General features: G+C 44.5%; 4 protein-coding genes and 2 long non-coding RNA genes across 19 annotated transcripts; 4 read left to right on the top strand and 2 right to left on the bottom strand.

Moving 5' to 3' along the window:
• Window positions 1–12,126: 12,126 nt before the first annotated feature.
• Window positions 12,127–100,429, top strand: CLIP4 (CAP-Gly domain containing linker protein family member 4). Of its 8 annotated transcripts, XM_064572059.1 has the most exons (17): window positions 21,693–21,840; window positions 27,836–27,983; window positions 36,464–36,603; window positions 37,412–37,505; window positions 38,651–38,812; window positions 40,537–40,655; window positions 45,565–45,801; window positions 52,020–52,155; window positions 58,583–58,723; window positions 63,677–63,766; window positions 64,952–65,095; window positions 68,298–68,432; window positions 72,482–72,605; window positions 76,856–76,920; window positions 82,680–82,752; window positions 98,557–98,657; window positions 100,073–100,429. In XM_064572059.1, exons 2-16 carry the CDS (start codon window positions 27,851–27,853, stop codon window positions 98,630–98,632), a joined length of 1,869 nt encoding a protein of 622 aa, XP_064428129.1. In that variant the 5' UTR covers window positions 21,693–21,840; window positions 27,836–27,850; the 3' UTR covers window positions 98,633–98,657; window positions 100,073–100,429. The 8 variants fall into 8 exon arrangements, with proteins under 8 accessions (XP_045740297.1, XP_064428125.1, XP_064428127.1 ...); XM_045884341.3 differs by lacking the exons at window positions 21,693–21,840; window positions 98,557–98,657; window positions 100,073–100,429 and adding exons at window positions 12,127–12,146; window positions 88,120–90,301; XM_064572057.1 differs by lacking the exon at window positions 98,557–98,657 and having other exon boundaries at window positions 21,692–21,840; window positions 100,073–100,428.
• Window positions 14,710–22,265, bottom strand: LOC123850946 (uncharacterized). Of its 2 annotated transcripts, none has more exons than XR_006792444.2 (3): window positions 22,040–22,265; window positions 20,703–20,795; window positions 14,710–14,858 (listed from the first exon to the last, which is right to left on the bottom strand). It is a non-coding gene; the product is annotated as an uncharacterized LOC123850946 (long non-coding RNA). The 2 variants fall into 2 exon arrangements; XR_006792443.3 differs by lacking the exon at window positions 22,040–22,265 and adding an exon at window positions 21,483–21,633.
• Window positions 98,922–787,649, bottom strand: ALK (ALK receptor tyrosine kinase). The gene is made up of 29 exons (XM_064572054.1): window positions 786,940–787,649; window positions 587,469–587,588; window positions 567,611–567,775; window positions 419,150–419,351; window positions 292,918–293,045; window positions 231,873–232,004; window positions 224,271–224,402; window positions 221,873–221,973; window positions 202,128–202,297; window positions 171,913–172,007; window positions 171,615–171,740; window positions 148,587–148,749; window positions 138,487–138,637; window positions 133,050–133,181; window positions 132,137–132,281; window positions 129,625–129,807; window positions 128,293–128,391; window positions 127,646–127,798; window positions 126,573–126,677; window positions 124,559–124,745; window positions 123,521–123,611; window positions 123,342–123,406; window positions 121,731–121,860; window positions 115,284–115,381; window positions 111,400–111,492; window positions 108,859–108,960; window positions 102,681–102,815; window positions 101,816–101,906; window positions 98,922–99,637 (listed from the first exon to the last, which is right to left on the bottom strand). Exons 1-29 carry the CDS (start codon window positions 787,631–787,633, stop codon window positions 98,951–98,953), a joined length of 4,875 nt encoding a protein of 1,624 aa, XP_064428124.1. The 5' UTR covers window positions 787,634–787,649; the 3' UTR covers window positions 98,922–98,950.
• A 185,594-nt stretch (window positions 787,650–973,243) lies between these two features.
• Window positions 973,244–988,356, top strand: YPEL5 (yippee like 5). Of its 2 annotated transcripts, XM_054509675.2 has the most exons (4): window positions 973,267–973,400; window positions 974,629–974,816; window positions 984,892–985,056; window positions 986,818–988,356. In XM_054509675.2, the coding sequence occupies exons 3-4, from the start codon at window positions 984,916–984,918 to the stop codon at window positions 987,040–987,042; spliced, it is 366 nt and encodes a 121-aa protein (XP_054365650.1). In that variant the 5' UTR covers window positions 973,267–973,400; window positions 974,629–974,816; window positions 984,892–984,915; the 3' UTR covers window positions 987,043–988,356. The 2 variants fall into 2 exon arrangements, with proteins under 2 accessions (XP_045740299.1, XP_054365650.1); XM_045884343.3 differs by lacking the exon at window positions 974,629–974,816 and having other exon boundaries at window positions 973,244–973,400.
• A 4,318-nt stretch (window positions 988,357–992,674) lies between these two features.
• On the top strand, window positions 992,675–1,058,465 carry LOC123850948 (uncharacterized). 5 transcript variants are annotated; one of them, XR_010405493.1, is made up of 7 exons: window positions 992,675–993,575; window positions 1,032,963–1,035,702; window positions 1,035,825–1,035,945; window positions 1,044,150–1,046,955; window positions 1,054,772–1,054,925; window positions 1,055,357–1,055,407; window positions 1,056,742–1,058,465. It is a non-coding gene; the product is annotated as an uncharacterized LOC123850948 (long non-coding RNA). The 5 variants fall into 5 exon arrangements; XR_010405495.1 differs by lacking the exon at window positions 1,055,357–1,055,407 and having other exon boundaries at window positions 1,044,150–1,045,853; window positions 1,046,773–1,046,955; XR_010405496.1 differs by lacking the exon at window positions 1,055,357–1,055,407 and having other exon boundaries at window positions 1,044,150–1,044,733; window positions 1,045,631–1,046,955.
• A 1,478-nt stretch (window positions 1,058,466–1,059,943) lies between these two features.
• LBH (LBH regulator of WNT signaling pathway) lies at window positions 1,059,944–1,086,776 on the top strand. The gene is made up of 3 exons (XM_045884344.3): window positions 1,059,944–1,060,193; window positions 1,062,788–1,062,890; window positions 1,084,219–1,086,776. The coding sequence occupies exons 1-3, from the start codon at window positions 1,060,168–1,060,170 to the stop codon at window positions 1,084,405–1,084,407; spliced, it is 318 nt and encodes a 105-aa protein (XP_045740300.1). The 5' UTR covers window positions 1,059,944–1,060,167; the 3' UTR covers window positions 1,084,408–1,086,776.
• The last annotated feature ends 66,657 nt before the right edge of the window (window positions 1,086,777–1,153,433 follow it).

Below are 1,153,433 nucleotides of genomic sequence, written 5' to 3' on the forward strand. Positions count from 1 at the left end.
GCCCTTTTAAACCTTCTCTGTGTCTGACTAATGATGACTTGGCTGGATGGTCATTGATTTTTATTTTGTCCCTGGATGGGGACTTTCAGATAACCTCTAGCTCTACATTCTAGATCCCAAAGGTAGTCCCATGCCCTGGTACCTCTGACTTCTCAGCCCAGATTCCAGGTCTCTGGCCCTCAACTGGTTCACCTCCTAGGATGCTAGCTAGCCAGAGCGGTGGTTGGGGCCAGGGAATTAAATATGTAAAATAGCTTCATATTAACTACTGAATAAAGTCACTAACAGAGGAAGACGAAGACTGGACTTCTATTCCCAGAGGTATTTTAAAGTAAGAGATGTTGATTTCAGCAAAAATGTTTGCATTTCATAAACATGCTTGCATTTCACAAGCATTGTAATTTTATTTTTGCTTATTATCTTCCACTCTTTTCTTCTACTTGTATATATATTCTGCATAGCTGTTAATCATATTGTACATGCCATTATATTATCCTTGTTCACTAAAAACACATTATAAACATTTTCCATGATATAGTTTCAAAATACTTAAGGGAAAATCCCTGTTGTATATAATCCAGTCAACAATCTTTCACTTTAACAAAAAGATAAATAGCAGAGTCCGTAGGTATAAATCAAAGTACAATTTGTGAATTTGTTAACTCTTCTTCCCCCATGCAGATGTTTCTCAGGGAGAAGACCTTCACAGAAATGCATATAGACCTAACCGCGCATACCTCTTCTGTGGCGTAGGTGGATTGGAGAAGAGAGAGGGTGACCAGATGTACCGGATGTGTCTGAGAAGCCCATGCCTAGCAAAGATGAACATCTTGATAGTAGTGAGGTGGGGACTTAAACCTCATGTCTGGCTGACTCTCAGGCTCCTGTTCTTTCTGTATTTAGGTTATCTCTATTTTAAATAATATGAAATATCCTTGTAGGTAAATCTTTGACCACATTTGTGATTATTTCCTAAGACTAGTTTCTGGATATGAATTGCTTAGCCAAAGAATATAATATTAAAATAATTTAATTGACTTAATTTTTCTAGAATAGTTTTAAGCTTACAGAAAAATTGAGCAGAGAGTTCCCATATACTCCCTCTCAACACAGTTTCCCCCATAATAACATCTTACATTAGTGTGGTGTATTTATTACAATTATTAAACCAGTGTATTTATTACAATTATTAAACCAATTCATAATTATTAGCTAAAGCCCATGCTTTATTCAGAATTCCTTAGTTTTTACCCAATGTCTTCTTTCTGTTTCAGAATCCCATCCAGAACACATTACATTTAGTCCTCATGTCTTCTTAGGCTCCTCTTGACTATGACAGTCTCAAACTTGCCTTGTTTTTGATGACCTTGACAGTTTTGGGAAGTACCAGTCAAATTGTTGGCTGTCTCTCAATGGGGATTTGTCTGATGTTTTTCTCATGATTAGATAGGAGTTATGGGTTTTTGAGAGGAAGATCATAGAGGTAATGTGCCATTTTTATTACATCATATCAAGAGTACATACTATCAACATGATTTACAACTGCTGATGTTGACCTTGATGACCAGGCTGATGTGGTGTGTGTGAGACTGCTCAGCTGTGAAGTTATTTCCCCATCCTCTTTCTCTACTATACTCTTTGGAAGTATGACGGGAAGCCACACTTAGGCGTTATGCTCCCCCTGAATATAAATATTTCTAAGGCTTTTGGTACAAGTTGTGGAATTACTCTCCAGGAAGAAAGATTATACCAGTCTACATTCCCAGCAGAAATGTGCATATGTATCTACTTTATTGCAAACTTGCCGGCATTGGATATTGTCCTTAAAAAAAATCTGTGGATTTTAAAGAGGGAAAATGGCATCTCATTTCTATTTGCATTCATGAATTTATTGGAGAGTTTGTGTATTTTAAAAACTATATGCTCTGTTGGCTGCTTGCATATGTTCTTTCAGGGATTACTTGTACATCCTTTGCTCATTTTTAGATATTGGGGTATTTAACTTTGTTTTGTTAATCTTTAGTATATTGGTATTTCATTTGGTCATATATGTTGCCATGTTGCCAGTATTTTTTTTTTTTTTAAGTTTTTTTTGTTTATTCATTCGAGACACAGAGATACAGAGAGAGGGAGAGAATATGAGCAGGGGGAGAAGTAGAGGGAGGAGGAGAAGCAGGCCCCCCGCTGGGCAGGGAGCCCATTGCGGGGCTTGATCCCAGAACCCTGGGATCATGACCTGAGCCGAAGGCAGACGCCCAACCATCTGAGCCACCCAGGCGCCCCGCCAGTATTTTTTTTTTAAGTTTTCCTTTTTCTTTTTAATTTTATTTATGATATTTTTTGGAGCATGGACGTTTTCATTTCACATGATCAACTCTTCGGTCTTTTTCTTTATAATTTTTAACTTTGTTGTCATGTTTAGAAAGGTTAAATTTATACTTTGTAAGATACCTGAACAAATTTACATTTGGGAAGTTATTAGTATTATTATTTTAAGAAGTTATTATTTTTAAATGTTGGGTTCCCATGAAATGGGCGGGGGTGGGGAACATGGCCCAGCTAGATTGAACTTTGGAACAGTTAAAACATTTCAAGGACACATTTGAACTGGACATATGTCAAGATGGATAACTGTAAATCATGGCCTCTTGAGAATTTCTGGGACTGGTTTTAATGTATTAAAGAATTCTTAAAATGGTAGTGAACTGGCTGACGTGATACTAAGTTCTTTGGGGCCACAAAATGGCAAACTAATGGGGTGACTTGAAAATGTGTTAAGTGAGCACTTAGGTGAGAGATGAGCTTTAAAGAATACGATGAGAAGAAATGTGATTCTTAAGAGGCGAATTCGATCACCATCCTTCAGTAATTTGCATATCCAAAAAGGTAGTCAGAAATGGGGATTTGGGGTCTTGGGGGTGGTGGGGTGGTAGGGGTGGCCAGAAACATGTATTTCCACAAGTAGCTATTTCCAAAGCCCCCAAATTTTTAGAATAGTCTCGTTTAGAATTTTCTTCTGAGCCAACATCAGTCAAGAAATAAAATTAGTCTAATTAAGGTTAGTTGTGCCTCACAAGGTAAAACAGAACATGGAAACAAAGCAGACCATGCTGTGGCAAACTGAGATGCGGAATGTCAATTGATGTGCTTTTGTCTCTCCTTATACTCATCAGATCTTTTCAGTGCATCTCAGACCCCTTTCCTCAGGGCAATGTGGGGTGGGGGGAGCCCTTCAGTGAAGCACCAGAGAGCAAGTCAATGAATCACTGACATCGAAGTTCAAAGGCTCCACTCAGGGATAGGACAGAAAAGATCTATAAAGGGATTGGAGGAGACAGAAAATGCCCCCCCTCCCTTTCCAATAGTTAAAGAATACCTCCTGAGCTAGGAATGGGAAAGAGTTGGGAGAGAAGCCACAGGGTTATGTGTGAGTGTGGGACTTCTGTGCCCGCTTCTGATCGCAAGGCCTCATCTGGAGGGTCCTGAGAGAACAGGTTCTCGTGCCCCCTTCCTGGGCCATAGCCTGACGCTGGGAGATAGCAAGCCAGCAAGCCTTGAGGAGAAGTGCCTCATATCACCCTGAAGTGGCAGAGTAGGAAGGTTGGTGTGGCATGTCTAGGTACGAAAGAATGGGAGATTTGCCCACCCCAGTCTCCCACGGGTCAGACTGGCATAAGAGGAAACCTACAATGTCCTGAAGGCTTCCATGTGGAACAAATCTATCAGAGAAAGAGAGAAAGCCAGGGGGTCAGCCAGCCCAGGATGAGGCTGGGAACCCGGTGAGGATGGACCTGCCCTTTCAATGGAGAGAACTAACAGGAACCCCCTTATGTCCCATAGACCAGCCAGGTCACCTCCCAAGGGAACACATTTATCTGCTGGACAGGACAGATTAAGACCACGTAGGGGGGGCTCCTCGGATAAGCCCTTGAGAGTTGAGATTAGTTCCAGGGAGGAGAAGCAGAGGGAGAAAGAGAGAGAGAGAGAGTTTTAAACCTAATTGTGACTGAATTATAAACTTGAATTGTCTAAGAAATGACTGAATTTGAATGAGTTTATCTGAGAGTGACTAGGTTGAATTTTCTCTGCTTTGAGGCAGAATGGAGGCTCAAGGCAGAAATTACCCTCAATTATAGAAGAATAGAGAAAATGACCTTTTTGCACGCTCGAGTCAGTGACTGTGAAATCTGTGCTGGCTCCGATAATTACAGGCAGCCAGGTGTCAGCAAAATCTCAAGAATAGACCACGGAATCTATAGGCTGCTTGTCCAAGTTATTACCTCATCTGTTGCCATAGCTCAAAAGGTCAACATGATGTCTTCTCATTAGAAATCCTGACAAAATCCATTCAAAGTCCTGTTCAAATTGTTCTCTTTATAGCAGAGAACTGAGCTAACACTTGGTGGAAAAAAGAACAGTTTTTGGAGTTCTGAGGAGGCCCAAGTCCAGGTTGTAGCCAGCTGACGCAGGTGGTGCTGGGATTTTCTGTCTGCCCCTTCCAGATGCACTCTCCCGCGCCCCTGCGCCCTTGCCAGCACCCTGGGAGGCGGGTCCCTGGCGCTCCAGCCCTAGAGAGGCGCCGCCCAGGACTTGGAGGAGGGACAAGTGAGTCTGGGTATTGATTCCCCAGTCTCCCCTTCGGGAGAGTCTCCTCAGCGCCCAGGCTTCTTCCGGGCCGGACCCTGTTAGCCATGCTTCTTCCTTCACCACTGCTTCCAGCAACCTCAGAGGTAGGTTCAAGGTCATAACTCTGCTCTCCGGCCCTTTAAATCTGGTATCCATAGCATCACAAGCAATGTCATTATTATGTATCTGCTGCCCGTAGAAAAGAGGGCTGGTGCACTCAGGGGAGGCCTCCACCACAGGGAGTCAAGTCAAAGCCACCACCATCCTGGCTTTCTGTAATTGAAATCTGCATATGGGCCTGAGGGGGCCCATTAGGAAAACGCCTATTTTCTTTTTTTTTTTTTTTCTTTTTTTTCTTTTTTTTAAACGCCTATTTTCATAGACTCCCAACCAACACTCTAAACAATTGGTACTCTTGCTGAGGAAGACCCATGAGAAATTGACTTTTTTTTTTTTTTCCTGGGTGACATTGAGAGGACAGTGTCATGATTGGGTAAGTTTCATTATCAAATGAATCTCATGCCCACCCAGGCCTCTGATGAAACCTCATTTGTGCTCAGGCCAGGTGAGCAGCCTGAACAAAGCATGCTATTGTTTTAGATAAATTAACATGGGTTTCGGTAGTTGGACATATGCTGCGAGGCCATTTAGACACATTTTACAGACGTGTAATCCTTTCCTACGTAATAACACCAAAAAGTCAAAAAGGCATTTCAGTGCTGAGAACCTGAATGAAGTATTAAAAATGCTTCACAATCCACTCCTTTTTTTTTTTTTAATTTTTTACAATCGATGAGCCAATATTGATACGTTACCATTAACTGGAGTTCATAATTTACATGACAGTTCACTCTTTGTGGCATATATTCTATGGCTTTTGACAAATGCGTAACATCAGGTACCCACCATGACTGCACCATACACAATGGTTTCACTGCCCTTAAAAATCCCTTGTGCGCTACCTGTTCATCCTTTTCTTCCTCCCTCCCCAGCCCCTGGCAACCACTGATCTTTTTACTGTCTCTCTTCTTTTGCCTTTTCTAGAATGTCATACAGTTAGAATCACATAGTATGTAGCCTTTTCAGACTGCCTTCTTTCATTTGCCAATATGTGTTTAGGTATCCTCCAAATCTTTTCATTGCTTGATAACTCATTTCTTTTTATCACTTTCAATATTCCATTGTATAGATGTACCACTATTTGTTTATCCATTCCCTTACTGAAGGATGGGTTTGTTATTTGCAATTTGGGGTTAATTATGAAGAACTCTGCTATAAACATTCATGTGCAGGCTTTTGGAGACAAATTTTCAAATCACTTAGGTAAATATCTAGGAGTGAGACGGCTGCATCATAAGATAAGACTCTACAGTACTTAGAGCTTTATAAGACACTACCAAACTGTCTTTCAAAGTGGCTGTACCATTTTTCATTCCCACCAGCAATGAATGAGAATTCCTTTTGGTCCACATTCTTGCCCAAATTTGGTGTTGTCAGTGTTTAGGATTTTAGCCATTCTAATAGATGTGTAGTGTAGCTCATTGTTTTAATTTGCAGTTCCCTGATAGCATATGATGTTGAGCATCTTTTCACATGGTTTGCCTGCCATCTTCTTTGGTCCGTATGACTAGTATCCAAAATAGCGTATAATTGGGTTTTAAAAGGTGTCCTTCTTTAGTGAAAGGGAGAAATTAGAGACCTAGCTCTCCATAGATGAGGTGAGATGTAGGAAGAGTCTGGAAGGGTAGGAGGATTTGGATAGGTGGAGGTAGATTGCAGGCAAAGTCTAAGCAGAGGAATGGCCCATACAAGGACGCAGAGGTGGGAATGTTGAAGGGGCAGCTTTATCACATTGGGCAAGAGGTGGGGTATGACCTTGAAGAATGTCAGTGTGAGTCATCAGAACTGGTAAAGTGTTTCAGGTTGAGTTTCTAAGCAGATCCTTTGGGTCTGGTTCTTTTAGGACCATTGGTTTTTGGTTTCACATATACCTCAAGGCAGATATTCTGAACCCTTTGCTTCTTTGAATCAGAATTACAGGTTCACACCAGGAAGTGTTTCTAAAGAGAAACACTGCCCTTCTGGGGAAAAACAACCAAATGGGGCTGTTGATTTTTCATTTGCCCGAAGAGTAGAATTTCGCATACGCACATCAGGAAAAAAGCAACCTACTTGGGAGGTCAGAAATAGTGATGCAAGTACCAAGGGAGTTTCCCTGAGTTCCCCAGGCCCCTGGCTGGCTGGCTGCATTGAACTCATTCTCTTTGAAGAACTCAGTCATTACTGGGGGGCAGGAGAACCCTGTGGGGTCTCTCAGGAGGAAGGAAAGCAATGAGGGGACTGTATGAATTCCAAGCTTTAATCTCTTCTTACAACTAAGGGAAGGGCAAAGAGGGCATTAAATGCCCTATTTTTTTTTTTCTTGGTCTGAGTTAACTTACCTCATGAGGCCTCTCTAGAGTTACATGTAATTGCTTATTCAGTTTACCAGTAATGAGACTGTAGGGATTCAAGGAAGTTTTCATAGTGAAAGGACACATTCATATTCAGGACTCCAGTCATGCCTTCTTCACAGACCTTACCTTCCTTCACAACACCTCTTGGCATCCAATTCTTTTTCCACCCCCATCCTGAGTTCAGGCCACCCACCTGACTATAAGGACAGCCACATACCAGATCTCTTTGACGATAGAGTCCCTCTCATAGTGCCTTGGGGTCAAAATCTCAGATCTATTCTTTTCCTTCACAAAGGCTCATTCATTCTTTCTCTGAAGCATCCCTTCCTTTTGATCCCCACCTTATCCCAGGACTCCAGCACTTTACCTCCAACTCTCCCAGGTATTCTGCATCAAATCCAGGCTCTTTGGCCTGGATCATAAGGTGTTTCCTCTAAAAACTTACAAGACTATCCCATGAGTTGCTCCTGTCTTGGGTCCACTGCCACTCACGTTCATCCCTCTGCCTGGCATTTTTCTCTTCTCTCTTGTCATTTTAAGCAAATAAAATATCCAGACATGTCCAGCTAAATTTGAATTTCAGAAAGACAATAATTTAAAAACATAATTTGGTACATACTTATACTAAAAAATTACTTGTATCTGAAATTCAAATTTAATCAGGCAGTCTATATTTTATGTGTCAACCCTACCACTCCAGAAACTTTTCTTATGATCCAATTCTTCCAGATGTGATTTTTTTTAGTTGCTAAAATACCTAATTGAGACTTTCATTGTATGTTATCTTATAATTATTGATTACATATGCAGTATTAACATTTACGGAGCAACTATTCAGCATCAGTCACTGTGCTTAGTTCTTTTTATACAATAGCTTATTGAATTCTTACAAGAAATACATGATAAAGTAGTTCCTACTATCGATGTAGGAAAGACATTAGGGTTCGAAGCCGATGGCCAAGAAAGAATTCTTGAGATGTCTTTGGTGCAAAAAGGTTAATTTTATTTAAAATTTAAAATTTTAATTTTTTTAAAAAATTAATTTTTTAAATTAAAATTTAAAATTTAATTTTAATTATTTTTATTTATTTATTTGAGAGAGTGAGAGTGAGAGAGATCACAAAGGAAGAAGGAGAAGCAGACTCACCGCTGAACAGGGAGCCTGATGCAGAGCTCGATCCCAGGAAAAAGTTGGTTTTATTAAAGCACTGGGACAGGGCCTGTGGGCAGAAGGAGCTGTACTGGGGTCATGAGGAGTGGCCCGTTATAGACTTTCAACTTGGGAGGGGATTAGGGATAGCATAAGTCTGTAAGGAATTTGGAAGCAAGGTTTCCAGGACCTTGAGGGGACTAGCTATTGTTGGGAAAAGGTCATTTATTACTGTCTAATAAAACCTTAATCATGAGACCCTTCAGGTGTATATTGGTGGGTCATATGCTTGGGGGATGATTGCCAACACGTATCTTGGTGGGGGGGGGACGGTTAGAGATAAAGGAAATTTCCAAAAGAATTTTTTATGTTAAAGTTGGTTTACAGGATCCTGCGGGAGTGGGGGGGATGGGAGGGAGGTGAGCATCAGGCTAGGATTGCCTTTTGCCCGTAGCAAAATGTCAATATCCAGTCAGTTGAGTCCCTAGAGGAATGTCACTCTGCCTGTTTCAAGGACTTGTCCATATGCTGTAGGTAGTAAGGAAATTTAATAATTTTTCTTCTACCTTTGTTTCCCACATCACTATGATACCAATTTTATAAATGAGGAAGCTGAGTCTTTGAGAGGTTATTTTATTTGTTCAAGGTCCCAAAGCTAATTAAATTTGAACTTTGATCTGTCTGTAGGGTGGTCAGCTTGTTCTTGTATCTCTGGCAATGTCCTGGTTTTTAAAACTGAAAGTGCCACATCCCAGAAATCCTTTCAGTTCCAGGTAAACCCATACGTCTGACTTCAAAGTCTGGGATTCTATCCTGCTTCCCATTTTTTTTTTTAATTTTATTTTTTTCCCTCTCAGGTTAGAAAGTCCCCAAAGACAGGGTGATATCTAATGGTATTTACTGATACTAAGAATTATTTAGTAAGTGCTTGACAAATGAAGACCAGACGCTCCCCTCCAAGGCCGCACCTCTTTTCTTGAGCCTCTAGATTGTAGGAGCTGAGCAATGTGTGGACCATGCTTGAGGGTGGCTAATCTTAGACGCAGCTGAGACCTGAGCATGGCCAGTGGCCTTTGCAATTGAGTCACAAAAGGGACCCTGATGTCACTGGCCATTGCTTACAAAGATGCCTGGCTATTGTTACTAGCAACAATGCCTCTAAATTAGTGAAAATGCAGCTCCTTGGTAGGTGTGTGGTGCCTCACTTGACAAGTTGAACTTTGAGAGACTCCCTGCTTTGAAGTCTGAGTTAGGGCTTGGGTGAGGCTGGAGAAACAGAAATCATGGTGCCAAGAAAAGTGGAGTGCAATAAGGTGGGAAGCAAGTCCGTTGCACCTTGCTGGATGGACAGCACCCAAGGAAGCAAAGTGGCTGGTGTTTTTTCCCTGGGCTTGTGCTTTTGTGCAATGCACACATATCCGAAAGATTATTATGTTATTACGTTATTACGTTATTATATAATAACTGAGTGGTGAAAATGGTGATATGTAGGTGTCATTGTTATGCTTCAAAGTGGTTAATAGGGGGCAATGGGAAAGGCAGAAACAATAGATTTCCATCCCCCACGGACATCTGTATAACTTGTCTCAGCTTCATTTTGAATGCAGGTCATTACTGTGCATGTTACACTAAGTTAAATTAAGCTGTCTGTGGAGGAATCGTTTGTGAAAATAATTTGCTATTTAAAAGAACTAGTTAAATTGAATTGATAAAGGCTAACACTCTTAAGGCAACTTTATTTTTAGTTGCTAAATTTCACTTCAAAATGCCTGAATTTTTAAGTATGCTTTTGTTTCAGGTTTTTTATTAAGAGAGCAAAACAGATATGGGGCATAAAGATGAGGTAGGAGTTTCTATTTTGAACATTGCTGACAGATTCTATGGTGGATTTTCTTCATCCCCGCAAGAGTCTCTTAGCCTCCTTGTGTGACGTTCGAGGCCATTCTTGATCTAGCCTCAAACTCCCTTTCCAGCTCATCTTCTACCAGTCTATACCACAGGCTCTGTGCTAGCTAGACTCTTTACATCCTTCAAACATATGGTCAGCTTTTCTGCTTCCAATCCTCTCTCTTGCAAAGCATCGTGGTTAAGAGTTTAATCTCTTGAACTAGACTGCCTGGATTCAAATCCTGATTCTGCTATTTACTGTGTGTGTGTTTTTTTTTAAGATTCATTTGTTTATTTGAGGGGGAGGGGCAGAGGGGGAGGAGAGAGAAACTTAAGCAGACTCCATGCTCAGCGCAGAGTCCCATGTGGGGCTCAGTCTCGAAACCCTGAGATCAGGTCCCTGAGATCATGACCTGAATGGAAACCAAGAGTAGGACGCTTAACCCACTGTGCCACCCAGGTGCCCCCACTGTATGATCTAGAGCAAGTTGCCTAACTACTCTGTGCCTTTATTTCTCCAGCTGAAAGATGAAACTAAATGATATTTCTCCTTCAGGAGTAAAATAATCCATGAAAATGCTTAGAACAATGCATAGCACATACTAAACCCTCAGTAAATGCTAGCTCCTCATTTATGTAACTCATTATCCTCCCCACTTAACTCTAAGTATATCTCTTCCTTGAAGGCCTTCCTGATCACCCCATCCTGCAATGTGCTCTCCCTCTTGGGAAATCCCTAGGACTAACACTGTTTCTTCGGCAGGTTGTTGGTATTCTTTTCTCATGCTCATGTTTCATGACCACATGCTATAGTTGTCATCCAGGTATTTACTGAGCACCCACTTGGAGTCAGGTATTTTTTTAAAAAGATTTTATTTTATTTTATTTTATTTTATTTATTTATTTATTTAATTTGACACAGAGAGACACACAGTGAGAGAGGGAATACAAGCAGGGGGAGTGGGAGAGGGAGAAGCAGATCTCCTGTGGAGCAGGGAGCCTGATGCAGGGCTCGATCCCAGGACCCTGAAATCATGACCTGAGCTGAAGGCAGATGCTTAACGACTGAGCCACCCAGGTGCCCCTTATTTATTTATTTTAGAGAGAGAGAGAGCACATGCGCGAGAGAGTGCGTGAGTCGGGGGAGGGGCAGAGAGAGAGGGAGGGGGAGAGGGAGAGCATCTCAAGCAGACGACCCTGAGACATGACCTGAGCTGAAATCAAGAGTGGGATGCTTAACCGACTGAGCCACCCAGGTGCCCCAGAGTCAGGTATTCATGATCTCATTTTACAACAAAGCAAACTAAAGCTCAGTGAAGTTAAGTGATTTGCTCGGTTTACAGAGCTAGGGAAAGATGGTTCTGGGGTTCCAGCTCAGGTCGCACATAATTGTAGCCCCAACCCTCTTCCTCTTATCCTAAAAAACTCGGGGTGAATCTTATACTGCGTTAGAGTCCATACTTCCCTTCAGCTGGGAGGCATTCAGTTTATTTCTGGTGATTTGATGGACCAGTATGCAATTTGGTTGCTTTTCTAAGTGTCATTCAGTGCTTATGCTTGTGATTATTTTGATGGTGATAAAGAGATTGCATGGGATTTTTTGATGGGCCTTAACAAGATAACCTGTAACTTATTCTTTTTGGTTGAACCCCATGTGAATCTAAAAACGCAATTCACATTTATTTTTGCCTTAACTGTTCCCTGCTGTTACAAATATGGTTAGATGAGAAATGTCAGAACCCATCGCATTATCAATGCAGGTTTTGTCACAACGGAGACTTCCTCATGACTCAGTACCAGCTAATTGGTCTGTCAATGGCTTTCTTTGTTAGGTGAGTCATTTGATACATTGTTGACAAGATGCAAACTGCTCTCTACCCACGGGGGAAGCTCCAGTGGGTCTGGAATTCTTTCAACCCCTAATCAAGATGCTATTAAGCAGCTGATGGCTTACAGCGAACAGGGATGAAACTGTATTGGTTTTGCAAGCAGCTGCTGGAAAGACAACTTGATAGAGCTGTAGTGAGGTATGAATGCTTCCCATTTTATTTTATTTTATTTTATTTATTTTTTTTTTTTTTAAGATTTTATTTATTTGCAAGAGAGAGAATGAGAGACAGAGAGCATGAGAGGGAGGAGGGTCAGAGGGAGAAGCAGACTCCCTGCTGAGCAGGGAGCCCGATGCGGGACTCGATCCCGGGACTCCAGGATCATGACCTGAGCCGAAGGCAGTTGCTTAACCAACTGAGCCACCCAGGCGCCCAATGCTTCCCATTTTAGAGTGTGTGCATGCATGTGATACAAGGCAACTTCTGTGATTTCTAAACTCCTTGGACATAATAGTTATATCTTTACTGAGACTGAAATCTTAAAGAACTGGGCCCTTCTATCAACAACTATTTATTGAATTCGTATTATGTGCCAAGTACTGTCCTAGGTACAGAGGATACAGCACGGACAGAAATAGACTAAAATCCCTGCCCTCTGGAGCTTTCTCTTTGAAGATTTTATTATGGAAAAAATTTCAAATTTATGCAAAAAAGAAAGAATAATATGCCCATCATTCAGTTTTAATAATGATCCATATTTTGTCATTCTTGTTTCATCTATCCCTCCCATCATATACACATTTTTTTAATTGAATAAATTTGACATGTAACATTGTGTTGGTTTAAGGTGTATAGTGTGTTATTTTGATACATTTATATATTGTAATATGATTACCAATGTAGTGATATTTATTACATTGCCTAATTACAGTACATTATTGTCTAGATTCATTACATCTCTAAGACTTATTTATTATTCATTATAAGTTTGTGTCTTTAAACACCATCACTCTTAACCTCCCTAACTCCATCCCCTGGTAATCTCTAATTTTTACAGTTTTAATTTTTTTAGCTTCTACATAAAAGTGATATCATACGGTACTTGTCTTTCTCTGTTTGACTGACTTTGTGTAATTGCTCAAAGTCCATCCATGTTGTTGCAAATGGGAGGATATCCTTCCTCATGGCTGTATAATATTCCATTGTATATATGTATCACATCTTTTTTATCCATTCATCCATTGATGGGCATTTGGGTTGTCTCCATATCATGGCTATTGTGAATAATGCTACAATAAACATGGAAGTGCAGATATCTTGATGAACTCCTGTTTTCATTATGTTTGGGTATAAACCCAGAAGTGGAATTGCTGGATTGTACAGTAAACCTATTTTAAATTTTTTGAGGAAACTCCATATTGTTTTCCATAGTGGTTGGACTAATTTACATTCCCATCACACACTTATTTTTAATGGACCACTTTAAAGCAAATCCTGGACATTAAACATTTTATTATAAATACTTCAGAATGAATCTCTAACAGATAAGGACTTTTTAATAAAAACATAATCACAATGTTATTCTCATACCTAAAGAAATTAACAAAAAGGGACACCTGGGTGACTCAGTCGGTTAAACATCTGCCTTCAGCTCAGGTCATGATCCCAGGGTCCTGGGATTGAGCCCCGCGTCAGGCTCCCTGCCCACCAGAGAGCCAGCTTCTCCTTCTCCCTCTGTTGCACCCCAGGCTTGTGCTCTCTCTCTGTCTCTATCAAATAAATAAATAAATAAAGTCTTAAAAAATTAAAAAAGGAAATTAACAAAAATTCCTTTTTTAAAGAGGATTATTTACTTATTTATTTGACAGAGAGAGACACAGAGAAAGAGGGAACACAAGCGGGGGGTAGGGTGGGAGAGGGAGAAGCAGGCTTCCTGCAGAGCAGGGAGCCTGATGCGGGGCTTGATCCCAGGACCCTGGGATCATGACCTGCACTGAAGGCAGACACTCAACGACTGAGCCACCCAGGCATCTCAACAAAAATTTCTTGGTGTAATTTAATGTCCAATTCAGGTTAAATTTCCCTCAACTCTCAATAATTTTTTTACATTTCTTTGCATCCAGATTCAAATGCTCTGCCAATTATAGGTTGTGGATAGAGCTCTTATGTCTCTTTTGATCTATACCAGTTTCCTTTGGTTACTTTCTGATTGTAGGAATTAGGTTATCTGCCCTCTAGAAGTTCCCACATTTTGGATTTGGCTTATTGCATCCTCACGATGGTGTTTATGGTATTCCTTTATGCTTCACATTTTCTATGCATGATATATCTAGAGGCTTGGTTAAGGTATGTTTCAAAGGGGGGTGGGGACATTGGAATGAACATCCTAGTGGAAACTGTCTTGATGCCATTACTGTGTGCCAGAGATGTTTCTGGAAGTATCTGGGTGGCCAAAACTTTGAGCAGCCAGTGTGAAAAATTTAGTTCTTGGACTGTCAGTTTTAATCCTGATGCTGTGAAACATTCCCTTTGTTCCTTCTTCCTTTGTGTTGGCCCATAAAGAAGACTTTTAAAAATGGTTGTGTCATATGGTGTTTGGGAGTGGCACCTACCGGAGGACCTGGGAAGCAGTTCCCCACACAGGAACGAGTTGGGTTTGAAAACTTCATTTGTTAGTGTCTTTTTGGGACTTAGACTAACAAAAGAGATGATAAACTTTTAGAATAGCATGACTTTAAATTAGGCCAGTTGAGTTAGAATATTTGAGGGAGTCTCTAGCGTATATTTTGTGAATGATATTCAGGAGATTCCAGCAGGCAACCAAGAATGAGAATCATGGATTCAGATAATGAGGCTTGTGGGGGTCTTCAGTTTGTGGTCCACTTCAGTCGACAGGTCCCCACCTGAAGCCTTGAGAAAGAAAAGGAGATGGGTTAGAGGAAAGCAACCTGGGGTGACAGCACTAGGAAGTTTCTGGGTCTCTGGTGACTATTGATTTGTAAGGACTTCAGTGATATTGATAAATTTCTTCATCAAAAAATGATGTCATGGGTAGGGGCGTCTGGGTGGCTCAGTCAGTTAAGCGTCTGCCTTCGGCTCAGGTCATGATCCCGGGGTCCTGTGGGGAGCCTGCCTCTCCCTCTCCCTCTGCAGCTCCCCCTGCTTGTGCTCTCTCATGCTCTCTCAAATAAATAATAAACAAATATCTTTAAAAATTGATGTCATGAGCTTTTTTAAAAAATGGGGAATGGGACTTTGGTTTGGGAAATCCAGAACTATGAAGGAAAGGAAGGATGATTCCAGTTAGCAGACAGAAGAATCCAGCTGTCACTTACCAACATGGGAAGGTCGCGGGGAAGGGTTCTATTCTGAACATGCTATATTTGAGATGCTTACAATACACTACAGATTAGATGTGGAGTAGGCAGTTGGATGTATGTCTGAAGTTCAGGGCTAGAGATAGAAACTTCAGAATCATGAAAATAGAGATGGCATTTAAAGCCACAGATTGGATGAGATCATCTAGTAAATGAGAGAATGGCTTCCTGGAAGCCACATGAAGAAGGTTACAAACAGGGGAGCCTGGGTGGCTCAGCTGGTTAAGTGTCTCACTCTTGGTTTCAGCTCAGGTCATGATCTCAGGGTTCTGAGACTGAGCCCTGCATTGTGTCGGGCTCATTGCTCAGTGGAAAGTCTGCTTCTCCCTCTCCCTCTGCCCCTCCCCCTGCTTGAGCTTTCTCTCTCTCTCTAAAATAAATAAATCTTGGGGAAAAAAAAGGGTTACAGTTTCTCAGAGGCATGTCTAGGAGGGTGACTGCTGAGTCATAAAGCATGCTGATTCTTTTTTCACTAAATACCACCAGATTGCTCTATGGAATGTATTTACCAGTTTAAATTGCCATCAACAGTGCATGAGGATTCCATTTCCCCATATCTTTGCCAATATTTCGGACCATTTGACTAATTTTTGCTAAGTGGATGGATGAAGCAATGGTGTGTTGGAACTGGCTCATGAGAGCAGATTGAACACATTTCTTCTGAACTCCTTGTTCAGTGACCTCATGCTGGTAGCATGAAATCAGCAGGGGTGAGAGTATTTGCACCATGGAAGTTGGCAAACCTGAAAAAGTAGGACGCCCCCCCCCCCCCCCCCCCCCCCCCCCCCCCCCCCCCCGTCCTGAGAGCTGTTTTTTTAATACGCCAGCATACCGGTGACTATTTGTGTACGTAGTACCTTACTGTTTGCATTTCTATTCTTTCACTAATGGGTTTGAGCATCTCTCCTATGCTTGCCATTCTGGCTCTTCCTTCAGTGAACTGCCTATTTCTATCCTTTTCTCATTTTTATATTGGATTTCCTAACTTCTTTTTGTTGACTTGCAGAAGTTCCTTACATATTTTAGGTATTAATCCCTAGCTGCTTTTGAACATATCATATATCTTCTCCCAATTTGTCAGCTGCTGTTATCTTTTTCTTTCTTTCTTTTTTTTTTTAAAGATTTTATTTATTTATTTGTCAGAGAGAGGGAGAGGGAGAGAGTACAAGCAGGGGGAGTGGCAGGTCGAGGGGGGCCAGGGAGCCCAACGTGGGACTTGATCCCAGGACCCTTGGATCATGACCCAAGCGAAGGCAGACACTTAACCAACTGAGCTAGCCAGGCGTCCTGCTGTCAACTTTTTCTATGGTATTCTCCATTGGAGAAAAGCCTTAATTGTGATGTAGTCAAATCTCCCAGCCTTTTGTTTTAAGGTTTGTGTCTTTGCAGTCTTGTTTTATGAAGTAAATCCCTACCCCACATTCATAAAGATATTTTCCTACATTTTCTTTTCTACCTTTCAAATTGCAGGTCCTTAATTCACCTGGAGTTCACCTTTGTATATGGTAGACATATAACTAAGCCAGTTTCCCCAACAACATCTTCTAAATAATGTATATTTTTCTCATTGATTTGTGGTATCACCTTTATATATATTGAGGCCTCATCAGTCTGTTTCTGAGTCTTCTATTCTGTTTTACTGTTCTATCTGTTCCCATACTAGGACCACACTATTTTTTATCACTGTGGTAATAACAATATTTGGCAAGGCAGTTTTCATCTCTTTGTTCTTGCTTTTCAAAACTGACTTAACCATTAAACATTTTATTTTTCCTTACATGTTTTATAAATTTATATAATTTCTTAAGATTTGAGTTCCTGCTGGAATTTTGGTTGGTATAACATTGAATTTAGAAATTAAATGGATTTTTACAATGTCCAGACGTCCTATCCGTGGCATATCTTCACTTATTCAATCTTCCCTTATGTCCTTAAATAGAATTTTGACATTTTCTCCATAAAGCTCTTGCAAGTTGTTAGGTTAATTCCTGGATATTACGCTTTAGAGTTTTATTGCTATTGTGAATCTTATTGTCTATTATATTTCCTGGTTGCTTACTGCCGATGTAGAAGAAACTACTTTTAGCATTTGATCTTGTACTTGGCAAACTTATTGGACTTACTTATTACTTCTAATTGTTGATTTTGTTAGCTTTTCTACGCTGATGATCATATCATCTGCAAATATAAGGATTTTAGGGGCTCTATCCAGTGCTCTGATATTTTGCATTTAACCACTTCCCATAGTTGGTGCTAGTGACAATCTGACATCCCAGTTCTGAGAGCTGAATGTCTCTTGTGGTCCTAATGCTCTGTACAACCAGATTCTGGAAACTGAGTCCTTGTGTTCTTCCCCTGTGAACGATATGATATCCTGCCCAATATCTCAGTCCCCATAAGAGCAGTGACTTGGTCTTCTTCTGCCGATGTCTTTCATCCTTTTCTCATGGTTTGGGTCCTGTTAGCTGCTGAGAGACCTTTTTCATGCTGACTTTATTTTTTTAAGTTAAATGAAACTTAATTTACATTCAGTTAATTAACATACAGTGTACTATTACTTTCAGAGGTAGAGTTCAGTGATTCATCAGTTGTATATAACACCCAGTGTTCATTACATCATGTGCCCTCCTTAATGCCCATCCCCCTACCCCGCTCCCCTCCAGCAACCCTCAGTTTGTTTCCAATGGCTAAGAGTCTCTTTTGGGGGGGCACCTGCGAGGCTCAGTCAGTTAAGTGTCTGCCTTCGGCTCAGATCATGATCCCAGGGTTCTGGGATTGAGCTCTGCATGGGGCTCCCTGCTCAGCAGGGAGTCTGCTTCTCTTCCTCCCTCTCCCTCTGCCCCTCTCCCTGCTCATGCTCTCTTTCTCTCTCAAACAAATAAAAATTTAAAAAAATAGAGTCTCTTTTGGTTTGTCTCCCTCTTGGATTTCGTCTTCTTTTATTTTTCCCTCCCTTCCTCTATGCTTCTCTGTTTTGTTTCTTAAATTCCACATATGAGTGATATCATGTAATTCTTTCTCTGATTGACTTATTTCACTTAGCATAATACCCTCTAGTTTCATCCATGTCGTAGCAAATGGCAAGATTTCATTTTTTTAAAGATTTTATTTATTTATTTGAGAGAGAGAATGAGAGAAAGAGAGCACATGAGAGGGGGGAGAGTCAGAGGGAGAAGCAGACTCCCTGCTGAGCAGGGAGCCCGATGCGGGACTTGATCCTGGGACTCCAGGATCATGACCTGAGCTGAAGGCAGTCGCCCAACCAACTGAGCCACCCAGGCGCCCAAGATTTCATTTTTTTGATGGCTAATATTCCATTGTGTGCACCTGCTAAGATGCAATTATGTATATATATATATATATATATATATATATATGTATATACACACACACACAATGGTATATATACATATACCACATCTTTATCCATTCATCTGCTGATGGACATCTGGGCTCTTTCCATAGTTTGGCTATTGTGGACATTCCTGCTATAAACATTGGGGTGCAGGTGCCCCTTCAGATCACTACATTTGTATCTTTGGGGTAAATCTCTAGTAGTTGATGCTGATTTTCTGACTCTGTCTGAATTTCTGAATGATCCATGCTGTTTGACACAGCATTTCTGAGTCCTGAATGCACAAAAGGACACCCTGTGTAGGTAATACAAAATAGTGGATCAACACAGGACTTTATATCAGATAGACTTAGGTTTGAATCTTTTTCTGCCCCAAGGTATACTGAGCCAAGTCCCACAACCTCCTGGAGTCTGTTTCTTCATTTGTAAAGTGAAGGCAAGTGAAATCCCATTGGTAAGGGCCATATAGTAGTCAGTCAGTAATGCCCCTTCTCCACCCTGGTGCTGATCACCTCCTGGGACTGTGGTTTATGCTTCGTTGTCCAGGAACCTTGCTGTGCCTTAGACATAATTGCATCTTAGCAGGTGCAGCTGGACCATATCCCCATGTACCTTCTCATCCCAGTAGATGGTTCAAGTTCCAAGTTCTGGTCCCATATCACTGCCCAGTCCAACTCTTGTTAAACAGGCAATACCTGGTCATACTTGTATGACCCATGGGGTGTTCTAGGAAGTATTACCCCATAAACTACCTTGATGATGGTTTATGGTGTAAACTCAATTTTTTGGACAAAGGCAACCAAGTGAGTAGGAGAGTCTCTCCCTAATGGCTTGGTATCCTGGGAAATTGCCTCTCAACCATTTTGTATTTGGGTGTAGCAGAAAAAGTCAGTAACCTGGCTGGTTTGAACAGAAAGTTTCATTACAGTTAAAAACAACCCAGCTAGCCACACCCTGTCACCTACTAATAGTGGTATCTCAGAGGGATAATTTAAATCAGCAATAAAAGTGAATTGTATACCTCTGGAAACTTCTGTTACACACAAATCTTTCTGAGTTTTTGTGGCTTACTGACCATAGGACTCATTTACAGTTGCTGAAAGCCAACCGAAGGCAGATTGCCTTTCTTCTTTTAACCAGTTAAAGAGGTGGGCGGGGTGAGACGAAAACAGGGTGGTAAGATGAGATCAGGGTGAGGGAGGTGGAAGCCCCAAAGGGAGGAAGCCTCTGTGTCACATTATCATCCCTAAGAGTGCATGAAGATGCTGAACTTGCAGGGACAAAGAAACTGGCAGCTGACCGGGGACTGTGGGATGGTCATGGTGTTTAAATATTACATAAGTTTTATGGATTTCAGTTGACAGTATGTTCCACCCGATTTAACAATGTAATGTGACTGCTGCAAACAACTCTTTTGATATCTTGAGCTATGCTAATAGAAGCATAGGACCTAGAAAGAGGTGAGGGTTTCTATCCTCTCTGCATGCAACAGGACACTACTGTTCGTTCATGAGCTCTAGACAAGCTGGGGTGCATCGTAAAGAGTCCTTTAACATGCTGGTGAGTGGGATCTTGACCATGTCTTATAAGGAGCAGCCTAAGGGATGGGGAATGCTTGTCCTGGATTCCTTGAATTGGAGTGAGACATGATCTGGAAATCCCCAGGGTAGAAACCCAGTAAGGAGGAGATGCAGGGAGCTGGATTTGGCTCAAGGCAGGAAGGCCTTGTCAACAAGGTTGACCTATGATAAAATGGCTGTTTTCAAAGGAAGTGAGTTCCTGGTTACTTTTTTTTTTTTTTTTTACATTTTTTAAATTATGTTATGTTAATCACCGTACATTACGTCATTAGTTTTTGATGTAGTGTTCCATGAGTTCCTGGTTACTGAAGGCATTCAACTATGGCCATTTGGTGAAAGGATGTCATAAGGGAGACTCGAGCAACTGGAAGGGGGCCTTTTCTAACCCCTGGAATGGATGATTCTAACAGGAAAAGATGCTCTGGTATGCCCCAGCACTTACCTCTGCTCGTGCAGAGACATAGACATTCGTTCATTCACCATCTGCTATTCCTGGGCACTACGCGTGGTGAACACAGAAGCACATTGCAGTAATCTGTATAGCAAAACCAGAACAAAAAGGCCTCAGAGAGAGTTGTTATGGTGTAACACTAGTGATTCAGTGTTATAAACCTCAGTCACGGGGAAACAATGGACTCATTAAGTGCCTTCATTAAGGGGACTCATTAAGTGTCAAGTAACACCTTTCCTTCACTGGATGATGGAGAACCAGGATGTCAGTATTTCTGTCTGTTAGTTGTCACAGTTTCACCACCTTCTGGCTCTTGGGGGATGGGGACTGGGACCAAGAGAGAAGAAGGTAAGAAATGAGCAAAGCAGTAGGGGAAATAAAGTTCTGGGATGACTACTGTTTACACTGTCTACACGGACACCTTTGCGTGTAATTATTCAACCTGGGCATACTGTTGACTAGGCTTTTTACGGTAAGACCTGCAAACAGGTAACTGGCTGATGGACCTACTCTGGACCATGCACAGGGTTAGACACAGGGGAGCCCCCAAACAGGTAAGACGCCCTCGCTGCCCTTGTGAAGTCAGGGGGGCGCTCCTAGCCCCAGGGGCTAGCTAAGGGCTTTAATGGAGGAATACAGCGCGCGCAGGGCTGCTTCCCCCGCTCACTGCCCTGGGACCCGCGGGGTTCCTCCGAGAGCCGCCCTCGAGCTGCGGTGGAAATGTCACAGCAGCACCACCTCCACGCAAGCTTAACCCCAGACAGTGCTGACCTGGAGGCCCAACCTTGCCTCGGCTGGGGGGCCGCCGGGGCGCAGGCAGGAGGCGCGCGAGCACAGGGGCGCGCTCCCGCCCCCTCCCCCGGGCCCCGGCGCGTGCGCGGGGCTGGGGCCGAGGCCTGCGCGCGGCCCGGACGCCTGCACTGCGCGCGCGCCGACCCCGCGTGGGGCCCGGCTCGGCGCGCGCGGAGGCGGCAGGCGGGAGGGGCCGGCCGAGGTCGGGCAGCGGAGCGGCGGGAGGCTGCGCGGCGGGCCCCTGGAGACGGGCGCCGGACGGAGGAGCGCGCCTCTCGGCCTTGCCTCCGCGCCTCCGCGTTCGCAGCCGGCCGCCCCGACAGGACCCGAGGAGCAGGTGGGGCGGGAGCGCGCGGCGGGGGGCGGGGGGCCCGGGCCGGCAGGGCGGGGGCGCCGGGGCCCGAGGGGCGGTTGGCGGCTCGGAGAGGGCGGCGCGGAGGCGCGGGGAGACCTGCGGCCGCGTCCAGCGGCGCTGGTGTCGCGGGCTCCCGCAGGCCTCCCTGGGGCGGCGCCGGGGCGGGGGCGGCGCGGCCCACCTTCGGGGAGGTGGGTTTCTCCTCTGCGCTCCTGGCGGGCGCTTTAACTTTCGGAGGAGGTGCGGCGCGGTGTGCGGTTGCGGCCCCCCCGCCCTGCCGCCGCGGCCGCCCGGGCGCCCTGGGAGTGCCGCCCGCGCGCCGAGGTGCTGCGTGCGCCGCGCCGCCGTCCGTCTTTTTCCCGCGGCGGGCCTCCTCACATCTCTCGTGCCTCCCTTGGCTTCTTAAATTGTTTAAGAAACCTTTTGCCAGTGGGAATGCGACGCGAAACCAAATGACTTTGCTTCCGGTCTTTGGCTGTCCTGCGATCCCTTAATTCTAAATCGTGGGAATTGGGAAGGGAAGTTGGGGGGAGCAGCACTTGCATCGAGACCTGCCCTAAACAGAGACGTGGGTTAGACCTCATCCTTGTAGGTTAGATTGATGGGCTTGTAATGTCAGCTTTCTTTGAGATGTCAGGTTGTGCATTCACCCAGAGACTAAAGAGGCAGTTTGGATTTAAACTCTGAGACAATGTTTTGATACGTATCAGAGGATGATGTTCTCCTGGGATAGGAACTTACTCTATGCTCCCAGCTAGACTGTGGTTTGTATTGTAGCAATATCATAGTAAAAATCGGCGCCTTTGAAATATTTCAACCAGGAAACGCCCTCTTCGGAAACATCCCCCAAATACTTGTGCTTCATTTTCACATTGGCATTTATGAATCTTCTGCAAAATTTAAAGTAAGTCTAAATGGCAGAAGATCAGGCGGTGCGGGACATGTAGCAACGATGGACGAAAAGCAGGGAATTGAAAATGGCAGAAGTCTAGCTTTCTCTGTTTTTATTATGCAGAACCATCCCGGTTCTATCTTATTTTGCTAACATTAATATGCATTTTTAATGCTTTCGTTTGATAATGGACTACCAGGGCTGTAAGATTAGATCTCGAAATGGAATGAATATTTTTATTTCGATTTTATAGACGATTTAGCAAGTGGTATATTATTTGTAGTATTTATTACAGATATTTCAGATTTACCAGATACAGTTTCCACCAGCAGGGCCTTTTAAAAAAGTGATATTTATATGGTGTCTTTTATTGTTTATAACGCCCCTAATTTTGAAACATGTACTAGTGATTTTTATGTTATAGAATCAACTCTGTTTATTTTTTAATTTTTTTTAAAAGATTTTATTTATTTATTTGACAGAGACAGACACAGTGAGAGAGGGAACACAAGCAGGGGGAGTGGGAGAGGGAGAAGCAGGCTTCCCGTGGAGCAGGGAGCCTGATGCGGGGTTTGATTCCAGGACCCTGAGATCATGACCTGAGCTGAAGGCAGACGCTCAATGACTGAGCCACCCAGATGCCCCTCAACTCTCATTGTTTAAACCTACAAATAGGGGCGCCTGGGTGGCTCAGATGGTTGAGTGTCTGCCTTTGGCTCAGGTCATGGTCCCGGGGTCCTGGGATTGAGCCCTGCATCGGGCTCCTGGCTCAGCGGGGAGCGTGCTTCTCCCTCTCCCTCTCCCCCTGCTCATGCTTTCTCTCTCTCTCTCTCTCTCTCTCTCTCTATCTGTGTCTCAAATGAATAAATAAAATCTTAAAAAAACCCCTACAAATATCTGGTTACTTTTAGGCCTAGTTCCCTTGTTAATTATGTATAATTAACTGTGATGCTATTGGCTTGCTTTGTTTGTTAACCTTTATTTGTTTCTTGCTGTTTATTATTTTCTCATCTGGAGTTTGAGCAGCATTGTTTTGCTTCAGTGATATTCAGTAGAACTTTCTGCAAGGTGGGAAGTGTTTCTGCACTGTTTCAACAGGTTAGCCACTGGCCACGTGTGGCTTTTGAGTACTTGTATGGGGCTAGAGCAATGGAGGAACTGATTTTTTAATTTAATGTAAATAGCCACATGTGGCTAGTAGCCACCTGTTTGGACACTGCAGCTATAAATTTAGTCCTTCAGGAAGCTTCCACTGGCTCTCTTGAATCCAGCACTTGTTACAACTATATAGTACCTACAGCTTTCTTATAGGAATCTTGTATGAGACTCTAATCTATGTGAGGACAAGGGCATACCTATTTTCTTTCCCTTTGCTACCTAGCCTAGGACTTAGAAACACTCAGCAAATGTTTGTTGAGTGACTAAGTGAAATTCTTGAGGGCAGGTGTCTTTTATAATCTTTGTAGGGCCCAGAGCCTACTAAGTATTAAAAACTGTAAATACTTGTTTAGTGATTGAACAGATGCATGTATGTAACAAATAAGTGGGTAACTGGAGATGTTACATTAGAAAATTTTTTGTTACCATCTTTTATTAAAGTATAATTAACACATAGTGTTATATTAGTTTTAGGTATACAGTAAAATGACTCAACAATTGCTATATTACTCAGTGCTCATCATGATAAGTGTATTCTTAATATTCTTTATCCTTTTCACTCACCCCCCACCTACCTCCCCTCTAGCAACCACTGGTTTGTTCCCTGTATTTGAGTCTGCCCTCCCTCCCTCCCTGCTTTCCTTCCTTCCTTCCTTTTTTGTTCCTTTGTTTTGTTTCTTAAATTCCACATATGATTGAAATCATATGGTATTTGTCTTTCTCTGTCTGACTTATTTCACTTAGCATTATACCCTCTAGGTGCATCCATATTGTTGCAAATGGCAAGATAGTCTTTTTTATGACTGAGTAATATTCCACACACACACACACACACACACTCACACAAACCCCACACCCACATTGTCTCCATCCGTTCATCTATGGATGGACCCTTGGGTTGTTTCCATATCTTGGCTATTGTACATAATGCTGCAGTAAACATAGGGTGCATATATTTTTTTGGTTTAGTGTTTTCATTTTCTTTGATTAAATACCTAGTAGTGGAATCACCAGATCATATAGTAATTCTGTTTTTAATTTTTTTTAAAGATTTTATTTATTTGACAGAGAGATAGTGAGAGCAGGAACACAAGCAAGGGGAGTGGGAGTGGGAGAAGCAGGCTTCCCGCCGAGCAGCGAGCTAGATGTGGGGCTTGATCCCAGGATCCTGGGATCATGACCTGAGCCGAAGGCAGACCCTTAACTGACTGGGCCACCCAGGCGCCCCTATTTTTAATTTTTAAAGGATACTTAGAGATATGGTTTAAATGCTTATTTTGGTTATAATACTTTCCTGGGAGTCTAATGAATATAAAGACTCATGGCATGCTACAGTATGAAATTGAATGGAAGGGCCTCATGATTCCAACTTGTGTGGATACAGCTTAGATGTCCTGTTAGTTGAGTAGCTCAAAGATGCCGCCCTTGAACCATATTCCAAATAAAACCAAGAGAGTCTCTTGACCTCAGTGAGGTTCCTTAGTGAGGCCTACCAGCCCTGAACCACTTTGAAGAAGTTAGTGGACATCTCCACTCACCACCATTCTGTTTTAGGGCATGGCCAGGAATCCTTGAAAAATCATTAGATACTAGAGCCATGTTACAAGTTGCATTTTCTGGGGTGCCTGGGTGGCTCAGTCGTTAAGCGTCTGCCTTCAGCTCGGGTCATGATCCCAGGGTCCTGGGATCGAGCCGCGCATTGGGCTCCCTGCTCCGCAGGAAGCCTGCTTCTCCCTCTCCCACTCCCCCTGCTTGTGTTCCCTCTCTTGCTGTGTTTCTCTCTGTCAAATAAATAAATAAAATCTTAAAAAACCAACTACTTTTAAAACAAGTTGCATTTTCTCAGAGCTGATTTGGGGTAATGGTGTAGGATGGGATTCCTGCATAAATCAAAATTTGGAGAATTTGATTCTACTTTGACCAAGTTTGATCAAGATCCCAGGTGTCATAGATCTTTAGATCCAGAGATTGCTTTCAGGAAGGATTCTAAAACTTGACCAGTTTATAGAGGTGTGCAGTTTTCTTAAATGGGGCAAAAGGTGGAATGTTGAGTTTTTCATAAAGGAAAGGAAATGGGACTAGGGAACAATGCAATGAAGACACAAAATACAAAGAATGTTCAGTACATTGATCAAGTAATATTGTAGCTTCTCTGGGCTTGAAGTATCTAGCATGTGAAATGACAACGTTTATTACATCTTGTTAAGTGAATCATCTTTCCACCCTGAATCTAGGATTTGAATAAAAAATATGTGTAAGATGCTAATCTAGCTCCTGTGGTAAGTGATAGTTGTATAAGGTACAGTTCTTTAAGGATCTCCACAACCTGCAAGGAAATGACAGGTGGTCTCAGGATCACTTTCAAAAAACATTTTTGGATGAGAAACTCTAGGGTGTGTGTTACTTTTTGGAATTGAAGTATTTGAGGAAGATCACCTTGCTGTGTGATACCCGTTCCTTTTTTTTCCTGTTTATGTGGCAGAGTTACTGTCAAAATGATTCAAAGTATTGGGTGGCAAGTAACTTTAGCATCCAAGAAACTTGAATACCTTTAATATAGTTAACACTGGATTAGGTTCTTTAATATAGAATATCCACACATCCATATAAGCATGCACTTTATGAAAAAAAAAAAAAAAAAAAAAAGAAATCACCTTACTCTTTACCAGTTCCTGCTAGTCTTCAGAAAACATATGAATCAAGTTGGAGAGGAACCAGTTAGCTCAGAGGGGTGACTGTTTCTTTGGAGCAGGATGATGATGGTGGAGTAAAGATGGGTAAGTTAGATATAGGACTGGTTAACGAAGTATAATAGAACACACATTGAGTAATATCCTTACTCTACCATGACCTGGTAGAGTAAGCTATCAGTTAACTATCTTGATTTATTCTTTCTATTAAAATGGTCAAAAATCATTTTTATTTAGTTTTTAATATAGTTTTTTGCTTATATTTAAAACAGATATAGAGATTCATAATATTTCAGACTTTAAAGATTTGATACAAAAGAAACTGGATGCTTTTTTACCTTTATAGTTCAGTTTTACTAACATTTTCTCTGCCTTCTATGCCATTTCCAAATGAGCTAGGCTGTATTAGCAGTCCAGTTTATAGCACATTTATTCTAAGCTCTCATGTTTTCTGGGAAAAAGAGGTAATATAAGTGACGTGGTTTACAAGGCATGGCCTTCCAACTTCTGCTAGGATAGACTGAATAGGTCTTGTACGTTGATAAGAAGTGAACGCCAATAAGCTCTTAGATCCATATTTGTATAAATGATGTGATTGATTTTCAGTAAAGTGTTCGGGGATTTCAGAAAATAATAACATTCTAAAGTATATGATTTTCATGTGATGAGCATATGACGTGAGCTATTACTGGATGATAGATAATATAACCTGTGTCAGATCCTATGATAGATAGAGATATATCCATAAGAGATATTATGTCCCTTTGTTACTGTGAGTAAAGAGAAGATCACCCATTTAGATTAACTCAGCATTTTAAAAAATTTTCACCTATTGGGAAATACATAGCTTTTTATTACTCCCGGACTTTGTCTAAAAAGATTACATGTCTGTAAGAGACTTATGAAGCAACATATATTCTTCAACAACAGTTTGCTAAAAGGAAGTTTTATTTTCCTCTTCCTCTCTAAAAGAGATTCTTGAAGGTTGAAGTTTACAATGTCAGTGGGTTGGGGTGCCTGGCTGGCTCAGTCGGAGGAACATGAAACAGTTGATCTCGGGGTTGTAAGTTTGAGTCCCATGTTGGGTGTAGAAATTACTTTAAAACATAAAATCTTAAAAAAAATGTCAGTAGGTTATATATTAAAAGAAAATAGGCTTTTTTATTGTGATTGAAGGCAATCATTCTAAGCTGCATACAAATATAATAGATACGCTTTTTTCTCCCTCTCATTAAAGGTGGCTTTCTAGAAGATGACCATAGAGGACCTTCCAGATTTTCCAGTAGAAGGAAATTGTTTGATTGGAAGATACCCGTTTTTATTTCCAGGTTCTGAGACACCCGTTGTTTTTTCCATTTCTGCGGCACCAATGCCTTCGGACTGCGGTACGTCGAGTAGCTGATAAAGGCCTGGAGACTTGACTTCTGTCTTATGCCCTTTTTGCATTCATAATTTTTCCTAAAACCCTTTGCCATGATTTTCATAAAATTGCTAGTTTTCCTTTTTCAAAAATACAATTGCTTATTGCTTTTTTCCTGCCTCTTAAGCTAAATGCTTTATTTTGCTGTCAGCATTTTTATTATGTAAAAATGTTCATTTTAAGCACCATGATGGATTTAGAGGATCTTATTTTTAGAATGCAGTGGTGCTTAGACATCTAGCATTCTTTTGCTATTGATGTATTTATTTTGGTTAAGTATACTGACTTGCTTAAAAAGCCATGTATTAAGACAAAACAAAATATTATGAGCTAGCCATCTCTAAGGGCCCTGCTGTCTCTGAAGTGCTAGGATCTAATTCACCAAATAATCACTACTGAAATGATCCAAATTTGGGGGACAATGTAACAAGTTATGTGTTTCAGTACATAAGCAAGCCTAATTTGGATCCTCTCTCAGTTGTCTTCCATTGTAATTATGTAAACACAAATATAGTAAAACTTAAAAAAAAAAAAAAAAAAAGGCCATGTACTTAGGTAGAGAGTGTGAGACCTTTCCCTGGAATGTGAAGTGGGACTGGTTCATATTTAAATCGGTTCACTTAAATCTCCTTTGTAAAATGTAAATTTATATATATTCTAGTTTTTACCTATTTAGACTTATTTCTACAGAACTATATTTTATCAGACCATTGCTAAAAGAATAAAAGAAAACCAGGAGATGAATTTAACAGATTTATTACATTTCTAGTTTAGTTAGAATTTTTCAAGTAAAGTATTGGGTCATCATTTCAAATTGTCTTCGGAGGCAGAGATCATGCAATTTCTATTATTTTTTATTATTTTTTCTTCAGAAATGCAATTTTTAAATATTAGTAGATATGAAATTGTTAGGTGGGGAATTTATCTCTTTAGTCATATCCATTCTAATAATTACTCAGCTCCAAGTTCAGATTCTAGAGCAGCTTGCCTTGCAGTGATCAGAAATATTCCATAAAACCTGTGCTTGGATCCTGGGAGTTATTTGCAGCTTTTATAAAACGTGGGCTGGGTTTATTTTCAGATATAACAAAATCAATTATGTGGGAAAAACCTTAACTAAAGCACTTTGTGCCTTGCTTATGGCACTTCCTTCATTCTATCCTGAGTCATAATTGTCTTATTTCCTTTCCTAGGCTATAGCTCTTTGGGATGGAGTAACAACCATGCTTTGTTTTTGTTTATCTTCTCAGGGCTAATGTAGGGCTAGTGATTTGTTGATTAGTTGCTCAGTCAGTGTTTGTTGAATAAATACATTGAATGTAAGGTGATAATGGCCATTGACCCCTTTGTATAACTGAAATTAAACACTGCCTATATGCTTAGAATTATACATTCTTAGAATCTGAATGGACCTGTAGGTCAACTTTCCCTACTCCCTTCTTAGTATAGAAATTCTATTTTCAGGATCTCTGATGAATAACCACTCAGCCATTTGGATAACTTCAGTAGTGGGAAACTAGTGGAACAGTCCATTTCATGGTTAAAAAGTTTTAGTTGTGATAAAGTTATTTTTGTATATAGACTCAAAATATGTCTCCTTGAAACTTTGGCCAACCAATACTAGTTTTTGATGTGTGGAACATACTTCTTTATATGATAGCCTTCAAATATTTGGAGATAATTTGAATATTTTTATTTAGCCTCTAGTTCCTTAGGCTACATGTTTCTGGTTTCTTCATCAGTCCCTCAGTGTCAGGATTTCTAGACCCTTTTCATTCTAGTTGTTTCTTTCTTTGTACAGTGTAGTCAGTGTCCCCTTGAAAAGTGGCATCCTGAATTGTATTTATTATTTACTGAGGGCCTGTTATGTGCCAGATACTGTCCTAGTTGCTGGGGATAGCACAGTGACTGAGATAGACATTCTAATGGGGAAAGACAATAAACAAATTAATAAACAAAACATAAATATTATAGATTATAATGAATTTTGTGGAGAAAAGAAACAGGGTGCTGTGACAGGATAATGGGGCAGAGTGTTTATTGTAGATGGGGTGGTCATCCGGAGTCAGAAGAAGCTGGTCACAAGAAGAGCCTGGAGAGAAGTATTCCAGGCAGAAGAATAGGAAGTTAAAGACACAGAGTTGGGGACAAAACTTTGGTACATCCTAAGAATTAAAGGAAGGCCATTGTGGATGAGAAGCAAAGTGGTTGAGGGGCAGAATGACAGGAGAGGTTGTTGGAGAGAAAGGCAGGGGGCAGATCACGCGGGATCATTTAGGCCTTGGTAAGGAATTTGTATTTTATGCAGAGTGTAATGAGAGCCATTGAATGTGAGACTGAGAATGAGATTAAAAAAAGAAACAAAGAAAAACCAACTGCACAAACCAGAGCTTAGACATGCAGGTCAGTGTTGATTCTCCAGGTGGTTACCCTGCAAGGCAATATAAAGATTTTTGGAATCCAGTGTACACAGAATGCATATCACATATGTTATAAACCCCACGATGCATTATTATTTTTCCTTAAAGAATGAGTTACCTCTTAAAGGGATTTAAGTAATAGTAACATATCTTATTTGCCCAAGTAGTTACCATTTCCAGTGTTCTTTATTCTGTTGTGCAGGTCTGGATGTCCAGTCAATACCATTTTCCTTCTGCCCGAAGGGCTTCCTTGAACATTTCATGTGGTACAGATCTGCTGGTGAGGAATGCCTGCAACTTTTAGATGTCTAGGAACATCTTTATGTTGCCTTCTCTTTTGAGAAATAGGTTTGCTGAGTATAGAATTCTAGGTTAACAGTTTTTTTCTTTCAGTGCTTAAAGATATTGCTCCATTGTCTTTTTACTTGCATTGTTTCTGATAGGAAAAGTGCTGTGATTGTTTCCCTGAATGTAATGCCTCTCCCCCCGCCTCCCACCTCGGCTGCTTTTAAGATTTTCTCTTTATCATTGGTTTTGAGCAATTTTCCTATGATGTGTCTTGGTGTAATTTTCTTTATATTCTTCTGCGTGGGGTCTGTGAAGCTTCTTGGACCTGTTGGTTTCAGTTTTCATCGAGTTTGGGAGATCATTATATCTTCAAATATTTTTTTCTGCCCCTTGGCCCTTTCAGACACTCCAGTTCCTAGAAGTTGTCCCACAGCTCGCTGATGCTTTCTTCATATTTAAAAAATTCTTTTGTGTTTTATCTTGGATAGTTTCTGTAGCTGTGTCTTCAAGATCATTAATCTTTTCATCTGCGATGTCTGATCAGCTGATGATCTCATCCAATGTAGTTTTCATTGCAGCTATTGTTTTCATCTCTCAAGTTCAATTTGGGTCTTTTTCATATCATCCATGTCTCTACTTAACCTTTTGAACATTTGAAATACAGTTATAATGGCTGTTTTAATGTTCTTTTCTGTTAATTATAATTTTATGTCAACTCTAGGTCTGTTTCAGTTGATTATCCCTGATTATGGGTCATGTTTTCCCCTTTCTTTGCATTCCTGGCAATCTGTGATTGGATGCCAGACATCGTGAATTTACCTGTTGGGTGCTGGATATTTTTCTATTCCTGTAAGTATTCTTGAATTTTGTTATGGGATGCAGTTAAGTTCCTTGGAAATAGTTTGGCCCTTTCAGGTCTTGTTTTATTATTTATTAGGTGGTTCTGGAGCAGTGCTAATCTGGGGCTAATTATTCCTTACTATTCAGTATTCTACCCAGTGCCCTGTGAATTTTTTTCCTAGTCTTTTTGGTGGGAACAGGCACTATTTTATTTCTTTTTTATTTTATTTATTTATTTTTAATTTAAATTCAATTTAGTTAACATATAGTGTATTATTAGTTTCAGAGGTAGAATTTAGTGATTCATCACTTACATATAACACCCATTGTTCATTCCATTAGGTGCCCTCCTTAAAGCCCATCACCCAGTAACCCCATCCTCCCACTCATCTCCCCTCCAGCAACCCTCAGTTTGTTTCCTATAGTAAAGAGTCTCTCTTACGGTTTGTCTCCCTCTCTGTTTTTTTTTTTTTTTTTAAAGATTTTATTTACTTATTTGACAGAGAAAGACACAGCGAGAGAGGGAACACAGGCAGGGGGAGTGGAGAGGGAGAAGCAGTCTCCGCAGGGAGCCTCATGCGGGGCTCGATCCCAGGACACTAGGATCATGACCTGAGCTGAAGGCAGATGCTTAATGACTGAGCCACCCAGGCGCCCCTCCCTCTCTGTTTTTGTCTTGTTTTTCCTTCCCTTCCCCTATGTTCATCTATTTTGTTTATTAAATTGTACATATGAGTGAAGTCATATGATATGACTTAATTCACTTAGCATAATACCATCTAGTTCCATCCACGTCATTGCAAATGGCAAGATTTCATTCTTTTTCACGGCTGAGTAATAGTCCATATTGTGTGTGTGTGTGTGTGTGTGTGTATGTGTGTATGTGTATGCATGCCACATCTTCTTTATCCATTCATCTGAACAGGTACTATTTTAGGCCCTTTACGAGCACTGGGCTCTAATCTTTTTAATCCTTTACGATGGTTCTTTCTCTTACCTCAAGTTTTCCTCACAAGCATATATAAAATAAGAAGACCCTTCATAGATCTTTGGGATTCTCTTGCTGTGGTTATCTCTCTCCTCTCTGATACTCTTTCCTGTGAACTCTAGCTCCCTGGATTTCCTTGGCTCTCAGTGTTGTCTCCTCAACTCAGGGAGTCGTCTGTGCTTCTCTTGGTTTCCCTCTCTCTGCACTGAGACCTGGAAACTGTCAAGGCAGATATCTGAGGCAATTGTAAGACTCACCTTATTTGTATCCTGTTATGATCACTGTCTTTCATTGCCTTGATGTTCAGTGTCCTTGAAAACTGCATTTCATCTATTTTCTTTGTTCTTTTTGTTTCAGGTGGAGGGGCAAATCTGGTCCTCATTACTCCATCCTGACATGAAGTGGGACAGTTCCTCCCCAACCCCCCCTGCTTTCTTTTGATTAAAGCTTTTTTCCCCCCCCTGTATAGAAGCTTAAACTTTGGATTTAGTTAGATTTGTTAATATGTAGTATAGCATCGAGATTAAGATTACAGATCAGTCTGGTTTTCAATCCTGACTCAACCACTTACCAGTTGCATGATTTTAAGAAAATTATTTATTTTCTCTGTCCCTTCTCTGTTCCCTCTATTTCCTCTATGATAAAATGAGAACAATAATAGTACCTACCTCATATGGTCATTATGAGGATTAAACTAGGCAATAAAGTGCATGGAACAGTCCCTGGTATCTATTAAGTACTTAGTAAGTGTAACATATTGTCATTATTATTTAAATGAGCTGTTTGCTGTTTGCCATCACCTCAGTATATAATTACGGAAGCCTTGTTATATGCTTTATTATTTATTGGGCTACTGCCCCCTCTCCCTACACAGATCATTGTTGTTTTTTTTTAGTTCAAGTGTTCTTGCTTATTTATCTTATATTTACTTTCTAGATCTTTGCTACTCAAAGTGTGATCCTTAGTCTGGTAGCATTGGCATCACTGGGAGCCTGTTAGAAACGCAATTCCAGGGCTCCTGGGTGGCTCAGTCAGTTAAGTGTCTGACTTTGGCTCAGGTCATGATTTCAGGGTCCTGGGATCAAGCCCCACATTGGACTCCTTGCTCAGCATGGAGCCTGCTTCTCCTTCTCCCTCTGCCTCTGTGATCTCTTTCACTCTTACTCTCTCTCAAATAAATAAAATCTTAAAAAAAAAAGAAGAAGAAGAAGAAGAAGAAGCTCAGTTCCAGGCCCCTCCTGAGATTTACTGGCTCAGAATTAACATTGTACCAAGATCCCTAGGTGATTTCTATCTACGTTAAGGTTTGAGAAGCTCTGCTACTGATGAACCATAGAGTAAATCTGTATCTCCTCTCACAAAAAAATCCTGTTGAGATTTTGATTAGAATTGAAATTATTTTAAATAATTGTTTTTGGTAAAATTGGCGGCTTTAGATATTTTTTAGTTCTGCGACATGATGTATCTCACTCCATTTAAGTCACTCTCCTCTTCCAGTTTTCTTTCTTTCTTTTTTTTCCTTAAGATTTTATTTATTTATTTGATAGAGAGAGTGAGAGAGCACAAGAACAGTAGAGGGAGAGGGAGAAGCAGGCTCCCCGCCAAGCAGGGAGCCTGATGTGGGGCTCGATTCCAGGACCCTGGGATCATGACCTGAGCCGAAGGCAGATGCTTAACCATCTGAGCCACCCAGGTGCCCCCCAGTTTTCTATAAATAAGCCTCACACATTCATTGGCATGTTTCTTACTTTTATTGATACTGTGTTTTGGATGCTTTTCCCATTGTTTTTCATTTTTTTAAAATAGGAAATCATATAAAAATGCACAAAATATAGTAGTAGCAAACATATATGATCACACATATCTACTGTCAGAAAGAATAAATATTAGCATTTTGTCATTTTCCCTTTAGCTCTTGTTTTTTGGTTACAAGAAAACCTTAAAGTTGAAATTCCTTCTGTTTTCTTTTGGTCCTATTCCCCTTGCTCTCCAGAGGCAACCATTATCTGATATTTAGTATGAATATTCCAGACCATATTATCATATATTTACTATATAAATGAGCATACTTAAATAATATGTAGTAGTGTTTTGTGTATTTGTAGTTTTATGTAAATGATAGAAATTGCATATTATTCTGCAGCTTAATTTATCAATCAGTATGTTTTTTGAGACCTAGCCTTATCAACTCACGATTTAGATATCTAATTCATTTCTTTAGTTGTTAAAAAGGAAAAAATAGAATATGCCAATTCTGTCCACTTCTTTATGGAGAGATGTTTCAGCCCAGCTGTTTTGCCATTATAATTAATGTTAGAATAAGAATTCTTGAACATGTCTCCTGTGGACCCATGCAGATGAGTCTCTAGGTATATATTTAGAAATTCCTCCACTATCAATGCCCAATGCTTAAAAAAAGAACTGATCCATAAATATTTATTGAATAGGTAATCAGTTAGACACCCCCACCCTATCTAGTCAACTGCTACCTATAGGAAACTTACCCAAATCTATGTTCAAGAAACCATGCAAGGTGCTTCTCTCCGTTGGATACCAGTTCTTTTCTGAGTCTTCCTTTCTGAACCTAGAGGGCCATTCTGTTGTCTAAGATTTTAGATAGTATCTCATTCTAGTTTTAGTTTTTTTGATTCTCTCCGAATGGACTGCTGCTCTCCTTTTATACACATCCTTGGTTTTGTGCTTTCCCACTCACCTTTTAGTTATCCTGATTCTAAAAATATGAATTATGTGTACATAGTATAATTTTGGAAAATATATAAAAATGCAGAGGGCATTAAAAAAACCATGAATCCTGCTACTCGTGTATGCTGTTAAAAGCTGACTTCAATAGTGAATTCTTTTACAGAGGCAGCACAATAGAGGAAGGAAGATCGACTTTGGATACAGATCTGGTTTTCTACCCCAGATGTGCCTTACTTACTAGCTGTGTGACTTGGAGCAAGTATTATTTAGTCTGAGCTTTGGTTTCTTTACCTGCAAAATGAGAATAATAGTACCCCCAAGTAGGGTGTTTGTGAGGACTTGTAAGGTGTTTGGTTAGTTGTAAGTACTCTGCAAATGTTGATTCTCTAATGCTTTCCTTTAGATGTTTCTGGTTTTTTCTATTCTTTGTCCCCCCCCTTTTGTGGGATTGTTTGAGATAGTAGAATCTGATTTTCTTCCATTCTCTTCTCTAGCCATAGGCTGACCAAAGTTTTCCATGAATCTTAGAGAAATTTTAAGAGATATTTAGATCATGTTCAATTTTGCTAGTATTCCATGTTTTTACTAATACATATTCCCAAATCACCCAGTCACTCTGGTACAAGGTTTCACTTCTGCATCGCCAGATATTGGTCCCTTATCGTTGGCGTGGCAGTTTTCATGCCTCTTCAGCGGGTAGAGAGTAATGCCTGTCTCTTACAGAAAATTAGGTAAATACAGAGAAGTAAAAAGAATATATAAAATTGCACACCAGTTGATATTTTGGCATTTTCCCCCTTTTATGTGTGTTTTAATTATAGATGTGAATCTGCTGTTCATGATATATTTATGCTGTGAGAGCTGAAAATATTGATAAAATTTGATAGATTTTCTGTGCCTTAGAAGTAGTTGTTGGAAAGTTCAAGGTTTGAGATGGGTGCCCTCACATTTTTTGTTCTGTCTGTAATAAAATGTGGTATGATGCACAGAAACCTTGTTCCCACAACAATTCAGGAATGCTGCATACTTTTTGGCTCTCTTGACTTGGGCTATGAAAATTGTTTAATGTAAACCTACTTCTCCTAGCATCTAAAAATATCTGTATCATTTGAGCCCTGGTCTTATTGTTTATTATTTTCAATATATTTATTTGGCACTTTTAATAAGTTTAATTTACACTTTTTTTTTTTTTTTAATTTCAAACAGAGTTTTCTTTCTTTGATCCTAATGATACATCATGCCAGGAAATTCTCTTTGATCCTAAAACTTCTGTATCAGAATTATTTGCCATTTTAAGACAGTGGGTTCCTCAGGTCCAGCAAAACATTGACATTATTGGAAATGAGGTAAGGAATTCTTCCATTTTACATTTTGCATTGTTAGGATTGTTAATTGTATAGATGCCCCCCCCCCCCCCCCACAGCAAACCCCACCATCTGAATGGAAAGGTGGTGATAAATGAAAAACCTTTTAAAGATTCTGGTGTTTGTTCTTTGTATCTCCAGGCTTTGCGTGGGGCAGCTGAGTTAGTATTGTACATTCTTTCCATTGTTCCCTCATGCTCCTCACTTGCTTATGCCTGGAGTTCTGATGTTAGAGACTCGGTGACAGTGGCATTTTCCATACTTCCTTTCTTTGTACACATTAATTTTGTAGACTTTAAAAAATACATTTCATGAGGAAATTTGATTACCAACATGTTTTATCCATACTTTGGGGTGGTCTGGTAAAGATGTAGGCTTAAATATAGTTTTCAAAAGTATTTGATTTTTTGAAGGAGGGAAGAAAGAATAACTGGGTTTTTTGACCTGCATATCGTCATGTGGTTAAGAAGAGAGAGCTTATATAGTTTTTCAAATACCATTATAACGATTAGAAAGAAAATTCTGCTTATCCTTTGAGAGGCTAAGAGACATATTTGGAGTGCCAGATTACCTTGGAATAGTCTTTAAGAATTTCCTTCAGTCTGGTGACAAATTATTTTCATTATTGCTATTGGATGCAGAATTTAAAATTTATCCTTAAGAGAAGCCAGTTCTAGCTACTCATTTTATTGAGAACTAATTCTGATAGGATGGACTAACTTGGTTCTCAGCGTGGGTTTGAAATCAGTTTTCAGTCATCATGTTGTCATATCTTCCTTGGTTTCCTCAGATTCTTAAGAGAGGCTGCAATGTGAATGACAGAGATGGATTGACAGATATGACTCTTTTACATTACACTTGCAAATCTGGAGCTCATGGTATTGGTAAGTGTGGCAAATCTGCTGGTGGCTTAAGACATCTGTATTTGTGTTTGTATAAGCTATGTTATGCAACCAGAGTCCCTGGGAGGGCACCTAGCTGATGATGATAATGTCCCCTGAACAGGCAAGCATTCAGTTGGGTCCTCCCGAAAACCTTGTTCCCTTCCCCCTCCTTTTCTCAGGGGTGGGGGTCTTTATAGTCTCCTGATACCTCCCAACTTTTCTAGAGCAGGCTTCCTAGCTGCATTCTCACTAGGTGAGAGTAACTGATAGCACCCTAGAACATTCCTGAGAGTTTACAGCAAGGTTAGACAATCTAAGCTGTTTTCCAAGCATCCCAATCCTCACAGACCCTAGTCTTTAGACCTAAGGAGTATTCCTGTATACATAACATACACGCATATTTTCCCAGATTGGCATTCTGTGCTTTACCATTGTATAAACCTGCCTCTGTTACTTAACTGTATACTGTGAACATCTCTCCGTTTCAGTAGTCTGATATATGCCTCTTAAGCTGTTGATGGTGAAGGACTTTTTTTTCTTATAATCCATCATGGACTGATTGTAAAAAAAAACCAAACAAATGAAATTATAATAGAAAAATAAAATAAAGACATAAAATACAAGCCCAGTTTTTCAAAAGGCATAAAATTACATTTCAATTAATATATATCTGAAGAAATTATTGCTTTGGGAAAAAGAAAAGGCTTATCAAAAGGACAGAGAAATGAGTTTGGGGCTGGTAGTGGTCCACAGAACACACTGAGTAGTACTGGTCTAGGGCATTGCTTTTAATGGCTTTATAGTATCCTAGTATGTGGATGACTTATGATTTATTTAACCAATATCATATTATTGTACTTTTAGAATAAAATAGTTTATGTTTATTTATTTATAAAGTAGTTTAGTTTCAAAATTTTATTCATAATAAAAAGTGCTGTGATGAACATCTTTACAACTAAGTGTTTATCCATATCTCTGAGTAGGATTGTTTTTTTTAGAACAAATTCCTTGTAAGTGAAATTTTTGAGGTGTATATGTAGATTCAGTATGCTATTTGCTTTGGCTTTTTAAATAAGTTAGTAGATAGACATCCATTGGAACTTCAGGTTGTACTGAAGGAAAATAATTTAGAAAACTTTCTTTAGGTGATGTTGATACAGCTGTAAAATTTGCAACTCAGCTTATTGATCTGGGAGCAGATGTTAGTTTACGGAGTCGCTGGACAAATATGAATGCTTTGCATTATGCTGCTTATTTTGATGTCCCTGAGCTTATAAAAGTGATTTTGAAGACATCTAAACCAAAAGGCAAGTACTATAAGATCACCATGAGATGTTATTAGTTGAACACTTTATTAGTGGCATAAAAATTAAAATTCAAAGAGATTTCTGCTTGTAATCCATCTTGTTCCATATGACCTCTTATCCCATTTTTTTCTTCAGGAATAGTTTAATATTTCTTTATTGAAGATTAACTGCTGTCATTAAACAAAAGGCTTAGTACAGAGATACAAAGTAAAATGGTGTTCTCTGGGTTTTTATATCTCTGCAAATTCCCCAGTATAACATGGATTTTATAAAGTGTAATTGAATCTATGTGCTGTATAATTCTTTTGTCTTGAGTAGCCAGAAATAGAACAATAAAGCTTTCAGTGCTAAGCATTGAAATCATAAAGAGTATTTTAGATGGCATTTGGTTCTGAAATTCTCTGATTAAAGAAGGATACAAATTCAGGTGTTTTTTTTTCCCCTTTCTATTTTGATAGTGATATCCTAAAATTGAATATCAGACTGTCTATATTACAGTGCTGGTATTTTGACTTTCTCTCTGGTCCTCTCAGTGGGTCAATTTTCTATTGAGAAAAATATGAGAGCAAATGCAATAGTATTACCCTAAATTAAAGGTGAGCGGTGTACGGTGTTTTCCCCATTCATAGAAGACTTGTTTTAGAGATTCAGTAGCTAAATTTCCAACTGTTTCTCACTCTGCTTTGTATAGTCGTCCATTTTATCTTTAACTTTTACCTTTTAATTTTTGATTGATGTTAAGAAGAAAGCCTCTTTTGATAGTACAGTGTCTTTAATAACTCAGGAAAGTTTGTCCTGAGCATGTCATAGTTGTTTGCAATTGTAGGTAGGACGTGGGGTGGTGTGGTTTAGATTAAGGTAGAATTAGTAGAACCAAATGTATTAAACCCTTGTTACAGAAGACATGCAAAATGGGATTCCCAAATCTGGAAGATTTCTTGTGTCTAAGTATAGCATCATGGTGATTTATTGAAAGTTATTACAATGTCCTTAGAATTACAAGATTCTTTTTTCCTACCATGAAGTCCAAATTCATTTGTTGACTAAAGTATTATGAATGAATATGATTTGTAAGCATTTATATGTTTAATTAGTCTTTAACTTATTCCCTGTTTGAAAATTCTGCATTGTTCTACCTACTACTTTTTATGTGAAGGACCAGATAGGAAATACTGTAGGCTTCGTGGACCACTGCAGCTACTTGATATTGCACTTATGGCAGGAAGCTAGCCATAGAGAATATGTAAATAAGTATTTACACCATTACCCACCAATGGATGGTGGGTTGTGTTTGCCCATGGGCTGGTTCCTGACCTAAACCTAATCCCTCATCGTAGCTGTATGACATATATGCAAGAGGTTAATGAGAGATTGTGTTAAAATCATTACTTTTACAAATGATAATTATTGCCATTAATTTCTTTTAAATATAGTTTATATAGTTTAGTTTGTGATAGTTGGAAAATCTATGATAATGCCTGTCCATGTTATAATGAAATTTTATGGTACTGAGAAAATAATTGGTTAACCAGATTGTAGTATGAAGATTTGGTTCCATCGTGAAATGGTGCTTCTAGTGGCTGGGGTTTAAGTCTCAAAATGGCTTAATAAAGTTCTCCCTCCCCACCCCCAGCCAGAAAAAAAAAAAGCCTACCTGTCTCCTTTTATATTATAATAGCTAAATTTAAATTCTTAGCTGATATACTTGCGGTGTTTAATTGCAGATGTAGATGCCACTTGCAGTGACTTTAATTTTGGAACAGCTCTGCATATTGCTGCTTATAACTTGTGTGCAAGTACTGTGAGATGCTTATTGGAGCATGGAGCAAATCCTGCATTTAGGGTAAGAGGTTACTAAAAGTGAAAAATATTATAAAAGAGTTAAAATGTCTACATTATCTTCTAGTAAAGAGTTGAATCTGGATGTTGTTATGGAACTCATGAGGAAGGAATTTATATTTTTGTGCTGCATATAAAGAATAATGGTGATCAGCTTTATCGCAAATAAATATAATGCATAGCAGTGAATTTCAGTCCCCTTATATTGATAATCTCTATAAAATTTCCTTTCATTCAGTGAAGTAAAATGTTCTGTAGTGTGTCATCATCTTTGAGTTTAAGTGTCTTTCATTTAGTTTTTTGATATATTTATAAAAAGTTAACTATCAAATTAAAATGTGTATGTTAAAGTGATATTTCTATATTAAATCATATTTTAAATTCTTTTGGAAAGAAATTTTATTCCAGAAATTTTTTTTTTTTTTTTTGCAGGTGACAGGATCTTTTTTTTTTTTTTCAGAAAAATTTTTTTTTATTCATTTTTTTTAAAATTATGTTATGTAATCACCATACATTAACATCATTAGTTTTTGATGTAGTGTTCCATGATTCATTGTTTGCGTGTAACACCCAGTGCTCCATTCAATACGTGCCCTCTTTAATACCCATCACCAGGCTAACCCATCCCCCCACCCCCCTCCCCTCTAGAACCTTCAGTTTGTTTCTCAGAGTCCATAGTCTCTCATGGTTCATCTCCCCCTCTGATTTCCCCCCCTTCATTTTCCCTTCCTACTACCTTCTTTTTTTTTTTTTTTTTGTAGTTTTTAATTTTATTATATTATGTTAGTCACCATACAGTACCATTAGTTTTTGGTGTAGTGATCCACAATCCATTGTTTTCATATAACACCCAGTGCTCCATGCAGTACGTGCCCTCCTTAATACCCATCACCAGGCTAACCCATCCCCCCTCCCCCCTCCCCTCTAGAACCCTGTTTGTTTCTCAGGTCCATAGTCTCTCATGGTTCATCTCTCCCTCCAATTCCCCCCGCCCATTTTTCCCTTCCTTCTCCTAATGTCCTCCATGTTATTCCTTATGTTCCACAAATAAGTGAAACCATATGATAATTGACTTTCTCTGCTTGACTTATTTCACTTAGCATAATCTCCTCCAGTCCCATCCATGTTAATGTAAAAGTTGGGTATTCATCTTTTCTGATGGCTGAGTAATATTCCATTGTATATATGGACCACATCTTCTTTATCCATTCATCTGTCAATGGACATCTGGGCTCTTTCCACAGTTTGGCTATTGCGGACATGGCTGCTATGAACATTGGGGTGCATATGGCCCTTCTTTCCACTACATCTGTGTCTTTGGGGTAAATACCCAGGAGTGCAATTGCTGGGTCACACAGTGGCTCTATTTTTAAATTTTTGAGGCACCTCCACACTGTTTTCCAAAGTGCTGTACCAACTTGCATTCCCACCAACAGTGTAAGAGTGTTCCCCTTTCTCCACAACCTCTCCAACATTTGTTGTTTCTTTCCCTGTCCATTTTTTAAAATGTACGTTTAGGAGTGCAGTAAACCTTTAAAAATTAAAGGAAAAATGAATTTTTTCGTGGTAATTATGTAAATTAGTAAATTTACAAAGTTAACACATAGGATTGAATTTCATAATCTTCAAGTCTCCTGGTATTTTACTGTTTTTACTGAGTGGCTCTCACTGTTCTTTTCCTTAATATGAATAACAGTGACTTGCTCTGGCAGGGATTCTTAATTGGGTCTGGGCCTTCCTTTGAAGGGACAGGGGAGGGCAGTGTTTGAAAAAGCCTCTTCCCTTCCCCTTTTCCTCTCCCCCTCCCCGTTTTCTAGTTTCCCCTCTCCTCCCTGCTTCTTTCTGCCACTCTTCTTTCTATTTTACCCCATCATTAGTTAATTAACCCTTCTCCCCTCTTCCCTTCCCCAGTCTCCCCCTCCCTCCTTTCCTATTGTTTCTTGGGCACGGGGAGAAAACAATAAATAAAAGTCATTGTCGCCAAAGAGAATATAGTCTAGAGGGGAGGATGGACAAGTAATTTTGCTGTAGTGTGTTGGCATTCAGTGGGTTACAATGTGGGGGTGGGCACAGAGTGCCATGGGTCACAGACAAGGGCAAAGGTGACACTGAGCACTTAAACATAGTTAAGAACTAACCAGTTAGACAAAGGAGGTGCGAAAAGCCTTTTAGGCAGAGAGGAGAGTAGCATTCACCAGGGCTTGGAGATGATCCCCCAATTTGGCTGGAATGTGAAGGTGATATGTTTTTGCTTTTCCTAGTATGACTGTTGACAAAACCTCCTCAGTGGAGAGACTATTTTTTTTTAAGATTTTATTTACTTATTTGTCAGAGAGGGAGAGAGAGGGAGAGCGAGAGTGTGAGTACAAGCAGGGAGAGCACCGGGCAGTGGGAGGAGCAGACTCCCTGCTGAGCAGAGAGCTCAATGTGGGGCTCGATCCCAGGACCCTGAGATCGTGACCTGAGTGGAAGGCAGACTCTTAAGGACTGAGCCACCCAGGGGCCCCTGTTATTATTATTATTTTAACAGAAGTTTTAGTTGCCGCATTCTATAGGAATTAACATAAGTGTGTGACTTACTCTAGAAAGGTGAGGACTTAAAAATTTAAAGTAAAAGAGTCCTTGACTATGGACTCTGAGAAACAAACTGAGAGTTCTAGAGGGGAGGGAGTGGGGGGTCGGGTTAGCCGGGTGATGGGTATTAAGGAGGGTATGTATTGAATGGAGCACTGAGTGTTATATGCAAACAATGAATCATGGAACACTGCATCAAAAACTAATGATGGTAATTAACATAACATAATAAAATAAAAAAAAAAAAGAGTCCTTGTCAATATAGCTTACAACTTACCAGTACAAGGTTTAAAAAAAAAAATCCCCCCTCTTTTTATCAAGAGTACATATTAGTGCTATACATACCTTTATTATATTTTGTATATTTTCTTTGAAATCTGAAATTCTTTAAAACAGTCCCATCACTATCCCAGAAATTTGATAACATGTCTCCCTGCCATGTTTTTACTTAGGACCATTCTAAAATAAAATTGTGAATTTTAAAATAAAAACTGTGACGCACTCACAAACTAAGTGTGTTTTAAAAACCTCATTCTTTCATCCAAATGGAGCGTTTGAAGATCATTATCAGCAGAGAAGACAAGGAAAAGAATTTTCTCAGCAAAAGAATCTCGATTCATTATATTCAAAGAAGATTACAGTCTGGAAACTCTCTCATAACATCTAAGTTTTTTTGGTTAGGGAACATAGAAGAGAGATACCGTGTTTGAAGGAAGGATAGCCCTAAGTAGGAGAAAGGCTGAATGTAGCGGGTCCTAGACATGGCTTCAGATGTCCCTTCTGCCAGGAATCCTGTAAATGACTTTGAAGGAGTCATTAACCTTTCCTTACTGAATTTCCCTAATTGGTAAACCAGAAACGATAGTAATATTTTACTGGTTTAGTTGGTTATTGTCTCTTATACTACAGTATATACTCTTGGCATGGATTTTTATCTGTTTTATTCATAAGCTTTTTCTTGATGTGCGAATCAAATGAGATAATTTACGTGATCGGATTTGGTTATACAAACACCATACAAACGTTAGTGGGTTTACAACTGACCATTTTATCTTGTTGCAGGATTAAATCCAAGGATGCAGTCTCTCCTTTATAGTGAGGCCAGAGCTGTTTTCTTGATTATAGCGCACATTTGAGAAGTGTTGAAGTATTGAAACTGTAGTTTCTATTCCTGAAATCCGCACTCTTTCAAACACTCACCAGATTCTCAAGTCTGTGCTCCATTTGGGTCATCCACACTGGAATGTAAGCCCCATCAGAGCAGAACACTGCTATCACAGGACCTGGCCCAGTGCCTGGCAGATAATATGAAAAAATCGACCTACACTGGAAACAAATTAAGGTTTTGCCTGACCTGATAAGTTGTTTAGATGGTAACCTACAGTCAGCATGAAGCCACCAATGGTGGGAACAGGGCACTGGCCTAAAGGGCGTAGAAAGGTCACTACGGCCATGCAGTGGAGGAGGATGCATTTGAGGACAGGGATCTGAGGCAGGCAGCCAGGCTTACTTAAGTCATTAAGAAATGACAAGAGTCTGCTCTACCCAGTGGCAGCATGAATGTAGATACAAGACAAAAGTCACTCAATAATGGGGCGCCTGGGTGGCTCAGTCAGTTAAGTGTCCAACTCTTGGTTTCGGTTCAGGTCATGATCTTGGGGTCTTGGGATGGAGTCTCATGTTGGGCTCCGTGCTGGGCATGGAGTCTGCTTGAGATTCTCTCCCTTTCCCTCTCCCTTTGCCCCTCCCCCTTCAAATAACTAACTAAATCACTCCATGAGTGGGCAGGATGGATCAGGTCACACGGCCGAGGTGGCAGAATCTCGGATCTGGGGTTGGGAGGCCAGTCAGTGCTGTGACTTCTGTCTCTAGACCTGTGTGGCCAGGCTTTCTGTCCACTCATGAGCTCAGCGCTCGCGCTTCCCCGACCAGCTCGCCTGCATGGTGCTCCCACATCTCCTCTGGCCTGTGAGTCCTTCCCCGGCCTCCCTGCCTGCATAGACGCCACCCTTCAGGTCTTCTCCCCTTCCCTGTCTGGAACTGTTTTTCCTTCTGCCCCTTTTTACCATTTAACATACCATCTCTTTTACTTGTTTGTGTGTGGTCTGTCTCTCGCACCAGAAGGTGTGCTTGCGGAGGGCAGGGTTTTTCTCTTCACTGTGGTGTCAGTAGCATTTAGAATGGCATGTAGTAGGTGTTCAGGTAAACAGCTTGACAAATACACGATGAATGAATTGAACTTAATTTTTTTCCACCTTTATTTTTAAAAAGAATTGCGTATGACCTTGTAGAGCTGTGAGTGATATGGATTGAAAATGTTCTCTTCTCTGCATTTGCAGAATGACAAAGGGCAGATCCCTGCTGATGTCGTTCCGGACCCAGTGGAAATGCCTCTGGAGATGGCCGATGCTGCTGCAACTGCTAAAGAAATCAAGCAGATGTTGTTGGATGCGGCGCCCCTGTCGCGTGACATGTCAAAGCCCCTGCTTCCAAACTGTGACCGCGTCACTAGCAAGGCGATGCTCACGTCCCTCGGTCTGAAGTTGGGGGATCGCGTCGTTATTGCAGGACAGAAGGTAAGGAAGTAACGGCCGTCTCTGAAGCTGGGTCCAAGGTCTGCAGTGTGCATGGCCCGTGTGCCGGCTGCAGCCATACACTGTGGACGGGGTTTTGAGTGTTTTTAAAAAGTGCGGTGTGTACATAGAAACAGACTTAATGGAAATGGTGAAACTGAGAGGCACGCTTACCCTTGGACGGAATAATGAAGGCCTCTCCGTTGGGGGGGGGAGAGTGGGGTACGATAGGGCTGCTGAGTGCATTAGGAGGCCCGAGCTGAGACATTGCTGAGCCTGGAGGGGTTTCCTTGTGGCCCCCCTGCCGCCCTCACTGGGTTTTTCCCACTACAACTACCTCGCAGTAATGGAGCAAAGGAGACTCTTGCCATTCATGGATGTTTGGCCTTGAGATCCTAGAAATAGAGAAATCTTAGATATTATTTCAACCTCATAATAAAAATGTATGTGGAAAAGAGGACCCTCCTGCCCCCGCCCCCCAACCCAGCCTATTGAAGATGCTCCAGATGCCTCTTTTTCTCCAAAGCCTCAGAGTCCTTATGGCACTGTCTTGTTGCCATCCATTCTCTCTTTTTTAATACCTCATAGGGAAGGTCTGTTTTGTTTTAACTTTGGGTAAATAGGGAGCTGGGTATGGAGAATGGAACAGGGAGTTCCGTTGTTTCCTCACACAGTTATGTGTAAATATATGGGTGGGCTTGTGGGGATGGTGACATGGGTTTTGCAGAAAATGCCAAAATCTGGAAGTTTGATTTACTGAGAAAATTGCTCCAGAAAGGAAGGTAAACTCCAAACAGATGATTATGTTGAGAATGACATTTTACCAGCTTCCAAAAGAATATATTCATAGGACATTTGTTAGCTTTTTTTTTTTTTAACTTGGGATTAGTGTTCAACCTCTTCAGTATTCCTATGTCTGAGAATGGATGTTTAGAAGAGTTATTCTGTTGTTCTTATTTTGGAAAATTTGAAGCTATACAAAAGTAGAAGCATATAATGTGCGTCAGCTGGGTTTAACCTGATTGTCTCATGGCCAATCTTGCTTCCGTTATCCTTTCTTTCACTCTGTTGCTTGCCTTTTCATCCTCTTAGGAATGTCTTTCAGAGAGTAGAAGTTTGAAATTTTGATGAAGTTCATTTTTCAACTTTTTCTTGTATGGATTGTGTGTTTAGCATAGCTAAGAAATTTTCTGCGGTGTCATAGGAGAGTGGAAGATATAGTACATGGACTTTCTCTCAGAAGTTTATAGTTTTAGGTTTTACATTTAGTTTTATATTTAATTTTGAGTTACTTTTGTACAGAATACTAGGTAGATAGAGTTTAGATATAGATATAATAGATAGAGTTTCTTTCTCTCTCTCTTTTTTTTGCATCTGATTACCTATTTGTTTCAGCACCATATTTTGAATAGACTGTTCTTTCTTTCTTAAATCGCCCTTGCCCCTTTGTCATCTGACCTTAGGTGTATGGGTGTATTTTTGGATTTTATTCTACTCCATTGATTCGATGATTACCCTTTCTTCAGTACTACTCTGTAATGATTGCTCTACCTTTATAGTAAGTCTTGCAATCAGCTGTTGTTAGGCCTTCAATTTTTTTTTTTTTTTTTTTTAGTTTCTTTGTCTTTCCATGTACATTGTAGAATCAGCTTATGGATTTCAAGTCATACAAAAAATCCTGCTGGGATTTTGAATGAAGTCGTGTTGACATAGATCAGTTGAGGAGAACAGATATCTTAAAGATATGGAGTCTTTAAAACCCAAGCATGATAGGGGTGCCTGCGTGGCTCAGTTGGTTAAGTAGCTGACTCTTGATTTCGGCTTGGGTCATGATCTCAGGGTCATGGGATTGAGCCCTGTGTTGGGCTCTGTGATCAGCATGGAGTCTGCTTGAGATTCTCTTCCTCTCCCTCTTCCCCTCTCCCTGCTCGTGCTCACTCTCTTTCTCTAAAATAAATAAATAAAATAAAAAAACCCACAAGTGCAACATATCTCTATTTAATAGGCTTTTTATTTTTCATCAGTTTTGTAGTTTTAAGCATTTGTTTATTTAAATTTTAGGTAGTTAACATACAGTGCAATATTGTTTTCTAAAGTAGAATTCAGTGATTCTCACTTAGGTACAACACCCAGAGGTCATCATAACAAGTGCCCTCCTTAATACCCATCCCCCATCTAGCCCATCCCCCACCCACCTCCCTCCATCAGCCCTCAGTTTATTCTCTATCATTAAGAGTTTCTCATGACTTGTTTCCTTCTTTTTCTTCTCCCCCTTCCCATATGTTCTTCTGTTTTCTTTCTTAAATTCCACATGAATGAGATCATATGGTATTTGTCTTTCTCTGATGTATTTCACTTAACATAATACACTCTGGCTCCATCCACATCATTGCAAATGGCAAGATTTCATTTTTTTGAGGGCTGGGTAATATTCCATATATATACCTCACATTTTCTTTATCCATTCATCAGTCGATGGACATTTGGGCTCTCTCCATAGTTTGGCTATTGTGGACATTGCTGCTATAAACATTGGGGTGCAGGTGCCCCTTTGAATCAGTATTTTTTGTATCTTTAGGTAAATACTCAGTAGTACAATGGCTGGATCATAGGGTAGGTCTATTTTTAACTTTTTGAGGAACCTCCATACTGTTCTCCAGAGTGGCTGCGCCAGTTTGCATTCCCACCAACTGTGCAAGAGAGATCCCCTTTCTCCCCATCCTCATCAACAACACCTGTTGTTTCTTGTGGTGTTTTTCTAGCCATTCTGACAGGTGTGAGGTGGTATCTCATCATGGTTTTGATTTGTCTTTCCCTGATGGTGAGTGATGTTGAACATCTTTTCATGTGTCTGTTGGCCATCTTGATGTCTTCTTTGGAAAATATCTATTTATGTCTTCTGCCCATTTCTTAACTGGGTTATTTATTTTTTGGGTGTTGAGTTTGGTAAGTTCTTTATAGATTTTGGATACTAGCCCTTTATCAGATATGTCATTTGCAAATATCTTCTTCCATTCTGAAGGTTGCCTTTTAGTTTTGTTGATTGTTTCCTTTGCTGTGCAGAAACTTTTTATCTTGAAGTCCTGTTTGTTCATTTTTGCTTTTGTTTCCCTTGCCTGTGGTGATGTGTCTAGTAAGAAGTTGCTATGGCCGAGGTCAGAGATGTTTCTGCTTGTGTTCTCTAGAATTTTGATGGTTTCCTGTCTCATGTTAAGGTTTTTTATCCATTTTGAATTTATTTTTGTGTATGGTGTAAGAACGTGGTCTAGTTTCATTCTTTTGCATGTTGCTGTCCATTTTCCCCAGCACCATTTGTTGAAGAGACTGTCTTTTTTCCATGGGATAGTCTTTCCTGCTTTGCCGAAGATTAGTTGACCATAGAGTTGTGGGTCCTTTTCTGGGTTCTCTATTCTGTTCCATTGACCTGTGTGTGTGTTTTTATGCCAGTACCATACCGTCTTGATGACTACAGCTTTGTAATGTCACTTGAAATCTGGGATTGTGATTCCTCCAGTTTTGTTTTTCTTTTTCAGAATTGCTTTGGCTATTTGGGGTCTTTTGTGGTTCTGTACCAATTTTAGGATTGTTTGTTCTAGCTCTGTGAAAAATGCTGGTGGTATTTTGGTAGGGATTGCATTAAATGTGTAGATGGCTTTGGGTAGTATAGACATTTTAACAATATTCTTATAATCCATGAGCGTGGAATGCTTTTCCATTTCTTTGTGTCCTCTTCAATTTCTTTCATAACTATTCTATAGTTTTCAGAGTACAGATCTTTTACTTCTTTAGTTAGATTTATTGCTAGGTATCTTACTGTTTTTGGTGCAGTTACAAACGGGATCAATTCCTTGATTTCTTTTTCCGCTGCTTCGTTACTTGTGTATAGAAATGCAACAGATTTCTGCACATTGATTTTGTATCCTGCAACTTTGCTGAATTCATGTATGAATTTTAGCAATTTTTTGGTGGAGTCTTTTGGGTTTTTTACATAGAGTATGTGTTGTCTGCAAATAATGAAAGTTTGATTTGTTCCTTGCCAATCATAGTTTTAAGCATATCTTAGATATTGCTATACTTTGCTAGATTTATACCTAAGTTTTTCATGATCTTTGGTGCTATTGTAAATGGTTGTGTTTTGGAAATTTCATGGAGAAATACAGTTGATTTTTGTATGTTGACCATATATCCTGTAACCTTGCTAAATTTATTAATTCTATTGGCTTTTTTGTGTGTGGGGGGGATATCATATGTAAACGATCATGTTGTCTGTGAATAGAGACAGTTTTATTTCTTTCCAATCTGTATGCCTTTCATTTGTTTTTCTTGCCTAATTTCATTGCCTAGGACCTCCAGTATAATGATGAGTAGAAGTAGTAAGAGTTGATAAACTTGTCCTGCTCCCAATATTAAGGAGAAAGCACTTAGCCTTTCATCATTAAGTATGATAATTGTTAGCTGTAGATTTTATGGGTATCTTAATTTATTAAGTTCTGGAATTTCCTGTCTAATCCTGGTTTGCTGAGAGGTTTCTTTTTTTTTTTTTTTAATTATTATCATGAGAGGATATTGAAATTTGATTTGCTAAAGGCTTTTTCTGCATATGTTGAGAGAGTAAGTTTTTTCCACCCCCTTTAGTATGTGGATGATATGATAAATTATATTGATTAATTCTCAAATGTTGAACTAGCCTTGCTTTCTCATGATAAACCTTACCTGGTCATAATGCTGGATTTGATTTGCTATATATTGTTGGAGTCTGTATATTGCTGGATTTTTTTTTTTTTAAAGATTTTATTTATTTGACAGAGAGACAGTGAGAGAGGGAACACAAGCAGGGGGAGTGGGAGAGGGAGAAGCCGGCTTCCTGCTGAACAGGGAGCCTGATGTGGGGCTCAGTCCCAGGACCCTGGGATCATGACCTGAGCCGAAGGCAGATGCTTAACAACTGAGCCACCCAGGCACCCCTGTATATTGCTGGATTTGATTTGCTCTTATTTTGTTGAGGATCCTTGTGTCTGGTTTTGGTATCAAGGTAATGCTGGGAATGGGTTGAGAATTAATCCTTCCACTTTTATATACTAGGTTTGTGTAGAGATTATTATTTTTCCTTTAAATTCTTAAAGAATTTTAGAATTCACCAGTGAGTCCATAAGGTTCTGAAGCGTTTGTTGTTGTTGTGTTGTTTTTGTTTTTTGGAAGTTTCTTAACTACAATTCAGGTGTGAACTTTGACAGTTTGCATCTTTCAAGGAATTGGAACGTTTTATCTCATTTGTTAAATTTACAGGCACAGGGTTGTTCAGAGTATTTTCTTATTATTTTTTAAATGACTGAGGGTATGTAAAGATGTCCTGCTTTCATTCATGATGTTTGCAGTTTGTGTCTTCTCTCTTTTGTTTACTTGGTCCCTAGCTATAAGTTTATTAATCTTACTTATCCTTACAAAGAACCAGCTTTTGGTTTCATTGATTTTCTCTATTCTTTTTCTGTTCTTAATTTCTTTTTTTAAAAAAGATTTTATTTATTTGAGATTGAGAGAGTGAGAGAGAGTGTGCAAGAGAGTGAGCATGAGCTGGGTGGGGGGGGATAGAGGGAGAAGGAGAAGCAGGCTCCCCGCTGAGCAGAGAGCCTGATGTGGGGCTCAGTCCCAGGACCCCGGGATCATGACCTGAGCCAAGGCAGATGCTTAACCGACTGAGCCACTCAGGTGCCCCATAATTTCTTATCTTTATTATTTCTCTCCTGCTTGCTTTGGGCCTTCACTTTCTAGTTTCTTAAAATGGAAGTTTAGGTCATTGATTTGAGACCTTTCCTAATACAAGTGTTTAATGCTATACATTTCCTTCTAAACACTGCTTTTGCTGCATCCTACAAATTTTTATATATCGTGTTATCATTTTCACTCAATTCAAAATGTTTTTAAATTTCTTTGTGATTTTCTCTTTCACTATGAGTTATTTGGGAGTATATTTATTAATTTCCAAATGTTTGGAGATTTTCCAAAATCAGTTGTTAGGTGCATACAGATTTAGGATTCTTACGTCTTTTTGGGGTTGACTCTTATCATTATATAATACCTCTTTTTATCCCTGGTAATATTCCTGTTCTAAAGTCTACTTTGATTGAATGGTTTTTAAAAACTTCCATGGTAAAGTTGCAAGAGTAGCACATTTAGAATTACTAGTAATCCTCAAAATTTATTCTGATTTATGTTTTCTTTAGGTTGGAACATTAAGATTTTGCGGAACAACAGAATTTGCAACTGGGCAGTGGGCTGGCATTGAGTTGGATGAACCAGAAGGAAAAAACAATGGAAGTGTTGGGAAAACCCAGTACTTTAAATGTGCGCCCAAATACGGTAAGGTAGATACTATCTAACTTAATGAGAATTAGTTTAAGATAACCAAATTTACTTTTATTTATTTATTTTTATTTTTATCATTTTTAAAAAAGATTTTATTTATTTGGAGAAAGAGAGCATGATCGGGTGGGGGGGGGGAAGGAGAGGAGAGAGAGAATCCCAAGCAGACTCCTCGCGAGTACGGAGCCCAGTGTGGAGCTTGACCTCATGACCCTGAGATCATGACCTGAGCTGAAATCAAGAGTTGGATGCTTAACCAAGCTTAACCAACTGGGCCACCCAGGCATCCCTACTCTTCTATTGTTTTTAAATAAACCTGGTTAGGCGGGGGGGGGGGAAGAAACCTTTCCTCCTGGTTATCTATGTAGTTAATGAAGGGACTGCCCTTTTCCTGCTATGAGCAGTGTAGTGATGGGAAGATGGTGTCCCACCAGGAGTACTTCCAGCTCCGTGGACCTCCTGTAAGTCCTGCTTAGGGTGCTATCATGACTGAGGGAGGGACTTTGTTATCAAGGAAATACAGAACTCCGGGGGTTGAAAAACTTGAAAACTTGGAAAAGCAAGTGAAGCAAACTTTAAAACTGTATTCCTGAGGTGGGATGATTCTTTCTCTTTCTGACAGATGTTTGTTTAAATTCATATTCTTTCTCTCTCATACACATACATACATACAGACTCCTTGACATATTGAACTAAATTTGTCACTTGCTATGTTGTGAATATTTTTCCTTGCCATGAAATATTCTTCTAGAACATTAATTTCCCTGGTTGCACGTGTTTCAATTATAGCTGCACAGAGAGATACTCTGGTCTAATGCTGAAGTCCTTGCTTGGAGTCTGACAGCTTGGGTGTGAATCAGCTTCTCTACCTACCAGTTATGTGACCTTAATTCTCTTCTTGTGCCTCAGTTTGTCTTCTATAAAATGGGGCTAACAATACCTCAAGAGTTCGTATGAGGATTAAATGTGTTGATAAATGTATAAAGCACCTTGAATAGTGCTTGATTCCCTATAAGTACTCAACTAATGGTAGCTATTTGCTAGCTGTTATAAATTTATCAAAATTATCAGTTTCCTTTTGTCATACACTTAAAATGGAGCATCATTTTTTTGTTTATTAATTTTTTTGTTTATAAAAGTATTGTATAAAATTTGAAAAACAAAGAAGGTTAAAAGAAGAAAATAAAATCACTGGTATATTTCTTCTGTTTAATTCTTTTTGAAAAATTTGGATTATATATAGTTACATATTTTGCATTTTTGCTTGATATGCTATTATAATTCCCCAAATCATTAAATATCGTTTGAAAATGTGATTTTTAATGGCTCCATTTCCTTTAATTTTTCCAATTTAACGGGTAAAAATTTCTGTTTGAATTCATATTTCTCTGATTGTGGTGAAATAAAACACTTAAAATATTTTGTTGTAATATATATATTAGCAATTGCCAAGAAATAATTGTTCATATTACATGCTCATTAAATAATTGAGGGATTAGTGGGTTTTAAAAAACTTTAGAAATACAAATATGTATTTAAGATATTAAACTTTTATAGTTATCATAGATATTTTGCCCAGTTTGTCATTTGCCTTTGAACTTCATTTGCAGTGTTTTGGCATAGAGTTTTATGTAGTTAAGAGACTTTTTCTTTATAATTTCTTAACATTGCTTTTATGTTTAGATAGTTCTTTCTAATCCAAGGATTAATTTAAAACGATATATTTTATTCTTTTGAATGTTTTAATTTTTTGCCCTTTATTATTTAACCCATTTGGAATATATTTGGGTAGTTCTGCGGAATTAAGAATTTGATTTTAGTTTTCCTCTGTTAGCTAATTGTGGCAGCTGTGAAGCCGACTGAGGGCAAAAGGATCAAAACTCCTAGCAACACACAGGGTTGATGTCAATCGGAGTCACGGGAAAGGCTTAGCTTGTAACAGAATGCATCTTGCCCCCCAAATCTCATCATCCCAAGGAGAGGCATGCTTGATGAGGACAAAGCCAGATACACCAAGGACCCTGCTTCTGTCCCTTTCACATGCTTAAAGGCGAGTTTTGGGGGGCAAGGATCATGTGTTGGATTATGGAAAAATGGGAGTTGCCCTGACTAAGCAGAAGCCAAAGAATTTGTCTCTTCTCAGCAACAGATTTTTTTTTTCCCGCCTCTATCATTTTTCCTTTGGCTTGTTGTGCTTCCTTTATTATAAATTCTTATAAATGCTATCGTCTGTTTCAGGATTATTTTGTTCAACTGATCTGTTAATTCTCACACAGATTAGATTTTTTCAATTGTAGAAATTTTATAATAATTTTTAAGACTTTTTTTTAGAGCAGCTTGGGTTCAAAACAAAATTGAGAGGAAGGTACAGAGATTTCCTGTGTATCCCCTGTTCCCATGTGTGCAGGGCCACTCCCATTATCAGTGTCCCTTCACCAGAGGGTACATTTCTTAACATAGAGGAACCTACACTGATGACTCGTCATCAGCATTGAGTCCATAGTTTACATTGGGGTTCACTCTTGGTGGTGGATGTTCTGTGAGTTTGGACAAGTGTTTAATGACATGTCTCTATCATTACAGTGTCTATATGGAGGATTGTCACTGCCCTGAGAACCCTCTGTGCTCTGCCTATTCCTCCCTTCCCTGCTCAACTCCTAGCAGCCACTGATCTTTTTACTGTCTTCTTAGTTTTATCTTTTCCAGAATGTCGTATCGTTGGAATTCTACAGTACGAACCCGGCCTCTTCAGAGTGGCTTCTTTCACTGTGTAATTTGCATTTAAGTTTCCTCCATGTGTTTTCATGGCTTGATAGCTCATGTCTTTTTAGCCCTGAATAATATTCCATTGTCTGGATGTACTACAATTTATTTACCCATTCATCTACTAAAGGATATATATCTTGGTTGCTTCTAAGTTTTAGCGATTATGAAAATTTTTATAATAAATTTTAATACTTGGTAATACCATTTTTATGTCTTTTAATAATTACCAAAGTGAATACATAAGTCAAATTGTATTATAAGGTTTATTAAAAACATCAGTTAACTCCTTCCCTGGCTTGCCCTTCCCTGACCCTGAGTCCTGTCCTTTAGAGGCAAGAACTATTTTAACATCTTTAGTTGTATCTTCTGATATTAATATTTGTATTTGTAAATAATACATGTATATGAGTCTCCCTTGATTTTTCCAATTTTATTTTTATTGTTTTCAAGATTTTATTTTTTTAAAATAAAGGGTTTTTTAAAAAATATTTATTTACTTGAGAGGTATGCACAAGTTGGGGGGAGGAGCAGGGGGACAGAGGGAGAAGCAGAGCAGGGAGCCCAATGTGGGGCTCAATCCCAGGACCCTGAGATCATGACCTGAGCCGAAGGCAGACACTTAACAGACTGAGCCACCCAGGTGCCCCTAAAAGATTTTATTTTTAAGTAATCTCTACAACCGACTTGGGGCTTGAACTCATGACCCGGAGATCAAGAGTCACACGCTCCACTGACTGAGCCAGCCAGGCGTCCCTGATTTTTCCAGTTTTAGACTTCTGTTGAGTTCAGTTCATACTATAAGGAGAAAGATTGGGCGCCTTCATTCTAAGTCAGTTCTTTTCTTGGTTTACTTCTTTGTTTTGGTGGAGCACATCCTCTAGTAGCTTTTTTTTTTTTTTAATTCCCAACAATTTAATGTTAACAAAAATAATGATTTGTTTTCCACCATTTCTTTTAGGCTGAAAACAAAAATCACTGAACAAAAAATAGTTTTCCATTATCCAGTAAATGGGCATGCCTTACAAAAAGTATTAATTTGGAAGGTATATTCTAATAATCCCTCCTAAGGATGTTAGTTAACATATAACCAAAGGAAAAGAAATCCTAGGTATGGAGGTCTCTCTAAATAAGGGCATGTTTCTTTTCTTTTTTTTTTTCTCTAGTAGCTTTTTGACAAAGGACTCATGGGAGATAAATTTTTTGAAAACTTCCATTCTAAAAATATGTTTATTTCTACCCTCATACTTCATATGATAGTTTGATGGGATAAAGAATGTTAGGCCGGAACTCGTATTTTCTCTGTATTTAGAAGGTGATATATATTTTTTTATTATGTTATGTTAATCACCATACATTGCATCATTAGTTTTAGATGAAGTGTTCCATGATTCATTGTTTGTGCATAACACCCAGTGCTCCATGCAGAACGTGCCCTCCTCAATACCCATCACCAGGCTAACCCATCCCCCCACCCCCCTCCCCTCTAGAACCCTCAGTTTGTTTCTCGGAGTCCATAGTCTCCATGGTTCATCTCTCCCTCCGATTTCCCCCCCTTCATTTCTCCCTTCCTGCTATCTAGAAGGTGATACTCTATTATGTGATGGAGTTTGGCTAACTTTTCCTGTAGAAGGCCAGAGGAGATATTTTAGGCGTCAAGGGCCGCACAGTCTCTCGTTCAGCCATTCAGCTGTCCTGTTGTAGTGTAGAAGCAGCTGCAGACTGTGTAAGCACAGGGGTGCTAGTGGGACTTGACAGAAGAGGTGGTGGGCAGGATGTGGCCTCCCGGGCGCTGGTTTGTCAGCTACTGTCTTGAGCTTCCAGTGTTGCTGTGTACGAGTTGCAAAATCTTTCTTCCGTGTTTGACCTTTTCCCCCTCTCTGGCAGCTTTTAGTATTTGTTTCCTCCTTTTTATCATTTTCTTTTTTCTTTAGAGTTTATATCGTTTTTATTCCTTTCTAATATTTCGGTGCCGTTTTGGGAGGAGTTGTGGTAAAATGGGCCAGAAATTTGTTCTAGAAATTTGTTATTCTTCTATTTAAAAATCATTCTTCCCTATGTGTTTATTTTAGTTAAGCTTTATGATTAATTGTATGTCAAGATCTGAGAAAAGTCCCATTGGTACTTTGATGAGCACGAGTTACTTACTAGGAACTTTAGCCCATATTCTGCGTGCACTTTGGGCTTTGGTTGTAGCCAGTCTTCGCTCTAAATTTAGTTTCGGTTCTCCCAAATGATTTATTTCATTAAAAAAAACAGGAAGAATAAGAACTTATATTAGGTGGGGTTTTATATGCTATGGAAATCTTTTAAAGCCATAGAATTAAATATTTACTGTTTAAGATATTATGTGGACCCTGCTTGTGTTCCCTCTCTCGCTGTGTTTCTCTCTGTCACATAGATAAATAAAATCTTTAAAAAAAAAAAAAGATATTATGTGGAATAATATTGTGTGGAAATTTTCTATTAAGACCTTGAAAGAGAAACCATGCAACTTTCCTCAGATTAAGAAAAAGCCATTCAGGGGCGCCTGGGTGGCTCAGTTGGTTAAGCGACTGCCTTTGGCTCAGGTCATGATCCTGGAGTCCCGGGATCGAGTCCCGCATTGGGCTCCCTGCTCGGAGGGGTCCCTGCTTCTCCCTCTCCCACTCCCCCTGCTTGTGTTCCATCTCTCGCTGTCTCTCTCTCTGTCAATTAAATAAATAAATAAAATCTTTTACAAAAAAGATCTTTGTTTAAAAAAAAAAGCCATTCATTAAACAACATTATAATGCATTAATGACAAATTTGAAAGACAATTTGAGAGTAATCTGACTGCTCTCATAAATGTGTTTTGGTTTTCAGTTTTTTACAGTATTTCTTATATCCACACATAAAATGTTTCTCAGATACAGTCATAATGTAATCAAATATATAGTTTCATTTTTATTTTCTTGATTTAATTTTCATACTTGTCTGTATTTCTTTACAATTTTTATTGTTTTACTTATTGATGGTGATGTAACAGTTCAGGGGTATAGTTCATTCATTCATCCTGTTGACACATACTTGTTTTCTCCTACTCATGAATAATATTGCGATGATGACATATCAGGTATACAATCTTTTCCTCCCATTTGGATTATTTTCTCATAATTAATTTCCAAAAGTGTAATTGGGTCATAGTAGTAGTAAACTAGAAATTGTTTTGGCTCTGGAAATCTATCTTTTCTTTATACCATACAAGTGTAACTTTGTAACTTTTTGTGCACAAATCTATTTCCTTATAATTCAATGCCACGAAGTGGCTTGGGTTAGAATTTTTGTCTTCCAGTAAGATTGTACACATTTACAATAGCCGATAGTTTAGTCAGAAACTACTATGATGGAAAACTATTACCTTCACTCATTTCTCTTTTCCCTGAATTTCACGTAATACATGATTATGCCTCTTTTATGTGATTCTTCAATTACTGTGTATGTTGTTCGTCTTGACAACTAAATTGTAAGCTCTCTGAGGGCACATACTGCATGTCACTTTTTTCCTGTCTTTCCCTACAGGACACCTGGTAGGCACTAAAAGAACTTAAAGATTTATATTTCCAAATGGTTGTACTTGCCCCTTTATTTGAAATGGTTTTAATTGCTTCACACTAACTCAAGCTCTCCATTCCTCCCTTAGGTATTTTTGCACCACTTTCAAAGATAAGTAAAGCAAAAGATCGAAGGAAGAATATAGCACACACTTCTTCTGGAAAAGCTGTGCCTCTCATCAGGTCCCAGAAAATTGATGTAACTCATGTAACATCAAAAGTAAACACTGGTAGGTCAAACCAGAAAGTTAAATCTCTTCTTCAGCATTTTTTTTTTAAAGATTTTATTTATTTATTTATTTGAGAGAGAATGAGAGACAGAGAGCACGAGAGGGACGAGGGCAGAGGGAGAAGCAGACTCCCCGCCGAGCAGGGAGCCCGATGCGGGACTCGATCCCGGGACTCCAGGATCATGACCTGAGCCGAAGGCAGTCGCTTAACCGACTGAGCCACCCAGGCGCCCCTCTTCTTCAGCATTTTTTATTTCCTTTGCAGACTGCTTTATATTTAGTGTGCTTCACACTTTTTTTGTTAGATAACTAGAACCCGAATTTAATAAAATCTCCATCTCACATGTTTTTAAATGTCAGTCATGGTTTATGATTTTGATTCCTGACAAGAGTATTTTACATTTGTTCCTTTCTTTTCTTCCTTTCCTACTACCTGCATACCTTCATCACCCCCTAATCTAACCTCAAAGCTCAATTTTATACCTCTGGTAAATCCTTATAAACGTAACTAGCTTTATGTTTCTTCCCTATTCAAGAATTTTAGTGACTTCTTTTTAATCAGAAGAAGTCCTGACTCTTTAAACTGGTGGTCTCAGTCCTTCCTGTATATAATGGGGTCTCTGGCTACCTCTGTAGTTGAACTGTGATTTCTTGTCCTCACTCTTCTCTACTTACTTTGTCTCGTGCTATTTCTCTGAGTACAGTCATTTGACTTCTGCATTTTGAGGCCCTAGCTGTGCTTTACCTCCTTATTTTGATGTTGTTTCTCCAAGAACACTTCCCTGGGGACCCAGATCACTTTGATGTCTCCATTATGTCCACCCTTGTGTACACTTGTATCCACACCACACAATTATTTGTTAGTTTGGGTCTTGTCCTCTGGTTGCTTCATTTGTGCAGATCTTTATCGTCTCAGCAAAATTTTAAATGGACTGTGAGAGTATTTTGTACTTTTGTATTCACCGTAGTAGTACATAGCACAAAATACGTGCTCAGTAAGTACTTGCGAACTTACCAGGGGCTGAAGCAGAAAGGCTTTCTACCATGATTCAAGGATTTTGTCCAAGAATTGGTTGTCCTTTCTGCTCTCTTCTGTTGAGCTATTTGAATATCTCTGTGTCAGTCTGTACTTCATAACTACTATAGTTTTTAACAAATAAATCTTGATATCTAGGAAAGGAAAGCTTCTTAGCTTATTCTTAAACAGTGTCTTGCCTGTTTGGATCGTTATAAATCACACTTCCCTATAAATTTTAGAATAAGCTGTTAAGTTTCTTTAAAAAAAATACCTGCTAAAGCTTTATTGGTTTGACCATAAGTCAATCTGGGAAGAACTGACATCTTTATAATATTCAGCCTTTTAATTGTAAGCTTGGAATATTGCTTTATTTAATTGGGTCCTTTAAAAATACGTCAATAAGATTTTCTAATTTTCTCCACAGCTCTTTTCGTACCAGTTTTGTTAGGTCTGTTCCTAGATACTTCATACTTTTTGGTGCAATTGTAAATGGTATCCTTTTAACCCGAAACCCAGAAGTTCACAGCCATCATGGAAAGAAAGCCCAAAGAGAAGCCCTCCATTCCTGGTCTAGGGATTAGGGAAGGGGTCCCCTACTAGCCAGAAAATGTAGGAAATCCCTTTTTTTATGATAGCTTCCCCCCCCCTTTGGTCCATTCCCAGGCCGGTCCCTGGGTAGTCCTCCATGGTTTAATAGTAGTAGTAGGTGGTGAGGCACCTGAAACCCCATGGGAGGGGAACCCTTCTCTCTGACCGGAGAAACTGTGGTCCCAAGAGCAGGGATGGAATCCCCGATAGTTTGTCTTCTGCTTGTTCCCAGGGGCAGAGTCAGTCCCGGGAGACTGCATGACAGAGCAGGGAAACCAAAGCCTAGGCATCCTGCCCAGATATTGGGAAGGGATGCCTCCGGGAGCAAGAAAGTAACAGGGAGACCATGGAGAGCAGGGAGCTCAAGAAAGTGATCTCAAAATGTTGGGTGTGAACTCCTGGGCTTGCTCTCCAGTGGTGTGTGTGTGGATCTGACCACAGGCTTTGGTCTCCGGGGTAGATCGCTGCCCAGGTCCCAGGCACTGCTGGAGGGCGCATCATAGGAGAAAGATCCCAAAAAGTCTTTGGAAACTGAACTGACATTGGAACCATAGGGCACAGAAGGCGGGTAGGGATGTCCGGCCTGAACTGGTTTGGGTTGACTCCTTCATAAAACAAAACAAAACAAAACAAAACAATAAACATTCTCTGTAGAACTTAAGTAAGACCCAGAGTCCCACAATGTAATATTCGAAATGTACAGGATACAATCCAAAATTGCTCAAAATAGAAAAACCAGGAAAATCTCAACATCTTTCCAGGAAAAAGACAATTAAAGGTTGCCAACCCTAACAGGACACAGACATGACGCAGATAAAGACTTTAAATAATACATTAACCATTCTTTAAGAATTAAGGTTAATACTCTTGAAATAAGTGGAAAGAAAGTTCAGAGAAATGAGGATATAAAAAAGAATCAAATGATGTGTGAGCACACATGCACATGCGCACGGATGCACAAAGGAGTTTGGTTACAACTGGGGCGACCTAAGATTGGCAGATTGTATCAGTGTTGGCATCCTGCTTGTGGGATTATGCTATAGTTATGTAAAAAATTACCTTTGGGGAAATTGGGCAAAGTGTGCAAGAGATCTCCCTGTATTACTTTATACAACTGCATGTGAATCTCCTGTGACTCAATTAAAAAATTCAAGTAAGAAAGAACCAAATGGACATGTTAAAACTGAAAAATATAATTGAAAAATAAGAAATGCGCTCCGTGGGGTGCCTTCACAGAGTCTCTCTTACCCACCCCTCTGTTCAGTTCCTGCTGTTGTCACTCTGGTCCTCATTCCACCTATGGTAAGAACTTCTCCCTGGTCCATGCTTCCTACCTCTACCCCTCTCACTTCCTTCTAAACTTTGCTGTCAGGGTAATGTTATTCCCCCCCCCCCCCCCCCCCCCGTTCATGCCAGCCCTGTTCAGGTCCATCAGAGGCCCATTCCTTCCACAAGAGGACCAGGTCCTTATCTGGCACTGTCCTCCTTTGAGATTTCACTCTGACCTGTCTATCCAGTCTTACTTCTCCCACGTCCCAAAAAATACTCTTTATTCCAGCCATGCTACTCCTCCATCTCTGACCCTGTCCTTAAGATTTTTCCTTTTCTTTTTGCCCATCTAGAATGTCTATCTTCAGTTCTTTCTGGCCATACCTCCAGTATGCTCTGGAAGAAGTCTTGTCTTGTCTTTTCTTTCTTTCTTTCTTTCTTTCTTTCTTCTTTCAAGATTTTATTTTTTTTTTAAAGATTTTATTTATTTATTCATGAGAGACAGAGAGAGAGAGAGAGAGAGAGAGAGGCAGAGGGAGAAGCAGGCTCCCAAGGAGCAGGGAGCCCGATGTGGGACTCGATCCCAGGACACTGGGATCATGACCTGAGCCAAAGGCAGACGCTTAACCATCTGAGCCACCCAGGCGCCGTAAGATTTTATTTACTTGAGAGAGAGAGAGAGAGACCATGGGGGCGGGGGCAGAAGGAGAGGGAGAAGCAGACTCTCTGTTGAGCTGGGAGCCTAATGCGAGGCTCGATCCCAGGACCCTGGGATCATGAACGGAGCCGAAGGCAGACGCTTAATGACTGAGCCACCCAGGCGCCCCTGGAAGTCTTACCTGTCCTTCAAGACATAGCTCAGAATGTGATCTCCTTGATGAGGCATTAATTTATCTTTGTAACCACAATTATTGTCTTTTTCCTTTGTGCTTATCAATAAATGTCCTCATATTTTAGTTATTCATGCTCACATCATTCTACCATTCTGAATTGAGAAGGTGCTCCTTTCGGGCTGGGACCATGTCTCGTTCACGCTGGGGATGCTCAGAGTGCCAAGGATAGTCCTTCGCTCGGATGCTTCCTAAGCGAGAAGAATTGAAATGGGTGCTTGATGGAATTTAAAACTGGGTGGAGTCCGTTAGGTTTCCTATTTAAATAATTTGGTTCTCTAGAATGGAAACAGAAGTCTTCATAAGGCGAAGTATTATTTGTGGGCTTCTTCTTTTTTAAAGTGAGTCTGTTTGTGACACTTGGGTGTGGTGCTAGCGGGGCTGTCGTCGTCAGAGCGCTGGGGGCAGAGAGTGTGGGGCTTCTTCCTGTCTCATGTTCGTTTGCATCTGATGAGTGGCTATGATGGTTTGCAAAATTTTTACCCAGAATTCACTATCTAAGTAGAAACTCTGCTGTAACCGATTTGCAGACACATGAGTGAAATCTGTGAGTTGTGTGCAAGTCCTGGTTGTCCTAGAGCTGCGTGAGTTTCGCTCTCTACCTGCCGGCATTGTGCGGACACACTCATGAGTGTGTGAAGTCAAACAGCTAGGTAGCTGGGCTTTAACTGTTTTGTTTTTTTTTTTTTAAAGATTTTATTTATTTATTTGAGAGAGAGAGAATGAGAGAGAGCACATGAGAGGGGGGAGGGTCAGAGGGAGAAGCAGACTCCCTGCTGAGCAGGGAGCCCGATGCGGGACTCGATCCCGGGACTCCAGGATCATGACCTGAGCCGAAGGCAGTCGCTTAACCAACTGAGCCACCCAGGCGCCCTGGGCTTTAACTGTTTTATAGAATTTAGAATTCCTTAGTGGATTGTTAAATAGGTCTAAAAGAGACCTTGGTGGTATTTGAGGAAATTGATTGAGGTTTTCAGAGGGGCTGAGGATGCATTCTTTTTCCCCGCCTCTTCACATAATGAAATACTGGATCGGCCCCTGCTGTCTGTGAATTTACTATCCGGCATGTTTCCAGAAGTGGAGAAGATTTAGATAATGAGGGATGTCTGTCCTTTAAACAGCAAGTACATTTGTATGTTTAATGTTGAAGTTCTTTCTTGCTGAACATATTTTGTTTCTACATGCCAGGATTAATGACTTCAAAAAAAGACAGCGCTTCTGAATCAACACTTTCATTGCCTCCTGGTGAAGAACCGAAACCCGTAACAGAGAAAGATGGTAAAATAATTTTATAACTTCCATTCTAAAAATCTAATTTACAGAGGGAACTTTAATATAATATAGTGATAAAGCTTATATGGGGGCTAAGTTTTAACGTTTTTGAGAGAAAAATCATCCTCGGAAATACCTTAAGTGGCTCATCGTAAAGTGTATACGTGGTTTTGGTATAAAATGCTGTGTGGTGCCTCTGTGTACACAAATTAGAGGGCTCCCAGGTTAAGTCAAACGGGAGACCAAAAGGAAATTCCAAGTATAGATGGCTTGATAAAAATGTTTAAAATCGCCTTCAGCTATCAAATCATTGGGTGAATAGAGCAGGAACAACACATTCAAGAGTATTCCTGCTTGCCTTCAGGTTCGCTCAGAACATTTTTTTTAGAAGATTTTATTTATTTATTTATTTGAGAGAGAGAGAGAGAGCACAAGCAAGGGGGGAGAGGCAGAGAGAGAGGGAGAAGCAGACTTCCCGCTGAGCAGGGAACCTGATGAGGGGCTCGATCCCAGGGATCCCTGGGATCATGACCTGAGCCGAAGGCAGCCACTTAACTGACTGAACCACCCAGGCGCCCCAACTCAAAACATTTTAATACTACCTTTTTTTTATCTTAAATTAATAGATTTTTTTTTTTTAAGAGTTTACTTATTTATTTGACAGAGAGAGACACAGCGAGAGAGGGAACACAAGCAGGGGGAGTGGGAGAGGGAGAAGCAGGCTTCCGGCAGAGCAGGGAGCCCGATGCGGGGCTCGATCCCAGGACCCCGGGACCATGACCTGCGCCGAAGGCAGACGCTTAATGACTGAGCCACCCAGGCGCCCCAAATTAATAGAATTTTTAAGTGTAAATAAGATTGGGTTGTAGTAAGCCATCTAAAGTGGGAGGTGAGAGAGAGTGTGGGGGGAATAGGGAGGTCATCAGCTTCAGTAAAGCTGGATGTGCTCTTCTGTGTGAGAGTGTCCTCATGCAGCACGAACCCTTACAGTGCAATAGCTTGGCTGATAAGTCTTGTCTGTATGAACTACAGGACAGCTGGGTGAAACCAGGCATTTAATTCAACACTAGATACTCCACAGCTGAGGAAGCTAAATGGAGGGTTTCAGAGGGATTTACCGGGGAACGCATCTTATTGGTTCACTTCTTACTGTCCACCCTTCGCTGTGTTCTCTTCCTTTACCTGTCTTAGGTACCCTGCTCGGATCCATCAGCAGCTCCTCCTCCACATCATCTTTGGAGTACAAGCCGAACCACCCCAAGAAACTGAATGCACAAAGCAATAACAGGAAGACAGTGAGCAAAAGCCCGTCTGTCTCCTCTAGAACCAGTGCTGGTATCTATGGCTTTTTCAACCAGGCTTTCTTGGTGTTTTTTATCTTGGTTTGTTTGTAAGTAGATTTGCTCTTTTTAAATGTGTAGAAGGAACTTTTTACTTCAGTCAGATAGAACTACTTGTACTCTTCTGTCTTCCCCGTGCCCCCCACCTCTTGTGAGCGTCCTCGGTCTCCCTGCCTCCCTCCCCGTGCTCCTGCCGTGTTCCTTGTCTGGACTGATTTCTTCCCTACCACATGCATGTAACACCTCTGACCCTGTAAGGATCGTTTTAGAAATTTATGATAGATCCTCAGATACGTGGAAACCATACAGTTATTATCTTTCTTATCTCTTTTCTAATCTAGACCTAATAATAACTAACATGTATTGTATACTTATTATTTCAGGTTCTATTCTAAGCAACTTTACATACCTTATTTCACTTAATTCTCAAAACAAACCCTTGGATAGGTACTATTATTCTCACTCTCATTTTATGAATGAGGGACCCGAGGCTTAGGGGAGGTAAGTCATTGGTGCCTGATGCCACTTACCCCTTAGGGGAGGTAAGTCATTTCTAAGTGGCACACCTAGGCTTTAGCCTGCGGTCGGTCGGCTGCTTCCTCTGCTGCTGTTAGGGTTTGCCTCCATCCCAAGTACCTCCGCTCTTCCTCCTGCTCCTCGGCCTCCAGACCACTCATGGCCAGCCCATGGAGAGCTGAACTGTTGCCCATGGGCACAAGCACAGTGTAAGGCCCCTCCTGCAGTGTGGCGACCACACCATCATCCTGGCTCCGAGGGAGCCTCTGGCCAGGGCCCTTCTTGTTGCCACTTCATGTAGGACTTTACCTGCATTCTCCTTTAATTGAATGTTAGAGGTTTCATCCCTCTGCATTCTGTTGCTTACACCTTGAATACTAGCTTTCCCACATACTTCTGTGTCGTCTTCATATTTGAAGTTCAAGTCCTTGTTTAACACTAGGTAGGAGAGGATCAGTGGCTCTCCTGACAGGTTGATGATAGTAATCCGTTGGGATGTGGCGAGTCCTGAGTAACCTTGTTCAGTCCACATTTCTCCAGTTACATGTAAGGATATAGAAAGCACTTCATAGCAGACATCTTGCCGAAATCAACATATATGAAACATACTGCCATTCGCTCATTTGGCTACATAGCAAACTTGTCCGGAAAGGAAATGAAACCGTTTTGGCATAAATTGTTTTCAGTGAACCTCATAATAAGATTCTCATTCACGTACTTTTAACAGTTGTACTGAAGCAATATTTTATTATGGAAAATGTTCGTGACGGGGTTTTTTTTTTTTTTTTCTCTTTAAAATACTTACTGTACTGTGATGGGGAGGAGCCCTCAGCGATAACATTGACAATAAACCTATCGGGTGGGACTCTAAAAGCAGAGAACCTAGAAGTTTTGCCTGAAATTGTTTACTTGGAACTTGTATTTTCGGTGTGGGTGCTCCTTCCCCTGTGAGCAGTTTCTGTCTAGCCCCCTGAAGAACAGAGCTACCAAGATAGGGATATAGCATTCCTGCTTGTCCTCATTTTATTCACATTACAAGGCCTCCTTCACTTGGAATTTGGGCTTTTGACATTTACTTGATTTTAAAATTTATATGTGCATATGGAAGTACCTGTTTTACTTTTATAAGAAGTAGTTCTAGTGTACCTATGTATTTAACCTTTCTTCTCTTTTTATAAATTTAAGCCTGATGTAGGCTTAGATAGCAGTAGATGAAGAGACCTGTCAATTAGAATGAGCAAGAAGACCTTTTAGGAGGGGAGGGAGAGAGAATGGGAGATCCGTGAGAGGAAGTCCATGTTTGCGACCTCAGAGACATTTCCCTAGGACACTTTTCTAGAGTGAGTAGGTATTTCACTTTCTCCAAAGATTTGCATTTGAGGGATGTGGACATATTGGGAAGTGAGGATAAAGAGGAGCAGAAAGAACAGATTAGGGGAATGGCAGAGGTAGGGGAGGAGGTGTGTGTTCTCAGCATCGTTGTATCCCATGATCGAACATGCTGTCCTTGGTCCATTACACAGCCTGGAGACCCGCCTGAGGACTTGTGGTCATAGAGCCCCGGGCTCTCATCCTTGTGTGCCATCGACTACCTGTGAACACCATGTCTTAGTTAATTCCTGAGTTTGTGTCTTATCTATAGTTGTAATTCTATGGAAAGCACTTTGCAAACTCTGAAGTGCATTAGAAATATTAGTTATTATGAGGACCTAGGATTTTTTAGCATAGCGCTTTATCCACCCCTGCCTTCTCTCTGGGTTTATGTTCCTCATTTGTTGCCATGGCTTTAGTTTCTCTCCTGTTGGCCGTGTGACTTATCCTCTGTCCCCTGTCCTCACAGAGGCTTCTGTAGGCCTTCCCAGATGATAGCTGTTCAAGTCTGTTTATGGACTGATGGGAGAAGCCTCAAGGGCCCACTTTGTGTTATAATTGAACAGCTTTCCAGACAGCATTTCTCTAGGATGTTTGATAGTGGGCATTTGAAGGATTAGGTTTGAATCAAGGTGAGGGGGACTGGTTTGGTTCCTAATAAGGAAATCAGTTTGAGCTCATTGGAAACAGAGCAATTTTCACATTCAGATCACATTCCTGTATATATAATTCACACTGAGTCCCAATGAACTGCTCTGATTCTAGCATTTTAGCGGAACAGGGATTGGTAAAATACAGCCCATGGGCTGAACCCGACGTGCCACCTATTTCTGTGAAGTTTTCTGGAGCACGCCAGGCCGGTTTGCTTTTGTGCTGGGGTTAGTGGAGCCGAGTAGTCACGACAGACGGCGCGGCCTGCAGTGCCTCACGTACTCACTCCCTGGCCCTTTGCGGAAAAAGGGTGCTGGCCTCTGTGGGAGTAAGTGCACCCCGGGCAGTCTGGGTAGAACTGATGCTTTACCAGGAACCGTGTGCGTCAGATTCTTGTGGCAATAATTTTTTCAGGAAACCCTTCACACGTTCCTTGAATGTCTTGGCCTCACATGTGAGAACCACAGCTGTAGGTGATGCATATCATGAAGGGTGTCATACATTGAGATCTCTCAACTAGCTAGACTGGTTAGAACACGTGGTGATTTTTTGGCTAATACACTTTTTGAGGTTGTTTTTTTTTCTTTTTTTCTTCCCCTTTGCTCTTTTCCCTCCTCGTTTCCTGCCCCTTCCCCTTTCCCCACCAACCAATTAAACAGGTTTGAATTCCTCAGGAGCATCTGTAGCAAATAACAGCCGCTGTGCAGGAGAGCCCCACCTCGGAGATAGAGTGCTGGTGGTAGGCCAGAGAATCGGCACCGTTAAGTTCTTCGGGACAACAAACTTTGCTCCAGGTAACTCATCTGGATATTCTTGGCTCCGCTTGAGCGCTTCAGAATACGAAAGGTTTAAAATTTTACATGTAGGGAATTCCTGATGAACAGTTCTTGTGGATGTTAGTTATCTATGGCAACGGCGAAGCCAAACAGTGATGGAAACACCGACTGGACTCGGGTTGACTGTCGTCCGCGAAATCTCACTTGTATTGTAAATTGTCTAATGTTAAAATTCGTGGCCCTTCTCCAACTTCATGCTCACTGATTGCCAAGCGTGCTCAATAACAGAGAGAAAATATCAGGATTAGATTTTTGCTAAGGTTATTCTTTTTTTTTTAATTTCAAGTTTTTATTTAAATTCTAGTTGACATATAATCGGTAAAATTGGTGTTAGGTGTAGACTTCAGTGATTCATCCCTCACATGTAACACCCAGTGCTCATCACAAGTGTCCTCCTTTAATCCTCCTCCCCCATCCACCCTATCCTCCACCTACCTCCCTCCAGCAACCCTCAGTTTGTTCTCTATAGTTAAAGAGTCTCTCACGCAGTCTCATGGTGCATCCTTTTTTTTCTTCCCTTCCCCTATATTCATCTGTTTTGTTTCTTAAATTCCACATACGAGTGAAATCATATTATATTTGTCTTAGTCTGACTTATTTCTCTTAGCATAATACACTCTAGCTCCATCCATGTCGTTGCAAATGGCAAGATTTCATTCTTTTTGATAGCTGAGTAATATTCCAGGGGATTTATACCACATCTTATTTATCCATGCATCAGCTGATAGACATTTGGGCTCTTTCCATAATTTGGCTATTGTTGATAATGCTGCTATAAACAGCAGGGTGCATGTACCCCTTCGAATCAGTATTTTTGTATCCTTTGGGTAAATTGCTAAGGATATTCTAAAAATGAGTTCACAGCATATCGCTTTTATCTGAGTGGCTTGGAAAGAAAAGCCAACAGACAGATTCGAGGGAAAATGAAAAAGTTTCTGTGCACCCTGGGACCTTAAAAATACATGTTTGTGTATTTACATATTTATTCCAATCTAGACTTAATACTGTGTTTCCAAAAGTAAAGATTAGCTTTCTTTTGCATTTTCAATGATTTTAATTTCAAATATAGAAGCCAGGTGAATGAAACCATGTTTGTGTATTTTAAGTGGCAGTATGCTGTTTTGACACATGGCGGCGTTGCAGCATTCTAGGAAAAGGTTACCCAGAACATTGATTTTAAATTTGTAACCTTCTGTCAAGAACTGTGAAGGACCTGAGATTTTACCCTACGTGTGTAAGCTGACAAGTTAGATTGCCACAGTTTCATAAATGCTAATGGAAGACGTTAGGCTCCTGATTCAAGGACAGGACTTCTGGAGTCCCAGCAGCAGCAGAAGCAGAGGGTCAGCATTTTCTTTCTTTTTTTTTTTTTTTTTAAAGATTTTATTTATTTGACAGAGAGAGAGACACAGCCAGAGAGGGAACACAAGCAGGGGGAGTGGGAGAGGGAGAAGCAGGCTTCCTGCCGAGCAGGGAGCCCGATGCGGGGCTCGATCCCAGGACCCCGGGACCATGACCTGAGCCGAAGGCAGACGCTTAATGACTGAGCCACCCAGGCGCCCCAAGGGTCAGCATTTTCTTGCACTTGCTTCCTGAGCCCCAGTTCCCGGGGTGGGGGGGAGGTGACACCTGCACACCCAGTGGTTTATGCTACAGGAGAAGAGCCCTGAGTGTAAGGAATCTGAACCTGTACACTAGACAAGACGCATGTCTGTATTTTGGGTGGGGCATGCGGCCCACACCCTGTCTCTGTCCTCCAAGGCTGTCCTCTGTGCAGACATCCATGGAAACACGGTGCCTCTGTTCATAAGACATGCAGAAACATGAGCGAGCCACGGAGAATTGTCTCCCAGCACAGTCTTGTTTCATTATACCACTTATAATCACAATCCAGCTAATTGATTTGAGATGGGCTGTGTGTTGTATAATTCATGTCCCTCACAGGTCTCCAGGTAGTAATTGAGATGAGTTAGGATGGTCTTAATATAGTTCTCAAATAAAAACTTTTAAGACCCCAAAGGTGGGTTATTTTTCACAATCTCCATGTCTTTTGAGTTCCCTTTTTCTATATTAAACAAGATTAGAGTGGTTTTGGTTCACTGGATGCAATTCATTGTTTTAGGTTGACTTTTAATTTTAATTTTTTTTAAAGATTTTATTTATTTGAGAGCGAGAATGAGAGACAGAGAGCATGAGAGGGAAGAGGGTCAGAGGGAGAAGCAGACTCCCCGCCGAGCAGGGAGCCCGATGCGGGACTCGATCCCGGGACTCCAGGATCATGACCTGAGCCGAAGGCAGTCGCTTAACCAACGGAGCCACCCAGGCGCCCGACTTTTAATTTTTAAATTCCTAAGGTTAAGCGTCCAGAAATTGGGGTAGTCATAAGCAAACGTAAAGTTGGAAACCCTTCTGTTAAGGTCATTCTGTCCTTTTGGAAACTACTCGCATGCATGTCATGTGGCACCAAAACTGAGATCAGCCGGTTCTCGAGAACAGCGCTGATTCATCGAAGCTTTTTCGATTATAAGATCTAGACCTGAAGGATGTCGTTTTCAGCCTCGTTAGCCTTCTTATCGGAAAAAAAATTACCATTTAAGTGGGAAGCCATATGTACCTCACCACTACCAGACAAGGTGTAGTCACAGTTGTTCACACTTGTCCTGTCTTTCTGTGGGATGTTACACTTTTTCAAGAGTCATATGGTAAACGTGTTGCCATTATATGGTACATTGTAACATTGAACATTGTTAACTGTGGCACTCAGAAATAAAAATGGCAACCAGACGACCTTGGTTAATGACATTCGGAAATGTGATGACCTGTTTCCAGAGCATTAGTATGGCTGAGAAGTAAGTTTATTCACGTTACTCTGTACTCGTATGCTGCTTAAGTATAGAGGACTGTGGTCATGCATTAGTCTTTTCGGTGCAAAAGTACTGAGAAATGGGCTCAAGGGTCATCTTTTTGAACATAAGAGGAAAAGACTGAAGAACTTCTAGGTTGCCATTTTTGAGGTTATATAGACTCTTTGAATTAGTCATCTGAAAGAAACAGTATTTTTGTATTTTGGAATTTGGAATTTGCAGTAAGTTTCTCAACGTCTGTATTCTTATTTTTTATTTGATACTGATTGTAAGAGACCAGATGCAATTACTACTGTATTCTCCTTTTAAATAAAAATGAGTGGCTCATTAGACACTTTTAACTGGTCTTGAGGTACCCTCCATTTGAGAATCCTTATTCCAGGAGTATGTATGTATACACTTAGACTAGGAGTATATGTCCACCTACCTAATTCTCACCACACTAAAAGCAACCTCACTGCTTTAGTTTTGGCCCTCTAGAAAAGAAGTCCTGTTATTTTCCTCAGAGTGGGCCCTTTTACATACTTAAAATAAGCCTTTTAGAAAATTCTTCCAACTAGCTAATCTAAATCTTTTCACTAAGGTTAAGTATTATGATTTTTCTTTTTATCCTGGGTGGGGAAACAGAAAAAGAAGAGTCACCATGAAGTCTAATCATATTTTCCATATTACTTTTGTCCTTCCTTAATTATTTAAGGACAGTTTGTGATGTTGGAATGTTGGGAGAGTGAAAGGAAAAGATTGCACATGCACTTTATGATCCATATGGCTCAGTATTGTGTTGTGCTTCTCCCACTGAAATGCGCTGTATCACTGAGTCAAGGGCAGTTTCTTTTTCATTATAGCTTGTAGATATACTGTGGTCATAATACTACTTGCATAATAGCTAGTTTGTGCCAAATTTGTGTATTTTATCTCTCTCCTTTAGTGTACAACTCTGTAATTGTGCTTGTAAAATGTTTTTCCTGTTCATTTTTCAAATTTTCAAATTTTATCATTTGAAAGCTCAACGATCATGATGCTCTTCCATCATTTTGGTCATTTTGTGAAAATGTTAAGCCATTCGGGTTCTGGGTTTGTATAATAGCATAACCATTTTGGGTAAAATGCGGATGCTTTCAAAATCTAATATTCTTGTTCTAGGATATTGGTACGGTATAGAGCTTGAGAAACCCCATGGCAAGAATGATGGTTCAGTTGGAGGTGTGCAGTATTTTAGTTGTTCTCCAAGATATGGAATATTTGCTCCCCCATCCAGGGTACAAAGGTGAGAAAAAGGAAATTTATGTTTTTTTCACAAGGCCTTTTGGAATTTGCAGGGGTTTATAGTTAGAGTTCCTCATTTTATATTAAAGACACGCACTGACTACAGCTCATATCTTCTTTCAAGGGGTTAACCCACCACCTTCTTCAGAGAGAAGGCTCATGGAAAGCTAAATTTGCTTTGCTGAGGATTTGCAATTTTAAAACCGTCCTTTATTCCTCATTTGCAAACCCTATGAGTATGTGTAGGCTATTAGAAGTGGCGTTTGCTGCTAAGAACAGTGAGAGCAGCAAGCTTAATCTGTCATGCAAACAAAAGTAAAAATGCTCTCTGATTGCTTCAGTCACATCCTAACTACATTAAATTTCCTGCCAGCAGGCACCCCATTCATTCTCCTCCAAACCTAATGGAACCAAAATGGCTTTTTCCTCTGATTTCTTTAGTTTTCAAAAATAGATAGGCAGTAGATCTTCGGGGGAAGTGAAGCTTTAAGGATTTATATATAATGTACCTCCTCGGTGTTTCTCCTGAAGATGGTACACTTCTGGACCAGCTCACTCTGGCTTTAAAAAAACAAGTTGAGCAGAAACAAGTTCTCATGAAATCCCAGGTACCATTATGTGAAATGACTTACATGCTGAGAGAAGTTGGCTTGGTGTGCTCTTCCGTGCAGGGGAAACAGGATGCTAATCTTTAGGAAAGAACATGTATGGTGTAATCACGTTCATGAGAACGGATCTGCCATCACATCCCAGAGCCCCATCTAGTTCCCTTCTACCTAGGCTGTGTGACTGCCTCCTGGCAGATTTTAGAGTTTTTTTTAGATCTGTCTTCCACCTCACTTTGTTTTTCTTAATAATTTCACATAATTTTTGTATTAATTTCCTTCTTCTTTGATGTAATTGATATACTTTTTTTCTCATTATTTGTGACAGTATTGAACATATGTAATGCTTTGCAGTTTATGAAGTATCTTCAATTGAATGTTGTTTCATTTGATACTAATAAGTATTGGGTCAGGTAAGCTGGAAAATAATAATAATTATGACAAACATTTATTGAGCATTTAGTAAACGGTGGGCTCTGTACAGTGTACTTTAGATGCATATTTCATTAATCCCCCTCAAACCCAGTGAGTTGTAAGTTATTATAGTTGTTCCATTTTGCCAGTGAAGAAGTTTCAAGAGATAAAGTGACTTAGCTAAAGTCATATAGTTATCATAGGGGAGCAAAAAATTTTCCTCTGCCCGCTTAGGGTCAGTAGCTGATGAGGGGATTGGGGGGGTGTTGTCTGTGAATTAAATTGACAACAGATAGATTAACAGGAGAAAAGGCATACAAATTTATTACATTTAAATTCGCATGCACCTGGGCATCACAGAAAGAAGTGAATACCCATATAAGTGGTGAGATTGGAGTTTTTGTAGACCATCTTAGTAGGAGAAAGGGAGGGAGAAAAAGGCCACTTGTGGGAGGGCACATGGTTTTTAGGAAAGCTAACTGGGTGGGAGATAAGATAGTTTGTGATGTGGTGTTAACCTCCCCGCTCCTCACCTATGAGAAGAGTCGGAGTTCCCTGCTTGATGAAACTGCTGGGGAGGGGATATAGGACAGAAGAGTTCTTTTTTGGGAGCACCTGTTTTAGGCAGATAAGGAGAGTTCAGAGAAAGCCTCTTCCTGCATTTGTTGATTCTCAAATGTCTTTAGCTCAAAATAATCCTTCTGCCAGAGTGGCATGTTTTGGAGTGGCATATTTTGATCTGTCTTACACTAGTTAATGATGGAGCTGGACTCAACCCAGATTTGTTATTTTGTTGTTTCTCCTAAGCCCTTGCTTTTAGACAGTTTGCTGTTTTGTGGTAGGCATTTTATAAGAAAAAGCCGTAGCCAACGCACAGCACTTCTGTGTGTCAGCAGTTAATAGCGCTGCATGCACTGTTCACACCTTGGAAGCTCCCTCTGGGTCAGGTCCTGTAATTATCCCTATTTCACAGCGGGGGAAAGTAAGGCACAGGGAAGTTAAGTGAGTTATGCAAGTGTGCACAGCTCCCAGGTGGGGATTTGAACCCAGGTAGTTGAAGTTATGTTCTTTTTTTTTTTTTTAAGATTTTATTTATTTATTTGAGAGAGAGAGAATGAGAGACAGAGAGCATGAGAAGGAGGAAGGTCAGAGGGAGAAGCAGACTCCCTGCTGAGCAGGGAGCCCGATGTGGGACTCGATCCCGGGACTCCAGGATCATGACCCGAGCCGAAGGCAGTCGCTTAACCAACTGAGCCACCCAGGCGCCCTGAAGTTATGTTCTTAACTGGTACCCTGTAATGATTAAAAGAGGGTTGCTGACTTTCTTTAGGACCGATGTGTTATCGATGATTGATTGAGGGTAAAATGCATGCTGGAGTCCCCAATCTTCTGGGTTCTCTTATTGCTTTCGACAAATCTTCATTAACACATTGCTATAGTCTCTTACGAGTTTTATTTGTCTCTTAGTCGTGAGGACTGGAGTTCTTCATTTTATGTTTGATTACCCAGAGGACATAGTTTGGCATATTTTAGACACGGTAAATACTGACCAAATCTAGTGCAGTATTTTTTTATGCTGTAACAGCTTTTCCCCCTTTTATATTATGAAGCCACTTTCTTTCTCATGGTTTCATGTTCTTTTTCTTGCTTTGTTTATGGAACACATGGTTTTTACCTTTTTTTCCCCCCTCGCCTTCTATCTGGTCTTCTTTAAGGTGATTTATTTAAAAGCACCCCCCTCTTCTTAGAAGATACAGGGCTCTCTCTAAATGAACTGCTGTCTCAATCCAGCTGTCTTCCTGTCATCTTCTGATTGTCTCATTCATCATCATCAAATACTATTAAGTGTCTTTTAGCACTTTGTGCTGTGCTAGGCATTCTATAAGCAAATAAAACAGACATGGTCCCTGATTTTGAGGAATTTCTAATTTAAACCAGCTTTAGAGCTCTTGAAAGACACCACTGATCTTCGAGAAGAAAGAATTTTAAACTAAGGACTGCTTGGGGACAGTCTTAATAAAGTAGTGACCAATCACAATCCCATTCCTCCCAGATTGTAGTTGTCTTTTTTTCCCTCCTTTCCATTAAGGAAAAAAAATGTGCCTTCTTTATGAGAATCTGCGCAAATGTTATTTCCTTTGCTTGGATAGCTTTCTACTATCACCAGCTTTCACTGAGTTCATACCTTTTTTTCTATGAATATATAAATCATCCAATATTTCTTTGCAGAAATTCCAAGAAGACTTACTGACTAGATCTAATCTTATCTCTCTACCTACTTACCTATTTTTTGCCTAGGTGGTCTTCATCAGCACAGTATTAATTTTCTTATTCTTAGTTCTCACGATTAGGTACTTACTATTAATGAACTGATCACTTTTAGAATTAAGTTCTCAACTACCCATCACCACCTAATTATCTGTCCTCTTCATCAAGTCCTATTCTTTGCGTTCATCAGTCTCTCACTGATTGCCGTAGTGTGTATATCGTAAAAACGATGCACATGAAGTGCAAGATGGAATTGCAGATATTGCGAGAGTTGCAGGATTTCTGGGTGGTGACCAAGTGTCCTGCAGGAAGTGGGTGACAGAATGAAGGCTTTGTGGGTCAGGTCAGTAAACAACTGAAAGAAAATGAGACTGTGAGGATTGGCTTTTTAACAATGAAGAATGATTTGAATATTAAAAAATACAGACAGACCTGTCAGGAAAGTTACCTCTATGGTTGTGCTGAGAGTCAAATATAAAGTAAAAGATGTTGGATTGTATTTAGCCGTGCAATTTTATCAGATAATTACATGCATACACAGACTGAGTCAGTATCTTTTTTTTTCAATTTAAGAATGTGATGTTTTTATAATTCTGATCGAACATTTGTTAAATTTAACATAAAACAAATTTATTTTCAGATTTTTTAGTTTCATCTTGGAAGATAAAGTTCCAAAGAAATAAAGTCAGGTCTCTCTTTTAAGTGAATTTACTTTAAGTTGATTTTTTTTTGCATTACTCATCCTTAGATAACAAGGATCTCTTCTATTTTTGTTAGTGCCCGTCTTCGGTGCTAGCTTGAAGTTCATTCCTGGCTCCTAATAGATGCTCAATAAATGTTTGTTGAATAGGTGAAATAAGAAATAACCACTGGTGTGAAAACCTCAGTTAAGAGCCAATCTTAAATCTGAAGACCTGCTGCTTCTTCTCATGAGGTTTGCTAATGAGGTTTGTTTTATTCACAGGATAACAGATTCCCTGGATACTCTTTCAGAAATTTCTTCGAATAAACAGAATCATTCTTATCCTGGTAGGTTTACACTGTTTTATGTTCCTAATAATTGGTCCTTTGCTTTTATTCATCAAAATTTTTTTATATTCTCATATACCTTGTCCTCAGATTATGAGTCTTGAATGTTATGTTAATTATTCCCTTGATTTTTAAAAAAAATCTTTATCACCCCTGTATAGATATATTAATAAATAATACATATTATAAAATGTATATATATTTAATTGTTGTTGGCTATTTTGTTAGTGTTCCATTAAAATATATTATTCATCCTATACTTGATGGGTATTTGTGTTATATTTTTTTACTACTACAAACTAGACTATTGCACACATTTACCAAAGTTTCTCTAGGGTTGCGAGGCATGGGCCATCCAGACCTTCAGCCTTCCTAGGTAATGGCAGACTGTTTGCAGTGCACGTGCCCATGAGCAGTGAGTGAGAGCCTCTGCAGCCCCTTATCTCACACTAGTCCTGTTTGATTGAGAAGTCTTTGCCCATCTGATGGATTTAAATGGTATCTCGTGGTTTTAATTTGCACTTTTCAGATTATAAATGAGGTTGAGCCTCATTTTTTTCTTCTTGATGGGCCATATGCATTTTCTCTTTTATGACGTACCTGTTCAAGTCTCTTGCCCATTTTTCTTTTGGTTTGTCTTATTAATTTGTAGGTTTCTGAATATATTTTGGACACTAATACTTTGCCAGTCTTGTGTGTTGTGAATGTCTTGCCTGCCTGGTTTTCAACTTGTCTTTTGCCTCCCCCGCCCCCACCACCCGTTTGATGTCTTTTGATAAGCAGATATTTAAAAATATTAAGTAATCAGAATAGCAAACCACTGGGACACCTGGGTGGCTCAGTTGGTTAAACGTCTGCCTTCGACTCAGGTCATGATCCCAGGATCCTGGAATCAAGTCCTGCATCAGGTTCCTTGCTCAGCGGGGAGCCTGCTTCTCCTTCTGCCTGCCCTGCGTGCACTCTCACTCACTCTCTGAGAAATAAATAAATAAAATCTTAAAAAAAAAAATAGCAAACCATTATGTTTTCCATGTTTTATCTTAGGAAATCTTTTCCTAAAACAAACCTCACACAGATATTTTCCTATATTGCTTTCTAAAAGTTTTGTTTTGTATTTTTGCTTTTCATATTTATCAATTCACCCGGAAGTGATTTTGTATACAGTGAGGGTCTAATTACATTTTTTTCCATACGATAACCATCTGTGTAAGAATGATTTGTATAACTAGTCCTTAAATATTTGTTGAGATTAATTTTATGGCCTGTGGATTTTTGCCATTGTAATAGGTGTGTAGTAGTATCTCATTGTTGTTTCCATTTGAAATTCCCTGATGATTTATGATGTCGTATTAGTTTCCTAGGGCTAGCATAACAAAGTACCAGAGATGGTGTGGCTTAAACAAAGGAATTACTTTCTCAAAATTCTGGAAGCTAAAAGTCCAAGATCAAGGTGTTGGCAGGGTTGGTTTCTTCTAAGGCACTTGCTTTGCCTTGTAGATGGGGGTCTTCTTCCCATGTCTTAACAAAGTCTTTCCCTCTGTATGTGTCTGTGTCTTAATCTCTTCTTTTAAGGACACCAGTCATCTTGGATTAGGGCTGACCTATTTCATCTGATTTTAACTTAATTGCCACTTTAAAGGCCTTGTCTCCAAATACAGTCACATTCTGAGGCACTAGGGGTTAGGATTTTAGCATATGAGTGAGGGGCACAATTCAGTTCATAACAGAAGTTGAAGATCTTTGCACATATTTGCCATCTGTCCATTTTTGGTGAATTGTTCATTCTGGTCTTTTGCTCATTTTTAAAGTTGTGTTCATTGTTTTCTTACTGTTGAATTTTAAGGTTTTTTTTGTATACTTTGAATGCTAGACCTTTATCAGAATGTGTTTTGCAGACATTTTCTGTAGTCTGTGGCTTGTCTTTTCATTGTCTTAATGGTCTGTCACAGAGCAGAAGTCTTTAATTTTAGTGAAGTCCAGGGTATCAATTTTTTTTTTCATGAATTGTGCTTTTGGTGTTGTACTGGAAATGTCATCATTGAACTCAAGGTCATCCTGATTTTCTCCTGTGTTATCTTTGTAGGAGTTTTATAGTTTTGTGTTTTCCCTGTAGATCAATGATCCAAGGAGTTAATTTTTATGAAAGGTGTAAAGTCTATGTCTGGATTCATTTTTTTTTTTTTTTTTGCATATTTTAGGACTATTTGTTAAAAAAATCTATCCTTTCTCCATTGAATTGCCTCTGCTCTTTTGTCGAAGATCAGTTGACTATATCTGTGTGGGTCTATTTCTGGACTCTCTGTTCTGTTCCATTGATCTATTTATCTTTCACTAATACACATTTTCTTAACTACTATAGCTTTATAGTGATTCTTCAAGTTTCTTCAGTCTTCTTGATCTTCTCCCTCAATATTATGCTAGTCATTCTGGGCTTTTTGCCTCTCCAGACAAACTTTCCAAATAGTATCTACAAAACAATTTGTTGGGATTTTGATTGAGATTGCATTTATTGTGTAGATCAAATGGGGAAGAGCTAACGTCTTAACAATATTGGGTCTTCCTATCCATGAACATGGAATACCTCTCTATCTTACTTGATTTCTTTCATTAGAGTTTTATAGTTTTCCTCATATAGATTTTGTACATGTCTTATTAGATTTATACCAATCTATTTCATTTTTTGGTGTTAATGTAAATGGTATTGCTTTTTAAATAATTCCTTTTACCTTATATCAGCTTTCTTTTGGTCAAGTATTTGCTTAATACATCTTTTTCTATCAGTTGTCTTGTAACTTTTCTATATCCTTATGTTTTTGGAATATTTTATAAATAGAATATGGTTGGATTTCACTTCTTTAAAAAATATGGTTTGACAATGTTTGCCTTTTAATCTGAGAGTTTCGCCTATTTACATTTATTGAAAGTACTCATATATTTGGATTTATTTATGCTATTTGTTTGCTACTTTTCAGTTTTTTATACTTGTGGTTCTCTTTCTTGACTTTATTCTAGTTATATTCCTACCCCCTCTTGTTCTCATTCCATTCTCTACTTGAATGAAAGTTATACTCTATGAACATACTTCTTAGTAATTACTGTAGGTACTTTAACATACATACTTAGCAAAGTCTAACATTGATCATCAGGTGTACTCTTTCCCAAGTGATAGAAAATCCTTAGAAACTGAGTTATTCAGTTTCTATTTTATTTCCCCCACAGATTTCGCATTATTATAATAGTTTTTTTAAATATAATTAATAACCAGTATTTAATTTGCTCACATATGTACAAGTGACTTTAGTCCTTAATCTTTAGAACTTTAACTTGGGATCATTCTGTTCCTACACGTGTGTGTGTGTGTGTGTGTGTCTGTATATATATTTTAAAGATTTTATTTAAGAGAGAGAGAGCGAACAAGCGAGCACAGAGGGAGAGTGAGAAGGAGAAGCAGACTCCCTGCTGAGCAGGGAGCCCTGTGCGGGGCTTGATCCCAGGACCCTGGGATCATGATCTGAGCCAAAGGCAGACGCTTAACGACAGCCACCCAGGTGCCCCTACCACATGTGTATTTTTTGAAATTTCTTTTAGAAAGGGTCTCTCAAGTTTTTGTCTTTTCTAATGATAGTTTTACTGGGTAAACCTAACAATTTGTGAAAATTTGAGTTTGAAAGATGTTATCTCCCTGTACATTGACAATATAATTTTATTATTTTCGTCTTCTGTCACTTTTTTGAGAAGTCTCCTGTGAGTCTGCCTAACCCATACTTTTGTAGGTGATTTATCTTTCTTTTTGACTGCCATTAAAAGTCTTCTCTATTTCCTTAGTGTTGTATAGTTTTACTATGCTGTTGTCTAGATGGAGATTTCTTTTTGATTATCCTGTTTGGTATCATGGGTCTTCCTGGATCTGGAAATTAGTATCTTCGATCAATTCTGTAAAACTCTTGTCTGTATACCTAAAATATTTCTCCTTCAATCTCTTTATTATCTCCTTCAGAAGCTCTGATGAGTAGTGTAGTAGACTTTCTCACTTTCCCATGCCTCTTTTATATTTTTCACCTTGGTCTTTCTGGACTGTATTTTAGACATCTTTAGCTCTATCTTCATGTTTCCTGATTCTTTCTTCAGCTATGTTTAGTGTGCTGTTTAATCCCGCTACAAAGTTTTTAGTTATAAAATTTTCATTTCTTTTTTCCTTTTCACAAATCTGTTTTGTAGTTATTTATTATCACTTGTTATTTCCCCATATTTTTAAGTTTTTATGTCTTTAAACATTTTAAATATTGTTATTTTTATGTTAAATAATTCCATATCTGAAGTCTTTGTGAGCCTAACTTATGGTTCTGCCAATCTGTTTCTGTGAGCCTAACTTATGGTACCTTCTTTCCTTGTGAATTTTGTAATTTATTATTGTGAGGTGCTTATTCTACTCAGAATTTAATGTATAGGAATTCTTTGAGGCCTGGGTTGATGTCTCCAGAGAAGATTATATTTACTTCTGCCAGTTACTCCTGGAGGTACTGCCAACCTGGGACTACTTTAATTTACATTCCCTGCAATTTTTTTTTTATTACATAGATAAAATGAATTTGGCTTATAATCACAAATTTTGAAGGGAGAAAATTTTTCCACCTTCTGAGCATTAAGGTTGACACAAGCCACTTTGTTTTGTTTTTGTCAGAATGGTGTTTCATTCTGTTTCTTTTTTTTTTTTTTAAGATTTTATTTATTTATTTGACAGAGAGAGACAGTGAGAGAGGGAACACAAGCAGGCAGAGTGGGAGAGGGAGAAGCAGGCTCCCCCCCCGCTGAGCAGAGAGCCCGAAGCGGGCTCGATCCCAGGACCCTGGGATCATGACCTGAGCCGAAGGCAGACGCTTAACGACTGAGCCACCCAGGCGCCCCTCATTCTGTTTCTTATTTAAACTTACATTGAGGGTGAGCTGGTTGGGATCTGCATTTTAACCAGGAGTCTTGTGTTAGAGTCCCCCTTTTGTTAGGCCCCAGGTTTTATGTTCTTTCCTGTCTCCTATGCAGCTGGTAAGGCAAAAGCCAAAGTTCTCTAGAATTTAGTGGCAATCCTGTGGTACATCTCTTTGAAATTGTGCCTTTGTATCAGCTCAACAGTATATATATATTTTTAATTATAGTTGTATAAAATTATACTCGCTTTGATCAAGAGATGGATTCAGCACATCTGGTCTGCCATTACTTTCCAGAACTGGAAATCTTACTCTTTTTTAAAGACATCTTTTTAAAATGTACCTTTCATGAAATCTTTTTTTTTTTTTTTAATAACTGTCATTTGGGGATGCCAAGAATCATAAACTCTGAAATTTATTGTTCAATATTTTACAAATGGCATATTTAGTGATAGTGTTTTTAAAGCCATTTTTATCCTTTCTTTCATATGATTTACCAAGATTATAATATTTGAGAATAAAAAGATTCAACTTTATCAGTGTCTAATTTAGTTTTATTTGGTTTTCAAGAAATTTTATAATAAAAACCTCCAAATGGAATGTCATGATCTTATTTTTGCATATGCATAGTTTGATGAGAAAGGTAAGATAAAAATTTGTCAAAAAAATCTAAACCACTATTATATTCTGTATGTACTTAACTTTCTTTGCTTTCTGTTTCCAGAGAAACATTTGATAGACTAGAATACCTATAGAAGAAATGATAAAAGATACTTTTTAATGAGGACTGCAAATGTGATTTATTTTTCCTCTTGTGACCTTAACTTTGACATTTAGGTTTTAGGAGAAGTTTCAGTACGACTTCTGCTTCTTCCCAAAAAGAGATTAACAGAAGAAATGCATTTGCCAAGTGAGTATTAAGAAGATTTAGAAAAACACTTTTCAAGATGAACATGACAGAATTCTGTGAAGGAAGAAAGTAGATTTTGTACCTTTTGCATTGCTTGGTAGAATTTTAGCACTTACGAGAAAAGGTGTCATGAGTGTATTGAGAAGAGTCTTCCCTCCTTCCCGCGCAAGCTCAATTAAAAATGTCACCAATGACTAAGAGTAGTTATGCTGCATGTATTTTCAGAGTTTAGTACCATTAATAAGAGTTGGAGGAATTTACATTTTATGTTACCATTGAATAGGGTGGATTGATTTTAAACTCTTTAATTAGAGATTTGATTTAATATTTTCAGCAACACATGAAAGAAATGTCAGGTCTGTTTGCATAAAGTGATTTTAGTATTATTTTAAAAAATACTCCCACTCCCTCTTTTAGAATATACTGCTCAAAATGCTTTTTTTGTTGTTGTTTCTTTATAGAATTTTTTTTTTCTTTTTCATTTATATTGATTTCCCTCAGACCCACTTTACTCCCCCTGATGTTTTTCTGACACTCTGGGAAACTTTTTTATTTTTATTTTTATTTATTTATTTTTAAAGATTTAATTTATTTATTTGTCAGAGAGAGACACAGCGAGAGAGGGAACACAAGCAGGGGGAGTGGGAGAGGGAGAAGCAGCCTTCCCGTGGAGCAGGGAGCCCCATGTGGGGCTCGATCCCAGGACACTGGGATCATGACCTGAGCCAAAGGCAGACGCTTAACGACTGAGCCACCCAGGTGCCCCAACTTTTTTATTTTTAGAGGAGTATGAGGCTCTTCTAGATTGATTGGATTAAGGAGTTTTTTTTTTTTTAAATTAAAAATTTTTCCACTTAATCTAAAGGCTAATGTCCGCGGCTGTGGAGGGGTGGGTGGGGAAGGAAAAAAGGACTAGCTGAGCAGGAAAGCACATGTCCTTGCTTAAGTGTGGTACTCTGGAAGCCACTAGAAAGCGGAGCCCAGGCACCGGACTGGGCAATCAGCTGAGCAACAGGTAGGCGGTTTATATAATCTGCTGAGAAGTTAACTCCAGGCGTCACAAGGATCTGAAATTTCACTTGCCAACCCTGATTGTCCTAAGACATTGCTAGGTACTGTTTAGCAGGGTTGGCTGGGGGTTTTGTTTTTTTTTTCTTTCCTTCAAACTTTCACCAGTTTTGAGAGTGTTGAAATTGGTCTCCTCACTTGAGTGGCTGAGTGTGTTAAGAGCAGTGACTCTCTGCTCCAGTTTCTTGAAGATATCCAAGAGTTCTTAGGCAGAATAGGAGAAATACCAGGCAGAGACCATCGGGATATAAAGGCCCCGGGGTTAAGGGCAGTGTCAGAGGCCATGTGCGATGATGGGGGTAGGGGAACACGATGTCCAGGGAACCAAGGGAAGGACAAGAAATCTGAACCATGGGAATTACACCACAGGTAGGGGTAGACACAAGATCATCTGCTGACATGAGGGAAAATGTGAGGACCTTCTATTTTCTATAAAAGTCAAAAGAAATGAAGCTTTACTGATACTTTTACAGATTGAGACTAGTACCTGTTTAAAAAAACCTCTCATTGAGGGTATAAAATCAATTTTAAAAATAATTGATGTTTGCTTATAGAGTACGGGACTGAAATGTTTGGTGGACACTGTTCTAAGGAACAAGAGGAAGACTTTGGGTGTTGGCAGGTAGTAGGAGAGCTGCCTGTGACCTTGGGCTGGGGGAGACATGGGAGTGACGGCTGGCCTTCTGCCGATGGCACAGAGGGGATCGGGTACTGTGCTGTGACCAGGCCGGAAGCATGATGGATTCTGAGGACTGGGTTGAAAAATGAATTCATTGAGATTCCCCACACACTACCATTTTCTTGTTTATTCATATGGGAATAAATGATACTTCCAGAAGAAACATGGAAAACGTAGTGGTATGAAAATTCCTGGGGAGGAAACTTGAAGCGTTTGTGTAAAGGACGTGCCTGCCCCACATGAGAGAGGACGTGAGGACAGGGGGGCAGGATCTGGTTTTCTGTGTCATTTGTCGAAATGACAGTGATGAACGCATTTCATTCAGAGGACAACATGACGGCAAGGGGCTTGACGCAGTTCTCGTGTTTTCAGAATTCTATGTGTATCAAATGCCAAGAATAGGGCTAGAGAGGAAGGGGGCTTGGGATTTGAACCCTGCACCACAGTGATCTGGTAGTCACGAGGAGTCCATCCTCGCCCGCCTGACATCCAACCTGCATCTGTGTCCTGTCACCACACGCAGCCTGGTCCTGCCAGCTCCTCTCAGCTCCTCTCCGTGCTGTCACGGCGCATCCCGTCTGTGGGATCCAGCCTGTTGACACGGTTTGTGTGGTCAGCTCAAATTTGAATGTCTTTAGGCAGAACTCACAGAATCCTGTTTGCTGCATGTTCCATTATGTCACATCATCCATTTGCATTCACTGCCTGTGCCTTGAAGCTTCTCGATTGTCAAACACACGATGAAGTCCAGATTCATCGGCACGGCATCTAAAGGCCCGCCTGCACGCACGGCTCCTGTCTGTGCCCCTGACTTTGGTCTCATGGGGATAGCCTCACCAGTGAGGCTTACAGGTCACTTCCCCACTGAAGGATCTTCCCTGGCCCTTAAGGGAGGATAGACTTCTTCCTCTTTCTGTGCTCCTTCTGCACCACACACAGTCTGTATTTTGGTATTGATGACATTTTACTGATTATTATGCACAAATCTAGAACCTACCCCTGGGCCTGCCATTTCATAGGTGGTTAGTTAATGTTTTTGAATGAGTAGCTCTGAAATGTACTTATAATTCCAAGTTTCTCACTTCCCTGAGCTTTTAGACGTAACTTGAATCAATCAGATCATTCTTATTAGAATGTTAACTCTTCACCCAAACCATGAGTTTTTGGTTTAGATCTTGAATTCATTTATTACTAGTTTATTTCTCTTAAAACTTTTTTGATTATGAAAGTTGATTGTACAAAATTTGAAAAATTATAAAAAACTAAGTGCAGATAAAGATCATCTGTAATTTTTATCACCTAGATGAAATGATCACTTCTGTTTTGGTATATACTTTCCTAATTTTTTTCCTAAAGCATGTATCTGAATTTTAAACCAAGATGGACAAATCAGATTCTCCATACCCTTTGAAAGTTTTTCCCTTAATAAATCCTGTATTCTTTAACAGTTTTCCTCAGTGTGGCTTTTGCAGTATTTTAAAAGACTGTCCTGTGATATAGAAACGTTTTTATGGCATAATAATAGGTGAAAAAAATCATAATTTAACTAATAGTAGATGCTAGACTTTTCATTCATTATCTGTTTCCCTCCCTTCCCGTGTGTGTGTGTGTGTGTGTGTGTGTGTGTGTCTATTCAGGCAGATATCCAGCACTATTTCCTTCTGGTTCTTTCCTGTTTTCTAATGTATGTATTTAGCTGTTTAATTTATTTGGAAATTATTTTAACATACAGTGAGTGGTAAGAATCATATTCTTTCCCCCCAGATGATTTTTACAGCACTCCTAGTTGAATGTTCACTCCTGTCCCTACTGATTTGAAGTGTTCCTTTTTAATCACATAAGAAATTATGTGTATTTCTCTAAGGTATCTTTTCTGTGTCATGTAGAAGTACATTCTTGTGCCAGAGCCCCATTGTTTTAGTTATAGTAACTTTAGAGTTTAATGTGCTGGCAATGTAAATCTTCGCTGTGTTATTTTTCAGCTTTGTGTTAATTACTAATACCCATCTGTGGCTGTAAGCGCCTGGCCTTTGTGCTCGCACCACCTTGCACGGGAGCCCCATCTGTCCTCTTCACCGTACCTCCGACCTTAGGCAAATAGCTTAATTTTTCTTGGTCCTCAAATTCCTCTTCTGTTTGAAGGGAGGTAATATCTACAGCAGTGGCTTGGGTGAGGTTGGATAAGATAGTGGATGGAAAGTGCCGGGCACATAGTAGGTGCTCAGGAAATGATACACGGCATCATTTTTATGTGGAATTTAGACTGATTTTGTGAGGTTGCAAATATCCCTCTGAGGGGTGAATTTAGGGAGAATTGACACATACATGTTTCTATCCAGAAGCAAAGCTTGTATATTTTTCTTTTGTATGTTCTTCAGTAAAGGTTGTACTTTTCCCAACAGGTGTTACGTATTCTTTGTTAACCTTATCATTGTATGTGTACGTTTGTAATAAATGATACTTTTTTCCATTATATTTTCTAACTAGAATTCTATCACGTGTTGGCAAATGTGGCTTGGGACCAATCTTTGGACCTCAGTTTTCTTACCCATGAAATTAGAGTGGTCTTCTTTCTTACAGAGTTGTTAATGGAAGGAAATGCAATGTTGTGTGTGATAGTGTTTTAGGAAATATAGACAGTGAAATGAAATAGAGAATCAGGAGGACCCAGCTTCTTCCAGGCACCATGCAGTTTTGGTAACAGGTTCTGCCTTGTCTCTACAGTGGGGACGGGGAGAAGGTTTTGTTTTGGAGGAGAGGTGGTACGCAGATGGAGCATGCAAGGCTCCCGTGGTGGTGGTTTGGGGAAGTCTCGGGTCATGTAGGGCAGCAAGAACCTGGTGATGTTTCTAGTGTGAGTTCCAGGCTCAGTGACTTCGCAGTGACAGTGGAGGGTGCTAGGGACAGTATTGTCTTGAGGCCTTGGATGAAATCCCTGCGTGAGTGCTCAGTAGTTTTGCTATCAGGTCAGGTTGGCGGCGGGTGCCAGGACGCAGTTCATTATAAATAACGTTTTGTAGAGAAAAGGAGAGGAGTCCTGCGCCTGGAAACTAAGACCCTCCTTACTGTTAGTGACAGGGCGGGTGGTAAACCCTGAAGTGTGGCTGGAGTTCGTTCATAGAAGATAGATATAAATTTATTTTATAAAGTTATAGACGAGCAGTTTCTAAACATTGTTTTTCAGGTAAATCAATGTTCAAAGAGTGAACAAAAGGTCAGTTTAATTTACCATAGCCCTAATGCTACATTCTCTTTTTTCTTTTTTTCTTTTTCTTTTTTTGCTTTGATAATTGAGTGCAGTTAAACAAGTTATAAGTGTATTTTTTTCTAGTGGCTATTTTTACAGAAAGTAAAAATGTGTGTGTGTATGTATTTAGAAATTGCTAGTGAAATCTTAAATCCAGATTAGGGTACTATTAAAATAGCCAAGAGAGAAAAATGTTTCAAATGTTGAACAAAAGTATATCCTAATGTGGCTATTTCGAATAAAAACAATCAGGGTGTGAACAGAGAGTATTTTGTTTTGCAAATGAATTGTGACGGTGTTGGTGGGAAGGGAGCTGACAGATGGCTTGTGTGGCTTTCCTGCTGAAGCGGTCCCCTTGCTCTCCCTCCGCCAGACCGAGACCTGCCCTGCGCCGCGGCCGGGGCAGCACCACCTCCGCTGGGAGCGGGGAAGGGAGCGTGAAGCTGCACGAGGGGTCCCAGGTCCTCCTCACCAGCTCTAATGAGATGGGGACCGTTCGGTATGTGGGCCCCACTGACTTTGCTTCTGGAACCTGGCTTGGACTTGAGCTTCGAAGTGCCAAGGGGAAGAATGACGGAGCCGTGGGTGACACGCGCTATTTCACCTGTAAGCCAAACCACGGAGTCTTAGTTAGGCCAAGCAGAGTAACCTATCGGGGAATAAATGGGTCAAAGCTTGTGGATGAGAATTGTTGAGTTAAACTTCTAACATATTCAATGAGCTCATATACAGGCATAAAGAGTCCATGGCCAGTGGTTTATTTAGCCATTATTTTAGATTTGAAAATAGAGCTGTCTTCCTTAAAAAAAAACCATTATAACAATTCAGAGAGACTCCTTTAGAAAGCTAGAAATCTGAACCATGGCAAGCATGGTTCTCTTAAAACAAGTTCAAAATAAGCATTTTTAAGAGCTTTTAAAGCTTTAGAGCCAAGGAAATTCTGAGACTTAGGGAAAAAAAATGTGCCATTAGGTAACCAACTGACGTTGCTTACTCGGTTTCATTTTGCACATAATACTGGATTTTTCGTAGGCTGTCATCCGTGAGAGTTTTCACCGGCTTTGGTTAACATATGACCTTCACATACTTTTTTCTGTCAAGTATTTTTGGAGTTTTTCTTTCTGTACTAATAAGAAGAGCAGCTTATGATTAGTGTATTTTTCATATTTTTTTTGGAAATGACTTGCCCTTTCAGGAATCCCTCATCTAGAGATACATTAAAACTCTAGAGTCAAATGGGCCTTCGAGGCTCTTCTGCTGAGCCTCTCAGCTATTGCCAGATAGAGAAATGGAAGTTCTAGGGCAGTTCTTTTACCTGGAGTCTCTAGCTGATTAACAGAGCTCAGAATAGAATGGGGGTCTCCTGACCTGTGCTCTTTCCTCTATACAAAGTATGTAATCACAGATTTTTCTTCTGTGTTGGCAATTGCCTCATCTGAATGAACTACAGAACCCCACCATTAGGTTTATGAATTCAAGTCATAATTGGAATTTTTTGCACAGACTTGTCTAATTCCTTATTGGACATACCTATGAAACACACACACGAAGCACTTTTAAAACAATGCACTTTCATCTTTGTGGAGAATTTGCCATTATTTCTTCCTGGGATATGAAAAACATTTAGAAAAATTATATTTAAGAGAAGAGAGTAAATTAAGATGTGTTAGGAAGAATATAATAGTTACTTAAATGTTTATGATTTCTCGATGTTTTTGGTCCTATTCATAAAACTGGTATTGTGTTTGCTACCTTTGCTGTTTTTAGGTTTTCAGTTGTTGCAAAATTCAGCCTGTTACAAAGCTACAGAATTGTATCATGTTTTTGTATTTCTTTTTGAGCACATGTTAACAAACTGGGTTTCAAAATAGAGTGATATAATGTAAAACGTTTGTGTTGTGGATATGTATTGACATTTATGTCCTATATGTGTAAAGATTTATCTTTCATTGTAGATATGTAGCCTTTAAACTACACAGAAATATTGAAACAGTTTACTTTATAAGATTAAAAGTATCCTTTAGAATGGAGCTCGCTTTGTGCTTAGAAATAATATGTTGAACTATTTTGCAATATACTATTTAAAATCTAAATTCTGTTGCTTTGCTGCCTTTTTAAAAAGAAGTGTGGTATTTCAAATATTGCCAGAGCTATTTTCCTGATATACATTTGCAAAATATGGCTGCTTTATAATCAAGGAATATTTTTATTGATTGAAGAAAATGCCTGTATTGCAATTCAAAAGTAAACTTATTTTATTATACAGCTTATTTCTTTAAAACTCTATTTATACCTTAATATGGAATTCATGATTACTTTGAACTTGGGTGTCCATAATTCTTCCTGTTAAATATGAAACACTGTAAGAAACAGTAATGCCAACTCTAAGGTCAGGGAAACAATTGTTCTCATATTTAGATTAGGATCATTAAATCCATATAATGTATATGTTTACATATACTATACATACAAATGAGGTGTTTTCATTTGTGTTTTGCTTACTAAATGTCATTCACAGTTCAATTCTTGAGCATTAATAAAAAAGGGAAGCTGTTTTGGTCTTGGAATGTTATCTTGTCATCACCCTTCCGCATCGCCCCTTCTCTCAGTAACTCAGAGGACATGGGCTCCGTGCTTACCTTTTTTGTCTTACCACAATGACTTGGATTTGTCTTACCACTCTAGAGTCTTAAAAAGTATCATGCTTTCTACTCAACAAGTAAAGTTATATTTTTAGCCACCCTCCTACTATCTCGTTTTGATGGACAGAGAGCCATTTAAGAGAAGAATGGGTTTCTAGAGTTTTCTAAAATTGCTTCACTTTCTTTTATACCAGTGGGATTTCATTTGTTTTTTTAGGGCAGGATAGACTATTTTGAATTTAAATTAAAAAGAACATATAAATAATTACCTACATTCTACTACAAAGCTTTATTTTTTATTTTAGGGTAATTTGGTGGGACTATTAAGTGCTTAAAAGTGTTCAGATGCAGATGTTTGCCGACTCTGAACTCTGAGACATTGCAGTCTTGGTCTGAGACGCTTGCACCCTTCTCTCCAGAACCGTATACCACCCCCCCGCCCCGTGTTTGATTTTTCTCCTTCGTATTTACCATCCTTGATCATGCTAGACTTTTTGCTTCTTATTTCTCTCGTCCCTCACTAGATGGAGGGATGGATTTGACTGGTCCATTGCTTTATCCCTGACACCTGGAGTAATACCTGCACCTAGTAGATGCTCAGTGAATGTTTGTTGAATGAACAAAGGCAATGAAGGCCATTGATGGTTCAAAGTAGGGATATTATCTAGCTAGCTTCAGACAGGTGGCCTCGAGAGACCAGGCCATGGAACAGGTAATTGTGCTTGGTACGGGAGGGAAGAGGACAAGGAAGGTTCGAATCATGGGAGTCTAACTTTCCCCCAGAACAGTGACCTGCAGAGAAAGGTGCCAAGGGCTGGGTAAGAGAAGGGGAGGAGGCACCTGCCTGTGCGTGCGTGTGTGTGTGTGTGTGTGTGTGTGTGTGTGTTTTCCCTGGGGACGGCTTTGAATTTCTATTTTGGTAGGACCGTAATCCAGAGAATGTCGTCATATGTATAGTCGAATACTGACTGGTGCATAGCATTGGTCTCTGGGGCCAAACGTTTTTATTTCAGAGTTTCATTTTGGACCTATCCACTTAGAATATGTGATACTATTATTTAAGCCACATTGACCAGTGGCTAGAGACCCAGTGTGTTAAGAGTCATTCTTAATTAAGAAATGGATCTAGTAATTAATTGTAACTACTCACTGGACAATTTCTAAATGATTATTCTACGTATCGCCACATTGCAAGCCAATAGGAGAATTTATTTTTTATTTTTCTTCATACCCTGTGCTTCACTATACTTATAAATGCAGTAGTTGATACAAAACTCACATTATCACATATATTTTTAGTAATTAATAATATCCCTTGACACATAGGCCCTTATTTACAAACATTGGCACATATAAGCTGCTTGAATATACAACGGACATTCCTAATGACGCTTGTAGGCCGAACAAGTTCAATAGGACACGTTAAGATTTTATTATAAGCGGAATAGGATGCCTTTGCATAGGCAAAAAGGATTTCCTCTACCAAAATTTTTGCTAATGCTCCTTTTCATAGGAGGGAAAAAAAAAAAGTGTATGCGGAGGAATTATGGTTGGTGGGGACCTGTTACGATGCTTTATCTTCATTATGCTTGGTAGGAATGGAGCTGAGTTTCTGCTTATGGCCTCTCCGTTGCAGAGAAGGGCACCAAGAGGTGTGGGAACCTTTTTTCCCCCTCTTGTTCCTTTAGAATATCTTACAATGAATAGAGTTTTCATGATCCAGCAGCAGCAAGTTTCAACATTTTCATCATTTACTACCCAGGGAAGTGTGGGGGCCATGGTGGTGCTGAGGGGGCAGCGGAGTTCTGAGTTATGTTAGCAAAGGTATTTTAGGTGTTTAAATTGAGGCTCTTAGCTTAAAATAGAATCTGTTCCTAAAGATCACTAGTGTCATTTAAAAAATGCTCACAAATCTGGCATAAGTTCAGCTCTAAAATCCTGAATGAACCCAGACAGAAAAATCTGCTGCTCCTGTAGGTATTAGGTATTTACCCACATGCACACCTCTGTGGGCTCCTTTGCCTGGAAGAATATGGTCTCAGGATTGGGTATTCTGTCAGAGTTGTTTGAACTGGATAGATGAAATTAAATAGGGAGTCTCAGAAATTTACTTGTATTGCACTGCACTTGAATTTTAAGCATTTCTAACGTGTAGGAAGTGTAAATACGCAGAGGCTGCATCCTCCTTAGCCTGAGCCAATCTCCTAGCGCTTACGTTCTTTCATATCCAGTCCACCAGAGTTCAGGCTGGCTTTACTCAAACTAGACTTCCCTTCTTGAGGACCGAACTAATTATTCTTCACCTGACGAATCAGACTGACAAAGAAATGAGTCATGTTCAAATCATACACAAAGCTTCCAGCACTCTCTTTCTTCTTCTTCTTTTTTTTTTTTTAAAGATTTTATTTATTTGACAGAGAGAGAGACACCGAGAGAGGGAACACAAGCAGGGGGAGTGGGAGAGGGAGAAGCAGGCTTCTCATGGAGCAAAGAGTCCGACGTGGGGCTCGATCCCAGGACCCTGGGATCATGACCTGAGCCGAAGGCAGACACTTAACGACTGAGCCACCCAGGCGCCCCTCTTTCTTCTTTTTCTAATATGACTTCTGAGATTCAGCTTAAATCTCGGTCCACAGTGTTCCAGATAATGGCTGTCCCTCACAGTTCTCGTCATGAAGGATAGGTGTTATTCTCCAGCATCTTTGGAAAAAAATATCCTAAGATGGATTTTAAAATGAATTTTAATAGTCACAAAAAGTCCCATATCAGGTGCCTGGGTGGCTCAGTCAGTTAAGCATCTGCCTTTGGCTCTGGTCATGATCCCAGGGTCCTGGGATTGAGCCCCGCATCGGGCTCCCTGCTCGGCGGGAAGCCTGCTTCTCCCTCACCCACTCCCCCTGCTTGTGTTCTCTCTCTTGCTGTCTCTCTCTCTCTCTGTCAAATAAATAAAAATAAAATCTTAAAAAAAGTTCCATGTTGATGGCAGGGCAAGTGAATTTTGCATTAGAGACAACAGAGAAAAGTGTCAAACTTCAGTCCCTTTAATTGAACCTGCTAATAAAAGCGAATTTCTAATAAGAATTCCAATAGATTATACATATGAGTTTAAAAGATTATAATTTTCTCAAGTGCTCTTTCCCTTTTCTTGAAGGGAATAGAGTTTAGGGAATAAAGAAGGTGCATGAAGCTTCAGGAGGCCTCACTTCACGCTGCCTGGTGCGTGACCAAGGAGAATCCGGGGGATGCTCTGCATGTTTCCTGCCTTGCACAAAACTTCACTAGCTGCTTACTGGGGCACACGTGTGCCAAAAGAATCTGTCTTTAATATCACTCTATTTCTTCTGAGAACTGTGAAATATTCCATAAATATTATTTGGAATAATGCAGAAGGGCTTAGATTTTTAAAAATTTTCTGAAGTATTAGAAGTACTAAAATGTAGAAAATTTGCCTGCAAGTCTTCACAATCTTATCTTTCGGTGAGATATTTGAGTGGGCTCTCTTTGGGGATTCCCTAGTTCTAGATCCACTCTAAAGCTATATTATTTACCACATGTTCAAAAAATGGCCATCCAGTTGCTGTGGGTGTGTCTATAAACGTGAAAAGAGGGATTCTCTCCAATCCTACGTAGCTGGGAGAGAGGAGTCCTGTTATAAATGAATTCCTTATCGTAGTGGCACCGTGACACTTGCTTAGGGATGCCTGACCCTGCAGACACCTCCTGTCCCAGACTCGTGGCTTATTCTGGGCTTTGTATCCGGCTCTGGGAATGGAGACTGGGAGGTGCTCATTGGCGATGGACAGGAAGTGCATCCGACCTATCGTGAAATGTCAGGTATGGCAAGCCCTCCGAAGATAAGTTTTATCATCCTACTTTGCCAATAAGTCTGCAGCTGTAGCAGGACATAAAAGAGAGAAATGAGTGTTACAGCGCTGAAGGCAGACAGCTCGTTCAACGAACCCAGTTCTCCTAGTCCTGCAGCTTTGCTGCTCTCGGGAAACCACCCACTTAACTTTTTTGCTATGTTCATAATTTTATGACTTGTTAAAGAGATCTTCGAAGAGAATAAACAGAGAACTGATACTAAACTTCTTTCTGGGCTCCTTCTGTATAAAGACTACAATTTGGCTCACTGGGATGGCGCACTGAGTTAATTGGCTTTGGCTCTAAATGCATGAAGAGTCAAGAGTCAAGTGCTAAGATTAAGGAAAAGGACACACAAGCGCCCACACACCAGTCCTGTTGGGATTTGCCTGTGTTACACAGAGGTGAAGTCTCACAGAATCATTGACCTTGCAAGGGGCTTTGAGACCAAACAGTTAATGCCGTGAAATGAGAACGCGAGGCTTCACGGAACTTGCTGGAGTCACTGGGGCGGGTACTTGCAGTCGAGCACCTGGGGCTGACCCATCTGCCTCTGTCTCTCAAATACCAAGTAGTCCCAACCCATCCAACGTAGTATAATCAAGCCGAAGTGTCGTCCCATCTACTACTCACCTATCCTGGCAAATAACATCTCGTAGAATGTAAATATTCTAGAGGCTATTAACATACACTAGTTGCTGAGGCTTCGAAGGAGTTCATTTAATAAGACTGCCTTTCAGTCTAATATATACCAGCTGCCACGTGCCTATGAACGAGCATTTGAGTGAGGGCAGGATAAATAATGGTAATTGCTCTCAAGAAGGCAGGAGCCTTGGTAGATGGATGGAGTAGGGAGATAGCTGGCGAGTGTGGAACAGAGGCCTCTGAGAAGTGGACGTGGGGCCAGCAATGCATACGGACTTTGGTGCTTGCAGGCTTCCCGAGGTCGGCCTGGTAGTGCCGTCTTTACAGGGAAGGGTAGCACACTCGTTCTACGTTAACTGAATACCGAAGACGGGGAAGTCATTGCTTTAGTTTTGTGCTTGTAGTTCATGTTCCTTCCCCCCACCGTTGCATGTAATAGTCTGTTCTTACACTGAGCTTTTCCAGTGTTTTAAAGTTAGAACTAAAAATAGCTTCGTACTTGAGTCGTTCATTAAAAATTAAATACACCTACTCAGAGTATGAAAGGAAAAAAGAATCTTAATAGAAGCCTTACTGTTTGTTCTCAATAATTCTCTTTTATTTTAGGGCATCCTGTGGAGGATTACGGGAATGCTGGGTTTTGTTTTGCATGTTCACACAACATGGGGAACCATCTGCTGCAATGAACTTAGCAAAGTCAAATTGTATGTTCTTTGGGGACCCATTTAGAAAGTCATTAGCTAAAGACAGATTGACAACACACTTCATATGGTTTTATGAATCTTGTCATACGGAGTCTGTTATCAAGGATAGTCTGAATTCATGTGCATCTTGTTTTTAGGTCTCCAAAGCTCATGTGAATGTGAATCTTGCTATTGTTGGAGAAAATCTTATATTAAACTAGCCTGATCACTTAGAATTTCTTAGTGGAGTAAAGGTAACCTACAGTTACATAATAACTTATAGCTAGAGAGTTTGCCAAGTATTATATGAAGATGCCAGAATTTTTTTTTTTTAATTACTCAAGCTGATTACCTTCCTTTCTGTGATGTTTATTTTTAGCATTTAAACAGTTCTAAGTGTGGTAGAGTCTTTACATTCTTTTGAGCTAAAAAGGACTGGGTGCTGGTAGGGTTCTTGTTCCTATGATTACACAAGTGACAGATGAAATCAAACATGGTGCTTTGGTGGTAGAGAGGCAGGAGTGTTTAGGCACATTCTGACTTTTGAAATTCTCCCCCACACGCAGCCCAAATCACTTGGGAATTGAAGGGGTGTACGAAGGAGTGCTTGTGCTTAGACACAGATTGTAATCTCCCTGAGGGGCCGTGAGGAAAGGAAGCCATTCTCCTCATTGTACATGGAGACAGGGACAGCCAGGCCAGGTCCGATACTCCAAGGAGAGCCAGGACTCACAACCTAACTGGTGGGAGAGAATCCAGTCTTTTGACCACTGAGTAGATCATAATCTTTAAGAAATATTAAGCTTATTCCCACCCTTTTGAAATTTGCTATAATTTTGAGTTGCCACATATTAAACTGGTCATTTCCTTACAAATTGCCGATTTCCCAGTGGTACAGTTGTGCACTTTTGATGAGCTTCTTTATAGACACGGAATATAAATCATTATCCTAGCTTATGGTTTCATTAACATGGCTTCTATAAACTCTAATTGTGCCTGTTCATGCTCTAGGTAGGACTCTTCTGTCAGAGTTAATATATAAGAGCATCCACAGCATCTATACGAATTGCCACCGCCATATGGCTAGAGCATGACCGAGTGGACAATAGTCCAAGTTAATGTCCTGGTGATACCCAGGGCTTACAGCGAATTAAATGAAACGTCTTGAGGTCGTAATATCTCAGTGTGGAGTTGTTTATTTACTTATCCATGTATACAGGCTTTTAAGACTTGACTATCATTTACATGAAAATTGATACCAATGAAGACAATTAGAATCAGCAAATCAAACTCAGTGGTAGTAAGGCACAACCTGAAAATGTAATGGATTTGTAGTTTCTAAGAAGAGGAAGGGATACGATTTTTTTCCCCATTAATGACAATAAAGAGTTGGCTATTTCACCATGTAGCATGCTCCCTGTTTAACTGGTTACTGGTGTTACAGATATAAAATGAAATTGTTCTTCTCAGTTCTTGTCAGCTCCTCTGTCATTATCCTTTAGGAGAGAGCTTCTCAATGTATCATTCTTGGGCCCCGCTAGTGGTTTATGAATTAGATTATATAATTAGACTGTTTACTTTTGCACCTGGCATGAGCCAAAACTTTACTGATACCGTTATTTAGAGATGAGTTCGTTGATGTTTCAGCATCATCTGTGGTCTGGGGAGAATATTTTTGGCAGTTAGGATAAAGGAAAAGTGGTGTCCAGGGTATGAGTGCTTGTACAGATGTGCAGGACCCCCAACCAGGGCGAGGCATCTGCCTCAAACAGAATGGACACTTGTCTAGTGTTGGCCTGGATCAGAATGGCTTTTCCACATCTACAGCGATACTTGTGACCTAGGGGAGAGTGAGGAGGCGGGGGAGAAGGTGGAGATATATATATATACAGTCCTTTCACTTGGGGATGCTTAGAGCCTATCAAGTCATGGAAAAATGCTGTCCTCCCAAAGCAATGTTTCGGCACAGCCCCCACCAGGAAAGCAGCTGAGCAAAGGAATGGAGGAGAAGCAGAAAGAAAGAATGAAATGAAAGGTCACTGATAAAGCATTATTGCCCAAGTACGTGTGTGGAAAACTTAACCCATTCGCAGTTCGTTTTCATGGAAATCAATGTCATCTGTGAAAACCCAAGTTCGGAGCCCCCACTATCACGTGGCAAGGTCCATCTCCACACGCCAGTGCCCCGCTGTTCCTTTGCCACCCAGAGGGGGAGTCCTGTTTCCATCTGTATTTGGGAGCTATACCAAGGATGCCGTGCCTATGTGAGCAAATCAGTGTTCCCATGTACACTGGGATCACGTGCTGCAGGAGGATGAAGGTAGATGGACACTGGAAGGGTGGACGCTGCACCTCTCTGGACCACCGAGGGCCTGGGCGTCCAGTGACCCGCCTGCCACTGCAGGTGGAAACGTCCCTGTGCTTAACCTTCGTGATGGAAACTGCTGGAAGGTTTGGGCCTGGGACGTATCGACACCTAGGCCCATGAAGGGGCATGTGTCTAGGCTTCGATGTATCACTGCTGCTTATACATTTTGCTTTTAAATGATCAGAGTTGATTTTAATTAGTGGGAAGTTTTAAATTAAGTAAGAATTCAAATCTCGAGCTTTCAGTCCGGTAGGAAACCTCGCACTCAGGCCCCCTTTAGTAGGAGGGTTTTCTTAAGGCATGAGGTATATTGACAGGATGTTTGAATCTCTGGATCTGGACGGACTGTGTCTTTATCATACTCAGAGTGCGCTGAATATCTGCTTTTCGTTCAGATGAGTATCTGCGCATTTTCTCTATCGCACCGTAACTATTCATCACATGTTTACAATCATCAGCGAATCGGCACAGTCGGAAGCATCCAGACATCACCTAAAGGGACATTTCAGCTGGTTGTCTGTGATGTCTCCTTTCCCAGTAAAGAGCGTCTTTCCCCATGCCGGCTCCTGAAAGTAACTCCTTTATTTCTGTTTCCTCCCCGCCTCAAGTGGTCCGGGTCCACACCCGCAAGGTCAGGAAACACCTGTGACTCCAACTCGGAGCCACGTGAGCAGCGAATGCTGACCACGTTGAGCAGAGCACACACAATGTGAGTGAGCAGGAGGACGTGGACGTCGACCATGCACAAAAGAACCTCCTGCAACTCAGTCGGGGCCTTGCAGTTATCACTTGTCTCTACGATGTTTTCTTCTTTTGAAAGAATAAGATGAACCCATGCTCAAAACCTTTTTCTAAAGCATTTTTGAAAAACAGAGCTGTGTATGGGGCACTTCAAAACAAGTTGGCACAGAATGAAAAGTGACGTTCGGTCTCTGGAGCCATGACCTGGCCCTCCTCCGTGGGCTCAGGCTTCCCAAGGAAGAGAGACGAGGGCCGGGGGGCTCAGGGCCCCGGCTGGTGTTTCAGAAGCGTGTCCTCAGAATGACCAGTCCCGGGGCCAGAGGTGGCCTCCAATGGCAAGCCCTGCTGCTGGTAGCCGTAGTTGACGTTCCCGCACGGGAAGTGGCGCAGCCTGAACAGGGGCACTTCCTTCATGCTGGCAGTCAGCGAGGATGGCTCTAGGAGCAGAGAGGCACCCGGGAGTCGGCCAGGTGCCACGTTAGGTGGGACAGTACAGCTTCCCTCACGCCCCAGATTTCCCCTCTCCTGGTGCTCCTTCTTTGCTGGAGGATTGTTCTTTTTGGTGGGTTTCTCTGTAAACCATGACCCATACGTTGGGTTCCAGAGGCTGGTCGGTTTGTTTCTGGATCCTTGGACTTTGTGCAGCTCTGACGGTGGGTTGGACTGGGAGAATGCCATATTAACGTGTCCTCCTTCCACGGCGGGCCCTCTTGGGACGCGAACAGAGAGCGCCGCCGCCGTGGGCTTCTTCACGGCTTTGCCCGAGGAAGTGGAAGGCAGGGGGGGCGGGGCAGCGGGATCCTGTCCTTCCTCCCGTTTGGCTTGTGGAGGAGAGACGAGGAGAGGAGGAATACCTTCCGGGTCTTGGGGCCTCATGGGCACCTTCTCCTCCTCTTCCACGAGTGGGCCATACTCTATGGGCAAAGCCGTGTTGATCACATCTGGGTCCTACAGGCGGGAGAAATGAACCGATTAAGATGTTGAATCATAGACCAAAATTGTTGGGTCTGGAAGATACCTTAGCGATGGCCTCATCCAGACTTATTTTCCAGATGAGGAGGCCACCTAGTGTTTACTGGGAATATATTAATTCATAGGCCCCGGGGAATAGGAGATGAAAATGGGAGGTCATCATCATCCTTGAAGAGCCTGGAGGGTAAACACTTGTTTAGAGGTGTCTGGTGCAGGGGAGTGGCTTTCCAGACACCACCTTTGGCCAAATCTTACAGATTCCAGTCCATTCCCCAAAAAATCCCTTCTGCTGAAAAGAAAAGTCTGTGACTTCAGGTGTGTGTGCGCGCGCACGTGCGCACGCAGGACAAGGGGAGGGGAGGAGAGACACACGCTCCGTTGGCTCACAAGGTCTACCTCTTCTCTTCCTAGCCACCTTCCACTTATGATGATGACGTTTCCTGTGTTACAGCATCGTGCCCTTCGGCGTGCACATAGCACAGTGGTTCTTGATCGGGTCTGGATCTGACCGGGCCCTTTGCCAAGCCCAGAAAGAACTGCAGAGCCATGAGGAACACCACTCACAAAACCAGCTCTGTGCTAGATCATTTTTACAGCAATGAATGGTAATACAGAAAAGCAGAAGCAGTTGCCAGAGATTTGAAGGAAATCTGTGGAAGGAAACTTAAACTTGGGGGAATTTAATTCTTTAATATTTTGTGCAAATCGGGAAAACCATTGCTTCAGGGTAGCAGAAGAACATGTTGGCCCAGGATTCATCAATAAAAAGAGTATAAGAATACAAACAGCTACCTTCTGATTCTCTTATTCTTTAGATCCTTCCTGATTATTTATTCATTCTCTATGGGGAGTCATTCAAAATATGCTTGTACAAAATTACCGTCTTTTAAGAGGGATGTTATATGCTTGGGAGAAGAATTACTCCAAAGTATATATAGTTGAGTGGAATATACTAATATTCCATTAGTATTACAACATAATAACCTAAAATGCCATTCATTGGACAGCAAGTTTTCTGAAAGAACCCCACAGAATTGGATCAGTGAAGTCCAGCCAGATAAAGGCCAGTCCCCTCCCTTCTGAGCTGAAGGAGTGGAAGGGTGGGACGGTGGTGTTAGGAACGAACGAGGTGGCTTGAACATGTATATGGCTTCTGTCACAACCAAGAGGAGGCGAGTTAGGGAGTTAGTGGTTCATTGTCCGACTTCTGAAATATTCTCCAGAGTTACATATCCTGGCAGAATGAGAGCTGAGAAAGGGAAGGAAGCAGATGTGTGGAGAGGAGACACTGCTGGAGGGAGGGAGTGCCCCTGAGGGCCTCCTCTGAGGGAGGGGGGCCGCCCCCTCCACTGACATGTGGGGAGGGAGCTGGGAACTGGTGTCCATGCACAGATGGGGCGGGGGAGGGAATGAATTCTCAGCCTCTCCTCTCTTGAGGTAGGAGGCAGGGTCTGCTAAAATAGCGTTTTAGAAAGGGAAAATTTAGAGTCCTTTCTGAAGGAAATGGGAGAAGGATTCGCATAGGGGCCAGCGGTATGGCCAGGAAACTGCGTGGCTTGGAAAACCTCCACGCCTCAATTCATCTGGAAAATGGGGATATTTTATGTACTTCACTGAGGATAAAATGAAAAACAAGAAAGGTGATTTGTGTATTACAGATGCTGTACTAATGTTATTGATGATGTTCACATTTCTCCAGCTTACTTTGTTCCTTCCTTGAATCCCTCTAGTGGTTATCATTGGGCACCCAATTTTACAATTACATACTGTTAATTATTTCACATTATTATTTCTCTAGCCACGCTATAAGCTATTTGAGAACACGTGTTTCCCACACTTCTCTGGAGCTCCAGTTTTGTCTAAAAAACCATTAGTTACCCAGGACGGGGACGGATTTAGTTCATACTTGTGAGTTGAATTGATCCCCTAATAGTATTGCGTGTCTGCAGCTACGTCATGTGCTGGTGAAGGAAGAGGCAGTGACCCGCATTTATTTACAAAACTGAGGTACCAGTCAGCTTACTTCATAGATCAACAGTCATTCTCGTGATTGTTAATAACTCCTATTTTCTGGCTGGCTTAACTTCCATTTCATAGGTTGGTATTTGCCATCTTTTTCATATAAATGCTGGTCAAGGGGGAAAATGCTTATACCTGGGTGCAGTATTCAATCCTCTCCAAAATTATGGCAAAGTTGGGCCTATCTTCAGGCTGATGTTGCCAGCACTGGGTCATTATCCGGTATCTAAAAGAAGAGTACAAACGCTAATTAAAACCAAGAGAAAGAGGGGTGAATACCTTTTCCCCAGCACTTCTCTAAGGGGGACCAGAAGGTGGCACCGTCTTGGAGAGTGACAACTCAGCTAGGTCCCATGTGGTTGGCATCTGCTGCCCTCTGCTGATGGGCCAAGGAATGGTGCCCAGGTGCGAAGGTATTAGAACCCCAAAGCTCCTTAACAGACATCCTGGTGTTTACGTGAAATATGGCTCCTCTCATTCCATTTCTGAATTAAAGGCACCTCTGGGGAAGAATATTCTAATTTTCTTTCCCATCTGCCTTGCTTGTGGGAAGGAGGTGAGGGATGCCAGACAGGACAGCAGAAAATGCGGGGAATGGAAATAGTCAAAGGAGACTTAAGACAGATGGTGCAGGGCAGCACGGTGGAGGGGGGAGTTCGGGACACAGACTCCTAGGAGGTGTTGAGGAGTGTGAGCCTGGCGAGTCCACAGTCTCCAGCCAGAGAGAGGATAACTTTTCAGGAGTGTGAGCCTGGTGAGTCCACAGTCTCCAGCCAGACAGAGGATAACTTTTCAGGCATGACATCACTACTTTTGAGGGGCCAGAAGACTAACCCACCTCACTGAAGTCACAGACACACTCCTATCCTGGGGCATATTGAAGGAGGTCAGCCATCTATTTGCCCCTCCATCTTAAAAAAAAGCATGTGTGGCTGCAATATTTTTTGAAAAGAAAAACTGTCCTTAGCAACTCGTAGAAATGTGCCTAAAAGAGTCATACACAGGCCCAGGGCAGTTCTTAGGTGGGTCCATCCGTCCTCCGCTGGTGACGAACTCCAGAACTTCCTGGTTGCTTTTGCTGGGGTATGGCATGTACCCAAGGGAAAATATTTCCCACAGCAGCACTCCAAAGGACCTGCGCACAGAAGAGATCATGCGGGTTTGCATATACACACGTACACACACACACACACAGATATATGCACATACAGGGACACACACACACATATATGCACAGATGTTAAATTTTTTATTACACATTTTTCCACAACTGAGAATTCTTAATATGGAGAACAAAAATAAAAAAAAGAATGAGAAAGTAGCCACAGGTGATGCTCCATAAAAAGATAACCATGGTTAGCATGTTATTTTTTGTTCCAGTCGTTTCTGTACTTAGATTTCTTTTACATAATTGCAGTTATATTTCAAATGCAATTTTGAACCTTGACTGTTTTTGCTATCTCTGTTATAGCATAAACATTTTCTGTGCCATAGAAACATCTGAAATGGCCATAAAACATTCCATTGAGTAGTTGTGCCACAATTTGCCTTATCATTTCCATATTGTCTTCAATTTTTAAAATATTTAAAAGACCGATGAACATCTTTTAAATCTGTGATGCATTTTTTAAAAGGACCATTTCGTTAGGACAAATCCCTCAAATTTAGGATTAGGATAATCTAGTAAAATCTAAGATCATTCTAATCAAATTGCTAGATCAAAAGAATATGAACATTGAAAAATTCTTGGCACCTATTGTCCACTTCCACACTTCCAAACGTGTCATTCCAATCACAAGCAGCCAGCATTGTCCAGGAACGCATCAGACACTCTCACCAACATTGAGTATCATTAAAAAATGACAACTTTTACTGATTTTAGGGGAAAAAATGGTAGAATCTTTTAAATTATATTGACTTGATAATTAACATGGTTGAGTGTTTTCTCAAGTATTTATTAATTCACTTCCTTTTTTTCCTCTATGAATTGTTTGTATCTTTTGCCCATTTCTATCTACATATTGTTCTGGTATTTATCAAGTTTATTTTTGGTTTGTAGACATACTTTATGAGATGCTAACCTTTATCCAAAATTGAAATACTTCTATCAATTGCTTTCTAAAGCTACCAAAGATTTTATTTTTAGGTAGTCAAATCTATTTTTTAAAAATTTTGTGATTTCCTCCATCTGTTTTATAGATTAGGCAATCCTCCCTTCACTAAAGATTAGGTGAGTATTTGCTGTTTTCTTGTATTTGTTCTTCCTCTCCAGCTGGATCTGAGAACTTAGTTTGGTGTATGGTGTGAGGTAAGGGTTCTAAATTGAATTGTTTTGCAAACAACCACTCTTCTAACACTATGCATAGAATACTTTTCCCCTTACTATTGACTTGTGAGTATTAACAGGTTTCTGGGCTCTCTATTCACTTCATCTCTATTTCTGCTTTTTGCATTGATACCATTCTATGTTAACTCTTTGTATATTTATGTTTTAATATCTGCTAGGCACTTTTTTGGTTATTTCTCTTTTTAAAGACATATAGTTAAGGGGCGCCTGGGTGGCTCAGTTGGTTAAGCATCTGCCTTCGGCTCAGGTCTTGATCCCAGGGTCCCAGAATTGAGCCCCGCATCGGGCTCCCTGCTCAGCAGGGAGTCTGCTTCTCCCTCTCCCACTCCCCCTGCCCCCGCTCATGCTCTCCCTCTCAAACAAATAAATAAAATCTTTAAAAAAATAAAGAAATATAGTTGAATTCTCATTTGTTATTTTAAATGAACTTTAAAATGATACTATCATGTTTCAGAATCATCTCTTTTCATATTTTGATTAAAATTTCTATTTTAAACCTTTAATTTCATTATTATCTTTTTGCCCCCCCCCAAAAGTGTGCCTATCTTTGTTTTTGTATCTGGTTGTAGTTTTTGAATGTTAATAAATATTCTATCAAAAATTGTAGAGAACTACAGCTCCCTCCATCTCCGAAGGAACAAAGAGTACATCAGCTTGGTGCAATTTCAAAGACTCTAGTGAGGAGCATTGGGCAAAGATATTTTCCATATTTTTCAGGTGAGAAGGCTGAAGCAGAGGTTATTATGCAATTAATCTGAGACAGACTGGAATACGTTATTAGATCCCTTGACTCTGTTACCTACAAATTGCCGGGTACATATATTATTTTTCTCTGTTTGGTGGTTTGTCTTCCTCCAAAGCAAAACAAAATAAGCAAAATCATGCAAAAGCCTGGCAGCAAGGCCTCAAGAATTCCATGTATCTGTTTTCTGCCTGTCTAGATAGCTAGAGAAATAGATCGTAGTATCCTTGAGAGAACCAGCATATAGATGGCAAATAGATGTTTATTTTCTTGGTTTGGAGTTCAAAGAAGCAAGAAGTGGTGTTGGTCATAGAACTTTGATAATTTCAGGTAGGGAGAGTTGTCAGATTTAGCAAATAACCATACAGGACATCCAGTTAAATTTGTTCCAGACAAACAAGAAATGCTTTTAGATTATAAGTATATCCCAAATATTGTATGGGATGTACTTATACTAAAAAATTATGCACTGTTCATCTGAAATTCAATCTTAACTGGTCATCTTTTATTTTGTCTAGCAACCCTACAGGTCAAGTAAATCTATATTTTATATGCCAGATGTTTTTAATTACCTATAAGCCTGTCCTAACTAGGAGCAATAGGGCCCACAGCTTTGCGCTAAACATTCCAAGTCAAATAAAAACAAGTATTTTAAAAAATCCCACTCTCCTTCTTTTGGTATTAAACTTGCTTTGCCTGAAATTATAGAAACAGGTTAAGTGATTGCTGATTAAATTACTTTAAAAATTTGAATCAATGAAGATAATCTGATGAAAAGGTTTTAAAATTATGAGTTGTGCTGTGCTTATCAGTCTTTTAAAGTTACATTTTATTTTCCCTTATTCATACCTGGAAGATTGTCTTGAGGTGTGGAGCACAGTTTTTGGAAAACTGGGAGCCCAAAGTGTATTGGGCTTCCAGTTATGGAATGAGTAAGTTTCGGGGATGGTAGAGCAGAGGGAATATAGTCAACGGTATTGTAACAATGCTCTACAGTGACAGATGGTAGCCATGCTTGGGGGGAGCACAACGTGACGTGTAGACTTGTCCACTCACATGCTGCACATTATGTGTCAGCTATACTTAGAAAAAAAAAAAGGTTGCTGTATTGTATTTAAATACACAGCCATCTGATTCCACCGTCTCTTGCAGTTCCCCTCGAGCCTCAGACTCACAGATCAGAAGTCCACTCAACATCTCCACTGGTCCGTCTTACAAGCATCTCACATTGGACTTGTGCAAAAGCTCTTTCCGCACCGAACCCATCTCCTCTGTTCTCTCCAGTAATGGCCAACCTAGGAGTTGTCCTTGATCTCACTCTTCCCACACCTCCCACTCCACGGCCTACTTTCATTAGTCCTGTCTGCCACCTTCAAGACAGAGCTTGAATCCCACCACTGCTAATGGCTTCCCCTGCCACCACTAAGCCTAGCCCCTCTGTTCTCTTATCTTGAAGTGGGTAGAGATTAATGCTCCATCTCCTTGAGGGCTCTCTCCTATTTTTATTTCTAAGAACTCTTTTCTCTAAAAACCTTGTTTTAAAAAAACTTTCATTCTTAGATTATGGTTGCAATAATTTATCTTTCTGAGGATATTATGGTTTTTACAAGTTTTCCTAAGCTCTCTGTATTTTTCTTCCTCCAAGTTCCCCTTTTATGTTTGTTTCCTTCAGATTAGACCCTTTTCTCAAGCCTTTTTTGGTTCTTGGCTGGCTATTCATATTTTATGACTGGGACATTGCAAAGCCGATGGGAAGCTCTTGTAGATCTTGTCCACTGGGGGGCAACTGGCTTGCACCTTTCACTGGGTGTATCAGTCTCCTGTAGCTGTAACAAACTGCCACAGACCTGTGGCTTGACACAACAGAAGTTTGTTTTCTCACAGCTCTGAAGGCCAGACATCCGAAATCAGCACAGTATCCCAGGATAGAATCAAGGTGGATAAAATCAAGGTGATTGCAGAGTCACACTCACTCCAGAGGTTCCAAGGGAAAAATCTATTCCTTGCCTCTTCTGGCTTCTGGAGGCTTCCAGAATTCCTTGACTTGTGGTCACACGTCTTCAGCCTCTATTTCTGTTCACATTGCCTCCTCCTCCTCTCTGTGTGTGGAATCTCCCTCTGCCTGCCTCTTACGGGGACCCTTGTGATGGCATTTAGGGTCCCCCAGATAATTCAGGATGACCGTCCCACGTCAAGATCTTCAACTTAACCACATCTGCAAAGACTCTTCTTTCCTTATAAGGTAACAATGACAGGTTCCTGGGATCAGAGCCTGATACTTGGGATGGCCATTACTTAGCCTACTGCGACTTGCAGTATCTGGAGTTTTTCTCTTCATTGGTCAGTTCCTCCAGTGAGGAGTTCTCTGATCGACTCCTACCTGCGGCCGCGTTCTTGGCACTGAGGGGAAGAAGGAGGGCACACATTTTGAAGTCGGTAGACTTAAAAAATATGTATCCCTGTTTATAGTAGAGGATTCATCCTCAGTGATGTCTAATGTGCCCAAGACCAGAGAGGCTTTAATTCAGTCTCCTCACAGAGGGAAGCCCTGGTAGGGGACAGATAGGGGGTGAGGGAATGGGCCAAGGATCTGGTTACTTTTTAGACACACCTGTAATTGACTTTCCTGTCTGCAGCACTCTATGGCCAGGGGTGACTGGCACCCTCAGTTTCTGGGCCTTTCTGGGGCTTTTGCACAGAGTAAACCAGGCTGTTTCTGGACCTAGATATCAACTTTCCAGTCTCCTAAGAAAGGTACCACTTGTCCATAAACTTCCCAGTTTCCAAACTTTTGTCATTGTTGTTATTTTTGTCCTTGTGGGTTTTTATACAACTAAAAAGACTCCCTTTAGTGTTGTGCGTGTGCATGCGCACGTGTGTGTGTATTTTGGCAGACAGCACCGGTTTAATCTGCCTTTTAAAATGTTGTGTTGCTCTTATAGACATTATATGAAAAAAAAAAAGTATGGAGATTTCCTCAAAACATTAAAAACAGAACTACCTTAAGCTCCAGCCATCCCACTTCTGGGTATACAGCCAGTGGAAATAAGAGTCCGTGTCTCGAAGAGAGATCTGCAGTCCCAAGGTCACTGCAGCATTGTTCTAATAGCCAACTTACAGAAGCCACCTAAATATCCACCGACAGGGCGCCTGGGTGGCTCAGTCTTTGAGCGTCTGCCTTCGGCTCAGGTCTTGATCCCAGGTCCTGGGATCGAGCCCCGCATCGGGCTCCCTGCTCAGCGGAAAGCCTGCTTCTCCCTCTCCCACTCCCCCTGCTTGTGTTCCTGCTCTCGCTGTGTCTCTCTCTGTCAAATAAATAAAATCTTTTAAAAATAAATAAATAAATAAATAAATAAATATCCACCGACAGATGATGGATAAAGAAAACGTGGCATGGATATGTACCATGGAATATTACTTGGCCTTAAAAGAGAAGAAAATCCTGCCTGAAAATCCTGTGACAACATGGATGAACCCGGAGGACCTGACGTTAAGTGAAATAAGCCAGGGGCGGGGGAGGGAAGGCCTGGGGAGATGTTGGTCTGGGAGCACAAAGGTCAGTTTGCTGCAGGACGAGTAAGCTCTGGAGATTTCACGTGTTTTCCACTCTCAGTTTTAACTGTAGAATGGGTCTCAACACGCCTAAGCATGTAGCACTTTTGTGCTGATAATTATTTTCTCCTTTCTTCTGTTGATGGGGAGAATGTCACTGATCAATTTTTCTCATCTTAACTCAATGTTGCATTCCTGGAATAAACCCCGACTTTGTAGTTAGGTGAGAAAGAAAAAATAAATCCCGTGTCTCTCAATGTGTAGTCCCCGGCCAGGGGCATCAGCATCCCCGGACGCTTGCCGGCAATGCAAATTCTCAGCGATGCCTAAGCTCTCAGGGTGGGGAGAGTAGTCTGTGCTCTACCGGGCCTTTCTGCTGATTCGGATCCATGCCAGCATTTGACAGCCCCTGCGGCAGAGGTGTGTTGATGCGTCTCCTCTTACCCTTCCCCGCGGGAGAGTGTGGGAGCACTTGGCTCAAGAGCAGGAGTGGAAGGCCCTCAGCGAGGCCCGCAGGAGGGCAGCAGAAAGACTCACCATGTGTCCGTTTTAGAAGTAAATATTCCTTCCATGAAGGCCTCTGGAGGCATCCATTTGACAGGCAGCATGGCGCAGCCTCCCTTTCGGTAGTAGCTGGCTCTGTGGGGAGAAGAGGAGACCCACACTTGGTCCTGGAGGGGGCTCCGAGTGGGAGCTCTGCTGGGCCACCAGAGGCTGCAGCCATTCCAGGACTGAAATGCACGAGGGGTTCCCGTGGCTCAGGAGGAGGGCAGGGGGACATAGGAGGGGCAAGAACTTTGGGGTCATTTAATAGGAGGTGGCCCGCTGGAGGAAAGGAAAGATCTAGGTCATGACTAGAGTACCCAGTAGCAGACGGGTAGATTTCCCCGGATGGGTTTTGTGTATTACAACTCGCAATGACTAACAGTACTCCAGCCTGGTGCCTGAGGGTCCACAGTCATGGAAGACCCGACCTGGGGGGACTGAGAGCAGGGCCTGTGTCTTGTTCGCTTTGGATTCTCCGTGGCACTCACACAGTGTTTCGTTCAATACAGGTGCTCAGCAAATAATCCGGGGAGCTGGAGGGACGCTGCCTCCCCGAGCACACCCCAGCCTGAGAACGTGCGGCCTGTGGCAGAGTTGGTTCCAAAGGTGCGAGTTGACTTATTAGTTATCATGAGCTGCATTAATGACATCATTGACATAGCTAATAAATTAGCTCACACCCTCGAAGGCAGCTCCACCCCCCGCCCTGTGTTCTCTTGTTGGGGTGCGCTCGGGGAGGCAGCTCCCCACCAGGCGCCTAGAGTAACTGCTTCACTAAACACGTGCAGTGCGCCCCCCTCCTCCATGGGGGATATCCTCCCAAGACCCCCAGTGGATGCCCGAAGCCACAGATAGTACCCAATCTTACATAAACTAGGTGTTTTCTTATACATACAGACCCATGATAACGTTTAATTTATAAATTAGGCACAGTGAGAGATTAACAACGAAACTACAATAGAACAATTATAACAATATAGTGTAATAAATGTGAATGTGGTCTCTCTCTCTCGAAATATCTTCCTGTCCTGTGGTTACCCTACTTCTTATGATGTGGGATGATAAAATGCCTACGTGAGGAGGTGAAGTGAGCCCAGTGACGCAGGCACCATGATGTAAATTTAGGCTACTGTTGACCTTCTCATGGTAAGTCAGAGGAGGGTCATCTGCCTCCAGACCACACAGTTGACCCCAAACAACTGAAACCGGGGAAAGAGAAACAGCAGATAAAGGGGGGACCCCCGGACCGAGTATTTACTCTGCCGAGTGCTGAGGACATGAATAAGTCGTGGTCTCTCTCACCCCAGGAGAGAGTTTAGTGGAAGAAACAGACGCACAGACTCCTGCAGTGGAGAACACATATAGTGAGAGTATGTATGAAGCTCATGGACACAGAGGCGGGGGTGAGGGACAGGAAGAGTTTCACCGACGGGGGCCGATGGAGCTGAGTGCTGAGGAGCTCTCCTGGAAGACCATTCCTGACATGTGAGATGGCAGGGGCGTGTGGGGCCAGTGGGGCCAGTTGGGGTGGTGAAGCTAGGGCCGGGGAGCCATCAGAGATGAGCATGGAGAGAAAGGGCTGGCTCGCTGAGTCATGCTGCAACGTTCGGATCTTGAACTAAGGGCAATCCTGGGTATTCTGAGAAGGGAGGGGGAGGGGCGCTGAGACCCTGAGACGTTAAGAGAAGGGAGAGCAGAGCACCCGATCCTCCCCGTGCTCCTACCCTGCAGGAACGGGGTGCCCTCAGCGTTCCCTCCCGTGTCGATCCCTACCAGTTTTATGGGGGCCTTCAGGGCTCCCCCATACTCTCAAAGGGAGAAAGCTCTCTGTGACCATCACTCCTCACTCCTTCCCTGGATTGGGGGTGGGGGGTGCGTAATTAGTGACCATGCAAAGGAGTGACTTGCTCAGCTCACGCAGCAAGTCATGGTTGCATATTAGTCAGCTGAAATTGAAATGAGGGGTTGGGAAGAGAAGAGTAGTACAATAGGAGGGTTTTCTTTTTAATTAGAAAAATTATTTTATTTTTTAATATACCCTTGAGACTATGACAGGGGTAAAGAGATGAAGCTGAGCTATGGGCTCTGAACCACCCTCCCGTGGCTGCTGGTGTAGGTAGAAAAGACCGGGGAGCTGGCCCATTATGTTGTCTGTTCTGGGGTGCTCCTGTCTGAGGTGATGGAAGCCAAGTCTGTTTAGAATTCCTGAGTATTGAGGAGTAAAAGTTTACTGAGCATTTTTTTCCATATCAAGTATCCAGGTTACTTTGCGTCTGAGAACATTCTGGGATTAGAGATTTGGAACCAGAAAGACGATCTCCTTAAGAACATAGTGTCAGCAGTTGGTGTGATCCTAGAATTAGACCACCAGGCATGCGCACTAACTAAGCTGTCGTATGTCCTGGAAAGGGCCTTAAGGAAATGTTAGGCGGCCAGTGGACAGGGTGCCAGAGATGACTTACGGCACAGGCAGCTACGTCCCAGTCTCTTGAGGGGACGGGGCTTTGCTGGGTGACGGCTGTCTTTGCTCACCTGTAGATGTCTCGGGCCATTCCAAAGTCTCCAATCTTGGCCACCCTGCCAGGGCCCGGACAGGTCAAGAGGCAGTTTCTGGCAGCAATGTCCCTGGGAAGAAAAAAAGGAAAGAGAAAATGCATTTCCTAATTTTATTTCTGGGAAGATACACAGGTAATATTCATCACAAGGATTTTCACCTCCAGTCTAAAGTTCAAATAGTTCCCTCCTTTGCCCTCGATTTCCTTTACTACATTATACTCCAGTATGGGAGAGATAGCTCGACCCATTCCAGCCCTCAGAACTAACAGGCGAGTGGGAACAGATTAGGGCAGATGATTGAAAATGTTTAATGGGATAGCGATAATGAAAGTAATGATAATAGGAACTAGAATTTATTGGCCTTTTACTCTGCACTAAGCATTGTTCTAAGTGTTTCATGGGTAATTATACAACAACCCTAGAAGATAAAGGGCGCTATTCTCATTCTATTAAAAAACTTAAGGGCGCCTGGGTGGCTCAGTTGGTTAAGCGACTGCCTTCGGCTCAGGTCATGATCCTGGAGTCCCTGGATCGAGTCCCGCATCGGGCTCCCTGCTCGGCAGGGAGTCTGCTTCTCCCTCTGACCCTCCCAACCCTCCCCCCTCTCATGTGCTCTCTCTCTCAGTCTCTTTCTCTCAAATAAATAAATAAAATCTTAAAAAAAAAAACAAAAAAACTTAAGCTAAAAGAAGATTGTATAGGAACATAAGAAATGCCATTTGGCCTAGGTTATTGTTTTGTACAGATCGCTGTTTGTTTCTGCCAGTTGCCTGGGGCTTGTTCTGGGAGAGCATGACTTCCATGATACCAAGTTCAAGCAGGTCAAAGTATTCCCCAATAATTCTAGTTTTCTTTTTAAATAAGCTACTATTGTTCTTACATCCATGATTTTCACTAATGCTTTTGCTAAGCTGTATGCATCACAGCTCTGGGGCTGAGGAATCATTTCAAGTCGTAAAGTTATCATGTTTTCTTTGCCCTTGTACTCCAGATGGCCTATTTTCCTGTACCACACCTGGAAGGCATGATCAAAGCTCTCTAAGACTCATCCACTCATCAGCTGCCTACCCATGCTTGACATGCATGTGGGAATGAAGGATGCATCCAGAGAAAGTCTGGAACGGGTCTCTAATAATATTGAAGTCCTGGGCAGAAAAAAAGTCTTTCTTAGGGAGTACAAGTGGCATTTTCCTATTTTCAACCAGTTTCCCAAAGGTTCTGATCTTTGGTGGAGAAATAAGGACATGGGGAAAATAAACAGGATCTGGACTGAGGGTCACTAGGATACTAGTGAGGGTCACTAAGATACCAGAACGGGGGGCAGAGTGGGAGATGGGTGTTGTTAATGCCACTGACCTGATACAGAGGGTTTCAGTTGGATTTTGAGGAGCAGTGGTGCATAAAATGCCCTAATAAAACTATGAAAGCATAACATATATGACATCAAAAAGAAGAGAAATAGTAGGATATATAGCCACTGAAGTAGACCAGAAACAATATTTATATCTCCAGGAAGGTCTTTATGCTGATGTGCATGAAATTGTTGCTTAACACAGTGATCTTGAATTTAATGGCAAGGAAGTGAATGTGATGTCAGAGAACACACCAAGAATTGGTAGAATGACCCATAATTCTTGAAATGGCAATAAACCATGTCCAAAGGAAACAGAGCTAATAGAAAAATGGGAGCCTGTGAATCTGGGAAAGGAGTTCCGCTCTGAATTCAGGAGGTGTGCATGCACAGGAGACCGGGAATCTTGAGGCGGATGTCGGTGCAGGAGAGGGTATTAGAGGTCACGCTGCCGTGGGAGTGCGGGCCACAGAGCTCGTGGACAGCGAGGAGGTGGGAAGGATGCTTTCCTAATGCCGGTTACCTCAGAAGAAAAGCTTCGATAGGGATGGACAATTTCTGTTAGATGTTGTCTTTTGCTTATAAAGCAGACCCTCTGATACATTCCTGATTTGATCTTCGGCAATTTCATTTCTCAAAAAAGATAAAAGTAGCAACAAACAATTACTCTGGGGACCTAATTCTGACCTTCAGTAACTATTTACAGATGTGGAAGTGATAAGAATCTCGAGAGAATGTGATCCTGTTATCTCGTTATCTACAATAACAGAGCACTGGATATAGTCGAAAGGTCTCATGGCTCCAGGAAAGCAGATTTTAAAACGACAGAGGAAAGAAGAATGTGACCCCTCAGCCGGAGAATCTGGACAGTTGATGACGAACATGGGGCTCAGATGAGAAAGCAGAAATGATCTCGTTGAGAAGGGAAGGCAGGTGGCCAGAATCACCAAGGTGACTGCCCAGCTCGCTCTCCAGTGAGTCCAGACTTAGAGGACACAGACAACAGGTGGAAAGGTGGCTCTTGCCAAGAATGAATTCCAAGAGCACAACCTTGTTCTGTTTGAGCAGCCATAAAGCCCAGAGCTGAGATTTATGGAACATTCTGGCCACAACAGAAAGGGCAAGAACAATGGCAGGGCTGCCCCGCGCTTTGAAGCAGAGGGCGTAGCTTTGGAGGAGAACATGAAGGACTGGTCCCAGCTCCTTTTTCACTCCTGTTATTTCTATTAAGCACAAAACCTACAAGTTGGACAGAGTTAGAATCAAGAGGAAGATCTGAAGACCAAAGAGATGGAGTGACAGTGAAAGGATATGCCGGTGTGAAGGTTTACTGCGTTTTGTTTTTTTTTTAAGATTTTATTTATTTATTTGAGAGAGAGAGAGAGAATGAGAGAGAGAGCGCACATGAGAGGGGGGAGGGTCAGAGGGAGAAGCAGACTCCCTGCCGAGCAGGGAGCCCAATGCAGGACTCGATCCAGGGACTCCAGGATCATGACCTGAGCCGAAGGCAGTCGCTTAACTGACTGAGCCACCCAAGCACCCTATTGCCTTGTTTTAGGAATGACTTCAGGAGCCCAGGTGAGTGCCTTTCTTGATCTTTAATTTCTCCATTTTTATTAGGGCAGGAAGCATAGCTTGCTATCTGCTTACATGCTTTTCCATCTCTGAACTCACACAGCTTCTCTCATTTCCTGCTTTGTACTTACATTCTAATTCTAATTATTACGAACATGTCTTATACTCTTTGAAGACATTCGTTAAAAAGTGATTGTTCATTCACCAGGCTGGTATTTACTAACTGAGAAGCATATCATTAGGAAGAGCTTTGCAAACAGCCTAACAATCTATTTGACTTTTCAGATTTCAGAATCAAGGTGTCAGCTGAGAAAGTCGTCAACATCCACATGGAAAGAAATATGTATAATCTATCATGTCTATAGCATTACATGTGGATTTGATGTCCCAATCAAACACCATTTAAACATAAGGGTCCTGTAGAGTAGAGGAAATGAAGTATGGAAGCAAAGAAAATGATCTGTTATGCTTCATTTCAGAGTATTTTAGAAAAAATTAATGTATCCAACAGACATTAATCGTTGGGATACAAAGATGCATAAAACAGGGTCCTTGCCTTAGAGTTACCCATAGTCAAATATGTGAAAATATGAACTGCTCTAACTTCCCTTAAGGAGCTCGGTTTTCTAGATGGGAAAAATGTTAAAGTGACAGCAGACTGCAAGGTACAGGCAGGAGTCCCTGCGGAAGGTCAAGAACAGCTCATCTAGATCTCTGGCACTGGGAAGGATATTTTATGATACCTATTTTACATATGGGGTAAATGAAGCCCTGATAGAATAAGTAATTATCTTAAAGACAAGTGAAGCTGAGTCATCCAAACAAGTCTGGAGAGAGACCTACCATTGTACTCTGAAGGGGGGGACCTGGGCGCTTGAGACATGTAGGGAAGCACACAGAAGGCAGAAGGAAGAGCAAGGCCATTTTGACTCACCGGTGGATGAAGTGATTTTCCTCCAAATACTGACAGCCACAGGCGATGTCCCGAGCCACGTGCAGAAGGTCCAGCATGGCCAGGGAAGAGGGCTGGTTCTGTGGGAAGACAGAAGCGATCCGCTGACGAGAAGCTCATGGGCAGAGAAGATCTGAAACACGGCCTTTAAGAGCCGGCAAGGAGAGGAAACGGATGCGCTGTCCAGCTGGGTCTCAGCCCTGGCCCACATCAGAAATCACGAGGCGGCTTTCAACACACACGTCTGGGCCTCAACCCAGACCAACGAGCCCGCCTCTCTGGGGGAGCGTAGTGTTTTCAGGTTCGCTGCCCCCCGGGTCCGTGCAACGTGCAGCCACAGCCGAGAGCCCCAAACTATAGCAAGTCAGGATGGGGCAGGTCTATTCTGCACGTTCTTCCACCTCAAACTTCACAAACACTCAAACCTCCCAAACTTATAAACAAACCTGCAAAGGAATCAAGGGAGATAGGTTTTTAAAATGTTCTGTTTAAATGTTAAAAAATATTTAAAGAAATAATCTTCTTCAAGAAGATCTAGACCTAAAGTGGACTGAAAAAGAAAAGTTTTCAGGAAATGCTGGGCTGGTGAAGAGCTATGTTAAGCATTCTTCTGTGAAGTCTCTTGTGCAAAAGGAGAAGTCACCCCACCCCCGGGGGGTGCAGCTCGTCTCAGCTTCCTCGAAAGCCTTGCTGGGCACCTGGCAGGCTTTTCCGAAGGCTACATCCCACCTTGGTGTCTCTCTTAATTCCTAAATCCTCAAAGTCTGCAGCAGCCTGTTATCACTCAGTGTCACATTCACTTTGCTGTTGTGTTTCTTTGACCATATCCCTAAGTAAACTGCGAGGTCCCCGAGCGGGGATTTCAGCGTCAATTCCACAGTACAAAGCATGATGCTCGGCACACGGCAGCAGTTCAGTGAATACTGGGGGGGAGGGGGGTTGGCGGGTTGGTTGATGACAGCTAAACTCTGATTTTCCCAGATGTGGCTGGGAGTTTTCTCTGCCCCAGATCAAGGCCTCCTCAGGACTCCCTGGAGCAATAGTATGGATCTAGGGGAGGCAGAGAGGAGTCGAGCTGCTCTAGGGCATGCTTCAGTTATGGGGAGACAACTTGGGGAAGGATACACCCTCTGCCCACGGAACATCAGGCAGTGCTTTACATGCAGTAGAACAAGTCCAGGCACATGACCTCCTTTGATGCAACATCCTGTGTGGTTGTAGGCAAGAGACGGTATCTCCATCTTAAAGAGGAGAAGGCTGAGGGCTCAGAGAGGCTAAGTGACTCACTACAGGTCGCACAGCCAATAGCTGGGAGCCCAAACCACCCTGAGCTGGGCTTTAAGGATCTGGGTTGGGGGAGGCAGGATTCTAGGAGTTAAAACTGGGCTGCTCAGGATAACACGTCCAAGAAGGGATGGAGACTTCATGAACACAGTGCATAGTACCCAACTGAATCAGAATACAGCACACAAATGCAGTGAGCAACATAGTTCAGTGGCTTGTTGAACTGACCTGGGCTTCATCCCTGCTTGTCCTTTACTCACTGTGTGACCTGGGACTAATTACTTTGCCTCTCTCCAAGCCAGTGTCCTCGTCTGAGAAAGAGGCATGTTACTATCGCCCTCGCTAGATTGTTACAAGGACCACAGCAAGAGGCACAGAGTGAATCCTTCATGAAAGGATCTGCGGTTATGGAGGGGCTACTGCATGGAGGACCATGGTGGTCTCAGGAAATGGTCCCTGTGTTTGGCTTCTCTGAGGGCCTGATTAGGGTCAGAACCGCTGGGCACTGTGAGAGAGTACCCATCTCCTGGTGGGGGGGCGGGGAGGAAGTAATGTATTTCCAAGGGAAATATTAATCCTTTTTGCTATAGTATTAGAAATATCTTCTCTCTCTCCAGGAAAATGCTCTATTCCTATAAAAGAGGACTGGTCATAGCTTCCCCTGAGTCTCTTTGTGTCTTAGCCCCCATCACTCAGGATGCAAGGACCACTGATGTCTTAAATGCCTGGCATCCTGCAGGAACTAAATCTTCCCAGCCATTAACCCATGGGCCAGGTTTATCTGAGCTCCGTCTTCGGCTGCTCAGAGCAAATTAACTGCTCCACTAATCTGCACAGAAGCGGACAATTGGCAAGCTGTGTGTGTGTGTGTGTGTGTGTGTGAGAGTGAGTGTGAGTGTGTGTGTCTGGGGGGAGAATTGGGGAAGGTTTAGATGTTGTGTGAAACTGATAATTAAACGAGCAATGCAGAGCATAACTGGTGTGTCCAAGGGCATTTGTATTGATTTGGGCAAAGAAGGAGTTGGAATCAGGTTGTTTTTTTTTTTCACCGATTCACCACTGACTGCGGCACTTTGTTTGGCAACCATACATTCTCTGGGCAGCCATGGTCATGGACATATATCTTGTCTGGTACTCAGAGAGGATTTTGTTCAGTATTTCCCAAAGCGAATTGTGGGATGGAATTTGATCAAATAGGCATGGGAATTCCTGGGTCAAAATGGTTTCTTGAGCACAGGAATTATCAGTCTTTGCTATACACTGACGTCCATAGCTAATCAATAAGAGCGCAGGCTGCATGGCTCTGAAATGTGTTTGACCATGGAATTCTTTTGCACATGCGTGTGAGTGTGTAGCTCCTCAGAGCACTCGTGTTCCCCTCAGGGACACTTCAGACTGATATCTTACTTTTACAAGTCAGAAAACGGGCCCAGTGAAGGAGAATGATTTCTTTGGTTACAGCTTCTGAGGGGCTTTTCCCAAAGGGTAAGTAGCTTCTCCTGGGCCATTTAGAGGTGAAGAATCACAGGAGATGGGGTAGGAACTGTTTTACCAGTGAAAAACAGAATAGGGGTATATTTTAAAGATTTACTTATTTTAGAGAGAGAGCAAGCAAGCAGGGGAAGGGGCAGAGGGAGAGGGAGAGAAAGAATCTCAAGCAGACTCCCCGCTGAGCGTGGAGCCTGACACGGGGGTTGATCTCAGGACCCCGAGATCATGACCTGAGCCGAAACCAAGAGTCGGATGGTTAACTGACTGAGCCATCCAGGTGCCCCCAGGGTAGGGATAGATTTTAAATCGATGCATATAAGGGCAAGAAGGTGAAAGGAAGAAGCAGGTGCAGACAGGGAACGTGAGGTACAAAAAGCCATTGTCAAAAACGATGAGAAGTCACTGCTGCTGGGGTCTCGTATTTCCTGGCTGCTGATGCGGCTGACTTTTCACCAGCACCAAATGCCCCTTCAGGCATTTTGGGGCCAGCATTGGTCTGGCAACCTCAGAGCCAAAGGTTTGCACTTGGGCATTAGCCCAAAGCAGAGGTTCTCATCTGGACACTGTGATCTCTGGGATACAGGCACCTCCCGTGTCCTGAGCATCTTCTCAGAGCTGCTACCCACAGGCATTGCCATGTTCCAAATAGGTACAGACACTGTTGTGGTTAATGACCGCCACCTTTAATTGACAGGTTACTGACCCCTTAATGGCTTCTGTCATTACTGATTGAATGAACGGATACCAAAGACAGCTATTAGCCTGTATCAGGCTTATCTTAAACCCTCAATAAATATTTGTTGAATAAAGATTGGATCTGTAAAATTACTTTGACATTAATCTTTCCTTCTTGAGAAGGTGAGGTCCTGGGACAAAATGAGGTTTTCATGAATTTTGTTTCCATGACAGCCTGGGTTGGCCAGGGCATCCATTCTGTCCCATGGCGTCTGCACATATCTGTTCTGTCACTTCATGTCAGCACACCTGTTATCTGAAGCCAGAGCCTCTTAGACCGTCTCTGAGGTCCTTCAATCCTGATAGTCTATGGAACTGCTGGACCCCAGGGACGGCAGGAAGAGAGGACCAAGACCTTGTCTGATTCCGAATGCCCAGCCAAGGGCCTGCACACAGCAGGTGTCAGGTAAGCCCTGAGAGTCTCAGGGGATTCAAACAAATGAACCAGGTGGAACTCAGGCCTTTGAATCCAGAGAGTGTCACACCTCTACCCACCATCTTTCGGTGTGTGTATTTCTCCAGCTGCGATGCTCATTGGCCAGTCCCTCCGTCCTTCATCCCATGCAGGGTTACTCGTATAGCCCCCTCTGCCCATGACGATATGCCTGTTCCTTTCTCACAGTCAACCCGATCCTCACCCGGCTAAGCTGGATTTTGTGGCTCTGAGAATCCGTGCCCAACGCCCAGTAAATCTTCCAACCCCCAAGGAAGCTGCAGCCACAAACTCATGTTCGAGGGCTCACTCTGGAGAGCTATAATCCATCCAACACTTAAAATCACCTCTCGTGGGCGGGCATCTCAGGAAGGACCAGCTCACCTGGGATGCGTGGGTGTGTATGAAGGTGAGGAGTAGGGTGATTGGGGTGCTACCAGGACTTGGGGGCGTGGCTGGCAAGGAGAGCCACGCAGGGGAAGAGTGGGGTCAAGGGTTAGAAGAGTGGATTTGGTGAGTGGGATCCTGACCCTCAGAAGCGGCCCTCCCAAGGAGAGTTGCCCAGCTTCTGGCTGTGGGCATCCCCTGGGCGGTGCTTGCAGTTAGAGGTCACAACTTGGCATCAGGCTCCTTAGGGTGGTGCAGGGGGTAGGAGGTGGTGTGAGGTGTGAACGATCTGCCTTTCCTTGCTGGTACTTTGCTCTTTGGAACAATACACAAATCATTTTTATCATCACAAGACAGAGATGCTTTTGTTTGCAAGAGAGAGGGAAGATCCCTGCCCCCATGTCCTTGGGTTTGCCAAGTGATGGGGTCCCAGGTCCCCTATACAAGCAAGTCTGTCCGTTACGTGCACAATACTTCCTTCTCAAGCCTCAGGAGCATCCAGGAGGAAAACCAGGGCCAGGACTCCTTCCAAAGTGTGATGCTATGTGTCCTTATTTAACCCCTGCCAGAAGCACTGCTGAGAATCTCAGGGCACAAGAGCTGAAGGCTCTGCTTTGCTGAGTGGTGGTGGGAAAGCCTTTGAGGCTGGTGTCCATACCCTGCAGGGATGTCTGGCCATATGGGCTCTCAAGGACCCAACCTCATCTTGGTATTCCATGGCTTCCCAAAGAGAATCATTTGGATAAACAGCATGGTACGTTGGAGTGAGCCCTGAATCAGGAGTCCCAAGTTCTGAGTTCTAGTCTCAGTTCTTTCACTTCCTGTGTGGCCTCAGCAAGTCACCTAACCGCTCTTGAGTCACAATGTTCTTATCTGTAAAATTAAGGTGAGATCTATGCTGTTTACTTTACAGGGGTGGTTTTCAGAAATGTGGCAACCACAAGGAAGATGAAGATAATGCTGATGAGGGTTATTATGAGATGGGGTTGGTCTTTCACCCCCCCTCCCCTCATCCTCCTGTCAGCTGTGCTCAGGTGTGCACACACTCATCTTTGCAGGGAGTTAGACCGGATTCTTCTCAGATGCTGAGATAGATCACCCAGAGGCTTGTAGGAATAGTACGGAGGCTCCCCGGGCTAACGTATCCTTCAGTCTGACTGACGGTGGGGATTAGAGCAGGTGTGGCCTTTCAACGTTTCTGCCTCCAGTCTGAGTCCATGAGAACACCACGTTCAGTTCTGGGCTTTCTGGCTCAAGGTGGCTGTCTTGTTCTGCTTTCCTGGGGGTGGGGAGGGTGCAAATCTTCCCTGTGGTCTTCATGGTCCAGCAGCAACTTGAGGAAGCTGGGTCCTAGCTCAGGGGTCTGCTCTGCTCCAGTTCCTGATGCTCAAGGCCTCCTGAAGACCCCGGCAGGGACAGGAGTGGGCAGCTGGACTCAGGGTACGCCCCGTGGGCTACGTCTTAGAATTCAGAATCACCTCCAAGATGTTCTAGTCCAGCCCTTGGATTTCACACTGCCGATCCTGAGGTTAGGGAGTTCACAGTCCTAAGCCACATGGGTTGTCTAATGGCCCACCAGGATGGGGGGGTGGCATTCCTGGGTCTACCTAGGTTTCTTCGCTCCCCCAAAACTCCAGCCCCTTAATCATGACACACATGCAGAACCTTCATAAGTATTTCAGTATTTTATTTTGACAGTAAATCTACAAGGTCAGGGTGTCCCCACTTAAGAGATGAGGGTAATGGGGTTCAGAATGAGTAGATATAGAATGTCCTGTCCCCAAGTCGGTTGAGTGAATGACATGGCCGACATGAGAGTCCCCATCTGTGCTTGTCCCTAATTCTTGGAATCAGCAGGCCACAAAAATGGATTCAGGCTGGAGGACCCATTGCACAAGCCTGGCTCAATTTCCCCAGGGTGGGCTCAGCCGGCATCCACCTTCTGTCCAATCTCTCCCGGTCATTCCCCCAGATCCAAGCCCCGGGGCTGACTCCCCTCCCACTGAGGATGTTGCTCCTCAGGCTGCCCACTCTTGCCCCTCCCACCCTCTGCTCCATTCCCTGGCACAACGACTAGGGCAAGACTGGGTCTCACTCACCGGGCGAGGGCGGGTCTCCCGGAGGAAGGACTTGAGGTCTCCTCCTGCCATGAGCTCCAGCAGGATAAATCGGGGCAGGGCTTGCAGACTCACCCCAATACAGCGCACAATGTTCTGGTGGTTGAATTTGCTGCAGAGCAGAGGGGGAGTAACCAAATTTAACTGAGCTGAGTCTGGGAAAATCTTAAGTGGGAAAAGCAGGAGACAAAGTTATGTTTTCAGCAGCTGCATTATGTAAATGCGTTCGGTAAATGTGGGTAGCCGGGGTCCCACGCAGAGCCTAGGATGGGGAGAATCTCACTGCTGAGCAGGCGGAAGAAGTGGAGGGCAGGCTGGGCAGGAGCTCAGTCTGCAGGAGAGTATTTGGCTGGAGACAGAAGGACGCTACACAGGTACTTGGTGAGGAAGTGCGGTCGTGGGGGGCGGCAAGAGAGCGGCCAGGGTCTTGTCCATCGGTGCACGGACTGCTGGCTAGGACTCATGTGTGAGTTCTTTGAGGAAGCTGTCAGGCAGAGAAGCTGAAGGAACTGCTTCCTCCAGGGACCGCGTGAGCCCTGCCAGGTGACCGTGTGTGAACGAGAGTGGGCCCTGGGTGCACCCCCATGGGTGCTCATGGGGAGAGACCGAGTCTGGCCACGAGGCCCTAAGATTTGGGTTTTCTTGCTAATGGGATCCTGTTAGGACACCCGGGGCATGGGGCCGGTGCACTCCGAGTGGGCACGCTCGTGCAGAGCTGAAGGACTACACTGCTCTTCACGGAAATACAGTAGTGATGGGAGATCAGCAACAGTGAGAGGGATGATTTGGGTCTCCTTCCACATCATCTTATACTTCCCAAATTTTAGTCAATAATCATGTATCACATGTCTAATCGGAAAATACGTTACCCTTAGAGCTAGGGGCTGAGCCTGCTGGGCATCCTCCTGTGGCCCCAGACCCCATGGGCACCTCACATCCTGTCCTGGCCTTATTCCCCTGCCACTTCCACGCAGGGGGGTACCCCAGGCCACCCCACTGTGTCTGGATGTTTGAGGCTCTCCAGCATCACGGGAGGCCACGAGCGTGGTGAGATCTCAAGGTCAAACACTGGTGTCCTCTTGAAGGCGATCTGCTGTTGGGAGCACATGCCCTCAGGGGCCCTGGGCATTGAGATTTCTAGTTAGGGGCCCCAGAAGCACACGTTGAAGGGTGCAAGCCAGCTGGTGTGGGACAGGGTGCGGTGGCCTCCATCACATTAGGGGCATACTTCCTTACACAAGATCTGAGAGCTGGGATTGGTGAGGGGCCTTGTGGAAGAGTTACCGGGGCTGAAAGTATATCGTCCACTGTGAACAACTAGCATGCTCTATTAAGAGAAGGGGGGGAGCCCCACTGGATGACCCACAGGGGTGCTCGTTGAAGGCAGAGTGATATCCGTCAGATTATTAGGCCACAGAAATTTTTTTTCTTGGACAACCACCTGGGGCTATTTCACTCTGGTAAGATGTGTTAAGAATTTTAGGGAGCCTCCCGGTGGAGAGGCAGGGGATGCTGGAGGACGACACCATGTCCCTTGGAGACTGACAGGAACGTCTAACAGGGGTGGGGGTGTCTCTCTGTGGCTTTATTTACCTGATAATCAGGGCTTCCATGAGGAAATCCAGTTCGTCCTGTTCAGAACACACTTCAGGCAGCGTCTGGGCACAGAAGGGGAGGGTGGGAAGGAGGAGAAGGCTGTGAGCGGCAGCCAAGAGCTGAGGCCCACACAGACTGCCGGCCAAGGTCAGGCCCGCGATGGAGCCACCTCTTACCTTTACGGCCACTTGCAGGGGGCTCGGGTCGCTGGGCACTCCGGACACCTGACCTTCATACACTTCCCCAAACGCACCATGGCCCAGTCCCCTGTGCACAGGAAAAGGCAAGGTGAGATAGAGGGGGCGGGCCACGAGAAAGAGACATACAAGCGGCAGGGGTCATGTACGCACTCAAGAGTAACACCCCCCACTTGGCTTGGCTAGACCATCCCAGGCCGCCACTGCGTTATCTGAAAACTGGCAAGAAAGGTTCCAACCAGGGATTCGGGACACTGGTTGAAGTTCATTCATTTGATGAAGACTAAGTCTTTGATATCCGCCAGGGTCACCGAGGTGAAGAAGACACGGCCCTTCCCCAGGGAAAGGCTCCCATGCCCTGGGAGGGACAGATCACTGGCAGACCCTCCTGTGGGGTGTGCTCAGTAAATGATGGAGGAAGGCATGGGGTGATCTGGAAGCTCAGAGGAGGGGCACTTTGCTCCACCTGGAGAAGGAGGAGCCAAGAAGACTCGGGGAGGGAGCACTTGAGTGGCTTTTGAGGAATGCCCTGGCTCCCTCCCATGTTGTTCTCCTCTCGCTGTGCAAACCCCATGAATAGATGGGTGTTAAAATAAACAATTAACGGGCGCCTGGGTGGCTCAGTCGGTTAAGCGACTGCCTTCAGCTCAGGTCATGATCCTGGAGTCCCGGGATCGAGTCCCGCATCAGGCTCCCTGCTCAGTGGAGAGTCTGCTTCTCCCTCTGACCCTCCTCCCTCTCATGCTCTCTGTCTCTCATTCTCTCTCTCGCAAATAAATAAAATCTTAAAAAAAAAATTAAAAAAAATAAATAAATAAAATAAACAATTAACTACCTCCCCAAATGGCCCCAAACATTAAATCTTCTCCTCCTGGGAGGGTTGGAAATGCCCTGAGAGGTGGCTTTGCTGGCCTCTTGTGGCTAGAAAAATCCATGGTGCAGGGAAGACATCCAGCCCCCTAGAACTCCTCCCCACTTGCCATCCCCCCTCCCCCAGTACAGCCACGGGGCACTCACCGGATGAGGGTGATGTTTTTCCGAGGCACCTCCTTCAGGTCACTGATGGAGGAGGTCTTGCCAGCAAAGCAGTAGTTGGGGTTGTAGTCAGTCATGATGGTGGAAGTGCGGAGCTTGCTCAGCTTGTACTCAGGGCTCTGAAGCTCCATCTGCATGGCTTGCAGCTCCTGGTGCTTCCGGCGGTACACTACAGACAGATGAAGGTTAGCTGCAATGTGGCCTGGACCAGGCGGCCTGGCCCCTGAAGCCCAGCACGGGCTGCCTCCACCAGGAAGCCTTCTTGGATCTCCATCTCCTCCTTCGGGGATCTAAACATTTCCATCACACTTAGTAATACTAACAAAATGAAAGATCATTTAAAGGAGATGTACAGTTTAAAATCATGTCAATGGAAAAGATTTTATTGTCTCATACAGGGGCAGAAGCCCAATAGCTGGGGTCCTCTGAGAAGCAGACCCAAGATTCAATGTGCAACGATTTCAGTAGGGGAAATGGCTGAGTGGCAGTGGGGAGGGGCCCGGGCAGGCTGGGAGGGCCGTCAGGTGGTGCTGAAAATCTGAATCCCAGTGTAGGAGCATGAGGGAAGGTTGAGTGAGGACCTGAGAGGGCCATGCAATCTAAACAAGTTTCAGCAAGACTACCGAAAGTTCTGAAGCCAAAGTCAGCCCTCAGAGGGGTCCCCTGTGTCCCAGGGACAGACCCGCCTGAGAGTCTCTGCTCAGCCCTGTCGCTGGTGCAGCTGGGTGTCCTGGTCACTTGGGCTTCCTACAGCTAGAAACTGCCACGGACTGAAAAGTTCTCTCAACTGGTGCCTGAGGACCTGCGTGCATTCTAATCCCACCTTCATTACTTACAACTGAGCAACACTGACCAGGTCATGTGACCTCTTTGGCCCTCAGCCTCCTTCTTTGTAAGCAGGGACAGTAACTCCTGCCTGTCCCCTAAGCACCCCCACTCCCTACCCTTGGGGATGTCATCATGAAATGAATTCACCAGCGTAAAATGGTTTTGAAAAATTCTCAAGAGCCCTACCAGTGCAAGGGACCATCATCACCGCTCTTACTCTCTAACTGTGAGAACATTCTGTAGGGCCAAGTCCATGGGAGGCAGGACGAAACTGTGATGCACAGGATGGATTCAGTTTTGAAAGTCCCGTCCCCCTAGTTATGGGCCAGGGCAAGTGAGTCAATGGCTGTGTTCTCAGGGCCCTCCTCTCTGAAATGGACCAACCATGCTCATAGGGCCAAGTGAGGATTCAGTGAACTAAAATGTGTAAATCACCTGGCACGTGGTAAGCGTGCAGCAAGTGTTAGCTCTCATCATCCTGTCCCTCAGAAGGATGGCATCATATGGGAATAATGCCTGTTGCCCTCCCCTTGGCCACCCGCAGGTTCCCTTACCACCCGCCCCCAGCTCCCCAAGGGGGCTGTTCTAAAAGTGCCGTCCACGCTGAGCCTTCCCCTCTGCCTTCCTTCATGTCCCTGCCCACCTGCCCTGCGCATTTCCAGCAGGAAGAGCCTGGCTGGACAGCGCTGAGCCCTCTGAGACCTGCCTATCAGCTCACCTGGGCTCACAGGCCTAACAGAAACACTTAGAAACCAACTTCGTTTGCACTGCCTGCCCAACGTGGGGAAGGGCGGGGCTGGAGGTGTTCCCTGGGGAGTGAGCCCAGCCAGGTGTCCCCTGGAGCCTGGGTCTGATGGCAGCTGGAAGTGAACTCTGGGGGTGGGGCGAGCTTTGGCTACTATGTCCTCCTCTGCAGAGTGCCTCCAGAAGGCTCTGCGGGGGGTCGAGGTGTGGAATCAGCAGTTCCTCTAGGGAACCAAGGCGGTGCTGGGGGCTGGGGGAGGGGGCTTCGGTCTGAGGCTGGCCTGGGCTGCTGTAATCACCACCCACCCAGAGTGACACCTCTGCATCCATGGCAAAGCAGAAGATGCTGTTCTGTTCCACCAGATCGGCCTTCCTTGCCCCCCCTCCCGCCCCCCTGGAAGCCCCGGGGCTCTGGCACACTCACCAATCATGATGCCGGAGAAAGCCAGGACCAGGGCGGCCACGAGGGCCGAGGTCACGACCGACAGGACCAGCGAGAGCGGCAGGTGGGGCTCTGGGGTGGGGGACACTGCAAGACAGGTGCCCGCGGGGCACTGGGTGACAACACTGATCACCCTCTGAGCTAGCTCCAAGAGAGAAACACCCTCCCCTGCCCGGACAGACCCCACCCGCCCCTCCCCCACCCCGGAGGCCTTCTTTGCAGAGGGCCAGGGGCAGGGAGGGGGCTCATTCTGGCTTACAGCCTTCAGCAGTAGCTTTTGGGTGAGGGAATACGTGGCAGGGATAAATATCAAATCCTGGACATTGATCCCCAACATCAAGTGCACAATGGCACCAGGAGGGTGGGAAGGTGAGCCAGTAGAGGCTAAGGAAGAGCTTCAGCGGCCGTGGGTAACCACAGGCTCATTACGACCCAGGAACAGAGGGTGCCCGTCAGTGACCCTGGGAGGCTGAGTTACTGCCCGGGGCCCGGGTGCACACCAGCACAGCCCACACTGGGGCATCCTGCCTGGTCCTGGACACTACATCTCACAAGGACATTGTCACTGGAACGCCCGCAGATGCGGGACGCAGGGTGGGGAGGAGACATGAAAGTGTCCCGTGTGAACTGATGGAAACAAATGCGTTATTTCGTCTGGAGACTTGTAGGAGGGAGACGGAGCTCGGGCTTCAAACCCCTGCAGCTCCTGAGAGGATCTGCAAGTCCAGCTTGCAAACTCTTGATGGGACAGCGCGCCTTGGGAGTGTGGAGGTCCCTGGCACTGGGGGTGTTCCAGTGCAGACAGGATGGCCCCTTGGTGGGGATGTGGAGCTTCACGCCCTGGCTTAGGGGTGGGACTGGACACCTTAGGGCTCCTTTCACACACAGGTCCCTCTGCCCAGTCCTTAGAGTGCCTGTGTTGGGGCAGACAGATGGGGGTCAGAACGCTTACCGAAGTGCATCTGAGGAGTCTCAGAATTGTGGACACCAGCTAAGGCCTCCGTGGGTTCACACTCTGGGCCCCTTCCCTGTCACCGCCCTCACCGCCCTCTTACCAATGCAGGAGACGCCATCCTCAGCCAGCACTGTCCCGTGGTCACAGAAGCAGATGACCTTGTGGCTCTCGGGGTCCATGTGGCACTCGTCTCCCTCACAGTGGCTGCAGTTTAGATAATGCTTAATATTCACTTCCCCGTGGCCCTCCATCACTGGCGACAAGAAGGGAGGATCAGCCTGGGGTTGATGCAGCGAGGACCACCCTGCACCCCGTTCCCGGCCTGTGTGTGTGCTTTGTCTCTAGCTGGTCAGTGTGGGTTCTCTGGCTCCTGCCCCCACGTCCCTCGGCCCCTGAGGGACCGCAGTGGGGAGGGGAGTCCCCCACTCAGCTGAAGGGGCTCAGACAGGGGACACGTGGCTGCATTGCTGCGGGCGGATAGGCAGCTCCGAGTGCGTGCCCCTCGGGTGGGCTGGCCCAGGTCACGGGGCTATTGCTTAGGCATTTTCTAGGACGGGCCTGCCTGGAAGTCTTCTGCCTGCATGTCCGCATCAGACCACACCTCCTGACTTCCAGAAAACATGCCGAGACAAGCAGTGGGAAGACTTGCCTGTGAGGGACCCGTAATTGTGCCTTCGTATCTTGGCCCCGTGGCAGGGGCCCTGAGGTTTTGTCTGGGTGGGAGAATGGGCCTGGCAGAGGGGATACCTTTTAGAGCGGGGGTATACAGGATGCCCAGCGGACTGATGAAGGAAACCCCGTCCTCCCCGTCCATCTCGGGGTCATTGTCTGAGGCCGCGTTGCCGCCTGTACCAAACCAGAGACGAGTTTAACGCAGAGAGGCAGGGGGCCCACGTCTCAACACATCTGCGCATCAGCGGGGCATGCGGGGCCTCAGGGCAGTGAAGGGCCTCAGGGCGGGGCGGTGGGGAGGGAAGGGAGGCCTGGGGCACAGGGGCGGCCCTTGGGGTGTGGCTCGGGAGAGGCTGGGTGTGGGGGCCACCTTCCCTCCCGGCCGGGGAGTCCCCACCACTGCACGGGGGCTGCTCGGAAGCAGTTCGTGTGAATAAGGATCAGAAGCGGTCTCGTGTCCTCAGGCTGGACTAGCCCCTTGGCGCCTCTTCCAGAACTGGCCAGGCCAGTAGCACTGAGGAGTTGCTCTCCAGTCCCATTGGGTCAGGGTGAGACATGGGGGGATGGGCCCCTGTGCCTTTAGGCTCCTGTCCCTCCTTTCAGCTAGGCTGGGTTATCTTTGGGCTCCCCCCTCAGGTTCCTCCCCCCCACCCCCAGAGTTTGGAAAAGAAGAGCATCCGGTGAACACAAGCATCTTACACACAGCGGAAAGCAAAACACAGACAGAACATCACAGTGCGTGCATGCATCGTGTCCTAATCTGTGGGGATGGTGGAGCCGCCGTCTCCCAGCCTCCCAGCCTCCCAGCCTCTCAGCTTCAGAAGCCTCTTGGGCTCTGCTCTGAAGCTCGGAGGAGAGCTGGGCCCCGTGGCTGGCTGCTGGCTGACGGGCTGGGCTGGGGCTGCCCCTCGGCATGGAGGGGGCAAAAGTTCTGGAAGCTGGTGGGCTGGGGCTGGGAAGGGAGAGGGAGTCTGTGAGGCCAGAGGCCACAAACCAGGCCCTTAGGGAGCTGGCTTGGCAAAGACTCAGGCCAGGCCGTCCAAAGGGAGGCACGGGCCTGGGGAGCGTGGCCTCCAAGGTTCTCGTGCCAGCGCGATGTTAGGGGCGGCTCAGAGAACAGTCTAGGAAACCGAAGCCCTTTATCATCGGCTTTGGGGAAGGGGGGAATCAAGAACACATGAGCTCTTGAAGCTGTTGCTATTGAAGCCTTGAGGCAGGATGCTGGCTCGAGAGCCAATACCCTGCCTCTGGCCGGTCCTATGGGGCTGAGAGGAAAGCGTGCATGGTGACATCACAGTCCACACTTGGGGTGGGTGGGGGGAGGGCAGGCGAGGGCCAGGGAGAGGACAGGGAGTGCCTAGGACTAAGAGGGGAGGGAGTGACACCTTGAACACGAATCATCTTTACCTATATATCCTCCGCCTCCTCCACCTGAGGAGCACCCCCCTCCACCCCCTCCGAAACCCCCTCTTGTCTCCCACCCCCACTTCTTCATGGCCTGGGGGCAGGAATGTCCTCCGGTGGCACCCTCCAGCAAAGATTTTCCAGACCAGAGCAAGGAAGTGTTATCATTCCAGCCACCTCCGCCACCTGCAGGAAGAGACAGAGAAAACCTCAAGTGAGAGGATCCTGGCTAGGGTCGGTCCTGTCCGCCGCTGGGCCCGGCACAGGAGGCAGGACGCCGCGTGTCGTGCTCTGAGGGTGCTCACTCCGGCTCCAGCGCCCAGGGGGTCTGGGGGCTTCGGAATCCACAGCTGGAAAAACAGCAGCGTGCCCTTGGCCCTAGTGAGACCGGCTTCAGCCTCAGCCATGCACATCCAGTTGGGGCCATGCTTCAGACCCCTGCTTCCCATCAGGCCTTTGGATCAAAAGCTGGGAAGGGTGTTTGGTTAGGGGTGGGGAAATGGGGGGATGGACAGCATGACAACTAAACTTATTCCTCTGCCTCCTCTCCATGCCCCAACTCCTGAAGTGCAGGGACTTTGTTTCATTAATGCTTCGCATCCCAACAAGTCCTTGGGCATCCAACTGTCAAAATCCTGCTGGGGTCACTGCAGTGGGGTTCCTCTGCAGGACCCTGGACTAGGCCAGACAACCCGATGGGCTTTATTGTTTACTGGCTTTGAAACCCTGGGCCAGTACATCCCCGTTCTGCCTCAGTTTCCTCACCTATATCTTGGGTATAGTAAGACTTGCCTCACTGGGTTGATGTTCAGACCGAAGGGGACAGTGGGCATGGCAGATGCTTCCTAAACCATGACAGGTAGGGATGGTTGGGCATAAGAGGTAGAACCCAAGTGTGCAGAGGTTTGCACACTCTGAAGCTTTGTCTTGCTTGACTGCTTCTAAAGAGCTGCTCCACGGTCAGGTACAGGGAAGATGGGGGTGGGGAGGGGGCTGAGGAGGGGGTGGGCAGTCCCCTGTGATGACAGCCACTGGAGCTGTGCTTCCCAACGCCTGGGGCTGAGGTTGAATGCAACTTTATCTTAAGGCCACAGGCTAACCATAATCAATCACTCCTGCAGGCCCTTGAGATTCCAGGACCCTCTTTGTCTCCACCTATATTGTTTCCTATGATATTTCAACAGGGGGTCTCTAAAAGACCCCACAGTACTTCCGTTCCAGCAGGTGATGGGTGGTGAGGACCCGGAGAAACAGTAGTGCGTGGGTCTGTGGAACCACGAGGGTTAACTGGCCTGGAAGGGCCTTCTGGAAGAATGTGTGGCAGAGGCTCTTCTGGGCCCTGAGGGGGCAGCAGAGGGACGTGTAGGTGGGGGAGCTGCGGATGGAGATCAGTACCGTGCTAAAGAGAAGGAGCCGGGTTTTAGGACCCGAGGCCAAGGTCAGGAACAACTTGGTCTAGAACAGGGGTGATCAGAATTGAATCGAGGCCCCCAGGCAAATCAGCTTTGGAAGCTGCAGGCCTGTGGCATCTGGCTTGGTTTTCAAGCATCTGGCCTCCCTTCTGCCAGCCAGAGGGTGGCGTGTGGGCCTTTCAGGGCCGTTGAGGTATCGTGGCGAAGGGAAGCCCCCTCGGCAAACTGAGGGACCTAAAGTGGGCCATGAGGGTGGTAAATAAATTAGGATAACCTGGCCCTGATACCGTGTCTGCCACTCCACCCTGTGCCCCGCGCAGTCCCCGGCTGAGGGGGTTTCTGATCCCCCACTCCGTCTTACAGCTTTTAAGCAAAGAAAACAACCTGCAGGGCCTCCAAGAATAGCGCTGGGTTGTCCTCACGGAGACCACAACCCCTATTTCTATGCTTCCTTCTCTTCTAGCCATTTCTCACTCGAAGGGTAAGTTTGAGTATTTGTTTAATTAACCTCGAATCTTAAATGCCTCCAAAGATCCTCGGTCTGATTGTGGAGAAAAAAAAATACAAAACTGAACTGCATTTCCTCTTCGGACATGGCTGGCTTCAGAGGATTCCGAATTCACATCCCCTTCGTGTCTGTCTCCGATTTCTGTGTGTCTGGCCCTCACTCTTGAGCATGGATTGCCAAACCACAGAGGTTCCTGAAAGAGCTTTTCCAGTGAGACGTGCGAGCTGGTAGCCCCGGGCCTGGAGGCACCGACCACAGGGCCTGGGAGGCCTGACTCTGCCCGCACTTCTTCCATCTGCCCACGTCCAGCTGCATTTGAAGAAACCCAGGGAGGTTGGGCTGCCCGTCCCAAAACGGCTGCCTGTCTCCTGTGCCCGGTGACCTCTGCAATTCAAACCCCACGTCCGCAGAGACGCCTCCAGGTCCCCAAGCTGTGGCCCGCCCTTCCTCCCTCCCTCGACGTGGGTACCAGTATCCAGAGCTCCCAGCTTCTCAAGCACCAGCAACCGAGACACAGGTGTGTGATGGCGCCACGCAGTCCTGGGGCCTGTCCTGGGGGTCAGTCCTGGGGAAGCGCGGGCTTGCAGCGCCTTACCTGCGGCTCCGGAGTTGCCATTCAGCCCCAGAACCGAGGAGTTATTCTCCAGTCTCTCTGGGTGGAACGTGTCTGTCTTGGCCCCGTAGGCCCTGCCACCACCGCCGGCTGCAATGATCAGGGGCATGGGCACGCCGTCCTTCATCTGCCCGGGAGACCATCAGAGACTGAGAAAGCGAGCGGGGCTCCCACTCTGGGGACCCCCGAGCCATTGCAGTGTTTAAAGTGTCGGAGTGTTTGCTGGGCCGTGGGTGACATCCCGGTGGTCTGGGGGCTCTGACCTCATGTTCCAGCAACCCATCCGCTCTCACCGCCCCCCCCCCCCCCCCGCCAGCTCCCGTATCTGTATCCATCGGGGTTCAGTCAGAGAAGCAAAAGCACCAGGAGATCTAAATAAATGCATACCAGGAGGGGGGGATGGATCTTTTCCTGAAGCTGCTCACACTAGCCTCAGAGGACTGGGTGCTGGTGCTTAGAAGCATGTCTCTCTCCTCCCCCTTTCCTCCCTCCTCTCCGGGGTCTCTGGCTCTAACCTCCACAACTTCAAGATTAAGCCCTCAGCACCACTGTCCCCGTGGGAGGACCTAGCAGAAGACTTTGTCTGCTTTTGATCATGTCAGAAAAGCCCACCGTGGGGCAGAGGAGGGCACCGTGGGACCCTCTGGAACTCTGAGGCAGGGACGGCAAGGCCTGCATGGGGCCATCGGGCTGGTACGTTGGCAAGAGAAGAACCTGCCTTTTCTCGGACAGACAGGGACCCTTACATCCGTCTGCGCCTCGCTTTGCTCCTCTTTAGATGGGGCTAAGGACGCCTGAGGTGCTCCATGCCCAGGGTGGTCGTGAGGACCCGGCATGACGGATCCGTGACGCGCGCAAGTCACCATCCATGGCAAGCTCTGGCAGCTGGCCTTACCTTGAACACGTAGGTGGCTCCACCTCCTCCTCCACCCCCTCCTGCCCACTCATGCACACTTCTGTTCACGCGGATTTCTTCTTCTATCACGTTGTTCTCTCCAATGCAGACTTTCTGGATTAATCGGTTCATCTGGAGAAACAAAAAGCACCTCCGGTTGGTGCCCAAGATTCTCTACTTCCCAGCAGACAGACCTTCTGTGCTTCATGATAGGCTCTGATGACCTTTCAAATAGCTGACAGTTGAGTTGAAGAGATAGATATAGATATAGATATATGACATATGTCTATATATAAATCGATAACTATCTGAGAAAGCGAGCGGGGCTCCCACTCTGGGGACCCCCGAGCCATTGCAGTGTTTAAAGTGTCGGAGTGTTTGCTGGGCCGTGGGGGTGACATCCCGGTGGTCTGGGGGCTCTGACCTCATGTTCCAGCAACCCATCGGCTCTCACCCCCCCCCCCCCGCCAGCTCTCATATCCGTTGGGGTCACACACACACACACACACACACACACACAACTGTCACTAGAGCATATTGGAGAAGGACCACAGGATAGCTTAGATAGAAAATGCAGGGAAGTTGGGGCACAACAAGCAACTTTGTTGCTGACTGGTGGTCAAGGAGGACTGCCTGTAGGAGGTGTTTAGTTGGACCTTGAAGCACAGGGAGATTTTAAAACAGAAAATGGGGGAAAGTTAGAGCAACCCAGGGGAAGAGAGTAGCATGAGCCCAGAGAGAAGCAGGTGAGGGGGGAATTTGGGGATTTGGGGAAAAGTACAAGGAGTCTCTTTGGTTCAGAAAAGTCCACTTTAGGACAGAGAGACAGTCCAGGAGGACCTGTTAGGATCCTCTGGACTCTGAAGAGGGGATGACAAAAGCCCTGGGTGGTGAGGTAGGGCTGGAGGGAGTGTAAATGCGAGTGGGTGAGGGAATTCAACTGGACAGTCAGATAATGGCCAGAAGACCCGACTACAATCAGACTTCATTCTCTAGGCAGTGGTGAGCCACTGAAGGTTTTTTGAGAAGTTGCAGTTTTGAAGTATCATGGGAAGAGAACACAGCAGTGCGAGGCCAGGCTCAGATTTATCCCCAGCCCATCTATGTGAAAATCATTTCTCCATTTTGGACATCTCTTCCCTCCCGTCTAAGGTCTCACTTCTTGCCTCCAGAAATCCCCCAACACGGCCTGAAATGGAGCTCTGTGTCCATCATGGAGAACAGGGTGCGACCCCAGGAATCTGCAGACACCCCTGCGTGCCTGAGAAGGTGCTCGACCTCTCTGATCTGCAGGTGTGGAATGGGCAGGCCGTATGTGCTTAGGAGAGGTGTCTAGGATGGTGTCTCCTGTGTTAGGGACTGAATAAACAGCTGCTGTTCTTTCACATGGTCCCGGCATGTGCCCAGGCATCTGGGAGTCCCTGGGGATATGCAGGAAATCCCTGTGACCCAGAATCCGGGAATCCCTGAATAAAGAGGGCAGGGCTTCAGGAAGAACCAGCCCGCTTGTCGGGCACAGCAGCTGAGAAGAACGCTCCAAACATCCACCTGAATTCGGAGGAAAATGGCTTTTCTTTCACTTATTAGAAAAAAGGCCAATAAAACATCACATTTCCATTGACTGCTGCTGTGGAACCAGCCAGTGGACATGCCAATTCATCTTGAGCCACTCCTTATGCTAAAGCACTCAGGGGTGCCGGCAATGAGTACTAGAGAAATTTCCAGGTAAATAGCCAAGATGCAATTTGTTTTATGGCATTTTGGATTTAATGATGGAAATAATTTGATATTTCTTAGAGTGGATTTAGTGTGGGTGGGAAGTTCTGAATTGCTATTGTAGAGAGCTGACATTTCTCCTGTGTGTGTGCAGTGCTGTCCGGGTGGGGGGTGGAGGGGGGGAAGTGCTGGGAGGAAACCCTGCTAACTGCTGCTGGGTGGGCATGAGAAGCCAGGGGCATGCCCGGAGGGCTGAGCCCGGGGGCAGGGGACCCAAATGTGAGCTGTCCACCGGGCAGAGTGGAACACAAAATACAGGGTCCCATTTGGCTTCTTGACTGGCTGTGCTGGAGATTTGCTGAGCCATGTTGGGTGAGGCACCTCACTTCCCTGGACCTGCCTCCTCCTGTGTAAATCAAGGGGCTGTCCAGTCTGAACCAGTGGTACGAAGAAGGTCCATCCCCTTAGACCCTGCTCTCCTCCTCCTCTCTGTCTAGCTCCAGTGGGGTCTCCACCCTTTGGGGACGCTCTCTTCCTGTGAACAGAATCTACTGACGGCTGGGATTGCAGGAGTGGGAAGGAGGGAGCAGTCGGGCTGGGGAATGGCTTTTCCTCTAAAGAGAGCCCAGACTCATGCCCATCCCCCCACTGCCCATCTCCATTGGCTTCCAGAAGTCTCCACCTGGCTGTCTGCCAAACCTCTCCTAACCGCCCCCAAACCTGCTCCTTCCACACCATTCCTAGCTCAGGTGATGGCAGTTCCCTCGTTCCCATGGTTCAAATGCAATTCTTGGAGTCATCCTTGATCCTTTCTTTGCCTCAGTTCTTCACCTAGTTGGGCAGGAAATCCTTCTTGATTTTGCATTCCAAATATGCCCAGAATTCAGCCACTGTTGCCATCTTCATCCAAGCCACCATCATCTCTTGCCCAGACTAATGCAGTAACCACTGAATTCATTGTGCTGACTCTTCCCTTGGTCCCAAGCAGGCTATGACGGCCAGAGTGAGTCTTACAATATGCAAATCACAGCAGGCTCCCTATCCCACCTTATTCCCACCTTTAGGCTCAAAACCCTCCTATGGCTTAAAAATGTCCTGATGGTGGCCTGATCACCTCATCTCTCACCAACTCTCCCTCTTGCTCCCCTCACTCACCCCAGCCGATTGAGAGTACACCAGGCACTCTCCCACCTCAACGCCTTGGCTTCTGCTTGGCTAGCACCCCCAGATACGTTCCTGGGTCAATCCCTTTCAGGACTCTGCTCGGCTGTCATTCGTTCAATAGGCTTCCGTTGACCACCCCGTCTATAATTGCAATCTGCCCTACACACCTGACTCTTGTTACCCTACTTCCGTTCACTGGAACACTTTCACTTCTGGGTGTTTTGATTGACTGATACTACTAGTCCTTGTTCATCCCTCCTCCCCCAGTGGGAATGTTAGCTCCTTCAGAGCAAAGATCTTTCTTTTGTTCATGGATCTATCTCAAGTTGCTAGAACAGTGACTGGCACATAGAAGGATACTGGATAGATATTTGCGGAATACATTTGAATGAATTGGGGGCTGTCTGGGTGTGCACTGACCCTCACAGTATTTGCCTTGCGAGTGATGGTAGTTGTGAAATGTAACACTTAGACCAGTGGTTTTGCTCCCCTGGGGACATCTGGCAAGATCTGGACACATTTTTGATCATTAATACTGGGGGATGCTACTGGCATTGGGGGGATAGAAGCCAGGGACGCTGCTAGAGAGCCTACAGTGCCCACAACAGTCACCCACAACAAAGACTCATCTGTTCCAAAATGTCAATAGTGCTGATGTCAAGAAACCCATGCCACCACGTCTGGTGGTCATGCCACCACATGAGGCTTGGGAGAAATTGGAGAAGCAGTAGCTGAGGGGGTTTCCAGCGGCTAGAGCCCATCCCAGGCTCAGGTGAGGCCAGGCACAAAGGAAGAGCAGCTCCAATGTCCTGTTGAACCAGGAGAGCTGCCAAATCCTGCAGTTTAATTCTTAGAGTGCATGCCCTTCTTTAGAGGATCCTCTTTAGGCACCATTTTTCTGCCTAGAGAGGACTGGAGATTGAGGGAGTACCATAAAAGATCTTTCTTTCTCTCTCTCCCAGTGACTCCTGCAGGAGAAGGCCTGAAGCCACAGGGAAGACCCATGACTAACCCCCCGCCCCCCCATCCCTGCTATGCCCGGCCCCACCAGCAGGGGGCTGGAAGAGAATGGGCTTCTTTAGAACTCTCCCTGTGCATTCACAAAGTTCAAGAGCAAGTAGGTTGATTAATAAAATGATAAAGGGCAGCAGCCCCGAGGAACAAGTAGATTACAATTGAATTAAAAAAAAAAAAAGGACTTGGTCCTGTGAAAAGACATAACTGATTACAATCCAATCAAGTAAAAGTCCCTTGCAGAAGTCAATGCAATCTTTCTGCTTAGATGAAAGAATTAACATTAGCACTCAATACATTCCTGTGGAAATTACAGCAGTCTGTAATTTAATGACTTAATATATTATACCAGCCTTGAAAGTCCTGATTATAGTTGCTAAATAAAAGTTGGAGTCCAGACATTTCTCACGTGCAAGGTTGCACTTGCTGAGCTTACTCCTGTTGCTTTGTTTTAACCCTGTCGGGGGTGGGGGGTGGGGGTGGGTGCTGTGCTTTCCTCCTTGCTCCCAGCCTGGGGCCCAGCTTTTAGGAGTCCTGAATTTATTTTGTGGAATTGTACTGCTTTCTGGGTAGTCCTGGTTCCCACATCTGTTCCCCAAGGCTACTCTTGAATGAGCTCTTGCAGAAGGGGCACTGGGTCCGGGGCACTAGAACCCAGCTCCCTGCCTTGGCCCCACCCTGGGTGGAAGTTGGCCTTCAGAGGAGGGTGTGGCCTGGCCTCCGGGTGCTGAGTTCTGCCAGGACAGCCCGCACCTCCAGGGACCTGGCTCCCCCAACACAGACAAGAGGCAAACAACTGGGATGCCTGGAGTCTCCACAGCTGCTGCTTTGTTAGTCTGCCGAGTCTGATTCTCCTGGTCATTTTAGACCACCACTGGCTTTCTCAAGTCCTGCTGTTGGAGCACTCCCTGTCTGACAGATGGATACCCCAGTGGGGTCAGAAACCAGAAGACAGGCTGTCTCTGCGGCTGTGGAGGGTGGCAGTCTGGCTTGTCCGATGATGGGCTCTCAGTGGGAAAAGGGCATAGAAACCGAGGCCCAAGCAAGTGCCGGGCACGGCACAAGCAGGGGCCAGAGTCCCTACTCCGTGCTGCATTGTGAGCGGCTTTGGAAAAGTCCCTTCCCTTCTGTACTCTCGATTTTCTCACCTGTAATATGTCCTGTTTATAATAATAGGACTAAGGACAATGGTGCCCCAGCAAGAAAGTTTAGGAGAGGGGCTTTAGCTTGTAGTCTGCTGAGAAGAACCACCATTTACCCATTCAAGTAGGATCCAGTTCTTTAGTTTTAAGGGTTACTCTTGAAACCCATCTCTCAGCCTTGGTCTCTGTGGGGATGTGAACCCCCAACAGCCATACCACCCCCTTTCTCATACACCCTAATGGGCCCGGAAAGGGAGGGGCATTTGTAGGCAGGACGAGGGGTGAGTCCTGCCATCTTCGAATATGAGCTCCCAGAAGGAGGGTATCCAGCGTTGATGCCCTCCGAAGGGCCACCGGGTCCTGGTAAGTGTGAAGCAGAGGTCCCTGCTCTGGGCACTTACGCTGGGGCAGGCGTCTTCCCCCTGTTGTCCAACCAGGATATACAGTGTGTCGCCCTTCTCCAGGTTGAAGATGCCCAGCACAGACACGCCATGGGACCGCATCATGGTATTCTTCCCGCCTTTCCCACCAGCAGCTCCGTAGCCCGAGATGCTGCAACAGAACAGAGCACATGAAGACTGATTCCCTTCCTGCCAACCCACCAGCTCCTAGTGGGCTCAGTGCACCGTTGTGGTCCTGATGGTTCTCCCCCCCAGCCTCCCATCAGCCCATGAGGTCAGCAAGGAGGCTTCTTCTCCCCACGGTCAGGAGTCCGGTTTACAGAGGGATAGGGAAATGCTTCATTCCCAGAGCCAGGAAGTAAAGAACTAGTACAGGGTGCAAGAGAGAAAGAGAGGGAGAAGGAGAGAGGGAAGACGGAGAGAGTCTGTTTTAATGGGGGGGTGTTGGGGTGTTGATTTCCTGAATACCTCTGATGTCCCATTACAGTTTCTCTCCCCGTCTGAGATCAAAGGACTCATGTGACCTTAGACAAATGACCTAACTTTCCTGTTCCACATCTGTAAAATGGGGATAACAAGTGAACCTACATTCTAGCGTGTGTGTGTGTGAGATTAAAGGAATTAAGACATGTAGCCATAGAATTGTAGCTGACACATAATAAGTTATTCCATAGTATTATACAATATATATTATTACAATTTTATACTGGTGGAAGTTGCAGTAATTGACTGGGTATACACTTTTCAAGTTTCCTCCCCAGGTCTAGACACAAGGAAGTCCCACATGGAATGACCAAGGTGAGCAGTGTTTCTGAGCGCAGACTGTTTATTCCCATCCCACTAGTAACTCTTTCTGGTGTGTACAGAAAACAACCAGTCATGATGAATAAAAACAGCAGGGGAGGGGAGCGCAGGATTATTTCTGTGCCTCTTAGGTTGTTGAGATGGAGTCGCCCAAGGATGGGAGGAGAAGAACTCAACTGGTGAACCTTATCAGGAAAGCAGTACGTCTTGAAGACAGCTACACGCCAGCTACAAACGCCTCCCCTGAGACCATCTGCCAGGGAAAGGTCTTGGGAGGTTTTCATGTCTCTGTGCATTCAGATCCAAGGTCCTTTACGAAAAGCATTCAGGGAGATACGTGAGGCGGTTTTGTACACGTGCACACGTGGTGACTTCTAGGAAATGTCCGGTGTTCCAAGCATGCGACGGGCCTCCTGGGGGCTCTCCTAAGGCAGAGCTAAGCCCGTCTGTGCAGGGAGAAGCCTGGAGGGCTGGCAGATTGCTAACGTGGCAGGTGAAGTACAGAGGTCTCTGTGCAATGCCATGGAGAGTCTGATGTCTGTCACTCTGTCGGTGGCCAGACACTGAGTGGAGCTCACTGAAGGCTGACACGGCTCAAGGCTGTGTGCATAAGGGGAGACTGGAGGTGGGCTTCAGCCCCTCATGGGGCTTCCAAAGAAACTGGAGAGACAGTTATGTTATGAAAAGAGAAGTCTCACCTTAAGGGTGGCTATATTAGGGAGGCAAAGAGACTCCGGGGTTCTATGACCAGAGCGGACCATTTCCTAGCTGTGTGACCTCTTGGCGTCCCAGCCTCTTCTGCAGTCAAAGAAGAACCGTATCTTCTTCTCTGAACTCACAGGGTAGCGGAGAGGTTCAGCATCAAAAAGATCATGGGCGAAAGCCCTGAGAAAGTGACAGATCTCTGCACAAAGTGGCTGCAGATGGTGGCTGGAGCAGGCAAGTGATGTAGCTCTGCTGAGCAGGGTAGGCGCTAGTTCCTGAGCGTCCTACGAGGGGGCAGGCATGAATGCATAGGACATCTCCCCAATAACCGTAAATAGTAGCTGTTAGTAATTCACTTGACAGATGAGGACACTGAGGCTCAGAGGGACTAAGTAACTCATCTGAGGCTACATAGCCGGTCACTGGCAGACCCTGGTCCAAGCCCCCATCCCCTCAAAAAGGCCATTTTCTCTCCGATATGCTGTTGCGAGGCTTATCTGGATACACAGCGAGGGTGGTCGGACACACTACTGGCCCATCCTCGCTCCTGACTCATTAGAAATGGAGAAGGTGGCCAAGACTATTAAAAGACAGAGGGAAAAGGAAGGCGTATTGGTGACAGGAAAGCAGCTGGGTTATTTAGCTCAGAGAAGGGAAGCCTGGGGCAGGGCAGGGGCGGGTGGTGGTGGGGTTCCAAGGATGACTGTGTAGAATCTAGAGAGAGGGTGTGGTCCCCCCAACCTTGGTTCTGCTCATTACTCCGTATTTCCAGGGCTTTGTCAGGAGAAACTCTTTTCAACCTGAAGGTATGGTTTGCTTGGAAAACTGCTGCCTGAGACGGAGACCTTGTCCTGCCCACTTGCGCTATGGCTGAGAGGTAAGCTATACCCTGCTCAGCCCTTTCTGCATCATTTGCATAGTCATTTGCATCAATCTGCCTGCATTATGAATCATTCTGAACTCTTTCACATGATTAAATTTAGCCAAATTATTATATTTTAGAAGTTGTTTGTTCCTGACTCCTTTTTCCTCCCTAGCCCTTCTTTCCTATTTCTCCTGCCACCCCCACCCCCAAATAGGAACCCCAGCCCCCAACCCTATCTAGGTCTAGACCTAGCTCTTGGCAATGAGGTGGGATGCAAAGAGGACTGAGTTCTGAGTCATATACCTGGTGCTCTGCTGGCTGTGTGACTTGGGGCAAGCTGGTTAACCTCCAGGAGCCTCAGCTTCCCCACCGAGGGAAAAAATGAGGACAAGGACCCCTGCCCTCATGAGGAGAAGTAATGGATTTGAAAAGACTGCACACAGATGCGAAGTGCAAGGTAGGACTCTAGGCTGGGTCAGCTCTACAGAGTAGATAGTAGAGCTTGGCCACCAGCTGTCAACAGCCGCATTTTACTTTTCTGTGTGGGTCTCTGCCCCTTGTTTCCGACCTGGACTAGGGGCTGGCTTAAAGCCAGGGGAGCAGGCAACTGCTTGCCTGGACTAATTGTAGGAGAAGCAGCGCCTTCCTCATCAGCCTTCTGAGGCCTGGCATTCCTTTGGAAGCTTCTAGTCTCACATCCAGGTCATTACTTACAATGCTGATCTCTGGAGTGGGCTGTGCCACAGTGAGAAAAACATGGATGGGCTTGAATGCAGACAGAACTGGATCCAAATCCAAGCCGTTACTCAAGCCCCGGGGTGGATGAGGCCCCCCCCTCCCAGGTGCTGACCCCGTACCCCGTCGACCCTGAGAGCAGGTGCCTTCCTAAATTTGGTGCCTGAGGCACCTTGCTTACCTCTCCTGGTCCTGGCCCCACCAGGGTTACTCATTAGCTGTGTGACCTTTGGGCTTGAGCTCCAGTTAGTTTCCCTAGCCACAAAAAAAGGAGATGATACTATCTACCTTGAAAAACTGTTGTGATAATTAAATGAGATAATACCTGTAAGGGACCTAATTCAGCCCCTGGAGGGTAGTCAATGAGCAACAGCGTAGCTACTGTTTGGATGCATCCCGGTGGGTGAGCCTGTCCGTTCCTCTTCCAAGGTGACTTCTGGGAGGGGGAGCGAGTGAGGGAACGAGGCCCCGATTTCTAGAGAACAGGGCAGTAGGTGGAGCGGGGCGTGGCCTGTTGGGTTTCACCCAGGACCCACCTCTGTAGGGAGCCAGTGGGGTCACAGGCAACCTTGGCATGTCTGAAGACCCCCCCAGTCCTATGAATCATGTCACACAAACTCGTGCCAGAATAGTAACCTCAGCCTGACTCTCCGAAGCGTCTCCCCCATCCCTTCTAAACAATTTATTTTTGATGGTTGACAAACGACAACAAATTAATATACCTGCCACTCAAGTGGGAAAAATGACTTGCAGTGCTTCCAATTTACTGGAAATTACAAGATACTGTTCTTGACGAGCTGATGCTGTAATTTTTTTTTGTTGTTGTGTTGTTTGTTTGTTTTTCCTCATCTCAATCCATGCCCCCCAGTCAGAATGGATGTTTATTGGGTTTGCGTTTTGTATTATTGACTGAGCCATTGTTACCTGATGTAATTGAGTTGTGAATCTTTTTAAAATAAAGAATTAGGGGCGTGTGGGTGGCTCAGTTGTTAAGCATCTGCCTTCGGCTCAGGTCATGATCCCAGGGTCCTGGGATCGAGCTCCGCATCGGGCTCCCTGCTCGGCGGGGAGCCTGCTTCTCCCTCTCCCTCTGCCTGCCTCTCTGCCTACTTGTTCTCTCTCTCTCTCTCTATCAAATAAATAAAGAAAGAAATAAAATGAATTAGCAGCAAATCAAAGTGGCTGCCTGCCCGATCCTGAGATGCGAGGGTGCTAGTGTGGGGCATGGTGGCCGGTCAGTGTCATTCCTCCACGAGGACACTGGAGGCGGGGCGATGGGAATGAGCCAACCCCACTCGGAGATACACGAAGCACCTCATTCCTCTCCTGTACTCGACTCTGGGCTCTGCCTCTACTTCCCAGTGGGACCTTGGGTAAGCCCCTTCTCTCCTTTGTGTGTTGGTTTTCTCCTCTGCGAAATCAGGGTGTAAGATCTGCCGTGCCCATCCTAGCACTCAGGGTTATTGTGAGGGCACAGGAGACGTGGGAGGGTGTAAGGACTCGGTCTGTGGGAAATTTGTGTTTAGAGGTATAGTTGCATTATCTAGCTGGGTCATTTGAGCCATCAGGAGACCCCGCTGGACGTCAGCTGTTAAGGGCGAGTGGAGGAGGCACATGCTTCTCGCAGCCCCAGTTCTGTTCTGGATTGCTCCGGCGAGCAAGGCTCATGGTTCTCTTTGTCCTCCAACCTTCCTGACCAGCGCAGCCCTTCGCGCCTGGAAATCTCAGCTCCGGAAGGGATCTCAGCAACTTCTCTCTACAACCCCTCCCTCTAGGGCCACTGGGGAGAAGGGAAAGCACACTTTCAAGATCACATGATGTCACTGGCAGAATTTGGACCCAAACACCATTCTGCCTGCAGCCTGTCTATCTTTGCGCAATCTCCCTGCCTCTGACTTTCCCTGCTCTATGCTCCTCGTAGCGATGGCTATCTGCACAATTACTCTGGCAATTGATCATGCCCGTGACTCCCTTCTGCAATTGTCTACAACTTTATTGGCATCATGGACTGTTAATTTAACTTTTCTGCTCTGCAGACAAAAGAAGGTGAGAGGCGTTGCAAAGATGGTGAGAGGCTTTGCAAAGATGGTGAAAGGCTCTGCAAAGACGGTGAGAGGCTCCAGAGTCTCAGTCCTCTCTGCAAGTCCTGCAACGCCTAGTCAGTGATCAGCCCACAGTAGGAGCTGCACGGCTGTGGGTGGATTGGGTTGAATGACTGTGTCATCCAGCCGCACACACTGGTCCCTGGAGCCAGGTGAGGAAATGAGTGTCAGTGATGGAGACCATCAGGAACCGCTGTGGCCCAGGTCAGCCGGCAGGATTTGCTGGCTCCAGCTGGGATCCGGGACCTCGTGTACATTACGTCTCAAGAACAAGTGAACCATGAGAGAACTGCCATCAGGAGCTATGGGCCATGCTTGACAAATGTTTTTATAAATGATCTGTGTGTATGGTGGTGAGGGGGGGAGGACAGAGGGCGAGGAGGGATGCTGAGCCCTAGAGAAGCAGGAAGGCAGGCAGCGGGGAGGAAGGGAGGAAGAGTGAGAGGGGCCGCTGACCATCTACTGAGTGGGCACTGAGTCGCATGGTGTCCCCAGCAGTCTGCCTCCGCTACACGGTGAGGCGGAATCCCCCACCCGCCCCAGCATCCATGCCCTTTTGGTGCCCCACGTTGGCCAGCACCGCCATGGGCACACTCTAGACATCGGCTCTCCGATCCGTGCTCCAGAAATCTCTGTTCATCAGGCGTCACTCTGGCTGTTGCCCTAATCCTTGCCTGTCCTTCTCAGTCAAGCTCCTTGAGACGGTAGCTGTCACTCACCGTCCTGCCTCCTCAGCCCCAAGCACTGGCTGTTGCCTGGGTTCTGCCTCCACCTCCAGTCCTGCAATCATGCGGATCCCACTTCCCAAACACATCTTGGCCCCACCGGGCCCCTCCATGTGCATCTCCCTGCCCCTGGCTTAGCCCTTTAGGGCTCCACTCCAGCCGCCTTTCCATTGCTGTCCCCGCCTCCAGGCTCGCTTCTCCCCAAGCCGGCGCCAGGGGGAGCTAACAGCATTCGGGATGTGAGGCTCCAGCCTCAGGGGCTCCTTCCTCCCCTCTTCTTTGTGGACAACTCTATCACCTTCAAGACAGAACTCAAGGTCTGTCTCCCTGTGGAAGCCATTCATGAACTCAGGCCCTTCCCTGGCCTCTGATAGCAGTGCCTGATGCAAACCTCCCCCGAAGTACTTTCTACATCACTCATAAAGGCTTTCTTTCTATGTCCAACACCCCCATTGGTTGGGGCTCCTCCTAGGCGGAGAGTGGACCTTGTGCACCTTTACATACCTAGTGTCAGGCACAGTGTCCTAATATGTGCTGAATGCGCTCCACAGAGATTTGGGGAGCAGGAGCGGAGCAGGTCTGGACACCGGGACATATGTACTTGGAGGGAGTGAGAGCATCAGTTTTGACAGAGGAAGTGGCAAATCTAGGGGAAGGGGAAGCCCAAGGCAGGAAAGAAGGGAGCTGGGGGGAGGGGTGTGATGGGGATTTAGATGTTGTCTCTGAATCTCCCTCCCTCTCAAGCCTGCTGTTTCCTGCACCCCAGCCTCTTCTTCCTCTCCCTCTTTCTGGGTTTCTTCCCTCATGGTGGTGGGCCAAGGAGTAGAGAGTGGGAGATGGGGCCCAGGATAACTCACAAGATAAGGGCACGCTTTTATCCGTGTGCATCCCCGAGGAAGTCCCAGGCAAGGATGGCCCCACCTTGGCATACAGTAGGCTCTCTTTCCTTCACCTCTCAGTAGTAAAGAAGTCAGCGGGAACAATAATGGTGCCAGGCCTCAGGTCGCAGCCAGACAGCACTAGCAAGCACTGACACTCTTCCAGGAACAGGGGGAGAGCATAAGAAATGCTCCCACCCTTTCTCTCCTTTTTCTCACCTCTTGAGAAAACGTGATGTGTCCCATGTCTTCCTCACTAGATGAGCTGCACTTACTAAACAAGAATTAGTTAATATGGAGAAAATGTCTTCCAGAAAGAGGGCACCTAACTTGTCAACATGGATATTTTGACTTGGCGACGTTCTGATGTGGTCTAAAAAGCAAATCATTAAATGGTCTGTTTCTTTGATACTAAATTATATGATCAATATGCATTACTGTCCAAGCCCTGAGCCTCCTCCAGGGTCAAGGTCAGAAATACCCGTTACAGCCCTTAAAGGGTTAAAAAACCCCACGGTTTCAAAAACAACAACAAAACCCCAATGTTTTTCAGTTTTAACTCTTCCCTTTTTGATACAGTGCTATCTCAGGCCAGTTTTAAAAAGTCCTACGATTCAAAGTGTCCCCTTTGCCAATCTGGAACGTCGAAGTGTCTTGTTTCAACAGCAAGACGGCTCCTTGTCCATGTTTCCAGTGAGTGTTCACCGGGCAATTCTGGGGGCTCGTCGCAATATTCCAGAGAGAAAGAGAAAGGTTCCCCGATTTGGGTTGGGGTTCTATCGGGGAAGTGTGGCAGTATGTGGTGATTCACGCAGATCAGAAACCCGGCTAGACTTAGATGTGGCTGTGATTAATTATTATTTTTTAAGTACAGTTTGTCTGCCAGGCGGAATCTTTTGAAACATGGGGCCCATGTCGGAAGGAGTTGGTAAAAAGTCCTTGTTTGAAACGGCGAAGTCAGGAAGTACCCTTTGTGGGATCAGTCTGTTCCTGGAAATGCTTCTGGCCACTGCTTGCTGCCTGACGCTCTCACGGCTCCCGCTGATTTCTCTGCCCACAGGCCAGGGAACAGCCTGTGAGCACAGGCCATGTGCGAGGCATTTGTACGTCACATTCGCAAGCCACTGGGCAGATGTTAGCATCCCCCAACTCCTGCCTTTTACAGATGGGGAAACAGAGCCTCAAGGGATTAAATGACCTGCCTGAGTTTGGAAGTGGGTCTGATTCACACTGTCTCAGGGGGAATGCAGCCCAAGAGTAATCCCATACGTGGTGCCTCCTATTTGTGGATCTTTGTGGGAAGGGCAGTAAGGGACTTTCAGTCTGGCTTGGGAGTTGCCCTGGATGGGGATGGGACAGTCGGTCCTGTTGGGCGTTTACTGTTGAGGTCTCTCTGCCCCCCAGCTTCTCTGATCTCTTCTTCACATTGCTTCTTATACATGGGGATCTGCACGCAGGGCTGGGCCGGCCAGCATCCCTGCAGGTGGTGGGGCCTTCCCTCCCAGGCTTTCATTTCCAGAGGCTTCCTGGAGGTGGGTGGTGCGTGACTACTAGGCCTCCTTCCCTTTCTTGTTCCTCTTGCCCCCTGCATGCCTCTCAGAGTCCAGATGTGGGCATTAGTGGAAAGAACACACAGACTTTGAGCCAGAGGGCCCTGGGTTTACTGGTTATGTGGACTTTGATCTGTTGCTAAGCTGCTGACTCCAGTTTCCCCCCTATGGAAACAAGGGAATTTCAATAATCATAGTAACGACATCTGCCTCACTGCTAAAAGGGGGAGAAATACTTGATGAGACCTCAGCAAACATCCATCTCCATCTCTCTGGGATGGGGGCTGACCCAGGGAACCTCAGCCAGGCAGGGAGCGGAGACCTGGCCTGCTCAGTGTGGCAGGTCCAGGGGTGGCTGGGTGTCTTTGACCATTTATTGGGGATGTGTGGGACCTAGAGCAGCTAATCTGATTGCAGCCAAACCTTGTTACTGCATTCCTGCCCAGAATGTCATTTAAAAAGCACTTAGGGCTATCCCCGAAATGCATTTACACTGAGGTCCCAGGGGTGGGGCTACACAGAAAACCGGGCAACTTGAGACACTCCTTTCCTTCCCAGGGGGGCTGAGGATGTGCTGGGGGTTGGGGGCTGAGGAAGGGGAAAGAGAGCTCATGTCCCACTGCGTTCAGCATCTGGGGGCATTTGCACCAATAATATCATGATTATGCTGCTTCCTGTTTAAGCCTGCCGTTTGCTGTGGAAGGAGGCTCAGACTCAGAAGTCTGGGGTTGGAGGTGATATCTGGCCTGTCTGTGGTGAGGCTCCTGACTCTCTGGGCCTCAGTTTCCTCATGTGTCAAATGAAGACTGCAGCACTGGCCTATGTCCCCAGAGCTGTGGGAGGACTACACGCAAGGGTTCAACCTAATTTAGTCATTCTCAGGGGTTGTATTACATCACCTGGGAACCTGTTGGAAATTCATATTCTCATTGAATGAATGAATGAATACAACCAGCACGATGAATACCACTTATGTCTCCCTTCCCAACCTGGATCCAATAAATGTCAGTATTTTGTCATATTTGCTTCATTCATATAAAAATGTTTAGCCTAAAATTTTTCTTAATATTCATATTCTTGGACCCCTCTCCAGACCTACAGAATCAGACGCTCTGTGAGGGGGGCCAGTAACCTGCATTAACCCAGCCGTCCAGTCTTTCCATGGTTGAGAACCACTGGTCTGAGCCTTGCTGTCAAGCTTCACTTATTAGCTAAGTGGCCCGTTGGGGTCAGGCCTCCCTCCAGCCTGGCCTTGTTTTGGTGGAATACTGTGCAACTGGGGTTGGGTGTGGGACAAGAGTTTGAGAACATCTGCTTTACTTGTGAACAGTGAAGGCCCAGGGAAGAGGACTCAAGGGTAAGGGCATCATCTTTCATGTACATCGAACGTTTGTTTCCCCGACATTTTACATGTGCTGATTTGTGTGAACAGCATGACGTAATTTTCAAAGAATCCACTATAATTATAATTATTAGTAATAAAGAATATTCTGAAGCTAGCTCATGCATGTATATCATCTCCACAAATAGTCTGGGCTCCTTGAGGACAAGGGACACATCTTTGTTGCCATATCCCATTATCCCAAATCTCCCCATCTCCAGCCCCTATACCAGAGTCTGTGGCCTCTGAGCCTAGGGTATGCCCAGGCACCTGGAGGGCATGCACCCACAGGCAGCACCCCATCATTTTCAGAAGGGGAGATCTGCCCCTTGGCCTCCCCCTCCCCCATACGCACCTGTAGGTGTCGGTGGCTGGCACCTTCCAGGTCTGGATGCCTTTCAGGGGGCCCTCGCTCCCCACCACCACGCTCAGGTTGGTATTCCGGTAGGCATTGTTACACTGCGCCTGTGTGGGGCCATGGGGCCCACTGGCCCCGCACGTGGTGAACAGCCAATGAACTGTGGCACAAGAGGAAAGACAATCACTCACTTGGCCTGGCCCTCCCTCCTCCATAGACTTCCCCGGGCTGCCTCCGAGCTGTCAACTCCATGGCCCCAAACCCATGTTCAAAGATGGCACCAGGGCCAGGGCAAGAAACACCGATCAGCCATTCAAACTGGAAACGTCTGTTGAGGATCTACCCTGTGCCAGGTCCTGGTCAGATATGAGGGGAGAGACACAGATGGTGCTGACTGATCTGGCCTTAAGAAGCTTACAGGCTCCTAAAGGAGTCCAAAAGGGATGTGACTCTACAACACAGGACGATAAGGAAAAAAAACCCTCCGAGGGTCTGGTGAACACGGCACTATGAGAGTTACCAGGAAGGAGAGAAGACCCCTGTCAGGTAAGACAGGCATGGGCAGTGGCTGGACCCTCTCCTCGTTTCTCACTGAGTCTGGCACAGTGCTGGGCAAACAACAGGTGCTCAATCTATGCTACTGTGACTGCATTGAACCTGCTCCCAAAGGTTGGACATATGCGTATAAGATCCTCTTAGCTTGGAGAAGCTCAAAAGAGTAAACCGGACATAGAGTCAGCTCCAAGACCCTCTGCCCCCGTTGACCCAGGGACCCAGGATAGTGGTGGGAGCAGGAAACTTTGCACACCTGGCTAGTGGCTTTTTCTATCTGTCAGGACCTCAACAAGGCTCAGCCTCCTTATTTACAACCAACTCAGGTTCATCAACACAGTGAAGGTGGCTTTTCAAGTATAAAAAAATGGGGAAACACGTCACATTTGTCTCTGGTGCAGGCTCTTCTTTTCTAAGTCCCTCACCCAGAGCACCCGATGTCCTTACGTGGCCTTCTGGGGGTGGCTCAGGATCATTTAGCACACCCCATCCCTCCACTGCCACTGGGCCATTTCCTTTGAAATTTTCTATCTTTGAGCTAGGCTGAATCTTGAGGAATTGTCAGATTTCATGTTGGCCAGAATTCTAACATTTTTACAACCTATAACAACTTCTTAAAAATGTGTTCTTTTTTTTAAAAATTTTTTTATTGTTATGTTAATCCCCATACATTACATCATTAGTTTTAGATGTATTGTTCCATAAAATGTGTTCTTGATAAGTTACTTTTACTTAAAATATAAAAATCTCATGATAAGATTGAAGAAATTATTTCCCTCTAATGTGATTAAGTCAAATTCTACCTATAGAAAATTGTGGAAAAATTAATTTGGTATACATAGTTTTGCTCACTAAAACATTAAAGTGAAAAATTTCTGAAGACTTTCAACTAATTTAATGATGTGGAAATGAAAGCTTAATTTGGGTTGCTAACTACAAGCAATCAGACTGAGATTGCACTGGGTAGTTTTGATAATCTGAAAACTTGGCCAGTGAGGTGGGCTTTTGTGATACTGCCCTGACCCCAAGGTCAGAGACCAAAGTTCTAGCTGAGATTCCAATGTATACAGCTACTCAACACTGTGTGTTCAACGCTTTTCTCCGCTGGCTTCACTTTTTTGAAATGAAGATGTTGATTTTTACTTGGTTTCTGAAGGTCGTTTCAAGGGCAAGAAGGTGATGAATCCATTCATGTTTGGTGTGAATGGTTGATTGTTAATTTTATGATCTTTCTGTATTCTAAAGGAGGTAACCTGTTATTTCAAAGAGCTAACTCTTCTAATATTGAGGGCATTTTAGCAGAGCTCTCTTGGCCAGTTGCCTTTTTATCCTCTCCAGCACCCAAATCCTAAGTGTGGGCTGTGCCCAAGTGGTGAATAGAAAAGGACATGGATTTAGGGGCAGCCTTATCAATTATTGGTTGTGGGACCTTGATAGAGCGCCTTGGTCTGTAAAAGGGGCTGGATTGGCATGAGGATTAAAGGAAGTATGGGATATGAAAGATCTTTGGAAAATCCAAAACTCTAAAAATATGAGTTGTGTCCATGATTCCTGCTTACCCCCAGGGCAGGTGCTGTTCTTGACAATGGGAAATGTGACCAGGGGAGTTTCTGTGAATATAGATCCTCCACCAGCAGCACCTAGGGATTTAAACTCAGTGAGCTGGGGATGAGAATGGAGACAGAGGAAAAAAAGATAATTCTGGAAAGGGAGCTGAAAAATCCACTTGCTCCATATGATCTCCAGCTCTTTGAAGGCTATTCTCAGATCCAATGTGTGCCTAAAGCAAGCAGCCTGGGTTTGGGGGCAGCCTTTTCAATCTGGGGCAGAGCCATGACAATCCATGCAGTTAATTCAATCCTGGAAATGAAAGAATATATATGTATTTTTTTTTCTTTCTTTTTTCCTCAAGACTGTGCTGTGGAAGAGAGCTAAAGGTATGGGTATGGCACCCTACCTAAGCATCTCCCCTTCCGTGGGACCCACTTCTAACTTCAGTCTCGGTTAACATTGCTCTAAATGTTCTGAGACATTCCCAGAGATGCTGGGATTCTACTTCTTGACCAGGTAGGGTATTTGGTGAGGTAGGAAGAGAAGCCCTTTGGATCCAGATGGACTAACTTTTCCTACCCTGGATTTTGCTCCTGACCAGCTATGATACCTGGGGTAAATCATATACCTCTCTGAGCCTCAGTTTCCTAATCTGAACAAACCAAGATTGGACTTAGTGAGACTACTGAATAATGACTTAAGCAAAGTGCGTAGAAGAACGTATGACATTAGACACGCATGATGAATACAGTTTAAAATTGCATAACTTCCTGTTCAATTTCTAACTGTGGGAAGCAGAGACACCCAATCTCAAGACTTCTGTTCCCCATTCCATAAGAGGGGGGACATTAGGGCTGTTTCTCAATAAAGGGATCAGTATTTTCCCAACTCAGTGGACATATATTAGTCTCAGGTGATTTCTATACACAAAATTTTGTTTTTATTTTCAGTGATTTCTGATGGAAAGGTCCAGAGAGAAAAATCTTTCTAGAGTGGATTCCATGGGAACTGGATTGCCATCCCAGGTCAGATCATGATTTATACAGCTAGAATTCTCTTGCTTTCAGCAGCTTTCCAGGCATGGTGGTCCTCCCTGCTCCCTCAGATGGCCCTGACCCTAATAAATCTGTTTGGAATTGCTTGGAATCAATTTATGTTTCCCACCAGCTTTACCTCTTTGGGGAATGGGGTTTCTGAGTTCACTGCCCATTGTCCAAGGGCTGTCCTGCTTCTTATGTATGTGGGCCTGTCTTGCTTGAGCTTCATCCTGTTGGTTCTCTTTGCTCATTCTGTCTGGAATCTGACATCACAGAATGTCAGAGCAAGATGGGACCTTGGAGATTACTGAATTCAGTGGTCCCCAAAACACCTGAGGACCTTTAAAAGTATGAATTTCAGAGCCCTGGAGATTCTGATTAGTAGATACTAGGTTGGACAATGATTGGGGGAGGATAATACTTGCATTTTGTAAAAACTTTCTCAGGAGAATCAACCAGATTTGTGAACTAAGTCCATCTACTTCATTGTCGATATGGAGAAAGAACATTCTAGAGAAGGGAGGAGACTTTTCTAAGTAAATTAGCTTTAGAGAAGGAACTAGAAATTGGGGGTTCTTCCATCTATGTCCAAAGATCCTTTGGTGGTGATCAAGCCCTTCCCAGCTTCCCGTCCTGAAGATTTCTAGCCTTTTCAGATTGTTCCTACATGAATCCCTGATCCTGTGTCCTTCCTAGGACTTTAATGCTAGAATCTGTTTTTCAAGATAAGGTTACCAGAACTGTGGGTTTGTATAAGGGGACAGGGACAATTGCTATTCTGCTTTATTTCTGGTGTCCCTCTAGAGTGCCTAACACAGTGTTGGCCCCCCTCAGCTGAGCACTGGGTTAAGGCTTATTGGGAGCAGGCCATAATAATTTTCAGATCCTTGCTTGAGAGGTGGGTTCATGGATGTAATTGGAAACTACTGCTGCTCTGAGCCTGGTGGTATTAACTGCCACGGGCCCAGGAAAGCCTGAGAGGAGGCATCTGGAATGGGACCATGGGAGCAGGAAGGGTCTGGCAGAACATCAGGCAAGATATCAGGCATGAGATCCATTCTAAGCTAAGGCTGATAGAGTGAGAACCATGAGGGGGTAGGCAAACACTAGGTTGATTTTCGGAAGTGTCTCTGGGGGTGGAAAGTATTGGATACAACCTTATAGATCAAAGCAGGCAGGTCCAGAACCTGAGAAGCAGGAGGATTAGTGACAGTAGTCCCAGGGGGCAGGAGAAGTCAAGGTGATCCCAGGGTAGAAGCCATTTGTTTCCTGACTTGTTTTATGCTTCCTTCTGTGTGTTGGGCGGGAAGGGTTGAACCTCAGACACCCGAGAAGTAAACTCCTCCCATGAAGGGGGCAAAAGCCTCTCAATATAGAATGTGCATATAATATGAGTCAGGCACTGTGATGTTATGTATGTATTAAATTTAAAAATCAGGAAATTCAAGTTCAGAGAAGCCAAGTGACTGGCCTGTTGTATGTAGAGTGAATAATCAGTCAAGCCAAGAATTCAGCATAGATCTTCTGAGTTCCAGTTCAAGACTTGAAGAGGTGCTAGACTCACCAGGAAATCCTCATGAAACTTGTCTGAGAGTCTGGGTTTTTTTTTTTTCCTTTTAAATCCATAAGCCTTGGGCTCATGTAAAGCCAGGACAGACCATACCAAGATTGCTCAGGCCCAGAGAGTAGGCAGGCCACAATGAGGGGGCAGGTGAGAGTCTGGTCAGGATAGCATGGTGGGTGGACTCTCAGCCCCAGAACTGTGGCCCTATAGTATTGTAGCATAGCAGAGTGCAAGCTTTAGGGGGTCATGGGCATAAGCCAGGGAAAGCAGGTGCTCAGCATCAGGACTCTGGTCCCCAGAGAGGCCACGGGGAGCCAGAGGTATCAAAAGGAAAATCCAGTAACTGGAATGTTTACAAGGCCAGGAAGCAGAGATGTAAGAGAGAGGGATTAGGTCATGAAACAATAAGGCAAAAGCTCGGTTTTTGGCGAGAAGATCAAGGTCACAGACTAGTAGTGTGGTGGGCTTGAGGCTGAGCTGCCAATCTGAGAGTACAAGGGTCCTCGTATTCCCCTAGATGAGAGTCTACATTGGTCCCTGAGGCTCTGTGGAGCTATGGGAGGATCAAATGCCCCCCAAGGAGGAGCCTGGATTGAGGGTAGGGGTAGGAGGAAGCCTGGTTCTTTTCTCTAGGAAAAAAATAAAAACCAACAAAAATAAGACCAAAACTATTGTATTAAAACTCATTTAGGAAAGAAAAAAAAAAGAACTGCTTTATCTTGTTCTACTTATACCACACAAATACTGATTGGTTATAGACAGCTGAGTAAGGAAATACCCATTAAACACTGGGTTTCATTTTAAGTATATTGCAGTACACTCCAAGAAGAAACAAATCAATTAGTAATATACCGCACATTGCTAAAAAAATAGGCTAGACGGTGATTGTGCTAGTTTTATTACTGTTGCTAAGCCATCTCATCTGCTCAGTTGAATGCAAAGAAATAAAGCGTGATACCAAGGAAAGTAAGTTTTCAACTATTGCTATTAATCACAATAATAAGGATCTGCCTCCTGTTGAAGGCCTATGTGGCTGTACCACAGAAAAGCACTCAATGGAGCTGATGGATTTTTTGGTACCATTTTGATTCTGATCCATGGAATTGAATTCTATCTGTATCTGTTGACTGAGCTGAACTTCACGGGAGCTGTGGCATATTGAGCCATTTCAGCGGCCATTGTAGATACCATTAAATAAAGTCATGACCCAAATCCAAGTAAATACAATCACTCACCATCCATAAATGTATATGACACCATTCTTTATTATAAATTGAAAAAAGTAACCCTTTTTTCGGGTACATGATGAAAATTAATAAATTGTTCTCCTTATTAGGGAAAAATAAAAATAATATACATATTGTAGCCATCGTGAGGTTAAAACCTTTGTCATCTGTCTCAAATCTTTAAATAATGGAGCAGTGTCCCCTTCTTGTGATCAGTGATTATTGTTTTTGTTTTTTTTTTTGAATGTTAGCAGTTGTTGAAACTTAATGTTTAGCTCCATTTATTTATTGGGAGTTGCAAAATAATGATATTCAAATGATATCTTTTTCGCTTATTTATTAGTTGGAATATATAAGGAGATGCTTCCTTTCATCTACTATTTGGTTACCAATTGGTACAGTTCATACAGGAAAGGCAGGATAAATGCTCAATTCTTTCATCTTATTTATAGTTTCAAGATGACGGACTCATTTTCTATCATCCTCTGAAGTTGACCAATTAGTTGTTTATATATCATTATTAATCTATGAATTTAAATATATTTTTGAGTTTTAATTAATCGTAACTATTATCCTTTAGAAGTTCACATTGTCACATTTTTGCTAGTGGTAGCTTCCTAAGTTATTTAGCTTCCTTGCTATGTGGTATGATGAAATGTTCCTTCCCTAGACGTGGACTCAGCCATCTTCTCAAAAGCTTTGATTTCTTTTAGTGAAAAAACATCCTGTAAGTACAAAATCTAGGTGCCATAGACACTTACTGTTCCTGGGCTGGTGATTGTTTCTAGGCTTCTTTAGAGGACAGAGCTAAGATACATGTATGTGTATCAGTATAAACATACTGTACATATGAAGTAGATACATATGTATATGACAAAATACCTCATGAGCTCACAGTGATACTTTCAGGTCAAATTCAGGACTACAAGGTTTTAAATTTAATCTCTTCTGTATTACATCTGCATCTCTTTTTTCCACACTGAGAATCTTGGTTCTCAAGAACACAGGTGATAATAGGTTTAGAATATTCTATAATTACTCAGTTACTTTATTTATCCTTCATAATACACAAAATAGTATCAGAACTACAACACTGCTACTTTACCATCATTGATATAAAAACTGAGATCAGGGGACCCTGGGTGGCTCAATTGGCTAAGCGTCCGACTCTTGATTTCGGCTCAGGTCAGGATCTCGGGGTTGTGAGATCAAGCCCCTCGCTGGGCTCCGCTCTGGGCATGGAGCCTGCTTAAGATTCTCTCTCTCCCTCTGCCTCTGCCCCCCTCCCCTGATCCTGCTTGCATTCTCTCTCTCTCAAAAATAAAATAAAATAAAATAAAATAAAATAAAATAAAATAAAATAAAATAATAAAAACTGAGATGAGTTAAAAATTTTTTTGGTGTATGTGCTCTCCTTTCTCCTATAATTTCCCAAAGTTGTACTGTAGCTACAGTGTTTGGGCATGTCACCATTACATACAATACTTTTCCTCTTTAACCTTTAGTTAGTCTCATTTCTGTAAGTGCTATATGTTTAATGCTTCTATCAGTCATGCCGAAATATCTCTAGTCATTTTGGTTGTCTGAGCTTATTTTCAAGTAGATTCCTTAGGAAGGGCTCATGGGAATAATATTCTTTGAGTTCTTGGATATTGATAATATTTTTTTCCCTTGCGTGTATTAAATATATTACTCCATTTTTTTTTTCTGGTATAAAGTAGTACTATCAAAAACTCTGAAGATAATCTAAATTTTATTCTCTAATAGATCACTTGCTGTCTTTGGTTAGGTGCCCAAAGTCTTTTTCTTCTTTTTCTTTAATTTCCAGCAATTTTACTAGAATACCCTTTGGTATTGCTCACCTGGGTTAGTATTCTCAGCAACACAGTGTGCTCTTTTAATAATTAGATTCAATAAGAAAAATTTCCTTGACTTACAGCTTTAAGCACTTGTTTTGTTCCCTTTCTCCGATTTTTCTTCTTCAGGCACTCTTGTTATCTGCATGTTAGATCTTCTCTGCCTATCTTGATGGATGCCATCTTTTTTATTTAAAAAATTTTTTCTCTTTTCACTTTCTATTTCTTGTAAGGCATTAACTGTTGTGTGTATTTGCTCTTGTATGCCTTCTAATTTAGTTTTTATTTTTGAAATTATTTTTTCCTTTTATCTCAAATTCTTTTCTGAGTTTTACCATTTCGTTTTTGATCTTTTGTAACACTGGCTTTTGTTATTTTTTCACTGTTTTAGTGTCAGCTCATTTGGAAATAGGTTACAATTTTGATCTCTTTTGTAGATGTGTCTTTCTGGTATGCTTTCACTTGTGTGTGGGGCTGTTGTTTTGTCTTCTACTCTCTTTTAAAGTTCTTATTGTAATGTGGATAGGATTTGGTCTTGATACCTATGCATTTTTATTTTTTTATTTTTAAAAATTAATTAATTATTTTTATTATGTTATATTAGTCACCATACAGTCATACCTATGCATTTTTACATGAAATTAATTTTCTAGGACTTTTAGAGTTCAGGAGCTTTTCTAACTTCACAGAGCTCCTTTTCTTCATACAGTGTTGGAAAATATGGTGGTTTTCTTTCAAACATTTCTGGCTCTCTTTCTTTCCTTCATATTTATCTGGATATCTATCTATCTATCTATCTATCTATCTATCTATCTATCTATCTATCTATCTATGTCTCTGTTATTCCTATCCTACTCAATGTTGGAATTGAGTAAAATCTAGAAAGGAGGTTTGGTGGCCAGGTCCCTCTAGCTCTTTCAAATATTACCATGGCCCCTTGGACTCACATATACCTTGACTGGACAAAGCCTCTCCTAGATTCAGCAATGGTTCTCAAATTGGTTGTCAGTCATTTTCAGCAAGTATCTGTCAGCGATTGTCTCCTGCTCTCAGGTTTATAAGACAGCCTGTTGCCTTCATCTTTCTCTTGCTCAGATGCTGATATTAGGCAGATCTTATGGTGGCTGCACTTTGTCTGCATCCATTTGTATTTGGGGTATTTTTTAATAAAAAAATTTTTGTTGTAAATGTCCATGGGTTTTCAGTTTTGATATATGGTTGTTTGCTTTTAGATTCAGAGAGACGGACAACTATGGTGGTACCACCATCACTGCCATCTTCCCAGAATCTTTGAGAAAAGTTGTAATGTAGGAATCACTTAAGGTCACTTGCTATGATTAGCCCTTGTATATCACCTGTCTGGTCAGGTCTCTCACCCGCATTTCTACTACTGGGGCTTCAGGGTTTTTCAGACTATATATCACGGACATCTCCAATGACCATGGCCTAGAACTTGCTGTTACATCATGTCTGCCTTCTATGGGATACAGCCCACTAAGTATAATTAAACTTTTTCTTGATAGTGCCACCCAGACTTAGCCAGTTGTTTAGGGCTATTTGTCCCTTCATGAAATGGCCCTCAACTATAAATACTTTATACTAATCCACTTTCTTCCCTCTCACTGTCACGTATGTTTTCCTAGTGCTTCAGCATGTCCTTCTATGTATAATCTTTTTTTTTTTTTTAAGATTTTATTTATTTATTTGACAGAGACACAGCAAGAGAGGGAACACAAGCAGGGGGAGTGGGAGAGGGAGAAGCAGGCTTCCCGCCGAGCAGGGAGCCCGATGCGGGGCTTGACCCCAGGACCCTGTGATCATGACCCGAGCCGAAGGCAGATGCCTAATGACTGAGCCACCCAGGCGCCCCTGTATAATCTTATTTTATACTTAGTGTTGGGTGAGGGCGTGAGACTGACCCCATATCTCTGCCTCAGGCTGAGGGCCAGCTAGCTGCAAGAGGCCTTTATCTCACAATTTGGGGATGTATTGATATCTTGGTACTCCTATTTAGTAGATGGTGGAAGTTCCTGGAAGTCTAACCTTAGGTAGAAAGACGTTATTATGATTTTGAGTGAACAGGGCCTCCAATTTTAACGTATTTCATTATAGCACATTTATGTAACACCTCCATCCTCCAGCAAGCTTAGCTCCTGAAAACCATGTTAGGTCAGTAGAGAGGGAAGGGGGAAGAATCACTTTTATCTTACCAGATAGGCGACCATGTAGAAAAGTTAAATCTGGGGCTAAGTGAGGAGAGGCAGGTCACATTTACTCTTCCTACAACACAGTTCTCGGTGAATTTTCCATGTTCTAGTTTGCTTCTTAGACTGAGTTTCTTTGCATGACATATGCACACACATGCACACTCTCACACTCACTCTCATCCCCACCATGCAAACTCTCACACACATACTCTCACACACTCACACACACAACACTCACACCACACATATACTCCATATACTCACACCCACCACAAAACTCTCATATGCTCACACTCACACTCACACACACACATCACACAAACTCTCACACCACACATATGACCCACTCACACACTCCACACACTCACACACCACATATACACACCACACACACACACACACACAGTGTTCATTTGTGCAAAGCTTTCTGGTCATTTCTCTCTTGTTCTTTTTTGATGATGAGAAGTTAGGAGGTGGTAATAATAATTCAAACACCAGCCCTGTCTTCTGTGCTAGATAGGCTCCTGCACATGATCTGTGTTTTACTGTTACATCATCATCTCGTTGGCTCCTCACAGTTCCACTAGACAGGTAGGATGCCTAAAAATGCTGAGGTCTCCCAGAGAACAAAGACCAGAGGCCCATGTCCCTCTCTGCTGGGAGGCAGATATCTCTTCATGGAAGGGAACCTCTGAGCTAGCCAGCTCCCCACCAGCAGGGCAACAAGTCAGGGCTGTTGAGATAAAAGCTGCTTTCAGGACGGAATTACCCTAAACAGCTCCGACACCCGGCAATCTGAGGGTGTTTTTAATGGCTCCTGTGATGGTTGCTGTGTTGTGTTCTCAGCCACCCCCTGCTCCCTGAGGGAATGTCAGTAACACATGAGAGAAGAGAAAGGTCACAGGAACAACACTCTCCTGAAAGCAGACTGTAAAAATTAAGTTAAGGGAGCCCTCGGGGCTAATTTTGTTATTCCCCAGTTGGCTCCAAGGCCAGAGTTGTGTTAATAAAGTATTTGATGGGGAGAGGGGTGTTGCAGACTCACCCATCTGGGGGTTACACAGAATGGATTTGGTTTTGAGCTTCCAGCGGGAAGTGGTGGTGGTTTGAACACCAGCCTTGCCACATGCAGGCCTAAAGAGTCATTGATTTCTGCCCATATCTGCTCTTCTCCATGGACTGGTTGGGGGGCGTGGGGGAGAAGACCTAAGTCCGGTGCTTGGCCATGGGGGTTACATAACAGGATTCACTGCGTCTGGAGAGAGGGGCAACAGTACAGGAGGCCAGAACCCTTCATTGCTTTATTCTTAGTAGTTCTTGCTTATGGTCTGGTTCTAAGCAATGAAGGGTGAAATCCTTACAAGGCCCTTGCGACTGGGACACTTCTGACAGACGGACAGATGAAGGGCCGGCAGCCCAACTGGCCAAGTGATTTGGAACTAGAAAGAACAAATGTCCTGACTTCTGCGTCTGGGTCTTGGACCTTCTAGGATGAATTGGAGAACAAGGACACCTGAGAGGGTGGGAAATCCAAATGTCAAGGGCAGAAGGGAAAGGAGTGGGGGAAGAAATAGGACCAAATGAGGGACCAAAAAGAGAAGGCAATGTGTCTGAGTGAGAGGCCTAGAGAAAAGGGGAGGAGAGACACTTCTTTCTTATTCCTGCTTATGATGCCACCATGGTGGCCGGAAATGTAGCATCATAAGAAACAAACATGGGGAGAAGGCCAAGAAGATCACGGAGATATGTGTCTCCCCATCATCAAGCACTGAATTAATGACACTAGTCATGTATAGGGCCACTGAACTAATGTCAGCAATCATCTATAAAGTACTTTTTGTTATGGCACTGGACCCTTCATTGGGCTCCCAGCCATTGTCTGGGTCCTACTTCAATCTGAATGGACCCTTCTAGAATCAAGATCTCCAGCAATGACCAGAGACTCCTGCTGCTATCCCTCAAACAGTGATGGAGAGAGGGAGTAGGGTTCCAAAGCTTCTTTAGACACCATACATGGCCTTCAGCTTGCCTTTGCGCTGGTGGGGAGCCAGACATTTGGGTCGCTCTCCTCGCCTGGGCTGCTCAGCCCAGGCATGTGGTCCCCTTTTTTCACCCACTCTTGGCTGTGTCTCTGCACACTTCATAGTCAAGGCCCTTACATTTATGAGAGTTGTAGCTATGCCGTGAGGGCCTTGGAGGTTTTCCCAGGCCAAGTCTGCCTAGGAGTAAAAAGTAGGACTTTAATGTTAGTAACAAATAGCATCATCTGGTTCTGCTCTGATACACACTTGAAGGAACCTGGAGTTTTCTCTGTTAATACCCCCATCATTGTAGCACATACGCGCATACCACATATGCTTTGCCACTGTCATTTCTGTCCCCTTAACTTGCTTTATTTTCTTCACAAAACATCACTATCTGAAATATATCACCGTACACTTGTCTGTCACCCTCATTGGCGTGTAAGCTCTACAAGCCAAGTAAGGCTTAGTCGATTCTGTTCACTGCTTTGTCTCCAGGACCTAAAACAGTGCCAGTCATGTAGGAGGAAGTTAATAAACCTTTGTTGAGTGAAGAACAAAACAACATAGAAAGAAGAGAGTAGGCCAAATACCAGCCCTCAAACCCCCTCGAGGGTCAGGAGGAGGAGATCATGCATGCTGAGGGTACTGCGTGTGGTTTGGTGGGAGCACCTTTGGCCCTTGGTGTTCCCATATTAACATTAGAGCATTAGAGCAATATAGGATGGAAAGGGCCAGGCAGTCCTGGTAGTATAAACGGGTGTTTGTTGAAAGGTATTTTGTCTCTTAGCCATGACTGCACAACAGAAAGGGGTAGGGCCCGAGGAGACAGCACACATCTCCACACTGTCACTCACGTACACACCAGCACACACTCGTAGACATACAACCACACCCACATTACTGACACGTAGGGAGCCCTGCAGTCCTTAAGAAAATGCTTGAGTCCTACTCCTTAGTAGTGTGGGCCCTCCACTGACCTGACCATTGACAGAAACTATCAATTCATAGACTGTACGGACTAGTTAGCAGGATCAAAGTCATAAAGCCAGTTGAGTAAAATAAATAGTCCTTGTTTCCAGGTAGTTATTTTGAGGCCCTGGGGAGTTTTCCTGATTCTGTTAGGTTGCTGGACGAGCCCAAACCATGCCTTATTTTCCTCACTTGTTAACATTAATCCTGGAATAAGATCAATCTGTCAGTCACTTAAAAAATAATAATTAAATGTGTAAAATGTGCTCACATTATTATGAAGATACTGTCAATATTCACTGTAAAAAAACAAATCAGGCCTCTCAGATCCAATCTCCTGGGATTTGATTAAAAAGCTGTTCCTGGAGAAAGTTCTGGAGTCCTCATATGACTGAGATTTTGACAAGCTTCAAAAGACTAAAATCGCTCTTTCAATTTATATCAGTGAGTGGGTCTTTTTGGGGCAATCCTCTACGGCCCCACATAAGTCATGTATTTCCCCCAAATGGAGTTTGAGGGTTTCATTTGCAAATTGAAGATGAACTGTGTTGGGAGGGAACTGATTGTACAAGAGGACCCAAAATGCAGAATACTATCCCTCCTCCTTTTTTAGCTCTAAGAGTGCCTTGCTGGGATTTGCTTATAACTTTTGCAAAAAAATTCAAGGAAAAATATACTCAAAACACACACTTACGTATAAACAAAGGTGCACAGCTCATAGTTTGGGGAGGAGGAAGATTATAAATACACTGAAAATTTATATAGGGCAACATATGCGGGGGATAAGTGAACTGGCCCAATCTTTTCCATTATATATTTTAATAATAATGTTAATAACAATATCACAACAACATTTTATGTTAGTATATTCTTTTGTACCCTTCAAAGACTGCTAGGAATGAGCTCATTTGCTCAGTACAATAGCCTGCTCGAGAAAGAAGTGTGGCAGGTAACTGTTATCTCTGCTTTACACAACAAAGGAAAAAACTGGGGCCCAGAATGTTTGATTCTCCTCAAATCGCAAAGCTAGAACCTAGTCTCCAGGATTCTTGACCAACCCATTTATCGTCTTGCTGTAGATTGGCACTCAGGGGGTGTTTTGTGAATATTTAGGTGTCTGATAGGCTTGAGATCACTAACAGGAATTCTGCCCATCAGCCTCCACAATGAGTTCTCAAAGCTTCCTGTTAATCGGGTGATCTCTGGCACACAAAAGCCCACTGCAGGTAGGTTCTAAGGTGGTCCCCAGCGATCTCTGCATCCTGGTAGTCACACCCTGCTTAGTTTCCTCCCTTTGAGTACGGGTGAGACCTCTGCTTTGCTTTTAAGCAATAGAATATGGTAAAGGGGATGGAATGCCTTTTTCATGATTACATTACATAAGATTGTAACTAACTTCCATCTTGCTTGCAGACTCTCTCTTTGTCTTTCTCCCTTTCTCTCCTCCTCCTCTCTTCCTAGGCTTCTCAAGAACTGCCAACAATCATGTGAACTTGGGAGTGACACCTTCCCTGGTTGAGCTTTCAGATGAGACCCAGCCTTAGCTAACACCTTGACTGCAACTGTATGAGAAATGATGAAGGAGAAAACGCAGCTGAACTGTGCTTAGTTTTCTGACCTGCAGAAACGAATATAACAAATGTGTGTTGTTTTAAGCTACTGCATTTATGGTAACTTGTTATAAAGCAATAGATCACTATCTAGCCACCCCCAAACTCCACACCAGCACATTCACTGGTTTCCATGTCTTCTGTGTAAGCACCCAGTGTGGAGGGCCCTGGCTAGGCTGCATTCTCCTGGGTGTCTTCTCTCTCCTCCTCAACTCAGTGATGGCCAGGGTGACTCCACCTCTTGTCCCTTTTCCTCTTGCCAGTGGAGGAGCAAGTGGGGAGGATCCCCTTATGTGATCTAGAGTTAGTATTTCAGTCTTTCTCCTCTTAGTTCCTCTGTTCAGCTCTGGGCCCAGATGAATTAAAACAAAACAAAACAAAACAAAACAAAACAAAACAAAACAAAACAAAACATCTCTCTGTCCAAGACCACTGAAGCTTTGCTGCAACAAGCAGAAAACTGAATAGGCTCCAAGGGGGTGCAGGTTTGTTCTGCAGGCTGAACCAGCAAGTCTGGGAGTAGGGTGATAATTAAAAGTGGTCTTCCCCACAAGTGCTTAATGCATTTGCACTGATGGAGGGGCCTTTTGTGTTCTGCTGGTCTTGGAGCTAAATGATCTTAATCAAGCTGTGCTGAGACCAGAGTTCCTGGATCATTTGTTGTCTCCCACTTATGCAGCCTTTCACTGAAACAAATGGGTAAAAGCAACATGTTTTCTGAGGCCATCCAAAGGAGAGAAAGGCAGTGAATCATCTCTTCTGTTAACAGGAGCTATGGCCTGGTGTTAAGGCATTTTGTCTGTAGCTTGGCCATGATTCCAACCACCATGTAGCCTTAGACTGGGGGTTCATGAGGTGTTTTCGAGTCTGTCAGAGCTGGATGATGCTGTGCTGTTTCTCCATTGGGACCCAGGGTTGGGAAGTTCTGAAGTAACAGCATAGATTCTTTCCTTTCTCAAAGGACACTCGATTTCTTTTCAAAAATGATGATCAGTTCAGTAGAATTTGCAATGCACCCATCTTGGATGAAGACCTCCTCATCATCCAGGACAGGGTGAAGTCAGAGCCATGGAGTGGGGGTGGGGGGGGGGAAACTCGTCCAAATTCCAGATGCGATCAGAATTAGAAAATGGAAAGGGAGCCAGGATCTCCCTTGTGCTGAGGTATCAGTGGTTTCATCTCAGGCTTATGTGGACCCAGCTCTGGGTGGTGCATTTTTCAAGATTGGCGCTTTGTCTCCTTCCCAGCTGTAGGCCCTGGGGCACCCAGCACAGGGCTTGGCACAGACCAGGCATACAGCACATGCTTGTTAAGCTTGTTGAATTGAACTCAGCCCTGCATGAATTTTTTTTTTTTTTAAAGGATTGGGATTCAGGGAATTCTAAGAACACACTGACTAGAAAGCAATGATGCTTTCTGTGTTGAATGCTGAGCTGAATTTCCTGAGTTGGAAAGAGAAAACCAGTCGATCTGGATGCAGCAAGAGCTTTTCCCTTTTCAGCAGCTGGGTGGTATTTCGGATTGCTCCCAGTGGGCATAGTGTTAGAGCGGGAAGACTTTGGAGTGAGCCAGCTTGAGTCTGGATCCTGGCTCTGCACTTTGACTGGGGGGACAAGCTACACAACCTTTCTGATGCTGTCTCCTCACTTCTGAAATGAGGAACACAGCAATGACTCAATCAGCTCACTTCATGTCCTGCTCCTCTTTCAGCCTGGGACAGGCATGCACTCACCTAATCCTTTTATAGAGCTTATGAAATGGAAGTACTAGTGAGAAAAGCACCATTTTTTTTTTTTTTTGATGTGGGGAAACAAAGGCGCAAAAAGGAGAAGGAAATAGCTTAAAGTAAGTGGCATAGCTGGGACTTGAACACAGGTGGTCTGAGCTCTTGGAAAGTATGCTCAACTCAGAATGGGTGAAGCGGCGTGGGAGGTTCAGGCTTCCGGTCATGGAATGTGTTAAGTCACAGGAATGAGAGGTACAGCATAGGGAGTCTAGTCAATGGTATTCCAATGGTGCTGTGTAGTGCCAGACGGAAGCTACACTGGTGGGGAGCACACAGCATAATGTATAGATTTGCCGAATCACTGTGTAGTACGCCTGAAACGAATGTGAAGTTGTATGTCAACTATACTTCAATAACTAACAAACAAACAAAAAACCAACAGCGATGCCATCCTGCTTTCTGATAGTGATGTCTATCCTCGGGGAGCCTGGGGGGCAGTAAGGACCAAAGGAAAGAAGCTGAACATGCTTAGTAACCGGGTACAGATCCAAGGCGGCAGCCTGCAATGGTGGACTATTGGCCCCGGAAGCTGTTGCTGGTAGGGGGGCTCTGTCGGGGGGAGGCGGGGAGCAAGCCTCCTGCTCAGCCCTCCCCTCTGCCCTGCACTGTCACCAGATCCCTGTGGCAGGGCTTTCTCTCCCTCAGCAACCACGCAGGCCACCTCTTGGGGATGCTGACGGGGTCTCCTAACACACAAAACCTCTTGCACTGGAAGAGACTCTTGCACGTCAGTCACGGGCATCATGCATTCACAAATTAGTTCATGCCGCCTGTCTTCCCGGAGCCTGGCCCTGTTAGCTCCCAGGGAAGGGAGCTGCTCTCAGATGAAGAGTGACATGGCAACTGGGTGGGCACTGAACCTGTCGTGGGGACCGGGGGCCCACAAGCCTTGTTAAGGCTGGTGCTTCATGCGTCCTCACGAGTTCCCTTGTTATAAATAGGTGATAATCCACAATATTCGGTAAAGAAGCAGACCAGCTGAACAGGAACATGGCCAGCCACCCAAACAAGTCCCCACGATTCTATCTTTGGCCCATGCCTGCCCAAGTCGTAAGGAACTGCTCCCCCCAGTGGAATGGCTGCTGACAAAAGTATGTTCCATGTGCACCAGTGAGGACTGGGGTGTACACAGGGGTGCCAATTAGTTGCAATTATCAGCTTTCTTACATGTGTGTGGGTACATCGTGTGCTGAGGGTGCTGTTTGGAGGATCAATGAAGATGCAGATGTGCTCTAAGCAAAAACTTTAGACAGAGTTTTTTTTTGTTTTGTTTTGTTTTTTTCAGAGAAGAGATTCCTCTAGAAGACTAGTCAACGGTAGAATTCCTTTAAGATTTATGACAACTTGCCCTTCCAAATGTTACCTGGCTTAGAAAACTTAATTTTTCTATACACTTTTTAAAAGGACCATGTTTTTTTAGCTTCTTATACAAGTTGTATAAGTTAAGGCAAGTTACTTACCCTGTTTCCTCATCTGTAAAAGGGGGATTACATTAGAGTACCAACTAGTGAGATAACGCATACAGAAGAGCCCAGGACAGTTGCTTACATCCAGCACCACCCAGTGACTCGTGGTTTTTAGGTGTGTAAGAGGAGATGACAAAATGCTTTGCTGTCTGAGAGATAAAAACTTAAAAGTATGCCGTGGGACTCTGAGCCAGCCCCTCACCTTCCCCAGGCCTAGGCTCCTCCTCATCTGTTTTCAAGAGGTCAGGCTGTCCTTTGGGGTTGCGGAACTTTATTTCAAACCAGGCTTTCCTTGAGAGTTTGTTAAAAATGCAGAGTGTGACCTCCTCTTCCTAGACATTCAGATTCCACAGGTCCGTGGGGACCAGGAAGCTTCATTTTGAATGAGCAGCACTTCTGGGTCCTCCCTCCCCTCACAAGGTGATCCGAAGCAGGTGGTGTGAAGAGACACTTGAAGAAAGCCTGGGGTGGATCTGGGTCCCTGCTGCACTCAGGAAGTCCCAGCTTCTGTCACTGGGCACCTCTGGGGAAGGCTGTCAATGATGCAATGGAGCCGAGAGTCCAATCAGAGTCCTCCCACCCCCCCACCGCCAGGATGAGTGGGGTTCTCCTGCACTTCTATCCTTACTTGTTTCCTGTCCTCCCCGTGCCTGGGGGCCTCCTGCCTCCCAGACAGGCACACGGTAAAGAGCTACGGCGAAAGCAGGGACCCCAGCTCCCTCCAGCTTGTAGGTAGCTGTCTGCGGTGCCAACAGATGATAGGATGCTATGATTTGTTTGGGATTGGATTAGAATACATTTCTTTGTTCAGGAACTCAGTGACTCCTCACTGTTTGGGTACGCTGCCGAAATGAACTTGGCTGGGCCTGCAGCGCCCGAGCGCATAAGGCTCTGGTGGAAACGAGAAGACAGGTTCTGAGCGAGGGGGCCGGGCCCTGGCAAGCCTGCCTTGCAATAATGCTGTCATCCCCAGAAGAGCACGCTTGGACCATAATGGCTCTAGCTACAAATTCTATTAACTCTAAGAGTTGTTCTGTGGTGAATGGATAATGCATTTAGCAGAAATAGACTCAATCAATTTATATGAAACACATAAAACTTTCTCATTGAAATTGGCATCTGTTCTTGAATCATAGGAGCGTGCGGGGAAATGGACAGTCTGTCACCCTTTCTTCTGGGCACATTAGCAGTGCCATGGGTTAATTAGAGAGATGGCCAAGAAAGCTCTGGGTCCCTTACACCCTTATCCCTTCAGCCCTTAAAATCTCGGGGTCGGTGATGGGGAGGGACCTGGAGACTGTCTACTTTAAGCCTGGACTATTAAAAGAAGCAGTCTGCTTGCCTTTGCCTGTGTGGCCTTTGGCGCCTCTCCTCTGAGCTCTGCTACGTGGGGGTTTGCTGACATGCCCCAGCTGTTAGATGAGGACAGAGAAGGCTGTGCAGAGGCAGGAGCCACCCCAGGACCACAGCCTGCTAGTGCAGGCCTGCCAAGGCTGCGCACAGAGCTGCTGACTCCCGGTCTAGTGCTCTTTTCGTGATCCTACACAGTTTTAATTGCCCCCCTGCCCTTCAGCAAGAGATGTCTACTCAGAAAACAGTAAGCCAACCATCACTAAGCACCTCGGAGGCGAGAGTGTGGTTTAATGCCAGGGCTCCATGAGTTACTGATACTTGTGGGTTGGGCCCAAGGTTTGGGCTGGTTCTTACGTAGGTTTTCTGAGCTGATTCCCTCCTGCTCTCCCTATACAACATGTGAGCTCACAGGAGAGAGGGGTAAGGAAGCTGAGGCAGGGTCATAGGCCTTGGGGGTCCTGCCTGTCCTTATCTGGGCTTTGGGGGGGGGTGGCAGAGCCTGCTTGTACTTTCATTACTGCCGAGAGAGAGAGAGAGAGAGAGAGAGAGAACTCTGCAGCCCCGTGATTGCATTATCCCAAGCAGTTGGTTAGTGTAATTGTATGTGCAAAGCTGACAAATGTAATTTTCCCAGACTTAATACTTGCCCCATTTTCTCTCTCAGTTTCTTCATCTGATTAGCTAAAGTGACTCAGGCTTCCGAGAATGCTTCATGAAGCACCTGGACAGGCTTTTCCCTGCCTCGATGCTCCAGTGCCTCAGCTCTGCCCTGTGGGCTTTGGGGTGAGGGAACCCCCAGACCTGGAGCTAAGGGCCTCGTCATGGGGCTGACTTTGGGGACGTGCAGAGTATTTAGGGAGACCTGGATGTGTTGTGAGTGACTGTTTTCAAAAGCCCCTGTGTACCCTTTGTGTTTCCAGGAGCTGGTCTAACTCCTGCCAGGAGGAGAGCTGAAATGCCACCAGCCGACCTTGTTCCAGCCCAGCAGAAGCTGACAGCGCTGAACTTTGGGAAGGAAATCTTGTTATTTGGTGTCCCCCATCCTTTGTTGAAGGCCGGGAGCTGACGTGTTTACTGGACATGAGGCCTTTTGTAGGGATGCTCTCCTGCTCTTTCCCATGTTCAGTGTTTATCTCTGGACTTGGCTACCTGGAGTGGCTTAGTTGGCTGAAAGAATGTAGACTTCAGGGTCACATCTTGGCTCCATTCCCTACCAGCGGGGGGACTCATCCCTCTAGACCATCTTCTCATCCCACCCAGTTGGTGTTGGGAATGACACCAACTCTCCCCAGCCAGAGTGAGGTCTGGATAGGTTGGTGTATGAAACACCCCAGCCCAGGGTCAGGCAGGCAGACCCCTCAATCGCTCCTCCCCTCCCCTTTCCCTCCCACTGCAGCCCTTCCTTCTTCTCTAGAGGCCCTTGAAGGCAGAAGCTCTGAGCTGGGCTCAGCTTCCCCTTGCTGGCCATGACCTGCTGGCTTGCAGGCCGCCCCTCCCCCTCTACCTGTGCTCTCCTCTTGTATACTGGCAGTTCTTGACCGCCTGACCTGGGTCTTGCTCGGTTCAGCATCTCTGAGCATGTAACTGGCCCCAGAGGAAGTGTGTAGGAACTGTGTGTAGGTCTAGATGAAAGCCAGGTGAGGGAGGGCCACGGCATAGACCCAGGGTGGCCTGTTCTCCTTGACCCTGAGGCTGGGTCCTGGCCAAGTGGCACCTCAGGGGGCGTAATGGGCTTTGCCTGTGGGGGTCGGGGAAAGGCGACCCTGCTCCTCCTTCTCCTGATGAATCAGAGGGTGCTGGGTGGGGGGCAGCATGGTGGGGCTGGGACATCTGTCAGCAGGGGCTGGGGCTGGGAGCCTGCCTCAGTTTCTCCCTGCCCTCGAGCTCCCCTATGCAAGAGCGGGTTCCTGGCAAATCATTGTCTCTGTATTCAGTTTTCTAAAGCCTTTCCAAGGAACCCACTAAGGCTGCTTGGGGATGTATCTGCCTCAGTGTCCTCTTCCCTTAGAGGTGGGGTCATTCCAGAAGGGGGCATGGAGACAGAACACTGTCCCAAAGCCACCTGCCTCCTGCTCTGAGGCTGGGTTGGGCAGCAGAGGAAGCTCCAGCCTCTCAGGCAGCCACTCGCTTCCGATTTTATTTGGAGGTGGTGGGGGAGCATTGCCGCTTTCCAGCCGCTGCATGATTTCATTAGTCTGAGTGGCCACTGTGTGGACCCTCATTGATGAGCCTTTTAAGGACAGTGGGAGTTATATGGCAATAAACTGGGGAGTCAGGCGGGGTGGATGGCTGCTCCTAAGTGCTGGCTGCCAACATCCAAGAACTGATCTCAAGCCTCAAGGGCCACCCACCCCAACCCACCCCATCACCCCATCAGTCCGTGAGTCAGTAAGTTTTTCCGGAGCTCCTGCTATGTAATCAGTGTTGGTGGTGAGGCAGGGCCGGAGCCTGCCACGAGGTTTGCCGAACGTGTCCTGAATGCATCGCAGGGAGGCAGTCACTGACCAGGGCCCGGGGAGTCCTGGAGGTCCGTCCCTGGGGTGGGGAGGGGCGGCAAACAATGGACAGAAGGCTGCAGCCCTCACCTTAGCCGTTTTCATGAATGATGAGGCAGAGTAGGGAAATAGAGGTGGCAGGTTCCCCTTCATGTAGACAAATGAAAAAGTGTTTTGAGGATTTAGTTAAAGGTGAAGGGAGGAGAGGGGAGAGGTGAGGGGGAAAAGCAATGAACTCTTTCCCCCTGGTCTGGCCGCTGGGTTAGATCAGGTAGGAATCGGAGACAGAGAGAGCTACACCCAGGGTGGCTTTTCAGCCAGAGAAAGGAGGGGTTTCTTTCGTAGAAGACAAAGCAAAGCTGATATTTACATAATAAGTTGAGAGTCAATGAATTTAGTGTGACGGTGTAAGTCTCCACTTGTTTTTTTCTTTGTACTTTGCACTAAACAAGGATTTTACATTGCAAGTAGAAATTTATCATTTATCTATTGTTATTTTAATAAAGTGATCTTTTATTGGAAAAAGAGTATGGGTGGACAGTGCTGTACACGTGCTTCTCCAGGTTACTCACTTCACTCCCATGCCCAGGCACCCAGCCCACCCGGGGGAACCCCTTGACCTGCTGGTGTCGGGCCCCAGCTTCTCTGGGGCGAGGCTCACAGGCCTAACAACTGCCCAGGACCATCATACTGGCTCTGGAGACTGATTCTAGGAGATTTCCTCCTTGTACAAAGAATAGCTGAGAAGTCACCCCATGGTTTAGGGCCAGAGGCTGAAGAAGCCTGTGTCTGAAGCAGCAAGAGTCCCCATGAGAAGTCCTTCAGCCCGGAAGATGCTGAAGCAGACAGCTTTGGAAGGGAACCAAGGTTTGGGGAAATGTGTTGAGCCTGAAGCTTTGGGGCCTTTACCCGTGATGGGCTAGCCTGGCTTTGTGCACCAAATAACGTTGGTTTGGGGCCCAACCCCCTTACAAGAAGTCTAATGTAAGGTTTCCTTTGTTCAGTAAATGGGGACTGGTTTCAAGGGACTGAGTTTGAGGAAAGATCAGCTTGGTTCTCTCGTGTTGGTGCCTGGGTATTCCCCAGGCACAGAGGAGAGTTGCTCCTTTGCTCAACTTCCGGACGCTCCATTCAGCCAGGCAACAAGAGACCCAAACAACCTCCTCTTAGAGCCCCATAGCCAGGGAATAGGTGATGGTCCTTTTAAAGGCTGACTATTTTATTCTTTAAACACAGCTCCCCACTGCCATCACAACCCGTATCTTCCTTCTGCCTTTTGCAACAACAACAGAAAATGACTTTGCTCCAATTTGTAAGTTGAACCCTTACCTGTGGGGTCAAAGACGGGGATCTCTCCTGTACTTTCCCAGGCTTTTGGCTCCTTGTTTGGGTTTCTCTCAAATAGATTTCTTGATTTGGGTGCCATATCCTGTGGTATCTTGTCCTCCCCACTGACTAGAATAGAGAAGACCCCGTGCGCTGAGTTAAGTGAGGCTTGATTTAAGGGAGAGAGCAGAGTATGCCCCCGGGGAAGGTGGGAGAGGCAGGTGGGTTCAGGTTAAGGAGGGAGAGTGAGGCCCGGGGTTGTCTGGGTTGGGGACAAGTGCCAGGGACAGGGTGAACTCACTGGTGAGGTAGCAGTCCAGGCTGATGGAGATATTGTCAAAAGCCACGGTGGCTCTGGATCCTTGCCCCCACCACACAACAATCTGCAGCCAGAACCTGTAGGTGTTAAGAGGAGCGTGTGTGAGAAACGGCGTGGGTCAGTCACCTGGCAGGACTCAGCATCTGGCCGATGTGTGCCGATGCCTGGCTCATAGCGGTCCTTCGTGTGAGCCTCCCCTAATCACAGAGCAGCTGTGAGAGGGGAACAGTCCACGGCTCCCCCTACTTCCTTGCTGAGGGATTGTTCCATAGGTTAATCCATCCTGGAGTTTGGGGCTTGAAGGTTCCAGTACTCCCTGAAGCTCCGAGGAGACCTCTTTCACTTTTTGGGTGTGGAGGGTGGGTAGAAATGGGTAGGCTTGATATTCAGTGGGTACTCCCTGGTGGAGCCCAAGTCATTATTAAAATATTTCTGTACCATCTGATAAAGAGCCACTGTCCCCCAAGTGTCCCCTGGCTCCTTTCCTGGTACCCCTAGTTTTCCCCATTATTCAGCAACTGAAAAGTTAACCCCCTGCACAGCGGGGTAGGGGAAGGATCTCAAGGATCTGGTGTCTTATCCAGTGTCACTCTCCACTGGGGCTGCTCTGTGTGGTGCCTGACCCGTTGTTAAATATTAAATAATTTGACGCTGATCCCTGGAGTGTTTGTAACCAACACAGAGCAGACTGTAAGTATTAACAGTAAACCTACCGAGGTTTCTTCACAGAGAAGGCAGCCTTTAAGTTGGTTTTGAAGGAAGGCGAGGACTCAGAGGTGTGGATGTGGGGCCAGGGAACCGTGAGGGGAGGACATCTGTGGCGGAGGAACTGGAGTGAGGGATGGCTCAGCGCATGGCCGGGCCCCCGTGGCTCGTGGGTGAGGGGTGTGGAAAGACGCAAAGATAGTGAGCGGCATGTGTGTATCATGCACAGCATCAGGCTTCTCCATGAGCCACGGCAAGGTCACGGTTTCCTTAGATTTCCCGGGGGACTCTGTCGGCGGATGAGCTCCCAGCTCCAGCCCGTGTCACCTGGGACACAGCCAGGCCTGGGATCCTCAGGGGGCAAACAGAGGCCCTAACACTGTCGTCTTGTTCTGTTTACAGCAGTTGCCAGGGTGAGAGAGATGCTACTCGCAGGCAGCAAGAGAACAGGTGCACGGAGCCACTTGGGGATGGAGACTAGAAAGAATCACATCCCTGGGTGGAAGAGCAGTGGGTAAGGCCCCACAGCGCACCTTTCCCATTTCTCCACTCTAGGTTACCACCTCCTCATCTGTTATCCACAGGCTGAGGGGCCAGGCCAGGTGCTGAGTGTCACGGGCGTACCTTGCAGGCGGCCTGGGCCCGGAGCGAGTGAATTACCTGTGTGTGCCCGCTGAGCATGGGGGAGAGGGACAAAACCCGTTTTGCCCTAACTGGGCCCTTCCTGGGAGACTGCATGGCTCCCCACCGCTCTCTGCTCTCCCTCCCTTCTCTCTGCCCTCCTTCTTCATTACTGAGAGATTAGGGCTGCAAGGTTCTCAAGCCGCCACTGGGCCTCTTAGCATGGATGGCGTGATGCAGGCTGGGGCTGGCATGGTCTCTAAATAGAAGAGTTTCTAAAGTGCTCTGCAAGGCAACAACAGTGGCAGCTGCTGTTTAAAAGAGTTTGATTGACACGGGGAATTGCACATAGTTGGAGTCAGGAACACTCCTAACAATCAGGGAAGACTCAATCAGATGTCGAATCAGATGTAAACATGCAATGTGGCCTCCGTCCACCCACAAGGCCACCCTGCCGACCCTGCCCCAAGTGCTCCAGACTCCAGAGGCTGCAGGGAGGGGACGGGGCGGGTGGTGTGGGGGGACTAAGGTGGGTCATGCTGGGGTGTGGGGACGGCAGGGGTGGAGCAAAGGCATTCTGGGAATGGGGTCTGGGGATGGTAGTTGCTGGGGCAGGGAGGAGACAGCAGGACCCATCTGGGCGTTTCTGTTCTGTGGGGGCACTAGCCGAGAGGCTGGGTGGCCATTGGGGCCACCCAGATTCAGGAGATTTAGGATTCTCTGCTTTGGATGGTACCTGGTTGTGCGTCTTCAGCTGAACCCCAGGGGAAGAAGAGATTGCTCCTGGCTCTGCTTCCCCCTCCTTGCTGAAGATGGGTGAGACTTCCTCAAGGCTCTCAGTTTTTCTGGTGCAACCTGTCTTTCCTATTGCACCCCCCCCCACCCCCCGCAAAAGTACAGATACCAGGTCACTCTCCAGGGTGAGCCGTGGCCTCAGGTCTTGGGTTCTAGCATATATCAGGTGGAGTGCTTTGGGATTGAGGGAAAGTTCTAGCATGTACCAGGTGGAGTGCTCTGAGGTTGACAGGAAGTTCCAGCATGCACAAGTTAGACTGCTGTAGGAATGAGGGAAAGTTCTAGCATGAACCAGATGGAGTGCTCTGAGACTGAAAGTTCTAGCATGTACGAGTTAGACTGCTCTAGGATTGAGGGAAAGTTCTAGCATGTACCAGATGGAGTGCGCTGAGACTAAAAGTTCTAGCTTGTACCAGTTAGACTGCTCTAGGATTGAGGGAACGTTCTAGCATGTACCAGATGGAGTGCACTGAGACTAAAAGCTCTAGCTCTTGTACCAGTTAGACTGCTCTAGGATTGAGGGAAAGTTCTAGCATGTACCAGGTGGAGTGCTCTGAGAATGAAAGTTCTAGCATCCACCAGTTGGACTGCTCTAGGATTGAGGGAACATTCTAGCAATGTACCAGGTGGAGTGCTCTGAGACTGAGAGAAAGTTCTAGCATGTACCAGTTAGACTGCTCTAGGATTGAGGGAAAGGTCTAGTAGCATGTACCAGATAGAGTGCTCTGAGACTGAGAGAAAGTTCTAGCATGCACCAGTTAGACTGCTCTAGGATTGAGGGAACGTTCTAGCATGTACCAGGTGGAGTGCTCTGAGACTGGAAAGTTCTAGCATGTACCAGGTGGACTTCTCTGGGTCTAAGGAAAGGCAAGGTCCATGCCACATTACTGCCAGGATTACGGAGGTCAGGTTCTAACAAACATTTGGTTACTTCACTATTCTTTATCCCAAAGATAAAGAGAAAGAAATCCGAGCCCCCAGGGCTAGAAGAACCTAGCCCTCCCTCTCTGTGGGCAGCCTGGTCAAGGAGAAGGGAAGAGCAAACTCTTCGGGGTTCCTCCAGCTCCCTCACTCTTCTGTGCTATTTAAGAACATGGCAGCTGAGCTCTTTCTAGCCTTTAGCAATTGATTTCACTCCCTGCCCCTCAATAGTTCACACCTGCTCAGCTCTTTCAGTTTTTCCAAATAAGACACTTTTGATTGCATGGATTATTGTTGCTTTTTCTCTTTTTTCCAGCTGGTGGGGTTTGAAACTTGTGGATAAAACAGACTTGGCTTGAGATCTTGGTTGGAGCCTGTCTTCACACAAAGAACATACCCCTTGACTCTGTTCTTGCTCAGAGAGGCCTGCTGAAAATTGGCCTGGGGGATTCGGGGAGGTGGCCACTGGGGCAGTGGGCCAGGTTTAGAGGGGACAGCCTTGAAATTGAGTGTCTCCCAGACTCACTGAGCAGATCTCTGTGCAGGAAATGCTGATGCTACTCATGCACAGCTCCGAAAATGCACAGTCTGGTTCAGGCAACAGACTGTTAATGGACAGTGAATATAATGCCTTATTTGCCACCCTGGCAGCCTTAGGGATTGACAAACCTAATTAAGTTCACTTAATGATTTTAAGTAGCTGACAAAAAGGTGTGTGTCTGAATGTGGACTGAGGGAATAGCAATGCTTTAGACAAAGAGCAAGAAAGAATGGCCAGCCTGGGTAAAAGGTATTTATTTAACGGATGCGCACTAACCACATCTCAGATTCCTCTGGGCCATTTAGTGGGCTCAGAAGGTGGGGGGAGTGTTCTGCATCCCTTCTCGCAGCTGAGGCTTGTCTGGGTTCTGGCTGCTTAGGATAGAGCTGGCAGATACTGCTAAGGAAAAATGCTTTTTCCAATTTCTCACTGTGCACTTGATTTGCTCCGCAGAAGTCTTCTAAAATGGACTGTCACAAAGCTCGGGTCACGGTATGCATTTCTATTAGAATAATGTATGTGATGAAAAAGCCCCACTACATTCATCCTATTATCTGCATAACTGACTTCAGTTACCAGTTGAAGAGGAGTGGCTGATGGCCAGCTTTGGGTTCCCGGGACCAGCCTGGCTCAGATCACTATGGCCAGGGCTGGACATGTGTGCCCTGCCTGACTCTAGAAGTCTGGCTCTGTGACAGTAAAGTAGGTCTGGACATTAAAGGCCAGACTCACTAGTTGGAAGCACCCTCTCTTCCTGCTCAGTCCCAACTCTCAGAAGGAATTTACCATGCTCTGACTTGGTTTCCCCTCTGGCCATCATGACCCCCATAGCAGTGAGGGGGGAGTCACTACAGAGTGATTCCCAGGTTTCCAAGGGCCATAGAGATCTTTCACAATGAATTGGCTTCTGTGAGGGAGCCCTTTGGGGTGGAATAGGGGAGAAAATGAGTTTTCAGCCAAGCTGAGCAAGCACAGAGAATCACTCACACTCTTCCACAGTCTCAGTCCCAGGCTTCCAGGCACTGGCTGTGTGTGACTAATGGTTCTGGTTCCCACATTTGCCATGGCATGCCACCAATCGGCAAGGCCTGCCACCAGGGTGTTCCACCAGACTGCAGGGCGGGAAGAAGCCCTTCTCTGGCAAGTTCCCACTTTGCTCTTTCATTTTCTCATTCTGCACCATGTATATTGAGCTCTCCCTGGGCCTTAGGTTTGCAGGGAATGGTGAAGGGCAGATCTTGCTTCCAGGAGCCCTGGCCCAGCAGGGGAGGTACGGGTGCACGAATACACCTGCTCAATAGGCTCAAAGGTGTCAAGTGCCCCGAGGGAGGAGAAGTCATGCACTTGCCCCAGGGATCCCTTGGAACAACTGGGGGTCTTTGGAAGGCTGTCCAGAACTAGACAGCACCTACATCCATTCTGCTCAAGAGACGGGGATGTCCACTGCACCTTTCTCAGGACACCTTTCCGACACTAGCTTCTTCCTCTACTCTTGGCTGTTGTGTGTGCTTATGGCTTTGAGAGCTGAGATGGCGCCAGAGGCGAAGGCATTCTCCACGGTGAGAAGACCCAGGAAAAGGGTGGTTGCTGGTTCCCTTCCCTCCTGACAGAAATATCTTTATGAGGGTGAATTAGCAGCTTTCTCTGCTTGGTGAGGGCCGAGTTTCAAAAGGCAGAGTGGCGTGAGGACTGGGCTACGTACTTGGTAGGACCCTGGGCAAGTCACTGAAATTTGTTAAGCACCATCTTAGTTTAAAAAAAAATTCATCTATGTAATATGGGTATTTTTTTTTTTTTTTATAGTGGAAGCTTTTCTTTAGCATGGGAGATTCTAGTTTGTTGTTCCTGTTTTATATTTTTATTAGAAATCTGTGCTTCCTCAGGAGTGTTATAAGTTCCATATCTCCCCCTCTGCCTTTGAGCAAAGATTATTTGAGCTCTTACTCTGAGTCAGGCACCATGTCTGTAGCTGGGAGTATAGAGATGCACAAGATATCGACCCTGACCTTGAGGAATTCAGAGGACTTGTGATTCATATTATTCAGTGACTAGGAGATTTCTATACACCTTTTTAGTTCTGCCCCCATAGAGCTAGAATGTACAACCTGGAAAAACACTGAATCTGGGCAGTGAGAGAGAAGTCAAGAAAGACTCTGAAGAACTGAAGGTCTCAGACAATGGTAGGGCTATGGACAGAAGAATCACATAGGGGCGGGGTGTTAGGGGGCATACTGAAGGTGTGGGCAGGATGCAAATCAGGCAGCTGTTAACCCAGGTATGGGACTCAGATGAGATGAAGACTATGCGTCACCTCACAGAGGTGAGGGTAGAAGTGGTGTACACTGAGGAGATCCTAGAGAACAGCACGTATAGAACTGGATTCTGCTTTGTTTCAAATATCAGCAGTTCAGTTTCCCCCTAAGTTCCAAACTCTGTGCTTGGGGAGAGAAGGGCGGAGAACTTAGGTCTACATTTTGAGGGGCATTAAGAATTATGAAAAACATGCGCATCCGTTGACTTGTAAATTGAGCTGTGGATATTACCAAGGAAATCTTGAGAAGATCTGAACATCCTGTTATTCGAAAGGGGTTCACTTATTGCCATTTTGCGTGACTACTTCTTAAAACCAGGCTCACAGGCAGGATCTGTCTCACTGCTTTGCACTCTTGATTGTGGAAACTCAGCAATCAAAAACAACAACTTGTCCCAAACGTCACAGTAAATCAGTGTTAGAAATAGTATTTAAAGCTCAGACTTGCTAATCTACTCCTTGCTCCAGTGATCTGGGATATTTTCTGAGAAAGAAACAGGGCCAGATACTTTCAGAGTTATGAATGTTTGATTTGTATGTATCTATGCCTGGCTGCACATTGCATTGCTGAGCCACCAGCCACATCTATCCCCTTCCTCTTGGAGGGCTGATCCATGGCTGTCCTGGGCCAATGGTGCCATTTAGAAGGTGGCAGCAGAAGAGACTCTTCTCCTCCAGCCCCTCTTCCCCCCTTCTGAGCTCTATTTCCAGGCACAGAGCATTTCACATTTGGTCCCTCACAGAGCTTTCAACAGTCTCCTTCCTCTGGTTTCCCATCCTCTACAGTGCGGAGTCCAAAATATGTGGCCCAATATTCATGCTCACCTTCTGCCAAGGAGATTGCTCAGGATTCTCTGACACAACCTAGTTGGCTATTCTTGAACCCACATAAAACATTCCTGCCTATAAGCCTCCATTCATCCTGATGGCCTTCTTTGGAATGCTCTTGTCCCTGTCCCATTTCTGGAAGATCTAAATTTTCCTCAAGGTCCATCTTATAATAATCCATGTTCTCCATGACATCCCCCCTGACAGGGAGGTCACCACGCCATCTGAACATTGGCCATGCTGTTGGACTCTGCACAATACCACATGTGTTGCTGTTTGCCTCTCAGCATGCAGGCCCTGTGACTGGCAAGAGGCTGGGTCACACACCCCTTTCCATCCTCTGTGCTTGATGGGGGCTTAATATATGTTTGATGACAATGTGACAGTGATCCTTCCCTAGTCAGTCATTTCCCTGTCTTGCCCACAAGAAATCTGAATCTGACATTTTATGCTGGTGACTTCCAAATGTGGTCAAACATCAAAGTCACTTATGAAACTTAAAAAAAAAATGTATCCTTGGCCTAATATGTGACCTCCTGAGTTCAAATCTCTGTGTCTGGAGCCTGGGGCTCTGCAATTATTAAAAAAATGAATTTGATCTACACTTTCAATGCAATCCCTATCAAAATACCATTGACATTTTTCACAGAGCTGGAACAAATAATCTTAAATTTTGTATGGGACCAGAAAAGACCCTGAATCTCCAAGAGAATGTTGAAAAAGACAACTAAAGCTGGGGGCATCACGATACCTGACTTCAAGCTCTATTACAAAGCTGTGATCATCAAGACAGTATGGTGCTGGCACAAAAACAGACACATAGATCAATGGAACAGAACAGAGACTCCAGAAATGGACCCTCAACTCTATGGTTAACTAATCTTCAATAAATCAGGAAAAAATACCCAATGGAAAAAAGACAGTCTCTTCAGTAAATGGTGCTGGGAAAACTGGACAGCCACATGTGGAAGAATGAAACTGGACCATTCTCTTATACCATACACAAAGATAAACTCAAAATGGATGAAAGACCTCAATGTGAGACAGGAATCCATCAAAATCCTAGAGGAGAACATAGGCAGTAACCTCTTCGACATCGCCGATAGCAACTTCTTTTAAGACACATCTCCAAAGGCAAGGGAAACAAAAGCAAAAATGAACTTCTGGGACTTCATCAAGATAAAAAGCTTCTGTACTGCAAAGGAAACAGTCAATAAAACTAAGAGGCAACCCACAGAATGGGAGAAGATATTTGCAAGTGATAAGAAAAAGGACTGGTATCCAAGATCTATAAAGAACTTCTCAAACTCAACACCCAAAAAACAAATAATCCAGTCAAAAAATGGGCAGAAGACATGAACAGACACTTCTCCAAAGAAGACATACAAATGGCTAACAGACACATGAAAAAATGTTCAACATCACTAACTATCAGCGAAATACAAATCAAAACCACAATGGGATACCACCTTACACCAGTTAGAATGGCAAATATTAACAAGGCAGGAAATAACAAATGTTGACGAGGATGTGGAGAAAGGGGAACCCTCTTACACTATTGGTGGGAATGCAAGCTGGTACAGCCACTCTGGAAAACAGTATGGAGGTTCCTCAAGATGTTAAAAATAGAGCAACCTTACAACCCAGCAATTGCACCACGAAGTATTTACGCCAAAGATACAGATGTAGTGAAAAGAAGGGGCACATGCACCCCAATGTTCATAGCAGCAATGTTCACAATAGCCAGACTGTGGAAGGAGCCAAGATGTCCTTCGACAGATGAATGGATAAAGAAGATATGGTTCGAGGGCAGAGCAAGATGGCGGAGGAGTAGGAGACCTGGATTTCGTCTGGTCTCAGGAATTCAGCTGGATAGGGATCAAACCATTCTGAACACCGACAAACTCAACAGGAGATCGAAGAAAAGAATAGCAACAACTCTCTCATCAGAAAAGCGACTACTTTCTGGAAGGTAGGACGTGTGGAGAAGTGAATCTGAGGCGATATTCGGGAGGATAGATGGCGGGGGAGGGGCCTCTGTCGGCCGCTTCTGGCAAGTGATAGAGCCGCGGAGCACAAAATCGGAACTTTTAAGAGTCTGCTCCGCTGAGGGACATCACTCTGGTGGCTAAGCGGGGGGGTGGAACCCTCCGGGACAGTGTGGTCTCAGGACCCTCGGGGTCACAGAAAGACCGGGGGTGCCTGAGTGCGGTAGAGCTTCCAGGTAACGGAGCAGGGAAGCCGGCTGCAGAGGCGGAGCCCAGGCGCGGGCTCTCAGCTCGGGGTCGCCATAAACCGTGATCCGCGGCACAGTCGGGCCCCTGCTCCTCCAGCAGGGACCTGACAAGCGGCAGATCCGGGGAGACTCACCTTCCTCCCCTGGGAGGAGCCACGCGGGAGTGCACCGCAGGGATCTGCTGGGTTTGGAGACTCCACCCGGGGTTGGGTGCCAGAGACAGAAACGCACGGTCACAGGCTGGGCGAGAACGGAGTGCGGCCGGAGACCGGGGAGACGGGAGTGACTGGCGGCTTTTCTCTGGGGGCTCACAGAGAAGTGGGGCCCCGAGTTCTCGGCTCCTCCGGGGCGGAGATTGGGAGGCCGCCATTTTCACTCTCCGCCTCCAAAGCTGTACGGAAAGCTCGCAGGGAACAAAAGCCCCGGAGAGCAAACCCGAGCGGATGACTTCGCTGGGAGGGGGCAAGGGCGGGGCAATTCTGCCTCCGGCAGAGACATTTGGAAACCACGGCAACAGGCCCCTCCCCCAGAAGATCAGCGAGAACAGCCAGCCAAGACCAAGTTTACCGATCAATGAGAACGCCAGAACGCCAGCGCTAGGGGAATACTGCACATAGAATTCATGGCTTTTTTACCATGATTCTTTAGTCTTTCAAAGTTAAGTTTTTTTTTTTTAACTGTCTTTTTTTCTTTTTTCTTTTCTTTTTTTTTTGAATTTTTCTTTTTCCCTTTTTCAACCAACATCTTATCAATCCCTTTTTTAAAAAAAAAACATTTTTATTTTTCATTTTTAGAGTCGTATTCTATCCCTTCATAGTAGTTACCCGTATTTTTGGCATATATATATAAGTTGTTCTCTCTTTAAAATTTTGAGATAGTTTCTTCTAACACATCAAAATATACCCTAAATCTCTAGTATATGGTTTTTTCTACTCCCCTGCCTGATCACATTCTCTCCCTTTTTTTTCTTTTTTCTTTTTTTAAATCCTCTTCTTTCTTTTTTCAAACAAATTCTTATCAATTCCTTTTATAAAATTTTTTATAATTTTCATCTTTACAGTCATATTCCATCCCTTCATCATATCAACCCTTATTTTTGTACATATATAAGTTTTTCTTTCTTTAAAATTTTGGGAGGCACTTTCTTCTAACAGACCAAAATACACCCAAAATCTAGTGTGTGGCACTGATCTATATACCAGCTTGATCATATTTGATCACATTCTGGTTTTTTTTGTTGTTGTTGTTTTGTTTTGTTTGTTTTTATCTTTATCTTTATCTTTTTCTTTTTTTTGCTTTTTCTTTTTTCTCTCTTTCCCTTTCTTTTCCCACTGCTTCAGGTCTTTTCTGATTTGTTTAGAGTATATTTTCTGGGGATGTTGTTACCCTGCTAGCACTTTGTTCTCTCATTAATCTATTCTCCTCTGCACAAAATGACAAGACGGAAAAAATCACCTCAACAAAAAGAACAAGAGGTAGTACCGACTGCCAGGGACCTACTCAATACGGACATTAGTACGATGTCAGATCTAGAGTTCAGAATCATCACTTTAAAGATACTAGCTGGGCTTGAAAAAAATATGGAAGTTATTAGAGAAACCCTTTCTGGAGAAGTAAAAGAACTAAAATCTAACCAAGTAGAAATCAAAAAGGCTATTAATGAGGTGCAATCAAATATGTGGGCACTAACTGCTAGGATAAATGAGGCAGAAGAGAATCAGTGATATAGAAGACCAAATGATGGAAAATAAAGAAGCTGAGAAAAAGAGAGATAAACAACTATTGGATCACGAGGGCAGAATTCGAGAGATAAGCGATACTGTAAGATGAAACAACATTAGAATAATTGGGATCCCAGAAGAAGAAGAAAGAGAGAGAGGGGCAGAAGGTATAATGGAGCAAATTATAGCAGAGAACTTCCCTAATTTGGGGAAGGAAACAGGCATCAAAATCCAGGAAGCACAGAGAACCCCTCTCAAAATCAATAAAAATAGGTCAACACCCTGACACCTAATAGTAAAACTTACGAGTCTCATAGACAAAGAGAAAATCCTGAAAGCAGCTCGGGAGAAGAGATATGTAACCTACAATGGTAGAAACATTAGACTGGCAACAGACCTATCCACAGAGACCTGGCAGGCCAGAAAGGACTGGCAGGATATATTCAGAGCACTAAATGAGAAAAATATGCAGCCAAGAATACTATATCCAGCTAGGCTGTCATTGAAAATTGAAGGAGAGATAAAAAGCTTCCAGGACAAACAAAAACTAAAGGAATTTGCAAACACAAAACCAGCCCTACAAGAAATCTTGAAAGGGGTCCTCTAAGCAAAGAGAGACCCTAAAAGCAACATAGACCAGAAAGGAACACAGACAATATACGGTAACAGTGACCTTACAGGCAATACAATGGCACTAAATTCCTATCTTTCAATAGTTACCCTGAATGTAAATGGGCTAAATGCCCCAATCAAAAGACACAGGCTTTCAGACTGGATTAAAAAACAAGACCCATCGATATGCTATCTGCAAGAGACTCATTTTAGACCCAAAGACACCCCCAGATTGAAAGTGAGGGGGTGGAAAACCATTTACCATGCTAATGGACATGAAAAGAAAGCTGGGGTGGCAATCCTTATATCAGACAAATTAGATTTTAAACCAAAGACTGTAATAAGAGATGAAGAAGGACATTATATCCTACTTAAAGGGTCTATCCAACAAGAAGATCTGACAATTGTAAATATCTATGCCCCTAACATGGGAGCAGCCACTTATATAAGGCAATTAATAACAAAAGCAAAGAAACACATTGACAACAATACAATAATAGTGGGGGACTTTAACACCCCCCTCACTGAAATGGACAGATCGTCTAAGCAAAAGATTAACAAGGAAATAAAGACTTTAAATGACACACTGGACCAAATGGACTTCACAGACCTATTCAGAACATTCCATCCCAAAGCAATGGAATACACATTCTTCTCTAGTCCCCATGGAACATTCTCCAGAATAGATCACATCCTAGGTCATAAATCAGGTCTCAACCGGTACCAAAAGATTGGGATCATTCCCTGCCTATTTTCAGACCACAATGCTTTGAAACTAGAACTCAATCACAAGAGGAAAGTTGGAAAGAACTCAAATACATGGAGGCTAAAGAGCATCCTACTGAAGAATGAATGGGTCAACCAGGAAATTAAAGAAGAATTAAAAAAATACATGGAAACCAATGAAAATGAAAACACAACTATTCAAAATCTTTGGGATGCAGCAAAGGCACTCCTAAGAGGAAAGTATATAGCAATACAAGCCTTTCTCAAGGAACAGGAAAGGTCTCAAGTACACAACCTAACCCTACACCTAAAGGAGCTGAAGAAAGAACAGCAAATAAAGCCTAAACCCAGCAGGAGAAGAGAAATAATAACGATCAGAGCAGAAATCAATGAAATAGAAACTAAAAGAACAGTAGAACAGATCAACGAAACCAGGAGCTGGTTCTTTGAAAGAATTAACAAGATTGATAAACCCCTGGCCAGACTTACCAAAAAGAAAAGAGAAATGACCCAAATCAACAAAATCATGAATGAAAGAGGAGAGATCACAACCAACACCAAAGAAATACAAACAATTATAAGAACATATTATGAGCAACTCTATGCCAGCAAATTCGATAACCTGGAAGAAATGGATGCATTCCTAGAGATGTATCAACTACCAAAACTGAACCAGGAAGAAATAGAAAACCTGAACAGACCTATAACCACTAAGGAAATTGAACCAGTTATCAAAAATCTCCCAATAAACAAGAGCCCAGGGCTAGATGGCTTCCCAGGGGAATTCTACCAAACATTTCAAGAAGAATTAATACCTATTCTTCTGAAACTGTTCCAAAAAATAGAAATGGAAGGAAAACTTCCAAACTCATTTTATGAGGCCAGCATTACCTTGATCCCAAAACCAGACAAAGACCCCATCAAAAATGAGAATTACAGACCAATATCCCTGATGAACATGGATGCAAAAATTCTCACCAAAATACTAGCCAATAGGATCCAACAGTACATTAAAAGGATTATTCACCACGACCAAGTGGGATTTATCCCTGGGCTGCAAGGTTGGTTCAACATCTGCAAATCAATCAATGTGATACAATACATTAACAAAAGAAAGAATAAGAATCATATGATCCTCTCAATAGATGCAGAAAAAGCTTTTGACAAAGTACAGCATCCTTTCTTGATCAAAACTCTTCAGAGTATAGGCATAGAGGGTACATACCTCAATATCATAAAAGCCATCTATGAAAAACCTACAGCGAATATCATTCTCAATGGGGAAAAACTGAGAGCTTTCCCTCTAAGGTCAGGAACGCGGCAGGGATGTCCACTATCACCACTGCTATTCAACATAGTATTGGAAGTCCTAGCCACAGCAATCAGACAACAAAAAGAAATAAAAGGCATCCAAATCAGCAAAGAAGAAGTCAAACTCTCACTCTTTGCAGATGATATGATACTTTATGTGGAAAACCCCAAAGACTCCACCCCAAAACTGCTAGAACTCATACAGGAATTCAGTAAAGTGGCAGGATATAAAATCAATGCACAGAAGTCAGTGGCATTCCTATACACCAACAACAAGACAGAAGAAAGAGAAATTAAGGAGTCGATCCCATTTACAATTGCACCCAAAACCATAAGATACCTAGGAATAAATCTAACCAAAGAGACAAAGGATCTGTACTCAGAAAACTATAAAATACTCATGAAAGAAATTGAGGAAGACACAATGAAATGGAAAAACATCCCATGCTCATGGATTGGAAGAACAAATATTGTGAAGATGTCAATGCTACCTAGAGCAATCTACACATTCAATGCAATCCCCATCAAAATACCATCCACTTTTTTCAAAGAAATGGAACAAATAATCCTAAAATTTGTATGGAACCAGAAAAGACCCCGTATAGCCAGAGGAATGTTGAAAAAGAAAAGCAAAGCTGGTAGCATCACAATTCCGGACTTCCAGCTCTATTACAAAGCTGTCACCATCAAGACAGTATGGTACTGGCACAAAAACAGACACATAGATCAATGGAACAGAATAGAGAGCCCAGAAATGGACCCTCAACTCTATGGTCAACTCATCTTTGACAAAGCAGGAAAGAATGTCCAGTGGAAAAAAGACAGTCTCTTCAACAAATGGTGTTGGGAAAATTGGATAGCCACATGCAGAAGAATGAAACTGGACCATTTTCTTACACCACACACAAAAATAGACTCCAAATGGTTGAAAGACCTCAATGTGAGACAGGAGTCCATCAAAATCCTAAAGGAGAACACAGGCAGCAACCTCTTTGACCTCAGCCGAAGCAACTTCTTCCTAGAAACATCGTCAAAGGCAAGGGAAGCAAGGGCAAAAATGAACTATTGGGACTTCATCAAGATAAAAAGCTTTTGCAAAGCAAAAGAAACAGTCAACAAAACCAAAAGACAACCAACAGAATGGCAGAAGATATTTGCAAATGACATATCAGATAAAGGGCTAGTATCCAAAATCTATAAAGAACTCATCAAACTCAACACCCAAAGAACAAAGAATCCAATCAAGAAATGGGCAGAAGACATGAACAGACATTTTTCCAAAAAAGACATCCAAATGGCCAACAGACACATGAAAAAGTGCTCAATATCGCTCGGCGTCGGGGAAATCCAAATCAAAACCTCAATGAGATACCACCTCACACCAGTCAGAATGGCTAAAATTAACAAGTCAGGAAACGACAGATGTTGGCGGGGATGCGGAGAAAGGGGAACCCTCCTACACTGTTGGTGGGAATGCAAGCTGGTGCAGCCACTCTGGAAAACAGTATGGAGGTTCCTCAAAAAGTTGAAAATAGAGCTACCATATGATCCAGCAATTGCACTACTGTGTATTTACCCCAAAGATACAAAAGTAGGGATCCGAAGGGGTACGTGCACCCCGATGTTTATAGCAGCAATGTCCACAATAGCCAAACTGTGGAAAGAGCCAAGATGTCCATCGACAGATGAATGGATAAAGAAGATTTGGTATATATATACAATGGAATATTATGCAGCCATCAAAAGGAATGAGATCTTGCCATTTGCAATGACGTGGATGGAACTGGAGGGTATTATGTTGAGTGAAATAAGTCAAACAGAGAAAGACACGTATCATATGACCTCACTGATATGAGGAATTCTTAATCGCAGGAAACAAACTGAGGGTTGCTGGAGTGGGGGGTGGGGTGGGAGGGATGGGGTGACTGGGTGATAGACACTGGGGAGGGTATGTGCTCTGGTAAGCACTGTGAATTGTGCAAGACTATTGAATCTCAGATCTGTACCTCTGAAACAAATAATGCAATATATGTTAAGAAAAAAACAAGAAGAAGAAGAAGGTAGCAGGAGGGGAAGAATGAAGGGGGGGAAATCGGAGGGGTAGACGAACCATGAGAGACGATGGACTCTGAAAAACAAACTGAGGGTTCTAGAGGGGAGGGGGGTGGGAGGATGGGTTAGCCTGGTGGTGGGTATTGAGGAGGGCACATTCTGCATGGAGCACTGGGTGTTATACACAAACAATGAATCATGGAACACTACATCTAAAACTAATGATGTAATGTATGGGGATTAACATAAGAATAAAAGAATAAAAATTAAAAAAACGAAGATATGGTTCATATATACAATGGAATATTACTCAGCCATCAGAAAAGATGAATACCTACTATTTGCATCAACATGGATGGAACTGGAGGGATTATGCTAAGTGAAATAAGCCAAGCAGATAAAGACAGTTATCATATGGTATCACTCATATGTGGAACATAAGGAATTGCATGGAGGACCATAGGGGAAGCGAGGAAAAATAGAAGGGGAAGAAATCAGAGAGGGAGACAAACCATGAGAGACTCTGGATCCGGGAAAAAACTGAGGATTACAAAAGTGGGGGCGGGGATGGGGTAGCCGGGTGATGGGTATTATGGAGGGTGTGTGTTGTGATGAGCTCTGGGTGTTATATGCAACTAATGAATCGTTGAACATAATAAAAATTTTTTAAAAATAAAATTAAAAAAATGAATTTGAATAATGTTTAGCCAAGTTTTTCAACAATTGTCCTATGGTATCCTGCTAGTTTTAAGCCTTCTCAAAAATACCTTTTATTTGTTTGATTTGTGTTTTGGTTTTAGAAAGGAAAAATTCAGTGAGGGAAATTCTGGGTGATTTCTGTGAGAAAGTAAGGTTTTGCTACATCATAAAATTTTTGGAATGAAACATTCATGTTTTAGAATAGATCCTGGAATTGATTTCAGCCTTGAATTATGAAGGTTCTAGGAAAAGACTGATCAATGCTCAGAGTAGCTAAATAAGGAATTGGTATTCTCAAGTGACACTTTGATAGATGCCCAGAGATAGGGGCTATATTTCTTGGCTAATTCCATGACAAACATATCTTTTATTTTTTTCCCCATCAAACCCATTTTCCCTTCTTCTGGACACACAGCTAGACTACATTCCTCATCATCCCTTGCAGGTAAGCATACCATGTGACTGAGTTCTAGCCATCGGAAAGTGAGCTGAAGCAATGAATCACAAAAATCTTCCTATGTGAGATTTCTTCCCCCTTTCCTCAGTGCTTTCTCCACTGGCTGTCTTAATGCAAAGGATTCCAAAACTGGAGAAAAGGATTGAGCCACAGGGAGGAGGCTGGGCCCCTGGATGACCAGGTGGAAGGCCGCTCTCCAACTAGCACACTCATTTTGGATTTCACATGGGTAAGAAACACATTTCTTTTTGTACATCCCTGAGGATTGGAGGTTTAATGTTACTCTGGGTAGTATTACCCAACTAACATATCATGTAGCACAAACCTAGTTACTTAGGTGTTCTCCATGTACGTGACATGGTTGGGTTGATGACTAACTCCCTCCTGGGGGTAGGATGATGGGTAAAGTTAGCCCTTGGCTGGCTGCAGGACTCTGAAGTACCCTTCCCTCACATCTCCAGCCATCCCCCAGTGCACACTCTACACCTCTTCAGGACTAGGGACATGCCTGAGTATGGCAACATGGATTTAAGGAGTGTGGTCTAGTGCTCTGGGATGTTAGGTCCCTCATCTCTCTTGGGAAGGTAAGGAGAGCAAAGTCAAGTTATCCATGAAGGGCTTTGAGCTTGCTGGGTTTAGTCAGTGCTATTCACCCTGTTTGGCTTAAAATTGCCCTGGAGCCTACCATTTTCTCCTGGCTCAGAGGACTAACTCAGGCTGATGTTAATAAGCATGTGGCGATCCCTGGCCCCTGTAGCTTCAGAAAGGGACACTTGCATTACCACAGCTGGCTAGAGGCAGAGAGCATCTTTTTTTCTTTACCCACTGGGAGAGGGCCCTGGAAGTGCTGGGTTTTGCCTGCGTACATGGACTCAGGGCAGTCAGACTCACTCCGGAGGGGTAGATGCCCCCTGAGAACGAAAGCCTTGAGATTTTCCCCTTCCCATTGCCCCCACCTCTGACTTTGAAGCCTGTGGGGGCACTCCCGAGTGAGTCCCTGATGTGCGTCTGTTGATAGTGAATGAATGAACAAATGCAGGCTACCCAGGGTGACAGTCATTGCTCTCTGCTTCTGTTAGCATGGGCATATCTGGCAGAGGGAGAACCCCAAACTGGCTACCAGAAAGGAGCCCGTTTGGCAAGCAAGGAACCCCAACAGCTGTGGCTTTATTGAGCTTCATGCTGTTCTCTCTGTCTGTGCTTCCCTCTTCCCTGGCCTTGACTGCCCTGTGATGCAAAGGTCTTGGTTTCCTATCAGGCTCCCCCTTAGATGATATTCCTAGAGGGCTGAAATACATTGCTTGTCCAGGTAAGCCTGTCACCTGGCACCAAGTAGGCAGTAAGTGTTGGCTGGATACATACATAATATCTGGATGACTTTGGAGGTTAATACCATTTTACACTAGAGCATTCACAGGTATTCTCTGGTGGACTGAAAGGAGATGGAAGAAGCTCTGAGGAAGAGCCTCTATGTTTAACTACCTGTACCTTGATTAAACCCTTCTGTGCCTCCATCTTCTCACCTGAAAATGGGGGACGACATCTGCCCCAGCTACCCCTAAGTGTGGGACAGAGTGGGCACTGAGAGTTGTGAGGGGGTAAAGCACTTGGAGGCAGGTGCATGGCTGCTGTGGGTGCAAGGAATATGGGGCAGAGTATACGGAATTCCAGGAGCTGCTGTGACAGTTGATGCAGCCTGTCCCGTAGAGGGGCAGCAGACACTGGTTTGTGGGGCTTGCAGGGGTGACGTCCACTCCTTCCATAGGCATCTCTCCTTCCTGGGACTGGTGGAGGCAAATGGGAACTTGTGCAGAAGAGAAGGCAGGCAGAAGGTGAAGAGCCCAGGCAGGGCCTGACCCTCTGCTGGCTTCTCCTGGGGACTGTGTAGCCATTGTATGACCTAGATTTTCTGTGTTGGTCCTTAAGGAAGTGAACTTTATTCTCTACTCGAGGGTGATTCATTAAATGTATAACTAAACATATTTTATTTTTATGCTTTTGTTAGACATGGTACATGAATACATTTGCAAATGAAAAATGGCTATTTGGACTTATGCTCTAGTTCTGAAGTGGAGATAGTCAAAGACATGCCAGAGTGGTGACTTGAAAAGGTACATGGGGAAGGGGCCATTGTGTCCCAGGAGAGCAAGGAGAGACTCTCCCTGTGCTGGTGGTACTGCCCAGGCTGGAGGTGTGAGAGAAGGAGAACAGGCAAGGGCTGGGTGGGGAGTGGTCTTCAGCAGAAGCTGGGCTGGGGAAGCAGACGATAGGTTTCTGTGGTAGAAGATGCAAAGGAAAGACAATAAACTAACTCAAAATGAATAAGAGGTGTGGTCTAAAAAATCCAAAACCAAAATATTTTGTTCATAGCGATGGCAATCACTTATCAAGTTTTCTACTACATGCCAAACACTGCTTTCATTTCCTCAGGCATGTACATACGAAGTAGACTAGCCTAGGGGTTAAGGGAAAGTTATTTAATCTCTTTAGAACTTCTATTCCTCTTATAAAAAGGGGGAATTAATTATAGTGTCTATCCCAAGGGCTGTTATAAGGATTGAATGAGATAATGCACGTTAAGTATTTGTGACAGTGACGGGCATGAAATAGTACTCAATGAAAGCTAGTCCAGTCATTATCATTTATAACTCTGCTCATAGCTCTATCAGGAAGCTGTGATTCAATTTACAAAAGTCTGAATTAAACACAGCTTCTTAGGAGTGTGTCAAGACCTGCAAACTGAGGTTCATTGTAAATTTCTGGATTTCTTCTCCCTGGAAGTTACTACTTCTCTACTCAGGTAAGAATAAGTAATGAAAATGCCTTTTTCATCACAGAAAGATGCTACACAAAGGGAGAGTATTGTTACTGATAGCACCCCATCTAAAGTGGAGGTTCTGTGGATGAGAAACAGGAATGGGATATGAGAAAAATCTTGGCTCTGTGGAGGTTGGCCTCAGTACATGAAGACATAACTCTCAGTTTAACAGATCCCATTTGAAAGATGCATTTGTCAAACACACTACTTGTCATTTAGGACAAAGGATACAAAAAGAACAGAAATCTAAATATCTTCAGAGGGAACATTTTTTCTTGTTAGACTATGTATATAGGGTACAGCTAAAAGCCTTTATAATGATAATGTTAGGGAAGAGAGCCTCCACACACACATTAAGTTATGTACTTTCTATCTGGCTGTATGACTGCAGTGATTTGTGGGACAAGGTTTGATCCATGGTGTTTCCAAATCCATCTTGTAATGAGTCAAACTTAGCACCTGCTTCTGCTCTGTAAGCATGTCAAAGCTTAAGATGGTGTCAGAACATTGTGTTTAATTTACTGGGATATATGATTATAAAAAGGAAAACTATGTCCCTATAAGAGACTGACAGGTTAAGGGGAGAGAACATGCCTTACTTCCATTTTGAGAAAATGTAGAATTAATTCCAACAGAAAGAATGGCAGTTGAATGGGGAGGGAATGAAGAAAACTAGTTATATGAGGTGGATTTAAAGTAATGAGATAACTTTTAAGCACACATCAAGCCAGTATTTGACTTGGTGCTGTCTTTCAAAATTACCTTGAAAGCACATATCTGTATTCAAAGGATGCTGCTACTGCTCAAAACATCATGGACACTACTCGTGGAGATTTTTCTTGTAACTCTTTATAGTATGGTTTGATATTCTAGTTGGTTAATATCACTTCATAATGATGACAGACTGTCACATTATTTCTATCCCTTTGCCTGTTTATAAATGGACAGAAGAAATACCATGCCATGGATCAATGTCTCCCTATCATCAACCTTCATATACCAGTGGCATATTCTCTGAGCCTTCACAGAAAGACTACTATGTGGTGGCAGCAATATGAATATAGCTCTTTGCTCTCAAGTGCTCAGCTCTAGCTCTCTCTACTCACAAGGATTAGGGCACACAATTAAGATCAAGGTCTTTCTTATAAAGTGATTCCGACAGAACAGTGACCAGAGATAAAGAAAGCACAGGTACCAGGCAAGTCCCTAAAGAAAATTCCTTGTCTTAAGAGTAACAAATGCTGCTTGGGTTCATCTGATGGGATATAGGTGTTGCTCTGATATATAGAACACTTTGTAGCAGTATTTATTGTAATGTGATTTTATCTGTTTTGTTAGATTGAACACAGGAAGAATGTTAGATGGATTCCACCAAGTGAAATTCTCGGTTAATTCAGCTGGGATTTGGAAATGTATGCAATTTCTCTCAACACATAATTCTGTAAACACATATTTATTGGGCATATGATGTGTTAGGCATGTTCTAGATGCTCAAGGAACAGTGATACATAAGATAGATTTGATCCCTGTCTTATTAGTGTGTATATTCAGGTATTTAAAAGAAAAAAAAACTCAGATAGAAAAGAGTGACAAGTTATTATAGAGATATTTCAGGAGCTACGAGAAAATACTGTAGGTATACTATTTAGTCTAGAAGTCTTTAAAAAGTGAAGGAAGAGTGGTAGTTAGGGAGAAGGAAGGTAGAGGAAGAACATTTCAGGTGGAGAGAACGGAAGGTGCCAAAGTCTGTAAGTAAGAATCTAGCAAGGTACAACTGAATTGAAGTAAGTGTCTAGAACCTGGGAGCAGTTTAGAGCTAACTTGTAAACCCTAATAAAGTTGCTTCAAAAAACTTTGTAATGTATGCAATGTAATGTAATGTTGGGGAACCTAGAAACAGAGGAGATTTGGGACAGCACTGGGAATAAATTTCCTGCTCCTTCAAGGTTCATGGTTGAGGAGCTGTCCAGGACTTGGGTGCTGAATAGCTGAAGCCCGGACCTGCCTAAGGAAGCAGGTGGTACAAGGGGCTAATGCCTACCTCAGGGTGGGGAGAAAGAGAGTTGGTCTTTATCTTTCATCCATTTTCCTTCTCTTTCCCTTATATATTTCCTTCCTTTACCTCTCCGTCCTCCCATTTTCATTTTCTGGCAATCTGGCAGCTATAGCTCACTCTCCCTGGGAGGAAAAGGAAGAATGTGTTTCTTGCTCCTCCTCCATCAGTGACTTCCCCTTATAAGGAGTCTACACAGCATTGATGATAGCAAATTCAGAAGAATGCTCACCTCTATCTTAGGGTTGCATGACTGGTTATTATTGCTAAATTGGCCATCCAGCCTCTTCTGAGGAATTAGGTGGGGAGATATTATTATTATCATATTATAGTTAGTGTTATCACTGACTGAGCACCTACTGTGGGCCAGGCAGTTTACCAAGCACTTTACTTCCCTAAGCCTCAGAGGTAAATTTTATTATGTCTGTTTTATAGAACATGGCTTAACGTGGAAGATCAGTGGTTGTGACTTGTGCTCTTTTTGCAATGAGTTATCTGAGACTACCTAACTGAGCAATGAGGATGGAGGATGTGGGAAATAAAATTCACTGATACTTACTATATATAGATGCTTTTAACAATTGTTTTATTTAGTCTCATAACAATACTGTGAAGTTGTACTGGTACTATACTTACTTTACAAATGTGGACACTAAGGCCCAGGGGGGTTCAGTGACTGGTTGGGGTCACACCACTACTGAGTGGCTGAGACAGTTTTAAACTTGGGACTATCTGATACTAAAGCCTATGCTCTTTCATCCACAGTGCTTTGTTTAGTTTTATGGGCTAGTCACATCTACTGGTAAGTGATTTTAGCAACTGAAAACTGCCGTGCCTCATTCTCCTGCAGTTCCATTTTCCTCTGGGTCTTGATGCCTTCTATATCTTCTCTAGCTCTGGGTTGGGGGAGTAGCTTCCCACATCAGAACATGTCAGTGGCGTGCAGGCTCCCAGTGAATGGAGGCACTCATGTGTTCTGTAACTGCACATTTATTAGGTCACAAAGCATCATCAAACCACGCTGGCCTTTGTCTGAATTCCCACTGGACAGTTTGGTCTCAGTATCAATATTGGAAATGTCAGTCTGGTAAACAGCCTTTAACAGGGAGGATGGAGGCTGAGAACAAAGTCTCCTTCAAATGAAACTCTAGCGGATGGGAGTGAACAGAGTCAACATCTTACTTGCTCTAAGTCCCCTGGAGTGGTTATGAAAGAGAGAGGACTTGCTGGATTGAGGAGAAAAAAAAAGCTTTGATTCATCTGAATTAATTTAGCATCTCCCAGGAGGGAGGGCTCTGGCATCATCCCCCTGTTCTCCATCCCCTGCATGCAACGCCCATAATCCCGAAGGACAAAAGACCAGTCTATGGTAGGGAGTGCCCACAGTGCCCCTTCTTCCACTTTAATTAAATCCATTTGTCCTGGGGGCAGCACTGTGCCTCATGATATCCAAGGGCTTTGATCTTTAACCCACACACATCTGAGGGAGTGGGAAGCTGGTGCTCAGAGTGAGGACAATCACTTCTTCCCATGACAGCACAGCTCAAGTTATGAGCTCTTGGAAATAGCAGACTCTGTGAAGTTGGGTGACGAATTTGAGACCTAACTTTATACTTACAAAGTTTCAAGGCAACTGGCAATACCCTTGCCTTGCCTTAAGTTCTTTGTCCTCATTTTTCAAAGGTGGATCCACCAGGATGGTAATGTGAATGGGTTTTTAAAAAGTCTAAAGGCAGAGGCTGCTCTGGATTGCTGGGTTTGACATTTAGCCTATTAAAGGTTCCCCTTCCAGACCCATTTATCTGCCCCCTTGATAGAAATAACCCCCACCCTCTGCCTTCTGCCTTTTTTTGGTCTGGAACAGATCAGTGCACCAACCATGGAGGACTCAGTACGATGCATCAGGGAGTCACGTGAGCTGCTGTGCTGGGCCAGGCACTGCTTGCTCCCGGCCGACTGCAGGTGGCAGAAGGTGCCATCCCGGGGATACAAGTGGTAGCTGTTCTTAGTGGTATGGCTCCATTTCAGAGCCACATGGAGTCAATGATCTTCTAGTCCAACCCTCTCAATTTAAAGATGAGGAAACTGAGAGCGGGGGAAAGATGGTGGAGGAGTAGGGGACCCTATTTCAGCTGGTCCCCAGAATTGAGCTGGATATCTATCAGACCACTCTGAGCACCCACGAAACCAGCCTGAGATGTAAGAAGATCTGGATCTCTACAAACAGAATATCGCAGGCAGTTGGTTTTGAGGTACGAAGCGGAGAGCTGTGATTCTGTGGGCAGATATGGGAGGATAAATGGCAGCAGGAGGGTGCCTGGCCATGGGGATCCTGCACCGCCAGTGAGTGACAGCCTTGTGCGCTGCGGACGGGGCACAGACTCGCAGACCAGCAGCGTTGGGAAAGGACTTTAGGGCACCCCCGGGGTGGATAACCAGAGCGGCGGGGTCACGCGCACGCGAACTGCAGCCCCCAGGACGGAAACCCAGAGCGGCGGAGTCGCGCGCGCGGGAACTGGGAGAGGCTGGCGGTTTTGGAAGCACAAAGGGCAGAGACGTGCCCCGACCTGGAGGCAGGACTGGGAGCGCTGCGGAGGGGCGCACAACCCAGGATGCTGCTGTTTATAGCAGCACGGACAGAAATGGAGACAGTGTGGCCTGGAGAGCTCACTGAAGAACAGACTGAGGTCTCTCTGCTCTGAGGCAGAGGGTTGGAAACAGTCTCTTCTGCTCTGACTTGCGGAAGAGACGCGGAAAGCCACCAGGGAAAGGCGCCAGAGAACAAAAGCCCCAAAGCCTGATTCCCACTGAGCCCATCCCCCGCCACAGGGCGCAGGGCAACTCCACCCAAACAGGGTTGCCTGAGTAACAGCGCAGCAGGCCCCTCCCGCAGAAGACAGGCTGGGAAAACAAGAGGCCAGCAACCCTAAGGTCCCAAAAAACAGGTGCATCTTGCTTGGGTTCTGGTCAATAATTTGGACTCTACATTCCCTCAAACACCCAACAGCAGAATGACTAGGAGGAGGAGCCCCCAAAACAGAAAAGACTCAGAGATTATGACTTATGCTGCAGATTTAAAAATGGATGCAGATACAACCAAGATGTCGGAGATGGAATTCAGGCTAGCAATTGTGAAGACAATGGCTAGAATGGAGAAATCAATTAATGGCAACATAGAGTCTCTAAGGGCAGAAATGAAAGGTGAATTGGCAGAACTTAAAAATGCTATCAATGAGATCCAATCCAATATAGATAATCTAACAGCCAGGGTAACTGAGACAGAAGAGAGAATAAGTGACCTGGAAGACAATATAACAGATAAAAAGGGAAAAGAGGAGGCCAGGGAAAAACAACTCAGAATCCATGAAAATAGAATCAGAGAAATAAGTGACACCATGAAGCGTTCCAATGTCAGAATAATTGGAATCCCGGAGGGAGTGGAGAGAGAGAGAGGACTAGAAGATGTATTTGAGCAAATCGTAGCTGAGAACTTCCCTAATCTGGGGAATGAAACAAACATTCGAGTCCTTGAGGCAGAGAGGACCCCTCCTAAGATCAAGGAAAACAGGCCAACACCCCGGCATGTAACAGTAAAACTTGCAAATCTTAGAACCAAGGAAACCATCTTAAGGGCAGTTGGGGGAAGAGATTCCTTACGTACAGAGGGAGGAACATCAGAATAATGTCAGACCTATCCACAGAGACCTGGCAAGCCAGAAAGGCCTGGCAAGACATATTCAGGGTACTAAATGAGAATAACATGCAGCCAAGAATACTTTATCCAGCAAGGCTTTCATTTAGAATGGACGGAGAGATGCAGAGCTTCCACGACCGGCAGAAGTTGAAAAGAATATGTGACCACTAAGCCAGCCCTGCAAGAAATATTAAGGAGAAAGACCCCAAGAGTGATCTACAACAGAAATTTACAGGGACAATCTATAAAAACAACATCTTCACAGGCAACATGATGACAATTAATTCATATCTTTCAATAATCACTCTCAATGTGAATGGCCTAAACGCTCCCATAAAACAGCACAGGGTTGCAGATTGGATAAAAAGACAGGACCCATCCATATGCTGTCTACAAGAGACTCATTTTGAACCTAAAGATACATCCAGATGAAAGTGAAGGGATGGAGATCCATCTTCCATGCCAGCGGACCTCAAAAGAAAGCCGGGGTAGCAATTCTTATATCAGACAAATTAGATTTTAAACTAAAGTCTGTAATAAGAGACACAGAAGGACACTATATCATTCTTAAAGGGTCTATCCAACAAGAAGATCTAACAATTGTAAATATCTATGCCCCCAACATGGGAGCAGCCATCTACATAAGCCAACTGTTAACAAAAATAAAGAGTCATATTGATAACAATACGTTAATTGTAGGAGACCTCAATACTCCACTCTCAGCAATGGACAGATCATCTAAGCAGAAAATCAACAAGGAAACAAGAGCTTTGAATGATACATTGGACCAGATGGACCTCATAGATATTTACAGAACATTCCACCCTAAAACAACAGAATACTCATTCTTCTCGAGCACACATGGAACTTTCTCCAGAATAGACCACATACTGGGTCACAAATCAGGTCTCAACCGATACCAAAACATTGAGATTATTCATATATGCATATTCTCAGACCACAATGCTCTAAAACTAGAACTCAATCAGAAGAAAAAATTTGGCAGAAATTCAAACAGTTGGAAGCTAAAGACCACTCTGCTCAAGAATGTTTGGGTCAACCAAGAAATCAAAGAAGAACTTAAACAATTCATGGAAATCAATGAGAACGAAAATACATCGGTCCAAAGCCTATGGGATACTGCAAAGGCGGTCCAAAGGGGGAAATACACAGCCATCCAAGCCTCACTCAAAAAAATAGAAAAATCCCGAATTCACCAACTAACTCTACACCTTAAAGAACCAGAGAAAAAGCAACAAACGACGCCTAAGCCATGCATTAGAAGAGAAATAATTAAAATTAGAGCAGAAATCAATGAATTAGAAACCAGAAACACAGTAGATCAGATCAATGAAACTAGAAGTTGGTTCTTTGAAAGAATTAATAAGATTGATAAACCACTGGCCAGACTTATCCAAAAGAAGAGAGAAAGGACCCAAATTAATAAAATTATGAATGAAAGGGGAGAGATCACGACTAACCCTAAGGAAATAGAAACAATTATTAGAAATTATTATCAACAACTCTATGCCAATAAACTGAGCAATCTGGATGAAATGGAGGCCTTCCTGGAAACCTATAAGCTGCCAAGACTGAAACAGGAAGAAATTGACAACCTGAATAGGCCAATAACCAGTAACGAGATTGAAGCAGTGATCAAAAACCTCCCAAAAAACAAGAGTCCAGGGCCTGATGGATTCCCTGGGGAATTCTATCAAACATTCAAAGAAGAAATAATACCTATTCTCCTGAAGCTGTTTCAAAAAATAGAAACAGAAGGAAAAGTTCCAAACTCATTCTATGAGGCCAGCATTACCTTAATCCCCAAACCAGGCAAAGACCCCATCAAAAAGGAGAATTTCAGACCAATATCCCTGATGAATATGGATTCCAAAATCCTCCACAAAATCCTAGCTAATAGGATCCAACAATACATTAAAAGGATCATCCACCACGACCAAGTGGGATTTATCCCCGGGATGCAAGGGTGGTTCAACACTCGCAAATCAATCAATGTGATAGAACACATTAATAAGAGGAGGGAGAAGAACTATAGGGTCCTCTCAATTGATGCAGAAAAAGCATTTGACAAAATACAACATCCTTTCCTGATTAAAACTCTTCAGAGTATAGGGATAGAGGGAACATCCCTCAAGCTCATAAAATCCATCTATGAAAAACCCACAGCGAATATCATCCTCAATGGGGAAAAGCTGAGAGCCTTTCCCTTAAGATCAGGAACACTTCAACATAGTACTAGAAGTCCTAGCGACAGCAATCAGACAACAAAAAGAAATTAAAGGTATTCAAATAGGCAAAGAAGAAGTTAAACTCTCTCTTTTCGCAGACGACATGATACTTTATGTGGAAAACCCAAAAGACTCCACCCCCAAATTACTAGAACTCATCCAGCAATTCAGTAATGTGGCAGGATACAAAATCAATGCACAGAAATCAGTTGCTTTCTTATACACTAACAACGCAACTGTAGAAAGAGAAATTAGAGAAACGATTCCATTTACAATAGCACCAAAGACCGTACGATACCTCGGAATAAACCTAACCAAAGCGGTAAAGGATCTATACTCTAGGAACTACAAAACACTCATGAAAGAAATTGAAGAAGACACAAAAAGATGGAAAAATATTCCATGCTCATGGATCAGAAGAATAAACATTGTTAAAATGTCTATGCTACCCAGAGCAATCTATACCTTCAATGCCATCCCGATCAAAATTCCAATGCCATTTTTCAAAGTGCTGGAACAAACAATCCTAAAATTTGTATGGAATCAGAAAAGACCCCGAATCACCAAGGAGATGTTGAAAAAGAAAAACAAAGCTGGGGGCATCACGTTGCCCGATTTCAAGCTATATTACAAAGCAGTGATCACCAAGACAGCATGGTACTGGCACAAAAACAGACATACAGACCAATGGAACAGAATAGAGAACCCAGATATGGACCCTCAACTCTATGGTCAAATCATCTTTGACAAAGCAGGAAAAAACATGCAATGGAAAAAAAGACAGTCTCTTCAATAAATGGTGCTGGGAAAATTGGACAGCCACATGCAGAATGAAACTCGACCATTCTCTAACACCATTCACAAAGATAAACTCAAAGTGGATGAAAGACCTCAGTGTGAGACAGGAATCCATCAAAATCCTAGAGGAGAACATAGGCAGTAACCTCTTTGACATTGGCCACAGCAACTTCTTTCAAGATACATCTCCAAATGCTAGTGAAACAAAAGCAAAAATGAACTTTTGGGACTTGATCAAGATAAAAGCTTCTGCACAGCAAAGGAAATAGTCAACAAAACAAAGAGGCAACCCACAGAATGGGAGAAGATATTTGCAAATGACACTACAGATAAAGGGCTGGTATCCAAGATCTATAAAGAACTTCTCAAACTCAACACCCAAAAAACAAATCATCAAGTCAAAAAGTGGGCAGAAGATATGAAAAGACACTTCTCTGAAGAAGACATACAAATGGCTAACAGACACATGAAAAAATGTTCATCATCAATTAGCCATCAGGGAAATCCAAATCAAAACCACACTGAGATACCACCTTATACCAGCCAGAATGGCAAAAATGGACAGGGAAAGAAACAACAAATGTCGGAGAGGTTGTGGAGAAAGGGGAACCCTCTTACACTGTTGGTGGGAATGCAAGTTGGTACAGCCACTTTGGAGAACAGTGTGGAGGTTCCTCAAAAATTTAAAAATAGAGCTACCATATGACCCAGCAATTGCACTCCTGGGTATTTACCCCAAAGACACAGATGTAGTGAAAAGAAGGGCCATATGCACCCCAATGTTCATAGCAGCCATGTCCGCAATAGCCAAACTATGGAAAGAGCCGAGATGCCCTTCAACAGATGAATGGATAAAGAAGATATGGTCCATATATACAATGGAATATTACTCAGCCATCAAGAAAGGATGAATACCCACCATTTGCATCAACATGGATGGAGGTGAAGGAGATTATGCTAAGTGAAATAAGTCAAGCAGAGAAAGTCAATTATCATATGGTTTCACTTATTTGTGGAACATAAGGAATAGCATGGAGGACACTAGGAGAAGGAAGGGAAAAATGAGGGGGGGGGAAATTGGAGGGAGAGATGAACCATGAGAGACTATGGACTCTGAGAAACAAACAGGGTTTTAGAGGGGAGGGGGAAGGGGGGGATAGGTTAGCCCGGTGATGGGTATTAAGGAGGGCATGTACTGCATGGAGCACTGGGTGTTATATGAAAACAATGGATTGTGGATCACTACATCAAAAACTAATGATGTATTGTATGGTGACTAACATAACATAATAAAATTAAAAAAAAAATAAAATAAAGATGAGGAAACTGAGACCCAGAGAGGTTCAAGGTCACAAAGCCACTGGGTATAGAATTCAAATAGGACCCAGGGCCTCTGGTAGAAGTCCTCCTCTGTTTACTGAAGACTTTGTCGTCTCCCTCATCTACCTGCTTCAGGGACCTGACTCCACAAAGCCCTGGACTTGGACTGACCTGAGTACCAGTCCTCACTCTGAGGCCAACTTGCTGGTGCTGTAACTCTTTGGTTCTCAATGAGAATCTTGTGAAAGGGCAGGCATGGGGAACATAATAAGATCTGTATTACCCATGTCACAAATTTTGCTGTTAATAAGGGATAAATAAAATGTCAAATGGGAAAGTAAGGCAAAATGCATTAATTAAGAGAAAATGTGATATACGTATAAAGCCTGATTATTATTTGGCAATAAGATGAGTTGTTCAGTTTTATTTCTTCCTGCTACAGACACTGGAGCCAGCCAATCAGGCCAGGCCAGAGATGCAAGAGATGAGGGCTCATTAGCATGGAAATCCCACAGAGAAACTCAGTGCTCCCTAGAAGTCTGCAGAAAGTGTGTGTGCATGTATATGTGTGTGTGTGTGTGTATATGTACATATTTGTATGTATGCACATGTATGTGCTCATCGGGATCTGTATCTTGGGTAGACGTGTTGGTGGGGGGAAGACATGACCCCTTTCTGCCTTTTGGCTGATCGAGGAAAAGAGAGTGACAGGAATGGATGGAGGCCCACCTGTCAGCCACATTGAGAAGAGGCAGCACCGTCCACTGCCACAGGCTCAAGCCTTCATTGGTGGCAACATGCCAGACCATTCTGCTTTGTTCCTTCCCAGTTTTGTTCTCCACCAGCACCAAAGAGACATTTCCCCGCAAGACTCCACGGATGAGCCAGGACATTCGGAGCTGCAAGGGAGAGAAGAGCCAGAGGACAGGTGTTAATGTTAAAAGGAAGCCTCAGGTCCCCTTCCTGGAATTCTCAAAGATATTGTTGGAGACTCAGCCAAGGGTGCCCAGGAAGGAAAGCTGGTGGCTGCCTGATCTTGCTCAGTCTCCCAAAATGGCTTTCATGAAGGTTTAAGGAGTTGGGCAGGAACAACGATGGACAATTTTGGAATTTTTTTCAGGTTGATCCTAAGTTTCACCAGATTCTGTGTCTGAGGTGATATTGAGATCCATGGGATAGTAAATGAACTTCTTAAAGGGGATCCAAAGATTCTTGTCTGTGGCCCCAATTCACTTTGTGATCTTGGATAAGTGATTTTATGACTCAATTTCTTTAATGCCTTAGGTATCATAGATTTTTTTTTTTTTTTTAAAGATTTTATTTATTTATTTGACAGAGAGAGAGATAGCTAGAGCAGGAACACAAGCAGGGGGAGTGGGAGAGGGAGAGGCAGGCTTCCTGCTGAGCAGGGAGCCCGATGCGGGACTCGATCCCAGGACCCCAGGATCATGACCTGAGCCGAAGGCAGACGCTTAACGACTGAGCCACCCAGGCGCCCCGGTATCATAGATTTTTATTCTCCCCTCCCCAGACTCTAATAATCTTATCTGAATGATACTATACCTTGTATTAGCTAACTGGAGACTCTATGACTTGATACCTGTGGGCACTTGTAGGCAAAGTTGAGACAAAAATCTTGTATTGAGATACTTCAAGTATACAAGTATACTTGTCATCCATTTTGACAAAAGGAAGCTACAATCATATGTTTTCATTGTGTCTTGATTAAAGGTTCCTATGGCATTGTTCCCTAGACATATGAAAGGGACTGTAGCTAATATTTCTTTTTTAAAAAATTTTTTATTGTTATGTTAATCACCATACATTACATCATTAGTTTTTGATGTAGTGTTCCATGATTCATTGTTTGTGCATAACACCCAGTGCTCCATGCAGAACGTGCCCTCTTGTAGCTAATATTTCTAAAAGAGTTTAAGGGCAGTCATGCCCTGAGTCAGTATATACTATAACGAGGTCTCTGATCTTTGTGTTTTATAGAAACAATCTATAAACAACATTTAAAACTTAGGACAACCAGAGCATATAATTGTCCCAAATATTCCCGTTCAGATCCTGTAATTAAAAAAATGGCTATTGTAGAATAGAAGGTAAAATATATCCTCTGGAAAACAAGAGTTTTCATCCGCTATGGTGCCCCCTTTTCTTTGTTTCTCATTGTTTGAAGACATGCTTTTCTGTAAATGACCATTCCTTTTTCTCCCAGTCCCTGAGCTCAAGGTTGCCTCACAATTTGATCAAAGAGGTCACATACCATGAACTTTCCACTTTGTTGCACATGACCTCTTCACTAACGAGGTCACACCTGGCACTGGGATGCCCAAGTGCTGTTCTACTTCTGAGAGCCTGAGTCAGGTAAGCCTGGTCTATAACTATACTTCTTCCCTTATACCTTCCCCTTTCCCAAATCCAGTGTAGCAAAAGTACTTGTCACCAATGAGCACTCCCTGGATAACTTAACAAATCTGTTAATTGTTTTTCCTGACCTCACTTGCTTCCTTGTGCAGTCTGGATGCCATGACTAGAAATTTTAATCCTACCATTGTCAACTAACCTCTCTCAGCCCTTAGCCCATGCCCTGCAGTGCCTAGCTTGGGATATTGCTTGCCACATCCTTTCTCTCCTTTTGCTCCTTGGCCACAGAATATTGCTGATTTGGACTTCTGTGAAATCAGAATGTTGAACCTCAATGCCCTGGATGGTTAGTGGTACTTATTCATCCACTGTTGATTTCCATAGTTGATTTCTGAACACCCACAGCACAATGGGTGTTCCAAACTCTTCCTCAAACACTAATGCTATTACCTCTTGGTACCTAACTCTCTTGATCATTATTTTGATTCTTACTTTACTGATAAAGATTTACTATATTAGGTGAAATCTCCTTTAGCCTCTCTGCTTTCCTCCCTTCCTTCCTTTCTTTTTCTTCCTTCCCCTCTCCCTCCTCTTCCTCCCCCTTCTCCTCTCCCTCTTTCTTCTTCTTCTTCCTCCTCCTCTCCCCCTCCACCTCATCCTTCTTCTTTACATAGGTGTTTATTTATCCACCTTCTTTCTTCTTTTCCTGTCTTAGAGGAAGATGCATCCTTCATTTTCTTCTATGCTAATCCCTCATGTTTTACCACCCCCTAGTCCTTGTTCTCTCAGAAACTTCCAGCACCTTCAGACTCTTTCTGCCTTCTGGGTCTCCTGTCTACAAATAAGATCGGCTTTCACCTGTGCCAGAAAAATATCCTTTATTTGATCCTGCTAGCTGCTCTGACTTGCAACCTATTTCTGTACCTCCATTCAGATGTTAACATCGTGGATAACTGGCATGTAACTGCTTTTATTTCCTTGTTGCCCATTCTTTCTTTAAATTCTTTTAACCTGGCTTCTCTTCTCATTACTCTAACAAAGTAGCAGTCACAATGTCCTTTATAACTTACTCTTTCAACTCTCTCCATGGCCTCTTAAAGTGCCTCTCCCTCTCTACTTTCTCCCTTCTAAATTCTTTTGTGTATCTCGATCACATCTTCCTGTTTACCCCTGCCATCTGTGACTCTTCAGTGGTTTCTCACTCCCTATCAATTAATATCAAAGCATTCGTGTTCCTCTGTAATCTAAGAAAATAAGCTTTTTAGGCATTCAATGAATATTTATTGAGTACTTATGCTGAGCCACATGTATCCTCCACCCTAGAATGGTCTAAGAGTTTGCATTAGAGAGATCTGGATTCAAAAACTGTTCTTGTCACTTTGGTCCTTTTGAAGCTCAGTTCTGTATTCTCTAATATGAGAATAGGTTTATCTACCTTATAGGATTATAGTGACAATTTAATGAGAGATAACAAATAGTGTAACAAAATGGTAAAAAAGGCATTTCGGCTGAAGCACTGACACAATAGATCCTACACTTCAAAAGGATGTCTGACAGCACAGTGATACAGGACTCTCATGAGGGGGTGGATAAAAACAGGTTACACAGTTCTTAATCTCTCATCCATACTTTGGATTTTTTAAAAAGTTGGTGGTTGACTACTAGGAGAGAGTTTTTGGAATGTGCTTTTTGTATATCATGAGTTCCACCTCACTTTACTCTCCTGCAAAGAAGGTTCCCTCTTCATCCCAAGTCAAGAGAGAGAGAGCAGTTTTAATGATAGCCCCTTGAGCACCTGATATCAATCCCCTGCAGTTTGGGGAGCTCAATAGAATACTGTCTAGCTCCTACCTGGAAAATCCAAAGCATGAACAAGGGGCTGACTGGCTGCTCTAATGGCAGAACAAAGGCAAGGTGGAAGCACTGAATGGCCTGTACTCCCAGAGTCTGGCAGTATACAACACGCATGAGCATTACACATAGACTACAGTGAGCCATGTACACGGGAGCCCATGTGGGTCATTTTAGATCTTGTCCAAGAGGGCTTCTTGAAGGGGTAAATAGAACTCAGAAGAAAGAAGCTGCAGGCATCTCAAGATGCCCAAGGACAGAGGAAAGAGTAAGTGATTACCTGGAATGATACATATATCCTAGTCAAGGTGAAAGATTCCTAGCCATAGTGGAGGGGGTGAGGAGAAAGGTAAATCTCCCAAGAAACCACCAAAGTGCCCTCCTGTGAAAACCAGTAAGCCTTGTCACATCCAGAGAATACCAGTGCCAGATCACCGCAACAGGTCTGGTGGAATGAGATTTTCTTTTTCCCCTTAACCTCTTTTCTTTTCTCTGCACTTAAGACCTTGAAGGGTCACAATTAAGCCAGAAGACTGAAAAGGAGGAGAGCTGAGTGAAGAAGAAGAGAGATCAATGATCCTTTCCCTGATCTCAGGCTTCTCCTCTGCAGTAGGGCCAAGCATGGCAGGGCAGGGGAGGAAAGAAGCCCTAACTTTATTTTTATTTTTTAAATAATTTTTAAAAGATCTTATTTATTTATTTGAGAGAGAGAGAGAGCAGAGCAGGGGTGAGGGACAGAGGGAGAAGGAGAAGCAGAATCCCTGCTGAGCAGGGAGCCCGATGCAGTGCTCGATCCCAGGCCCCTGGGATCATGAACTGAGCTGAAGGCAGACCTTTAACTGACTGAGCCACCCAGGTGCCCCAAGAAGCCCTAACTTTAAAGTGAGGTTGAAGTTCTGATCAGATGGGCATTTTGATTTCTAAATAAGCCTGCTTTGTGTTTTGCAGTGACTAAAAAACTGTATTACCTTAGAGCACCCAGACAAGTAGTTTTCACCCAGTAGTCCAAACGTGGGGGCCCAATAGATGTTAGTCCTTAGGCTCCCTCACGTCAGTCTACATACCAGCTCTGCACCTGACATGCATTTTTCTGCTTCTGTGCTTTTGATCCTTCCATTTTCTCTACCTCTTCTTTCCTTCTCATCACTTAAAAAAAATTCAATCTATTTAATTTTCAGGGAAACTTTTCTTATCATCTGTCTCAGAATGACTTTCCCCTCCTCTGAAATCTAACAGTTGAGGCTATTGGGATCATCATAGGACACAGCTCTGCTGCCTTGTCTTCCCTCCATCCTCCATGGACCACAAGTTCCTTCAAGGCAGGGACTGTCTTATCTTGTATTCACAGTCGTTGTCAAGTGAGGGCACACGGTAGGAGCTGATCAGTGTCAGAATATATAAAGATTTATACACTTCCAGGAAGAGCTTCCTGTCTTTACCCAGTCCCCTCTCAGGGACAGAAACCAACTTTGCACCTGTGAAGCTCCTTAGCACTTTCCTGCATTCTAGGGGTTGAGTTCTAGGGGGTGGGTTCCAGGGAAGGGAAGGGGATCCAGGCATCTTGCAGCTAACTTGGCTGTAGTTGAAATGGCCCAGTTCTCAGCTGTTCTTAGGAAACTTTCAGTCTGAAGTAGAGTCTGCCAGTGACCTGAGCATGTCAGTGAGGTAGAGTTCTGTCATACTGACAGTGGGGCCATTGGCTTGCTGACTGTTGAGCTTTCTCCACCTGCCTGCACTGTATTTTAGGCCAATAGGGCCTGGAAAGTGAGAACGGTACTGGCTGCCAAGAGATGGCTTCCCTAGCTCTTGAGGAGGTCTACCAGGATCCCTCTTGGTATCAGTCTTTGAGATGATCATCCATTCATTCAATAAATATTTACCACATACCTATTCTGTACTGCATATTATATGTATCTTCCCTGTTCTCACGAAGCTTATCATGTAGCCAGGAAGTCTGAATTTAAATGAGTAACTGCAATTGTGCTGAGTGTACCAAAAGGGGGAGTAAACAGAGCCACTTGATGGTGAAGACATAGGAGAGTTAAAAATTTGACTTTCCTTTCATCTTACAATACCACCACATATATTTATAGCAGAAAACATGTATCTCAGCTACAACTCAAGCCAAGGCATGCACTAAGTTTCGGCAAAGTCTATTTCTAGAAACAGACGCAAAAGGTTTGGTATAAGACTGCAAACTGGCAGCCAGTGAATGGCTAGCAAAGTATGTCTTCTGGCCATTCCTTTTTTTTTTTTTTTTTCATCCACTGAGTGTTTAGTAAGGTGATATATTCAGGTGATACTGTTCTTCCTCAGATATAAGCAGTCTAGAACCTCTGGTCTTTCACTTGGCCTACTTCTCACCTGTAGTTATCCCTAGTCATTCCAGATTTACCTCTAGAAGTCAGTCAGTGCTTTGCTACTCAGAGTGTGATGTTCAGGATGGTGTCATGGGTGTTACCTGGATGCAGCATCTCTGGCCTGATCCTGGACTCACTGCATCACGATCTGCAGAGAAGCAGCCTTGCCCCTGTGCTCCTATGACTCATCCCGCTTCCTTTCTGGAATGCCTTGGAAGCAATTGCCCTTTGCATCAACATTCACTCTCGGGTGGCTTATCAGACTATCCTTGTTTCTTGCCTATTGACGATGGGATAAACAGGGGTTTGTGCTCCAATATCCAAGTGAATCAATTGTGTGACTTTAAGCCAACCACTTAGCTCCTCTGAGCCTCTATTTCCTTATAGATGAACCTGTGATAATAGCCATACTTTCCCTGCCCATCTTAAAAGGTGGTTGTAAGACTGAGATAAAGGATGTGGAAGTAGAGCCCACATGTTGTGAATGAAATGGTGATACCAGTGGCTTTCAACCGGGGCTGCAAATTAGAATCACCTGGGGAGTCTTCACAACTACTCGTATCTGAGTTCTCACCCTAGAGATTCTGATTTAATTGGTCTTGGGAAGGTTCTGGGTGTCAGCAGTTTTCAGATCTCTCCAGGTGATTCTAAAGCACATCCTAGGCGGAGACCACTGGGAAGAGGGGCTACTTAGAGCTAGAAGTAGCCTGGCCTTCTCGGTGAGGGGTCCATTCTCACTTGGACTTCGAGTAAGAGGTAATTCTTAATAACTAAAAAATGGCTTAACACGTACCCACCATCACCAAGATGTACAAGGAGTGTCTTTCCTGCAAGGGGGAGGACACAGACCCCAGCAGAGGGCCTTTGCGTGGCTGCCATGTCATCCCTGGGCCAAGACTGAGGATAGCCCTGAGGGTGAGCAGGGATAACCTAAAGATGCAAATGGGACCAGAACCATCTTCTTGGACCTACAGGGTCAGGTTCTTACCAATTTCTTAATTAGAAGACTTCAAGGACTGACGTCAATTCTTTCTGAATATCCCTCATTCATTATTTGTATGTAAGTGTACAGAGTGACTCTTTGTGGTTTCTAGGGCAGACTGCAGGCTCAAGGCCTTCTCCAAGACTTCCATTTTCCTTATAAATACAGTCTCAGATAAAAGAACCCCTCTGATACCTCACTTGATACTGACAGTTAAGGATCAGGTGCTCAGAGCGGGCAAAAAACACTCTTGGAATTAGATCTTACTAAGACCAGCTTCCATCTGGGGGCCTAGAGGATAGTTTGTTAGTTGACTATTTATTGAATACCAGAGAGCTGCGCTAGGCACTTGTACATATGCTGTCTCATTTTCTGTTCACAATGTTCCTTCCTGTGGATATGATCAACGCTGAGCCCATGTGCTGCAGACTTGGATTCCACGCTATGGTCTATGCTGTTTCTACAATATCAATAGCGCTACATACACATAACATGTTATGGTAAGACTTAAATCTTTGGGGGGTGTATTGTGAAGGTTGTCTAGATCCTTGTTGCTCCAAGTGTGGTCTATAAACCAGCAATATTGGCATGACCCAGGAGCTCATCAGAAATGTAGGGTCTCAAATCCCACCCCAGGGCTGCCAAGTCAGAGTTTATATTTTAACAAGATTGTAGCCCAGAAATACCTTCATAACAGAGGAATTAGGGAGATAGAGGGCTTTAAACCATTTGCATCCTTTGTCTCTGCCAGACAATGAGTCGTCATATGTGTGTGTGTGTGTGTCCATATATATGACAAATGTATTCACACAAATATGAGACATCTACAAATCCTAAGTAATGTTTGTGAGAAATACCACTTGTTGGAGGCTGTAACAATAAAAATGTTGATCCTTCTAGACATGTCCTGGTAGATACAGGTTATGAACGATAGCTTTTGACTAATAAACTCTGATACGCAGACAGCAAATGAGACAAGTGAGAAGAGACAACGCCAGGAACGTGCCACCAGTAATTATATTTCCTGGCTCCATCCGACCCTTTCACAAGGGTCTTCCCTGCTCCCCACCTCCCCCACCTCGGTGGGGCCTGATAGACTTTCCAATTATGTGCTACCAGTGTTTGTCATTTTATTAATTAAAATTCTGTACATAAGGCAAGAGTAGCATTATGGCTAGGCCTATTGCTATTATTTCTCTCATGGCCCTTTCCTCCTCCAGAGGTAATTATTGCAATTTTATGTTGAGAATATACCCCGTGTTTGCTATGCATACCTCGGGGCAACTTTACAACAATCTCTTGAACATATTAAAAAAATATCAGCGTGGAATTTAAGCTAAAGTTGAACAAAAGAGACTCCGTGGTATCAAAAAATGTCCATTCTGCATGCAGCACCCCCAAATGTAGGTCATGCCGTGAGGGGGAATGTGCGACCTTTCTTCCTTTTTCTGAAGGGCTGTGTGAATTCCTGCAGGACAGACAAAGCCGGGATGGATGCTCTAGTGTGTATTTCACTTCAACGGAAGGAAATGCTTTTTAACAGAGAGAGAGGCTCAAATATGAGCTTGCTTGGGGGTGGTGTGTGCTCCCCCCATATTCCCCAGCCTGGACCCCGTCATCCAGCAGTGACTGGGAAACCGAGATTGGAGTTGTTGTCAGACACATCCAAGCTTTGAATGGAGGTTAAGGCTCCTTCCCAACCTAAGCTGCCATGGGGCTGTGATTCGGGTGTGAACTGGTAATTTTAAGAGCTCCTTGGTTTCAACGTGGTCTCTTATTAACTTTAATTGAGAGTATTGACTCACTGCAAAACCCAGTGTTTTTGTATTCCATCTCCTAATTCACCTGGAAAGAAAACTAAATACCAACTCCCTAGCTATAAATAGCCTAATGAAAAATCAACCCAACACAGCAAGAAGCAGACCAGATGCAGATTTTTTGATAACAAGCAAATAAAATATGCTGGCAAATACTTGCAATTATGGAGGCTTAAGAAATGCTGGATTCCTGGCCATGTAGGGGACTTAAAAGATTGAGATCCTTTCTGAAAACAGCACTCCATGTCTCCTCCTTTCTGAGGCATCGCTTCGAAGCCAGAAACAGCCAGCCAGGGAAACCTACATGCCCCCTTTGTTGAAAACATGAAGGTTATATACAAAAATAATAACTGTGGGATCCCTGGCTGGTGAGGTTATGGAGTTACTGGTATTTTTTTTTCCCTTCTTTGGTCTCCTAAATTTTTTACAATGAACATCTACTTTTTGATAACCTGAACAAAAACAATAAAATAAATGTAGTGTACACAGCTATTAAAAGGATGTTTATGAAGAATAACACTGATACAGGAAAATATAATAGTAAGTAAAGAAAGGAGACATAAAATACTTATATGGTATGATGCCAAATTTGTATAAACCCTTTTCACTCTGCTCAAATAGACGTCCATGTGTCTGGAAGGAAATGTACCAACGTGGTAAGTGGGGTTACCGATGGGGGGTAAGACTGTGGGCGATTTCAGTTTTCTTCATGCTTTCACGTATTTTCCTAGTGTTCTGCAATGAACAGAGAGCACTTTTGTAATCAGAAAAAAAATAAACACTATACTAAAAAATGGCAGCAAGGGAGGGTTCTGATGTCATTTGAAAGTGGGGAAAAAAGAGTACTTTCTTTCCACCCCCTTAGGGAAGAATGAGTTTCTCTTGCCTGCCTCGTGCGGGCTTTTTGGGGAAGACCAGGGAAAGTGGGCGCTTCTGGGGAATGAGGGCTGCGGACAGAGCACGAGTTTTGAAATCAAAGAGAGGTTCTGTCTTTATTTGTGGCATAATTGGTGCCTCAGTCTTCATCTGTAAAATGGGGCCAAACATACTCTGCTCAGAGAGTCGCTGGGGGACTGTCATAAGATCATTAAGGAGCCCAGTGCCCAGTTACCAAATACACTCAATCAATGTTACTTCCCTCCTCCTGCATCGGAAAGGGCGGGCAGGGAACACCATGTTAGAGATAAACAGCTCACAAAAAAAATAGAAAGGGACAGCGTGAAGGAAGCTCTATTTAAAAATTTCAGTTCAGTGTTCTTTCTTCCAGTTTCCCCAGAGAGTTATCTTCCCCGTCTTATAGGAAGAAAAGGTGATATTTTCTTTTGAGTTACATTGCGAAGGTATGATCTGAAGCTAACAGCCTCCTCTGTACCTCCATCTCTCTGTGTGTGATGGGGACAATGCTGCGAGACAGCTCTGTAATCCTCTAGCTGGGGAACGGCATTGACTCTGTGCAATGAAAGTGGACAGAGGAAAGAGAATGGACCCCAGGCACATGAGTGTCTGCAGGGGCCCAGGGCCACTTGGGGAGTATTTATTCTGACAGTTGGGGAGAGCCTCTGCTTTCAACAGGGTGCCCCCCTATATATGGCCTTTTGAATGTGTCATCAGGGTCTCCAGTAGGAGCCACAAGGGTCCACGATTAGCAGGTGGATTCTGAATTGGATCCGGATCTCTGCCAAGTGCCCAGGAGGATTTTATTCACACCCATGAGCCTTGACAGTAATTCTCCCTATGCCTCAGTTTCATCATGTAATAGAGAAGTATTAATTTTGAATGGCTCAAAGGTATTAAATTAATTATGTCCGACTGCAATTACAATTGCTGTTGATTGCTTTGGGCCATTAGCATGTGTCCTGGCAGCATCAACTGCATCATAGGAGGGGGTGGGAACATGCTAGGCACCAGCAGCTTCCCCGCTCTAGGTCCTGAGGGGAGAATTATTTTGGCTCAGAGATCTCAGTAGGGCCATGTTTGTTGGATCCTTGAGCATCAAGGAGGAGTCTCCTTGTTAGCGCTTACCCTGGACCAGGGTTATGCTGTGTAATTAATGATCGATTAAGCGGATTCATGGGGCATGTCCTTCTGGTGCTAATCCTAGGCACTGTGCAAAATAATGCTCCCAATCTTCCCACATGTTGCTATTGACCGAGAAGAGAAACAAGAGCACACATGATGTCTGAATTCATGGTGGACTGACTTCTGCCTGCCTGTGCAAAGAGGAGATAATAATCATTGTTTCCATCCATAAAACACTGCCGGGATTACAAAGAGTTTTCACTTTTCATTTGATCTTTGCAGCAAGTGAAACAGCTATTTTTATCCCCAGTTAGGGGGAGAGTGACTTGGTTGAGGTCACGTGAATTTTAAGGGGCAGAGCTGGGATTCAAACTCAGGTGACCTAAATTAAGTCCAGTGACCTTCAAGGGAGACGGATGTTCGTCTAAAACCTGGCTCCTCCTCTTACTAGCAGGGCGACCCGGGGCAAGTCACTTAACTTCTCTAGGCCCCAGGGTCTCCGTCAGTGAATGGGGGTAATGAAGCCTCACAAGTCTGTTTTGGTGGTGAGATAAAACAAGTGACATTCTTAGCATAGTCCTAGCCACACACTAAGGGATTGATATTTAAAAAATGCTCCCTCAGTTGGCTTACCAGCTATGAAGGGTCCCTACCTCAGACCCAGACTAAGGAAGGTTTCTTTTTCCCAAGAGTACAAAGAGTTAGGGTGTTTGAGGGCTCTAGTTAAGAACTTTGGCTTGCTTTTTAATGTAATGCAGCTGAGTGATCCCTAAGTTACCTGGAGACCAGGACTGGTCATCCTGAAAGTATTTTTAACTTTTCTGCCGAATAAACACTCCAAAGAGATCCCAGCTTCTTGCTGTCTATCTCCAGCATGGCTGGCCACATGGTGGGTTTGAAATGAGTGCTTGCTGGTTTACTGCCTGACTGAGAGACCTCTGTGACCTTCCCTCCCTCACTCCTGCCAGGCATCTGCGTGCCCATCCATCCCAGCCAAGCTCCAAGCTACGGCTCTGATCTTGTCCCTGCAGCTGCCCACCCTTTGCATGCTCAGGGGGCCACCCCCTGACTACCTTGTGGGGGAGCGGTTGAGCAGCTACCTTTGAAGTTAGCAGACTAGTATTTGAGTCCTGGTTTCTGCATGCCGTAGCCTGTGACCTTGGGGGTGTCTCCTAGCCCTCTGAGGCCTTTCCTCTGTAGAATGGGCAAGGTTTCATTCACCTCACAGGGTGACTGTGGAGGTGGGCAGGGTCGGTGGTCTTTGACATTATAGAGGGTTCTTAATACGGGGTATGGGTGTAATGTTATTACAGGCATATAGGATGGTCCTTAGAGACTGACAATGGGGTTCAAATCTTAGTCATCCAGAGGGTCTGTGCAAAAGCCGTTTGGAAAATGCCTCCAGCACCACTTCTACCCTCTACCCCCTCCCTCTCCGACGCAAAGTGGTACAGGCTTAGGCCCCGGGTTAAGGCCCTATGATAGTGTCCGCATCACAGCGGGTATGAGTGGTTACCAGAGCTGAGGTCCTCCCAGAGTTTCAGACACAAGGTCAGAGTCAGGGTGACTCATGAGCCAGTGGGTGGGGGACAGGCATTGTTGAGGTGGACTTTGGGGGTGACTGAGGCAGGACAGATACTCTTCAAAACGCACCATCTACGGGCCTAATGCTGACCCTGGGGGAAGGAGTGCGGTCACACAAGAGGAGGAGGTCTTTGAACTTCAGAGAAAGGCAGTGGGGGTGGGAGCTCTTCCTTGGGGCTTCTTCTTTTTTTTTTTTTTTAAAGATTTATTTATTTATTTGAGAGAGAGAGAATGAGAGAGAGAGCATGAGAGGGAGGAGGGTCAGAGGGAGAAGCAGACCCTCCACTGAGCAGGGAGCCTGATGCGGGACTCAATCCAGGGACTCCAGGATCATGACCCGAGCCGAAGGCAGTCACTTAACCAACTGAGCCACCCAGGCGCCCCTTCCTTGGGGCTTCTTAAACCAGGGGACATACGCCTCCCAGGTCTTCCTGGGGGGCCCCAAAACCACAGGATAAACAGGGTGTATCTTCCTAAAATCTTAGCCATTCCATATTAAGTAGTGAGTCATGTTTTTGAATCCAAACAAACACGCAATGTTAGAGAATAAGATAGAGAACGGGCATTCGTTCTCAAGTTATAAAAAGAGATATTAAAAGTCAGGTATGTGATGTTCTGCTTCGGGTCATTTCGTCAGACTCCCTCTGTGCCTTCATGTCTTCCTCTCTTTCTCTCAGGTCGTTCCCCCTACATGCTGCAGCTGTCCCTTTCCCAGGAGTCCCCCCAGGGGAAAGTGGAGATGCTACTGTGTCTTTTTTTTTTTTTTTTAAAGATTTTATTTATTTATTTGACAGAGAAAGACACAGCGAGAGAGGGAACACAAACGGGGAGTGGGAGAGGGAGAAACAGACTCCCTGCCGAGCAGGGAGCCCGATGCGGGACTCGATCCAGGGACTCCAGGATCATGACCTGAGCCGAAGGCAGTCGCTTAACCAACTGAGCCACCCAGGCGCCCTGATGCTACTGTGTCTTAAGGCCACGTGGCCACACTGCCGGCTCCCTCCTCATTTGTGAAAGTGTGACATTATCATCTCTGGGTGTCTGCTGCCAGGGTGGAAGTGGAGAAAAGGAACTTTTGCTAGATTGGAAGAGGCTGTTTCCCTCTAGATTGGAAGAGGTGGTGGAGAGAGGAGCTGGTGGGATGGTGGAAGGGGTAAGGGGCCCGTCTATCTCTGGGAGAGCATTAGCTTCCCTGGACTCCAGTCACTGAGCTGGGCAACATCCCCCACCCCCTCTATTGCCAGGTTATCCAGGGCAGAGCAGACGGCAAATTCTCCAGACGCAGGACCTCAGAGAGGGCAGCCGCCAGCCTCTGATCGTGGAATCGCCACAGAGCCGGTGATGATAGGAACAGTAGCGGTACAGAAGCAGAAACCACACGTCCCATTTATTAAGCATCCACTGTGTCCAGCTCCAGGCTGGGCACTTTTTACGCCCACCTACCAGTTTCTCCCGACAGGCCTGTAGAGGCTCCTGAAGCTGAGAAGACTGAGGTGATCTGCACCAGATCCCCCCGCTACAAAGTGGCAGGACCCCACCAGGGTCCTAGCAGCCTCAAGGAGCTGCTCTCCCCACCACACTACACTTCGTCCTGGCCCTGCGTGACCAGCTGGGTTCCTTTGCACATGGGTGATGTCACGTGTGTTGGGCCACGGGGCAGGAGGGAGCCCAAGGGGCGCTGTGCTTCCTGCGGGGGGCCCAACATTATGTCTCCCTGGGCAGAGAGTGGGCGATCCAGCTGGATATTACATAGCTAGCACGTTCCAAGTCCTGTCCTGGCTCCCCAAAGATTCCCAAGCGTGAAGGGGACTGGGGAGAGAACAGAGAGTGGAAAACAACCAAATTCATTTGGCAAGCACTGAGGCCTGGAGCTGTCCAAAGGTGAACTGGCCTTCCCCGTGAGCATTCTGTCACTGCAGTGGGTGTCACGGCATTTGGTGAGACGGGGGTTGGATTCCAGCTCCCACATATCTGACCCAAGGAGCTTGGGCTTGTGGGAGCTGATGGGTTGATGTCACCCTGGAATGCCCCTAGCGTGGCTCTGGTCCCTATTTACAAAGAAGATTTCTATAGCCACCCTAAGGTGTCTGGGCAGCATTGCCTGGCCACACAAGGGCAGAGGCTGGTCCTAGGTGGAGCCTGGTAAGGACCAGCTTGTCCTTTCACTGGTCAGCAGTCAGCCTGGATGCAGGGGAGGATGAATGAAGAGAGAGAGGAGAAGGTCTCCTTCTCCCCAGATGGGCACGTGTTCTATAGAAGGTGGAATGGATCCAGGAAATGACAACCTTATTCAGAATCAAGACCATGAGGCTTCTTGGAATAGTTTTTCCTTCCTGATTTGCTAAAACAAATGAGACCACATGGGGCAAAGAATAAGGCACTCACAATGCACACATCACATTCGGGTCCTCTCGGTGAGTAACAATGTCCCGTTGGCCATTCAGGAATTAGGCCCAACGACTGGTCTCAGCCTGGGGAGAGGCTAAGTGGGTAACATGATTGCTACAAAATGGGGTGGTGTCTCCTTCCTGCCTCCAGAGACAAGGAGTTTGTGGTGGGTGGGCAGGGGCTCTGTTAGGCAAGAGCAATGCCAGTCCTCAGGGAGGCTATGCAGGCCCACGGCAGCGCTCCACAAGTGGAGAAGGTCCCACTGTCCCCCCTGCCCCCCTGCCCCCCCCCCAGGGGGCAGGGCAGTGTGACAGAAAGAGCATGAGGCTCGGACTAAAAGGTGTGGGTTTGCTTTTGATTTTGCATTTACTGGCTATGCATCTCTGGGTACATTCCTCTCCTGCCTTGCTGAGAAGGGCTGCTCCCACCCCCTGGGCAGCCCTGCGTGCGCCCACACCCAGATCGGCTCCGTAAAGCCAGCAGAGCAGAATGCCCTTGCCAAGGGATCAGTGGGGGCTGCTAAAGGAAGAGCCTTCTCCTTCTGTTTTCTCCTCTACCTCAAGCCATCCTATAATAATTATGATTGCTCATCCTTGTCTTTTGCCTTTCCACGGAGGATTCTGCCACTGAGTTTAATAAACTTTCAAAACGAAACAGTCAGAAAAGAATTTCTCTTCATCTTGTCTGAAAGTGCTATTTGTCTGCCCCCTGGGGAGAGAGTGGGGTCAGTTTACATAAACCCAAAGAACACCAGCCATGGCTCACCTTACTTTGCTTTTGAGTTATCCTGAGATGCTGGAGAAGACCCTGTCAGCCAGATCCTTGGAAGGATGGGTCCCATGTCCAGGAATGATCTCTGCCATCCTGAAAAGTCTCACCAAGTCAACCAGAGAGCAATTTGCTGAAAAATTCCCTGGCCTCCAGCCTTGAGGGCCCTGCCTGCCCTAGGGGGCCCTTCTCAGTGGGGCTTTGTGCAGGGCTTAACAGATGGCAAAAGGCAAGTTCAGATGCCAGGCTGCTCTCCCATGTCCCTCTGGGCCACATTTACTGGTTTTAATGACACCAAATGGAGACCTCCTTCCCTGCAGGCCAGTTCCCCTGCCGACCTGAGGAGGTCTGCTGGTGGCCTTCTGTCCTCATCTCAGGAGACCCAGGCTAATCGAAGCTGACCCCCTTATCACCACAGGGCTGACATCAGGGGCAGAAAGGCCCCAGGTGTGTTCCAGGGTGCCAGGGGTTATGTCCCTGTGCATGCACATGTGTGTGGGGGCAGGGCAGAGGTGACTTTGGCTGCGGCAAGGTCAGAAAACCAGCAGCTGGGAACTCACCTGCCCTTGGGTGTTGCCACCCATCAAGTGGGTCACATCCCACTTCCTGGGCCCCTTTTGTTCCTGCAGCTCGGAGAAGAAAAGCTGCTTATGCTTTGGAGAGAGGGAAAGTGAACGAGGGAAGCCCACTTTTTCTCTTCCCAGGCCTTGTTCTGTCCTGAGAACACGGTTTAAAATATTCTAGTCACAGGCAGGCTATTCAAATAAAATAGAATTTCAAACCGCATGGGGCTTGTTGAGACATTCAGGCTTCTGGGCTGTGTGAAAGGCAGGGGGAGGGGCGGAGACGGACCCCCCCCCTCCTGACTCTCCCCGTCCTCTTTATTACCAGCAGCTGCGATGCTAGACACATCCGAGTGTGTCTCCCAGCCAAGGCGGACAGAGCAGGGCTGACAGTGAGCGAGCGAGCACACGAAAGCCACAGCAAGGCTCCCCTCCCTGGTGGCAACTTTAATTATTTGAACTGGAGCTCCGCAAAATAAAAATAAAAATAAAATAAAATCTGAATATTGTAAGTGGCTCTCCAGTTTCCCGCAGAGAAAAGCTTGGGGGAGGCAAAAAAACAAAAAAAACCCCAAAAAACAAAAAAACTCTTTCTGTTGTTTGTGGCTGGGCTAGGCATCGGTCTTTAAATATTCATGCCCCGTACGCAAGTGTGTGGCCCGAGGGAGGAGCAGGCCGAGGCTGGCCAGGGAGAGGCACGGGGCCAGCGGTGGGGACTGCAGGCATTGGGGGGGGGGCAGGGGGATGGAGCCGGCGGGCTTCTGGAATGCCCGGGAAGCTGCCTGGCACAAAGGCGCATCCTGGCTACGTCTCCATGATCGATCTGTGGGCATCTGACCTGCCTTCGACTGTGCTGCTTTCCTGGCCCCTTCTGTCTCCACCGCCTATGCAACCCCCCCAACCCTGCCTGGGTCATTTCTCACCACTTCTGACTCATCTCTCTAAAAGGCAAGTTACATCACAGGTAGTGGAGGAAGACTCTCTGCACCGACTCAGAAAGAATTTCCATTACAACTGGCAGGTGCACCTCTGGCCAAGTATTTTCAAGTGTCAATGTGCATCCAAATCGCTGAGAGTGGGGTTTGAAAAATACAGATTCCCAGGCCCTGCCGCTCTGGGGCGTCATCCAGGAGGCCTGGGGTGGGACCTAGGAATCCCCACTGACTGCATTTTCTAAGTGCCGGCAACTGGAGAAACAGAGTCTTACTGGTCAGGCTGCATCTAGATTTTCAAGGAAACGCACAGAAGGTGATGCCAGCTCCCTTTTGGGAATCCGATGACAATTGTGGGGTTTCTTGAGCGAGCGTTTTGAGATATTCTGCAACTACTTCAACTCCCAAGAGTTGGAGGGACCCTAGGCCTCCCAGGACTGGTCTGTGTTAAGAGGAGATGCTCAGTGCTGGGTGTCAGCCCTGGAGCTTGGCCAGCCTCTTGGTCCCTGTGGGCTTGACCCTCATCAGAGACTTTCACCCATCTCTGCTTCGTGTTCCCTTCCTGTACCCGTCCCCAAGGCCAATGAAGGCCCCTTTCAGGTTGGTGGGGTTTGAAGGCCCCGAGGTAACCCCACACAGTTCACACAGCAATTCACCATCCCCTGTCACCGACATTCGCCAACCTGGGAGGAGGAAATCAACTTGCAGCTTCTGCATTTAGGATCTGAATAAAATAAATGGCAGGGCTTACAAACCTGGAAGTGCATATTTCTATTTTGGTTATTTATTTTTCTGATGAAAACATTTCCCCCAACGCTGGGAATTCAAGACCCATCAGCACTAGATGAATGGTCTGCAAACCTGAATGCGAACGAGCTGTGTGCTGAGAAAGGAATGGACTCACTGCCTTCCCTTCATTACTCCTGCTGAGCCAAGTTCTGGAAAAGGGCAGGAAATAGCAGAAATAGCCCAGAGCAAATTTGACTGGAGGGAAAATAAAACAGGCCAGTAAAACAAAACACCTGTTTAAGCTATTGATCAACCAAAGGTTATCAGGGAAATGATGAAGTATTAGAACAATATCATTTTTAACCTTGATATTTCTTACTCTAAAATTAGGCTCCTGTTAAATCAAGTGAAGAATACATTTAAAAATCAAATGCTTTTAAGGATCCCCCTGACCTCTCAAGAAGGCCAACCGCCTCTCCGCATTTAGATTTCCCTCTTAAGAAGCCTTCCCTCCCAGGAGTCCGCTGGGAGGCACCTCAGAAATGTCAACGATGACTGTGTAACCCACCACCTGCATCAGATAGCAGGGTTTCTCAGAGACAGTTTCACATAATGAACCTATTCATTTGTGCCCTGACTTCTTCCAAAAAGGACTTAAGGTGGCTCACAGAGATATGTAATATCTAGTAAGGTAACATAAACGAACTAGAAGAGGGTGAGAAATTGGCCAAACGTTGGCTTAGAAAATCAAGCCGGGAGTGAGGCTGCTACGGGCTACACATCATGAACCCCTCTTTGCTTACTAAGAGTGGAGCCTCAGATTTAATTTGACCGTTCTTCCGATTAAAAAAAAATTCATTGATACATCTTTTCCATGCTTATTTGTGTTTGCCTGTGAGTTTGTATCTCACAAAAAGCCTGGAGAGCTTGAGTTTAGCTGTGTCCCGGAGCCACTGAAGCCTGTCTCCCCAGGGCCTGGGGGCTCCACGGAGCGCAGGGGAAGCGAGCCTGGTCAGTTTCACCGAGTCCACAGCTTGGAAGGAAACAAATTGCTCAGGGGGCACGTAGCCATTCCTGAAACAAAGCCAGGAAGGGATTTCTCCTGTGCGTTTCCGGAAAGAGAGGACTGGCCAAATCTAAAGCCTGTGTTGGCTTTCTACTCAGTGCAAGATGTTGATGGTGGCACAAAGAAGCAGAGGCATGTGGGGCTCTTGGAGAACTTGGAATCTGGTTTTGGCTCATGTCCTTTCCCTCCTTCCCCATTCTCCTTACCTATGTTTCCTCAGGGTGCCAGGCACTGTTGGCTAAGTACTGTCACGCTTATTTTGTGCCAGGAACTGTGATAAGGCCTGAGTACATATTAACCTATTTAATCCTTTCCTCTTTGGGGTAGGCACTCCTATTGTGTCCACTTTCCAGGTGGGAAAACTGAGGCCCTGAGAGGTTATTAACTTCCCAAACAAACTGTACAGCCAATCAGTGGTGGAACCTAGCTTGGACTCAGGCAATTGATTCCAGAGTCCATGAGCTTAATCACTGGGCCACGTTCAGGTCTAAGCACATTTCTTGTTCTCTAGACATTATGACCTTAAGCTAAGAAACATGGCAAGCCCCTCAGTCCACACACTAAAGACGTTACAGCCACAGGAACCATCCAGGCAAGTGGCTTTGGGGGTACCTTACTGAATGCCACCAATATCTTAGTGAAATTTATGTAGATCAAATTTTTGATGCTCTATAAAATTTGAAATGTATTGCAAGAGCTGGATGTTTATAAAAAGTCTTTTGTAGATCACTGTTACCCTCCCCTGTTGTGCCTTGGAAATATTTTCTGGGTTTGCTTCAATCGAGGCCCCACTGCAAAGAGTCCAGTGTAGCTGAGTATGGGTGTTTAAGGTAAGATCCTCTGCAGATGGAACTTCACCGTGTTGGTGCATGCCCTCTGCCTAAAAGATGACCAAAATGCCATCTTGTCCTCCCCCCACCCCCCAGGAGAACAAGCAGCCCTACTACCCAGGCTACTTTGCTTATGTTTGGGTTTGGCTGGAAGTGCCCAAGGTGAGGAGTGGGATGAGCAGTCCAAGAATTAAGGGAACATTGAGACTTGCCTCACATGGAGAGTTCTTCATCGGGGCGGGAAACGTAGCGCTGGTCACTGTAGCACTTTCAGAAGTAGGGACATCAGTGGTGCTGAGCAACAGGGCGTGGCCTGGGGCAGAAAGGAAAAGGGTCAGAAATGCACCATTTGCATGCACTAGGGGTGCAGGGTTAATGGGCTCTGCATCATTCTTCTCTAGACTTGGAACATCTTTGAGGACACAGCTTTCTGCTGTCCAATGGATAAGGCAGTCTACTTGTCACTGTCAACAAAACTTGGCTCATGCACAGATCTTCCTTCCAAATGCCCTGCAATATCCCAGCATCATACATCCTGAGCTACTGCACCCCTCATCTCCCCAGGTCACCAGCTTTAGCCTATAGCCCAGGAGCAGCCTGAAGCATGCTGGACTCCCCCACCCCTCCCCATTTCCCGTCCTGCCAGCCCTTTGCCCTCCAGTGGTCTCCACGACCTTCACTCTCTTCTACCAGGTCATCCTGTGCCCCATGACCTGACCAGGAAGTCTTATTTCTTGTGTTTTCTCATCGATCTGTCTGCAAACCTGGGAGAACATGAGCCCCTAACCCCACATGGTGGGGAAGAAGAATCTGGAAACCTCCAGGAACTAGAGTGTTTTGTAGGTGGTCAGGGCTATGGAGATAGGTGCCAGGGTGCTCCTGCAACCTTTTAGGTATGCCACAGAACCCCACAGAGGACGTCACTCCTTCATTTCTGCTCTTCTCTCTTAGCAAAGTCTGTTTGGGGGTTACTACCAAGTAACAAATTCAAGTGGGTCCAGAGCAGAGTAACCAAGACAGGCCAGAAAGCCTAGAAAGCATGTGGCCCGTCCTTGAGGAAGAATCTGTGACTAGGGCGAGAAAGTCCTTCACACGGTGTCTTCAAATATCTGAGGGGCTGCTTTGGTGAGAGAGGGAATAGTTGAGTTCCAAGGGGCTCTGGGAGACAGAAAGTATGATCCATGAGTAGAATTTACGGAGAGGTGGAGCTTATCTCTGGGAAAGGAAAACTGGTCTTTGGTTGCAGCAATCAATGGAAGGGACTACTTTAGGAGGCCGTGAGGGCCCTGTCACTAGAGGTATTCGGCCAGGGTCAGATGCTTACTTGCTATGGGTGCCATGGGAAGCCACCGAACTGAGAGCAGAGACATGAAGATCATGTCTTGCTTTGAGCCCCATTTCTGTTCTCTTCTCCTCCACAAGGTGCTGAGGATGATGCAGTACAGTGAGGAGGCCGGGAGGAGAAGCAGGAGCTCTGCGGCCTCCTCTCTGCTGAGAGTCTCCTGTGGCTGCAGTAACTCAGCCTGCTTCCTCACGGGCCAAAGCCAGCTCACTCAGGTGCAGTTAGCTCTGAGGGCCGAGGACAGGACTGCACAGGCTCTGGGATCTCCAGTGGTGGATCTGGACATTGTCCTCTCTCACACTTTGATCATCATCACTACTATTATTATTAATTCTTAGAGGGATCCATAGGCTGTATGATCTTTGCTTGGAAAGAGAGGGATTTGGTACAAGGGGCTCTAGCTCCACAAAGAGTAGACAAATGCAGGGGAGAGAAGGGGAGAGAGCCCTCGCCGCTGAAACCAGCTCTATCCTGCAGAGAGGTGGGCCACAGGGCCTGCCCAGGCCTAGCCACTGGGTAGAGCCCAAGGCTGGGCCCATGGCTGGGTGGTCCGGCCTCTCCAGCAGCCCAAATTTGGAAGTTGTGCTGGCCTCACAGGCCCTGCCTCCTTCCTCCTTCATTCCATGCCCCAGCCATGTCTCCAGTGGCGTCAGCTCACCCAGGTGTGGGTGGCCATCTCTTGAGTGTGTGAGGCCCTTGTTCCTCTGGCAGGCCAGCAGGAGCAGAGGGATGATGGACTCTGGCCCTGGGAAGGTGGAAGTTGACAGCTTGAGCCGGGCAGGGATGGGAGATATCGCTGAGGAGGCTGGGCTCCAGGGAATGGACCAGATGTGGGGCTAGGTTCCCAGGGCACGACCTTGGGCCCAATGACACAAGGCCTCCCTGTGCATCAGCCTCCCCATAGAGAGCTAGGGTTTTCCTTACCTCTCAGTGAGTTACGTGCCAGACACAAAGTTGGTTCTCAACAAACACTTAGTGAATGAATGAATGATTACTATTGTTGCCACTCTTCTTATCTTTTAGCTAATCCTTCATCCAGGTTCTCATTTTAGGGAATCAGAGGTGACATCTACCTTGGCCTGATTTAATCATTCTGAAGCCCAGGAAGTCTGAAGAGGGAATTGTGAGCGAGCACCCCAGGGCAAGCTCTGTGTAGTCCCCTGGTCTTGCCCTGCAGGGATGGGGAGGTCTAGCTATTCTGGGCTAGGGGCCTAAGTCTCTTGTCTGGCCAGATGGGCAGCAGGGGGAAGGGAAGAGAGCAACAGTACCTCGGTGGTCCTGGCCCCGGGCATCCTTCAGGGTCCTGACCTGCCACCGGGGGTTGTGGGGTGCGAGTGTGCCCTGGGTCCAGCCACAGAAGCCATCCTCGAAGTTGCAGTAAAAACCAGCAGGGAGTTTACCTGCAGGGAAAGCACAGGGGCACGGTCATTTCTGGGACCGCTAAAAGCAAAATATGTCAATGTCAAGTAACATTACCCAGGCATGACCCAAGTATCCTCATCAACTACAGCTCCCCAGCTGGACTCTTGATGTCTAATGTTACTGATGATAATGAAAAGAAGCCCGGGTCCCTAACGTGTACACATGATCTTCAGAAAATAAAATAGTCATAATAATAATAATAGTGCGGTAGCAGGGGAATAACCCAGTTTTATATGTGACAGAGGAGAGCTCAGGAAGGTTAAGCAATCTGACCAAGGTTACACAGCCAGTAGGTAACACAGCCGGGCTTGAACCCAGATCTTCTGCTTCTAAGTCTGTGCTCCTTATTCTGATCCACTGTGAATGTGACCCCAGGAGAAGGCCCTGGAATACATTTCTGATGGTTGACACAATGACAAGAACGTGATGGTGGCAGTGGTAGTGCTGGTGGGACTCGGTTGGATCCCTCAGTCGCTCCTGTCTGCAGAGACACATACTGCTCAAGCTTTCTACTTGCCCCCCTTTATCTCCCACCTCCCTTCCAGTGAAGGGAAGCCATGTGAGTGGAAGTGATGTGTGTCGCTTCTGGATTGAGGCTGCAGAGAGCCCCTGTGCAATTCTTCAGTCTCTCTCTCCCTGCTGAAGCGGCCAAGGGGAGCTCCTGTTCCTGAGACGGCTGCTGTCTGACAGTGGGCACCCCCCCGCTTCGGTGCGCAGGTACTCTAAATGTTATATTAAGCCCCTGAAATTTGGGGATGGCTTATTACTGTTCTACCTCATCCTGGCTGAGCAATGCTAGCCACAGGGCCCCTTTATATCATCTGTTGGCTCAGCATAAAGAGCCCCGTTACCCTTTTCTCTACATCAGGCTGACCTTGGGTCCCATTGAAAAGGCCACAGTCAGCTTTATGACCATATATTTCCCAAGTGCCTGCAGAAGGAGGAGGAAAGGAGAAGAGGGTCCAAGAGAGCTCACTCTCTGTGGTTTGCTCAGGGAATGGCTGCAGGGAAGGCACCCAGCCCTGAGGAGCTAGTGGGCCATTCCAGGCTATTCCGACAGCACCAACAGCCCCAGGCCAGGCTGGGGAGAAGCAGGAGGACTATGTCTCCGAGCAGGAGGAAAGGCGCTCTAGCTGGACCCACCACTCTCTGTGTCCTTCCTCTGTCTCAGCCTTCCGGGCAATGGCAGGCTGACAAAGAGGGTCCTAACGCTTCCTGGCTGTGACAGCATCTTAGTGAATTATTACTCATTTCCCCCTGATTCTCTATGCATTTCACACAGAGGCGGAATTATAAATTAAAACCGGCTGTCACTGACTTTGAACATCTCTTCCCATTTATACCCCCCTGAAGAAATCATTTCCCCCCCAAGCCCCGCATGTTCCTCTGATTAAAAATCCAAAAGCTAAGGAGATCTTTCTGTTTTATTTTTTATGCCCCCTCAAGGGACCCCACATCCACTTCTTTTGCAAAAACTAACTGGTAGCTGGAAGTGACCTTCCGCAAAGCGTCCTTTACAGGTGTGCTTTAAACCAGGGACCATGATGGAAGATTCTAGCAGGCAATGGCTCCTGGTAGAAGGAGGAGGCAGGGCTGGGTTGAAGCCTTCACAGCTTATCACTCCCTCCTTCCCCTTTTAGGAGGCAAAGACTGAGAAGTTAGCCTCAACAGTCCTGGGATTTGGACACCTGGAGGAGCCCTAACCTGCTGCTTCCTGCTGTGTGACTCAGAAGGCAAGTCACTTCTTTTCCTCAGAGACGTAGCTCCGTCATCTGTAAAATGAGGCAATATTAGTGTCTATTTCACAGGGCTGTTTTGAGGGTCAAATACAGCAGAGAGTGTGGAGTTTTGTAAGCAGACAGAGTTGAGGGAAATAAAGGGTGGTGGTGGCATTATGAATCATCGATCATTCCCGGTGCAGGGGACTCATCAGAGAATGAACTGAAACAGTCAACACTGCCCTGGGGCAGAGAGAGCCCTCGGCTGCCTCTCTGGAAATGCCTGTGGTAGCTCTGCCCATGCCTTCCCCCTGGGACAGGAACGAGGAAAGCCATTGGTGTTCTCCACCTTCTGGAAGCCCATCGTTGTGCTGGCTTTGCCTAAGATCCAGGGTGAGCTGGGATTGGGAGGCCCTTTCTTTTTGGCTGCTTGAAATAAAGGGAGAGGAGAGAGGCAAACTAGTTTGGTCAACGGACAATTTATGTGATCCTGAAAGCCTTGCAGGATGGGAGGGGGCGCAGGAGGACAGGATTGCTACTCTTGCCAACACAGCCTGTGTGTGCTCAACGAGAAGCTACTCCTAAGGAAGCTGGTGGGGTGGGGGGTGTCCTAACAAAGACCCTTGATGGATTAGGGCCGGGCTTGGGACACTGCTGCCAGGGCCAGTGGCTGAGCACAACGTTGGCGTGCAGAGTTGAGTCCAGTGGTTTCAACTCCTTCTGTGATCATGCCTTTCTCCTCTCATTCACCCCAAGAGCCTACTCAGGGCTCAGCGTGCTGTAGGACCGAAATACTTATTTGCTGAATGAAACAGGCGTGGGTTCAGTCATCTAACCCCTTGCTACTCCAAATGTGGTGCAGGGACTAGCCACACCCACCTCACCATCACCAGTGAAACTGCTAGAAGTGCAGACTCTCAGGCCACCCCCCCCCCATAACCACCTGCTGAGTGAGAATCTGCATTTCTAACATTTTCCAGGTGGTTCCTATGCATGGTAGTGGCCACCGAGAAACATTGTCCTAGCTGATCCTCTTACTTCGTTGGCTGGATGGCCAAATCAGCCTGCGTGGGGGTCAACCAATTCTGCAACATTTGGCAATTATGACACCTGATTCCACTGTAAGAGAGACAAATTGGGAGAGTCACAAAGATGTGGCCTCAGCAGGGGCTGCAGGAAGCTGCCAAGTATAAACTCCAGGCCAAATGACACTACTTCTTTTTCTTCCTGTGTGACAGCTCTGTTAATATTTTTGATAAATAGGTGTTATACATTTCCTTGAAAATATAGAGTCATGGGAAAAATTGCTAGAAGAAATACATCACCATATTATGGTTATCTCTGAATGTCTGAGAGGGAGGATGACGGGTGATAGTTATTTTCTCCTGTGTACTGTTCTAGATTTTCCAAATATTTTACAGCCAATATGTTTTATTTTACAATAAAAAAATAAACTTTAAAAAACTTTGTTTTTGTTTTTGTTTTTGCCTGGCAGGAAGAGTGTCTCCACCAAACAGATGAGATTAGTGAGTACAGGGAGGGGAAGCAAGCTGCCTGGATTACCCAGTAAGTCAATGACCCATCAGGGGAGGAAGCGGAGACACCTGGCCATTTTCTGGGGAGTCACATGCCATTGACGCCATGGCTTGACACACAGGGAACCGTGAAAATACCCTTTGATGGGCTCCAGCATTCTGGGATATCTCACTGGGATCAGCAATGTTTAAGTGGAAAGAGGGAAGGAAGATGGTGTGTGGTGTGTGGTTTGGAGGACGCAATGTGAATGGACACGTTCATGCTTGTATGCAGGAGGGCAAGGGCAATGCCACCTCCATTTCAGGTACCCTACTTGTCCTGGCTTGGAATGGTGCTCAGGATTGAGTCTGATAATCTGTATAAAGTTGTGTGTTGACTTCATTCTGGAGCAAGTATGGGGAGTTAAGGCTGGGAGTTGATGGGATATAACCTACTTTCCCCTCCAAATTCCAACCATGGCAGGGCTTAGTGGACTACCCTGGCCAGAGATTAGTGACCCTCACTCATGGGGGTTCCTTAGAACTGGACGTTCCCAACAAGGCTTGGGTGACCACCTGCTCAGAGAAGACATTCTAACAGGTTCCAGACCAGCTGGGAAGGACCAGGTGATGTCAAGACCATTGTCATAAATGCATCACAAACATCAACATATCAGTGGGCATCATGTTATAGGTTATATTACAGGTGAGGAAATAGGCCCAGAGGGTGAAGACAAATGATCTGAGCCCCTTCTACCCCCAGAGGAATGTTGTGGCAGAGCTCTGGACCTTCCTTGACTTTTCCCTTCCTCCCCTTCCTCCTGGGTAGATACATAGCTAGTGTTGTGCTTGGCACAACCAACCACTAGAAACTGATATAACAAGTGAGTCTGGCTTGCAGTGGTTCAGATTGGGTCTGAACTGCTGCTCAACCACTGGTTAACAGTTTCATGGACTTTAGGTTCCTCATCTCTAATATGGGTATAATAGCATCACATAGGATTATTTTGAGGACAAAATAAGTTCATACATGAAAAGTATTTGGACAGTTCCTGGCACACAGTAAATGCTCAGTAAATGTTAACCATCATCATCATCATCATCATCGTCATTATTATCTTCTTCTTTATGGGGATGTTTTCTAGAATCAACATCAGTGTGATAGGGAAAACTGCAATGATGCTAGACAGAATGGGGCATGCTAAAAAGGAAAAGGATATTTGCTAAGAGTACTGCCAAGATCAGAGTAGTAAGATTGTTCTAACCCTCCTCCTGAATTAAATTTCTCCTCCTAGCAACTGATTTCTATAGCAAAGAACTCAGCGGGGTGGGGGTGGGGGGGTGGGGTGGGGGAGGCATTCTCCAGGGTGGAGCTGTCATTCTGAGAGCTGGTCAGAGCAGCTTTTCAAGTGTGGCTGGAAAGGCCTCTGGGCCCCTGGAACCTGCCCTCTATATGGGAGACAGGCTGTCCTCAAGCTTGGAGTTGGCCCTGGAAATCCATTAATGCCAGCCCCAGAATGGTAAGAAAATGCCCTGAGCCCACAGTAATGGGCTGGATACCACAGACTCAGTGTTCTAATCATGGCTCAGTTCCTGACATGTTGTGTGACCCCAAACAAATCAATTACCTTCTCTGTGCTTTCATTTTCCCAATTGTAAATCAGGGCACGGCCAGCCTGACCTGTGTCCAAGCTGGGAAGTGGGTATCAAAAAACTTTAAAAAGGCAAAAACAAAATCACACAGCTGATATGCACTGCTGGAAATACTGCAGGGACCAATAACTACAGAGACACACCAAAACCCTGCCTGGGGCAACATGGGTGGGCTGGCTTCATTTTGGTCCACGTGTATAGTGAGAGCTTTGTGAGAAAGACTGGAAACAGTGTGGGATAAACAAAGGGCTTACCTGCAAGTCTTTGCTGAGTTTTATCAAAACAACCACAATTCCATCATGATTGGAAAAGTTCACTGGAAAGTTTTATATAAAAAGGAAGTTTTTCAAATTGAAAAATGGATTTTCTTTATTGCTTCATTTAAAAGAGAATAAATAAAACATTTTCACCCCCCAAGGGAAAAATCTGTCTTCCAGATGATGTGGGGGTTACCGTTAACTTTTTAAAGCCATTTTGCAGGCCACAAGGTCTTAGGGCCAGTGTATCTGAGAGGTTGAGGCATTTGCTTCTGTGTCTAGGCCCCACAGCACCCCAGGCACACATCTGCCAGATCTGGTCCCTGCTGGGACTCTGTGGTCTCACTCCCTACCCCTATGCTGGATTTTCAGCACTCTGAAGACAGAGGCTGTGTTATTCATCTCTGCTGTAGGCTCTAGTACATTTTCTAGCTCATAATATATGGGTTTTATAAGTGTTTGTGGTTCCCCTGGCATACATGTGTATACTCTGAGCCAGACAGCTGCTAAGAACACGAGATTCAGGTGGAGTGAGCACTAGCCTGGAAGTCTAACTCTGTCCCCAACTACCACTGAGACCTCAGCAATTTGTTTTTGTCTATGGGGACAAGTTTCCCAACATTTAGTCATTTTAAGTCAACAAATAGTGACTCCCTAGGCTGTGCCAGGAGATACTGGTCTGGGGGAGAGTACCAGATTCAGTCAGCCCACAGACAGGGAGACAGACATGGAAACCACCTCATGAAACGGAGTGGATGCACACCCACTAGACTGGCAAAAATCAATAGACATCACAATAAGTGTTGACAAGTTTGTACAGAAACTCAGCTTTTACATTACCGGTGGAACGTCAGGTGGTGTAACTACTTTGGAAAACAGCCTAGAAGTTTTTAAAAGTGTCAAATACAGAGCTGACCCAGCAATTTACTCCTAGGTAGATGCCCAGGAGAAATGAAAACATCCGTCCATCCAAAAACAGGTACACGAATGTTCGAAGCGGCATAATTTGTAATAACCAGAAAGTAGAAACAACTCAAATGTGCATCAACTGATGAACAGATGGACAAATGTGCTATTAGCCATACAATGAAATAGTATTTGGCAGTAAAAAGGAATGAAGTACTTACACATGACAAACAGGGATGGGCCTTGAAAACATTATGCCAAGTGTAAGAGGTTAACCACAAAAGAATACGTATCGTATGATTCCATTTATATGAAATGCCCCAAATAGGCAAATCTATAGAAACAGAAAGTAGATTAGGGTGTGCTTAGGGCTAGTGGATTGTGGGGGGAGTAGGGGAGGCAAGATTGGAGGGAAACGAAGAAAGGTTGCTAGCGGTTACCTTTGGAGTGATAAGAATGTTCTAAAATCAGATTGTGGTGATGGTGGCACAGTCCTGTGACCACACTCAAAAACACTGAAGTGTGTACTTTAAATGGGTGAATTGTATGGAATATGAGTTATATTTCTAAAAAGTTGTTAATAAAAAATAATGGATGGATGCACCAAATGGGGGGGACGTCCAGAGGAAGAAGAACCGACTGTACTTGGTGGGGTGATACTTGTGGGAATGATTAGAGGAGTCTTTCCAGAAGGACTGACTCTGGAGGTGAGTCTTTTTCTTTTTTTAAGATTTTATTTTCTATTTCTTTGAGCGAGAGAGAGTGAGAGAGAAAGAGCATGAGCAGGGGGAGGGGCAGAGGGAGAGGGAGAAGCTCACTCCCTGCTGATCAGGAGCCGATGTGGGGCGCGATCCCAGGACCCTGGGATCATGACCTGACCTGAGGCAGATGCTTAACTGACTGAGCCACCCAGGCGCCCTGGATGTGAGTCTTGGAGGAGCAGACATGACCGGAGAAGGAAAGGGCCTTCTGGGTCAGGGGTACTGCCTGAGCAAAGCCACAGAGAAGCGGTCTGATCCAGCTGGCTGGGGTACATGGAAGCTGGGGCGGATGGCAGGGCCAGGTCGGCGGTCGAAGAGATGGCCTGAAGAGGGCGGGGAGTGTGGGCACAGAGGGCTTCTAATGTCATGTTCCTGTGTGAGGCTTTACCCTGCACATCTTCTCTGTGCCATGAGGATGCTGACAGCATAACTTACAAGACCTTGTTTGGTTCTTAACTTAGCTCTTTCTCTTGAAGACTGTGTAGCTTTCGGAAGTCACCACTGAGAGGACACGAGTGGCACTGGACGTGAGGAAGGGTGTCCAAGCTCGTGTGCCTGGGGTGATGGGGGCAGGGGGCTGAAGGCATGGGCAGGGCTGGGGCGGGCGGTGCAACCCCATCTACTCCCCCATCTACTCACTGCACAGCTGGTCCTCATCTTCTCCCTGGGCACAGTCCTGGTGGAAGTCGCAGGCCTGCCCGAGCTGGAGGACGGTCCCGTTCCAGCAGGTGAAGGAACTCTGCAAGGCCATCTTGGAGCCCGGGGATGTTCCTGGAGAACACACAGAGACACATGCCCTTGGTCAGTTTGGGTGGCCCTGTGGGAAGGCTCAGCAACAGCATCGCTCTGCCCCGTCGCATCCCACTGGGATGCCCACATCTCAATCTGGTTACACGCAGGGCCAACACCAGGAGGTTGAGAGGATGTCAGCCTTAACACCCCATCCCCTAGCCCCCTGGGGGAATCCTCACTTTCTAGTGATGGTGATTAGCAGAGTGGCCCCAGGTTTTGGTCCATGTTCCCTCAACACTCTGGGGTCCTCAACCCCTGGCTTCAGTGTGCCAGGTAGAGAGCCTGTGGGTAGAGACAGCTCGACCTGCAAGGTCAGATTTGAAGCCTATCTGGTCCAATGTATCTCCCACATGTTCTTGACCCCAGCTTCACCATTGGAATGATGCTAGAAACATGCAACACTTTCTAGTGTTGGACCAGCTGTGTGAAGCTGACCCTATCCCTTTTCTCTCTGGCCCCCTGTCTCCCCATCTATGAAAGGAGGGATTCTGATGATATTTCTAAGGTCCATTCTGGAATTTTTATATAAATCATAAATCTCACATATTATCCAGTGGCAGAAGGGAGAAGGAGCAGTTTATAATGAACATATCAGCAGTTATTTCTGTATCAAGAAAAATGGGTTATGGTAATGAATTAACCTGTGATCCCGGAGAGCCAGGCTTAAGTTGGCCTGCACCAGCCTGCCCTTCTAAATGGGGGCCTTTGCCTGGGGCTCACCTAGCAAGGGCCTGGTTTGTGTTTCTGAGTGTGACTCCTGCCCTCTAGCTCTTGGTTTGTATTGGATGGGGGAAACTTTGGCTCCTGTGGAGGTGAGCAGGTGGGCCCACCTGGGTCAACCCCCCAAGTCTGGTGGCTTTGCATTCTGTCCTCTTTTCTAGCTCCCTCCCCATGATGGCTGGTGCTTCCGCAGTCTCCCCATCCCCATCCCACCCTCTCAGTGCTCAGCTGGGTGGGTGAGAGGGTGAACCAAGACCCCCACTTGGCCGAGTCCCACAGCCTCTCTGAGCTTTCACATAAGGGGTGTACTTCTCCAACCCTGGCTGTGAGAGTAGACTCCCCTTTATTAGGTTTTATTTCAGTAAAGCCTCCCAGCTGATTGTGATGTGGGCTCTGCAGGTTAGATCTTCTTTACTATCTGAAATGCCATGATTTTCTGGTTCATTTCAGTTCCCACTGAAACTAACATCAAGTCCAGGTTGTTTGCTTCTAGAATCCTCTGCCTACCTCAGCACATCTGTCAAGAGGCTAAGCAAGTCTTATCAGTGCCCATTTCCTGAGTGGGGAAACTGAGTGAGTGAGGTGGAGTGACTTCTCTAAGGCTGGTAAGTGGGTTGCAGGCCCAGCCTGTCAGACTGCAAAGCTGCTCTCTCCATGTCACAGAAGGGGAGCGCTGGAAGTGGCCTTGGGGCCTCTTTTGCAGACTAGTCTAGATAAGGCTCAATTTGTTAGTGGCTAGCACAGGCCACCACCGTTGTCAGATGGGCCCCCGGCCTGGCTGGGGGTTCTCTGTAACTGCCGGGCATGGGAAACACAGGCCCTGCTTCCTTCAGGGGATCACATCCAAACTCTTCAACCTGCTCTTCAAGGTTCTCTGTGCTCTGCACCCCAATTTCCTTTCCTGTCTCACCTTGCTCTGTCTCTCCGACAGACCTTTGCTCGAGCCTCATTGGGTGTTGGTTCCATGGTTCCATGCCCCCTAGCTCTAGAACATGTGTGCATGGCCCCATCTTCTTCCCCACATCATTGCAGTGTCTCTGTGTTGTCCCTCCAGTCCTCACCAGTGCCTGGCCCCAGGAGTGTTCGTGAAAAGCCTGCACATTAGGTTACCTGCCTGTAGTAACCCCCAGAATAATGGCTCCCCAGATAGCCATACCCGAATCCCCAAAACCTGTGAATATTACTTTATGTGGCAAAAGGGACTTGGTGATGTGACTAAGTTAAGGGTCTGTAGATGGGGAAAATACCTGGATTACCCAGGTGTGATCACAAGGGTTCTTAGAAGAAGGTGGCAAGAAAGTCACAGAAAGAAGCCGGAGATGTGATCATGGAAGCAAGTCTGGAGAAAGGCGAGGCAGGCGTCACGAGCCAGGGAATGCCGGCAGCTTCTAGAAGCCAGAAAAGGCTCCCTTGGAGCCTCCAGAAGGAGCCGGCCCTGCCTCTAACTTGACTCGAGCCCAGTGAAACTGATTCCGGGCTTCCGCCCTTCAGAACCAGAAGAGAATAAATGGGTGTTGTTTTAAGCCACTAGGTTTGTGGTGGTCTGTTATAGTGGCCCCGGGGGGCGAATACACCGGCCAACCCTGACACCAGATGCAGTCATGGGCTCAGTCAGCTGAGGCCCCGCATGGCTTTGGATCAACTACTCTGTTCCTTAGCTTGTTTTGTGTTTCCTGCTTCCCTGGACTAGACATCTCTGCCTCTCCTCCTCACACAGAAGGAGAAACACTACCCTCTCCATCTCTGTTCCTTGAGCACAGAGACAATATTCCCTCCAAATCCTTTCCTGATCCAAGTGCAGGGGACTGCACAATGGAAAGCCAGCCCGCCCCTCTCAGTTCCAAATATTCAGCTCTCAGGATCAAAATACAGAAGGAACGACAGGAGACACGATGCTCATTTTCAAAGGTAAAATGCCAAATTCATTTTATCACTTTAACTCTGCACAGGAATTTCCCACTTGTCCGTCATGGCGTCTCGGAAGCTGGGCAACACGGTGCTTCTAAGGAACAGGTGCTGGTCCCCAGAAAGTGCAGTCTCCCCCCTGGCAGAGCTGGAGGAGGGGTGTCCTCCCTGAAGCCCTGATGGAGGCCAACTGGCTGGGCGCGGCTGTGGTCTTTGTCCCTGGAAGCAGGGGCCCAGCAAGGACACCAGGTATCCAATATGGCGCACCAGCTCCCTGCCAAGTACAGCGCCAGGCATTTCACCGGCTTGTGCGCTAAACCTTATAGCCACCAGAACAGGGCAGCTCTGTGTTTCCCCCTTAAGAGGGGGGAGTCCCAACTAAGGGAGGGTGAAGGGCAGTGGCAGGCAAGTGGCCTCCAGATGGGCTCCGCTCCTGAGGGCAGACTGGTGTGTCCACCGTAGCCGGCGGGCCCTGCCTGCTGGCGATGCTGCCTGTCCTCTCTGCCCCTCCTTCAGCACAAGGACATTTAGGATAATAAAAATTCTCCTTCATCTTGTTTGGTGATTTCCCAGTTTCCCAAACATTTTCTTCTTATGCCCTCTATGGGACCATTACATAATGAGGACCTTACTCCCCTCACTCCCAGCACTACCAAAGACATTAGGGAAATAAAAAAATCTGCGAAGTCTTCCTTCACCTGTGGGACAAATGAAAATCGTGTCATGTTTGATTCACACCTTGTGATTAGGCCTTAAGTTTCACCGTGAGCGTGTGCGTGCTTCACGCACCAGTTACTTGTCATTCCCTGAATATGTCTCCTAGTTTCTTTTACCTTCCTTCATTTGAAAAATATAGGCCTATTGTTGAAAGCTTGAAACCAGGGTAAAAAGAAACAAAAACAATGCCCAGAATTCCACTGCCCAGAGGCCAGCATTTTTAACATCTTGGTAGGTTTCTCGTTAATGTTTTTGGCCGATGCTTTCCAAGTGTGTATAGCTGTGTCATATGTATATAGGCCTTAAAATAATTAGGGTTGTATCACAAGCTTTTCCCAGGCTTTAAAAATTCCCCATAAGAAAAAAAAATTCCCCGTAAGGACACTTTTTAATGGCTACGATCCTTCGTAATACGTACCATCATTTATTTAAACATTATTCAATGACTGGATTGTTAGGCTGTTTATAATAACACTTTGAAGAATATCTTTGAGCATAAACCTTTGCCCACATTTCAGATTATTTTCAAAGGATAGATTCCCAGAAGTGGAATTACTGAATCAAAGAGTATAAACATTTTAAAGGCCCTTGATACATATTGCCAAATTGCTTTCTAGAAGTTAATCCAATTTACACTCTCACCAGCTGCGTTCATACACGCACGCCCCTCTTGCTACATCCTGGCCATCCTGGCCAACCCTGAATATTATCACGGTTTTTGTTTTTAACTCAAAGTATTTCCCTGCTGTTTTATTTGTATTTCTTTGATAGTTAGTGAGGCTGGATATTTTCCCACATGTTACTAGCTTTATTGTACTCTTTTAGGGACTTGTCCAATTCCTTTTGCCAATTTATCTGTTGGGTTCTTCATGTTTTCCTGTTGAAGTGTATGAGATTATTGATAAGGATGTGAAATATTTGGTTATATGTTTGACAATTTCCCCCAGTGTGTATTTTCATTCTGTCTATAATGCATCTTGATACGCAGGAGTTCTAAACTTGTATGTCATCCAAAACTATCCATAGCTTCCTTGGTGATTGCTTGTCTTTTATGCTTCCAGAGTTTCTTCCATGTGGGGTTGGTAGGCAGTGCGTGGGTCAACCTTGGTAGTCATAGGGTTGTCCCACCATTGCTAAGGCTGCCTTGGCATTTGGGAACATCTTCCGCCAACTCCCCATTTTGCAGCAATGGGGATCTAGATCTCCCCAGCTCATCTGTGACATTTTCATGGTGTGCCCCATTCTCTCCCTTCCATGAACTGTCCTTTCACTTGGGCTTCTTGCTTGAATGTGGCGGACATTCTGCTTGATGTAACTAGCTGTTTGTATGCCTGTCTTCCTCAGCAAACTAAGTGACTTGAAGGGAGGTATCAAGTCTTATCTGCATGAGTCTCCAACAGCGCCTTCCACAGAGATCTCCCCACTCCGGTATTGGGGATTTGAACTGAAACGATGTATTATGGGTGGGAGGTATCTTGCGTTCATTTTATAGTGGAGAATACAAAGGTTCGGAGTGCTTACATGGCTTGCCCAGGGCTTTGACACCTTGTTCTCTGTCTTTTGTACTGTGTCTGTCTGTGGGATCCCCCTGGGTGATGGGGGTCCTCAGGAGCGGTGACAATGGGTACAGAAGGGCAGGAAGTCAGTATCCCTCCCCTGCGACCATAAACCTCACCAAAGGAGGGGTCTGGTAGCTGGAAGGGAGGGCTGCTTTCACTCTCTGGAGGCCACAGAGTTTATCCCCAGGAGCTCCCTGCTGCACAGCTGCAGCCCAGAGAAGCTCTCTCCTTCAGCCCCTGCTTCTACCAACTCCTCCTCATCCCTCTCCCCTGGCTGGAGACTTCCAGGCTCCCTGACATTGCCTCCTCCCCTGTACCACGGGGAACTTTATGCCTGTGAGAGATTCAATTAGATGGACGCCCGGCACTCTGATCTCTACTGCCAGCCCAAACTCAAAACTAATGAGGTGCAACAGAAAACAACTGCTCTGTCTTCCCAAGTTCTTCTCTTTATGGGGCCCATAAATTCCAAGGAGTAAAGTACCCTTGGGGAATGGTTTTAATCAAGGGCCTGAGTTTCCTAACAGCATCCCCTCGGTGGCTGTCAAGTGGTTATTCCAGCTTGTGTGGTAGGGTAACCCGAGGTCCCGGATGGTCAGAGCCTGCTCCAGAGCATGAGGAAGACACTTCTGTTGGCACTTCTCGATCACTTCCGGCCATGGCGCCAGTGACTCCTGGTAACCACTGAAATGCCAAATGCCCGAGTCACAGAAAGATTATGGAGAGCTGAGATCAACTCTGGGGAGAGCTGGTGCTCGAGGATCTTTCGTTAATAAGGGTCTTCTCCTCTGGGAATTTATTTATTACCTTCAAAAAGGCAGTTCTTCCCAGAATAACATCTCAGGCACTGGGGATAGTAAACTGTCATCATTCCTTACCCTTGGAGAGCATTTTAACACCTTACCATGTGCCTTCCTAAGCCTTCTTTGCTTGAACCTCAGAAACAACTGGTAGGACATTTATTCTTATCCCCATCTGATTAAACAAAAGACCGAGGATTTGAGAGATTAAATAATGTAGAGAGAAATGATTTTTAAAGAGTAAGGCACAACAAAATGCAACCAGCTCCTTGCGAGGTGCCTTGCCGGAGGTCTCAACAGCTAGCAAATCACAGGGGAAGGGCCCAGATCTGGGTCACATGGTCCCAGGTGGAATCCCTCTCCCAGGACGCAAATTACATCATCTGCTGGAGTAGCTCCCTGACTGCCCATGGGAGTCGCTTGGGAAGTTAGAAATACTGTTGATGATCTGACTGGATCAGTGAAATCAGTCCCTCTGGAGGAGGGGCCCTTGGCCCTGGTGATTTTTAGAAGCTTCCTGGGTGATTCTCATGGACATAGGGTTGAGAACCACTTCCTTGGAGGGCTGGAGGATCTGTGTGTCTTAGGTGGGTCCTGTACCTCCATGGTTCTCCAGGGTCCCCTGGTAAAGTGAGAGTGTAACTTCAACCTCCAAGACTCCTTCCATCCTTGACGTCCTGATTCTGGGCTTCTGGCAATGGTTGTCGGCGGCTCTATGTTCCTAAGTTGATTTGATAGAGTTGGTGCCATTTTTATTAATGTTGACCACTTAATGACTTTCCCCTGAAGCCTGCTACCCTGCTATGCATCTTAACTGAGCCACTCACTTGCCCAGCAAGCCTCCCTTAGTTGCCTCATGTTGGCTTTTCCTGTCTCAGTCATCTGTCATCGGCACCCTGGAACATCTCTCCTGAAACAACAAACAGCATGTCACATTTGTTTGACCATTTATCTCCTCTGTGGATGCAGCAGAAATGAGTTTGGATCTGCACTGGAGACACGTGTGCCCCGGGTCAGGTTACATGAGGTGCTCTTCTGCCCCACGGGGGACTTGGGGAGTTTGCTCCCCGGGAATGACTCATTTTCCCTAATTGTGCATTCAAAACAGAAACCCACATCTGCTCTCCTCCTTCAGTCGTGTCTTGGAGATTTGATGCTTTGAAATGGACACAACTCTCTTAACTCAAATTTCTTTTTTAAATGAATGTCAAATTTTAGGGCGCTTAATTAATTTTTAATTAAGGTGATTTATGTGGCATTAAAAAAGGCACATTTGTATCAGCTTTCAGGCCTCTCCCACCTCTTGCTCTTGCCTAACAGATGCCACTCGTTAAAGGGGAAAAATTGAGTGCTGTGTCAGCGAGAAGGGGGTCTTGCTTTTAAATTAAAGAGAAGGGGAGTTGGCTTGTGGGAGGAGGCTGGCTTCCAGAGGGTGGGGAGGTCAGGAGCCAGGCTGCAGCTGGAGCCCAGAGGTGGTACGCAGCTCCCACCTCCTGGTGGAAACTTCACGTTTTCCAGGACAAGGAGAATCAAGCGCTCAAGGGAAAAGAAGCCCAGAGATGTGCAAATGGATGGTGGCATGGTGAGGGTGTAGTCAGACTGTGCATAGACTAATAGCTGCCACCACCACACTGGCATTAATGGGGGTGTTGGAAGGCCTGTGAACTGTGTAAATTAAGCCTGGCAGAGACCAGTCCTGTTGAGGACTTTGGGCCTTGTAAATTGTAGTTGGACAACCTCATTAAAGAACTGGCATCTGGGGTTCCTACTCAAAATGCAAACTGGCAAGGAGAGGGCCTGGGTATGGAGGGCCCCAGTGGGCTGGGTAAGAAAGCACTGTGCTGGGAGTCAGGAGAGCTGGTTGGAGGCCTGGATCTGCCATTAGGCCTCGGACTTCATGGGCATATCACTTCTCTGGGCCTCAGTTTCCTTGTTTGTAGACCCTCTACAGCCAGCCATTTGTGTTTACCATGGGCTTAGGCTACTGCCTTGATGGCATGTCCCTGCTGCATCAAAGTCATATGAGCTTGGTAACTATCTTATTTCCTAGGCCTTACTGCAGACCTACAGATTCAGCATATCTGGGGGTGAGACTCTGGAACCAGCATTTTCCACAAGCTCCCTGGGTGACAACTGGTACACCAAAGTCTGAGAACCTCTTGTGTTGGAGAAATAAATGGATCTTCAGTTCCTTCTCCCTTTGGAAGAATCCTGAGCCTCATGGCACCACCCACTATCTCACCATGATGACTTCCTCCTTGGTCCAGGGTTCTCAGAGTTCCCTTCACACCCAGATTCCATCTCTGTTCTGATTTTAGCAGGCCCAATGCATCACTAGCTAGCGGTACAAACTCTGACATAGTTTAGAGGGCTTTTCCCTTCTGTAAGTTGTGGATACTATCTAATTCACAGGGTTTTTTGGGGGACTGAATGAAATGGTGTCCATAACACAATATGTGGGCTTATTTTTTTTTAAAAGATTTTATTTATTTATTTGAGAGAGAGAATGAGAGAGAGAGAGCACATGAGAGGGGGGAGGGTCAGAGGGAGAAGCAAGCTCCTTGCCGAGCAGGGAGCCCGATGTGGGACTCGATCCTGGGACTCCAGGATCATGACCTGAGCCGAAGGCAGTCGCTTAACCAACTGAGCCACCCAGGTGCCCCAATATGTGGGCTTATTATCAGCTAAGTTCAGATAGTATCCCAGGAAGTTGGGGAGAACTGGCTATGGAGGGTGGGTGGGAAGGGGTCAATGAAGAGGTTGAACAGTCCCAGTCTTGGGGTCAAACAGCACTTTTGGGAATCCCCCATCCCACAGTAGGGGCAAATATCTACAACGCATGATAGAAACAAACCCAATAGTAACCCGCAACACAAACATAGCTATGAAAAAGAATGGCAGTGATGAATTTTCAAGATGATTTGTCTCTGGCGTCACCCCACCACTGGAGTGAACTTTCTGAGCCCGGCTTCCTTTAGGTCTTAATCCTCCATCTTTGCTGGTTTCCATGGCATTCGGACCAAATTGAGGCTTTGCACAGCCGTGACAGCCCCCATTCCCAGGTTCACCCTGTTCCTTTACATCTTTAGCTCAACACCACGACTAGCAGCTTCTGGAACAGGCAGCCATGGTTACAGCCTCTGTGTAACTCTATTCTGTTGTCTAGAATCATCTTCTCCATCTGAGCAATTCCTCCTAACTCAGGTATCACTTTCCCCAATTGCTTGTTCTTCTCCCTTGAAGAAAGATGTGTGCCTCCCTCTGGGGTGCACTGGCAATCGCTCCATACCTTTAACTGTGCACTCACCTCCCCTCTTGGGCGATTATGTCTACATTGTTAGTTTCTCTCACTAAATTCTAAATTCTTGGAGGCAGGGGGTCTGTCTTCCTTGTTTGATCTCCTGGAGAGTGCCTGGCACATAGCAAGCACTAATGAATATATGGGGAAGGAATGCAGAATAGATCACCAAGTTTGAGCAGAAGAATGGAGTGAGGTGGAATTTCCTTGCATTCTGGAAATTGCTAATTCTTTAGGTTACACTGTAGACATCTCCCTGCTCCCCAACTCTGTCTTTGGTTTATTGAACAACTATGTTCAGAGCTTCTTTTGAAAGGTTGGCACTGGGGTTAGGAGTAGTGACTAGGGGGCAACGTGGGTGACCTAGTTTGACAGGTGGGCTGTATAAGTTCTCTCTGGGGAGGTGATACTTGAGCCAACCCCGAAGGATATGAGAGAGTCAGCCATGTAAAAAGGCTCTGGAGGAGCAGGAACCGCAACACCCAGAGTGAGCGAGGATGCGCGTGATCTAGAAACAGAGCAAAGGCCAGTGTGGCTGGAAGGGTCACAGAGGGTCAAGAGGGCCATGAGGAGGAAGGCAGAGGCCCAATTAGGCAGGACCTTGAAGGCTGTGAAGGGTGTGGATTTTGCTTAGGGAGTTTAGACAAGTCTCAAATTATTTGAAAACAATTTGATTCATTTTCTTAAAAGATCATTCCGAGCAATTTAGAGAGAATGGCTTGGAGAGGCAACAGGAAGCCACGGTGACGTGACAGAGCCAGCTGACGTGACAGAGCTACTGAGGGTTAGCTTCAAAATCCCAATTCCTCAGACAAAGTCAGTCTCCATATAAACTCAGGAAGAGGCACAAAGATTCCTGTAGGCCAGTTGTAGGAAAGCCGACTGTGTTTTGTTTTCATGGCTGAGCTCTCTTAAGAAATTAAAAATTTTCTCATCCCTCTGTAGTCTCAACAGGCCCTTGATGTTTTTGCATGGCCCTTTCCCCAAGGTTTCTCTATGCGACATTTATCTTCATTGCTTTGCTGAAAAGACCCAGCAAAAATTTTATTTTTAATATTATAAATGACCTCTGTGCACATTTACCATTAATCTCCCTGAAAAGCAGTGATATTTAACCATTCTGCACCACAGCTCTCCATATAATATGTCGTTTTCTCCTCTTGTTTGTTCAGTAAACAATGAACAATTCCCGTCGTACCTTGGAGAATTAGTACTAATCACAAACAAATTATAGCGACAACCGAGACCACAAAGCAGATTGCGCGGCAGAGAAGGCTGCTTGGAATGGAGAGCAATCGTGGTAATAATAACTACCACCCTCACCCTTTAGTGAATGCCTGTCATCTCCTAGGGACGGCCTTAACGGCTTTATATACCGGGACCCAAGGATTTGTAAAAACATTCCCAAGGTCACAGAGGCAGGATTTTACGTCCACTTGACTCCAGAGCCCATGCTTTTAATCAGTATGCTAGACCCACCAGGTGGAGAGGCCATGTTAGAAGCCCCATTGATACACAAGAGGGAGGATCATGGACTGCAATCAAGTAGGGCACCAGAGAGAGAATGCATGCAACAGGCTGGAGACCAAGGCTGGGCAAGCAAGCTTGCAGTCTCAGAGAACCGTGGAGGGGTAGAGAGAGAGGCTAGCTGGGATTCTGGGCTGGATTCTAGTCCCTCAAAGGGCTGGTAATATGCTTTTAGGGAGATGATATACTCAGGTAGGTGATAAGCCAGGGTCTAGGCATGGGGGAAGAAGATGGGACCTGAATATCAGGATTCATAGCTTGTCCCCTGGGCCAGGCAAAAATCTCTGTTGGGGGTGGTTGGGATCAGACACCTAAGGAAAAGTACTTTGTAAACCACTAGCAAATCATTAAGGTTTTATTTTATTATTAAACCACCTGACATTTATACAGGATCTCACCAAAACTGTAAGAGCTCACTCCCTCACCTCCCTGTCTTTACTGAAATGTTAACTTCTCAGTGAGGCATTCCCTGGTAACCTTATTTAAAATCTCTCCCCTGCCCCCCACCCTAGATACTTCCTATGTCCCTTTTCTGCTGTGTTGTTTCTCCTACTTACAGTTGGGCAACATACACTTTCCTTATTAGCTCCCTTATTGCTTGTCTCTCCCCCACTGGCATTAAGGGGATGGAATCCCCAGTTCCTAGAACACTGCCTAGCATAGAGTGGGTGCTCAATAAATGTTTGTTGAAAGAACAGGTAAATAGATGTTTTTAATAAGTAATTTTTGACAATGGATTCCAAAGCGGGATTTCTGTTTTATTCACAGTTTACAACTGGTATTTCAGAGAAAAGACCTTTCACTGAAGAGGACCTCCATGTAGCCCCACCTCCGACGGCTCCATGCATACACAGTTGGGATTTGTCCATATAAAAAGCAAATCATGTAGAGGCTCATGGCAGTGGCTGTGGCCCTCTCTGTTTCTAAAGACCTCGCTCACATGCTGCCATGCCATTCAGACGATGGCTGCACACGCGTAAGCATGAAGGTGCACTAACTGGGGAGATAAGGAAGCTGGGTAGGCACAGGCTGCTGGGAGCACCACACGCGGAGGTGAGAAGTGCCGGCCAATTCTTAGTGAGGAGTGAGACTGTCAGAAAGTACACTTCCCGTTCCAGACTCCAAACCAGGAGGGAGGCTGGGACCAGGCCCCCAGCTCTCAGGGTTCCAGGGATGGGCCACTTCCAGGCAGAGTCAAGAGGAAGCTCGGTGTCCTTGGAGGAAATGTGAGGAGCTTCTGTGTTATTCAGTTTGATAGGCAGGAATCTAGAAGGGGGATAAAATCTCCTATGACAAGATCAAGGTCACTTGCTCTGGCTAAGAGTCAAGACTCTCTTTGCATTTTTTAGTTTTTAGCTCTTTTGTAAGACTCTCATCTTAAAGTCTGACCTCAGAACCAGAAAATCGAGAGAAACCTAGTGAAGGAGGAAAGCTTGGTGACAGAGAAACCTAGTGAAGGAGGAAACCTTGGCAGGGAGGAAGGGTGGGAAGTAGTTATAAGATGAAATACTATGCAGTGAGTATCTACTGTGTATCAGCCTTTTTTGTTTGTATGATCTCTCACCTCATTCTTTACATGGACATAACTGAAATACACAAGAAGTGAGAGATTAAGAATGGTAACTATAAAAAATAAAAGGAAAATATCAAATGGTGGCAAGATGTGGAGAAGAAATTGAAACTCTTGTACTCTGTTGGCAGGAATGGAAAATGGAGCAGCTGCTGTGGAAAACAGTATGGTGGTTCCTCAAAAAAATTAAAAATAAAATCATCGTATGATTCAGCAATTCACTTCTGGGTAAACATATCTAAAAAGTTGAGAGCGGGGTTTCAAAAAGATGTTTGTACACCCATGTTCATAGTAGCATTAGTCACAATAGCCAGAAGGTGGAACTAACCCAAATGTTCATCAGCAGATGAATGGATAAGCAAAGTATTTTGTATATACACACAATACAATATTCAGCCTTCCGGAGGGAGGAGCTCCTGACACCTGCTACAACATGGTGAACCCTGAGAATATCATGCTAAGTGAAATCAACCAGTCACAAAAAGACAAATACTGGAGGTGCCTGAGTGCCTTCTGCCTTCAGCTCAGGTCATGATGTTGGGGTCCTGGGATTGGCCCCTGTGTTGGGCTCCCTGCTCAGTGGTGAGCCTGCTTCTCCCTCTCCCTCTGCCCTTCCTTGCCCCCTGCTTGTGCTCTCTCTTTGTCTCAAGTAAATAAATCAAATCTTTGAAAAAAAAGACAAATACTGTATGATCCCACTTACATGAGCTAACTAGTGTAGTCAAATTCATAGAGCATGGAATACTGGTCGGCAGGAACTGGGGGGAGGGGAAAATGGGGAATTGTTTCATGAGTACAGTTTCAATTTTGCAAGGTCACAAAGTTCTGGAAACTGGTTGAACAACGTGAATTTTTTTTTTAAAGATTTATTTATTTTAGATAGACAATGTGACTGCAAGCTGGGGAAGGGCAGAGGGAGCAGGAAAGAGAGAATCTCAAGCAGACTCCCCATCGAGCACAGAGCCGACGCCAGGCTGGATCCCATGACCCTGAGATCATGACCTGAGCCGAAATCAAGAGTTGGACCATCAACCAACTGAGGCATCCAGGTGCCCCATCATGCATATTTTTTTTTTTAAGATTTTATTTATTTGCGAGAGAGACAATGAGAGACAGAGAGCATGAGAGGGAGGAGGGTCAGAGGGAGAAGCAGACTCCCCGCTGAGCAGGGAGCCCGATGTGGGACTTGATCCCGGGACTCCAGGATCATGACCTGAGCCGAAGACAGTCGCTTAACCAACTGAGCCACCCAGGCGCCCATCATGAATATTTTTAACACTACTGAACCATATACTTACAGATGGTTAAGATGGTGAATTTTATGTTATACATGTTTTATAACGATTAAACAACAAGAAGATGACTGGTTATGCTGGCCTTAAAACTAGGCCCTAGCTAAAATGGCAGGGCAAGGGGACACCAGTGTGGCCTAGTGGGTAAAGCCTGTTGTTGGGGCCTTGCAAGGAGATCAGGTTCTTCTTCTCTTTCTTCTTCCTTTAAATACCCCTTCTGTTTGGCTTCCAGTGGGATAAACTGGTATGTGAGGCCGTGGATGCAGCCGGAGTGTGCTGGGCTGGTGGTGAGGAGGCCTCAGATCTGCGCGGACACTGCTAGGTGCCCGGCGCGTGATGCTGGACCAGGCACATGCGCTCTCTCGGCCTCAGTCCGGTTAGCTGGGAAATGATGGCTGAGCTCTAAGGGGCCTTGATTCTGCTTTTCCTGAGGGTTGAGGTCTCAGCTAACAACAGGGAACAGGGGAGAAGAGTTCCATACATAGGAGGAAGCAGCAGGGTGGGTTCAGGGTGGGGGAGGGCAGTCTGGTAATAGTGATAAATGTGAATGACAATTTGGAAAGCTTATGAGGACACTCCCAACTCAGCTAGAATACTCAGTCCCCGCTCTTGCTATTAAATGTGGGGCATGTCACACAGAGGGCTGCTTCAGGCCCAGCAGGGTCCCCCCTCACACAGGGCTCCATTTCCACTTTTATGAGTATTTCCCGAACACCCAGGGGGGCTTCTGCCAGGTACTGTATGCCCAAGAGTGAACCGCTGCTGAATAGAGTTTACAGTTTTATTTTGAGAAAATAGGTGACAAAGAGAGAGGACTTGATGGGACACGTCTGTGAGGACACCTACAGGGTTGTTCTTCGTGCCCACAGGTCTCAGGCAGACCTGCCAAATCACAGGGGCACAGACACACACATCCTCTCAGTTCAGGAAGGGTCCCCAGAGGAAAACAGTTCTTCCATGGAACTCCTGGGAATACCAGGATAGCCTGTTTTAAATGGACCCAATGGAAAGTTGTTTTTTTTTTTTTTAAAGATTTTATTTATTTATTTGAGAGAGAGAGAGATTGTAAGCACGAGCAGAGGGAGAAGTAGACTCCCTGCTGAGCAGGGAGCCCGATGCAGGACTCGATCCTAGGACCCCAGGATCATGACCTGAGCCGAAGGCAGACACTTAACTGACTGAGCCACCCAGGTGCCCCATGGAAAATTTTTTTCTATAATTATGTTAATGTTTTCATTTTGGGGGTTTCAGCAAATATGCAGTACCTACAATAGTTCTGGTAATACAAAATGCACTTAATAAATTCTTGCCAAATAAATTAGAATCACAATGGATATATTGCATTTAATATACTCTGCCTATTTGTATCAAGGATTTGAGTAGGTTTAAAAAAATACATGCAGGGATGCCTGGGTGGCTCAGTTAGTTAAGCGTCTGCCTTCAGCTCAGGTCATGATCCCAGTGTCCTGGGATGGAGTCCTACATGGGGCTCCCTGCTCAGCGGGGAGTCTGCTTCTCCCTCCCCCACTCCCCTGCTTGTGTTCCCTCTCTCGCTGTCTCTCTCTCTCTCTGTCAAATAAATAAATCTAAAGTCTTAAAAAAAAAAAATACATACAATAATAATAGACTATGTGAATTAATTGAATTTAAATAAAAAATACATACAATAAAAAGTAACTAAAATAAGTAAATGAGAGAAATTAGGGCAAAGGGAAAGTACAGGCAGGAAAATAATAAATTTATGGTAAGACTGGTATACAGAAATGCACATGCATAGTTGCTAGAGGTTGGCAACAATTGTCTCTGTGCTTCCTAGTGACAAAAGCAAAGAAGGAAACAGGACCAATTACATAGAATTTGGTGTCCAATGGAAAATTTTTTTAGTTGTGTGGGTGTCCTGAATCCCCATTGGTCTTTGTAGTTTGCTGAGAATGCACAGAAGCTAAGGAAATAGGACTGATTTTGGAGACAGATGGACCAAAATTGAATTCTGACTCCACCATGTGGTCTTGGGCCAAGTACTCCATTGTCTTGAGCTTCAGCATTTATCTCACGGGGTTGTTTCCAGGCTTAAAAAAACTGCAGATAAGCCTCAGTGAGAAGTACATAGTAGGTACTCAATAAATAGTGAATGATGGAGAAGACACAGTCTCCAGTCTTGAGGCCATCTTGTATGTTGGGGCAGCTATGTGCGCAAATAATATTAATAATAATAATAAAAGTGCTAAAATAGGTATATGTTGTGATAGTTTTACAACGTATCTGCAATTTCTTTAATAATCTTCTTGAGAGGATTATTGAGGGGTGGGAAATCTCTATCTCCTCCCCTTGAATCTACGCAGGCTTATGACAGCTTGGACTCATAGCACAGAATAGAAACCACCATGTGACTGTTGAGGCGAAGTCATAGAAAGCTATGGACCTCCCACTTAGCTCCTGGACATGTGACCTTGGAGCCTGGAGCTTCCATGCAAGAAGTTTGACTCCCCCAAGGCTACCATGCCAAAGAGGTCAAAGGTAGGCACATGAGGGACAGTCCCAGCTGAGCCCAGCCTCCCAACCACTTTTGCAAATGCAGCAGATATGTAAGCAAAGCCATCCTGAGCCCTGCACACCAGTCAGTCTGCCAGCTGAGGACTCTTGCATCACCTCCAGCCATGCCACGTGGTACAGAAAGTTACCTAGCCGAGCTCTGCCCGAATTATTGCCCCACAAAATATAATAGTTTTAAGCAGCTATACTCAGGAGAATTTGTTGCTCAGAAATAGATTACTGAAATGTATGAGTGATAGGCACACAGAGGAGAGGTGTCTATCTCTGGGCCAAAGGAAGGCTCAAGAACAAAAGAGCTGACAACTGAGTTGTGCTCAAAGAATGGACAGGAGCTTATCAAACACGGAAAAAGGACAAGGAGACACCAGGAAGAGGATGGTGTGCTCAGAAAACAGCAGGATGTCTGGGTGACCGCCAGTATGAACTGGCCACGGGGCAATCTGTAAAAACATGCAGGAAGCAATTCATGAAAGCCTCGAATGGCAGACCAAAGAGTTCAGGCTTTAGGCTTTATCTTATTTAGACCATTCAGCAACTCCCTGAAGCAGCTGTTGTCTCCATTTTACTGAGAAGGAAACTGGGATCCAAGGATTTGTAAAGTCATTCCTGAGGTCATAGAGTATTGGCAGAGCCAGGATTTGGACAGGTCTGCCCAACTCTGAAGCCCATGTCCTTAATCAATGTGCTAGACCCACCAGGGAGGAAGAGGTCATTTTTGAAGGCTCAGGAATAAATCAAGAGGGAGGATTGTGGACTGCAAGCCCATAGATGACAAAAGAATATCTAAAACACTTGTGAAAGGGATAGGACCAGAGCAGATGACAGGACTCCATGTCCTAGACGGGTTTGGAGAAAGGTGTGGGGTGGAGAGGGGAGGGGGTTGGAGATGCTGGTGGTCAGAGGGCCATCGCAGGAGTCCAGGGAGGCCTGGGTCAGAACAGGGCCATGGGTGGAAAGGAGGGGGCTGGTGAGAACTATTTCCAAGGTAGAATCAGGACTACAGGATGGTGGAGGAAGTGGCGGATGGCATTGCGGCTTTGGTATCTGGGTGATGGTGGACCTTTATCTGCAGAGGCAGATGAGAGGGGCAGGTGGCTGCCAGCTGGGACAGCGCCAAGGGGCAGTGACATGGACCACCCCTACTCTGTCCTCTTGCAGGGCCTCCAGGGCCTCAGAGGGCAGCTGTTGTGGTGTCAAGGAGGCCCAGGAGGCAGGGCTACACTGGGAATTGGGGAGCGCGGGGAGGACTCTAACTGAGTTGTGGGGTAGCATGTCCCAGATGGTCCTGAGGTAAGATGCATTCTGGGAAGGCACACTGCTGCAGAAGGGTGAGGCGTGGCCGACCCAGCCAGCTCTGGTCCCCGTTCCCTTGGCTCCCCCACTATAAGCTCCTCCCTGTTGCCTTCCAGTCTTTGAGGCTCTGAGAACAGATGGCTCTTCAGGCCCTCCCCACCCTGCAGTCACCACAAAGGGTTATGTGTTGTAGATTCTTCATGAAGCTGGGACTGGCCTGAAGATGGAGGGATGCCTTCTTCCCTCCCCTCCTCTGCTCCAAGGGTCCATCTCTTCCTCCACACCACCTGCACTGCATGCCAACAGTTGGTGAAGCCAGCCATTCCTAAGCGTGGCTGGGCCATGGAGTTTCTTCTTCTGTAAAATGGAGACAACATCTTCTATCCTTTGCAGGGTCATTGTAAGGATTAAGCTGTGTTTCCTAAACAGGAAAGCAGTCAGAGAGAGGCGGGCCTGTAACATTTCCCTCTCCAGTCCTTCCACCTGGGACTCCATCTCACCATTGAGGAGACTGGGCAGAAAGCTCTGTTCTGAGCTCAGATTGGCAGCCGTTGGCCCACCTTGTCAGCTGAACTCTCTGGGCAGATGAGAGCGGCCTCCTCTGCTCGGCATACACCTGCTTCTTGGTGGACGACTGCAGGCCCTGGCTTCAGAGGGGGCTGCTCTGGGTTTGCTTCCCCTTGTGGTTTTCTGTTGAAGTGCTTGGTGCTGCAAAGGGGGGAAGGTGGGTGCCAGGGGTGTAGGGAGGATGCTGGCTCAGATGCAGGGGTTTGGGCAGCTCTGCAGTTGGATCCTGGAATGTGAAGCCATTTCTGGACCCCCCTGGAACACTGCCAACGTGCTGGCAGAGCACAGCCTTCTTGCCGATTGCAGACTCTGGGCCAAGGACCAGCACCAACAATGTTGATGACGGGAACTAAACCAAGTCATTAACCGGGCCATGCTGCTCTGGGATGTCTTATGCCAAAAGTTGGCTCAGCAAAAAAGACCCTCAGGAAGATGCTTGGCCACTGAGCATCTTTGAGCTAAGCAGCCTACTTGCTGCAATGTTCATGTCAAACCTCTGAGGCCTCCTGCCGATGGAAGGGAGGAGGAGGGAGAGAAAGGGAAAGGGTAGGTGTGGCAGAGTGGTGGACTAGTTCAGCACATTCCAATTCTACCCAGACATTGGTGCTGGAGGCCTCAGCGTTCATCTCTCTGGGTTCAAGTGTCAGAAAGGAAAAGAGGACCACTCATCAGAACTTCTCATAAAGTCCATTTTACTGATGGCAAATTTACCCTCTTCAATGAGAATAAAGAAACTCAAGTCTTTGCAGGTAACAGATGAAAAACTTAAACTATTTCTGCATTGTTCAAAAAAGGATCTGAGGTGACATGTGATGACATATAATAAAAGCATATGAATAAATGAATCAGGCCGATCTATCTTAGTGCAAAGGTGCCCTCAGATTTCTACATGATAACCAAAATTTAGCGAAAGTACACTTCTGTGCTTCGTAGCAGCCAAAGCCAAAAGGGAAACAGGATCAATGATAAGATTCAAAATGTTCATAGGAAAAGGAATGTTGTTCTTAACACTGAGCTCCAAGAGAAATTGTTTTGGGGGTCCTCATGAGTGTTACAAATGACAACATCCTCACCCGCGTGTGCATTAGTCAATACAACAGCATGTTCATTTAGTCATTTTGTAGAGTGGGATGAAGCACTTAACTGACCTGAGGGTTAGATTTAAAAGTTTGGGGATCCAGGGGCGCCTGGGTGGCTCAGTTGGTTAAGCGACTGCCTTCGGCTCAGGTCATGATCCTGGAGTCCCGGGATCGAGTCCCGCATCGGGCTCCCTGCTTGGCGGGGAGCCTGCTTCTCCCTCTGACCCTCCCCGCTCTCATGCTCTCTTTCTCTCATTCTCTCTCTCAAATAAATAAATAAATAAATAAAATCTTAAAAAAAAAAATAAAAAATAAAAGTTTGGGGATCCAGACTCTTAACAATAGGAAACAAACTGAGGGTTGCTGGAGGGGAGGTGGGTGGGGGATGGGGTAACTGTGTGACAGGCATTAAGGAGGGCATGTGATGTAATGAGCACTGGGTGTTATATGCAATTGATGAATCACTAAACTCTACCTCTGAAACTAATAATACACTATACATTAATTAATTGAATTTAAATTAAAAAAATAAAAAAAGTATTCAGTACTAGAAAGGATGTAGTGAGTTAGGGACTTTCACAGACCCCTGGTGAGAATGTGAGCTGACAGAATTTTCCCAGAAATATTTGGCAATATGTTCCAAGAAACTTAAAAAAATTTTGTCCGGACTCTTAGACCCCAAAGTTCCACTTGTAGGAAATGTCCTTGGGGAAAGAGAGCATTATACAGATAGTTAGACACAAAGGTATTCACGGCAGATTAGAACACCATAAAAGTAAAAAGAAAGAAAGAAGCCTAATGATGGGGGAATGCTAATAGAAACTGGCACGCCTGTCTCACACAAAGATGTTTTTGAAGAACTTTTATTAAACTGAGAAAATTTTCATGATAAATTAACTAAAAAATAAAATAAAAGCACTGAAGCCTGGGTAGAATTTGAATGTGCTGACCATTCACCACCCTGCCATGCCTACCACCTGTAGGTAAGACTGTCAGAACAGCATGGCAAGGCCCATTTATAGCACAGAAAGACAAAGTGGAAGAAATATCAAATTGTTAACCCAAGTTCCCTCTGAGCTGAAGGATTATGATGCTTTCAGTTTTCTTTCATGTCTTTCTGAATTTATGTGATTTATAAAGGACATACATAAAAATAACATAATATGATAATTAGAATAAAGGAAGTAAAGTTACTCTAAAAGAAGCATGAGCTTGTCAATCCTCTCTCTCTCTTCCTAGTCCAATGCTTACATCCTAAGGATACCAATTCACCTGAGTTTCTATTGATGAGAGTCTTCAAAGCACTTTCATGTCCATTACCTCATTAGTTTCTCACCATCACTCCAGAAGGCAGGCAGGGCAGTTTTTGTAGAAGGGAAAAAATGATCCCTAGGAAGGTCCCATTTGAATGGTGTCTTTGCTTTATTTTTAGGAATACACACCCCCGACCCACACCTGAGAACCTCCTGCGGTACGGTGAGGACAGTGGTAGAGACAGGATGATGGACCCTACCCGCGGCTGGACCACCAAGCTGTTGACACTTCTCGGGGCTACCTCATCCCTGAGACGCCCACGGTGCTCTGGCAAGGCTTCTAAATTGCGGTTTAGACCCACACTTCTGACAGAGGCACAAATTGCTACTTCGCACAGCAGTGAATCTCAACATTGGATTTCCATTGACAGCTAAATTAACACATCAGCTAAACTCCGATACATTTTATGTCTCATCTTATGCCAGAATTAATGTGTTCCAGGCACAATACAGTGCAGAGGAGTTTGGATTTACTGGCTCAGGGGTCAACTGTAAACTATTCACCATGTCCGTTTCACTCACTGGACGAGGAGGCAATTCCATCCGTCAGGATCTCTGAACAGGGATGGGAGGAATGAATCAGAGGCAGCTGACCTGGCCAGACAGCCCCCAAGAGCTGGTTATTCACTTTACAGCACACTTCCTGGGGCTCCATTACAATCAGTGGGCTAATTTCACTCATAGTTTCTTGACCTCGTCACACTTGTTCTACATCTGCTCCCCAGACCTCACTTGGCTCCCTTGAGGATCAGTGGCTCAGAACAATAAAGACCTTCATATGCACACACCCTCCACTTTTTGAAGTTCAACAACATAAATGATTTCATTTGATCCTGACAACAACCCTGTGACGTTACTGTCACCTCCATCTTATAGATGAGGAAGTTGGTTCAAGGTCAGACAGGTGGTAAGGGTAGAGAGGGACTAGACTTGTGGTCTCCTGGTTGCCAGTCTGGACACCTTTTAGAACATTCTAAGGGTGGGGTCTCTGACTTGGAAGGAAGAGGAAGGACTCTGACCACTCCTCTGGAGCCCAAGTACCCTCCCTCTGCTAGAACCTGGTTTTCCAAGCAGACTTCTGTTCTGGTGAAGGACACACCGACCAGGCAATGTGACTCCCAGCTAGCTAGCAGATGGCCCCTCACTTTTTTATATTAAAAAAATTTTTAATTGTGGTAAAATATACATAACTAAAAACTTACCAACTTAACTGTTTTTTTAAAAATATTTTATTTATTTATTTGTCAGAGAAAGTGAGAGAGAGAGAGAGAGCACAAGCAGGGGGAGCTGCAGGCAGAGGGAGAAGAAGGCTCCCCACTGAGCAAAGAGCCAGATGCAGGACTCGATCCCAGGAACCTGAGATCATGACCTGAGCCGAAGGCAGACTTAACTGACTGAGCCACCCAGGCACCCCTACCATCTTAACTGTTTTTAAGTGCACAGTTGAGTGGCATTAAGTAAATCGCCACTGGTGTGCAACGATCACCACTATCCAGCCACAGAACTCTGGCTATCGTGAAAAGCTGAAAGGCTGTGCCCATTAGATGCTAAGTTACCACTCCCTCCTCCCTGAAACCCCTGAAAACTACCCTCCTGCCTTCTGTCTCTATGGACTTGATTACTGTGTCTATGACTTTGACTATTCTAGGTCCCTCAGGTAAGCGGAACCACAAAACGTGTCCTTTTGTGAGTGGCTTTCTTCACTTAGCCTAATGTCTTTGGGGTTCATCTGAGTTGCACCATATTACAGAATTTCCTTTTCTTTTAAGGCATTCATCCTTATTATCCAAATGACCCACTGTATGCATATACCACATTTTGTTTATCCACTGGTGGACACATGGGCTTCTTCTGCCTTCTGGATCTTATGAATAATGCTGCTCTGAACAGGCACAGATATCTGTTTGAGGCCTGCCTCTCCTTTATAAAAATGGCAGAACAAGCTTCTAGTCTTCATTTGCTGAACCAGCCTCATGATAATTTGGGGGGCCTGAGGCCTCTCACCTTTTCTTTTTTATCAACGTTATCAAGGAACATTTTACGTAGAGTAAACCACATCCATTTAGAGGGTACCAATCGATGACACTGATATATACCTGTGCAGCCATCACCATAACGAAAAACTCAGAACATCTCCATCACCCCCAGAAATTCCTCATGTCGCTTTGCTGTCTATCCTTTCCCTCTATCCCAGCCCTAGGAGGCTACTGGTCTGCATTTTATCACTCTAGATTAGTTAGCATTTTAGATGCATGGAACCATATGCTTATGGCTCTTCTCTGTTTCCTTCTCCATTCTTGATCTTGCTACCCATTTACTCAGAGCCCAGACCCTGGAGGCTTGGGTGGGAACAGCAACGGGGAGGTGTCTGTTTGAGGTTAGTGTCTACATGTGGAGGAACTCGTGTCAAACTTCTGACAGGCCACCCCACTTAGCCAGTGGCCACCACCAGCTTTTGGGCTCAAACCTAACTCCAGATTGCTGTGGCCAGACCATTCCATTTTTTCCTCAAATTTTAGGGCTCCAAGATTCCTATGTCCTTGCCTCAAAATATTGAGTCCTAAGAAAGAGTGGAGAGAAGAGACATTCCCTGTGTGATAAGGTGCTTCAGATACACCTCACTTGATCCTCACAGCAACCCTGGAACGCAGGGTTTGCTCTCTCCATATTCTAGATGGGAAACACTTGTCAAAGGTCTAGTAACATGTCAAAGATCACCGAATTGTTTATTTCTAGAATTGTCTTTCTGGCTACAGAACCCAGGCTCCTTCCCTTGCCCCCTGTCTCCTAATAGGCACAGGGGTCCTTGATGATGAAGACAGTGGGATGGCGTTGAGTTCTCTACCATAGCTGATGCCAACATTCCCTTGGCAGCAATTCCTTCTTACCCCAGGCCAGTCTCAAGCTTTCCCTGACATGAACCATGAGTCAGATCCATATCTTTGCAGGCATTGATGCCACCTAACTCTAACCCTCCCCACGTTTGCTGTCTACTACCCATGGGGTCACAGCTGGGTACTACACTCTGTGTTCCTTCAATGCAGGCTTTGCAGGGAACCCTCTGGGGAACCCAGGGCAGATTTCCCCCAATCAAAACAACTACAGAGCACCCCTCACATGTTCATACGGGGCTGCAGAGATAAATGAGACACTGCATGGTCCTTACTCCTGAGGTACCCAAGTCAGATATGCCAATATGCTGAGGGATACCAGACAAAAGAGAAAGTGTGTGCCTGCTTGCTTCTGATCGTACCCGGATTATTAATTAACCTGGAGCTACCTGTCAGAGCAGAGTTCCCTACTTAGCAATGAGAGATGGGAGCAGTTCCATTAGCACTTAGGAGAAATACTGAACAAAACCACTAGAGGTAATCGTTTGGTTTGGATGGGATGGGGAGGAAGTGACAGGGCGGATGCTCTGAGCTGCTAAGGTCTACCTGCAGCTGAGACCTTGGTGCATTTTTCAGAGGACAGAGAGATTTAGGTCTAAATTCTCAACCCCCAAGCAAAAGGACTTGGGAAGCCTCTCTCTTTTTACATCTTATTAATTATCAAAGAACTGGAATGTGGTCCCATCCACTCCTAAAATGCAGGGAATGCTTGAGTAGTAAGAGGGACAAATGGGGTGGTAATGGTGGTCTTGGTGGGGGTGGGGCTTTAACCTCCATGGGCTTTCAGGCTCCAGCCCTGGGAAGAATGACTGCTCAGAAGCTGAGCCGTCATAAAGCTAACCCTGCACATCTGCAGACAGTGCCTTCCATGAGCCAGAAATAAACCACCTGGAACTGGGATTTACTCCAAGAAAGTGGGCTCTCAGACTTTAGCATGCATCAAAATCATGCTTCTTAAAACCCTCCAAATTTCTCATTCAGTAGGTCTAAGGTAGAGCCCGATAACTTATACTTCTAATTATAGAAATTCTAATGGTGCTCGTCCTGGGACACACCTTGAGAACCTCTGCTATAAGGGTTTGGTCTGCAAGGGACTGCTGTCAGGGTCTGCTGTGTCACCTTGAAGACTTTCCCAATAACTTGATGTGGGCTGGCAAACTGGGCCCCTTCAAGGACAAGGGGAAATTTGGGAGTGAAGGAGTCTACTCCTTTCTCTAAGGGGCAACCCCACAGTCTGGGCCAGGTGGAACAGGGGTTGAAAGCATGAGTTCCAGGATTCCACCCCCACCCTACTCAGCCAGAGTCTCTCTATCTCTCTGAGGCTGACTTGGCACATCTACCCAGCCAGATGGTCCCTCAGGGTAGTCTATCTGGGTCTGCTTAGAAGAATGAATGAACCGTGTTGGTTAAGTACTGGCAGCTCTCTGGAGAGGGCATCTTGGTGCAATCACCATCATAATAAATGCTTTCCTTTCATATGGTGGCTATGTGTCCTCAGGGCACTCAACTCAAGGGCCACAGCTCATTGGGATTTTTACAACTTGGACAATTAGGTCATTAGGAAGCCAGGGGAGAAGGTGGTCATGTGTCGATCATGTCATTCTGTGGTTGGAGAGCTGAAGCTCAGATGTACCATTTGCACAGCCCGTTGAGCCACTGCAGTTAGCCAGTTAGTAGCAGACTTCTTCATCTACTGGTTCTTCTTACAACAGCAAGTCCTAATGGTTCACACACTCAACATCATGGTTTCCGAAGCACTTTGACACACATTATGAGATTCAATCTACAATTGTATGAGGTAGTGATAAAGCACGAAGAGGTTTGCTTGGGATTGTGTAGAAGGAACAAGGCAGAGCTGAAGACAGCCCCATTTCTCCTATTTACAGCTCCTCCTGTCAGGATAGACAGTGGCTACTGAGATGCTCCATAAGAGGGTCCCCAATTCAATCAGGACAGCTCAGTGGGTCCTGAACTGGGTGCTGAAGACAGGCTGCCTGAGCTGACTCTGGCTCTATTACATATTTGCTCTGTAAGCTTGGGCATGTGGCTTATCCTTGCTAACAGTTAGTTTCTCAAGTGTATAATGGGGATAAATGAGAGTACCTTCTTCATCGGGTCTTTGTGAAGAGTCAGAGTCCATAACGCTCTCAAGGGTGCCTGACCTGGAACAAAGCTTGCATGTGGCTCTATTACTATCGCCACCCGCCACCATTCCCCCGATGAAATGGTTGCAGGGCCACCCTCTCTGCCAGCTTGGAAAAGACAGTGCAGTGTGCCTTCTTCTATGAGGTTTTGCTGGGTCCTAATTACCAGGAAGTAGTGGTTTCCCTGGCCTGTGGCACAGCCTACCCCTTCGTTCTTGACCCCGCTCTGACTGGTGTCTTGACAATAGGTCTGAGCCTGGGTTTTGGCTTCTGTTTGTAGTCTAATCTAGGGAAAGTCATTTCAAACTGCTTGCTTGTGATTGCTGCCACACAGTCTAAGATTCATGGGGTAACACTGGCCTAACAGTCCATTATGAGGCACAGTGGGGAAATTAGAGTACATTATGTGGAGACAATTGGCATGGCGGAGCCCACCAGGGCAGGGGCAGTGGCCGAAGAGAGAGGTTTAGACACAAAACAACTCCATATCCAGGAGGCAAGGTTCTACCACACCGAGGCTATTTTCAACCTTTGAATGCAAAAATAGGTTGCAGCCTATGCCCTGGCTTGTGGCCTCTCTTTTCCTTATTTCCAGCTCTCGAGGAACATCTTGCAGGTGCCATGAAAGATATGTAGAAGTTGGCTAGGTGACAGCTCATGGCAAGGAACCACATGAGCAAGGAGAGGGAGGGATGGAGACATGTTTTACACAGTCAACACCTGGGGATATGCCATGCCCAGTGGAGAGCAGCCTGGGGCATATGGTGAGGCCTGCGGGGAAGGCTCTAGGCTGGACAAACAGGACCAGTGCCTACAGGATCCCTGTCACCATGGCTACCAGACAGGGCTGGTCAGGAGGGCATTTTGGCCTAGGCAAGGGAGGAATCATTGAGATGGGAACATCACATACTCAGAATGGAAGTAGGCAGGCCCCAGAACTCTGGAGGGTGACTGAGAATCAGTAAGAGCATGTCCAGTAGGCAAAGCTGATGAATTATTGATCTTAGGGCAAAGGCTTGGGCAACTAGCTTATTTTTTCCAAGTCTTGCTTTTTGATAGGCATAAATAATCCTTGTCCTGTCTATCCTGGGATCAGAACTGTTCGATTGCACAACTCCAAGGCATTCTATGTGAGGTCTATTGGACCTGGTTGAGGTGATAAGACAGAAGCCTTAAAGGAAAGCTCTTTGTGAACTTGAAGGCACCATGCAAATGTAAGTAACTTTATTATTTTATTTAGTATGCTGGATGAGAGTGGCCTAGAGCCAGGGGGTATTTTTTGGTCAGAAAGAAGTTAGAAGTCCATCAGAGATCTCTAGCTCTGGTGAGGGGATGGGAAGAGGTGGAAATCCCAGGAAGATCCCTGCCCTGAGCTGAGTGTCTGAGTCTCCCACAGGGACGGCTGCAGCTGGCTCTCATCTTGCTGGGTGTCTGTTAGCTATCAGGAGTCTTCTAGATTTCTCTGTGACACTATGCTTCGGAATGGGCACCTCCTGAGCCCCCGCCCCAGAGTAAACTCAGCGGTGGAGGAATACAAAGAAACTAACAGTGCCCATGTATTGAGCACCTGTTCAGCAACAGTCAATGTGCAAATCACTCTGCATACACCATATGCCACTTCATCCTCCCATCGACCCTATGAGTAGGTGTTATTATCTTTGAGCAGATGAAGAAACCCAGGCCCAGGAAAGTTAAGTGACTTGTCCAAGGTCACAGAGCCAAATTTGAACTATGACTCGTCCACACCTGAGTCTAAGCAACTTCTGTTACAATGATGTCTCCCAAACTGTTTTCTGTAGAAAACACTGGTTCTGGGAGTTGTTTTTGGTACTTCCCGAAAAGGCAATGTCATGGCAGTAAGAAAAAGAAAGTTACATATTTTATTTTCCCATTGGAGTTTACAATGCACATTAGCAAATTAAAGTCCTGTGCTAGAAAAATTTGGGCAACATTTAAAACTCAACATTCGAGGGAGGGGAAAGATGGCGGAAGAGTAGGGGACCCTATTTCAACAGGTCCCCAGAACTGAGCTGGATATCTACCAGACGACTCTGAGCACCCACGAAACCAGCCTGAGATGTAAGATCTGGATCTCTACAAACAGAATATCGCAGGCAGTTGGTTTTGAGGTATGAAGCGGAGAGCCGTGATTCTGCGGGCAGATATCGGAGGATAAACGGCGGCAGGAGGGTGCCTGGACCTGGGGATCCTGCACCGCCGGTGAGTGACAGCCTTGCGTGCTGCGGACGGGGCACAGACTTGCAGACCGGTAGCGTCGGGGAAAGGACTTTAGGGCAGCCCCTGGGGTGGAAAACCAGACTGGTGGGGTCGCACGCACGTGAACTGCAGGCCCCCGGACAGAAACCGGAGTGATGGTCGCGCGCACGTGAACTGCAGCCTCGGAGAGGGAAACCCGGTGCCCCGGGGTGGCGCTGGTGAACTGCAACCCCCGGGGTGGAATCCCCCAGTGGCGAGCGGCGGAGTCGCGTGCACTTGAACTGCAGCCCCGGGTCGGAACCCCAAACGGGGAGTTGCACGTGCGCGTATTGGGAGCAGCTGGCAGTTTTAGAAGCACAAAGGGCAGAGACGTGCCCCGACCTGGAGGCAGGACTGGGAGCGCTGCGGAGGGGCGCACAACCCAGGATGCCACAGCAACTTCTTTCAAGATACATCTCCAAAAGCTAGTGAAACAAAAGCAAAAATGAACTTTTGGGACTTGATCAAGATAAAAAGCTTCTGCACAGCAAAGGAAACAGTCAACAAAACAAAGAGGCAACCCACAGAATGGGAGAAGATATTTGCAAATGACACTACAGATAAAGGGCTGGTATCCAAGATCTATAAAGAACTTCTCAAACTCAACACCCAAAAAACAAATCATCAAGTCAAAAAGTGGGCAGAAGATATGAAAAGACACTTCTCTGAAGAAGACATACAAATGGCTAACAGACACATGAAAAAATGTTCATCATCATTAGCCATCAGGGAAATCCAAATCAAAACCGCACTGAGATACCACCTTACACCAGCTAGAATGGCAAAAATGGACAGGGAAAGAAACAACAAATGTCGGAGAGGTTGTGGAGAAAGGGGAACCCTCTTACACTGTTGGTGGGAATGCAAGTTGGTACAGCCACTTTGGAGAACAGTGTGGAGGTTCCTCAAAAATTTCAAAATAGAGCTACCGTATGACCCAGCAATTGCACTCCTGGGTATTTACCCCAAAGACACAGATGTAGTGAAAAGAAGGGCCATATGCACCCCAATGTTCATAGCAGCAGTGTCCACAATAGCCAAACTGTGGAAAGAGCCGAGATGCCCTTCAACAGATGAATGGATAAAGAAGATGTGGTCCATATATACAATGGAATATTACTCAGCCATCAGAAAAGATGAATACCCAACTTTTACATCAACATGGATGGGACTGGAGGAGATTATGCTAAGTGAAATAAGTCAAGCAGAGAAAGTCAATTATCATATGGTTTCACTTATTTGTGGAACATAAGGAATAACATGGAGGACACTAGGAGAAGGAAGGGAAAAATGAGGGGGGGGGAAATTGGAGGGAGAGATGAACCATGAGAGACTATGGACCTGAGAAACAAACAGGGTTTTAGAGGGGAGGGGGGAGCGGGGATTGGTTAGCCCAGTGATAGGTATTAAGGAGGGCACGTACTGCATGGAGCCCTGGGTGTTATATGAAAACAATGGATCGTGGATCACTACATCAAAAACTAATGATGTATTGTATGGTGACTAACATAACATAATAAAATTAAAAACTACAAAAAAAAAAAAAAAACTCAACATTCATTACATGTATTTGAAGATGCGGAACTTTTTCACCCAAACAATGCTGGGAAAAATTGAGTTACATTAGGACTTTTTAAGAAAAATTAATAAATAGAATTATTAAAGATAGATGAAAAATACTTTAATTCTCTTGGAATCTTTATTTGAGAGATTTCATTTATTTATTTGAGAAATTTTATTTATTTGAGAGATTTTATTTATTTATTTGAGAGAGCATGAATGAGAGAGAGAGCACGAGCAGGGTGAGGAGCAGAAGGAGAGGGAGAAGCAGGCTCCCTGCTGAGCAGGGAGCCCGATGCAGGGCTCAATCCAAGGACCCTGAGATCATGACCTGAAGCGAAGGCAGATGCTTAACCAACTGAACCACCCAGGCACCCCCGGAATCTTCTATTCTTGTAGGGGTTAAGATATATGTGAAACTGAGGAGAGATGTATGGAAATCTAGAAGGAGCGTTGACATTCTCACAGAAGGCTTCATAAAGGAGGTAACATTTGGGTTGGGCCATGACGAATCATCAGGGACCACCTGATAAGGACAAAAGAGAAGGTATCCCAGGCAAAGATCAGGGCATGAGTAATATATCTGCACTGGATGTGTCCATCCTGCTGCCTTCATTGTCCCAAGTTCCGGTATCCTGGAAGGCCACCTCTGTATCACATAACACCGGCTCGATCCACATCTGATGGAGCCAGGGGCAACTGATTTCCAGGTTGGCTATAACCTGTGACTTATGTGGTTTGACTTAAAGAAATAAGCTAGAGAATCAGATTCTCAGCTGGGGAAATCTGACCACACACATGGAAAGATCTGATGATTTATGGCGACAGTTGCAGCTGAAAAGTCTTGGAGGGGACTGGACAGCTGAAAAGGCTGGAGCGGCCAGAGTAGGTTGGGAGCAATTCAGTTACCTCCGTGGGAAGGAGGGGTGGGGTAGGGGATGCAAGTACTTATTCCTTAAGTAGAGAGCTCTAATTGGAAGAAAAAGAGCCAGAGAGAGGACTGACGCTCAGTTGGGGCTGATCCACGTGAAGGGCAAGATGTTGGCTTTAAGAGCCAAGAACGTTCCTGTTGAGGTCCCTGCAGCCCCAGGTATTCCAGAACCTCCTTAACCCTGGCCACAGAGAAGCCAACTCTATCATCACTCTGACACTGGCAGTCATCATCTCTTCTTCCAGCTTCCCTTGGCATAAGGAGTTGGAAATGGTGACTGTCTCAGAACAGGGAGGTGCAGTATTATGGAGACAGGCCCAGGCTAGTAGCTAGTAATCTGGTTCCAGTTGTGCTGTTGGCCACCCACTTTATGTCTCTGCTGTGCCCTCACCTCCTCCACTGCTAACCTGGAGACAATAAGGATTGTAGGGAAGGGCAAAGGAGATGCTGTGTATGAAAACCCTCCTTAAACTATCACAGGTAGCATAGACTTACTACTGTTATTAGCGATGGAAATGTAGGTAAAAAAGAAAGGTAGAGGTGCCTTTAAAGGCCATGTGGGGGCTGCCACTGCTCACAGGAGCCATGTGAGACAGTCTCCAGCTGAGATGGACCACGTGGTTCTGAAGGAAGGCCACTGCTCCATGCCCACCCAAGCCTCAGTCTCCCATATGTCCCCCAAATGTCACATGTCTGGTGGTATTGAATACGCTAAAGTGAAGGCACGGAGGACAGAATGTCAGATTGGACAACTGAGGTCTGGAGAAATTATGAGACATTGTGATGTTGACTAATTCACTGGCAATTAGCAAGTCAGGCACTTCTAGATCCATCTATAGAGTAATGACCTCAAGGTTCCTCGATTGTGATGGGCAAGAGGAAGGAAGGCCAGAGGGTGGTGGCTGGGCGGGGTGGGTAGTGAGGAATAGGAAGGATGTGGGAAGGGGGCAGAGCCCAACAGTGCCCCATTGGGAGGGGTGTCTGGGAAGGGCACAGAATGAGAAGGGAATCAAGTGTGGGGCGGTGGATGGGCAGGGACCACTCATTCACTCACAGTTGGCACAGGACTCACTGTGGCCGCCCGCTCTCATTCCAGATTACCTGACCATGTGCACTCTTGTCTCAGAGACTGTCGCTGCTGAACGGGAGTGAGGTACACCTAACTGAGAGTTCAGTTTGCAGATGAGAAACCTGAGCCCCAGCAAGGGAGAGGGGCTAGTCCTGAGCCCCAGCTGTTACCAGCTGACTTGGCTCCCAGGCCTACATCCTCCAGCTTCTGCCCCAGCTACCCCCCACGGCCCCGTGGCCCACCTCCTCCATTAGCCCCTGACTGTGCAAGAACTGCAGGGCTGGCTGAGTGCTGCTCTAGGGGAAAATAATGAGCTGGATCGCATTGTTCTTCCCTATCAACCATCAATTTTTCACTTTCTGTGTATCTACATTTGCAATTGTCCCAATTCCCAGGGGAAAGAGGAAAAAAAATCCCAACATAATTGAACAGAAGACTCATCTCTGAAGTTTTCCAACCTGAGAACACAGAGCTTTGGTTTCCTTGCCAAGTCTGGGTTGGGCACTATGCACAGCAAGCCCCCATCTCTAGAGGGCAGAGGGCAGAGGTTTACAAGGTGCTGTCTGAGCTAAAGTTCGCTCTGTCTACACACCCAGGAGAGGTGCTCTGTCCATTACACACTTGTATTGAGCTATAAATGACCTGAAGGCAGTGTGTGGCCTTCCAATATTTTCTGGTGGGAGGGGGTCCTGTTGAAGTGAGGGGCTGAAGGGAAAGTATTTATTGAAACTTTTTAGATTGAAATTGCAGACACTGGACCATTCTGGACCCATGAACATGGCAATTTCATACAATTCAACTGAATACATACATAGGCTGCTAGATTCTTTATAAACACGCCACCAGGAAAACATCTTTCCTTCTCTTTGCCTGATTAGGGAAATGCAACTCAAAGATAGAGAAATGGATGAATACTGAACCTTTCAACAACGGGCTGCCATTTTGGTCCCTATTTACAGGAGAGACTTAACTCTGAGACAGAGGCACTTCGTTCACTACAGCTAAAATGTCCCAAGCCCTCTTCCCAACACGTGCACCCTTGGTATGACCTTCCAGGTGGTTTCATGTGTCAGACACAAGGTCCTTCAGAATTTTATTTCTGAGGGTGTAAGGGGCCATAAAAAGGCTGGAAACCTATCCAAAAAAGATAGGATGTTCCAGAGAGGCAAAGTGTGGTCTGCTCTCTGCACTGGCTCCTAAAGGAATCTGCCCTGTCTTGAGTGGCCAAGTTCTCTCTGTGCTGTGTGACCCCTTCCTGGCTGCGAATTAAGGGCAGTCTTTCCCCAGGCTGGCCAGCCACCCATGATTTATATGGCTTTGCTTGAAAGGTCAGTCTGGGTCTTTGTTCAGAACTGGAAACCGAGGTGGTGCTTATTGTCTATAATGGTTCAGCTGAAAGGTCCTAGAGTGGATTTGGGGGCCAAGGCAGGCATTCTGGGTCATTCTCCAGCTAAGGTTAAGAAGAAGTTGGTTAGCAGATAAGGAAAGCAGAACAGTACCCCAGTAGAAGCAGAAATACTATGCAAAGGACACCATGCCAACTAACTCTTCATCTTACTCTGCATTCTCTCTCCTCACCCAATGGTAGACACAGAAAGGCTAAAACTCAGGCTTTCATGATCCCTAACACAGAGGAACAGAGATGAAATGCTCACACCTCTCCCTTGAGGAATAAAATGAAGAGTCACTTTCCAGGTGCCTATAGCTTTCTGGTTCCAGTCCTAGGCCATGAGTACCCTTACAATCCCACCCTTCTTGGTGGCAACACGAGTGACTATCTGACACCTGCCTAGCAAGTGACCGATTTCAGAGGCCTTTGGCCAACCCCTGGGTGTTTTGCCACTTCTCTGATGAGTAGGGTTTAATCTGGTCCTTCTGTAGAGAGCTTTCACAGATATTATTTCCCTTGATCCTATAATACTCCTGTGGAAAAGGCATGGCAGGCATCATAATTCTCATATTTTCCAAAGGGAACACAAAGTTAAACGGTGCTGGTCCTAAAATCCAGGCTCCTAGATCCCAGTCCAGGGCTTTTCTATGGGATCTCTCTAGTTCTTGGGTCATCTTCTAGTAGGTAACTCCTGAATTTGTAAGTCCAAGACTCTCAGCCCATGCTGGCCTATGCTTCCCCAGCACACACACACACACACACACACACACAAACACACATACACCCATTGTCCTTGAAGGGCTCTGCGATGCACATCATTATGCCACACTCCCATCCCTCAGCTGAGGCTTGTTGCCCAATGGGCCCTAGAAGTAATTGAATGGCTGCACTCAAAGGGAAAGCGTTTTAGCCACAGAAAGCAGTTGTGCTGATTCAATCTCATCTAATTAAGAGTCACTGAACTGTCAGACACATTGCCTTTTGGATTAGGCATAAAACCAAGACCCTGAATTCTCCAGACTGTTCTGGCTCCCTACTCTCTGCCCACTGCTTTCCATTTGCCCACCTCTGGGGGAAGCTTAATTCCAAAGTTTGGGTTACCCTGAGGTAGAATACCCAAGAATACAAAACCAGAACTAGGAGGGACCTCCCAGATTCTCTGGCTTCCATACTAGGTTTCCAGAGTGCTAGGGCCAGTGATGTGCTGGAGTCAGCTGTGTGAGTGCATCTCTTCCCATGTTTGTGTTCAGTGACCTCATGGGGGTGCCTAAAAATCAGCCATTATTGGGAGTACGTACACAACAGAAATTGGCAAATGTCACGATCAGAGAGCCTTCTCTCCTAACCCTCTGGGGAGCCAGTTGTTAAATATCGGTTAGCTCGCCACTGCCCAGGGCCCCCAGAGGTAGCATGAGAGCCTCCATGGGGGAGCGTGGGTGGCACTAGACTGCAGGCCTCTCTGTCCCAATACAACAGCTCTGTTTTTGTCCCACAGAACAACAGTAGCTGACCTTGACTTAGCACTGAACGTGTGCCAAGTTCTGTGCTGAGGTTTTACAAGTCTTAACTCGCTTTATCTCCTTAAGACCCTAAGAGTAGGCAGTCTTACTAAGTGCCCTTTTGCACATGAGAACATTGAGGCTCAGAGAGGTTAAGTAACTCACCCCAGATCACTCAGCTAGTGAGGGTGGCGCCAGGCTTTCAATTCAGGCAGGCTGACTCTTAGCCCCACACTGTCAATCTCTGTGCTCTATTTCTTCTCCACATCCAATTTAACTTGGGAAAAAAAATTCCCAGGTTAAAAAAAAAAGTTAGAAAAATCAAGTAACATTTTCACTAAAGTATGAATCGAAGGAATAGGTATTCCCTTCTATCCTCCTGCACTTTGTTGCTTCTGGTTCTAAAATTTAGCAAAAGCTGTTGCTCGGAGTCGGCCCAATCAATAAGTACACTTTGGAAATCCCCAAACCATTCTACTCCTCCTGTCTGAGTTTGGGACGGGAGACTGAGCAGACCCACGAGGGTGGTGGAATCGCTCAATCACACTGAAAATGACATCTAAATAAATAAAGAAAATCAAGCACACCATCTGGGCCCTCCACACAGCTGCGGGTGCTATTTATTCCGGGCTGTCTTGGGCAGAGAAGGAGAAACCTGAGTTGAGCTGAGGGTAAAGAATTTTCCAGGTTCCTGGGTATGAGCTGAAACCTATTAGTGCCCAGAGTTTTCCCTGCCATTTGTAACCCGGCCTGGACTGCCCCAAGTCTACCTTTCCTCAAAACTCCCAATCCCCCCTCTGGACCTTTAGCCACCCCATGCTTCTCAGGGTTTCCTAAGCAAGCCCTCCTGGGCTTTTTCCCCATGGAATTGAATGAAAAGATCCAGTCAGGCCACGGCTGTCACCTTTGTTCTGATACATGAGTTCTAGTGGCAACCTCTGTGCCTAAAATTGGGATAATGAGCTACCATGTGGGTTATGGTGGGGATAACCCATCTAAAGTGCTCAGCACAGAGTGTGGCACCTGGCCAGGATGAAATATGGGTCAGCAATGACAAATGGTGATGATGTTGATGTTAGTGCTCTGCCCTCGTCCCCTCCTTGCCACCATTCTCACTGTCCCCTGCACCTGGATCACCTTCCCATCTCTCAGTCCAAGCTCCCATCCATGGCAAGGCCTGGCTCATACTGTTCTTTGAAGACTTCTGTGGCTCTTTCAGGGAGAGACAGCCTCTCTGCCTTCACATAGTATGTTACAGCACTGCTTCCAGATTCTAGAAAGACCAGTTGCTTTAGTCCTAAAATCTGAGCGGTCTTGGCAAGTTTTCATGGCAGACATCTTTGCTACCCATTCTGCTCTCCTCATGATAGGTGAGTTCCATGGCACACCCCCTGGTTGCCCTGTCCTTTGGGGTGTTCAAGGTCCCCATGTCAAGTACCAAACTCCAGTTGGGATTCAATCCGATGTATTCTTTCATGTCAGCATCCCTCTTGCAGAATCTGCAGGGCTGACTTAGCAGGCTCTTCCTGCGGGGTGGGGTAGGTAGGGAGAATTCTCTTCTTGCATATGGTGCTTGAGGGTATATCTCAGAAACTACACCTTCAATATCTGAGATGTTTAATTATATCTCATTGGCTTGGCTCTTTCCTGGGCCCTTAAATGATAATAATTTCTAGTTATCAAATCTCCCTATATACTAATCACTGTGGCAAATACAGAATATGACCTATCTTATTTACTTCCCTCAGCACCTCTATGAGATAGGCAGTATTATAACTATTTTACAGATGAATAAGTTGAGGTTAAGAGGAACTGACCCCGTTTCACACTGCTGGGAAACAGCAGGTGGGAGACTTGAACCCAGAACGTCAGACTCCAGAGCCAGAGTTCTTAATCAATATCATATTGAGTTTGTCAGGATCCCCCTGAAGTTGTGTGTGTGTGTGCATGTGCGTGTGTGTGTGTGTGATAAGCAAGTTATGCAAGGAAACTTGCAAATGTGACAAAAGAGAACAATGGCTGACTGAGACAGGTGCTGTTCTTTGAAATAAGCAATGCTGTCCTCAGAAGATATTTTATCTTATTATTTGGAAATTTGAATCTCTGAATGAGGACTGATAGACTGACCAAATTCTGTAATTTTAAATAAACATCCTGGCCTTAGATGAAAGATAAAGTTGGAGAACACACCTTCCTCAGATGCATATGTGGTCTCACACAGAATGTTAGGGATTCAGCCTGCTTCTATTTCAGGCTCTTAGTCTTGTTTGTCTCCAAATAAGAACAAAAGTCTCTGGCATATGGCCCCCAGGAAGCTGTCTGGTTGACAGTGAATTCTTCCAAGGGCTCCCGAGGAACCGTTTTGATCTTCAGTTTGCTCAAGTGTTGGGAGAAGTCAATTGTTCACCAATCCTACTTGCATATGGATTTCCTCTGCCCGTGGATGCCCACTTTTCGGTACAGCTCCTCATCTGCATCTCCATAAAACAAACTGTGTGTGGTCTCAGTGAGAGGCAGGCACCAATGTCATCTCTCACATTTGGAATCATCTGCTCATTTCCCTGTTTCCACAGCTTCCCCCCTGGTGGTACTTCACTCCATCATAATTAGCTGTCATATATCCTTCTCCTTAACTACCCTACCAGCTCTGGGAGGATCAGCGATTCCCTACTATGTAGATGACTCATAAATGTTGGAAATTAATAAATGAGTGGTTCCAGCACAGGACTTTGTCAACTGAGGGATGAGCAATTAAGATGATTGAGGTGTATCTAGAAGGATGAGCCACAGCAGAATTTAGAAGGAGCCTTTCAAAACTTGCACTGGAGTCTCCACACACATACCAAGTGGATCTGTTGTCCTTAGATCATCAAATCAGAATCTGTACTGCAGCCAGCTTCCCAAGCCCTGAAGAGGGGATTACTGAGGCTGGCCTAGCACTCCTCTGCACCCTGATTCCAGACTTCCATCATCTTCAAGTGCTACTGAATCTGTGCCCTCGGGCTTTCAGATTGTCCCCCATACGCAGCAGGGTTCCTGGCAGGGTTGGTGTCCGGATGTTCTCAGTGAGGAGCTTAGTCAATTAGCCCAGAAATCCTGTTCCCTTTTCACTGGATGCTTTCTTGTGGTTGGGCCAAGTCATGGTATTTCATTAGGATAATAAAAGGGAGAAAGTCAAACTCTTAGAATGTGAAAGTCTCTCACATAATAAAGGCTGACTGGTAATTTATGGCTGTTCCACCTGAGGGTGACTTTGGGATCAACACACTCTCCAGCTGGACTTTCAGAGACTCAATTCAGTGTATCATTTAGTGGACTGCATCAGCCAGCTCACCTCCAGGAAGGCAGCCAGCATAACCCAGCTCATCCCTAGACTGAAACTCTGAGCCAGCAGTCTGGTCAGGTAGTCTAACCACCTGCTCACCTCCTTGCTCCCCTTGGAGACCAGTCTACCTGACACAGAGCTTATGGAGCTTGGCCCGTGAGTGGTGCCAGCATCTTCGAAGGCTTTGTCCAAATGCTTCCTCATCACTTTTGGGGGGAATAGATGTGCATTTCAACTCCCTTCTTACACCCAAGGCAGTAAGTGTCCACAGTTTGAAAGCCTGACCGGACTCTGGAGTCATGAGTCGGGGCTATTCCTGCCGTCTCAAAGAGCTCTGGCTTCCACGGCCCTGACCCTCCCTCGCTGGGTGGAGTCTACATAGCGACAAGGGAGCTTCCAGTTCTGGGGGCTCCTTTTCGCCAGAGAGGGCTGTGTTTCCGTCCTTTCTGATGAATGAGCTGCTATGGAGTTTCGGGGTTGGCACATTGTTCTGAACATGGCCAGCCAACCCCGGCCCTATCCCAGATCCAGTTTCTGTGAGGCCTTCTGGCCTCTGCAGAGCTGGAAGGACAAAGGGCGCACATTATCCAGAGCTCCCCACACAAGGCTCCCCCCTGCATGGCTTTTCTCTAAAGCCGCGTATTAAGCCTGTTTTCGTCAGTTGCTCCACGCCAAGGTTTTATTCATGGGACATCTTTCCTGTGGCAGGTGTCAGGTGCTGAGGAAATACAGCGATGATTCATTGACTCTTAGCCTCAAAGAGCAGCCATCTTAGGGCAGATGTGACAGAAGCACAAACAGCTAGGAATTGTGGTAAAACCTAAGTACCGTCATGGTGGTAAAAATAAAAGCCTGCAGACATTTAGAGGAGGAGGAGTTATTTCTAGGTTTGACAAGGTGAATTAATTATGCTTAATTTATGTGCTTTAGAGTCAAGATGCTTGTCTATGAGGTTTGTTTAAAAAGAGGGGTGGCAGGAAGCCCACTCATTCTGGGTTCTTCTAAGAATAGAGTATTTCTCTAAATCCCCACGCTGTGTGCACTCCCTGGTACTGGGGCCTAGAGCCACATGGGCTGCCAGGGGCTGGTGGGAGACGAAGTGAAGAAGAACAGGCATATCTGAGGGAGGGCCCCCGGAGGCCACACTGTCAGAAGCCGAGCTGTAGCCTCCCCGGGTCCTCCTGGCTGGAGAGACTCTCAGGGCCCCTCTGGAAACTGATGAGCGCACATGCTGATCTCTGAGATCGTCTCAAACTGATACCTCTGACTGGCAAAATGGGTCCCTGTGCTATTAGGAGTGGTGACAGCTTTCAGACGGGAAATAAACCAATTGTTAAAGACCCCTCAGCATTATTCACCAGGCTGGAGAATTAGTTTTGGTATCCGGGAAAAACAGCCGTTTGGGTAATTACATTCTGTTTCCCTGCGTCTCCTCTAACGCATTAGCAGGAGATAATATCCCACACTCTAAGTCCAGAACCATCCCACAGAGCTGCTATTATACAGCTGTCACCTTCCTCCCCATCACTGCGTGCATTTCTCAGCAGGAAGAATGAGTCCCCGTGTGTGTGTGCATGTGTGCGTGTGCGTGTGTGTGTGTGCGCGCGTGCGTGGCAGCCTCATCCATCCCGGTGTGGAGGAAACCTAGCGCTGGAGCGAAAGGTGATGCACTGCGGTGGGAAAGATTCTGCACTCCTTGTCGGGAGACGGGGTTCTGGGTTTGGCTCTGCGATGACTTGTTGTGTGACCTTGTCTAAGTCATGAATTTCCCCGGTGGCTGGGGTTCCTAAGCTGTGAGGAGCCTGGGATAGGTGCCGTCTGCCGTTTGGGGTCACTATGTGGGCTCTTTATCAGCAGAGCATGGACTCTCTTTGACTCTGGTGTTGGGCTGAAAACTCTAAACAGATTGGCCACATGATCCTTGGAGACTGTGGCCTATTCACTGCCACCAACTGCAGAGAGCAAGGGCTGTGAAGACACTGGGCCAGGTTCTTCTTTGTTCCTCATTGACCCGAGGTCTAAGGAGACTGGCTGCCTTTGAAACAAATTATATTTTGCGCATCCTTTCCCTTACTTCATCGTTTTTCATGATCCCTATCAGGCTTCTGACCTCACTAAAGTAATGGGAAGTTAGGGAGAGAAGGATGGAGAAAGGACAGAAAGGTTCAGGGGTAGGATAGGAAGTGAGAAAGGGGCAGAAGATGGACAAGAAACAGGAAGCAGGGCTGAAGAAGGGGAGAGGGAGGGCCCAGGCACGGGTGGGTGAGGAGGGAAGGATTAGAAGAGAATAGGTGGAAAGAGGGACAGACTCTGAGCAGGAGTTATTGGAAGGAGGCCAAATATAGGAAGATGATAGGAGGTTATGGAAATAAGCCCTGGATGTTTGAGAAATTAATTTCCCTCCTTCCTTCTTTCCCTCCCTCCCTAATTCCTCCTTGTTTCCTTGCTCCCTACCCACCCTCCCTTCCTCCGTCCTTCCTTCCCACAAACACTAATTAGCAAGCCACGATCTGACACACAATATTCTACATCAATATTCTAGGTGCTAAAGATGCAAACATGAATAAAACATGGTCGTGCATGTGAGGAGTTTACAGCACATTAGAAGGAGGCAGAGTGTTTAATGTGTGACAAGGTGTGGAAACACGAGCATAGGAGGGGTGTGTAGGCAGCAAGGAGTATGGATCGATTCTACTGTGGGAAGGGAAGGAGGGTCAGGCAGGCTTCATGGAACTGGACGGGTCTCATGAGAGGAGAAGGATTTCTGTGCTGTTCTAATACACAGCTCCCTCTCTATAGCTTTGTTGAATTATCTTCCTTCACACGGGTCCTGAGTTAGTTACTCCGTCCTCCATATTTCCATGGCACTGTGCAAATCTGCATTCACCTCACTGTGTTGTAATCACTTCCTTACATATCTTTCTCACTCACTAGACTGAGCTCTTGAAGGCTAGGAAACTTGGTTGAATTGCTTTTATATTTATATTGCCCAGGACTTAACACATTGCCAGCAAATAGCAGATTCAAAAAAAACCTAAACCCGAACCAAAAGCCCACTGAAAGGTTAGGCACACGTAGCAACCCTTCTACTGGTTCCCATCTCCGTGGGTTACCATGGCGACTAGCTCCCAGGCCAGTATTTCCATCACATCACCACCATTTTGGAGAAAGATGTTTCTCTGAATGCTTTTATCAATATCCACACCTTCCCTTCCCCGTTTCCTCTTCCTTCCTTCTTCTTCCTTTTGCACCTGCCTCTTCCTCCCCTCAGGGGTCCTGAGTAGAAGTGGGTTAGCCTCAGTTTTCCTTTCATACTGGCCATCTAGAACTTTTTTTTAAGGGTGTGGGGTTTCAGGGATCTCCCCTCAGTCAGAGCCTGGGGTGTGCACTCATGTAGACTGGTGGCTCCTGGGATTATCTCTTTCCTGGGAACATGGACCCCACTTTGGCTTCCTTCTTCCTGGGGGGCTGGCATCCCTAGCTGCTGGGGCATTTCTTGCAAAGCGGCATATCCAGGGAACTGGAGGCATGGCCTTTCACACAGAGAGGTGGTGCTTCTCAGAGCTCACACCACTCAGCCCCCAAAATGTTGGATAATGGCTTTTAAGCATAGGTTGAAGTCACGTGGCCTTATCTCTCACACTCTCATGAAACCTTCACTTCTACAGGACATATCTCACTGGACCACCACCACCCCTGGATTGCATGGTTGTCTGTACTGTGGCTGGCCTGGCTTACACATAGGTTACTCCATCTATTTTTCTGAGGGAATTGTGTCTTTTGATCTTTGCACACAAGCCCAGGGACCTCAGTGATGGACATATTCAAAAAATCACAATAAATAACTCCTCAATTCATCATTCCCACCTCTGAGAGCAGGATTCTTGGAAAGCTGGTATAATTTAAGTCAACAATTCAGACTCAGTCATCTCTTTGGAAAAGTTATTAAGAAATGTCTGGAGGAAACCAGACTGCAATCTGTTTGTGAAAAGCATCAGGAGAATTCAGAATATAATACCTTAGCTGGAAACATTGAGTAACACTGGTGTGAATCAGCACCTACCCTCCAAGAGACCTCTTTCTTCCTCCCATTTTGGGAGTGAGATCATGAAACTCTCTAATGGTGTCGCTGAAATAAATCTAAACCCTTAAAAATGTCACTCAACCTCATAGGACCTCATTATTATGAGCTATAAACACAAATTCAAAATGGGGAAAATCTAAATACTACTGAGTTAATGTTCTACTTTGAAATGGAGTCTTTAATGATTTGAGATTAATTAAAGGGAGGTTTTTCTATCCAAATATAGCTACCCTACCTCTGTGGCAGATACCTGGCATTTTCAGACCAGGAAAAGAAATGCCCAGCTTGGGTAATGATAATAGCTGGCTTGGCTGCCAGGCTCTGGTTTTGGGTACATCTCTTGTTCACTCTGGAAAGGGAAATGGAGCAGTACAAGGAGCTGTGATGACTTCTCTGAAATGCAGGGCAGTTGTTGAACTGGGGAAGGGCCAGACAATGAGGTTGGCCTGACATGGGCTTCATGCCGCTGCTTAAAAATGCTGGGAGCCCCTAGCACACTTGCACTAAGAGAAAATCTGGTTCTGACAGAAATCCTGCCAGTTCTTCCTGAAGGACACACTGTCCTTGAGGAAAGAGCCAGCTATCATTCCTTACATGTGCCCTGGTTTTCACTATTAAGTAAACTGAAGGCCCACTATGGATCCTTGCTAACCTCTCCCTTAGCAGAATAGACAAAGGAGACCTGGGGCTTGGGGCAGAGGTCAGAGACCTCCCAGAAGCTGGGCGAAGTTGCTCTGGTGAAGATGGAAGTGGAATGGAGAGCAAGTGTGGGTAATGGAGCAATCCTAACATGTCGTTTCTTCTCATTAATTCATTCATCCATTTATCTTTCATCCATCTAGCACATCCTTACTGAGGACTTCTTAAGCTTCAGGTATCAGGTCATCATGTGAGTTGATAGGACCCATTTTGGTAAGTGGGGGTGGGATGGGGGAGGAAAGGTAGAACTCTAAGGAGAAAGAAAGAAGAAAACCAACTTTTTTTGAAGATTTCTTTTTTTTAAGATTTTTTCATTTATTTATTAGCTAGAGACAGAGAGAGAGTGAGCAAGCAGGGGAAGGAGCAGAGGGAGAAGGACAAGCAGACTCCATGCTGAGTGCAGAGCCCAATGTGGGAGCTCGATCCCACAACACTGAGATCATGACCTGAGCTGAAACCAAGAGTCGGAGACATAACCAACTGAGCTACCCAGGCACCTCTGAAGACTCTTGTGCCAACCTCAGTGAAGTTGTCTCACTGAGTCTAATCTCATCCCTGTGAAGTTGGCATTACAATGACTCTCATTTTATAGTGGGAAATAACCAGGGCTTAGAGGGGTTGAGTTAGATTTGCATGTAGCTTCAAAATCTTTTCACTGTAGTGCACTGTCCTGAGAGCTCACCATCTAGGTAGGCAGGCACACATTCTTGTGTGCTGCATGAACAAAGAGTTGGTAGACTCTAAATAAGACATAGACCAATGCCAAAAATGAAATAACTTTTTATGAGAAGCCATGACTAGCGAATGACTTAAGGCTAGTTAGTGACAAAAAGGGATGTTTAAATGATGATGCCATGGGAAGTGTTCATGGATGAAATGAGCATCGTGATGGTCTTTGATGAATGGATGGGATTGGAACAGCTGGAATAGCCATCCGTGGCCTGTTCAGAGGACAGGTTATTGATCTGGTGGGCTGGAGTGTGGGATTTAGTCAGAGGCCAAGACAGAGAGGGCCAGGCAGGAAGATTGGGGCCAGAGAAAGAAGGCTTCAAGGTTTTTGAACTTTACAGGTGATAGCGATCTGGAGCAGAAAAGAAAGATGTAAGAGGTACTTTCAAAAAATGAATCTGGCTATAACAGAACACAAGTGGGATTTTGCCTTAGGTCTTGATCTTTTTTGCCAGGGGAAAATATGGTATAAACCAAAGAGATTCATATATAGTTCTGTGGAGCTCTGAGCCTGACTCAGGACTGTAGTTTATACCTAGAAGGGGTGAGTGTTTGCTGGAACATCTTAGAATTTAAAATATTTTGAGTTATTTGTCTCCTACCAAAACTGTTATGGAAACTCCTTCCATGAAGTCACTGAAAAGGGGTACCCGATAGTTTCCTCTGGTGATTGTTTAGCTGGAGGCACAGTTAGACAACCGGAGTTGGGGGGGTGTGATAATAGAATAATATTATCATGATTATGATAATTATGATTCAAAATACGATAGTCATCTGAAGTTTCTTTTTGCTGAACTTTGTGACCCACTCCTAATTTCCTCCATTCAGAGTTGCTATCACTCTCTCCTTGCACTGCCTTGGATGGGGGGAGGGACAGATATACTTGAAAATACAGATTTTCAACAGTAAGATCTAGACTTTTTGAGAGTGAAATAGATCTTGGAGTAAAAAAAAAAACTGAGTCTTGAGTATGTGGAACCAAGAATCGAGAGGCCCCCAAACAGGCCTATAAGTAAAAAACACAGAGTGAGGCACAACATAAAAGGGTGTGGAATAGACCCCACAGATTGGGAACAAAGAGAAAATTAGAAAAGGAGAGCTAGGACAACAAAGTCTGTGCATTGCCTCTACTTGGTGGGACTTGTCTGGCGGGGGTGTAGGAAGGACATAAAGGCCAGAAGGTTTGAGAAGACTTGTAAGCAAGAAGGCACATGAGCTACACAAAAATGGATGAAAGACCTAAATGTGAGACAGGAATCCATCAAAATCCTGGAGGAGAATACAAGCAGCAACTTCTTTGACCTCGGCTACAGCAACTTCTTGGTAGACACGTCTCCAGAGGCAAGGGAAACAAAAGCAAAAATGAACTATTGGGACTTCATCAGGATAAAAAGCTTTTGCACAGCAAAGGAAACAATCAACAAAACTAAAAGGCAATTGACAGAATGGGAGAAGATATTCCCAAATGACATATCTTATAAAGGGCTAGTATCTAAAATCTATAAAGAACTTACTAAACTCAATACCCCCAAAACAAAAAATCCAGTCAAGAAATGGGCAGAAAACATGAGCATTTCTCCAAAGAAGCCATACAGATGGCTAACAGACACATGAAAAAATGCTCAACATCACTCGGCATCAGGGAAATACAAAGCAAAACACAGTGAGATACCCCCTCAAACTGGTCAGAATGGCTAAAATGAACAACTCAGGAAACAACAGATGTTGGCAAGAATGTGGAGAAAGGGGAACCCTCTTACACTGTTGATAGGAATGCAAACTGGTGCAGCCACTCTGGAAAATAGTATGGAGGTTCCTCAGAAAGTTAAAAATAGAACTACCCTATGACCCAGCAATTGCACTACTAGGTATTTATCCAAAGGATACAAAAATACTGATTTGAAGGGACATATGCACCCCAATGTTTATAGCAGCAATGTCCACAATAGTCAAATTATGGACGAGCACAGATGTCCATTGACAGATGAATGGATAAAGAAGATGTGGTATAGATATACAATGAAATATTAGTCATCAAAAATAATGAAATCTTGCCATTTGCATTGATGTGGATAGAACTAGAGGGTATTATGCTAAGCGAAATAAGTCAGTCAGAGAAAGACAAATACCATATGATTTCACTTATATGCAGAATTTAAGGAACAAAACAAATGAACACAGGTGAAAGGAATGAAAAATAAAATAAGATAAAAACAGAGAGGGAGGCAAACCATAAGAGACTCTTAACCCTAGGAAACAAACTGAGGGTTGCTGGAGGGAAGATGCGTGGGGGGATGGGGTACCTGGGTGATGGGCATTAAGGAGGGCACTTGATGTACTGAGCACTGGGTGTTATATGCAACTGATGAATCACTAAATTCTACCCCTGGAACTAATAATATACTATATGTTAACTAAATTGAATTTAAATAAAAAAACTTTTTTAAAAAGGCACATGAACATTGGGTTAGCTCTAGGCTGTTTCAGTGGAATCAGAAGTGTGGAGGGGAGCAGCTGGGAGGTTGTGGGTAGAAAGGGTCTGAACCCAGAGCAGCATGGGAGAGTGTCGAGGGTCTCAGTGTCTTCCTGAGAAGGGCCCAGAGGTGGCTGAGAGAGTGTGGGTCGACCTGTAGAGGTCTTGTGAATGGAGCTGGGGTAATCTAGGTGGACCAGATGACCTACAAACAAGGACTCCTTCAGTCACACTCATGGGGCTGGCCCAATGACCAAAGACCAACAGGGAGTGAATCTCTCAGGGCAGTCCAGAGGGGATGGTTCTTTCATTACCAGATGACACAGAAACCTCCCCATTTTTACTTGCTTCCCAGAGGAATGGGAAGGAGAATGGAAAAGGGGAGAATTCAAAACAGTCTGATTATCTATCCAAAAGGGATTTAAAAAAATTCCCATTCAGAGTTGACTTCAACTCTTGACTTTAAATTAAGCTGTTTGCCATCAATGGAAATGAGGGGTTCTCCTAAGAGCCAAGTTAATTTTCATTTTTAATTTTTGCATATAGATTGTACAGTTTACATCCTCTATATGATGTTTAAAATCCTTTCCAATGGCCGATTCTCTTATATGACAACTGGTCTGGGTCTTCCTGCCCTACTATAGCTCTCTTCTTAAGCATACCCTTTTCCTGGTTGAGCATGGGCTGGTCGTCTCTCTGAAAATACAAGCTGAGATAACAAGGTTCCAGTACAATTATCATTCATTTGAAACTTTATCGGGATGTCATGTATGCCATTTATTTCAATTAAGAACACTGACTGAGCATCTGGTCTGTGCCAGGCTCTACACTGATGGTGAGGATCTGGGACAAGGCTCCCATGGAGTGGGGAACAGAAATGCATAGATGTTAAAGACACTTTCTAATCATTTCAAGGCTGAGAAATAGCAGGGAGATGTTGAAGGAAAAACAGAATAAGAGGTAAAAAGTCACAACTTGGCCATTTGGTAATTATAGAATCTTGACATCTTTGGGCCTCAGTCTGCTAATCTGTAAAATTACAGAAGAGAGCACAAAAAATTCCTTTAGGCCTTTCCCAGATGCTAAATTATACGACACTTGTGATTTTTAAAAGTGAAGAATTGTATAGTTAACTGAAACCCCCGAAGGCAAGAGTTAATAGAATACAGCAAATACAAGTACCTTTGCTGTATGATTCTGTTGTAATGTCTTTGGAGCAGTGGCAAAGTCTTACCTCAAGCAAATCACATGGGGGTGAAGATGTCACTCATCACCAATCTGGGTCACCCTAGCAGTGTTCAGGACCTAGGGAAGGACTTGCTAGTCGCTGTATATCGGAGGTCCCACTCTTGTAATCATTATTATTAATATTAGTATTATTATTTTGGCAGGGGAGAATCTGGAATGTAAGTATGCTACTGGCTATTTGTCTTTGCCTATACTTACAAAGTAGAATGCCCACCTACAATGGTTAAGTGGATAACTGAAACCATTTGAAATATTGACATATTTGCCTTGTTTACAGTTTCTTGTTGCTGATCTCAATTTTCCACTCTGCTTTGCATTCATAGACACTTTCTCACACTGCTCCCTCTTGACTCATTTATACATTCATTCATTCAACACTCTACAAAAGCTCATGGAGCCCCTATCGTGTGCCAGGCTTTAAGCCAAGCGCTAGGGATCAGAGATGAGGTGGAAAGCACACAACTTAGCAGGAGGGAAAAATAACAGCAGAAGTCAAACAGGCTGTGGTACTTGGATGATCCACTCTAGCCATCTGAAGCCTTGCTGGAGCTCTGTGGACAGAGCACTGGGCTACCCCTCATACTGCACTTAATGAGGTTGTCTGTGGCTGGAACCAAGGGCTGGGGTAGGGGTGTGGTGGAAGGAGTCCTATATCTGACAAAAGAACCCATCAAATGGGCACCTGTGACTCTTTTCTATTTTTCATCTCTGAAAAGCAACAACCAATGACGAAAGAAGGCAGTGCCTCATATGTTAGTGGGGCTTCTGATGAAGTTGCACCAGATAATATAACATGGAAATGCAAATATGATTTTTTAAAAATCCCAAGGAATTTGGGTTATTTAATAAACTCTCCAGCCTTGCCTGAAAGTATGGAGTCCAGTTACTAGGTGATGGGGAAATGGAAAGCCCAGTTTATTCATTGGGACAGATACCAGGTCAGTAGGTAGGAAGATTCCACCTTCCTTAATCAATGCAAGCTCAGCACTTCCTAGTTTGGTACAAGAAGAGAACTTTATGGTGGGTAGAGTGTCTAGACCTCATAGCCTTTTCTACCTCTCTTTCTTTTTTTCCCTTCCTTCCTCCCTCTTATTTCCCTGGAGAATCTTATGGATCACAACTGTGATGTTTAAACCCTTTAAAACCCTGGCCGAAGCCCAGACAAAACTCCTGCAGTACAACTAAAGTAAGCTGGAATGTTCAACATGACTTTACTAAAGACTGGGAAAAACAAGGGGAAAAAAAATCTCTAGTGCATACCATGAGCTTCGACTCTATGCTTTGCTGACCCCTGAAGAGAAGAGAAAGAGTTTTCCCAAGATTCTCCTTCCTAGCTTCTAGTGTCTTCTCTTGTTGTGATTGCAACCTCAGCTCCCATTACCCAAGAGCTCAGTCCAATTTAATTTCTTGACCCCTAAAGGGAAATGCTGGACCCTCGTATCTATCTAGATCCTTGCCTTTGCCATGTGATTGACTCCAGGAAGACCTCACTCTCAACTAAAGACTGTGGTCTTGCTCCTGAGGCCTTCTTCAGGATCACCATGTCCAAATGTCCCACAAACCCCCTCACTGTTCATATACATGTATGTGCCTATGTGCACATGTGTATGGATGCGGAGTGAGGGCTCCTCATGAGAGGGTGCCAGGTACATGAAGCGAAAGGAAGCAAAGCAGGGGAAGAGAAAAAGGAGGAGAGGAGAAAATCTATGCTTAGAATAAGGAAGAAAAGTAAGGAAGACTCCCTGTGTGCACACCCCAGATCTGACCCCTGAGCAGCCAATCTGGCCATTTCAGTTGCTGTCCATTTGCCTGGAGTAAAAGCAGACTAGGCTTCACTGATTACTGAGGTGCCCCAGCAATCAGATGGTCGACTCCATGGCCCAGTCTCCCCGCACAAAAAGAGAGGAAGAAAGTTGAGAAGTGAAAATGAATTAATAGACAAGTGAAAAGACAAAGGCATTCAGAGTCTGGGAGAGACAGAGGGAAGGGAGGCTGAGGGCGAGGAGATGTAGGAAGGGCCTGTCCACAAGATGCCAAAGCAAACAAGACGGGTGATGATCTGTCTGCCTTCACATATTGATTATCATACAGCGCAAGCAAATGCTTTGATTCTGAATCAAGTAGATGCTTTGGCATTACAAATAGCCACAGGAGAGGAAGGGGGAGAAAGGAAGGGGGAAGGCCCGTGCCAGGGGAAGAATGGCCAAGAATGGGAAGCTCTCTAGCATTGGTATGCAAGCATGTGCATGGGATATGTGAGAGAGAGTGGGAAATGCAGCAAACTAGGGTTTGTATTTGCACACTGACAAGAAAGTTGCCAGTCCTGAGATGGTAAGGTAAGGAAAACAGAGAACATCTCTCCTTGTCATCTTCTCCTTTCTGTCACCTCATAATGTGATTCTGTCACCTCAGTTTACATACTCATAAGCTCAAGTCCGCAGGACAAAGGCTTTGGGCTACTCCCAGGCTCTCCTTGACCTCTGGGAGAAGTGTGACCTTCTCCTAGGGTCCGTTCCACTGCTCTTCCCGGCTGTGACAGCTTCCTCAGCCATGTTTCTGAACCATAAACCTGTAGACAGGCTGCCTCGGAATCTAGACTCGAGTTGCCTATCCCTGTAGCATGGGGAAGCTAATCAGTGCCAATGTTTTAATTATATTTACATTTCACAAATGATTGAAAGGATCGGCTTATAAAAGCACAAGAAAGTTGAGGCATTCAACCTCTCTGGGCCTTTTAAGACAACAAAGTTATTATGTCCATGTGAATTTCCAGGAAGAAACTTCTAATTAAGGCTTATTGCTTCTCAGCTGCCATTGGCCGGCAATGTGGCTCATCCTTCCTGTTCATTAAAGCAGAATAGGGGTTGTAGCCTCACAGAGTCTGTGCCCACCTTCCAGCCCGCTCCTCCAGTGAGCTTGGGAGGATCCCATGATGGCCCCATCACCCCCCTGTGTGTGACTTGGGAACCAGACAGGATATTGCACCTGTGTTCTTGAAGGAAATAAGACCCCTGGTCTACCAGTTGCATGAATGATTAATGAGGGGTAATTAGTCAATGTTGTTAAGTATTTTATAGACACAAAAATGCTGGCTAAGAGCTAAATGAAGAAGCAAAAGCAGCAAAAGCCAAAAAACTTTACCTCCACCCAAATGCTGCTCATAGAATCCCAGAATGTTGGAGTGGAGGGAAGGAGGGATTCAGAGACCATTTGCCCTGTGATTTGCAAACTGAATTGTGGGGCTTTCTAGGCACCCGCCAAGCAACTATTTCCCCATGTTTCCTCCCAAAACAAATCACAACCAAAAAGGCAAACTAAAGTTCCATGCTCACAGCATAACCTGAAGACAGAGAGTGCCAAAAACTTCAAAATAACCACGAGTAAAAAGAAAAAGCACCACATCCTAGCAGTGGGAGCTCTCACACTCCACTCCGGAGGACCTGGCCATTTGGTTTCCATAGTCCCTGGTGTTGAGGAGCTTTGTCCAGGGGTCTGGGCAGAGAGGAAGTAAAATGTCTCCCAGCTCTTCAGATAGAGAATTAGCATCCCTCTCAAAACAAAACAAAGCCAATTCTGAGATCCATTCTGTCTTGCGGGAGATTAAATAAGCTTTAGACCAATGCACAGGGGACTTGAAAACCTAATATTTGGTTAGTCTGGCTCTGACCTGGTACATAAATTTTAGGAACGGAATCCTTCTCTGACTGATTTGGTAGGTTAGGGCCCCCCTGCTGGTCTCTGGTATCACCTTGGGATTCGGCCTGTCACCCTGCCCACCTATGGCTTGCAACTGAAAGGATACCTTCCATTTGGCTCCAGCTCTCCAGGTCTAGCTGTACCTCCTTTTCTTAGCCTTAGTCCCTTTGTCCTCTTAAAGTTGTGCTTCACCAACCTCCCCTCTGATATGCCCCAAATGGCAGAGAAGGGTGAAGTCACCTACCAGAGTCTGGGGGATCACTTCTAGCAGAAAAGGTCTTAAAGCTCATGTTTTATCTTAAAATTTGTGTGTAGATTGCACAAAGCCCAATATATAGCCATGTTAATTTAAATATTAAAATAGCCCTCTATTCCAATATTTTGGTAAAATTGAAGCTCTGGAAAAATGTACCATGTTGATTCTGTGGGACTGTACATGCCCAGAACACTACTACGTATCCTCAAGGTCCAAGCATCGAAGTGTGAGAAACACTTGCCCCTTTACCCCAACCCACTTGTTGGATCCAGGCCCCTCCCAATTTGCTCACAGCCAAATGCCTTTAGCCATTTCCTGTGTGGACGGGGCTTGGGAGGCAGGGCAGTAAGCCTGATCTCAGACCTGTGGGGCAGGGCACTGAGAGTGGAGCCATCCTGTCCTTGCTCCAGGGGATGTCCTTAGACTTCACCAAGCCCCTGAAATTGTACAGTTCACTGTTGGTCCAGTTTATCTTGATGACTCATACCAATTATTTGTAGCACGGTTAACTAAGAGTTGCCAAGGCCATCGGATCAACATCATCACGATACACTCTTTGGACTTCGGGAGGGGTGGGACTAACCCTGTTTGATTTCCCACTAGGCTGCAGGCACTGTGTCACATAAGGCACACACTCATATTTAATCCTCACATGGATGAAATCCTTACGGGGAGCAGGTACACCTACATTGTAACCAGAAAACCTTTATTTAGTGCTTACCATGAGCACTGAATATGCTCACTCAATATACCAGGTCAGAGCCAGACTAACCAAATATTAGGTTTTCAATATTTCAAATGCCATTTCCCGCATTAATGATCTAGCGCCGCAGGGTGTGATGGACACGTAACACCCAAACAACTCAGTTAGGATCCAAACCCACGTTTTTCTCATTCAAATCCTGTCGCCTTTCCACTGTTCATGATGCAGTGTTCCTTGCTTTTTTTTCTGTTGCATCTTTCGCCCTTTTCCCTCCTGATGGCCTCTACCAAGGAATGAAAGAAACAGAGAGGAGGTGAGGTCAGAATGTACGAATTCTGCTATCAGCTGTTTTGGGAAGATGGAGAGGATGTGGGAGAGGTGGTGGGTTGAAACCAGTGTCAAACTGACATTTCTCTTATCTCTGGAATTTATTTATTTGGGTCTGCCTCACAGGGACAGATTTTAAGGAATGGTTACAGAGGGGCCTTAGAGACCTGGGGAGGGAACATAGCTTCACCCAGTCTCTCATTCATCACCAGCCAGAGCTTTGGTCTCCTTAATAACTGGGGCTTAATCCTCCACATTCGAAGAGACTCCCATTACCCCAAACAATAATTTTTTAAATTACCCAGGCAGAATGGCAATTGCATATGGAATACCAAGGATGATTTAAGACTAATAAATACTTTTGGAAATTCCTTGAACATTTTAATGAATTAAAAGTTATGAAATATTTATAAGCAGTAACAACGCCATCTAGTACCATTAATAAAATAAATACATTAGTCAGAGAATGAAATTCATTACTATTTTACTACTAGACATTTACGTCAATGACTGAATATTGCTCCAAATTACTTGTAAAATAGACCAATTATTTTAGTGTGATTAATCTTTTCAATTATTTCTTTTATGTAGTTGTAATTTGAAAGTAATTTTCTTCTGGGAGTACAATGACCTCAGCACACTGGTTTCTTATTTATTTGTATTTAAAAATCTTTTGGCTCTGCCCCCATTTCCGGTCAAATATTTAAAATTGTCACCCAAGCAATCATTGTTCCCATGTACTTTGCGGGGCATTTTTTAATTGGCTTTATTAGTGATTATGAATAAGCCATTCCAGTGTAAGGAAGTCTCTGCCAACAGCAGCTGTACATGGGTAGGGAAAGGAGGGACAGAAAAACTCTTGGTTCCACCAGCTGGGGGCCTGGCTGATTTAGACCCCATCCTTAGTCTGCCAGAAGGATGCAGTACGATAAGCATATCCCAGGAGGTTTAGGCTCTTCCTTGGCCACTACCCATCTCCACAAGATTAAGCAGTCTTACTCCTTTGCATGGCACATTGGATTCTGGGCACCCAGTCACAAATGGAAAAATGACTTTATCAGAGGTAAAAGCATAGATTGTTGGGGGTGGGAGTGAGGAAAGAGAAGCAGCTGCCTTCGAAACCAGAAAATAGATCTGGGCTTTCAGAGTTTCTGTTGGAAGGGGGGTAAACTTGACCTTGACCCAATGGCTCAGATGAGGCGCAAATGGAAAGAAAAAGGTGGGTGCAAACCTGCAAACATACCCTGGGCTAGCTGGGATGAATTATTCCACCCTTGTTCCAGGATGAGGACATTCAGCTCAGTCAGGGGGTGAGGAAGGGAGAAGGCAATAGTATTTATTGTGCCAAGCTCTGTGCCAGGGGCTCTACACATAATATCAGTTTTTCATTTCCCAACAAACCTATAATTATGTATCATTAGCTCCATTTACTGTTGAGAAAACCCAAAACTCAAAGATTAAAAAAAAAAAAAACTCTTCTGAGCTCAGAAGGGTGGTAAGTGATAGACCTGGGATTCCACACTCATTCTGTCTGATTCCAAAGCCTGTAATCTCCCTCCTACATTGTAACCAGAAAACCTTTATTCAGTGCTTACCATGAGAAAAGCACTGTTAGTTGCTAATTGGGGTACAGAGATTAAAAAGAAAGACACAGTCTTTGATTCTAGGAATTTAGCATCTATTGAGCAAGACACATAAATAACTCTGGAAAGTAGACGGTTCTAAAACGGAAATCTATGGAGACATAATTCTGAGCTGAGACTTCTTGGAGAAGACAGTATTTGAGCTGAGATTTGAAAGAAGTGTGAGGCTTGGGGCGACGGACATTGGGGATGGGAGAGGGAGGGCACTTGACAGGGGGCATAGCTGGAACCAGAGTGTGGGGCGGGAGGTCTTTGGGAAATGTGAGAGGAAATCACAATTTTAATGCTTATCTTTTTAGCAGTACAATCCACAGACAAATTATGGGTGGGAAATTTTAGAAACAGGTAGTTAAGAAGAACAATGGAATGTAATGAGCCTCGACCTTCGAGGGAGGGCACCATGAAAACGAACGGACAAGGCTATGGCTGCTATTTCTCCTTGGCTTTCACTTCCAAACAATAGATCCCACCTCTGCAGAGATGACCCAGTCCCCCGAAGTGACCGACCCGGGCAGGTGTCATGTTGGCAGGGCTGTGGCGCTCAACACCCACGTGGCATTTGGTTATTGTTAGCATCCCACAATTTGTTTCTGTGAATAGCACTTTCTCCGTAAGAAACTGAGCAGCAGGGAGGGAGCAGCTATGTTTTTAGAGCTTCAGGCCAGGTGTGTTCCAGAGAGGTCCGGGAGCTCCGGGCATCATGTACAATGCATCTCCACAGTCCTCTTCTCATCAGACCCTCATGGTGAAGGTCAATGTTGGGACCACCACTGACATACGGTTATTCCTGTTTTAAATAAAAAACAATCCATGTGCCAATTCTGACAGAGACCTTTAATGTCCCCTCTGATCCAAAGAGTTGATGAGGCTATGGTAAATAAAAGGTGGGAAGGGAACGTCGGTCCCCTGAAGGCTGGTTCAGTGCTCATTCCGTGGTATTTCTGAGAAAGACATGGGAACCAGTTCAGAGGACGACAATCTCTACAAATGGAGCATTTATTCAATACCTCTGGTGCGGACTAATGTAAGTCAGGAATGCCCTTTGGGGAGCAGTTTTGTGTGAAGTAGGATGGGGATTTTAAGGCTGCCCCACCAAAACTCAGTCCTAAGACAGAAGCAAGTTTATATCGGTGTCACTGTGCGTTCAGTTTAGTATGTGCTCAATAAATGTTTGTCAAATGAATGAGCAAATGCATGGACGGGTAGATGGATGATTCTGCTACCTAGAGCGTTTTCTGCTGGCAGCCTCGAGAGAGCATCCCAGTAATTTCCATTTTACAAACACGGACTGAGGATCCTGCTGGGGTGTTGCTTGCTGTTGGAACAGAAAATGCCCAGTTCTGGCCATGCTGTCAGGAGCCCAGGAGGCTATCCCTCATTTTACCCAGTTGGATTTTGGAACCTACTCCAGAGGCTGATTAGTTCCACATGGCTGGCCAAGATGAGAATCCGTTCATTCAGCTTCTTTCATTTCCTCTTGTCCCCCTCTTGGCCTAAGGAAGGCATCCTTGCCTGGCCAGCCTTGTCTTTGGTGGAAGAGGAGGAGATAGAGGGGACAAGGCTGGGACACGCCACACAATTTTTTTGTTGTTGTTACTGGAAACATTCATACTAGCTCCACATCTAGCACCTCAAACCTAGGATCCAGTGAGACAAGAACTTGCTTTGTGTAGACGGGCCATTGCCCGAAGTATAACAGCCTTGTACTTAGTCTTAATTGTTCAAGGAAGGTATAGTTAATGTAACAATTTTTGGCTATCACATCTTACGTAAGCACAGAATCTTATGATCAAAAAGCTGGAATTAATAGGAGAGTTGAAAATCAGAATGTCCAGTGGTTCTCAAACTGTATTTTATGAAACCCCATGGTGGTGGTGGGGCGTGGGTGTCAAGGCCTGTGGAGCAATTGGGTTCTGGGCCCCCTACTATCACTTCCCCTGGGCATCTCTGCTTGTGTAATTTTATTTATTTATTTAATTTTTTTTTTTTGCATTCTTAAAATTTTTTTATTGTAGCACAAACATACATGGTAAGTTGTTTGTGTAATTTTATATACTGGACTTCTATATAGGACTTTATTTGAATTAAGCATTCAGCCTCTAAAAAATGTTTGAAGTCCATAGATCCAGTTTAAATGAGATCATTTTAGGTCCAGAGAAGTTAAGATATCTGCACATCCCCAACTCTTTTGGGACATGTATTTTAAGGTATCCGTGGTGGTGGGACTGCTTTTGATGCTTTGTATTCCTACCCCTTCCTATATGACCAAATTTAATGAAATAACCCCTCAGGGGTAACATGAGGATTATGACATCCTCTCTGCTGAACAGATCAGAGGAGGTAATGTGTATGAAAATGTCTCAGTGGGATAAGAAACCAAGAGTGCTTCTTGTGGAGAAATCTGTTAGTGAGCTGAATGTTGTTCTGACCTAGGAAATCTCAGATGTGATTCTCATAGGTTCATGAAAGGGAACTGGCAGTAAAATGTACTTAGGCTCACCCAGGTGCCATCTGCAGCTCCTTGATGTTCACGGATGGGGGTGTCCACTGTTGGTAAGTGGACAGTGGTACACCTAAACTACCTCTGACCAACCAAGGCAGGGAGAGGGAAGTTCCGAATTAGCATCTTAGAAAAATCGAGAACTTGACAATCATGAGGTGAAGGTAGAAATCATACTGGGCTGGTCAGTTATTTAGTGCATCGAAGTTCACGGTAAATCATTGGGTGGTTTGTTCATTCAATTTCCACTGGTGAGGGAGGCAGAATAGATGCTTTCTGGGGTGTTTTCCAGCAGGTAGCAGTAACACGTAGCAGCAAGAACATGGATGCTGGAGTAGATGACCTCTAATATCAGCTGTGAGACGTGGGATAAATTACATAAGTCTCTGTGCCTTGATTTCCCTATCCATATCATGGAAATGTTGATAATGATAATACATACCTCATAGCACTGTTGTAAGGATTAAATGAGTTAATACATGCAACAAGTTTAGAACAGGGCCTGGCACACATAAGGTGTGAGATGGGTGTTTGCAATATTGTATATTCTTTTCTTTAAAGATTTATTTTTATTTATTTATTTGAGAGAGAGAGGGTGCACACAAGCAGGGCGTGGAGCAGAGAGGGAGGGGGAGAAGAAGAGAAGCAGACTCCCTGCAGAGTGTGGAGCCTGACCGGGGTGGCGGGGGGAGGGGGGAGCTTGATCTCATGACCCTGAGATCATGACCTGAGCTGAAATCAAGAGTCAGATGCTCAACCGACTGAGCCACCCAGGAGCCCCCAGTAATGTATATTCTTATGAGCTGCTCAGAGGCACAGGGTTTTTCAAATCTTTTTCGAGAAGCTAGCCCTGCCCTTTCTGACACGTGTTTTTCCGTAGGCTCCTCTGAACGTGAGGGGTCCTGATGAGTGTCCTGCACCATTCTATTGCTTTGGATTGTCTGATGAAGGCGGGATGATAATGATGATAATTTGTGAATGGGTGAAGGGTTCCCTGGGAGCCCAGGCATGGGTGTCTCTCGGGGCTGATATCCTTCCCATCACTGCCAAATATACACACTGGCTTTTTTAAGATCAGGGAAAAACCTCTTCTAAGCAATTTCCACCTACTGCTACCTTCTTTTGGCAGTAGTAGGGTAATAGCCCAAAGCTAAAAAAGCAGGAGCAGTATTTATCAATTGATTGATTAACTAACAATCAGTCAACAAGTATTTAAGCAGTGTTTTCTATGTGTTTAGTGCTGTGTTAACTGTCCCCTGGGGAAATAAAAGAAATACAAGACAAAATCCCAAACCTCAAGTTAGGGCCCCAAAATAACTAACTGGGAAATAACTGTAAAGCAGCTACTAAATCTAGATGTAGAGAGCAAAGTATTCGGAGAAGAATTTCTATGGCTGTGAATGATGTTCTGGAGGGTTTGGGCCCTAAACTGGATCCGCAATGATGAATCTGCATTCAAAACGGAAGGCCTGGGACCAAGCTGGTTTTCTGTACACTGCCTCAGTCTGACTAGAGGGCCGGGGGTGTGAGAGAACAGAGGGCATAATGTTGGACAGGTACTGAGACCAGATTTTAAAGAAGCTTAAAAATCAGGCAGAGACACTGGGGGCTTTCCAGGCAGGACTGAGCAGTGGTGAAAGTACCAAAGTCAGAGTTGAGATGGCCCTGATGTCACTCTCAGCTCTACCACCAACCAGCTGGGTGATCTTCAGCCCATCACTTGCCTGGACCCAGGAATGAGTGAGATGGCCCACTCTAGCTCCCATATTTCTGATGTGGGAGGCAATAAGAAGTTACTGAGGTCTCCTGAAAATGCCACATGGAAAGGAAATGTGTGGTAATGTGTGAGGGATGGGTAATGCTATCAGGGAGACCAGCTGGCTACTGCCAAAGCCCAAGAATGCATAACAAAGGCCTGGATAAAGTACATTGCTGAGGAAATGAAGTCAGAAGGGTAAATTCAAGAAACAGCAACAGTAGCATCTAGATAGCAATGGATAGGATGAAAAGCAGCCACAAGTCTAGAGCCCAGGGCTTGGCCATTTGGATGTAGGAATAAGAGGATGAGTTAAAGATAATTCTAAAGCTTTTGGCAATGAATTTAAAACCCCAGCCTCTACACATTCCATAAAGGTGACAGAACTTTGTGGACAGAAACATTGGCTTGGTGGTCAGACTGACTTGGGATTGAGTTTGGCTCCATCTTTCCCTAACTGAATGACTTGGGCAAGTTTTGAAATTTCTGTAGATAAGGATAACAGAACCTGCTTTATAGCATTATGGTAAAGTTCACATGAGATAACACACTTAAAAGGATCAGCATTTCCCTTTGCACATGGTAAGTGCTCTGTTGATGTTAGCTTTTATTGCTTCTTAACTGAGCACTTATTAAGTGTTACAGTGTGATAGCTGTCAGGATTCAGAGAGGAAAGAGGCATGGTCTCTGCCCTGATGACACCCACAGATAAGTATCATCTCCTATGCAGGGAGAATTGTCCCCACATCCCCTGTAAGCCTTCTCCGGACTAACTAAAATGGCGCCTCTTTATGTAGGCAAAGGAAGAGCTGTAGAGTTCTACAGATGTGTCTCCTTTCATACTCTGTCTGTGTCTCATCAGGAGGGGACCAAGTTACTATCAGAAAATAGACACGGCATTCTGCAGACCTATCTATAACCGAGGCTAACATGCCACCAGCCCTGTTCACCCCCTCAAAGATAATACTTCTCTCTCCTTATCTCTTTCCTTTCATGACCTGATCAAAGCAATACATCAGAAAACACAAACATTTGTCTACATCAAATAAGCCTTGAGCATACCTCTGAAATAATTCTTTCCATTTAAAAATGTGAGTGTAGTTTTAGGATGCTTCTTATGTTTGCAACTTGTCCAAACCAACTGATGTGCACCTGAAATTGTTCCACGATGGGGAGGAGAATTAGAAGTTCTCAGGAAACACAGGAGTCACTTTGTTTTTCCTCTGCTCTGTGCTTTACACATTCACACTTATTTCTTCATACCCACTGGTGGCCACAGGAGTCCAAGACAAAGAAGGAGTGCGGAGAACATCTGCTTCTCCATGGAGACCCTCTGTTTTTAGACATGAGCCTCTGAAGGAAGGTAGCTGGGACATGAGAACCTTCCTAGGTCTCTTGGCCAATTTACCTTCTCAAGGGAATTAGAAGCAGACTTCTTTTCTCCGTCCTCTTAGAGACTGTTCTGCCAGAAGACATACTTTTTGGATCATTAGAGAAAGTTAGAGAGGTCAACTCTCTGGGTTTCATAAGGGTAGAGAGGCCGACAAGAAACAGGTCTTTGAAACTCTGCAATAAACTCACTGCAAATGCAACATAAGATACAGAGGAAGAATTTGTAGGTGAAAGGGAGTTGTAGGGGTAAGGGAGGAAAAATCTGCATAACTGTTTGAGAGCCTTGACTCAGAGGTATGAAGAATTTTTGCAGGAGGATGGGCTGGGCCTGATATCTGGGGTTTTGTAGTCTCTTATTCCCTTCTCCTGACCATTGTTCAAATGAGATTAGGCCAATTCTGGGAACTTATACCTTCTCCCTGTCACATTCCTGTTAACTGGCTCCATTTCAACAGATAGCCTCTTTTGGACGGCACACAGACCCTTGACATCAGCAAGGATTGATGATGTCCAGAGCCATCCACAAATCTGCAAGTTTGTGAACATGGAAACATTTGTACAAGCTCCTGGCTTTCTCCCAAACCACATGTTTCTTATACATTGCCTCCCATCATAGGTTAACCACCTTTTCAACTAGAACTGAAGTTCAATCTATCACATTATGATGATTTTTCTTTTTTCTCACACATAAACCAGTTTTCATTAAAGGAAAAACAAACAAACAAACCACTTTGTGGAAGTTCTTGCAAGACCAGCGATGAATGAAGAGCCATAGCAGCATAAGAAACTGGGTGGTCAGGGGTCTCCTAAGGGAGTCCCCTTTGTATAGCACCTCTAAGAGGCCCAAGATTCAAAGCTGGGCCTCTACATGCAACAGATCGCTGTGTGTTATGAGCCTTCGTGGTTGCTCATGAACAGTCTAAATTGAGAACTTAGGTCTGGCAGTACCACAAGCTTCCTTCCTCTCCAAACTTCATTCTTGGTCCTCTCAGACCACAGATTCCGTGGCACACGGAAGAGCTCCCTTCCCACTGAACCTCTGGGCAGACGCAGGCACAGAAGAAGAGCAAAAATGAACACAACTTCTTCCCGAAGATCTGTATAATTCAAGCCCATCTCCTATACCTTCCACATGTGGGAAACAATAGAGGGTGTTTATCATATGGCCCTAGGTCTTCTGAACAATCAAGGAAAGCTCAACCTCCTATATCTATTGATGATTCATTTCTTCCTGTTTACCAATCAGACTTGAAGCAGTGTCTAATGAAAGATAAATAGGTGATCTTGAAAACAAGAGTAGAAGGTCAAAAACCCTGTAGAGGGAGGGGAAATAAGCTTATCAGAAACCTATACAGATATAATTACTGTGATTGAGTATTGCATTTAGTTCAGTTTCCTGGCAACAAAGGCAAAAAGAAAAACAACAACAACAAATTATTCTTCAGGAGAGAGATGCTTTTTCTTGGTAACAAATCTTGAATGTGAGACTTATGCAAAGGAATTCAACGACAGAGTGGACAGTGCCCTAATGGTATTTACAAAATGATCAAAAGATTTCATATATAACCATTTCCTAAGTCACCCCTTAATAACAGTAGGAATCAACTCATTAAGAATACTTAGCCATAAATTTTGCCTCAGAGAAAAAAAGTAAAATAATCATTATCAAGTTGGAGGGGTAAGGAGTGGGTAGAGATACAGGTGAAAGAAAAATGGTAGAATGTTGATAATTATTGAAACTGAGTTGAAGGTATATAGGGGTCACTGCACTATTCTATTTATTTGCATACATTTGAAATTTTCCACAATAAAAAACCAAACCAAACCAAACCAAACCAACATAGCGGAAAGCATTTGGCAGCCCGGGAAGTTGAGCTGATATGTTCTCTAACAAAGACTATATTCTGTTGATGAAGTTTTAAGGTAAGCAGATATAAAGTTATACTCAGTCTTTGAAAATTGATCAGTTGGGCTGTGGAGCACTTGATAATATTCAGAACCAGCCCCAAGGCACCATAGACTTTACTAGATAAGCAAGCACATGCCCAGCTAATCGTGGTGGCAGGTTATGGACACACTTAAGACAGCAAGCTACCAAGGAAGGGAGGAGAAAGCCAGATTCAGATACCTTCACTGCAGTTCTTCAGGGCAAAGAAGTCCACTGCAGACAAACTTCGGTTTCCACTCGAGATATATTCCAGGGCCACTCGGAAGGGATTCTCTGGGCGCCCAATTCTTCCCTGAAGCACCGTCCATCTGGTCACATTGGAATGCAGAGGGGAAGAGCAGAGAGAAACAGTGATGAGAAGCAGGCCTAACTTGCTCAGAGATTCTGTAGTGATTTCTAGGCCCACACTCTTCATGGGCCCCAACCGATGCAACCCTAAGAAGCTCTGAGAACAACTCTGACAGCAACATGCAAACGTTTGTTTCCTTCTTGTCCAACTAACCCAGAGACCCACTTCTCAAACCCACTGTAGCCACTGGTGTTTCTTTCATTATATTCTTTCAGGCAACTGCAGACCTTTGGACTGCTTTAGTAGTTAATCTTACGGGAAAAGAATATATGTACTTAAGAATATCTGCTGGCAGGGCGCCTGGGTGGCTCAGTTGGTTAAGCGACTGCCTTTGGCTCAGGTCATGATCCTGGAGTCCCGGGATCGAGTCCCGCATCGGGCTCCCTGCTCGGCAGGGAGTCTGCTTCTCCCTCTCCCACTCCCCGTTTGTGTTCCCTCTCTCGCTGTGTCTTTCTCTGTCAAATAAATAAATAAAATCTTTAAAAAAAAAAAAAAAGAATATCTGCTGGCAGAGTGAAGGGATAGTCTTCAAAAACATGTATCGGTGGATCCGTAATTATCTTTGGAAAGAATTTTGGCTTTCAGAATTTTTTCTGATCCCAGAGTCTCATAACCCTTGAGTTTGCTATGTGGTCACTTAAGGATTGAAGCAAGCAAGGGCTATTTATTTAGTTCAGGAAAATTAAAGTGCACCAAAGCATGTAGTTTGGGGTAAAAGGTACCTAAGATTGGTGTGAACTCTGCAAAATGGTGCAAACAGAAGAAGATAGAAGTAGGTCAAATGGTGAGCTCTGCAGCCATCTATGATCAAGGACACGGACACCGCTGGAGAACAGAGAATAAGCTGAATGAACATTTTTTACACCTCACTCATGCTATTAACCTCTTGGAATAGCCTCCTGTCACTGATTGGAACATCAAATTTCTTTTCCGCCATTGATTCAGGTTTCTTAAACACACACAATTATGTTGACATTTTGCATGGTGAATCACAGTTACCTGGACTACTTCATATTTTTTGTCCTTTAAAAAACAGTTTTATTGAGGTATAATTGACATACAATAAATTGCATGTCCTAAAAATGCATAGCTTGGTGACTTAAAGTGTATGAATTGAGGAGGTTTGACAGATGAATACACCCATGAACTCCTCACAGTGTTTCATAGTGTCCTACCATGATGTAAGGCCTTCGGTAGGCTGGGCAGTGCAAGTGCAAAGGAATTTAGGGAAAGATTAGCTTTCTGTTTTTAAAAAAAAGTGTTTAAAGCACCCCCACCCCCGCAAGGTAGAAAGTGATGCTCACCGTAAAAAAATATTAAAGATCCAACCATTCAGAGAAGTTGGCAAAGGAAATTAAAAGTCACCCAGAAGCTCATTATCTAGAGATAACCATGGTGAACACCCCAGTGGAGGCTTTTAGTTACACTTTTATATAAACAAGGCCGTCATCTTCCACATGCTCTCTGTGACTGGACTTTGCCACTCAATTGTATGTAGGGAGACAATAAATACAGACTATGTGATGAGTTCAATGATTGCATTTTTAATGATTTGGGCATTGCTTCTGAGTTTTTCCCTTCACGATCATGCTGAAGCTAGCTCCGTGTATCTCTGTAAATACTGCCTTAAGACAAATTCTTAGAACCCCAGTTAAAGTGCATGCACATTGAGAACTCTGAGCATACTGTCAGTCCTCCAACAGTGCATCAGAGAGCCCATTTCTCCATCTGCTTGTTAACATTGGATCTCGTCACATCTGTCCCATCTTTGCTGCCTTTTGATGATGAAGGCATCGCCTAAGGCAATCGGTGGTCTTTCAGTGGGGTGCCCTTGCATGGCAGTTTTGAGTCTCCAGGCCTGCCACGTTGCGGGGTATGCAGTGGGAATCAGCTGAGTGAAGAAGGTAGTTTTGTTCTCTATGCTCTTCTGTAGTTAATTCAGATCACCAGAGCCAATGCCTCAGCCATTTAATACAAGTGTATTAAGTTTCCCCACAATAGACGCTGTAGAAGGGATTATTGCTGTTGTAAAGTTTGTTCCCTGTTACGGTACCCAGCAGGATTTCTATCCAAAATAAAACCGGTGCAATTGAATAAGGAAAAGGAGCCCTTTCGGTTTAAATGTGGAGCTGTCAAAGAAATAAATATTTGAAAAGCAAATGTAAATGTGGCGTTCTTAAGAAAAAAAACACACAAACAAAGAGAGCAGAATTTTTCTTGTCCTTCTGAAAAAATAAAGAACCTTATTTTTGAGGAAAGATGGTGGAGAAACGCCTGACTATTCATATTCTGCCAAAATCGTAGCTCTCTGCTGCAAGGAATGATGGATTTTAATTCCAGGTACACTGTGGCCCTTGACAATGATTTCCATTTCTATATTGGCATTAGCCCTCTGGCTAAATGTGTCAAGAGTTTTAGGAATTAGTTTCTGAATTACTGATGCAATAACTTTTGTCTGAAATTCTCTGGCCTCCCATAGTTTACTGCTGCAGCTTTAATAACTTTCAAAGCAGTTGCCAAACATGTATTTTATGACTAGGGAAGTTGGGACAAGAAAAGGGCAAGTTTATATCTAGGGTCAGCTTTGTTTAAGAGACAGCAGAAACAGGAACAGCAAATGCAAGCTCTCTTTTCTGTCTGACTCCATTTTCTTTGCTCATATCCCTGCAGTCATGAAACTCCCTTATTAGGGTTCTATTTCCCTCTTTGGCTGTGGCAACTGTACTTGGGTTTGAGGGAGGGAAGGTTATGTTCTGACCTAGATCCTCCTGGAGACCAACGTGCAGCTGTGTCCATGGTCTGGGGATTTGTGGGTATCTTAGCACTGGTGCTTCAGTCAATCAACGTGACAGTGTGGGGAGTCCATCTGGATTCTGGGAAGCCAGAAAGACTGTATGGTCAGCCTGTCACCATCCATTATCTTCCAGTTGTCTCTCTAGAGTTCTCCACTTCCAGTTTTGGCTCTGCCCCTCAAGTGTCTGATGACTTTGGATAAGGCACTCTACTCTGAATGCCTGAAATTTTGGATCTTTTCTGATCAATGTATTCTCAACCAGAGAAAGTGTCTCCAAATTTGTGTGAATTTGCTGAGGAAAAAAAACCTGACCACACATTTTTGCTGAGTGGTTACATCATACTGAATAAATTAGAACCCATGTTAAAAAAAAAAAAAAAAAAAAAAAGCCAGGAGAGTTGGTTTGTGAATATCAAGGTCCATTTCTGAGTTGGAGACTGAAAACAGTACATATAAAGGCCACTAAGTTGGGAGTTGGGAGCTGAATCCTGGGTTCTGGTTTTGGATCTGCATGGGTTAGGGTATGTTCCTGTACCTCCTTGGGGTTTAGTTCCTTTGTTAGCAAAATGCAAGGATTGAATCAAAAGTTCTCCAAGGTCCCTTATTGATCTGGTGCTTACACTTCTCTAGCAATTTGTAGGAGTCCTAGTGACAAAACACTTCATGAAAGCTGCAATGCACAAACAATATTCTACAGAGGTGGAAGAAGTGATTAGTCAAAGAATTAGAGATTTATATCTGTAAAGAGACTAAGTTCCATCCCTTCAGAGAAATGGAGCGACTTGCCCAAGGTCACATTTTTGGTTACCTGCAGACCTAAGATTAAAGTCAAGTATATTATTGCTCCCGGACTGCAAGGACAAGAGACAAGGCAACTTCTGGTTCAGTCTGTATACTCAGTCACCATACTCAGTCACCACTCCATATCACTGGTATCCCAGAAACAGAAAAGGAGGTATCTACTTTGCATTATTAGAAGAATCACCAGTCTGGGTTATAAGGATACACAGGCCAGCCAGATAGTAAAATACATCTTCAGAAAATGCACACACAAACCAAAAAATCCTAAGAAGCTCTGACATGGTCACAAGCATCTCCAAGGTTCCCCCACTCCATACCAGGTTAGTCTGTACATTTTTAAAGGAAACCGTCAGCACATCTGATGTGAAGCCAGCAGCTGATGAGATTGAAAGTTTAGTATCCATGACTCAAGGAGGATGAAGGCATGAAGTTATTTAAAGCCCAGAGAGGGGCACCTGGGTGGCTCAGTCGTTAAGCGTCTGCCTTCGGCTCAGGTCATAATGCCAGGGTCCTGGGATCGAGCCCCGCAATGGGTTCCCTGCTCCATGGGGAGTCTGCTTCTCCCTCTCCCACTCCCACTGCTTGTGTGCCCTCTCTCACTGTCTTTCTCTCTGTCAAATAAATAAAATCTTTAAAAAAAAAAAAAAAAGCCCAGAGAGAAGGGAACTTTCTGATAGCCCGTGAGGACTATGGATGGCAGCTGATAAGACAGAGAAATATGTGTTACTTTGCTATTGTGTGCTCTTCTAATAGGCATGATGTTGACATGGGGCTGGCTCACAAAGCAAGCCTTTGAACCCCACATGCTATTCAATGGGATGCCTTTCTGAGATGGTTTTGGTTGTTGCAATATCGCGAGGCCTAGAGTCAGTTCTCAGCTCCACCATCTAGTTAGCTAAATGATCTTAAGCAAGTAATTTAACTTCTCTGATCTTCAGTTTCCTTATTTTTAAGATGGAAATCATAATGCCTAGCTCACTGGATTGTTGTGAGGATTTGTCAGAAGGATGTATGCAAAGGGACATCCTTTTGGGGGTCTCAATAGTAGAAGCTATTTTTACAGAAGACCACGGCTTTCTTCATGGAATGGCACTGGTCCATGAAACTATCAGTATCTCAACTCATTTATGAAATTCAAGAGGGAAAGGAATGTAGGTAAAAGAAAGGGAGAACAGCATTCGTAATTTATCAATAGCAGACACCTTATTTACTTAAGCCAGAAAAAAAGTCTTCATTTTTAAATGGATCTTCATGTGTTAAGCACAGCCCAAAGAAATCATGTTGAAATACCCAGACAACAAAATATATTAGTGACTATAACAGGAGGTCAACATTCTGCGCAGAGCCCTCCAAATGTACTTATCTTGCTTTAGAGTAAAAGCCTCTTATTTACCTTTGTATCTTCTTGTGGCATGTGGAAAGATGCCTTGTGTCGAGATGTTGGTTAGAATTTTTTGAATTGAATTCCATTTCTCAGGTATTTATTGGTGTGTTTTTGCACACTAAATAAAGTATTAAATGCTCTGGGGATCCTAAGAGTTTAGGATTTAGCTTGGCACTCCTGGAGCTTACAGACTAGTGAGAAAGAGTGAAAGTAAATACCAACAATTATAGTGAATGGCAGTATAGAAAAGCTAAGTGAGTGGTATGGGCATTATGTACATTGAAAGCTTAGAGGGCAAAGTGATGTCTCAGGTTGGGTGTAACTTGAGGCTGGGTTATGAAGCGGGGGCAGGAAATGGGAAGAGGGCAACACAGAAAGAGAGGTCGGTGTGAGCACATGAGCAGAGGCCATATAGACTGTGTGTTCTGAGAACAGGAGGTCCAGGCTGACTGGAGTCAATGGTTTCCGTTGGTCTCTATAGGAAAGAGGTCCCTTAGGTCTTTCATGCTCCTCCTTAAAGCTAGGGTAGTAGGTCATTCATCGTTGTGTCTCCAGATACCGTATTTGTTGAACGAGAGAACAAATACATGACACATTTCTGTTAAATCAGACAAGATTCTGACATTCTTGGATAAAAGTTATATTGTAATGGAGCCGAGTTCATCTGAAAGTTCCTGTCAATTCATTACTCATTAGCTATCAGCCATTCAGGTAATAAGGATGCCTTCCCTGTTAGGAGGAACCTAAGGACTAGGAAAGTTTGGGGGTCAAGGGCTGTTTGCAGGTTTGTTCATCACATAGCTCTTGGCTCCCCATTTGCCCACAGGTCTGTTCTTTAAAGGGGCAGGGCCATGGGAAGCAGCCATCAAATTAGCTCTTATCTGAGTACCCAAGAACCCAAGAAAAGACTCAGAGAATTTAAGTAATTGAGACATGGAGGGATCTGAGTGCTCAACTAGGAGAGGTCCCATCTGATATGTGAATGTCCTCTACAAGACAGGTCAAGCTTAAACCAAGTCACTATGAATATTAACAAGAGCAACAAGAACAGTTAATATTATTGAAGGCCTACAGTATACTCTGCTTCCAGCTGAGTTTTAAAGATTTATTTATTTGAGAGAGAGTGTGCATGAGTGGGGGGAGGGGCAGAGGGAGAGGAAGAGGGGAAGCAGACTCCCCACTGAGCAGGGAGCCCCACGCAGGGCTCCATCTCCCAACCAGGAGATCAAAACCTGAGCCAAAACTAAGAGTCAGATGCCCAATTAACTGAGCCACCCAGGTGTCTTCTCAGCTGAGTTTTAAACTCAGGTTAGTGTGACTCCATTAGTCTTTAGGTACACTATCTTAAACTGCCCTTTTTAGCTTCCTGAGGTTAGAAACTGTGTCTTCCTGAGGCTTTGTTCTAACTGCTGGCCCTGGTGAACATGGCTGGGGGCTGGAAGCTAGAAGGTGTGGTCATCTGCATGTTCTGCAGTGGTCATGAGAGCGAACTCATTTAGGTGGTGACTAGACCCCTTGCCAAGACAGCCAAACTCCTGGGTTAAGCTGAGGATGATGGAAGCCACATAAATTAGACAACCAGCTTGTCCCTATCTGGTAGAGCTCAGTCCCACGACTATCATTTTTAGTGAACGTAACACTGTCGAGGCTCACGCCCTGCTGCTGACATTCCTTCACATGTCTCTCTGCTAAGACTCTCTTGACAAGCGTCCAGACGTGCGTGTGAAGGTGTGAAGATTTGTGAGAAACAAGAAACTGAGCCTGTGGGAGTTCATCTAGATCAATATAGGGAAAAAAAAAAGCCAATTGCACTTTTCTCTCTCATCTTATCCTAAAGGAAAAAAACCACACATAACTTTCAAAAATTTCTTAAAATATACCTTACAGTAATTCTGCAGCAAATATAAACCATTCAGCACTATTTTTTATTGTTTCCATTAAATCAGCCTGCACTTAAAGCATTTTTTATGGGAGATAGCGGGGAAAAAATGCCAGATCAATGTAAATTTTAGTGTGAAGTCCTTTGTTGCTTGTTAATTTTCTATAATTGGGGCGTGGGGTCTTTTATCCAGGTACTCTTGGCTTTCTTACTCCCTTGCTGTCTACAATTGCCCAAAACTTAGAGAGATGTGCCCTGGGGAGTTTCAGATCTGGGTAGAAATGAGGTTTCAGGTTGACTGTGGCTCCCACTGGCCTGTGGTGGCAAAGAGCTGCCTGGAGGCGGAGAGTGGTTTCTGGCTCTGCTGGAGAAAAGGGGATGCTCGCTGTGGCCACAGGTGGACTTGGTTGAGAACTTAGCATTGGCAGCTAGAAAGCGGTTTTGGTTTACATCAGACATGCTGTATCGGTGACAGGGATCTGGAAGGTTGCCCAGCTTTCCTGGAGCAGGGGCTAAGAAAATGTTCCCAAACTGTGTTTCTCCTAATTCTTCTCTCATGCTTTTAAGCAAAGAAGAAATGAATAGGCTCCTTTTCCTGGCCTCTCTTGAGCTTCTTCTAATTTTCCTCCCACCCTCCCTCCTTCCCTTTTTCCTTCTTTCAAGGAAACATATTAAGACCACAAACTCTGGAGCCAGATTTCCTGTTTTATAAGCTCAATTCTGTCTCTTTTTGGCTGTGACCTTTGGCCAGCTACGTGTCTGTGCCAGTGTTCTGTCATTAAGAAATGGGGATAATAATAGAACCTTCCAGAGGTGCTGTGAAGACTGAGTGAGTTAACACATATGAGGCTAACACTCAGTTAAGACATGACTCAGCTGACACTCAGTAAGCCTCTCAGGTAATACTGCTCTTATTGTGTTCGTGTTTCTCTTCTCTCCTAAACCCAGGGTGGTAGATGGCCCTTCAAAGAGCGACCTTAGAAGAAGGTGGAATAGGAAATTGACCATGTGGTGGGGTTTGGGAAATGTGGGGAGAGCCTCCCACCCCAGAATACCAGGATTTTCGAAGCCTCTTTCGTTCCCTCCTGTGGAGATGAAGAGGCAAAATGTACAAATGCAGATATCCCAGGGAACATTGTGCCAAGCACTTTATTGGTCTGTGTGCATGTTTATTTATGTTCTGCATCTTTCCAGGAGGGATTTAAGGCAGAATATAAAGCTATTTTACTTTATCTCATTTAATATTCACAGTAAGTGCATGAAACAGATATTATCACCCCCATTTTATAAGAAAATTGAGGCTCAGAGAGGCTTACGCAACTTGCCCATGTAGTAAATGGTAAGAAGTGATATGAACCCGTGACTCTTTATCTCAAAACTCTCGCACTTTCTACTACACTGTACAGGTTTATATTTATGCTAAATGTAAATGATTAGTTTCTTAGAAGAGCTTTTTGCTGGGTTGAGGGTGGGTAGTACTTGAAGACCAACAGTGTGCAGAAAAGGATGCATCTAATAAATATTTTGGCTTCTTCTCAAAGTTGTCCCAGACTACCCTATTCCTTCCCTCCTCAGATTCCACATCATCCTAATCCAGGTTGGAATACGCAGGTTTGTGGGAGGCAGGCATCCACCCGGCCCCTGGTTGAGATGCTTTCCTTTATTCTCTATAGCAGGCCAGGAAGGGGAGACAGAATCTACCTCTAGTGATCTAGTTCCTGAATCATTAGGAGCACGGTGGGCAGAAGTAGACTGATCATAGCCACAGTTGTCAGGAAAATAAATGGTCGAAGAAGTGTTCTTGACTGGCCTCCATGTGACCAATCGGCTTGCTGGGGTTAGCCCAATCTCTGCATTGCACATTCAGTGGAACCCCCCTGTGCCTTCTGGATGTTCCAGCTTACCCTCCAGGACTCCTACACTCTCTATTCCCATCACCTGAGTTAGATGCCTACTGAGAGTCAGTTAGGCTTGTTCCCAAGCCTGTTTATGCCAGGTGTGCTCCTTCAGTTGATGCAACACAAGCAAGAAAAATTTAAATTACTTTGTAAAGACTAGTACTGATAAATCACTAAAAATAATTGCTGTTTAATTTGGTCTATATGGGGCAACAAAAAAGATCAGGGGGGAAAATCTTAAAAATCTAGAAGTTTTCAGGTTATTTCCCAAGTGTTTTAAGATTATTTCCATTTTGGAGGAACTGAAACTGAAAATCGAGAATGTGTGTTGTGGCGTCATGAACATGGTTTATGGAGAAAAGACAAAGCAGAACTCCAATCAACAGGCCCATATTGGAAGCAAAGGCCTTGGCCCTACATCAAGAGATTAGTGAATGAACATGCATCTAGAAGTTGTAAGTAAAGACAAATGTTTAAGGATGTCCGTTGATTCCCAAGCAACTATTGGTCCCAAGCTTGTTGTCCAGAGGGCTTCTTCTTTGCTCTCAGTTGTATAAAAAAACACCTGGAGGATTCACTGGTATTTTTTCTTCTTTTTAAAGGAGGTTCCACTGATTACCAGGCAAAAAATCAAGTGAGAGAAAACCTTAAAGCAAGAGAAGGGAGCCTGGGAGTCCTGAATTTCCTCTTTCAGTTCCTCTGCATTTTGGATTAGGTCCCGCACAAGCCCCCACCTCCTCCAGCATCTGCTGAACATCCCTCAACAGGGAGGGACTCAGCTGGATTCTGGGCAAGGGGTGGGAAAGGTGAGAGGGTTCGGTTGTTGCCACATTCCGGGAATCATTTAAAATTACGGAAGTGAGCACCAGAGGGGATCCCAGCGAGGTTCCCCATTCCACAGTCTTGTCAGACAATATCTCCGGCAGCGTGGGCGGTCATTTTCTCAGGTTAGAGACCCAGGTGATCATTTTGCCTTTCCAAACTCCTTCTGTAAGGAGATTTGGGCAGTCACCCACCTGCAGACAGTAGGAGTCTGGAATTTGGTTTCCTAACTCTGTTCCTTCCAATAACTTTTTACCACCATCTGTTCTTTCCAAATACAACCTCTTTTTTTCCCAAGCCAACTCAATGCAGTTAGTCCTTTTGTTTGTTTTGTTTTGTTTTTCAAATACATCCTCCCAAGGAGAAAGAATAAAGACAACACTGAAACCTGGAATGTGGCCGTTTCTGTAGGATCCTTCCTTCAGCACTCTGCCTCTCACTCGAGTTCTGAGTCCTGAGTGGGGCTAGGGTTAGGGCTTTCATCTTGTGCCCCCACCTCAACACCCATGATTTTCCAGGCCTGAAAGCAATCCTCTTTGCTCATGCTCAAATGACAGCCAGTTGCCCATCTTGCTCCCTAGAGAGCCAGCCTAAATGCCACCTAATGCGTTAATGTGTTGATTGGTTCAATACAAATGCAAGCCTCTACGCCAAGCGAAATGCTGATGCCCAAGCTCAGAGGCTCCATTTCAGTCACGAATCTCTGGCCAAGTCAAGCCAGCTGTGCTGAAACTCCATATGGTAGGGTAGACCTGGCCATAAACTGCAGCCCTGTAAGCACATTCTGGGGCTGGGATAGTGGTCAGCTGGAAAAGGCTGGAGGGGCCCGGATAGGTGGGGTCAGGACAGCCCACAGACTTGTCCCCATGGGAGATGATTCCCCCATTCCACATGCTGCACCTGCCCCACCCCTTTTATGGGTGGCCATCCAGGGATGCAGAAGTAATTGCCGGAGGCACTGATGGACTATGTTCTGAGCTCCTTGGTGCAGAGGGGCTCACTGGCCCTGCTACAGGGGCTATACTGTGCTGTGGCAAGTATCGCGGATGATGATGTTGTTATGAGGTCAAAAGATATAAGACCGGCATGAATCTTGGAAATCACCATGTGTCTTCCTTCCGTGGGGCAGAGAAAGACTGAGGTCTGAACTATGCACCTCCCTTCCGTGAACAGAGGAGAGTTCCATTCTATACCTTGCGTCCTGAATCATCTCTTTAAAACTGAAACATGACCATGTTCCCCAATGCCCTCAGGACCTGCCTCTGGTTCCCAGAGCAGGCCAGGGTTCTTCCCTGCCCCATACATGTGCTCAGGGTGTCCCTTATATCCAGAATCCCCTTTCTTCTTTTTCTTTGCTGGGCTGTTCTTCACTGATCAAGACTGAACTTGGTATCCCTTACTCATCTGACTCCCAGGTTGAACTGGGTGACTGGTATAGGGGAACAAGGGTAACATGTGCCTACCTCTGCCCAAGAGGTTTTTAGAAGAGCTTCTTGAAGGACGTGACATCTGTTATTATTGGCTGGTCCTCTCTGGTCCAAGAAGGGATGACAGAAAGGGTGGTGTTATGTATTGAATTTTTTCCCCCAAAAAGATATGTTAAAGTCCTAATACCCAATGCCTCAGAATGTGACCTTATTTGGAAACAGGGTCTTTATAAAGGTGATCAAGTTAAAATGAGATTATTAGGTGGGCCTTAATCCAATATGACTATGTCCTTATAATAAGGGGAAAGTTGGACATAGAGACAGAAACATACAGGGAGAACGCCATGAGACGAGGAAGGCAGAGATTGGGTGATGCATCCACAAGCCAAGGAGTTTCAAAGATTGCCACAAGCTACCAGAAGCTAGGAGAGGCATGGAACAGATTCTTCCTCAGGGCCCTCAGAAGGAACCGACCTGCTGACACCCTAAACTCAAATGTCTAGCCTCTACACTGTGAGACAATCAATTTCTGTTGTTTAAGCCCTCCAGTTTGTGGTACTTTGTTATGGTCACCGTAGAAAGCGAATATTGGTGGATAGTTCAAAACCATCCCAACTAAGTGGAGAAACAAACTTTAAAATATGTTTACCAACTACGTGTGAATGATTATCTTTCTATGTGATGAGCAGCCCATGGACAGGCAGCCCACAGTCTGAAAATACAACTGATTTCTCACAAAGAAACCCCATTTTCCTTGGGGCCAGAAAGAATGTAGGATGTTTTCTTACACACGTACCTCTGCCTTCCAGATGAATAATATCAGCTTTGCCTTCAGGGAGGCCCACTGTATGAATGATACTAGGAAGTACTTGCTAATAACCCAGGAATCATGGGCCCATTATATTCACCTGGGTAATACTCATACCTTTAAGCCATGCTCAAGGAAACTAATGGAATTTCAACTTCGGGATTCTACCATGTCAGCCATGTGGGAGCCTTCTGGAACGTAGCAGCCAGAACCACTTGAGAGGCCATGAGATTGTGCCAATGATGTGTTCACCTGGGAGTCAATTTCTGGGCTGAAACTGCCAACACCAATTTTCACATGACATCAGAGGGTCAGATCAAAATTGTGACCTAGAACTTTTAAGGCATACTGAGCCTGCACTAGAAACAGAGGCACCTGGGGGAGCCAGAAAGATTTGGGCTGGGGTTGAGACCAACCTTTTCTCCCCTCTCCTGATTCATCTCAGACTTTGAATATTCATAGTCAGAAAGCTCAGGACACTCAGAATCTTTTGACACTGTCCCTGACCTTATACACTGGAAGCTGCAATTTTCTGAAAAGAGCAGGCTCCTGTTTTTTGGCTGGTTCAGCCCTTCAGTGATATATTTAATCAATAAGGGCTTGGGGAACAGTCACCTAAAGACAGGAATAGCCCATCTTCTTTTACCTGCCTCCCAAGAGATATATGCAAAGTGTCTTAGAAGAGCTGCCTGCATACCCACTGTATTTTAAATGTCACCGTAGCCACTGGTAAGCCTGCAATGCAGTTTTGTTAAAACGAAACCAAGCAGAAACCTCCGAAGAGTCAACAAAAACTGACTCCTAGAGATGAGGTTGTAAAACCCATCTCTTTGCTCAGGCCTTATACTCATAGATCATGGAAGCTGGAGTCTATCCAGTTGTTTGACATGTTTCTCATGGAACCAAGAGGGACAGCAGAAGCTCTCTTTTCCTCTCCAGTGTATGGCATCCTCAAAGGACAGAGGATTGCAGGAATGGACTGTGACAAAGGCTGGGAAACAAAGTCTAGTCATGAGCTCCTGGCTCATGTGAGCTCTGGGATTTGGCTCTGCCAACAGCTCTAAACAGGTTCAGAGTCATCATTTGAAACAGCTCTGGTCCTCTGGTTCAAGGGACTGATGGCCTCTGCACCAAGCAGGTGGTGGACACTCATCTCTGGCCCTTCATGCTCACAGAGCAGGGCTTGTGTGGCCAGTGGTGCTATGGGTAGAACCTGAAAGATGCGGAAGGAATCGGTGGTCTGCTAACATCTCTGGCTTTGGAAACCTGCCAGTGGTGTCATCCAAGCAATGATGGTAATAATTGTTATATTGCTATTAGATGATTTTAAGTATCATAATGCCTACCACTCCTTGGACACTAATGCTGCGCCAGGTACTGTGAAGGAATTCGTCATGGTTATTTCAGGTGATCCTTTTAAAAGCTGCAAGGGGAAGGTGCTATTGACCCATTGAACAGATGAAGAAACTGAGATCCCAGCAGGTGAATTATTTTGCTCTTGACTTAGTAAGTAACAGAGCTGAGAGTCAAACCCAGGCCTGTCAGACTCTAAGCCTATGGCTGTCTCCGTATGCCTCAGCTTCCCATAGAAGCAGGATGCAATCTGGGCTGCTTTAGGAACTAGGGGAGGATGGCCTCAGGCACTCAGAGATCCTATAGCTTCAGAGCCGAGAAGTATCCCAAGAAGGCTGAGATGCAGTAGTTTCTTGAGGGCCTACGGTGGCAGAACACAGTGTGTTTATGTGTATCAGATTTTAAATCTGAGATGGACTCAGCGTGAAGATGGATTCTCCTTCCAGAATATTTAGGTTCATAACACTAGTGCTCCTTGGGACAGCCATGGGACATGTGCTTGAGCCCACTGACTCCCATCTGAGGGGCTTCGTGTTCCTACACACACTCTCTCATCACCACCTGGGGCGACAAGCACACAGATGCTTGTGTGCACAGCCACGTGGAGTGGAATGAAGAGTTACAGCTTGCTCAGAGGACTAGTTAAGAAGTGCTAGGGCGTGGTCTTGTGATTCTAACGCTGGTGCTTTCCTATCCATCCCCTGAAGACTACTGGAAGCAGGAAGAGCCTCAGAGTGTGGAGACTGGCCACCATGTTGTCTGCTTGGTGCTGGTACATGCGGACCCTGACTGATGATGTTCTCCTATTTCTAGAGCTATCCCCTGGCAGGGGATGAGAGGCATGTGTGTGTAGTGGGGGTGGAGGCTGGGACAAATCTGAGTTGGGAGTGTCCTCTTCCCTGGCATTTTCGCAGGGTGAAAATAAACATCAGTTCTTATAGGACAGGAATAATACATGACTCTTCCCATTTTATAGATGAGAAAACAGAGGCATGGGAAGCAGAAGGAAATGGAACCCAGTTTTTTAGCTAGGAAAGGAGCACAGACATGAGGATCCTTGGGGTCAGCATCTAGTGCCTAATCCTTGTAGTGTCCTACTGAACTGAGTGAAGGTAACTGGGGCCCTTTTGTCCTCATCCATGACTTGGCCCTGTGTATGTTTATGGGCATATGCCTGGGGGTGGACCGGGGCTGGAGCCCATGTTGAATTAAATCAGATATCACCGAATCTTTTAATATCAAGTCACTTAAAAGTATCATCAAACTTAAAAGATTTTATTACTTATTTTCCTCTATTATGAAATTCTTTTGAACAGGTACATGTACTCCTATCTGATATTAAATATCAGTAACATTTAATATCTTATTTTTAAATGAGTAAAACATATAAGTAGGTATGTTTACAGTACCTCCAAGGAGCCATTTTGCATGCCCATGGAGTGAATGCACTCTGCTTGGAGATGCATTGGCTTAGTCCATTGCCATGTGAGAAGATCAACCCTCTTGAGTAAGGAACGTTCTTCTTATTTTGGTCCCATCTGCTGATCATCTAACAGAACACGACTCCCAGTACAGACGACCTCTAGGTGGCCTGGGAAGGGTTGCCAACAGAGGGCCTGGGAAGGGTTGCCAACCAAGGTTGGGGAGTCTCATTCCCTCTTGGCTGCCTCTACCAGAGGGCAGAACTCAGAATATCAGTGTGAGGCCAAGTCTCTTTGGTGAATTCCCCCTTTCTCAGCCTGAGCTCTGGCCCCCACCCAGCCCACTGAAGCAGACGTTTTTAGTCCATAAGTAAATCTTCTTTCAGCAATTGATGACTCTGGAAATAGAGTTATGCATTTCTCCCATACCAACTGCCGTCACCAGATAATAAAACACTGAATGGGTGGCTCCTTTAAGCTACTCTCACCCCAGCATCCTGGCTTAGTCTCCCTCACTACACCCTGTCCTGCTGGGTCTTCGGACAGGGTAAGAGCTTGGTGAGACTCCAGCTCTTCTCTCTGTATGACTTAGCTGCCCTGTGGAGGATGTTGCTGCTCCAGTGTCCTCATTCTGTCCTTGGTGGTGGTGGGGGCGGGGGGAGGGTCGCTTTCCAATACAGCACAACCCCTCAGATAGCGTCTGCTTTTACTTTCCCCAAAGTATCACAGGGCTCTCTGGGGCTCAGCTGGAGGATCTCTCCCTCCCTTGATCCTTGCAGTGACGCCTTGAATCACGTTGCTTTAAGTTATTTTCCATGGAAGAGTTCCTACTCTGCATTTGCATGTTCTCAGGACTGTACTGCTTTCTCAACAAGCATGGTGAACATTCACATCCTAATGCAGCAATCTCTGGCTTCCTCCTGGGGACTGGGAGGGCAGGAGTGGATGTGCCATTTGGTTCCCAGCCTCAACTCCCTGCGTGGGGACATGTCTTTCCTACAAACCCCAAGCTCTTTGGTGGAACTGCTTGTTAGACCTGGTGGCTTCACCCATGACCCATGGCTAACGTCTCACATGCAGGCCTCCAAAAAGGAGGTGACACAAGTTGAGTATTCAGATCGGCCAAATTCCGGGGGCCACTTGTGGAAATAATTGAAGTCTTTTAACAGAGGTGTCTAAGAGAGCGATTAAAAGAATTTCAATTATTGAGCCCAGAGGTAAAATTTCAGAACTGGTCCATAAATCCTGGTCTGACATGAAATTTAAAACTCCCCAATGGTCTCCAATGCCATATTAAAAGGGTTTTACTACTAAGAAGTAGAAATAATGAATGATAACCAGGGTATCGTTTCTGGGAGCAGGGGCAGCTCCCAGGGACGGGCTGCAGGAAACTGCAGGCTTGCGTTTGCTTGTGTTTTACACCCCTCACTTCACAAAAGATCTGTGATGGAAGGGAAGGTGGGCTTGGCAGAGGGGTATTGAGTGAAAACCTGGTGGAGCCATTCCCCACTGAACCTCAGCTCAAGCTCTGCTGAAAGCCAGAGGTGCCGATGGCCCTTGGCTGCCTTGTCACCGCTCTGGGCCAGACCGGGCAGGCAGCACTTGCCTGGAGAGGGGTCAGGGCCAGGAAGCTGACCTGAAAAGGAGGCATGACACTGAGGAGGAGCCCTGGATTGAGAATCCCCAAGATCCCGGCTCAAGACCTAACTTCTTCACTGGCTGGGCGGCTTTGACAAGTCACTCCACCTCTCTGTTCATGGTTCCTCTATTTTAATGCCTCCTTCACAGGATTGCTGGAGGGTTAAAAGGCAGAATGAATAGGAAGGTGCTTTGAAATATATATTATAACAGGTTTCTATTGTTTTGGCTTCTGATGTTCATCTCTATGTGGTCATTCTCCTCTCAGGACTTACTTTAAGTTTATTCCCTTAAAATTTGTCAACAAAAATACAGCTAGATGAGTCGTGAAGCTCTTTTCAGCTCCTGGAAACTAGGACGACGGCAGTACCTCCCACTAGTTTGGACAATGCAGGAAACACTGGTGTCAAACCTCCCTGGGATCTGGACTTGGTACCTGCGGTCTCCTGGAGCAGTGTCTTCTCGGGGGAGGGGGAGCTGCAACTCCCCATGGCTTCAGGCTAACTTGTGATCAACTGGAATCCCCTCCCACCCCAGGTTACCCCTAATCCTTTCCCCAGAAACTTTCCAAACCAGATTTGCCAGATCCTATAAGTTGTGGCTCAAAGAAGTGGGTTGTTTTGAACCGGAGTGCAGGGCCATGATGTTTCCTGCAGCCAATTTTAACTGGCTTCATTTCCAGAATTTAGAATCCGTTACCCGTGGTATTAGCTCTCCTACCAAGCTTGGAATCATCAGCAGACCAGGCCTCCTATGAAATGAGATAATGAACACACAGCTTCTAGTGCTGTGGCAGGCGTGCAGGAGGTCTGAGCAAATGTCAGATTTTCTTTCTGCCAACCATCTCAGGCATGCAGCAAAAACACACGAGAGCCAAAGGTCAAGGCAGAAGCCTTTACTGTTTTTGTTGGAGATCCTTTCCAGATGGACAAGTCTCACTCACTAGCCTCTTTGGATACAAGTGTTTGATTGCTGCAGACCCGCATATCAGAATATCAGTGGAAACACTGTCAAAAGCATGGCTTGAATTAAGAGAATCTGTGTCTGTCACATCCCCTCATCCTACTAATCACACGACTCTTTTGAAGAAGGTGTTTTCCGGGACCTGTTTTGGGTGAGCCTGTGTTGGTTCTTGGAAACACTGCAAACCACTTCTTCAGCAACATGTTTAGAATTTGACTAGGATTAATATTTTAAAATTTTTAAAAAATGATTGATTCCTCAAGTAAACAGAATCCTAAAAATACAGCATTGAGATCTTTGCATTTAAATCTAAAAATAAAATTGGCTATAAAAGGAAATCGACTCAGACGAGCCTATTTTCATCTTATAGAGAGAGCATATAACAATCTACTCCAACAGGACATTTTATCGCTCATGCTGGGTTAGTATAAAAAACGGACTTTAAACAACAATCAACATGGCCATCGAGCATGTGAAGAACTTATTACATAAATCTGTGGCAAGTGTTCTAGCGGTAGGGCAAAGGAAGAATGAGACAAGAATCCTACCCTCAAGGAATTTGTAGTCATGAAGACTAAAGAGATCATACGGAATAAGAAACAAATAAGCCCAAGGCACATAGAGGCAAATTCACTGAATTCGACCAAGACTTATTGAGCACAGTTATACTAGGCAAGCGATAGGTCCTGGACATGGAGGATGGGATATAGTTCCTGCACGAAGGAAGTTATATTCAATAATTCATGGGTTGACACTGCTTAAGTGCTGAGAAAATTCAAAGTAATTGGGGAAAGAGGAATTTGAACGAAGTGGAGGTCGGGGAAAGACATTCCAGGTAGACATCAGAACAGGAAGTGAAGCAGCACGAAAGTCCCTGAATCTAGCTCCGGTGAGCAGGGATGAGAATTCCCTGTGGGGGCGACAAACTTGGGTTTCTGTCACCTGATTGCTCCAGGCTCCTAGAGTTCAAATCCCCCCGACAGAGACAATGGTAAAAATGTGGAGAGAGAGTGAGAGAAGCCAAATTCCAATTTAATAAGAAATAGATCATGTTATAGGTCAGGGAACCCGTTCTGAAGTAAGGCTTCCTTTTTGACAGTGTCCCTTTAAATGATGTGACTCTGGGGACTCTTCCTTGTGCAGCGTCTGCCACCCTACACAATAATTAGCCAGCGACACATTTTCTTTGTTGTTCATTAAAGATTAATGAGAGGCAGAGCTTCAGGCCTGGTTAGATGGAGAAACCTGAAGGGTTCATTTGAACCTTTCATATCGGTTCCTTTTGGAAACTCTGATGAAGAGGTTTTTGATACAACGGCAGCCGTCTGCCTTCTAACCTACAATATGTCTTTGGTGGAGACTCAGACGTTTCTGGCAGCCTGTCTCCCACCATCAGCTTAAAAGCACATGTACAGAAAGAGGCAGAACAGATGTTTGCAGTTCTGCAGCAGGGGGAGCACGTTTCATGCCGGGGTGATGGGCATTCTTGGCAAAGTGTGTCTCCTCACTTGGTGCTGAGTTCCTAAGGTACCATCAAGTAGAAACGCCAGGTGGCAAGGTGCCCACCGGGCAAACACAGCAAGGTCTGGCCAATTTGGAGGCAACTCCTCTTTTACTTATTTATTTTGTTCTGGTAGATTTCTGCTACTTCTCCGCCTGCAGATAGTGACATTGGAAGAGGCTGATAGGTGATAAAGGGAAAGTTTACTTAACAGAAAGGATAAAAGGAAATCTAATAGAAGTTTAAATACTTCTGGCTAAAAGTAGGCAGCTGAAAATAATGAAGACAGGAATGATAAGGAAGACCCTGGAATAATGAATGCCCTTCTTGAATTTAGGAGCCCTGGCCCTTTAAGATTAGCTCACATCAGTGGCTTCAGGCTGATTTAGATCTTGCTTCTCAGAATGAGTCCTGGTCGGGTCCACTTTCTGCTCTTTTCCATCTTTCATTTTCTGAATCTGTATTTGGCACTATTTAGCATCTTGTACAATGCCCTGTACCCAGAGGACTTCGAAACCCATTAATAGATGATGTTGATGATGCCAATAATCAGAGCTGGGAGCTGTGATTGTATTCTAAGCAAAGCATTTGAATAATTGCAGAGCCAACAGGCCTGGAGTGACATTTCTCCACCCCATCACTGATGAGCATGACCTTGGGACAAGTCAACCCCTACTGTTCCCCAGGATGCAATTCAGGGAAGGGTGGGGCATCTTCTACAGAAAAGACCGAAGGAATTAAGGCATCACGCCACCAAATCTGCCATCCCGTGTTTTCTCCAGTCTTCCCTAGGAACTCTGACACCCTAACCCCCTTTCCCACAACACTCCATTCTCTATTCCTCCTCCCCAGAACCCCTCTGTACTGAGACTCCTTAGGATTTGAGGTGGAATGAGAATCTCTGAGGCTATGAGCTGAATTATTTCTAGCCTGTCCTCAGATTTGCCTTGAGTAAACGTGAGGTCCCTCTTAGACTCAGGCCTCCACTTGGGGGATGACCAGTACCTCTGAAGTCAAGCCCGCTGATCACTGATTGTACCTCTATTCATTTGCAGAGGCTGGGTGGAACTGAGAGGACTGCCCAATTCACGGACCCTCTTTGTGATCAAGTTAAAACAGAATATTCAGGACAGAACTGGACTGAGTAAAGATCAGGAGGCAGGACTTGCTGCTCCTTCATCCTGTGGCACATTGATTTTGTCCATGTGTCAGCCATCCCTATTAGCAGCACATCCTATTCTGTGCACCGAGTCGCAAGCATCACCCACGCTCCATGCTCCATCTGGGGCAGCAGGACCCTTCCTCAGCTCTGCGGCCAACACTTCTAAGTGCCTAGGAGTCATAACTTTCTGAGCAAGTTCTTTATCTTCTTGGCAGAGCATATTTTTTACCAGGCTCAACCACATAGGAGCCTGTGAATCGGCTTTGTCTCCTCTGGGTGAGATGTTGCAACACCCCAGATGAGGGCTTTGGGAGACATGGGTCTCTAAGTTTACCTTTGTGGCTATTTGCAGCTGACATTTATTGAGTTCTTTTTAGGTGCTCTACAGTGTGGTAAGCACCTCCTATCCGCTACTTCACTCAACCTTCACCACATCCTTATGAGGTAGGACTATCTTGATGTGGCAACAGGAATTGAGAAAATTTAGGTGAGTTGTTCTAGATCCCACAGCTAGTCCCAGATGTGGAGTTGGGACTGAGGATGCAGGTCTGCCTGAGTTCAAAGCCACTGTTCTTAACCACTACCTGCACTGCCTTCCAAACCATGTGGAATGAGGCAAGCCCCTTTGGGTCTCTGGGCCTTAGTTTCTTCTTTATGTGCAAAATAAGGGGGTAGGTCTAGGACTTCCTATGTCCCTCTGGTTCCTAAATGTTATGGATCAAGTCCCCACTTTGATCCTGTAGCCTTTTCTACCCACAAGCCATTCAGAGCTGCCCAAGGCTGTGCCCTCTTCCTACTGGGCTACTTTCTCTCCCCATGAGCCATATTGTGGTGGCCCAGCCATCATGTTCCGCATGATTTGTGGAGCTGAGAGAGAAAAGGAACCAAATAAAGGCCAAAGCCTAGTGGAGTGGCCTGGAAAGCCAAAAAGCCACAGAGACCCTTACAACTGGAGGCAGAGAAAGGTACACCACCAGGGTCAAAGGAGAAAGAGTGAGTAGGCTACGGGGTGGGGTCTGAGAAGATTCCTGAAGGCAAAAGTATTCAGAAAATACCTTTTGATAGAACCTGCCAGGAGCTCAGGATGGGAGTGGTTCGTGAAGGGCAGCAAGCCAACTGCAGCTCAGGGTGCATGCCAGTGGGAGAGGTACATGCAACACATCTCAGCCAGGCTCTTCAGGAGACAAGTCTCCATCACCAGTCAGCTTGAACTAGACTTTGGACTCTTAACCTGGAGTCTTGGGTTCCCTGGAGGGATAAGTAACGTATCCCTCCAGGACTTGTAAAATATCCTTTTTTTTTTTTAATTTAAAAGGGGCTCATACAATACTCTGATTTGAGAAATACTGCTTAATCCATCATATGCACTAATGACCTTGGGCAAGCCATTTCATCTCTTCTGGAATGGTTCTTCATGTTAAAAAAAAAAACCAAAACCACAAAGTGGGGGATGGGAGATGAGACAATTTTCAGTTCTATGAATTTTAGGCTGAGAAGAGAGGCAGGGAGACTTTTCTGAGATTGCTGCCACAGTCAACCACGTCAAGGTCACCAGTTTTGAGCATGACAGTGCTCAGTCAGAAAACCGGATCAAGAAAAAAGCAAGACTTGCTGCTATTTTCTCCGGAATTGTCCAGGGAGAAGGAAACATGCAAACATCCACATCGAGGGGCTGATTTATTTCTATGGCTTCCACATCTCAACCCACACTCTCTGAAGGAAAAGAAAACCAGGGACTTATTTTGTTGTTGTTTGCTTTCTGGAGACAATGGAGACACCATCTCATCAGTGAACAATAATGTGAGTGAAGGAGAGGCACAGACTGGTGGATCTGATAATATGCAACTCAAGGAGGAAAGCCCATATTTATTCCTGTGTCCTCTAAAATGCCACTTGTCCTTTCTCCCACCTGTCCTCAATATATACTTCACTATTAGCCTCGAGTAAGGGAAGAGAATAGGGCACTTTTTAATTTACTTGTCCAGCCAAAATGGGGGATGTTCTCTAAGATTGTCTTTGACCTTTCTCTTTCTCCCTTTGCTCTCTGGAGCATTCTCACAGGTTCAGTGCCATTTTCTGTGAGAATGACTTGCAAGACCTTCAGCTCCAGCTCTGATCTGAGAGCTCACCTGGGCCATGAGCACTGCATCTCCTGCTGCTTTGAACCATTTCTACCTGGATGCTCTCCACTGCATGGAGCTCCCTTCAGTCAACAAGCCAGTCCTTCCATCCGTTAATATTCCAGAGGGTAGGAAACAATCCACAAGCCCAGGGCTTCAGAGAAGAGAAGAAGCCTTTGGACCTCTAGTCTTGAAATTACCACTATTGGCTGGGGCCATAGCTCCCCATCAAGACTTTTGCTTGACTTTGCTTTTCTTTGCCAAGACTCTTATCCAGGTCCTTGATTCTAGCAGGCTTCCCACCTGCCTGCTCTGTTGGTGATCCCAGATCTATTCTGCTCCTTGAACTCTGGATTCTCCTGCCCACTTCTCTACTCCATTGCTCATTTCTGGCTTCTCTGTGTGGCCTGTTGGCAGCTCATCTGTTCTCTGCTTGGACCTTGACCTGGGTCAAGTTCTTCCAGTCCCACCCTCAAGCCTGAGTCTTTATCTCAGTAGTATACATTGTTAAACATATGTTCAACCTTCATAATTTGTAGCTCAGGAACCCTCACAGGAGCACAATACAGTAAGAACCCTTTCCTATCTTCACATGTGAATCAAGAGTCGAATCAGATAATCTCCAGGATTTCTTACAGCTCTGAAACGATAGGATTTAAAAGCACTGAGAGACCATTCCTCTAAACTCTTCACTTGAGAGACGAGAAACTAAGACTCAGAGAGATAAAGTAATGTGACAGTCTGGGGACTGAGCTGGGATTAGACTCTAGGTCTCCCAACCCTGACTCTTGCTAAAACTCTCTGCTTGGCCATTTGTTGCCTCCCTTGCTCCCTGCAAGCGGGCCCTAGTTCAACCCCCAGCCATCTGCTAGATTGTTGTTTACTTGGAAATAAGAAGGAAAATAAAGGACCCTGGCTCCCAGGTCACTTCTTGCATTAGTAGCTTCAAGACGACAGTAGGAGTGTGCAACCCACTTACGAGAACAAACTGTTTTTAAGGACTCGAGCACATTGATTGTTTGTGTGCGAGGGGCACCACTGATTACAAATACGTCCCGTCTATTTATTAAAGCAGGCCCCTTCCAGACACTTCCCGCATGCAAACGATCTTTCCCCACAATTAGGGTAAATTAGTAAGGTTTTACTGAACTAATGAGACAATGTTTGTGAGGCTTGTCTTTATGTTTTCCAGGCTGTTTTGAGACAAGAGTCTGTAATTGGGATTCTTCAACTGCCACACTGAAGGCAGGGCTGCATGAGAAGGGAGGTTGTCAAAATCCCTGCTGGCTTCAGGAGATGCCGCCTGGAGGTATGGCTCCGTGTCCAGGGGCATGCACGCTCATGAGTGCATACACAGGGTATGTGCACCCTTACACATGCACACATACACAGACATACACAGAAAACAAAGTCACATGTTTCTGTTCACAGTTAAGCTTCCCCTTCTCTTCCTAACAAGTGACCATCCAGAATGCTTCAGGTGCTGCCTTGCTGGGTCTGACATCTTGCCTGGTTCATGAGGGACAATACAAATAAAGCAAAAATAATAGCAGGTGCCTTTAATTGCCAACTAGACTTTTGCTCTATGTTAGCAATTCTCTTCATGACCTTCCAAGAGAACTGTTATTATCCTCATCCAGTGGGGGAATACAGGATGCCTGTGACCCAAGGTACATGGTTAGTATGCTGAGCTGGCGCGGAAACCCACCATCTTTCCACTCTGCCCCCAAAGCATGGTGTTTATCCCTCCTCTCATCTTCTGCCAAAGCTCTATTTGCTCCCCTAAAGAATTCTTTTTCCTTTTTAGCATAAAATGGAGTCTAAACTTAGGTTGTTAGCCTTCTCCCAGCCTCCACCTCGATCCTTTTGAACCTCCAGATCCCTGCCCTGCAGCCCTACAGGAGACAGTGGGCAAGGAGCTCCCTTAGGATGGCGCAGCACTGCTTCAGGGTTTGGAAGGAGCAAGCTTCCCGGTCAGAGCCACTGTGTCAAGGACACCGGCCTGAAAGCTGCAGGTCAGGAGTGGGAGGGTGGGTAGGTCTGTCTGAAGACTGACATGCAAATCCAACAAGAAGCCAGGGGCTCTGGGGAAGGGAATTAAGGAATGAAACTCCCACCTTCTAGTTATTTCTCTAAGTACCTGATTGTGATCTGAAATAGGGCCTCTAGAAGTATCAAACATGGTGCCCAAGGCCAGGCTTCAGAGGTCTAGTATTGAGTTTTCCAGAAGAGATTTTCCAAGGGATTAGCATGATTTACAGGAGATGCTTCTGCAAAAATTATTAAAGAAAGTGAGGGATTTTCAGAGACCACTAGACCTTGGGGATAGCGTCAGGAAGCATAAAAACTGACTGTGGTGGCTCCATTAGAAAGAAGACCGAGGGGGCGCCTAGGTGGCTCAGTTGGCTGGGCGACTGCCTTCGGCTCGGGTCATGATCCCGGAGTCCCGGGATCGAGTCCCGCGTCGGGCTCCCTGCTCAGAGGGGAGTCTGCTTCTCCCTCTGACCCTCCTCCCTCTCATGCTCTCTGTCTCTCATTCTCTCTCTCGCAAATAAATAAAATCTTAAAAAAAAAAAAAAAAAAAAAGAAAGAAGACCGAGGATGTCAGATCCAGTCTCAGGCTCCAGACACTACTCCTTTTGATCCTTTTGCCTCAACTCCCAGGATGCGACATGACAAACTGCCACAATCAGAACAGTCCACCGACCAGTAGCTACGTGACCTTATGCCGATTACTTAACTTCTCTAAAGGTCAGTTTTTCCATCTGTAAAATGTTGCACCTCTAGTGCCTGGTTCAATATCTGTACAGTATGCTGGCAATAAATATTTGCTCATAAGACAAGAATTACTCCTGTCTTATTACTCCTGTTTGGTGCATTTTATGCATTCTATCAAATCAATCAATATTAGCATCTTTGCTTTGCTTTGCTGATCAACTTTTGAAACACTTTCTCCTTCCTTTCCTAAAATTCCTAAACCCATTTTTGGAATATCTCAAGAGGCAAATTTGTACTGCAAAGTGATCATCCTGAAGATGCTATGAAGAACGAACATTCATATGCTCCTAGAATTTCATTCATAAGAGGGAGCTCTAGGTTTGAAAGGAGACCCAGAGACCCTCCTTCCTAATCCCTCAGTTCACCAGCTAGAGACTGATGGAGAGGGAAGTGACTTGCTCAAGATCACACAGCTAGACAGAGTATGTTCATCCCAAGTCAAGGCCGTTACTGCTGATTAAGCATTCTCTAGCATACATCTTGTGCTCACCAACTAGACAATTTCCAACCCAAATAAAAAACCCAGATATGGCACCAGGAAAGGAGACTCTTCCCCAAGGCTGTCCCCTCTCTGTGCTTTAAGTGCATAAGGACCAGAACTACTGTGCTCTATTCTTGCAGCTGCTGAGTATGATGGTCTCCTGTCCTGGAATATATCCGAACACTATGCTTAAGACCGAGAGCACACTTACCCTAGTGGCCAGGCTTATAAACTATATGCTTTAGGACATGTTTATTTTATCTATTTGTTCCTCATAAGTATGGTTGGAATTCTATTTGTGAAAATCAACAGAAGAGACCTCAGTGCTTCACAACCCAGGGGCATGGCACACCTCTAAGTTAATGCTTGCTTTTAATGGCTGGATTCAATTAGTCCTTTAATTTGAGTAAAAACACAGAGAGCTAGATTTCCTAGTTCTTGACCTTTGAAAGCTGAATCAACTCTACAATTGAAAAATATTCACACAGACCAAAAAGCAGTCAATCTCTTGGGTGCTCCGGCTGGTCTAATTCCTAATGGTTTCCAATCCCTACACCTCAGCACTCCTTGGGGATTCCTAGGATTAGAAAACCCAGCCCTTAGTTCCAAGTTTTTATGCTCCACTCTCTTAAAGTATTTTTGCAACCAAGTGTTTCAGAGAGAAAAAAAAAACATAATTAGTAACAGATATTTTATAATCTTGCTTTTCAAATCACATTACTAAGAGGTGAGTTTCTTTGCTTTGGGTAGCATAGGAAAATAGAGACTAGAGGTTAAGGGAAGGTATATCCACTATTAATTAACAAGTTAATAAATTTGTTGATCGCTCATTCATTTATATATTCATTCATCATTAAAAAATTATTTATTAAGTATATGGGACATGCAAAGCAGTGGGCTACTAAAAGTGAGGGGGCAGGATAGAAATAAAAAAAAAAAAATACATGGTCCCTACTCTCAACCCTATATTCCAGTGGGGAAGATGAGATACCTACTCATATGTTTTGTAATACAAGAAGTTCAATAAAGATTTCCTGACCCTGGGGCATGCATTGGAATGTGACAGGCAGAGATGGGAGGTGAGGGCCTTCCGGGTGGAGGAACAATCATAAGTAAAGGTTGCAGAGTGAGAAGGTGTGAAGGTCAATTATAAATAAAGAGTGAACCTGCTTGGCTGGAGTGGAGAATGTAGAGCATTATTAATATGATACAAAACAAAAGACCTTATCTGATCTATGAAGGAGTTCAGTTTTTGTTTGAGAGTCAGTGGGGAGCTCATGAAAGTTTATCATCACCAGGGAAGTTATGTAAGTAAAGTGGTCCATAGGAAAAATGCTTTGGCATTAGCAATAATGAAGATATTTAGGGGTCGGGGTCAGGGCTGGGAGGAGCGGAGACATATCCATGATGGGCACCTCATGTTAGTGCTAAGGTTTGGGGGGTAAGACTTGAATTTGGGTGGTGACAGTAGGACAAGAGAGGTGGGGGCTACACCAGGAAGGTCTCCAAGGCAGCATACTAACATACCTGACATTGCATTTCTAAAGAACAGTGATTAGGTTCACATCTCCCCAACTTACCTGTAAGATGCAGACCAAAGGTAGTCAGTAGATGGGAGTGAATGTATGTGAATAAAATAAACTTTTACTGGTGTTTGAAGGTTTTAGATGCTGCTTAGAATTGGTCAGAAAAACACCTGAGTGCCCAGAGGCATCAATTTCACCCCGATGGAGCTGCTCCCAGGTTCATTACCATATTTATTCAGTGGTTATTCTCATTTGAGGGATGCATTCCCGCAGAGGGCTGATTTTTCCTTCTAGCCTCCCACTCCAGGCCTGTGAAACCACAGCATCCTAACATAGCTGGTTCAAAGGAGGGAAAAATCCTTCCCTGCTTAATATTCTGCAAAAGACACGGGCAAATCTCCGAAGTCAATCATCATGAATGAAGCCATTTAAGAGTGAGGCCCGTGACTCCTCTGTGCAGATGAATAACCAGGCGGAGTGAACCGCCAGCGGAGGAGACTGCAGGCGACTTTCTTTCTGCTTTGTCACCCTTTATGACCTGCCTTACGGTCCCAGCGCCCTTCACGGGAATGTCTTGCTTTTCAAAAAGAAACAGATAATAACCACAGAGAGAACTCCTAGTACCTCAGCCTATTATTTTAAAAGTCTGGAGAAATGGAATGCTGGCCGGACCTTCCTTCCACGCTGACAAACCTGTCCCCTCTGATTTGCAATTACTGGCCAGGAACCGCAGCAGAAGCAGGAGAATGGACGGAGGCCGCCCGCCTGCCTGCATCGCAGAACTTGCCAGGGAAAGCAATGGCTGAGGGTGCTTCTGGTGGCTCACGGCCCCTCCTGTTAGTCCCTGTTCAGCCAGGGTGGACCTGGCCGAACAGCACTGTTCTTCCATCCTCCCTGGTCTCCAAAGAGGAAATTGGCTCCGATCCATTCCTTAAGTCCATGGGCATCCTCTGCTGCTACGGCGCGAGAGCCCCGCCCATCCAGAGGTCCGCCAAGCAACCAGAGGAGGGGTTTTCCAGACTGGGTGAGGGCAGGAGGCCACCTTTGGCGACTCTGTGTTTAGCTCCAAGCAACTGTGCTTGAACATGCTGACAAAGTATTGCTGAGTGCTGCCTCCCCATGACTCATGGGGGTGGAAAAGACAGTCTTGTGTGCTAATTTAGCTCCACCACTGAGTCACCAGCACAATGTATACTCACTCATTCCTCCTTTGCTGAGCACCTAGCCTGCATCAGGAAGCATGCTGGTAGCTGAGAACATTAAGATGAATGAGACCCTCACAAGTGCTGGGGGAGGAGGCACTTGGAAGGCCATTTGATCCCTCTGGGCCCATTTCCTTTAAAAGCCAAGGTGCTGAGCATGACTTCTAAGGTCCCTTCCTACCCTAACAGTCTGCGAGGGAGTGACTGGGCTCTCCCACCCCACCAAAGATGAGCAAACTTGAGAGATGTGGGTCCTGACTCCCAGTGCTCAGCCTGGCTCCCTCCTATGTCTCAGAAAGCCAGAGTACTGAGTCAGGCAGGAGAATCCTAGGTGCCAGGCAGTGATCAGGCATCTCAAGTAACCTCTGTCCAGATTGCAGCCACAGTGGGGGTAGAGAAGAGCTCTTATATTCAAACCTCCCTGCAAAGCCCCATTCTGCAAATCAAACTACAGAATACACCCCTGTAATGTCTTGCAGAAGAGCCTTTCCTAGAAATTCCAGAAAAGCAACTCCTTTTATTGCCAACTTCTTCTTTTTTAACTTTTAAGAATGCTTAGGATTTGTTTGTAGGTAAACTCCATTCTGGAATTTTCCCAGAAAACTTCATCATGGTAAGGCCTATATATTAAGGCTCCCAGGGCTTTGTCCAGGAGGAGAGGTCAAGGAATGAGTCTGGAGACTAAAACCAGGGTGGTCTACTAGGGAGGATGGAGGTCAGGCAGGTGGGACTCAGTGCCTCTGGGCCAGGATCTTAGAAGTAAATGGCTGACTAATGATAAGCAAGTCCTTTCAGAAGAAGCTAATGGCCCCCAGCAAAAATCAGGTGAAATTCAGGAGAGTTAGTGGGGTCTCTCAACTTTCTCACTAATGGAAAGCCCAGTCCCCCTTGGCATGGGGACATCCTTGTGACTGGCTGTAGGCTGCAAATTGGTGGGATATACTCACTCAGAGAAAACCTCGTCCCTGATCCTATGGGAGGTCTCTCGAGTCCCAGGTTTCTTACCACAGATGATGACTATCACCGGGCACTTGTAAGTTTGGGTGATTCCCCAGGTGCCAGTCCAATGTGACACTTATTCTCCCTCTCCCAGCTTCCCTCATACTTGCTTTCTGAGGAAATGCTTAATGAAAGCAACATGATGCTCAAGAAGTTTTTATGGCTTTTTCCCTCTTTGGGGGACTTGTTAGGTATCCCTCACACCAAATGGAAATAAGAATACCAGTGACATCTCCTGCCACCTGCTGTTTCTCCTCGAGAGCCCCTAGCTAGAGGATGGGAGCATTTGGCATGGCCCGGGGTTATCGTTCCTCAAGCGCCCAAGTCTTACTGCTCCTACAGATACTGGAAATCCTTTATCTTAGAAGCTTTTTCAGGAACTGCTTCAAAAGTGGTGCCTGGGCCTGTGACAACTCCAAGCCTCCATCAGAACAACATTTGGTAGTTTGCTTTTTTTCTGTTCAGTCTAAGGGATCTTACCTGTGAGTGTCACCAACGGTACTGGGGGGAGGGATGGGCATGGGTGAGGACTGCTCCCCATATTTTTAGAAGGAGAAATAGAGGATACATTAATGCCATAAAAATGAGAATTTTTTTTTTCTGCCTTAGCAGAGGGAAAGGAAATTGGCAGTCAGTCACAGAACACCTTCATGTACCCCAGCATTCATGGAACTCGGCTCTTTCATGTGTCATTTAATTTAATTCTGGAAGGAGGAGGAGGCAGAAACTTAAACTGACTTGGAAGGGACTGAGACTTGCTTGTGAGCCCATCAGCCAGAGATCAAACCAGGATTTGTATCAGGATCAAAACCCTGGAGTCCTTGCCCTCTCTACCACATAGCATTGACCTAACCAACAATCTGCATCCTTCTGTGACTAACTACATGGTAGCAGTTAGTGTCCACTGAGGAGATGGTGGAAAGGCACGTCTGGGCTCTGCCACACCCAGCTGTCTTCCCCGGGCTGCCCCGGCTCACTCTCCAAGCAACGATGTGACTAGTGACTGGGAACAGAATATGCCTTTCTTTTTTTTTTAGAAGTATCTCTTCAATTCCCTCTGCTCCTTCATGATCAAGCTGGTGTTTACTGGCAAATAATCTAAGCAATAAAACTGCCATAAACTGCAGCAGACCAAGCTAATAGAAAATGGACATTGTAGATGAAAAAGGCACAGACAAGAAGAATGGTACCCTGTTTCTCCTACTGAGAAACACCAATTAGGAAGAGGCAAGTGATTTCTCTGGCCATTGGGGAACACACTAGGAGGCTTTGGCTGTATTTATTTCATATACATGTGGGGGTGCGCACATTTTCATGTGTTTGCACTAAGATGCCAGTGAGCAAAGGGAACGAAAAGGAGGAAGGCACATTCTCCTTGTAAAATAGTAAAACATTACAGATAAGCCTAGTTTCTCTTTAACCAGCAGGCCCCCTTCCTCTGTTTCCCATCGCCATCCCCAGAGATAACTACTGTATTGCTTGGAATAGATCTTTGCAGGCCTCTTTTTATGTCTCTCCCTCTCACTCACACACACACATACACAAATGTGTATCCATAGAAATGTTCACAAGGAGAATAAATTCATGTGTTACTTGGGTAATGAAAATTTAATTCTAAAAAAGAAAAAAGTTAGAGAGAAAGAAAAAGTGGAACTTAAAAAGTAAAGCTCCTTTTGGAATGAAGTTACTGATTCAACTTTCAGTGCAATAGAGGGAGTTGTCAGAACTAGATTGAGATACAATCACACTGCAAATGGTATTCTGACTGAGTTTCTGAACAATGCAGCATGGAAGATGACCGATCTAATAATAGCCAGAGTGATGAATTGTGCACACATCTAATAGCACAGAATACTACCACCTACAATCTGTCACTGAAATAAACCCGAAGGGAAGATCTTTTGCAAATCCCAGAGAGCTTAGTGTTCTACTTCTGAACACTGTGGCTATATACTATTCATTGATCTAATGTAATGGATTTAGGACCAAGGTTGTTATGTATTATGATTGCCATTAAGGCAGCGGGACTAATTAGCAAAACCAGAGAGGTTTCTGTGAAGGTGCAACAATGAGCTGGAAAGCAAAGTGCAGGAAGAGTAGAGGTAGCCATGTATTGATACACGTTCTTAGGCTTCTGTGTCTAAGAGTTCAATGATTGATTCATTCACTTAGAATTTTTTTCCATTCATTCTGCTAGCACCTGTATCCTAAGCACCACGCTGAGTGCTAGAGACACACGGGCAGGGTGGGGAGAGAGTCTCAGAGAGGGAGATTTGGTTTGGTCTCTTGGCTCCAACACTTGCTAAAGGTGAGATCTCAGGCAAGTCACTGAATGCCTTAGACCTCAGTTTCCTCACATGTGGAGTGGTGATAATAACCAACTTCCTATGGAGGGGACTGGAGATAGTAACCAGAGAGTAGCATGTGCATCCTTGCGTGCATTCTGATGTTAGATTCCTCATGGATCTCCCCAGGCCCTGTGTTTCGGAGCAGCTCTGTTCAGAGCTTCAGGAGGAAAAGAGTCCATCAGGGCAGTGCGGGTGTGCTCCGTAAGAGCTCCAGCTGGCGAAGGCGGCTGGGCTGAGAGGCACGCTGAGGACAAGGAGGCTCTACTGCAAAGGGAAAGTGTTTTTCTGTGATTGGGGGGTAAAAATAACAGTTCTTGGAAATATAATCACTTCCACCAAAGACAGATTTGGAGATGCCAGACACAAGAGAATCATTATAAGCTGTGAGCCAGAAAGGACAACAGTAAGCTAGCTGAAAGCAAAGGGAAATTGATTTAGGTGATTCAATCAAATGATTTCTGATATAAGACACAAAGGGACCTAGAGGGTTGGAAAATCAAACCAAATGATAAATATGGGAAGATAACATGCTCTCACGTGGTATCCCCCAAGAGTCATTAATACCCATTTAAGACCGTGTCTATAAGAGCAAACAGCAATGTGAAAAGCAGAGCATTCAGGCTAATGGATTAAGTAGGAGATGGGAGTCAATCCCCTTGACTCCTGTAACCAACTGATTCTGAGTTTTAGCCAAAACTAAATCACAAATAGAAATCACTAAAGTGATTTATTTTTTCCATTCGTTATGATCTATCTATTCTAGGTACCTAAGGACTGACAAATCAATTTGGTGAAACCTTTCCTCTTGCTCAGGATTCCATGCAAACTGCCTGCTTGTCCCTTGACTCAGCTGACTGACAGGTGTGTGTACCACGCAATGGCAAGCAGGATCAGCAGCAGGGACTTGGGAGATATTCACGGAGTGTGCGCCCTGGTGATGGCCACCAGTAGAAGCTGAAGGTCCTGCAGTCAGTCATTCTTGTGATGGAGGCTGAGTCAATCAGTGGATTATGAAAGAGCCCCCTTAAGAGTTCCACCAGGCAAATAGGGATTCAGGGCCTACTAGGTACGAGGTGCTTTGGCGACCCAGATACAAATCAGATGTGTATTATGTCTTCAGGAGCTCCCAGGCCAGTAGAAAAGAGAGTGCTCTGTCCCATTCCATTCCACTCCCATTCTCATTCCCATTCGTTAAGTGGAGGAGGCAGCATTTTAGCTGGCCCTTGAAGGACGGGGCTGAGGGTAGGGCATTTTAGCACAAAAGGAACTTAAGGTGACCCCCTCAGTCCCTGAGGCCTAGGTTAGAAGTAGGTCTCTCCCTGAATGAGGAGGAGACATGAGATCATGGAGGTATCAGGAGGTTTGCTAATATATCTGAATTATCAGGGGACAAATAACCTTGTATTGTATGATTGTATGATAACTAGGTCATTCATTTGATGATTAAACTTGGCCAGTCTGCCCGTTGTCCCTGACTAATGCCATGGCACTAGCTATGGTACAAAATGGCCATGTTCCTATGATTCTATTTTCTCCCCTTGAGAATATGACTCTAAGCCATGGATCACCTAATGGTAAATTAGATGTAGTTATTTTTTTTTTACTGACTGATCTGATCCATTGTTTAGCAATTGATTTGTGATTAATCCAGACATGCCCTGCAGTGGAGGGGGAATGGAGTGAAGTGGAGGTGAATAAGCGCTAGCTAATGAAGTTCAGAGACCTCAGTTCTAGCCCTGTCTCTTCTATTCACTAGCCATTAGCTGTTGATCATTTCCCCGCTCTGGGTTTCCTTATTTCTATCAGGAGGAAATAGGTAGTCAGTAAGATCCTTCCCAGCCACACCATCTATGATTTCACATAATCAACAAAAATTTCCTCCTTATCAGACCTGTAGAGAAAATCTCTGATTATTTCCCAAGTGACCAGACAATATTTAATGACTATAAGAGGCTGTTATGACAATATTGGATGCATGGTAGGGACTTCAGGATGCCCCCCGTGAGTACCCTTTGATTGGCTAAGTGATTGTTTCTCAGACTCCTCTGGCCTGCAGCAGTGCTTCTTAAATTTTTAATGTACGTGTGAGTGAAAGCAGGATTTTGTTGAAATGCAGATCTTGATTTAGTAGGTCTACAGTGGGGTTGGAGATTTTGTATTTCTAACAAGCTCCCAGGTAGTGCTGATGTTGACCACATTTTGAGCAGCAAGTTTCTAGAGGGTTTTGAGGAGGAGACATGAGATCATGGAGGTATCAGGAGGTTTGCTAATATATCTGAAAGAATACCAAATTTCAACTAACTTATGTTCTCCCCAAGTGCTTACACCAAGGCCTTGCTCAAAGCAAGTGCCTAGTAAGTATTAGCTCACTGATTGATGGATTTTACTCTTGTTAAAAGTTAGAAGAAAACGTACCTTCCTACCTAAGGCAATGATTGCCCAATGGTTTCCCTTACCTGGAGGATCACATGCCATCCTGCTGGCAATCCCTATGAAGGCTTTCTAAATCCGATAGACCAAGTTTAATGGAATATCTGCAACAAGATATTTTAAAACTCAGAGATTCCTAACCCTAACCTCTCGATAGCTGGAGCCAGTCAATGTATTTTCGTTAAGTGTAGAGAAGCAGTGAACATGGGGATGCATGCTTTTGTCTGAAGTTTTATGAAGGATGTTTTCCATATCACTTCAACACTTGAACATGTACAAGAATCCCTCATGTGTTATCCTTGGTTAGAAAGTCAATGCATAAAGCTTTTAACTGAACATTTTCAAAAACTCCTAATCTCAATCTTATATATCTCTAAGACATACTCCAAGTAAAAAGAGGATGGAGGAACATAATGGATTGATGAAAATGGGATTAGGGATACAGTGAGGTACCCAGGATAGCTTATTCCTTTTCTGAAAGCCAAGAAAGCAGAATCAAACCCAAGGCCCACTTCCATTCCTGCTTTGTCTCCTAGGAATATCCAATTCATATTGATTGCTCTCTGATGAATGATTTGCATGGCTAAAATGGAAACATGTTCATCAGTTTAAGCCCTTGCTTGCCATAATGTGTTTCTTCCTGAATATAGTGTGCATTACTTGGAAGCAATGTTAGTTGCATCATAAATATTTCAGTTGTCAATGTTTAGGATTTGTTTCTTTGACCTGGCTCTATATCAGTCAGTCAATAAGTAATAACAATAGTTTGGTCTTTAGAGTTTGAGGACCGCTGACAATCCACATGATTAAAATTCATAAGACAGGCATTTATCAAACTAACACTTCACCCACAAAGGAAAGGCATTGATCAGTCCCTAACATGTATAACATCCACTTACAATGGAGACTCGCCTTCCATTTCTAATGGATGTCACTGGACGTATAGCTGAGTGACGAGGCAATTCTATCTTTTCCCATTAGATCAGTGGGAAATCCATTTGCAAGGGAGCAGTCAATTTTGGATCACAGATCATTAGAACTGGGAAGAAATCATAGAAATCTTCCAGCCCAAAGCTGTCATTTCACAGATAAGAACACTAAGATCTAGAGAACTATTTGCCCAAGGTTATACACTTATTTTAAGCACCCAGATCTCCTTGGTTGTTAGGCCAGTAGAGTTCAAGAAAGGACCTGCTTTGTATTAAGCAATGTCCTTGGAAGCCCCCAATTTGGTGGGCTATTGTTCTTTCTACCAATAGATTTTTGTGGCTTTGACCCGAAACAGAGCAGCTTTGTGGCTTTTGTGGCTTTGACCCAAAACAGAGTGGAAACTGGGAAACAGATTAAAGGAAACAGAGTCCCTACTACCTGATATCCATTCATTATACAAAATATGCATTAAGCCTACTATGTGCCCGGCATTCAAATGATAAAATCCCGAGGAGTCACCGAACTCTCTTACCTGGCACTTTGAAGCTCATTTTTCAACAGAAAGACTCATTGGAATGTGGAGTCCCACCAAAAAACCATTCTGCTGAATCTACTTCGAGAGTAATACCTTTATGCACCTGTCAGAGGTGGCCCTATCAGGTGCTATAAACAAGAGGATAACTGAAAACAGCATAACATCAAAAAGTTTCTGAACCTCCAAGTGCTGTGTCAGGTGCTTTCAAACCCATGTTCTCACCTAGTTCTGGCAGTAACACAGAGGATTGCCTTCCTCCCCCACAGTAACAACAAACGACAACAACATACGAATACAGAAGTTTGGAAAGGTTTTATGAAGCCGATCCAAGGTCACAGAGGTAAGAAAAGCTGGAGCTAAGACTTGAATACCCCAAAGTCCCTCTATTTGTTAATTCTGTTGAGGAACTGTGTCAAGAGCAGTCAGCTAGATAGACCTTCACTTTAAGCCTTAAAGTAGTGCTAAAGGCTAAATGTTTATGTCCCTCCCAGATTCATAGGTTGAAGCCTAAATTCCCAACATGGTGGTGTTTGGAGGCAGGGCCCATAGGACCTGATTAGGTCATGAGGGTGGAGCCCTGGCTCTTCTACTCACTAGCCATTAGCTGTTGATCGATCATAATGGGCTCTGTCACTTTATAAGGAGATGAAGAGACCAGAGCTTCCTCTCTCGCAGGTGTGATAGGAGAGAGCAAGAAAGTAGCCGTCTACATACCAGGAAGCGGGTCCTCCCCAGACACCACATCTGCTGGTACCTTGATCTTAGATTTCTCAGTCTCTAGAACTGTGAGATGTCTGCTGCTTAAGCCACCTAGTCTGTGGTATTGTCAGAGCAGCTCGAACATACTGAGACAAGTAGCAAAGGTGGGATCCATGTGGCCATTATGATTCTTTCCTCCTACTTATTAACCACTTAATTTTCCACCTTTATCCAGGCATTTTTTTTCTGTATGATATATAATGCGTTCTGGCCTGAATAATGCTAAAATTTGGCTCTGAGTATAACTTTGGTCCCCCCCAAACGATAGGAAGAGACCAAGAAGGCACAGCAAGTATAGCCAGAGAACTTTACTAGTAATGCTAAAAAAAAAAAAAAAAAAAAAAAAAAATCAGAATCTATTTATTATAAAACCATCAGTAAGACTTGAACTCCTTAGAAATGTGACAGCCAGTTAAAATTCTTTTACTGAGAAATGCCAACAAGTTTGGCCACATCTTCCTGCCTGAGGTATGGTGAACTCACTTCCCAGCACCCGCTGCCTATTTCCTGGGGGGCTGGTTTCATAATCTCATCATCTTTTAGCTGATGTCTTCGCATCAAATGATCACTCCAAACTCTTCTCCTACATCATTTTCATTAGCCCCTTTAAATTAATCTGATTCAACTGAAGCTATTAACTGAAATGTAGCAGGTATCAAGAGTTCATCTTCTACCGGGATCATGAGGTCTTTTACCAGAGCCCCTTCCAACAGAGGCCAATTTTGTTGCTATCATAGTGATGTTTGCTCATCAGCTGATAACTCTCTATTAGCTCATCGAGTTCAGCTATTAATGGCCAAGCCGTATCTGCGACCGCAGTTCAATTTCCACTCTGAACTTGTGGTACCTCGATACCTTGGAATTTTTGAAACCTGCTTGATTAGCCACCTGAGGTAAATGGCTTAGTCATTTTTAGGTTTTATGAAACATCTGTGGATCCTTGGATCATGGACCAGCCACAGGAGAAAATGGCTCTGGAATCCCCCTCAAACCATTCAGGAAGCACACATAGCCCCCAAGATCCATGTGACAGAATCCAGGAGAAGTGGGAGAGGATGTTAGGACCGAATCCATAGCCAATCCCAGGATCTGATGAAACTGGTATCCCTTTAAGGGACTTGAGTGGCTTGGTGCTTTCTAGGCTGACCTTTCGATGCTGCCTCTGGTGGTGGCCTATTATGAAGTGCAATTAACTCAATCCGTTGGAGCTCTTCCTCTGCTCCCAGAGTCCCGGTAAATGTGCACACCCCCGCCTCTCACATTCTTTCCCTGTTAAATCCTCCTTCCTTTCTCTCTCCTTTCTTCCTTCTCTGTTACCTACCCTGAGTACATCTATTTTTAAAACTCCATGTAGGCCCATGGTCCTACAGAGAACCTGTTGGTTTGAACCTGTGTAATGTGAGAGAGAAGCAAAGAGCAGCCCCTGACATTCAGAAGCTGGCCTGGCACTTGCAGCTCGGCCATGTTATTCTCCTATCAGACATGAACACAGAATACTGAGCTCAGACAAGGTTACTCTGAGATCATGATAAAAAGAGCCAAAGCAAGGCCACTTCTAAGCACAGACAAAAACACGATCACTGTGTTGCATACCAAATACTGAATACCCCCCCTCTTGACCGTGAGTTACTCCTGCTTCCACCATTACAGCTTTATCCTCATTCTGGTCTTCCCTTTCAACAGAGAAGATTTAACAAGATTCCCAATCATAGAATTGCGCCCACTTTCTGATGGCATCCAATTTAGAGCAAACCCCTGCTTCCCTAGACCTCCTCTCAAACCATCCAACCAAAGCCCAAATCCTAGAAGTTCCTCTAAGACTCTTACTGAGACACCCCCTGGCTCTCCATGGTGTTTGTTCTTGGGACGACAACTAATGAGCGACTCAACTTGTTTTAACTACAGGTATTTGGTGGTCTCTGGCTGAAGGGCATTGACACATGGCAAAAATAACTCAGCCTGAAACTGCAATTTACATTGTAAAAAGCTTTCACACCCATTATTGTATTCAATCTGCGTGACAATGAGGAGGGCAGGCAGGTATTATGATGATGATGATGATGATGATGATGATGATGATGTCCCTTTTCCAGATTAGGAATTTGAGGCTCAGTAGGGTTAAAAGAGCTATGTAAACTCCAACATCTATTAAGTATTGTAACCAGTTTTGTTTTTTTTTTAATTGAGGTGTAGTTGACACAGAATATTATATTAGTTTCAGGTGCACAGCATAATGCCTCAACATTTACAGGGTATGAAGTGATCACCATGATGAATCTAGCTACCATCTGTCACCATACAAAGTTGTTCCCCATTATTAACTGTATTTCCTATGCCATACATTTTATCCCCATGTCTTATTTATTTTATAACTGCAAGTCTGTACATTTTCATCTCCTCCCGTCTTTCACCCATCCTCACCCCCTCCCGCCCCTCTGGCAACCACCAGGCTGTTCTCTAAATCTGTGAGACTGTTTCTCTTTTGTTTTATTTGTTTTGTTTTGTAGGTCCTACACATAAGGGAAATCATACAGTGTTTGTCTTTCCCTGTGTGACTTATTTCACTCGGCACAGCACCGCCGCAAGGTCCATCCATGTCGTCACGAATGGTGCAATCTCACACCTTTTTGTGGCGAAATGATATGGAATCTGGATTTGAGCCAAGTGCTCTTGCTCCATATTCAGTGTTTTTTCCTCTTGGCTGGTCGTAGAAGAAAAATGTCCCTCAACTATTGTTACTTAGTGCAACTGGAGATTGCAGGGGAGAAGGGGACAAGGCTGGAATACTTTTCAGAAGCATCTATTTTAATCAAGGAGCTTTAAGGAAACTAGTTTAATATTTTTAAAAAGAATGAGGTTTAGGGGTTTAGGAGCCACCTGGGTGGCTCAGTAGGTTAAGCGTCTGCCTTCAGCTCGGGTTGTGATACTGAGTCCTAGGATGGAGCCCCGCATTGGGCTTCCTGCTCAGTGGGGAGCTTGCTTCTCCCTCTCCCTCTGCCCCTCCCCCTGCTCATGCTCTCTCTCTCTCTCAAATAAATAAATAAAATCTTAAAAAAAAGAATGAGGTTTAAATATTTTGTAGCTAAACAAAACTCAAGAAAAACTAAAAGATAAGAAGAAAGCAGAGACATTCATTATTTGCTGCAAGGGGCTTAAGGCTACTCTCTGAGATTCCCACCCCCATCCTCCTGGGGTCTGTATTTAGGGATACTTAGGTGGAGCTGAGAATTCCATCTGATGTTCATCCATCTGTTTCTGGATCACAGAGCATAGCAAACACCTTGGACTGATGTTCAGGCTCTCTTGTTGGAGTGCTGAGGGCAACACTCTCCTCAGAGGGTCAATGGAGTAGGGTAAAGTGTTCCCCGGGGCTCCTACTGATTCTGGGGAAGGGGAGCTGTGGACTTATCTGAGATGCCAGGTATTTTCTAGGGTTCCAGGGACCACCCAACTTCTTGGAGCTTAGCTATCTCCAGACCCACCCTTCCTGTGGGATGCAAGCCAGAATCTGGCCCCTCTCTGGCCCAGATATTACTGCTGAGAAGCTGGGGGGAAAGGAAAGGTCCCTGACACAACTGACCTTGACTCCCCCCCATGTCAAACCCCAGCAATGAATGACCTTAGGGGCATACGCTGGTCATAAGAGGTACACAGACCTTCAGGGAATTTGAAATCTGACCATATACCTAAGAAAGCTCCTTTTAACAGATCTACTCACACCTACGAGCTTTGGAGAGGCGCCATCTCCTGTCACATCTGGAATTCATCGAGACCCCAGGGGCTCTAGTACTGAAACAACATGCAGCTACTTTAAATAGAACAAAAGAAAATTGTCAAGGACTACCTGAGCTGACAAATTATTTGTATTACAATGTCATTTAAAAACATACAACGTAAAAGTGGGTATAATCTCCTTACGCTTACAGCTCTTGTATGACTATTAAAACCAAACAAAATAATCTAATAATTATTTACAAAGCAAATACAAACAAAGGTACAAAACCATGCAGTTCAAATGTGCAGATCAATTCAATGTGACGGCAGGTGCTTTTGCCGAAACAACAGCATTGCTCACACAGCAACTAGGGAACACACTGCTCCTGCTGAGCCCCTGTTACGTACGAGTTGTGTCTCCTAAGAAGATACATTGAAGTCCTAACCCCCGTACCTGTGAATGTGACCTTATATAGGGTCTCCGCAGATTCAGCCAAGATGAGGTCATGAGGGTGGGCCCTAATCCAATATGACTGGTGTCCTTACAAGACAAAGAAGGAAAGCCACAGAGAGAAGTTCATGGGACTGGAGATCGGGTAGTGGCAGCTGCAAGCCAAGGAAAGCCAGTGACCAACAGCCGCCACCAAAAGCCAGGAAGAGGCAAGGAAGGATTCCACCCAGAGTCTCAGAGGGAGCACGGCCAGCGGACACCTTGATTTTGGCCACCAATACTGTGGGAGGAGAAGCCATCCAGCTTGTGATACTTCCTTACAGCAACCTTAGAGAACAAATACGGGGCTTTCCAGCTGGACATGCCCATAACTACATGGGCCGTGTGATGAGTCAATTCTCCCAAGAGGCTGTGCTATGCCAACTACAGCAAATCCTTCTCTTCTCCAAGACTCCCTTGGTAGATTGGCCATCAAGGGCATGAACACTTACCAAGGCTGCCTTGTTTCTTCTTTCGGGTGTCATGACAATGAAAGCACCACTCTTTGGTGCCAAAGTGATTGAAAACATAAGCCCAAAGGTAGAGGCAGAAATGTCTTTCTTTTAGATTCTCATCAAAATGAAAACAGATCATTTAAATTATCAGAGGGAACTCACAGACCCTTGTGTGTCGATGGGCTGTGATTGAGGGGGAGAAACACCTAGATTTCGTTATTTCTCTTTCCCTCTTGCCTCCCCTGGTTCTCTGATTCTTGTCTGCCTCTGGGCCCTGGCCGGTAACTCTTGGATAAAGAGCCTCTGGCTTTAAAAGATACTTTAGATTTCCACTCCTCATCACACGTGACCTTAGCTTGCCTTTCCAGTCAGAGTCTGGGCAAGCAGCCTCCAGCATCACCCACCTGACCCCTGTAAGAGGTAAGGCTTGGAAAGCCTGGCTCCAGGGCCAGTGACGTCAACCTCACTGCCAACTAGTGGGCCCCAGACCTGCAGAGTTCTCTGTGAAAAACACTGCCCTCCTTGTGCCCATCACTAAGAAATCTGGACATACAGTGTGATATTAAAACCATTCAGCAACCAGTCTCCTCTGGGAGTGCCGTCTCCCTCTGCAGGGCCACGCCTGTGTGGCTGGGGGACAGGCAGGAATGAGGCAGGCACACACAAGCCATGGGGCCTGACTGGCAGGTTGGTGAGGGGCTGGGTGCCAGGGCAGCTCCTTGTTGAGGTGCATTTGGGCTTCCTGAGTCTGGGGCAGCTGGGGACGTAAGCGGGCATTTGCACAGCCCAGAGAAGTAGATGTTTTCCAGTTGACTGGGAAAACATCAATGTTTTAAGAATCAACACAGTTGGAGTGATATAGGCTCCCTGAATATCTGTCCCAGCTTAGCAACTATAGAAGAGCCAATCATGTGCATTCCAAAGTGCTTTGGAAGGGATCAGACATTTCTCAAGACCTTGATTTGGGTGTTACGTGAATGTACTGAGATTATGCAGTAACAATGACTTCTCGAACACGGGCAGAAACAGGAACATCCACCATTCTGCGACAGCCCAGCAAGACCCCTCGGATGTGTCCATCTGGCCGATTGTGAGAGGAGTAAAAAGTTACGGTCATAGGAAAGCAAACAACTTTCTGTTATCTGTCTTGTAGAGGCACAACTCATTTCTAAATAAGCTAAATTAGCACCAGTTGAGAAGCAGATGTCCAGCTCCTTGTGTGGAACTCGCTAGTTCCATCCTTCACATCTTCGCAGGAAGCAGGCTCATAGGTACACCAAAGTATACCTACGATCGTTAATGACAAACCCAAATCATGCCTTCCCTCCACTCTCCTCTGGCAGGTGTCTTTACCCCTCCGTTGTAATCCTCATGATAATGCCACTTGACCAGTAAAAGAGCATCTGTCGGGAGAATGCACTGAATCAAAAAAACCTTATAGTACTAGTAACTTTGGGGTGTTAATTACACAAATTGCCCATCAACTCCATTGTTACTCTCTTTTCTCTCATAAATTAAAAAGAAAATGTTGAGACTTCGAAGCATGAAATGCAGTTGAGCCAGAAGTTTTCCCTATAAATATGGATGGGAATCCTGGCTCTTTCATAAGAGCCAGAGCCAAGAGCCCTGGACAGTTGGCTCCAAGGCAGCGTGGCGTCTGCGAAGTTCATGGTCTGGGAGTCAGACACTCGGTTGTATACCAGCTTTGCTACAATGACCTGGTTGAACTGGAGTATTCTCCCTTCCCCATTTTGCGCTTCAGCTTCTTCATTGGTAAAAATGGGGATGTATTACTTGTTTTGCAGGCCTCGTTGCTATAAGGATGCATAAAGTAATGAAAGCACACCTAGACTCCCCAGTGTGTGGAAATGGGTTTGTGTGTGTGTGTGTTTATGTAAGTGTGTGTGTATACATACACACCCACGCACCCACCTAAAAACTTTATGTACTGCAGTGAAATGATACTGGACTGGATAGCAGAACACCTGGGTTTTGGTCCGGACCTATTTGCTGTGTGAACTTGGACAAGTCCCTTAAGTTTCTGGGCTTCAAGTTCCTCATCTGTAAAAAGGCAGTGTTGGACAAATGACTTCCAATGTCCTGCCACTGGCTAAGGTTAGGGACACATGGTGGCTGCAATGTGACAAGGATGCAGGGGGCTGGGGAGCGCTTCCTGAGTGTCCTGCCCAAAGGATGAGCATGCGGTGCAGAATAACGGTGCAGGCCTGGAATGACACTCAGGCAGGTAGGGGTGCTCTTTCCCTTCCCTGTGACACCTCTAGCTTCCTTTTCTCCTTTTGCTCTTCCCTTCTTGCTCCCGTGTCCTCATCCCTTGGATTTGAGGCCTGCCAGGAGGTTGACCAAGGCTTTCCAAAGTGATTGGGAAAAAGCATGGCTAAGTCTGCAAGCTAAACCGACTGCTGGCTCACTCAGCCTTTCACAGGTTGTGGGTGTGAACTGAGAGTGGGTGTGAACCGAAAATCAGGGCCCTTTCAGTAGTGACGAAATTAATGGATGGTAATTCAGGAAGGAAGTGGAGGAGGACAGTTAGCTTTGGAAACACAGGAAGTCCTTATGCCCTGGGCACTCCGAGAGGCTTGAGCTCACTGATAATCAAGCTAATAATAACTCCTAGTTCAGCTTGAATGTTTCTTCTGAAGCATCTGCACCTTCTCAGCTATAATTTCATTCCCTTTCCCATTGCCCCTCCACGGCTGCTCTTATTAGCCTCAATTTGCAGAAACTGAAGCACAGAAAGGAGAAAGTTACATCATGAATTGGCATTGGTTTTCCTATTTTCTCAGTGGTTGTGTCAGATAAACTACAATAAAGAACCATGTGACTGCTATTGAAATATTTATCTGTGCTGCTCAAACGATTCCTGAATGAAAGGGCAGGGAGGAAATGGTGTGCCATGGGATAGGGAGATAGGAGCTCCCCGTTTCCCAAGCACCTTCTCCCTTCTTTGTCCTGTTGCTTGTTCTTGGCATTCCAGTGGTTGTGGGCAGGAACACAAGAGCAATGGGGAATGTGGAATGACACTGACTGGAGCAAGACACAGGGAGAGCAAGTAGATGAGTCTGGGCAAGTCAACCACATTCCGAAACAAATGACCTTCGCAGAAAGGTGGGGTTCTCACATCATCTTGAGATGATGGGGGCTAGGTCACCCAAGACCCCCAATTTGGATGCTCTTTTGTAAATGAACAGATGAAAATTGAACAGAATGGGTGCCCAGGGGACAACAGAGGGTTAGGCAGGAGCATCCAAGCCTGCATTATGACTTTCAAGGGCTCAGGTACTTTTGCCTTCATGGGACCCTTCCTCCAGAAAAAAAAAAACAAAAACAAATAAAAATTTATTTTACAATTGCATTGGTATACAGATAAATACATTACTATTATATATTAAACCACTCTATTCAACCTAAAAGCTCATTTTTTCCCCTTCTGATTTTAAAAGAAATTAAAATGTTTTCATGGGGCCCTGAAAGTACCCAAGGCACGTGCTTGCTGTGAGTTGGGAGACAGGTCGGCCCCAGGAGCATCTGCTGCTTCTAAGGGCAGCCGACTGCACTAGCTGACCGACCCCTCAGGTCTGCCCAAGCGTGCCCAGGCTCAGCTTACCCAAACTTACAGGATCCGCCTCAAAGCATCGGCGTGAGCTTCTAGGAGCTGCAGATGAACCACTACCTTTACAGAAGCTGAAGCTCGAAGAGACCAAAGTCAAGTTATCAAAGGTGGAGGAGTCATTTTTCGACCTTAGCTCAGCCTGGTTCTAAACCCCATGATTTGACTCCTACTTCCTGCTGCTGAACACCATCCCCCAGACCAGAGGCCTTCCAGGACTTGCAGCAGTTATATATATAACATATATATTATATGGAAATTAGTAATTAGGCAAATATGGAAATTAGTAATTAGGCAAGGGTAGAGAGGTGATGATGGATCATAGGGAGAAAAGTCTAAAAATAAGTTCTACAAGATGCAGTGAACAAGGTCCCACAGAGAAGCTCACAGGAAAAAAAGAAATCATCCCCAGAGGATTAATGTTCTAGTGAACTGTAAGCTGCTTATATTTTCACCTCATTACCGTAACTTTCAAGTATCTGTCTCAAACAATAAAAAGGCAATTACTTAGGGCCAGAAGCATCACAGGTTGTGCGACGCTGTCCCTGAGCCATAAGGGGGTCCCCCCGCACAGTGTCCCAAAGGCAGTGTGGTGGCTGAGGAGGAGCCTCTGGATGGGCAGTAAGTGGGGACACTTCGCCTCTTCTGGAGGGAACGAGATCAGTTCTCCGAGCATCAAGCCTGTGGAAGACCAAGAGGCCTGGACTGGGAGAGTCTGAGGTTTCTGTGTAGGCGTGACCATTTACTGGTGTGTCACGAGCAAGTCACTGCCCCTCTCTCATGCTCTTACGAATGAAGTCCACGCCAATCCCTCTGCTACTGTGCACAAAGGTTCCCGTGAGGCTTAAATGGGGTTCGGGAGTGACCAGGTGCTGTCCAGTTGCTTGAGACTTTACCCTGCCCCACCCCCCAAGAGTTTCCTGTTCTCAGACTTTATTGCATCCATCTGCTCTGGGATACACCGAACCAGGGGCGTTCATGGCTTTCTCAAAGCCACCTCTTTGCTCTCCCAGCCGCTGGCCCCCAAGCCACCACCATCGCCTGGCTGGGCTGCCGCACAATGGCAGTAGATTACACTAATTTGTTTTATTTTATTTGACATACTTAGAATTAAGGCTTTTTGAAAGCACCATGCAAATGTATGTAAATGACTACATTTCATGCAAAATAACATGCAAATAGTGTCCCTGTGTTGGCTTAGAAAAATCTTGTGGCCAAAGGCTGTTTATATCGTCACAAGAATCAGGAAGAATATTTTAAACTTCAGTTCCCCTTCCAGATGTTTAAAAAAATATATAGACGTTAGGGAACCTAGAGTTTAGTGGGTGGCTTCTCGGCTGTCTGGTGGTTATGCTTTTTTAGTCTTCATCAGGAGATCTGAGAGCAGTTAAGCTAAGTCTTTTGTTGATTAATTATTCACCTATGATGATACGAGGTACGAACTCACTAGAAGAGGAGTTAGATGCCAGCTCCCCTTTAAGGACCTCCCTGGCAGTGTGGAGGCCAGAGGTGCCTGTTAAAACTCAGCCAGGGCCTCAGTTTCCTGGTGCACATTCGTGGGGGGTGCCCAATGCCATGCTGAACAAAGTCCAAATACCTGGTCAAGGCTCTCAACACTCTTTACAACCTAGCCCCAATCGACTTTTCCACCAGAATCTTTCCCCCTTCCTCTTTTCGGGAGACCTCTACTTTTCCCAGGTGTTCAGCATGTAATAAACATGGATACCCCTCCCCCTGCTCTCTACCTCTGATGTTGCTTGTTTCCCCAATACCGAAGAGCATTATATCATTGCTCCTAGCCCAGGTTTCCTTTTGGTAGACAAACAGGAGGGTTTTGTTAACGTGGGCTTCTAAAGCCAGAGAAAGTTAAAGCAGGTGAATCTTTAGTGATCGATCACATAATCCAACACCCTCGTTCTACAAATGGGTAAACTGAGGCCAAGAGATGGGAAGGAACTTGATCAAGGTGATAGAGCTAGAACCAGAACCCAAGTGTCCTGACCCAACTCCAGGACTCTTTGTAACAAATAGATGGTCATGGCTCCCAGCCAGAAGTACTGGGGGTACTAGGGGTCATCTAAACGAATCAGACTATGTTTATTGAATACCTACCCTGTGTGGAAAGTAGTGAGGGGACACTAAAATTCTTGGACAAGACCCTCCCCTCCCAGGGATGCTACACAGATGTGCAACCAGCCTTTGTATGAATGATAATAATAGTAATGAGAGCAGCTCACACGCACTGTCTCTGAACTCTGGGTTGGGCACTGTGTAACCCTCTGCCACCTCTCCAGAGTCTGGACAAGAGGTTCTCAAGCCTGGCTACACACTAACATCACTCGGGGGACAAGAGAAGCCTATCAGTGCTCAGGCTCTGCCCCCACCAATTAAATGGGATTTGGGGGGTGAGGCGCAGGCATGGATACTTTCAATACACCTGGAGGAGGCAGACTGCAGGGAGGTGAGGTGAGGTGGCTCCCTCACTCTGTCCAGAGACCCTCTCTGTGTTCTCTGACTGCCCCCAAGATGCCCCCGATTTGGTTCATTCCCCACGGCCACAGCACAGCTTCAACGGTGACCTGGCTACCTCCTGCCTCTCTCCCTGGGCTGAAGGAACGAGCGGGGCACGGACACCGCTCCAGGGGTGAGCTCTCTTACTTATCCTGAGGTTATCTGCTGTTGTTCATTAGCGCGGCTCGTGCTGAGTTCTTGCAGAGACCCCTCTGGTAGGTACGCTAGCGCCTGGGCGGGGAGCATTCAGATGAAGCCACCACAGCATCTGTGTTGGACGGGGACACAGTATGGGTCCACTGACATGGGGTGCTTTTGTCAGACTGGGAAATTATTGTGAGCAGCACGGCAAGCCGTGGCTTCAGGAGGGGGCAAAAGTCCTCTATGGTCATGATAATGTGGTCCGAGATGATTAACCCGAATGAACAAAATATAATAGAACTGGTCCTGGTTTGATGAGCACACATAAAGGAAAAGCAAATGGAGTCAGACCCCGTCCTTCCCGCCGCGGTCTGCTTCTATTAGTCAGTGACACAGTTCAATGGCACCTCTGGTAAAAAGAGGGTGGCTGGGGGACAAGTGCAGGGATGTCACCTTGAGCACAGGTGGACACTCTGTATCTCAGTTTCAGTGGCAGGTCCTCCAGGTAAGCTCCTGGCTCTGCTTCCTAACTGGAAACCCACCCACGCATCGTGTCTCTTTGGGGTGGACGGTCTTACCACTCTCAACTCCTCCTAGTCTCCTTGCTCCTTGAATTTGTGTGAATTTCTCAGTGCAAGTGTTCTGCCTTCTGGAGGCTGGGGAGAGACTGATGTTGCTTTTGATGCCCTTTCACAATTGGTGAAGTAAAAGGGTGAACAAAAAGTGATGAAGAATCAAAACGATTTTTTTTTTAAATGACAAAGGAGAGTAACATTTTTTGGTTTCTTGCATTATTGTTTTCTTTATAAGTTTAAGGCCAGATGCAGCAATTTATGGTTTATTATTCTTCCCTGTGGCGCTTGCTAAAAATTTCAAAGTTATACCATACTGACTTTCTTTTCCTTTGTATTTCTTTGCTAGCGGACACAGTTTGAATCAAATCTCTAACAAAGAGATAAGGCTCAGAGCCTGCTTGTTTGCTGAAACTGCTGGAAACCTTTTTTGATTTTCTAGGAAACCAGAGAAGATGCAGGGGCTTCTGTAGTCCACAGGCTTAATATATGAAGTAATTCAGGAGGGAGGCTGGCTTGGTTTTGCTGGTAATGTGAGTTCATTTGCAATTCTCTTCTCTTCTTAGCAGGCTTGGAAATGAGTGTTGAAATTCAGAAGAGGGTGTGTGTGCCTCATGGGCGTGTTAAGCCAGAGGGTGTATGCTCCTTGTCTATACTTTGGGGAAGGGACGGCTGGGCATGTGTCATTTTTTACAGCTGTATTTGCACAGGTGGGAAATAACAGTGTCATCTTGGAACAGCAGACAATGATATACGTGTTTGGGGGCAGCTAGAGAGCACGGTGAATCATGCAACATGCAAGGCAGCCCCACTATAAGTCAATCCACGCTGCCCACCAAAAGCTCCTTAGGTAAGTGGGGAGGATGCCTTCAGATTACTTTGGAAGATGAAAAATATCCCCATATATATTCAGGCCAATAAAGCAGCTATGCAGGTGAATAAAAACAAATCCTGAAATCAGAGTCTCAAGGTTGGAAGAAACCATAAAGGTGTCTAGACCAGCCACCCGTCCAAGCACCTGTGCCTGAATCCTCTTAATACCTTTGCATATTCTCGACTAGTTTCCGGTTTGAACCCCTTCCACGATGGGGATCTCACTACCTCCAAGCAATTAACTCATTCAACTTCTCAGTGTCCAGACAATTAAAAACCAAACCAAAACAAAATCTGTACGTTGTTAAAATCATAGCACCTACTGCTCTCTTCTAGTTCTGCCTGCTACTGCACAAAGGGTAAACATGATGCCTCTTTGCGTGACCATCTTCCAATACTTGCAGACAGCTGTCATGCTGTCGGGCTCTAGAATTTATTTCTTTGTTCATTCATGAACTGCACATGTTTTGAGCACCTACCATGTGCCAGAAACCAGGGTCTAGGGATATGAGGTGGATAAGACATAGAACCCCCCTCACAATATAATAGGGAAGTAGACACCTACTCAACTAATTTGAATTCACAGTGCTGAGTAAAGGTCTAAACAATGTCCTCTGCGGGGCCTGCAGGAAAACATTTATTTGTCCAGTGGGTGGGTAGGTGAGTAGAAGCATAGATGACTTCCCAAAGGGGTAGCTCTGGTCATGGACCCTGCATACTTCCTACCTGCTCTCTAAGCGGCTTGGTAAATTCCTCATGAGGAGATTTGCATGTTGGTGTCTGCCCAGCCACTGTGTTGGGTCTCCATTAATGCAGGCCCTGACAGTTACTGCTCTTGGGTACTTTTCAGCTCACAGTCCACACCCAACTCTCTTCGCCTGGGTGTGCAGTCTGGAGGCACTTCATCTACTTCATCTGGAGCTGGGAAGCCGTTGAGAAAGGACACGGCCCCCAAGGGTCTGGCTGTAGGACCTGAGGGCTCATGGATGTCAGTCCCCGCCCCTCCATGCTAGTCACTTCCCTGTAGGAACTGTCTATGCAGATGAGGCTCTGTGTCAAAACCCTCCTATGTTTTGCAGAGACATAGATTGCCAAAGGAAATCTTGAGGCTCCTTTTGCAACATTTTGTCTGCAATGTGACCTATTTAGGAGAAAGGGGCCATGTTAAATTGTGAAAGCTCCTTCTGTGTGTGGAATTGGAGAAAGGTCCTTAATTATCACCCTCTGGACTTCCCCAGGTACCTGTGAATCGGGAATGCTCCTCTTGAAGATGGGCTAATGGAACAGCTGCCTGTTGGTGCAGATCGCATCTGGGCATTTGGCATTGGAGAGACAGGAAGTGAAAATGCCAGAACTGGAAGTGAATAACAGCAAGCAAACCCCAGAGGGTAAAGGAGAAGCTGTTTCTTCTGCATCCTGCTCACTCTTCTGCTCCCTCCTTGACAACAGGGCTCCCATGACCCCAGGCCATCAGCATCACCAACCTTGCCTGGGGCCATGTGGTGAAGAGCAAAACCTATGGGGTACTGGGCTCAGAGGTCTAAATTCAAAATCACTCAGATATTTACTGCATTCCCTTGAAGATGCCCCTGAAACGCTTTGAGATTCAGTGACCTTATCTGTGAAATGGCTTTGGTAATGACCCTAGTTTGGCAGGGTTACTAGAACCCTTGAGGTATCAGGTGGGCTACCACTCTGAGGAGCGTCCTACAAGTACCAGCTAGCTGTGGTGATCCCAGGGCACCAGCCGAGCCCTGCTGGGTTCGTGGAAGTGACTCCAACAAGGTCCGTGTCCTCACAGGACTTTTGGTGGTGTAGGGCAGACCGGGAAAATCAAAACAAATGTCAATATAAGGGATATGTGGGAGAAGGATAGACAGATCAATCTCTGGAAATGAGCACTTGGAGGAAAAAGAGGACAATGAAGGGGTAATTCTTTTCTTTTTCAGTAAAAAAAATTTTTTTTAAAGATTTTATTTATTTATTTGACAGGGAGAGACACAGCGAGAGAGGGAACACAAGCAGGGGGAGTGGGAGAAGGAGAAGCAGGCTCCCCGCAGAGCAGGGAGCCCGATGTGGGACTCGATCCCAGGACCCTGGGATCATGACCTGAGCCGAAGGCAGTCGCTCAACCGACTGAGCCACCCAGGCGCCCAGTAAAAAAATTTTTTAATTAAATTTTTTAATTTTTAATTTTTTTTAGAAGGGGTACTTCTTTAAGCCCTGCCCCCCCTTTTAAAAGTAAACTCGATCCACAACGTGAGGCTCGAATTCATGACCTCGAGACCGAGTTGCATGTCTACTGACTGAGCCAGCCAGGCACCCCTTTAAGCCTATTTTAAGTGGATAAAATAAAAAGAAATTAAAAGTGGAAAAATATGTTACAGTTCTCTTAAACCACGTACTCCATGGAGTTAGGAGAAAAGGGCATGATGGGAGAGGAACGTATTTTTATATCTGCAGGACTACAGGCTATAAATAATGAGAAGGGGAATCTGTTAACTTGAAGAAAAGAAAGCTCTTGGGATCGGTCAGGTTTTCTCAGGTGCCTTTCCTCAGATTATTGCTCCTTTTATGTTAAAATACAGGTTCCTAGGCCCCATCCCATGCCTAATAAATCAGAACCTCTGGAGTGGGGCCCAGAACTCTGCATTGTAGCAAGCCACCCAGGTGATTTTTAGGAACACTAAAGTTTTAAAAACTCTAATTTAGGTAAATACACTTGCACAAAGGGCACCTGTTTATCAAATATCCATACCAAATCTTATGGGATTTATATGTTAATATTAATTTCACAGTTTCAGTATGTATACTGCAGTTCTAGAACATGTTTGCTTGCTATAAAGAGTAAGTGGTATCTTTTAAAATCTCAAAGTTTGTCTCTGAATGTTATATTTCAAGCAGCCTATCTTTCCATGCTGGATAATGCTTTAGGCTTTAGAAAAATATATGCTGGGTCCATATATACAATGGAATATTACTCAGCCATCAGAAAGGATGAATACCCAACTTTGACATCAACATGGATGGGACTGGAGGAGATTATGCTAAGTGAAATAAGTCAAGCAGAGAAAGTCAATTATCATATGGTTTCACCTATTTGTGGAACATAAGGAATAGCATGGAGGACATTAGGAGAAGGAAGGGAAAAATGAAGGGGGGGAGGAATTGGAGGGAGAGATGAACCATGAGAGACTATGGACCTGAGAAACAAACAGGGTTTTAGAGGGGAGGGGGGAGGGGGGATGGGTTAGCCCGGTGATGGGTATTAAGGAGGGCACGTTCTGCATGGAGCACTGGTGTTATATGAAAACAATGGATCGTGGATCGCCACATCAAAAACCAATGATGTACTGTATGGTGACTAACATAATAAAATTTAAAAAAGAAAGTACATGCTGGGATAGGATCGAGTTCACGTTTGCTCGGCTGCAAATGGATTTCCAGCCCTCCCTCCTCCTATGGTCTGTCTCTCCCAACTACAGTCCACCTCATACAGCACAGACCCGTTGATCCTTCTGAAGCACACCTTTGTGTGTGATAAGGTTACTCCTTTGGTAAAAACCATCAACGGCCACCACTGTCTGAGGGATGAAGATAAAACTCCGTAGCCTGTTCCAATACCTTTTACACTGTCTTGCCCACCTGCCTGCTCATCTTCCCCTCCCATTCTCCTACACACACCTAAGCTCCAGCCAACGTAGACTACTTGTCAGCCTTGCCTTGTACATTATGCCTCCCCAACCTCAGCTCATACCAAGCTTTTCTTTAAATTTTTTTTTTTTTTTTATTTGACAGAGAGAGAGATAGCGAGAGCAGGAACACAAGCAGGGGGAGTGGGAGAGGGAGAAGCAGGCTTCCCGCGGAGCAGGGAGCCCGATGCGGGGCTCGATCCCAGGACCCTGGGATCATGACCTGAGCCGAAGGCAGACGCTTAACGACTGAGCCACCCAGGCGCCCTCATACCAAGCTTTTCATCAGGAATGACTTCCTCATTTCAACCCATCAGGATCTTAGTGGAGACATCAAAGCACTGCTTCTCCACGAAACCTTTTCTGATCTTGCAGTTGTCAGTGCTTTATCCAAATCCTACAGCACTTTTTTTTTCCCTGTGCGATGCCCATGTTACTGGCATGGTGTTTATTCTTTGCACATTTGCCTACCATCCTTGAAGGGCTCTTAACTCGGTCAACTGTGTATTGCCCATAGAAATGAACACAACAAATGACCTCCAGAAGGCATACACAAGAGCACACTGTCCAGTAGAATTTCCTGCTGTGATGGAAATGTTCTGTATCTGTGTCATCCAATAGGGTAGCCACTAGTCACAACAGTGACTATGCAACACTTTAAAAATGTGGCTGGGCTGACTGAAGGGCTGAATTCTTTTTTCATTTTATTTTGATCAATTAAAATTTAAGTATAAGTAGTAGATGTGGCTAGTAAATACCCTATGGTACAGCACAGATAGAGACCATATTTCATGAAGGAAGTTGCACTGCACTTAGAAAACTTTTGAACTCTCTACCCTGCCTTGGGTTCTCCCTCCTTGGGCATCCTTAGCCCCCACCACTTTGCCTCTTATTATTATTTTTTTTAATTTTATTTATTTGAGAGAGAGAGAAAGAGAGAGCATGCATGCACACATGGGGGGAGGGGCAGAAGGAGAGGGAGAGGCAGACTCCCTGCTGAGCAGGGAGCCCACGCGGACCCTGAGATCATGATCTGAGCCAAAGGCAGATGTTTAACCAACTGAGCCACCCAAGCGCCCTGGCTTGGCCCCTTATTCAATCACTCTAGCCACGCCTGGCTCATTTCCTTTTCTCAAACAGGCCTTGCTCATGCTAGCTACCAGGCTCTTGCTCTGGCTGTGTTCTTTGCCTGGAGTGCTCTTCTCTCAGATCTCACTCCGCTGGGTTTTTGTCATTCAAGTCCCAGCTCAAATGTCACTTTCTCCGAGAGGTCTTCCTTGACCTGCCATCCAAAGTAGACCTCTCTTTCTGTCACTCCACCTTCTTATATTTTCCTGACAACACTTTCACTATCGAAAACCATCTAATTTATTGCATTACTTCTTTTTACTCCAAATAAAAGGTGAGCTTCTTGAGTAAGAAAACACTCAAAAAACAATGCGTAATAAAATCAGTGGGTGAAAGGATGATGAGAAACAGGGTATTTCTATAGTCTCAGGCCATCTCCCAGCAAGTCACTAATTAATTATAAAGGAGAAATGGTACCTTTGTTATGGAGAAGAAAACTCTCAGATGCCACCCTCATCAGGCGTTAACTTCTCCAAGTGTCACCCAGGATTAATGTCACGAGTGACAAGACATTTTGACATCATGTACCTCCTTGCTATGATGCACGGAGGATACATCATGACTGTGGTATCCTTCCAATACTGTAGGACCTCAGTCTAATCATGAGACAGTGTTAAACAATCCCAAATTGAGTGACGTTCTACAGGATACCTGACTAGTTCTATGAAAAATTGTCAAGGTGACAAAGACTGAAGGATTGCCATTGACTAGAGAAAATTAAGGAGATGTGATAACTAAACATGATATAAGGATCTGGATTGGCTCCTGGATCAGAAAAAAAAAAAAGGAGTAGGAAAACTGGAAAAACATCCTGGTAGTATCTGTAGGATTACTATTACAAATGTATCAATGTTAATTTCCTGGTTTCAGTATTCATACTATGGTCATATAAGATTGGCAGATGGGGAAATTAGGTGAAGGGTATACAGAAACTCTCTGTAATTTTTTTTACAACTTTTATGTAATTCTAAAATTATCTCAAAATAAAACGTTTTTCTAAAAAAATATAAGCTTCTTGAGAGCAGATGCTTATCTGTTTTGTTCTAGAACAGTAGCTATTATATAGTCACTAATTATTTGTGAATGGGAGGAAGGATGAGAAGGAAGAAAGAAGGATGGGCTAGAGGGAAGCGGGAACTGGTGAAGGACAAGACGGGCGTGGAGGGAGAAGAGATGGAGGAAGTGTGGGAAGAAAGGAGTGTGTGGCTTTGGTAAGACTTGAGGTGTCCCCTGAAGAAGGCGTGAAACACGTAACAGACCATCAAGGTCCTCAAGGAAAAACCTCACATGCAGCATCTGCCACAGGCATGGGCACACAAAGGCTTGGGGATATCCTCCAGGCAGGGGCTATGGTTATTCATCTTTGTGTCCCCGGAACCTAGCACCCACGTCACATTCTATGTGTCAACACACATTTATTGAATTTTATTTTATTAAAGTAGTTAATGACTTGGATTAAATGCAATGGTTGGATTAACACAGGCAATGCCCTCCCAAGAGAATTCTCCTGCTTCTGGTGGGCAGGTTAATAATGCCGGCTGCTCAACGGAACCAGCACAGGGTAAGGCCTGGCTTCTGAGAGCTTGGGTAAGTGAGTCTCCGTAGACTACAGGAAATTGGAGCTACATTAATTCAGTGAAACACAGCCCATACTGGGATGACCTACAGAACTGAATCCATTTTCAACTTCAGGATATATAAAATTACATGCTTCACTGTCCTCCAAATTGAAGAACATAAGAAGGGCTCACAATCTGGGTTGTCTTTCTAGTAGAAGGAGTGAAATTTCATCAATGAGTATTATTTCAATTCTACATATCAACAACTGATTGTGTGCCTAGCATCTAGTTAGAGATTTCCTTAGTTGTTCCCAATAAAAACACCTCGAGATTAAGTTACTATTTCTGTCTCATGGATTAGGAAAATGAAGCCCACAGAGGTGAATCACTGATCTTAATTTAGACAGCATAGAGCCATGGAGCCCGAAATTCAGGTCCCGTTTTAGCTCATCCAACACTCTTGAAAAGGGACTTAGACATCATCTAAACTCAACATGGCCTTGCTCCATCTTTCATGCTGATAATAATAGGCATTAGCAGGTGAGACAGACTAGACTTTCAGAAAAAGAGGCCCTTGGCCGCTGTCTCTTTCACAAAGCACTAGGGCAGGAGGCCAGTGGGAACCATGTGCACAAAGCCAGGGGACCTGCAGAATAGTCCCTTCTGGCCTCTCATGTTGTTTTCCCTGTGGGATCTCGGTCAAGGCATTTTCTCTGTCTGAGCTTTGTCTGTGCCATCTGTCAGATGACGAAGATATGGAAGCCCGCTCCTTTGCCAGGAGAACAGCAATGTGGGGTCTTGTGTCTGGTCTCTGCTGGAGATCCTGCTGCCCTGAATGCCAGGGATACATACAGAGGTGGTTTAACTGGCAGAAATATTGTGCCATGCTACACACATCAATCTCATAATTCTCTCTTTTTCTCTCATTCATTGTCTCTATTTTGCCGTCTTTCTCTGTGTGTGTGTCTCTCTCTCACACTCTGAGTTTTCAAATAAAAACCGTGTGTTAACTGCACAATCAAAAAACAAAATGATCTAATTGGCTGCAGAAAGATACATGCACGATGTCTCCAGGGGGAACCTTAGTCTGGATGCAAAAAAGAAAAGGTTCGAGACCACTTGACTGACCAAGAGAAGTAAAAGAAATGGAAATTCAAAAGCCTCAGTGTATAACTGTGGAAACCGAAATTTTGAGTTCTGCTCTTGAGCAGGCAATCACATCACAGAAACAGCCTGTCCATCCTCGGGTGGCTCTTGGGAATGAAAACAGACTCAACCAGGCTCTCCTCTGTGGTTCTCCCAAGGGCTCAGCACGCCTAGCAAAGAGTTTGAGGTCCGAGAGTTCTGGATTAGAATCGAGCGTCATTTGCTTGCCAACAGCCTGATGTTGAATAAGTTACCTCTCGTGTTTGAACCTGAGCTTCCTCACCAATTAACTGGGAATGCCAGCTCACATGCACTTGGATGGCCATTATCACACCACAACCACAACCAGAAAATAACGGGTGTTGGTGAGGATGGCGGGGGGAACTGGAAGCCTCACAGCTGGTGGGAGGGCAAAATGGCGCAGCTGCTGTGGGGGAAACCCGGGCGGGAGTGCCTCAGAAAGTTAAACACAGAACTACCCTAGGAGCCAGCAATTCCACTCCTAGGTATACAGCCAAGAGCACAGAAAGGAAGGACTCGAACAGATACTGGATGCCAATGTTCATAGCCACATTTTCCCAATAAGCAAAAAGTGGAAACAGCCCAAGTGCTCTTCAACAGATGAATGGGTAAACAAAATGTGGCCGCCACATATAATGGAATATTATTCAACCTTAAAAAGCAAGGAAATGCACTCCGAAGATGTTATGCTAAGTGAAATGAAGCAGGCACAAGGGGACAGACACTGCATGATTTCACTTAGATGGGGGGTACCGAGAGTAGTCAAATTCACAGAGACAGAAAGTGGAATGGTGGTTGCCTGGGAGGAGGGGGGAATGGGAATTGATGTTTAATGGGCACAGAGTTTCAGTTCGGAAAGATAAAACGTTCTGGAGGTGAATGACGGTGATGGTTGTCCAGAAATGTGAATGCCAGTGAACTTTACACTGAAAATGGTTAAGATGGTAAGTCTGATGTTATGTATATCTTACCACAATTAAAAGATGGGAATATTACTACCTAACTTGCGAGGTTATTTTGGAGATTAAAGTAGATACATGTGAAACAGCTAGAACAATGCATGTTACATAGTAGCTGTATAAGATATATTAGTCTCCCTCTTCATACAGCATATATAATTTTACATGGCCTCTCCTTGCCTTCACTGAAAAGTGGCCACACAGATGGAGATGGATAGAATAACATTTCTACATAAAGATGATCACACTCGAAGAAAGAAGACGTTAATTATAGGTCAGTCTGGAAACCCCTCTCCCTTCCATTTTATGCTCAAAGAATAATCTACTCCTTGAAGCAAACTGAATGCAGAAAAAAGCCCCTGAGGGACAACTGTAAATTCCTCTTGTGTTTAAAATAGGAATGGAGAAAAACCTTTCTAGGTTTCAAAAGTGAAAGGAGAATTCCTAGTTCCATTCTCCTAGTTCACTGCCAACTGACATTTCGGCACCAGCTTGATTCAGGTGTGGGAACCAGAATCTCATCCGCCATGCTGAATGGAATTTCTGATTGGGAAGGCATCACACCTGCCCAGTTATGCTCAGGGGGCCTTCAGAAACAGGAGGAGGAGGTAAGTTGGAGGTCAGGTCCTGTCTGAGGCAGGAGTGAGGAGGGTTTCTGCAGCTGGCGGGAAATGGACTTCTAAGGGGTGATGCCAAAGAGCGCCTCTTCCAAATACAACTTTTGGTGCCTTTGTGGTCTCCATGTTGGAGAACAGGCTGCAGCCTGCAGGTCAGGGAGAACTCTTCCACTGGGAACTCATGCCAGGCCCTGAGCCCTCTAGCACACTTGGCCAGGTTGGGCTGGGACTCTGTCCCTCCTTCCCAGATGGTGCCTTTGAGCACTATGACTCAGGGAGCTTGGGCTCAAATTGCTTCTTCAAACCTGTCACGTCTAAATATAGAAGGTAGTAAAAGTAAAAATAACAGTGATTTACCAAGGCCCTACTATGTTTAGGGACTGTACTAGGTGCTTTATATACACTTGATCTCAGTAACAATCTTGTGATGTCGGTATTATCATTCCCACTTCATGAATGAGGCAACTAAAGTTGAGAGAAGTTACGTACCAAAGTAAAAAATCCTTATTTTCATATACTTCTCCTTCTGCCCCTTGCTAACTCTTCAGCATCCTGAAGGTACTATTGTTAGGAAATTTAGGAAGGTCTCAGATGCTATGCTTACAAACAGCCTTTGTGCAAACCCTAGAAGTATGCTTAGCCTATAGGAAAAAAGTTCAAAGAATGACAAATGGAGCTATGCAATCTTTTTAAACCAATAACCCTCGTGACGATGTGGCTCCCATAGTATGTTTATAATGTGTGTGTGCATGTGTGTGTTATATATACACACATACACACATATGTACAATTAAATGAGTGTGTGTGTATATATATGTGCAGGTCCAGTTATGTAACTTGGGACACACAGCCTAGAATGATCATCTACAACTTGATTAATTTGTTTCAAAATCAACTAGGAAAGCATCTGCTCAATCATGCCCAGATACTTAGCCTCAGACATGTTATACTGTTATGTATAACTTTTCAGCATTCTGCCAAGGGTTTTATAGTAATGTATCATCTGCCCTTCCCAACACTCTGGGCTAAGGAGATGCCAGTAATCATTACAGCTTGAATTTGTTTTAGGCTGTCTTTCTTTTGAGGGACTCCATACCCTTTAAAGATAGTACATCAGTCTTACAAATATCTTCAAAACAATCTTGAAGCTTGAAAATTTTAATACCCTAGAGAATGCATTGGACATTTCCTGTTGTTCCTGTGGATTGAATTAGGAGACCTCAATGGCGCCTACCACACGCAGATTTGGGTGAGAGTGAATTCATTTCACAGACAGTGACTGAACAACTGAACCATAACTGAGGCATCCATTAAGATCTGGGTCTCCTGGTGCTGGAGAGAATTGCCAATAATAATAATAAAAAAAAGGTACCAGCATCATTGAGTGCTTACATTGTGTCTGGGGCTATGCTGCAGAGAAAGTATGGTTGCTGTTCAGCAGTCTGCTCCTTCGGTGCCCCCTCTCTCATGTGCACATCTACCCAAGAATACCTGCTTTTACTTTATTGGGTTATCTCCAGTCATGCATGGCCATGGTTCTCCATTTTAAGAGGCATAAGAATTATTTGGGAAATGCTTTAAAATATAGGTTCCTAGAACCCACCTAAAGGCTCATCTCCAGTAGGTCTGAATTTATAGTTTTAACTATCAATCCTCCTGGTATGCTCTAATGTAGGCATCACACAAGTCTACTTTGATAATCACTGACTTAGGACTTCCGATGCCATTCTTAATTTCTACTGAAATTTTCCCCTCCATTCACTTCTCAAACATCCACCAAAGAGTTAACATAGTGAAGAATCTCATTTGAGGGTGCTTTGACAGTTGGAAAATCACTTCCATATACATCCTAATTGACACTCATACCAGGCATCTAAACTCCATCAGGCAGGGATGGGGGCAGACAGAGCAGACACCAGTGAGCACTCTTCTGCTGCTGGTTCTCCTCGGCCATCAGGACCCTGATGCATTCATGTGTTGGGTGGAGAGCCCATGAAACCTGGGAACGTGGGTCCCTTATCCCATCCCCAGGGGAAAACTTTTGATTGGCCCTAACTCAATACTTTCCGCAGTTGATTGGCAAAGGATGAGCATGTTCTGGCTAATGAGATATAAAAAGGAGTATTCTGGGGAGAATTTCCCTTCCTAAATTAAAAAACAAACAACATCAAAAACTAATGATGTACTATATGTTGGCTAAATGAACATAATAAAAATAAATTAAAAAATTAAGTACATCTACATGCTAAAAATAAAAATATAAGCAAATCAACAAAAAAGAAAAAAGAAAAAAAAAGAAAAGAAAAGAAACTAAATACCTTCCTGAGGTGGATGTCTGTCCCTTCTTACTTTCTGGAACTTATAAATGAATGGTCATCTTGTGACTTTGAGGCAATGAACATAAGGATGAAAGCCAAAATGCGAAATATGGTGAAGCAGAAGAAAGATAAATGGCACTGGGGTCTCCAATAATATAATTGAACTTGTGAAAAAACTTGGAAACTGCATACATCTGAACTCGTTTAAATATAAGAAAAATAGACCTGTATTTTTAGGTTACTATAAGATTTTTTTCTGTAACTTCAGCTAAAAGCATCCCTAACTGATACAGAGGTATTATAATTATCAAAATCCTTATTTTTTAGAAAACAGCCTCAGAGGGGTTAAGAAACTTGCTCAAAATCTCTCAGCAAGTAAATAGTGGGTCCTGGATTTGAACTCAGATGGATTTATTTTATAAATTGAACTTTTTTTTTTAAAGATTTTATTTATTTATTTATTTATTTGACAGAGAGAGAGAGATCACAAGCAGGGAGAGCAGGGGAGGGAGAAACAAGCTCCCCACTGAGCAGGGGGCCTGATGTGGGGTTTGATCCCAGGACCCTGGGATCATGACCCGAGCCAAAGGCAAACACTTAACCAACTGAGCCACCCGGGCGCCCCTGGGCTTTCGTTTAAGACATAATTTAAAGAAAGGGTTCTGCTCATTTAAAAAAGTAGTTTAAAATAAAATGGCATTATGCCATACTGCTTTCCTCTTATATGTAAGACATTGCAGATACAAACAACCACAATACTTGATTTTTCCTTTCAGCACATTTGTTACCTAGTGGAGAAGATTAATGTGCCCAGACACATACACATACCATGTTGAGGAGCAATGCAAGAATTAAACTAAAGCTGTTTAAAGCAAAGGCTACTTTTTGCTACAATATGTCGCTCAGAACAGTGTTATAAAGCAAATCATTATAAAATGAATCCTATTTCTTCCACAGGAATTATGTCATAAAAAGGGTTATATTCCTAACCAAAGACATAGGATCCAATTAATTATAAATATAACCAATAACAAGGCACAAGAGCAAAATGTAACCTCATTTGAAAAAAATAAAATGATGATCCAAGTCCTATAGAGTGGGAATAAATATATTGAACATATTATAGCACATTTGGGCTTATGTATAATCAAAGTAGTCATATAACATATAAACATAAAAATCTACACCATAAATCTGACCTAAAACTAACACACTAACAGCAGTAAACCAAAAATATGTAATGAGTGATAATTTTGCTTGCTTCTTTGACACTTCAGATGGAGTTTTACAGGATAATTTAGATGCTCACTTCTCTGGTAAGTGTGAGATATCCAAGGAAATTAGTATTTATGCACTTCCTTGTTTTAGATTGACTCCTGAAGCAAGCAGAAGTATTCCAAATATTCCATTCACTTGAAATTCCATGGAAAATGATGACTTTTGTTCAGAGATCCACAATGGCATGTGTGGTATTTTTCATAATGCAAAATGTTTTAAATGGAAAAGTCTGCTGGTTTTTGTTGTTGTTGTTTTACTCAAAGCTCTTCATGGAGACTTCCACGTCTGCCCATGAGGATTAACTGCTACAAGGATTGGCCTCCTGTCATAAACAACTAGACAGCTAAAAATCTATAGGGTTGGAAATCAGAGGGGGAGATGAACCATGAGAGACTATGGACTCTGAGAAACAAACTGAGGGTTCTAGAGGGGAAGGGGGTGGGGGGATGGGTTAGCCTGGTGATGGGTATTAAAGAGGGCACGTTCTACATGGAGCACTGGGTGTTATATGCAAACAATGAATCATGGAACACTACATCAAAAACTAATGATGTAATGTATGGGGATTAACATAACATTACAAAAAAAAAAAACCAAAAAAAACCCCAATCCTTGAAAGGATCAAACTGTTACCTAACTGCACACCAGAACAAAATTCAATACTCTTTAAAGGAATTGAGCAAATGTCCAGCCCCCAACAATGGAGATCACAATGTCCAGCATCCAGCCAAAAACAACCAGGCAATCAAAGAAGAAGAAAATATAACCCATAATCAAGAGGAAAAGCAGTCAATGGAAACAGATCCAGAAGTAATAGAAATAATAGAATTAGTTGACAATGACCTTAAAACAGCTATCACAAATCTTACAAATATGTTTAAGTATATAAAGCAGGGTGAAACTACCCAAAATGAAGCTCTGAGAGAAAAAGACTGGAAAAAAAAAATGAACAGAGTGTCAGTGAACTATGAGATAGTTATCCAACAGTCTAATCTAACATAAGTATACTTGGAGTCCCAGAAAAGGGGAAAACTATTTGAAGAAATAATAGCAGAAATATTTACAAATTTGTTCAATACTATAAATTCGCAGATCCAAGATGCTCAATGAACCCCAACCTGAACAGACAAAAATCACACTAAGATCTATTATAATCAAATTGGTGCTTAAAACCAGTGATTAAAAAAAATCTTTAAAGCATCCAGAGAAGAAGGATACATTATGTACAGGGGAGCAAACATAATAATGGCAGCCACCTCATTGTTAGAAGCCATGTAGGCCAGGAGAAAATAGAGCAACGTCTTTAAAGTGCTGAAAGAAAAAATGTCAACTTAGAATTCTATAATCAGCAAAAACATCTTTTAAAAATGAAGGCAAGAGACTTTCACTATAAGACATGTTAAAGGAAGTTCTTCAGGCAGAAGGAAAATAATGCCAGATGGAAATTTGGATCTGCACAAAGGAATGAGGAATGCCAGAAACGATATATATGTAGGTAAATAGAGGAGACAATTGATTTTTCAATCCTTTTAGAAGATTTCACTGTTTAAAGCAAAAATAATAATGTAATATACGTAGAAGGAAAAGTATAACAATAAGAGAATGAGGATTGGATTTATACTAATATAACAATCTTACACTGCACATGAAGTGATATTATTTGAAGATAGATTTTTATAACTTTAAGATGAATAATAAAAACTTTAGAACATTCACTAAGATATAAAACAAGGAGGTTTAGCTAATAAACCATAAGTGAAGTTAAATTGAATTAAAACAATATTCAAGTAATTTGAAGCTCTTTATGGTCCCAGGGCTTCTCTCCCTTATTTTTTAGAAAGTCATGAAAACATTAGTACAGACCTTAGAAAAGAATTTCTAAACCTCTTTAATAGTGTTGATATCTTGGTTCTCAGTATCTGTTGTCACTCTATGCCAATGAGTCATGGAAACCACATACACACACACACACACATATACACACACACGTGCCCCAAACTTTATTTGGAGTCTGTCAAATATGCCTTATTTTATATATATATATATATATTTTTTAAAGTGTTATCAAATTGATAGGACTTGCCATTATGTGTTTTTTTTTCCCATTAATATTTATGGAACCATGGAACCACTGTGTTGGATTGAAGGGTTTGGCCTTGAGAGTTTGGGAGTCTTCCTTATAGATAACAAGCAATCACTGATGGTTGCTGATTGGTGTGACATATGACAGCAAAGCTCTCACACATTCTACATTTGATGGAAGTGATGTAGACAAAAGTTGAATAGTTTGTTCTGAAGCTCAGTGACTAAAACTAAATTGAACAATCGTAAATCAATCACTCAATTGTTAATTTGGGTGGCCTACATTTCTCTGTTTGGATCAATGAGGTGATCAGACCAGATATTATACATCTGATAATTTGAGTTTACACTTGATTAGATAATCAGTCATTTATTGATAGGTTATTATGATATATTCAGTGGACGTTTGTAATTTTGGGTGATATGTGCTCAGTGTTCTTTATTTTTGGGAACTGCTACATTCTCAATTTGATTCTGGTGGGGTTGTTAATAATTTTACTGCTCTTCGCCTTCTGAGCTGGCAATACCCAATTCCCCTCATAGACAATAATTAATTCAAAATGGGCACATGGCCCAAGAAGGGCCAGTGATTTTCCCTTCTGTGGAATAATATGGATGCTATGTCAAGAAAGGGATCACTTTTTCTCTGGGATTATGAGCACTAAGAACCATGTTTTACCAGAGCTTCCAGGGGCCATCTAGCCAGGGAGTCTTACTGCTAATAGAAAAAAATAAGAGGCAAGCGAGTTGAGGAATGGAAACAGAGTCCTGCTAACAGTAATTCATATATTGTATAATTAATTAGAAAATATATATTGAGTACGTACTGTGTTTATCACTGTTCTTGGCCTTAAGGATATGGCAGTGAACAAGCCTCATAAATGCTTACATTTTAAAGAATTCTTCAGCCCCTTATTGGGTGGCTCAGTCCCATTATTTTATACTTTCTAATTATGTGAGCCAATTAATTTTCCTTTTTCACTTAGTTTACTTTCAATTTCTGTCATTTGAAAGAATTAAAATACATTATTATTTTGATTTAAAAAGCCAAGGGGATCATTTAAAAAGAAGAGCCATGTTGAAGACCAGAACTTGGAATTTCCTCACTCTTTCTGGTCTAACAGCTTATCAGCTTATCATTGCTTCTCAAAGTGTGGCTTAGAGACCCCTGGGGGTTCCTGAGTCTATTTCAGGGGGTCCTCAAGGGCAAAACTATTTTCTTCTTCTTTTTTTTTTTTTTTAAGATTTTATTTATTTATTTGACAGAGAAAGACACAGCGAGAGAGGGAACACAAACGGGGAGTGGGAGAGGGAGAAGCAGACTCCCCGCCAAGCAGGGAGCCCGATGCGGGACTTGATCCCGGGACTGCAGGATCATGACCTGAGCCGAAGGCAGTCGCTTAACCAACTGAGCCACCCAGGCGCCCCAAGGGCAAAACTATTTTCATAATAGTATTTAGATACGTTTGCCTTTTCTACTCTCATTTTCCCATAAGTATATAGTAGAATTTTCCAGAAGCTATATGACTTCTATTACACCAGACATGAATGAGATTGGCAAAAATGTACAATGCCACTCTTCTCACTAAATTAGGTTTAGTTTTGGTAAAAATACTTGTTTTTCACTAAACGTGTTATTTATGTTAAGATTTAATAGGTTTATTATTACTTGCAAATAAATTAATAAACATTTAAACATTTCTCAGTTTAATATATATATAAAATCAATAGATTTAACCCACATGAACAAAACTCCCTGGGATCCTTAATAATTTTCAAGAATGCGAAGTGTTCTTGAGACAAAAGGTTCAAGGCCTGCTGATCTAGACCAGTGCTGAGCAGTTAATGGATCAATACATACATTTTGTGATGAAACTGGGGAGTCATGGGTATACAGATTAGAAGAGTGCCAGCTTACTAGGGGTGTGAATGCAATGTAAGTTCATGAACATACATTTCTCTCTTCTATTCTTCTAGATGAAAAGCTCCTGACTCAAACTGATTTGGCACAAAACAAAGTGCAGTAATGGTCTTACCACTAATGGCACAGACTGATGTATCTTGGAAGGGGCCAGCCCGAATGAGGCTTGAGAGGGCAGAGATGGTGCGAAGAATCTTTCCTAAGGAAGCTACTCTTACTGCCAATCTGAACGAAGGAACAGGTATCCTGTCAACAAGATAATGAAGAGATGAATGTTCGATCTATTCACAGTTGTGGATATGTTGGAGAAACATAAAAATTACACAAATCAGTGATCATTAGCCATTAGCTTGTGCAGTCGACTTCTCAGCACCCAGAGCTTTTAGTTTAACTGGTACTGACGTCAATAGGAACATCAAATAAGGAAGCAGCAGGTGGTCTTTAGCTATTACAACTTCTATTAGCTTAAGTATCTTGATAAGGTCCCTTTCACATGAATTTTTGACTTGTATTTCAAGGTGTTCTTTCCCAAAAAGCTAAAACCAGTGTGTCTATCCAATCCCAACATCCTTTCACAAGCATCTTCAACTCTGTGGCAGTCAAATCTCTCCCTTTTCTTTCCCAATTTTGTCTTCCTTGCAGCTCTCTTAATGGCATCATCCTCCTGGTCACTGAAGTTCCCAGCTTAGAGTGTTTGACTTCTCTCTTGACGATCTTAACCACTCCCTTTCCTCCATCCCTGAATTTTCAGTAAGTTGGTGATCCCTGCCAATTCTAACCAGTCTTTCATTGAGACTCCACAGCCTTGAATCATCTACTCCTTGATTGGATCAACGGGATCTGCCTGCCAAAATAAAATAAAACTTCTCAGAACAACAAAATCATCCAGAGCTTCTGAAATTCAATAAAGTATTACCAGGAATACAGAAAATAGGGTCAAATGGCCCACAGCTAAGATTAAAAAAACAAAACAAAACAAAACAAAAAACAGAGAAAAACAGAACTTGAAATCTGGTACTAGGGTTATCAAATATATACTTTAAAATGATTATCTGAATAATAAGTTCAAGAAAATGAATGTTTAAACACGAATTTAAACATTCACAGAACATGAATCTATGAAATAAGAATCAAATAGAAATTCCAGAAGTGAAAAATAGAGTAACTGAAATCAATAATTTAGTAGATGGATTTAATAGCACATTGGACATAGCAGAAGATAGAATTAGTAACCTAGAAGAGAGATCAGTAAAAATATCCAGATTGAATCATAGGGAGAAAAAAGGAGATGAAAAATTCTTAAAAGAGAGACATACGAGACACAATGAAAAGGTCTAAACAGTTGAAGTCGCAGAAAGAGAGGAGAGGGGAGAAAAGAGCAGGGCAGGATAATATTTGAAGAAATACTGGCTCAGAATAAATAAAAAGAGAAACACATTTAGTTACATCATAATAAAGCGGCTGGAAGTCGAAGACAAAAATAAAATCTTTGAAACAGCCAGAAGGGAAAAAAATATTACCTCCGAAGGAGCATCAATAAAGCTAAAACCCGACTTTTCAACAGAAGCAATGGAGGCCAGAGAACAGAGTGATATACATAAAGTGCAGAAGGAAAGTGACTGCCAGCCAAGAATTATTTACCCGGTGAAAATAATCTTCAAAAATGAAGGTGAAATAAAGATTTTTTCAGACAAATCTGCTGGGAAGTTGTTTGTTTGTTTGTTTGTTTTTCCAGCAGATCTCCATTAAAAGAAATACTGATGAGAGCACTCGAGGCAAGAGGAAAATGGTCCCACATAGACACAGAGTAATGCAAGGGACTAAAAAGCACTGGAAAGGGAAAATATGGAGAAATATTTAAATGAATTTTGAGTATTTCAAGCAGATGTCCTGAGAGATTTAAAATATGTGAGACAATAATATACATGACAAGAAAAGGACAAAAGATAGGGAGGGAGTAAATGGAATTTAGGTAATCTAAGGTACTTGCCTTGTTCAGGAATGATAAGCATATTAATTTAAGATATACTCTAATGATCTCTCGGGTAACAACTAACAGCATATTATAAGAATATGTAAGTAACAAGTTAAATGAATACATAATTTTTCACAAAGATTATTCCAGGCCAAGATGGCTTTACCGGGGAATTCTTCCAAATGTTTAAAGATGGAGTAAAACCAATTTCACACAAACTCTTAGCAGAATATTGAAAAATAAGGAAGACTTCCCATCTTGTTTTATAAGGTTAGAATAACTTTGATAGCAAAAGCTAAGAAGGCTTATAAAAGGAAAAATCACAGGCCAATCTCTCTCATGAACATAGATACAAATTTCTAAAAGTTCTAAAGAAAATATTAGTATATCAATATGAATTACATATAAAATGGATAATCCATCACAAGAAGCTGGACTTATTCCAGGATATAAGTTGGTTTAATTCTCAAAATTCGATCAGTATAATTCAGGCCATTTATAGAAAAAGGAATAAACATTATATAAACAACTTGATAGATATGGAAAGAGCACTTGATACAATTCATCATCCATTCATGATTAAAAGTCTCCATACACTAGGTATAGGAAGTGTGTTAAACTCTTTCCCAAAAAACGGCCACAATATTTCTGTTTCCACATGCTCTTCTAGAACTTGCAGAAATCTGTTGAGTAGAATGCAGTAGAAATGATGCTGTGAGAATTTTGAGGCTGGATCATAAAAGGAAGTGCAGCTTCCACTCTGCTTTCTTACAGGATACTCACTACCGGAACCTATTCATTCTGATATGAGAAAGCTCAAATTAGCCTGGATGAAGAGACCAACTAAAGGAGGCTGCAGGTAGCCTCAACCACCAGATGTATGAATGAACAAGCTTGCAAATGATTCCATCCCCTCAAATTCAAGTCTTTTAGGTGAGGCCACAGACATTGTGAAACAGAGACAAACCTTCCCACTATTCTCTGTCTAAATTCCTGACCCACAGAATCTTTGGGGGTTAATAAATGGTTATTTTTTGCCACTAAGTTTTACGATGAAACCATAGGAACTGGAACAGAAGAAAATGTCCTCAATTTGATAAATGACATCCTTTGAAAATCCTACAGCTGACACCATACCCAATGATGAGATATTGAAAGCTCTCTTCTAAGTTAAGGAATGAAGCAATGACATTCATTATCACTACCTCTAAAATACATTTTACTGGCTTTTCTAGCCAATACAATAAAGCAAGAAAAAGAAATAAAAGGCATACTATTTAGAAAAGGAAAAGTAAACCTCAACTTTGACAGATACCAGGACAGAAAATCCAAAATAATCTATAAACTTTTAGAATCAATAAGTAAATTCAGCATGGTCTTTGGATACAGAGTAAATATACAATAAAAAGTATATTTTAAAATACCAGCCACAAAAGAAAAATGAATTTTTAAAAACTTTTACAAAAGCACTTAAAATTCACATAGGACTAAATCTAAACAATGATTGGCAAGAACGCAAAATATTACTGAAAGAAATTAAGGAAAACCTAAATAAATGGAAAGCTCTATCATGCTAATGGATCGGAAGACTCAATATTGTAAGAATGCCAGTTCTCCTCAAGTTAATCTATAGATTCAATGCACTCCCAATCAAAATCTCAGCAGGTTTTCTTTTTCTTTTTCTTTTTATGTGAGATGACTCTAAAATGAGAAAGAAAGGGTTAAGCATGGCAAAGATAATTTTGAAGAAGATGCGAACAAAGACACACAGAGAGCAACTGAATAGAGTCCAGAAAAAAACCCACACTTATAATTGCCTGACTTATAACAGAGTTGCCATTGTAATACAGTGAGGAAAGGATAATCTTTTCAACAAATAGTGTTGGATCACAAGGGAATATCTGTATGAAAGAAGTGAGTATGCATCTGTACTTCATTACATACACAAAAATCCACATTAAGTGAATTATAGTCCTAAATATTAAAAGTGAAACAATATAGTTTCTAGAAGATAATGCAGGAGAATATATTCATGATGTTGGGATAGGTAAAGATTTCTTAAACAGGACACAAATCACATTAATCAAAGAACTGGTAAGCAGGATCTCATAAAAATTCAAAACTTCTTATTGCAAGATTCTACTAAGTAAATGGAAAGGCAACCCACAGACAGGGGGAAAATGTCTGCAATATTCACAATGCTTAATCTGATAAAGCACTTTTGTTCAGAATATATAAAGAACTCCTAAAATCAAGTAAGAAATATATAGATAATACAATAACAACAACAAAAAGAGCAAAAGACTTACACGGGTACAATAAGCATATGAAAAGACGTTCAACATCACTATCCATCAGAGTAATGCAAATTAAAACCACAACGAAATACTACTTCACAACCACCAGAATGGCTAAAGACAAACAAAAAGAACAGAACAACAACAAAAAGCCAAAAAACCCCCAAAAACTGACCCTTTCAACTTGTTGAAAATATGGAACAGCTGGGAGTCTCATATATTGCTGTTAATTGGTACAACCACTTGGGCAAACTGTTCAGCAATATCTTCTAAAGCTGAATGGGCATACACTTTTGACACCCCCCCAAGTAAATATATGAAAGAAATGCAGACATATGTGCACCAAAAGATATGCACAGAAACAACCCAACTCACTGGATAAATTGTAGTATATTTATACAATGGAATATTATATAATAATGAAAATTAAAGGCAACTATCTCAGAGACAAAATAGTTAATAATATTCATATAAAACTATATACATTGTAAAAGCAGGAAACCTAATCTATAGGGAAAGAAGTCCAAATAATGATGATCTTTAAGGGAGGGGGCACATGTTAGTGGGGAGCCTTCTCATATGTTGGTCATGTTACATACCTTGGTCTGCCTGGTAGTTGTATGAGTGGTTTCATTTTATAAAATATCATCCCCCAGTGTATGTATGTATGTTATATTTCATCAAAAGACTTACAAAAGATAAAAAGAAGAAAACATGAGAGACAACTGAGGAGTGTTGATGGCAACAGCGAGGACTTCCCGATCCTAAGCGGACAGGTGTCTTTGCCCAAACCCCAACGGGTGGACTCCATGCAAATATCACAGTTGGAGGTCCAGTTACCACCGTGTAACTAACTCGGCAGCAACAATGTCTCTGTTGTCTCTGGGAGCAAACTGTGAATTCAGGACCGTGTGAAGTGGCTCCGTAGTGTCAAAAGCTACTCCTGAATTCACTTCTTATTCTGTTGGATTTGGGGAGGGTTAGTTCAGGTTGGTTTTCTGGAGGAATAAAAGTAGGGGCAGGGAGAAAGATGAGTGTGGGGAGGGGTGATTCATCAGATCAAGTTGAAAGGCAGAGACAGAACAGCACAAAAGCCTGAACTAAGTATCTGCTCAAACTGCTTTCCCAGTCGGGGCCCGTCCACCACTCCTGCCACTTGTCAGGGCCCAGGCTTTGGCATCGCTTTGAAGGGAGACCTTAGGGGACCCTTGAAGTTCCCGCAGAAGCAGACACTGCGCCTCCTCTGTCTAATCTGAAGTCCCCTCCTGTCCCCCCTACGCAGCCATCAACTCTACCTTGGATTCCTTCAGCTCGCCTCCTGGAGTAGCAGTGCCCAACCTCAACCGAGAGGGAGGGGGCTGGAGAAGAAACGAGGAAGGCAGAGGCGAGGTCAGAGGGCCAGCAGCCAGTCCTGGAGAAATCCCCTCCTGGCTGAGCCACAGGCATGTCTCAGGGACAACGTGGGCCTCAAGGAGCTGCAGGGCAGCACTGAAGGGACAGAACTTCCCTTTATTGTATATCTATTACTGAACCCCACGTGATCTCAGGTAGTATTATTTCTACTTGATTGATGGGGAAGTAGGCTCAGAAAGGTGAAGTCCCCTGTCCAAGGCCACGGTGTGTAGGTGGCAGAATCCGCCTCTCTGGTCTTATCCCAGGGCCCCTCCCCACTCTGCTGGGGTCCTGCATTCTCCAGGTTCCCACGCCCGCTGAACACTCTGGGCCTCCCCGGGTTAGCTGCAGGAGACCCCATCTCTGGGCCCTTAGAGCCAGCAGGGGAGGGAGGCAGCTTCTTTTTCCCCCTTAGTGAGTGGCTGACTCCCTGCAGACACTATGGACATATCCCCGGACCCCCGGGGCCAGTCTCTATTTGGCCCTGGCCTCTCAGTCAAAGGTTTGGAAAATCTGGCCGGAAATTTAAGACAGCAGAGAGCACAGCTGGCTCCCACTGAGTAAAGAGCAGGGAGCCCCCGATAAAAGCTCATTCATCTCTAGGAGCTTCATGCTTGAAAGGCTCTGAGCGCCTGAAGTGAAATTGTGCAAACTGACATCACAAGAAACAGACAAAGCATGTCTCTAATACCCCAGACAGGCGGCAAATGCCCCTGGTGATATCGAGGCCCACACTGCAACAAAAAGAAAGTGTCAGCTGGGCCCAGTAGATGGTCTCAGATCGGGTGGGGACAGCAGGGCACAGACCCCAGCCAGGGAGTTCTGGGACCCGCCAGAGCTTGCTACAGGAGACAGTGGTCATGAGAAGCCCTAGGAACAATTTACTAGTCTACGATGCTGAGACCAATAGGATTTATTACTCACTTTCCGGATGATGAACTGAGGTTTGGATCATGTCTTTAATTGCCAACTCAACTGCTATCCTCTTACTCATTCATTCATTCACCAACATACAACTAGTACACAGCAGGTTCGGAGCTTCGAAGATAAACCAAAGAATACCTGGTTTCTGGCTTTGACAATCCCATGGCATAGTGGGAGGGAGGGACAGACAGAAAATAACCCCCATGTTGTTGTTGTTGTTGTTGTTGTTTTTAACACTGGCAATTGTTTTTTCCATTTATAAAGATAATTGTAGGTAAGATACATTGTAGGGGAAAAAAAAGAAAATATCTGAAAATATCAAGAAGGAAATAAAAACCACACACAGTCCTGCTATCCAGAGACAACCACAGTACACATATAGATGGAGCTCACAGACCCAGCGACCAGTGTGGTGGAAGAGGCAGAAAGTGGGTAGGGGCTCGGAAGAAAGAGTGAGTGACTGGTCCAGGCAGTGTGTGGGGGGGTTCTTTCCAGGTGGAGAAGGAGGGCAGTGCTTCCCTGGGAGAGAGGGAGGAAGGGGCAGGAGAGCGTGGTGTGTGTGAGAGCTGGGGGATGGCATGGGAGAAGACACCAAAAAGACAGGTCAGGCAGATTGCAAAGGAACCCTGGGCCCTGTAACCTCTCTCACTGTGGCGTCCCTCTGCAGAAATTAACTGTGAGATGGGTTGCTAGTAGTTTGCTACTAATGACTCCAGATACTGATTGACACGCCTTTTTATAGTTAATTTACAATAGAGCAGATTCAAAGTGGTCACTAAGCACCTCATCTCATTCCCACACTGAATGGCTTCCAGAGTGGATGGGGAAGGGGTGGGGCAGAGCCAGGATGGTGACCCTCCAGGAGCGAGCACCAACATGTCCCTTCCGCCCTGTGATAATTACCTGCTGCGTCGTCCCTTCCATAGCTGTCTTGATGTTTGCTATGTCCCCAGCTCCTTGCACATCTAATTTATTCATCCATTTAGCCATTTATTAAGTATTTATCGAATGCCCACTGTGTGCTGGACAATTGACACACTTCACTATGGCAGACAAAGTTCCCCACCTTGTGGAGTATACAGTCTGGTGGCTGTGGGACTTTAAACGAGTAAGCACGCTGATAAATGTTTCATTATAAACCCTAAGAATACTATGGAAGAATAGTATAGGGTTCTGCACGGGGAGGGCTAATGAGACCGGGAGCCATGAAGAAATTGCCGAGGAAATTACATTTCAGTTGGTTCCTAAAGGGGCTGGAACAGAACAGGCCCTAAAAAATTATGTACTGAATGGAAGAATCGTCACAATCTGCATACACCGATGGACGCGTGTCATGCGTGGGAGCGATGCCTGTAGAGATCAAAGCATGGCTGCCGTGGCTGAGGGCGAGGAAGGGCTCGTGGTATGGGCATGGCGTGGTCAGATCCGTGTTTTAAAAAGATGACGGCTCCTCTTTTGGACCTTAATTCTTTTTCTGTCATTTCTGGAAACAGACCTAGAGGCTTCCTAGGAATTCTTCTACTTCTCCTGTTCTGGAATCCTTGACCTATCAGTCAACAACCACCAGGCTCTCGGGCAAACTTGGCAAGAGGGTGAGGGCAACCTTGACCTCTCTCCCACTCAAACTCTTTCTCCCTTCAACTGCTGATCTTCTCATTGTCCTTGGGCAACTCCGTGGACCTCACACTGATTCTTCCTCTCCTCCTTATCAAAACTGCTCTCCCAGAGTGAAATCAAAGAATGATGCAAAAGCCTGCTAAGGCTCATTATGCCTCATTCCTTCCTGTTACCAATGATAGACTCGTGAGCCAAATAAATGAATGTGAGTAGCAGAGTCCCAGACAAATCCAGGACCACAAACAGCTGCCATCAGGCTCATGCGTACAGTGCCTCCTGGGCCGTGCTCACTCTGCCTGCTCACTCGGGGCTCCACCATTGCTTTCCATTAACCACTAGGGGGACGGAGGATACAGGAGGGTCCAGGATGGGGACAGACTGGACTAGAGAAAGGCTGTGGGTGCCACAGGAGGAGGCAGTCAGGGAAGGAGGGTTGAGCTGAGTGGTGCAGACGAGGTAAGGTTCGGGTAAGCGAAGAGGAGCAGGGGGATGGTTCCTGGTGTGGAAGACCTGAGTGGGTCACAGAGGCTGGAACGAGCCAGGGGACCAGGACATTAGAGTTGTCATTATCATGCCGGGGCCACCTTATCCCACTCGCCGGAGGCAGCAGCATGCTGCAGACAAAGCTGCTTGGCTACGGGCCAGCCGTGTGGTTTGGGGCACAGGCTGAGCAGTTCTGAGATTCCATCTCCTAAGATAAATCGCCTTACTTAACTCTCTAATTGTGGCGAGGGTTTAGGAAGATGGAAACCATGAAATCGCCTCGGAGAGTGCCTGTCATACAACGCGTGTTCCATTGATGTCGATTTTCTTTCCTTGCCAGCCAAGTGAGTCTGTGAGTTCCCACCCTCGGGATCAGGCGGTTACACTAGATACATCGTAGGATTCTTAATAACCCGGAGTGCGTCCCCGATTTTGAAGATCAACCACTAAAAGGGTGATCTTTCAAAGGTCCCAGCTTTTCCTGCTCTGGGACACAGCTGTTCTGAGGGCGATAGATCCTAAGTAGCTCCGAGCGTTAGAGGAGCAGCGACGGTAAACAAGGGGGTGTGGAGGGCTCTATGTGGTAAGGGGCCACAAGAAATGCGGGCACTTCAGATGTGGCTGGATGACTTAGGGCAAATTGCTTACCCGGCTAGCTAGCATGAGGTTGGCGGTCCACGCATGGAGCTGAATTTGAATGTGATTTAGTAGCTTGGGTTTTAGTGGGAGGCGCTGTGCGGGAGCACATAGGCAAGGCCAGTGAAGGTCTTTTGCCAGGAGATAAAACATTGATTTTAAACAAAAAAGAGAAAAAGACTATTTTCTCCAGTCTGAGTTCAATATTGATAAGCTGTGGAAAGTGCTGCCCTGCTTGATATATGTTTCTCCATCCATAAGAAATGAAGACACTGTGTCACTTTTAGCTTTGCAGAGATCCCCAGGCTCCCTGCTTCTGGCTCCAGACCGAATAGATAGAAATATGAATATTAAAATCACAAATATGAATAAAACACACATGAACGTAAACATGGTCATACATATAAAACATAAACACATATGTGAATATGGTACCTGTCTTCTTCCTCTGATCTTGGGGGAAAGAGTTCTCACTCCATAATCCTTATTCAGAGTCAGCCTTATACTATACACATGACTATAATGATCCTTATTTCGTGTAAAGTGTGTTGTAGCCTGAAGACAGCTCTCACATCCCTTATCTGCCATGTGTCAAACAAGCTCCTTCCAGAAAAGCTAGGGCAGGTGCTATCACCTGGGTGTGCATGTGGAAAGAGCCACGGACAGGTGGAGGACTTGCCTCCCCAGTGGGAGGCCACTGCGTTCTTTCCACTACCCTCTTACTCTCCGCTGACCTTTAGAGGATTTATTTTGTGCTCCAAGTCTCCACAGAACAATTAGGAGTGAGTCATTTGCACATGCAAATCCATTTACACCACCAGGTTTTTTAGGGGCAAGGTACTCTGAGCTCCCTAGGCTCAAGAGCTGCAGAGATTGTCAGATGTGAGCCCTTAAGCACAGCCTCGGTCTTCCTCAGTGCACAACTCTGTTGCCAAGACCAAGAAAGACCTAGGAGAGAGCTAATCAGGAGGCCCAGGGGACGCTTGAACACACTGGTCTTAAACTCCCTCTTTACCTGCTTGGTGATTTTGGGATTAATTAAATATCCCATTTTACCAAAGCTTTAGGGTGTTTTTGCTCTAGAAAGCTTCTTTTCTCTTAACTAAATTGAGGCCCATAAATGAGAAATAATACAGTGTATGAAATCTCTGGATGTCACACCATAAATCAGGCACGCAGCTTTGCAAATCTCCTTTAGGATAAATTGTAGCAATAAAGTGTTTGCATTTTCTCCATGTACTGTTTGGTGCAGGGGAACTGGGCCTTCTCTAATCCCTGGCACTTTGACTACAGACCATGGGGTAAGAGAGGGGAATGTGAGGTGGGGTGGTTGTGGGCCCTGTGGGTCAGCGGGTCTCTGCCCTTCGACCACCACCTAGAGGCAGGGGTGTTTCTGTTGGCAGTGACCTTGGGAGAAGTTAAGAAGGTGTGGACAGAGTCTTCTCAGGGGCAGAAGGCATAGGTTTAGATCAGGAGAGGGGACATGGGATTCTTGCGATTGCAGTACAGAAAATTTTTGACCTAAAACACAATAGACACATAACTAAAATTTGTTTTTTTTTCTAAACAGCCTTCTCATTCTCTTCAACCTGATGGTTCCTCAGTGTTTTACTCATTCAGTTAAATACTAAACAGCAGTTTAAAAAGAATGAATGAACTCTATACATTTCTTCAAAAAGAAAAATCCCAAAAATAATGCCAAGTAAAGAAACACAAGTTCCAAAAGATACATTCAGTGTGATCAAAACAAGAATATGGATTGGCTATGCACACATTCATACATAGGCAAAATATAAAGTCTCATGTGGGATAACACTCAGCAACTTTAGGAGAATAATGGGGGAGTGGGGGAGGGCAAAGGGGAAATGGACCATGGCTTTACCTTTATTAAAAAGAGGGGAGGAAACCAAAGCAAATAGGGCAAAACGTTAACATTAATTTCAAGTGGTGGGTACATGGGTGTTTGTTATACTTGGTATATTATTTTCTGTATGTCTGCAATATTTCACAAATAAAAGTAAAATGTTACTTTAAAAAGAATAAAACTTATATGAAGAGGTGTGAAATGGTATTTTTTCCTTCAATTTGAATTTCCTGAGGTTGGGCATCTTTTCACAAATTTATTGACCATTCTACCTTCTTTTTTGTGAATTGCCTGTTCATATTCTTATTTTTCTTTTATTTGTTGGTCTTTTGTGCTTTTTCTTCTTGAGCTAGAAAAAACTCATGTAACAACTCCTTAAATAGACATAACTTAACCCCTCTCTTGTAAGTATTTTCAAAGTTTGCGGAGTTGTATGGAACTGTTTATCTCTAAACTAACAGGTCCCAGGTTGTCTGTTTATATTCCTTGTCTCTGCTTTTTACTGTTCCCTTGCCCGAGGGGCATGTTGACATTTCTTGCTGTTGTCAGTCACCCTACCCACTTCCTTTACATACCAGCCCAGAAGGGAGACCAGTCAGAACTGGAAGGAAAGCAGGAGTGGGGCTGCCTGGGACGGGCAGGAGCCCTACAGGCACTCTGTCTGCACACAGGTGGATGCAAAGGTGGGCAGTGCGGAAGCTCAATGAAGAGCCATCCGTCATCTGGGAAATTGGAGGTGTCCTCGGCTAATCGCTTCTCAAACTTAAATGTGTGTATGAATCTCCTAAAGGCCTTTTTAAAACACAGATTCTGATTTGGCAGGTCTGAGCCGGGCCTGAGATTCTGCTTTTCTAATGAGCTCCCAGGTGCTGCTGTTGCCGCCGCTGCTGGGCAAGAGCCACACTTTGAACATCGAGGTCTTCAAGTGGGAAAAAGAGGTTCGACGCGGTCCTTTGGGTCACCCCACATAGCGCATGGGTGTATTCATCCAACAGGAGCCTGCGCTCCTATGTCAGAGGATCAGCTAGCCATTTAGTGAAGGGGAGGTCTTAGAGATAATTCTAGAACGGCTGGTGAGGAAACAGTGATTCATCCACGACACACAGCTGGGTAGTGGTAGATCTGGGCCGGAACTTGGATTCCTGATCTGTAGTTCAGTGTTTCAACTTTTACTATCTCATCATTCCCATCTTAGTAAGAAAAAAACTCCAGCAGTAAGAATTCACTGAATTGCCAATATGGTTGGTTTAAAGCAACTCCCCTGTAGATGAACCCCGATTTAAAATAGAAGAACAATGGGGAAGGGAAAAAAATTGCTTCAGTCTTTATCATAACATTCCTACAAACTGCAAGCTCCCATAATAGACTTCACATATAACTTGATTTTACCAAAAATCAATTTATATGTACTATTTTATCAGCACACATTGCACAAATAAAGGCCCACCTTAACTGATTATTCTGTCCCTGCTGGACGCTAGGTCCATGTCTTTCTTTGGCTTTCAGGAATCTCTGACTTTGGCAAAGAGATTTCTTTTGGCTTCAATTTCTTCACCTAAAAATGGTCTTGGACGCACTGCCTCTAAGGTCTTTTCAGTTTTAATAGTTTTTGAATCTAAAGTTTTCTTCTTTGTATACCTTAAATATGGTTTTCTGGGACTCTTCTCCAGCTGTCATTTTTCTCTTTACATGGTTCACAGCTTTCCTGCCCAGAAGAGTGATAAGTAAAAGGAAGGACTATTGATACAAGAGTTACTTTATATTCAGGAAAGAGGGTCAAGGTACTATTTAAAACCCAGTGACAGAATGACTTGTAGATTGATTTTCAAAGGCTCTTAAGCCTCAGTTCTCCCCACAAAGAAATAAATTAATTGCCCCACCTCCTACCTGCCTTAGAAGAAAGAATATGGTCAGGGCAGTGTGCCTGTTAGAAAACCTAATCAAGCCAGTTGTGGCTTTCCCTTCCTGTCCGTGACCACAGACTCAAGTGGACAAAGCCTCAAACTTTAGAATAACTGCTGGGTAAATTCTGACCCGTCACTGCCTCTTTCCCCTGAGACAGTCCTGGTTTGAGACCAGTATTGGAAATGAAAACCCCAGCAGCGTTAGAACATAAATGCTCTCTCTGGGCTTGGAAAGGTATCACTAGTGGTAGAAGATATACCACTGGACGGCACGCCGTGAGTGCAGAAAATTGCCCTATGCTCAGGGCCTTCGTTTCATAAAAGGGAGGTGTTGGTCTGCAAAATGTTTTAGTTTCTTAACCCTAGAAGTATACAGTTCAAAAATAGGAATTTGCATTTTAACAAGATTCTCAGGTGATTCACAGGCACATCCAGGTTTGAGAAGCCCCTGACCTCCAAATAACATTTTATTTTTAATTGTGAAATATTTTCAACATATAGAAACACTTAGAGAAGGATGTCATACCCATGTACCCAAGTCAGTTTTATCAAATAATTAGTTATTACCATTTTTGCTTTAGATTTTGTTTAACGTAATAACATATATTTTAAGTTGAAGTCCCTCTATGTATTTCTTCTGAATCCTATCTTTTTTCCCCCCCTCTCTTCATAGATGTAGTCACTATCTTGATTTCGGTGTTTTTCTATTTCATGAATATTTTTATATTATTATTATGGGGGTAAATACTCAGATAGATAGGAAGGCAGATAGGTAGGCAGATGCATAAAAAGGCTTTGCCTACTTAGTAAGTTTTCTGTTGATCCATCTTTGTATTCCTGGGACAAATCATAATGGGTCATGTTTTATCTATAGCTATATGCTTTTTTAATACACTGCATTTAGTTGCTTGTGTATTTTATTTAGGATTTATGGTATTAAATGAGATTGGCCTAAAGTGTTCCTTTATTGTCAGTTTTGTTATCAAGAATATGCTGGCCATATTAAATGAGAAATAGTTGGTAAAAGATAGGATTATTTATCTGTTTCTTGGAGGAATAAAAAAGCTTGCCTATAAAACCATCTGAATCTGGTGTCATATGCAGAATGTCGGAGGGGTTGATTATTGATTCTTTTTCATTAATGCGTATCAGTTTATTTGGAGTTTCTATTTCTTCTTGAGTCAATGTTGCTAATTTATCTGTTTCTAGAAAACTATGCATTTCATCTAAGTTTTCAAATTTATTGACATAAAATTGTTTATTGAATTCACTTATTTTTAAAATTTTACTGTAGCTGTAGTTATTGCCTGGTTTTCCTTTTTCTTTTTTGTCTTATTTAAGTTTTTTTATTTTTAAAGAACCAGCTTTTATTAACTACTTTTTGTTACTTTTTTTCTTATATGCTTTTTAAGATTTTATTTATTTATTTGACAGAGAGAGACACAGCGAGAGGGAACACAAGCAGGGGCAGTGGGAGAGGGAGAAGCAGGCTTCCCACCGAGCAGGGAGCCCGATGTGGGACTCGATCCCAGGACCCTGGGATCATGACCTGAGCTGAAGGCAGACGCCCAACAACTGAGCCACCCAGGTGCCCTTATATGTTCCTTAAATTTAGTTAAATTTTATATTAGTAGCCTGTTGAATTGCATCTTGTAACTTTTTTTGGAAAGCATACAGACCTCAAAGTTCACTGTAGCTGCTTTCAAGTTTCGATTAGTACTTTGAATGTCTCTTGATTCTAAATATTTAGCAATTTCCACTGTGATTGTCTCTTTCATCTATGAGTTATTTAGGAGGACATTTTTATATTGGTATTGTTTTTAACTGTATTTTATTATTATTATTGCCCCTAATTTTTATTTATTGTTTTTTGGAATATTTATTTTTTGGGGTATATAAGAAACAGCACAGAGGATCTTAGAGGGAGGGAGGGAAAACTGAATGGGAAGAAATCAGAGAGGGAGACAAGCCATGAGAGGCTCTTAATGCTGGGAAACAAACTGAGGGTTGCTGGAGGGGAGGTGGGTGGGGGGTGGGGTAACTGGGTGATGGGCATTAAGGAGGGCACGTGATGTGATGAGCACTGAGTGTTATATGCAACTGATAAATTATTGAACACTACATCTGAAACTAATGATGTACTATATGTTGGCTAATTGAATTTAAATAAAAAAATCAAAATTTGAAAAATATATTACCTCTAATTTAATTGCACTGTGGTCAGAGGACATGATTTCTATGGCATCAGTGTTAATATATATTCCTCTGGATATAGAACGTGGTATCTTTTTGTAATTGGGTTCATAATAAGATGTTGTAAGTTGATTTTGTTGTTCCATTTTCAAATTTCTGATACAGGGGCTTTGTCAGCTCCTCTTTGTTTTTGGTCATCTTTCTTTTACTTTCTACCTAACGAGGCCATGTCATTAACTACATGAAAGCTTACTGCTGCTAGGTCTTCTTGCCAGATTCCCTTTTTTTTTTTTTTAAAGATTTTATTTATTTATTTGACAGAGAGAGAGAGAGATAGCAAGAGCAGGAACACAAGCAGGGGGAGTGGGAGGGGGAGAAGCAGGCTTCCCGCCGAGCAGGGAGCCCGATGCGGGGCTCGATCCCAGGACCCTGGCATCATGACCTGAGCCGAAGGCAGACGCTTAACGACTGAGCCACCCAGGCGCCCGCCAGATTCCCTTTTTACTACTTTGTTGTGTCCCTTACCAATATTATGAGTTTTTGTTGTAAGTTCCATTTTTCCGATGTTAATTTCTTTTGGTAACGTAGTAAATCTTTTTCCATCTCCTGATTTTCAACCTTTCTGTCTTGTTTTGTTTTTGTTTTAGGTATGTTTGGTTTTGTTTTAGGTATGCTTCTTAAAAGGAGTAGGTGGCTGCTGGTTCTCTTTTTAATTCAATATGAAAATCTGTCTCTTAAATAAGGGAATTTATTCAATTTACCTTTTTTTGTGTGATTACTGATATATCTGACTTATTTCTACCAACTGCCATCATCTTTTTTATTTTTTTACATTTTCTTTCTTTTATTTTCCCCTGGCTTTCTGTTAGCTCAATACCATACTATCCCACATTACTATCTACTACATTAACGTTATGATTTATACTACATTGACCATATATACTAGGTTAGTTTTTCCTTGGCTGATTTATACCTGAAGTTATAGATTAGCTTTCTCTTTTTGAAACAGCCTTAAACTTTTACATACATACTTAACTATAATTTGTTTCGAGGAAAAACTAAATTGATTTTTTTTCAGTGTTTCCATCCCTCTCCCAAACCAACACAGAACTTAGCACGCCTTCTAAGTACCTGCTGAACATCACTTCCCGTTTTGTTTTGCTTTCTCAAGAGTTTTAGTTTTACCTCATCAAATATCCTAAATTATTTCCTGTAATCAATGATTAATTATAACATTATAAAATCTACCAACATAGTTTAATCACTTCCATGCTATCTATTGTTTCTTGTGTCCTGTACTTTCCCTCTAGATTTATCTTCCTTTTTGATAAAGTGTATCCTTTAATGTTCTTTTCATGAGAGTCTATGGATTGTAAACTCTCTTCTTATAATTCTGAAATTGTGTTCATCCTGCCTGATTTCTTTCTTTCTTCCTCTTTTTTTTAATAGGGTCCATGCCCAGTGTGGAGCTCAAACTCATAACCCTGAGATCAAGAGTCTCACCAACTGAGCCAACCAGGCGCCCCACCCCCCACCTGACCTTATCTCATTTTTTTGGTTTTTTGTTTATTAGGTTCAGTTAGCCAGCATATAGTACATCATAAGTTTCTGATGTAGTGTTTAATGATTCATTAGTTGCATATAAAACCCAGTGCTGATCACAACACATGCCCTCCTTAATACCCATCAACCAGTTACTCCATCTCCCCACCCCCCTCCCTTCTGTAACCCTCATTTGTTTCCCGGAGCCCAGAGTTTGTCTCCCTCTCTGATTTCTTCCCCTTCCATTTTCCCTCCCTTCCCTTGTTGTCGCTCACAGCAATGGACAGATCATCTAAGCAGAAGATCAACAAAGAAACAAGAGCTTTGAATGACACACTGGACCAGATGGACTTCATAGATACATACAGAACATTCCATCCTAAAACATCAGAATACTCATTACTCTCAACATACAGGGTCACAAATCAGGTCTTAACTGATACCAAAAGATTGAAATTATCCCCTGTGTATTTTCAGACCACAATGCCGTGAAACTGGAACTCAACCACAGGAAGAAATTTGGAAGGAACACAAACACTTGGAAGTTAAAGAGCATCTTTCTAAAGAATGATTGGGTCAACCAGGAAATGAAAGAAGAAGAACTTAAACAATTCATGGAAACTAATGAGAATGAAAACACATCATGGTCCAAAACCTATGGGATACTGCAAAGGCGGGCCTAAGAGGGAAATACATAGCCATCCAAGCCTCTCTCCAAAAATTAGAAAAATCCCAAATGCATAAGCTAACCCTACACCTAAGGGACTTGGAGAAAGAACAGCAAATAAGGCCTGACCTTATTTCTTAATGATACTTCAGATGGCTTTCAAATTCTAGGTTGACAACTCCTTTTCCTCAGCACTTCAAAGATACCATGTCTCCTGTTTCCTGGTATCTTTTGTTGCTAATGAGAAGTTTGATGTTGTGCTGATTACATGTAATCTGTTTAAAAATATTCTTCCAGCTTTTTCATTTTTCTCTTTATTGTCCTTGATCCCCTCTACTTTCTTCTGACATCCTGCTAGACTAGGTAAGGCCCTCTCTATCTTCCTTGTCTCTAAACTGCTTTTTTCAGAAGTATAGAAAATCTCTTAGTCTCTGTCTGCTGCGTGCTGGGTGGATCCTTGAGTGTAACCATCTGATCCCTTAATTCTCCACGTGAACAAGACCATTCCAGAGGTCGTCCCATCTATCAAGCTGTTAAATTTGACTGAAAGATTGATTTTTACTTGATGTTTAATGACTGTCTTTTTTATTTCCAGTATTTATAAGTCAGTTCCTTTCCATATTCCTGCCTCATTTAATACCAGCCAGCTTTTTTTTCCTGACTTGTGCTTTCCTGACTTTTTAAACAGAAGCTTTTCTTCATGTATCTCTTTGAGTAGACCTTAAATGTACTCATTCTAAAGCCCATTCAGACTGGTACAAAAACTTCTTTTAATGTGAGGAACGTTCATGTCCTGATCATTGATTGTAGGCTTTCTTCTTAGAGTATCTTTACATTTTAGGATTTTGTCCTTGAAGGCCAGGCTCCATCTGAGTGATGGTGTTTGTTAGCAGGTCCCCCCTTGCCGGCCAGGCTCACCCTCCCTCATCATGTTTGTGTCGCCCCTGCTAGCTCTTCCATCAAGGCCAGAATCAGATCCAGTCCCTGGACATTTGGTTCAGTTCTAGGTCACAAGACATTGTCCATAGGACTGCAGCTTCCTAGAAACAGTGGCCTCAGTGGCACTTTTCAGTCTCCTTTTATGATCAGGAGAGCTTATTCCATGTCAGCCCTGGCCCTAAGCACTGAACACTGAGTTCTCATCTTGGATGGTCACCTTTAGAACTATTTACCTCTGCAGGGCCCAATTCCTAGCTGTATGGACTGTTTTCTTCCCCAGAGCTCTTTAGGCCTGCAGCCTCGTCTACTAGTTTCCATTTCTGTTCTGGGTTTGAGAGATGGTGTCTGCATTTTTGAGCTCAGTTATGTCATTCCATACCTATCGCTGTGATATATTTAGAAGAGGGGAATGCAAAATACACAATCTCGCTCAAAGTCCTGATTTGCAGAGAATGGCCCTGGCACTGTCGGCAGGTTAATGGGGAATCCTGTGTTCTCAGACAGTTGGAGTTAGTATATATTACGTTATCACCTACCCTTTAGAATACAAGTACCAGAAGGACAAGGTCTGTTGTTCTCTATCATGCCGTGCATTTCCAGGACCCAGGAGATTGTATGGCATGAAGTGAGTGCTTCACAATGTTATAGAAAAAACAAAATAAGCTTCTCTGGACACTTTTCTGAACCTTTCTGATAATGTTCTTAGACTTACATTCAAACATCTACCCCCTGGTCCATAACTTCAGTGTTGTACATAAAGTCAGCACATTTTTAAGATCAATGACGTCTTGAATCAGCCATTAACTGCAAGAGTCAGAGCTGCATAAGAGAGATATGGACATGCCCTGTTTTATCACAAAGGAGCAACATGGAAAATATTCCCTGATAAGTATCCTACCAGTAAATTAAAAACAATAAGCAAATACCTTCAAATTGCTTTCACAGTGTGTTTTGTATGTCCTTCTCTTTGAATATTATTTATGAAGGATAATTTACTGATATTGTTGTTACCCCAAATTATATACCAAAGAAAATTAAAAGCACTACACAGGAGGAAAAAATGAATAGTAGCATTTAATTAAAACCAAAGTGGGTACAATCAATGCCTGTCTAATACAATAATGAGCTTAATTTAATTTTCATTTAGTGGAAAAAAAATGAAGCTTAAATCAACTGCCTATGGAATTAAATGACAGCAATTTTAAAAATGCAAGTTTTTCTGAAGCAGAGACCTAAGAGAATAACAATGACTAAAAACAATGCCAGCTAACGGGTCCATATCCATTTTCCAGTAGAGTTAGAGGGGATAGTTAATAGCAGGACGATGCATTTTTGAACTTCTGAAAAGCAGAATTAATTAAAAAGCAATGCTCTAACTTTCTGAACTTTGGAGTCATCAAAAAAGTAGACAAAAATTGGATTTCTAAAGATTGCCAATTTGGAATCTTGGCCTGAAAGGGACTGAAATAAACAGACTGCCACGTGGGGGAGCGTGAATGGCGGCCTCCCACCGGATCTCCGTGGCAAGCGCAGGGCGGCAAGTGAGGGCGGGAGGCGGGGACGGAACCCCAAACCCCGACAGCCTCTGTGGCTGTGACTGCATCTGCAGCTGCCGGAACAGGACTCAGGTTAGATAATGAGGTGGGGCTGTTTTCCTAAGTCCTGGCTTGGACGATGAGGAAAGGCGGCTGCACCCTGTTAAGACTGCTATTAATGAACTCCAGCTTCAGCTAAAGAAAGCACTCTACTTGAGATGGTTAAGCCGTGAAAATGTGAAATGGGAAGCAATGTGGCTTAGTGTTTGGAGCCCTGGATTCAAGGTCGAAAGTCCTATCTCTGTGCCTTAACATTCTGTGACCTTGGGGCAACTCACTTAATCTCTTTGAGGCCGTTTCCTAATCTGTAAAATGGGGTTAGTGGTAGACGAGTCAGGGGATAAGGAGACATTTATTCAATGCCTGCTATGTACCAGTCACTGTACTAGGTATTAAAGATTATTTCCTTTCATTTCCTGCCCACTTACTGATCTAATTGTCATTTTACTCAGATAGAATTGGGGCCATAATGTGCGTCTGCCCCCATCCCCGCAGGCTGCATGCTATCTGTGCTTGCTTCTGGAGCTCAGCCCACATTCAAAGGCAAGAGGGGCCCAGTGTGACTGGAGTTATTTTGGTCTCCTCTGCTCAGCTCATTTTCTTGCATTGTTATTTTTTTTCTGCCGGATGCTTCCACAACAGTTATACACACATGCACACACACACAGACACATACCAACAGCCCTCCACATTCTGTCTGCCCTACTTAGACTCAGCTTTATAGCAGCAAGGATCATCTCATAGGCAGTTCTAGGTAATCCCAGGATAGTTCTTTGGACGAAGCAGGTGCTATTAATATATGCCTATGTAAATAATTAAACTAGCCTTCTCTTAGTTTTGCAGGCTGCTTTTTAGGCAACTGACAACTTCCTTTTATTTATTCCTTGATAATCTGTCACCATGCTGCATCAGGTTCCTAGTTCCTATTACATAAACTGTGTTTCATCCCGCTGTTGTATTCAGCAGAATGCTGGGGTCACTCCCTAACCCCCCAAATTGATACTCAGACACGGTGACTCACCAGCTCTCCTGAACACCTAATTAATCACAGCAGCACTGGGGCAGAATGGCACTACTTGAGGGGATGTCAAGCAGTTCCCCCAACATGACTGATCACATCAGAGCTGTAGGTTGGCTTGGGCCAAATAATACTAGTGAGAATCCAGATAGACTTCATGGTCTTATTTCATAAATTATGCTGAGGTTGGATGAAAAAGCAAAGAATGGAAAAAAATCATGTTTCACATTCTTTTCTTCATAATTTACTCATGATCTACATCTCCCATTTAGTAATGATGGTCTACGGGGAGAACTTCAAATTGTTCAGACTCACGGAGCCCCATGACCATGGAGTATGTTCACAGGGGGATGAAGACAGCAGAAGTGGGAGTACCAGGTGGGCTTAGGGAAAGTGAATTTAGTTGGCTGCTTTTGATCACAACCTGGTTCTCTTCCATCTGGGAAGGCGCTTGTCTTTGTCCAAGCTCATCACTTTGGTTTCAGGGAACAAAGGAGAGGAGTATCACTTTATTAGCCAACTCAACCCAAAGGATCACTGGGATCACTGGGGTAGTGAATGGAGCTCCAAGCTTCAAGAAGAAAGCCAAAAGACTAAAGACTTGCCAGAGGAGAACTCACAAATGGTCATCTTCAGAATTTAAGGAAAAGTCCACTTAGAGAAGATTTAGAGATGAAGCATTAACTAGAGGTGAACTATGCAAATGAATATGCAAAGGAGATGAAAAAAGACCATAATTATTTATTTATGTTTATATCTCATATTAGTCTGTGCATTTCTTAAAACAAGGTCTGTATCTTACTTAGATTTTTCTTTTTCTATCCCTAAGTCTTGGCATGATGCCTAGAACTTAATATTCAATAAATGATTAATTGAGCTAAATATTCCACATGTATAACCACCTCCAAAGATGTTATATTAATACAATGCTTGATCCTGCCCAAAATAACAGAGCATGACAAATACGTTATTTGGGGCATGATGGGGTGTGTCGCAATGGACTCGAGAAGGATGGGTTAACTGAAGCAGGTGGAACTGGAGTCGAGAAGCTCATTCCAAGGGAGCTATCTTGGGTGCTGAGACTGGGAAAGGCCCAAGATCTGGTATGTGGAGGACATGCAGATAGACAGCTGGTTATGCAGGTGTTCTGAAAAGGATATGGCTCCACGGGAGAGAGAAACATGTCCGAAAGAAGATGAATTATACTGAAATACAGTTATCAAAAATAATAAAAAAGTTATGATATGGTAATATGTGTGCTTCTTTATTAATGCACTTAATAACTGTATCTCATGGCAGATCTAATAACATCTGTAAATTTGAAGGAGTGATGAGCTTAAATAGTATTTCAGGATGTCTGCAGTGACTGTAATGAGATTTGTGTTTGTGACAAAATCACAACTGCCTCTGTTACTGCCACAGCAGTAGATTCATCACCTACATTCACAAATAAGGAAGTGCTCAATTTCCATTACAAGTAGTGAAAATAAAGATGCATTTTTTTTCCATCCCAGTTCATAGACCTTTCAATTCCATCCATATCCTCTAAGGATCCAGAGACACAGGATTAAGACCTCTGGTATAAGTGTTTGAGAAACATCATCTTATTTTATTCTTTTAACAATCTTATTTTTAATATTCCCATTTTATGGATGGGGAAATTAATGCTCAGAGAATTGAAGAAATATAACCAATGTCTTACACAGCTAGTAAGATATGTAGTGCTGATTCAAAGCTCCACTGGAATCAGGTTTTCCTGAATAATGAGCTAGTTTCTCCCCAGTGCCCAGAATAAGGCCAGGCCCATAGTATGTGCTCATTAAGTACTTGCTGAATGAATGAATGAATGAATGAATGAACGAATGAACTTCACTGGACCGAATGAAAGCCAAATCTGCCTACCTCAAAAGTCCATGCTCTTTCTACTCCCCTCATCCACTCTGTGCTATTATTAAAATGGGACATTTCTTCTTATTTACCCAGGAGGCAGGAACAAATAAGTTCAGTTCCCTGGTCTGCTAGACCCAACAGTTGAGCTTTGATTCTAACATTCATGCTGAATATGCATACCATGAACAACATTATTCTATCAAAATTGGAAAACAATTCGACAAATTGAGGAGAGGAGCATCTCAGCAAGGAACACGAGTCCCTCTGGTTTCTCTTGGAAGCAGAGGAGCTTGTTTATGAAACAGGTTGTTACTTTCACTCAACATGTGTCCTTTAACTGACAAATTAGTTGGTGCCAGCAGGAGAGGAGAGAGGCAGGGACTACCAGGGGTGGGGATGTGGAGGATCCACACACTGGGAGAGATACAATGTGCAAAAGAAAAAAAAAAAAAGAAAAAAAGAAACACGGAAGGCCGCCTTCTCATCTGAACAAACCAAATTTTTCTCAGGGGCTTTTCATAGATGTCTAATGTTCTTAACTAACCCCACTTAATTTAATTATCTTAAAGGTGAATTGGATGCTGGAAATTCATCTACATAACAGCAATTCTAATGCTTATAAATTGCACAAGCAATTAAACCCTTAAGAACAAATGTATAGGCTGTAAATGAAATATCTACCTAATAGGAGTAATCAAAAACTAATCATGAAAAATATCACCCTTGACCTGACTGGAAGAATATGCCACAGTTACCATTCCAAATTACAGTATTGCAGGGTCTGTTTTAATTCTCAATCATATTAATTGGCAACACTATGCTTAATGTGTTTCCATAACCCTTCCTTCTGATTCAGAAATTAATTTTTCTTTGGGCTATGTCTTCTTGCCCCAACTCATCGTCAACACTGTTAGTCATTATTACAACTGTGCTTTCCATGGAAGACATGGGGCTCACCACTGGAGATGCTTCGAGAAATAAAACACAGTCCCTGCCCTCGAGGACAGAAGAGACAACAGTGCGAGACAGAGTTGCTTTAAAGGAGTGGGAGAGAGGCATTAGGAACGGGAAGAGAGACTCAGCGCCATTAGGCGAGACTCCACTTTGGCCTGGACTGTTCAGCTCTGGGTTTCTTTAGTTCCTGACTCAGGGTGTGGCACATAGTAGGTGCTCAGCACAAGTTCCATGACTTCACCTTGGGCCAGTGGCTCTGCCTAATAAACATGAAACCGAGAGTACAGATCTTCTGTTCTGTTGATAGAGGTTCTTCGAGATGATTTTTGAGGTCAGATGTAACATCAACAGTGTGCTTGGCTGAGCTACGGAGGTGGCCCAAGGCTGTGTGGTTATGCAGACGCTTGTTGCGGATGAGATGTAGGTAAGTGTTCTGATTTTAAAAATCAACTCTGTAGTGGTAATACTGGTGCAGATCCTTGGCCAAATTTTAAAATAGATTTCTAACCAGATGGTTTGGAAGCATTTAGAAAAGAATGCAGGGATCACTGAAAAGACACAGTGGGTAAACTCAGAACGAGGCAGGTAAGCCAATCTTCTTTCCTCTTCTGATAGGCCTGGCACATGGCAGGTTGGGGAATAATGCAGTAGAGAACATGCATCTCATTTCAGCCTTTGGTGTAGTCTCTCCTGCTATCCATTTGAGTAGTAAGATGGATGTGGATTAGTTGATAACAGTATTAAGGGGATTTATAGTTACTTGAGCGTCAACAGCAAGGGAGTGTGGATTAATATCTCTCTGTCCATGGCTATGTCCTGCTGAAGGTTCTCATCCAATACTGGGATGAACACTGGAAGGCTTGCCAATCAGATTTCAGATGGCTTTCCCTCGGTGGCTCACTCCTGAGATTCTGGCAGCTCCAGTGGCCACGAGGACTCCTTTGGTCCAGGCCCTGGTGTCCCCTCATTCCAAAACTGTCCCAGCCAAGGCCAAATGCATATTCTATCAGAGAGTGAGTATTTTCTCCAGTTGTCCCATAATCCAATGAGCTGCCTTGGAAGGGCAGTGAGGGTCCCAGTTAGGACATTTTCTAGGAGGTCCCTGTATCAGTGAGACATTGACTAAGATGCTCTCTAAAGCTTTCCTGCTTGCCCTTTCTTGTCTCATTATCTGAAGGAGCAATGTATAGAGCAAAGAATATGAACTTTCAAAAAACAGAACTGACTTCACTCTTTACTGCCCAAAGCACAGTGTGGGCCCTTGATAAATGTATTTCCCTTCTGTCTTCTAGCATCTAGGTGGATATTAAGGGGGCTGATCGAGGCTCCCTGAGAGGTGCCCTGCAGAGCCTCGGACTTAGTGATGCAGCCCTCAGAGTCCCTCTTTGCGAGGCTATGACTGCCAGGATAAAACGGCCCGATGGTGAAGTAGCAGGTTCCTTCTACCTGTGAGGGCTTTTGACTCTGGCAGAGCAGAGGGGAGGCACTGGGGTGAGTGCAGAGAGATACACGGGGCCTCCCACTAACTTGTGGAATGTTAGGCAGGTTTTTCAGTGTCTGGCACACTGTCCCAGGGTCTTCATATGAGGAATAAGAAGCCGAATCCCAACCTGATGTGTTTGGGGAGGGTTAGCTGAGATAAGGTACGTGAGATGGTCTGGATCAGAGCCTGGCACCTTGGAGATGCTGAATTAATGGCAGGTTTTAAAATTACTTATAGCAATGATAATGTAAAGAACAGCCGAAGCCTTTACGTCTTCACACCTGGTATTAGTCCATTCAGGCTCTCTGTTAATGTGAGGGAGAGTACAGCTAGAAAACCTTGGTCAGCCCTTATGGGAGAAATACGTGATGAGGGGTGAAGGCTAATACTGCAGAGAGCTTGAAAAACAGAGGGTGTTTAGAGGGCTCACGAATTTGGAGCTCTGAGATCTGAAAACCCAGCAACCCTTCCCGCATTCACCGTGGGCTGTGACTTTGGAATGAGGTAGTGAGTCCCAAAGGGGGTGGTGGGGAAGTGGGGGCTGAGCGTGGGTGCAGCATAGGCTGTTCTGAACAGGTCCTTCTGTGGTTACTGGCCCACCCCAGAACACAAAGGGGTGGGTTGGGCTAGCTGTTCCCTCAAGTCCTTCCCAGACCTAAAGTCTCGGGATTCTGGGTATGCCTGCTCTTGCGACATGGCATTACAATGGGCCCTTCGGGGATCTTAATAATTTTGTCTCAAGGCTGAAATCTCAGGATCGACTCACTACCTAGTAAATTCCATGCTATTTTTAGAAGCTCAAAGCTCTTTAGAGAGAGAGTTTGTGTGTGTGTGTGTATGTGTGTGTAGAGTCTCGTTCTGTGCTGTTAGACCTCAGTTGGAGCTATTTTTTCTTTCATCTATTTATTCATTCTGTAAATACATTTTGCTCACCTACTATGGTGGACTCCATGCTTTACATCATATTCCCTAAGTTGCTAGCACATTCTCTACTAAAAAAAACAAAAAAGAAAGAAAAAGAAAATTCTTCTCACGTTTCTATTTTGCATGCTTAATCTAATGCACATCAAATAAGTTCATATTGCGGAGCTGGACTTAGGGAGTGGGCTCGGTGTCTCATGCCCACGCCCAGATCTGCTCTCTGCCCTTCTCCTCCCTGTGTCGTGCTGCAGATGGGAGCGGCATGAGTGTGTCCCCAGCTTCCTTGTTTTTCGGCTTCTGGTTGGGTTTGGCCAACAGAGAGCCTCACAGGAGACTGGGGGGTGGGGCATGGCATTGGGGAATTTATTTCTTTACTTCCCCTGCTCTGGCATCATCAGTCTGTCCCTCCGCAAAGCTCATGCCCCCTCAAGGCTGACTTCTCTCTACAACTCTCTCTGGATGCTAGTAACCATGCCCCCCTTCCCCTTCAGAACTGGGGTAGCCATGGCCCGTGGTTACTGCCCCCAGCTACTGCTCTATCCCTTGTGGTTTCCTTACCCTGCCCACACCTTTAGTAAAGAATCTCCTTTCTTAAACGCACCTCAAAGTATCCAGTTTGAATCTGCGACCCCGAATGACAAAAATCATCTATTCCAATCTCCTCATTTTGACAGAGGGCAAAACTTAGGAAGTGACTTGCCCAAGGTCACTCAACTGCAGAAAGCCAGGTAACAAACTGAAGAAGGCCATGATGGGTTATATAGAGAATGAACCCAGATTTTCCTGTTTTCTGATGTTTAGTCTTTTTTTTCCCCTGAGCCCCTGGAAAATGCTGTGTTTTTACATAATTACACTGTAATTAATTATGCTGGCACAGCCAATGAGTGGAGCTATGATTTAGCAAGTCTTCTAGAGATGCTGATAAATTAAATATAAAGCACACATTCCAGTTTCGGTTAAAAGAATCCAAACCCAGTTGAGGAAAAGAGCACAACCTCACATATGCCTTTTAAAAGAGGGAAGCTTTATGTATTCCTGCTCTGAGATCCCCTGGCCTGCCAATACTCTTGCCAACACGGCTTCTCCACCAAGTGATGCCAGTTCCTTGCTCAGGAATCTACTGTAGCTCCACGTGTAGATCAAATGAAGTAACTTGGCTGAAGTATTTTAAAGAGCATAACATGCTTCACAAAATGCATTATAGGTACTAAACCTACAAATATCTGATTTAAGGAGAGCATATGCATATAAACAGCCCTTTTGCTTATTACCTATTACATCAGATCCAAGCTCTTTAGGTAAAATTTTAAGGCTCTCTAAAAACTTACTGCCTTTACTCTCCAACTCCCTCACTTTTTCATTAAGGCAGTGTGGGGCAGAACGAATACAGCCCATCTCGATCAATCCTGATTCTGGGTCACTGTGGACAGCTGTGCCCTGCACAAGGAGGCCATGTCTAAGGCATTCATATCACAGATGCTGTAGATCTTCATTTTTTTTTTACAATAATATTCCAGAAGATGGTAGTAGAGTGGCTTGCTCTGTTAAAATTGGTATATTACAAAAATTTTATAGCAGATGAAAGTAAAATATCTTGAGGAAGGGATGCCTTTTCCTTATACGACCCTCTCCTAGCTTCACAAAAAGCAGCTATGAATTTATGAAAGCTCTGTCCTGAACCCTGATTTCCTAATTTAATCAACTGGCACTCCTTAGAACAGAGATGACAAATATTTGCCATGGATCTCACAACACTCTGGGTCCATGGCAGATGCCCATAAGCCACCCTGACTCCCTTTCTCACCAAACCTGGATGCAACCCACAACATGTCCTAGGCAAACTACAACCGACCAAAGAGGTCTGCCATCCTGGCTGACACCCATTTACCATCACTGCATTACGACCCCTCACACAGGGTTGTAAGGATCTCAAGATGGTGAATCGACAGTGCCCGGAACGTGGTGATGATCGCCGCTACGTAAGGACACAAAACTGCCACCAGAGCTCTGGGCATGTTCTCCACGTACTTGGGGTACCATTCCCTCTCTCGGCAATGCCTGGCTCCCGCCTCTCCACCAGCCTGTGCTTTGCCTCAAACATTGATGGAATGTGAACAGAGCCTTGATCTGTGTCAGACATTTACGACCTGGAGCGACCACGGCTCCCACCTTTACTCACATCCTCGCTAACTCCAGCTCACTCGGCTCCCCTCTCTCCTCGGTAAGCCCAGCCCCATGCTCTGTTGTTTTCTACTAATCAGCACTTGCTGGTGATTTGTAAGTTTTTGTAAAACTAATTATAACTCTTTCGTGTGTCCAGGCCCTGGATTTGCATCATGAAGGCAAATCCCCCAAAGAAAGAATCTTGTCTTCCCTTCAGGTTCAATACCCAGCTCCCATGGGAACTCCACAAACCACATTGTTTTGGTCACGTAAGGGGCCTTGAAAAATAAAGTACTGTCATTTGTTATAACTAGTCCCTCGTCACCTTTTTCATCTGAGGCTAAGAAAATGAATATAGTCATAAAAGGATTATTACTCTCCTGGTCCAGAAAGTAAATTTAAATTTTTTTTCTCTCTTCTCAAAGTCCGAAAAACACAAAACTAACTGAGGGCTCCTGATATCTTTACAATACGATTGCTTATAATAAGTAATAATAATATCAGTCAAAATACAATTTCTTATGCTGTTACTATTAACTTCTTTAGGATTCATTTCTCTTTCCCCCCTTCTCATTTGGCCAAATGCATTTCAGTAAGTGCATATGGGAGCTGAGAGGATGATAAAGAATTATGGGTTTCAGTATTTATTCTATGCTCTCCTAATATTGCAGCTATATTCCTTCCAGATGAGATGGCATTTTGACTGTGGGTAATATGATTAATGTCCAAATATGGTTTCAAAGCATAGTGACCGGGTTGTGGGGGGAGAAGGAGATACTCTCCATCCAGTGAAAAGTTGTTTAGGCAAGGAAATGTTCATTGATATAAAATATGCAAAAACCAGAATAATTCTGAAATGAGACCCTTTCAGGAATTTGAAGGCTGAAGGGGTGGGGTATGGGTGTGGAGGGCCACCACACTGAGGGGGGATTCCTGAGGCTTTCTGCCTGATGTCTTCATCCGTACAGTGGGAATGCTGACTCGCTGTCTACGACACTTGTGTTGTCACAAGGACTGAAATCAGGGTTACAGCTGTGCAGGCTGTTACAGCTGTAGCAGGGAGTACCCTGAGACAGGGACGAGGGGCCCCTGGTCCAGCTTGGTCCCCCTTGCCACGCCACGGCCTTTAGCTCATTTGTCTGCCAAGAGCTGGGTTTTTTTCCTAATTTGCAAGAAGGAGTTGTTTGTGCTAGCAACTGCTGTGATTGAGTACGTAATGACATTATTATTCAGCCAAGGGTTTCCACTTTTTCCTAACGATGTCTACCCCTCCCACCCGTGGAGAGAACGTGGAGGGGGTCATCACTGTAATTGAAACAGTCCGAAACAGTGGCACGAAGAGGCCAAGGACACCGAGAGCATGGCACTCTGAAGCCGGAAGATCGCCTACCCCAAATACTCCCATTTTGCAGAAAACGAGTCTAAGACTCGGAGTAAATCCCCTCGCCTTCAAAAACAGGCTTATCGCTCTGTTCACAAAGCTGGCTGGTGGCGGCTGGCTTGCGAGCACTGAAGCGGGCATCCCCCCTTCACAAGACATAGGCTGGGCACCCTGGTTTTGTGGCCCTTGAGAACGCCATACCCGGTGACTGCTCTGGACCTCCTTCCCAGGGGTGCCGACACCAGCTTTACAGACCCTTGGAGTTTGGATGCTTTCCTCAGCACGCATCTCCCCAACTCTGCTCCTCCCTCAGGCCTGACTCCTCGTCCAGCCTATTCACAATTCTTGCTCAAGCTATAAATTCCAAATCCACCTCTCTCCTTCCAACCCTCCTTCCTTCATGGGTGGTCTCAGCCATTCCCACAGGGAACCCTCGTCAGTGGAAGTTGATTCCCCCACCCTGGCCCATTTCTTCCTGACTGACTGACTGATTGACTGACTGACTGACTGACTGACAGGGTCCGCTGGGCTCCTCAGGTTCCATGGCGGCATCACTCTCTTTCAAGAAGCTCCTTCTCTTTTTATCCTTGCTAGCCGAGCAAACCTCTCCCTTCACACCATCTTCCCACTCCAGTGATTGATTTTCTTATTCATCTAATACCTGTCTCCACCTCGTCACACTGTCACCATCCCTGAGGACATTTCAATATTCTACAAATCCCTGGACCTCACAGTGCCCGGACTTACTCTTGGCTGGTGTCCACTCCTGGTCAGCACCGCTCTCCTGGACCCTGCCTTTCCACACAGCCACCCCTTGATCATGATTTCAGATTCAAAATTCCTCTGTGGACTAACTTCTCTTTCTTCCAGAACCATCTCCTCGCCCTCATCATGACCTCGAGTCTCTGACTTCACATCCTCCTTGGATCCCTATTTCCCTCCCATGCAGCCTGGACCCCACGGACATCGGTTCTCTCCATGTGCTTGCCCTCCTGAGGAAGCAGGTCTCTCTGGCCTGCTGCTGACCCTGTCTCACCCCATCCCTGTTGGGCATATATGCCATTTGCTCTCTTCCTTCAGGTCACCACGAGCCTTGGGCCGGCCCACTGGTCTCCTTACTCACACAGGGGCTCTGAATCCCAGCTGGATCCAGGGCTCCACCATTCTCCATTGTGTGCCTACCTGCATTCCCTAGGACACCATCCCCAAACTCTTCAACTTTTCTGTGGTGTATTCGAAGCTTCTCACTGTTAGCACTTGCTCTGGCATCCCCCTTCCCTCAGGAGACAGCAGCCCCGCAGCTCCTTCTTCTCCACCCATTTCTTCCTGAAATCTCCTCCATCTTCTTATCCTGCCCTCTTGTTTCAAAAGGAGAAGGAGTCCCCAACTCATCCTTCCCGGCCATTCTAGATCCTTCCAGAACATTCTTTCCTTCTCTTTCAATCCCTCTGTCCCCTGCTAAGTCTTTCTTCTCTCTCCCCCACTGATTCCTTCCAGTTTCTGCCATCATTCTCCTTCCTTTACCATCAAACTTCAATGTCTTATTCTTTATTCACTTGGTATTGTAGCCTCACTGCCATGCTCACAATGCTCGGAAGATGCTTGCTCTACCAGGGGTCGCCCCTTATCTCCCAACTGTCAAATCCAAAGGCTTTGGTCAACCGCTGTCATCCTCTAAAAGGCCCTTCTTGGAACTCTCTGACCCTTCCTTTCCGTGTCCCTAACTGGCCCTCTGCTCCTGCAGGTTCCGACCACACTTCCTTTGGCTTCTTTTCCATGACCCCCCAGAGTGCGTCCTCAGTACAATTCTATGCCCTCTTCTTCCTCCCTCCCTCAGAAAGCACATCCACTCCCAATGATCGCTTCTCTCCAGGACACTCCATTACATCTCCTATCTCAAGCTGTCTCTGGACTTCTTGCTAGCCCTTTAAAGATTTTTATTCTTGTTGTTATGGTAAAATATGTATAGCATAAAGTTTAGCATCCTAACTATTTTTTAGAGTATAGTTCACTGGCATTAAGTTTATTCACCTTGGTCTACAACCATCACCACCATCCATCTCCAGAACATTTTTCCTCTTGCAAAACTGAAGCTCTATACCCATTAAACAACACCCCGTGTCCTCCCACCCCAGCCCCTGGCAACGCACCATTCCACTTTCTGTCTCTATGAATTTGACCTCTCCTATAAGCGAGTTCATACAGTATTTGTACTTCTGTGACTGGCTTATTTCATTTAGCAAAATGTCTTCAAGGTCTATGTAGATTGTAGCATGTGTTAGAGTTTCCTTGCTTTTTAAGGCTGAATAATATTCCATTGGCATGTATGTGCCACATTTTGTTTATCCACTCATCCACTGATGGGCGCTTGTCAGTTAATAAATTTTTAATGAGCTTCTCTGTGCCAGGCCCTGAGATAGGCACTGGTATGCGCTGGAGAGTAAACAGACATCGTCTCTGTCCTTGTGAGCTTACAGTCCACGTGGCACCCTCATTACTGGGTGTGAGTTGCATCTTCCCTAATGGGGGGTCTCTGGAGAGTATAGACCGTATCTGGCTCCTGTGAAGTCTGAAACCTCTAACAGAGCCTTCTGCACAGAATTGGTGCCCAGTAAAAATTTGTTGAATGAGGGAATGAATGAACCCAATAAGCACTTGTGAATAAGATCAGTTTTATCAATACATACATTGAAATCCTTCTCTTGAAGTTTTGTCCCCAGAGAGTGTTTGCAGTAGAAGCTACCTCCAAACACAGCATGGATCACTCAAGTTTTTATTACTGAGAGATTCTTGTTACTCCATAAATCTTGCGCTCCCCAATGTAAATTGCCATTGAACAAGCAGAACGACGACATGGGCATTCTTTTTATCAAGGGCCTAGTATTAAGACAGATTAACTTGGAGGGAACAGCACCAGCCTGGGTATCTGCCCCATCCCTCATTCTTATTGTGATTAATGAGATGGAGCACATAATTTTTTTTCTATTCTGCCTGAAAACATATTGAGTTTATGCCTCGTCCCACATTGTTAAATATTGTCTTAGAATTACATTATCTCTTACATAGATGGATGGGCTTGGTGCTGTGTGTACGGCTGATGGTTCTCCTGAAGTGGAACCATGATTGGGAGGGAATCATTCAGCTGTGATTACAGCTGGAAAGCAGGCAGAGACCTCTAGTAAAACCAGAATATGCAGCTATGCGGTGAATTCAAAAACAAAGGATGTAGACCAAGAACCACAACAGTAAGAAGTAGACATGTCTTGATGGTGGGTGGCTAACTAACAATAATGTCATCGTGAAGAAGTAGAACCTTTAAGGGGTCATGTCTTCATATTTGTAACCCAGGGGCCTTAGCACTGAGTAAGGACTCAATAAATATTTTTTAAATTAATGAATTTATATTTTTTCAGACTATTTTCATATTTACTATTTTATTCTTGGACCACCTGAGATGGGTAGGTAGTTAGTTATTATTCCCAGTTTATAGGTGAAGAACCTGAGACACAAAGTGGCATGAGTCACTCAGATGACCTACCAGGGAGCTGCTGGGATTAGTAATTTGGCCTATTGAATTTATATCCAGGGACTGCTTTTCCACTTAATTCATTCATCTTTTCAACAAACGTTTGTTGAGCAACTAATATGTTCCAGGGTTCTGTACTTGACTGTGGGGGAAGGTTGGAGAGATGGAGAAGACATAATCTCTTTCCTTAGGGATATCACAATTTACAGAGGATACCATTATGAAAATAAATCACGACAACCAAGTTGATAACAGCAAGAATAGAAGCATGGGCACCAGACTGTGGCACGTGGAGGTCCGGGGGACTAACTGCTTGGTGAGGCTGGAAAGGCTTTAGAGAAGAGAGGGGATTTCAATCAGAGGAGTTTTCTAGATAGACGCAGTGGTTTAAGAATCCCAGCCCAGGGGCAGGTTCAAAGGCACAGAGATGTGAAGCAGCTTGCATATTCATGGATTCCAGTCAGTGTGGCTGGAATGCAGGTGCAGGGGCCAGGGGTATCAGAGGACGAAGACTGGATAAGTAGCAGGGGCTAGATTCATTTAGCATTCAACTGACAAAATTTATGCAGCACCTTCCAAGTGCTATGAAAGGCATTCAGTGCCACTGACCCAGGGGATATAATGAGAGAAACAAGGTCCCTACCCTCAAGGAACTTTCCTTCTAGTGAGAGAGTTAGACAATGAACAAGGAACAAATACATTAATTATGGTGAGTAGTGCTCAAAGGAACTAAACAAAGTGCTGTGATACAGAAAACGGGCCACAGTAACCATTCCTGAGGTGGTCATGTCTCTGCTGAGACCTAAAAGATGAGCAAGAGATGATGGTGTAGAGCCAAGGAAAGGGTGTTCCATTCTAGGGGAGCAGTAAGTGGAAGGGGCCTGTGGTTGGGAGACAAATGAACAGGGATTGTGGAGAGAGTGGTATGAGAGAGGGTCAGATATGTGGGCAAAGCCAGATGATACAGGGCTTTTGGTCAAGATTTCATTCTAAGACCAATGGGAAGTCATTCTAACGTTTTATAGTGAAATGACGTAGTTGGATTTGTATTTGTAAAGCTTACTCCAGCTGCTATGTAGGGAATGAAATAGAAGGGAGCAAAAGTGGAAGCACGAATCCTGCTGCGATTCAGATGAGAGATGATGATGGCTTGGACCAGTGTGGTAGGAGAGAGAGGTATGTGGGTAAATATATATTTTGGAGGTAGAAGTGATGGCGCTTACTCTCTGAGTGGGTGGGGGTGAGGGATGAAGGAGAAGATGAAGAAGAATCACAGCCTCGTGTAAGGCTTGGATAACGGGCTACTTCCCGAGATGGGGTGGGGGAAGCAGCCAGAGGTGAACTAACATGGAGAAACAGGAGGGACTTTAAGGCTTGGCAGCAGGATTGGGCTTGATCCCATAGGAAATGGGAAGCCACAGAATGATGCTGAGGAGAGCAATGTGGTTGGACTGGTACTTTAGGAGGTTGTTTTGACAGCTGGCTGGAGAGCAGAAGCAAGGAGCCTGGAAGCATAGAGGTGAGTCAAGGTGACTGATTGTAATGGTCAAGAGAAGAGGTGATGAAGACCTGAAGCAGGGCAGAGACCCCAGGCTGCTCATGATCTGCTGACACCCCACGTATCCAGCTCTGTTAGGATTATGAAGCAAAATGTGGTTCCCATCTGGGAAGGGTCAGTAATTGGACCAGGGTAAGGAAAGCCAGCTGGGCTGAGAGTAACTCTGAAACCTTTGGGGCCTCTTGATGGGGCATGACTTGGGAGCTGCCAGGCTGCTTGGCGGTTCTCAGGGTGGGAAGGCTGATGAATTCCCTCCTGGGTGGGACATCCTGATGGCAGTTTTCCAATCTTCTTGGGGTGCCCAGGCCTCACGCAGTCCTCAGCATAGCTTCCCAGGACTATCAGGAAGGGGAAAGCTGTCCAGGGAGTTTCCGTTACCACAGAGCCAGGCAGGTGGCTTCTCCTCTCTGTTTACACATATATGCCAGGTTTTTCTCAGTAGAATCTTGGGGGCATCAACAGCTCTAGAACAAATGTGCTGTCTAGAGATGATTGAACTTGGGGGCAGTGAGTTCCCTGTCATAAAAATTTAAATAGACTGACAACCACTTGGCAGGGGCTTTGAATACCAGCTGGAAGGTGTACTAAATGTGCTAAAGGTCTCCTTCTTGCCAGAGCTTCCGGTTCCTCTTTGGTTCTGATGGGCTGGGGAGGAGCTCTGTGTTAGATTGGGCACTCCTGACATGACTGGAATTCCATTCTGAGTGAAAGAACTGGAAAGGACATTGGAACGGGGCCCTCTGCTGCCTACTCCCTGTCTGTGGTGACTGAGGGCTTCAGGGAGTTACTTCATAAGGACAAATGAGTGCAGGGCAAGCCAGGGCTGACAGCAGCCATGTCCCACATCAGAGCACTCATGTGGTGGCAGAGAAATCATCTTTCTAAGAGGACAACTCCAGCACTGCCCAGCTCTTCCTATAACATAAGACTGCCAAGGGGTACGATAACATCCCTAAAGAGAACACAATGAAAGGTCGAGAAGATTTCAAACTCATACGAGGGCAGATTAATTGGGAAAAAAAAAGTAACATTTATTGGGTTCAGCAGCCAGCAGCAACCCCACTGGGACTGTTTACTGACATCCACCACGAAGTGAATAGATATGGAAGAAAACTCAGCCCTTGTGTAATGTAAGTGGTTGCAGACATTGTAATAAAACCCACATGAACTCCCAAAGCAATCCCCTGAACTAATGAATTCTTGTTTGCTACAATTTTGTGGTTAGCCCTCCCAGAGCCAGTCCTTCCCCTAGAAGCATCTCTCCTCACCTGATAATCTTTAGGGTTAGTGTCTCCAAGGTGACGGTGGCCTTGGAGGATAACATCCTAGGGGAAGGATGTTTGGCTAGGTGGGTACAGAGGCTCTTAGTAAGTCTCCACCAGAGACAATTTTCTGGGGTAACAGGACTCAGTTTCTTTTCTTCATGTACAGAGTTCTCAGAACTGAAACCAAGCTTTGGGCATTTGACCCCTTTTTCAGATTGCATACTTGCTTTTCTTTATATTTTTCTATCAAACAAGTTGCAACATAGAGAAATTGCTTTTATTGCTAGGCAAAACCAAAAAACATAGTACATGACCTCTACCTGGTGTAATGGGGAGACAATTCAAGAACAAGACACTCATTATCAAGGGAAAATAAGAATGGTCTCAGGGGTAGACAAAGAGGGCTCCTCAGGGGCTAATGTCATCAGACTTTAGAAAACGTGTGACTTGACTTGGCTTTAGAGGTTGAGTAGGATTTGGAGAGGGCAGAGAAGACTGAGAGCATCTCAGGTGGGACACTGGGACAATGGCCCAACTTATCGCCGAGTAAGTTGCTTAAAGCAGGAGTCAGATGCAGTGGCAAGGATAGAGGAATTGGAACTCTTGTGTCCTGTTGATGGGAATGTGGGTGCTGCCACTATGGAAATAGTATGGTGATTCCTCAAAAATTAAAAATTGAATTACCATTCGACTTAGCAATTCCAGACCACTGCAATAAAGCAAATATCACAATAAAGTCAAATGGAATTTCTGGTTTCTTACTGTATATAAAAGTGATGTTTACACTCTACTGTGGTCTCTTAAGTGTGCAACGGCATTATGTCTAAAAAATGTATGTACCTTAATTAAAAAATACTTTATTGCTAAAAAATACTAAATATCACCTGAGCTTTCAGCAAGTCATAATCACAGATCACCATAACAAATATAACAATTATGAAAAAGTGTAAATATTGTGAAAATTACCGAAGTGTGACACAGAGGCACAGCGTGAGCAAATGCCGTGAGAAAAATGCTGCCAACAGACTTGCTTGATGCAGAGTTGCCATTTTCACACAAATGCAATATATCTGTGAGGCAAATAAAACAAGGTATGCCTGTATCCACAAGAATTGAAAGCAAGTCTCAAAGAGATATTTGTACACCCACGTTCATAGTAGCATTGTTCACAGTAGCCAAAGTGTAGCAGGAACTTAAATGGCCATCAACAGAAGAATGGATAAACAAAATGTGGTAGGTACAGATAATGGAGTATTACTCAGGCCTAAAAAGGAATGAAATTCTGATACATGCTCCAACACGGACGTCCTTGAGGAGTTGCCTAATGGATATGGAGTTTCAGTTTTGGATGATGAAAAACTTCTGGAGATGGATAGTAGTGATGGTTGTACAACAATGTGAATGCACTTCATGCAACTCAACAGTACACTTAAAAATGGTGAAGATGGGGGCACCTGGGGGGCTCCGTTGGTTAAGTCTCCGACCCTTGATTTTGGCTCAGGTTATGATCTCAGCGTTGTGAGTTTGAGCCCTGTGTCGGGCTCTGTGCTCAGCAGGGAGTCTGTTCAAGATTCTCTCTGTCCCTCTCCCCCTTGCACCTCCCTTCACCCCCCACCTCCCCTGCCCCGCACTCACTCTTGCAGAGTCTGTTTGAGATTCTCTCTCTTCCTCTGCCCCTCCCCCCACTCTCTCTAAATACATTCTTTAAAAAAATGGTTAAGATGGTAAATTTTATGTTTATTTCACTGCTATTAAAATTTTTTTTAAGTAAAAATTATATATACTAAAAAAGTAAGAGACAGGATGGCTTCCAGACACAAATCAGGGCTCAATTTTCACTAACATTTCTGTGACCTCAGTGCCCTGCACGGCACTTGGGGCTTAGGAGGGTTTCATGTTTGAAAGATGAAGGGATGATCTGAACCCAAACACTTCAAGAGAAGAAAGAACTTCTTAGAATAGGACCAGGAAAGACAGGCCAAACTGCTCGCCAAGCCACCTGCTGATTGGAATCTGATATTTTGGCTGCCCGTGTGGATCTGCTTGTAGGCAGAGAACTGCCTGGCTGGCCACAGATGGGATTCTCACCAATCATTATATGTTTTATGGGACATTTAAAAATTAGCATATATGACTTACATATGTCTTCTGGAAGTCTGCTTAGGCTGAGTCCTGAGCATGTCTGGCCGTGCAAAACCAAAGGTCTGATCTAGAACTTGGTGAGTGTACTGAGAAACTGTTGCCCCACGGGGCCTGACTGGCTTGCCCAACAATTGTTTCTACCATCACACATCAGATGAGCCAGGAGAGCAGAAAGTGCTCTAGGTCCTTCTCTAATTGTTCCCGCCTCTAGCCCCAATTACTATCTGTGTGTGGACATTTGGATGCATTTCCTTTAGACCTTTGCTACATAGAGGGTTGGAGCAGTACCAGCATCATCTGGGACCTCGCTACAAATGCAGATTTTAAGCCCAATCCTGACCTACTGAAAAACAATCTGCATTTTAACTAGGTCCCCAGGTGATGCATATGCACAACAAACCTTGAGAAGCTCTCCTTCAGACCCTCTAATTTCTGTTTCCCAAGGCTTCCCAGTCATGGGAGCCATCTGAGATGTGTTATTAAAGAGATTCCTAGGCTCTTCCCTTGGTGATTCTAATTCAGTAGGTATTTTTACTTTAATGGGAAGGAAAAAAGGTGAGAAGTGGGATGTGAGTAGCATGTGCAGGTACCCCCATGTTTGAACAGTCAGGGAAGAAGGATACTCAAGTCATGCTATAAAAAGACACGTTTCACGAGCGCACATGCAAACACACACACACACACACACATACCACAGTGCCAATGTTCATGGGCAGGAGGCTTCCGTGTAATAAAAGCTTCTATAAGAAAAGGACACTGACTTTTGTGAATGTTGATAAGCAACTTGTAGCAAATTTTGGGTATTCAACATTTAAATAACAATTCTGGCTTTGGCCTTTTCCAGCCTTACTGATTTCAGCTTCATCTCTCACTGAAGCATCTTCAGCACATCCCTGGTTTCCTCTGATACATTAAAAGAAGCTTATTTTTTTAAAAATGTACCCAAGATAGAAAAGCTTAAGGAGAACAGGAATTCCTTCAACTATGGAGAAGGCTGATTTAAGAATGAATTAGATTAGCAAAAGCTTTCTGCACTTGCTTGTACAATCCTTTCAGTACCTCCTACTCTTTTGCTTTTCATTGAATATGAATTCTGAAATCTGGAAGAAAAGAGCCTTTCTACCTTCTAGGCAAGTACCTCTTCTGGATCCTCATGAATTTTGGAAACCATTATTCATGAATGAATTCCTATCCCCCACTGGTTCAAAGAACAGTAACTCACACTAAATTATGCAAAACTCAAGGACACATAATTGGAGTCTAGTTCCATGTCTTTTCATAGAAGGCTTTTTACAGCTAAAAGAACCTTTTAGGTAAGCAACTATAATGCAGCCTTTTCGGGACATTAGAGAGGCAGAAAGAAAGAAGGTAGGGTTGGAGAGAAACATGTTGAAAAGGAGAGAGAGGAAGAGGGAGAACTAGAGAGGGGACTTTATGTGCAAAGCAACTGAAAGGTAGTTTTTATGTTTAGCAATTGTGATCTGTTTGTATTTAAAGTTTGGGAGTAGGGGCGCCTGGGTGGCTCAGTTGGTTAAGCGACTGCTTTCGGCTCAGGTCATGATCCTGGAGTCCCTGGATCGAGTCCCGCATCGGGCTCCCTGCTCGGCAGGGAGCCTGCTTCTGCCTCTGACCCTCCCCCCTCTCACGTGCTCTCTCTCTCTCATTCTCTCTGTCTCAAATAAATAAATAAATAAATAAATCTTTAAAAAAATAAAAAAATAATAAAGTTTGGGAGTAGTCACTTTGCAATCAGAAGAAAGGCCAACTGGGGCGCCTGGGTGGCTCAGGTGGTTAAGCATCCGACTCTTGGTTTGGGCTCAGGTCATGATCCCGGGGTCCTGGGATCCAGCTGGTGTCAAGCTCCCTGCTCAGCAGTGAGTCTGCTTCTACTTCTTCCTCTCCCTCTGCTCCCTGCCTCGTGCTCTTGTGTACACACACTGTCTCTCTCAGATAAATAAAATCTTTTTAAAAGAATTGCATTTAAAAAAAAGAAGAAGAGGAAAGACTAACCAAGCAGTGGCTTTAGTCACCACTCCCTGCTCAGGGATTCCCTATGGGGTCATAGCTGTCATGGAAATTCACACATTGGGTCTAGGCCAAGGTGACCAGTGGAAGTGGCCACAATTCCCCAACATTCCTGTGGCTTCTTTTGAAGGGAAGGTGTGAAAAGGTAGTTGGAATAAGTGGAGAGAAGGAAGTTGACCTGCTTTTCTCTTCTCCCACCCAGGCGGTGGCAAAAAGTCTGGGGACCTTTTAATGAATTTCTTAATCCACTCCAGCAAGGACAAAATGTACCTAGTAACTGACATTCTTAAAGCCCTTTAAGAGACCAGGGTGGCAGGTGGTTGCTATTTTAAAGAAGCATTAAAATATTAATTGAGGGAATCAATCAATGAATAAATCAGTATTTGTTTATCATCTACAACATGCTTAGCACTATACCCATCACAAAGTTATACGAAGTAGGTATAAAAAATGACCTCGTTTGGAAGGAGGCCATATCTCCATTGCTTATGAACAGGCTTTAGCACTCAGAAAGAACTGAGAACTCAGAACTCAGGAAGACCTAAGTTCAAATCCCACTTCTGCCGCTTGGGACGTTGCTTAATTTCTCTGAGTCTTAGTTGTTTTCTTCCCTGTAAACAAAAGTTAATAATATTTACTTCATAAGCTGTTACAAGTATTCAATATGTACAATATTTGTAAAGTGTCTAGCTTTGGCAAAAATTCAATATTTAGTAGCAAAAGAACAGTTTCTGGGGAAACTGTAAACACCTACACAAAACAATTTGTAAACAAAAATAGCAGTGGATATTGATAGACTAAGGAAACAAAGAATGGAGCATAGCAACCTACAGGCATTATCTGATCAGATGGGACACTGGAGTGTTATTTTGTAGTCTAGACAGTTGCACAGAGCTCAGAACAGATGAGAACAGAGTGGCTGAAGTCTCCCGGGAAGCCTTCACGAGGGAGGTGACTCATGAGTCAGAGCGGGGCTCCATCCTGACTAGTGGTATCTGACAAAAGTCAGACAAAAGGACAAGTGGGACATGAATAAGTGGTCTTGCTTCCTCTGCCCCTCCAGCTGCCACCTCTCACCAACCCTTCACACTTAAGTTCTTCAACCTGTGTGCGCACGTCCACCCACCTCCCCATCTCCCTTTAGCTACCTTTATTCTCTGCTCTTTAGCCTTCCCACTCGATTCTCTCTCTAGGTATTTTTTAAGTCAATTTTATTACGGTATAATTTATGTGCCATAAATGGCATCCATTTAAAGTGCACAATTTAAAAAGTTTTAACAGTTGTTACACCAGGAAACCAGAACCACATTCAAAATACAGAATGTTTCCATTATCCCCCCAGCACAACCTAAAGGTTCTCTGCCCCTTTGCAGTCAGTCCTGCTCCATTCCCTTCAAAACCACTGTCCTGCCTCTGTTACTGTAGGTTCGTAGATTAGATTAAATTTTCTAAAATTATGTATGAATGGAAGCACATACGATGTGGTCTTTGTGGCTGGCTTCTTTCTCTTGGCATAATGATTTTGAGATCCATCCATGTATCAGTAGTATAAGTATCAGTAGTTCATTTCTTTTTGTTGCTGGATAGTGTCCAATTGTATACACAAACCACAGTGTGTTTACCCACTCACCTGTTGGTAGACAACTGGGTCATTTCCATTTGGGGACTACTGTGAATAAAGCTGCTATAGACTTTAATGTGCAAGTCTTTGTGTAAATCTATGCTTTCATTCTCTTGGATAAATACCTAGGAGGGAAATAACTGGGTTGTATGGTAGGTATATGTCTAATTTGTAGAGAAACTTCCAAACTACTTTCCAAAGTGGTTAGACCATCTTACATTTTCATTAGCAGTATATGAGAGTTCTAGTTCCTTCTCATCCTTACTAACAATAGGTATGGCCAGTCTTTCTAGTTTTAGCCATTCTAATTTTCTTGATGACTAGTGATGTTGAGCATCTTTTTACATGATTCATGATCATTTTATATCTCTATGCAGTGTCTATTAAAATATTTTGCCCATTTCTTAAATGATTGGGTATAAGCCCTTTGAGATACATATGTATAATCTCAAATAGCTTCTCCAATTCTGTGAGAATTGGTTTTATATATAGTTTTTAGGATTTTATTTATTTATTTGACAGAGAGATAGCATAAGTAGGCAGAGCAGCAGGTAGAGGGAGAGGGAGAAGCAGGCTCTCCGCTGAGCAGGGAGTCCTATGCAGGGCTCAATCCCAGGACCCTGGGATCATGACCTGAGCAGAAGGCAGACGCTTAACTGACTGAGCCACCCAGGCACCCCGGTTTTATATTTTTTAAATGCAATCCTTTGAAGAGCAAGTTTTAATTTTGATAAATTCCAATCCAACTGATCAATGTTTTGTTTTATAGTTTATGCTTTCTGTGTGCCATCTAAAAAAAAAATCTTTGTCTACCCAAGTTTGCAGAGATTTTCTCTCATGTTTTCTTCTAGAAATTCAATAGTTTTAGATTTTACACTTAGGGCTATGATGCATTACCAGTTAATTCCCTAGGCATATAATATTCTGCCATTGGCTCCAAGGTCCTGCCAATATACCAACAACTCCTAATTTTGTTTTCTCCAGCCCAGAACTTTTCTCTGATCTCCAGACCCCTGTGTCTACCTCCATATTCACTTGGATGTTTATAAGTTACTAAAGACTCAAGATCTCCAAACTGCACTTTCTACTTTCCTTCCATACATGTGCCTCCTTCATTTTTGCCTGCTTTAGTGAATAATTCCATCCACCCAATTGGTCAAGGCAAAAATACCTTCCTCTTTCTCCCAACTGTATCCAATCCATCACTAAACCTGCCTATTGCACCTTGTACATAGATATGTACAAGGCCATTCCTTTCTATCTGCACTCTTAAGTCAGAACTACCTTCCTGTCCCTTGGGCTGGGATCTCTATATCCACCCCTGCCCTACCTCCAATTTACTCACAGTCCTATCCTTAAAACTCGGCAGCAGCTTTCCTTGGCTCTTAAGATAAAGGTCGTTTCCTGAATGCGCCTGATCCCCACTCTGCATGTCTTTCCCCCCATCCTTTTCTCCAGCCACGCCTCTCTTCACCTACAGGCCCACAAGCACGAGTCTGTCTGGATTTTCTCAGAAACGCCTCACATCTCTTTCCCTTATGGGCATTCATAGGCCGTTCCCACTCCCAGAGAGTCTTGCCAGTGTCATACTCCCACTCTTCCTACAGACTTTAATTCAAATGCCACTTTCCTGGGAAGGCTTCTCTGATCCCCTAGCCTGGGTCAACCCCTCCTCTTGTAAGAGCTCACAGGAGTCTGTACTCCTCTGTCACGTATCACTATGGTAACTCTATGATGATACATGTCATTAGTAATGCAGTGCTCATTTCTCCCTATAGAATGTAAGCCTCATGAGAACAGCAGTGATTTCTGGTTGCTCCCAGCTCAATTCCCACTGCCTCGCACACTTCCCTGCATGTAGTAGAGGAATAATAAATACATTTAGTATTTACTAAATGCATGCATGCATGCATGAATGAATGAACAAAGACAAAGAGAAGGGCAACCTTGGGTGGAAAGAGGGGAAGGAGTGACCATGGGGAAGAATCTCCCCAAGACAGAGGGGTCAGAATAGAATCATGTGGTTGTGGGAAACATGTTTGTTGATTTGCTTTTTGAATCGGGAATCAATAAATAATTTTCCTTCCCCAGTCATGTAAGCAGACAACCAATTTTAGCAAGACTGGTGGGGCCTACATTGCTCTTATCAAAATCAACCTATACTCAGCTTTAGAGGCAGATGGTAAAACAGTTTCAGCACAAAAGATACAGATGTAACTCTGAAATCTCTGATCAAGCAGCTTTCTGTTTAAAGGCAATTAAATGCAGGCATCAAAAGGCATAAGCAAGAGGGGAAAGTTCAATTAGAGGAAGATATTTTCATAAACCAGTTGGAAAAGAGAGTGATGTTTTTCACTTTTCCTCTAGAGCTTTTGGAAATCCTATTCACACTGATGTGCAAGGCCAGTTCAAGCCTGGCTGAGCAGGGTTGAGGAGAGAGCAGGGTCCAGTGATTTGAGTAGGGGCTCTGGCAGTAAGAGAGCAGGAATCTGGGGCTCAGCTCTGGAGCAGAATGCACGCAGACTATGTAATTTCCATCTTGCCTCAGTTTATCCAGTAATACATTATGTATGTGTCCCTCAGCTTCGTGGTTTGTTATTCAATTTCACCCATGAATAGAAGGACTAAGTGCGTAGTGGAGATTGGGTTGGAGGGCAGGTCTGGCATGCCTCCTCCTTCTCTCTACTCATGTCCTCAGGACACTGGGCTGTGCAGGGAACTTCTCTCCTGCTCGCACCGAAAGCCTGCAGTGGTTCTGATCTCACTTTCCCCAAACCAGCACCATACCTGAGGCTTTGCCTAGCATCCTCCCCCCAAGGCTAAGGGTAGCTGAATCAAGGGGCCCCCTTCCCTCTCTTGCACATTATTGTCCCTGGGTAGGCGGTGGAGATGTCATTTCAGGTGAAACACAGAGAAGACAGTCTCTTCTCACTGGTGTCTGCCCCTGTCTACTTGACATGTCACCTGACGGGGCATGTGAACTGCCTGGGGGAGGCCTGGGGAGAGCTCCTTTCACATCTCTTTTGGAGAGGTTACATCATATAGTGTGGTGGTCATGGGCTCTGGAGCGAGACCCTGTGGGTTCAAATTCCAGCTCTGATCAAATTCCAGCTTTCCAGCTGTAGGACTGTCGATAGGTTCAGTGTCTTCATCCATAAATGGGGATAAAAAGGGTATGTCACCTCATAGAACTATTGTGGCCTTAAATGCGTAAATATAGGTTAGGGTGCTTAGAACAATGCCCACTGTATAATAAGTGCTATACACATGGGAGCTATTGTTATTTTAAGGCAATATGCTGGTTGGCAGGGGTCTTTATGTGTCGTTTTCTATCTCTGGCCAGGGATCCTACTGCTTCAGGCCTGCCCAGCACAGAGTGGGGGAGATACTCCTATTCATGATCTACTTCAACTCCAAAAGCAGCATGGCAGTATTTGTGTTCTATTTGTTCAGTCAACACACAGGTATTCAATGCCAGTTCTGTGTCAGGCACTGTTTGGGACTCTGAGGACACTGAAATGAAAGCACAGTGTGCGCCTGCCTGAAGTTCAGACTCTAGTGGGAAAACTGGGCAGAAACGCACAAAGCCAGTCAGTTTCCACATGATCGGAGCTGTTCCCTACAAAGGGCCTTCGGGGCTGAGAGGGAAGGGATGCCCAGGGACAGAGGTGTCTGGGAGAGACCCTGGAGAAAGCACCACACTCACAATCTTCAGAGCTGTACATCTCAGGGCTCCGGAATCTCAATTAGGGCATTCTACAATTGATGCTTTATTCCTCTTGTGTATCTAACGCACCGTCATCCCTCTGAACATAAAACAGACTGAACAGATCCGACCACCTTTTACTGAGCCACTGTGTTAAGGGCTTTCACATGCATTATATCATTTAGCCAATTCTCTGTGAGGACATCCAGATTTCTTCAGAAACCAGGATGCCAGATGGAATAATTTTTTGATGGATGGAGTCCATTACCAGTTTAGTCTATGAGCCCAGGTGATTGAAAAAGCATAAATGAGGCAATTGTCCTGGTGTTGCCACTCTCTCCAATTTTTAAACCTTCTGCTACTAATGGAGATATTACCTGACTCTCTTGATAATAAAAGAATTAGCTCATTGAATCACCACATGATCATCTGGATTGCAGCTTTTCCTTTTCACTGGCTTTCAAAACATTGTTTAATTTTTACACTAAAGAGGGTTGGCTGGTGTCTTTTTTTTTTTTTTTTTTTTGTGCGTGCTTTGTTTTACTGCCAAAGACTTCTGGCCATCTGATTTCTACTTAAACCTAGATGTCATGTGTGTACCTGATGTATGATGAGAGAGAAAGAGGCTCTCTCCTCTCCATTGTCTCCTACCCTCGGCTGTGCTTCGCTCTGAGATCACCAACTCAAGCCCAGTGTGTCAATCAAATTTCCAAATCTGAGCTCTTTAAAGATCTCACCTAGTTCAAGCCCTCCCTAGAGGGCTAGAGAACAAAACAGGGCTGGAATGGGTTTCAGGTTTCCTCAGTTCCCTTCTGAGGAGTCTGGCTGCAGAGAATGAGTCAGAATAGTCATGAAGCTATCTCCCTGGCATTAACCCCAGACCTGTTTTAAATAACGCATCTAAATGTTAATGCACACTTAAGACAACAGTGCAGCTCATACTCTTCCCAAACTGATTCATTTTGCAGTGAGCCTGATGCAATTTACTCAGTATAAAAATGTCTCTGGCAATTAGGGGAACAAAGGGGCAAGGCTGGCGGACCACAAAGATGACAAACAAAGCAAGATGATATGAAAGCTGGGGACAAAATTAAATTTCTTTTTGAATCAGATATTTTGGGGAATGTCAATAGCAAACAAGAAAGGCCTCCTTTGCTCGCAAGAGACACTGGAGGATTCTCCATCAGGAAGAAAAGATGCAAATTGTCTTGAAAATGGTTTTGATGAGGTGCTCCGGTGGTCTCCGCGGTTGCACACTTTAGGGTGCCTGGGGTTCAAGCAGCAGGAAGCAGTTGGTGGGAGAGTGAGCCAAGCTTATGCTACATTGGTGGGTAGAGGTTTCCAGATCACTGAAGAGCGGGCTCCTGACCCCTTAGCTGGTTAAGATCACCCGGGAAGAATGTAGCTCCGGAAAATACACTGTAGAAGAAACTGAAGTTGTTTAGCCTGGGGAGGAGGAAGGAAGTTAAGAAGAGACGTGAAAACTATCCTCAAAGGAAGGAAAAACTGGAGTTTTTTCATTTGTGAGGATAAAGTAGGCTTGTTCTATGCGATTCCAGAGGAGACATGGAAGATCAACCAGATAACGGTGAAAATCTGGTGAAACGGGAGAGGGAACTCACATATAGTATCTGCTCGAATGACTCTAGGTGCCTTGTATGCACGATCATAGCACTACTTCCCAGGAAAATTGCGATATTAAATGTAATCATATACATCAGTGCTAAGAACATGGTAAACACTCCGTGCATATTAGCGATCATTGTTAAAAGCTCCTGCAAGATAGGTAATTACTATTCCCATTTTACAGATGAGATATAGGAGGCCTGAAGAAATTAAACAACTCTTAAGAGCCATTCAACAGCGTTTCAAGATTACAAAGGCAGTGGGTTACTAGCAAGTTCTTCCTAGCAGCTAAAGCGGGGTGGTCTGCTTTGAAAGAAGGTGAGCATCCTACTGGTTGGAACCAGGTAAGCTGATGTCAAATGAGTTTTGGAAGAAGCTCTTGCATTGGTTTAGGGTGGGGGTAAAGGGGTTGAATTCAATGACTCTTAAGGTTCTTTTCTGCTTGATGAGTCTATGACTAAAATATTTTTCTAGTTGTTGCCTCGACTCTGACTTTAACCCAAATTAGCATAAATAGTCATGTGGGAATATGAAATTGGAGACACAGCCACAGAAGACGACCAATGACTCAAGGACCATGGACAGAAGTTTTTATTTCCATGTGGACTCTGGCTTTGCCCATCATCACATTTCTCGGCTCAACTCCATACACAACAGACCTGATGCCACTGGCACCCGAACCCCAGAGGCCAGCCCTAAGTTACAGCATGGCAGAGAGTTAATCAAGAAAGTTAACAGATATGTGAGGATTTTTAGAAATGGAAATCATCTGGGTCTATTGAGAGGAGGACCCAATGGGCACCAAGAGGCTCTCGAGGCAAAGGGACCAGGAGAAGAAAGTCCAGACAGAGGAATCACTCTGTGAGGCCTATAGGTAAACATCCAGTAGACTCATGATTAGAATTTCATGCAGTCAGGGGGGAATTTTAGTCCCAGGAGGGAAAAGCAAAATAATGGAGGGAGTATTTAAGGAACAGTTGGAGACTACAATTGGAATTCATCCTAGCTTGTCTGAAAAGATAAAAAAAAACTCAACAGGAGTTGGTGTGCTTAGGTAAAGACAAGTAAACTAAGGAAAGGGAGAACTTGGGGGGAAAATACCAAGTAGAAGATTCTTGTGGAAGATTAGATAACATACAGGAAATATACAGGAAATTGCCTGGAAAATCGGAGGGGCCTATGATGATCCCAGAGTAGGCAATCTTGTTTTCCAAGCTTGATGTATGCCAGCATTTTCCTAGTGGTGTGGGATGGTTAGGGAGACAAATGGAGAGGATGCAGGCTGAGGACAGGTGTTCTACCTGGGGTTGGGTAGAAGGAAGTGAGATGTTATGGAGGATAGAGATCGAATTTTGGTCAAGAGCTTTCCAGATGTATTTTTTATCTTAAAACTGTATCTCAAGTTCTCAAAGAGTTCCTGGTCCAATTAATTTGAGGTTTGTTCATTTAATGAACATTTCTTGAGCATAAACTGCAAGTCAGGCTCTGTATGAGGCAGTGGAGACCCAGTGATCAATAATGCCCATCTCTATTCTTAGGGTGCCTCATTGGTGAGAAAGACATGTAAAAGAACAAAAGTGGTGTAGGGCTGACAATGCTAATGGAGCAGTGAAACAAACCAGAGAAGTGGGTGCAAAAGATGGTATAATCAACACTGCTGGGAATGGGTCTGGAGTCCCAAGGAAGGCTTGGGAGCTAAGGGATTCTTTTTCTGAAGGAAGAGAAGGGTTGTACTTGGTGGTCAGAGAGGTGGGAGAAGACATGAGGGCTTGAAATTGCTTGCCTCAGTTAAGGCAACTGTGAATAGCTTATGATAAATCAAGTTTGGGTCCAAAGGAATGCGGGAAGCTCAAGAGCGGGGGGACCGGATCGGGGTCATGTGTCATGCTAAGAAGGATCTTGGAATTGATCCTCAGGGGTTTACTGAAGGGTCTGAAGCAGAAGATTTGCAGGCTGCAATGTCCCCTGCTAGTTCCCTCGTCAAGTTCTCAACTGGCTCCATTTGGGGACCTCCTAATGCCCAGGAGTCGGCACTGAAGTTATTGTTCTCAAAGACCTCAAGGAACATTCCACAGAGTTAACAATACAACAGAGAACAAAATCCAAGTCTAGAAGTGGGGCCAGGAGGGAAGCAACACAGCATACAGCTCTTTCCTGATTCCCACTGTGTGGCATCGTTTGCTCGAAGTTGCCCTGAGGGGTGCAGGGAGGCCCCAGACCCTCAGGGAACCTGATGTCCTTGGGTGACTGGCCTCACCAGTGGTTCTCATGCCCTGGGCTCAGCCTGCTCCCAGTTGAAAAGCTGTGGTCTTCGCTGCGCGCCCTCCCTTTTCTCACCACCACAAGACTTACCCATTGGCAGAGGGAAAGCAATCAGTAATTTGAATGCAGTGGGAACACACCTTCTTGGAGCTTAGTGATGTAAGATCATCTCAAGAATAGACATCGCACCAAATCCATGTGTAGATTTTGTAAAGCCTTTTAAATGCAAGTTCCCATGGTTGATTTGGCTCTTAACTAAGGCTCTGAACCATAAGAAAATGCATTTCTGTTATAAAAACAAGGAGTTTAGGTAGGCATGTGAGTGTGGTGCTATAAGCAAAACAAAGGGGACAAAAGAAAACTCAGACGAAGGCCAGGTAATGAAAAACAGGGAGGTTTGCTTTGGGCCTGGAGTGACTACAAAGCTGAGCTGGGCTGTTCTGCAGCTGCTGGTGTTTCTTTACTCACATGCCATCAGCACTGGTGGCTAAGACTCTTTGCATTACAACTAAAAGAGCAGGTCATTCCATCACCTGGTTCTGCCTCCTTCGCCACCGACAGAGACCTGGTGTCCCCAGGCAAGGAGGCCCTGATTGACCTAGAGCTTCAGGAAACGGAAGCCGGGACCATGTTACCTGGGCTTTCTATAACCTTCTTTAACCTTCTATAACCTTCTGCTGGGCCAGCCTTTCTAGTTCCCATTCTTAAGGCTGCCTGCTCTTCAAAATGTACTTCTTCTGTGGGCCAAGGCCTTAGAACTTTGCCCTCTATTTTGGATGACATATATACCACAGAAGATATGCAGCTAGGTATTTATGAAGAGTAAACAGTGGTTAATCATCCTATGTAAATAATAATGTCTTCTTAATTATTGGTTGGGGATAGGGAGGCCTGGAGCCTAGGAGGTAGGCATGTGGACTGTGGAGCTAGTCTGTCTGGCTTCAACTCTTGTTTGCTCCTTACTAGCTGTATGACTCTGGGCAAGTTACTTAACCTCACTGAGCTTCAGCTTCTTCACTGTAAAATGCAGGTAATAAAACTGCCTCCCTCGTTGAATGGTGGTGAACATACTATCACATGAGATGACACGTGGAAGGCACTCAGACCCATGCTGGGCACCACAGAGTAAGCACCAAGTAACTATTCCTGTCTCCTTGCTGTGGTCTGAATGTGCCTCCCCACCCCCCAATTCATAGGTTGAAACCTAACCCCCAAAGTGATGGCATTAGAAGGTGAGGCCATTGGAGGTGATTAGTCATGAGGGTGAAGCCCTCACGAATGGGATTAGTGGTCTTATAAAAAGGGCTCCAGAGAGCTCCCTGGCACCTCTCACCATGTCACAGTGAGAAAGTACCAACTACAAATCAGGAAGAGGGTCCTCCCGGAACATGACCGAGTTGGCACCTGTCTTGGACTTCCAGCCTGAAGAACTGTGAGAAATAGATTTCTGTTGTTTCTAAGTCAGCCAGTCAGGGGTACTTTGTTAGAGCCGCCCAAATGGACTAAGACACTCCTCTTCTTCTTCATTAGTATAAACATACAAATGTGCTGGGGTAGAAATCAGCTGCATACATGGATTGTCTATAGGAAAGTAGAGTCCTCATTGGGGAGAAAGATGCTACCACAGAGGGAGAGAAAGTCAGAGAAGAGCCTGGAGCCAGGGTGAAACCCTTCCAGCACTTGTGGCAGGATCTTTGCTGGAGGTGGGGGAGGGAGTCCAGGGATAAGATGTCTGTTTGGAGACTGCCATGGTGGGGAGCGGATGGGTACTGTTGCTAAGCAAGCTGGTGGCACATACGTATAAAGTGTGAGCGTTCTGAGAGACCAGATGGGGGCAGGGTGGGGGCAGGGTGGTTCTGGATGATGCAGCCCCAGCACCACCTACTTCTCAAGCTGCCAGGCCCTAGCACAAGGTCCCTCTGTGCGTGGCAGGCCTCCATCTCATTATCTGCCTGACCACGCCCCTCCTCCCTTGAGAGCCAGTTCAAGTTGTCACCTCTGGGCAAGCTTGCCTACCAGCCACTTGGCATGCATATGCTCCTCCACACCCCTTTGCACACACCCTGTACACAAACCCATTATAGCCCTTCCCCCCCAGTATCACAGCTATCCCCTGTTATCCATCACCAAACCTCACTGTGAGCCCCTTGAAGGCAGGATGAGCCATCAGAGTCCAACCAGTGCTTGGGACAGAGTAAGACTCAAACGTTTGTTGACAGAAGGCATGATGGAATGGATGGGTGAATTCCTTGACACTCGAGGCCCACCGCCTAAATTCCTCCACCTATTTTTGATATCTCCTTCCCCACTGGGAAAAGGCGAAGCTCAATAAACACCTCTTAGGTGAGAAGTGGTTGTTTTTATGCATTTTGACTTCTTTTTGTATACAACAGACATTTATCATCATGGGATTTTCCAAGATGCTATTCTGACAAGCCAAGGGGTTACAGGTATTCACAATTCTCTAATCTTCCTAGGGCTCAATCCATCAAATATCCAGGGTAGAGTGGGAAAAGGAAAGCAACCAGCTCAAAAGAGCCCCACTACAAGCCTTGGGCTGTCAAATCTCTAAGGTCAAAACTGGCAGAAGCCGAAGGTCTTTTCATTTATTTTTTTTGACGCCCATCAATGAAAGCAATCGTGAGTAAAAGTTGTACCTGCCAGGGAAGGGATTATCCTTTGTACTTAGTGGCAACCTTCACAGTTGAGGTGCACTATGACAGCTGCTTCCTGAGCCCCAGGGAGGATTATACATGTCTCCCTGGGTGTGGGCTAAGGGTGGGAAGAAAAATACTTTTCATCTTTTCATGTGATCCTGGACTGGGCTTTACGTTTTAGACTCAGAGGTCAGGTTTAAGAAGAGTTGCATCACAGACTACCATAAATTGATCTGGCGTCCATTCACCTAACAAAGAACACTTACTATGTGCTAGGCGCTGTGCTAGGCACTGCGAGGAATAAGAAGATACGCAAGCCTGAGGGTTTGTGGCTCAGAATCAGATGACCAAATATCAGGTGAGTCTTCTCTAGAAGAGCTTTTCCTGACTGGATGAGAACAGATGTCGGTTTCCTCAGAGCCAGACATGATATCAGGGTTCAACTACAAGGCTTCCTTGTGGAAACAACAGGAACCCCCACCCCACAAAAAAAAAAAAGGCCCCAAAGATATGAGCTTCCCTGTGTGTTACTTAGGACTAAGGGAAAAATCATTGAACCTCTCTGAGGTTCCGTTTACTCATCTATAAAAGGATAGTAATATATATGACATAGATCAGAGTGAAGATGAAATGAACTGATGGATTGATGGTAGTTGATGCACCTGGTAACCTGAACATGCACTGTACAGAGATTTGCTGTGAATATTAACAGTGTAGTGTCTACCTCCTGAGAACAAAAAGGAGTGCCACAGCTCTGCTGTTAACCTGGGACCTAGATGAGAGTCAACACATGACATTCTGAAGAACAGAGATGGGCGGTGGGTGGATGATGGATGGATGGATGGATGGATGGATGGATGGATGGATGGATGGATGTGGACGGTGGATAGAAGGATGGATGGATGGATGGATGGATGGATGGATGGATGGATGGATGGAGACCCTCTCCGACTCTGAAAAATCCAGTTCTCTCTAGTCCACTCTGTATTCTTCTCAGTCTCCTGTGGCCTTGAAAGCCATAGTAATTCTGGAGAGAGAATCACAGATGTTTCTTGAATAGACCCACTGGTGGAGACCAGTCCCTTACATGGCCTTGGATTCACCCAGTTGCTCCAGATGGAGGACACACAGGCAGGACCAGGCCAGGGGTGGACAACCTTGTCACTAGCATGTCCACCAGTAAGAGGGAAATAGGACTCTCCACCCTGCACACAAGTGCATCTCACTTCTCTGAGCTTTCTTTTTAATTTCTGTCTTTAGTGTTTAGTAAATGATTGTAGAAAGTTACCAGCATATGTGACCAACCAATTCAAGCTGAGGTGTTAGTCATGATTCCTAATTGTTGATGTATGCCAGAATCCCTTGTGCCCCTTTCTAGAAATCCTGATGCTCATGCCCCTTCTCAAGACAAATAAAATCAGAATCACTCTGCATGGGACTAAGCCCTACAGATTTTGTAGAAGGCACGATTCTGATTTGTACCCCGAAAGCTTGAGACTTACCATATTAATGGCTTTAAATATAGGTGTTCTAGAGAGGACTAGCATTTTAGTAGTTGCTTCAATAATACTACTCACAGAGATGAGAATTATGGTGAATTCAGGCCCAGCCAGTGGGACTGGTACTTTGGGGCCCGCCTTAGGGGAACATAAGCAGTCACTCTGAGAACAGGGGGAATGAAATTGCTAACCTTGGCTGTTCTTGTGCCCACCCCCACATAGCCCAGAGCAGCCTGGATGAAGGCCGGCGCTGGGCCCCTGTGAGGGGCAGCCAGGAGCAGGGACGAAGCATTATTAGCACCTCCTCTGCCTGTGATCTAATTTAATTCTCAGGACAACCTCGTGAGGCGTGCCCATTATTACCATTTTACAGATAGGAAAGCAGAGGCTTGTAGAGATTCAGAGACTTGCCTAAACTCACACCGTGGGTGGGAGCTACCTCCAAGCACACTTAACATCCAAGTCTCCTGACTGCCCTGGGCTCAGAGAACTCCAACCTGCATGACTGTTCCCGGGACCAGGTGCCCTGGAAATAGGCCCCTGACAAGCCCGGGTGTGAATTTTAAGGCTTTTAAAAATTATCTTTAAAGCCTCTGAATGGCTCTCTCTTTTTAGTGTAAATCACCCAGACATTAAAGCCCTTATTGTATATTTATTAGTGTGTTATTCAGACCAAGGGGAAAAAGAGAAAAGCCGACACTCTGAATGACTCTGAAAGTGAGAAAATGCTGGGCCTGAAATTAAATCATTGTGACACTGCCACTCGAGGGCATCAATTTCAATAAATGATCACCTTTTTTATTGCCGATCCCATTTATCATGCAGGCAGGATGCGAGGAGAACTCTGTCTGGCTGGAGCCCGCTGAATACCACGGGCCCCTGCTTGCCCCTCACTGGCCAGACCTGCCCACTGCCCTGGGCCAACAGCTTGGCAGTCGGGCACCTTTTCAGAAGCAAATGTCTAGGGGCATCTTTCCATGTTGCCTGGCCGGAGCCTAAACCTCGCTCAGCCTGCTGAGACCAGCCAGTCTATTTACAGGACAATTCGGGGTTCTGTACATTGGCAGCAGAAGTTCTCTGTGTCAGGAGGGGGTAACCATCCTGTAAGCCAGACTGGGGACTCTGCCGAAAATCGTTTCCTGCTACCCCAGTCCTGAGTGGTCCCCTGAGGTGAGGTGGCTGCCCTTGCAGGATGAGGAAGGGGACAGATTACAGCTGGAATCTCCGCTTTGGAACATGAGAAACTGAGGCCTGGAGGAGCTACAAATGAGCAGGGGAGCAGGGACTGACACGGCGCCTCCGAGTCCCCGAGTCAATACTGCTTTGGATTAAATCACTTTGGCAGGTCTCCCATTAGGACGGTTCTGATTTTGAAAGCTGGGATCTTTGGTCAGAACCGATGGGTTTAAATTAATGTGGCAGCCGTGTGGGTACCCAGCACAGACATGGGTTTTTCTTCACCTGGGGAGAGTGGCTGCAGATTTTAAGCCAAGGGCAGTGAGTTTGAGGATTTCTTTTTTTTTTTTTTTTAATTTTTTATTTATTTGCAAGAGAGAGAATGAGAGAGAGAGAGCATGAGAGGGGGGAGGGTCAGAGGGAGAAGCAGACTCCCTGCCGAGCAGGGAGCCCGATGCGGGACTCGATCCCGGGACTCCAGGATCATGACCTGAGCCGAAGGCAGTCGCTTAACGGACTGAGCCACCCAGGCGCCCGAGTTTGAGGATTTCTTGATGCAGCTGTTCAGCCAGGAGAGCGGCAGGAGGGTGCGCTCTGGAGGGTGGACATGGGCCTGAGTCCTGGCTTGGCCAGCAGCATGCCCTTTGTCCATCATATCACATCATGCCTCTGGGCCTTGGCTTCTTCCCCCATCAGGACATTGACAGAGGAGAAGGAACTCACGCCTCCTCTGGGAGTAGGGGTTAAGATCCTGCAAAAAGGGGAAGCTCTGTGCTGGGGGGAACCTTATTTCTCTGCCACCTTCTGGAATGAACCTTGTTTGTGCCGTGCAATGGCCCCGACAAGCTTCTCCTGGCTCAAGCCCAAGTCTCACCGAATCCTTAGGGTTTAAAACATCTTTTCAAGTATTAGTAATTCAAATGATTGGCAACTTCTACCCCCTCAGGGCCCAATTCTTCTCTCCACACACTGTGTAGTTCTGGTCACACATAATCAAGTCCCCAGACACCGGGGGCTGCCAGAGAAAGCTGTGTACTTGGAGAGGAAGGGAGACTTCTGGGTGTCCGGGAAGGAGGCATGGAGGCGCTCCTGCAGCCCCCAACTCCCCCCGCCCAGCCCCTAAGCTTGTGGTCCTGAGTCCAGGAGGGCGCTGATTTCACGCCGCCAATGGCTGCAGCTTGCTCTTTCTTTGAAATCAGCTCTCGCAGAAAGGCAGGGCAGCGCGGGAGCTCAGCTCAGCTTCCCAATCTCTCTGGGTCCCCATTTAAAGCCATCTGCACAAGCACATGCTGAGTCTTCCTTACTGGACCGGATGCTCCTTGAAAGCCATGCCCATGCCATCTTCAGCTGCGTATTCCCAACACCTACCACACAGGAGGCGCCCGGTCCATGGATTGGATGCGCTGAAAAGCATCCAGCGAAGCATCTAGCATGTGTTAAGCGCCTACCATAGCCAGCACGGTGCAAACCATTTTCCCTATGCCATTTCACAGCTCACCACTTTAGAGAGGGATTATCATGTTCATTCAATGCATGGGGACTTTGTAACCTCTGACTTCTAGTTAAGATGTCCTAGGCCTGCTGGATTCTGGGGCCAGCAGGGCTGGGCTGTTGGACCGAGCATTTCTCTGCGTCCTTGCTCCTGTGGCCATGCTGGCAGGACAAAGGAGCAGATGAGCAGACCGGGCACTCATCACTGTGTGTCCCCTGGGGGACCCCGGCCAAAGCCAGGCCGCCTTTGGCAGACATGGGCGCTCATGCCCCGTGATTCACGAGACCTCATGTACGTGGCTGTTTTCCAGGCGACAAGGAAGGGAGCAGCTGCTGGGGCTCCCCGACTGCCTTCCCCTGCCTCCCTCATCTCCAGGAAGGCTGCTGCTCCCCAGTGTGGCCCCTTGTGCTCACGACTCGGTTTCCAGGGAACTCAGTGGCCTCAGGCTTGTCCTTCCTCAGCCCACGCGCATGAGTCAAGCTCTCCCCAGCCAACTGTGTTATGACAGCCTGCTCCCGTGTTACCTCAAACGCTGAACGTTGGTTTGCAAACGGCAGTCCCCAAAGCACCATGTTCTGTGTTTTTCTCCTCACTGTCATCACCACCAGGATTTAACTCTGTCCCCCTCGCCACTCGGAGCACTGTGTTCCTGGGTCATCTCTGATCTTAAAGGGAGTGAGTTTCAGGGAGTCAAACTGCCCCGGATCTCAAAACCAAAGGACTCTTGAGACTGGCACTGCCCCCATAATCGGAGAGCAGATGAGTCTCAGTCCTTTTTGATGCCCAATTCTGAGCAGAACAGAGCAGGGTAGGCTATTAAATAGTGGCCTATCACGTTTGCATCCTGCTTGTGCAAAGCCCTTTATGTCTTGTATCACCTTGACTCCACAGCACAAGAGCAAAGCTGGCCTCTTCATCCCCATTTCACAGATGGGGAAACTGAGGCTTGCTAGGGGGTGGGATTCCCCTGAAGTCCTAGAGCTCATTCATGGAACATCCTCCTAAGGACCATCAAAGGCTGGCCTTTTGTATCTCTGGCACCTGGACGGTCCCCAACATATAGGAAGTACCCAGTGAATCATCGTTCCCCGAACTGACTACTGAATGGTACACTGGCTCCTAAATTCAGGGCTTTGACTCCCAGCATGCTAATTTTTCTGCCGCACCACCATGGCCTAACTGAGCTCTTCTAGCAACGGGCAAAAATAGTCTGAAGTCAGGCTGGCTGGGTTCAGACCCCCCGTGACCCGTCTAGCCGGTGGCCTCGGAGAAGGTTATTTGACCTCACCGCACTTCCTCATCTGTGAAATGGAAGATAGTAACAGTACCTGCTTCACTGTGTTGTCGAGTATTAAATAAGAAAATGCACATAAAGGGCACAGTGTTGACTGGTTATCGCATCTAGGAAGTGTTAATAACTGTTAGCAGTAGTCACTATTACTCGAGCATAGAGACTGGGCCTTATACATCTTTGTAACCCAGGACCTAGTACACTGGTTGGTGTATAGGGCTCAAGACCCTTGTCGACCAATACTGATACTCATCATGTGACATGGGGCAAGTCCCCTCCCCATTTTGGGCCCCAGTCCCCACCCCCGTGAATTGACAAGGTTGAACCAGGTAAATCTCAGGGATCCTCCCAGCTCCAAAATGCTCTAGCTATTTCAGTGGTTCTCAGTGGGGGCAATTTTGACCCACAGGGGACATCTGGCAATGTCTGGAGATATTTTGGTTGCCGTAACCAGGGAAGGTGCTCTTGGCGTCGAGTGGGTAGAGGCCTGGGAAGCTGGGGAGCCAGGCCCAGGATGGTGCCCACAAAAAGAATTCTCTGGTCTCAGATGTCAATAGTGCTGAGGCTGAGCAACCCTGATCCAGCTCAACACAAATGCCAGGAGCCCTATGAGGTACTGGACAAGTGCCCGTGCCCTGTGGCCTGCCAAGATGGCTTGGGCCGCGGAGTGCCTCTGGGTGGCAGGGCAGTCTCTGGCCTGCCCCTTCAGCTGCCACCTTCCATCCTCACTCCATTGATTTGGTTAGAGGTGGTGAGGTTGGCTCCAGCAGCTTTAGTTTCGGTTTGGACTCACTCCTGCTCATCCTCAAGCTCCAAGAGGGCTCTGCCAGGGCTGGGTGAGAGCACGCCTGCCCGCAGACGCATGGAGCCCAGACTGAGGCGGAGCCCCTGTAGACGCGGCCCCAGGCAGAGCTAAGTCAGGGGGCTTGCCCCAGCACACCTGCTTCCCGTCTCCTGCCTCAACTCCCACTCTCGAGGGGGCAGGCCAACTCTGGTGATGGAAGAGTCGCCTCGGGAGTGTGATGCAATGGCCAGGAGGGTGGACCTGCAGACTGATAGCAATGGCGGCCTCAGGCGGGGATCACGGCCTGCCCGCACCGTGCGGCCTTCCTCTCCTTATTCTCACTCTCTGTGAAGGGCACACGCCCCCTGTGCTCATCTGTCTGGACGCACCAAAGAATCTAGGTCATCTCTTGTTGCAGGATTCTGTCACCGTCCACGTCCTCTTTCCTGAACCCACTCCTTTCGCCCTGAGTTCCTGCTGAGAGGCTACGTGTTTCCTGGGAAGTGCAGGAATGAGGAAAGGGGAGACCTGGAGTCTACTTTGGGCCCTATCACGTCCTATTTCCACTCCCTGCCTCAGTTTTCTCGTCTGTTAAATGGGAACTCACAGAGTAGTTGCAAGCATGGGAAGATAAGAGGTGAAACAGCTTTGCAAGCCCCCATGGCTCGTCGTACAGATGGGCTCTGGTCTCCCGCCCGTGCTATCCAGGGGACTAGGCTCTGCTGCTCAGGAGGTGCTGAAATCCCTCTGGCGCCCTTCCTTCACACGCATGCACCTTCTCAGCCTGTATTTCAGGGAGACTCTGAACTCCACTTCTGCCTATGACATCAACGGGTCCAGCCCCCAACCACACACTTGAACAGACTGACGGTGTGAAGTCTCGGCAGCCCCGAGCAGCACCGTCGGGTCTCTGCCGGGCTCGGTGCTGATGGCAGAAGTCAGAATAAACAGCTCATGAGGCTGGGCAGACGCCTGCAGGATGACGCTGTGGCCGAGGCCAACAGCCGCCCTGCACACGGGTGGGAGGCCTTACCATCTGGCCTTCTCATGAGAAAGGAAGGCCATGCTGGAGGGAAGTTTGGCCCAGAGGACAGCTCATCCAAAACAGACGCCCAACATTCCTAACTTCCGGTGGACCGAGCAAGAGGCACTTGGTGCTGGGACCCTCCCACAGAGCCCAAGGAGGCATTTCAGAGGCAAGAAGATGGAGAGGAGTTTAGGTACCGGGACAGCATCCTTCTTGAAGCCAAGGCTTCCCTCCTGCTGGGATGGTAGCAGCTTGTATTCTTTGAAGCATAACTACATACAGGCAGGTCAGTGGTAGGAGAGTAGGGTAGAGACCTTCAAGAACTTACTAAGGAGGCCACAGAGCTTTGTTGGAAGAGCAGTAGACAGGTGCTCTCCCCTCCTCACCCAGCACACCATGGAGGTGAAGGATGGGTAACATCACTGTTCAGATGGGACTCTTTGGAAAGGTATCTTCTTAGAGGGAAGCTAAGTCTAAGCTTAGACAGAAATTTGAGGTCTTTCTTCTGTAAACATATCACAAAGAAATATGTCTCACTCTTGTTGATTACAATAATATTCAGATCGGGGGCTCCTCAAAACTGTTTTTTTTTTTAAGACTTTATTTATTTATTTGACAGAGAGAGAGACAGTGAGAGACAGAACACAAGCAGGGGGAGTGGGAGAGGGAGAAGCAGGCTTCCTGCCGAGCAGGGAGCCCGATGCGGGGCTTGATCCCAAGACCCTGGGATCATGACCTGAGCCGAAGGCAGACGCTTAACGACCGAGCCACCCAGGCACCCCAAAACTGGGGTCTTATGATGGTATTTATTCTTATGGAATAAGGAAAATAGGTATGCACAGAGACACCCTGGTTCAGGTTTGCTTCCCAATGTCACTACTTCTGGAGGCTTAGTGGATCACTGAGTAAGCAAGTGGGTATCTCCGAGAAGCTTGAGCTCACTGATATGGGCATCTGGTGTGACTTCAGGACTCTGTAAGCCTTAGAGCTTCTGGAACGAAGCTTGTCCCAACCTCCACTGAATTGATACCACTGTGGCATCCCTGACCAATTCTCTGCTCTGAGGTCCCACACTCCCGCAGGACCTGCTTGGGTGGTTACAGCAGTTTGCTCTTTCCCTTCCTGCCATGGAAGGTAAAAACCCAGTTTCCAGCATATTAAATTACTTTCATTTTGGCCTTTTAACACTCCCCTTGGCTGTTTTCTTCTTGGCTCCGTCTGTACTTTGGGAAATAAACATCTTTAACACCCACTCATTAAAGGCCCACTCTGCCAGCTGGTCTTCTGGCCTCTGGAAGGACCACCAGCCTGGGCGGCCAGAGGGCCCCACAGATCAGTGCCCGAGACACTACCTTGGGAATATTAGCAGTAATGGCTCAATCTGGACCCTACCCATTAAAGGACGATTGTGAGTTTTAAGTAGATGTCACAGACTCTGGAAATTTGCAGCCAAAAGCCAAATGGCCTTTCATAGAATCGGTTTTGAACATGGGGAAGGACTTACCCATGCTTTCCCGGAGTGGGTACCAGGAGGATCTCTCTTCCAGGCTCGTTGTGGGGCAGCAGCTGGGCGACATACCTCCCAGAAGGCTGCAGATGCCTGTGCACGGACACAGCCAGCCTGCAGTGTTCACTGCTGCTCCTCATCCATGGGCTCAGGATGGTGTGCTTGGAGTTCGCGGAGGTGTTGAGGAGGAGGAAGGAGCCTGGCAAAAGACAGAGAGGGTGACTCTGCGGGTGTGGCCAGACAGGAGGACCAGCAGCATCTCCACGGCAGGGTATAGAGACCAATGGCACCAAAGTCAGCAAATGCTGGAGGCCTTTCTCACCTTCTTCACATACACCCAGCCCTCCTCCCCCTTTCTTAGATTATCTCTGTGAAAAGCAAAGCCTGAAGCAAGAGGTAATTCAGGACTTGGGCTTTAGAGTCAGGCAGACTAAGGTTCTCACCTTAGCTCCCCTATTAACTAGATCTATGTCCTTGAGTCTCAGGTTCTTCATCTGTAAAATGGGAATGAAAATGCCTACTTCACAGGGTGGTTATAAGGATCACTTGAGATAAGCATGGAGAGTTCTTTACCCAGTTTTGTGCAGAGAGGAAGGACCCTATTAAATAATCAGTTATTTGACTTCAACTGTCTTCTAAGTTAAAGCAGAGAAGATAGCTACAGATTCTTTGCGAGCCTATTAACAGGCACAACTAATGGAGTCTCACAGGAAACTGGAGAAAAAGAGGAGGTATTACCTAATCCCCAAAGAGTAACCTAGGTGCTAAGACATTCTGCTGGATTTACATCCTGGTCTGCAGGGACGGCCTTGGCAGTCACCGCCTCTGTAAATGTGCCAAGAGTGGAGCAAGGACATCAGTGGCATCTTGGCAACATCCATGTAGGGTGTTTCCATGCCCCACGAGCCAGGCCACACTCTGGGGCTTCTCAGGCCTCCCGACAGGTCACAGTTCCAATAAAAGCTGACCCAAGTTCCCCATAGCACATTCAAGCCAACTTGGCACTCAATTTATGGCTGACTCAGAGTTTCCCTGGAATGTATGGGTTGGCTCTACAATCTCAAATAGTTCGGACCAGTTCAAGGTTTCCCTTGAGAGGTGGGTGGCTTGGAGAGGCAGCATGTGGGGCACACGTTCACGGCTCCTGATCGCTGATCCTTTGGTTACTAGCTGAGTGATCTTGCGCAAAGCATTAACTTTCTCAGATTTCGGTTTCCTTGTTTACAAAACAGGGTGAGAAGGGTTGGCTGAACTCAATAATCTCTTAAGATCCATTTCAGCTCTTGAGTCTATGAGTCATGTGAATTTGTAACTGGTCTCCACAAGGAAAGCCCTACAAATCCCCCTGGTGCCGGCGTGCGGCAGAGTCTCCCTCGGGGGCAAGCCAAGCCTAATTCCAGTAGCACGGGCCAAGTGATCTATAAGAAACCTATATTCATGGGCTTACTGTTAGCATAAGAGCACAGCGCCATTTTATTGTTGCGGGCATGCCTTCGGATGCATTAATTTTATTTGCCACACTTCTGCCCTGAAGTTTTGGACCATTTGATGCATTGGAAGCCTATTGCAAGATCCCCAGTCCCTCCAGTGTGAACCAGCTAATGAGTGCTCAGCCTTCTGAAATCACTCCTGAGTGCTTCAAACTGGTCTCCTACAGACAACCCAATTGACCATGTAGCTAAATGAACTAGCAGTCAGGGGTAGGGAATGATGCAGATGAAAAGAAGGGATCCCTACCAGAAGCATTCTTCAAGGAGAAGGTATTATGTCAGGAACTAGAGATCTGCAAAATTCTGGAAGTACAGAAATGTGACTTCCAGTTATAATCAGGATGAGGTCAGCACAAGACTGTTTCTGAGCAGGACTGGGGACCTGGGGTAAGCACTAGAAGCTGAACCCTCTGTGATTGCTGGAATGTTTCAGCATGGCAGATAGACCAGTGAAAAGGGCTCAACAAACCTCAGTAAATAATCTGTATTATGACCCTGTTTTACAATGGGGGAGATATTCTCGTCATGGGCACAGAGGTAGAAGAAAGGGAGTAGAATCAAAAACTCAGAATTAGAAAGGACTTAAAGATCATCTAATATGATGTGCTGGCTTTTCTAGAGAAGCAGACTGCAGGTCAGAATGGGGAAATGACGTGTCCAACATCTTGACTTGAAATTCCAGACCAGAGTCCAGGTGTCTGGACTTCTAACCAGGGCTCCTTCCCTTGTATATTTCTCATTATCCCACTGTATCCCTTATCCTAAAATACGATCAGTGTGCATTGTGGTCAAGCTGTAGGGCTCAGGCACTCAGAGGGTGAAGAAGAGAGAAATACAGGCAGTTGGGTGCTGGACCAAATCCATTTGTTCACTAGCTCCCTTCCTCACTCTTTCTTGCCCTCAAATTTCATTTCCTGGATGCCAGTGTTGAGCAAACATCCAAGCACTGGCTCTGCTCTGGGGACAGAGACAGAAACCAGAACACAGTTCTGGAACTCGAGGTCCACAAGGGGGATGAGGTCATTGTAATAACTGCCATCAAAAGTAGAGGTTATAAAGTCATAAGACACATACAGGTGAAGCACTTTCAGAGGCTCTGGGAAGCAGACATTGGGTTCAGTTGGGAAGAGTCATAAAGAAGATGACCTCTGAGCTAGGTCTTACAGGGAGAGAAAGACAAAGATATTGGCAGAACCGGCCGTATGGGAGATGAGGGAAGAAGAGAAAAGGCATAAATGTAGGAAGTGCGTAGTGGCACTGGGTTGCAGACAGGCAGCTGAAGACAAGGCTGGGGCCTAAGGAAGGCTAGGGCAGTGGGGGTGGGAGCAGACCATACAGGACTTTTAATTCCTGGCTGAAGGTATTCAACTTTATTTTTGGAAAAGGTTTTTGAGGAGGAGAGTGAGGTCATCAGAGTGGTGCTTCAGGAAGATGAATCTGGCATGGTGGGGGAAAGGTGGGGGTCAATACTGACCCGACCTCATCCTATAGCACCAGTCATACGAGGAAAGGCTGTGGCTAAATGCCAATGGGATGTGTTTAGGTTGTTACTGTTGTAAGCAAAAGTGCCATGTTGGGGACGGACTCTGGGATCACCTGGGGTTTCCAATACCAGATGAGTGTGTGTCTGTCCAGAGCAGGTGAGAGTCCTGGAAGCATCTCTGGGCGGCATAGTCTTGCTCCAGAAGCTTTGGGGCATGGTCTGGGGTTAGGATGGAGCCAGCCTGTCACATGTAAGGGAGCAGCAACTGGACCCTGGTCTGAGACCCTACTCTAATGTTTTCAAGTTGGTGGAATGTCATACTGAAACCCAGTTTTTGAGCTATGAGGGATGGAATGTGGGCAAAAGAAAGGAAATGTTCTCCTTCTTCTCAGAAGGATTATGTGAGTGTGTGCACACACATCCCCCAGGGGAAACTCAAGTTCCCAGCGGGAGAAAATCAAGCTGAATCAGGTGCTAGGCTTAGGGCTCCCCCTGCACCACTCTTCCTCCCTCCTGAGGGTAGGAACATATGTAAACTCTGTCCTTGTAATTCAGGAGCTCAATAACGGGACTCTTTCAAAGTTGACTGGAAGATGGATTATTTTTCCAGTTCTAATATGTGAGATGATGTTTATATGAATTTTGTTTTGTGCCACCGGACTAGCAATAAAAGCCTGAGCTTAAAGTATTTTCACTGTCAATGAAACTCTAGTTGAGAGCTATCTCTTCATCAGGAGTTTTCCTCTCTCCAAAAAAAAAAAAAAAAAAAGGAAAAAGGAAAAAATACACTTCATAAGCTCCTTGGGATATTGTCAGTATAAATCTTTTAAAGTCAGTGAGCATTTCTGTCTCCCCTCCCTCTTTTCCGTTTCCTGTTTATTTTGCTCAGAATAGCTTGGGGCTACTCAGAGGCTCCTGGGGTCCCTTCTAATCAAGAAGGATGGCCTGGCAGCTCACAGACCCTCCCCCAGGCTGGGCCATGGGGGAGTGGAGAAGCAGATCAAAGAGCCTTGCTTAGACAGTTCCAGGATCATGTTTCCCTTATTAGTGGATCACGTTGATATGTTCAATGATTAAATATGGAATGGCCATTATTTTTTATGTTGGTCACCACTATAGGGATGTGTAAGTCTTATCTCAGTCAGCAGGGGGCAAATTATGGGCCAGAAACCAAGGGGCATGAACCTTGGAGTCAGACAGGCTCATTCATATCCAGGCTCTCTGTCTCTCTAGTTCTAAGCTTCAGACAAATGATTTAAACTCTTTAAACCTTAGTTTGCTCGACTGTAATATGTGTCCAGCCTATCTCACATGGCTGTTGTAGAGATTAAGTTAGATAACATGCGTGACGTGGCCAGTACAGTGCCTAGCTTCCGTAGGTCCGTGATAGATGTTGCTTTTGTGCTTCCAGGGATGTCTCAATGGGAAGCTCCTTTTAGCTCTCACTAAACTTGCAATCAGAAGGACTGAGTCAGGAAGACTAGGTCTGCCATGACCAAGCCTGCTTTGTCTATAAAATGAAAGGGTTGGATAGATCTCTCCAAGGACCCTCCCAGCTCCAAACTGTCAGTAATTCTATCTGCCTGCCTAGAATATTATCATTCTAAAGGAACCATGTCAAGTCTCCAAGCCCCAAGTCCTAAAGGCTTGTCCTAAGTCACCTCTGTGGCAGCTCTATACCAACAGTCTCAGTCGGTTGGCCAAATACACTGTGAACTGTGATTCCCTGCCCTGCTTCCTCTCTTCCAATTTCCACAAACACATCCCAAGGAAGGGCTCCTAAACTTGCATCATCTGTTTCTGTAGGCGCTTCTGCTACAAGGCTGGTACCACCTCTGAGTATCTGGTATTTAACACAATGCCTGCCACAGGGCAGGTACTCAGTGACTTCAAAAAGTCAAAAAAATATATGCACATGGCCAGAAGTCAGTCCAGAACTGAACGTAGTAATAATTTTTTTAAATTCTATTATGTTATGTTAGTCACCATACAATACATCATTGGTTTTTGATGTGGTGATCCACGATCCATTGTTTTCCTATAACACCCAGTGCTCCATGCAGTATTAAGGAGGGCACGTGATAATTTTTTAAAGCTATCCCCCAATCCTGCTCCTCTCTCCAAGTCCCAGAAACATTTTTAAGATTTCTAAGTTCTTTTGGTGGCCGCCTTCAGGATTCTAAATATGGCGATCATCTTGTTACTTGTTGAGGCAACAACTTTAGGCTCCTTACATCCATGGGACAGTTAAAAAAATGGTACTCTACCCCTTCTTCTAATTCTTGATTTTTTAAATCCCGTTTTTCTTTTTATTATTTGCCTTTTTAAATTTCCATGGCAAATGTATTACTTGTTCCATCAGCTTTATACACTATTTCCTGGCTCTCCTCACTAGAAGATGGCTGTTAGTCCTTCTGTCCTTCTCCACACCTTCCTTGCCCGCGTCCACCTTCCAGGTCGGCTGGGCTTTTCCTCACATTGTCAACATTGCCTAAGAGTGATTAAGTCTTGTGTTTAGTTTACAAGTTGATGCTAAACTTTGACAATCAGTAAGTAGAGCTTATATACTGATGACTGTATATTTTTCCAGTGCAGTGAAGAAGGGTTATATTTGTGATCTTCTCCTTAGGTCCAAACAACACATTTCTACTTCATGAAGAATGTTTCTAGCATCAGGATCAAATGAATATTCTCTCTTTCTCTGTCTTAATTTGCCTCATGTTTGAGCCCAGACTTTCTTGTGCAGTTTGTCTTTCTGGAAATTTCTAGTTGCTGTTCTCTTTTATTTTATATCTGCCTTCTTTCTTTCTTTTTTCTATTTATTTTCCATCTGTCTTTTACACCATATCACCAACACCTTTATATAATCCTTGAAAAATCTCTCCCTTCTTCTCAAAGACACTGATTTCCTGTTTTAATTTGGACCAGCTGCTTTCTGGGCTTCCTGCAGAGCATTATTCTGGAATTTATTTTCACTGGCATTCTTCCATCAGTCCTACCATCCTTAGGAAACTTCCTCAGGGGAAACTCATTGTGAATCTTTGAATATCTGAAATATTTTTATTTTGTCTTCACACTTGGTTGACAGCTTTTCTGGCTATAGTCTCTAGATTAGAAATATTGCTTCAGAAGTTTGAAGGTCTTGCTTCAGTGTTGTCTAGCATCTGTGTGACTGAGGAGAAGTCTGAGGCTAGCTTTATTGCTATTCTTGGAGGCTTTCAGGATTTTTTTTTTTACCATAGGCTCCACGCCCAGTGTGGAGCCCAGTGTGAGGCTTGAACTCACCACCGTGAGATAAAGACCTGAGGTGATATCAAGAGCCAGATGCTTAATCAACTGAGCCACCCAGGTGCCCCTCAAGATCTTTTTTTTTTAACATTGAGTTGCTAAAATTTCAATACAATGTATCTAGGTACAGATCTTTATAAAAATTCTTCCTGGCATTTGGTGGGTTCTTTCACTCAGAAAACATACTCCTCTTTCATCTCTAATAAATTTGTTTTATTATTTCTCTGATGCCTTCATTCTCCCCTCTGCTCAGCCTAAAATTTTTCTGAAGACCTTTATCTTTCAAATTAACCTCTGTTACCTAATTTATCCTTGTTTTCTCTGGGATCCATTTTTTTATGTTGATATTTCTTTTTCTTTTTTTCTTCTTTTTAAAAAGATTTACTTATCTATTTTAGAAAGAGAAAGTGTGTTTGTGTGGGGAGGGGCAGAGGGAGAGGGACAGAGAATCCCAAGCAGACTCCACACTGAGCGCAGAGCCTGACACAGGGCTTGATCCCAGGATTCTAAGATTACAACCTAAGCCCAAACCAAGAGCCGGATGCTTAACCGACTGAGCCACCCAGGCACCCCAATATTTCTTTTTCATTCTGCTGGGCCATTCATAGGCTGGGTGATCCTGGATCAGCACCTTATATTTAAACAGGAGAGACAAGGAATGCTGATAGGGACTTCAGCGCACATAGATGGTGCTTGCTCTCTCTGTCAGAACTGCCTGATGGCAGGTGTCAGGGCCATGCCACTCTGCTGGTGCCCACTCCCCAATGACAGCAGGATGGACACACCACTCTGGGCATGAACACTGCTGCTAGCAGTCTTAGCACCTGAACTTTTAGAGATGAACTCCCTTTTCCTTTCCCCTGCAGTTAAATATCCTGCTACCTTTAGTCTGGAAACCTGGGGTTGAAAGGGGGTGGAGACATATGGGGAACCATACTCCAGAGGAATTTCACTCTGTTCCATCCTTTTGGAGCATCCCTTATCACTACTCGGCTGTGGTGCCTCCCAGCAGATGGGCTCCCTCCTCTGTGCTAAACTCTCCCTGCATCTTTTCAGCTATGACTGCTTCAGTTCCTCCATCACCAGCCTTGTGCTCTTAAAATCGTTCATGGTTTTCCTCTGGTTCTGTTTGCTAGTCAGAATTTATCCCTTCCTTGATCATCACTTGAGTGGTATTTCAGGACAGAAGGAGACATGCGTGTGTGTAACCCACCATCCTGAACCAGAAGCCTCTTAATCATATTCTTTGAATAAGAACATCAGTAAACAGATGTGTAGATGGACAGACTTCTGTCTCAATAAATCACACAGCATTCTGCCACCATTGGCTAATTGTCCATGTTGCAATTAAACTGTTAAATCATTATTATAAGCTATCACTCATTTGATTGATCATGATGCCGTTCATATTAGATGGGACCTAAGGAGCAACAGAAGTTAAATGGGCTGGAATACGGATAGAAGGTGTACAATATGACCCATGCAGGCCTCATACAGACACAGGCCACTAGATGTGGTGTCGGGGGATAATGCTGTGCTGTCCCCAGAGTACATGCCACAGAATACCAGCCCCATAGGGGGCTGACAGGTATCATGGGAAAGCTCTGGGATCAAGTAGGTTGGAAGGTTACTGGGTCAAACAAAAGGAAACAGTCTCTTCCACTGCAGGGCTTCTTAGAACCTTACTATGCCAAAGAGTCATGACTCTTTAAGAGTAGAACATAAAATTAAGATACCCAAATTCCTTTGGGTACAGAACTCTTTTGCTGTTGTGTATAACGTACCATGGAATGTGCTCGGAAACCCGCCTCCAATGTATTTTTGCTTTAGAGACCGATTGTAGAAAGAAAGGGGGAAAAAATGAAAAAAGAAAAGAAGGTAGTGTAGAAGGCGAATGATCTATCTGTATCTCAAGCATCTCTTAAATCTTAAGTCTTCTTGGTTTGTCTGACTTTAAACTGTCATCTCATCAAGAACAGATCTCCTCGTGGCAGAATCCTGCTTCTGGAGAGGCTCCTGAGTTACCGTGTAGGTCTCTCTACCTGATCAGATTTAAAAGCGCTACATTCCACATCCAGCTTTAGAATGTCAGAGCTAGAGACAAATGTGGTGGTCACGAAGCTTACCCCCTGGCTGTACTGGGGAGAAAACCAAGAAGCAAAGAAGTGAACGACTTGCCCGAGGTCACACTGCAGATCAGTGGTGGGTCTGGAATTGGAAGCAAGGTTCTCAGACTCCCTTTCCAATGGAAGCTCCAGTCCCCACCTGTCCGTGATGTTTTTGGCGAGACACCCTGTTGCCCCAGACCTCACTTTCCTTTCTTTGTACTATGACAACTCTGAGGACTAGGCCAAGCAGATGGTCTCAAGCCTATCATCTAACTACGCGCAGAGGTCAAAGACCAAGTTGTGGGCTGGTGGGACCCGGACAGATGAGTTCTCCTTTAGAAATCACTCGTGGGGGCCTATGGTGGCCTATGGTGGTTCCCAGTGGCTGGGCAGTATGTGAAGGTCTCCTCTGCTCATGTAATCTTACAAAGTGGCCAAAGCACACTGGTACTACATTAAGAGTTCCCTTATTGTTTATTTTTCAAATTCAAATTCTGCTACCCTACCCTCAACTCAGGTTTCAGGTTTTAGCACAGAATTTTGAAATTTAGAGGAAGGAATAGGTGGGATTATCCCCACTGGGGTGCTTGGCCTAATGGTGGGTTAACTTAGGAATTCAGAACTTCAAAGACCTAGAGCTCTTGAGGGTCATCAAGCACCACCTTTCACCTTGCAGGGGAGGACACTCAATCCAGTAGGGGGAAGGGGTATGGCTGGGCTCCAGAGAGGGCTGCTGGGCTGTGGTAGGACACAGCCCTGGGCACCTTGACCATCTCTGCTGTGATGATCCACCACCAGCACTTAAATGTATTGCTTTACTGCCCCTTCATTGCAAAGCACTCTGAAGAGAAATGGTATCAGTTTTTGAGATCAAATGATGAGAAAAACCAAGTATGCTCATTAAGGGAGGGAAAGGAGGTAGGGGGAGTTGATTTTCCTTGACAGTATTATTAATCTTAACACTATGAGTTCAGTTGTAGCCTAAAGTCGCAGTACGCTTGCATGTTTGGTGGAGTTCTGCAAACTCCCTCTCAGGTCCAAGTTTATTAAGGCGAAAAGAATTCATGCTTGTGTGTGTGTGTATAGTAAGTATGCGTAGATTTGTGTGTGCATGTATATAAATAGCTATATAAGGGCGTATATCTGTGTGTATGTGTGCGTGCTTATACAGATCCCTCATTAGATCTCTGGCCCTCTTAAAAAGAATAAATCTTTCTGGGAGACACACATTTTTTTTAACCAACAGGTTTCGTTTAGGAGAAAGGGAAAAAGCCAATAATCTCTACATACTGCGTGTGTGTCCTGGGGTGTCAGCAAAAAAAGATAATAAAATGCAAAGCAAATAAATAGAAGGAACAGAAGCTAAAGTGCTGAGAAACCTTTTTTTCCCTAAGAGCTCATTTTGGTAATCCTCAAGGAAAATAGAAAAGCACTTGATCTGATGAGAGGGAGAAAGGAGAAGCCAAATGAAAACTAAACAATTGATTTAATTCAATGAGAAGCAGGAGGAAGGAGAGAGAAAATTATCTGCTGCAGGCGGGGTAGGAAAGGGAGGCAGTTAGGGGACCAAAGTGCCTTTGTCGTAACAAAATCCACTTTGGAGGGAGAGAAGCATGAAATCAGGTTTTCCCTTATCCACATTGGTTCTTAGCTCTAGAATCAGATTATTCAACTTTTGCTTCAAGTCCCAGATGTCAGGGTATAAAAATTGTCCATGTTACTTTTTAAAATTTTTGCTAAGAGGTAGCAGATTTTATTACCTTTTCTATGCATTTCATTGATTATTTTTTAAATTAAAAATTTAAAAAGCAATTTTTTACCCATTTCCTTGTGGGAGTCTCACAGGATCTTAGCTTCATGATCTTAAGTTCTGATGTTCCATGTACCATGGCTCTCAGACACTCCTCTGTTGAAGGAGTACAAAACGTGGGCCAACATTGACAACCAAGCTACGTGTCCGAAAAGCAAGAGAAGGCCACCATGTCACCTGCATGCCACTCTGGGCATGCTGCATTAAGCACCAAGAGAACACCCCGTCCAAATCTTTGTTTTTCAGAAGAGGGAACTCACATGTAGGAAAGCGAGGGGCCTGTCTGAGGCAGGAGGGGCATGGCAGGATGGCTAGGCGGAGTTCTCAAAGGTTCTAGAACAAGCTGGGTTTCTTCCAACTGGTCTTCCCACTTCTCGCTTACCTTCCCCCCTTCCATTCTGCACACATAGCCAAAGCCATCTTCTTAAATAGACTTAGTCACTCCCTTGTTCAAAACTCGCCAATAGCTTCCCACCAACCATGAATTAAAATCCAAATTTCCTACTATGGTCTACAAGGAAGTCCAGAGGGGACCTGACCTGTAGCAGATGCTGTAGGTGGGCTCACTCAACTCAACTCTCTGACCAACTTCCTTCTCACTTGCCTTTCTCTTTTATTGAGACTGGAAGTTCAAAAATGACTAGATTTCACCAGCCTTCTTGACAGATAGGAGTGGCCGTGTGACACAGTCTGGCCAGTGAACTGTAAGCAGAAGTGTGCTCAGAGGGTTGCCAGACTTAGCAAATAAAGATACAAGACATCCCGTCAAATGTGAATTGTATTAATAAATAGTGAATAATGTTTTCAGTACAAATATGTCTCAAATACCGCATGGGTCATGCTGAGACTGAAAACATTATTTGTTGTTTCTCTGAAACATTTAACTGGACATCCTGTGTTTTATCTGGCAACCCTATGTGCTGGAGAATTTTGAGACATCCCCCCTCCCCCAACGCTTCTTTCTTTTTCTTGCCTGGAACACAGACAGAAGACCTGGCCAGGTGGCAGCAGTCTCATGACTATAAAATGACAAGCAAGAGCACGTTGAATGGAAAGGGAGTTGAGTCACTAATGGGGTTGCTGGACATCTGCGCCATGGCTTGTCTCTGGTCTTCTTACGGGAAAAATAAAACAAAGCATCCAAGATCTTTCTTTGGCTAAGCCCCTGTAGCAAGGGCTTCGGGAGCCATGTAGCTGACTCCGTGAGCAGGGATCTTGGCTGTGTCGGGCCAGCTGTTAGTGCCTAACCCAGCGACAGCGACAGTGCTTCTGCAATGAGTATTTGCTGAATGGATTAAGAAAAGAGAAAGCAGATAATTCATCTTTTTCCTTGTATCTTATCTAGACGGGTGTCATTCCTCTTATTTATATTGGGGAGAACATTGTTCCCTTTGAACTGATTGGTGGCTATAGAAGGATAATCATTTACAACACAAAACAAATCAAGGGGAGGGGGGTGAGGGGATGGGTTAGCCTGGTGATGGGTATTAAAGAGGGCACGTTCTGCACGGAGCACTGGGTGTTATGCACAAACAATGAATCATGGAACACTACATCTAAAACTAATGATGTACTGTATGGTGATTAACACAACAATTAAAAAAGTAAAAAAAAAAACAAATCAATTTTTAAGATGCCTGGAAATTTAGACTCTTAAGATCAGTGTTTCTCAAATTGTGGTTTATAACCCATTAGTGGGCCATGAAATCACTTTAGTGGGTCACGACCAGCATTAAATAAAGAGGAGGAGAAGGAGAAAGAGGAGGAAATCAGGAGGAGGAAAAAGTAGAGTGGAATTTTAAAAGATCCACATTATAATTTTCCTTTGGGAAATAATGGCTGTTGATATATGCACACACACAGATACACACACATACAGACACACACATACACACATGCACACACATATATACATAAACACACATACACACACACGTTTTTGTATAAAGTGTATTTCTTACTGCGAGTCACAGTTAATAAAATGGAAAGGCTTGAGATGAGTAGTGTTCAAATTTCAAATGTCCATATATGGAAATTCTATTGGCCGAATTCTGGTCCCTGAGCCACCTCCCATTAGCTGAGTGACTTTGGGAGGAGAAGTAATCTGTCATCTCCAATTGGAGCTATGTCTAATATGCCAGCTGCTAGCTAAGCCTGACCACCAGTCCTCAAAATGTGGCTCATGCAGCAGAGGAACTGAATTCTTCATTTTATTTAATTTTGATTAATCCACATTTGAAAACTGACAGTTGATTCGGTTATTGGAAAAATATGTTGGAACAACTTGTGTATGTCAATCTGATTTTTCAACTATGAAGTTTAGGAGATACAGATAAAATATTTCAGATGAATATGTAGCTTCCAAGTTGAAATGTACTGTCAGCATAAAATGCATCCTGGATTTAATACAGGAAAAGAATATACAATATTTCATCAATAATTTTATATTGATTATATGTTGGATAATATTGGGTATATTGGGTTAAAGAAAATATCTATTTTTAGTAAAATCATGCTTTTTGTAATGTGTTTTCTAGAAAATCCAAAATTACATTTTTGGCTCCTATTATATTTCTCTTGGACAGCACTACTACTCTAAGGATTAAGTGTTGTGCCCTCGGCCACTAAATGAGTAAGTGCTTCAACCACTATTACGATCCGGGTCATCTGACTCCAAATCCATGGCTCTTCCCATTAAACTACAACAAATCACATCTCCCTAGGCTTCACTGTTATCTTTAAAAACAGTGAGTGAAGGGGCACCTGGATGGCTCAGTTGGTTAAGCAGCTGCCTTCAGCTCAGGTCATGATCCCAGGGTCCTGGGATCGAGCCCCGCATTGGGCTCCCTGCTCAGCAGAGAGCCTGCTTCTCCCTCTCCCTCTGCCTGCCACTCTGCCTACTTGTGCTGTCTCTCTGTCAAATAAATAAATAAATAATATCTTTAAAAAAAAAAAAAAACAGTGAGTGAATATAGATGTAGGATGGTAAGTATAATGATGGCTAACATTTAATGCGTGCCTAACATGTCCCAGGCACTGAGTTAACATCTTGTAAGATTTATTGCACTTGATCTCACAACAACCTAGTAAGTAGGTATATGAGCATTATATCCACTTCTTAGATGAGGAAACGGAGGCTCAGAGAGATCAATTAACTTGCCTATCAGCTCAACGTGGTGCAGACTAAGTGGCCCAGAGGCTGGGAGATCCATGCAGATGACTGAACATTTAGGGCCTTTCCCTGGATTACAGCCCTCACGAAAGCAGCTGGGCTCTGTTTGGGTGACAGAGAAGCAGCTGTATCTTCCAGAGTCCTGTTAGATTCATTTCCTTTGGGAAATAACATCTGCTGATCTTGCTGCTGATTCCAGTACCATACAGTAAAAATCTCCAAGCACCACAGTCATTGAATATATAGATAAGGTCAAGAAGGTGACTTTGTATCTGAAAAATTTTCAGCCAGAAAATTGAAATATGGGCTTCATTACTATGGAGGCTTATTTAAAGATCTACTTGCAATGTGAAGCTAAATTTCAATAATAGCTTCAAAGATAGGGACAAATCATACTTTCCCAGTGAAATTACTTTCTTTTATTATAAACATTGTGTATGTTCATTAAATGCAATTTAGAAAAAAAAAAGAGAAAACAATTTATCTAGAGTCTTACTATGCAAACTTTCCATTTTACTTGTTTTTTTGTTCCTCCATATGCATATGATTTTTAAAATTGATAATTCTATTAAATATAATTTTTCCTTGCTCCTTCACTTAACACTGTATCATAGGCATTTTCTATGCTTTTAAGTAGGCTTTGCAAATATATTTATTATAATACTTGTATGATAGTCCAATAAGTGGACATCACATTTAAACTATTTCTTTAGTTTAGACAGTTAGGTTGTTTCCATTTTTTTTGCCATTAAAGATAAAGTTGTTCTCTTGCTCCTCAGCATATCACAGTCTTTCTGGAGGGGTAGTCGACCAACAGGAATAAAAATCTTAAATTGTGCATGTTCACAATTGCCTTTCTACAGGTCTGCTTTAAAAAACAGAGTTATATATCCAGACTTCTTGGCAAAATCGCTTAGCATTATTTATGTGAGCCAATATTTAGAAATGGTAAATGTTGGACATAGGAGATTCGTTAAGTAATGTATGGCGTAGCTATGTGATAAAGTACTTCACAAAGCCACTAAAAAAAAATCCTGTCTTGTAGAACAGGTGAGGATTATTAACTACCATTAGCAATAATAAACCATAGCTTTCTTTATTTAGTGCCAGGCACTAAATACGTATTTAGGAACCAATGTAACCCTTAACAACCTATGTGCTCAGTACTTTTGTTATCCATGTCCTTTGCACAGAGGAGGAAACAAGCTGGCAGCTGAGTAAGCAACGGGGCCAGGACACAAACCTGGGGGTCTGTCTCCAGGGCTTACCTCCTTAACCTCCGTGCTGTAGAAATACTGAGGATGTTCACGGTCTATCACTAGATGGAAAATGCAAGGCCAAAACAGCAAGGATAGTGTGACCCCAATATAGTAAAATATAATAAGTATATGAGTATGTATATGAAAAAAGAAAATACTTGAGGGTATTCACCAAAAGGTTAAGTGGGTAAGCCCAGGTGGTAGAATATTTTTTTTGTACTTTTTTGAATTTTCCAAAGCACGTATTATTTTTTTGGTATTTTTTATTGTAGTAAAATATACATAACATAGAATTTACCATTTTAACCATTTTTTAAAAAGATTTATTTATTTATTTGAGAAAGCGAGAGAACATGAGCAGGGGGAGAGGCAAAGGGAGAAGGAGAGAGAGAATCTCAGCAGACTCCCCACCAAGTGCAGAGCCTGACGTGGAGCTTGATCCCACGACCTTGAGATTGTGACCTGAGTGGAAACCAAGAGTTGGACGTTCAACTGACTGAACCCAGGCACCTTCCATTTAAAAATTTTTTTAAAAATTTATTAGAGAGAGAGAGAGAGAGCATGAACAGGGTGAGGGGCAGAGGGAGAGGGAGAATCAGGCTCCCCATCCCAGGACACAGGGATTACCACCTGAGCCAAAGGCAGATGCTTAACCAACTGAGCCACCCAGGCATCCCTGGGCACCCCCCCATTTTAACCATTTTTAAATGTACAGTTTGGTGGCATTAAGTATACTCACAATGTTGTGCCACTATCATTACCATCCAACCAAGAACTTTCTCAGCATCTCAAACAGAAGCTCCCAATTACCACTTTCCCCCAGCCCTTGATAACTTCTTTCTGTCTCTATGAACTTGACTACTCTAGGTACCTCACAAAAGTGGAATCATACATGTGTCCTTTTGTGATTGGCTTATTTCATTGAATATAATTTCTTCAAGGTTCATATATGTTGTAGTATGTGTCAGAATTTCATTCCTTGTTAAGGTTGAATAGTATTCTATTGTATGGATAGACCACATTTTGTTTATCCATTCATCTGCTCATGGACATTTGGGTTTTTCTACCTTTTGGCTATTGTGAATAATGTCACCATGAACATGGGTGTACAAGTATCTGTTGGAATCCCTGCTTTTAGTTCTTTGGGGGAATTGCTGGGTCATATGGGAATTCTAGGTTTAACCTTTGGTAGAACCGCCTAATTGTTTCCTGCAGCAGCCACATTCCCACCAGCATTGTATGAGGACTCCAATTTCTCTACATGCTCACCAATATTTGTTATTTTCTTTTCTTCTTTAAATAATAGCCATCCTAATCGGTATAAAGTGGTATCTCATTGTGGTTTTGATTTGCATTTCCCTAATGACTAGTGATGTTGAGCATCTTTTCTTGTACTTATTGGCCATTTGTAAATCTTCTTTGGAGAAATGTCTATTCAAGTCCTTTGTCCAATTCTTAATTGGGTTGTTTGTTTCCCAACTCTGTGAACCTGTTACTTTTTAAATTAGAAAAATAAACCACAGTGACTTTTATGTAGGATTTTAAAAAATACACATCTGATTGTGTTTTTTCTTGCCTCTCTGCCTTGGGCTGCTTCTGGGATGAAATTCATGCTACCAAAGCATGGGTGGGTGAGGCTCTCTCTGCAGCCTCCTATCACACTCAGTGTTGCAGGAGTTCCAACCTTCTTGCAGACACTATACTCTTGCCCATGCTCGACCTTTGCAGAGATCTCCTTCCCTTCTCTTCTCCCTTCGCATTGCCCTTCTTTATCCTGCCAAATTCTCATCACCCTTTAAGAATCATCTCAGGGCATGAATGTCTGCTATGTCCTAGGCACCATCTATGAAGATCTCCATGCATCTTCTCACTTAACCTTGTAATAGCCCCTGGACTGAAATACTATCGTTATTACTACTTTTTGAATGGGACCAGTAAAGCTCAAAGAAGAGAAATAACTTGCCTAGTCTGGAAGATGGCCTCACCTAGAATTCAAACCCAGTTCTCTGTGACTCCTCAGTCCTTAGCCTTCTGCCACACAGCTGGGCTATCCTACATAGACAGTGTTCCTGTGACCTGTTGCCACAAAACTTGGTAAGATAAAACAACCACCATTATACCATGCTTCTGCATTCTGTGGGGAAGGAAGTTGTGCAGGGCATAGTGTGGCTGCCTTAGCTCTGCCTCATAGTGTCTGGAGCCTCAGATGGGAAGATTCAACAAGTCTAGAGGCTGGTCGAGGCCCTGGGCTGGGGTGACTCACAGATGGGTCTCATTCTGAAACTGCTCACCAGAATGTCCACATTTAACTCTCTGTGCAGACCAGGAGCGCTCACAGCAGGGTGGCTTGCAGGTGTTTGGACTGCTTACATATTGGCACAGGGGCTCCAAGAATGAATGTTCTAGTGAAACAGTAGAAGCTAGGCGGCCTTTTATGATCTAGTCTTAGAAATCACTTGGCAGCACGTCTTCCCGCAATCTGGTCAATGTAGTCATAAACCTACTCTGATTCAAGGGGGAGGGCACATAGATCCACCTCTCAATGGATGGAGTTTTAAAGATTTTTGCAGCCATGCTCTAAAACCACAATTGATGGGATCAGCTGTGATCTATGCTGGGGCATCTCGCTAGATTGATAAAGACTGAAGAATCTGAAGGGATTGGGGCCAAACACTGGCTCTATGATCAGCCTAAAAATGAGCTTTCCAAGAGTCCAAAGGATAGTGGCCAAAGTGGTGGAGAAAGCTCATCTTGATCTGAGTCAGCACTGTTATTTGAGACGACCTAATCTAAGGTATCTTGTAATGCCACCGAGGCTTCCAGGCAGAGGTGATGGGCGAGGCTGATCAGGGAGCAGATTATGACCACTTAATCTTGTTTCCTGATGATGGATCATGGTGGAGGGCATGGGTTTTGGAATCAGACAGACATGGATTCAAACACAAGCTTGACCGTTTCCCAACTCTGTGAACCTGAGCAAATAACTTGACCTTTCTAAGTTTTAGTTCGCTTTTATGTTAAATGAGGTAATACAAGCTACCTCTACCGGAACTCTAGTGAGATGTCAATGAGAAAGCGCCAACACGGCGCCTGGAGCATAGTATGCACTTATAAGTGTTAGTTATAATTATTCATCATTCAATCCCTCATTAAACACGTGTTTATTGAACACTTAAAAAAAAAAAAAAGAATCATCTCAGTATTATTTCTTCAAATAATCCTTCCAAACCCTCCAGGCTGGGCTATGGTCTTACTCCTGCCTTTGCTACATGCTCTGGATGCCTTTGCCATTTGCCTCCTAATGATGGAGTTATCTGTGCATGTCTCTCGCCAGGTCGTGCTCACTCATTGAGAGTAAGTGTGGGCCCTTGCCATCTGCATACACCAATTCCTAGTACAGAGAAGGAGCTCAATATTTGCTTAAGAGAACTGAACTCTTGATTTCTATTAACTAACTGCTTACCAACAAGGCTTTCTACTTTGTCTATCAGTAATGCATAGAAGTACCTGTTTCATTGCACTCTTGGCTGCATTGGGAATGATAATATTTGTTGTTTCAATTTGCATTTCTTTAATTACTAGTGAGGTTGAGTCATCTCCCCATATGTTCTTCAGTTAGTTATTCCTTCTCTTTTGTGAACTGCCTGTTCATTGCTTTTGTTCAGCCATCTATAGCAGGGTTACTTTTCCTCACTGATTTGTAAGAACTCTTTAAAAAAACAAGGCTATTACTCTGGAAAACATTATGGAGGTTCCTCAAAAAGTTGAAAATAGAGCTACCATACGATCCAGCAATTGCACTACTGGGTATTTACCCTAAGGGTACAAATGTAGGGATCCGAAGGGGTACGTGTACCCCGATGTTTATAGCAGCAATGTCCACAATAGTCAAACTGTGGAAAGAGCCAAGATGTCCATCGACAGATGAATGGATAAAGAAGATGTGGTATATATATACAATGGAATATTATACAGCCATCAAAAGGAATGAGATCTTGCCATTTGCAACGACGTGGATGGAACTGGAGGGTATTATGCTGAGCGAAATAAGTCAATCAGAGAAAGACACGTATCATATGATCTCACTGATATGAGGAATTCTTAATCTCAGGAAACAAACTGAGGCTTGCTGGAGTGGTGGGGGGTGGGAGGAATGGGGTGGCTGGGTGATAGACATTGGGGAGGGTATGTGCTATGGTGAGCTCTGTGAATTGTGTAAGACTGTTGAATCACAGACCTGTACCTCTGAAACAAATAATACATTATATGTTAAAAAAAAAAGAAGAAGAAGAAGAAGATAGTAGGAAGGGAGAAATGAAAGGGGGGAAATCGGTGGGGGAGATGAACCATGAGAGACTATGGACTCTGAGAAACAAACTGAGGTTTTTAGAGGGGAGGGGGATGGGGGGATGGGCTAGCCCGGTGATGGGTATCAAGGAGGGCACGTATTGCATGGAGCACTGGGTGTTATACGCAAACAATGAATCATGGAACACTACATCAAAAACTAATGATATAATGTATGGTGATTAACATAACATAATAAAATAAAATAAAATACTAAAAAATTAAAAATTTAAAAATTAAAAAAACACAAGGCTATTAACCCTTTGTCTATTCTATTTGCTAAAAGAAATGGCTTTCATTTGTTCTTTGTCTTTTAATTTTGTTTTTAATGTGAAAATATTTGAACAATTTTATGCTATCAAAATCTTATATATGAAGTTTACCAATTTGACTATTTATATTGGTGAACTTGAATGTTCTCTAGTGGCTTTCCATAGTATCATTTTCAATAGTATTTGATAAGAATAATCACTTTATTTAAAGATATACCAATTGCACTCTGAGACTTTGGATAGAACTTTTAAGCATAATTATATTCATAGAAATCATTAAGTTAAAAAAAAAAAGAAACCTAGTGAAATCACTGAATTTACAGTGTAAATTGAGCTTTCTTTAGGCTTCTTTAGCTATTACAATTAGACAGAGAAAAAAAGCCCTAAATTTCAAGTGAGATCTAAATTGCAAAACAATAGTCAGATCTGGAGAGGAAGGGAGTATGAACAAACATGCTAATCATCAACCCTCAGGGACCACTATCCATAGGTGGGCTTTCCTTTGGCCCATGTCTTGGTCAGCAATGTCTTTTAAATTGAGATTAGTAGTCAACGTTTAAAAGTCAGGAAACATCAATCACATGAAAATCTGCATTTCTAGCTGCTCTGGGGGAAAAAAAAGGAAGATCTGGCAAGGGACCTGGTTTTTGGTGACAATAATCGAGTGGTGTGGTGTATCTGCTAACCCCCAGATGGCCATGTGCTCTCCTTCTCTACAGTCCCCACCATGCCCTAGAGTCCCCCCACTGAGGATGAGGGTCAGTGGCCATTTATCGTCTTGCTCTTGGCCCACTTCACTCATTTACTTTGTCTGCTAGGCTGCTGTGGGCCTTTGTGTTTTGGTTTGGGATATCAAATCAGGCTCCCAGAATCTGCTTGGTAATCTTACCAACCATATATCTATGAGGTTTCAGTGTAAAGCCAGGGCTTCTGAACTGAGAACTGCCAATTTGTAAGTACTGACCTATTGCTGTCAGTGGAAATTGCTACCTGCTTCTCACCCCTACCCGCCACTTCCCTCTCCTCCTCCTTCCCTTGGTTTGGACCTAACGAATATGATTTATATTGACTTCAATTCAGAAATTCTGTAAATAAGCCCACCTGAAGAATAGTGAAATGACCCCCACTGTGACTGTCTGAGGATGCAACTGGCATCTTGTATCTTATGTCCTAATGGCCACAGGTAATGATGATAAATATTAGGCGCAGACTCTCAATTTCTTTGGAAAACAAGAATGCTTTGTGTTTCAAAAATCAGGAGGGGGGAAAAAAAGACTAAAGGTCAGTCAGTTGCCTAGGACTAAAGAAAAAGAAAAGGATAACTGTTATATTTTTATAAATACAATTTAGAAAAAAAAACTATTTGTGGAAGACAGAAATGGCTTTTTCAGGCTGTTAAAAGGTGTAAGTTTGGTGGGGTGGAGGGGGGCGGGATACTGCCTTAAGGGCCAGGCTAACCTGACATAGGAGAAGGGGATTGGAATCCTCACGTAATGACAAGATGGTCAAAACTGGCCCCAAAGGGAACTTGGCGTCAAAGCTCTGTACCTACGACAGCCCAGCTGGTACCTGGGAGCCTACCTGAGATGTGTTGCAGCCCAGACATGGCCCCAGCACTTGGAGCTCTAATCACCTGGGCCAGATCCTGGCTCTGCATTATGTGCTGTGCAATCTAACTATAGAATGAGGTAAATAGCCTCTCTAAGGCATTTGTAAAATAGGACAGTGATAGCGCCCTCTTACACACTTATGGTGAAGATTCATAGAGGAAAACTATGTAAAAGCACTTAGCAGACGCTTTGGTATTCAGCAAGGGCTCAATAACTGTTCACTGTCATTATTACTGCCATCACGATCATTACTATTGCAAACAAGACTGTCCTAAGCACTTCTGCGTCTGTCAAGACAACTTTCAATGATGAGGGAGACAAGAAATGCCACAGGGACAAAATCTCAAGGTCGTGGTCCCAATATAGGGGCCTGAATGGGGGTGGGCCAGGCCTGGGGATTGGAAAGGTAGTGCTGTATTTTCATAGGTTCACTCTTCTTTAAATACAGAGGTTATTATCAAGAAGTCGTAGGTTTTGCGGGTGATTTTAGTGGAGCCCACGAGAGCTATCTGAGTTTCACTTAAACCTGGAAGTGACATTCAGCTTCAGGTTTTCTGATCAATATTCTACCTGCGCAGGTTTATACTGATGACATTTCCCAAGTTTCCCAAGGCTTGTTACTAAGCCTCAAGGGGCCTGAGCTAGCCTTCATTTGGAATTTATAATCTTACACGATTTAGCCTATGTTATAAGTTGTAAATATCTCTCATCCAAATAACTTATAAATTACACTTCCAATTTTGATTTCTCCCTTCTTTGAATACTAACTGGTTAAATCAGAAATACCTTTACAAATGCTTCAGTCTTATTATCTGGCTCCCTTCTGCAATATTTCATACAGCATGTGGTCTATTTCAAGTATAGGAACATGTATCATTCAAATGTATAATAATATCACATATACTTTGTTCTCTAAGTGCTGGGTAGGTCCTAGACAGGTAGATGTTCACTGAGTGATTGATGGCTGAAAAAAGCAAATGCAACCATTTTTTAATGGAAAAAGAAAAGAATGAAGGAACTAAGCATAACCCTGAAATTGAGACATATTCTCTAAATTGTGCTTGTAAGTAGCCTAGAGTAGATCATCAAATAGCCTATTTGGAAACACTAAGACATATTGAAAGTGCTTGGTTTTCAGGAACCAAATGGTCATGAGTAATGTAGGTATTTCCTATATAGCCGAGGATGCTGACACTGTCTTAGGGAACGATTTTTGAAATAGTTCCAATCAGAATGTCAGGGCTCAGAGCTCACTGGTCTCCGATCCTGGAGCATTTGGCAGGTTGATAGGCTGGGAATGAATAGGCAGTAGAGGCAGGCCAGCAACATCCTTCACTTTGACCTTTTAACTCACAGCTGGGCATGAGACAAAACTGATGAAGGGCTTCCAAATGAAAGCATTCTCCTTCATCTGAAATACCCACTGGTAGGTTACAAGATAGATTTTAAGCATTTACTATACATAGCACTACAGTGAATGGGGTGGAGATGTCTCTAAAGGATTATATACACCTTCCTGGTCATCAGGGAACATAGAGTATAGTGGAAAGAAAAGCAAGAACAAAAACCATAGGCACAGATAAGTCATAGGTGCCAAAGAGTTGCAAAATAATCCATGCTGGGATTTTAGGTTGTGGGTGAAAGTTGGACATTTGCATATGTCGTCTCCTGCCCGTCTTCTCCAACGTGACTCAAGGAATCTGAACTTGCGTGTATGTGCTCTTTCAAAGCCCTGGCAGAGGCATCCTCTAAGCCAACAGTCCACAGTGCCTTTAAAGAGATAAAAAGCTGGGGGCGCCTGGGGGCGCCTGGGGGGCTCGGTCAGTTAAGCGTCTGCCTTCGGCTCAGGTCATGATCTCAGGGTCCTGGGATGGAGTCCCACATCGGGCTCCCTGCTAAAGTGGGGAGCCTGCTTCTCCCTTTCCCACTCCGCCTGCTCATGCTCCCTCTCTCTCAAATAAATAAATAAAATCTTTAAGAAAAAAAAAAAAGAGATAAAAGGCTGTTTGTTTCTTCCCTCCTTCCATGTCTGGCCAATGATGTCTTTGGTCCTCTGGTTGCTGGAAAAGAGGATGCCAACCAAATCTGATCTGAAAAGTTCTTCCTTCTTTATGGCATCTGTAAACACCACATGATTATCCTTGATCATCTCTTCTTCATTTACAAGCAGGTTTATCTGTTTATGACATGTGTTAGAATATTTCAGATCATTCACCAAATCAGAGAAATTTTGACTTGCAAGGACTCTTAGAATTGGAGATTTCTGATTCTACGCTCACATATTCCTGACCATCTCAGGGTTAGTCCTTGGCTAAATGCTCAGGCTTTGCCTCTCCCAGGAGTCCTTTGTACTCTTAGCTTTGCCTACAGAATGAAGCCCAACCTCTTTAACCTGGCCCACATACTCTTTTTTTTTTTTTTTAAAGATTTTATTTATTTATTTGAGAGAGAGAGTGAGAGAGAGAGCACAAGAGGGGGGAGCAGGAGAGGGAGAAGCAGACTCCCTGCCGAGCAGGTAGCCCGATGCGGGACTCGATCCCGGGACTCCAGGATCATGACCTGAGCCGAAGGCAGTCGCTTAACCAACTGAGCCACCCAGGCGCCCATGGCCCACATACTCTTTACACCTCCTTGCCCTCAGACCCTTCAGGTCACACCAGGACCCAGCCCCCAATCCACAGAGAGCTAGTCACTGCTATTCAATACCTCCATATCACCAAGTCTTTGCATGGACCATCCCCTCTATGCCTTTCCTCCCTTTCTCCACCTAGAAATTTCCTAATCACCCCTCAAGGCCCCTTCAAAGGTTGCCCCCTCTGGCAATCCCATGTCAATTTCCTCAAGCAAAATTAGTCATGTTCTTCTTTCCTACACCCATAACTTTGTGTATTATATTTTCCAAAACTTAGTGCCTTATTATGACTGCATACCCATGTTTTCGGCTAGTCCGTGTTCTCCCCAAGGGTACAAATCACAATTCATTCATTCAGCATTTATTCCTATATTAATTCATTCATTCACTCATTCTCCCCAGCACTTATCCCAATCCTGACACATAGTAGATACACATAAGTGACTGCTGAATTAAAGTGATGGGGAATTCAGGTTTAGAAACATGAACTCATCTACTAATTGCTATAACAGATCAAATTTGAAGATTTCAAGAGGATATCCTATACTTTTCTGTCCATAAAACTACCATATACATGCACAAGTGGAAAAGCTTTCTAGTCAACATGCATCCTGTACCTGATACACTCTGAAGGCCTTAGACAGTTCTACCCAGATCTGAAAGCAAAAAGTTCCTGAACAGTTGGATGGACTTTAGCTTAGCTGCATGAAGTGGTAGCGATAACCCCAAACTGAACTTCAACAGCCCTTCTAAGAATCTGTATTGAAGGGAGACCATCTGATGGCCTTGGGACCCTCACTCTGTCAGTTTTGGAGACTCAGAGTTACATCCAAGTCTGTTAGAGATTCAGAGAGCCAAGGGCCGAAACATCTTGAAATCTTGAATAACTAGGTAGAAATGATGGAGTACATAAGAGAAGTAGCCCTAAACTCTTGCCAATAGAAGCTCACTGGCTGAACACTTATCATCACTGACAAGTAATAGAGATCTCCAGAATTATGACACAATTTTTAATATGTTCAGCTTTCTAATCTTCACTGTCTCTCCACATTCTTAATATTTGCCATCAACCCTTAATGAGGTTCTATATCTTCATTTTGGGGGATATACTTCTGCTAATTTATCACCTTCGGTCCCACGAGATATGTATTTCAGCAAGGCATGGATAAATTATTGTAACGCATATTTATTTAGCACAATCTAATTATTACAACATTCGGTAAAGGCAAATGAATAAATCATAAAGGAAGAGTAATGAGGGTGGAGCTGCTATGCATGTGTTTCTGGTGAGGGTATAAATGTGTGTGTGTGTGTGTATTAGCCTGCAAAACACATTCTCCTAACCTCGCTTCGGACTCGAATAGGATGTCTGGGCAGACATATTTCTGATCTGTACTGTCCAATATAGTAGCCCCACACCCCATGCAGCTCTTGAGCTTTTGAAATGTGGTGAGTCCAGATTGAAACGTGTTATAAGTGTAAAACACACACCAGATTTTGAAGACTATGTTTTTTTAAAAAATGTAAAATATCTCAGTATTTGGACAGCAGTTTCAAAGGTTCTTAAGATGTGAAACACAGAGTTAACATACACCTTGCAATTCCATTCTTAGATACTACCTAAGAGAAATGGAAACATGTCTACACGGAGATTTGGACGTGAGTGTTCATCGCAGTTTTATCCATACATAATAGCCAATGACTAGAAACATGTCAAATGTCTATGAACTGGTGAATGGATAAACAAAATGTGGCATATCCTTACAATGGAATATTACTCAGCAACAGAAAGGAACTAAGTGCTGATGCACACCACAACATGAAGGAAACGTTACGTTCAGTGAAAGAAGCCAAACATGGAGGTCGAGATACAATTACCTTTAAAGCTATAGAGACAGGAAATAGATTAGTGGTTGCCTGGGGCTGGGGATAAGAAGTAAGAGTGACTGCAAATGGGCTGAGTACTTCTTTTTGGGGTGATGGAAATGCTCTATTTTTTTAAAAGTAAACTCTACTCCCAATGTGGGGCTTGAACTCACAACCCCAAGAACAAGAGTCTCACACTCTACCGACCGGGCCAGCCAGGAGCCCTGTGATGGCACTGTTTAAAATTAGATTGTGAGAACGGTTGCACAACTCAGTAGTGTTACTGAAAATCATTGAATCTTACACCTGCAATGAGGAAATTTTATAATATGTAAATTATACTCAAGATGTCATTAATATGTAATATTTCCAATGTAATTTTTAGTGTAAAAATGTCTACATTGTTTACATGTTAAAATTATAATGTTTTAGATACACTGGGTTAAATAAAATGCATTAAGATTAATTTCATCTGTTTATTATTACTTTGTAATGTGGCTACTAGAAAATTTCGAATTACGTTTGTTGCTTGCATCATATTTCTATTGGACAACACAACTTGCAACGGCCCCATGGTGCCAACTAAGCAATCCCCACACTTCCATTCAATTCCAGAGAACATACTATCCTTCTTCCTGGCTCACAACCAGCCCCATATGAGAGCCGAGTGCTTGCATCCCTCCAAAGACTCTAAAAGAGGGGGAAATAGCCTGGATTGCAGCTGTTTTGGTGAATGACTGACTATACGACCACATCCCGCTGATTGGAAGCGGGCTCGGGGTTGGGTGCGGAGAAAGGTGTGACCCTCGTCAGCTGAGGCACCAGCATGAGGGGAACACTGCTTCATTGTCAGTAAAGCATCCATCATGTCTGACAGGGATTATGTTCATTGTACATCCACATGCTCACATACCCTATATATCTCTCAATGTCAGTGTTACCTGCTAATATAATTTAAGAATACAAGCTACTAAACCATCTAGGAGGATCTAAGCTTAAGTGCTACTAATTTATTAATTTATTAAGACAAAACTGAATTTTAATTTTTAAAAATAGTATCACACAGCATGTTGAAAGGGTAGATGTTAATGGCCCAGGGTGGGGGTGGGAGTGGGAGAAAGCAGGGTTATCACATTCTCTCCTTGTCTGGGCCAGTGGTTCGCAGTTCAGATTTCCCATTAAAATTAACTGGGGGATTTAAAAAAAATATGTGGATGCCTGAGCTCCATCCCTAGATATTTTGATTCATCTAGTCTGGGGTGGGGTCTTGGTCATGATATTTTGAAAAGTTTTCAAAGTGACTCTAATATAGGTCAGCCTGAAAGTCAGGGCCTTGCTCAGCAAGCATTTGATAATAGAGTTTTGGGTTGATAGAAAGAGGAGGAAGAAGGGATGGACAAGGAGGAACCACAGACTTCCACAGACCCCCAGAACTTCCCAATCCCCCGTTCAGCCAGGTAGGAATTGCCCTCAGCTCTTTCTGGCGGCTATCCAGCATCTGCCTACAGCTTATGAGACTGCTCCTTCTGTGCTGGCCAAGATTTAATTGTGAGCTGTGTCTTTCCTAGTCCAACCCACTTGTAGTCTTATCCTGCCACCTGGACAAGACTGATGAAGGCTACCCTCTCCCTACACAATGGTCTTTCCACTATTTGAAAACATCAGGACCTCTGGGCTCTTTCTTTTCTCTACTATACAGCCCTCATTCCTTGATCTGTTCCCTCCAGGCCTGTAACCATCTTTCAGCACGAGTTTCTCAATCTCCCCTTTAAAATGCGGACACCCTGGATGCTCATCCTCCAGATGGTGTCTGCCCAGGGCTGAGTACAGCAGGACAATTACATTCCTTGATAAGGCCATTACACTCCTGGTAATGCAACCACCACACCACACTGGCTAAACAGCAGAACAATTGGAAAGAGGAAAGAGAAGCGGGGGAGGGGAAGGGAAAGGGAGATTCCTAAAAATTTCCATCTGTAAAATTTTAACATTTGAGTGTGGCATGTCACAAAACATAAATCTGAGTGAGCATCAACCCAGTTTATGAGAACAGAAGGATTATAGGCAGAGAAAGGGATTCCCATTTCTTAACTATTAATCTTCCTTTGAGCACTCCAGCAACTAAAGTTTGGCGACATGGGCAAAGTGACTATATTCAGCAAAGGGCTTAGAAGATCTGTAAGGGCTGGGTCCATCCTGGGTGGGGTGTATCCTGTTTGGGAAAATGACTTGGTTCCCAAAGGTAAGCCTAGATCAAAAGCAAATCACATCTCCTGCCGGGAGAGGCCACTGAAATCCCATGAAGTGAACTGAAGCCAGACCTTACGTGGCTTTGCTCACAAAAATATGGCCTCCCTAAAAGCAGGGTCCACATTTGACCCCTTGGTGCTGTCATAGGGCCCAGAACATAGTAGAAGTTATCTGCTTCTTAGCTAGCTTAATTACCCACACCTGTCTCCAAAGACAATTCATTTGAAATTCAATTTATGTATACCAAATGCTCACTCTGCTAGATACACAAGTAGGTACCTTCACATATGGTTTATTACATAAACATTTTCAATTTTTTGCAGTGGTGTAACTTGGACTGCAAAGTGGAAGAGACACTGAATGCTGCTCAGAAAAGATCACTGGACTCCAGGGAGAAGGAGGGTTGATGTTGGAGTTGAGAGAAGACCCAGGGAAGTACCAGAAAAACTCAGGAATATCTAGTCTTCCTGCCTGATCTTGAGACGATTCATAGAGTAGGACCACTTATCACACTTCATGTATCCCCTAATGGCATAAAATTAGCAAAATTCTACAGACAGACTTGGTAGAGGCTGCAGGGGATACCAGGGGGGAGAGAGGGCTACTGATGATTTTGTCACACACAAGTCAACAGCCTCTTTCCAATGTGAGGGGCTGCCTTCCCCACCCACTGGCGTAATACACCCTCCCAGGGGAAATTCCTTCTGAACCCTGGGAATGGACCATTCCAACCTGAAGGCTGAAAGGCCAATCTCAAGGGGCAGGGGAATGGGGGGTGGGGTGGGGGCAGGCACTTCCTCTTATCTATCTTATCTATTTAACTATCAAAATCAAAACAAAGTCAAATCAACAGAGGAATAGGCACTGCCAAATGGGTGTTTCAACAAAAATGAGTGAGCATAGAACACCTGGCCTAGAACAAAGGATTTCCATCACCACCTCCCATCCCTAGTCATGGGGGACAGACTGCTGCTTCCTAGCTCTATGGAGACCATGTGGCAAAATGCCCATCTCCTCTAAGATTTCTTGTCACTACTATGGTCATCCTGAGGGGGGCGCCTGACACGGGGTTGGAGAGCCTATCTTCCCATCCACTTTCTCCATTTCCCTCCTAACAAGTAAATGAAAATAATAAAAAGAACCCATATTTCCAGAATCCTGGAAATGGCAGAGCTCAGTGGATCCATCGAGATCATCATGAGCGAGGAATCAGAGGCCCCAGAAGGAAGGTGGCATCTAAGCTCCACTCTGAGTCAGAGACAGGTGGAGCTGTTCTTGGGTGGGTTGGTGCTCCATATTTTTTGGTGAGTTTGTGCTGCTGTAACTTGATTTTTTCCATGTTTTTTTCAGGGTTTGATCTGAGAGGACCCCTGTGTCTTCTTGCTTTATTACAGAGAGACCAGGGGAGGGAGTTCTGTCTGCCGAGGGCCGTGATTGAAAACTTCTACTCTGGTTTACTTTCTGACTACAGTATTTGCAAAGCATCCTCTGAGTTCTTCCCAGGAAAATACAGATTAGATGCTGTGCCCATGATGCATGTGGCAAGGTGGCTTTAGAAAAAGACATAATGGCATCACGATCAATGCAATGAAACAAACCCCACAGCAAGTTTCCCAGCAACCGTACTCAGGAGAGGGAGTGCTATGGTGGGCCAGCTAATAGCAGGGAGGGACCATGCTGGGCTCAGCACAGCCTTGACCTTCTTTCCACTGTAAGCTAAACCAGTGCTTTCCAAGCTGGTCTGCCATGGGAATCACCTGGTGGCTTAAAAACAAACAAAACAAACAAACAAAAAACACAGGTATCTGTGTCCTATCCCCAAAATCGTGACTGACTGGTCTGGGTGGAACCTGGGCTTTGAGAATTTTTAAAATTTTCCAGGCGATTCAAATGTGCGGACATATTTGGGAACCACTGGGATGAATTGTTGGAAAGCACTGTTTCCAGAAGAGATCCAGGAACTGCAGTTTGATGGGTCAGTTCCAAACTCTGACCGAGACATCTGACCGAAGGGGTCCAGGTGCACCTGAGCTACACGCTTACAGGAATTTAGGGCAGCTCAGGCTAGGCAACCAGTTTTATTCTCATAGGTATAATAAGCAGCATCTCTGTAAGACTGCTCTGCCTGAAAAATGGACATGTGATGAGCCAGCCCTCAAAGGCACTTTGCTTTCCTCAGGAAGGAGAAGGCTTTGTCTGCCTTGGGGTCTACCATTCACACATCTTTCCAGGAGCAGGATAGCTAACCTCTCACTGGAACCCCAGGCTTGTAGGCCACATATACCCAGGGACATTTACCAGAATACCTTCTGGGGTTAACAGTCCACCCTCATGACTTGAGGCTGTTTTCAGAAAATGACAATAACCCACAGGCCCATTTATTGATCACCTATGAGGTGCACAGCCTGGAGCTGGGGGAGGGGCTGCTACAAGGCACAGCTCGAGCTGATGATGTGAACTGTGCCCTTTGGGGGCAGGCGCTCCTGTGGCCCTGCATGGCAGGATGATCGAATACATTCTCATCTAATCCTTACATAAATCCCTGGGAGAGATCATTACACCTATTTTTGCAGATGGCAAAATGGAGGCAAAGAAGTTTCAGGTCTAAGGACAAGAAGAACCTAAATGGTGGAACCAAGATTTAAAGCTAGGTCTTACTAGCACATAGCTTCCTAATGGTGAGCAGGAAGGACACCAAGGTGCAGGAAGATAGGTAGCTAGGTAGGCAGATGGATGTGGCTACAGATACAGAGATATAGCTGTTTAGCTGTTTAGCAAGCCTAAGGGAAGCTTACAGTTAGTGAGGGGAGGGTAGCAAGAGCAAAGGAAGCAAAGGAAAATAATGGAGTGTTAGAAACCAGGCATTTAAGCAAGTGCATTATGGAAAAATAATATCTGATAGCTATGGAGTAAACAACAAGGGAGCTGAAACAAATTGAGAGGAACCTGAGGAATCTAATTCTTGGTGAGTTTATTCAGTGGAGAATCCCCAAAGGCAGTGGCCCAGCTCCTGTCATCACCAGCAGCCACCTTTCCCGGGGCTCGGCGTCTCACGTGGAAAAGCAGGGTGGCAAGACAACGGCAGCCAGCCTCACCTGGCCCAGCTGCTGTCCCACGGTGGCGACCCCCCAGCACCCTGCAAAACTGGCAGATTGTTATTCTGAACATAACCTCTATTTTCCTCCTAAATGGTTTTTATTGCCTTTTGCATATGAGTTCAATACCGGGTGAGACTGAATTGGAGCAGTTGAAGGAGAAGGAGAAGGAGAAGGAGAAGGAGAAGGAAGGAAGGAAGGAAGGAAGGAAAGAAGGAAGGAAGGAAGGAAAGAGAAGAGAAAAGAAAGAGAAAAATCTATGGGCAGCTATGGGGACCGCTATTACACAAAGTTCAAAATTTCAGGCATCAGCACCCCATCAACTTTGACTGCCTTGAGAGACTCCTCCTGTGTGGCTAGTAGAGACAGTGTGCTGGAGTTGCCTTTCTGGCAAGCTGAACCCGGTATCTCTTGCTTGAGCTGGAAGCTTGCAGGGAGGAGAGATAGGCCAGGAAAACAGGTGGAGGCTGGAACCAGAGCCACTCAGCCTGGATTGCTTTATGATCAACATATCCCAGCCTTCTGATGGTGGCCACTCCCCATGGCTGCATCCTAATCAGTCATCAGAGTCCAAGTGATTTGTGGCCACATTATGCTTCCAGACATCTTGGGTTTATACAGAACTCACTAGAGCCTCAGGGAAGCACTGCTAACTTGCCTCATTATATTTAAGAAACCAGTAGAGGTAGCAAAATCACCTTGCTAGATCTTAACATAAGAAATACGATGCTCTGGGTGTCCTGACTTGGGTCTGCATGGAACTTTGGTGATATTTAGGGGCAGGGTTTCCCCAAAACACTCACGTGTTGTTAGGAAGTTAACTCTAGCAAGAAACCAAGGCAAGAATGTGGAAAACTGGTTGTCACATACACTGCTGAAAGGAATGTAAATTAGTTGAAGATTTCTTGTGGAACATTTGGTAGGAACCTTAAAAACCTTACCCTCGTCAACTCAAAGCTCAAAATCTGTTTAACAGAAATGATATGGAGGCAAGTAAAAATTTAGTTTCCAGAATATTTTAAGAAATATTGATTATAATAGCATAACAAACAAAAAAGAAATAGCCTAGAAAGGAGAATGGTTAAGTGAAAGAATTCATGCATATGATGGGAGTAGGAGATAAGACTGGAGGAGAACAATCAGTAATAACCTGGAAGATGACCATGATATATATCTATGTAATAAAAAAGTCACAAAACAGAATTACCCTATGATATATGAACTTTGTATGTAAATATACGCATAGAGAGAAAAGAGACTAGGAGGACATGCACCAAAAGGCTAAATGTGATGTTCTTGAGGTCATCAAGTTATGAGTAACTTTTCTGCATTCTTATGCAGATCTTTATCTTCTCAAATTTTCACAATGAACATGTTAATCAAAATAAGTTATAAAAGTGATATTTTTTTAAGATGCGAGGAACTCTTGGTGGTGCTTTATGTAAATGAAGAAGTCATAGTGCAAAAGGGACCTTGGAGAAAATCCAGCAGCTCCACAACCAAAGGCAACAGAAACCACACAGCACCACTTGGTTGTCTGACTGCCTTGTGTTCCCCAAACAGTAAGGACTCACTAGATACGCCATACAGCCTTGCTGATGGGTGGATTACCTATGGCTTATTGATACTGTATGGATACAGGATCACGAGATCAGGGCGTAGAGACGCTGGCCTTGCTGAAAGCCAACAACTGGGACCCGCTGATGTTTTCCATCTCTGTACAGCGGCTCATAAATGGACAGGGGCCAAGCCCATGCTCTTCTCCACCTGCCCAGCATCTGTCCTGTGCCTGGTACCTCGGAGGCCCTCTAGTACCCTCTGACTCGACCAAGCTTGGATCTGCTCTCTGTTTCTAGCAGGAGTGACTTTTCATCTTTAGCCAAAAAGATGTCTTCAGACATAAGTTTTACAATCACACAACATCATCAACTTGCTGCTACGCTGGAAACCAAGTTCTGAAAACTTTGCACGCCTCTTCCCTGCAAAGTACCACTGCACAGATTCCCTGAAACAAGACACTTGCTGTCCCCTAGGCAAGTCTCGCCGGGCTTCTACTTTCCCAGCAAAGTGGAAAAGATGAAGCAATTATCTGGGGAGTTCAGGTAAAATGTCAGCTTTCTTCTGAATCTCCTTTCTAGTCTAAATCTCGTTCCAGTTCCAGGAAAGCGTTTTCCTGATTCATTCTGCTACATTTTCTCACTTCCTAGTTTAGTTTCTGAGAGAAGGCTTAGCCTATTAGTGTTAAATAGTAGGCTCAGAGATGTGTGCACCTCATGCCATCTCTTGGAGGAATATTTTGCCATGAAAAATGGGCTTTAATAACAGAATGTTGAGAAAGATGACACAGAGATGATTTACCCACGTATATATTGTGACATATTAAATTGCAGACAGTTTGGGTGAGATTCGGAGTCTTAAATGAAACATCCAATATCTGCACCAGCACACAGCCAAAGAAACTGCAGAAAAACAAAAACACGAAAACGTCCATATGTCACCGGGAGCAGCGGAGCTAGAGTCAAGTCCCCCGCCCCTCCCCCCCCCCAATGGCTCTGCCGTGGGTTTGTGCCTAGCTGCGGAGCACTGAACTGAAAAAGTGGTTAATTAATGAAAAACTCAAAATTCAGCAATGAAATTACCTTTCCCAGTGACTGACAAAGGCAGTATAAATAATTCAGTGTTTCCCACAGTTGACTGAACAGAGTGACTTTCCTCTTTTGTCAACAGCATAGAGACATTTTTTTTCCCCCTGCTGCCACATTTTGTAGCGGTGACAACAAGTGTTACTGCCCAAATCTAGCTGGGGAAATAAGAAGGGGCAGAGAAAATCAAATTGAGAACTGGTTTCGGTCAGTAATCCTGAGTGTGCAATGTGCTTTTCAGGCTGGTGGTGGCTCAGAGGTTAGGGCAGGCCTTTCAAGTGAAGGCTCCCAGTGGTTCCTGGGCACAGTACAGTCACAAGAACCTGGGTGCTAAATGGTCTCCCTATCCACCCCCCCACCCTGCTCTACTTGCTCACTGCAGAAAGAGAAACTGCGGGCTGGGCCCCTGGTCGGCAGAGACGGTAAAGAGAGGGCAGAGAACTAACTCGAACTAGAGGGAGGTCCTTCTTCCCCCTGGGACTTAAAATTGGTGTGTGTTGCCAATGTTTTTCCGGCGGGCCTGGGTGGGAAAAGGCACTGCTGGGGCCATGGGCAGGGACATCTCGTCTACCTGGCTCTTGTGTGCAGTCTGCAGGAGGGACTGACGGAGCACATTCCAGCTATGCGGGGTCTCTCCACTTCTTGCCATGTTGGGGGTGGAGAGGATGAGTCTTTCTAGAGAGACTGTAGCCTGGGCCCTCGGCAGTACCCCCCTCTTTCCACCCAAGGGAGGAGGCCAGAGGCTGAGTGCTCAGGAGACTTCTGACCACAGCAACCCCTGCTAAGCCCTTTGAACACTGGGTGTTAATTTGCACCTGTATGTGGCTTAAACTACTTGAATTTGGTCCAGTGTGTGAGGCTCCTCATCCTGGCTCAATGAATTCCTCATGTTTCCTCTCATTCATCCTTAGAGCCTGAGCCTGGAAATCAAGTAGCCTGGCTTTGTAACTGCAGGAGTGGCCCTACAACTCATCGCCACCTGCCAAGCCCTTGCCCCTGCCATTCTGGGTCCTTACCCTGACGAAGTCACTTAATCTCGTGTCTATTACTAAATAATTGCATTATTTGGGGAAATCACTTAGCCTTACTACCGAGTCTCAGTTTCCCTGTCTATAAAATGGGACAGATACTAAGATGTGCTTTGTAGAGATTAGGGATAATAACAGATGGGAAAGTACTTAACACAGGATGTCACTCATGCTCAATAAATATAACTTCCTTCCCTTTTCCTTTTCTTTCCCCAAATGAGGTCTCCTTTATAGATGAGGACATGGAAGCAAGAAGGAGCTAATAGAGTTCCTTAGCCATTGCTTGTTTAATCAAGGAGACACAAAAGGGCTCCTGGGGGCAGCACAGAATCCTTTCTCTGCCCCAGGGCCTGTGCTAAGGACTTAAGGAGTACCCTAGTAGGATAAAAAATGATCTTGGCTCTGAAGGAACCTCCTACTTAATTGGGGAGTAGTCTACCACTGTTGAAACAATTAGCAAATCTCCTGAATAAGAGTCTCTGGGTAAAGAGTTTATCCTTCATCCCTAAGGGAGTCTATTCAGGATTATTTATTTCTCATTAGACTCCCTAGGGCATGCTAAGAGCTGCACAATTAAACTCCTTATATCAAGGAAACAACTAGTAAAACCTGGGATTCTAACAGATTTCTGAAAAGAAAGAGAAGATAAACGAAGAAGGTCTATTCTCAAACTACTGTGGAAAGCCTAGGCCTGGAAGGTGATGTTTAAAGAAACGAGTTGATAATGTATGGTGATTAACATAATAAAAAAAATAAATTAAAAAAATAAAAAATAAAGAAACGAGTTGATGCGTGCACACGTCATTGTCTATGTAGTTCACAGCGGCTTGGCCTTTAGGACCTCTTTGCCGAGGGGGCCTGCTGAGTTTGTTCACGTCGGACGGCCGGTCCTCAAGGATGTGAAAGTTCTGGGAGTGTTGTGTGCCAAGCAGGACACACGTGAACAAAAAGTGTCTGTGTTTGGGCAAGGGCTCTGGGCTGAAAGGGCCCGGAGGGTCACCCAGTCCAGACCACAGGGTCTCCCAGGAGACGGAAATGGTCTTAGCGGAGCAGGCTCTGAGGCCGGGTCCTTGCAGAAAGCACTTCATCAGAAGCTGGTCAACTCCAGCTCCAGAGCAAGGATCCTCAGAGCCTCCGACAAGCAGAGTTTATGTCTTTTGGACTTTTCACTCTCTCAACAGGAAAGCTGGCTCCTTGGGAGTGACTTTGATGAGAACCGAGTTCCCTGACACCAGGCATCCTTGTGTAGAGACCAAATGGCAAACATTTTATCCAATGAGGGGTCCTCAACAAAGAAAGACTTGTACTTAGCTGTTTCTGAAAGAGGACTATATACTACTTTCTCTCATCAACTTTTTAAACTCGAAGGAGGAAACATAACATCTTTTCAAATTATTAGAACAGAATAATAGAATCCTCTGTTTGTATTATGGATAACTATGGAGCAGAGACTCAGGAAGAGGAGAAGGGGAAACAGAGACGAAAGAAACAGTTGGAGAAGAGAAAAATAGAAAAGCAAAACACAGATCATTGACAGGCCCAGTGGGATGGGGGAGGCAGCATCACACGCTTCTTCTTCCCGCCTCAGGGTGAAAGATGACAAGGCATACTCTGCAGAGGGGCTGAGGGGCTCCTACACGGTGCCACACAGAGCCCCACACTCAGGGGTACCCAGAGCTCCACAGGGCTCAGCCACACACCAAGCTGGTTTATAAACCAGAACACCAGCAAATGCAGAGAAACTCCAGCTGAAGAATGTGCTGGACCTTACCAGAATGAGTGAAGAATGGTTAAGAACTAGCATGAGAGAGACCTCATCCTCACTTTTACTGGAGACAACTCTGAAATTTTTATCCTGCAACATGGTTAAAGTCCCATCCCATTTTAAAGAAAAACAGGCCCTTGTTCAAAGGATCATTTCCAAATTGTGGTACTTGGTTTAGAATATCTTAGCTGGTGTCACTTACAGCCATTTGGGGTTAGTTAAGCCCTGAGTATAGATGTGGATTTGTCTTGGAAAATACTTTGTGAGGCAGACTTGATGAGAGAGGTCTTGAGCTCTTGATGGAGAGTTCAAGACTTTAGACCATCCAGAGAGGTGGCTGGTTACCATTCAAATGAAAAATTTCAGACTTCAGAATGGAATCCAAACACCTCAGCACAGCACTCAAGGCCTGGGGTTGCTGGGCGCTCCCTCATGGAAAGGTCCTTACTCCACTCTCCAACATACAGCTCATAGTTCAGCCATACTGATGACTCCTTCCTGCCCCTGGGCCTTTGCACATGCCTACATGTCTGGCATGCTCCTCCCCACCTTGTCTGCCAGACAAGCACATACCCTCCTTGGCACCTAGCCTGGGTGCCTATTATAGTCTCAAGGCATCTTCTACTTCTTCTCCATAACACCTGCTACCAAGTTAATGAGATAATGGTTAAGGTCTATTTACCCCCTGCAACTGTGAATACTCCAAAGGCAAAGCCCACACAAGTCTTTATCTTCATCTCCTGGCCCAGTATGTCTCAACACATGGCAGTTGAACATACAAATGAAGGCTTCTCTCAAATATTTCCTGCTAAGAAAGTAGCCCTGATCTACTGGCTTCCCCAGGCTGTGGGAGGGGCCTCTTCCCCTTCTTTCCCACAGTGCCCAGCGCATTCCTTCACCCAGCCCTAGACAAGCAGAACAGTGGCTGTCTGTGTGTCTTTGGGGACAAGTCTTCTGCAGTTCTTCTCTCTGAAAAACTAGGCCCCCAAGATGACACTGCTCCCCTCAGGCCCTGCCTTTGAGGCTCATTGGCCTATCTCTCTGTAGATCCAAAGAGGTTTTTATTAAGGGAACCCAATCTCCGGGCGAGCTTTGGGGGAGATGGATGGACTCCCTGCCTTCCTCTTGTCCTGATGAAGAGTTCCTACAGCTGCCTCCATGGCCTCCCTCCCCTTCCATGTGAAACAGGACTGGCGGCTGTCTGCGTATAGGCCCGTGCCTGACTTCTGACGCACCTCAACTGCTTCATAAACACCTGATGGCCGATGACTGCTACTCGACGCCACCGCGGGACATGGCCAAGTTACATATTGGTTCGTTCGTCCCTCCAACAATGACTTCCTGCATACTTCCTCTGGACCAGCCACTGATCTAGACCAGAGGTCAGCAAACTATGGCCTGAAGGCCAAAAACAGCCTAACACCTGATCTGTATGGTCCACAGGTGAGAATGTTTTTTTACCTTAAGTGGGGATTTTTCAAGACATAAAAATCATATAAAATTCAAACTTCCGGGTCCATAAATAAAACCGTATTGGAACACAGCCAAGCCCACTCACACACGTGTTGTCTATGGCGGCTTTCACACTACAGTGGAGACCTGAGCGGCTGCAACAGAGAATGTATGGCCCCCAAAGCCTAAACTATTCATGATCTGCCCTTTCCAGGAGCAGTCAACTCCTAATCTAGATGCTGGAATGGAGCAACGGGCCCAGCAAAGTCTCACAGCTGGACTCAGAGGAAGGAGATAGGCCACTGACAAAAAGTGAGAAACGCTACAGAGGAAAATTTAAAAGAAGACGGAGGATCAATGTGAGGGGCGTGAGCAGGTGGCAAGAAGAGACCTCACCGATGGATGGGCATTCGAGCAGAGAGAGCAGGATGAGACCTGGATGTATGGGGGAGAGATGTGCAGGCACTTGGGAGCACCAAGTGCAGAGACCTCAAGGGAGGAAGGTCCTCAGCCAGAACCTTCCATTTGAAAATGTTCCTGGCAGCACTGATTGCTGCTGGAAGAGACAGACTCGCAAACTGCACTGTCTCTGGCTGCATCTGGAGAGGGAGTGTGGTGTCGGGGCTGGGGCACGGCTGCAGCGTTGGGAGAGCTCGATGGGACCCAGCTGCACCGAGCCTTGTGCTGGCCACTCCTTACCGCTGAAGCAGGGCGGGACATCTCTTCCCAGCCCACCTTGGCTTGTTCAGTGAGATCGTGAACACACAGGCTCTTTCTGAACTGCAATGTGCATGAGGGGGGTAAGCATCACTACGACGGGCTCCTCCCTGCCTGCCTTTGTGGGTGTTTTCTGCTGTTGACTGTAGGCCCCCATGGACTGGCTACCATTCATCTTGAATTCTCCGGGACAGCTCTGATTTCATAGGGGGTTCCTGCTGGCCCTATAAACCACCGAAATGTCCCAGAAAGTCTTGTATTTCAGCCTCCAAACTACATCTCCTGACTGCTTCTCACATGAAGCGCTTTCTTGCAGACCCTTGTGAATGAAGATGTGGTGAGAAAAGCCTGACCTCAGGGCACGTGGGCAGGAAAAGGTACAAGTTCTCCAGAACGGCTTTGAGGCCAAGGCTTCCCGAGGGTCAAGGCTTCTACTGTTTCACTGGTGAGGAGAGGGGCTGGCCCTAGATTCCTCTCTCAGCCACCACCGAGGTCCTCAGGAGCTTCCCAGGCACCTGGGTTTTCTGCTCTGGAAAGTGGGATGGGCACGGACCTCCACCACCCCCTTGTTGAAAATGACACGTTTGGGACGAAAGTGAGCTCATTGCAGTGCCCTGTTCACATAATTCACATCTGCTCTACGGCCACTTTAGTGAATCCGGGTGGGCGTGACCGTGACTGGAGGCAGTCCAGCCACAAACAATGCGGTTTCCCGACGCAAGGCTCCTCCGAGAGCCTCTGGAAATCCAACGCCGTTTCTGGTCACGCGACCTTTGTTCGCTGATGAACTCTGATTCGCAGGATGGCCACTCGAGGTGAAAATTTTCATAGAACTCAATGAAATCAAATTGACTGTGGTTGGTTTATGAGAGTGAAAATCCATGAGAGGATCCCCGTAATGTAAAAATCACTCTTAAGGAAACTGCCAAATAATAGCTTTTTGCTCCTTTGCAGGATTCCACCAACATCGCCTACTGCACACTCTTATCTTATGGCAAGTGGTGAGTGTCTCAACCAGGTTGTCATCAGTTTTCATTCTCCTTAGTTACCTAAGTGGCAGCTGAGGTGTGAAATCAAATGATGGCCTCCCCACCCCCGCCGCGCCACCCCCATGTGACCGGGTCTCCTCAAGGATGGCTGTAGCTCTGTGACATTTTAATTTGCTAGAATGAGACAGAATGTAAGCAGGAAGGCGCAGGTCTGGGCATTTATCTTGCTTGGGGGAAATTAGTGCTGGCTCGAGAGCACACCCACCACATACACCAATGAAGAACTGCAATTCAATTTGTGTTAGCAGCTTCAGGAGAACAGGGCAACCATTTGTTAAGTGCGGGGTAATTCGACGCCTGTTTTTGCAGAGAAGCAGCACTGAATCCCCAAGTTGGCAATTTTGCCGGCAGATAAGTGAGCTCCCAGCCTTCTGGAAAGTTTCTGGGCAGGAGATTGCTCTTCTGCAGCACTGTGGCCCCAGAGTGGTGTTTCTGTTGGCCACGTCTGCCTAGCGCCAGGCTCGCCAAACACACAGCTGGCGGGGTCCAGGGGGCCTCGCGTCAGGGATGCGGCTGATGTTCTTCTGAAAGGCACACCCTGACAACTCCAGTGTCACACCTGAGAACACGGTGCACATCTTTCCAGCCTCCGCATTCAAGTCTGCCCCTAGGCCCCCTGTCTCACTGCTGGAGATGCAAGGACAGACAGACAGGCTCTCCAGGCGAGAGCCGGTAGCAGAGGGCTCTCCTGTGACCCCCTGTTCGGTATCACAGTATCCTTCCCTCTTTGGACCACCTGCAATGACTGTCATGTTCTCATTTTCATTGGCATCCATGTATTTTTTTTTTAATTTCTTCTTTAATTTCCTGGTTAACCCATTCACTCTTTAGGAGGATGTTCTTTAATTCCACAGATTTTTGGTCTTTCCAAAGTTTCATAGCATTGTGGTCTGAAAAGCTGCATGATATGATCTCGATCTTTTTGTACTTGTTGAGGGCTGATTTGTGACCCAGGATGTGATCTATTCTGGAGAACGTTCCATGTGCACTCAAAAGGAATGTGTATTCTGCTGCTTTAGGATGGAATGTTCTGAATATATCTGTGAGGTCCATCTGGTCCAGTGTGTCATTCAAAGCCATTGTTTCCTTGTTGATCTTCTGCTTCGATGATCTGTCCATCACCATAAGTGGGGTGTTTAGGTCCCCTACTCTTATTGTATTATTATCAATGAGTTTCCCTTACATTTATTATTAATTGATTTATATATCTGGGTGCTCCCAAGTTGGGGGCATAAATATTTACAATTGTTAGATCTTCTTGATGGACAGGCCCCTTAATTATGACATAATGCCCTTTTCTATTCGATGGTAGATGGGTAGAGGTGTCGGGTCAGGACCTGAGCGACCAATTTGCTGCTCAAAACAGAATTACATTTTAGAGACTCTGAAACGACTGAAACAGAGAAATATGATGTGCTGAAAAAAAGTAGAGGCAGCTTATATATCCCCAAATAGTCATAGTACATTTGGAAATGGCCCAGTTTACAAGTATGCTTTGCCTCAAACTCACCTGCCCTTTAAAGTCTCAGAACAGGAGCGAAAACTCCAAGTCCCCCTTTCCCACCTCCTCTAGGGCCAGGGCTGCAGGCTCCAGTCTGGGTAATGTTCTTTATTTTCCTCCCTCAGCTTCCTTCTTAACACCCTGAAGTACCCTTTGACTACAGGCTAGCTTGGCAGTTCCCCCTCTCAACTGTCTATACTAACGTGGTGAGGGAGGGACACGTGTCCTCGGCAGGTGCTCTGTCAACATTTGCCTGGGAAATGGACCCAGCCCATGTTCCATCCTGGTTCAGATCCTTCCTTTGCCTGCCCAGTGTCCTCGAGGCAGCTACCTGCTGATTGTGGGTGCCCCTACAGCCCCTACTTGGAGTCCTTAGGAGGACTTCTCGGCTGCCTGTCAGCCCCCTCGCACCCCTCAGGAGTCCAAGACCTTATCTGTGTTCTTGTACCAAATGGCATTGGAAGTTCGTAAAATAAACTGTGGGGTGTTTGGGTTCAATCTCAGGCCCGCCCTTTATTCTCTTTGAGCCCTTTTACCCCTCTGAGCCTCAGGTTCCTCATGTGGAAAGAAATAAAGATATCCCTTTTAGGGGAGCTTAAAGCAGATGACATTTGTAGCAGTCCCCACATGCCCTGTGCTGGCACCCAGTGCTCACTGAATAAACCACGCTTCCTTTCCCAAGGTGTGAAAAAAGGCAAGAAGGGATCCGGTGAGCAGTCCAGGGTCGGGAGTGTGTCAAATTGCCTTACGCAACATAGATAAGAATACACGGGTGCAAGGGAGGGTTGGTAAGTTCACACAGAGCAGATCTGGGGCTGAGATGATGAAGGATTAGCAAAGGCAGAGAAAGGCGTCACAAGGGTCCAGTCTGGGGGGGATGCTGCAGCTTCGTGCATTGCTGCCCATCACAGGCCTGTCTTTCTAGCCGCCCCCCACCCCATCTCTGCAAATACAGGAGCTCTTCCCAACCTCCTTGTTTCCCAGATGGCCTAAAACACTCATCCCGAGAGCAAATCATGTGCTTGGTGATTCTCTGCCCCAATTCTCACGTGAATTGGCAGGTGATGAATATTTTCCGGCAATGTAAACAAACAGTCTAACCTAATTCTCAAGACAGCCAAGACCTCTCTCTTTGCAGGACAGGGAGACTGTTCTTGTAGCCATGCTGCCTTCCTGGATCAGGGAAAAACTGAGAGGAGGTGCTGGGTAGCACGGACATGAGGCCAGGACGACAGCCCCGGGCTGCTGGGGCTCTTTCCCCTGGGCAAAGAAGAGCAAGAGAAGATCTTGATCTGCAACAGCTCAGGGAGGGGTCACAGGGAATAGTGCCCTGGATTAATATGCTCTCCGTTCAGACACCTGAGTCCAGTTTATTAATAGAATCTTAAACCGCCGAAGCTGGACGGGCCTCTGAGACAGCTCAGGCCAGGGCTCTTCCAAGCACGCTGTGCAGAGCCCTCAGCTTATGAAGGGCCTCGGGGCCTGCTAGGGGGTGCGGAGGAGACCGAGAAGGCCCCCGTTCTCCCCTGCCTTTGACCAGAACCACTCCTCTCTCCATTTCTTTCCTAACGCTGGGGCGTGTGGCCAATGAAGACTTCACCTGGAAAAGCAGGGTTTCATCGCAGCCAAACGAAACCAGCCACAAAAGCCCCAGAGGTGGTTTATTCCATGTCCACATTCATATCCAGAGAATTGAGGAGACTTGCCCAAGGTCACCCCGGCTGGTTAGTTGAGCTCTTCTTCCCTCCCCGACCCTGGCCTGCCCCTCAGGTGGTCTTTGGGCGCCCTCTGTGCTCTCTGGGCTGCCGTGCCAGGAAGAGCAGTCCCGGCCAGCTGAACTTGGCAGCTGGAGGCAATGTTCCCCGCAGTCTTGAGCAAGGAGCGGTCGGGGGCGGTGAGATGTTGGAGGAGTTCCTCACATCTGTAGGTGGCCCTGCCGAATGGGTCTGGAGCTCCACAGGACATGAGGCAGCACCGAAGAGCCCGGAGCCCAGGGGTCCTGCCCGGCCTCTGCAGCCAATTTGCCATGTGACTCCGGGGGAGTAATTATGTCTTTGTGTCTCCTCCTCTAGGGACAGATTATTTCCAAGACCCTTCCAGCTTGAGAATTCTAGGCTCTCATCTTTAACGACGACCTCAACCTGGCACCAGTGTTTGTGTTTGCAATCAATTTGCTACAAAAAATAGGTCTCTGCTCCTCCTTTCTATCCTCATAAGCTTCAGGTGGTTGCCTTAAATATTCCCTTATTGGATCTGACCTTCAAAAAGGTGAACTTCTGGTCCATGTGGGGGCGACATGATAGAAAATGTTCAGCCCAGCTTTGATGATGTGCAAGAGAAGCCTACAACCCCCCAGGCCCCACAGCCTTGGCAATGTCCTCTGTGCTCTTAGCTGGTATTTTGCTCTTTTCCTCTATGCCCGGCAAACTAACTCTGCATACATGAGCTATCTCGAGGTTTGTCCAAGAGCACCTGCTATGTGCCAGACTTGAAAAACTATGCATATAGCCAACTAGTCAGACTAAGAAACAGCTGCTCTGAGGGATGGGTGAGCCCCCACGGAGCTCTTTAGGGGTGTGGAGACAGGACGTATGGCAGGCCGAAGGCAGTTCCTTGTGCTTTGGATACTGGCTATGAAGAGGAAAGGTCAACAGACCCCTCAGCAGAGTCTTCAGTCTTGGCTAAGCTAAGCACGTGGATATATTGCCCCCAAAGACGGCATAATTCTAGGAGTCAACAGTTTCAAGTTCTTCACCCACCAGAACCCAGACTCATTGTAGGAAAAAACAATGATTCACTCTGAGGCTTCAGAACGGTATTAAATTACTTGTCCATTACTATGTGATTTATGCCGGGATTGGGCTGGAGGTCCCTGCATTGCTTTCTCCTCCTCACCCCACCCACCCCTCCATTCCACCCACTGCCCAAATAGCCACAGAATTTATCACACAGAAATTGGCTCGGAGACCCAGCGCTGTGGCATTTTCTTTCTGCCAGGGGTTTTTTTTGCTACTGTGTGGGTTTTATGCATATGTCCAGATGATTCTCATATTAAGCCACCGGAAAAAAAAAATTCAATTTGTTTTTTATTAAAGTCCAACCGCTGCCCTGCCAGTCAAACCCATTTATCTCACTGAGCATGGATTGCTCATGTCAACTCGTGATTACCGTGCGCTACCTCGATAACAGCCTGCTGATTATCCCAACATCTGTAAAGCTGCCTTTTGTAAATTACATTGCAACTAATGAAGCCCAGATGCACTCGCTTCGGTGTCCTCCCTCACTCTGCCTCTCTCTGTCACGCACAGGAGCCAAACCAAGGCCAGCGCTAGCATCTGAACGTCGTCGTGATTACCGGAGCCTGGGACTTCAGGCCCAGCCACAGCAGAGGCCGCCTTTGCTGGGGCCACGTGGAGATCAGGTTTACATAATCCCCCTCTGATTCAGCACACTTTCTCCCAAAGTTTGATTGGGAGTTCGATTAGAGCTCCATTATTACGGTCTCTGCAGAAAATCCAGACACCAGGCAACACTTTAATTTGGGATAATAAGGAAGATGAACAACATGTGGAGCCGGTTGCAGAGGTGCAAGGGCTGTGATTTTCAAATTAGGCTAAACAGATGTGGAGGGGAATGTTGCCATCCGCATGACAGTTGGGTTCAGCTTGAATAAAGACAGGCCCTGACGTGGTTTGGGGCTATTTCTGCTGCCCTGCGGCCCGGTGGCGGCAGGTCCAAGAGGATGAGCAGCAGGCTCATGCCACTGGGCTCAGCAGTGGTGGGTTCGTTGCGTTCTGCTCAGAGACAGCATAAATGCTGAGAAGAAAGTGTCAAGGCCAGGACTAAGAGAGGAATCGGTCTTGCTGAACATATGGTGCCTCTTTCCCCAAGGTCAAGTTCTTCCATGCGGCTCTAAGGCCTTACTGTGCGGTTCCTGGAGGAACCACATGGAGCAGAGCCTGTGCTCAGCAACAGCTCAGGGGAAGGGTCTTACTTAGTGGGATTCATCCGTAGCCCCAGAGCCAAGGGAACACCGGCAAGGACAGCATTCCTGTGCCGGCCTCCCAGCAGGCTCTGTTCACCATTTTCTGCTGTCAAAGCCCTAGAGGAAGACAGAGAGACAGGCAAGGGGAACTGCAGCCTGGGGGCCCCTCAAGGACTAAAGGTTCCTGGCCAAGGCTGGAGGTGGGAGTCATTTGGACCAAGAGCCAGAGCTGCAGGAAATGATGACCATCACAGATGACCAGAGCAGTGAAGGACAGGCAGGGACCCCTGTCCCTGGACTTTCATATCAAGAGTCTCTTTCTCCTCTCTTTATACTTCTTTCTTTCCAAATTAGAATAATTTCTGAGAAGACTAGCATTAGGGTCTGCCAAGCTTTTGCCCCCGAGAGCTGAAGTGCCTCTTCTGCTTCGTTTCCTGTCTCTCAGGCAGACAGAAGGGTGTGGAAGGCCAGGAGATAGGGAGTGTGGGCGCGGGTGAGCAGGGGTGACTCTGCAGAGCGGGCTGCAGGGTGACGGGCATTGTGCCGTTCTACGCCTCCCCCATCCAGAGTGCAGACTCAAGTCGAACATTCACTCAACAAGCATCGATCAGGCCCTGTCTATTTGGAAGGCACTGGGCCAGTGTGGCAAAGGCACAGCTCTGACCTTGTGTTGTTTGCACACAGGCAGTCCCTGACCTCATGCTGTTTGCACTTTTCAGAGACCAGAAGATCCGCACAGACAGAACCGTGTCTGGAGGAGAGGGTGGGATGAGTGCCTAAGAGTGTCGGAAACAAAGCAGCCCACAGGGACAGCAGACAAGTGTGGCCTTCTTGCTGAGGCAATCCTGAAGACTCATGGGGGAAGGAGAGGTTGGAGTAGGCCCTAGAAACTCCATCCCAAATCCTGGAAGAATGGGAATCTTGCTTTCCTTCTATGTGGGATTTTTTTTTTCTTCCCTAAATGCAAAATGGATTTTGCCCTGTATTTATTTTTTAAGATTTATTTATTTATTTATTTATTTATTTATTTGGGAGAGAGAAAGAGAGAGTGAATGGGGGCAGGGCCAGAGGGAAAGAATCTCAGGCAGACTCCCTGCTGAGTGCAGAGCCCAACATGGGGCTCGATCTCACCACCCATGAGATCACCACCTGAGCTGAAACCAAGAGCCAGACGTTTAACCGGCTGAGCCACCCATGCACGCTGGGTTTTGTCCTGTATTTTAATAACAAGACCTGGAGAGGGAGTTTGAGGCAGGAGCTCATGGGACCAGTCTGATAACTATGACCTAAAACTGGGGCCTTGAGTTTGGGTAGGTGTCAGATTGTTCAGAAACCCTGTCCTGCATATTCTCACCTGTCCTGTATCTGCCAGGCTGTGGCGGGGCTACATGGCTGGCAAATTAAAGGGACACCGTGATGGGATCTCATCTTGTTTGCTTCTGTGCCAATGATCTAAAGAATCTCACTGTAATTTGGGGGAACGGGATTCTCCAAAGTCTGGCATCCACATTCCCTTCCAAGGAGTGGTCAAACTGATTTCACAGACAGAAACAGAGGGAGACAGAGTACAAGACAGGGGCACAGACTGAATCAGAGAGAGACAGGATTTTTTCCACCATCTTCACACAGGGAAAAGAATGAAAAGTCAGAATTCAAGCCCAGCTCCCTTCTTAATTCAGAGAAATTGTTCTTTTCCACCACATGTTGCTTCCTGCTGTTATTTACATAATATTATAATAAAACTAAACATTTGCATCATGCTTCCAAATTTGCAAAGCGTTCTGAGTCTTAAGATTGCTTGGTGATTCTTTCTCCATTCTTAGTCTCTCTTTAGAGATGAAGAAATTAAGTCACCGGACACGGCGGATGATTTGCTTAAGGCTATGCCACTGGCCAGTGGGGATCCCCACAGCCCCCCTCTCTGTTAATTCAAGAAAGCTTCCCCCCTGCAACCAAATGTCCTGCTCTCTGCTAGACCTCCAGTCACAGCAGAGCCCTGAGCGGAGAGCATGAGTCAGACACTTCATTCTAATTCCGAGCCCTCATGACCTCCGTTTCCTGATTTCTAACGTCAAGATGAAAATACTCCATCTGTCCTCTTCCTTTTCCTGTTCCAATTACCATGAGAAATCTGCTTCCTTCTTCCCTAAAAGCCCTTTCTTGGGCGCTCTTCTCCGATTTCTTCTGTGGCTGGACCCCTGTGTGTGCCAGGGACGTCTCTTCCTTGCTGTTTGGCATCTGTCCTGCCCCCTTCTCTTGCAGACACAACCACCTGATCCACCGGATAAACCCTTTGACAGAAAATGTGGAATGTTAACAGGCTGAGAGCTGCCATATGCCTCTGGGGCATTGTATGGCCTCCAGTAGCAATCTCATTATCTGCCTAAATTTGTTTACTAAATAAATGAGACAACCTATTTATTTATCATGTAAATCTAATTAGAGTCCTGATTTATTTACTCCATGTCTATCAAGGTCTCACCACCTTCTCCAGCTCTGCATCACCGCTGCTCCAGCCAGGGTGTATGGCAATAAAAGTTAACCCTCGTGTTTGGATCTTGGCCCTACAGTAGCAGGGAGCAGAGTTCTAAGGGCAAAACCTAGATGAGGTAGGATGTGAGGGGTTGGCATTCAAGGGACTGAGCACCCCTCCCCCACTTGCCAAACAAAATAAAAAACTTCAAAGAATCACCAAATCTGAGTGGGGTTCCTATGAGCAAGAGTCCCAGGAACCACCGTGGAGTCAAACTTAGTAGGATTTCATGCAAGGGCAGGATGTAGTGAATCCATAAGAAACCACATGCAGTCACTTCATGATACAGGGAGCTTCCTTTTTTATTATTTGTTAAGTTGATGTTCCTCTTCCTTTAAAAGCAATACATGTTCCTTGGGAATTTTTCCCAAAGTCAAATCTGAGAAAGACCCATGGCTGGTTCATCTGGATCTTAACAGGAATTATGCAAAAAATAAAATAAAATAAATAAGTCAAATAAATTTGGGCAACCCCGAATAATTAAATACATTTGATTTGGTGATCATGTACCACCACGTGGCCCATGGAGTACACAGGTGTTCTCACACCCCTAGGACCAGAGAAATGTGTCCTTTTCTCATGGAGAAACTCAGCGATCACAGATGTGCAGAACTCAGTCCTAGAGTCTACTGGATACGGCCAAAGGATCAGAACTGCTTTTTTGATTTACATCTTGGTATGGTGAATCAGCTCATATTTAAAGGTCATTGTAAGCAATGCAGCATAAAATGCACTACTGTGATTATTATTCAGATGATGTTGAATATTGGTCTCTCTTTAAGAATCCATATGATGGAGCACCTGGGTGGCCCAGTTGGTTAAGCATCCAACTCTTGGTTTTGCCTTGGGTCGTTATCTCAGGGTTTTGGGATCAAGCCCCAAGTCGAGCCCCCTGTTGGGCTCAGCGCAGAGTCCGCTGGAGATTCTCGCTCCCTCTCCCTCTACCCCTCCCACTTGTGCTCTCACTCTCTAAAGCAAATAAATCAAAATCTTTAAAGAAAAAAAGAACCCGTACAAAACATTTCTCTCTGGTCAGTTTCAGACCACAAATATTTTTACTAAGCAATTAAAGATTTCATTTCACTTTAGACACACTGTGAATTTTGTAACTGAAAAGCATTTCATGCTTCCTGAGGACCTCTAGGAAGCCTACAGCCAAATCTGTGGTTTTCTCTATCAGTATAATACATCGTGTGGTGTTTTGTACTAGGGACATTCTGAGATCCATAGTAACTTTCTTACCACATCTCCTTCACCGTAATTTCTTAATTATTTTTAGTGTTTTTTATTTGGTTCACTTATTCCTATTTTTAAACCTGAAGTTCTTTTTGGAATTAGGCAAGGTATGAATGCATAATTAAAAATTTTTAAATGCTCATTTTAAGTGCTGATGCACAGAAGAAAGTGAAATTTACGTGTAATGACAACACCTAGAGAAAGTTATAGACTGCTCATAGAAAATTAGAATCATACAACCTATACAAGTTTGTATCTTGCTTTTTCCACTTAATTACATCCTAAGCATTTTTCTGTTACCTTAAATATTCTCTGTATTGAACACTTTCTTCTTTGAGGGCTTTCAGTGTATTTTCAAGATTTTTTTTTATGTTATAAATAATGCTGCATTAAAATCCTTTTTGTTCAAGTTTTTAGTTGTTACTTTAGGATAGATTCCTAAGAGAATCAGTAGTTTGAAGGATACAAACACTTTTAATGCTCTTGATAGACACTGTACAACTATTGTCCAAAACCACTAGATCAGTCTCCATCCCTGTCAGCTGCACAGTGACTTCACTGGCATGATTGCCTTATATTATCTTTTAGAAACTTTGCTAATTTTGTAGTTGAAATCAATTTATTTTTTAATTTGCATTTTTTTAACATCCACCGCCATACACTGTTGCAAATTTAACTTGCATTTTAGATGATTAGAATCTAAATCATTTTTCTTGTCTTTATTGATCTTTTTCATGTATTTTTCTTTGAATTATTGCTTTGTATCAGTTGCCCATTTTTCTTCTAGGGGTATTAATGCTTTTCTTTTTTATTTATATGAGGTTTTTTATGTGTATAAAATAGATCAACTGTTTTCCTATGAATTTTTGGAGCATATGTTTGTGTTCTCATTGTGTTTATAATTTTTGATTCTAGGATTTTGATTATCTAATCATCTCAACAGATCTGTTCAATTTATTTTAATTCTTATCTACACTTGAGGAAGAAATAACTATCCACATATATTTTCTTTAAAGTTTCCAAAAATGTTTTGATCTTTTAAATTTAGCTACATTTAGCTAAAATCCAGAATTTATTTTGGTATATTTTGGGGCTCCTGTGCCCATAGGATGTATCAACCTCTCCAATATCCTCCGGGCTAGTGGTTCTGCTCTGTAACCTGGGAAATAGGAACCTAGCATTCACTTAGGCTGGCCTCTTGGAAGAAAGTAATACAGCTAACAACCTATGTGGTATGATTAGAATTGAATCAGGAAGATATATCCCCCCACTGCTACATACCAAAAAATATATAGTACCTTTAGCATGTAGGGACGGGTCCCAAATTTCACCATTAAATATGAATCCCTTTTCTTTGTACTAGATTACAACAAACAAAAAGCAAAAGCTGGGAAAGTAAAATCCTTGGTTCCCAGAATTAGGCGTGATTATGTCCCAAGACTTTTAACAAAGAGTTCCAGACTCAGTGGGACAAAATCCAGGAGAGAGGAGCAGTGGGTGAAGGCATCCCTGGGGCTGAGGTGGCGGGGCCTCACCAGCAGGTGAGGGTAGGGCTGGGATCACTGTTTTGCCTCTGCCTCTTCCTGCTTCTGCTTCCCCTAGCCTGAGAGCTGGCTTAGCTCCCCAAGGGACCTTCTCCAAGGATGGTGAGTTCAGGAAGGATGCAGCAGTCCTGAGCGTGCACACCGAGCAGACCAAGGGGTGGGACCGAGCAACCTGCTCAAGGTTGCACAGCCTATAAGCCGTGAGGCTGGAACGCTCACCTGGGTCTCGGGAATCCTGGAATATGTGGGTGTTGCTACACTACACAGCTTTTAGGGTCAGAGAAACCTCAAAAACTGATCTTCAGGCTGTGCATTCGGCTACAATATCCCAGAGCCTTGGGAAACTCCACCATTGTTCTACAGAGTGGGGGCCTTCTCATCCAGAATACAAGCACAGGAAGTGGCACTATCCCCATTTAATGGAAGAGTAAACTATTTTCAAGACATGACCCAGATCAAAAGAGTCCAATTGATATCCAGAGACTTGGCATAAAGAGCTTCCGTAAAGATAAAATTGGTGGCCAGGGAGTGGTTATCTCTGTTGCAGGTGGAAGTTCTTTGGCAGAATAGAAAGTAAATAGCAGAGTACCCTGTAGCGTGCTTGTCAAATTGCCAGCCTGTAGGGACTGGGGCTGGGGGGGGGGTGTGGCATGGAGTCAAACTCTCTATGCGACAGGGAACGAGACATTATCGAACATGTTAGGGAAGAGTCACCCCCGGAGTGCCATCCGGCCACAGTCAAAGCTAGCTGTCCGGGCTTGTCATTGCCCACACGTGCCTGAATCTACAGTGCAATGAGGACTCGTGCATAATTACGACCAGCGACTCTAAGAAGAATGCATGCCTTCTTAATCACAAAACCGTTTAATTATCCTAAACATAATGTTATTGGTCATTTCTTATATTTTAACTCCTTGAAAATCAGTCACTAACTTGTATTGCATTCATGAGTCCACAGCGGTGTACCCAAATCCTGCATGATTCCAGAGTGTGTTTCCAGTTGGTCATTTTTAAAGGTTGAATTTTTTGCATCCAAACTCATGTTCATGTTCAGTAACTTCTTTTTTTTTTTTTTTTTTTTTTTTTTTTTTTTTTTTTTTTTTTTTTAAGGTTTTATTTATTTATTTGAGAGAGAGAGACTGAGAGAGAGAGAGCACATGAGAGGGGGGAGGGTCGGGAGGGTCAGAGGGAGAAGCAGACTCCCTGCCGAGCAGGGAGCCCGATGCGGGACTCGATCCAGGGACTCCAGGATCATGACCTGAGCCGAAGGCAGTCGCCCAACCAACTGAGCCACCCAGGCGCCCGCATGTTCAGTAACTTCTTTATTAAAACAGAACACCAATGCCCTCTAAGCCAAGTTCATTTATCAGGTCCTTTGGAGTTCCTCATCATGATAAGCTAAAGTCCTCCCTTGTTCTTTTTAGTCACTAGAAAGAAGTTCAAAGATTTAAAGCTCCTCTTAAATATGGGATCTCAAAGAATATTTGGCTTACCAGCCCCAGCCAGTATGGTAAACAGAGGGAAGCAGGGAAAGCGAGACAGAGAAGCATGCAGGAGGGCTGGAGACAGGCAAGTGGGAACGGCCGCCTCCTCAATTATACCGCAGAGCCGTGAAACATTCATGGCCATGGCTAGGAAGACAGGAGAATCTAAAACGCGAGAGGGGCACAGGCGAAGGCTGGACTCAGCCAGAATTTAAAGAGATGGAAATAAACAGAGAGCTCCAAAGCAACTCCTTGGAGACTGTGTTTTGGATTTTTCTTACTAAAGGTCAGAGGGAAGAGGGAGGCAGAGAAGGAGAGGAGTAAAGACAGGGAGAAAGAGAGAGAAAAGAGAGGAGGAGGGAGACGTGGGGGGAGGAGGAGGAAGCTGGGGGAGGGGTGGTGGAGAGGGGAGGGAGTAGGAGGGGAGGAGGAGGAGCAGGAAGAGAGAGGGGTGGGGGGAGGGGGAGAGAGAGAAATGAAATTAGAGGAAGGAGGGGGCCTGGTAGGAGAAGGAAGAAAAAATAATAATTTTTTTTCAGAAATAATCAATCCCCAGAACCTCCATTATGTATGTCGCCATGTCTTCCCCCAGAAGTGGCCTGGGTGGCCTGTGCCTTCTCATTTTCACTGTCATCAGAGCTAAAACAAACCTTTTGGGCTATGGTTAGCATTTTTCAGGACCTGAATTCTTTCTGGGTTTTATTCTTTCTCTTGTTTTCCTCATGTATCCATTTTTATCCCTTTTGGCTTAAGATCCCTTTTTGCCAATCTTTTTAAGATCCTTCTCTATCTCACGTACAAAGTCAAGGCTACCAACACTTAAAGCTAGGGAATTGTCACGGAGATCCAGTCCCAAGAAAACTTGGATGACAAGTCCCAGGGATGGGCCTGAGGGAGTAGAATGAGAGGGGGGTGGGAAGGAGCTGAAGCCCAGGAGTCACCAAGAGCTGATGGTCCCAGATCACCTAATCCCCATCCTTTGCTCCTGTGGTACCACAGGCCTGCCCAGCCTGGCCTCAGCCACAGCACCCTGTCCCCTGCTGCTCTGGGCACTTGGTTGTGAAGCACTGTGCACCTTGGGATCCAGCTCCCTGCCTCTCCCTGGTCAGTCTGGGAGCCCACCCTGTGAGTCCTCTCTTCTCCTTAACCTGCCCCGCTTGGAGCTGGAAAGGGTCCCTCGGACTGAGGTGTCAGGGCTATCTCCCCAACATGAAGCCAGTAGGAGGAAGTGAAAGTGGGTTTAATCCCTCTCTACACCTGGAGAGAGGGAGAGCCCAAGGCCCCAAGGCTCCTTCTCCTCGCCTCCTGGCTAGCTTCAGTGCTGGACAGCCTGACAAAGTGAGTAATCCATGGAGCAGGAGAAATAACCCTCACTCCTACTCCCCCTGTGGTGGACTGAATAGTGTCTCTCAGAAAGACACATCCTGAACCATGAGAGACTATGGACTCTGAGAAACAAACTGAGGGTTCTGGGCGGGGGGGGATAGGGGGAAGGGTTAGCCTGGTGATGGGTATTAAAGAGGGCACATACTGCATGGAGCACTGGGTGTTATATGCAAACAATGAATCATGGGACACCACATCAAAAACTAATGATGTAATGTATGGTGATTAACATAACATAATAAAATAAAATTTAAAAAAAGACTCATCAGCTAAAACTAAAAAAAAAAAAAAAAAGATACGTCTTCATCCTAAGCTCCAATCCCTGTGACTAGGTGTCATTAAATTTAGATAAACTCTGAGTCCAATGACTGGTGTCTTCACAGGAGACGGGAGAGGGGAATTTAAAACACAGGGAAGAAAGACACGTGAAGACAGAGGCAGAGCTTGCGGAGTTGCACAGACATAAGCCAAGGAGTACCAGGAACCACCAGAGCTCTAAGAGACACCAAAGGATTCTCCCCTAGAGCCTCTGAAGGGAACATGGTCCTGTTGACACCTTGATTTCAGACTTCCGGCCTACAGACCTACGAGAGAATAAATTTCTGTTGTTTTAAGCCACCCAGTTTGTTGGTAATTTGTTGTGGCCGCCCTAGGAAGCTAATATATCCCCTGAGGCAACTTCTACCAATAATGGAATAAATTCTGTTGACACAATAGAGTTGTGGAGTTATAAATTGGCCCTCATAAGTTGGGAAGAATTAGTCCAGGGGTTACATCACTCCCGTGTCTGGCTGGCATGTGCCGTGAGAGCTCTGAATGAAGCCAAAGGAACCTTAGTCAGTGAAGGGGCATCGGGCACTTGGTGGGAGCAAAGGATGAAGGCATCAGGAGGTCAGGAGAGGCCCAGAAAGGGAAATGCCTGGACGCTCTTGAACTGCAAAGGCTCACCTCATTGCCTACAGAGAGATGAGACAGGAAGAGCCCCCCACCCACCCCCACTCCCACCCCTACAGCTTGGCAGAGCTTTCAATGCACACCTGTCACATTCCAGCTCCCCTTCTCCTGGGGTAGAGGGATGGGAACAGAACAATTTCTTGTTCTAAGGACAGAGTCTCACTGGGGAATGGGAGGGTCTGCCCAGATCACTGCCTAATGCTGCCTTAGAGGCCCCTTCCCCTTCATTCTCTGCCCCTCACCTCCCACTCTGAAGCTGGCTTCCATGGACAGCACAAGAGGACCGAGGGGAGGTCCCTAAGTTGGGCTGAATAGAAAGTCACACACACCTTCGAGGCAACTCTAGAGCCATGTACTAAATAAAGTCCACTTTGGAAGAAAATCAGGCAGTCAGCCAAGACACTTTTATTTCAAAGAAAACCAAAAACATGATGAAAGAAAGATGTCACTTTGTGTTCAGGGATGGGATGAACCCAGTGGTTAAATGTACAAACCAAAAAAATCCCAAAGTGTGGCTGAGCTCTCTTCTATTTCCTCTTATTCATGATGTGACCATGACAAACCATTATAGTCTCAGGACAAGCTTCTCTATGGGAGATGTAGTAATGAGTAAGCAAGACCTGCCTGTTGAATTTTCCAGATTTTGAGAGAAGATTGTTCAGTACAGCCATCATTAAAATTGAAGTATGCAAACTTACAATGAAGTCCGTGCTTCCCACTAGGGGTGATTTTGCACCCCAGGAGACACGTAGCAGCGTTTGGAGAGGTTTTATGGTTGTCATAACTCTTGTGGGTAGAGGTCAGGGATGCTCCTGAACCTCCTACAATCACAAGGCAGATCCCCAGAACAAAGAATTCTCTGGCCCAAAATGTCAACAGTGCCAAGGTTGACAAATCGTGAACTAAATAAATGAAAATAAAAATAAGGGCAACCAATCCAACAAAACTCACCACTCCCTAATTATTTACTAGTGTTTATGTTTTCGAGGTTATCTATTTAAATACATATTGTATCTGCATAGTGGAAATACTATACAATGGTGTGAACTACCTATCGCTTCCCAACTCCGCATTTGGTAAAATCATGTCAGTAGCTTAAAACTGGCCATGGTGGGTGGATTTCCACCATGGAAAGAGGCAAACACTACCCATGAGGTCTCCCCTCCGCTCACAGTTATTAAACACCCACTAGCACACCACCGCAGGTTTAGATAGAGCATGTGCGAACTGGGGTGGGATTTTCTCTTTCTTTTTTACTTTTCTCCAAAGAACACAGGGAATTGGAGACCTTTTTTTTTCTAAACAAAAACAGGGATGGGGCCAAAGAAGATTGGAAAAATGAAGTCCTTGATAAAAATGCAAAAGGAAGGAACTGAAGAAATAGGGTGTTTACAAGAAATAATATTAAATGGAAAGAAAGTCATGCATCTAAATCTATCTTTTTATACTATTGAAACATCTGGATGAAAAATGAAAAATCAATCCTTTACCCAGATGTCTTTTCTTTGTGATGCCAAGTAGATGAATAATAGAATATTTAGATTATGTGAAGCATAATATCTCAATATTAGCAAATATTACGATGATTTTCCCCTTTTTTGCCTTGCCGTTCAGGTATTTGAAAGCAATTTCACTTTTGCTCGAGTAGAATTTGGTTTCAGAGGGAGCCAAGTTGGAAGCCAGGATGCCAGATGGTGGCTACCACATTCAGAGCTCCTTACTTGTCTTGTGTTGAATTACAGATTACTCTATGATGTTGTAACAGCCTCCAAGAGTCTCTCTCAAGAAGAAAACAGGAGGGAAAGGGTGGGAAAGGAAGTGAGGGAAAACAAAACCTCTTCTGGAATTTTATGAATTTTAAAACTGAATACATGAATGAAGTCTGATGAAATAAAGTGGTAGCTTCGAGACTGAAGCAGAACGGAAAGGTTCTCTGAAGCTGAGAGAATTCTGGAACTGAAGGGAGAATACAGAAGAGTCCCGGGCCCTGACAGAGGTGACCTGGGGTCTGAGTTGAAGCATCTTGCACTCTGGGAGCTAACAGCTGGATGGCCAATGAGAAAACAGGCTAACTGTGTTTGGGGAGCTGTGAGTCAAAGAGTGTCCACTTAGATTTTGGGACCCAGATAACTGAGCCCAGTCCTCGTTCTCTAGGAAGTACAGGTGGGTGTGGAGAGATCACCAGTTATCGCCAGGCCTCCTGGTTGTGGGTCAATGGCTATTGTCGAAGTTAGTCCCAGCTTGAGGGTCCACATGAAACATTAGTATCCTAGAAGAAAGATAGGAAGGAGGATTCCAAAAGAGTAAAGCAGGGCATTGCTACTAGCTAGGGTTGGGGGGGTTTCTATTTTATTCTTTCTACAGTTCTGTATTTTCAAAATTCTCTATCACGAACAAGGGCTAATCTATAACCAGGAAAAAAAAAGGGGGTTCTTTCTAAAAAGAGAAAATGACCAGAAGTAAATACACATGCATGGTCTGTATGTTTCCAGGTGACAGGCTAATCCAAAGTGGTTGGCCCAAAACACAGCACTGAATGTCCTTGTCACAGTTTGGGTTTGTTTTTCCAACTGCATCAACACCCTATCTTACTATTGATATTTCAGATATTTAGCAAAGACTCAGACTGACTTACATCTTTCTGATTTTGACACCTCAAAGGCAGAATAGTTTAAAGCAGTGATCCCCAACCTTTTTTGCCCCACTCCTCAATTTCAACCCTAGTTTTCTACTATTTTGTAACTAGAGTGAAATTATATCTGAATATTCACATTAAGAATTTCAGTGTTTTTTACCTATTATTCTTTTTTTTAAAACAGATTTATCCATTTATTTGAGAGAGAGATCAGTACATGAGAAGACAGAAGGACAGAGGGAGAGGAAGAAGCAGACTCCCTGCTGAGCAGGGAGCTCAACGCAGGACTTAATCCCAGGACCCGAGATCATGACCTGAGCCAAAGGCAGACACTTAACCTACTGAGCCACCCAGGTGCCCCTTACCTGTTATTCTTGAAGTTTGATTTGAATATACTGTGTTAAACTCTCTGACTTCCCAATATGATAATATTTTTGCTTTAGATTAATACAAAATGATCTGAATTTGTTTAACAGATATAAATTTCATGTCTACCATGTTCCAGGCACTATTCTGGGTTCTGTGGACACAAGACTGAACAAAACAGGTAATGTGTCTGTCTCACATAGCAGTATGTTCAGGTACATACATTTCTGGCAAAATTCAACTAAGTTAGGATTATGGATTCCAGGAAGAGCTGGAGGACCAGATCCTTTACTATCAAATCCTTTAATAACATACCTCCTTCCATGGTTATAGAAACTGAGATCAAATGCATTCATGACTTGTAATCAATGGAAGCATCAAGAATAGAACCTATGGGGGCACCTGGGTGGCTCAGTTGTTAAGCGTCTGCCTTCAGCTCAGGTCATGATCCCGGGGTCCTGGGATCGAGCTCTGCATCGGGCTCCCTGCTCAGCAGGAAGCCTGCTTCTCCCTCTCCCACTCCCCCTGCTTGTGTTCCCTCTCTCGCTGTTGTCTCTGTCAAATAAATAAATAAAATCTTAAAAAAAAAAAAAAAAAGAATAGAACCTATGTATTTCTAGTCCAGTCCTTCTTCTACTCTATCCCAAAGATGATAAATATTTAAAAAACTAGACCTCATTTCAACATGTCTCATCTGTTGATAATTATCAGTGATTTCCTTCGCTAGATCCAGTAACTGTTCTCAATCTTCATCTTATTGATCTCTCGGTAGTATTTGGCACTGGAATCGTCTCTGGGGTCATATTTTGGAGAGAATATAGCTTTAGGTTTAAATTTCAGCTACATGTATACAAACAGCCTAATACAGTGTTGGCACTTATTAGACCCTCAACAAATCTTAGCTCCTCTCTCTTACTTCCAGTCATATACTATGTTGATTTTCCTCTCACTTCTGACCTCCCCCAGCTGGACCTGCTTCTACCCTACCTTTTTGCTACATTTGTCGTTTCCAAAACCCCACTAGAGGCTTTGTTCAGGGCTCTAAGCACTTCTCCTTGTATTCCAGTTGGTGCTTTCAGTTGCCCTCTCTCTGAAAATGACTCAGGCACACAGCCTAAGTCTTGATCTTGCATTCCCCATGTACTATATTTTTAGTAGCCTATAGACATCTTGAATGTTTTGCTGTCACCTTCACTCAGTATGTCCAAAATAACTCACTGTCTCTTTCCCCAAACCATTTTTCTTTACCTACAAGTGCTCCAGGCAGAGGAAGCAATATGTTTGAAGACTGAAGGCAAAGGGAGAGAGCATGGCCATCTAAAAGAAATGACAGAAATTCAGAATGGCTGGGAAGGGGGGCAGTGAGGGGAAAGGGGAGCCAGAAATGGTGATCAGGGCCAGATTCTTAGAGCCTTGAGCCACAGTAAGGATTTATGGCTTGATCATGAAACCCAGCAGGTCACTCTAACACTAAGGGACTGGCTATAGATAAAGAGCCTAAGAAAATAGAAGGCAAGAACCTGGCCACGTGGGAATTCCCCAGGCACATTGGGGCAAGTCTTGACTTCGAATGAGAAGCACTGGAGAGCCGGTGGCGAACCTCCCGGGAATACTTCTGGAGTGGATACTGACCGCTATGTGAATGAGGTCAGACCTCATAAAGTGGCCCATGAAGTCTTTCATCATTACCCTCTGTGGTGGATCCAAAGGCTCCTTGCCTGGCACTGAATTCCTCCCCAGAGGGAACATTCCAGTGTAGGCTATTGGATCTTGAATTTGTACAACTCTGGCCCAGTCAGTACCTCTATCTCCTAGCATTACCCCACTTCAAGACTGACCTGAAAAGATCACTCACTCTAAGACTAGAAATGAGACTCAATCAGCGAAACTCTTTAAGGCCACAGTAAAGTTCCTCAGAAACACAAGACAATTATTAAGAGTTCGGTGAAGGAAATCTGAAGGAAAGGGACGGTCTTTTGGAAATCCAACCCCCTGACTGACCGTGACTGAGGTAGTGGATGGCAAGCCTGGCTGGCCTCACAAATCAGACTCTACTTAGTAGCGACTGTCAACAGGGTGATGAGGGAAAGGAGATTTAGTGCTCACTCCTAGAGCCATCATCTGTTGTGCTTCCGAGCATGTGAAAGATGATAAATCAAATAAGAATATGAATTGACACCTCTAATTTGGTGCCGAGTCATTCCATTTGCCATGGAGTCCTCGGAAATTCCTCAACAAAGCCAGGTGCCCTTCTCTAAAAATTATATAACCAATCAAATAATAATAAATTTATTCATTCCTAACATGAGAGTGACTCATACAGATTTCGCATTAGGGGAAAAAAGTCTGACAGCCGAGGGGTCTCAACTGTTTCTAATAATCTAATGAGTAATTCTGTCCATTAAGGGAAGATGGGGCTTCCTGATTAATGTGGAACCTTAGCAGTGTTTTTAATAAAAGTTTTAATATATACTGCTGCTCTACTGGAGTCATATTTAATTAAAACCTTGAAAGCTCCAGGAGTGCCCTCTCTTCTGTTCCGCAGATGAGGCGATGCAGACCGCTGCCACCTCCGGGGGAGTAAGGGGACAGCAAGGCAGGTGGGGGCGCAGGGCTGAGGAGGTCTGGAGGCAGGGCAGCTGAGCACCTGCTACGTGAGAAGAGGGTTCTGCCAGGGCCATGTCCGCGGAGGGGGCTGGGCCAAAGTCTGACCACCTGCTCTATCTCCTCACTTTAGAGAGGAGAAAACGGAGGTTCAAGGAGCACTTTAAAAAGAACACTTGTTTTTTTGTGCATGAACTATCATATGACCCTGTTTAGGATACCAGGGGTGACACTAAGACGTTTCATGACCCCAAAGCAAATTGTTCTCAGCCCGATATCTTTTATTAGGGATACCATGAGCGCTCATAGCTTCACCTTATAAAGACGGAAGGGAGCTGCCACGGATCTAAAGAGCAAAGGGCATTGGGCTCTGGATTTAAAATTACATGATGTTAAGTGAAAATAGTGGGCTATAAAAACAATACACATACACACACTGATTCCTGTGGAATATATAATATATATGAGCACTTATATACATTGAAAGAAGACTGGGAGGAAGTGCTCTAAGATATTAATAGTGATTAATAGCCTCTGCCTGAAGAGATTATGAATGATCTTTATTTCCTTATTTTATATATTTGTGTCTTTGATGAATATTCTATAATGGGTATGAATTGCTTTTATAACAAAAATATTAGAAACATATACTTTATGTTATGCAAAATAATACCATCTTCAATTATAAGGCACCATAAGTCGTGTCTTCTAATCCCTGTTAGAAAGTATATGGACACCTCAAACTACATGTAAAAGGACACACAGAAAATCAAAGACCAAAAAAAAAAAAATTCTCTACTTTAAAATAATGATGTCCAGGCACTTAAGCTGTATGGTGTGGAACACTGTAAAAAGATACAGCTGTGTCATCAATAGATAAGTTACCCTCAGAGGTAGCTTAAGAAACAGTGGCTGGCTTTAAAACGATTACAAAGAAAACCCGACAATAAAATTCACTTAAATATCTGACTCTGCAAAAAAAAAAATATTACGCTCCATCCTAGAGGAGTGCTATGTAATTGCAAAGCCTATGGTGTAACGAGAACATCCTTAGTATAAGGCGCAATCCCAGATGTGATGAAATAAAAATGTGAGCTCTTAAGTACTTTTTAATGTTTCAAAGTCAATGAGGGACTGACTGCCAGGAGTAGGACAGTGGCTCTCTCACTGGGTAACACGTTTTTAAGCTGAAAAATCCCTTTGCAGGAGATGAGGAATTGTCATTATCGGAATTGTGGAGTACCAAGGGGACTTTTAGATTAAGCTGTTGAATGAATCTGCTCTTGGGGTACAAGAATGTGACCAGGACTTTGTCTGCAGGCCCGGATGGAAAATGCAGGTTCTCAGGGACTGGCCTGGACTAAAGGGTAGAATTTGAACTTGAACTTTCTGTTCAAGAGGGCAAACTGAGCATAAGCTGACTCCTCATTTTCCACACCAAACACAGGAAATGATAGAAAAATATTTTAGTGATATGAATTAACAAATATATATCCATAACCAAAAGTAAGAAAGACACTTCTCACTAGACCAAAGCAGGGATTCTTTAAACCCCTAAAAGAAAAGAAAAAAGGAAACCCATCATGGGCAATAGGGCCCATGTTTTTTGCCTGCGGTGAGGCCAAGACTACGATCATGAGGCTGGGGGCTAGGTTCTGATGCTCATCGGGGTTGCAGGACTAAGCTGTGTGGTTCTTCACCCCTCCCATCTTCTCAGGGTTGGGTGGGGGTGATGTCGAACTGCTTACCGGGGTCTAGGTGAGTCTAGGTTCCAGTCATATGAGCCAGGACCCAGAGTTGTGTCATACCAGTGAGGATAGGGCTCAGAACCACACCACCCATCTGGGAGAGGTTCAGACCAGTGGCCAGCACAGGCCTGGCCAGGAGCCACTTCTCCTCAAGCCTGGGGCTGAGGCTCTGCACGCCTGTCTCCCTGGGATATCACCCAGGATATTCAGAAGCAAAACCTCTGGTAGAAGATGAGCTCACAAAGCAAATTCCTCAGGCAGACAACAAATAGGAGAACTTACATGAAGATTTAGAGAGAGGAGAATAACCTTAAGTAGGCTTTCTAACTAGGTATCTTTAAGAAATTCAAAGAGATAAAGGAGGCAATAGCATCCATGGAAAAACTGGAAGATACGGAATGAGAAGAGGTAGTTCCCAAAACAAAACAAAACAAAAAGATCCGTAGAAATTTTGGAAATGAAGTCTATAAACGTAGAAGAATTAAATCATCACTCTGTGGGAAACAAAATGCTGAGGCTGAAGACGTAGCTCCTGGCATTAGAGGAGAAGCCAACGGAAGACAGGGACGAGGGTAGAAGTGGGCTCTGAAGCGTGCTGGGAGACGGAGAGGTAGGCCGTGTAGACTGAGCCAGTGGAGCTGCCCACGTGCAGGGTGCTGCTTGTGAGTGGTGTTGGTGCCATAGTGGGGTGGCCCTGAGAGCTCAGAGATTCAGGCAGGGCTGAACTTGGTGGAGTCGGCTGGAGGAGATAATTCAAAAGGAGGGCTGGGGGCGCTTTAAGAGCTCGGACAGTAAAGAAACTATAACACAGAAATTAATAGAACAGAGAGGCATGGTGGGGGGGGGGCGTGGAACGGAACCCAGGTCATATATTTGGAAATAGGCAGCTTCACTTGGAGAATTAAGAAAGGACTAAGTGTCTCTACTGAAGCTTAATGGCAAATTCCTTAATAGGTGAGCCCAGAGAGACACCTGTCTGGGTGGAAGGGGAGAGCGTTGCTTGGGTCATTGGCTATCTTTGGTTAAAGGCTTCAGAATTGGGTTTGTAACCTATTTTTCTAATTCACTGGCAATCACTCATTTCTGGAGCTCAAACTCAGTGTAAAATAGTTCAAAATAACCGGAACTGCATTTGTACCCAGTTGTGCCTATATGCAGAGGAATTAGCTCTGTCCCATGCCCCTGTGAAAAGTAGTTTCAAACTAGCCAATTCAGAGTTTGGCAAATGGCTTCTGTGAGCAATACAGAATATCAGGTGGGGGAACCAGAGAGTGGGAGCCTGGTGTTGCAACAAGCCCCAGACTGGTTCTAAGCACTTTACAGATTTTAACTGAAAACTCCATCAAGACCTTGGACACCAGTTCTGGCTCCATCCCTACTTAAGAACTTGATGCTGGTGCCTCAGTTTCCCCATGTGTCACCAGGGATAATCCCACCTCCTCTGCCCACTGTCAGGATATGAACAAGAAGACTTTGTGAACTGGGACGTGGAAGCCGGGCAGGGGCGGAGGCAGGGGGATCCCCAGAGGCAGGCGGTATATCCCAAGGCCTGGATTCTTACTCTTTGAATTCATCTCATTGGCAGTGCCCAGAATACTAGTGAGTCTCTTCTCGGCGTGGAGAGGACAGGACAGAGTTATGGTGCTCACTCAGCTTGTCTGAGTGTTCCACAGGGTGAGGACAGCTGTGGGGAGTTATCCCCTGAAGGAAAAGGAGGCAGGCAGAAAAGTCAGATGAATGGGCTGCAGAGCAAGTCCAGAAGAGCGATGCTGGGTGTGGGAGACTCAGAACATGGTTTGGGCAGATTTCAACAAATAGGGTCCAGAACCTTGTCCTGGTCTTTGCTGTCTGGATGCCCCTTATCAGACTCAGAGCGGAAGCTTAAGTGGCCCATCAGGACCGAGCAGGAGACAGGAGCTCTGATGGAAACGTGTCCAAGGGGGCACGCAAAGAAGTTGGACAGAGCCAGGCAGAGGCCCAACGCTGCCTCCCAGGACACCCGATGTGTGAGAGGATAGGAGTTCAGCCTGGCTCAGAGTTCTCTGGGATGGAAACTTCTCACAGCTGGATGCTGATGTACTGGGAAGTTAAAGGCCTGCCACCTAGTGTATGTCACTCATTACCTGTTGACTGAGGTAACAGAAAGCTGGACAACCTTGATATAAATTGCATTTGGGGTTTTGTTTTTTTTTGCCCCCGATATTTTGCCAGCAGAATGGGGTTCATCATTTTCTGAAGAAAATTGCTTGATTTTCCCTGATTCTCCTTGCAGAGGGCTTGGACGGACACTGTCACAGTCCATTTGCCCAGGGAGTCCCCAGACCTGGGTCCCCTCCTAGCTCGGGATCTAATATGGATAAGCTTGGAGTAGAGACCCTGATCACAGACTCATGGAGGATCAGGCCTGGGGAGGGTCCGGCAGCTGCGGGGTCCAGTGAACTCTGTATAGACCTCTATGTCTGAATGTATGTGAAACATATAAATGGGGCTCTCTGCTGAAGCTGGGGTCCCCCCACTCATTCAGTCATTCTTAGGCCTGGAGACTGTTGGTATATCAAAGCTTTTGTTTTTCAGTTTAGGAAAGGTTAGGCGATGTGTCTAGGACCACAGGACAAGGGGGTAGCAGAAATGAATCCAGAACCCAATCATCCCACTCCCAGTTGTACAAAATTCCTGTTCTGCTTCATTATGTCACTGCCTCTCACCTGCCTCCCAGGGTAGGAAGAACGGTGATAAAGATCAGGATAGAGGCTGAACTACGGAAAATACACAATGACATTAAGGAAGGTACAGGAACCTTCCTTTCCTGTGTCACGTTTAGAGGCAAGATCATTCCCTCACTCTGGGGCATCACATTCTCTCTCAACTTCCTGGAGTATCCGCTTACCTGATAGGACTGCAAGGAAGGATAAAAACCACTGCTTAGTTTATCAATCTGAGCTATGATTCCTCTCTGCCTGGAACACTTCCTTTTTTATCCACTATATTCTGGCTAAATATCACTCATCCTTAGGTCTCTGTTCTCATTTCACCTTCTGATTCCCCAATTTAAATATCTCCCTGTTGTAATTCCTAATTACACCCTTTGTTTTCCTTCCTATGCAATTAGTAATTTCATAAAAGCAATCTGAATTATTTGTTTTGTATCCATCTCTCCCATCAACAGTAAGGCTAGGACCACACCCAGCAGTACCCCTTCTGTCAATCACAGGGGCTGGCAAACTCCAGCCTGCCTGTCAGATCTGCCCCATTGCCTGTTTCTGCAGGACCCAAGAGCTGAGAGTAGTTTTTGCATTTTCTAAGGACTGGAAAAAAAAATCAAAAGAAAAATAATATTTCGTGACATGTGAAAATGGTATAAAATTCAAGTTTCTGTGTCCATAAATAAAGTTTTATTGGAACACAGCCACGCTCATTCGCTTACGTATTGACTGTTTTCACATTATAACGGCAGAGTTGAGTTGTTATGACAAAGCAAAAAAAGCAGAGAAGGGCGATGCTGAAGTTCAGACATGTGTCAGGGATTAAACTCAGACCTTTCAAACTCCTGCAGAGTTTCCACTTATTGAATTTATCCAAACTGGCAACAGGACTGCAAAAACCATGGCCCAGAATCTAACCTGACTCCCACCCCCCAGCAGGTTTCCTAGATATCCGTGATAAGTAAATATCCCCCAGGATCTGGGATAAAAGGTGCTTTGTTAAAAGCCACTTTGAACACCTCCCTGAGAAAAGACACTTAAAGGGATAAAAGTGTTTTCAGTGAAAAGATGCCTGATGTGTTCTGTTTGTGCTGAAGCTGAGGTTGGTTTCCATTCTATTACAAAATGCAACAGCCCTAGGAGTTTCATGTTCTGACGCCATATTGTTCTGCTTTCAGCTCTTGCTTTTGTTCCTACTCACATCTCCGACATTGGAACAAAGCCACGGTCCTGTGCGGACAAATGTCCTTGGATTACAGTGCCTTGCTTCAGCTCATCCCGCTCAAACCAGAGCTATGTTAAGGTGGTGACACTGGTGTTAATTCAAGATTCTTGAAAGTTGGCGAATCCTCCCATCGATCATTGCTGTTGGGATATTCTGGCATATTTCACTCCAATTAATAAATGCAGATGATGTTTAATGACAGTGGGGACCAGGGTAGTAGTTAGAAGAAGCTATGGGGAGCTTGAAGACGATAGTCTATAGCCCAGACGGAACAATGTCTGAGCTGATGCCTTTGATCTCATAAACTCTCAGGATTAGAAGGGGCCTTAAAAGGTTGTCCAGCCATTATGGACTGAATGTTTGTGTCCTCCTAAAATTCCCATGTTGAAGCCCTAGCCCCCAGCGTGATGGTGTCAGGAGCTGGGGCCTTTGGGAAGTGATTAGGTTTAGATGGGGTCACGAGGGTAGAGCCCCCATGATGGGATCGGTGTCCTTATGAGAAAAGGAAGAGAGACCAGAGCCCTTTCGCTCCCTCTATGTCTCTATATCAGAATGACCCTGCAGAGGAGGAGGCCGTCTACGGGTCAGAAAGAAGGCTGTCACCTGGAGCTGAATCTGCCAGGACTTTGATCTTTTCAGCCTCCACACTTGAGAAAGAAATGTTCACCGTTAAAGCCCCCAAGGCTACAATATGTTGTCACAGTTGCCCAAGCTAACACACCAGCCCATCGGCACACCTTAATTTTGAAGGTCCTCTCCACTGCCTCTGCTTGAATGCTCATGTGATGCCACATCCCCACCCCTCGCACAAGATCAGAATGACTTCCGATCATTGGCTGAAATGTACTCCCTGTAAGTCCAACCTGATGGTCTTGGTTCCATCCTTTGGATTTCACAGGAAAAGCTTAATCTCCCTTCCATGAAGCAGCTCCACAATCACTCAACCTGTCCCCAGCTCCCACCCCCACTGCCAACTCCCCATAATCTTACCACTCTTCTCTTTCCAGACCCAACCAGCTATATTTTCTAACCATTCCTCATATGGTTCCAAGTCTCTTTTTTTCTCACTTAAAGCTTTCAACAGACACAATAAGCAGCCAATGGGCTGGATGCTCACTTCATTTCCCTTCACTCTCTTCCTCATAGGACTGAGGAAATGAGAGATGCAAGTAAGTAAAAGTCCTACTGGATAAGCCACAATCTGGACCATTCATAGTTGCTCTCAATGTGGACCCAAATGTTTCTTCTGGAAATGGCAGAAAGAGTGGATGTTACTGATCAATCATAGGGAACAGGGGAAAAACTCCAGGAATGAAATGGAATCTAGATGAGCCATTTCAGGTCTTGGGCCTTTGTGCTCAACTTCAAAGAATTTAAATGTATTCGAGAGTGCTTCTAAGTGGAAGATAAAGAAACAGTAGCAACTGCCACATCAAGGTAGCTGGAAAGTGGGTATCCCTGTGGGCAGTTAGACTGAAGGAGAATGAGTTCACCTCTTGAGGCAGATTATCTGATTCAATGGTTGGCACATCTGGCTGTTGCCTATTTTCATAAATAAAGTTTTATTAAAACAAAGCTACACTCGGGGTGCCTGGGTGGCTCAGTTGTTAAGTGTCTGCCTTCAGCTCAGTATATGATCCCAGGGTCCTGGGATCGAGCCCTGCATCGGGCTCCCTGCTCCATGGGAAGCCTGTTTCTCCCTCTCCCACTCCCCCCTGCTTGTGTTCCCTCCCTTGCTGTCTCTCTCTCGGTCAAATAAATAAATAAAAATCTTAAAAAACAAACAAACAAACAAAGCTACACTCATCCATTTACCTATTGTCTATGGTTACTTTTTTGCTACAACAGCAGAGTTGAGTACTTGTGATACAGACTGTGACCCAGGAAGCCTAAAATATTTACTATTTAGCCCTTTCCAAAAAAAAGTCTGCCAACCCCTAATCTAGTGTGCTATTTCCTATGTTGTATGCCTTGTAACACTAGTCCTGTGTGATACTTCCCCCAAATACGTTGGGGGAAATTCTTCATCTGAGATGCCCCTCTTGGAAATTTCATGGCGATCATCAGCCTTTTAAAGGCTCCAAGAAGTCCCATCAAACACGTCTATTTATCTTTGTTTAACTCAGCATTCCTCAGGCTCACTTGACCCTATCAACATTCCACGGAGCATAAGGAGCATACTCGGCGAAACACCAATCTTGTTGCTTATTACTGCTCTTTGAATTGATTTTCCTTCAGTTTTTTTCCTGAGCCTGTAGACGAGCCATGCTTAGATTTTCCAGTCTAGTGTCAGTTACACCGACGAGATCTGAGGGAAGGCCTGCGATGCTCCCCTTAGGCCAGAGTGGTACAGGTAATACAGGGCCTTTCTACCCCGGAGGTGGCTATATCAGGAATTGAGGGAAATCTCCAGTGGGCCAGAGGATTCCCCCCTAACGTCATCATATTTTCCTTCTTTACTGGATCCTATGAGCAAAGGACATGATATCTTTCATAGTCAAACAAACAAAACCAAGCCCTCTCTGGAGCCCCATTCCCATGCAGTTAGGACCCATTTCTCTGCTGACATTTACAACTCCTCTGAAGCATTGTCTATACATATCTCCTTCAATTGCCTCTTCATATTCTCTCTTAAACCCCCTCTACTTGGGCTTTCTCCTCCAATCATTCCCCTGAAATGGCTCTTGTCAAGGTCACCGTGACTTCCATGTGGCTACATCCAATGGTCAAGGCTCAGTTGTACTCAAAATATCTGCAGCATTCCACACAGAGAATGACCCTCCTCCCCCAAACACATTCTTCTCCTGGCTTCTGAGATCCCTCTCTCCTTTGGCTCTCCTCCTACCTCCTTGGCCCCCTCCTTCTCAGCTACTCCACGGTCACCTGCTTCTCCCTGACCTCTAACTGCTGGAGTGTTTGCTGACCTCTTGCTGGAATGCTTTTCTCTATCTACATTTTCTCTGGGTGATCTCATTCTGTCTCATGGCTTTAAATACCAATGACTCCTACATTTCTATCTCCATCCTCAGGCTGGAATGTTCTTTCCCCAGAAATTTGCTTGGCTCACTTCTTTCATGTTTCTGCTAAAATATCACATTATCAGTACGGTCCACTCTGACCACCCCCTATAAATATATGTATAAATAACACCCCTTCACCCTTCACCCCTGCCTGCCAGTGCTCCCTACCATGCTTTCCCCCCCTTCTTAGCACTTATTACCATCTGTTATCATCTATATCTGCTTGTTTGTTAGTTATTTGTTAGTTGTTTGTCTCCTGTCACTAGAACATAAGCTTCATGAACGCAGGTGCTATTTTGTTCTCTGCTATAATCCCAGGGTCTAGAACCCTGAAAGGCACATAGTAGGCACTTAGTAAATACTGCAGGATGTATGAATAGCGGTGTGAATTGTCTGCACTGGGGTTGTAGAGTTCAACATGATTTCATAGCTGAGGGAGCTGAGTTTAGGTCTTTTTGCCTCAAATCACATGCTTGTTAGTGACAGAGCTGATATTAGAAACCTGGTCCTTTATTAAGTCTCTACTAAGTACCAAGCACTGTGGTGGACAATGGGGACATGGGTTCCATTTCTGCTCTAACGGACTTTTTCAGTGAAGACAGACTTTGAACAGACAATAGTAACTTGCCCCTTGCCCTCCAGGCTAAGTTCTTTCCATGGCTCCTTGTTACCACCACCAAGACCAAGATGTTTGACCTTAGAGAAATAGCAATTACTCCTTCTTGTGGCATAAATTTTTGAGGATTCTTTAGCAGAAATGGAGTTACACCTCCCATTCAAGACAACTTCCTTGGCTCTTAAACTATGCCTGTGAACAAGTGGTGGGCATCTTGTGTGGTCTCTGAAGTGTCCCAGTATCTACTGGTCTCTCATATTTGCATTTTCTATTTCTAATGCCCATACCTTCTCTGGGTGAATGGTTTTAATTTCATTCACCCTTACTGGTGTCTAGCCCAAAGCATTGCAGTCTGCCCTTCCATTCTGAGAATTACACAGTGGCAAGCAGGGAGGGACAGAGGCTCTGTGAGGTCTTTATCCCATCCTTGTGGTCCACAGAAGAAAAATGATAAGAGCTATTATTTCAGAGGTCTTCCCTCACTCATCTACACATTCAAAGTGAGTAACATCTTAGAAGCCAGAATCTTCAATTTGGACGGGATCTTGAATGTCATATTGTCCCACCATTTTGCACAAATTAGGAGACCCCTCCTTGAAACATCTGTGACATGTGGGTAACCTTCCTTTAAGTCCCTTTATCAACAAAATATATTCACTTTCATACAACTTGCCTAGGCTGAGTCAAAGCCAACTCCCTAAAGCCTTCACACATCAGTTTTGGTTTCGTCTTTGAGACCTAGTTCCACGTATATCTCATCTTCCACTTATTTGCCAGGTCTTCAAGCAGGCCTGGGAGCAGGGAAAAAAGGCATTCATTCCATTCATGTTGGACCTAGATACCAGTGTCACTCTGTTGGCAAATACAGATCAGTACATCTTTCTGTTTGCCCACAGGCTACAACAGGAGGAGTATGAGGGGTTGCCACTGCCAGGGTGTAGATGGGGGATATGAGGCATATGAATGGCAGAACGCTCACGGTGGACAAATGATTCAGGGCTGCTCGTCCTCTGCTCTGACTTGGATCCCTAATGTATTGTGCACTCTGGAGAAAGCTATTACAATAACGACTCCAAGAACATTAGAATTCCTATTATTGAGAAAGATGCACTTTCATTTAAAGGGTTTCATTCTTCTCAGATGAGTTCTACTTTCTGCTTTCCCTTCATTCAAACCCCATGTTTATTATTTCCGCTCCACTGCTGGCCTGATAAAGCTAAAATTCCACTCACACCAGCCAGCAAGCTCAACTTCAGGTAGTAGCAGATGGGAGCACTTGGTTTGTTGGGAGACAAAGGTTTCTCTCCAGTTTGGTCGGCAAGCCGAATCTGAACTGACAAGATCATAGCTCTACAAAAATAAGATCTATTAATTGTCCTGTGGAAGGAAAAGGTCATTGGGCAAATGTTACCCTGTATCTCATTTTACAGCTAGAGTCTAGGCATCAGCATCAAGTCATTTCTCTGTAACTAGATTCTGCCTCTCAACAATAATTTTAAAAATGACTAGATAAAATCACGCTCCAGGTCTGCTTGTGAATTTTGTTCCTTGAATACATTTCACTTATACCGAAATCAGCTTGGAGTTGCTGACACTGTACTTTCTCCCAGAACCCACTAAAAAATTTATTCGAAGTGTCTGGGACCATTAATTGATTCTCCCAGATCTATGTTGGAGCCCATTTCTTGGGCTTCAGCTCCTAAGGAAGAGCCAAAGTTTCCCTCCTGTGACCTGGGTCACTAATAATGGCAGAGCCTGGGAGAGGGGCAGGTGGGGTGGTGTTACCTATCAGTCCAAACATACTGCACCTGACAGCCTTTGGGGTGGATGGACTGCAAGGGCCAGCAGCAAAGAGCACCACCATCAGAGTCAGAGGCCTTGAGGGGATGGAAGGCGTCGTGCACGGGGAAAGGAAGCTGCTGCAGAAGAAACTTTCTCTACCTCCCCTTGGGCAGTTGTGGGGAGAAGCCACAGTGCTTTACCTCCTCAGGCTGGCACTAGCATATTTGCAGATTCAGCAAACGTTTCCTGAGTATCTACTACATGCCCATACAAAGAGTAAACATCCTTTGAGGAATGGTACTTCCTCACCACAACTACAGAGAGGTAGATTTTGAGTGTCCAGTTGCTGTTTGTTTGTCAGCTGTTAGCAGTTCCATTAAATGCTTATGTCAGCCATCTTGAATCTCATGGGGAGGAAGGTGGATTTTGGATAAATAAACAAACAGATAGCAGAGAGACAAATAGGTTCTTCCTCTATGGTGTCAATACCAGGTCCGGGCAGGACGACTCGCCCCAAATCACACAGCTGGAAGTGGCAGAGTTGAGACTGGACACCAGTCTCCCTCCCCCCCAAACCCCCACTGCCTTCCAGGTGAACAACTGTTGAATGCCTTGGCACTTATAAGATAACTTTGTGGTCACCATCTCAGTAGTGTTCGAAAAGCCATCTTTGACTTTAGTGTAAAAAAAATAATAAGGAAAATGAAGGCTTTCTAAATGTAATTTGCATCCATCCCCTTCATTTTAACTGCAAGTTTGGTTGTTTTTTTTTTCCCCCATCTCTACCTGGATGATCAATAAAGCCCCTGATAATTTTCAATTTATCCTGCTTTCTTGGTCTCGCTCATGGCTGCCAGTCATGTCCACATTTTAGGGCCTCATGCTTTATGACAAATGTAGGAATTCTATTTCTAACATGGTTAATTTCTCTCTGGTTCCCAAAGTTATCATGAGATGGAGCCGCACTGAGCCAGCTGAGGAGGAATTCACCCTTGACCGGGGGAGAGTTCTCCCTGGTGACCATTCTCTTTCCAGCTACTGCTCTTCTGACCTTATCTCTCTTTCCTTCTGGCCCCCAGCCCTGAAGGCTCGCCTGGCTGGGAAGGACTCCTGGATGGCAGCTCTCCAGGTGCTTTAGCTCACAGCAGGGGTGGCGGTGGGAATGGGAGAGCCCAGCAATGCTTACTGAGGGGATGAATCTGGGAACGGGTGGTTTTGCTGTCTTCTGACAAAGACTCCCTCCTTGACCTAAATCTGGTCAAGGTCCGTTAAGCCCTGTGAGCCTCGACCTTCCGTGTACCTCCTTGTCAGGCCTATACAGCCCAATTTTAGTAAAAATCCCAGCAAGTCGGGTGAGCCAGAGAATCCCCACCCTGGACATCTGGCCAAATTCCTCATCCCCTACTCTCCTCCAGGGAGTGTCTGATTACCCCAGCCTGCCTTCGGCAAGACTCCCTTTAGGTCAGTGTAACCAGACTAATCCTACTCAGTTCCCAATTCTCCATCCACCAACTGCTCTTTGGCAATAAATCCCTACTTTTTTTGTCATATTTGGAAATGAGCCTAGCTCTATGCTGGGGTCTCTTTTCTCCTGTTGCAATTGTTCCTGAGTAAAATCTCTTGTTACTGCAGCAGCTACTGTCCAGCTCTGATTTTCTCTGTCACTTCCACAGATACCTTCGGAATTTTAGAGTTCCAGACTACATGTAGCCCTCAGAACAACTCCCAGCCAGTGTGGGAAGGAAGGAATCAAAACGAATACAACACTTAGGGAGCATGACCTCCTCCCACCCCGGGTGTGCAAACACAAAGGGGGCTCGGAGTCTCTATGGTAAGGCATGCTATCAAACATGAGCTTTATCAGAAAGGAAAAACATTGAGAGCAAGTTCATGAATTCTGGTCCTCTTTCAATTTTGGTCCCCAGGCTAATTGTTGAGTCGTAAGTATTCTCCCATGATTGTGGTCACTGGTAGCTTTCTGTAAATGAACTTAAAAAACTTTATTAACCCAAATTATTTTTTAAATGTCTGTGCCAAAAGGAAGCCTAGAGCTAAATTTAGTGCTCAGCTGAAATCTTAAATTTATCCCAGATGCCTGGCATTTCTCATTCTCTGCTTCTTTTAATTACTTTTGGCTCTCCTTCTACTTTTAATTGTCAAGGTTTATTTGAGATTTAACTAATAAACTGCCTCTATCCCTTTTGTATTTCTCCTTAGGAAGTCAAATTAGCTAATATTTTCAGATGTTGACACTTCCTTTCAAAGAATAGGCCTCTCCTGTAAAAAAAAAAAAAAAAAAAAAAAAAATCAGCTTTGGAGAAAGAATGTAAATGGAAACAGAGCCCCCTGGCTTGGCCACTGTTCTTCCCTGCTGTGGACATCGGCTGACTTGATCTTTAGCAGGGGCATGGATCACATTGGTACACGAGCACCTTACAATGTCTGTATCTCCTCCACTAAGAAAATAAAACCCTGCTTTTCATGGATAGGAGATTTTGAACACCAGGTAGTGGGACTGAGTTCAGTGTTTTTCCACAACAAACACACACCATTTTATACCATAAAATGATTTGCACTGTCCAAACGGAATGGTTTCAAATACTGCCAAATGTGATTAACAAGATTGATTGACTCCTGTCCTGTGATAACCTAGTTACTTAGCTTTGTGCGGGTTCAGCTGGACTGGGTTTTCCCTGTGGCTAAGTAGAGACAGACCCACTTTTGGCAAGTCAGGGAAAAGGTGAGCTCTGCAGAACAGGGACGACTGGGCAATAAGGCAGAAGCCAGTGCTGGCTGCCTAACCATCATCTTGCATCCAACCGGTGTTGATCCAGCCCAGGCTGCAGGAGACTCACCAGGGTTGTCAGGGCTCAGGAAAAATGGGTAAGAACCAGGAGCAGACTCTCTCTCTCTATCTCTCATGAATAAATAAAAAAAATCTTAAAAAAAAAAAAAAAAAAGGGACGCCTGGGTGGCTCAGTCGGTTGAGCGTCTGCCTTCAGCTCGGGTCATGATCCCAGGGTCCTGGGATCGAGTCCCGCGTCCGCTTCTCCCTCTGCCTCTGCCTCTCTCTCTCTCTATCTCTCATGAATAAATAAAAAAAAATCTTAAAAAAAAAAAAAAAAAAGAACCAGGAGCAGAGTTACCTTTCCTCTGTCCTACCTATGGTTCCTCCCTAAACCAATGTCCTGCTTTTCTTGGACCCCTGAGTCCTTAGGTGCCTGTTGACCAGGGCCACCTGGCTCCCTCTCCTTGACAGCCTGGTTGGCACCAGTGAGACCTGGTGTCCAATCCCAACTCCATCACATGCCAGCTCTGCATTCCTTGACCTCTTGGAAGTTCAGTTTGTTCAAAGGGGAGAATAATCCCTGCCTCACAATTAAATGTTATCCTATCTCAAAATGAAAACAGGATATCAAAAAGATATCTGCACTCTTGTGTTTACTGAAGCATCATTCATAATAGCCAAGATACGAAAGCAACCTAAGAGTCCATAGATGGATGAGTGGATAAAGAAGATGTGAGATATATACATACATACATACATATATATACGCATGCGCACACATATAAATACACAATGGAATATTATTCAGCCACGGGGAAAAAAGGACATCCTGCCATTTGCAACAACACAGATGGATCTTGAGGGCATTACTGTAAGTGAAATAAGTCAGACAGAGAAAGACAAATACTGTATGATCTCACTTACATACGGAATCTAAAAAAGACAAACTCAGAAAAGGACTAGAGGGATGGTTGCCAATGGTTGGGGGATGAGAGAAATGGGGAGATGTTGCTCAAAGGGTACAAACTTCCAGTTGTAAGATGAGTAAGTTCTGGGGATTTACTGTACAGCACGGTGATTTTACTTAACAATGCTGTATCATATATTTGAATGTTGCTAAGAGAGATCTCACAAGTTCTCACTGCAAAAGAGAAATGGTAACTACGTGACAGGATGGAGGTGGTAACCAACACTATGGTGGTAACTAATACTATGGTGGTAATCATTTTGCAATTTATAGTCAACAAGTACCCTAGGAAATAATTAAATAAGAAAAATAATTAAATAGGAAAAAATTTTTAAAATTTTTTTAGCCTATTTCATGTGCCTGGCATGATGGTAGGCCCCAGTAAATGCTGCTATGGTAAATTCCCTCTTTCTCTATTCTCTGGTCCCTGCCCCTTTACAGACTTATCTAGTTTGTCTCTTTTCTGCAAGGATCCCCCCTCTGTAAGTTGACAGCATATTTCATTCACTCTAAATGATTCGGAGACTGACAAATATTCTCTCCTTGCCCAAGCTTCAGTCAGGCTCTTCTGAGCCCACTAGACCTTAACCTTGGCCCCCTGTGCTGTCTTTGGCCTGCCTCACCCCATCTTAGCCAGAATCCTGCTAAGTCAGTTTAGCAAGAATCCCCCTACCCTTGATGTCTCCTCTGGGTGCTTTTCCATCTGACCCCCTCAACCTGCTCCCTGGCTATAAATTCTCACATGTCCTTGTTGTATTTGGAAGTGAGCTCCATCTCCCTTATTGCGATAGCCTTGAATAAAGCCTTCGTTACCATTTTAACAAGCATCAGAATCATTTTTCTTTTTTTTTATAATTTTTTTATTATGTTATGTTATTATGTTATTACGTTATGTTAGTCACCATACTAACACCATGATTCATTTTTCTTTAACAGTACATGCCAATGATTGTTGCCATCATCTTTGCTCTCTTTCAGGGATCAGGAGATGGTGGGATTTGTCCACCTAGTTCCTGGGTGAAAATGCAGCACATCCACAGTCATCTGAGAACTCTTCCGTCCTGGCATCACAGTTAGGCTGGGAAGACCTACCCTTATATGGTGTCTACAGGTAGGCGCTTTGAGGTCAAATGCGGAGGGGTGCAGAGTCTGCTCCAACACATTCCTCAGTCCCCTTCCTCAGGGTCAACATGGTGAACTGCTGGGGAGGGGCTGGGCCAGTGCTTTAGAAGCTGCTCTTCATTTCTGACCCACATTCAGCCCACTTCAGGGCAATCACACCAGCCTTTATTTAGGGAGTGGCTTCATCTTAGGAAACCAATGTTTCAGATCAAAGGTCAACCTCCAAATCCAATCCAGAAGCAATTACAGCAGTGTTTTAAGAACCACAGTTGAGGTTCAAAGTCCAACTTTTTTCTTCTGAAACAACTTGCTTCTGCCCTTTGACAAACAAGGTTAAGTCTCAGGGGAACTATAATACAATTTTGATTTAAAATCTAAAGCTCAATGCTCCCTTCAACTTGTCATCAGTTTGTCATACTGCTTTGTTTAAAAAAAAAATCAAGGTCAGTGGGGATGAGCTCTGTCATCTTCCTTCCCCTCCATTTCAAGGTTGCTCTGTCCCTGAGCCCATGTGTCCTCATATTAGGGGAAGAAGGTCCCTCCTTCTCTCCAGAGTTAAACCTTCCCTCTGTGCTCCCACCCTTTCCACCCCCTCTCCCTGCAGGATGCTCCTCAGGCCCTACTTCTCCTCTCCCTATCACATGCTACCCCCAGGGCAGAGTTGTCCAAACTATGAAACAGGTGGTTACTACCAGTTATGTACAAGATGATGAAAAAATAAAACACTTTAAAAATAGTTATACACTTATTTGAATACGTATTAAGAAAAAAATTACATAACTAATATGTCAAAGCCATAATTTTGCAGATATTATCACTTTAGATGAGGTTAAATATATTTAGGTTTTTTTTTTTTAAAGATTTTATTTATTCATTTGAGAGAGAATGAGATAGAGACACATGAGAGGGGGGAGGGTCAGAGGGAGAAGCAAACTCCCTGCCAAGCAGGGAGCCCGATGCGGGACTCGATCCCGGGACTCCAGGATCATGACCTGAGCCGAAGGCAGTCGCTTAACCAACTGAGCCACCCAGGCGCCCGAAATATATTTAGTTTTTTAAAAAAAGCTAACTGACTTCTAACAATACCAAGTAAATGAGAGCAGGAGTAATATGGAGCTTTGGAAACAACGGACTGAAGTTTGGACAGTATTTGCCCAGTAGAGAGCCCTGGACTGGCAGACAAGAGTCCCTCTTCTGCCACTCACTCGCCATGTGGCCAGGAAGCAGCCTGTAGGGCACAGGAGTATCAGTATGGGCTATGGCAGGTGCCTCCACCCACACTGAGGGCCTCAGAGGGGCATCAAATTGGGGTCGTCACGGGCGGCTGTCCCAAGAGGAGTTCTGGGGTGAGCAGGGACAAGCAGCTGAGTTTCTGAGCTCATTACTTGTCTTTCCAGCCTTGGACCAAATGTCTCCCTTTCTGCCTGTCTCAATCTCTTATGTGCTAAATGGCAATAATTAGAATTAAGGGTAAGAAAGACTTTGTTAGTTTGCTAGGGCCACTGTACAGAAGTACCCCAAACCAGGTGACTCAAACAGTAGAAATGTATGGTCTTGGAGTTCTGGAGGCTAGCAGTCCCAAATCAAGGTGTTTTGGCAGGGTTTGTTCCTTCTGAGAGCTCTGAGGGAAGGATCCCTTCCAGGCTTCTCTTCTTGGCTTGTAGATGGCTGTCTTCATGCTCACACGATGATCTCCCTCTATGTGTGCCTGTTCCCAGATCTCCCCCTTTTACAAGGACACCAGGAGCCCACCCTCCTCCAGTAGGACCTCATCTTAATTAACTACATCTGCAACAACCCTATTTTCAAATCCGGTCACATTCCAAGGTGCTACATTTGAATTTGGGGCGGGGCACAATTCAATCCATCAGACTTGAAGAACTGAGCAAGGAGACAGGGCAGCAGATTCTAGACCTGGCTCCGCCACTAAGCAGCTCTGCTGTGCTGGGTATTTCTCTCGGCCTCAGGCTTCTCGCCTCCTCAGTCTGAAGGTAAGGCTAGATCGTCTCAAAGGCCCCTCCAGCTCGAACAGCCAATTGCTTCATCATCTCATTGAAATGGATCCAAATGTTTGCAAAGCATTTAAAACTTCTTACAAGGAAGATACAGTATAAACACTAAGAAATAATAACCCCCAAGCTTCCATAGAAAGAGTGCATACAAATTGGAAGTGGTTTTCAAACATTATTTCATTAATCCTTACAAATCCCCTGTGAAGTAGTATTATTAAAGAGCAAACTGACAATTGTGCTATAATCTGGTCAAGTAAAAGAACAATATCTCAGACAAGATAATAGCAGACTTATCTGCCACAGGGGAGGGCTGAATATGCAAAGGCCATGGAAGTTGGAAACAAATAGGAAATTTCATCTCAGGTGGCTTCGAAATAGGGGTTGGAAATGAGGCTTTGGCTGCCATCCTGGGACTTTGCAAAGGAGCGAGGGGAGATTTACAAGCAGACTTTCCAGAACGCATACATCATTCATGGCCTCTAATTTTTCATGCATAAATGTTTGAGCTGATGTTTAAGATCTAGGAAATCTTCTGGGAGGGAATTATAATGTTTTCCTGAGGTGAGACAAAGAGCACTGCCCTAGATTTTTTTTTTTTCCTATGTACAAGGTGGCTAGGGCAAAAATGTAGGTGACATTGAGATTATGGAAATGTGGCCATTTCATAGACGCCCTCCCTCCCAGCCAGGCAACTGGGCACTTTCCTGATTCCCACCAGCTTTCAGAGACAGCTGATCACAAGGTGCATTCTATCCCAGGACACTGATCCCACTCTACCTAGAAAACAAGATGAAGGAGACATTCCAAGGCAAGACCCAACCCTGGGCAGTGGGACACAAGGTTATGTCTATGCCTGGACTTGCACAAACCCTCTCCAATATGGTGGATGATGGAAGAGGCCCAGAAGATACTTCTTGCCCACCCCCAGCCTTAAAGAGCTCTCTCACTGGCCAGTCTTATGGCCTGAAATTCAACCATTGGAGATTTTTGAGTTTGCAAGATTTTCTATTTCCAAATGACCTCCTTTAAAATCCAAATGCTCCTGGAGAGGTAAGGGCTGGACCTCTTAACTAATCACTACCATCTTAGTATGAGAGGGCTTGGCCAATCAACCTTCTCTATGGTATTGTGAGATTACTTAAAGGAGAAGTGGGTGGGGCAGGTCCCCAAACCTGTGGAGAAAACCAGGAAAGAGAAGAACGAAAAAGGGGTGCAGTGGGGGTAGTGGGAAGACTCTGAAGATCATCTCTGCCAGCCTCACTGCTCTGCCACCTGGACTACAATAGGGGTAACCTCACTCAGTGAAGCAGCAACACTAATAGTATACAGGTTAACTTTATTTAGTGAAGAATCATCATGGCTAAATTCCTTTCACATTTTAATACTGTGACCCAATTGGTAAATCTGATTATATGCAGTGAGCAACTCTCTTGCAGGGTTCTACTGAGGCTGCTTATATTATCAAAAACAAATTAAGAAACAAACAAACAACCTTTAAGACTGTAACATTAAAGGAACCCAGCTTCTCTGCTGACCTGGCCTACCCTCATCTCTCAGCATTCTTTCAACCATACCTACGCCCAATTTCTTGTAGTTCTCCAAGTGTGCCAGCCCCTCACCCCTCCTCTGCGCATGGAACCACCCTCCACCACCTTCCATGGCTAACCACTATTCTTTATTCAAGACTAACTCAAGCCCTCCACTTCCAGAAAGCCCTTCCCTGACTTCCAAGCTAGGTGAGGGTCCCTCCCCTGCACTCTGGGAGGGACTTATCCCTCTGGTTTTAAATGTTAGCTTGGTTTCCAGTTTCCTCCTCTGGAGCACAGGCAGAACCAATGTTCTCCATCTCGGCATCCCTAGTGTGAGACCCTGTCCCTGCACTTAGGAAACGCTCAACCATATTTATCATGAATGAAAAATTTTTTTACCTATTAAATTTGCTGATTAAAAAAATGACAGGACTCAATTTGGTGAGGGTGATTTAAAGCACTTATCTTCTACTTTGGAAATATGAATTGATTCAAGCCCTTGGAAAGCCATTTGGCATATCATGAGCAATTGCAACTTCATGGCCTTTGACCCTGATACTCCTCTTCTGGGAATCTATTCTCACAATAAGATAAACTATGAAAAAGTGATATCCATGATTTTCAGGACAATGCTATTTAAAGGAAAAAAATACCTGGGGTGAACTTAAATGTCCACTAATAGAAGAATGGTTAAGTGCAATCTGATGCAATGTTTCACAGCCATTGAAAATCATAGTTACAAAAAAGTATGTGCAATGTGGAAGAAAATTATGGTAAAACATTAAATGAAAAAGATATAAAATGCATGTAGGATGATTAAGATAATGTAAAATAAATATGGTGGCTCACTTTAACACTTGTTAAACACTCTAAATTCTCACAATGACTGTATGTGGTAGGTGCTGATGAAGATTCTCCCCTTGATCAAACTCTAGGCAGGCTCTTCTGAGCTCTCCTTTTGACCACACCCAGTCTGGGGTTCCCATGTCCTTCTTTGTAAAGTCCAGTTCTAGCAGGAATCCTGTTAAGCCCATTCAGCCCCTCAATATCTGTTCTGGGTCCTCAGCCTCCACCATCCCCTAGTTAATGTCTGATCTGCCCTCAGCAAGAATCCTGTTAAGTCAGTTTAGCTAGAATCTTCCCTCACCTAGGGTGTTTCCTCCATCCACTGACCCCATCCTGCTCCTTGGCTATAAATTCTCACTTTTCCTTGTTGCGTTAAAAGTTGAGCCCAATCCCTCTCCTCTACTACAAACTCATTATGGTAGGTCCCTTCTTAAATAAAATCTGCCTTACTGTTCTTTCACAAATGTCAAGAGGAGCACCTGGGTAGCTCAGTTGGTTAAGCGTCTGTCTTGGGCTCAGGTCATGATCTCAGGGTTCTGGGATTGAGCCCTGCATTGGGCTCCCAGCTGCTTCTCCCTCTCCCTCTGCCCCTCCCCCCACTCATGCTCATGCACGCTCTCTCTCTCAAATAAATAAATAAATAAAATCTTTAAAAAAGTCATGAATAATTTTTTAACAATACCATTAATATCTCCATTTTATAATGATGAGGGCAGAGGCACAGAGAGGTTAAGTAACTTGCCCTAAATCATACAGATAGTAAGCAATACAGTGTGAATTTGAACTCAGTCTGTGTCAAGAGGCTGTGCTCTTGACCACTAGGATATAAAATTCATCCAGAGTTTGGAAGGAAATAAACAAAATGCTATTGCTTTAAAGCTATGAAAATATAAATGAATTTCTTTTATTTCCCTGTATTTAAAATTTTCTATCACGTGCTTATACTATCTTTACAAAAGAACAAATTTTTAAATAAAAATTTAAATAAAAATTAATCATAATATATAAATCTTCTTCAAATGTCTTCTTGCAAAGCATGTTTACAACAGTTGTTCAGTTGTTGGTTAAATATTCTGGAGCTGTCTTGAATTAAGATGTTTAAATACTAAATTACTTGATGTATACACAGATACACATAAAGCTAAAATTGTATTTCTGCTCATGTATTTTTTTTCCTTTTCAATAAAGTGTATTCACTGTAATGTGTAACATATGGGATTAGATGTTTATACCCCAGCAAGACTTCATAGAAAGAAATCAAATAGGAAAAAAATCCTTCATCAAACCATGTGTCCTGCTTTCAGATTGCAAAATATGCTCACTGCAGTGTTCGGGGCATGTGAAGGAAAAAGGGCTCTCCTGCTCAAACCCTAGTCTTGCTCTAGGTGAGAAAAGGAACCCCAAACCAAGTCCTGGGGGGACTGTTCAGGTGGGGCTGTGTAAGGGGAGGCCAGGGTTATGTCTGGACCCTTAAATTTCTTCCAAGTTCATCTCCTTCAGGGTCCCTAACAAAGCAGAACCAACCCTCTGGAATTCCTTGAGCTCTCACACAGAAATGTTTCTGTGTTACAAAGGAAGGTTTAATGTCTATAAGATGAGTGCAAGAAATTCTAAGGGGAAGGAGGGCAGGGGAGAGAAAGGAGATGCCAGGGGGAGGGCACCCCTTCCTCTTTGGTGTTCGTGCCTGCAGAACAGAAGGGCCAACCTTGATTTGAGGGAACTATTCCTGCAGAGCAGGGTGAGGAGAAACATCCAGAATACCATCACCTTGACTCAGTATCTAAGATTCCTTGTTCCTGTGCTCTGCCCAGGCCCTGCTCCAAGGCACTGTAAATAGAGACATTCATTCACCTGGGCTTTATGGGGTGGGTGTTCACTGTGGGCAGAACCTGGTGCTGGACGAGGTGGGGGTGCCTCATCCCCAGAAGATATATACTCACTGGGGCCATGAGATGAACACCCGGGTAATAAGCTACCTCAGAGTCCCTACTGTGTGGGACCCACAGCGGCCAACCTGAGTGGTGTGGGCCCAAGGAGCTCTAGGTCAGCAAAGCTTGGGGTGTGTGTGAGGATGTAAGGACGAGTGTCTGTAGACCCCATAGAGGCTTTGTGGGAAGCGATTTCACTACTTTATATTATGTCATCTTCACCAACATCCTCTATTTGCTTTCTTGATTTTACAAATGAGAAAGTTAATCATTAAAGATTACATAGCTAGAAGGGGGCTGGAGCTCGACTTCAATATTAACTGTTTGACTTCAGAATCCATGGGTAAACGGAAGGAAGAATGCCCACACTTGCATGTGTGTACATGTGTATGTATGTATGTATATATGCGTGTACATAGTCCCAGAAAATGTTCCAAACTGTTTGAATCATTTCCCATTTACAAAGCTCTCCCCCTCCAGGTATTTAATTTGATTCTCTCAATAGCCCAGCAAAGTAGCAATTATAATTACCACTACTGAACAGATTAGAAAACTGATAGCCAGGGAGTATGAGAGATAAGTGAACTGGTGAGGGGCAAAGTATGTGTGTGAACCCACTTTTTCTGTCAATCTCATGCTCACTACACTCACTCATTCATCCTGCAAACCTTCTCTGAATGTTACTGGCAGGCCAGGCTGGGGACAGGCCCTGGAGACACAGAGAGGAATCCAGTTCTGCCTCTGGCTGGTGCGGAGAGGGTCCCCCATGCTCTGCATGCCCCGGGGGCAGGGGAGGAAGGAGGTGAGACAGGACACGTTTGGGGCCTTTAGGCTCCACATGGCAAGCGAAGATAAGGCTGGGGAGGGCTTTGAGGACCCCTCAACTGGCACCTTAAAACATGGGTTTGTCACAAGACCAAGACAGATGAAGGCATCTCCATCAGAGTAAGTAACACCTGCAAAAGCAAAGAAGTGAGGAGTAGCGCAGGGCTCGGGAGAACTGCCCATGGTATGTGTTATGGACTAAATGTTTGTGTCCCCGTCAAATTCCTATGTTGAAGCCCTGAGCCCCAGTGTGATGGTCTTAGGAGGAAAGGCCTTTGGGAGGCGATTAGGTTTAGATGCGGTCATGAGGGTGGAGGTTCCATGATGAGCTTAGTATCCTTTTAAGAAGAAGAAGAGACCAGCACCGCTCTCCTGCTCTCTCTCTCTCTACCACCTGAAGACACAGCAAGAAGGCAACCATGTGCAAGGCAGGAATAGGGCTCTTACCAAACCCCTGACCACACTGGCACCCCGACCTTGGACTTCCCAGCCTCCAGAACTGTTAATAGCAGCCCAAGGAGACTAAGGCTGTATGCATTTTCCTCTCTACTTCTCTGCTTTGTATATGGCTGCCTTCCAGCAAAACAGGTCTCTGCAGAGATCATGGCGGAAGCCCAAATGGAGTGGGAGAGACTTGCCATGAAGAGGAAGCCCCTCTTATCCCTGCCCCAGCTATCCAACATCCCCACACCCAGGAGCTACTCCAAAGCACTCGCGGTCTACCCGCTGCAGTTAGGAGACCTGCTGCTAGGAGCCTGGCTGCAGTTTCCAAAAGAGAAAGATCTCAGTGTCAGGTAATCACACCCATCATCCCTAATGATGCTTAATGCCAGGCGCCACTGTGGCTTTGAGACCTGGCTGACGCAGGGAGGCTCTGTTGGGCAGGATGCTCTCTGGAAGGCCAACAGCAGCCTTTTCCAGACCACCGTGGCTCTGTTTTATAAGAAGATTTCTCTCTAGCCCAATTAGAATGGAAAATTCTCCTCCATTCTCTGGTGTCCTCCAGCCCCAGCTGCCCTCAGCCCAGTACCAAGAGGACAACACATCATTCCCTTGATTCCGAAGCAGGGCGATTTGCAAGGAAGGACATTGCGGGCTCTTCGATCCCTCTCCCCCCCAAACACAACCCACTGTTGATGCTGTGACTTTCTGCAGGGGAAGGCAGGTAGTCGCTTTCCACTCCCTAACTTAGCAGATGAAGATGATTATCGTAACTCTGTTGTGCGAACGGCCGTGGGCCAGGGAACGGCGAAGCGTTCAATCCGCCCAACTTAGGGCTCATGCCGCGCACACGTGTCTCCGGCTGGTCTACCACCAAGACCCCCACAGGAGAGGGAGCTGGAAAGCATGAGTCACGTCTTGTTTGTTGAAACAGGAAGATGTCCCAGGACCTTTTGAAGGGGGGCAGGGGGTGGAATGATGAATATTTCAAGTTCTATGAATCAAATATGAATTGAACTGTAATCAGGGTTTAAAGTAGATGGCTGCATAATAAGTGCTAAACAATTCATCTTTCTGTCAGGCGGCAGAAAGTAATTTATTCATTACCATTTAAGCAAGAAGAGATCTTGTGTATTTAAAGACAGAAAAGTTTAGTGTGCTCTCTTTTACAGGGCACCGCAAAGGGCCCAAGTTGAAAGAAAGTGCTGGAAAGGGAAAAGCAGTGAAATAATCTGTAGAGCATCCAACCTTGACTTGGCTGGGGAAATATCATTAATTCTGTTTCAGCATCCAGTGGAGAAATCAACAGGGCTTAGTTTAAGAATTCTTCAGATGATGAACTGGTAAATTCAGGAAAGCTTGATCTTCCTTTATGCATCTCAGGCAGTCCTTAAATAGCTATGTGTAAAGTTAAAAGGTATGTATTAAGTTACATTCTTTTCCCTTTGACTTCCATTATGATTTCGGAGATATGTTTCCTTGAGACCCCCAAATACAATAAAAGCCCCATTTAGGCCTCTTATGATTCACTGCAAGCATTCTACCTTTGTCAACATGCAATCTATGAGCATTAAATTGTTCCACAAATCCTTAAGAAAAATTCACACTTTCCTATATAATCTTAGCACATTCAGGATAAATCCCATGTATTCTCCATTAAAACATGTTATATAGCTAATTTTCATTTTACTGCAATTTTTCGTGACTCCATGGGGCTTAAATGTATCAGCAGCCATAGTCACCAGGAGAATTCTTAAGGATTTCAGCCAAACTTATGAGCTGGAGGAACCATATGGTGGAGTTTTCTTGGACAGAATTTAGTCATACCGCTTTACAAGTATTATACCGTATTCATTTGTTATTGCACAGCAAACACTTACTATGTCGTATTATAAAGAAACTGGTATACGGTTCTGTTTTAAAACTTAGTGGAATTCTGTTTAAGATGCTTGAGTCAAAAAAAAAAAAAATGTCTGGCCACCTTAATAACTAAAACCAGATCTTTGGCAAAGACCGGACTGTAAAAGCTGTTTTCTAAAATAGTTCATGTATAATCCCAAGCAACTCAATGCAAATAACTTTTAAGTGAATGAAGCTTTAAAGGAGAAGCTATTCAAATACAGAAAAATCTGTAAAAAAAAAAAGAATACCATAAGAAAAGAGTTACATGATTCAGATTTAGAATGTTCAAGACTCTGTGATTTGTCTCTCCTCAGAAACTGGGGAACCGCCCCCACAAACAGAGAATGAGCTCATGCACCGGGACGAGTCATTCTTTCTAATGTAGACAGGATGCAAGGAACCAAAATAAAAGTTGAGCCTAAGACTGCCATGGAAGTGTTTAGAAGGCAAAGTTAGACACTTCTCATAGTAAGTTGCAAGTTGTCATTTAGAGGGCACGTGGGGTTCTGTTGAGTTACATGTGCATTAAAGCAATGGTGTCAGACCTGACGTGGACACCGTGGGAGAATTTCCCCTTCACACATGCTTCTGGGTGCTTAAGAAGCCCCACACTCGTAGCTAATCTACAGGACTACTGCCTATTAACTATGATTAAAATAATCTGTCAGATCAAATATTTAAACCTCTATTGTGTTTTACAGAGTAACTCTGTAGGCAAGTGCTAGAAAGTTCAAGAGCCTAAGGAAAGAACGGAGCAAGGGGAAACTCGTTTTCTAATCACAGGTTTTGTTTTATTTTGTTGTTTTTGTTTTTTTGTTTTTTGGGTTTTTTTGAGAGAGAGAGAAAGCGTGAGCAGGGGGAGGAGCAGAGGGAGAGAGAGAGAGAGAATCTCAAGCAGACTCCCTCACTGAGCATGGAGCCCAACACGGGGCTCGACCTCATGACCCTGAGATCATGACCTGAGCTGAAATCAAGAGTCTGACGTTCAACTGCCTGATACATCCAGGTGCCCCAAACTGCAGGTGTTTTTCCAAGCAGACGTCTGTGATCATGAACAGAAACACAATGGCCTCTGAGAGGAGTTTCATTTGTTTTAATCTTTCTTGAAATGGAATATTGAATTTCCTCACAGAGTAGTCAGAGTTTTCTTTTAGGATTTTTTGAACTAAGCTTTATAGGAGAATCTTAAATGGAATAATCTTTCATTGCTCTCATAATTCTTTCTGTTACAGCAAGCACAGATTCCAAGGAACCACAACCCACGCACTACTGTCCACTTAGTGGCCACTATCCATCTTCCGGCAACAGCAACATCAAACATTATTGAGTTGCCAGGAACCATGATAAGTCCTTTACATATGTGATCTCAATTTATCCTGGTAACAACTGTCTGAGGTGAGTACTATTATCATTCCCATTTACAGATCAACGCCTGGAGCAGTGCTCCACACTGTGGCAGGTCATGGGCCAGGAAAGGAATGCAGGTCAGCCTGACTCCACGCTCACAGTTTTCACCATTAAGCTAATTGGAAATAAGCTGACGCTGAAGAGGTCCCCTCATGTTCCCAGACCTATAAAATGATGGGCGGACCTGAGATCCAGTCGAGGACCAAACAAACACAGTTCCCGTTCTACTCCCTCCCCCCAAGGCCCATAAAAGCCCTTTAATAATAAAGAGTAAGACATGTTTTGGGTAGTTCATGTTGGTTGTCTTCCCAATGCACCAGAATACAATTCACAGTCTAGACAGAAACTTGACTGAACGTTCATGGCCACGTGTACCTTCAAATCCTGGCAAGCGACCCGGAAAAGGGTGAGGCGGAAGGCCAGTTGGTTGGGGAGCATCAGTTGTGGAGGCTCCGGAGGGTCCCCAATGTGGACTGTGCATATTTCCCCTCTTCTGGCCTCCTCCAGAGCCACTAAGGAGAAAATAAAAGCCTTCCCTCCTCACAAAAAAGTAGGAGAATAAAACAATAGCTAAGAGGTGACCTTAGGGATTTTCTGGTATTAATAGAACCATCATAAATGAAGAATTTTATTTCATTTTTTTGCAAGCGATATTAAGCCTAACGACAGGGTCTCTAATTCCAAGCACCAGAGAGTTATATGGTGGCTTAGGGACTTTGACACCCAAGCTACTGTAAGTGAGAAGAAAATGTTAAGGTTTTATGGAAAGCAGAGAAGGAAAAGAGAGATAGAATCAAGGTTGGCAAATATTAAATACCTGAGTGTTTTAGGTATTTATAATTTTAATACACTATTTTAAATGTTGTTCTTAAAGGTATCACAAAAAATGTTATGCAAACCACCAAGTATTAGCGATCTTCCTAGATTAATGCTTTGCTATCTTCAAAAGACATATTTTCACAGGAAATATACACATTGATATAGTTATCACAGGTTATATTTTGAAATTTGGTTGCCTATGTTTTTGAATTTCACACTGTATGACTCATAGTCTAATTACCTACTGGTACCTATTTTTTTCTTTTGAACTAACTTTACAAGCCCCAGAGTCAAACTGGCCATCATTAATCAAGGATCCACTACTGGTCTTATCTCTACAGATGGCTGTATTTAAGTGTGATTTGTATACTACATGGCACTTCAGGTTCTTTGTGAAAAATGAGGATATTGAAATGTGTATTTTCAATATATTCAAATAAGAAAGCCAATTCACAGTTCTATAGATTAAATGACCAGAGTGAAACTGCACTAAATATATACAAACTAAATAAAAATGTAAGTGAATAAGAAGCTCCTACTATTATATACAGAGCTTTAAGATTTAGAAAGCATTTATGCATTCTCTACATCATAAATGTTGTTAAGATTCACTGAAGAAAATTTCTCATTAATAGATGTCATTGAACAAGTGATGACTTTGGCCCCTGGGCTATAGACTCATGATGAGGGTGATTCAGGTTAAATTTCAAACTTTGACGGAGAAAGGAAACTAGCCTTTATCATCATTCCAGGCAGGAGCTATAGCTATTCCTAGTTTTAGGTGAGTTTAGATTAATCAGGGAAATCTTGCTGATGCAAAGGAGCCCCTGCTTCAGGCTCTGCTAATATGTATGAACATGTGAGCATGAAGATAGGCTTTCATTCTAGATCCCATTCAGGGATTGGTTGTACATCCCTATAACTGGGTGGCGCAGTGGACAAAGGACTAGGAGTTAGAAATCCCAGCTCTGAAATAAGTCAATCAGAGAAAGACATGTATCATATGACCTCACTGATATGAGGAATTCTTAATCTCAGGAAACAAACTGAGGGTTGCTGGAGTGGGGGGGGGTGGGAGGGATGGGGTGGCTGGGTGATAGACATTGGGGAGGGTATGTGCTATGGTGAGCGCTGTGAATTATGCAAGACTGTTGAATCACAGACCTGTACCTCTGAAACAAATAATTCATCATATGTTAAAAAAAAAAAAAAAAGAAGAAGAAGATAGCAGGAGGGGAAGAATGAAGGGGGGTAACTAGAGGGGGAGACGAACTATGAGAGACGATGGACTCTGAAAAATAAACTGAGGGTTCTAGAGGGGAGGGGGGTGGGAGGATGGGTTAGCCTGGTGATGGGTATTAAAGAGGGCACGTTCTGCATGGAGCACTGGGTATTCTGCACAAACAATGAATCATGGAACACAACATCAAAACCTAATGATGTCATGTATGGTGATTAACATAACAATAAAAAAGGTAAAAAAACTATAGCCCACAGGGCAAATCTGTCTGCCATTTGTTTGTGTAAGTAAAGTTTTATTGGAACACACACACACACACACAAAAGAAATCCCAGCTCTACCAGTGACAACCTACCTGACTTTGGCAAGTTAATTAACCTACCTGAGCTTCATTTTTTTTTTTTTAAATCTCTAAAACTGAAAAAATAGAACCTACCCTGTGCAATTCAAAGGACTGTTTGTGCATCAAATGAAAATGGATGCGAAGGTTTTCTGAAAGCTGTAAAACAGATATGCATTGAATTTCACAGTTAACCTGTTTTAAGAACAAAGATTAGATCTTGCAACATAGCCTTCAACATTCTACACCATCTAGTCTCTTCCATGTACCCTGCCTCTGTGTCCTCTCCATTGATCCATATACCCTCTGCTCGAGCAACATGAATCAAATAAACCACCATATTTCCCCCATACTTTGCATACACTTTATTGTGTTTCACATGCATACTTCATGCATATCTCATTTGATCATGTTAACCCTTGAAGGCAGAGAGAATAGGTACAGTCTATAATTAGCAGATAAGGATGCAAATAAGTGACCTGCGTAGATCCCATACAGCTAATAAGTGGTGGAGCCAGGTGGTGAGTCCAGGTCTGTCTCTTAGTGCTGCCTTCTGCAGAGTTTCCGTGTGTTTCTGTATGTCTCTCCCTGGACTAGGTAGTCGACTTGTAGAGGGGGCTGACACTGCTTCCTCTCCACCTCTATGCTGTCCCATGCAGAGTTTTGCACATAATATGAAGCTAATTAAGGCTAGTGATGCTAAACTGAACCTGTGGGAGCCGAGATGAGGCCAGGTTCTCCTCTGAGGGTATGGGGCTGGTGGGAGTGAAGGGGCTATGGACTGAATTAATTGTATCACCCCCCCCCCAAATGCAAATGTTGAAGTCCCAACCTTCATTGTGACTGTATTTGGAGATACAGCTTTAAGGGGGTAATGAAAGTTAAATTTAGGTAATTTAGGAGATAAATAAGGTTACACTTAAGAGGTAATCAAGGTTAAATTTAGGCGATTGAGGAGGTAATTAATGTTTAAAAATTAAGGTTAAGGTTAGGAAGCAAGATGGCGGAGGAGTAGGAGACCTGGATTTCGTCTCCTCTCAGGAATTCAGCTGGATAGGGATCAAACCATTCTGAACACCTACAAACTCAACAGGAGATCGAAGAAAAGAAGAGCAACAACTCTCTCAACAGAAAAGCGACCACTTTCTGGAAGGTAGGACGTGCGGAGAAGTGAATCCGAGGCGATATTCGGGAGGATAGATGGTGGGGGAGGGGCCTCCGTCAGCCACTTCTGGCAAGTGATAGAACCACGGAGCACAAAATCGGAACTTTTAAAAGTCTGCTCCGCCGAGGGACGTCACTCTGGTGGCTAAGCGGGGGGTGGAACCCTCGTGGGACAGTGTGGTCTCAGGACCCTCGGGGTCACAGAAAGACCGGGGGTGCCTGAGTGTGGCAGAGCTCCCAGGTAACGGAGCAGGGAAGCCTGCTGCAGAGGCGGAGCCCAGGCGCGGGCTCTCAGCTCAGGGTGGCCATAAACCATGATCCGCGGCACAGTCGGGCCCCTGCTCCTCCAGCAGGGACCTGACAAGCGGCAGATCCGGGGAGACTCACCTTCCTCCCCCGGGAGGAGCCACGCGGGAGTGCACCACAGGGATCTGCTGGGTTTGGAGACTCCACCCGGGGTCGGGTGCCAGAGATAGAAACGCGTGGTCACAGGCCGGGCAAGCACGGAGTGCGGCCGGAGACCGGGGAGACGAGAGTGACTGACGGCTTTCCTCTGGGGGCTCACTGAGAAGCGGGGCCCCGAGTTCTTGGCTCCTCTGGGGTGGAGATTGGGAGGCTGCCATTTTCACTCTCTGCCTCCGAAGCTGTACGGAAAGCTCGCAGGGAACAAAAGCCCCGGAGAGCAAACCCGAGCAGATGACTTAGCCGGGAGGGGGCAAGGGCGGGGCAAGTCCGCCTCCGGCAAAGACATTTGGGAACCACGGCAACAGGCCCTCCCCCAGAAGATCAGCGAGAACAGCCAGCCAAGACCAAGTTTACAGATCAATGAGAACGGCAGAACTCCAGCGCTAGGGGAATACTGCACATAGAATTCGTGGCTTTTTTACCATGATTCTTTAGTCTTTCAAAGTTAATTTTTTTTTTAACTGTCTTTTTTTTCTTTTTTTTTTCTTTTGAATTTTTCTTTTTCCCTTTTTCAACCAACATCTTATTAATCCCTTTTTTAAAAAACATTTTTATTTTTCATTTTTAGAGTCATATTCTATCCCTTCATAGTAGTTACCCGTATTTTTGGCATATATATATATAAGTTGTTCTCTCTTTAAAATTTTGAGATAGTTTCTTCTAACACATCAAAATATACCCTAAATCTCTAGTATATGGTTTTTTCTACTCCCCTGCCTGATCACATTCTCTCTCTTTTTTTTTCTTTTTTCTTTTTTTAAATCCTCTTCTTTCTTTTTTCAAACAACTTCTTATCAATTCCTTTTATAAAATTTTTTATAATTTCCATCTTTACAGTCATATTCCATCCCTTCATCATATCAACCCTTATTTTTGTACATATATAAGTTTTTCTTTCTTTAAAATTTTGGGAGGCACTTTCTTCTAACAGACGAAAATACACCCAAAATCTAGTGGGTGGCACTGATCTATATACCAGCCTGATCATATTTGATCACAGTCTGGTTTTGTTGTTGTTGTTGTTGTTGTTTTGTTTTTATTTGTTTTTATCTTTATCTTTTTCTTTTTTTTTTCTTTTTCCTTTTTCTCTCTTTCCGTTTCTTTTCCCACTGCTTCAGGTCTTTTCTGATTTGTTTAGAGTATATTTTCTGGGGACGTTGTTACTCTGCTAGCATTTTGTTCTCTCATTAATCTATTCTCCTCTGCACAAAATGACGAGACGGAAAAAATCACCTCAACAAAAGGAACAAGAGGTAGTACCGACTGCCAGGGACCTACTCAATACGGACATCAGTACAATGTCAGATCTAGAGTTCAGAATCATCACTTTAAAGATATTAGCTGGGCTTGAAAAAAATATGGAAGTTATTAGAGATACCCTTTCTGGAGAAGTAAAAGAACTAAAATCTAACCAAGTAGAAATCAAAAAGGCTATTAATGAGGTGCAATCAAAAATGGGGGCGCTAACTGCTAGGATAAATGAGGCAGAAGAGAATCAGTGATATAGAAGACCAAATGATGGAAAATAAAGAAGCTGAGAAAAAGAGAGATAAACAACTACTGGATCACGAGGGCAGAATTCGAGAGATAAGCGATACCATAAGACGAAACAACATTAGAATAATTGGGATCCCAGAAGAAGAAGAAAGAGAGAGAGGGGCAGAAGGTATAATGGAGCAAATTATAGTTCTCCCTAATTTGGGGAAGGAAACAGGCATCAAAATTCAGGAAGCACAGAGAACCCCTCTCAAAATCAATAAAAATAGGTCAACACCCCGACATCTAATAGTAAAACTCACGAGTCTCATAGACAAAGAGAAAATCCTGAAAGCAGCTCGGGAGAAGAGATATGTAACCTACAATGGTAGAAACATTAGATTGGCAACAGACCTATCCGCAGATACCTGGCAGGCCAGAAAGGACTGGCAGGATATATTCAGAGCACTAAATGAGAAAAATATGCAGCCAAGAATACTATATCCAGCTAGGCTGTCATTGAAAATTGAAGGAGAGATACAAAGCTTCCAGGACAAACAAAAACTAAAGGAATTTGCAAACATGAAACCAGCCCTACAAGAAATCTTGAAAGGGGTCCTCTAAGCAAGGAGAGACCCTAAAAGCAACATAGACCAGAAAGGAACACAGACAATATACGGTAACAGTCACCTTACAGGCAACACAATGGCACTAAATTCCTATCTTTCAATAGTTACCCTGAATGTAAATGGGCTAAACGCCCCAATCAAAAGACACAGGCTATCAGACTGGATTAAAAAACAAGACCCATCGATATGCTGTCTGCAAGAGACTCATTTTAGAACCAAAGACACCCCCAGATTGAAAGTGAGGGGGTGGGAAACCATTTACCATGCTAATGGACACCAAAAGAAAGCTGGGGTGGCAATCCTTATATCAGACAAATTAGATTTTAAACCAGAGACTGTAATAAGAGATGAGGAAGGACATTATATCCTACTTAAAGGGTCTATCCAACAAGAAGATCTAACAATTGTAAATATCTATGCCCCTAACATGGGAGCAGCCAATTATATAAGGCAATTAATAACAAAAGCAAAGAAACACATCGACAACAATACAATAATAGTGGGGGACTTTAACACCCCCTCACTGAAATGGACAGATCGTCTAAGCAAAAGATCAACAAGGAAATAAAGACTTTAAATGACACACTGGACCAAATGGACTTCACAGACATATTCAGAACATTCCATCCCAAAGCAACGGAATACACGTTCTTCTCTAGTCCCCATGGAATATTCTCCAGAATAGATCACATCCTAGGTCATAAATCAGGTCTCAACCGGTACCAAAAGATTGGGATCATTCCCTGCCTATTTTCAGACCACAATGCTTTGAAACTAGAACTCAATCACAAGAGGAAAGTTGGAAAGAACTCAAATACATGGAGGCTAAAGAGCATCCTACTGAAGAATGAATGGGTCAACCAGGAAATTAAAGAAGAATTAAAAAAAATACATGGAAACCAATGAAAATGAAAACACAACTATTCAAAATCTTTGGGATGCAGCAAAGGCACTCCTAAGAGGAAAGTATATAGCAATACAAGCCTTTCTCAAGAAACAGGAAAGGTCTCAAATACACAACCTAACCCTACGCCTAAAGGAGCTGGAGAAAGAACAGCAAATAAAGCCTAAACCCAGCAGGAGAAGAGAAATAATCAAGATCAGAGCAGAAATCAATGAAATAGAAACTAAAAGAACAGTAGAACAGATCAACGAAACTAGGAGCTGGTTCTTTGAAAGAATTAACAAGATTGATAAACCCCTGGCCAGACTTATCAAAAAGAAAAGAGAAATGACCCAAATCAACAAAATCATGAATGAAAGAGGAGAGATCACAACCAACACCAAAGAAATACAAACAATTATAAGAACATATTATGAGCAACTCTATGCCAGCAAATTCAATAACCTGGAAGAAATGGATGCATTCCTAGAGATGTATCAACTACCAAAACTGAACCAGGAAGAAATAGAAAACCTGAACAGACCAAAACCACTAAGGAAATTGAAGCAGTCATCAAAAATCTCCCAAAAAACAAAAGCCCAGGGCCAGATGGCTTCCCAGGGGAATTCTACCAAACATTTCAAGAAGAATTAATACCTATTCTTCTGAAACTGTTCCAAAAAATAGAAATGGAAGGAAAACTTCCAAACTCATTTTATGAGGCCAGCATTACCTTGATCCCAAAACCAGACAAAGACCCCATCAAAAAGGAGAATTACAGACCAATATCCCTGATGAACATGGATGCAAAAATTCTCACCAAAATACTAGCCAATAGGATCCAACAGTACATTAAAAGGATTATTCACCACGACCAAGTGGGATTTATCCCTGGGCTGCAAGGTTGGTTCAACATCCACAAATCAATCAACGTGATACAATACATTAACAAAAGAAAGAACAAGAATCATATGATCCTCTCAATAGATGCAGAAAAAGCTTTTGACAAAGTACAGCATCCTTTCTTGATCAAAACTCTTCAGAGTATTGGCATAGAGGGTACATACCTCAATATCATAAAAGCCATCTATGAAAAACCTACAGCGAATATCATTCTCAATGGGGAAAAACTGAGAGCTTTCCCCCTAAGGTCAGGAACGCAGCAGGGATGTCTACTATCACCACTGCTATTCGACATAGTATTGGAAGTCCTAGCCACAGCAATCAGACAACAAAAAGAAATCAAAATCATCCAAATCGGCAAAGAAGAAGTCAAACTCTCACTCTTTGCAGATGATATGATACTTCATGTGGAAAACCCCAAAGACTCCACCCCAAAACTGCTAGAACTCATACAGGAATTCAGTAAAGTGGCAGGATATAAAATCAATGCACAGAAATCAGTGTCATTCCTATACACCAACAACAAGACAGAAGAAAGAGAAATTAAGGAGTCGATCCCATTTACAATTGCACCCAAAACCATAAGATACTTAGGCATAAATCTAACCAAAGAGACAAAGGATCTGTACTCAGAAAACTATAAAATACTCATGAAAGAAATTGAGGAAGACACAAAGAAATGGAAAAACGTTCCATGCTCATGGATTGGAAGAACAAATATTGTGAAGATGTCAATGCTACCTAGAGCAACCTACACATTCAATGCAATCCCCATCAAAATACCATCCACTTTTTTCAAAGAAATGGACCAAATAATCCTAAAATTTGTATGGAACCAGAAAAGACCCCGCATAGCCAGAGGAATGTTGAAAAAGAAAAGCAAAGCTGGCGGCATCACAATTCCGGACTTCCAGCTCTATTACAAAGCTGTCATCATCAAGACAGCATGGAACTGGCACAAGAACAGACACATAGATCAATGGAACAGAATAGAGAGCCCAGAAATGGACCCTCAACTCTATGGTCAACTCATCTTCGACAAAGCAGGAAAGAATGTCCAATGGAAAAAAGACAGCCTCTTCAACAAATGGTGTTGGGAAAATTGGATAGCCACATGCAGAAGAATGAAACTGGACCATTTCCTTACACCACACACAAAAATAGAGTCAAAATGGTTGAAAGACCTCAATGTGAGACAGGAGTCCATCAAAATCCTAAAGGAGAACACAGGCAGCAACCTCTTTGACCTCAGCCGAAGCAACTTCTTCCTAGAAACATTGCCAAAGGCAAGGGAAGCAAGGGCAAAAATGAACTATTGGGACTTCATCAAGATAAAAAGCTTTTGCACAACAGAGGAAACAGTCAACAAAACCAAAAGACAACCGACAGAATGGGAGAAGATATTTGCAAATGACATATCAGATAAAGGGCTAGTATCCAAAATCTATAAAGAACTCATCAAACTCAACACCCAAAGAACAAAGAATCCAATCAAGAAATGGGCAGAAGACATGAACAGACATTTTTCCAAAGAAGACATCCAAATGGCCAACAGACACATGAAAAGTGCTCAATATTGCTCGGCATCAGGGAAATCCAAATCAAAACCTCAATGAGATACCACCTCACACCAGTCAGAATGGCTAAAATTAACAAGTCAGGAAACAACAGATGTTGGCGGGGATGCGGAGAAAGGAGAACCCTCCTACACTGTTGTTGGGAATGCAAGCTGATGCAGCCACTCTGGAAGACAGTATGGAGGTTCCTCAAAAAGTTGAAAATAGAGCTACCATACGACCCTGCAATTGCACTACTGGGTATTTACCCCAAAGATACAAAAGTAGGGATCCGAAAGGTTACGTGCACCCCGATGTTTAGAGCAGCAATGTCCATAATAGCCAAACTGTGGAAAGAGCCAAGATGTCCATCGACAAATGAATGGATAAAGAAGATGTGGTATATATATATGCAATGGAATATTAGGCAGCCATCAAAAGGAATGAGATCTTGCCATTTGCAACGACGTCGATAGAACTGGAGGGTATTATGTTGAGCGAAATAAATCAAACAGAGAAAGACATGTATCATATGATCTCACTGATATGAGGAATTCTTAATCGCAGGAAACAAACTGAGGGTTGCTGGAATGGGGGTGGGGTGGGAGGGATGGGGTGACTGGGTGATAGACATTGGGGAGGGTATGTGCTCTGGTAAGCACTGTAAATTGTGCAAGACTGTTGAATCTCAGATCTGTACCTCTGAAACAAATAATGCAATATATGTTAAGAAAAAAAAAAGGAAGAAGAAGAAGAAGGTAGCGGAAGGGGAAGAATGAAGCGGGGGAAATCGGAGGGGTAGACGAACCATGAGAGACGATGGGCTCTGAAAAACAAACTGAGGATTCTAGAGGGGAAGGGGGTGGGAGGATGGGTTAGCCTGGTGGTGGGTATTGAGGAGGGCACATTCTGCATGGAGCACTGGGTGTTATGCACAAACAATGAATCATGGAACACTGCATCTAAAACTAATGATGTAATGTATGGGGATTAACATAAGAATAAAAAAATAATGTTAAGGTTAAATAAGGTTAAGATAAATAGGGATAAATTAAGGTTAAATAAGGTTTAAAAAAGTAATTAAGGGTGAGGCCCTAGCTCAATAGGATCAGAGAGGAAGAGATCCCCCTCTCTCTCTCCCTGATGTGAGAACACAGCAAAAAAGGGACCATTGGCAAGCCAGGAAGAGGACTCTCACCAGAAACTAAATATGCTGGCACCCTGCTCTTGGACTTCTGGCCTCCAGAACTATGAGAAAATGAATGTCTGTTGTTTACGTCCCCAGTCTATGGCCTTTTGTTAAGGCAGCCCTAGAAGACTATGATAGCAGGGGCACAGACTGTACCTAGGGCTGAAGGTGAAGTCCATAAAGACCCACCCCACAGGGTGAATGGGCTTCGCTTCTCCAGCAGAACATGTTTCACCATAGCTATGAACAATGAGCATGTCAAGAATGATCTTTAGGGCACGAAGAGGCTCCACTCTGCGTATGGGCTCAGGAGGTGTGGTACAGCTTTCCTCGTGTCAAATGCTACCTGTGTGTCAAAGAGGTATTCTCAGAGGAAATTTAAAAATACATTGAACTGAATGCAAATGAAAAAAACATACCAAATGTGTGGAACACAGTGAAAGCAGTGCTGAAAGGGGATTTTATAGCACTAAATGCTTATATTAGAAAAGAATGAAATTCTCAAATCAATAGTCTATGCTCCCAACTCAAGAAACTAGGAAAAGAAAGGAAAAATAAACCCAAATAAATCCTAAAAAGCAGGAGGAATGGCCTAAGAAATATAAGAGCAGAAATCAATAAAATTGAAAACAGAAAAACAAGAGAATAATCAATAAAACAAAGCTGATTCCTTGTAAAGATCAATAAAATTGACAAATACAATTGACAAAAAATCTAGTAAGAACAACAAAGGAAAAAAGGTAAGACACAGATTACCAATATGAGGACTACAGTAAGGGATCCCACAGATCCTGCAGTCATCAGGAGGGTAACAAGAGAATACTATGAACAAATCTACACATATCAATTTAACAATGTAGATAAAATGAGCCAATTCTCAAAAACACAAACTATCACAATGTACCCAATATGAAACAGATAATTTGAACACCCAATAACTAATAAGGAAATTGAATTTGCCATTTAAAAACTCCCAAAAAAGGAATCTCCAGGCCCAGTTTGTTTAACTGGAGAAGTCTACTACATATTTAAAGAAGAATTAATGCCAATTCTACACAATCCTTTCATGAAAACTAAAGAGGAGGTACACTTTCCAATTCATTTTATAAACCTAGAATTACCTGATACCAAAACAAAACAGAGAAAATACAAAAAAAGGGAAAATCACAGACCAATAGCCCTCCTGCATTTAGATGTAAAAATCCTTAACAAAATACTGGCAAATAAAATTCAACAAAATATGGAAATAATTATGCAGCATGACCAAATGGGATTTATTCCAGTAATGCAACGTTAATTCAATACTCAAAAATCAATCAATATAACCCATCATACTGACAGGAGAAAGAGAAAAAAAATCACATAATCATACCAATTGATGCAGAAAAAGCAACAAACTCAATACCCATTCATGATAAAAACTCTCAGAAAACTAAGAAGGGAGGGAAACTCCACGTTGATTAAAAAAAACCCAAAACCCTATAACTAACATCATACTTAATGGTAAAATAATCAGTGCTTTCCTCCAAAGATTGAGAATAAGGCGAGATGTTTACTCTAACCAATGCTATTCAGAAAGGAAGAAGTAAACTTGTCCTTATTTTCATATGACATGATTATCTACATAGGAAATCCCAAGGAAATACATAAAAAATATGTATAGCTAATAAATGAATTCAGCAAGGTTGCAGGATATAAGATCAACATATAAAAATCTATTATATTTCTATATACCAGCAATGAACACATGGGTATCAAAATAAAAAACATAATACCATTAAATACTCAGGTAGAAATCTAAACTTTCTCAGAACTTATGTATGGAAAACTAAAATGCTGATGAAAGAAATCCAAGATCTAAATAAATGGAGAGACATACGAAGTTCATGGATTAGAAGACCCAACATAGAAAAGATGTCAGTTTTCCCAAATTGACACATAGGTTTATAGTAGGAATGAATAATGACCACCCAAAGGTATCAGGTCCTACTCCTTGTTTGGAACCTGTAAATTAAATATTACCTATATGGAAAAGGGTCTTTGCAGGTGTGATTAAGTTAAGAATCTTGGCACGGAGAGATTATTTTGGATTAGCCAGGTGATTGGACAAATCCAATCACAGGTGTCCTTATGAGAGAACAGCAGAAGGTACCTGCACACACAGAGGAGAAGGTGATCTAACAACAGGGGCAGAGTTTGGAGTGACACGGCCAAAAAATGCTGGAAGTCACCAGAAGCTAGAAGAGGCAAGGAAAGGATTCTCCCCTTAGAGCCTTCTGAGAGATACTGGCACCTTGATTTGGATTTCTGGCCCCCAGAACTCTGAGAGAACACATTTCTGTTATTTTAAGCCACCAAGTTTGTGGTAATTTGTTATAGCACCCACAGGAAATGAATACAAGGTTTAATACTTACAATTCATATCAAAATCCCAGAAAGATTTTTGTCGATATAAACAAGATAATTATAAAAATCATATAGAAAGAAAAAGAAACTAGAACAGCTAAAACACTTTTGAAAAATAAGAATAAAATGAAAAGAACTGCTCTACCTGATTTCAAGCTATTATACAGCTACAGTAATGAAAACTGTGTGGTGTTAGTGGAAGGACAGACATGTAGATCAAAGGGTCAGAATGAGAACACAGAAATAGACCCACACAAGTATGCCCATATTCTTGAAAAAAAAATGCTAAAATAATTCAATGGAGCAAGGATAGTTTGCAAATGGTCCTGGAGCAATTGGATATCTATTAACTGAAACAGATCATGGACTTAATTAAGTAAAAGATGTAGAACCATAACATTTTTAGAAAAAATTAAGGAGAAAATTTGGGGGATACAGGACAAGTCAAAGAGTTCTTAGACGTGATACCAAAAGCACTATCTAGAAAAAGAAAAATTGAGAAATAGTATTTCATCACAATTAAGAAGTTTTGCTCTGCAATAGACCCTGCTATACAAGGATAAAAAGATAAGCCACAGACTGGGAGAAAATATTTGCAAATCTGAGAAAAGACTAGTATCTGGAATATATAAAGAACCTCAAAACTCAAATGGGCAGAAGACATGAAGATACATTTCACCAAAGAGGATATATAGATAGCAAATAAGCACATAAGAGATGTTACACATCATTAGTTATTAGGGAAATGCAAATTAAAACCACAATGAGATATCACTCATCAGAATGGCTAAAACTTTTAAAGTGACAACACCAAATCCTAGAAAGGATGCAGAGAAACTACATCACTTCCACATTACTGGTGGGAATATAAAATGGTACGGCCACTCTGGAAAACAGTTTGGCAATTTCACATAAAACTAAACATGCAGTAATGACAGGATCTAGCAACTGAACTCATGGAAATTTATCCCAGAGAAATGAAGACATTTCATACACAAAAACTTGTACTTGAATTTCTGGAGTGGCTTTATACATAATCGCCCCAAACTGGAAACCCAGATGTTTTTCAGTGAGTGAACAGTTAAATGAACTGTGGTACATCTATACCATGGAATACTGCTTAGTGATGATAAAAAGCGAAACAAAACAAACAAACGAAAAAACAAGCTATTGATACATGCAACAATTTGGGTAACTCTCCAGAGAATTCAAAATGTGTGAAAAAAACCAATTCCCAAAAAGCTACATAATATATGACTCCATTTATATAGCATTCTTGAAATTACAAAATCATAGAAATGGAGAACAGATCAGTGGTTACCAGCATTAAGGAAGGGATGGCGGTGGAAGTATGTGGTGATAAGAGGGCAGAACGAGGCATTCTTGTGGCACTCTTCTGTATCTTAACTCTATCAATGTCAGTATCCTGGTTGTGATATTATACTTAAGTTTTACAATGTGTTACCCCTAGCAGAAACTGGGTAAAGGGTAAATGGAATCCTCTATATTATTTTTTTACAACAGTGTATGAATCTATAATCTCAAAATAAAAAGTTTAATTAAAAAATACATAGTTGCTATTAAAACTTAAGCTGGGAATTAAACCCAACACAGAATTTTGAAGTAAACATGAAAACAAATTAATGTGCATGTTAATGAAGTGAGTGAAGAGAGCCAGTGTTAAAATCAGAACTTTAGGGGCACCTGGGTGGATCAGCCATTAAGCGTCTGCCTTTGGCTCAGGTCCTGATCTCAGGGTCCGGCCTGGGATTGAGCCCCGAGTCGGGCTCCCTGCTCAGCGGGGAACCTGCTTCTCCCTCTCCCGTCCCCCCTGCTTGTGCTCTCTCTCTCTCTCTGTCAAATGAATGAATAAAATCTTTTTAAAAAAAAATCAGAACTTTATGGAAGTCTGTGAACTACATTCCTCTTTATTGACTCCATTCTCCTTAAAGAGGCACATCAAACTTAATCCTTAAAGAACTCTCTCAACCGTGGCTGGTATTTCAGCAATGATGGCAAATGGAGGCAGGAAACCGGGGTATCAGCAGGACCCTGGGCAACCTCTATAAGCCTCGGCTTTCTTACCTGCACTGCAGAGATAATCATGTCTACCATGCTAGTCTGTGAAGTTTAAATGAGATAATACCTCTAAAGGATCCAAAACATGACAGTATCTTAATACATAGCAACTGTTGCAAATATAGATATTCAGTAATTAGTATTCACTCTCAAGAAGTACCTACCACCCATGGGCGCCTGGGTGGCTCAGATGGTTAAGCGTCTGCCTTCGGCTCAGGTCATGATCCCAGGGTCCTGGGATGGAGTCCCGCATCGGGCTCCCTGCTCCTTGGGAGCCTGCTTCTCCCTCTGCCTCTCTCTCTATCTCTCTCTGTCTCTCATGAATAAATAAATAAAATCTTTAAAAAAAAAAAAAAAGAAGTACCTACTACCCAGAAGGATGCTGTGGAGATAACTATTTATCTGTTTCTCTCTACATTTAAGTCCTGAGATGCAAGAAAAGTGACTCCAGGACTGTCTACAGTGTCAGGGAACTTGTTTGTGGCAACAACAGAATACCAAAGATGACAGGATTGGGGAAAGAGAGGCAGTGGGTTGGGGCCGGGGCATCTTCACTGGGGACAGGGGCTAGGTTCTATTTTTTTTTTTTAAGATTTTATTTATTTATTTGACAGAGAGAGAACACCCAAGCAGAGTGTTCTCTCTCTGTCAAAGAGACAGAGGCAGGCAGAGTGGCAGGCAGAGGGAGAAGGAGAAGCAGACTCTCCACTGAGCAGGGAGCCCGACACGGGGTTTCAATCCCAGGACCCTGGGATCATGACCTGAGCCAAAGGCAGATGTTTAACCAATGGAGCCCCCCAGGTGAGGGGCTGGGTTCTTATGAGGGTCTCCTCCTTTCCCTTCTGACTCTGCATCTTCTCCCAGCTGCTCTTCCCCTCACCCACTCGTTGAACTGCCTGATTTTTGCCCTATCAGTTGCCCCTGCTCTCACACGATCTCAGTGAACAGCAGAAGATGAGCCTCACTGGGGCCAGAAGATCAGGATATAACCCTGGCACTACCTCTCATTAGCCAGGTGACCTTGGGCAAGTCTATCTTCCTGAGCCTTGCTTTACCCACACATAGAAGGCAGAGAATGAGTGTGCTTTGCAGAACGGGTACAGGAGTTAGATTAGCCCATGTGAGGTAGGTACACAGCACCCAGCACACAGGCCATGAGAAACGTGCGCTCATCCTTGCTCCCTTAGAAACAGAAGTAAATGCCAGCTTCTTAAGATAAATAGGGTTTCCACAGTAATGTCGGACACTTAAAAAGAATTGGAAAGTAGCTACAATTAGTCTTGCTTACAAAATCACTCTAATTCTGACCTATCAGAGAAGACCTTATGCCAGTGGAAATCTAGCTTTCACATAGAATTTGAGGACAGATTACAAGGCTCCCTCTATTTCGCCGCTCCCCAGAAAAGGATTCAGACCCCAAAGAGAGGACAGAGTCACTCACACTCCTGGGTCACTTGAAGGTAGCTCTGGCAAGAGATCAGAAACAAAACCACCTCAATAAGCTGTTCCAAGAGGGTCTTCTCTGCCATGTCTTTGCATGGCTAAGGAACACCTGGCTGGCAGGGCTCTCTTCTGCTCATCCCTCCTACCATGATCAGTCCCAGAAAGGAACCCTCTGCACTTTAAAGGGAATGTATCTCAGAGCCTCATGAATTTCTTCCTTTCATGTATCTCCCTGCCTCATTCCACGATGGATCTAAGGAAGCTTACAAGATTTCCTACTCTAAAATAGAAAGCTATGAATAATTTAATAAACCAAGAGCAGAGAAATACAGTTAGAATAGAAAATCAAGACCAGGGCAAAGTGATATTGCAGCTGTGCGGGCCATAGGCCTCCACAATGACCAAAGTGGAGCTGAGTATGTGGCTCTGAGCTTCCTGGCAGCAATAGCTAAGAGAAAAAATGGGATTCACACATTCAGTGGTATAAGGAAAACACTCAACAGTTGCCAAAGGAAGTGACGCTCTTTCTGGCACTGGAATCTACAAGAGCCATTTCTTGGCTGGGCCTTTCCATAGGGGACACGAAGCAGCAAACAGCATCCTCAGCATGTCTACAAAACCACGTTCTGGCCTCTGGGTCGCTTCACCATGTACCCTCCCAGGCTAACACTGCAGCAGCAGGGCGGGGAAACATAGATCCAGTTTGCTGGCTTTTGATGTCCAATTTAGGGATAAAATATTTCAGTCACTTAAAGTTTTTTAAAACATATTTTGGGGAAGGAGGATGGGGAGTTGTGGATACTAGGAAGAGGAAGGCAGCAGCTAACTCAGGGAATTAGACAGTGGGAGGCCCAGTGCCTTGTTCTCTCTTAGATCCATATGATTCTGTATGGTCAGTTCAGGTGCCTGGTGGACTCTTACACTCATTTCTCCAACATATAACTATCAAGCCAGGTGTATGTTGGACAATGAGGAATTAGCTTCAAAATGACAGCCACATCCTTTTGGGACTCACCATAAGTGAGGGAAGAAAGATATTGAGCAAGTAATTACTGGTATAGTCAACTGTTACCAGTGGACAAGCACCAGGTGGTACGGAAGGGACTGACTGGGAGTCAATCTTTTCCATGTTAGTCTCGTGGTCAGGGAAGGCTGCTTGAGAAACACAAATATAAGCTGGGAGTTGCAGGATGAGGAGGATATAGCTGGGAAAAGAATCGTATAAACAAGGAGAAGAACATGTACAAAGTCCCTAAGTCAGAACATTCCAGAAATTGGAGACAGGAGAACATTCCAGAAGCCCAAAACAGTATGGTGAGAGGGAGAGAAAGAGTGGCTGGTAGCAAGGCTGATGAAAGGATGTGGTACAGTGTACTAAGGTCCTGAGAAGACTTGTCAAAGATCTGTATTTTATCCTAAAAGAAACAGGCCACCATTAGCAGGTTTTAAGCAAGGGAATTATAATGCCAGTTCACAATCCTGTTCGTCATTAGCGGCCGCGTGAAATAAGGGATGAAGGAACAAGAGTGGAGGCAAGGAGATCATCGTCTTCCTAAGTTTAGGTTATTTGGGGCCGGGGGAGGGGGGGCTTGTGGGGGGAAGGGTGAAAATCTTGAGAGAACAATAGGTCAGCACTAGGAAAGAAAAGATGACCGCATTAGACTCTGAAAGCCAATGCAATGGCTTGCAAGTTTAGCATTGTAAGTACGGTACATCATGAATCATGTCTGCTGACACAACAGCCCCTGGGAAAGGCAGGGGCCCTGAGACAGACACTAATAACAATGCAAAGTCATTCATGCTTTTATTGTTCAATTATAATGAGTCCACTCATCATGGTAATAATAATAATGATGTGTTTGAATAACATAATTGCCTAATAGCCATTCCTTCCCACCACCACCACCACTACCCCCTACCATTAGGATGAAACTAAAATAATCTAGAGTATTAATCATTCTAAAAGAGGCCGAAAAAATTGGTTTTCCGTGTTAGCAGCTTTTAAGAATTAAATTATATACAGGATCCAGTTATTTCTGCAGCTTTAAAGGGGAACTTTCACCTAAGGTAGCAAAATGCATAGGGATTATTTTATTTATTTATTTATTTATTTATTTATTTATTTATTTATTTATTTATTTATTTATTTATTTATTTTCAGGAAAATCCCTTCCATATTAACAGAATCTTCTTCATGGAATTCAAATAGTCTCTGGGTCTCAGTTTTGCCGCTCCTAGTGGGCAATCAGATGATATTTGTGGTTCTCAAATCCAGCCTCACATCAGAATGAGGTAGGGAGCTTCCTGAAAACTCACTCATTGGGGCCCCTTCTAAGACTCTGGGTGTGGAGCCTGGGTCTCTGTATTCTAAGACGCTCCCTGGGTGATTCTAATGATCACCTGGGGCCGTGAACCACTGGCTTGGCTGAATTCTAAGGTTCCTTCTGTCTCCAGAAGTCCAGGACTCTGCTCTTCAGTGCAGTTGACCTGGGAGCTTGTTAGACACACAGAGACTCAGGCCCCACCCCAGACTTGCTGAAACAGAACCTACTTTTTTTAACAAGAGTCCCAGGAGCCTGAATGTACATTAAAATTTGAGAAGCTCTAGTCTAGGACTCTACGTTTCACACATGGTCCTCGTTTCCTAGAGTTCAGGAAAACTTGGCAGCTGGAGAAGAAACCAACTTTCTAGGAGTTGCATAGCAACTCAGTGGCTGAGCCTAAAATACAGTTTGGTGTCCTTTATCAGCAAGGACACAATGCTTCTCTCCCAGCCATAAATAAGCTCAGAGAAAAGAAGCCGAATCAGCAAAGGTAAATCAAGTCCTGCATTGTGCTGGCTCATGCGTATATTGGGAGACAAGCAAAAAACGAAGCACTAAAATCTTGTGCATATTTCTTTAAAATATATAAATAGTAGATAATCAGAGGTTGACTTCAAATCTGGGTCTGCATAAATTTCTCCTGAAGGATATTGGATATCCTTCTTCCTTTCAATTTCCTTATCCACTGGGTCCTTCTGAACCTGGGCTATGTTCTGCATGCAGTTTCCCTCATCTTAGACCTGGATCTTACCTTTTCAGCTACTCTTTAAAAAAAAAAAAAGGCAAACAAAATAAGCAACAATAACAACAAAACCCTGCTGTAATTCTTCTATCAGTAGTAGGTGGATAAATTCCAAATCCTCACCTCTCCACTGGCATTCAAACCCCATCTTCCCACTGTCTTCAGGAATTTGCTCATTAATGTTCATTCAGTCATTCATTTGACTAATACGCATTGAGCACCTGCTTAATGTGATGGCCAGGTATCACACTAGGTGAGAGTAAATTAAACCTGCCTCTACCCTTTGGGAACTCATAGTTTATTAGAGATTTAAACTTCAAGAATAATAATACCTAATAGAAAGTGAAAAGTGAAGATTTAGAAAGAGGTAGAATAATTTGGGAGAAAGCCAAAAAAGAGAATCCCTTTAAGCTGGGGGAAAATCAAGGTTCCTTGAGGGAACCATAGTGGGTTTGAAATACACACTGAAAAGTGAAAATATAGGGAGGTTTAAAATTTTCCAGGGCTGGCACTGGAAAGAAAGAAAACCAGGAAAAAGAAAGCATATGCACATGCAAAGGCCAGGTGGTTACCACATACAGGGTGAGCCGACAACCAAATCTGGCAAAATTGACTTGAATGACCCGTGTGTGAAGTAATGGAAAAATAGGTTGGGAGGTGAGGAGGAGGGTTCAATTTTAGGCTAAGAAATTTGAACTTTATTCTATAAGCAAGAGAAGCCACTGAAGACTTTCTCAATAGAAGAGTGATATAGCCAAGTCTAAGATTTTGGAGGAAAATACTGATAAAAGAGTATTGGACACTGAAAGCCTGGGGGAAGGGCATCATAAAAAGTTCGGTACAGGGCAATGAGGGCCTAAGCTAAGAGCGGGTGGAGAAGAGGGGAAAAGCGCAAGAGATGGTGATAAAGGAGACCACCATTGGTGTGCAAATAGATTGCAATTCATTAGGGATTTGCAAGGAAGAATAAGAAGTAGAAGTAATGCTAAAAGTTTGGATCTGGATGTCTGGGAGGATGAGGGAACCAATACAGTCATTTTGAAGTAAAGGCAGTAAAAGTCTGAGTATCCTCAGTCCATCATGCCAGTTGGAATGGAGGAGGCAACTGAGGATATATAATGGGAGACTGGAAGAAACTGAAGGCAGTGATTTGGGGATTATCTATCTAGAGAGGTGAGGCCATGAGACTGAATATGACAGAAGAAAGAGAAGGAAAAGGAAGGCATTTTCCAAGAGTAAACAAAAGGTGTTCAGTTGGATGTTGTAAAATCAATATGGCAGAGCTGAAGATTCTTTCTTATCTACCTACCCGCCCCTGACCTGCACATCCTTCACAGTAGCTTTCTCTGCCCCTATCAAAGCTCCATATTCAGACATGCTCCTTAAGTCTTCACTTCACAGAGTGCTGAAAGATGCCATCGAGACATTGGGAAGAATGCTAGCCTAGGAGACATAGATTCTAGTCCCGGTTCTGCACTAATTCTCTTGAGACTTGGGATAGTTAATCCTCTCTCTCTAGCCTAGAGTGTGCATCTAAAGTGGTGAGGAGTCAACCAAAGGACCCACAGTCTAACTCTGAGTCTTCCCACTCTGATGTGAAGGAGATTATGAAGACCAGCTATTTCCTCTCTGTGATATCACTCAAATATGTCACATTTCCTTCTTTCCCAAGCCAAATCACTGATTATTTGACACCTCTACTGCTAAATTTACTTGGCCTGCTGGATGTTTCGACTAAGATCATTTCAGGCTCCTAATGGCTCCTAATGTCTTCTTATGTCAAAAAATTGAATCATAATATGTACAGGTCTCCATCATTAGTTGAGTCCTACCCATTTCTTCTCATTTTCTGCCATGATTAATAAAACTGCCACCCCAACATCAAATAGTACAATTTTAAACCTTTATACATTTATACAGAACTATTTCAAGAAATAAACATCCAGGTAGAGTTATTCCTTAAAATGATCTTAATTCATGTGATATTTAATCACTTCCTTTATTAAGAGAAATGCCAATGCCTATCATGCTCATTGCACCTGGTGTTGAATCCTTTGGTTGTTCAGGGCAATGATATAGACAATTTTGGGGAAAATCTCTCTTCTCCTTGGTGTCATCCATTACTCTGGCTCTCTCTGTCTTATAACTCAGACCCTCTGCTCTGAGCTGGCTCAGGAAAATCAGGGGAGGAAATGGGATGGGGTGCTATAATGATAGAAATCTGGCAGTTTCCTGTTATCTTTTATTATTCCTTGCTTAGAGCTGCTTCCAGATTTCCCTGCAGTTTCAGAAACACAAAGGAAGTATAGTCATATCGGTATGTCTTTGCATCAGCAGACTAAATCCCAGTAACTATCTTTTTTGAAATTAAAGGGTTTTTTCTTTCTTTTTTTTTTTGTTTTGTTTTGTTTTGCTTTGTTTTTTACTCTCCAGGGACAGCAGAATCTTCTCTATTCATGTAGGAATCCAGTTGTTAGCTATTGTGTTTGCTGATAATTTAAAGAAGTTTATATCCCTTAGCAACCAGATATGCTCACAGTTTGTCTCTGACACAGACGAAAGACCTTACAAATACAAAAGCCCAACCTCTACTAAAAACAGTTTTCTGAAAGTATGTCTTCAAAACGGTAATTTTAAAAACAATACTTGCATAGATAATTTATTAGAGAGTTTAAGTGGTTTCAGAAAATTAGGTTTAATGTTAATGGACCTCACTTAGACTTGGTCCACTCCCCTAGAAATATTTGGTAAATAGTTGGTGTGTCTGGATTTCATTGGCTCTGGATATAAGGACCCCAGGCCAAGCCCCAGATGTCAGATCTCCATGGAGTTGTGCATATCTCATAGCCTCAGTGGCCCTGGAGACATCACAAAGTCAATATTGCCTGGAAAGATCCAGGACCAATCCTTGGGAGCAACAAACTAAGAAAGGCTCCTCCTTTGCTTTTCCTCTTTTGCTCAATTTTGTAATATTTTTGCTACCACCAGGTGGTAGTAGGTAGGCGCATCGATGGGAAAGGTGGCCGTTATCCAAGTGTAAAGGTTCACTTTCAGGAAATTACCAAAACAAACTCTATTTAATGAGAGTCTGAAAATCTTAATTAAATAGGATCAATATTACACACAGAACAAAAACAAAAATACAAATATAATTGAAGTGTCTTTCCTCGTGGGAAAAGTCAGAAAATGTGTGTGTGCATTTTGAGCGCATGTGTGTGTTAAACTGTCTTAGAACAAACAATGAACTAACTTGGCTTCTTTCACATAAGACCCAAAAGTCAGCCTGCTGAACGTCCTATATTTCCACACACATTTTCCTTACTCTGGGAAAAGAGAAGTCTCACATTCAAGTTTCAGATTCCAAATATTTTTGTGTTTCAGTTTCATGAAAAACGAACAAACTGATCCATTTAAATGATCATAAATTTATAATTTTAAGGCTAGAGGAGGTGTAGAGATCTTCTAATTCAAAGCCCCTCACTTTACAAATGGGGATACTGGCTCAGAGAAGTTGTGGGATTTATCTCGTCACTCTGCGTGTTAGTAGTATGGATGGGAGCTCAGCAAGTATAACTTCAATCAGGCTTTTGTCCCCTCTTCCACTAAGATGCTCCTGTTAAGGTTACCAGTCATCTCCATGTTGTCAAATCCAGTGGTCAATCCTCAGCCCTCAGAGGCTCTTCCTGGACCATCTGCGGCACTTATCTACAACAATGACTCTCATTCCTACATTTTCTTTACCTAACTTCCAGGATACAGGACCCTGTGGTTCTCTGCCCACCTCATTGTCCTCTCTTCATTCTCTTTTGTTGGTTGCTTCTCATGGCCCCAACCTGCTAGTGCCGGTGTTCCCTGGGGTTCAGCCTTTGGACCTCTGCTCTTTTTCAACTACACTCATTCTCTTGAGAAATCTCATCTAGTCTCATGGATTTAAATGACATCTCCCTAGTGAAGACCCCCAAGGGGCATCTTCAGCCCAGCACACTCTCCTGAATTTCAGGCCTATTTATCTCCCTGCCTTCTTAAGATTTCCACTTTCAAGGGTGCCTGGGTGGCTCAGTCGTTAAGTGTCTGCCTTTGGCTCAGGTCATGATCCCAGGGTCCTGGGATCGAGCCCCGCATCGGGCTCTCTGCTCGGCGGGAAGCCTGCTTCTCCCTCTCCCCCTCCCTCTGCTTGTGTTCCCTCTCTCGCTGTGTTTCTCTAATAAAATCTTAAAAAAAAAAGATTTCCACTTTGAATTTCTAAAAGATGTTTAAATTTTCCACGTCAAAAATTGAATTCATGATCTACTCATACCCATTCATAACCTTGAACCCTTTGTAATTCCATCCTACCAAGCCAAAACCACTGGACTTACTCTTGTTTCCTTTCTTTCTCTCACACTTCACATTCAAATCCTTGGCTATAATACACCTCAAATCTGACCACTTCTTTCCTTCTGTCTGCTAGTATCTGACTCAAGTTACCTTTTTCTCTTACCTTGATTCATTTCTTGCAAATACCTTCCACACATTTCTCAACACATCAGCTAAAGGGATCCTTTTAAAACGTAAGTTACAGCATGTCACCCCTCTGATCCAAACCCTCTAAAGGCCTTCCATTTCTCTAAGAATAAAAGCCCAAGTCCTTACAAGACCCTGTGCAGCCTGTCCCCAAACCCTCCCTGACCTCACCTCCTGTTACATTTCCCCTGGCTTACTCTGCTCCAGCCACATGGCCTCCTAACTATTCCTGAATACTCCAGGCATTCTCCTACTTCAGAACCTTTGTGCTTGCTCCTCCCTCTGCCTGGATGCTCTTCCCCAAGAAGTCTGCATGGCTCATTATCTTACTTCCTTCAAGTCTTTGCTCAAATGTTAACCTTCACATAAGGCTTTGACTGACAACCCTTAAAAAAAATTATACCTCACCATTCTCACCTGTCCAGCCTTACTCTTCTTTACAGCACCTATTCTCTTCCAACATACTGTATGTTTCACTTATTTATTCCTTTTCTGTCTCTTTCTATGAGAACATAAGCACCAGGAAAGCAGGAATTTTTGTTAGTTCTGTTCACTGATAGATCTCCAGCATTTAGAACAGTTCCTCACACAAATGTGTGTTGAGTGAATAGTTGTGGTGTGAATGAATGAATGAATGAATGATTGGCTCCAAGTCCAGTCTCCTTCTACTATAATATATGGCTCCTTTTCTAGTTTCACACTCTTCTGAGCCTTGAAAAAATCAATTTCTCATAACACTGCTCTGAGTAATGTAACTGTAATGTTGGAGAATTCAATATGGCAATGAACTTCTGCTGTCACTTTTTTGTTTGGGCATACAAGGCTTATCCTCTAAAAGCTGTTTATTTCATTAGGTGCTCTACTTGCAGTTCAGAGTGCTGCCACCAGGTAGAACACTAAGCTTGTAGTCAGGAGCTCTATGCCTCTAATCTGTCTCTTCCTCTCCCTATACACTGCCCCAGGCCAGTGTCCTGCTGGGTCACTGGCAGAAACTTCTCTATTTTTCTCCCTGTTCTCAGCCTTTCCCCTCTAATCTCCCCTCCCACCTGCAAACCAGAATGATCTATATCAGTGGTCTGCAATCTTTTAGTTTTTAGTGGCCACTTCTTTTTTACTCATAGACAGATTCATGGAACACAGAATCTCCACTTGAAGTTCCATCTCTCACCTCAAGGCAGCCTCTGAAGATGTCTCTAGGTCTCAGGGAGCTGTAGAAGGCAGTTCATATTCCCCCAGCCAATATGGGACTCAAACTTGGCCTGGACACTCTGCCTTACATAAACCATCAAAGGTTCCCTTTTATCTGGAAAAGTGTTTTTCTCTACCTTGGTCATCCACATACCAACTTCATAATTTTTTGCCACAACTGTGTGCCTCTCAAATGATTATGCACTTAATGTTCTTCTTAAAATCAACTCACATTTATAAACTTAAATTTAGTTTGAAGAATCTATATCACTATTATCACTTCCATAAACTAAAACCTGGGGTCACTTGTTATGAATAGAAGCTAACCTTAAAATTAAATATAAAGCTCTTCAAATGACGAAGATCATCAGGTACATCCATAAATGCATACCACAATGTGAGAGACCATCTGAGAGAATAGAGCCCCAGCTCCTTCCCATGGACTATTCAGTGCCCTCCAGTAACACAGAACTTTGTAATGTTCTCCCCATGCTGTTTCATGCCTCCCCAATTTTGTTCACGCAGTTCCCTTCACCTAGTTCTTTTAGTTGCCTATCCCAACTAAAATTCAGCTGTAGGGTTTTTTTTAATTATTATTAAAGTATTAAACAGACACAGTTTAAAAAGTTGGTTAGTGCCCTAGGCTTATAATAGAAAGCAGTTGCCCCACCATCCTAATTCCCACCCCCAAGAGCAAATACTTTCAATCTTTTTTGGATTGTGGTAAAATACATACAACATAAAATGTATCATTTTAACCATTTTTAACTATAGAGATCTGTGGCATTAAATACATTCACACTGTTATACAACCATCATTACCATCCATCTCCAGAACTTTTTTCTTCTTTCCAAACTGAAACTTCATATCCATTAACAATAATTCACATTTCCGCCTTCTCCCAGCCCATGGCAGGCACCATTCAATTTCCATCTCTATGAATCTGACTACTCTATCTCTCTCATATAAATGGAATCATGAAGTATTTATCCTTTTGTGACTAGATTATTTCACTCAGCACAATGACTCCAAGTCTTGTACATGTTATAGCATATAACACTTTCAATTCACCCAAAGACTTCCTTTCACCATGATGCTGAGAATTATCTTTGCCTCTCTTCTGGATGGATCTCCTGTTTCTTGGTTCCCATGTTTTCCTAGTTCTTGTTTATAATGCCATATTTTGATGTAGCATGTCCTCTGGTATCTTTTTAAGAAGAAGGTGTATATACAAGGTAAATTTTTTTAGACTTTACACTTATAAAAATATCTTTAACTTCACATTTAAGGATAGTTTGGCTGGGTATGAAATTCTAGGTTGGAAATTATTTTCCTTTGGCATTTTGAAGGCATTTATCAATTGACTTCTAGATCCCTAAATTGTAGATATTATTGAGTCCCTATTATTTGTATGTGATTTACATTTTTCATGTAAAAGATGCACAATCTTCTTTTATTTTTTAGTCTTCTAAAATTTCATAATTATGCACTATTGTGTACACCTTTTATATTTTGGAATTAATTGTACTGGGTACTTTCTGTCATTTGTGTGTGTGTGTGTTTAAAATTTATTCCTGTTCTTTGCATTAAATTTGAGCACACTTTCCCCTTCTTTGTTTCGATTTGTTTCTTGGTTTTGGTTTCCGTCTGTTTTTTTCTGTTAGAACTATACAGTTCTGTTAGAACTATCATCAAATGTCCAGTGGTCTTTGTCCTTTCTTATTTAAGACAGGGAGGAACTAAAAACCAACTGGAATCTCTATGTGGATGGATCAGGGCTGTTGCCTTGTAAACTTCATAGGAGGGTGACTGGGACAGGACCTAACCATTGTGCAAAGGGCCTCCCATATCAATATCAGTAGATCTTTCTCTTGGATTTGCCAGTTTCCTCAGGGAGGAACTTTCTGCTTTCCTTCCTGGCTGGGAGGCCATAAGCCTGGCTGCCACTCTTTTGAAGCCTGAAGTGGGGAGGAACAGGCTAGGGAATCTCACTGTTCAGGATAGACTCTCCCTTAACCCCCCAGTAGGTAGTATGGTGCAAACCCTTTCTCTCACCTTTGCCTGTCTCCTGGACTCTATCCTTAGATTCTATTTGGGGTTCCTCTATTCCTTCCTTCAGCTGGCCCACTTGCACCATTCAACCTTTATAGATTGCTCCCCTCGCCTGCTTTCCTCCCCTGCCAGCCTTAAGTTCAGATATAATATCCCTGGTATTTTTTAATTAACTCATAATTTTTGTCTTTCACATAAGAAATAGAGTCCATGTAGATCCCTAATTCTAGGCAGAGGACTAAAGCCCTTTGGGAATCAAATTCCACATCCTTGGAACCAAAAGGAAGAGAATGAAGAAAGGGAAGTGCCCAATCCATGCCTTTCAGGTTTCAGATTCTTAATTTTAACACATCACGTAACAATAGATTAAAGACGAAAATCAGGAAATATTTTAAACTATGACAAACCTTCACGTGAGTATGCACATAGTAGATGCTCTATGGAAACATGTTAATGTAAATTTAACATACAAGTAGGGTGGCAAGTATATGGTTGCTTCTAAATGGAACTAAGATTTGGAGATCTTTAAATGTCTGTGTGCCTTATCAACAACCAGCTTCCCAGTACTTTTTTGATGATGGGCTGCCTCTCCTTTAACTGGGCTTTTAGTTTCTAACCTAATCTTATTTGTCATAGTTCTCTGAGACATGCCAAATAGAGCTTTCAGGTCTCTGTGTATTTTGGTATCTGGATATGTCTGACTCACTTAGGGGCTTTCATCCAGTGACAATAACCATACCCGATGAGGTCTCCATGTTAACAGGGTTTAAATGTTTTTTACCCCCTCAGGCTCTCTGGGTGATGATTCAACCAAAGAGAAAATGGGAAGTGAAAGTTTGTACCCCCTCCCCTTCTTACTCCAGTGCATTGCAATAGGGCTACTTTTAATGTGCTTAGCAACAATTAGCTCTTGAAGCTGCAACAGCTGCACAATGCTGATGCTCTCCAGATGCAGCCAACGAATTAAATCATGCGATAATTCAATTGGAAAATTGGGTGTAATTATGGATAATGCAGAGTCTGCTAGTCGCCTCACAGTGACTTGGAGCTCTTGAAACAACAGTGGTGTGGGTTGTTCAGAAAGTGTGTAGCATATACAGAAACTGATATGGGTGTCTGCAGGAATCTCAGCCCCTTCTCTGACAATGACAGTATTACCTAGCCCAAACTTAGTTAAGAGCTAGCTGAGTGCCACCAAAACAGATCTCCTTTGTAACTTCAAAATATTTTACAGACCACCCTTCGTGATATGACGGTAGCTGTACTTTGAGTATCTGCTGGTTGAGAACATGTGAAACAAGCAAAGACTAGAGTCCCAGGGACTAGCAGTTTGTGTTCATCAAAAAAACCAGTTAGGTTGGAGAATCATAAGATAGGATACCTTGAACATTCTATTTTAACTAGAAAACACACACACACACACACACACAAACTCATACCCCATTTTTTTGTGTGTAGGGCCCAAGCCAAGGTCTTGGGTCTTCTGTTCATTAATTATCTTTATTACACTCACCATACCCTTAGTGCATTGTCTATAATTTCCCATTTGGGTTTATGTAAAGGAGAATAAGAACCTAAAAAGATCTGTGTAGCATTCTGAATAGAAACATCTTAGAGATATTAATGCTTTTCTTTCTAAACTTTTATAGTCATCTTACTCCCAATGCAGAGGCTCTATGCACTGCCTGCAGTTGTGCCCTATACAACTCGAGGGGACATCATGCACAGCATGCTCCTCAGAGCTCTGTGCCTACAACCAGCAGAGCCTTCCTCAGGGCCCCTGCCTTATTCAGCAATAACTTCTTTTTTAGTGACTTGTCTTTATTGAATCTTTCCAAAGCATTCAACTGAATTTCATAGAAACAATAGCTCTCTTCTTGCACTGTAATTGAATTTTGTAATTACCATAAATATCTTTGAGAACGAATACAACAATGGACTCTTGGGAAGCTAACATCTTAACTGATGGCAACAGAAGTGTGCAGGTATACTAGAGAATAGCCTGTTGACCTCGAGTGTTCAGGCTGCTGTGGGCATCAATCAGGAAGCTTTACAGTGGGAGCAGTTACCACAGCAAGTTGGTAAAGTGGAGGTTAATTAAGATAGCTTCTACTGTCCTAGAATTTAGTGATGTGCTTAAATGAATTTGTATTTTGTTCTTCACTGTTGCTTCTATATATTTTTGAAACTATCATCCAGAGGGGTGAGGCATTTTATCTTTTTAGTCCAAAGGCAGATTTTGGGATTCCTTATCAGAGATCCCAGACATATTAGTTCTCAGGTTGGGAATCCCTGGCTTAAGGTTTCCTACCCATAGTAGAGTAAAAAATATTGAGGTTAGTTAATAAAATGGTTAAAAAATTCTCTTTGTATAACAGTGATTTAAAATCAATGGGGAGAATAATGAAGGTGTTCTATTGAGAGCCACTCTTCCATAATGAATGTTTCCTGAACAGTTTGAAGGCCACAAGAAACATAGAAGCTAAAGAGGAAGAAAGCCACCAATTCACCCATCTGGCACTTTCTCCAATTCCTATTCCTTTGGCTCTGCTTTGAACGCCGCACATCTTGTCTTTTAATTATACCAGGCCAGGAAATAGCAACCTCTTTAGACTTGAGAAGCACCCTATTGAAGCAAGTGCCCCTGAAGCAGATGGTCTTTGGTTCCAGTCATGACTCTGCCACTTGCTTATCTAAGTTCACTTAATTCAAATATCAGTCTCTTGTCTGTAAAAGGTCATGGCAGTAAGTATTCCACAGAGTTATTATGAGAAATAAATGCTTCAAGATATTCCAAAAGACCAGGCATGTGTAGGTGTTCAATAAATATTAGGCAGGAGCAAAGAGTAACCAAGTTTTATTGGAAGGCAAAAAAATTGGGAAAAAAATGTAAGGAGGGAGGGACAGAAGATGCAAAATAGAGAAAGAATATAAGAAGGAGTAGTTAAAATAACATAGGGAATTTTATAGTTACAAATGAAACTTACACACATTGTATCATTGGCATATCCTAAGAACCCTGTGAGACAGGATGGGCATTAGTCTCCTCTTATAGAGGAGGAAGCTGAAGCCCTGAAGATTAAGAGTAGGTCAAGATGATGGAACAGAGTTGAGATTAGACCCAAGGTCTCCTTATTCCCAGCCCTGTACTTTTACATGAGGCCATGTGAGCTTCAAATTTCTGTCACTACCACACTACCCTGGGGACTCTGTGATGAATCCCATCCCCCAGATGGGATTTGGTCTACAGAGCATTTCTACAAGCAAAGTCAGTGCTCTAGGAAGCTGCTTTGGGTCTTCCAAATCTAGCATGCCTTCCAACAATTATTTCAAGAGAAATAAGGATGGAGAGAATCTATGGAAAACAAAAGGTTGGGTCATGATGTTTTGTACAGGGGAACACTGAATATGAAAATTGCAACTGGAGATCACCCACTGAAATTAAGAGCCAGAGATAAGCGGTGTTATGAGTCCTGAGTTGTTTTATTAGTGGGTAGAAAATTACAGGAAGTGATATGTTTTGAGGACAAAAAATTTAAAGGTCTAATGTAACTCTCCAGGCATATTAAAAGACATTATTTCCATATTCTTCTTGGATAATCAATCATGCCATAGCAAATTAAGAGTTCTTATTTTTAGCCCTATTAGCTACACAATGATAATGAAAATTGATTACAGTCACATTCTACTCCTTAAGACACTGTCAGTAAATGAACTGAAATGCCCCAGAATCAATCCATTTAAAAAATATACCAAAGGTTGAAAAAAAAAAGCCCTCATCAATTACTCTGACATCTGTTAATAAAGAAGAGATGATAAACTGGCTGATTCTGTCATTGCTAGCTTACTGTAAGCCAATAAAACAAGTTCTTTTGTTCCACCAACTAGAGACATCTTCAGGAAGCTTAATGGATCTGGGCTGCTGAAGACCATATATTGTTTTCCAGAAATAGTATTCAAAGAAATGTTCAAAAATACTAAAAGGAATGTGCAAAAACTAAAGAGAACAGCCATGTTTGTCTCTGATTTATCAGCCTTCAAACTCTAAGGGGGTTCTCTGTGTCTAGATTATAGAAAAGCCATCTCAGGATTCTCTTTCAGGTGAAAAAGTGGCAACTTTGGAATACTGTAGGAGAAACTGGGAACTGCACATTTTGTGAGCCTAATTGAGTTGTTTTGATCTTCATGGTTTTGGAAAGATATCAAGATGTCCAATGGAATAGTGAGTGATATATGCCAGTTCCCCATAGTGTTTCTACAAGCTGATCTCCTGGGTTCTTGAAAAGATACTGAACATAGTATCTTAGGGGATCCACACTAATACTAAAATCTTACCAACAACAGATTCCAGGAGGAATTCATTGAGTCCTTCCTCTGGTTATTCTGAGCTGTGTTCCTGGAGGCCTGGAAGGGCTCAGTAATGACCACATAGGACAAGAAGACAGTTCTCTGGGTTCTAGGCCCATGATCTCTGGACTCTATCATCCTGACCTTGTGTTGTAAAGTCTCTCAACTTCTTTCAGAGATCAAGGTCATTAAAAAACAAGCTCACAAACATGCATTGCTTTTGAACAATTATAAACTAGTCTAGATACTCTTTGTAAAACAAATTGAAAATATAAAGATTCGTTTCTCTTTTCTGAGGGATTGAGCTTAAGTAACTAGGAAAAATGCTGGATTAAATCTCGAGTTTCTCAATACTTCTTGCATTTCTCTACTGATTGGCATAAGATAGGTGGATACTGGGTTAAAAGAGTTGACTCTCCATTCTGTCAAATACCTATAACTATATCTACATTGACATCTATCTATCTATAGGCTTCTTCTGCCAAGAATATATAATTCTGCCTGAGGGTCAAAAGCATATGTGCATATACAAATTCAAATGCACAGAGGAGGTATGACAGAAATTTCTGAGGTGATAGAATTTTTTTTTCATGATTGTGGTGGTGGTTTCATGCCTGTGTGTGTTTATCAAAACTCATGGGACTGCATACTACAAACAGTGAATTTTACAAATGTAAATTTGTACATTAAAGTCTTCAATAAATCCCAGTAGGGTTGTTGTGGAGACTAAAGGTGTCTTTAAAACTGATACGCACATTCTGAAGTACACTGAAAATAGGGATGAAAATGGCAGAGCACCAGCCAAAGGAGGCTGGGCAAAGAGGCCAGGGGGACACAAACATGAACAATCAGAATTACTCTCGGGGCGCCTGGGTGGCTCAGTTGGTTAAGCGACTGCCTTCGGCTCAGGTCATGATCCCAGGGTCCTGGGATCGAGTCCCACATCGGGCTCCCGGCTCAGCAGGGAGCCTGCTTCTCCCTCTGACCCTCTCCTCTCTCATGCTGTTTCTCTCTCGCTCGCTCTCTAATAAATAAATAAATAAAATCTTTAAAAAAAAAAAAAAAGAATTACTCTCTTCCCAACAAATACCCAGATCAACAAACTAGCTCTGCTGTCAAGAAAAAAGAAAACAAACCCTCAAGTAGGTATGTTTGAAAGTCACTTCTGAAAGAGACCTTGAAGAACGGATGGAGATTGTTGGGGGTGGAGAGAAACTCCTCCCAGCAAGACAATGAAAGATGACAAGTCAGGTCACGGTGGCTGAAGAGGAGACAATGATTTGTTGTCTAACTCTCCAGCCACGATGGGCCTATAACTAATGAGGTTATTCTGGTTACAAAGGAAGCATTCAGCCCCCTAATGAAAAACTCTTTGGTGAGTGGTGTTAGGGAAAGAAAAAACAAACCAGCAGCTTATTATTAGTTCCGCAGCAAGTTAATTAATTTTTGCCAGTCACTTCAGGTCACTTGCCGGCCAGAGCATCTGTCTCACTCAACTGAACAACTGGAGGGATGGTGGGCGTGTCTCCAGGCCACGCCTTTGTCCATGGTTCTGGGAGCAGGGGGTGGGGCCAAATACCAGGCTGAAAAAATATGAGCTTCCGGTGCTCTTCCTGCTCCTTTCCCCCCATGATCCACTCAAGCCAGGCCAAAGAACTGCAATGCCATGAGATATAAAGGAAACCCAAATAATTAGGATGAGGTTATTTCTGCCTCTGTGCATCATTCGCAGGAGCATCAGAGTGCTCTTGCGCAGTGAACCCTGTAGCAGCCTGCAGCAATCCTGGTCCAGCCCACAGGCCCACCTCTCCCACTGAAGAGCTCTGGAGACATGAAAAGGTTGTTAAACTTCTCCAGGCTTCCTGCAGCTCACTTGAACTGCCTACCTGCATGGAAAGATGCTCATTTGGCAGCTCTCCTATTGTTAGGAAGTTTGAGTCAATAAATATTTATCCTTTCCCAGAGAAATGTCAAGCACTGGCCAGACACTACTGACCACCCTTTCAGAAAACCATCAGCATAAGGCCTGGTAGAGGCCCTCTTCAGAGCTAAGAAAGGGCTCAAATAAAACACCTATGTATTTGTACATAGAGGTTGCCTTGGCCTCAAAATGTACTAGCATTTCTTCTAAAGATGTGTAATATGCAAGCACAATGAATGCCATTTTGTTTTGCATGCACATTCATGCTAACATATTTACTTTCTAGGGTGGATTAAGTGATACAAATTTTCTTAATTATGTGTGTTGCATAACATATAATACACATATATAATATTTATTACATACTCATCCCCAGAAAAGACCAAGATAAAGAGGCTCATAAACCACACTGAAGCAGGGACAGTAAGTTTAATCCCCTCTTTGAGCCAATTTAAGCTACTGTTCAGCTGCTGTGGTTTTTAAACCATATTTTATTCAAAATTATAAAGTTTTCAGCAAAAAAGAAAAGAAAACTGGGGAGGGGCTCATTATCTCTAGCCACCACATAAATCTTACTGGGCTTTCAGATTTGTCTTCCCTCCACCTCCTCCTGAAGAAGAGACTATGAAGTTAAAGCCCTAGTTTTAATGCCTAGCCAGATGCTCATGAACTGCGGCTTCCTCTCCTCCCCACCCCCCTCCTTCCCCCCATGCACATTCACCAGCCTGCTGCAGGTAGTTAACAGGAATGATTGGGATCCTCCAAACCCATTCAAACAAAAGAATTAGGGTCTGATAGGGAGATTTGCTGTCTCACCAGGCACAATGCTACTTAATGAAATAAGCATTGCATGTATAGATAGCACTTCATGTCCCGTGACAAACTGTCAGTCCCAGGTAGGCAAGTATGTGTGACTAACATTACTAATCCCAGAGTGGGCTCCTCCACCCTGGGAAAGTGAGCTGAGGAGATGGATTGGGGTCCCCACTGTGAACTGTTGGCTGCTGCGATTTAAGCAGCGCCCAGGACCTAGACTGCTCACAAAAGCTTGCCACACACTTTATGTGAGCAGCCCCTTGAGGAGGGTGAGATAGCTTAGCTGTTGGGTTATACATCAGGAGACTGAAAGTTCAGAGAGATGAGGGGAGTGACCTCAGCTCTCAGGGCTGAGACTAGACTCAAGATGTTACAGAAGCAAGCAAACAACCTCTACCAGCCTACCAGCAAACCCCAACCCATCTTTACATTTATAATATCTGTCCTCAGGGACTAGGCATTTCTGACCATCCACTCTGACTCAAGATCCCTTTGGAAGTAGATGAGAATGTTAGTTTTTAAAAATGTAATTTATGTAGGTATGTATGTATGAACATGTGTATGTATCTATTTTGGGGGGAGTCTTGATCTTCATAAAATATTTAACATAAGCAATTTAATCAGTCTCTTGGAATATTCTTCCTCCCTCCTTCCTCTTGCTACCTGTGCTCTTTACATTCTTTCCCATCTTCTCACTTTATCTCGTCTCTTCTCTCCTCTACTCTGTCTCCCTTTTCCTTGCCCTAATATAGCCCCTTTTTACAGATTCTCATTTTCTGTATTATTAACTAGAATACTAGAATATATCTTTTGAAAAGATCAACATTCCTATTCAGAGGCATCGTAAATACACAGCCCTTTAATATATACAATTTTGGAAGGAAGCCTTGACCTTAGCAAGCAAGTCCCTGATGTGCTATGGAGAATGGAGGTATCGAGAGTCGGCCCAGAATGGTCCCTCTGGGGCCCAGGGCCCAGCCAGAGCTCCACACCCCCAGACACCCAGACATGTTTGCTGACTGGTTGTGTGATTAAACTCTGGTCCGGAGACATTATAGTAGCTGAATAAGGAAAAGTACGTGGACTGACTAGGAACACAGACCAAAGAGCATTTTCAAACTTGAATCATCTGTGCCCAATTTGTTCAGAGGAACTGGAAACAAACAGCCCAGGAAGAGTGGCCAAGGCAGGTCTCAGCTGCTCCCTCCAGAGGCCACTCTCATCTGAAAGTCACCCGTGGGGGCGGGGCCTCACCCTGGATGCCAGCCATTAGGCTCTGCCAACCCTCAGAGCAATGCTTCATGCTGTCCCCTCTGTCCTTTCCAAGGGATGGAGTGTGATGAGGAAGGAAGAAAGAAAACACAGGAGGAAGTGAGGGTGAATGGGGAATGAAGGCCCTCAGTAGAAGACTGGGGAGAAGAAAAGGAGGGGAAATAAATAGGGCCAAAAGGAGGGCAGAGGGAGGGCGAAATGGGGTGGTAGGAAGGGTGGGCAGAGCAGCAGGCAGGAAGCCAGGGAAGGCTGGAACTCTCCTTTCAGTCAAGAGTGTGCACAGCTATACCAGAGTCCACTGATTTCTTCTTTGGGATCTTCTCCATTTCCATTATGTTCTTCTGGTATTTCTTCTTCTTCTTTTTTTTAAATTTAAAATCAGTTAATTAACATATAGTGTATTATTAGTTTCAGGGGTAGAATTTAGTGATACATCAGTTGCATACAACACCCAGTGCTCATTACATCACGTACCCTCCTTCATGCCCATCACTCAGTGACCCCCTCTCCCCCCCACCTCCCCTCCAGCAACCCTGTTTGTTTCCTAGAGTTAAGAGTCTCTTATGGTTTGTCTCGCTCTCTGATTTTGACTTATTTTATTTTTCTCTCCCTTCCCCTATGTTCCTCTGTCTTGTTTCTTAAATTCCACATACGATACTTGTCTTTCTCTGACTGCCTTATTTCACAAATGTTCTGTATTTCTTGTCTCTTTCTGAATGTGATTACACAGCCCTCCCCTGCATCCCCCCACCCCGAAGTACTGTGTTTAGCTAGAAAGACCTAGAGGCATGAGACCACAGGTTGCCCTAATGGAAACTGTGGTGCTTGCCCTCCTTCTCATCTGGTTGACTTCTCCCAGGAAGTGCTCATGTTGGATATCTTCCCATGCAGTCAAAGCATTTACTGTGGCTCTGCTCCTCTCAGCTCTGTGCAACATAGTTATGAAAAGCAAGGGAAGACACCAACATTTATTGAGTATTAAGCACTGTTCTAGGGATTTTATATATACATTGGCTCATTTAAATTTCATCATAGCTCTATAAAAAAGTATTATTGTTCCTAATTTATAGATGATAAAGTAATTTTGCACTGATGCTGTGATTTGGGGCATATGCCCCAGACCCACCACATGGGTCTCATTACATTTTTGTTAAATGAATAAATAAATGTTTCCACTTTGGCAGTTGAGATAAGAATAGCTTATGGCAGGCAATGTCATGAGGACACACGAGGGTGAAATATCTCTGAATGTGAAGAAGAGAAAGAACAATGATTGTTTAGGTTTTATAGGTGCTGTTCTAAGGCCTTGCCATGTATTAATCATTTAGTCCTCACAAAAATCCTAAAGGTACGACTCTTTATTTGCATTGTATAGATGAGAATAAAGGAACTTTCCCAAGATTATACAGTTAATAAATATGGAGCCAAGATCTGAACTCAAGCATCCTGACTCTGCAGTCCTGGTAACCTATATATTTCACTTGCAGATGACTAAAATGGCTGGTCTGCATCACTCAGAACCTAAATAGCAGAAGACTGCAATTCGACAGAGGTCAATGTAATAAATGCCTCATCTGCTGAGCTCCACATATTTAGCAAATTTCACACTGTCTTTTTTGTTTTTTAAGTAATCTCTACACCCAACATGGGGCTCAAACTCATGAGCCTGAGATCAGGAGTCACATGCTACACTGACTGAGCCAGCCAGGTGCCCCACACTGTGTCTTTCATTGATATCTTGTTTATGCATATGTAACAAAAGTCTACTAGGGCTTGCCTCCCCGCCCTTTGAAGTCTAGAGAAGATGAGCTTGAACTTCTAATTCTAAACATTGTGGAAGTCTAAAATTCTCATTAAGATTTCCAAAATTCCCAGGTACTGGTGGCCATTTCTGGCTCCAGACTCACAGACTCATTTGTGCCAATGTCATGTCTGTTTCATAACCAGTGGGCCCTGAAGAGAAGCTTGACCCCTGCATGGAGTTCCATCGAAAAGATCACTTACACAAGGCAATTTATGTGTTTACTACAAGCTTTATGGGAGGGGAACAGCAGTAAACACAGAGAAAGAATTTACATCGAAGGAATGCACACAGCCTCAAAGTGAACATTAGGCTCGCAAGAACCTACAGTTCTTCAACCATCCCTCCAGTGAGGAACCGTCGAAGATGGATTCACTGGGCCTCTCATTATTTTCATGCAGAACATATGGGCATTTATAACTTCAGATCTGCTATCTACCCCTGAAGCAGTTCATATGAAGATATTTTTCTAAATAAAGACAGTTTCTTCCCAAGAGGAATTTCTGCGCCAGTTTTTATAATATAGTTTTTAACCCTTATGACATGTTTGTGACTTATCACTTTGACAGAAGTATAAGCTCCTTAGGACAAGTACCATATCTTAGACAGCTATGTATTTCCCACCAGCCCTAATCAAGTGCCCAGTAGATACTAGGTGCTTAAGGGCTGTTTGATGATTAATAAGAAACCATAGCTTTGTACATTCATTCATCAACTCTTAGGAAGTTTGACTGTTAGAATAATACTCTCTCCACAGAACACATTCTCTGAACAACACTGACTTTCTGTAAACCCATGTACAACTACCACTGTATTTCCTTAAAGGGCAATTCATAAATCAGAGCAGACTAAACCGTGGACCTAATTTCCCCATTGAAACTCATAATATTCATCTCCCTGAGGAACTGTAAAACATGATTCCAAAGTGACCTAGTGATTATATCTTGGGGACACCGAAACAAGTTTAAGTAAAAATGTCTTGATTACGCTGGCACAAAATTCTTTCATGAAGCCATGCTCTTATTAATCACTTGAGGTGAGTCAAAGTAAACATAATCAGTCAAAGCTTTAAAGGAAGAGGGTGAAAGAAAATTCTTGGTCCAAAATGATTGTTTTCCCTCCCTTTCTCCTTCCCATTGTCCTCCTTCACTCCCTCCCCCATTCTCTCAGCAACTTTTAACCCAGGACAGAACATGAGCAGTGATGACATCCGGGCGATCCTGGAGCCACTTTCCTCTGTTGAGTTTAACTTCATGAGGACCATTTCAGGAGGGCTGGGTTGTATCTGGGGGGACTCACAGCTGTGTCAGGTACCTAGGACACATTGAGTATCTTCTCGTGAGAGGTTTCAATGAATCAGATTATTATCTTATTATTATCAATCAATTATTTTTCACTCTTTTGTTTAATATGTTTAAAGGAAAGCGTAGGACGAAATCTAACTTTGGACATAAGGGGTTGTGAAAGTTTAGATGTGGTTCCATATTATGGCAGAGAGATCACAGCAAACAGGTCTGGTCTCTAACCTGGTATGTTTCAGGTATTTATAATGCTTCTCTCTCACGTTTGTCTACACGCCAATTAGAAAAACAATGAAATGTCTGGCTCCCCACTGAACACACTTGAGAAGGACTTTTGAAAATGGTTCTTTGTTACACTGAACCAATAAAATGAAGGGGAAAGAGAGGAGGGTAGTATCTCCAGGAACTGCCTTGTTTTCTTGGTCCCTCGTTTACTTCTTCCTGATTAGTACAGGTTTTCCTATTCTCCCCCAGGTGAAACTTCCAGAAATGTTTCTCAGACAAACAGTGCTCCTACTGCCAGTGTTTCTGAATGCTGGGAGAGAGAGCTCAGGGTCAGCCTAGTAAGACTTTACTTTTACAGGCAAAGATAGCAATGATGAGAATGGCCTTCCTGCCATAGTGGAGACATTTGATTTGCGTCAGTCCAGAGAAACTTTCTGTAGGATGATAAAAAACCAAACTTACAATCTGCGATTTCTGTGTCTAAGCTCCATTTCTCAGATACTGGCATTACTAAATATCCAGTTGATGAAACTATACAATTAAACAAATGCTGATTTTCTTTTCTTCAGCCTCCAAGACTGATTTCATAGTCACAGCCTAATTTCTACTCCCAGTGTGACGGCCCCAGTTTGGGTCTTCGGCACTTGAGCAGCCTCTTCCCTGGCCTTGTTTTGGCCACTCTTTCCTCATGTTCTTCCTCCACCACTATCAGAATGGTCTTGGTAAAACAAGATCTGGCTAAGTTACCCCTCTGTTTATGAGCCCACTGATGTCCTCCTATGGTCTGCCTTATAAAGTCTAGATTCCTTAATGTGACTTTTAAGGTCTCTCTTCACAAGTTGGTTTAAACCTGTCTTTCCAGCCTCATGTCCCACCACAACTCCTACCACTTCACCCCTTGTCCCCCACCATTGGCAGCTGCAGCATCGTAGCTTCGGCTGTTGAACTTCTACTCTGTGCTCTCCACAGGGCTATGTTCTATAGAGACAACACCGCATCCTCACGACACCACTTAGGGCTGATATGATGACTATTATAGTTTTAAGGTCATCTACAGAGGTTCAGTAACTTGTTCAAGTTTGCCCACTAGTCTCCATCCTCTGGCTGGATTGTTCTTTCCTTCCCCATCCTATACAAAAACTCTACCCTTCCTTTAAGCCCCTGGCCAAATATCACCCCCTCTTTGAAATGGGCCTCGGCATCCCCTGGCTCTCCCAAACTCCTCTTCTCTCCCATCTAATGTTACTCTCAGTCTCTTCTGTTTTTCCATAGAATGTTGTTTAAGCTGGACCACAGCAATGATCCCTACCAGTTCAATGTGCCTATTACCTACACTAAATCAGGAACTGTATGTCTTATGTATTTAGGACATCTCTTATCTTCTATGTCTACCATGGGCGTGGTTAAGTAGTTGATTACAGGGTTGAGTGTTGGGCTCCAAAGTGTTGGAGAGCTCCCAGGCATCGGAGGTTGCAAGGGGGCCTATGCAGGCTAAGGGCATGATGACGAGAATAGGTGGGACGGTTGACTAAGGTGATTACACCCATCTCATCGTTCTGAATTAGAGTCCCAGTTCATTTGGGACCACATGATATTGTTTGCACCCATACGGCTTCTTTTGGGACCCAGAAGGAAGCTAGGAAGCTATACCGGGGACTGGAAACCAGGTAGACTTGCTGGCTCTTAAAGGATTTTTTCATTAAAGCACACAGATAAGCTATACTATGAATTTCACTCACGTAAGAGCGGCCTCCTCTTCTTCCTGAGAAGTAATGAAATAATTAAATAGAACTGACCCCTGACCTGAACCTCCCTGCCCCACATCTCCCCACTATGATGCATCGCCATTTCTCATTCCCTTCTGCTGTCTTGCCACCATGCTGAAGTTCACGCAACAGTGCTCATCTCTAGGCCATTTTCAATTAATTTCCTGAGTAAAATTTCATGAGACACTATCAAACCTTTTGCTAAAATAAAGATATATTACATCTACTCTATTCCCTTAGTCTACTAATCAAAAAAGCAATCAACTTTGTCTGGCATGATTTGTTCTTTTCAAGCCCATAATGCTTATTGCTCATAATTCCATTATCCTACATAGTATTTTTTTCCTCTTAATATTTGTTCCACTATTTTAACAGGAATTGAATTACTAGATGGTCATTTCTAGGATTCCTTTTTCCACAACTGCTTTGAAAGTTTGCTACCTAATTTGATACTATCAACAGAACGGTATTTCCTTTTTCTGTCGAATCATAGAAGAATAGGAAAGGGGCTGCCGGGAGTCACTTGGTCAGTGTCCCTGCTTCTTCTAAAGGCTCCATCACCTTCCTGAACCATTTCAGACCATTATCCACTCTTCAATGTCTCCCCTAACAGGAAAGCCTGAGACTTCTTTTGATAACTGACTCAGTGATTCACGACATTATGCTTAGGAAGCACTTCCTATTTTCTCATCTGAAGGGCAATGGTATGATGGAGAAGGCACAGATCTGAGTTCAAATCCTAAACATGCCATTTACTAGCTGTATGACTTTAAGTCACCCTATTGCTTTTCTTTTTAAGGGAAAGCAAATAGGGGTTTTTAAATAAAAACATTTTGAAATGTTATATTTATTTTCTTTAGTTTTTTTCCCCCTATTTATTTATTTATTCATTTTTGATGTAGTGTTCCATGATTCACTGTTTGTGTATAACACCCAGTGCTCCACTCAATATATGCCCTCTTTAATACCTATCACCAGGCTAACCCATCCCCCCACCCCCCTCTCCTCTAGAACCCTCAGTTTGTTTCTCAGAGTCCATAGTCTCTCATGGTTCGTCTCCCCCTCCGATTTCTCCCCCTTCATTTTTCCTTTCCTATCTTTTTTTTTTTTTTTTTAGCATATAATGTATTATTTGTTTCAGAGGTACAGGTCTGTGATTCATGAGTCTTACACAATTCACAGTGCTCACCATAGCACATACTCTCCCCAATGTCTATCACTATTTTCTTTAGTTTTTAATTTCAAAAGAAATATGTGAAAAAATTCTACTGATAAAAAAGTGTATTCTCCCCTTGGTTCTCCAACCAAGATTTCACTCTACAGAAGTAACTGGTGATAATGTTTTCATTTATTTGCTTCCAGAACATTTTCCATATCTAAATACACACATACAAACGAAAATGAGGCCATAACATGCAAACTGTCTAACCTACATTTTTCATTTGACTATATATCAATAGCATTCCGTGTTAGTATATAAGTCTATGAATCTACCTACATTTTTTTCATAATATGTATGTATTACTTTTGTAATTAAATTCTAGTTAATTTCACCAGTCCCTGTTAATGGACATTTAAAGTAGTTTGCATTTTTTTTCTAATCCAAACAATGCCAATAATAACCATGTTTAAACATTAATGAAAATCAAGAGAGAGAAGGAGTGAGAACTGTAAGACTATGAAAGTTGTCCCTTAAAGGCAGACTGTTTCTCCCTCTTTCTTTCCCCAAGCCTCCCTTACCAGCAGAACTCGATGGAAGAGGAACACAGTGGAGAACCCATCCCTCTGAATGAAGAGATGGCCCAGAGGAGTACCTTTCACTCACCCCGTGTGATTTTCTAAAACCTACTTGGACAGTGCAAGCTGTAGCCTGAGTGTCCTGGGGCAAGTTCTTCACCTTCTCCAGAGCTCAGCTTGTTTATTTATGAAATGGTAATAACTTTTTTTTTAGTTTTTATTTAAACTCCCATTAGTTAACATACAGTGGTAATATTAGTTTCAGGTATACAATATAGTGACTCAACACTTCCATACATCACCTGGTGCTCATCACAAGTGCCCTCCTTAATCCCCATCACCTGTTTCACCCATCTCCCCACCCACCGCCCCTCTGATGACCATCAGTTATGTTTTCTATAGTTAAGAGTCTGTTTCTTGGTTTGCCTCTCTCTCCCTCTTCTTTTTTCCCCTTTGCTCATTTGTTTTGTTTCTTAAATTCCACATATGAGTGAAATCATATGGTATTTGTCTTTCTCTGACTTATTTTGCTTAGCATAATACTCTCTAGCTCCATTCACGTCGTTGCAAATGGCAAGATTACATTCTTTTTGATGTATGAGTAATATTCCATTGTCACATATACATATACATATGTATATATGACATCTTCTTCATCCATTCATTTGTCGATGGACACTTGGGCTGTTTCCATAATTTGGCTATTGTAGATAATGCTGTTATAAACATCAGGGTGCATGTGCCCTTTCGAATCAGTATTTTTGATCATAGCTATCATTGCCATTTACTGAGTACTTACTACATGCCAAGCACTGTGCCCAAGAGAGCTGTAGTGCATTACCTTAATTCTCACTAAATTCCTTGATAGGAAATGATATGACTCTCAATTTTAATTGCGTTTTTAAATCATTACTGAATTATAAGAATTATTTATATATTCAGGATATAAGTCCTTTATATGATATATGATTGCAAATATTTTCTCCCAGTCTGTGGCTTGTTCTTTCATTTTTCTCAATGATGTCTTTTAGCAGAAAAGTTTAGAGTTTTAATGAGATCCAATTTATCAATTCTTTTATTTATTGTGATTTTAGTATCATATCTAAGAACTATTTTCCCAACCAAAGCCACAAAGATTTTCTCCTCTATTTTTTTCTAGAAACTGTATAGTTTTAGCTCTTACATTTAGGTTATGACTCATTTTGAGTTAATTTTTCGTATAGAGTGTGAAGTAAGGGTCTAAGTTTAGTTTTTGTGTATATGGATATCCAATTATCTCAGCACTATTTGCTGAAAGACTATCTTTTCCCCCATTGAATTGTCTAGGCACCTTTGTTAAAAATCAACTGCTCATAAATGTAAGGATTTATTTCTGTACTCTCCATTCTGTTCCACTGATGTATATGCCTTTCCTTGCCCCAATATTACACCATGTTTCTTAATTTGGCTTTATACTAAGTTCTGAAATCAGATTGAGGAAGTCCTCTAAATCTTTCCTTTTTTCCCCCTCCTTTAAAAATTGTCTTATCTATTCTAGGTCCTTTGCATTTTTATATCAATTTTAGGCTACCAAAAAAGAAAAAAAAAGAGGCAGTTGGGACTTTGACAGGGATTGCATTGACTTTACAGATCATTTTGGTGAGAAATGCTATCTCAACAATATTGAGTTTTTCAAACCATGAAAACCTAGTGACTCTTTTTGTTTATACTATCCTTGATTTCTTTCAGCAATATCCTGTAATTTTTAGTGTGCAAGGCTGGCCCTTCCTTTGTTAAATTTAGTCCCGAGTATTTCTTCTTTTTTATGCTCTTGTCATTTGAATTGTTTTCTTAATTCCCTTCTGAGAATTTTATTTTTGTTTGTTGTTATACAATAAATATAATTGATTTTTATATTGATTTTGTATCCTGTAATCTTGCTAAATTCATTTATTTGTTCTATTACTTCTTGTTTTTTTGTGAATTCTTTTAGATTTTCTAAATAAAAGATTATGTTATCTGCTAATAAAGAAAATTACACGTTTTCCTTTTCAAGCTGTATACCTTTCACTTCTCCCTCCTTCCCACCCCCTTTTCCTCCCTTCATTCCTTTATCTTTCTTTTTTTCTCTTCTTTATTGTACTGGCTAGGTGCAGTGTTGAACAGAAGTAATGAAAGCAGGCATCCTTACCTTGTTCCCAATACTGGGGGGAAACCTTTCAGTCTTTTATCACATATGTTGTTAGGTATGGATTTTTCCACAGATACTGTTTATCAGGTTTAGGAAATACCCTTTTTTCCTTGTTTGTAGAGAGATTTTATCATAAATGGATGTTGGATTTTGTCAAATGCCTTTTCTGTGTCTACTGAGGTCGTCATATGATTTATGTCCTTTATCCTGTTAATATGGTGTAGTAGTACTATTCTTACTGATTGCTTTGTGGATGTTAAGCTAACTTTGCATTCCTGGATAAATTCCAGTTGATCACAGCATCATCCTTTTCATTTGTTGCTGAATTTTGTTTGTTAATGTTTTGTTATGGACTTCTGTATCTATGTTCATGAGGGATATTGGTAAATGGCTTTCTTTCCTTGTGATGTCTTATTCTGGCTTTAGTTTCAGGGAAAAGTGAGTGGCCTCACAGAATGAGTTAGGGTGTACATTCCTCTATTGTCTTAAAGAGTATATGAGGAATTAGTATTATTTGTTCTTTAAATATGTGATAGAATTCACCAGTGAAGACATCTGGGTTTGAGCTTTTCTTTGTGGGAAGATTTTTAATTACAAATTCAAGTTATTTGCTTGTTATAGGTCTGTTCAAATTCTTCTAATTCTTCTAGAATTAGTTCTGGTAATTTGTATCTTTCTAAGAATTTGTCCATTTCATCTAAGTTGTCTAATTTATTGGCAAAAACATATCTATAATATTTCCTCATAATCATTTAATTTCTTTGGGGTCAGTAGTGACATTCCCTTTTTCACTCCTGATTTTGGTTATGTCTACTCTCTTTTTCCCCCCTTGGTTCATCTAGTTAAAGGTTTGTCAATTTTGTGGATCTTTTCCAAGAACCAACTTTTGGTTTCATTGATTCTCACTATTGTTTTCTGTTTCATTGATTTCTGCTCCAATCTTTATTTCTTTTCTTTTGCAGGCTTTGGGTTTTCTTTCCTTTTTTTTTTTTTTTTTAAGTTTCTTAAAATGGAAGCTTAGGTTATGAATTTGAGACTTTCCTTCTTTTCTACTACGGGCATTTAAAGCTATACATTTCTCTCTAAGCATTTTTTTGTTTTGTTTTATCCCATTAATTTTAACATGTTTCATTTATTTTTAAAGATTTTATTTATTTATTTGACAGAGAGAGACACAGCAAGAGAGGGAACACAAGCAGGGGGAGTGGGAGAGGGAGAAGCAGGCTTCCCGCCAAGCAGGGAGCCAGATGTGGGGCTCTATCCCAGGACCCTGGGATCATGACCTGAGCTGAAGGCAGACGCTTAACAACTAAGCCACCCAGGCACCCTTAACATGTTTCATTTTAATTTTTGTTTGATTAAGCTATATCCTTCCTTCTCTCCTCTCCTTTTCCTCCCTTTCTTTTTCTTTCTTTCCTTCCTTCCTTCCTACATTCCTTCCTTCCTTCCTCTCTTTTCTTCTTTTTTTTTAAGTAGGCTCCATGCCTACATGGGGCTTGAACTCACAACCCTGAGCTCAAGACCTGAGCTAAAGTCAAGAGTCAGATGCTTAACTGACTGAGCCACCCAGGCGTCCCATGGTTAAACTATTTTCTAATTTTCCTTGTGATTTTTTTTTACACCTGTATTATTTTATTTCAAAATATTTGTGGATTCCCCAGATTTCTTTCTGTTGTCAGCTTCTAAGGTATTCCATTGTGGTCAGAGAACATATTTTGCATGGATTTCAATCCTTGTAAGTTGACAGAGACTTGTTCTATGGCCTAGTAGATAGTCTTCTTAAAGAAAGTTCTCTATGCACTTGAAAGGAATGTGTATTCTATAGTCTTTGGGTAGAATGTCATATATCTGTGAATTAGGTTGGTTCATAGTACTGTTCAAGTCTTCCATATCCTTTTCTGTTTAATTGTTCTACTCATTATTGGGAGTGGTTATTGAAATCTCCAACTATAATTATTAAATTATGTTTTTCTTTCAGTTGTGACAGTTTTGCTTTCATGTGTTTTGAAGCTCTACTGTTAGATGCATATATATTTATAATTGTTATATATTCCTGATAAATTGACTCTTATTATTATAAGATATCCCTCTTTTCTTTAGTAATAGTTCTTGTCTTAATGTCCATTTGTCTGATATTAATATAGCTATTCTCTTACGGTTACTGTTTGCATGGTATCTCTTTTTCTATCCTTTTGCTTTTAACCTATTTGTGTGTTTGAATCTAAGATGTATAGCTTAGAAAGAGCATACTGTTAGATCTTGGGGTTTTTTTTAAGATTTTATTTATTTACTTGACAGAGAGAGGCACAGTGAGAGAGGGAACACAAGCAGGGTGAGTGGGAGAGGGAGAAGCAGGCTTCCCGCAGAGCAGGGAGCCCGATGTGGGGCTCGATCCCAGGATCCTGGGATCATGACCTGAGCTGAAGGCAGACGCTTAACGACTGAGCCACCCAGATCTTGTTTTTTATTTGTCTGATGATCTCTGTCTTTTGATTGAATGCTTGGACTATTTACATTTAATATAACTAGTGATTTGGTTGGATTTATATTTGTCTTTTGATATTTGTTTTTTATATGTCTCCTGTTTTTTGGTTCCTTTATTCCTTCCTGACTGCATGTTTCAGTGTATCATTTAAAAACTTCTGTTAATTTTTTTTACATTTTTGGAGTCATTTTCTTAGTGCTTGCTCTATGTTATATGCATCTGAATTTATCACAATCTTCAGATTAATACTAACCTAATTCCAATAAAATATAGAAACTTTGCTCTAATACAGCTCCATCCCATTTTCTACCCTTTGTGCTATTATCATATATATTGCACCTCTTTTGGTGTCAACTCAAAAATATGGCTTTATAATTGTATATTTATATAATATTATGTCTTTCAGAAATGTTAACAAAAGAAATAAGAGAAAACGTATTTACTGACTATTTTATATTAAGCCACATACTTAACTATTTCTACTGTTCTTCATTTCTTCCTATGGATACAAGTTATCTCCCGTTTTGATTTCATTTCGGCCTGAAGGACTTACTTTAATATTTATAGTAAGGCAGGTTAGCTGGCAACTTTGGATTTTAATTTTCTCCCCTGAAGATTTTTGTTGGTTCTTTTGTTGTTGCGGTTTTGTTTTTCTTAAGTGAGTTTTTTTGTTTAATATCTTGGCTGAGCTATCTCTGGGAAATCTGTCTTCCCCACAGTGTGTGACTGCTGATGTCTCTGTTCAGTTTTGTTGTTGTTGCTGTTGTTGTTGTCATTGTTTTAAAGTTATTGCTTTTCTTTTTCTTTTTTTTATTTATTTAAATTCAATTAGCCAACATATAGTACATCATTATTTTTTTATGTAGTGTTCAATGATTCATTAGCTGTGTGTTCTTGCTTTTAATTTTAAGCCTGGCTTCCTAAACTTCATCCGTGTATAGCTTAGTGGTCTGCAAATATTCGGACAGAGGATGTGCTCAAACACCTTGAACCAGTACTTCTGTCTTTTTGCCAATAGGTCTGTGTGTGGGTAAGGGAATGCATTCAATGCTCAGGACGCTGATGTGTCTTCTGCATGTATGTACAGTCTCAGGGTTAGCTAGAAGGCTGTGGCTAGCTTGGACCTTTTCCCATCCCTGTTGGGAATACACATAGTCTCAATCATGAACACACCTGCCCTGACCATGATTGAGCTTCAAGCTAGCTGCATCACAGATTATCACTTCCACCTACAATACTGCTCCAAATCGAGTGAGCCACCTTCCACTGCAGCATAGAAGTTGTTGATCTTCATGGTGTGCCCTGCTTTTGAGGACTTCTATGTAGACAGAGTTGGGTAGACAGTAGAAGCACCAGGTCAGAATGCCACAGATGCCCACTGTTCTTACCTGGGTCTTATCTGCAACCACACTCTGCTGAGAAGACAGAAGTTCATCAGTTTCTTAAGCACAAATGCTTCTCAGATTGTTATATTCATTTGGTCAATTTTTCAGAGCATCCAAATGGTTGTTTTTGTCAATTTTGTCCATCTTTATAGTTGCTTTTTGGGGAAAGACGTTGCCAGTCTCTTCACTTGGCCATGACTGGAAGTCCTGCTTTACCTTGCTTCTTTGAGTCTAATTTTATTAGTCTGAAACATGGTCATTCATGTTTCTGAAACTATTTTATGGGGTTATTGTGAGAATCATGTAAGGCAATGCATGATAAATGCTTGGTATAAAGTAAGCCCTTGATAAGCATTAACAGGGTCATTATACACAGTTGGGTGATTTGTACCCTGCACAAATGTGTTGAGTGAGTGGACAAGTGGGGCTGAAATTCAGCTCATGTTCTCTTCTCAAGCTATGAGTTCTACCACTCACTGCATCTATCCAGAGGAGGCATCTTTTCCTAATTCCTTCACCCAAAGAAGGCAAGTTTTTTTCTAATTCACCCAGAAATGCCATATAGTCTAGCTGGTCCCTGAAAATTGATTCCTGTTGCCTTTCCTTCCCTCAGTTCTAGACCTTCTAAGTGAAGGCCAAGTCCTTTATCTTGAGCTGGCCCAATAAATAATTCTCACAAAAAAGCTCCTTATCAATCTCATGTCCTTTGGTTGTTTCCCCTTTATTTTCACATTATTTTTTTCATTCCCCTTTTCAGATTAAATGGCCTCAGTGACTTTACTCATGCATTTATGGAAGCATGAATTAAAAATAAGTTGTGAACTGCTGCTGCTGCTGCTAGTGGAGATGTTGGGAAGAGTACTGCTAATTAGATTTCTTGCAGAAACTCAATTTCTGAAAGACCCAGGACTCCTTCAGGATCCTTCTTTCACTCCATCTAGGCATCTAGTTTCCTTATGAAGGACACTGATTTCTTGTCTTGCCTTTCACCCCAGGGATAAAGAAGCCAATGGACTCAGCTTATTTTTCTAGTATGTGGGGCTTTTATTTTATTTATTTCCTCATGGAGCAGAGGACCTCAAGAATTTGTCTAACTTTCTTGTTTCTCTAGCAAGCAATGCTTCTCAAATTTGTCCTTACGTGTGTGTCATGCAAAAGGCCAACATGTCTGGATCTGTCTTTATTGGTAGGTGAAGACTGCTTCTGGTCCATGTGCCAGCCAAGCCTGCTGGTGCATTTAGCTTTTGAGAAGAAAGAGAGGGGGAGAACAGAAGAGGAATAGAAGACACAGGGATAGGAGAGAAAGGGGAAAGCAAGAGACAAAAAATAAGAGAAAGAAATGAAGCATTCGTGTGAGAGCTGGACAGCTGTGAGTGACCTCTGGAGAGTTGCCAAGTCAAAAGAATTGAGACTCTGACCTTCTCCAAAATCCTCATTTTGAAAGCATTAATTATTTGGATTGCCCTTTTTAAAAAAAAAAATTCTCAATGTTCTTGATCTAACTTATAGTTAGACTCTAAATAGGGTATAATCTGTGTTAAGAGCTTGGACATGGGAGGGATAGCAGCAATTGCACTGAGCTCTCTCACACTCAGCTCCCCGAGTACACATGGCTATGGAATGGATATCTTTTGGGTATAAACACATCATGTTAATAAATGAAGAAAAAAGAATTCTTAGGAGAGGGGGAGTATATAATCCAATGAATGATATCTTTTTGTTGTTTTTGCTGTTATTTTTATTTTTATTATTATTATTATTATTTTCAGGGGTAGAATTTAGTGACTCCTCAGTTGCATATAACATCCAGTGCTCATTACATCAAGTGCCCTCCTTAATGACCATTACCCAGTTACCCCCTGCCCCCCCACCCCCCCACCCCACCCCTCCAGCAACCCTCAGTTTGTTTCCTATAGGTAAGAGCAATGACTGATATCTTAATGATACTTTGTATTTGTGTAGCCTCGGCAATACTGAAGATGAGAGTATTTTTTAATACTCATTCCTTTTTAGGAGCATCTTATGCCATTGTTGCAGAAGTGAATTTAATGTCTATCTACTTTATAAGAAGACCAGTCCCATTTGAGGTACTCTCATTTTTGACCACTCATTTCATTTATAAGGAATAAATCATTCCTTATTGCCAGCATAATATCTCAAATGCCTTTTCCATTGCTTCTAGTATAGAGAACGCTGATCACGTCAGAGAGAAGACAGTTGCCAAAGAGAATACAACTTCAGGTCAGGGCACTCCCTAACAGAGACATAGGGAGCTGCCACACTGTGCATGTCTGCAACCAGTTTCATTAACAGAATAAACCTGGCATCAAGCATATTTCTAAATAATAACAGCTTCCATGAAAATCATCTAAGAAAGACCTGGTACCCAACAAGAGTTTTGATCAAGCATGACTAGCAATTAGTACTAAGAATCCTAAAGCAAGAAGTGGAGAGAATCAAAATAGATCATAATGCTTTAAATCTGGACTACTATTAGAGCCTTAAAGATTCTTAATAATCCTTTAGTGGGGAGAATTGGACATTGAAATCTGAACCCCCATGCATTCTGCAATTCCATTTGCAAATGTGCATGGTTACCATCACTGGAGAGGGCTCAGTCATTCACAGCAAATTTGTTTTCATGGCCCAAAAGCCCTGAGTTTGAAAATACCCCTAGAGATGCTGTAGTTGGATACCTGGGATGAATAAGCCTCCTGTCTTTTAGGATCAAGATTCTTAAGTCAAGACAGAGCAGAAACCTTTATTTCAGGCTGCGTGGCTGGGATAACTACTATCAGACTGGGCTATATGTTACTTTACTACGCCATTTTCCTGTTTACAGAGTGGTCTCTCATGCATTATTTCCATTGACTTTTATAACAAGTCAGGAAACGCGGCCACAGAGGTATAATGACCTCCAGATCTCTCTTCAACTTACATTGAACCAGTCTTTCTCCATCTTGAATGAGTAAAGATTATCTTTCCACTCTAAGTAGAATTACACTGTAGTTATCCCCATTCAAGAGAATTTTATTTTATTCCTCTTTGCAAGGTCCTGGCTTTCCTTCAATTCTTTTCAAGCATAAATTCAGAGCGGCTCGACTTTTCTGAAGCAGAGCCCATATTTCTTTAAGATGTGTCTTATCTGAACCATTTGATATATAGAAATCAGTGAGGCTAAAAACTCCACTAATAAAAGGTTCTTAATAAGAGGAAATAAGGAAGTCAGAAAGACAGGTTCCCATACTCTTAGAGAATATCTAGTCCTACCCACTCAATTTACCAGTTGAAAAATGGAGGCCTGAGCTCACATGTTAGTCAAGGGCAGACCTGTCACTCCTGACTCCCAGCACAGTGCTCCTTCCATTTCTAAAGGGCAGCACTGGTTGCAGTAACCTGATTCCACCTTCTCACACTAATTGCATCACCATGTAGCCTGGACAGCAAGCTTCATGCTGTGCCTATCTCAGGCAGCTCTCTGGCCGTCTGCAAAGAAGGCAGAGGAGAGGCAGGGCTTCCCAAGACCCTTCTGAAGACGCTGCCTTTTATCAGACCCCACAGTAGACGTGACCTGGTTGCGTCATCAAACTGAACGCACCTCCCTGGCATCACTGGCATGTGGTCAATGCCACCAGCTGAACGTACCACCAGACCTTTAATGAGAGTGAGTCCCACATAGGAGTAGGCCCTAGGAAACACTGTGTTTTAGGAGCAGTTTGGTACAATGGAAAGGACATGAGATTTAACATTCAAAAACCGGAATTCAAGATCTGGCCCTGCCACATGCCAGCTTTGTAGACTTGAGCAATTTACTTCATTTCTCTAAGCTTCCATTTGTGGGTCAGGAAATACTTAATGAATGTCTATTTTATCCTGGGCCCTGGGCCAGGCTCTTGGGACCTCATAGTGAATGAGAAAGACCTAGTTTCCTCTCTTCGAAGCTCACTATTTAGCCTCAGTTTACCAACCTCTATGTTTAGTCACACTAACAATACCCATCTCGCTGTGTTGTGAGCATCAGTGGGATCATGGATGCAAAAGCACTTTGCAGACTGTAGCTCTTGCCAACTGCATCTGGGACAGAGCCAAGGGCCAGTCCCTGAGCTGTCGGCAGCTCACCACGGGCCCTGCAGCGGGGGCTTCACTGCCTCCTCCAGCCACCGCATACACGATCGTCGCAAACAGTGTCCTGGGAAACATCACAGCTTCCTGCCGTGGGCGAGCTAGGCTCACCCCCGCTCCCTCCATTTTGAAGAAAAACCGAGCCTCTCCAGGCTCCTGCCTCAGGGGGCTTCAGTCCTTCTTACTCACAGGAGCCGGGCTCATAGAACTTCTGCCACTTTTAGCTGCCACTTCCAGCCTCAGCTCCTACTACTGCTACTTCTGTTCCATTTTCAGTGCACAGCAATGTCTGCTCTGTTCCCAGTGGAGCGGGCCAGCTTACAGCCTGCCCTCCCGGCGATAACTCATCACACAATTTCCACAGTAACCAGAAGGAAGTGTGTCTCTAAGGCCCAGTCAGTCCTCTGAGCCCTGCCCTTCCTAGAATTGTACCCCAAGACCATCACTTTTCCTCCAAACTTGGTTAAGACCAGCTAGGTTAGTTTCTTATTGCTGCTGTAACAAATTACCAGAAACTTAGTGGCTTGAGATAATACACATTTATTATCCTACAGTTCTGGAGGTCAGAAGTCTAACATGGGTTTGGTGAGCTGCCTTCCTTTTAGGTGAGATTCAAGGGAGGATGATGCAGTTTCTTGCTTTTTCTGGCTTCTAGAAGCTGCTTGCGTTCTGTCTCTCTTAGCCTCTTCCTCCACCTTCAGTGCCAGTCACGGCTGTGCTGCCTTCTTACATAGACTTATACCCCCCCCTTGATTTGAGATGTCCCCCCGATTTAGATTTTAATCTGCAGGACCCTGCATTCAGTAGGGGCTTACCAATTGTTGGCTTAAGAAATGAAGAAATACATGATTCAAAAAATTAATAAAATTGAAAAACTGATACACATTAGCACATAGTGATCTTCAAATCTCTGTCTCTCTCTGGCCTCTGCTTCCACCATCACATATGCTCTGATTCTGGCCCTCTTGCCTTCCTTTTTCAAATATAAAGACCCCTGTGATTCCATTAGGCCCACACATATAATCCAGAATAATCTCATCTGCAAAGTCCCTTTTGCCCTCTAAGGTAACATATTCACAGGTTCCGGAATTAGGACTTCTTTGGGTGGTCATAATTTTATCTGTCATACTAGCCCTAAGTTCTCCAATGCTGTGAATATGCCTCAGGATCACCAGCCTCAAGGAGTTAACCTGACAAATTCATCTATGCTAATGGATACAGGAGCCTCTCTTTCTTCCCTCCACGGTGCCACACAAGTTTCTAGAATCAATGCTCCCATCTTGATGCCCTGGTCCAAAGAATGACTTGAGCCATGGAGCTGTATAGCTTCCAGAAGCCATGGCTAAATTTGGGGGGATGGGTACATCTCCTGTGGCTGGTGGGGATATCTGTGGCTCACAGATTTGTACCAGGTGTATGGCCATCATCTGCAGTGGATATGCTTACCCTCAGTCTCATATCAGAGCAAGAAGAATCTTAGTGATAGTTCACTCCAAGACCTTTATCTTACAGATTAGGGCCTAGAGATAAAGGGACATCCTTTATAGCAGATTTGGGATGGAGAGCCCTTCTCCCTCCAACGCCTGTCCTTCTTTCTTACTCCACATGCCCTGTGGGCAGGGTTATGAAGCTTAGGTAAGGAGGGGTAGAATCTTCACCAGGCAACCATAATCCATTCCTTCCCAGTGAAGGCTTCTCTTAGAAGGCAGAGGTAATACCATGGGAGAGGCCTGTCTTGACAGAGAGGACTTCACAGACCCCCTGCAAGTATTCTGGCTCATTAAGGCAAGTCCCTCTGGAATTCAAGTGCTGCCAGCTTGGCACCAGGATCTCATTAAAATGAAAGACTCACAAGTCACAGCTTGTTGAAGGGTTTGCTCAAGGGTCCGGATTCAAGGCCCAGTGACTTCATTGCTCAGGAGATGAGGCACACATTTCTGCAAGCAGCACCAGAGAGCTCACGTGGCCTCTCATGATGAGTTCCAGAAAAGGGGCAGGGATAAGAGGCTACCAATCCCCCCAGCAACCTTACTATGATGAGAAGCTGGCTCAAATGAAAGGCAGGACCATCCAGAAATCTTCTGCAAAAATTCAATTGAAATAGAGCATGCCACTCCTGCTTATAATACTGCACTTGGTCGCTGGGTACATTCTTGAACCTGATGCGCATTTGGTTCCCACAGTTAGCCTTGCCCACCCTTCAAGGACAAGTCAAGCGAGGGTGGTGATGAGAGGATTTTGGGGCCAATGTGAATGTACGCCCCCCAAGCAGGCAGAAAAGCAACCTGCTTGTCCATCTACTTGTCTATCCCACCATAGTCAGCAGGGCTGGCTTTTTTGGTGGTGGTTGTGCCAGAAAATAGTTAACATGCTTTTTTTTCTTACCCCCCCCCAAAAAATCTAAAATAATTCAATAGAACATAGCCTCAAATGAGAATTTTTGTATTAAAAATATAATAGTATGTTTTATCTTATTATAAAAGCAAAGTATGCTCATGGACTCAAGTTTGGAAAAATACCAAAGCACACAGAAAAAAATATAAATCACTGATAATTCAGTCTTCTAGAAATAACTTCTACACTGTGTTGGTATTTATAGACTTTTCTCCGTATATACATAACTTTGTTCCTCTTTTACGGAATAAGATATATCAAACAAGTTGTTTAACCTGGTTTTAATGGGCCTTGAATACTTTCCCATCTTTTTAAACATTTTTACATAGCATCAATGGAATGGCAGCATAATATTTAGGTGTACTATATTTTATTTAACCAATTCCTTATTGTTTGAGTATTTAAGTGATTCCTAGTTTTTCACCATCATAAACACCACCAAGACAGCTTTTTAGATAAACCAGTGGGAAAAATTTGGTTGTGACCCTGTTCCTTAAGTCTGTCAGGTGGTCTGTAGAGAAAGGTATCTTCTGAGTCTTGAGGCTTGAGTGTGTACTATTAGTTGCACTCAACCCAGAAAGTGATTTCCTTCTTCTTTAAACCATGTAGAGTCTGAGAAAAGAGACTAAATGGTCTTTGAAACTTAAGAGGCAGAGAGACCACCAGAGCGAGACCCATCTAGCTTGAGTATATTGCATATATTGACTATATACATAGTAGGGGTTCATGCTCAGGAATATTTTACTGATGAGGCATAAAATAAAGTTTAGAGATCATTGCCTTAAAACAGTAACTTCACAGTGGAGCAAGCAGCATAGGAAGGGAGCTCTCGGGGGCTGGAGCCCAAGAACACTTGGCATCAACAGTCCCCCTTTGATCATCCCGTTTGAATGAAATGAAAAGAAAAAAAGATTGTTCTGTCCCAGAGGATGTGTGTGTGTGTGCGTGCATGTGCATCTGTCATTCCCACCGTGTTTTTCTTCTGTCCCAGTTTGCCTTTCTCTCCTAACCGCCCTCTCAGGATCAACACCCGAAAACCAGAGGTCTTCGCTAAAGGCTGCTTATACAAAGGGAGGTGAGCAATTACTGACTCTGCCATGAACCAGATCACCTTAAAGGTGACCACTAAACCCTGTGGGCAGGAAGCAGCTGACCTTAAGCATGCATTAGCGCATCTCACCTCTGCAACAGCGCGGGCGCGGGCCGGGGACCAGAGGGTGCTTCCAGGGTGTGCTGTCAATGATGTCCCAGCCCCGCAGCTCCTCCCAACTCGATCTCACTGACAGCCTATCCTGTTATCTCCACCCTGTCCTCACCTATGGACCTTGCTCTCGGAAAGAGCCGTAAACCCACTCATGTGTAGGTATCCACCACCAAAGAGGCTAATTTATGAGGTCCCGCTTGGTCAGCCAATAAAGCCCGAGCAGAAATGGGTGGCTAACGATGAGTTTCACTGGTGAAGGAGGAAGTGCTAGGCAGACTTTCATCACTCCAGTTACCTGTCAACACGACAAAGGGTTAAGGGCAGAGCAGGAGACTTACAGCCAGCTCAGTCCACCAGCTGCAGCCCCCAGTGACTGCAGGTACAAAGGGCGATGTATCCCGAGACGGAGGGCCCATCAAGTTTACACCTGCAGCTCAAAATGTGGCCCAGTTTCCAGGGATGCAGTCAATCTGCGAACTGTTCAGAGACTCTTTTAAGGATGTTGCAAACCCTTGAGGCAGGGGAAGGAATTAAAGGAAAGAGGAGAAATGCTGGCATTAATCTGGGCTCCTCTAAAATCACCTAACCTGATTTCCAGAAGGATCTAAGAACCCACAAGTACACAGGGAGAGACACACAGGATCCACAGGCCAATCCACACACACGGGAAGAAAAATCAATGTGTAGTAGGTTGAATCCGGTCCCCAAAAGATACGTACAAGTCCTAATCCCTGGTGCTTGTGAAAGTGATCTTATTTGGAAACAAGGTCTTTGCAAATGTAATGAAGGATCTTGAGATCATGCTGCATTTAAGGTGGGCCCCAAATCCAGTGACATGTGTCCCTATAGGAGACAGATCTGAGACTCAAGGAGAATGCCATGTGGAGTTGAAGCCAGGGATTGGACTGATGCATCTACAAGCAAAGGAGCACTGAGATACCAGCAGCCACCAGAAGCGAGGCAACCAGGCATGGGATGTATAGTCCTACAGAGTCTCCAGAATGTACCAACCCTGATCACACCTTGATTTCAGAATGCTAGCTTCTGGAACTGGGATAAAATCAATTTATGTTATTTTAAGCCACCCAGTGTGTGCTTATTTGTTACAGCAGCTACAAAAAACTAATGCACAAGGGTACAACAGAAGTGGACCGAAAGGCTGAATGGACCCCACTTTGTAATACCCTTATCGTCGTAGCCACATCATTAGCCATTCCAGAACTCTAGGACAGTGCTTCTCAGCCTTTTGAAAACCAAGCCTTCTTCTTCCTCTTCTTCTTCTTCTTTTTTTTTTTTTTTTTTTGTGCCAGTATAGTTAACATACAGCGTTCCATTAGTTTCAGGTGTACTATATAGTGATTCAGCACTGCCACATCAGACCCCATGCTCATCACAGCAAGTGTCCTCCTTCACCCCCATCATCTGTTTCACCCATCGCCCCACCCACCTCCCCTCTAGTAACCATCAGTTTGTTCTCTATAGTTAAGAGTCTGTTTCTTGGTTTCTCTCTCTCTCTCTCTCTTTTTTACTTAAACTCCACATATGAGTAAAATTATATGGCTAGAGAGTATAATGCTAAGCCAAATAAGTCAGTTAGAGAAAGACAAAAACTGAACCAAACAAAGATTTGAGAATCAGTTCTCTGGAAGAGAGTTGAGCTGATACAGGAAGGGGGTCAAGCCTCTCCCAGCTGACTCTCCTCCCATTCTTCCTGGGTATGCATATGACTGGGGGGTTGTGGAGGGGCTTGGCGGTGAAGCTGCTAATCTGTTTTCCATTTGAAAGCTAGGGTTCATGCTGGAGACTAAGATCTTGTCTTGCTGGAAAAGAAAAACGTGACCACATACCAAAAGACCGACCGGAAGTAGTAGATGTCAAACATGCCCCTGGCACTTCTTAAAAAGTCATAGAATGCCTCAACCTGATGATTCCTCAAGATTTTATTAATTTATAATATTGTGTTCCATCAAGATCATCACTTTTTATTATCTTGCTGCTCTGAATTGTATCTTCCTTATTATTCTCAGTTACAGGGGCTATAAATTAAAATCATTCAGAATTTATACTCTTACAGTTCATTATCTATGATTGGTATTATCTCACTGCCTTTTTCTGGTCTTTCTATATCCCCTGACAAGAAATATTGCAGTGGAGTCTAAATACCATCCAACCAATAAATGTTGAGCTTTAAGAAATCCCTATTGACTACACTACCCTAAAGGGCACCCCATCACTCCTTATCTCCACCACCAGCATCCTTTCTGCCAAAATGACAGAGAAAGTGAGATTCCAAAGAGTTGGCCATTAGGACTGAGATGTAGGCCCTTGCTCTGGCGCAGTGCAAACTGGGCATGTCATTTTCTCTCCCTTCACCTTCACCTCTTTCCCTGACAGTCAAGAAACACTAAAATACATCAGCTTGCTTCATGAGGAGCAACTCTACTTCAGATAGTGATATAATCAGTTGAAGCAAAAAGCAATGAGCGGCCCATTACTAGAGGTTCTGAGCACCTACCAGTGACATTCTAGAAGTGTTCCTAGGAAGGCTCGGAGGCTACTCCCTTGTTTCTGAGACCGATATGAGTATAGGTCCCTCCATTCGACCCCAGGAAAAATCAACACCGGTTTCTGACAGTGGTGAGATTCTCTCAAGCTGTGTTTGGATGTGTTTGTTCACTGAAGAACCTGATGAGGTGGACTGGTGTATGGGCAGTGGTTTGGTCATGGCTGTGCACATCATCGTTCTTAGTGATGCATGCTACCATGCTAGGAAGAGTGTTTTTCAGACACATGGAAGCTGGCAGTACTCACTAAAATATGACTATTCCAATCCTGACTGATTTAATAATGGGAAAAGGTCTGTATTCAGTGTGGGTACTGGCCCTTGGGACGCAGCTATAAAAACTAAAGGCACTGATATATTTCCACATTTGGGAACATTGAGGAATGAGTGCTTATTTTTTAATTCTCTCCTGTTCTTCTTCTTTTTGTTTTTCTCCTAGTACTTGGGTATCATGCAGATGCCAGAGATCACAAGATAGCAGATCAAGGAAGAGAAACAGGTCAGAGAGTGGCAATGTGCAATCTTTTGGCGCTCTTCTAAAAATTGCTTAAAAACTTAAAAAGCACCAACTTTCAAATGTACTGAGTCTGACTCCTACAAAGTCTGAGAACAACTGCTACTTGTCCCTCTCTCCTGATCTCACTGAGACGTGCTCACAATTCAATAGTCATCAAATAAAAAACCTACAAGGACCAAAAGTGCAGGTCTTGCCAGGACCGCTTCTAGAGGCTGGGGAGGAGGCTCTAGAGCCATCCCTAGGGATGGGTGAATGCGAGTAAGTCTGAAAGGGGGTCTGCATCAAGAGTATAACAAACCTAGCTCTGCCTCAGCATCACCTGAGAAGCTTCTACAAACATTAAAAAAAAAAAAAAGGAGGGAGAGAGAGAGTCTCATGGAAATTACAGCTCTGAAGAAATACTAGATTGCATCCACCAGCTGGACAAAAATGACCAAGTCTGACAATATCAGGGACAGGTGAGGATGTAAAGTCCTGGGGAGGAATACTAACACACCTCACTAGTGGGGGTATAATTTGGTACCACCACTTGGGAAAATAGGTCGGCACTATCTATCGAAATGGAAGCTGCACCCCATGTCCCAGCGATTCCACTCCTCCTCTCTGCTTTAGGGAAACTCTTGGGCACGCACATGTGCCAAGAGGCGTGTGCAAAAATGCTTACAGGAGTGCTGCTGGTAATAGCAAAACCATAGAAACAACCCAAATGTCTAAGGACAGTAGAAGAGATAAATTGTGGTACTTCCATGCAGTGATTGAAAACCAAAAGAACCACAGCTACGAGCATCAAAATGGACAAATCACAAAACAGCAACATTATCTCATTTATGTAATAGGTTACAAACCTAATCGATACGTTGTTTGGGGCTACATGCATAAGTGGTAGGTCATAAGGAAAAGCAAATGAACAATGAACGCAAAATAGGATAGTGGTTACCTCTGAGGGAAGGGAGAGATTCTGGCTCTAGAAGGGTGACAGAAGAGGCTGTAAATGGACTGACAACATTCAAATTCTTACGCTTGGTGCTGAGAGCACAGTGTTGATTTCACTGTGATCATCAATCCATGCACACATGTTCTACTTTGTTGCACATGCTAGATTTTATAATAAAATTTAAAAATATACAGATTTCCAGGGTTCATCTCAGATCCTTCAAATCAGAATCACAGACTGTGGGGTCTAGGCACTACTTTGTATAAGCTCTCCGAAGATTCAGATGCACTACAGGGTTAAGAGCCACTCACCTACACAACACCATGACCCCTACCCTGGGCAATATGCATCAGTAACCAGGTGAAAGCAGCTTAAAATATAAATCAAGGTCAAGCAATTTGAAAAGAGTCATAAAAACAGAAAAAAAGGTCAGCCTGGGAGAGTGTGTAGAAAGGAAGAGCGTCTCCCAGTTCAGGGTTTGAGGCTACTATAGCAGCCTGAGGGCATCAGCTATTTCCATGCCACTTCCAAACTCCCCCAGAACTTAATTGAGCTCTGTCCCCATTAGGTTCACAGTAGCATGAGCCTGAGATCATTGCCCCTTAGACCCGGGCCCAGGGTAGGCTCTCGCAGTAGCTTTAGCTGCAAAGACAGAAACACAATGCGGTAGAAAGTGTCCTTGTCTAGCACTCATCACCGGACATCCAGACCTGGACCAGCATGGACCAGCTGTGTGATCTTTAGCAAGTCGCTTCCCCTTTCTGAGCCCCTGCCTTCTCATCTGGCCTGCCTCTCACAACATTGGAATCAAATGAGACAGTGTAGGTGGAAGGGCTTTGCAAAATGAAAGTATGACTCTGAATGTTCTGTAAGTCCATCAACGCACCAGTGGTTATTTCTTACTATGAATCAGAAACATAGGCTGTCGATTCTGGATAAGTAGAGTTTCCTGGATCCAAGGAATGTGGAGCTCTAAGATTTGCCAAAGTGAGACCTGAAGGCAGGACTAGGGCTTAGTGTCTCCACCTCTATCTCTAAAAACTCAGCAAATACTTAACAAGTACCCACAACTTACCCTGTCCTACCTTCTCCCATCCCTAATAATTCAGAAAGGGATGTTCATTAATAGCTCAGAACTACTGGAAGCAACTTGCAAAGCTACAACACAGCCTGAATATTCATTAATGGCTTTGAAATGAACATTTAACACAGTTACACCATACATTCCGAATTAGAAATGCCAGATGTAGCAAGTAAAAAGGGAGGGCCCTCAATTACATTTGAATTTTTTAATATAATTAGAAATTGGAACAATTTTTAAAGTGTAAGTATGCCCCAACGATTGCATGAGATATACTAAGAAACCATTCATTGTTCACCGGAAACTCAAATTTAACTGGGTGTCCTGGCAACTCTATTCCTCACAAACAGATCAGCACTTTCTCCTACATCTGTGTGAAAAAGAGTTATAAAATCCTATTTCCTTCTCTTGGTGAGAGAGTAAAAGGCCGGCTTGATCCTTGAATCCTATGGATGGCACAGGTATTAGAAGCAGGTTTCAAAGGAAACAGGTGAGAGCAGAGCCAGGGAAGCCTCAAACCTGCTAACAGAAATGGACATCCAAGCCCCATCCTGGCCCGGCCGGGACACTCTGCGGCGGCCCCTACACTTACCTCGGGGCATCTCCTTGGAGTGCTCTGTCTCGGGCCCGTCCAACAGGTCCATCTGGGAGGCCTCCTCAGAAGGGACGCGGCGCCAGGACCAGCTCTGGTTGCCAAGGTCGTGAAGGGGTGGGGAGTACTCCAGCTCGCAGGGGAATTCGAAGCTGCACTCCAGACCTGCAAGGACAGCCAGTGGTCAGTAGGGCAAACTGTCTCCCCAAGGAGACCTTCCAGCCCCACCACCCCTCCGCTCCAGGAGGGAGGCCTTTATCTCATCCACAGCCCTCACTCTATCTGGGGCGTCCGGCGGTCAGGTTCACAGCTGGCTCGGCTCCATATGGCTTAAAAGGGTACCGAGAGAGAGAGGGGGAAAAAAAAAAAGGAGTTCCTTGTATAATTCAGGTTAAGGGAGGTATCTTCAGAGAAGGCAGGTGAAAAAAGAGCTAACAGGTGGGTCTTGGAGAAGCTCTGCATCGTGGAATGTTGCCTGGTGATATGAGAGGGTCTGAGGCCACATGGCTGGATGTTGGCTTTGCAACCAGATAGGTCTGCCTCTAAGTCTGGGTTGAGAAAATCAGCCTGTGGGGCCCCAAATTTCCTCACCTGTACATTGGGGATGATAACACCTACCTCTAGAGATCGCTGTACGAGCTAGTAGGATAATGTGCTATCTGTGTACATGAGCCTGTCTACAGTAGATGCTCAGGAAAAATCCTGGCGAGGTTCTGCCCTACCTGAGAAGAGAAGGCCAAAGGGAACTCACTCAGGCCTTACTCCCAGCCCTGGCTGCCAGCCAACCATCTATACTTCGGCCCCCTCCACACAAGATGGCCAAGGGTAGGACAGCTAGTCTGGACTTATTGTCTCTTGAGGAAGGGCAGGCAAGGTTACTGGGTAAAGGGGAGCGAGGGGGCAGGAGGAGGCTGTGCCCTGGGACTTTTTATGACCTTTGACTCAGGCTACTTGTGTCCAAACCATTCCATGTTTGCCCTAATTTTAAGATACCCTCACCTTCTCCTTCCCCTTCCTCAGTGTGCATTACCCAAAGTGGCTGAAGTGCTTTGTACCCTGTAGGGGCCCAAAGCTCACTGATGGGTAAGTGAAATGTGTGCCAAAGTGCAAGTTATTCATCTACATTTTACTTCATTTTTTCCCCTCAGCCATGGGGATGTGAAGAAAAGGAGAATGTGATATGAAGGACAGACCACTGGACTAGCAGATGGGGACTTTGGTTGGTGTCCAGGCTCGGACAGTCTCTCCTCACATGTGGCACTTGGTGCCCTCAGCTGCGAAACAGGGGTTTAGACCAGGTGACGGGGAAAATAGATGCCCAGTGAGGCCTGGGTTCCAACTCCAGCTCTACCACCAATGTGCTGGTTCCCTTGAACAAGACACTTAACCTCTCTGGGCCTCAAGTTCCTCAATTACAAAATGAGACCTAGACTAGATGTTTTCTAAAGCTCCTTCCTGATTTGACTTCTTAAAGATTCCTAAGTCCTTGTTCTCAGAAGGGTTACAGCGAATTTGATAAATCAGTCTGCAGGGTGGTGCTACTGGGTGCTAACTCCCAATTATCATTTTGCATTTTAACAGCTGCTTCTGGGGCTATTGCTACCTTGACCTCCAAGATGAGCCTGCTGTTTAGAATTTCTGAAGACAGAGGAAAAGTGGGGTCAATTCTAGTGCAGGCAGCCGGCCGTCACTGGGTGGTCCCTTAGTCACACACATAGTCAGCTAAGCCCTGCCCCAGAGTGGGAGTAAAATAATTCCCATTGACACTAGCCAAACTCAGTTTAGGTGGTGGTGGTGGGGAGTGAATCCTCCAATTACACTTCTATTAAGTATCTTTCTGCTTCTCAGCCTGTAGAGGCTTATGTACCAGCTGCTTTCCACGAGCCGCCATCTTTCTGGTCCTAAGGTTAATACCACTCGCCCTTTCACAATGCAGACAATTCACCTTTCTAATGGCAAGCTGAAATGAGCAGAGCTAGCCCTGTTTGAGTTGATGTGCCACTTGCTGCCTACATATTTTATCAGCTTTGAAGACTTTCTACCTTCCCCTGGGGGCTGAGCTGCTGCTGTATCCATGAATTGTAGGCTGCCTTACTCTTCAAGACTTAGTACTTGCCAGCCACCTGGTTTTGACTGCAGAATGCAAGGAGAAAACTGATCCAGCATTTTGTACTTTGTAGCACAACAATTATAATGAAAAGTGTAGCCACTAACCTTGGCTCTTCTGAAGAGGGTCAAAAGGATCCATCCATATTAGCTAATGATCAAGTCAAAAGATTGGAGAGAAAGGTATTGGCTGTCCCCATTCCACACCGACAAAGGTGACTTTCCCAAAGCTTCCACGTCTACGGCCCATCCTCTATCTTGATTTTTCTCCTCCAATTAAAGTCATCCTATCTCTATCTGGGACAGAGGTGTGGCATGCAAGGTCAGACACTGTCTGGCGCATATTAGATGAACAGACCACAGAAACCCAGCATCAAGCATCATCCATCCTGGGATCTTTGACTCTGAACAGTTGGAGAACTGGCCGTGTTTGGACCAAACCCTGCCTAGTGACATAAGCTAGACACGTGCTCCAATTATCAAACAGGTTCATTTTGAAACTCTGGCTCTGAGGCAGCCTCCCTTTAGCTGTCAAAGCCACACTCTTTGGTTTTAAATAGAAAGGAAGTTAACATTACTGTTCATTGTGGGTGAAACTGAATTGGGCTTTCCTATATTCCAATTTAATTTCCCATAATTAATTTCCTGCACTAGCCCCAGTCCTTTCAAGAAATAACACCTGGGACTCGTCATCTGTAAAACCACCAGGTTAAGGATCATGTTCCTCAGGGCGTGTTCTGAAGTTGGAGAACTAGGATGCTTCTTGCATCTTTCTCCTTAACCGTCCTCTACCCAGGCCTTGTAGGATAAGGACTACCGAATCTGTTTTACAGACAGGACTCAGAGGGATCCAGGGTGTCAGTGAAGGGGTCAGCTTTAAGCAATCCAACAGCAGAGCCAGGTCCACACCCAAGGGAAGGCGTGGGGAATTATATTCACTGAGTCCCAGCTGTCTCCAGAGACTGCGAGGTGTTCTTCTTGTGTCACTACATTTAATCTACAGAAACACACCGAAAAGTAGATGATGGATTCTCTCTACAGATGAGAAAATAGAGGCTCAGAAAGTTTACTCTACTTGCCCAAAGATCAAAGGATCAGCCTAAGGCAGAACCAGAATGTGACCCAAAGCTGGATAATGATGAAGATCCAGGCATTTTTCATCACACCTCCACAGTTTCAAAATCTCAATCCAGGGCCAACCGAGTAAATTAAATAATATATAAGACACCTGTGAAGTGTTATATTTTAGTTATTATTAGACCCAAAGTCTGCAGTCTCTTCATATCTGCAACAGCTTGTCCTCTACCCTAAGGCAACAGATCTAGATTTCCTCTCTGTCAGGCCTATTTGGCAAAGTGACCATGACCTTCAAAAAAATCCAGAGATCTCAACCTTATTTTACCTATCAGGACCCAGGAGAATCTAACCATTGAAAAACAGCAATGAGAAAAAGACATATTTTCCAGAACCTGCTGATCACATAGTGGAATGAGCAATGAAAAACAACGAAGAAAAACAGCAATAAGAAAGACGTACTTTCCAGAACCTGCTGGTCACATAGTGGAATGAGCAATGAAAAACAATGAGGAAAAACATTAATGAGAAAAAGACATACTTTCCAGAACCTGATCATTGCTACTCACTTTCTAGTTACTTGAATCATGAAAGAAGGTTAAGGTAATGGAATCTTCTGTAAACAGTTTTCCTGCTGAGAAGGGATATCAAGAGCTGTGGAGGTAGAGCAGTGAGGATGTTTCCAGGCTGGGTCCTGCACGTAGCAGCTGAGAGACCCCAGCAAGTCTGCTCGCCTCTCCATGCCTAGTTTTATGCATTTGAAGAAAACGAAAGAAATATATCTTCTATTCTGCCCTCCGGCTCTGAAGGTCGGTGATTCTACAGGGCAAATGCAATCAAACCTACAGACCATCAGTCATTTTCACTCTGCCTACCTCTGAATGGGGGTTTGTTGTCACCCCCAGAAGCAGATTCCCCATGAAGTGAGACGAAAGTGCATCACACTCAATGGGGACTCAGTTTACCTCAAGATCCTCAAAGAATTAAGAAGAAAAGCTCAGGTAAGACTCTTCCTGGATGAGTAAGTGTGAATGTATGTGTGTGTTCATGAATTTTTATCAGTTTGTACCTATATTCTGAAACCTTCCAGGGTATGAGTCACATTTCAAAAACTGAATTCATTAACAGTTAGCTTTAAGGCACTGTTCTAGTCTAAAAGGCAGCCATTCAGAAGAAGGTTACAGAAACAGATCAGAAAACCCTGTGGTGGCCCTGCCTGGAGGGATGCCCAGTTCCCTTATCAAATGCCCTTGGCTGCAGAGGAGTTGGCCATGACCACACACTGAGTCTGAGGGGGGACATCTAGCCTCTAGGAATGTGTGAGACCACCCAAGCAGTCATGCTAAGGCCAGCGCCAAGGAAGCCACCTTGGCTAATCAGCAGAGATGGGGGTCTTCCCAGGCTGAGCTGCATAAAGGAGATGCCATGAAAGTTCCAGGCACCATCTACAACGCCACATAAAGGTGATAGGGAGACATGATGTCCTTTGGACACTCAGGTCTTCCGTGGGGTAGGCTTAGAAAATCCAACAGTCCTCCTTTGTAGACTGATCCAGACTCACCTCAGGTTCCAAAAAGCTCCTTTGGATCAAGGCCTTTTGTGCCTCCTTGACCCTGACCCTGGAAACCCAGAGATCTCCCACTAGTTTCCTCGGTCACCTCGAGTCAGTTTCAAGTGAGGGGACCAGCAGCCTCTAGTTCTTTAGACTTTCTTTCCAAGGCTGGCTGGTGTCCAGGATCCTTACGAGCCGCTGTCCTGGGGCAGATCCACAGGAACCCACTGGCTGATGTCTCTCAGTGTCAGCCCACCATGAGGTTTAGAAACAAACATTGCAGAGTGAAGAGCAGAGTCATAAAAAAGAGAAGAACGCCATGTTTATCAATCCTATGATATTCCACCCTTCTTTCCTTTTTTCTCTTATCATGAGTGTTTCAGAAATAAGCCTGGGGTCAGACGACTTATGTTCTTGGCTGTGGTAGCACTGGGTATGCGTTTATAGAGGATCCCTGAGGGGAGGACCTCCGTGAAGGCCCATGGGAAGTATTTTCATAATTTACAATATTTACTGAGGGCTTGCTGTGCTCAGACACAGTTTGTCAGGCCCCTTACATCATTATCTTATTTGATTCCTATGAAGTAGGCAGGATTCTTACCCTCACTTAACAGATGAAGACCCTGGGCTTAGAGCAGTGAAGTTACAGCTAAGTTAGATATGAAGTGACTGAGTGGGCTTTCATTGACCTGCTTCCTTCCTGAGACCCTGAGACTTTGATGTCAGTATCTCACAAACAGGGAACTGTGGACTAAAAAGGCAGCAGAAATAGCTGCCCTCATTCAGAGCCATGGACACCAGTAAGGGTCAAGTCCTGCAGTGAGGCAGGTCAGGAACTGGACCCGTGGTAAGACAAGCAGGGCCAAGAGCATCTGAGCTGCCCTTGAAGGAGTTGGAACTTGGATGCCCTGAGTGAGGACTGAGTCAGAGTTCATATCTCTAAGATCCAAGTCTTAACCCCCATAGGTGTGTTGACTCAGGAAGCCAAGGCTACACATGCAATAAGGACTGGGGTTCAAACTTCCCATCTAGGTTTCCTAACATCTTCTGGAATATTGGCTGTGTTTCTTGGTTAGGGCTAGGGGTCACAGTTGAGGGAGCTGAGGGTGGGATGGGCAAGGTTTCTATGGCCATCAGGGGCCCATGAGAGAGTTTATCCAACTGGATACTCAGCCATGGAATCTGCATCTAAAAACAAATCATCAGGTTGGCTGATAGTTTAAAATATGGCAACATGACTGTGATTTTGTTTTGGGGGGTTATTTTCCTGTTTGACTGCCAGGATGCATGATGGCCTTGATGTTGGACCTAATAATCCTCACTTGTTGAATGGTGATCTCTGCGGTCCCACCCAGCCCTACAATCTTCTCCTATGTATCTATGCCCATAGGTCTTATTCATTAAGTGACCTTAATATCATCAGGATTGTTTCTCAGGGACAGAGCACAAGACCTGAGATTTGACTCCAGTTACACCACCTGCCAGATGTGCAGTACAGGGCACTCTCTCCCTCTCTCTGAGCATCAGCCATCTCAGTGATCAGACTAACTTCCCAGAACTGCTAGAAGGACTCAATGAAGTGATGCAGGTGCCTGCAATGGAGAAATTCCCAACACACATTAGCTGATTCAGAATTTGCACCGCCATGCCCTTTCTGAACACAGTTTCTTATTTACTATGAGAAATCGTATTTATGTGAGCCATTTTACCTGATGGCAGGTGACCATTTCCTTGGTTTATGTTGTCCCATGTTAAGGTTGGCATGTCCACCGCGAGGTGATATTCACAGAGTTAAAAGCTATCAGGACTTGAAACGACATTTGAGGTCAACTGCTTCTCCCACTGGACAGGTGAAAAAACCAACACCGAGGCAAGGGAAAAGACTACCCGAGGGTCATGTGGCTGGTCCAAGGGTCCTTCCCGCACAGTGTGCAGGGTACTTCTCCTGGCTGTGGAGGCCTTTTCGAGTATCATCCTCTCTGGACAGCACCAGGCTCGGGCCAGGCTCAATGTCAGACTTACTGAATCACCAGCCCCCACTTCCTCAGGCATGGCTTACTGGCATGGTTAAGCCGAGTGTCTAGATTGCTTCAAGGATGGCACAGACAGATGACGGAGGAGTCCTGATGAGCCTGGTTTGTGTATTCAACAAAGAACCACATGAAGTATCATGTACATGTGACAATTCTCTTACAAGTGGCCTTTAGACGTCATATAATAGAGCTTCATGTTTGAAGCTGCAGCTCATTATATAGAGCTCCAGAAACCAACATTCTCAAAATCCTGGCAGTCCTTAAGGATTGTACACAGCTCAAGGGAACTCCCTTGGCTGCCACCCATCCTGAGGCACATGGTGGAGTCCTCTCCTTTTCTCAAGGGATTCTCCAAACTTCTCAATCATTGACCTTCTGGGTGATGAGGGACCTCTGGGACCATCTGGCACGAAGAAACTGAGGTCCAGAGCTAGTACAGATGAAAGTGGGTGGGTTGCAAAATTGGTAGTAAAATCTGGTTCCTAACTGTATGATATTTATTATTACTATTCTCAGCTATAACAACAACAACAACAAAAAACCAAAATAATACCTTCAACAATTAGGAAAATTTTCAAAATTTTAGACTGTGTTTTTCTGGAATAAGCTAGCAAAAACATACATGGCTAGGTTTCAAATATCTTCCAATGATTCGAAGGCTCAAATCTCTTCCAGTCAGGCTTTCTGGCTTCTCTCACCCTAGACGTACTCTCCTGCCAACAAGCTGTTTTTTTTTTTTTAAAGATTTTATTTATTTATTTGACAGAGAGATAGAGTCCAAGTAGGCAGAGAGGCAGGCAGAGGGAGAGGGAGAAGCAGGTTCTCTGCTGAGCAGGGAGCCCGATGCAGGGCTCGATCCCAGGACCCTGGGATCACGACCTGACTCGAAGGCAGACGCTTAACCAACTGAGCTACCCAGGCACCCCCAACAAGCTGCTTTTTGATGGTTGCTGGAAGCTCCCTGCCAGAGAGTAGGTCTGTGCATAGGCCAGAAGCTATGATAAGAGCAAAGGGAGGACAGGCAGGGGCCTAGGAGTCAAAGGGGAAGACCACTAGAGAATTCTTGGAAATTTCCAAGTTCTGGTCCCATCAGCCTTATACTTTCGGACAATTCATTTAACCACCTGAGTCTTGGTTTCCTTGTGTATGAACATGAGAGATTTATCATAATAATGATGCTGATAAACATAATAATACCTGCAGCGGTGATCAAATAAGGGAATGAGTGCGGGCATGCTTTCTTAACTAGGAAGGACTATACATGCATGTCTTTCCACCTTGGTCGCGCTGTGCCTTAGATTTACCACCAGGAGCCTCAGAATGAATTGGACCGCCTGGACCTTGGAGGACCCAGAGAGACACTGACTGGAACAGGCATCTTTCTACCTTGCTCTCTTTGACATCAAAACCTCAGGGGGCACCAGGCTGTCTCAGGAATACTTCAGCGCCCAGATGCTGCATGGGATCAGGCTGCTCAAGGTGAAAGCTTGGCTCTGTCACTTTACTCACTGCATGCCTGGGGGCAAATTATTTACTCCCTCTGTGCCTCAATTCTTTCATCTGTCAAATGGGGATTAGAGCAGGGGCCACCTAGGGGAATGTGAGGAGGATTAAATGCAGTATGCATATCAAGCCCCCAGCAAGGCTGTGAGTGGCACACAGTTTATTGTTAAACTTGGCAGTCATTGTTGCTGCTGCCCTTCATGTGGCCCCAGGGATCAGCCATGGCAGAGGGGAACTGAACAGGTGCATGCCCAGCACTGAAGGCAGGAAGCTTGGACTCTACCTAGCCTTGTGAACTCCTTATTCAGTCTTTGCTTTTCGACCCGCTGATCTAACATTCCTTTGGAAGTGAAGTCACACTAGATCTTGAGTAAGAAGAGCTGCGATCTAGACCCTGGCTCTGTGCTGTGACTTCAGGCAAATCATTTAAGCTCCCAAGGCCACGGTGTCCTCATCTGAAAAATGAAATGGTGGAATGAAATGATTCTCAGGACTCTTCAATCGCTACCATTTTAAGACCAATTTCCCTTTTTGGGCAGATGGCCAAAACAAGCTCTCTAACTTGGCTCTAGCAGCTGGTCAGCAGAACCCCAAGAGTCCTGACTTTCACTCAGGCTTGGATGATTAGGGGCTTCTCCCCCTTGCTGGGTTATCTCCTAAAGGGGCACTTAGCCCACCAGTTACCTTTGATATTAATCTTCCAGCTGCCACCAACATCTGGTCACTTACTTCATCATAAGACTAAGTACCAAACCTAACCCCGGCCTGCCTCCCGCCCACAACCACTACTCATTTGTCATGGGGCCCCAGAACTGAAATCATTCACTTCTTTCCCACCAGTTCACTCCCTAGAATGCATCTGGGAACCAATCACCCAATTCAAGACATCTGTTTAGTTCACTTATAATCAAGCTGCAGCAAAGAAGGGCCAAGTCTCCTTCAATCAATCAATTATATAAACACAGCCACAAAAGAGGCTCAAAGAGGGTGTGTGTGCAAACATGTCCAGGATGGTGGGAGATAGGCACAGAAACCTTAATTCTCATTTCTCTTATCTGTGGCCAAAGCAATGCTGTGGATGGAAGAAGCAGGACTCAGTTCTTCATTTCAGAACAGAAAAGTGAAAATAATTAAAATCCCAGGCATTCGGAAGTTAACCAGCCCAGCCTCCTCATTTTACAGATGGGAAAACCAAGGCTCAGGAGGGTGATGTGACTTGGCCAAAGTAGCAGAACCGAGGGTCGAGAAGTAAGAGAGCTGAGATCAGAACCCAGATTGGACTTCCAGCCCAGTTCTTTGCCTGTGATCTCCAGGAAGCATTCATGTAGAACATGGAGTCTCAGACCCCACAGAACATGGTGAAAACCTTAGTAGTTTGTCCACTGCTCAGTATGACATCCATACAAATGGGATCATCCCTAAAACCTGAAGGTTGGAGGAGAGCTCTGAGCAATGTGGTATCCATGATAACCAGAGGAGGCTGATGGTCATGGGGGCTCTCAACCTCAGAACATGCAAAGTGATCCTCCCCACTTACTCTTCTTATCTCTAATGGTGAGCATCTGCTGGGTGTTGGAGGTTACCGACCATGGGGTTCCTCCCTGATACCAATCTCAAAACAGACTGAAACCAGGCTGCCCTAGCATGGACCCTGTGCCCTTCAGGGACTCCCAGTCTTCTCACACCTAACTCTCACAGCTGGCAGACATGTTGGAGACATGGCGGGGCAATGGGGAAACAAAACAAGAGAGACTTTCTGCCTGGGAGGACCAGAGGCTCACAGAGGAGGCGATTTTAGGAGAACGAGAAGATTCTGACATGGTACAGGTTTAAGCTAGAGAATGTGTGATGAACAGATGAAGGAGTAAGGTTATCCCAGGCAGGTGGGGAACTGGCAGTGCTTATTCTCGTGTAGTTGCGTGAATTTTGAAGCTGGGCTGCATAGGATTAAGTCCTAGCACGGATAGCGTCATGGTGAAACGTAAAGTGCTTTCAGGTTCCAGAGGGCAAAACTAGGGATTTAAAGAGTTTTCAGGAAAAACTTTCTAGCAAAGTAGAGCCAGGCCACCAATATGCGGGCTACCCGCCTCGCACTGGAACAGGCCTCACTCCACTTCAGAAGGTGTTAGTGAAGCACCTGCTTTCTGGCACGTGGAAATCTCTCCTCACAGTTGGTCCTCATAGCGATGCTGTCAATAGGAAACATGGCCATTCCCATTTTTCAGATGACAGACAGAACCAGGGAGTGGTTTATGGGCTGAAGGTAGTGAAACACACAGGAACCAGAGCTGGAAGTGAATTCTGCCTCTCAGATCCCTTGAGCTTCTTCCCCACCGTTCTGTGCTTGGCTTTCAGTCAGAGGCTGGCAGATGGCTTGCCTGGATGTTACAGGGGACATTTAAATAGGCAACAAGGAGGTGAATATTCGGAAGACCTGTGGTTCCCAAACCTAGTCCTACTGTCCCTGGACCCCAGATCTTGTTTTTAAGATGCACTTCATGTGATGGTGAAGTAACTAGACTGGGCCCAGCTGTGGGTCTTTCCACATCAGGATGGCATTGACCCTACACTGATGCAACACTTAGGACATCATGAACCCGCTGGATTGATGGAGACCCAAGGATTTAAAGTGATGACATGGATAAAGTGATAGATAGGAGTAACATGTGAGGAAATGTTTTGCAGCCCACGTACTGAGAATGTATGAACCATCACCCATGCATCTGCTATGGAGGGTTAGATGTGGGCTCCTCCAAGCAGACAACCTGGGTTTGAATTTCAGCTTTGCCACTAGCTCTGGGCAGATCACTGACCTCTCTGGGCCAAGTTTCCTCATCTTAAGATGAGGCTATTTGACCAGACCACTGTGGGCACCAACAGCTCACAATTTCTAACAAACCAAATTATTCTAGGCATCTACTCAAAAGGACTGGGTAAAGTTCCATTAATCTGGGGTCTCTTCTGGCATAAATTTTTGCATCTGAGGTTGCTCTTAACAAAACATTTCATTTTAAAAGGATTTCCTCTCATTTTTCTCACCCTTGATCAGTCATTTTCCTGCATACGTTTTGGACACACGTCTTTCTGGGCTGGTTAGAATGCTCTGTATACAGTATCTCAGATGTCCCAAAGCTGTCAAAACAAAAATTTCCTCAGCTCACTCACGTCTGCTGAATATGCTTTTTTAGATTGAGTAGAGAAAAAATAAGCCTGCCCAAAGTAGTTAATGTCACAGCTTTTAATTCTAAACCAAAGTACGTCCAAACCAGAAACTGCTTTCCCCTTAGCCCTCTGTCTTTCCTGAAACCAATTACTATGACTTCAGGAATAAGAGGGCTGGTGAGAACCTCCCTACCCTTTACTAAAACAGAGATCCTCAGGGGCTCTGGGTTGGGAACTGAGAGACCTGAGTAAACTTCTAGTTTGCCCCTGGACTGTTAGACAAATGCTACTATTTCATCTAGTGTATACTTATCAAGAATTCAACTGAGTACAAAACACTGGCTTAATCACTGGAAATGCAAAAGGGAACAAAATGTGGATTCCTTGACCTCTAAGAGCTTATAGTCTCAGAATCATGATGATTCAGGGCTGCAAATAACTAAGATAAGCCACACTAAAAAGTGTGACATCAGAAATATAAAGTACTGCAGAAAGACATTATACAACTTTCCTTGGTGAGAAAATGAGGACAGAGTGAGGTCTACAACCTTGCAGGCTTTTCTAATTTGGGGTTAATGTAGTCACCAGCTGCTGGGAGGGAATGCTTACTATATGGTTTCCAAAAAGAAGCTCTACTAATCTAATAGACATACTATGTCTTTGCTAAAACTGGGAAGTCTTATTTCCCAAGCAAATCTTCCTATTAGGTTTGACAGATCATCAGACCCAGGGATACTGTACGCATATACAAAACAATCATGCAACAAGCATTTAAGAAGCACCTTTCAGATGGATGTTTGGGACTATCTTAGAACTATGATAAAAGTGAACTGGGGTAGAATCTCTACGAGGAGCAGGGGCAAAGAGCTTGGCAAATTGTAGATACTCACTGGATGAGTAAATATATGATAGATTGATCAACTGATAGATCAATAGATACATGGATAATAGATAAAAGTGACTTATCATCTTTTTGTACATTTTTCTAAAAATTGTATTTTATTTAAATTTAATTAACATACAGTGTATTATTAGTTTCAGAGGTACAGTTCAGGGATTCATAAGTTGTATATAACACCTAGTGCTCATTACCTCACATGCCCTCCTTAATGCCCATTACCCAGTTACCCATTCCCCCACCCAACTCCCCTCTAGCAACCCTCAGTTTGTTTCCTATGATTATGAGTCTCTTATGGTTTGTCTCCTTCTTACTCATCTCCAGTTGGGTAAATTAGACTCATCCATGATTGCTTTATCAGCTGACCTAGTTTACACCTGGGCTATAAAAAGGGATGAAATACAACCTAGGAAATTTACTTGGTTGAAAAGAAAATCAGGGAAGTTCCAGGTTTTGTGATGATGGACATCGTCCAATGGAGTTTCTTAGAGAATTTGGGATGTTCAAGAAATAACCATTTCCTGTACAAGTCAGAATCTTCTCAGATATCAAGTGGGGGATTATACCAACCCAATGTTATAAAAACCATTCCATCAATTTTCCTTAAAAAAAAATTCCAAGGAGAAGGAGACATCAGTATAGTCTGGGTATCAGTGAAAGCTCCAATGTGGAGGCAGCGACTGAGCTGGGCCTTACAAGCTGGAGCAGGTAGGCTCTAGGGAGACAGGTCCAAGGGAAGGAAAAACAAAGCAGTTGGGGACAGAATGGAATGAGCAAGCAGGAAACAGGGGAGGGGAAGAACGCAAAACATAAGGCGTATTTAGGTAAGGGTGAGAAAAGCCTCTTAAAGTCCTCGTTCCACTTTCTCTCCCAGTGGCTTCAACACTGTTGATTATTTCTGTATCTAAAATTCTTCACCACCTTGGCTTCTTTGACAATCCCACCTTCTGGTTCTCCTCCTATATTTCTTATTTCTCCATTTCTGTGTGCCATGCTTCTCTTCCTCTTACATGAAATATCAGGGATCTTCATCCTCCAATCACTAGCCTCAACCACAGCCTCTATGCTTATGAATCTCCATCTCCCCTCTGTCCTCAAATCCAAGACCTAGATTGCCGACTCTCCACCTGTCACCTTCACCCCAATGTCCTGACAACATTCATATATAACTTGCTCAGCACAGCTCTCTCCATCTTCTCCCCTCTAGATGTCTTGGTCACCATCTCTCCTTGCCAACAGTTTCTCCTCCTCATTTCAGTGAACACAACGTTCATCTACTCAATTACTAAAGATGGACTCTCCTGGATGGACAACCAAATCATGCTCACCCTACAGCCTGAATCTCTCCCAGATTCCTGTCCTGCCATGCCTTTTCCGACCTATGCTTCACATGCAGGATCATGTCTAAATCCTGAGTACATCTGGAAGTAACTGTTTCTCCGGGCTCATCCCTGCCGCTTCCTCCCAGATCCTCCACATCCTGTGTCACTGAGTTTGACCTGGTCCTGAATATGCCTTTACACATTCCTTCCCTCTGCCTGGAATGCCCTTCTCACTCGTCTCGGGGTCCAAGGCCCAACTGAGCTGTCCCCATCTTCAGAACACCTACTTCCTAAGTCCTCCACAGAACAGGCCATCCTTCCCTATGTTTCAGGGAGCTTTGAACGTGCCTCTGTTTCCACACCTGTCATACAGCAGGCATGCCTGTCTCTTCCTTAAGAGTTCTTAAGGGAAGGGGGTGTGCCCTATTTGTCTTTATCACTGCTATGCCTAGAGAAGAACCAGACATACAGTTGGTATTCAAAGAATATTTATACCCATTCTCCCATTCTCTGTGGTGTCAGAGACACACTAAGGGGTAAATGATGCAGGCAGGTAGGGATACAGAAACAACCCTCAGTGGGGAGGTCAAGATTAGACCGGGCATCAGGGAACCACCTGCCCAGGTAGAATTGCTGAGACCATGTTAGCAAGAGAAAAAATATGGGGACAGGAGACCAGACAGGCCTGAGTGATCCTTTCCACATTTGTCTGTCTGTCTCTCACTCTGTGTGTCTCTGTCTCCATTCCCTCATCTGTCTCTTTCTTTTCCTTTTGTCAATGCCTTTCCCCATGTCTGTGACAATTGTTTTATTTATTTATTTGGGGTTTTTTTTGAGAGAGAGGGGGAGGGGGTAAGGGACAGAAGGAGAGAGAGAGAGAGAGAATCTTAAGCAGGCTCTGTGCTGAGCTCCACGTCAAGCTCTGCATGGGGCTAGATCTCATGGCCCTGACATTATGACCTAAGCCCAAATCAAGAGTTGGACGCTGAATGGACTGAGCCACCCAGGCGTCCCCGTGACAATTGTTTTAAAGGTTCTCTTTTGACTTGCTTTTCTTGCCTTTGTGTCAGTTGGTCAATCACTCTTTTATCTTTTAATCTGCCTGTTTCCTTTCTGCTTTATTCAATTGGCCACTAATGCAGAGAGAAGTTGTTGGTATTTATTGAGTGGACCTATGTGTCTTCATTTTAAAGATAAGGGATATAACCCAGTGGAAACATTTTAAACAAATCTTTTCTGGGAACACCTAAGCCATCTGCTTTTTATGTAAGTTTCATGGACTGGGTTCCCTGGCCCCTAGCAGGTCAGCAGTCCTCAGGGTGACAGGCGTACCCTGTTCTTGGCGTATGACGGCCAGCACTGGGACTCAGTCTTCGTGGTGAATGCAACCACGGGCCTTGTGCTCACCGTGTTGTAGATTAAAATACAAGAGTATGGGCTAGGAAAGAACTTGACTTCCCAGTTCAGTAGAGCAGGGTGGAAAGAGAACACAAAAAGGCCTGGCCTGTCAGGGCAGAGGAATTGTTAAGAAAGCTTTCAACCATGACAGTGGTCCACGAGGGAACTGGGAACTGCTTTTCACTGACAACAGGCCCTTGAGGGCGGAACAGCTGATCACATCCAGCTACATTAAATATGGAATCTCAGAAATGTGATCAAACTGACTTCCTGCCAGAGCTATGAAGCAAATCCCATAAGGGGCTTGGGGGCCTCTTTGTTTTCCACTTTTGATTCTGCGGTAGGTTTGTTTTTTTTTTTTTTCTTGAGAGAGAGATAATGTTTAATTTACCCAGTGTTTTCAATCAAAGAAATTGATACATTAACAGCACCGGTGATGGTGGTACTGGCAGCAGGGAAAGTAATTAGAAAGTCTAATTTTTCTTTCTTTCCAAGACCACCAGTCCTTAAATTGGATGGGTCTCTATGGGCTTGAAAGCAGACAAAGTTTTAACAGAACTTTTTTTTAAAGTCCAACAACGGCTTTTTGTGCCCTGATGTTGGGTGTTAGGAGGAATCTTTCTTTGCCAGGAGTCCATGTTGTAGACATAGGGGGGCTGGAGGGACGAAGGACTGTATGACTTTATTAGGGCTGTCATAACGAAGTACTGAAAACAGGGTGGCTTGAAGTAACAGTCATTTATTCCCTCACAGTTCTGGAGGCCAGGAGCCCCAAATCAAGGCATTGTCTGGGCTACACTCTCTGACAGCGTTAAGGGGGATCTGTCCCATGCTTTTCTCCCAGGTTTTGGCGGTTGCTGGCAATCCTTGGCATTCCTTGGCTTGTAGACACATGACTCTCATCTCTGCCTCCATCATTACGTGGTGTCCATCCTGTGTGTCTGTGTCTATGTCTCTGTTTTCTCTTCTTGTAAGGCCCCAGTTATATTAGATTAAGGCCTCCTCCAATGCAGTATGGACCCAAGTTGATTGTATCTACAAAAACCCTATTTCCAAATAAGGTCACATTTACAGGTGTTAGGGGTTAGGACTTCAATGTATCTTTTGGGGGGGGACACAATTCATCCCATAACAGGGGCCATAGTCTAGACTGCCTACAGTGCCCACATTTGGGAAGAGATGAATTAGCTGGCCTGCCTGAGAGAGCCTCAATTTGGGGACATCAAGTCTCGGTTCTACAGCTGCCTAGATCTTGGGTATCAGACTGGTCATTCAGTCCAAACACCAGGTTGTCCAGGAAATGAGAGTCCTCTCCATGGAGGGAAGACTTCATCTTTGAATTAACTTTGTGTTGTAATAGGAAGAGCACTCTAACTTGGAGTCAGACAGTCTGGGTTCAATCTTGTCTAACTGTCGTTCTGCTCCATAATGGGAGCAGGTTAACAAACTTCTTTGGCCCTCAATTTACATTCCTATAGACATGGGATATAAAATAATTTCCTAACAGGCTTAAGTGAGAAAGAGATGTAAAAGAGTTTTGCCAAGTATCAATGTTTTTGTTTTTCATAAATAAGAACTCTCTTTCTCCTCCTCATCTGGGGCAGAACCTTTGGTTATATTACATTTCACATGTTGATCTGATTCTTCCCACACCCAGAGCGGGCAAGCGAGAGTTAAAGTGGGTGGGACGCCATCTGCTTCTGTAGCTCTAGAACTGAAGGTGATCACAGCCCCCAGTGGCTTCAATCTCTTAGCCCCTGGAGGGACCGGATGGAATAGATTTTTATCTGGGTGGGTAGTGAGAGCTCAGTACTCTGGCCAAGCCTATAAATAAGTCTTAAGGCATCAGACCTGATGATAAAAGGAGGGGGGAAAGTATTTCTGTAGATGCCCCCCGCCTCCTTCAAAGCCTTGGGGCAGGAATGTGTAGCTCTCCGCTTGTCAACGATGAAATTAGCGGGCTGCCCGTCCTTCAAGACGAGCGAGAAAGAGCTGAAATCTGATACCAAATGCCACTGAAGAGAATATATTTTACACAACATAAAAGGCTCCAACGTAAATTAGAAGAAATATGGGAAGACTTCAAAAAGGTAGGTCAAACTTTTTCCTCAAGCAGATAATTACAGGCTGGGGGTGAGTAAATCTTGTTAGCCTCTCTCCACCACGTCCCTTCTCATAAAACACCAGTGAAAAGAAAGCCACACTCAATTCAGGACTGGACAGCCTGCCTGAGAGGGCCCGCGGGCCGCTGCTCCTCACGATGCCTGTGGGCAGGGTGTTGCCACCCCTCTCCCGTTGCCCCCTCCTGTGTCCCCCCTCCAGAACACCCCCTCCCACCTCCTCCCCAGAACGCAGGCACCAGGTCCACCACTCAAACACCCACGTCAACTTGCTGAGACTTGGTTACTTCTCACTGTCTGAAGAACTAGCCCTTCAGGTGGCAATTTTCCAGTCAAATTTCTCCGCTCAAGTTTGAGGCCTTAAGATTAATGAAGTTGTTAACATTTCTTAAAATGTCTTTCACGGCAGTTGAAAGGTGTGGATTTATCACCAGGGAGTCTGCTGGCCTCTCTGGTTCATAGAGACATGTGGGCTGAGCCCCCACAAACACCCTTAAGGGGACAGGAGTCTTGGCCTTCAGTGCACTCTGTGCTCCACAGTTAGCCGCCAGAGGCACTCCCAGTGGTGGTGGGCCTAGCCCACTGCCTACGGAACTATTTCCCTGGCCTCTGAGCCCTGAGAGAGCAGGAGTAAGTCTTACCTACATATGTATTTCTATCCCCTCTGCTACCCGGCACTGGACCAGGCACACAGAGGTGATGGTGGAGGCAGGTGGGTCTCAGCCAAATTAAATACAGTCAGATAAAAGCCTCTGAAATGACCCCTGCACCCAGTCAATGAGCCACCAACCCAGAATCAGTTCTTCCCAACCTGTGAATCAACAGCAATAATAGTACTGCCTTTGGCATTTTCATCCAGCATTTGGGCAAATTCTGGCCAATGGTTTGGGTCCTCTCCTCTGCCTAGAGGGCAATTCGTGAGGATTCTAGGCCACAAGGAGAGTCTGAAAAGGATCCTGGGAATACTCCTGATCTATACTTTTGCTCCAAGGCCACATGCCGCTCTGCCTCATTTTATACATAAGGAGGGTGAGGCCCCGCAAGATGAAGTAGGAGTATCAGGGCCAAGCCACGGAAGGCAGCTGCAGAAGGCAGCCGCGTAACAAACTCGCCTAACAATCTCCCGTGGCTTTCTCCTTTCAACCTTCAACCTCTTTCTGGATGTTCTACAGAGGACAAATGCAATGCTCTCTGTGTCATGCAGGAGGTAGACCTGCCTTTTTTTGGACATTCCGCATTATATAAAAGTTGTCATCCTGTGGAGATTCTGAATGACTTTGAGAGCGAATTCAAAATGTTACCCAAAGACTGGTTGTATCACAAATCTGGTTACAAAGTAATAATGATACAAAGGACTGGATTTCAATTATTTATAGACACTTGCCCTTATCACAAAATGACACTCAATGTCTGGCTTAAATAAAATCAAGAAGTAATTCTTATCTGGAATCTTCTGACAACTACTGATCTTCCTCTCCCACTAGGGAGGCTTAGAAGCAGCAGGAAACATCCCAGCAGAGTGTAATCCTACACTGCCCTGAGGCTTTGGATGCATTTATTTTTTTAAGTTTGAAATGAAAGGTACAGTTAATATGAACCAAGACTAGCTGCATTTATGCATGAGGGAGAGCAGTGAGTGGAAGATCTCTGTTAGGTTCATTTTTAAAAGCTCAGGTCCAATGGCAGAGACTGAGTATTAGGAATTGGTAAATATGCCCAGAAGGGAATCTAGAACTTAGTGGTATACCAGGTTCATAAATACTTAATTGAATCAGACTTCATGAGTAAGTCCCATCCCTGAAACCCTTTTGTATTCACTCATCATGCACAAGCCTTTATGAGTGTCTTCTGAGTGATACGATAAAGTGGGGAGCAAACAGCTGAGTGCCTGCCCTCATGGGGTTCACTCTAGAGAAGTTCAAGACAAAAAAGAAATGTCCACCTGAAAATGCATCAGCTCTTTTCCAAACCTACTCTTTCCTCTGCAGACACCCAGCTTCTATGAGCTGTTAGAATGTTAGCCGTTAGCACAGAGAATGAGGAATCCTACACCATATAAATATGGCCTCCTAATGGCTCCTAGACCAGGACATAGCAGGCTGAGTAGGTGGCCCCATGGGAGCAAGTGAATGTAAGGGAAGAATTCTGGTTTTGTAGTTAGAGAATCCACTCTGTGCCATCTTGTTAAGCTCAGTTTCTACATCTGTGAAAATGGAATGAGACCTGGCCCCCTTACTTCTGAGGTGATTGCAGAAGCACATGAGCTGAACTAATCTCTAAGAACATGTCCAAGTACCCTTAAAGAGCTACCCAAATGTAAGGGAGTCACTGGAAGACCTGTGACCTTCAGAACAACAATCCTTTCTCAAGAGATTACCGTCATTAGAAACACGCATGAGTTAGAACCCTATATCTAGAAACCACAGTCAAAACACAAATAAGTATGGCATGTAATGATTGGTCAGGGGTGTCAGGAACACTATACACCATAAAGGCTGGGGGTTGGGATATAGCAGCAACAAAGCTGTCAGCTTCCTCTATGATAAAGAAAGCAACTGTGGGTCTGGAGAGGCCAGGCCTGGCTGGAACCAGGGAAGACCAATGGAAGACAGAGGACACCAAAACTCACAACCCCCTTAATTATGAGATGGTGATTGTACATCACCAATAACTATGAAAGATACACTTACCATATCGACTTCGATGAGACAGGAAAGGGAAGGAATCTTTCATTATCCACGTCAGATTCCATGCAAAAGGATCAGGAGGAGGAGAAGGCAGGCTTGTTGGTGACTCCAAGGAGCTGTGACCTGGACAAAAAAACAGAACACTGACCCATGTGCTTGAGGAGTGTCTTCTAGCTGTCACTCATATGGCTTATAGAGGAAAGTGTGTAAGGGGTTTTCACATCATCCACTGGACAATCGGGGGTGGGGGGGGGGAGGACTGAGCTACCAGTAGATTGAATTGATCTCAGCACCTCAGTGCACACTTTCTACCAAGGCCGCCAAATCTAAGAAGTCTGAATCTTATGACCAACGCCCCTGCCAAACATTTCTGGGTGACGAACTAGAAGCCAGGCTACTTAATGGCTTGGTCTAATAGCTCTATTCAAAGTCTATTCTGCCTATAAGAATTTGTACAACTTTATAGAGAACTCCAATTCATCTCATCCAGTTAATGCCTCCACTCCACTTTATGTTCAGACTTGTTGCTTCCTCTAAGGTTGTTTGCTTGGGTTATTATTGCCTTATCAATGAGAGGGCTGAAATTGCACTCAGAAATTATGAGATTTTGACAATTATGTGATTTTCAGGGACAAAAACAGCTAGGTGATGGGATTTCCCGCAGCCAGCAGTCCAGGGAGCCACAAAGGATTAACGCTCTGATTTGCATGACAGAAAGAAGGGTTGAGAGCAAAGGAGCAAAAGTAGCATTATTCCTTTCCTTAACAGTACCTCAAGTGGGTTTGGTGTGTTGAAAAGTAATTACAATATATCTACAAATCAAATGAACACAGGTTACATGCTCTTATGCAGTTCTTCCCAGAAAATCCCCAACTCACTCACTGTTTGCTAATGTTTTATGGGGCAGGGAAAGCTTCTCCTGTTAAAGAAGGAACAGCTTTTCTGTTAAAGTTGAGAATCAGCCCTGTTTCGTAGACAGATGGGTAGCAATACTGAGTGTGGGGAAAAGGGAAGGAAGGGGACTAGCATTTCTTCTGCAGCTTCCATGGGCCAGGCACTTATGCTGGGCTCTTAACCCACATAATCCCACATGATACTCACAGTGACTCTCTGAGATAAGCATTACTACCCCATTTTACAGATGCAACAACTGAGGCTCAGAAGAGCAAATGATGGAATCAGGAGCTGAACCCCGGTCTGCCTAGTATTAAAAGGCCACGCTCCACCATGGGCGGGCTGGTTTACTACTCAAACATAACTCTTAAGCCACCTCAGTGAAAAGAATGAGTAGGAAGAAGAGAAAGAACAGGAAGCAGCAGTAGAAGCCTTTTTCCTGCCTGTCTGCTTTGTAGTTTCTTCCAGATCCCCTCCCCCAGCAGCCCTATTCTCCTGCCTCTGACCTCTCATTAGTCTCAATCCCTCTTCACATGCTTTGGGGAAATAACTGTGCTGGGTGACCATGGCAGCCTTGTGTCTCTAGGACCCTCCACTATTTTGTCTGCTGGTGCCTTACTTGGGATCACGCAACCCCTGCTGCTAGAACAGGATAGGTATTCTACGGTCACCTTCCTTATCTCTGCCTTTCAAAGATTTGAGTTGGAAGTGCTGGCTCCTGAGTACCTACTAGAAGGGGTTTTTGACTTTTCTCCTCCATCTGATCCAAAGAAATCAAACTTGAATTGGTTGGTGCCCAGATCCATCTTTCTGGTAACATTTTCTACATATGGCTCAGGGGACATGGGCTGAAAGGGGTCAAGAGCTCTGCTAATAAGTTTCAGAGAGAAGCCATCTCATGTCACCCTCATGTCAGCTCTGTATTACAGATGGGCAATGGGGCTGAGAGACATCAGGCCCAAAACCACACAGGTCTACTTGGGGGTAGGACTTGGGTTTATTAGACTGTAAAAAAGTAATAATATGAATTGAACACATATGGACCAGGCACTATGCTAAACACTTTAAACGAGTGACTATATTCACTTCCCATAACAACCTTGTGAATGGTACCATTATTGGTCCTCATTTTGCAGCCAGGGAAATTGAGGCTGAGGGAAGTTAGACTCCTAGAATGTGGCCACATGGCCAGTGGGTGGGAGACCAGAGTCAACAGGCCAGGTTAGCCTGATGCTACAGCCCACGCTCCTCCCTGCACCCTTCTGGACCCCCACAAACCAGTGCAGGGGTCCTGCAGCTCTCTACTGGGCTTCGGGCCCTCACGGGGGCATGGCTAAGGCCAGGGGTCACCACTGAGCATGCTCCAGAACAGGGCAACAGTGTGAGGGCTCTCTGAGCTCAGGACAGCCAAACCCCTGCAATGACCTCCATGCAGATAACAATCTGCCTTTCTAGGTCTGAGTCATCAACATAGCTCAAATTTTACGTAGTTTTGAAGCAGGAGGAAGATCAAGCCTAGGCAATATTTCCCTGCTTCCAAGTGAGCTCATGTTTCTTCACCACACGGTTTGGGAATGGTAGTAACTTCTTCCTAAATGAGAAGCACCAAATGGATGGCACTTGACTTCAGGAAGCATTTATGAATCTGTGCGTGGGCACAGAATGGCAGATGACTTCTAATATGGATAAGGGCCAGGTTATATATTGAGGGATAAAAAATACCTGAAATCATTCAAAAGAAAGGGCTCTGAGGGCTGAGTCATGGCCCAGCAAGGAGCCACGGCGTCACTGTGGGTCATCCCTAAAATAAGCTTAAAGCATTTTCTGTCCCAAAATGCCAATAAATTGTTGGGCATCTTCAAAGAGGAATAGTGGAGAAAATGCAGAAATATGGATTCTGCCCTTACAGGAACTCCTAGAATTCTTGCCAGGAGGCTGGGCTTACATGGTTCCCAGAGGGAGACAGGTAGTAATTTGCTGCATGTGGGGGCAACCAAAAGGATGGGCCTCCTCACTCGAAAAAGTAAAGACCAAGAAAACTACAGCCCACATAGATGAAGTTGTTTTTGCCAAAATCTGAAGGATGAGATAGATATGAGTTCTAGCCAAAGTTCACAGAATATGCATAAATTTAAAATATAAAGAAGAAAGTACTTCTCCATCTAACAAGTGCAGGGAAGAGGCTATTATGCCCTCTCTTGGCCCCGTCCTCACCCTCAGTGGCGAGGGGGGCTTCCAGCACAGAGAAGTAGAGGTGCCATGAGATGCAATCCATTGAAGCAAGAGAATGGCTTGGTTTTGGGGGGCTTCCTTCTGAACACGTGAGGATCCAGAGTGAAATGGGCCTCATCAGCACATATGTATGGGGTGAAGGGGTGAAATAAGACCCGCTAGCTCTAGAAGAGTGCATCCTGGACCCTGGAAAGAGGGGTGGGAAGGAAAGGAGAGGGGGAAAGCAGGAGAAGGAACCTTCCAGGTGCCCAAATGAGGCTGGCCCGTGATGGCCGAGACCACCGGAGGAGCAAAAAGCACAGAAATGCACTCTGGACTGAGGGCATTATTGGTTGGCTACAGGTAAGACTGTCTTTTTCTGGTGGTATCCTGAACCCTTTCTAGGCACCTCAGGGTGTCCAGGCAGAGTGGAACCCCCAACCTCTCGAGGCTCCTCTGTCCACCCCAGATGCTGGGTCCATCACTGTAGTAACTCCCTTACAGACAAACACAACCCCTCTGCCTCCTTCCTCCTTCCCGAGTGTCGTGAGCAGCTGAGTGTGGTGGTGGGTGAGGAAGGGAGCCCAGGAGAGGAGGCACACACCATGATGCTGACAAGTCTGGCTTCGAATCCCTGACAACACATCTCAAAAGGACCCTCAGTTCTCCCCAGGAGTCCTCCTGCATTCACTGACAAGATCAGTGCGCCCTCCCCCTCTCCAGCACCACTTACCCCTCAGGCCTCTAATTCCCACGTTCTGGCCACATTCTCAGCCAGTTGCCTTGTTTCTCATTCCACTGAGAGAAGAGAAGCACATCTACCAACTCTGGTATCAGTTCCTGTATACACCACTTCCTCCTGTGACAATGGACAGAGTGTCTACACTCTGAGGCAGTGACAGCCTTCCCCCACTCAGGCGCTCATCTTGTCTCCTCCGGGAACCTGCCGCTGCAATAGTCCCCCTTCTCCTGTCTTCCACAATTTCCCCCTATACCAAGGCAATTTCATCTGTAGCCAACATATGGCATCTTTAAAGAAAAAACTTTCCTGACCTCCACACTCTTCTTCAGCCACTGTCCCGCTGTTCTGTTCTCCTCTACAGCTCAGTCTCTTAAAAGATGTGTCCATGCTCTGGTCTCCGCTTTCTCCTTCCCCTTTTCTCTTTAACTTAAGAAAATCAAGATTGTCTTCACTACCCCAGGCCAAGCTGCTGAGACAATGGACAGTCTTGGTCCTTCTCCTACTATGCCTCTCAGCAGCACATGAGCCCGCTGACCTCTCCCTGTTTCTTGGATTTCTCACATCCTGGTGACCTCATGGTTCTTGGCTGCCACAGTCCTCACCTCCTACTCCACTGGCAGGTCCTCTCTACTGTCTTTTGCCAGATCCTCTCCATTTTCTAGGCTGAAAACAAACAAAAAAAAAACAAACAAAAAACCAAAACCAAACCAAAACAAAAAAAAAACCCCCACCAAAACCAAAGAAACAAAGCCACCCCCCCAAAAGCCCCCCCCAAAAGCCCCACAACCACTCCCAACTTTCCAGCAGCACTGTCCAGGAGATTTCATGCTGAATATAGAATTTCATCACAGTGGTTTTACCCAGCTGACAGTGATCAATGACCATGAATTTCAAGTGACCCCAGGACACTAGACCGTTCCTGGACCTCACTGGAGGCTCTTGGCCAATGAACAAAGAATTTGTTTTAGCCAAGCACTTGCATACTTATAAACTCATTCTCTCCTATCCAAAGTGCTGATTTCTAATTCTGACTTGCATGACCACCACAGAACCCTGTTCCTAAAGCTTTAAAAACTGTGACTTTTCTTCCTTATAGAACTCCTCAGTGAATTTCTCCTTGCATGACAAGTAAATATGCTCAGCATTTTTTTTTTTTTTAACACTGGTGGTCAGGGGATGGGGGTATCATTGTTTTATTATTTGACAGTTGTTGAAAGCTGGGGAGCTTGGGCCTTTTCTCTTCTCCATCTAAACTCACTCCCAAAGTGATCTCATCCAGTTTCATACCTTTAAATACAACCTATATACTAACACTACTAAATTTATAGCTTCTGGCCCAACTTCCCTAAACAGCAACGTATATATCCAACTGCCAGGCTGAAATCTCCATTTTATTGCCTGATAAGTATCTCAAACTTAACACGTGCAAAACTAAACTCTTGTCCTCCACTTAAGCTCAGGTGTTCCCATTGCAGAAAGTGATGACAATCCTCTTCCAGTTACTTAGAGCAAAACCAGGTGGAATCCTTGACTTCTTTCTTTTCCCACCCTCACATCAATTCATCAACAGATCTTGCTGGCTCTCCCTGAATTTTACCCCTTCCATTTCTCTCCCACCTCCTTTCATCCTGATGACTGCTGTACAAACTCCCAACCAGCCTCCTGCTTCTACGATTATCCACTCTCAGGGTGTTTTCCACAGAGCACTCAGATGGTCCCTTCACACCTGAAATGGCTTTCACATGGCCTATGCCGTGGCCTAGCCCTTGATGGCCCCACATGATCTGGCCCCTGGTTCCCTCTCTGACCTCATTTCCAGCCATGTTTCCCCTTGCCTGGGAAGCCCCAGTCTTACAGGCCTCCTTGCCAACCTCAAACTCACCCAGCAAACCCCCACCTCAGGGCCTTTGCATGGGTGGTTCTCTCAGCCTGGAAAGCTCCTCCTTCCCAGAGGCACATCGCCATTCCCTCTCTCCACCCAGGTCTCTGCCCAAAGGTCACCTCCTCAGAAAGATCTTCCTGATCAACCTGCCAGAAATAGCAGTCCCTGTAAACCACTCACTATCCCCTTGATCTGCAGTTAGGATTTCTTATAGTTATGTCCACTTGTTTATTGTGTGTCTCCTGCACCAGTCACGGATACAGCCCCATGCCTGGCACATACTAAGTGCTTAGTGAATATTTGTCAAATGCATGAAACCAGAGCCCTCGAGAAAAGTATTAACTCTGGCGCTCACTAGCTGCTGGACTTCATGCTAATCACATACTCTGTGGCACCTCCATGTCCCCAAAATGATAAGACCAAGAATAATGCATGTTCTACCAACCCTCAGGGTTTTGTAAGGGCCAGATGAGCTAACGTGGGCATGATCTACTCTTTAAATATAATTTATGCCACTCTTGAAGTTTTGTGCCTCTCTCTCTGCTTCAGAATCCAAAATGAATGGGCGTCTTGGTTCCTTTTCTATGTCCGGGGATCTCAGATACAATGTCCAGAAATTAAAAGTGCTCCCAAAGAGCTGTTTCTGTATTATTCACCAGTTAATTATTAACTCTACCAACTGTCCACAAACTCTACTACCCCAGATCCAGTCAACTGCCAATATCTTTATTTCCAGTCTTTATTTTACATGTCTCGCTGTGTGTCTATTTATTCCTAAGCCAATGTATATAATATACTAAATACATCATACTCACCTCAGTATAAATAATAAAGAGCTATTTGTGTGTGATGGTTATTTATATAAATGCCCTGGGTTCACTAGCAAGCATGTTTTACAAACCTACATCAATAAAATGTAAAAATGCTTCTATTCTAAATACTCCTTGGAACCGTTCCTGCCTTGCCTCATACACGTTTTACTTATTTATTTTCCTTCCGACACTAAAACAATCAGTGACATGCTGCCAGTGTTCTTCCCTTATTTGAAAACACACTTAATAATGCATTCTTTTACAATGATTTTGTGTCACACAAAGCAAAGCTTAATGTGGTCAAATAAATAGTGGTCCTAACGTTGAATGGTGGTAGTGAGCAGACACAGCAAGGCTGGGCACACACGGCAGGCCGCCCAAGGGAGCGGATTCCATATTCACCGGGCTGAGCCCACACCTGCTCAGCCAAAAAAACCCTCCCAGTGAATTTGTATGTCTACTGGAGTCAGCGGTGATGGTGGAGTTGTAATAGGCAGTTCATCTAGTCTGAACGACAGAGACGTGATTTTCAGAGAAAAGACAGAGAGAGATGTACAGATGTGTCCTTTGTCCTAAACACGCAGACCCCCCACACCTTCGCTAGGCTGGAGAATGAGGGGGTTGAATCAGCTGTTCACGAAGGTCCTCTCCAGTTCACACATAGCTGATTCGCCATGGTTTGCTTTCACGTTTCCTTCCAGCTGGCTCATTCAGAGAGGGGCTCTTAGTGTCAGGGGTGGAATGCGAATGGAACTCAACCGCCCCCATTCCACCTTGTCTTTCTCCAAGCTCCACCCCACTCCGCCAGGAAGCTTTGCGCTCTTTCTTCGCAGCTCAGATCCTGAAGCAAAAATTATCTCCCATAATAGTCTCTTGTACTATTGAAAGCCATAGTTTCAACACATGTGTTTTGTCTCTCCCCAAACCCAAAAGGATTCGGGTATAACTGCTGAGTTCATTCAGCGGTGAACCACTTTTATCAGTTGGGAAAAGCAGGCATTAAGGAATATTGAGGGAATATAAAGGAAATTATGAGGCTGGTCCCTGCCCTTGAGGAGATGGATTACCTGCAGGGTACACAAGACCCACACCAAAAAGGCATCACAAAGGGGTTTCTGCAAAAATGGCTAAAATGTGTAAAGTTGAAGCCTTCATGCTTCTGCTACTATGTACTTTCTCGGCTGTATTTCCCACTCAATCCTTTCACATTCTGTGGTCTCTAAGACACATGTCTTCAAGCTTTTGCCTAAACTGATCTCTGTCTAGAACATCCTGCCTTAACCACTTCTTTCCTAAACCCTGCCCTTCCTTAAAGGTCGAAACCAAATCCCTCCCTCTCTGAGGTTCCCCATCTTCCCTGAGCTTGAGCCCCATCAAAGCAGTTGAGCTGGGATTCAGAATGGACCAACACAAAACTCAGCTGAGGGCACCTGGGTGGCTCAGTTGGTTAGGCATCTGCCTTCAGCTCAGGTCATGATCTCGAGGTCCTGGGATCGAGCCCCACGTCAGGCTCCCTGCTCAGTGGGGAGTCTGCTTCTCCCTCTCCTCTACCCCTCCCCCCGGCTCAGGCATGCTCTCTCTCTCTCAAAGAAATAAAATCTTTAAAAAAAAAAAAAACTCAACTGGTCCCTCCTGCCTCATTGACCACCAAGACTTACTGCCATTCAGGATAGTGGCATTTAGATCCTTTATCAAATGTTGCTCAAATTACCTTGGTTGTTCATGACAACAGAGGATAATATGTTAATTTCACTCACAGATCTCAAGCTCACAGATTTAGAAGAAATTAGGGAAACCTTCTCATAGGGGCTATTGTTCGGTCTCATGTAGGACATTCTTCCTAGGGTCAAGATCAGGGTCAAATCAGGGGCATAGTCCCCAGGTAGCTACCAATCAGTTGGGATACCATGTTTATGTGCCACCCTAATTCACAGCCAAAGCCAAATAATGAAGGCACTGTGACATCTGATGCTGCCCCTTCAGAATTTGTGTTCTAAGCTGCTACATTTTGACCTATCTAGAGATGACCTCAGTGTCCCAAGCAAGTGTTCATGACTGGCCTGTGAGCCCTGTAGTGCCTTCTCTTGTCCTACAATCCCTGTTCCAAGGATAGTTGGTCACTTGTCCCACCTGTCTATCCAGGGTGGACTCACTGGCTTTCAGCAACAGAGGAAGACCAATTGGCATTTATACTATTCCACAAGGGCAGCAGAGAGGGGTATCATTCTCCAGGTAGCCTGATTCTTCACTCACGCATGTTCACGAGCACGTGCGCATGCACACACACACACACACCCCAGCCTGACAGGGCAACACGATTATCTGTTCCAGGCCCATTTCCATGGCTTGCTCATATTCTACTCTTTATGAAATTTGCTGCACTATGATCTCAAGCCTATTTTCTTCCCCCCAAAATACATTGAGTAGAATAATAATCAAAAGGAAGACTGAACTGCCACCAGGCCTTTCATCTTGTGATCTCAGAGGGCTTTACCAGGCACTAAATAATTAATGTACTGCAAGTGACACAAAGACCAGGCAGCCTGGAAAACCAAGTCCATCAATGAGAGACCTTGTGGAATGAGGGGGGTGCCCATAGGGACGAAGACCAACCAGTGGGCCCAGTAGTCCCTGGGTGGGTTGAACAAGAAGCTACAAACTATCCAGGACAAATTGGCTCTTCTCTTGACCTGATGTTTCAAGCTGGGAAGGGACAGTTTCCTGGGTAACCTCTGGAGAGGGCCTGGCCCCCTTTCACAAGAAGAAGTGAGATTCAGCACAAGAGAGAGGATTTTTTTTTTAATTTAAAAAATTATATTTATTTATTTGAGAGAGAGAGAAAGTGTGAAGGGAGGAGCAGAGGGAGAGGGAGAAAAACAGACTCCACCGAGCGTGGAGCCCAACGCAGGGCTCGATCTCACAACCCTGAGATCATGACCTGAGCTGAAATCAAGAGTCAGACGCTTAACCGACTGAGCCAAGTAGGCACCCCCAGGAGAGTGGATATTAACTACTTACACAATCACCATGATTTTTGACTCACTGATGCCTTTTGGAGTCAATCATCTCATCATCCTGAAAACAGTCCTGTTAGTTACCCCTTTTTACCGATGAGAAGATTCAGGCTCAGAAAACAACTTCCCTGTGCAAGGTCACATAGCTAGTATCAGGTTAGAACATAGGACTGAGGACCCCTGATATATGGACTAACCAGAAATGCCATTCTCCAACACAGACTCCTGCAGATGGATGTTGACTGCCCTGGAGAACAGCGACATCAAGTTAAACACAGCGGAAAGATTGATCAGATCGCAGATGCCTGCAGCATTCTCCTGAGGATGACAGATTCCCTTCAGGTCAACCAGGAATGTGACCTAGAAACACACACCTTCAGTCAGGGCAGCCGGCTCTCCAGGGCCTCAAGCTGCACCTGCACTGTTTCCATGGCAACCACGACCAGGTCTGATGCTTGGCCCTTGAGATGGGCCTTGGTTGGTCCAGGGAGAGAATGCTTGGGATGGGGGAAGGAGAGGGGCAGAACAGTTTCTACTAATTTCCAGTCTTTTCAATCTCTTTATCTACTTGTCACCCTCTCATTTCAGGAAAGAGTCTATCCTCCAGGAAACTGCACTTCAAATACCTTTTCTCAGAACAAAGACCTCTCACCCATGGCTGGACCCATTTCCAGAGAATGGAAGCAGAACGCCTGAACAAGCTGGTGTGCTAAATAGAGACCCAGGTTTCTGGGAGCAGTGATGTTACTGTGTGACCTTGGGTAAGCTACTTAACCTTTTTGAAGCTTTGTTTCTCTGCATATAAAACAGAAGTCATCATGCTTTTCCATCCAACTTTAGGGACGCTCTGAGAATTAATGAGACAGTATATACAAAGCCCTCAGGCTCTTTTGAAGAAAGACACACTAGAAATCCTTGGGCTGTTACCAAGGGACATTGTCATGATGACACATTTTAAAACATATTTCACCTGTACTACTAAAATAAACTCAGCTTATATTAAAACAGATAGGCCAATAGCCTAATTTGCTTCTCCCTGTTCTGATGCTGTACTTCTTTTTGGTTTCCATTCATCTCACACTGAGAACAATCATGGTCAGTGTTACCCTTGACCCCTGTGCAGACACCCAGGGTGAGAGTCGGGAAGCGCTCTAAAGACCATTTGTCTATGTCTTCCCATCACATACATGAGGAAGCTGAAACACAGGAAAGGCCAACGGTTTACCCAGGGTCATCTCACTAGTGAAAAATCAAGAATCTGATCTTTAGACCCTTCATTCTGTGTCTCACCCAACCACAGGAGAAGGTAATAACGAAAGAAGGAGGGGAAAGAAATAGGGGGACAAATACTTTTGCTCTTTAAACCTTTAAACTACTGTTCTGTACAGTACTCTGGGATGAAAAAGAAACTAAGGAAAAAACCAATACTTCGTGTATATACCGATTATGCATGCCAGCCCCATACTGGGTGCTCTACAACCATTGTCCCATATAAATCCTACAATTTTCTGAATGGGGGATTATTATCCTCATTTACAATGAGGGACCTGATGCTCACAGAAATTAAGTAACTTGCCCAAGGTCCTGGAGTGAAAAAGAACGGAACTAAGATTAATTCATTCAATGAATATTTATTGAGCATCTCCTATGTGCCAAACTCTGCCCTTGGCAGATAGGATGCATTAGTGAGCAGAATTAGATGTTACCCTCTTAGAGCTTATAGGCTGAGGAGCTTAGAGTGTGGTGGGGCAGCAGACAGCAGTCCAACCACCTCACAAATCCTTGTAATGTCTCAACATTGACATGTGTTGTGAAGGAGAGATACATGGCCCTATGAGAATGTGTAAAAGAGAGGCTAGATTTCAGCCTTAAGGAAGGGAAGGATTGCCTAAGAAATCGATGCTTGAGCTGGGGACCTAAAGTGGATGAGCAGAGTTAGCCAGTTAGAGGGAGTGGGACGGGGAGGGAGGCCAGAATGGGAAGGGATCTGTTCGAGCCCAAGTCTGTCTCAGTCCAGAGTATCTGCTCCTTATTTGCCACAAGAGGTTAGTTACTGAGGAACCCTGCCATAAGGACCAACCAGCAATGCCACAGTCTAATTCAGAACCTCTTGGAGATGATGTTAATTGTCCTGGAGAACAGGGACATTGAGTTACACACAGAAGAGGGATTGATGAGATCACAGATATCTGCAGCATTTTCCTAACTGAGGGCAAGGCTTCCTTCAGGTCAACCAGGAAGATCACTTAGAAACATATGCTTTCAGTCCAGGCAGCTGGTTCTCCATGACCTGAAGCTCAGCCAGCTCTCCATGGAGACCACCATCAGGCCTGATGCCTTTCCCATAGATGGGGCTTTGGCTGGACCAGGGGAAGGACGCATAGGGTGAAATTTATCAGAGCTGTGGCAGTCTGATGGAGGACGTGCTGAGGAGGAAACCCTAGGGGATTAGACCCACAGAATCTAAGCACAGTGCCATATACCAAAGGGAAGGGCTGGGCCCTGGTATTTGGATTCCAGGCCTTATCCCTACAGGAAGCTTAGCCAATAGGCTGAGCTTCAGAGCAAAAGCAGAAGGATCACCAAGAGGACAGAGTAGTCCTGCCAGTGGGGAAGAGTCGTTCTGTGGCAGTTCCAGGTGACCTTCCTGGTTGACCTTTTTCTGGAAAAGCAAAAGGATGACCCTGCCCCTGGAACACTGTCGCAGCCCTCTAGCTCCTGGTGATAAACCTGTGTTTGCTTCCCCCCCTCCCTCCCCCCACCAGGGCCCAGGCCAACACAACCAAAGTCTTTCTTTCTCACCACCACATTTTATTTTGCTTGAAATATTAGGTGAAGAGAGAAGCGGGGGCAGCAGGAAGAAAGGGAAAAGGGGAGGGAGGAAGGAGAGGGAAGAGCCGGTGAAGAGACTAACAATGAGGAGTGAGCAGAAACAAAGAGAAGAAAGGGTGCAGAGGGAGAAGGGAAATCATCTGATATTTTTCACCATTTGGAAGTTACCGAGAGAAAGTTATTCAAAGTACCACTGTAAAAAGGCCATAAAACACCTTGGGGAAAACATGAAAGTCATGCCGCCACCATACAGATGAGCACCCTGGAATTAGCTGCCAGAGAAATGTCAGAAAAGAGGAAATTCAATGGCCCACGCGGCTGCCTCCACCCTCTCTCCCTCCCGGCTCCCGCCCCCTCCGAACTTCCTGGCTGGGAAAGCACAGGCAGGAAGTGGGAGCCAGCAAGTGTGAAGGAATGTCGGAGCTGCTATTTGCCTTCATGAAGCACATCTTGAGTGCATCTATTAGAAATATATTTTAAAATACACTTTCAGTTTCACTACAGAAAATCCGAAAAAGTCAGGAAGTTCTAAGGAAGAAAAGAAGCCTGGCTCCTACCCTCAGCACCCAGAAACCTGTGTTGACACTTTATGGTACGTTATTCTGGGACTCGGTTTTCACGCACTGGGTTTTCACACTTTGAGCCTTTGGCTTAAGGTCTGTTGAGAAGGGCAGGAGAGATTTTTCTCTCCACCCATGAGATCTCGGTTTGCAGGGCTGAGAGGTCATTCTCTGGAACCACCTGGGGCGGGGGGCAACCCCAGGGGGCTAACACCTTGAAGGACAAATGCTAGAACCATGGAAATTCAAGAGGCTCTCAGCCCAGAGCATGGGCCTACAGCCAAAGGCAACACTGGCTTGGACGGAGTCAGCAGGAAGGCGAGGGCTTGCCCTGGGCAGAGCTGGGAGCAGCTGCAAGGTGAATGCGGAGAGACAAGGGGAGGCAGGTGCACTGCTGTGCACCCTCAGCATCACTGGGCAGAGGGGCGAGGCACTTCTGCTCTGGCAGACGCCTTCAAGAAGTCACAAGAACCACAGACAATAGAAAACGTGTGATGTCCGTGCTCGAACCTAAGTAATAGACATGGTACATTGATTTCATGGCTTGGGAAAGATTTAAAACTATGTGGAATTAAAAAAAAAAAAAAAGTGGACTTCTATCCCAATCTCAAAGGGACAGCCAGTGACGGCAAACTGGAGATGGGGTCCTATCTCTCTGTGGCCAGTGGCACTCAACAAATGTATGGCAGCTCTTAAAAGCCCCTTCGCTGGCATTCAAGCCTGTGATCCTCACAATGGTCTTGTAAGATAATGAAAAAATAATGCCAACTTACAGAGGAGGAAAATGAAAATGAAATGCTTCCTAACCTTTTTACACATCATGACACACAGAGAAAATGATATTTATATGGCTCACTGGGGCACACAGAAGAGGCACCAGCAGTTAGAGGCAAGTGGTCCAAGGGCTTCAGCCTCTCCTCCTCTGACTCAGCATCCCTGAATGCTGGGGGCTCGACAGTTTGGTATCTCTGCACAGCTGCTGGCTATTGGCAGCACATGCATGACCAAGGCACTGCTGGGGAAGGAAGCTCCGGGCCGAGAGATGTGGCCAGAAGTCATGTTGTGAGAAGCAACAGAGAATGCCATCACTCTGCACCTTGTCCCCGGGACATTTCAGAGCAGCAACAGAGCTGTTAGCCACAGAGGAATCCTGGGGCTTACTCTGCAGTCAGGAAAAGAACAGGTGCATCCAACACTCTGTCATCACCACACAAAGCAGGTGATTCAAGTGAATAAGGATCTTGAAGTTGGATCTGATGGGGCCATAGAAAGTTCTGTTCAAGCATTTATAACTGGTGAGATGCTTAAAAAAAAAAAAAATAGGAGGTAAACTCAGTTCCTTTCTCTATTCTGGGAAACTCAGAAAATAATTTCACAGGATGGTTACTGAATGGCCAAAAAGTAATGATTACAAATGACAGAGTTAACTGCTGTATGTGGCCTCATCAGTCATCATTCCAGAGCCTTATCGGGAGCCTCATCAGGATTAGGGGCTCATCATGACTGATGCTATTTGCCGACCAAGACGGCTTGGCTCCATCCCTTGCCCCTTCAATCATAGTGGCAGGAGGAACCTTCTAAGGTTTGAGCATAAGCCCTGAGAAATTGCTTTCGGCAATGACTCCGGGAGTGGCTTCCAAGATAATGGGCTCTTTTTCTGCAAGTGATAGTCTATCTCCACCAAACCTCCCAGGTCTTGCTGTCACTGGGGAGTTAGGGCAGCACCAGGACATGATGGTGGCCAGTACCAGGTGTGTGAGAAACTAAACCTTCTAGCCTGCTAAGTGAATGTCATACTCAATACAACTAGTTTACACTCATTCAGTGTCTACACAACATTAAACCCCTGGATGGAAAATGAAAATATTTCCTCAGTTCTCTGAATATATCCAAATGCTAACCAAAGATTTCCATTTTTGCCAAGATAATGTGCACGCCCTGTATCAATCCAGCCCAAGAGAAGCAGTCAGGACTGAGCATTAGAAGTATTTGGAGCAGGTGAATGAAACATGAGCTAACTGGATACTACTACTTATATCACTTATAACTGTGTATAAAGAGTAAGCCTGACTTCTAGGGAGGTTCTGTCAGTGACTGGAAAGGGTGTTGTAGGAAGGTGAAGTCAATCCCCTGCTAATAGCTTACGCTCAGCAACAATCAGCAGTGGGTGGGGAGGAGAGACATCACTTTTCCCTGGGCCTTGCACACAGGATAAACCTCTCCCCCTCCCTTTTTATTTTTTATTTTTATTTTTTCGTACAGGACATCCAGAGACTTCTGGAATACTCACATCCGTGAATACTGCTGAAGTGTATTATTACTCCCATAAAATGCATTTGCCACAATATACAGAAAACAACAAATCATTCGCTAAGCGACTGGGGACCACACCCAGCCTAACAGTGTGAGACTTTCAATTTCTTATCTCAGCAAAATGACAATTTATTATATATCCTAGAGTTTGGAATCACTTGCAAATCGTGGAAACTGTGACTATTTCGTCTGCCACTACTGAGAAGCTGCTGCAGTCAGAATATGAAAGTGAAGGAATACAACCAGATACAAAAGTCACCTTTCCAGGTCCACTGGGGTTCTCTGGGGGTGGAATACTCAGGTTCCAGACTCTGCAATGGGCAGCGGGGAGGAAAAAAACTGTTTATCACACAAGCCAGAAGATTTATCCGTGGCTTCCCCACTTCCCACGTCTGTAGATGTGTGCAGTTTTCCTGTCCAAGGTACATAGCAATTATAGCCACAATCGGTTTAACTCACCCTTGAGGTGAAAAGGCTTGAGGAAGTCATGTTTGTAGGTTGCTAATTGTTAGGGGGGCCCCAAAGATAAAGACATTGAGATCCTTACTCTCTGGAGTGGGTATAAGCGGAGCAGATGTAACACTAACAGAGGAAGGCTCTGGAATGTGATGCAGTGTGCTGGCAAGAGCAAGAAGGAAGCCACAAGTGAGCAGAAGGACATCCACTCCCAGAGCAAATAGGAGAGAGTGTGACTCCAAAGAGAAACACACACATTTGGCTGGTGGGGCCCCTGTCCTGCGGGCGGCCCGGGGGGCACTGAAGAAGAGTGACCTCCCTGGGCTCCCGGGAAGTCATTCAGGGAATACGAGCAGCATCAGGGAAGAGAAAACCTGAGGTCACCCTACCAGAATGAAATGATAGTCAGAGCTTCCTCCCATTTGAATTACCCTTGTTTATAGAGATATGTGGTCGGGGAGGAGGGTTTATAAAAGGGGCTCAAAATGAAATTAGGAAGAGGAGGCCAAATGGGGAATCTGGATGGTGCCATATTATCTTGGAGTGTAGATCCTGGGCTTAGACGCGAGGCTGACCTGAAATCAACTCACAGCTCCAACACCTACTACTACCGGGGTGACCTCAGCCTCGCTATTGGACTTCTCTAAGCTCCAACGTCCTTGTCTGTGATGTGGGGACAGTAATAGAACCAACGTTATGCGCCTGCCTTGAAGATGCCACGACAAAGTGCTTCTGAGCCGCCTGGCACAGTATCTAGCATACAGTATGTGTTCAGTAAATGTTATTTATAGCACCATAAATAATAATGTATTATTATTATTATTATAAATAAAGGAAATGCTGGACAAATTTTGCACCCAGGAATTAAGAGGTCTGAGTTCTGAAATTTCAGGGAAGAGTCCATACCATCCCTCTGAGGGAGAACAAGAGTTTTGTGGGCAGCAGAGATAGACTTGGAATCCAGACACAGCCACGGGGGTGGTTGTTTTCAGGACTGTGTAGACAATGACAAGAGGGGTTGAAGGGGCTGCCCCAGGAAAAAGTGGCCATGGGAGCCTGAGCATGCAGATTGGCCAATATCAGAGAAGCCGGCCATAGAGGCCTGAGCTGGGAGTTCTGATGCTTACAAAGGTGGAGAGTGCTAGATACATTGTCAGTCTGGGAGCCAGTAAAGCACAAATTAGGTTACCAAGGCAAGAACTCGGGCACGGAAAAACAAGTTAAGTACCCAGTTAGGAGGGAGACGTGGAGAACACGCAGAGGAACAGGACCCAGACCTAACACTGGGCCCAGGTGTCAGCCTCCCTCTGACCCTGTCCCAGACTCAGTGACTCACCGAGTCATCTGTGCTCTTTATATTCACTCCCCTTGTCCACATTCAAGCCCAGACGAAAGGTGCTACAGACAATCTCTATCACCACCTGGAAATGCTGAGCAATCATGGAGATTTCACATTGTGCCAGAGATAGGAGGATGGCTAATGTTTCCAGATTTTTTTTAATGGGAAAAAGGAATGGAGTTCGGGGACCTTATTAGACTTGTAAGCTTAATAATGCTCTCTGGCATAATTCTAAAATGGACAATTAACCAGATGGCTTGGAAACCTTTAGAAACATGCACTGATCATAGGGAGATAAAACTAGTTCAGTGGGAATAAGACAGGATCAGACTAAGGATAATATAATTACTAGCAAAAGAGTAACACAGTCCCCCTCACCCCCACCAAAAAGGAAAATAAGTACAAAACAAAGACCCCTGTAAAATAAATAGATCCTGATCTCGCTCTTTCCCCACTACACCCTCCCACACATACTCACATGCAGAAATTCAAATGGCTAATAAATATTGGACAAAAGTTCAACTCCAATAGTAATCAAAAGGAAGCAAATTAAAATACCAAGATGTGGGGCATCTGGGTGGCTCAGTTGGTCAAGCCTCTGCCTTCAGCTCCAGTCATGATCCCAGGGTCCCGGGATTGAGTCCCACATCTGGCTCCTTGCTCAGCGGGGAGCCTGCTTCTCCCTATGCCCCTCCCCACTCTGCTCGTGCTCTCTCTCCTCTCCCCTCTCTCTCTCAAATAAATAAGTAAAATCTTTCATAAAAAAACCCACCAAAATACAACTTTTCACTTACTGAATTAGAAGATATTTTTAAATAATTTTTAATAATGTAGCTGGTTTAAATTCATTTAAATTAATTTAAAATAGACGTCAAAATGATCATGCTCAGCAAGGATGAGGGGCAATGAGACAGATAATTTTATACACCCTTGGTAGGAGTATAAATTATAAATGTGATTGTTATTTGTAATGATAATGTTATGATAGCTAACAATGAGTGCTTACCGTGTGTAAAGCTGTATAAATATGCATCATTTTATTTATCACAGCAACCCTATGAAATAGATATTGACATCCTTGTTTTGTATATGAAGAAATTAAGAGGATATTTTCAAATTCCGATGCTCACATGTCAACTGATAGAGGGAGAATGCGTGGGGAGAGGATGAGAGAAGGGAAAATGTCCCATAGGTGACTCCGGTCTGGGCATGACTCTCTTTCTGCTGAGAATAACAAAACTGCACCATGCTGGAAGTAAGTGTAGATAAGCAATTTTGGTAATATTTAGAACCTTAGGAGTGTGCACACCACTGACTTTGATTCTATTCTAAGAAAATATGTTATAAAAAATGTTTGTGAACAACTACACTCCACAGTGATTTTATAACAGTAAATGTTATCTCAATTGGAAACAGATTATCTAGCATTAGGTGGAATTATTAAGAAAATAATATTAGTGGTAATAGTAATAATAATAACTTTTATTGCTTGTTGATTACGTGCCAGGTATTAGTTTAAGTTTTACTTGAATTCCCATATGTGCCTTATAGAAACTTGAAAAGATAGTGATTATAATTATCCTGTTTTGCAAGTAAGGAAACTGAGCCACAGAAAAGTAATTTGCCCGGGATCACAGACTAACCCATGGCAGCATCAGGACTAGAACCCACACAATCTTACTCCATAGTATTCACTACTAATCATCAAACTCTATATATTTAATTGATTTCCATGATAGACTATTATGGAGCCATTAGAGGTAATGTTTTCAAAGAGTTGTTCATAACGTAGGGAAATATTTACATTATATGCTTGGAAAATTGCATATATAGTATGATCTCAGCTATGTAAAAAATATACAAAGAAAACGCCTGAAAGGAAAACACCAATTAACAGTAATTGTCTTTGAATGGTCTGGTCATGAGTCATTTATTTTCTTCTTTACACTTTTCCAAGTATTTCTAATTTACTGAAATAAGTATGAGTCTTTTTTTTTTTTAAATCCAGGGTGGAAAAAATAAGGAAATCATACTCAGGCCAAATTATTTTGTTAAAATTATTTCCTTTTTGACAATGTATTTTAAAATTTGACTAAGGAAGGGAAAAAGGAAGGGGGGGAAATCAGAGTGGGAGATGAACCATGAGAGACTATGGACTCCAAGAAACAAACTGAGAGTTTTAGAGGGGTGGGGGATGGGTTAGCCCAGTGATGGGTACTAAGGAGGGCACGTATTGCATGGAGCACTGGGTATTATATGCAAACAATGAATCATGGAACACTACATCAAAAACTAATGATGTAATGTATGGTGACTAACATAATAAAATTTAGGGACCCCTGGGTGGCTCAGTCAGTTAAGCGGCTGCCTTCGGCTCAGGTCATGATCCCGGGGTCCTGGGATCGAGTCCTGCATCGGGCTCCCTGCTCAGTGGGGAGCCTGCTTCTCCCTCTTCCTCTCCCCCCTGCCTGTACTCGCTCTCTCTCTCTCTGACAAATAAATAAATAAAATTTTTTTAAAAAATTAAATTAGGGGCGCCTGGGTGGCTCAGATGGTTAAGCATCTGCCTTCGGCTCAGGTCATGATCCCAGGGTCCTGGGATCGAGCCCCACATCAGGCTCCTGGCTCAGCGGGGAGCCTGCTTCTCCTCCTCCCTCTGCCTCTCTCCCTGCTCATGCTCTCTCTCTCCCTCTCTGTATCTCTGTGTCTCAAGTGAATAAATAAAATCTTAAAAATAAATTTAAAAAATTAAATTAAATTAAATTTTAAAAAAAAGAAATATCATCAAAATAATAAATAAATAAATAAATAAACTACTGAGGAAAAAAACCTAATGATGTACTGTATGGTGACTAACGTAACATAATAAAATAAAATAAATAAAAAATAAAAAGCAAAAAAATAAATAAAAATAAAAATTTGACTAACTTACATTTAGTACATTAAGAAAGGGAACACATTTAACATAAAATGTCTACAATTGTTTATTAATGGAACAATTCTTCCTGTATTAATAAAAGAGGACCAAGATTAAGGTTTATCCACTCTTGAATTTCTGCTCCCTTTACCCCAATATCTAACACAGTGCCTTATGCAGTGTTAACTTTTGGCAAATATTTGCAAAATGAGTGACCTTATCTTGTTTAACACTTTTTAAAAAATCAGTAAGACATGGAAGAATTCCTTACTGAATCTGTAGTGATAATTGGTGCAACAGGAAACAGTCAAAATTTGAAATTATCTAAGCCAAATTCAGATGAAATGTAATATTCATTAAACTTTCAAAAGTATCAATTGTTTATGTATCAAAAGTCTTAAAATAAGTTACTCACTAATTTGCTGACGTGATTCTAAAAACCACCCAATGAAATACCTAAGATGTGCACAAAGATTTAGCCCCAGTGATGCTCCTGGTAACACCTAAAGATTAAAAACAATTAGATCTGTAACGGTACATGATAGGTTGAATATACTGTGGGCATCCTTAAAATAGAATATTATCTAGTAAAAGGATGTTGTAGAAATTTATTTATTGATGTAGATATTTTCGTGAAGATAGAACAGTATGATCCTACTTTGTTTAAAATACATAACTGATAAATAGCCAGAGATAAATGCATAGAACACAGACTGGAAGGCTATACAGTCAAATGTTAGCAGCAGATTATCTTTGCATGGTGTAATTATGGGCAGCTTTGTATTTATTATGCTCCATCAGATTTTTTTAAACGTAAAAACATCTTCTATACAACTATAGAATGTGTTTTGGGGTATTGGTGCTGATTTTACAACATTTCACATAAAAAAAAGGTGGGGGGGCTCTGGATGTATGATTGCCCTAAGCTCTTACATAGCTAGCAATACTGTATGGCAGCTAAAAAGACACTAATTCCAGTCTTAAGTGACACCACTAGTAGCAAAACCTCCAGACTATAGGCTGCAGTGACTCCCTTGGGCTCTGCAGTGGACAAGCACATTGATAATGCTGCATTCACTTCTTGCATTATTTTAGTAAAAGAACTGACAAACCAGGGAGTCCAGAGCAAAACAAGCAGTGACAGGGATATCTGCCATGAGTGAGGTTTGCCTGGAAAAGAAGAGTCTACTGGGAGATGTTCCATCTACCATCCTTCCCAACTTGGTGTCTGTTTCTTTTACATAATCCTCCCTGTGTCTCTACCACCAGGAAACATCCTGGGCTAGTTCCCCAGAATAACACTATGTCTGCGTGGAGGGTGAGAAATGGTAGAGCTGGAGTTGGAGTGAGGCCGGAGGAACAGGAGGGTCATGGCAAGAGTAACTGAGCTAAAGTATGAAGGAGAAAGACAAGCACAAGAATGCAAGCCTGGTAGGCCTACTGAGAGCCTCAAAACCCTGCTCTGGCATGGGAGGAGTCGAGAAGCAGAGAGATGGCTGGCAATGGCAAGGAAGCTTTCACAGTATCTTTTAAAGTGGCTCAGGTCAGGGAGGAGCTCATGTTATATTATACTCCTCCATTTATTCATCATATACTAGCAGAGCACTTGGGCACTGCAGACATACAACTGAGTTTCACACCCAAATGACCTTGGCCCTCACGGAGATTGGAGCCTGTGTCAAAAGAAGAAGAACAACTGGTCCAGTGAAGATGGCAAAGTAGGAGGGCCCTAAGCTCACCTTGTCCCACAGATATACCTACATAACACCCATATCAGTGTAAATAACCCAGAAAATGAAGACTGGCAGAACAGACTCTCCACAGCTACATGTAGAGAAGAGGCCACATCTAAGAGTGTCGGAAGGGCAGAGAGAAGGTCAGGAGCCAGATGGACCCACGGGACTGTCCATAGAATGGAGGGATGCTGTGGGCATAGAGAGGGGAAAAAAACAGACCTTCACCCCAGGCACCCCAGGCACGGGGATCCCACATGGTAAATACAAATCCCTATAACATTTGGGGACCAGCAGGGCCAAATTTCATGAGTTCTTACAATCAGCAGTGCTTAATACCTGGAACTTTCAAAATCAGCTGGCTCCACTCTGGGAGAGCTGGGAGGGCAAGAGGAAACTGAGTCCCCACCCTTAAAAAGATAGCACAATAAAGAACCCCACTGAGATACAGCATGGAAGTAGCAGTTTGAAAAGTGCCTGGGGTATATGGGAGGAAGCTTTATTAACTAATCTCAGAGCATGTGCTAGAGGGGCAGGGATCATTGGGAGACTTCCCCAGGAACAAAAGAGCTGTCAGGGACCATTTCCTTCCCCTGTGCCACAGCTCTGACACACAGACACCTGCAGGAACCAGCGTGGTGCCAACACTCACTACCTAACTTGATAACAGCACATCCCACACTCTCCAGCCAACCCTCTGCTCCAGATCTCCTCCTACAGCAGACCTATATGAGCTTTGATAACATTGCTGTGCCACCCCTTCATTCACCTGTTTACCTGTCCCCTCCAATAAACCCTTGGCTGAAGTCCTTGCAAAGCAGTGCCATAGCTTGGCAATGTGCAAGCAGCCCCCAAAAGGGGCCAGCACCACTCCAAAGAGACTCCTGCCCTGGGGGAGAGGAGAAAATAACCACACACCCAGTCAGACTGTAACTCCCAGTAGTGGGCTGGGGGCAGACATCTGATCTGACTGCAGGCCCCACCCACCAATGGAAGCTTCTCAGGGGACAACACAGGGGAAGCTCCCTGCAGTTTGGTGCTACAGCATGTCTGTCAAACACTTGTCTGACTCAACTTAAGTCCAAGGTGGGCCCAGACTGGCCCAGTAACAACACAGGGACCAAACTCTGCCCACAAAAGGCAAAGACAGCCATTGCAGATGACTGGACTGAAGGCAAAAGCAGCTCATCCACAACAGTAGGATGCACAAAAGACATATAGGAGACACCCCTGAAGTGCCAAGTTCTGGTGAACAGGGAGCATTGAACTTCAGGGCACTATAGGACCTCTTCTTCATAAGACCACTACTTTCAAGAGCAGGAGACATCGCTGACTTTCCTAATACATAGAAACAGACACAGAGACTTAGACAAAATGAGGAGACAGAGGACTATATACCAAATGAAAGAAAAGGACAAAATCACAGGAAGAGACCTAAACAAAATGGAGATAAATCATTTGTCTGATAGAGAATTTAAAGTAATGGTCATAAATATACTCAATGGACCTGAGAAAAGAGTGGAGGACCTCAGTAAGACCCTTAACAAAGAGATAGAAAACATAAAAAAAGAAGCAATCAGAAATGAAGAACTCAATAAGTGAAGTTAAAAATGCACTAGATGAAATAAATAGACTACAGGAAGCAGAAGAACTGATCAGTGACCTGGAGGACAGAATAATGGAAAGTAATCAAGCTAAACCAGAAAGAAAAAAAATAATAATAAATGAAAATAGACTTAGGGGACATGTGCACTATACGGATCCCAGAAAAAGAAGAGAGAAAGGCAGCAGAAAACTTATTTGAAGAAATAATGGTGGAAAACTTCCCAAACCTGGAGAAGGAAATAGAAATAGCATACAAATCTAATGGTGTCCACAAATCAAAAAATGGTAATAGAAATGCAAAAAACAAAGAGAAAAGAATCCAAATATACCACTAAAGAAAGCCAACAAACCATGACAGAAAAGAGTAAGAGAAGAAAGGAACTACAAAAACAATCACAAAACAAGTAACAAGATGGCAATAAATACATACCTGCCAATAATTACTTTAAATGTAAATGGATTAAACACTCCAGTCAAAAGACATAGGGTGATGGAATGGATCTATACAATCTATACACTGCCTACAAGAGACTCATTTCAAACCTAAAGACATCAGATATGCAGATTGAAAGTGAAGGGATGGAAAATTATTTGTCATGCAAATGGAGGTGAAAAGAGAGCCAGAATAACAATACTTATATCAGACAAAATTGACTTTAAAACAGAGACTGTAACAAGAGACAAAGAAGGACACTATATAATCATAAAGGGAACAATCTAACAAAAAGATATAACAACTGTAAATTTTTATGCACCCAATGTGGGAGCACCCAAATACATAAAGTAGCTAATAACAAACAGAAAGGAAATAATAGTAACACAATAATATGGGACTTTAATGTCCTCCTTATATCAATGGATAGATCATCCAAACAGAAAATCAACAAGAAAACAGTAGCTTTGAAAGACACATTGGACCAGGTGGATCTATCAGATATATTCAGAACATTCCATCCTAAAACAGCAGAATACACATTCAAAAGCACATGAACATTCTCCAGAATAGATCACATATTAGATCACAAAACAGGTCTCAAAAAATTCAAAAAAATAAAGTTATACCATGCATCTTTTCCAACCACAACACTATTAAAGTAGAAATCAACCATAAGAAAAAAATCTGGAAAGAACACAAATACATGGAGGTTAAATAACATGCTACTGAGCAGTGAATGGGTTAACCAATAAATCAAAAAGGAAATAAAAAAACACACGGAGACAAATGAAAAAAAAAACACAACAGTCCAAATTCTTTGGGATGCAGCAAAAACCATTCTAAAAGGAAAGTTTATAGCAATACAGACCCACCTCAAGAAGCAAGAAAAATCTCAAATAAATAACCTAACCTTACACCGAAAGGATCTAGTAAAAGAAGAATCAACAGACCCCAAAACAATACAAGGAAGGAAATAATAAAGATTAGGGCAGAAATAAATAAAATAGAAACTAAAAAACAATAGAACTAATTAATGAAACCAGAAGCTGGTTCTTTGAAAAGATCACCAAAATTGATAAACCTTCAGCCAGACCCATCCAAAAAAAAAAAAAGCAAGAGAGAGAAAGGACTCAAATACACAAAATCAGAAATGAAAGAGGATAAATAACAACCAACACCACAGAAATACAAAAGATTATAAGAGATTATGAAAAATTATATACCAACAAATTGGAAAACCTAGAAGAAATGGATAAATTACTAGAAACATATAACCTCCCAAAACTGATTCAGGAAGAAATAAAAAATTTGAACAGATTTATTACCGGCAATGAAATTGAATCAGTAATCAAAAAACTACTGACAAACAAAAATCCAGGATATACAACTTCTCAGGTGATTTCTTACCAAATATTTAAAGAAGAGTTAATACCTATTCTTCTCAAACTATTCCAAAAAAAAAGAAGGAGGAAAGCTTCCAAATTCATTCTATAAAGCCAGCATTACCCTGATACAAAAACCAGATAAAGACACTACAAAAAAAAAAAAGAGAGAGAGAGAACAACAAGCCAATATCTCTGATGAACACAGATTCAAAAATCTTCAACAAAATATTAGCAAACCAAATCCAACAGTACATTAAACACATCATTCACTATGATCAAGTAGAATTTATTCCTGGGATGCATGGGTGGTTCAATATTTGCAAATCAGTCAATGTGATACATCACATCAACAAGAAAAAGGATAAAAACCATATGATCATTTCAATAGATGCAGAAAAAGCATCTGACAAAGCACAACATCCACTCATGATAAAAACCTTCAACAAAGTATGCTTAGGGGGAACATACCTCAAAGTAATAAAGGCCATATATGAAAAACCTGTGGTTACCATCATACTCACTAGTGAAAAGCTAAGAGTATTCCCCCTAGAATCAGGAAAAAAGACAAGGATGTCCACTCTCACCACTTTTATTCAAAATAGTACCGGAAGTCCTAGCCACAGCAATCAGAAAAGAAAAGAAATGAAAGGCATCCAAATTGGCAAGGAAGAAGTAGAACTCTCACTATTTGCAGATGACACGATAGTATATAGAGAAAACCCTAAAGACTCCACCAAAAAACTACTAGAACGAATAAATGAATCCAGTAAAATTGCAGGATACAAAATCAATGTACAGAAATCTGTTATATTCCTATACACTAATAATGAAGCAATAGAAAGTAAAATTAACAAAGCCATCCCATTTATAATTGCATCAAAAACAATAAAATATCAAGGAATAAACTTAACCGAAGAGGTGAAAGACCTGTACTCTGAAAACTATAAAACACTGATGAAAGAAATTCAGGATGACACAAAGAAATGGAAAGACATTCCATGCTCATAAGTTGAAAGAATAAATATTGTTAAAATATCTATACTACCCAAAGCAATCTACACATTTAATGAAATCTCTATCAAAATACCAACAGCATTTTTCATAGCACTAGAACAATTCTAAAATTTGTATGGAACCACAAAAGACCCTAAATAGCCAAAGCAATCTTGAAAAAGAAAAATGAAACTGGAGGTATCATAATTCCAGACTTCTAGCTATATTACAAAGTGGTAATAATTAGTACAGTACTGACATAAAAATAAACATACAGATCAATGGAATAGAACGGAAAACCCAGAAATAAACTCACAATTATATAGTCAATTAACCTTTCACAAAGAGGAATAAAGACACAATAGAAAAAAAAACAGTCCCTTCAACAAATGGTGTTAGCTACATGCAAAAGATTGAAACTGGACCACTTTCTTATACAATAGAGAAAAATAAACTTAAAATGGATTAAGGACTTAAATATGAGACCTGAAACCATAAAAATCCTAGAAGAGAGCACAGGCAGGAATTTCTCTGACATTGGATGTAGCAATATTTTTCTAGATATGTCTCCTGAGGCAAGGGAAACAAAAACAAAAATGAACTATTGGGACTACAACAAAATAAAAATCTTCTGCACAGATAAGGAAACAATCAACAAAACTAAAAGACCGCCTACTGAATGGTAGAAGATATTTGCCAATGACATATCCAATAAAGGGTTAGAATCCAAAATATATAAAGAATTTACACAACTCAACACCAAAAACCCAAATAATCCAATTAAAAATAGGCAGAAGACATGAACAGACATTTCTCCAAAGAAGACATATAGATGACCAAGAGACACATAAGGAGATGCTCAACATCACTAATCATATGAGAAATGCAAATCAAAACCACAATGAGATATCTCCTCACACCTGTCAGAGTGACTAAAATCAAAAACACAAGAAACAACATGCATTGGTGAGGAGGTGGATAAAAAGGAACCCTCTTGCACTGTTGGTGGGAATGCAAACTGGTGCAGCCACTGTGGAAAACAGTATGCAGGTTCCTTAAAAAAATTAAAAATAGAACTACCACATGATCCAGTAATTCCACTACTGGGTATTTACACAAAAAATATGAAAAAACTCATTCAAAAGGATATATGCACCCTTATGTTTACTGCTTCATTATACATACAACCAAATTATGGAAGCAGCCTAAGTATCCATTGATAGATGAATGGATAAAGAAGATGTGAGATAGATAGATAGACAGATAGATATAATGGAATAATATTCAGCCATAAAAAAGAATGCAATCTTGCCATTTGCAACAACATGGATGGGTCTAGAGAGTATAATGCTAAGTGAAACAAGTCAGAGAAAGACAAATACCATATGATTTTACTCATATGTAGAGAAACAAAACAAACGAACACAGAAAAAAAAAAGAGAGAGAGAGAGAGAAACCAAGAAATAGATTCTTAACTATAGAGAACAAATTGATGGTTGCCAAAGGGGAGGCGGGTGGGGGGATGGGTGAAATAGGTGAAGGGGATTAAGGGTACACTCATCATGATGATCATCAAGTAATGTATAGAATTGTTGAATCACTATATTGTACATCTGAAACTAATATAACACTGTATATTAACTACAATAGAATTAAAAATTTTTTTAACAAAAGAAAAAGAACAACCAAGAGGTGTTTGTTGAAAAGGAAGTGATACATTATAAATTTTCATGTTTTTTCTGCAGAGGAATCATGCTCAAATTCCATGTATCATTATTTTTTATCATAAAATATGGTTCCATGCTTCTGTCCTGACAGTATAATCTGGTTTATAAGCCCATTGGGTGAATTAACTTCTGCAGTCATCTACTATTTTGTTGTCACTCCAGAATTACAGGGTGGTGACAATGCAGCTCATGTATCAAGCTCTGCTCATATTTAGAGGAGTTTGCCCAGGTTTTTAAGAACAACAAAATTTTGAGGCATGTTTTGAGTTTATAGATCTTAGGACTTTTCAACATGGAGAAGGGTATCAAATGAAAAACTGAAATGATAGGAACTACTGAAAGGAAACTCATTTATCCAATGGGATTGAATTCATTAAAGAGTGGCCTGGATTTAGAGTAAAGCATGGTAAGAACACCATGAGCCATTTGCCCTCTGTGACAATTTGAAGCTTTATGCTTTAAATTTCTTGAGACTCAAAATGAAATGGTGATAAGTTAAAACACAGAAGGACACTTCTATTGATAACCTATGTCCAAAAATAGCAAAAAATAATTTCTGTGACATGATTTCAAGGGTGCGCAGGAATAGGTGGAAAAAACATGGTTACATATTTTGTAAAGTTTGATAAATCTGGATTTACATTTCCATCTTACCACCACTTATTAGGTATGTGATTAAGGGCAGATTCATGAACAGATTTGAGTCTAAACTTTCTCACCTGTTAAAAAATTCAATGGGGATGAAAATTCTGCCTTATGTGATTATTGAAAGATTTTATGAGATGTATATAGTGAATGCCAAGCACATATCAATGCCTATAGTGTGAGTTCCCTGCCCCCTCACCCATCAGAATCAAAGCATTGGAGGCCAGCTTGGGTTTTGACTCTGCAACCAGTGATTCACAATATGGTGGTGTAAGGAACTCTATATGCTCTGTATATAAGGAATTCTGTATGTGTCAAGCACTAGGAATGTAACTAGGAATGTAGATAAAATGTCAAAAACATCTTTCAGTACACGTAATGAAGTTTTAAAAAATGCATTTGTAATGTCTCTTTTATCATTTTTATTGCATTCAATTCAGTAAACATTTATGAATGCCTACACCATCCATATTCATTGTCTAGTTTAGTAGAACTTCAGAGAGCTATTGCATTTTGATGTGAGGTCAGACACTGGTCAAGTCTGTTGTTCTGACATTGAGAAGTCTTCTGTCCTCAACTCTGCAGGGCCAGTTTACTTTACTGTCAAGCTCTACACTGGTACAGAGGAGTTTTATCAGCTTTGTGAATTAAAAAAAAATAATAATGCTTTCCACATCATAGGAGAGCAAATATTTATTCAATTAAAAAAGGAAGAAATAAAGGAAGGGATGGACAAAGGGAAAAGAGAAAGAGGGATAGTTAGTCACAGATACAGACAGAGGATGGTCCAGAATATAGACAAAGGGGCAGTCAGACTGTCAGGAAGACTGTCTTCTCACCTACTTCATGGACTATTGAAACAGACATTTTAAAAATAAGACAGGGGCGCCTGGGTGGCTCAGTTGGTTAAATGTCTGACTCTTGATTTTGGCTTGGGTCATGATCTCAGGGTCCTGAGATCAAGCCCTGCATAGGGGGGAGTGGGGGAGGGTCTGTGCTCAACAGGGTGTCTACTCGAGATTCTGTTTCTCTCTCTCCCCTCTGCCCCTCCCCCCTCTCTAAAATAGATAAATCTTTTTTAAAAATAAGAGAAAACATCAGGTTCTAAATAGTAATGGAGAACGTCAACAGCGTCAAATAAAACAGATAAATCATACTAACATAAGTATATTTGATTTTTAAAAATTCCTATAATCTGCATAGTGAAGCTGATTAATCAATCTTCACACACACACACACAAAATGAAAAACAGGTTAGATCCATTGTGAGCTCTTAAGTTGGGCTGCTTGGTTATTAAAGTCAATCCAGCCCTGTCTTCCCCAATGGCATTCATCCAGTCATTGAGAAGTTCACAGGAGCCAAACTCAACTCCTCCCTTAGTACTACGGAATTGCTGATTCTTCCAAGACAAAAGCCTCTTTGGCCTCCATTTTCTTAGAAGAGTCTCTGAGACTAGTTGAAGGCACTGTCCAGATAGACTGAGTCAGAATCACGCTACATGGCTCCTGCATAGCTACGGAGGGACTCTAGTCAGCAAGGGCCGGCAGTTACATGACTGCATCCAAAGGAGGTTTGGAGAAAAGCTGGGGTGGTGAGGAGAACCACTCACCCAAAGTGCTGGGACTCACAAGGTTTCAGTCACCCATGGAAAAAAATCTAAATATTTCTGCAACAAAACTTGAACTCTGCCTCCCATGCCAGTGAGCATATCGGCTTCCTTCACACCCACAACGTCATTGTCACATGGTTCCCCTGGGACTTGGAGACAGTCTCTACCACATGACAGGACCTGTGCTTCCCCTCAGCCTCAGCTCAGGCAGGGCGTGCATGACTATGGATGAACTGGGAAGGGAGGCTATTTTGCCCAGGGCCCTCCTGCTGAAGGAGCCTACAGAGCCAGGTTCATTATGTAAGCTGCCATCTCTAACCCTAAGGTGGTTCTGCTGACAAATACCCATAAGGTAAACACTCTAAATTGTTTCTCTCACAGCAAGCACCGGCTCACGGTGGTAACCTCTCCTTGGGTCACCCCTGTGATCAAGGGCCGGCATTTGCAGGCTGCCTGCCCCAGACTGAGACCTGGGCTGGGGCTGACAGAAGAAAAAGGAGGCCTTGCCTCTGTTATAGACTGTGGGCAAATCACTCCCTGGCTCTAGGTCTCCATCTCTGCATTTGCAATACAAAGAGGCTAGACTAATTGATTGTCAAGGTCCCTCTGGTCTCTTGATTTCACCTACAGCCTTTATATCTGTATCTCCAATCCTCCACCCAGCTAGGGATCCAATACCAGATGTCAACCCTTTAGGGCTCTAACGAACAGAAGCCAACAACCACAGCTCAGGGCCAGGGACCCCCAGGCAGAATACCTCTGGCATGTCCAACACGAACTACTCTCTCATCCTAGCCAGGTAAGCGTAAATCTCTCAACTAAAATTCCAACCCAAAACTATTCCCCCTTTTCCTTTGCTCTAAGAGCATCCCAGAGCAAGAGCCAACCCTCCTCACAGCTTCAGCCACCACCAGGGTGACAACCGCAAAGCCCAGCTGATGAATAGGACCCTTCGGGTGCTGGCCATCCTTCAGTGAAGGACTTAAAACGCCAAGCATCTCTTGCACTTTGACAACATATCTCCAATATCACAATAATGGACAAGCTCCAGGCGGTAGAAGGAGAGAAAACCCAATACACCAGGAATATAGTCCAATCTTAGCAGCCTTAAGCAGACCAAGGAAAACAAGTTTTATTCTTGCTGGGCATTTAGTATTAACTTTTTCTGACATTGAGATTCATGATCTGCCTATTTATGGGTGAGGGTAGGGACTAGAAAAACAAATCAGTTCTTCCATATTGATATTCCGTAAGCTAGACGAGATCTCTAAAGCCTCTAACGATCTTTTATTCTCTCTCTCTCTCTCTCTCTCCAAAGCTCATCCAGAAACTTCCTTTAATTAGAAGTGTTTCTTCTGTTTCATTTAGAGATGTGATGTTCAACACAGGACCTGGTTTTCAAAGCGACCCCTTTCAGGCTTGCTTTTGTTCATCAGACAAACCTAGCCCAGGACAGGAGTTACAGACCCAAGACTGAGCAGACTTACCCCAGTGGTATGAAATTAAAGAATAAATGAAGGAGACAACTGACTTCAAAAGAAAAGTCTGCCCCTTGGCAAAGGAAGGGGATGAGAACAAGGATACTTAGAACAGCCCAGATCACTTTTCCTTTGTCATTAGAGAGCCCCTGAGGACCAATTCCTGTTTGACTTGGAGCCTGTAGTTTTGACAAAGTTCCCAAACATGACCCCTAAATTGATTTTAAATCCTTCTTCAGAAGAAACTGAAATGATAAAACACACAGCACCCTTTAGAAACCATCTGCCAAAAACCACTCAACAGATGGGGGCTTAAAACTTGGTGAGCCTACAGCCTACCAGCCTTTGTTTCAACTTTAAGAGAATTTGCAGGTGTTAAATGGGCCCCCAGGATTGCAGACCTCTTCAGGACCCAGGTTCTAATGAGGACTCCATGAGAATTACTAGACAAGTGGATTAGAACAGGCCTGCAAGGCTACAGCCAAGCCCATTTCATTTCATGGTTCACGTGGAGGTCTTTAGACATGCAAAAATGCCTTCTCCAATCACAGGTGCTTAGGCTATGTCTTCTTTTTTTTTTTTTTAAAGATTTTATTTATTTATTTGACAGAGAAAGACACAGCGAGAGAGGGGACACAAACGGGGAGTGGGAGAGGGAGAAGCAGACTCCCTGCTGAGCAGGGAGCCCGATGCGGGACTCGATCCAGGGACTCCAGGATCATGACCTGAGCCGAAGGCAGTCGCTTAACCAACTGAGCCACCCAGGCGCCCTAGGCTATGTCTTCTTTAATAGAAATTTCACAAAGAAAGCTCTCAGAGAACATTAAACTTCTATACAACAGCCCACAAAACTTAGGCTTACAATAAAAAATACCTAAATCTTGCAACATTTCTTATTTCCATATTGGTTTCCTACATGACCTTGGACTAGCAAATGCCAAACAGAGTTCCTAATCCCAAAATGCCACACAGAGGAGGAAACTGAAGCCCACAGAGGAGAAGTTGTCTTTGCTGATCTCTCTGCTACTCTGGGCCCAGTGTGATGGGAGAGACACAGGGTAGAGGGCAGGACAGACCAAGACAGGGAAGTGTACTATTCTAGTTATTTGTTGCTGTGTAACAAATCTCTCCAATCCTTAGGGCTTAAAACAAGGATAACAGTTATTTTGCTCACAAATTTATAGTGTGAACAGGGCTTGACAGTAACTCATCCTTTTTCCATTCAGGGTCAGCTGGGGCATTTGAAAGCAAGGGCCTGGAATCATCCAAAAGCTCATTCCCTCACATGTCTGGTGGTTGATGCTGGCTCTTGGCTGGGACCTCATCCAGGGCAGTGGCTGGAGCACCTAGAAGTGTCCTTTCCATGTGGCTGCTTGGCTTCTTCACAGCATGGTGGCTGGGTTCCAAGGCTGAGGGTGGAGGGCATCTCAAGAGAGAAGAGAGCCAGATGGAAGCGATTTCCTTTTCCACTGTAGACTCAAAAGTCACTCAGTGTCACTTATGCTGCATTCTATCTACCAGGTGTGAGTCAGTCAGACAAGCCCACTTTTGAGGAGAAGGTAGGCATGTCAAAGAATTTGCAGACATGTTTTCAAACTACCATACAGACAAAGGCTTCTTTTTCTACCACATGGAAAATAGGGGTAGTCTTCCACTATTTTAAACAACCGCCCAGGAAAAGTTGCTTTACTCTGTACCTACTCTATAAAAGGCACTATAATGAACACTTTCTTTGCTTTTCTCATTTCAATTTCAGTCCTAGCAAAACAAGCCACACTCACATTTTACATATGAAGAAACTGAGACTCAGAGATAGGTAACTTGCCTACACTCACTCAACTAGGAAACGGCTGAGAAAGGTTGTATCACAGGTCTGGATCAAAAGTCCATTTTCTTCTCACGAGTTACACTCCTTCAGCAGTGGATAGGAACGGGATCCGGGTGATGTGCTATGGTTGACTTTTTGTGTCAACTTGACTGGGCCGAGAGATGCCCAGATATCTGGTTAAAACATTGTTTTTGGGTTGTCTGTACCCATGTTTCCAGAAGAGATTAGCACTTGAGTTGGTGGACTACAATAAAGCAAATGGCCTCCCCCAGTGTGGGTGGGCACCATCTAATCCACTGAGGGTCTGAATGGAACACAAAGAGGGAAGAAGGTTGAATTTTCTCTCTCCTCCTGACTGCCTGTACTGAGACATCAGTCTTCTCCTGCCCTTGGACTAAAACTCAGACCACTGGTGGTGCCCCTAGCTCTCAGGCCTGCAGACTCAAACTGGAGTTTAACTGACACCACTGGCTTTCTCGGATCTCCAGCTTGCAGATTGCAGACCATGGAAATTCTCAGCTTCCACAAATGCATGAGCCAATTCCTTATCATGAATCACACACACACACACACACATATACACACACACTACTGGTTTTGTTTCTCTGGAGAACCCTACATGTGCACCATCCTAAGAAATGCCGAGTCCTAGAGAATTGTGTTAGGATGGAACCCTCCCTCATACACAATCAAATAAGCAAAATTCTCCTAGTTGCTGGCAAAGTCTGCCGATACAGATGGGGAAAAGGCTGGGGCTCTCACCCTGCATGGGGTATTCTTGTGAGATTGCATCTACCCGGTGTGTTAATGGAGGAATAAGAGGTTCTTTGCCCGGCTGGATCTTTTTCATCCTTCAGGCCCAGCCTAAATGTCACCTCTTCAAATGTCCTCCCCTGATCACTATCAGAGGAGGTCCCCACACACTGATATGTTCCATCACTGCTTCCTTCACATTGCTTAGTCACCTGCTCATTGTCTGACTCCTGTCCTAGATTGTAAGGTCCATAAGAGCAGAGACAACCCCTATTTTATTCATCTATACCAAGTGCTTAAAATAGTGCCTAGCAGGGAGTAGGTGCTAAATAAATATTTGTTGGATGAACAAATGAATGAAAGAATGATCCTAGACTATGAAAATGCTGAGATCAATTACAGACCTCCAGGATGCTAGGACCATAGGTCCATACCCTCAAGCCCCACTACGGAAGATTTAGGTGTAGCAACAGTGATCTTAATGAAGCACTTACCTTGAGTCAGATACTCTGCTAGGACTTTATGAATATTAATCTCATTTCATACTTACAACAACCCATGACCTATGTGTGAGAACTATTCCCATTTTATAGATGAAGAAAGAGGTTTTTAGAGAAGATATGTAACTTGCCCCAAGTTAACACTGCTAGAAAGAATCAAGGCTAAAATTCCCATCTGTTTGATTCCACAGCCTTATCTCTCTGCTATTAGGCAATACTGCCAACTATGGGTTTCTTTAAAGGTCTAATAAAAAAAGCAACTGGAGATCAGCTTTGAACGATCAGCTTTTGTGAAAAGTGAGAATTGGATAGAAGAATCTCTAACAATGCATTCCTAATGTAAAGGTAGCATTTGGACCAGGTCCCCATTACCTGGAGACAGGTACCCAAATTGTAGGAGCAGTATTCATGAGCCCCTTGAAGCCTGGATCTTCAGAGGACACACGGTGAGGTATGATAAGGGTTGGCTTTGCTTGAACCCTTTAAATAAGAGGATGACTTGCTGTAAATTATACTAAACTCTCAGTTTTCTACCCAGGTCTAGTGTTTGATGCAGAACTTGGCCCCCATGCCACCTCCAGCATCTTCCCTAGCTGTGTCCTGTGATGCACTTAGATAACTCAGAAACCTGTTGGTGAGAGAAATCTGATGTTTTCTGGGATCCTCCAGATCTCTAGGACTTTAGGCTGGTTTAGGAGAAGTTCCTGTAACTGTTCCTAGTTACTCGCTTTGAGATATCTATTGCACTCTAAGCTCGTTATGTTTGCTACTCAACCTACTGCATTTGAGCCAAATTCCCAGTGTCTTCTCACCTGAGAGAGAGAAATAGAATCTAGCGTGCATTTGCCAGCCCTTCTATTCATCCTGCAGAAACAAAATGGAATAAGCCACGTAGATGTTGTTGTGCTAAAAGAACCACAGTCCCTGAGATGAATATCATGCATTCCTATACTTCTCACAGAATCTCAGGGTTGGAAGGCTGCCAAGTTCATGTCCCATCTCAAAGCCTATGGCAATGACAGCTGATTCTTCCGCCTGTCCTCCCACCAGTGCCGTGTGTGTTTGTATGTGTGTGTGTGTGTATGTGTTGGAGGGGGGAGGGGTGTCACTCTAATCCAGAAGTGGCCTATACTAACTGATGCAAAGGTCTTCCTTCCTTAGAACTTCAAATTGACCTCCCTCAAACTGCCTTTGAGAAATTGGGGGCAGGGGGAAAGAGTCATTTCTTCTCCTCTAATCAGTACACTATCCATGATAATATGTTCCAACTAGTACGAAATTTTAAAAACTTATTTTTGGAAGCGGGTGCTCTTAAGAAAGATTGCTTCCACGATCAAACCTAAAAACAAATCTCAGGAACGATTATCTACAGGTAGTAGACATTTAAAAAAATTGTTAACTAATGAACGAACAAGTTTCTTCACACCAATAAAAGTGGAGGTTTCCATAATATTCTTTTTTTTTTTTAAGATTTTATTTATTTATTTGAGAGAGAATGAGAGAGAGCACATGAGAGGGGGGAGGGTCAGAGGGAGAAGCAGACTCCCTGCCGAGCAGGGAGCCCGATGCGGGACTCGATCCCGGGACTCCAGGATCATGACCTGAGCCGAAGGCAGTCGCTTAACCAACTGAGCCACCCAGGCGCCCTCCATAATATTTTGATGAACACTATTGGGTCACCATGCAGGTACATCAGTTTTGAAGGGAGAGGAGGAAAATATCTCCTAGATCTCAGAGACAGAGCAGATGTTTCTATCCCTCTCCCTGACCCCAGCCTGGGAAAACAGAAGAAGCATTTTCTTAAATTTCCTGTACCCTCAGTGTCTAGCACAGGGACTAACACAAGACTGAATGCTCAGCAAATACTCAGAGGATTTCCAGAAATAGAAAGAGCCCCAGATACCATACAACCCAACCACTTTCCTCTCAGAAATACAAAACAGAAACAAACCAGTAACAGTCAGAGTTTAGGCCCAGATATCCTAGACATGACCTCAGGAGCTCCTGGAAGGCTCAGGATTTGAATATCATCAGCCCTAAACACCTTTGCATCTGCTACCGTTGCCTCTAAGGAAAGACTAGAGTCTGTCACAGCACATACTGTTAACCTTCCCCTTCCAAAGCGTCAAGACCCAAAGAAAAGATAAATTAACCTCAACTTACACTAAAATGTAAAGGATTGCTGGTAGGTTCTTTCTGGAAACCAACTACAAAAAAAGATTGAGTCAAGCAACTCCTAAATCTCTGTTTCTCTGGACTAAGTGTTAAGAATAAACTGAGAGGGCGCCTGGGTGGCTCAGTTGGTTAAGCGACTGCCTTCGGCTCAGGTCATGATCCTGGAGTCCCGGGATCGAGTCCCGCATCCGGCTCCCTGCTCGGCAGGGAGTCTGCTTCTCCCTCTGACCCTCCTCCCTCTCATGCTCTCTGTCTCTCATTCTCTCTCTCTCAAATAAATAAATAAAATCTTTAAAAAAAAAAGAATAAACTGAGATTGCCTGTCTACTCTGGTGGGAGAAAAGGTAGTTTGGAAGGACATTTGAATGGACTTCCCTTCTTGAAAGATGCAAGACCCCACAACAAGGGATCCACGTGGTGCTCTTTGATCCTATACTCATTAGGGGCTGGCCAGCTCTCCAGTGCTTTGCAAGGGTATGTATTTGCATATTACTTACACACTGGGGCAAGCTCTAAGAGGTCTGAGCGAGGACCCACAGAACCCTGGCACTTTTTAAGAGTCCTTAGTCTACTCTGGAATGATACTTTGTCTTTTGAATTAGGGGCCCACATATAGCAGGTGCTCCAAGCACATGGTCTAAGGCAATGCTTCTCAAATGTTAAAATGTATACAAATCACCAGGGGATCCTGCTGGAAATGCAGATTCTGATTTGGTAGGTCTGGCTGGGCCTGCCATACTGCATGTTTAACAAGGTCTCAGGCGATGTTCATGCTGCTGATCCACAGACCATACTTTGAGCAAGGAAGGTCTATTCAGTGAGGTAAGTCCTAAAATTTGTTGAGTGTTAGAAGTCTCTTGGGAGCATGTTGAATATGCACTCTCCCCAGGCCCCCAACTTCAAAGATTTTGATTCAACAAATCTGAAGTAGGGCCCAGGAATCTGCAATATTTAATAAGCATACCCAAGTGATTCACAGAAGCGGTCAGTGGACAGTACTTCGAAAGATACTGACATAGAAGATGTCGTGGCGGGTGTGTCCCCCGGTCTGTCCAGAGCAGAAGCAACACACTGGAGTCTACTCCTCCTGACCACGGAGAACAGGGGCTCTCAAACTTGAGAGGGCCCCAAAATTACCCAGGGGACTTGCTAAAGCACTGATCGCAGGGACCGCCCTCGAGTTTCTGATTCCGGAGGTTTGGAGTCAGGCCTGAGAATTAACATTGCTAATACGTTTCCAGGTGAGGCTGATGTGGTCTGGCGGCCACACTTTGAAAATCTGTCTAGGGGAAAGGTAATCTTACTAAAATCACCAGAGCAGCTTTTCAACCCACCCCTACCTTCCCACCCTCATTATAACATACCTTGGGGTGTGGAGGGGGTGGGGCTGGTGGTATGTCTTTTCAAACAGCTCCTCAGATGCTAAGTACCCTTTGGGTGGGGGGACAAGCTCGCCAAAGGGAAGGTCTTTAATCCTGAATAGATAACAGAGTTAAATACATATCCTCGGGGCCCCAGGAGGACCCATGGGGCTGCTTGCTCATTGGTTTGGGGTCTAGACGGGGCTGTGCCTTCTACCCCTGAAGGAAGTCCTTAGGCCCAAGCCCAAGGAAGACCCAGCCAGGCTAAGCAGGAGGGAAGTTCCTACATGGGGTGGTGGGACCCCATTCTCTCTCTCAGTCCCCAAAGACAAGGAGGTCATGGCTTGCTCCATGGCCCAAACAACCTCCAAACCTGGTAAGTTCAATCATTTACTAACTCACATGAGGAGAGCATTGGTTTAGCTCAAAGCGTATCCATACGGAAACAAGGGTGACACTTTTTAGTTCACTGAGTCTTTCCTCAGACTCCCAACACGACAGAAGAGATAAGTCCTCGTGTGTCACGAGATGGGAACACATTCTCCCCAGGACCTGTAGTAACTAGAGCTGCAGCCCCTTCCCCTAAAACAACCTCAGACTCTGGGAAGCAGGTTCACGAGGACATCTCAAGGGCAGCCTTAGCCTGAAGAAATGAGGGTTCCTCGCCAGGAAGGAACGGCCTTGAGAAGCATTTCAGAGAGGAGGGGAGAGCCAGAAAACAGCCGTCCTAGACAAACAGCACCTCCGCTGAGTGTATGTACCTCGAGCTGGGACACAGCAAGTAGTGTCATTTGGGTTTGGCTTGCCCTGTGGTCTCAGCGCAGGTACAAGTGTTGGGTGAAGGCTCCTGCTTCTTGGGTATGAGCATTGCAGCTTCTTTTTTTATTTCTAGGTAATGATTCCACTCCCTTTGCCCCCGGCCACTCTCAGTAAGTGAATTACACCAGACAACTGGTTTCTGAGGTAGCAGCATGGGATCCCAAGCGTCAGGACCCTACCTGTACCAGGCTCCTATTCGCCAAAGCTCAGGGATGGTTTTGAGGCAGGTACCACCTTCCGTGAGGTGACATGTGGCCAAGTAAGGCTGAGGCAGAGAGAGTGCGCCTCGTGTTCTCATGGTCTAGAATCTTTGGGACAGTTTCTGGTTCAAATGATCTGTTTTCTCGTTGGACCGCAAGTCCTAACCTTTGGTGATGAAAATATACATAAACCCTAGAAATACCATTAATAATAGCAGTAAAGTAACAATGGTGACGATTACAACTGACACTTTTGAGACTCGGGTGGTATAGGTGATGTTGTCCCCATTTTAGAGACAGGGACACAGAGACTCAGAAAGCTGAGGTAATTCCACATAGCCGCCACTGTCTACCTCGGATCCATCTGTCACCAAAGACCTTACCTGTCCTCTACACCCCGTTGCTTCTCCCCTCACGTACTACCCAACACTGGAAAATGATTCTGGAAGGTAGGAAGAAGGAAAAACAGTCTTGTCATCAGAGCCAGTTACGCAAACCTCGCTCCCCATGCAGTTGAGACGCAAGGCTGAGCAAGGGGACTCGGAGCTGGGACAGGGACAGGGCACGGCTGGATGGATGCCCACACTCCAGCAACAGCTGCATCAGGACCTGCCAGGGCCTGCAAGTGGAGTCAAAGGGGATGTCCCCTGCACCACATGTGTCCAGCTGCCTCGGGGTCCTGGCTAGAGGGAGCAGGGCCGTGTGCATTCCAACCCTCATGCTCATACCAAGCCCAGGAGAAATGCCTGCCTCCTCTGCTAGGCCCATTAAGGCTTATTTCTCCTCTGGTGGACACCCTGCTGAGGGTCTGCCAACTCAGAAAAGGCTTTTGAAGCTAACACAGCTCTGCTCGTGGCAGAGACACACAAAGCAGGAGAAACAGACTCAGAATTTCAGAATGTGCAATAAAATGGAAACCGCTTCAATGTTCCCAGCACCAAAGCATTAAAATAAAATCATCTGACAATTATTTGTCTGGATCGAGAAAGTGAAGTCATTTTCGAAGTGGCCACTAATCTTCAAAAATAACGAGTGTGATTTGATCCATGGAAGGAACCGGAGCACTTGAAGATCTCACTGCCTGAGGCTCTGCACTTTCAAGAGGTATTGACAAAACCTGGAGGGTGAGTGATTGGGGGGGGGGACGGTGCAACCACTGAGAGCATTTGTAGAAGTGGTAGGTGTCAACTAAGTTAAGATCAATGATTTCCTTGATTACCTTGTTTCCCCCTCTTGCAAGCCTGGTCTCCGTCTCAATTTCTATTCCTATCAGCCAGAAAAATAAAGATTGTTTACAGAGCTGAAATAATACCTGCTTGGTTTATCTTATTTTAGAAACAATAAAAGCTAGGGAGTTGGAGGGATTAAGGAGGAAAAAATCAATTGTGTTCTTTCATGTTGGAAACATTAAAAAGTAAGTCACCAGGCTACCTGCTCTAAGGCCCAATTTGGCTCTCCATTACCCAGGGCGATTTCCAATTTCATCCTGCAGCTTCCCAAGATTTAAACTTGACTAAACTATAACAGGGTGCTCTTGATGGGCTCCAAGAAGCTTTTTCTGGTCAGTTTTTGGCTATTCCAGGGCATGAATCTGATGTTAAAAATGTCAGAAGAAACAGAGATGTCTGCTTTTAGTATTAACACTTGAACACAGTCAGTAGTCTGAATCTGCCGAATTGCTTTAGATGTTTTCAAAGTGTTTCATGTCTTGTTACTTCATAGTGTCTTTCTAAGGAGGGCGCCAAGCTGGTGGCCAACACCACTGTCTGTGGGCCGTTGGGTTTCTCGGCCCCTTCTTCTCTCGGGATCAGCTGCTCACTCCAAAGCACCTCAACCCTGCACTCAGACCTTGACTCTCCATAGGTGAGTGGCCCCTGTATGAGGACCTAGGCTGCATCACCCAAAGGATTTCTCCAGGAAGCTCCAGTGTGTCAAACCGCCAGACATCCTCAGCTCCGTGGCCAGACAAATCCATCGGCAGGTGCTTGGAGAAGGAACCCTGAGGCTTGGGTGCAGGATTCCTCTGGGAACCTATTTCACCACAGCATCTGTTTCTGCAGACTATCTCAGGGGACCAGGATTCTTAGGGCACACAATGGAAACTGCGTCCTTCGCCTCAGAATGCATCCCGCCAAGTAGAAGAGTGCTGGGTTTGAGAAGGGGGACGTGGGAGATAGGAGCTCCCCATTCCTTGGGTGCTCTGCCTGGGCCAGGCAATTAGTCGGGCACATCATATCCTTTCCCATGTGATTCTCAATTTATTGGCTTTATAAGGCGCATATAAATAGCCACCTCCCCATTTTGCACATGGGGAGATTGAGGCTCTGTAGGGGTGGTTAACTTGCCCGAGGTCAGAGCTTGTCAGCAGAAGAACACACTGGGCTGGCTGGAAGCCCGAGCTCTTCTTACTGGCTGTCCCCACTGAAAAGAGAACAGTAATGATGATGGGGGGGAGGAGAGGGAGGGTAGCCCCTCATGGTAGCTATGCCGCGTGGTGGATCCACACATCAGTCTTCAGACCCGTCAGTCCGTCCCTTCCCACTAGTGCTAAAATGACTTGGTAATAATAATAAGCAAAGTATTGAGGAGTAGATGCCAGGAGGCTGCAGTGAGCTCAGACCCATCTCGGTGGTGCCAACACATGCATCAATCCAGAACACGAAAATACCTGAACACCACATGCAGGACAGATAGGCTGCCAAATACAGCGGCAGTGCACCCCCATCCTTCAGCGTCCTAGACTCCTCTGTGCTCCGCGGGCATGCTGGGGCTGCCCCACCTCCAGGCCCCTGCCCCTGTGGGTCCCCCAGCCTCCGGAGCTCGTCTTCCCCTCTTTACGTAGCTAACTTCTGGTCTTGCTTCATGGCCAACTGCAAGGGTCCCTGCAGGGAGAAGCCTTCCCTGACCTCTGTCAAATGCTCTCAAGGCCCTGAGGACTTTTCGTTGACGGCCCTTTTCTACTCCCTCATTCCTAAGTGCTCGTGCCATCCCGCCTTCCCAGCGAGGCTGCCAGGCCGTAACCTCAAAAGGGGCCCAGGACCCCATCCGTTTACTTCCCGTGCTATCGCCGGCTGGTAGTCAACCCTCATTAACACACGCTGCCTGCTTCACAGCTGCCTCCCGGCTCTGAACTAAGCCCCTTGCAGAAGTACAGTCCATCACTTATTCATTCATTTATTCTTCAAATAAGTGCCAGACACCGTGCTGGGGATGAGGAGCCTAACAGTGAAGCAGACCAATAGCAAAGGACACAGATGCACAACATCAGAGAGAGGGAAAGCCATGACGACAAAGAAAAGCAGTACAGGGGACTAGAGAGCAAGAGCGTGGCCAGGGATGGCTTCCAGAGGAGACAGCAGTAGAGGAGAATCCTGCAAGTGCAGAGGGAGGGGACACCAAGGGACACTGGGAAGAAGAGAGTTCTGGGCAGAGGACGTGTCTAGTGCAAAGACTTTAAGGCAGGTGCCCATGTGGCGGGGGTCCGGGAGAGGCCAGGCAGCCACGGGGGCCAGAATGGAGTCTGGGATGGGAGAGTAGCCTGCAGCAAAGAAAGGTCAGCTGTCTGCTTGGTTACATGAGTGGCAGAGGAGGGACGTGAACAGAGGCGCTCTGATTCCAGCCCACGCTCTTGCTATACACCATCCCTTTAAGCCCTGCACGTCAGGTTGCCAGATAAAACACAGGATGCCTAGTTACACTTTAATTTCAGATAAACAGGAAGTAGTTTTTTAGTTGAAGTACATCCCAAATATTGGGTGGGCATCATGTTTTCGTTGTTATTGCTTTGTCGTTTTGGGGGTCAGCTCTGTCCGCACTACCTATAAGCCATAATAAACTTTGGATTTTTCCTAAATGTGTTGGAATCCTTTAGAGCAGAAGTCAGCATAATTCTTCTACAAAGAATCAGATAGTAAATATTTGGGGCTTTGAAAGCCACATTCGGTCTTTGTCGCATATTTTCGTTTGTTTTTGGTTGCTGTTGTTTTCAACAATGCTTTGACATGTAAAAACCAATCCTAGCTTTCAGGGCATGCCAGTCACAGTTTCTGATCCTTGATCTAGAAGGTTCTGAGTACTGGACAGACATGGTCTGACTTAGGTCTTGATGCTTTGCATTTGAGAAAACATTCAATATTCACTCCTTACCCACAATACTCTTATTTAGGGAGCAAGAAGGAGTTGGTTGACTTGGGGTTTAACATTGGCTAGAGGAATAGCTCCCTGCTGGCCTCTGGGTTGGCACTCACTCTGGCATTACGGTTCAACCATGGTTCCCGATTAAACAAGGCACTGGATAAGCCTTTTCTGAGGATGAGGCTTGTCCCATTTGTGTCTGGGAGGGTGATTTGGCCCCAGGGCTCCCATGCCCACAGGATGTATCAGAGATGAGCAGGATTTGCATCTTGCGTACCATACCTCCTTGGGCTCCTTTCTGCTCCCTGTCCTTCTGTGTGTTTGCATCGGGGCCCCTGCCACTCTCCTGGGCTTCTTCCTCTCCCCTCGGGCTCTACTCCCACCTTATCCATCACCCATTCCCATGGGTGACCTCCTCGTGGCCTCTACACCTTCTTGCTCTTTCTTCTCCTAATTAAAGAGACTTCAGCCAAAATGCATTCCTTCCTCCAACAGACCTTCAAGTTTCCCATTTTCTGGACATTTCAGATTTGCCTGGAAGAGTCTCAGAGGCAAAGCTTGTTTTCCTTTTGTTCTTACTATGCCCTACAAGGCCCCTTCATAGGCATGGAAACCACTGCCTTTTTATACACACTTGCTGTGCCTCATCCTATGATTTGACTTTGCAAAGCACACTCTGCTTTGAACATAATGAAGGTGCTAGAATATTTTCCAGGTGGAACCCTTTTGTGTCCTATCTCCTCCTCTGTGAATCTGAGTTGTCTCCTCGCTGCTCACCAGCATCATCTCTTTCCTGAACTCAGCCAATTTGCATGCAAGTCTACAGGATCCTCACACAACATTTCTTTCTGCATTATTGTGTCTTCCTGTTCCTTGAAAATACCCATTATCCTTCACCTAACTTAGGTTTTCTGTCCGCCTTTCTATTTAGAAAATTTAGTGGGTGATTTAGCTAACTATATGGTGCCTGGAGTCCAAGAGATGGTAGGTAATAATAAAACAGCCAAGCAATACTACTGACTGAGCCCTCTAGAACTTAGAAAGTTCTAGAGAAATAAAAGATCCCTGGACATGCATGTGTGTGCATGTGTATGCACGTGCATGGGTATGTAGGCATGTGCGCGTGTGTGTGAGCGTGTGGAGGTCGAAGGAGAGGAATGTCATTCTGATTTAGTCTTCCAGGGATGGAGAGAATGCAGGAGTGTTCCCATTGACATCCTCTCTAGGGAGTTTCCAATGTCTGGGTTTGAGCAGTCTATTTGAAATCAGAAACGCTCTGGCTTTTGGACAGGATTCCAAATCATAGTAAGAAAGATGTCCAAAATTTCTCTCTCTCTTTTCTATAATCTGGTCCTTTGGATTGCACTATCCTTGGAACGTGTATCTGGAGGAACCTATTAGTGATAGGTACATGACGAACAGATCTGAGTATTTATTTAACAACACTGCAGATGAAAGTATTATTATTATTATTTTTTTAAAGATTTTATTTATTTATTTGACAGAGAGAGACACAGCGAGAGAGGGAATACAAGCAGGGGGAATGGGAGAGGGAGAAGCAGGCTTCCCGCTGAAAAGGGAGCCCGATGCGGGGGCTCGATCCCAGGACCTGGAATCATGACCTGAGCCGAAGGCAGACGCTTAACGACTGAGCCACCCAGGCGCCCCCAGATGAAAGTATTATTAAGTAACTGCTTCCAAAGTCAAAAGCCATTGTCACATTAATTCATTTGTGCACATAAGATGTCCACTGCTAAGAGTGCAAATAATAGCTTTGCCAATATGAAAGCAAAACATAATTATGCAACAATAAACACTCTGTACACTGGGAACAGCTGTTATCAACAGCATGTTCAAAGCCAAAACAAAGGAAGTATTACAGGACTTTTTTAAACCCCTGCCTGTCATTCTCATGGAGGTAAAGTCATTTTTTTTTTTTTTCCTGTCACAGGAAGGGTGACTGAGATAGAAGTATTTTACTTGGTCACCATTCTACTCCTGCTTTCGGACCAGGCTAGATGTTTGGCCTCATTTTGTCTAGCCAGAAAATGGGAAGATGAATCCTAAAGGAGGGTTACTTAGGTCTTCAGAACAGGTCTATTCATTGAACATGTATGGATTTTATTTTTTTTTCCTCCTTGATATTGGAAAACTAGCTTTGATAGTTGCTTTATTCTGGCTGTGAATTTTATATCAGCCTTCTAGAGAAACAGAAGCCCACACAGCAATGGCCAATCGCTATTTACACTGAGAATCTTGTCTAATAGCCTTAACCATGGGATGAAAGTTATGGTAAATATAGTCAGTCCATTTTGGGAATATATATATATATATATATATATACACACACACATATATATATATAAAATCTTTTTCCATATAGTCACGAGAATGCCAGCACAACTCAAGGCAAATGTGTAATAGGCAAAATCTCCTCTCCTTTCATCACCCCACCCCCCAACCCTGCCACACGCTTTTCCATTTGCTCAGCCTGTCTCTGGAGTCTGAGTGACTAACCTGGGTGAGAGTCTTGGTTCCGGCACTTACTATCTGGGTGACCTCCGGCAAGCTATTTACCCCTTAAAGCTGCGGTTCTTCATTTGGATATGGGAATAATAATAGCACTTGCATCCCTTAATGGGTAAGGATGAAGCGGGAAAATGCACATCGAAATCCTAGCTGTCATACGTGACACAGGGTAAGAGATTGCTAAATGTCAGCAAACATTAGCTCCCCCGGTGCAGAACCTCACCCCAGGCCCAGCCTTCTCAGGGATGTCCCAAGTGCTGGACTTCAGCAGCAAAATGGACCCATCAGATTCCATAGAACCCTCTCCCTTTTTGCTAACTAGTCTGACCTGTAACCTGGTTCGGGTGAGTGCCAGTGGATTCCTGGGTTACCCTATTTGGCTGGCACTTGCCTCTCCACAATAAACATTACAGACATGGATGTTAGGATCCCTGCTCGTTTTGTTGAGGGTAGAAGGAGTGTTTGGAAGCCTGTAATCCAACCATGCAGAGAATACTGCAGACAACTCACTAACCTACAGTAAGATCAGGTGAGCTGTCCTCAACACACATCAACATGCCCTGTCTCCTTCCCTGGACTCTGAAGGAGCTTCTGGCCGTTTTCATACTTACTCCCCTCCGGAGCCTCATGGTGCCCTCTCTTTCTATTCTGCTCTAAGGGGAAAAAAAAAACAAAAACAAAAACAAAGAAAACTGCCTGTGACTGTAGGTTTTCTAGAAAGCTCTGCTGAATTATCTCTGCAGCTCTGCTCACGCCTGCCAGGGGACACAGGGCCCACCTGCCCAGAGAGAACACATCCCCTCTCTTAAGAACTTTGTTGTTACGCTGCAGAATCTGGCAGCTGCAGGAGCCTTTAGGACCCCTTACCCACTAACAGAGAATGAACTTAAGGAGCAGACATAGGCTTCCATTGCTGAAAAAACAAGATATTAGGCCCCATTTATAACTGTGGGAGGTAGCACAGTAGAGAGTAAGATTGAACAGACTTTAAGTGGGGCATGTTTCTTAACCCTTGAGGCCTCAGCTCTCCTGTGCCAAATGGGGGCAGTAATAAGGATGAAGATGCTTTGCCCAGAGAAGCAGGCACTGCTGAGAATGAGCTCTCTGCTTCTCCGCTGAACCTGGAGGCCAGTGTTACTTGGGGGTGTGCAGTTACACCCTTTCTGGAGAAGTAAATCCTTTAAAAGCAAGAGGCAGCCCTGGCAAGCAAAGCAAAGTAGATTGGAAATGATTTCTGGTGGAATTTAAGCTAAGAATACAGAGCAGCTTCCCCTTCTGCTGGCTGCTGGAGAGCCTCCTGGTGCCCTCATTAAAGAGACCCCTGGCGAAACAAGTCAAACAGAGAAAGACATGTATCATATGATCTCACTGATATGAGGAATTCTTAATCGCAGGAAACAAACTGAGGGTTGCTGGAGTGGGGGGTGGGGTGGGAGGGATAGGGTGACTGGGTGATAGACACTGGGGAGGGTATGTGCTCTGGTAAGCGCTGTGAATTGTGCAAGACTGTTGAATCTCAGATCTGTACTTCTGAAACAAATAATGCAATATATGTTAAGAAAAAAAAAAGAAGAAGAAGAAGGTAGCAGGAGGGGAAGAAGGAAGCAGGGGAAATTGGAGGGGTAGACGAACCATGAGAGACGATGGACTCTGAAAAACAAACTGAGGGTTCTAGAGGGGAGGGGGGTTGGAGGATGGGTTAGCCTGGTGGTGGGTATTGAGGAGGGCACATTCTGCATGGAGCACTGGGTATTATGCACAAACAATGAATCATGGAACACTTCATCTAAAACTAATGATGTAATGTATGGGGATTAACATAAGAATTAAAAAAAAAAAAAAAAGAAAGAGACCGCTGGCTTGTCCCCTGGTTCCCCACACCCACAGGCAGAAGGTCACGTTTATGAAACAGATTGTCTTCTCTGGATGACAGCCCCCATCCCGGACCAAGACAGACTTCGGGATGGAGTGAGCAATCTCTCCCATTGGGTTCCAGTAATGAGTCCAGAAGTTTAGAAGGACTTTAAGCAGGAGGCAAGGAGAATACAATGTATATTTAGTATCTAATTTAGACGGTTCATTTAAAAATCAGAAAGCATTCACCTCTACTCAAAAATGGGCCATTCTAGGTTAAATTCTTAATTATTCTGGAAAATGCAAATGAGAAGCTATAAATACAGAGTCGGGGAATAATCACGGTCTGCACAGTGTAAATTCAAGTCAATCGGTAAAGGGGGAAAGAAAATCATTTGCCTTTGACATTAAATCCAGCTGTTCTTTAAAGTCGGTTTTCCCTAGCCGAGGATTTTGTGTTTGCTATGACCAAGCCATCTCCAAAACCTTCTGGGTTTAGACAACACTTTAATCTGAACGTCTAATGGTTCACTCTTCCCTAACCTCATTGAACATTTCCATTAAACCACAGTTACTATTATCAACATTATGAGGCCTGTCAGAAGTAAGCCCATTGTTCAAATGAATTGACCTCCACTACAATTGACCTTAACATTGCTCAACTGTCTGACAGTCAATTATCTCATGATCTCCCTTCAAATGGGCCTCATTGCTGAAATAACTAATCCATTATGGAGGGAAGGTTATTTTAATAGCTGAGCAGAGGGCTGCTTTTTTCAGTCGCCTGGTGAATATATGTTGGGGAGCAACTCATAGTCCTCAATCCATGTAACAAGGGGAAAGCATCCTGCTAGATCCATGTTTCAGGGGGGAGAGAGACAAGGGAAGGATTGGTATTGGTGAGGACTCAGGTATGGCTGAAATGATGTTAGTCCTTAAGATATAACAAACTGAGGGTTCTAGAGGGAAGGGGGGTGGGTGGGAGGATGGGTTAGCCTGGTGATGGGTATTAAAGAGGGCACATTCTGCATGGAGCACTAGGTGTTATGCACAAACAATGAATCATGGAACACTACACCAAAAACTAATGATGTAACGTATGGTGATTAACATAACAATAAAAAATTAAAAATATATATATAACAGCTCTTGGAGACGTACCCTACTGTGTCTCGAAACTATGAAACGGAAGAGGAAATGGTGATACAGGGGGGCCTAAGCAATTAGCCGAAGGTGCCCAGCCACACAGGGAAGCTGAGCAGAGCGCTGTCAGCCTTTTTCTAGCTTCAAGAATCTATGGCAGGGCCTCAGTAATGGGCTCTGGAGTCATTCAATCTGAATGTGGATCTTGCACCACTACTTTCTAGCTGCATGACATGGGACAAGTTGCAAAGCTTTGCCAAATCTTGATTTCTTCATCTGTATAATGGGGTAACAGGATCTACTACATATGGTTGCTTTGAGAATCAGATGACATGCAAGGAACCAATTCAGGACCAGGTCCGTAGCAGCCACCAAAACAGCGTTATTACAATTATTATAAAAGCCATCATCCTTCTAGACACTTTGAGGGTCAGTTTTTTGCCCAGAGATAGACCCTAACTAATGTGATCCCTCTGCTTGGATGAGGTCTTAGCATTGAGAGCCACAAGCATAGATAGGGATTTTCCATGAATGAGGCCTAATAAAACAGGACAGCTAGTAAAACTGAGTGCTTCATAAATCAAGAAATTAGGTGTTTTCCCGTCAAACCAGGCTCAGCCCCCATATTTACCAGCCGTTGGAGACCCAGCTGCCCCTGCAGGAGGAGCTCATAGCACCGCTGATGCAGGGAAACCACAGTTGGCCCCGCCTGACAGGTCAGAGGGTGTGGCAGCAGGGTTAAGGGCATTGTCCTGCTGTCCCTTTCATGTCAGTTTGGAGGGCTGTGCTCTACAACTTATTTACGACTTGTCTCAGCGCCCCCGAGGTCCCTGAAAGCCTAACCCCACCCCTAGGGCACTAAAAAGGTAGTCTTGGCTCCTATTCCTATATAATAGGGCTCAGGCCAGTGTGGAGAGGAAAGTGCAGTGAGAGAGGAGAAAGAGAGGAGGAGAGAGAGAAGGCGCTTCCTTCAGGGTCCCATGCCTACTTTCAAGGATCCTAAAAACTCCCTCCAGTAACAGCTTATTTATCTTGCCCTCTCAGCCACCTTGCGGGGTAGAGTACACTAATCTACAGACGACAGGCAAAGGGACAGGGACCAGGGATATCCTGGGACTGCCTATGGTCAGCCATAAATACAACCCAGATTTCCCTCAACCTTAAACCAGCGTTTCCAATACTTCCCTATTCGGGGTCAGTCCCTTGACTTCTGGACACAGCATTCATCATGAGGGTCCACAAAGTCAGCGAGAGGTCTTGGGATGACTGCAGAGCTGGGCAAAGCAGAAGGGGGAGGGGAGGTCCAGCCAGAGAGGCACCTGGCCGTAGTCACTAGAAGCCTGAATACCAAATGGGCCAGTGATGTACTGGAGCCTGCTCTGAAGAACCTAATTGTGCTTACATCTTCCCAACCCCAAGTTCAGCGACTTCGCACTCATAGTCTGAAATTGGCCATGAGGAGAGGACTTAAACGACAAATTTCAGCAAATGCCACCAATTAGGAAGTTCAACATGTTCAACATGTAGCAGCACATCACAGGGGGAGCGCCATCTTTTACTCATGCCCTCACTCCCAGCCAGGCACCACGCAAGGCGCCACGGCTCCATAAAAATAAATAACGGATCTTGTCTGCTTAGGTCTTTTGCTCTGTCACTGGCTTGATCTATCCCTTTAGGGACCACCGGGACTCACAAGAGCAAAGACATTCAAGTCCAACCATTTTGCTTTTTGTCATCAGCTTCACTAATAATGAGGTCGGGAAAGGATTTGAAATTCTGGCCCAGAATGAAGGTTGGCAATCACGTTCAAACCCATGGATACTCCATTCTCATGATATCTGTTTCTAGTTTTCCTTGGGTTGGTTGTATAAAAGTATTGCCCAAATGTCCATTCTCCGGGGGTTTATCACCTGAAAAGGACTGACGGTTTTTGAAGTTCGAAAGTGGCCTCTTCCAGAAATCTTAGGACAATGCCCTCCATTTCCTGCACTGCCCAATCGCGGGGGGGCTCCTGTGTGCTCACAGGCTGGTCCGAATAACCTTGAAATTGGGTCTGCCTATTCCCGTCTCTTATCATGACAATGCTGCTAGAGTGAGCCCTCCTTTTTTTAAATTAAAATAAAAATTACCTAAGTAATGCATGTTAATTTTATTTTTTAATTTTATTATGTTATGTTAATCACCATACATTACATCATTAGTTTTTGATGTAGTGTTCCATGATTCATTGTTTGCATATAACACTCAGTGCTCCATTCAACAAGTAATGCATGTTAATTTTAAAAACTTAGAAAATACAGATAAGCAAAGACACTAATCTCCCCACCCAGCGGTGACCAGGCCTTCCTCTGTATCTTTACAGACACACAGTGGGGTGCCCGTAAATGTTTAACAAGTGGCTCTCTGTTAATCAAAACAAAAAGCCCTGACTTGTAGTATTTGCCAATTTCCATGATAAATACTTCCACTTGGCTGATTTCAAGCTACCAGCATGATGTCACTGAACATGGACTTGGGAAGAGATGCTAACAATCAGTTCTTTTGAGCTCATCTGAGTTGGCTCTAGCATACCATGGTAAAATACACATATAATTTTTAATGAAATGTAGAAACATTACATTCTTTCTTGTTACCTCTTCTTGAACACATATCCAGGGGAAAAGGAGGGCGTCTCTACTTCAGGGTATGGCTCCTGATTTGTCTGTGGCCCAGCCTCCCGAAGATTCTACTAGAAGCCACTGTGCACACTGGCCTTCTGAGACTCTTGGCTCCTGGATGAGGGCAATCCAACACTAAGTGGGCAGAACTGACTTTCCTAAACCCAAGGATTCTTCCAGTAATAATGACATCAGTGTAGCCTACTTCTTGACAATGTTCTACTCCTCTGGTAATGAGAGCCATAGCTAACATTTCATAGGGGCTACTATGTGTCAGGCACTGTGATCAGAAATTTACACTTAATTTTTAACTTTTCAGTTGATTCTCAGTAATCTGATAAGGGGTTCACTAGTACTACCCTACTGTAAAGATCAAACTTAAAGAGGCTAAGAAACTTGATCAAGGTCACACAACTCATAAACCATTCTGCTTCCCAATACCTTGGTGATCCTTACTCAAGTCTTTAAAGGCAGAGCAGGAGTAGATGTCAGGAGACAGGGGCTCAGCAAGATAGACAACATGGCCAAAACCACATAGCTAGATAGGGAGACCAACCATCTTGGCCCAGGACTTCTGCGATTTTGAAATGAAACGTCCGATATCCTGGGCAGCCCATTGGTCCCAGGCAAACCAGGACCACTGGTCACCCTATGAGGGAACAGAACCCAGGGCCTCCTAGCACAGTGCCCTTTTTACCACAAAGTATAATTTCACTCTTCATAATGGAAGATAAAGTCATTAGGATGCACATGTTCATTTTTCCGGGCCCTTCGTAAAACATTTCAGAATCTGTTTAGAACATTAATCACTCAGGCTCTCAAGAAGAGACAGACCTCAGCTGGAACTGTTTCTTCTAGTGTACTCCAGTGATGAAATGCCCAGTGTCTCCCCGGCCTCCTCCTCCCACACGGCACACCTGGACTCCTGCCACTCAGCTGTGTAATGTGCCTAGTGCCATCTGGCCCAGCATCTCGTGTCCTGTCAACAGGGATGTCAAACAGGCAAGATGAAAGGACATAACTCCAAGGGACACCGCTCATCTCCTAGCCCCAGTCTGGGGGAAGGCATGACAATTACTCATTAGGTAGCTACAAGGAGAGAAAAATGACTCGTTGCGGTCCGGCTGTCGATTGGTGCCTGGAGCAGTCTTGGCAATTTCTTGTTTCAGCGAGTCTTCTGGGGAGGATCCTAGGACTTTCAAATGAATGTGGATATAGGCTGAAGTAACTCAAGGAGCTGCCTGGGAATTTTCACGGTCTAGAGATCTGATGACAGCTTTGGCAGTGTCTGTGGTTCTGTCAGCGTGTGCTCTGTGTGAAAGTGGCAGAGGGGAGGATGGACACGCTTAGCCAAGGGGATCAGCGCTCTAAAAGGCCTCATCTTCCCACCCAGTATCTGAGCCAGCCTTCAAATTCCAGGTGAATGTGGGCCTAATAAGTGGTAACTGGGCAACTGTTGGAAAGGCTCATGGCTTTTTGAGAAATAAACTTACTCGTATCCCGTTCTGGAAATCTACTTAATATACTTTCTTAGTATAAGCAAGAAGAAACTGCAAAGAAAGAAAGATAGCTTTGATTACATAAATAACTACTAATTTCTCTGTCAGAAGATGTCAAAACAAAAGAAAAAGAGAAACAATAAACAGAAGGAAAAGACACAACTAAAGGTTGATTACATTGATATACAGAGTTCTTGATAATCAAATAAAAATGATAAACCTCAAAATATTAAATGGGGCCAAATTTAACAAGACAGAAAATGTTTAAAGTTATTTAATATCTAAAATAAATAAGAAGGGGGATAGTTTAACCAAATACAGAAATGCAAATTAAAAAAATGAAATTTGCTTGTGAAATACACACACACACACACACACACGCTTTATGTAAGGGACTAGAGAAATAGTCTCTTATCTATCTCTTTTATCTCTCTATATATGAGTACAACTTTTTTGTTTGGCAATTTGATAATATGCATTAAGATCCTTAGCAATGTTGGGGCGCCTGTCAGTTGGTTAAGTGTCCGACTCTTGGTTCGGCTCAGGTCATGATCTCAGGTCAGGGGATCGAGCCCTGGGTGGGCTCTGCACTGGGCGTAGAGTCTGCTTAAGATTCTCTCTCTCTCTCTCCCTCTGCCCTTCCCCCTACTCACATGCTCATGTGCTCTGTCTCTGTCTCTCTCTCAAATAAATAAAATCTTAAAAAAAAAAAGATTTTTAGCAATGTCTATTTTCTATAAATCAGTAAATCCATTTCTATAAATTCTAAAGAAATAATAAGAAATGGGTTAAAATGGTATTTCATATAAGAGATTATTAATTAAAGCATTATTTATAATAATGAAAATTAAGAAGTGCCAAGAGTTTAAAATACAAATTATATTTACATAGAATTTTACAGTCATTAAGAATCATGTGTTCAAAGGAAATTTAATGATATAAGAAAAGCTCACAATGTAATACTGATTGTATTCATTATGATTCCAATGTCACTAAATTACATGTATATATATATGTTTATATGTACATATATACACACAACTAGAATAGAATATTTGAAGGTGATGGGATTATCAGTTTAGTTTTTTCTTTAGCTTCTCGTTCTCAAATTTCCACATTGTGCTTGAATTACTTTATAATCAGGAAGCAATCTTTCATATAAAAGAGGGCAAAGAAGACTATGCAAAGGGGTTGGAGACTCTTTGACTCTCAGCCTCACCCCACCCTTCCTCTTCTTTCCATCTGTAGACACTGTGTCCTTTTGTTTCCGGCCCATCTTTCACCTCTCTCCACGTCTCCGTTCTGATAAAGAGGGCAAAGAAAGCTCATGATTAGAGCCATCACTTCTTTAGCCACTGAGATGCCAACAGTCAGAACCAGACTCTGTACAGCCGGAGGGAGAAAAATGGCCCCCAAGCACATGCTCCCTGCCCCCCTCCCCCGTGTCTGAGCCTCAGCGCCCCGCACCAGCTGGGGACCTCAGGGTGGGCACACTTCAGCCCATGGCTCTCTCACTGCTAAGTACCAAGGGCTATTAAATATGCAGGATGTGTCTCTTCCTTCAGAGGAGCTCCTTCTTCAGAGGATCTGGTAGACAGATTTACAACACACTATAACACACAAAGAGAGGTGCCATGAAATAAACGTGCACAGAAATGCCATGGGAGAGAAGGAGGGTATAAACACACAAGGACAGAGAGAATGGGAAAGCCGACATCAGCGGCAGCATTTCGGGATCTGGGCAGCAAGGGGAGAACCAGACTGATGGCCGACTAATTTAACAGATCCGAGAAACCTGTATTCTCAGCTGACAGGGCATGGAACCCTCAAAAGTGTGAACCCCTCCAAAGTGTGAGGAATTGACTCTATTACCTCTAGGAGTGTGGGAGGGAAGAGGAGCTTATGCAAAGAAGCTTGATCAAAATCCACAGACCCCCTCCCCACCCCAGCAGGAAGGAGAGTGTATTTGTTCTCTGGACTGGAAGAAAGGGAGACTCCCCGGTGCAGGGAACACCAGGCAGAACTTGAGGATGAGGGCAAGGAGGAAAGGAGAGATCATTTGCATCCTAAAGGCTGATACCTCCAACCTTCTTTCTATTTGGTTTTTATCAACCTGGCCACTAGGCCTATTCCTAAAAGCAGACCGGTAGAGCTTTCCCAGTGGGGGATTTGAACAGTGCAAGAGGAAAGATCTAAAGACACTGACATCAAGGTTCTCCAACAAAATAGCCCAGCCACAGCCTACATTGAAGCCCACAGGTAACAAGCCCCAATGACAAGCTCAGAGCCTGCAGTCTACATTTGAGCACTCTGCTCTTAATAAGGGCAGAAACTAGAGTTCACAGATATCTGAAGAAAATCTGTAATGCAAAAGATGGAAATCAAATCAAACAAATGGGATAAAAGCAACTTAACAGGAATTATGGAAGGAAAACATTTATATTCAGAATATATTTAATATCCTGAGAGGTGTAAAAGAAGATAGATCACATTTATGAAAACAAGAACTGGATAATACAAAAAAAGAATACTAAAATAGCAAAACAGAACTGGTGAAATTAAAAATATTATAATAGAAATGGAAAAAGTCAACAGAAGGGTTATAAGATAAAGAGACAGAAAACAGGACAGGAATGATAACCAAAGTAAATGACAAGGCCAGGATGCTCAACATGCAAATAATAAGAGATCCAGAAACAAGAAACAAAATACACACACACACACACACACAGAAGGGAAAGAAATTAAACACAGAATAATTCAAGGAAATGTCCCTCAACAGAAAGACTTGAATTTCCAGATTAAAGGGGTCCATAGAACATATTAAAATAAACTCAGGAGAGGGAGCAAGATGGCGGAGGAGTAGGAGACCTGGATTTCGTCTCCTCTCAGGAATTCAGCTGGATAGGGATCAAACCATTCTGAACACCTACAAACCCAACAGGAGATCAAAGAAAAGAAGAGCAACAACTTTCTGAACAGAAAAGCGACCACTTTCTGGAAGGTAGGACGTGCGGAGAAGTGAATCCGAGGCGATATTCGGGAGGATAGACGGCGGGGGAGGGGCCTCCGTCGGCCGCTTCTGGCAAGTGATAGAGCCGCGGAGCACAAAATCGGAACTTTTAAAAGTCTGCTCCGCCGAGGGACGTCACTCTGGTGGCTAAGCGGGGGGTGGAACCCTCCGGGACAGTGTGGTCTCAGGACCCCAGGGGTCACAGAAAGACCGGGGGCGCCTGAGTGCGGCAGAGCTCCCAGGTAACGGAGCAGGGAAGCCGGCTGCAGAGGCGGAGCCCAGGCGCGGGCTCTCAGCTCGGGGTGGCCATAAACCGTGACCCGCGGCACAGTCGGGCCACTGCTCCTCCAGCAGGGACCCCACAAGCGGCAGATCCGGGGAGACTCACCTTCCTCCGCCGGGGGGAGCCGCGCGGGAGGGCACCGCAGGGATCTGCTGGGTTTGGAGACTCCGCCCGGGGCCGGGTGCCAGAGAGAGAAACGCGCGGTCACAGGCCGGTTGAGCATGGAGTGCAGCCGGAGACCGGGGAGACGGGAGTGACTGACGGCTTTTCTCTGGGGACGCACTGAGGAGCGGGCCCGAGTTCTCGGCTCCTCTGGGGCGGAGATTGGGAGGCCGCCATTTTCACGCTCCGCCTCCAAAGCTGTACGGAAAGCTCGCAGGGAACAAAAGCCCCGGAGAGCAAACCTGAGCAGATGACTTAGCCGGGAGGGGGCAAGGGCGGGGCAATTCCGCCTCCGGCAGAGACATTTGGAAACCACGGCAACAGGCCCCTCCCCAGAAGATCAGCGAGAACAGCCAGCCAAGACCAAGTTTACCGATCAATGAGAACGGCAGAACTCCAGCGCTAGGGGAATACTGCAAATAGAATTCACGGCTTTTTTACCATGATTCCTTAGTCTTTTAAAGTTAATTTTTTTTTTTTAACTGTCTTTTTGTCTTTTTATTTCTTTTTGAATTTTTCTTTTTCCCTTTTTCAAACAACATCTTATCAATCCCTTTTTTTAAAAAAAAACATTTTTATTTTTCATTTTTAGAGTCATATTCTATCCCTTCATAGTAGTTACCCATATTTTTGGCTTATATATATAAGTTGTTCTCTCTTTAAAATTTTGAGATAGTTTCTTCTAACAGATTAAAATATACCCTAAATCTCTAGTATATGGTGTTTTCTATTCCCCTGCCTGATCACATCCTCTCCCTTTTTTTTCTTTTTCTTTTTTCTTTTTTAAATCTTCTTCTTTCTTTTTCAAACAACTTCTTATCAATTCCTTTTATAAAATTTTTTATAATTTCCATTTTTACAGTCATTTTCTATCCCTTCATCATATCAACCCTTATTTTTGTACATATATCTTTTTCTTTCTTTAAAATTTTGGGAGACACTTTCTTCTAAAAGACCAAAACACACCCCAAATCTAGTGTGTGGCACTGATCTATATACCATATAGATCATATTTGATCACATTCTGGTTTTTCTTTTGTTGTTGTTGTTTTGTTTTGTTTGTTTTTGTTTTTATCTTTATCTTTTTCTTTTTTTTTTCTTTTTCTTTTTTCTCTCTTTCCCCTTCTTATCCCACTGCTTCAGGTCTTTTCTGATTTGTTTAGAGTATATTTTCTGGGGACGTGGTTACTCTGCTAGCATTTTGTTCTCTCATTAATCTATTCTCCTCTGCACAAAATGACGAGACGGAAAAAATCACCTCAACAAAAAGAACAAGAGGCAGTACCGACTGCCAGGGACCTACTCAATACGGACATTAGTACGATGTCAGATCTAGAGTTCAGAATCATCACTTTAAAGATACTAGCTGGGCTTGAAAAAAATATGGAAGTTATTAGAGAAACTCTTTCTGGAGAAGTAAAAGAGCTAAAATCCAACCAAGTAGAAATCAAAAAGGCTATTAATGAGGTGCAATCAAAATTGGGGGCGCTAACTGCTAGAATAAATGAGGCAGAAGAGAGAATCAGTAATATAGAAGATGAAATGCTGGAAAATAAAGAAGCTGAGAAAAAGAGAGATAAACAACTACTGGATCATGAGGGCAGAATTCGAGAGATAAGCGATACCATAAGACGAAACAACATTAGAATAATTGGGATCCCAGAAGAAGAAGAAAGAGAGAGAGGGGCAGAAGGTATAATGGAGCAAATTATAGCAGAGAACTTCCCTAATTTGGGGAAAGAAACAGGCATGAAAATCCAGGAAGCACAGAGAACCCCTCTCAAAATCAATAAAAATAGGTCAACTCCCCGACATCTAATAGTAAAACTTACGAGTCTCAGAGACAAAGAGAAAATCCTGAAAGCAGCTCGGGAGAAGAGATATGTAACCTACAATGGTAGAAACATTAGATTGGCAACAGACCTATCCACAGAGACCTGGCAGGCCAGAAAGGACTGGCAGGATATATTCAGAGCACTAAATGAGAAAAATATGCAGCCAAGAATACTCTATCCAGCTAGGCTGTCATTGAAAATTGAAGGAGAGATAAAAAGCTTCCAGGACAAACAAAAACTAAAGGAATTTGCAAACACAAAACCAGCCCTACAGGAAATCTTGAAAGGGGTCCTCTAAGCAAAGAGAGACCCTAAAAGCAACATAGACCAGAAAGGAACACAGACAATATACGGTAACAGTCACCTTACAGGCAATACAATGGCACTAAATTCCTATCTTTCAATAGTTACCTTGAATGTAAATGGGCTAAATGCCCCAATCAAAAGACACAGGCTAACAGACTGGATTAAAAAACAAGATCCATCGATATGCTGTCTGCAAGAGACTCATTTTAGACCCAAAGACACCCCCAGATTGAAAGTGAGGGGGTGGAAAACCATTTACCATGCTAATGGACACCAAAAGAAAGCTGGGGTGGCAATCCTTATATCAGACAAATTAGATTTTAAACCAAAGACTGTAATAAGAGATGAGGAAGGACACTATATCATACTTAAAGGATCTATCCAACAAGAAGATCTAACAATTGTAAATATCTATGCCCCTAACATGGGAGCAGCCAATTATATAAGGCAATTAATAACAAAAGCAAAGAAACACATCAACAACAATACAATAATAGTGGGGGACTTTAACATCCCCCTCACTGAAATGGACAGATCATCTAAGCAAAAGATCAACAAGGAAATAAAGACTTTAAATGACACACTGGACCAAATGGACTTCACAGACATATTCAGAACATTCCACCCCAAAGCAACGGAATACACATTCTTCTCTAGTGCCCATGGAACATTCTCCAGAATCGATCACATCCTAGGTCATAAATCAGGTCTCAACCGGTACCAAAAGATTGGGATCATTCCCTGCCTATTTTCAGACCACAATGCTTTGAAACTAGAACTCAATCCCAAGAGGAAAGTCGGAAAGAACTCAAATACATGGAGGCTAAAGAGCATCCTACTGAAGAATGAATGGGTCAACCAGGAAATTAAAGAAGAATTAAAAAAATACATGGAAACCAATGAAAATGAAAACACAACTGTTCAAAATCTTTGGGATGCAGCAAAGGCAGTCCTAAGAGGAAAGTATATAGCAATACAAGCCTTTCTCAAGAAACAAGAAAGGTCTCAAGTACACAACCTAACCCTACACCTAAAGGAGCTGGAGAAAGAACAGCAAATAAAGCCTAAACCCAGCAGGAGAAGAGAAATCATAAAGATCAGAGCAGAAATCAATGAAATAGAAACTAAAAGAACAGTAGAACAGATCAACGAAACTAGGAGCTGGTTCTTTGAAAGAATTAACAAGATTGATAAACCCCTGGCCAGACTTATCAAAAAGAGAAGAGAAATGACCCAAATCAACAAAATCATGAATGAAAGAGGAGAGATCACAACCAACACCAAAGAAATACAAACAATTATAAGAACATATTATGAGCAACTCTATGCCAGCAAATTAGATAACCTGGAAGAGATGGATGCATTCCTAGAGATGTATCAACTACCAAAACTGAACCAGGATGAAATAGAAAACCTGAACAGACCTATAACCACTAAGGAAATTGAAGCAGTCATCAAAAATCTCCCAAAAAACAAAAACCCAGGGCCAGATGGCTTCCCAGGGGAATTCTACCAAACATTTCAAGAAGAATTAATACCTATTCTTCTGAAACTGTTCCAAAAAATCGAAACGGAAGGAAAACTTCCAAACTCATTTTATGAGGCCAGCATTACCTTGATCCCCAAACCAGACAAAGACCCCATCAAAAAGGAGAATTACAGACCAATATCCCTGATGAACATGGATGCAAAAATTCTCACCAAAATACTAGCCAATAGGATCCAACAGTACATTAAAAGGATTATTCACCATGACCAAGTGGGATTTATCCCTGGGCTGCAAGGTTGGTTCAACATCCGCAAATCAATCAATGTGATACAGTACATTAACAAAGGAAAGAACAAGAATCATATGATCCTCTCAATAGATGCAGAAAAAGCTTTTGACAAAGTACAGCATCCTTTCTTGATCAAAACTCTTCAGAGTATAGGGATAGAGGGTACATACCTCAATATCATAAAAGCCATCTATGAAAAACCTACAGCAAATATTATTCTCAATGGGGAAAAACTGAGAGCTTTCCCCCTAAGGTCAGGAACGCGGCAGGGATGTCCACTATCACCACTGCTATTCAACATAGTATTGGAAGTCCTAGCCACAGCAATCAGACAACAAAAAGAAATCAAAGGCATCCAAATTGGCAAAGAAGAAGTCAAACTCTCACTCTTTGCAGATGATATGATACTTTATGTGGAAAACCCAAAAGACTCCACCCCAAAACTGCTAGAACTCATACAGGAATTCAGTAAAGTGGCAGGATATAAAATCAATGCACAGAAGTCAGTGGCATTCCTATACACCAACAACAAGACAGAAGAAAGAGAAATTAAGGAGTCGATCCCATTTACAATTGCACCCAAAACCATAAGATACCTAGGAATAAATCTAACCAAAGAGACAAAGGATCTTTACTCAGAAAACTATAAAATACTCATGAAAGAAATTGAGGAAGACACAAAGAAATGGAAAAACGTTCCATGCTCATGGATTGGAAGAACAAATATTGTGAAGATGTCAATGCTACCTAGAGCAATCTACACATTCAATGCAATCCCCATCAAAATACCATCCACTTTTTTCAAAGAAATGGAACAAATAATCCTAAAATTTGTATGGAACCAGAAAAGACCCCGCATAGCCAGAGGAATATTGAAAAAGAAAAGCAAAGCCGGTGGCATCACAATTCCGGACTTCAAGCTCTATTACAAAGCTGTCATCATCAAGACAGCATGGTACTGGCACAAAAACAGACACATAGATCAATGGAACAGAATAGAGAGCCCAGAAATGGACCCTCAACTCTATGGTCAACTAATCTTCGACAAAGCAGGAAAGAATGTCCAATGGAACAAAGACAGTCTCTTCAACAAATGGTGTTGGGAAAATTGGATAGACACATGCAGAAGAATGAAACTGGACCACTTCCTTACACCACACACAAAAATAGACTCCAAATGGCTGAAAGACCTCAATGTGAGACAGGAGTCCATCAAAATCCTAAAGGAGAACACAGGCAACAACCTCTTTGACCTCAGCCGAAGCAACTTCTTCCTAGAAACATCGCCAAAGGCAAGGGAAGCAAGGGCAAAAATGAACTATTGGGACTTCATCAAGATAAAAAGCTTTTGCAAAGCAAAGGAAACAGTTAAGAAAACCAAAAGACAACCGACAGAATGGGAGGAGATATTTGCAAATGACATATCAGATAAAGGGCTAGTATCCAAAATCTATAAAGAACTCATCAAACTCAACACCCAAAGAACAAAGAATCCAATTAAGAAATGGGCAGAAGACATGAACAGACATTTTTCCAAAGAAGACATCCAAATGGCCAACAGACACATGAAAAAGTGCTCAATATCGCTCGGCATCAGGGAAATCCAAATCAAAACCTCAATGAGGTATCACCTCACACCAGTCAGAATGGCTAAAATTAACAAGTCAGGAAACGACAGATGTTGGCGGGGATGCGGAGAAAGGGGAACCCTCCTACACTGTTGGTGGGAATGCAAACTGGTGCAGCCACTCTGGAAAACTGTATGGAGGTTCCTCAAAAAGTTGAAAATAGAGCTACCATATGATCCAGCAATTGCACTACTGGGTATTTACCCCAAAGATACAAAAGTAGGGATCCGAAGGGGTACGTGCACCCCGATGTTTATAGCAGCAATGTCCACAATAGCCAAACTGTGGAAAGAGCCAAGATGTCCATCGACAGATGAATGGATAAAGAAGATGTGGTATATATATACAATGGAATATTATGCAGCCATCAAAAGGAATGAGATATTGCCATTTGCAACAACGTGGATGGAACTGGAGGGTATTATGTTGAGTGAAATAAGTCAAACAGAGAAAGACATGTATCATATGATCTCACTGATATGAGGAATTCTTAATCGCAGGAAACAAACTGAGTGTTGTTGGAGTGGGGGGTGGGGTGGGAGGGATGGGGTGACTGGGTGATAGACACTGGGGAGTGTATGTGCTCTGGTAAGCGCTGTGAATTGTGCAAGACTGTTGAATCTCAGATCTGTACCTCTGAAACAAATAATGCAATATATGTTAAGAAAAAAAAAAGAAGAAGAAGAAGGTAGCAGGAGGGGAAGAATGAAGCGGGGGAAATCGGAGGGGTAGACGAACCATGAGAGACGATGGACTCTGAAAAACAAACAGGGTTCTAGAGGGGAGGGGGGTGGGAGGATGGGTTAGCCTGGTGGTGGGTATTTAGGAGGGCACATTCTGCATGGAGCACTGGGTGTTGTGCACAAACAATGAATCATGGAACACTTCATCTAAAACTAATGTTGTAATGTAAGGGGATTAACATAAGAATAAAAAAATTAAAAAAAAAAAAAAAAAAAGATAAAAAAAAAAAAAATAAAAAAAAATAAAAAAAAAAAAAAAATAAACTCAGAAGGCCCAGTGTCATGAAATTTTAGAATATAGAGGAAAAAGACACAATCAAATAAAATTCCAGAGAGAAAAAAAAATAAAACAGATCCCATTCGAAAGATTATGAATCTGAATGGCTTTGAAATTCTCAATTGCAATGCCAGAAGCTAGAAAGAAATGGAGTGATGCCTTCAAAATTCTGAAGAAAAATGACTTCCAAACTAGAATTCTATATTCAGAGAAACTACCAATCAAATATGAAGGTAAAATCATGGTTCTGTCAGATATACAAGGTCTCAAATGTTTTATCTCCCTGTTTTTCTTAGGAAGCTGCCAGCCTGTGAGCTCCACCAGCATCAGCAGACACTGGAAGAGAGGGGTCTCACACAGAAGAGGCAAAGGAAGGGCCCCAGGATGTGAGAGAGTAACCCATCCAGGTCAGAGCAGGACAGAGCGCTCTAGGAAAGACTTTTCAAGGAAGGTGAGATCAGTCGGACAGTGGAGGCATCTCATATGTAGAGACAACCTTTAGACAACTGACAGAGAGTTCGAGGTTGAAACAGTGATAAATTCAGAGGAAAATAAGCCAACGTAAAGGATATAATGGAATCTAAATGTAAATAGAAAACCCAAACAAAACAAAACCTCTAGGAAAAAAAAATTGTGCATGAAAGGAAAAGTAAAGACTTAGCCATGAATATCATGTGCATTGCCATATAACATAAACACTGAATATTGACTTGAACAAAATTAAAATGTAACACTATTGGAAGAATGGAGGGAAAGAAAGGCCTATCTTGGCATGTCTAGAAGGGAGTAGGGTGGGAGGCAGCCAGGATGACGGAACATGCAAGAGCCCATTCCTCACCTACCATAGTGGGAAGTCAATAGTGTTTAAGACCCCAAATCAAGAGATAACTATTTAAGCCTTTTATTTAGAGGTATGGAGCTGTGTGCCTCCTAAATCAACTAAATGGGTTGAAGGTGGTCTCTCTAGTGAGAGGAAATAGACAGTAAGAGCCAGAGGACTGCCGTGTTGCAGGACGAGTCTTATACACCATTTGTTTGTTTGTTTGTTTTAAACTATGGGCATGTATAAAATTCAACAAATCTCAATTTTTCGAGTGCTCTTTCCTCTCTCAGGTCATAATTGTGTTTTCTTATCTGTTCTCATGGTCAAAGCAGAGGACTGGCTGATGATGCAACCTGAGGCCTTTGGGACTCATGACATGTGCTGGGGTTCCAACACATAGCTTTCTTGTTTCAGGTTTCCCTGACTTGTTAATGTAAATAAAAATACCAGCCAACACTGATATCAGAACCATGCTTATTTGTGAATTACAACCCTACGTTAGCTACAAATACTAATTTTGGCAAAAATCAACAAAAGCATACTGTGGGAATCAATTTAGATTTATTATTATGTGGTAAATTGTGCACTGCACATCTTTTATATCAGTAAAATATACAGTAAGTGTATACACACACACACACACACACACGTTTTTCTTTTCAGAGAGCCAGTTGTGAAACATTTACTGGCATGCCACTGGACCTACAGCTATTGCTCAGAAAGGAGTGAGGAATGAGGAATCCTGACTAGAAGCAGAGAATTGACCAAAACAATCCCTCAGGGGCCTATGTTCTTGGAAGCAGCTTCTACCCTCTCCTCTTTACTTTCTACTACTTGGGGAGAGGATGTCTCTATCCTTCGGGAGGGTCTCAGCTCCGATTTCACCAATTAGCCACTTGGGTTTCCCCAAAGGGCACCGGCATTGATGACCATAGAGGGAAAAGCTCACTCCATGATAAAAGATTTCTTTCCAAAATTGGTAGATTTCTTTCCAACTGGTAGCTGAAAGACTGTATTCTTCAAACAAATACAAATAAGACATTCATCCATTGGACTATTTATTACATTATATAAGCACTATGTGAGATTTTGGCTGAATTTTGTTTCGTGAATTTCCTATGAAGAAATTCTCTTCTTTCCAAAAAGCATCCTAAAAACTAGGATTTCAAAGGCAGAATAAACTAATTTAGAGTCTTGAAGGGAACAAAGAGAGAATCTACGAAGACTACTTTAAAGAGAAGCTCTTAGACTAGGATGGTACCAGATTTATAAAAATCCTAGGAAAAACACAACTTGGTAGGCTATTACCCAACAGAGCTAGTCCTATTGAGGACAATGTCTAAAAGATACAAGTAAGGTGCCTGGCAGTGCTCAGAGCTACTGGAAGCAATGCACAGTGGTGGCTGGAGTGACAGACCCCTGGTTAATGCCACCCTCTGAAATGGCCCAGGTAAGGTTTATGTTCTAGTATCTTTGGTGCTATTTACAAGCTGGAAGATTAATTAGTGTTCATAAATTTGTACGAATGACTGTCAGCTCATTTTCTCCCCCCTGTTGCTTTGAAACTCCCTGAGTGACACATTTCTGACTGACAGGAATGCTCAGCTCTGAGGCAACTTAATCTCAACCCCTCCCAGACATCTACAGACACACACCAGGATAGTCAAGAATCAACTGTCAGGTTGAGAGTTTGGGGTTCTCTTGCTCTCTGGCTCCCCATCATCTCCATATGCACCGACTTCATAACCATTTTGGGCACTCAGAGCGTTGGCCTTATATTTGCCATCTTGTATTACAGTCTACTAAGTGCTTTTACATGCATTCCCTGTGTGAGCTTCTCAACAACCCTATAACAAGGGCAGGGCTGGAAGAATGCCCATTTTCCTGAGGATGAAACCAGGATTCCCAAGGTCCCAGGGCAGAATCCAACCTAGGACTCACTCAGTTGTTTGGCTTCTAGCCCAGCCCTCCTTCCATAAAATGCTGACATTTGGACTCTGAGGTGGGTCTAAGAGGTAAAAATAGAATGCCACACGTCTGAGAAATTTCTTCCAATAAGGGGCAAAAGACACTATTCTGTGGGCCATAAAAGCAAAAAGAGCAGAGGCAGTAATTAAACAGCTCTGGTTGTGTATAAATGTCCTCTCTTTGAAAATGGATGGCATAACGGTGCTCCCAAGGAAAGTCAGTAAATGGAACAGTATGCACCAAAGGGTCGCTGAAAAAGATGATTTCAAAATTCTGACTTGGGGATGGGTTAATTCAAATTTACATAGTTAATCATTCTATAATTGAAAGAAGGGATTTCTTTCTGGATGTAATTAACCTGGATGTTCATGTTGAGCAGATGAACAGGTTCTGAGAGGAGAAAAGATGGAGACAAGAAAAGAAAGCCAGTTGGAAGATTCAGAACAAGGGAAAAAAAAAATTCTTATTTTAATCATTGGAAGCGCAGGGCCACCTTTGACTGATTAAAAGATAAACCAAAATACAACATGATGCTTGGCAGGAGGTTATAAAAGGGAGCCAAAAATTAGATGGGGATTTGGACAAAAGAGCCTTTAAAATCCCTTCTAACCCTGGGATTTTGATTAACTTTGAGCAAAACTATTCTCTAACTTGGAAGTCAGGGTAACGTTTCACTGAGGCTATTTCTGTTACCAAAACACTTTGGGCTAAAGGAAAGTAACAGGCTTATTATTTTGCTAACCAAAGGAGCTGGAGATTGTCATGCCACTCAGAGAGAAGGAAACCCCTCCTAGACAACTAAATACCACTTGGAAGGAAGAGGAGGAAGACTGAGATGTTTCACCCCAAACCTCCTCTTCACACTCAGAAACCTGTTCCACTATGTAGGACATGAGGAGTCTCCTTCCCCTGCAAAAAAAGCCAAAGCAGAGGTAAAACAAAAGAGAGAGAGAAGGGCTCCATATAACTTTAGCAGATAGCACAACAGCTAATAGCTTGGCTCTTCCAGACAGACTTCTTTGGGTCCAAATCTCTGTTTCCCCACTTACTTGCTGGATGACCTTATCACAGTTATTTAACCTATAAAATGGGGATAACAGTAGTACCAACTCATAGGCTACCGTGACATTAAATTAATTAATGGAAGTAGAACAACTAAGCAGGAATGTAGTTATTGCTTCCTGGCTGGAATGTGCTAACCACCCAACGAATATAAGAATGAGAAATTGCTTCTGTGCAAAGCTTTAGTGAGAAAGTGTTGCCTCGAAGGAGAACCATGAAGGTTATGGCCAAAGGGTCTTGTAATCGTAGAGTGTTGCACAAATTCTTGGTCACTTTGAAAAAGCCACATGACTTTTAAAAGCTTGGGGAACTCCTAGGTCTACCAGAGTAATGGTGTAAGGCAGTGGAGAGAGAGATTTTCAAATTTCCACTTCTGAAGCAGTGAATCATGTGACCTGATGACATTACAAATCCTTCACTGAGTAGATATATGTTGATCTGACCAGCTTTTCCTTAGCAGGGATGAGGTGAGGCATAGCATAAAGCATGGATACACTCTTACACACACACACACCTTAGCTGTAACTAAACTAAAAACAAACAAACAAAAGCAATGGAATTTGGGAAAAGAGAGCAAGCATACTGCCAGCAAGACTTTGTGATAATTAAGCTGGCCCTTCAAGCACGGGCAAGAAGGATATTCATCCCAAACTGATTGACAAGTCAAAAACAGCCATGATTCTCAACCTCCTCGTCAGTCCTTCCAGTCCCTCCACTCAGTGCTGAGCAACGAGTAGCGGTGGAGGAAAGGCTGAGGACAGCCTTTGGGAGGGCGACTTCTCCCTCTCCCTCCTGGCTGGGCCAACCTTCTGAATGGGTCTGTCAGGGACCCCTTCCTTGGGGTAGGCCTCCTGTGGGTCTGTCAGGGAGCCAATGTGTCCTCTGACCTCTGGAAAGCACAAGGGAGATGCCAATGGTTGAATGACTGCTGGCTTTTTTCAAGCCTGAGTCGGGTCTGCTTTTCATCAGCATCTAGACACTAAGACGTGGGTAAACTCAAAACAGGTCCTAGTTTGTATCAAGCCCTGGAAGCCAACATTGTTTTTATGATTCCCTTGGGGCACCAGCTGTGCTGGGACAGACCTAGGATTACTTGAGACCCGAGGAGAAGAACCTCAACAGGTGGAACCCCCAAACCAGCTTCTGGACACCAATCTACTGGTAATCTGACACCAAGAGGGGGTCACAGAGTTGGGACCTTAGTCTCCTCGGGGATCCAGTGTCTCCTCCAACTGCAGTGAGGGCAGGACGAGGGTGCACTGGGCAGGATCTGACGCCCCAGTGATGTGCTTGGGGTGCCGGCAAAGCTGGGGCTCACACATGAAAATCACGTTTTCTATTTTATTTTATTTTTTATTTTTTAAAGATTTTATTTATTTATTTGAGACAGAGAGAATGAGATACAGAGAGCATGAGAGGGAGGAGGGTCAGAGGGAGAAGCAGACTCCCTGCCGAGCAGGGAGCCCGATGCGGGACTCAATCCCGGCACTCCAGGATCATGACCTGAGCCGAAGGCAGTCGCTTAACCAACTGAGCCACCCAGGCGCCCCGACGTTTTCTATTTTAAAGTGAGAATTAAAGTATTCATCAAGGGGAGAATTAGAATTTTATTATACTTTTTATATCTGTTCTATAGTTCACTGTTACTTTATTTTTAATTCCATGGCAGGAATAGGGAAATGGGCACACCATAAACTTCTTAGGGACCCAGGGTCTTTTAAAAGCATCACCCGGCCTAGAAGTGGGCACCGTGAGGTCAGTGGCAGCTGGTTTGTGGGGAAGGGGAAGGGAAGGAAGAGGTGTCAAGGCAGTGCGTGTCCACTGAGACCTTCCCTCTGTGTCCTCTCATGCCACTGTCTATCCCCTTGCCTCCTGCTGGGTTCCTTGGTCCTTCTGCCACCTGGAGACCCCAGAGTCAGAAATCCATGCTGCCAGGTTCTGCTTGCTGTCTTGCTTCCTTTCCACTCCCCAGGTGGACATTTTCTCAGTACGATATATCTCAGAAAGAAGGACTGTTGCTGTGAGAAGAATAGCCTTTAAGGTAAGGATGCTGACTGGTCACCTGGGGCTCTTGTTAAAATGCAGATTCTGACTCAGCATGCCTAGGCTGTTGTCAGAGATTCTGCATGCTGCCGAGCTCCCGGATGATGGGGATGTCTCTGGTCTCAGAGTAGAGTGGGACTAGAGACCCTGCCATTCTGACTCACAAACCTGTGAGCTCGCCCCAGAACCACTGAAGCCAGAAGTTCCCAGGACAGTGGAGTCTCAGGGGTCATTCCCAAAGGCCCCTTGCTTTCCATGCTGTCCCCATATGCCAGCCTCGTCTTCTACCTGCTGAAGACAGTCAAGCTAGACCAGGACTCCGATAACAGGAGGACACCTCCAGGCAGGGCAGTGCTGCTGAGGAAGCTTCCAGACTTGCCAGAAAGACTACGGCTTGTCTTCAACAGCTCCAGTTATCCTCCCCAGGGGAGTCCTCAGGGAAGGAGACAAAGTCTGGATGAAACCCCCTCAATCATTTGCATTCACAGTACAGGAAGTACAAACACATTAGGATGCGTCCCGCAGTCCTCTGTGCCATGGCAAAGCTAATCACCTCACGGTGAATCAGATCAGGTTGGTGGCAGTAATTTAGCCTCCCTTAAGCATCACTCTGGACCCATATGTGAGGATAGAAGACTGAAAATTAAAATACTCTCAAACAAATGAAGAACGTCTGATGTGGTTGAACCGGGTTCCCAGGAAGGGCCTCCATCACTGAGTAAACTCCAGCTCACATGCCAGACTCGGGGAAGAGAATGTCTCCGCACCCAGGTGAGAACAGACCAGATGAGAGCACCGTGTGCACTCCTAGATGGCTCAGACTCACCAGCTTGGCAGATGCAAGGCTGCATCTGCGTGTGCGTATGTGTGCGTTGCGTGTGTGTGTGTACACACGTGTTCATGTTTGTGTGTTGGCAGGTCAGCAGGAGCAAGGCAGGGAGGAAGAGGTAAACACACTGATTCTTTCTCTGTAAAATGGCTGCCATCTCCTTCACATCTTCCTCTCTCTGACAGTATAACGTAACTCAACCACCTATTCTTTATTTCCCCAACACTACCCTGTCCTTCAAAAACCTAGCAAGCCTGAATAGGAAACAGAGTCTACTCTTACGAGGTAAGGGGAGGTTGGCACCCCTTCTAGTACCTGCATGCTTACGACCTTGGCACCCCTTCTAGTACCTGCATGTTGACTCCTTCCTGTCTGAGAGGACACAGAATAAAGGAAAACCTCTGGTGCTTGGACGAGGCTCTCAAGAAGGACCAACTGGAGATAAGTGGCACCTGATGTCTTAACAAGTCCAACTGGGAAGCTCTGTGTGTCCCAAGATCCTCCAGCATCCTGCCCACCACTCTGTAAACCAGCATAGGCCTAGGCCGACGGGACCAAGTGCCCACTGCGATGGTGGGGGCAGGCCAGCTTCTCCACCAGCATCTGCCACCCTTCATTGATTGACCAATAAACATGGATAAAGAGCACCTTCAAAGACCTTGAGGCAGCTTCAGAAGAACAGCCCTTTGGGGATTAAATCACATCTCCTGATTCCCAATTCAAGCCAAGGATCTCCCCATACCGGCTCTATGGACTCCTGAGTTGAATCCATATAATTCTATCTACAGATACCTTGGTGGGTGTTCAGGGCAGCCACCCAGACATGAAATTCTTCAAGAGCAGCTCTCCAAGGAAGCCAGTTCTTGGTTCTGCAGATAATACATCATGTGCTAAATCACTCAGGGAAGTGTCACCCAGTTGTTAGAATAAAGAAGGTTTAATTGCCAAATATTGGGCTTTAAAAACCAATCAAGTGTAAAAGGTAACTTTAATTAGACAGAAGAATCAGATAAACAGAGTGTAAAGCTTAGTGTCTGAACAGCATGTATCGCCCTGTGCCTTTATTCTCCAAGGACACAGAATAAAAACAGAGAATAGGCCTCTGCCATCCACTTTAGGACAATTACAGCAAAGGAGACAAGTGTATTACTTCACTCACATTCAAGAAATAGTCTTTCATTTATGCATTTTGATTTCAGGAAGGCTAAGAACCAAATAATCAGCTTCAATTGTGCATGAAGCATCCCAGCCCTGAAGACAATGGGTATCGACTCCTGATCTCCACACGCACACTCAAAAACACAGACCAAAGATCATCAATTGACTTGCAATTGATACTGTCTACACACTACATCTATCTTGGAAAGGAAAAAAAAAATTTTGAGACATGTCATAGCCATCTGGACCCAGGGATCCCAGTAACTTCCAGGGTCGTGGTGCCCTCCTGCCTTCCACGGAGTTGAGACTGCCAGGGGACAGAATGCTCACGTTCTTACTCTGTGCTGGGGGAAGCCCCCTCCCTGAAGGTGCGAGGGTGCTAAATTCTCCCCAGTGAGCTCACTGCAAGCCCTAGAGACCCTCACCTCCTGGAACAGCTTTGAACTGCCTAGCCTGGGCCTCCCGCTCACATGGGTATTTTTAGAACGGAGCATAGAACAAAACTGAACTTTTCAGACAGTAAAGGAATGCAAAGTGCTTAGGACTGGTTTTCAAAGGGCAAATCTTATTTAAAAAGTCTATTGATCGGGCCTAAATGCAACATGACAGGGTCACGTGGGGGTCCAGACATGCAGGAGGAAACCAGGTGGGTAAAGCTAATCTGGGGACAGCCGAGGGTCTGAGCAGCATAGCCACTGAAGCCGATGGGCCTCATGAGCCCAGCCCATCAGCCATGTAGCCGGTGATGGATGCTACAAGGAACAGCCCCTGTTGCTTGAGAAAGGAGATGTGGGCAGGAAGTTCTCCAGATAGACCTAGCATCCTTTCATCTGACTAAGCTTTGGCCTTATCATCATACAACAGCCAAGTTCCAATTTTCGGTTTGCTTTGTTTTGATTGCTGGTGCCTGAACAGGGACATGAACCCTAGACCCTCAGATCTAAGTTCCCATTTTTAAGATCTGTTTCCCAGCTACTCAGTAAAATGTTCTTTGACGACTTTCTGGAGGCTTCAGTGTAGTCTGAAGAGCAGATTAGGTAGGAACTGACTGAAAATATGTCACAGCAGCCCAGGATCATCTTCAGAAAAGGTGGGACTACCGGAGCTCTGTTCTCCCTGCTCACTCCTGCTTATAACAAGTATTTTCTGCGCACCTACTACGTGTCTGGCAGCTGGTAGGAGTGCCGGCAACAGGGATGATTCAGACACTGCATCTGGGGAGTTGCAGGCATAGTGAGGGAGAACCTTACCCACAAATACCAAAAAACACACCCACCTCCTGCCAAGACAGCACGAACGCAGCAGCTGGTTCCCAAGAACACCACCCTTGTTTTCCAGACCACCCTCTGTCTTGGCAGGGCCACTCGCTCACAGAACTATATCTCAGCATTGAAGCTTTTGCACAAATCCTGTGATCCAGAGACAAATGGAAGCCACTCTCTGGGCTTCTCCTCAGCTTAATGAACGCTCTAGCCCACCAGCTTCCCCACCCTCCTGTGGGCTGTCCAGGTCCGAAGCCAGGTTCTCTACCCCCAGGGGGAGAGGGAATATGCCTGCAACCACAGAGTTGACATGCTAGGCAAACTTTCTGGAAACACCATTTGCAAAGTGGCAGAAAATCACTACGATATGCAAACAAATAAATTATCTTGCCTACATAGAAATGACATTGGCTATTATGATGGGTGATGAGCTATACTGAATTTTTCTCTCACATCTCCCAGCCTGTGACCAAATGGTGGTAAGCCATAAATTATTAGACCCTGCCAGTTTTCTCACAGGCCCTTTCCTCTATCTCTGGTCCTCTGTCCCCTATTTCATTCTACAAAATAGACCTTCACAGGGTTTTTGGATTTGTGAATTGTCCATAGGGAGAATCTCTTCTTTTTTTTTTTAAAGATTTTATTTTTATTTATTTGAGGCAGAGAGAATGAGAGAGAGAGAGCACATGAGAGGGGGGAGGGTCAGAGGCAGAAGCAGGCTCCCTGCCGAGCAGGGAGCCCGATGCAGGACTCGATCCAGGGACTCCAGGATCATGACCTGAGCCGAAGGCAGTCGCTTAACCAACTGAGCCACCCAGGCGCCCGGGAGAATCTCTTCTTGACAAGAAGCTGATGGACCCACAGGCAGGTCCACTGGCTGAACTGATTGGAAGCTTCAAAAGCCCAGGAATAGGGTAAGTGTCAAAAGAAACACATGAAATTAAATGGAGCAGGGTGACAACTGGAGAGATGGGCTTTCCATCCTGTATGCTTCCTCGTGCCAAGAGACATGCCCCCCTCCCCATTCACTGTGTCAGGAGAGGGGTTGACAATAGTAGAAAAACCAAGAAAAGTGGTTGAACTCTAAGAGCCAAAGCTTTTGCTTTGCAAGAGCCTGAGTTTTGCAATAATAACCTAAGAGCTGAAGGGATTAAACAAGGGATAAGGAAGCCAGCTTGCAAATCAGGCTCCCCTGCCCAGAAACTGGATTAGGACTCGAGGTGGGGGGAGGGGGCTAGAGGCAAAGAGGCTGGTGGGTCAGAGGTGAGTTTCTTCATGGGACTCAGTCCAACTCTCTGCCCAAAGTCCCCATGCTGGCCTGCCTAAAGGCTGGCATCAGGATCGCTGCAACCCTCACACGTTCAGGGGCTCGAGGAATCAAGCATTTTCCTCCCTCCCCGGAACTGCCTTTCCTCTGGGTGCCTGCCTAGCATGTATTCCCCTCCCCCTCCCCACAGAATCCCCTCCTGGACTCGGAGCAGTTCTGTACCTGTCGGCCCTCCCCAGCCTTCAGCAGCCTTCCAGGAAGGGAGACCAATTACAGTGAATGTGTTTAGGAAGCCAACTGAAAGCTGGGACCTAATTTCCCATCAGCCATCAAGCCGTAACAGTTTCCAGCAGTCAGAGTTTGAACTGAACCGGTGACCTGCACCGAAGTGAAAGGCTCCGAACACCATTATGGCTCCCCAGGGCCAACCTTCCATGTGCCGTTTGTTGCCTCTCACCTCCCCTTTCTGAGAGCACAAAGGAGCCTCCTGGAGTGTTTACGTCAGTTCTGCTCCCCCAGTCCTTCTTCTCAGGACTTTTGGGAAGTGCCCTCCGGCCACATTCCAGACAGATGTCCTGTCGGAGGTGCGGTTCTGCGCAATATTAATATTCCTCAGAACGGGTTTTCTCTAACCCCACTCCTGCTGCCTCTGATGGTCGAGGTGTTGGGATCCATTCCAGGAGGATTCAAAGAAATCTGAGCCGGTGCAAGACATTTGTCATGACTCAAGGGCAGTGACTTAAAGACAGCTGCTGTATTATAAGCTCATTTTCTCCTGCCTTTTTCTCCGGGATGTGTTTTTCTCTTTTCAGCCTCATAATCAATCGTTCTTCTCTCCTTTGTGATGGATCATATCAGGCACCACTATGCTAAACTGTCATCTGACATTTAGTTTGGATGCTATTCTCCCAAATGGAAAACACACAATTTTCTCTCTCTTCAATGCCTGGAATATTGAAAGAGCCTAAGCAACAATGCCCAATTATGTGTCAAGTCACAGTTTTGCTATAGGACTAAGAAAGAGAACACATTCTCAGCTGCTCCCAACTCGCCACGGACCAATGAAAAGCAAACTCAGTAAGTGTCAACCTGTCTCATAACAAAAGCCCATTTATTATTGAGAAAGAAGACACACACATGAAAATTAGATCAAAGGCCCACTACTGTTCATTCATGATGTACTATCCATGCTGAGCAACTGTAGATTTTTTTTACAACTGAAAAAAAAAAAAAACCCTTAAATACCCGCAGTCCAACAGCAAGAGTTTCAGGAGACATCTCAGCTGAGTTCCACTGCCCCAGGAGACAAGCTAGTTTAGCTGTTTTATCAGAGAGCTTTGAAATATAAAATGCTCTTGAGGAATTAGAAAAGAAATACAAAAAACACTATTAGAGAGCCTGAGAACTGTAATTCATCCCTGTCCTCACCAGGTTTTATGGGGATAAACGTCCCTCAGATGGTCACCCCCAGGGACAGAGAGTTATAAAGGAGCAGGCAGGCCAAGCATTCAACTGAGTTTTCCAGGATCCCACTGCAGCAGGCCCTTGTGCAGATGCCCATTTCCTCGGGTGTTGGTTGTCTCATCTGATACACAGGAGCTGGATCTAAGAATTTCCAAGGGACATTTTAGCTTTGAAATGTTGTAAGTCTTAGATGGAAGAGAGAGTGGGCATACCATAACACTAGATGTGAGAGAAAGCAAGAGAGGATGGGGAAGAAATTAGGGAGCAAGGAGACAGAAAACAGAAAATGTCTTTAGGCAACCATAAGAGGAGTGTTACAGAAAATGGAAGGGTGGACAAAGGGGGAGGTGAGGACAAAAGGAAAGTAAGTTCCAAACAACTTTCGTGCTAATGAACATTACTGATACTGACATTTCCTATTTATGCAGCCCCGACCTTGCTGTACGTACATCCTCCTCTAATATCCACAGCTTTCTGAGGTTGATATTAATATATCCATCTTACAGATGAAGAAACTGAGGCTCAGAGAGGGGAAGAAACTGGTCCAAGTTCATACTGCTAATAGTTAATTACACCATGACTGAACCCAAGAACCCAAGCCAGCCCTTCCTCTATGTTATACTGTCTCCTAAATCATTAGCCCAGTTGTTTAGCAAGAGAGTCAAGTGCTTTCTTCTGCTTTAGTTTGTAAAGTGTAGTTTGAGTAAGAGGGTCTGTGAAAGATCCATGAAGGGAGCGTCTTCATCCATCAGCAGGTATGAATGTGCCCCTAATGTAGAAGGAGAGGATCAAGGGGAACATGTCCTTAATCACTGACAAGAAGTACCATGTTTCAGGATGAATCCCACTATGGGGAGATGGTATGGCAAAGAGAGGGACAGGCCCTCACTTAGATATCTGGAGAACAGGGTCTAGACTCTAGACTCTGGGCTCTGCATAGGCCCTACCCGTGCTACCTAGGTCCAACTACTGCCGAAAACCCGGATGCACCTGTGCCAGCAGGTATAAGGGGCTAGTTAGATAGAAGCAAGGGACAGTTCTGTCCCAGGCGCTTCCTGATGGTAAGTAAGGGAGAATGGGGAGATCAGAGCTGTTTCATCAGAGCACACTGTCCTGCAAACTGCAGTCACCTACTCACGGCTTCAGGAAAGTTTAAGAAAATCAGCTTTAAGAAAATTGGTGATAGACAAACTGGTATGTGAGTGGGATTGCTCAAGTCTTTTTCATTTTGTGCAAGACTCAAGCCTGACTTCCATTAAACAGAAAGCTCCTGAGTACATTCAAGAGATGATTAAATATACAAAAGTTCCATTTGTGCACAACCTTTCACACAGCCTTGCACTAACAAAGGAGAGTTACACGGGTAGGAGTCCATGTGATATAGGAAAATGGGTAAAGTGAAAGCAAGGATGTAAATTTGTGCAGGTCACGAGGCTGAGACCCAGAAAGAAAGCAAATGGGACTGAAAAGGAATCTTGCAGCAGGAAAAAGACTTTAGTATGAAGTGCATCCGTGAACCAGCACAAGCCCCGCCCTGGTTCCCCAGGGACACATCCCTGCAGGTTTGGACTACTCCTCATCTCCCATTCCCTTGATATTAGGAAGCACAAGAAAGGTTCAGAGGGTTTTCATCCACGCAGGGGATGATGCTTTACAGTTGATAGTTTTTGGTTTTTTTTTTTTACCCTATCTGCAAGGTTGGAACTAAATATCTTTCTTATTCACTGTTCCTGGATAAAGTGGCTTTTAAAAGTTATTCACCATTGTCATTTCCATCTGTGCTTTTATTCACACACACAATGAAAATAAAGTAATACTGGGAATGACTGATGCTCTTCTTTTTAATGATGAATTCCACCGATTTTTGCGTCCTTTGGAGAAGTTTTTTCAAATTCATTTTCTTTGCCTTGCTGAGTTTTCCCCCGCTTCTTCTATCTAGTCTTTTATTTCTTTCCCTCTCATTATCTGAAACTTCTGTAGAACCCTAGGACAGGGGTGCCTGGGTGGCTCAGTCGGTTAAGCATCCAACTCTTGGTTCTGGCTCAAGTCCTGATCTCATGGGTCCTGGGATGGAGCCCGCATCCAGCTCCGTGCTCAGTGGGGAGTCAGTTTGTGATTCTCTCCTTCTGCCCCTCCCCCCACTCATGCACGCTCTCTCTCTCAAATAAATCTTAAAAAAAAAGAACCCTAGAAGGACAAGGGCCACTATCTCAGCCCTAACCACTACCCATGAACCAACACAAGTGCAGTTTCCAACAATATGAAAATGAAAACCACCTTATTCCATTTAAGTAAAGCATCAGCAAGACATCAGGGATTCTCTTTCGAGAACAACGCAAAGGCAAGCGAGTTGCCCTTGAATAAATAACTCCGCCTGGAGAGGAAATGGCATCCATAATGACTGAGGTCAAACCAATACGTGTGCAAGGCAGATGGTGCTAGAGGGCTTCCTGGGTAATGCCGAGGTCGCCACGTGGTCACTCACTTTAAAGCACTGACTGTGTGCCAGGCACTGGGCTAGGAAATTAGAGGTCTCCAAACTGGAGGAGGTCAGAGTCGTAATAGGGGGAGCCCAAAGTCTAGGCGAAAACTAAATGCAAATGAAGTTTCTCTTTCTTCCCTCTGCTTCTTGAGTTTGCACTGACAAATGCCCCAGGGATTGCCCCAGGAGTTTTCCAGAGGGAATGGAAACCCACTCAACAGAAAGAAACATCTCCTAAAGTCCAATTTCACCTTCCATGTCAGGTTCTATCCAAGCCAAGCAAATGCCACTTAAGGTGGGGCACCCGGGGACCTCAGTCGTCCATCTGGCAGTGGTTCATTCATCTAAAAAACATGTACTAGTACCTACTGTGTGCCAGACACAGCACTAGGTGATGGGTGAAGGATACAAAGGTGAATGAATTGGGGGCTTCTTTCCTTGAGCCACTTAACATTCTTCCATTTTTGAGCCAGAAAAAAAAAACAGATGGTAATCCAAAGCCCCCTGTTTGTTATTTTGCATTTAAATTTATTCACTTTATTCACCAAAACACTTATTGTGCTCATACTGTGCACATCATGTATGTGAAACTAAATCATGCCCGGGCTTCTCCTCAAAGAGCTCAAAGGAATAGGATAAGCGGTCCACGGGATGTATGAACACCAAAGGTACTTGGATGTGGAGGAGAGCCCAGGGAAGGCTCCAGGGGAGTTGACATGTGGGTCGAGTTGTGAGGGATGAGTTAGAATGAGTCGGGAAGAGAATGGGACAAGAACTCCAGGGAGAGGGAGCTGCAAGTGAGAAAGTGGAGCTGTAGACCATAGGGTGGATTCCACAAGGTTGAACACTGAAGTGGATCTCTGAAGGACAGGCAGGGAGATGGCACTGAAAAGGCGGGTGGGACTAGATGACCAACCACACCGCACGCCAGGATCAAAGTGATCAGTGACCCTCTTTAGTATTGATCTATAAACATGAATCCCATGAAAGTAAGATCAGAACCTATGCCTTTATTCAAAGTGTTGTTATATGAAAACCCTGGTTAGGTGTGACATGTAAGCATAGTTGTGGAAACAGAAACACATCATCGTTTGCTGCTGACATTGAGGATTTCCAGGAAGGCAAGAGGTTTCTTGAAAGCAAGCAGTGATTACTGTTGATGAGAGACCTGCTTTGTAGACTCTGCCTGGTCTTCAGGCTGTGACCTGTCTTTTGGGACAACAAACAGAGTTGTCTGAGCTCATCCAGCTGTCTGATGATGGAACAGCTGTTTAGATTAAGGGGCCTGGTGATAACTTGCCGAGTGCCTCAGTGACGTGGTTCATGACCTGGCCACATAGCCACAGCACCTGTCATGACAGGTTCCGACACAAGAAGGGCTCGAGTGTCAACGGAGGCAGGCAGTGAGGGCATGTACCGGTGGACAAATTAGTGTACCAATGTGCGTCAGGGAAGGAAAGGTCTAGCTGCTGAAACCAGACAGATCCCCAAGAGCCTGCCTTGGGGGTTGGGAGCACTGATCACTTTTCCATTTTTATTGCTTGTGTGATGCAAAAGGCAGGATTCCCGGGCCTGGGAGAACGGAGAGGTTGTCCAGGGACTTGGGAACTCATGAGAAAGGAAAATAGGCAAGGGCCCAGCTCCTGAATAAGAGACAGGCGATGGTTAACAGGCAGCCAAGTGAGACTTGAGTCACTGGGAACAGAGCACAGGTCCAGGCAGGACCTCAATGAGACTTACTGTCAAAAATAATTAAACTGAAAGGGACATGCAGAGCAACCGAGCTGGGGGACAGGAATGATCCCAGATTCCAGGGTCAAGGAGCTTTAGCTTCAGGAGCCACAGGGAGAAGCCGCAAAAGCCAAGAGGTGCGGTATAGCTGCACCTTCTGTAAAGCTAAGAAGAGGAACCACATTTTCTTCTTCAGACATGGTTTTGTAATGTCTGTGCTGCCGGTGACCCACCAATGCCACTTCCGCACACCAGGTTTTTTCTGGAAGTGAAGGAGTTAATGGACTGGTTGTTTCTTCCTCCTGATCTCAACTTTTGCCAAGTTTCACAAATAGCCAGGTCTAAAAACATGCTCCATTCTGGCACACGGGGTGTGTGTGAACGTGTGCACACACGCACGCACAGGCTGGATCTGGATCTGGAACCAGGTCATTGCAATACCCCAAGGCAATGTGAGCATAACAATTACTACCATTTATTGAGCACCTACTATGGGCACTGGGATGAACTCTTGAATCTCTAATCCTTAGAGTTGCAGAGGATAGGATTTCAGTTCTTCTTTTACAGGGCTAATGCTGAGACTCCCCAGTGCTCCCAAGAACTGAACTTACAACAGAAAATAATGTAATATATGAAAAATATATCATCACACCTCCTTGTAAAAAGCAAGGTCTAGCAAAGTAATGTCCACACGTAAACAACTAGGCAGACCACTTTATCTGAAATGGCGAAGTCAGCCAACCAACAGATCTGACTGATTGTGTCCAGTGAACTGACTGGTTGATTGACTGGGGTGGCAGCATAAGACAGGGACTTCAGCATTATGTGGCCACTGCGTTGCACTGTGTCTCTCCTGGTGAAATGAAGTGAAAAGCTCAGAAGTTACTATAAATATTTCCTGTTTCAAAGATGCCAGCCTGGATTGTTAAAACCTCAACAACTGCCATAAGCCAAGCTCTGAGACCTGGAGTAGCAAAGGGAAGCCATGGGCCGATCCCAGGACGATAGTGTATTAGGCAGAATTTCTCCCCCCCTGGGTTTGCCTTCGTCCAGCTAAACTTCAACTCCGGCTGCTCGTTAGAATCATCTACGAAGCCTTTTTTTTTTTATAGTTTTTATTCAAATTCCAGTTAGTTAACATACAGTATAATATTAGTTTTGACTTGCCATATAGCGACTCAACACTTCCATACAATACCTGGTGCTCCTCACAACAAGTACACCCCTTAATCCCCATCATCTACAAAGCCTTTAAAATCAATGGAGGGAGGTCCCAGGGATGCTGATTAAATGGGTCTGGCGTGGAACCTGGACAATAGTATACATTTTTAAAGCTTTCCAGGTGATAATAACAGATAGCCCTTATGAAAACCCTGGATTTTAGTGATATGGCCCCTCTGGGCCTCAGTTTCCTATTTATTTAATGAGGACGTGGGACCAGGTGATATCTAGGGCCCTCTGTAGTTTTAAGATGCCCTGTTAATCTTGGTTTCTATCCCCAGCTGGCAGGCAGCTCTGAAAAGACTACTTTTTCTTTGCATAATTCAATTCTCGAATGCCGCCAAGACGGCTGACCTACCACAAAGGGTTGGCATGTGGGTTAATGAGATCATATTTGCAAAGTGTTTGGGGCTCTGAGAAAGGAATCTCTAATATATGCAGCTAAAGAATGATTATAGCAACATTAATGTCATTTTTTTAAGGAAGAGTAAACCACAGTTCACAACCCTGCATCTGCCATAATTAGACTATCTTGCCTGGATAGAGAACGGCAAAGTGGAAAGTAGATTAGAGCAGGTCTGCTCTTGTTAAGACTAGATGCCAGGTCAAGTCTCCATGAGATATGTCTATGCAATCACAATTGAAATGGACTGGACTTTAATCTATGCAGAATCCTCTGGTGCTCAAGCACACAACAGTAGACTCCTTTGTGGCCCAAGTCTTTGTAGACCTACTTCCATAGAAGAGGGACAAAAGATGAGTTTTGTGGGTCTTTTCCAAGAGTGAATAATCATCAGTGGGACTTAGCTTCTAAAATGTTACTACCTGTGCTATTTCTGATCCACTGAAATTAGAACCTATGAAATAATCTTCTTTCTTTAAGAACCTATACATTAGACCTGCCCATACACAGGCTATGAGACACTAGAGACCAAGAGATGTGAATGTGTACCTGGTTCCACAGCTTACAACCTCCATAACCTCCGGGCAAGTCTTTTCCTTTCTTCTACCTTATTTTCTTCTGTTAGATAACACATGAAAAGCACCTAGCAAAATGCCTAGCGTAGATCAATAAAAATTTAGTTTCCAATCTCTGTACTACTCATGGGGAACCATTGGTTGATACCATCAGACTTGATGTCAATAATTTCCAAGTAACAGTCACTCTGCCCAGATGACACTGAAGGCCTGGAGTAAGCCAGATCTTTTGTTTTTCATGGCCCATCTGTAATCTCATTCATTCATTCATTGACTTACATTCAACTAGTTTTTATGTTTTGTCCAATATGGACCCAGAGACAAACTCTGTCATTAGCGATCAATCAACAATTGAAATTCTAGGGAATTTGAAACGTTCCATTTTAGAATTCTCTCCAAATCATCAGGGTGATTCAGAGGCACCAAATGATGAGCAAATCAGTATTTAGTGTTTTATGTTTAGGAATCACTAATTCTGATCATAACATGAGCTGATGAAATAAAAATTAACTTGGGATCTTGAGAAAGGTTGGGTTCATATATAGGTTTAAAGATTCCACCTGAAACACCAACAGGTTTTCACTGGAACTTGGAAAAATGATTCTAAAATTCCTATGTCTTGTGATGAGCACTGGGTGTTATACACAACTAATGAATCATTGAACACTACATCAAAAACTAATGATATAGTGGTTTGTCTCCCTCTCCGGTTGAACATAATAAACAATGAACATAATAAAAAAATGAAAAAAATAAAATAAAATAAAATTCCTATGTTAAGTAGTTTAAAATGGTTTTAAAGCTCTTTTATAAAAGCAAATTAATGGAGGGATGGGGGATTCTCTTACCATATATAAAGGTATTTTATCAAGTTTTAATTCTTAAAAAGTATGGTGCTGACACAAAAATAGATCAGTGGAACTAAATGGAGACTCCAAGAAAAGACCTAGTTCTATGTAACAGTTTGACACATACACCAGCTTGTGCGACCACTCTGGAAAACAGTATGGAAGTTCCTCAAAATGTTGAAAATAGAGCTACTCTACGACCCAGCTATTGCACTACTGGGTATTTACCACAAAGATACAAATGTAGTGATCCGAAGGGGCACTTGCACCCCAATGTTTATAGCGGCAATGTCCACAATAGCCAAACTATGGAAAGAGCCCAGATGTCCATCGACAGATGAATGGATGAAGAAAATGTGGTGGATATACACAATGGAATATTACACAACCATCAAAAAATGAAATCTTGTCATTTACAATGACGTGGATGGAACTAGAGGATATTATGCTAAGTGAAATAAGTTAATCAGAGAAAGACAATTATCATATGATCTCACTGATATGTGGAATTTGGGAAATGAGACAGAGGATCATAGAGGAAGAGAGGAAAAAATGAAACAAGACGAAACCGGAGAGGGAGACAAACCCCTAAGAGACTCTTAATCTCAGGAAAAAAACTGAGGGTTGCTGGAGTGGAGGGGGGTGGGAGGGATGGGGTGGCTGGGTGATAGACATTGGGGAGGGTATGTGCTATGGTGAGCGCTGTGAATTGTATAAGACTGATGAATCACAGACTGTACCCCTGAAACAAATAATACATTATAAGTTAATTAATTGAATTTAAATTAAAAAAAAAAGAATTTTACTCATGATAAATGGAGTATCTGCATGATAAATGGAGTATCTCAGTTTAGTTGGAAGGGTAGAATTAGCCAGTAAATACTGCTTAGAGCCACTGATTAACTATTTGGGGGAAAGTTCATTTAGCATCAATAAAAGGCAGGTAGAATAAAGCAAAATAACTAAAAAACAAAAACAAAAACCTTAGTCCATAATAAAACTCAATAGAAATACAAAGTAGTATTTCATGGATATCTAAGAAAGGACTTTCTAAGATTAAAAGTAATGAAAAAGTTAAAAGAAAAAGGAAGAAAATTTGACCACATGAAATTTTCAGACTGCATAAAAATTATACAAAAATCTTTCAAACTGGGAAAAATTTACAACACACATGGGTTCCTCCTGATATCATCCAAATAATTTAGAAAAACATCATTAGTAGGTAAAGAGGCTGTGGATGCTAACTGAAAATTCACACACACACACACACACACACAAACACACACTCTGCGAAACAAACATGAAGAATTGTTCAAACTCACTAGTAAGCAAAAAATTGCAATTTAAAAGGAGATAGCACTTTTTCTTTACCTATTAGATTAAAATATATTTTTAAAGTAATATTCAGTTCTGACAAGTGTTCAGTAAGATAAGCATTCTTATGCGCTGCTATTACGAGTATAAATTGTTTTAGCAGAGCATTTTGTAAAACTTTCTGAAGGCAAATATAGTCTTTCCAATGTGCCTACCTTTTGACCCATTAATTTAACTTACTGAAATCTATTCCAAGAAAATGATCAGATATACACATAAAGGCTTTTTGCATAAGGATATTCACTGCCCCAATCTCTATAGGAATAACAAAACAAACCAGAACAACTAGGAGGCAATCCAGCTGCCTGAAAGAAGAAATGATAAAGTAAATTATGGATAGCGACAAGATATGTTATATATGTGACCTCCAAAAAAGATGTTTATTAAGAGTTTATAAAAAAAGAGTTTATGAAATGTTTATGTAATGAAAATATCTTCAAGATATTAGATATTACATGTAATATATTTTCAAATCTATGTTTAAAACTCACAAAGTAAAGACTGACAGGAAATATTAAATTGTTAAAAGTACAATTGACCCTTGAACAACATGGATTTGAACTGTGTGGGTCCACTTATATGCAGTTTTTTTTTAATAAACATATTAGAACATTTTTTGGAGATTTGCAACAATTTGAAGAAACTCAGAAATGAAGTGCATAGCCTAGAAATACTCAAAAAATTTCAGGGGAAGTTGGGGATTATTGTAAGAATAAAGTACATAATACATATAACATATGAAATATGTGCTAGTTGACTGTTTATGTTATCAGTAAAGCTTCTGGTCAACAGTAGGTTATTAGTAGTTAAGTTGTGGCAGAGACAAAGTTATACATGGGTTTTCAACAAGGCAAGGGGCAGGCAGTGGCTCTAACCCCCAGGTTGTTCAAGGGTCAACTGAAGTTATTTTTGGTTGGGAGAATTATGGACATTTATTTCATTCTGTATTATTTTCATTATTAAAAATTAAAATATATTGTTTTTAGAATTAAGATTTTGAAATAATTATTTTATATGTTAAGATACAATTAGGATAATAATTGTATAAACAGAATAGAGGTACATTCCAATTGTTACTTTGCAACACAAGATAAATTAAATTGGGTCTTCAAACTCAGACGGCCTTTTTTTTTTTTTTTAAAGATTTATTTATTTATTTGAGAGAGCGAGAATGAGAGAGAGTACATGAGAGGGGGGAGGGTCAGAGGGAGAAGCAGGCTCCTCGCTGAGCAGGGAGCCCGATGCGGCACTCGATCCCAGGACTCCAGGATCATGACCTGAGTCGAAGGCAGTTGCTTAACCAACTGAGCCACCCAGGCACCTTTTTTCTACCCTTCTCTTCCTTCCTCATCTCTATGAGACCCACACATGTGGCCTTAAATGAGGAATAAGAGAATCATTTGTTGCAGGTCTGATTCTTCTCTTCTATCCCAACAGCCAAAATGGGAAGACTTCCTCTCAACAAGAGACCCTAAGGTATTGTGCAGGAAGAAAAATAGATAAGTGCTTGACAAAAGTTCCTTCCCATGGGGAAGAGATCCTGGAATGACCAGCAATTTTGTGATAAAGCATACAGTCTCCACAAGTGCATCTACTGTAGCCTGGTGGGTGATGATCAGCAAAACTTACAAAAAAATACAGCCCGAATTTCCTCCAAATGTTAGCAGCCGATTTCACTCTGGGAGGTAAAATTACTGGAACTGATAAGCCAATATTAAGGGACCAAAAAAGCTCCTTAAATATTCCAAAGACCAATTTGAGCCATCGTCCCTGCATCTGAACAAACGGGAAGATGGCAATCTGAAAATTATAATAAGAATGAATTGATTTTGTATCTCTTCTCCAGTTTCATTATGATCTCTGACAGCAGAATGGATTCATTTTATGTCATTTTCTCCTATGCCTCATAGAATATTTTCTTTCAGGCCCTGGGAGCTGAGCAGAAAGCACAGATGGCCCTGTCTTCTTAAACCCAGCAGAGACGGCGAACGACTTTGGAGTTGTTTAAACTTGTTCCTTTTCTCCAAGCAACCTGGCTATTCAGCAGCTGTTCACTGCAAGGCTTGGAAGGATGCAGGTAGAGCTAGAACTACCTTAAAGGAAACTCGGCGCGGGGGAAGGGCGGCCTGGAAACTGTCCATGATGAATGTCAGAGGGGAGGGAAGGCTGATGGAGTGGTCTTTTAATACAGTTTTTTTTAAATGTAAAAGAATGAAGTGCAAATAAAATCCTATTTGTTTGATATCAGGAGATATGCACAGGGTCATGATGTTTACAACTTACTACCACAAGGTTCCATGACAACCATGACAAAACTATATAGCGGTGGATATATATATGCAATACGTAAGTATGTATACATCGATGTATGTATGTACACAACTGGAAAATGTGACAGAGGTGTAAATGAAGATTCAGAATACCATCCTAGCAACTTTTCTTTAGAGTTGAATCATTTTTAAAAGATTTTTAAAAATAAATTGAATTTAAGTATGATTTGTTCTGTAACTTCTTTTAACAGTCCTGTCTCCACAACTGGGCATACGCCCCACGTTCTAACCAGTCCAGGTAATTCTGTATTTCTTGAGCACGTTTTCTGCTTTCCCACCCCCCTGCCTGTGCTCATGCTATCCCCTCCACCAAAAGTGCGCTCCTCCTGCCACTATTCGCAGATCTCTCAAAGATTTGTTTTCAAATGCTTATCTTTGAAGCATCCTCTGATCTCTGCCCCTCCCATCCCCAATAATATATGATGTCCTGCCTTTGAATCTCTGTTGAGACTCAGTTGATCAGGGTAGTCACCCTGGCTATGAGATCCCAGAACACCCTCTTGTTCCCCCATCAAATCACTAAATACTCCTTACTATCATTGCTTGCTTCACTGTCTCCTCCCTTCCTAGACTGTCTCTCCCTCTGGACTGCCCTCCACCTGCAGGCAGGGGTCATGTCTGCCTCATTCACCAGGACAGCCCAAACGTCTGGGACAGTGTTTGGCAGAGAAGTACTCACCAAGTGTTTGTTGAATGAATGAACAACCTATGAACTGACAAGTTATTTGTCTACTCTTAGATTCTTGGGGGGGGGTTATTTATAATACACTACTTGCTTTCCATGATTCCCTCTCATTTTAGTATCTTACTCTCCTTTCAATGGCAATGTGGAAAAGGCTATCTGGAATAAACAGGAAAACTAACATGCCATATAACATATGTCGCCTCAAAAGAACCCTCAGAGAAATCCTGCATATACCTGACCTTATGTGTATCTGCCCCACTATCTATTGCTGCATAACAAACTATCCCAAAACTTACTGGATTAAAGCAAAGACCATTTTATTCTGTCTCATCAGTTTCTGGTCACGAATTCAGGCAGGCTGACTCTTCCATTCCACAAGTTTTTATCAGATGTCACTACGTGGTTTTCAGCTGGGAGAGGGGCTAGTCTGGAGGACCCAAGGTAGTCGGCCTCACATGTTCTGTGCCGCGGCAGGGAGAGCCAGAAGGCTGGGCTCAGCTGGAACTGTTGATCAGAGGACCTACAAGAAGCCTCTCCAGTACTGTGGTCTGACTGACTGCACAGAGATCCCTGAGGCAGTGAATGCTAGCTGAGGAAGGTGGAGAGAGTCTTTTTTTTTTTTTAATAAATTATTTAATTTATTTAAACAAAAACAAAAACAAAAACCCAACAACAACAAAAAATAGTTCACCCATTTCTCCCAGCCCCGCACCTCCCGCCTCTGCCAACCACCAATCTATTCTCTGTATCTACAATACTAGTTATTAGTTACTAGGTATTTGCCTACACTTATATTTTAAATCTCCTTAAGATCAGGGACTTTTTCTTACTCATGTCCACATCCATGCACAAAGTAGGTGCTCCGTTGTTGAATTAAATATTAACAGAGAAATGGAGGAGTATTTCACTTTCACGCAAGGCCCAGACTGACTCACTCAGTTTGGGTCAAGTGAGACTTTAGCCCTGGCCATCGATGGGTTGGAGGGGAAGGCCAAAATGAGTGGGTAGGACCATCTGCAGAAGGCAGTGGAGTGGTGAGCTTCAGATCTCCCTGGTCAGTAAGCAAGTCTTAGAGCTAGGGAAAACTGCCTGAGGGTTAACAGCCATGGATCATAAGAGTGAGCACTGCATGGGTATCTCCATCAAATACTGATCAGGAAAGGTGAGGGTGAGCAGACAGTGTTCCCGCACCTGCCAGGATCCTCTACTATATTAGCTAATCAGGAAACAAGCTCAAAAGTGTAAGCCCAAAAGGGGAATAAATTGCCACCACTTTAGAATTACAACATGGCCAACTCTTCCCTTTCTGTGCACATTTTGGGTGCTTTATTGTTCAACCAGTACCTTCACCAGCTCCCCTCCATTTGGGGACAGCCAAGTGCTCTCAGCCATACGTTCACTCACAGGAACAAAATTATCCACATAAGTCCCATTAAAAGAAAATCTAAGGAATTAGAATTCTTTTTTTCTTGCAGATGGGAAACGTGGTTTCAAACATTGCTGGAATGAGAATCACCGGTCAGGATTTAGAAATCATATAGGACACAGAGAGATTCTATGTTGGATAGAGAATATCTAGAGTTTGGTGTTCCCATCACAAAAAACACAATTCCCTGCTCCTGGTGTCACAGTTACTTTCGTGTACATTTAAGGAATGGTGAAGCTCCTGAAAAGTAGGAAGTGATCCCTGACCACGTGGTATAACCTGACACCACATCTCAATGCTACCACGCCTCCACGAACATCCACAGGTAGGATGAACTCAAACCTCAAACCCCACTTAAGTAGAGGAGCTTATCCTCACACCCGAGGAGAATGTGCACAGAAAGCTTGGTTCTAGAGAGGAAGGATGCTGACCTTTCTGAAGAGTTTTTCTGGAAAGAACAAAAAGAGGGAGAAAATGGGGAGGCCTCGTAGTGTAGTAAATAGAACACTGCGCTCAGTCAGCAGCCCCAGCTCTGGTCCTGCCTTTGAGCTCCGTGTCCATGAAAACCTGAATAAGACACTGAGTCTTCCCGAGTTTCAGTTTTGCCACCTTCAAAATGGGAACAGAAAGCTTTGCTTCACCTACCTCACAGAGCTATAGGGAGGAATCGGTAAGACGAGGGTATGTTAAAATGTCTGAAATCTGAACCCATGGCCTCAACCAGCTGGCTATCTTTGATGTGACTTTTCTCATCAGCCAGATTACAACAAAACCAACAAAGTTTTCATAGCATCTTCTCCATATGATTTTTTCACTTCATTTCTCTTTCAACTAAAGAAGAAACATTTTCAGAAACTTCTAATTAAAAGCATTTTTAAATCTCCTGAATGATCCACTGAGATCCAGCCAGGGCAATAAGGAGGATATTTGAGTGGTTCTGAATGGATAAGGCACAAAGGGAAGAGATGGGTTGGGAAGAATGACCATGTATGACTTTAAGAATCTTAGTATTTTTCTTTAAAGATAAAAAATGGTTGGCCAAAAAGCAAAAAGGGCGGGAGGAGAGAAATGGGGAAAAAATCATTCTAAAAGAAGATCTCAAAATGAGAAAGAGACATACTATTGTACTATCATTAACAAATTGCATTTTACTGCACAAGAAATGCAGAAGTGGACCCCAGAAAGGCATAATGCTGACGGCTGTGGTGAGGGCCACTAGTATGTCATATATTCATCTAGTCACTCAGTGCACCTCTGTTCACAATGTTCTCTGCACCAGGCACTGTGCAGCACGAGAGTGCACAAGAGGATAAAGGCCTTGCCTCTAAACAAGGGAAGTGAATACGCAAAGTAATGACTGTATATACTGTGGTGGGTTCAATTCTCTAAGAATGCCGGCAACCCCGAATGGGGACACCTACCCTGCTCAGAAGTGACAGGCGGATCCCTCAGAGGAGGTGATGCCTGAACTGAGTCTCACAGGGCGAGAGGTGGGGCAGGGCAATCATGGCTAAGAGACAGCAGAATCAACTTCTCAGAGAAGAAAGACTCGGGCTCAGCTGCCACCATGCTCACCAAAGGAAAGGCCTCAATTTGGCCAGCCCCTAGCCTTTATTTGGGCAGACCAATAAACCCTTGCATGTATCTTCACCATTTCCCAGCATTTCCTGAGCCTCAGGAAGGGAAGCAGAACCATTCATTCATTTATTTGTTATTTATACATACCTGCCTTCTCTTAAAAGCAACCTAAGGTGGTTTCATAAAAGGGAGAAGGAAAAGGTTTAGGACTACACAGAGCATAAGTTGCTATGGAATAGGATTCCTCTTAGGAGCAGCTAGTCAACGAGGACAGACAGCTCACAACCCTCAACAACCACACACACCCCCAAAAAACCTTGAAATGAGAGCCCCCCAGAGCTTCCAATGGGAAGTTCTAGCAACTGGAGATCTTTCAGAAGGATCAGGGCTCTGAGGGCATTCAGATTTCCTCCACATTGGACTTAGCAACAGGATTTTCTCTTTGAGACCCAAGAGGAGTCCTTTTGGCTCAAATCTACCCCTGTCGACCCGCACCCACCAAGGAATACAGGCAGAAGGAAAGAACCACAACTTCCCCAAGGGGCCTCCAGGTCCTGAGCAAGGCAATTTGGGGAGCTAAGTCACAGCTGAGTCATTTTGTAACTCTGATATATGGCAACAGAGCACAGCCCTGCAGCTGGGAATGTCCATGCTGTTGGCCCCCATACACAGTGGCCCTCTTCATCTGGATTCAAAAGGGTCCTACTCTAGAGAGGAGCGAACCAGCCCTTAAAAGCAGGCATAGCCTCTCCTGCCCCAGGAAGGGACAGGCACTAAAGCAGCTACCCCCAAGCTCCCATAGACACACAGATGGCAAGACAGGTGCACCCTTTAACCCAGAGAAGACCAAGGAGCCGAGGGAGACCCTCCCCCCACCTAGCTGATGGTGGAAAAAGAACACCATATATAACAACCAGCAGATCATGTCAGAAATGTCTCCCACCAAGAATATGAGGGGGAAAAAACAAGAAACATGGGAAACAACAACCCATTTGCTTTCCCAATTTGTAGTTCCGCTTCATTGCACCTAATTTGAAAAACACATTGAATTTTTTAAGCTCAATGACTAGTCATCTATTGCTTGGTCTCAGAGACTGTTTTATTTAAAAAAAAAAAAAAAAAAGAAAGAGCTAGAAAAACTGGAATGTCACTACCTATACTCAGCAATGCTTCGGTTTTCTCATTTACTTTTAATGACTGTGAATTCGGCTCCAAGATGTATAGGTTTGGCCTGCAACGTGCATCTTGCTTTACTGCTGCTAGGCGACCTGCAGCCTTCAAGGATTGGGGAGCCCCCAGCCACTCCAACGGAAACTGACCTCTATTCCTTGTTTTTGCCTTCTTGGCTTCCCTTAACTTTTTCATTTTGTGTTTTCTTTCTTGCTGCCTGACTTTTTCCTTTTTTTTTCCAGGAGGAAATAGATACATCTCTCCATTTGCTGGGAGTATACAGACCACTGAAGTTCAAAGAGTCTCCAGAAATCTTTCAGTAATTCATCATCTCATATGGAGAAAATAAAGACCAGTAAATCACAGCTCGGAATCATGGCTGTTTACTGAGTCGGCTCTGGCATGCCAGGGCACTTGACTGCTATGTTAGTGTTCTTTCAACCCCAAGCATGGCAATGCATCTGCAGGGCAGATCAGTTCAGGACCTGACAGAGTTAACAACTTCTAAAGCCCTAGGTCTAGAATGGCATTGATGATGATGATGATGATAATAATAATAATAATAATAATAATAATAGGTTCCAAAAGAAAACCTGCTGCTAGTTCTGCAAGATAAACTCTGCTATAAAACAGAATAGTTCTTGCTTCAAATGTTGACTTGGTTTAAATGTCATAACAAAACAAAATAAAATCTCCCAAACCTAATTAAGATCAAATATGTTTTGCTCAGTCACATAAGAAACCCACGCATGTCTCCCAAAATAGTCAGCGACTTGAGCTCAGTCAAGTATGGAGATTAAATGAGAGAAGAAAGCTTAGCAGTTGATTGTAGTAGAGGGACTCCTCGGTCTTGCTTATCAACAGGGGCAGGGAGACCCTCTATAGCCGACTCTGTATCCACCCGCTGATTATCAAGTTGGTAGATTATTCAGGATCTTTGCTTGCTTCCCCCCCCCCTTCCTCTGCTGACATGATTTTTAGGTCATTGCTCTAGTCCCTGTACCTATACTGGAAAAGGGGAAAGAAAACGTGAAACCAATTTATCTGGTTAGCAGTTGTGCTTTATAACAATAACAAAGGAGAAGGTGGAAACCAAAAAGAAAGTCTGAGACGTATTTTAGACCAACTGTGGCCATCCCCTCTGCACTGACCCCCAAATCACACATGCTGGCTCAAGTCCAGTCCCTCTGTTTCCCCTTGAGTGCACAAATAACCTAAATAGGGTTTTTTAAAAATAAGAGAATTTTAAAAACACTTCAGATGTATTCAAAGGAATTCTTTCTTAATTATCTAAATGGCTTGAACTGTAAAGCAAGTGAGGAATTGCTTTTATTAAATGCCAAATCTTTTTTTAAAGCAACCTCAGGGAGATACTCTCAATGAGCTGCATCCATGCCAGCAAAACAAAGTGGCAGTTTGGGCAACTGTCCACATAATTCAGACCAAAGAAATCTGCCATTGCCCCAACTCCACTAACATGAGGTTCTGAACAATGTAGCCCATCAGGCAGCAGACCTGGGCAGGGAATGGGCCAGAGGAGATGGAGCTCCCACAAGCTATTACTGAAAAGCTGAATCTAGTCAAGAAAACCCTTGTTTCCTTGAATTCCACTGGTTGTTTAATAATAATCAAACGACGAGCAACTGGTTATTAACTTCTTAAAACAGTAATTGGTTGTTCGCATGGGTCCGCTACCCCACTAGCGTGTTTGGGGTATTCTTCATGGTCAAGATGCGGAAAATTGAATAAAGAGATTTAACTGTCTCTGCTCCGTTTAGAGAGAAAAATAACAGTGGGCTTTCAGGGTGCTGGCCTTCCCCTTCTTAGCCATTAATTCAGATTGCTGTAGGTTTGATTAGATCTATCATGTAGAAATTGTCTTTTTATCCTACCAAGAGAAATAAATTGCACCAGGGTTGATTTATTCATGTAGAATAAACACTGTCTCAGGTTGTCTACAGAGTGAAATGTAGATTTAAGACACTTACACAGAGAGACAGTGGCATCCCAAGCCTAGAGGTCGAGGGTTGGGGGAGGGGGGCCCAATCAGTCCTGTGGATCTGCGCAGCTCTCCATCCCCCCCCATACGTGCACATGGCTAAGCCTCGGCGGTCCTTAGAGGTGGCATTTTTAGGGAACAAACAACTTACACTGAGAGGAAATTAACCTTCCCCAAGCAACAGTGGTAAATAGATAAGTGAGCTGGCAGACATAATATATGTATGCTTAGCATTAGAAGCCGAGGAAGAAATACCAAGTCAATTGTTTTTCAAGACAATTAGGCAATACTCAGAGGCAAACCAGGAAAACGAAATCTCTTTTTTTCTCATTACTGCACTGCAAAATGTAAAAGACTGCCTATCCGCGAAGCCAGCAGTTAGAACACTTACAGAACAGTAATCTCACCCTCCAAGAGCTAACTACCGTATTTATAGACAAATTTCCAAATGAATGTTAAAGATGCACCTGCCGGCTGCCCCTAGCCCTACAGACAGGTGAATGTGGGTCACAGGTGGGGTTCAAGGCAGTGCTCTGTCCCCTCTGATGTCATTTCTTTCCATTTGGAACTAAGGAGTTCTCTGAGAACTGGGCAGGCCTGGATGCCGGGTATGAATCAGTCCCAGAAGCCTTATGTTTGCACAGCATTCTTCAGGTCACAAAGGACCTTCATACCCTCACCTCCTGTGCAGCTTATGACCATGACCACAAGGTAAACAAGGCCAGAGAGATGGTCTGCATTCAGCAGAGAAGGCAACAGAAGTTCAGAGAGGTTACTGAACCAATAATAACTTTCTTACCCGGAGGTAAGGCCCATGGCTCCCACCAGACCTCTGCTGGTTTCCCCTTTCTGGAGGCATACCAGCATTAGGTGTAAGGTGCTGACTGGGGGTGGGGGTGTCAGCCCATCGGTCCTGCCTCTGACCTCCCAGAATATGCCCACTCTCTCTGTTTCTTAGATCTGTCACTTATAAAATGAGAACAACCTCCCAACCTGATGGAGTGACTGAAGAGAGCAGCTGAGAAAAAACACCAGGAGGCCTCGCATACAGGGAAGGCTGTCAGACAGGAACCCTACACACAGAGGTAGAAGCCCCAGGGAACACCTTTTCTCATCATCACCACCCCTCCCTGCCACTGTTCACGTGCACCAGGCTGCAAGTGTCTCCCCCTGCCTGTCTCGGTCTCCGCCTCCTGTTCCACTCCTCATCTGAACACCCTCTTCCCATTGCTAGGCTAGGTAGACAAAGACACCAGCTGAGGGGGACAGAGCCCAGTCTACGAGGAGCAGAGTAGACTGGGCAAGGCCCGTACACATGACCGAGGAGGTGAAAGGAGGAGGAGGAGGAGTCTTGCGTGTGTCCCCGCGTGCACATGCCTATGAGCACATGTGTGCACACTCACACACACACACACACACGTGTGCACTATGACAGCATGAGCAAACTAATGATGAATCTGTACAGGCCTCAGGAGGTGAATAACTTCCAAGAGCTTTCAAATATGCAGATGTTGACTTAAAAATTCTAGTGCCCTGCTCTATTTTTCCATGGTCTCCTAGCTGTGGTATCTGATGCAAAGACCTGAGTGCTTCAGGGAGGCTTGAAGGCCAAGGACGAGGGTCAGGGAGAGTTGAGTGAAAAGCCCTAAAGCACACGGTGTTCATGTGTGCTTTGTGGCGGTTGTCGAGGGAAGGTGCAGGGTGACCAAGCCTGAGACTAGCTTCTTTTTTTTTTTTTTAAAGATTTTATTTAGGGCGCCTGGGTGGCTCAGTTGGTTAAACGACTGCCTTCGGCTCAGGTCATGATCCTGGAGTCCCGGGATCGAGTCCCGCATCGGGCTCCCTGCTCGGCGGGGAGCCTGTTTCTCCCTCTGACCCTCCCCCCTCTCATGTGCTCTCTGTCTCTCTCATTCTCTCTGTCTCAAATAAATAAATAAAATCTTAAAAAAAAAATTTTTATTTATTCATTTGACAGAGACACAGCGAAAGAGGGAACACAAGCAGAGGGAGTGGGAGAGGGAGAAACAGGCTTCCCACAGAGCGGGGAGCCCAATGTGGGGCTCGATCCCAGGACCCTGGGATCATGACCTGAGCCGAAGGCAGATGCTTAACAACTGAGCCACCCAGGCGCCCCGAGACTAGCTTCTTAACAGCATAAGAGAAAGACTAACAGTGTTATATACTAGAGGGAAAGGGACCCTCGTAGAAGAGGAGAGGAATAGGTCAGGAAAAGGGAGGGACACCCCAGCAAAATGACAGGAGAGCTGCAGAGCCTACTGTTACACAACGGGGACCAAGGGGGGAACAGCTGCAAGTCCATGTGGGCAGAGACACACCCCCCTGAAGACTGCACGCTGGCTGGCTAACCTGGCCAGGACCCCAGCAGAGGCTGTCCTCCCCAGCCACTCACCTGGCAAGATTTTCTAGCTGGGCAATGTGGATGTTTCCAAAATGGCAGGACTGGGAGAAAGAAAGAGGTGAGCACTTAAAGCTTCCCAGGGGGATTTTTTTTTTTTTTTTTTAAGATTTTATTTATTTATTTGACAGAGAGAGACACAGAGAGAGAGGGAACACAAGCAGGGGGAGTGGGAGAGGGAGAAGCAGGCTTCCCCCTGAGCAGGGAGCCCGATGCAGGGCTCAATCCCAGGACCCTGGGATCATGACCTGAGCCAAAGACAGATGCTTAACGACTGAGCCACCCAGGCGCCCCTTCCCAGGGGGATGTTGAGGAATTGGTGACACCACAAGGAGGTCCAACGGGGAAATGACCAATTCCTGACAGCTCTCCTGAGCGCACAGGGAGTAACCAGGCCTGGACAGGGACCTATTTCTACATGGCTGAGGGACAAGGACGCTAAAAAAGAAAAGTCAGAAAGGAAGGTCCCAAGTTAGATGGTGGTAAGAAGAACAAACAGGGCTGCTGAACGAAAAGACCATCATTCTGTGTCCGACAATTGTCAGGGAAAACACAGATACACACATACACTCACACACACATTATTTAAAGAGACCACAGACAACTCAACCACCTAAAGTACTTTCAAACTCCACTTGGGAGCGATCCTCAGCAAGGATTACAATCTGTGCAGACTGAAATGACAATTGAAACGTTAATTTTTTTAAAACCCACGAATGGCACTTTGGGTCTTTATGGCAAGTTGTCAGGTGCTACAAAGAGCTCATCTTTCCTATCCCTCCCTTGACAATCCAGAAATATCTGTCACTCTTGTCCCTGTGGCTACAACCCTGATATAACAAGAAACAAGGGAGGAGATGAATCTCTCCCCAGACTCTCATCCAGGGAAGCTAAGGGAGGCTGAATGAGAAAGAATGGAAGATAACCAGAGTGGTGTGCATCTAGCTATCGACTATGCATCTGTCTCCAACATTACTCATCGGAATGGCGACAGCCCCGAGGAAGGGAGCAGGACGCTTCCTTCCGCTAGAGAGGGCTCTGTGCTTACGGGCCCCATGTGTGCCAGCGGTGGTGGGCAGAGGGGACTCTCGGGGACCGGTTCCTTGGCCTGCTTCCAGGCTCCGGTAATTTGCTGAGTTTAAGTGTCAATGGTTTTTAATTAGCACCTGAAAGTTTTTGGAAAGTGCAAAGTGCCGAGTGGGCAGTTCAAATAAATGCCAGTGTAATACAGCCCAGTAAGCAAGCAGTAAGAAGTGAAAGTGGAAAAAGAAATAGTTAATTAGGTAATCATTAGGGATAATAGATGGAAGTAATAAAAATTTGGAGTTGAAAGGAACTAAAGATTCCTAGTACAGTTTTCCCCAAAGTATAGGACTCATTCCACTGTTAGGATGACAGATGACATTAGACGGTCCAGAAAATGCTGTAAATGACACAAGGATGGGTTATTAAATAATATTAAATTACACTGTGAGAAAGTTAGTCCTGCTTCAATCTCTTCTTTTTAACTCTTCTGAGCACCTCAAAGAAAGTCTTAGTTGGGTGCTACTATGTCTTTAACACTTTCCTAACTCTTGCCAAGCTCCCTTTTTTTAACGAAAAGAGACCAAGCTTCAGGTGGAGCAACAATGATCTGGCCAAAGCATCTAGCAAGAATTTCATCTCATTGTTTGGTTTTCATTTTATCTATTCTTTCACCTATTTTCTATATCTGTTTGTTTTAATGATCTAAGGCTCCTTTAAAAATAAATTTATCGAAATAAAAACTTAGCCCATTGGAAACAATGGTGCAAACACGTTACCCAAAAAGGACGTGGCTGATGAAGGTGGCATGAATGTGACTGGAGTTTGGAGAGCAGAGACACTGGGCCCAGAGCAGTAAATGACTTGCCCAAAGTGGCACATTCGGTTCGTGTCTTCCACTCCTGCCGCTGGGCCCCCATGAAGAAGGAGAGGAGGAGAAGTCAGTCTCATGCAAAAAGCACGCAGAGCTCAGAGAAACCACAGGACTTCTCTAAAGCTCTAGGTCCCAAGATTCTCAGTAGGAGTCAATCCCTCCTTCTCAGGCCAAGAAACTTACCACCAAGACTCAACTGACCCCCACTGGGGTACGTCACATGGCAGTCACAGAATAAGTCACATTGCCTCATTTTCTTTTCCTTCTCCATCCATTTCCTAGATCCCTGGGAAATAACAAGTGAGCTCAAGCCAAGATAGCTCTCAGATGGAAAAACAGACACCATTACCCTACACTCTCTGCTCCATTCTCTAAACCCCTGGTGTTCTGAATGTTCCAAAGAATGGTGTAAGTACAGGATTTGGGGCCTCCAGAGGGCTAATCACCACCTTTCCACACGGCAGCTGTACATGACCAGAATACAAAGTGGAAAGTAAAAGTCCACCCTCATGCGGAACTGCCATGCATCACATTCATATACAACTGCATCTTGATGGATGCAGCAAACACAACCTTCTATGTCTGCCACGGCCCCAATGACCTTTCAGATCCCTGAGTTAAAGGGACCATTAGTCATCTTTATGCACAGCTTCCGATGACAGGTCTGCATGATAAAGCGAGACACTCTGATAAAGTAAATAATTTAGCTCCATCCATAATCACCTGCCATTCCCAAATCCTAACGCCTTTCCAGGGATTGCTTCCCCAAACCAATGAAATAATGAGTCCCTTATTGATGATGCCAGGGCAGCATAAACTTTATGCAGAAGCTAAATGACATCCAAGAGCATATGAGTTTTAAAGAAGAATATAAATGAGGGACACTTTCTTACACCAGGCTCTGCACACACAAGCCTGTCACACATTTCCATTTTTTAAATAATGGGTATTGTTCACTGGCCACCTATTATGTGCCACGTGTACTCGGAACTTACGCACATTATTTTGTTTAACCCTCCACACAGCCTTGCAAGATGGCTGTCAGTATCTCCATTGTACTGGGAGTCAGAAATCAGCTGAGTAGCTTGCTGAATGTCACCTCAATAGCAAGTAGCAAGGCAGTAAGCCATTCTAAAATTTTGCTGGAACCAGGGAGTAAGAACGAGGGAGAGAAAGAAAGAATGACCACATGGCAGAGTTGGGGTATGAACTGTAATTAGTGTCACTCCATCCATACTCCTTCTACTGGACCTCACTACTACTCTCTCAGTGAAGAAACCTGGTTAAGGGAGAGGGGGCTGCTTCTTGATATATTTGCTGCATCTTGTTTCCTGAGAACCCCTTTTCCTGATGTTGGGGGTGCAGGACATTCAAAAGAGTATGTGAAATCCCAATGACACCCATTTCCCTTCTTGGGGTATGGCCAGAGTGTAGGCTTCATGAGAGTCTCAATACATCTTCCAGTGCTGTGTCTTGAATTCAAATGATTACTTCCCAGAAACATACATAAGGCCAGGAAATTCCAGAAAGCAAACAGTACTGGCTAACTGCTTTGCAAAGAGAGCAACAAGGTGGCATGGACAGTTCAGTCTGAGACTAGTCTGAGACCAGTTTCTACCTGATGGGTGTGTATCTGCCCATGGCTTTGGCATCTCCCAAGCCATCAATCTGAAAAGCATCAAAAGCCCATGAATTTACTGAGCCAACTTACTCAGTACAACTAATGAATACATATTGATAAAATTTGAAAGGTGACACAAACAAAAAAGAACAACAATGGTGTTAAGATGATGGTGGTTTAGGTAGAATTTTCTTCCTTACAATTTAATTGAGATATCATCATTAAAAAAATCAATGGTTATATAGTCATATTGTTAAATGTTGTCAAGGAGATAAGAACTGAGAAGAGATGGCTGCTATTTTTCAGTTGGGGATGACTCGTGCTGGGGACCTGGGAGAACGGGGTAAGAGGTCAGGGGTACAGTCTGAAAACTCAGGTTCCCTCCCCTGCTCCCTCAGTGACCAGCCTGGCACACTTGTGCAAGTCGCCTGACCCTACTGTCAACTTTCTGAGCCTCAGATCCGATGCTTATAATAAAATGGCAATCACAATGCTTGTCCTGACTCTCTCCTGGTCTTCTAACAAGGCTCTGTTAAGGATTAAATTGTGCTTCCCCAGAACTCATAGGTTAGAGCACTAAGACCCAGTGTGACTATGTCTGGACATAGGGCCTTTAAGGAGGTAATTAAGGTTAAGTGAGATCATAAGGGTGAGACCTTAACCTGACAGGACTGGTGTCCTTCTTAGAAGAGGAACAGACACCAGAGAGCTCCCTCTCCATGCACACACACACAGGGAAGGCCACGTGAGGACACAATGAGAAGGTGGCCATCTGCAAACCAGGAAGAAAGGCCTTACCAGAAACAACACTGACAGCACCTTGATCTTGGACTTCAAATCTCCAGAACTGTGAGAAAATATATCTCTTTTGTTTAAACCACCCGGTGGGTATTATATGCTATGAGAGCTCAAGTAGACTAATACAGGGTCCAAAGAGATGAGGTATGAAAAGAAACGTAAAGTTACCTACAGATGTAATATTTGTGTGTATATGTAGTATTGTGTGCCTGGTGTCTGAGGTCAGGTTGTAAGGGAGAAATGGGGAGGTGAAGGGGCAGAGAGGGCACATTTTGACTCCTCCATTGGAAGTGAAGACCACAAGACAGGGGAGTAGCTTGAGGATTCACAAACTGGAGAGATATTTGGTAGGATGGGGTCAAGGTACTTCCCATGAGTACCTGTAAGAGATGTGAAAAGGACAAACCTGTGAGGCATTTATAAATAGTATCCACATTGGGGCACTGTGAGCTTGAGTCATTTCTCAAGAGAAGGGGATTAGACCAAATTTAATAGTCCTTCTAAACTGGGTGTTCCTCGAATCCAAAGGCTATGCTGTTTGTGACTCCCTGACAGGGCATGAGATTGGATTAATTATTTGTTTCACACAAGAAATATCTTATTCTTCTCTTAACACAAACTGATTTCACACAGGAGGTAAATCTGAAGCACAAAAGCAGTTAAGACCAAGCAGAGGATGGATGGTAGACTGAATTGTAAGATCTGTAACCTCTCTGTTTCTCTAATTCCCGGTTCCAATCTGGATTGAACATGCATGGTGTTGGTGATTCTCTTCTCCTCCCTCAAGGCTACATGTCTCATTGCATAAATGAAGTCCAGGGTAAGGCACTGGGGGAAAGACTGGGTTTGAATCCCAGCTTAGTCACTTACGAGGTGTGGGACCCTGGCAAGTCATTTAACCCTTTTGGTCCTCAGTTTTCTTACCTATCTCATGAGGCAGGATGAGCCAGGATGTGCCCATCTGGGGTATATGCAAAGCCAGCCTGGCTTCCCATGCCCACACCTGGGGCAGACATAATCAGTCCTGGCTCTCGTTTCCATGGAGCTCAGATAAGGACAGCACAGGAAAGCCTCAATCGGTGGGTTCAGTTGGCACAAGAAATAAAATCTATTTAACTTCCTGGGTGCTAGATGATGTCTAAGTCCCTTCCAGATTCTGTGATGCGAATGTGGTAAAGCTATGGCACAAACAAAGTAAAGCCTTGGGGAAAATGTAGAAGATGCAAGATGAAGAAAACTGAAGGTGGTAGGGGGAGATGAAGACAAATATGAAAGATGACAGGGCAATTCTCTGTTTTTAAATGGCCGTAATTCAGGTCCTCCACACCTTCTTGTGCCTGCCAGGTGTTTGCCAGGATGGGTGTGGGTGCATGAAGGAAGGAGAAGACCCAGAAGGCTGCCACGCAGTCCCCACCCACCCAGCTCCCCTCTGCATATCTCACGCCGCTGGGCCCATCACAGCTACACGTGACAAACCCAAGCACATGTAGGCAAAGCCTGCAGGGGGAGCATGACAGTCCTGGGTGTGCTGGTAAATGTGTGGCAACTGGCTTTCACGCAAAGAGAGGAGATAAGCTCTGATTTGTAGCATTTGCCAATTTCGGTGGCATAACTACTCCCACCATTGTCAATTTCCAGCGACCAACAAGAAATCACTGGACAGAGTTTGGACTTTCGGGGGTATGTGTGAGCTGCACTCCAACACAGCGCTAGGGGAGGGAAATGAAAGACCACTAACACCTGCTGAGTATCTTCTATGCCTCACTCACCCTAAGAATTTTACAGTATTATTCCATATATAGATCTATACATAAATATCCCATTCCTGTTTATATGGGGTTTCAGATTAAATTCCATTTGCTTTCTACCAAATGTAAGTGTAATGGTATCACCAGAATGATGCTTGGCTCCAGGAAGCAGAGGCCCAGTGAGGCACAAAGAACTGATTAGCTGATGTGGCTCGGCCAGTTCCGGCTGATGGGGCCAAATGAAGGGGAAGGAGGCCATCCGCTGGGAGACCTCCACCCCCCAGGTCTTTCAGAGCCTACCACCCCTTCCGCTATCCCTGGCTGTTTTTCCTCCCATAACATCTCCTGCCTGGGCTTCATGTATTCAGCACATATGTATGGGTCACTTACTATGCGTTAGGCACTGAGCTGGCATGGGGCTGCGCTCACACACACATCTAAACACACACATACACAAACTAGGAGGGGAGACAGGCATAAATATGACAATGGAATAGGTGCACAGTAGAGTCTGGTCTCCTTCTCGGGTCCCATCATCTACTCAGCAGATATCTATAAAGTGTCAGTCCTGCTATTTATCCAACAATCTCTTTGCCCAGTCATGATAAGCCAGGTTCTCTATTAGGTAGAGTGACGGCACACATAAAGGAGGAATCAACTCTTCTTTGGTGGATTTTCTTGGGTGGATCTTCTTGGGTGGGAGCTGAGCAGGGTCTTGAAAGATGAGTAGAATGAGCATTGCTGGCGAAGAGATGACAAGTGCAGTTGCATACAGGGGTTACAAACCTGGCTGTGGGAGGGGCATGTGATTCTGCCATGGGCTAAGGAAGCAAAGACTCAATCTCTGCCCTGAAGGAGCTCACAGTCTTTCGCGAGAGACCAACTTCCAGTTATAATGGCAGAGCCCCCTCACAGAGAAAATGCGTTCAAGTTCACACAGGCACACATGCCCATGCACACACAAGCACACGCACACATGCACACACACACCCCTCACTAATGGGCTCATGCTAGGTACTGTACAGAGAATAAATATTGGGTCAACTTGGTCTTGATTTGAATCCTGCCAGGGAACCAAAAATCACATATGCCATAATGTGAAGCTTAAGAGGTAGAGACAAATTCATGGGACTTTAGATTGGAAGACATTATTTTTGGATGAAGACATTATCAGGGAAAACTTCATAGAGGAGGTGATGGAGGACTGAGGAGCATCCCAGCAAACATGGTGATTCTGGGCACAGCACATTCACGCCTTCCTCCAGCCAGCATTTGCTGGGCACCTTGTAAGAGTTCCCCACTGCACCAGAAGTTGAAGGAGACACAAAGATGTCTCTTCTAGGCTCCCCCAGCCTTTGGTCAGCATGCTCTTTCTTATATTGAGGTGAAGGTGCCAATCATCCCTTTCAGTCTGGCCAGGAAGCTCCAAAGAGGGGCACAGCAGAGATGTCACAAGCTAGATTCTCCGGGCACTAAGGATGGGGGTGTAAGAAGAATTAGGGAGTAAAGAGAGGAGGAAGGGCAGCAGGCCAAAGGAGTAACCCTGTCGAGGGCTCAGGGTTGAATACATATTCTTGTTATGCCAGAGGCAGGGCGACAATGTCTCTCTCAACAGTCTACTGAATTCATAACTTAGATGAAAAACAAGCATAAAAATAAACCTCCTAGGGGCACCTGGCTGGCTCAGTTGGAAGAGCACACAACTCTTGATCTCAGGGTCATGAGTTCAAGTCCCACACTGGGCATGGAGCTTACTTAAACAACAACAACAAAAATAAAATAAAATAAAATAAAATCCCTTCCTTAAAAATACATACATCCACACATACACCTCCTAGAACTTGCAGGGATACGGGCATACGTTTCCTCATGAAACAGGAGAACCCCTGGCCCTGCATAGATAATGCCTCACTGTAATAAGACCAACTTGTGACATGTAGACTGGACCCTGAACCCTGCAGCATGCTCTCACGGCACCCACACCTGCCCACCCCATGTCTCCCATCTAAACTAGCTGAGCATGTTCTCCTCGTGGAAACTTTAATCCATAACTGTGTGGCAAATAGCTGTTATATTGCCAGTCCTACAAGCAGCTGCCTGGGAAAGTTCCTTCTATAACTCATATACAGAACTAATAGAACTTTAGTGAATTGAATTCTATTAAGTCCAAGGCTTTCATGGTTGAAAGAAACTTAAGGAGAGAAAGAAAGGAAAAGTTAATGTTTCCAGAACATCAGAGTTGCCTCTCTAAGCATCTCTCTAGAAGTCTGAGACCACACTTCTGCCACTGTGGTGAAAGGGAGCAATAAATGTGCAGCTGACGCCCTCCTCAGAGCTAGAGCACAGGCTCGGGGTCATGAGTGAGGAAAAGCAAGACAACAGCCCCCACTGCAATGAGTGCCAGGCATTGCTCCAAGCTCACTACATATGTTAACTCCACAATAGCCCTAGGAGGGAGGTGTACTACTATTATCCTATTTTACAGATGAGGCACTGAGGCCCAGCAAGGCTAATGTTATACTGTACTTGCTGTAAGCAGAGGAGCTATGATTCCAACCAAGGCACCTCTGCTTAGGGGTTAAGAGTCAGACATGCCTGAGCCTCAATCCTGGGTCTGCTTTACTAGCTGCAGGAACTTGAGTTAGTTATTCTCTGAGCCTCCTCTGTGAAATGGGACCAATACTATGCCATAGGATTGGTATGAGAACCACATGCAATTAAATGCACATAATAGCACCTGGCAACTAGTAAGCTATCAGTACAGGGAACAGTTAGTGGCTGTAGGGGCTGTAGTTGTGCCTCAGAGTCACAGAATGTCAAGCCATAAAGACTCTTTAATCCAAACTGGAATTAAATAATAGATGAGTAGGTCCAACCCACTCATTGTTTCTTCTGTGTCGCAGGTTATTAGTGGAGAACAAGAAAAATCTAGAGTGCTATCTGAGTTGTGTCTAGAACCTCAGATATTCCTAATGCCACAATCTCAATTTAAGTCACTTAAAAACTGTGTGACTTTGGATAAATTACTTAGGCTTCTTAGCCTGCGTCTCCTTCTCTGCCAAATGGGGATGACGATAGCCCACTTGCAGGGTTGGGAGGGTAAGAGTCAAAGTTTGTGTTTAACACAGTACCTGGCATTTCTGTATAAAAACAGTCCTAACTCCTCTTGGTACACACTTTAAAAGAAATCAATGAGTAGCAAAAACTTTCTGGCCCCCTGAACACCTTCAAAAGCTCTCCCTCCAAAGGCCAGGGCTGTGGGTACCTGTCAGGTGAATGCAGTCACCCCATTGGATCCCCTGGACTGGTAGCCCTGGTTGCACACCACTTCACAGACGATCTTGTTTATCTCACAGTGTTTTGTGTGTGTGTGTGTGTTGTTGTTGTTGTTGTTTTATTTTGTTCTCATTTAAATCAGCTTCCAACACTTAAAATCAGAGAGCTTTCGTGTATGGCTCCAGATCTCCATAGGACGAGAGTCAGCCTCTGCTTGCCTTCTTTTCTTGAAGCCAGTTGTCCCATTTATTGAACTGGGTTTTTTTCATTCTTTCTATTTCATTGCATAAACTGCCTGCACCTATAGGCATCTAAATTTGTGACTTCTTTGGAGTATATTAACATTTTCTACGTTTCTACAGATTTTTCTAATGTATTTAAAAACAAAAAGGAGGAAGCAAGAGCTATGCATCAAAGTCTTTGAGGGGCCCCACTACTCCTGGTCCACCATCTGTTTAATTCAAACAGTTCTCTTTGTTGGGACCCAGAAGGTGAGGGAGGCACCTGGACCCTGAGCCAGAGGACCCTCTTGCACTGATCCTTCTCCAAGACAGGTTTGCTCTTGGAAGCCTTTTGCCACTAGACCTCGGAAAGGTCTCCCTTATGTGACTCAGAGAGGAGTCCATGCAGAGTTGCATGGAATCAACTGCTTTAATGAATAATATTAAGTCGGTAGTGCCACCATTAATTCATGAAATAAGGATATAATTAAAGATCAAGGGAACAGAGTACAAGAGCAACGTTGGCCAGATGGCTCCCTCCCACCTCCTGTCCATGTCCCCCCAAACTTTTTCATCCTGATGTAATCCTGAAACACTCCGTCCCCAGACTGAGCCTCTGAATACCCATACGACGCACTCTTTCTCCTGGCTTTGTGTTGGAAAAGCCTGAGCAGTCCACAAATGTTTAGTTGCCAGCCTGCTATCAAAGCATCACCAAGAATTTGAAAGGAAGTCAATAGCTTTAACCACACTGTACAGAGGAAGAAAGAGAAACACAGTCTGGGGAGTAGGCGGATGAAGGCCACGCAGCCGATAATATTTGTGTCTGGACAGACCCTATCTCTTCAGGGTTGGAGGCAACAGTGAAAAACTGTTACTAATTTCGTCAACAAACACATATTGTGAGCCTGCTGTGATGACTGTAGATTCTTTGAGAATATGTAGAATTCTTAACACATGGCCCAGGCCTAGTGAAGAAAACAAGACAAATCCACATGAAACATTAAGTAACGTACTCGTTCATTCGGCAAGCAGGAATAGCAGGGCTATTTGCAGACAGATGGGCCCCCTTCCATGTGGCTGGGTGGCCCCGAGCAATTCTCTTCCTTTCTCTAAACCTGTTTCCCCCTCTCTAGCAGAGATAAAAATAATCCCTGCCTCTTGGCATTGTTGCATTAATGAGATAGTGATATATCTGAAAGCACTTTGTAAACAGCAACCTCCTAATCCAATATAGCTCGTTATTATTATTATTATTATTATTATTATTATTATTATTAGTGAATACCTACTGTGGACAAAAGAACATGCTCAGCGAGTGGAGAACGTAAGATTAATCAGAAAGACTATTCTAAAAGGGAATACTAACTGTACTCTAGTAAAAAGGCTTTATAAGAGAGTCATCACCACAGGAAAGATGCTGAGAAGAGCTCAAGTTCCAGAGAGGGAGGTTGCCCGGTGTCAGAAGCAGGCCCTGGCTGCGAAGTCTGTCCCCCTGGGTTTGTGGCCTGTGCTGCACCAGCTGGCTCTGCGACCTTGAGCCACTGGCTGGGCCTCTCTGTGCCTCTGACTTCTCATCTGTAAAATGAGGGGGTTGGATTCAATTATCTGTAGGGCTCCTCCCAGCTTGATAGGCTGTGATGTATGGTCTATGAGGGGCTGGGCCTTGAAAGCTGAATCAGATTTCAGTAGAGGAGTGGGAGCTCATAAATAAAGGTACAAGGGCAGAGGCAGGAATATACAAGAGAGAGGGAGTGATAAAAAGGGCTGACATTTATTGAGTGCCTACTTTGGGCCCTGTTTTAAGTGCTATGTGTATTACCTCATTAAATCCTCACAACAACCCTACAAGGTAGAAAAAAATGATCATCCCTCTTCTGCAGGGGACAAGACAGAGGCATAGGGAGGGTATAACTTGCCCAAGGTCACAGAGCTTGGGGAAGGGCAAGGCCTGGGATTTGAGCCAGGCAGTAAGACTCCCTAGCCTGCGTATACAACACCCAACCACTAGAACAGATTACACAGCGAGCAGTGTGGTGGGGGACAAAGCGTAAAATGAATATGCAGTGTGACTGTAAGATGGTATCTTCTCTAGTGGTCCTTTCTGCTCCCCTGAGCAACAAGGCTGGGGCCATGTCTTCTGCCACCGGTCTACCTAGCCAAGGACTCTGTCTCCACAGAGTGGACAGCTAGGCTGGAAAAACTAAGCCCTTAATAATGGAGAGTCAGAAGGGAAAGGGTGGTTTGAGATCATCTGCCCGAACTCTTCTCCATGAATATTTTACTGATTTGGTCACGGAAGCCTCGGAACATAAGTGACTTTCCCAGGGATGGATGGATGGATGGATGGATTCATTCATTCATTCAAAGTATCTCCTAAGTGGCTTGTACTGTGGAAGGCCATGAAGTCGAGGGCTGAGCTAAACACAGATTAAACAAAAGTAATAAAGAGAAATAAGTCCTCTGATGGGGAAATAGAGAGGACGCTGGGAACTGGGAGCTGGTGACTTTCACTTAAGGCCAAGGGACTATAGAGGATGCTTTGCTTTCTACAGAGAGTTAAGTTTAAGCTGAGCTCTTAGGGGTGAGTTATTTAATTATAAAGAAAGGAATGAAACCAAAAACCAAGTATCCCTGGCCTGTCCTCCTCAGGCTTTGTGTCAGAACAAACTGCTTCCTCTCACTATCTGCCATTTTGCTGCAGAGAACGAAGTGCATTACAGATACTCTCTTGGCTCACCAACCTCCAAGTGCGAAGGCAGGGAGTAAGACTTATTATTCCCCTTATTATCTCTTATTACTGTTTGCTTCCATCTTTCCTAGGGTTCTGAATTTGTAAAACAGACTGGAGTTTTGATGTGACCTGGATTATACAAACACCTGCGTGGATGTCACTGCTGTTTTCTCTCTCCAAGAGAAATTACTGCAAGTGTGTGTGTTTGAACCAACTTGGTCATTATGCCATTTGAGTTTTTCTCTTTTCCATGGCCTATTTTTAGATTTCTTCTCCCATTTCCCGAGCTCTATTAGAATAAGGTTTTCATTTTAATCACGCTCTCTGGGCAGGCCAAATTTAGGCATAATGAAAACAGAAAGTGTTATGCAAAATGAGACTGCAGAGGAAGCCCGGCAAGGCGCGTGCCCTGCATCTGCAACACGTGCTGGCCCCGAACAGCGAGCAGGTTGCCGGGGCTGGCCGAGCTCAGGAGCCTGATGCTCGCCTGCTGCTCTCCCCCAAAGCAAGACAGCCCATTAGCGCTCTAAGAATATTCCGCTGCATGAGTAATGCAGCTCTGAGCTGCTCTGTCCCCAGTCTCTCCAGCAGCCCTGCAGCAGATAAAGGGTTTGGCAGTGCCTAGCCCAGTGTGGGGTGGCAGGGAAATGAGGTAGGTCTGGTCCTGGGCTGGGGAGGGTCTCAGGATATCTCTAGGAAACTGCAGATTTACCCCTGGGGACTTGGTTCCACACCCTAGTTGCACATGAGAATCACCTGGAGGGTTCAGAAAGCCTCTGCTTCCCCCAAGAAGACACCGCAGATCAAGGGAATCCGAATATCTGAGGGTGGAAGGTTCTGCTTCCATTTTTGTTTTCTTTAACATCTCCACTCTCTGCTCCACCCCCACCACAGGATACTGAAGTCCAACTAAGTGGGGAACCTCTGTTCCAGGACAAGAAGAACGGGGAAAGGGGAGGGACGTCTTGTCACTCATAATGTAGTCGCCTACCCCATCAGCTGGGAGCTTGTTAAAAAGGCAGACTCTCAGCCCCCAACCAGAATGCACAGAATCAGAATGTGCATTTGAACAGGTTCCCATGGACCCCAGGAAGTTCACATTCACATTATGACCTGAGAGACATTGCCTCATTCCCCTGTATTTTCACCCAAGGCTGTGTGTAGAGCTACGAGGACTTTCATCTAAGAGCCCGGATTCAGGAGTCAGACACTGCGGGCATCGAGACCACAGCGTTACCTACTTGGCTTTGCGTGTGCTCTATAACCTCTTTGTGTTTCCATTTCCTCACCTATATGATGAATTCCAGCATTTAATTCACAGAATTGTTGTGTGAAAGGAATTAGTTACTACTGCTTGAAACAGTGCCTGGCTCACTGTGAGGATTCTCCACGTGTTATGAACTCTCACCCTGAGGGGGATGACTGGCTGAAGACCGAGACTCCCACTCACCCAGGAGTTTTCACATCCCCCGATCATGCGGGAAAATTATGCACCCTACAGAAACTGATGTGACCCACTGGATGGCAGCATTTACATCAGGGCACTAGTGAAGGGTTAAAACATGTTGCTGCAACATGAGGACGGAGGTACCTTTGTTCCCTTTTGTTCCAGTGACTAGACTCCCCACAGTGAGCAGGGCACAGAAAGATGCTACCAGAGGCGACAGCTTGCCCTGTACCATCCCCACTCCCTGTGATGCTTCCCTCCGTGGACCAGAAGTCACCGCGTCTTCCTTGGGGTTGGGCCATGTTGCAGATGAGGAACAGGCAGTTCCAGCACCCACACTCACCTGGCATGAGGACGGGAAACACCCGTCCCTATGAGTGGGTGCCTTGGGTGACAGGCTGTGGTGGTTTTTAATCCATCCACAAGTTCTTTGACACTCCTCTCTTTAAGAGATGGAACTTGATTCCTCTCTCCTTGAAAGTGAGCAGGAATTAGTAACTCACTTCTAGTGAACAGGAAGTTTTCTCAGTTCCTGTGTACTTAACATCTAAGCCTCAAATCAGGCCTTCCTCTGCAGAAGAAAAAATGATAATGTCTAGAATTTATACTGTCTTTTTCCTCAAGGGGTCCACAGGATTTTATGCACATTTTCCCAGTAATCTAATACAGTCAACTTCTAGGCCTTAAATGCCTTCTGATTCAGCAAAGAGAGGAACCAATGCACAGAAAGGCGAGTGGTTCCATGTCTCCCCACTGCCCAAGGAGGAGATCTGGAATTCCACCTGGTTAGTCTTGGACCACTACCGAGAATCTGCTGGTGGTTTACAGGACCAACCTAGGGAACTAAAGAACCAGGGCAGGGCGCCTGGGTGGCTCAGTTGGTTGAGCGACTGCCTTCGGCTCAGGTCATGATCCTGGAGTCCCTGGATCGAGTCCCGCATCGGGCTCCCTGCTCGGCAGGAAGCCTGCTTCTGCCTCTGACCCTCCCCCCTCTCATGTGCTCTCTCTCTCTCATTCTCTCTGTCTCAAATAAATAAATTAAAAAAAAAAAAAATCTTTAAAAAAAAAAAAAAGAACCAGGGCAATTAGGGAGAGGGAAGACAAAGGGAGAACCATCTCTCAGCCAGCGGAGGGCAGGTGAAATGTGAAACTGGCATGGCAGAATCTAAATTCTGACCATTGGCTGGGGGCCACCATCCTGGCCTCATGAGTAGTCAAAAGTCATTGTCTATTAGCTCATAGGTTGCCTCACTTCAGCGTGGTCGGGGCTATGATTGAGTGGCTGATGCCCACCTTGTTCTCTAGGACTTGGGCAGTTTGCAAAAATTGACCTGGAGCAAGTCCCTCTACCTCTCTAAGCCTCAGGGAGGTGCCTCACTCATAAAATGAAAAAGATTTCTCCCATCTCTAAGGTTCTAGAAGTGGACAAATATGAAATCTTTGGCGATACAGCAATGGATACAGGATTATTAGACTAGGCACTGGAAGACCTAGATTCTAGTCTCAGGATACTAGCTGGCTGTGTGCTGTGTGATATTGGGCGAATCATTTGACTTGCCAGAGCCTTGGTTTCCTTGCTTACAATATGAAGCAGCTGGTTATGCTCTCCCTAAGATCCTTCTCAGTTTTGGCCTCTTCCTCTAAATTCAAGGATTGTGTGTGGAAGGAGCTATAGTAGAAAGAGTCTTTTCTAGACATTGACTCCTTTCTTTGCTTCATCTTTTCATCTATCCATCCATTCATTTGTCATGTATTTACTGAGTGCCTCTTATGTGGCCAGATCCTCTGCTAGGTACCCTGGGGCATAACAAAGAGAAAGATGGGCATGGTCCAGTCCATGACTTAATTATGGTCAAGAAAGAGAGGCAGGGAGCTAAATCAATACCACAAAGTGTGTGTGTGAAGAGCTAGATGAACGAGAGACCTTGGTACTTCAAGGAATATAAAGAAAGTCAACAGGGCTGGACCATGAAGTGCAAGGCATTGAGTGATGGCCGTGGAAGCTGGAGAACAGCCAGGAGGGAAATCCGAAGAGCCTGCTACTCCAGCTTAAGAAAGATGTTTTTCTATCTTGAAGAATCCTAGAAGAAATCATTGACTGATGTTAAGCATGGTTGTGATACAACTAGGTTTTTGTCTGGAGAAGATAATTTTGTGTCAAACAACAACAACAACAACAACAACAACAACAAAAACACCACTAGCACGTGGCAGGGACTAGATAAAGAAAGAAACAGGAAATGATCTTGGAGGCCAGTGCAGGCAGGAGATGACTTGAACTTGGACCAGGATAGAGATGAAGGAACATAGAAGCATCTGAGAAAAGTTCAGAAGCTAGAATCAAAACATCAAAAAAAGAAATCAGATGTGGAAATGGTGGGGCTTGGAAGACAGTGATCATTAAGGAAGATGTTCTGGAGGCTGGGGCATCAAGACTAGAACGCCGGGCTTTGTCTTATGACTCAATGAATACAAAAATCAAACAAAGGAAGTTTTCCCTACACAAATGCCCTCCCTGGGGCCCTTTCAGGTGAGAGGCACCCACGTGGGACTGGCTTGACCTGTGCTGCCCTACCACCCTCTCCCCAGGGCTCTGTCATGGCCCTAGAGTTCCATTGGAGGGACAAACAGACCATAGCTCTGAAATCTACAGAAAGCCTACCTCTCGATCTAGGGTAGTAGAAACCCAACTGCAAAATCCCACACTCTTGGAGGAAAAAGGAAGACAGAGTGGCTGTGATTTTGTAAGAATTTTTGTGTGTGAAAAATCAGGGGAAAAAAAAGGAAATATCCCAGTAGTTTTTGGCATTTGGGCTGATTTACCATGGGCCCTGCTATATCACCATGACAAAAGTCTATAATGAGAATTATCAAAACATTGAGTTACTACAGACAGCCTTTCTAGTTGAGAAAAACAAAACAAAATAAAAAAAACACAACCTTAGGTCTTTACCAGGATCTCTCTTTTCTTTCCCCCTCTTTTTCTGTCTCTTTATGTGTCAGAGTTTACCATTCACATACTCAGTCAGTCTTATACAAGCCTCATGCAATATTAAAATGTTTACGCAACGCTTTCTGTGCTTGAAGCAGTAGCGAATGTTCCTGGTGTGCAAGAATGAGGAGAATAATGTTCTCACACTCTCTCTAGAGAAAGTCCGACACCAGCCTGTCTTGCCCTCCATGATTAATCAGAGCAATAAATCAGATCTTGTTCTCCCCAGCTACCGGCATTGGAGACCACCAAGCATTGACTGAGCACTGAAGGGAGGGCATCACCTGGTTTCTTCACCGTAAGGAACAGAGAACTGGACTGGCACTCACAATGCTTTTATCTAAGCTCATGGCTGCAATCCTACAGGAGCATGTGATGCTGGTATTAGTCAGGTGTCATATTTTAAACCCATTTAAGGGGGCTTGTTAATAGTGCGACATTTCAAAAGGTTTGCTTTCAGTGGCTGTACTCTTATAGGGGATTGATTTCCAAATATGAATTGAAATCCAAGTTTTAGAGACTAACAGAAAAATCAGTCTCAATCCAGTATCTTTCAAACAATGACTGTAAGATATTTGATGGCACAAATATTGCTAGAGGGAAAAGAAAGGCTTAGAGATATCAAGTAATGGTCTCATTAACAACACACAGTTCAGAAGCAGCTCTGGATGCATCGTTTTTGCCAAGCCCAGGAAAAGTAGAATGTCAGAGCTAGAAGGAAAGGCCTCCAAAGTCATTTTATATGGGAGGAGTCAAGGTCCAAAGAGGCTACGGAATTGTTCAAAATCCCTAATTTGTGGTTCACTGTCTAAAGCAAAACTCCAGTGACCTTCTAAAAAGAAGAGACAAGCCAAACATTTCTAAAAAGAAACACACTTGCTCCCTGTGGTTTGCTGTGATGATATGATGATCTCTAATGCACAGGTCTTTTCTACTTATGAGCTGCTATCCAATGAATTCTTTGCAGAATTTACATATTAGAGATGCTTTCTGGGTTTGTTTGTTTGTTTTTTCCTTAGTACTTAGTCCAATCTGTCTAGTGAGTTCTGTTGGCTGAGGGCAGGGTCAGGGACTTAACTGGTAGGCTCAAACCCCATCTCAGGCGATTTAATGTCCCCACTAAGAAACCAGTCCCAAAGCCTGAGAAAACTTTCTACCACCGGTTTTGCAAAGGGCCCTGGGATGAAGGATGGATATGACTAAACTAACCCAGCTCTACTCTTGGAGCTGGCTGGAGCTGAGCTTGTAGATTCTGGCATCCCTCCCAAAATCAGGGAGCTAGGTGGGAAGCAATCCAGGTCGTTGTTTATAAGGGAAGAGAACAAGGACATCCCTTAGTCTCAGTTCTACTGCATGGAGCTTAAGATTATTACCAAGCAAGGCTGTACATGCTTTAGGCTTGTCACAGCTGTTCTGAGGACAGCTGATTTAGATACAATCAGATTATAGGTCTGTACTTGTATGAGTGATATGGGTCCACACTACAATCATTTTCACCTACAAGGGAAGTATATTATTCACTAAATTAATTCTCAGTGAAGAGTGAAATTATCTTTTTTTTAAAGATTTTATTTATTTATTAGTGAGAGAGAGAGGGAGAAATAGATTACCCACTGAGCAGGAAGCCCATCAGGCTCTATCCAGGGTCCTCTAGGACCATGACTGGATTCAAAGGCAGATGCTTAACCGACTGAGCCACCCAGGCGCCCCAAGAGTGAACCTATCCTAATACTACCAAGTTCCAGTGTTAGAAAAATCTCAGGGTACCAGCATGAGACTGTCCCAGATTCTCTGAAGTCTGTCGCCTCAAGCTTTGGGTGTATGCATCTACCTCTCAGCCTGCTCTGACCCCGATCTGTGAGGCTCTCTCCTCCTACTGAAATTTGATCTCTTCTCAGCAGCTACAAGTCTCAGCAAACACGCTGGGCTGATGGGAACCCAGGAGCTGTCAGCCTCTGGGTCAAGAGTTGAGATTTCTGGTAAAGTGATGCCATAATTTGCTCTCTCTCCCGAGATTTGCTTTCCTATCCGGGCATCCTTCATCACTCCCTTGGCAAACCGAAGTGGCATGGAGCTGCTGGAGGCTGAGAAGCTGAATACTGACTTGGCTCCAACTTGCTGAAGACAGAGTGTTTGTGTAGCCTATCACCCCTCTATTCAATGTGGAGTGGATGTTTTAGTGAGCTTCTTGGCTTTAAATACCTTCAGGAAAACGTATTCTCAATCGTTTCTTACAATTCTGTGAACAAACACATGCTTTGTCCTTCACAAAGACACCAGCAGCAAAGAGTTCTCTCTCCTTTCAACTGAATTAGTCACCACAGAGGGAAAACAATTCCCAATCTTTAAAAAGTAGGGGTGTTGTTAATGTCACTTTCAAGGATGTGGGCATAGCCCAGTATGTCCAATTGATAGTCACTACCTTGCCAAACCTGCGATGGAAGAAGGCCCTACTGGAGAAACAGATCTAGGGCTTTCAAAAGAGATGTCAGCTAAGAAGAGTCTTATTGGTACAAGGTCTTGTGTCCCAGCCCAGGGCTCCTGAGACCCTAGTTATTCAAGGTGATCCAGTGACCAATAACTGTAACATTGGCTTAGAGTTTATTAGAAATGCAGTGTCTCAGGCCTGACCCTGACCTCCTAAATCAGAATCTTCATTTTAACAAGATCCCCAGGATATCTGTATGTTTATCAACCTTTGAGAAGCACACCTGAGATCTTCCTTCCCCTGTGCCCTTAGGTAAGATGACTCTACTACAGACTGAACTCCTAGTTCCTAATCAGCTCCTCTGGTTCTTACTGTCTGTACTGTGTCCCATGTTGACCTAGTCTCAACACTACTTACCAAGTCAGTTTGTATTTTTGGCTTCTCATCTCACCCTCACTCTAATTGATAGCTTTTATGGCAACAAATCCTATAAATGCAATACCTTCCCAAGGTTCAACACCTAATGGTTAGCCTTAGTTGTTGATAAAAATCATTTAACCTGTCTGGGCTACAGTTTCCCCAGATGCTAAATGGCCATTTATGTATGTGTCACTCTCTTGGGGACACACATGCCAGAAGGACAAATGAGGTCATTCATAGTTAATAGTGCTCATTATTATACAGCAAGTGCAAGGCATTATTTGTGAGCAACTGTCTGGTTAATGGCCGCTATCTCCTGAATATGTTAACCATTTTCATTGCACGCTTAATTCTGAGACTTTTAGAAAAGTTGGGGTTTCACAGTGTTCTCTAACTGAGTAGGGCCTTATCGTTGAAAGATCTCAGTGGATGGAACTAGATTTATGAAAAACCTCTAGCAGCAGGAAAGGAATATTGAGTAAGGGTGAATTTTCACTGCTACCCTGCAAGGTGAGGTCCCTTGTCTGCACTGCCATCTCTATGGAAATGGACAAGCAAGGGATGGTAATGTTGGGTATCTTAACACCACAGATAGACTGGATTGGAATTCTGGATGTTCAAGAGCCAATTCCATAGGACTCCCAACTAGTGATAGGAAGGGAGAGGGCAGAGGACCCAGAAAGCAGAATATCTGGCAAATTCAGGTAGCCATTTCAGAAAGGTGGGAGTGGGCACTCTCATAAGTTCCTGGCAGGAGGTCTCACAAGCAGGAGAATGTCCAAAGGGCAGAAAGCACCCAAATGTGTCAGAACTGGGAAATCAAGGTGAAGAATAAGGGGTGATCTCTCAAAGGGGTAAACCAAGGAACAACAACAAAGAAACTCAAAATTGGTTGTCTTTGGAGGGATGGAATATGTGGAATGCACATGAAAGTGAAGGCGTGTACACACTAGGGTCTACACAAATGCCCTAGCTTTCCTGGTCATGCCTCATTGCGCTATACATGTGGGCATTTTGCCCAGGGATCTTCAAGTCTCTGAACTCAGCTTCTTTCAGCCAGTAAGAAAGTTAGAACCCTTGCTTCTTTAGCACAGTGGGCTAGCTTTCGACCATTGTGCCTGCTTCCAAATACTCACCCATCCACCTGTTTATCCACCGAAACTACACATATTTATGGAGTACCTACTTTGCACCAGGCTCTGAGTAAAGCAGTGCCCACCCTCAAAGATCTCAAAGACTAGTGGACACAGATAAAGTAAGCACAGAAATGAATGCAAAACTGTCACTCCACTATGAGACCATGTAAGGGAAGTGAGGAGGTCAGGAGAGGTTTACTTCCCTGAGGAAGTGGCAGTCAAGCTGAACTCTGAAGACTGTGTACAATTTGACTTGGCAAAGAAGGGTAGGAAGAGTGTGTTCAGTGGAGGCAGGAAGAGGGACAAGAGAAGACCAATGTGGGTGGGGTGGAGAGCCCAGGGAGCACTTGAAGCGGGGAGGTAGAATCATACTGCACAGGACAGAGAGGTCTGGTAGAGGACAGGACCTCCTAGGCAGCCCCCAGAGGCTTCCACTTAAAAGTCCTCGTGCCCAGAAGGTCAGTTCTCTCCTCTGTCAGAACCTCTGTAGGTATCTGATGAACAGTGATGAAAAGGCAGTTCGGCCCTGTATTCCTGCCATCCCTGCAAGAATGGCTTGGCCCTGAATCTGGAAGACACGGGGCAAAATAGGAAATCCAGCTGCCTTCACATTATCAGGTCAGTCTTTGGACAAAGTGGCCTCCCAATGCTCTATGGTCTGAATTTTCACTATTTGGGTTGAAGAGCTGAGTCACTTATTTTCCATAATCTGACTCTCTAAAAGAGATTAAAGTTAAACATAATGAAGGACTCCCCATAGCGAGGACCATTTAGTACACAGAAGAAGAGTTGCCATTTTCTGCACACTTACTTTGTGCCAGACACCGTACATGTGCTTCACATGCATTGTTTGATTTAATCTTCACAACACTGCTGCATATTGAAGGCATTTTTAACCCTCACTTTACAAATGAGGAAACAGACTCAAAGATATAGAATTTACCTAAGGTAACATGCTAGTAAGCGGTGGATTCAGGATTGCGGCCCGTGTCTATTTGACTCTAAAGGCCTTGTCTATGGGGAAGAGGTATGCAGCCTCTCCTTTCCTGAAAAATTATAAACACAACTCACAAGCTCCAGCTCTAGACAGTTTTGGCATTGTCCTTGGAAGCCTAGTCACATGGTTTCTGGAGACCCCTTATAGATTGTGTCATTAGCAATACCAACTATACTTCCTAGTCCAACCCAGATCTCAGTTTCTCAAGCCAGGGAACACAGTTTAATCATATAAAGTCAACAGAACACAGTTGGGCAAATAAAATGGAGGCAGGTATACAAAAGCACTTTGTAAACTGCAGAGGACCATACAAATGCCTGGTAGATTATTAAAATTATCCTAAGATATACACCAGGAATGTAAGACTCCAACTGCGGATGAAATCAGAGAATGTGTCTAGCGAGGTCACACATCTGGTAAGGTCAAAAATCACTCCACTTCTCAGCCAATATTGTTTGGGGACATTAAGAAAAATGCTTCCTTCTGACTGGGAGCTCCAATCACATCGTATGCTTATTGTCTACACGGTTCCCACCCAATTAGTAAAAAATTGAAAAGTTCAGCTAAGTTAGTCAGGTTTTGTGGCCCTGACACACTGCTAAATAGCCCATCTCATCCATTACCTCAACGGACTTGACAGGTTATTTTTGTAAATGGTTGACAGAGCTGGAGGCAGAAAATTCTAGGGGAAGGATCAACTCTAAACAACTAGGGCAATGCTAACATGTAGAAACTAGATAGAGTGGGAGGGCACAGTAAAAATTTCCCAAAGCCAGGAGTGAAGTAGGTTTAGACATCAGCTATAATGGCAATATAACATTCTATCAGTTAAAAATCATGATGAAGAACTGAGATTGCAACAAGAAATATTTTGTCCAGAAATGTCAACAAATAAAACAGGTGAGTGTGGGGAGAAGAGATGAGAAAAAAAGAAAAGGAGGGAAAGACAAAGAGGGATATAATTCTGTAGTCCCAAATTGTCGCTTGATCCCCAACCACTTTACTGCACCTAATTTAGAAGTCTTTCCACATCGCTCACACCAAAACATACAAAGACCAGAGTTCCCCGATCTGCCTTCAGTAGTAACTGCAGCATTAACTGCAGTGAAAGAAACATACACCTTCACTTCAAATTATGGCAGGAAAAATTCCATTTGCTGCATCTTTAAAGAGCACAAAAACAGCATAACTCATTGAGCAATCTTAGTAAAGACAATCTCCCCATTAGACAAGCTCCCCAAAGCCTTGTGACCTAAGCCAAATAAGGAGGCAGACATCACTCAGGCTGGGCTGATGATGGGGTAAATCAAGTAGTGACAAGAAAACAAGCAGTTGTGACCCTTGTCTTTTTGTAGAGCAAATGGTCTGAGGACCCTGATGGCAACCCACAAATAAGCAATAACAAGAGTTGAAGGCAAATTCTGAAGTTCTCTTTTACTCTAAGCTCATTCAGAGGCTGAGGAAGTAGAAGAAAATGTTAGTAGGAGATTTGCATGAAAATTCAGTGGCTATACTATGGAGTATTTATTGACAGTCAAGACATACTGACATGAGGGAGAAAAGGTCTTTCCATATGAGACTTCTGCAACCACCAGCATTTCTACCTTCAAAAAATATTACAGTGCATTTATTCCATGCCATTTTTATGAGATAAGAAATTATGAGTCTTCCCGTTGTACAGAACTAAAAATGAAGGTACAAAGCTTTTTCCCCCCTGCTTTTGATCACGGTAGTGGACCATGCTGTTGCTTCACCTAGATCTCCTTGTGCTGCCTCCTATTTATTCTCTATGCACCAGCTTCCCCTCCCTAACCATGGAAGTATATGATCATAAGAAAGTCTAACTCCCTTGCCTTGAGTTGAAAGAACACCAAGGCAAAACTTAAGGTACAGAATTCCTCTGTAAAATCAGGCTGCAGCATACCATCCAATATGGCGTGGGGGAGGACAGGGTGGGGACGGTGAAACAGGTGAAGGGGATTAAGACTACACTTATCTTGATGACCACTGAGTAGTATAGGGAACTGCTGAGTCACTATATTGTACACCTGAAACTAACATAACACTGTATGTTAAGTACACTGGAATTTAAAAAAAAAAAAAAAAGTAACTTGTATACTAATTTTCATCTCAGGCTCTGCTTCTGAGAAACCAACCTAAGACAATCAAATTTTCTCCAGATTCTATCATTTAGGATAGGCTATATTACACAATGAAAACATACAATCTCTCAAATCATTGGCTTAAAAAATTAAGGACAACTTCTTGTTCATGCTACTTCTCCATTGAGAGTTCAGAAGCAGTTGGTCTCTGCTTACCTTAGTCACTCAAAAACCTAGCTAACAGAGCCATCGTCTTAAACAATGCCAATTACCATGACAAAATGACAAAAGGGACTGAAAGTCTCAGCCAGCAAGAAGGGTTCACTCAGAATTAACATATATCTCTTCTGTTAACAACTCACTGTCTTCAACTAGTTTTATAGCCCTACCCAACTAACAGTAGGCCAGGGGCAAACTTCACTAATGACTACTACAGCACATCAGAGCTTAGAAACTTGAGATCTATTGCTGCTCTATGAAATATGATTTGGTTTCTGTGAATATCAATTTATCCCCCACAATATGCTTATAGACATTTTTTTTTTTTTTTTACAAGAGACAGTGCTGTTGGTTAGAGAAACCAAGAACTTAAAACTTGTTATTATTCCAGCTTTACCATGGGTTGGTAATATCATGATCCTAAATCATCTATGGCCAATGCCTTAGTTTCTCCACATGCAAAATGAGCTAACGGAACTACTTTATGTGGTCTTTCACTTTAATCAAGATAGAATAACTGGCACAAAGCTGTATGTCCTAATGAAAATACTTTTTAAAACCAGAAAAATACATATGAAATCACTATTTTCTGACATTGGACAGCAAGCAGCAGAAGATTGATTCTTGAGAAAGGGGAAACAGATGAGACAAGCCAGGCAATTGACTCAGTTTTCTATCTGGAGGCACTTGATAGACTGTAGCACAATAAGAGGGATCACAAACACCATCTTGCTGAGCCCAGGAGACAAATATTGGGGCTCAGGTCTACTGAGGTGGCTGAAATTCCTGGGATATGGTACCAGAAAGAAGGGAGTGGTGCATAGAAGGAGATCCACAAATCTTCCTTGAGTCTTTGGCTGAACACTATATTGCATATGTGGAGGGCATGACTCCACAGGGCTAGGAAAATAACATATACAAAAGAAAGAACAATTTCCAGAGAATAATTGTTCATTTTTCAACTAGAGACTATATCCCAACCTACTAAAGATACCGGGAGACATTAGAGTGACAATCCAACCACAGTGAAAAATCCTAATTATTCATTAGAGACACCAGAAAGTCCATGCCTTAAGAGTAGGCCTAAGCTAGCCCTAGGCTAAAGGCTACTCTAGGTCATTCCTAAGAAATTTTAAAAACAAGCCTCAAAAGGATTAAACTGACTCACAAGTAAATAAATTGCCTGCCAGAGCAAAATTCAACTATCTATTAAGGAAGACAAACCTAAGCAATCAACACTGTAGCATCAATAATGTCCAGCATACAGTAAAAAATCACCAGATGGGCAAAGAAACAAGAAAATATGATCCATCACCACCAGGAGAAGCATCACTTAGTAGAAATAGACCAGAAATGATAGAGAAGAACGAATTAGCAGTCAGTGACTTTAAAAGAGGTATTATAAATATGTTCAAAGATTTAAAAGAAAATATGAACTTAATGAACAAACAAGGAATCACAGTAGAGTCATGGTAAGTAAAAAAGAATTAAATAGTAATTCTAGAATAAAGAAATACAATATCTGAAATGAAAACTTCACTGGATGGGCTTAAACAACAGATAACACTACAGAAGGAAATATCAGTGACCTTGAAAACCAGGCAATAGGAGCTATCCAAACTAGAAGGAATAGAGAATCAAAGAGAAAAGAATGACAAGAAAAAAAATGAACAGAGCCTCAGTCATCTATGGGATTATCTACAATAGCTCCAAACTGGAAATAACCCAAATGTCCATCAACAGGAGAATGTAAAGTTTGTAATTTAATTATACAATAGAATACTATTCATAAAAAAACTCTAATACCACATGTATATCACAGATATTATGCTAAGTAAAAGAAGCCAAACACAAAAGAACACATGAAATTCTAGCAAAATAAATCTATGTTGAAAGAAATAACAGTGGTTGCTTTCTAAGGGGTGGATTACTGGCAAAGGGCAAAAAGGGTCTTTCTGTGATGGTGAAAATGTACATCCTGATAGGGGATGTGGGCAGGCAGGTGCTTTCAATTGTCATAACCTCCAACTGTACACTAAAGATATGTGCATCTCATTAGATACATATATATGTATTTCTCAGTAAGTTTTTAAGAAGTAAAAATAAAATCAACTTCTATGTGTAAGTGACCAACAATATACTTTTATTTTTTAAGTACATACTGGTATCACCTTTACCACCCAAAATGACTTCCATGTGTGCCCACAGATGCCTGAAATTCCAATTCATTTACCTTGAAGCACTCTGCCTGTTCATAAAGCAAAAGGTGCTTAAAGGGGGCAACACTGAAAACCATTTGTACCTTTAGAAATTAGTGTATCCGCAATAAATAAATAAATAAATAAATATAAAAAATAAAAAAAAGAAATTAGTGTATCAGCTCCTTTTCTAAGAATGCATTTTTGGGGGATGACTGGGTCAATACCATGAGAGTCACAGGAGGTAGTTTTTATTCTGTGTTCTAATTTCTCCTCAATAAACATACATTACATATATATTAAGAAAAATAAAGTTTTTTTAAGTCCATAGAGATCCTGGATGACTGGGCAGGGTGAAAGACCCTAGTAAGATGGAAAACTGGTAAAGGGAAAAGTAGCCGAGAATTCCAGAAGACAAGTTTCATCATCTTATAAGATTCCACACGTAACTGCCTTCCAATTCAGACCAGCAGAGCATTAGGATAATGGAGGCAATTTCCTATACAGAGAGACATGGCAAGATATCTTTATGGAAATTTCAAAATCAGAAATGAATGCATTAAGTAGATCACAACAAGAGCTTTTTGTTATGGCAAAATAAATGTCTCGTCATTCTTACCACATGCCATGCTCTCTCCGGCTTCCCTCCTTTGCTCATATCCCTCCCTCTCTGTCTCTTTGGCATGACCTTTTTCTTACCTCTGCCAGTGGAAAGTCCTTTCCTCCTTTAAGTGGCCTACAGGTCATTCCTGACAAAGCCTTGCTGAGTGCTCCCTCCTCTGAATTTCCGTGATACTCAGTATGTCTTGTGAAATCTAGCATGGCTTGGTATCATGTCTCTCTGGAATAATGATGATGATGCCAATAATAATAACCATGTATGGTGGGTTTACTAGGTGCTAGCTTTATGCACAACAGCTCATTTGCTCCCGATAGTCACTCTTCAAGGTAGGAAGCACTAACCCAATTACAGGAGACCAAGGTTTAGACAAGCCAAATAACTTCCTAAAGGACAAAGCTAGTGTACTTAGCAGATATAGGATTAGACCCAAGGCTGTCTGACTCCAAAGCTTTTGTTATTAACCACTAGACTATCTCCTTGACATCTGTGTCTCATCTATTCTAAAACAAAAACCAAAATCGATCTCTATCTCCATCTCAATATACTTACTATGTGACAGGCAGAGCATTCAGGGTTACTTGAAGGGAAGGATCATAGTTTGTATGTCTTTGTATTGCCTCCTGCATCAACATAGTGTGTAGCAAATAGGTATATCTCAACATACGCTTGAAGGGGTGAATAGATATACAAGCCCATTGCGAGACCCAAGTTCTTTCCCAAATTCCAAAATTGTATTCTTAGAACCTCAAGCAACTAAAATGAATAAATAAATTAATACAAACACATTATTAGTTCCTACTTCAAACACAGTCTCAATGTTGGCTACAAATCACAAATCACAAACCATCACAAGAGATAGTTTTGCTCCATCTCTTGAATTCCCTTCCAGTTCTAAGTTCTACAAATCTAGTTCCTATTCCTCTGCACTTCAGAAATATTTCTTTCCTAATTTATTTTCTGTTGAAAGGAGATTACAAAGATTACAAACGCTATCATGCAGTTTATATGAGATCTGTTAGTTCAGGAAAGAAAGGACTCAAGGCATTCCCACACTCTATGTCACTACATCTGGACCATGTAAGTAAGTGCATCTATTAATACCTGAACACTTACTTGAAGGACACAATGCAGTAACCAAAGTACTTTCACTGCATTATCTTGTCTGACCTTCACATTGGAATAGGCAAGGAGACTTGGATCATCCTGATTTTACAGATGAAGAAACTGAGACTCAGAGAGGTGAAGGGATTAGCTAGTAAATAAAATCAAGGTCTCAATCAAAGTCTTTCGGCTCTAATTAGTGTCATTTTCACCCACATCATAGTGTCTCCAGCTCACTAGGTCATTAAAGACTGCGCTCCCTATTCTAACTATCACTCTGAAGTGTATAATAGAACCATTCTGTTAGTCCTGTATTGGGGGGCAGGATTAACCCTCCTTCTGTTGAGTAAACCATGTTTTGCCAGACTGTTCCTGAATGTGATTCCTATAAGTTGGAGTAATAGAAGGGTAAACCTTAAAGGGTCTTAGAAAGCCAGGCTCTCACTATCTCAGTATCACATTTTTAAAAAAACATTTATTTATGTATTTGAGAGAGACAGAGCGCACACGCACGAGTGACTAGGGGGAGGGACAGAGGGAGAGAACCGTCAAGCAGACTCCCCACTGACCATGGAGCCCCAAGGCAGGGCTCGATCTTGGGACCTGAGCCGAAACCAAGAGTCTGACACTCCACTGACTGAGCCACCCAGGCACCCCTCACATTTTTTTTTAAGTAGGGCCAACTGAGGCCTAGAGAAATTAAGTGATTTTTTTTTTCAAGATAACGGTGCACAGAATTAAGGCTTTAACATATCCAGCATACTGTATACGAACTAATCTGAGATTCCTCCAATGCAGCAACTTCTATTGTGTTCATGGCACTCGCCCCCGTTTGTGTCTTTAGCATCTGAATTAAGATCTATCCCTTTGCGTGTTAGGTAAGCACAATAATCACTGCCATTATAGTTGCACCTCTCCCTGGTCAAGGCCACCCAATTTTGCTCAGTGTTCTTGGGAGCCCTCTATTGGCCTTCTGGGTAATAGCAGGAAGCCTCTGCTGGGGGCTGAGCTTGGTGAGTCCTCGGAGCTACGAGAACAACCAACCAGCCAAGTTCGTACAGCCCAGCCAGCGCTGCTCATTTCAACGCCATCTGAAACACAAAATGGGGTAAAGAAATCTGCGTTTGCCAAATTGAAACAGGCAGAATTGGCAGTGAAATACACTTCCATTTTCTCAGCTCCCAAAATATATCCATCAAAAATAATTTCTCCAAAAACAAAATTCTGCTCCAAATAAGGGGCTTCTCTGGCCTTTCCTCAAGAAATATTCAGCTTCATCCTCATCCCAAGTTCTACTCATTTCCCCCTACTCTTACCCCAGCCACGGTATACACAGTGATGACACGCATCTCGCACACATCACATACCTCCTAAAAAGGAAACTTCCCCCTTCCCTTCCTCGCTGCAGCCTTCCCTTTCCCCTCCGTCCTTCTTACTCTCCTCCTTCTTTCCCTCCTTCATACCTTCCTTCCTCCTGCCTTCTCTCGTTTCCTCCTCCTCTCCCTCCCTCCTTCCCTTTCTCTTTTTACTCTAACAATTTTTATCAGAAGCTAAAAAGGTGACTCTGAATTGGAACCTACCTCAAGGAATTTATAATCTGATAAGGAAGACATGATAGATATATTTATGACAATTTTAAAAAGAAAAAAAATATCAAGGACCCTAGGAGAAGTTCTAGCTAGACAGACTCTCGTGGTTACAGTGAGGTACCTCAAGTAACAAGAGATTGATTGGAAGGATTCATGAGCTCAGGAACTCAAGAAGAGGCTCATCATTAAACCTCAGAACAAGCAAGAACTGGAGGGTGAATCTGGTCCTAGGAGTGTCTCAGGAACTCACTGACCATCATCCGCATGCTCCACCACGGCACACAGCTACATTGTGTGTCTGGTTTTTTGAGCTGTTTGTTTTGTTTTGATTTTTAATCACTGAATAATGGACTTTCTCACCGCACAGTTACTCTACTCTTTGAGAAAGACCCTCATGCTCTGGGTTAAGGGCAGGTGTGGTTAAGGGGCAGTAAGAATTCTGGACATATCCAATGGCAATCAGGCAGCAGCTGAGGAGCACCATCCTCCAGGCCTCCACAGCATGGAGCAGGCCTGGACCGTGTCGGGAGGGAAGACAGTAAGCACATATAGCAGGCAGGACTCATTTCCAACAGAGCAGCTTTGCTAGGTGCTATATTTGACTGTCTTCTCAACAACAAAAAACAGTATGCTTTGAGCACCTAGAGCTGTGGAAATATCCCTTTCACACCTCTTTCCATTCAAACTCCTCTCTTGCAAGTGGGAGGTAACTGCATCTGGGGAACTATGGGCTCAGTTGATAGATATTTGGGTGGCAGGATGCTGAGGCAAAGGGGAAGTTTTAGCAAATGGTCCAGCACTAAGGGCAGAGAAAATGAGAAAGAGGGGAAAGCCTCTGGCTTCTCATCTCTTAAGAGGCTAGGTTCCTGATTTCTCCTCCCCACTGTGAAGTCCCCAAGACATAGCTTCACCAAGTGGCAAAGGCAGGGTAAGGAGGTAAAAGGGTGGTTGAGCGAAAAAGATATTAGGGCTTGAGATCTGAGTAATCCTGACATTGGGAGGTTGTACTGATGGAGAGGAGGGGAATGGGAATGGGCGGAAGGAGGCTCATCAGTTAAAAGGGGTCTTAGTGCCCTACCACCATGCAGACTCGGTCTCAACTATAATTTGGAATTATTGGGAGTGAAGCTTTGCCTTACTTTGTACCCACTCCCACCTGCCAGGTACACACATACACATGGAATTTCCTCCAATACACACACACACACACATACACACACTGCCCACCCTAAGGAAAGGCCCCTTACAAGTTGTGGGTATAGGCCCTTTCAGAAGACTGGGGTTCACAGGGCTTCCATCTAAAGCCCAATGGTGTTTTCGTTACCAGCTCAGTCATAGCAGCCAAGTCTGGGCATTTATGAATGCACATCTACTCACTTCCCCTCTCTAGGCCCTCCCTTGTCCTGCTACCAAAGTGAAAATAAAACAAGGGGATCTGAGCCAACAAAGGCATGGTTGACACTCAATGATTTGAGTCACTGGAGGGGATCATCAGCGTGAACAATCCGGGCACGAGTAGTGAATCAGTCACTCAGATCCTGGAGCTGAAGTTACTAATCCCTCGGGCCCACACAAACCCTAGATTTTTCTTTAGCAGGGATTCCCAAAGGCTGTTCTTTGGTATCTTAATTCTAAGTGATATTAACAGGAGTTCTGAAAATAAATAAGATTTCCACAGTCAAGTGAATTTCAGATCCTTCATATTACGAAAGGTAGAACAGGTAACTTTGCTGCAAGACTTCCCCCGTTCTTTCTGGTAGTTTTTAAACTTGAAGAAGGAAATGCAGTTTATAAATTCCCCACACTTTTTAAAGACTTCTCCAGAGGCTTTGGTTGAGGAACATCTCTCAACATCCATGCTCCAAGGAGTATTTGGGGAAATATGGCTCTCCAAAGTGCCCTCGTTCATGCCAGGGCTCTCTTCAGTGCAATATAGAGTCCTCATTTCCCATTCAACGCTCATATTAAATCCTCCTTGTGAAGGAAGCTTTCTCCAGGGGTCAAGTATACATTTAGTGCTTATAGGCTAGGCCTTACATGTTGACCCATGATTATAAGAAATTTAATTTAGGACTTGGGAACATAATGTCATGTTTTGCAGGCTCTCCACAGTCTGGCCCTGACCTCACCCTAAACGGTCTTCTCCTAGGCCAGTCCCCCCATGGCCTCCGTGTGTTTGTTATCAGGTTCATTCCTGCCTCCTTGTACTTGTGGGCTGCTCTGTCCCAGGGCCAGTTTGTGCTGGTGGCTCTTCTCATCAGTCCCTGGAACTCAACAACCCTCCTCTCCAAATCGCCTATGGTTCCACTGTCCTGTTTTATGTTCTTCACAATTCTTAATGTTCTGTAAAATTGCCCTGTTCATTTATTTATACATCCATTTATTGTTTCTCTTCCCCTCTAGAATATAAGCTCCATGAGACTCACCAGTTACTTGTCTCTTGCCTTCTTCCATTACCCAGAACGTGGCACATAGTAGGGATGTAGACATTCACTGAATCAATGAACACTTCCAATGGGTTGTTTCTAATAACTTTTGTCCCAGAAGACGTACCACAATCCCCTTGAAGGCAGAGACTACTGCCAGTGAAGTTCAGCAGAAAGAGTCCTAGGGTAAGCTGGAGGAAGCCTGGGTCAGTCATAATCCTGCCATTGCGTCCCTTTAGGGAAGGCTTTTGACCCCTCTGTGCTTCATCTCCTCCTTCTGTATGGCAGCTCAACTCATTCACCATTGGACACCTACCTTCAACTCAAAGCAGGTGCACAAACAGTCACTGAGTGATAAAAACCATTCAGTGAGTGCCCAATAAGTACCTACTGAAATAAAACAGTTATACATTGGGTTTTTTTATTTATATAGGTAAGGCGGATATAATCCTCTGCCAAAAATAAATAGGCATTTAAGTATTAGTGAACTTGACTGGTGGTGTTCAAAGATGGATAGTGCTCCTTAAACTTTCTGTCTCTGTAGCTTGTTTAGTCTGTCCTGGTGGAGGCCTCTCTTTCTCCAGGCAATTGTCTTCTGAGTGGTCCAAGACCCACCCCCTTTTCCTGGCATTGAAGGTTTTAACACTGCAAGAGAGGGAGGCCAGCTTCCTCTGGAGGCCTCCTCCAGTCAGGCAACCTCCTTGCTGGGTGGTTGTCACGAAGTACTACTACTTCAGCTGCCACTGGGGGTAGGAGCGGTAGTAGGAAGAGGAGGAAGAGGGGGAGGAGTGATCATAATAGTTGACATCACTTATCGAGAGTGTATTACAGGCCAGAAACTCTGTGAAACTCTTTACATATATCATTTAATCTTCACAAAAATTCTGAGAGACAGGGTCTATTATTATTTCCATTTCATAGATGAAAAAACCAAGCTCAGAAAAATCATTTACCTCAGGATTTATAAACATGAAGACTCGGTTCTTGCTGAGCTACAGAATCTGTAAACAGATGTGAAAGGAAGAGAACCAGTTCTGCCACGCTTGCCACCTGCCCGAGCGGAAACATGGGAGGAGAGGCTGGGTGGCCCCACCATCTCCAGCACAAGGAGGAATCTCACTGCGGGCTGGATGTGGTTTAGGAATCACCCAGAAAAGCTCTGGTGCTGGCGGTTCCGTCTCTCCTCTGCAGGGCATAAGCACTCCCCTGGCCCTGGATAGGTAGCACGTCCCCTTCCTGAGGTGAACAGAGTGAGCTGCTCACCACACAGCTGAAAAGATACTGCTGGGGAAGCTGGAGGAAGTGGGAGGGGAGAGGAAATGGTGACCTAGAACCAATGGATCTGCTCTTATCTCCCCCCCAGGAGCCCAAGGAACTGAACAAATACTCCAGGAGCCCTGAGGTGCGAGGAAACCAACAGCAGATTTTAATTAAAAGCAACTTGCTGATCAGGTACATACTTAATGTTATAATTACCCAGTGATGACAGCACCATGAAGTACAGGAGAGCAGGAAGTACTGACCAAGCAATTTCAAAAGGTTGGTCTAATGCTCTTCATTTTTCACTAAAGCCTGAATTGAGTTTGTGCTTTCAGGGAATAATGGAAAAGACAGAAATGTGAACATGACAATCCAGTTCCAAGGACCTGAGACTTGGGAAAAAATAAATAAATTTTCCTCTGAAGCCAAATAACGGCATTCATTCACTCATTTATCAAACTTTATAGAATAGTTGTTCTGTGCCAGGCACTGTGCTCAGTGGTGGAAATATGGAGGAGGGAGGGTGGAAGGGGGAGAAGGAGGAGAAAGGGAGGGGTGAGGGAGGAGAGAAGAGGAGGAGGGGGAGGGGGAGGGGGAGGGTGAAGAGAAGTGGAGAAGAGGAAACAGTCTTGCCTTTGATGAGCTCATTGTCTAGTAGGGGAGACAGACTCTTGGCTCCAAAAATATACGCTCAGCTCAGGAGCCAACTGGACTTAAATCTCTCCATAAGTGGCAAGGATTTCCAAGTCTCCACGAAGTGTCCTCTTGGCTGCTGGCAAGCCTGGGTACACAGCTGCCAGGGTCCCTGGGGTTTAGGGGCAGCAGGCCTTGAATGTGCCTTAGTCTTCCCAGGACGGGACAGGAGGACGGCTGTTCTTCCCAGCCAACTTACCAGTACAGTGGGACTTCCATTCTGAAATCAGTGCAAAAGGTAAAAATTGCAGAGTCAAAACTATGCTTGAAAATCCCTTAAATTGCCTGTAAAGTGCAGCATGAACCTTCGCCTACCACCTGGTAGGCCTTCAGGAAGCCTTTTTCACAAGCAAGTTTGAGAACCACTGAGCTAGCCTTTAAAGGGGAGCAAGGAAAGGATCACCTCTACTGTCTTCAAGATAATTATCAAATTGCTGGTGGTGAAAGGGGGATGAATAGAGAATTCTAAAGTGTTTCTGCTAGCCTACAGAGCTTTCTGCATTGTGTTTTAATATCTAGCCTCTAAAACCTTCATAAATGTTAATGGATTTGTTTGTTGTCCAGAGGGTTCCCTAGGATGGGGAATGCAGGCGCACAGGAAAACCTACCCTCGGGCAGGTCTCAGTTCTGAGCTCCCTGCGGCAGGATCCTGCAATCAGGTGCAGGACAAGGTGGGGGCAGCCTCACCGGGAGGGTCTAGGTGAAGGACCCAAGCCAGGCCATGCCTGGGGGCAGTGGGTAGCAGCCAACTTAGGAGACGAGGTAGGGAGCAGGCTGAGGTCACATGAAAGGCAGAGGTCAGGGTCACGGAGATTGGGCACCAGAGAGCCCAACAGCAGACACACCGCAGAGACCCTGGCCTGGGCTATACTGACTCAGGCAGCATTTGTGGATGGACCTGCCACGACATCCTCCTGGCACCTGTATTCTGAAGCCAACCAGGATACGCCCCTTCTCTCCCCCTGCTCCCCATCCCCTTGCAGCCTCCCCGAAGCCTCCCGCAGCAGGCTGCTCAAGTTGAAGACCTGTCTGCTCTTCTCCATCTCTGTAAGCCTTACCCCTTCTTCAGGGTCCCACTCACACCCCACCTGCCCTGAGAATCTGGGCCTTCTATGGGAGGGGCTGGCTCCCCGAGTGCCCTTCCTCCCATATGCCTCCTGCAGGCTGTACTCCCTTGACACCAGCCATTCGGGGGTGAAGAGCATGGATCTGAGCTGCCTGGTTGACTCTGAATGTTACCCTTGACTTTGTGAGTATGGGCCGTGCCTCAGCTTTCCTGTCTGCAGATGGGGAGAAGAAAAGTAACTACCCCATGGAGCTGGATAAGAATTTAAGGAGGTGACAGATGTAAAGGCCCTAGAAGGTGCCTGGCATGGGGCAGAGTGCTTAACAAACATTTTTCAAAAGATCCTCAAAAGAAGGATTTCATACCTGTCTTCTCAGGGCCCACATGACACATCATAGATTCACAGCAACTTGTATCCTTTGTTTTATTAGAAACTCATTCATTCAAGAAACATCTACCAAGTGCCTACACCAAGCCATTTATAAAAGTGAACAAGGAAAAAAATAAAAATAAAAAAAAAATAAAAGTGAACAAGGTACATTTCCCGCCCCCCACAGGCTCCTACGAGCAAAGCAATCCGGCCGGCCCAGTGGTGAGGGTGCCGGGCTGGAAGCCCCTCTGAGCCCTGCAGCAGCAGCTTCCGTTCAGCTGGGTTCCCTGAAGAAGAAGGGGAAGAGGGAAGGAAGGGGGAGGCAGAGGGCTGATGTGGGGAGGCGGTTTCCTCAAACCACCGATTTCTTACTGAGCATTTTTTATTTAGTATTAGTTTCTATTTATTGCCTGCCAAACGCGTATACAACAGAGCATTCAGTTTTAGAGGAGATGAATTTAGTGACAATAAGGGAAAACTGAGCAAACTGAAGAGGAAGACCCAGATCAAAGGTTGAAATGCACCCCCAAAATAGCCCCAAACTGGAAATTACCTAAATGCCCATCTGGAATGGATAAGTAAACTGTTGTGCAGCCACACAACGGAAAATCCTTCGGCAACGCGAAGAAATGATCTACAGACAGCTACAGGCAACAATGCAGACAGATCTTGGGAATGTAATGTGGGGAAGCTAGCAACGGAGAGCCCATAAGGCACAAAAAGAAGCGAGTGAGCAGTCAGAACAATGACTCTCCAGGGGAGAACTGCAACTGGGAGAGGAATGGCTCAGGGCAGAGGGCTTTGGGGTGCTGAAGCGTACAGATCCCTGATCGTGGTAGGGTTAACGAAGGTGGTTCACTTGGGGAGGTTCTGTGTGCTATTAACTTAAGATCTGTGAACCTTTTTCTATGATTAGCATATTCCAATAAAATGATTTAAAAACAAGCGCAGGGCGCCTGGGTGGCTCAGTCGGTTAAGCGGCTGCCTTCGGCTCAGGTCATGATCCCAGGGTCCTGGGATCGAGCCCCGCATTGGGCTCCCTGCTCGGCGGGAAGCCTGCTTCTCCCTCTCCCACTCCCCCTGCTTGTGTTCCCTCTCTCGCGGTCTCTCTCTGTCAAATAAATAAATAAAATCTTTAAAAAAAAAAAATTTAAAAATTTAAAAAAATAAAAACAAGCGCAAAGTAGTCGACTATAAGGGATGCCCCCAGAAGAGCCTGGGAAAGAGACAGAGAAGAAATTCTCAGTGACGACTGCACAAAATGGGCCCCATTACCCTTGCTGGAGGCCTCCCAGTAGCGCCCTGGCCCAGGACCCCGAGGATGGCTTTATTTCGGGTCAGGATCATTGGCAACCTTTGCCTTGCTAATCTCTGCCCGTATGCCTTCCTCCAGCAAGCCAAATTTGTGCCGCGCCTCCTCCAGGAAGCCTGGCCTAACCACCTGGGCACTTTTAACTATCCGGTCTCTGGCATCTTCAGAGTGACAGTAATTTAATGGGAAAGTGTCTGGAATCCTTCACTGGGAGTTGTGTGTGTACTTGCATCTCGTCTCCTCACCCAGGTATTCAATCCTCAATCCTCATCATGGAGAGAAGGAGCTGCTTCTTTTTCTGCTTCCTTTACTGTGCCTTGTACAGTGCCAAACAGTCCATCAGTGGTGATTAGATAGTCATAGACTGGCCCACTGGTTATATTGTGCCTTTTCCTCAATTAGAGTATAAGCTCTAATTAAGACAATTAACCGTCTTTATTGGATTGTAAGGAAATGTCTTAAAATTACAATAGCATGATATTGACCAGAAAAAGCCCTTCCCTGCTCCAAACCCTTTAACGGCTTCCCATTGACCTGAGCATAAACTGCAAAATCTTTCCCAAGATTTATAAGGCCCCTTCCACTGGGCTGCTTCAGTTCATTCCCTCCTACACTGCTCTGTTCTTCTGCCCAGCACCTTGGGCTTACTTCACTCTTTCACAAGGACTGAGTTCTCTCTTGTATAACACCTTCCTCTGGAATTGTATACTTAACCCCACACTCCCCTCCACTTTGACTACATTCTAATTATTCCTCCTGATTTCATTAAAGTCATTGTCTCAGGAAGGCCTTCCTGAATGCCTCAACCAGTGGTTCTCAATTTGGGGCATGAATCCAAATCTCCTGGAGGGCTTATTAAAACGCAAGCTCTCGGCCTTTCTGAGTCAGTGGGTTTGGGGTGGGACCTGGAAAGGGACAGGTTTAACCAGCTCCCAGCTAAGGCTTCTGCGCGTCTGGGGACCACACTTTGAAAACCTCTGGTCAGAACCAAGCAGCGCCACCCTTGTTACAGTCTCCGAAGACGCATCTTCTTACCCACTTCCTGGCCACACTTCTGTCACTGCCCAATGTTTATCCGCCTCACCAGACTAACTTCCAAGAGGACAGCGGCGGGGCTGAATACGCGAAAACATGTATCCCATACTTTTACAGCACTTGAATGTTGCCAAAGCACCTTCACACCCATTGTCTCATTTCATCTTTGAAACAACCCTGGGAGAAGGGCAGAGCAGGGGGAGACGGCTCCTGTTCCTCAAACAGGCCAGCTGCGATTTGGGGTGCTCAGGGGACGTGCAAAAAAGTCTGACAGGCAGGAAATAGCAGAATGGGAGCGAGAATCTGCATTTTCTTATGCCTCTGCCCAAGAGAACTTTTTCATAGCATTACCCTGTTCTGGCCACATCAGCCTGGAGGGGAAGATAGAGAACAGAACAAAACTGTGACCCTTTTCTCTCTTCCTTTCCCTTAAGTGCTTCCACAGGAGTAAGAACTCCAGCCTGTTATGCAGCATTTGTCCCATGACATGTGGCACAAAGTCTGATTCCCTGGGAGGGACTGTGCTAAGGTAGCTAAGACAGCAGTGGATCCATAATCCTGACAACGTCTTAGCTTCCCACAGACGAACATCAGAGCCTTCCCCCCAGGGGACAATCAGGCAGAAAGGGTGGACAGGACAGACACTGAACCTTCTTGACAGTGACATCTGTGTGACTGTCCCTGCCTCCCCGTCGGACTCAAAAAACAGGCCTCGCTGCCTCATCTACCATCACCCAGGCTCACCAAAAAGGGCCACCCCAGAGAGGCTTTGGGGTATGAAGCTGCTGATGATGCATTCCAAAATGTCATGAAGGTGTCCCGCCATGGGGCAGGTCTCTCAAATCCTGGCTGTAGAAACTGGAATTGGAGAAGCAGCCTGCCCAGCAGACAAGTCCGACGGTTCTGAACTCTCCCGCCACAATCCTCCCCTTGCCCTAAGTCCCTTGGTCACAACTCCTGATAATACCCAACCTAACGGGGGTGCTTGACACCTGCAAGTGAAGAACAGCACAGAGAAAACTCATAAACTACAAGTTGCTATTATTACCATTTAGGAATATATTCCAGACTTAGAGCTCCGATCCCAACTTGTTCACAGCCTGTTTGATCCCTCCATTTGGATATTCCGCAGATACCTCAAATCTGACATGTCCAGAGCTGAACTCTTTGTTTCTCCCCCATCATAGTGAATGACACCTTGATTCTGCCTATTACTTACACCAAAAATCCAGGCTTCATCCCTAATCCTTTACCTTTCTCTCCCCTAGATGCCAATCCTGTTGGTTCTGATTTCACCCCACTGCCCAGAGTCACCCATCTTGCTCCCTGCGCTTCGACCATGCCAGTCCCACTGCCATCACCTCCCCCACCCATCCTGCCAGGTCCAGCAGCCTCTTGACCAGCCTCCCAACTTCCACCTCTGTCTCCCTCCCCGTGCGTTCTCCAGGCGGCCATCTGGGCAGCCTTCCTAATGTGTCAACCGGATCATGCCATCTTTCCACTTAAACCTGCTCCAAGGCTTCCCATCACACAGAATAAAATCCTAACCCATTCCCACGGCCTGGGAGACCCGGCCGCACCAGACACTGCCTGGCTCCCCAGCTTCTCTCATCCCTCTCCTACCTGCTTCATGCTCTCCTCCTTAGGCCTCCTCTTGCAGACTTGGCAAATGCCTCCCTCCACCAACCTTCGCATTTACTGTTCCATCAGCCAGGAATGTTCTTCTCTAACCCCACACCCCCCATCCTGTGCAGGATGGGTATTTCTCATCCTTCACTGGTCAGTCTGTCACCTCCTCAAGGAGGCCTTCACTGTCCACATTATTGGTATTAACTCCCTGGGCTCTCTTTTGTTTATTTATTCTCTCTGGGTTACTATCATTTGCTCAGTCAAAATCATCCACTGTTGGACATTTAGGTTGTTTCCAACTTCAAAATGACAATCCTGGGGGGAAACATCCTAACAATTAAATCTTTGTGCAGCCCACAATTATTTTCTTAGAATAAAGCCCTAATATTTGAGCTTACTTATTTTAGTATATCCTTCTATAGCACTTCCTCTGTGTCAGGCAATGTTCCAAAGGCTTTACTAATAATATCAAGTCAGTGAAGTGTGTGCACAACTTTTGTTTGTGGTTTTGCAGTTTACAGTTAAATACACTGGTCTGTGCATTAATTCTATTGTGCTAAAATGCTTAACACAAGACCTACCCTCTTAACAAATGTTTCAGTGCACAACACAGCCTTGCTAACCACAGGCACGATGCAGCAGATCTCTGCAACGTATTCATCTTGTGCAACTGAAACTCTGTACGCATCGAACAGCAACTTCCCATTTCCCTCTCCCCCAGCCCCCAATGTGTTCTCTCTAACATCCGTGTTCGCTTCCATGCCCTTTATCACATTTTATAATTCCACGTTTTCTCCTCTGACCCTTTGTTGTTGTTCTCTCTTCTCCATTAGACTGTGAGCTCCTTGAGGACAGGAACGACCTGCCTCATGGCACAGGCCTGGCACACAGAGGAGCTCAAGCAATTTTCCCAGATGACTAGATGAAGGAGCAGGCCCTGCAGCCCTCAACATGCAATATCTCATTTAATCTTCACAGTTGCTCTGTAATGGTGTTATTATTTCACTTCTAGACTTGAACACACCAAGCCTCCTAGGTTAAGAGACTGACCCATGAGTCGGTTTAAATGTCAGGCTCAGGCTGCACAGTGCTGTTGCCTGGATGCACAAGTGACCGATGTCTTTACGCATCCCCACGCTCCCCTCTTGGGAATGACACTGGGAGAGTTATCCCCTTCTTCCTTCTACCAAGAGAGTGCTGCCTCATGTTCCTGGGGACATGGAAGTGTAAAGATGAGAACCTTGATTAATTGGCCCATACATAACCTTTAATTAATTGGTCAATATTCAAGGATTACACCCTTGAACTTTAGAAAAATTAACAGAAGAGCTCCTAAAAATTAATTAGTGCAAAGCAAAACACTGACGAAAGTCTCCATGCCTCCCTTAAATAAGCAGTTACAGGAATTTATGAGTCCAGGTTCTCTCACTAGGACCATCAGGTCGGAGAGGCTTGGACAGACAGAGACCCCACCCATTTTGTCTTCAGACGGCCATGGCTATGTGGTTCCTAGAAAATCCTGAGCAAAATCCTCATCAGTCCTGTTTAGTCTTCCCGGTTCTTCAATTATTTAGTTGTTTATTTCCCTGTGATTTGCTATGTGTATAGAATCATCAAATTTTAAAACCAAAAGGTACCCTAAAGATCATGTTTTGATTCTTTAATGTGTGACCCCATTAATTTGGATGACATTAATCTGAAATTCATGATAATTATATAAACACTGAGTGAGAAGTATTGTGGTTCCTTCCCATTAAAATATGCGTCTTCTCTTTACTGATACACCGTCTCTTCCCAAGAAAGATGTGAGGTGACTGCCTAATTAACGCACTGAGGTTCCTAGAGGGAGGAAGGGGAAAGCATGAATGACGTGGTGTTGTGGGTGAGGACTCTTTCCTCTAGTGTCAGAAAGACCTGAGCTTGAGTTTTGGCTCTGCTGTTTTCCCGCTCTGTGGCCTTGGGCGAGTGACGTCCCCTGGCCCCAGCTCTCTCATCTGGAAAGTGGGAAATGAGAATAGCGCCTTTATTACAGAGTTGTTGTGAGGAGTAAAAACAAATCCTGCATATGAAGTGCTCAATGAAGCATCTGGAAATTATTACAGCTACTACTAGTGATGTAAGTCGTCATACTAAAAGCACCTGCTACATACCACGGACGTTATATACAGGACCTCACGTACTTTTCACCTCAATCTTTTGAGACCAGTTTTACATGTGAAGAAACAGTCTGCGAGTGACTTAGTAACCTGCTTGAAGTCACCCATTTAGTAGGTACGGGAGCAGCTCTTTGAGCCCAGATCTATGGAACCCCCCCATCATACTGCTTTCACCAAATACCCCCTCCATGGAGACACTCACATGTAGCGGGGTAAAGAAGTCCTGGTGGTGTCATCTGTTTACGCTGGATGTGCATAAAATGGCTAAAAGCATGAGTACGGGCAACACCGGGGAGACAGGGGTTTCAATCTGCAGAAAAGCACAACAAATGGAGGGACCTGGGTCCATCCTGGAGGCAAATGGCTGTGGACCCACCGTAAGAAAGAATGTCTAACAAGCGAAGTTCTTGGGTTAGGTAGAGTGCTGAATTAGAAATAAGATGTGCTCGCAGTCTTTTCTGCCTCTAGGATTCTGCAGGAAATTCGGCCACAATCCTTAGGCTTACTTTTTAGCCAAGCCATCTTAGTTGGCCTTGTGTAACCAGGTGGGCTGGGCAGGGGACTGTGGGGATGGGAACTGACAAAAAGACAAAACAAAACAAAACAAAACAAGAAGGACCTGACCTAGAGGTAGAAAAGATCCAGAAGGTGTGGATGCTCATCTCTAGGGAATTAGACTGGACTCAAATTGATTTACCTTACTTATAAATTACCCAGAGTAGGGAACGTGCCGTACACTTTCAGATTTTGCAGGTGGCACTCAGTGTGTTTGGATAATGAATTGGCAAATTGATGGGAAGAAGCCACCAGCTCCTACGCGAATAGGAAGGGAAAGTCTACAGAGGAGTTTTCTCCAACTTCACAGGATTCAAAGCTCTGAGGTCTCAGTGAAGATCTGGGGAATTCACTCAGGAGTCTTTTCCAGACTGGACCGTAGGCTTCCATTTAAGGTGTTCCTGTGGTCAAAAATGTCAGGAAGAGGGGTGAGAGGAAGGAGGAAGAGGAAAAATAAAAAAACAAACAGAAGATCCCATTGTGACTGTGCCAAAACCATGGTGCAAGCATGGTTGGCCTGTGGCTGAGTATGGTTCTGGCATTTAGAAAGCAAAAATCTCACAGGCTGGGGGCCAGAGAAGAGTTAAAATAATCAAAGGGACACTGAGGTTGCACTACAACAATTGGGACTCTCCAGTCCAGAGGCAAGAGCGCCAGGGAGATGTGGGTGATGTCTACAAAATCATATATATAAGAATGAGCAGAATGCTAGGGAAGTTAAAGCTAGAGGTACATTTTGGAAAGTAAGTGGAAACATTCTCTCATTAAGTGAACAAAAATCCCATGAAATCTATTACTCCCAAGAGGCACAGCTGGCTGAAAGGATAAATGGTTCAATTCAACAAATACCACTGAGTATTATATCTAGGAATGCTAACATTGTTCTTAATTAAACTTTTTATCCTGGGGTAAGTAAGAGATGCACATGCAGTTATAAGAAATAACAGAGTGAGATCCCGTGGTGCACCTTTTACCCCGTGTCCCCCAAAAGTAACATCTCGCAAAACTGTAGGACGGTAGCACAACCAGGATACTCACAATGATACAATCCAATGATCTCACTCAGATTTCTCCAGTTGCACCTCAACGTGTGTGCACCTGCACGTGCAGGCTTGATTCTGTGCGACTTTGTCACAGGTGTTAGTTCCTATCTCAGGTAGCACAGTCGAGATACAGAACATTTCTATCACAAGGATCTCCCATGTCACCCTTTTACAACCACGCCCACCTCCCACCCACCCCCATACCCCAACACCCAGTAACCACTAACCTGTTCTCCAGCTCCAGTTTTGTCATTTCAATAATGCTATATAAGTGGAATCATATGAGCTTTATCACTTACGGATAACAGCATGTAATTAAGGATGAGGAACATCCCTTGAGGTAATAATTGAGACCCAAAAGTTGAACTACCCCTCTCACAAAGTACCTCTTATGTGCTAACAGTGGGCTACACAGACAATGGGTCTGATGCAGCTGAACTTTCTGACATTCTCAGGAAATAGCCACTCTGTCCTATTTAAAAACCTGACTGGGTAGGGCAGGATGTGGAGGAGGGGCTGAGGCTAGGAACTGGATTTGTCCCACTAGAGAGACCATGCACTAGGGAAGGACCCCTTGCAGGTGAAAGGAGGAGTGATAAGAAGATGCTGTGTCTGAAAGGTCAGGAACACACCACAGTGGGGTAGCAAGTGGTCAGGTCTGGGATGGAAGCCAAGCTGGGCCTGAAAGAAAGGCCTTGGAGTTGAAGTCGGCCTCTGTTTTCTCTCAAGAGCCAAACTTATGCACAAGTGATGTGTGCATAGAAGGTTGCAAGTGGCTGAAGTTGAGAATAAACCATTTTCAAGAATTTTAAAAACACTTCAACTTCACCCATGTGTATTAAATAAGCAACAGATGGATCCAAATAAATGGAGGGAATGAGGGCTAGCAGCAGAAAGACCAGTGAAGTGGCCACGGCAAAACCACAGGAGCCAGGAGAGAACCTGAATTAAGATCATGGCAGAGAAACTGAAGAGAAGAAAGTGATCACTTGTGAAAAAATAAACAGAAGACTCGGGAGTGAGGGGAAGGAAAGGAAAACATCACACGCATACCCCAGATTTCCAGCCTTGAGTGACTGGGAAACCCAGAGGTAGGAAAAGGCAGGGGTGGAGAAGTTGGGTTGGTCATGATGACACTGAATTACTGGGAGGACTTCCAGGAAAAATGACCACAGGAGAGTTGAGGGATGAAGTGTGGAGGCTGGAAGAGGTACAAGTTAGACTGACCTGGCAGGAATGCTTTTAATCGCAGTCATAGTCGATTTCTGAGGGAAAGAGCATTAAGAGAGCTTTAGGATTCCCGAAGGATGGGCGGAAGAAGAAAGTCTGCAAAGAATATAAACATGGACCAAAGGAAGGGGACAGGGGTGGAATAATCAGTATGGCAGGGACCCATGAAAGAGAAGAGAATTTTAAGAAGTTAAGCAGTGTTGAGTGCTTCCAAATAGTTGAAGAGAACAAAGATAAAAATCTACAAAGAGTCCTGAAATCTTCCCTTTGGGAGCTGTGGTTTGAGGCTTCTCCCAAAGGAAGATATTCTTAATGACAGAACTTCTAGTAGAGTGACAAGTTTCTCTTTAAGAAAGAGTGATTTTAGTGGTATCTCTCCAATCCCACCATATGGCAACTGCCTCCTCTCTCTTGCTAGTTAACTCCCTTACTCAACCACGAGGATGTGTAACGTCCAGAGGTTCTAGCAGCTGGCTAGGGAACAGCCAAGTCAGGGGAGAAAGAAAAGCAATTAGGAAAACAAAGATAAGATCACAAAAGTAATTATTAAGATTGTCTTGGTAATAATGACAAAAGCTGCACTTGAATTTTAACACCTGTTATGTACCAGAGGGTCAGCTAAGCACATACTGTTGGCAGCCCTGAAAATGCACTGCTCAGATCCCCTGAGGCAGGAGCACAATGGACTGACAGCTCCAGCAGCCATCCCTTGGGTTAGTGGCGTCCACAGCAAGGCCACGCCTGTCCCTGGGCACTATGGGTGCACTCCCGTGAGTTGTGAGACTCCTCCAACGAGCAGCTCTGACTCAAGGACTCCTCTCTAGCCTGGCCAAATCTGTCTCGGAATGCCTTCCTTTTCCTCTGTATTGAGGTCTGAAGACCCTCTCGCCATTTCCGGCTTCCTCCCCTTCACCCCTCAAAATGCTTCTCCCAATCCATCTATTGCACTGATCCTGTCTTGGCATCTACTTCTCAGAAGACTTGAATGCACACAACACTTTACCCCATTTCAGAATTATCACAACATATAAATACCATTACCCCCATTTTCCAATGGGGCCCAGAGCAGTTAAGTGTTTGTCCAAGATCACTGAGGTCATCCTGGCCATACTCCATTCCTGAACACACCCAGGTCTTCCTGCCTTGGGCCTTTTCCCCACACAGTTTCTTTTATTTAGAATGCTCTTCCTTTGAAGGGCAGGAAGAAAGACTCTTGAGGGTCTTGGCAGAGGAGTATTCAACTCTCTGGCCTCCCTAAGTAGATCCTTTGCTTTTCCCTACCTCTGGCCCTGGTTTATTTCCTTCACAGCACTCACCTCAGTTTAAGATTATTTCATTTATTTTCCTGCTTAGTGTTTTTGTCTGTTTCTGTCCCTCATGTCCTACAACACTAAGAATCATGTCTTTCTCTTTCCACTGTATTGACAAATCCTAGTACAGTGCCTGACACACACATTTGTAGAATAAATGAATGGGTGAATAAATAAATGTATTGCATATTATTTTCCACATATGTTATTTTGTTTAATGACGGGAAAGAAAATACAAAGGAAAGAAAAGAGAAGGGTTAAATCCATTGGATGGGAGAAAAAGATCACTCCTCACAGCCCCAAAATGGCCTCAGATGCCAGGGTGTCTCTAATGATGGAAGAGTCTGCAGCCTGCAAGGACACAACCCATTTTTGGAGAAAAGGCAGTGTTTTTTCCCTGAAGAGATGTATACAGAGCTAAGAGTTCGACATGCAAGTCACATCATGATGACAAACACCTCCCCCGTCCTCTCCCCTGGAGGACACGGGAGATCAAGCAGGGCTGATATCCATCAAAGGTGTCAGAGATGTCAGCCAAGTCCTCTCAGCCACACTCTGGCCTGATGCTACTGAGCTTTGCCCCTGCCAGCGCAAGACAGAATTCTGCTGCTAACAATTAAATGCTTAGAGCTGGTGGCTGGGGTGCTCTGTCTCAATGACATCTTCCCAACATAGCCACGACCTCCTCACCACCCTAAAGTGACCTGCTCAGGGCTTGTGCACTCCGTGGGACTGCAATTTACCCACCCCGCCCCTCCTTACTGAGCAGTGGGCCAGAGCTAGCTCAAGATAGTGGGGTTAGAGTTAGGGTCAGGGGTTGTGAGGAGGAGAAGGAGACAGATCCTTTCCTTGGAGGGAGGAAGACCCTTTCCAGCAAATCTAAGGCAACAGTGAGGGTCTTTTAAGAGGGAACCCAACTGCTCCCCTGGCCCAAGCTCCAACCTCACTGAGCTCAAACTTCTAGATCAGCTCCTAAGTCACCAGGGAAGCCACTGGTCCAGCACCACGGCCAGATCTACTCCAGTTCCTACCAGGGAATACCTCCATCAGTGGCGCTCTACTGAAAAATTCCCATCTCACATTTTACAGACAGCTTAACTTGCCCATTGCCGTGTGATACTCCTCATCATTGCCAACATTATTGCCCAGCAGCAGCCAATAATCTCCTGCATTTTAAATAAATCCTTACAGCTTACAGAGCACCTTCAGACATGTGGTCTCATTTAATTCTGTCAATTCCCCCTTGCACAAAAGAAATATATCATTTAGGACTTTTTGTTACAATGGCTAGAAAGTCACGTTGCACTGGCTCCAGCCACGAAGGGAAGATTTTGCTAGGACTCACGCCGCCTCACAGAACCCAAGAACAGACAAAGAGCTGGGCATCCAGAGCATGCTGGTACCTGGGCCTGGAGAGCCCCTGGGGTCGCTCTCGCTTTCTTTCCTCTCCACCTTTCTGCTAATCTGCTTTATTTGTTTCTCATGTGTGGACCGACTTCTTCAGCTGCTTCTGAGTTTGATGTGTCAAAATCCACACACCCAGAGACTACAGATTCACCTTCTTCCTCTCTCTCCCCACTGACACAACTCAACTCCTGTCCCAAATTCCAGGATAAAGACTGTTGGCCCTCTTGGCTCAGACATCCATCCCTAGATCACACAACCACAGCCATGGGGCTGGGGGGAGTTGGGGGGACTACAGTGGAGGAAGAGCTGGGCTGACAAAATGTCTGTCTGGTACAAAGAAACTGGAAGGAGAAGAGGCAGACTTACTTAAATCGATAATGTGGGTGAAATCACCTAACTTCCTGCCTGGCACATAGTTAGTGCTCCAAAAGAGATGTTATTAACATGATTATTGCCCAAAGCCATATTGCCAGCAAGATGGAGGACTCAGAACCTGCAACCGGATCTCTGAATGCCCACGGTCTTTCTCTTGGGGCCCAAGGGTCTCTGGTAGCAGGGGCAGTCTATTCAGCATCGTACCCTCAGCATCTAGCCTGGTACCTGGCAGAGACTGGGTGCTTTAATTTTCTTTTTTAAACCAAACTAACAGTTGTTCCCACTGTTTCTAGAACCACAGCAACATCAGGGACTTTCTCAATAGGGCAGAGAAAGAAATGGCATGAGGGAAAGCAAGGGGAACCTGCAGACGGACCCTGACCAGCCCAGACGCAGCAGAGGAGCTCCTCCAGCCCCACAGGAAGGGACTGAGGCCACCTCGCTCCTTGGGAAATGGATCTCCCTCCTCCACATCATCCCTCATATCCAGCTCAGCTCCAGGGACTAAACTCACCCCCACTGACTCTCTGGTAAATGGAATGAAAGGAAGGGCCCGGGAAACCCATTCATGTTTACAGAGCAGAATTTGCCAGCCTGACACACAATGCACAGGGGCCTTGAGCGCTGGGAGTGGGCAGCGTCTGATGCAGCGCCCAGTAAGCTCCAGCTCAGTGTGTGGCCAGTACAAGGCTCTCAGGGCCCACTAGGAGCTGGCGGGTTTAGCAGCCCCTGTCTAAGGACCAAACCTACATGTGAGTGGAAGAATGTTTAATTTCTACGGTAATAAGGAGTTTAAACTCCAGTTCGATTTACAGAGTAAATTTAGGAGCTACATCCCTGTGCCCCAGGCTGATCCCTATGATAGGCAGATTTACCAGGGAACAGCAATGACTGAAGAGAACCTACAGGAGGAGGAATCCAAGTTAGCAGATGGAAAGAACTACATGATTACAGGGGTTGAGAGAGATTGAAACAGAGAAGGGACAAAGTCCTTCAAGGCCTATTGAAAGTGTGCCACGTGGAGTACAAGTCAGCTGTTTGAAACCCCTAAACCTGCAACAGCCCCGTGGGCGAGGCAAGTGCCCCAGGCAGTACGCCCCAGTGAGGCCCCTCGGGCTCCCCGCTCCTGCTCACTCCAGTCTGTGGCTCTTAGACGGTGGTGTGCTCGTGAATCCTGGGGCACCTGTCAAGAAATGTACACTCCTAGGCCTTCCTGCCACTTCCAAAGGAGCCAGCTTCTACCTTGTAGCTGAAATATATACACAGGCTCAATATTTGAAGGGCAAAATTCATTATCTGGCCTGCCCTGCACAGCAGCTTCCAGGGCAGTAGAAGGATTAATATATTTACATAAAGTAAGCCTCCACCCCACTCCACATTCCGCAGGACATCACTACATAACAGCAGAATGACAGTTTGAAGGGGAACCTTCTAGAAAATAGTCCCCATTTATCGAAGCCCAGATCTCAAATGAGTGTGTCAAAGAAGGTGAAATAAAGTTATTTTCTTGTGTCCTCATGTCCCTTCAAGGAAATTTAGTTCTTAAAAAAAGAGAGCGAGAGATTGTCAAAATGTTCTCCAGACCGACAGTAGCGGGAGTAGAAGTACAATAACCAAAATAGTCATTTGCTCAGTATGTAACTTCTGTATTAAAAATAGTCAAAATGGTATTTCTGGAAGGCGGTTGATCAAATTACAAGGTTCACTAAAGAGATATCCTAAAGAGACATTCAACCATTTTCTTGCTATGTTCACACTATTCAACTGATTCATGAATTGCAACAAGGCTGCTTTGTCCCTGACAACTTGAGGGCTTACAATTGCCTTACAACTTGGGATGTTTTTAAATTTCCTTTTGGGGAAACTGAAACACAAAGAAGAGACTGAGAAGTGGTCCAGAGCCACAAATTAAGACAGTCAACACTTCAGAAAGGATTGAAGCATATAAATGGAGATTCATGTACTCCAAGTCAGGGGCATCTTAGCTCAAGCTGTTGTTCTTCATGACTTCAGGCAAGCTCTCTTACTACACGGCTCTTCCATTTCCTCATCGGCAAACAGATACCTCCATATTTGGCCTTCCTGCCTCCCGGAGTGGTCTTAAGGCTCCAAGTGTCCTTGTCGTGCATGAGTGAGAAGTGTGATGAAAGGAGATGACATAGCCATGGGTTGGTGAGGGAGCAGTACCCTCGCTTCCCACTGGTGGGTAAGGATAGAAAAGACCCAGGCCTTGCAGAATCAGGTGGAGAACGAGAGTGGCTGGAGCAGGTGTGAGTGGCCTGGGAGGCTCAGAGCCGGAATACTCTCCATGTTTCAGCTGGGACCAAGTGAGGTCTAGCCATTAAAGAGGGAGTGGCAAGGAAAAAAAACTATAGAGTTGGAACAAGAAAGTGGAACAGGATGCCAGGAGCCACGAAGAGAAAAAGGAAGGAAAGCAGATGAGCTACTTGTCTCTTTTGGCTTCCAAAGGGGCCCCAAAAAGGAAGATAGCCAGGAGAAAGAAGGGAGTGAGGACCCCCTGGCCCTTCAATCATCTATTTGCTCATTCAATAATTTTGAGCACCTACCATGTACTAGTCACTCACTGTTCTAGGCACTCGGGAGACAACCATGAACTTTAAGAGACAAAGATTCTGCTTTTGTGGAGACTGTATTCTACAGAGGAAATATAGGCAATAAATAATAACATAATAAATAAGTCAGTGAGATTGCATGTTCAATGATGATAAGTGTTATTATAGAAAAAATAAAGCAAGAACAAGTAATAGAGAGTTTGAGGGGTAGGTGAGGTCAAATTTAAATAGGGTGATCAGGGGAGACCTCGCTAAGAAGGTGGCTTTGAGCAAAGATTTGAAGTCAGTGAAGCAGTGAACCATGTGGGTATTTGGGGGAAGAGACTATCAAGCAGGAGAAACAGTCTAAGCTTCATGCTCTAGCCCAGCTTGTCAAAGTTCCCTGCTCTGACAACTGTACCTCATCCAAAGATGGCCACAGGAGTATCTCCTACCCCCATGCTCTCCTTATAATATGGCTTTGGCACCCCTACATATGATCCTAAATAACTTCTGAGGTTGAGCCATAAAAGATAACAAAGTCTCTGCCTGGTTTTCTTGAGAGACTCACTCTTGGAACCCAGCCACCACCCTGTGAGGAAGCCCTAGCAGCCACATGGAGGGACCACAAGCAGTATTCTGGCTGACTGCCCCAGCTGAGGTCCCAGCTGACAGCCATCAAGTCATTCCCAGTTCAAGTCCTAGACATCACGGAGTAGAAACAAGACGCCCTTGCTGTGCCCCTTTCAATTCCTGACCCATATAATTCATGGGCATAAAAAAATGGTTGTTTTACCCTCTAAATTTGAATGGTTTGCTATACTGCAAGAGATAACTGGAGCATCCATGATAAAGGAGAGAGCCCTACCCCAGATAATAATATTATATTGATTTGCTTTTCCCTTGTGCACATACCTTCTTCAAGCATCTCACATAGGGAGTAGAAGTGGTTATGCTAAGATTAATATCTTTCTCTGCTCCTTGACCTAATAGCTACCTAGTAGTCTCAACATTACCCTAACAGAGATCAGCAAAAAAGAACAAACAGACCAGAAACAAACCTTAATAAATGTTAAAGGAAATATCACAAATCAGTAAAGAAGGGAAGATTATTTAAAAATTGATACTGGAACACTTGGTTAACTACTTGAAAGAAAATCAATTTAGATCCTGCACTTACATAAATTCAGTATAAATCAAAGGGCTTAATGAAAAAATCAAATAATAAAAAAATATAGATAAAGGTAATTTTATTTCTTGGAGGAAAAAACTTTCTAAATTTAAAAGCAAAGGAATTACAAAGGAAAATACCAATGGATTGGGTTGCAGGCCAAAAAATTATATGGAGTATTAAAAGACAATGAACAAGGGAAAATACCTGCAACAAAGAAGCAAATAACAAATATTAAAAAAACAAAGAAAGCAAAAGCACTAAGATCCCAATTGATTAATGGGCAAACAACACAAACATAAAAATTATAAATTATAAAATCCAAATGGTAAATATCCAACGTGATGAGTTATCAAATAATTTCAAATTAAAATAATAATGAAGCAATAATGATCTTCATTTATAATAATAGCAGATGATGATAATGGTGCATCACGAGCTTAGTATTCTCACACACTGCTGGTGGAAGTATCCATTTATATAACCTTTGAAGTAAGTTGGCAATACGCACAAGGGCAAACAAAATAAAAGAAAAAACTTGAAACCAATGTAGGGTAAATATCCACCATTAGGAAAATAGTTAAGCAAATTATTATAAATCTGTTTTAGAAAATATTAGGTATTTATTAAAATCATGTTCACAAAGAGTTTTTAAAGATGTGGAAAATGATGTAATCACAATTTAAATTTTAAACTACGCAAGTACATGTATGTTTCTGCAACGAAAAAAGTCTAAGATGTACCTCAAACTACTAGTGCTGGTTATCTCTAGGGATTACTGGCCAATTTCCTTACCTACTTTACACATTTCTGTTTCAGTGGAATTTTTTAGGGGGGGGGGGGGAAGGCGAGACTGATCAAGGTTTGAGTCCCAATTTCCCCGTAAGAGAAGTTAAGTGCTATAGGTCTCTGTTGAAGATCGATTCTCTTGCCCACAGGAACCACAGGCTATGCAGGATCATAGCACAGTTCAAATAACTACCTTCGCAGGAAAGGGGACCAGATGTGATGACTTGCACACTGGCATTCAGTCTGTGGATAGATATATTTCATGTTCCTTTACCAGTCCATTGTAGAAACAGAAAAGTCTGGCTGATCAACATATGTGAACCTTGGTATAGACCCCCACTGGCTTTAGGAAAAAGTCGGTAGAAGCCAGGCGTTGAGGGATAGGATGCCGGACTGCAGAGGAGAGATCCATGTAAGACCAAGCCTACAACCAACCACCAACATAGGCATCTTCTGGCCCAGTGGAAGTTTGTATGTAGGCTAATCCTGGCTCCCCTGAGTTATTTCCAACTAGTACTAAGGCCATAATATATCCATGCAACTATCCTGCACCAACCCCTTAAATCCTAGCAGATGGAATATTCTGGACAGGCTTCATGGGATCAGCTACTACATTCCTTTATGGGGGTCCTCCCACCCTTGTCCACCTAGTCCTCCATAGGTAAGAGTCCAAGGCTGGTCACTGGCTGAGGATGTGGCAGTGGGAGGCTCAGACCTATTAGGCACAAGCAGTACGAAAAGGGGAAAAACAAATCAGGGCAGGCCCAGCACCCAAGAGCAACAAAACCTCTGATTCTGGAACCAGCTCTCAACCAATGGTTCCAACAATATTCCTGACCATAAGAAGCCTGTGAGAAATGCAGGAAAAGAGGCTTGGGATCATTCTTCAATGGATGCTACCAATATGGCATGGGTCACGGAATGACAGACCCCTAAAAGTCTTAGATATCAGCAACTCCTCTCATTTTACAGAGGAGAAAAACTGAAGCCCAGAAAGAGAAGATGAGTGGCCCAAGGTCACACAGCTGGTTCACAGCATATCCTAGACCAATTCTGACAGAAGCCTGGCATTAGCTTTGAAGAAGCAATCACAAATTGAGAGCAATGATAGTGTCTGCCTCACTGGGTCGGAGAGAAACCACTCATATCTGGTAAAGCGGCCTTCTAACCTACCCAGCTGGCCAAAGAAACCATGCAGCCTGTCGCCCTTCAAACCCTAGACTGGGTAGCATTAAGTCTCAGGCTGATAATGATCTCACAGGCCTGTCGGATACACAGACCCTCAGACCCAAGCTGCAGGAGACCTCACACCTTCTACCTTACCCTCTACCTTCCTTACGTTCTGATTAATTGCTTCAGGCTTTCAGAGAATATTCCAGAATATTTAATGATAGGGAGTTGGCTAAACTGGTCTCTGGAACATTCTTTTTTTTTTTTTAATTTTATTTTGTTAGTCACCATATATTACATCATTCATTTTTGATGTAGTGTTCCATGATTCACTGTTTGCGTATAGCACCCAGTGCTCCATGCAATACGTGCCCTCCTTGATACCCATCACTGGGCTAACCGACCCCCCACCACCTCCCCTCTAAAAACCTCAGTTTGTTTCTCAGAGTCCATAGTCTGTCATGGTTTGTCTCCCCCTCCAATTCCCCTTCATTTTTCCTTTCCTACTATCTTCTTTTTTTTTTTAACATATAATGTATTATTTGTTTCAGAGGTACAGGTCTAGAACATTCTTAATTCAGAGAACTGAGGCCTTGTAAGCCCAAGCAATTCAAGATCAAAGCCAGACACGGGTACAACTGACTGGCACAGGATAGTGTGGCATTTAGGACATCCTGGTGATCTTCCCCAGTCTCAGTTTCCGCATCTGGTGAGGAGACAAAACAGGCAGACAAACTAGAAAGTCACTAAGATCTCTTATAGCTATATGTTTCTTTACATTTCTTCTTCAACTCTGCTATAGATTTGCTCAAAAGCAGCTCTCCTCGCTCTCAAGTTGGCAGGCACATTTACGAGTCAAAAAGTAAGCAGCATCTCTCCTTAGAAGCAGCCCAGAGAATTCCCAAAGTGGCTTAGATTGAGTGGGCTCCTTAGTGCACTGTGTCCCCATCCATGATCCCTCTAGGAAGCAGGGGCACTGGTGGTGTCCACCCCAGGCTGTGGCTCTGGCCACTAACTCCAGTGGTTTATCCAAGTGACAGCTCAGTGCTCTGGGCTCCCTCAATATTCCCAAAGATCCCATCCAGAGCCAGAATGACATGTGAGGGGGTGGAGGGAGCAGCTGAGGGAAAGGTGTGCACTGGGATGCAGAGAGCCCCTAAAGCCAGGACAGCACAGTCCAAGGGAGCAACAGAAACTGACACGGGGCCAGAACACTGGCATTTGGGATGAGAAACCTAGTGGTGACCCTGGGGGGGGCAGGGGTCAATAATAGCCACCCTGTTCAGAAATCGGTTCCAGGTCAGACAGGACGTAGGCGGGCAACTAAAATCAGTGGAGCAAAACAAGATGCTAACAAACCTGCCCAGACAGGTTCCAGAAGGGCTCTAGAGCCAAGTCCTAGGGAGAGAATTCAGCATCAGGAGTTCAAAGCAGAATCTTTTTTTTTTTTTTAAAGATTTTATTTATTTATTTGAGACAGAGAGAATGAGAGAGAGAGAGCACATGAGAGGGGGGAGGGTCAGAGGGAGAAGCAGGCTCCCCGCCGAGCAGGGAGCCCGATGCGGGACTCGATCCAGGGACTCCAGGATCATGACCTGAGCTGAAGGCAGTCGCTTAACCAACTGAGCCACCCAGGCGCCCCTCAAAGCAAAATCTTAAAGGAAGAAGCAGGTGCCTCACAGGAAGAGCAGGGACCTCTTCCTGGGCAAAGCAGTGGCCAGTGGAGCTCAAGTCACCCTTCCCAGCCCCCTGTGATATGGAAATGCCACCAGAACCATCAGAACCCCTGTGACTTCTTCACTGCCCAGACGCAGTTGCCTGAGAACACTTCTAGGCTGAGGCTGGGCCTCAAAAGCCAGACCCTTTTAATGTCCTGGACAAAGCAATGGCCTCTGGCCAATAAAGCAGGTATTTCCCCATGTGCATGGGAAACTGGTTTGTTCTGAAAGCTCTCTCTTTCAGCGTGGCCCAAATTTAGCAGTGGACAAATACAGTTTCCATAATGGGCCCTTCTTAGAACCACCTCCCCAACTGTGCATAGAAATTGCTCTGCTATCAAATCATCCACTAACTAGTGACCAAATCTACTGATGCAAAGAAATGTACGTACACAACCTCTTATCCCATTGCCCCAGGATCTGTGCTTCCCAAAGCCTGTGCTGGTATGACTGCCTTTGTGGCTTTAAAAGATGGCAAGATTATTTCCTTCTCTGTGGCCTCCTTCCCTGGTCCTCCCTGCACCCCCACCCCTCAGAACCAAGCAACACTTGACATCTGTCTACTGAAGCCCAGTACAAAAAAAATGCCCTGCTGGAGTGACAAAGGCTGACATACTTGAAAGAAACCTTGGCAATGACAAGCTGAATCCAAAGGGACTACATGAAATATCAGATACATCAGATCAGACGTTTTCCTCCCTCTTGAGAGGAACTCAGAAATCAATGAGAAAATTCATACATTTAAAGGAGGGTCATGGCTAAAGCAGCTGCGGTATTGTGGATGGGACCTCTCAGCCCACATGCATCCAGAGAAAATGCTCTTCATGTCGCCCAAGCATGCCTCAGATACACTGTCTCCGCGTGACCTATGCGTTCCTCAACACGCCAGCAGGGTCGAAGGGAGCATGACAATGTGGCTTTCACATGGGGAAACTGAGATACATATGGGGAAATCATTTTCAGAAAATCCTACAGGAAGCCAACAGGGAGGCCAATGGATGCATTCTGGACTTGCACACACTTATTTCTCATTTCAGAGGGGCCTCCATACAAAATATTGGAGACACGTTTACACAGATATAAGCCCCTGGGACTTAACCACATGGGCCTCGACAACTAGCTCCCTCCTTTCTCACGCAGCTCATGACCCTCCTCAGAAGCCCTCACCCACAGTCCATCTGCTCAAAAAGTTAAACATGGAATTACTATTTGATCCAGCAATTCCACTTCTGGGTTTATATCCCCCAAACTGAAAGCATGACTCACACAGATCCTTGTACACCAACGTTCACAGCAGCACTATTCACAATGGCTGGAAGGTGGAGACCACCTAAATGTGTTCGCCGGCACATGAACAGATAAACAAAGTGTGGTACAAACATACAACTGAGTATTACTCAGCGTGAAAAAGGAATGAAATTCTGGCACATGCTACAACACGGACGAACCCCGAAAATATTATGCTAAGTGAAATAAGGACACTTACTATATGATTCCATTTACAGGAAGTACCCTCATAAGGCAAATTCATAGAAACAGAAAGCAGAATAGGTGGTACCGGGGATTACAGGAATGGGAGAATGGGGAGTTATCGTTTAATGGGTGTAGAGTTTCTGTTTGGGGTAATGAAGAAGTTCTAGAAATACACAGTGGTGACAGACGCACAACACTGTGAATGTACTTAATGTCAATGTACACTTAAAACAGTTTAAAATGGGGCACCTGGATGGCTCAGTTGGTTAAGTGTCTGCCTTCGGCTCAGGTCATGATCCCAGGGTCCTGGGATCGAGTCCCACATCGGGCTCCCCGCTCGGCAGGGAGTCTGCTTCTCCCTCTCCCTCTGCCTGCCGCTCCCCCTGCTGGTGCACTCTCTCTGACAAATAAAAAAAAAACTGTTTAAAATGTTAAATTTGATGTTTATATATTTTACCAGAATAAGAACTAAATACAAACATTGTGTTAAACACAGAAAACTTTAAAAAAAAAAACCACATCAAAAACTAATGATGTGGGGCGCCTGGGTGGCTCAGATGGTTAAGCGTCTGCCTTCGGCTCAGGTCATGATCCCGGAGTCCCGGGATCGAGTCCCGCATCGGGCTCCCTGCTCTGCGGGAAGTCTGCTTCTCCCTCTGCCTCTCTCTCTCTCTCTCATGAATAAATAAATAAAATCTTAAAAAAAAAAAAAAAAACTAATGATGTATTGTATGGTGACTAACATAACATTACAAAATTTAAAAAAAAATACCTGTGCTTGCATCTTACCTAAGACCAACTGAATCAGAATCTCTCAGGTGTGGCCCATGTGTTTTTTAGTATCTGACCACCCTCTCAGCCTTATGTCCACCTGTTCTTGCCTTTTCTCTTAAATTAATAAACTAAATGAATAAATGTTAACGGAATGCTTTGCATGTTTTAAGCAGTATGCTAAGAGCCAGAAAGGAGCACCCGAGGATCAACATGAATGACCTGATGAAGTTTCCACAGCTAAAAAAGTGGACACAGTGATTTTTAAAAAGTCTACAAAGTCTTGGGGGCGCCTGGGTGGCTCGTTCGGTTAAGTGTCTGCCTTTGGCTCAGGTCATGATCTCAGGGTCCTGGAATGAGCCCTGCTCAGTGGGGAGTCTGCTTCTCCCTCTCCCTCTGACCCTCCCCCTGCTTGTACTCTCTCACTCTCTCTCTCTCTCAAATAAATGAATAAAATCTTAAAAAAAAAAAAAAGTCAGCAAAGTCTTTCATACTCTTTCCTTCAAGAGGTGGAGCTAAGTCACCTCCCCTAGAGAATGAGCTGGACTAAGGACTGGCCTCTAACACCCAGAATAAAGCCCGGCTGCTTCCAGCTCACCCTGTCACTGAGGTCACTCTCACGGTGGGAGGCTGGCTGCCATACTGTGAGGCGCAGAGCCAGAACTTGCCTCGTCCAAGTCCCTGAGTCCTGGCCCTGTGAGGACATCCGGGAGCCCTGCGGAGAGGCCCTTGTAACGAGGAACAGAGGCCCTCCTGCCAACGACGGTGTGAGTGAGATACAAATGTAGGGATCCGAAGGGGTACATGCACCCCAATGTTTATAGCAGCATTGTCCACAATAGCCAAACTATGGAAAGAGCCAAGATGTCCATCAACAGATGAATGGATAAAGAAGTTATGGTATATATATATACAATGGAATACTCCCCAATGTCTATCACCCAGCCAACCCATCCCTCGCACCCCCACCACTCTAGCAACCCTCAGTTTGTTTCCCTCCACCCCCACCACTCCAGCAACTCTCAGTTTGTTTCCTGAGATTAAGAATTCCTCATATCAGTGAGATCATATGATACATGTCTTTCTCTGATTGACTTATTCGCTCAGCATAATACCCTCCAGTTCCACCCATGTCATTGCAAATGACAAGATGTCATTCCTTTTGATGGCTGCATAATATTCCATTGTATATATATACCAAATCTTCTTTATCCATTCATCTGTCGATGGAAATCTTGGCTCTTTCCATAGTTTGGCTATTGTAGACATTGCTGCTATAAACATTGGGGTACACATATCCCTTTGGATCACTACATTTGTATCTTTGGGGTAAATACCCAGTAGCGCAATTGCAGGGTCGTATGGTAGCTCTATTTTCAACTTTTTGAGGAACCTCCATACTGTCTTCCAGAGTGGCTGCACCAGCTTGCATTCCCACCAACAGTGTAGGAGGGTTCCCGTTCTCCGCATCCCCGCCAACATCTGTCATTTCCTGACTTGTTAATTTTAGCTATTCTGACTAGTGTGAGGTGGTATCTCATTGAGGTTTTGATTTGGATTTCCCTGATGCCGAGCGATGTTGAGCACTTTTTCATGTGTCTGTTGGCCATTTAGATGTCTTCTTTGGAAAAATGTCTGTTCATGTCTTCTGCCCATTTCTTGATTGGATCATTTGTTCTTTGGGTGTAGAGTTTGATAAGTTCCTTATAGATTTTGGATACTAGCCCTTTATCTGATATGTCATTTGCAAATACCTTCTCCCACTCTGTTGGTTGTCTTTTGGTTTTGTTGACTGTTTCCTCTGTTGTGCAAAAGCTTTTTATCTTGATGAAGTCCCAATAGTTCATTTTTGCCCTTGCTTCCCTTGCCTTTGGCGATGTTTCTAGGAAGAAGTTGCTGCAGCTAAAGTCAAAAAGGTTGCTGCCTGTGTTCTCCTTTAGGATTTTGACGGACTCCTGTCTCACATTTAGGTCTTTCATCCATTTTGAGTCTATTTTTGTGTGTGGTGTAAGGAAATGGTCCAGTTTCATTCTTCTGCATGTGGCTGTCCAATTTTCCCAACACCATTTGTTGAACAGACTGTTTTTTCCATTGGACATTCTTTCCTGCTTTGTCAAAGAGTAGTTGACCATAGAGTTGAGGGTCCACTTCTGGGCTCTCTATTCTGTTCCATTGATGTATGTGTCTGTTTTTGTGCCAGTACCATACTGTCTTGATGATGACAGCTTTGTAATAGAGCTTGAAGTCTGGAATTGTGATGCTACCAGCTTTGCTTTTCTTTTTCAACATTCCTCTGGCTATTCAGGGTCTTTTCTGGTTCCATACGAATTTTAGGATTATTTGTTCCATTTCTTTGAAAAAAGTGGATGGTATTTTGATAGGGATTGCATTAAATGTGTAGATTGCTCTAGGTAGCATTGACATCTTCACAATATTTGTTCTTCCAATCCATGAGCATGAAACGTTGTTCCATTTCTTTGTGTCTTCCTCAATTTCTTTCATGAGTATTTTATAGTTTTCTGAGTACAGATTCTTTGCCTCTTTGGTTAGATTTATTCCTAGGTATCTTATGGTTTTGTAAATGGGACTGACTCCTTCATTTCTCTTTCTTCTGTCTTGTTGTTGGTGTATAGGAATGCCACTGATTTCTGTGCATTGATTTTATATCCTGCCACTTTACTGAATTCCTGTATGAGTTCTAGCAGTTTTGGGGTGGAGTCTTCTGGGTTTTCCACATAAAGTATCATATCATCTGCAAACAGGAGAGTTTGACTTCTTCTATGCCGATTCGGATGCCTTTTATTTCTTTTTGTTGTCTGATTGCTGTGGCTAGGACTTCTAGTACTATGTTGAATAGCAGTGGTAACAGTGTACATCCCTGCCATTTTTCTGACCTTAGGGGGAAAGCTCTCAGTTTTTCCCCATTGAGAATGATATTCGCTGTGGGTTTTTCATAGATGGCTTTTATGATATTGAGGTATATACCCTCTATCCCTATCCTCTGAAGAGTTTTGATCAAGAAAGGATGCTTTACTTTGTCAAATGCTTTTTCTGCATCTACTGAGAGGATCATATGGTTCTTGTTCTTTCTTTTATTAATGTATTGTATCACATTGATTGATTTGCAGATGTTGAACCAACCTTACAGTCCAGGAATAAATCCCACTTGGTCGTGGTGAATAATCCTTTTAATGTACTGTTGGATCCTACTGGCTAGTATTTTGGTGAGAATTTTTACATCCATGTTCATCAAGGATATTGGTCTGTAATTCTCCTTTTTGATGGGGTCTTTGTCTGGTTTGGGATCAAGGTAATGCTGGCCTCATAAAACGAGTTTGGAAGTTTTCCTTCCGTTTCTATTTTTTGGAACAGTTTCAGAAGAATAGGTATTAATTCTTCTTTAGAATTCCCCTGGGAAGCCATCTGGCCCTGGGCTCTTGTTTATTGGGAGATTTTTGATGACTGCTTCAATTTCCTTAGTGGTTATAGGTCTGTTCAGGTTTTCTATTTCTTCCTGGTTCAGTTTTGGTAGTTGATACAATTCTAGGAATGTATCCATTTCTTCCAGATGATCTAATTTGCTGCCATAGAGTTGCTCATAATATATTCTTATAATTGTTTGTATTTTTTTGGTGTTGGTTGTGATCTCTCTTCTTTCATTCATGATTTTATTTACTTGGGTCATTTCTCTTTTCTTTTTGATAAGTCTGGGCAGGGGTTTATCTCTCTTATTAATTCTTTCAAAGAACCAGCTCCTACTTTTGTTGATCTGTTCTACTGTTATTTTGGTTTCTATTTCATTGATTTCTGCTCTGATCTTTATTATTTCTCTTCTCCTGCTGAGTTTAGGCTTTATTTGTTGTTCTTTCTCCAGCTCCTTTGGGTGTAGGGTTAGGTTGTGTATTTGAGACCTTTCTTGTTCCTTGAGAAAGGCTTGTATTGCTATATACTTTCCTCTTAGGACTGCCTTTGCTGCATCCCAAAGATTTTGAACAGTTGTGTTTTCATGTTCATTTGTTCCCATGAATTGTTTTAATTCTTCTTTAATTTCCTGGTTGACCCATTCATTCTTTCATAGGATGCTCTTTAGCTTCCATGTATTTGAGTTCTTTCCGACTTTCTTCTTGTGATTGAGTTCTAGTTTCAAAGCATTGTGGTCTGAAAATAGGCATGGAATGATCCCAATCTTTTGGTACCGGTTGAGACCTGATTTGTGACCTAGGATGTGATCTATTCTGGAGAATGTTCCATGGGCACTAGAGAAGAATGTGTATTCTTTTGCTTTGGGATGGAATGTTCTGAATAGGTCTGTGAAGTCCATTTGGTCCAGTGTGTCATTTAAAGTCTTTATTTCCTTGTTGATCTTTTGCTTAGATGATCTGTCCATTTCAGTGAGGGGGGTGTTAAAGTCCCCCACTGTTATTGTATTGTTGTTGATGTGTTTCTTTGCTTTTGTTATTAATTGGCTTATATAACTGGCTGCTCCGATAGATTAGGGGCATAGATATTTACAATTGTTAGATCTTCTTGCTGGATAGACCCTTTAAGTAGGATATAGTGTCCTTCCTCATCTCTTATTACAGTCTCTGGTTTAAAATCTAATTTGTCTGATATAAGGATTGCCACCCCAGCTTTCTTTTCATGTCCATTAGCATGGTAAATGGTTTTCCACCCCCTCACTTTCAATCTGGGGGTGTCTTTGGGTCTAAAATGAGTCTCTTGCAGACAGCATATTGATGGGTCTTGTTTTTTAATCCAATCGGATATCCTGTGTCTTTTGATTGGGGCATTTAGCCCATTTACATTCAGGGTAACTATCAAAAGATATGAATTTAGTGCCATTGTATTGCCTGTAATGACTGTTACTGTATATTGTCTGTGTTCCTTTCTGGTCTATGTTACTTTTCGGCTCTCTCTTTGCTTAGAGGACCCCTTTCAATATTTCTTGTAGGGCTGGCTATGTGTTTGCACATTCCTTTAGTTTTTGTTTGTCCTGGAAGCTTTGTATCTCTCCTTCTATTTTCAATGACAGCCTAGCTGGATATTGTATTCTTGGCTGCACATTTTTCTCATTTAGTGCTCTGAATATATCCTGCCAGTCCTTTCTGGCCTGCCAGGTCTCTGTGGATAGGTCTGTTGCCAATCTAATGTTTCTACCATTGTAGGTTACAGATCTCTTCTCCCGAGCTGCTTTCAAGATTTTCTCTGTCTCTGAGACTCGTAAGTTTTACTATTAGATGTCGGGGTGTTGACTTATTTTTACTGATTTTGAGGGGGCTTCTCTGTGTCTCCTGGATTTTGATGCCTGTTTCCTTCCCCAAATTAGGGAAGTTCTCTGCTATAATTTGCTCCAATATACATTCTGCCAAGATGGGGAACTTTTATCCCATTCTGTTCACTGTTATATTCCTAGTGCCTGGAATGGTGTCTGCCGCATAGGAGCAATTCAACAATCGTTCATTGGTTCATTCATTCATTCAGCGAGTTAATAAGTCATTTGCTGAATGAACTCCAGAGGCCACTATCTACCATTGATTTAATTGGTTCAAAATTTCACAGAATGCAGAGGCAAGACCCCCACTTCAGCACTCCCACACAGAGGCTCTGTCCATCTGAAGTTTCAGAACCAGGGCTTCAGGGCAGGAGAGCCTCAGGACTCCTCTTGCGGTTGCCCTTGGCTCCATGGTGAGAGAATGCAGCAGACTGCCCCGGGGGGCTGCTGGTCCCCGAGGCATGACCGGCTGCCATGTGGCTCCCAATGACCAGAAGCAAGGAAGCCCCTCTTCTTCCTGCCCAGCACCAGGACTCTGGCCTCTCTCTAAGACCCAGAGGGGAGACATAACCACCAGATCAGAAGGTGGCAGGCCCACCTGCTTACTACAGTCTGTAGGGGCCATTATCCCATCTGTCCCAACTTTGGAGACAAATTGAGGAGGGTACTGTTTGGTAAGAATGGGTTTTCTGCTCTTGTACAGAATAAAAATCTGTCTTTTCATTTTGTTGGATTGCAGGATAAATCAAGTACACAGCTTTTTGTTTACAAAGAAACCACCTGTTTACCATTTGTAAAGGGACTTGATTGCCTCTGAGAAATATTGGTGTGGAGCTGCAGTATTCTACCCACTGAGGAGTGCAGGAGGCGCAGAAATGGGAGAGAAAAGACAAAGAAGAAAGTTATGGGTCTTTAGAGAAACTCAGTCTTCAGGAGGTTGAGTGATAATAATGGAAACTATGATAAGCTGAGCCTTGTATTAAGTGCATGTCCAATGCATCTACTGAACTCACACATTCCTGCAATTATCCATATTTTACAGATTGAGAAACTGAAGCTCATGGTCACATGACTGGCCTGAACTCTACCAGCTGGTAAACCATCAACCACAGATTTAATCCCAAGCCTCAGTTTTCTCTCACCATTATCCCTAGGCAAATATGCTGCACTGTTCTGCTGGGACATTTTCTAACACAACTTCACCCAACTCAGATCTGGATGTTCCCAGCAGGCCCAGGTCACTACAGGGACCTTGGAATTCCCAGTCCACCCTGGAGGATGACCAGTTGACAATCACTATGAGGAAGGAACTCCCCTGCCATGGGCTTAGGGAGCAAAGCAAAGTACAGAGCTGGGCTGAGGGACTGGGGCACATAGAGATGGCAAGTGTGTCGCACAGGGTCACTGGGTCATGAGGACAGTGGCATCAGGAGATGATATCGGCCAGGAATCCAGCATCCAGAAGTCATGGCTGGTAGATGGGGCAGGGAAAGAGGCCAGAGCAGAGCATGGGGCTGCCCAGCAGGCTGGCTGGGCAGAGCCCAGGTATAGAGGCTGAGCAGTGAGGTTTTAGATGAAGCAGCTTAAGGGAATACTTTCATCTTCAACCAGTGCCTCCCAAAGTGCCGGCCACAGAGAAATAAGGAGCAAACACAAGCATGCAGCAGCATACTGCGTCCTCCTTTGAGAAGGTCTTTCAATGAAAACAGTGTCAACTGAACTGACCTGTGAACTCAGGGACTCTGGAGCAAGATCTGTGTCTCATCAATGACCGGTACAGTATGTGAACGGGTGTGTGCTATTTTAAACCATTCTGCTCCAGCTCCTTGGTCGAATGCCCTCTGTCTCCTAAACCAACGCTGCAATGTCACATGCGTCCCAGCAGACCAACAACATGGGAAGTTGGGCCTCGAGGACTCGCCCCTAGGCAATGATCTATTTATCTTGACTCAAAAGAGGGGGTGGCTGTCATGTATCAGCTTCTTCTGTCCCTTTGCTTTCAAAAGCAACAGAGTCATTGTTCCTTGGAAATGAAGATAGTGCGACCACTTATGAATTAGGAAAGGAAGAAAGATTGCCAGGCCCAAGTCTTTTAGGGAAAAATTTTTCTTCCCTTCAGTAGGAAGCAGCCAGTAAGTTTCCTGTAAATCTGATAACTAACAAGGCCGAAACTCCAGGGGCTGAATCTGTCAGAGAGAAGAAAGGCTGCCTGAGTTATTTCAAAGAGCCAAATTATTACTTCATACTCATCTGATGCTAATCCAACTCTTTATCACCTCAGATGATGCCCTCTGCCTGCCAGTGTCCCATGACAGATTTACAGCAGATCCAAGAAACCCCATCTGACACACGTCTTCTGCATCCATTAAAGGCTGTGTCTTGTCACAAAAAGGATTGGGAAAATGCCTCTTTTCTTCAGACCCATCCTTGGAGAGATGTCCGCCTCATTAATGACAAGGCCACTTTGTCATCTCTCAGAGCAAATCTCCCCCTGGCTGCCTTGGGGAAGAATCTGCTCCTCTCCTTTCTGCTTCACGCCTTTGCTACCTGTCAGGTTCCATCTTGATCGGCTCTGTGGTCACTTGGAATTAGCTGTGAAGCAGGAAGAACCAGCTGGGAAGACTGATGTGCCGCAAGGCAGAAGGGTGTGCCAATCTGATTTGGAAAGGAAGCAGAAGCTTGGGGTTTGTCAGAGCCCTTCCATGATTTGCTGAGTAACCTCTGACAATAGTTCTTAAATATTGGGGGTCATGAATCCTGCCATAATCTGATGAAAACTATGGATCCTTTTCTCACAAAGAAAAAAAAGAACCCATACATGCAACCTACACACACACACACACCCGACTTATGGACCACAGATGAAAAGTCACTGATTTAGGGGTTGTCCTTGACCCCAAGACCTACCTATGCTCCTCTTTTCCTCTGTTATAGGTCCTTTGGGATCTATGGATAGATGGATTTGGATTTGCAGCACTGAAAGAATAACCTAAGTGGGTTTATTATAGTGGCATGTATCTGGAAAGGAGGAGGTCTGGGTTTTAATTCGTCCAGTCTCTAATTGCTAGGGTATAAAAAAGCTGTATTTCCTTTAGTCACCCCATTGTAAAAAAAAAAAAAAAAAAGAGGGTAATGAACAACTTGTCCAAGGAGTCTTAAGGGTTCCTTAAGAAACAACCAGCTGGTTCAAGCCAGGGGCAAGGTAGAGGCTGAGTGAGCAGGGGTTTGAGTGAGCAGGGCATTCTCTTACCCTCCCCTTCAACTGGAGAAGCTCTTCTCGTCTTGAAGAGTTTGAGCACTCTGGATTAGAGGATCTCTAAGGTCCCTTCCAGGGCTGACTTTCTAGAATTCTAAGTCTGACCAGAACAGAGAGATGAACCAAGAAGAACAGCTCAGAAGGGGCCTCAGTGGGATCTGTATACCCCAGACCTTGCCTCTCTGCCCCAACAGAATGGAGGTCTATCTTCAACCTTGCACCCCAAGGTCACTGACTCAAGGCCAGATGCACCTGGCATGAGATGCAAAAGGTATGGAAGAAAGCCAAGAAGAAAGACCTTGCTGGGGAAAGGAAAGATGCACACCACTAAGCAATCACTGATAAGCCCTCCAGATACAGGGAGCTGAACCTTGTGGAACTCCAGAGGCACCGAGTGAATGCGAGAGAAAGAGCAGGCTGCTCCCAATCCATTCAGTGTGGAGTCGTGTTACTGGTATTGTTCTGCTAACTTGCTAAATATCTATAATTAAAACAGGGCTATTATCATTAATTATGATCTTCCCTCTTCTGATTGGCAGGTTGGTGCTTTTACCAAGTTTCAAAGAGCAGCATTTCTGTATCTTACAGGAAGCAAGAGAGAGGGATGGGGCTGAACAGCATTCTGACTCTGGAGCAAGGGGCATGGCGGCATGGCGGGTACAGCAAACCTCTGTTCCCGGGGGCAGGGGGCCTCCCCTACCAGCTCCCCCAGACATGGCAGCCTGCTTCCTGTCTCCCTGACTCCTCCACATGCTATCACAAGCTGAGCCCTTGTACTCTGCACAAAGTCAGGTGATGAGACTGGGAGAGAAGACGAGATTCCACAGGCAAGAACAGGGCAGAAGTTCCACTCAGCTTCTGAAAGCTTCACTGAAATGTCACCTCTTCTGTGAAACTTTTCCTAACTCCTCACCCTCCCACAGCCCCTTCACCTGCTCCAGGTCAGAATGAATCACTCTCTCATCATTCTCCTCATTCTATCTACACCTCCCTTTTCCCTAGTCTTACACCTCCAATCTTCAATGATGTCGACTGCCATCAAATTGGAGAGAGACGCACTGGAGGCTCCCTAATCCAGTGAGTCCTAGGAGGGGGCCCGCCCCACTGTGTGACACCTTCATTTCCTGAGTCCCAGCTCTTCAGCAGCCTGCTGAAGACCCCCACCAGCACCACAGCCCCAACCCAACGTGTCCATGTGCAAACAGGGACACCATTTGAGGTTGTCTAAATACACATCATAACTTCCAAGTCTGCTATGAAACACAAAAGGAGGTGAAGGATTAGAAGTATGAGAGCCTTGGTGTCTCCTCATGGCAAACCTTGGCTTGGTCCAGAACACTTTCCAGAACTATGGCTGTCAGACTTGAAAGTGTCAAAATCAGGAGAATAAAGGCAGGCAGGAAGAAACCAAGTGAAAACTGCGTACAGGTCAGAAAAAATAATGTATAAGCGTAACATGATGTCTTGACATGAACTATTACACTGGGCTAAATTGAAACTTCACTCATTTATAAATAGACAATACCAAGTAGGTCTCACCACCCCTGTGGAATAGACATGAGAAGTCAGAGGAGCTGTTTATGTTTTCATAATACTAGAGTTACCTGATAAAATACAGGACACCAAATTAAATTTGAATTGCAAAATGAATAAATTTGGGAGAGCACATGACTATCCCAAATATTGTATGGAACACGTTTATCTGAAATTCAAATTTAACTGGGTATCCTGAATATTTGCTAAATCTAGCAACTCTACCTAATACCCAAACATCTTTTACTTGGTCATAAATGGAAAAAACAAGTAAGCCTACCCTTGATACTGACAGAATTTTTTCTTAAAAATAAAAAAAAAGGCAATAAAGAATCTCTTGACTTCCCTTTTAAGAAGGTCAACAGGATTGGGGGCCCCCACCCCAAACTCACTCCTTCCACACACAACACAAAGCCTGGACTGACTCCAGCCACTGAGGTCTGTTGGCCATTAGGATTTGCCATGGCCATTTTCCTCACTCTAGGCCCTTGCTTTTGGTGCCCCCGGCCTAAATGCTCTTAACCCCAACTCTGTGAAATCCTCAACGCCCACCTTTGCCTACCTTATCTAGAAAACATTCCCTGCCCCTTCCAGACTGTCGATCCTCCAGCCTCTGCCCAGTGATATTCATCAGTGCATGATGATGAAGTCTCAAGGTGGTTGTCAAATCTTTTCATCTGTACCCCACTGCCCAACAGTGCTGGTACTGCACCAGGCAAAAAATGACCTTCAGTAAAAAATGCTGAAATGAGGGCGCCTGGGTGGCTCAGTCGGTTAAGTGGCTGCCTTCGGCTCAAGTCATGATCCAGAGTCCTGGGATCGAGTCCCGCATCGGGCTCCCTGCTCTACGGGGAGCCTGCTTCTCCCTCTCCCTCTGCCTACTTGTGTTCTCTATCTCTCTGTCAAATAAATAAATAAAATCTTTTTAAAAAAATGCTGAAATGAAATGCATTTCTCATTCATGAGATAAATACAAAGTTGAGGAACTCAAACTCAGTGGGGTAAAAACTAGGCTCAAGTCTATTCACTCCTTGAAGAATGAGACAGAATTTCCTCTTAGGCCAATTAATTACCTTTGAGCCTGCTGCCTAAGAAAAATCGATCACAGGTGTGCAGTGCACGGACACCTGGTCCTGTACCTCTTTGGTCACCTGCATCTTGGGTCTTTGTTAGCCCTCCATCAGAGATTGGATATAAAAAAATTAGAAAAGATTAAACTCAAAACTCAGGCCAGTGATACCAGCCATGTCTGTTTTCCCCCGGGAGGGAAGAGAAGGATGGAAGAGTGCCTTTGGCTGACAGTAACTTGTCTGGCCTGAGGGTAAGTGAATCTCAACCTTGTGCCATCAGAAGATGGTACAACCTGAGGAAAAGAGGCATTCAAATCAGAGAGACCTATGTTTAACTTCTAGGTGGTTCACCTTGGGCAAGTCCTATAACCTCTTTGGCTTCAGTTCCATCACTGATAACATGGGAAGAAGTATACCTAACTCATTAAGTTGTTATGAAGAGGAGTGGATATAACACTGTGAAGCACTTAACTCAATGCTTGGCAGAGTAGATACGTAACAGATGTCGGTTTTCACATTCTTGTTGTAAGACTTGCCACAGTTTACACAGTAAACATGAGAAGAGAAAGCCCGAAAGAGGAAGAGTCCCACTTGAAATCAGGAACACCTTCATCCACCCCAGCATTTCGACCACTTCGGCACATTTCTCCCAATGCCTCCCTGAGTGGTTGATTTTTTTTCCAGTGCTTCTAAAGTTTTACTGGGCATACAGTTCACCTGGTACAGGTACATTTCGGATATCTTGATGCCTAACAAAGCACCATCAAAATGTAGTGGCTTAAAACAACACCATTTTATTATATCCCATGAGTTTTATGGTTCATAAACTCCAGCAGGGCTTGACCAGGCCATCCTTCTGCTCCATGTGGCATCAACTGGGGTCATCTGGTCATACTCAGCTGGTGGATGGGCTGGTCCCTGAGGGCCCACGGTGGCTTCATTCGCAAGGATGGCTGGAAGTCGGGGGTTAGGAGGGACAGATTATCCAAGCACCTTCCTGGCTATGTGAGGATGCTCAGACTTCTCACACTGCAGCTGGTTTCCCCCACAGTGAGCATCTCAAGAGAATCGGGAGAAAGCTACTTGGCCATTTCTGACCTACGCTCGGAAGGTCACTCAGAGTCACTCCTGCCATATGCTATTGGTCAAAACAGTCATAAGCCGAACCAGGTCCAAAGGGAGGGGACACGGGCTCCCCACCTCTCAATGGCAGGAATATCAAGGAATTGGGGCCCATTTTTTAAACTGTCACCCTGGAAGTCTTGTTAAAATGCAGATTCGGGTTCAGCAGGTCTGGGGCAGGACTTAGGACTCTGCATTTTTTAAAAACTCCCCTGGGCACCGCTAGTGCTATTCCAGAGATCACACTGAGCAGGAAAGGTTTCGACAGCCCATTACGCTGCATCTTCCACTGAACCCAAATCCTGTCTGTTCCTGTTTCTCTTGTCTCATTTCCTGGTAGCTTCATTTAATTTAAAACTCAGCCAGACAATCTTTTCTTGGGCTCACTGGAAGGATGGCTACATTCAAAGACCTTTATTTCAAAAGAAAGAAACATCCCTGTGTTCAGATGTCACAAGGGAGCTTCAAAAGGCTAAAGGGGCAAATCTTTGGCAAATGGGCATGTCAGGTAAGGTAACCATAAAAACTTTGGGGCACCTTTCTCTCCACCATCCATTTGAGGAGAGACACTTATGAGAAGAGGGTTCGCTAGTTGTGTGTCACCTCTGGAGATTCAGCAAGGTCGGGACTCAGCTAGTTGCCCACCGGTAAATACGGACGCCGTGGACTCTGGTCACACGAGTCAAGACCCAGTTATCACGGCTGTTCCTGGGTGTGGATGGTTGGGCCTGGAGACACTGAGCATATAGTTCAATCAATTATCTTTTTTTTTTTTTCAAAGATTTTATTTATTTGAGAGAGAGAGAAAGGGAGAGAGCATGAGAGGGAGGAGGGTCAGAGGGAGAAGCAGACTCCCTGCTGAGCAGGGAGCCCGATGTGGGACTCGATCCCGGGACTCCAGGATCATGACCTGAGCCAAAGGCAGTCGCCCAACCAACTGAGCCACCCAGGTGCCCCAATCAATTATCTTTTTTATAAAAAAGGGACTACGTATTAGCTAATGATCAAGGTTAATACAACTTCATTTATTAACATTTACTTGCTTATGTAAGGAGTGATACAATTCAGGGGCACCTGGGTGTCTCAGTCGATTAAACATCTGACTCTTGATTTCGGCTCAGGTCATGATCTCAGAGTTGTGAGATTGAGCCCTGTGTCAGGCTCCATGCTGGGCATGGAGTCGGCTTGAGATGCTCTCCCTCCTTCTCTCTCTCTGTCCCTCCCCTCACCCCTCTCTCTCAAAAAAAAAAAAAAAAAAAAAGGAATGATACAATTCAAAGCAGGATTCAGAGAAATATAAACCCCTGGATACAGCAGGGTTAATTTCTGGATTAATTCTCAACTGTTCCAAATTACTATCTCCATGGCACCTATTTTCTTTAAAGGGATTTTCCCTTTGTTCAACCACAACAAGTACAGATTCCAGGGGCTGTGCTGCTCTAGGGACTGAGCCTCCTTCACAAGTCAGAGACTCGTGGGCACCAGTGGTCTTGAAACCTACCATGTAATTCCCCACCATCACCAAAAAAAAAAAAGAAAGAAAGAAAGAAACAAGCAAACAACAACAACAAAAAAACAAAAACACCTCACTAATGCTTCTTTTGAGTATGCCATATTAGCTCTGGAGTACTCTAAGTTCACAGAAGTCAAGTTCAAGATATGTATGTGACTTCCTATCAATTTCTCAAAAACGATTTCCTCTTACTATAAGCACAGTCTTCATATTTTTTACACTTTCATTCAAAACCACTTGGAAAAAAATATCGAGGGGCGCCTGGGTGGCTCAGTCGTTAAGCGTCTGCCTTCGGCTCAGGTCATGATCCCAGGGTCCTGGGATCGAGCCCCGCATCGGGCTCCCTGCTCAGCGGGAAGCCTGCTTCTCCCTCTCCCACTCCCGCTGCTTGTGTTCCCTCTCTCGCTGTATCTCTCTCTGTCAAATAAATAAAAAATCTTAAAAAAAAAAATATCGAGTCACATGCCAATTTCTAAGACTGTTTCTTTACTATTTGAAAAATCTTACTCCAACATCCAGTACACCACTTCCTCTTACTCTTAGGAAACTCTCTGTTGATATAAAAGAGGGATTTGCATGCTGTTTATCTGTATCAGAACATTTCACAAGTGAAGTCCTAAGATTATCCCAGTGTATAAAATTCATGAAGCTATGGTGTAATCAAAAGTGGGGACATCTCCATCCCTGGACACAGTCTGAAAACCACTGGGTAGAAGTTAATTTAAACCAAAAAGTGACTATGAATAGAAAACTACTAGTCTTGCAGCTTCTTCTTTAAAAGTTGTGTCTTTTTACTTTGGTAACATTTAAAAGTACATTTGAACAGAACAAAATGTTTCCAGAGCTGTCCAGTTCCTCTGCAGAAGGGTGAGAGGAGAAAGAAGGAAGGAGATCTGGATCTATGGATCTATCTCTAGAGAGAGAATGAATGAAAATGAGGTGGGGGTGGGAGATGGTCAGATGAGGTGGATGAAGACCCTGAGGAAGATGGTCTCAAGTATTCCTAGCCCTAAATGCCTGACCAAGCAGTCACTTCATTTATTGATGCAGCTTGTTAAGTGAAAAGGAAAACCACCAGCTAGCCAGCTATTGCTAGATGCTACTGAGAGTAAGCTGATAAAACAAGACAACAGGGTGCTTTACATATGCATCGTGCAGAAATGCTTCCAAAAATGTGTACCTCCTAAGGGTTTCAGTCCCCTAAATGAGTATCTCCAGGCCATGTACACTTTCCATGGAACACAGAACATACATGTAGGAGAAAAGCAAGCTCTGCCCACTGTCTTAACCGGGCATTCATTTTGGCAATAGACCCTATACCCCATACCACTTGCACTGAGATTTAGCCATTCTGTGAATCTACCTTTCCCCCACGCCAATCAGACTGTATGTCGTCACCAGAGTAAAAAGACCATGTCTTCTATTTGGTAAAGTCTGTTAGTACCTAGCCAACTTTCAACCTGTTTTAGGATGAAAAAGTGGGAGTTTCCAAGGTCAAAGCAGCCTGAGTCTGAATCCCCGAATGCCTTTGATGGAAATCTGGATTTCTGTGCCCTGGGATTTCTAAAGGTGAGTTTGAAATTCTGTCTTTTGTTCTCTCTGCTACAAAGGAGTTACAGACTTGATAGTCCTTCTCCTGTCTCCTGGAACCCTCAAAACAAATATTTGAGGGGGTAGGACTTCCTGTTTAGGCAGAGCCTGTCTCTAAGAGAAGTGGCAGTTAGCTTCTTTTCCTCCTAGAGAGAACCACTAACAATGCTGTATATTTGAGTAATATTAAACTGTTTACAAAGTATTTTCACATTATTCTTTCTTTGTGCTCAGAATCTCTCGGAGGTGGGCAGGTTAGGTATCATAAGTCCTGTTTTATATATGTGATTAACCTAAAGTCATTGAACTAATAAACTGTGAACCTGCATCTAAAAACAAAGAACTCCACCCTCCCCCCTCTCATGCTCTCTCTCTCTCATTCTCTCTCTCAAATAAATAAATAAAATCTTTAAAAAAATTAAAAAAATAAAAACAAAGAACTCCTAGCAGCTAAACGTTCCCTTGCCTTAATTTCACATAGCCAGAGACCTGCCTCAGGCCACATGGCTCAAGTCTTGGATGGAGGCCCCCAACACCATGGTATTTGAAAGTCATTCCTTTGGGGGGTAAAGACTCATCTCCTCCAAAAATGGAAATAATGATCAGTCATGCACATGTCAGTGACACTTTGCAGATTTTTGGAAGAGGTGGATATAGGAAACCAAGCACCCCAGGGTAATAGGAGACCTGGAGAGGATGCTGGGTGACAATCACCCTTTTATAGTAATGTGGGCAATGCAATGCAACTTTAACAAGTGTAATGTTGCAATTAACACTAATTAATGTACATCAGGAAGTTTCTGATCAAGTGTGTCATTCATGCCTCCCAAGCACTTGTCAAATCATCATGGTCATAGACCACAGACACTGGAAATGGCCTTAGAGATCACTCTACCACATCTCATTTAAAAATGACAAGTCTGAGGCCCATAAAGAAGAACACTTTATGATTCTGGGGAGAACTGTAAGAAACTGCTAAATTCTGATTCTGCCTGAGAATCAGAGTTAACATTTACATCATCCACCTGCTTAGGGAGACACCGACTCACCGTCAACTCACACAGACCTGGAACCGCCACCAAAGTGCTGAGAGCTCAGGATCAGGGAGGTCACTGCCAGTCACAGGTAGAGGTACAGACGCAGCAAGACCTGAGTGCCCCAGTGGGGGGGAAACTCGGGCACAGCCCCCCTAACATTCAGCCTCTCTCCATATAGTGCCAGAGCTAAGAGCAAGATTTGGCAAAAGCCCATTCTCTGACCATGTGACCACCGCTTCGGTGAACAACCACTCTCTCCCTGACTCATCAAATAACTTTGTTTACAACCATGGTCTTGAGCATGAGGGGGACTCCATTACTGTCCTGAAAATATTGTCTCTCCTTCCCACCCTCCATGGGAGAATATGCTTCCCTGCCCCACCGATGGTAGCCTGGACCTCGGGATTTCTTTGGGCAGTTGGAAGGTATGTAGACATGGCAAGGTACCAGCTGCAAGCAGAGGCTCGCTCGTACTAGTTTCCTCTGCCATGAGAATATTGAGGCTCAGAGAAGAGGTGCCCCTTCCTTCTGAACCCCAGAATGAGAAGGTGCACAGAGCAGATCTTCAGCTGCTGACAGCTTGGAGCAGAGCATCGGTGGCCATCCCATGATACAAACAAGCAGCATGAAGGAGAGAGATATAAACGGGGTAAAGCAGAAAGAGTTTGAGGTTATTTATGCAACAGAACCCAGAAGAAATTTTCTCCTACACTCTTCATCTATTGGATTGTGATTCCTGGGTAAAGAGATACAATGATTTCTGCCTTTAATAACTGCTTCTGACCACTTACCCTATACTAGACCCTGTGTTACATGCTTTAATTGTGAGCTCATTTGATCCTCACAATGAGCTATCATGACATATGATTGTCCCCATTCTACAGATGATAAAACCGAAGCTGAGAGAACCAGAAGGCTGAGAGCTGAAGGGACTGGCCCATGATGGGTGGTCGATTCGGGACTTGAAGCCAAGACCATCCATGCCAGAGCCCCAGGCCTCATCTGCACCACTGCAGACTGCTTCTATGGGCATTGATGGAACCAGGAAACACAGAGGCCAGGACACCCAGAACCCCTCCCCTGCTCCGGCACACATATTCTTACCCAACAGAATATAATCTTATTTATGTTAAATAGGTTCTTGGGAGAGGGGGAAAAATGACTTGTGGATCTTCAGAATGACTTAACTACCCCCACAAGCCCATTTGTAAAAGCAAATTGATTGAATTTTGAGCCTTCCCAAGGTTGACACGATCAATTCCATCATGCCCAGAGCCTGGGAGACCCCATCCAGCCCATTCTCCACTCTGGCACAGCAGTGCCTTGTGATGTCCATAATGCTTCTCTCTGTGATTTACAGCCCCATCTATCCTGGGCCACTCCTGATGGGTCACTGTCATCCCCCGCGGCCTGACAGCTTGAGAGATTCTTCTCAGGCCATAATTTCTGAATATTTCCACCCCTCCCCTTCCCTAGCCATGGAATTTCAGCTACCTTCCATTCAGAAAAAGATTGCTCCATTTATTCTCAGCTTCATGGTCCTTTTTACATTTATCTACTGCTCAGCCGCCTTCCTGACCAGGGATTTAAAGATAAGCCAGTCTACTTCTGATGAGTGACCCTGCTCCTTTTTCTCATTGCTCTGAGTCTCTCCCTGGCAGACTCAATATCATTTTATATTTTTGCAGGCTTCCAACTCATTCCATTATTCTTTTCCTCTTATCAAAAGAGATAATGGATGTGGACGGACCTACAAAACTAAAAAGAGGTATATAAATATTAGTTCTTTGTTATTGTTGTTGTTTCTATACCTAATAACTTCCCAAGTTCAATTCATCGTGGTGAAATGTTAGCTCTCCCTGCAGTGAAGGTTCCCAGATTCATTCTCAGCTTCAAACAAACCTAACACCCAGGTTGAGGCCGTCCGGGTCTGAATTCTCTGGTATCCAATGCCACCTAATAAACAGACGGCTGCCCAGCTTCAAGACTGCTCATTTACCTAGATTCCTATTCCCATGAGATCTGTAGTTAGAGAAATTAGCTTGTTTAAATGAACAGAGCTTATTAAATTTCAAGTGCAATGGCTCAAGAAGTTGCCTGCGTAGGGAAAGCGTGGGGCTGACAGAGCTGGGTTCAAGTCCCACTCTGCCATTTATAAACCAAATGACGTTGGCCAAGGTCACTTCTCTGAGCCTCCATCTCCTCACTTGCAGCCTGTCCCTGGACTGGCATGAAAGCTAAATTCAACAGTCCTATAAAAACCCTCAGCAGAGTACCTGGCACATGACAGTCATCCAATAAAAGTGTGTGACTAATATTAATAAAGAAATGGAAGACCAGAAGTCTTTGCAAATAATTTAAATGCTCATAAACTTTCAAGTTGAAAGGGATGCCAAGGATCTGAAATCTTTACTTACACTAGAAAAAGATCAAGAAACAAAGGGGGAACTTGGTTGTCCTGCTCTGCAAGCTCTGAGGGCTGGGGCCACACCTGTCTCCATCCCGTTCCCAGGCCTGGGCTCACAGTAGGGGCTTAGCGGATATTTGCCTCCATTGTGGACCATGTTGTTGGACTCACAACAGGCAGCAAAGCAAGGTGGCTAATGGCAGGTGTTAGGAGTCTGGGAGCCCTGAGCAAGAGCCCAGCTCTTCCACTTGGGCAGGTGACTTAACCTCTCTAAGCCCTTGTGCAAATGGGAAAAGCAATCATACTTTCCTTGTGGGGCTGTTAGGATGGTTATATCAGAAATGGAGGCAAAACCCGACTCAAAAAACTGCTGCAAAAACCCAATAAAGTGTTAGCTCTTAAAACTCACAATAACTTATCTAAGATTACCTAGCTAACTAGTGGGAGAGCAATGAGAACCCAAAAACATAATTTCTAGCCAGGATATTTTCTTCTACAGTAAAAAAATGAAATTTTAAAACATCAGGGTGCTATCATGTTATCTAGTATTTCATTCTTGCTCCCAAGCACTCTTCTTTAGTGTACTATATCCTTTGACTCTGGATTCTCTTCAAATTCTCAAGTATCTCGCTTTTCCATTAGGAAGAAGACAAGGGAAAAAGCCTGAGAATGTTGATGCTTTACACACATACACACACACCACCTACACATACTCTCCTTAAAATGCACTTCTGGGGTCAACATTTCCTATAGAAAGATGTAGCATTTGCTTAATAATCACTGGAAGCCATTAAACCCCAAACAATTCTATCAGTGGTAGAACCTCAATATGTCAAGTCAAATGTCCAGGCTCCTTTGTGAAGAATCCATATCAAGGTGTCATGGTTATCTATAATGCATTTTTGAATCGGGCCTTAAAACTTAATGTGGCTTTTATGCCTGGAGATAAGGCAGGGTTTGGGGGTGACAAGTTATAGTGGCACACATGAGGGCCGCCGGTCGTTCCTAATCCTCTAGGATGATTTAAAACCATCATTAGCCCTGGAAGTTGCGACCCTGACTCCTCGCCATTTTGCTCTTGAGCAGGGGACACCCGCGAAGGCAGGGTCACACTGACATGCGTCGAGATTCCACTAGAAAATCTTTTCTTCATGCTGAAAGACACTGGAAGTGAACAAGCGCTAAAAGACAAAGATTTTCTCTAAAAGAGAATGGGCTGTGAGTCAAAAGTCTTACAGAGAGACAAAAATCTTCTGAGGATGGAATCAGGAAGCTGCAGTTCTGACAATCCTGGGCTGTGGCTGTGAGCCCGGCTAAAGCACCGGGCTAACCTCTAACCTCTGCCGCTCCCTCACAAACCTACGGGCAAACTGGTTCAACAGCGTGGAAAAGGGTTCACAGTCTTCACAAACGAGTGCTGCAGGATGAGCCACAGTTGCTTATTTTATTCTTTCCAGACACCACTTGCATTTTAACAGTCCTTCTAGTGGCTTCATTCAGGAGCTCCCCTACCATCAAAATTCAGCAGTTAATTGTGGGCTTCAATCCAGTCAACTGCTGGCCAGATTGTCGGCTCCCTGGACTCTATTTTGGCCAATGGGCATTTGAAGGGAGGACCCCAGGAGTGAGTTCATGGTGCTCAGCCTATTCAGTGGCCCAGGGCAAAGAATGCGGGGCAGCTCAAGTTATGGGTCTGTCTCTTTCCCTAGCCTTGTACATATTTCCCAGGCACTGTGCTTGGTGCCAGAAGATTCACTCACGGGTCTCTTCAACCTGATGTATAGAACATATGCCGAATGTCCTTATGGGGTCCACAAACTGATCTCTGCAATGGGGGGGACAGGGCATGGGGGTGCAAGAAGACTCAGAAATGGCAAGAAAAGGCATGGGGTCACACACTCGTGGGGAACACAAAGGAGGGAGTGGGCCTCTCTTGTAGAGGCAGGGAGGGGGCTATGGAGACTATGTACCTTGGAGGAGTTGACATGTGAGTGGAGACGTGAGGTATGAGAAGCATTTTCCAGGATGGAAAAGAACAAAAGAACACCTAAGAAGAGGGAGCCACTTAACATAAGCACAGAGCTGTGCGGGTAAATCAGGTGTTGCTATGGATCGAATCCATATGTGGGGGCCTTACCCGACCCCCCATATGAAAAGAAAAGGAGAAGGGAAAAGAGTGAAGGGGAAAGCCAGCAGAGTCCCAGTCCCCAGGTCCCGGACTCCCAGCACCACCGCTACAGAGGACCTCTCCCCGCCTCCAGCCCCGGCATGCCCACTTCACACTGTCCCCTGGAGCAGAGAAAGTGTGTTTTTTTTCCAGTGAGCCCATTTTGATTCCCTCTTCCAGATTCTAGGTTTAAAAGCACCAAGGAGGCACCTGCGTGGCTCAGTTGGTTAGGCGACTGCCTTCGGCTCAGGTCATGATCCTGGAGTCCCGGGATCGAGTCCCGCATCGGGCTCCCTGCTCAGCAGGGAGTCTGCTTCTCCCTCTGACCCTCCTCCCTCTCATGCTCTCTGTCTCTCATTCTCTCTCTCTCAAATAAATAAAATCTTAAATAAATAAATAAATAAATAAATAAATAAATAAATAAATAAATAAAAGCACCAAGGAAAGGCCACATTCCTAACCAAAAATGGAAGAGAAAAGGGTTTCTTTGAAACTGATCAAATGCAATTAAGGCAGAATATCCAACTCATCTACCTTTGATTAACCTCTATCTGGAGAGAAATGATTGGTGATTAAGAATTAGATGAGGTGACTAATTATATCAGGAATCTGCCTTCGAAGAAATCTCTTTTGGCACCAGAGAAAAAGCTGATAAAAAACAATCATGGCTGTAATGGTGCCTTTTAAGGAGAATAATTAACCTGTAATAACAATTTTGGCCTCAACTTAAGCCCTCTAAAATAATCCTTTTTCATTAACTTCAAGTTCAATTAGCATCAATAATGAGCGTTGTGTTCGGGGTAACCACAGCCCAGAGCTCCCTGATGGCTGATTCCGTGCAGCTCAGCCTCCAGCTGGAAGGCCCTCAAGCCCTTTGCTGCCACGGGAGCTGTGTGTCCCCAAAGTGGGAAGCTCTGACTGCACTCATTGCGGGGTCAGGAAGAATTCAGTCTTCTGAAAAGCGGAAGTTTCATGTGACACTGAAGTTTGTGAGGGAGGAAAGGGAAGAAGAGCAGGAAGAGGAGGAGGAGGGAAAGGGGGAAGAAGATGCTGCCATCACCAACTCCAGTGGCCTGTTAATCTAAATGTTTGGTATCCACAAGCCTATGTACCAGAACAATAGTGAGACTCCTCCTATCTTCAGCTGAGTTGGATCTGCAATCCAGACACTCTCCTGGGTTGTCCCATGTGAAGGGAAAGCCCCCTACAGGATACAACCCAAAAGGAATTTAGAGCCTTATATGGAACTGTCTGCTCTTTCTAGAACTCCCAAAATTAACAATGATGTTGGAGACACTCAGCAGGCATTCCCCCTCCCTTCTTGCTAAGAGAAGCTCAACTGTGGTCAGGTTTGGGGCATCTGTGGAGGTCAAGGGCACTGCCCCAGACCTGGGAGACGACTGATGAATGGTTTAAGCCAATGGTTCTCAAGTGGTCTCCGCACCAACAGAGGAGATGTTAGAAATGCAAATTCTCAGGCCCTACCCTACACCGGCTGAACCAGAATCTCAGGGGGTGGGCAGTAGAGTCTATTTTAATAAGCCGTGCCAGAGGTTCTGATGTACGTTTGGGTTTGAGACAAATGAACTGTGTTCTTCCCTCTGGATATCCTCTCGATTTAGGCATGGTCATGTGTGGCAGCCCAAGCAAATGGAACACGGGAATTCCACCAGGGGCCTTTGTAAAAGGTTTCCTTCTTCTTATGAAGGAGCAAAAAACAAACATTTGGCCCTTGCAGCTGTGTGTGAAGGAGGCAGAGTGGAAAGACAGGAAGGGCCTGGGTCCTTAACTTTGTCCTGCGCCATGAATTATGAACTGACCGACCCTGGAGCCACACCAACTCCACACCTCTTATTATATAAGACTGTTGAGCTACTCTCAGTTGGGTCTTTATTACTTGTAGCCAAAAGCACTTGAACTGATCTCAATGAAAAGAAACATGCTCACGGTACAAAGAGCGTCTCTGAGGCCCTTGCAGCATGGTGTATGGACTATGATGGCTGTGAGCCACGTGCTATGGGGACTGTCTCACGGCCCCTTCCTGACCTGTCATCCTCACTAGTAGCAATGCTTCTCCAGAAGGCTGTGGTTAACACATACTGACTGACTGGAGAATGCTCTGGGGGCACTGGCCCTCTCCAATGTCCCAGTTTGCCCAGATTAGCATGTCTCGGAAAGCACCTCTAGAACTACCCTGAGGGTAGGCTGACATCCATTCATCCATGGATTAGACTGCAGAGCAGGAGAAAAAGGCGAGGCGATTAGCGAGTCTGCATGGAGGACCACTTGAACGATGTCAGTGGAAACAGGCTGCCAAATAGAAAGCCTGGACCCACGAGGGCCATGGACCGAGCAGTGGCCGCGTCCTGTAGCAGGACCGGTGGCCAGGGCCACACATCAAGCTGTCCTTGTCTTTCATCCCCAGGAACTTGTTAGCCTCTAAGCGAAGTTGCTGCCTGCCCCTCCCTTCTTCCCCACTCCTTTCTCCTTGGCCCATTGTTCTTAAATATGTAAAAGAGTAGCACAATTTTTTTTCCTTAATTCTAAGGAAATTCCAATTTAGTCACTTCAAAGTAATTTTTTCTAGCACCAGCGTGGTGCCTTGTACAGAGTAGGTACTTCTCTCAAAGTCTGTCCACAGTCAAAATGAAAATCAGCAGTTATAATGCAGCCACACTGTATATCCACCTGCTTTTAGCCAGGCTCCACAGAAGGTCAATAGTAAGGGCACAGGATGCCCTGAAAGATGAAAGACTGGGTGCTGGACTGCCTCCTCACACTGCCTCATCCCTTTAACCTGCACATCCCAAGAGAAAGGTGTGAGAAGAAAAGGGGGCTTCCCACAATGATAGGCAGCGAAAAAACAGAAGAGCAGGCGGGAAGGAAAAAGGGACAAGGGAATGAATGACAGCTCAGGAGGACATGGAGATGAGCATTACTGGATTCCCTTCCTCCTCCACAGGCTTCTGGAAAATTATAATCAAGTGTCTTTCTTAAAAATAATTTTTCTCCTTCTACGAGGGATTGGAAGGAAGCACAGCTTGGAACAAGGAGGGAACCTTCAGGCTTAGAAATCTAATCCCAGTTCAGGGAACCAAATCCCAGTTCAGCCGCTTACTCATCTTATGATCTGGCAACGTCACATAACCCCCAGGAGTCTCATTTGTGAAAGAGATTAAAATACCCATCTTTTGTGGCTGTAAAGGTTAATGAGAGAATGTTTGTAAAGTGCCTAGCATATAATAAATGGTCAATAAATGTGAGCACCTGCATCTTATTTCTCCAACTGTCCCCTCCCCATCACTACCTCATCTAAAGTCAAGTCTGATACCCTGTGCCAGGTAATAATGCTTGAGAACGTCTAGGTAAATTGCTGGGGAAATTTTCCCATTGAAGGGGAGGAAGAAGAGGATTAGACTAAAGAAAATTCGACTTCTGAGAGCCGCACCTGCCGTTTGTGCTAAGTTCAAACCACTAATGAAAGCTCGGTGTCAGCAAAGGAGTCCCAGCTTCAAGCCCATCCACCGGCTCTGAAAGCCCTACTTCATCTGATCACATTATCTGCCAAGCAGCTCGTCTCTTGGTGAGAATCAGTGCTTTACTTAAGAAAAGCTGTAAATCAAACAACGGAGCTGTCCAGGGAACTGAGAATTTAGCTCTTTAAACATTTCCTCCTATAAATATAAATGGTTGCTTTCCTCTAGAGAAACCTTCTACCCGTCTGATCTCCAAAGGACTGGAGAGGGTGCCAAGAGGATCACTATATCTTCTGGTGAACCTTCCCGATCACCTTAATCTCTTCATTGACAATCTTCTGATCTGACAGAAAGAGACGTTATCGTGCCCCTCAGTTTATAAAGTATTTGGGGGGGGGTAAATCGGAGGGAAGAACAGAACACCAAAATCACCAGGGAGGCGGATGGGAGGGGGAAAGAGAGAATTGCTTTTAATACAGTTGCATAATCCATAATTCAGCAAGCTTTTCATTTCTCTTATCTTCTGAAAAACATGAAATTAAGTTCTAAGCAAAGTGCATAATTTATGAGAACTCTCTGTGCTGATGATTCCCAAATCTCCATGCCTGGCCCTGAGTTCTTATAGGAGTTCTAGTCCCACATTTCCAATTGCCTACAGGATGTTGCTGCCTAGAGCCAGCTATTATCTCAGCTTCCCATGTGCAAGTGGAACTCAACTCTCCCTCCCCAAATCTTTCCTTCCCCAATTCTTCGTTTCTATCAAAGATACTCTAATCTTGCTGGCAGAAAGTTCCAGAATAACTTGGATTCATCCCTCTTCTGCCTCTGACAACAGGATCTGTGAAGTTTCTCTGCAGTCATCCTTCTCTCTGCCATCCTACTTTCCAAACCATCCCCCGCACTGCACCCCAGATGACCAACTCCAGTCCCCACATTCTAATCTGAACTGCACACCTCTACCAGTTTCATCATCCTAAAATTCAGATAAGACCTGTTGACAGTTGCCTGGTTCTTCCTATGAGAAGATTAAATACCCTTGTGTATTCTCCAAGGCCCTCCTGTCATGTCCGGATCCCATCCTGCCCATCCAACTGTACCTTCCAACACAAAATCTCTTCTCCAGAGAAGTCCCAGCAGAGCATGACGTTCACATCAGGTACTCCAGGAAGACTAGTTGATTTAATCAGACTGAGTTTGGCACCCCTCACTCCATGCTCCATGCTCCCTGTCTGGAATGCTCTCCTCTCATCTTGATTATCCAAACCCTACTCATCCTCCAGGACGCATGAAGGCTCAGTTTCGTCAGGAAGTCCATACTCATCACCCCTACTCACTGTTCTTTGCCTCAGTACACTTAGACTTTAAGCCCACACCCTCTTGTATTATTTCTAATAGCTGGTGTAATGCTTATAGTGCTTTCAATTTTACAGAGCACTATTCTACCTATATAATCTTATTTGATCCTCTCAACATTTCTTGAGGCTGGAATCATCCCCTGCATGTCAGCAGGACTCAAGACCATTTAAATGAAGATCATGAAGCCAACTGATGCTGGGGTCAAGTCCAGAATCCCCAACTTTTGACTCCAAATCTATATTTCTTGTCTTATAAGTTCTTTAAAGTCAGGAATCACATTTTGTAATTATTGTGGTTTATAATTTTACAAAGTTCTGAACACAAAACGGGTCTCTATGATTATTTATTGGATCAAGAATTGAAGTTAAGGAAAGAGTCAATGAGCCATTAAGAAGTGAGCAAGTGAGGGCGCCTGGGTGGCTCAGTTGGTTAAGCGACTGCCTTCGGCTCAGGTCATGATCCTGGAGTCCCGGGATCGAGTCCCACGTCGGGCTCCCTGATCAGCAGGGAGTCTGCCTCTCTCTCTGACCCTCCCCCCTCTCATGCTCTCTATCTCATTCTCTCTCTCAAATAAATAAATAAAATCTTAAAAAAAAAAAAAGTGAGCAAGTGAACTTGTAAGGCACGTTGTGTTCACTGTGGCAGGTGGTTATTAAAGATGGAAAGAGCTTGTCCTGCAGCCATTTTCATATATCATATTTTTATTCCTCGTTCCTTATTCCTTTCTTCGTTGATTCAACAAGTATTTACTGAGTACCCCCTATGTCCCTCACACTGAGATAGATGAGTCAAGTACTCCCATATCACAATATCCCACCCCTAACCTAAACTCTACCCAAATAAGGAAGAGGAAGTATAGTTTTCATGTATGTGGGTAAGTAGGTAGATAAGAATTTATCGGTCTATCTATCTATCTATCTATCGCCTCTGTCCACAGGTCCCTGACTAGCTGTAATAATTAGAATAGAAAACCAGAACAGAGCATCTTAGGTGAGTTCACTATATATCCAGAAAAGAACCAATATAACTTGGCTTTTCCTTTTGGGTAGAAATGAAAATAAATTTCTTTAATCTTATCATAGTCTCTAAGGCATATCGGTTAGAAGTAAACAGCTCTTGTCATCACCCGCTAGTTACCAAATGTGTAAGAATCAGAGAAGGTTATCATTTCTTATTACTGCTGTGTGAAATTCTAACTGACCCTGCATCTGTTCATAGAAATAGCATCTTCCCAGTAAAGCTTCAGCACCAGGCCTGGACATAGGTTATAATCACACAATTTTAATATGAAAGGGAGAGTAGAGATTAGAACTCACTTATGTCATATGACAGAAACTAAGACTCAGAAAGCTTAGGTGACTGGCCCAGGTTCAAACAGGAGAACTCAGCACATCCTAAGATGAAAACCTAATCCCACAATTCCTAGTCCAGAAGTCTCTTCCCTCCTTCCATGCCTCAACTGACACTATAGTTTTTCAAACTTCATAGTTAATTATTGAAATAAGGACTTTTCCTGCTATGAAAGTAAAAGATCTTATAATGAGTATCTTAAGGGTTTAGAAATCTTTACGACTTAATTAAAATTCTTTGACATTAAAAAATAAATAAATAAAAGATTTGCTATTTCCATGTGGAATTCTTAGGCAATGCACAATGGGATGGCACTGACTTTCTGATGATTTTAGCTCTGAGCAAATAGGCTGCTTTTGTCCATAATATGTAAAGGTTTTTGGGGGGCCTTTCATTTGTTTAATTGTATTTTCTACAAGATAAACTCTAATTTTGAGTATAGATTTCAGTAAAGATGACATGGAAAGGAAGCCACAAAAAAAAATCGGGGGGGGGGCACCTGGGTGGCTCAGTCGTTAAGCGTCTGCCTTCAGCTCAGGTCATGATCCCAGGGTCCTGGGATCGAGCCCCGCATCCGGCTCCCCGCTCTGCGGGAAGCCTGCTTCTCCCTCTCTCGCTCCCCCTGCTTGTGTTCCCTCTCTCGCTGTGTCTCTCTCTGTCAAGTAAATAAATAAAATTTAAAAAAAAAAATCAGGGGAAGCCCCTTTATTAATAAAACAACAATAATAAAAGTGAAGATAATGGATAATATTTTCAGTGCTTTAACCATATGCCAGGTGCTATACTAAACTTTTTTTAATTATCTCATTTACTCCTCCTGAGAACCCTATAAAGCAAGTGCTATAATAACCTCTACCTTATAGATGAGCAGGAAAATTAAGTTATTGTCTTACTACCTTAAGATTTTGTAACTATAGTAAAGTTCTGGAGCTGGGCACCAAACCGAGAGCAAAATCCACAGTCTATTTTCTTAACACAATGCAATGTTGTCTCTTTTCAGAAGTAAATGGGTTAACTAATGTTCACAGTTCTTTATAAAAAAGAAAAAAAAAAAACCTTTCAGGAGCCTCCACTCTGTAAAGGACACTGCTGCTTCTGATGATAATTGAGGATGAGACTGAGTACAGAATTACACTCCAGGCTGGAGGATTATACTTCTATCAGGATTTACACAGCTGGAGCAAGATAATTCTCCCTCCTTCTGTTTTAACAATAAAATGTCTTCAGTAAAATAGGTAAGTGATACAGGCAAACCTGCATATATAAAATATCTTGTATTTCATCAAAGGAGAGGACATGTGGATTGTGGGTCTTTCTCTGGGATGCCACCACACCATATGAAAAACCCAAACACAATTATGTGTTGCAAAATACTTCCTTGATGTTATCAAATGTCCTCATTACCTATTAGGGATCATTTGCCACTTCGTTCTATTCTGATTTTTCACATTTTCTGTTGTCTGAAATGTAAACATCACTGCTTATACTGGTTCCTTAAAAGTACTTAGGACTCTCACCAGTCAGAATCTTCACATAAATTACACTTAAATTTGAACTACATTTCTTCCCTAAATACTTAAGCACATAAATAATCTCTAACCATCCTGGCTGCCATTTTAAACTATTTGGCATTTATTGTTTTGAAAAAAAAAAAGGTCAGATATACTAAATCTGCATTTGTACTTTTTGACATTTTTCTCCAACTAGACTCTTCCAATTATATTGAGACTGATACTAAGAGGAAGCATGGAAGGAAGGAAGGGAGGGAGGGAGGGAGGGAGGGAGGGAGGGAGGGAGGGAGGGAGGGAGGAAGGAAGGAATGAAGGAAGGAAGGAAAGGGGAGGGAGAGAAAAAGAAAAGGGGAGAGTAGAGGAGAGGAAAAAAGAAGAGAAAGGAGAAAAGAAAGGAAGAAAGAAGAGAAGGAGTGAAGGGGCAGGGAGCAGAGGAGAGGGGAGAGGGGAGGGAGGGAGGTGTGGGTAACAAGAGGGGCTGGAGCATGAAAGGAAAGGCAGGATTTGTGGAATGGAAGGGATTGCATGGCGTGGTGATCTATTTAGCATGACCTCAGGTCACACTTCATGGAATGGTTAGAGACCATCGGCCCTACTTCTGGGCTCTACATCCTTGTCCGTTGCCTCTGCCTGGCCCTCTGCACATCTGTCTTCTTATCTCAGAAGAGGGAGAGGTGTTCTTTCTCTCTAGTCCCTCCTGCCTGTGGTTCTGCCCATTCCTACCTCGAAGCTGCAACAACACAAGGTTTCTCTGTGAAGATCCTCACTGGGCTCCAAGATCAGACCACAGTGGTAGAAACCTGGCCTCGTTTGAAGTCCACCCCTTAAAAGGAGAAGAGTCTGGAGGAAAGAAGCAAGGATGGCGAGGCCTCTGAAAATCAGAGTTTATGAGAAAGGGTGCCAAGGGGGCGGCGGGGGGGGGTAGAGATGCCCCGTTCCTTCACAGCACTCCTCACTGTTTCTTATTGTAGATTTATGTGTTCATTTGCACATTTAATACGCCTGCCTCGCCAATCTGTAAACCCCGTGAGGGCAAAGCGCTGGTGTGTTTTGTTCAATGCTGTCTGCGCAGCACCTAGCCCAGTGATTGACACACGGAAACTCCTCAATAACCACCTGTTGAATTAACAATTAAAAAAAAAAAAGAAAGAGAGAGAAAGCAAGAAAGAGGAGGAAAAAGAGAAAGAAGAGGAGACAAAGGAAATTATCCAGGGTATGTGGGATAGCTGACCTCATATATCTGAAGGGCCCTCATGTTGGAGAACAGACAATACATGGAGGCAGAATGACAACCACAAGCAGGAGCAGGAAGACCTAGAGATAACAGGTGCACACTTAAACAGACTGGGACTCGAATACTAGATCCTTCTCTTACTAGCTATGTGACCACGGCCGGTTACTTAACCTCTCTGAACCTCAACATATCTGGAAATGGGAGTAATACTAAAATCAACCTTGCCATGTTAGAGTAAATAGAGTAACCTATGTAAAACTGTTCAGTCGTAGTTGTTACTAGTATTAAGTTACAGAGTAGAATGTAGCCACTATCCAATATTTTCCCAACAGTTCTGTCCAGCAAGCACTGGGCAGCCTCATAAAATAGTGATTCCCCACCTCCCAGAACGACTTAAAAGGATAAGGCAGCAAAAACTCTATTTTAAGAAGCAGCCACAGCCTGGATGGAATGCATCCAAATCTGGGAGAAGAGTCCACACTGCCTAGAGTGAGTGCTCTTGCTATGCAATTACCCCTTCCCTTGCTGTTCCTTAAACCTCCTTTCTCTGCAGCGGTTTCCCTCCTGATTTTATTAAGAACGTTCATCCTTCACACATCTTTTCCCCGTTCTGTTAAACCTTCTAACATCACTGACTTTTCATTCTCTTGGTCTTCTCTTCTTCCTTTCACAAACCGAACAACTACATAAGTACATTTTGCTGTGATTTCTTCAGCACCCCCAATAAACTTCCTTCTACCTCTACCTGCTCTCCAGAAGGCTCTGGGACAAACACAAGGCCTTTCCACTCCATCTTTGGAACATCCATCTCCCTTAGCTTCCATGACACTGCAATCCAGTGGCCTCTCTTCCTTCTTATAAGTTCTTTCTAGTGATGTCATTGACTCCATTCCATTGTCAAATTATGAACTTTCCTAAATCCAAGGTGTGACTTTCTTCCTCTTTCTTCTTCCTCAGGAAAATGCATCTGTTCTCAAGAAGTAAACCACCAGGTCCATATAAACAGTTCCCACATCCATATCTTCCACCTGGACCTCTTACCTGTCCTGCTTCTGTTTCCTACCTTCACATGCATTCCAAATAACCTGATCTTCAGATGGAAACCCACGAAACAGTCATCTGTCAGGTACTCCCCCCACCGCCAAACCAGATGTTCTTCCCAACTATCTTCTTTTCAGTAACACCACCAGTCTGCGAGGCCCCCAGGTCAAACCCTTGGACCTTTGACTCCTTTCTTCTTGTTCCCCTTATATCTGGGCATCTTTTGGCCCATCTCCGAGTCCCTCACTCCTGAGCCAGTACAACAGCCTCTCAAGGCTCCAATGCAACTGTCTGTGTAGTCCAGGACCGAGACCCACAACCAAACAACATTTCTTGAAGAATCTGCAGTCAACATGCATTCCCCTACTCAAAAACTAAATACTTTTTGATTTCTTCAGCATCAAATGTAAATTCCTGATTCAATAAGCCAGACCTTCCTCTAACTCAGATTACCTGACTCAGCACCCGGCCTCTCAACCCCCAGGATTCCTTAGGCTTCTCCACTCTGGCTAGACCTACTTTGTTACACACACACACACACACACACACAGTGTCTGTCTGTCTGTCTCTCTCTGTTCCTCCTCTGGCTGTTATTTTATGCTATCGCCCTAATTTATAAGGTCTTTTGCCCTTTTCTTTTCTCTAATTCTATACTCCCCCCAAGACCCAGTTTCTCAAATCACCTACTTCTGGAAGTTTTTTCTAACTCACTTCTGCCAAAAGAAAAACCATCATTCTCAGCAGATATCCTTTGACCTGACCCCCTGCCAAAAGGCAATAAACTTATTCTTTCTAAAATTCCAGAGCTATAATTTCCTGTTTTAGAGGAACTTCACACCTTCTACCATGCACTGAGCAAGGAGAATTCATCAGCCTTTCAGGGAATGGTTTTTGAGATCTGGAGGAACAGAACAAAACTATCTCTAATCGCCCCAGCTGGAGTTGACATCTCCAAGCTTCCCCTGAACCATTATAACCATCTGCATCCTTTCTTCAGCATCAAGTGCTGCCGTTCCCTGGAGTTACTTATTAGCACGCCTTGTTTGCCTTTTCTCTCCCAGCTAGTTTGTGAACTCCTGGGAGAAACAGACTGTACTCAATTCAACTTGGTAAGCACTCAATGTAAAACAAACAAACAAGAAATAGGTGAACCAATAAATAAGCATTTCTTCAGGCAAAAGTCCAAATTTATAGATTCTCCTACAGAGGATTCCCTTGTTTAATTTCTGCTTGGTGAGCACCTCTCACACAAATCTAGAAGGTGTATCTGGAGATAAGCCAACATGGCCGTGATCTCAAAGTTCATTTTATAGGCTCTCAGCCATGATAAAGTAATAAACAGCTGTAAAACTGGACAAAATATATGAAAAAACTGTTTTCATGGGATAATCAGTAGCACAGGAGAGAAGGAAAATAAAAGTGGTAGGCCCTAGCACTGTCCTGATTTTCTGCCTGGAAGCATTTAGCACACCCTGACATGGGAAAGAGGGAATGAAAGGAAAATATTGTTGACGGAAACTCTGATTCCAAAAAGGAATGAGGGACATACAGTGCAGCATGATGGAGTAAGCCCACTAAATTCTATTCATCCTCCTACTTACAATGAAGAACTCTGGACAAAATACAAAAAACAACCATTAAGGGACTATGAAAAATAAATAAAACCAGGAATATTGAGGAAGAGAGTCAAAATCTGGGAAAGCAATCCATATGGAGGTAACTTTTCTGTTTTTACCTCTTTTCTCTTGCATCTGTGAACCAAATGTGGGCACCCAGCTAAGCCGGGGTGATGGTACAGGTAAAATGGCCACAGAAATCTCTTCTTTCTGGCCAGGAGAAGGAGCCTTGTGATCCAGAGAGTATGGAGGGAAATCTCTATTTCTTTGTTTTTTCTTCCTTTTTACTCCGCTCATCTCATGATAGTGAGCTCTCAGCAGAGTCAGTGTGGCTGGCAATGTCAGCAGCCCCAACTCTACTAGAGAACCTACTAGAAACCACATCTTTCAGGACAGGGGCTTGGGAAAAGGGGGCACTTCAGGCCAGAGTATGGACAGAATTCCTGATTCGTTTCTCTTTTATCTATTTTGCCCAAGGACAGCCCCCATTGCACACACTATGCAGAAGCAGTACAGAGAGGTAAAACTGAGCTTAAGGAGAATTCCAGAGGGGAGAGACAGAAATATGCTAATTCTGTGAAGAAACTGGCCTAGGGCCCAGCTCATCTCTGAGCACACATGTATGGACAGACTCAAAGCAGCATAATAAAGTCTTTAAGAAAAAAACTGAGATTTAAAATACACCCAGACGTCGTTAAACGTCTGCCTTCGGCTCAGGTCATGATCCCAGGGTCCTGGGATCGAGCCCCGCATCGGGCTCCCTGCTCAGCAGGGAGCCTGCTTCTCCCTCTCCCACTCCCCCAGCAGTGTTCCCTCTCTCGCTGTCTGTCAAATAAATAAATAAAATCTTAAAAAAAAATACACCCAGGTCTCAGACCAAACAACATGATGCTCCATCATGGATATGATGTAAAATTACTCAATATACAATAGCAAAACAAAATAAAACAGATGACCAATTGGGTTTTTTATTTAAATTTTGTTAGTTACCATACAGTGCAATATTGGTTTCAGGAGTAGAATTCAATGATTCATCACTTACATACAACACCCAGTGCTCATCACAAGTGCCCTCCTTAATACCCATCTAGCCCATCCCCCGCCCACCTGTCTCCATCAACCCTCAGTTTGTTCTCTATAGTTAAGAGCCACTTATGGCTTGTTTACTTCTCGCCTCTTTTTCTTTTCCCCCCTTCCCATATGTTCATCGGTTCTGTTTCTTAAATTCCACATGTGAGTGAGATCATATGGTATTTGTCTTTCTCTGACTGACTTATCTCCCTTAGCATAATACACTCTAGCTCCATTCATATCATTGCAAATGGCAAGACTCATTCTTTTTTTTTTTTTTTTTTTTATTTGAGACAGAGAGAATGAGATACAGAGAGCATGAGAGGGAGGAGGGTCAGAGGGAGAAGCAGACTCCCTGCCGAGCAGGGAGCCCGATGCGGGACTCGATCCCGGGACTCCAGGATCATGACCTGAGCCGAAGGCAGTCACTTAACCAACTGAGCCACCCAGGCGCCCGACTTCATTCTTTTTGATGGCTGAATAACTATGGAGAAAGCCCAAATGTCCACTGACTGATGAATGCATAAAGAAAATGTGGTCCAGATATGCAATGAAATATTATTCAGCCATAATTATTATTCGGCCAATTCGTAAAGGTAAAGATAATCAACAAATGCCAATAACAAGACAATCCAGATGTTGAAGTGATCAAAGACTTTAAAGAAGCTATCTGTTATAACTGTGTTCCCAGAGGGAAAAGTAAACATTCTGGAAAATTGATGAAAAGGTAGTTCTAAGTAGGGAAATAGAAATTATTTTTAAAAACGGAAAATTTGGGGCACCTGGGTGGCTCAGTCAGTTAAGCATTAGCCTTCGGCTCAGGTCATGATCCCAGTGTCCTGGGATCGAGCCCCACATTGGGCTCACTGCTCAGCAGGGAGTCTGCTTCTCCCTCTGCCCCTCCCCCCTGCTCATGCTCTCTCTCAAATAAAATCTTTAAAAAATAAAAATAAAAAAATAGAAAATTTTAACTGAAAAATACAACATCTAATATTAAAAATTATAGCAAAGTGGAGGGTGGGAAGGATGGGGTGGCTGGGTGATAGACACTGGGGAGGGTATGTGCTATGGTGAGCACTGTGAATTGTGCAAGACTGTTGAATCACAGATCTGTACCTCTGAAACAAATAATACATTATATGTTAAAAAAGAAAAGAAGAAGATAGCTGGAGGGGAAGAATGAAGGGGGGGAAATCGGAAGGGGAGATGAACCATGAGAGACGATGGACTCTGAAAAACAAACTGAGGGTTCTAGAGGGGAGGGGTGTGGGAGGATGGGTTAGCCTGGTGATGAGTATTAAAGAGGGCACGTTCTACATGGAGCACTGGGTGTTATGCACAAACAATGAATCATGGAACACTACATCTAAAACTAATGATGTAATGTATGGGGATTAACATAATAAAAATAAATAAAAAATAAAATAAAAACTATAGCAAAATGAAAACAGAGGAAGAGTCAGTAAACTCAAAGATAGATCTCAGAACCTGTCCAATCTGCAGAACAGAGAGAAAAAAGTTGAAAAAAGAAATTAGAAGAGTTTTGAGAGAATGTGAGACAGTAGCAAAAGATCTAAAAGTTGTGCAACTGGAGTCCCAGAGGAGGGGAGAAAGGTATTAGTGCAAAAAAAATGAGGAAATAATGGCTGAAAACTAACCAGATTTCATAAAAGATGTAAACTTACAGATTCAAGAATCTCAACAGACGGCAAACTATGCACAGATTCATCATAATCAAATAGTCAAATTATCAAACTTCTGAAAACTAAAGACAAAGGAAAAATCTTGAAAACAGCTACATATAGGGAAGAACAATTTAATGGCAGAATGCTTATCAGAAACTATGAAGGACAGAGGAACAGCGTTCTTAAAGTGTAAAAAGAAAAGACTTGTCAACCCAAATTCAGATAAAGGAAAACTAAGCTAATTTGTTACCAGCAGAAATGCTCTAAAAGAAATGAAAAAGGGAGTTCTTTAGGAAAATGATTAAATAGGGAAACTGGAACTTCAGAAAACAAGGAAGAGTAAGAAAAATGTTATGTATCTGGGTAAATATAAAGGACTAGTTTTCTCCTCTTAAATTATGTAAAATATGTATAACTGCTAAAAGCTATGTACATGTGTGTGTGTATGTGTGTGTGTATATATATATATATATACACACACACATACACACTCGCAGAGTTTTTAATTATGTAGATATAGCACATAGAACTATAACAAAGGTGGAGGGTAAAGGGACCTATATGATTATAAGGGTCTATATTTTACTTGAAGTACTAAAATGTCAACTTGAAGTAGACTGCTAGAGTTTACATATAAATATATATGATATGTAGGTGTATATATATATACACATATATAACTATAACATACATATATATACAAATATAACATATATGTGTAATGTCTAGAGCAACCACTAAAATAATAATACAAAGATAAAGCCAAAAAACCAATAGATAAATTAAAACTGAAATACTAAAAAATATTCAAATAACCTAAAAGATGTCAAGAAAGGAAAAACAGAAGAACCAAAAACAGGGAAACAAACAAACAAAAACAAAATGATACATCTAAATCCAACCATATCAAATATAACATGAAGTACAAGTGGCCTAAAAGACCAAATGAAAGACAAAGACTATAAGATTAAATTTTTAAAAATCACACAATATCCAACAATATGTTTTCTATAAGGAACTCACTGTAAATATAAAGATATAAATTAAAAGTAAGAGAATGGAACAGATACCACATAAGCAATAATCAAAAGAAACCTGGGGCGCCTGGGTGGCTCAGTTGGTTAAGCGACTGCCTTCAGCTCAGGTCATGATCCCAGGGTCCTGGGATCGAGTCCCGCATCGGGCTCCCTGCTCTGCGGGGAGCCTGCTTCTCCCTCTCCCACTCCCCCTGCTTGTGTTCCCTCTCTCGCTGTGTCTCTCTCTGTCAAATAAATAAATAAAATCTTAAAAAAAAAAAAAAAGAAAAAAAAGAAACCTAAGAGGCTATATTAATATCAATCAAAATAAATTTCAAAATATGAATACCACCAGGGATAAAAAGACATATTACACAATAATAAAGGAGTCAAATCATCAAGAAATGAGTCAATCCTAAATGTGTAGGCACCTAATAAAGAACTTCTCAAACTCAAAACTCAAAAAACAAATAATCCAGTCAAAAAATGAGGAGAAGACATGAGCAGACACTTCTCCAAAGAAGACATACAAATGGCTAACAGACACATGAAAGCCATCAGGGAAATACAAATCAAAACCACAATGAGATAATCACCTTACACCAATTAGAAAGGCAAAAATTAACAAGGCAGGAAACAAGTGTTGGCGAGGATGTGGAGAAAGGGGAACCCTCGTGCACTGTTGGTAGGAATGCAAGCCGGTACAGCTACTCTGGAAAACAGTATGGAGGTTCCTCAAGGTGTTAAAAACAGAGCTACCCTATGACCCAGCAATTGCACCACTAGGTATTTACCCCAAAGATACAGATGTAGTGAAAAGAAGAGGCACATGAACCCCAATGTTCATTGCAGTAGCCAAACTGTGGAAGGAGCTGAGATGCCCTTCAACAGATGAATGGATAAAGAAGATGTGGTTCATATATACAATGGAATATTACTCAGCCATCAGAAAGGATGAATACCCACCATTTGCATTGACATGGATGGAACTGGAGGGGATTATACTAAGTGAAATAAGTCAAGCAGTGAAAGACAATTATCATATGGTTTCACTCATGTGAAACATAAGGAATAGCACGGAGGACCACAGGGGGAGGGAAAACTGAAGGGGAAGAAATCAGACAGGGAGACAAACCATGAAAGACTCTGGAATCCAGGAAACAAACCGAGGGTCACAGAAGGAAGGGCGGTGGGGGGATGGGATAACTGAGTGACAGGTATTAAGGAGTGCAAGTGTGATGATGAGCACTGGGTGTTATACTCAACTAATGAATCACTGAACACTACATCAAAAACTAATGATGTATTATATGTTGGCTAATTGAATATAATAAAAATACATGAAATAAAAAATGATAGAATTAAAAGAAGTAGATAAAACAAAACTTGGAGACTTTAGGAATCCTCTAGTGGTAATGCAAATAGCAAACAGAAAAAAATAAGTAAGGGTACAAAAGATCTGAGCAACTCTATTAACCAAATTGATCTGACATCAACTGAATACCCCACCAAATAATAACAGAAAATGTTCTTTTGAAGCATGGAACATGGAACATTCAGCAAGATACACCATATTCTGAGGCATAAAACAAACCTGAACAAATTTTAAATAACTAAAATCAAACCAAGTATGTTCTCAGACTATATCAGAATTAAACTAGAAATCAGTAAGAGAAAGATATCTGGGAAATCCCCAAATATTCAGAAATAAAAAACACATATAAAACCATGAGTGAAAAGAACACCAAATGGAAAATTTTTAAGTATTTTAATTGAATAGAAGGTAAATTTCATTACAACATATTAAAATTTATATGATGTTGCTAAACCGAGTTATTAGAGAGAACTTTTCCATTACATACTTATAATAGAAAAAGGATAAAGGTCTCAAATCAATGATCTAAGTTTTCACCATAAGAAACTAGAAACGGAAAGAACAATTTAAACCTAAGGCAAATGAAGAAAAGATAATAAAATAAGAGCAGAAATCAATGAAAATGAAATACATAATGATAACAGAAGAAATCAGTATCACAAAAAAAAAAATTTTTTTTAAAAGTCAATAAAATTGGAAAGCTTCTAGCCAGAATGACCACAAAGAAAAGAGAGAGATGATGTAAATTACCAATATCAAGTATGAAAGAGGGGACATCACTACTGACATTACAGACATAAAAAATTATAGGGGGATATTATGAACAATTTAACTTGCATTAATTCAGCAATATAGATGAACCAATTTTCTGACAGATACAAACTACTAAAGTTCATTCAAAAAGAAATAGATAATCTGAATAATCCTATAATCATTATTATTAAATAAATATAATTAGTAATTTAAAACTTCCCAACAATGACTATACCAGGCCAAGAAGTCGTCACTGGCAAATTCTATTAAACAAAAATTCAAGAAAGAAAAAATTACAATTCTCTTCCAGGAAAAATAGAAGAGGAAGCATTTCACAACTCATTTTATGAACCCAGCATTACCCACACCCTAAAGCCTGTCAGAGACAAGAAAACTACAGACCAATAATCTCCCTGAACACAGATGCAGAAATTGTCAACGAGGTATTAGTGAGCTGATCCAGCAATACACAAAAAGATAATACCTCATGACCATGTGGGGTTTATTCTGAGAATATGAAGCTAATTCAACATTTGAAAATCAAACACTGTGATTCATAATATTTACCCCCAAAAAAGATATTATCTCAATGGATGCTCACTCTCAGGGAAGCTAGACACCAGGTTACAAGGATGCTCCAGCAGCCCTATAGACAGGAATACCTGGAGAAGCAATGGGACCTCTCACCACTAGCCGGCATCAGTTTGCTAGCCTTGTGAGCAAGGTACCATGCAAGTAGATCCTGCAGCTCCAGTCAAGATTTAAGATGGCTGCATCCTTGGCTGACATCTGACTGCTATCTCACGGGAGACTCCAAGCAAAAAAACACCTAGTCAAACTATTCCCAAATTCCTAACTCATAGGAACTATAAAAGATAAATTGTTATTACTATTTTGAACCACTAATTTTCTAGCTAATTTCCTATGCAATATTAGATAACCAACACAAAACGAAGTATACATTAAAACCACAACAATATACCACCACAAGCTGACAATATCAAGTATTCTCAAGGATTCTCATACATTACTGGTGGGAGTATAAAGTGGTATAACTGCTTGTAAAAACAGTTTGTCAATTCCTTATAAAGTTAAACATACACTTACCATATAATTCAGCAATTCCAAAATCAATTTAAGACAAACGACAACATATGTCCACACAATGGCTTAAACAGGAACTTCCTGGGATGCTAGAAATGTTCTGAATCTTTATCTGGGTGGTGATTATATGGAAGCTGCATATGTGAATTATAATCAAGCTATACATGAGATTAATACATTCAATGTACTTCATTGTATTTGTCATCATTCAATTAAAAAATAATTTTCTGATGTTAAAATGCAAGTTCTTATGTCCCACAACCAGAGATTCATTTCCAGAAAAGTCTGGAATTGAGCAAAATTACTTCAATGAAAGGATCTCATTTTGAGAAACCGTGGAAAGTGGCCACATAACCCCTTTTCAGGGCTACTGAGCTCTTAAATGAAGCCCAACACCTGCCTCAAAATCTGGGAGCTGCTCCCTAATGCCAAGGGTTGGTTGAAATTATGAATTGATAAAGTAGAATCTCAGCACTTTTTATGATCTTGTACACATTCATCCTTCTATGGCCTTATATATTTATTTCTGAATAATCCAGACTAGAATCTTCCAAGTAGGTTATTTTATATAATGCTCACAAAGACTCCATGAGGTACTCAAGACAAGTTCTGTATTTTCTCCTTTAGGAAAAAGCCCCAGAGGTTCAACAAGTTTAAGGAAGTTGCACAAGATGTCAAAGCTAATAAAAAGCCAGTGTCATAATAGAATCTAAGTCTTCTAGCTCTTAATCTAGTGTTCCCTCCACCACAGAACACTTACTTTAATTACCTGGGCTGAAAATGTGGAAAGGATCTATAAAGGAGACCTGCCCATGCCCACCCTCATGAACCATATTCCAATGAAAACCGAATAAAAGATAAATAAGAGGAAAAACAGAGTCAATGGTTTAAAGTTTCCTTTTGATTTCCTCTGGCTAGTTGCCTGATTTCCTCTAAGCTTGCTTGGATTTTCTTTGTTTTTATTTTCAGATCTTCCCTTTAGCCTTTTCCTTACTCCAGGGAATTCTCACTGCCTACCTCTCCATGCACCTATTGTTATGTAATTACAAAAATAATGTCCAAGACACAGAGACTCTTAATTAACCAAGTGGTTGGATGCATCTGCCCCAACAGAGCTCTCCTCCTGCCCAGTCTGGGACTTCCCACATTCTGGAATGCCTATGTTCACCAAGTGAATCTGAGAGAATTTTCCTGGGAAAGGACCCAAGCTCCTAACAGCCCAGCTGGAAAGTTCATCACAAAATTTACTGAATTAAAAAAAAAAAAAAGTTGTTTTGAGAAATCTGGCTCAGCAAGAAGGGTACTAAGATACCTCCCACCCGCTCCCTACCTCCCTACCAGGCCAACACTCTTTTAAACTGCTCCTTCCTCACACCTTGGCCCATATGAATAAGAAACACTGGCCACATCCTAGACTGGAGGACAACACAATGGCTCTAAGAAAGAAGACACCTCTAGGGCTCTTTGATAAGTTTATTCGCAGCTCTTGTCACATAACCTCTGGACCTATAACCATCCTCACAAAAATATCCTATTCTCCCTCTACTCCCAAGCAGAAATAATGTCCATGTGCATCTTTTGAAAGCAACGGCTCAGCCATGGCTCATAAAAAATACTACCTATAAAATGCTATGTGGATGCTTAACAGCCTCTTTTAGGTTGAGCCACATTCCTGAGGACTCAAGTCCCTGGGCTATGTGTCTCCACAGAATCTCAAAGGTCTAATTGCTCTTACTGGGCTCATGTCCATCAACCAGTTGGCACCTTCCATCTTTCTCCTGCCTTCCACTTGACAATGAATGGGGAAGCCAGAAATGTAAGGAAAGGGCACAGCTCCAGCTAATAATAACAAATTACCAGAGGTCAGTGGCCCAGCACCTCTCTAGGCACTGAGGGGCTTGAACTACACACATTGCTCTCAGTTAAGAAAGATCCACCATCTGAGAACTACTGTTCTCTAATGCCTCTATCTTGTTCTTCGTTATTAGACTTCCTATTTTCATAAAGTTAAGGCTTGCTTTCTTTGTGTAGAAGAAAAAATAACTGGATTGTGAATATAGTGCTTGAATCTTTGAACCAAATCCAAGGTCAAAAGACCTTGGAAGATACTACTTAATAGAAATGAAGTAAATACCACATCTCAATTCTCCTCAACCATGTTTCTGAGTAAGACAATAAAAACTATCATCCTGGTCACTCTCCCCATTTCCACTGGATCCCACTTCTTATCTCAGGAATTAGAAGTTAGTTGCATGGGAGCCCACAGTATTACAAATGCTGCTGCTAAGGTCACCACATGTGGCCACACATAGGTACTGCATAACTCCAGATGGCACCATTTAAATAAACTAAAATGTATATGCAATTCTTGGAGTTATAGAGTACACAACTTGCTCAACCAGACACTGGGGTGTTGCCACTGCTAGGAAAAACCATATGGTTCATATTGATGGCGCACTTTATTATGTCAGGCATTGGGTTACGGATTTACACGTATCTTCTAATTTAATTTCCATGACAACACCTTGAGATAGGAATTATTACTATCACTATTTTGCTAATGATGAAACTGGGGCTCAAAGATTTTAAGAAAATAAAATATTTTAAAGAATCTTCCAAGTCATGGCTATCAAACACCAAATATTTGTTGCATGGCCTTCTGACAAGGATAATGTAAAGCTTTTCATCTATTTACATGTCTTTGTTATTTATAATCTGCATCTTGAGATGATTCCTTTAGTGAAAAGAGCCCTGATTTGAAGGCAAAAAGATCTGTAGTCTTAGGACCTAGCACAGCATCTAGCATCTCATAACCTCTCAATACATAAGCGAAGGTTTCTAGGTCTACCAATTTTTACCTTGAAAAAAGTCTTATCCAATAGCTGGATTCCAGTTATTCCATTTATAAAAGAAAAATACTTGCCTTGCCTACTGTAAGATTGGAAAAAATAATAAATCTGAAAGTTCTTTATAAATTACAAAGTCCCATACAACTGTAAGAGGACATTAGTAATGGTTATAGAGAAAGGCAAAATGTCCTTTATGAACCAGGCTGGGCAAATTCCCACAAGGTGAGGTTATCAGGCAGTAATCCTAAGAGTGGCAGGAGCTACCACTTCTGCTGACACAACTCTCCCTCTCTTCCTCTCCCACCTGCGGGCCAGTCGCCCTTGTCCTTCAGAAGACACACTTCCTTATAAAAGCATTCAGTGTTATTAATGGTAATACCTTCCTCCCACACCATGCACACAAACCCCTCATGGGATTTCCTTCTTTTTCTTTTGTAAATTTGTGAAAAGATCAAATGGATTTAGATGAGTTTCATCACTCTAATGGCCATATATATATATATTCTCAGCATGTCAAAGGGTTTTCAAGTAGCCAGTAGCAGTCCACCAAATCTAGAACTGATCTCATCTTCTCAAGACCTAGGTATCTCCTGCCCTGCCCAATGGCTTGATGACACACATATTAGAGATGCATCTCAGATGCATCTCTATGGGTATGGCCTCCTCCCCAATGGATAGACAGACAGCACCTCAAAGAAATACTCTGTGTCAGTCCGGGGGCAGAGATAAATAAACCCAGAATTTCAAAATATTTTTTCCACTAACAATCTTCTCTGCAAGTACATCCTATCCAATTTCAAAGATACATATGCAATTCTTGTCTTTTCCTACTGGAAACATCAACATCCAAAGTCTCTTAAGAGTTGAATCCTGAAAGATCCTGATCCCTGCTGCTGTTCCCCATCCCAGCTCTCCTGCCTGTTGTGGCTTCTCAACATTTCCAAATATAAAACTGATTAATTATGAATGCTGTGGCTTATCTGACCCACATCTCACCTTACTCTTTGCTCCTTTGGAATTCCATTCCATAGTCAGAGAAATATCAATTTCAGAAAATAAGGTTTCCCTGATATCCACCCTGAAGTTTCCTTCTGCAAGTCTCATCTTGTTACTTCTATGGGCCACACTATATAACTCCTCTCCTTCACAGCCTCTCCCTCTTCAGAGATTTGTAGATTGTTACCATGGTTTTCCCTTCATTGCCACTTCACTCAGCCATATATATTTAATTCTTTCCATCTTTCACCATAAATCAGTCCCTTCAACTCTTAAATCAGCAATCTGCTCTTCTCTGGACTAGTTCCAACTCTCCCAATTCACCTCCAATAACTGATATCCCTTCTGGGAGCTCTAATTTCCTTTCTATCTTCCTTGGCTCTCTTTGCCCTCTCCAGAAATAAAATCGGGAGAGACTGAAAGACGTGTGAGGTCAAGGGTCAGGTGTATTGCATTGCATACCTCTACTTTAAGTTTCTCAGGCCTCTCCAAAGTACATGTAAAATCCCCAGTCATATATCCCCTTTCCTGGAGTGAGAGGGGGCTGCTTATAGAGAAACAGGCCCTCCTATCCCACAAGTCAATATCCTCTAGGCCTTTGCCTGGGGGATGGCAGAAGCAAGATGTCAAAACATCCACAAAACAGGTTACAAAGTGGGGCTGTGAGCAATGTGGCAGACATCTTTTCTGAGGTTTGGACTATCCCAGAATGATGCACCAAAATTCATACAGTCTCAGCAATGGCCTTTCTACCCTTTTACCCCTTCTACTCTCCATGAATGAGTACTTTGAAATACTGATCCCATTTATGAATTCAAAGCAACCCAGGAAGAAAAAACATTGCATGTCATGCATTATGAGGCCTCTCAGACATCCTTTCATCCTCTCAGATATCCCAAACGACAAACAATACAAAGTTACTGCTTTATCCTGACTGGGTGCGTTTCCATTTCGATCACATCCCTAGTCACGGTCCTGTTCAGATTCAGAAAGCTATCTTCAGTCTGAGACAAATGGGTGGCTGTAGGCCACTCACCACAAGGGGAACAGGCAGAACACACTTCCTCTCCTGTCCCCTCCTCACAGTTAGCCCCATTAGCATGCCTGTGCCCCTCTAGGCCAGACCACCGGTCATTTGCGCAGAAGCAGGGAGAAATAAGCTGAATTGTGCCTATTTTCTTTTGTATACTTGAAGATCCTAGTTCACAGAGGAGTTAAATGTCTTTTCTACAACACGAGTCTATATAAGAAGAATAAACCCATTTCCTCAAATGCAATAAATAGAAAAATCAATCCAAGTGTGAGAAGCTAAGCTTGAATTTTCATACAGGAAAGTGAATGGAACCACATGATATATGTTGCCCCAAACATGAAACATGAGATAGCAGCGTGTGTCCACTCCCTCCATGGGAAGGTCTGCAGTGGAAACCGTATCTGAATGAGGCTGAGGAGGCAGTGGTAAGGCAAGAGGCTTGTCCTGCACGGCCAGCCACCTAACTGAAAACAGCATATGCCTCAGAGCAAGAGAGCCCAGCCTGTTCCAAGTGTGATCACCACAAGGCCCGAAGTGCTTTTCAATAAACTGTCTGTCTCTCTGGAGGTCATGGAGAGCTCATCCAGTTATACTTAGTGTCTTATTTGATCCCATCAATAATCATTTGATCCCAATGCTGCTGAAAAACGCTTGGCCAAAATTTCTAGCCTTTTAATGACAGAATCCTGGCTCTTTCTGAAAACAGCATTGCTAGATGTGTCAAATGATGCATAAGGCTTGGTCCAACTGCCAAATGGACTACGATGCTGAGGGAGGACTTGGGACGCTCACAGTCTTCCCTACTGTCAGCAGCAGAACAGCTCTTGAATGAAGCACACTCCTCTCTACGTGAAACTCCCCTGCTCAGCAGCTTCAACTCCTACCTAAGGCTTGACTAGAGTATATTCTTCAAAAGCACCAAGCATGTGACTCTTCAGAGACACCCACTGACAACTTCACGCAACCTGCCTGTTGATAGTAGGCAAGTTCGGGGCTACGGAAAGGACCCCTTTTATCTGTCGCCCACATCTCACAATAGCTGATATAGACTGCTGGGCCTATAGTCACGAGAGGTGACAGGAAAGCTCCAGAGATGATCATGGACATGAAAGGAGAAGAAAATCCACATTCCCAGAGAAGTCATTTTTATATCCATTACAAATACATTAGGCACTAGAAGAGAATGTTGCAGGTATAAACCACAGAAGCCAGGCTGACATTAAAGCACAGCTGTTCTTCACAAAAGTATCTGTGGTGAGACAACAGTATTGGTCTCCTATCTCAGTTCACAGAAGGCACCATCAAACTCATCAGACCCTGCCTCTTACTATAAATTCTGCCTCTTAACAAAATTCCAGCACTGAACACAAAGGGGTCATTTTAGGTGCCATTGCCACCAATGCTAATGCTGAAATATGCATCCAGACTCTTTTTTCCTTGGGGACCACATACCAGTATGTTTTGTGTGTGTGTGTGCAATGACTGAAGGACCTCAGCTTCTAAATATCCCCGCTGCAGGAGAGTACTGGGTGTGTGTGGGAGTATATGTGTGTGCTGGGACAAGCATGGCAGATACTTGTAGTTCTACAGTGGGCTCTTTTCAGTGTTCTCCATCCAATTAATACTAGACATTAGTAACCAGTGGAGCATAAAAATTTCATTTATTTCTGATGATGAGAATGACACAAAAGATGCTGGGTTTGCTCAATGGAATTAGTGTAGGCTTTTAAAAGGCATGATTTCTTTTCTGTGCTTTCTCATTCATTTACATGGTATATTTTATTCACTGAGCCGTTCTCCAGTGGTCTTAGGAGAGAAACATCCATTCAAAACCACCTGGTTTTCCAGTCGAAGAATACTATGGGAAGAGTTAGAAGTAAGTGCTTGCACATACACCCCCAACTCAGTGAATAGGAGAAGAAAATGAGAGAGTAAATGAAACAGAAACCTCATTTCAGGAGTCTCCAGCAGAGAGATCTGCAGTGAAACAGGCCTGCTAGAGACTGTTACCCAGAGCTGCTGCTGTGGACATTCAAGCTAAGAATTGGGGGGGGGGGGGCAGGAGAAGAAAGGGAATTCAACTACTGTCTCTCCTGGCTTCACTGTGACTACCTCAAAGGGAGACAATCTTAGCAACTTTGTTCCCTCTCTTCACATCTCCCTCCTGTCCCATGTTCCTTAGTTCCTCTGGGGCTCTCCCAACAACATCTGAGAGGAAAAACAAGAGGCTGAGAGTGGATAGCACACTGGGGTTGGAGGAAGAGGGCAGAATGAATCAATGAAGAGGCAATCCCTAAGTAAGCCAACATTTGAAAGGGACAGCTAGGTAGGATTCAGCAAGATGAAGAAGAGGTCTACATTCTCTGAGAAAGTGTACCACATTGCCCATATCTGTGATGGCCAGGAAGAGGAACAAGGGGAAGGGAAGATGGACAACAGTCTTGAGAGCTAGAGCTTAGCTTGGAATACAAAAGTAATAAGGGCGTTTCAACCATCCCAGAGGCCCCCATTAGAAGTGCATCCAATTTTGGCTGGAACCCCATGTAAGTCGATGGAGGCATTCTGCCAAGAACAGAAAACTTTTCTCCCAACTTGGTTGCTGGAGAGAAAGGAAAACCCTCAGGGAGTGATTGTGTTCAAGAAAAAAATAAGAAAATATGGTCTAATGGGAGGGAGGAGGTTTGCGGAAAGAGGAAAAGAGCTAAGAACAAGAGGCTGGGGTTTTGGAAACAGGAATTAGTTGATAGTGGTTGCAAATTGATGTGTCTAAAAATACAAATCCCGACATGTTCAGGCGGGAGCTGCTCACCGGTCCCCAAGATCTGGAAGAGAAGGCGGGGCTGGGAGGCACGGATCGCTGCGGACAGCCTTCCCTCTCTGCCCACTTCGGAAGCCTTCTTCTCCGGCATCAGGCGGATCCTCAGCCGCCCTTCGCCGTGGCGAATCCACCAGCTGAACAGCTCGCTGAGGTTGAACTGGAGCAGTCCCGCAGTCGCCTCCTCTGGGGGCCCGACGCAGCCCTCAAGGATCGCCTCCTCTCCCAGCTCCAGCACCAGCTGCTTGGCGCGCCGGAGCTTGCGAACCGAGCCGCCCTTCAGCACCCTGGTCAGCGTCCGTGCCTGGGCAGGAGCTGGCGAGCTGAAGCCTTCTGTCCAGGAGACCCCGGACGGTGGCCCCACCAGCCGAAGTAGTGGGGCACAGTCCAGAGCCAGCGAGCCGCGCGCCTCCGTCTGGCCAGCCCTCGGCTCCAACGAGGACGAAGGCGGCAGCAGCAGGTCCCGGGCATAGACGCGGAAGAGCGAAGGCACCACAAAGTCCACCGCCAGGCTCTTCCTCTGCAGACGTGAGTAGCTGAGCGGCTCCCGAGGCTGCAGAGCCGGCCCCACGGCGGCTGAGCCCACTAGCTGGCCGGTCCCGGTCCCGGTTTCTGTCCCGGTCCCTGAGCCCGAGGCTGCCACTGAAAGCAGCGGCATCAGCAGCCCTAGGAGCCCTAAGGATCCCATCCCGTCAGAGAAGCACTGTTTATACTAGTCTTCCCACTCTCTGGGATCCAGCCTCGCCCTTCACTTCCCCTCAAATGAGAAGGGTCTCCAAATAGTCCTTAGTCCTGAACGGCTCCTTCCACCTGATCTATGCGGGATTATGCGTGCACTCGATTCTCTCGCTTTCCTCCAACTGCAAGGAGGCAAGCAGGAATCTCAATAAAATGGGGCTAGAAGCTCAGGGGCGTGTCAAGAGACCCTGAGCGCCTCAGGCTCAGCAGCTGGGACCCTGTGCCTCTGGAGCGCCGCGACGAGCGCCGCGCCTTCGTCTGTAGCTTGCTGCGCCCCGGAACAAGAGAAACTACTATGGTTGAAGGGAGGCGGCAATGGGGTCCGTCCTCTCCTGCCCCCCGCGGCTTGAGCTGTGGTCTATCTGCTCTCCAGCAGCCTCCAATCCTCCGCAACTTTCCAGCTGGGAACAGATGGCGCTCCTCTCGGCTTCTGAGCTCCTCTCCTTTAGTGTAGGGGAAAACCGGGGGCAGGGGTTGCTTTCTCGCGCACCCTCCTGCAACCCTCCGCAGCGGGAAGTCTGCGGATTGCACTGCTCGCTGAACTTCTGGGCTTGAATCGAGCCCCCGCGCTGTGAAGCGGAGGCTCAGGCCGCCGCCGTGCCAAGTTTGCAGCGTCCTTGCTCTCCCGCGCCTCGTCTGCTCAGACTTCTCAGGCACCGAAGCGGCCCCGGCAGCAGCAGCCGAATGAAAGCATTCTGGGCAAGAGAGCCTGAAATCTTGCTGCCCCCTCCTCACCCACCGGCAGCCGCGCCCCCCACCGCCCCGGCTTCGGGTGGCTGAGCAGAGGGCGGCCGAAAGGCGCCTCTGTGCTGTGCGACCCTCCGGACAGCAGCGATGGGATGTGCCAGCTGCTACCTCCGCTGCCGCCCCCGGAGCCGCTGGATCGCATCTGCCTGGGCGCCCGCCACTTGCAGCTGGTGGAATCGCGAGCTCGCGCCGGGAGGGGGCGGGGCCGCGGCGGGGGCGGAGCTCGACTGCCAACTCTGAGCCGCGGCCAGGCTCACGCAGGCCCGCCCCGCCCTGCTCGCACCCGCCAACCAATGGCGCAGCGAGACAGGATCCTATGCAAATCTGCAGAGGCCTCGGCATTCATTGAGAAAAGCACAGGGCCCGCCCCGCCCTCCCTCCAGATTCCCTGCCCTATTTCTCTGCTATGTGAACAGGAGCGTGTTTTGGATAAATGGGAGGACTGGAAGAGGCCTTTGCAATCAAGCACTCTCCCTAATTATGCATTTAAGAGATTAAACGGGTCCGACTTCAGAAAAGCTGGTTCTGGAATAAAAGTGGAGGCGAGGGAAGGGAGGAGTGGGAGGAGAGGCAGCACGACATTGCCAAATCCGAGAACAGCTTGGATTAGGGCCCTGAGACAGAATCTTCTCTGACCCTTCCATTATTTAAACGTATTCCTGGGAACCCACCATCTACACGAGAAAAGTTAGCAGCGTGGGGGTAGAGTGACGATGATCTCTAAGAGTTCTTCAGCTACAGCAAGTACATTTCAGATCTGTCAGTCATCCTGCGTTTTCTCAGAATGGTGCTTGAATATGTGTCACCTCCTTTAGTCTCTTCAAAGTAAATATTTTAAATTCCAGCTTTAGAGATGAGACAAACTGAGTCGCCGAGAGGGTAATTGATTTTCTTTGGGTCACATAGTCATATGTGCATCTCAGGCCCTCCCTCGTGTGCCCTTATTCATACTGCTCTACTTATCCCTCCATGAGTAACAGGCCAAGATGATCTAGGGGTGACTTAGCTGGAAGGAATAATGATCGAACACTTGCTCACAGCCTTGAGAGTAAGAGTTCATTACTGTACCTCTGGTCTCTCTTTCCCTTCATCTCTCCTGAGCTGCCAACACAGAACTCAGATAATGGCTGTATTTATAACAAGTGGTTCACTAGGACCAAAGACAAAACTATAGTGTTAGGTTCACACAAATCCCCTCCATTCCTTCTTGTCAAAGGTTGATTGTCAGGTCTTGTGCTAACTGTCAGAGCAAAAAATAAGGCAAGATCCTCCCTTGAGAACCTCACAGCCTGAAAGACAACAGAGAAGCTTCCTCATAGAATCAGAGCACAGAGTGGAGTTGAATCTCTCTCACTGAGCTGCAGAGTGCTGCAGTAATGTGTCCCTTGCCTCACAGGAGATGGTGGCCAAGCAGGCCTCTGCTCTCCCAGGCCAGGCTCCTTAGAGCATGGCAACTGGAAACCTAATAACAAAAGAAACTTAATTCCAGGAATATTTTGCTTCCTGCTGTATGTTTGGAAACTCACTTAATTTGACAGGTAACTGGCTTCTCCCTGGAACACAAACTGGGTACACTGCCTTTACAAATTTAAGGGAAAAGAATGATCTGACCCAAGGAGAGAAAGAATGCTCCTACCTTGGTAGAGGAAGAGAGGGAGGGAGAAAGGGAAGAGGAAGGAAAGGGTATGGAAGTTAATACTTGGAAAGGATATGTTGGTTAATACTTTCCTAGTATGGGGGCATATATGTTTGGATTTTCATCAGATTTCACTGGCATGCACACTGGAAGAATAATTTTCTATTTGAAATGTTAAAAAGACTCAAATGTAGGCCCTTTCACTCCTCACTCCATGCATTATTCTCTACATAATTCTTGTCCAAAGTCAAATTGATTGGAGTAATCTGTCAAGAACGATGAATCTTCTGCTACAATCAGTGGCCACTAGGGGGCTGCAGAGACTTGAAACTTCAGATGAGCCACCAGGGTTTAACTTTCTCCCAGGTAATGTCAGGGACCACTGCCTTGGCACCTAGTGCACACAGGGGTCTCAATTAATTCTCATGCTTTTATGAATTCTTTCAGATTTCCCCTGAAGGAGGAAAAGTGCTTATCCCTGTACATTAAATCATACCAAATCTCAAAATTGTTCCCTTTTTGTTAAGTTTATAAGGGAGGCAGGAATGAGTATTGATAGTCTATTGGTCACTGTGTATATGCATCTGTAGGAGTGAGTGTGTGAGTGTGTGTGTGTGTGTGTGTGTGTGTGTGTGTGTCACATCACACAGTGGCCTTTTGGGGGAAGGTATATATTCTTATTTCCATCGCAGAGATAAAAACAGTTAAGGATCAGAGAGGCAAAATAATTTGCCCAAGGTCAAATAGCAAGCAAATAAAAGCACTGGAATTCAAACCAATGATTCTTTTTCTCTGAAATTTACACATCCCTCTGGAACAACTAGGCCTTTTCTTCATGCCTACAGCTATAATGTTGACACCTCTAACCTATATCTTTGCCATCTAGAGGAAGGGAGATGAGAAAGTGTAGCTATAAAGTGCAGGGATAAAAAAGTGTGAGCAAGAGTGACAACTAACATGTCTTGCACACCTATTAAGGGCCAGCATATTTCAAAATAATTCCCATGCATTATCTCATTTAAGATTCCCAGTAACACTATGAGCGGAAATAATAGTATCTCTTTTTTGCAGATCACAAATAGAAGCTCAGAAAGAGTGAGTTCCCAACAATAAGACTACACAGGGAATAAAATGTGTTAAAAGGATTTGAACCTGGATATCTGATGAAGTCCATGGTCTCAAAACCTGAGTAATCTCACAAGAGAGAAATGGAGCAGGGCTCAATAGACTGAGGTGGGCAGAGGGCAACAGAGGAAGAACTGAAAGCCCACTCAAAAAAGGAGCAGCAGGGGGTAGGGTTGGGGGAGGGGGCAGATAGGAGATACTGGAAGCCCTGAGGACACAGTTAATGAGATGGGCTGCTGTGAGTCACCTTGCCATTGACTTGACCAGTTAAGATGGGAGGCAGGAAAGTTAAGTAGACCACGAACCAAGAGAGAAAAAGGGCCAAGTTGCACAATGAAAGCACCAGGACCCTCTTCGGGAAACTCCCAACTTCTGAAAATGGAGAAGTGGACAACTCAGTTAGGGCGGGGTTGGAACTCTCTCAAGGGAAACAGTAATAAAAACTCATCTCAAATCCAGGCAAGGGGACTTAAGGCAAAACACATCTCGCAACTGCAGAAAACCTGATGAGGACCTACAGGGTTAATTAAGTCAGGCGTTCAGTTGGTCAGGGAGGAAGAGGAGGAGAAGGGGGAGGAAGAGAAGGAAAGAGGGAAAGAAGGAAAATGGGAAGAGGAGCAGGAGAAATAAGGAAGAGAAGGAGAAAAAAGGTGGGAGGAAAAATCAGGAAGTCAAGCTGAAGTTAGGCATTATAAGATACTCGGGCTAAGATATTTGGAACCCACAACTGGAATAGCTTACCCTGGGGCCAAGATCAGGAATTGGAACCCAGAAGAAACATTCAAATGAACTGTGGATTTGTAGTCAGGAAACTTGCTTTCAATCAAAGCCTTGCTTAAGAGGCTCTAGGACCTTAGGAAAACCCTTGATTTCTCTGGGCTCATGTATCAAATTAGAAAGACCATGTATAGTCTTTAAGACACACATCCACTCTGAAATTCTGTGTGAGATTCTCCAAGTGGCCAAAGGGTTTCATCCAAGACTGGGGACCAGAGTTAACAGGCACTAGAAGGAGACTATGAACTTGCAGGGGAACCAGGAAAAGAGCTTGGACCTAATGCTAGTCAGAGAAAAATTAAAACAAAAACTTATTTTTAAAAATGTCTCTGCCACTAGACAAACCTGAGCTTTGAATCGATAGCCAGCAATTGCTGACAGCTCATACATAAGGTGTCTTCTAATAATCATCATGCTAAGAGGAAAGTAATTCAACCATTATGTATTAGGTACCTACTGTGTGCTTAGAGTTGCATGAGGTGCTAAGGAGAGAGATTGTAATTAATAAAACAGTCAAGGTTCTTATCATCATGAAGCCATGATAAAATTAAATTTTTAAAAATATTTTATTTATTGGGCACCTGGGTGGCTCAGTCATTAAACATCTGCCTGTGGCTCAGGTCATGATCCCAGGGTCCTGGGATCGAGTCCCACGTCGGGCTCCCGGCTTGGCGGGAAGCCTGCTTCTCCCTCTCCCCCTGCTTGTGTTCCTGCTCTTGCTATCTCTCTGTCAAATAAATAAATAAAATCTTTAAAAATATATATTTTATTTATTTAGAGAGAGTGTGTGTGTGTGTGTAAGGGGGGGGAAGGGCAGAGGGGAGGGAAAGAGAATCTCAAGCAGACTCCACACTGAGTGTGGAGCCCAACACAGAGCTCGATCTCATGACCCGGAGATCATGACTTGAGCCAAAATCAAGAGTTGGACACTTAACTGACTGAGCCATCCAGGTGCCCTGATAAAGTTAAATTAAAAAAAAAAAAAAATACAAAATTGAATTCATACCTATGCTACAACTAAGCAAAAATTACAAATACAAACAAACAAACAAACAAAAAACCCTGGAGGAAAACATTGAAAAATAAACTTATTGAGGTGGCAGAATTGTGGGTGATTTTTTTTTTACAAATGACTTTTAATGGTTTTGTATAACAAATAATAATAGCATTTGATTCCTATTTAAAAATAAAAGTGTATCCGTCAGGATACCCAGGTTATGTTGTAACAACAACAACAAATCTCAGTAACTTAAAAACAAAGAAATCCATTCTCATATTCTATGTCCATTTCAGGTGAGGAGAGGGCTCTGATCATCATAATCAGTAAGGGATCCAGGCTAATGGAGCCTTCAATATCTGGGTCCTGCAACCAACAACTAAATACTCCAGCCTGGAAATGGCACATGTCATTTCCACTCACAACTCTGGATGGAGCTATCCATATGGTTCTACCCTACCATGAGAGGCCCCGCAAGGTAGAGGCAGAAACATCTAGCAAACAGCCTTACTGGCTCCCGAAGAAGGAGAAAACCTGCAAGTGTTGCATTATCAGACTTAGACGAGGAAGGGTCTAGAAGACAGAGCTACCCAGAGGAAAATGACCTAATTCGCTTGGGATCCACAGCCACATGGGTAGCCCCGCTGCCAACAGAGAGCACAGCCTCTGAGTCTGTACCTACATCACTGCGGAAACAACGGAAGAGCTCAGCCTGCTCTTCTCCGTCCCTAGGCATGATAGGAGAGGCCACAGAAAAAGCCCTTCTCAACCACCAGAGAGTAACAGCTCTCTTCTGGAAATCATAAACAATCTCACATTTACTGGAGAGAGGAGCGACAACCAGAGAGATCAGAGCGAATGGTTCACTACTATGTATTTCACGGCAATCCCCCGTTTGCTGAAGGACAGCACATTAGGGAGAAAGGGTGTGAGCTATTACTATAACTAACATGTGTTGGTCTTACCACCTGCTGCTATCCTAATATCTTCTTGGGTTTTTTTTTTTTTAATATCCTTTTTGGCTGAGGAAGATGAAAATAAAATTTGGGGAATAATTTGGTGATCAATATGGTCTTCTCGAAAAGTCTTTTAAAGAGCTCCACACCGATGCACAGTATCCATTCCATTTTAGTTCTTTCTGATTTCCAGCCAACACGGGTTAGCGCCCTGGCCTGACACTTTTAGTGGCATCAAGAAGGCTTTGGTATCTTAGAGCCTAGTCACGTCAATGTGGTAGATCAAATGGACCATGAGCAAGATAATCTCTGAGCAATGGGTTACAGCTAACTGAATGATCACAGGAACAGTTCCCACTGGCCAGTCCCATCTGATCCATCATTTCACATCTCCATCTCCACTGTCCTGCCCAGCCCTGTGTCCCTGCTTTCCTTTCTTATCCAGACCCAGGGCTGACTGAATCCCTTTGACTCAGCCCTACCCAGTTTAGGGACCAACCTTGGCTCTACTTAGGAAGAATTAAGATCAGAACTGACATTCATGCTAATACCCCTCTCACTTTGAATCCTATTTCAAATAAATCCTATTTTTGTCTTGCTCCTGTGACCAAGCCTCACCTTATCCCTCATTTCCTAAAGGGCCAGGCTTAGCCCTGATCTTCCAGGCAATCCCTTTTCTCTGAAGTCTGCTTTCCATTGTTTGCCTTCCCCAATGCCAGTCCCGTGCCGACTCAGCTATGTCCCAGTCCTCTCTCCCAGAAATAATGAACTAGGGATGCCCACCTTTCCTCCCTTTCCCCCTTCTTCTGATTGGGCCCACAGCCCAAACAGAGCATCACTAATTATCAAGGGGTGCAGGCCATGGCCATGGCTGATTAGAAGAGAGTCAAACATCTGACTCTAGAGAGGCCAGTCCCCAGGCTAGGTGAAGCCAATCAGCTTCCCTCTCCAAAATCTGAAGTAGGTACCAGGGACAGTGTGACACTGACATTTGAGTCATGTTATTAGTGGGGCACCGGAATGCCCCCTTTCTTCAGGACTGATGGTTTCCAATAAACCCTCACTTTTTGAGCAAATTTGGGATGGACTTTGCTCCTGGCAAATCAAACTAAGACAAGCTGGGACACTTGCCCTTTCCCTCTCACTGGTCCTTCCTGGTACTGACTCTCTACCTAGGTTCTGTGTAGACACTGTTCTCTCAGCCCAGAAGCACCGACCCCCAGCACTGCTCACCCTGCCATCCAGGATTGGCCCCAGAGTCCCCTGCTTTCAGTTCTGCGCTGACTGGGAACAGAGTATCCAGGTGGATTTGGTCAGCACTGGAAAACCTAGGACCATATTTTCAAAGCCACAAATCTAAACATGTGGTCTGACATGACCTCTATCTACAGGAGGTTTCCACATACAGCAGGCAATTTGGATGTTGCAATGTTCATATTCTGCAGATATTTCAAGACTCTATAGAAAATAAAGTTACATTATGCTGATCCAAAGCATCCAGGATGTAAGGTAACCAATAACTAGGCCCCCAGAATTTGACAGCAGTCCTGTAAACAGGGAGAGCTACCTAGTTGCCTGAGGAAGAGCCTTGTTTGTACCTTCTTTCCCTTTCCAAATTCCAAACCCTATCTAAAGGTTCCTGGTGACTTGGCAGTCTCAGTATGGCCCAGCTAATCAGTTCTTATTCTGCAAAACAGACCCTCCAACCTCCCACCAATCCAGGATGCTTGGCCATGGAGAGTTAGCCAAGCCCCAGAGGCTTGCCCATTACTTTGAACAGCAAGTGTCCACCAGTGGTAACCAGCTTCAAAGATAGGCCTGTCTCCTTATATTTGCACCCTTGTGCATTGCCCTCCCACACTAAATAGGGCTGACCAGTGTCACCAATAGGATATATAACAATGATATTGTGTGACTTCTGGGTTTGGTCATAAGAGACATGAGACTTTCTCGGATCACTTGCTCTGGAGGAAGCCAGCTTCCATGTTGTACAGATATTTAAAGATTGATTGATTGATTGATTGATTGATTGATTTGAGAGGGGCAGGGGCAGAGGGAGAGGGAGAGAATCTCAAACGACTTCCTGCTGAGTGCAAGAGCCTCACACGGGGCTCAACCTCAAAACAGGACCTGAACCAAAATCAAGAGTCAGACACTTAACCAACTGAGGCACCCAGGCACCCCAAGATATTTAAGAAGCCATATGGAGAGGTCCATGTGGCAAGGGACAAAAGATTCCTCCCAACAGCCAGTCCTCACTTGCCAGGCATGTGAATAAGTCACTTTGGAAGTGGATCCTGCAGCCTCAGTTGCTGACTGTAGCCATCTAAAAGGCCCAGAGCCAGAACCACTTAGCTAAGTCAAATCTTGACTCACATTAACTTGTGAGATGACAATATTTATTGTTATTTTAGATTGCTAAGTTTTGCATTAATGTGTCGTGCAAGTTGCAAATATACCACCCCTTCCTATTCATTAGGTTCCTCTGTCTCCCCTTTCACCTGCTTCCCCAGCCAAGCCATGCAGACCAGCCCTCCACAGCTGGTGCTGCATGTGCCCAAACATCCACCAACATGGGGTTCGTCCACCAAGGCAGAGTTCGTCTAGCAGCCAGGGGCAAGATACCCCTCAAATATACCTCACTGTTCTATGGGCACTGCAAGAGAAGCTACACATCCCCTCATGGCCCTAGGAATGAATCCTTTCCATTTCCTTCTTTCTTTTATAGCACTTTCTTTCTGTTTATAAAAGCAATACATATTAATTATAGGAAATTCGGAAAATTCAGAAGTTTAAATAACCCATAGTCTTGCCACCCAAAAATAATGACTCCAAATTTGGATATATTTCCTTCCAGTATTGTTTTAAATTATTACAATTTGGCTCATGCAAAGTTATATCCTGCACTACTTTTTTTAACTTAACATTATACTGTGAGCATTTTCCCATATCACAGAACATTCTAGGGATTTATGATTTTTAATGACTGCATAGAATTACAATGTGTAGATGTACCATAATTTGTTTAACCAATCTCTATCTTTGAACTTGTGGGGTTTTTCCAAGTCTCTACTGTTACAAATTATGCTGTGACAAATATTCATGTACATCAATCTCAGCCCGTGACTCTGATTAATTCTATAGCTCATAAATCTGTTTACATTTCATTTCTTTAGACCCTTTAAGTTTCTTTGAAAAAAAAAAAAGTAACCATTAACACATACATAGAATTTAAAAGTTACAAAAACTTATGCAGTGACCGGGTGCCTGGGTGGCTCAGCCAGTTGAGCATCTGACTCTTGATTTTGGCTGGGATCATGATCTCGGGGTCATGGGATCGAGCCCCATGTCGGGCTCCGCACTTGGAGGGGAGTCTGCTTGGGATTCTCTCTCCCCATCTACCCCTGCCTCTCCCCACCGCTCGCTCTTTCTCTCTCTCTCTCAAATGGATGAATAAATCTTAAAAAAAAAAAAAAAAGTTATGCAGTGAAAGTACATCTTTCTCCCACCAGGGTTCCCTGGTCCTCCCACTGTCTTTTCTCCAGAGGTGACAGTTTTTACCCATTCTGGGGTATTGATGCAGAATTCCTCTATGTATATACAATCACATACGTGTAGGTCAGTGGTTCTCAAAGTGTGGCCCATGGACCCCTGGGGGGGTCCTCAAGACCCTCTCAGGGAGCCCATAAGATCAAAACCAGTCTCATAATAATATCAAGGCATTAGTCACCTGCTTCACTTTTATTCTCTCTCAAGTATACAGTGGAGTTTTCCAGAGGCTGCATGACATGTGATTACATCATCACTTTGACAGCTAATGAAATGTGTGCTTGTGGATTCTTGGGCTTTCTAGAATTTTCTAAGACAACTGAGAACCTTGATTAGAGTCCTCAATAATTTTTAAGATTGTAAAGGACTCTGGAGACCAAAAATGTTTGAGATTTATTGATAGACTTCAAAACACACATACACAACTGGTATCATACTATATATATATATATATATATTCTGTAGGTTTTTTCTTTAAATATGACAATACATCTTCGAGATTATTTCATCTCAGCACCTATAAAACAGCCTTAGTGTTTTAAGTGACTGTATTTCATTCTATTTTATGGTTGTTCCATATGTATTCAACCAGTTCCTATTGATGGAATTTAGGGGTTTTTTTTTCAAACCTTTGCTTTCATTTATTACTATTATAAAACAATAAATACTGCACAGAATAACCCTGTATGCTCCTCATTTTGTACAAATGCAAGTACATCTCTATAGTAATCCATAGTGGTGGAATTGCTGGCTCAAAGGGTATGCACATTTAAAATAGGTACTGGGAAACTGCCTTACAAAGAATATATCAATTTTTATACCCAAAATAGTTGAGAGTGATTGTTTCCTCACAACCTCACCATCAATTGCAGTGTATTATCAAACTTTTGATCACTAAAATCAGATAATTAAAAATATGGTATCCCACTGTACTTTTAAATTCCATTTCTTCCATTCTGAGTAGAAGAAGTGTATTTTCCTATTTTGAAAAGTCTTATCATCTTCTTTGGAAAGTCTCTACTTACGTAGTTTGTCCATTTGTCATTTGATTTATTAGTTCTTTCTTATTGATTAGTAGGATATCTTTATATATTAAGAAAATTAGCACATTTGTGTCTTTTTGCCCTTTATTTTATCTTACCATGAAAATTAAATTTTGCAACTATCAAATTCATAATCTCTTGTATAACTTCTGGTTGTAAGTTCCCCTCATCCAAAATACACATGTATTCTAAAATTTATCCTATATTTTATCCTAGTATTTTTATGAGTTTTTATGGTTTGACCTTTTTATAACATTTGGGTTTTTTTGGTAAAGCACTGAAGTCCAACTTTATCTTTTAATTTTCTTCCTACATGGGACTCATTGAATTCACTCAATATTTATTTCATGAGCAATAATTTCCCCCACTGACAAGAAATGCCAAGTTTATTATAAAATAATTTTTTGCCTGAATTTGGATCTCTTCCTGAGTCCCCATTCTTTTTTTTTTTTTAAGTTTTTTTTTTTTTTAATTCATTCGAGATACAGAGATACAGAGAGAGAGAGAGAATATGAGCAGGGGGAGAAGCAGAGGGAAGGGGAGAAGCAGGCCCCCCGCTGGGCAGGGAGCCCGATGTGGGGCTCGATCCCAGGACCCCGGGATCATGACCCGAGCCGAAGGCAGACGCTTAATCATCTGAGCCACCCAGGTGCCCCCTGAGTCCCCATTCTGTTCATGGATCCATTTGTCTACTCCACCCCAAAAGTATAATAGGGAGAAAGCTATATCCTCCTTGCAATTATTCTTTCTTTATATTAAATTTACCTATCCTTGCTCCTTTATTTTGCCATATGAATTTTAGAACTGACTCAACTAGTTTTAAAAACTCATGTTATACTGGGTGCCTGGGTGGCTCAGTTGGTTAAGTGACTGCCTTCGGCTTGGGTCACGATCCTGGAGTCCCTGGATCGAGTCCCGCATCGGGCTCCCTGCTCGGCAGGGAGCCTGCTTCTCCCTCTGACCCTCCCCCCTCTCATGTGCTCTCTCTCTCTTATTCTCTCTGTCTCAAATAAATAAATAAAATCTTTAAAAAAAAAACCTGTTATTTTATTTATTGAGATCATTTAAAATTTACAGATTAACACAGGGAGATCTGTATCTTTATAATGTTGAGTCTTTCTATCAAGAACACAGGAGGTTCTTTTTTTTTTTCCACCATGTTCTTTGTAACATTTAACAATGTCTTCACATACTTCTCACATATTCTTTGTAATATTTATTCCTATCATTTTTTTTTTGTTATTGTAAATGGGGATTTTTTTCTTTCAGATATAATTTCTAACTGGTTATTGTGACACATGTTGGGATGCTATTGATTTTTCTATATTCATTTTGTGTCTACCCTTCTTAGCAGATAGACTCATGCTTCTAACAGTTTTTCAGTTGATCTTCTTGGATTTTCCAAATACACAACTATATCACCTGCAAACAATGATAATTTTGCTCCCTTCTCTCCAATTTAATACCATCTTTCATTCCTTTATCAAATTTTATTGGCGAGCTCCTCCAAAAAAAAATTAAATCATAGTGAAGCTGGTGTAGAGCTATGTGTCTGTTGTTCCTGATTGTATGAGAATGATTCTAATATCTCACCATTAAGACTGATGTTGGGATTTGCCTTGAAAAATACATCTTTTTATTGAATTACAACTTACATTTCCAAACTCTATGGCCCCATGAAAATTTCAGATCCCCCAATCACTGTGACCCCCATCCTGCACCTGCCAGACAATGTGTGTGTACATCTAAACTGGAGGAATGTGCTTGTCGTCTAGAATCAGGTGGCAAACTTTACCTTGAGGACCAGGATTCGATATTTTAAACATTCTCTTCTAAAAGGGATTACCAAAAAGAGGCACTACAGAAATTTCATTTTAGGGGGCTGAGTGAGAAGTTACTATTGCGGCTTGACTAGTTCTCAAGGAACATTTAAGGAAAGGAGACTGTGCCTGCAAAATCCTCAAACCCACAATTATTCATACCACTGATCTTTCTGATCTTTCATACCACTCTTTCTCCTGAGTCCCCTAAGTCCTTGCCTGTCTCTGACTCACAAAGCATACCTCAGCCCTGGCTCCAGAGTCATTTCAGACACACTCTCTATCCTGACTCCAAACCAGCTAACACCACCCTTGTGCAGGCTATACAACCGAATTTCACAGCAGTGTTTCCCAATGAGCATAAGAATAGCCCAAGATGCTTGCTTAAAACTTTAGAAGCCTGGGCTCCGCGCAAGACCTGCTGATGTTTATGCACACCAAAATCTGAGAAGAAGCACTGCCTTACAGTTCCATCACTATTGCAAGAGCCAATGAAATTCCAATGGCCCAGGAGGTCCCACCCTTCTTCCTCAACACTTCCAGGTCCAAGTAAAATCATCAGGCTATCCCTAGAATTATCTGAGTATGTTCCAACCACCTTGGAGGGAACAAACGCTATTTCTGAATTATCTTGACCCAGAGTTTCCAAGGGTTCTCATGCATTTATGGGAAGATGGAAACCCATGCAAATCATTCCTGGGTAGATTCTCACAGCCATTCTGAACGAAGTATATAAGTAAGGTATGTCAGTTAAACCAGAAGTAGAAGAGGCAATTTGCAACCTTCTTTAGAGAAATCAGCCTTTACTGGGATGAACCATGAGAGCCTATGACAACGAGATCCCGCCAGTCACAGAGAGCATGTGCCCCAGACTGGCTCTGTACCCCTGTATCTATGCAGCAAGCTTGCCTCTAATTCCCTCTAACACACGCTTGCTACTGGGTCACCCCAGGTATTAAGGTTAGCAAGAGCCAAGATGACATGGGCTACTCCCCCTGGTTGCTACATCACTGATCTGCTGGCTTCCATTTTTGTGAGAGAGGGCTGGTTGCCCCGTACCCATCTCTGACCTCTTCCTGACTCCTCCTTTTCCCCACAGCTGCTGACACTGTACAGGTCTCAGCCCCCATCCACTTGAGTTATGGCCACAGGTAAGTACAAGAATTCCTGGAGATGACCAGCCATCTTTACAAACTGTCTACTGCCCACATGCACGTAGTCAGGCCCACTTTGGAAAGTGGCCTTAGAACACGGAGGAGACCCACAGGCAGCTCCTGTGGTTAGAGTCAAGGGTGGTAAGAAGTAGCAGAACTATTGCTTTTAAATTGGTCTTTAAGCAAAAAAATAAATAAATTGGTCTTTTAGCAAAAGAGTAAAGCAGCTCAGCGCATTAAGGAACCCTTTCTCAGAAGCTGTCCCACTGACATGCCTCCCGGGGCCTTCGAGGACTCTGCTAATGAACCCCCAGCCCCGAAGTTACTGGCAGTTACCTCCCTGAAAGTCCCACCACATCAAGGCGAGTTTGCAGGGATATGAATGTACGCCTGTTCCATCGAAGGAACCCATCTGGTGATTTTAGCTTCGATCTCCAGCAGCATGACATAATGAAGGAAGCTCCTTTGAGGGAAGCAAAGCATTTTTCCATCCTGTCTCTCCTCCTTTACAGCAATGATTTTCAAAGCCTAATGAATACAAGAGGTCTCCCTTTCTTCCAGGGAATGTGGAGCTATTCTGTAGACTTTCATCAGGATATGGACTTAGTTAGTAACAACTTACATTGAGTTATAGAGGTCATTAAATGTTGACATTTGTAAACTAAGAGTAGTTCATTATTGGAGTCTGTAGAGGAGTCTAATTCAGTACCCACTAAAATGTGAGGCTGCCTCACAAAGCCTGGCCATGTTTCCTGACTCCTACTTCCTGTTCACTCATTGTCTTATAGGTAGTTGTATTCCAACAATTCTGAGGAAGTTGGCTTTCTTATCACTGGGTCTTCACTGCTATTGTGACTTGCACTCACAAGGTGAATGATATTCCATATGATTTCTTACTAGCAACAAGATTACCACAACTACTGTGAGTTGGTGAGGTTCAAGAGCAGCTACTTTTGATTTTTTTAAATGTAAATTGATGTTCATTTAGCTTCATTATTATCAATTTAGAGTGTTATCAATTATCTGGTTAACCCCATGGTATGCAGTGATATATAACTGCATTTACAGTATTTCAGGCCTATAATGTTTTCAATAATTACAGTTTAATATTAATCATCGATACCCCTGTGCTTTTATAAGGACACTTAATTTGTAATGTGCTGCCTGTGAATTTGTGCCATTGGAATAACTTGAACCTTCTACCAGAGAAAGTATGACTAACTCACGGGGCTGTTTTAAGATCACAAGGCACTGTTTCGGCACATATAGACTTGCCTATGCTCACTTTCCTCTTTTACAATGTAATTTGCAATACGCATTTCTTACTAGCAGAGAGTTTATCACAGTTTGTTGATTTTCTTTTTTATCCTTACCACTCATCTTTATCACTGAAAGAGGGAATGGGTAGGTCATGGGCACTATGGCCTCATGCAAGTGGACTATGGTGAAAACCATGGAAGGACTCAGGAAGTTGGGAGGGGCTCTACACGGGGAGCCTATGACCAGGGATTCAGGCCCCTCACCGCTTCATTAAAGCACAGCAGTTTGCCTCAAATCTGAGCACGCACTGACTTTCTGTGTTTGCAGAAAGAACCCTGCTGCCAAAAAAATGTTTGAAATCTCTGCACTACATTTTTCAATTTACTCAAATACCACAGTCATTTAAAACAATGCTAGGAAAATCCAGAATGGAAACACTACCTTGTTAGTTATGGGAGTTGCTTTATTTTAAGAAAAGGAACATGGAAATGAAGAGTCAAAGCAATGAAAAAAACAAAGGTGGAACCAGATATAGAAGGTTTCATTCCACTCAATTTAACCTAGCAAAACACCCAGCTGGGCGTTGGCAGGCAATGGGGTGGGAATGGTGCCGAGATGAAAGAGGTAAAATCCTAGACTTTTTGGTCCAAGAGAACAATGAGAGAAGTTCAAAACTGGCAATGATACAGAAAAGAAAGATGCAAAAGGCACTGAGAGGGATGGGGGCTATCCAGAGGAGAGGGGGTCACTTTGACTGTGAGGGACCAGGGAGGACACCTCTCCCCCAGCCCTGGGTTGGCATGACTTATTCACTCATCCAGCAAAAATTTACCACTGATAAGGCACTGGGCAAAACCAAGGAAAGGATATCGAGAGCCAGAGATTTCCTTTTTGCTCTTGACACCAAGGAAAGTGATTGAACTCAGGGCTTTCAAACTTGATTGCGCATACAAATTATCTGATTGTGGGGGGCTGCTAAAAAGCAAATTCTGGGGGTGCCTGAGTGGCTCAGTCGGTTAAGTGTCTGCCTTCAGCTCAGGTCATGATGGGTCTTGGGATTGAGCCCCACATCAGGCTCCCTGCTCAGTGGGGAGTCTGATGCTCCCTCTCCCCACCCCCCTCGCTTGTGCTCTCTCTTGCTCTCTCTCTCACAAATAAAATCTTTTTTAAAAAAAAGCAAAATCTGGTTCAGCAGGTCTGCCTTTGGCCCTGGGAACCTGCATTTCTAACAAGTTCCCAGGTGATGCCAATGCCAAGTATCAAGTCAGATACTTTGAGTAGCATGGATCTAATAAGCTCATGCCACACTTGGGTGTTTGGGTGTTAGTAATACGTTATAAGGCAAAAACTTCTGTGAGAAATACTGCTACTTGCCTAACCCAATATCCATTCTCCTTTTATCTTACTGTGGGAGCCCTGGTTTGTTTGGCAGGGTAATATGCTCAACTAAAACTGTTCGCTTCCTCAGCATCTACTGGAGTGGGAGTAGGGGTGACATAATTCTGACAAAAGATTTTAGGTAGAACACTAGGGAGAAGACATCCCTTCCTGTTTAAAATGACAAAACCTCTGATGGAAAAGGTTTTGGTCTCTGTCTTGGGTTTGATGTTTTCTCCTTTTTCCTGCCTGAAACATGGGGCTATCATCATGACACTGAAAACCTCACACTGGACATGGTGGAGGAAGAAGGAACAACCTGGGTCCTTCATGCCTCATTGATTGTGCCTACCTGCTGTTACCTGGTGTCTACGTTTGGGTTTCCCCAGAAGCGGTCTTCAGACAAAAATTCAACTGTAGCTTATTTGGGAAGTAATCCCAGGAAACACCAGTAGGGGGATGGGAAGTGACACAGGGAAGGGAGGGAAGCCAAGAACTGTGTGTCACCCAGCCAGTTACCACAGTGGGAGGAAACTGGAGCTTAGTCCCAGTTTCTGGTAGACTGTGCAAAACACAAATAAGAATTATGCCACCAAGGGGTGAGGGGCTGGGGCATGCATTCACGAAATCCCATCCAACCTTGGGGGAGACCGGCTTCTGTAGGGCATTAATTCTCCAGCACACTGCCCTGCTCTGCACACAAGCCAAACATGCTCCCACAGCCTGAAAAAGCCCTAGGACCAAGACTGGGGGTATTTGCAAAATCAGTGAGAACCTTGTAGACAGACATGGGCAGCCAACAGCATCTGCATACAACTGGTAAAACTCAATCCAGACTCTGTTACCAGAGTCAGGCACAATTCTAGTGGAAAACCACCTTAGGAGTATTCTGATTTTAAAGGAGATTCTTCCCCCTATCACACAAACATAGAGGGCAATATTTAATGCTAAGCTATATATCTGTAATGGCAGAATCCAAGGCAGTATGTTTAGAGACAGGAAGCTTTTTCTAGCAAACCTTAAAACACACTATATAGGCAACCACCTACTCTGCCAATGGGACCAGCCAGCAGGCCTCACCACAATGCGGGGATTTTGATATAACACCCAGAGCTTATAAATATATTATTCACACAGAATATTTTTCCACTTAGTCTAGATTTTATTTTCTTAGTTCTTGGGCAAATCAAAGAGACTTTCAATGAGTTCAGGAAAAAGCATTCTCCAGGTAGGGAAAGCTCCCATCCTTCTAAATGATTAACATCCTTATGAATGACCTAGAAGATGAAATAAGGAGAAAGTTACTCAGAAGGACACATGGTACCAAGCTGAGACAAGACAGACATGTGAAGAAAGATTAAAAGAATGAGTTCATAAAGTTCTTGGATGTAGAAACTGGAAGCTGGCATATTGAGATCATTTCTATTCTTGTCTGAGCCCTCTGGCTGACCTTGGGGGAAAGGAAGAGCCCCCGTCTTGACTCCACTCCACTGCCCATGGCCCTGCTCTGCACAGTGCCTGGGTGAAGAGCTGGCCGCAGTCAAGGCAACACAGACTGGAGATTAAGTAAGCCTGGAATTCCAAAGGTCAATGATTTCAAAGAAAAAATCAGCAGAAAAAGCAGCCATCACCAAGGAGCAGAGAGCAGCAGAAGCTGCAGAGGTACTGTGCATGCCCCCCCCCGCCCCCCACCGCTGGCCCCTGGAAAGAGCTGGCCCACCAGCGAGGAAAAATAGGCAGCACTGGGTCCTAGAGGAGAAGGGGAACCACGTCCCTTGGGAAGAATTTTGGGAACTTTTCCATATCAGGTTTCAACACAGCCAAAGGCGTGCAATGAAGTAAATGCTTTTTCGACAGGAGAGTAAACACTCCACTTTCTTTGTGGTACACAAGTCCCAGTGAGAGAACTGTCCTTCCTTCCCGAATCCCCAGGGCCATCTCCCTGGAGGGACCTGCATCAGCTCTTTCTCAGGTGTTTGCCAGCCTGCTACTCCACCTTCGTGAGTCTCAGCTTCCAGATCGACGACACGAGACAGAGCCGGCCTTTCCAGTGGTAGGACCGTTGCCAAAGTCAAAACAGAAAAGGGATCAGAGAGGAGCAATGGCTTCTGGATGGGAGTAAATGTAAAGTGCTGCTATTACAAATGTTACTCTTGTCTCGTCAAGAGCTCTGAGTCTGTCGTTCATATGTTCATACGATGTCATTGTTTACACATGGCTGGGACGTAGGCTACACTATGTGGCTCTGAGGATTAAATGAAATGCTATCTATAGAGACTTAGCTCAGGCACATAATATGTATCTCTGTCTGTGCTGGCTGTTCTCATCATCATCCTTACCACACTTCCTCCTCTACTTCCTCCACCACCACCGTCCTCCTCCTCACCACCGTCCTCCTCCTCCTCACCACCCTCCTCCTCCTCACCACCACCGCCCTCCTCTTCCTCACCACCCTCATCCTCCTCACCACCCTCATCCTCCTCACCACCACCATCCTCCTCACCACCGTCCTCCTCCTCACCACCCGCCTCCTCACCACCACCGCCCTCCTCCTCACCACCACCGCCCTCCTCTTCCTCACCACCCTCCTCTTCCTCACCACCCTCCTCCTCACCACCACCATCCTCCTCACCACCCTCCTCCTCCTCACCACCACCCTCCTCCTCACCACCACTGTCCTCCTCCTCACCACCACCATCTCCTCCTCCTCACCATAGTCCTTCTCACCACCGTCCTCCTCCTCACCACCGCCCTCCTCCTCACCACCACTGCCCTCCTCCTCCTCACCACCCTCCTCCTCACCACCACCATCTCCTCCTCACCACCGTCCTCCTCCTCACCACCGTCCTCCTCACCACCACCCTCCTCCTCACCACCACCGTCCTCCTCCTCACCACCGTCCTCCTCACCACCACCATCTCCTCCTCCTCACCATCGTCCTCCTCCTCACCACCCTCCTCCTCCTCACCACCACCCTCCTCCTCACCACCACCGCCCTCCTCCTCCTCACCACCCTCCTCCTCACCACCACCATCTCCTCCTCACCACCACCCTCCTCCTCACCACCACCGTCCTCTTTATAATTATCATGTGTCGATCATTTTAAATTATAAATGCCCCTAATTGGTGAACATTGTCTTCCCTTGATTCATGGGCATTCAGCTGCTTGTGTTTCCTTTTGGAGCCAATGTCTGAACCACCAAGCAGCATTAGAAAAGTGAGCAGTAAGGCTTCCTCTGACACCCTGAGAGGTTTTTCCTCCTCCGAAAGAGGAGTGGTGACTAGATGTGAGATGGCTCTGAAAACCAATGGACCCTCCATCTTGTTTTTGCTTTTGCCTCATCTTCATTTTTGTCAGCAGTACTCACACAGGTGTTGTCACCACCGAGCCTGCAGATCTGCAGGCTGAAATTTTCAACCAAACAGTCAGGGAGCAGATTTTCATTGACCCTGAAGCTATTCAAAGGTGGCTTCTCCACCTGTGGATAAATGAGATGCGTGCCCCTCATCTCCCTTCCAAGGATTCAGAGCAGCAGGGAATGTGAATGCTGAAAAAGCCCTTCCCAGTCCACGTCCTTTGCATTGTACAGACTGGGAAACTGGGACACAGAATAATAAAGGCCTCGTGCGAGAAAACCCAGATAACGAGAGGTGGGCACAGGACCAGAACCCATGTCTGCTTAACTCCCAACCCAGTGTTTTTCTGCTACCTGCTGGCCCTTCCTCTCGGAGTCTGCGGGCACTGTCAGAGCCTTGGCAAGAGGGGTGGCAGAAAGGCAGTTCATGCAGGTGGGAGAAGCCAGGAGCAGCTAAAAATCAGCTGGCTAGAGTCAAGTGAAACAAACACAGAAACAAGCCCCAGGACCAGAGATGCAGCCACGAAAAAGGCAGGGACAAAGTGGGCATGTACGAGCGGTAGGCCGAACAGATGGGAGCCCAAACCCAACTGACTGACATCTAGCCAAGCTGCTTAGAGGCAATTACCTGGGAGCCAGACTCATGGCACTCACTGCATGACTGGTTCCACATCTCCAGCAAGGCCAGCCCTGACCTGGAGTGACCAGGGATGGGGGCTGGACTAGCATTCTGAAACAATAAGGGTCACCTCTGGTTTCAGAAATTATTCTCATGATGGTTGTTCTGACCTTACCATTCTGAAAGGTCTCCTGTGATGAAAGCTTAGGTCAAGGATGGAAACCACAGGCTGGGAGTGAGGGGTCCCCAAATCTTGAGCATAAGAGTCTGGAAAAATGAGGGAGGAAGTTCACCCCAACCCCTGATTCTGAGAGCATTCACCTGGCTGAGCTTCTGCAAGAGCTGATAGTCAGGAGAATCAGAAGAAACCAGTCTTTTTTTTTTTTTTTTTAAGATTTTATTTATTTATTTGACAGAGAAAGACACAGCAAGAGAGGGAACACAAACGGGGAGTGGGAGAGGGAGAAGCAGACTCCCTGCCGAGCAGGGAGCCCGATGCGGGACTCGATCCAGGGACTCCAGGATCATGACCTGAGCCGAAGGCAGTCGCTTAACCAACTGAGCCACCCAGGTGCCCCAGAAGAAACCAGTCTTTACTGAAAAGACACCTTCATGTGTTTCACGTGTGCCTTAAAAAATAAATCTCAGAGGTCAAGCCCTTTTATTCCAAGCCAAATATACAGATTGTGTGGAAGACCAGGTTTCCTACCCACTGGCATCCCTTGAGCTCAATAATAGTTTCTCTTGGTGAGAATAACGAGGGCATTCTAGGCAGAAAACAGGGTGTACAATGGCAGAGAGGCAAGAAACAGCATTTCTTTTGCTGACCAGAGAACAGCAAGGACAGCTGGAAAATGGCGTATATGAAAGGGGCAGCCACAGAAAGACTTGGAAAGTAGGCAGGGGATGGATCTTGGAGGGCTTTGTGCATGGGGTAGGGTCCCTTGAATTTTATTACAATAGATCCTCATGACGACTCTCATCTACAGGCGAGTGTTCACACATTTGATATGTGCAAATTCTCCTACTCACTAAAATTTACTTGCAACCCCAAGATCAATTCTTGCGGTGCTTTTGCAATCATTCACACACGGGCAGAGCGGCAGAAAAATTTGCGTGTGGTCCTAGCTGAGGTCAGACAAGGTGATGCTCCTTCTGTTTCAGCTCTCATACTATAAACGAGGGCCTCTTTTGCCATTTATTTAGTGCCACATTTTACACATTTTTGTGCTTTGTGTTGGTGATTTCACTGTTTAACAGAGCCCCCAAGCATAATGCTGGAGTGCTGCAGAGCAAGGGGCTAGAGGAAATGCGTGTGTTAGAGAGCTTCATGCAGGCACGGGTTACAAGTGCTGCTGGCCATGAGTTCGATGTCAGCAAGTCAACGATACATATAACAGAAGAGGTCTTTAAACAGAAACACACAACAGGGTTCTGTATTGACAAATTAATTAAACTGTTGTGACCAGAGGCTCACAGGCACCTGAGTCTGTATTTCCCCTAAGAATACTGGCTCAGTGTTCGCTGATGCAGTGTTCTCAGGAACTTTACAGAACATGACTACTGCAAATAAAGAGAATCCACTGTACTTGGCATGACTTTGTTCTATTTCACTTTTAAATTTCCTTCTCACAAATGAGGAACCTAGTCTCACAAAGCTAAGTCTTTCCCAAGGCCCCATAACCTACTAAGTGACAGAGCCAGGACTTGAACCCAAATGGTGTGATTCCCGCTCCCTTCATATTTCTACTCTGAAATGCTACAGATCCTAAAATAGCAGCAATGCCGATGTCCCCGAGGCCTCAGAAGGCTGCAGGCAGCCAGGCCATCAGGCTGAAGGATAATTCAGTGCATCTGCAAGGATGCCTCGTTGGCTCTCGGTTGGACGGAAAGGCCAGGGAAAGAGGTAGATTCCTGCCTGGCTCCACTTGAGCTGGGCCTCAGAAGGACTCGACCTATCAGTGGCCTGTTACAAGATCCACAACAAGCTGCTGGCAGCCCCTGGGGGAGCTCAGTGTCTGAGTCACATCACAGCAGTCCCATGTCTGTATGTCTGATATTCCCTCCAGCAAGCCCAAAGCCCTCCTTCTGCCTCCAAGTCCTGCTGTGTTTCTGAGGAAGACTGAGCGGATTAGGAAGGCGATCCAAAGAGGAGATGGTGCTCTGGGGGGAAAACCATGAAGAGGAGGGCATGGGGGTGAGGCAGAGTTGCAGTTTTCTACTTGGGCTGTGTTTCTTTTGAGTTCTTAGATGCCTATTCCGAATTCAGCTGGTCTGTGTGACAATATAAACACCACTAGTGAGTGAGGAAATGCGCGCACGCGCGCATGTGTGTGGCAAATGGGGTGAGGGGGGAACGAAAATATCAGAAAAGAGAAGAAAGGAATTTTTTCCCATCTGATATATTCGTAACTGACCATCTCCATGAGATCCCCCTTCAAATCTGCCAAAGCTGTAAGAGCAGAAAGTCTTTCCCAGACAAGGTTCCACCACGGGAAACGGAACCAAAGCTTAGAAATGCCAAACTCGATTGCAGAAGCCTCAGGTTACTTGCAGAGTTTGTCTTAGGAGCCCAGTTCTCCTTCCGAGGGCTTCTGTCCCGACACAGACACTCAGAGCCCCATGGGCTTGCCCTATGTCCGCCTCCTAAGAAGTGTGGGATTTAGGCTAAAAGGGACCCCACAGGCCAGTGAACCAGAACCCCTACCTAGGACAGAGACATTCACCCTGACACTAGCTAGTAAGAGGGTCTTTCTACCTCTCCCGGAGCACCTCTCCTGAGGTGTGAGTGGTGGCAGGGGGTAGTCCTTACTACTTCTTTCCAGCAGCCACGGAGCTCCCCACGGAGCTCTCCACCACGCACTCCTCTACGGGAGGGCCGGCAAACGTGGACTGCCGCTTGCTGTTGTGAATGCCGCTTTATGGGCACGCAGCCATGCTTCCTGCATGTCGTCTGTGGCTGCCTTCACACGACACGGCATAGCTGAGCCTCAGTGACAAAGACTGCACAGCCACAAAGCCTAGAACACCTACTGTCTGTCCCCTCCACCAACAAAGTTTCCCAACCCCTGCTTTTAATGAAAGGGATGCGTTTTCCTACAGTACACTGAAATCTGAAATCAGCCCTGTGGGTCATCCTTCTCCCCTGCGGTGCCAAGGGAGGCTCTGCCCTTCTCCATCAGACAACCCTTCAGTTCTATATAATCGATCACTGTGGCCTGCTCTTGGTTCTCCCTCCTCTGAGATGGAAACCCTGCCTTATCCAGTCATTGCTTGTCTTTCAGAGGAGGACCCACGCCCAGCCATGCCTGGTCATGCCTTGCATTCAGAGGAAGCCCTGTATTTCTCATGCCCACTCCCACCCCACCCCGACCTCCACCCCAGAAATCTCTGAGTAGGTATTTACACATAGAGTGCTAGATATAACCTGTATTTATTCAGCCTTCACGAAGACCCTGTCTGGTGAGGTTTGCTTTGCCTATTATTCAATCTATGGCCCCCAGCCAAGTTGGGGGGGCAGGGTAGGGTAGCAAGCAATTGTAGACAAGCAGGGAAAAAAATATTTCAACTCAGTTTGGCTGGATATTAAAATCAGTGATTGTTGTAGCAAAAAAAAAAAAGCTTACAGACCAATTCCTTTATTTGACAGATGAGTGAGCAGAGGCCCAGAGAGCTTATGGAACTTGCTCAAGGTCACAGAACTGAGCAGTGGTAGGATTTAGACCAGAACTCAAGTGTCCTGACTCCAGGATTATTCTTCCCACTGCTGTTTTTATTTTTCTCTCTCCATATTGCTAATTCCCATAGAGCTGCAGTAAAAATGTTCTGAGTATCTCAGTGAACATAAACTAGGAGAGGAGGAGATCTTTCCTGGGCCATAATATCCTATATCCAAGGATTCCCCTTCATCCATCCCACTCCCCCAGCTCTCTGAGACTCTGGAATCAGACCCAGGACATTCAGGGGAAAAAAAAAAATTACTGACATTTATAGAACTGATATAATTTACTGAACACTTACTATGTACCAAGCACTCTGACAACTGCTTCTATACCGATCATCTCATTTAATCCTTACCACAACAAAATAGATATTACTGTTATCCACACTGTATGACTCAGGAAATAGGGCTTTAAAGAGCCAGACAGAGGCTATTTGGTGCAACTGGGATACCAAAGGGATAATCTAACTCCAGAGCTGGAGCCCGGGGCCCCCACACTCGCCTCTTCCTGCTGTTGAAATGTCCCTGGAGCTCATCTACTGCATGCCCAGAGCCAGGCCTTCCCACACACCTGTGAGTCTATGAGGCATTACTTGCTTATCCTCTCCCTAATACTCTTCTCTTTCTCTTCTGTTATTTTCATGCTCAATGATTTTTTTTTTTTTTCCCAACCAATCTATCAAGGACCCTACAAATCTTTGTTTCCTCTTCCCATTTGTTTTTCTCTCCTCTCATTTTTTTCTCTTCCCTTTAATGGCTTAGGTCTGCCTAGAGTCCCCAGAGGCATTCCCAGCTCTGACGAGGAATGCAGGAATAAGAATTTGCTTCCCTCTGGATCCTGTTTGGTTAGAGGCATGATCAATGCTATGAAGCCTACCTCCTCCAGCAAGCACCTGGCCTTGACCTGTAGAAAGGGATAACCTTGGACCCTGATTTCAGTTCTTCTCATATTAGACCTCTCTCCAGCACAATCTGTGAGTGATGCAGGAATACAAAGAGGAAAATATAGCCCCTGCCCTCCTGGAGTTTACTGCCTAAAGGGACAGAAAAACACATGCACAGATCATTCCAAAACAAAGTGGGATATGAGGCAATTTATGAAGCCCAAAGGAGGGGCATCTGACTCAGGCTAGTGGGGGTCAGGGAAAGTTCAAGAACAGAGAGAAACCCTTAAGCTGAGTATTTTTGGATCAGTAAAAGCCACCCAAACCCAGGAAGGGGAAGAAAGTGTGGGTTCATGCAGAGGGTTTAACATCCTCAGTCTGGGGCCCACTGAGGATGGAGGATGAAGGGTCCTTTACTCATGTAATAGCCACCACTCAGTAAGCACTTACACCCTATCTTGTGCCCTTTAGATGTTAGCTCTGGGAAATCTTCAAACAAATTACTAGGCAGGCAGCATTAGCCACCCCCTCCACCCCCCCACCATTATATAGATCACTAGGGCTTAGAGACACTAAGTTCCTTGCCCAGGCTTGTGCAAATGAGAAGGGACAGGGGTGGGGGTAGAAAAGTGCTTGCTCTCATTTTTAGGCCCAAGCTCCTAACCTCTACATACATTCCTGTCTTCCCTGGAGCAGCGTGAGCTTTTCTCTTCCACCGAGACATGCATTCAGACCGTTCGTAAGAGGTGAAGGTGGGAACTGAACATGCTCAAGAGGGTTCCACGAATCCTCGCGAAGGGCCTGGGCAGCCGTGTGCCCTCCCAGCAGCAAGCACCCCTCCTCTGGCACAGCAAGAAAGGCAAGTGGTGCTTTTGTACCCTCTCTCTCAGGTCCCCTGAGAATGGTACTTGGGGTCTGTGTCTCCCTCCCCATCACTGCGAGGCCCCTGCCTTATGCCTGAGTATCTGGGTGCCTGAGAACCGGTAGCCCCAGGGGGCTCGGCAGCCTGTCGGGGCACAGCCCCTCAGCCCCCCCTCTCCTCCTGCCTGCGTCTCTGTCTTCCTCAGTCCTGGAGCCAGGCTGCACTCCAGACTGGCCCCAGAACAACTTTGGCCTGGAAACTGCCAACTACTTTTTGATAATGACATCACCAATGATGGATACCTGTTGTACTCCTTCTTCCAGGCCCCTTGCTGAACTTAAGTAACCAAGACTTAAAAACAAAAAACAAAAACAAACACAAACACAAAACAAAACAAGAGTCAGCAGGTCTATGACAAGTAAAGAAAGCTCTGCAAGCAGAGCCGCGGCCAAGGTCAGGTCCAGAGCAGCTGGGGAAGCTGCAGGTTGGAGCCTGTGGATGAACCTCCCTTTGGGCCCAGCAGCTGGGGCCCGGCCACGATGGTCTGAAGGCCAGGTGCAAGATGACAAAACCAGGCCTCCTTAGAACAGAAGCCAGCTGCAGAGGCTAAGAGAGTCTTGCGAGGCCAATAAACAGTGGGTTTGTTTTCGCCTAAAGGCCCCAAGTTATAGTCAGAACAGTCTTCTTAAATCAAACGCTGTGTGTTCTGGCCTCCAATCTTATGTCTGAGCCGTGTTAAGCTGTAGGAGCAGTTACCTGTGGCAGGTACCCAACACCGGAGAAAGCAGCAGGGTTTCAAGTCAGAAGAGCCGAATGGCCTCCGTCACTTGCTGGCCGTGGGACCCGGGGCTCAGCCCGAATCTCCCTGAGTCTGTTTCCTCACTTATAAGATGAACAAAGGATGTATTAGACAGACCACGGAAACCTCACTCCGAGAATCAACTGAGTTAAACTACGCAGAAGGCAGACACATAGTAGGAGTTTAATCTCTCCTCCCTTTCGGAGAAGACTTCCTTGTTCATATACTGGATTCTCTTTTCCTTTCAGAGAACTATCGGAACACAACATTTACTGTATCGTAATAATTACTTTATAAACTCTCTCTTTCCCATTTGATTGAGAATGCCTTAAGAAGAAAGGCTGGGGCGCCTGGGTGGCTCAGTCGTTAAGCGTCTGCCTTCGGCTCAGGTCATGATCCTGGGGTCCTGGGATCGAGCCCCGCATCGGGCTCCCTGCTCAGCGGGGAGCCTACTTCTCCCTCTCCCACTCCCCCTGTTTATGTTCCCTCTCTCGCTGTGTCTCTGTCAAATAAATAAATAAAATCTTTAAAAAAAAAAAAAGAAGAAAGGCTGTAGCTTATCTTTCTTTGTATATCTCATACTTCATACATAGCACATGTGCCAAAAAAAAAAAAAAGTCTTGTTAAATAATGCTTCCACGTGCTTAGTGGAATAAATAATAACTAGAAAGAAATTTCCATATTTATTAAAATCTTTTTCTCCACTGCTCTCTCCTTTTCTTGCTCTTCCAGCTTTTCATGCACTGATTCAGCAAACATTTGGTGACAAGTTCTTCTGTGGTATCCCCACTCCGGGCCCTTCAGAGGACATAATGGTGCGAGAGCCATGGTCCTCCAACTCTTCTAATCCTGTCGGAGTAAGAGCATGGGTCTAAAAGCCAAAACAGAGGCATGGGCCATGTCTTGTAAGGAATCTCTCTGACGTTCAAAGCGCTCCGTGACCTTAGAGGAAGGAGCAATCCCTGGGGTGGCAATGGCAGCTTCGCAGAGTACATGGCCTTCGAACGGCCCCTCTGGGTTTGTTTCACCCTGGCCTGGGTTGTAAGACTTTCTTACAGTACTCCCAAGCAAAAAGAGGCTAATGATTAGAATGCAGACAAGATGAAGGGAAAAAGACTCCTAGCCATTGGCCAGACCTCGCTGTAATCAGGAAAAACTTTCCAGCTAGACTTCATACAGAGAACAGGCCCATGGCACCACCCAGCTACTAGAGTCTGAGGCCAGATGAAGGCCACTTGGGGCCCAAGGCACTGCCAGGGACTGCCTCATCCTGATTTGTCACTCATTCATGCCCCACCATCAACGTGACTCAGCTTGCATCTGTGTCTGCTTCACTCCATGTGTTTCAGACTCCGCACCTCCTCCACCCTCTCAGCATCACCTAACAGCTAATACAGCATCAAGGATCCAATTGAATCTCCATCAGTCTGACAAGATAAAACAAGTCAAAAATCACCTGAAAGGCTGCTGTCATTTCTATAGATTGGTTTTCGTTGGGTCATGGCCAAGCCTCATATAATCAGCGGTGATAGGGGAACAAGAGGGGCCCATGGTACAACATGGCACGTGTTACTGAAGGGACCTCCTGTGACCAGCTCTCTCAGCAGGCCTCTGGGCAGACTCTGTTAGAAGAAGGATATTGATAGGGTAAGTACTCTGAATGGCAGGCCCCATCTAGCCCTGAAGCTTGGGTGGGGTGCATGGGAGGAGACTACAGGTGGGGTACGGGAAAACAGAGGGAACATTCCAGCGGAAAAAACAAGTGGAGGCTTGGGGACAGCAATGCTCAGGACAAAGCTATCACTCTAGATTTTGTGATCCTGGCTTGGCCTTTGGAAAGTCAGGATTTGGAGAAGTTCCAGAAAACCAAGATTATTTATTGCATGGTAAATATTGATCCTTGGTAAAAGGAAAAACACTAATTCAGAAATGAATAGGTTCATACCTAGGAAAGCTTTAAAATGCAGAATGCATTAATAGGGTTGAAAAAAAAGTGTGTGTGTTTTTTGTTGTGTTTTTTTTTTGAAACGCCAGGTCTAAATTTAACATAAAACTTAGTCCAGGGCGCCTGGGTGGCTCAGTTGGTTAAGCGACTGCTTTCGGCTCAGGTCATGATCCTGGAGTCCCTGGATCGAGTCCCGCATCGGGCTCCCTGCTCGGCAGGGAGCCTGCTTCTCCCTCTGACCCTCCCCCCTCTCATGTGCTCTCTTTCTCTCTCTCATTCTCTCTGTCTCAAATAAATAAATAAAAAATCTTAAAAAAAAAAAAAAAAAAAAAAAACTTAGTCCAAACCGCACAGGACAATACAAGGGTGGCACTGCTGAGAGACAGCTCAGCAATGACCACTGTTAACAAAATCACTGGTAATTAAAATGTATTCCCAAAGATGGTGGACGGAACACATGTCTTATTCCTCCCAAGACCTCATTAAAGATCCAACAGGGCAGGAGGGGTTCATCAGCAGACCAGAGCAGTCAACAAAGGGAAAAGGAAATCACTTGATACGTATTGACTGATAACAGATGAAACTGCATCCTAGAATACACACAGAGTTGGCCAGAAATGAGGAAGGAGTGAAGCTGTCTGGCAAACTCCAGCGGGGACAAGTAGAGTGGAACCCGGAGTCAAAAAGGAGACAAGCACAGAGAGTTTCCAATCAGCCTGCTCCCAGACTCACTTGAAGACGGGGTGGACAAAGCCTGCAGCACAATGAAGAAACACCAAGATTAAAAGAAAAGGTCCCCAGTGGAATTTGAGAAAATGCTGCATTAACAAAACAAGACCAGGGTGCCATTTTTTTTTTTAAATATCAGAGGATACAATAAAGATCTCTTGGAAATCAAAAATAAAATTTCTCCAAAGTAAAAATAAATAAATAGAATCATTAGAAGATAAACATCGAGGACTACTTTCCGAAGGTAGAACAACAACAAAAAAAAGCCAAAGTGATTGATGCAAAATACAGTAGAAAGGAGACACAGTGGTCAATTCAGAAAGTCTCGATTCAATGGACGGGGTTCCTAAAAGAGAAAACATAGTGTCAAGGAGGATGAAAGAAACTGTCCCACATCCAGACACGTGAGCACCAAGCCTCATACAAGCTCAGAAAAACTATCGGGGCTGGGGTGGGGGGGAAGCAGGGAGAAGAGAGTATGTTTCCTTACAGAAGAAAAACATTTCAGGTTGACAACGTATTTCTCATCAGGAATACTGGATGCTAGAATATAATAAGAGTATCTTAAAGGCTGAGGAAAAAATATCTTCATCTATAGTTTTATAATCAAGAAAAGTGTGAAAGGAGAATAAAAGTATTTTGGACCAATAAAATGTCAGGAAGTTAATATTCCACGTATCCTCTCTTAAAAGTTGCTTTCAGGTGTACTTCGACAAATTAGGGATGGGAAAAAACAAAGAGACAGCTGAGGGATCCAGGAACTAATGGATGCAACAAGGATGACAATACAAAAAAAATGTCCTAGTGGGAGAGCACAGTGAAGAATGAATCAGGGAGACTTAGTCCTTTGCTCAAAAGGAAATTCAAAGTGAAAAAAACAAAAAACAAAAACAAAAAAAACACCCAAAAACAAACAAAGAGAAGACAGGAGCCAGAGGAGGGAGGGAGAAGGGACTCAACAGAATGGAGTGTGAAATCCCATTTAGAAGGATAAAAGCCCAAAAAACCTTGGCAGTAAGTAAAGGAAGGCACTTAGATACTCCAAGAAAAACGAAAAGCTCTCAAGAAAGCTATGGTCCAAATATAAAGTGGCTGGCTCAACACAGGACAGACAGAGGATCATTATCCTTGAAGAAGAAATGAAATAGATGCTGAACAATAGAGAGACTGAGTGGTGAAGGAACGGGGTGAAAAATGGTGCATTTCTCCCCTTAACAAGTTAAGGCTGATGCCCTCTGAAATTTCAGGATGCAGGGTGAGGAGGGACTAGTACAAGAAAGGCAAAGTCCAAATATGAAATAAGCTTCAGTATGACATGATTCTGAGCAATTGGCGGAATGTAAGAAAGACTATGTAGTTGAGAATTTTTTTCCTTTGAGTGGCACAAGAGCGAGGACATGCAGCCATAGAGGTAGAAATGTAATAAGAGCACAGAACTTGGCCAAGCAATAAACAGCATCTCCTCATGATAACTGGAAAGTTTTGCATTCATTTCCACTTTTAGAATCACTTAAAGGCAAAGAAAACTTCATTATAATTCCAAAATATAATGTAGATACTCTCAACTTTAGCAATCTAAAGGTTAGCTCACAGAAATTGAGAGTTGAAGAAGTAAAGGGAAGTGTTTTCATTTTACAAAGTGGAAGTCAAGAGATATGGTCTTTACTTGCTATCATAAGGTACAGTGGTTTAATACAGTATTTAAAATTTTAAAGCTAGGAACTGAGAGTAGCATGGTTACCAGAGGTATGGGGTAAAGGGGTAGAGAGAGCGGAAGGGGGAGATGTTGGTCAAAAAATCCAAACTTCCAGTTATAAGACCTAAGGTACAGCATGGTGACTATAGTTAACAATACCGTATTATATACTTAAAAAGTTGCTAAGGGAGTAGATCTTAAATATTCTTAACACACACACATACACAAAAGTAATTATGTGATGTGATGGATGTGCTAACTAACCTCATTGTGGTAATCATTTCACAATACACACTTGTACCAAATCATCATGTTGTACAACTTAAATTTACATAATGTTCTATGTCAATTATATCCCAATAAGCCTGGTGGGGAAAAAAGCCAAAGGAACTGTAAATAGTGACATCATTCTTCTAGAAGAACAGAAAGGGGAGGATGAGAGGATAAATAAGCTACATCTTCCTGCACCATAGGAGGAAGTCAGCTGACGCTCTCTCAAGTGGAGAGTGGTATCAGTATGCCATATAACACACATACTGGGAGCCAGACTAAATCCAGGAACGATTCAAAGATACTGCTTCTGAGAAACAGCCAAGGGCGAGGACAGTAAGGGCAGGGTGTGAGCTGGGGGGAATTGGTTTCATTATAAATCATGTGTGTATATTAGTTTAACTATTGCTTTATTTAAAAGAAAAAAGATTGGGCGCCTGGGTGGCTCAGTTGGTTAAGCGACTGCCTTCGGCTCAGGTCATGATCCTGGAGTCCTGGGATGGAGTCCCACATCGGGCTCCCTGCTCAGCAGGGAGTCTGCTTCTCCCTCTGACCCTCCCCCCTCTCATGTGCTCTCTCTCTCTCTCATTCTCTCTGTCTCAAAAAAAAAAAAGAAAAGAAAAAGAAAAAAGAAAAAAGATTATTTCCAAAAGGGTTATTAAAAATCTTAAAATCCAGGGGCGCCTGGGTGGCTCGGACGGTTGGGCGTCTGCCTTCGGCTCGGGTCGTGGTCTCGGGGTCCTGGAATCGAGTCCCGCATCGGGCTCCCTGCTCCTTGGGAGCCTGCTTCTCCCTCTGCCTCTCTCTCTGTCTCTCTGTCTCTCATGAATGAATAAATAAAATCTTTAAAAAAAAAAAAATCTTAAAATCCAGAATCCATGAATAATGCGGTGTATCCCTGATTTTTTTTACTAAAGGGCAATCTAATTCTCTAATTCACACATAATACAGTGCAAGCCTTACAGAGCTTTGGATATTATTCTTAGCCACATTAATTTTGTTCTTAATTTTGTATTTTCAGATGATTTCAGGCTAAGAGAAAAGTTGCAAGAATAGCACAAAACGTTTCATACAAGCTTTACTCATATTTTTAACATCATGCCACTCTCTCTCTATTTTTATAGTAGATGTATTATTAAAGTATTATAATTAATGCCCTGTAAGTATATAATTATTATATATTTCACATATTAAATAATTTTTTCTGAACCATTTGAGAGTGGGTTATATATATCATGTTCCTTTACCCTTAATATTTCAATGTACCTTTCCTAAGAACAGAGATATCCTCTTATAAAACCATAGTACAGTTACCAAGTCCAAGAAATTTAACTTTAATATGTTTTTATCTAACTACAGATTCTCTAATTTCATCAATTATCCCAATAATACCTTTTGCAGTAGTGTTTTTTTTTTTTTTTTCCCCAGAAAAGGATCCAGGTCCAGGATTACATTGCATTCAGTTGTCATGTTTCTTTAGTATTCTTTAACCTGAAACAGTTCCTCAGTTTTTCTTTGTTATTAATTACATTGATAGTTTTGAAGATTACAGGTCGGTTGTTTTACAAAATTTGTCTCAATTTGGGTTTGTTTGATGTTTCTTCATGATTAGACTCATGTTATGTATATACATGTAGTTTTGTTAGATATTACCAAATTGCACCACTTCATATTCCTACCACCAATGAATGACACTTCCTATTTTTCAGTTCTATTTCTGAAGATGAGAAATGGTATTTCAGTATAATTTTAATTTCTCTTAATTATAAAGTTGCACGTGGTTTTTTCTTTTTATGATTGAAAACTTTATTTTGAGGTCATCAAATTTATTAATCTTTTCTTTTAGTCCATTTGGATTTTACAGCCAAAGTTCAAAGCAGAATTAATGAGGATATGCCCAGGTCATAGCTAAATTCAACCATATTTTATTCCAGCACTTGTGAAGGTTTTATTGTTCACATTCAAGTCTCTGATCGATTTAGATTCCTGCGATAGATAAATCCCATGTGGTCACTGTGCATAATCCTTTTTATGTGTTGCTGGATTCAGTTTAAGAATTTTTGCCTTTATTTTCATAAGGAATAATGTGCTTGCCTTGTGATGTCATTGTCTGCCTTTGGTGTCAGGGTAATAGTGACCTCAAAGAATGAGTTGGAAAGTGCTCGCTTCTCCTTTGTTTTCTGAAAGAGTTTGTGTACAATTGGCATATATTTGATTGAATTCATCTAGGCCTGGGTTTTTCTTTGTGGGATGATTTTTAATTACTAATTCAACATTTTTTACTCTTTGTATTCCTATTCATATTTTCTATTTATTCTTTAGTCAGTCTGGGTAATTTGTATCTCTCTAGGAATTTGCTCATTTCATCTAAATCATCAAATTTGTTGACCTAAAGATTTATAATATCTCTTTATAATTCCTTTGAGTTTCTGATTTTTGGCAGTTTGCTTTTTTTTTCCTTTTCTTCTCTTTCCTTTTTTTTTTTTTTTTTTTGGTCAGTCTAGCTGAAGATTAATCTTTATTTAAAAAATATTTTCAAGAAGACAACTTCCAGGGCGCCTGGGTGGCTCAGTTGGTTAAGCAACTGCCTTCGGCTCAGGTCATGATCCTGGAGTCCCGGGATCAAGTCCCGCATCGGGCTCCCTGCTCAGCAGGGAGTCTGCTTCTCCCTCTGACCCTCCTCCCTCTCATGCTCTCTGTCTCTCATTCTCTCTGTCTCAAATAAATAAATAAAATCTTTAAAAAAAAAAAAAAAGAAGACAACTTCCAGTTTCATTGAGTTTCTCTAATATTTTTCTGTTTTCTATTTCATTAAAAATATATTATTTATTTCCTTATACTTACTTTGAATTGATTTGTTCTGTTTCTAGCTTTTTGAAGTGGAAATTTAGATTATTGATTTTGGATCTTTCTTCCTTTCTCATATAAGCATTTTAGAGCTATAAATTTTCCTCTAAGCATTGCTTTGGCTGCAGCTTAAAACTTTTAATATGTTGTATTTTATTTCCATTCTCTTCAAAATAGTTTCTAATTTGCCCTGTGATTTCTTCTTCCACCCATGAATTATTTAGAAGTGTGCTTAAGTTTCAAAATTGGAGGATTTAAGTTTTTCTGTTATAGATTTCTAATTTATTTCTGTTGTGATTGGAGAACATATTTTGTATGATTTTGATCCTTGTAAGTCTATTAAGACTTGTTTTATAGCCTAGCATAAATTCTATCCTTGAGAATATTCCATATGCACTTGAAAATAATGTGTATTCTGCTGTTGCTAGGTGGCATGCTGTATAAATATCTGGTTAAGCTTCTATATAATTATTAATATTCTGTCTAGTTCTACTTATTATTGATGGTGAGGTATTGAAATCTGAAACTATTATTATTATTGAATTATCTGTTCTTCCATTCCTGTCTGCCACTTTTGCTTTATGTATTTTGGGGCTCTGTTGTTAGGTGTTCATAATTGTACTATCTTCTTGATGTATTCACTCTTGTATCATTATGTAATTTCCCTCATTCTCTCTAGTTCTAGGTCTTGTCTTCAGGTGTACTTTGTGTGGTATTATTTATAGCCATTCCACTTCTCTTATTCTTTGCCTGGTATATCTTTTAAATATTATTTGTGTATTTGAACATAGCTCTCTTGTAAATAGCATAGAGTTGAACTGTAATCAAGCCCAAGCTCCTTCTGCATGACAAACAATGGACCATTAAGTTGAGAGGCAAGATGTTGGGACACGGAAAGCGACTTTATTTGGAAAGCCAGGAAACTGAGGAGATGGTAGACTATTGTCCCAAAGAACAATCTCCCCCAGCATATTTCAGCTTCTTTTATGTTAGGAAGAGGGGCATGTTGAAGGGGGTTGGAGTCAAAAGGTGACTGACATCTGTAGACATCTGAGGAAGGTTGTATAACTCATTTTGTCCTTAGCCAGTTGATCTTTGCATACAAGAATCTGGTCATATTGCTCCTATAAAGCTTAAACATAGCATTATCATTTCTGTACATACTTCCTTATCTCCTTGAGTAAGGTAGGTTTGGGGTAAAAAGGCAGTGCAGGGAGGAGGAGCAAGATGGCGGAGAAGTAGGAGATGTAAATTTCATCTGGTCCCAGGAATTCAGCTAGATAGCGATCAAACCATTCTGAACATCTACGAACTCAACAGGAGATCGAAGAAAAGAATAGCAGCAACTCTGAACAGAAAACAGACCACTTTCTGAAGGTCTCTTCTGATCTGTTTAGTGTATATTTTTCTGGGGTCATTGTTACCCTGCTAGCATTTTGTTCTCTCATTCATCTATTCTCCTCTGGACAAAATGACAAGACGGAAAAAATCACCTCAAAAAAAAGAACAAGACACAGTACCAACTGCCAGGGACCTAATCAATACGGACATTAGTAAGATGTCGGAACTAGAGTTCAGAATGGTGATTATAAAGGTACTAGCTGGGCTTGAAAAAAGCATGGAAGATACTAGAGAAACCTTTTCTGGAGAACTAAAGGAACTAAAATCTAACCAAGTCAAAATCGAAAAGGCTATATTAATGAGGTGCAATCAAAAATGGAGGCTCTAACTGCTAGGATAAATGAGGCAGAAGAGAGAATCAGTGATATAGAAGACCAAATGATGGAAAATAAATAAGCTGAGAAAAAGAGAGATAAACAACTACTGGATCATGAGGGCAGAATTCGAGAGATAAGTGATACCATAAGACGAAACAATATTAGAATAATTGGGGGGGCGACTGGGTGGCTCAGTCGTTAAGTGTCTGCTTTCGGCTCAGGTCATGACCCCGGGTGCTGGGATCAAGCCCCGCATCGGGCTCCTCGCTCAGCGGGAAGCCTGCTTCTCCCTCTCCCACTCCCCCTGCTTGTGTTCCCTCTCTCGCTGTGTCTCTCTCTGTCAAATACATAAATAAATAAATCTTTAAAAAAAAAAAGAAGAATTGGGATCCCAGAAGAAGAAGAAAGAGAGAGGGGGGCAGAAGGTATATTGGAGCAAATTATAGCCATTTGCAATGACGTGGATGGAACTAGAGGGTATTATCCTAAGGGAAATAAGTCAATCTGAGGAAGACATGTATCATATGATATCACTGATACAAGGAATTCTTAATCTCAGGAAACAAACTGAGGGTTGCTGGAGTGGTGGGGGTTGGGAGGGATGGGGTGGCTGGGTGATAGACATTGGGGAGGGTTTGTGCTATGGTGAGTGCTGTGAATTGTGTAAGACTGTGGAATCACAGACCTGTACCTCTGAAAGAAATAATACATTATATGTTAAAAAAAGAAGAAGAAGATAGTAGGAAGGGAAAAATGAAGGAGGGGGGAATCAGAGGGGGAGACGAACCATGAGAGACTATGGACTCTGAGAAACAAACTGAGGGTTCTAGAGAGGACGGGGGTGGAGGGAGGGGCTAGCCTGGTGATGAGTATCAAAGAGGGCATGTATTGAATGGAGCACTGGGTGTTATACGCAAACAATGAATCATGGAACACTACATCAAAAACTAATGATGTAATGTATGGTGATTAACATAATAAAATTAAATTAAAAAAAAAAAAAAGCAGTGCAGTTTTTTTTCAAATCTGAGCTGTAACATTCCTGTATGCAGGCCTAAGCAGAAGTTTCTAAGTTGTAGGTCACAGCAGCAAGAGAAATAGAAGCAATATGGAGTCAGATATGCTAAGTTTTTCCCTTGTACAGAATCTTGCTTTTAAATCCAGTCTGCCTTTTAACTTCTGGCTTTTAAGTGGAGTGTTGCATCCATTTATATTTAATGTAATTATTGATATGAATGGATTTATGTCTGCCATTTTGCTATTTATTTTCCATAGGATCTCCTGTTTCCATTTGTTTCTCTGTTCCACCTTTAGTGGCTCTAATAGTAAACAAATAATTTTTAAAATACATTTTAGTCACTCAATTTATTTTTCACTATACTTTTTTAGTTTTTTTCTTTGATCACTTTAAGGACTGCATTAAATGTCTTAAATTTATCATAATCTAATTCAAGTTAATATCATCTTAATTCCAATACAATGTAACAAGTTGGTTCCAAGATAGCTCAATTTCCTCCATTCTTCTTTAAAAATTTATTTATTTGAGAGAGAGAGAGAGCAGGGGGAGAGGGAGAGAGAGAATCATCAAGCAGACTCCACGTTGAATGCTCTATCCCAGGACCCTGAGATCACGACCTGAACTGAAATCAAGACTAATCCACACAAGCGCCCCTCCTCCACTCTTCTTTATACTTTACCCATACATTCACCATTTCTTTTTTTTTTTTTAAGATTTTATTTATTTATCTGAGACAGAGAGAATGAGAGAGACAGAGAGCACATGAGAGGGGGGAGGGTCAGAGGGAGAAGCAGGCTCCCTGCCGAGCAAGGAGCCCGATGCGGGACTCGATCCCAGGACTCCAGGATCATGATCTGAGCCGAAGGCAGTCACTTAACCAACTGAGCCACCCAGGCGCCCCACATTCACCATTTCTGTCATTCATCATTTCCTCCCATGTATTCAACTAATATCTTCTATCATTTTCTTTAATTCTAAAGGTCTTTCTTCAGAATTTCATGTAGGGTAGGTCTGCTAGCAATGAATTCTCTCAGGTTTTGTTTATCTGGGAAAACTTTATTTTTGTCTTCATATTTGAAGGATATTATTGCTGGATACAGAATTCCTGGTTGACATTTCTTTTTTCTCTCAGCATTTTTGCAATATGTCATTACACTACATTTTGACCTTCATTTTCTCTGAGGAGAAGTTAACCAATTGGATTATTGTTCGCTTGTATATTACAAATCATTTTTCTCTTGCTCCTTAAAAGATGTTATTTGTCTTTGGATTTTATTATTGACTGATGTGTTTAGGTATGGTTCTCTTTGTGTTTATTCTACTGGGGGTTGTTAAGCCTCTTGGATCTGTATATTCATCTTTAAAATCTAATTTGGGAAGTTTTCAATTGTTTTTTTCTTTAAATGTTTATTCTGCTCTTTTCTCTCCTCTCATTTTGGGACTCCCTTTACATATATGTTGTGTATTTGATATTGTCCCAGGGGTCTCTGAGGCTCTGGTTAAGTTCTCTTCAATAATTTTGTTCCTGCTCTTTAGCTTAATTTTATTAAACTATCTTTTTACTTCATTGATTCTTTCTTCTGTTATCTCAAATCTGCTATTAAGCAAATCTAGTGTTTTAATTATTGTATTTTTCAATTCTAAAAATTACATTTGTTTTTTTTTATATTTTTTCTCCTTTATTAAAATTTTCTATTTGTTAAGTCATCACCATATTTTCCTTATTTCTTTGGAAACAGTTTCCTTCAATTATCTGAACATATTTATAATCATTCTTTAAAGTTTTCTTTGCTAAATCTAACATTCTGGGTCTACTGAGAATCCATTTCTATTGAGGTTTTTTTTTTTCCTGAATATGAATCACACTTTCCTGTTTCTCTACATGTCTCATTTTTGTTGGAAACATTTAAAATAATATTTTAAAACAATTCTGGATTCTTTTGTTTTGGGGGTCTTTTGGGTTTTTGTTGGGTTTGTTGTTTTTGTTTTTGTTTTTGTTTTATCATGAGCAAACACTAATGTCTCTCATCAGTTCTTTTATTCTTACCTTCATTTTTAAACCAGGCTTTCTGGGATTATATAGTTTAGTAGACAACAAACAAGTTGAATAGAGATTGTTCTCGAACACCTTCATCCCTAAAGACTTCCACCCACCTCTCTGCTGACCTATCTATGTATAGATACGTACATATCTATGTAGCTATGAACTTCCTAAAGAGTTCAAAGTTCAGCCAGTTCTCAAGTCTGTGTTGACTTTCACTTTCCACTGGGCTCTCAAGTCTCTCCTGAGCATGCATCTAGTCTCATCATCAGTCAAGGGTGGGTGGAGAGCTTATGTAGCCCTTCTATACTGTCACTTCCAGGGTCTCCCTCTTAAATATCTGAATGATCCACCACTTGCCCTGCCTTACCCTGGAACCACAACCTCAGGAAGGCAGAGTTGTAGGTTTTCCCTATTCATTTTACACTGAGTTTTGTACTTCTGCTGACAACACTCTGAGTTTTTGCACTCTGCCCCGTGTGAGGTCCAAACCTCTTAGCAGCAAAGCTGCTGTTTTTCTTGGCCAATTCTGCAACAGTGAAACCCTAATTCTTGCCAACACATCTGTGTGTAGAGATGGGGATGATGGTTGAAGAATGATAGTAGCCCAGTAAGTAGGTTGCAGACCCTGGTGTTCTCACCCAAAGTTCTAGTAGTTTTTGTATAAATAAATGCTTCTCAATTTTCTGTCTTTTGGTCAATTTTGAGATACCTTAAGTGATTTTTTTCTTATAATTTCATCCAGTTTTATACTTATGGGGGGGTGGGGGAGAATATGTCACCACCATAGCCAGAAGTCCCACTCTCCCTCTGATCATTTCAACTTTATTCTTGCATACTCTACGGATCTATTATCCTTTGCTATATGGCTATCCTGTTGACTCACACTACTTATTAAAGTATCTTTTCCCCAGTGATTTTTTTTTTAAAGATTTTATTTATTTATTTGACAGGAGACAGAGAGAGAGCACAAGGAAGCAGAGCAGCAGGCAGAGGGAGTGGGAGATGCAGGCTCCCCACTGAGCAGGGAGCCTGACGTGGGACTCGATCCCAGGACCCTGGGATCATGACCTGAGCTGAAGGCAGCCACTTAACCAACTGAGCCACCCAGGCACACCTCCCCCCCACCCCGCCCTGTGATTTTAGATGCCACCTTTATTATATGTGCTGAATTTCTCTATATATTTGGTCTGTTTCTATTTAGAACTTTCTATTTTATTCCACTGGTCTATCAAGCTATGTCCCAAAACTATGCTGTTTTAATTATAGAGATTTAAAATGTTTTAGTATCTGGTAGGCCTGGCCCCTCCTTCTACCCACCCCAACCCACTTACCACCCTCCATACACACCCATAGCTGTTCTTTTCATGTTTATTTCCCCACATGAGTATCATCTTGTCTAACTACAGTGGGGGGGTGGGGAGCATGTTAGCATTTTTAAGTGATTACATCAAATTTATAAATTTACTTAAACTGTACCAACCTACTGATGATATTGAGATAGCCTATCCAAAAACAAGGGATGTGTTTCTACTTATTCAAGTCTACTTTTGTGTCAGAAGTGTTTTAGGGTTTTCCTCATACAGGATTTGCACATTTTTGTTAAATTTATTTCAAAATCTTTTATGTTTTGTTGTCATAACCACATTTAAAAGTCTAATAGCACTGACCTTCAGCCTCAAATCAGAACCCATCCAGAATGAGATAAAAAGAACGTGGACCTCAGAATCAACTACATCTGGATTCAAATCCTGACCCTTCCTCACCATGTGGACTTCAGTAAGTTATAACCTCTCTGAGTCTCAGTTTCTTCACCTGTACAATGAAGATGATACCCACCTCTAAAGGCTACTGAAAGGATGAAATAAGGTAGCCCATTTAAAATGCACACAAGGGGGTGGGGGCGCCTGGGTGGCTCAGTCGGTTAAGTATCTGCCTTTGGCTCAGGTTGTGATCTCAGAATCCTGGAATCAAGCCTGGCTCAGCAGGGAATCTGCTTCTCCCTCTCCCTCTGCCCTTCTCCCCCGCTCCATTGATGTTCTCACTCTCTCTCAAATAAATAAAATCTTTAAAAAAATAAAAATTAAAAAAAATAAAATGCAAGGTTGTTACCACCTCCCCCCTTTTTATGATGTGATCATTGATTCTTGGACTCTGAGCTTTCATTTTTATATATTTCAGATTTGTTGCTTTATCCTCACAGGTATATCTGCTGGATATCTTGCTGATGCCTTATCAATAAATTGTGGGGTTAGAATTGGTGCCTGAACAATGAAGCACAGTATTATGGTTTTTATTCTTTTATTTCAGGAACTATTCAAAGGATGGAATGTGCTTGCTTTTCAGGTTTCTTAATAATAATCTAAACCCTACTTTAGGATTATTTCATTGGTGATATTTTGAGGAATGAAAAATGAAATTCAGATCCAAATGCACATAATCACCCTTCTTTTAGTTCCAAGCTCCACAAGAGAGAGGGAAAAAAAGGGAAGAAATCCTATCAAATTTCCAACAGCACTTTAAGGATTTATTTGCGATTTACCATCCCCTCCCTATTTCATCCTGCAGGCTCTGTTCTTTCTCCTGTCTCTGTTTTCTCTCTACAGAGCCGAAGTAATCATCCTTAATGCCAGGTAAGGTGCTTTGAGATCCTAAGATGAAAGGATTTGGGCCCATAAGCATGGAGTTTGGGACTGCTTGATGCTGTATGTCTCTGAACCCTCCATTCAGCCCTGAACATCTCTGTAATCTTGCTCCCTTTCAAAGTGAATGCACCACGTGGGGTGCTGGGAGTACTCTGCCTTTAAAGACACCAAATGTCCTATTTTCAGAAAACAGCCTGTTCCTTTCTGAGGCAGCCCTTGGCGGCTGCTCCAGATTCCTGGAGCCAAACAGAACCTCCCCGAGCAGCTGGGAAAGACAGGTGCTTCCTGGCTCCTCCAGATTCACACCTGGAATGAGAACACGTGCAGTCCTACTCTTTGCAGGCCTCCCTCCCTGCCTTCACGTGAAAACAACAGCCCCACCCTTCGCTACCCACCCTGGACTTCCAAAACCCTGACATGACAATCCAAGGGGGATGGTTTCCTCTCGGTGGTGTTTTCGTATTCTTTTTTTTTGGCAGTGGAATCCTCTTTTCAAATTCATTTCTTTTTTCTGAAATCCATTCTATATGACAAATAGTAGCAGAACAGTTCTGAATAAGAGGTAGTGAGGATGAAGGACCCTGATGATTCACCACCACTTCCCACCCTCAGTCCTCTCTACCACCATACACTCACATGCTCCGAGTGAAGTCACATTCACAGAACACTCCCTGCAACATAATCTGAAACTAATGGGGGGGGGGGGGGGACCATTTAGCTCTGTAAGTGAGATTTAAGAAGATTTTTCAAAAAGGAGATTGTAGCACCAGATGATATCTCTAACAAAAACTAATAGTGAAAACAGCATTTAAACATTGGAGACCAATCAATGCACAAGCTCAGAAATCAGGGCACTTGGGCTACACAATCCCCTCTGTTGACTGACAGCATGACCTTGGGAGGGTTACTTGGGTTCTCCAGGTTCCAGTTCCTCATTCAGGTAGGGGTTAACGATGCTGACCTATTCCATTAGGTTCTTCTAGTCACTGGCAAAGCTCTTTCTTCCTCCAAAAATATTCTATGACGAATAATGGGAACTGATGACAAAATGCTGCATAAAAGTCATATTTTACAGTATTTTGTTAAGCCAAAAGGTAATCCCAATTATCTCTATATTTAAAATAATTATTCACTCACATATAATTATTCTCCTTTATTGGAGTCTGAACATACTCACAGTTGATTAAGGTTTCTGTATTTTACAACTTTCTATATGATGCATTTATTCCCTCTGCTTTGTAATATATCCCCACTAAGACTTGTTCAAGGTAAGTCTGACATTTTTAGGACGTGATTTTTTTTTTTTTTTTTTAAGATTTTATTTATTTTTTTGACAGAGAGAGAGACACAGCGAGAGAGGGAACACAAGCAGGGGGAGTGGGAGAGAGAGAAGCAGGCTTCCCACTGAGCAGGGAGCCCGATGCGGGGCTCGATCCCAGGACCCTGGGATCATGACCTGAGCCGAAGGCAGACGCTTAACCGACTGAGCCACCCAGGCGCCCCTAGGACGTGATTTTTAAGTGCTATCTGTGTGCAAATTACATTAGCACATCTGAATTGAATTGTTTTTCTTTTAATGCATCGTGTCAACAGATGAATACCTAATTTGTATTCTTGGGAGTACAGAGAATGGTATTAAAAATGTCAATATAATAGCATGCTTCAAGCTGGTCTTGGGGTTTCTGGGTCAAAAAAAATATGTCAGCACCTCCCACACAGATAGAGTAGACAGCCTACAGGTGGAAGATGTGAGGAGACAAGCAAAGAACACCAGCCCTGTTCTGACACTCTGCCTTTCTTCTTACTTTGTTTTCCTCTGTGAGTCTTCCCAACCTTGCTCCTTGCCTCTGGGTTAATGCTACTCATTTTATGACTGTTTACAATTACAAAACACTTTCTCACTCATGTCATTTTATTCTCACAATAGTCCCAGGATATGTGGGGGTCAGCTCTCTTGGTACCCATTATTCAGAGGAGGAAGTGGGCTCTGGGGAGTAACTGACTGCCCCAGAGCTCTTTAGGCTCCCCTGTGTGGCAGGACCAGCGCTCACATCATAGGTGCCGACATCTGGGCCCAGCTGCCTTTTAGGTCCTCTCTGAGGACACCCCCCGCCCCCAGGAGCAGAGGACGCCTCTGGTGGACCTGCCTAGAGCAGCCAGCTCTCTTACAAAGAGCACTGACCTGAGTCAGAAGACCTCAAAATCCTGGTTCTAGTGCTAGCCCTGTCTGCCTCACTCAGCAGCCCCTGGCCCTCCACTAATCTTGTCTAGGCTTCAGTTCCCCCATCCATAAACCGGGGGTGGAGATGTGCCCTGCCGGCCTCAGAGGCATACCGTGTTACTCAACATGATACACAAATAACACATACAAAAATGGTTTCCCAGGCAGCGGTTTCACTTCACCGTGTCCCCTAGGCCCCCGGCGATGTCCTCTTTTAAAGTCGTCCCAGGCAGCCAGGGGCCCAGCCATGAGACCTTCCTCTCTGGGACTGGATGGCCCAGGGAGGCTGCTCTAGCAGGGGCCCTTCCTGCCCTTTCGCTCAGCTCTGCCAGTGGCTCTCCATCATACCATCTTTTGGGGCCCAATCCCACACTCCTGCCTCAGGGGGAATGGGGGCAGAGCTGACCTCTGAGGTTCAAGGAGCCAGCCCACCGCACACCCCCATGGAGCCTGCTGGAGTGGCCAAGACTGAGAGGAGGAGAGGGTGGGGTATAGTGAGCAACATACAGCTCTAGGTCCGGGGGTAGGGGCGGGCTGCTCCTCTCCTTCATGAGGCCCTCAGGACAGAGTCCACTGCATGCCATGCTCATTATATGTTGATCTGAGTAAAGCTTCAAGCCCTGGATTAGGCAGGTCGTGGCTGGGAAAATCTGCAATACTAATCAGGGGTTGGGGTGAAGGGCAGGGAGCAGTCCTGGACCCGGGGCTGTAGCAGCAGTCCTGGTGGGGGAGGCCCGCTGTGGGGGAGATGGGGAGGCGACAGGACCCCTGCGTTTGGTTTCCCCACTGCGCTGTCACATACACAGTTGCAGACTGTGTCTGAGCCATCGGCAGGCCTGGGACTGGCCCCATCCAGGAAGAGGCAGCAGCCACCAGGCCTCTCCATTTTCATAATGGCTGGGGGGGCCCGAGCCCAGAGACAGGAATGTCTGCAGGGTGCAGCAGGCCTGGGGAGAGCTGGAGCCAAGGGGGAGTTGCTGGTCAGCCACAGGGAGCTCCAGCCTTTGGACGATTCTCAGTGACATCTGTCTGAAGTGTTTTTATGGGTAGTGATACACCAGTGATGCCCGGCACTGACTGGTACTAAGCACTGAGCTGCTAAACTGTTTGCAAGCAGTATTTCATTTGATTTTCACAATGGGTCTATAAAGAGGGGGCAGCGTGGACACTGAGGCTCACCCATGCATGTTCACACAGCCTGTACGTGGAAGCAAACCTCAGGAGCAGGACTGGTGTCAACTCCAGAGCTTGTACTGCTAAGCCTGCTCTTCTGAACTGCCTCTCAGGCAGGAACAGGCTCTGCTAAATGACATCTGAGGGCTCTTTTAAGGAAAAAGGCAAAAAACGTGTCTACTGAGCACCTACTTTGTACTAGGCACTTTGCATTCATTAGCTCTCGTGTTTCTTAGGACGGTCCTGTGAGGTAAAGACTCTTGTCTCCATCCTCTTTCCACCAGGCTGATCTGATTGTGTTTCTTTGTGATTTGCACTCAACTTCAGGGACTCCTATAGCACCCCCCACCCCAGCAAAACCATAAAAAAAAAAAAAAAAGAGCAGTAGCCCCTGGGGAATACCATGGTTTAAGGGAGAGAGGGCTCATAAGCTCAGGTTGGACAGTGACATTTCAGAGAAGTTTCTACAAATCCCCAAATCCTGGCAGTTACTGACCCACTTTTTGAGAATCTTGTTTTCAGTACCATGAGCCCAGAGTGCCCTGAGATATAAAGCCACATGCTTTGAAAAATCCTGAAGGGGAAAACATCAGACCAAGAGTCAGAAAAAGTTTGCTTCGGTTCTCCCCTGAATTCTCTGGGTAACTTCTGTAAGTGAACTAACCACTCTGGGCCTCAGTTTCCTAGTAAGACCTCTTTTTATTTTTTAAATTTTTTTACTTAAATTCAATTTAATGAACATATACTATATTATTAGCTTCAGAGGTAGGATTTAGTGATTCATCAGTTGCATACAACACCCAGTGCTCATTCCATCAAGTGCCCTCCTTAATGCCCATCACCCAGTTACCCCATCCCCCCACCTACCTCCCCTCCAGCAACCCTCAGTTTATTCCCTATAGCTAAAAGTGTCTTATGGTTTGCCTCCCTCTCTGTTTTCCTCTTATTTTATTTTTCCTTCCCTTCCCCTATGTTCATCTGTTTTGTTTCTTAAATTCCACATATGAGTGAAATCATATGGTATTTATCTTTCTCTGACTGACTTATTTCACTTAACATAATACCCCCTAGTTCTATCCACGTTGTTGCATATGGCAAGATTTCATTCTTTTTGATGGCTGAGAAATATTCCACTGCATACATATACAACATCTTCTTTATCCATTCATCTGTCGATGGACATCTGGGCTCTTTCCATAATTTGGCTATTGTGGATATTGCTGCTATAAACACTGGGGTGCATGTGCCCCCTTCGAATCACTATGTTTGTATCCTATGGATAAATACCTAGTAGTACAATTCCTGGGTCATAGGGTAGCTTTATTTTTAACTTTTTGAGGAACCTCCAGACTGTTTTCCAGAATGGCCACACCAGCTTGCATTCCCACCAACAGTATAAGAGGGTTCCCCTTCCTCTGCATCCTCACCAATATTAACATGAGTTGTTAATTTTAGCCATTCTGTCCAGTGTGAGGTGGTATCTCATTGAGGTTTTGATTTGAATTTCCCTGATGCTGAGTGATCTTGGCGTTTTTTCATGTGTCTGTTGGCCATTTGGATGTCTTCTTTGCAGAAATGTCTGTTCATGTCTTCTGCCCATTTCTAGACCAGATTTTTTGGTTTTTGGGTTGAGTTTGATAAGTTCTTTATAGACTTTGGATACTAGCCCTTTATCTGATAAGACATTTGCGGGTGCCTGGGTGGCTCAGTTGGTTAAGCGACTGACTTCAGCTCGGGTCATGATCCTGGAGTCCCCGGATCGAGTCCCGCATCAGGCTCCCTGCTCGGCGGGGAGTCTGCTTCTCCCTCTGACCCTTCCCCCTCTCGTGCTCTCTCTCTCATTCTCTCTCTCAAATAAATAAAATCTTAAAAAAAAAAAAAAAAAGACATTTGCAAATATCTTCTCCCATTCCCCAGGTTGCCTTTTAGTTTTGTTGACTGTTTCCTTTGTTGTGCAAAAGCTTTTTATCTTGACGAACTATAGAATACTTAGGAAAGAAACTGAGGAAGACACAAAGAAATGGAAAAACATTGCATGCTCACAGATTGGAAGAACAAATATTGTTAAAATGTCTATGCTACCCAAAGCAATCTACACATTCAGTCCAATCCCTATCAAAATACCATCAACATTTTTCACAGAGCTGGAACAAACAATCCTAAAATTTGTATGGAACCAAAAAAGACCACAAATAGCCAAAGGAATATTGAAAAAGAAAACCAAAGCTGGAAGCATCACAATTCTGGACTTCAAACTGTATTACAAAGCTGTAATCATCAGGACAGTATGGTACTGGCACAAAAACAGACACATAGATCAATGGAACAGAATAGAGAACCCAGAAAAGGACACACAACTATATGGTTAACTAATCTTCAACAAAGAAGGAAAGAATATCCAATGGAAAAAAGTCTCTTCACCAAATGGTGTTGGGAAAACTGGATAGTCACATGCAGAAGAATGAAATTGGACCACCTTCTTATACCATACACAAAATTAAACTCAAAATGGATAAAAGACCTAAATGTGGGACAGGAACCCATTAAAATCCTAGAGGAGAACACAGACTGCAACCTCTGTGGAACCAACTTCGGCCACAGCAACCTCTTGCTAGACACATCTCCAAAAGCAAGGGAAACAAAAGCTATAAGACCTATTAATGATCTTTCAATACTCTATTCACTGATCCTACAGTCAAATCTATCTTAGCCTATGAAAGCGGCTCCCATTAGAGGTATCCTAACATGTTAACTGTGAAGCATATTACAAATGGTTTGTTATTCATATTAGGTGTGCCAAATTGGAGACTGAATCAAGTAACATCACTCTTACTCATGATCATGAATGAGCAGAAGAGAAAGGACTGAATTTCAACTAGCACTAGGAATGGCACAGATACAAATTATTGGTACTCCAAGGTGGATGCAGGTGAAAAGTCCGAGATCTGCAGAACGGAGACATCAGAAAGATGGCACAGAAGTGTGATTTGCACTGGGTCTTAAAGAACAAGGAGGAGTTTTCCAGGAGTAAAGGGCCTTCCAGACAGAGGACACATTAGATTCAAATGGTCTTTTCCAACCAGGAAGACAGCACGCTGTTCACTGCATGACAATTGAGCCAGTATCTTCAGGGGCGGCCTCTTGAGTCTGTGCGACCCTTGCCGGAGTTCACAATCCACAATGAAAACAGGGCAGGCAGGCTCCTGATACACGGGGAGGATGGGTTCTGGGATTGCAGTTTCGAGGCACGCTGCGAACAGAGAACATTCTCTTTCCTTCAGCAACTCCTTCCAGAGTCTGAGACCCTGTCGGGCTATGCTTTTCTTTCCCTGCCCAAACCTGCCCAGTCTTGTCCAGCCCTACTAGCCCTGCCCAATTCTGCCCTGAGCTGCCCAGTCCTGCTGAGCCCTGCCCAGTTCTGATGACTTCTGCCCTGTCCAGACGTTGCCCAAACCGGTTCAGCACAGCACAGCCATGCTTTGTTCTGCCCAGCACTGTCTGTTCCTGCCCAATTCTGCCTTGCCAAGCTAAGCCCTGCTCATTCCAGTTCATGCTCCGCTCAACCGCCCACCCGCCCTGCCTAGCCTAGCCCTACCCTGCCCCACCGTGTCCCGCCCAGCCCTGTCAGCCCTACCTTGATCTAGTTCAGGACCACCCCCTCCACCACCCAGGCTGGAAGGAAACCTCTTTTTTCCAAGACGTCCTACTCCCTATATATTTGGGGACTTTATAAGAAACAGCCTTAATAAGTAAACTAAATCAGGCAGAGTAAGACAAATACTGTGTAATTTCACTTATATGTGGAATCTAAATTTTAAAAAGAAAGAAAAAAGGCCAAACTCATAGAAAAAGAGACCAGACTGTAGTTACCAGAAGTGGGTGTTGGGGGAGCGGAAATTGGAAAAATGTGGTTAAAAGGTACAATCTTCCAGTTATAAGAAGTAGGTACTAGGGATGTAATGCACAGCATGATTATAGCTAACACTGCTGCGTGATATATAGCAAAGTTGTTATGAAAGTAAACTCTAAGTTCCGATCACAGGAAGAAATTTTTTTCTTTTTCTTTTCTCTGCTGTTTCCTTTTTTTTACTGTATCTATGTGAGTTAATGGATGTTAGCTGAACCTATTGTAATTTTCTCACATTTGTAAATCAAACCATCATGCTGTATGCCTTAAACCCATACAGTGATGTATGTCAATTATTTCTCAGTAAAACTAGAAAAAAATACATAAAAAAAGAAACAGCCTTAAGAAACCCTCTACCGCATCCATCGTAAAAACATGTTGAGGACACTGTTTACCATACAATTGTTTATGGAAATCTTTGAGAGAAGTTCTCTCTGGACTCAATAATAGGAATTGTGCTTCTCTCAATTGATGGCACTGTTTTCAGCTCAAGGCACTGTGACTCTAGGGTAGTTCCAACGGCAGGGTATTGCAAGCAAGGCAGGAGCAAATACCTGACCCGCCTTTACAAGTGCAGAGGTTTGGGGCGCCTGGGTGGCTCAGTTGGTTAAGCGACTGCCTTCGGCTCAGGTCATGATCCTGGAGTCCCTGGATCGAGTCCCGCATCGGGTTCTCTGCTCAGCAGGGAGCCTGCTTCTCCCTCTGACCCTCCCCCCTCTCATGTGCTCTCTCTCTCTCTCATTCTCTCTGTCTCAAATAAATAAATAATCTTTAAAAAAAAAAAAAAAAACAAGTGCAGAGGTTTTCATGGTATGCATTTTTTCATTGACCTTTTTGCATCTTATGAAGTTGAAAACTTTTTTTTCTCTTTGTCTCTTTTTTTTTTTTTCTTACGGTTAATTTATTTTTCTTGGTAAACTACACAGAATTCTTCTTAGCAAGAAGCTGGGCACAGATAATAAGGAACATTTATGGAACTCGCACTCTGTGCAGTGTTGCATGGACGGGAGCCCCCCCGCCTTCTCTAGCACAGCTGGATAAGACCCACGGAAAAGCCCCCTGACACATGCGCTGTTCCGTCACACGCGCAGTCGGTCCAGTCAGGAGTGTGGCAGGGAGTGACTGCTCCCATGCACAACGACCCTGTACATGCTTATAAACTGGCTGGACCTGCTCTAGGGACTTGACAAGAATCAGGTTTGAAATAAAAAGATCGGCAAAGAGCGCCTGGGTGGCTCAGTTGGTTAAGCAACTGCCTACAGCTCAGGTCATGATCCCAGGGTTCTGGGATCGAGTCCCACATCAGGCTCCCCCTGCTCTGCGGGGAGCCTGCTTCTCCCTTTGCCTCTGCCTGCCACTCCCCCTGCTTGTGCTCTCTCTCTCTGTCAAATAAATAAATAAAATCTTTTAAAAAAAAAATTGGCAAAAGATAAATGATTGACAGCTTTAGGTTCCCAGAAGCAGAGCTCAGAAAGTGAGTAATCATTGTCAGATAATTAATTATATTAAGACAGACGTAAGGGAAGCTGTGTGGGCACGGGAGAAAAAAACAAAGCCAAATGAACATCAATTTGCATACAGTGGGCAAAATAGTACATTTCAGTGTCATCCTCTCTATCAATGGAAAAGACCGCAATTCATGGGGGTCCCACTATGGGAAGAGTCTATGAGGATACAGAGGGTAGAGAAGTGACTTTTAGCCTCCAAGACCTCACATTCTGGGTGGTGGGAAAGCCAGAGGGATAAAAAAAAAAAATTACCAAGCTTGTCTGTGCTGTGTCCGCTTGGCAACGGAGCAACATACAGAAGGCTTTCGGTCAAGGAGGGTTTAGGAGCTTCATGACTCTATGCTGAGAACAGATGGAAACTTGCAAAAACCAGAGTAGGAGGCCGGCTATCCAGAACTCTAACAGCTATCGAGGAGCCCCACCACGCAGGGCGGTGACGGCGGCAGCAGAAAGTGACAAATGCCAACATGACCAGGGACAAAAACAGAAGGGAGTCCCGCCGTACGTGCCTCTCATCCATACAGATTCAGCTACGGGAACATGTGTGCGCGTAGACAGAAGAGCAATCTCAACTGTGTAGATTCATCTGCCGGCTACTGCGCTCAGTGGTCATGCTTCGGGGAGTGAGCAAGCACCAGACAGACACTGTAAAGCTCATCCCTTCCCTTGCTCTCAAGCTCCCCGTGTATGGCTAATGCTCAAAGATCCTTTTTTACATTAGCATGTATCCCCAAATCAAGTCTTCACAAAAACATACATAATGTGCTTTATGGATGATTTAAGGAGTTTTCAGAGATAACTGGGACTCCACGTACTTTACTACCTTCACCACTTCAGACTCTGGAGCCCCACCCATGAATAAGAGGCAACTCTCCAAAAATGACTAATAGGTGCTTGATACAAAGTTGATGAATGAACGAATGGCTAAAAAGGAGAAGGCAGAGATGAGAACAAGGCTCAGGTTGTGATCTGGAGTGAATGAAGGGGTCACTGAGATTGTCCTAGAAGGCCAAAATTGGAGCTGGTTTTGACAAATGTCAGCAAGTTTCACTATGTGGCCTTTGTGTCATTAACCTGTCATTTCCTGAAAGCTCCTATTCCTTTTCCCACCTGAACTACTGCTCCTATCCTTGAAGATCAGCCTAAATGCCCTTAGTTAAGTCTTTTCTGAACCCAATGTAAAGACTTAGTTACTGTGCTCCCTTAGCATGTATGTAGTATGTACTTCTATCACAAGATCTATTGATGATAAGGGATTTATAACCATTTATCCCAGTGTATCTAGCCTATGCTGATCTGGGAACGTGTCAGGAGGCAAATCTTATTTATTGTTTATTACTAATTCCCCCAAACAGAGCCTCGAACATAATGTAAATTAAGCAAGTGAGTTTGCTTAGATAAGCTGAGACTGACTGATAAGACACCCACCATTGTAGGTTGAATTATTGGTCCTAATTCTTCACCCCCCTGCAGCACCCTTATAGTATGGCCTCAAGGAGGGCAGAGGCTACTTCCCTGCCCCTTGATTTTCACCCTGGCCAGCAATTTTCGAAGTATGGAATGCAAATATCTGAAAGGTGTGGTCCCTGACATATTTTCAGTAGGGCTATGAGGTCAATTTTCTTAATAGTACTGAGACATGACTTGCTTTTTACACCGAGGTGATATTTTTACTGATGGTGCAAAGGCAACATTGGGTCAACCTGCTCGTGCCTAAGCATGCATCAAAGCCAAGCCACCAAAGTGTACCAGCAGTCATTGTGTTCTTCATAGCCATGCACTCCTGGTCAAAGAAAAGGCCAGTTTCTCTACAAATTTCCTTGATGAAGCAATAAGAAGGACTAATTTTATGAAATCTTGATGCCTGCGTAAATGCCCCAACTATGGTCATTCAGACTTGTGGATTTAGCAGACACTTGGTCAAAAGCAAACAAAATGAGACTGTTACTTCTTGGAAAACACCTGAAAATACTCAGCTGCCAATAATACAGTTTGAGTTTTTAAGTCAAAATTAGAATTTTGTTAAACATTTTGTATCAGTGTAAAAAAGCCTCTGATTCCATTTTTTTTTATACTTGACAAGCCCCACCCCTCTCCCTTTCCTCTTGCCCCACGTTTGGGCAAGCTGCTAAGAAAACCCTGGTGCTCTCTCCCTGGGTGACAGCAGAGCATTTCAAACCTCACAAGCCCCAGTTACACACAGAAATACTCACTCTGCTCCTGCCCCCGTCTACCACAATAAAAACCAAAGCCACTATCCCCTTGTTTCACTCAAGCCATTTCAGACCAGCATGGCACATGCCCCGCTCCCTCCAGAAAGCCTCAATACATAAGTAATGAATTATTTTCACACTCTCTTGGTGCAGGTGTGACATCATCAGTCCTGACATCCAAGCAAATTTTTAGTGAAGAACTGGCCCCACGCTCCATGGACAACCATCAGACAACAGGCACTATAAGCAGGACAGTCTAGGCGATGACCACCACCAGCTGGGAATCTTTCTCTTGGTACTGGCTTACTAACCAGCTCAGTGGCCTATTGGCACGTATGCACTTGAGCCGCTGTCTGCCGGCCAGCACGCTCTGTGAGCTGTGCTACCTCCCGCTGGTGAGCTTGCACTCTGAGCTGTGAGTCCTACTGAGACTGTCATACATTTCCCTGATCTAAGTCAGAAGCTTCGACAATTGTCATTTAGAAACAAGAGTCCCTATATAGGATTAGGGCGCTCCTTACAGTCACCCTGGGTAGTGTGTCATGGCCTGCATCTATCTGTGTGTCTCAGACGGAATGACATGTCTTGATTTCACCATAAGCCAGGACAGACTGAGTCTAGGCTCAGGGAAGGACTCTTGCCTGGTGACTGTTCTTTGTGGGTACCACCCAGTGTTGACCCCTGTTCTAGAGAACACTCAGGGACAAACTGATACCGTGTGCAATATACGGGCCATCGGGTGGCCACTCATATGGAGAAAGCAACTATTATGTGAGATACAAGCTCCACAGGACACCTGGCTCCCCAGATCTCTGTAAGGCTGAAAGTGCCACTGCTCTTGTTGTCACTTAGCTTCTACTAGACACACACACACACACACATAGACACACACACACAGACACACAGACACAAATACGCACGCACACACACACAAATACACACAGACACAAACACACACATTCACAGACACATGCACGCACACACACAGACATACAGACACACACACAAATACATATAAGATTCTGATCTTCAGCATTATATGCCTGATGCCCCAAGACAAAGATCCTAATGAAAGGGGACCAGAATGTTTCACCCAAGTTTCCCCAAAGGGGCCAGAGGAAACTATACATTTACTGGAAAACTGAAAAAGTGATCACCAAAGACTGTGGGTGCTACCACCTATCAGAATGCTAAGAGGCCATTCCAACTCCACTGTGGCTACAAAAGAGATGGTACTGTGGGGTGACATTATGGTGGCGGGGGGGCGGGGGGGAAGAGTAGAATTCCTGACCCTGATGACACTGACTGGGATTCCCTAGACAGAGAAACTTAAAGATAGGACAGGGCAAGACCTCCCCTGAAGTGCTCCTCATTACTATTCAAAAAAATTTTTTTCAGGAGGAAACAGAAACTAAAACAGAGGTCCATGATTTGACCTGACTGGAAATTCAAAATTTATTAAAAGAACTTAATGGGAAGATGAGAAGGGAACCAACCGGCTTTTGCACCTCTGCAACAGTAGTTTGGAATTAATTTTAACATCTATTGAGATGTGCCAATTGGCACTTATATCTCATGATCTGCAAATTAATAACTTATTAAGAAACCCATTTAATCTCTCAAAATGGACCCATAATAATGCACCCCCAGGAGCATTCTAGAGCTCATCTAGAATGGCATGGTTCATGGCATGGTAAACAGCCCATCCCACTGTCATCACCGCAAATGCTCATGCCTCCAATTGTGGGAAAACCTTGGAGGAAGGACAACAGCTATTGAGGAAATTAGCATGGTGCAATGGATTTATTGTTATTGAATGTCCCAATGGACCATAGGCCCTAAGTAGTCCCATACAGAACCTTACGATGTTGATACAAGGCAATTAACCTTAAGAAGGGCACCTCCAAAGTATCAAACAGCCTTACGTCCCCTTATGAGCCAGGCTGCCACTATTAAGAAAGCATTACATGGCCTACAGTTATTAGTTGCCACTGAAGAACAGATGATGAAGCCCAAATAAATGTTTGCCTATCAAGAAAATAATCAAGAAGTTAAGAATTACAAGGGAAGCGATGGTCCTCAGAAAGGACATCCAGGCAACCAACCTCCCCCAAACCAACATCCCCATCAAAAGGCCTGATATTGGAGATGCTAAAATCTGGGTTTCTCAAATCATTTAATTTGGAACATAATCCCTCAAGAGTTATAAGTTTTATTATAGCAGACTATGGGGAAGCTACAAGGCCCCCAGTGCCAGGCCACATCGGGTATATAGCAAGTTGCCTCCAGACCTCTATGTCTCTCATGCCCCTACCACCTCAAGGGACCCCCATCCAGAACCTTGATTTTAGGCAACCATCAAAAGCCTGCTGGCAACTTAACATCTCCCAGAGGCAGCAGCCACCATCTGGGGACTATTGCCCCTATCCCTCTCTGGTGGTTCATTGGTCTCCACACAATTAGCAAATCTTCATGGCCTTAATATTGGGCTAAGTTACAATTATACCTGAGATTCCACAAAATTTAAACAAGGTACCCCTATATTCTTAGGGAAGTTATGAAACATTAATATTGGGCAAACAGGTATGCCTCCCCTTAACCATAAGCACTATTACCCTACCTAACTAAATTCCTCATGGTCATAGTACTCACTGTGGGCATGGACACCCTGACACAATGAGCAGTAAATGTGAATAAAATGAACAATTAGCACTTACGGTTGGTTTCACAAAATGAGATCCCATAGACCTTCTCCACACCTCCCTTCCACCTGGTTAAAATACTTCAGATGACCCAATATATTCTGAAACAAGGCCTACAGGAATTAAGAGCCATTACACAAGACTTACTGAAAGAAGGGATCATAGTTCCTACAGTCTCCCTCTTTAATAACCCAATTTGCCAGTGCTCATTGAAATCTGACAAAAATAACTGATACCTAACAGTGGTTTACCATAACCTTAATGCCACGATACCCTCGGTTAAAGTCCCCATACCAAATATTGACATTACTGGCTCCACCCAAACAGCAACTGAAAAGTATTTTTTTTGTCATAGATTTGTCTCATATGTTCTCTTTGGTACCTATTTTGACAGAATCTCAATTGAAATTTACCTTCACTTTTGAATGAACACAGTAATTGCCTCCCCATGGGGTATTTCAACAGCCCTGCCATCACGCTCAGTCTTTGCAGGCAGATCTTAACTGCATTCAATTTTCTCCAGGAACACAAGTATGACAACAAGTATGACATCACACTGATGATATCTTCCTCTGAGGAGATTCAAACACTCACACAGGATATATAAACATTCAGCATAACATTTTTCCAGTTAGGGCTGAGCCACTGTTCCCCATAAGATTCAAGGCTCTACCACTTTGATGACATTCCTGGGTACTATTTGATCGAGGAATCAACTCCTCACCTTAGTGGCATCACTGCTTTAAGAAAAGCCCAACAACTTACTGGATCTATTTGATTTGGAGGCAACATATTCCTCACTTATAAATTCTACTTAAGTCCATTTTGTTGTTAGGCATAAATCAGTCCACCTTAAAATGCCCCCTGCCCCAGCAATAAAAGTCTCTAAAATCTGTCCAAATTGCAATGCAACAGGCAATCCCATTAGTGCTCCCTAGAGACTCCTTCACTGTAGAACATTAGCAACCTCCTCCCATGCCTCCTGAAGTCTCTGGACCCACCTGTGATGGCTATAAATTGCTCATGGGTTTCCAGTGTGTATTAAAGCAGCAACTTCTGGCCACATATTGAGCTCCTCTGGAGATGTATGGAAGCTCTCACAGTCCCTAAGGCCAGCCCTTGCCCAGCTTTCCAAGCCGTCTATATCCAGCTGCCCATTATGCCTTGGATCATGGAGGTAGGAATCCACAGGCTCAGCATGGCCAAAGAGGCCTCCTTATTAAAATGGAATAGTTACAGCCAAACCTGGGGCCCTTGGCATACCCTGCCTACAGGAGGAAATGGCCTTCCCTGTCCTCAATCTCTTGCCAGAATCAATGGTGTCAGAGGTGGACACCCCCTCTCCCAGACCTACAGGCCACCTGGAGAGCCCCTTGGAATAAACGGAGTTGACCAGTAAAGGGTGTCTGTATATAATATGTATGGTGGTGGCACCACCACACATAATAGAGCCCACTGGAGAGCTGATGTTTTCCATTCCCTAACCAGGACACCCCCAATCAAGGATGAGACCCAAGGTAAGCACAAATGGCCAAACATCCAGTGGTCGTCTTAGCACTGGGTAGACTGAAGAGTGAACAGAAGTCAGTCATGTTTAGGAGGGAAGAGAGAGAACTGTTTCAGACCTATAAGAGAGAACATGGCTTATTTCAAGAAAAGATGTTCATTGTGGTTGAGAGTAGAATGCTAGATGGATGTAAGTCAGGACAACAGAGACTTCTCAAGGTATCTCAAATAGGGAAAATTTAATAGAGGAAATTTTTTACAACTGTTATGGAATCGTTGAGAAGATAAGCAGGATGAGACAGCAACTCAGCCATCAGTGACAGCAGGAAAGCTGGGGAGGATTGGGGTTACCAGAGCCCAGAGCAGGAGCCATCTGGCAGGGCACCAGCTTGGGGGTGACTGCCTGGCAAGCATAGGGCTACAGAGGACACAGCAGCCTGGTAAGAGCTATAGCCACAGAAGACGGAGAAAACACAGCCATTTCTGGAACATCATCTGAGGCAGAGTGGTGGGAGAGTAAAAATACCCTACCACCCTTCATCTCCCACAAGTGCCTTCAGTGAGCCAAACCTAGCTGAAATCCAGCCAATAGGGGAGTCCTGGAATGTATTCTTTCTGTCCTACTGTGATGTAGAGCAGAGGAATAGATCAGAGGGAAAACAGAAAAATGACTAACACAAGGATGTCTGGGGAAGATAAAATTGGAAAACTAGGCTATGGTCGGATCACTGAGGGTCTCATAAGCACCTTCTCCTAAAAACACTGGGGGGCACCTGGGTGGCTCAGTTGGTTAAGTGACTGCCTTCGGCTCAGGTCATGATCCTGGAGTCCCTGGATCGAGTCCCTGGATCGAGTCCCGCATCGGGCTCCCTGCTCGGCGGGGAGTCTGCTTCTCCCTCTGGCCCTCCCCCCTCTCATGTGCTCTCTCTCATTCTCTCTCTCTCAAATAAATAAATAAAATCTTAAAAAAAAAATAAAAAATAAAAACACTGGGGAGTTAGTTAAGGGTTTTAAGCAGGAAGTATAAGACTAAATTTGTCTTAAAAGATCACTAAATCTTTATATATATATTTTTTAGTCTTAAATATCTAGACTTTAAAAAAATAGAGGTTTCATTGTAGTAAATATGGTCATAAAACATCTGAAACTATGATTTCCCTATATAAAAGCTACATTGGTAAGTTAGAGCATATCTAGAGACTGAAAACAAGAATAATGAGGCATCTGGGAACCATGTCATCAAAGAATCAGTTTGAGGGTATCAGTCACATTCCTTCTGGAGAAGAGAACTCTGAGGGGAGACACGACAGCTGTCATATTATATGAAAAGCAGCCATGTAGAAGGAGATGTAGCTGTCTCCCTTGATATTCCAGAGGGAAGAGCGAGGAGTCAGAGGGAATCCTGGAAAAGCAGATTTTATTTCCATTTTGAAGGAAGAACTTCCCAACAATGAGCAATGGAATGGACCCCCTCGAAGATGCAAAGTGCCTCCACATGATAGTAAGCTCCCAATTGAGGAAAGGTGATTAGACGGATCCTTGTATTAGTCGGGGTCAGTTGATGAAGCAGTAATAATGCCACAAAATTCAGTAGCTTAATATGGCAAAAGTTTAATTTCTTACACTACATATCCAATGGAACATAGGAGGGGTCTTTGCTCACTTGGTTCCTCAGTGAGCTGGTAATGGGGACATGAGCATTCATCATAGCCACAAAAGTGGGAAAGGGAATGGTCCTCTTAGAGTCTCTGATCATTGGTGACAAGATCCTTCCTCATATTTCATGTGATAGAGCATGTTACATGGTACAACTACCTAAAAGGGTTGTGCTCAGAAAACAGAAAGCCAGAAATATGTAGAGAATAGCGCTAATGACAATCATACATTTCAATGCCTTGATTATACTTGTCCTGCCAACCCTGCAGGATGGCTGAAAGGATAAAATCCCATGCATGACAGTCCTTCGTTAACAATAAGGTGCTATGGAGGGGCGCCTGGGTGGCTCAGTCGTTAAGCGTCTGCCTTCGGCTCAGGTCATGATCCCAGGGTCCTGGGATCGAGTCCCACGTCGGGCTCCCTTCTCAGGGGGAGGCCTGCTTCTACCTCTCTCACTCCCGCTGCTTGTGTTCCTGCTCTCGCTATCTCTGTCTCTGTCAAATAAATAAATAAAATCTTAAAAAAAAAAAAAAAGGTGCTATGGAAATGAACGGGGTGCTGCTGATATTCTGTACCTTGTTCACTGCTCTCTCCCCAGGACCTCACACATGCCTGGCACATGGGAGAGGCTCCATAAATGGTTACCAAAAAATAATGTGGATTAACAAACATTTAAGTCAATTTGGCTTCTTCCTGGGGAAACAAAAGTTGAGTCTAGGTGTATTCAGGAAAAGGTGAATAGTCCACTATCATTTCTGAGTTGTCAAAAAACAAGACTCCTGTGTTTAGATGGGACATGAATTAAATGATCTCAAAAATCCTTTTCAACAACAACAACAACAAATGCTAGCTGCACAGTTTCCCCCCAGAGACACAAAAATACAATAGTTATCCTGAAATAAGAGCCTGGGTTTCATGACTTGTGAAAGAGATTTTATTCTCTCTAATAAACCCCTTCTCCACCTACTCTTTACTTTGTGGCTTGGCTTTATTACCTTCATAGCATGAAACACTTTATGAACTTTTTTGCTGTGTCCCCATCTACCGTAGGAACTACATAAAGCAGTCACATTGTTTTGTTCTTGCTGGTAACCCCAGTGTCAAGAATGCTGACCACACAATAGACATCCACTATTTGTTGAATGGATGCTGCTGGGCCCAATAAGATAAGAGAAATTTAATGCTTAGAAAGCCAAACCAAAGTCAGGGCTTCTGACTTGGAGAAGCATACAGCGTTAAGAGTTTCTCTGAGCCTCTTGGACTATGAGACAGAGCCTTCAACCTCCAAAAACCAGAAAGTATCCTGGGCAAGGAAGCTTCACTTTCAAACCCAGCCATTTCACTCACTGAAGGAGAAGAGGAATCTCACTGGTAAACACAACCCCTTTGGGGAAGGAACCCTGGCCCTCACAATAGCTGTTTTCTGCCAAGGTGGCATTTTTCCCAACACATTATGCAAAAGCCAGTTGGAGAAGATGCTGAGGACTGTTATTTCCTAATTTGATTCTGCCATTTCCAGTAATGGAAAGCTGCACTCCAGCCATCCATCTTAATAAGTGACAGATGCATTTCAGTAAAACTTCCTTAAATAATTTCTTGTGGTTTTAGAAGGAGGGGAAAAACAAGAAAGAGTGCTGTTTTGTGCTCCCATGCATGTCAACGTTTTGAAAGCCATTAAACGAAGCAAGAGCTCATCTCAGGTTGAGAATTAAGTGGTCAACTGATGCCAACCCAAGTATGTTTCTCAAATGCAGTTGCTCATTGGACGAAGGCATACAAGGTTGTTAGACTTTGCTGGCGAATGAGTAATAACAGTAATTACACATGATCTGACAATTCATATTGCACTGTCTGTCCCTAAACACACTGCAGAAAATGGAGATAGGTAATTCTGTAAATGGGTTCTTCTCAACTTTGCAGCTCTCTACAGATAAATAGGTATATAAAAATCCAGTACAGTGAAAACAGCATTACGTTGGATGCAGGGGATTTCAATTCTCATCTTGTTTCTACTGCTTAGGAGCTCTGTGACCTTGGCCAAGTCAACAAATTAATCTCTCTGTGTCTCCAGCTCCTCTTCCGTATGGCAAAAATAGAACACTTGTCAAAACAACCTCACAGGATTATTCTGAGGATTAAATGAGACAACAAAGAGCAAGAACTTGCTAAATTAAGAAGAAATTTTCACACACACACACACAAAACCCCACAATTCCTCATAAAAAAATCTCGTTAGATTTATATAAATATAGAGATACAGATAGGTATCTAGATATCTTTATCTATAAACTATTGGTTCTCTTTCTCTAGAGAACCCCTGACTAAAATACAATGAGTAAAGCGCAATACAATGGACTGTATTAAGAAGCCATTTAAGTTACTTTGACCTTCTAAGAAACAGACACAAAGAACTTAAGGTGAGCAAGCCTAAGAAAGAATTGTGACGGGCGCCTGGGTGGCTCAGTCGTTAAGCGTCTGCCTTTGGCTCAGGTCATGATTCCAGGGTCCTGGGATCGAGCCCCACATCGAGCCCCACATCGGGCTCCCTGCTCAGCAGGAAGCCTGCTTCTCCCTCTCCCACTCCCCCTGCTTGTGTTCCCTCTCTCGCTGTGTCTCTCTCTGTCAAATAAATAATCTTTCAAAAAAGAAAGAATTGTGACAAGAAAGCTCAATTATGACTCAGGATATGTCGTTTTATACTTGAAATCTCAGGTAGGACCCATCAAGGTTCTTTATGTCAGCACTGCTGAGCTACACTCTTCTGAGCTCTCATTACGTGCCTAGCAGTGTATACGCATTATCTCATTTAATCCTCAAAAGCCTATTATCCTGCCTTACTCTACTCTACATATGAGTAACACTGAGTCTCACAAAGTGCAAACAACTCCCTCAGGGTCAGAGCTGGTGAGGGAGCAGTGGAGCCAGACCCCTGAATTCCTAACCACCATGCCACTGACTCTCAATCTCCAGCCCAAGTACGGCTGCATCCCCCAACGTGCACTGTGTTATGAATAGTAATAAAATCTAATCCAGACTGGTTTCCACACAGAGGGAATGCACTGATTCCCACAGAAATGCACAATGTAGAGCTGTCTTCTGAGCAGTTTGAGTCAGGCTTGTGTTCCAAGCCCTTATCCATGTGCTTGCTTCATCTCTGACTGAAGCAAAGCAGTTACAGTGATTCCAATACAATATTCATGCTCTACATCATCCAGAGGAAAGAGAGAGACATGAACCTTCTCTTCTCCAAAACTTGGAGCAGACCAATAAGCTTCACTCTGATTTAGATCAACCTGAAAAAAATCAGAGTGGCCCAGATATATCCCTGTGCTGATTAGCGTAGCCCTGGGTCATCACCTGGCCCTAGGCCAACACCCAGGCAAGGAAGATACACTGATTGGCTGAGGGTGGGGTAATCCCCACCTTGGCCACCAAAAGGAAACTGTGTGCTGTCAGAAAGAGGGGAAGGCAGCCATGGATGCCATGTGAGCAACCAACAGATGTCCACCATGACATCCAGACAGCTATCCTCCCAATGAATGTGTCAAGATACTTTTTGAGTAGTGACAAACAGCCTGCACTTCCTCACTCCTCTGAGCCAGCTCTGGCCGGCTCACTCTATATCCATTCTGCCTCCCAGTCACTCAACACTCAACACGCAGTGAGTGAGCACTTTACTCTGGATGAACACCAGTGGACTGACATTCAGAGACAAATAAGGTATGATTCTTGTCCTCGGAGGACTCGTGGTCTGATAAAACTCGTGTCTGAGACAGACCACAAAGGATGGGAAGGGAAGAGAAACAAACAGCTGAGAGGAGGACAAATGGACATGTGTGCAATGGACAGTCAGAGCCTCATAAATCCAAACCTTTACTTTTGCAGAGGAATCAGCCCAAAGTATTTAGCCATCCTTCAGAGCTCCTTTTGTCATTTTCACTGCTTTCTTTTGGACCAGTTACCTATCTCTCTTCTCAGACTTTGAGCCCCATGGCATATGTAGTGCTCAGGGGCTTTCCTGATTCATGATGAGTCTAATTCCGCCCCCTTCTCCCGCTAGCACAATTCTCATTTATTCATGCTTAGCTTGGTTGTTTTTTATCTCCTTTAATTGTAGACATTGGGGAGGGGCTATGTTTACCACCTATTCTTATTTACAGCTTGCCTAGAGCATAGCTGGAAATGTTCAATACATGTCTATTAACCATAGTAACTGTTGATAAAAAATTCCAATCCCTGGAGCTATTAATCAAATGCATTTTGACCAATTCTAAATCCATTTCATCCTGAAATAATTACAGTTTTCAATTGTTGGCAAGTTACTCAGGTTGCTTATTTTCTATTCACTGGTACCATAATATTAGAGGCTGAGAGCCTCCTTTTTCTCACTGTTCTCTATATTCGAAATCTGTTTTTCTATAAATTTATAGATCTACTGTTAAATAGATTTTTCAGTCCTAGAAGCTTAGTACATTCACCAAGCCTCATGAGGTTAGCACATTTTTATGGATGTAAAAAAAAGCAATATACAGAATTAGGCTGCATCTTATCCAGGGCAACAGCAGTTTATAGAGCTGTCTTCTGAAACGGCGCGGGAGGGTGCCTGGACCTGGGGATCCTGCACCGCCGGTGAGTGACAGCCTCGCGCGCTGCAGACGGGGCACAGACTTGCAGACCGGTAGCTTGGGGAAAGGACTTTAGGGCAGCCCCCGGGGTGGAAAACCAGACCGGCGGGGTCGCGCGCACGTGGACAGAAACCGGAGCAATGGTTGCGCGCACGCGCGAACTGCAGCCTCCGAGAGGGAAACCCGGTGCGACGGGGTCGCGCACGTGAACTGCAACCCCCGGGGGTGGAAACCCCAAGCAGCGGAGTCACGCGCACGTATTGGGAGCAGCTGGTGGTTTTAGAAGCACAAAGGGCAGAGACGTGCCCCGACCTGGAGGCAGGACTGGGAGCGCTGCGGGGGGGCGCACAACCCAGGATGCTGCTGTTTATAGCAGCACGGACAGAAATGGAGACGGTGTGGCCTGGAGAGCTCACTGAAGAACAGACTGAGGTCTCTCTGCTCTGAGGCAGAGGGTTGGAAACAGTCTCTTCTGCTCTGACTCGCGGAAGACACGCAGAAAGCCACCAGGGAAAGGCGCCAGAGAACAAAAGCCCCAAAGCCTGATTCCCACTGAGCCGGTCCCCCGCCACAGGGGCGCAGGGCAACTCCACCCAAACAGGGTTGCCTGAGTAACAGCGCGGCAGGCCCCTCCCGCAGAAGACAGGCTGGGAAAACAAGAGGCCAGCAACCCTAAGGTCCCAAGAAAACAGGTGCATCTTGCTTGGGTTCTGGTCAATAATTTGGACTCTATACATTCCCTCAAACACCCATCAACAGAATGACTAGGAGGAGGAGCCCCCAAAACAGAAAAGACTCAGAGATTATGACTTATGCTGCAGATTTACAAATGGATGCAGACATAACCAAGATGTCAGAGATGGAATTCAGGCTAGCAATTGTGAAGACAATGGCTAGAATGGAGAAATCAATTAATGGCAACATAGAGTCTCTAAGGGCAGAAATAAAAGGTGAATTGGCAGAACTTAAAAATGCTATCAATGAGATCCAATCCAATCTAGATAATCTAACAGCTAGGGTAACTGAGACAGAAGAGAGAATAAGCAATCTGGAAGACAGTACAGTAGATAAAAAGGGAAAAGATGAGGCCAGGGAAAAACAACTCAGAATCCATGAAAATAGAATCAGAGAAATAAGTGACACCATGAGGCGTTCCACTGTCAGAATAATTGGAATCCCGGAGGGAGTGGAGAGAGAGAGGGGGCTAGAAGATGTATTTGAGCAAATGGTAGCTGAGAACTTCCCTAATCTGGGGAATGAAACAAACATTCGAGTCCTTGAGGCAGAGAGGACCTCTCCTAAGATCAAGGAAAACAGGCCAACACCCCGGCATGTAATAGTAAAACTTGCAAATCTTAGAACCAAGCAAACCATCTTAAGGGCAGTTAGGGGGAAGAGATTCCTTAAGTACAGAGGGAGGAACATCAGAATAACGTCAGACCTATCCACAGAGACCTGGCAAGCCAGAAAGGCCTGGCAAGACATATTCAGAGTACTAAATGAGAAGAACATGCAGCCAAGAATACTTTATCCAGCAAGGCTTTCATTTAGAATGGATGGAGAGATGCAGAGCTTCCACGACTAGCAGAAGTTGAAAAGAATATGTGACCACTAAGCCGGCCCTGCAAGAAATATTAAGGGGGGTTCTATAAAAGGAGAAAGACCCCAAGAGTGATCTACAACAGAAATTTACAGGGACAATCTATAAAAACAACATCTTCACAGGCAACATGATGACAATTAATTTATATCTTTCAATAATCACTCTCAACGTGAATGGCCTAAATGCTCCCATAAAACGGTACAGGGTTGCAGACTGGATAAAAAGACAGGACCCATCCATATGCTGTCTACAAGAGACTCATTTTGAACCTAAAGATACATCCAGACTGAAAGTGAAGGAATGGAGATCTATCTTCCATGCCAGCGGACTTCAAAAGAAAGCTGGAGTAGCAATTCTTATATCAGACAAATTAGATTTTAAACTAAAGTCTGTAATAAGAGACACAGAAGGACACTCTATCATTCTTAAAGGGTCTATCCAACATAGATCTAACAATTGTAAATATCTATGCCCCCAACATGGGAGCAGCCATCTACATAAGCCAACTGTTAACCAAAATAAAGAGTCATATTGATAACAATACGTTAATTGTAGGAGACCTCAATACTCCACTCTCAGCAATGGACAGATCATCTAAGCAGAAAATCTACAAGGAAACAAGAGCTTTGAATGATACATTGGACCAGATGGACCTCATAGATATTTACAGAACATTCCAACCTAAAACAACAGAATACTCATTCTTCTCGAGCGCACATGGAACTTTCTCCAGAATAGACCACATACTGGGTCACAAATCAGGTCTCAACCGATACCAAAAGATTGAGATTATTCCCTGCATATTCTCAGACCACAATGCTCTAAAACTGGAACTCAATCACAAGAAAAAATTTGGCAGAAATTCAAACAGTTGGAAGCTAAAGACCACTCTGCTCAAGAATGTTTGGGTCAACCAAGAAATCAAAGAAGAACTTAAACAATTCATGGAAATCAATGAGAATGAAAACACATCGGTCCAAAACCTATGGGATACTGCAAAGGCGGTCCTAAGGGGGAAATACATAGCCATCCAAGCCTCACTCAAAAAAATAGAAAAATCCCGAATTCACCAACTCTACACCTTAAAGAACTAGAGAAAAAGCAACAAACGACGCCTAAGCCACGCATTAGAAGAGAAATAATTAAAATTAGAGCAGAAATCAATGAATTAGAAACCAGAAACACAGATCAGATCAACGAAACTAGAAGTTGGTTCTTTGAAAGAATTAATAAGATTGATAAACCACTGGCCAGACTTATCCAAAAGAAGAGAGAAAGGACCCAAATTAATAAAATTATGAATGAAAGGGGAAAGATCACGACTAACCCCAAGGAAATAGAAACAATTATTAGAAATTATTATCAACAACTCTATGCCAATAACCTGAGCAATCTGGACGAAATGGAGGCCTTCCTGGAAACCTATAAGCTGCCAAGACTGAAACAGGAAGAAATTGACAACCTGAATAGACCAATAACCAGTAACGAGACTGAAGCAGTGATCAAAAACCTCCCAAAAAACAAGAGTCCAGGGCCTGATGGATTCCCTGGGGAATTCTACCAAACATTCAAAGAAGAAATAATACCTATTCTCCTGAAGCTGTTTCAAAAAATAGAAACAGAAGGAAAACTTCCAAACTCATTCTATGAGGCCAGCATTACCTTAATCCCCAAACCAGGCAAAGACCCCATCAAAAAGGAGAATTTCAGACCAATATCCCTGATGAATATGGATTCCAAAATCCTCCACAAAATCCTAGCTAATAGGATCCAACAATACATTAAAAGGATCATCCACCACGACCAAGTGGGATTTATCCCCGGGATGCAAGGGTGGTTCAACATTCGCAAATCAATCAATGTGATAGAACACATTAATAAGAGGAGGGAGAAGAATCATAGGGTCCTCTCAATTGATGCAGAAAAAGCATTTGACAAAATACAACATCCTTTCCTGATTAAAACTCTCCAGAGTATAGGGATAGAGGGAACATTCCTCAAGCTCATAAAATCCATCTATGAAAAACCCACAGCGAATATCATCCTCAATGGGGAAAAGCTGAGAGCCTTTCCCTTAAGATCAGGAACACATCAAGGGTGCCCACTCTCACCACTGTTGTTCAACATAGTACTAGAAGTCCTAGCAACAGCAATCAGACAACAAAAAGAAATTAAAGGTATTCAAATTGGCAAAGAAGAAGTCAAACTCTCTCTTTTCGCAGACGACATGATACTTTATGTGGAAAACCCAAAAGACTCCACCCCCAAATCACTGGAACTCATCCAGCAATTCAGTAATGTGGCAGGATACAAAATCAATGCACAGAAATCAGTTGCTTTCTTATACACTAACAACGCAACTGTAGAAAGAGAAATTAGAGAAACGATTCCATTTACAATAGCACCAAAAACCGTACGATACCTCGGAATAAACCTAACCAAAGAGGTAAAGGATCTATACTCTAGGAACTACAAAACACTCATGAAAGAAATTGAAGAAGACACAAAAAGATGGAAAAATATTCCATGCTCATGGATCAGAAGAATAAACATTGTTAAAATGTCTATGCTACCCAGAGCAATCTATACCTTCAATGCCATCCGGATCAAAATCCCAGTGACATTTTTCAAAGTGCTGGAACAAACAATCCTAAAATTTGTATGGAATAAGAAAAGACCCCGAATCGCCAAGGAGATGTTGAAAAAGAAAAACAAAGCTGGGGCATCACGTTGCCCGATTTCAAGCTATATTACAAAGCAGTGATCACCAAGACAGCATGGTACTGGCACAAAAACAGACATACAGACCAATGGAACAGAATAGAGAACCCAGATATGGACCCTCAACCCTATGGTCAAATAATCTTTGACAAAGCAGGAAAAAACATGCAATGGAAAAAAGACAGTCTCTTCAATAAATGGTGCTGGGAAAATTGGACAGCCACATGCAGAATGAAACTCGACCATTCTCTAACACCACTCACAAAGATAAACTCAAAGTGGATGAAAGACCTCAATGTGAGACAGGAATCCATCAAAATCCTAGAGGAGAACATAGGCAGTAACCTCTTTGACATCGGCCACAGCAACTTCTTTCAAGATACATCTCCAAAAGCTAGTGAAACAAAAGCAAAAATGAACTTGTGGGACTTCATCAAGATAAAAACTTCTGCACAGCAAAGGAAACAGTCAACAAAACACAGAGGCAACCCACAGAATGGGAGAAGATATTTGCATATGACACTACAGAAAAAGGGCTGGTATCCAAGATCTATAAAGATCTTCTCAAACTCAACACCCAAAAAACAAATAATCAAGTCAAAAAGTGGGCAGAAGAGATGAACAGACACTTCTCTGAAGAAGACATACAAATGGCTAACAGACACATGAAAAAATGTTCATCATCATTAGCCATCAGGGAAATTCAAATCAAAACCACACTAAGATACCACCTTACACCACTTAGAATGGCCAAAATGGACAGGGAAAGAAACAACAAATGTTGGAGAGGTTGTGGAGAAAGGGGAATCCTCTTACACTGTTGGTGGGAATGCAAGTTGGTACAGCCACTTTGGAAAACAGTGTGGAGGTGCCTCAAAAATTTCAAAATAGAGCTACCCTATGACCCAGCAATTGCACTCCTGGGTATTTACCCCAAAGACACAGATGTAGTGAAAAGAAGGGCCATATGCACCCCAATGTTCATAGCAGCAATGTCCGCAATAGCCAAACTGTGGAAAGAGCCGAGATGCCCTTCAACAGATGAATGGATAAAGAAAATGTGGTCCATATATACAATGAAATATTACTCAGCCATCAGAAAAGATGAATACCCAACTTTTACATCAACATGGATGGGACTGGAGGAGATTATGCTAAGCAAAATAAGTCAAGCAGAGAAAGTCAATTATCATATGGTTTCACTTATTTGTGGAACATAAGGAATAACATGGAGGACATTAGGAGAAGGAAGGGAAAAATGGGCGGGGGGAATTGGAGGGAGAGATGAACCATGAGAGACTATGGACCTGAGAAACAAACAGGGTTCTAGAGGGGAGGGGGGAGGGGGGATTGGTTAGCCCGGTGATGGGTATTAAGGAGGGCACGTACTGCATGGAGCACTGGGTGTTATACAAAAACAATGGATCGTGGATCACTACATCAAAAACTAATGATGTATTGTATGGTGACTAACATAATATAATAAAATTAAAAACTACAAAAAAAAAAAAAAAAGATTTTGACACAAGCAGAAAATTCACCCTCCCAGGAAGAGGCTAAGGGGATGCTGGGCCACTGGAGTGGATAAGAGAAAAGCACTGGATCTGTAAACATCAGACAGACCTCAAGGCTGGCTCTAGAGTGACTCCTGGGTGACTTCAGAGAGGTTATTCACCCTCCTGAGATTTCTTCTCCCATCTGTTAAATATGGGTAACAGACCCTCCCACCTACTTTACAAAGTTATGCTAAGAGTTCAGTGAGCTAAACCAGAACAAGAGCAGGTTAATGTATCCCAGATGGGTTTCAGATTGCTCTGCCTGTCATCTTTATTATTCTTCCTCCGTAGAACAATTCAATTGGTATGTGAACATACTTACTTTCTCTACTTGCACTTTTTTTTTTTTTTTGAAGGGGAGATAGTCAACAAACATTTACTGAGAATCTATTACATACAAAGTTTGCAGAGAGATACAAAAGTGTGTGAAACATACTCTCAACCAGTTTAGGGAGTGGAAATACCTACCAAAACTCCTATCCCATAAGTGATAGTAAAGCTAGTTTGGAACTTTGATAGACAGAATAATGGCCCCCAAAGATGTCTATATGTCCTAAAACTCCAGAACCCGTGAATATAATACAGCAAAGGAGAATTAAAGTTGCAGATGGAATTAAGATTGCTAATCATCAGACCTTGAGATGGGAAGACTACCCTGAATGACATGGGGGAGGGGGGACAATGGAATCACAAGGGTCCTTTATAAGTGCGAGAGGCAAAAAAGGGAGAACCAGAGGGAAGGTAGCATGGGAAAGACTTGGCCTGATGGTGCTGGCTTTTAAGATGGAAGAAGAATGAGGCCATGAGCAGAGGACCGTGGGTAGGCTTGAAAAGCCAGAAAAAGACAAGAAAACAGAATCTTCCCTAGAGCCTCCAGAAGGAATGCAGCCTTCTTGCTACCTTGGTTTTAGCCTAGTAGGACTCATTTCAGACTTCAGACATCGGAACTCAAGATAATAAATTGGTGCTGTTCTAAGACCCTGAGTTTTTGATAATTTGTTACAGCAGCCAGAGGAAACTAATACATGAATTCAGTTCATTTGGGTTTTTGTTAACAAATGAGGTACAAAACAAGCATTTATTATACTCATGAACTCTGGGAGTCAAGAGTTCAGGCAGAGCACAGTGGGGATGGTTTGCCTTTGCTCATGATATCTGGGTCCTCAGCTGGAAGGCCACAAGGCTGAGGGCATCTTGACAGCTAAGGGCTAGAATTCTCTGAAGGTTCGTGTACTCATATGTCTAGGAGTTGATGCTGTCTGTCATCTAGGACATTAGCTGGTACTGTTGGCTGGAACACCATCATATGACATCTCTAAGTAGCTGGGATTTCCTTAGAATACAGTGACTTTTCCAGAATGTCATATAGTTGGAATCATTCAGTATGTAGCCTTTTCAGACTGGCTTCTTTCACTAAGCAATATGCATTTAAATTTCTTCCCTCTTTTTTTGTGGCTTGATAGCTCATTTATTTTTATTGCCAGATAACACTTCATTGTATGGTTGTACCACAATTTGTTTCCATTCATCGTTTGAAGGACATCTTGGTCACTTCCAGTTTGGGGCAATGATGAATAAAGCTAGTGCCAACATCTGTATGCAGGTTTTCATTGTGGACATAAAATTTCAATTTATTTGGGGAAACGCCTAGGAGCATAATTACTAGATCATATGGCAAGACTATGTTTAGCTCTGTAAGAAACTGCCAAACTGTTTTCCAAAGTGAGTGCCATTTTGCATTTCCACCAGCAATGAATGAGAGCTCCTGCTGTTCCATATCCTCGTCAGCATTTGGTGTTGTCAGTTTTTCAATGTTAGCCATTCTAATAGGTGTATAGTGAGATCTCATTGTTGTTTTAATTTATAATCCCCTAACGACATATGATGTTGAGCATCTTCCCATACATGCCAGGTACAACCCATGTACCCCCCGCTGGGAAGACTGCTGCTAGAATCACGTAAGGATTCTAAGAATCACCTGCCATGACCCCTGGGAAATAGAGAGTTCTCCTACTAGGGACTCTGGTGATATCGGTCTCTGACGTCTCTCTATCCTGCAAAAAGGTTAAATTTTGTGTGTTCTTTTTTAAATAAAATCAGAAATAAGGCCTTAAATTTCTCCTTCCGTGAATCTAACATGTCACTGTCTTCCCTTGGGGATTTCAGGAGTATTAATATTGTCAGTGTAATCTAACAAAGTTATACTTGCATTTTCTTCCTTCCAAATACTGTATTAGCCACCTGTATCAAACAGAAGTTTAAAGCATTCTATAGTACTCTTTCAAGTTCAGCTTCATCCATAGCTCGTGGTATTCCCCAAATCAGCTGTGACTTCTGAGAGTTCATACTCATCTCTGCCCACCAGTTTCCCAATAGAGAAACAATCATTTCCTCAAAACCAATTGGTCCCACCACTAGGATGGTAATAAATCTGTGGACAAATATGTTCTGCCCTGGATTCTTAGCAGTCCTAGATGAGGTCCCCACATGTAGCAGGTATGAATTTTATTCTGTAAGATTTAACATAATAAATTTCACATTGTTTTTATCTCTTGAAATAAAATTTAATCTTTTCTGAGCCCCCATTCCATTGGGTTGGTAACAAATTTAACTTGAGTCACAGCTGGGGTGTACTTTCCTCCCTCAGGGTTGGTAATGTTCCCAGACAGCTAGCACAGCAGGCACCACTCAGGAATGGCTCTCTGATCCATGATCCATCACTAATATGGTATTGTCCAAGTCCATGAAATCCCACAAAGGTGAGCATCTCCTCTGTCCTGGGTTCACAGTCAAGGCTGAGTGTACAGGGTGCCAAGTCCAGCTTCCTTGGGGCACCCGAGGAGTCATTTTCCCCTGAGATCCTGCCACTTCCCTGCAGTTATCTTCAGGGGCCAGTCACTTGTGCCCACAACCCGATGAACCTGAGAACTTTTCCTTCCCTCCAAGTCTAAGGGAATGTTCTAAAATCCTCCTTCTATGGCAGGCTCAACATCTTGAGCCTCTTGGATGCTAAACACTTGCCTCCACCTTGTCTTCTCTTGCAGTTCAGCACAATCTCCTCCAGAGCACAGACCTTCGCAAAACAAAAGCCAGGAGAGGCACTGTCTTCTGGGAGTGCTGAGAACTTCTGTTTCCTGCAGAAGCTTCCCTCTAATGGAACAGAGGCCTTAGTGGAGTATGGAAAATGCCAGCTCCATTGCATTAACAACAAAGCCCTAATTGCTATTTCAGTAAATCATGCTGACACAGTTAAATTAGTGCAATTATAGGAAAGAACCTCTTCTCTAAGGGTTCTTATCATCTGTACATTCCAAAGTACATTTAAAAAGGCAAAAAATCTATCAGTGTAATCTAACAGATTACTTCCTATAATTTCAACCATCACACCTTCCCCTCTCCACCGGCATACTGCCTTCAATCGACCTCTGATTGGTTTTGCAGTGGTTTTGGATAGGAGTGGTTTTGTCTGGAACCATCTCTCCTGTTAAATTGTGAGTTTCTTAAGGGCAGGGCCTGAGTTCTTCTGTAGTGATCAGGTCCCAATAGTAAACAGAAGGCATACAGGAATTGGATAATGCCAACAGGATTTATTTACCAAGGGACTAACTTACAAAGCTGTGGGAAAGATACAGGGAACATCAATGGACAGTGTGGGAATCTAGAGCTAGTAAAAAGCCAGAGATGAGAGAGGGTCAGGTAAATGGATCCCAAAAGAAAAGAGTAGGGTAGAGTCAGTAGCCAGGCTGAAGTGACCACAGGGAAGGGGGCATTCATTGCCAATATCCCAGCCTTACTCTCCTCTAACTAGGTTCTCCACTGGTAAAACTCAACCAGAAACCAGAGAATCAGCACCATTAAGCCAATTCATACAGCTCAACCTTGGGGCTGAGAACAAGGTGGCTTCTGTGGGCTCTAAGTACTGTGACTAGTTCTTCTATCAGATTGAATCAACTCTAGTCTGTACCCTCAAGAGTCTTAGGGTCTAGTGACAGAGAAGGGACTCAAACCCAGGTCTCTTCACCTTAAATCCACAGCTTATTCCATTCCCCTTTGCTGTACTGAATCCCCCACCTCTGTGATTCTGAACCCCATAAGTACTTAGCCTGAGATACTCCATCACTTGATTATAAGCTGTTCTGTAATTCATGTGGGTTATTTTATTACCCCCAATTCAACTATAAACTCTGTGAGGACAAAACTTTCTTCTTGTACCTTTCTTGTATTTCTTATAGCTCTGAACATAGTGCACTGCCCATAGTAGGTACCTGATATTGAATGAGTGAGCCATTGAAAGGATCTTAGCGTGTCCACACAAGTTAAGCTCCAGGAGTGGGGAGGGGACATCCTTTGAATGATTGCCATACCCTGTTCCTTAGAGATTCTTGGGCAAAGAACTACCCAGAATCAGGAATAGTTTCTAACCTTCCCCTCCCCCCTCCCAGTACCTAAAGCCCCAAAGGCAGTCCCAGACATGCCCCCAAAATAGAAAGGTGATGCAGGGGCACTGAGTCATTCAGTCGGACACTCAATTAACAAATAATTATTGAGGATCTCCTAGATTTCAGGCACGGAGCTCGATACTGGCTATAGAGTAATAAGTAAGACAGATACTAGAACTATAAAATTGTGAATTAATGTAAAATTGAAAAGTGTGATAGGTACAGTAAGTTAAAAAAAAAAAAAAGTGGCTTAAGAGACTAGCAGAGACATGATCGAGTTGGTCAGTGCCCCGCCCACACCCCCAGCTTGCCCTGGAGGTAGCCACACACCATTCTAGCCTGTGCATGGCTTTCTGCATCGTCTCTGCTTCAGGGTACTCTCCGCCCTCCAGTCTGTTCTGGGGGAAGCCAGCAGACCCAGGAGTCGGTGCCCAGGAACAACCGCTGTCTAGTGAGAGATGGGAGTTGGTAGGTAAACACCCTAACTGCCTCACCCTTCCGGGCAGTCCTGACCCATGCTGCACACAGGCGCGCTCCTTGGAGGAATAGCGCCCCAGATGCCCACAGCAGTAATCTGCTCAGTAACCCAGGCTTGGCTAGCTTTGTTCCCTTTCTTCCATCACTTCCTCATGCCCCTACTGGCACTTCCTGGACCTGCCCCCCCCCAAAACTTGTCTCAGGGTTTCCTTTTGGGGGAACCAAAAGGAAGACAATAGAAAACTCACTCACGCTAAGCTCAATGCCCACTTATACTGAGACCCCTCCAAACTCAGGAGTCTGTGACATCAGTCAAATGTACTCTGAGAAGACCAGTCACTGAACTGTTGGAAAACAGGTGAGTCAAAGGCTGGTAGTACTTTATTAGGAGAAGAGATGCTGGAGAGGGAGTGGGATGGGGCAGGCAGGGACACAGGGTGTGACCGCAGGTCAGGACCATGGGCAGCCACAGGGAAGAGGACAACTGTCCCATTCACTCCACGGAAACACAGAACTCAGTTCCTTTTCACCACGCCATGGTGATCTGGGTCATAAAAGCAAAGATGAGAGCATTACCACAGCAAGTGATACCACATGGATTTTCTTCCTGACTCAAAAGGCACTTTGTGGCCTACTGACTATGTCACCTAAAATTCATGTTTCATAGCCCCTCCTCTTCCCATGTCGAACTTGAGGGAAAATACTATTCATTATTCAGGTATTGCCTTCTGTGATTGCCAGGACATCTTTAAATCCTCGTCCTTAGCAGAGAGAAAGAGAAAGTGCTCAAAAATATATGTGATGGACAAATGAATGAGCATGGAAGGTGAGTTTTGGGGTGTGTTTTCTCCTCTCTCCTGGCGTTTCTTCCTTGTGAAGGGAGCTCATGAACAGCACCTCTGGCTCCACCCCTCCTCCCCCTCGCTGTGGCCTTACTTGCTCACTGTATGTGGAAGACAAAGCTGGTGAAGGCAGCCCAGACTTTTCCTCTCCTCTTTCTCTTCAAAGGGAGCTGTCCACAAGTGCAAGAGTTCCCTTGGCTCTAGCACCACTGAGACAGGGCAGATGGGTCTACCTAATCCTGGGGTTCAGCCTTTGCCTAAGACCATAGCCATATTCTCCAGGATCAGTTCTATAATTAATAACAGCTATATTTTGGTCCCCATCAACTCTCTCATTTATGCCTTAAAGTTCAGTTCATTCAACACCCAACATTCTGGAAAGAGAATTCCTAACTTCAGTGGGACAGAATGACAGACTGAACTCAAGAGGCCTGAGTTCAGCTGGTCTTTCACTTACCAGCTGTATAAACTCGGGGTTTTACTTCATTCCTATGGGACTCAGTTTCTTCACTGTTGTGAACAGTAGAAATGAGATGAATTCTAAGGTCCCTTCCATGATTCTAAGAAGTAGGATTCACAGGTTCTTGTGCCTTTGGGAAGGTGTCCCTGTGCCACCCACTCTGGGTGCAATGTCTCTTCTCCATGCAGCCCGGGCACCCTGCTTTTTCCTTCAGGACGACATTTAGCACACTGTCGACAGGTGCATGCATCCTCAGCTCATTGGTGAGCACCAGGGCAACCTCCATGTTTGTCTTGCTCCCTGCTATATCCGCAGCATCGGTCACATCTCACAGCAGTTACTTAATAAATATTTGTTGAATTTGTAACTGTGAGATAACCTAGGGGGCTGGAGGCCCCTGTGGCACAGTTAGCCACCCCTTCCGGTGTGGTAGGAGGAGAAGCATGACCGTGGTTCATCTAACCACATCTCTTAGGCCACATAACCGAAGGACTCTAGCTGGGAAGTAGAACAAATGCAAGAGAGCAAGCCTGGATTTTGTATTTATTTCTGAAAAGAAAAATATTGTCCTATATTGTTTGCAGACAAATTTGCTAATACTGGGGAAACTGCAAGCCACCTTTAGGAAAGAGGCAACCACCTCTCCCGTTGATTCATCCATATTTATGGGCATCTGGGTTGGGGCTAATGCTGTGTCTGTGCTCAGATTGTTAGCGAAGCTTTTAGCCATTTGGAAAGCACAATAAACTCCTCTCCGTTCCCATCTGCACAAGCCCATGCTGCAGTCATTCCCTTCTGCAAACCCCACCTGCTGTCATGAGACCTCTCTTCCCTGGGATTGGAGGAAATGAGCAAATCCACCCTGAGCACGCTTCAGGTGGCTCTGTGACCTTGCATTCCTCCCCCATGACCTTTCTCATGTTGCTCTTTGCATGGGCAACTCTAGCCATTACATTAGCAACACACAATTACACCTTCAAGGTAGATTCAAGTTCAGGCTCTACCAGGACATAAATACCTTAATGAGGTGACAGCCATGCAAAACTCTGAGTGGCATAAATCAGGGCTCTGACAGACTGCAAAGATATGTTGGCAGGTTCATGCCCCAGCACAAAGAAAGAGAGAGAGAGAGAGAGAGAGAGAGAGAGAAGGAGGGAGGGAAGGAGGGCAAACCTTTCTATGACAACGCTGGTAGTAGCATACAGCACAGTATTTTTCAAAGTGATTTCTAATGTTTTCATCCAACACTTGCACCCTTGTCCCTACTGCTCTGATTCCTCTTCTGGTTAAAATTCCCACTGGCACACCCAGGATTCAGCACTCGTGTTCAGCAAGCGCTCCCAGTGAACAGAGCATACTCTGGCTCTAGGTTTTCTTTGCTTCTACTGGCATCCTCCAGATACCTCTTGACCCATGTGGTGGGGAGGGGTAGGGTCTCTACTGCACAGATTCCTAAATTTCTGTCAGGAGTCTAAGGGTATATAAATCTCTCATTGGAAGGCAGAGTGGTTGGGGGCCACTATCCAGCCTACGCCACCAGCTAGGAAAGGGCACTCCGGCTGGTGGTCCAGCCATGAGGTGACAGAAGGACGTCTTATCCCTGAACCTGCTTACCCATACTCAAACAGCCTTCAACTCAGTTCAGTGTTGACTGCAGAACAGAAGTGCTATTACTCAAAATGGCCCTGGCCACTCCCTCAAGTCCAGACATGCGGGGTTGTGACTAATGCCAGATCCTGAGAGAGTAGTGAGAGCTAGAATCCAGGGTCAGAGTCAAAATAAAGGGAAATAAAGGGTAGCAGACCTATGGAGATGCACTCAGCCTACAGCTGTCCCTGCAGATTACCATGTCCTTTAAGAGTTCAGTGGTCACTTAAGCACAGGTGTTTAGAATGGTGCCCAACATGGCTATAGGCCTGGTTACCCCTCACAACAGCCCCACCAGCTCCCATGCACCTGAGTGGCTGTGCTCACAATGATGAGAAAAAAATCAGCAATCATCTTTTCCCAATCCAGAATGGAGGGGCCTAGTACAGCATTGTCCCGTGGAAATATAATGTGACTGACGTGTGTCATGTTTAATTTTCTAGTAGCTACATTTAAGTAAATGTAAAAACAAACAGGCAAATTAATTTTAATAATATATTTTATTGAAGTTGATCCATCCAAAATGTCATCTCAACATGTAAGGGATATAAAAAAAATTAGTAGAGATATCTTCTCTTGTCAAGGGCTTTGAAGTCTTGCATACATTACACATTTTCAACTCCCTTCAATTTGGACTAGCCACATTTCAATTGTTCAATAGTCACAATCTCCCAGTGACTACCATTTGAATAGCATTGTTCTGGTGGGATTCCCAGACAGTCACATTCTTTTATGTTCCCCAGTCATTCTAGAGACACCTGAGGTTCAGGTGTACACATGAGTGAGAAAGAAAGGGCTCTGGGGAGGCCAGAAGCCTAAAGCATGGCATGCCATAGGAGTCCGAAATAGCAAGTAGGAGGATGTCAGTCTGACCCCTGATAGGAGGAATGACTATCACTCTAGCAAAAGTGCACTTCTGCCCCCTAAGGCCTACACGTAGCCTAGATTCCTACATGCTTTGAAAGTGGGTTCCGCGAGGCCAGAAATGGCTAGATCTTGGTTGCAAAATGATTTGATGAGAGTCGCAACTAGTGGCAGGCAGATTTATTATGTGCGGCCTGCAGATCAATCCTAGTCTTTAAAAAAATTCTTCTTCAATTGAGTGCACACACTTAGAAATTGAGTGATTTCACCTGAAAATCTAGCTTCCCAGCTTCTCCTGAAAAATCAGATTTGGGAAAACTGGGCACACATTTCTACATGACAACACACTGACTGAGCCAGTACACCTGCCAACCTAGGTGGGGCACCTGCTCCCCCTGACTACAGACCCCACCTCATCCTATTGTCTTCCCTACAACAGCAGCCGGGAGTCCATTGCCACATATCATTGCACCTGATCTGTTACTTAGTTAGAGAAGAGAGAATAAAATATTTCTTGACCCCGTGTGTATAACAAAAAGTGAGAAAACCAAGATGGATCAAGTGGGCCACATGCTTTCTGTATCTTGCCTGCGTTTCTCACTGTGACCTACCCAGGGGGCACTTGAGTTTATGACCCTGTGATGGCTCTGTGCCCACTGCCCACCACGGAGAAGACAGATCCAGCAGGCCCTTTTTCTACCTTAGTTCCTCCACATTTCTGAAAGTCTGAAAGTCTCTTTATTCTTGTCTAAATGTACCAGCCCTTCCTTCCAGTAACGAAACTCTGCAGGGCTCTGTGTTGAGCTCCTGGAACAGAGACAGAGAGGAAATTGAGCCCAAACTGTTCTTCCCTTTATTCAAACCAAAAAGAAGGAAGGGGTTATGGCCCTCACAGACAGAAGGGAGCGTATGCATCAAACTCATGTAGCCACAATGATCACTAGGCCACCCTGGCATACCTATTTTCCCAGTAAAACTCAGATCCTATTGACAGCACCTAACCATAGAGTGAATTTCCCCTTTTATCCACACTCCTCACCCCCAGCTCTGCACCCCAACTGTCCCAGGACAGGTACGTAGGCCTAAACCTGAACTACCCTAGCTCATTTATTTCCTTGTCTCCTCCCCTCTCTAATGTGTTAGCTCCTTGAGACTAGAGTGCAGAGACCTTATTTATCTTATTTATCTTTGCACTTTTTGCATCCGTGGCATCAGACATAGAGTCACTCTTTGAAAACAAAAAATGATAAAAAAAAAAAAGAAAAAAGAAAGCAATAACAGGTCAGCCCTAGAATTACAACCTTGCTATATTTTTTTATTCGTTGTATGACGAATGTCATTTTATTTGCCTTGGGCAAATAAAAATCTTTCTAAGCCTGAGTTTCCTCATCCATAAAGTGAGAACAATGATTCCCATCTCTTAGGTTTAATGTGAAGATTTGCTGGGGAATACACTTAGAGCATCCTAGCCCAATACCTGACATACAGTGGAGGTGCAGGAAAAGCGAGTTCACCTTGTGCCTGAGCTGGGGCAGAATGGGAAACAAGAGATGATAGGAACTGGGCTGAGTTCAACATTGGCCCTTATCCAACTACCTGTCAGCAAGAATGCAAGTTTCCATTCAGTCCCTTATATCCAGGCTGTTCTGACCCTCAGTCTGATCTTATCCTGGCCAAAGCGGCAAGCAGAAAGAGATGTCCTCCCAATCGGTGCCTTGGTTCAGAAAAGACCCACAGTTGAAAACATGAACAGCAATGTACTCAAGGGGTACAGATGAGAATGCTACTTCCTTGGTTTCATTTCTTAATGTATGTTAATTAATTTGTTTGTCTCTCTTGCTCCATTTCACTAAGAACCAGCCAGACCTCTCTCTTTCCTCAGGTGGTTTCTCTCTGAATCAGGCCAACTGGTCCTCTGAGAATCCTTCTCAGTCCTATCCCTTTCACTCCACGTCCAGAACCCAGATCCCCAGTTTCTACTGGAACCACTCCGAGCTTGAATGACTCTCTCTCGGGACTTCCTTCTCTAGCCCCTCTGGACAGAAGGGGAAGCCAATGTGGAGTGGGTTGAAGATGACATATAATGCAAAAGATATTACTACTCTTTCAAGAACTATACAGGAGAGAAGAGAAACATGAAATAGTAACTGGAAGGAGATATAGCATCAAGGAAGTTTTTCTTTTAAGGATAGGAATATATTTTCAATATGACAAGTTTTGCCATCATTCTCTAGATGACATTCTCCATTTCAGGAGCCTGGGAGCCTGAATGCCTCTCAAATCACATGGAAACTCCTTCCCCTTTTCCATCTAGATATAAGCCTTCCCTCTTAAAATTTGTTTAAGGCATCCCACACACTAACTCCCTCCTGAACTATAACCATTTCTTCCTTGTGGTATATTCCTTGGAATTCATCATCACTCTACTTACTTCTACCTTATGAAAAAACCATCTGGTGATGTCAGTAAATTTGGCGAGTAAGGACCTCTAAAAATCCTCTCCTCCATAAAATTAACTAGAACACTGGCAAAAGTTGTCAGAATTAACTTCTTCAGGATGCGTGAAAAAACATTCCAGGAAGCACTTATTCAAGGAAAAAGAGCAAAGCTCAATAAGAACAATGAGTATTAAGGCATTTTAACTTGCCCTATTCCCAGCCTCCATCCTGCCCCAGCCCAACAATAGCCACGATATCCCCTGTCCACAGACCCAACAGTCTACACTCACAATGGAAACCAGCATCCTGGCAGCCACTAGAGGGGGCAGGGCAGAGCTTAATTTCCAGAGAACTGCAAATATTTGACCTGTCTTATAATTCCCTGGAAGATCCTATTCACAAGGCCTATCATTATTTGACTTGACTCGGAGCTTGCCCAAGTGCCTTACCGGAACAGAAGTGAAAATCCACAAATAAACCCTTACATCTATAGTCAACTGATTTTGACAATGGGGGCCAAGACAAGTCAATGGGGGAAAGAATGGTCTTTTCAGCAAACGGTGTACAGCAACTGGATGGTAACATGCAAAAGAATGAAGTTGCACCTCAGTCCCAAATCATGTCTAAAAGTTAACGTAAAGTGAACGAAAAACCTAAATGTAAGAGCCAAAACTACAAAACTCTTAGAAGAAAACATAGGTTGAATCCTCCTGGCCTTGGATTAGGTAACAGTTTCTTAGCTAGGACACCAGACGCATAGCAATCAAAGAGAAAACAGAGAAACTGAACTACACTAAAATTAAAGACTTGTGCTTCTAACGACACAATCCAGAAGTGAAAAGACAACCCACAAAGTTGGAGAAAATATTTGCAAATCATATCTGAAGGTCTAATTTTATATACATATAACAACCCAACAATATAAAAACAAATAACTTAATTGAAAAATGAACAAAATATTTGCAAGATATTTCTACAAAGAAGATATACAAATGCCAATAAGCCCATGAAAAGATGTTCAACATCACTAGCCAACAGAGAAATGCAAATAAAATCCATAATGAGATACAACTTCATAACCACTAAGATGGTTATAAAAAAAAAAGAAGTAATAACAGCAAGTGTGGTGAAGATATGATGGGAATAGAAAATGGTGCAATTGCTTTGGGCAAGAGTTTAGCCATTCCTCAACAAGTTAAACATAAATATTGTATGACCAACTAATCCCACTCCTAGGTATATACCCAAGAGAATTTAAAACATGTCCACACAAAACTTGTACATAAATGTTCACAGAACATTAGTCGTAATAGCCCAAAAGTGAAACAAATCAAATACCCATCAGTGATGAATGGATAAACAAAATGTGGTGTATCTATTCCATGGAGTATTACTCAGCAAAAATGAGGAATAAAGTACTAATGCAGCCTACAAAATGGATGTATCTTGAAAACATCATACAAAGTGAAAGAAGTTAGTAACAAAGAAGACCACATATTGAATGATCCATTTACACAGACTGTCCAGAAGAGGCAAATCTATAGAGACAGAAAGTAGACTGGTCTTGCCAGGGACTGCAAGAAAGGGGAGTAGCCACTAATGGGTATGGGATTTATTTGGGGGGGGTGATCAAAATGTTCTGAAATTAGGTAGTAGTGATGATTGCACAACTTTGTGAATATACTGAAAACCACTTTTAAAAAGGTGAATTTTATAGTATATAAATTATATCTCAATGAAAGAAAAGAGAAAGAAAAGGCCACCTGCCTTTGGGCCATGTGTTTTTCAGCTACCTACCCTTTCTTATCATTTTCCACTCCTGGCCAACTGGATGGTGTCCACAAACAAAAAGTTATCTGGTATTACCTTCTCATCTTCCCAACCTTGCCCTCCTCCCATCACCCTTACCACCCACTTCTGTGAAACTGAGCTATAAATGTGTGTTCTTCCTCAAGATTCCCCCAACCCAATTATTAAAACTCATACCCATCCTAAAAACCTTCCTACCATTACTGGAACATGAGATACCCTCCTCCTTTCCAAGGCCAGTCTGTCCCTGATGCCCCTGACCACACTCCCTCCAGGCTCTAAGGTCCTGATGCATCTCTAAACCTTCTCATTTTATATCTTCAATTTCCCCCTTTCTGGTAAATCTGTCTTAACTGTTATCCTGAAAATATGCTTACATGGCTCCTGTCCTTAAGAGAAAACTTTCCTTGGTACTGGGTCCATTTCTATTTACTATCCCATCTTTCTCCTTTTTTTTCAGGTAAACTTTTCCAAGAGGGGCCACAGTTATTCTGTCAACTTCAACCAACTCCGGTTTGGTTCCCCCTCCTATCCCTCCTCCACTGACCCCACTCTATTATTACTAGGTGAATTCCTAACTCTCAAATACTATAGGTAGTTTTGGGCACCATTTTTTTTTTCCTATACTACTGATGATTCCTCCCTCCATCTTGAATCTCTATTCCCTTGACTTCCAGGACTCCACACACTCCTGGCTCTTCTCCTGTTTTTCAAACCATTCTTTCAGGGCCTCTTTTGAGGGCTCCTTCTACCCCAGCACAATGCTTCAGTATTGATATACCCAAGGCTCTTCCTGAATGCTCTGCTCTTTATATTCTACTTTTCTCTTTAGATGTTATCATGATTTTAACTATATGTTAATGATTCCTACGTTTCTCTTTCCAACCTAGACTTCTCTATCAAGCCACAGACTCAAATATCCAACGGTATGTGTCTAGTCATCTCTCATGTACCTTCAATTCAGCAGGTCCAAAACAAACATTTCAGTTGGCAATCTATCTTCACTAGTCACATAAGCCAAAAAAAACTTGACTCTTTTCTCTTTGACTCTTTCTAACCACCATGTTTAGGCAGCAATACTATGAATATTATGTACAAAAGATTTCTTTAGTCTGTATTTTTCTCTCCAAATCTGAGTAGGCTTTTCACCAAGGTTAGGGCAAGAACCCTAAGAAACCTCTTCACTGGTTCCCTTCCTTCCATGCATATCTTTCTCAAGTCCATTCCTCATATAGCTGCTAGCATGACCTTTCAAAACATTCTCCTGCTTCATACATTTCAAGGCTGACTTACAGGATGAAGTCAAAACTCAAGAGACGTCCATGGCTAAAAGGACTCCTCCCACCATCCTGATTCCTTCCATTATTAGCCCACCCATCACTTTCACTGTCTTTCACCCTCACTCATCTGTCAGTGAGATTTTATGTTTTCATTCCAGAAACCAGGACCTGCTTATAGTTCCCCTGTAGTCTCCAGGCTTTAATACATACATACATACACACACACACACACACACACAACCATTCTCTATGTCTCAGAGCTAAGAACAAGCATGTATCTCCTCTCAACTCCATCATTTCTTGGATTATTCCTACTCAGCCCTTAAGTAGCCTCTGAAGGTTTACTTCCTCAAGGTAGAAGACCTGCCCAGATCCTTCACACTTGATCTACTCTTAGATAAGTTCAGGGTTTCATGTTGTTTAATGTCTCAAACATATATCACTCATTATATTTACTGTATTGTGTTTTAATAATCTGTGTCTCTCCTACTAGTCTGCAAGCTCCATGAGGGGAAAGTCCATGTTTTAGTCATCAAAACTCACTTCACAGGTCCTGACACATGGAAGCACCAAGAGGAATGTGGACTAAAGGAATTAACACAACCATAACTAGTTATAAGGCTATGCACAGCCTTGACAAGACCAAACAAATGAATAAGCAAACAAAAGAAATTCAATGGTTGGGGCAAGCTTCAAGGTCTAAAGTAAGCTTCAAAGTCCAATGTACACTTCACACCTAGCTAGATCCAGATGCTCGGAAATATAGCTCAGGAATATTGCCATAAATATATGGTTATCCTGAATCTTAGAAAAAACTTCTGTCCCAGTATCTGAGCAAGAGCTCAGGACCTGGCATTCAATGGCCCATCCCAGAACCAAGTGCCCAGGCTCTCTCTGGTTAGAAGGCCTGGGCTGTGTGTCCATATCTATGAACAGGAGGCTGAAGTCAGCCTCACCCAAATACCATACTGGTAAGAGTTGGGTAAGGGTGGTTAACAAAAGGAAAATTGAGGTTTTCCTCCCAGAAGAAGGAAAATAATGACTGGCCAGGCAGAAACACCAGTTGTCCACAACAGGATCAATGTTTATTCTTCCTCTACAGTTGCCTACACATCCTGTAAGCTGCTCCATGCACACTGGCCACCTACTCCAGGTTGTTGACTGACTGATGGGTGAGTCATTACAGACAACATCAGCAGTGAATGAGTCTGTCAGCATGTGTGCAAGGCAAGCATTACAGAGCAGGTGGAGGCTCTGGATGGGGAACATTCTGCCTTGCAGAATGCTGAGTATTTGTTTGGATTAATGGCTTTCAAGGTTGCCAGATTTCAAATGTAAACCAAATATTTATTGGTGATAGATGGTAAAGAGAAAAAGTATACTTTGGGGGTAATCATTCATGTATTCCCACTCATCTGTCACTGGGGCAGCTGAATTTCAATCCCACAACCTGAGGACCGAAGCAATAATAATATTTGTAATTCTTCACACTTATATAGTGCTTTAGCATTTGCCAAGTCTTCCCATATGTTATTCATTTTGGCTTTAAATCACACACCTGTGCAAGTGGGATTTGTTATCCCCATTTTATGGATGAGGAATATGAGACTCTAGTGTTAAGTGATTTATCCATGGGTGACAGAGCAGGGGTTATTGCCCATGCTGCCTGATGCCAAAACCACAGCTCTCACCAAGATACCACACTGTGTCCTCACCCCCTTTCCTTGTTAGTCCCCCTAAAACAGAGTGATAACATAATCTCATTTCAACAACAATCTGTAAGATGGACATTATCCCTTTTTTTTTTTTTTTGATGAGTGCTTCCAGATCAAGAATTGTGACTACGAGACCTAGAGAGGTGAACCAGAGATAGATGGTATTGCTTGACCAGTTACTTTTTTCCTCAAAAATCTTCACTGTGTCCAGCTTCCCTTGAGAGAGCCAGATGGATGCCAAGTCCTGGCTGTTTCTGATCATTAATCAAATGCAAGGCACGATCATCACAGAAACTTTCCTCCTCAAGTGTTCTCTCAAAATGAATCTGTTCTTTCATCTCAATTTAAGTCCTCAACCAGCACTCTCAAAGATAATTGTCTATTTGTACAAACCAAATTTCCGACCTTTTCAAATTTTCATCAGTCTTACAGATGATGGACCCCCACTTCATGCGTGTATCTGACGTCCGTGAATCCTTCAGTGTCAGCCGACAGCCCTTTTTCTTGACCCACTTAAGCTTCCTTTTACATGTCAAGTATCTCATTTGAAGATTTGTTTAACCTCACAGAGAATGTGATATGAGCTCCTTGCTCTTTATAATGGTCAATCATCTTTCACAATCATGAAATCAAGCTCTTCTCTTCACTGTGGCTGTAGGACCAGGTAACTCAATGACCTTGGATGCACTACCCTTATAAGATCAGCCACACTGCCACATGACTCTACTGTGACTATTCCTGAGTCAACATGTGACAAAGGAAGACATTCTCCTTACTTCATATTGTATATTATAACTAGCTTTTTATATCAGAGAATGTTGGGGTTAGAAAGGGCTCATCATAATCCAACATTTCCTAACTTTGGATGAAAAAAACTAAGATCCTCTTGAAGTATCTGATAGAAAATGTGGCTGAAGAATAAAAACAAGGTTTCCTGTAATAAGATTGTAGATGGGATCCTTCTTCCCTAAGTCTCCTCGAAAATAAAATTAGGTGATATCTTGATCTATTTTGAGCTCTGGGTCCCCCTGTCTTGTACATTCTCACACTAATTTCTCCTTTACCAGTGCAGTAATCTGTTTTAATGAGATACACACTAGTGATGTTCTCTTCCATTTTCATGTCATATAAAGAGCTCGAAGCCTAGACTCATCAGATCTGGGTTCTAGTCCTGGCTCAGCCACACGTGACCTTGGGAAAACCAGAAAGCCCCTGTGAGTCTCCACTTCTTGATCTCTAAAACAGGGAATATACCAATATTGTTGTGGGGCCAGATGAGCTCATGTATGTAGGTGAAAGACCCCACTGCTGCTGCCACCACCACCATTTCTGGAGGACTGCTCTACACTGGGGGAAAAAGACACCGTGCCCGGCAATTTGTTTGGGCCAAAGGTAAAGAAAAATGGTTATTCTTCTTTAAATGTCCAGGGTCTCTGACCATCTTTCTTTTTAGAGTGGTGAGTCTGGGGCATATGGAAGAATGAATAAAGAACAAATGACACTGCTTTCTCTCTGCTCCTGGCAGCACACTCTATGCAGATGATATTGCAGAAAAATCATGTTTTTCTCCCACATACCACTGTATCAAAGAAATACAGCTGACCCTTGACCAAGACAGGTTTGAACTGTGTGGGTGCACTCATATGCGGATTGTTTTCAATAAATACAGTAAAGTACCATAAATGTATTTTCTCTTCCTTATGATTTTCTTAACATTTTCTTTTCTCTAGCTTGCCTTATTGTAAGAATACAGGATATAATCCATACAACATACAAAATATGTGTTAATCGACTATCTAGGTTACCAGTAAAGCTTCTGGTCAACAATAGGCTATTAGTAGTTAAGTTTTGGGGGGAATCAGGTTATACATAATTTTTGACTGCACAGTGGGTTGGTGCCCCCCCTCACCCCAACATTGTTCAAGGGTCAACTGTACAGTCTTTGTGAGGTATCTCTGTGGGGGTGGGGGTGAGGACCAGGAATAAAATAAAGAAGGGACCTATCTTCACACTGACAGAGAGATCCCCAAAGGGCATCAGGCCTTGGAGTACCAAAGCCCACCATGGGCTATCCCATCTAAGTACCCCTCTCCCTCCCCTCGATGCTGTTAGGGATATAGTCCTAGTTTGAGGTGTGGTGAAAAGAGCAGATTCTGGGGTGAGATCAGCCATTGTGATAGCAGTGTGAGTTTTCATTTTTTTAAAGGTGGAGGTTTTCCACACTGGATAACTGACAGAGTCTCTCATAAAGGAGGTGAAGAATAGACTTCACACCTTGCACAGGGAAGTTAGGTATCAGGGTGTACCCAAGGAGAATTTACTTATTTGTTTGGGTTTTTCCCCCCTTGGACTATAGAAAAAGTGAAGCGCATGTGAATTCACCCTTTTTTGCTCCAACTCTGTAATTACGTCCAGTTACTGTCCTCCACTATCGGGCCCTCTACAGAGGTGGGATGGGGGACAGAAGGTGCAGGGCAGTGTAGGGACATATGGCCTTGACCAAGTCGCCCCTCTCCTGAGGCCTACAGGGCTGCCCCATCATCACTCTGTGTGGAATGGCAGTCTCTGAGTGGCAGGCCCTGAGGTGAGGGGAGCCCATGATGGAGCTGAGAGAGGGGGACACTCACATCATGGAGAAGTGGATGCCAATGGGCATTCAGTAGCAGTTATTAATTAGACCCCCCTTTCTCCAAAGACACTGGGAAAGTAAACCTTGAGGGAGGGTAGAGGTTGACACAAGTAACAGGCATGTGACAGAGTTCTCCGTGAACCGCCAGGTCCACCCGGGTAGGAAAGATGATCAGACTTTCCAGGTTGTCCTCTCTGTGGCTCCCACTCCTCCTCAGGCCTCCAGTGTTGCGACCTACCTATCAGAGAGCAGCCACCTGTTCCCAGCCCCCATCCGTAGTCCCTGCCCCCGAAGGGGCCAAATGATGCTCTCCAGGTCCCCAGCAGGATGGAGGCAACTTGCCCTGCTGTGATGCTGTGATTACATAGATCACTTCCCAAATTCTCCTATGCCCGTTCCTGGGCATGGCCAGAGGCCTTCTGGGTGCTCAGCTATTTCTGTCTCAGGTGACCTTGCTATTTCCCACTGCCTGGAACAGCAGACATCAATTATAGTGAAAGAGCTCCTATTCCCTGGCTCCCCAATGCCACAAGGCCCTCTTGGGAGCAATAAACTGTGTGCTGATCTGAGACAATCACTGTACTCCCTCTTGATTAACCTCTTTAAAAACGAAGCCACTGTCTCCAGAGTAGAAAGCCCCTCCTAAGAGTACAGTCACGAGCTGTCTCCAGTGCCTCCCCGTGCTACCATCTTCAGCTTGACAAACCCGAGTAAGGCCCTTCCGGTAGCAGAGCAGCCCTCCTGGCACAACGTCCCAACTTGCAGGGCACGGCCTCTGGGATTGAGCTGAGATCACAGAGCTGGGGCAAGCGTTTGCACCCCTACACCATAAGTGAGCTATTGCCTCATCCTTCACAGCAGGGCCCACCGGACGGTGTCTGGAGCTCATAAATCAAGTACTGGCAATACATACATCATTTAGACGTATGGAAATAACCTCCAATAGAACTAAAACCAGAGAGAACCATGAGCAGTTGTCTTCAGGGAGTAATACTTGGGAGGAGAAGAGGAGAAAAGGAGGGCGTTTTCATTTTGAGCACTTGCGTATTATTCAATTTTTCAACCACATGTATTAATTTAAGTATTTCAGACTGGCTCAAATGAAAAAAAAAAAGTAAATAAGAGGGATATAAACAAGTCAAAATTCAATAAAAGAAAATGAGGAAAATATGATCATATATGGATTATAGATTCAGAGAATCCACAGAGCTAGAAAAGAAAAAAAAATCTAGATTCCCTCTTCTGGTTCCCCCTCAGGCCTCTACTTATTTACAGGTGGGAAAAGCAGGCTCAGAGAAGACATTACTTGCCTAAAATCTCACAGGGAATTGATTCCTACAATAATCTTTTTTTTTTTTTTTTTGATTTTATTTATTCATTTGAGACACAGAGATACAAAGAGAGAAACCATGAGCAGGGAGAGAGGCAGAGGGAGAGGGAGAAGCAGGCTCCTCGCCGAACCAGAGCCCGATGTGGGGCTCGATCCCAGGACCCTGGGATCATGACCTGAGCCAAAGGCAGACGCTCAACCATCTGAGCCACCCAGGATTCCTACAATAATCTTACTTCAAACAACACAGAGTGGTTGATGCAAGGAGACAGGATAGAGAAGAACAAGGTCCAAAGTCCAATCTGTCATTGTGCCTGGAGGGTCACATGGGTTGTATTAGCAGATGAATTGCCACTCTTATATTCCCAGCCTCTCTGGTCGCAGGCTTTAACTTGAATGGTAGGCTGTTGCCCTGGAGAGTCAGAGCTGCCGAAGCTGGGCCCACTGGCTGATAAGGAAGGGCGGGCCAGGGGAAGTTTTAGAACGGATTCAAAAGACCATGATGCAGCAATACTCTGGTTCTGTGATCTTAGGGAAGCCACTTAATATCTCTGCACCTTATTCTCCTGATCTAAAATAAGCAATGGTACCTACCTCATAGTAATGTTGTAAGGAGTAAATAGGTTAATACACATTAAGCACGTACAAAAGTGGGTAGCATATGTTAAGAGTCATATCAATGTTAACTTTCCTATCCTATCCTACTACCCAAAATTCTAAAACTTTAATAAACACATATAAATAGAGAAAATTTTGGTGTATCTGTAGTTGTGAGGCATAGTGGGGGGAAAAAAAAAGGTAGATAGGAAGGCTTGTTATATAAGCTAAGATTCCACAGGATCTCCTGACACTCCATGGGAAGAAAATGTAAGGTCTACATGGGAAACTGCTGGGTCACCATGCCAGGAAGCACAGGAGTTTGTCTCACCTGCCATGCCAAGAAACAACTAATGACATGACGAGAGGACATTTCGGCCACCTGGAAAAAAAATCAGCATGTCTCAGGGTCATCGGGGAGGATGCTGTCACTGAAAATGAATGCAGAACCAAGAATTACATAAATGTCAGATGAAAATGAACATAAGAGGTAACTCTCCAACAAAGCAAAGAACTTCCATGTGGGGAAAATAGTAATAAAACAAAATTTTTTTTCCTTTTTTTTTTTTATTTATTTGAGAGAGAGAGAATGAGAGACAGAGAGCACGAGAGGGAAGAGGGTCAGAGGGAGAAGCAGACTCCCTGCTGAGCAGGGAGCCCGATGTGGGGCTCGATCCCCAGACTCGAGGATCATGACCTGAGCCGAAGGCAGTCGCTTAACCAACTGAGCCACCCAGGCGCCCAGTAATAAAACAAAATTTTAAGGACTTTTCAAAGGTATAGTTGAAATCCTCTGAAAAATGAGTACAAAATTTTATCAGTGAGAATAAGAAATTTTTAAAAGGGTAATTTCTTCGAAGAACCAATTACAGACTTTAAAATTAAAAATATAATTGATGTATCTAGCAACAGGGTAGACATAACTAGAGAGAAAATTAGAGAACTGGAAGGTTAATCTGCAGCAATTTTCCAGGATTCAGAACAGAGAGATAAAAAGCAGAAAATATGGAATGAATATGTAGGTCAAAAGGTACAATGAGAGATAGGAGCATATCTCCCCACAAGACTGTTATTAGTCACAAATTAATAAGTTAATTCTTACCAATTATAATGGTAAAAAAGTGATGGAAGGCACCATCCTTAATCATGTGGTCAAAGTTAATATTACCAGTAACAAAACAAATCAACACTATGTCCCCTAGATATGCACTAAGAAGGGCAAAACCTGACTTCTGTAGTATTTTTTTTAAGACTTTTATTTATTTATTTACTTATTTGAGAAAGAGAGAAAAAGAGCATGAACAGGAGGAACAGAAGGAGAAGGAGAAGCAAGCTCCCTGCTAAGCACCGAGCCCAAGGCACGGGGCTAGCTCCCAGGACTCTGAGATCATGACCTGAGCTGAAGTCAGCTGCTTAACCAACTGAGCCACCCAGGCACCCTACTTCTGTGGTATTCTTGACAAAGATGTTTAACTTCAATCTATTCAAGAGAAAATACCAGACAAATCTAAATTGAAAGATTCCTTACAAAATAATTGGCCTGAATTCTTCCAAAGTGTCAAGGTCATGAAAGGCAAAGAAAATCCAAGGAACTGTCAGACTGAAGGAGTCAGGGAGATGTGCCAATCAGTAAAATGTGAAATCCTGTAAATCCTATAATTAGATCCCGGACCAGAAAAAGGGCATTGATGGGAAAACTGATGAAATTCAAATAAGGGCTGTAGATTAGTTAATAGTCGCATTAATGTCAATTTCCTGATTTTGAGAATCCTAATATCATTGCGTAAGATGTTAACATTTAGAGAAAGCGGGATAAAGGGTATATTAAAATTGTATGTTACAATTTTTTGCAACTTTTCTGTACATCTAAAATTTTATCAAAATAAAAATTTTTTAAAAATCACTTAGAATAGTGCCTAATACAGAATAAGCACTCAATAGATGGTTATTGTTGTTATAGTTATTTTTGAAAGTCACATTTAAGAGTATCCCCTACATCCATGGTTCCTAACCTGTGGGTAATTTCTGAAAATCCACCTGCACACCAAATATTCTCTTTAAATAGAATATGTCTTCTAGGGACGCCTGGATGGCTCAGACAGTTAAGTGTCTGCCTTTGGCTCAGGTCAAGCCCCACATCAGACCCCCTGCTCAGTGGGGAGCCTGCTTCTCCCTCCCCTCTGCTCCCCTGCTCCTGCTCTATCCCAAATAAATAAATAAAATCTTTTTTAAAAAAAAGAGTATGTCTTCTACATTTACATATTTTTCAGAAGTACATAAGTGCATTTGAAGACTAATAAAATGTACACTCATTAAAAAATATAGGTATAAAAAAATATATAGGTATAAGTCAATGGACACTTGGGCTGTTTCCATAATTTGGCTATTGTAGATAATGCTACTGTAACATCAAGGTGCATGTATCCCTTTAATTAGTATTTTTGTATTCTTTGTACCTAGTAGTACAATTGCTGGACTGCATAATAGTTCTATTTTTAACTTTTTGAGGAACCTCCATACTGTTTTCCAAAGTGGCTGCACCAGTTTGTATTCCCACCAACAGTGTAAGAGGGTTCCCCTTTCTGTACATCCTCACGAACACCTGTTGTTTCTTGTGTTGTTGATTTTAGCCATTCTGACAGGTGTGAAGTAGTTTCATTTGTGTTTCCCTGATGACCAGTGATGTTGAGCATCTTTTCATGTGTCTGTTGGCCATCTGTATGACTGATGAATGGATAAAGAAGATGTGGTATATATATACAATAGAATATTACTCAGCCATAAGAAGATAGAAATCTTGCAATTTGCAATAACATGGATGGAGCTAGAAAGTATTAGGCTAAGCAAAATAAGTCAGTCAGAGAAACACAAATACCATGTGATTTCACCCACATGTGGAATTTAAGAAACAAAACATATAAGCAAAGGGGAAAAAAGAGAGAGAGAGGGGCAAACCAAAAAAATGACTCTTAACTATAGAGAACAAACTGATGACTACCAGAGGGGATGTAATACTTTGCTGCACTATCTCAAAGCCTCTGTAGTTCCTATGCAACTAAAGGTTGTTGGTGAGGATGGGTTAAGTACCTAATGGGGATTAAGGAGGGCCCTTGTTGTGATGTAAAGAAGCGTTGAATCACTATACTGTATGCAAGAAACTATTATTACATTGTATGTTAACTAACCGGAAATTTAAAAAAAACTTAAAATATATACATAGGTATAATATTTTATAGTTTTCCCATCAAGAGTGGATGTTTTTCCCAACCCCTTGTATGTGGGCTGTCCCTGTTACTTACTTTGACCAGTAAATATATCATAATAAAATGGAAACTCCCAAAGAAAAAAAGATCCTAAAGCCATCAGAGAAAAACAGATTGATGGGAAAAGGATGACAATTAGTCTGACAGATGACTTCCAAATAGCAATAATGTAAACCTGAAAACCGTGAAATAATATCTTCATCAGGCTAAAAAAATCTGTTAATTTAGAAAATAACTTTGAAAACATCTTTCAAAAACAGTGAAAAACAGACATTTTAAGACAAATAAAAGATGAGAGTTTGACACTAGGCACCATCATTAAGTGAAAATCAAAAGAATAGGGGTGCCTGGGTGGCTCAGATGGTTAAGCGTCTGCCTTCGGCTCAGGTCACGGTCCTGGGGTCCTGGGATCGGGCCCCACGTCTGGCTCCTGGCTCGGCGGGGAGCCTGCTTCTCCCTCTCCCTCTGCCTCTCCCCCTGCTCATGCTCTCTCTCTCTGTATCTCTATGTCTCGAATGAATAAACAAAATCTTAAAAAAAAAAAAAAAATCAAAAGAATATACTTCAGGTGAAGGAAAGTGATCTGAACATAAGAAGGAACAAAGAGCACAGATATCGTAAGTATACAGATAAATCTAAAAACAAATACGGTGTGTATAACATTAACATCTTGTGGTATCAAAAATAAAAAAAGAATAACAAATTCATTGGGGCACCTGGGTAGCTCAGTTGGTTGAGCGACTGCCTTCGGCTCAGGTCATGATCCTGGAGTCCCGGGATCAAGTCCCGCATCGGGCTCCCTGGTCAGCAGGGAGTCTGCTTCTCCCTCTGACCCTCCTCCCTCTCATGCTCTCTGTCTCTCATTCTCTCTGTCTCAAATAAATAAATAAAATCTTTAAAAAAAAAAAAAACAAATTCATAACAAAACAAATAAGTCAAGGGAGAGGTGAGCAAAGTTAAACTGTTCTAAGGTCCTCTTATTTTTGTTCTAAATGAGATTAAAGATCTTGATATGCTTTAGATTTGATAAGTTAGGTGCATGTTAACATTTCTAGGGAAATGACTAAAAATACAAAGAGAAGAAAAAGTGGAATGAGAAACTACAATCAAAAGGAATGAAAAGAGAAAAAAATAACAAGGGCAAAGCAAGTAATATGATAGCAGTAACTGAAATTGTAGAAATATATCCAAATAAATTGGTGCTTACAATAAATGCAAATGGACTAAAATATTACAGTAAGAGACAAAGAATCTCAAACTCAATAAGATAACTTATTTGTAACACTGTATATCCGTAGAGAAGGGATGAGTTTTTTAATAAATATTACTGAAATAATTATCATCTCTATGGGAAAAAATGAAATTGAAACTCAAACCTCCCACCACATAGAAATTCAATTCTAGGGCACCTGGGTGGCTCAGTTGGTTAAGTGACTGCCTTCGGCTCAGGTCATGATCCTGGAGTCCCGGGATCGAGTCCCGCATCGGGCTCCCTGCTCGGCGGGGAGTCTGCTTCTCCCTCTCCCACTCCCCGTTTGTGTTCCCTCTCTCGCTGTGTCTTTCTCTGTCAAATAAATAAATAAAATCTTTAAAAAAAAAAAAAAAAAAGAAATTCAATTCTAGATGGGTTAAAGACATAATAGTGAAAAGCAAAGTTTTCAAAGACAGTACAGGAGGTTATTTGTATGTTCTCAGGGTAAGGAAAGAATTCTTGAAAATAACACAAAAGCAAAATCATAAAAGATGAAATTTATAAATCAACCATATAAAATTGAATAACTTTTGATCATCAAAACACACTATAAAGGAAGTGAAAAGATAAGCCTGAAATTTATAACACATATAAATTTAACAAAAGATTTAGAGGACATATATATTTAACTTCAAACAGCAATAAGAGATAAGAATAGAGTAGGGAAATGGGGAAACTACTGAATAGGCACTGCATGAAAGAAAGCAGATTGCAATGGCTAACAAATAAAAAGATGGTCAACTACAGTGGTAACCAGAAAGGTACAAAATAAATCATAACAAGATACCATTTCAGAGCCACCCTGTTGGAAAGCATTTAAAAATCTCTTAATTCCACGTGGATGGATGTGGAGCAACAGAATGCTTTCATAGTGCTAGCTGGGGTATAAATCATTACAACCACCACAGAAAACAATTTGGCATTATATAAAGATGTTCATATCCTATGATTTAGTATATGCATGTGGTCCAGGGTACATGTGCTCAGATATTCATAGAAGCACTGTTTGAGACAGTAAAAAATGTCCATAAGCCATTAAATAAATAAGTGAAGTATGGTATTTTTTACAATAATAGATAATATTTATATAGTGTTTATTATATACCAGCTACTGTTATAAACACTATCAGATTTTTAACTCATTCATAATATCCCTGTGAGGTAGGTGTTATTATGCTCACATTATAGATAAGGAAACTGAAGTACAAAGAGTTTAAACAATTTTCCCACTGTCACGTAGTTAATAAATTGTAGACCTAGGATTGGAACAAAGACAGCAGGATGCTAGCAGCTGTGTGTTCTTTCCTTTACACTGGATTTGGAGTACTTACGTGCTCATCGTATTTTTATTTTGTATCTCATACATATTTTATAGATGTAATTTTGTACATACTCAATATCTAATAAAAATCATTTTAAATCTGTTTATAAATAAGATACAGAGAGGAAAAAAATCAAAAAAGCTTATCTATAAGTAAGTACTGACTATAAAAGAAAAAAGTTTTTAATAAAAATATGAACCCAAAATTCTAGTCAATAGCAACATGGGATTTAGGTAAAGGGGCGGCAAATAAAGAAATGCTTTTTAGTCATATTCAGAGAAGAATCTAAATACTAATTAACTCTACAATTCACTAGAAAAATATGCATTTATGTATCATGTCAGAATGGAAGACCCAGAAAACTTGAAATAAAGTGCATAACTTGCTTCCAATCAGTGGAGGAAATTTTTCAAGAATAAAACGTTAAAAAAAAAAAAAAAAAGAAGAAGCAGAAGAAAATGTAGCAGCATAACCATGTGATTAAAAACTGGAGGAAAATAACCAGAAGAGAGAACTGAAATGACGCAGGGCAGCAGAAAATAGGAAGGATAAGCTTTAAAAAAGGCATTTCCAATTAGATGCCTTACAGACTATCTTCCTTTTTAACACATGTACATGTATAACTTCAATAAAAATTAAAATTAAAGGGCGCCTGGGTGGCTCAGTCGGTTAAGCGACTGCCTTCGGCTCAGGTCGTGATCCTGGAGTCCCGGGATCGAGTCCCGCATCGGGCTCCAGTCCCGCATCGGGCTCCCTGCTCGGCGGGGAGTCTGCTTCTCCCTCTGACCCTCCCCCCTCTCATGTACTCACTCTCTCTCATTCTCTCTCTGTCAAATAATAAATAAAATCTTAAAAAAAAAAAAATTAAAATTAAAGAATATGATTATTTCCAAAACTGCTCAAAAGGCACTTGATACTATTCAATACCTATTTATGATTCTTAAGACTTTCAGCAAATAAGAAATAGACATTTAAGTCCTTAACTTGGTGGAAACACCTATCAATATCATGCAAGACAAGAATGTTCATCATCACTGATATTATTTAACTAAGTGCCAGAAAAGAAAAACCACAAGAAAGAAATAGAAGTTATGGAAAAAATGGAAAGGAAATAAAACTGTCATTACCCACAGATAAGATTATATACCTAGAAAACTGAAGAAAATCAAGTAAAAAGCGACTGGAACCCATTAGAGAGTTCAGCAAAGTAACCAAATGCAAAACCACTACATAAAAATCAATGGCTTTTCTGTAAACTAGCATTTATCAATTAAAAATACTTTAGAAAAGAGATCTTTTGTCATGAGAAAAACAAAAGCTACCTATTAATTAAACTAACAAAATATGCAAAACTGGGACGCCTGGGTGGCTCAGTCAGTTAAGCGTCTGCCTATGGCTCCAGGTCATGATCCCAGAGTCCTGGGATTGAGTCCCATATCGGGCTCCTTGCTCAGCGGGGAGCCTGCTTCTCCCTCTGCCTGCCACTCCCCCTGCTTGTGCTCTCTCTACCTCTGTCTCTGACAAATAAATAAAATCTTTAAAAAAAAAAACAAAAAACAAAATATGCAAAACCTTTTACAAAAAACATCATAGAACGTTACTGAAAGACATTTTTTTAAAGACATAAATAAACTAATCATGTTTATGGATGAGAGATTTAAGATTGTATTTCATTTCTCCCCAAGACAATATTAAATTCAATCCCAGCCAGAATTTCAATGTGACTGTATCATTCAGGGACCCAGCAGGAAACAAACAGCACATTCAGATTAGGATGATTTCAGAAGGTTTTAATAAAAAGAGCTATTTTTACACATGATATAGGTAGGGCCTGGGGAAATCACAAGGAAAAGTGCCATTCACATGCCAGAGCAAGCGACAATGGGGCCATTACCTCCCCCAGACCTGAAGAAGCAAAGAGAGACAGCAATTAGCAGAATCCAGAAGACAGAAAAAGGAAGAGAACCCCAGACCTGAAGAAGCAAAGAGAGACAGCAATTAGCAGAATCCAGAAGACAGAAAAAGGAAGAGAACCCAAAATCCAGAAAGAAAGTGTTGGGAGAAGAGGAATTTATATGTGAATTTAATAAATAATAGAGGTAGCATTTCAAGTAAGAAGAGAAAAGATGGATTACTCAAAAAATGGTGTTAGAGCAGCAGGCCCTCTCTTTAGGGAGGAGAAACAGTTAGACAGCTATGTCATACAAATAACTTCTAAATGGAATAAATACCTAAAAGTAAAATAGAAAGCTATAAAAAGAAGTAGAAAGAAGTATAGTATTTATTCATATAGGTAAATCTGACTTTTCCAAATGCTATATATTAAAATACAGTATTAAATAATTATTAGAAATAGAGATAAAATATTTTCAAATATTAACAAACTAGTAATATCCAAAATATACAAAGAACTTCTAGAAATCAATAAGAAAAGGACAAACTAATAGAAAAATAGTCTGGAATATGAATAGTTATAGAAGATTTACAAATGAGGGCACCTGGGTAGCTCAGTTGGTTAAGCGACTGCCTTCGGCTCAGGTCATGATCCTGGAGTCCATGGATGAGTCCAGCATCGGGCTCCCTGCTCAGCAGGGAGTCTGCTGCTCCTTCTGACCTTCCCCCCTCTCATGCTCTCTCTCTCTATCTCATCCTCTCTCTCAAATAAATAAATAAAATCTTTAAAAAAAAATAAAAAAAGATTTACAAATGAGTAATAAACAGAAAATGCTCAATCTTGCTAATAGGCAGGAAAACATAAATTTAAATGATGCTATTTTTCATTCATCAGATAATCCAAATGTTAAGTGTTAAAATATCAAGTGTAGGAAACAGGTACTATTTGCACTGCTGGTGGAAGTAAAAATCAATACAACCACATTAGTGGTCAACTGACAGTATCTGTTAAACTAAAAACATAGCAAAAAAAAAAAAACCTAAAAACATGCTTATCTATTAACCCTTCTTATTCCATTATGTGTCTTAGACATTACTTATGAGATTTGTTTTTATAAGAAACACCTATGAGACATTTGCAAAAAAAGAAGCAAACACAAAGATGTCCCTTATGGCATTGTCGTAGGTGCAAAAACCTGAGAACAAACAAACCTGTGTATCCATCTATCAATGGGAGAATGATCAGATAACCAACCAGTCATACATTCACACTGGAATACGACGCAGCACTTAAAAGTGATGCTCTAGGTCTGTATGCAACAACACGGACAGATTCCAAGATATGTGGTTGAGTTTTAAAAAAGCAAATTACAGAAAAATACAAATAATATACCATTTGTATTAAATACACAGTCATAAAATATGCACACACAGGAAATGTTTGCGGGGAATACAACCAAATTTAAAACAACATCGGACATTGTTCTGGCCAATGAGAGACAAACTGCAGTCAGCTGGGGAATTCAGGAATGGTATTTATTTTTATATTATTGGTATCACTTCCTCTTGACGCATTCCCATTCCTTAGCTTCAAGGGAAGCTGGACAATGTAGTGTTTATCTGGACACGGGGCTGTTGTTAGGAGGAATGTCAGTGTTTCTCCAATACCTGCGACCCCGAGCAGTCACAGCAGCCTCTTCATCCGCCTCCTCCCACTGCTCCTCTCCTGTGCTCCCCACCCACACCACCCATCTAATTCCCATGCGTGGGCCTCATCACTGACTCCTTCTCAACTCTCACACAGGAAGTCATCTTGTCTTTCCAACACATTTCACACTTGTCCACTTCCCTGTGTCACCAGTCCCATGACCCTTCACCCGGATGGCTGCCAGGCTGCTCTATGGTCTCCTGACCCCTCTGAGCCAGTCTCTGCAATCAGCCAGAGGGATCGTTCTAAAAGGCAGAACAGATCATGAAATGGTCTTCCACTGTCTTTAGGAGAAAGAGCAAATTTCCTACCGTGGCTTACAAGTCCCCCTAACTCTCTCCAGTGTCACTTATCAACACTCCCTCCTCCTTGTTTCGCAGCCATTCTGAACTTCTTTTCCATTCCTTCTCATAAAATCAAGAATTTTTTACAGGTTTTTTTCCCCTCACCTGGAATACTCCCCACTCACACCCCCTGTGTCTAAACAGTACTTAGACCATCTTCAGGGCTCAACCTAGAAACACTTTCCTCTGAAGAGTCTTCCCTACTTCATGTGTCCTATGAGAGGATGGGGGTGTTACTGATCAGCTTTCCCCCAGTAACAAACAGCCATAAAATCTCGGCTTATGACAACCAGCAACAACTTCTACTCAGATCTGGTAGACATCACATCCTCTCACATTCTGGTTTTTTTTAGAGGCAGGGAGGGGCAGAGGGAGGAAGACAGGGAATCCTAAGCAGGCTCCACGCCCAGCAAGGAGCCCAACACAGGTCTCCATCTCACGACCCTGAGATCAGGACCGGAGCCAAAATCAGGAGTCAGATGCTTCACCGACTGAGCCACCCGGGCGCTCCTCCTCTCACATTCTGTTGATCAAAGTATGTCACATGGCCAAGCCTGCCGTCATTGGACTGGGGATGTTTACTCCTCCCACAGGGAGACACCATAAGTCACATGGAAATGGGGAGGGCCGCTGAATCCTTTAATAGGGAAGTGAGGAGAAAAGGATACAATCTACCACAACGATAATGATGACACAATAGCAATCACTTATTGTGTGTTTACTATGTGCTGGCTGCATGCTAAATGCATTCATATAAATTTGTCACCGTATCCCCACAACAGCAGGTATTACCATTGCCCCCACTGTGTAGATGAGAAAAACGAGGGGAAGGGAGTTTGGGTAACTTGCTCGTGGTCACACAGTGAGTAGTGAAAGCCTAAATTTAAAACCAATTCCAATGCTGTCTGATCAGAATCCATGCTTGAAATCACTATGTATGCTTCCCCCATAGCTCCCTGCCCACTCTCAAGCTTCGCCCCTTCCCTAAAATTGTAATTTCCTAGGTAGCCTCTAAAAGAAGATAAATGACTAGTGCAGGGCCCGGCTTACAGTAGGGCTCAGCCAGTGTCCACCCAGTGAAGACACAGCTTCTGCAGCTCCTTCTCCTACTCTTCACTTCCCCTCAAACTTTTAGTTTCAGTTTTAGATGTTAACTCCTTCCAGAGGCTTCCTCTGATCACACAGACTGGGCTAGAACTCCTCTTCTGTGCTCCCACAGGGACTTGAGCATAGAGCTATTCTTGTTCTCATCATAATGAACTGTAATGATCTTCGTGACTCTTGAAAGCAGGGACTGTATCCCATTCACGTTTATCTCCAGAATCCCTGGAGAAGCCCAATCTCAAGGGCTCAATAAATATTTGATGAATGAATACATGAGTATATGAATGAATAAATGATAAGAAGGCACCAAGACCACCTTGGAATACTTATACCCAGGTCCAGGCCTAGCTAAGAAGCTAACACATCATTCTCTAAGATGGAACTCTTGTATCCACTGTCTTCTCTTACCTCCTCACCCTCAGAACCTATTGCTTCCTGCTGGTCCTCAAATCCACAACAGTACCTTCCACATCTCAGGCCCTTTCCAGTTGTTGGGACAGGGCGCTTCTTCTTGGGTGAGTATTCCAGGCCTAAGGGAGGCGGACTGGTGGAGGACAGATGGGAACTTCCCAGTGGCTGCCTACTTCACATAAGCATATCTCCATCATAAGGAAGGTCTTCCTTCCCCAGACACATGCCAAAAGCCACAGATCTGAGTATGGACCTAATTACTGCCAGCCCCATGCAGGACTCCTTGAGAAGCCACTGAGATGCTCAGGGGAGAGTAAGAACAAAAGCAGGTCTGGGAAATGCTCCAGGCAGGCTCCCAACTAGCCTGGACCTTGTGCTCCAGGCAATCTGGTCTAAAACAGAACTTGAGCCCAGCATCTTTCTTGCCAATGCCCATGGCTCCCTGGGTCTGAAACCTTCTTTCTCTTCCTCTGTTCCTCTCCTTCCCTCTTACCCATGGTTGGTAGCCTTGAAGCAGAGTTGTTATACTATCCAGATGGGAACTATTACATTCACTCACTTTCTTAAGGACCTGCTCTACACACCAGGCAGTGAAGTCAGTCTCCTTCCTATCATCAACACCGTGCCCTTACAGAGCCCACAGCCCAGTGTGGGAGTGAGACGAAGACACAAGTCATCAGACTGGAAGCAGAAAATAAGTACACGCCGTAAGGTCAAAGACAAAGATCAAACGGGATGCTGGATGGAAAACAGTAAGTCGTAAGGCACCTACTCACAATGGAATGGTCAGAGAATGATGTTTTAAGGCCTTTGTGTTTAAACTGAAACCTGAAGTATGAAAAGAAACCAACCAGGCCAACACAGGGAAAGGACACACATGCCAAGCTGAGGGGACAGTACATACAAAGGTCTGACAAAGTTCGTTGTGTTCCAGAAACCAAAAGAAAGCACATGGCTGGAGCACGTGGGCCGCAGGGAGACATGGTGCGAGATGAGGCTATGGGGACAGGCAGAGGCAGGTCCTGGACAGCCTTGTGGGCCATGGTGAGGAATGTGGATGGGGAACCTCTAAAAGGTTTTCAATATGGTAGAGATTGTCTGCTTTCCATTTCAAGACCCTCATCTGGCCACTGTAGAATAAAGTAGGAGGAGACCACAGCATTGTCAAAAAGATAAATGGTGGTGGTAGACAAGACTAGGGAAGAGGCCATGGAGACAGAAAAATGGACAGATTTCATATGTAATATGGATTTAAACATGTTTCATGTGTGGTGTCTGCAGACATCCAAGTGAAACTGTCATGCAGGCAGCTGGAGCTTAGAAGAGTTCACGCTAAAGGTATAATCCGAGAGTCACCAGCATACTGATGGGGTCTTAAGCTGAGGGAACAGATGATATCCCCCAGGGAGACAAAGCCCAGGACCAAGCCCTAAGAACACCAATATTAAGAAGTCAGGAAGAGGGGGAGCTGGTGAAGGGGGTTGAGAAGAATGGCCAGGGAGGTAAGAAGGAAATCAGGAGACTCTTGTACCACAGACACTAAGATTAAGAGGTTTCAAGTACAAATGGACTGGTAAGGCTTAATATTTCTGCTCTTATGATAACTGGAACAAAAGAGGTTCTGAATAAACGTCAGGGCTTTTTTTCCTACCCTACCCATTGATATTTATATGTTAATGAAACTAAACTCTTACATCAAAACAATTATTCTCCATTTGTGGAATTTTAAGTACTAGCCTACACACAGGCACACGTAGGGGAAGGGGGGAACAGTGAGGATGAAAGTACATCCTTTATAAGGCCATATCTATTTGTTTATAAGTAAAATTTTTGTTGCTAGGAGAGCCCTTAGAAATTATCTAGTGCAGGACGCCTGGGTGGCTCAGTAGGTTAAGCGTCTGCCTTCGGCTCAGGTCATGATCCCAGCGTCCTGGAATCGAGTCCCGCATCGGGCTCCCTGCTCCACGGGGACCCTGCTTCTCCCTCTGCCTCTGCCTCTCTCTCTCTCTGTCTCTCATGAATAAATAAATAAAATCTTTAAAAAAAAAAAAAGGAAAAGAAATTATCTAGTGCCCTGCTGTATATGGTTAGCCCAGCCTGGGGACATCAATAATGAGTGTCACATGACAAAATCACTCAAGTGCTCATAATGTACCCATCTATGGTTGCTCTGGGGGATGGGGCCAGCCATCTGAGCTTCGACTAGCCCTCTGGGTGAGGCTGGGGCACGCTCCAGTATGCAAACCACTGTATTATAAGAACCTTCTGGCCTGGTACTCCATTCCCAGATAACTGGTCATGCAATGGGCAGCCTGGAATAAATAAATCAAACTTGGTGTTGACAGTCAGGCACACCCTGGCCAGTGTTGGCAGCCACTGGCAACGGAACAAAGGGAGCCATGCTAGGATTTGTCCCAGGGCCTCGGGAGAGCAGCCCAGGGTCCTGACTCCGTTGAACCACAACCCCTGGGTTGTAATCCCTTCTCAAGAGTTCCCTGTCTCAGTAATGCTGCTACCCCAGGGACTAATGCATGACCCCGCGGTGGCCTCAGCGGCCACAGGGTCTAGGCTGGACATCATGCCCACTCCGTTTGCACTTTTTAGCTACGTACCACTGCAGGTGGTTGTGATCTGCCGGATCATGACTGCCAGCAGCACCGCTGAGCCCCGGGTACAGGAAGCACTTAACTGCTCCTCCTCTGACCAAATGGAAATGCATTAAAATTTTAAGTCGCTTTCCCCACCTGGGCCAAGAGAAGCCCTGAAAGATTTCATGGAAGTCTGATGACGCCTGCACCTGTCATTGTTGTACACCTCACTCAAGTAAGACCACAGAATACAGATTATTCACCCCAAATATGGCCACTCCATAATGAGCTCTGCCAGGGCTGGCTCCTAGTAGGGAGTAGGAAAGAGCAAGGCAGCTACTTACAACATATGTTTCCAAGAATAGAGAGGATATAGGGCGGGAAGCCTTATGCTCTCTGTACATGTTGGTGGGCACACTGCTTTCATTCTGGCCCCCATTTCCTCAACTGGGCGGTCTCCAGTGCCTCTCAAACTTTAGCATGCATAAAACTGCCTCAAAAGGGGACCAATTCATCCTGGTGTTTCCAGGACTGCTGGGGGGCGATGGGACATTGGATTTTCAGGACTAATACCAGGACAGTCCCAGGCAAACCAGGATGAGTTGGTCACCCCTACACCTGGAGGGCTTGTTAAAACCCCACCCCGCAGGCTCTACCCCAGAGATCTGCACTCCTAACAAGCTCCCCGAATGCACTGTTACAGACTAGATGGTGGGTGGCTCCTAAATGCCTTTCTGCAGAACAGCTGCTTTAGACATACCGGCGGAGCTTGTTACAAATACAGATTCCTAGGTTCTGGCACCGGAGAGTCTTATTATTCAGTAAAGCTGGAGCTGGGCCCGGGAATATGTGTTTTCACAAGCTTCCTGGCGATGCCCTGCAGGGTTTTTGAATCACTGAACTACATCATCTTGCAGGTTCCTTGCAATTCAAACAGCCTATTGCATTTTAAGTGTCTATGTCCATCCCCATTTAGTAAAAGCTCTCCATACTAGGGACAGCCCCCTAGTCAACTTCTGGTGTTTGGATCTGTTATGCCGGGCATTTCCATTTCTTGCCGTGAGCAAAGGCAGCTGTTAGAAACAGAACAGGGGTCCCTGGGAGACAGGAGCACGTAGTCAGAGTGGGCGAGCACAGGCGCTTACTCACGGATGCAGCTCTCACTTGCCCAGGGGAGACCCAAGCCTGCGTCACGGAGCTCCAGCCACGGAGCTCCAGCAAGCTGCCCGGATATGAGCGGCTCACTGGGGCCTCGTTGGGGATGAGTGTGCCCTGGTCCACATGTGTCATGCCAGGTGAAGTCCGCTGTGGGCAGAGGAGGAGCAGTTAAGTGCTTCCTGTACCCGGGGCTCAGCGGTGCTGCTGGCAGTCATGATCCGGCAGATCACAACCACCTGCAGTGGTACGTAGCTAAAAAGTGCAAACGGAGTGGGCATGATGTCCAGACTAGACCCTGTGGCCGCTGAGGCCACCGCGGGCTCCAATCAGGACAGGTGCTGCCACCTCCTGGCCCCTGGCTCAGGCTGAGCCACAGCTGTCTTTTCAGGTGGACCTGGAATCTCAAATCAGGAATTCTGGAGTGTCTGATCTAGAAAAGACTTCAGAGATCATCCAGCCCCTTTCCCCTACTGTGCAGAAGAATAATCTACAAGGCAAATAAGCATCATATGGGAAAAGGGCCCTATTTCCCCACTACCAGACCATGTGGAGTTCGCAGCTCCTGTGTTGTTCTTTCAGAGTTGTTTGGGACCATGGCAAACTCCACCTGTAGCACGAATCAGCACCTGGAGAGAGAGGGTGTGCCCGGCAGAGCTATTTATAGACCAAGGCTTGGGGACAAGTGAAATGAAGGAAAGGGGGAAGGTAAAGAAAAAAGAGGGAAAAGCAAAAGGGGAAACAGAGAAGGAAGGAAAGGCTGGACAGATACGATCACTGAGCACCAACCTGGGCTGGAGGCTGCTGACCCCACCTCAAGAAACCTCTCCCTCATTCACTCATCAAACGTTTTTGGGTGCCTGCTCTGCCCAAGGCATCCTGCCTGACTCCGGACTCCACGAAATAAAGAATCACTTAACCCTGTTTTCAAAGAAGATGAGGGAAGGCAGGCAGAAAAGAAACCGTACCAAGCAACTAGCAAAGCAGAAGGTGAGGGGTGTTAACGATCAACAAGACACAATCCTGTGGCCACCCAGAGGAGGAAGGGGTGTCTCATTGGGGGAGAGGAACCAAAGAAGGAGGTGTCACTTCACCAGGGCTTCGAACCATGGGAAGAAGGGGCATATGCACAGACAGGATTTAGGGCATGTGGAGAAGGAAAGAAAGGAAAAGCATGAAGGGCAAAAGGAGGGAGAGTGGGTGTGGGAAACATGGTGCTTCCATCCAGCTGAAATGCCCGGTGCAGGCAGGGCAGCGCGGGCGGCAGGCGGAGAGGGCAGGAAAGGGGGAGTCCAGGGCAGAACAAACTCCGGTGCGGAGTCTGCTCAGCAGACAGGAAGGGGCCCTTGCAGCGTCTCTTTGCCTGGGGCAAAGAGAACCCTCAAGCACGCTGCAGTATGGGGAAGGAGAGGGTGCGAGTCCCGGGGAAGAGAGGTCCCCCACCCACCGGGATTTTAATTTTTAATTCGACTGAAAGCACCGAACGATATGTCCCAGTGTTCATATTGCCAGGATTATATCCGCCACTGACTGCTTCCTGTGCGTGCATCGCCAGGCTTGCTCCTCGATGAGCTGCCCCAGAGAACAATAATAATATCCTCTGCTTCCCACTCTCCTCCATTCGGTTCTACTGGCTAAACGATGTGTTTGCCTTGGCTCCGGACTGGTTACAGGTTATGTGTCTGATTGATCTTCACCGTCAAAGTCAAAAGTAATTGTGCTGGACTGGGTGATGTATGGAAACGTGGAATCACTCACTATGTATTGTACACCTGAAACTATTATTATGCTGCAGGTTAGCTACACTGGAAGGAAAATACAAACTTAATTTAAAAAAGAAAAAAAAGGAACTGTGCTAGAGTATTTGGGTACTGTGAGGAGGGTGGTCTCAGGGTCAACCCAAGGGGGAGAAAGCCAGGGCTCCCTTGCTCAGAAGGAAAGCCCTGTTCGAACTATACGCTAAGGACGTGGACTTCCCTGACTCCCTCCCCTCCCCAGTCCTTGTAAAACAGTGACATCGGACCATGAGGGCAATTAACAAGCACCTTGGAATGTACAGAGGGATGATGAAGGAAGCCTCATGTTGCTGTCACTCAGGGCCCCACCCACAAAAACAGATTCATCACACAAACCTGCCAAATCTCTAAAGTTTAACTGTAAGTGACCAGGGGTCCCCTTGTTCACAACCAGATGAGCATATCCAGTATACTGGAAACATGTTTCAGTCTTTTCTGAGTTAGGGTTGTTGCTTTTTTTTTTTTTTTCCAATTTTAAACAAATAAGAGTTATTTCCGAGGCAGTTTTTCATTCCCTTTGCTTCACAGCCTGACTAATGTGGCTCAGTGCCACAGAAAGCCAAGGAGAGTAAGAAAACAAATGTGAAAGCCCAGGCATCTCAGGGCTCTTCTGGCCTTCCCAGCGAGGTTCGGCACCCACCACTGCCCCTGGAAATGACACTGTCTCTGACTGGGCTGGGCCACGGGGCAGGCAGGTGTGGGATAAGCCCACATTGTGGCTGAGCCCACTATCCTCTCCGGTCTGGGCTAAACATGATCTTGAAAAGCCAAATGGAAGTCACCAACCTCTCACCCTTCACACTGAATTTCTACCACATGGTGGTGCAAGGAGCAATGGATTTGGAGGTGGAAAGCCTGGGCTTGAGACTTGAGTCTACTCTTTCCTGGTAGTGGGACTTTAGCCAAATCACTTCCCTCTCTAAACTTAGCTTCCTCCTCTTTAAAAAGAGGTCATTCACACGTGAGAGGTTACTTGCAGGCTTGAGTAATATAAAGTGGGCAAAAGCACTAAGCACGATGTGGTGTAAAGGCTGAAAAAGCGCACCGTCTCCCTACCTGACCGTGGTAAAGGGCTCTGTAGTCCTTATACGGGGCCCTTAAATGCAGCATTCAGTGGCAGAAACAGCGTGAGACTTGGCATCAAGCAACCTCATTTAGGATCCTGGCCCTGTGGTGTGAACTTAAGCAACTCACTAATTCTTTCCAGGCCTCAATCTCCTCAAGTGTAAAATGGGGCTGACGCCCACTTCAAAGGGCTTAAAGGGGGCTGGTACCAAATGTCTTTGGGAAAGACTCCTTTGTAGGAAAACTTCCCTGAGAAGCTCACCTGAGATAATGTATGACCAGTAAGGCGTGGATAGAGCTGGGACCAAGGGCTAAGGAAAGGGGTGAAACTTCTCTGCATAAGACAAGACATTTCTAAATGAAAAGGCAGACAAGAGCATGAGGGAAAGAGGTGAGGGAGAGCCAGGAAGATAGCCAGAGGTGTGATAGGCAGATACAAGGTCCCAGCCCCCTCTTCCCACCCCACCCCACCCTCCTCATATCGGTAGCAAAATTACTGACTAATAAAACATGTGGGTATAAGCAGAGTGTATGCGTGAGGAAGCTGAATTTTACAGGTGGGCATTCTAGTGTGGCTCAGAACCACGAGAGTAAGCCCTCGAGAATCTGCTTCTCTGCAGAAATTGCGAGGACAAGCTTGGGTCTTCTGCAGGCTCCAGAGGCTCTAGCTGATATCAGTGTGGTCTTGCTATCATTGCAGTTAGAAATCAGTATGGGCAAATTAGGGACATTGCATTCAAAGAGTCAAACTTCCCAAGAAGGGGCTTTACACCGGGCAGTATTTTGATAGATCGTACTCCATTCTGAGCCATTTTCTGGTGAACACAGAATGGCTGGACCACCCAACCTGAATATGGAAGAACAAGAAGCCCCCTTTCCATTTTCAGCCTGCTATTAAAATCCAGGTGGGGTGGGGTGGGGTGGGGTGGGGAGTATCTGTTTCTGGGTCTTAAATGGTAAAGGGGACAGAGCTTCCACAATGGGGGAAAAAGATTAAACCCATTTTAAGAGGAAAACAATCTCCCTGGCAAGTTAGTTTTATGTTGCACCTGTTCTATGGGCCTTCTTACTTCTGTCTCGGTGGCATTTTGCATATTTTACCCACAGTGCCTTGCAACAGTTCAGCTTTCAAAAGGTTGTTTCTTGGCATTTCTCCTAACCTAATTAGGTATCTGCCTAAGCCAAGGGAGTGACACTTTCTGGCTGAAGTTGCCTTTCCAGGACTGTGAGTGCTCCCAGCACGCACAAGTCCAGTGCTTATGCTGAACATCACTCATGCAGCTCGACAAGGAAGGCCCCGATCTTTCCTCTTTGCCTAATGTCTACAGTCTACTTGACTTCATTTGGGGCACATTATCCATGGTATTGCCGGGCAAATTATTTATCCATTGGGTTATTGTAGCAAACTTGCAACCAGATGGGGTTTTAGATTTTTCACCCTGTCTCAAAGAAAAATGAACAAGGAGTGCAAAATACCTAAAACCTCTCATCTATCATGGCCCACCGGCAGGTGATCTGCTTTAGCTATCCGTGCTGTGCACATCTCCTGTGTTTCTCTCTTCTAGGTGGCTACAAGGGAGAGCTGTGAATCCACAGCAACCGTGATGTCAGCAATACCCAGATGTGGGACCCACTCCTCTCCCCATGTAGGCCACGGGTCCTGGCCTCTCCCGGCTTCCTCGACAGAGCCTCCGCGCTGACATTTATTTATAAATCCTGGCTCTCGCTTCCCTTTGCCTTTTGTCTCACGTCCCCGATCCTGGCCTCACCTTCAAAGCTTCTTAGCACTCTGCTCTGACAGACCAAAACTCCCTTATTTCCATCAGGGTCTGTCTATACTCGGTCGCTAATTAACTTCTGGCTCTCCAAGTTACAGAGCTCATTTGCTGACTCACAAGAGACAACCAAAGGAAGCCCTTCATTAGCATTCCTGAGCTGCTCATTAGCCACTGGGAGAATTGCACCATCCAAACTGTCAAACCCACCTGACTGCAGGAAGGAAAAATGACTCTACCCTAGATTAATAACACTGTACCTCCACAAGCATTCACTGAGCATGTGCCACATCCGTGCAAAGGAAAACCCTGTCCTCAAGGTGATGGGGCCAAGACCCACATGCATGAAACAACTAAAATACAATAGGAAACAGAAGTATAAAACATCAAGATAAAGGCAGTTTTATTTTGAAAAAGAAGATTTAACATTTTGAATATCTATCAGTGTAATTTTCCAATTTCATAGAAATATAATTTTTTTAAAAAGTTTAATAAATGAGGAAAAATCATCTGATAAACATCAACTCATGATTTAAAAGAGAAAAACCTAGCTTATTACCCCCAAGGAGTAGAAGGGGACTTTCTTCATCTGATCTAGGATAGCCACCAAATATCTTAATGCAAACACTGCATTCAACTTTGAATTGTTGTAAGTCTTTCCTCTGAGAATGGGAGTAAAACCAGAATGGTTACATCATCACTTTACAGTTACTGGGTAAACTGGATATTCACGCAGGGAAAAAAAAAATCAACCCCTATCTCACACCATTCATAAAAATCAATTCTAGGTGGCTTACAGAGCTAAATACAAAAAGCAAAACAGTACAGCTTCTAGACAATAAACACAGGAGACTTAACCTTAGTGGTAGGTGAAGATTTCTTACGCAAGACACAGATAGCACTAACCATACCAGAAACATTAATTAATTGATCTACATTAAAATTCAAAACTGCTGGGGCACCTGGGTGGCTCAGATGGTTGGGCATCTACCTTCAACTTAGGTCATGATCTCCAGGTCCTGGGATGGAGCCCCACATCTGGTTCCCTGCTCAGCAGGGAGCCTGCTACCTCCTCTCCCTATGCCTCTCCCCCTGCTTGCACTCTCTCTCTCTCTCTCTCCTTCTCTCTCAAATGAATAAGTAAAATCTTTAAAAAATATATAAATAAAATGCAAAACTGCTGTGCTTTAAAACACAATACTGATAGAGGAAAAAACATTATATATAACTGGGGGCGGGGGGAGGGTTTATCCAGACCTTATAAATAACTTTGGCAAATCAATTATAGAGACAACTCAATTAAAAATGGAGCAAAAGCCTTAAACAGGCATTTCACAAAGAAGGTATCAAAATGGCCAATAAACACGTAAGAGTTTCTTAAATTCATTAGGGACCAAGGAAATGCACATTAAAACCACAATATGATATAAATGATTAAATTAATAAATGGAGAGAAGAAACAAATCTCCCTTGTATAAGAATTCCAGATAATTTGTATAGATACTCTGCCCTCAAAGAGGGGAAGAGTAACTCACTATTCCTTAAGTATAGTCTGAGTGTAGGGACTTCCTTTCAAAGAGTACAATATGGAAGGGGATATGGGGGCAAGACTAACCTCACAGTTCAGAAACCTGACAAACACTACTTCGGCTGGACGGCCAAGGTTAATACCTGTGATAAATACCCTGACATATGTAACCTTGACATGATGTGATGGAAATGACCCTTGCCTCTGTAGTCTTCCTCCCAATGCCTTTCATTCTCCTTATCATGAGAAAATCATTAGGATTCTGAGAGCAGGGCATCCCACAAAGTACTCATCAAAACTATCAGAGTCGAGCCAAGAGGAGCCTAAGGAGACATAATGTTATACCTCAATGTAATACAGCATTCTGGATGGGATCCTGGGAGAGAAAAGGAAAAAAAAAAAAGGATAAGAGGAAAAAACTAAGGAAATCTGAATAAAGAATGAAATTTAGTTGGTAAGAATGCATCAATATTTGCTCATTAAGTGTGGCAATTGTACCCTACCAATGTTAGAAGCTAACAATAAGGGAAACTGAAAACAGTTTCAGTATACTGAAACTCTTCATGTTATTTTCTCAATTTTTTTCCTGTCAATCTAAAACTGTTCTAAAAATTAAATCTATTTTTAAACACACACACATACACACCACTACATTTCTTCCAGAATGGTTAAAATTTCAGGAGTTGAGTCAAGGAGACATTACTGAAGGTTGGCCAAGACCCTTATGCTCTATTTCAATTCTGCTGCGGTACCCCCACCCCCCACAGGACCCTTTCCCTTGGGCTGCCCTGATTGCAATATGGATTCTTCCACCCAAGGCCTAAGGAATCTAGAGGCACCTCCCACAGCTCCAGCCCCCAGGATGTTTTTGCCTTCTGCAGGAGTTCAGATCCTGCCTGGCAGAAGTAGCAAGTGCCAGGCCCTCCTCACCACATTCTCTGCCTGAGCTTGTCCTCTGCATGTGCCCTGGTCCCCGAGACTCTGAGAGAGGATGAAAGAAGAGGGCACCATGGGCATTTGTCATGGACCCTCTTTTCTTCTATGTCTTTGGATGAAACCTTTTCTTTGGCAAACTCTAAAACACCATGCAGTACAGGCACCAAGAAAAGGTTTCATCCAAAAACCTTCAGTAATGACCTTGAGCTTTGGGAACTCGAGAGTAAAGGGACTGGCAGAGCAAAGGAGACCCCCTGAACCGGGTCATTTCAAACCCACAAATCACGGGCACCTGGGTGGCTCAGATGGTTAAACATCTGCCTTCAGCTCAGGTCATGATCCCAGGGTCCTGGGATCGAGCCCCACATCGGGCTCCCTGCTCAGTGGGGAGCCTGCTTCTCCCTCTCCCACCCCCCGCTTGTGCTCTCTCTCTCTCTCTGTCAAATAAATAAATAAATACAATATTAAAAAAATAATAATTAAAAAATTAAAAAATTAAAAACAAATCCACAAATCATGGTAATTCTAATCCTCGTGGGCCTCTGCAGTCCTTAAAGTGCACTCAAATATAACCTTTTGTTTATTTCCTGAGTCACTTTGTAGACCTGACAGAGACTATGTTTTTTTCTTTTTTCTCATAATAAAAACAATGAACACTTATTCATGAAATCTGGAAAATAGAGGAAGGAAAAAAAGTACCTGTAGATTTTCATGCTTAACTTTAAAAAAAAAAAAAAATTCATTTATTTGGGTGGGGGGGTGGCGTGGTGAGGGTAGAGGGAGAGAATCTCAAGCAGACGGCCCGCTGAGCATGGAGCCCGGAGGCCACTGTGGGGCTGGATCCCAGGACCCTGAGATCACAACCTGAGCCGAAACCAAGAGTCGGATACTTAACCAACAGCACCACCCAGACGCCCTTCATGCTTAACGTTTTTAAATAGTGTATCACGTTCTATGAGAGAGTTCTGTTGAGTTTTTTCCTCTTCATGAAGTCGTAATCATGCTAAATAATCAAATTTGCATAGCAGGGATTTTTAGACCCCTTTTAAAGATAAGTAACCTGAGGCTCAAACGAGTTAAATAACTAGTCCAAAGACACAGGGCTACTGAGTGAAAAGGCTGGGTCTAGAACCAAAAAATTCTGACACTCTGTTCTATTTTTTTATGAATTTGAGAAATAAGTAGAATCTCTCACTTCATTGCCCACTACCACCTCAGGCAGATCATTTCCTCTTTTATCTGCCCTTCCTGGCTTCCTGGCAGGAGAAGAAGAAAAAAACACGAAGTCTCAACCGAAAGCGTTTGTGGGAGGATTGGGATCACTGGCGGCTACAAATAAGGCATGGGGGAGGACCCCCGTGGCTCCCACTACACACTTCTTCCTACGGACAGCACAGGAGTCAGGACAGGGTAGAAAACAGAGGGCCCCTTCTAAAATGGGTAAGGAAAACAGGTTTAATGAAGGCACGGTTTACAAAAGTGGGAAAAGAGCAAGAGAATACACCAAAGATAAAGTGTCCTGGGTCTAGAAACAGTGGGACTGGAAGCTGCAAAGAGCTGAGCTATGGGAAAGGAATTCGCTCCCCCCCAGACCCCTGCCAGCAGGGAGGGAGCTGGGCAATAAGCCCCCCACCCCCCTCTCCTCCCATGTCCTGAATTCCTGCCAGTGCCTCGAAGACTCAGACTCAGAAATCAACCCGAAGGCAGAGGGCAAAGGAACTGGATAAAGCCATCCAGGCTCAGCTTCCTAGGACAGGGGCGGCACGCGGAAGCAAGAAGAGTGCATCTGGGCTAAAAAGAGGCTCTCCGGGATGAGCTTTCCCCTTGCCCCCCCACCCCAGGAGGCCAAACGGGGGCTGTTCCTGAATTAAGGACTTACAGGAATGACACATCACAATTCAGATCCGCTAATGCATCTACACCAGGGACAGGCAACTGAAGCCTGTGCACCAAATCCAGCTCCGGCCCTGTTTTTTTGGAAATGAAATTTTATAGAAACATAGCCACAGTCATCTGTTTGTGTATTGTCTGTGGGGCTGCTTTCACACTACGCAACCAAATTGAGTCACTCTGATGGAAACTGTATGGCCTGCAAAGCTTAAAATATTTACTATCTGGCCCTTTACAGAAAAAGTCTGCTGACTTTTCTTTTTCTCCTCTACAAAAATCACATTTCATTTAACATTCATTCTACAAGTATTTGCGGAATGCTTATGTTTTAGGCATTAAGGATACGGCAGTGAACCAAACAAACAAAAAACTGCCCTCGTGGCATTTGTGGGAGGGGCTAGATACGAAACAAAAGAAGTAGATGATACAGAATCCAAAAATTGACGAATGCTGTGAAAAAAACAGGGTGAGTAAGGGCAACAGGACATGCTAGGGTAGGGGAGAGTTTGCGATACGATGCATTATCATACTTCATCTAAATCACCTCACTGAACCCCAACATAATGCAATGAGGCAATATTTTCCCTACTTCTCAGACGAAAAGGATAATGACACTCACAACTGGCCCAAGAACACACAGCTAATCAATGCTGTTGTTGGGATTTGAATCCATGTATGTCTGCTCCAAAGCCCTTGTTTATATAATAACCATGCCAATTCCTGAAAATGAGGGCACTGCCTCAGAAAAAGTAACTTCCGATTAAGTCTTCTCTTTTCTCTTTTGATATCAGGCAATAGCCAGGGCTAAGTATCTTCATCTTCCTGAGGATGACTTGCCCAAGCTCATACTGAGTTACTAGCCAAGCAAGTCTTAGAATCCAGATCTTCTGAAGCCAAACTCAGACATTTAATCTACAGTAACCAAACTAAATTCTTAGCAGGAAATATTTTGAGGAGTTGATCAGAATTGAGAAAAGTTAAAACAAATGTGAAACAGAGAAAGCAAAGGAACAGTTTTGACACCATATACTGGGTTGCTTGGTGATACACTTGAGCAAGCAAGCACAGAATGACAAAGTTACTAAACACACACTTCTCCAAGGACAGAGTAAGGAGTCTAACATCATAGCTATTAGCCTCCCAAAGTCAGACTTCCCTAAATATCTGTAATCAATTGTTCTCCCATCTTCCAAAGGCCAGATTACAATTACCTTGACATTACCAAAGATGCAATTCTGGATTGTAGAGAAGTGAAATAAATATCTAGGGATGTATAACAATAAAAAGAAAGTTTTATCTCTCAAATGTCCATTCCAAGATGGCAGCCACCCTTCCTCTTGGATGGTATGGCCTGGGGAGCTCTAAGTCGGAAGCTCTGGGTCATAAAGAGCCTGTCATTGATTCTCCCTCCAGTTAATTAAATCCTTAGGCTAGGAGAGCTACTAAATTTCAGTGACAAGTATTAGTGTCTCCTCCTGATTGTAGTGATTCAACAGCCCCCAGTGAAGGTGAATCACAGGAAGAGTTAGAGGGCTGAAGGTGGCCCTCGGGCCCAGGCAGTTGTCATGTTCATGGGCATCACCTGGCTTTTACAACAGCCAAACAGCTGGGCCCTTGGAACAAGTATCACCAGCATCATCCCATCTGGTCACAGTCATTCCAGCCATGGCTATTTTGGTCCTTGCCCTCAAAGCTAGGACACACCAAGTTTGGGGCTGCTCTTTGAACAGATAAAGGGAAGGTTCCAGCGATCATGTGGAATCATGAAATATGCTTCTGAAGCCTCCCCCAACCCGAGATATTCTAATGCAAAGAGGAGACACAAAAGCATCAATGAGAAAGAGCTGAATTAAAGATTCACTGACAAAAGAAATTACATAAATGCCTGCTGGATAACAGAATTTATAAAGAATAGGAGAGAAAGAATGGGATCTTTACAGTATGGTATATCTTGCTCAGGCAGAGGCAGTTTCTTTTTTTTTTTTTAAAGATTTTTTTTTTATTTATTTATTTGAGAGAGAGAGAATGAGAGAGAGCACATGAGAGAGGGGAGAGTCAGAGGGAGAAGCAGACTCCCCGCCAAGCAGGGAGCCCGATGTGGGACTCGATCCCGGGACTCCAGGATCATGACCTGAGCCGAAGGCAGTTGCTTAACCAACTGAGCCACCCAGGCGCCCCAGGCAGAGGCAGTTTCTTAAAAGAGCTGCACCATGCCAGGCAACAGCCACTCTCATTTGGCACTTGTAATAGTGATTTCCATAATATAGTTCTTAAAGTCCCCACCCACAGACCAGGAGTGGACACCTGATCCCAGGTGCCTCAATGTTCCCCCAAATGATCAGCAATACCAAGTAAGACAGTCAGAGACTGAGTCAGTCACCCATGAGGAGCAAAGCTAGGGGTTGGTTAGGTTTAGAGGTTCCACCTTATGGAACTCAAGATGGGCAATGGGCAAACAGATATAGGAACAGATGCTCAGAAGGGCAGGGAAGGGGCCTAAGCAGTCCTGGGGGCAGAGAACCAGAGTAGGCTGACAGCACTAGGTTCTTCTGAGCCTGAGGAGAAGCCAAGTTCCGTTATCAGCAGATTCCCTAGGACTTGAACTCGTTTGAATGAGTTTCTATTCCTTGAAACAGAACAAATCTGGACCAAAGCTTTATGACCTGTTAAAGTAACCAAATTAGGCCCAAGATGGAGTCATTCACACTAAATCCTATGTCAGCAAACCAAAATTCAACTAAGTTTCTATGCTGTGCTCTCCTAGAAAACAAAACAAAAAAAAAGATAGGTCAACCAATCTGTACCTGCCTGCTCGGGTACCAGTTACCTGACCCAGCTCCAAGACTTCTCTTGCTCCATATAGGGACAGTAACCATGTTTCAACCAACTAGCAAATGCCCAGTGTAACTTCCTTGTTCCTGCTCATTTTGAAAATCTCTCACCTTGTATAGCTCTTCAGAGCTCCTTTTTATCTGCTAGATTGGACGCTGCCTGATTCATGAATTGCTGAAGAAAAGCCTACGAGATCAGTGAAGTGTGGCAATTTTTCTTTTAGTCCTCTGCTCTCCTTTTCTACAATTCTATCCTTATGCCAAAACCATACTGACTTGATCACTGCAATTTTACAGTAATTCTTTTTTTTTTTTTAAGTAAATTCTATGCCCAATGTGGGACTTGAACTCAACAACCCCAAGGTCAAGAGTTGAATGCTCTAATGTCCACAATAGCCAAACTGTGGAAAGAGCCAAGATGTCCATCGACAGATGAATGAATAAAGAAGATGTGGTATATATATACAATGGAATATTATGCAGCCATCAAAAGGAATGAGATCTTACCATTTGCAATGACGTGGATGGAACTGGAGGGTCTTATGCTGAGCGAAATAAGTCAAACAGAGAAAGACATGTATCATATGACCTCACTGATATGAGGAATTCTTAATCTCAGGAAACAAACTGAGGGTTGCTGGAGTGGGGGGTGGGGTGGGAGGGATGGGGTGACTGGGTGATAGACACTGGGGAGGGTATGTGCTCTAGTAAGCGCTGTGAATTGTGCAAGACTGTTGAATCTCAGATCTGTACCTCTGAAACAAATAATGCAATATATGTTAAGAAAAAAAAAAAAAGAAGAAGATAGCAGGAGGGGAAGAATGAAGGGGGGGAAATCGGAGGGGGAGATGAACCATGAGAGACGATGGACTCTGAGAAACAAACTGAGGGTTCTAGAGGGGAGGGGGGTGGGAGGAGGGGTTAGCCTGGTGATGGGTATTAAAGAGGGCATGTTCTGCATGGAGCACTGGGTGTTAGGTACAAACAATGAATCATGGAACACTACATCTAAAACTAATGATGTAATGTATGGTGATTAACATAACAATAAAAAATTTTTTAAAAAAAAGTTGCATGCTCTACCATCTCAGCCAGCCAAGCACCCCTTAGAGTAATTCTCAAAATTAGGAAATGTTACGTCCTTCAATTCATTTTTAATTGTTTGATTCTTCTGGGTCCTCCTTTGTATTTCCATGTAAATTTTAGAATGAGCTTGTCAATTTCTTAAGAAAAAGAAAAAAGCTTACTGGGATTTTGAATGCGATTACACTGAAGTTACAAGTCAATTTTGGGAGAGGAGTCATCTTAACAATACTGGATATTCCAATAAATGAATCTGGTATAGCTCTCCATTCATTTAGATATTGTCTAATTTCTCTCTGCAATGTTTTATATATTTCAATGTAGAGTCTTACAAATCTTTTGTTAAACTTATTTCTAAGGATTTTGTGCTACTACTGTGAATGGTATTTCTATAATTTTATTTCTGGTTTGTTATTTGCCATATAGAAATACAGCTACTTTTGGTTTATGGATCTCATATAACCCAATCTTACTAAATTAGCTTATTAGTTTTAGTGACTTTTTTTTTCTGGAGATTCCTTAGAACATTCTATATATGTGCTAATATTGTTTACAAATAAAGTCTTATTTCTTCCTTTCAAATTTTTAAAGAATAAATATTTAAAGAATATTTTTTTATGTTATGTCAGTCACCATACAATACATCATTGGTTTGTTTTTTTTTTAAGATTTTATTTATTTATTTGAGAGAGAGAGAATGAGAGAGAGCACATGGGGGGGGGGGTCAGAGGCAGAAGCAGACTCCCTGCCGAGCAGGGAGCCCGATGCGGGACTCGATCCCGGGACTCCAGGATCATGACCTGAGCCGAAGGCAGTCGCTTAACCAACTGAGCCACCCAGGCGCCCTACATCATTGGTTTTTGATGTGGTGATCCACGATCCATTGTTTTCGTATAACACCCAGTGCTCCATGCAGAACGTGCCCTCCTTAATATCCATCACCGGGCTAGCCCATCCCCCCACCCCCTCCCCTCTAAAACCCTGTTTGTTTCTCAGAGTCCATAGTCTCTCAGGGTTCATCTCTCCCTCCGATTCCCCCCCTTCATTTTTCCCTTCCTTCTCCTAATGTCCTCTATGATACTCCTTACTATGCCTTTTGTTTCTTTTTCTTGCCTTACTACACTGGCTAAGACCTCTATCACAGTGTTGAGTAATAGTCATGAGAGCAGATTACGGCCCTTATTCCTGTTTGGTGGAATACATTCACCATTAAGTGTGACGTAAGCTATAGGTTTTTCATAGATGCTCTTCCTCAAATTGAGGAGGTTCCCTTCCATTCCTAGTTTGCTGAGGGTTTTTGTCATAAATATGTGTTGAATTTTCTCAAAGGCATTTCCTGCAACTATTTAGATAATTAAATGGGTTTTACCTTTTATTAACATGGTGCATTTAATAATGTTAAATCAACTTTGAATTCTCAGGATAAACTCCACTTCTCATGGTATAATTTTTACATATTGCTGGATTTATTTATTAATACTTTAAGATTTTTAAATCCATGTTCATGAGGAATATTAGTCTGTGGTTTTCTATTCTTGTGTTGTCTCATCTAAGTCCAGTATCAAAGTAATAATACTGGCCTCATAAGATGAGTTGGGTAGCGGTCCTTCCTCCTCTATTTTCTGAAAAAGTCTGTATAGGATTGGTATTATTTATTCTTTAAATATTTGATGAAATTCACCAATAAAACTATCTGGGCTTGGAGGTTTTGTTTTTAATTAAGAATTCAATGTAATAAGTCAATCAGAGAAAGACAAGTATCATATGATCTCACTGATATGAGGAATTTGAGAAACAAGACAGAGGATCAAAGGAGAAGGGAGGGAAAAATGAAACAAGACGAAACCAGAGAGAGAGACAAACCATAAGAGACTCAATCTCAGGAAACAAACTGAGGGTTGCTGGAGTGGAGAGGGATGGGAGGGATGGGGTGGCTGGGTGATGAACACTGGGGAGGGTATGTGCTATGGTGAGTGCTGTGAATTGTGTAAGACTGATGAATCACAGACCTGTACCCCTAAAACAAATACATTATATGTTAATTAAAAAATTAAAAGTAAAAGAAACTTAAAACAAAAAAAATTTTTTAAAGAATTCAATGTAATCAACAGATATGGGACAATTCATTTTATTTCTTCATGAGTGAACTTTAGCAATTTGTGTCTTCCAGGAAATTTATCCATTTTATCTAAGTTGTTGAGTTTGTTGCCATAAAATTTTTCATACTGTTACTTCATTATCTTTTCAATGTTTGTGAAATCTACAGTGATGTCCCTGTTACATTTCTGGTACTGCTAATTTTACTCTCTTGCTCTCTCTTTCAATCTCGCTTTCCCTGTCTCTGAAGTTTTATTGACTTTATTCATCTTTTCACAGACTGAGTTTTTGATTTCAGTGATTTTCACTATTACTTCTCTGTTTTATATTTCAGTGAATTCTTATCTGATCTTTACTCTTTTCTTCCTTCTGCTTTTCTTTGGGTTCAATTTGCTTTCTTTTTTTTTTTTTAAGATTTATTTATTTGAGAGAGAGCACAAGCAGGAGGGGCAGAGGGAGAGGGAGAGGGAATCCCAAGCAGACTCCACACTGAGCATGGAGCCTGACTCAGGGTTCGATCCCATGACCCTGAGATCACAACTTGAGCCAAAACCAAAAATCAGATGCTTAACCAATTGCACCACCCAGGCACCCCTGCCCTTTATTTCTTAAGGTGGAAGAGTAGCTCACTGATTTTGGACCCTTCTGCTTTTCTAATGGAAGCATTTAAAGATATTAACTTTTTCTCTAATCATTGCTTTAGCTGCATTTTATGAATTTTGATACACTGCATTTTCATTTTAATTCAGTTCAAAATACTCTCTAATTTCCCATGTGATTTCTTCTCTGAGTTACACATTATTTAGAAGTGTGTTATTTATATTTTCACATATTTGGGAGTTTTTCAAATTTCCTCGGTGTTGATTTCTAATTTAATTCCATTGTGGTCCTGTAATTTTAAATTTCTAAGTAGTGAGTCATTTCTTTTATGGAAATCAAAAATAGCTTTATTACAAACAATGAGAAAAAGAAAGACCACCAGCAAGAATAACCAATTGTTCAAGCACCACATCCTGAAAAGACTATGCTTTCACCACTGAACTACCTTGACATCTTTACTAAAAATCAACTGACCATCTAAGGATGATCTGTTATAGGACTCTCAATTCTGGGTCAGTACCCCATGGGTCTATCCTTATTCCAATACCATGCTGACTTGGTCACTGTAACTTTACGTACAGTGATTTTAAGTTTCTAACTAGACAGTCATTCCTCACATGGAAATCAGGAATATCTTTATGTACAACGAAGAACAGAAACAGTGCCAGCAAGTCCTCCACTTCCTACAAATATACATTCCTTCTAAAACACAGGGAAGCCTGAAAATAGCCCTAAGTAAACCCTGCCCCATAAGCCGTGAACCGTTACCCAGCCTAGATGTCCCTTTTTGATAAAGCTTTCCCCCAGACATCCCAGACAGATGGCGCCCTTGGATCTCTCAGTTTTGTTCCAAGGCACTCAGTTCCTGTGTTTAGCAAGCTGGCTACAACTAAGATGGACCCACAGTGGTCCCATTCCTGGCTTTGGCTCTCACCTGCTCTGGGTTTTTTGGTGAGTTACTGGAGCTGATATCACTGCCTTTATGCCTTCCACTCTTGGACTCAGGACATCTGCAGCAGATAAGGCAAACTGCTTATCTGTCATGCCTTCCTGAAAATGTCAACCTTACTTTCTTCCGTACTTTTGGAATATCTATTCAGTCATTCCGTAGTCAGAATGTAGTTAGAATCCAGAAGACATCATCCTATAAAATATTGCTTTTCATTTCAGGGGCTCAATCAATTTTTGTTCAAATTGAGTAAAAATCTTTTTTAACATCCCACAGCCATTTAAGCTGGCATAAAATAACCTAAAAAAAAATTCTTCCTCAGAACTTTGAAGAACTCAAAATGGGAATGAAATAATTAAAATTTCAATCCTAACCACAATCTTATCCCCTGGTATAAGTGTAACTTTTTGAGCAACAACTACTACAAATGACTAAATTACTTGAAGGGTCCTTGTTTTTATCATGAGTGGTTTGATTTAAATATATACATTAAATATGCATGTATATATTTAAAAGAAGTATGTAGCATGAGAAGTAAAATCCTCTCTCCTCACTCCTCCCTGAATTCCCCTTGGAATTCCCCAGAAGAAACCACTGATTAATATTTAATTGCTACTGGTTATTTTTTAAATTGCTACTTAGTAGCCCCGCAGAGGTTATTGACAAGTTATGGATGGAATTTTCCAGGTAGACAGAATCCTGTCATTTATTTCTGATTCCATCTTAAACCACACAAAAATGACAATAAAGGAATAAAAATAATATAGGCCCACAAAGACAAAGAAAAAAGTCTCAACCAAGTTTTCTGAAGATGAAAAGCAAGTCAACAAGTAAGAGTCCTTCAGGGCTGATCTGGATTTCAGATTGATCTACTTTCCCTGCTTGGGATGTAAATCCAGTCCACTCTCTAAGGCCTCACTCAATACAGATGACTGGTCAAGAGTCACCAGACATGTGAGGAAAGGGAGACTATGTAAAACTGAAAACTCACTAAGAGCAGCATATTGTATGTTCCTAGAAATAGGAGATAAATATAACAGTAGAAGAAAAGAGTTTAAAGTCTTTCCCCATGGTGGGTGGAACTCTAAGATGAATGCGGTGAATAGGGGCATACAGTTTCTCAACATAAACTTTGTAGTATTAGTTGACTTTTTAAATTATACATATGTATTAACTTGACAAAAATTAAAATTATGCTTCTAAGAAGCCACTAAGCCATTCATTGGTTTCCCAGAACTTTTTATTTCCACTTCACCTTTGGCAATGCCTACGCTCTGACTTTAGCAAGTTGCCCACTAGTAGTTTTACATGTTTGTGATAGTCTCTGCTCATCTGTATATCATTTGGAGAGTTCCCAACTTCATGATGTCGTTTAAAAAAAAAAAAAAAAAAAACACACACATTTAAACCAGGATATGAATACCTTGCTGCAGTCATACATGAATATATACCTATTATGACTCCCCATCCGGCTACAAGTGTGATGGTACTTATTACATCAGTTGGCAAAGCAAATGCTCGAGGCTCACGATCTTCAGATCTTCAGCAGGACCTGATGCACCTTTGTCAGGTGCTTATCATTAACCCATGCCCTGTGCCAAAGCCCTTTCCCTGCATTATTACCCTGGTCCTTATAACAACTGTGTGAGGCAGGTACCATTATTTCCCTCCATTTCACAACTCAGCAAAACTGGCACAACTCAGGTGCCTCACCCCAAATCAAGAGCTAATTCTGTCAAAAATCTATGCTGCTGTTCGCTATGTTGTTTTGCTTCTCGTATGTTTTGCGGCAAAACTGCCCTACGGTGTATGTGGCCCCTGTTCAGTGCCGTTCTCCAACACCTTCTCCAACGCCGGCTGAGGCCTCGTCAACTGGGCAATGTTTCCTCTAGCCCACACACGGGCCAGCCATCTAGAAGTGCTAGGAGATAAAAGCCCCATTGTTCTTCAAGGAAGGGCAGTTGCTCCAAAGCCATCTCCCACTCGGTAGGACGGGGAAGAGATTCACTCAGAGAGGGCCTGCAGGGAAAATGAGACATTCTTCATAATCCAAACATTCCCTCTAAGGATCTTTTAAAGCCATACGGTAGGCCATCCATGAATAGACAGCTCTCGAGAGAGCTCTGCCAAGGAGTTTACTGATATCCGGGTCATCCTGTCTACATATGATGGGAGACAGAGGGGCAGGAATTTTGTTTCCTCAAATACCTGATTTCGTTTCCTGGATATTGGCGGATTTCAAGGGGACCATGCTGGGGTCATAAGGGCATCACAGCGAAACATCTGGGTGGAGAACCCAGAGAGAACACCTGGCACACTCACCGCCACGGCCCCTCGTTCACAGCCAGGCACAGCCACCAGTCCTCACACACCGAGACAGGCTCAGTTCTGCCTGTAGCCTTTGGAAAGAAACATTTCCTTGACAGCATTTGCAAGTCATGTTTTGTTTTTTTCCTCCAGAATAATTTGCACCACAGAAATTCTTCCATATGTCAGAGTTTGTCTCATCATTTTGCTTGGAGGAGGGAGGCAGGAAAGAAGACTATAGTTGAGGAGCTACTTTAAACCAGGGCATGTATTAAATATTGTAATGGCATCCTCTTGGCATAACGCTCAAGAACTTTCATTCCTTCAGGCTTCACTTCATTGCTAAAGTGTAGGTGATTTAGCATTAAACAGCAGGTTCTGACAGGAAAAATATGGCAATACAGCTGAAATATAGCTTAATAGCCTGATTTTTGGTAATACTAACACCTTAACTGTTATTGCACATAATACTTATGTTAGCTAACTCATTCTCATAACAACATGGTGAGAATGCAAGCAGAAGTACCACCTCGCCTGACAGATCTGCACTGTCCTCTAGATGGCTGTGTGCATTATCTATCCACTTCACTTGGTCTTGGGCTCCTTGAGGGGAGGGACTGTTAAGGGACACCCAGTGAGCTTTGGTGATGTGGTGATGAAAGATGTGATCGTGTCGAGAAATTATAATGGCACGTGCTTTACTCTCTCTCTGGGCCTCTCAGACCTGGACGTTTCCAAGCACGGCAAGTGCTAGAATGGCCGGTCTCCATTCATACATGCAACAGGCCCAACAACATCTCTGCACCCCATTCCAGCTCTTGTGTCTGTGATGGCTTGGATGGGCCACAACTCCACAAGATGAGAGATCTAGGTTCGGGGATGAAAGCTTTTTTTTTTTTCCTTCCTGTTTTTCCTCTAGAAGCCGTGGAACTTTGGCCTCCTCTTGGGCTTACATTCTGGGCTAGTTACAACGCCCTGTTACTCTTGTTAGGGGGTGAGAACGTAGGATGGGGACTGTACATAAATAAACTACAAAGAGCACACAAACATTCTGAATACCACATCTTCACAATGTCCTCGCTTTGCTGTCATTGCTTGCACATGTATAGTTTTAAATGTTCCTAGAAGACGCTTTTCTAAGTAAAGGAGTTCATATCACAAACATCAAAAGGCAGCATTCAGTAGGGATTCTGGTAGGACAGACATCTGTATACCTGTCTGACCTTCCCGGAAACCCATGAGGCCTGGGCTTCCTGCTCCTTCCTAGCATCATGCCCGCTGCTCCTGGTTTGTGGTTGCTGCCACAGCCCTTGGTGGTCCCAAGGCCTCTGATCTTGCTCCATGAGGCTGCCACAGTTCCCAGAGCTGCTGCACCCTTATGTGCCTGCACCCCTACACCCCACACCTTCACACAGTAACACCGGCAATGCCACGGCCTGGCTGGGGCTACAGCCTCCTGACTGCCTCCCCTGCAGTCTCAGCGAGCTCTTCCACGGGGTCAACACTGTTGCAGCGCTGTGTGCCAGACCATCCCTTTATCCCTCCTTTTCTACCGTTCCCTTCCCTTGCTTCCACAAAGTGATCATTTTGCGGGCACCCCCACTGCTACCACCAAGACCTCGTCCTCGCTGGTCAACTGAATTTCATGCTTAAGCTCCCACATGCATCATAGTTTACTTAGGACACGGTTTATTAGCATAGTTTCACAGTTGACTTAGCTTTTATCCAGTGGTTCTCAGCCCTGGATACATTAGAATCACCTAGAGAGCTTTGAAAACACACTGATACTTGGACCTCATGCCCAGAGATGCCAATTTAATTGGTCTGGGGTAGGGCCCAGGCATTGCTGTGTTTTACAAGTGATTCTTTTTTTTTTTTTTTTTTTTTTTATTTGAGAGAGAGAGAGAGAGAAACAGCATGAGAGGGGATAGGGTCAGAGGGAGAAGCAGGCTCCCCACTGAGCGGGAAGCCCGATGTGGGACTTGATCCCAGGATTCCGGGATCATGACCTGAGCCGAAGGCAGTCGCTTAACCAACTGAGCCACCCAGGCGCCCCTACAAGTGATTCTAATGTGCATCCAGGGTTGAGAACTACTTTATTACCTTTCTGTCTCTACCTAAATGTGAGGCATGGGTGGTGCTTATCCACTTAACAGGCCACATCAAACACACACCAGCTAATAAGATACTGATTCAATTTAATGGAGCACATCTGTAATATCTTAACGTTCTTGTAGCATTGAAGAGCTGCTCTTGTGATGGGTCTAAGCACCCAGGGGATGCAAAACAAGGTACTTCTTTCAACACCGGTTCCAGACTCTCTGCCACTCCCAGGACTCTGAGTTCGAAGCGGCTACAACTACAAATCTACTCAAATAATTTTGGTCAACATGAGGTAGGAGGTAATACACAAGTCCAACAAGGTAATGAATCAGCATCATCTTCTACTATGATAATGAAGTGCTCCTTGCCGGTCAGTGTGCATCCTTCTCTTACATCTAAGATTCATCTTTTACCACCTGTTCTCAGTCAACGCAGCATGTCATATGGGATAGTAAAAAGTTAGAAATGAACTCGCTGCACGTCTGGGAGGGTGCCTGGTTCTGACAGCCCATTCTGATCACCATGGTGGCCCCACAATAAGACCTTGGCTGGGATGGGGGGGTGCAACTGTACCATGAAGCCAGGCCCCCACAGAAGGCTCACTGATTAGTGATGTCTTCACTCTCAGTGAGCTGGGAGGTAATGTAACTTCATGCTAAAGAGCATCGGACCCTAAGGTCCTAGGCAATATGCCTCTGTTTGAATTCAAGTTTCAACACTTCCAGCTATGTAAATGAAAGGTAATTGTGATAACCTAATTTATACAGTGCTTTTGAGGACTAAATGAAGTAATGCATGGAAAGCGACTTAGCCCAGTGCTATGCTAGGTCATTACTGTTTGCCAAGAGTGCACATAAAAGTTTTCATTTTGCATAACTTAAAAATCATTTGGGGGAACAAAAGGCCATGTGAATACATCCTAAACGTGATATTTTTTTAATTTTATTATGTTGTTAGTCACCATACATTAGTTTTTTTTTATTATGTTATGTTAATCACCATACATCATTAGTTTTTGATGTGGTGATCCACGATCCATTGTTTTCGTATAACACCCAGTGCTCCATGCAGAACATGCCTTCTTTAATACCCATCACCAGGCTAACCCATCCTCCCACCCCCTCCTTTCTAGAACCCTCAGTTTGTTTTTCAGAGTCCATAGTCTCTCATGGTTCATCTCTCCCTCCGATTTCCCCCCGCTTCATTTTTCCCTTCCTTCTCCTAATGTCCTCCATGCTACTCCTTATGTTCCACAAATAAGTGAAACCATATGATAATTCACTTTCTCTGCTTGACCTATTTCACTTAGAATAATCTCCTCAAGTCCCATACATGCTGATGTAAAAGTTGGCTGTTCATCCTTTCTGATGGCTGAGTAATATTCCATTATATATATGAACCACATCTTCTTTATCCATTCATTTGCTGAAGGGCACTGGCTCCTTCCACAGTTTGGCTATTGTGGACATTGCTGCTGGGAACATTGGGGTGCATATGGCCCTTCTTTTCACTACATCTGTGTCTTTGGGGTAAATTCCCAGGAGTGCAATTGCTGGGTCATACGGTAGCTCTATTTTTAATTTTTTGAGGCACCTCCACACTGTTTTCCAAAGTGGCTGTACCAACTTGCATTCCGAGGCATGATTTTCACTACTAATTTTTAACCAATTTGGAAAAGGAAATTGGGAGAGTCCCTGAGGAAGAAAAAACTGAGAGGGAAAAAATGTTTTCCTCTTCCTTATCTAATACCTCTTCTTGCAAGTGGTGAGGAAAGCTCTCTTTCTCCTGGATTCGGCAGAAATTAACTCTTCTCATTCTCCCTCCTGATGAAAGGTTGGGAGCCAGGGAGGAAAGGAAGATTCAAAATCAGACAATTCCCAAAGAACCTGAGCCAAGAGGGTGGCCTCTGCCGTCCTACATCATGATCTCTGAGGTGTGTCTTTGAGGCTCTAGGGCCTCCATTGGACATTGGTTAACAGAGGCCGGTGAGACCTCCCAATGACGACCATAGCCAGGGCCATAACAAAAAGCTGACTTTGCCCTTTAGATAGCAGAATGAAGTCACCCTTTTGCTCCACAAGGCAGTTTCCCAAGGGTTTATGTGCTCGTGCACCAAAGTCAGGCTGTGATGCTTCCAGACTGACTCTACCCAAACCTCCTAATGTCCTTATCTTTACTCGTAGCTGAAAAACAAACAGGGAAGAGAAATTCACTCTCATCTTTGGTAAATAAAAAAGGGGGTGAAAAATCAATAAAATAATTTCCAATCTGTTCCTTACAACTCAATGCCCCACTGATCAGAATGAGTCAGGAACAAACGTATTAGCTCTGAAAGAAAACAGCTTTTAGAAATAAGATTTGAGCTAGTTGGCTGAGCAATCATTATGCTTGAAATTCTCCGTACTGTATTTGCCAGTCGATAGAGCACACGGGCATATAGACTGCAGGGGCACAGCTCCTTTCATCTGGCTTCCAGACCGCATCTGTAATTACTATGAAGATCATCAGACCATTCAGTGACTTAGGGGAAAAGCTTAATTCTCACCAAAATGAAGCAACAACTAGCTTGTAACAAAATAATACAGTTCCCCTTGGGACCCAGCTCTTCATCTCTGCTTCTCAAACTGGAAATACTATTAAGATTTGAAACAAAGGTTAGTTGCTGTTTGCCCCTGCTTTACCAGGCCTGTTTAACAAAGTCTCTGAGGCCCAGACCCACACCATCACTGAGCCAACCATGACCAAGACAAGAGCATACCAGAAGTCCCATCATGCTCAGTGGATAGGGTCTAGTTAAGGTGTTTTGACATAGGTCCAGTGTTTGAACTCTTTGTGTCCTATTCCAGAATTACTCTATTACCCACTGGACTGTAAGAATGCCATTTTCCAGAGACCCTACTGTGACATCCAACTCACTGGATTAGAGTCTTTGGGATATAGACAGGCTATCCTCCTCCGGAGTCTGTGCGGGCACTAGTCCGTTCCAGCAGGGCAAATCCAGTCCAGAATGTCTGGCCATCAAGCCTGCCTGAATTATACGAAATATCTGGAGGGTTTTTTTCGCACTCCACCACAAAAAACTTAATCTCAGATTAAGCATTTGAACTATAAACTATAGGGTCTTTGGCAAATCACCAAATACCATATAAGCCGAGCTAAACTTTCAAGGACGCAGGCTCTATGAGCAAATCACTAGATGTGTGCCCCTAAGCAAGTCGGTTTACCAGCTGTCTGCATCAAATGTGAATGTCAGGTTTATCTAGTGTGATATGCTGGTGTCTAGTCCAGATCATGTTTGCTAACAGCATCGATTCCCCAGTGTTGTGAGTACTGGGTGCTAATGTTCACAGCTGTCCTCTTCCTTGTAGAATCTCCCTTATCCCACTCTCCACTAGCCTAGGGACCCACAACCAATGACTGGTTGCCATGGAGTACAAAGGGTTGGTCCCCTTGCCCCAAGGTGGGAACACCCTTGTGGTGCCATTCCCACCCCAGAGCCATCTCGTGGGATCAAGCTGAAGCTGGGCTCTAGCTCTGACCTCGTCCTTGCACGTTTTCCCCCTGCTGTGGCCTGCTTCCCTCATTCCTCTTCTCTCAAGAACACTCTCTCAATAAATCATTTGCACCAGCATCCCAGCTCAGTCTCTGCTTCTAGGGAATCCAACAGAAGGCAACTATGCTCCGTGTGGAAAATGGATTGGAGCAGGTGAAGACTGACAGCAGGAAAACAAGGTGGGAGGCTCGTGCAGCAATCCAGCTAAGCCACACTGGCTCTTTTCTGTTCAACTCTGAAATTCCAGGACTCTCTCTGTAGGTTCCTGCTAGCAGTCATAACAAGCTCATTAAATCTGCTCCATATGTTAGAACAGACACAGGTCAAACTGGCCCAGTGAGTTGTTTTATCCACTGGGGTTAGTGGTCAGAGAAATAACAAACAGAGCAAAAACTGAAGCGTTTGATTTACCAGGCAACCAGATGGAAAAAACAGATCATTTTCCAGTCCATCAAGGGGAATTTAAAATAAAATTCCACTGGGGATCCCAAGACAGGTCTCTTGACTCATAGATTATCCAGGAACAATTTGCAACCCTGAGTCATCCACCTTCTTCCCCCCAGCAGTTTCTTCTGGAGGCAACAGGTGTTACCAGAATATGACGTCAACATAACTAGAAGCTAGATCTACTTTGAACATATTAAGCTGCATCCAACAGCAGACTGGTCATGCATTTATCTAGAATTCCAATCAATGTGGAAATGCATGCCTTTCCTTTGATAAAGTACATCACTGTTTCTTAAACTGGCATCTATAGAGATCTAGCCTCAGGAATTAAAAGCTCTGTAAGAATTTTTCTTCTACTTTCATTTTTTATGATAACCTTTAAAAAATTAACCTAACTTTATTCTATAGCTCACGGACGGTCACTGATCACTGAATACTGCCATTAGATTTCAATGGCAGTGTTATAATTGGGTGTTGGTCATACTGACACCAAGTCATTACCCAGAACTACAAGTGCTTAACTTTTTTTAAGTGCTTAACTTTTAATAAAAAGTCTCTCAAGCTGGAAACAGGCAGATGTATTCTCAGGGGCCTATAAATTTTCAAGTTTGAGTAACACTGAACAATAAATTTATTTCTGAAGATGAAGAGTGCCTACAAAGTCCAACTGCCAACATGATAGCAAGTAGTCCAAGTAAGGAGCTGGTGTTCTGGGTGCTCCACTATCCATCACAAAAGAGCAAAGGACAACCTGGCCAGCAGGGGTGAAGGCACACCTGCGAAGTCGAATGACATTGAGTATTTGCACACCTGGGCTGTTGAGGGTCATTGTTGCTGGTGGTGTTGTTTATGTCTAATTTTTAAATCATTCAAATTATTAAATCAGTGACCGTAAGGTTGTTCCAACTTGAAGCCAGGGCCTATTTTTATTTCTAGCTCTTCAGAATCCAGCTGCTGGGCTGCTGGGAGATGGTCACTAAACACTTAACAAGAGAATAATTATGCATTAAGCCACAAAGGTGGTTCCTCAAGGAACTTTTAGGCTAATAGAAAAATGCCCATATTATAAACAATCATTTGCTTGATCAAAAAACAAGTCTGCATTCTTAGGTGCTACCATTAGAAAGAAAAGCAATGAGCTAATTACCCTACAAGTCATGATAATGTTATCTCTGGAGGGAGGAAGGCGTTGTGACCTGAGTGGGAAACATTGGGACTTCCTACAAAGCCTGGTAATGTTTCCATTGCTTGTCCTAGCTGACAGTGACTTGGTGTTTATTTTTTAAATATTCAGCTTACTATGAATTTGTTTCTGCAACAACAAATCTCAGTGAAACTCTATGCTCTCCAAAGTCCTAGTATGAATCCCAGGTTTGTAACTTATTAGCTGAGTGACCTTGGTAAATCCCATAACCTGAGCTTCAGTCTTCCTCTCTGTAAAATGGGGATATCACCAACTTCACAAGGTACTGTGATTCTTAAATGAGAGAATACATGTGAAAGTGTTTCATTGCTTTGTACAGTGGAAAGCACTGTAAAAATGTAAACTTGATTGATATTATCTAGGAGTGGTATTGCAACTGAGACATTATGTCTGAGAAAATGTGGGTCTAGGGCCTATCTACCACTGAAGTGAGTTCATCGCTTTTGTATCATGTGAAGTACATCTTCCACATTCTCGCTGGTTCCTGGCCTGCCTCCCCTCTGATCTCCACTCTCTGACACAGACCCTGAGCTCCTGCTACACTGTGACCTGACATCTGCCCCAATGTGTGTCATATGCTCTCCAAACCCTGTGCTTTCCCACACTCTTGTTTCTTCTGTCTGGAACTCATCCCTCCCTTGACCCATCCTTCCAGCTTCTCACTCATTCATTCACTCAACCAATGCTTACTGAGTACCCACTATGTGGCAGGTGCTGTGCTAGGCACTGGGGATACATTCCTGCCCTCATACTACTTACATTCTTATGGTGGCTGTCTCATTCTCTCCCCATGGCACTCAGCTCAAGGATCTCCACCTGCTCTAGAATAATTTCCCAGAGGTCCCCTCCACATTCCCCTCCTACCACCACCAGTCACCAATCCCCACTGAGTTAATGACTGTCCTTTGCCCTCAGAGCATCCTATGTACTCAAATACTAGTCTGTCTTCATACAGACAGCCAGCTCTTGAGATAAAGGACTTTCAACTCCATTTGTAAGGACAAGCACATAGTAAAAATAACAGCTAATGTGCATTAAGTGCTCAATCTCTGGCTGGCACAGTTCTAAGTACTTCTACACAATAATAACTTTGGTTCTCACAAAAATCATATGAGGTAGGCATTACTATCGACCCTGTTTGAAGACAAGGAAGCTGAGGCACGGGGAAGTAAAATGACTCACCCAAGGTCATAGAGCCGGGAAGGGATAGGAGCATAATTTGAATGCAGGCATTCCCACACCTGATCCCTGCACTCGTCGGCCTCAGTTAAGAGACCCCGTAGATATGGGCGCACAGGAGGAAGGCAAGAAGAGGCTAGGGATGAGAGCCATTCACTCAGCAAATTACAGGATAAGGAGACCTTTTTCATCAGGTGCTTGCAGTGAGGATGAGCTTGAGAGAAGGAGAGTTTTCTATCTCGATTTCTGCCTCTCTTCCCATTTCCTTCATCCCTTCCCTCCCTAAACGACCTAGGGATTATCCAATCAACTAGAATGTGCTTTAATTAATGGCATTGTTCAAGCCGGTCTGTGTTCTTTCAATCCCCAAAAGACAATCTCATGGATGAAGTGGGGGGCTGGGGACTCGGGGATTGCGGTCTCCTTCCTGTCAGTCAGCCCAGGGTCCTCACGGTGTGGAACACCATCTGGGAGGCAATGTGAAGACAGGCTATCAAGACTGGATTGAGCCCCAGAGATCAGCTGGTCTAGCAGCAGGAAACACCAACGCCTCTGTGGGGGAGCAGCTAAGAGAACTGGGGAAGCAGGCAGAGTGTTAGGTGTTAAGTGGCTTGTAAGAGCAAACATTGCCTAGTGACTTTGCTTTTTTATAACTTTGTACGGAACTTCCGGTTACACAAGGCAGATTAAACCCATGCATTTATCTCTGCTTCCTCCTCCAACCCCACTAAAATGACAATGCAAGAATTTTTTTTTTTAAGCGTGAATCCATAAGGACAAAATGGAGAGAGAGGGTGACAGCAGACAAAGACATCAACAAGACTCTGCAAAACAAGTGATAGCTGATTTAGTAACATGGAAAAAGCTGAAAACTAAGCAGGAAGAGGGGGGAGGTCATCAAGAAGCAAACCAATTTTCACCTCAGAACCACAGAAAATCTCTGAATTTGGAGGAACCAGAAAACCAATGGCTGGGGTAAGGGAGGAAAAGAGGACAGGAAGCAGCTAAGAATGCCACTCTCAAGTGGCCTCAAGTGGCCAAGTGACTGAGCCTCCCTACTCTGGGAGGGTACAAGAGGGTTGTCGCTGCTGTAACAGAACTAGCAGGGCTCCCCTGAACACATCAGACTCGTCAGAAAGCAAGAGCAAAGTACCTCAGTGAAAACAGTGGAACAAAATGATATTCTACATTTTGAAGAGGGAGACCCAATGTAGCAGTTTTGCCCATCTTTCTTTAAACTTATTCCTCATATTTGTTTAGACATTATTGCAAATGTTGTTCTAAAATGTTCATTTTCATTTTTTTAAGATATTTTTACTTAGAGCACGCAAGTGGAGGGAGGGGCGGAGGGAGGGGCGGGGGGAGAAGCGGTGGGGGGGCGGAGAGGGAGAGAGAGAATCTCAAGCAGACTCCATGCTGATCCTGGAGCCCAACATGAGGCTTGATCTCACAACCCTAAGATCACGATGTGAGCTGAAATCAAGAGTCAGACACTCAACCAACTGACCATCCAGGCACCCCTAAAATTTTCATTTTCTAACTGTTGCTATTGCCTATTGACCTTGTATCCAGTGACCTTACCAACCTCACCTAATAATCTGAATCCTACACCTGTGGGATCTTCAGAACTTTCTGTGGACACAATCATGGCATCTGCAAATAATGAAAATTTTATTTCTTCCCTATTCATTTTGCCTTTTTCTTTCCCTTATTTCCCTAGCTAGGATTTCCAGTATAATGCTGGACCAAAGTGGTGTTGGGGGCATCACTGTCTCCTCCCTGTCTCATGAAAACTTTCAAAATTTCACCATTAATTATGTTTACTGTAGGTTATTATTTTTTGTAAATTCCTATTATCAGAATAAGAAAGATTCCTTTTACTCTAGGTAACTATGAGTTTTTTTTTATCATAAATGAGTATTGAACTTGGGGCACCTGGGTGGCTCAGCCAGTTAAGTATCCAACTCTCGATTTCAGCTCAGGTAATGACTTCAGGGTCGTGAGATCAGCCTCACATCAGGCTCCGTGCTCAGAGCAGAATCTGTTTGAGATTCTCTCCCTCTCCCTCCGCACCTCCCCCTGCTTGCTCACTCTTTCTCATAAATAAATAAACAAACAAACAAATAAAATCTTTTAAAAAAATGAGTACCAAACTTTATCAAATGTGGTACTTCATCCATGAAAGTGATCGTATGACTTTCATCTGTTAAACTAATCACTGACTTTCATTGTTGTGTTAATCAAGCAAATTGACTTCCTATGTAAATTCAACTTGGTCATGATATATCTTCTTTTCCATATATTGCTGGATCAATTTGCTAATATTTCATTGGGAATTTTGTATCATTATCCAAGGGAAAGATTCACCTGTAATTTTCCTTTCTCGTAATGGTCCTTAATAGGTCTGGCTATGTTACTCAACATCTGAGCCTGTATTTCCTTTTCTGTAAAATGGAGACAATTTACCAGGATGTATAGGGTTTCTAGGAGGATTAAATGATAAAATATAGGGCGCCTGGGTGGCTCAGTTGGTTAAGCGACTGCCTTCGGCTCAGGTCATGATCCAGGAGTCCCGGGATTGAGTCCCACATCGGACTCCCTGCTCAGCAAGGAGTCTGCTTCTCCCTCTGACCCTCCTTTCTCTCATGCTCTCTGTCTCTCATTCTCTCTCTCTCAAATAAATAAAATCTTTTTAAAAAATTTAAAAAAAAAATGATAAAATATATGTGAAATCACTTAGCCCATTTCCTAGCACATAGCATGTATTCAACCAATACTTACTAAAAGACTGGAATGGACTCTGGCTCTAATCAGTTTAAACTTGAGAATAAAATGAATACAAAACAATCACAAGAATAAATCATTGAAAATAACAGCAGCTTCAATTCTAAAATCAGTAAGCAGGATTTGACACACAACAATCTAATTTGTAGAGCCTCAGCTGATGTTCAGACTCTCACTTAAGATCTAAAGCCCAGTGAAAGCAAATTCTAGACAAAGAAGAAGAGGAGAGAGTGGCTAAGATCCCCACCATAACCACTCTTTCACTCCCCAGCAATAATTTCCAACCCCACCATCTCTGTAAAAAGTGGACTGGTAAGAACCCATCTGAGCTGGCACTCGGGAGAGACTGTCCTTCATGCTTGATATGACCTTCTACAAATCACCTATTCTTTCTGGGCCACAGTTTCTTCATGTGTCAAAAAAACAATAATCCCCACCTAGTCTATTCAATAGGGTTTTATAGGAATGAAATGGAAGGGCTTTTAAAAAGTTAAAACCAGGGCACCTGGGTGGCTCAGATGGTTAAGCATCCCATTCTTGATATTGGCTCAGGTCATGATCTCGGGGTCGTGGGACTGAGCCCTGAGTTGGGCTCCATGCTCAGCAGAGAGTCTGCTTGAGATTCTCTCTCTCCCTCTCCCTCTGCCCTTCCTCCTGCTTGCATGCACATGCACGTGCTCTCCCTCCCTCCCCCTCTCTCTAATAAATAAAAATAAAAATAAAATAAAAAGTTAAAACTAGCTACATGCAGGGGCACGTGGGTGGCTCAGTCAGTTAGGCATCTGCCTTCAGCTCAGATCATGACCCCAGAGTCCTGGGATCAAGCCCTGCAGGGGCTCCCTGCTCAGTGAGGAGCCTGCTTCTCCCTCTCCCTCTGCCTGACACTCTGCCTACTTGTGATCTCTCTGTCAAACAGATAAATAAAATCTTTTTAAAAAAATTTTTTTAAACCCAGCTACATGCAAATATGAGGCATTATTACTATATTATTATTTCCAATAATATGCTGAGTGTTTTCTGTTGACTACATCAATTAATACTTAAGTAAGCCTATGAGTTAGGAATAGAATGGCACAGAATAAATCAGCAAATTGCCCAAGGTCCCACAGCTCTAAGTGCTGCAGCCAGGATTTGAATTAAGACAGTATCAGGTCTGAGCCTGTGCTCTGAGCCTCTACACCGCATCAACTAAGAAAAATGCCAGCCGTCCACCCAAAACAAAAACTTCCCATGTTTCATGTTGTGATAAGATTGAAAACCTGGTAGGGGCACCTGGCTCAGTCGGTTGGGCGTCCGACTCTTGATTTTGGCTTGGGTCACGATCTCAGGGTCATGGGATCGAGCCCCACGTCCGGCTCTGTGCTCAGTGCGAAGTCTGCTTGGGATTCTCTCTCTCTCTCTACCCTTCCCCCCCCACCCCGCTTACACACGTGCATGCATGCTCACTTTCTTGCTCAATAAATAAATATTTTAGGGGCGCCTGGGTGGCTCAGTCATTAAGCGTCTGCCTTCGGCTCAGGTCGTGATCCCAGGGTCCTGGGATCGAGCCCCGCATCGGGCTCCCTGCTTGGCGGGAAGCCTGCTTCTCCCTCTCCTGCTCCCCCTGCTTGTGTTCCCTCTCTCGCTGTGTCTCTCTCTGTCAAATAAATAAATAAAATCTTTAAAAAAATAAATAAATATTTTAAAAATAAGAAAAAATAAAAAAGATTGATAATAGGGTATTAAGACTCAACATCATTTAACACAAGAACATCTATTAAAAAGGAAAAATAAAAGTGCTTCCTTTTATAACATCCCTTTTCCCTTTTGAGAATGATTTCTCTTTCACTGGAAAAAAAATAATAAAATAACAGCACTGTCATAGGAAATGTTTCATCTCATAAAGCTCCAGCTAATCAAAAGTTTCCTTCCAATTGCCCCAGCTGTGCAACTGGAAGACATTAAGACTTTGGGGAACTCACAGTTCTCTTGTTAATCTAATATTAAATTGTTCTAACATTTCATTGACTCAAAGATTGCTCTCCAACCTACAGTAGCTTCCTCCTCTGGATGTTCTTTGTCAGGTCTCTCTTGTCTCATTGTAAGGTCTGCAAATAGCCACAGCCTTCTCGAACACATCATCTCTAAGCCTACCTGATATTGGCCACTCGGCCCAAGGGCTCACCCTAGAGACAGATGCTGTGACAGGCAGAGTGCCAGCCCTGTGGCATGAGTAAGTCAGCCAGGCTCCCCAAGCCTCCCATTCCTCACTGGTTCCATGGGATTCACCGTATCAACTCCAGCTGCTTCCAAGGTTGGTGTGCAGATACAATGAGACAAGGTTTGGAAAAGTACTGTGCCAAGTGCAGGACACTGGTTATAGTCTCAAACATCATTTGTGACCAGCCCAGTTGAGTGATGTTGTCTGGGCCTCGGTAGTCTCGCTCTCTCACACAGAAATCTAAGAATAGTTTCTTCTCTCATTTTTATTGTTTTTGCCACAGTTCAGGCTCTCTTTCCCTCTTGACTTTCCCTCACTTAAAATCTTTTTTAACTCTTTGCTAAAAAACAAAGAAGCTGCCCCTCTCCCAAGTCAGATGCTGTCACTACTAGAACCAGAGATTCAGACATTCGAATATGCCTTCCCATCCATTCTTTGTGCACTCTCCCCGATGACTCCCACCTTATGCTTCCCTCCTGCCATGACAAGTAGACTCACCTATGACTGAGTCCTAAAATGGGACAGGTCTTCCTGACCCTCGCCCCTGCCCCCACATGAAGTTCTAGATCTTTCTCCATTCTACCTTAATCATTCAGGAAACATTCACTGGATGCCACTCCATGTGCCTGGCCCTGTGCTAGGAACAGAGGATACAAAGTCAAACAGAACACAAACTCCTCAGGAACTTAGGAATCTAGTGGGAGAGACAGATTACTAACTCAACAATAAACTGACACAGTCTGATAGGACCGATGATAGATACGAGGCCAGAGGAACACCTAAGCCAGTCTGGGGCCGTAACAAGGGAGAGCACTGCAGAGGAGTCCTATGGGATGGCTCTTAAAGAGTGAGTTGGAGTCAGCTAGATGAAGAAGGAAAAGGGCCTCCCAGGGAACAGAGGCATAATTGAGCAGGGCCCTTGCAAGCAAATCCCAAGGAATGGCCAAGCACTGGCTGCATTTAAGGAAGTTCTGGAAAATAAAATATAGATGTAGGCAGAAATAAATCAAATCCTGAAGGTGGCATCTGCTAAGCTCCGAAGCCATGGGGAACCACTGAAGTCAGGGAGTGGTGGGGTAAGATTTGTGTTTTAGAAGTTCACACTGGTGACTGGGGGAAGGGTAGACGGAAGAGGTCCTGGTGGAAGGCACAAAGACCAGTTAGAGGAGCAAGCATTAAATGGAGCCTCAGTAAAGTCAGTGCCCTTGAGAATGAAGAGAAAGGCAGGCCCAGGGACAGAGAAGAGAAAGAAGCTCTAGGACTCGCTGACTAATTGCACATGGCAGGGTACGGCAGGGAATGGTAAGCGAGAGGAAGGGGCCTCAGGAAGATGACACACCAGTTTCTGACTTTGGTATTAGGTGAATGAGTAGAGGCACCATTACCAGACAAGCTTAGAGAAAGAGATGTGCTTGTTTTTTGCACCTGTCAAAAGCAATGACGAGGTTAAGGGAAATAAGTCAAACACAAAAGACTATATGCCATTTGATTCTATTTTCATGAACTTCTCAAGAAGGCAAAACAACATAGCAACAGAAAGCAGATCAGTGGTTGCCAGGGCTGAAGGGTCAGGGCAGGGGACCAACTGCAAAGGACCACAAGGAAAGTTTTCAGGGTGAGCAAATACTGAGAACCAAGGCTAAGATACGAAAAGGAAATGTTACAGAATGGGAGCAGTACATTGTTCTAAGGCCCATATCTTCATTGAGGTGGTGGTTACTGAAATTCATGAAACTATACCCCCAAAATGAATGAATTTTATTGTGTGTAAATACCTCAATAGAGCTAGTTTTTTAGTTTTTTATTTTTATTTTTTTAATAAAGCTACTTTTTTTTTTTAAGATTTTTTATTTATTTATTTGACAGAGAGAGAGATAGCGAGAGCAGGAACACAAACAGGGGGAATGGGAGAGGGAGAAGCAGGCTTCTTGCCGAGCAGGGAGCCCGATGTGGGACTTGATCCCAGGACCCTGAGATCATGACCTGAGCCAAAGGCAGACGCTTAACGACTGAGCCACCCAGGTGCCCCAATAAAGCTACTTTTTAAAGCAATGTCCTTGGGGACAGCCAGGTGGAGATGGCAGGGAGCAGAGGTCTAGCTACACAACATGGTTTTGAAATAGTGGGGGAGGGGTTGGTATAAAGTAGGACAAAGGCGGGCGCCTGGGTGGCTCAGTCGTTAAGCGTCTGCCTTCGGCTCAGGTCATGATCCCAGGGTCCTGGGATCAAGTCCCACATCGGGCTCCCTGCTCGGCAAGAAGCCTGCTTCTCCCTCTCCCATTCCCCCTGTTTGTGTTCCTGCTCTCGCTATCTCTCTCTCTGTCAAATAAATAAATAAAATCTTTAAAAATAATAATAATAATAAAGTAGGACAAAGGCCAAGGACAGTGCATCTTGGAAACCACGAGAGAATGGGGTGCAGAGAAGCCCAGCAAGACAGCTCAGAAGAAACAACTAGAGACCTAGAAAGTCCAGCAGGAGAAACATGAACACAAGTTGAGGTAGAGTTTTTAAAAGAGGACAGTAATCAACAGAGTGGCACCCCCAGAGAGCTCCAGAAAGACAGAAGCTAAACTAGAGAGCATCACTGGCTTTGTCTACCTGGAAGACTTTGATGGAGGCAAAGTCAGAGATTTCCCTCCCTTGTCCTGCTACTAGAATAACCAGGTCACCCCGAAACAGCAGTTTTTAAACATTTTTTTTTTAACAGCAAAGTTGTTGAGGAAGATGGCAAAGTACTTTCGGTGACCAATCCCAAACGTGCTGACTTGCAAAATCTTTCTGATTTGGGTCCTGAAATCCAATTTACAAACACTTTGGCTGTGGGTATACCTTTCTGGTCACGTGGCTGTTGGGTGAAAATTAAAATAAATTAGAACTGCAGAAGCACCCTCTACCCGAAAGCAAATGGGTGCCAGGTAATGGCGCCAAGGCTTACGGCCAGGGGCTGAAAACCTGTGAGGGCCACAGGCTGGAACGGCACAGGACATACGAGACCTGCCACGCTCAACACCCAGAACTAAGGCTGAGAGGAAGAGGAAAACTTAGAGGGCAGGGGATTATACATATTTTAGGCCAAGAGTGACACCCAGTGTTCACAGAGATCACTCCAGCCTCCCAACAGCTTCTCTTTCTGTTCAGGGCACAGAAGACAGTTGGTTCCGGGCATGACCCAGACGGAGCTGCCCTCTGGCTTCCCAGGTCAGGAGGGCAAGCAGGGCTGAGGGGTGGTGGGAGTTAGGTGACAGGGATGAGTTAGCTGGACCCGAAGAAGCAGAGTGGCCCACAATTCCACCTCGTGATGACAGCTGTGAAGAGAGAGCCTGACCATCTCTAAAGCACTTCTGCATGCATTGCCTATTCTGACCCTCACTGCAACCTTAGTGGGCAGGCAGGGCAAGAGGTCAGCCCCACTTTCTGGAAAGAAGACTAAGCTGCAGAGAAGTTAACAGATTTAACTACAAACCTAGGTCTCCTGTCCTAAGTGCTCATTCCTTAACACCAGGCCATCAGGACTTGGCCAGGAAGATGCTGGAGATACAGGGGCAGGGGGACCTAGAGTCTCACATCTGGAGCCCCAAACACTAAATAGGACACAGCCTCCGAGCAATCCCATGGTCACTCAGTAAACACAGACTTCTGGAGCACTCACATGTGCCAGGCAATACCCGTCTGAGAACAAAAGACAGTCCTTTCTTTTCCTGAAAAGGTCTGTAATCTATCCAGCGAAGCAGATGAGCAAGATGAGATGGGACGGGACAGGACTGTGACGGGCTGGCCCAAGTACAGCAGGGGCCCAGCTTCCCAGAGGAGGATGAAGAACTGCCCAGACGCACTTCTGCTCCAGACACAAAGCACGAGCCCTCAGCCACGGGCAGCTCAGCAAGCCCTCTCACCTGCACACCCGACCTCCTCTGCACACCACACTCCTTTCCAAAAAGGAGAGAAAGTGAAGAAGAAAATCCACCTTCAGTGAACCTAGGAAACAGCCAAAAACCCAAAGCTCAGTGGATGGAGAGTAAGAGCAGTCCGGGCCAAGTCAAAGGGGGAGGCAGAGAATGGCCTTGGGAAGTGAACAGTTCTAGAGAAGTCTGCACACACCACGGAAGGCCAAGCCAGCAACCATTAAGTTAAGCAAGGTTGGGGCCTCTTGGAACTCAACTGGCACCACGAAGGGACAGGGGAAACAGGAAGCCGAGTGAGAAATCTTTATAAAACTAGCCCTCAGTGAGGCCAGGTAGCAAACAGCCCTGCCACTTCAAAATGAAGACAGCTGAAAAGAAAGAAATGCTAAACGCTATCCAAAAACCCCGTGACAATGCAGGATTTTCTGGTGAGTAAGCAGACTTGCTGCTCACGCCGAAAATAGGAATATGGAGAATGGAAAACATGAAGCAGAGATAAACTCTCTGCAGAAGGCAGAGCAAAGTCTGTGAAAAAGTATTTCAAGGACTTGTATTTTGGGCAAAAAGGTGACCAGAGATTGCTGGGGTGGGCAGTGTGGGAGAGGAACTCGTGCTATAAATAATCTGAAAGTACGGGCAAGAGATAAAAACATCTTTTCGATGCACAGCTAAGCTCACAGCAAAGTAAGAGAAATCCACAAGGTCTCAAAACGAAGTGGGAACAGAAAGGAGACTGAGGAGAGAGTCTTGGGCTACTCTAGAATTTTCTGCCCAGAACCTAGAAGCCCTGTTTTACAAGGCCAGATGCTGAGAGACCCCAGGTGGAGGCTAGAAGTGGGACCTCTGCATGCATCCAGGAACTCCAAAGAGCTACACCCTTGGAGGTGGGCGCGCTGGGGGGGAAATGTCCACCTGGGGGCTGAGAGGGAAATCGGTCTCAGGCCACAGCTCTGGGTTGAAAAAAAAAGAGGCTCACTAGGAATTTAGAAGCACAAGCCTTCCCTCCTATAGGAGGGCTTTGAAACTACACTATCTATATGCAGGGGACTCCAAAGGGAAAATTAACTTCAAGTGCTTCACTGTCAAAATCACCCTCCGTACCTGGCAGATGCAAAGGCAAAATCGCTCAAACCCCACAGGATTCCCACAGTCAGCGAAATATGATCAAATCAAAAAATTACCAAAAACTTAAGAAACAAACTACCTGGAAAGGATCAACAACAACAACAACAACAACAACAACGCAAAGATTTAGAACCCAAATGACTCACATATAAAATGATCAGGTACAAAATATAAAATAAGTAAGAATAGAAGAAGACACAAGTCAACAAAAACATTTGTCCAAGGATGTTCATGGCAGCTTTTTTTTTATTATTATTTATAATGGCCAGCATCTATCTGGAAACAGCCCAAATGTTCATCCATAAGAATGGATAAGCCAACTGTGGTATAACTCACTCAAGGAAATTTTTACACAACAATAAAAAAGGAAATGAATTAAAGAATGAACGTAACGTGGATGAATCTCAAAAACATTAGGCTGAGAAAAGGAAAGCAGATTCAGAAGCCACACATACAACCTGTATGATTCTATTTATATAAAGTTCAAAAATAGGTAAAACTAATCTATGGGTTCTTATAAATATCAAAACATACGGGCGAGAAGGAGGAGAACTGGAAAGATACATGGGGGAGCTTTCTGGATTTATGGAAATATTCATATGCTGATTAGGATAATGGTTTCACAGGACAATTATCAAAATTTATCAAATTGCACTGTTACAATTTGTGCATTTTATTGTATATTAGTTAATCTTTATAAAATATACACACACATATTTAAATGGAAATCATGTTCCAGTCCATAAAAAGTGATCAAGAACATCTGAAAAAAAATTCAGAAAGGAATTCTAGAAATAAAAATACATAATCACTGAATTCAAAAACTGAACAGGTTCTGCTTCAAGCTAAGCTATCAGACCAAGTCGTCTCTCAAGAACGTTTTAAAAAGTAGGAGAACGTAGTTGTTATTTTTTTTTATTCTTATGTTAATCCCCATACATTACATCATTAGTTTTAGATGGACGTAGTTGTTATTTTAAAAGACACTTTTAAACACTGGAGAGCTACTGGGATGCCTGGGTGGCTCAGGTGGTTAAGCATCTGCCTTCGGCTCAGGTCATCATCTCAGGGTCCTGGGATCGAACCCCGTGACAGGCTCGGTGGGGAGTCTGCTTCTCCCTCTCCCTCTCCCTCTGCTGCTTGTGCTCTCTCACTTGCTCACTCACACTCTCTCAAATGAATAAATAAAATCTTTAAAATAAAAAAATAAATAAACACTGGAGAGCTACCAAAACAGTGAGAACTTGAACCTAAGACCTCAAAGAGAAAAGACACGTAGACATGAGAGTCAGATATTTAGCTGTGCTTTTCCCTCTTAACAGTATTTGTTGGAAGTGATCAAATGAGAATGTGGGAGGTTGTCAAGAACACGGCAACAAAGAAGTTGCGAAGCTAAGCCAAACTCCTGGTAGTCTTGTGGGCTGGGGAGATAAACGGGGGAGTTCAGAACACCGTACCTTATCCCCAGGCTTTCAGGTGGGAGCCTAGCAGAGTTCCATCCTAATAGAGCGATAGCCCCCACCCAGACCAAAACCAGCATCAAATCAGTGGAATTTAAAAATGAATTAAATCGGGGCACCTGGGTGGCTCAGTCGTTAAGCGTCTGCCTTCGGCTCAGGTCATGATCCCAGGGTCCTGGGATAGAGCCCCGTGTCTCGGGGCTCCCTGCTCCGAGGGGAGCGTGCTTCTCCCTCTCCCACTCCCCCCCCCTTGTGTTCCCTCTCTCACTGTATCCCTCTCTGTCAAAAAATAAATAAAAATCTTTCTTAAAAAATATGAATTACAGCTTCATCTAGCACAACTGCCTGACTGAAGCAGAAGTGAATCATCTTCCGAGGAAGATACCATCCACAGCCTCAAATTATTTCTACAATGTCTCTCATTCAGTGAAAAACCAGGTACGGGCTCCAGAGGGCCTCGAAAACCAAGGAAGCAGGGCTGCCATCGGTACAGCGCCAGCAGCCTCCAGATGCTCAAGAAGGTTACAACGGCCTGGGAGATGCCCCAGCATGAGAGCAAAGGTAACAAAACGGCCACATTTCTTTACTCAGGCAGCAGCGGACTTCAGCTCTAGCAGAACAAGCCTCGTTGCATACCCTCAGGGACACCAGCATCAGCCAGCTGGGCCCCCCCTCAGGGGTCTGGATCTCAGACCCAGGAGGCCCTTCCCCTGGAGCTCAGACACCAGCACCAGATGAGCTGTAAGGACCTGCTCCCCAGAGGTCTACACTGCAGCTTCGTGAGGCCCCCCTCCACGCTTGCAAGTTTTAGCAACTCTAGCCCCTTACCTTTGCTCCTCCAGCTTTAGGAATGATATCTGCACTCACTACCTCTTTAACACTTGAGACTCCTTTTTTTGGTTTGTTTTCAGAAACCGAGTCAACAAATTTATACCTGGTTAACAATTCTTCATATTAAATTTTCTCTGTTAAAATAAGGGGTGTATCAGGACGCCTGGGTGGCTCAGATGGTTGAGCGTCTGCCTTCGGCTCAGGTCATGGGGTCCTGGGATCGAGTCCCACATCGGGCTCCCGGCTCAGCGGGGAGCCTGCTTCTCCCTCTGACCCTCTCCCCTCTCATGCTGTTTCTCTCTCGCTCGCTCTCTAAAAAATAAATAAAATCTTTAAAAAAAATAAATAAATAAGGGGTGTATCTCCCCAATCAGTCAGGTCTTCTTTGATTCCGCCTCTTCACTATTTTACAGTTTATAGCAGACAAATCTTGTACACAGAGTTAATAGATACAGATCTCATGACTTCATTTTCTTAGTGCTATCTTAAATGGCACTTTAAAAGTGACTTAAGGATTGAAGGACTCATTATAGTTGTCAAGTGTCCCCAGATTCATCTATAGATTCAGTGTAATCCATATCAAAATCCTAGTAGCCTTTTTCCCAGAAATTAATAAGCTGATTCTAAAATTTATATAGAAAAGCAAAAGGAATCCAATTAACCAAAACAATTTTATTTTTTTTAAGATTATTTATTTATTTATTTGACAGAGAGAGACACAGCGAGAGAGGGGACACAAGCAAGGGGAGAGGGAGAAGCAGACTTCCCGCCGAGCAGGGAGCCCAATGCAGGACTCGATCCCAGGACCCTGGGATCATGACCTGAGCCACCCAGGCGCCCCAACCAAAACAATTTTAAAAAGGAGGAACAAAGCTGGAGGACGCACACTACCCGATTTCAAAACTTGATATAAAGCTGAAGTAATCAAGACAGCCTGATACTAGTGAAAGTACAGACATACAGACGAGTGGAACACAATAGACATAATAGAGCCTCACTTATGTGACCAGCTGATTTTCAACAAAGATGTCAAGGCAAACCAATGGAGAAAAGGTAGCTTTTCAACAAGTGGTACTGGACAACCAGACATCCATATACAAAACAAACATACCAAAAAAAAAAAAAATCTGATCCATCTCACACACCATAAACATTTTCAGATAAACACTAGCAGTTTTTATCATTGACTATCTTCACTAAAGAAACTTCAGAAAGAAAAAAACTATGTGTTGCAAAAAGGAAAAATGAGAGGAGAAATTGATAAGCGTGGGTAAATTTACACAATTATTATCTGTATTAAAATAGTAATAATATCTCATTTTTAGGGCTTTAAAATGATTTAAAAATACTACATAAATCGGGGCGCCTGGGTGGCTCAGTTGGTTGAGCGACTGCCTTCGGCTCGGGTCATGATCCCAGAGTCCTGGGATCGAGTCCCACATTGGGCTCCCTGCTCGGCAGGGAGCCTGTTTCTCCCTCTGACCCTCTTCCCTCTCATGCTGTTTCTCTCTCTCTAGCTCTCTAATAAATAAATAAATAAAATCTTTAAAAAAAAATACTACATAAATCATCTAATATAAGGAAGGGCAACTGGAGTTTAGACAAAATACCTCTGTATTTTTCAGGGAAATTATAAAAGTGCTCGATGATTTTAGCTTTTAAGTTAAACATGTATATTAAAATATGAAGAGCAACTGTTAAAAATTTAAGCCATTAAAATGTTTTAAAAACAAAGCATACAACTTCCAAAACAGTAGAGACAGATGGAATTAAACAAAATGTAAATGAATCCTAAGATTGCTAAGAAAGGAGAGGGAAAAGCATTGAAACCATGGGCAAATAGCCCAAAAATGATACATAAATATATAGGAGTGATCATAAAGAAGAAAACTTGATGACACTTAGCAGTTAAAGAGATCATCATTTTGGATGGCAAACAAAATCCAGCTCTATGCTACTTATAAAAGATACACCTAAAATAGGACACAGAACATTAGAGAGTAAAAGACTGAGAAACCACCATGACTGAGGCATACCATGTATACATTAACTGGACAGATGGCTCCACAATAACATCAGACAAGACACAATTCAACGGAAAACATTATTACAAATAAAGAAGATCACTAGTAATAAAAAAAATGTTGATTCTCAGGAAGATAGAACAATTCTACATTTGTCGTAGCTAATAACCCACCTTCAAAATATATCAAGCAAAAATTGACAGGATTAATAAATTCAACATCATAATAAAATCTTTTAATGCACCTTTCTCAGTTACTGAAAAGATCAAACAGTCAAATATTAGTGAAGCTATAGATGTGAACAGTGCATTCATAAGCTAGATCTCATGGACGGTGATAGGACTCTTCTCCCAATAATTAGAGACTATGCATTCTTCTCAATTCCATGTTGAACACAAAAAATAGACTAGATATTAGGGAGGCCATAAAGCAAGTTTCTATAAAGTCCAAAGAATCTATCTGAAACGGCTCACATTTTCTGATCACAATGCAATTAATTCAAAAACTCCAAAAGCAAACAAACACAAACACTTTAAAAATGCACATTACCAAACAGAGCAGCTGATATCCCCGGTGGAGCTTGAGCTCAAAGGCAAAAATAACTAGACTCCTGAGAGTTGGAACAACCTCAGAAAAAAGTCAACAAACCGAAGAAACATATACCCATATGAAAAAGAAATATTAAAACAGAGGAACTAGGGTTTTTTTTTTTTTAAGTAAGCATAGAAGTGTAATAAGATGTTAGTAATGAAAACAAAAATTTGAAATTATTTTAAAAAACAAAAAAAAAATATTAGATTTGATGACTATAATAGTTGAAATAAAAATCACAATAGATAGAATATACAGGAGGATGGATTCAACTGAAAATATAAATTGGTTAGTTTGAAAATTAGATTGAGAAACTGTCCCAAAATCAAGCAGGAAAAATTAAGGAGATAAAGATTTAAATTTAAAAAAAAAAACTATTAAATAATAATTGTAGGCCAACATCTGAAAAACAGGGTCCCCAGAAGACAAGGAAAGATTTGAAAAAATAATGAAGATAAATGTCCTATAATGAAAGAAAATGAACAAGTCTGAAAGGGTTCAAGGAGCACCAAACACTATAGCGAAGTACAAGAATATCAAAATAGGGAGAATAAATTAACATTTGCCATTGGAAATTTTAATATACCCCTCTCCGAAGCTGATAAATCAAGTAGACAGAAATAAGCAAAGATACTAAAGATTAGAACAATACATTGAATAAGTATGAGCTATCATTGGAATGACTCTATGCCCTCATTTGCCCCAGACAGTACTCGTTAATGCCTGTTGCCCTGGCTAATTATTCATAGTGGCCCCTTTCACTCTCAAGCGTGTCCTTAGTTTGGACAATAAATTAACATGGCCATGCTGGGCTATTGGATGCATTTAGAACTTTACGCTCAACAGCAGAGAATGCAATTTTATTAGCAGCTATGTAAGGTTTACAAAAGTAGGGCGCCTGAGTGGCTCAGGTGGTTAAGCGTCTGCCTTCGGCTCAGGTCATGATCCCAGGGTCTCAGGATCGAGCCCCGCATCGGGCTCCCTGCTCCTTGGGAGTGTGCTTCTCCCTCTGCCTCTCTCTCTCTCTCATGAATAAATAAATAAAATCTTAAAAAAAAAAAAAAAAAAGGGCGCCTGGGTGGCTCAGTTGGTTAAGCGACTGCCTTTGGCTCAGGTCATGATCCTGGAGTCCCTGGATCGAGTCCCGCATCGGGCTCCCTGCTCGGCGGGGAGTCTGCTTCTCCCTCTCCCACTCCCCGTTTGTGTTCCCTCTCTCGCTGTGTCTTTCTCTGTCAAATAAATAAATAAAATCTTTAAAAAAAAAAAAAAAGATTTACAAAAGTAGACCTTATATTAGGCTATAAAAGAAAGCTCAATATAAGTCCATTCATTTCGTCTTTCTTTCATTCAGCAAATATTTTTGAGCGCCTACCATATGACTTGGCATCTTTCTAGCCTCGGGAACGCAACCAAGATGCTAGATGGCAAAGTTCTATGGCAACTGTTCGTGCTATGTGCTAACAGCAGTATAGCCAGGAATACCACCCTGCACCACGCACACGGGCCTGGAAGTCTATCCTAACAGCTACCCGAAAGCTTTACATGACACATCCTACATGCCACAGCAACAGTCTCGTACAACAGCGAACAAAACACACAGACATCTTGCCCTCCTGGAGCTTATATTCTAATAGAGACGGAAGATGAACAAAATAGGGACACCTGGGTGGCTCAGTCTGTTAAGCATCTGCCTTAAGCTCGGGTCATGATCCCCAGGTCCTGGGATGGAGCCCGGCATCCGGCTCCCTGCTCAGCGGGGAGTCTGCTTCTCCCTCTCTCTGCTTATGTTCTCTCTCTCTCTCTCAAATAAATAAATAAAATCTTTTTAAAAAGTGAAAGAAATGAAGGCGAACTGCAGAAGCAATGCCCCTGAGTAGACATGAGCAGACAGGACAGAATGCCAAATTTAGGAGCCTGAGATTTATACTGAATGTAACAGGAAGGACGACCCAGCATAAAGGGGCAGACAAGGGGAGGGTCAATGTGGTGGTGGGTGCTGATGGAAGTTTCCTTCTGATTTCTTTAACTGTCCACAGAAATAAGAGGTGAGATCTTTGGGTGTAAGAAAGTGGTGTTGCAGGTCATAGCAGGAAGTGAAAAATCATACAAAAGGTCATCCCGCGGAGAGAAGCGAGGTAGTCACCAGCACGCTGCCCAGGCCAGGCCCAGACCCCGGCCACGGCCCCAGGTCGCAGGTCCCAGCTCCAAGGTCCCAGCCCCCAAGTCCCAGGCCCCAGGTCCCAGCCCCTAGGCCGCAGCCCTCAGGACCCAACCTGCAGGCTCCAGGTCCCAGGCCCCAGCCCGGAGGCCCCAACCCCGAGGCCCCCGCCCGCAGGCCTCAGGTCCCAAGTCCCCGGCCCCAGCCCCAGCCCTCAGGACCCAACCCTCAAGACCCAGGCTGCAGGCCCCAGATCCCAGACTCTAAGGCCCCAGCGCCAAGCCCCAGCCTTCAGGGCGCAGCCTGCAGGCCCCAGGTCCCAGACTCTAAGGCCCCAGCCCGCAGGCCCCAAGCTCAGCCCAGCCTACAAAGCGGCAGCTATTGCTGCCTGCACGTGCTACGCCGCCTACCCACCGAGCAGCTCATCCTTACAAGCGGGGGGGGGGCCCGGGGGGGGCCGGGGTCACCGAGCCGCCCAAGCGCCCGCACCGCCGAGGCCGCGCGGGCCACCGGCTCACCCCAGACGCACACGGCTCTGGCCAAACTGAGACAGAGGACAAACTGCCTTCCAAAGGCGTCCTGCTCTCGGCCCTCGGTGCGGGGAAACCCGAGGCCGCCAACGCCCCCCACCCCAACACACACACGTCGTCCGCCCGGAAGCCCGAGGGCTCCGGACTCACCTCGCCTCCACGCGGTGGCGGGCCCCTCCGACGTCGCGGGGTCGCTGCGGCGCGTCCCCCTCGGCCTCGGCCTCGGCGTCTTCGGGCCCGCTCGCCGCCAGGCAGCCGCTCGCCCGCAGGCCCGGGCGCAGGGTGAGGGGCGCGGCCCGGGAAGCGCGGGGGACCCGCCAGGCGCTGGGCGCGCGCCCCGGCCTCGGGGCGCCGCGCGCTCGCGTCCCGCCTGCCCGCACGCAAAGCGCCGTAGTGCGGCCGCTGGCGCAGGCCCGAGCCGCGCGGCCGCGAACGGAGGCCGGCGTGGGCCGCGAACCCGGCTGCGGAAGTAACCCCAAACATGTACGCGACCGGCCAGGTGGGGGAACCGGGAGACGAAGGAGGACAAAACCTCCAAATTTAAATGAGATACGGAAGCATCTGCATCTAGGACATAGCAGGAAAATGAGAAGCGGGGCGAGTTTCTGTGCTTGGACTCAGCGTGGCAGAGGAGCGGCTGAGTGTGCCCTGCGCGCCTGGGACTCGGCAGCCCCCGCCCCGCGCACTCTGTCCTCGGTGCGCTGTGAAATGGGTACAGTAGCAGCCGTGGGTTCCGATCGCAGGCCCCCAGGTGTCCGTGCGCTTCACACAGGGGCCTTGTTCATACCAGTTCGTTTTGCAACAGTTTCCCGGGGCGTTTATCAAAATCACGTGACGTTTTCTTTCGGATGTGCCAGACTGAAATTGTAAACAAAAGAAAAAAAACAAGGATCCCAGAACGAGCCGTTAATGTATCTTTGGGTACTTCTAAGCAGTAGGTCAAATTTTATCAAGGTCTTTTAGCTTCTTGTGCAGATGCAAAAAAGAAATACTGGGTCAACATGAAGCAGGCTTTACACTGGTTACGTAGATTTTTTAATCTGATTTATTAGTCTATGTTTTGAAAAAAAAAATTTTAAGAGCTTAGTGGACGGACGATTGACATGTAAACAACTGCACATATTTAAAGTGTACAACTTCAGGGGCGCCTGGGTGGCTCAGATGGTTAAGCGTCTCCCTTCGGCTCAGTGCATGATCCCAGGCTCCTGGGATCGAGTCCCACATCGGGCTCCCTGCTCAGCGGGAAGCCCGCTTCTCCCTCTCCTTCTACTGCTCCCCCTCCTTATGCTCTCTCGCTCTCTCTGTCAAATAAATAAATAAACAAAAAGTGTACAACTTCAGGGGTGCCTGCGTGGCTCAGTCCGTTAAGTGGCTGCCTTTGGCTCAGGGTCTTGGGATCCTGATCTCAGGGTCTTGGGATCCAGCCCCACGTGGGGCTCCCTGCTCAGTGGGGAGCCTGCTTCTCCCTCTCCTCCTGTTCCTTCTCTCTCTCTCTCTCTCTCGCTATCTCTGTTGCTATCTCTGTCTCTCTCAAATAAGTAAATAAAATCTAAAAAAAAAAAGATGTTAAAATTGGGAAAAGAGTCACTTTTTTCCTTTTTTTTCTTTTTTAAAATTATTTAAATTCCATTTAGTTAACATATAGTCTATCATTAGTTTCAGGGGTAGAATTTAGTGATTCATCGGTTGCATATAACACCCAGTGCCCATTACATCAAGTGCCCTCCTTAATGCCCATCACCCAGTTACCCCATCCCCCCACTCACCTCCCCTCCAGCTACCCTCAGTCTGTTTCCTAGAGTTCAGTGTCTCTTATGGTTTATCTCCCTCTCTGATTTCATCTTCTTTATTTTTCCTTTCCTTCCGCTATGTTCATCTGTTTTGTTTCTTAAATTCTACATATGAGTGAAAACATGGTATTTGTCTCTCTCTGACTGGCTTATTTCACTTAGCATAATACTCTCTAGCTCCATCCATGTCATTGTAAATGGCAAGATTATATTCTGTTTGATGGCTGAGTAATATTCCACCACACACACACACACACACACACTACATTTTCTTTGTCCATTCATCTGTCAATGGGCTCGTTCCATATTTTGGCTATTGTGGACATTGCTGCTATAAACATTGGGGTGCATGTGCCCCTTCGAATCACTGTGTTTGTATCCTTTGGATAAATACCTACTAGTGCAACTGCTGGGTTGTGGATAGTCCTATTTTCAACTTTTTGAGGAACCTCCATACTGTTTTCCAGTGTGGCTGCACCAGTTTGCATTCCCACCAACAGTTAAGGTATGAGCCTCGCATAAAACCATCCCTACGATCAAGATAGTGAATATATCCAGCCCTCGGAAGGGTTTCCTTGTGCCCCTTTATAATACTTCACTTCTGCCCTGTCTTCCCGCCACCCTTCAGGCAGCCACTGATTTACATACTGACACTGTAGATTAGTTTGCATTTTCTAGAATGTTACAGAAATAGAAGCATACAGTGTTTACTCTTTACTATCTGGTTTCTGCCACTCCATATGATTACCTTGAGGTTCATTCCTGGTCTTACATGTATATTAATATTTCATTCCTCTTATCAATAAGTAAGTAGTATTTCATTTGTATGAATGCATCACATTTTATTTGTCTATTTATAGATATATTGGCCGTTTCCAGTTTGGACTATTACAAATAAATCTGTTATGAATATTCTTTAATAATAATAATAGAAAGTATGAACAAAATATTGCCTATAAAAGTGGGAGCCGGTCAGTGAAACATTTTGAAAACATGATAGGATTGCAGCTCAGGAACAACAGTAATGAATTTAGAGTGAGATCAATCAGCATGGTTTTGCGTATTTTTCCAGCTGTCCTCAACTGCAGGAGTACAAGCTTAGAGAAGACAGAGAATTACATTCAATCAAGTTAGAGTTTTGCTCTGAGAATACAACAAGGCAAAAGAGGGGCAAGATATTTGAGAGTGCGTGTAAGAGAGGATGTTCGTGGGCCATGAGTTTTGGAGAAGGTGCGAGAGCCAGTTAATGTTGTTTATGTTTGTGTTTGAGTATACATGTAAATATACAGGTAATTTTGTAATGATAATATCAGTAAGTATCACTGATACATTAGTTATTTTCCTCTTATGGTTTCAATCATTTTCTGCACCACACTGCCAGCTTAAGAAACTCCCAGATCACACGGAAAGAGAGAAAGGAGAAAGAGGGGACAGGTGGTTTATTTGCAGGACTCTGGGGCACTCCGAAAAGGCTATTTGAACATAGTTGAAGGGAATAAAAATAGAATATACATGGTGAAGACATTCAAATATGGACCCACATTCCAATTCAGCTGCACTAGCAGGCAAGTCACCAACATTGTTTTCCCACCTGGAAAATGGGATCATAGGGCGCCCGGGTGGCTCAGTCATTAAGCATCTGCCTTCGGCTCGGGTCATGATCCCAGGGTCCTGGGATCGAGTCCCACATCGGGCTCCCTGCTCAGCGGGAGGCCTGCTTCTCCCTCTCCCACTCCCCCTGCTTGTGTTCCTGCTCTCGCTGTGTCTCTCTCTGTCAAATAAATAAATAAAATCTTTAAAAAAAAAATGGGATCATACATAATGTGCCCACATCACAGAGTTGTAATGATAGCTGTAAGCTCTTGGGAGAGCAGAGGGTGTGTCTATCTCATCCCTTATGTGAAACCCTGTTCACAGGGTTTCAAACCTAATTCTCTCACGTGTCAACACCCACTGATGGTTAAATGCTAGCTCGAGCGATCAACGTGAAAGAACGTCTTTAAACTAGCAAGTGGTACCCAAATGTTAAAAATTCGTTCTTTTTCTAACTAATGTCCCCTCCCTTCCTCACACTGTTATTACTCCAGCAAGGACCCTGAAACAAGCCCACCCTTCAACCTAAAAGTTTCCCCCAGGCCTCCTCCGCCAGTGTGATGTCCCAAGCGTAGAGTCATCCAGCCCACAGTCAAGGACAACAGTGGTTCCAACATCCCCCAGTACAGTTAAGATCTCCTAGACCACCGAAGTCACAATACTCCCAACATTTCTCATCTACCAGTATCCCCCAGGGCCACTCCTAGCATGGAAGCAGGTCTCTGGGAATATCTAACAGCCCTAATCTCCAGAAGGCCTCCCCAGTCAGACAGGTCTCACTCCTGATCTCACCTTCTCTGGCGTCTCTGGCGTCTCTGGCGTCTCTGGCTCAGCCCAGCTCCTCAGCCCAGGGCTCCCGTCCTACTCCAGCCCGGGGCTCACATCTCATTAGGCAACCCCACTTCACCTTCCTAGCAGATGCTGGAGGAAGAAATAGAACCTCGTGGGCAGCAACCACATCATTAGCCCCTTCACCTTTACTTGCTCATGGACTCTAAAATTGATGTATGTGGTAGCCTGAGAGTAAACCAGGATGAATCCAACAGAACACTGCCCTTGTCCATTCATTAGATAAATGTAACAAAGTGCAGGTGATGGGAAGGCAGACTTTGAGTTAAAAGCCTGACAAGCTTGCTTCAGCACCCATCAGGTCAGGATAACAGGGTCTTTTGCTCAGGGTCGTTGGGGGGCTCAAGGAAAGCATTGAAGTACCTCGCCTAGTAACTGGCTCTTTGCACTTCACCAAATGTCAGCTCCCCTCCTCCTCTGACCCAGTGCATCCAGTTGCAGCCACAGTCCCCAGAACCACATAGAAGCTTTTCTCTTAATGCTCTTTCATCGCTGCATGAAGAAAATTAACATTTCCCTGGGTTTTTCCCCTTACCTGACCCTTCTTAGAATCACTCTGGGATGACCCACACACACACACACACACACACACACACACACACACACCTTTTTACAGAGGCTAAGCAATGTCAGGTAACTTTCTCAAGGTCACATAGCTCCTATGAGGCTTAGCTGAGATTCAAACCTAATTCTTTGAAACTCCAAAGTCTACTTTTTATTCTTCCCACGGCACTCCCCTCCAAAGGGATGTATGTGAATCAGAAGCACAAACCGGTCGAAATGATTATACAACATCAAGGAAAGAAAGTCATCAGGCAGGAAGGGCAGTTTACTCAAGGGACATCTTTTTTTTTTTTTTTAATTTTATTATGTTATGTTAGTCACCATACAATACATCATTAGTTTTTGATGTGGTGATCCATGATCCATTGTTTTCGTATAACACCCAGTGCTCCATGCAGTACGTGCCCTCCTTAATACCCATCACCAGGCTAACCAATCCCCCCTCCCCCCTCCCCTCTAAAACCCTGTTTGTTTTTCACAGTCCATAGTCTCTCATGGTTCATCTCTCCCTCCAATTCCCCACCCTCCTCATTTTTCCCTTCCTTCTCCTAATGTCCTCCATGCTATTGCTGGTATCCAAGATCTATAAAGAACTTCTCAAACTCAACACCCAAAAAACAAATAATCAAGTCAAAAAGTGGACAGAAGATATGAAAAGACACTTCTCTCAAGGGACATCTTTATCATATACTTGAATGTCCTATCCTCGAGTGTCCTTCTCTCATCTGGCTTTCCCTCTCACTCCACAAGGTGGCGATATTCCACAAAGTGAGGGGTACAGCAGCCCTGTTTAGCTGGAATCCAAGGGTCTCAACGTGGCAACCTCGTGTAAGCACCTGCTAGGAAAAACACTCACTGCTAAGTACACTGAAACGCTGAGCAGAACGTACATGAGCATCACAACAGAAAAAACCTCCTTCCACGCTGCTCACCCCCAGAAGACAAACAGGTGCACTCTCTCAGGGGCTTGGCTGACACTGTTTCCACATTGCAAGTCAAGTCAGAAAAACAAGAAAAAAGAATGAAAAGGGTGTAAGAAGACAAGAGGAGGGCGCCTGGGTGGCTCAGTTGTTAAGCGTCTGCCTTCGACTCAGGTCATGATCCCAGGATCCTGGGATCGAGTCCCGCATCGGGCTCCCTGCTCAGCAGGGAGTCTGCCTCTCCCTCTACTCCTCCCCCCTGCTCATGATCTCTCTCTCTCTCTCTCTCTCTCTCTCTCGCAAAAAAAAAAAAAAAGTTGCCTCTCAAAAAAAAAAAAAAAGACAAGAGGAGAAGGAAAAGACAAAAGAGGAGGGCAAATAAAAAGGAAGAGTGCCAGGGTTAATGGTGAAGGAAAGCAAAAAAGAAAGAGAATAGAATGCTCTGAATTGGAAGACCCTATATTTCTAGCAACCCACATCAGGTCATGTGGGAAACCAGGATCAGAGAGAGGCAGTCACTTGGCTGGCGTCACCCAACAGGGCAGAGTACTCATTTGGGCTGAGATACCTTTCAGCCCCTGGGCACCACTGGTACACCAAATCCGTAAGTAATCTCCCAGGGCTCCAAGATCACAGGTTGCTAGAAAAACTGACCCTAAGACTACCACTTACAGAACGATGGAGTAGACATTCTTTTCCCTTTCTCCTGCTAAGTACAGGTAAAACCCTCGACCTTAAAATAAGCTTAGGAGGAGTCTAAAAATTAGAAGCAGACAGACAGACTGGGGACCTCAGGACCCAAGAAACTGCACAGTGGTGAGTTCTCTGAGTTTTCTTTTTTGCCTCCAGTCTGAGCGCTGGAAAAGCCAGCAACCTAGAAATGCCAATAAATAGGGACCCAACCCCCACCCCCAGAACTCCAAAAGCTCCAAGAAAAGCCTGTCCCCAAGAAAGGGACAGCCTAGCAAAGAGAAAACTTCTGAACAAAAACCACTCAGCTCCCGCCAAATATCCCCAAAACATCGCAGCTTAGCCCCCACCCTAACCAGTAAAGGTCAAATGGAAAGCCTAGATTTTTACTTTTGCCAGACTTAATAAGGCACCCTCAACTCCCTTCCTCCCCCCCTCCCACCCCCAACCAGTGTGGTGCCAGAGAAGGCCAAGTGAGGAGCTGGGATTTTCATTCTCGTTGATCAATATCGAGCACCCCTAACCATGTGGAGTGATCAGGGGAGAATACACGGGGTCCTGGATTTCTACCTCCACCAGGTGGTAGAAGGGCACCCAAACCCCCATCCCAAGGTGCCAGTGGAAGCCATGTGGGGAGCCTAACTCCCACCACCATCCAGCAGTAACAAGGAGTCTCTCCTCCTGCCCCCCAGGTACCTCCTGAGCCAGGAGGAGAAAAAACCTGTGCTTCTGTCCCACCTGGCAGTAATAGGCATGTCCACTCTTCCTCCACCAAACCAGCATCAGCGAAGACCTGCTAAAACACAAGATCTAAATAAGATCCAGAGTCTCAGAACATCATACTCAAGATGTCCTGCTTTCAACTGAAAAAAAAAATTATTCAGGGCGCCTGGGTGGCTCAGATGGTTAAGCGTCTGCCTTCGGCTCAGGTCATGATCCCAGGGTCCTGGGATCGAGTCCCACATTGGGCTCCCGGTTCAGCAGGGAGCCTGCTTCTCCCTCTGACCCTCTCCCCTCTCATGCTGTTTCTCTCTCGCTCGCTCTCCAATAAATAAATAAATAAAATCTTTAAAAAAAAAATTATTCAGCATCAAAGATCTCAACTTGATTGAGAAAAGAAAACAGAAACCAACACTGAGATGACACAGCTGTCTAACAAGGACTTTAAAGCTGCCATTGTAAAAACCCAGTTAGTGCTGGAGCTGAATTAGAACCTGCCTCTGTGGCCTTGCAATGAATAAGGGAACAAAACCAAGAGCTTTCATACAGGGGGAAAAGCTGACTTACCAAAAAGGCTACTGCTCTATGCCCTTACTTTGTTTTTATGATAATAGGAGGAGGTTAAGAAGGAAGTAGTGCTTTTCATCCACAAGCTAATTTTACAAATATCTGTACAAGCTAAATCGGTACCCAGAGTAATAAATGCCTTCGTCAGAAGGACTCTTGAATTGATTTGGAGTTAAAAAAATAAAATAGGCAACATATGTAGAAATGTTTCCCTTCTGGAAAAAAATGTAAAGTATCCTTGGCCTAATCCAATCTAAACTTTCTCCTAAATCATTTATCTGTGAAACGGCTATAATTAAAACATTGTTTCCTTAATCTGCTTCACTGCCCCAAGAGTAGTCCCTTTTCCCTAACAAAGCGAAACAGTATCCAAAAAGCCTAAATTTAATACTTATTTTATGTGGTTATGTTTCCTATAGGTATACACTTGTAGCTTAAGACAAGTAAAAATACAAGTATATACATTTTTTAAAACACAATGATTGCCTGATTTTTATCTTATACAATTAAAAATATGGGGGCGCCTGGGTGGCTCAGTCGTTACGCGTCTGCCTTCAGCTCAGGTCATGATTCCAGGGTCCTGGGATCGAGCCCCGCATCGGGCTCCCTGCTCAGCGGGAAGTCTACTTCTCCCTCTCCCACTCCCCCTGCTTGTGTTCCCTCTCTCGCTGTGTCTCTCTCTGTCCAATGAATAAATAAAATCTTTTAAATAAATAAATAAATAAATAAAAATATGACAATTTAAGAGGCACCAAAGCCTAAAATTACATTACAGATTGGAAGACTCTGGCTTACCAATTTCCATTTCCAATCAGGTTGGCCCCTGAGAAAATCTCTTTCTATGTTTCTGTCTCCTCATCTATAAAATGCTGCTAAAAATGCCCCCTAAATGGCATGAGAAAACTTCCAGGGATAATATATATGTTCATCAGCTTGATTGTGGTAATGGTTGTGTATGTGTATATACATACACCACATATATACCGTATATATCAAACCATTATATATACATATATATCAAAACATCCAATTGCACACTTTATTTATATTTTTAAAAGATTATTTGAGACAGAGTGTGTGTATGGGGGGGAGGGGCAGAGGAAGAAGCAGACTCCCTGCTGAGCAGGGAGCCCAATGTGGGGCTGGATCCCAGGGCCCTGGGATCGTGACGTGAGCGGAAGGCAGGAGCTTAACCTACTGAGCCACCCAGGCGCCCCCAAATCGTACTCTTTAAATTTGTACAGTCTATTGTCAATTGTACTTCAATAAAGCTAGTTTGTTTTTTAATAAACACTCTCTAATCATTGTCGCCGTTTGCTGAACACTGATCCAAGCAGAAAATGCTGGATGGCCGGGGGGGGGGGGGGGGGGGGGGCGGCGTGGAATGTTGGCCAAAATGCAGGATAAAATGTGCACAGGTTAAAGAGAGATTGTCAGCGTTTTGCAATGCATGCTAAAAGGAACACACGTCCCAGGGAAAATGACAGATCAAGACTGCAGAACCATTTTTATATGGGATTCAAGGCCCTGAAAAGCAAAGGCTTCCCACCTAATGGAACAGAAACGACGTGGGACACAGCAAAGTCTGGGGAGAAGCCCTCCGCGCCCCGCCTGCCCGTCCTGCCCGCTGTTGCTAGGATCCGCTTTCTCGGGGATCGTCCTCATGCCAGAATTTTCTCTCCCAAGTCCCGTCGTCCTCCGCGATTTACGTGGACAAATGCAATCCCCACCTCTTCTTCTCTCTGACTTTCTCCTCTACAGCTCGACCTACCAGGTCCCACTGGCTGTTCTCCCAGCAAGTCCTCAGCTCTCCTCAGGCTACATGCTTCCCTTTCTGCCCCCCAGGCTGCCCTTCCCATTTCTCTCCTAGAAGCCCCCCACCCTCCACCCCCCACCCCCACCCCCGCTCATCCTTTTAGACCCAGCTTAATTTCGCATCCTCTGCAAAACCTTTCTTGGCTTCACCACTAGATGATAATTTATCATTCCTTTCATTAAAGACCTATCTATAGAGGCTATATTTCTGAACCCAAAATTGGGGCATGTGGATGTAGAGTTCTGTGCTGTTGACAGATGTGAAAGATGGGAAACATGACTCAAATGCCCCAAAATTGGACTTTGCAGGATGTCTTGCTAGTGCATGGGGCCGGGAACAAAATACTTGAAATGGTGAGCATATAGGGTGTCCAGGATACATGACTGTATCTGTCATTTGGCTTTTGGCATGAGCTTCCTACGGGGCATTATTAAATTGTTTTATTCATATCATTTTTCCAAAGTTAAGTTTTAATTTCCCTGGGGACAGGAGCTGGGTCGATACCTAGATGTACTCTCAACAATTAGGCAGAGCCCGGCAAATTCTATAGAGCAAATGAGTGGTTATGAATGAACAATTTCAAAGGCATCGTCTCTGTGGGAAAATTATTCTCATGCAGTGTCACCATCAGCCACCCTTCCTTATCCATTCCCCGGGGAGCAACACCCCACACTGAAGTGATACAGTGGAAAGACAGTCAGGAGTTGACCTTTAGGATCTAGTGTCATTTGCATCATCCTCTAACCACTACTTTAGGGACAGTAAGAAAAAAAAATGAGACACTGCTAGAATGTACAGCGAGTCTCTGAAACTTGAACATGCATTAGAATTCCCTGGAGAGCTTGTTAAAATAAGTCCAGGGTCCCACCCTCACAGATTCAGTAGGTTTGGGATGATGCCTAGAAATGTGCATGTCTCACAATCTCCCAATTGAGACGGATGCTGCTAGCAGGTCTTCGCACCCCACCCTAAGTAGAAATGATGTACAGCACGTTCTGAAGGAAAAAGGCACTCTGAAGACCTCTTCACGAAAGGGGTGGTGGAAACCTAAACCAAACTACCTTAAGCAAGAAAATGGAATTGTCTGAAGGAAATGGAAGTAGGTAGCTCACAGCGTGAGCAGTAAAGGAGTGGAAGCAGATGAAGATCTGAGGACCTCAGGGATTGAATCTGGGGACTTGATCATCATTAGACTCTTTTTTCACTTTTATCTCTGCTTGGCATTGTTCTCCCCTACTGCCAATAAATTTTCTTCCTACAGTGGACATGGGTCCTGGAAATTATAAATTCTTATTATCAAGTTCTATGTTTCAATTATTTATTGCTATATTATAAGCCATCCCAAACGTGGTGGCTTAATACAAAAACAATCATTTCTTTTACTGACAAATCTGTAATAATCATAACCATTATAAGCTATAACTTGGGCAAGGCTCTCATCTTTAGTCTCTGTGGCATCAGCTGGGTGTCAAAGGCTAGGGGTGATGACAGCTGAAATCTGGAATCATCTGAGATTACCCATTTGTCTGATGATTGGTATAAGCGGTTGATTGGGACCTCAGCTGGGGCTATCAGCCAGAACATATATGCAGGCTGCTCGGGCTTCCTCACAGCATGATGGCTAAGTTCCAAGAGGAAGTACCCCAAGAGAACCAGGTGGAAAATGCATTATCTTTAATTACATAGCCTCAGATATCACAAAGCATTGTTTCTACCATAGTCGCAAACTTACCCGGATCCAAGGAGAGGGAATATGATAAACCCCACTTCTCAATAGGAGAAGTGAATAAGTCACATCGTAAAAAGAGCTGTAGTCTGGGAGACATTGTTGTGAACATCTTTGAAAATATAATCTACCACAATCCATAACTTGAGATACCAGATTTTTTTAATTATGTATGAAAAATCCCAGGGAGGGGCGCCTGGGTGGCTCAGTCATTAAGCGTCTGTCTTTGGCTCAGGTCATGATCCCAGGGTCCTGGGATCGAGCCCCACATCGGGCTCCCTGCTCGGCGGGAAGCCTGCTTCTCCCTCTCCCACTCCCCCTGCTTGTGTTCCCTCTCTTGCTGTGTCTCTCTCTGTCAAAATAAATAAATAAATAAAATCTTAAAAAAAAAAAAAATCCCAGGGAATAATTCTGACTGACCTGCCCTTGGTCAGTGCTCATTCCATTGACCAATTCTTGAGGCCAAGAGGATGAAGTACAATGACAAGCCTAGCCTGGCTCAATCTCATCCTGTAGCTGGCTAGAGAGAACAGCCAAATGACATACATTCACTATAAAATGGAACTTTCCAGGTTTGGGTCCTTCTGGACACCAGTCTTAACTATAATAATCAAGAACGGTTCATAGAGTTCAGATATCTATATGTGAAAACATCTGGAGGGGACTATTCTCAGAAATACATAGGTGTTATGGACTGAATGTTTGTGCCCCCCCCCCAAATTTATATGTTGAAATCTAATCCCCAAAGGACAAGATGTTGGGTTTACCCATGGTATACTTTACATGGTTGTATCAATTACATGGACATAAAATTGGCTTTGCAAAAAATCTTCCTGCCCTACCTCCTGCCCCAACCTTGATGTTACTGCTCTCCTTACTCTAAATTCCTTAAAATATATAAAGTTTGGATCACTTGTTATCTTTTGTCAACTGTCTTATATGTTAGTGATCTGCCCGTGTTTACATTTTACCTCCCAATTAGATCGTAAACAGATGCAGATGCAGACACAATGCCCTAGTAATGCTAATGTACCCCTAATGACTAGGATGGGAGCTCTAGAGAAGCTCACATAAAAGCATCCTTTTTAAGCTGATGTTTGCAGGCACTTGCTAAGCATTTTCTTAAATGTTTTATATGCCTTATCTCATTTAATCTATACAACCACAATCCTGGAAGCCAGGAATTACCTTGAGGAAAGTGAAAGTCAGAGGATTTAAGTCACCCATTCAGTATCACACATGGCTGGGAACTGTGGGAAGCAGGCCCAAACCCAGGCCTGTGTGATATCGAAGTCCCTGCTCTTGACGAGAACAACGTAGGACTCCTACGTTCTTTGTGTTAAGACATAATTGCTTCTTACAGGTCTTTCCATGAGAACTGGCTGTGTAAGCACCATGCTTAACATAGTGCTGAAAAGCAATCAGCTACTTTTTTTTTTTAAGATTTATTTATTTATTTATTTTAGAGAGACAGAGCATGAGAGCAGGCGAGTTGGGGGAGGGCCAGAGGGAGAGAATCTTCAAGCAGACTTCCCACTGAGCGCAGAGCCCTACGACGCGGGGCTCCATCCTATGACCCCTGAGATCATGACCTGAGCTGAAATCAAGAGTCGGACACTTAACAGCAATCAGCTGCTTTTAATATTCGACTTTGTGTTTAAAACACCTGGTCACAATGATCATTTTGCTTGTTTCTCAAAGCAACCCTAAGTGGTACATAGAGCCCGTTATGACAAGTGAAGTTATGCTACAAGTGAAGAACTCGAGACTCAGAGGTGGTAAGAGGCTGACACAGCCCCTGTTCAGGGCTCCTTCCATCTACCCAGCTCCTTCCACTCTCGGTCACATTTCCCTCCAGTTGGGGACATTCCCACCAGCCCGGCAGTTCAGGGCTGTCCTAAGCTCTTGCCCCATCACACTCCCAGGCCGAGGGCATGAGACTGAAAATCTTCCTCCGGTCCCAAAAAGAAAAAGGAGATGCAACCTCTTCGGCCATCAAATCCCTGCTCTCAGAAGGACGGAGAGCAGCTCCCACATCTGAGCTGAAGCATCTTCCATGATGCCTCCCCGAGGCTTTCTCCTCAGAACTCATCTCCCACTGCTGACTCCATGCCAGGCTCCCAACCTCAGAGCTCTCATTTGACTTGTTCCTTGGGATCCAGGACAGGAAACGTGTGTCTTCTGACTGGGCTCTGCCAGGACCAGCTGTGTCCACGAGGGTTTAATCATCCAGCATGATCAGCTCCAGAGAAGGTCATCACTTGACTCCACCACTCTGGGCCTAAAAAATTGATCTGTGGGCTTCAAACTTCTATTTTTTTTAAGATTTGATTGATTGATTGATTGATTGATTGATTGATTTGAGAGGGCGTGAGCGAGAGTGCACAAGCAGGGGGAGCAGCAGACTCCCCGCTGAGCACGGAGCCCAATGAGGGGCTCGATCCCAGGACCCTGGGATCAGGACCTGAGCCGAAGGCAGACGCTTAACGACTGAGCCACCCAGGTGCCCCCAAACTTCTATTTTTAATAAGGGATTTTTTCAGACCAAATTTTTCCACAGAGTTCATAATAAAAGAGATGCAAGTGATAACTGTTTCTTCAGACATTTTTAAATTATTCTATGTGCAGAATCAACTCCATCACTGTTGAAAGAAGCCCAGGAGTAACTCTGGATAGCTAGGACTCGCCAACAGTTTGAAAAGCCCCTGGACCACTAGGCCACTGAGGCCCGGCCAGCTCCACCAATGTCTGGGTTAGTGAGTACGCTTATGAAGGGCAGTGTGTTCATCTTCAATTCAAATAAGGTTTTGAAAGGTGGGGCGGGGCGGGGGGTATGGTCAGGAGCATAATTTGTGTGCCTCCTACAGTTAATGTTCTTTAGTACTTACTGAGATAAAGGGGGAAATGCCTGCCTACAGAAAAAATTAGACTGGCTCATACACTACCTTCTCCATGAAAAATCCCTCGGGCTCATTCCCAGAGCCCTTATGATGTGAATCCATTTAAAGCCAACAAAGACCCACCCCAAAAGGATGCCACTCTCCTCTCCCACCTCCTCCCTGTTCCCTCTCACCAGCCCCAGCACCACAATGTTCTTTTCTCAGAATATAAATTTAGCTCCTCGAGGAGGATGAGCAAGGCTCACGGCAACTGTGCTCTCTGCAGGCGGTCTGAGTCATTCAGCCTCCAGAGGGGCCTCTCATCCGGAGCTTGTCAGCCTGTCTTCAGCCAGTCAGCGGGGTCCAGTTAAACACACCTGAAGGGACGTCCATCTTCTGTAACATGCTGTGCGCTCACCCAGAGAACCAAAGCTGTAATTAAATCCACCCAGATGTTCCGTCCCCTGCATTTGGCTTCTGTAACTCCAGTTAGCTTTCCTTTCCTCTTTTATGCAATTTGTTCACATGGACATGTGGTTTGGATCAGATGGTGAAAGCAGACCCATTCCGCAGTGAAACAGCATGCCTTTCTTCCCACCCTAAATTCTAAATGCTTGAAAGATTTTATGCTGAATCTGATTATTTTTGCTTTTTACTACTTGCCATTTTGCACTAATCTGCTCCTTCCAGTCTGTCCCGTAAACATATATATTTCACTTCTCTCTCTCTCTCTCTCTTAATCCTCTGGCCCATGGTTTTCCCAGATGGCTAGCATTTCCAAGCGGTCTGGTGAGATGTGCAGTCTTTCTTTAAACAAGGGGGGGTGAGGCTGCCATCTAGTGTCCAAAAGGGACATGCGGTCGTGAAAGAAGTCAGCGGTGTCTGCAGAAGTATATTGCTTCTAACCGGCCTATTTCTGGAAACAGGGATGAAAGTTTGTCACACAAGCAGACAAGATGTATACATTAGGGGCTAAGGAAATGGTGTGTGGGTGAGAAAACACATCCCTCTACCTTCTCCTGGTGTAAAGTGACCACTCATCCCGGTTTACCTAGGACTGAATGGGAACCTAAGGCGGAGGACTTTAGGCAGGAAAGTGCCGGGGAAACAGAGATGAGTTAGTCAAACTATCTGGAGAGATAAAATGGCTCTGGAAGCAGAAACTATAAGACAGAAGAGACCTCGGACATCTGGCTGGGGGCAGAAGACTCAGCTTGAGAAAGAGAAGTTTTACTTTTATAGAAGAGATTGGGTTTTGTGGGTATCAGATGGAGGAGGATCAGCCAGGGAACAGAGAAAGTACTCAGAGCACTAGCCAAAAATATCTTGGATCAAGATACCAGATGAGCTCAGGGGATCCTCTGGGGGCCTCCAGACTGAGGGATCTCAGTTAAAATCATCTGTCTCCTGTTGGGACAAAAGTGGGTTCTGCATCTGCGCTTACAAACTTGGACTTGCTGACCTGGGCAGCATATTGTTTGTTTAAATCCCTAATATAGCCTCAATGCTCTGAGTAAACACATTCAGCTATACTCAAGAAGTGAACCTGACATGGTGCTTCACTGAGCACCTGGGAATCTCCCAGTGAGCAAGCAGACCTCAGGGTTGTTATGCACTGAATGTGTGTGTCCCCCCAGAATCAAACATGGAAGACCGAATCCCCAGTGTGATGGTATTTGGAGGTGAGGCCTTTGGGACGTGATTAGGTTTGGATGAGGTCAAGAGGATGGAACCCCTTAATGGGATTAGTGCCCTTATAAGAGGAGGAAGAGACCGGTGCTCCCTCCTGGGCACTTTCTCTCTCTCTCAGCCATGTGAGGACACAGCAAAGAGGCAGGGGTCTGCAAGCTAGGAAAAGGGCTCTCCACAGAACCCAACCATGCTGGCATCCTGATCTCAATCTTCTCAGCCACCAGAACTTGTTATTTAACCAGAATCTGTTATTTAAGCCACCCAATCTACAGTATTTTGTGATAGCAGTCCTAGCTGATGAAGAGAGAGGTCAAGTCAGGCTAAAATTGTAGCTCGGGGTGGCTCAGTCGTTAAGCGTCTGCCTTTGGCTCAGGTCATGATCCCAGGGTCCTGGGATCAAGCCCCGAGTGGGGCTCCCTGCTCAGTGGGGAGTCTGCGTCTCCCTCTCCCTCTGCCCCCCCCCCCCCCGCTCCACTGCTCGTGCTCATTCTCTCAAATAAATAAAATCTTTTAAAAAAATTTTTATTTAAATTCAATTAATTAACATATAATCTGTATTATTTGTTTCAGGGGCACAGGTCTGTGATTCATCAGTCTTATATAATACCCAGTGCTCATTACAACACATACCCTCCCCAATGTCCATCACCCAGTTACCCTATCCCCCCACCCCTCTCCCCTCCAGCAACCCTCAGTTTGTTTCCTATGATTAAGAGTCTCTTACGGTTTGTCTCCCTCTCTGGTTTTTCTTGTTTCATTTTTTCCACTCTTCCCCTATGATCCTCTGCCTTGTTTCTTAAATTCCACCTATCAGTGAGATCATATGATAATTATCTTTCTCTGATTGACTTAGTAAATAAATAAAATCTTAATATATATATATATATATATATATATATATATATATATATATATATATATATATATATATATATATAGAAAGCACTCCTAGCCCAGTCCTAGCAATTGGCTAGGACCAGGTAAACCCTGTTTACTGTTGACCAGGCAATCCAGAACCACTTCCCAGCCCTGAAGCCAGAGTCCTGGGGCTTCTTCCCTTTCTTGGAGCAGACTCCAGATTGAGCCTACTTTTTTTTCTATTTAAAGTTGCCCACACAGTACTTATTGCCCACCCCACCCCCCATCCCCCAAACACCCCCCTTACCAGGACTAAAGGCAGAGTAGAGATAATTAAGTATTGTGGGGATTAAATGAGCTAAGAGCCTGACATAAGGTAAGAGCATAAAAAACGCTCCTGTCATTGTTACTGTTATCTTGCCTTCTCCTTCCTAGCCACAGGCCCTGTTCATCTGAACAATTGCCAGAGTCAAAGAAACAAAAGTTCAAGAGGTCACCCAAATTTCACCCTAAAGTCTAAGCAATGCTGAAAAGTTTCAAAGGTCTTCCCGGTTTATTTGTTCATCTATTCAACAAGGATCTGTAGCCCCTAGGCCAGACATTGGGTGAGGCAGGAAGGCCACCGTGAACCAGACCTCTGCCCTCAGGGAGGCTGGCCATTAAAGGTGAATTACAATGAGGTCCAAGAGACAGGGCCCTGGAGGGCTATAGGAATGGACTAGAATAGCCTGTGTCCCAGGCAGGACCTCGGCAAGGCAGTCATATTTGACCCGACGCACAAGAGATGAAGATAGGAATGAGTTCCCTCACCAATGAAAGGGGCCGGGGGAAAGGTGGAAAGAATTCCCAGCCGTGGGAGAGAGGTCAGGGTGGCCAATATAGGGACTAAGAGAAGGTGGGAAGGTAGAGAGAGAGCGAAGCAGAATGGTGTGGGGTTGAGGCTGGGAGGGGAGGTAAGAGCTAGAATTTGTGGGACCTCAAAAGTCTTCATAAGGACATTGGACTTCCTTCAGGGGGTGATGGGGAGCCCTGGGAAAGCTAGGAGTAAATGATCAGTTTTGAATTTGGAAAGTTCACTCTTTTATTCCTGAGGTTGAAACTGAGCAAATGTCATCTATCTCTTTCTTTACTCAACTCTTCAAAGAAGGTATAGTTGGGATGGAGACATCGGGATGAAACATGGGCTGTTCAGGTAGGTAAATCTCATTCCCAGAAGACTGCCAGACGAGCAGGCCTGACTTCCAAAGAGCCTATCAGGCAAGATGACACATTTCTTCCCAGCGAGGCACCCACCCCTGAGTGAGGGAGAGGATTGGAGAGTGGGGCTCTCCCCCCGGGGCCCCAGATGGTGAGGGCTGTTGGGAGCTAGCAGCAAGCCAGCTGCAGTGCCTACACATGCCTCCTTTTTCTTTTTATAGCTAATTTTATTGCTAGTTTTTACAGTGGGTCAACAAATCCAGCTTATCTAACACCTGTATGTTTCTCAAATCCCTACCTTCTGTAACCGTTGATCTGTCATGATTTAACAAAAATGGCCTCAATGCTTTTGGGTGTGGGTGGATGGATGGGTTGGGGTGTGGAGAAGATAGATATAAAACAGAGACCTCATTCCAGGCTTCACAGAGCTCATAATCTTGTTTTTTTCTTTTTTAATTTTATTTACTTAGTTGAGAGAGAGAGAGAGAGAACGTGAGTGGGGAAGGTGGGGGGGCAGAGGGAGAAGCAGACCCCACTGAGCAGAGAGTCCATACAGGGCTCAATGCCATGACCCTGAGATCATGACCCAAACCAAAGGCAGACAGTTAACCGACTGAGCCACCCAGGTGCCATGGGCTTACAATCTTGTGAGGAATGGGGCAAGGGAATGAATTCAGTAGGAGACAAGGACAGTGACGACCTCTGCGCTTCATGGGTAGGGAAACTGAGGCTGGGAATGTAGGGAGCCATTTGCCCAAGAATGGGATGGAGGGAGTGCCAGGGCCAGGTGTGGAAGCGACCAGACCACACTGGCCATTGCTCACACAAAAGCCTCAGGAAAGAGCCCAGGCCCTGTCCCTGCTCTATAGGAGGCTGATCATAAATAAGTTGCACACCAAATTCTTAGCTATAGTCCACCAGCCTTAAAGAGCCCCTACCCCAGTCTCGCAGACCTTCCTCTGGTCCTGCAAACAAATCAAGTCTATTCCCACCACCTCAGGATGTTTGCTTTTCTGATTCCCTCTTACTGGAACGCTCTAACCCCCGGAATCATCTGGCTTCCTCCTCTGAAAGGGCCCCCAGAAGACCCTTCCTGAAGGGAACGCACACCCACACACTTTGAGTCTCTCTGCCGTGTTGTCATGCTTGTCATCTTCATCGTACTTAGCCACCATCTGAAATGATCCTGTTCAGTTAGCTCTCTCTCCTGCACCCCCAGGCCCTGGCCCCCGACTCTAAATTCTATGAGACTAAGACTGCGTCTGTCTTGTACACGGCTGTGTCCCCAGTCGAGGGGGAGGCCTGGGAGGCCTGGCACGTGGCAGGTACTCAGTAGCTTTAGAATGAGTTTAAAAAAGAAATATTGTGTAAACAAATGCATATCAAGTAGACACGGAAATCATTGCTTATAAGTAACTAAATTCAAGGCTAGTGTAGTGGAAAGAGGCCAGGTTGACTGGTCATAAGACATGAATTTAAGTCCTAGATGGATTGTTTTTCTAGCTATGATTGTCAATGTACTGAAAATTCTGAGTCTCAAGACAGGTTTGGTGCCTGCAAAAGAGAGGTCTGTCTGATCTTACCCACTAAACTTGGTGTCCTTGAGTACCCAAGAAATACTTGTTGACACAATAAATGAAGAGTCAATGAAAAAAGAAAGAAAGAAAGAAAAACAGTGCCTCACACATCACTGTTGGGATGGTCAAACTAAACAATATATATTAACATGCTTTGTAAATGTGCAAGTGCAAATTAATGTATTATTGTAACTATACAAAGGGAATTACTATAATATTTACTTATATAAGCACTTTCCCTATCCTATCTAAAGTAGGCCTCAACTTAGAAAAAACCAATTTAGAGTCAACATTTCAGAAACTCATCTAGAACATAAACAGAATCATTTCTACAAATGAGGGCAGAGTATATAAATTGCGTCTATTCTCGGACTCTCTTGTGTTTTTTTCACACTTTGCCCACTGACAGCTGGTTTCACTTTTGAACAGTCTTTTCTATCTGACTGTTTATTTTCTTTTTTTCAAAGGCTTTTTCCCCATTTACGATGTCATATACGTTCTTATAAAACTTTTAGAAGACATTGCAAAGTCTAGAAGAAAACAAAATCACTTGTAAGCTTCACAGTCTAGAGATAACCAAAGTAAATATTTTGAAATACTTTCTTCCAAATGATTTTTTAAAACTGGAGTTGCGCGGATGGTTTCATATCGTACCGAACATGGGGTACCTGGATGACGGAATAAGGGCTCTGTTAAGCTGTCTGAGACCCTGGTGCACGCGAGAGGCGGATGGCACGGTACGGTGGGAAAAGCACAAGAAAATGAGGAATAATAATTTCTACCACCTAGTGGTTGGAAACACCCAAAATAAAATATGTGATTGACAGAAACATGGTGATGTGCAATAAATTATGGTCATATTTCTAGTACTGTTGACAATAATGTGTTTAGAGGTGGCGGCTCAGTCTTGAAGAAAGAGAATTTAACTTAAAGCAAAGCTGGGATACCTGGGTGGCTCAGTGGTTAAGCAAGTGCCTTTGGCTCATGTCATGATCCCAGGGTCCTGGGATCGAGTCCTACATCAGGCTGCTTGCTCAGAGGGGAGCCTGTTTTTCCCTCTGCTGGCTGTTCTCCTGGTTTATGTGCTCTCTTGTCAAATAAATTTTTTAAAAAATTTTTTAAAGTTTAAAAAAAAAAATAGTCACTTGAAGCAAAGTTGGCTGGAGCCAGACACAATGGGGAAGGAGAAGGTACGAGTTCTGCCCCCATTGCTAGGATCTCGCCTTGCGTAGCTGGAGAAAATTTCCCATATCTGAGGCTTACCCCTTCCTTGAAAATAGTTATCAGAAACCTAGAAAACCAATGGAAATCAACAACCCCCAGGTCGGGCCACAACTTAAGGATAGTGATTGGAGCTTTCGGTCACCAGCCCATCATAGAAAGTCAGGTGTGACAAAGCGGTGCTGTGTCACCCAGAGCCTGCCCTGCCAAAGGTCACAGCCCTTTTCTGAGCGACCCACATCCTGTGACCGATGATGTGGGAGTCTCAAGGCCCGACCCTTTCTGCCCAACTTGGGACTCCTCCAGAATGCCCTGTCCGGTCAGGGGAAGCTTCCATGGAGACTTGACATCTTTCCCTTCCCTCCCTTTCCACGATTGTTGATCCCAAAGTGTTCCCTCCTGAACATCCTGCGTGCTGGCTCATCCATCTCAGAGTCTGCTCCGGGGGGAAGCCAGCCTGTGACCAGAGCCTCACCTGCACCCCCTCCCTTCTTCCAGTGCAGTCACTGTGGCAGAGCCTGGAGGTCTTCTTGAAGAAACAAAGCACTGAGGTTTCATTCTTACCTTTTATCTTTTAAAAGGACTTCAGCATCCAGGAGGATGGAATAGGTGTCTACTTTTCCCTATTTGTCCTGCTAAATACAGCTAAACGATGGACATAGTTCATACTCGAACAAAAGAAGACTCTGAAGGTGGACAGAAGAAGGAAGACAGGCTAGGGACCTTGGGACACAAGGAGTAACAGTGCTGAGCTCCTTGGGTTTTCTTTTTCCGTCATGGATCCCAGACTTGGAGCTGAAGCATCGGGAACTCAGAAATGGCGACAAGCACACGTGGAAGACCAGCCACAGAAGCCTGCTTTCTGCAGCCACAGGACCAAGAAAAGTGCAGTCTAGCAATGGAGAAACTTTTAGACGATAAACACCTTAACTCCGGCCAAATGCCCCCACTCAGCAGAGAAGGCCAAGCGGGGAGCCTAGACCTCCACCCTCATCCACAAACGCGAGAGGGAGGACAGAATCTCCAGGTCCCTTCAGCTCGATAGTGCCATAGACAGAATTCGTTAAGATTTCAGATTTGTGGATGCGATCTTTATCATCAAAGAGAAAGATGAATTTTCTTTATTAACCAACAAAATTAAACACAGGGTGAGTCTTTCTCGTGAGTGGCACGGTTATTGATCCCAGGCAGACCGGAGCAGGAACAGAATGGATTTGGTGCCCCCTGCTCCTGCCGGAAACAGGTGGTGGAGAGACCACAACCCACCCTGACCTCCATGGACTTCTTTTTGAACAAAACTTCAAAGGTATATAGGCTCTTTATTTATTTATTTATTTTTAAAGATTTTATTTATTTATTTGACAGAGAGAGACACAGCGAGAGAGGGAACACAAGCAGGGGGAGTGGGGAGAGGGAGAAGCAGGCTCCCGGCCGAGCAGGGGGCCCGATGCGGGGCTCGATTCCAGCACCCCGGATCATGACCTGAGCCGAAGGCAGACACTTAATGACTGAGCCACCCAGGCACCCCCAGGCCCTTATTTAATGAAAAAGATCCAATCAATACATTTAAGTGTAAAAGTTAAGCTGCTCAAGGGTTGTTGTTCACTATTTATGATGTGTTTCTCTTTCTAGACCTTCCTTTCTTTTACACAGATTCATATATTTGCACTTATACACATTTTCTTTGCTGTATTTTAAAAATTATTAAAAAAAAGGGCGCCTGGGTGGCTCAGTTGGTTGGGCGACTGCCTTCGGCTCAGGTCATGATCCTGGAGTCCCTGGATCAAGTCCCACGTCAGGCTCCCTGCTCAGCGGGGAGTCTGCTTCTCCCTCTGACCCTCCCCCCTCTCATGTGCTCTCTCTCATTCTCTCTCTCTCAAATAAATAAATAAAATCTTTAAAAAAAATTATTAAAAAAAAACCCACAAAAAACCTAGAAGCTTAGTGCAAAAAAAAAATTTTATAGAAGATGGAGGGCTTACAAAGTATTAAGTTCCGCTTCTCCAAGGCCAGTCAACGCACCTGGGAGGGAACTCATGCATATGAATATACAACCACCTACTTGATATCTTGACTTGTATTCCAAATTGGCAGCTCGAATTTAGTAACTCCAAGATGGGCCTCTTGACTCCTGGCCCAACTCCGCGTCCCAGAGTTTCCCTTTCATTACAGGGCCCCAAATTTCATCTTGTTCTGGCTAAAATCGGGGAGTCGGCCTTGGTTTCTCTCTTTCCCTCACACCCCATAACCAGTGCACCAGGAAGTCCTATTGACTGTTTTCAAAATACATCCTGAATTCTGCCACATCTCATGGTGTCTATGACCTTGGCCCTAGGGCCAGCCACCATCTACTCTCACCTGGATGACTACATTTGCTTTCTGACTGATCTCCATGCTTCCAACAGTGGCCAGGTGCACACTTAAAATGAAGTTTTGCACTTGGGATAAAATCCAACCCCTTTGGCCCCGCATGGGCTGCCCCCCTTCCTTTCACTCCTTATGCCCCTGGCTCACCAGACTTTCTAAGTGATGCAGTGCTCCTTCCACAAAGGGACCTTCAATTTTATGTCTCCTCTGCCTGGGACTTTCTTCTCTGGCATTTTTCCACTGCGTTCTTTCTCTAATATCCCTTCTTACACGGCCTCAGAATGCCTCCCCACCCCTCCCCCAGACGGTGCTTAGTTTTCTTCAAGGCAGTCAAAGTGATCTGCAAGTAATTATTTACTTGTTCCACCTCTCTCTCCTGAGAGCTCAACGCCTGTGAGGGGCGCGGACTTGGTCTGACTTAGCACCGCATCCCTAGTTTCCTTCGTACATTGTAAGTGCTTAGTAAATATTTATTGACTCTGCTACAAAATTTTCTTTTCTTTCGGTGCCCGTGGTTCCTGGTCACGCCGCTTTGAAGAATGAAGAGGTAGACCAGACAGAGTCGTGGGCAGCAAAGCAAAGTTTATTGAGCGATAGTACAAAGCTCCCAAAGAGGGAGGGGAAAGAGGGAAGGGACCCGAGAGGATTGCCGATTTGGCATTTGATCTAGGGGTTTTTATGGGTTTGTTGGCAGGCTGTTTTAATCTGATTAACCCTCCATGCCCCCGTCATCCAATCAGATTTTTGTCACGTGGGAAAGGGTGGCAGGCTCCTTCCAGGGATGGATTAAAAATCCTTTTAAGGGTGGTTTCCTCTTGGGACCCTTTGCCCCCCCCTGCCTTTCTTCCAACTATCCTTCATCAAATAAAAAATAAAAACATACATATGTATCTACAATTTTTAAAATAATGGTTTCATGCTATATCTACTCTTTTCGATTTGTTCTTTTTGCATAAAAAATATTACACAAACACCGTTCTAAATCCATGCATAGAAACCCGCCTCCCCCCTCCTGGGGCACCTGGGTGGCTCAGTCGTTAAGCCTCTGCCTTTGGCTCAGGTCATGATCCCAGGGTCCTAGGATCAAGCCCGGCATCGGGCTCCCTGCTCAGGGGGAAGCCTGCATCTCCCTCCCCCACTCCCTCTGCTTGTGTTCCCTCTCTGTGTCAAATAAATAAAATATTTGAAAGAAAGAAAGAAAGAAAGGAAGAAAGAAAAAGAAAGAAAGAAAGAAAGCCCCCGCTTCTAACACAAGATATACTATGTTTGTACCCTAATTTATCAAAGCATTTCTCTGATAGACATTTAGATCATTTCCAGGTTTTTTGTTTAAGTGTATAAGCATCTTCTAGGAGGCAAGTTTCTGCACAAAGGGGAAAGATGAATCCGGTAGTGTGGCATAGCCATTAAGAGCACGGACTCTGGGGCGCCTGGGTGGCTCAGTCGGTTAAGCGACTGCCTTTGGCTCAGGTCATGATCCTGGAGTCCTGGGATCGAGTCCCGCATCGGGCTCCCTGCTCGGCAGGGAGTGTGCTTCTCCCTCTGACCCTCCTCCCTCTCCTGCTCTCTGTCTCTCATTCTCTCTCTCGCAAATAAATAAAATCTTAAAAAAAAAAAAAAAAAAAAGAGAGCACGGACTCTGGAGCCCTACTGCCCCAGTGCTAAGGCAGACTGCTGACGAATCGCTGTATCCTCACACAGCAGAAAGAGGTCGAGCCAGCTTCCGGACCTCATCTTGTAAGGGCACCAATCCCGTTCACAAAGGCTAACGTAGGCATCACTGCTTCCTGTGGGCAGATGGCTTATCCTTCCATGCCTAGTATCACCGTCTTTGCAGAAAATGGGGATAATAATGGTAACCATCCCATAGAGTTGTTGTGAGGATTACGTAAATTAAAATATGCATAAAATACTTAGAACACTGAGTAGCAGATAGCACTGTGTAAGGACTGTAATTACTGTTATCGTCGTGATTTATTTCAGAGCACATAAAGCATTACTTTATGACCAACAGAGCTACCTAAATACTTCTTGATACTTTTTCTGGTTTCCCAAAAAGTCCTCACATCTTCACGAATTATAAAAATGTCTCTCACTGTTTTATCCCTTTTACCTGCACTCTCTTACTCTTATTAAATTTGTCATCCTTTTCAACTGGTTCATGTGTCACACAGAATAATATGTGTAGTCTATTCTATATTCTCTTTTTGTCAAAAACTGGATAAAAAAAAAAAAGAAAACTCTAATATCCTCAGTGATTTTTAGGAGATAAACACAATGACCTAGTGCTGTTCTGGGTTGGGGGGGGGCGCTGCCAGCGTATTGAACTGCTGTGTACCATCATCAAAAGACGCTGGTTAATATTCATCGTGTGTTCGTCTGGAAATTCAGACAGCACATCCATGAAAGACAAAGCTCAGCCCCACTTGATGTCTTTCTGCAGAATTCTCACTGAGCTAAGATGCACAAGTGAAACAGAGCTGGTACAGCGGGAACAGTTAACCCTCTTTGCCTGGTGTATGCTAAATGACATGAGGCTTTCCAGGACACAGTGGAACACAATGGGCCCGGCACTGGGGAAAGAGAAGGCCACTTACAATTGGATACACAAGCACTGATCTATTATATGGTCATTGTCTTTGTATTTTCGAAATTCTCTATCTCTGTCTCCCTCTGTTTTTTGCCAAGAAGTGATCAGTGTGTCCATTTTGGAGACAGAGAACGTATCTACAGAGGTAAAGGTGTGCTAGCCTTGAGCCACCTCCTAGATTGCTGATACAATTACAAGCTTTGTCAAAACAAAGGGCTTTCTATGAATTCCATAGGATGACATCTTTTCAGATCAAAGCTTATTCAGCTGGTATCGATTAAAATTCAAAATTAAAGTAAGGATATAAAAGTATTGTGATAGTTAATTTTATGCTTCAACTTGACTGGATCATGGGATTCCCAGGTATCTGGTTAACATTATTTCTGGGTATGTCTGTGGGAGTGTTTCTGGAAGAAATTAGCATTTGATCATCAGAAGACTGAGTAAATCAGATTGCCCTCCCCAATGTGAGTGGGCATTATCCAATTCATTGAGGGGTTGAATAGAATAAAAAGGCAGAGGAAGGTTAGATTCAATCTCTCTCTGCCAGACTGAGCCGAGACATCGATCTTCCCCTGCCCTTGCTGCTCCTTGTTCTCAGGCCTTCAGATGCAGACTGGAATCTGCACCATCAGCTCTCTGGCTCTCGGGCCCAGGAACTACACCACCAGCTCTCCTGGGTCTCCAGCTCACAGATAGCAAATGTGGATCTTCTCAGCCTCCATAATCACATGAGCCATCACCTTATAATAAATCTCTATCTATCTATCTATCTATCTATCTATCTATCTATCTATCTATCATCTATCTATCATCTATCTCCTATTGATTTAGTTTCTGTGGAGAACCCTAATACAGGTATCTTTTATAGAACTCCTAAATCAGTCCTGTCACCTATATTTTTAACAGACTCGTTTAATTGACATTTAATAAAAATTTATGTCTAGGGGTGTCTGGGTGGCTCAGTCGGTTAAGTGTCTGCTTTTGGCTCAGGTCATGATCCCAGGGTCCTGGGATCAAGCCCTGCATCAGGCTCCCTGCTTGGCGGGGAGCCTGCTTCTCCCTCTCCCTCTGCTGCTCCCCCTGCTTGTGTTCTCTCACTCTCTGTCAAATAAATAAATAAAATCTTTAAAAAAAATTATGTCTAGTATTCCTTTTCCAATAGTGAGGCTTCTGTCCCTGAAAAACGTAGGTTTTGAAAAACTTGAAATTGGGGAATCTTAAGATCTTAAAATCTTTGGGATTAAAAATAAACTTACCTATAAAAAAACTTTAATGTAAATGTATTATTCTGGCCAAATATCTTAGACTACCACTGATGCTATATCTACTATCTCTTCTCAACCTGGGTTTCTGATCTTGTCTCTGGACACTGCCCTATACAGATGCTACTCTGTTAAACAGAGTCTCTTCATCTTCCTTTTTTCCCCAAGCACACTGACACTTCCTGTCTCGGAGCCTTTGCTTAAGGACAAATTAGTTGCCAATAAACTTTTACAACAGATGCTGGAATGCATCTTGGCAATGTCTTCAGCAATAAAAATATACAGCTGTCTGCCCAGAACAGAACCACTCTTCTTTTGAGGAACACCATTGTTATGGACTGAATGCTTGTGTACCCCCTCCAAAATTCCTTTGTTGAAGCCCTAACCCCCAACATAATGGTAGTTGGATGTGAGGCTTTGGGGAAGTAATTAGGTCAGGAGGATGGAACCCTTATGAATAGGAGTAGTGTCCTTATAAGAAGAGGCCAGAGAGCTAGCTTGCTCTCCTCGTGCTATGTGAGGATACAATGACATGTCAGCAATCTGCAACCCAGGAGAGGGCCCTCACCAGAACCTGACTATGCTGGTACCTTGATCTTGGAGTTCCAACCTCCAAAACTATGAGAAACAAATCTCTGTTGTTTATAAGCCACCTGTCTATGGGACTTCATCACAGATGTCTCTACTGACTACAATAGCCATCGCCCCAACTACAAATCTAGGGTTCTAGGGAAGGATGGGGCCTGCCATTCACAATACCTCACACATCTGACCATGGTGACAGGTCCCTGATCTACCCAGACTATCCAAATCCTTCTCGGGGACTTTCCTAACTGGAGCTTACTTTCCTTTCTGGTCAGGAAGCCATAATGATGCAAGCATGGAGCCTCTTGAGGCCGAGGCAGGACAGTACAAATAGTCAATTTGCAAAGAGAAACAGAAGTAGAGACAGAATCAGCCAGTCTTAACTGCATTCCAGTTCCCTAAGGCCCAATCAAACCACCCTTCCTGTTCTTTGGTGATGTGGGCCAGTACATTTCCTTCTTATGCTTCAGCTACTTCAAGTTGGATTTCTGCTACTCACAACCTACCAGTGTTGACTGATACTGCTGGATTTGCAGAAGATGCAAATTCTTAACATGACCATTTTTGGTTATCAATCTTCAATAAAAGTTGAGTGCAAACTAAACTTAAAAATGCTCATGGCAGGGGCGCCTGGGTGGCTCAGTCGTTAAGCGTCTGCCTTTGACTCAGGTCATGATCTCAGGGTCTTGGGATCAAGCCCCGCATCAGGCTCCCTGCTCAGTGGGGAGTCTGCTTCTCCCTCTCCCTCTCCTTCTGCCTCTGCTCATGTTCCCTCTCTCGCTGTGTCTCTCTCTGTCAAATAAATAAATAAAATCTTTAAAAAAAAATGCTTGTGGCAATAAAATTTATCTGTACCAGTTTTCTGATTGCTGAAGATAAACACAGGCATTGTCAAATAGGTTTATGAAAACTAGGACAGAGTATAAATGAATATCTCATATTTTTATCTGTACATATATAAATACATATAATTATCTTATTTTACAAAAGTTGGATAAGACTATGCATGTAATACCACAGCTTGCATTTTCCACTTAATTATGTATTTTGGACACTATAATATAGCAGTTCCTATAGATCTGCTTGGTGTTTTCAGTGTTTATTTTATGTTCAAAGTGTGTCCTCCTGAATGTCTATCATTGGTAACGGTGGTCACCAAGAGTGCATGTTATCTCATTGATGGAATTCTAGCTTAGAGCCCAGAGGGACCTCTGCTATTGACTTTTTGTGTGCAGGTAGATTTTGAGAGAATTTGAATGGCTCATTTTTCACCTCCATGATATAAATCATGTCAGCCTATTGGCAGTATTTCAAAGTGTTCTCTCGATTCAGGGTTGAACCACACAAGAGAGCTAGCAGGCATTTGCCTGGCAGTCTGCCAGGTGACCTTAGCATTCTGTTATGTGGACAGTACGGGGGAAACAGCAAAGCCTGCTCGCTCTGGACTTCTTGACTCAGCTTCATAATCAAGAGTCATGAAAATAATAACAACTAACAAAACAGCAACTTTCACTGAACACTTGAAAGGTGCCAGGGACCCTGGCTAAGCCCTTGACATTCTTTAATGCTTATAATAACCCTAAGACTATCACTACTTTTAGTAATGAAACTGAAGCTCTCACCCATGGTCAGACAGCTAGCAAGTGGCTGTGCTGGGGTTTGACCTCAGGCTAAATAACCCTAAAGCCCATGCTCCTCACCAACATTTATTCTGCTCTCCAGTTTCCCCCACCTGACTTAGGACACGTATCTATCCTTACCCCAGGACTCAGGTTTGGGGGTGTAAGAATTGTTAGTGTTGGGAAAGTTTGTGGAAATTTTACTAACACTGTTGTTGTTGGTTTACAAGAAATTTAGGGGAGGATATTACAAGATCCTCTTGGGTGGTACAATCTGATGCAAGAAAGGGTTAGGAGTTTGTGGGCTGGGGTTCTGTTCCCTGACACCTCCAACATTTGCTGAATCAGACTTTTGAAAATAACGTACATTAGGAAAAATATAGTCATGTGCAGTAAGAAAATTCATACTAACTATAAACAACACCAAGCCATTAATAAGAAAACTCAACATAAAATATGACTTTAGGAAAACTGGGTGATGTATTAAGTTCCTATCGCTGCTGTAACAAATCACCCCAAACTTAGTAGCTTAAAACAACACAGCTTTATTAACGTACAGCTCTGGACGTCACGAATCTAAAATGGCTCCCACAAGGCTGAAATCCAGGTGCCAGTGGAGTTGGGTTCCTTTTGAAGGCTCTAGGGAGGATCCATTTCCTTGCCTTTTCTAGCCTCCAGAAGTGCGTGCATTCCTAGCTCGAGGTCTTGCTCACTCTGACCTCTATTTCTGTCATCAAATCTGACCTCTATTTGTCATCACTCTGATGTTCCTACCTCCCTTTTTCAGGTGGTTGCTATTACTGTTTTTTTTTTTTTAAGATTTTATTTATTTATTTGAGAGAGAGAGAAAGAGAGAGGGAGGAGTGGGGGCAGGGGCAGAGGGAGAAGCAGACTCCCTGCTGAGCAGGGAGCCTGATGGATGTGGGGCTGGATCCTGGGACTCCGGGATCATGACCTGAGCTGAAGGCAGACGCCTAACCAACTGAGCCACCAGGCACCCCTATTGCTGTTATTTTTGATAGAAAACCTAGTTTATTTTTTAACTGTTGTAAAATACACAAAACATAAAGTTTATCATCCTAACCATTTTGCAGGGTACAGTTTGGTATTATTAAGCATATGCACACTCTCTACCCATTAAACAACAACTTCTCCTCCTAGCCCCTAGCAAGCAGAATTCTACTTTGTGTTTCTATAAATTTGGACTACTCTAGACACCACCTGTAACTGGAATCCTACGATCCTTGTCCTTTTGTATCTGGTTTATTTCATTTAGCATAATGTTTTGAAAGTTCATGTCATAGCATGTGTCAGAATTTCTTTTTAAAGGCTGAATAATATTCTATTGTGTGTATATGCCATGTTTTGTGTATCCATTCAACCATTGGAGGCTACTCAGGTTGCTTCTAGCTTTTGGCTATTTTTTTAGTTTCCCAGACCCAACCCCTCCCCCGCACAACACCAAGCAATTCTTGGACACCAGTGGGCTGAATGACCAAAGATATATTTCTTATAAATTGTTATTATATTGCACTATTGTGAATAATGCTGTTATGAGCATGGGTGTACCAAATCTCTCTTTGAGACCCTCCTTTCAATTTGGGGGGGCATATACCCAGACGTGGAATTGTTGTATCATACGGTAATTCTATTTTTAATTTTTTGGGAACTGCCATACTGTTTCTTATAGCAGCTGCACCATTTTATGTTTCCATGAGCTGTGCGCTGGGCTCCAATTTCTCACACTCTTGCCAACATTTTTTGTTGTTTGTTTTGATAGTAATCATCCTGATGGGCATGAAGTGGTATCTCACTGTGGCTTTGTTTTACATTTCTCTAATGGTTAGTGATGTTGAACATCTTCATATGCTTAGTGGCCATCCTACCTCTCTTTTATAAAGACCCTTGTGATTACATTGGTTCATTTTGATGGTCCAGAATTGTCTCCCCCTTTAAGGATCCTTAAATTAACCCCACCTGCAAATTTCCTTTTGTCATGTAACGTAACACATTCATAGGAGATTAAGACATAAACATCTTGAGGGATGACAGGGGTGAGGGGGGAAAGGTCATTATTCTGCCTACCACAGGTAACTACTATACCGCCAAAGCCAAGAGAACAAAAAGTTTGAAAAATGATGTTTGGTTGATGATTTCAAACACTGCACAGAATCTGTGCAGTGCAAAAAGATTTAGCTGCATTTTATGATCAGTGACTTTTGAGACAGCTTTTGGTAAAGTAGCAGGGCTGCAACTCAGGAGACATTATTAATATTTTTATGTAAACTACTAATTTGTGATTGCACTTACATATATATGTTTCTCCCTAAAGGAGCTAGTCTGTTTAAATTACTCAGAGTTCTCATAAGTTCAGGTTAAAGTAAAAACATGCAGTCCCCCACCACCAAAAAAAAAAAAAAAAAAAAAAAAATCAAACCCCAAAACCCCAACATGCAGTCCCAGGCTAGTATGGCAATATACAGCAAAGGGAAAGATAGACCAGTTATTATAAGAGGTCACTTGGGTCTAAACTAAGGTGTTGGGTGTGAGGGCGATCACTGGTATGGAAGGTCCAAACAAGGGAGAGATGGCAAGCACTTAGAGCAGTTGAAGGAGCCGGGGGGAACGTGGTTTACCAACAGACACGAGAGGGGAGTGACAACTCTAGGCCTAAGGGAATATGTGTTGTTTGTTAAGACAAGATGTGGATTCTGTTAAGGACTGACTGAGTCTCAAGATCCAGAGTGTTCTCCAGTGTTCTGCCAGGGCTTTGGAAAGGAAGAGAGATTGTCTTTCTTCTAGCGCTGGAAAAAGCGCCAAGAAAATCGGTGATAGAGGAAGAAATATGGAGATTGAGAAACTCTGAGGTAGCTCATCTCCAGCAGTCTTAACCTGACTCTAAATTAGGAGGCATGATTATTTGCAGAGAGTAACACATGTGGGTAGAGGCCCAAGTGTTTCAGGGCTTATTGAGCAAAGAGATTTACAAGGCCTTGGGAAGTGTGAGGAGCCAATGAGAGACTTACAGCTGTGTATGAAGCATTCACTTGAAAGGTGGTCTTACCTCTAAGGGCACAGCTCCAGTGGAAGAGTCCTTCAAAGCAAAAGAAGGAAAATCAGAGCAAAGGGGAGGTCCATGGAAGCACCAACAGAAGGGAATTCTGGAAGTCTGATGCAGCGTTTGTAGTTATCATACTGAATTACCTATTTGGGGTGTATCAGATCATTTCAGTCAGACAGTATAGTCAACAACTGGAATAATGCACCATGGTGTACTGGGGTTTGTAGATATACTTGTGTTTCTGATTTTATGTATTGGAAGAATGTCGGAGTTGGCACCTATCAAGTGATAAAGGAGCTTTTATCCCAAAATGCAAAGCTCATTTAATGTTGGAGATGGGCTACTGTAATATATCACATAATGAAACAGAATAAGAGAAAAACATGATTACCTTAATAGACGCCAAGAAGGTATTCGATAAAATTGCATAACTATTTTTTATTTTTAAAAAAGGAACCTTACAAACTAGCAATAAAGGAAAATTTTTGACAGATATATTCACACATGTACTCAAAGATACTTAAACATAAATAAAAGGCAAGTGACTGGAAAGAAGTAAGCAAAATTATGATCATTTGAAGACAATAATCTATCTAGAACATTCAGGAAAATAAACTACGAAGTCACTATTTTTCCTACAAAATAAATAACCAAGAAGAGTTGTAATATATAATAGAAGTTCCACTCACAGTTATCCTCTCTGTTAGTTTCCTAGGGCTGATCCAACAAAATCCAATAGACTAGGTGGCTTACACAACAGAAATTTCTCACAGTTCTGGAGGCTGGAAGTCCAAGTTCAAGGTGTCAGCAGGTTTGGTTTCTACCAAGGCCTCACTCCTTGGCTTGCAGGTGGCCTTCTCTCTGTGTCCTCACAGGTCTTTTCTATATGTATACACACCCCTGGTGTCCCTTTTTATGTAATGATCTCTTTTTTAAGAAAGGCAAACTTACATGTGCTGTGCCTCATTTGGATATGTCTGGAGTCTTGGAAGCTTGACAACCCTACATTCTCCTATAAATGGACCTTGAGAGCTTGTTTGGGGATTCTAGCAGAGGAGTGCAGCTACTTACACACCCTCGACCAAAGAACAGTCCTTCCCTCTATCAGGGAAGGTCATCTTCTTCCATCAAGCATGAAGCTTCAGGGAGGGACAGGCACATGGAGCAGTAAGGGAGGAAGGGGACCCCTCCCTAGCCAGCCAGATCAGCAAAATAAACCCTGGTGATCAATGGAGTGACCAATGTCACAGCCAGATTGCCCTCACATCCCTAACCTTCTCCTTTTATAAGGACACCAGTCAGATTGTTTTAGGGCCCACTCTAGTGACCTCATTTTAACTTAATCACCTCTTTAAAGGCCAGATCTCAAAATATAGCCACATTCTGAGATACTGGGAGTTAGGACTTCAACATAAGAATGGGGGTGGGGGTGAACAATTCAGCCCATAATACCTCCAGAAAAGATACAATACTTAAATATAACCCTAAGAAGATCTATGAACAACCTAAAGGAAGGCAGCCATACCATGAAATTGTACAGAAAGACATAAAGAATGGGTAAATGGATACATACCATGTTCTTAGTGGGAATGTCTCAGTATTATAAAGTGCTAATTTATCCTAAATTTAATTAAACTAAAAGGTATAACACAACTGTAACCAAAAGCCCAACAAGACCTTCTTCACATCTCTTATATTTTTTCTTTTCTCTTCCATATTTGTTACATTACCTTCAACTGTATATGCTTTATTTCTAATGGGTGTGCCACCATCAGTTGGATCCATTATCTTCCACCCCAAACTGACCTTCCCAACTGCCCTATACCTGGTAATGGGAGGTCATCACCTATCAGTCACCCAGGAGAAAATCTCTGGCTTCTCTGGGAAAATTCTTCTTAGTCCACCTATAAATAATCAATCAGTCCTACGCAGCCATTTTTGTTAAAGTTACACCTGTTCCTTCCATTCCATTCCCATCTGCCCTTCTTACCTCACATTTGGATTTTAACTCTGCACATCACCATCATCTAGATTAATCTTTCTAAAATATGATTTTCATCATTCTCTTCCAAGTTTACAAATAATGGGTTTAATAACTCTACTGGGCGACCTTGGGCATGTTAATCACTGTGCTTCAGTTTACTCATCTGTAAAATAGGGAAAATAGGTAATAGTATTTACCTTATAGAGTTTTCATGAAAATTAAATGTTACAAATTGTTAATTTGTAGAGCACTTAGAACAGTTAGCACTATCTATGTATTTATTTAATAAATATCTTCCCGATTGTTTTACCTGGTACTTAAAAATGCTCACTTTGAGGAAAACTCATTCCTGTGGGTTTAGACACTGTATGCCCTTTTCAAATGATTATTTTCAGAAACACTTGACAAATAGGTTATCAATGAACACAGGTGTTCCTTACAGTAGTATACTTAATAGAAAAAGATTGAAGTATGTCTGTAGAAAAAAAATGTATAATAAAAGATGGTGAAGTCATACTATGGAAAACTGTGGAGACAAAGATATATTTGTAAATAAGAGTTGCATTTGCTATGGAGGGATGGCCGTAATACATTGAGTGAAAAAAGTAAGTTGAAGAATAAGAGGTATAATATGCTTTCATACACATTTGTTTCCGGAAGAATAGGATGCACAGGAAGCTGTAAGCAGAGGACAGAGGTTTCTGTTATGAAATGAGGCTGTATGACCTTCCTACAATGAACATGTTTTACTTTTATAATTAAAGCTAAGTAAAAACAAAAGAATAACGAAAGGAAAACTAAAAACTGGTTAAAACTTCCTTTTCTCTAGTCCTTAGCCTTTGATGATCAGATTTTTATCTGAACTGCATGAAAATACTGGTGATTTTGAGGTTGATGAGAAGTCAAACTAGGATTTGTTAGGATTTGCTTCAAAACCTCTATCCCACTAAAGATGGCTTTAAACACCTTGCAGATGAACCTCAAATGTTAGTCTTCACTTTTTTTGCCAGAGAACTAGGCCTCATCAAATACTTATGCTTCATCCTGATCTTTCATCCAAAGATCATTAATGTAATTACCTGGGAAACTCAAATAAGATGAGATGCAAAACCTTCTATCTTAGGCGTTGATGAGGGTTAGGGGGAACAGCTACCCTCTTCAACAAATCTCAGACTTTCAGAGGTAGAATCTCTCCATGTAGAATTTTCTCTTCTTGATAATCACTTCCACTACCAAGAGAAAACTCAAGAGAGTTGTAAATTCAGTTGGGCACACTTGAAAAATGCCGTTTTCCATAGACATTCTTCGGGATTTCCTATACGCCGAGATTCAAAGGATTTGGGGTTTGTAAATAAAAGGTGGCCCTCTATAAGGCATGACAAAAGTAAGCAATCTCAAAGAAACTAATGACACGGTAAGGTTTTAACTATCTAGGCACCTGCTTTGCCTAGAAAAGCAGCCTGTTGTTTTCATTTGTCATCACTGGGCCTCAAAAAGCTAGGCCTTAGCCACCACCTGGTGAGGCTGATGACGCGCCATGTCTTACAACTGCCGCAGTTAGAAAGGCTGAGCCTTCTCCTTTAAGAAGCTGACTCACGTGGATGCTGTGTTGTGTGCTCTCAGCTGGGAAGGAGGTGGATCCTAAGTCTCTCCACATTGGCCGCCTCCGGAGAAGGGGCAGAGTTAGCCTCTTTGATTGGCTGTACGAGTACGAGGAGTAGAGTCAGGGGCGGGGCGAGCTGCGGGAGCTCGCCCTGTGTCTGCGGCTTCTGGGAGGGGTGGGCAGCGACGCGGAGGGGAGAGGGAGTGGGGGAGGGTGAACCAGGGAAGGGGCGGGGCCCAGCGGAAGGGGCAGGGTGCTGGGGATGGGGGCGGGGCCTAGAAATGAAGGGGGTTCTGGGCCAACCGGGAGAGCAGACTGTTCGAAGGGCGGAGCTATGCTGAGTGATTGACGCCGAGGCCCAACCAGGGAGAGGCGGGGCCAAGGCCAGGGCCTGACTAAACCTGGAGACTCGGTGGCCGAGGGGCTTCATCCCAGCTGAGGAGCGAAGAGCCGCTGGCGGCCGCGGATCTCACAGCCGCTCGGGGTGAGTGCGGTGGGCGGGGGGCTGGGCTCGGAGCCCGACGGGGGCTGAGGAGCCCTCCGGGCCGACGGCTTCGAAGCACTCCGGGATCGGCCTGGGGCGGGGGGACTCAGGCAGGAAGTGCCTCTTCCTCGTCGGGCTCCCCCCGGGGTCCCAGCGCGGCCGCCCTCGACCCCTCTGGGCGGGCCCCAGTGCCGGGGCTGCGCGCTGGGCTGTTTCCTCTTTGTGAGGCCCAGGCGCGGCGGCCGCCGTCGGCCCGCCCCCGCCGCGCAGCCGGGACAACCGGCGCGACCGCAACAGCCGCGACCCCTCAGCTCGGCGCCCGCGCCCTCCCGCCGGCCAGTTCCCCGGCGCCGCCTAGGAGGCCCTTCCGCGGGCAGTTTGGCCGGCGGTGCCCCCCCACCCCCAGCCTGCCCCGCCCCCACGGGCCGCGTCCCCGCCGCAGTGTCGGGGGCGCGCCGGGATTCCGCGCCACCGCAGATGTCCGGAGGCCTGCTCCTCGGCAGCCTCGCCGCGCCCCCGGCCCCGAGTGAAGTCCGAACTCGGTTCCGAGCCGCGGCGCGGCCCCTCTTGAAAAAGAGCCACCGTCCCGACCCCCTGGCACTCGCTCCGGGCGGGGGGCCGTGTTGGCTTTGTGTCTGCCCCGCCTGGTGAATGTCGGCCACCCTGCCCTGCAGCTCGCAGGCTGGCCCCAGAAGCGAGCGTGCGGCCCCGCTGGCCCGGCGGAGGGCCGGGTGCGACTGCCGGACGGCCGTCGGGCGTCCCCGCGCCACGGCGGCCAGGCCGGGACCCCGCGCCGCCGCCCGCTCAGCTGTTTCCGGCCAGGGTTCGTGGTGCGGGGGGAGGCCGCGCCGCGCTCGGCCCCGCCCCTCCCGATTGGCCCGCGGCGTCACGTGCCCGCAATCAGCTGGGGCCAGCTGGGGCCGCGGGCGGCTGGCGGGGTCTGGGCGGCTGCGGGTCGCGCCCGGCCTCGCCCCGCGGGCGGGAGGGTGGGCGTGCTCTCGCAGCCCCTTTCTTCTGCCCTCCTTCGAGGCAGCTAGGTAGGACAATGGGTATTGAGAACAGCGGGCGTTGGAAAACGGAACGGCTACCAAAAGATCTGTTTAATCGTGGCACCTATTAATCTCCCCCCCCCCCAAGGGAGAGAGTCTGGGAAGGTGTACAGCTCATTTATTTTTAAACTTTTTCTGTTTACAGAGCCCTGTCGGTAATCTGAGGATTTTTATTCCAGGTGTCCTTGACAGATGGAAAACCTGAAGTAACCTCAGGCTAGCTAACCTTGTGTTTTTGGAAAACTAGACTTGCTGGTGAAGTCACACTGGGGGTAATAGGATATTGGCTCACTTTGCGTGGCCGCGTATACAGTGTTGCAGCAGCGTTCCAACACAGACGAACCAAAATACACGAAGTGTTCCCAGGGTAAATATTTCTGCCAGATGTGAAGCATCTTGGTGGATTCCTCTCCTAAGACTTGATTGCATATTTGTACTGTGTTAGATAAGAAGGAAGTTACCAAGAACTTTCTCTAGAAGCCTGTAGCTTAGCAAAAAGTCATAGACAAATGAAATTGAGTAACAACAGGACAAACGTACGTGTTACTAAAGTATGAAATGAGTGTCATGGGAGTTTCAAAATAGGGCAGTGGGTAAGAGTGAAGTGGGAAGCATTCTTAAATGGATTGGTATTGCTTAGACCTAGAAAATGGGAGAGTCTTTGGGTGGCTTTTGGGCAGAAAGGCCTGGAAGGAAAAACAGGCCTGGAGCATTTACAAATAGTGAGAAGGTGGAGCTTGTGGAATTTGGCACACAATGTATTTTTCCATTTATCCCATTACCTTTCTGTGAAGGTAGTGGAACACCAGGTAGAATGTACCTCCTTGGGAAGGACATATCTAACTTTATCATATCCTCACCCATCTCAGTGCCCACTATAGGCCTACTGGTTGACTTTCTTTTTAAGTATCTCTAGCAACCATCTTATCTGTAGGGGAGGGAGATAATAAAATGTGCTCAAGTAAATTATTTAATTCTATACAGGGGAACTATGGAAATTGAATTTTTAGAAAACAACTTTTCCAAAATGGTTAGTAACATACATGTGGTTTCTAAAAATAATACATGGTTGGATCAAGGACCTTTCCCCACTTACTTGCCTTTTGCTCTACTGGAGTGGTAGAAGAGAGAAAAAGGTTTAGAAACAAAAGGGAAGGGAAATAAAGCCAAAATTAAGTCTAAAAAGAAGATATTAAATTAGACACTACCCTCCAACATAGTCCTAAATATGTTCATGAGATGTGAAAGCTAGTTCTAAATATATTCATGAGATGTGAAGATAGTCCTAAATACATTTGTGCCCAAAATACCATTTTAGGTTTTATAGAGCCTAAATGGCTATATAAATCATTATCTGTTTCTCTGGTAATCCTGTCCTAATATCTGGGTAATGTAGGAACTGAACCTTAGCTATGACATGAATTTGTTACTTGACACCTTAATCAGGAAACCAGACCGTTAATTTATACTCTAGTCCACCCAATAAGGCTTTTTTGACTCATAGTATTGCATCACAACAAATGAGAGATCTCGAATTTGTCCTGCCAATGGGGTGTTTTGGGGAGATTACCAACTCAGTTTAGCTGCCTCACTGAGTTACATAACTACTCTTATTTTCTAGTGATGACTAAACAATAAGTATTAATAGAAATATAGTAAACCTGGAAAACATTCAACAACAAAGGCATTATTTGAAGGACAAAAACAAAAGTACAGGTTACTGCCCATTGAAGACCTGATTCCATAACCAGAACATCATTTGACACAGCAAAGGAAACTGGTTGGGTATTTCAAGAGAACAAGAGGAAAACAGAGCTTTCGCTTGTCACTGAAACCTTGGCTTGGTAAATATTTTGTACAAAAATTGATAAATTGGTTTTATGGATTGAACTCAATTTATTTTCTCCCTTTTAAGTTTTAAATAGAATTTAGTCACAAGTCAGTATGAAAATAGTTGATGAGAGAACAATAGCATTAAATGTTAATTATAGTAATCGACCCAAAACTATTAAAAGTCTTTAGGTTTTGTTCCTTCTTTTGTCTTGGAGAGGGGAGAGACTGAAAAACAGATAAACATGCTTCAGTGTGTTTTCATTTTACCAGAACCATCGCAAAACACAATTTCCTCTGGAAGAGCAGATTTCTTGAACCCTTTCTGCACTAGGCCTCTGCACATTCAGTTCCCTGCTGGAGAGAGTCTTTGTATGTTGCATTTGCCAACCACCTCCTGGCATTGGAAAAACCCCACTCACTTGTCCAGCAATAGGTAGAGTCCCAGTATTGTCTGTTCTGTGGTCCATGGAAATACCCTGAGGAAATAATTGCTTTACAGAGGAAAAGTCTGTGAACAGGGTGTTTTTCTCATCAGTGGGTCCTTACAGATGCAAATCAATACCTACTATTCTCCCTGGTATTTTTAGGGCTGGGCAGTGTGATGCTTTCTTTGGCCAAATCTACCTGCCAGGGTTGGATCCCAACTGGATTATTAATTACAAGGAGGGTTGGAACTGTGACAATGAGAATTTGAGATGCTTCAGAAGGTTTCTAACTTTCCTGTTGCTTGTAATTTCTGTCACCTCTTCGCTTAGCTTTGCAGTAATTAACATGAGGTGAAGCCAGTTAATTGTTACTTGTCTCATATTGTGTTTTGCTTTCTTCCTCCTTTTTTTTTTTTTTTTTAAGAGATTTTATTTACTTGAGAGAGAGACAGAGAGCATGAGCATGGAGGAGAGCGGGGAGCAGGGAGCCTGATGGAGGACTTGATCCTAGGACCCTGGGATCATAACCTGAGCCGAAGGCTGACCGACAGAGCCACCCAGGCGTCCGCCTTCTTCCTCTTTAATAGGATGGGGAAGTTGGGGTGGGGAATGTGGATGAAGGAAATCTAATTTTACTGCATTACCTTTGTTTAACATTTATGGTATGCCGGGCACTATTCTCATAATGTATAATCTGCATTGAATTCTCACAACTCAGAGATGGATACTGGTATCTCCATTTTACAGATGAAGAAGCAGAGGATACCTTATCCAAAGTTTACACAGCTTTTAAGGGGCAGAGCTGAGATTTGAACCCAGGCTGTCTGATTTCAGAAATCAAATATCTGGGCCACATTGTTTAAATCCTGGGGATGCGGAGAGAAGGAAGCAGCAGCTAGGTGGTATATTATTATTTATTTTTGCAATCTTTTTAGAGCTGATCTGATTATAGAAAGTTAAAGATTTTAGCTAGGAATATCTGAAGAAAAGGGGAGCAGGATTAAAGTGATCCTGTCTAATACTCCTGTTGATCCTTAAATCTGAGTGCCAACTAAGTTTACTTTTTTACTGAGAAAGACTGCTTTCTAAATGAAAAGCCCTTTTTGCCGTCTGAAAGTGTTTTTAACAGGGGTCAGCATACTTTGTCAGGGGCCAGATAGTGAATATTGTGAATTTTACAAGCCATAGGGTTTCAGCCACAACTATTCAAGACTGCTATGGCAGTGAGAGAGCTTTCCAGTATAAACAAATGGATGTGGCTGTGTCCCAATAAAACTTTATTTAGGGACGCAAATTTGAATTTCATGTAGTTCTCATGTGTCAAAATAATCTTTTAATGTCTTTTTCCTACCATTTAAAAGCATAAAAACCATTCTTAGCTTGTGGGCCATTCAGAAACAGGTGGTGAACTTGAATTTTACCCACAGGCCTTAGTTTGCTGACCCCTGCTTTTAAGGAAAGTATATAGCAATGAGCCAGACAAAGAACAAGATACCGTATTTGTCATTGATTTTGTGTGTGTGTGTGTGTGTGTATGCATATATGTATATTAGCTGTGAACAAGTAGAATTTGAAATGAAAAACAATAACATTTAGCATCCCAAAAAATGAAATACCTGGCTATAAATCTAACAAAATGTTACAAGATCTATATGAGGAAAAATAAATGAAATCAAGAGGGGCGCCTGGGTGGCTCAGTCGGTTGAGCGTCTGCCTTCAGCTCAGGTCATGATCCCGGGGTCCTGGGATCAAGCCCCGCATCGGGCTCCCTGCTTGGTGGGAAGCCTGCTTCTCCCTCTCCCGCTCCCCCTGCTTGTGTTCTCTCTCTCGCTGTGTCTCTCTCTCTGTCAAATAAATAAATAAAATCTTAAAAAAAAAAAAATGAAATCAAGAATGAAATAAATGGAGAAGACTACATGTTCATAGATAGGAAGACTCAGTGTTGTCACACTATTAGTTATTCCCAATTTTGGATTCAGTGCAATACCAATCAAAATCCCAACAAGTTACTTTGTGAATATCAACAAACTGATTCTAAAGTTTCTATAGAGAGGCAAAAGAATAGCCAATACGATATTGAAAGAGAAGAGAAGACTGACACTACCTGACTTTAAGACTTAATATAAAGTTACAGTAATCAAGACAGTATGGTTTTGACCAAAGAGTAGACAAATAGATCAATGGAACAGAACAGAGAGCCCAGAAAGAGATCCACGTAAATATCATGAACTGATACTTGACAGGTGCAAAGGCAATACAGTGGAAATGAAATACAATTTCATTTTCAATTTCCTCATGTAGATAGTATTTTCAATAACAGTGCTAAAATAACTGGACCTCCACATGCAAAAAAAAAAAATCTAGACACAGACCTTACACCTCATTCACAAAAATTAAAATCAGTCACAGACCTACATGTAAAATGCAAAACTATAAAACTAGAAGATAACATAGGAGAAAATCTAGATGGCATTGTGTATAGCAGTGGCTTTCTAAATACAACACCAAAGGCACAGTCCATGAAAGAAATAATTGATAAGCTGGACTTCATTAAAATTAAAAACTTCTGTGCAAAAGACATCAGGAGCGCAAGAAGATAAGCCACAGGCTGGGAGAAGAAATTTGCAAAGATGTCGGATAAAGGTCTTATCCAGTATATACAAAGAACTCTTAAAAACTCAACAAAAAGAAAACTACCTGATTTTAAAAATGGCAAATAGCATATGAAAAGGTGCTCCATATCATATGCCATTAGGGAAATGCAAATTAAAACGAGATACCCCTGCACACACACCGATTGGAATGGCCAAAATCCTGAACACTGACATCATCAAATGCTGAAGAGGATGTGTAGAGTAACAGGAACTTTCATTCCCTACTGGTGGGAATGTAAAATGGTACAGCCACTTTGGAAGACTTGGCATATGATCCAGCAGTTGTACTCCTTGGTATTTACCCAAAGGAACCAAAAACTTACATGGATACAAAAACCTGCCTTTCATGGATTTCTTAGAAAAATCTTGGCACGTGTTTTTTTGCTGTGAACCTAAAACTGCTTTAAAAAAAAAAACCCTTAAATCTCAACTAAAAATAGACATTTTTAGAGAGTTGTTTTATTGACTTGGACTCAAAGTAGGAAATTAAGTAGTCCATATTGTCTAATTTTTGAAATAGTTGACTTCGGACACAGGTTGGAACTGCATGAGTCTGCTTATGTGTGGATTTTTTCGATAAATACGGTACTGTAGATGTATTTTTTCATAGTTTTTGTAATGTTTTCTGTTCTAGCTTACTTTATTGTAAGAATACAGTATATAATGCTTTCAACATACAAAAGGTGTTATTTGACGCTTATGTTTATGTTGTCAGTAAGGCTTTGGGTCAACAATAGCCTATTAAGTTTTTGGGGAGTCAGTGGTTATATGCAGATTTTCCACTGTGCAGGGGGGGCGCGTGGTTGACATCCTTAACCACCACCCCCCACATTATTCAAGGGTCAACTGTTACACATTCCTGGAGACATTGTATTTTGTGAATTTTTCAAAGCAAAAAAGCTTTTTTTCTCTTACAGATTCTGTAAATCCTGTGAATTTTTAAAAAATTCTATAAAAAGGTAGAGGTTCAAAAATGTGATTGCTTCACCAGGGTCTCCTATTAAAATAGAAATGGAAAATTCTAGCTAGCTAAATATACTGTTGAAGGGGGAAGGAAATTGAAACAATTACTAAAATGTGATCTTTAAATCATCTATGAATTTCACTTATATTTTCAACCTGGCCCTTCAGTTTCCATTAATTTCAGATAAACTGATAGTAGGCTCCTAGTAAACAACCATGTTTGGTACTTATTTCAAGCTTTTAACAATTTTAATAACCTGGAAGTAAGAAAAGCTAGTACCAAAGAGGACTTATTTATAAAATTATCTGGGAAATGGTACTTATTAAAATTAAGATTTTTACTGTTTTTTGCTTGAGATTGTAAAAAGGAAGAAAGCATCTTAAAACTTTAGCTATGATGAGTTTGGCCCTAGTTTTCGTTATAAACTTGAACTTCAGCACTGACAGATACCAAAGCATGTATTTTATTACTTAGAGACACAGTAAGGTGCCCCTAGAGTCAACACAGAGAACATTAGTCATGTGTAAAAGCTCAATTTTAAGGTGTTTTTAAAATATGTGGCTGAAGAGATTTGGAACTCTTCTAAGTCTAAGCAAGAGACTTAGCATATCTGGGAAATATTTTGAATGTAAAAACAAAAACAGAAAGTAGATCACTGGTTACCTGTGACTGCAGAGGGCTTTGTGGGCATTTTGGGGAGGTGATAGAAATATTCTAATGCTGGGTTGTGGTGATAGAAAGTAGTGGCACAACCTTATAAATCTACTAAAAATCAATTGTATACTTAAACAGTGGCTAAATTATATGGTGTAAATTATTCCTTTAAAAATCTGGGGACTTTTTTGCTAAAAGAATTAGCTATATTCTATTTTGTCAGAAGAAAAGTTTCCAAGGTTGTAGAGGAGTGGTCTGTATGAGCTCTTAGAAAAAGATGTGGGGCACCTGGTTGGCTCAGTCGATTTGGGCTCAGGTGTGATCTCAGGGTGGTGAGATCAAGCCCCAAGTCGTCTCCATGCTAGGTGTGGAGCTTGCTTGGGATTCTCTCTCTCTTCCTCTGCCCCTCTCCTCTCTCTCTCTCCTTCTCCCTCTCTTGAAAAAAAAGAGAGAGAGAGAGATGGCTAAAGCACATGCCTTTGACCTTATTTTTGTAGTGCTATCAAATTTAGCACAAATATAGGGGTACCTGTGAATGTGCATTGCATTTAATAATATACACTCCCTGGCCACAAGAGGTTTATCTAGAAGGGATGAGAATTTGAATTAAGACATTGAGGGGGAAGGAAGAAAGACCTCCAAAAGTGATTTAGGACGTTTTGTGAGAGGTTGCCAGGGTTTACTAGTTTAGGAGAGTATGTCTTTCGAACTGGCCACCATCTAAGAAAGGAAATACAGGAGGGATCAGCATGGAGGCAGGAAGGGTACATGATAAATCTGAGGAGAAAGGCCATGAATCTGGCAGCCCTCTGGTCACTAGAGAATGAGGAGAGGGAAAAGAACAACTGGAGCAAGGTTTCATTCAGGCTCCAGCTTGGCCAGTGTCAGGAAGTCACATAGACTTTATTTCTTCCTCTGCAAAAATAGGGTGACGATTAAAAAACTGTCAGGATTAAATGTGGAATGTGACCTAGTGTCCCATACAGTGTAAACACTAAATAATTACTAGGTCTAAGGCAGAGTTCAGTATATCCTCCAGGTCCAAAGGAGTCTGATTCAGGCACTACATCTTAGCTTTTTAATGACCTTTCTCCTTAAATATAAAGTGGCATTCTGATTGATAACAGCCTCTTGAGAATTTGGATAGTGTGAGTCAGTAGGTCGAGTCTCTAGCCCTGCAAACCTAAGGCTTAACACCTAGAACCTAATGACCCTGCAGAGGTTTTTCTACTTCCTAAAGATCAGACCTTTGATAGAAAGGGACGTTTTGCTTGCTTTTGCTAGATTCCATGGCATTCTAGCCTATCTTTTTTGGCAAATAACTAATTTTACAGTTTTATATCCATATATAGTACTCTATAAATGGAAATCACAACTAGGAATAGTGATTCTGCACAGATATTTTTGGTCTTGGTAATGAATCATATAATTGAATCCAGTAAAAATACTTGGGTAAAAGTAAAAAATAGACTGAATTTGAAGCAAGGAAGAAAAAACATGTTAAATCTCTTTACCCCATTTAGGAATGAAGAGATTGCCTGTATCCAGTAGCAAATGGTCACAGCTATATGGTAATTTTGAGTTAAAGACAGAATGATGTAGGCAGAGGGTACAGGGAGAGTTCATTTTGAAGTCTCAGTACATTTTCCACAGCGGCCTTGTGTCTGCCATGGCCAGTTCAAAAACATCTAGTTAATACTGCATTATGGTTGAAAGAAGTTACAATGTGAATATTTAAAAGTTTGAAGGAAAATTCGCTTTAAAGTAATGAGTCCCAGAAGCCCAAGCAGGAGGCTAAATCACTGCACTATACTGGTTTTCAGAGAATTATGGAATCTGAGGACTGTCTTAAGAGGTGAGACTGTAAAACCTTGCTGTTGATTACTTTCTGTAGTTGAGCAGCAGTAAGAAACATGACCCAGATCACCTGCTCACAAGTTGTTGTATGCTTGGTTATGTGAAGAGTCATAAACCCAGATGTCTTACAGGGGAAGTAATTATGTGATGCAAAGTGGTGACTGAGCAGACCCAATGACCTTGGGGGAGTGCAGCTACCAGTCACCTCCAGTCATTGTTGCCACAGGAGAACACGTGCCCTGTGGGCCAGATCTCCCTATTGTTTAAAAAACAAAACAAAACAAAACATAGGCTCTTTAATGAAATCTTTCATGTTTGATGGTGGCCCAGGTGTTTTTTATTAATAAAAAACTTTGTCGGCCAAATTAAACATGTGCACATGTTTGGTAAGGGAAGGGTTATTTGTTTTGTTCACTGTTTTATCCCTATGCCACCAAATGAGTTCAGCCTGCAGGCCTAAAATTTGCAAGCTCTGACCTTTATGTAACAAATACTGTGTTCTTAAGCATCTGAAAAAAGTAGTGCTATCATTTTAAAGGCTGGTGAAACAATAGTAACTCTTCTGTTGTCATTTTGCAGAAATGTAATCAAAAAGCTAAATATTTCTTAAGTCTTGTTTTCACCCAGGGTTTATTCATTGACATGTTTGTTAATGGGCAGTGGTTTTCCTTTCACTAGCCACAAATTTTAATTGTATTTACCATTTGTTTTTCTTATTAAACTTCCATATCAAAATGTTTAATGGAAGTCATCACAACCTTTGTGATGACTTTTTTGGTGACATTAGGACTGCCTAATAACTAAAGGAAGTTCACAGATGTAAGAAGGAATGATGGAATTTTTAACTTGCAATGAAATTTCCCCAAATTTAAAATGACAGTGGATTCGTACTACAAACATAGATTGTAGGGTTTGTTTTCATAGTGGCAGCTGCATCAGCTCTGCATGCCATTTTAAAGATAGGTGATAGAAATATTAAAACACAGGAGCTGAAAACTATACCAGGAATAAATTCTTTATTTAATGAGAGCTGTAGTGTGTTCTTGACTATATCTACATCTTTAAAAAAATAGTGCTTAAGGGGATTAATTGCTGTGAATTCAAGGAGTTGCACATACTAACTCTAACTTTTGAAATACTGAAGTGTGATTATCCTTGTTTTCAGAATCTGGGTTTCAAAGCTTCTTGTTTCAATGTTTCAGCACTTCTGTGATTTATTGAATCAGTATGGTTTCTTAAATATAAGTTATGTAATAATGGCTTATCTTTCCCTTCTTTTCTGTGCTTGTTTTCCTAGCCTTATACCAGGGTAATGCAAGAATTTTGGCTTTAGGGTGGGTGAACTGCATTCCAGTGATGATTTTCTGTACTTGAAAGCTCTGTGACCTTTGATCAGTTAATAACCTTGGATAATTTATGAAATGGGGGTGATAACCTCACAGAGTTGTTGGGATGATTCTGAAACGAGAAGCACCGAGTACAGTGCCCCCACAGACTCCTAGCATACTGCTGTTAGTGCCATCGCCCCTCCGGGATTGTAGGGTGCCTGATGGCCGGAGCTGCCCCTCTCTCAACCGGGACTACCCTCTTCCCATTTCTGATTGCCCCTTTTTCTACTCTTGTGATCCCCCACACGTGCCCCACAAGTCTTTCCTCAGATTACATATGCTCAGAATGTACCCTTAACACTTAGGCTAAAGCCTTTTTTCTCACATCTCTGCCTGTGCTTCTCATTATTCGGTTTCTGATACTCCAGTTTCTTCCTGTGTTTGTCATACCAGCCAAAAGAGAAGTGATATTGTTCCAGTCTTGCCTAAACATGTTTGCTTTCTTGGCTCACTGCTTCTAAACAGTTCTTAGCTTGGTATGCCTGTTTGTTTGTTTAGTGTATGAACCTTGGATCCTTTAGCACAGAGTCAACTACTTCCCATACTAAGAACTACAAAGCAGAGATCATTATATATATATAAATGGTTCTCTATGACCCCCACCAAGTAGATACCAACAATTTTTTTTAATCCTAATGCTTTCTTGTTCTTTTCCATTTGCTCCTAGGTTTTTAGAACTTCAGCTATAAAAATGGGCAGAATTTTCCTCGATCATATCGGTGGTACCCGTCTGTTTTCTTGTGCAAATTGCGATACAATCCTGACCAACCGCTCAGAGCTCATCTCCACTCGGTTCACAGGCGCCACTGGCAGAGCATTTCTTTTTAACAAGGTTGGTGGGAAAACCAGCTTCATTTCCTAAGTGAGTTCAGTGGATATATTTGACAGCAATACCAGAATATCCCTCAGAGCTTGGAGATAGCAGGAAGAGTCCGAATGAGAGCTGTAATCTGTATGCAGGAAAGTGTCCACTAGCTTGTCTTTGGGACCTCAGGAAGGCATTCCTAGAATGTGAAGTTTCACTGTGGAAGTTTGAAGACTGTGTTACAATAAGAAGGGCAATCTCCATTGCTTCATGAAACATTCAGTGTAAGAATTTAGTAGTGACTTCACAGACTATGGAAGAAGGGGCAGAAGTACCCCTATATCCATGTCACTGATTTATCCTAGGGAGAGCTGCGTTAAGCTTTCATAGTTTGACAGTGCAAGTGAATAAAGATCATCTAATCAACTTCCCTTGCTCTAATTTATGCTCACCAGTCATCCTGATTATGTTGTGGCTTATTGCATGCCAACAGGAAGAGTGTTCCCTGATTTACAAATTAATGACCAGTCTGTCTGCTTCTCTGATTTTGGTTTGCTTTAAAATTGGTTGATGTGAGGGGCACCTGGGTGGCTCAGTCGGTTAAGCGTCTGCCTTCGGCTCGGGTCATGATCCCAGGGTCCTGGGATCGAGCCCTACATGGGGCTCCCCGCTCAGCTGGGAGCCTGCTTCTCCCTCTCCCACTCCCCCTGCTTGTGTTTCCTCTCGGACTGTGTCTCTCTCTGTCAAATAAATAAATAAAATCTTTTTAAAAATGAAATGAAATAAGATTGGTTGATGTGATTCTGCCTCCTGGAGTCTGATGTGTATTAGCAGAGTTGAATTTCCAAATCTTTTAGGCTAAGGGGCAGAACTAGTCCAGGGTACTGCTCTTAAAGGTCAGCTAGACTTCCCAGTGGACACCCCTCTGTTCCATTTAGAAATAAGCTTTTCTCTGAAAGAAATGATAGTGTAGATCTCTTGATCTTTCTTTAGGTACAGAGCAGGAGTTGGTATACTATGGCAGGCCAGCTACCTGTTGCAGTAAATGCAGTTTAATAAAGCACAGCATGCTCATTCATGTATGTATTGGCTATGGCTGCTTTTGTGCTACAATAGCAGAGCTAAATAGTTAAAATAAAAATCATACAGCCCTCAAAGCCAGAAATATTTACTATATGGCCATTTACAGAAAAGTAAAGCATAGAGGATTATTGGATGTTGAGAATCACTGGAAATTCTTCACAGATTATTTGAACCCATTTGAAAACTGTATCACAGTGTAGTAGGCCTAGTGTGTCCCAGTTGGTTTGTATATAAAATGTATGTCTAGAAACAAATTTGGCAAACTTTTTTGTAGTTGTGGAATACCTGTTGTGGAATACCTGTTGTATACTAGGTTCTCTTTCATTGGTAGCCTTATTTGAACTCCTCATTGAATGGTGAATGATAACAGTTGGATCCAAACCAACGTTTTAGGGCTCCAGGTGGAGGACTCTTCACTGCAACAGAAATGTGACTACAGGATATATAAGTAGTGCAGCTTGGACTAGTACATGGTACGGTAATGCAAGATTGCATTAGATGGCCAGTGCAGTGCAGTTTCCAGATATTTGCCTTTCCCAGCAACTTCTAAAAATAGCTCTTGGGAAGGGTATTGTAGGTTTGACTAAAGTAACAACTGCTGTTTGCTTTTCTGAAGTTGCTCTTATTGCACCAACCAAAATAATGTGTACTTCTTCGGCAGATAACTCACAGGGCTTGGCAATTTTGTGTTCCCATGTTTCTTAGGTAGTTAACCTGCAGTACAGTGAAGTTCAAGACCGGGTCATGCTCACTGGCCGCCACATGGTTCGAGATGTGAGCTGCAAGAACTGCAATAGCAAACTGGGATGGATCTATGAGTTCGCCACTGAAGACAGCCAGCGCTATAAGGAAGGCCGTGTGATCCTGGAACGCGCTCTAGTACGAGAGAGTGAGGGCTTCGAGGAGCACGTACCATCTGATAACTCTTGAAGACAAAGAGATAACTCCATCTTTTCCCAGGTCTCCTTCACTGAAAACAAAAATCTACTTACATACACTGTCACCTTAGCATCAGGGTCGGATTCATGAACTGCGGAACAAGAGGTTGTGAGAATCTAAGATGGAACCTTTCTTTCTTTCTTTCTTTTTTTTTTTTAATTTTCAATTTTCCATCCAGCAGCAGTGTGTAGAGAGAATATTATGCAGATGCCGTTAATTTTTTTCCCCCTATGTTTACATCTTGAGGCAGAATAATCTATCTGCAGCTACATGATGGGCTATGTGAGGAAAAAAAAATCTGGGCTGTTAGAGTGAAAAAGTGTGTTTTATGTAAATTTTGAAAGGAAAATGTGTCAAGAGCATGGTTTTTAAACTTATTTGGGCTTCATTTAAAAAAATGTTTTTTAAACCCCGTTATTTCACTTGATTTGCTAGCTTTAGGGAAGAGACCCGACTTTGTGACCAGCGCTAAAGGTTCAGTGTTAGTGTGGCTTGTGCTGGCCGCTGTGCCATATTCTTGTTGGAGATGAACCGTAGCACCAGAGCCCATCCTTCCTTGTCAGTCTTGACCCAAAGATGTCACCATTCCTAGTTATTTGTCACCACATAATTGGTGTTGATTGGAAACTTTTCCTGAAATGGGGCAGAACTGCTTGGTTGTCTTTTCCATGTAACTTAAGCATAGTAATATAAATAAAGTAATAGTTGGATGTTTTTGGTCCTGTGTTGCTTTTAAAAACACCTTCTAAAAGAAGAGCGGAGTATTTGATAAGTATTTTCATGGTAGTGTTTCTTTTCCTCTCTCGAGCTAAATTGACTGTGTAGAAGAGATTACTGTGCTTAAATTAAAGCCTACTGTTTAAACCCATAGTACTGCATTTAGAAAAGAGTTGAACAGAATGTCAGTGTGCGTTCATGCAGAAAGCATTTCATCTGCATCTGTTTTAAAAGAAGGGAAAATGAAGGAGCCTATCTAAAAATGCTTTGCAAAGCATTTTCAGCCTATCCTCAATTTAGTGTTGATTTTGATAAGTCTGTAGAACCTAATAGTTTCATCAAAGGACTAGATCTGTCATTAGCATTATTTTCTCAGATCTTCCCTCCGAAGTTCAGCTATTGAAATTAAAACTGTACTTGGTCCCTTCAGGGATCAAATTTGACTCAGGGTGTTATTTTAGCCCCAAACGTACAACATTATGAAGTATTAAAATATAAATGTTTCTTTATCCAAACTATTTCTAGGTATTCTAGTATTTGTTTCTGGTGGAATAAATGACATTAAAATTGGCTAATTATTTAAATGTATGAATGGATGTTTGAGTGCTCAATCTCTAGGTCTTTGTCTATAAAGGATGTTTGCCTCAACTAGCAAAATCTTTCATTGATATTAGAAGTGACGAGTACAGTTAAGATTAAGTTTCTCTTCTTTGCTTCCCGGCTCTTGGTTAGAGGCATAGGTGTCTGATTAAGTAGGTGTATAATACTGCATTTGAGATAAGTGGACACAAATGATCTTTCCTTCACCATGGAGTAAATCTTCAAGCTTTAAGAGACAGCTTTCATTCCCATTCATTTCCATACTGGCCTTTGATTATATGCAGATCCCTGGTAGCATGCCTTACCTGCAGCACTATGTGCATTCGCTGTCACAATAAAGTATATTTTGTCTTGCATTGGTTTTGCAAAACTACTTATTTCCCACTGATCCTTGTCTTAGTTTTTTTTTTTTTTTTTTAAGATTTTATTTATTTATTTGAGAGAATGAGATAGAGAGAGAGAGCATGAGAGGGGGGAGGGTCAGAGGGAGAAGCAGACTCCCCGCTGAGCAGGGAGCCCGATGCGGGACTCGATCCCGGGACTCCGGGATCATGACCTGAGCCGAAGGCAGTTGCTTAACCAACTGAGCCACCCAGGCGCCCTCCTTGTCTTAGTTTTAACTTAGTTTTAATAACATCTTATCTTAGTTTTAATGTGAACACCTATGTAATACCTTTGAGTAGCTATGGCTTTCTTCAGTTAGTGATAAGGTGATATTCTGGCTTAGTTAATTTAACCTAATCTACACCAGGAGATACTGAATTTACCAGTAGTAACTTCTGTGTGATGATTTTTGCCTCAGACACTGACAAACTACAGTTTAGTATATATGAACAAAAAAATGTCCTATCACTAGGTTAACTTAGGGAACTGGCAGGTACCACAAACAACAAGGTCCTCTGTGCCTTTTAAAAACTTAATTTGCAAAACTGGAAAAAAAAAAAAGCAACATGAACGATGAAGTCAGATTGGATTGTTTATTGAAAAATGAACACTGTTCACTGGAGATGGGAAAGCACTTAATGGGAATGATTCTGCTTTGGGATGAAGAGGTTGACCACATACAGGGGAGAGTATACCACAAGATAAGCGGATTACTGGGGGTTGTACAGGTAAAGCTTTAATCTTTGAAGACTTCAAAACCCTCTTCATTTTAGATGACAGTGGCCAACTTTAAGTTGTTTTGGTTTTAAACATGAGTGCTTTTATTTAAAGAGAACCTAAAGTGAGTATTTTGGGGATTAAGCGTTTGTTAGTAATTACTGTAACAATTTAAGTTACCCTTGTAAATGGCTACTTCTGGATTGGAGGAGAAAAATAGCATATCTATTTTCTAAATTTATTTATTCATAAAAGTCTTATGGGATGGCCCTATACCCCAGGCCGAAATCAGTCCGCAGGTAGTTTGGATTCAGCAGTATTGGGAAACTACCAGTTGTAAAAGATTCAGAGACATGTTTATGATGGTTCATTTCCACACCAGTTATAAAAATATCTCACAGTTTAGACATCCACTATTGCATGCCTGTTTTTAACACCAACTTCCCACCAGGAGCCATATAAAACCTTCTAGGGAAGGAAGGTGTGAATTGGGAGTAGAGCGAGATTAAACTGAAAAACTCCTGTTAGGCTAGCACTTTGCACTAATATGAGAATTCTAGAAATAAAGTGGAACTAAAAGGAAAAATTAGGATGCATACCCATCTAAAATTGAGTATGAATTGCATGGCTTCTTTATTTTAGAATAGTGGGGCTTAACAAATTGAAACCTATTATGGCATAAAATATACATTCCAAAGCACCATTAAGGGTTTTGTGATCCTGGACAACACTCAACATATTTAGGCTTTTAATATTTGTAATCTGACCACCTGGGAGACTTGTTGAACAGTGAATTATGCCTCTCCCAATACTGGATTGGTCTCTGAGGTGGAGCCAAGAAATCCAGATTTTTTTACCCAAATGCAAACATAACTTATCTGCAAATACATGACCATCACTATTGAAAGGGTTATTCAAACTCAATACAGTAGTCTCCCCTTATCCATGGTCTCCGTTTCTGAGATTTCAGTCACCTGTGGGTCAGGAAGCAGATGATCCTCCTGACATACGGTCAGAGGTCAGGAGTAGCCTGACCTACATCAAAATGCCTACGTCATCCACCTCACTTCCTCTAGTCACGTTGGTATTTTATCATTTCACATCATTACAGGAAGAGGAAGGGTGAGAACAGTACAATATATTTTGAGAGAAACCATATTCACATAACTTTCGTTACAGTATCTTAAAATTGTTCTATTTTATTGTTAATCTCTTACTGGGCCTAATTTATAAATTATAGGAAAAAGCAATATGTATAGGGTTTGGTACTACCCGCACTTTCAGGCATCAACTGGGGCCTTGGATGTATTCCCTGCAGGTAAGGGTGCTAATGCAGTGTATGGTTTATGGTATGTTACCACCTGGTACAAACAGGTATTTCTCAAAAAGAGGCCAAAAGACTTAGAAGGATGAACAAGAAAAAAAAGGATTAATATGATGTCCACCTGCTTAAAAACAGTGATCCTTAAAAGTGAGTAAATACAACAGTTAGATAAACTTTTTCCCTAAGATATACTTTTTAAAAGGAGGGGAAAAGTCTCCGGGAAAAATCTTTCTAGAAAGATCACTAGCCTTCAAAGGCCTGTCTTTAATAACGAGTGTGATTTATTAACTATGTGACTTTGGGAAGTGTGTGACTTAACCTCTTAACCTTTGTTTTCTCAAGTATGAATTATAAAAAGTCCTATCTTAAATGATTCTTGTTAAAACATAGTGAAATACATGGCCTAAAAACCGGTTAAGTATTATGTAAATGTATCTATACTTTTTTCCAGTAAACCTTTACAATCCTTCACAATTTACTCTAATTTTACTCTAATGAATGACCAGAATGCTTTCAAAGTTCTTTAAATCCTTCCTGGTTTGATATGCCTTTATAACAAATTAGGGCTAGAAATCTGCTCTTTATCAAATGTTACCATCTTGACCTTTTGCCATAAGGAACCTTTCATAATCTGCTTCAATAGACATTTTACTTTGCTTTCAATAATTGTCAAGGCTCCTATTTTTCTCCTACCACGGAACAAAAGGAAACCAAGGTAAAGTTTAGTGAATACAACCTCAGTGATAAGGTAAATAAATTAAAAAAAAAAGCCTCCATTTCCCCCCCAGCCAGACAAGGTAACTTTTGAGAAGAATCCTGTAAGAATTTTCACTACAGGTATTGACTAGTTCCTTTACAAACCTAATTTTCTTTCTCCTGTGTTTGTCTTAGCCTATTTCACACTAGTGCTCTAATGGAGTTAGTCCAATTTTTAAAGAGTACTAAGATTATGAGAAAAATGGTTTTATATACCAAATCATCTCATTTCAATCCTCTGTGGATTTGCCCTAACGATGAACAAGTCATCTCTTGTCCCTGGATTTAACGCAAAGTACAAAAACCAATTCCATCTAATAATTAAAAAAAAAAAACATACTGAGAGCAAAGCCCAGCTTTGGAAAAGGAGGTATTTATGTTCCTGAGGATTGGCCAGAGGTTTTCAGGGACTGGTGCCGTTGGGAGATCCCACCTGGTGTGCCCCTGGGTCAGGAGGGTGGGCTTCAGCTGTTCCCAGAATTTCACTTCCACCAACTGTTGAGGTCCCACGGAGTGAACTGTCAGAACCTGGCCACACTACCTTCTCAGCTAACCAACTCTACCTGTAGCCCTCCCAGAAAACACCGGGCAAAGTGGAGGCGTTACTGTGACCACATGAAGATTCTGTGAGTGTTCTCTTTTCCTAGCTAAGCCATCTCCCTTCCCACAGGGCTCCAGGCCAATTGGAAGGTGCTCAGAGGCATTTCTAAAACCTGCCAAAATGCCAAAAGGAATCCAAAGCTTTTCAAACCCTTTCCTGAGTAAATCCTGAGTCCTGTTTTAAAGTAGGCTCCTTCAAAAACGAGTCTCAACGATTGAGAGGGGGCAGTATTTTCAAGGACTTGGCGAATAATGAGTAAAACATCTGAGTGGCCCTGATTTTTACCCTGCACAAAAAATGTTTAATATAACGTCCACTGGAACTCATGCTACCAGAAAAGCACCAGTAGATGGCATGAGTATGCAAGTTCGGTTCTTAACTGTCAGTCTGACCTGTCTTTTGGAAAGATCGTCGGGGCAGTCTCTTAGGGTCGGCTCACCCAATGAGAGAGGATTTTACTCCGCCGGGGGGGGGGGGGAGGGGGGAAGAGTTGTTGCGGGGGGCCAAAGGAAATCAGATGTGAGCACATGCTTGGAAACTATAAAGATTATAAAGATTAGGTATTGTTTCCAGTTTTTGTGATAGGTGGTTTTTTTTCTGTTTTAGTATCTAAAGCTTTAGCTTCCACAGCTTTAAGCAATAGTTTTTCAACAATTATTTTTTAATATTACCTTTTATTTTGAAAAGGGTAACCCGAGTCCTGGAAAGCTGAACGCCACAGTATGACTTTGCAGTTAGTTAACCTCCTGAAGCCTTGTTTCCTCAACTTTAAAATACGGAAAATAATTTATGGAGAATGTGTGTGAAAACTCTTTATAAGCCATACAGTATTCTAAAAATAAAATCATTCCTATAATTTGGGTGAGATTCAGCGAGTTATTTCGCATCGCCTCCAGTTGCTAGAAAGTGTGTGCGCGTTCATGTATCCATTGGGCAATGTTTGAGCACCTATTCCCTGTAAGACAATATGCTAACAGTTGGCAACACCTGGTGCCCACTTCCCGGCAGTCAGGTGAAGGACATTCGCAAAGTCCAGTAGAAATGCCCCGAGCTACTTTATCCATACTGAGTGTATCCCTGCGGTGGGAAATGAAAGGCATCCAACACAGGAGTGTAGAAGCTCGTGAAGGGCCTTCCTTCTTCCAGCAATTGATTCGTTTCTAAGTTTGAACAGACGGAACGTTCCAGATTAAATGAAAATAACAGAAATCATCTCCGTGTGATGGATTCTAAAATTGGATTAACCTTCCATTCTAAAACAAGCTTCATCTGTCTCCCTTCCAGAAGCAAATATAAATCAGCATTTCCAGGGCATGTGGCCATGAGAGAGGACAAGGCTCACACCTGGCAGCCATGCCAAGTAGAGGACATCCATAAAGGTGTAAGCCAAGGCTCAGGGCCTTCTCTGCACAAGAAACATCCCAGGTAAAGTGTTCTTTAAGTTGGAGGAGCAGGGACTGGGGGAGGGGAAAGGGGGGCTTGGGGGGGTGCTGGGGCTGTAAATTCACAGGCCCTCAGATTTAGGCATTTTCCGATGAGTGATCTCACACTCAAGTGCCTTTGGATGCTGGAGAGTTCATTAAGGGAGGCCTGTGGGCCTGTGTGAGACTGTGGAGGGTGGGGGGCTGCAGAGTGGAGAGCCAGAGCACATACCATTTCCAGACCGTCACTTTCGACTCAGATCAAGAGACAAACAGTTTATTCTCTGTGGCCTCGGGGCTCCAGCTCACATCCCTAATCTAGCGCAACCATACATTTTAAACATTTGGAAACTAAGGCCCGAAGAGGTGAAATGGCTTAAGCCGAATTCTCATTGTAAGTCCCAGAGAAACTATGTTCAGGGTGAGGTGTTTCAACACAACAGAGAGCCCAAGGGGGGAGTAGGCTAAAGGCCGGCGCATTAATGTTTTCTAAGCAGCTTTGGCAGGCCGACTGGTTAAGAGCAAGGACTTTGAACCAAAGGGCCTGTGCCTGAAGCCCAGCTCTAACACTTAACAGCTGGGTGCCCTTAGGCAGGTTATGTAGGCTTTCTGTGCCTTGACTCCCTCATCTCTAAAATGGTGGTGATAATAGTCCTAGCTTTGTGGGGCTGTTGTGAGGATAAAATGAGTTCACATGTGGAAAGGACTAGCCTTTAAGTACTATCATTCCCGTTTACAGACAAGGAAACCTATGCATTCTCAGAGGTCAAGGTCACACAGTTTTACTTAGAGATCAAAAATCTGTGCATGCACGTATGTACACAGGCAGCTGCTGGTATAGTGCCCCCCCGCCCAGCCCCCAAGACCTGATTTCAGAGCCTGGCCTCCCAGAGCCTCACATCTGCAATGACCAACTCGGGGAGAATTGCAGAAAGGAGAGGCTGGGACAGAGGCCAGAGCTGGTTAGCGGGGTGGGTTTTTCCACTTTCCGGGAGTAGGCTTCCAGAAAAGCCTAGGGGTGAAGCCGTTTCCACACGCTAGTGTTTCTCAAACTTCAGCATGCATTAGAATCAGCAGGGCTCCGACACTGGGTACTGGCTGTGCGCCAGAGTTCCTGGGTCGGCGGGTCTTGGGGGAGGCCTGAGAATTCGCATTTCTAACATTCCCAGGTGATGCTGAAGCTGCCGTTCTGGGAACTATAAGAACCCCATACATTTTTTCTAATTCTCAAAATAACCTTATGAGTTTGGCATTTTCTCCATTTGATGGTGGAGAAAAGTAAGACCGGAGAACGTGGGTGACTTCTCAATATCACACCATTTGTTAGGAGTAGAACTGGGTCTTGAATCAAGGCAGTCTGGCTCTGGATCTGAGCTTTTCCTACCGGACCATGTGGGGTGAGGTATGAGTGCTCGTTCTCCACCAGGCACCTCACTCTGGGTCAGGGGCACAAGGCCAGGGGGTCTGATGTGAGATGCGGTGTGCGGGTAGAGAAGATGTAGGAGAGGAGACTGCTCTGAAGAAGGAAAGGCCTCCCTACTGGTTCCTATCGTCTCCCCTCCCAGTTCACCAACTGCCTTACCTCCTGGGCATTCACAGCTACTAAGCGTGACCAGGTCACATCCCTGACACCCCTTTTGGTGACTCTGCACTCCCTGCTCCCTTCAAGGCCTTGTCTGCCTCTGCAGCCTAACTGCCCCAAAGCTGCAGTCACACTAAGTTTTTGTCCACCCCTGAAGGTGACCCGCGCTCTCTCTAGCTCACTGTGCTGTGCTCCGTTTTCCCTCTGAGTAGGGTACCCACCCCCATCTTTGGCTGGAACACCCCTTCTTGTCCTTGAAGACTCAGCAGCTCTGGCCACCCATCCCTCAACCTCACCAGTGGGGGTTACGTGTACTTCCTATACCTTCCCAAGGGTACCGTGCCTTATGTCTTTCATAACACTTGCATATGTTGTTGGGCAATTACGTATTTATTGATGTATTTCTCCTTCTACACTAAATATCTAGTCTAAACCAACTTTTACCTCTAAATCCTCAAGGGCTATTATAGTATGTGGTACAGGGTGGGGCGGTGGTCCCGGAACTGGGTCTGCACATTACAATCACCTGGGGATCTTTGAAAAATTCAAGCCCAGGCCACATTCCAGATCAGTAAAGTCACAGCCTCTGAAGGTGGGACATGGGGCATCAGGATGTTTTTCAAATCATCCCCAGGTGATCCAGTGTGTGGACAAGCTTGGGGAGCACTGAAGTAGAATTTCAGGGTGCAGGATGGTTGGATGGTTGGAAGGATGGTTGGATAATCAGGTTGAAGTTTGAAAAGGAGAGTACCATGCAGAGAGAGGGAGAAGAACTTTTTTTTTTAAGATTTTATTTATTTATTTGACAGAGAGAGCACAAGCAGAGGGAGTGGCAGGCAGAGGGAGAGGAAGCAGGCTCCCCGCTGAGCAGAGAGCCAGCCACATCACAACCTCAGCCTAAGGCAGACGCTCCACCACTGAGCCACCCAGGCGCCCCGGGGGGAAGAATTTTTAATAAAAATAACAGCATAAACAAAAGCCCAAAGGTAACAAAGTACACAGGACCTGCTGGAAGATCAAGCTAAAAAGGTAGCTAGCAGGCAGACTATGAAAGACCCAACTTGCCGTCCTCAGGAATTAAATTTTATGCTGTAAGTGGCTGAAAAGCCCTGGAAGAGTACAAGCAGAAGGTGAAATCAACATCTATTCTTTCAGGGGCGCCTGGGTGGCTCAATCGTTAAGCGTCTGCCTTCAGCCCTGATCATGATCCCGGGTCCTGGGATCCAGTGGGGGCTCCCTGCTCAGCCAGGAGCCTGCTTCTCCCTCTCCCTCTGCCTCTCCCCCTGCTTGTGCACACGCTCTCGCTCTCTCAAATAAGTAAATAAATAAAATCTTTTAAAAAAAAATAAACATCTGTTTTTTGGAAAACCAATTGGCAACTGTGAGCTCTTATTGGAGTAGGAAGAGGCTAGAGGCAGGAACAAAAGTGCTTTTTCTGCTTCAGCTTCCTGCCCGGGAGTGTCCTCTAGAAGGCTGCCGAACTTTTAGGAGAGGCAGCCCAAGTGAAGCTTGACTGCGGGGGCACTTGAGGCTACTGGGGTGGGGGCGGGGATCCCCCTTCTACATCTGCTAAAACTAGGACTTACATCCATGACTTTCTGCCTCCGACTCTCCTAACCTTTAAACTTGAAATGATCAGCAACACGGGTGGGTTCCGACTCCATGTCCTGGCGTGGAAGTCATCCTTGACAAATTCGAACACAAAGGCAAGCAGACATTAATTGATCAATGGCCACTAACAAAGCTGAACCTGCCAATTAAACAATCCGTTTTGTTTGATACCGTCCAGTTTTCTCTCTAGGTAGTCAATCTGTCAATCCGCTCTCTGATACTCTCACCATTAGCATCTGGATTGGGTCTCTCTGGCTCTCCCAGGAGGCTGCTCACCCTCCTGCCACCCCGTTTTACTGGAAACTAGGGTTTCCTCAGGCCAGCTTCATGCTGGAGTGTCCTTTCTACTCCCCATTCCTCCAACTAGTGATGGAGCTGGGGAAGGAGATGAGGGGGAGCTGGTGAACTAGAGTCCGAGGCCCCCACACACTTGATCTTCTGCTTCCCCAGCTAGTCATGCTGGAGCTCCCAGTCACTCGTAGAGAAGGTCCCGAGCATCTGCCTAAGAGGACTCAACGGACCCCATATACTTGGTCTGGTTTTCCTTTGCCATTTCTTGTCCCCTCTTTCTTCATCTCCTAGTTTTGTTCTCTCCTCCTTTTCTCTATTTTTTCTCCCCTCTTTTTTTAGCCCCCTACAACCACCCTTGTACACTATAAGCACATCTCTCCCATTTGTCTGCCTGTTCCCTTCCTGCCCCAGGGTTGCCACACTCAGATGTTGCCCTGACCAGGAAGAAAGTGGGGAGAGCTTGCCAAGCCCAGAAGCATCTGCAGAACTACAGCTGCCCAAAAGGGAGCAGCCTTGGGGCGCCTGGGTGGTTCAGTCATTGGGCATCTGCCTTCGGCTCAGGTCATGGTCTCAGGGTCCTGGGATCGAGTCCCGCATTGGGCTCCCTGCTCGGTGGGAGGCCTGCTTCTCCCTCTCCCACTCCCCCTGCTTGTGTTCCCTCTCTCTGTCAAATAAATAAATAAATAAATCTTTAAAAAAAAAAAAAGGGAGCAGCCTTTCTGATAGGCACATAGGCCCTAGATGGGCTAGTTACCCTGTTCTTCGTGTTCTTCTCTCCTTTCTGTGTCCCTCTCCCCCATTCCAGAGCAATGCAGTGGGCTGGAAAGAGCATGGGCTCTGGAGTCAGGCCTCTATTCAAACCCTGGCTCTGCCATTTGCTGATTCAGTAACCTTGACCATGTTATTTGAGCTCTCTGTGCCCACCTGCTTGGTTGTTGGCTCTAAATGCCTAGGGAGGCATTCCAGCATAGTGAACACAGACCAAAGTCTCAAATGCTCAATCAACCACTTATTGGCTGTGTGACCTCGGTACCTAACCTCCCCAAGCCCTAATTTCCTCCTCTCTCCAATGGGTAACAGAAGGACCAAACTTGTCAGGTTGTGGTGAAGATTAATGAGCTAATTCAGGGAAGGTACTTAGCATGAAATAATTGCCACTGTATGCTATGGATGTTGTTGTTATATATTATTTATACACTGCCTAGCGCATGGTGGGTACTTATTGTAGCCAGCTTCCAAGATGGTCCCCAGGGAGCCTCACCATCTGGAATGCATGTCCTTGTGTAGTTTCCCCCTACACCGAATCACAAATCACAGCGCGTGTGAATTAGCGTGAATACAGTGCAAGTGACTGCATGCCTTGCAAGGCCAAGTCCGAAAAGCCATTGCAGCTCCCACTTTAGCTTCTTGAATCATTTGCTCTGGGGGAAGTCAGCTGCCATGCCATGACGTTGTGCAAACAATAGACCCCTGTGGAGAGGTGCTGAGGTCTCCTGCCAACAGCTAGCGCCACCTTGCCAAGTGAGAGAGTCTACCACCTCAGCAGTGGAGTTCCCAGCACCTGTCAAACCAGGAGATGGCGGCAAGCCTGGCTAGCATCTGATGGCAGCCTCCTGGGGGCCCTGGAGCCAGAACTGCCCAGCCAAACCAAATTCCTGACCCCTAGAAACGGGGGGAGATAATAAGTTGTTTGTTGTAAACCACACATTTGTTACACAGCAACAGTTACCTGACACAGTGCTTTATTTTTATTATTTTTTTTAATTTATTTAATTTATTTATTTGACAGAGAGAGAGATAGCGAGAGCAGGAACACAAGCAGGGGGAGTGGGAGAGGGAGAAGCAGGCTTCCTGCCGAGCAAGGAGCCCGATGTGGGACTCGATCCCAGGACCCTGGGATCATGACCCGAGCTGAAGGCAGACGCTTAACGACTGAGCCACCCAGGCGCCCTGACACAGTGCTTTAAAACAAAGTCTTTTCCAAGTGAGAACAGATTGGCGTTTCCATTGCAAATCCATACGGTCTAGCATGTGAACAGCAGGGGGCGCCATCGAACCATTTTCTGGTCTGGCCATGCCAGGTTTTTCTCCCTCCAGCCCTGGGCAAGTCTGGGTTGGGTCAAAGGAAAGGCCAGACTGCACCCCCCCACACACACCCGCTCCTCGTGGGCTGAGCTGAAGGTGGTCCCAGGGGAATAGCCAGTCTCAATATCGGCTCAGGGCGGGCCCCTTCCCCCTGCAGCCAGGAGGCCAGCGAGTGGCTCAGAGTCCTGCTTCACTGCTTTCGAGCAAGTTTCCAGGCAGGTGTGGCTACAGCTCCTCAGCCGCTCTCCTGTTCTGGGGCTTGAAGCAGAGACCCTGGTCCGGGTGCTGTGGTTCTGAGGCACCGTTTAGGGAAGGGTTTCTAGGTCTCTTCCAAATGACCTATTTGCCACTGAGAAGAAAGGGAGCCTGACCCAAGTGATGGCTTGCTCCCTCTGCTGTCCTGGTGACCCCAGCCCACACCCTTGCGATTGCTGCAGGAGGGCCATTGACCTTTCCCATTTCGTGCCTGAGGCTTTGGGGCCTCTCGGCACATAGGAGCACACCCAGGTCTGGCCTCAAAGAGTGAGACCCTGTCAGACCCTGTCAGCTGGGTGTGCCCCCTGTGTAGGAGAGCTGTGAAACCAGGGAGCACACCCAACGACCAGATAGCCAGCCACACAGCACACTGGGGGCATCTGGAGTCCGAGCGCGGGGCCCCAGTTCCCGCTGGGAAGTGAGCAAGATGGCTGAGCACACTCCCTGCTCTCCTTCTGTGTTCTCCAGAAAGAGTGGAGAGCCTGATGGCACTCATCTCCTCTGAGCCAGACACTCAGGGTATCCTAGGCCTGCTGAGTCCTCCTACCTTTTCTGGCCCAGGAAAAGCAGGGCTCTGGCGGGGGAGGGAGAAAAGGGATAGAACACATCCTGGACACTTTGCCTGATTCCTTGTTGACAAATGAGGCCAGGGTAGGGGTGGATGGGGAGAGGTCCTCCGACGGGGTAGAAGGTAAAGATCAAAGCACTGCAAGTTGGTTGACCCCTGGCCCCAGGAATGATCCTTGGTACCTGCTTCCTTGGCCAGTAGAACTGGAGAGGAGGCAGGACCACACTTCAGGGGATTGGAGAAATGTAAGGAAGGCACATTTTCTCTCTGATGTGGTGTGCTTAAGTACCACACCCACCAGTGCCTCGATCTTGGACTTCCCATCCTCCAGAATGGTGAGGAATATAATATTGCTGTGATAGCAGCCTGAACAGACCCGGACACAAGGTTATAGCTGGTCTGTGGAAGCCCCCAGTTGACAAGTCTAATAGTCTGATTCTGCAGTTCCGGTCTTAAAATACCCCACAGCTGATCTTCTCCATCCTGGGTGTTGCACCGGGACCCTCACTTTTTCCAGACCTTTGTCCTAGCAGCGAGGTAAACTCCAGTCCCTGGGAGGATCGATCGTGGGAATGACTGCACCAGCTCTTGTCTGCCCAGAGGGTCAGTTTCCTTCTCCAGACTCACCACGTTGTTACTGTATATGTTAGTACTGTATATATTAGTATTTGCTAGAGTTAACTGTGCTCATTCCTTGTGTTTTTGAAATTTTCCTGTCACATGGCAGGCACTCGATAAATATTTCTTTTTTTTTTTTAAAGATTTTATTTATTTATTAGAGAGAGTGAGAGAGAGAGCACAAGAGGGGGGAGCGGGAGAGGGAGAAGCAGACTCCCTGCTGAGCAGGTAGCCCGATGCGGGACTCGATCCCAGGACTCCAGGATCATGACCTGAGCCGAAGGCAGTTGCTTAACCAACTGAGCCACGCAGGCGCCCTCGATAAATATTTCTATAAACAAATGCTTCAAGGGGCCTTTGGTCTCAACAGCATGATCAAACTAAATAGAATAAAGAAATGATGTCATAGGAATATAGTCATTCAACAAATAATGATTGAATGCCTACCTCATGTAAGGTGCTGGGCACCACGCTGTGGAAGAGTCTAAAGTAAGACAGGAATAGTCCCTGTGGACAAATACTTGAGAAAACAACCCACATTGCTGTCTCACACCTTCATGACACACGGAGTGAAGTGGAGACCTGGGTCTACCAGCTGGAGGAGGTGTGTCGCCACTGTGAACATGTCTAAGGTGTTAGTCAGCTAGAAATCCTCAGCAGTGAATAAAATGAGAAGTGTATTGAGACCCCTGAGGAGCTGGGGTGGTCCCATGTGGCCTAGGGGAGAGAGTGGGGAGCCGTGAGGATCAACGGGGGCCTGGAGGAGAAGCGGGTGCTGATACATTCGAAACAAAACAAAACAAAACTCCAGAAAGGAACTCTCTGGAAGATTTGGGTGAGATGGAAGAATACCTCCACCTCAGGGACACTCAGCTTTCCGATCTGCAGTCTAGTGGGGGCGTTCTCACCTGCAGGAGGTAAGAACTAAGAAAATCGCCAGAGGCTCCATCAGTCCACGATGAAGAGGATGCCCAAAGGAGAATGTGTAGAAAACTATGAGAACCATATGGCCCCCCTCGACAAGAAAAGTCTCTGCCAGAAATGTCTTTACTTCCTCACAAAGAAACGAGCTACTCCCAACAGGTTGGACTCGCTTACCCGCTTCTCCACCATCAGGAAATTGATTTTCTGTTCTCTCTGGACTCCCTCTGGACGGTGGAACTCAGTTAGGAAGCTTCACTTCCTGTTCTTCCGGTAACCCTATTTGGTGAAATTAGAATTAGGACTTTAATTCAATGTAGTGCAAAACCCAATGAGATTAGCTTTATGGTTTCAAGACCTCGACTTGGAAACAGAATCCCGCATTCTCTATTCCTCTTGCAACAATTGACAGATGTCTAAAGTGCAGGGGTGGGAAGGCACCCTGGCCTGGAGGTTGGTATCACTCTCCTGGGTTCTGTGCCCCCGTCTGCCTGGACTGTTGTGACTTTGAACTCTTTCAGCGCTAGGTAGCTATCGGTGTATTCTGTGAGGCATGGCCGGTACCCATCTTTAAAAGAAAAGTGACTATTAGATTTCTTTTTCACGCTGTGTAAAAATCAGGTGGCAAACAGCCCAACCCCAAATAGCTACTATTCTTCAAGCGCATCCCAAGTGGGACACGGTTGGCATGTGGCATTTCACGTGATTCTTACCTGGCTGGCTTCATGGGCAGAGGACCCCCAGTGGTTCAGAGGGCCCCACTCTCAGAAGGACCCCCACACTTGCTTTACTGCTCTGTTGTTGTTGTCTTGAAATGTTTAACCACTCTTGAGCAAAGGATTTGCATTTACATTTGCATTTTGCACTGTACTCTGCAAATCATACCCAGTTCTGTTCCCACTACAACTCCATTATGTGGTGGATATTGTTGATCCCACTTTTAAAATGGGAAACAGATGTTGAGAGTGGGTTCAGTAACTTACCCCAGGTCATAAAGATAGCAAATGGCAGATCTGGGATTTGACGCCAGGATCCTGCTACCAACCCCCCCGCCATGTTCTGTTCACTCTGCAATGGCTTATTTCTATCTACTTCAAGTCAGTCCGCCTCTCCGAATTAGGATATTAACTCTGGACACTACAGGTTCAAGTGCATTAGCAGGTAGGTTTTGTTCCTTTATCCTCACAATTGCTTTAGATCTCTGGGTAGTTCTGCATTGTAGTATTTATTTTCAGACAAAATGGCTTCCAGCAAAATGCAACAAATTTTGTCTTTGAAACCTAGGCAATCTTGTTATCCTTATATACTTTTAAAATGGCATTACAAACGTTGACGTGAAGAACATTTGCCCTATAACAAAATTACATTTCTTTCTAAGATGTAGTGATTTAATAATTAAAACAATATCCATGAAATATAAATACAAGGTATTCATAAATAAATTAAATTAGACTGTGGCTGCTAAGAGCCAATTATCACATAAGATATCTTCGATGGCTGAAATAATAAGAGGGCAGAATATTAATTCTGACATTCTCTATAGGCCATGATTATAAATTGCTAAAATGGTTTAATAGGCTATGGAATTTTATTGAGATTTCAGATGGCCCTTAAAATATTCATTGTGTGTTAGAAATTAGTTGCCTTGATTGATTTTAGTTATAATTCCGTTATATGTTTACAAGATGGGAACAGGAGGGGTGCTATAGAACTGAGAAGAAAAGTCTACTTATGAAATAATAATGTGACTAAGATAATGGCACCATGATTAAGAGGCTCAGACCTAGATCTGAATCCCAGTTTCACTACCTTCTGGCTGTGTGACCTTGAGCAATTTACTTCTCAAATGTCCTCGTTGTCAGGGAAGGGTTGTGATGAGGAATGAATTAGATAATGCATAAAGCCCATAGCACAGAGCCTGGCTTCTTCGTTCTTAGGATTTCTGCTGCCACAAAGGGGGAACTTGAAGGATTTGGGAAGACAGCCCTTCCTACCTCAGTGATTATGCTTTAACTTCTATCTCAAGGGCCATAACATTTCCTTTAGCACCAACCTGAAAAATTATTGGGATATTCTCAGTGGTGTGTTGGTAAAGGTTTACCAGCCAGCTCTGGGTGGCAGGGTGAGCTGGGGAGTGACCTGGATTTGCTTGCTGATTTCCATGCTGTAAACTTTCTCACCGTGACTGGAGTTGGGAAGAGAGGCAGACACGGGTCTCTGGAGAGCTGACATGACACAGTCCCCACACCCACCACTGGAAAACTGTGGGTTCTCCCTCATTCTTAATTTATATATATATATATTATATATATACATATATATATATAATATATATATATATATGTATGTATATATATACACACACACACAAACATGTATGTATTTAAATTAACATATAATGTATTATTTGTTTCAAGGGTATAGGTCTGTGATTCATCAGTCTTATATAATACCCAGTGCTCATTACAACACATACCCTTTCCAATGTCCATCACCCAGTTACCCCATCCCCCCACCCCTCTCCCCTCCAGCAACCCTCAGTTTATTTCCTGAGGTTAAGAGTCTCTTATGGTTTGTCTCCCTCTCTGGTTTGATCTTGTTTCATTTTTTCCTCCTCTTCCCCTATGATCCTCTGTCTTGTTTCTCAAATTCCTCATATCAGTGAGATTGTATGATAGTTGTCTTTCTCTGATTGACTTATTTCGCTTGCATAATACCCTCTAGTTTAATCCACATCATTGCAAATGGCAAGATTTCATTTTTTGATGGCTGCATAATATTCTCTGTCTGTGTGTGTGTGTTTGTGTGTGTGTGTCTGTCTGTGTATCACATCTTCTTTATCCATTCATCTGTCAATGGACATCTGGGCTTTTTTCCATAGTTTGGCTATTGTAGACATTGCTGCTATAAACATTGGGGTACACATATCCCTTTGGATCACTACATTTGTATCTTTGGGGTAAATACCCAGTAGCGCAATTGCAGGGTCGTATGGTAGCTCTATTTTCAACTTTTTGAGGAACCTCCATACTGTCTTCCAGAGTGGCTGCATCAGCTTGCATTCCCACCAACAGTGTAGGAGGGTTCCTCTTTCTCCCATCCTCGCCAACATCTGTCATTTCCTGAGTGGTTAATTTTAGCCATTCCTGACAGGTGCGAGGTGGTATCTCATTGTGGTTTTGATTTGTATTTCCCTGATGCCGAGCGATGTTGAGCACTTTTTCATGTGTCTGTTGGCCATTTGGATGTCTTCTTTGCAGAAATGTCTGTTCATGTCTTCTGCCCATTTCTTGATTGGATTATTTGTTCTTTGGGTGTTGAGTTTGATAAGTTCTTTATAGATTTTGGATACTAGCCCTTTATCTGACGTGTCATTTACAAGTATCTTCTCCCATTCTGTCGGTTGTCTTTTGCTTTTGTCGACTGTTCCCTTTTGCTGTGCAAAAGCTTTTTATCTTGATGAAGTCCCAATAGTTCATTTTTGCCCTTGCTTCCCTTGCCTTTGGCGATGTTTCTAGGAAGAAGTTGCTGCAGCTGAGGTCGAAGAGGTTGCTGCCTGTGTTCTCCTCGAGGATTTTGACGGACTCCTGTCTCACATTTAGGTCTTTCATCCATTTTGAGTCTATTTTTGTGTGTGGTGTAAGGAAATGGTCCAGTTTCATTCTTCTGCATGTGGCTGTCCAATTTTCCCAACACCATTTGTTGAAGAGACTGTCTTTTTTCCATTGGATATTCTTTTCCTGCTTTGTCAAAGATTAGTTGACTATAGAGTTGAGGGTCCATTTCTGGGCTCTGTATTCTGTTCCATTGATCTATGTGTTTGTTTTTGTGCCAGTACCATACTGTCTTGATGATTACAGCTTTGTAATAGAGCTTGAAGTCAGGCATTGTGATGCCCCCAGCTTTGGTTTTCTTTTTCAACATTCTTTTGTCTATTGGGGGTCTTTTCTGGCTCCATACAGATTTTAGGATTATTTGTTCCAGTTGTGTGAAAACCGTTGATGGTATTTTGATAGGGATTGTGTTGAATGTGTAGATTGCTCTAGGTAGCATAGACATTTTAACAATATTTGCTCTTTCAATCCATGAGCATGGAACGTTTTTCCATTTCTTTGTGTCTTCCTCAATTTCTTTCATGAGTATTCTATAGTTTTCTGAGTTCAGATCCTTTGCCTCTTTGGTTAGGTTTACTCCTAGGTATCTTCTGGTTTTGGGTGCAATTGTAAATGGGATCGACTCCTTAATTTTTCTTTCTTCTGTCTCATTGTTGGTGTATAGAAATGCAACTGATTTCTGTGCATTGATTTTATATCCTGCCACTTTACTGAATTCCTGTATGAGTTCTAGCAGTTTTGGGGTGGTCTTTTGGGTTTTCTTCATAGAGTATCATGTCACCTGCCAAGAGTGAGAGTTTGACTTCTTTGCCGATTCGGATGCCTTTTATTTCTTTTTGTTGTCTGATTGCTGAAGCTAGGCCTTCTAGTACTATGATGAATGGCAGAGGTGATAGTGGTTCTCCCTCATTCTGACAAGAGATATTTGGAAGAAAGGCAGGCAGGGACAAGGGCCTCCCACCCTAAGAGGAAACCACCCTTAAAAGGATTTTACACCACCCTGGAAGGAGCCCTCCACCCTTTCCCATGTGATAGGTAGATGACAAAACCTGATTGGGTGACAGGCATGGGGAAGGTTAATCAGATTAAAACAGCCTGCCAATAAGCCCATAAAACCCCCTAGATCTAACCGACAAATTGGCAACCCTGTCAGATCCCCTCCTTTGGGAGCTTTGTACTATCACTCCTTAAAGTTTGCTTTGCTGCCACCACTCTTCCTCTGGTCTACCTCTTAATTCTTCGAAGGGGCGCCACCCAGAGCCATGGTCACCGAAGGAAGAAGGAACTCCTGTAACAGTTCTGGCCCAGCTGCCCTCGAGCTGCTGGACCCTGGGCAAGCCCTACCTTCCCCGGGCCTCAGCTTCTTCATCTGTAATATGCAGATAGTAATACCTACCTGGCAGGCCTCGTAGGGTTGATAAGACAAATAAATAGAGGACATGAAAAACTACTGAAACTGAAACACAGTGGAAATTCAGTTGGCAGTAATGTTGAGGCCCAATGTAGTTACAGAGGTGGCTTTGTCCGATTTAAAGGTCCCAAGGCTGGCCATTCCTTTGTCTTTGATCGGCTCCTCGCCCTGGAGCTCCTGGTTTATTTACCCTAATCTTTTTTCTTCTCTCTGACCATTTAGCTCATAATGACTATCTGCACAATTAACATAATAAAGCAAGTCAGTTAGGCTCTTTCAGGCCCCGGTAAACAAAGACTGGCTGCTATTACTTGAGGCCCAGTGCAGCAAGCAGGACTGAGCTCTGAAAACCATCAATGTTATGCCCCACCCACCCCTGGAGCACAGAACAAGGGCTCCTTGTCCTTCGGGGACCAATGCTGTCCTGGTGACCTGGGCTTCTTATTTTCCCCTCCCAGTGGGTGTCCCTAGAGTTCCCCATTCTAGTCTTGAGTAAGGGACAGGCGGGGCTCTGTAAGGAGAGATAGGTAGGGGGCCACGAGATCAGGCTCACAAAATACCAAAAATGTGGAGGTGAAAGGAAGCCAGAGATAAGGAAACAAATCAGATCATCCTGCCCTAGGTGTCTGAGGTGGGGTCTTGTTATGACAGCCACTTGTGATCAACAAAAAAAAATTACCTGACCCTAGAAAGGAAGTAAGCCGTTAAAGGTGTTATCACTAATCCTTGCTCAATGGTGATCTCAATAGAGATGTTAAAAGGATTTAAGTTCCCTGGGTAGCTTCCGATAAAAGACCAACCCTAAAAGCCCCCAGTGGCAACCCTGTCGGGACCCCTCTCACTCCTGAGAGCCTGTTCTGTCTCCTCGTTTAATAAAACTCTATCGCTTTACTCACACTCCTTTGTCCGCGAGATTCATTCTTGGGCTCCGTGAGACAAGACCCTTGCTCTCCTGCTTCCGTCTCACTGACAGTCACAGAACTCTTGGCTCCACACTGCTTCTGCTCCCACCATGTTGGAAACAGCCGGGGTCAGGCTAGCAGCCCGAGTCAGACTGCAGGGTTCAGATCTTGGTGCTGTAAGGTGCTTACTTCCGGCTGTTAGGTCACATTCCTGTGCTTCCTTCTCATCTGTAGAATGGGCACACTGGCGCTTGCCTCAGAGGGCAGCTACCAGATGAAAAGAGTGAGCGCATGTAGTGTTTCGGAGAGTGTAGGGCACCTAGGGGCCATTGGTGACCGCTGTTCGGCTCCCGTGCCATTGCCATCTCTGTGGCCTCTCCATCCAGCCTGGGCTCTGATGACCTCTCTTTGTCTCTGTCTAGCACAGTGTTTCCCTCCTGGATGGACAGTGCTCATGGGCCTCTGGCTTCCCTCTGGTCTGCCTAAGCGTGGCTGTCTTTGGCTATGAGGCATTATCGCAAGACCCAAAGCAGGACACATTACGGTGAGGAGCCTCCTTCATGTGAGGAGGTGTGTGCCTCTGCAGACCCCGTCTCTCCTCCCTCCCTCCTCCTCGATAGCAAGCAGTCCTTCCTGAACCTTGAAGAGGAGGCGACGTCAGCCACGAGCATCTCCAGCGGGACGTAGTCCACGGCGGGGTAAAGAAGGGTTCAGAGGATTATAATCAGAGGAAGATACAAGGGCACTTGGTTACTTTTTCATTAGTGGATGTTTCAGAAGTTTTTCCTGTCCTCTCCTTGATTTAAAAATTCATTTCTCAAAGGCTGTGCTGGTCGTCAACCTTTTCCCACCCCAGCACCCTTGGGAGGCCCACTCCCATCAGGAACAGCCTCTGAGAATGTCAGGGAGTCTCAGGCTGGGGTGTAATTATCTCCAAGGGCACAGTTAGCTTGATAGGAAACAGCTTCTTCATTTTCCTCAGAGGGAAAGCATTTAAGAGTGTGTTTCCAAGGTTCAGCTGCTCGTCTAATAACAATAATAATTACCTTAATGTTCTTTAATAGGGGCTTAGTTAAACAAATTATGGTACATCCTTGGTACATGATGCAGCCATTAAATTAAATGAAGTAGAACAATACAGTGTACCTGTTTCTCCCGCTATCCGAAAGTAGTGTTCCTACGAAACCTGAAATGACATTCAGTGAAGAAGCGATTACCATTAATTTGTATAGAAAATTTTTTGATCATTCCCATACCCCCCCCCAAAATAACCTCTTAGGCTCTTCTGATACCTTAGGACACGTCTTGCTCATCGATGCACAAAATAAGTCACAGCTATGGCGGCTTGAGGCTGAGACGCTGGGTGCAGTTCCCAGAGATGGCGCTTGGTGGCGCCACTCAGGGCTGGGGGTGCGCCGCCTCCATGAGGACTGCTGCCAAAGAAACCCTAGAGGCTATTTTTGCTTTCGTCTTTTTTTCCTTAAAAGTGAAAATCCGCTTTGGATTTCTTTTGATTAGCGAAAACAGGTACTAGTGTAGGTCTTTAGTAAAAGTGAAGTGGTGGAGGGCGGACCTTGAACAAGAGGGGGATACCTGTATGTCTTTAATGGGTCCGTGGCTCTCATCCTGACCCTGCGGGTGGTTTTGTGAGTGGTGCAGCTTGGGGTGGGGGCTTGCTGTGCCGGATTTTGGACCTGGAGGGCAGTGCCCAGTTGCATCTGGAATTAAAAACATGCCTCTGGATGCGAGCCGAAAGTGCATTTCCATACTGGCCACCTCTCCTGGGGAGGGAGAAAGGTCTGCCGGAGCAAGTTTCCTGGAACACCAGGTGGCAAAACCAAAGGTTTACTGTAGGGATGAGGCTGAGGCTGGAATTACAATTTCTGGGAGACGGCATGGTTCAGAACTGGATGTTCCAAGTAGAGAGCAATCGTGTGAGTCACTAAATTGAGGAAGTCTCTGAGACTCCCTTGCAGAATCAGAGTACGCTGGTTCTGGGCCAGCAAGCTGCTTGCCCACCGGCACTGCCTTGGGGCCTGAATATCTGGGAAACACCAGAAGAGACTACTTTCCACTGGAGAGATCTGCAGCGAGCTCTGTACTGGGGAGCAGAGACAAGGTTCAGGAGGGGCTTAGAACAGGCTATAGAAACAGCACAAGGATGAGTAGGGAGATGAGTCTGTGTGAGCATTTTCAAGGCCCCACCCAAAGGGGGACTTGGCAGGAGGGCATTTCTGGGCAGCTTGCCCTCGCTGCTCTGAAATGAGCATATGGCAGGGCGGATAGCAACTGGGATGGATATGTTGAATTTATAACCTTACAGCAGGGACTGGGGGAATGCTGATGTCTCCCAAAATTATTGCAGTGTGCTTTCTGCCTGGTACCCAAAGGACAAGATGTGGGGATCCATGCGTGCTCTTGCTTAACTCCTGATGCAATGACATGCAGCTAAAAATTAGTAAACCACAGCGTATTGGCCCTTATTGTTTCCCTGGGGTACCATCTAACGTGAGTGCCAGTGGGCTGAGGAAGAAAGAGAAGCAACTCTAGCAGCCAACCGAAGAAGCAGGAGTGACAAATGGAGCTCAGATCTGAGAAGTCCAGGCAGGCCTCAGTCCGAGCCAGGACGGGTGTGGCTCTACACTTTGAGGACAGATCTCTGACTTTGCAGGTCTCGTGGGTGTAGAGAAGCAGGTTCCCAGGCCCAGGACTCTCCAGCAACAGGTAGGAGTCTCTTATTTGCTTCCCATGTAGCAGGAGAGTCAATAAATGAGGGCGTTGTATTATAGTCGTTCACCCTCTGACATTTTACCCTGTGAATGAGCTAACCCTAAAAACCCAGGGGGTTGGAAATGGCTTTGTATTAGGTGTCCATTGCTGAGTAACAAATTAGCCCAATAACTAGTAGCTTAAGACAATAATTTCTTATCTCTCAGTGTTTCTGTGGCCCCAAAATTCAGACTCAGTGCTGTGGGGATGGCTCGTGTCTGCCCCACGATATCTGGGGCCTTAGCTGGAATTATCAGGAGGCTCATCCCCTCACGTGGCTAGCTCTTGATGCTGACTGTAGGCTGAATGCCAGAAAACTGACACAGGGCCTCTCCATGTGGCCTGGGCTTCCTCAGAATATGGTGGCTAGGTACCAAGGACAAGGGTCCTAAGAGAGAGAGCCAAGTAGACCCTATATCCTTTATATGCACTACCTTCAGAAGTCACAGAGTATCACTTCACCATACTGCATTTATTAGAAGTCACTAACCCATATTTAAGGGAAGGATTGGGGGCACATGGGTGGCTCAGTGATCAAGCCCCGCATTGGGCTCCCTGCTTAGTGGGGAGCCTGCTTCTCCTTCTCCCACTCCCCCCTGCTTGTGTTCCCTCTCTCACTGTGTCTCTCTCTCTCTATCAAATAAATAAAATCTTCAAAAAATTAAAAAAAAAAAAGGAAGGATTGGGCTCCATTTTCTGTGGACCTATTTTAAAACTACCGTAAGCCTTGGCAGGGCACCTGGGTGGTGCAGTTGGGTAAGTGTCCAACTCCTGGTTTTGCCTGGGGTCGTGATCTCATGGCTGTGAGATTGAGCCCTGTTGTTGGTCTCTGTGCTCAGTGCAGAGCCTGCTTGGGATTCTCTCTCTCCCTCTCCACTGCCCCTCTCTGCGTGCTTTCTCTCTCAAATGAATGAATAAATCTTTAAAAAAAAAAACCCCAAACCCAAAAAAACTATTGTAGGCCTCATAGTTACATGGATGATGACAAATAGAAACATTTAAAAAAAGCTGTTTCTCCCCACATTCCCTTTTCCTCACCGTAGCTAAGATGTTGACGCTCACAAGGGTAAGGATTGGAAGATGTCATTAAGTTTGGCTCTCATGGTGCCCTTCCATCCTAGCCTAGTAATGAAGGATAGTTGGGAGAAAGACAGGCAGGGACAAGGGGCCCCCCGCCCTAAGAGGAAACCAGCCTGAAAAGGATTTTACACCACCCTGGAAGGAGCCCTCTACTCTTTCCGCAGGTGAACAACTACCTGATAGGTTGATGAGCCTGTGGATAAAACCCTGATTGGGTGACAGGCACATGGAGGGCTAATCAGATTAAAACAGCCCACCAAAAATGCCTAGATTTAGAAACTCCCGATTGCAACCCTCTCGGATCCCCACCCTCTTTGGGAGCTTTGTACTATCGCTCAATAAACTTTGCTTTGTTGCCCACCACTCTTCGTCTGGTCTACCTCTTCATTCTTTGAAGTGGCGTGACCAAGGACCGTGGGCACTAGAGGAAGAAGGACATCCTTTAACACTAGTAACTGAGAAGGTGGTAAGAAGGATTCACTCAGGTTCTAGCTAGTAGTACCCACAGAATTCCCATAGAGGAATTAAAAATGGTCCTAAGAAGATCACAATGTGAGGAAGGAAGTTTTAGCCTGTAAAGGAGGACACTTCATAGGAGGCATCATTAGACATTGGATGTCTTTTTGAGAAGGTCCCAAAAGTCAACAGAGGGGAAGGGGGACTGGACAAAACCTATTAGCATTTGACCCTGGCCTCTGGAATAAGCTAGCTATTTAAATTGCAAGTGCCTAAACACAGCTTCTTAGCTTGTTTGAGCTTTAGTTTTCTCATCCATAAAATGTGGATGAGGACAACACCCATCTGGTAGGGTTTGCATGAGAATTAACTTAGATGATACAGCTTTTCTTATGTGAGAGAAGGATCAAGAGAAAAGGAAAAGAAACCAGGCCTCACGCTGAGGGAGTTTTTCTAGGGAATTTTGAAAAACAAAATGCAGAATAGCAGGTATGTGAGCCAAGTGGATGGGAGAGAAAAGTAAGATTTTTAAGACAAATCTTTCATCTGGTTGAATAATGCAATTATGAGCTTGAGTTTATTTTTAACTTTTAGTTGAGGTTTTTTTTTTTTTTTTTTTTTGGTCAGGACACCGCTCAGAGTCTGGACCATCTGGAGACAGTCTTGTATGTGTTACATATTTTATATATGTTACATATTTTTAACTAAAACTGAGGCTGTTGGTACAGCATTCTTACATTCGTGCAGGTTTTTGCATAGAAAATTTCTAGAAGAAATACGAGCAACCATTGAGAGTAATTTTCTCTGGGCTGAGAGAGACTATTTTTTATTTTATATCCTTTGGTTCTACTGAATTTTTCTTCAGCCTGGGTATGTACCACTTTTTCAACCTACTTAGCATAAATTAGGTGGTTTATGTTTTAAATAGTCATTTATTAACCATTAACTATCTGTGTTAGGAATTTTTTTTAAGAAGGCTCCACGCCCAGTGTGGAGCCCCAAGTGGGGCTTGAACTCACAACCCTGAGATAGAGACTTGAACTGAGATCAACAATCAGATACTTAACCAAATGAACCACCCAGGCACCCCTGCATTAGGAATTTTTATGCATTGTATCTGATCTTTCCAACAACTTTACAAGATTGGTTTCATTATATCCTATTTTATAGATAAGCAAACTCTATATAGAGAGATTTTAAGAGAGAAAAATATTTTAAGGAATTGGCTTATGTGATTGTGGAAACTAGCAAATCCGAAGTCCTTAATGGCAGGCCAGCAGGTTGGAAATTGGGGTAAAAGTGATGTTGCAGTCTTGAGTCTGAATTCAGCATGGCAGTAGGCTAGAAACTCAGTCAAGGTTTCTATGCTGCAGTCCTGAGAAAAATTTCTCCTGGAAACCTCAGTCTTTGCTCATAAGGCCATCAACTGATGGGATGATGCCCATCTGCATTACTGCTTTAATCAAAGTGTACTGACTGTAAATTTTAATCACATCTAAAAATATGCCTTAAAACAACATCTAGAATGGTGTTGACCAGACAACTGGACATCATAGCCTCCCCAAGTTGATACAAAATTATCCATCACAGTGAGTTGGACAAAATTTCACAGCTAATAAATGGAAAGACCAGGAAGCTAGATATCTTTGGGGTCAAAGGCCAGAAATGGGTGAGCAAACTGTACACAGAGAGTACACAGATGGCCGGTTGTCTTGGATAAGGGGTGGGCCAATGAGAGGGTGAAGTAGCACTCCATAGAGATAATCTCTGGGCCAGATGAGCTCTTCTAAGCTTCTAGACTGAGTTATAATGCCAACTAACTATGGGATACTAGGCAAGTCACACCTCTTTGGGTCCATTTTGTTTATTATTTGTCTTCTGAAGGGCGGGATTGGAGTAGATGGTCTTTCAGGTTCTTTCAAGCCATACATGCTAATATTCAATGCTACAAAGAGGAAACACAAATTTATACTATAACAACGTATCACTACATACCCACCAGAATGGCTAAGCTTAGCAAGACTGATAATACCAAGTTTTGGAGAGAATGTGAAACAACTGGAACTCTCATAAATCAGCAGTGGGAGTACATGTTGGTACAACTACTTAGACATTCATCAGGAGGTACTATAAGAGCTAACTATATTCCTACTCCATCACCCAGCAGTTACATTCTTGTGTACTGCAGACCCAAAAGAAACAAGCACACTAGTCCCAAAAAGGCACGCATAAGAATGAGCATAGAAAAAAAAAACAAAACGCAAAAGTGGGGAGAAGTTAATTAAAGTTAATGAAGTCATAAGGGGAGAGCCTACTTCAATAGGACTGGTGTTCTTATAAGAAGAGGAAGAGACACCACACACACACAGAGGAAAGGCCATGTGAGGACTTGGGGAAAATGCAACCAACCATCTACAAACCAGGAAGAGAACATTCATCAGAAACCAATCCTGATGACACCTTGATCTTGGACTCCTAGCCTCCAGAACTGTGAGAAAATAAATTTCTATTATTTAAACTAAGTGAGAAGAAGAAAAGAGGAAGGAGAAGGGGAAGGGGTTAACAAAGTTACAACATACATACAGTGAAATTCACAAATCTTGCTGAATTTTTGCATATGAATAAACCTGTGTAATTACTACCCAACTCAAGAACATTTCCAGCATCCCAGCAGATTCCTTTGTGCCCATTCTCAGCCAATACTCCCCAAGGGCAACCACCATTCTAACCTCTACCACTCCAGATAAGTTTTACCTATTTTTAAACTTAGCAAAAATGGAAGCTTGTATTTGGAGTCTGTTTCTTCCCCCACGCTCAATAATACCTGAGATTCACCCATGTTGCATGTAAACAGTAGTTGGTTCTTTTTTATTATGGTGTAATATTTCATTGTATAAATATGTCCCCCAATATTTATCCATTCTACTGATAAACATTGGGTTGTTTCCAGGTTTTAAGTGTTATAAATATATATGAGTAAAGCTTCTATGCACATTCCTTTTCTCTCTTTTTTTTAAGACTTTATTTATTTGACAGAGAGAGAGACAGCGAGAGAGGGAACACAAGCAGGGGGGTGGGAGAGGGAGAAGCAGACTCCTCACTGAGCAGGGAGCCCGATGCAAGGTTCAGTCCCAGGATCCTGGGATCATGACCTGAGCTGAAGGCAGATGCTTAACCGACTGAGCCACCCAGGCACCCCAGTTGTTATTCTCTTGATGGCAGCTGAAGATTGGAGGCTTGGGGAAGGACCCCCAGCCAGAGTGGCTTCAGCTCAGAAGGCCAGCTCCCAGGTTCTGCTGCCCCTCTCTTCTTTCAGGGCACCTGATCAACAGGAGGTGTGTTTGATTGTAGACAGCTCATTCCATTTCCCTCAAGAAATAGTATTTTCTTCTCTTGCCTGATGGGTTGATTACATTTCAGACAGGATTAGTGGGGTTGATGCCATTAAGTAAAAAGTCATCTCTTTTGAAAACAGTCCAGAATGTCTGGATTCCATTTTTAAAAGCCTCAGATCCCATTAAAATGTAATAGAACTATGTGGATTCAGATTCAATGGGAGAAGACAGAACTCCGAGTACCGGCCGGCTCATGTGGACAACTGGGGGGTGGGAGGAGGAAGATGGTAAATGAGGACAATATAATTTGGCAGTAAGATCAGAGAATTCTCAGCAACTCTCTTTCTCAAGAGCAAGGGATCAGAAAATCAAATACTGTCCATCTGTCATGGACTGGCTAAATAAATTGCAGTACATCTATGCCATGGAACTATGTACATCCCATGGACTTAGAATGACACCAGTGCACTTGGGTGGATTTCGACCAGCAAAGTACTTTAGCGTTTCAAGTATCTAAAATATGATCTTGGGCGCCTGGGTGGCTCAGTTGGTTAAGCGACTGCCTTCGGCTCAGGTCATGATCCCGGAGTCCGGGGATCGAGTCCCGCATCGGGCTCCCTGCTCAGTGGAGAGTCTGCTTCTCCCTCTAACCCTCTTCCCTCTCGTGCTCTCTGTCTCTCATTCTCTCTCTCAAATAAATAAATAAAATCTTAAAAAAAATAAAAAATAAAATAAAATATGATCTTATCATATAAAACAATGACAAACAACCTCCCCATTTCTGTATATGAGTACTTATGTCCATGTGCCTGTATATGAGTCTACATGTATAGAAAGAAACATACCATGTTGTTAATATAGTTCCTCTGGAAGGATTTGGAGTAGTAGTGGGGACTGAAGAGGGTAGAGGGGAAAGGAGACCACAACAAACAACCAACGAGCATGATGTGATCACGTGTGTGTGTTTATGTAAAAATGAATAAGGAGGCAGGAATTAAACTACGTATTGTATCTCTGCAGTCACTAGCCCTGACCCCAGCATTGCAAAGAACAGAGGAAGACTCTCCCCACCAGAAGCTTAATCTCCTTTTGGGGAAACAAGGCATAAACCTATATAGCACTTGGTGAGCATGTCCACATAATTCAAAATTCTCATTCTCTCGCTCCTGTATTCCTACCACTCTATCACACTGTTTATTTAACAAGCATTTCCTGGGCCCACACTAGGTTCTAGGCACAATCACTACTCAAAGGAACATTTCTAGTTGTAGAAAATATAATTAGAGATGGGTACATAGAGATGCTAAGACAATATTTATTAAATGGGGTTAAAGTAGCTATAATTTAGACAGAAAGAAGTGCTATGTAAGATTTTGTCATTATTGTCTTTGCAGTCCATCACATCACACTCCAATGAGACCTTACTACTTATCTAGTCTAACTTCCATCTTCTATATCTGGGGTAGCCGAGGCCCAGGGTAGGGTAGAGTTGTAATCCCAACCCACAGCTCAAGAACCAGTCTTGTTTCTTGCCACCATACTATGAAGTCTTCAGGCAGAACTGAGAGCAAATAATGCCTGAGAGTGAAGCATTTGCCATTTTAGTCATCTTTCATATAAGGCAGCTGATATAATGGGGGAAACGTGGTGCTATGGTTGATTTGTATCCCCCCAAAAGATATGTTCAAATCTTAGCTTCTGGAACCTGTGAATGTGACCTTATTTAGAACTAGAGTCTTTGCAGATATAATCAAGTCAAGATGAGATCATACAGGATGAGGGTGGTCTCTAAATCCAATATGCTGGTGTCCTTATAAGAAGAGGGACATTTGGGCACAGAGATACAGAAGCAGGGGAGGCCAAATGAAGATGGAGGCAGAGGTTGGAGCGATGTATCAGTAAACCAAAGAGCACTAAGGTTTACTGGCAACCACCAGAAGCTAGAAGAGGCAAGCAAGGATTCTTCCTTAGAGCCTCAGAGGGAAATGGCCCTGCTGACACTTTGATTTCGGACTTACACCTTCCAGAACTGCAGAAGGATATATTTCTATTGTTTAAGCCACCCAGTTTGTGGTACTTTGTTATTGCAGCCACAGGACAGTAACATACATGGGTTGGAATTTGTTAGATCTGGGGTAAAATCTGGTTTCTGTTACTTACAAGTTCGATGATCTTGGGCAAGTCAACACACTGGATCCATGGATTTTTTTATCTGTAAAACAGGACAATAGCAGCATCTCACCTGCTGTGAGGATTAAACCAGGTAATTTAGGTATGGCACCCAGCTTTCTGATCCCTTGGCTGAACTCTAAGAAAGGGAATGGACCAGGCTGGGCAGCAGGCATGAAGCGCTTCTTCCCTCTTCCCCATGTGCGGTGAGGCTGGCCAGTCCTTGATCTTTTCAGCTGTAATTAACCTGCAGTATGGCTGGCATGTTGTAGAATAATGATGCTGTTGGCTAATGTTTGTCCCTCTCCGGTGTCAATAACAACTTCACTCTTTGTCTAAAGAGTGACTGCTCTAGAAAGATTGGGCTCAAGCTGATGAGAGAGGAGACTGGTTTGAGATAGAAGACCCTGGTTCTATTCCTGGCTTGGAGACATGCTCTGTGACTTTGGAATTTGCATCCCAGTGGAAAAACAATACCGCCTTCTGCCTAGTTTGTTTGTTTGTTTGTTTTACAAGCCCTTTGAATAATGGGGCAAAAGAGTTAATAAAACCACAAACTGATTCAGCTATAGATACAGATGGAAATTTGGATTTACCTTCTAGAGTAGAAGAAAGACCAAATTCCCCCCATTTCTGTATGTATCTGTGAAATATTTTTTGAATAATCGCTAGGATCTGAGGACACAAAGATGAATAAGGCACAGTCCCCTGTGCCCAAGTCCTCACAATCTGATGTGGAAGACAGAATGTTGTAAGTTCATGGGCTCATGAGAGCTTCCAGAAGCTATGATCCTGCTGAAAAAGAGCTGGAGGTTTCTGGAGCTGAAGGTAGCAGGCAGGAGGTTCAGGGAAAGCCTTTAGAGGAGAAAATCCTATGCCATCTTTCCATTGCTGGTTGTAAAAAGTGATTCTGGTCTCAGGGTTTCAAGAAGAGGTATCACAAGTTATGAAATCACCTCCAATTCACCCACAATATATGAAAAACCCTTTACCTCCTTCTGCTTTAAGCCTTCTTAAAAATGAGGTGCCTAGAAAACTTATGGCCACAGAAAAACCTGCACATGGATGCGTGAGATAACAGAAAAAATATATTGGTCTCTACCTCCCACCCCCTGCATTTCTGACATAGAACTCCTGAAATCCTTGACATTCTCTGGATGATAAGGGCATGAGGAGCATCTTTTGTTTAATCTAACATTTGGTCTTTGATCCCGGTTCCTGACGCAGGGCTTCTGAAAACCTGGGAAATTCCTGGATGATAGGAGTGTTTTTGTTCTAATGAGGTTCCTGGATGGCTCCTGGGGAGGGCAGGTCACAGAAAGACCAAGCCACGATTACAAGCTTGGAATTTGCAGCCCTGCCCCCCATTCTTTTGAGAAGGGAGAAGGGCTGAAAATGGAGTTTCTGATCCATCATGCCTACATAAAATCCCAATATGTTTTCGGGCTTGAGGAACTTCAAGATGAGTGAACACATCCACACTGGGAGGGTGACACACCCCAGCTCCCCAGGGACAGAAGCTCCTGTGCTTGGGATGCTCCCAGACCTCGCCCTACATGTCTCTTCATCTGTATCCTTTAACATATCTTCTGATAAACTGGTAAATATTAAGTGTTTCCTTGGGTTCTGTAGCCACTCTAGCAAATTAATCACACCTGCGGAGGGAATCATGCAAATCTCTGATGTGTAGCCAAAGTGGACAGAAGTTGTGAGTAACCTGGGGACCTACTATTTGTGATTGGCATTTGAAGTAGGATGGAAACAGTCTTGTGGGACTGAGCCCTTAGCCTGTGGGATTGGACACTATCACCAGGTAGATAGTTTAGAAATGAGTTAAATTGTAGGACACGCGCCTGGTGTCATGGATGATGGCTTCATGTGGGGAAAAACCTCCACACATTTGGTGACCTGAAGTGTCAGAAGTGAAGTGTTCTCTGTGAAGGTGAAAGAGCCATACAATATAAAGATACAGTGCAGGGGAGGGAAGAGAGAGAAGAGCTGAGTTTTTCCTATTACAGGATGTGTGTAGCAGCTTTATCCATAATTGCCAAAATGATGTCCTCCAGTGGGTGAATGAATCAGTAAACTGTGGTACATCCAGACAATGGAATATTTTTCAGTGCTAAAAAGAAATGAGCTAGTGGGGGCGCCTGGGTGGCTCAGTCGGTTAAGCGACTGCCTTCAGCTCAGGTCATGATCCTGGCGTCCTGGGATTGATCCCCACATGGGGCTCCCTGCTCAGCGGGGAGCCTGCTTCTCCTTCTCCCTTTGTGCCTCCCCCGGACACGTGCTTGCTTACTCTCTCTCAAATAAATAAACAAAATCTTAAACAAAAAAGAAATGAGCTATCAAACCATGAAAAGACATGAAGGAAATTTAAATGCATATTACTAAGTGGAAGAAGCCAGTCTGAAAAGTCTATATGCTGTATGATTCCAACTGCATGATATTCTGGAAAAGGCAGAACTATAGAGACAGAAAAAAGATCAGTGGTGTCAGGGACTGGAGGGGAGGGGAGGATGAATAGGCAGAGCACAGAAGATCTTTAGGGCAGGGAAAATATACCGTGTGATACCATCATGCTGGAAATACGTCATTACACAGTTGTCCAAACCCACAGAATATCCAACACCAGGAGTGAACCCTAATATCAACTATGGACCCTGCATGATTTTGGTGCCTCAAATAGCCTCATTGATTTTAACCAACGTACCACTCTGGAGGGGCTGTTAATATGGGGGAAGTCATTTGTGAGTGCAGGTAGGGATATATAGGAACTCTGTACTTTTGGCTCAATTCTGCTGCAAACCTAAAATTGCAAACTTAGAGTCTATTTTATTTATTTTTATTGTTTTAAAGATTTTATTTATCCATTTGACAGAGAGAGACATAGCGAGAGAGGGAACACAAACAGGGGGAGTGAGAGAGGGAGAAGCAGGCTTTCCGCTGAGCACGGAGCCCGATGCGGGACTCGATCCCAGGATCCTGGGATCATGACCTGAGCCGAAGGCAGACGCTTAACGACTGAGCCACCCAGGTGCCCCTAGAGTCTATTTAAAAAAAAAGAGAGAGAGAGAGATGCCAGTGCTCATCTCTTGATAAACTGAAGAATGCCTCTCTTAGCTCTCTCTTCTCTGGTCACCGAACTGTCTCCTGTGAACAGTGGTCATTGGGGGGGATTACCCTGAGTGCCTGGTGGAGGGAAAGAGATGTCCATATGCAAGGGAAGAAGAAATGCTGTCTGCAGTCTGGAGTCTGTTAGCTTGAAAACACGAAGGTGCTCTTCACGAATCTTGTTTGATGAGGGGTCAGCAGGGGGCGCCCTGGGTAACACGAGCACTCACCACTGTATATTTCCGTGGAAAGAGGAGCGCCCATCTGTTTGTCAATGCCACCCCGAAATGAAAGTGCCTGGGTGGTGGCAGAACACCCTGCTGAGGTGAAAGGGTCAGTAATTCCAGGGCTGTGGGCTGGACGGCAAAAAGGGACCCAGGGACGAGGAAGGGGAAATGTCACAGTGGCCCCTTTCTTGAAGGCGGTGAGACCAGAGGCAGCTGTGGCCAGAGGGTGTTGTCCCCGCTCTTCCCCGCATCTTCCCCGCCTCCTTACCATTGATAGCTGTTGTGCTAAGCGCTTCACATGCGTTTCTTAATCTTCCACTTAGTCTGAAGATGAACCCACTCTTAGGAGCTGTGCGATCCCGAACCTCTGTTCCCACATGTGAAAGGGGGACATTAGCACCTGCCTCAGACCACCGTCCTTCCTTTTTAATTTAATTATTTTATTTTCCATAGAAAGCAAAATAACTTATTCCAAAGGAAGGCAGAGATAAGAAATTCATCCTGAAAAAAATACTTTGGTGTAATTCTGTTGGGACAGACCTTCCCTCTGTGAACACGCCCTCCTGTTGACTGCCCCGCTGGAGCCTTAGTGTCTTGTGACAGTTTTTATTTATTTATTTTTAAAGATTTTATTTATTTATTTGACAGAGAGAGACACAGCGAGAGAGGGAACACAAGCAGGGGGAGTGGGAGAGGGAGAAGCCGGTTTCCCGCTGAGCAGAGAGCCACCCTGTGGGGCTCGATCCCAGGACCCTGGGATCATGACCTGAGCCGAAGGCAGACGCTTAACGACTGAGCCACCCAGGCGCCCCTTGTGACAGTTTTTAAACACTTCGCCGATTTCCCATGTTGGGAGTAGGCAGGAGCCACCTTCAAATCCACAGATTTCGGGCGCCTGGGTGGCTCAGTTGGTTAAGCGACTGCCTTCAGCTCAGTCATGATCCTGGAGTCCTGGGATCTAGTCCCGCATCGGGCTCCCTGCTCGGCAGGGAGTCTGCTTCTCCCTCTGACCCTCCCCCTCTCATGCTCTCTCTCTCTCTCTCATTCTCTCTCTCAAATAAATAAATAAAATCTTTAAAAAAAAATCCACAGATTTCAAGGCGAGAGTAATGTTATTTCTCAGAATAACACCTTCTATCTCAGAAGATTGCGCTTTTTGAGGAGTTGGCAGAATTTAGGTTAAGTAGGCACATAATTCATCAGAGTGTTAAAAAGTTGGCAGGAAAAAAATACCACACTGTGGACTAAGGTATTCAAATGTGGCGTGAATGTTTAAGGCAGCTGGTCCCAGTGACTGAGGGCACTGCCAAGTGCAGGCAGCCTGGCTCCTCGTGGGGCAGCCCTCTGTGACTCCTGACACTTCTACTCACCAGCTCCTGTCGCCCCCTTGCGGTCGACTGTACCGCTTGCGTGGCCTTCGGGGGAGAATGTAAAGAACTTAATGAGAACTTAAAGACCCACCATTTTGTATTTCCCTGATGCTGAGTGATGTTGAGCATTTGTTTCATGTGTCTGTTGGCCATTTGTATGTCTTCTTTGGGAAATGTCTGTTCATGTCTTCTGCCACAATGAGAGGCCACCTCACACCAGTCAGAATGGCTATTAACAAGTCAGGAAACGAGAGATGTTCGTGAGGATGCGGAGAAAGGGGAACCCTCCTACACTGTTGGTGGGAATGCAAGCTGGTGCAGCCACTCTGGAAAACAGTCTGGAGGTTCCTCAAAAAGTTAAAAATAAAGCTACCCTATGACCCAGCAATTGTACTACTAGGTATTTATCCAAAGGATACAAACATAGTGAACCAAAGGGGCACGTACACCCCCGTGTTTATAGCAGCAATGTCCACAATAGCCAAACTGTGGAAAGAGCCCAGATATCCATCGACAGATGAATAGATAAAGCAAATGTGGTATATATATGCAATGGAATATTTCTCAGCCATCAAAAAGAATGAAATCTTGCCATTTGCAATGACATGGATTGAACTGGAGGGTATTATGCTAAGCTAAATAAGTCAATCAGAGAAAGACAAATACCATATGATTTCACTTATATGTGGAATTTAAGAAACAGGGCAGAGGATCATAGGGAAAGAGAGGAAAAAATGAAAGAAGATGAAACCGGAGAGGGAGATAAACCATAAGAGACTCTTAATCTTAGGAAACAGAATGAGGGTTGCTGGAGGGGAGGGGGATAAGAGGAAGGGATAATTGGGTGATGGGCATGAAGGAGGACAATTCATGTAATGGGCAGTGGGCACATGCAATTGATAAACAGCTGGACACTTGATGTAAGGGGCACATGCAACTGATGAACCACTAAATTCTACCCCTGAAACTAAAACACAAAGACCCATCATCCGAACGTCTGCTCTCTGCCTGCCATTACACTAGAGCTCTAACACGTCATCTCACGGAACACACAGCTCCCACCAACTACATATGAGAGATTCACTTTTCCCATTTCACAGACAAGGAAGCTGAGGATCAGAGTTTAGGTCCCAGAACTAGGACTCAAAGCCAGGCCCGTGGGTGCACTTTTAGGATCAATGGCCACAGTACAACAGGCTCTCAGACCATTGGTCCCCTGCCCCTAAGCTCACAGGCCTGCTGTAAGAACCAGTGACTGGGTATTTCTAAACAACAAAATGAGAACAGGACTTTGTAAATGTAGGCAGCTTAAAAATGTACCTCTATTTTATTTTTATTTTTATTTTTATTTTTTTAATTTTTTAAGATTTTATTTATTTGAGAGAGAGAGAGTGAGAGACAGAGCATGAGAGGGGGGAGGGCCAGAGGGAGAAGCAGACTCCCCGCCGAGCAGGGAGCCCGATGTGGGACTCGATCCCAGGACTCCAGGATCATGACCTGAGCCGAAGGCAGTCGCTTAACCAACTGAGCCACCCAGGCGCCCTCTATTTTTTTTTTTAAAGATTTTATTTATTTATTTGAGAGAGAGAATGAGATAGAGAGCATGAGAGAGGGGAGGGTCAGGGGGAGAAGCAGACTCCCTGCCGAGCAGGGAGCCCGATGCGGGACTCGATCCAGGGACTCCAGGATCATGACCTGAGCCGAAGGCAGATGCTTAACCATCTGAGCCACCCAGGTGCCCTGTACCTCTGTTTTTTAAGATGATGTTTAAAACTAAGAAAACGGGGGCGCCTGGGTGGCTCAGTTGGTTAAGCGACTGCCTTCGGCTCAGGTCATGATCCTGGAGTCCCGGGATCGAGTCCCACATCGGGCTCCCTGCTCAGCAGGGAGTCTGCTTCTCCCTCTGGCCCTCCCCCTCTCATGCTCTCTCTCTCTATCTCATTCTCTCTCTCAAATAAATAAATAAAATCTTTAAAAAAAAAAAAAAACTAAGAAAACGTCACAAGTTTTGCATTCTTTTTTTTTTTTTTTTTTAAGATTTTATTTATTCATTTGAGACACAGAGATACAGAGAGAGAGAGAGAAAGCACGAGCAGGGAGAGAGGCAGAGGGAGAGGGAGAAGCAGGCTCCTCGCTGAGCCAGGAGCCCGATGTGGGGCTCAATCCCAGGACCCCGGGATCATGACCTGAGCTGAAGGCAGATGCTTAACCATCTGAGCCACCCAGGCGCCTGACAAGTTTTACATTCTTGTGTATAGTCTTGTTTAGACTAGGATGACAAAAAATGTTCAACAAAACCATTGCTACAACTCCCCCAAATCGTTTCTTTACAAGCATCCTCAAATTTGTTTTTATGGTACTGATGCAGTTTTGAATGTCAGATGACAGTCCGCAGAAAATCAAAATAGAGTTTGTTGGGGAAAAAAACCCCCCAAAAACAAACATCAACAGGACATCATTTCACCCGCATGGGAGGTATTCAGTAAAGAATACAAAGAACGCTTTTCTTGGTCTGGTGGCGCTCGCCTGTGGCCTGTTCCCCGTCTGCCCTGCGCCCCCCCATGTGGCCTCCTCTGTGCACATCTGCACTGCTTCCTGGTTTCATCTCTTCGATTCCCTCTCCAGTGGGCACTGATGCTGTTCAGTTGTCCAGAAGCTGGGGATGAAGGACCCTAGGATGGAGGAGAGGGCTGCAGGCGAGGTCCCCTGGCCAGGGCCAGCTTCGTGCACATGTGAGCCGAGCCGTCACACAGGCCCCCAAGGCTCCTAAGGGGGCCCCTCCTCTGGGATTCGATGCTCTTGCAGTTGCTGCCCTGAAATTCTTAGTCGTTTTGTCTTTCAGACAGTGGAGCTTCATCTCCTTCTCTGAGCCCTGGGGCTCTAGTCCCTATTTGGCCTGCCCCTTGTACCCCTGGCCTGCAGCCACTGCTGTCCTCTGCCCAGGGTGGCTCCCAGGTCACTTGGCACGGACTCGAGGGTCTAAGTACAGGCATGAGGAGGGTCAGGGTGGGGCCACATCTCATGGCACCTCAGGGTGGGGGTCAGCAGCCGTCCCCTTCAGGGCTGGCTTTGGTGGCTTGGCCAGAACCTCCTGCCTCCTCTTGCTGGAGGTTCAAGTGCATATTGGGGCAGAGCCCGGAATCCCTGGGTGTCATGCGGTCTCTGATTGGAGGTGGGAGCCAGCAGACTGTGGGAAAGGGAGCATGACTTCCCTGACCCAACAGGCGCCCTGCAGTTTTATTTGGCATGGAGCCCACAAACGATGTAGCAGGCTCTCCCCCTGGCTGCTTCTTCCTGTCCTTCAGTGAGCACCAGGGTCCCCAGGTTGTGTGTCATTCCTTCCCTGCCTCCTGGATGCCCCTCCCACTGTTCTCCTTTGCCACCTCCCATCTCTTCAGAGCTCTATTTAGATGCCCCCTGGGCCGGCCCCACACTAGCCCCCACTGGTGTCCCCTTCCCGTCTCTGCCTTCTGCACTGAATGTGCCTGGGCCACCAACTGGCTTTTGAACTTCTACTCCCGACCTCTCTGGGCCTCAGTTGCTTCTTTATAATGGGGGCAGAAAGGGCTGGCGAGCTCTTCTACCTCCACCTTCCAGTCTCTGGTTGCACATGTGTGCGTCACCCCCCAGAGAGAGGATAGGCCTGGAGTTCCTCTCATTTGTGCTCAGCGCATCCGCCGCCAGATTTGATACCTGTGCATGGAATTGGATTGTGGAAGTCTGCAAAACACCTGATTTCTTAGCCCTTTCGCACTCCTGCAGGGGGATCTCTTCAGCTGTGTGGCCCTGTGCAGCCTCGGGCTTTCATATCCACTGTGAGTCTCCCAGTTCTTCCCACTGTTCCCAGTGGACTGAGGCCATCACAGTGGAAAGCCTGGCTCAACCCAGAAGTGGCCTTTCCTGGCCGTGTGTCCAGTGGAGGCCATTGCTGTCCCAACATGGGGACCCCATGTGAGCTCCCCCATGCACTGGGAGCTTCCTACTCAAGTAGGGTGCGCACTCGACCTTTCTCACCAGCGCAAGTCAGCTGCTCTTGCCCTAGGAGGTCAGCTGGCAGCCACTTGGCCAGACACTGCAGGGGACGAGAGTGTGAAGCCAGGTGGCCAGCCTGGAGGTCCAGCCTGCAGATGCCAACCCTGTTCCCGGGGGGGAGCAGCACAGGCCGTGATGTTGGGGAAAAAAAGCAAGAGAGAAGCACCTCCTCCAAAGAGTGTGGATGCCAGAGACAGCTCAGGTTTGAACACATATGGTAGGGAAAGGAAGACCAACTCTACTCCCTCGCGGTTTCTCAAACTTTAGAGGGCAGGGGAACCTCTTAGGGAGATTCTTTGTCATCTGCCTCCCCAAAACTCACTCTCCAGCAAGTACAACTCAGCAGGTCTGGGGTGGGGCCCTGGAATCTGGATTTGTGGCTCTGCTGCCCCCACCCACAGAGAGCAATTCCCCTGATCCGTGAGCAGAGGCCACCAGACTCCAGCTGCCCAGGCCACGGCCAGTGATCGGTGGGCCATCCACACACTGACCCCTGAGTGGTGAAGCTTGATCAAGCAACTGAGGCGAAATACCAGACAGAAAAGAAACTTGCTGGTTGGAGTAGACCCAAAGCTAGAAGGTCATGTGGATCCAGGGCTGGGGAGCCAGGTTGGGCCATGTTAGGATGGTAAACAGAGGAGGCGAATGGACCGGATGGTGGAAGAGATGCAATGATGCTGAGAAAGAGAGAGTGGGGGGGGGGGGAGGGGGGAGAGGGAGCAGGGAGAGAGGGAGAAGGAGGGAGGGAGAGGGGGAGAGAGAGGACAGGAGTGAGGGAGGGAGGGAGAGTGTTTTCTCTCCACCTCTGGCATTGCCCCCCCCACCCCCGCCCCCGTCTGAGCCCTCTGAGACCTGAGGCCTCTGCCACATTTCCATGGGTTTCTGGCTCTCTCCATTCCTGGGGTGACTCGGTTTTGCTGCCAGAGGGCTGTCGCGCACAGGGCAAGCACTGACCCACCGCAGGCAGGAGCAGGCCTGACTCCCTGGGAGTGGTGGGGAGCACCTGCCTTCCTCAGCCTGCGGGGGGAGGCGGAAGGGGGGGGAGAGGGGAGGGGGGCTGTGGGCCCCGGTGCCTCCCTGGGAGGTGTAGCAAGGTGCATTCTTAGTCCGCATTTCCTCAGGTAGCTATCCGGAAAGGGATTACTGAATCTGAAGGTGTGGATTTGTTTCAGGTTTTCTTGCCTGTTGCCCCCCTATTATCCTGAAACCCCAATGGAGCACCTGCTCTGTGGGGAGGCACCAGGCCAGCGAAGGTCCCAGCTGGAGAAACTGCAGGTGATGGGAGTCAAGCAGGTGTGCAAGTTACTGGGAATGCCTGCCGGCAGGGTCCAGCTGGCTCTCTGGAAGTTCTGTTTTCTTCAAAGAAAGCAGATCCCAGCCGGAGCTCTAACAATTCCAAGTGTTGTATCAATGCTAGTCAGGGGTTCCAGTTGCCAAAGCAGCTGACCTTTGAACAACACGGGTTTGAATAGCGTGGGTCCACTTGCACGTGGATTTTTTTTCAATAAATACGGTATGGTACCGCAAATGTATTTTCTCTTCCTTATGATTTTCTTAATAGCCTTTTCTTAACTGACTGTTCCCAATAAGGCTTCTAGTCAACAGTAAGCTATCAGTAGTTAAGTTTTTAGGGAATCAAAAATTATATATGGATTTTCAACTGCGCAGGAAGTCAGCAGCCCTAACCCCGTGTTGTTCCAGGGTCAACGGTAATTGAAACAGTTCTTGGTTTTCTGAAACAGGATGAGGATTTATTGGAGGGCGTGGTCAGCCACATAATGGTATTGGAAGATGTCCAGGTCCTATTTCCTGGAGCCAGTGAATATGTCACCTTACATGGAAAAATGGGCTTTGCCGATGTGAGTAAATTACGGATCTTGAGATGGGGAGATTATCCTGGATTATCCGGGTGGGCCTGATGTAACCACAACGGTCCTTCGAGGAGGGAAGCAGGTCAGAGTCAGAGAAAGAGATGTGATGTTGGAAGGGAAGGTCAGAAAGAGATTTGAAGGTGCTCTGCTGCTGGCTTTGAAGATAGATGAAGGGGCCATGAGTCAAGGAATGCAGAAGACCTTGTCTAGAAGCTGGGAAAGACAAGGAAATGGGTTCTCCCCAGAGCCTCCAGAAGGAACCAGTCCCGCCAACACCCTGAGTTGATCTCTGTTAGACTTTTTTTTTTTAAGGATTTATTTATTTATTTGAGAGAGCGAGAATGAGAGAGAGAGAGCACATGAGAGGGGGGAGGGTCAGAGGGAGAAGCAGGCTCCCCGCCGAGCAGGGAGCCCAACGCGGGACTCCCGGGACTCCGGGATCATGACCTGAGACGAAGGCAGTCGCTTAACCAACTGAGCCACCCAGGCGCCCCAACTTTTTTTTTAAGATTTTATTTATTTATTTGACAAAGACACAGCGAGAAAGGGAACACAAGCAGGGGGAGTGGGAGAGGGAGAAGCAGGCTTCCTGCCGAGCAGGGAGCCCGATGTGGGACTCCATCCCAGGACCCTGGGATCAAGACCCGAGCCGAAGGCAGACGCTCAACGACTGAGCCACCCAGGCGCTCCCCGCCTCGCTTCACACCTTCATCTTCCCCCCTGTGATTCGGGCAGCAGCACTGACCTGGGGGGAGCGACCTCCCCCGGCTCAGGAGCCCCTTCCCCAGCTGCCAGGGCCGAGTGCGGAGAGTCCGACCTCCCTCAGCGTCCAGTCTCCAAGGTGCAGGGGGCCGGGCCTCCCAGCTATCTCAGGACCCACCCCTCCCAGAGGAAAGTGTTCAGATGACAGCCGGCCAGAATGACAAATTACCGCCAGAGCGGCTTTGGGCCGCCCACTCAGCACACTTCTCTGGGCCTTTGTGTTTTAAGATGGAGAGTTACCATTTCTCTAAGTTCCCTTCCAGTCCTTGCACTGAATAAATATTTATTAATTGGTGAGGCGGGGGGTGGCCAGGGGTGGAATGGAACCTTTGGTTTATTGCCATGAGATTCTGCGCATGGTCCTGGCACAGGGCGCCCCCGCCTGCTTGCACCAGCCCCGGCCCCCGCCCCAGCCACAGCAGGCGTAGAATTCATGGACTCCTGGTTTGCACAAACCTGGGTCTTTCCCTGTGTAAACCCAAGCAAAGCTGGATTCGTACGTCAAGACTGGGATGGAGCAAAGGGAGCCTGCAGCTCTCTGTGGACCACAGAAAGTCCTGGATGCTAGTCCCCTCCAGCTCAGCTAAGAACAGCACATTCAACAGCCATAGAGGCGGCGGGACAAGGGACACCCCACACCTGTACTCCTCTGTCCCGGCAGCTTTGGGAAACATCTGGGGAAAGGACACCTGGAGCACTGTACCCCTGGCGGAACGCATCCTGAGCATCAAGAATTTAGCGTGGCTCCCCACTCTGTTCTCAGGCAGGGATGCAGCTGGAGGCCCAAACCCCACCATGTGCCCCAAAACACAGGACTGATTTATTTTATTTATTTATTTATTTAAAGATTTTATTTATTTATTTGACAGAGAGAGACACAGCGAGAGAGGGAACACAAGCAGGGGGAGTGGGAGAGGGAGAAGCAGCAGGCTCCCCGCAGAGCAGGGAGCCCGATGCGGGACTCGATCCCAGGACCTTGGGATCATGACCTGAGCTGAAGGCAGTCGCTTAACCAACTGAGCCACCCAGGCGCCCCAGGACTGATTTATTTTTTAAAAAAATATTTATTTATTTGAGAGAGAGAGCGCGAGAGAGCACGAGAGGGGGAAGGGCCAGAGGGAGAAGCAGACTCCCCCGCTGAGCAGGGAGCCCGATGTGGGGCTGGATCCCTGGGACTCCAGGATCATGACCTGAGCCCAAGGCAGACGCTTCACCGACTGAGCCATCCAGGTGCCCAACAGGGCTGATTTAAACATATCCAAAAAAGAGAGCAAAAGGTAAAAAGAACCTCCGTTATCTGTCACCCAAATTCAACAATCATCAGAAATGTTCCACCCCTGCTTCATTTATCCCTTTTTCCTTTTTTCCTCTTTGCCAAAATATTTTAACACAAACCCCAGCACTGTGTCATTTTGGAATGTATCTCAAAAATGAGAAATTTTCCTACAGAACTCCGATGTCACTGTCACACCTACCAAAATGAGCTGTAATTCCCTGATGATCCAATATCTAGTGTCTAGCCCAGATTTCCCCATTTATCTAAAAGGTATCTCTTCAAAGATGGTTTATTCTAATCAGGATGTAGCCACACCTTGCATTGGATATTCTGTCTTTTATTTCTCTTATAACCTAGCAATCCATTCTCCCCTCTTCTTCACTCCTATTTTTTCTCCATGCTATTGACTTGCTGCAGAAATGGGGCCAATTGTCCCATAGAACAGATAACCCCGGGTGTTGAAGATTGAAAGACGGAGGTGGGGGGAGCATGCTGTTATAGAAGAAGTTCAGCCTTTGTAGCTTGTCTAGGTATCAACACCTGGACCTGGCATTTGTCTGTGTGTCTTTGAGCCCCTCACTATATCCAGTGGGTCTGATCAGAGAGGCAGAACCTCTATGACTGATATGAAATAAAGGTATTTGGGGGGATTAGATCTCATGCAATTGTGGATGCTGGTTGAGCAGTCTACATAAAGTGGTTATTCCTGCATCAGGTGCTGGGCCTAAAGTCCCTAGGACTGGCAGGTGGAAAGGGAAGATCGACCTGGAGTCGGGGGAAAAGGACAAACCAGGACCCACAAAGACAGGTGGGGACCCTCGGAGAGAAACTGGAGCTCGCATTTGCCTTGCTTCCTTTTAGTGACGCAGGTGACATGCAGGATTGGTTGGTGGCCCACAGACCCAAACACACAGCTGGCTCGGATTTGGAGAAGCAGAAGACAGCTGGGCATGAGCAGGAGGGTGGGGCCTCCGCTGTGCCCCTCACTGAGGAGGGGAGCCAGGCGCCAGGCAGCCTGCACAGTGGGGACCCTGAGAGAGCAAGGAGGGCCTTTTATACAAACAGATTTCCCTCCCGAGAAAACATTTTTAAATTCTGACAAGAAAACGTGAAAAATATAGAAAAGATTACATAAGGAAACAAGTAAACAAATAAAACCATAATTAAATAATCTATAAATAGGTTCTTTTCATATTTAGGATTTGGTCTTTTTTCTCTTATATATTATACACACACATATATAAGCATCCACATTATATATAGTTTCACAGTTGTTAATTTTTTATACAGTTCTGAATCCCACTTTTTTCTATTCACGTGATTCTTGTATATTCCCAGTCATTAAAATTCTTGGAAATATTATTACCTTTATTGGGTATCATTGTCCCCCCATAAAGCTGAACCATAATTTATTTAACCATGTCCTTGCTGTTGAACATTTATGCTACTTTTTTTTTTTTTTAAGATTTTGTTTATTTATTTGAGAGAGAGAGAATGAGAGACAGAGAGCATGAGAGGGAGGAGGGTCAGAGGGAGAAGCAGACTCCCTGCCGAGCAGGGAGCCCAATGCGGGACTCGATCCCGGGACTCCAGGATCATGACCTGAGCCGAAGGCAGTCGCCTAACCAACTGAGCCACCCAGGCGCCCCACATTTCTGCTACTTTCATTGAACATTTATGCTACTTTGTTGAACATTACGTAATCTTAAGGGGCAATGTCGGGAACATCTGTGTGGCCCTGTGTTCATATCCCTGAATATGTCCTCAGGAGGATGGAATTCCTGGTTAAAGAGCACCAACATTTAAAGTTTTATCCACAAATAAACCATGACTTGAACGTCTAGAAAAAAAATAGCCAAAGAAAGAAAGTATTTCTTTTCCACTCTCAACCTGCAAGCCAGGAGTGCGTCCATTTTTGCTTGTTTGGCTGGTTCTGGGTCAGAAATGAATAGTTGCTCAGTAATACCGAGCTCCGCTTCTTAAGTAATTAAGGCACAACCCCAGGCAGCAGTGAGCACTCAGATCAGGGCCACTCGGGACCGAATTGCCCCCAGCCTCCTCTACATCCATGGTGAGGAGATGCAGGGTGGGGAGGACCCCTCATGGCATACAGCACAGCTCCCCAACACCCTCCCCATAGGAGCCCTCCAGGGGGAATCCATGTTCCTGAGGCTCGCTCTTTGCCTGAATCCAGAACAAGGAAAGGGAAACTGCATCTGAGCCAAGGTGAGCCTGTCTGGTGGGAGGTCCCCGGCTATGGGAAGGAAGGGCATGCACAGCCTTGACCCAAGTGTGGTGCTGAAGGAGAACAAAGGTTCACGGGCACCTTGTCCTATAGAACAGATTACCTTGAGTATCATCGATTAAAAGAGGAGGGGCACACTGGGAGAGTGTGGGGGGCCCTCCTGGGGATACCCGTCCAGCTATGGCTCACAGGGATTTCTGGGAGAGCAACTAATCCCCTCAGTCCTCCAACCCTCCATATCTGGCCCCAGCCCAGCGTGCTGGCTGCTCTGGAACACTCCGGCTCTTCCCTCAGAGAAACAACTTTACAAGAACGCCAGAAAGAAGGCTTGAGACTCTATATCACTTTCTAGATAGACCTGGTCCCCAGACAGAGGAAGGACAAGGCACTGGCTCAGAGCTGGGGATGAGGAGGAGGTAACTGGCCTGTTACCTGTACAGAGTGTCCTATATCCAGGGGCTATGTCATCCTTCTCCTGCTTGAAGGTCTCCAGTGAGCAGAGGAGCTGCCAGGGACCCGCCCTGCTGGTACCTGCGCCTTGGCAGATCTGCCCCACGTTTCCCCAGGAGCTTGCCTGAGCATTCCCACTGCCCCGGCACGGGCAGCCCTGAGGTTGCCTTTAAAGGCTCTGGATGGAGCCCAGCCACCTCAGATGGGACCACAGAGGACCAGCCACGCACCCGAGAGCTCCTTCCAGGCCCGCCTGGGAAACATCTCATTTTCTATTTGCAGAATCACAGATGTTGACTTTTGATCTCTTCCTCTCTCCCTCTGGGCCTCAGATCAGTGATGATAGCTATTTCCTTTCTTTTTTCTGTTCCCTACAGACAGAAAAAACCAGGAGGGCTCAGAAAGGTGGTTCAAATATTGGAAGAGGTACATACTGGCTACTGGGGCGAGTAAGAAAAGATCAAGCCTCTCCATGTGACGCCGGAGGTGGTCTTCAGAAGACGGGAAGTGGGGCACCCTTCAAGGCGCAGTGCTTCTTCTTTTTTTTGTTTTTTAAAGATTTTATTTATTTATTTGACAGAGAGAGACACAGCGAGAGAGGGAACACAAGTAGGGGGAGTGGGAGAGGGAGAAGCAGGCGTCCCGCAGAGCAGGGAGCCCGATGCGGGGCTCGATCCCAGGACCCTGGGATCATGACCTGAGCCGAAGGCAGACGCTTAACCGACTGAGCCACCCAGGCGCCCCAAGGCGCAGTGCTTCTTAACTTGCGTGTGTTTGTCAATCTCCCAGGAATCTTGCCATGATGCAGATTCCGACCAGTAGTTCTAGGGACCAGCAGATGAGGTGCATGCTGCTGGTTCAGGACCACGCTTAGAGAAACAGGTGTCAAGGGGCTTCCTGTTCCCACCGTGCTCTAGTCCCGAAGTGCTGTGATCAGCAGATCCTCTCTGCCAACTTCGTGCAGCTGGGTGTATGCAGGCAAGGCGCTGGCCACGCAAGCTTCTCTTAGCAGATCCTTCAATATAACTAAAACCCACATTTAGATTTATATCGCTCTACCCCATTTAAACATAAGGATATTCAGATACACACAGATTTCCAAAGAAGGTGTTTGTGGACCAGGATCTGCCCCAACAGGTCATACAGAGACTCTTACTGGAAGGTGGGGGTCTTCTTTCTCTTACTCAGTTCCATCCCTAGCCTTATTTCTCCCCCTTTAAAAAATACTCAGCTCAAGCACTATATTATACTGCATCTTTTGCCATTCCACGAATGGGCAAGTCTCTAAATACCCAGTGAAAATTATCTTTTTCCCTTTTGTATTTCCTAGCTCCTTTTTAAAAATTTCAAGTTCTATATATTTTGTGTACATGGGCTCTACTTTAAGAAAATGCATTACAAGATAACTCAAACATAATACAATGGGTAATTATCATGCATTAGAAAGCGATTCTCAGCTTTATAAAAGGATTCACTGCCTCCTGCCTTCAGGTAATGAGTTCTCTCTGGGCATTTATTTATTTATTTATTTATTTATTTATTTTTAAGATTTTATTTATTTATTTGACAGAGACAGAGATAGAGAGAGCAGGAACACAAGCAGGGGGAATGGGCAAGGGAGAAGTAGGCTTCCAGCTGAGCAGGGAGCCCCATGTGGGATTCGATCCCAGGGCACTGGGATCATGACCTGAGGCGAAGGCAGACGCTTAACGACTGAGCCACCCAGGCGCCCCTCTCTCTGGGCATTTAAACTTTGAAAATCTTGCTATCAAGATTCTGATTTAATTGGTCTGAGTAGGGACTAGGGCACTAATTTTTTTTTTTTTAAAGCTCCCACGATAATTCTTTTTTTTTTAAATATTTTTATTTTTTAAAGATTTTATTTATTTATTTGACAGAGAGAGACACAGAGAGAGAGGGAACACAAGCAGGGGGAGCGGGAGAGGGAGAAGCAGGCTTCCCGTCGAGCAGGGAGCCCGATGCAGGGCTCGATCCCAAGACCCTGGGATCATGACCTGAGCCGAAGGCAGACGCTTAACGACTGAGCCACCCAGGCGCCCCGCTCCCAAGATAATTCTAATGCACATCCAGGTTTGAGGGCTACTAGACTGAATGATGTCAGGTTTCCAACTTCAAATGACTCAGATGACTTGCTGGCCATTTAAATGCAACAGGCATTTTTGTGCACCTGCTGTATACCAGGCACTCTGTGAGGTTCCAGAGACATGAGGAAATCAGTCCCAGGTCCTACCCTGAAGGCACCGACTATCTAGCAGGGGGGATAAAACATGCAGAATTTATTTCATCTAGAGGCCCCACAAGTAGCACAATAGGGAAATGTTGCTGTAATCACCCATAGAAGGAGAGGCAGGAGTCGGGGGACCTGGTCCTCCATGGTCATTCCTTTCCCTCCCCCTTCCTCCCGGAAAGTCCGAACTCAGGTTCAGTAAGAACACGGGGAACTGTGTAGCCTTCCGGGCTGGGTGACTTCTTATGGTTCCCATAAGTGGCCCAGGCTGAGAATGAGATGATTTTCAGCATCTCCTCTGCCAAACTGTCAAATGACGGCCACACCGTCTTCCACTGTCCTCTTACTCCTTTTCTGGATGCTTCTCCAACCTCCAGCTTTGGGTGCTCTTCTTCCCAGATGGCCTCAACTCGTTCCCTCACTGCTCTCCATCCCTCACCCCATCCAGGCTTGCCTGTCCCCAGATTACCTCTCAGCAATGGCAGTCCCGTGCTGTGGGCGCCAAGGTATGGACTCCACATGGAGCTATGAATGGCCAAGAGACCCACTCAAGATCTCCTGCTTTGTAAGGCAGGAGTCTATTACTCCAAAGCCACTCCACAGCGGGGAAATTCAGAATGAGATATTTTAATAAAGGCAAAACCAGGTAGCCCCCAATTTAATCCACCGAAGGAGAAAGCAAATGGATTTTTGGCAGAATACCGCACAGGCCCCAAGCCTGCCCTCTGACCTCACTTGTGGAACTCGGCAAGTGTAGTCAAGGAGGGGCCCCACAGTGCCTGCTCCCAGGCAGAGCTGCTCAAAGAGGAAATGGACTACTTCGTGAGAGGCGAGTTTTGCTCTGGAAACCTTTTCCCAGTGGAGATGAGGTGAGGTTTTGGAACAGGAGTTTTGAGCAATGCTTGGGGTGTTGGCGACTTCTAAGGAGCCTTATAGGGAACCTCTGAAAACCACTTTGTGGCCTGCCTTTCACTGCCTTCCAATTCTACAGTTCTTTGAAATACTTGACTTGAGTTCAGTGCAAGTCCACGGGCAGCGACAGTTCTGCAGAGCCAGGAGGATGAGCCAATAGAACCTGGGACTTTTCTCGAGCCCCGCTCCAGGACCCTCAGGTATGTCCCACCACTCAACCCGCACAACCCCTCCAGTGTGCAGACAGCATTCCCACTTTACAAATAAGGAAACTGAGGCTCAAAGATTTGCCCAATATCCCACAAAAGACAAGTGGTTTGAGTCAGGTTTCCTGACTTTCCATCTGAGGCTCATAGTATGATATCATGATTTGTAATCTGTTCAGACACAGTAGAAACTGAAAAATTCCCCAGAGTATTTACCTTTAAGAAAGAAAATGAGCTCAAAGAAGTGGATTTCGTGGAATTCAGCAATGGGTTAGCTGCCAGCGCAATGCTCATGAGTCACCAGGAGGCGGCAGAAGCCTGCCATTCTCGATGCTTCCATCCTTTTAAAGCCCAGGTTGGCCCCAGAAGTAAGTAAAGTAAGACCTCTTCTCGGGACAGAGAACCCAGAGGAAAAGCAGGACAGCCCGTGTGGACTGGAAAGGCCAGTTTCAGGCAGCGTGCATCTGAGAGCCAGGGGCATGGAAAGAAAAGCCCTCCCCTCTGTGGCCTGCCCACAGAAGTTGGGAGGGTGCCCCCAGAAGGCCTACAGCAGCACAGGATTTGAATACAGACGATCTAAAACTTGGGTCATCCGTCTGCCATGTCATCTTTCCCGTGTCCTCTCTCCTCTCTCTGCCTGCTCCCACATCAAGGAAAAATAGATCCTAACAACCTCCTCACAGGACTATTGGAATGGTTGGGTAAAAGCACTTTGCAGACTGTAACGTGTCCTTGCAAGTCGCACACAGGTTAGTTGAGGTGAGTTCGCAGGTAGCTCCCCTAAAATCGTCTCTCACTAGCATGTGAGCTGATGACATGGTGACCCTGTGGACGCCTGTGCTGGGGAGCTGGGGGAGGGGGCGCCGGCTGGCCCTGAGGGGTTGAGCAGAGGGGGAAGGGGATGCCCCTGCCTCCAGTCTCCGGTAGGGGTCGCCCTGAGCTTTGGACACTCCAGCCCAGTGTGGGGTGCCTCCAGTGGGCTCTCTGTCCCCTGGGGTCCTTTGTCCTCAGAGGAAAGCCCTGAACCTCCCTGGGCAGCAGCTGAGAAGCATGAGGATCAACGATGTGACCCAGCTCCCTCTGCCCCAGGGACCATGGGCAGAGTCCCCTCCAGGCCACACAGCTCAGAACTGAAAGGCAAGAGGGAGACCACAGAGCCCAAAGCCTTCTGGCTGCTCACCGGAACCGGCAGTCATCACAGGAACAACCCTTCATGCTTCTGCCCAAGGGCGCAACTTCAGGTCACATTCATGGTTTTATTTATCAGGCTAACAATCCTGAGAGGCAGGTAGGACAGATTTGCCTTTAACCCCATTTTTTAAGATGAAGAAATGTTGCCAGCTTAACTGATTTGTCCAAAATCATACAGTGGTTAAAAAACAAATGCAGAATCTGGTCTTAGGGCCCTAGAGACACCACCCTGCCCTAATGTTTCCACCAACAGAGATCTCGAATCCCTCCTCATCTGATCTTTCTTTCTTTTTAAATTTCTGGTATAGAAATGTCAGGTCATCATTCTCAACTTATGATGTGTCACCATTATCAAGCTGTGCAAAGACCCTCTCTGGCTGGTTTAATTTCTTCCATTTCGTCTTCGCATCATCCGCAATTTGTATTCCTGCTCCTCCACACTCCTTCTCAGCCCCCAAATCGGCACTCCCTCCAGTTTGGTTGGTTGGGTGATTAATTCGTTCGTTCGTTCATTCATTCATTTGGAAACTAGAGCCAGATACATTTCTGACCACTACTATGTCTGTGATGCTTTCAACAAGTGTTTCTTTTTTGGTATTGTTGTTTTCAACCCATGAACCCTAACCTCTGGTCCTTCTTCTGCTATATTCCTAGTGATTTATAAGCTTTCCTCATTCCCCACTCCTGCCATCCTGAAATATATAACTTGTTACTTTACCTATTTCATTTGTTTTATTCTTATTGGCTTCTGATTTGTTTTATATTACTCTGGATCTTAATTCTCGCCTTGGAGGTGTTTCCTGGATCATTTTGTATGATTTGCTTATTTATTGTACATGCTTTTGACTCCTGCGTCCAATGCAGTGACAGTGATGTTCAGAATCAGTCACTTTCGGTCAGTCCTCAGTCATCACCTAAAAGTCCAAGTTAACTTCTTATAAGACTGACAGTAAATCATTGACACTCTTGCTTTGATCCTCTTGTCTTGATCCTCTATACAAGTTTTACATATTCTAATAGTTGAATGATAGACCAGTGATGTCCAATGGAACAGTCCATAATAATGGAAGTGTTCTGTATTTTTTGTGCTGTTCAATATGGTAACCACTGGTGACATGTGGCTATTAAGAGTTGCAATGTGGCTTGTGTGACAGAGGAGCTAAATTTTAGATTTAATTAATTTAAAATAAAATTGAAATATACTCATGTGGCTAGTGGTTGCCAACTGGACAGTGCAGATCTACTGTATTTCTACCCACGATGTGGTCCCCAGACCAGCAGAATTGCCATCACTCGGGAGCATGTTAGAAGCATGTGCAGAATACCAGGCACATCTGGTTCTACTGAATTAGATCTGCATTTTAAGAAGATCTCCAGGTGATTTCTATGCACACTCAAGTCTCCCCGCCAGTTTATTGAGATATAATGGACATAATAACATTGTGTAAGTTTAAGGTGTACAGGAGTATTGATTTGATACACTTATATATTGCAAAATGATTACCACCCTAGTGTTAGCTAACAGCTCCCTCATATCGCGTAATTACCATCTCTTTTTTTGTGGGGAAAACATTTAAATTTTACTCTCTTAGCAACTTCCAAGTATATAATACAGAATTATTAACTATAATCACCATGCAGCAGATTCCCCAGGACTGACTTACTCATCTTGTGACTGGAAGTTTATACTCTTTGACCAACATCTACCCATGTCCCCCACCCTCCAGCCCTCGGTAAACACCATTAGTCTTTTTCCATGAGTTAGCTTTTGTAGATTTCGCATATAAGTGGTATCATACAGTATTTATCCTTCTCTCTCTGACTTGTTTCACTTAGCATAAGGTGCTCAAGTTCCATCCGTGTTGTCACAAATGGCAGGGTGTCCTTCTTTCTCATTGCTGAATAATATTCCATTGTGTGTGTGTGTGTGTGTACCCATATATATACCACTTCTTTATCCAGGTGCCCCCAAATTGTACACTCTAAAAATATTTTCGATTTTAACATACTTTCCATTGCTGATGTAGAGGAAATATATTCATCTTTATGATATTATCTTTATTCAGCAAACTGGCTGAGCTTTTGTATTACTACCAATAATTTGTTGATTATGTTCTGTTTTCAGTGTGGTCAGTCATAGTTCTCTTTCCTGCCTCTAGCTCTTCTTTCTTCTGATTATATTGCTGTGGTTAAGCCTCCAGTACTGGGCTAGTCCACAGCAGTGAGGGCAGGTACCTGGGCTGGCAGGGATGCATCTAAACTTTCTCCATATACTGTATTTGCTGTAGATACTCAATAAATAGTCTTCATCAAGTTGAGAAAATATACATTTACTCTAGTTCTGTGAGATATATTTTTTTAATTCAAAGGTCAGTCCTCAGTTGTCAAAAAGAGGTGTTCATCAAATGCTTGAAATGCATGAAATTTTTCTTCTTTAGCTCATTAATGGTAAAAACTACCTTAAATTTTTTTTTATTAAAGATTTTATTTATTTATCTGACAGAGAGAGAGATAACGAGAGCAGGAACACAAGCAGGGGGAGTGGGAGAGGGAGAAGCAGGCTTCCCGCCAAGCAGGGAGCCCGCTGCGGGGCTCGATCCCAGGACCCTGGGATCATGCCCTGAGCCCAAGGCAAACACCTAACGACTGAGCCACCCAGGCGCCCCTACCTTAATAGTATTTTTTCCTCAAGTTAAAGTTTCCCATATTCTAGGATAAACCTTAATTTCTCATAACTCTTTAAATACATGGTGGGATACAGTTAACTAATATTTTATTTATAATTTTCCTATCTAGATTCAAATATGAAATAGCATCATAGTTTTTTTGTTTTTACAATCCTTATCTGACTTTGTAATAAAGGTTATACCAATCTTATAACAAAGGAGAAACCTATTTCTAGTTTCTAGAACAATTTATATATCTCATGTGATTATCTCCTCCTTAGAAGTGGGTGGAACTTTTCTGTAAAACCATCTGAGCCTAGGGCTTTTCAGGAAGAGGGAGGTCTTTCATTGTGTTGTAATTCTTAACTGGGTCCTTGCAACTCAGTGTGCTATTTATTCTTTTTTTTTTTTTTTAAATATTCTTCTTTTTTTTTTTTTTAAGATTTATTTATTTATTTGAGAGAGCGAGAATGAGAGAGAGTACATGAGAGGGGGGAGGGTCAGAGGGAGAAGCAGGCTCCTCACTGAGCAGGGAGCCCGATGCGGGACTCAATCCCGGAACTCCAGGATCATGACCTGAGCCGAAGGCAGTTGCTTAACCAACTGAGCCACCCAGGTGCCCAGTGTGCTATTTATTCTTATTCTAATTTTGGAAATCACATTTTGCCAAAATTACATCAATTTTATTGTCTCCTAATTACAGTTCTTCATAATATTGTTAGTCTAAAACTTTCTGTTGTGTTTGTGGTTTCTTTCAGTGTTTATTCCTTGTTTATCTTCTCTGTCTTTCCCCCATTAATTTTGGCATGTATTTGTATATTTTATAATCTTTTCAAAACACCAGCTAGTTTAATGTATTGTTGTTGCTCTAGTCTACTTCTCTGATTTTTGACCTTACCTATATGTTTTCTTCCCTTCCTTCCTTCCTTTTCTCCTCCTCCTCCATCTTCTTCTTTTTCTTGTTCTTCTTCCTCTTCTTCCTCCCCTGCTCTTCCACTTCTCCTCCTCCTCCTCCTCCTCTTCTTCTTCAGGTTTATTCTGGAGCTTTTATCTAGCTTCCTTCCTGCACTAAAAAATTAGCTCCAAGAATGTTTCAAAAAGGGGTTTTTGGTTAAGCTACTGAAGCCTCATATACCTGGTATTATTTTTATTTTACTTACATTTAAATAGTACTTCAGCTGGATATAAAATTCTAGATTTGAATTCTTTTTCCATCAACACTTTAAAATATTACTTCATTGTCTGTGTCCTGTTCTGTTATTGGGGTTTCATGTCATGCTGATTCTTTTTCCTTTTTCCTTATTTTTTATTTTTTACAGATTTATTAATTCACTTTGGGGGGGTGGGGAGGAGCAGAGGGGTAGGGAGAGAGAGTCCCAAGCAGACTCTGCACAGAGTGTGGAGCCTGTCTTGTGGCTCGGTCCCACCACCCTGAGATCACAACCTGAGCCAAAGCCAAGAGTCAGATGCTTAACCAACTGAACCACCCAGGTACCCCAATTCTTTTTCTTTTTTAGTTGATCTACTTTTTCTTTATAGATGTTTTGAGAATTTTCTCTCTGTCATTAATGTTCTTAAATTTCACTACAATATATCCAGCTGTGAGTTCCTTTTTATGTATCTTGTTTAACACTATGTCCTTTCAACCTGAAGTTTTATATTTTCTTTATTTCTAAGAAAGTCTCAGTCAAAGTCTACCTTCAAATATACCCTCTCTCCATAATTTATTTTCCCATTCTGGCTCCAGAGTCTGATCCTAATCACTGCACTACCCTCCCTCTCTGAAAAGACTCAACATTTTGTTGCCCTTTTCTGTTTAGGTACTGTTTCTGTTTAGGTACTGCCTGCCTCCACCACACTGTGGGAGGCAATGATAGGGTCCGATTTTCTGTCTGTAATCCTAGTGCATCAGTGCCCACTGTGTGTTAAATGAATGAATGAATGAACTAAGAGAATGGAGGAGTGGGAGAGGCCACAGAGCCAGAGCATGAGGTGCTCTGGGGCCAGGGCGGCAATCAAGATTCGTGACAATACTGTGTGCCCACACCCAGATGCATGACCTTTATGGGGGGGCAGCCCCTTTGGCAGATCCCTCCCTGTGGGAATGCACTTGGGGCAGCCAGCCTGGCCCAGCCATGCTCTGAGATAACGACTGCCATATCCACAACCAATTCTGGCCTCGAGCTCTATTCTGACAGTGGTGGGGATCCCGAGGTGAAACTGGCCTGACTTTTTCCTATCCAGCTATGGAACCTATGGCAAGTTGTCCTGCTCTTTGACCCTCAGTTTTCTCTTCTATAACTTGGGGATAATGACATTGCCTTGTCCAGCTTGTCAGGGTGTGAAGAGCTGCAAAAGAGATGTTTAAGTGCTCTGTAAGTGTGAAGAGCTGCACGTAAGAAGGTGTCACTGTCTTCAGGGACACATCATGATGCACCTAAGAACCTCTAGCCCTTGGGTCTGAGTTGTGAAGGCAGATTCCCCCTTGGTGATGTGGAGTCCTTGATTTAAATCCTGCTTCCTTAGAGGGGGTCAAGACTCCCCGCAGGTCTGTGGCTCTCCAGATCACTGGGAAGAAGCTTCTGGGGGCCAGAGCCAGCTTCCTTTCAGATGGAGCAGCAACTCTAGGCTGGTGATTCCATCCACTCTTCACTCTCCCCTCCCACATGCTCAACCACAACTTTGTACTGTATTTCCCCACTCCATCCCCCACATCCTCCCCTCCTTTGGTTTCACTGAGTTCCCATTCTGGTCTCCCCTGCTTGTGAGAGGGCCCCATACTCTGAGCATTTCCCTTCCCCTCTGCCCAGCAGAACTTCCTTTACTGCGTTTGTACCTTACGATCCTGCTCTCAGCTAGGCCTATGCTGAGGAATTCAGTCTTAAGGGTCTCCTAGCTGATATGGGTTTACTCCTCATGAGCTCTCTCTCTCTATATATAGAAGAAATATATATAGAAAATATACTTTCAATAGGGCACCCAAAGTCTTAACCCAAAGAGGGTAACAGTGGTGGGAAATGTCAGGTCCCCTGGAGCCTGGTGGCAAGGAGGGGGAAGGACATCTTCCAAACGCCTCAAATAGCCCACATAGGCAGTAATGTATAATCCTGACAAATACTCCCTTGGTTTCCAAGGCACAGACATTTTTCTGGCTAGGACTCTCTCTCCTGTACCTAGGCTATCAGCTTTTAGAAAACACCCTTTCACTTTTGGCTTCTCTTACTGGCTACTCCGAGCAAACTTTGAACCTTTATCGATTCATGTGATTTTCTACCATCTCCTCTTTTTTATTTTTAAAATAGGTTTGATATTCTTTCAATATTCCTGCCTTTCTGATCTTTCATAAAAGTCTTCCTTTTGTATAGCTTTATTTGAAGAGACTTCAAGTATGAGGTGGGAAATTGGATTGGATTATCTTGGGCACCACCCAACCCTAAACTCATCGATTCTGTGAAATTTACAACATAGTTAACACTAAACTAGCACCAGGGAGGGTCACTAATGATTAAACCTTCAATTATGTGGATAGTGCCCATCTGCTTACTGAGAAGATACAATGCTAACCAGCAACTTCTTTGTTCTGTGTTAGGATTAATGAGTCACTCTGACATTGTCTAGTTTGAACATTCAAACTAGTCATATTTCCAATGTGCTCTGGAAATCCTATCTTAGTAATGACAATAACTGATAACACAGTATACCAGGCACTGTTCCAAGTACTTTAAATACATTAACTTGTTTATTTCTCATAATAATATTATGAGATAATTAATATTTTTACCCCTACATTACAGAAGGGAGAACTGAGGCACAGAGACACTAAGTAATTTGCCCAAGATTTGAGTCGGTAAATGATAGAGCTTATGATAGAGATTCAAACTTAGCAGTCTGGCCTCTTAACTACTACCCATGCTACCTCCTGAAGCTCAGAAAAGATTATTGTGCACCCCCTCATATGTAATTATGCTGTCGTATGTCCTCCCAGGAGACTATAAGAACCCCTCTTCTACCCCCTTATCATTATAATGTGTGTCTGGGTTTTACCTGTTGCACGCTGAAAAGAAGAATTAGGAGACCTTTGAAAGAGGTGAGTACTGGAAGTAAAGATACTGAAGCTACAATAAGAAACAGGAAGTAAGCAATGTTTGAGTCAAGGTCAGAAGGGTTGGAGAGGGGAGCAGAGGAGGAAATGAGGGTCTATTGAGGGCTGCAAAATCATAAGCACATGCCATACAAAAGAATATGAATGGGAACACTCAAAATCATAAAGTTGTCAAATTCATCAATAGAATTTTATTTGAAGCCTAACAGGGTGTTTTGTTTTGTTTTGTTTGGAACTAGATAATCTGATTTGGAAGAAATTGATTTCTCAAAATGGATTTGGAAGAGCAAAGGGCCAAGAATAACTGAGAAGCAATTTTGAAAAAGTAGAACATGGAAGAACTTGCCCTACCAGATCAAGATTTATTATCAAAATATTTCGTAATGAAGACAACAGAGTTTGGGCAAAAGGATAAACCTTGGAACAGAACAGAAAGCCTAACCACGGGCCCACCCGTGTTTGGAAACAATACCAAGCAGAGATATTACAAATGTGTGGGGAGAGGGTGGTCTATTTAATAAATGAGTCCTAGGAATGACTTTTATCCATATGGAAAATACAAAATTAGATTTCTGCCTTAGATCAACCCTCTGTAGATTAAAGAACTAAAAACAAAAAGCAAAACTTTAAAGCACAGAGTGAAAATACAGAAAAATTCTTCATGACCCTAAGATAATGAACAATTCCTCTTTAAGAAAGCAAACAAAAAAGAGAACATAAAAATAATCGATAATTTTGACTTCGTAAAAATTAACTTCTTCATAACAAAAGGCCATTATAACAAAGTGAAAAACAAGCCGTACCCTGAGAGAAGGCACTTGCGGTGAGTGTAACAAGTAAAGAAATCTCTCAAATTAATTAGAAAAAGATAAACAGCACTTGGGAAGAAATGGGCAAAGAATATAAACTATCAATTTGTAGAGAAGGAACCCCAGAAGGTCAGTAGAAATACAAAAAGATGCTTGCTTCCACTATTAAGCAAAGAGATACAAATCAAAACAGCAGTAAAATATCATTTACATCTACCAGATCAGCCAAAATTTAAGTCAGCCAATGCCAAGTGTTGGCAGAGCTGTTAAATCACGGAAATTCACTCCCGCCTAGTGGGACCGTAAAATTGGCAATAACTAGTAAAGTCGTAGGTGGTCATGTCCAGAAGTTCTACTCCTAGGCATCTAGTCTTGTATGTGGGCACAAGAAGACATGTATTAAGATGTTTGCTGTAGCTTGGAAACCACCTAAATGTCCATCAGCAAGAAAATGGATAACTAAATCCTATTATAGTTATACAATGGAGTACAGTACAGCATGGGCCAGCATAGATAAAAATCTCGCAATTGTAATGCTAAGGGAGAAATGAACACTGCAGAAGATTCTGATACTGTATATATACATGTATGTAGCTTAAAAGCTGGCAGGGCGTATAAGTAATACTTTATAATGCTTATGGATACATGCAAAATGCAATAAAAATAGTAACAAAATATAAAAACATGCATGAGGATGACTAACACCGAATTCAAAACAGTGCTCAGCCCTGGGAAGTGAAGGAGATGTGCTGGAGAGGAGTACAGAGGGGAACTCCGTTGTAGCTCTAATATTTACTTTCTTTGCAGTAGAAAGACCTGAAGCAAATAAGGCAATATGCTAATATTTGCTAAAGCTGATGTGGCCATTATTAACGCTGCCCACCGAATGTATCTGGCTCTCTGCCTTCCAGGCCCATGGTAGGATTGCCTTTCCCATTCACTCTGAAGTTAGCGGTGACCTAGAGGCTTACTGTGGCTGGTGAACTGGAGTGGAAGTGACTTCTGTTTCTGGCCTCATGAACCAGTGCACAAAAGTTTTGGCCAACATGGCCACGCAGAGTCAGACCTTCTCTCTTCCCCAGTACCTGAGCAGACACCATGTCTCCAGGCAGCCGGTGGAGGACAGGTGGATGGGTAAGCTTTGTTGCTCCCAGCCTTTGAGATTTGAGGATGTTTGTTAGCACAGCACAACCAAGTCTTTCCTGATGGATACAGCTGGGAAGTTGGTTCACAGGGGTTCCCTGTATCATTAGTCTCTGATTTTATCTACATATTGAAAAATTACAAATAAAAATTTAAAAGTTCTTAATTTGGACTGGATTAATCCTATTTCTCAGCCCATAGCACATTATCTTTACTGGTCTGTGCAAGGTCCTGCTCTTATTTTATTAATTCTTATTTTCTTAGTAAGTACCTCAGACCTGAGATGGAAGCAATGTTGATCTGCAGGAGATCTTGCTGAGGGGAAGGAGTGATGGGCTCGCCCTCCCAGCCCGAGTCCAGCTTCCCTCCAGTGCTGTGTGCCAGCCTGCAGCATCTCTCAGTGGCTTGCGGGCCCCAGATACCCACTTAGAAAGCCTTAGCTCTTCTCCAGAGAAGTGTAAACAAGAACTGAGGAATGCAGCAGTGCCCCCACCTGTTGCTGACCCTTTGTATGGCTTTTAGAAAACTGGTTTGCTCTTCCTTCCCAATTCTCTGATGTGTCTGAAAGCAGCAGACTTGCCCCCCTGGGGTCCCCTTCCTGGCTCCTTCCACCTCTGTGAGAAATGCTAGGGAGAACTCTCTCACCCACCTCTTGGCTTCCAGGTTCCTTTCCAGGGCTGCCTGCAAAACCCGCAGGGAGTAAAAACCCCAGAGAGAGGGGAGGGGAGGGGGCAGAGTGCTGGGGAGAAGGAAGAGAGACGCGTGCTCCTGGCCAGTTCTGTTCCGCGCTGCGCAGCGAAACGCAGGCGGTGCCTGGAAGTCACCGTGAAATGCAATGCCTTTGAGAAGTTCCGTGGAAAGAATGATATCATGGCCAACCACTCCCTGCCCCCCCCAACATTTTTTCCAGGGGGAGTGAGAAGTAAATAGACTGACACATTTTCCAGTCAGGGAGCAGTTCTGGAGAGCAAGTTTACCTTGGCACAGGAGCTCAGGTGGGGCTGTGAGAAACCTTATCTGTGCTTGCCCAGTAAACAAGGAGCCCTCATGTCCCCGGAGCCTTGGCCACCGCACAGCGGACCACAGGAGACAGGTGAGTGGGGCGAGCAGCATGCTGGCCAGAGCCACTGCAGAGTCAGACTGGCCCCGGGGGGTTGGGGGAGAGGGGGGAGGAGGGGGGGTGCAGACCGTGGTAGGTAAATATTGCCTCGATTTGATTGACGGTCTCATTACTGACTCTGTCGGTTGCCAAGAGAAATGCCATCAAATCCACCAGATTCAAAGGTAGAACTGATGTCCCCGAATTCGATGATTCTCGAACTGTAATGCGCATATGGTCACCTGGGGATCTCATTAGAAATTGCATTTCCATCAAGCTGCGGGGGGCCTGCCCTTAGTGCTGGCCCCCCCATCACACTGAGTTCACAAAGTCTTCACGTTCAGATGACTGTGTGCCTTTTACACAGTCGAAATAGTAACCATTTAAGGAGCTCTGTCTTGACTCTGTGACAGGTGCTGTACAGGGGTTTTCTGTCATCTAGCTCTTATTCTCTACCCCAGCTCTGCAAGGTGGGGGTTATTATTCCTGCCCCCTCCTTGACGGACAAGGAAATAGAGGCTAAGAGAGGTTAATTCATGCGAGGTACGTGTCATTGCCAAGAGATTTCATTACTACCTTCCCTCCCCTTCCCAGTGATCTGAAAAAACCCAAAGACAAAGGATAATAAACACCCTGCTTTCGGGTGGCGTGACTCTGCTTTTGGCCATTCACCCTCTTGATCCCTGAGAATAATTCCTTTTGTACAGAATTGTCAGGGCCAAGCACAGGAATTCAGGAACCCTAGAATCAGTATGGGGCCCAGTAAGTCCTGGCCTCGATGGAGACAGCTCTTCAGAAAGATGGACAAGCCTCGTTTTCGATCCCTCTGGCGCTGATGTGTTCACCCACAGGACATGCCGTTTGAGAATCTTCATACCTGGAGCAGATGCTTTGATGCGTCAGCTTGGAAAGAATGCCTCTTAGGGCCATTCAGAAGAAAAAAATGCCCCAGCTTGTGGAAACACCAAAGTGAAGGCAATTATAACCGGACTGACGGACCTGGAGATATTTAAATTCTTCGAAGAACTTCGATGTGCTCTTGCAAAACCCAGACTGCCTCCAGCTATGAACTTGCATCATGTCCGGATCTTAAGGAGCAAGGCAGCCCCACACACAGGGTGCAGTGGGAGCAATGAGAGACCCCCTGCGGACCCGTGGAAGACTGGAGTTTGGGTGGCCCCTCAACAAGTCGGGCTCCCCCGGGACACCATCAGCATTTGAACCTCACCCAGAGTGGTTCAGAGATGGGACTGAGATTTGCACTGCAGGGTGGGGAAGGCCAGGTTCAGGCACTCCTGGAGAGCCATCCCAGCTCCACCCTGCGAAGTTCTTCCCAGAAGAAAACACTCAGAGCAGCAAGTCCCAAGACACAGTGGAGGCCTCCAAAGAAGTCATAATTAATATTGTTGTTTACATATAACATCATTCTAGCAAGCACTTGAGGGAATTTACAGACACCATGTAAAATAGAGCAAAGTTAAAAAAAAATACGAGAGAATATGAGGGAAAGGAAAATAAAGGTTTGAAAAGAGGATGAAACCTAATGGGGGTAATACTTTCTCATATACCATAAGGTCTCGTATGCTTGGGCTAAGCTATCTTCACTTCAGATCAAGCTCTGACTCCGCTAACCTAAACCCACCCAGCACTCACTGCACCCACGATGTACAAAAAAGAAGCAATAGCTTCAGAGATGCGCATCCAGTTCATTCCTGGCGCTGAGGCTCCCCATGGGGGAGAATCAGAAGACACAGTGGAAGGTCATGAAGATCGTCCTCAACACTATTCTATGGGCACTCCTCTGGGGACCTGAAGGACTGACTTCTAAGGCCCTCTGGGCCCCACCTTTCTGGAAATCTGAGCGCAGTCTTTTCCCCAGGCCTGGTGTTCGTCTTCACTCAGTGCTTTGGGAAGTGAGGTCCTCGTGCTCCCAGCAAACCTGCAGACATTGATGGGCAAGTTGGGGTCACAACATGCAGCCCATCCACAGGCTGGGAGCAATGGTCTTCCTGCCGTGAACCGCTGGGCACAGAGCAGTCTCCTTTCTTGGGACAAGCACAGGCCAAGGAGCCAGAGGACCAGACCAAGTGCTGGTCCTGAGTTCACCACTCACTGACCGTCGGAGCTGAGGAAAGGCAACTCCTCTCTCGGCGCCTTAGTTCTGTCGCCTGCAAGATGGATGGAGGACACGGGCTAGCATCCCATCTGTCCTCTCCCTGAGGATTCTCCGAGCTGCAACCCTCTGCAAAGCATGGCAAAGTGAAGAGAGGCCATAAAGCCGAGTTGCAAGCTTTGGGGTCTGTGGTAGAGATAGAAATGCGCCACCCGGATCCCCTGTCAGAGGAGGACCCACTGCCCAGCTGCGGAAGTGGGGTCAGCAGATGGCCTCCAGCTGTCAGCTCCTTTATGGTTGGCACCAGTCAAAGAGAGCCACCTCTCCCAAGACCATGTGCAGGGGACCGAGCAGTGCAGGGGAAGGCAGACCCCGGAGTTTTGTCCCAACACAGGCCACTCCGACAGGTAATACTTCCTCCACAGCTCCCCAGGCCAAGATTTGGGGAGCCTGCCTCTCCGTGAGACCTCCTTCTGGGCCCCCTCCTGCTTCTTCTCCTGCCTTTCCTGGGTGTTGGTCCCAAGCCCTGTCTCCACATCTGCCCCTGAAGAACCCATCTGGCAACAGCATCCAGGCACCCAGGGCACCCAGAATGGCCAGGCGCCTGACCTTCGGAACAGAAGCCTTGGCCACCACGGACCGAAGAGTGAGAGAAACAACCGGTGTGGTCGCTAGGACAGCATGTGTAGCCATAGCTACAACTCGGGCCGTCTTCCCGTGGGAAACCCGCCCCCTAAAAGGCAGGACCCGCTTCCCCCCAGAACAGCCCCTTCTGCACTTTGCAAGTGTGCCAGCTTTGCAGTCCCTCAGGCTCAAGAAATGCAAGGCTTCTCCAGTTCCCTTTCTCTTCCGCTCCCACATCCAAGCAAGGACTGAGTTCTGCAGGCTCGACCTCTGCACCGCCTCCCACTGTCCCCTGCCCCTCCCCTGAGCGCCGCCTCCCGCTCGGGCCAGGGAAGCAGCCCCCTGCAGACCTCCCTCTGCAGTGCACGCCTCCTTTCCGACTGTCAGATGGCTATTCCCGATGCTGGCTCCTTTCCCTGTGATGCGCGCCTCTGCTCCCCGTCATTGCTCTGTAGGAGGAAGATGCTGGAATCACACCAGTCCCTCACACCTGTTTCCCCTGAAGTCACTGGGAGGAGTTCCTTGCTGCTTGTGACAAATACCCAAACACAAACAAAGGTGGCAAAACAATGTGAACTGGATGAGAAGTTTCTGTTTCTACATGGGTTCAGGTCAGCGTTATTTCCTTACCTTGGACCCAGAAGACAGAGCCCTCGTTCAGCGGCTGAGATGCATGGGTGCTTGTGCGGACCCATAGAGCCCCAAGGACAGAAGAGCTGGGTGATTTGCTGGCACTCGGTACCAGGGCATTGAGAAATACTCTGTAATACAAATAGCTTTAAAATGCCCACGTCCCCGCGTGTGGATGGGCAGGCTGTGCATGTGGGAGACCGTATCCGTGCCTGCGAAGTCAGGTATAACCTCCCTGGGCTGCCACGGGAAAGCGTGGCTCACACACCTGTGTGCTTCTAGCGAGGGTGTCGGCAGGTGCGAGAGCCAGTGCAAATACTCCAAGAAAGCGCTGGAAAGAGGGAGAGACAGGATATCAACTATTAGATTTGGCATCCTTCTCTTCTTTTTTTTTTTTTTTTTTAAAGATTTTATTTATTTATTTGAGAGAGAATGAGAGACAGAGAGCATGAGAGGGAAGAGGGTCAGACGGAGAAGCAGACCCCCCGCTGAGCAGGGAGCCCGATGCGGGACTCGATCCCGGGACTCCGGGATCATGACCTGAGCCGAAGGCAGTCGCTCAACCAACTGAGCCACCCAGGCGCCCGGCATCCTTCTCTTCTAAGAGAACTGGCTTGGCCTTGCTTTCTCAGAAACCCAAGAGAAGGGGTGCCCTGGGTGGCTCAGTCGTTAAGCGTCTGCCTTCGGCTCAGGTCATGATCCCAGGGTCCTGGGATCGAGCCCCGCATCGGGCTCCCCGATCAGCGGGAAGCCTGCTTCTCCCACTCCCACGCCCCCTGCTTGTGTTCCCTCTCTCGCTGTGTCTCTCTCTGTCAAATAAATAAATAAAATCTTAAAAAAAAAAAAAAAGAAACCCAAGAGAAGGTTGCTGCCCTTGCTATGTTTTCCTGTTAACAAACAACAAAACGAAGTAATCAACCGGAGTTTCACTTTCCCTTCTTTTTACTAGTCATTTTCAAGCAGATCCAATGGAGGATGATTTAATACCTCACTTTTCTCAGCCAAGGCAGCTGAATGCTTGCCATTCTTGCATCCTTCCTGTGCAGTGAGCTGAGGCCGGGGAACATCAGGCCCATTTTACAGATGAGTAGAGTGAGGCCAAGTAAAGAGACCTGTTCATTCTCTTGTTAAGAATCTCAGGCAACATCATAATCTGGAGTGTAATTCATTAGTCTTTATATTTTCTTCTTTTTGACCATCTGAGCCACCCAGTTGCCCCTTGTATTTTCTTCTTTTTAAATTGAGAAATTTGTAAGCATTGTGGAAGATTACGTCCTGCAGAGGGAGGCGATAAAATGAGAATGGCCCTGGGGAGTGGGTGTGCAGGGGACCCTGTCTGGGGTGGGAGCTCTCATTGGCGCACTCTCCGAGCACTCCGAAATTCAAAAGAGCAGGTGGTTATAGAGCAAGGAACAGCCCCCAAGCTCCAGAAAGACTCAAGCGCACATAATGCTAGCTTTTTTCATTAGTAACATCAGGGGCACTAAAGCATAAAGCTAGACAGCAGCCTCAGGAGAATCTCCTTCCACCTTGCTGGTTTTTGTTTCCTAAGAGGACGCCTGGATGAAAAGGTAGGAGATGTAGACAGGGGCCCACTCAGAGGGCAGGTGGGGAGTGCAGGGCAAGGTTCTGCGGTGCTGCAGGCTTCAGAAGCACCCAGCTGCCCTGCTGCCCCAGTAGCGGACGGTGCTCCTGCCTGAAGCCATACTCTACCACTCCGTGGGCTCACTGGGCTTAGAAGCCCTCCATGGGAGCCTCGGCTGCCCTGAGGGCCTCATTAAGCACGTGGAAAGGCATATGGCCTTTCTCACTATCATGGCTTGTCATCGGCTTGGCTCAGGCTGGTGCAGGACCTCTCTCCTGGGGCACACCTGGGCTCCCGGGCCTGGCCTGGGCCTGGGCAGTTGCACCGGGTGCCTGGGGCCCACTCAGAGGAGTCCCCTTCAGTCCAAAGCTCTGTACCTTCTTAGTGAAAAGGGTCTGCCAAGACCCTTCCCCCCACTCCCATTGACCAGTGGACTTAATCCACTCGAGTGCTGTTGCCAGATTACAGCTGGGGGCCAGGATTCCAATCAGATCCCTCCAGAAGGCAAGCCCACTGGTCGCAGCCACCCCCACCCTTCTGAGGGGTTCACTTCTTGCTCTGTCTTACCATGGCATGGTTTCCCCTCAGACTTCTGCCACCAACCATCATCAGCCTCTGTGACCACAGAGCTCTCTCTTCTCACCCACTTACCCTGCCTGAAATGCCTACTGTTGGATGGAGACCACGGATGCACCACGAGCATGTCTTTCTCACCATAGTGTGAATTTCTGCATCAAATCAAGTGTGCTTGCCTGGCAGCTGCCTGGGATTAGGAAGCTGAAGGATGGACACTTGCAGGGAAAAGAAAAGCGTGGTTTTGGAGCTTGCAAGGCTGTGATGAAGGGAGCATGGGTTTCTTGAGATCAGTGGGCAGGTCAGAGAGAGGTGTGAAATGAGAGAGAGTGGAAAGGGGAAGTCTCAGAAGACACAGTTCACATCAGCTCAATTTGACCTACTTAACACTTCTGCTAGGGTGCCACCTAACTGGAAAAGAAATGCTGATATTCACTCAAATGATGTAGAAGTGAGGGAAACTGGATGGGTTTGGCCGACAGAAGTGACTGCCTTTTTCTTCCTGCTAGAAATTCTGTGCACAATCCGTTCTGTGGAGTACAAGGACCTTTACTAACAAATAGGCATTCCATCCAGCTTGCAAACTTGGAGTTGTGGGGGGCTCCAGTGCTCCCTCCCAAGATCAAGATTCTTCTGCTCACTCCTCGTTTCCAGCACACCTCTGGCACTTTCTCACCCCTGAGCCTTTACTTTTGCTGTTCTTGTAGTAAGGATTGCCCTTCTCTGGCTTCTACCCATCCTTCGAGGCCAGCTTAATGGCATCCTTTCTTTTTAGCTTTTCTTGATACCATTCATTCATTCATTCATTCCTTCAACAAATGTTTTTTGAGTGCCTACTATGTGCAAGGCACTCTTCCAGGTGATGAAGTCCAGCAGTAAACAAAATAGACTCAGTCCTTACCCTTATGGAGCTTATATTCTGGTAGTCAGCACCCCTCTCCCCAAGACAAGAGTAATCACACCACCCACCATGGTCACATGTCTTTACTGCAGTGGTCATCATATGGTCTTAGAAGGGACTGGTGTCTGGTCCTCCCAATCTCCTTAGTGAAGGACCCCATGCCAAGCCCCAGAGGCAGCCCTTGATTTCTTTTTTTTTTTTTTTAAGATTTTATTTATTTATTTGAGAGAGAGAGAATGAGAGAGAGCACAAGATGGGGGAGGGTCAGAGGGAGAAGCAGACTCCCTGCTGAGCAGGGAGCCCGATGCGGGACTCCATCCAAGGACTCCAGGATCATGACCTGAGCTGAAGGCAGTTGCTTAACCAACTGAGCCACCCAGGCGCCCCAGCCCTTGATTTCTTTATACAAGGAACTCAGGAGAGCAAATCTGGTAGGAAAGGCAGAGGCAAGGGGTCTTTTTTCTTTTCTTTTTCTTTCTTTCTTTTTTTTTTTTTTACATATTTTAGTTATTTACTTGTCAGAGAGCACAAGCCGGGGGAGTGGCAGGCAGAGGGAGAAGCAGGCTCCCCGCGGAGCAAGGAGCCAGATGTGGGGCTCTGTCCCAGGACCCCGGGATCATGACCTGAGCCGAAGGCAGATGCTTAACCGACTGAGCCACCCAGGAGTCCCAGAGGCGAGGGGTCTTATATGCAAACTCATATGCAAAACTTGTATGCATAGCATGTGTGCTATTTTTACTCAGCCTTAGGATTGTGTAAGGGATCACTAAAGCAATTTAGGGAATTTATCCTGAAGCTGTGTTGGCCCGGTAGACACACTGTCATCTCTTGGAGTATGTTTATTTGGGATGGCTTTGGGGGTGATGGATTTAGGAGAGCTAAGGTTCCCCTCAAGTGATTCCTTGGAGCTCACAGTCAGTGCCCAGGCCCTGGTGGAATTGTTGCTGAAAGGGCAGCAAAGTGTAATAAGGACCCAGCCATCTGATCCCAAGGCTGGGCACCATGTGGGTGTGAAGCACACTTGGGACTCCAGCGAGCTGGTGTGAGCTCGGATTACAGTTGGCAGAGGCGTCTGAAGGAGCTGCTCCCTGGTGCATAATTCACTGCTCACTCCTCCTCCAAGGAGCCCTGGGGATGAAGCCAGGAGGGACGCAGCTGCCCCTGGAGGAAGCAGGGCGACATCCTGTATACTTGAAAAGAAAACTGAAAGTGCCTTTCTTCACAAGAAACTATTGTGTTTTCCTCTTTTTTCATAACCCACAGGTATGACAGAGTTCCTCTGGTCCAGAGCTGTGGGTGAAAAAGGGGAGTGGGGGGAGGAGGAGCCGAGAGGTATGAAGGGAATTTGGATTGTTCCATGGTGCGTGTTCTTTGTCTAATTCAGGGAAGGTGTCAGCCTGCTGGAGCCCACCCCGAGGAGCCCCGTGCTATATGATACGAGTCCTGGTGATAGGAACCTCTCTTCTGGCTGTGAAAGCGCATTCCTGTGTAGATGTGGAAAGAGAGAAAGCATGCTGGAGGCGAGCTAGGATAGGAATGTGAGTATTTCCTTAATTGGACATGAAAGCCTTGAACTGGTTCCAGTTTTGGTGTTTTCTTTCAAGAGCCTGGACCCTAAGGATTCCATAGAGTTTTCGTTCTCTAAAAATCCCTTTGGTTCAAAGGCCCCTTGGTAGAAATAAAGAAAAAGCCAGGGCTGAATCTCTTTGATATTTGGGAAAGCAAGGATTTGTGGGCTGCCAGGTCCCAGACTTCTTTTGGGGGGTGAGTGGGTTCTGGGTGGAAAAAAGGAGGCCCCTCCTAAGATGGCGCAGGGCAAGAGTACCCACAGGCTTTATGTTGGGCCTCAGAGCCTGGATGATAGGATGCAAAGCACTTTCCCCTCGAGCATTTATAGAAGCAATTTCTCTTAGCCTTATTAGAGTTCTGAGAGCTCAAAAGATTCCTATTGCCCGCTTTACTGCTTTAGGAGTCTGGGACACAGAGAAGCCCTGCAACGTGCCTGAGAACTTACAGCAAAGTAAGTCAAAGGCTAGAGGATTTTGTCTGGTGGGTTTGGTGGTTTCGTGTGAGGACTAGTTCCCTGATGGCTGATGTGGGAAAGCATGCCCACACTCAGGTCGGGCGTTCATCATGTGTCCAGAACCCGGCTGGACACTTGCTGAGAGGCACCAAAGACTGGAGGAACTCGTAGGGGGTGAGGGGAGATGTGGGGACACTGGGACCATAGCAGCACCCGCTGGGCAGAGCTTCACTACTTGCCTCTCATGACTGCTCCCCCTCTCCCCACAGTGCTGGAAACTTCAGTCAAGGGACTCCAGGGGAAAATGGGGCAGTCCTTGCCTGAAATGAGTGGAAAACCAAAGCAGATGCAAGCAACTCTGCTGAACCCCATCTTTTCCCCCAAAACACCTTAAAAACAAGCCCTGCGTCTGCTCAGTGCTTTCCAGCTTACCAAGTGTTTTCATAACACTATCTCATTTCATCCTCACATCAACCCACACACATTCTTGCCTTTCAGATTTTTTATGTACTCAAATGAGTTTCACTGAAAAAATTGGCTAGAAACTCCGCTTCTTCTACTCAGTTTTTTTTTTTTTTTAAACCCCAAGCCTTTGACTGATATCTTTAAGAAGCTCCCAGATTCCCAGGATGGGAAATTTATTTATTCTGCCAGCCCTACCCCACTGGATGGACTCTAGTAGTCCTGATCTTTGCTATTGGAACTAACATTTTTAAAAAAGATTTATTTATTTGAGAGAGAGAGAGAGTGAGCAGGGAGAGGGGAGGAGGGAGAGGGAGAGAAGCAGACTCCTTGCTGAGCATGGAGCCCAGTGATGATGATTATGATGATGATGACAACACGGGGGTGGGGCTGGGGTGGAATGGGGGTGGGGCTCAATCTCACAACCCTGAGATCATGACCTGAGCCCAATCAAGAGTTGGGTGCTTAACCGACTGAGCCACCCAGGCGCTCCCGGAACTAACATTTTATATTCAGTTGTAGCTTATCTGTTAAAACAAATAAAGCTACAAGGGCCAGGATAAGTGTAGTATCGTGGGGAAAACATAGACTTTAGAACCAACAAGGCCCAGAGTCAAATTCTGGTTCAGCCATTCGAGAACTGTGTGGCCATGGCCCAGTTATTTGACCTCTCTGAGCCTCTCTTTCTCCATCTGACAAATGGGATAATAGTGCCTATGTCTTAAAGTCGTCGTGAGGCGTAAACATGCTAGCAGACACAAGTGAACCTTAGCCAACATCTACTTTGTGAAGTCCCTTAGAGCTGAACAAAGCACGAGCTTCACCACTACAAGGCAGATTAAAAGCAATACTGTCTTTTTGCAAAGCAGGAGGGAGATCAAGCATGGAAATACATTGCTAAAGGAATTTAGATGGAGACTTTTTTACTCAATGAGTAATTAGCTACATGGCCTGCATACCTGCACATTGATGCCATGGGTAAGTCAGTACCTTTATTCTTTTTTTAATTCTTATTTTAGGTGCGAGAGAAAAGGAGCTGGGAAACTGGATTTAGGCAATGTTGGAAAGCAAGGCAGTTCTGATTACACTTGGATTTTCACTGAAGCAGAATTGCAATTCGACTCTTGAGTCCCTGAAGACAAATGTGGCAGAGGGAGGGAGTGCAGAGGGCTGTTTAGTTCACTGAGCGGCACATAGGAGATGCTCAGGAAATGCCAGTGGTGGGCTGACGGGGTTGGGAGAGTCCAGATCGTGTGTTTGACTTCTGCTACTGACTTCTTGGCAGAGATGTAGCGTTGTAGTGGAAAGAACATTTGACCAGTGGTCTGAAGGCCTGCGTTCAGGTTCCATCTACACCATTTAATAGCCTTGGACGTGCCATTTAATCTCTTAGGTGTCTTCTCACCTGTAAAATGAGGAGACTGGACTCGGTGATTTGGAAGTTCTCTTTCAGCCCGAAGATTCTGGGCCTCCATGTTAACTTCCTTCACTGGTGTTTCTGTTTCTTTATTTGAAGGCAGTAGGGATAGAAACCTATCTCATAAGATATTGGGAAGCCGTGGTCAGTCTGCATGTTCAGATACCCTGTGTCTTTACAGATATGATCAGAGCAATGTAGCAGAGTTGCTGTGTGATCTTCGGCAAGTGCCCTAATTTCAGACTCGGTTTGCACGCTCTAGGCTAGGGACTGTATATTGTGCTATGGTAATCTTATTACATTCTTTTGAAAGCCGAGATCATGAAAATGCTTTAAAAAATGGCAAGGCACTACATAAAGTATTATGACTGAGAAATGACGTAGTTGTTATAGTGACACCAAAGTTTAGCCCCATGCCTCCCATATTTTCATATGAATGAATGTGTCACCATGGTTTCAGAGGGGAAACAGTGTAGATTTGGGGTTCTAACCCAAGGCTTGCTTTCCACTCCAACTTACTGACAAGAGGTAACTTTCACTTCAAATGGGCATTAATATAAAGTTTCCTCAAGAACAGGCATCAGGGAGTTACCTCAAGGTTCTCCAATGTGGGGGATTTTTCAGAAGGCCGGACATCTGCTGGTGGAGACCTTCCATCCCACCCTCTTCAAAATGAGGCCATTTTGATACTTGAAGGGTCTGTGTATTGCAGGGGGTAGGGGGTAGCTTTCGGAATCTAGAAAGTTTCACCAGCGATAATCACAAATATGTAATGCTGGGCTGCTGGTATGTAAAAATGGTGAGTCAGTCTTTCATCCCAGGCCTTGCCAGGGATTGCTACTGGGGAGAAATGGCAGAGGACACGAGTCCTGCTCTCCCAGGGCCGACCTCAGTCACAAGGTGGAAATAAGCTCTCCAAACACTGGCTTCTCCTTTGACTATGTAGATGACAACATGTCCCACCCAGCCTTTGAGAAGTTTCTCCGCCCTATGCAAAAGGCACAAACAGCCCCCTCTGTTAGTGGTAATCCCATACTGGAGAATCTCCCCTTAGCACCTGTCCATAGAAGCATCGACCTCCATCAGTACACTGTCTCCAGAGAAGGAGCATGGAGGTGGTTCTTGGCAGCATGAATCCATTTCTGATTTATCTTATGGGGTGGGGTGGGGGTGAGTAGAAGCTCCTGAATTTCTCAGGTTGGAAGGAACAACTGGGAGGGGGGGAGGCAGGGAGTGAGGGGTTGTCTTGAAGCTGTGTTTTCATAGGAAGTACACTATTACTCAGGTTGTATATATGAATGACCCAAAATAGCAAAGTTGTTTTTATTTAATTCCCATGGTTATTTTTATTTGGGTTAGCTTGGGAGGGCTGATGAAAATTATGAGGGCCTCCTCATGGTCCTGCCACTGTTAAGCCCTCACCATTAATCCTATTATCTTTCACCTGCGATAAGCTTATGTATTTCCGCTTTTAAGTGTATATATGGATTCAATACATTCACTACCGTTGAAAGAGCTGACTTCAAAGTACATTTAATTTTGCCAAGTTTTTGAAAGCTCCCCCTTCCTCTTCTGCACACACACACTTCCTCAATCCCCAGTACACATATAGATCAGGGTTATAAAGCCATTTTACGGGAGTTTGTGGAGCAGAGGTGTGAAGCAACGCGCTCCAGCCACAGAGGGGCAGACTCCCACCCTGGCTCTGGGGGCTGAGAAGCCTGACCACCTGGACAGACCCCTGGAGTTGTAATTCCTGGGCAGTGTGGGAGGGGTTTGGCCGAAGCTCTTTGTTTCTTCTCCTTGCAGCAGATCCGGAGCCAAGGCTAGTGGGGTGTGCTTGTGCGGTGCCCACCCGCACCCCCTGCCCCGCGCCGCCGTTGTGTAGGTGTCCAATGGAAAAACCCTACAATGACACCACATCCTTTCTCACACAAATAAAATCCTCCACGGATCTGCGGGCTGCACACCAGCCCCTTGCAAGCTAACGCGAACCCCCACGGGCACTGGGTCTCCCCAGCTTCGCGCCCCCTCCCTGCTCCACCGCCTCTTTTTTTTAGCGATGCTCCCATTTCCACGCAGCTTGCCGGAGATGGAAGGGACGCGCCTCGGGCGCAGCGATCGAGGTGTCACGGGCGAGGCCTAGTTTGGGGGATGAACGCTGAAGAGGGGCCCCGAGTTATGGGGTTGGGGACGGCGAGAAGGTGCAGAGGAGGGCGCCGGCGCCAGGCATCCAGCGTCGAGGGATGGCGCCCTCCTACCGCGCAGCGCGGCCGCCGAGCGGTCACGTCCGGAGCGGGTCCAGCGCCCTCCTCAAGCCCACGATCCTCCGCCCCGACTGCCCAGGGGTGTGTGCAAGGAGGGGGCCGCGGACGCGGGCGGGTTTGTCGTCCGGAAGAAGCGTTGACATTGAACTGGTGCGTGCGTGTGCGCGCGCGCGCGTGTCTGCGTGTGTGAGTCTCGGGGAGGGAGCCCGGCTGGAAGCAAACCACGGCCTTCGGGGAGCTGAGCCGAGCGCGCCCCCGAGCCGCCGCCGGCAGGAGCTGCGAGCGCTGAAGCCATTCATGATTTTGGTGACGTTATTCCAGGAGTGGGCGAGAGGGGGGCGGGGCCTCCCGCGGCCGGGACCCGCCCCCGCCCCTATAAATACAGCTTCCCGGGCTCTTTGTGGGGCCGCGGGCTCGGTGGGGAACCGAGAGCTCCGTGTGCTCTGCCGACGCAGCTGGCAGCGGGGCTGTCTCCGGAAGGCGGACCGGCGAACGCCTAGTGCCCGCACTCCGCCGCCTGCCGCGCCTGTCTGCGCCCCTGACATCCTTCCTCGGGACGCGGTGGCCGTTTTTAAATCACAAGGGCGTGGGTCAGCCTCCCCTCGGACTTCATGTCTGTGTATTTCCCCATTCACTGGTGAGTATCCTGCGCCCTCGGCGGGCATCCGTCTCGCGGCCATGGCTGCGGGGCCCGGGCGCCCGCTCCTGCGGGCTCGGGTGCGAGGGCAGCAGGCGGCGCGGGCGCCGGCACTCACCCGCCGCCCCAGCCCGTGCCGGAGTCAACGTCAAGGTTGCAAAGGTGGGGGTGGGGGCCGGTGGTGCCGAGAGCATCCAGACAAAGGGAGTGAACTCGAAGCCCTCACTTAAGTGACGGCTGGGAGGGTGCGTATGTGCTGGTGGTGGGGTGGGGGGAGAACCAGGGATCAAGCCTGAATCCCGCGAACAGAACCCCCAATGCGGAGGGCTGCAGGAGGCACGCGCCCCGGCTGGCGCAGGGGGCTCCTGCTCTGCCCCGGCCCCTCCCCTTTTCCTTTTTGTTCGCATGCAAGGCTCCGCGTCGAGGCCGGCGGCAGCGGGGCTGAGCTGGTGCAGCGGCGGCTTTTGCAGAGCTTCGAGGGGTGGGGAGAAACGCTCTCCCCACACGGAACCCGATGAAAGCCACAAGCAGCAGCACCAGCACAAGCTGCGCCCTCTCGATCTCATTCCTCCTCAAAACCCCATGCGCCTTTGTGGGGGCCCGGGCTGGGGCCGGGGAGCCGCTCTCACCCGCCGGGAAGAATCCGGGGCCGGGCCGGGGGGCGGAGGACGTTCGCACGGACCCGGGATCTGGGCCGGGAGGGATGCGCCGCGGGCGCCGCGCTGCTTGCGGAGCGAGGCCCCCGGCCGCGCCGGCTGCCGCTTCCTTCCTGCGCCCGGGAAGAGGAGGAGCGGCCGCGGGGGAGCACTGACGGCGCGGGAGGGCGCCCTCAGGTGCGGGCACGGCGGGCCGGACCCGCGGGTTCCAACTGCGCGCTGTCCCGCTCAGCCCAGGAACCGGGAAGTTCCTGCTTCTCGCTTCAACTTTTGGGGCCCGCGCCGCAGCCCGGAGCGAAGAGCGAGCGCCCCTACCCCAGGCGAAGAGCCTGGCGAGAGCCCCGTGGGCCCGTTTCTTTGGGGGTCGGCGGCAGCCTTTCCAGGACCCGGGATGAATCCGCCTGTGGAGTCCCCTCCCCCCTCCCTTCCTGACCCTAACCCTTGCCCGGAAGCCCAGCATCTTCGGTCTCTCCTCCCCCACCCTGGCTCTGTCTAGAGAAATGAACTCTCAGAACAAAGTAAAAATTCCCCCACCCGTGAGGCTTGCGTACCCCCTCCTTAGGGGCGCCGCTCCCCTCCCGCCTCCCTGGTGTGTGAGCAGCCAGGTGCCATGTGGGTGAGACTTCGAAGGCTGCTGGAGGCTTTGTGCCCCTGGCCACTCCATAGTTGCCAAGGTGGGTGTTAGGGCCCATCAGGCCCATTATTATCCCCTGAGAAATTAAGGGAAATAAAATAATTGGGAATTATTTTATAGTTGATTAGCTCTTCATAGCTTGCAACGGTTTTTCCACCCCAGAGATGAGCCATTTAGCGTAAGTGTGATATATGCATTATTAGCATCATGGTAAGAAACAGGGCACCTGTGGCTCAGAGAGGTTATATTACTTGTTCCAGATCACACAGCTCTTGAGTGGCAGAGCCTGGACCAGACCTAATGCTTCTGTTTCCAAATCCAATGCTGTTTCTACTCTCTGTAGTAATGATGAAGTGAAGAAGAATCTAAGGAGACCCCTGTTTCCTTAGATGTAGTCAGTTTAAAGCCTTGCCGACATTTATTTATTTTGTAACTGTGTAAAGGCATGATGGTGAAAATATTGGGTGTTGTGTCGGGAATGCACTGACTGGTATGTACTATTTGGCATTATGCATTCGGGACCCTGTATGTGCCCGTGGTTTGAGTGAGGATAATGGAACATTTGTATCCTGCTTACAGAGTACAAAGCACTTTCACATGTCAGCCATTGGTGGGCCAGCTTGGCTCCTCTGGAAATTTCCTCTGCAATCAGAGTCCGGGCATCCTTAAGGCTTTTAATCCAGGGGATGTTTTTCAAGCTGTGAGCTTGCAGCTGCTGTGGCTGGACTAGAGAAGGGGGTTGGATGGCAGATGTGAAGCCTGCAGAAAGCTGACCCCTTGGGGCTTTAAGTGGGACATTTTGCAAAAAGGAACACCAGAGAGAGAGGAAGAGAGAGAGGAATTTGGGAAGGCAGCATTATTGGACTTGGTTTCCCTGAGGTTGACCCGTTATCATTATGTAATAATAATATGCAGTTCCCCTAGAGACGGGTTGAATTGGTTTTAATATAGACAGATGGACTCAGCTACCTACTGTTTGGGTTTTTTTCTAGTTCTGTCACTATCACAAAGAAAATCCAGAGTGCTCTGTGCCAGTGGGGACTTGTACAGGAGAGGAGGAAAGAGAGGTTTGCCAGAGCGGTTTTCAGGCAGTTTCAGGGCTTTGTTGGCTGAGGCTGAGGGCCCTGATGCCCTGGGCTTATAAGGCACTTCCTCAGGGTGTGAGCTTGTTTTTCTGTGAGTTCTGTTTTGAACACCTCTCATCCTGCCTCCAGACAGTCCCCTGATCTAAAAGCAGAAAGCACCAAGGATAGGAATGTGAAAGTGCGTGTGTTTGTTGACTTTTGGTCTGGGTTTCTTGGCAGCCCCGACTATCTGCGATCTGCCGAGATGACTGAAGTGATGATGAACACCCCATCCATGGAGGAGATTGGCCTCAACCCCCGAAAGGATGGCCTTTCCTATCAGGTGAGTTCTGTCCTGGGTTCCTTCCGGCTCTTTGGAGCTGGTGACTCTTGCTGGGGTTGGAGGCAGATGTGGTTCTGTGTCCCAGTGCCACTTGGAACAGCTATGTGACCTTGGGAAAGTCTCCTCATGCCAGTAAGCCTCAGTTTCTTCATCTGTAAAATGGGGCAACAATAGTCCTTACCTCAGAGGATGTGGTAAAGATTCAACTTGATGAGATGCTGGGTAGAGGGCATTCATGGTGCCTGGGACACAGTAAAGGTTCAGTAGGCATGAGCCGATGTCATTCTTTAGTCATCCCAGCTGCTGTGGACTCGCACATTCACAGCAACGAGGGGGGGACGTGATTTGTGCCGTCGGTTCAGACCAGCACTTCCCTTCACGGCTGTGCCTTGGCAGGAGAAACATCACCGTGAAGGGTAGCTTATGGGGAAAGGTGATCGGGTGGAGGAACATCTGTGTCAAATGCTGCTTTCTTCCTCAGGTGGATGGTCGACCCACTGAGGCCACCAGAGTTAATGTTCAAAGTACTTAGAATTGAGGAGACCTTTCCCCAAAGGCAAGCTATCAGATTTCCGGCGTCTAGATTAGAGATCATCCTGCGTGATGGATGTTAAATACATGAAGACCTCAAAAAGTGCCCTAAGTGTGACCTTCAGATTCCTAACACAGTGCTCTTCCTCCCTGCTATGCACTCACCTGCTGCCCCCAGCGAGCTACACAGCAGCTTGATATCTCTGGGGGCGTGAACTGGAGAGTTCCGAGGTTACTACTGTGGGAGAGGAAGGAGTCTATTTTTCAGGGAAGACCTTGGAGCTAGGGAAATTGTGTACAAAGGGTGTGTGGCCTGGGGAAGACGAAAGGGGTGTGATGGGCCCATTCAGCAGATACGAAATGAATGTCTGCTGTGAGCCATGCACTTAACAAATGTTACTCATTTACTCTTGACCATAGCTCTGAGGTGGGAGTTCTTGCTCTGTTTAACAGACAAAGAAACAGGCTCAGACTGTAGCAGACCCAAACTCCAAAGCCTTGCTCTTCTGATATGTCATGGGTCTGTACCTGGAGCTGGTTCTTGCTTAGAATCTAGACTTGCTCTGGCTAGTCATTCTGTAGAACCATTCCAGGGCATTTATTTTGTAAAGGAAGAAACAAATAGGGAGCTGCGGGCATGTGATGGGGAAGGGGTTGATCAAAGAGCTGAGATGAAAGCTGAGTTCGTGTAAGGTAACTTGGTGGGTGACAGCAGAGTCACCTCGGACTGGGAGGCTCAGGAAGGCCCCTCTGTTCAGTGTCAGTGTCAGGGTCTGGCCAAGCCCCTTTAGCTGGCTGGAAAGAAGTATTCATGTTGCCTGAGGAGATGAAGGAAGTGAGGGGGATACCCTTTCCTGGTTGGTTTTCTACCCTCCACCCCCAGAGTGGGTCTGAGAGAGACCATCGAAGGCCCCACAGCCTGTGGGAGGGTAGAAGTTTCCTGGCCCCCCAGCGAGGGTGTTTTTGGATACCAGTTTCCAAGCCACTGAATCAGACTGAATCTCTTTGTGGTTACAGGTGAGATTTTCTCTCAGTTCTGGGTTTTAGCATTCCATCACAGAACCCTTCCAAACACAGTCGTCAGTATATCTTGTGTGTGCTTTTCACGTTCTTTTGAACATGTCCCAGGACCAAGGGGCCACATCCTACCGCGCTGTTTTCTCCGTCTTCAGGCCACTGCCCGAGTGAGGGCCAGGACAGGTGAAGGGGTGGAAGGGGCTGCAGCGCGGGGGGAGGAAGGCTGACTTGGGGTTGCAGCGGCCGGTGGAAAATCAAATCGCCTTTGGGCTCCCAAGATGTCATGATGCCGCCTGATGAAAGAGCCCTAACTTTCTCCTAGTGGTGCTGGCCTGAGAGCCCGGTTCCCACGGCCCCTCAGGAAATCTTCTCCTGCTGCCCGGGTGGGGGCTACTGTCCACTTCCAAAATATCTTACCTAGAACTTCAAAGCCCTCTTGTCACCAGATTTCGGAAAGGTCCTCTGGTTGCCTGATGAAGAGAAAGGGGAGAGCATCATTTTTCCTGGGCACTTGCTGCGGTGGGCACTCTGCCGAGGGCCCAGGTCTCCCATGGGAAAGCAACATGGGCGTAATACCCAGAACACAGGCAGTCTGGGGCAGCGACACAAAGCCATGGTCTGTCCAGGTATGGATGGCCATGAGAAGGCTTGGCCGGTCAGACTGGGGCTGGGCCCTGCGAGAATATTAGGACTGGGAGAGAGCACCTCCATCTCTAATCTAATTTTGTTGCACGCCCAGATACCCCCCTGGCTTGCCCCTGTTTATACCAGCTGCAGGGCTCTGCAGCCAGCTGATCTGACAATTGTCATATGACCCATATCCTCTGGGCCCACTCAGAGCTAGTGTCATGCAATTAAACACATTCCCACCAGAGCTCTGGGACGGCACTGGCCGAAGCCCATCCTCTGTGCATGCTCGGGCTGGGCTTAGATCTGGGGTGGGACATCTCAGAACTCTGTTCTTGGCATCCTTCCTGAGGGTAATAATAGTACATGGCTTTTACCAGGCCCTGCTTTTCCAAGGAACTGAAAGTGGGAAGGAGACATCAATCCCGACTTGGCAGATGAAATAGAATCTCAGGCTTGTGATTTGACCTTGAGACAAGGTCGTAAAATAGATAGGCACACTGGACTTCGTCAATCATTCCCCCACCTTCCAGACCTATGCAAGAATGAAGCTTTCCTAACTTCTCTGCCCCAGATGTGACCTTTCTTCTTGCAACATCTGTGGCATTTGTTCTCTGAAACGATGCTGCCCTGCGCTTTGAGGATATGGGTCCTGCCCAAGTCTCTGAAGGCAGGGGATGCCTTCTTTCCCTCTTTGTGCCCATCAGCCTCCCCAGCCCAAGATGCATGCTGGCTCTAGGTCTTTCCAGAGCAGGTGCCAAGTGAATGGTGGTTGTTTCGATGAGGTTGAATCTCCTGATCCAAAAGCTGGCCATCTTCACTTCTACTTTAGAATTTTTAAAGGGTCTTCTCTGTTCAGGCCTACCAAGGCTTCAGATAAATATCTTTATGCCCTGGAAAATTCAGGTAAGCCCTACCTTTCATGCTTAGGAGTTAGTGTCGTTTTGTGAGCATCTATAAAAATCAACAGAGCCAGTGCCTTGTTTCATCTTAACATTTATTCAGAGAGTCAGCTCGATATGGGAACTCCTTGTTTGCACACGCATTTGGCATGAATTATGGCATCTTGCTGGGTGGGTGGGTAAATGGTTACCCGAAAGTCTGAGTACATTCTGGGCAGGCTGCGAGGAGTGGCTGGTTCACTGGGGCTGAGTGAGCCATGAGGACATTTAAGTCCCCAATGGCTTTGGCTCCCTCCCCTCACTGCATTCGTGGGCCTCCCGTGGTGCCCCCACCTGTGGCACTGGACGGCTGCCACCTCCACCTTCTTACTTGGCCCCAACTCAAGGAAGTAGGTCAGTGGCTGCCTTGCGGGGCCCTCCATTGGATCCAGGGGCTCTAAGTATGTAGCATTTTGGAGTGCCTCTCTGATGGGGTCTCCTTTCATGCTGCAGCTGACCCGGCCTGGGTCCTGTGCGGGGAAGGGTCCTTCGCCTTTGTTTGGAGACGCTGGCCGTGCCCCGACCCAAGGGCTCTCGTCATTCTGGCCTTGCTACCTGCCTTGCCCCAGCATGGCCTGGGGAACCTTCTGCAATCTTACCACCCTCGCTAAGTTCTAGATAGAGGTATGGCTCCTTGGTTTTCATTTAAAATTGCCCCTTCTCAAGCATCGGGACCAAGATCTGATAGCTCTGTCCTTCCCGAGGCTCTTTAAATTCCTCTCTGATCAGCTTGCGTGTCTCTGACTGGCTGCCCCTTGAATTCCCTATGCTGGGCTTGGTCACAGACTCCTACCACCTGACATCCATCCCCAGTCCGACAGGCAGCGAGCTCCCCTCAGGGAAGCCAGGGAGGATGCACTATAAACCAGAAGGAGCTCACTCTTCACACACCACAGTCTTCCGTGTCCTGTGCCTTCCCTTTGATCCGCAGAGCTCAGGACTTCCCTGCATCCTTCCCTTCGCTTCCTAAGACCAGAGGGAGGGAGAGCCTGGCTTTTGCACTGTCGGGAGGAGGGAGAGTTGAGACGGGGGGTTGCTGACCTCTTGCCACAGTTCTGTCATTTGCTTCTTGCAGTCTGAGAGCCTGAGTGGTAGCTCGGCATTCAGGGCGGGGGTAAAGCACTAGGCTGGCTGAGAGCTCGCCTCTCCCTGGACGGGGATCTCTCAGTCTCCTCTGTCTGCCAGGCCCAACAGCAGCAGGTTCTCTCCACCCTCTTCCTGCTGCTTCCCTTTATAAGAAGCAGCAAATCCTGTCTCAGTGAACAGGCTCTTGTTAATCTCTAAGTCAGGCAGCCGTTCAGAAACCCTCTCTGTGTGGAGTCTTTAGGAAGACCCCCTGAGCCTGGCCCCCTCTGTGTGTTCCCACCCGTCCAAATGCACGTGTTGAAGTAAATACCTGATGGGTGGAGCTTCCTCCCCTGGTTCAAGTTCCTCCTCATCCCTGCCTCCATCCCCCACAAGCCTTGCTCAGGGGGCCATTACAGGTGGAATCCATCCACCGCCTCTGTCTCTTCCTCCTCGTGGTGACCCCCAGTTGTGTTACTCCACATGTTTGCAAGAGTTTTGGAGGCCCTGCTGCGTGGCCTCACGGAAGTCCCATGGTCCCTAGGAAATCATCTTTCACAACACCAGACTTAAAAAGCCTCAATTGTCCCTGGAGGGAAATAAAGCTAAAATTGCAGAGCATTTGGCAGGACGCGTCCAGCTATGGACACGACATGTTACTGGAATCACAGCAAGTTTTCTTTCTCCTCTTCCACCCCCTCCACCCCGCTCCCTCCTTGGTACAGCTTATAATAGTGTGAGGCAAAACAGGCAGTTCAGGCCACCTGGGGCCAAAGCCCAAGGAGCGCCTCGTTTTTGGGTGGGTTTGTGTCGACACACACACTGCCTCTTTTTGAGTCCGTGCCTCCCTTGTTCAGATCAGCTCTACTTTGTATGCGGGACCCGGCACCTTCCTTCTTAGGCCCAAAGCCTTGACACAAACATCATGTTCACTGCTTTGGAGTGCCCCCGGGGGTAAGGGCCTGCAGAAGGCTGGAATCGTCCCCCTGGGCCCCCCTCCCCTCCCCCCAGCACACACACTGTGGTCACAACAGTGAGTCTGTCACACGGCCAGGGAGAGAACAAGCTTTCTTCACTTTCCTGGCCACCGTGTCGCACGCTAGAACCGAGCAGCCCAGCCTTCTCTCAAAGGGCCTGTGTGAGGCCTGACGCCTCTCCACAGCTGGTGTGTTCCTCACTGCCCTGAGCAGGGGCTGTGTCTCAGGCTGCTCTCTGTCCCTGCGGCGCGGGCCCCCGCGTCCTGCACAGAGCGGCGCAAGGAGCGCGGGGTGATCCATTGGCCCCTTCCCCTCTCCCTTTCCCGCACGGAGAACTATCCCTCTACCGTGGCCATCCCACAGCAGAGATTTTTATAGGATCAGCATCTTCTTGACATCAGCCCAGTCTTGCAAGTTGAATAGAAAGGAGGATTGTACCGTTGGGGAAAGGGTTGAGTTTGGGTGGCGAATCTTGTGACCAGAGCCAAGAGCTATTCCTGGGTGTCTAGTGAATGTCCTGAAATGATCTTTCAGGTCCAAGTCCTGAAATAATCCTCGGAGGATATGAAAACAGGCCCTCATTCACATGGGGCTCAGAGTTGTCAGGCCTTCACTCCTTTCCAGTTCAGAGGTGCTGGACCGCCTCTGTTACCTCTGGCCTCCCCACCTGCCCTTCTCTTGTCCCTGAGCCCACCCCAGGAGGATTCTTGATCAGATCCTGTGTCTGCTGCCTCATTCGTCCCTTATTGCACAGACCTGTCTTAGAAACAAATTAAAATTTGCCAGAAGTTTCTCCAGACTATCGTGCAGCTAGCATTTTGAATTTAAGGGAAGTTTAGGAGCTCCTTTGGCCCCCTGACTGCTAGAATTAGCTGCCCTGCACTGTCAGAAGCTCCTTTTTGGGGTAAACTGTAGAGAAGAGGCACCCAAGCATTGAGCTGAAGCAGCATTGACTACTTGTTTCTCAGCCACAAATTTTACTGGAGCCAGTGGGAAGGAAGGTTCTGGATCTCTCACCCGAAGTAGAATTGGCCTGAGCGCGAAGGGCATTCACAAATCTCAGTTCAGAGGTGGTTGGCTTCTAGGTCTGACCTTATCCTAACTTGAATCTGAAGGTGGTTCCCAGACAGAATTAATAGTATACCGTGAACTCACCTCCTGCCTTTACTTTGTAGAACACTCGTCCACCCTTGGATCTGAGAAGCATCCTTGGCTTTCCCCAATTCCTGAATGTGTTTTTCCAGACACAGCCCTGTGTACAAGCTCTAATTTAGGAGGTCACTATTAGCCCAAGGCGTGTGGGCAGCACCGAGCTCAGCCACTAATCTCTGTGGACAGAGCCCAAGGTGCCTGCTCAGACTCATGTACTCATCACACACACACTTGCAGACACTCCCATGAACACCCACATGTGCATGCACGTGCACACACATACACACACTCACACACTCATTTTTTTTTTGTAAAGATTTATTTATTTGAGAGAGTGAGAATGAGAGAGAGTACATGAGAGGGGGGAGGGTCAGAGGGAGAAGCAGGCTCCTCGCTGAGCAGGGAGCCCGATGCGGGACTCGATCCCGGGACTCCAGGATCATGACCTGAGCCGAAGGCAGTCGCTTAACCAACTGAGCCACCCAGGCGCCCACTCACACACTCAAAGGGCAGCCGGTGGAATGTTAATAGGGGTTGTCTTAGATTGGAGTGTTGAGATGGTAGGAAAATTTTCTCTTCCTTTCCCCCCCTCTCCAGTAATTTCATATTTTCACTGATAAAGTATGTATTTTATTGTTCTCATGCTTCTCAAATTTTAAAAGTAACCTCTGCCCGTGATGGAATTTTAATTTTCTTTAACCTTTTTGTTTTCTAAATGACCATGATCTCACCATGCCCACGTCACAGCTGTTCACGTTTTAGCAGCTTTTCTTTCTTTTCCAGCGCACTTAATGTTTTCACATAGCCAAAATCACAGAGCTGTGGTCTGCTTTTTTTTACTTACCAGTTTGTAAGTCATCAGCATCACATCATGACAACTGACTTTAAAAATGCTTCAAAGGGGCGCCTGGGTGGCTCAGTTGGTTAAGCGACTGCCTTCGGCTCAGGTCATGATCCTGGAGTCCCAGGATCGAGTCCCGCATCAGGCTCCCTGCTCGGCAGGGAGTCTGCTTCTCCCTCTGACCCTCTCCCCTCTCATGTGCTCTCTCTCTCAGTCTCTCTCTCTCAAATAAATAAATAAATAAATAAAATCTAAAAATGCTTCAAAGCCAGCATTTTTAATAAGTGTACAATGTTAGATCCTAAAGTGATGACATGATTCTTTTTACTGTTCCCCAGTTGTTGAAAACTTTTAGATTATATCCATTTTCCCTCTTATAAATAATGTAATAATTTACATATCAATCTTTATATATAATATATATAATCTTTATATAATATAATCAATCTCTGTCCATAGTTGATACAATTTCCTCAGAGTCGAGTCGTAGGACAGAGTTTCTAAGTCAAAAGTTGTTAAGTGTGTGAGTTTGTGTGTGTGTGTGGGTGGGTGGATGTTATATGTATAAAGGCAATACTTATTCCTTCTAGAAATTTTGAATAATTTAAAATACAAAAAAACCCCCATCCATATTTCTATCACTGAAACATTTTGGTATGTTTACTTCTAGTATTTTTGTATGCATTTATGTTTAAAAAAATAAAATTGGGATAAATATGTGTATGCTCTAGTGAATTTTTTTTTCACTGACTATAATTTTGTGACTATGTCCATTTGTTTTTCTTTATAAAAAGGCATTTCATTTTGTTACGTGCCACTTATTACTGCTGAATATTTAGGTTGTGGCATATTTTGTTCCTGCAAAGAACATTGCTCTGAACATCATTTTACGTAAATATCTGCACAGACCTGATTTCTTTCCTTAGAATAAGTTCTTGGAAGTACAATTACTAATTCAAAGAGATTCAATATCATTAAGCCTCTTGATTATATATTACCTTAAAGACAGAAAACAAATAGAAAAGTTTATCAAAATAGAAGCTCCTGGCATGGAGAGCTCTAGCACATAGAATTTCAGGGGTGTAAAAGCTATCGACATGAGATCATGAAAGAGCTCTGTGGCTAGAGTCAGGAAGGTGGTTTATTTCAGAGTGTTTAGGAGATGTTGTACATCTTCTTCTAGTTTGTTAATTGCTTATTTTGAGCAGAGATGATAACAACTAATGATGTTTAGGCAGCATCTAGCCAGCATTGCAAAATAGCTGGTGATCATGTTTTTGTCCCTTCGTGGGTATAATGACACACTCGGGATTACAGATGCATATGGGTCGGCAATTGCCCTACTTGTCTCCTTTATTCTATTAATGACGTTGGAACACCATGTGACCTTGAGGAAGACCAGTGAAGTCGCCTCCGCCTGGAGACCCATGAAGTTTGGAGAGATGCAGATGTAGTCCCCTAAGCCATCCTGCTCTTCCGAGGTTCCAGGTCTGGCTCGTGGACTGGTCATGGTTTAGAAATATGGCTTCCCTGGAATCCAGGATGGACTGGGCTCTTAGAAGTAGATCTGAGCATAACAGAAGTTTTGGGCCCAGAACTCGGGGGCCTTTTACCCAACAACTGTGCAAGCCTCAGGTTCTTTGCAACAAATAAATGCTCCAAGGCAATGTTCCAGTAGGGTCCACAGACTCCTGGTGGTTTACAAAGTCTGTTCAGGTATTACACAAGCTTTAGAAATGGTGGTATATTTTTATGGTTACTACCTATGACAAGTAATACTAGTTTTCCATCTCTGTAGTGATACAGAGTTCCATTTTTATATGTTTTAAACAAATGAGTAAAGAAAAAAGATAATTGAGCCATACTATGGTTGTGGACATGAAGGCGTAATTACCATGGTATCCAACTTCCTGAGGTTGGCATCACTATTGTTATCATGAAGGAATTTCTTTTCTTCGACTCTGGTATCCTCTTAGATGAAAGCATTCTTAAAGATCAGCTAACACTAAACCATGATTTCCGTATTTCTTTGGTCATTTGCCCCTCACATGTGGCAGTTGAAGCATGAGGATCCTTCCTGGCTGTTTTCCTTGTCAGCCTAAGATGAGAGGTTCTCATGCCAAATTACTTCTTAATGATGCTCCATGTATATATTACTTGATGTTTTAACAGAGTGTTAAAACCAGCGGACAGCTGCCCCTGGGGTTCACAGAAACTTTCCAAGGGATGTGACAGCAGAGAGCATTTTCGGGAAACCTAGTTCCACATCTTCAGCCTCCTTGTGTTGCTTTGCTAAAATCCCATTTCTTGAAGCTGGGCTTCCCCAGTTTCTTTGCCTACCTTCCTGTCAAGCTTGCCCTCCTCCCCCTTGCTTCTTGCCCTGCTGAGTCTTTTAAAGGGACTTCCCCAGGTAGGGGCACCAAACAAATGGGCCATTCAACATGTTACTGCCTAGGAAGCTCCATAAATCCCGCCTATCTATCACATGGAGAAACCAATAAAAAAGATTACCTTTGTGTGTAACAATTACTTGTGGTATGTTGATTGATCAGTTACATACATAGCTGCCAGGAGCCAATCCAGATTTGTTGTTGTTGGTAACAGGCCTTAGGGTCATTTGACATAAAAATACTAACTATCCATTTATATAATAAATATGTCTCTTTATTGCAGAGAAGTATGAAAAAAGCTAATAACTAAAAACATTAAAATTCTAATGAACAATAGGATGGAGATACAGTTTCAAGCAGAGAAAAGAATAAGATTTTAGAGCTTGTGTATGAGTTTATTTTTTTAAAAGATTTTATTTATTTATTAGAGAGCACGAGCTGGGGGCCGGGGGCGGGGTGGGGGGGGAAGGGCAGAGGCAGAGGGAGAAGCAGACTCCCCGTGGAGCAGGGAGCCAGACATGGGGCTCCATCCCAGGACCCTGGGATCATGCCTGAACCAAAGGCAGATGCTTAACCAACTGAGCCACCCAGGCGCCCTGTGTGTGAGTTTTTTCATGGGTGATGGTTGATACCGAGTTGCTTTGGTATTTATAAGGCATTGGGTGCACTTAAAAGAGTGGTATAAAAGTTCTATTTTAAAATGTTAATGTTTGTAATATATCAGAAGTTTTAGATGTCAATTTAAAAACATGTGGAAGGACACAGGGTTTTTCCAGATTCTTTTAGAGAGTAGACAAATGGGTGGACTCAAACTGGCAGTAGGGCATCTCAGATGTGGGAGTGCACGTGACAGCAGGTGGCATTGGGTCACGTAGGTGTTCTTTGGACATAATCAGGGATGTGAATTTCAGAATCTCTCAGCACATGGGCTACAAATCTGGATAACTGGTTTCTAATCTTGGCTTTGCTCCTACCTCTGTCACCTCAGGAAACTCACATCCCTTCTTTTTGGCCTCGATTTCCCCATCTATACGGGAGAGAGTGGATTCTATCACTTTTGTTAGAATGTTGTATAATGAGGTGAAATCCTCCATCCTGATCCTAGATCTGCCCACTGGGAGTTTAAAAAATCTGCTCTCTTTTCCTCATGTCAGCCTTCTAGCTGTTGAAGGCAACTTCATATTCCCCTCAGATCTTTCCCAGTCTTAAAACATACCTTCCGTCAACCTTGACTTAATGTGGTCATCCTCTGGAGGGTGTTTTTTTCTCTAGGGCAGCAGTTCTCAAATGTTTTGATCTCAGCCCCTTTCACATTCTTTAAAAATTATTTAGGACCCCCAGAGATATTTGTTTATGTGGGTTATGTCTTTTTTTTTTCCTTTCTTTTTTTAATTTTTTTAATTTATTTTTTTATTTGGGTTATGTCTTTTGATATTAAAATGGAGTGTTTAAAATTTTCATGTTTTAATCCCTTTAAAATAACAGTAAAACAATTACATGTTAATACAAATAACAGTTTTATTTTTTTAATTTATTTTTTATTTTTTTAAAGATTTTATTTATTTATTTGACAGAGAGAGACACAGTGAGAGAGGGAACACAAGCAGGGGGAGTGGGAGAGGGAGAAGCAGGCTTCCCGCCGAGCAGGGAGCCCTATGCGGGGCTCAATCCCAGGACTCTGGGATCATGACATGAGCTGAAGGCAGATGCTTAACGACTGAGCCACCCAGGTGCCCCTAAATAACAGTTTTTAATAAAGATAAATATGTTTTCAAAACCAAACCCAAACCAAAGTTTAGTGAGAAGAAAAGCATTGTTTCACATTTTTCTTGCAAATTTGTTTAATATCTGGCTTAACAGAAAATGGTTAGACTCTCATATCTGCTTCTGCATTCAATTTGTTGCCGTACGTGTTGGTTGAAGTAAATGAAGACAATCTGGCCCATGCAAGATCTGTTAGAAAAGTTAAGAAAAGGAAGAAATATCTTCATAGCCTCATTCAGATATTTTTCTTTGCTATTTCACCAAAACTCAACAAGTGGTAGTTTCTTAAAGGTTAGCAGCAACGTGGAATCTGAAACCTTATCAATGAGGTTTTTGTGCTCTTCCATTCAAATCCAGCAGTCTGTCTGGCACTTCGAATCCATCTTTTGCCCATGTTTGGTTTTGTAATGTGGTGTGTTGATCATTTGGAAAATACACGTTCACTGAGTAAGATAGATCTTCCAAATATGGACACATTACATCATAAAACATCAGAAAGTCACATTTATTTGTGCCTTTACCAGTCTCATTAGAAAGCCTTCAAGTGGGGCACCTGGGTGGCTCAGTCGGTTAAACATCTGCCTTCAGCTCAGGTCATGATCCCGGGGTCCTGGGATTGAGCCCCGCATCGGGCTCCTTGCTCAGCGGGGAGCCTGCTTCTCCCTCTCCCACTCCCCCTGCTTGTGTTCCCTCTCTCACTGTCTCTCTCTGTCAAATAAATAAATAAAATCTTAAAAAAAAAAAAAAGAAAGCCTTCAAGTATTAGAGAGCGGACAAGTTTATGGTGGCTGATACGATTTATGCTTGAAAGTTTGATTTTTATCATTGGGAACAAATATTGTTAGTCATTTTCCACGAAGTGACGTGCTTGTTTTGTTCACTTTTGAGGACATGTCCCCCAAACACCCAAGTCAAAACAACCATGCTTTGTTGGGCAGTCACATTTTCAAGTAAAAACGGTGTTCTGCGGGAAAGTGGCTAGTTCAGCTGATGACTCCGTCACATGAGTGCTTTTTCTTGAGATGACCATGGGACTTGGAGATGCAGCAGAGTGCTGTCTGCTGGCTTTCCGCTTTATCACATACAACACTAAAACAACATGTACTTAAGAGTCAGTATTTTTTTTTAATTTTTTTTTTTTAAGATTTTATTTATTTGAGAGAGAGAGAGAATGAGAGAGAGCAAGCACATGAGAGGGGGGAGGGTCAGAGGGAGAAGCAGACTCCCCGCCGAGCAGGGAGCCCGATGCGGGACTCGATCCCGGGACTCCAGGATCATGACCTGAGCCCAAGGCAGTCACTTAACCAACTGAGCCACCCAGGCGCCCAGGCGCCCTTTTTTTTAAATTTTTTTTTTTTTTTTTTTAAGAAGGAGTCAGTATTTAACAAAAATTCATTTTGACTGCTTTATCAAGGGTATTAGGTCCTTTTTTTTTTTTTTTTTAATTGTTTGAGGTGGCAAAGAACGTAATGACCACCAGGACAGTCTGCTGCCGCAGTATTCATTAATTCTTGCCAAGGGGCCAGCAATTTCCCCCACTGGTGCTGTTTGTGCCATAGTGCAAGTGTTAACACAGGGGGACAGGCAAATGACATCTTCGTATTATTTAGAAAGTATTTTATCTCCGTGGACACTTCTTCCATGAGAGGAGCTTGAGATCTGAGCTTTGAGAAGCGCTGCGCTAGACCGAACAGGAAGACTATGTGTGATCAGAGGACAGCAGGGCCATCGCCTCCCTGCTAGTGTAGACCGCTTCTAGGAATACAGCCCTGTTCGTTTCAGTGTCGTAGCCTCAACACTGTAGCTGTGACCAACTGAATTCTCCAGGCCTCTCTTCTAGCACCTACTGTCAAGCAAGGATTCCTGTTTGGGAGAGGGAAACAATGTTTTTAACTTAAAGAAAGGTGGGTCTATTAGCTGATGACCCCACTTTGGGACAAGGTGAGTTGGAGATGATGGATGTCATCCATCATGGGAGGTGGGAAGGGGGAAGTGCCGCTGTAGATTGGGGAATCCTCCACCTGTGATGGATGGGTGAAGCCAGGAAGCTGAGTCTGAAGAGAAGCCTAGGATGACACCTAGTCTAGGGAGGGCACAGGGAAGATGAAGGTAGATGGGTCAGATGAGCCAGGGCAGGGGCATAAGAATCAGGAGAGACCATGAAGCCTGAAGCAGGCCGGATGGCCTGGTGGGGTGCTGCAGAAGTGGTGATGAGTGAAAGCTGAGCAAAGGCCCTGGGGCAGGGCTGTAAGGCTGTCCTCAGAGACTTGAAAGAGTTGTTTCCATGCAGGGATGTGTTTGGAAGCCACGTGGAAGGGGTCAGGAAGGGGATTCCAGACAAGGGTGGGAAGGCTGTGGGACTAGGCCACACATTCAAGACTTTTGTCTCCAAAACAAAGAACGAGAGAATGGTTGGAAATGGCAGCCGTGCCATTCTGGGCTTTCTGAGAGGAGGTATGGCTGTGGGACATTTGGTTAGTTCCAGTGGAGGAGGATGGAGAAAGGGATCTGTCATCCCCAGAGGCCCAGAGGTGACTGGGAGGCATGTCTTCTTTCTAAAGGGCAATGATAATCTAGTCAATAGGATGTGGGTATTTGAAATCATCTATGCCAGATAACTGCAGTCTTTCTCTCACTGCCCTAGAGAGCTTTAAGAAATGTTCTTTAACCTTCCAAAAGCCCCATCAGCTCACTGGGCCCAGAGTTATCAGTAGCAATTAGTGCTAATTAATTGGAATTTGGAACTCTTGACCTGCAGGATGGGTGTGTGTTTGAGAGATGTTTATGAAGGATGGTGTTTATCTAGAGGATTTCCTTTTCTTTTAAGTTTCAGGGCTGGAGGCTTAAGCATCTTTAATCCAAAGGAAGGAGATCCAACAGTTGTTACAAAGCCTTAAATCTCTCCTCAAGTCTCCTATAGGATTAGAGACACCAGAGAAGGGTAGGAAGGGGTGAGGTGGATATTCCAGAGCCCCAGGCCAGGGGGATTTGAGCAGAGTGAGAGCGTCAGGGATGGAGAGTGAGGTGACTGGCATCCGGCTGGAGATGAGACTGTTCTTCCTGAATCCAGTTAGGAGCTACTCTGCCATTTGCTCTAATTCTTTCTGTTCTTACTAACCACATGTCACTTTGAAAAGTCAGTAAAATGCAAATAGCTATGATGATGATGATGAAATAGCAGGAGGCAAGTATTTCAAAGAACATATATATATTCCTTGCCTTCACATGTTGTTGGGGGACAAAAAGCAGGGTGACTTTTCGTTTGGATTAGCTGCTGCTCATTCATTCAGCCCTTGGCAGAGCAGGATGCTGGTAGAGATCTGCCCATTGTTAGAAACCAGCCCCTCCTAGGAAGGAATAAACACACAAGGCCAATCCATTGTTGTTCTGCAGGAAAAATAAGAAACCCAGACGTTGGGAAGCTGAGGGGCAGTCCACTCCTGGGCAGCAGGCCCCTGGAGTGGACTGGGGGGCGGGGGTGTGGAGGTGCATAATGGGGAGATCGCTAGCTGCAGGGGCTTGCACTGAAGACCAGGATCTGGACAAGACAGTGGCTTTTGTTCTGCCTGGCCTAACCCATGCCCTGGAAAAACAGAAACACTGGGAGAGAAGTGAAGTCAAACCCATTTCTCCAAAGAACCTGGTCTAGAATTGTTGAGTGCAAGCCCAGGAGTGCTGCTCACTTGCTCCTGGCCCAAGCCGTTGGGACTATTGACTTTTCAGTCCCTCACTCTAAATGCTCCTTGGGGACCCCAGTTTTACCTAATAAGAACCATCATTAGGAATTTAAAGTTTACAGAACATGTTCACACATACCTGTGTTTGATTCTCTCCAAAGCCCTATGAGATGGGGATTAACATTAATCCCAATCTATAGATGAAGACAGGAGGGAAATGGGCCACCATGGCTTCGAGCCCCTTGGGTACTATGTGGCACTCAACATGCAGGAGCATGTGATCCTTCCAACAATACTATAAAGTAGAAGAAATCCCTTCCTTGTTTCACTCAGGAGGCAACTGAAGCTCAGAGAAGTTAAAACGACTTGATCAAGGTCACAGAGATAATAAGACACGGGGGTAAAGTAAAAGCCCAATTTTTCAGACTCCTGGTCTACCAGCAGTGGGAGTGGGAGTTTCCATTGCAGGTTTGAGGTTGATTATGCCCCCTCTGGAACCAGAGAGGGACGAGGCTCACTGCATGATTTTGTGTGCAGAGGCAGATCCCTCTCAGCGCCTTGGGGACTGCCTGGTGATTCACCTCAGGCCCTTTGCCCTACCTCCCCTCTCCACCCCACCCCAGCACACCTCATCCTTCTGTTAGAGCCCAGCAAAGAGGAGCAAGATGCCCACGCTCTGGAGGTCTCAGCTTGCAGAGCTGGTAATGAGCCCTTTGTGTGTCCAGTTCGCCACCTTTCATCTCCTGCTCCCGCTGGTGTCCGCTTTCCCTATTAGCATCTCTCGGCTCTTTGCTGAGCCCTCGGCCCTCTTTGTGGCCAGCTCGAGTTGTTTGTCAGGAATGATGGCTGAGGGATGCGAGCACTCGGGGGAGGGCTGCTTCACCCAGAATTGCTCACATTTTCCATCCCAGGTGCCAGACATCTCTCCTCTCCCCACCGCAGAGGCAGCGAGGTTTAGGTCACCTGGCTTAGAGGCAGACAGTTGATAGCTAGGCCCCCAAATTTCAGGCCTTTGGAGATCTGATATTACCTTTCAGTTCCCCCTCCGTGGGTGAAATGGGAGCTGACTGACCAGCAACTCTTATACTTAAGCAAAAAGCCTTCTAATTCCTCACCCCCCAACCCCAGACTTCTGCTGTGAGGCTGCCCACGTTGGCCCATCAACCAAACCTCCTGAGCCGTTTTCCTGGACAACCCTGCTTTCATGGTCCTCATATTTAACTATTAATGTTTGCACTGCCCACTGCACCAGCCACCAGCCACCAGCCACATGCAACTGTTTACATTTAAATTTATGTTATATTTACACATATCAGATAAATTTACATTACTAAAAGAAAATTTAACAATTTAACCTCATTTCGAGGGCTCAATAGCTGTATGTGGCCTTGTGCAGCTAGAGAACATTTCCACCATCACAGAAAGTTCCAGTGGACAGCTCTAATCTACACAGCCAGAAATGCCAGTATTTTGGCGTCCACGGTTCATCTCACAGAGCATTTCTTCCTCAGAGAAGGTCCTAAAGCTCCCTTGACCTTTCAAGTGACCCCATGTGAGTTCCCAAAATGTCAGGGCCTGTTGGGATTAGAGGCCACCTGGCAAAGGAGGCCTCTGAAGAAGTGTCCTCTGTAAGATTCACGAGCACCAAGTTTGCACGCCTGCCGTTCCTACACAGTGGGACGTGCAGGACCCAGCCGGGACCGTGTGTGTGATCTTCAAGACTTCACTCCACTTGCAAAGGAAGGAACTGGGTGTCTATGAGCTTCATCCAAGCCATCAGCCGTGGCAGCCGAGTGTGACAGCTGGGTAGCTGGATGTGGAGTCCAGTGTTGGCAGAAGGAGGGAAGGGCAGGGCTGAGAGAATCACAGCTGGGGATGGATGCTTCTAGATCTGCCCTGCCCTCTGTGGGGCTTAGGGTGGGAAATGCTTCTCAGAGCCTCCCATTTTCCATTCTGGACCTCTTGGAAAGGAGTCTTTGCTGCAGAGGGAAGAGAAAAGGAATTTTTGTCCCCCCTTCCGCAGTCCAGAGAGAAGGTGCACATTGGAGTAAGAGGTTTAACCAGAAGCAGTTTCTCTTTGGAGCAGGGGTGGTTCTTTATTCCCTGCCAGCTCCTGCAGGCAAACAGCATGCCAGGCTGGCCTACCGCCCCAGCCCTACCTGTCATGTGCTTGGCAAGTCCGACTCGAGTCCTTTTTTCCACTGCCTTCCCTACCCCGTCACACTGCAGTTGCAACCTCTCATTTTTCTGCTGCCTAGATGATTAAAAAGCATGACTTAGTGGAAAAATCTCAACCTCCTTAGGGTCAGCCTCTTAAGCAGCTGTTGGAGATAAGACTGTGCTGGCAGAATACTCAGCAACACTGTGCAAGGCTTTCTGTCTGCATGTGAGGAAATGAGAAGCTGATTGGTTCTGAGTGCATGTTGTTTGGCTTTGGAGAGAGCTACAATTTTCAGAGGCATAAATTGGCATTATTTGATAAAAAAATAAAATCTTTGCTGGAAAGGTGAGATTATTATAGTGATTTTTTTTTTTTTTTAAGTGCAGTGAGCAGGCTTTGTAAAGGAAAAAAAATTTTTTTTTTTAATGGCACCTGCTTTGAGCAACTCAGGGAGCAAAGTTCTCTGGCAATTGAGCAGTATCAGAAGTTCACTGCTCAGACTTCCCCCAACAACTTAAAAGACTTAATTTTGCAGCTCCTGGTATGCAAGGCATTGTTTGGAGTTATTTTAGTTACCATGTGAGTATTACCACCTCTTGCTTGGAGATTGAATACTTACTGACTATCGTCTTGTTGAAACAGCTCCAAAGAGGACATTCCAATTTTATTTTATTTTATTTTTTAAAGATTTTATTTATTTGACAGAGACAGAGATAGCGAGAGCAGGAACACAAACAGGGGGAGTGGGACCAAGAAGCAGGCTTCCCGCCGAGCAGGGAGCCCAGTGTGGGACTCGATCCCAGGACCCTGGGATCATGACCTGAGCCGAAGGCAGACGCTTAACGACTGAGCCACCCAGGCACCCAGGACATTCCAATTTTAATTCAGCATATGTCCTCATCTTTGTGTTTGCCAAGAACTTGTACCCATCTAGTGAGACACGAAGGTCACTTTGCTTTTCAAAAGGAAAAACTGAGTCACGGGCAGTTGGGAGGACTTGATCAGGGTTATGGAAGTGACGTCAAAGACACAGTGAGAATCTGGGGTCTGTGGCTCTACACAATGTGTTATCAAATGAACAGCTTATTTGAAGTCCTACAGGTCTGAGTTCAGGTCCCCATGCAGCCACTTCCTAGCTGTGTTACCTTGAGTAAGTCACTTGCTTTCTCTGTGCTTTAGTGTCCCCCTCTATAGAATAGGGCTCACACTACTACATACTTAATAGGATTATTGTGAAGGTTGAGATTCTACCCAGCAAATTTGCCTGACTTCTCTTCCATCACCACCATCATCTTTTTCTTTTTTTAAGATTTTGTTTATTTATTTGACAGAGAGAGACACAGCGAGAGAGGGAACACAAGCAGGGAGAGGGGAAGAGGGAGAAGCAGGCTTTCCGCTGGGCGGGGAGCCTGATGCGGGGCTTGATCCCAGAACCCTGGGATCATGACCTGAGCCGAAGGCAGACGCTTAACCGACTGAGCCACCCAGGCGCCCCCACCATCATCTTTTTAACATCTTTCCCCCCTAATTTTAGTTAAAGGCCTATTCCCAGCCTGAAACAAAATTACACGCTCTCCACTCCCACCGTGCTCCTCCCCCTTCTCTTGCACCTGGCCTCTCTGTGTCTTGTCCCTTTTGCTCTTCTTTGGCTCGGGTGATCCTAATTAGAATCCAGTTGCTGGGACGTCACAGGTAGGTCAGAGGGTAGATGCAGGGGCCCAGGTCTGCACTGAGCCAGGTGTCCGTCTCCTTTTGATATTTCATAGCTCTGTCTCAGGTCCTGAAGATTTAGAAGAACTGTCTAGACTGGGAAGCTCATCTTCTAGACTGAGCTGCCCAGAGGTCATCCTGGCACCTAAGCTGGATGGGCAGTTGAAGCCCAGAGTCTTGCCCACCCTCCCTGGTCAGTTTGCAGTCTGTAAAATGGGCATCCATTCACTTTTCAAAAGGCACACGCACTGAACACAGCAGATCTAGGTTTGAATCCTGGCTCTTACATGTGTCCATCAGAGCCGAGGATCTCACGGCTCCTTGGGCGTGGTCAGGCCTACATTAGGTGACATCCAAAAGAGCTTTGCAAACTGTAGTGTGCTTTCCACTTGCTGGATTTCCCGTTGCTCGCTCGCAAAGCCCGTGCATGGAAGGCACCTGTGTTTCACCCTCATGCAGGGCCTCCAGCTCCAGGTGAGGGGCAGTGAGGAGGGGCCCAAAGAGACCACTTGCCCTGCTCAGCACATCGGCTGTGTGTGCACAGCGCGGTCCCAGTGCGGAACCGTGGGGTCGGGGGCATCAGGAAGAGAAAGACTGGAGTGGGGGTCCCTCTCCCCATGCCTCCTTTCTCCCCAACTCGTCTGGCCCCTCCTCTGGCTTGTTTTCCTCCTGGCTGCCATTACCATACTTTTTATGAGCCTGTTAAGTCTTTAATGATGCCTGGTTGTGCAGCTGGCTTAAGGCTTAATCCCCAGCAATAGGGCTTTATTGGATAAATGGTTAATAATCACTTGTCTGCAGGGATTGGGGAGGTTTTTTTTTTTTTTTTAAAGATTTTATTTATTTATTTGACAGAGACACAGCGAGAGAGAGAGAGCACAAGCAGGGGGAGTGGGAGAGGGAGAAGTAGGCTTCCCTCTGAGCAGGGAGCCCGATGCAGGACTGGATCGCAGGACCCTGGGACCATGACCTGAGCCGAGGGCAGATGCTTAACGACTGAGCCACCCAGGCACCCCAGGGATTGGGGAGGTTTTGTTGAGGCCCTGTCGTGATTCCCGAAAGCCCCATGTGGCCTGTGACTTGGCCTGTGACCGAGCCAGCACTGCTTGGGGCTGGGGTGCCATGAGATTGGGCACCACAGGAGCTGGGAAGCCCTGAGTTTGTAGGAGAGCGTTTCTTCTCCCTCCTGAGAATACAGGACACTTGCCTGTTGCTGGGGGACTGTCTTGATCTGGCCCAGGCCCTCTGCAAATGTGTCTCCACCCACTCCCGATTTTTGCTTTCCTTTCTCTTGCCATTAACAAGCTGTGTGACCTTGAGCAAGTCCCTTGTCCCCTCTGGCCCTTGGTTTCCTCATCTACCAAATGGAGAGATTGGAAGAGATAGCCTTGAGGACGCCATGTGGCTCTCAATGTCTGTGTTCTGTGAGCCTCAGTGTCCCAGACAGAGGCTCCTCTCTCCGGGTCTTGGGTGTGTCACCGAGGGCTGCGGATGGCAAGGGACCAGCAGCCCATCGGATTAAGTACTTAAGCTGCTGGGCCAAGAATTGGGTCAGCTGCAGTCACAGGGCACGGTGTGCACAGGGAATCCGCAAAGCCCCTCATGGCCTGGTGCGGGGTTTCTCCCAGTGCTGGGCAGGACACACAGTAGGCATTAAAAAAAGAAGCCTCATTGACGGGACTCTGAAGAGACTTCCAGGTATAGAACCGTCAAGGAGCCAGGAGCTGCTCACAGGTGAAAAAGGAGCCTAGAATTCTGTTCGTGGCTTGCCTGTGACTGGGGCCATGCCAGCAAATGTCCCTGATCAACCCTGATTTGGCCTTGACTTTATAGTCGCAGCGAGATCAGGACCCATCCCTGTGAGGGGCGGGGTGTTATTGGGGCATGGGCATGGGGCTCAGATGGACCTGGGTTTGAATCTCATTCCTCTACCACTCATTTCCAGGCTGTATAGTTTGGGCCACCTCCTTCTTCAAACCTGGGAGTCTTTAAGATAGTATTAGCAGCAGGTGTTTTCAGCACGACCGTATTGGTTCAAAGGATATGTGTAAAGCACCTGGGACTAGGCGCTGGTGGTTACCCCGGGAGGCAGCCCGTGACATGCTTTGGGCTGCCGGGGTGACGTGCTGCCTGCAGGCAGGTGTGGCCTACTATGGATTACATGATTTTAAGTTCTTTTATCTGAAAATAAAAGACAAGAAAAGGTTTGAACAGAGCAACACCACAAATTTAGGGGCACTGCCCTGAACACTTGCAGCTTCAGGATTAAGGTCTGCCGAGGGACGGTTTCCTGGGTGGCCCCAGAATGTGCTCCCTGGCTCCCGCCTTAGGGCTCCCTCCCGGTGTCCCGAGAGCCCGGCATGGGTGCTGGCACTCAGCGGGGGCTCAGTTCTCCACGCGTATGTGCCGCAGAGGAACGGGATTTCTCTTTTCCTGTACTGTAGGTGACCGGGACTCGCTCTGCTTTTCTTTCAGATCTTCCCCGACCCGTCAGACTTCGACCGCTGCTGCAAGCTCAAAGACCGCCTGCCCTCCATCGTGGTGGAGCCCACGGAGGGCGAGGTGGAGAGCGGGGAGCTCCGGTGGCCCCCCGAGGAGTTCCTGGTCCAGGAGGATGAGCAGGACAACTGTGAAGAGACAGAGGAAGACAACAAGGAGCAATAGAGTCCCTGCCGGCTCCCTCGGGGGCTACACCAGACGGCATCTGTCCCTGAACTGTGTTCTTTCCCATTGTGATGGAAGAAGGGAGTGAGCCACAATAGTTCTGAAAATGTCAAATGATGGCTTCCGTTTTGCACCTGCAAATCACCGAGCTGGTTTTCTTTTCTTTTCTTTTTTTGAAATGTGCTGGGCAGTGGAGCCCTCTGCGACAATTTGCAAGCCTTCTGAGAAAGGAAGCTGCTTAGAGCAGGGGTGGGGGGTGCGGGGAAGTGGTGCATCTTTGAGATCCGTATCTGAACCTGCGCAGGCTAGAGGCAGCCGTGGGATTCCAGTGGGCTCTGGGGGTGGGGTGGGGGGAAGGGGGATGTGCATCCCGAGCAGGGAACATTCAGGGTAAGAGAACAAACGGGAGACAGGAGACGGGAAGAGAAAATACACCGTTTGAAAGGAAGCAGCGAGCAGAGGAGTGCAGCCAGGAAGTTGCCCGCCCGCGGGCATCTGAAAACAACGCGTTCCTCTCTCTCTCCAGCTCTGCCCACCACCAGCCTTTGTTTTTATTTCAGCTGTGTTGGTCTGTTCACGGGAGGCTGGCAAAGAAGAGCAGTAGAAACTGGCTGCCTGCAAAGCCGGCTGGAGGCAAGCGTGGGAAAGAAGGACTCCCTGCCCCTCCCCCACCCTCTGCTCCAGCTGTGACAGGTTCTGGAGGTTTCTTAAGAGGCAGCACTCTTGAGCTTCTCTCTCCTGATTTATCCTTTTGCCCTCCCCGGCCCTTTGGGAGTGACGGGAGCACTTCCCACCCTTGTGGGAGGACCGAGGTGGACGCTTGGACACGAAGCTCCCTCGCCACTGCTCCCCCAGGCTTGCTCTACTCTGAGCAGAGGCACAGAGCTCTGGCTCTACCAGGCCGCCCTCCTTCTCCCTGGCATCACCTCTGCAGCCCCTGGGCGGAGCAGTCAGGCAGGGGCAGTTCCCAGCCTGACCAGCGGCCGCACCCACTCCCATGTGGGCTCCTGGCCCGTTTTTCTGGTGGGAGCTGAGTGGAGAGGAGACTCTGTTTCTTGTTGGGGAGGTGAGCTTTAATGGCGGTCCCAAATCTGGGAATTATCAGATGGGGCTAACAGGGCTCTCCTATAGCAGCCTGGGGATCAAGTCTGAAACTGAAGGTGTCATGCCATCACCTGGCTTCTCCTTGCGCTCCAGACGTGGGTGGGTGGATGGCACGGTGAGGGAGCACTGGGCATGGGTCCTCGTCCCTCCCCACCTCTCACCTGTCCCCTGTAAGGGCACAGGTGCACAAGAAAGCTAGCTTTGGACTTAGAGCTTCTTAGAGTTAAGAACCATCTGGAGCAGCAGGTTGCAAGACACACTCTTCAAACCTTCTCTAGCTCACAGCGTGAGTGTGCAGCCAAGAGGTGAGCTCAAGATCCTCCTGGAGGCTGACCTGGGCCAACAGAGGCACCCTGGCCGCTCCCCAGTGGGTCTAGGTTGACCCCAGTTTGGGACTTATGCGTAGAGCTGTATTTAATACCTCAAGGTTAGTGTGGTTCCGGGGAGCTGGGGCAGGATGAGGGTGTGCAGTTGACATCTCAGCAGGATTTGGTTCTGGGAAGCTGACGCTCACCCCTCCTCCCCCACCGCCCCCCGCTCCCTCCCCCTGTGTTGTCTGCTTGTGTTACACACACCAATGGCAATAACTTCTTCCAGCTCCTTGGCAGTGGGAGAGGCCCGCAGCCTGTACCCCCAGGGCGTCTCTCTCGTGCTCCCGCTGGTTCTGTTCGGGCTGCAGAGAGTCCTCCCTCCTTCCTCATTCCCTCACAGCAGCATGTCTCATCCCGCACCTGCCTCCCTTCGTGGATGGGGTCTTGCCTTTTAAAATCCTGTGTTTCTGTGTCCTTCTCATCTGTCCTGGTCTTGCCGTGTGATGGGAACGTGCTTGTAAACTGCATAACAAATCTACTTTGTGTATATGTGTGTTTATGGGGGTGACTTATTATTTTGCTGGTCGCTAGACACCTTTGTATGACCCTTTGGAGTCTGAGCAGGCCGGGGGCTGACAACTCGAGTCAGGACCTGCAGCAGCGAGCCTGTGGGAGGGACCCAGCCACTCTTGGACAAGTGGCTGAGCTCCTGTCTGGCCTGGCCTCCTATTTTTTTTTTTTTTAAGTAACTTGTGTGTATTTCTAACTGATCGTATTAAAAAAACAAAAACAAAAACAACCCTAGTATTTCAGTAAAAATGCCTGTTGTAAGATGAACCTCCTGTAACTTCTATCTGTTCTTTTTTGAGGCTCAGGGAGAAACTAGCATTTTTTTTTTCCGAACTACTTTTTGTCACTGTGACAGTTGTAAATAAAGTTTGAAAATGCTTTCCACTCTGGTCTGGTTTCCTTCTTTTCTTCCACCTCTGCTGGAACTGGACGAACACAGCACTGAGATGCAACTTGCATGGGAGGCGGAGTCAGGAGGCGATCCAAGTGAGGTTCTGTACGCATCTTGCCTGGTGGCCCTTCCAGGGTGAGCCCATCCATGGGTTTTTGTCACCTGGCTGAATGAAAACAGCCTTCCCTTCTGTGCTAGTGGTTCTAAACCCTGGATGCATATCGGAATCACCAGGAAAGCTTTTTAAAAGTACAACTACCTGGATTCTACCCCCAGAGACTTAGATTTCAATGGGCTAGGACGAGGGCCAAGCATTCATATATATATATATATATATATATATATATATATTTTTTTTTTTTTTTAGAATCATGGGGAGCTTTCAACAGACAGCCACAGTTTTAAGCCACCTTTTTTTTTTAATTTTTTTTTTTAAGACTTTATTTATTTGCGAGAGAGACAATGAGAGACAACATGAGAGGGAGGAGGGTCAGAGGGAGAAGCAGACCCCCCGCTGAGCAGGGAGCCCGATGCGGGACTCGATCCCAGGACTCCAGGATCATGACCTGAGCCGAAGGCAGTTGCTTAACCAACTGAGCCACCCAGGCGCCCTTAAGCCACCTTTCTAAGGGAAGAGCAACACCCAAGATATAAGGTCATTCACAAAGACTGGAGGGGAGTGGATGGGCATGTATACAGCTAAAAAGAGCTCCGGTGGTCACTCAGAACATTTACTGAGTGCCTATGATTTGTCAGGCATCATTAAGAGATTGGGATAAACACCATAGCACTGGTGCCAGCTCTCACTGCACTGCTTTAGTGTGAAATTAAATGACAAATATGGTGAGTGCAACACAGGGAAAATAGGATGCCCTGAGAGTATCTGTTGGAAGGGCCAAGAGGGACCTCCAAAGAAGGGAATGAGGTGCATGGAGAGAAGGCTGGAAATGACTTTAACTAGTGGGGGGCAGGCTAATAGTGCCATGAGGGTTGCTAATGCCTGGGTGAAGAGTTTGGATTTTATTCTATGTGCAGGGCGTAGAACGGGATCATTTGCATTTTTTTTTTTTTTAATGCAATCTGACTCTATGGAAATGGGATTGGAGGGCACAAGAGGGAAGGCCCAGAGATCAAGAAGGAGGCCTCATGGAGGTGGGAGTGAGAGAAGGTGGTGCTTTGTGGAAAGGGTTTTCTGACATTTTCCAACCTAAGGCTGGATATTTTTGCCTTCACTCAGCCCACATCTGGGTTCATAACTATGTTGAGTATAGATAATCAAGTGATCTGTGCTGAGGATGTCTCCCAGTATTGATAGACTATGAGTCCATTTTAACATTAGCCTAAATAAAACCATTGGATTTATGGACCTGCTGTCCTGAGAATAACTTGCAGCCCTCGATCATCCTCATCTTGGATTGTCCCTCTATTTCCTTCCAACAGCTAGTGGATGGAGTTTATTAGAACACAGCCTTTTTAGAGATAGCCCCTTATAAAATGGTCTTTGTTCACAGATAACATCATCTATATAGAAAAATAAATCCACCCAAAAAATCCACCCAAAAAAAACCCCACCAAAAATCCACCAACCACCCCCCCTGCAAAAAACAAAACAAAACAAAACCTACCAGAACTGACATGTGAGTTCAGCATGGTTGCGGGATCTAAGATCAATATGCAAAACTCAACTATATTTCTATATACTTGCAATGGACAATTAGAAATTGAAATTTAAAATACCACTACGTGAGCATGAAAAAATATAAAGTATGGGGATAAATCTGACAAAAGATGTGCAAATCCTGTTCAATGAAAACTACAAAACACTGTTGAGAAAAATTAGACTTACATAAATAGGTATACCATGTTCATGGATCTGAAGATTTGATGTTGTTAAGATGGCAGTTGTCTCCAAATTTATCTATAAATTAAGCCAAAATCCGGCAAGCTTTTTTTGTAGAAATTGACAATCTGATTCTGAGATTCATATGGAAATACAAAAGGCCTAGAATAGCCAAAAAACTTTGAAAAAGAAGAAAGTTAGAGGACCCAAATCTCAACTTCAAACCTTATTACAAAGCTACAGTAATCAAAACAGGTTGGTATTAGCATCAAGATAGAGACCCATGGAACAGACTAGACAGTACAGACTAGACAGTCCAGTAATAGATACAAATACAGTCCATTGATTTTGACAAAAGTGCCAAGGCAACTCAGTGGAGAAAGGAGTCTTTTCTACATATGGTGCTAAAACAGTTGTGTATCCATGTGCAAATATCTCCTGGGGTTAGAAACAAAGTCTTCACTTCTATTTCCCATTGTCTCCATGTGACTTTCTAAATAGAATAACTATTCATTTAGAGAAAAAAAATTTTTTCTATGGCAAATTGCTTCAATACTGTCCCCGCTTTATCCCAGTTCACCTCCTCTCTCCATAAAGGAAGAGCAACTTTGCTGTGTTATTCAGGCTGACTTGTATTCAAGGCCTACTCAGCCCCTCCATATGTAATTTGGACCAATTTCTTAATGTCCAGCATCTGCAGCATTCTTTTCCTAGTACCTCTTGTACATGGATGTGAAGATTGAGTATTCAGTAGGTGCTCCAAAAGTCAAGATTTTTTCTCTCTTTCCCTTAAAGATCTGGCAGTTAAGAAGCCTTCTGCTCCCTGCTTTTTGCTCAGGGTCATTTGTACACACAGTGTCAAGGGAAACCTCAAGGTGAAGACACCTCCCTACCTGCAAATGCAACTCCCTTAATCTGCCCATTTTGTTCAACAAAATGCAGGGGTGGGGCATGGAGGGGGGAGCAGGGAAAAGAAGAGAATGTTAATGGCTTCTTTCCACCAAAATATTGGAGAGGGAAGAGGGAGACACCTCCCACCAAGGTGGGCCTGATGCCTCACTCTTTTTTAAAGAGGTGATCCTTGGTCAGAGACCTGTTTGAAGTGATGGTTGAGTTTTGTGTATACTGGGGAGAGATTCCAGGTGGGGGTGACAGCAAGTGCAAAGGCCCTGTGGTAGAAATTGACTTGATTTTTTGAGGCGTGTCTGTGAAGCTAGCATGGCTGGAGTAGAGGGAAAGAGAAGTAGCTGAGGTCAGATACCACAGAGGAGAGTTTAGAATCACTATTGCCCATTGTGAGAAGCCCACTGGGGAAGGAAGCAGACTTAGACATTCTAGCCCCTGGAAATCCACTGGTCAGCCCATCCAAAGTTGTCTGATCAGTGGCAAATTACAGTCAGTATTAATTGACCTTAGACACTGTCACATCCTATAGGGGCTTCTGGATCATCAAATGAGGATTAAACTAAGTAGAATTCTATTTGTACATCTGTCCTTCAGTTACTAAAGTGTGATTATGGCTTAAGAGAATGGGCTTGGAGACTAGATTTCTGAATCTGTAGCTCAGCCCTGCATCTTACTAGCTGTGTGAACTTGGGCAATTTGCTTTTCCTCTCTGGGCCTCACTTTCTTCCTCTATTAAATGGATTCCTACTTCACAGAGTTGTGGTGAGATTTAAACACATCTTTATAAGTAACATGCTTAGAACTGTACCAGGTACATAGGAAGTGCTCAAAACGTTAACCATTGTGGTAGGCAGAATAAAGATGCTCATGTCCTAATCTCAGAAATCTGCGAATGTGCTGTGTTCCGTGGTAAAGTGGCAAGGTTGCAGGTGGAATTAAGGCTGCTAATCAGCTGACTGGCTTGGGAGACCCTGGATTATCCAGGTGAGCCCAATCTAATCACAAGGGTCCTTATCACGAGTTGGGGAAGCAGAAGAGTGAGTGCCAGAGTCAGAGAGAGGTTCGAAGGTGAAATGCTGCCGGCTTTGAGGAAGAAGGAAGGTCTACTAACCAAGAAATGCAGGCGCCCCTAGAAAATAGGAAAGACCAGGAAAAGATTCTCCCTGGAGCCTCCAGAAGGCACACAGCCCTGCCAACACCTTGATTTTAGCCCAGTGACACCCATTCTGGACTTCTGACTTCTAACGCGGTAAGATAGTAAGTCTGTGTTAAGCCATAAAATTTGCGGTAGTTTGTGACAGCCACCGTGAGAAACGAATACAGCCATTATTATTATAAATATGGTGAGGATGAGGATACAGACTCCTGTGTGGCCTCAGAGAGCACGGTGGCAACGAACGGGAGGAGGTTCCGGCCAGGCTAAGGCTGCTGTCTGGCCCTGGAGCCCACACAGTCCTAGGCTCAGAATCTACTCTGGGGGTCACCAGGTGGAGGAATCCGTCAGATGGGGAGGCACCACTGCACTGGACTGGGTAAATTTGAAACTGTAAAGCCCTTATTCTAGAATTTTGAAAATTAGTGATTAATGTAGGATATGTTTGTCAGTATAGTCTGTGAATCAGAATATTTATCAAAATACTCCCCTCTCTCCTCTGCCTGCACAGAGGGTCCTGCTTTGAAATGCAATCCATTTGCAATACTTCCTTTGCAATTTCCAATTAGAAAAACACGAATTCCCTCTTGTCTGGCCCTGGCTACCATTTACACAGCTCGCAACTGGGCTACAGGCTGCCTTCCTTCCTTCTAATTTTCTACAGTTCTGCAAAGTGTTGTCTGTACAAACTCCATTTAGCAGTGATGGAAATTACACAAGACAGTGGAGTTTGGGACCTCATTTCAAATCCCATCACAGAGGCAAATAATTATTTGCATTTTTGTTTCCTTCTAGTCATTGTCCCTCTTACCAGAATGTCCTCAGTGAATACAATTTTTCCCCACAAAGTGAGCATTTTTAATGTTATTTACAGATGAGGAAGCTGAGGTCAGAAGGCTGCGAGATATACCGACTATGGAACCAGAAAGAGCAGGGTGGGGAGCAATGGTGTACCAGCAAGTGTGTTAAGAGCTGGCTTCCCAAGGGTTGGGGGAAAGCCCTGATTTGCAACATTTCAATGTCCCCCCCCCCCCCCCCCCCCGCCCCATGGTTGATTCATGCGAAAGCTACTCAGCCAGCGCGTCTCAGCTTCATTTTTTGCAAATGAACAGAACTCCAAACCAGGCCAGTGCCTAGTTCAGAGGACCTCTAGAAACCCCAGTGCCCTTTGCTCAGAAAAGAGAAGCAGCTCCAGAAAGAGGTATCCGGTACCGTATCTTCCAGAATGAATCACGAATCCTTACTGGGCTGTGAAATCGATTTATTTGTGGGTTGCAACCAGAATCTTCAAACAGGAAAAACTAGAATAGAACAGGGGGAAAAAAAAATCAGAGTGCAGCAGACATGGGAAGATTGTTCTTCCCTGAAACCTTTCATTCCTACGGAGGTATGGATGTGTGTCCCGGGTTATGACAAACAAAGATCTTTTCTTGCTGTCAGTCACAGCCTGAACAGTTGGAGAACCCCTGACCTGGTGAAGCTGCCTTGCTAGAAAGCAGGGCTTTTATCTCCTAGAGCCTTGGGGTGTGAGAGAGGCACCTAGAAGAACTAGCTTTACTCCCCCCGCCCTCCCCGCCAGTTCTCTGCCCAAGGAGAGGGGCTGGGGCACCCTCGTGGGTTGGGGGGCAGGAGCCAGGGAAGGCAGGCTCCAGGAGCCCTCGGGGAGGCCTGCCCGTGAGCCCTGGCGGCAGGAGGGAAGCTCGCGAGAGGGAGGGGAGGAAGCCGAGCAGGAAACGAACCGTCCCTGCGAGCTCACGGCTGCTGGAACCCTCCGCAGCAGCTACTCAATGACCAACAATAGCACCATTAGATAAAAATAACCCGTGGGGTCTGCAGCCCTGCTGTGCAGGGCAGGGGCATGCTGTCTGGAGGGTGGAAATGTCACCAGGCCGCGGCTGGGGTCCTGCTGCTTGGCGCCGTGCTAGGCCTTGATTTCCTGATTGCTAATTAGAGGGCAGTGTTCCAGCTGGAGGTCACTGGGGCTGGTGCCAGTAATGGGGCTTCTTGCCCCCAGGGTCTCTGGTCCCCTGCACTCACGCACAGGGTGATATATGTTAAAAAAAAAAAAAATCACTCCTGCTAAGACCTTGAGGTCTGAATGTACCACCTCTCCCAGCTGGGGTCTCACCTTAAAAGAGGAGGGCTTACCTGAAGCTGGTCTTCCATGGGGGCTGTTCAGGGAAGCCTCAGGGACGAGGTCTGCCCAGCAGCCCTCCAAGCCTCTCCCTTGGCCAGGCGACGGGGAGGGGGGGCTGACCCGGGGCTGACCCCAAAGCACATCCCCCTGTTCCCCAAAGGCCTCTCTCCAGGCTGCCCTCAGGGCCCGCACTCTGCCAGCCGTCAGTCCTCCCACACAGGGGAATGGAGGGAGGAGGCCAGGGTCACGCCAAATGTTATTTTTACTACCACAAAGCCTATTGAGAACCGCCAGCCAGCTCGGAGATACAGAGACTGGGTCCCCTGTTTGCTTCTGGCCTCACGGTTTGCCGGCTAGTAATCCAGTTTGAGCCTGCTTCTCAACCTCCCCTGCCCATCCCAGAAGCACCCAGGTCCCTCCAGGGCTAACCACACTCCCAGGGCACTGCCCTCTACAGTTTACACCTGACCTTCCTTCACTTACACAGTGCTTTTTCACCTGAAGTACAAGAATTCAGGGGGCACGGGTGACTTTGGGACAGAAATTACCCCCATATTTTCATTAACTACTCAGTGAAACTTAGCATCCCGCTGTAGGAACGGGGGCCGCCCACCACAGCAGGCTCGCCGGCACCTGTGATGGTCACCCGCAGAAATCCCAGGCAGTCCCACTTCCGCCGTGCAGTCGCTGCAGGTGTCACGAATGGCCAGTCGCCATCGTCGTGGCTACTCAGCACCCCACCTGCTGCTGGATTTCGGTAGGTAAGGCATTCGTGAAGGAGGACGTTTATGACTGGCTCGCAAATGCACGAACAATAATCTTTTGCTAGCGGTCCGTCTGCGTAATAGATGTGCTTTGTGACCCTCCCCATCTGATTTTGTGCATGGAAAGCATTTTTTTTTTTTTTAAGATTTTTTTAAAAATTTATTTGGCAGAGATAGCACAAGTAGGCAGAGTGGCAGGCAGAGGGAAAGGGAGAAGCAGGCTTCCTGCGGAGCAGGGAGCCCGATGCGGGGCTCGATCCCAGGACCTTGGGATCATGACCTGAGCCGAAGGCAGCTGCTTAACTGACGGAGCCACCCAGGCGCCCAGGAAAGCATTCTTTTGAGACGAGCATTAAAACCTCTTCAAGCTGCCAGGAGGCTCTGTGGCACAGAGATCAAGAACCCCCCCACCCCAGGCACTGGTGCAGGGGTGCTGAGCAGAGCTAGAATAGTGTGGGAAGGCAAGGAAGCCTCGCCCATACCCCCCAGGGGCTCCGAGCCAAGAAAACACCAATAAGCAAATAAACAACTGCAAACTAACCTGCTGGGCGCTGTGAAGGTGGAGGCTGTTTGGACAAAAGGCGGTTGGAGAAACGGGAGGGTCTCCAAGGAGGTGGCCACTACCTCCTCTTAGACCCCCGGGGGCTTCCCAGCCACCTCTGGCAGGAGAGGAGAGAGCCCACCTACCCTCGGGGGCTCTGGGAGCAGGTGGCTTCTCCCTGGGCCTGCTCCATTCCCCGCCCCCGCCCGCCAGCCTGGCACCAGGCCTTGGGAGCAGGGTGCTGAGCTGTCCCCACTGCCTTGGCCCGAGACATTTCCCAGAATACAGAACTTTCGGTGCCCAAAGTGGGAGTCCTGGCCAAACCCCACCCTTTTCTCCTAGGACTAATTCAACTGCCTGGAATTTGGGTCAACTCCTTCCCATAAGCACCTTCTCTGTTTGTCCACCTTGATCTGTGTCTGTCTATCTGGGTCTCTGGCTCTCCTCTCCCCCTCTACCCAATTTCTGCTTTAACTCTCAAGCTAGCTGATGTCCCCAGCTCCTGATGGTCAAGTGATTTGAATTTTTCATTCCCCTGGGGCCTGTTATGAGCACTACCGGCTCTTTGTTTTTCATTGGGGTATAATTTACATAAAGGGCTCAATTCCCAGGTGAATAGCTCAGCGAAATGGACACCCATAAAACCACCACCCAGGTCTAGATCTAGAGTGCTCACACCCCAGAAGGCTTCTGAGCGTCCCTTCACTGTCCCTTACTCCGAAGAGTAACCGCTATCGCGACCTTCATGGCAAGGGGATCATGCGCTCTGTACCCGTTAGGAGCACACGTGCCCTACTGAGGCCGCTCATGGGGCCAGGGCTGGGAGAGGCCCCCCTCAGCAGGACCACAAAGCAGGGGGCAGGGTTGTACAGCGCACGAAGGGAAAACACCAGACCTTATGGCTAGAGGGGATAAGTAGCCTTGCTTTCCAGTAAGGACACCAGGAGTCTGAGAAGGATGGCTCACTTAGTCCTTCGTTTGACGGGCAGTGACCAGGTTCAGGAACACAGTCTGTGGAGGGGAGGCAGAATTGGGGTAACAACCCAGAATCCCAGGGCAACTTCCTTCCTGTAAGCCCTGTGGCCACCTTTGGGGAAAAGCCAGGACTGGCTCCCGCTGGCTGAGTGTGCATCCTCTGTTTCTTCTGTTTCTCCCCCTGACCAGACACCCATCCCTCCTGAACGCCTCAGTGCTCACTGCATATTAGAATCACCAGGGGAGCTTTAAAAAACAAACAAACAAAAAAACCTCTCGATGCTCAGGCCTCACCCCAGTGTTGCTGGGAATGACACCCAGGTACCAGTATTTTTAGAAATTCCTCAGGCAATTCTAATATTCACAGGCAAGTTTGTGAGGAAGAAGCTATTCTCAGACTTTACAGTGTGTATGAATTTTCTGGGGCTCTTCTTAAAATGCAGATTCTAATTCAGGAGGGCTGGGATGGCCTGAGGTTCTGTATTTCTTTTAAAGATTTTATTTATTTGAGAGAGAGAGAGTGAGTGAGTGCAGGAGCAGAGGGAGAGGGAGAAGCAGACTCCCCACTGAGTAGGGAGCCCGACGCGGGGCTCGATCCCAGGACCCTGGGATCATGACCCGAGCTGAAGGCAGACGCTTAACCGACTGAGCCACCTGGGCACCCCGAAGTTCTGTATTTCTAACAAGCTGCTGAGTGAGGCCAAGGCTACCAGTCCAGGAAAATGGCCTTGAGTTGCAAAGATATAGAGGGCCATTCTCAATTCCCAATTCTTCCTCATATAAATCTATTTTGCAGTGATGCATTTTTTAGTTTGTCTTTTAAATAGAAAGCTCGCTTCCCCACCCCCTGCCAAGTAACTATGTTTACCCACCTTTACCAGGAAAGGGTACGATGATTTCTCATGTGCCAAACATCATCCTCAACAACTTTGGGGATAAAGAGGTGAAAAATATGAAAACATTGAGTAGAGACAGCAGAGATGGAATATCTAGTATGCATCCACTTGGGGCTTTGGAAGCAGATGGGGAAAAATGAGAGGGGTACAATAGTCAACAAAGAAATGGATGAGAATTTGTCATAAGTGATTAGCTACAACATCCCATGGATTTGAGAAGGCCACTGAACCCTTCCCGCCCCACAAAAGATGGAGATATACACCTAGATGCAACAAATTAACATCTAGAACAACTGAGACAGAAAGGAAATCCTAAAAGCAGTCAGAAAGAAAAAGATGATTAACTTTAGGGGGTTTAATATTATTTTTTAAAGATTTTATTTATTTGAGAGAATGAGAGAGAGCACATGAGAGGGGGGAGGGTTTTTATTTTTATTTTATTTTTTAGATTTTATTTATTTATTTGAGAGAAACAGCATGAGAGGGGAGAGGGTCAGAGGGAGAAGCAGACTCCCCACTGAGCAGGGAGCCCAATGTGGGACTCGATCCCAGGACCCTGGGATCATGACCTGAGCTGAAGGCAGTCGCTTAACCAACTGAGCCACCCAGGCACCCCTACAATGTCTTTAAACAGCCCACAAAAGAACTGCCCAGTCCTGCCTTGTCTCTCTGTCCTTTACCCAATACCACTAGCTAGGTTTAGGCTCCGGGGTCCTGGGCAGGGGTTAGGGGGAGGTCCCCCAACAGTCCTGCCACCAAAGAATGTCTCCCCACAGAGGTGAGGGCTATGCCCTAGTGCAATGCCAATCTAAGGGTCTGTCCTCCTGTCCCCTCGCCTTGTCCTTCCCTGGCAGGTCTGTTAGGAACCAGCTGATGAGTAAAGCAGGTTCTATTTGGGAGCTTGTGTCTCTGTGGTTGGTGAGGGGGAAACCAGGAGCCGCTACCTGTGAAATCCATGGAAAGCTCTGCTCCATGGCCACAGTGGGGCATACAGGTCTATCGTGGGCCAGCACGGCCAGCTCTCCGATGGGAGGCAGGCTGGTGTGGCGGCGAGAGACTGGATTCAGAGTTACACCAGGTTCAATACCCCTATCCTCCCACCACTCCCTAGCTGACCATGTGACTGAATTCTCCGAACTTTGGTTTCCTCCTTGGTGAAGTGGAGAGAGACCATAACAGACCGGAGTAATTGCTGTAAAGATGGGGTATGTGTAGATGCCTTCATTGAGTACGCATTCAGGCTCAAACAGTGCTAACTGTTGTGAGGACTACATGAAATGATACATGGGAAAGAAGGGCATAGTTAACTCAGCTCCTGGCCCCTAGACGGTGCTCACCAAATGTTATGTGTCTTACCCATTCTTGATGACCACCTCTCTGATGCACAACGAGCCGTTTCTCTGTTCTTCCTTCATGACAGGGAGCAGAAGATTGGGGGGTGGGATGGGGGGTGGGATGGGCGGTGGTCGGGCCTGAGCTCCCAGGCTTCCCACCCCTCCGTGGGACCACCCTTCCCAGACAACCTCCTGTGACCATTTGCAGCCTACACCTTTGCTACGATTCCTGGTACTGAGAAACCTCTGACCTTGGCCTTGGGGTGGTTATCTTAGGTGTCGGGGGTGGGAGAGAGAAAAATGTTGGCATCTGGAGTTGTTCCCGATGGCCCTAGCTCACAAGCTGCCACAGACCATCACCGTCTATCAACTCATTGGAAAAAATGACTACAATTACATTTCACACATCAACAAAAAGGAAAAATAAAAGCCCCATTGGAATGTCTGAGTCACTCTTCAGAGCCTTTAAATTGCCCATGCATTATGACCCTTCTCCTTACTGCCTCCCATGCAGGGAAGCACAGGGCCAGGCCAGCTGCATTTGCCTGATGCTGGCCAGCCTGGCCCAAAGTCCCTGCAGATCGCCTAGGACTCTGGGGCTTAAAATAGACTGGAATCAGTCGGGATTGTGGGGGTCATTCTTTTACGGGCTCGGTGCTCTGGGCTCACTGGTGACTTGGGCGTGTCATTGACACACAGAAGCTGGGAGGAAGGAGGAGAGATAATGGTGAACAGCATTTGTGCCCAGATGTAAAGCTTGCTTGTTTAGAAACCAATTGCTTCACTTAAGAAGGTAAGGGGATTGAGCAGCGACCCTTCCTGAAGCATCGTATCTTTCCCGCCAGGTATGTGTAGCCCAATACACAATTGGAAGCCATCTGTACACTTGCTGGAAACGATGTAGGTCGAATACTGGTCCCTAAATTCACAGGAACAGTGTTTTTAAAAGCATTTTGAGGCGGGGGGTGTGTGTCATGCACTCCTTTGAGAATCTGATGGGAACTATAAACTTTTTCCCCACAAATACCAGCATATTGCTTGCCAATTCCAGGAAATTCACAGGCTCCCCTAAGAGGCATGGTGTCCCTGGATCCAAATTTGCACAGAATAGACGTTTTTTTAATTTAAGATTTTATTTGTTAGAAGGAACACAAGCAAGGGGAACAGTAGAAGGAGAGGGAGAAACAGCCTCCCCCAATGAGCAGGGAGCCCGATGCGGCACTCAATCCCAAGACCCTGGGATCATGACCTGGGCCGAAGGCAGACGCTTAACTGACTGAGCCACCCAGGTGTCCCTGGATAGACTTATCTAAAGGAACCATGTGGGGGATTTGTTTGTGAAGTGTTCTTCTGTCCTCGGGCTCCCTCATCCCACCTCACCCCCTTTTGTGAGTTTTGGAAGATTCATCTTGGCAAATGGGGTTTGCTCGTGGAAGGAGAACTAGCTTCTGTGCTGAGGGCCCCCCTCCCAGGTCACAGTGCCCCCAGAGCTCTCCTTTCAGCTCAGATACCAAGACCTTCTTTCCAAACCAGGAGGCAGAATCGGGCCAAGCTCAGCACAAAGTGCCCACTGTCCGGGCCCGGTAGGTAACCTGACCTCTCACGGTTCACTCCTCACGCCACCAACAGCAAGACGGTCTGAGCTCTCTCAGCCCACCCACCCCATGTCCCCGGCCCCCCAAGGGAAATGCTATTGGAAGGCAGGGAATGGTGCATCTTGAGGGTGAAAGTGCACGCTCTGCGATACCCAAGACTTCTAGAATTTTGGCTACCGTCCATGCATTCTTCGACTCAGGCATCACATCTGTGGCTACAGTGGGTGCTGAGCAACAGGTCTGGGCTGGAGAAGGTTGTGTTTACAAAGCAGCTTTACGCCCGCCTGTCTGCGAACTTTGGAACGCACCTCTACAGTAATTATCAATAACGATAATATAACGATGTCTTACTCTGTATGACATTTTACCCTGTGTAAAGCCCTTATGTATATATTCTTGTAGTGTGGGAAAATAGACCTAAAATGTGCCATCTTCACTATTTTTAAGTGTGTCAGTCAGTGGCTCTCTGTACATTCACAGTATCGTGCAACCATCACGACTATCCCTTTCCAGAACTTTTTCATCATCCCGGACAGGAACTCTGAATCACTTTCGGTCTCTACCGATTTGCCTCTTCTGGGTACTTCCTATAAGTGGGATCCTACAGTATTTGTCCTTTTGTGTCTGGCTTATTTCACCTAGCCTGATGTTTTCAGGTTCATCCCCATAGCCTGTGTCAGCATTTACCTTCATTTTCTGGCTGAATAATATTCTGGGGTGCTTGTGTATCGAATTCTGTGTCCCCCTCTGTCGGCGGACATTTACATGGTTTCTGCCGGTGACGTTGTGAACATGGGTGAATGGAGTATGTTTGAGTCGCGGCTTTCAGTTCTTGTGGGTATTACCTAGGAGTGGAATTGCTGAGTCGCATGGTGATTTTACCAGGTTCTCCTATTTATATTGCAATAAACAACTCTTACTTGATTATAACTGTTGGGGACATGAGGGTACTGAAGCTCAGAGAAGGGAAGGGAAGGAGATAAAATCACTTGAAAGAGGTTTTAACTTCAGGATTGTAAATACTCCTGTGCCCGGAGCGGGGACTAAGGGGAGGCAAATGACGCATCTAAGGTGCAGCATTCAGGAGGACTCGGTCTCAAGCATGCACAACCCCTTGCCATGGGCAGCTTTGCCACTAAGCACGGTGCCTAGGGCCCAGGACAATTTTGGGGGCCATTAAAATGTTTTATTTTAAAATCAGAAGAGGGTGCCTGGGTGGCTCATCGATAAGTATCTGCCTTCGGCTCTGGTCATGATCCAAGTGTCCTGGGTTGGAGCCCCGCGACAGGCTCCCCGCTCTTTGCGGAGTCTGCTTCTCCCTCTGCCCCTCCTCCCACTCGTTCTCTCAATCTCTCTCTCTCTCAAATAAATAAATAAAAATATTTAAAATCAGAAGAAAAATGTGAATATAATCCAGCTTGGATTACATTAGTCTTTTTAACACAGTTTGAAAATATAATTTTTAATATATATTTTTTAAGAAGGAAGGGGTCCACAAAGGCAAAAGTGCCCAGGGCCCTGAAAGCCATCATGGTTCCCATCCAGAGAGCGAGTATCCTATTAAAAGCACAGGATTTAGGGAGGCTCTCATCTTTAAGATCCTTCAAGGACCAACTGCACTGTCACTAACCCCAGAGTGTGTGCCTCCTTAAATTTTATGCCCTAAGCACCTGGCTTGCCTCACCAGAAGCCTTGCCCCACCTGGGTCTTGACCAAGCTGGATGGTTCCTCCTGGCCCTCTGGGCAACAACGTCTCTGGCCAAGGGCTCCTCACCTGGTTGTGTTACTTAGGGCAGGAACGAGGCCAAGGGAAGCCAGGCTTAGTCATTTAAAGGCTAGGTGTCTGCCCATGGGGCGTTACTCGAGGGACCATGGTGAACCCCACAACATGACAGCCTTCACTAACATTTACACTTACTCCATTTCATGGAGCTGGTCACATCTGTAGTTATTCTACCTAGAAAGTCTCTATTTGTGTTCATTCCCAAACCATTAGCTCATTCTGTCAACCCATAAGAAAAGATTTCCTTTGCAAAGGTCTACCTCTGGGTTCATAATCTTGTTTTCTTGTCCTTTCAAGGGAGCCCACTCACCCCCACTTCACAAGACCATTGTTTCACGTTCACTGATGTGAGCAAAGGGCATTTGGGGAGACAAGATATACTTCACTGATTAACAAGTACATTCGGCAAATCTTCATTGAGCACTCACCCTATGCTTCAGCCCTGGAGACAGGAAAGTGAACAAGATAGTAAAAACTCCCTGCCTCTGTGGCACTTACATTGCAGGAGGAGGATAGAGACCACAAAAAAATAAGTGACAGACCTATAATGGGCCTGATGGTGGTGTATAATGGAGGGAAGTGAAGCTGGGAGTAACGAATGTGGGAAGGGGCTGGGAGCGCGGTTGTAGATCAGGTGGTCAGAAGAGGGCTCATGGACAAGTTCCATGTTAGCAAAGACCCGGGCAGCATGAGGGACCAAACCATATGGATATCTGGGAAGTGAGTTCCAAGGAGAGAAAACTGCAAGTGCAAAGGCCCCGGGGCTGGAGCATGCCTGGCTGAGGGCAGTCACTGTTGTGGCCCCAGGGGTTGTTTCTTTGGTACAGCATCAAACTAGAGTCCCTGCTGAGGACCCCAGTGCTCAGGTCCCAGCTCATAAGGACCCACTTTTCTTTTTTTAAGATTTTATTCATTTATTTGACAGAGACAATGAGAGGGAACATAAGCAGCGGGAATGGGAGAGGGAGAAGCAGGCCTCCCGCCGAGCAGGGATCCCGATATGGGGCTTAATCCCAGGACCCGAGCTGAAGGCAGTTGCTTAACCGACTGAGCCACCCAGGCGCCCCAGGGACCCACTTTTCTAAGAGTCACCGGGCTGGCCGTATCGGATCCTGTGTTCCAGGAGGTTCTGTTAGTGGTCTGGCCTGCTCTCAGGTGGAGCTGTGCCATGGCCTCAAGAACCATGGGGTGGGCCCATTTGCACTCTCCTCCCTCAGCACCACATGCATGCATACGAGCAGAGAAAACAGTTGGTGACAAGATGGTAAAGCAGATGCACAGGTAGAAGGGGAAAGAGGAAGGCCCAGAGACGGGTGCACACAGGCAGAGGGAGAGACCAGAGAGATGGACACAAAGATAGAACGTGGGAAGCTGGAGACTGGGAGAGAGACTGCCCTTAGGGGTCCTAACAGCTGCCGGTTCCTGATTCCCATACTTCCTGGAGAGGCCCCCAGGTTCCACCCTTGGAATCCACCTGGATCTCTGTCATTACTCCCACCTCTTCCTCTGTTTCTCCTAAGTGAGCCCCAGAGCCCAAACTCTGGGATTCTTCGTGTGGCTCTGTTGTGCTGCCTTTGGCCATCTGAATCCCTGAAGGAGGGGCACCTTCTGTGCGGGCCCCCTGATGACTTCGGGCGCCGTGAGGCAGAGAGCTCTGGGCCTGGACTCGGCGGCCTGGGTTCACGCTCCAGCTCGGCCGTGTACTAGTCACATGACCTTGAAAAAATCAACCGAGGGCCCCAAGGCTCGCTCTCTCCACCTCTCCTGTGGAGACTATCCGCCCTGCCCTGCCTGCCTCTCTGCACTGTTGTGAAAGTACAGTGGAACCCACGTGGAAGGGGCCTGCAGGCTGTCAACTGCCATGGAAGGGCATGTGGTTATGACCCTGCCTCAGGAGGCAGGGCCCACTGCGCTGTGGGCCGAGCCACTTAGCGGGCTTTCCTGGCCCAGTGCCATCACTCAGCTCGGTGGCTGAGCCCCCACCTTGGTCCGCCCAGCCTGGGTTCCACCCAGCAGCGCTCCTTCCTGTTTCCTCCTCCTCTTACCCTGTACGTTTTCTTATCGAGCTGGTGACTCTGAATCAGCCCACCCTCCACTAGCTTCTCAAAAATCTGCATTTGTCCCAAAGCTCCTTTGCTCTATGAAAGTCCCCACCTTCCCTGAATGACGCGGCTCATTGACAGCCCCACCTACCCTCTTGGAGGCTACCCCAACCCTGTGTCTGTTCGTTTCACCAAGATGAAAACAGCTTCATGCTGGGAGGAGTCCACACTGTCCTTCCTCCCAACATTTAAAGAACCCCTTGACTCCTCCTCAGGGGCGACCCCTTGGACCACAACCAGTTGGGCTGGCTGAGAACCATGTAATATTGCTCAGCTGTCCTTGGAATCCATTTTTTCCTCCCCATAAGCACTCTCAGACTCCAATTTAAGTCCCCATCCTTTCAGGAGATTGCCACCGACTTCTGAACTTCTTCTATCGTCCCCCTGTCCTCAGAGTAAGCCTTCGAAAAACTCATCTAAACCCCTTCTGCCTCAGAATTGTCCATGGCTCCCAAAAGTCTGTGGGATGAAACTCTGATCTCTTAGTTTGGCATCCATGGCCCTACACGACTTGACCAAATCCTTTCCCCAACCTCGTCTCCTATTTGGCATGCTCCGTGCAATGGGGTAGGCAGCCTCTGAGGTGGCCCCAGTCATCCCCATCTCCTGACTCGTGTGTAATCCCCTCCTCCTGAGAGTTGCTGGCCATGGTGATTTGCTTCTACCATATGAATAAGGCAGAAACAATGGGGTATCAGCTCTGAGATTAAGTCACAAGAGATGATGGCTTCTATCCTGCACACCCTCCTCTCGCCCTGAGAGAGGCCAGGGACCATGTTGTGAGCTGCTCTCCAGAGAAGTCCACAAGGTAAAGAACTGAAGGAGGCTGTAGGCCAAGTGCCAGGGAGAAGCTGAGGCCTTCAGCCCAATAGCCTGTGGGAAACCGGGATCCCATCAAAAGCTACACAAGTGAGCTTGAAAGCTGATCTTTCCCTAGTGGAGCTTTCAGAGGAGACCCCAACCCCAGGCTGCACTCTGACTGTGGTCATGTGAGACTCTGACTCTTCAAAGTAGAGTCACCCAGCTAAGCTGTACTCAAATTCCTAACCCAAAACTGAGGTAATAAAGGTCGGTTGTTTTAACAAGTTTTGTGATAACTTGTTAAACGGTAATAATTAATATAATAGAGTCTCCCTAGGTCTCAGAAAACCACTCTAGAACTTAATACTATAAATTCCTGAGCAGCATTTTCCACAGATCTGTGCCCCACATTCTACTGTTTCTCTGGCCACCTCAGCCTTCATGTCTCCACAATAAATACTGCTGATCATCCTAACTCTCTTCAGATTCCTAGGCCTCCTAGCACCCACCGTTGAAGGGTCCTTCCCAACACGCACACCCCTTGCTCCCAGTAGATGGCCTCAGGGAGAATATGAGAGCTATCAGATGGGACATCTCTTCCCTTTCCGCCCTAAAGGAACAAAGCTGTTCACTTCAGCGCCCAACCATTCATTCCTCAATCTTCTTACAACAGAGGGTGACTCCTATCACTGATCCCAATCCCTCTTCCAGGGCTCTGGGTCTCATCCCACCCCTCTATATTTGCAACGATCCCATCTTTCTCCTGTGTCTGCAACCCCTCCCTCTCCTTCCTGGTAACATTTCGGGTCACTCAGGTCCCACTGTTCTCTCACATCTTGGCAAACATTTCCTTGATCCCACAATCCCCTCCAGCGACCACCACCCTCTCCTTTTTCCTTCTACAACAAAACTCTTGTGGTGTCCTCTACATTTCCTTCCTTCCCATTCTCTCCAGTCTGGCCTTTGCTCTAATTGCTCCATCAGAACATCTCTCTCCAAAATCATCAGTGACCTAGAGGTTGCCAAATCCAATCAACATTTTTCAGACCTTATTGTTTTTGACCTTCAGGAACACTGAAATGTTGACTTCTTTGGGCTTCAAGACTCTCTCCAGCCTCGTATTTATAGATTCTGTTGCCACTCCTCAACCTCCAGCTGAGGAGTCCCTCAGCCTTAGTCCCCAGGTCCTCTTCTCTCCTCCCACCCCACACATTTTCCTTTTGCTAGGCAATCCCAGCCACATCTCAAATACCACTTCTACATCCATGACACTCATATCTGCACCCTAGCCCAGACTTCTCTGAGATCCAGCTCTATGTAGCCAACTGCCTTCCATCCACTCAGATGAATGTACCTCTTACACTCAACACATCCAAACTTGAATTCATGTCATGACCCCACAATTGGCACTTCCCCAGTGTTTTAGTTCTCAGTGAATTGCCCAAACCCAAACTCTGGTAGGTCATACTTCTTTGTTACTATTCTCTATTCTGCCTCCTAAAAGTACCCATTGTTTGCCTTCCATCACCATTAGGCCAAACCACCATCTTCTGTCACTTGAAGTGGAGTGATAGCATCCTTCTCCTCCTCCTCTTCTTCAAAGAGATATCCTCATACTCCAGGCTTCTCACCCCTAGATACACCTGTAGTACTTTAAAAATTCACTCATGCCAAAACCTCATCTCAGTCCAATTAAAAAAAAAAAAAAATCCCTGGTAGTGGGCTCCATACCATGCTTATGAAAAATTTCCCAGTTAACTCTAACCTATAGCTGTGATTGAGACTCGCTCGTTTAACTGGTCTCCCCACATCCATTACTGTTCCACTCCATTTTCCATGGGGTTGGTCAGGGGCAGACAAATCTCATTATGTCACCCCCTTTTAGGATAAAGAAGGAAGCCTTCTGGTCCTGTGTCATCTCACTCTGCCTGCATCCCATAAGCCAGGGTCCTCTGCTGCTTGAATTCGGTACTTCTTTCAGATATTCTGGAACCTATGCTTTTTCTACTCCAGAACTGTCAGGCATGCTGTTCCCTTTTCCTGGAATGTTTGGCCTGACTAATCAGCTCAACTTGTCTTCTGCAGGGCAACCTTTCCTGATTGCCAGATCAACTGGGTCCCTCTCACCCCATTCATGCTCCCATAGGTCCTCTTCCCCTTCACAGACTTGGCACAATTGTACACTTATCTGTGTGAGTTTTGTTTGTTTAATTTCTGGTTTTTCAACTAGAAAGAGAGAAGGATCATTCCTGCTTTGTTATTTTCTGCCCTCCTGACACTGAACCCAATTACCTGGAACCTAGCATGTTTTAGGTAAAAATTCACAGAATGATAATAAATACATGTTTCTTCATATCCCCATAGTTTAGTACAGTTTTCTGACTCCCTGGAATGCACCAATCCTGTCCACAGCCTCCTCATTTTTCCTCCTGGCAGACTCCTATTTTTCCTTCCTGACCCTGTTTGAAAAAATCCTCCTTGACAATTCCTTCCTGGTTCCCTAAGGCAGAGTTAGTTTCTCCTTCTCTGTAAGCTAATAGCCTTTTCTTTCCCTCTGTCATAATTTCATTAACTTGCTTGTGGACCTTCTTCCTGCTGCAGCTGGACTTCACGATCATGTCCTTTGTTCTTGTGCTAATAACTCATTTGCCGGATGAATGAACAAATAAGCTAATGAAATCACATCACTTAATTGTAACTCTAAAGTGAGGAACATACATATGAATTGTCCACCACCATATGTGCTAGACTCTTGGGTCACATGTCAAGTTCTTGTGCTGCATCCTTCTGGTGAAGCTTTCTGGATGTTCCTCTTGTGCCTCTCCAGCCGGGTCCAGAGGAGCTCTTTGATGCAGGCTACTGGGTGATTTCCTATCATGGGGAGGGCCATGGGACCCTGCTTCTGGGGGATGGGGGGGAGGACATACAGTTCCAGCTCTGGCCCCTCTCTCCATTACTGGTGAGCTGTTTTCCTGCGGGAGCCTGACTGCTTTTTGGTGCCATGAGGAACCACTGACTTGCTCAAAGCCAACAGGCCTTAGCTCCAGACTAAGATTGGTAAGGAGAGACCATGACCAGGATGTAGTGAGGAGAGGGACTGCATCAGGATGAGGGAATGAGGAAGAGATGCTTCATGGCCAGGCTCTCACCACCTTCAAATGGGAGTTCCTGGTATTTTCCAGCAGTTGCGCCCTCCTTCCCAAGGCACTCAGCCTAGGAAAGAGCCTCTGCACCTGCAGAACTGCCCCAATACATCCGTGGGTGCTGGCCCTGGGCAACTGGGTAGGAGGCCTGCTGTGTTGGTTCATGTCTGCTGACCAAGTGGAGAGAAGCAGAAGCAGGGCTGGGCAGGGCCAGGGGAAGTCATCTGGGGAAATGCAGCTGAGGGACCCCTCCCAGAACAGCCCCACCCTCAGGCCCACTTTCTCTTCTCTTGCCCAGCTCTGTGGGCTGCCAGAATGACCTATGTGATGTGGTGGGATGGCCTTTGGAAAAGGCCCACCTGCCACACATGTTAGGAATACTGCCAACGGGGTGGGCAAGAAATACCTTTTCTGGGACAGAGAGATGGAGCAGGGTTGTTATCATGGATGATGACAGTAATAATAGCTAATGTTTACTGAGCATTTCCAAAGCACCAGGCCAAGCAAGCCTGATAATGGGGCAGACCATTACCTGGTCTCACCCTGACACAAATTGTTATAGTTGTTATATCGAAGCACCTACTCCTCTTCAAATGTTCGAGAACCCTCTGCACGTGGTGGCTACAGGAGTCATGTATGCCATGAGACACCCTTCTAAACCACTTTGATGCTCTTGGCCTCACCATTTCTGGGGCCCCTGGCTACTGCTTGTGTTCTAGCTGCTTCTGTGCAACCAGCTCAGCATCAGCTCCAGCCAACTTCCAGGGGGCACCATCTTGCCAGCCCCTCAGCTCATCCCCACACTGTGCACCTCTTTTCCTACCTCTGGGCTTCCATATTGCCTCTGAGGTATGAGGTGCCACTAATGGGCCTTGTACCCACAACCCCAAAGAATGAGGTTGGGCAGATCTTTGGCCAATGGAGACAGTGGACACGTTCTTCCCCCTTCCTTCCCCCTGGTTGGGCTGTCCTGAGACTCAAGAGCTTCATACAGCCTCTTGGAAGATGGCCCCATGATACCAAACAATCGGTTTATTTCATGTAAGTGAGAACCAGCTTAGTAGCACATGGCATGTTGGCTCCCCTGGCTTCCTGCCTCGCCCCCTCTTCATTTGTTCTTGTTTCCCAAGAACTGCACACCCTAATAAAGCAGTAGCATATCTACTTGTGCCATGAGCTCTGCTTTCTGGGGTACCCAGGCTAAGGCAAGCTAGTGGGGAAACAGACATGAATGCACATCATTTATGCTAAGGAAGAAATAAAGATTATGGAGAATTCCAGGCTGGAGGATGTGGATTTTGTTCTGTGATAAGAGGGAGCTGTGATTTGCAGGAAGATAACTCTTGCAGCTGGGTGGAGGGGGGAGTTGAAAAAATGCAGGCTCAGACATAGTCTGGGTGGTGGCTGAGGCACAGGTCTGGGAGGTGCTGGGCTGAACTTGGGCAACTTTGGTGTGCTTACTTGTCTGGTGGCCTGTGGGTGACCACTCTTTCTTTGGAAGAAACAGTAGGCGAGGGAAAGAGATGAGGCCCCTGCTGTGGAGCCTCAATTATCCTTTGAGAGTGTCTGTGATCCTCTTGAGCCCCATTATCAGTCATCTGCATGGAGATTTCCATGCTTTGTTGAGTGCAGGGCATTATAGACAGGTGTCTCTGATTTACGACCCTGAAATCCAATTCTGGGAAAATATTGCCTAAAATGGTTAAACACTTCAGAAGTGCTGCTCTGAGACCTGAGCTCTTTGCCCCCAGGACAGAACAGTCTTGGCCCTTTGTTCCTCCGCAAATGAAGGACTTTCCCATGGGGCCACCTATTAGTCTGAGCCTGGTAGAGCTTCCTTGGTTCAACCCTGTGTAGCACTCGAAGTCCATAGTGCTTTCAGTTCTTAAAAGAAGTTGCTCAACTGTCCCCTCGATGGCATTGCCTCCAACAATGGGTCTGCTGTCATTCTTCTCTTTGTTCTTCATGGCTGTTCTCTGGCTGCTTTCAAGATTTTTCTCTTTATTCTTAAGCAATTTGATTATATGTACTGGTGTCATTTCCTTGATGTTTCTTGTGCTTGGGCTCCATTGAGCTTCTTGGTTCCTTTTATCAAAATAGGAAAAATTTTCAGCTCTTTCTTTTCTTTATCTCTCTACTCTCCTTTTGGGGCTGCAAGTATTCCTCTATTATGTGCTTGAAGTTGTCCTATAGCTCATTATCCTACATGCTCCGTTTTTATCCTTCAGTCAGTGTCTAATCTATGGTTAATCCCATCCAGTATGTTTCCCATCTTAGACACTTAGTTTTCCTATCCCTAGAAATCGGATTTGGGTCTTTTAAAAAAAATATATCTTTCATGTTTTTCCCAAAATGCTCATGCTTTCCTCTATCTTCTTGAACATGTGGAGTATATTTATAATAACTTAAAAAAAAATGTTCTTGTCTATTATTTCTGTCATCGGTGTCATTTCTGTATCTGTTTCTATCAATTGATTTTTTTCCCATTATGGATTTTATTTTCCTGGTTCTTTGATGCCTGATAATTTTTAACCAAATAACCTTGTGAATAATGTGGATTTTACCTTGTTGAATGCCGGATTTTTTTTAATTTAAATATTTTTGAGCTTCATTCTGAGACTCAGTTAAGCTACCTGGAAGCAATTTGATCTTTTGAGACTTGCTTTCAAGCTTCTTAGGTGGGACCCAAATAACCTTTAGTTAAGGGCCCAATTTTCCCATTATCGGAGCAGGCAGTGATTTGTAAGCAAGAGAGGATCACGATAGAATTTGCAATTAAGGAAACCACTCTGGCAGAATGAAGAAGATAGAAGGGAAGGACGGGACAGCAGAGAGATCCAACGCAGAGCCTACTGCTTATCCAGACAAGGGAATGGAGAAGACTGTTGTTCAGGTAGCCCCCAGTGCAGGGCTTGGAAATAGGGTTGGAGTCAGTGGTGCTTTGGGTGGGCCGAGTAGGAGGGAGAAGGGTGAGTCTGAAATGATCCAAGGTTTCTCATTTGGGCTTCTGCTAGATTCAAAGGGAATGAGATCCATGTGAAGCCATTAGTGGGGTTTCCATAGGCCGGGAATTTCCAGTCACTCCTTGCTGAATTTCTCTGTCACAAGCAGAAAGCCAATTTCAAGAATGAGGCAGAGTTAGGACCCAAGCAACCTAGCATCAGGTATCTGCTGGGCCTTTTCTTCTGGTGGCTCTAAAGAACATCAGTATCCAAATCAAGATCCTAAGCACTGACAACTTCTCTGCCTATAACCTCACAGACTTTCTCCTGTTTAAAGAAAAGATTTCTTTGTATAAGTGTACCATCTGGTGCCCAGTAGAGCTTGGAAATTAGAGGCTTTTATAGCACTGCATTTTTATAATGTGATATTAAAATTACATTAATATCTCTGGTGCTGCAATTATATTAGCCAAGGATTAAGCCTGCCTCTCTCTAATGAAAAAATGTTAATGAAGAATTTCATTCATAAAATGTTGAAATGGCCTCCCTGTTTCTCACTGAACTATTCAGAGAAATTTCCTTAAGGCCCACAGTGTCTATGTTTAGTCCCAATCTGTGATCCATCCTCTATGCCTATTTTCAGAAAATGTTCCTCCATAAGCTACATACCACATGTATAATTTCCCCCTTTCTCTGATGCAGCAACATGTTTTCTGGCAAGACATCTGAGAACATTAATCAAGTGTACTGTTGGAACCATGACTTTGGAGATTAAAAATGTACTTTGTCTACACCAGGGCAAAGGAAGACTTAAGGTTAAAAAAAAGTTAAGAAGTGAGACCCATTAACTTCCTCTCTCTCCTTCCTCCCTGGCTGTAAATTTGACCAAGAGTAAATGAAGTGTCTCTAATTAGCTTGTCCAAGTAACAAAGTACCTCCCACCCTGCTAGGGGCCCAGAAAAGCCATGAACTTGGGCTGCCTGCAAAGGCTCTTGTTTCCCCCAGGATAATCATTGTTTGGGGCCCAAACCTGACAGCTAAAGAAAACGGAAATTATAAACATAAGTATCACAGTTCATACACTTTGCAAATTGTTAGGGCATTTTCTCATTTCCTCCATCTCCTGTGTTTCACACATACGTGCACACCCAAATAAGCCAGCTAAATATATTGGCAAAGTCACATTCAGGCTTTGTTGTAGTTCTTAATTAAAGGCATTAAAAACAAACAAACAAACAAACAAAACCCCAAAATGTTAACTGAAGCCATTAAAAAAGCAAGAACATTAACTAAAGCTACCAGAAATCGCCCTCAATATTATACCCCTTCTATTGTAAAGTGAAAAAAAGAAATCTGAAATGAAGGGTTAAATTATTTGCATAGTTAATGTCCTACAAATTATCTGAAAAGACGCAGGCCCCAACTCTGCCTTCCAAAGCTAGGAAAATGCTAACTATGATGTCTGTCTCCTGGCACCAAATAGGTAGCTCTTAAATGATCCCAAATACCAAAACATGCCCAGGCTGTGTTTCTAAAGCGCTGAAGCTGAAATTTCCAACATAACAAACCCCCAAAACATTTGGTTTCCAGCAGTGCCTGGATATGTTCAAGCCTGATTCTGTACAAGTCCAGGGTAAAAGAATAAAAGACTCTAGAAGGAGGAATACATGGGGTGGGGTAGGGAGGACGTGAGGGGGTAATTGGTAAGGATAGGAGAGCCCCGAAGTGAAACCAAATTCAAATAATAGGCTAAAAATAGAAACAGTCTCCAAAAGGTGAGGAAGAGACATTGTGTTATTAAAAGATAATTTTCACTGGGGCGCCTGGGTGGCTCAGTCATTAGGTGCCTGCCTTCGGCTCAGGTCATGGTCCCAGGGTCCTGGGATCGAGCCCCACATCGGGCTCTCTGCTCCGCGGGAAGCCTGCTTCTCCCTCTCTCACTCCCCTTGCTTGTGTTCCCTCTCTCGCTGTCTCTCTCTCTGTCAAATAAAATCTTTAAAAAAAAAAAAAAGATAATTTTCACAAAAAGGTAAAATCATGATTCGCACACAGATTTAAAAATGTACATGTTCAGGTAATTATTTTCCTCATGATATGAGGGAAGCAGGCAGATGTTCAAAGGAAAAATCAGAAACAGACAATTGTATGTTGAGTAAATAGTGTTAAGATGAACTGGAGATAAATAAAGATAAAACTGGGTTGAGGAAGTCAATTACATCTCCAACAGGACAAAATTTACATACCTATCAGTTATAATTTACATATCTATCAGTTATAATTTAAAGGGCCTTGCAAAATAGCTCAAAGACAGTAGAACAGTAGAATCTGATAACCAGGAAGGGTGTGTTCTAGACATGCATAGTTTTCCACTGAAACAAAAAATTTTCCTACAATATTCATAAAAGTTTGCTAAGGGGAAGTTGGGTTCTTGGGGGGGAACACCCCTTCCCAGAGCGGGCGATGTCACAGAGTGGTTAAACCCATACAGAGGCAGGGCAGGGTGTTGGTAGGAACTTCTCCAGCAAGGGTTGAGTCAGAAAACAGTAGACACAGCCTAGTAATTTTATTGTTTATTACATTTGGTCACTACACACACACAAACACACACACACACAGTAGCACTAGTGTGGAATCAGAATCTGAAGACTAGGAGAGGCCTTCTTGATCTTGTCATCTAGGCTCCACATTTCACAGAAGAGAAGCCTGAGACCCTAGGCTAGGATTTGATTGAGGTCGCTCAGCTTCTCAGTGGCCGTGAGCTTGGTTCTTAAATTTTGTGAGCCTAGTGATCCTAACTAGGTGGCTGGGGAGGATCCAAGACATGCCCCCTACCCCCACCAGGCGTGCAAAATTTACATGTATAATCAAAGTGTATTTTTCTGGGGATGAGTTTAGAATGTTCATCCCTGGCTTTACATTCTACCCAGCGGTACACCAAATACACGTCTAAACCTAGTTGTAATAAACGTAATTGAAATGTGGCTACCTTCATCAAACTTTCAAAAGGCGTTTTGTTTTGTTTTTTAAGATTTTATTTATTTATTTGAGAGAGAGACAGAGAGTGAGAAAGAGAACACAAGGGGGGGAGGGTCGGAGGGAGAGGGAGCCCGATGTGGGACTCGATCCCAGGACTCTAGGATCATGACCTGAACCGAAGGCAGTCGCTTAACCAACTGAGCCACCCAGGCACCCCAAAAGCCTTTTTATTTTAGAGGAAACATTTTAATAGCACACATCTCTTAAATTAAAAAAAAAAAAGGCTAAGAAATTTGAACAATGCGTTCCTTTTGCCTGTAATAAGTGGAAACATTCCAAATCATTCTGTTGTTCCTTCTAAAGTTAACTATTTCAGCATCTGAGAGTCTCAAGGCTGACAGAAGTCTTCAGCTGTGGGAATGTGAAGAGCAGAAGATGGCTTAACCCCTCAGTTCCTGGTGTGCTTTGTCTCTTTCTGCCCACCCCCCTGACCCCAGCACTGGGGGCCTCTATGGTAGGAGGGAAGAGAGGGGGAGGGATGTGAGAAGAAAGGTCCCCTTCCCTTTAGCACACCAGCAGGGGACTTCGACAGGATCAAATGGACAGCAGACCAAAAGCTGTTGTTTAGGATTCCAGCTGTCCCCATCCCCTCTGCCTCCCCACTTTTTGTTCACTCCCCGAATCCAGGGCTGGTGATGGGGATCCAAAACTACGTCTGTGGGTAGAAGGAATTCACAAGGAGCAAAATGAGAATGAATTGCAGGCCCCGTGGTCAAGAAGCAAGACTTGTAGTATAATCTGTACCTGATCTGCATCTCAGATCATCCCTAAATGTGTGTGAGGTGATTCCTCCAGCTTGGCATTTAAGATAAGGGTCAATCTACACACCATACAGAGTTCCCCTCAGAAAGAAACAAGTCAGGGCCCAGGCAACTGGGAACAGGCCAGAGGCGAGTGGACATTCCTGGGGCAATCTTTGGCAGCTGCCAAAGATGTCCTGAGTGCTCTTTGCAGAGTGTTCCCTACTTTAGGGCCACTGGCAGCTTTCAGAGTGAATTTTGCGTTAGAATGTGTACCTTGGGTCCTCTCTGAGCCTCTGGCTTGGGTGCTCCATGGCTGCTGTCACCAACTTAGACTGTAGAGACAAGAGAAAGAGCAAACTCATGGGGGAAGAGGATATTGAGAGGAGGTTTGGACATGGTGAATCTGGGTAGTGTGGGAGACTCCCAGGTAGACATGTCTCCTAAATCAGCAGACAGAAGAGTCTGGAATTCAGGGGAGAAATCAGGCTGCCAATTTGAAATGGGAGTCATCCATTTATAAACCCATCGAGTGCCAAACACGGGTCAGAGTTTCCTTTCCAGCAAATGAGTAGTTGGGCTGACCCTAGACCCTGCCTCCACTGATGTTCATAAGCATTTAATGCGGGGCAACTAACTGCAGTTAGGACTGGGGGATACAAAGACCTCCCTGCCCACCACAGAAGGGCTTGCCACTGTTGATCCTTACTTCTCATGGAACGCTGTGTTCAGTGTGGGTGAGTGGGATGCTCTGATTCATCCCGGGAAGGATTGCAGTGTGTGCTGATGCTGTAGTCCAGTAGCTGGATTTTCTGTCCATATTAGGCTGGAAGTAGGGGTGTCCTCCGGCGCTGTGCAAACCATCAGTGGGTGATCCGTTTGCACCTGTCACATCATTCACTGATGACTCCAGTTACAGCAGCCAAGAGAAAAGAGGGAATGTGTGGACAAGACATTGAGTCACCCTGTGTTATCTGCCCTCTGAAGACACAAAATGCCCATTCCAGGCATCCTGAGTAACTCCATGCCAGGTTCCCAGACAAACATCCTCCTGAAGCCTCCTGTTCCCTCTTCCTTTCTCCCATACTCAGCCCCACCCACTCTCAGCTAATTATGTGTGCACTCAGCCTTAAGGGTCCAAACATCCACTGTCCAGGGCTCAGAGTTTAAAGAAAGGGGACCAGGCTCCAGGAAGCAGCGAGACCTAATTTGTTATGAGCCCTAACTATGAGCCAGAAAACCTGGGTTTGGATCCTAGCTTGGGTTGTGATTAGCTGCACGGTGTCCCTCATCTCTCTGACCATGTGTTTCCCCATCTGTAAAATTAAAGTGTTGGAAATGCTATTAACTTCTAAAGATCTGTTGAAACTAAATGAGAGGATATATTTTAAAAGAGTCCAGCATACACTGAGAGCTGACATTTTTGAGTGTTTACATTTTATCAGGCAGTCTTCTGAACACTTCACTTACTTACTAACTCATTAATCTTTACAGTACCCTACAACAATCCAAAGGTATGATTCTCCTTATTTCATAGGTGAAGAACTGACATACAGTTAACTGTTCAAAGTCCAGAGCTAAAAGTGGTCAAACCAGAATTTCCCACCACTCAAAATTGTGTGGCTCAAGAGCACATGAGCTCAGTGTTTATATCAATGATTCTCCAAGTGTGATCTCCAGGCCAACCGCCCCAGCAACATTTGGGAACTTGTTAGAAATGCAAATTCTCAGAACCCACCCCTGAGCTACAGACTCAGAAATTCCAGGGGTAGGAAGCAGCAAACTGGTTTGACAAGCCCCCACCACGTGATTCTCTGACACTCAGTCAAGTTTGAGAAGCACTAGTCTACACTCTTTATTCCATCAAAGCACAGGCTGTGGAATCCCAAAGAGGAGTTAAAAGCCTGGTCCAGTTGTTTCCTAGTCGTAGGACTCAGGCAGGTCACTTAATCTCCCCAGGGCTCATTTATGTCACCTCTATAGAGGAGAGAAGTACCTGCTATATAAGATGGTTGAGGACTCAAAGAACGGCATGTGAACAGTGACTAGAGTGTCACCTGGCATGACTTACTGTTGCTGACCCACCCACTGCTCTTGCTCATTCACCTACTCTCTCTTGCTCTTACATTCCTCCCCCTCAACCCACCCCTACCCATATTTGAGTTGATTTCAATCACAAGAGAAAAGGGGGAACTCACAGCAGAAGTGGAGTGAACCAGAGAAGGTGGGCCATGTCAACAGGGCGTGTCTTTTCTCTGTTGGAAAAGTTGCACCAAATGCTGCCCCTATAGTGGGCAGCCTTGGCCATCTGAGTCCCGATACATGGAAACGTTGCTTTTGTCAGGCTTCCTGCTGCCTGGTGCAACCTCCCAGGGCCCCGGGGTTGCCCTCACAAAGACCATAGCAACTTGTCCCAGGAGAGGTGACTTTTCCCCAGGGATAGCAGAATTGAGATGGGAGTTTACAGGATCACAGACAAGGCCCTCTTCAGAATTGTCTGCTGGAATGGGGGCTCTCTGAGGTCAAGACTTTGCCTCGTGCCTGTACCTAGAACAGGGCCCATAGCAATGGCCTGTAAATATTTCTTAAAGAATCTATTCCTTCTTTGCAAGTGCTCATGGATCCACTACTGGGTTGTTAAGAGACTCAGATGAGTTAATGATACAGAGGTGCCTTGTCACTTTTGCTTTTTGTATTTTTAATTTACATACAGTAGAAGTCTCTTTGTATCTTTAATTTACATACAGTTGCCTGAATTTTAACACAGGCACCACTGACAAGATAAAGAACAATTCCAACACTATAACGAATACCCCTCATCAAAGGGGTAGCCCTTTGCACTCAGACCCTTCCTCCACCCCAAACTCCTGGCAACCTCTGCTCTATTCTCTGTCCCTGTAGTTTTGCCTTTTCCAGAATGTCATATAATGAAATTATACAGTATAAAATGAAGTGTATGCCATCCCAAAATATGCCTCTTTGGCATGAGAATTGTTTTGAGCTGATTATTTTAAGAAACAGTAGACACAGAAGAAGTTCTAAAAACAGAGTAGAAGTTATCCTTTTGTAAGGGATATTTACATTCAAAAAGGAAGTCTTCATTTACGAAGATGTCTCCTTCTTTGTACCAGGAAGAGAAGGGAGACTCTAAATCTCCAGAAACAGTTATCAGGGGAGAAGACACAGACTTAAATCTGCATAACAAACCTTACCCTGTTTACCACGCTTTTCCTGGTAATTTCCCACAGCTTGCCTCCCCCAATCCAAGCCCCCAAATTCTTTCATCTTTAGCTGAAGATGGTATTTAAATTGGTGGCTTGGACCACCTCAGAGAGTTACTCAGTTTTTCTGGGTATCTCTCATACATATATAAGGTATACATTAATAAACTTCTGTTCATTTTTTTCTTGTTTATCTGTCTTTTATTACAGGGGGTCTCAGTTAAGAACTCAGGAGGGTGGAGGGAAAATTATTTTTCCTTCCCTACAGTAACATTTGAGACTGGCTTCTTTCACCTAGCTTCATGCATGTGAGATTCAGCCAAGTTGTATGCATTGATGTTTGTTGCTCTTTATTACCCAGTAGTATCATATCCCATTGCATGGAGGTACCACAGTCTGTTTATCCATTCACCCAGTGAGGGACATTTAAGTTGTTTCTAGATTTTGGCAACTGTAAATAATGCTGTTATACACATTCAAGCACAGGTTTTTGTATGAACATAAGTTTTCATTTACCTAGAAGTGGGAGTGCCAAGTCATATGGTAAATATATGTTTAGCTTCAGAAGAAACAGCCAAACTGTTTTCCAGAGTGGTTGTGCCATTTTGCGTTCCCATCAGCAATGTATAATAAGAGTTCCAGTTGTTTCATTTGATATTGTCGATATTTTTAGTCATTCTCATAGGTATGTGATGGTATCTCACTCTGGTTTTAATTTGCATTTCCATAATGACTAATGATGCTGGACATCTTTTCATGTATTTATTTTTCACCTGACTGTCTTATTTGGTGAGGCACCTTTTCAAATCTTTGCCACTCAAAAAATTTGGTTGTGTCTTCTTGAATTTCAAGAGTTTTTTTTGTATATTCTGGGTATGAGTCTGCTGTCTGATCTGTGATTTGCAAATATTTTCTCCCAATCTGTCGGGTTTTTACTCATTGTCTTTAAAGTATCTTTCATAAGAGTAAATGTGTTTAATTTTGATCAAATCTAATTATTTTTTCCTCTATAGATCATATATTTGTTATTGTATCTAAGAACTCTCTGCCTAATTCATGAAGAATTTCTGTGTTTTCTTCTAAGAGTTTTATAGTTTTACATTTTTACATTTAGATCTATGACCTATTCTTCATCTTTGTATGAGATATGAAGTATAGTCGGAGTTTATTGTTTTGTGTGGGTTGTCTACTTGTTGTGGCACTGTTTGTTGAAAGGACTCTCCTCTCTCCATTGACTTGCCTTTCCATCTTTTCCAGAAATCAAGTGCCCATACTTGCGTGGGCCTATTTCTGGGTTTGTCCTCTCACCAAAACCACACTGTCTTGATTACCGTTGCTCTCTAGTATGTCTGAATGCCAGGTAGTGTGAGTCTCCAACTTTGTTCTTCTTCTTCCAAAATTTGTTTTGGCTTACCTTCCTGTATAAATTTGAGAGTCCACTTGTCCATACCTCCAAAGGCTCCTGCTGTGGTTTTGACTGGGAAGGTATTAAATCTATAGGTCAATTTGTAAAGAACTGGCATACTAACTATGGTGAGTATTCCAATCCATTGACATGCTCCAGTGGGGAGGCTGGAGGATGCTAAGGCCCAGCCTGGTTATAGGAGCCTCCTGGCTCCTGACCCAAGTCTGCCAAGTTGGGTGATCTTGGGAAAGTCACTGCCCCTCTCTGGACCTAAATTTCCTCAGCCATAAAATGGAAAGGTTGGATTAGATAAACTGAAGGTCCCTTTTCAGCTCAGACATTCTGTGATTCCAAGGGCAACCTTGAGCTGACCTGCCAGGAACATGAGCAATATGTTATCGGGTCTCCCCTCAGGGCTGTCTGATGAGATGATCCAACAGCCCCTGTACCCAAAGGCCAGCTCCAAAGCAAAGAGTTTAATGTGGGAGCCCTGCTGATTCGGGATCCCAGAGCTGAGTACCCTTTCTCATTCCCGGAACACCCGAGGCCAGGTAAGAAGTTCCCCAGTGACAGCCCAAGACCCCGGCCTGTCTGGAACAGAGCAGCAGTGGGCCTCTGTTACCCCTAGTCTAGGGAAGTAGTATGAAGAGTAGGCCTTTCCAGGAATGCACAAGCGAAGAGGTTCCCGCCCCCATCCTACCCCCTTCTCATGTCCAGGCGATGGGGAGAAAAGCCAGGTGACCTAGCAGCACTATTTATAGTGTTCAAACATTGGAAGCAACCCAATTGCCCAGCCATCAGGGAATGCTTAAAGTATGGGATGTCGGGACCCTGAAATCCGGTGTAGCCATTAACAATGACAAGTATGTGGATTATGAACTGAAGTGTGCAATAGATAAAATAATGTCAAATGAAAAATGTTGGGAATCAAATAGCACTTGCATACCATTACAGTAATGCTAACGTGTTTAGAAATTACATGGACAGGATTTGGAAAGAAATTACTGGTAATGCAAACAGTCTGTGATTGATAACATGAGGATAATTGAGCAGCTGTTCAGCTGAGGCACTGTGGTAAGTGCTCTGGGAAATTGAGAGAGGCTTGCGGCCTGAGGCTTGCCCCCAGGAGGACCTCACAGCAGAGTTGGGAATCCATCACCAAACACAAGACTGTGAGTGAATTCTGACTGGAGGCTGCTTCCACAGTTATTCCACTTCAAGATTCCAAGTTGGAGCATCAAGAGTCTGGTATGAGAGGCCTTTTACAAAACAGTTCTCCCAGCATCCCATGGATGCTGGCGGCACATGATAAAACAAAGCTGTGGGTTAGCTGGAACCCCACTGAGCTCAGGCCCCAGCCTGGGTTCAATGGCTTTGGGCCTCCCAGGCTTCCAGGGCCACTGATGGGCTGAACCCCCTTCAGGTGTGCCTTCTGGAGTTTCCCCAGACTCCTGCTGGGGGCTCTTTGACTTCTGGAGCTCCTGGCCCACCATCTTCGGAAGCTGGGGTAGAAGGAGTGGAGACTCCAACCCTTCCGGTGGGTCAGCTGACCTGAGAGCACCAGCAAGCCAGAGGGTCCCTCTTCAGAGAGCTGCCTCAGGCAAGGCTGGCTGGGTGCGGGGCCCTGGATATGCACCCAAGTGCCACTTGCCTACTAGTGGTCCCAGGCAAGAGACTTAATGCCCCTGGCCCCAGTTTGTCCATCCATGCAAGGGCGGATGGCATAGTGCACTTTTACATTCACTAACATAAAAGCTTTTGTTATATCTGTTGACTGACGAGGGACAGAAGCTCAGGGAGCCTCAGTGATAAACCCTGGGCCATAGCAGTGGTACTTCCTAGGGCCACACAGTGGTTGGTGGCTAAGCAGTTTGTCGAGAGTCCAGTGTTCACCATCAGGGCAGCCCCAGCCCCAGCTCAGCTTCTGGAACCCGGGAAGGCAGTGGCCTTGAACACTGGCTGAGTGACCAGCGCTGGGGCCTGAGGACATCCTATTTAACTCAGGCCAGCACCTTTGGATTGGGAGGTTGGCCCAGGGGGTTCTCTGGGTGATAAGCCAAGGAGCCAGGCTTTCTGTGTCATAACTACATCACCCCTTGTTGATAGTTAATTAGTTAATTACTGTGGAGAGGCAGAACCAGAGCAGAAATGCCAACTCTAGGTCGGAAACGGCACTTAAACCATGAGTAACTCTCATTAACTCTGATAACAGGCCTACTCTGCTGGGAACAGTGCGGGAGGGAGCTGGCCTTCCAGGAGGTCTTTGGTTCAGGGCAACTGAGCACTGGCCAGTTTCTAGGGTGAGGAGGCAGGAGAATAGGCCTGAGTGTCCCCCGCCCAGAGTCAATCCCCACCCCACACCAGCTGGGAACTGGGGGTTTGGGTGGTGCCTAACTAGGTTAGGTGGTCTTAGACACCTTTCCTTCCCTAACCTGAGCAGAAGGAAGAAGCTGCTTGCTTTCCTCTTATCTCCAGAAGGAAGTGCTCTTTGGTTCTCTGCTGGTGGCACTGGGGTGCTTCCTCACTGACGCTTGAGAGGCAAGCCATTCCATCCTTGAACTTCCATGGGTGACCAAAGGAATCTGTGAGACTGAGTAAGAACTCAGTCGTTTCTTTTGGTATGTAAGAAATGGTTACCTTAGGGGCGCCTGGGTCATTCAGTTGGTTAAGCGTCCAACTCTTGGTGTCGACTCAGGTCATGATCTCAGGGTCCTGAGATCAAGCTCAAGGTGGGGCTCTGCGCTCAGCAGGGAGTCTGCTTGAGATTCTCTCCCTCTGCCCCTCCCCTTCCCCTCTGTCTCTCTCAAATAAATAAATAAATCTTAAAAAAAAAAAAAAAAAGAAATAGTTACCTTAAAAGAGGAAATGTCCCTGTTAATGTTTTGAGCCATGTCAGTCTGTGCCCACACTCCCCCACATGATAGAAAGGAGCTGAATGTCTTCTGTCCCCACACCTTCCCAGTCACTGGCCCCTGCTACCTTCCCACCACCCTAAGGATAGGTGACAATGTCAGTTATCCTCCAACCCAGGCAGCTTTGAAGAGGGAAAGGAAATGGTGCTATTCATGACTCTCCCGAGGCCTTGCCTGTTTCTAGCCTATGCTGTCATACAAATCCTTGCTTTACAGGAAAACACAGACAATAAGCACCCCCGCTTTAATGGTTCTGCAAATGATGGTATTCCAGACTCCATGGCACCTGGAAGGAGCAAGTCATTTGAGGCTTTGGCCTTCTTGAATCAAGTCACAGAATGATATTGGGCAGCCATGCCATGCACCTGCTCCTAAGGCCATCTGGAACGGGGTGATAGGATAGGCCAGTGAAGGTCATTCTCACCATTCTGACCACCTCTCCTCCTAAGCTCTGGAGAACCCTAGCTAATTCACAGGGGAACGCATATATCTCCTTTTGGCCAGGCATAATGATATGAAAGCAAATCACCATGCAGAAAATAAGAAAGATACATTAGAACTAAATCCTGGATGGCCTTTTATGCTAGGCTATAGGCTTTTAGGCTTTTGCCAGCATATGATGAGGAGTTGTTGAACATTTCAGAGAAGGAATATAACCTGATCGAAACACTGTTTCTGAGAGGCGATCTGGCAGACATGCAGGGAGAGAATTAGCATGGAGGGATAGGGGTGGGAGGGAATTAAGAGCAGCAAGAAGAGCCTCCAGTGGAGAGGAGGACTGAGAAGTGGGAGGAAATCATTCCTCTCCTTCTACCTGATTGGCCAGAACCACATCACATGGCCATGCCTGGCTGCAAAGGAGGCTGCGAAAGTAAGCAGCTGGATTTCCTGTCTCTACCATGATAAGAGGGGTCTGCTGGTGGGGAAAGGGTTGCTGGTGAAGGACCGTGGGTGAGGCAGTTAGCAGTGAGTCTGCTTGGTTACAAATAGACCAAGTACAGGCCTCCAAAGATGAAGGCCAGGGCCATGGAGGGGAGGAGGGAGAAAAGGAAGAGAGTGAAAGAGGTACTATGGAGGTAGAATTGGCAGGACTTGGTAACTGATGAGGGCTTAGGGAAAGAAAGGGGCTGCAGAACATCCTGAGGGGCTTTGAGCCAGGGCAACTAAGAGAGTGTGATGTGTAAGCAGAAATGGGAGAAGGGGGCCACAGGGGACAAACAAGTGATGAACTCTGGGGTCATGTGGAGTTTGAGGTGCCTGTGGCACATTCAGATGGGGACTTCCAGTTTGGAAACATGGAGCTTGGAGGGGCTCAGGAGAAAGTCCCTATGTCACAATCCATCTGCTTAAGTGCTGAAGGCTCCAAAGAGAAGACTGGATGGGCCACATGAGGGGCTTCCTGCAAGAGGTGGGCTGGAAAGAGAGTTTTCAAAAAGGAAATGCCATGGAGAGAACAAGGAGGGTCACATGGAAAAGGAAATGTATGCGCAAAGCCCAGAGAGGGACAGAGACAGACTCACAGCTGCCAGGGAGAACTAACCTATTACAGAGAAGAAGACAAACTTATGGATGGGGCTCGGCCAAGGTCAGGGTGGAGACAATGCTGGTAAAGGGCATTGTAGAGGTAGAGGATGACAAAGTGAAATCTGAGAAAAACCAATCTTGTGAGTACTTCCAGAGCCTATTGCCTAATATAAGAAGTTCCAAATAGAATCTTCTCCCATTATGTTGATCTTCAGAGTTTTAAAAAAACTTCTCATCTCTGCCACTATGGAGGAGGGTTAGAAAGAGTCATCCCCATTGCAGACAAGGAAACTGAGACCCAGAGAAGTTAAAAATAACTTCCTTGACGTATGAATGGCCAGATCAGCACAAGAAAGGATGCTCGACATCATTAGTCATTATGGAAATTCAACTGATCACCACAATAAGCTACTGTGACACCCCACTAAAATGGCTAAAATTTATTTATTTTTATTTTTTATGTATTTATTTTTTAAAAGATTTTATTTATTTATTAGAGAGAGAGAGACAGCGAGAGAGGGAACACAAGCAGGGGGAGTGGGAGAGGGAGAAGCAGGCTTCCCACGGAGCAGGGAGCCCGATGCAGGGCTCGATCCCAGGACCCCGGGATCATGACCTGAGCCGAAGGCAGACGCTCAACGACTGAGCCACCCAGGCGTCCCTAAAATGGCTAAAATTTAAAAGACTGACAACACCAAGTGCTGATGAGGATGTTTAACCACTGGAATGTTCATATAGTAATGGTGAAGTATGACACGGTACCATCACTTTGGAGAAGCTGGGCAGGTTTTTATTGTTTGGGCTTTTTAGATATAAAGTCAAAGAGATTCTTACCAAGTGAGTCAGGAATTCTGCTCTGAGATATTTACCTGCAAGAAATGAAAAATATATGTCCATACAAAAACAAATGCACATATATCCATCACAACTTTATTTATTACAGCCTCACGGTAGGAAAAGAAACAAATGTCCATCAGTGAGTGAGTAGATAAAAATTCGGTGGCACTGGCATACGATGACATATGACTCAGCAGGAAAAATGCATGAACTATGGATATAGGCAATAACACAGATCAACCTGAAAAGCATGTTGAGAGAAAGAAGCCGAAAGAGGAATCAGGTGGAGAGTAACAGCCCAAGCAAGTGGCTGCAGAAGGGAGCAGGGGAAAGAGGGAGGTGGGAGGTTGAGGGGCATGTGGGTGATGAGTGGAGGTCTCTAGCAAAGAGCTCCACAGGGGGTTTGACTTCAGGGAGCACCCCAACTGAGGCAGTAGCTCGTCTTTCCAGAGGCTAGATCCAAAATGCTGCCCAGTTTCCTCTAGGACAGAAGACCAAGGTTATTGTGAACTGGATCTTTCTAATAAGCTCAAGGGAAAGAGAAGCATGACTTTCACCCAGGGAGGTGGGGTGAGTCAGAGGTGCCCCCTTTCTGGTCAGCCTATGCATACGTGATTGATTTCCTTGGGTTCTGGGAGGGCAGCTGGTATTGGGGTGTCTTCATATGTCCCCCCCCCCATAAAAGGGACCTCTACTGGAGGACATCATCCTAAAAGTTAAGCTGATTCAGTTTTGTAAAAAAGTAAAACTGTACAGCTTTGCACTCCTTTGTGTTTCTCAGTGTCATAATCATTACAGAGGCATCAATGTGTCCTTCCTTAGTTAAAACACAGATCTTTTCCCGCTGAAATGGACTTGAATGATCCCAACCTTATTAACTTCTCTACATGATTAGAGTTGGATTCTAGGAATGGAGGAACGCAAGACACCCTTGTTCCCTTGTATTCCTCACACTGCCTGCAGTTAGACAACTGTGCAAAAAGATTGGTCCCCTCGATTTTTTCACTGGGCACGGTGGTCTGCGTTCATTGGAGTAGAACGTTAACGATCTAGAGCTACAGACTTTATGTTGTTGGGGCCACACACAGAGAGAAGAAAAAATACATATTTTGAATCATTTAACACAGTCTCTCACCACGCAGCCAAAGTCCATAAAAAGCTCCTTTCAACGTCTCTGTTCTTTCCCCCTACAGTCCTTGGCTTATTTTCATTATTATCCCCAGAAATTCAGCTCTGGCCCTCAGCTTACCAGCCCAACTCAACTGTGGAGTTAGCCAGCCCTGCCCATCTTTGCAAGCAGGTGAGTGATGATTCCACACCGAAGGTGGCATGCCCTGGAAGTTTCACACCTACACACACCCACAGAGTAGTCACCCCACAAAGCACATTTCTTTCTATGCAGGATGTGGCAAACATTGTTGGTGCCTATTTGGCCAACATTCCCCAGACTTCCTGGCCAAAAGAAATATCCCCGGGGCCTAGGCAATGAGTTGTAATTGGTCCAGGTCAGTGGTTCTTTTTTTTGTTTGTTTTTTTAAGACTATATTTTTAGAGCAGTCTTAGATGCAAAGCGACATTGAGGGGAAAACAGAGAGCTCCCCCACATTCCCCTGCTCCCACACATGTACAGTCCCCCCGCCCATTATCTCCATCCCCCACCAGAATGGTACCAATGAACTTGCACTGACTCATCATTATTACCCAGAGTGCAGAGTTTATATCAGGGTTTGCTCTTGGTGGTGTGCATTCTTCTGGTTTGCATGAATATATAATGACATGTTTCCAGTATTATAATATCATACAGCATTATGATATATCATATATCATATGAGATATATAATTTCACTGATCTAAAAATCCTCTGTGCTCTGACTATTCATCCCTCCCTCCCTCCCCACTAACTGCCAGCAACCACTGATCTTTTTACTGTCTTAGAGTTTTACCTTTTCCTGAATGTCATATAGTTGGAATCCTACGGAGTGTAGCATTGTCAGATTGGCTTCTTTCCTTTGGTAATATGCATTTCAGTTTCCTCCATGTCTTTTCATGGCTTGGTTAGCTCATCTCTTCTTAACAGTGAATGAAATTCCATTGTCTGGATGGACCATGGTTTATCTATCCATTCACCTATGGAGGGATATAGTGGTTGCTTCCCAGTTTTGGCAATTATGAATAAAACTACCATAAACATCCCTGTGTGGGCACTTGTGCTGATCAACTTTTTTTTAAGATTATTATCTTTATCACCCTATGGAATCTTTTTAGACTTTCTTCCCCCTAATTGCCTCCCATGAAATTTCAACACCATATATATATACTGTATATGTTTATACACTGCATGTGTATCTCTGCTTTATACATAAAAAGAGTAAGAATTTTTTGCTCCCCCAAACCAATTTTCACCCCCTTGAGGGTGATATCATCCCCTTTGAAAATGCATGGTCTTAGTCAACAAAGAATGACTTTTGCCGATGACTGGTCTGGAGTGGACATCTGCTGAAACATGAAGGAATCCAGTTTGGATTCCAAGGCTTTCCTCCTTGATTAAAGAGACATGTGAAGAGAAACGGCCTTTAGCCACTGTCCACTTCCATTTATGGGCTCCCATGTGAGGACTTGCCCCTGGGAACTAGGGCTGCCATTTTGTACCCATGAGAGCAGTAGAGAGAAAGCACAGAAAAAGCCTGGGCCCTGCTGAAATCATTGGGCCATTAAACGGTCATAACCCTGCCTCTTTCCAGACATCTTCGTACATACAGTACTGGTGTCTCCATGCTTGAAGCATCTATCAGCAGGATATTCTGGGCCCTGCAGCCTGAAGCCTTCTAACTGATAAGGAAGGTTTCTGTTGCTAAGAACAAAGTTATTTCTCTCCATGGCACATTTTACGGAGGCGGGCTTGAGCAAGAAGGGCAGAAGGGCAGTTAGCGTGGTGGGCTCGCGAGCATTTGGACGTGAATAAGGAGTGTGGTCCAGGCATCTGAGAAGGGCGCCAGGGAAAGCTGTTCTGAAGAGTCGCCACTGGGTGTTATACATAACTAATGAATCGTTGAACACACTACATCAAAAACTAATGATGCGGGCGCCTGGGTGGCTCAGTCGTTGAGCGTCTGCCTTCGGCTCAGGTCGTGATCCCAGGGTCCTGGGATCGAGCCCCGCATCAGGCTCCCTGCTCCGCGGGAAGCCTGCTTCTCCCTCTCCCACTCCCCCTGCTTGTGTTCCCTCTCTCGCTGTGTCTCTCTCTGTCAAATAAATACAATCTTTAAAAAAAAAACCACACAAACAAAAACTGACTCTTGGGGCGCCTGGGTGGCTCAGTCGTTAAGCGTCTGCCTTCAGCTCAGGTCATGATCCCAGGACCCTGGGATCCCAGGACCCTGGGATCGAGCCCCACATCGGGCTCCCTGCTCTGCGGGAAGCCTGCTTCTCCCTCTCCCGCTCCCCCTGCTTGTGTTCCCTCTCTCGCTGTCTCTCTCTCTCTCTGTCAAATAAATAAAAAAAAAATCTTAAAAAAACCCCACCAAACTAATGATGTACTATATGTTGACTAATTGAACATTAAAAAAAAAAAAAAAAAAAAGCACTGTAGCCACACAGCAAGGTCTCCTTCAGGCCAGTGGTCCACAGGAAAGTGCTAGAATTTCCAACCCTTGTTTCATATAAAACAAATGAGGGACGATGCTAATTGTTTTCAATTTCAGAGTTTTCTTCTGAGAGTGCTTTCCCCCACGTAAAAGTGCCTTAGGTCTCACTCTCTGGGTGTCTCACACGGTGAATCAGGCCCCGAGGCTGTAGGCTTCCAGGGCAGAAGACCCGCTTGGGGCTTCCCTGACCCTGCCTCTCCCTGGCCCACCAGCTGTCCAGGGCGGGGAGGGGACTGCACCTCCCAGGAGTGGGGAGGGGGAGGTGTGAGGACAGGCTATGCTGCGTGTCTGCCACCACAAGCCTGGTCCCAGCCCTGAATGTAGGTAGCAGGTACTCCAAGACCCACAGAACAGGAGGGCGACGCCAACCTAGAGAATGAGCACCCAGGCCCACCATATTTACAGAATGAAGAGACCGAGGCCCGGAGGGGTGAACACAGGGAGTTAGGGGTCCAGGCCAACCACTCACTTCCCAAGAGGTCAAAGATGACTCAGGTAACAGCAGAATGTTGGTAGTGCTGGGAGCAGGGCCCTCATCTCCTGACCCCCCCCCCCACCCCCAGTGGCCTTTCCCAGCACCCTGGGGCTATAGTTTATTGCTCCTCACCCTGAGCTGGCTTGGGCTGTCTCAAACTGTCATTTGCATCTGCTGTCATTGAACTATTCACCTGTTCATAACTTATCTTCCCATCTAAATCGCAAGCTTCTCAAAAGCTGGGATCCTGACGTACCTGTGTTGGATTCTGTTATGCACCCCGGACCCCTAACAACCAGGCAACTTGATTTCTGAGCAGCTGATGTAGTAAAGAGCCTGGAAAGAATGTCATGGGCTGGTGAGATATTTGGGGAACTTTTGCACCCGGTTCTGTATTCTTTTATGTAATGGTCAGTCAGGTGCTGCCACAAGACGAGACAAAGGCCCAGGAAAAAACAACATTTATTGTACTCACAGGTGCTACAGACAGAAGGCATGGCACTCCATGCAGAGTCACGTGGAAAGACCCCAGGGTGGTCAGGAGGCTAAAGAGAGGAGCAAGGAGAAGGTTTAAGTCACAGTCTTTATTGGGGTTTCCGGGCGAAAGACAAGGCAGAGCAGGGTCAGCAGCTGAGCATTGACTAGTTTGAATAATTTCAATAGGCTTTGGGCTGTAGGGATGGTCTCTAGTGCCTCGGACCCTGTGTGATTAAAGCAGAGGGTTAGTGTCTTCTGGAGTGGATAGGCCAACACAGGTGTGCTCTGGATTTGTTAGTTTGTACTGCATGCGCTTAGCTGAGTCCTCTGCTCTGCCTAATAACTGGCTAGCCTTGGGAGGAGTGTTCTCTCCCCAGCCAGAAAGGTTTTTTAAGACGTCAAAACATAAATAATATACAGAGAAAAAACACAAATAATATGCACATAATACATATATATATGTATATGTATTATGTGCGCGCGCGCACACACACACACACATATCCTTCTAGAAGGGCTACTCCTAAATCACCCAGATCAATAGATGGAAATGTTCACAATACCCCCAGAACCTGGGTTCTGTACCGCTTATTCACGGGCTGGAAATGGTGCTGAGTATTTATATAAATAAGCATCAGAATCACTGATTCCAGAGCTAGAAAGTGCTCCCTATATTCTTTTTTTTTTTTTTAAAGATTTTATTTATTTATTTGCGAGAGAGAATGAGAGACAGAGAGCACGAGAGGGAAGAGGGTCAGAGGGAGAAGCAGACCCCCTGCTGAGCAGGGAGCCCGATGCGGGACTCGATCCCGGGACTCCAGGATCATGACCTGAGCCGAAGGCAGTCGCTTAACCGACTGAGCCACCCAGGCACCCGAAAGTGCTCCCTATATTCTGACTTACTCAAACCTCCTCTTGTAAACACCGCATTTGGAGCAGTCACCTGTTTAGCCAAAAGAGACACTGAGGATGAGGGGGCGTCCCAAGGTGTAGCCTTGAATCTGGCTGCCTGGGACCACCCCGCACCACCCCACTGTTGGAGTCTCTCTTCTGAGCAGCTCCTCAGGCTTCCGTCTGCGTGGCAGCTGTGACGGGCACGGAGCCAAGCAAGCAAGCTACATGTATGGCTTCTGTTCTCTGGACACGAGCGAGGCAAGACAGGCACGACAGTGACAATGACATGGAATTAAGGGACACATTTGTAAACATGCAATACTTTTGTGCAAGCATTTGGTGGGCTGCAGAGAGAGGAGGGGGTGGCCCACGCAATGGCAGCGTAGGGAGGGCACGGGCAGCTTTTAACTGGGCAACTTTAAGAAAACCTCTTCACATTTTCTCATTTTCAAATTATGCAATGGAACAAGGAGATCTCAGGGTCTGTTTTTTAGTCCTTGTATTCTAAGACGGTCTGAATGTGGGGAAAGGAATGGAACACGATGAGGCAATAACACTACTGGGAACAGTAACAGTTACAATGGACAACATATATTGAGTTCCGTGAACACGGGCCCTGTTCTATATCTTTACATGTTCATCTAATCGCACAGTGACACTAAGACGTATGTAATGTTATCTGTCCCCATTTTACAGATGAGGAAGCTGAGACGCAGAAAAAATAAAGCACTTAAAGTTACACATCTAGCAAGTGCTACAGCCTGAATTTGAGCCCAGACAGTCCAAATGTGCCATTGGGAAAGGCGGAGTTGAGTTCCAGCTCCTATGGGGGGGGCCAGGGTGCTGTTCCAGCCAGCAGTCTCACTGGGGAGCAGAGGCCCAGCTCCCGGGTCCCCAAGGCTGGGGAACAGCTCCAAGGCCGGCAACAGCAGAAAGAGGTGGGAAGAGAAAGGAGGAGGAGGAGGCTGGCTGGCTACTCTTCTGTTTGGGGCACACGCATACCTTGCTGATTAGCAACGATGGGAAAGGAAACACACACTGAGGGCCCTTGACAGCTTCATAGGGTTTTAGAAAAATACACGTCTATATTTTTAAACTTTTTTTTTTCCATTCGAACATTTTTAGCTTCAAGTTCTGGACTGAAATAGCAACTGTCTTAGATAACTCTTCATCCTTAGGCTCCCACGTTTGCAAAAGGTCTTGGCCCAGCCTGGGGAAGAGAATGAGAGATTAAAAAGGAGAGATTGAGAGGAGGGCAGGGGGAGAAGAACACGCTTAGCACAACATCTGGCATAAAGAAAGGAAATGTGTCTTTGATACCAGATGGATGCGTGGATGGGTGGATGGATGGATGGATGGATGGGAGAAAGAAGGAAGTTGACGGGAAAAAGAAAGCCTGTTTATCCCTGAGGTTCTCCTGAGAATTAAGAGTAGACCCTTTTGGAAAGATATATTCACCTGCCTGCCAATGTCCAAACCCCAGGTCACAACTAAAGGACTGCAGTCCACTGGGGTCTGGACTCTTCCAAGTAGTGATAGCCCAGCCTGGTGAGAAAGGACACTCACAATTCAGCTCCATCTACCAGCCCCCTCTCCAGTCACTTCGTCTTCTGACTAATCTGGACCACCCACAATTTTGCTAACCACACCGCAGCAGATTCCATAGTTTGGCTTGATCAGCCTTTCCATTCTGATACCCTTCTGCCTTGCCTTCCTATAGATAGTACAGAGGGTGGAAAGAGAAATACTCAAATCCCACCCTGTCTTGCAGGGAAGGTACCAGGTTGATTACACCATTCTAGCTGGCCCAAGGTAGGCAGAAGTCCTGGAGAATGGCTTCCCACCAATATAAATGAGCAAAGATTTGTCCATTATTTCCCCCCTCTTCCTTCCTGGAACTCGGACACATTTGGTGGTGTGGCAACCATTTTGGGGGGAATAGGACAGAAGCTTTGAGTTGAGGATGTCAGAGCAGGAGGACAGAAGAAATTGGGTCCCCAAGGGCCTCATTAAACTGCTGCAACAGCCCTGGGCTGTCTCCCTCTGGTCTTCCAGTTACATGAGAAAGATGAACCCTTTATTATTTAAGTCACTAGGTTAGGGTTTTTGCTACTCTCTGCCAAACATGATCTTAACTGGTACACAGTTCATGCATTGTAGGCCTCTACACATTGTCCATTTGACTTCCCCTGCCTTAAATGCCTTTCTCTGTCTTTTCTTCTAGTGAGCTCTTATTTTCCATTCGTTTCCAATTTCTGCAGACTTCCCCGAGCCCCCACCTTCCCCTCTAGGATGTTCTCTTCATAAGCCCACAATACCTGTAGAGGCCATTTGTCTTAAATGCCATTCCCCACCCCTCCACAACCCATTCAGGATCTTTCGTTTCTTCCAATCTTGGTGTTCCATCCACTTTGTCTAAAGGAATGCTCAGATCTCTCCAATCTTGAACAAACTTTGGTTTGCTCTTGCCTCCCCTTTGAGCTACCAATTCTCTCTACCCTTGCACTCTCACCAACTGTACTTGGTTTTCTTCCTACAGGGAATATGGTGAAAGGTAATGGCGGGGGAGGGGGGTGTCAAACAGGCTGGGATCCCATCTGATCTCTATTACTACCTAGGGGCCTTTGGGTACCTGTCTCTGAGCTGCTAGACCTTCATCTGTAACATGAGAATAACTGAATAATTGAGTGTGGTGATGTATTCAAAGTACAAGACACAGAGAAGGTGCTGGATAAATATTAGTTCCCTTGCCATTCTGATGGCCTGCCCCCCCTTCCTCCTTCCCTCTGTCCTTCCTTAAGCACATTCTAGGCACGAGAATTATTTAAGAAACACTGAGGTGGCTTAAGCATGATTTTTCCCTCCTTTCTTCACTCCTTCATTTCACCTCAAAGTGACCTCCTACCCCTGGCTTTAATCCTTACTCACATTTTCACTTTCACTATTCTGTTTCTTAAAGATCTCATCCACATCCACAACTTCAAGCTTCAACTAATAGTGAATCATTCACTCCCAAATCTGCAAATCGAGGGTGGACTTTTTTCCTAAATGTCCATGCCCCAGCCCCAAGTCCCTGGAGCTACCCTCTGAGCAACCCCCCCCCCCCCCCCCCCCCGCGCCAAGGTCCTACAGCCAGCTGCACTGCTCTTTCTTCCAAAGTGTGATTATCTGTCCAATATCCCTGGAGGGTAGTAAGGAACAGGTATGATGAATAGCACCACTCTCATCAAATAACGACAGTTATTATGCCACAAGATGCTCTCTCTTTCTTAACAAAATTGACCTAAATTGGGACGGTGTTGGGTTGTGATGCTGAGCATGAAATCTCTTGTCAGCGCAATGGAGTCTCTTGTCAATATTGCAAACCTTGGCTCCCAGTGAGAAGGAAGGTGGAAACGAGTTGATGAGCTTGTATTTGTGGCCTTAGCACCTATTCAGGGAATTCTGGGCTGCAAATTTTGGAGAACTCAGTCCTTGTGTGCAGAGGGAACACATTTATCCCTTCCCTTAGGGGTGAGCCTTGGGCCTTGGCGGTCCTCAGAAGCACCTCCCCCACATCTCCACTTGTATTTTTTTCTAAATGCCTAGTTTGCTCCATTCTCTGCAGCAGTAACCCTGGAGTCCCCACAAAGTCCTTGGTGGAGATTTTCAACGGAAGGCCCCACCCCAGCCCCATAGCCTTTCTTTCTTCTTGGAGGACTGGCCCCGGTGCCACCAATCAGACCCCTTGCCTAGCTCCCCCCACTGACCCACTGCAGAAGGGTGGAGGGCAGAGGGCAGAGGACAGAAAATAACTCATGAGAACCAAACACAAAACCCTACTAGAACCACAAATGGAACTGGCTTAGGGAAAAAGGATTCTGGGATGCTGGGGCTATTAATAAAGCCATGTATGCCTCAGCCCTCTTATCCCAGGAAGCAGGCCAGGCCAGCTCATGGTCAAGCATGTTCACACTTTTTTTTTTTTTTTTTTAAGATTTTATTTATTTGCGAGAGATAGAGAATGAGAGACAGAGAGCATGAGAGGGAGGAGGGTCAGAGGGAGAAGCAGACTCCCCGTGAGCAGGGAGCCCAACGTGGGACTCGATCCCGGGACTCCAGGATCATGACCTGAGCCGAAGGCAGTTGCTTAACCAACTGAGCCACCCAGGCGCCCAAGCATGTTCATTCTTGGGAGGGCCCCAATTTACCAGATAAAATGTGCCCCAGACCCTGTTCATTTTGCAAACTCCTCCCAGCACACACACATGCACACACACAGGCACACAGAGTTGCATGTGCACACAAGCAATATTTTGTCTATCAAGTCTTGTAGGCACTGACTTCCCTTTAACTCCTTGTTGGCCCCAGTCAGGGAAGAAGGCATAAGAACAAATGGTCATGTATATGGTCTTAGAGACTCCTGAGGACTTGGTCAGAGGTAACCATGTTTTTGCATTTATCCTCTATGACCCTTTGAAGATTAAACCACCAGGACTTGTATGTAATCCCATCAGGGACAAACAGGTACATACACTTGCTTTCAGATTGGTGGGGAAAAATCCCTAGAATTTTTATCCTTGAAGTCGTCTGCTATCTTCAGCCTGTATAATTTTGTAGCCAATGGATATATCATTTCTACTCCTTGATTGAATTTTCCAGCACTTCTCTGCTCATCACCACTCCTCCCCAATGTCCTGCCCCAGGATCACAGAGAGCCCTAGGGAACACTCTGGAATAGGCTGCGCCAAAAGAGCTAGCCCTTCCCAGCTCACATCTTGGAAAACAGCATGTGAACCAATTAGCACCTCTCAGGCGTGAAGAAGCTCTGAGTCACAGACTCATAATTGAGGTTCAGAGAATAAGATGGGACCAGAGAGGGCCTTCCCACCCAGCCCCCTGCCTTCGGGTAGAGAAGGCGTCAAGCCCGTTGCCTTGATGAGCCTACTGATACAGCAGAAGCCTCCATTTGGGGCAAAGCTAAGTTGGTCTGCACATCTGCTAGATCCACTTGCTTCCTGAGAGTGACATCATCTTTGGTTTTGTCCTGACCCCTCACCCTCTAACACCCACTGAACCAACCTTTTGAGGAGAATAGAGGCACAGCATCCTAACTATTACAACAACATTTATCTTGGACAGGAACCCCAGAGTAGCCTACTGTCGTTTGATTCAGGAATAGCATGTTTTTATTAGCATAGGCAAGAGAATATGTTCCATCCAAACCACCCCATACAGTGTGGAGAGGCAACGCAGCATAGTAGGAATAGTGCTCTACCCACCTGGGTAGCAATTTTGGCTCTGCTCCTTGAAAGTGGGATGGTGGACCTTGGGCACACATACAACCTCTTGGAGGCTCAGTTTCCTAAACTATATAAGGGGAGGGATAATGGCTCCTCAGAGGTTTGTTGTGTGAATTTCTTGAAATCTCCTAAGCGCCATGCAGATATTATTGTTAAGCTCTGTATGCCTCCGACGGCCGAAGAGAAACAGTAGGTAGCAAATGACAATGGTAAAAACTGCTCTAATTTGCATGTGGCAAGTGTCTGTTTCTCTCATTCCTGGATCTCCAGGAATCTAGAGCATCTAGATTCATCTAAAACGATGCATCTAGAACAGCTCCAAGCACGCAGTTGGCATAGAAAATTATTTTGAGTTTATATCATCCTATTATTTCAATAGCCAAACGCCTTCAACATAGACCCTTTTCATTTTAAAGCTGATGATTTGGCGGCATCTGGGTGGCACAGTCAGTAAGCATCTGACTCTTGGTTTTAACTCAGGTCGTGATCTCAGGGTTGTGAGATCAAGCCCCATGTCGGGCTCCACACTCAGCGTGGAGTCAGCTTGAGATCCTCTCCTTCTGTCCCTCCTGCTCATGCTCTCTCTGTCTCCCCAAAATAAGTAAATAAATCTTAAAAAAAAAAAAAAAAAAGACTGCATTACAAAAAAAAAAAAAAAAGAGCTGATGATTTATCTTAGTGTTGGTTGGGCTTCCATGGCCTGGAGCATAACATTTTAGCTTTGGTCAAGGCTGGCTATTTAAATCAGCAACATCAGACTAGGCTGCCTGGTGTTAGGGTGAGTTCAAACCCCCTGGGATGTGGCACCACTATGTGTCAGTGGGGCACCTCACATCCCATCACAGCAGACAACAGAAGATGACAGAAATATGTCCGCCCGGGAAGGCGCGAATCCCTGGTGGTGGGCGGGGCCACAGTATGGTAGCAATGCCTGTTTAATAGGTGCCAGGATCCCTGCATCCCTTGTCTTCGTCAGTGTGCACAAATACCCTATCAGGTGGGTGCTTTTTGATCCTCCTATTATAGGTGAGGTCACTGAGCCTCAAATAGGTTAAGTCACTTGTAGAAGGTCACCAGCTCTCAAGTGGAGGAGCAAGATTCAGAGTCCAGACTGACTTTAAAGCCTGTACCTTTAACTGCTGTGTCTACTCTGAGCCGTCCTGTGGAACTGAAGAACCAGGCAGAGTCACAGATTGCTAGTGCTGGATGGACCTAGACCACATGCCTCGTTTTGCACACGAGACCAGAGCCATTCCCAGATTATTGGCCACAAAGGGCTTACAACCCAGGCTCCCATCTTCAAAGTGTGCTCTGTCCCCAGCCTCCCAGGCCTTCTACCTTCCTGCTGCCTGTAGCTAGGTTCCCGCTGGCTCAAGGTCCTTCCCAAGGCAAGAAAAGTAGTTTAGAAGGGACTGAAATTCAATGTGGTCCCGAGCACACCATCATTTCTCCTGGAGACTGAACAGATGATTCCCTCACACCACGGGGACTCACAACATTAACAATTTAATAAATGGTTTGCCGTGGAGGATAGTAAAAACTCTTTATCTGGAATGCCTTAAAATTTCGATAGGTTTGCATCCCTCGGGGATAGCTGAGACCAAAGCTGAGCGGATGAACTAGCTCCAGGGTCCTTCACCTCATCAGACTCCGTGGCCCCCTTTTGTAACAAAGTAACACCCACTGTATTATCCTGAAATGAAATTCCTAAAAGTGTAAACCACCCACACAATTTCAAAATTTAATTTAAATTCAATTTCATGCCTTAATAATAACACAAAAGGAGAAGTAAAAGGATAGACAGACACATACATACCTACATTCAATTACCTATTCATTATGGATATGGATATGCAAAGTCAATCCCCTTCCAGCCAAGAAGCACCTTCCATGCCTCCCAAGGGGGCAGCAACCCATCCCAGGCTTGACCAACCTTGAACTTTTCAGGCAGAGGCCGTTCTGGCCCGAGGGAGGAGAAAGCAATGCTTGGATTATCCATTAGGCGGAGCAACGCATGCTTAGGGCACCGGCCGAGCAGGGGGGAAAAACTGAAACACTGAAAGACTCCGCGAGAAATGTTTGAGTCACCACGTGGATTCACCAGGACAGCCACCCACGCAAACTGATATCCATGCGTTGTCTTCTTGGTGACTCTACTACCAAGAGCGGAGCCACCATCGTTGAGGTGATTTTCCAAAGCAGCAAACAACACTTCGTAAAGTGCTGGCTAAAATCAAGTGCAATTTTCCCTCAATGCTCAGAGAAATGGAATGTCTGGAATATTCAGTATATGTTAAAAACCACACAAAAGTACTTTGTGTTTCTAGGTAATATGGAGTGAGAGTTTCCAGGCTCAGAAAACAATAACCAGGGTTTTCAGTACGTGAATGTCCGGAGAAACATTGGAGAGACAGTGTCCTATCTGAGGCTCAGTGTCCTCACTTACAATAGGAGGATCAGGGGGATGGAGGACAATGCATTATACAGGACTGTCCCATGCACTGCAGGACATGTAGCAGCTGCAGCCCCCTCCCCCCAGCAAACAAAGGCACTCCACAAGTTTTCAAAACACTTCTCTCGGGGGAGGTGGTATTACCCTTTTGAGAACCACTGGGCTAGATAACCCTTCAGGCACCCCCCTTCCAGCCCCAGCATGTCAAACGCATATGCAGGATTATGGACCGCAAGGGGGGATTTGGAGAAAGGTGAAACCCTGTCTCTGTCCCGCAGTGTGGTGGCAGTACGCTGAGGAAATGAAGCGTGGGGGTCCCCCCCGACTCTGAGCATGCGTGAGCACTGCACCTGTGAGTTTTACTCACCTTTTCAACCTCGCCCCGGCCCTGGAACTGGGGGCACGCGGGGGGCGGGTGGAGAGGCAGGTCTTGACTGCACGCTGAATGAGGGAGAGGCAAGAAATTGGAGGCTGCAAAAGCTGTGGTTCTGTTTGTATTATGTCACAGAACTGACTGAAAGGAAAGGAGGGGGTTTGGGGGGAAACATTCTTTCAGGGCCAACTATTGACCAAGAACACACTATAGCCTACGTGCCAAGAATGAAAGAGGGGCCAGAAATCTCCCCCATGACTGGAAGAGCCGGCGGGTCAAGGAGACCAGGAAGGGGCTCTAAGATGCCCCCCTCAACACACACACATGCACGCACACGCGCACACACACACGCCCCTTCACCTCCCAAGGGACACTTTCCTCAATTCACACAAGGCTGTCTTCCAGGGCAACCAGCCTCCTGCCATTTATAGGCAGGTTCTACTGGATTGGCAACTGTCCTCCCGCCATTTACAGACTGGGGCCAAAGTCAATCCCCTTCCAGCCAAGAAGCACCTTCCATGCCTCCCAAGGGGCCAGCAACCCATCCCAGGCTTGACCAACCTTGAACTTCTCAGGCAGAGGCCGTTCTGGCCCGAGGGAGGAGAAAGCAATGCTTGGATTATCCGTTAGGCAGAGCAACGCATGCTTAGGGCACCGGCCGAGCAGGGGGGAGAAATGTATGTTGGGAAAGATTATTTTTTTAAAGCATTAAAGTAGCCATTAGGGAAAACAATCAGAACTCTGCTGTACCGTCTCACGTTCTTTTATGATGGAGTCCTAGTTTTATTTTGAACAACACATGTGAGTGGGGGTTGGGAGGGGCTACAAGGCTTTCAGGGCTCAAAGCGAACCTTCTGGCCATGGTTCATGGTTCAGCCGTTGGGGACAGACTGGCTGCCTCTTACTAGCTGCATGACCTTGGGCAAGCGGCCACTTCTTTGTGACTCAGTTTCCCCATCTGTAAAATGGAAGGATGATTATAGTACTTACCTCTTCAAAAGATTGTTGAGGAGTAAAAAGAGTTACTACACAAAAAGCATATAGAACAGTACTAAGCATGTTGTAAGTACTACATGAGTCTTCACTAGCAGCAGTTATGGTAGTAGGAGTACTGTCGCTGAAGGTCTTATTCTGGCCAGAGGACAGAAGATGGGACAAGGGCACGGCTGTATGCTCCCAGCCCTGCAGAGGAGTCAGCAGCTCTTGAGTTTCTGAACTCTGTGTTAGGAACATCGAGAAGAGAAAGCGAGAGGGTTCGTGGGCAGGAGGAGCTTAAGAATGCTGGGTTTTCCAGGCCCACTTTCCCTCTTTCAGGAGGGCCTGGATCTTGAACGCTGAGGGTATAGAAGTGGATTGTAGGCTAAGAAAAGCATCTGGAGGGGGGCGCCTGGGTGGCTCAGTTGGTTAAGCGACTGCCTTCGGCTCAGGTCATGATCCTGGAGTCCCTGGATGGAGTCCCGCATCGGGCTCCCTGCTCAGCAGGGGGTCTGCTTCTCCCTCTGACCCTCCTCCCTCTCATGCTCTCTGTCTCTCATTCTCTCTGTCTCAAATAAATAAATAAAATCTTTAAAAAAAAAAAGAGAGAGAAAAAAAAAAAGAAAGAAAGAAAAGCGTCTGGAGGAATCGCATGCCTGGGAAAGTAGGTCAAAGGTGGCGAGGAGTTGCCCGGGATGTAAGGAAGGTGCCGGGTGCCAGACGCTGGGCTGCCTGAGGCCAGCATCCTGTGCGTCTGTGTGTGCGTGCATGTGTGTGCGTACACCGCGGGCCTCCCGCGGGGTTCCTGGGGTGACAGACTTCAGAGCAGGTTATCTCTCTGGTTTGAAGGAGGGAACATTAACCTGGGGCCCTCCCAGACTGTGATGACCTTGTTCTTCCTAACGTCCTGGTTCCGTTCAGGAAATCTTTGGAGAACTGGATCCTTTATTCAACAGGTCAGAAGACCCAGGCTTGTGCCAGACGCCACCCAGAGGAGTTAAGACGTTGACATGTATTAAGATCCTACTCTGTGCCAGGCCCCATTTTGAGTATGTTGTATTTATAATTCATTTAATCTTTTTTTCTTAAGATTTATTTATTTATTTGAGAGAGAGAGAACCTGGGAGAGGGGCAGGAGAGGGAGAGTCTTTTTTTTAAATTTATTTTTTAAACTATTTTAATTCAGTGAATTAACATATAATGTATTATAGGTTTCAGAGGTACAGGTCTGTGATTCATCAGTCTTACATAATACCCAGTGCTCATTAAATCACATGCCTTCCTTAATGTCCGTGGCCAGTTACCCCATCCCTCCACCCCCCTCCCTCCAGCAATCCTCAGTTTGTTTCCCATGATTAAGAGTCTCTTATGGTTTGTCCCCCCCTCTGGTTTCATCTTGTTTTATTTTTTTCCTATCTTCCCTGATGATCCTCTGTTTTGTTTCTTAAATTCCTCGTATCAGTGAGATCATATGATAATTGTCATGTCTCTCTGATTGACTTATTTCACTTAGCATAATATCCTCTAGTTCCATCCATGTCATTGCAAATGGCAAGATTTCATTTTTTGTTGGCTGCGTAATATTCCATTATATATATGTGTATGTATATAGATAGATAGATAGATAGATAGATAGATAGATAGATAGATAATAGATACACACACACCACATTCTTTATCCATTCATCTGTCAGTGGACATCTGGACCCTTTCCATAGTTTGGCTATTGCTGGACATTACTGCTATGAACACTGGGGTGCATGTGCCCCTTTGGATCACTACATTTGTATCTTTGGGGTAAATCCCTAGTAGTGCAATTGCTGGGTCATACAGTAGCTCTATTTTCAACTTTTTGAGTAACCTCCATACTGTTTTCCAGAGTGGCTGCACCAGCTTGCATTCCCACCAATAGTATAAGAGGGTTCCCCTTTCTTTGCATCCTCGCCAACATCTGTCTTTCCTGACTTGTTAATATTAGCCATTCTGACTGGTGTGAGGTGGTATCTCATTGTGGTTTTGATTTGTATTTCCCTGATGCCGAATGATAATTGAGCACTTTTTCATGTGTCTGTTGGCCATTTGGATGTCTTCTTTGCAGAAATGTCTATTCATGTCTTCTGCCCATTTCTTGATTGGATTATTTGTTCTTTGGGTGTTGAGTTTGATAAGTTCTTTATAGATTTTGGATACTAGCCCTTTATGTGATATGTCATTTGCAAATATCTTCTCCCATTCTGTCCTTGTCTTTGGGTTTTGTTGACTATTTCCTTTGTGGTGCAAAAGCTTTTTATCTTGATGAAGTCTCAATAGTTCATGTTTGCCTTTGTTTCCCTTGCCTTTGGAGAGTGTCTAGCTAGAAGTTGTTGAGACTGAGGTTGAAGAGGTTGCTGCCTGTGTTCTCCTCAAGGATTTTGATAGATTCCTGTCTCACATTTAGGTCTTTCATCCATCTTGGGTCTATTTTTGTGTGTGGTGTAAGGAAATGGTCCAGTTTCATTCTTCTGCATGTGGCTGTCCAATTTGAGGGAAAGAGTCTTAAGTAGATTCTGTGCTGAGCATGGAGCCTGACCCAGGGCTCAATCACATGACCTTGAGATCATGACCTGAGCCGAAACCTATAGTCAGACGCCCAACCAACCTAGCCACCCAGGCGCCCCCACTCGTTTAATCTTCAGAGTAATCTTATGAGGTAGTTCTCACTATTTTTATCATTCTGAGGGAGGAAACTGAGGCATAGTCACTTAATAACTTGCCCAAATATACACAGCTTGGGACAGAGCTGGAATTTGGACCCAGGAAATGTGGCTCCAGGGTCCAGAGTTCATGATCTCCACCCCCAGTCTCTGCCACATGGCTTCCACCCTCCAGGCACTTGGGAGGTGGGGGCAGGGGTAAGGGTGGAGAAGGGGTGAACAATTAACTAGGAAACTCCAAGAGCCCCTCTTGTCCAATAGTGAAGTAGAAGACCTCTAAGGAAAGCAAGCAGCCTCACAGCCAGGTTCCTTCCCTTTGCTGCTCCAACAGAGGATGCTCCTCTTGTTTCTCCTATAGCTTCTAGGAGGTTCCTGACCCATCAGAGCTTTTACCTTTGGCCATTTCCTGCTAGAGGAAAAGGGGGAGGGTGTAATAGTCACCTCTGCTGCCAAGGGGACTCTCCCTACCCACAGATTCCATGGCAACAACACTGGCCCTTCTTTTGCTGTGTCTTCATGGATCAGGGAGGAGGGAAAGACCCAGGTATTGGCGTGGTTGCTTTTTTAAGTTCAAACAAGCACTGTTTTGGGGCGCCTGGGTGGCTCAGTTGTTGAGTGTCTGCCTTCTGCTCAGGTCATGATTCCAGGGTCCTGGGATTGAGCCCCGCATCGGGCTCCCTGCTTGGTGGGAAGCCTGCTTCTCCCTCTCCCACTCCCCCTGCTTGTGTTCCCTCTCTCACTGTGTCTCTCTCTGTCAAATAAATAAAATCTTAAAAAACAACAACAATAACAACAAAAAAAACCCCCCAAAACCCCCCAAACAAGCACTGTTTTGTAGAACTGGCAGTGGCAAGCGCAGAGTCCCCTGTCCATTTGACCCCACGTGGCAAAGAAAGGGGCATCACGGGTGGTGAGCACTGCCCCTCTGGGAAGGAATTCCCAGTCTTCAACAAGATCACTAGCATGGTCACCATCAAGGAAAATTGCCTTGGTGGCCCCTGAGTCCTGTTGGCTTTTGATTCCAAACTGCCTTTTCCAAGTGCCCCAAGACTTCAAAGCATCCCACTTGCTTTCTGGTTTTCCATCCCACCTAGATTCCCTACTCCAACTGTATTAGGAGAGTTTGGGTTGCAAGCAAGGGAAACTAACTCTGTTCAACTTAGCAGGGAAAATCATCTATTGGAAGGGTCCTGAGTTACTCAGAATCAACAGGAAGGCTGAAGAACAGGGCAGAGGCAGGAACCAAGGATGGCAAAGGCTCAGCCAAACCTGTTACTGGAACAGTGAGCCTGGCATGCTGTCCGAGCCATCACTACCACTGACCCGCTGCTGCCTTGCTGGCGCCCATCACCCCTGGACACCTAGCGACCCCCCAACCCTCAGCCTCAGCACCATGGCCACAAATTATCCCCGATGGACACTTGAGCCTCTGTGTGGCCTGTTTGGATTCTAAGTCCCAGGCAGGCATCTGCAACTGGCTGCACCTAAGCCCTTGCTAACAATCTAGATGTCACAGGTGAGAAAAGCAGCTTGCTCTCCCCCGTTCGGCTTCTGTGTTGGAAGGGCCTTGCTGCTCATCTGTTTCATTATTTCCCCCCAGATAGAAAGGGGCTGGGGGAGGCAAACATACAGAAAAACCTGCCCTCCTACAGATTCCCTTGAAGGGGAGATCTTTGTTGGATGGAGAAAGGTAGCCCAAGCCTCTCCCATGGTTTCTCTGTCACATAAACACATAGATTTCCATTTTAGCGAAGCTACTTTAAATATCGTCTTTGTCACTTGCAGCCCAAAGCACCCCGATTGTTATTTCTGCTTGCCTACCTGTGGTTCTCGACCAGGGATGGCGTTGCCCCCTAGGGAATGTTTGGAAATGTGTGGAGGGTTTGTCATTTAGTGGACGTTGACTAAGGACACTGAGCATCCTGAAAGGCACAGCACAGTTAAACACGGTGAGGACTGTCCTCAGCTGAATGCCGGCAGCGCCACTTTGGGAGACATAGCACCTGCGTCAACCTTACCGACATCACTGATCCACGTCTGCAACTCCGTCTTCCCATGGAAGTTGGCTGTGGCTTTATTATCTTGACATGGTGCAGAGCTGTGACCAGCTCATCGCAGTTGGCAGAAGCACACGTCTGCCGTTCCTGATGGTAGACCAGCTCCTTTTTCACAGCTAAGGAAACTGAGACAAGGAGAGAAAGCATAATTTAGCCCAGGCCACACAGCTCAGTCTAGAATCCATTCTCTGGCCCCAGCTAAGGCTCTTTCCACGACACTCTGCTGCCCTTGCTCTTTTCACTGAAGCAGGCTGGGAAAGTCTGGACTTGCTTTGAAGTGTTTCCAGGAACCTCCCTTAGAGCTTCCTGCCGATGGCTCACCGGCTCAAGGCAGGGCCCTGGGCACCAGGGTGCCACCTGCAGACACTGAGGTGAGGGAGAGAGAGGCTGTCTGCGGAAGGGGCTGAACTTTGTGGGCAGAGCTAGCACCCAGCCAAAGGAATAAACAGAGAGCTGAAGTCTCACCCAGGGGAGGGGGAGGGCTGAGGATGATCGGCAGAGACTTGGAGCAGTTGCTTCAACCAGATAATCACACAGGAACTAATTAGCACCTTCCTTCCGAGCACAGCCCTCTCAGGGCAGGAGGATGCTCAGTGGAGAAGAGAAACCCATTAATTATTTTATCAGGATACACTGATAAGCACCCAAAAAAGGTATTGCTCTAAGGCTCCCAGTTAATTAAAAAGGGCTGCAGGGTGAGGGGATGGGTGTCTCGCCTTGGAGAACAGAGCACTTGCTTTGATCCTGAGCCTGGGTCCACAGCCCCAGACCAAGCGCAACTACAGCTTCTGGCCCCTGAGGGACATCCCGCCCTTGCAGCTCAGCACCCCCAAACCTGGGGCCTTTGGGAATCACGGAGTCTGCTGGCTGTAGCACCACAGCTCTGCCAACTAGGGGTGCGAGGGGTCCGGAGGGAGGCGCTCTGGTCTATTGCCCAAGACTCCACACAAACAGCACCACTTGGATCTGATACGGTGTATGCATCTTCTCCCTGGGTTTATTCTCATGCCTTTGTGGAGGAGGAAGATGAGGCTCAGAAAACATAAAGTGTCTAATCAGGGACCTCTCGGGTAAGGAGAGGCAGAAGCCCAACTTGAACCCACATCCCCAGCTGGAAATCCTGTGTTATTTGCACACTTTTATTATCCTGCAGGATCTGGAGACTTTGGCTTCCAGCCAGGCAGACCTGGGTTCTGGGCCTGGGCTCCTTCCTTCCTTAGCTTTCTTTGAGCCTTGGTTTCCTTGCCAGTGAAATGGGGCTACCACCACCTACTGAAATGGTTATAAGGAGTATATGTCACAAGATGACATGTGTAGATCACCTAGAACAGAGCCTGGTACCCATAATTTTAGGTCTCTAATGCAATGGTTTTCAAACTGGTTTTTAGCTGCAAAAATTTTAGTTCAAGTGCAATCTTACAAAGATGTGCAGACAGCTACAGCAAGACATCTCTGGAGGGAGGTTCGTGGGTGGCTGGGCCCCTCTTCCACCAAAACACCTGCTGAACACCCAGAATTCCTTAGAGCACAGATGGACAACCAGGATTCAGAGAAGCAAAACACTGAGATCTCAGGGGCCTCTGAATAAATGTCCCATATTACAACAAATGGTGTCCTTTATCCCACAGAGGGAGTTAATGACCCACCACCAAAGGCCCATGCATTGAGGCTTTTCTCCCAGAAAGACTAATGGATTTACAGAAGCCCCTCTTACCTTGTTCCCAGATGGTTACCTGGCTAGGGAAGGGGGCGGAGCGGGGGTGGGGGTGGGGGTGGAGAGCATAATCTGCATAAAGGGGACCAAACCCATAACCTTGCACCCATTTCTATACTCTAACCCCCCAGGCTAGGCAGTCAGGCATCCATTTAGACAACAGTAGCATTTTGTGTAGACATATTTGTTTCAGGCCTTCCAGGAAAGTAGAAAATTACACTCATAAAACATTGTTCTGCTGGATACTCATAAAATGACCTGGAGAGAGTGGAGTGCCTTTCTTAAGAACAGTTCCAAAGGCAAGAGCAAGGTGGGAAAATACCGAAGCCCTCCCAGAAAGTCAAATGTGAGGAGAACATACCCTGACTGGTCAGAGGCCCTGCGGAGGAGAGACCATCATCTTCACAGCTCCCGGACAGGAACTTTTGCCCTAGCAGGAGTTAAAAGCGTTTGCATTTCTTTTGTTTAGTCAACGTGGCCCAGAATCACTAGCCATGTGGGCCTTCTGGGAGATGGGGATTGGGGGATGGGAAAGGGGCCTTTGTTGTGGATTCTTCCTCCTGCAAATGTATTCGGATTGTCGAATTGTCGAGGCTGTTTCAAGCCATGGAGAGTTGAACTCCGGCCGCTGTCCTCTCCTCTGCCAGGCTGGGCTGCTCAGAATTCTACGAGCATCGATGGAATGCCCACACGTCTGCTCTGTGCCTCTATTACATCCTCAAAACTGCCCAGCAATTCAGAGACTCTTGTCCCAATTTATGGACATGGAGCCGAGGCTCAAAGAGGTTTGGGGCCTTCACTGTGGCATCACAGCTATTGGGTGGTCAGGATTCGGGCCCAGGTCCATCTGAGGTTAAGTCCAGTGCTCTTGCAAGCCTTCTTCACGAAAGCTTTCCAGAGAAATCCTACCTGTGTCCAGCCATTCTGGATACTCCCCAGTAGGACAGCCTGGCTGCACCAGATAGCCTAGCCGATTCAGCTCAGAGGGACATATTAAGAGAATGGGGAGACCTGAGTTCTAGTTGGTTCTAATTTTAGCTAGCTCCGTTCTCTAGATCTCGGTGTTCTGGTGTGTGAAGTAGAGGGCGTGGCCCTCCGAGCCACTTCCTGCCCTGCCCCCTCCACCCCATGACTGCCTGTGCAGATCTGAAGCCGGCTGGGCTGGGTTCTGGGTCTCAGTCTGGTGCGTTGACATGTCCACGGCTCTTCCTGCCCATGCTCAGCCTGTGCCCGAGGAGGGACACCAGGCCTGCTTCCTCCAACCCCCTGAGCTGTTGCTGCTTGCCTGGATCCCTGGCTCAGAGGTGTCTGTTCCACCTGTCTGGGGCAGTGAGGACAGAATCCTGATGCTGGAAGGTGGCACAGCCCCCTGGTGGCTGCGGAGCAGGCAACCGCCCGTGCCTCTGCTGAGGCTGGTGACTTCCTCCAGCTGCCCTCGTGAGTAGGTGTCCCCCAACAAAGGAACTCTCAGGCTGTTTTAATGAAAAGGTAAATGCACACTGCCCTGTGCTCATTTTTAATTTTCTGATGTGCGTGGAACAGCGTGGAAATTGTAGAGTTGTTAAAAAAAGAAATCACACAGTGAGGTGGTATTACAACTCCCCAGATGGGTGAGAATTGTCAGGAGTTCCAACACCATTGCTCAGACTCCACGCTCAACTGTTCTCTGGAAGCATCGTCCACCCCTGAGCTGTTCTCAGCAGTAGTAGAATTGCTGGGTCAGTGCAGATGAGCGAGGTGGTGGTGGAGGGGGGACCACTCCACAGGGGCCATCTAGTCCAGTAGTTTATTAGTAAAAGTAGGCACTTGGAGGTGTGAGGGGTACAATACGAACAAAACAGCCATGGCCTTGGCCTGCGTGGAGCTTAGCATTGAAAGGGGAGGAAAGGGACAATAAGCAAGTAAAATGATAAATATGTAATCTCAACTTGGGAAAGAACTAGAAAGGCAAAAAGCAGAGTGGGGTAATGGAGAATAAAGGGGTGTGTGGTGGGGGTAGGGTTCATGGAGGAGCTTCTAGTAAAAGCAAGATTGTCAAGGAAGCTTTATTTAAAAGGCAATGAACCAGCTGGGCAAAGACCTGGGGAAAGAGCCCGAGGCAAGGTCAAAGGCCTTAAAACAGGGGTCAGCAGGCTTTTTCTGTAAAGGGTCAGATCATACACATGTAAGGTTTCACTGTCCGTAAATCTCTGCATTGTTGATGTTCTGATAAAACTTTATTTACAAAATAGAAGTGGGCAGTGCCTACTTGTTTTTGTGCCCTAAAACAAGAAAGCACTGGGCACGTGTCAGGAAAGAATGAGGCTGGCCATGAAGGAGCCAGGAGGGAAGTGTTTCCAGGTAAGGAGTTGACAAAACAGGGCTCGGGTTTGGAGGGCTTATAGATTAAGAAAAGGAGTTTAGGCTGGATTCTAAGGAAGCCAGGCAAGGTTTTAAAGCAGCCAAGAGACGTGATTGGATTTACACTTTTACAAGATTACTCTAGCTGCTGTGTGGAGAAAGAATTGGAGAGAGGAAAGACAGGAAGCAGGAAGACCCACTTTCCATGTACTGCAATCGTCATGGGAGAGATCTGGGTGGCCTGGCTTCCGGGTGGGGTGAAGAGACACGGATGACTTTGAGATGTGATTTGGAGGTAGAATCAACAGGATTTGCAGATGGAGGTGTGTGGGGCCGGGGAGCTGGAAGACCTCAAGTATAGTGCCCAAGTTTCAGACTGGAGCAAGTGGGTGAATCTACTGAGTTGTAGAAGATGGGGAATGGAGGGTCTGGGGTCAGGGGATCGATCCAAGTATGGAGATCAAGAGTTTAATCTCAAATGTGCAAACTTGAGATGCTTGTGAGGCTTCCCAGATGAGAAGACCAATAGTAGGTATGTCAGGATCTCAGAGGACAGGTTCCCTGGGTCAAGACAACGCGCCTCCCTCCCTCGTTCCATTTGGTCCCCTCTACCCTGGGCTTTGGTTCTTGCCCTGACTCCTAGCTGGCCCAGCCCCAACCACAGGATGACCTCCCCACCGTCATCAAGCTTCGCTGCCACTGCTGTGCATCATCTGACCCTCCAGGGATAAGGGTCAAGCTCCATCAAGACTTACTTCCATGACACCTGCCATGCCAGGGACTCCAGTGGCTCCAGAGTTAGGTGCAGCCCACCTAGACCCCTGGAGCTGCCTGGAGGGGACCAGTAACATAACCAGAGAGGGCAAAGGACTTCATACCGCAACGGGCAAACTTTGACCAATGTGAAACAGGAGCTGGGAAGGAACTGGCAGATACACTGTTTACCTTCCCCCCTCTGACATTTCTGAGATGTGGCCAGCTCCACAATACAAGATACCACCTTGCACTTCCTTCCTTCCCTGCTTCATTCCCCATTTCCCTCAGTCCACCTTCCCTGGGATTATATCCTCCAATAAAACATTAGTCCCTGAGCTTTGCCTCAAATTCTGTTTTGTAGAACACTGGGCTAATATAATGCGTTTAGATGCTAAATACGGTAAGCATCACTTATTTATTTCATGGACATTTACAAAGCACTTGTTATATGCGAGGTATTGTTCTATGTATCTTACAGATATTAACTCATTTTATCCTCATAACAATCCTATGAGGAAGGTATTATTGTTATCCCCATTTCACAGATGATAAAACCTTGACAGAGTTTAAGTAGCTGTATTGATCAGAGCTTTCCAGTAGAAATGTAATGCAAGTCACATACGTAGTTCTAAATTTTTTTGTAACCACATTAAAAAAGTAAGAAGAAACAGGTGAAATTAACTTTAATAATATTTTTATTAATTAATAGAGCTTAATATATATCAAGTATTACCAATTTTAACATGTAATCCATATTAAAAATGTTCATGGGATATTTTACATTCTTGTTTTCATATTAAGTTCTTGAAATCCAATGTGTACCTTATGCTGACAGCATGTCTCAAATCTGCTCTAGCCACATTTCAAGTGCTTACTAGCCACTTGTGGCCAATGGCTACTTTATTGGACATTGGAGAAATAGATGGTATGTTGCCTTGGGAGCAAATGAGAGTATAAAGAAGAGAGTCCTCTCAAAACTTGGCTGGCATTCCTCAAGCTGAACAAAAATATGAATAAAGACTATCTTTTCTCAGTAAGAGGACAGAACTAAGTAAGTGGTGGTCATTTCCTCATTTGTCTCAGTTCTCTGGTAATTGCTGTGATACCTCTGTCAACAAGAGCGGACCAAAAATATAGTGAATATGTAGCAAACAAATGTTATAGAAAATAACTCACAAATAGGTGTTCATAACTAGTTTGTATCTTGCACATACATGCTAATGCTTGAGGGTTTTATATTGCACACAAACAAAATGTGGGTATTTTCTACTGTTAAAATCATTCCCCTCATTTGTGTGGTTGAAATAAACTTTCAGTCGCATTCAGTTTCAGTTTAGGTGGTGACTTGCTGAATCCATGCCAGGCACAGGCTGAGTGCTGGGACTATAGCAGTAGACAAAATGGATGAGGTCTCCTCTTTCAGGGAGCCTGCAGGGTGGTTGGAGAGCAAGACCAGCAGTTCCTATGCAATGACAAATCAGTATGATGGGAATGGTGGGGCACTGGGGGAGCAGGTAGGAGGGACACCTGACCTGGAATCGAAGGTTAGGGAAGGCAGCAGGGAAGAAGTGATGCTGAACTAGGACCCAAACCACAAATAAGAGTTAATTAAGTGACAAGGTGGGTGAGGGCGAACAGTGAAGCCCAGGTATGATGCAGGCAGAAGCAAAGCCTATGCAAAGGCCAGATGAAGAGGGCATGGCATGTTTCACTTCTATGTGGTATTAGAAAAACAGAGTGAACAGACACACAAAGCAGCAACAGACCCATAAATACAAGGAAGAAACTGGTGGTTGCTAGAAAGGGGGGAAAGGGGGACGGGCAAAATGGGGAAGGGGGAGGTGTAGGCTTCTGGTTATGGAATGAGGAAGTCACGGGATGAGAGGTGCAGCCTAGGGAATATAGTCAGTGGGATGGTAATAGCTCTGCATGTGGCAGACCGTAGCAGCTACACTGTGGTGAACATGGCATACGGTATAGAGCTGTCGAATCACAGTTGCATGCCTGAAATTAATCTCACACGGGGTGTCAACTGAACCTCAGTAAAAAAGAAAAATAGCGGTACATCATCGAAAGAGAGAGAGAGAGATTGAGAGAGAGCGGGGCACATTCAAAGACCTGAAATCAATTCAGGGCAATTGGATCAGAATACAAGGTGGGGCGCAGCGAGAGGTGAGGCCAAGGAGTTAAACAAGAGACGGGGAGAGGACAGAAGCTTCCACTGACTTTGATGGCATTTCTCAAAGTGTGGTTCCACTGAGCACGTCAACTGCGCTGGAGATGCTTCTTCAAAATGGGAGTTTCTGGGCTCTTTCTAAGGTTGGGTGGGGTTTGGAAAGCACGACGCTATTTACTTCCGTATTTGTTTGAAACCTTCCATTATATGGTTTTGTTCCAATGAATTTCTATGACATTCATTCATTCACTCATTCATTCATTCATTCGACATTTGCTGAGCACCTACTATGTGACTGAAGAGGACGTTTCATGCTGAGTAAGGATCTCCTCAGAGTGGGGCCACAAAGGCAGGGACAAAGGGATCTTTGGAGGTAACTTACAGTCACCTGTCACAGAGGTCAGTGTTAAAATCTCTTTTTGGTCGACTTTTTTTTTTTTTTACAGATTTTTTTATTTTTAAGTAATCTCTACACCCAACGTGGGGCTCGAAGTTACAACCCTGAGATCAAGAGTCGCATTCTCCACTAACCGAGCTGGCCAGGCGCCCTGTCTTTGTTTCTTTTAAAGGATCGGGAGGGCACAGTGATGTCTCCAACTCTGAGGAGTCAAATAGCTCCTCTGGACAATGATCTGTCAAACCGATCAAGGAAAATTACAGAAAATGTACACAAAGCTGTGGAGGGAGAAATGGACGTCCGATGAAGTTCAGTGTCTTCACGGTTAGGACCGGTGGCCCTAAAGAAAAGAGACCCACACAACTTCCGAGCTGATGAGCTCTGAGTCACAGTGACAGCCCAGGCAAGGCTCCGTCCCACACTGTTGCTGCAGAATTGGCTCCAGAGCCCGTAAGGCCTGACTGCAACCGTAGCAGGTAACGTCTCGGCAACCCGCAAGAGACCAGACTGGGAACAAGCTGGAAGGTTGCAAACTGCCCCAGACCTTTAATTCTGAGTGGCCATCGATTGCAAGACAGACCATTAATTTGGGGTTCCTGGGTGGCTCAGTCGTTAAGCGTCTGCCTTCGGCTCAGGTCATGATCCCAGGGTCCTGGGATCGAGCCCCGCATCAGGCTCCCTGCTCCGTGGGAAGCCTGCTTCTCCCTCTCCCACTCCCCCTGCTTGTGTTCCTGCTCTTGTTATGTCTCTCTCTCTGTCAAATAAATAAAATCTTAAAAAAAAAAAAGACAGACCGTTAATTTAATAACAGAGTTGGGGGAAACCCTAGCCCATCAAATGTACACCTGATTATAATATACATTCTAATTTCATCGACACTAAATGGTAAAAAAAAAAGTGTCCCCTGAGAACATGTTATTTATTGAGACCCTACTTTGTTGCCTAATTTCATTTAACCTCATTTTAATCGAACAATCCTCTGGGGAAACACAGGATTGATAACTAGCCTAGGGTTCCCTGACCCTAGTAAGTGACAAAGCTGAGTTTCAAATGCAAACTTAGCTGTCCACTAACTGGGATCCACAGGACATTCCAGAGTGTCATTAGGCAAAAATAGTAATCAGGAAACCACTTTCCAGACCCTCGGCCTCCAAAGGCCCTCTTTCCTAAAATGGAGTTGCTTGCGAACAAGAGAATTCACACACAAGGGCTCCCCCCGCCGCACTTTACAAAAGAAGGGGGACCCGACCTGGGGAAGAGTTGCCTGGAGAATTCCATACCTGCAGGGTCTGCTGCCCTCTCCTGTACCGGTGGTGGGAGGAATAACAATTTTCTTTTTTTTTTTAAGATTTTTATTTATTTATTTGACAGAGAGAGAGAGAGCGAGAGCAGGAACACAAGCAGCGGGAGTGGGAGAGGGAGGAGCAGGCTTCCTGCCGAGCAGGGAGCCCGATGCGGGACTCGATCCCGGGACTCCAGGATCATGACCAGAGCTGAAGGCAGACGCTTAACGACTGAGCCACCCAGGCGCCCCAACAATTTTCACTTAATAACTTTGTTCTTCTTTCCTCCTACTTTCATCAAAGAATGCACACTCTTGAGGGAGAGTCCTATGAGGGCAAAGAGAAAAAGTATTCAGTGCTAAAATGGCTTTCTCCACTTATTTAAATGTAATCAAGAAAATACTTTGAAGCATTAAAAATATATCAGGGCAGAAGTGGAGGAAGTAGGAATAGTAACACACATTGAAGGAGATAAAAGGATATAAAGGTTCTAAGTGATAAATGAGATTTTTTCATACATTTTTAAATGGATCATAGTGGATATGAAATCATAGATGTTATAGTCATTGGATGTTATATTTCATTGGATAAACTTAAAAGTGTGATGTAACAGTTTTAAATCTCAATATTTACAATACGCCAGAAATCCCATTCTTTGTGGCTATTTAAACTTAGATAAACAATTTCTGGATTTCATTTTTAACATGTGCTGGAGGCAGCGAGTGGATGGTTTTAGGAAATTATGTTAGGGGTACATAAATGAGCAAGCAAAGTTGAAGGCTGCGGCCCCTGCCAGTCTGATGAAATTTTGTGCTTTTTTTTTACTTCTCTAAACTGGCCCCTAGGACCTTCTCAATACTTGGGTAATAATTACATCAAAAGGCAGTGAAGATGGGGGAGGGGTGGAGAGACATTGGTAAATTTTTCAGTTATGAGTAAGTCCTGGGGATCTAATGTACAGCATGGTGACTGTAGTTAATGATATAGTATAGTATACTTGAAATTTGCTAAAAGAGAGCTTAAATATTCTCACTAGCAAAAGAAAAAGGTAAAAAAAGAAAAAAGACAATGTAGGGGCGCCTGAGTGGCTCAGTCAGTTAAGCGTCTGCCTTCGGCTCAGGTCATGATCCCAGGGTCCTGGCAAGAGCCCCAAATTAGGCTCCGTGCTCCCTGCTGAGCAGGGAGTCTGCTTCTCCCTCTCCCTCTGCCCCTCCCCCCCACTCATGCTCTTTCTCTCTTTCTCAAACAAATAAATAAAATCTTAAAAAAAAAAAAGAAGTGAAGAAGTAACTTTTTTTTCCCTGAACTCCAGGAAGGAGGTAAGAGACTAATCTATACTGATTGAATACCTACGAAAGGCCTGGCCCTATTAGGGGCTTTGCGTTCATCAGTCTTGAGTGCTCATGATGGGCACTATTATCTCCATTTTACTGATGAGAAATCGGAGGCTCAGAGTGGTAAAGAAGTTGCTAATGCACCTCAGAGCTGCTTTATGCCTTGCAGCTGGTAAGCGCTAGCACCAGGATTCAGCTCTCTTAACCCAGAGCCAGTGTTTCTTCATTACACCACGCTGCCTCCAGGAATCAGAGAAGAATCTGGGTCCACATTGGTTGTTTCCTTTCTCTGCCGCACGACCCTGCCCAATTCTTTCCACCAGTCCCCCAGGCCAGGGGCATGGCCACCCTCCAGCGCTGGGGCAGAAGCCTGGAGCGTCAGTTGGCCAGCTCCCAAGTGAGCTTGGCCAGGCCTTCTCCCCTCCTCCCACTCCCCTCTCTCTCCTGGCTCCACGGTGAGCCCCAGACTTACTCCTCTGGAGCCACAGTGATCAAAGGAAGCGAGAAAACAGTGGCAAGCCAGAACCCCTCAGACTTGCCGCTGAATGGGAATTTTGGTCGGATGTTGAGTTTACCTGGAATGCCCCGGTGCTATTTTGGGAAGGCAGACATCCTATGGAAACAATGAAGTGGAAAAGAAAACAGCTAAAGCAAACTCCACAAGCCCAGTTGTTGCCAAACCAGCCCCACACAGCCTGGGCAGGCCCTGGAAGCCCAGGTCAGTCCTGCAAAGGGCTGAGG

This window comes from Mirounga angustirostris, unplaced genomic scaffold (genome assembly GCF_029215605.1).
Source record: "Mirounga angustirostris isolate CCGP_5_RB_7025 unplaced genomic scaffold, mMirAng1.0.hap1 SCAF_10, whole genome shotgun sequence".
NCBI lineage: Eukaryota > Metazoa > Chordata > Mammalia > Carnivora > Phocidae > Mirounga > Mirounga angustirostris.

Coding starts and splice junctions, on each gene's coding strand:
- CLIP4 (XM_045884341.3), top strand. CDS start 27,851: ATGACCATAGAGGACCTTCCAGATTTTCCAGTAGAAGGAAATTGTTTG. Junction 37,506..38,650: donor ATCTGGAGCTCATGGTATTG/GTAAGTGTGGCA, acceptor AACTTTCTTTAG/GTGATGTTGATACAGCTGTA. Junction 58,724..63,676: donor AACATCAAAAGTAAACACTG/GTAGGTCAAACC, acceptor TCTACATGCCAG/GATTAATGACTTCAAAAAAA.
- ALK (XM_064572054.1), bottom strand. CDS start 787,633: ATGGGATCCTTAGGGCTCCTAGGGCTGCTGATGCCGCTGCTTTCAGTG. Junction 127,799..128,292: donor GTATACCCCCGCTCTAAAAG/GTATCCCCTCTG, acceptor TCTTGTCGCCAG/TGATGGAGGGCCACGGGGAA. Junction 126,678..127,645: donor GGATGGCGTCTCCTGCATTG/GTAAGAGGGCGG, acceptor CCTGTCTTGCAG/TGTCCCCCACCCCAGAGCCC.
- YPEL5 (XM_045884343.3), top strand. CDS start 984,916: ATGGGCAGAATTTTCCTCGATCATATCGGTGGTACCCGTCTGTTTTCT. Junction 985,057..986,817: donor GAGCATTTCTTTTTAACAAG/GTTGGTGGGAAA, acceptor CATGTTTCTTAG/GTAGTTAACCTGCAGTACAG.
- LBH (XM_045884344.3), top strand. CDS start 1,060,168: ATGTCTGTGTATTTCCCCATTCACTG. Junction 1,060,194..1,062,787: donor GTGTATTTCCCCATTCACTG/GTGAGTATCCTG, acceptor GTTTCTTGGCAG/CCCCGACTATCTGCGATCTG. Junction 1,062,891..1,084,218: donor AGGATGGCCTTTCCTATCAG/GTGAGTTCTGTC, acceptor CTTTTCTTTCAG/ATCTTCCCCGACCCGTCAGA.